This window comes from Eumetopias jubatus, unplaced genomic scaffold, assembly GCF_037043125.1.
Source record: "Eumetopias jubatus isolate StellerSeaLion01/CBP00866 unplaced genomic scaffold, mEumJub1_p1.0 scaffold_3, whole genome shotgun sequence".
Classification (NCBI taxonomy): domain Eukaryota; kingdom Metazoa; phylum Chordata; class Mammalia; order Carnivora; family Otariidae; genus Eumetopias; species Eumetopias jubatus.
Window position 1 is genome coordinate 95,352,562 of NW_028274809.1, and position 1,153,433 is coordinate 96,505,994.

The window sequence follows — 1,153,433 nt, forward strand, 5'->3', positions numbered from 1 at the left end:
CAATAACAAGTGGGAGTGGCTGTTGAGGGTGGAAGTCAAGGTGATGGTAAATCACCCACAGAAAGCATCAGGTCTTACGGGTGAGTGAGGGCAAGGAGTTAAGCCCCCAGGTCAAGTATACAGGGGTTCAGGAACAGGCTAGGAAGTGGAAACAGAAGGAAAGGAAGCGACTGAGGATTCAGTGAGTGTATTATTGGCCTGCTAGTCATGTGGCACTCATTTTGGCAGCTGCTGGACAGTTCTGAGACTCAGGCATTTGGATACCTAGGGAATGTTTGGCTTCAATTGGTCATTAATATTTAAGTATTCGATGGGGTCCTACTAAGGGTTTGAGTTAATTATAACTGAATGAAATTTTACTATTGAAACCCTCAGCCCTTAATGAACTCTGTGCTAAAGATGTTGAGGAGAAAACGCCAGATCTGCCTATTATCTCTAATATCCATTCATACTGAATCACAGACTCTTATAAGGGCCAAGAGTGCTTGTTCTCACTTTTTCTTATTTAATGATCAGCTCCATGCCAAGATACTATTTATGCCAAAACACATAAACTTGATGCCAGAGTAAGAGATGGAAGGAGCTGGAAAAACCTTTTTCCCTAGAAATATTTCAGAAGGGAGAAATGAAGAGCATAGATTTTGTAGTCCAGCAGATGGTTTGAATTCTCACTTTGACACTTTCTACCTGTGAGTACGGGGCAGATACTTAAACCCTCTGAGGGTCAATTTCCTTATTTGTAAAATAAGGTAAATCGTGCTTGTAATAAACAGTTGTCATAAAAACTATTAAATGAATTAACATGCAAGATGATTAGCACATGCCTAATGCATACTATAGTTCAATAATTGCAATTTTTATTATCATTGCTTCTTGAAGTGGTTGGAACAAATTTAAATAGAAGTGATTAATGACCTATGACAAAATGATATTTCGTATGTTTCTTGCAGTAGACAGTAAACAAGAGTAAGAAACCTGGCTTGCATTCCCAGTTCAACCGTGGTCTGTAACCACTTAAGCTGTGAGAAGCAGTGAACGATAGAATATGCAAAGGGTGGGCTTTGATTCAGACAAACATGACCTTGATCTCTATTTATTAGGTAATTTTGGACAAAATCACTAGTGTTTATAGACCCCCCTCCCTTCCCTTATCTATAAGATGGGGATACTATTTCCCAGGTTTGGTATAATAAAACACTGTAACCATTCCTAGTATATCAGTGGTTTTTATTCAGTCATTTTCAATGAATATCTGTGTTTTCACATGGACATATGTATTGTTGGTGTATTGCAAGTTAACTCATAATTCTTTAAAGAATGGTATCTCACTGTTTATAAATTTTTGTGTATACACACACACATATATATGTGCATACATAATGGAATATTACTCAGCCATAAAAAGGTTGCGATCTTGCCATTTGGAACAACATGGATAGACCTAGAGGGTAGTATGCTAAGTGAAATAAGTCAGATAAAGACAAATACCGTTTTTTATTTTTTAAAATATTATTACAGAAAAATTTCTTATATATTAATCATTTTTACCATCTGTGGACAATTTCCTTTTGCTCAATTCTAAAAAGTGCAATTACTAAGTCAAAGGATATGCCAAATCTCTTCCCAAAAAGGTTGTACCAGTTTACAACTCCTGTTAACATTGTATAAAGATGCCTATTTCAGCATGGTCTCGTCAATAGTGGTTATTATCCCAGATTCTGTTCTGCAAGATGATTTGGTCTACGAAAATTGTATATCAGCTGACTGGAGACATCTTGAACAAATAACAGTATATCCCTATCCCAACCTTTTACTTGGTGGAGGCTTAGAAAGGTGTCTTAGGATTTTTGATTTTATAGCAGAGTGACGGGACTGGGAGACTAGAAATATGCCATTTACTATAACAAAGAGTGAACCCAGAACTATTTTTATCTTGTCTTCATTGAAAGACCATTGGCAACCTAGATTTCCACTATCTATAAAATGGGGTCGTTTATGTCTGTCCCTTGGAGGAATTTTGAATAGGACTTAATGGTGAGTTGCTACATCTGGATGTCTGGGGAGTTGTACATCGTGCAGCAAATCACCAGCTAATGACTACTGTGTGTATCGGGGGGTATAATTGTGTGCGAGCAGGGAATTAAACAGCTGGTAGTAGTACCTTGTAGGAGAGAGTCGGAGCAGCATGAATCAAAGCTAGCTGAAGTAGGAGTAGATCATTATCGAGTGATATTCAGAGAGTATGCATGCCTAAATCTCCAGAACAACCCTCACACTCCCTCAGTGAGATCATATCAAGCCCCACCTTCACCTGGAACAGTAGTTCTCAAACTTTTCTTGCATTGGAATCACCTGGGGAGAGCTTGTTGCACCACTGTTGGGTCCCACCCAGAGTTTCCGATGCAGTAGGTGGGGGGTGGGCCTAAGAATTTGCATTTCTCATGGGCTCCCAGGTGACACTGATGCTGTGGTCCAGAGACCCCACGTTAAAAATCACTGGTCTATAGGATCCCCTTGCAGCAGGTGAGCTTTCCTTAAATTAACCACCACCTGCTGTGGATTTGTGTTTTTATTCAAGGGGAGGCCGCTAGTATTTGCATATCAGAAGCATTAAGCTTCCCCAAAAAGCAGTCTTTTAATTATTTCTCCAGGACACGGTGTTGTGTCTTTGGAAAATGTAAAAACATTGAGTCTACCTTTCCTTGATCTGTATCTTCATCTGGTGTCCACCTGCCGTTGAATGTGTACTGCATGGGCATGCTGGATATTGCAAGAAGAGAATATTTTCTCACCGGTGTTAGAATCGGCCCCTGCTTTTCAATGCACAGCTATCAAACTTACACTTATTTACAACAAAAAGTGAGATTTCAGCTCCATTTCAGGCAGTGGAGGAGCTCATAGTTCCAAGGACATGTTTGTGATGACTCTGGGTTTGAGTGGCCGGGGAAAGAGAAGGGGATATTTCATAACTTCAGAGGAGCCTCAGCCCATAGACACGGAGCTGTGGTCACTGAGCAGAGAGCCGTGTTTGGTTCAGCCCCGTTCCAGGGAAATGGCTCCAATCCAGACGCATGAGCAGGCCAGAAAGCCAGATTATTTAATCACCTGGAAACTGAGCCTGCCACTGCGGCTATTGGAGGAACCTGTCACAGTTGGTTTGCCAAGGACCCAGGGCCAGATGTCTGCCCTGGGAGAACCCATTCCCAAACTAACACCTGTGCCTCGGGGCAGCCAATGAGGTCCTACCAAGCAGAACCGAGGGACCTACGTTAGCCAGTGTGTTCCAATTAAATGGGCTCACTCTCCAGAGGAAGAATCCTGCCCAGCAGGAAGTGGACAGGGAGGGGAAGAGGTGCAGATGTCCAATTAGATAACCATCTCCAGCCCTGTCTTACAAGCGTGCAGCATTTTGATACTATTCACCGGGAGCCCAGATGCCTCTGAGACATTTCCTTCCCGCGTTTACTTTTTAAATTTTTCAAACTCGTTTTGAAGAGAGGAAAACAAATGTTCTCATTCAATACAGATTTATTTTAGCAGCATTGGAGGATTAACTTGGGATGAGGTCATCCCATGTGAAACAGAGTTCTGAGAAAGAGTAAGTGTTAGGGGCTAATGTAGATATTATTGAGTTCTTCTTGACTTAAATCATATGAGAAAGATGGGCAAGAGGAAGGGAAAGAGGAAGGAGGCTGGAAGAAAAGGGAAGCTATGGGATGTCAGCTGAGCTTTTTAATAACTGATTACCAATAGTTATTGAGTTTAAAACCATTTATTTTAAAACTATTTCTAAAATTGCGTGTGTGTATGATGTGTGTGTGTGTGAGAGAGAGACATTAAGCTGTACTGATTACACACTCTGGGTGGGTCGTATATTCACATACTTACGCATATGCCTGAGACATGATCTTAAAAAATACTGACTGATAGTTTTGATGTTGTGATTGTATATTCTGGATGCAAGCCTCGGGTGCAAAACCAAAGTCCATCCACAATGTTCCCTTACCTCCGAGGACCTGCACACTGAGTGTTCTAAGGTACTGAGTGTTCTAAGGTACCGAGAGGTGATTAAAGCTTACGGGGGAAATGCTTACCCTGTCTGGAAATAAACCATGCTGATTTGTTCTAAGTAAGAGGCTTCCCTGGGCCTTCAAGAGACAGCCTGCTTTAGACCCTATGATTTATGCTGCACCGTAACTCCATTATGCTGGCTAAGGTAGAGGCAGCCATCCCCCCCCCACCAAGTTATTAAAGCTGTTCATTTCTTCTTAGCACCCCACGGTGAGCAGGGTTTCAATGGTAAAAGAGAAAATAGCTGTTTCCCTTCTAGGAATTTAGCCCCCAGGGGTTTTCCACATTCATCTGAATAATACACAGAGCTCAGAGAAACAGAGGTACAAAAATTTAGATCCTGCTTGGCCAAAGACTTGGAGTATGAATAATTTGCCGTGTAGAATTTTTTTTAAATTATTTATCTTCATCTTTTTCTCTTTTCTCCTACAGAGAGGTAGAAGGTAGACTGTGGTTTAAACATTCATTCCAAGAAGCAGCAATGACCAGCGTTATCCCAGCTTATTAGTAACTTGTGGGTGAGCAAACAGGTCACGAGGGGAAGCGGGGAAACTTTGGCCTCCTGAGTCTCAGGGAAGGAATCCGTGGTTTGCACCTGTAACTTTTGATTGATGCGTTGGCAGTGGGCTCACTGGTTTGTCTAGTTTCTCTGCAGCACCAGAGTTGGATAGAAAAGGAAAAGACAACAATCTAATCTCTATCTTTTGTGTTGACATGTACAGAAGCCAAAAATACTTACGGTGTTCCTTATCCTATATTTCTGGAAGATAAAAGAATTGTGTTCTCCTGGTGGAAACCTAATGGGGAGAGAAAGATATATATGTGAAACCCACAAGGACATTGACATGGAGGTTGGAATAGGGCCTGGGTGTATCTCAGTTTAGCATAGAGGATTTCCTTATCTAGGGAAAAAACGAAGGTCATCAAAATATTGATGTAGCCCATTGATGATGGAGGGCAAGGTTTACTGCCACGAGTGCGATGAGGGCATTAATCTTATCACTTGCTTCCCTTCCACTGAGACAGTCTTATTTCCTATTTCTGTTCAGAGCTATCTGTATCTCTGCATTCAAATCCTTCGCTCTAGCCAGGTATACCCACTTATCTGCTTTCACACATGGAACTGGGCTGGTCAAACCTGAGCTTGTCTCCTGCCCTATAAAGAGAATAAAGGCGAGGCCAGAATCTGGCCAGAGGATCGAGGTCTCTTCTGTCATGTGCTGTTGTCATGTCCCATCTGAGCTGTCCCTCTGAGTCCTGTGTGTATTCAAGTTCCTCATTGCCTGATTTCTCACTGACTGCTTCCCCTTGCTTTAGTCTGTTTAGAGAGTACGTGTACTGCATTCACATCACACATAGTGACCGTTGGGTGGAGGCTTTGGAGCCAGCTCCTTGAGTTAAAATCCTAGCTCACTACTGTGCAAGTTTGAGTAAGTTACTCAAACTGTGTGTGCCTCAGTTTCCTCACTGTAAAAAGGAGAATAACGAAGGATGTTACACACATGATTGTGGCAAAGCTTAACTGAGTGAAGACATCTGAAGTGCTGTGACAGGCATTTGGCACATCCTAGGTGCTCTGTCAGTGTTTATGGGCGTCACACTTACCCCTGTTATTATTTGACCTATGTATTTTCTTTACTTGTTCAAGCTGCTGCCCTGCTTTAAGTGTGTTTCCTTTAGATGATCTGTTGGGTTGTTTCTGTACTGGAGCATATCTTGTAGTTTCTCACCCTGATCCAGTGCCCTAGTTACCTAAGAAAACTGATGGTATTGAGGACTCTGCAGAAACCACACACACTTTCCTGTTTTGTACTTAAAATTCTCAAGGTTTGAGGCTGTGACACAGGTTGGGCTCCCCAGAAGCAGAAACTGAGATAGAGCCTGTATATTGATTGGGTTAGAATATGCGTTGTGGGGTGGGGGGAGGTGATTGAGGTTGAAACCTGCAGAATGGAAGGGAAGAATGTGGACTAGACACAAGGAGAAGGTGAGCCGTGATACAGACGCCATAGAGCCTCCGCCAACCCTACAGACAGCTGTCAAATGCATATGGCCCATAGGGTGACACGAATGAACTCAGTATTCCTTGGCCTTTTTATTCTTGCATGGACCAGTAACTGGATGTGGGCCCCTTTGGGAAGGATGGGCCTTTGGGTGAGGCAAATCTTAAAGGAGTTGGCAGCTGGAGGCCCCCTGTCGCTTGAGGAGGGGTCTGGGCAGCACGAGCCCACATCCTCCACAGGTTGAGTTGCAGACTGAAAGACGAGACCTTTCCAGGAAGACACACCCCAGTGTCTCTTTGAAAAGACCTCACAATTTGGCCAAATGTCTTTTCCTGGGATGGGTGGGGGAAGAAAAGGAGGTTGCCCATGGGTAAGGGCTGATGATGAAGGAAGAAGGCTGGAAACACAAGACCAGAGCAGAGGTTTATGTTGCTGTAGGAAGTGGGACTCAAGAGGAAGAAGAGGAAGAAGCCATGCCGAATCTTTACCCGGGAGGGGCTGATGGGAGCAATTTGGGAGTGTTGGGGGACTTGTATAGAAACACACTGTTCCTGCTTAGACTTTTTTTTTTTTTCTTAAGATTTTATTTATTTGACAGAGACAGACACAGCGAGAGCGGGAACACAAGCAGGGGGAGTGGGAGAGGGAGAAGCAGGCTTCCCGCGGAGCAGGGAGCCCAATGTGGGGCTTGATCCCAGGACTTTGGGATCATGACCTGAGCTGAAGGCAGACGCTTAACAACTGAGCCACCCAGGCGCCCCCCGCTTAGATTTTTTTTATAGACTTTGGGAAGTTGCTAATAGAAATTAGGTAGGCTTAGGGTGATCAACCTTGTTGGTTTGCCCAGAACAAGGGGTTTCCCAGGATGCTTGACTTTCATTGCTAAACTTGGGTTCTACGTGGATTGAACAAAGCCTTTCCCAAGGCACCTCATGGACTTACAACCGAAGCCGTGGACAATGGTTGGGTAGAGGGTTGGGAAACCATGAGCAGCTATTTTTCCATCCAGTTAGGAGTGACATTATTGATGATTCCTGCAAGTGCTTCACACTCACTTGGCAGCTAATAAATATAGATCAAAAGGAAATGGAACATGAAGACAGTGAATTAAAAGAGAATTTTTTTTGGGGGGAACAAACTGCTGAGGATAGGGAAAGAATGGAAAGAGGAGTAAAACAGGCAATAAATCGTGGATACAACCCAGAGCTAAATGCCATAATGCACCTGAATATTTACAGTGCCATACTGGTCAGGCCAGGCCCCAAGCCAGTGTCTTCAGTACAGACTGGGACTCTCTTGTACCCCCAGGCACTGCGGACCAATCCTGGCAGCCTTCTCTCCACACGTGCCCTCACCTCAGTGATTCTGAAATATCCCTTCCTTCCTTCCTCCCTCCCTGCCTCCCGCCTGCCTGCCTTCCTTCTCTCTCACCAGAAGCGTAATATGTGTTTCAAAGTTAGTAAGAAGCCCACTTCTACCCCAAACTGAAGTTCCACATATCCAGGACTCCCCTCTCCCAGAGTGAATGAGTCTCTCCTGGGGGCTGGACATAATTTAGTGCTGGTGTGGAAGTCTGCTGTGGGGGCCAGGGAGGTTACCTACTTCTGAGAATGTGCCTTAATCTATATTCAAGGCCAAAAACTCTTGGTGGAAATGAATCTAGTCTCTACATTGAAATGAGAGCAAGATCTGCTTATTTTATGTCCAAAATAAGGAATGTGTTACAGGAAAGGCCCTGAAGAGCTGATATGTGGCACTAATGGTGACCTTTGGACTTTCTAACCTCGTGTTAAGCACAGTTCACACTCAGTCAACAATACCATTAAGGAACTAGGCTCCCCTACTAAATGACTAAGTTCTTTGTATCTAAGAGCTTGGTGCATCATGCTCAATTAGCTGCACATTATTGTCAGGTTACCTTCACTTTTCCGTTTCTGACATAAAATCTGTTACCACCTCTCATCCTTAGACTAATGGTCCCTACACTTTCAGTTTATTTTCTTCAAAACAGGGGTAAAAATATTTTTCTATGTATTTTCTATTATACCTCCCAATCAGTAGATGCCCAAAGAATATTCTCTGAGTACCTGTAGCTGTTTGGATTCCAAAATATGCATAGAGCCTGGAATACAGGAGGCATCCAATGAGGATTTGTTTTATAAACCGTAAAGTGCTCCATATAATGTTTGGAGAGTGACTCAGTGAATGCATTAGCAAATTCAATAATAAATTTAAAAAATAATGATTTTTTTAAAGATTTTATTGTTTTGAGAGGGAGAGAGAGCACGCACACGCACCAGAGCATGTGAGCATGAGCGAGGGGGGGAAGCAGAGGGAGAGGAAGAAGCACGCTGCCCGCTGAGCAGGGAGCCCGATGCAGGGCTTGATCTCCGGACCTCAGGATCACAACCTGAGCCAAAGGCAGACGCTTAACTGACTGAGCCACCCAGGCATCCCTAAAAGATAATGATTGGTATAGTCTTCAAGTTCACATGACATTTGTTAGACAAAAATATGTTATTTTCTCTGGAACTCCCAATATATTTTTCACCATTATTAATGATACTGATTGCATATTGGAGGAATAGGCAGGTATGATAATCTGCATCTGCCATGTGGGTTGGAAGAGGGGTAGCTGAAGCAGGAAAAGAAGAGAGACAGTCAAGTTTCCTCTTCGGAGGCACTGATGCCTTGCCTCTCTGCTTCGCTGGCACCCGTTCAAGTCTGTGACTGGCATCCCATGTTGGATCAAATCTACCTGCTTGCCCTTACTTTGTAGGCCTCATGCTTAGCATCATATTAACTACGAAGTCTAGAATATGGTCTCTGAATCAGGATGACAGCAACCTGACTGGGAGGTAAGAGTGGCCTACCAAAAGCAAATGGGAACCCATGAGTCCTTGCTGTATATAATTAAGTGCGAAGCGGGGTGCTACAGACGGTCTGGGTCAAAAGAGCTCAGAGAGCAGGGTTCAATAAGGGGTGAGTAGACAGGGAAAGAATAATGTAGTTTAGTTCAGTTTATCCAGCCCTGCCTATGAATGTACATCCCTTCTCTGCTCTTTTTGGCAGGTGAGAGTAGGAGATGGCTGGCGGGTGGGCTCTCAGAGGTCAGGGATACCATCCTGAAACCGTTTTAGGTAACCAAATTCTACCCAAGATTTTATTTCAAAAGTATCCTATTGCTAAAATAACATTCTAAAGGCTCCTTATTATAGTAACTATGCTCTTCCTATACAAACAAGGAATGTATCATTTTTATATTTATTAAGAAGGTATTAGCCACATCCTAAGTGTTTCTAACCCAGCAGTAGCCTCTCATGACCTTGACTGATAGGACTTACGTTACTATGATCAGTCAAAATAATAAATGATAACTAATAAAATTAATGGGTAATCTTTGTTATTAGAAAAGCTTTATTTTATTTCATTTTAATTTTTTAAAGATTTTATTTATTTATTTGACAGAGAGAGACACAGTGAGAGAGGGAACACAAGCAGGGGGAGTGGGAGAGGGAGAAGCAGGCTTCCCGCGGAGCAGGGAGCCCTATGAGGAGCTCGATCCCAGCACCCTGGGATCATGACCTGAGCCTAAAGCAGACGCCTAATAACTGAGCCACCCAGGCGCCCCAATAAATCTGTTTTAAAATGATTTCCCCACCAGTAGATTTTTAGGTTTAACAATAGATTATTATACCCAGGAAAGGCTTAATCTGTCTTCAAATAGTTCCCCTGGATTTATTTAAGGTATAAAGTTTAAACAGCAGTGACAATAGAGCTGAGGGGCTCTATTATCTGCCGAGTTAGGTCTCACAGCCTCGCTCATTCCTCAGGGAATTATGGAGGCTCTGAGTATTGTGTGGTTTTCTGGACAAAGGACCATTTCTCAACACCAGAGTGAGCTTTGCCTGGGAAGGTGAGGAAAGAACAGGGACTTCCTCTCTGGGGAGATACCCTAAATGTGCATCATTTGCTTGCATGGTGACCTCTTTCTCTCTTTTGGTCTAGGGCAAGAGGGCAGAGCTGGCCCTGGACCTGAAAAAACCCATCTGGGGTAAAGCCCAGTCTGACGCATCCCCTTGAGGCTTGGCTCATGTTTCCACAGGTGTTCTTTGTACCTGAGTGAGTGGCTCTCCCTCTGAACCCCCCCCCCCGCCATTTCTGCCACTGCTATTGACTTCCCAGGGCTATTTGGTTGGGGACAGACTATGGAGAGGGTTGCCTGTCTTTCTCTGATCTGTAAGGACACCTTTTCTAAAGGGCCTGTGAGGAATACTTGCTATCAAATAAGGTGTTTCTGGAGCCTAAAATATCAGGCCATCAGAGAAAAGAACTCATAGTGTGTGTGTGTGTGCACACGCGGTTCCAAAGGTGAGGGAAAGAAGAAAGAAGAAAAGGCACACCCCTCTTCCAGCCCGTCCCTACAACAGAACCCTGCCCTGCCTTCCCTCCAGCATCCCTGCTTTTGTCCTTTTAGCTTAAGAAGATTTGTCAGCATGAAAGGAGGAATGCTGGGGCCCCTGGGGGGTCCGGAGTCAGCCCAGGGCTCCGCTGGCCATTTGGGCAAAATCAGGCAGGGGTTTGGAAGCCTGCAACTCTGCTCCCTGGGCATCCAATCCTGCTTCCTCCCCCGGGGTACCCTAACCTGTTAGTTCCCTTTCTTCTTTGCATCCAGAGGCAGTTGTCAGGGCTTGGTCTTGGGGGGGGGGGGCAGGGACCATTAGGTGCAGGAGCCCCAGTACATTTCAAGGAGCACGAGGAGCTGACTGTGAAGCCATCCAGGACAGGCTTTATTCAGGGCACCAATCACACAATAATCCGGGTCTCACACATGGAAGAGTCAATGGCTGTCTCCACCCTCTTCCTTCCCTCAGTGCGATCACTGATTTTAATGGCTTCTTTGTATCTGCTGAAAATTGAACTCAGGGTCTTTTTATTTAGACAATCTCCACAGGCCACAAAATGAGTTGCTTTCTCAGTCTGTGGACAGCCATGTCTCTGGAGGCCTCCTTCAGGCTCTGGTTTCAGGAGGACTCTGTTCTCAGGTTAAAAGGAATGCAACTTGCATCTTGTAGTTTAATGAATTTGCATAAATCTCTGAGGTAGCATTGTTGGACCCGGCTGGCAAACGGGACTTCAATGCCGTGCATCAGATTGGTGTAAAATCCAAGTGAGGGGGAGAGTATGGCTCCCCTCACCCTCCCCTTTTGCCACCTCCTCCGGCCCGGCCCTTTTTATTTGGGGCAAGCAAAGTAGTTAAAAATGTCAAACTCACAGTATGCACTGTCAACAACACAATGAGGAGGCTGAAATAAAATCCTCCAACTTCATGGTGATACTTTATACTTACATAGGGCCTTTCATCAAGAGTCTTCTCATGCCTGAGGAACATTAACCCCCGCTCTTCCTCTGGGGCTGAACCCAGAGCCTGAGCTGGGTGGGAAAGCAAATGCATGGGGGGACAGCACCCCATATCCAGGACACATTTTTATGGTAGGTCTCATTTTACATCTTTCCCCTTCACCTTCTTTTTCAACAAATGTTTGCTGTATCAGCCCCTCTCCAGAGGTCCCTGGTGCCCCAATCATGTCAACAACCCAATAGACTACATGTACATTGAGGGTACCAGCAAGCGACCCCCCCTTTCCCCCAATGAGGAAAAAAGTATTTGTAAGTTTGGAACTTGATATATCATGAAATGCATCAAAGCAGTTGTTAGGAGAATAATCTGAACTTCGTTGGACTTCACACTTTATGGTGTACTCTTGTTTTTGTGTGATTTTTGTACGGGACTACTGTAATATCTGTAGCGATTAAAGCCTGAAAACGTTTTTATCTGACTGGGTGTTTGGGACCATCATTGTGACACCTGTTTTGTCTTTTCCAAGTTGCATTTTGTGCACCAGCTTTGTGTCAGATGTGATCCATGAACCTAACAGTTACCAGGAATTTGCCCGTTGGTCACAGTGCTCCTTCCTAAGGAAACTGGATGAAGCTACTTGGTCTTTATCAATGTCTGGTTGTAGACAAGAAGGTCTGATATTCGTTTCTCTTGTTGTAATTGGTGCTTCTTAAAATATGGTCTGAAGACCACCTGCATGAGAACGATGTGGGCCACTTCTCAAACATGCAGATTCTCGGGGCCCCTAGACACTCACTCTAAAAAGCCAGGCTGGTTTGAATGCTGAGGTGTGCTCATGTTATTCCTTCTAAATTCTCTCCTGCTTCCTATTTCTGGTCATATTAACTTTTACGGGGTAGACTGGCTGGCAGCAGGCAATCTCTTAAGCATCGGCAGAACCATTAGCTCCACAAGGAAAAACAGATATCGGCACAAAGTTATGAGTTACTGAATGCTCTGTGTAAAGGGAAACACTTAAATGCCTGTTCTTCAATATTTTCTCCTCACAATTGGAGCTTGCCCATCTCCAAGGGCCTGGAGAATTTACTCCACCGGTGATGCTCTGGGCATAAGTCCCGTGAGTATGATTCCCATGGTCTTTGCACTGGTCTTTGAGGTCTACACCATATCTCCTCTAAGAGCTAAGCAGAACAGCTGGGTTATGGGAAGGAACAGACATCACACTAGGTTGATATTGAATTCTGAAGGTCTATTGAATGTCTAGTGTCATGTGTCACATATTGGAATCAGAGCTGAGTGCTTTCACAATGACTACATGTTTCTAATTCCAATTTGTCATTTTTCATATTGGTTTATCAAATCTCTTTTTAGTATTCACAATCCTGAAATGGTGGACCTACCTCTTACTATTGTGTGACCATAGTCAGATTATTTAAGTAACTGTGGGCCTCAGTTTCCTTAGTTGTAAAAGGGAAATGATAATAATAGTACATAACTCACTGGGTTATTTTAAAGGTAAATTAGATAATGTGTTTAATGCAAGTAGCACACACAAATGTTTAATAAATGGCAGTAGTTATACTTGCTTCTGGGGATAAGAGGTAGAGAGAGAGGGGAAATCAGACACTGGAGGTAAAAACCGCACCTGTGATGATAGTCTTGGTAGGTCCCCAATGATACACAACCATCACCAGCAAGCATCTCTAAGGGACCTCTTTGCTGTGTTTCACACCTCACAGATCTGATTACCATCTCTGACTTTAGGGATTTTCCAGAAAACACTCAACCATGAAGAATACAGTATAAGAGGTTTTGAAAACTGAGCAGACAAATAGACATTCGTATGCCTTTTGTAACACCAGCTGGCAGTCCTCCATGGGTGAGGGCAGGTGTCATGGGGGGAGAGGGAATTGCCTGAGGGAGGCCGGGAAGGCCCCGACAGGGGAGGTGAGCTAAGCATCTTAGCAGGTGAGGAGGTAATTTGGGCAGCAGCATTAATGATTACCTGGTAGAGGTGGGGAAGACAGTGCCCCCCCATCATCTTTCCCTTATTTAATTTTATACCAAGTTGTAAGTCAAGTTTAATACTTGTCTTTAACTTCCACTTAAGAAAGTGTGACCCTATTACACCCAAGGGGCTCCAAATGTGCATTTAAACAGAATCTGGCTTCAGGTTCCTATAATGTGTGGAGTATAGCAAAATAAAAAAAATGCAAGAAATATGGGCTGTGCTTTCCTTTTCTTGAAATTTTTACAGACATGAGCTATCTTCTTACTAGGAAGGAAGACAAGACTCCAGATTGTTTCCTCTAGAGGAATAGAAATAGTGCTTTGAAAAAAATCTAGTTTACCTTGGTGGAAATTTCTAGTCATTCTTTCTGGTGGACTTCTTTCCCCCTAAAGAAAACCATCGTGTCTAATGCATGGCTTATGCCTGCGGGTTTCCGTCATAGAGGTCTCATTGGCTGTGTGTAGAGGAGACAGACCTGTGCATTGTGCCATCACCCCAGGCCACTGAATTTAAAAGCCCGGAGTCCTTAACAAAGCTCTGACGACTCTTTATGGATTAGACTTTTCTAACCTTCCTCTGGAGAGTTCCCTAATGTTAGACCAGCCATGACAAGGAGCTGGGCCAACCTGTGCCCTTACAAGCTTTCTGACTTGTCCTCCTGTGCTTCCTAGCCACCAGCAAACAGAACCAGAGCAGTTCATACTTGTCTTACCTGAAAGCTCCATTTGTCAAACAGCAATTGCACAACAGAAAGGTCAGCACTTTATGTTCTCAACACTTAACTTTAATCATTGTTTAAGGTGAAGAGAGTCTAAGAGGTTTTCAAACCAGTCCTCCGATGTAATGGAAAGGGGGATTGGTCACTGGATCAGGAACACAAATCCAGTGTCTGGTTCTCACATCTTCTTTACCCCGTTATCTCCCCACGTGTTGCTGTCTCCTCACAGACACTCTGAGAAGATGTTCAATCGATAGATCTTTAGTGAGCACCTACTATATGTCAGACATTTGTTGAAAAAATAGCCGGTCTTTTCTCATGATTTATTTTGAAAATTATACAATCATGGACTTCTCTTATTTTTAATAACAAAAGTGGAACATGCTCATCGAGAAAAAGATCAAACCACCCATAATCATACAGAAATGCAAGTTCCTCTATCTCACTCCCTAAGGATAACCACTGTTAATAATTGGTATAATTCCTCCATCATTCTCTACTGCTACATTTTATGCTGCAATTTGCTTTGTTCACGCAACAAGCAACTCCTTTCTATATCAGTATATGTACAGTTACCTCCATTTTTTCAAAACCTTCTCACTTTTCTGTACTATGCTTATAACTTACCTTTTCTCATATTGATGGATATTAAAGTCATCTCTACTTTATTGGTTTATAAATAATGCTGGAAAGAACATTTTTGGGCTTATATTCTTGAGCTCTTTTGTGAATTTATTGGTGGGTTTACTCTGGAAAGTGGAAGTGCTCGCTCTAGAAAATCTTTAGGTATTTCTAATTTGTTTTCCATAAATATTGTGTTGATTTGCACCCATCGGAGTTCTGTGCTGTCTTTATGTGATTCCTATATGAAAGTGGAATATTTGGGGGCCTTGATACCTTCTCAAATCAATAATCTACCACTGCTCCTTGAGAAAATAAGTTTTGGACATGCAGTGAGCATCCACTGTGGGGAAGCAGTGAGATGTGAAGTCATTGTTTTCCAAGGGCCAGGAGAGTGTTTAATCTAAATATACACCCCATTCCCTGGAATCCGCCTTATTCCTGCCTCCATTCTTAGCACCCTCCCCCCATTTGGGCCAAAGATTGACTATGGCAGGCGATTTGAGTGTAAACAAATAACACAACACAATGGTTGCCCTCAAAGACCTTTCAAACTGGGTTGGGGAGACAGAACACAGATGGCTACAAAACAAGCTAAAAATACAAGTCGGTATATAAAAAGCTGCAAATAAATATAAATAGTCAGCAGCATTAGAGCAGTTCAGAGGAAGGAAGGAGAACAGAGTGGTCTAGAGTGTTGAGCTTCATGACAGAGACTCAGTGGAGGATTTGTGGATTTCCCCAGGTGGGGGTGGGAGGGGGTGGGGAGAGAACTATTAAAAAAAAAAAAAGTTAAGAACCAGCTGACAGAAGGAGAGATTCCAGGACGGAATGGAAAACAGGCAGGAAAGTGCTCTTTTTTGTCTTGCTGGTTCGAGGTGGCCGGGGTGAATTACAATACTCCTTGAGATTATTATAGATACTTAGCAAAGATTTTTTTTTGCGGGGTCGGGGGGGCATGATTGGGGTGGTGCAGGTAGGTCATTAAAATTTTGAGAAGCTGGTAAAATAAGGTGAAGGGGATCAACACTACACGTATCTTGCCGAACACTGAGTAATATATGGAGGTGTTGACTCCCATATGTTGTACACCTGAAACTAATATAACACTATGTTTACTGCATTGGAATTAGAATAAAATTAAAAAAAATTTTTGAGAATCTAAAGAAAGCTTCCAGCACTCTTCTCAGAAAAAAAAATCCACCTATTTGCACATATATACAACATTTTGCTTACATTTTAGGGAACACATTCTTCTACCCCAAGATGAAAACCTTTAGAGTATGTCTTTAAAAAGAGTTGCACCCCAAGACAACCCATTTAGGAAATACATTAAGCAAGTATCTGTATCACAGCAAAAGCTGTTAGGCCACACAAGACATAACTAATAATCATATTTGTGAATCATCAAACTCTGAAGCCGACTGCAAACAGGTGGGTAAACAACTCAATGGGGCTGTCCTGGCATTGCAAACTTTCCCTCCACGTTTTCAGTTTATCCGGCGTCAATTGGTGGAGGCGATTCTGTGTCTCTTTCCGGAGAAAAAGGCTCTGACCTGAGAAAAACCAAGCTCTTGAAAATTTGCATCAATGGGATTATTTACGCATGTATAACTGGAATCCGCTCCGAGATGCCGATTTTGCTGCAGAAAAGATACTCTTGCTCCCCACCCCCTCCTTTCTTTTTGACAGTCAGTTAATAAAGACTCAACAATAAGCAGCTGCCAGTGATGTCATTTGGGACTTTGTCCACGGAGCTTGTATTTACAAGCTCGGAGCAACCACGGAGCCGCGGCCCGGGGAGCGAGTCTCCGCAAACTTGCTCCGAATTCGCTGCAGGACTTCGCTGCTGCTTTGGATGTTCAGGAAAACTGAGCGTGGTCTCTTAGCACGGCCTTTTAATGCTGCAAAAATAAACAGTGGATAACCTCGGGAAGAAATTTTTAGCTGGAAAGAGCCGTGGCTGTGTCTGTCTCCAGGATTGTGATATGTATTGACTGAAGAGCTAACAAGTAAGGCTGGGGGCTGGTTTATTTTATTTTATTTTATTTTATTTTATTTTAACTCTTGTAACAGTTTTTCTTATTTATACAGCTTGCTTTCCTTTTAAAGTGCGATGATGATGTTTAGGTGTTTCTCCAGGCTCTCCGGGCTGCCACACAAGTAGGCGTCTGTTCCCTAGTAATTATAGTGTGCTGAAGTTGCCGGGGGTAGGTGCAGAGGACTCCTCGTCTGAGAACAGGCACCGGGGTGTAGATAACAGAGAGTGAACTCCTAGTCCTCTTTTGACTCTGCTGGGAGGTTAGATTTCTTTTCTTTTCTTTTTTTCAAATAAAAAGCAACCAACCATACAAAAAACTACTAGGTTGACCTAGGAATTTTAATAGAAAACGACAGACTAATTTTTAATTAACTAGTGTGCTGGAAGGCGGAAACCCACTTTTTGTTTTCGGTCTCTGATCCTTTCTGTGGTTTGTAGTTTTCTCATATGTGCATGTTGTTTACAGTGTCTTGTTCCCTCCTGCCTACACCCTCTCCCCAAACACACACACACACACACACACACAGGGCTCATTCATTCTTGAGGAATTTGAAAGTATAGAAAAATGTTTTGAAATTGAAACCGTTCCTATCTGGATATTTTCCCATTGAGTATCTGGAGAAATGTTCACTGTCCTGACTTGTCTTCTGAGTTGGGAACCTGAATTCATGGACTACTGAAAAAGTCAAATTCTGACACTCAGCTAGGTCTGGATTCAAGATCCACATCCTTTCTTTGCCTTCCTTTCTGGCTCTTTAGAACTGTCCAGATACCCTTGGGGGGGATAGGAAGAGGGGGCTCCTTGTGCCTCCAGCCTGGACGCAGGCTCCCTCTTTATCACAGTCACATGGGGCCACCTGGAAGTTCTCCTTTAGAGACGCGCACCTTGCGCTGTCTGCTGTGTGCCTTGGGCTGCTGGGTTTGCTCTTAGGCGCCTTGCTGTCCGTAGCAACTGGCAGCTAATTCCTGCCATCTAGAATGGACAGCCCGGCTGCGCGGATTGGCAAGAAGTGGCTCTTAGCCTGTTAGCTCCTGCACGCGAACTCTGTGACTCACTCCTGGAGCCCCAGCCTGCTCCTCACTTCAGCTGCTCTGTCCCTTGCCCAGGAGAGCAGGGGCAGCCTTCACTGCTTTCCCCCTTTTCTCTGCTTTCAGAGACTTGTAAGAAGCCAGGGCCAGAAAGGTCCTAAAATATTCTACTAGTCTTCCATGGATTTCTACAGTGGGTAACCTCCTGCCTGTTTGTCAGCCCCCAGTTTTTCCATCAGGGCACACACCCCCTGCTCGGATGTGTTTCATGTATTGAAATTGCTTTGTGTGACTTTTCATTTAAAATATGGGATCTGCTACTAAGACCGCTTTCAAGTTAGTAGTCAGAGCACATCCTTTTTACAGAAGGAAACCTGAGGCACAAGGAAGAGGGATGGTTGGTCCAGAGTCCTCTGGCAAGATGGTGGCAGACCTACAGCTAAAGACTCAGTTTCTCGTGCTCATTCCAGCCTGCCTTCCACATTTCCATTCCTGAAGATGATGAAAGAAATAGGACCCACGTGTGGTTGCTAGGTCTTCCTGTAGGAACAGGGCTGGGTGAAGGTGTATAGATAAAGTGGTCTGGCCCTGCCCGTGTTTTGGCTTTGGCTCTGGGTATGCTTCTAAATGTCTCCGTTCCTCATTCTTTTTGCTAGAGAGCCAAAGAGAACTCTGTGATTATTTTTCAGTTAATGGCCACAAGGCCAAGTGAGGTGATTCTGGCAGTTGAAATAGTATAAAAGGTATCTAGCATTACTTACAGGTCACAAGATATCAGGTGGTTCCCATCTCTGACAATCTGTGCTTCAGCTTTACTTTCAAGTCTCAAAATTTTATTATTATTATTTCTTATTGACCACACCTTGCTTTTCTCCCACCTCTCTGGAGCCCTTCTTGCCAATAGAACCTTCTCTTCCCTTTCTCACTGATTCCTCACCCCCTTCCTTCTCTCACAGCAGCCTGGATCTCAGATTCTAACCTTCAGCTCAATTCCACTCACACCCTACATACCTTTTCTCTCTGGAACCTTCCATGCCCCCAATACCCCTGCCTATCAGATCCTTCCATGAACTCTTGGAGTTGTAGTGATGATTTCCTTCTTTAGACCTTCATGATGTCTTGTGTTAACTTTTGCTGCGGGATCTGGAGCTCCTTGCCACATTAAGTCCCTCTCTCCACTGAAAACAAGGGCTGTGTTTTAATACTTCCTATATCCACAGCCTCTAGTACAGACTCATTGTTCAATGTATAACACTAAATAAGTGAATGGCTAATCTTAAATATCCCTTTTCCTTCATCAAACATCCAGCCCTCTGTACTTGGTTGACAAACTTATCACATAAATGTGCTGAGTGGCTTTACATTCTTCTTTCTTGGGGTTGAAGGCCTTCAAGGCCACACTCCTAAGCATGCAAACAGGACTATTCCTGATGTGGTATCAGCCAGTCTACTCCGGCTCATTCTTCTCCACTCCTCCACACCTACTTGCATATCTGTCCCAGAGCTTCCTGGCCTGACAGTTCATCTGAACCTTCCACTAAAGGTCCAAGGGCAGCAGGGCATAGCGATGGAGGATTTGGTATCTGGAACTGGACCGCCCAAGCTCAAACGCTGCTTCTACAACATTCTGCCTTTATGATCTTGGTTAATTCCCTTAACTTTTCTGTTTGAATTTCACATCTTTAAGATGTGGCTTATAAGAGTGACTACCTCATGAAGACATGGGGGTGGATTACATAAATTAATATAGCTAAAACACTTAGCACAATGCCAAGCATATATTAAGTACTGATGAGTATTAGCTATTGTCATTATTATTTACCTTGCAGATGCCCATGTCCCACTCCAGACTTAATGAATCAGCATCTCCAAGGTGGGACTCAGATCCAGACATTGTTAAAAAGTTCCTTGGCTGATTTGCATGGAAATGACTGGCTTGGCTACCCATGCTGCTTTCTGTTACCTGAACAAGCTGGGCTTCTGTGTTCTTTCGCACCCCTCCACCTTTACGTTCTTGCCCGTGGCACCTCTCCCTCCACCCAGTTTATTCTCCCGGGCCTTGCCAAATTCATAATCTCATGCATAGCTCAGCACTTGGCACGGAGTGAGTTCCCAATAAATGATGAAAAAAAGTGTATGAGTGCATGCTTCATGGGAACTGTAGGAGAAGATTTATACTGTTTTCTTCCCCCTAATCACTATTGAGTGATTGTAGGATACCAGGCACATTTCTAAGCTCTTTGCACGTGCTGTCTCATTATGATCACAATGCACATTTTCCAGGCAAGGGTACTGAGGTTCAGAAATATGAGGTCAAATGGGCAGTAAGAGACAAGAGCAGGATTTGAACCCCAAGCCCTTGGTCTTAACCTTTCACTGTACTGCCCTCTGGTTATGGAAAGCATTTTTTCCTCGTGAGCTTTGCCAATGGCGGAACTTTGATTTTTTCTTGTCTTCTCCTGGGCTGATTGTTCTGGTGGAGCTGCAAATCAGATGAATACTTCTAGGTGTCAACTGGTTGAACTGGCAAATCACATTTTCTAGTTTTTTAGAAATGTCTAACCAGTCCTTTGGTGTTTGTTTTTTCTTTTAGTCTCAGATAATCCTCTTGCAGGCTAGCCCAAGTTTATGGCTAAACATCAAGATTATTTGCATTCTTGGTATGGGTGTTGGTAGCCGAGTTCAGCCTGGTCAAGAGTATAATCCAGGCAATTCAAGTTAAAAAAAAAAAAAAAAAGTGGAAACGATGGTGGGCCATTTGGTTGGTACCTAAAAAGTTTGCCAACGGAAGCGGTAGTATTTTGTGATAGTGGATTTAAACAGCCCGGATGGTGGAGGCTGAACAGTGCTAAAGTCCTAGAACCAGTTAAACATATACCAGGTAACCTAAAGGCTTGCTTTTTTTCTCTGGCTCTCTAATTCTACAAAGTTTAATGCCTTTGGAACTTTGGATTCCCAGTTGTGTTTTCTTATAGATGAAATAATAAATCTCTCAGATGCATAGAACATTACCCACAACGTTTACTATGCCCCAACACATACTTGTCTAATGAAGTGTGTCGTGTCGGTTTGGAAGCCTCAATTACACAAGGTACTTCCCAGTGGTTACATAAATTAATCTTGGTGTTTTCAGGGCAAGAAATCAGCTGTCTCCTTCTTAGGAAGAAACTTTCTGGGTTAGTGATTCCTTTGAGTAGAATTTGGATAGACTAGAGGAACCCAATGGACTGAGTTCAAGAGGACAGTCCCAAACCCAACACTGTGGAATGTCAGCTCAGTCAATAATATGGCAGATAAATATCATGGTGTTGAAAGAAGAGCTGTTAGTTCTGAAATGTGAGGACAAATGTTACTGTCAAGATGCATGTCTGACAAACGGTTCTACGAAGGGTATTTGCTTCATTGGGCAAACAATCTGATCCGGGTCAGCCCAAAAGATATGTTCCAAATGGTTCCATTGTCAGTGGTGATGTGTTACTATGAAATTTTTAAAAATCAAAGTAATACATGCTTAAAGCTTAGAAAACCAAATAGTGTGAAAATGTTTATGTAAATATATAACTACTATATCATCTATAAATGTGTAGTTTATGGATACATATAAACATCGCGTATGTATACGAAGATGTGTATATCTCCCAGTCCCCTCTCCACCCTCTCCATTCCCACTCCTCAGAGAATTTTTCTACTCTTTTTGCTGTTTTTTGTGTAATATTTCTAAATAATGTTTTTTGTCTATATAATAGAAAATTGACTTATTTTCTCTTACAACAGGCCATGTTTCTTATATTTCCCATACCTTCTCTGTTTTCCAATCAAAATCATTGATTACATGTATGTTTAATGCTCATTTTTAATCGTCATTGTTGATCAATTTATTATCACATTTACTTTCTGTTAAAAATATTTTTCCTAAAGTTATTAATGGCCTCATTAAAAAGTTTATTAATTTTCTAGGAATCTTAAGTTAAATTTTCCCAGTTCCATCAGCTTTTTGACAAACGTATCAAAGGAAGCCTACTTTTAAAACGTACTTCATATATCCATAATTAAGTTCTCAAGTCACGATAAACTGTCTTTTTGTCATTGTCAAGCAAGGGAACTTAATTATTAGTTGTGCCATATCAGAAGCATTTTAAAGGGCCTGGCTTCAACATTTTTTAAAATTCTAATTATAGTCAGTTACTCATATGTGGGTAAATAGAAATGATCTGGTTTATTGTAGTGGGTAAATAACATTCATAATTTGGTTTTATGGTTTCACGAATACTCAGTACATTTTAATGTGGTAAATATCCTTTGTTTCTGTGTACCTTTGACATCTGGAATAGCTTCATCAGAAGAAAGCAAATGCTACTTCATGTAAGTTATTTTAATGAATAGCGAATGAATGGCCCACTCAAAATGACATTTATATCTTTCCTTTCTCATTTTCTTTTCACTCATTCTTTCAGCTGAGATTTGAATAATCAGTAATGTGAGATACTTTATTATTGGGAGTAGTTAAAATACTTCAAATTGTTTGCAAGAGACTGTGTTTTTGGAGTTTGCCAGTAGAGGGCCTTATTAAACTGAATAACATTTCACATACAGATCAGTTGCAACAGTTACCTTGTTGAAGAAGCCAGTTTTTTTTAGGACACCTGATCAAAACCAGTAAAACTACCAAAGTAGTGTTTTCAAGTGCGTTGTAATTCTTTCTATCTGGAAAAATGAGAAGTCTTAACTTTTCATTTTCATTGTTTTCTTAGGGGGAAATTGGAGAATTCAGATAGATTATTAATAGCCCATCAATCCAACCAGGACTCTGGATGCCAGGAATACAGTCTACACGTAACATTTCTTTTGGAGTTGGAGCACTGGTCTCTGAGTCTTCTGGGATCTAGTATTGGATGTTGAATATGAAAAAGAAACAAATGATGGTTCTTTTATCCGAGGAACGATTTATACTTGCTTCCCACATTTGAGTGTGCCCCACTCTCCTCAAAAACAGGTTTTCTGTTTCCTGCACCTGGACCAGAATCTTCTCACTCTATGATATGCCCTTGGTTCAGACCCAGGGAGGGAGAATCAAGAGAATCTGTGGGAGCAGAAGAGTACTCTGTGCATTCCCTATCACGCTTATTTTCCATTGAGGGAAGCAGAAGAGCCCTAGGGAAACGAGCTGAGTTTTCTGAAGTCATTCAGTAGATTAGGGCAGAGCTCTTCTCTGTATACTCACTGGCTGTTTCCAGCTTCTCCCACCAACCGAAATCTCTCCTTTTTGGGAAGGCTCCCTGCTCCCCACCATCCACATTGGGATAGCTCCCGCCCCACCTTCCGGCCCCCCTCAGGAAGTCTTTCCCTACTCGTTATCCGCTCTGATAGCCTCAGGTACTTGTTTCCCATAGCACTTGTCACTAGTGCGATTAAAAGTGTGGTCAACGATTTGATTAAGAACATCTTCCCATCTAAGCTACAGGTTCCAAGAAGGCAAAGCCTTGTCTCTCCTCTTTAATTTTGTAACCTTAGCACCCAGAACAGTGGCTGGCAAATGGTAGGTGCGTAGCAAATATTTGGTGAATGGATGGATATAAACGAGTTTTCTGATTTTTTTTTAAAGATTTTATTTATTTGTTTGACAGAGAGAAACACAGCGAGAGCAGGAACACAAGCAGGGGGAGTGGGAGAGGGAGAAGCAGGCTTCCCGCAGAGCAGGGAGCCCGATGCAGGGCTCGATCCCAGGACGCTGGGATCACGACCTGAGCCGAAGGCAGACGCTTAACGGCTGAGCCACCCTGGCGCCCCAACAAGTTTTCTGATTTTGACTGAGTGCTTTGGCCTCTCCATTTTAATACTTATGAACACATTCCTTTTTATAACTCAACTGATGACAGTCAAATCTCATGGCATTCAAATGCCTGTGGACTCAAGGCATAAAGGCATAGCATTATTACTAATAATGTTATTATTATTTTTACCTAACTTTGAGTGAGTTAGTGCCTGTTTATTTCTTGTCATGTAAATGTAGGTATTCATGACATTTATCAGATGGGAGCTCCAAAGGTATGAGAATAAAGAAGAGAAGGGACAAGGATTTCTCTTCTCTCATTGATGAGGACAGCGATTAGAAAGAGGAGAATGTCCTGGACTGTGTATTGTGCCCTTTTGTGTTTCCCAGGTTGGTCTGGAGATTTTCTGGATACCTTTTTCCTGAAAAACTGCATCACATACTAGGAAGATCAGGACCTTTGAGTCCTTTAAGAGAGTAACAGAAACGAATAGACCCAGCTCATGCCTATGTGGCATTTACCCTTGGATCTACCTGGGTTCTAGTTTCTGTTTTGATCTCTGTTGATGTGGGTGAGTTATTTAATTTCAATGAGCACAGTTTCCTTGTCCATAAAATGTAGTAATAGCAATAATGTATTCACCTCATATTAATGAAGTACTTAACAATGTGTCTGGTCCTGTTGTACTTTCTATTAATGCTGTCTCATTTACTCATCAAGATAACCCTCTGAGATAGATATTAGCATAAATCCCATTTTTCTAGATGAGAAAAACAAAGTACTGAGAGGTCAATTTGTTCTAGATTGCCCAGTAAGGCTTTGGACTGGATATTTTGATTCTATGACCTCCTTCTAGGATCATTGTAAGGATTAAATGAGAAGTACCTAGGGTGCCAGCACAAAAATAGACTCATAGTATGTGGTGGCTGGGATCACCATTATTGGCTCCTCATCATTGAAGACAAGACATCACGGGCCCTTGTCAGTAGGTGATTGCTAGAGGGAGATGGGAGGGTTGATAACACTGTGCATCCGGGTCATAGGGACTTGTTGTTTAATCCCAACACCAAATGTCAAAAGCCCCACATACTCAGCATTTTGGCACACACCAGTATTCACAGTCCCAGACAACCACCAGCCCCAGGCTGCCCACTCCCAAACCCCTCCTGGCCGTGAATGCATTTATTATGTTCTCATCATATGGACATATTTTTCATCACTCAACACATTGCATCTGTTTATGTGATGCCCCAGGTTTATCATCTCTGCATTTTGTTTAGCAAAACTGCCAAATCCTATGGTCTTTTGTATGTGTAGAACTGCTTATGTGAAGCATAGTGGAACCAGGTTATGGAGTGGGATGGGTATAAGGAGTGTCCAGCTCCTTTTGGTGAGGTCTTTCTTTGATGCCCATCCTTAGGGACCAACTTCCCTAGCTCTTCCTGCCGCCACCTCTTTCCCATCTCTCTCACCCACATTACTTCTCCATCATTTCTCTCAATCTTCCTTCTTTCTCCCTCTCTCCTTCTATTTTTTCCTTTCTTTCACTGTTCTCCTTCTTTAACTTCATTTTTCTCTCCTCCCCCTCATGTTCCCCAGAAAGGAGAGTAGAAGGGAAGTGAAGATGATTGGTGTTTCTCAGTGGCTGGGGAGATACAGAAGGGAGTCATTTCAGTTTTCCCACTTCTCCATAACTTCAGAACCCCTAGGGCTCTTTATAATGCGGATCCTGTTTTTTCTTTTCTTTTTTTGTACTTAATAATATGACCATTGAATTTTATTTATTTATTTATTTTTGGATCATACTTTTTAAAAAAAATTTGTTTTATTATGTTAATCACCATACATTACAGCATTAGTTTTTGGACACAGAATGCTGATCCTGTTAAACAAAGGACACATCAGAAGTACAAGCCCAGATAAAGAGAGAAACCAAAGAGGCAGCAGCCTGGTGGGGTGGAGCGTAATTTGGAAGGAGAATTGAACAACCCTGCGTGTAAACCACCACAAGCCAGCTGTAGGATCAAGTGGCCCCATCTGCAAAGTGAAGGCGGAGATCAGATCGTCTCAAGGCCATTTCTGGCCCTGTGATCCCGTTATTCCTTAACACACAATGACTGTGGTCTGACTCACCATACAGACAATTATCCAAAGCACTGAGGAGCAGAGCCCCTCCCCCAGGACAGTGGGTGCAGGTCGGGGCTGCGTGCTTGGGGGCTCTTGCAGTGTTTGTGATCCCCAGAAGTTCCTTTCTCCCAAAGTGCCGAAGTGATTCGTCACTGCACAATGCTGTGTGTCCTCACAACAGATGTTAAAGGATCACCCTTGAAAGGGTGTTTCCCCAAAGCATTTAATTATAACCTCCACAGAAGATTAACAGATGTTATAATTGTCTTTACTCTTTGATTAAATAGTTTCTGCATGAGTGGCTTTCTTAGATTTTCCTTCTCTGTTTTGTGTGATCCTTCTTATAAAGAGCAGACATGTGTCTTCAATTTTCTAGAGAGAGTTCTTCAGCAGGCTTGGTAAGAGTCTTCCCAGATTCATAATTTCATTCTTTCCTGTATCTGTCTATCGCTAGGAAACCTGGGGCAGGGTGGGCTATACTTGTATAGACTGAACCATGGGTTACAAAGGGTGGCTGGGTGATGGGAATATGAATATTGTTAAGAAGCTGGCCTCTCTCCTTATCATTTGTCCATGGAAGTGACTGATACCCGGGAATATTCTCTGGGAAAAACAACAAAGTGGGAAAGGAAAATTCAGCAAACTTTGAGCACACCAGGTTCCAAGTGTGCAAATGAGTGTTTGAGCAGAGAGAAAAACAGTATTCATGATGTGTCTGTAGATCTCTCTAGCAATATTTGCTCTGGAAAGTTACGTTATCAACCGGGAGCCTTATCAACATCAAAAGGGTTATTTTCATGCCATCGTGTAGAACCCGGAATTCTTTCTTTCCATTAGAGACGTGGTTTGTGGATTATTACTAATTTATCTTACCTTCTGTTTAGCCCATCAGGAAGGATGATGCCACTAACCTCATGTGAATAAGGATGCTTCTTTCTCATTGTCTCATTGTCCAAATTAGTATTTCTTCTTTGAGAAAAGAAAATTCTATGGAAGGAGTGCAGACATTAGGTCAATTTATGGGTGATGAAAACAAAAGGAACGGACGTAAGGAATACTGAATCCGTGCTGTGGAGGGGCCAGCTCACTAATAGTCTCCACCTCTCCATATGGAAACATCTGAAAAGGGCTCATAAATCAGGGTAAAGGTCAGTCCTCAGATCAACTTGAAGGAAAAGAGCAAAATAGAATTTAGCTTCACTGGATGAATTAGTATTAAGACTTTAACAAATAAAGGAGGGGGAGAAAATACATGGGTTGTTTAATCAAATAGGTCCCATGTAAATTTGATCTCTTTTATCTGAAATTGCTAAGGAAGAGGAGGGAAGAAGAGTATTTTCTAAGTATACAATGGACACTGAATACACGTGCTGCTAGAGAATCGAAAGGGAAAGTACCTATCTATGGGGTTCACAACATTTTGGAGGAAAGGAGGTAATTGCACATGGGTCGTTTTTAAAGAACACTACAAACCAATCAATATGATTACCTTCCAAAGGAATGATCAGAACTTTGCCAAATTCAGAGGTTTTATAAGTAGATGACTAGGATCTTGAACATTCTAAAACCTGTATCTATAAGAAATGGCTACAGAAATTTTATTTATTCAGGTCATTTGGAGGAGGAAGAGGATTTTTAAACCTTTTTTTTAAAGTATAATATACATATAGGTAAATGCATCTAAGTATACAGCTTGACAAATTGCTTCAAACTCAATAGGCCTATATTACCAGCTCTCAGAACAAGAAACAGTAGCATCTCAGAAGCCTTCCTCAAATTCCTTTTCAGTTACACCTCTAAGAAAATTTGCATGCTGACTTCTGGTAGCATAGATGAATTTTGGCTGTTTTTGAACTTTATATGAATGGAATCACATCTTATATATGGTATTCTTTCATTCAAATTGTATGTGTGTGATTCATCCATATTACATGTCACATTTCAGGCTCATTGCTGTATGGTATTATATTGTGTGACTCTATCCTAATATTTCTTTTCTGCTGTTTGTGGGCATTTGGGTAGTTTCCAGTTTAGGACCATTACAAATGGTGCTGCTATGAATATTCTAGGACATATCCCTTGGTGAACAAACACACACACACTACTTTCACTACTACTTAAGGATGGCAGTTAAAGAGAAGCAATTGTAACCTAATGTTAGGTAGCATTGTTGATCATTTGAAAATTCACAGAAAGGGTCTGGGACCTTATGAAATAGTTCCTTGTCCCTAGAAGTGCTCAGACCGTAGTGGGATGGTCTTCATTGAGGAAGAGCGTGAGGGGGAGGATTCCAAGTCTCTTCCATTTATAGGGTTTGTAAATCTAAACTAATAAGCTCTACGGAAACTGAAAGACAAAAGGGGTCAGTTGTTGCTGTGCACCAGATGGTCAGACTGTGGGAGACAACACAAAAGTAAACAGGAGTGATTACACAGACAAAGCTGACGCCGTGAGTGAGGGTGGAGGCCCTCCAGAAAGGGAGACGGCTCTGTGGGTCGGAGCAGGAAAGGGTGGGATTGAGTAGGGTCATAAAAAGAGATAATATATTAGCGGATGGAAGAAAGTAGAGAAGGTTGCATGCCACTGCAGGTGTATTTTAAAGTTTCTTTTTTTTTTTAGTAATCTGTACACCCACCGTGGGGCTCGAAGTCTGAGATCAAGAGTCATGTGCTCTTCTGACTGAGCCAGACAAGTGTCCCCACTGCAGGTATATTTTAGAGTGTGAGTGCCATGTCAGTGGACACAGTGCATTCTACTGAATGCTTAGAACAAATTATGAGCACCAGAAAGCAAAGAAGAGGCTTTGACCGGCCCTGTCAAAGATCACATGATGCCCGTAAGATGCCCTGGGGAAAAGCTGTTCCACAGGGAGGGAGCCAGATAAAACTTACTGGGGTGAAAAGAACGAGGCAACATTTCTGTGGGACCCATTAGATGCTACATGGTGCTTGAACTTCTGTTCCTGCCTTTTTCACATGTTTGATCTATCAGATTTCTAATTTGAGTTTGTTTGCACTTCAGTATCCTTACTTCTGGAACAGCTCATGGTGCCTCTTCATGGTTAATCTCTGTTACAGGTACCCCAGTCACTAGCCTATGGTACCTGCTATTGACCAAGCACCCCACTGAACTTTGTTCCCATCATTGCTGATTCCCCTATGGTAAGGTGGTGGGCAAGGTGGTGACAAAATTATTTGAGATCAGATTTCAGTTATGTCTTATTTTTTTCTACCTTATTTTAATGCTGTCTCATTTCATGATTCCTACGTAAAGGCATATTTTTATCATGTCTTATACAAGACTGACTTGTATACAAGTCAGTACTAGAAACTGATCAGAGAGTACTAGGAAATTTGATCATGTCTCCTTTTTACTTCAACTGCCAGGAAGCTCAGAGACAAATTTACATGTTTAATTACATGTGCTCTGTTGACTCGTATCTTGCATGTTTGTAGTTTTCTCTCTCTCATCTTTGTACTTTGTCATAGACAGAATTCTATGATGGATCCCAAGATGCTGGCCCCCTGTTACGCATGAACCTGGCATATAATTCCCTCCTTCTCGACTGTGGGCAGAGCCTGAGAATATGTTGGATGTCGTTCCAGTGATTAGGTTACATTATATGGCAAAGTGGAGGGATTTTTGCAAATATAATTAAGGTCCTAAACTGTTGCCTTTGAGATAATAAAAAAGGCGATTTTCCTGTGTGGATCTGACCTAATCTGGCAAGTCCTTTAAAGAGAACCTCAAGGTCAGAGAACTGAAGTCTCAGAGATTCTCTTGCTGATCTTGAAAAGCAAATTGCCATGAGTTCTGCAGATGTAAGACTTAAGATGTTCTGCCAACAGCCACATGAGCTCAGAAGAAGACTCCAAGTCTCAGATGAGCCCTCAGGCCTGCTGACACCTTGATTTCAGCCTTATGAGACCACAGCAGAGGTCCCAGCTAAGCTGTCCTTAGATTCCTTACCCATGGAAGCTGTGCCATAATAAATGTGTATTATTTTAAGCCACTCAATTTGTGGTAATTTGTTACACAGCAATAGAGGACTAATACATTTCACTCCTCTCTATTTCAGTTTTATCCTTTATTTTGTATGTGACCTCCTTAATTCCTCTGTGATTTGATTATAATTGGATGGGTTAAGGAGTGAATTAAATATGTCCTAGGGCCCCCCACATCCACTTCAGAGTGACTAGGGATGGTGCTGTCTTGTTCATGGCATTAGGTTCCCTCTTACTTCTATGATTTGGCTCGTGTCTCTACCTCCCCTGTGAATGCCCTCTATCCTCATGTCCTCTGTCTAAACTCCATCCAAAATTAGAGGCTCAGCTTGAGCATCACATTCTTTATTCTTGCAGTCTGATTTTTGGAGGATCCCCCTCCCCCATTTTAAAATCCTTACAGCTGTGGTTTCAAGTCTCAGAGCTCATAGCATCCTAATCACTTTAGGGAAGTTTTAAGAATGAAGATTCCCAGCATTCCTTCCCTCTCTGCCTGCTCTAGGAATTTGGGTTGATTATCGAATTTTTGAAAACCATCCCAGGTGATATCAATGGGCAGCTAGGTTTGGCAAGGGTTGCCCTGTTCTTTTTATACAACCGAGTCTTAGGACTCTGTGCGGAGCATGGTGTGCAATTTATTGCCCGTGTTTAAGGCTCTCAGAACTTTAAGCCAAATTTATATATCACCTCAAGCCTGGACAGTGTGTTGTATATTTCTTTATTTAATCTTAACCCTGGTTTTATTATTTTCCTGTTTGTAGTTACCCTTTGGCTTTACTTCCCTAATTATTTATTTTATCATTTTGTTTTTGTGTATATTTTTGTAGGTAATTGCAAATCTTTAGGGGGAAGGATGTTGGAAATAAATGAATGAATAAGCAGAAGACCAATGTACTCTTCCCTAATACTCTAATGTACAGGAATCTTGTTTCCCTGGCAACAGCACAACTTCCTAGACTATGGCCTCTGACTTATACTTCCCTCATGCCTTCATCATAGCTTGTACAATGTGAGTATATACAAACAGTGTTCAGAAAACTCAAGGCTGATGGTTGTACTTATAAGAAAAGGTTCTTGCCCTTCTACAAATGGTTTTCCTTCCTCTATTTTCTCACCCCTCTTTGTCTCCTTCCTTACCCGCTTCTTATATCTTTTGAAGCATTAAAGAATTGCCTTCTCCCCTAGACTCCTGTATTGGAAGCTAGCACAATTCCTGGATAAGAATTTAGAATAAATGAGAGGACTCTGTGCCTGTCAGAGTGTTTAATCTGCCTGAAATGGCTTTCCATTGAGGTGTTTTTATGTTGTCACCCGGTTCTGTGGGCAGGTACATTCTAGACACAGGGCTGGGGGTGGATCCCTCAATCATCTGGCACTACTCTTTCCCCTTTCAAAGCCCTATTGGATGTGCTGCATTCAGGACGGCAACAATGCTGTTATGTCAAAGCACATTATCTATGATATCACTTGAAATCTTATAGATTAAAAAAATGCTACTCAGGATGCCTGGTGGCTCAGTTGGTTAAGCATCTGCACTTGGCTCAGGTCATGGTCCCAGGGTCTTGGGATCAAGTCCCACATTGGGCTCCCTGCTCCATGGGGAGCCTGCTTCTCCCTCTGCCTGCATCTCCCTCTGCTTGTTCACTCTCTTTCTCTCTCTCTCTGACAAATAAATAAATAAAATCTCTAAAAAGCGCTACAGTTCAAGCTGTATTTGGTAAATGAAGCATAACTGAGTGGGATAGCAGGTTTATCATACAGAGTTGAAAATGCTCTAGGGAAGTTCTACAGAAGTAGGCATTGTGGAAAATCTGATAAATTGTACTCATCTTAAGATTCCTTTTAGGACTTTACAACTGTTTTAGAAATATATAATCTCTTGGGCAATGATGAGTCCCCTGATGGTTTCTCCCTACTTATCCTTTCCGCAAATCTCTTTTTACATAGAGTCTGATCAGTGGGTTACCATTTTGCCATTGATTTTCAATGTATTTGACTATATCAGAAGGTCTGAACTGAGCCAAATGGGTGTGAGAGGCTGTGCTCCGTGAGTGTATAGGTGTGTGAGAGCAAGAGCACACGTGCCTGTGTAGGGATGTGCATACGTGCATATGAGCATGTGCGTTTGAGCTTCCTGGCTTCTCTTTCTGCCATTTCAGTTAGGAAAAAAAAAAAAGCAATGTTATTTTATATATCCTCAGATTTCCAAGTTTAAGTAAACTTAGAAGATACTTTTTCAAACTCTTATCAAATAGTTCCAGGGTATTTTACCTAGTGGCATTCATCTTTTCTACTATAATCAAAAGTACTTTTGCTTAATGAAGAGGTTTTTATGCTATTTTCCTCAATATCATTGGGTTATTCTTAAGCCATTATATTTTCTTTTCAAAGATAAGTATGTGGACCACTGAATTCTGACCTCCTCCCCTTCCTATGTCTTGTAAGGATACAAGATTTTCCCCCATGACTTCAAAATGTTTCCATTTTGTTTCTTAGGTGCAGTAGATGTACACTAGTGCTAATGGAAGCGTTGTAGGATGTAGATCCCCAGAACTAGCATCTAGCATGTAATGCTTAGTGTGGTGACCACTGGAGCTAACTGGAGGGGGAGACTGTTCTGGAGGTAGCCGTGATGCCCAGCAGTTAAAATGAAAATGTATTATTTTTGGAGACCATACCAGCCTTGCAGGTTCCATCACCACCTTCACTTTCTGCCTTGGCCTCCAGTTTATTGAATCTGTGCTGACCACAGGCAGAGGGAGGTAGAGACCTAAGTATCAGTTTCCTTGATAAAGAAGTCCCATCCTGGGAACCACCTTGCAAATTAAGCAACCCAACTCAACTCTTTCTGCATCTCCTGCCATATTGACTTCAAACAGGAACGGGCAGAGAGTTTTGCCAAGAGTAGCGTAAGCCATAAGTTTTATATTGTATAACAGGTAATGAAGGAAATTGGATGAAGAAAAAATTGATTTTAGCCTCCAGTTCTCTACACCAGCTGTATTCAATACTTGGTTGCATGTCTCCCTATTTCCTTTTGGGTGTGACCTTCCTGAGACCCAATCAAGACTGCATGAGCCCTCATTACCCAGATATCCAAGGCAGCTCTGCCTTCCTATGAACCCATAATCAGACTTTCAGAACTATTGAGAAGTTTACCTTCACCTTACGGTGAAGTCGTCATTCACAGAGCGCTGAAAAATGGGGGCATGGGACTTCTGGGTTAATGACACAGGATGACTTGAAAGTGAATTATTCTGTAGGCAGAGGACACTTAAAGCTAGATGTAAATTTGATTCTGAAGGCTGATAGTTACATTTCTTGGAACTTGAGGGCATCATTCTCCGCCTTTCTGAATCAAAACAATAAGCAATCATTGGAGCACAATAGGAAAGAGTCAGGGATTTAGATTTACAGAACTTTGGATGGATTCTAAAAAAAAGGCATTTATCCTAGAACCCCTTATCTGTGAGTGTGAAGAAGTGTGCTTAAGAATGCACAATGGGGCATCATTTGCAATAGTGATGAGTTGTTTGCAGTCTAAATGTCATCAGTAGGGCAAGAGTCAAACAAATAACACTCTATTCACACTATGGACCCATCCAGCCATTAAAAAACTAAATAAGAGCTATTTGTACCCTCACATGGAAAGACCTCATTGATATATTATTAAGTAAAAAAACCCCAAAATAAAAAAAACACAAGTTGTCAAAAATATGTGGAATAGGGTATCTTTATGTTTCAAAACCATATATAATTTAATAGGTACATGTATGTATGTAAATGCTTAAAAAGTTCTAGAAAGATAAATGGTTAATAGTTGTTTTTTTTTCTGTTGGGAGGATGTAATTGGGAATGTGTGAAAAGGAAACTTACTGTTTTCCACTTAGGTTTCTACATAATGTTAACTTTTTACCTTGAGAATATTTTCACACATTATCTTTTAAAAAGACCAGCATATGTATATGTACATGTATATCTATTTTCATATATTTTAAATAAGAAGGGGATATTCTGAGGAAATATTTCATGAGATCATGAGAAAAGGATTTATTTTTTTCCAGATAAGTAATCTGGGGTAACCACAGGTAGGATAAAAGAGGAACAGAATCCCAGCTTTTCTCTGGGTTAAGTTACAGTTTCCCGACATGGTAGTGTTTAATTTAAGATACAATTCAAAGCTGTTAAGATACACGTCGCATTATTTCCAAGTAGGTGTGAAGTGACAGAAGTTATTTGCAAAGACACTCATTGCTCCAGAGTTTGATTTCATTTTAAACAAATTGAGCTTATCTCAGACATTCAGCCCTGGGATGGGGTGACTAGATGAGCCAGGTATGATCTGTCTTTGAGGACAAACAGTCATGGGAAAGTCATGTCATGCTGACATGACAGACATGTCAGCACCTACGAATTATTCAGGAGTCTTTCCTTCAGTGGAAAACTGGATGAAATACTTGCAGAACAAGCAGTGCATGTGAAAAGGAAAAAACAAACAACATTATCCTCAGGGAGATAAAAAATAGGTTTTCATGAAGGATTATATGGGGTAGATTCTGGGGTCTGGGATGGATGCAGGGGAAATGAAGAGAGGAGAGGGCCGATGACCTGGGAGCACAATGATCATTGAAAGACTAGAGGTTTTGATGTTGATGAAAATTTCATTTCTGGAAGTTAGCAGTGATAATACTGGATTGGAACATAATATGGGATGTGAAGCTTCCAGGGGCTTACACAAAAGGCAATTTTTAAAAATATTTTATCTATCTATATCTATCTATCTATCTATCTATCTATCTATCTATCTATCTATCTATCTATATCTATCTGACAGAGCACAAGCGGGGGAGTGGCGGGGGGGGGAGGGAAAAGCAGGCTCCCCACGGAGCAGGGAGCCCAGTGTGGTGCTCGATCCCAATGTGGGACCCTGGGATCATGACCTGAGCTGAAGGCAGATGCTTGACCAACTGAGCCACCCAGGCGCCCCAAAAGGCAATTTTATAGGGCTAATTTTAATAGCTGATGTGCTAGGTGCTTTGCTAAGTACTTCCTTTGAGTTACTAAATCCTCACAGCAGCCCTATGATGTAAATAGTGTTGTGATCTTACCCATGGTATAGCGGTGGTGTGATTTCCATTTTATAAATAAGAAAAGTTCAGCCTCAAAGAAGACAATATTATTACATCAGACCCAAATAGCTGCAGAACCCCATTATGCCAATTCTATACCCAGAAGTAGATGGCCTTGAGGTCATGTCTTACAAGGAATATCTGCTAGTTATAGTTTTCAGAGGTTAAGCATTTTGAGGAGATGATAAGAATGTAACATATAGCTATCCAAATAGACTGTAGAAATGGTGATAGGATGAAAATCACGGTGTACAGGATGTCCAGGACATCCTGTGGAGGTTGGCTTCACCCGCAGTTGCAGCAGTGAAGCCAAGGAAGGGGAGCCCAGAACTAGAGCTGAGCTCCAAACATGGTGGCATGTTCCAAAGCTTGTTACTCAGAGACAATATGGTGGGTGGTAAGACTGGGTTCTGCGGGTGAAAGGGAAGTGGTGGAGGACAGTTAAGGGTATCTATGTGGTCATAACGTTACCTGGTCATGGGTCTTCATAAAGTTCAGCGACCTTAATGAAGATTTGGAAACCACCTACATGCCTGATAATGAGGGATGGCTACATTTGACACATTATGGTATATCTGGTGAATGAGATGCTGTGCAGTCCTCAAAAGCAACACTGTGGAAGAATAGTTAATGGCGTGAAATGACACTCCATAGCTGTAGGTAAAGGATTATATAGCATATTCCCATTTTTGTAAGTATATTGCCATAGACATTTGTCATGTCTATGGCTGCTTGTCATCTGATGAACAGCTTTTCTGTTTGGGGACATTCCTGCATTGTGACTACCTCCTCCCCAACACTGAAGCCAGAACTCAAATTTCTAGCCTCTCGCAGCTGGGATGCAGGCATAGGACTTCAGCTCCACAACCAGATGTACTAGGTGACAGAATTCATCCCTGAAGTGAGTAGAGCATGCAAATGATCCCTGGGCAGAGCTTTCCATTTTATTGAATGGATGATGGCAGGAGCACTGAGCTTTATAGGGGTGCAGGGGGAGCTGGGCTTTGGTGGCAGCATAGCGGCTTCCTCATCAAGTCAGCTCTGCAGTGTGGTTTTGGGGATTGTTTCTGGCAGCTGAGCCCTGAGTCGAGTTCCCAGCCCTTCCCAACATTTTGCAAGATACCCAATAGATTTTTAAAATAATCTCCTTTATTTCTTAAATCATCAGCATCAGTTATAGCACAGTGTTGACACAAGTCTTTAGTTATTGTTCTTTTTCTTGTTTTCTGCAAATATTCCAACAGAAAATCATCAACTACCTGCTACTTGCTGCATAGGAAGCCAGATACTAAAGGGAAGGATTCTTGTGATGCCATCTTTACCTCCAGTGTACATATTAAGCACACAGCCAGGAATGTTTCTTTGAGTAATTTTGGCAAGGATTTTTCTCAAGGATGCATGAGGATATCAAGAATTTGAAGGACCATGATATAATTAGCATACATTGCATTAAGTTTAGCTTTTTTTTTTTTTTACAGATTTTTATTTATTTATTGAGAGAGAGAGAGAATGGTAGAGAGAGAGCAAGAGAGGGAAGAAGGTCAGAGGGAGAAGCAGACTCCCTGCTGAGCAGGGAGCCCGATGCGGGACTCGATCCTGGGACTCCAGGATCATGACCTGAGCCGAAGGCAGTCGCTTAACCAACTGAGCCACCCAGGCGCCCTAAGTTTAACTTTTTTATTATAACCATCTTTGAATGACTACGTATTACTAAATTAGACTCTGTTTTCCCTGTGGATGTTGCTCTCATCATTTGTTCTCATTTACATAATTCCCTATTTCAGTTAAATCCTCTTCTCCTTTTGAAACAGCAACTTGATTAAGTTTAGTAGATTATTACCGCTTTTTAATTAAAAGTTATAGCAAAGTAAAGAAAACTACGAGAAAAAATTATGAACTTTATGTTCAGTATATTTTTCAGCAGTTTTTTAGTGAGTGTCTGGGAAAGGTAAACATTTTTGTTTTAGTAAATCTAAAGAGTTTCTAGATTGTTCTCATTATTGGGTTATATTTTAGCTCACTTTGGCATTCTAGGTCCACAGTTGCTTGCGGTGAACACTTTGAAGACATTATTCTCTTGTGGTCTGGTGTTTTTGATGATTGGAAATCTGCTGGCAGTCTAGCTAACTAATAGGCTTTTTTTTTTTTTAACTGAAGTATAGTTGACACAGTGTTGCACCGGTTTTAGGTGTACAACACAGTGATTTGACAAGTTTATACATTATGCTGTTCTCGCGGGTGTAGCCACCATCTGTCACTGTACAACACTCTTATGGTGCCATTGACTCTACTCCCTATGTTGTGCCTTTTTATCCCTGATACTCATTCTGCTACTGGGAGCCTGTACCTTTCACTGGACTTCACCCATTTTACCCATTCCTCCGTCCATAAGTTTGTCCTCTGTATTTATGGATCTATTTCTGCTTTTTTGTTTGTTCATTTGTTTTGTAGATTTCACATATAAGTGAAATCATATGGTTATTTGTCTTTCTCTGTCTGGCTTATTTCACTTACCCAATACCCTCTAGGTCCATTAATGTTACCACAAGTGGCAAGATCTCATTTTTTTTATGGCTAATAATCCATCGTGTATCTAGACCGCATCTTCTGTACCCATTCACTGTCAGTGGACATTTGGGTTGCTTCCATGCCTTGGTTACTGTAAATAATACTGCTGTAAACATAGGGGTGCATATCTTTATTCTTTGGGTAAATACCCAGCAGTGGAGTCACTGGATTGTGTTGTATTTCTATTTTTATTATTTTATTTTATTATTTAAATAAAAGACTTTTTAATTGAAATGTAATTAGTATTATATTCATTTCGGGTGTGCAATGTGATTCAACAATTTTATACATCACTCAGTGCTCACCGTGATATATGTGGTCACCATCTGTCACCAAACAACGTTATTACAGTTTTATTGATTATATTCCCTAAGCTGTACTTTTCGTCTCTGTGGCTTCTTTCTTTCTTTCTTTCTTTTCTTTCTTTTCTTTCTTTTCTTTCTTTTCTTTTCTTTCTTTCTTTCTTTCTTTCTTTCTTTCTTTCTTTCTTTCTTTCTTTCTTTCTTTCTTTTCTTTCTTTTCTTTCTTTTCTTTCTTTTCTTTCTTTTCTTTCTTTCTTCTTTCTTCTTTCTTTCTTTCTTTTCTTTATGATAGACAGGGCAGGGTGGGGAGGGAGAGGGAGAGAGAGGATCTTAGGCAGACTCCCCACTGAGCATGGAGCCTGATGCAGGGCTCAATCTCGCGACCCCGAGATCATGACCCTGAGATCATGACCTGAGCCAAAATCGAGTTGGATGCTTAAGTGACTGAGCCACCCAGGGACCCCAAGTAGCTTATTTATTGTGTAATTGCAAGTTTGTAGCTCTTAATCCCCTTTATCTATTTCACCTGTCTCCCTACTCACCTCCCCTGGCTTTCATGTGTATGTCGTTTTAAAAACATCTCTAGTAACTCTTAGGATTTTCTCTTTGCTGGATGCTCTATAGCTTTAATATTATACATGTTGATAGACATTTATTTTTATTTCTAGTATACTTTCAATCATAGCACATGTTCTTCAGTGTTGAAAATGTTTTAGCCATTATTTCTTAGGATATTTCTTCTATGTTATTCTATGTTCCTCTTTTTGGAATTTCTTAGATGCATTTTAGCACCTTTCCATTGTTATTTCTTACCTTCAATTATTCCTCCGTGCTTCATTCCAGGTGAATTCGTCAGTACAATTTTTTAATTAATTTTCTCTTCATTTTCTTGTCTAAACTTTATCTTGGTTATGGCATTTTATTTCAGACCATGATTTTTCTTGTCTAGATTTATAATAGGTTTTCTTTGTGTTTCTTATATGTGTATTCTTGTATTATAAATTCTCATTCTTTTTATGAATGCTTTTCCAATTTTATGTTTGGTCTTTACGCATTCTTATTTTCAGCCTTATTGAGATATACTTGACAAAAATATGGTATATATTTAAGGTGTACAGTGTGATATGTACATATATATGATGAAATTAATATCACAGTCAAGCTAATTAACATCTACACCACCTCAAATAGTTACGATTTTGTGTGTGTGTGTCTGTGCAGAAAACAATTAAGAACGACTCTCTTAACAAACTTCACAATACAGTATTATTAACTTACAGTCACCGTGCTATGCATTAGATCTTCAGAATTTATCCATGCGACATGTTTGTACCCTTTGACCAATGTGTCCCCACTTCCCCACTCTGCAAACCCTCGATATCACCATTGTACTCTCCGTTTTTATGAATTTGACTTTTTTTAGATTCCACAGACAAGTGAGATAATGCAGTATTTATCTTTCTGAGTTGGCTTGTTTCATGTTCATCTTGTTGCAGATGGCAGGGGTTTCTTAATTTTTAAGGCTGGATAATTTTATGATGTGTGTGTGTGTGTGTGTGTGTGTGTGTGTGTGTTTTGAACAACTTAGGTTGTTTCCATATCTTGGCTATTGTGAATACTACTTAAATAAACATGGGAATGCAGAGATCTCTTTAATATAGTGATTTTGTTTTCTTTAGATATATACTCAGAAGTGGGATTGATGAATTGTATGGTTTTTCTGTCTTTAAGTTTTTAAGAAACCTCTGTACTATTTTCCATAATGGCTGTACCAATTTACATTCCCACCAATGGTGCACAGGGTTCCTTTTCCTTCACACCCTTGCCAGCACTTGTTATCTTTTGTCTTTTTGATAATATCCATTCTAACAGGTGTGAGGTGATATCTCATTGTAGTTTTGATTTGTATTTCCTTGATGATAGTGATGTCCAGCACCTTTTCATGTACCTGTTTGCCATATTTGTATGTCTTGTTCTGATGTCAGTCTTAGTTTTTTTTCATTGTTTTTCTTTGTCAATGAATTCCCTTTATTTTATTTATTTTTTTAATTTTGGCTTTCTTCTTAGTATTCGTGTTCATGGGCTTTAAGTTTTCCATTTTATCTCGAATGAAGATTTTCCCACCTTTCTGCACACTCCTCTCCATCTAGAGGATTTGTGGATACTTCCTACAGGCTTATCAGACACCCAGTCCATAACCAGGTCTTATATGAGTGACTTGGTCTATCTATCCTGTCGTATAAAATTGGGTATATCTCAGATGAAGCTGAGTTAGCAAATGACTTGATTTAAGTCCCATCTTTGGGACTTTCCTTCTCTTATGCAGATCAGCGTCCTGTATAAACTGTAGCCTCAGGCAGCAATTAGATTTTACCAACATTTCAAGATTGAGGTACCCTTTTTCCTGACTATATTTTCATAAAGAGAGCTTGCTGTCTTTGTCTTCAAACATTTATAGATTTTAATACCTAATACATACTAAGTGTCAAAATCTTTCCCATTTTTATGTGCCTCTAAGGGTTGGAACTCAGTAAACTCAGGACTTTAGTACCCTTTTCCTTCTCTGAGCTCAGTTTCTGGTTCATAGAGTTGTTTATCTTGTTTGTATAGTCCAGAGAACTGATCTGTGCCAGTTATATATCTTTTTCAACTATTACCTAATGGGGAGTTGTTACTTTGAGGTCCATCTATCCATGGCTGGGCTGCAGAAGAACCATGAATCCTTAAAATTGTGCACAAAAATGCACATATTGTAAATGTTTGTATTTTTCCAGGGTGTTGGGTATTAATGTCCTCTGATCCTCAAAGTTTTCAAGAGCTACTGAGCTAATGTGACTATTTGAATACATGTTGTATTTGTCAGGAAAAGCCCTAGTAGTCAGAATATATTTTATTCCTCTTATGTTCCATATAATTACATTTTATACCTTCAACAACATTAGCATAAATTTAAAAGGCAACGTACAGTGGCAGCTTTGGAAAGGTTTGAATAGTAAAACAAATTCAGCTTCATAGTACCTTTTTTTTTTTATCCTTTTGGCAGTCAAAGGAAATGCTTCCTTTAATGGAAAAAATGCAAATATTTAATCAAAACAATAAGCTTGAAATGATGAGGGTATTTATGTTTTGGTCTCTTAACTGTTTTTCTGAAGTCATGGGAGTTAAATGCAGTTTGCTTGTTAGAAGGCAATGAATGCATTTTCAGCAAATGTGGGCTACTGAGACAGTGTTGTGCATTCAGTAAGTGTTCAGTCGGTGCTAGTGAGGATGATGGAAGTCTATTGCAATTTATTCTAAGTGATTTAATTGACTAGGCTCAATGTCCAGCTTACCTTTAATTCAAACATACTGTATACAGCTCTTATGAGTCTTGTCATGACTTAATAAAAATGAAATATAAAAATAAAACTGGAAAATAGAAATATATCACTTAGAAGTAAAATAAAAAGGAGTGCATTATTTAAAGCAAAACACAAACAAGTTGGAATGAATGAAATATGACCTAGTTGTTTCTCTTGAAACTTGAAACAGTTACAATGCAATAAACAATCTAAAACTGTAATTAAGAAAGTAATCCCACTTATAATAGTAACCAAAAAGAATATAAAACCTGGGAATAAATATAACAAATGAAGTATAAGGGTTGTGTACCAAAAAATTATAAAACATTGTTAAAAGGAATTTTAAAAAGATCTAAATAAATAGAAAGAGTTCTCACTTTCATGGATCAGAAGACAAAGCATTGTTAGTACAGTAATATTCCCCAAATTGATTTACAGACTCAGTGCAATCCCTATCAGAATCTCAGCTGACTTTTTGCAGAAATTTATGAACTGTTGCTAAATTCATATGGAAATACAAGGTATATTTATATGAAAAACAACCAAAACCATTTTGGAAATGAAAACTGAAATTAGAAGACTCACACACCCAATTTCAAAGCCTATGACAAAGCTATAGTGATCCAGACTCTGTGGTACACAGAGGGCTATGCATAGGCATCGAATGACTAAAATGGAGAGTGTAGAAATAAACCTCCATACTGACGGTCAGTTGGGTTTTGACAAGGGTGCCAAGACAAATTCCATGGGGAGAAAAATAGACTTTTCAATAAATAATACTAGGAAAACTGGATATTCATGTGTAAAAGAATGAATTTGGATCCCTACCCCACACCATAAAAAATATTAAAATCCTAGACACAACTGTATCAGCTAAAATTACAAACTCCTGTAGTACAAGTAAATTCTCAGTACTTTGGAGTAGGCAGTGGTTTCTTTAGCTATGACACCAAAAGCTTTAGCAACAACAACAAAAAATTGATGGCTTGGACTTTAGTAAAATTAAAAATATCTGTGTGTCAAAGTACATTATCATGAAAGTGAAAAGGTAACACACAGAATGGGAGGAAATAATTGTAAATGGTATATTTGGCAAGGAATTTGTAATCATAATAAAGAAAAAGTTCTTACAACTTAACAATGAAGAGATAAATCAGCCAATTAAAAAATGGGCAAGGTTTGAGTAGATATTTCTCCAAAGAAGATCTACAAGTAGCCAATGAGCACATGAAAAGATGCTCAACATTATCAGTCAATAGGGAAATCAAAATCAAAATCACAATGAGATAGCACTTCATAACCCACTAGAGTGGCTATAATAATAATAAAAAATGATGGCCAGAAACAAATGCTGACAAAGGTGTGGAGAAATTGGAACTCTAATACATTGCTGGTGAGAATGTCAAATGTTGCAGCTACTTTGGAAAACAGTTTGGCAGTTTTTCAAAATGCTAAACCAAGAGTTTCAATTTGACCCAGCAATTCCACTTCGATGTATATACCCAAGAGAAATGAAAACATATGTCCACATGAAAAATTGTACATGGATGTTTGCAGCAAAATTCAGAAACAATCCAAATGTCCAATAACTAAAAAATGGATAAATAAAATATAGTAATCCATATAATGGAATATTTTTCAACCATAAGAAGAAATAAAGTATTGGGCGCCTGGGTGGCTCAGTTGGTTAAGCGACTGCCTTCGGCTCAGGTCATGGTCCTGGAATCCCGGGATCGAGTCGCACATCGGGCTCCCTGCTCAGCAGGGAGTCTGCTTCTACCTCTGACCCTCTTCCCTCTCGTGCTATCTCTCATTCTCTCTCTCTCAAATAAATAAATAAAAATCTTTAAAAAAAAAGAAGAAATAAAGTATTGATATGTGCTAAGGCAGGGATAATTAACAACATTATCTTAAGTGAAAGAAGTCATAAATACCACTGGTTATGGTTCCATTTATAAGAAATGTCCAGAATAAGCAAATCCATGGAGACGGAATATAGATTTAGTGGTTGCCTGTAGCTAGGTGGTGGGCGGTGGGTGTGGGGAGCTGGGCGTGGGAACTGGGGGAAAGGACGACTACTGTGCAAGGGTTTTGTTTTTACTGTTTTTTAGTGTGTTGAAGGTATTCTGAAATTAGATGGTGGTGATGGGTGTACAACTCTGAATTCACTAAAAGCCACTGAACAGTACACCTTAAATGTGTCAGTATTATGATGTGGGAATTATATCTCAATAAAGCTTTAAATAAAGAGATGTAAGAAATTTAAAACCAAAGGTTTCAATCCTTTTAAATTGTTTTCTAGAACAAAATATTTTAGGGCCAGAAAGGGCCTTAGAAATCACTGAGTTAATTTCCCTTTATATGTGAAAGGAGGAAACTGAAGAAGAGAGAAATAATTTGTCTGAAGATATAGTTATTAACAGAATCTGATATACAAATCTTATATTTGAATTTCTAAAATGTAACAAGACTTGCTAAACCCCACAGAAACCATCTACACAGCAAAACATGAGGTGTAAATTTGGCCATAATTCAGGTAATTCGATCAATGTGACCTATCAAAATATCCACATATGATCTTAACAACTTTTTTTTCTGCATGAGACGGGCATACTAAAACTGTCAAGGAGGCAAAAACATAAAGACAACCAAGAAATTACAGAAGTATATACTCACATACCTCAGAGAATTTACTAAATTAAAGAAATATATAAAATTGTCTTTGAAGGAAAGGCTTTTTAATCTCTGTGCTGTAATGATATACAGGAATATCTAAAAGTTATTTAGTAACCCAAGTATTATTTTAATTTTGAAGTAAGGAAAAAAAAAACCTTTGTGTTTTCCAAACTTACTCTGTAACTTATGGTAATTGCTTTCACATTTTAATTCACATAAAAGGAATATAAATTATCTTTGAAAAGAAAGTTTGGATTTCCTCCTGCATAGGCAGGTGATAGAAAATTAAATCCCCCCCATTGCTGTTCTTAGTTTTTTGTGTTAATGTTTAAGACTGAGTCTTCTTGGAGTTTTATATTGATTCGAAATTTTAAAAATTGTCAAATTTTAGAGGAGATGGGAGGCTTATGAGGACTCACGTAGTGAACTTTTGCAAATTTGTAGTTAATAAGCTGCATACTTCTGAAAGATGAATTTTTGGGGCTGTGAAATATATTTTTACAATCTGAGCAATCTTTAAAAATTGAGAGATTTTACACAAATATCTGAATTTCTGGCTTCTCTTAAAAATCGAGGGGCTTGGGGGCGCCCAGATGGCCCATTGGTTAAGCGTCTGACTCTTGGTTTCAGCTCAGGTCGTGATATCAAGCCCTGTGTCGGGCTCTGCACTCAATGCTGAGTCTGCTTCAGATTCCTTCTCTCTCCCTGCCCCTCCTTGCTGTCTCTCTCCCTGTCTAAAATAAATAAATAAAATCTTAAAAAAAATGAGGGGTTGAATAAAATAAACTTTCATTCCTGCACAGTGGTTTTGGCTTCAGTTGAGCTCCAGCTGCCTGTATTGGGTAGAATGTGAGCTTCCAGGTGGACACAGTTACCCCAGGGCCAGCTTCCCTCATTTGCATCACCTTCTTGACTTACTAGCCCTTTGCGTTTGCATCACTGTCTTTGGGTTTGCATCATTTTTTCCTCTCCCCTCCCCATAAGGCACCTCATTGAATGAGTGTGCACTTAGTGAAATAATTTCAGAACTCACTGGCCCTAGGGCCAGCTTCCATTGCTCTAAGAGGGTTGCAAGCCTTGTTGATTATGTAAGAAAGTCAAGTTGAATTCCCCAAAAGAAGAAATTGAGAAATCTGAAAGTGTTTCGAAGAATCTTTAGATAGAAACATTCTCAACAGAGATGAAAATTCGCTCTTGAGACCGAAAAACTTAGAAATCAATGGTTTGTGGCCCTCTCAAGGGCAACGGTACTAAAATAGATACACAGGGTATCTGTGGTATTAAAATTTCATGGGGAGAAGTAATTAGGAAAAAAATTAAAGGGTGCTGAAGGGAGGTGGTACAAATAAAAGAAAAAGGTGAGGAAACAGTGAAATAGAGGGAGGAGTCAGTCTTCAGAAAGACTAGTGCCCAAGCTGATGTTTTCATATGAGCTGTGGCTCCTTCATATGCAAAGGACTTCAAATAAATGTATAAAGAAAATAGTAATTCAGTCAAAATAGAGATACTGCCTTCAATCCAGCCACACAGGAGGCCACCCAGTCCAACTGCAAAAAGTTACCCAGCATTTCTTTTAATCCCCAGCTTTGTTGAGATATAATTAACCGATAACATTGTGTAAGTTTAAGAGGTACAGTGTGATGATTTTTACCTGTATACATTATGAAATAATTACCATAACGGGGTTAGTTAATGTCTTCATCACATCCTACAATTACCATTTTGTGTGTGTGTCTGTGGTAAGAACGTTTGCTATTCACTCTCTAGCAACTTTCAGGTATATGTTTTTATACTATAATCACTGTGCTATACGTTAGATCCCCAGAATTTATTGATCTTATAACTGGAGGTTTGTACCCTTTGATCAACATCTCCCCATTTCCCCCCACCCCCTTGCCCTTGGCAACCACCTTTATACTCTGTGTTTCTAGGAGTTCAGCTTTTTATTTCTTGTCTCATTGCTGCAGCTAGGACTTCAGTACTATGTTGAATAAAAGTGATGAGAGTGGACATCCTTGTCTTGTTCCTGATCTTAGAGGAAAAGTCCTCAGTTTTTCACCATTGAGTACAATGCTAGCTATGGGTATTTCATATATGGCATTTACTATGTTGAAGTGTGTTCCCTTTAAACCCACTTTGTTGAGAGTTTTTATCATGAATGGTTGTATTTTATCAAATGCTTTTTTTTTACATCTGTTGAGATGATCATATGGTTTTTATACTTTATCTTGTTAATGTGATTGTATCACACTGATTAATTTGTGAATATTGAACCACTTTTATATCCCTGGAATAAATCCTAGTTGATTGTGGTAAATGATTTTTTGAATGTATTGTTGAATTCCGTTTGCTTATATTATGTTGAGGATTTTTGCATTTTTGTTCATCAGAGACATTGACTTGTAGGTTTGGTTATTTGCACTGTCTTTGGTTTTGATATCAAGGTAATGCTGGCCTTGTGGAATGAATTTGGAAGCTCTCCTTTCTCTTCTATTTTTTGAATAGTTTGAGAAGACTAAGTATTAGGTCTTTAAGTGTTTGTAGTACAGTTCACTCGTGAAGCCATGTGGTACTGGACTTTTGTTTATTGGAGGTTTTTTTTTATTATTATTATTATTACTGATTAAAGTTTTGTTACTATTAATTGGTCTATTCAAGTTTTCTTCCGGATTCAGTTTTGGAAGATTATATGTGTCTAGGAATTTATCCATTTCTTCTAGGGTGTTCAATTTGTTGGTATATAATTTTTCATAATATTCTCTTATAATCCTTTGTATTTCTCTGGTAATTGGTTGTTGTTTCTCCTCCTTTGTTTTTAGTTCTTCATTTTATTTATTCGAGTCCTATCTTTTTCTTGATGACTCTGGCTAAAATTTTATCCATTTTGTTTACCTTTTCAGGTAAACTAGATCTTGGTTTCACTGATCTTTTCGCCTTCTCCTCCTCCTCCTTGTCTTCGTCATCTTCTTTGTTTATTTCATTTCTTTCTGCTCTGATCTTTATTATTTCCTTCCATCTACTAGTTTTGGGTTTTATTTGTTCTTTTTTCCCCCGTAGCTCCTTTAGGTAGAAGGTTATGTTGTTTATTTGAAATAGTTCTTGCTTCTTGAGGTAGGCCTGTATTGCTATATATTTCCCTCCTAAGTCTGCTTTTGCCGCATCCTAAAAGTTTTGAATCATTGTGTTTTCATTTTCATTTGTCTCCATGAATTTTTTTATTTCCTTTTTGATCCCTTTTTGATTTCCTTTGATCCCTTGGCTGACCCATTCATTGCTTAGTAGCATATTGTTTAGCCTCCATGTATTTGTGTCCTTTCTAGATTTTTTCTTGTAATTGATATCTACATTCAAACCATTGTCGTTGGAAAAAGTTTGATATGATTTCAGTCTTTCTTAAATTTACTGAGACTTGTTTTGTGGCCTAACATGTGGTCTGTCCTGGAGAATGTTGCAAATACACTTTCAAAGAATGTGTGTTCTGCTGTTTTAGGGTGGAATGGCCTGTATATATCTGTTAGGTCCATCTGGTCTAATGTGTCATTCAAAGCCACTATTTCCTTGCATTCAGCTCTGTGTTTCTGAGTTCAGCTTTTTTAGAATCCATATATCAGTAGGCTCATGCAGTGTTTATGTTTCTCTGACCTGTTTTACTTAGCATAATGCCATCAACGCCTATCTGTGTCACAAATGACAGAATTTCCTTCTCTTTTATGGTTGAATAATATTCCATTGTATGTATGTTTGTATATATGTATGTGTGTGTGTGTCACATTTTCTTTATCCATTCATTTGTCAATGGACATTTTGGTTGTTTCTGTGTCTTGGCTATTGTGAATAATGCTGCAAAGAAAACAAGGGAGTGCAGGTATCCCTTTGAGATACTGGTTTCATTTCATTCAGGTATATACTCAGAAGTGGGATTGCTGCATTATATGGTAGAAAATCCAAGGAAAAACAGATTTTATCATTGCTGACCTGAATATAAACTGCTATAGTATAACCGTTTTTGGAGAGTGTTTTGATACTGCCTGGTAAATTGAACATGTGCATAAGCTCTGACCCAGTGAGTTCTCTGTATGAGAGAGAAATTTCCCTGCCTTTGTTCAGAAGAATGTATAAGCAAGGATGTTCACAGCAGTATTATTTGTAATGTGAATGGCAAAATATTGAAAACAACCTAAATATCTATTTTTGGGGAATTGGGTAACTGTTGTAAATCAATTTAATGGGATTATTAAGCTATTTAAAATGAATGAGGACTTTTTTAACTTCATAGATAAATCTTGATGCCATAATATTAAGTGACAAAAAAGTAGTGACTAAGTAGAGAAAGCATAATACCATATACGTAAACATAAAAAAGGAACATTAAACAATACTGTTTATCATTCTTAGTACATATATATGTAGTAAAAGTATAATTCATTCATAGCAGGGATGCTTTCTCACTACAAGTTAGTGGCTAATGGAGCTATGATGTATCTATAATACTTTATTTCTTAAGAAAAAAAAGATTGAAGAAAATATGGCAAAAGGTTAACTTTGTTAAATATGGGTGGTGGGTATATGAATGTTTTGTTACTTTATGTACTTTTGGTATGTTTAAAAATTTAAATTAAAAATAAAGCATTTCAAAGCACCATAGGGATCTAAGAATATATAGAAATTTCCTCAATCTGGTAATTCTTAGTTACAAAGAAACAAGACAGTCTCATAATCACTGGTGAAAAAATTACACCTAATTCTACTGAAGTAAAGAATGAAGAGTTTCCACTATCAACTTGCTATCTTAGCCAATGCAATATGACCAGAGAAAGAGATAAGAATAGTAAATATTGAAAATGAAGAACCAAAAATGTTGCTATTTTCTATCTAGAAAATCCAATGAAATAAAATAAGCACATTTAGAACTAGCAAAAGTGTTCAGGATAATACCTAAACAGGTTAAACAGTGTCAAAGTTTATTAATCAGTAGTTTTTTTTTTCTATGCTCCCTATATCCAATTAGAAAACATAATCAGAAAAAAAGTATTTAGCTTCAAGAGCAACAAAAATAAATATCTTGGATTTAAAAGAGATATGCCTAAAGGCTATTTAAAGAAGTTTATAACACTTTACCAAAGGACATGAATAATGACCCAAATTAATGGAGAAATTCTGCTTAAATTACCTACTGCTACATAAAAAACTACTCCAATATTTGGTTACTTAACACAAAAATGACTTATTTTTTCTAATGATTTCATGAGTTTGCAATCCCTGTGGTTTTCCTTTTGTTCTCACCTGAGATCATTCATATGGCTGGGGTCATCTGAAAACTTGACTAGAGCTGGAGGGTCCAAGGTGGCCTCACCCAGATTATCTTGCAGTTGATGGGCTAGGCACCTCAGTTCTCCTTCTCCAGTGGGCTAGACTGGGCTTCTTCATAGCACAGTATTTTCAGGGTTCTAAGACAGAAGGTAGAAGCCTCAAGTTCTCTTCAGGTTTAGTGTTAGAACTCATCATTTTTTGCTTTTGTATTGGTCAAAATAGTCATAAGCCCTTTCATATTCATGAACTGGAATGGACAGCATTCCTAGACTAGAAGAACATCAAAGACACATTTCAAAGGGAGAAAGGACATTCTGGGATAGGAGAAATTTTTGGCCATTAAGCAATCTACCACACATTTGCATCACTGAATAGTAAGACTCATAAATGTAAAAATCTAAATTCTCTCTTTAATAATCTATATAGTTAAGTACAATCCAATAAAAATCTGTATATTAATTTTTGTAGAAAATAATGAGATAATCCTAAAGCTCAACTGGAAGGCAAAAATGAATACAAATAGCCACAAAAATTACCAAACAACAACAAGGGAAACGACCAACAAGATTTCAAAATTTACTAAAACTTAATAATTAAAGCAGTGTGATAATGGTGCAAAGATTAGGCAAATTAGTATTTTTTTTAACAGAGAATCAAGGAGAAGAATCATGCATATATTAAACTTTGTTATGAGGGAGAATTTCAAATCAGTGTGGGAAACTTAAACACAATATTAATGAATATCCTTTTTTAAAAAGATTTATTTGAGAGAGAGAGAGAGAGAGAGAGAGCATGAGCAGGGGGGAGGAGGAGAGGGAGAGACTCCCCAGCAGACTCCCCCCTGAGCATGGAACCTGATGTGGGGCTCCATCTTAAGACCCTGAGATCATGACCTGAACCAAAATCAAGAGTTGGATGCCTAACTGACTGAGCCACCCAGGCACCACTGAGTATCCTTATCAAAGACCAAAGATTTATAAATAAATATATCTATAACAGTATATTCAGAGAGTACCATAAAAATATTAAGGGGACATAATGGAATTTTTTTTTCAATTTAGAATGTATAAAGGAAAAGGTTGATGCAATTGACTACAAATAAGTTATAACATTCTGTACAATGATGAACAAAGTGAAGAACCAAGAGATAGACCGGGAGAACGTATTTGCAATGACTAGTCATAAGGAATTAACATTCAAAATGTATTAATAGTTCCTATAAGGCAATAAAAAAACAGCAGGAGGGGGAGAATGGGAAAATAACTTAAGCTGGCTATACAGAGGAGAATAATTCGAATGACCAACAAACATAAAGATGCCTAACTTCAGTAATAATCCTGCAATGCAATTTAAAGCAACGAGATCTTTTTTTTTCTTTTACTAATGAATTTGAAAAGTTTTAAGATTGATTCTATTCAGTAGTGACAACTATGTGGAAAATAGGTAGACTCATCACTGCTAGTGATGGCAGGCATTCTTAAAATATTGTCAAAGGTTATTAGGCAATTTCTATCAAAATTAAACAGTTTTTACACTGTAGTTTCACCTTTAGAAATCTGTACCTTATAGAGAAACTTAGGCACAGAAGATGCACATACTGTTGTAATGGCAATACTGTCTAGAATTAGAAAACAACAGTGCCTGTCTAAATTTATATTCATAAGTTAATAAACGATTGTTCATTCATTCTACAGAACAACATAACACTGTAAAAAATGAATTAGACCCTTCTGTATTGAATATATTAGGTGAAAAGTCACAGAGGAATAGATGTTGATCCCATTTATATAGAAAAAAAATCAGTATATATTTCTGCAGGTAAACAAGTGGAAAAACTATTACGAGTCATTATCTCTGGGCAGAGGAGTGAAAGGCTAAGGTTTTCACATTTTGGTGTAGGTGCATTTTTTTTTTTTTACTGCTTGTATCTCTCACAAAGAGGATTAATGCATATATTATGATATAACTTTTAAAGGAATCTGAATGAAAGACATTATGAACTTAGAGATTTCAGCAAGTTCTAGGAGGTTCCAGACAGTGACAAGGAAGTCAAGGGCTGTGGAAAGTTTCTCACAGGAGAAGGTGTTGAAGAAACTGGGCATATTGTGTTTGAATAAAAGAAAACTTATATTTGCTCCAGGGAACAGAGCTATGGCCAAGTGGATGAAAATTCAGGAGACAGAGTAAAATTTTCTAACTATTCATGACCCCAAATGTGAGATGGGTTTCTGAAAAAGGCAGTGGGAGCTTCTGTCAGTGGAAGGAGGTAAGCTGAGACAGGGCCATGATTTGTTAGGTTTATTTTAGAGGCAATGACTATATTGGGGGGGTGAGAAGGGGGTTCAGAAGAAACTGTTTAAACTTTAGGTTCTGGGATTCCAAATGTCCTGAATAGAGGTTAACGTAAAAATTACCATGCATGACCTAAGCTACATGACCTATGTAGTCCATGAAGTATCTTAGATTATGTCTGGAACAAAGCCATGACATCTAGCTAGAAGATCATAGTTTTCTGAGAAAATTGATAGAATTTCACTCTTAAGTGCACATAGATAAGTTCTCCCTTTTAAATGTCAGATCGTTTAGTATCAAAGTGGAATTCACAGACCAGAAGCATCAGCTTATTAGACATGCAGAATCTCAGACCTTACTGTAGACCCACTTAATCAGAATCTGCATTTTAATGAATCCAGCAGATATTCCTGTTCTTGAATCTGAGAAGCGCTGATTTATCCAACTATCTATAGAACTTCTCTTATTCCTGAGCCTTCAAAGCCCAAATAAAAAGAAACAACTCATTACAAGAAAAAAACCCTCAAAAAAGAATTAGAAGCCTTTTTTTTTTTAAAACTTTATTTATTTATTTGACAGAGAGAGACACAGCGAGAGAGAGAACACAAGCAGGGGGAGTGAGAGAGGGAGAAGCAGACTCCCCACGGGGCAGGGAGCCTGATGCAGGGCCCGATTCCAGGACTCTGGAATCATGACCTGAGCCGAAGGCAGAGGCTTAACGACTGAGCCACCCAGGCGCCCAATAATTAGAAGTTTCAATTATCACTGCTCATAATCTGGGAGATATGAGGACAAGAAGGGAAGTATGGCCATATAGGCATACATATATGTGCTTGAGTGCACGTGTCATACATATAGATCTTGTACACACACACACACACACACACACACACACACACACACACACACACACACACACACACCCTTAACCTCACTCTCTCTAGCCATCAGTGTAAGTGGGTGCTCATCAACCGTTTTACTTTTGAAAGAGATTTCAGCTCACTTCCCCACAAGTGAACAGCACTTTCAATTCAATTAAACACTGAAAAGAAAAAGATAAACATCTTTGAGACTTTTTTCATACATTTCATTTTGGCAGCTGTTACTTAAGACATCTTTAATGTCATATTCTACATTTTATGGCTTATTATGAATTCTTTCAGTTGGTTTCAGCATATTAATGGTTATTTCAATCTTGATTTACTAGGCTTTGAGCATTTTCCGCCCCCTGCATCAGGATTGTTTGGGACATAGGGGTTGTGGAAGGAGGTTACCATAAAAGAAGAGAAAAAAAACTCTTAAAGAGAAAAAAGCTTCCAGGTAGCTGGAAACATTCTAATTACCATGAAATGCCTTAACAAAAATGTATTGTCATCTGACTTTTTTGACTATATACATTTCCTGGATTGTTTTGGCTTTTCACTTGTGTATGAAAGCATTTAATGGAAAATAATGAATTCAGTAATGTAGGGGGACATCACAATTAAACCTTGTGCTGGATCTTTTCAAAACATTGTTTTCCATAAACAGTTTTCTTAACAAGTCATGTTGTCTTTCAGTGGGCTTTGCAGAGTTTAGAGCACATTCTACCCAACTGGCCCCAGATGGAAAATACTCTTGAAATTGGATGGTTTTTTAAGTGTAGCTCTCCACGGTCTTCTCAAAGGGAAAAAAAAAAAAAAAAAAAAAAGCTTGAACAGAATGCATTTAGTAGCATGGTCTATAATTCCCCCAGCATCCCACATATTTGGATGTTTTTGCTTCTGGCTGTGGAATTTTTCTAATTTAATTAACTCATTAGCGTTAGCAGATGACACAGTGTGAAAATTCTTTTCCCTAGTCACTTAACTAAATATTCTTCCAGTCCTCTGGGGTTATGTGCACACTTTATTTATTTTTAAAAGTTATTTATCTGTTTCATTTTTACACTGACTTTCTCCTTAGGAGTTCATGGGCAGCATACGGGCATTTCATGTAATGAAATAGAAACGTTTCTTAAAGCGATAAATGGAGAGGAGGTAGAAGAGGGAACCAAACAGGGGGAACAGCTTTACTAAGAAGAACTGGGAGGGAAGGAACAGATGGTTGGAGAAGAGCAGCCAGAGCTGAAATGCTTATCCTGGTCCAAAGCCCTGCCATTCTGTCTCTTAGCTTTTGGTTAATACACTGTAAAAAATGTAGCAATAGTTTCTGTCTGGAAATCAGCTGGAAATATTTGAATGGCAAAGAAGGCAAGTTTTACAGATTATTCCAACCGGAAGTGAGTCTTTGCACCAAAAATATTCATTCATTCACATTTTTTTACCTTTTTATGATATAAATCTTCCCTTCCTCCTTAAAATTTGAGGATGTGTGCTTTACATCTTTCTTTCTTCTTCTTCTCTCTCTTCGGGCCTAAAATGAGGTCTGGGACCAAAACAGATATTGAATAAATATCATTATTGAATTCTGAATGAAAAGGATTCCGTTGAGTTATAACTAACAGTTGTTGAGTATCTACTCAGTATTTTATTTTATCTTTTATTTTATTTTTTTGAAGATTTTACTTAATTATTTGAGAGAGAGAGAGCACGAGCAGGGAGGAGCGGGAGAAGCAGGCTCCCCACAGAGCAGGGAGCCGGATGCGGGGCTCGATCCTAGGACCCTGAGATCATGACCCAAGGTGAAGGCGGATGCTTAACCAACTAAGCCACCCAGGCGCCCCTCTATTCAGTATTTTAAAATGAGCATCTTCAACCTCAGAGCCATTCCCTTAAGATGATTGTTGCTCTTGGTATTTTAATTTTATCCATGGGAAAACTGAGACCAAGCGACATTACATAAATCGCTCAAGTTCACAGAAATCGCTTATGATCACAGAACTTTTCAGTTGGAGAATTTGAACTCAGGACTATTCAGTATGCTGCTACCCAAAATGATATGGACATGGCACAGTCAGGATGGATGGAACCTTTGTGTCCCAGCTGAGAATCGTAACCTGGGTTTCTGTAGTGAATAGTTTCAGGTAATAGAAGGGGTTGACACTGAATTATATATTTTGAAAGGCTGAACTTTATGGTATGTGAATTATCTCTCAATTAAAAAAATATTTAAAGAGTAAGGGTTGAAAATGATTGAATTTTGGATGTTTTAAGAGGTTTGAAGAGTTTTCCCTTTCCTCTGCTCCCAAGGAACTTGATTCAGATTAGCTTGAGTTCTTTAACTGTTGTAGTTTGCTGAGCTGCATGCTGAGCAACAGCAAAGATTTCCAGACCCTGCCTGCATCAGAGTTCCCTAGTTGCTTGCTGGAGGTAGCCGTTTATGTAAGACCACAAGGCAGTAATTCTTAGGGTTCCTTTCTGGCATTTAAACTATCAGCTCTAAGCTATTGAGTAGCTTCTAGGGTGAGAAGCTTAATAAACATGAGCCCTTGAAATCATTCTTTAAAATCAATTTTCATCATCATGCAAGATTTTCCTCCACTTCAAAGAAAAAAGCTGTTGTCACATCCTGCAGAGAGTGTTTCCAGCCACTAATTTATCTGCAAGGATGGGCCACATTTGGGAAATCTGTTCGCATGCAGTCTTCTAAATCAGTTTCAGGGTGCTGTTAGGATTTAAATAGACATTTTGTGGTTGTAAGTCACATTGTTTGGTATTTTTTTTTTTTTTGTTCTCCTGTCCAGGATGAAGAGAGTGGTTTCCTCTTCAGAGTGTGTGTGCACACACATGGGCATTCACATACACACTCATACACATTGCCACATGTGTGCAACCCACACACACTTACATACATGTGTGAGTACTTCATGAATAGATGTATCAATAGCAGAAAATTATCGAGCCAGCATCTCTTCTAAAAGGAAGCTGCTGTGTGTATGTATTTAAAGTATAAGAAAAGCCAACTGCTTTCCTTTATGTGGACTTTGATACATCTGGATGAAAAGACTTCAATAGAAAAGCTGACGGGAGTTTCAAACGTTCTATTTGGTAGCTATAAGCAAATCTTACAGATTCACAGTTTGCTCTCTTCCCTCCTACTCTTTGCACTTAGAAATGAGAGCAAAATAGTCTTAGAGAACAGTGGGGAGAAAGGCAGGAGTGGTTCTGGGAGCATTTGAATCAGGATTTTCTTCCACTCTTGTCCTTGGTGTTGGAGGTTCTCTCCTTCATTCTCTGAATGATGGCCTCACTCTGAGTTTTTAAGATTCTATTTGTGCATTCATTTGGGATCTAGATATGCTATTTCTATCTTTAGTCAACATTAGTTTTTGCACGAAGCAAAAGGCCAGTTTAAGCAGGGTGATTAGTGAGCTGGACAGAATGAGCGTATAGAGGAAGATGCTGATCCAAATTTTTTGTATCTAATATTCTTCTTTGGGGTCAGTGTTTTCCCATTAAGAATTGTTAGTTGCAGTGATTAAAGAAAGATAGTTGAGTCTGTCAGCAACCACGTGTCCCTTGGTCCTTGAGGAAGGGAAAGAGACCAAGAAAGGGGGCACACCTTCACCCTTTCGAACTGGTGCTGAATGTTGGTGTCATTCGGGAGCTTAAAGTATTGATGACCGCATCCACCCCTGGTAGTCCTGATTGATTTGAGCTCTGGTACTCCCCCAGGTGACTCCAATAGATGGCCAAGTTTGAGAACCACTGCTTCAACCAGTGGTTACCAACCCAGGCTGCTGTCACCCTACCCTGGTGCCTGGGGGCCCTGCCCCTAGAGATTCAAGGGGTCTGGGATGGCGTGCGGGCATTGGTATGTTTTACAAGGTCCCCAGATGATTCTAAGGAGCAACCAGGGTTGGAGATCTATGAAATACCTTGTCGGGGACAAGAGATTTGCTGCCCTTTTCATTTGTCTGTGGCACGTTCAGTTTTTTTTCTTTAAATTTTTTTATTGTGATGTTAACCACCATACATTACATCATTAGTTTTTGATGTAGTGTTCCATGATTCATTGTTTGTGCGTAACACCCAGTGCTCCATGCAGAACGTGTGGCACGTACAATTTTGAAATCATTCTTTGTAGGATTTATACCATGTAGGATGCTGGGTACTGCAGAGGATGGTGTCAATGAGTTTTACACAATTTCTGTTCTCTGGTTGTGTATGAGGCTGCAAACAATCCTATTTTGCATAGTTTGTTGCTTCACGAAGCTGACTGAAAAAATATCTTTGTACACTGTCTCATTGTAACCTCACAACCTCTGTGAGAACAGATTGGCAAGTGTAAACTCACAGAAGTTAGGGAACATCCTCAAGTTTACATGACAAAGAGGACTGAGAGCTAAATCTTGGAATGCCTTTGGTTCTACCTTTTTTCCTCCATTATTTAGGCACTACCATTAAAATTTCAAAGCAGAGGTGGGGAGTGGGGGAGTCAGAGAGACAGGAATGGCCATGGAGAGAAGTTCTCAGAATACGTGTGAGTGTATGAGAGAGTGTGAATAAGTGTGTCTTCATATGTGTGGCTATGTGCATGTAAGGAAATATGCCTTTGAGGTTTATTTAATGGTGTTGTTTGGTTATAATCCCTTGAAAATTACGCAGCCTGTTAATAAAGTCTGGTGGAAAAAAGAAATCACTGACGTCTTTAGGAATACTAAAGGGTCTGTCTAGCATTGAAAGGCCATTACTATCTGTGAGGAAAATTAAAGAGAGTTTATTAAGGCTAACACAGATCCTACAGATACCAAGAAATGGTATTTTCATCAGTTAGAGAGAGATGCACGTGAGAGGAGAGGGGAGACTGGTATCAGTGTCCATCAGTCAAAATAGATGCTTAATATCCTGTCTTCCTTCAACTCTTTAACCATTTTCCTCCCCTTGCAAGAGGGGAGAGGCTTCCAACCCATCGCTTGGAGGCAGTTGTGTGTTCTTCATAACCAGAGTTGTTAGAAGCTATAGAAAAGGCATGAACAGGACTCAGTTATGGTATTTTGTAAGTTCAGGAAGGTCCTAAGCAGTAATTTTTAGGTTGATAATAGTTTTAAACTCATGATAAAATGTTTTCTTTGAGGTTTGAGTATGTCTGTGTGTTTGGCTATAAAAGTGATTTCAGGGTTATAAATGTGTATAGCAGTTCTTTAGCAATGTTATATTGCCACCCTGCTTTTTCTGTATTCACAAAGACAGCTGTAAACATTCATTTATTCATTTATTCATGCAAACAACAAATCCTCATTGAGTGTCTACCATGTTGCTCTGCATCAAGCATTATACCACCTAGGAGAACATAGAACTTAAAATATTGTCCCTGCTCTCCAGGAGCTTAGTGTCTGGTAGGATTTTTAATTCCACACTATTGCTTAGAAGGCTCACAAAAAGGAGACCCAGAGTTGCCCAAGGAAGGCTGGCTGCCTGTCCAACAGTATCTCCACGGAGTGTGAATCAATTATTGTCAAGCCGGAAAAGAGAAACTACTCTAGATATTTCAAGCAGGGATGGAGTTAATGCAAGGAATTTTTTAATGAAACTGTTGGAAAAGCTGGAGGAGCAAAAGGCATAGGCTGGTGGTACTCAAAGAGTAGGAAGCTGCTACTGCCTGTTTTTATACTGAACTTGTTGGAGGAATCACAGAAGTTACTGGATCATACCTGCTGTTGATGTTGCTTCTCTGCAGCTAGAAGCAGAAGGGCTTTTCTCTTCCTGCTGCCTTCTGATCTCTCACTGCCTCTTATTGGCAGAATCCAGGTTGGCCAACTGACTAAGAAATCTTGGTAATGGTTGCACATCTAGACCTGCAATAAAGAAAAGAGTATAGCAGGTGAAGGCAGGGACGGGTGGGTGGTAGTGATGGCATGAAATCCAACAGTGAATTAACCAGCTGAGAGGGATAGGGTCTGGGAGTAGCCACTGATACCCAGAGTTTTCTGTCAGGCTCTAGACTCAGAAATTTATTAGTACCCTGAGATGTGATCAGACTTGGAAATCTGACATTAACTCATATGGATGGAAATGTATCCCCTGAAAATTCATGTTGAAACCCTAACGCCCAAAGGGACTATTTGGAGATAGGGCCTTTTAAGAGGTATTTAAGCTTAAATGAAGTCTTAAGAGTGGGGTCCTCATTCAATAGGACTGATGTCCTTATAAGAAAAAGAAAACAAAGAGGTACCACAAGTATGTGTACAAAGGAAAAGGTCACATGAGGATACAGAAGGCGACCAAATGCAAGCTAAGGAGAGATGTCTCGCCAGAAACCAACACTGCCAACACCTTGATCTTGAACTTCCAGTTTCCAGAACTGTGAGAAAATCCGTTTCTATCGTTTAAGCCACCAAATCTGTGATATTCTGTACTAGCAGCATAAGCTGACTAATATACCAAGCAAATAAATGATGAATGTAAAGAGTCAGATGCTGAATTGCAAATTTGTATTAAAAATGTAACTTTCCAAAAGATTGCCTCCTTATATTTGCTGGTCAGCACATTCTTCTTCTATAAGTAAAAGGACATGGGAATCAAATAAAATTGGAAGGTTGCTTTATGGCAGTGGTCTCTGAGCCGGGGAGTTTGTTGGATAATACAAATGGCCAGCATAATACCAAAGTGTCTGGGATCTGACATATGCATGTCCCCTCTAGACTTGCAGTCCTTTCTGGGTATGTGTAAATGTGGGCACATCTCTTTCCTTGATGATGCTGGAGGTGGAGCCTGTCAGCCTTCCTGTCTTTTCCTTTGTGAACTCCTCCCCTTTTCATGTTGACACATCCAGGTTGCCATTTTGTTTCTTGCGTGGTCTTGCGTTGATCCTTTTGGATAACTTTACTTTGATCCTTTCCATGATTGCTTTACGGTATAATTCATGAATTTTCTAGTTCTTGGGATGGGGGTAGTACGTACATTTAGGGTGGTAACTGGCCAGACTCATGACTACAGCTGTGCTCCTTCCTGCCATTGACCATGTCCTTCTGATTGGCCAATCCCTGTGCCTTCTCAGTTGCTGAATGTCCTGAGGGTCAATCTCTGCCTATATTATTGGCACTATTAAGTATGAAAAGAAACTGACCAGGTTAAATCATTCAGTCAGCCTTCCACCTAGCAGACTAGGCTGTTTGAGAACTGTCAAAAGGATCCTTGTTTCCCAAAATGACAGTCTCATCAGCCTATTACAGAACATAAAATCCAGTCACTGGAAGGGATGATTAAGATATCTGATATATAAAGCTTACCTACTACCTCTCAGGTAGTGGGAAAACCCTTTAAATGGATCATCTCATTAATCATCACAACAACCCCACTATGAAGAAGGTCCTATTACATATTTTTTAAAGATTTTATTTATTTGACAGAGAGAGACACAGCGAGAGAGGGAACACAAGCAGGGGGGAGTGGGAGAGGGAGAAGCAGGCTTCCCGCGGAGCAAGGAGCCCGATGCGGGGCTCCATCCCAGCACCCTGGGATCATGACCAGAGCCGAAGGCAGACGCTTAACAATTGAGCCACCGAGGCACCCCAGAAGGTCCTATTATTAATGCCATCTTATAGATGAATCAGTTGAGGTCTATAGAGATTAAATTGTTTAATTTTATCAGCTGGTAAGGAGTAATCAAACCCTAAGACTAAGTGTTATGCTCAGAACAAACAAGTTACCTTGTCCTACAAGACCCTGGTGTGATGTAATTGTTACTTATGGCTTGGAATTTTCCTTACACATTGTCTTCCCAGCTTCTTCATTCTTTAAAAACTGGTTTCCTATTCTGGGGGCACACAAACCTCCTTCCAGCTTTTTTCCAGCAGAAGGGCTGGCCCCTCTATCTGGAATGCTCTTTACCTGCAATGCTCTTTACCTCTTTACCTGGATTCTACTTTTATCATTCCGTCTAAAATGTTCTCCCCTTCCACATGCTTGACACTCCGTAATACTGCCTCCTGAGGGTTATTTCCTTCATAAGCAGGTACCTCTCACAGTTTAAAGTTGTTTGTTTGCTTCTTTATTTCCTGTATCTTCCATGAAGTTCCAAGGCAGGAGCCTAGCACACGGCTGTGTTACTAACACCTAAGTATTGGGTCCTTCATACTTTAGGTACTTAATAAATACATGCTACCCGCTGAAGGATTATCTATTGTGACCTAGCAAATGCCAGGGCTCTTTGGAGTACGATGTAGTAGGGTGAGAAATATATAAATGAGAAAAGACAACAAGAAAATGACTTGGGGGGTATATTTTTGATGGAGGGAGAAATCTCAGGCCCTGAGTAGTCCCTCTAACTGGAGCCATCATTACAGAGAGTATTCTGAGCTACCAGTGAGTGCACACAGCACATATATCTCATACTGAGATGAGGAGGGGGCAGCAAAGTGGATGGAAACAGCTAAAGATAGGAAAGGCAAGCCCTTAAAACAAATCTTACTGGACTAATAGTTTTGCCGATAGTAATAGCATGCAACTAACTTTGTTCTGGAAAAAACTGCCAAAGAGTTTGTTTTTAACTACTAGGTTCTACCAACCAGCAAATAATAACTTCCTATATTTAGACTGTGCTAGGTGGTTAATAAGTAAGGCCCTAAGGACTCCCATGAAGTGTGGGAGAGAAAGAAGTCTTTGCCCAGTGGGGTGACCAGGAAGCTCCTGTGAAGGAGATGGGACCTGCGCCAGGCACTGCAGAGGCGAGAATTAGACCCGATGGAGGTGAGGGGTGTGATCCAAAGGGTGGTCTCAGGAATGTGCCTTGCATATTCAGGGACTGTAAAAGGCTACTTGGCAGGAAGTAGACCTTGAACGTGATGCTGAAAAACTTGGTTTTAGATTCGAAATTCAGAATGGACTCCCAAGAGATTCCGAGTGGACGAGTCATGAATTGAACTTGGTGTTCCTCCAAGTGAGAGGTGCCAGATGGAGGGGAGAGCCTACGGCCGGGGAGTGTATGGGTTTCCTACCACTGACCATCATTTGGGCATACCCTGTCTGGGACATCGCTGTCCCAGCCCTCCTCCTGGTGGGTGAAACAAAGAGCAAAAGGCCATATGCTGGGGGCCATGAGGTCAGGTTCTGTTACATCCTCATTAGATTTGGAGCAATTGAGGGGCTGCGGATAATATTTATTTTCAATTTTATCAAAAGCTGATTGGCATAGTATGTTATTAAGTTCAGCTTTTCTTCAATAGCAGGACAATGGTTATATGTTTTGTGTGGATTATGAGCAATTTCTGTACCTCCAAGTGCCTCCTGAATCATCCAAGATGTATTAGGATTATGTTAACTTAGTATTTAAGGTTAACTGGTTTTTGATGTAATCTGCGCATAATTATAACTTACATGTAAGTTGTAGTTTATTGCCTTTAAATCATTGTACGTCTACATGTTTTTTGCAGGTTAGAAAGGTGAGTTTCAGAGAGGCTGAATGACTTGTCCAAGGTTACTTGGGGAATGGGTAGGAAAGCCTGGACTAAAACCTGTTTCTTTTACTTCAGGCCATTTATATCTTGGTGCAGACTGGAAGCTAGTGCCTAATACACACAATATATTCCCTACTAGCCGGGACACTTAGTCATTCTAGAGCTAGCAACCACAGTGGAGTACAGGAATTAACCATATCTGATGGAGTAAAATGCAGTGGGCATTCAGATACTCCTTGACAGTGACATGCCCTCCACCGTTCATGTGGAATCCACCTGTCCTAGAGGGAACGTATCTTATAATGGTCCCCACAACTGTTTAAATTAAATATTTTACAATGAAATATTGGCAGTAATGTTTAGGTTTCAGTTTCCTCTCCTCGGGCCCTGGGCTCAGCCACTCTTGGTCAGGGAGCCTGGTTTTGTCAGTTTGATCTCATGGAATTTGCAGACAGCATCTATGTGCACAGTAACAGAATGATTCTGGCTGATAGAGGGAGGATGGGTGTGGAGCAAGCGTGGCATGAAACAGACTGTTTGCTTTTATCCACAGTCTGCTGATTCAACCTGCAAACCCATTCCCCAACTCCATTAGCAAGATCTATAAAAACACAGGGGCCTCTGTAAAGACGACTGACATTTGCAACATGGAGAGAGGTCTTTTGAGTTGAGAGAGCCCAGTTCTGCACTTGTGATTCGGGTCTGGGTATTTTGGCCGCAACACTTGTTTCTGGTTAGAAAGCTAAAAACAAGGGTCTAAGCACTATTCAGTTGGATGGTAAAACACATGCTCACTTTTTGCAGTGACCCTGGAAACAGAAGGGGAATTCTTATAAATCACAAAGGAAAATAAATAACTTCACCCATGGAGGGAAAGAGGCAGCTTGAGAAAAGGGACTTTGGAAAAAGGCTGTCTCTAGACAGCAGTCTTGTGGTAAGTACTAAATATTCATTTACCACTCTATATGTTTTGGCTTAAAATGCATTATTCTTTGACTGTTATTTCCTGAACCCTGTGCTTTTGAAACCTCTATTCCAGTTACCCCATTAGCCATATCCCCTGGGATTTGCTTTCATTTATTTTTTTACAGAGTCAAAAGCCAGCAAATTATTGGAATGTTTGTAGAGTGTCTTAATAGGCAAATGTCATAATCTGTCAACATTATATATAATTACATTAATTCCAGCTGAAGTAGACTTTAACCTATACAAAAACACTACTGTAAAGCTGATGCCAAATGCCAAGCCTATATATAGTTGTTCCATCACCCATTTATCTTCATTTGGGGATAAGTTGAGTAAGAATTTAATAGAGCTTCAAATATTGAAGAGTGAAGAGTCTCTGAGATCTTCTTAGGTACGTACCATGGTTCAATTGTTTATGAACTTTCTTTCAAAGAGTGTGAATGCTGATGAGCATCATTCTTAACAGCCTGGTTGTGTTTGCTTTCATGTACGAGAATCTGGTTAGTCCAAGGAAAGGGACTAAATCCCTGATTCTGGAAGGTTGGCTGTTCTCTGAGCTCAGATGTGTGCATCACCTCTTCTCTTCCCGAATGCATGTGACCAGAGCAAGAAATCAAGCGAGTCACTCCTTTCTCTTTTGCTCATTTACTGAAATAGAGATTTAGCTCAGCTCCTTCTTTTGCATGATGTGGAAGGATGTGCTTTATTCATTTGTGTGCTCCCAGCATTTGGCTGGGAGTCTGGGTTGGAGTAGGTATCCAATCAGATATTTGTTGACTGGATTTGTGAGTTGCACTTTTCCCACTCTGCGGCTATAGGTCTGGCTCTGCCAGTGTATAGACTGGCTAGTTACCCCATCATTGCTGAGGCTTAATGTCACAAACTGTTCCTGGATGTGAGTTTCCGGGAATGGAGAAAAGGATTACGTTAAACTTTTGTGTCTAGTTCCTCTCTTGTTTTTAGATTCAATTTCTGTGTCTGTGTGGGCTGTGCAGTGACCAGCCTACCTTCAGAGGCTAAGAACTTTCACAGCATTTTAGATTCTCCTCCCCATGGATGTGCCCTTTTCTCATCTCTTAGGTCTTTCTGTCTCTGGGTCGAATGTGATGCAAATAGCCTGTGTGTGTGTGTGTGTGTGTGTGTGTGTGTGTGTGTGTGTGTGTGTGTGTGCGCGCGCATTTAAATATCTATTCCCTGAGGATAGTTTCTGGGGAAACTTAGGATAAAAAGATAATTTCTCAGCCTCTCCTTTCCCAAAGAAAACTCTTTTTACCTATTAACCTGCCAATAGGGTCTGTCATATACCTAAGCAGAGGACAGAGATGCCCATATAGTATGAACAGCACAGGAAAGGTTCTCTTTTTAAATCTTTTTTTATTATGAGAGAGAGAAAGAGCTCAAGTGTGGGGGGGAGGAGCAGAGGGAGAGGGATAAGCAGACTCTGGGCTAAGCATAGAGCCTGATGCTGGGCTCAATCCCACAACCCCGAGATCACAACCCAAGCCGAAATCAAGAGTCAGACACCTAACTGACTGAGCCACCCAGGTGCCCTGCAGGAAACATTCTCTTAACCCCAAAATATCCTTGCTGATTAGTCCCTAAAGTCCCAAATTCTACCTTCCATGCTGGAGAGTATGCAAAGATGCTATCAGTGCAAGCATGCTAAGCTGTTGTCTTTCAATAATTCATAGTAGCACTCATTAATAAAATATCTTGGATCTTTCCCAAATGTCAGGCAGCTGAGCGAAATTTTGTTGAGGGAATTGGTAAACAATAGGATGCAGAGCACAGATTGCTGGGATGCAGGACTGCATTGGGGTGGGGAGGGGAGAGGCAGTGAATTACCATGAGAGCATCAGGTACCTGAAAATCAGAGAAAGAGGAAAGAGCCTCAATGAAACCATTGTCCATATTTAAATTTTGCTCAGGGACAGGCTTGACTGTGAGCATAAATCAAAGCCTGTCATAGTAGCAGTGCAAGCTGAAAACCCAAAACCAAGCTTGGGTTTCCATGGCACATGGCTCTACCCTGAGTCTTGTGGGGCCTGCAGATCCATTCTGACTTAACAGCCTAAAAGAACACTGTGAAAATAAGTACCCATTGCTTGGCACCACCTGAGAAACAGTCCTATTAAATCTCCCCAAATGATGCGTAAGGAGAGTTTTTACACTAGCGAAATATCTTCCTTGTTTCTTGGAGGTAGATTAAGTGTTATGTCTGCATGTGCATAATTGGGAAAATCCTGAAACTGTGCTCTCTTATGAGTAGGTGGCCTGGGGGATGGGAGGCCTTAAATGCCACTCCAAGTTATACAGTTTAGGCCATGTGACTGTAAATTTGCCTTCTGTTTTAGTGTTATGTTCTTTCTTCATATAAGATGCTGAGGCAGTGACAGCAAGAGTACTTGTTCTGAGTTGGTGTTTTGAGAGTGAGACCCACTGAGAGTCCCTTGAGTGAATTCTCTTGTGACCATCAGGAAGAGAGGTAGACAGGGATGAGCTCAAAGCTGACTGGCCTGTAAAGGACTTGAACCCAAGACATTGCCCTCCTCTTTGGCTCCCTGCTGAAATCACACAAATGACTGGGAGAGAAACACAAGGTGATAATTCTGGAAAAGGGTTCCTGGAAAATACAAGGTGAACGAAACACCTGACATCTTTCTCAAGGCATGTTTACTTTATTCCATTTTATGTTATTTTTTTAAATCCTAGAATGCTATATTGGAACTGGGTTATCCAGTCTCCTCACTCTGTAGAAGTTATTACTCAGTGAGGTTCAATGTTTTTCTCGAGGTCCCACAAGTAGCGTACGATGCAGGTCTCCTACCCCTCACTTCACTTCCTTACATTTTACTACATAAAATCCCAGTAAAAAGAGACGTCCCTTTGGAAAACTGAATAGAGGAAAGAGAAATATACTAAATCTTAAGTCTTGAAATTCCACCACAGTAATCATTATGACCCACATTTTTGAGAATTAGAAGGCCCAGAGGTAATTTCCACTTTCACATTTTGCAGGAAAAAATTCCTCATAATGTACAGTAAGAATAAGGTACTATTAACTTCATTATACTTTTTATTTTACATAATCAAATCATGAAGTGTTGAGTAGAAATTATAGCTCCCTTGCAACAGCTTTTAAATTTGTAGGCTGGTGGAACCACAGAATAAAGAAACTCACAGTCCAGACACTGAAAAAAGCTCCCCATTGGGGGATGGTCGCTTGTGGTTTTTAGTCACAATTTTGCCTTAAGGACAGGACACGGGAGGGTTTGAGTGTGTGTGTGTGCGCGCGCGCGCACCCCAGTAGCATTGAAGTGTTCTTTGATGTTGATTTTTTTACTTGATAAATCACCCTTTTTAAGAAGAAAGTGACAGGTAAGTGAAACTGAAATGAAAAATATGTTTCATTGTGGGGGGTAAGTACCCTGAGAGAAAGACAAGTGACTACAAGTTTGCCTTCACCAGTAGGAGTGTGCCGAGGAGCTGCACATTTGCAGCAAGAACAGTCTCCTCTCTGAGAACAGTAAAAATCACCCCAGAAATCGAGGCCTCTTCTTGACCCAAAGCTGTTCCACCCACCCCAGGATGCTTTTTGATCAGAAAAAGTCAGCATTTCACACTGTGCTTTTTTATTTGCAAAAAAATCATTCCCAGGCTGCCCGTATAGCTATTTGATACGTGTGGCTGTGATAGCATTGAGCTGATGAGAAGGCTGGGGAGTGAATTATTTTATTTCTCTCTTTCTTTATTTTTACCAGCTCACATTCCAATAGCAGAAATTCCCTTTTAATTTGAGGGAAAATTACTTTTTGCTTTTAGGCAAGGGTGGAAGTAAGTTTCTATCATGAACGACAAATTCTTTCGTGGTACCCCGTTCCTTTTTCCCCTTCCAGAAGGAAGAGAAACGTTGGCCACACTAGATCCTCAGCTCTGACAGGAGGGCAGTTTTGATAAACTCATGAGAGCAGGAAAGGCCCCACACCAAGTCCCTCCATTCATCCTTCAGCCTCTCGGTTTGTATCCAAACTATTAGTGATTAGGCCTTCCACGGGCACACATTAAGCCAAACAATAAGCATCACTAGAAAACCTGCTTTACATTTAAGACGTTGTAGTTGCTATGGGATGTTCTGGATAGTCACCACTTTTCCCTCCAGATCCACCCCATCCTTCTCTGCCTGGCTGTGCACCCCTGGAGGATATACCACACAGACCTTTTCAACAGGATCCTATGTCTTCTGGCATCTAGTTGGGTTTGGCCAATGAGGGAGACCTAGCATGAGATCAGAGGTCAGGAAGAGAGAGGTGTCAAGCTGATGGCTTTCCTGTTCTCTCCTTGCCTGATCCTGGGCCACAGTGACTGGACAGCTCTGCCTAAGGTCACAGCTTTTGTTGGGCTCACAAAACCACAGTTCTGTCTGTGTTCTGGTGTCTTCCCTCTCCCTGTGTTCCTTCAGGTTTCTTGGTAGTAATGACTCTTGGATGTTGCCAGTTTGTCTCATGTTGGTCTGCTTTAGGTCTGCCCACACTTTGTTGTGTGGTTCCTTTACCAAAATCTTCTCAATTTAGATGATTTGCCTGTGCCATCATTTTCCTACGGAGCCCCCTGACTGATACAAGACAATAGTTTGTTTATGGAAGCTGACCTAATCAGCAGGAAAAGTGATATAACACAGAGGAGGGAAATGGTGTGGCATTGACTCTGAGAGGCACCGAGGCATGGGGGGAGGGTGTAAGGAGCGCCATGGAGGAGGACCTGGAGTTAGAACGTGCTCTGAAGCAATTCAAGAGCTTGCTTCGGTAGCACATGTGCTACAGCTGAAGCAATGGGGAGAATTTGGTGGGTGAGCAGAGAAGGGGCAACCCAAAGATATTGTCCTATACCCTCTGCTAACAACTCATTTCATTGCTGAATTATTTTTTTCCCAGAGAAACTTCTTCCTTATATCAAATTGTGATGGTTAATTTTGTGTGCCAACTTAACTGGGCTCAAAGATGCCCAGGTACCTGGCAAAACATTACTTCTGGGTGTGTCTGTGAGGGTGTTTTCAGAGGAGAGTAGTAGCATTTGCATCAGGAGATCCAGTAAAGAAGTTTGCCCTCACCATTGTGGCCGGGCATCACCAGATTGACGGAAGACCTGAATAGGACAGAAAGGCAAAGAAAGGGCAAACCTGCTCTTTGCCTGAGCTGAGACAGCTCTTGTCCTTGGACCCCGGCACCCCGTTTTCAGGACTTTGGACTGGGACTTGGACTTACACTATTGGCTCCCCTGGTTCTCAGGACTTCAGGTTTGGTTTGGAGCTACATCACTGGGTTTCCTGGGCTGCCAGCTTGCAGACAGCATATTATGGGGCTTCTCAGCCTCTATAATCGTGACTCCATTCCTTATAATAAATCTCTCCGTATTTATCCTTACATTTATAGTTATGTTTACAGAGGGACAGAACCCTGACAAATTCACAAATGTAAATCTCTACTGCTTTATCTTCAGTGATTTCACCCCTGGTTAGTGATGGGAGGAATTCTAAAGCAGGGTTTCAGCAAATTCTGTGAAAAGCCAAATAGTGAATCTTTTGGGCTTCCCAGGCCAGCTGAGCAGTCACAACTACTCAGCTCTGCTGCAGGAACAGGAAAGTAGCCTCAGACAATGCATGAATAAATGGGCGTGGCTTATGTTCCAATTAAAGTTGGTTTATAGAGACAGCAGGCTGGATTCTAAAAGGTATCTACACACGGTAGAGAAATGGGAAACTTGAAGGTCTAGTTCACTTTTCCTGGGTGCTAACTTTCTGAATGGTGACTTGTGTTTACCCCCAAGGATGCGCAATATGCTGAGGCAGGCAAAGGAGCAAGTTTAGGATGTCAAACAGAGATGTATGTACCCACGTGCATGCATTTGAGCACAGGTAAATATTTTAGAAAGCTCAGAGCTCACTGAGAATTTTTCTAAATGGAAAATAGGGGCATTGTTGGTGTTGCTCGGAGCAGCCCATGGATTGTGGCTACTGCCCCCAAAATCTGCATTTTTGTAATGCTTAGGCATACCTGTAGCTTTCTCGACTCTTCCTGGTGCTGTAATTGGGCTACTCTCACCATAGCGATGCTGTACAGAGCGCAGGCCCCTAGGTTGCTGGAAGTTTCCAGCGACTCAAATCCTAGCTAGCCTTGATCCCTTCTACTAATGGAAACATGTATGAAATATGGTTCACTCAGTAACTCTGACCAGGAGGCCTGACCTTTGTGCTCTGATACCAAGATTGTTTGAGATTTCTCAAGTGAGCATCAAGTAGAGAAAGGTCAGTGAGTAAGAGGGAGGTTTTTATCCCCAAGCCAAAGGTGTGGTGTCTCCTGAGGATCCAGCCAAAGCCCGTTTTTGGGAAAAAGCAACAGGTAGGGAACAGACCAGCTTTGGCCTGAGTTAGCTACCTTTCCAAAGTGTTGTGCCGAATCTGACTACTCCTCCTTGACAGCAGGTGACCGTGGAACGAGAAAAGTGTCAGATACTTTAGAGAAAATTTACCCAGTGAATCTGCCCAACAGCCTAGCTGAGTCCATCATGGCAGGTCAAGAACATGCTAGAAGAATGTCTTGCCCAGCACACACCCCTGGGGGCTCTGGATAGATTTGGTGTGGATGGGCTGGGAGAACACAAGGGAGGCTTGGCCAGGTAGGTACAGCCCCCAATACCTAGTTGCTCAGGGCCTTAAAGGGACCCCAGATGAGCAAGAAAAGATCAGAACCCATCAGTGCTGGGAGGGAGGCCGGAGATTTGAGCAGGATTGCTGCTGAAGTGGTCTGAATGGAAGGCAGGATGAAAGAACAGAAATAGAATATACCCAAGCAGTGGACATAGACTATGTTGGCAGTGGGGACTGGTAAAGTCCAGTGGGGTGCCTGGCTGGCTCAGTCGGTAGAGCATGTGACTCTCAGGGGTGTGAGTTTGAGCCCCACGTTGGGGTTAGAGATTACTTAAAAAAAATAAAGAAAAAACAATAAAAATCTTGGTGCTTGCTTCGGCAGCACATACTAAAAGTTGGAATGATACAGAGAAAGAAGATTCGCATGGCCCCTGCACGAGGACGATGGTAAGGTCTAACGTGTGAGCCACTTTAGCAGACAGCTCAGCATGTGCAGGTAGTGGAGCCAAGCATGAACCAGGATGGCTCCAGAATGGACCAGGGGGGCTCCCTTCCCTTGGTGAGAATAGCTGAAATTTACGGAGGCTTGCTACGTGCCAGACACTCTGGTCAGCGCTTCAATTTTAGTATATGTGCTGCCGAAGCGAGCACCTGGTCAGCGCTTCAGATAGAAATTGTCATTCAGTACTCAGGGTGACCCTTTAAGATAGGAACTTTAATTATTCCTATTTTACAAATAAAAAAACCTGAAGCTTAACAAGTTAAGGAACTTCCTCAGGGCTATGGGGCTGGTGTGCGGTAGACGTGGGATTTCAGCTCCTTTCGGGCCTCCCATTCCCCATCCCCCCAGATCATGCTGTCACTCCACAGCTAGGGGCTCAGAAGCAGAAAACCTTGTTTGCCAGTGACCGGGAGCTCCTTGCCTGGTACTTTCCAACGTTAAACAGCCCCAGCTTCAACGGGGCTACAGGTTTACAGGTGTCTCAGCGCACCTGCCATCTCTGTGCCTGCTGATGCTGGAGGCCAGGCCTGATTTCAGGAAAACAACTGTCGAAGGGGCGGAGGTTGGGAGAGAGGAGGATGCAAGGAGTAAAGAATGCATGTGCTGGAACTTGGTCTAGGTCTGATTTCTGGCCTTGTGCTTTTTCTGATTAATCAGGTCTTAGAACCAACTTCGTAGAGATTAAAGTTTATGATAGCATATCTATAGAATACATGATATATACCCTCTATCTATAATTTTGTGTTTTTACCCACACGAGGACTCATTGTGGTGTATACATGTACACGATGGGGATATTGACTGGGTGAATGACAGGGCACATCCAAAGTCTAGCTGTTGCCCAGGATGCAACAGGATTTATAACTGGAGTGATGAGCCTATCTAATGATTGCATGTTCTTTTGGCTGAGCCACTGACTGATAGGGCTGGTAGAGACCAACATCATTTCCTCTGAGGACATCCCCCCACCAAATGCTATTTGTTTGCTCACCGCTTGAAATTGATACCCCCTCCTCTGGTGGCGCACAAAGGAATGTCTGCCTTCATTACAGTGATGGCTCACCCTGAATGACCCCTCTTCCCTTCACCTTCCTTCTGTCTGTCTTTGAAAGTAAGGCAGTCTGCCACCATAACCATATATTCCAGAATTCTTATTAAAATGCCCTTTCCTGAGCTGCCATAATATTTACCTCTGGTCTTCATCACCGCATTTAACGCTTTGTCTCATGACTGTCCACCTTAAATCAGGGTTTCTCAATCTATCTGACATATTGGACCCTGTGTTTCTTTGTTGTGGGGTTGGGAGTGTTCTGGGCATTGTAGGATTTTCAGCAGCATCCCTGGCTTCTATCTACCGGATGCCAATAGCACCCCTCACCCAGCTGTAACAACGAAAACTGTCTGCAGACATTGCCCAGTATCCCCTGGATAACAAAATCAGCCCTGACTGAGCTGAACTGTAGACTCCTAGAGGGCATGAGGCATGTCATACTCACATTTGGGTCCCTAAAGTCTGACACACGGAAAACACTCAGTGCAATGAATGAGTGCGTGAGTGAACTTACTAGTGAGTAGCCATTCATGAGCCAAGTACACAGTAGCGGGAGATGCTGGGTATGGAGGAAGGGGGCACTACCTGGAGGAGGCACTGAGCACTGGTTCAGAAGTTTGAGATGGCAACCTTTTCCATTTTATCAAAGATGATTCTAGCTTGTGTATAAAGACTTGTGTTTGCATCAGAGATTCTTAACATGATACCTGGACCCTCTTGAGTTCCAGAGTGCTCGATGGGGCAAATTTCTGGAAAGGCTCCAGGGGTTTTGAATTCTCTGAAGTATAATGTATTAAATTTTATATGTATGTGCAGATGTGCACATTTTTCTGGGGAGGGAGTCCATAGCTATAATCATATTCTCAGAGGTATCTGTGACCCGAGAATGGTTGGGTAGCCTCCTCTGCCATTAGTCTAGCAGGCCTGGCCCACAGGACCTGCACGCAGATGGCTTACCTTACCCAGGTCACAGAGCAGGATCTCAGAAGCACCTGGCTCCATCACCTGTATCCACCTGCTACAGTGAGTTCTTTTTTTTTTTTTTTAATTTTTTTTTAAAGATTTTTTATTTCTTTATTTGAGAGAGAGAGAATGAGAGATAGAGAGCATGAGAAGGAAGAGGGTCAGAGGGAGAAGCAGACTTCCTGCTGAGCAGGGAGCCCGATGTGGGACTCGATCCCGGGACTCCAGGATCATGACCTGAGCCGAAGGCAGTCGCTTAACCAACTGAGCCACCCAGGCGCCCCCTACAGTGAGTTCTGTTTGCCTGCATCAGACGTAGCTCTGTGCATACTTGGCATCTCAGAGATTACTTAATCAAAATAGGAACTGGAAATGTTTGGAAGGCCCTTTGTAAATGCTGTTATTGATAGATGATGATACTGCATCTTAAGAAAAAAGTACAGATGAGCAGAGACGTTCGCTTGGCATGTTCTGTGTTTTCTTAGGGCTCGGGGAATCTGCTTGTCATTCTCCTGGTGTCTCACCATCTTTCAACAATGGGAATCATCAGATCATACAAGTTTCCATGGCAACCAAGGTTTCTGTATCCTCCTCTGGCAGCCTAAGATTGTTCCTGCAGCAGATTCTCCAGTGCTTTGTCCATAACAAGAGGTAGAGCTTTCATCGATCTCCTTCGAAGCTGGTCCTCAAACCCAGGAGGCAGCTTGGATGAGCTCTCTTATAGGTGTGTGTTTTCCTCTCTAGTGTTTCTAATCGATCAGCACAGGAATTGAGCACCTACTAAGCTCGAAGCACTGTGAAATACTAAAGGTGAAGATCTCTGTGAGTGTTAAGAAATGCAAAGCATGATTTCCATTTTGCGAAGCTTTACAAAGTCTAGTCACAAATACACAAACCATAGTGATACCAGGAGGTCTACAGTGGTGCAAAGAACAAGAGTGATGGGATTTCAAAAGGAGGTTGCTCTTCCAGCTGTGTTGATCAGGGTGGGCTTTCCCAAGGAGGAGAGCTTTCATATTTCCCTCAATGAAATTGGTCCACATTTAATCTGTGGTGTCTATGAGGTCCCGGAAACAGAAATTTATTGAGAAAACCTCCGTGCCTTAAAAGAAAAGAGTATGATTCCAAGGTGCCTGGCTTATACTTGAGGAATTGCTGAGGCCCTAAGGAAGCTGTGTTGTGATCCTGAATTATCGTCTTAACTTTCCTCTTGTCCTTGCTTGCCACCCCTCCCCCATCCTCTTACCCACACTTCCTGGTGCAGGCACGATGCATCGCACAGCTGAATCATTTCGATTTCCTTTCCTCTCATTTATCAGTGTGTGTTGTACTAACTGTATATATATTAGTTGCATTTCATCAGCCTGTCTCACGCCAATTTACCACCCTGTACTGTAGTTCATTATTATCAATTCATATTTATTAAGCCGCCACAGGGTTCATAGCTGGGAATTAGGCAGCATTTTCATTATTTCTGTTGCATTGCCACGTTCCATTGCCTTGGCTCAGCTTAGCCAGTATTTATGATCTTTCTGCCAGTTTTCTATTCATGTGACAGCCCTCATACTCATCCCCATTTCAATTAATATTTCAAGAGCAAATCCAGGAGCCATTGTATTAAAACGCTTCGCTTAACACCAGATGCACAGCCTCGATCCTGTCCCTTTCATGTACTAATTTTGCAGTTCTCTCCTAACATGGAATCCCATTTGTCTGGGCTGCTCTCTACAAGCCCAAACCGTGGTTCCTCCCGGTTCCTTTACATTCCAGGCAGTTCCAGATGTTTCCTCCTCATAAATTTCACTTCCTTAACTAGGCTTAATGGATCATAATTGTCCATTTCCAAAGATGTCTCTGAGGTTTGCTTGCCTTCTGTCTTTTCAGCACCTTTTTGGTCCTTAGTCATAAGCAATTGGTCTTCAGCTGGGTAGGTTTCCTAATATAATTAATTCATTGACTGCTCTCATGCACATAGATGTGTTGAGGGAAATAAAATCATTTGGTCTGATAAATTCTGGAGTCCATCTGTCAGAGCCAGCAGATAAGTAGGTTCAGGGGCCATTGGTCTTTCTGGGAGGAGGAGCTATTCTCAGAGGACGGCCATCCCTGGGGATGGTTTGGCCGTGAAGGCTTCCAGTAATCTGATGTGAATGGGTTAAAGGCTGAGCTGGAAGTCTTTGAAGTTACCACCCAGATGTGATTGGGATGTGGCTAGTGCTGTCATTCCCACCTCCCTATGTGGAGTTCTAGCTAGATGGCGGTGGTCGGTAGCTACCCAGAGATCTCGTGGGCCAAGTTTAGAGCTCTGCTGGTGGGCCCCTGAGGCAGGTTATCTGACCTACTTCCTGGTTTGGTGAGGTCTAGCAAAGAGGAAGTGAGGGTAGGAGAGAGCCAGGTCTAATGTGGTTAGCATTTCCCTTCCTCTTAGGAGGACCTGGGGAACTTTCCACAGTTTTGCCTACAAAGACTGCATCAACAATACTATTTCATTAATCACTGCATCAGTTGAAGTCCTAGGAGGAAACAGATGGCTTGCTCAAGCCCGATGATGGAGGACAGTTTAATAAAAGGTCTCTTAAAAGGCAGAGTGTGATGTAGGGAACTCAGCGAGATAACAGGGCAAGGGGATGATGTGGCCATGCAACCACGTGGCCAGAAGGAGAGAGCCCCTTGGTAGCAAGTGTCACCTTAGGCGGAGGGTGGCAGCCAACCAGTGTTGGCCCAGCAGGGAGGGGACTGGGGCATGAAAACTCCCACCTCCCCTCCCCCTCTCCAGGGCCCTCTGGAACCTCCCATTTGCTGAACCCATTTGGAAACCAGAGGAAAATGGGCCTACGGAGCACCCTGCAGTCCAGAGGAGTGTAGAGAAGGATGGAGAGTGGGTGTGTAGGGGCCAACAGAAAGTGTCCAGCATGTTTATCCTATTATAATCTATCTACAGCACACCTAGTCTGGAATAAGAAGAAAATGCTACCCTAAACCAGCTTAGGTTACTATTTCTCTGTTATTAGAAATAGCTTCCTATGAGTTGCTTTCTAGCCCATTCCCTTGGACTCACCAACTTGGTTTTAACTAGAACAGTATGATGTGACACCTTCACAATACAAGTTCCAAATGGCCAGTGAGTGACACGGTCTTCTCTCCGAGGTCCTGATAAAAATGCCTAGTGCAGGGCTACCTACATGTTGTGGGGTAGCTGGGGTACAAGGAGTATAATATAGCGGATTGATCATTGCATTAGAACTCTAAGTCTGCCGATTTGAAGTTGAGGGGAGCCCTTCAGTAGATGTGTGGGTTCAGCAAGTTTCTTAAACTCTCTGAGTCTCTGTGTCATCCATAGTGGGGTTGCCATGAGTGTAAAGGGAAATAAAGATCAAGAAAATTGTCTCAGATACTGTAGGACTCTATGCAAATGGAAAGTATTGTATTATAGCTCTGATGGCATTCCTCGCTGTTAAACTTCAGCCTCTCAAAAATATAAGCAGCAGCGGCAGCTTCAGAAGGAAACACATACGAAGAGCCTACTGTGTGCAGAGCACATTTTATTTTATTTTATTTTTCTATTCTATTCTATTCTATTCTATTCTATTCTATTCTATTCTATTCTAATTTTTGTAGAGAGCGTGAGTGGGGAGGGACAGAGGGAGAAAGAATCTTAAGCAGGCTCCAAGCCCAGCATGAAGCATGATGTGGGGCTCGATGCCACAACCCTGAGATCATGACCTGAGCTGAAATCAAGAGTCAGACACAGTGGACTGAGCCACCCAGCTGTCCCCAGAGCCCTCATTTTAAAAAAGTGCGGAGGAAAGAGATTGCATGTAATGTAGTAGAAAGAACATGGGCTGTTAGGAGAATCAAGGGAAGAGATTCCATCAGAGCACACAGCCTAGTCTTTTGTGGGCCACCTCCTCCAGGCTGCAAATGTGTAGAGCCAGCTGACTCAGCGACTCCAGATGGCCCAGTTTTCTTTGTCTGCAGATGGAAGGAGACATTCAGAAAAGATTTTTGTCTCAGTGTTGGTTTGCGTATATTCGTATACGGTGTTTTAAAAACCGATGGCATATCCATGATGTTATCAGCCAGACATGTTCACCAGGTATTAACTACAGGTTGTATCTGACCAAACCGTGAATTCCTTTCTTCTGAGGCCAGCTGCCTCAGTCGTCCCCTGTTAATGAGCTGTACTCCAGACCTTCTTATATGGAGCGTTATATTTTTCTGGAACTTTTGGCCTCCTGCTCTCACCCTTGAAGCTTAGCCAATGTCTATTTATAACAGGCAGTTTTATTCCAGAGGCTTCCAGGAGCGCCCATAGTCTTCTGAACAAGCGTACAATGACTCCCCGTACGCGGGGCCCTGCTGGGGCCCCGGCCCCAGGCCCTGTGCCCCTGATAGAATCAGGCTGGAGACTGGGCTGCAGAGCCCTCTTTTGTTTGTCTTCTGCCTTCAGTCGCTTTGAGCTGTGCCAACTTCGAGCAGTAGGAGACTCGATTTGGGGAAGGGGCTGGAGATCATTTCCCATGCGACTCTCTCTCTTTGCTTGGATGGAGGAAGACAGGCTCGGAGGGTTCGAAGCGGGAAAGATTTTCCACTACATAAAGAGAATGAAAGAGGAAACAGGGTCCCAGTGGCCTCTTGCCAGGCCCCAGGAATGCGCCAACCCTGGGAATTGGCCCCTGGCCAGCCTCCTCAGAGGCTGCTGACTTGGGAAAACTGGCTCTCTGGCCACTGCCAAGAATGCAGACAATGGTCTTTTAGTTATTTCACTTTTGAAAGTTAGGTTTTTGTTTTATTATCACCAAAGGTAACATTTATTGGGCACCTATGTATGCATGCCAAAAGATAAAATGCATGATTGGAAGTCAGTGTAACTTAAACCGAGCAGAAACACCAGGGTCCTCATATAATATTTACAGCCTGCTTCTAATTAAGGCCTAATCCTCTGCTTGGGTATGTTGGTACCTTAGATGTGAGCTCTGAATGGTACTGAAATTCTAGAATTAAAATTAGTTTTTAAGTGCTAAAGTGAACTGTATTTATGTCACTTGAAAGGGCTGACATAAAGCTTATCCAATTGTCATTCACTTGAGAAAGGACTTTGAGAAAATGAAGCCCAGAACCGGTGTGTTCTGAGGAGGCAAAGAGACCGAGATCCAGCCATCGGCTCAGGATACTGAGGATTCTGAATCCCGGGATGGAAAGAGGAGGGGCCCACCACACCTTCCCCTCAGTGTGTGATCACATTGTGTGAAATGATGATGATGATGTTCATGAACAGTCAGATGACCTTAAATTATTCCGTGTGGTTTTTCATTCCCATCTGAATCGGTGCTATTGATTAATAATAATAACAGCAACTAACATTATATGTTTTTATATCCTGGGTGCTCAACTTAACATTTTATTTGTATTAGCTCACTGAATTTTCACAACAACTCGACAGGGAGATGCTATCCATCCCCTTATGCAGATGAAGAAACTGAGGCTTAGAAATTCAGTAACTTGTACAAGATCACATGACTAGTAAACACCAAGGCCTGTCACACCACAAAGCTCATGCTGCTGATACCTGTACCATCTCTGTGTACCGTGAACACCTTTCAGAGTCGAGAGGAGCATGCGTCTCTGTGTTGGGATCAGTGACCTTTGTAGCTTTCGCTTCCTGTGCTGTTGGGGTTGCTGCTTTCCAGATGTCATGTCAGCACCATAGCTCCAACAGCCATTTTTACAGTGGTTCTTCTCCGAGTAGTTTCTCTGGAGCTTTTTACTCAAATAACAGTCTGGCCTCCCTCATGTGTGGAAACTTTCCCCTGGGCTGTGATGAGAGGTCCTACCAGGATTCTGAACAGTGTAAGAGTTGGGAAAGCTTCTCTGAAGAAGAACCTGGAAGAAGTGCAGGCCCAGAGGCCCTCAAAGCTCGTTTTAAGGAAGTTCTATTTATGTGACTCCAGATTTATACATAAGATGCATCAGGGGTTGCTGTTCCTCTTTCCAGAGAGATTCCTCATACAACAAAGGACTCACCAGAAGATTTTTTTTAAATAGACTTGAATGCCTTTTAAATTGAATTGCATTTTCAAAATTCAATTTGTGGTGGTAGTTTCCCATGAAGCTCAATGTCCAACATCAGACCTTTTTTTCCCTGTGATGGAAAACAGATCACAGATGATATTTTGGGTCGAAGTGCTTTCCCCAGGGGTCCTGAAGGGCCTGCAGAGCCTGCCATCACGCATGGAGGGAGTTTCCACTCAGGGGACAAAGACGAAAGTTGCAACCAGGACTCCCAGGCTTAGACTCCTCCCTGGTGGTGTCCTTCGTCCCCCTGCACTCTTTAACAGTTCTGGTGGGGATGATGGATAGTGTGCTTTACAGTAAAGAATGGCTGGTGTCCTGCAGTTAATCCAGAGCAAATCAGATACCTTTGGACCCTCCCACACTTCTCTGAAGGACTTCTGCCAGTCTACAAAATTTCTTCCCTCACTGCAAATTATATCCATTAAATGTTTACTTTTATGCATACTGTGAGGCCCAATCTTCTGAAGAGATGAAAGGAAAAGAAGAAAGAGGGAAAACTAACTCAAATGTAGATTATTGGCCATGGGTGACATGCTGGGCATGTCACAGATTGATCATATCTATTTCGATGAATTCTTTTATTCAGATATTGTGCTGGGTTCTTCATGGAATTCTGTGGTGAACAAGACAACTGTCATCCTTTTCTCATGGAGCTAATATTCAAATAATTCTCCCGGCAACCTGTGATGCATTTATTACAAGTCCCATTTTAGAGATATGGAACCTGAGGCTCCAAAGGTTAAATACCCCTGGGGCGCCCAGGTGGCTCGGTCGTTAAGCATCTGCCTTCCGCTCAGGTCATGATCCCAGGGAAGCCTGCTTCTCCCTCTCCCACTCCCCCCTGCTTGTGTTCCCTCTCTCGCCATGTCGCTCTCTGTCAAATAAATAAATAAAATCTTAAAAAAAAAAAAGTTAAATACTCCATCCCAAATCACATAAGTTCACAGGAGTTGGCGCCGAGTTTCTGAACCAGAACCATGTCTGACCAGAGGCCAGTTTCTTGATTATTCTATTCTCTGTACTGTTTGTAACACTCAATTAAGGATCAAATCTGTATTGCTTAGTTAATAGAATACTGTCTGGAAATAACAGCAACGAAACCTTGTTTTTAAATGAGTTAACTAAGAGGAGTCTTAGCCTAACAGGAACAGGAATAGAGTTTATCTTTTTTCCTATGTGGTTACCGGATCGCAGGGGAAAATTGGAAAAGCAAATACAGTGGTTATTAGTAAAGGCACAACCATTCAAGCTGCATATTTGGTTTTCAAAGTCCTCTGCTCAGAGAGGATCCAGTTCAAGATGACTGCCCCTGTTGATAAGCATGTTTCTGTAGGGCTCCTTTAGAAAGGAAAATGAAACCAGCTAACAGGGCACACACCTCTTAGCATTATAAATTAAGACCCAGCTCTGCCACTGGCGAGCAGTGCACCCTCCTCAAACTCCTTCACATTTTCCTGAGCTTCTGTTTCCTTCTGCACTTATAAAGGATCAAGTGCCACAGGAGCAGCAACAACAAAAAGTTTGAGAATGTGAAAACTTAAACCCCAGGAGCAAGGAGAAATGTGATAAAGCAAGAACGAGGAAATGGAGCAGGGTTTTTGACTTGTCCACAGTTCTACCCCAGTGCTCAGCAGAGGGGAGCATTGTGAGAGAGTCTGTGAATCACTGGGTGAAAGAAAAAATGAATGATAACGGTCACGCTAATAAAGAGAAAACTGTATCATTCCTGGCACGACCGGCTTTGTTCCTTTTATGTGTCCCTACAGCCACCAAGGAAAGCTTTATCCTGGTGAGTACTGTGAATAATCCACACACACTCTTCATTAAATAACCGAAGATGGCACGCCCCTGAGAGCTTAGAGGTGCTCAACCCGCTCTCAGCCACCCAGGATGGAGGCTCGCTCATCTGGACGTGATGGAAGACCATTCCCGAAGCCTGCCACGATGCAGAGCAAGGGAAAGGGACCACTTCTGTCCAGAGCCCCACCTCCCACCTCTGCAGGGAGCTTCATCATTTCCCAGATATAGCTGGAACCTCACCATCCATTCTTCCACCTATCAAATTTTCATTGAGCACCTTATATCCAAGGCACTGTGCTCCTATTAACATCTTTAAGAAATATAGCTATCTTAAAAATTCAGTGTTTCTGTCTCTGAATTTCTGCAGTGCTTCTTTCAGAGCTCTGGTGGTGAGAGCCCTCATGGGGAGCCGCACAGATGGAAGTCACGGAAGCTTAAAATGTGTGCTGGAGGAGTTGGGTTCAGGAGGCTTTCCCTGTTTTGGCCCTGTGTGAATATCAAGAGTATAACCTCCTTAAATGACATAAAGAGGAATGAGGATAGAGAACTGAGTCAGTCTTGAGACTGGAGTAAATAACTCTCTACAATCAGGCAAGGACTCGTTGGCCAAGGGAAAAAGAAAGACTAGAAAAATCATCAAACACACACACACACGTACACACCTCCTTTCCAATAAGTGGATCCAAATTCTTCTTTGCTCTCTCAGCCCTCAGAAAGCAGCTAGCATTTACGGGATGTTCCAGAATGCAGTGGACCAGTGGCCCATAATATCTGTGTGGTTGAGGCGTAGCAAAAGACACTGAAAGGTAGATCATAACCTAAGCATTACATTTCGTGCTCATTTTCCAAACTGGTAAATCTTGCACATTTGGGAAAAGGTACCCACAAACCAGATGAAGCTTTGTGCCAGTGGACCGGCAGAGCCATCATGGAGTGGTGAGATGTGGGGGAAACCCAAGGCCAGACACCAAAGGAGTGGCCATCAGTTGTGACAAGTACATGAGGTGAACAAAAATTTAGGGAAACTTGACACTCCCATGAAGCAAAGACTGCTTGCCAAATAGTGAATGGTAATGCCACTTCCTTAGTGCACTCTGTGGTTTGTGTTCTTGTCACGTGGCTCAGATATTCCCAGGGGGACTGGAAAATTATAAGGTGTACCATGGTAGTATTTCTTGAAACTAATTATCTGAGAGAATTCATGGAAAATTGAATGGACTAAGGTTTCACACTTGAATAAGACTCACCATCATCCATGACAATGTATAAATTGATCCATTAGAAAGGTTAATAACTTAGCTGTTGTTAATAGTAACTAGTTAGATCTGAATATCAGGAGTAATCAAATCAATATTTCTGTGTTCATATTCTTTGTATATACACCTAATAAACTAAATGAATGAATAAACACAACTTTAATTCTGAGTGTAAAACTAAAATGCTTGAGCTCTATGTTCATGTTTGATAAATGAAAAAATATTAGTAAAGTTAAATTATATTTGCTGGAATCTCAGTTAAAAACCCGTTTGTGGAATATAAATTTTAGTACTTCTTTTCAGGTGAAAACTTCTAAGGAAATAATTTTTATATCTTGGTCATTAAGTTCCTTAGATTGAATCAATAAGAGTTAATCAAGGACTCCCATAATTACACTTACGTAGGTAGATTCATTGTATTGGTTTTTGAGTCTGGCCAACTCACCTTGATCTCAAGCTTCTATAGGAAAAGATATTTGTAGTCCTCATTGCCATGTTCCCAGCATATAATGCAATGTCCAGCACATAGTAGGGCTCAGTAAATGCCTGGGGAGTGAATTGCCGAGTGGTTGTGGGCTTCGCACTCTGGTCCCAGATTTGTCACTAACTGGTGGAGATGCTCTGGACAATTCTCCTTTCCCTTCTGAGCTTCAGCTTCACCTGTTTGTCTTTGTAATCACAGGTTGGGGTCCCAGTGACCTTTCAAGTTCCTTGGAGCTCCATGACTCTATGACGTCAAGTGTCTAGTTCAGGGTGGGAGATACCAAAGAAAGAAAAAAGAAGATTCCAGCTATCAGTCTGTTCCCAGCAAAAGATGGGTTTCAGTGACTGAGCAAGCGTAGTGGGCCTCTCCTCTGTGTTGCATTTAAATAATTTATAAAGGTGAAAATTTCTCATGATGGAATTGTAGGCATCAGTGAGCAGGGAAGAGAGAGATCTTATAGGGAAAGAAATTTATGTCACAAATATGTCACTCTCATAAGAAGCTTACTTGTAAAGATTCAATTCTGAGGGAAATTTAATATTGGATAATTTATACTATCTAAGAATGAGTTATTTGCTTAAATTCCTTTCAAACGTTTCAAGATAGACCTTTTATAAGTCAGTTTGTAATCCTACCTTAATGTTTGGTCTTCCCACTTTACCCAAAGCCACCCTGTCAGCTTTTCTTCTTCTAATTTTTTTTTTTAATTTGAGTACAGTTAACACACAATGTTACATTAGTTTCAGATGAACAACATGGTGATTTCACAAGTCTGTCTGTAGGCTGTGCTCACCACAAGTGTGGCTCCCATCTGTCACCATACAACACTATTACAAACCATTGACTACATTTCCTATGCTGTACCTTTCATCCCCATGACTTATTCATTCCATACCTGGAAGCTTGTACCTCTCATTGCCCTTCACCCATTTGCCCATCTCCCTACCTCCATTCCCTCTGGCAACCATCAGTTCGTTCTCTGTATTTATGGATCCATTTTTGCTTTTTATTTATTCATTTTAGATTCCACATACAGGTGAAATCATATGGTATTTGTCTTGGTGTGTCTGACTTATTTTATTTAACATAATACCCTCTAGGTCCATCCATGTTGTCACAAATGGCAAGATTTCATTGTTTGTGACTGAATAATATTCCATTTTATATTTATACCACGTGCTCTTTGTCCATTCATCTATTGATGGACACCCTGTCAGACTTAAAATCAGTTTAAGGATTCTGTTTTGCCAAGGACATTATTGCCTCATTCAGGGGTGCCCATTCCAATTGACATTTTGATATTCGAGATAAATTATTGCTGTATCTGGTTTGTAGATATCTCCTCAAGTTGTACCTCAGAACTCTTCTGCCTTCCAAAATTCTGCAGAAAGGCATGTCACTCCACTGTCAATGGAGCAGTGTCTCCAATCTGATAAGCATGCTCGAGTTGTAAATGATAAGGAAAAGCCTTGCCCAAAGTCACACTTTCGTGAACTTCAGAGGGGTTGAATAAATGGTAAGACCTCACTGATTTGGAAGATTTGGAGTACAGTGTGTACCCGACTGAATATTTTTTAAAGGACTGAAGCTTAAGTCTTTCCAAATTTACATTCTAGTTGAATTAATAGCAAATAGAATTTTTCCTTCATCTGCTTTGAAAAATGAATTACCTGTCTTTAAGATTCTGGGATTTTTTTTGTTGTTGTTGTTCTCCCTTTCTCTTTGTTCCTTTGTCTGTCTCAAATTCCACATGTGAGTGAAAGCATATGGCATTTGTCTTTCTCTGACTTATTTCACTTAGGTGTTTGCCAGAAGGGAGGTGGGCGGGGAGAATGGGTGAAACAGGTGATGGGGATTAAGAGCACACTTATCTTGATGAGCACTGAGAAATGTATAGAATCCTGGAATCACTATGTCATACACCTGAAACTAATATAATTTTGAATGTTCATTATACTTGAGTAAAAACAAGTAGGAAAAAAAGAAAAAGAAATTATCTGTGGTTGGCATTGCTTTACAGATCTAAAATCAGGCATCCAAGTTCTTAAAAGCAGTGTGTTTCCTTTCCCTAAGATTCGGTGTTGTTGCTGCAAGATGACTTAGACTCTGCAGATTTCAGATTGAATAATTATACACTTCCAGGTAATCAAGTCCAAACTTATAAATGCTTATAGTGTTTGCTCTTCTACGTCATTGTGAATGATCAGAAAACTCCTTAAAAAATAGCTTTTGGGTCAGAAACAAGTTGGGATCCATTCTTTACCTGTGAAAATCAAGGAATCTGCAAAATAACACTTGGGCTTTTATGTCACTTTTTCTTGGCCTTGAGTCATAGGCTGGTTTTTATGGTATGGCCTCTGATGAGGTGGCAAGTTGTGTCCACCTGGCATGGATTTTATCACATCTGAACATGTCTTTAAGGAAGTCTATCTAGCTTGTGCATTTTTAGAACCCAGAGATGATAGAGACAAAAGACTTGAGTATTTCCTTCTCTTGGGATCATAGTTAAAGTTGCAAGTTAGCTTTGTGAGTTAAATATCTCTATCACATCCGGATAATAGAAAACTTTTCTTCCCAACTAAAGGCTGGTTCATTTTGCCAGTTTGGTACTGAGTGTCAAACCAAAAATCGATCCTATTTCTTGGGTATAAGTCCTTATGTGACTTTGGCCAATCTGCCAAAATTGCAATCAAAAAGATAAAGCCAGGGACATCTGGAAGCCTCAGTCCAGTAATTGGAACATTACCCATACCCGCTAAGTTAGTCTTGTAGAGCTTCCTTCTCCCCACAGGAAGAAAACAACCTGTATTAGAGCTCAAATCATATTGTCAGCCAGCAGGTTCCTTGAATCAAGAGGTCACTGGCCTGGGCATGACCGCTAGATTTCAGAGAGGACTGAGTTATTCTTGGAGCCATAGAACAATTTCATCTGTGGAAGCCGAGATAATGAACTATCAAAGCTTATGAGATAATCATGTGAAGCTTTAGGATATGAGTGGATCACCTTTTGGAGAAAGAATACACACTCCTTAACCTTCTCCAGACCTTCAGGTCAGCACAGCTGAATACAAGACAGAGGGTAAAACCATTTCCTTCTCTTACGGATGTCTTTGCTGCTTTTATAATTTTCCTTTTATTCTTTTATTTATAAATAAATACCTTTTACCACTTGTCCAATCTTTCCCTCACACATATTATGCTTCATTATGTGTTAAGTATATATACAATAGGCCCCCTTATCTGTGGTTTTGCATGTCTGTGGTCAGCTGCATTCTGGAAGCAGATGATCCTCCTCCTGACATATCTCCAGAAGTCCACAGTAACCTGATGCTATGTCACAATGCCTGTGTCATTCATTTTACTTTATTATAGGTATGTATGCATAGAAAAAAACATGGTCTATAGAAGGTTCAGTATTGTCTGCTGTTTCAGGCATCCATAGCGGGTCTTGGTCCATATCTGCCATGGATAAGGGGTGGCAGGGGGGACTACTGTATCCTGAAAGTAATCCATGAACTTGTCTGGAGCCCCCACCCAATTTGCTGACCGGAAGTTGGTTGCTCTTCCCTTCCAAAATATGAAATTCTGAAAACCACTAGTGCTTCACAATGTAAGGCACGGCTCTCAAATGCTGAGTGTTTACAAAAACAACCTTAAATTTATAGCATATATTGCTTATGGACTTCTTTTTTTCCTTGACAAAAAACCTGGCATGAAATTTCAAATTTCTCCATCCCTATGGGAAACTACAAGATCAGAGAAGTGGAGCATTTTCAAGCTGGAAGGGGTTTTAGATATCTGAATAGATATTAAGCATAAACATAGCTCTGTGGGCTGCATTTGCCCATTTTGAACATTCTGGTATTTGTGTTACCTAAGGTTCTTTGTATCTCTCTGAGAACACAAAGATAAAGTCCCCTGTGGTTACTTCTCCATTATTTACCAGAGACAAAAACCTGTATCTGAGCCTAGTTAGCTCTGCTTTGAACTCCTTGTTTGCCTTCTTCCCTGTTGGTCACAGACATATATAAAATTTGGAAACGCTAAAGTTGCCCAAGGAACAAACAAATCTTTCAGAAGTCTAAAGAGAATTCCACATGGTTCTTTGTGCTCAGAAACTGCTGCCGCAGGTTCGCAGCTGCTTTGAAGTGGCCCCTTTCTATACAGGAAGAACGTTCTATGTGACCAGGTGATTAGTAAGAAGCATATAGAAGGAGTGTCGCGGAGGGTGGAGAGAGAATGTGCCACTGTTGGTACCCTGTTACCTCCCAGTAACCTTCCTGATGGCTGCTCCGTGGTGGGGACTTAGGGTGAGAAACTCTGTCTGTGGGCACCTTATTCAGACCTTTCAGAGCTTGCCCATGACTGCAACTTGCACGCCACATTCTTAGGCGGGAAGCCATAGCAACCTGCTTAATAGCAACGTTCAAAACAGTGTCCTTGTGATTAAGACAGTCTTAAGAAAATAGAGCTTCTGCCTCATTTAGGCCCGAGCTCAAAGACGATAGGCTGTGTGGTAGTAGGGCTTTTTCTTTTCTCTTAAATCAAATTTCGGCAGTCCTTTATCCTCGAATATAGATGAAGCACATCTGATATTTGGAAAATAAATGTGTGGCATCGGATTTTCTATGCTCATCTTCTGAAATTGGCAATTGCCTCAGCTCAGTTACATGTTCTATAACCCTAGCAATCTGTAGAGTGCTCAGTTTCCATGGGAATAAGCTTGGCACGTTCATTCAGCTCCAAATCAAATTAATTCAGGAGGTTGTGGCTGTCCCGACACTGAGGGCTAAAGGAGTCTCCTGATAATTAGAAATATCAGCCGTGTTGCTTTATTAGACAAACACTTTCCTGGGTGTCTATTTGTTTGTTTTTCAGATGTCTAATCTTACTGTGCCTGCCTTCTGCAAGAAGTAGTTCTTTGCAAAGATAATTGGAAATTCTTTTGTTTTTTCACTTATTTGAATGCATCATAAGAACTTTGATATTTGCTCCTTCTCTTAAACTGGTCAAGTTTTCCCAGATAGGTGCAGACTTGTAATCCTAAAGCAATAATTCTCTAATTTGAGACTACAGCGAAATTATGTAGAAGGCTCATAAAAAAAAACAGATGACTGGTCCCATCCCCAGAGTTTCCAATTCAGCTGGTCTGGGTGGGACTATTAATTTGCATTTCTAACAAGTTCCCAGGTGATGCTGATGCTGATGGTGGGGGGGCACACCTTGAAAACCATAAGCCTTGTGAAAAGAACCATGAAGCTCAGGAAGCATTTTTCGGATCCTTGCTACCTGCTTAGTTAGCACTGTCCTAAATTTCATCAGATGTATCTACTATTTTGATTACTTGTGAATTACATGCAAAAGCAAGAGGAATAGACAGTGAATCACATACGCAGTCAAGGAAAGAGAGGTGAACATGGGCTGGAGGACTCAGGGTGGGCTTAGGAGAAGACACTGGGCCGTGACTGACCACAAAGCATGTGAAAATGTAATTTTCATAAAGCAGGTAATCTTTGGTCAGAAATTAGCAAGTAGCCAAGACTTGGGTTCAAGAGGTGCCCCATGTATCACCCACAAGTTCACCCCTTTCCCGGATGAGCAAGATTTCCACTTTTACAAAGCTTCCTTCTGCTGTAATTAATCAGGGATTCAACAAGGCTGTTTTGTTAGGTGAGTAATGTCAGCTGGTCTATAAATAATATCACAAAGTTAGCCTTGTTTGCTGATACCCTCTCTGAAAGCGTTTTGTGTTAGATACATTCGGATGGAAATACTGGTTAAAAAAAAATTTTGGAACTTTGAATATCGTCGGATTTTATACACACTTCTGGTTTTAATGAACTTCTGAATAAATGATCTGTCAAAGCAAGTGGGTTATTTAATTTAGATCTTGAGACATCAAGACATTATACGAGGCAGGCATAAAATTTTGCCTGAGAGTAACCAGCAAGGAAATGCTTTACTGTTTGCTTATGTGAAATGTAAATGTTCAGCTGGTGATTCTACCCTGGTCTACTATTTATACTACCCAGATGAGTTGGTGGATTTATTCCTAGGTGTAACTAATTAGGCCCCTACCATGCCCATGCCTCTGGATTGAATCCTTCTGCATCGTCCTGTTGTTCAAGACTTGGGAAGTCTCTCTATGCACAGGTAACTCCAGACCTTCAGAAGCAGGCTGTCATGAAATAGCAGCTGGAATCACTGACAGAGCCGCTTTGGAGCCAGACTTGACAAATTTCAGATGAGTCTAAGTCCTAATTGTTCTTGGCAGGTGACAGCTGGTAATCAGCTCATTCTGAGTGTGTTAATCTCTGCGCACGTTGCTTGGTCAAGTCCCCTGTCAACTGCACTCCAAGAGTTGGTGTGTTTCTGGTCTGCACACATATCTAGTCCTTGACGGCTGGGAGACAAGGCATCTGATCGAAGAACTCTGCCAAAGATTGTATTTTCCGTTTCTGCTTTCAAATACAGTAATTGGGTATTTGTTCTTTCCTTCTCACAGACCAGTAGCCTTGTCTGGGTATGGTAGGATGTGTTTTCTATCCCTTCAATCTCCTAAGTGGTGTTGCAGTACACTTGGTTTTCTTTTTTAAGTGCTCAAGCGGCTGTTTTCTGGCATCTGGGAAATCAGCAACTGAATTATTCACTGGAAGGGCAGGTCTGAGAGACAGTGATGAATTTATTTATTCATTTAGTCAGCAACAATTTAGTGAGCATTGGTTGTGTGTTAAGAACTCTGCTCAGTGTGTCTTTCTATAAATGAAATGCTGTCTTTGACTTTGGGGAGAGGTAAGTAAGCAAGTAATTTTTAATCTAGTGTTGTGGTTGCTAACACAGAGAGAGAATGTGCTGGGGCAATGCGGAGTCGGTTGGTTGGAGGTCTGCCTGATGGATTTGGGGAAACTGATTGGAGGTTTAGACTGGATTCAAACTTTGGGTAGGTTTGTTTCTTTTCTTTGTTTTTGTTTTTGTTTTTTTTAAAGTAGTCCCCACGTGGAGCCCAACCTGGGGCTTGAACTCACAACCCTGAGATCAAGACTTGAGCTGAGATCAAGAGTCACCCCCTTAACTGACTGAGCCACTCAGGTGCCCACCCCACACACACTTTGGGTAGGTTTAAAAGCAGAGAGGAAATTGGCAAGCAGATGACCGAGGGAAGGACACTCTGGACAAAGAACTATAAAAGAAAAGGCACAATAGTGAGGGAGAACTAGGGCAAGTGGGTGAGCAGAGCTGGGAGGCAGAGTTAACAGAGGAGAGGCTGCATGTGAGGCTGGAGAGGGTGACAGGGGCCAGACCACGAAGGGCCCTAGATTCTGTGCTAGGGAACTGGGGTTTCCAATCCAGTGGCATATAATTGGGATTGCCTTTTAGAATCACACCTGGGACGGAAGTATGGAAAATGGATTGAAGGGGTGCATGACTTGAGGCATAAGTTTTGGTTAGGAAATATTTCTGTTAGTTTAGGGAAAACCCAAGAAAAAGTCATGCTAAGGTCATCGCAGTGGAAACTCAGAGACGAAGGTTATAATGAGAGACAGAACTAAGAAATTTTAGCGAACAAGAAGTGGGGTAAGGGAAAAGCCCTAGGGGCCAGGTTTGGGGCAAGAAAAGAATTAGGCTCTATAAGCACATTTGTTGGTAAGTATGGCTTTTTGTCTGTTGAAGGTGGACAGTTAAGGTGCAATGAAGGATCAGTGTCAAGTTGCAGAGGCAAAAGTATGTCTCTCTAACGGTAAAAAGAAATGGAAAGGGGCCCCATAGGGGCCTCTTACTCCCCACACCAGAGGAAGGGTATTATGCGTTATGGTCTGTGGCGTTATCTATGAACAGAAAGGCCAGCCAAAGAATGCATGTCCACGTTGAACAAGCCACGGAACTGCCAACCTATTCTCATAAAGCCATCCTTCCCCAGTAGAATGAATTCTGGGGTAAGGAAGAACAACCTGACCTCTCTCTCTTTGCTTTATTGCTTCCCAGAAAGTGAGCAGACAGGTCTTTAGGTGGAGCATAGGCAGCTGGCTGGGCTTAGACCATCCAGATCCTCCCTTTAGTCACTGTCTTTCTGCCTTGGTCACATCATTTCTTCAGTCCACTCACTTTTCTTTCTTTAGATGGCACTGCCCATTTTGATTTATTACTCAGCTCTGTGCTGTAAGCAGATAAGAAAGTCAGCTACAGAAAATAATTAGTGGGAAGTTTTAATTGTGTCAAAGGATGATGACTAACACAAGCTGCAGTGTAACTACAGTATCAGATGCACTAAAAACCCAGCAGGAAACTCCAAAACCAGATTCTCATCCACTCATTCATTTTTGCTTAATACTTATTGAGCACCTACTATGTGCCAGGCACTATCAGTAAACAAAAATGGATGAAATTCTTTGCTCTCATGGCACCCATAGATTGGGTTTACAAAATATTTCGGTAATGTTCATACTGTCACAGGATTTTCTAAACTTACCGAAGTCATGGTGAGGATAATGTGACAGTCTTGAACAAGAAGAGTATGGAGAAATTTGGTCCTTGGCTAATGGTAATTGTTGCTTTTAGGTATTTTTTCTTTTCCCATGCTCAGGCTAGTTTTTTCTGCCCTATGGACCAGTATCAGCATTCATGCCTTCCTTCTTCTTTGACTGCTCTACATTTGTCCACAACACATTGAAGCGTATCAGTAAAATGTAAATCTTTTCAAGGTCAGCATACCATTTAGAATTGCAAAAAGTTGCTAGACATGTCTACTAGGGCACGGTGACCTTCCCTAACTACACTGCCACTTGGTGAGATATTTATGACATTACATGACTGCCTCAGGTAGAAGATGAAATAAATACAAAGCAGTTTGTCAGATTTGCCAGTACAGAGACTGTTAATGACCTTAACTTTGGAAAGAAACGCATGGGATTCTGATAACCATGAGCAGAGTCACATGTACCTTAAACACTGGCTCTCTGCTGTGACTTTTGTTCTGGGCAACAGCAAGGTGGCTCTGACCACACCCTGGTCTTCTAGTCCAGGAAGGACTTGTCAGAGAGAGGTACTCAGCCTATGATATTCCTTTTTAAAGAAATTGTGGATTCACATACTGGATTTTATTTTAAATCAATAAGAGTTAAGAGCCCTGAACCAGAAGTTTAGATCAGGAAATGCTTTCTTCTTTCCATATGTTATCTCAGGAGTTATGTCTAACACCCTTGTGAGATTGGTATGATCATTCCTAGCCATTGTTCTTGGTCATACAACTAGTTAGTGATGGAACCTGTAATGGAATCTATCCGTAATGATTCCAAATATAATGCTCTGGGGAGCATGATATGCTACCGTCAAGGACCATTGATAGGGAGCATACTGTGTTAAAGGTCCTTGGAACATAACTGAAAATCAAAGGCATAGCCACTTTCCATACAAATCTACACATCTGCTGACAGCAATTCCCATTACTGAGCACTTTTTGTGGACTATACCCTCTTTACAACCATATAGTAAGGTAGGTATTGGCACCATCATCTCACTTATGGTGGAGGTTGAGAAATTAGTTTACAAAGAATGTGTGGTGGTCTGGAATAGTTCACATCTTTCCTGACCCCTAGGCCTCTCCAGAAAGGACAAAGGCCAACATACAAATAACTAGGTCTAGCATCCAGCACTGGTGGAGCAGGTCTTATGCTGAGCAGCAGAGTCAGAATAGGAGTTGGGTCACAGAAGGGAATGAGCATCCTGGCTTGGAGTAACTGGGAAGGCCTTACAAAAAGCCTTCAGGAGAATGGGAGTTGCAGGGGGAAAGTGACATAGAGAAAAACTGGAAAAATAGTTTTACAATAAATATGCACGGGAAAGATTTAAGCACATTTACAAAAAAACGTGAAACTTTCACAGGGCTTTATAAATAGACATAAAGAAATTACAAATCCATATGTGGCAAATGATGTGCTGAACTCCTTACCTAACTGGCCCTAGCTACAGATGGAAGTAATTCCATTGCCTCTTGTTTCTATCTTCACCCGACCTTAGCTGTGTTTGGTCATCTGGAGGCCCCTTAAACTATGGCTTTAGCTGTATTGGTCATCTGGAAGCCCCTTAAACTATGCTCACATCTGAGCTAAGGCTTGTTATTCTTCCACGTCATGTCAAAACTCCTTGCCTCGCTTTACAGGGACCTTTGCTCAGTATTACACTTATTACCTGTATTACTCACGAATGCAGTGTTTATTGTCCATCTCTCAGGCAGGTGGCAAATTATACAGGAGCAGCCCCTTATTATAATTTCTCTGGTGCCTTCACAGGGCCTGATGTCCTAAAAGTCCAATATTTGTTGAATAAATTAATGCATGAGTTCATAAATGTATGAATGAATATTGAACTAGGTGGATATAAAATCTTAGGTGAATGTGAGATAAGTTTGAGAATCTCTCATGCTCTCTGTCTCTCAAAATCAAATTCCACTCTTTTCCCATTTCCCCAGGTTAGTGTTTCCCCTGAAGTTTCTTCTGATTCTTTTGGAAAAGTAAGCAGGCCTACTTTAGACCTTTTCTTCAGGAAAACCCATAGCTCTTTTTTTTTTTTTTTTAAGATTTTATTTATTTATTTGAGAGGCTGAGACAGAACATGAGCAAGGGGGAGGGGCCAAGGGAGAGGGAGAAGCAGACTCCTCATTGAGCAGGAAGCCCAGCACGGGGTTTGATCCCAGGACCCGGAGATCATGACCTGAGCCAAGGGCAGATGCTTAACCAGCTGAGCCACCCAGGTGCCCCAAAAGTCATAGCTCTTAAGAGAAATCATAAAACAGATGATAAACTCAGCGAATACAAAGCAAACAGCTAGAGCTTGTGTCCACAAAGAAGATTTGGCTAAAAAGGAACATATTCCTGGAATGAGGCACCAAAAAAACTTGTAGTCAGCTGTGTCAGTTCTGTTTGCCTGGGTCTGACTGGTTATGTCCAGCAGTATTAAAAATGCTTGCTTTTAATGCTGAATGATGATACATAAGGTGCTTCTTTCTCCCTGTGTCCTCAGTTGACTTCCCGTCTGAGCAAACCCTAGCCTCTTGGCTCTAGACCTTGTCTTCATTATGCTGACAGTGCAGAACACTGAGCCGTAGAGATGGTGTTTTGAATTTTTGGTGGGATTTTTTTTTTTTTTTTTTTTTTTGGCTTTTGGCTTTTGGCCATTGCCATTCTTCCTCTTTCTTACTTGGCTCCATTTGCTTAGTGATGCTCTCAGATTCAATCATAACCTTGGTGATTCTCTTGAACTGTTACACACACACCATTATTGCCATGGGCAGATCTTAATGGCTCACTGAGTAGACCTGAGAAATCTAAAATCAGTGTTGACAGGATTCACTTGTGTTGCTTTCTGGACTAGCATCGAATCTCCTGAGAATATGTGCTCCCTTAGGGCTCTAGAGAAACTGGCATCACTTTAAGTATTCTCCATGGCCCATTCTTGGGCTGGCTGGGGACCTACATCCTAAAGAAACTCCACTCAGGAAATGGTGTAAGGGCCACTGCAATGCCTGGCTTGTACCCAGATCCAGGGTTTTAGTCAGGGATGCTGGGCAGAGGGAGTTTGTCACGAGTGCTCCTGACTTGGATGTCAGGGAAATTGTTAGGTCACAAAGGACCTAATTGCCAAGGGAGGTCCATGACCTTTTGCGGGACGGGTACCCTGTCTCCGAGACCCCCTGGCTCCTATTTTGCCAGCATCCTGAGCCTATTTTCTCCCAACGTCCTTCACAGCTGCCTTTACCTAGCACCCCAGAAATCTTCCTTTGGAGCCTGGCCAGTTCTCCATGTGAAATTGAAACCGTAGGTTTAAAGAGTTGATTATGACAATTTCCATCAGATTGAATCTCTGGGTTTCTGGGTGTTTTTTTTTTCTGTGGCAGGTCCTTAGGCATATCATTGCTACCATGTCCATTTCAAATTGAAGACTCCAGTGTCCAGGAAGCTAGACATTTAGACAGATTTACTTACTGCCCAGCAAAAACAAACAAACAAAAAAACAAGAAAAAAAACACTTGTTGGATGTGATTTTATTGGGCTGAGATATTTAGGTCATTTGGGATCTACTTTAAAATACAGACAATTAATTACATGGGCAAATAAAGAGTTTTAAGTAAACATTGTATAGAGTTTCTTCCTGCTTTAAAATTCTATGATTCTATTTTTCTATAAGAAGGCCATATCAATATGTAAGAAGTAAAAATTACTAGGAAATATAGTTCTATCAAAGCCTTACTTTCATACGGGAACTCTCATGAATCCTTCTGGATGGGTGATTGTCTATACTCCCAACTCTGCCAAGAAAGATCCCCTGTGTAACACCATTTTTCAGTTTTAACTCCATGAATATTAACTAGTGTTTCAGAGTGTTCTCTCAGTTAAGACGATCTATCCTGTGGGGGCCTTTTCAGATGTTCTAACCCTATGTCTACAGAAAAGGCTAATATTAAAGCTAAGGTCTTAGTTTCAGATAAGCACATAGGACTATAGTCTGCATTTATCATTGGCTGATTTCTCAACATAGTTCAACCACAGCAGAACCAGAGGAAATGCCCCATCTTGTGAGATTGTGAAAACAGAGACATGCTGTGTCTTTTCTCTTGATGACGTGGAAATGGGGGTGAGTGTAAGGGAAACACTCTGTGTATCTATGCTGGATGTAAAACTTTACCCTGTGGAACTCCAACTATACAATTGGAGTCCCATTTTTTTTTAAGATTTTATTTATTTATTTGAGAGAGAGAGAGAGAATGAGCACGGGGAGGGGCAGAGGGAGAGGGAGAAGCAGGCTCCCAGCTGAGCAGGCAGCCCCACGTGGGGCTCAATCCCAGGACTCTGGGATCACAACCTGAGTGGAAGGCAGACACTTAACCAACTGAGCCACCCAGCGCCCCATGGACTCCCATTTTTCAGTGTTTAGATTTACTTACAAAGCAGTTCACATTAGGAACTTTTGGGCTGATTTTTGCCTGCTTTGTAAAGCTTTAGTCAGTGTATGATCCACTGCTGCTTGACCATCCCATGCTAGAAGGTTCTTTGTTTTATTTTGTTTTCATCAAAGATAATAGGGTGATTCAGAAGGTCAAAGGACATTTTTCCAAACTAAGTAAGCAAAACACTCCGTGAAAATAATGTTAACAAATAAAGCCTGTGATGTATATTGAGTGCCTACTTTGCATCGTGGACTTTGTTAACTACATTTAAAACTCATAACTGCATTTCTGTCTCCAGTTTTAGATTTTAAGAAAAAAAAATGACAATTGAAAATCAGGAAGATATTGATTTAGCAAAGGTCATGGATCTGCACACAGCAGAATTGAGAATGCAAGTCTGTCTGACTCCAGTACCTGGGCTCTTTACCTGTTATGCTCCTGCTCTCTGCCTGCTCAGTACCTATTATATGGCTTCTGGTCAGAGGCCGTGCATTCTGCTATCCTGACTTCATGAGCCTTGGGAAGGAAACTTCAAGGCCCCATGGAAGACCAGAGGGAATTTTGTGCTTGTGGATCTCTGAGAATCAGACCGTGTGGCTCCCTGGGTGCTTCTGCTGTAGCCTGGAGGGGGTGAGGACCACTTACTCACTATCCATTAAGCAGCCTCTTAGGAGGGGGGAAAGAAGTGGCCATGAACCTGGGTATGCTTCAGCTTGCCTCATTTTCAGACTCCTTAATGCCCTTCTGCAGGGGACTGGAAGTTAAATCTTTGGAGGGAAAACCCACTGTTTCTCCCAACGCCTCTGCTGTCCAGTAGCCCACATGCATACCATATACCGTTTTCAGAATTAGAGGGGATTTTTAGAGGATGACTAGCTCTATTTCCTCCACCCTCTGCCCATTTTAGGAAAGAAGCCTGGAGATATTTAGAGGCATGCCCAAGAAAGCATGGCTAATTAGCTGCGGAGCTAACAAACATTTTGATTTTTAGAATTCCCACCATAGTGCCCTTTTCACACCACCGTACCACCTCTCAGAGGCAACCTTTCAAATCCTGTTCTTTCTTTCTTGCCTTTCTGCTTATTTTTCAAGTTCTCATTGTTTAAAAGTATCTCTTCCTTGCGCTCTTTGCTCCTAAGTTTTCCCCATTTTCCCTTCCTTGTGTCTAGGACTCTTCCTGTGCTATTGTTGAATGCACATTAATGTTGAATAATGGCCATTCCTATAGCCAGTGCTACTTTGTATTTTCTTTGTGGTGGGGAGGGAAGTATGAAAGAAATTCGGGCTATGAACAGCTGTTACTGAATCCTCCAAACAGGAAAGCACTCTGGGCTATTTTTAAGCCTGGCCTTCAAAGATGCAGGACTGGGTGCAGCCTTTAACCCCTGCAGGATGGCTGGACTGTGTTTTCCAGGGTGCAGTTCAGAAAAGCTGTAGTTATTGTTTCTTCTAGGGCTCATGTCCCCCAAAGAGGCACCAGCCAATGACTGCCCTCAGGCAGAAGTGTGGGAAGACTGAATCTCAGGAAGTGCAACGACCTGTTGAAGGAACTGGTGTCCATCAGTGATTCTCGGGAATAGATTCCTAATTGTTTTTATCAGAACAAAAACAATAAGAAGCTCTTAAGAATGCCCGACCCTGTTTAGCTACATGACACCATTGGCTTTTTGCATAATTGCTGCAAGGAAAAGATATTTTAAAAAAGTTCAGTGCCGGGGCACCTGAGTGGCTCAGTCGGTTAAGCATCTGCCTTGGGCTCAGGTTATGATCCCAGGGTCTTGGGATCGATCAAGTCCTGTGTTGGGCTCCCTGATCAGCAAGGAGTCTGCTTGTCCCTCTTCCTCTGCTCCTCCCCCCTTCTTGTGCTCTCTCTCTCAAATAAATAAATAAGATCTTAAAAAAAATGTTTACTACTCAGTCTGTCATAGAATAAAAAATTCTGATAATTTAATGAGGTCCATTCAGCTGCCTGAACCAGAGCTCTGTCATTCCCATGTTTTGAATGCCGACCCACCTGTAATCTCCAGTTCTGTTTCAGACTATGTTGAGGAGCTTTCATACTTTAAAGATTTTATTTATTTGTTTGAGAGAGAGAGAGAAAGAGAGAGAGAGCATGAGCAGGGGGACAAGCAGACTCCCAGATGAGCAAGGAGCCCAACACAGGGCTGGATCCTAGGACCCTGGGATCATGACCTGAGCCAAAGGCAGACACTTAACCGACTGAGCCACCCAGGGGCCATGGAGCTTTTGTACTTTACGTAGCAAATCAACATATAAGGGATTGCTAAGAATGGTACCTCACGTGACAGAATAATCGTCACCATGGTCACATGGCCAGCTTCACATTGTTGGAGTTCGAGTTTCCATCTCAAAAGAATAATGGGGGCACTTGGGTGGCTCTGTCGGTTAAGTGTCCGGCTCTCAATCTCAGCTCAAGTCTTGATCTTGGGGTCAAGAGTTAGAGCCCTGTGTTGTCTTCCACATTGGGCATGGGGCCTAGTAGGCATGGAGCCTAGTAATTTATTAAAAATAAATTAATAAAATAAAGAATAATAAAAATGAGGGTGATGTTTCTGCTGATAGTGAAAGATTTCAGAGGTGTCTTACCTAAAAACTTTTTTCTTTAAAAACAAACACACAAAGCATGTGATATTTACCTGCTTTGGCATTTCCAGTATATTCACTGGAAACACGGCTTCTGAGAAAGCATACAGGAGACTTTTAGAGGACAAAAAGAAACAAGTTATACTCTGTTCTCTTCAATGTAATCTAGCTATGTATTTTCTTCCATGTACTCTGTTCTTTTTGTGACTTTGTGACCTACCAGTGCCCACATAACTGTCCTTTTGTATAGACACAGTTTTGTGGTCTGTGTGAGTGCACACCCATGTAGGCATATGCACACACATATACATGTGTGCATGTGTTCCAACTACCTACATGATTTCGAAGTGATTCATTCTACCCATAGTTTTCTTCTTTCAGATGGGCAGGTGATATTGTGCATCATCCCATCTGCCTTAGAGACTTGTTAGGCATATCATTTGTGCCAACTGACCTGAAAGCAACCTGGAAAGTTACATTACAAGCTGCCCCAGTAAAAAGTAGTAGTAGCCTATTAATGGAGTTTATTGATAGTAAGCTAAGCCCCCACCCAATATTCAGCAAAGAGGATACCACAAAAAATGTTTTCCGTTACTGGTGATAAACTTGACCAAGCTATCTAAATGTTGTTGGGTTCCTTTACATTCAGCTCATGATTGGGAGGAGAGCCAATGTTAATAGTTTATTTTGTGGCCATGGGACGCTCTTTCTAAGCAAAGCTAATGGGCCAAAATTTATGACTTTGACTTTGTCACTAGTGCCTAGCCAAGTGATAATGCTGATGCTGGGGCAACATCACTTTAGCCTCTAAAGTTTGGAGATACTACTGGTTTTCTTGGAAGTTGTTTATGTAGTCCTGCAAGCAAGCATGGTCAAAGATGACCTCATAAATATGGTCATCTAGAAGCTGCCAAAATCTCATAAGATTGATTAGTTCCATGCTAATGGGTGAACCCCAGTCCATTTGGAGAGTTCTTGGAACACACCAGCCATCTGCCTTTCCACACTTGAGTGATTTAGATGGCCAGGTGTTCTGTCTAAAGGAGAGAAGATTGCAGCCTAAGTGGTTCCTTCAGGCTGCTTCAGCATCTTTCTTTTCTTCCACAGAAATGATATCAGTATAATTACATATTTATTGTGTGTTCCTTTTTTGTCTGTTTTCCTTATGACCATAAGTTATTTGTGGTCAGGGAACATGTTTGTGTTATTCCGTACTTTAACCCAACACACAGCCCACTGAAACTTATTGAAGGCAACTGAACACATTCATGAGGAAATAAATGAATGAGAATGATAGACACACACAACAGCAAGCCAGGAACAGTCCAATTTCTTCATTTTGCAGATGAAGAAACTAAAACATGAGATTATTAATGTTGGCCTAATTTGCACATTCTGTTAGTGGCCACAGTGGGACTCCTGTCTAAATTTCCTGACTCAGTCTATGGTCTCTTTATTGTACCATGCTCCTGTTGAGATTATAATCCATCCTTTCGTGTTATTTTAAGTGCAGCTCTTTGGATCTAGGGATTAAATCAGGGAGGGATAGAAAATCCTCTGCCCTGGGGATCAAGACATGCTGGCTTGGTAGCAGCATGAGGTGGTCCAAAGGAAGGATTTACTCACTATCAAGATATTGAAATACCAGCAGTGAACTCTCCCTGCCTTGAAATTCCTAGAAGCAAATCACAACCACATCAAGACAGAGACTAAGCCAGATGGTCTCTCCTGGTCCTTTCCAGCTTTCTGACTCATTCCTGATGATTCAGCCAGGATGGAAATAACTTCCCATCTTCCCTGCAGGCTGGTCCTCATGCTTTTTGAGGTGTAGTTCTGACAGGAGAACAATCAGAACTACAGCAATAAAGAATCAGGATACTGGCAGGCAAATCTACCATTTGAAGGTCTCATTACACTTTTCAAAGGGCCTTTCCAAGTGGAGAGTTTGAACGAAATAATGGCCAAATGATTTCCCATCCAGGTTTTTCTTCCAAAATATAAATCCAAAGGAAATTAATATAATAAAATTATAATCACAGGCACTAAAATTTTAACTGCTAAGGCAATATTTAATGTTCAGACTCTAGACTCTAGCCATGGTTTGCAAACCTGGCTGAATGTCAGAATCACCAGGGAAACTTGGTCCTACCTGCCAGAGATTCTGCTTCAGTAGTTTTAGGGTGGGACCCTGGAATCATCCTTTTTATTAAAGCCCCATGGGTGAATCTAATGATGGGCTACATTTAGAAACCACCATTCTAGAAAAATCTCAAGAAACTTTCCAAATGGGAAGTTCTGTTTTTGAACTCATTGTTCAAAATCAAATTCATTGTCCTGGGTTCTATTTTAGGAGATAGAAAGCCAATTTCTTTGTAAGATATTAGCAAAATTCTCAAAAATTATAATCTTCAGCACAACACTGGGATTTTTCCTAGCCTTTTTTTTTCTTTTATAAATCCAACAGAGTGTAAAACACACATACCCCATGAAGTGGGGGGGGGGGATCTTGGACTCATTTGCAAGTTTCTTAGTCAGTGGATTTTTATGATCTCTTTGGCATTTGGTTAGCTAGATGTAGACGGCTCCTGTATAGCGAGAGTGCTGGGGGCCAAGGAGTTTCAACTTTGTTTCAACAATTCTTTAGTGTAGTTTATGTAAAATATTAACTTATGAGATAGACTCTCACATCTGGAGAAATCATGACAGTGAAAGATACAGCAGATTAAGAATTAACAAGGACCAGATGCCCTATAATAATGTGGGTTTTCTCTTTACAATTTCAGATGCAGATTTTTGAAAAATGGCTGTTCTTCAGGGCTATACTTGTGTATTTGAAGCCACTTAGTAATTAGAACAATAGATAATACAGGAAGAAGGAACAAACTAAGGAAGGAAGAAAGACTGTCAAATAAATAAAATCTTTTAAGGAAGGAAGAAAGATTATAGGTAGGTAGGTGGGTAATAAGTAGGTAGATAGATAGATGGATCGATGAATGGATGATAGATATACTGACCTTTGTAGGAATCTAACCCATTTATTTGAAGTAGCAATGGAGAGCTATGAGATTTGGTGGATAAATAGTATTCTGGAAAACCAAAAGATGTGAGTTTGAATCTTGCATCTGCTCTCTAAGTCCTCACCTGGAGAAGTAGAAAACAATTTGTATTTTCCTTCAAGGATTACTCTATCACAGGAATGGTGCTTAGGTGAGAAACAACAAAAGGTAATGAGTTCAGAGAGGTGATAGGTGAACTAATAGAAAAGGTATAAAATCTTACAGTGTCTCAGTTTTAAATGACCCAGCAGTTATCAAGGAAATGCTGGATTTTAACACTTCATGATGCCAGGTGTGGGCATTGGCAGAAACACCGTGATTCATTGACAAATGACTATACAGCCCACCTGTAATTTTAGCTTTTTAAGAACCATTTAATAATATTGTCTGATGTTTCAGAGTTGCCATCTGAAGCAACAACCGCACAGATCATCAGCAAGATTTCTCTATTTGTATATGTGCATAACCTTCCTTCTATTATCCAATGGTATAATATGGATCCACTTGAAATAAAGCTGTAAATCAGTTAGGGTTCTTTGGTGGTAAGAAAGAGAAATAAATGCTGGCTGATATATGTGAATCAAGGAAGCTATCAGAAGAGTAGAGGATAGGGGCACTGGGTGGCTCAGTCGGTTGAACATCTGGGGGGACTCTTGATTTTTGGCTCAGGTCATGAGATCAGGGTCGCAAGATCGAGCCCTGTGGTGGGCTCTGCCCTGGGCATGGAGCCTGCTTAAAATTGTCTCTCTCCCTCTCCCTGTGCCCCTTCCTGCCTCCCTTTCTTAAGGAAAAAAAAAAAAAAAGAGTAGAGGGATAAGTTCCTGTCAAAATAAAAGCTAAATAATCTTGCCTTCAGAAAGAGAGCAATTTGGAGATCTCAGCGTGAAGAACTGTCTTGGCTTGGGTTTCCCGAAAGGCAGAACAATAAGTCAAGGGCTTGGAATATTTGGGAAGTGATCCTAGGAAACAAGAAGAGAGGACAAGCAAGAGTGAATCTGAGAAGGAGAGGAAGACCATGCAAATACTGAATTGGCCACTGCTGTGGGCAACTGGTGTCAGTTGATCTGGTACCCTCTAAAGAACAGAAGTGTCTACCGAACGAATTGAAGGGACACTGCTAGTTTTGTATTGTCTTTGTGGGCCTTCCAGATTTGGCATGTCTGAGTTGGTTCTTGTGCAGGTGGCTCTAGTGAGAATATTAGTGAAGCTCCAGGACAAAATAGCAGCAGGACAGTTATTTTGGAAAGACAGTAAAATGTACTCTTACTAAAAGATGGGGGAACATTGAGGCAAGCAAAATTAATTGATATTCCTTAACTGAAACTGGTGGGTGTTTTTGTTTGTTTTTGTTTTGTCTTGTTTTTTTGAGAGAGAAATTTATTAGGAACTCATACACAAGCTTTCATTCTTGCCGTTTCTGCCGCTTCTCCATTTATTCAAAGCCTGACTAACCCAAAGCCCACATTTTCCATCAAGTCTTTCAGAGTGACATATTCTTCACCAGTGTATTATTTTCTCTAAAGTTGTATCGTAATGTCCCCACTACCCAGCTCAAACTTCCATTATTCTTTAGGTCTTCAATGTTTGACTCCATTCCTTTCCATGGCAGGGAAGCATGAGTTTTAACAACAGCCAGGGCTGAGTTAAAGTTGTTATTCCATCACTTGCTGCTTATGCCATATTCTCTTAGGAAAGTCGTTCCTTGTACCTTGGTTACATCATCAGTAAAATGGGTCTGATAGTAATCACCTTATACATTCATAAGGATGACATTAAAGTGAACTGATGGCCTATGCAAAGTAACTGAATAAATATCAGGCACTTAACAATTATTAGCTCCTCTGCTTTCATAACAAGTAGCCATACCTTATACTTCTTTCAGATATTTCAAAGAAAACTTGGTTGAAAATTAGTTCTCATGAGGGCTCAGGAATACTTATTGATTATTCATACAAACTCAGTTGGTGAAAACCTCACACCAGAGGTTTGCAAACTCTTGTGAGCTATGGGGTGTGTCTATTAATGGATATGTATTTGTATTTTACCATTTAAACAACAATTTGAAAATCTAGATATTTCACTTATAAAAATATGGATTGCGACTTCTCTTGAAATACTTGGCTCACTTTTCTGCGTGGTACAATTAATTGAACCCGTTGCCAGCTCCCCACTAAGACAAGACATGGACTCTTCAGTCTGCTGCAGCCCCCAACATGCCTTAACAAAATATTGTGCCAAGTCTTCTTCATGTGTTTCTAATGTCTCCTCATCCTTATATCTTTGTGTTTAGGACTCCAGCTTCTTCATAAGGATAGAAAAAAAGATAAAACTCATTTTAGGTGGCTATACTGAAACCACATTTAGATTTATATTTATGTTCATGTTCATATATTTATATTTATAGTGGCAAAACCGCTATTCTGTTTGTCTTATCTTAAATATTTCCTGGTTTATGTGTCAGCAGTATTTATTCAGCATAATTGTTATAGCATCTGCACGGCCTTGGCCATTTACAGTGTTCTGCCACACTCTAATTTATAGGATCTTCACCCACAGTCCTGCCTGCTGAGGTGACAAGGCAAGTGTCATGGTTATCTCCATTTAATGATAAGGAACCCAGCCTCTGAGAAATTTATAGAAAGGCTCAAGGTGCCAGTACTTGCAAATGGTGGAGTTATTGACCCCAAATCTAAGGTCATGCTTATGTCTGTTGAAGGAAATTTTAAAGAAATCAAAGGTCATTGCCCTTAAGGAGTTCGTTATTAAGTAAGGTTTCAGGAAAAAAATACAAGGAAACAGGTCAGAAATATGTATTGGGAATTTATGTTGTGCAGGGTGCTTCCTGGCACGATTGGAGCTGGGGAGATGCTTTGGGCTAGACCGGAAAGGGAAAGTGAATCAAGCCAGATTGTGAAGATTTGTTTCTTTTTGCCGGGGTCCATGTCTTCTCTCCATCTTAAAGGTATACTCTGAATCCCTGTGAACCTGAATAACGGGAGAGTGTTAATGGAAAACACTGCCATGTAAATGTCATGTAAAACTCAGTTATTAAGTGGAAGATGTGTAAAAGTCACAGGGCACCAAAAGCAGCCTGATCTTTCTGGAGCAGAATGTCCAAGCTAAAATAAATCAGCCAGGATTTTATCAAAAGGAGAAGGTACAACTCTCCAATTGCATGCTAAAGGCAATGGTCAGACTCCACCGACCTTGAACCTACAGCGGGAGTAGCCAGCTTCTCAGGCCATTAGGCCAGGATACCTGGAATCAAGGTCAATGCTCTCCTCTTCATTTTTCTCTTCTAAGAAAGTAAAATTAGGGTCATACTAAGACTTTGGAAAAGTCCTTAATGACTGTGCAGGCTCGTTCAAACCAACTTTAAATTTTCTTCATGTGAGAGAAATCATGATTAAAAGTATGCTTTGGGCAAGAGTTTTGAAGGTCACCCACAAAAGTGGAAGTGAAGGAAGGAAAAGCTGCACAGACCAAGACTAGGCAGATTCTGTTGTGGTTAGTCTGGGCAACTTTAAATAGGGAACCGTGGCATGAATTCCAATCTCACATCTAGCTCATGATAGGAAAGTGTTCAGAAGGAGAAGAGGTAATTAAAACAGCATCATCAGCAACTACCTTATTGATTTAGGCACTTATATTGGAGGATACGGGAAATCAGATGTATTTTCCTAAAGAAAATATTAATTCATAATATAAAAATCAATGTGCTCTATAAGAGCATGAAACATATTCAGTATGAATGGAAAAAGGCAACTAAAGATGGATCACTTCATTTAAACATTTTAAAATATAATTTTACCTGTTAATTTTTTTTCTTTTACACTGATTAATATTGTTGGCTTTAGGGGAAAAATGTATGAGGAATAAATTAAAAGTGTGCAGATTAGCTACTCTACTAAAACATGAAGGCACAGGAGCCAGTATATAGGGCTATCACATACTGCTTGATTACTTATCCACCATTGATAAGGGCTCTGGAAACTAAAGAATGCTGTCAGCAGAATCGGCAGGTTTAATTACACCAGCCTGAGCCTCTCCGATGTGAGGGCAGCATGATTAGAATTGATGAACCTTGGTTGATAAGAAGCCTTACCAATTATGAAGTTATATTTGATAATTAAAGAAAATCACAATTATCTTTAATGCTTAGTAAAAGATGAAAGGGATACCTGACTTTGCATTCCAGCCTGTGAGGAGATTTATTTACACTGAAATTTGAATCAAAGAGCACCATTGACAATATCATTGTCTTATTAGGAAAGACTATTAGGGCTGAAGAAACCCTCTGGTTAAACTCAATTTTAGCTCTATATTTGACACCTTTCAAATCACACACAGGCCTGTGAGTCTGGACAACTCCAGGAGTAAAAAGAAAAACATGGATGGAGGGTAAAGAATTTCTGGCTGCGCTTCCTCTCTGTCAGACACAGCACAGAATTGTTTTGTTGTTGTTGTTGTTTATTTTTTTTTGTTTTGGGTTAAAGAGGTAGGAGACAGCTGGCTCTTGGGTTGATTCATCAATCTTCCCATTTCTAAATGCTGAGATTAATTGCTTGCATGTGAAAGATTACCTGGTATTATGATAAGGGAATACTGATGCCTTTAGTCATTGTCATGAATCACACCCATCATGTCCCTCTTGAAAGACGGGCCAAGATAATGCTTCTTGATCCAAATACTTCCAGTGTTTATACTAGATTACTTGGACCAACATTTTCTGTGCATCTGTTGAAAGCATGGCTGAAATATGGGCATTTCATTGTGGGAAATATAGCATGTCATTGAGGAAGTCCAAACAAAGGGCAGTTATGATATGTGGGAAAAAATATTCTATGCCACGTCATAAAAGGAGAGTTTACCTTTGTTTGTTCAATCAGTCAGTCTTCCTTCTGTCCTTCAACAAATATTTGTCAGGGGCACTACATTTGGAAATAAGAATAAAAGAAGTATGAGACCTAGTTTTAGCCAGTGAACTTTTTACTTGGGTGGGGGGGGGCGGTAATTGAAATAAATGCTTTCAGTATGTGCAGTCTAACAAAACAAAACACAGAAACAGATTCATAAATACAGAGAACAAATTGGAGAGATAGGCGAAAGGGGTGAAGGGGACTAAGAAGTACAAGCTTGTAGAATGGGTAAGTCACAGGATGAAAGGTGCTGCAGGGGGAACATAGTCGATAATATTGTAATGGCGTTGTATGGTGACTGCACTTGGTGTGAACGTAGCTTAATGCATGGAGTTGTCAAATCACTGTGTTGTACACCTAAAAACTAATATAGCATTGTATGTCAACTATACCTCAATTTAAAAAAGAAAAGAAAGAAATACTTTCATATAAATTTTAGCCAAGTGTCATAGGAGCAGAAAGGACAGTACAACTAAGCCTTTACATAAGACTTACATCATCAACATCCCCTGGAAAGTGGTTGGAAATGTGAGTTCTTTGGCCCTACCCAGACCTTACTATGATGGAAAAACATTAGAGGAAAACACATTATTTGTACAACTGAAACATTAGTGGTCCAGATAAAGCAATATCAAAATCATCAAAGGTGGCATCTTTCTGACTATTTACCCGATGATGACCGCAGCTTGAGTCTCCCCCCTGCCCGGTTGCTTCTGCCTCCGTCCTAGCTTTTCATTCTCCCTGATTTAGAACCTGCTAATAGCCAATACTAGGTTCCTTGCAAAGGCAGACCAAATTGGAAATAATAGGTAACTAGAGAAAAATGCCATTTCTTCTTTTTAGGGATGAGGGTTAGGTAGCAAGGTGTAAGGCTGGTCAAGTAGAGAGGGGTGGTTCCCAAAGGGCTTCTTGCTATCTTATCCTTTTCAGGAAGAGTACCATTGGCTGGGGAGAATGCAAAGCTTTGGGGAACCTTAATAACTATGACTACCATAGTACTTAGAGTCCTTTGGCCAAAGGGGGAAAGATGCTCTGAAATTGAGAGATGGTGACTACAATGAAAATATCTTTCTATTGCAAACAAGGCATAAAAGAAAAAACATGAATACAATGATTGATTAGAATGGAGTTATATGATTTTTACAACTGGATTGCTAGATAAAACTATGGTAAAATCAATGATCCCACCAAAGAGAATCCTCAAAGACACTTTGTGTTATGTTGACCTTGGTCACTTTTAGCAGAGGAGATGGCAGAGATGGTATTGTAGGTGGCTGTTTTTATAGCATTCCAAAACCAAGGCAGTAAGACGAGGGTGAGCCTTGATGCACTGACGTGTGACTAGAAGATGCTATGGAGGAAGGTATTGAATGTGCGTTGAAGTCCACAGTTTGGAGCCAGCTTTGCCTGGTGTCGCTGGCTGTCCAAGCAGTATGCTGAAGAAGGAACAGTCTTGGCCAGGATTGAGTAGACCTGAATCTGTGTCCAAGGTAAATCCCCCCACATCTCTGTGACTCTCTTTCTTCACCAATAAATTCTCCGTCGTCATAACCCCTACCTTTGTGGTAAAAATGAAATGTAATAGTGAGGAAAAATGTCCTTTGAACTGCAAAGTATCATGCAAAACTTTATTCATATTTTTCAGAGTTGCCTTGGATTTAACATTAGTACATTTTATGCAGATGCTCTCAGAATATTATTTTTCTGCCTCTCTGCTTAGAATAACCTGTGCATCGAACCTGTGTGTTGATACTCCTAGCAATCCCAGAGGTCTCATACAGATTGCCAGGCGAGCAGACCAAAGTCTGGTATGACCCAGAGCCCATTGATGTAGCATTGGGAAATGCAGGCTCAACAGTGCTGTTTGCAGTCCCTTCACGTGACAGCACTGGGTTGAAATCCCCACGTTTGGTCCAACGGGATGCTCCCCGAAGTGTATGGTTAACAGGAAGAAGAGATTGGATTATAAATCTTTAGAAGTAAGCCTTCTGAGAAAATACCTGATGCGGGAACCTCAAGGGAAACTAAATTCTTTAATCGATTGAGAACGTGCCTTACAAAAGCTTTTAAACATTTAAACACCATCATATAAATCAAGTTAGAAATATCCCACCAAGGAATTAAAAAGTCTTGCCATGTAAAATATTAATTTATCTTTTCAAGGCAGAACAAACAATTCCTTTAGAAAAACACTAGAAAATGTGGAATAAACTCATTTTGTTGAATTTGGACACCCACGTAAATGTCTCAGGTCTTTGGACTGTTTCTCATGCTGAAAAGTGAAGACCTTTAATGCTGAAACTTGGTTCCAGTATATTTTACTTGAAGTAGTTCTCATGTCTTTGACTCCATATTTCAAGGCAGGTGTTTCTAACTATTTATTAGGAGATGATCTGCAATTGAACAATTGACTTCAGGCTGGAATTTAACAGATATGCTCCTGGAATTGCAAAGGAATATGTGAAGTACTATTGGATTTTATTTTATTTTATTTATTTATTTATTTATTTATTTATTTATTTATTTATTTATCCTTTTTTATTATGTTAATCACCATACATTACATCATCAGTTTTTGATGTAGTGTTCCATGATTCATTGTTTGCAAATAACACTCAGTGCTCCATGCAGAACGTGCCCTACAGTTGCTCTGCAGAAACAACTATTAATGAATCACAAAAGGGCAAACATCTACCACATGGCCATTTCTTCATTTGCTACAATATACATGCATCAGGAGTAACACTGAAGCTGCCTGGAAGACTCCCAGAAAGGAAACTATATGATTAGCAAAGTTAAAACCTGATTTGCATCTAAAAAAATGTAGTGTATGTTCATTTATGTGCAAATGTAATGGAAAAAGGCTGTAGGTAAAGTGGCTAAATCCTAAACAAAATAAACACTTAATTTTCTTTTATTGTGCCCTGTGACTATTAATAATATTATGGTACCAAGTCAGAAACATTAAGCCAAGCAGGGGAGCAATAAATGTTCCTAGACTGTGCACCACTGTTGATATTAACAACTAATCGCTCCAGAGTTCACATAAAATGCAGATGCAAGTACAAAGAAGATATTCGATGAAGTCAGCAGTGGCAGTGAACTGTTCACAGGTGAAACCAATAACTAGAGGGCCAGCTCAGCAGGGGCAGAGACTGTGGAAGATATCAAGAAAAAGACTTGGTAAATCGTTGCTTTATAAAACCCTTCTGTACCTATTGACATGTGGATGTTTTTAAGTTTGTAAGGTTCTTGGTCCTAATTCCAACTGGAAATATTATTTGAGAATGTGCAAAACTCTTTATCGTCTGATTGTCATATCTCATAGAGATGGATAAGATGGCTATTGCTCTTCATCTTGTGTAAAAAAATCACATAACAGATAAGATTAAGGAGGGAAACTCTATCTAGGCTTGTGATTCCAGCTCTCATGTTCTTTTGATGATCTCCCTTAAATCATCTATAAGTCATGTATGTATATAAATATAAATTGATACAAAATATAAATTGAATATATTAAAACATAAATAGATATGTGTGTGTAGAGATATACATAAGTATGTCATGTAAAATGATATTTGGTACTTCTATCTCTGACGGTAACTTAGACTGGAAACACCAAATAATCGTCCCCAAAAGAAAACTAAGATGCTGACTGAAATGTAAAACACACATACACACACACAAAAAGGAAAGAAGGAAGGAAGGAAGAAAGAAGAGAAGAGAAGAAAAAAGAAAAGAGAAAAGAAAAGAAGAAAGGGAGCCTGGGTGGCTCAGTCGTTAAGTGTCTGCCTTTGGCTTAGGTCATGATCCCAGGGTCCTGGGATCAAGCACCACGTCAGGCTCCCTGCTCAGTGGGGAACCTGCTTCTCCCTCTCCATTTGCCTGTTCCTCCCCCGGCTTGTGCTCTTGATCTCTCTTTCAAGTAAATAAAAAAAATCTTTAAAAAAAATAAAATGTAAAACAAGAAAAGACCCATAATTTTAAAAGTATTGCAAAGCTGGCACAAAAGCAAGGAATTGGTAGAGGACAAAATTTAAGTGATAATTAGAATTTGGGAAGTAAGTGGGCACCACGACGTTCACGGGTGTCAGACAATCCATTGGCTTTATGATCTGATATGACCAGCAGAGAAACATAGGGCCCACTCAAGGTGTGACCCAAAAAAACTGCAATCTTAAAGGGGTGAGGGCTAGTATTAGGTCCACTGCCCAAAAGAGATTGACAGGAAACTTGCCCATGAGGACTAAACAGGACTTAAATAAATAATTTAGTTAAAGATTGCTAGGCAAAAGCAAATCTATTCCTTCCCTGAAAGAATGTAACTTCAACATGGGTCTCAAAATATTTCCACAGATAAGGTTCCTTAGAACATGAACTCACAGTCAAAAATCACAAAACACAAAGGGAACTATGACATGGTAAGTGAAAAACAGAAGAAATAGTAGACAGCAGAATCAAACCTGTAGAGACTTTGACACTGGACACATGAGGCACATAATATAAAGTCTTTATGTTTCATGTTGTGGCTGAGATGGCCAGTTATCCATAAAATCGATTGTGACCTATTTCATAGTAACAGAAGTAGAGGGAGGGTATATGGCTGCCTTGCTTGACTACATTCTCAGTTGACTGTGCTATCAGGCGTGGCCATGTAAATACGTTCCTACAAAAAGAGTGTGAATGGAAGTGATGTGTGTCACTGTGCCCTCTTGACTGGAGCCTTGCCTTGACTGGAGCCCTGATGGGCAGCAACCCAGCTTTAACCAGCAACTTGTTGACAGTGTCCTAGGGGTTGGAGAAGTAATGGCTTGGATGGGACCTGAATCTCTTAATGGGCACAGACAGACCTGGACAATTCACACCGAGATTCACACCAGATGAGCCAGCTATAAACCTCCTAGTTCTTGAAGTCTTTATATTGTATTATTGAAGCTCTAGCTTTACCCTTCCTAATATAATCAGTTTGAAATAGAGAACCTTGGGAATATAAGCAAAACCCAAAGAACTATGGAAAGGACCAAGGAGATTTGACAAAGAATGGAACAGAACACCTAGGAAAAAAAGATGATTTCCATTCAATGTAGATACCTTATAAAGTACAAGGAAATGGAGGAAAATGGGAAAGTTTTCCATATTTCCACCTCCCAAAGATAACTAATGTTCACATTTGGAGGTTCTTCCCCCAAATGTGCACAGCATGAAGATTGCCAAAGACCAGACTCCTTTTCTTGCCACTCTTCATTCACTGGCCCCCATCCCATTTCCATTTGGCTGCAGTAAAATTTAGTGTTTTGTGCTGCTTGTCCAGAAAGAACATCCTTTAAATTTTCTCTGGACCATAAAGGAGTCACTTAAGTTCTTTTAATTTTTTAATTTTATTTTTAATTTTTAAAGTTTCTTTAGTGTGGTTGGCCTGCAATGTTACATTAGTTTCAGGAGTACAACATAATGATTCAACAGCTCTGTACCTTATGCTATGCTCACCACAGTTGTAGCTACCATCTGTCACCATGCAACGCTGTTACAATACCATTGACTGTATTTCCTATGAAGTGCCTTTTATTCTTTTGCTATAAGTACCTTTTTTTTTAAATCCAACTTGAAAAAATAGTTTTCATAGGTATTATTTTCTATATCAAAAGAGGTAGCTTTTTTCCCTAAAAACTATAAATATGTGCTAATTTAGCTTAAATATTGTAGATTCTATATTCTGGCTTAATTCTGAAGTTTTATTGAGATTTTAAATATTAGCTATTTTGTAAAGGAGATGTTTTAAGTAGAAAAACATCTACAAGACAGGTTTTTTTTGATGTAAATCTTGCTTTTCTCAAGATTAAATTTCTTAGCTATTATTAATTTATTTGTGTGCTATTTCTGTTGGTTAAAGGAAAAATAAGAGTATGTTATAGTTTACAGTTTGTGTATGACAATTCTAGTTAAATGGCTTTTCTTTCAAGCTTTTATAATCGTATGCATCTGCTCATATTGTTATTTAATGAATGTGAGCTACCATTATTCTATTCTAAAAAGTATAAGTTAAATTACAATTTCATTTGAAGTTGTAATATGAAGTATTTTGGTGGATATTTATGAACTCTCTTTGATACTTAGTAATAAGATACTTAGAACAAAAACAGTGTGAGAATATGTTGCTGAAATAGGTAATATGCATAAAATTAAAATATATTGGCCTTCCTCTTAAGATTTATTCTGCCATTAATTCTAAAATCAGGTAGCTCTGAATAGGCCTCCAGAAATATAATAATTCATTAATGGATCTATTTCAACCCTACATGTGAATCAGTTCAGTAAATGAGCAATTAAGAACTTTTGCTGAATATCAAAGTGAATAGCCAGGAGTGAAACCATATTAAATGATAAATGTGTGTGAGCTAATTTCCCTGTTAGTTTGGGAAGGGTAAAAAAGAGGAAAGTGTAGTTAGCAAGGTCTTATTTATTTATCCAATGGGGACAGAATACAATCTAAAATCATATAACTAAACATTAGCTAAAAATAACACTTTCTCTCTCTCCTGATTGACAAAGGAATAATGAAGTCCTGTGAGTTTTATCTTTTTTTCCTTTTCCATGTAAGTCTATTTTATGTTGTATATTTTATGTATATAAAAGTATGTATACTTTATGTACTTCATAAGCATTTTAAATGGCCAAACAGATATAATACTGAACTCAATATGAAGCAAAATGCTTTTACTCTGTATGGATTTATGCACATTTGAGTTATATTTCACCTAACAGTGCTTCCTAATGTAAGTGTAAGCCTCACATTCCTGACCATACATGTTAGCTATTCATTGTTATATATTTGTATACCTCTACAGGCCTTTAGGAAATCAGCAGAATCTGGGCCATTTCAGTTTTTTGCAGATATTGTTATATTAAAGAATTTGGAAATACCAAACAAGAAAATTGTGCTGTATTTAAAAATTTTCCATTGAACAACTGTCATCAAATTAAACCATCTGTGTGCTATTCCTTCAATCCTTAGTGTGTCTCTCCATCCATAGGTATGATTTCACTTGAAGATAACATCAGAGGTCTGTTTGAAGCTATTGATGAGCAGGAGGCCTGGTCTAACTGGCCCCTAGCTCCTCCTATGATAGACCCCAAGGGAACCCTGTAGAAATGTTGTACTCACATAAGCCAAAGAGAAGAATTGTTAGTACATCAATCCTTGGGCTTTGCTTCAGCTCACATCTCAGTATGGGAAAAAATGTACAAATGTACATGAAGTCTGGCTTTGTGAAGAAAAATGCTAAGAGAATCCTTCCTTAGCCAAATGTCAAGTGCTATTGACCAGGACTTGATAATTTCCCCGTCTCATTGTAACAGCATTGATGAACTGACCATTTAAATAGTTTGTACCTGTTCTGAAATCTGGAGATTCTTTATCAACCTCCTTGTCACCCCCTCAATCTCTCCTCTTATGGTCCTGTTCTACCCAGGAGTTATTTCTTCACAGATTTTACAAAGGAGTAAATACAACAACAACACAGATTGTTGTGGGTTTATTTTCCTTCATGGTAGATTCATCAGTGGTGACACTCAGAATCTAGAGGACTTGGTGTCACACTGTGGGTTTAGAAGGCATGTGTGCTGTGTGGATGGGGAGTGACCCACTTCCCATTCCATACCTCATCTGCTTTGATCCCATGGCAGCCAGGATGTTGCAGTAGCCCTTTAGAATTTCCCTGACTCTGCACGTCTGAAACATCTAGATGCTTAATATATAGAGAGTTGCTCATGTTTTTGAGCATTTTTAATGCTCAAAACATGTTTAAAGCATGTTTAAAAGGCATTGATGCCTTTTAAAATTGAGCAGAGGAAGAGATGGGAAACTTCATGTGAGAAAGGAACATTGCTTTTATTGTGATTAATACTACATGATTAGTACTAGCCACCTTCTGCCCTGGAAACCAGTAAATTTTCACTAATCCAGTAAATGTGACTCTAGCTAGTACCCATCAAAAGCTCATCCAGTGATGATGGACCGGCCCATTCTAAACTCAACCGAGTTTCTCTTTAACTCTGTTCAGCTTCGACTGAACTAATTTTTGTTGGTACTCATGGAACTCAACATTTGTAACATAGCTACCAGACACGGCTGCATATATCAGCCAAGCTCTTAACAGATTTATTGGCAGCCATGTGAGGGGACAGAGACCTGACATCAAAACTGAACATAGGAAATGGCAAAAAAAAAAAAAAAAACATGCACACTCACTCATTTAAGCAAAGGGAAAAAGAGAAAATCATGTTTCATTTTTGTCTTAGAAGTGTCAGAAATTTCAAGGAATGCCATTTTCTTTCTATAACTATGTACAATGTGAAAAAATTGGAGAAATAATTTTAATAAAAATTAGTAAAAAGATAAAAATAAAATAAATAGTAAAAAGACTTTAAAAAGATAAAAAATGAAAAGATAAACAGGCAGGGGAGAAAATGGCCCTTTGTGAATGGACTTTTGCATTTTTTTCGTTACACAGATGAATGCTATTTAGTGGACTTAATGCATTGCCTTATAACTCTTTCCACTTAGCAACTTAATTATTTTTTAAAATATTTATATCTCAAACATTTATTTGAGAAAGAGAGAGATAGCAAGAGAGAGCAGAATAGGAGGGAGGGGCAGACAGAGAAGCAGACTTCCCACTGAGCAGGGAGCCCGACGCAAGGCTTGATCCCAGGACCCCAGGATCATGACCTGAGCTGAAGGCAGATGCTTAACTAACTGAGCCACCCAGGCGCTCCTCATAAATGTTATTTTTTTATATGTATCATTGTTTGTCCTGAATGAAATAGTTTCCATAAGATTTTGTTCCTCCAAGGTATCTAAAAAATTTTTATTTTAAAATTTATCATTTTCCATCTTAAACATTTTACACTTGTCCTTGAGCCAGCTCTGGAATATGTAGGAAGCATCCTATTTTGCAATATGAAGATTAAGGCTGCATTTCCATTCTGTCTTGGCCAAGGCAAAAATGTTTCTGTGAACAGCTTTCCCTTCACATCGAGTGGAAAATAATTTTCAGTGGCAGCATTTGATACCCAAGCAAGGAGAGGAATGAGTCTTTGAGGTCATATTTTAGCTTTGGCTCTAAGGCCCTAGAAACCATTATCTTAAAATGATATAAATTCAGTTACAAAATGGAAAGATGATTACATGATTAATGGAAGTTAATGAAGATCATTGAAATCTTATCCTGGATAAGGCCATCAGAAACTATTTAATTCAGTTTCCCCTGGCTCCAGGCAGGCCACATGGGAACCACCTTGTCAGATGGGATGTCTCTTCTCATCACATACCTCTCTAGGGAAGTCAAGTCCCTTTCTTGCCTGGAATATGATGCATTCTTGTCCTGACTAAGCATGCGCTCTTACCTGGGGTCTCTTGGCTACTTGTGTTGCTTCTTGGAAATTGAGCTCATGGCTTTGGAGTAGTTAATGAAAGGAACTGGGGGGACAGTGCGACTATTGTAAAACAAAGATCTCATTACACTGATGACATATCCAATTGCCCCGATTACTTTAGCAAGCACATTTATATGGCTGCTGAGAGAAATGTGGTTAAGTGCGTGGGGTTGACACCAACATTGGCTGGTAAATTTTTCTCCACTGTAGTTCAAAATATCTAGGAAATATGTGCTTGCCTTTTAAAAAAAAGCCAGTTTAAAAACAAAGTTGTGTTTGCTTTATCCAACCTATTCTCACTAATGGAAAAACAACTTAAGACTAATGTATTACTGATTTGGGGTCAGCAACCTTCTTCAAATTCAGTTATAATAAGGCTATTACATCCATTAGTAATTGATGTGTACACTTACAAAGAAGAGATCTAAACTATCATAGCTTAACCAAGACAGGATTTACTCTGCTTCCATGTAAGAGGAGTCCTGGAGGAGGCAGTGCCGCTGATGTTGGTGACTCCTGGATATTATCAGAGACTTATACTGCTTTTATCTTCAGTCCCACCATTCTTTTCATAGAACTTCTATTCTCAAGGTCACTTCAGTGTCACCTCAGGTGACAGTATGGCTGAGAGTCTAGGCAGGAAGATGAGGAAGAGAGGAGGGCAAAAGGGTACCTGCCAACTCAGAGACCTTTGAAGGGTTTTCCTGGAAGTCGTGTACAATGGCAATGCTTTTAGCTTATAAGTCAATTGCTACCCTATCCCTATCCTCAGGTGATTCTAGGGAATGTTCTTTTACATTTGGGTACATTGCTACCCTTACAATATTGGGGTGTTGCTGCTGAAAAAGGAATAATGAACATTTCACAAGAAAGTCCCCATCTCGGCTACAGGTTACATCCTTTATTTTTGCTTGTTGTGGGTCCTCACTTGGGATCACAAAGTGATGATTTCATTGCTCATAAAACAATGAGTGTTCAGGGAATCAAACAAGGTATGGTACACCATTGCTCAATAGATGCAGAGCACGAATGTTTTTTTCTTTTGGATATTGTTTGATTTAGTGAACTGTAGCTCCTTCTCAGCTCTTGTGATTGGGGAAGTAAGTTATGATGTGCTTTTGCCTTGAGTGATTCTTACCATGAATTTATTTACATCTACCCATGGCTGATATGAAATTTAACGTTTGCGAATCTTAACTTAGCAGCTTTTCGATTGTCAGGATTTCAAACATTAAAAAGAGGTTTACGTTCTGCTTTTCCATAAGGAAAAAAATTAACTTGATTTCTCTAAGTGCAAGGACTTTTTCTTTGAGGATTCTTTATGCTCTCATTTCATATTTTCTTTTTTCAGAGGTGGTAGAAAGAGCATTTGGACATGAAGGCATCTTAGCTTCTGATCATAATTTGTCCAGGCAGAAAAGTCCATGAAAGAAAAAACAGAAACAGGTTGTAATTTGGACCAAATTGAAAAAGATCATGCTGTAGGACATTCTAGACATAATTATTCCATTAGGTAGAACTTCCTGAGCAGTGGAGGTGATATATAGGTCTCAGTGGTGAAAGTATGGGATGGCGGACATCGAATAATAATAAAGACATTGGAAGAGTTGTCCCAGGAAAATGACTAAAGCCAGTTGGCTGTAATAAAGCCTAGAAGAGAAAGAAGCCATCATTTTAATATTCATAAAGGCATTTTGAACAACTGACCTTGAATTTAGAGAAGGACGAAATGAACATGAACTGTATTGACGTGTGTCATTTTCTTTTCTTTTGTTGCTGTTGTGGACACGTGTCATTTTAGGCTTTATAAAAAAATCTTAATTCTCAAGACTTTAAGATATTATAAGCATACCAAGAAAAATTGTGGATCCTTTTTCTTTGGACTATCTCTTTAAAGAATACCCTTTTATTTTGGTATTGCTTGAAACAAATCCAGGCTCAATGAAAATTTTGTGGCTAGCAGAAAGCTGTGCTGCATCCAGTATTTTAACAAATTAGCATGAAATAGTTTTTGAAAACAGAGATGTGGAGTTGGATTAATTTCATCTGCAAAATATCTTGGCTGTCAAGTAACTATTATTACCTCTTTGAGAGTGCAGTCCTTCTATGGGGCTGGGCTTTTTCTCATGGTCTTCGGGCCTCCTTGGATTGCTCTGCTTGTAGTCAGTCTCCTGACCAGTGCAGTTCCACGGATGCAAATATCTTATTAGTCATATTTCTCCTAGAAAATATATTTATACCTTTCCCTTTGAACTCCCAAGAAAGGCTCCTTTGAAATTACTATTTGGCCTTTCTGTCAGATCCAAGTGGAAACTTAATTGCATTTACAATCTGAAGGAATCTGCTCTGTTCAAAAAATGTTTCTATCCAAGCTGAAAATAATACACTAAAACTAAGTGTCACGGTGCATATTTTGCTTGATTCAGGCTTTTTGGATAAAAATATGCGACCATTCTTCCAGATGTTTTGTCTATATGGTAGGTAACATCTCACTGTTTTCATTTTTGATTGGTTACCAGCATAGAAAGAATATGCTGGGCTGTGCAAACAAGTCTTCATAATTCTAGGTAAAATATTTGGACCTATTAAACAAAAGTTAGGGAAAAGAAAAACATCTCTGAAAGTAGGTAGGTCTACATAACCTGTTTATCCAGACAGTCTTTTTTTTTTTAAACTTTTTAAAATTTTGCTATGTTAATTACCATACATTACATCATTAGTTTTTGATGTAGTGTTCCATGATTCATTGTTTGCGTATAACACCCCGTGCTCCATTTAGTACGTGCCCTCTTTAATACCCATCACCAGGCTAACCCATCCCCCCACTCCCCCCTACCCTCTAGAACCATCAGTTTCTTTCTCAGAGTCCATAGTCTCTCATGGTTCGTCTCCCCCTCCAATTTCCCTCCCTTCATTTTTCCCTTCCTGCTATCTTCTTCTTCTTCTTCTTCTTTTAAACATATAATGTATTATTTGTTTCAGAGATACAGGTCTGTGATTCAGCAGTCTAAGTCAATCAGACAGTCTTTAAAGTTTGAATCAACTATAGAATGTACAAATGTTTACACTTACCTTCGCTTCACTGGTATGAGAGGTGTGATTATTTTGAAAAATCTCAGCCATGTCAAAAGCACTTCATTTCCTACAGAAGCTGAGATCTGAAATGCTGAACAGACTCTTTTGTTTGGCAAAGAAAGGCTCGAGATTACAGTACGTTTTTCGATCTACAATGTTGGTAGTCAAATGTTGATGCAAATGAATGTTGAGAAATATCACATGGTTTGATAAGAGTATTAAGGTGTTCAGAGCACTGTAATAGGTTTCCAGTGTTTCTCCATTTTCTGACGTCCTATCCCTGATGACCTAATTTAGGCAAAAAACATAATATTTATCTTCGGTAGTATGTTGAAGTCTAATTCAATACCAAATACTGATTTTGGAGGAAGTCAGCAATGCTATGTAGTAATTACAACATGCAGGGTAGCTAATTTCATTTAAATTATATTACTCAGTGTACATACCCTGTGCCCCCCAAAGGCAAATTCTTTCTTTTACTGCACCTTAAAAGAGAAATTTGAATATGACTAGCTTGGTTTCATAGTTTCTACTCATAGATGCCTAATTTCTTAGTTTTATTACTAAAAATGAACATACACTGTCCCTTTCACTGATTTGCAACTGTAGACTAACAAAAAAGCAATTTAATTAGCAGAAATGATTGCTGTTTTTAGATAATTATTAAGGTAAATTAGAAATATATGACAAATTCTAACATGTAAATAACAGGTTTGAAAATGATTGGAGGTGGTTCTCAAAACCAACTCTCCTATGTCACTTTTTTATTTTCAACTTTGTTTTTCACAATTTATCATTACTATGTTTCTGATTATGAAAGTAATGCTTGCTTCTTATAAATATATCTATAAATGTTCAAAGAAAGAAAACCCACCTGACATTTTGGCCTTCCTTCCTTGTGAGCATCCATCAGTCTATCTGTCCATCCATTCATTTATTAGAGATCACACCAGGTGTTTAATCTTCTGTTTCCTGTTTTCATGAGGACTGTTTCATCCATGTTTTCCAGTGGATTTGTAACATTTGAATTAATATTATTTTTACTGGCTAAATTATATTCCATTTAATGAATGTCAGTTTCCAATGGAATTTTCATCTGTCCTTCCTTTCCTTCCTATCATAAAAATCAGTGAACATCTTTGTTCATAAGGAATTGTCCACATCTATTCCTAATGTCTTAGGAAATTTTATTAGAAGTAGAGTTATTTGATCAATGTTGTACAGAATATGTTTCTTCAAATCCTTTGAATCAGGTGAAATTTTCATCTACTGAGATTATCACAGTTTAAAATTACTGATTTGTTTAAAGAGACAGAGGATTACAGTGTTCTTTATCCTGTAGTTCTATAAATCTTGAAATAGGTAGATGATATATTCACTTTGGTAATATTTGTTTTTAGGATGTTCTAGTTTTCACGTCTGCTGATTGCTGATGACTAGGGAAAATCATCATGTATTGTTTAACTGACGGCCGTTCTTCCTTTAGAGTCAAGTGCTAAAGATGATAAAACACTTCAAGTTCTTTGTTTTTCTGTGAAATTGAAGCTATTTTTTGATTCATTACTGGATGATTTATTTGGAGATTTTAGATCCCTCCTGCTTTGGGTTTAAATTTACTGATTCAACAATGTATTTATTTATGTAGCAATGGTAGGGACAGGAGGAAAAACGGGAAGGAGAGAGGATCCCACAAGGAGCTCCGTATCTAGTGATATGAAGAAATATGTTATATCGAATTGTGGTCAGTAGCAATCATACGCATGCTGTTGAAATGTAGCAACACAGGGAATGGCAACACAGGTGCCCCCCCTCCCTTATAAAGGTAGGGCTTGGTGCTGGGATGACACGCTAAGAGCAGGTAAAACTGACTCGCTTCGATTACTTTTTCTGCATGTGTCACAGCCTAACTCCTGATGCTTCGATGTTGTTCTGAATGAATTGACAAATTAATTTCACATTGCTTCCTCTAATAGCCTTCTGTCATGGCACCTCTTATGTTTCAGAAATTGTTTAACAAGGGCCAGTTGGGGGACTTGTATCCAGGCAGCGAAAGCATCAGCCAGGTCCCCAGCCCCTCCTCCTCACCTCTTCCACTTAGATGCCTGGTTGTGAATGACTTTTCCTAATGTGAGTTTCCTCATTCCATTAGTGGCAGCTGTAGGTCTAAATTTATAACACATGAATTATTCTCCATCAGTGGATTTCCTTATTGGACACATATTCCTTTTAATCGGGGCTTCCCCTGATCCCATATTCCCCTTCACACAGACCGCCTGCCGAACTGCCGGTTGTTTTCCCAGCTACTGAGGCTCTCCCAATAGACTGTATTTCATGCTTATGTTCTTCAAATGGTTCCTTGTCTTGGAGCATGCCCTGAATTTGCATGAATGAGAAACAGTTTTCTCCAGGAGAGGTAGTTGCATGTGGCACAGTGTTGTTTTTGAGCTAAGCATTGTTGTTTTTGGCCAGTTGGTTGTTTTCTTCTCCATCTTGGAGCACTGAAATATTAATGTGGTGGACTGAGCTGGGTAGCTGTTTCAGAGGACTCATTTGCTAGATCACCTGTCCTAAAGAAAGCTATATGGAATACTTTCCTTTCTATGAAGTTTCTTCTCCAGTTTCCTTTGCAATGCACATGTACACCCCCCATTACTCGGCATGCATATGATTGTGTGGGAGGGAAGACCACTTACAGTTCTATTTTAGAAGGGAAATATTTGAAGTTTGCATCACTCCTTTGGGTTAGGAACACTTGTCCTCAGTAGTACCTATTAGTCAAGTACCAAGTGGCGGAGACACAGGTGCCTTAGCCCAGAAGAAGTCAAAAGTCATAATTCTTTTTCAGGCTGGGATCTCTTAAGATTGTAAGGTTACCTGGCATCAGATAGCATCAGGGATGCAGGTCCTCTGGTTCATAGATACTGATACGGTCACCCTCTCTGCCTTGCTATGGAAAGAGAATGTTTAGCTAAAAAAAAAGAAAAAAAAAATCATTGTGTTCTTAGTGAGGTGGATGTGTTACCTCGGCAGGAAAAGAAAAAAAAAAGGCTTTGAGTGATTGTTACATGGCTGTGTGTGGCATTCCAGGGAAAAGATCCATTAGAAGACAGACAAGATAGCACAGCCATCACTGTGCTCACTTTTCAGCAGAAAATGGCTTGGCTTTCACTGATGAAATTGATTACGAGGAAGGATTCTCATTGAAACTGGGATATAAGCTTTCTGATATCTGCACATGAATAGGGTCCTGGCCCAGCTCACTGAAATGTGGGCCTTCAATTTCTTTGCAATGTGAAATGTGGAGAAGGGTGAGATGAAAGCTGGTTCTCAGTGCACTTGCTTTGCATTTCATGATTGCTGCCGATGAAAAGGAAGTAGTGAGATCCATGAACTTAACACTGGTGTAGAGGATGGCTTCTGGGTCTCACTTAAGTATCCCTGTGTAGGCCCTATAGATCACAAGATTTCCTGCTTGCCTAGCAAGTAGCCCCCTTGATATTGAGCGATCTATGGAAAGCGTATTCATATTACAATCACTTTAAGGATAGAGTATTCATATATCCTAGGCTAAAGAAATAACTGACTAAGACCACACAAAAGACCAAGAAAGAGGAAAGAAGAGAAAACACATACTATAAAGAATATTCTCTCCAATAAATGGAGATTAATTTTAAAATTTACCTTAGTGAAAATTCCTTAAAATATATAACATCTTCTGCCTATTAACATAACGTATTCTTAAAAGTGCTATAGCATCTTGCTAATGCTGTTTATCAGAATAAACTCTCCCAACTTTGTCTTAACTGAATTATTTGTTTTCCAGGCCTGTTTTCTCATGGTCAGCTGTGTGTGTGCGTGTGGTATTGTGTTTACCAACACTGGGCAGAATGGGGTTTTTATGCTGTAAGCTATACAAAAAGACAAAGTATTAGTCTTACCCTCAATAAGATTATAATCTAATTGGAAGAATAAGAGTAGTACTCAAGAAATAATTGTAGAACATTACAGTGAGTGTATTACTTGCTGCCACGTTGTGTAGTCCTCATTTTTATGACTGAACAGTGAAAAGAGAGATGTATATGGACTTGAAGTAGACTGAGGCAGGGGTTATACTTGACGTGCCTTTAGGATTTGGGCAGGTAGGAGGGAGAAGGCGAGCATGATACACAATGTATTAGTTTCCTAGGGCTGCTGTAACAAATTACAAACTATGTGGCTTGGAAAAACAGAAGTTTATTCTGTCAGAGTTCTGGAGGGTAGAGTATAATTCCAAGGTCAGCCTGGCTGCATTTCCTCTGAAGCCTCTAGGGAGGCTTCCTTCTTTGCCTCTTCTGTCTTCTGGTGGTTGCCAGCAATTTTTGGCTTGTGGCAGCGTGATTCCATTCTCCGCATTCATGTTCACGTGACTGCCTTCCCTCTGTGTCTTATCTGTGTCCAAATCTCTGTCTGCTTATAAGAGTGCTAGTCATTGTATAGAGCCCAGTATGACCTCATCTTAACTTAATTACATGTGCAAAGACCCTAGCTCCAAATAAGGTCACATTCCAGGTTCCGGGTGGGCATGAATATTTAACTCAGTACACACACGGTGAGTAATACAATCATAAATTTTTCTGTTTTGTTTTTTGGCAAAACATTCTTTTAGTTTCAGCATGTGGAAACCTTTCACGAAGTTTCTCATTTTCCCTTGTGGAAAAAGTGGAGAAATGTGGTCTGGATACTAATACTATGTGGTGGGTTAGATCTTGGTTGAATTATTGCCCCCAAAGGGAGACTGATGTCAACCAGAAGAAGGTTTTTGTGGCATGCTACACATTTTTTTCATGACCCTGGGACTGTTCAAGTTTTTGGTCAGTGATGTGAATAAAGATAACAGAAGTTATATATATCCCATTTGAGGATAGCACACCGTTGAATTTTTTCAAGTTTCAGCCAGAGAAGGGTGTTAAAAGGTAAGAAAAAAAGATGAAAAGAGTATTTAATAGAAATAAATGTAAAGTCTGGCATGGTTCTAAAATCAAGTGTACATTAGAGTATCAGAGGGCTATTGACTTAGTAATAATATGTATTTAAATAGTCAATGGTAATCTCCGTATGAATGGCTCCTAAAAAAAGTAATAGGCAAACCAAAGGCTCCATTAATGGAATAAAGAAGGTCATCATCTTCCTCTACTTTGGGCTTTTCAAATTATACTGAAAATGATTATATTCAGTGGAGGTTACCAAATACTAATGAGATTTGTTGGATGTTTTGGAATGTATTCAGGAAGATATGGCCATGAGAGTAAATGACTCAAGATGACATTACTTGAGGGATGGATGGAACTTGGAATGTTGAAGAACAAATGGGAAGAATTGGACTGAAAAACCGAGCTTTCTTTTAAATCCTCAAGAGTTATTTGTATAAATGTTTATTTGAAAGGACTCAACTTTCTTGTATTGCCCCAAGAGGCTAAATTTTGACAAATCAATGGATATTTCTAGATATATCTTTGATACCTTGTCACAGGACCTCTTTGCAGAGATCCTTGGATTGCTTGCAAGATGGGGAGTTTGAGGTGCTCAAAGCACAGACGCACAGCTGTTGACAGAAAGTTGTCAGAACAGCTCAGACAATTGATGGAAATTTTGCTATATGGCTTCTGAGAGTCCTTATGACTCTGACTTTTATAACTTCTTTTGAAAGAAAATACTATAAAACTCTGTGAGATTTGGATGAGGCATAATGATGTTCATTATACATTTTAACCTCCCTTTATAGTTCAAATCAATATGGCATATAACAGAGAAAAGGTGGTAGAGTCAAGATGATACAATCTCTGATCTCAACCTTGGCATGAGATCCACTTCAGTTTGGACGATAGATTTTGGAGAGGGAATATTTTGAAAGTTGGAGAGACATTATTAAAAGGAAGTACTGTGCCTTAGGAAAAACTACTATTTCCTTACTCAGAGAATTCTCAGGGTTGGAAGGGACTTAAAGGCCACCTATTTCAAATTTCAGAGATATCTGGGTTTAGTATTTCTATCTTCGGGAGAACATATATTCCCTGTGATCTATAAAATGCCATTCACCCTTTTTGATAATTTCCCATTTTTCTGATATGTTATAAAATTCCTTTAAATATTCTGAGTATAAAATAGATTACTTTCAATCACTTTTGCCTCAGGCACAAGAGCACTGAATCTTCAAGCTAAAGTTGAAGAAAAAGAGAAACAAAAGCCCAAAGTAGAAATTCAGTTTCTAATATGAATGAGAGCTAAGAGCAGTTTAGAGAACATTCTTTCATTTATTCATTCACTGATCAGCCAAAGACTTGCAGAGAAGCTATTCGGTGATAGGCAAGGGGAATGCAGAATGGGTCAGAAACCATCCTTGGCCTTGCACTTGCAGCCTAGCAGGGAGAAATGTTACCCAGTATGATAGGTGCTCTGTCTATACATAGTGCATGGAAGTGTTAAAGCGCATCACATCACAGTGGGGGGAGAAAGGCCATTAAGAACAGCCTCTGTCTTTGCTCATGTGTACATCTTACATAAGTCTATGTAAACAGAGCACCTTGTCTACCTATGTTATTTTGTAGAAAGGAGAAATATCGTTAGAAAGATTAAGAAGCACATAGACTAAAAGACTAAAATACCTACAGAAATGTGGGTCTTTCTCTTATCATTAGGCTTTCTTAAAGGATGGGAAATGCTTTAAGGAAAAGCTGCCCAAACATGCACTTCTAGGTATAGTTCAATGTGCAGCCTTTTGGACAAATCTTGAAGAAAACCAAATCAAGCACTTACATGAGATACTTTTGCTTTAGATTTAACAAGTCTTTCCTCTTGACTGCTCAGGATAAACAGCTGGATTACTTGACATGATTCCATACAGAATGGATTAGCTAAATTTGTGCTTGTTCTTCCTCCCAAGTCAATTAAATGCCCGAGCTTCCCCATGTTGGGATGGTTTAAAGGTTTGATTTGTGGCAAAGAGTTTCTGGAAGCTTAAAATGGTGGCTTTTTCCCCACCTATTTAAAATAAATATAAAATTTCTTATGACAAGGAGGAGAATAAATTCAACAGGAGAATGATACTTGCTTTCATTTCAGAAGTTAATATAAAATACTATGGGAAGAATAAATTAGAAGTATATATTTTAGGTATATGGGCTTAGGACGTTGATCTGCCAGCCCATGTCTTCCTTATTCTGTTACTACGTCTCTTGCTTCATGTACACCTATTTATAATATGTTTAATAGATGTGTTTGCTTTAGTCTGATGAGTTTTCTCAGCAGTGTTTTTAGAGCTGAATAAGACAAGTGGCCCATATGTGTGGATAAGGTCGTTGGAAGTACTGTATGGGGAACCCTGTCTCAGCAGGCTGGACACAGCCTGGCTATTCTTAAGGGTACCAAGATGAGGGCCACAGAGAGAGGTGCAAGATGACACTGCTTTGAGACTGAATTTTCCTCTATTTAAAGCAAAGAAACAGACTTTGAGAATAAGTTGTTAATCAGATTAACTTTGGGTTAATTATTTACATAAGAAGACTACTTTACTAATAGTATGAGTTCTGGGACCTTGCCATTTATCTCTGAATTCTCATGTAGCTCAGTAAAAGTTGCAGATGGAATTTTCTCTTAAACATTGACCCTCTCTTGGATCTCTGTGATTTGATTTCGTGCCATTGATGGCTTGGTTGGGGGGAGGGCAGTGAGTGGATGACGGGTGGAGTTTGATGTGCGTCATCCATGTTGGCTGCTCATCATGAAGCCATGAACTTCACCCACTCCCCTCCATGTAGAATCACCCACTCAGCTTTACCAATAGCCCTTGCTTGGTCGGCTCCTTGCCCAACTAGTCTTCCACATTTTATGTGATTGGGATTATGCTTAAAACTCACCTGAAGGTCTTCCTTCGTTGACTGCACTCTTTTGTTCTCTTTCCTTGGTTCCTCTTCTTTCTTATCCACTCAGTACATTTCCAGCATGTGTTCTCTGTCTTCTCTCCCATCTCTACTCCTCCTCACCCTTCACTTCTTGCTGCCCCTCCCTGTCACCCCTCCCCTGGTTGTCCTTATCCCCTCCACAGATCCAGCTGCCACCTCCACACACATGCCTTCCAGCTGTGCACCTTTAATTTCCAAGTACATTCTATTCTGAGCTTGAGTTTGACCTTCTTATTAGGCTTCTTCATCTCCAGGGCACTGGAAAGCCAGCATGTTCAGGACCAAGCTCATCGTAGAAGGGTAGCAGAACATAGTGGTCAAGAGCATAGATTCTGGAGCCAGGCTGCCTGGGTCCACCTCCTTCCTACCTCCCTCACTTACCAGCTGGGTGATCTTGGTGTGAGTTCTTTTAACTCTCTTTGCCTCAGTGTCTTCATCGTGAAAATAGGTGTAATAATCCTACATACCTTAAAGAGTTGTGAGAATTGAGTGAGTTATTACACGTGAAGAGCTTAGAGATGCCTGGGTATATATTAAGTGTGCAAGGGCATGTTAGCTGTTTTTATTGTTTTACTGTTTTTATTTTCTTTTATCCTTAGAAAACTTCAGCTTCTGAAAGTCTCTCTTCTTTAAGATCATATGTATTTGTGACATCAATCAATTTTCCAGTGGCCCAACTTGAACCATAAGACTTGCATTCTTCTCTCACTGTCAACCTTCTATAAATTATTATTTTTTTATTTAAAGATTTTTATTTATTTGAGAGAGAGAGAATGAGAGATAGAGAGCATGAGAGGGGGGAGGGTCAGAGGGAGAAGCAGACTCCCTGCTGAGCAGGGAGCCCGATGCGGGACTTGATCCCGGGACTCCAGGATCATGACCTGAGCCGAAGGCAGTCGCTTAACCAACTGAGCCACCCAGGCACCCCAACCTTCTATAAATTATTAAGCCTTTTAGATTTTCTAATTATTATGTGTCTTGTTTCTCTGCCTTTTTCTTCCCCTCTCCTATGATCACTACATTAATTCTTCCTTGAAACCATAGGAGAGCTCCCTACTTTGTTTCCTGCAGCTGTTCAGTCCTCACTTCCTCTCTTTGCAGGTCTGTCTTGCATTATCACAAGGCTAAATTTCCCTGAAACACAATCTGAATCATGCCATCTTCATCTGAAACCACCACCACCCTGCCACAAATACACACACCCTGGACACTGAATGATATCTAAATCCTTCAACCCAGTTGAAAGGTCCTGTGCAACCTCTCTTTTTCACTTACTGCTCCTTTGTTGTTTCCTCCAGGGGCTTCGTGTATGGCAATCTGCTCTAACTGCTATTCCCTAAAATTACTTAGCTTCCTTTTACCTCTTGTGCTTCTGTTCACCTCCTCCCTTCTCCCTGAACTATCCCCTACTCACTCTCCCAGGGCTGTCAAGATCTTATCTTTCCTCTGGGACCAACTGGAATGACAATCCACCCTATTAAGCCTTCTTGGACCACTCCAGTGAGAAGTGATTGCTTGCTGGAAGAGCCAAATAGTACTTTGCATTTACTCCTCTGAGGGACACTTATTTACTGCAAACCAAAAGGCTGAGTGTTGTGTAGTGAGAAGGATTTGGAGTTTGAAGTTATAGGAACTGGGATTTTAGTTCAGGGTCTACCAAAATGAGCCTCCATTTTCTCATTTATAAAATAGCAATAGCAATAAGTTTATCACAGATTTTTATGAGAATTGAGTCAGATATATAGGAAAAGTATTTTAAAACTAGCATTAAAAAAAGTTTCATTTAAAACTAGTTGCTTCTCATTTTCTTCTTTATGTCCCCCACAACACTTTACATAATCTAGGCTTTTCAGAATTGGTGTTGAATAAATTACTTGTGAATGAATCCTTAAGATTCAACTTGTAAAACATACTTACTATGACTTTCTTCTTTTCAAAAACCCATCTCTCACCGTAATGGTGACCAAGCTAGATTTGGGAGCCATTTCAAGGCAGTGAAACACGAGAAAGTTAAATTACCTGATACTTTTACAACTTTCTTGAATAAGGAGAATGGCCTTTTAATAAATTATTTCCTTTCCCACATAAATCAGTCTATCACAAGAAATGTTTAGTGGCCTCCTATGAAAGTAATAAAATGACCTAAGAGATTATTTCTTATCAACATATGGCATCTATTCTGACCCCTTGAGATCCTAAAAGGCAAAGAATTAGTTAAGACCATTGTTCATGCAGACAGCACGATCCATCGGGAATTGTGATGAGTCAAGGTCATAGAAGTCGGCTGAGGAGGGATCATTCAGAGAACAGATGGATTGGAAGGAGCAGCGGGGCCGCCTCCTGCCCCGCTGTCAGGCCTCTGATTCAGAGGTGCTGGCAAGCCAGTGACGGGAGAACCCTGACTCTTGTTCTGCCTGAGTCAGTGGAAAGGCAAGGATCCTAGTGCAGGGAAGGGAACTACAGGACCCTGACTAATCCCTAGAGATGGCACCCGCAGGGAGACTTCTAATAATCCCCCGATTTTAGCTTGATGTCTCACATCTGTCATCTCACTTTATCCTTTTAAAACCCCACTGGGATAAGGAGGGCAAAGTCCATCATCCTCCTGTTTGACAGGGAAGAGTGAGAAGGAGAAGGGATCTCCACTTCCTTCTAGTAGATAAAGAAGGTATTTTCAAGCAATACCCAGAGATGTATAACTCAAAAAAAAAAAAATCCTTCTAGTTTTTGTCTTTAGAAGTGCTTTACGGTTTGGCAAAGTGTCTGGGTCCCTTACATCCTCATGTTAGCACTTTCATTGTGCTTACAGGGCCCTGAAGTGCTGTAGGTACTTCTCTAGATCCTGTTACCAAGGCTTAAGGGCATTAGTCCTTGGTTCTGTCTGATCTCCTCTTTCCCCATGTGAAGAATGGCTCAAACTGTCTGAATCCTGGATGGCTGCTAGCTTTATTTAAAGACCTCAAGCAGGTCAATCATGAGAATGGGGACATTTGGGACAATGAAGTAGACTTAAAAAAAAGAAAGAAAGAAAACACTGGCCATTTAAAAATTAAAACTATATCTAAACACTTGAAATGAATTGGAATGTCACAAAATCCTCTATTTGCTAAGTTTTTCTTGTGCATTGATTAATAACCTCACATGCAATTAGGAGTAGCCAGTTACCCTAGGCAGGGGTATGAAATTGTCTGAAACATATTAATGAATAAGTTTGCCAGAATCTTGACTTCTAGGTTCAAAAGTCAGCTACCAAGATCAAAGAGAAGGTCATCAAGAGAATGTAAATAGACTCAACAGGTCCCTATACTCATTGTTTTCTGCAGCCCCCTATTCCAGCAGAGAAAACAGCTCTGTGGAGGAAGAAGAAAGAGCAGGTTTGAAGTGGAGGCAGGTGACACAGGGGTAAGCTGGGGCAGCATCTGATGGAAGCCTGCTTGAAGCTTAGGGATCAGAGCCAAATGTGTGACTGTTCAGGGGTCGGTCCAGGAGGGACAGCAGCTGCCTTGGGGCACATGCCCTGGGCTGTGCTGCACAGCAGAAATGGCAGCCCCAGAGGCTACAGTCAGCTCAAAGGTCTCAGGGAGTTTCCATGTGCAGAATCCAGAATAGAGCTGGAGGAGAGAGAAGGCCCATGGGTAAGAAGGGCTGATCCCATCATGGAGGAGCATCCAAATGAAGCAATAGGGTTCCTGCCAGGGATGGGCTGAGCCTCAGTGCTTTGCATGCCACCTGAGTGGAGTTGTGGGATTCTGCAGATCAGCCAGTGGCCATCACTGGAGGAGCAGTGTTCTGCTCAAATCCAGATGAGAAGAGACACATCTAGAGCAAAGGCCAGCATTGAACAGAGGGAGAACAAGACCAAGCAGCGGACTCACTGTCCCCCCATCTCCTGTAGGGGCTTGTGAGGTTCACAGTGACCCCAGCCAGGCAAGGCAGGGAGAGACAAGGGAGAGCACTTTAATGCTAAATGTGACAGTCCTTTAAACCTGAATCCCTGAGAAAATTGGCTTGAGAAAACGCTGGAGTGACTAGTTCAAGATTTTGTTTTTGTTTTTGCCATCAGACAGGATAGGTAGAAAAAGAAAAGCTACATCTTGGCAAATGTATGTTTGGAAGTATGCAATTCATATCACTTGAAAAAACTAACATCTAGGGGCAGCCTCAAATGCCTTTTACCTTTATCAGAAATGAATGCTCAGAAATTTACATGTAGTTAATGGCAGGGACATTCTAGAATGGGAACTTTGTGGCTGCTTCTTTTTCCCGAATGGGAATGCCTTCAAGCTTACAGACTTTGTCATTTGAGCAGTGTCTGAGATGTCCTGACCCCAAGCTGCCCAGCTTCTCTGCTGCACTGGCTGGGAATTGGCCCTTTAACCAAGACATGGGCTAAGGGCGCCTGGGTGGCTCAGTTGGTTAACCAAGACATGGGCTCATATTAGAGGTGCAAGTCTTCCCTTTCAACAGTTCAACAATTGCTGCTTATCGGTCATATAGGATATACCCAACACTCCACTAGGTGCTAGTGGGTTTCAGCACCAGGGAGCTGGCCCACAGCCCAGCGGGGCAATAGCTCTGGAACCATCAATTATAAAGTGGTACAGGATGAGACCCACACTTGAGGACAGTGGCTGTGGGATGGGACTTTGGAAGCTTTATGGTGGAGGTGATTGTACTTTTTTTGGACTGATGAGAATGGAGGGAAGGGTATAGAAGGGGGGAGGGAAAAGAAGAGGGGAAGAAGGGGAGGGAGACAGCAAGAAGGGGAGGGAGAGAGAGAAGAATAGGGTAGGGGGAGTGAAAGGGAGAGAGGGGGGAGGAAGGGGAGAGAGAGAGGTTGAGAGAGGCTTTCCATGTTATTTCTGCTCAGCAAAAGCCTCAGAAAGCCCAGGTGCATCTGCCTCAGTTCTGTGCAGAGGACTAGCAGAGACCCAGCATACAGATCAGTTTTTACCTGGTTTCTACAACATTTGGACTTTTCTCTAAATTATGTCTAAAAACAAATTGAAAAGTTGAAATGCCCATTTTTCAGTGTTTTCTTTCGTTGACTATTGGATGTGTTGCTGCAGCCTAGCCCCCAAACCTCTTCATTCTTAGCTGAGTTATTTCCCAGACCATCTCCATCACCCAAGCAGCTCACCCCTGGCCCATTGTTGCAATGGGGAAGATGCTTTTGCCATGCCATTCTGTGCCCAGCAAGGTTTGACAATGACGCTGCCAAGAGGCAACTTCTTTCAATTCTGACTCGGAAAAATGAACACAGCTTGTACTTTTCCTTACTGTGTCTAGGCTCTGTGCCAAAATGCTGGGTGATGGCATGAAGTACTAAAGGTGCTCCATGCCCTGGAGATACTTATAAGCTGGACTGAGAGTCAAGACATACACCCAGAGCATGGAGCTAACGTTCAAGGCCGAGAGGATTTGGGACCAGATGACAATGATACAGACCAGAGACTTAACCACAACACCAGCGATGGTCTTTGCTGTGGTGCTGACCTGGGCATTGGAAGACATTGGAAGCATTCCTGTCTTCTGCCTACTACATGCCAGTCCACCCCCCTGTTGTAACAACCAAAAGTGTCTCTAGACCTTTCCAATGTCCCCTTGCAGGCTAAATCATCCCCAGTTGAGAAACACTGATACAAACCTGAAGGACATTAGGTGTCAAAGAGGAGGGATTGGTGGTTTGCCATTGTTACAGGGACTCTGGGTCACAGCAATGCCTGAAAGATAGGGTAGGTTTTGATGGGTACGAAGGAGTGCCAGAAGCCTTTCCAGGGGAGGGTTCTCCTTGTCATAGCCCCCCCTTTTCCTATTTGTATTGCCCTGTCTAGAGTCACCAATTCAGTCTGATTACTGCCACTTGTTCTATTTTACTTCCCCTCTCCCTCCTTTGCTTCCTTTCTGCCTTGATTCACGCACCTTACTCCTTCACTGGACACAGCTTAGGCGTGAGGTAATACCTGCCTTCACAGAACACCAAATAGCCACCTTTGTGTGGATGCCTCTAACAAGGACTCAGGTTTCATTTGGCCTCTGCCTGCTGTTCTTGCAGAGAACTCTCTGGTAACCTGCCTTCCTCCGTGCTCGGCTTAGATTTTCCTATGAAACCACATTTCATCTCTTTTTTCAGTAGATGTTTCTTGTTGTTACATTCTGTTCCATTCTGAAAGCAGTGTGGGCACGGTTCTCTGTGTTTCCCTGATTTGAAGTGCTTTTGAATCATATATAGGAGTAAGAAAAACAGTGATGCCTGGTAGAGGTTTTATGACAGATAGACTCAAAGAACAAGACTGGTACAGAGAAGACTGTTAAATATATAAATAAAAATTTTGAGCGTGGTATTAATTTCCCCTGAGTTGTCATGGACAATGCCCAAAGCAACTGGCATAGCCTGTGAAATTACAGTTTAAAAGCCTGGTGATGGAGATGGGGAGGCAGCGAAGCCAGTAGCATGAAAACTGTGTGGAATGGTCATTAGTAGATGAAATCTACTAAGAATTTCAATACAGAATGGGTTACGAAGTTAGTTTATTATCTTAGTTCATTGTTCATTTTGATGGGGAGATTACTCTGTACCTTCCTTGGAATCCCAAAATTACTTTGCAAACTGCAAATTCACCAATGTACAACTGTAAGGGCAAATTGTGCCTGGCCTTTTTCTATTTAAATTAGTTTTTTTAAAGATTTTATTTATTTGAAAGAGAGAGAGCGAGAGAGGGAACACAAGCAGGGGGAATGGGAGAGGGAGAAGCAGGCTCTCCACCGAGCAAGGAGCCCGATGCAGGGCTCAATCCCAGGACTCTGGGATCATGACCTGAGCTGAAGGCAGACGTTTAACGACTGAGCCACCCAGGTGCCCCTAAATTAATTAATTTTTATATGCATTTTTTAAAATGTCTGTTCATGTCTTCTGCCCATTATTAATTGGATTACTGGTTTTCAGGTATTGAGTTGTATCAGTTCTTTGTATATGTTGGATACTAACCCCTTATTGGATATGTCATTTGCAAATATCTTCTCTTTTTCAGTAGGTTGTTTTTCAGTTTTATTGACTGTTTCCGTCTTTTTGTAGAAGCTTTTTATTTTGATTAGTCCCAATAGGTTATTTTTGCTTTTGTTCCCTTGCCTCAAGAGACATATCAAGAAAGATGTTGTTATGGCCAGTGTCAGAGAAATTACTGCTGTGCTCTCTTCTAGGCCTTTTATGGTTTTAGGTCTTATAAGGTCCTTAATCAATTTGAGGTTTTTTTTTTTCTTCCAAATTTTTATTTAAATTCTAGTTAACATACAGTATTTTGAGTTTATTTTTGTGTTTGGTAAAACAGAGTTAGTCCAGTTTCATTCTTTTGCATGTTGCTATCCAGTTTTCCCAACACCCTTTGTTGAAGAGACTGTCTTTCCCATTGCATACTCTTTTGTCAAAGATGAGTCATATAATTTGTGGGCTTATTTCTGGGTTTTCTATTCTGTTCTGTTCATCTATGTGTCTATTTTTGTTCCAGTACCATACTGTTTTGATTACAAAAGCTTTGTAACTTTAAGTCTGGAATTGTAATGCCTCTAGTTTTGTTTTTCTTTTTCAAGATTGCTTTGGCTATTCTGGATCTTTTGTGTTCCATACACATTTTAAAATTGTTTTGATTCTGTGAAAAAAGGTATTGGTATTTTGATAGGGATTGCATTAAATGTGTATATTGCTTTTGGAATGTCTTTCCATTTCTGTGTGTCATCTTCAATATCTTTCATCAGCGTTTTATAGTTTTCAGAGTACAGGTCTTTCACCTCTTCTTGGTTAAGTTTATTCCTAGGCATTTTATTATTTTTGATGTAATTATAAATGGCATTATTTTCTTAATTTCTCTTTCTGCTGCTTTAGTATTAATGTATATGATGCAATGTATTTCTGTACATTGGTTTTGTATCCTATTAACTTTATGGGATTCATTTATTAGTTCTAATAGTTTTTTGGTGGTGTCTTTAGGGTTTCCTTTATATAGTATCATGCCATCTGCAAATAGTGAAAATTTTATTTCTTCCTTACCAATTTGGATGCCTTCTCTTCCTTCCTCCCTCCCTCCCTCCCCCTTTCCTTCCCTTCCCTTTCCCTTCCTTTTTCTTTCTTCCTTCCTTCCTTCCTTTCTTTTTCTTTCTTTCTTTCTTTCTTTCTTTCTTTCTTTCTTTCTTTCTTTCTTTCTTTCTTTCTTTCTTTCTTTCTTTCTTTCTTTCTTTCCCTCTCTCTCTCTCTCTCTCTCTCTCTCTCTCTCTCTCTCTCCCCTTCTTCCTTCCTTCCTTTACCTTTCCTTTCCCCTTTCATTTCCTTTCCTTTCTTTTTCTTTTCTTTTCTTTCTCTCTCTCTCTCTGTCTCTTTCCTTCCTTCCTTCCTTCCCCTCTCTCTTTCTCTCTCTTCTCTTTTCTTTTTGCTGTGGCCAGATTTTGCTCTGACTTCCACTATTATGTTGAATAAAAGTGGTGAGAATGGACATCCTTGTCTTTTTCCTGACCTTAGGGGGAAAGCTCTCAGTTTTTCACCACTGAATATGATGTTCAATGTTATTTTTCCATATGTGGCCTTTATTATGTTGAGGTATATTCCCTCTAAACCTACTTCGTTGAGGGTTTTTAATCATGAATGGATGTTGTACTTCATCAAATGCTTTTTCTACATTTATTGAAATTATCATATGTTTTTTAATCCTTTCTCTTGTTGATGTGTTACATCATGTTAATTGATTTGTAAATATTGAACAACCCTTGCATCCCAGGAATAAATCCCACTTGATTGTGGTGAATGATATATATATTTTTAAAAGATTTTATTTATTTATTTGACAGAGAGAGACAGCAAGAGAGGGAACACAAGCATGGGGTGTGGGAGAGGGAGAAGCAGGCTTCCCACTGAGCAGGGAGCCCAACTTGGGGCTCAATCCCAAGACCCTGGGATTATGACCTGAGCTGAAGGCAGACACTTAACAACTGAGCCACCCAGGCACCCCAGTGAATGATATTTTTATTAGATATTTTATTTATTTATCTATTTATCTATCTACTTACTTACTTATTTATTTATTTATTTATTTATTTAAAAGAGAGCCCGAGCAGGGGGAGGGGAAGAGGGAGAGAGAGAATCTGAAGCAGACTCCGCACTAAGTATGGAGCCCAACATGGGGCTTGATCTCATAACCCTGAGATCATGACCTGAGCTTAAATTAAGAGTCGGACACTTAACATACTGAGCTACCCAGGGACCCCATGAATGATTTTTTTAATGGATTTTTGGATTTGGTTTGCTAATATTTTGTTGAGAAGTTTTGCATGCATGTCCATCAGAGATATTGGCCTGTAGTTCTCTTTTCATCCATCTTTGGTATCTTTTATCTCTTTTTGGTGTCTTTATCTGTTTTTTTTTTTTTTTTTTTTTAATCAGGGTGATACTAGCCTCATAGAATGAATTTGGAAGCTTCTCTTCCTCTTCTATTTTATGGAATAATTTGGGAAGAATAGGTATTAACTCTTCTTTATTTTTTATTTTATTTTATTTTATTTTTATTATGTTATGTTAGTCACCATACATTACATTGTCAGTTTTTGATGTAGTGATCCATGATTCATTGTTTGCATATAACACCCAGTGCTCCATGTAATATGTGCCCTCCTTAATACCTATCACCAGGCTAACCCATCTCCCCATCCCCCTCCCCCGTAAAACCCTCAGTATCTTTCTTGGAGTCCATAGTCTCTCATGGTTCGTCTCCCCCTCTGATTTCCACCCCCTTCATTCTTCCCTTCCTTCTCCTAATGTCCTCCATGCTATGCCTTATGTTCCACAAGTAAGTGAAACCATATGGTAATTGACTTTCTCTGCTTGACTTATTTCACTTAGCATAATCTCCAGTCCCATCCATGTTGATGCAAAAGTTGGGTACTCATCCTTTCTGATGGCTGAGTAATACTCCATCGTATATATGGACCACATCTTCTTTATCCATTCATCTGTTGAGGGGCATCTCGGATCTTTCCACAATTTGGCTATTGTGGACGTTGCTGCTATGAACATTGGGGTGCATATGGCCCTTTTTTAAATGTTTGGCAGAGTCCACCTGTGAAACCATCTGGTCCTAGACTTTTGTTTGTTGGGAGTTTTTGATTATTGATTCAATTTCACTGCTGATAATGAGTCTGTTCAAATTTCCTATTTCTTCCTGATTCAGTTTTGGGAGGTTATATGTTTCTAGAAATTTATCCATTTCTTCTAAGTTGTCCAGTTTGTTGGCATATAATTCTTCATAATATTCTCTTACAGTTTTTGTATTTCTGTGATGTTGGTTGTTATTTTTCCTCTTTCATTTCCAATTTTGCTCTTTTGAGTCATTCTTTGTTAAGTGAGTCTGGCTAAAGGGTTATTAATTTTGTTGATATTTTCAAAGAACCATCTCCAGTTTCATTGGTCTAGTCTACTTTATTCATTCATTCATTCATTCATTCTAGTTTCTATTTCATTTGTTTCTACTCTAGTCTTTATTATTTCCTTCCTTCTACTTTGGGTTTTATTTGTTCTTCTTTTTCTGGCTCCTTTAGGTGTAAGGTTAGGTTGTTTATTTGATATATTTTTTGCTCCTTGAGGTGGGCCTGTATTGCTCTGAACTTCCCTCTTAGAACAGCTTTGTTGCATCCTTAAGATTTTGAATTGTTGTATTTTCATTTTCATTTGTCTCCATATATTTTTTGTCCTCTTTCATATCTTGGTTGACCCATTCATTATTTATTAGCATGTTATTAAATATCAGTGTATTTGTATTCTTCCCAGATTTTTTTCTTGTTGATTTCTAGTTTCATCACATTGTGGTCAGAAAACACGCATGGTATGACCGCAGTCTTTTTTAATTTGTTGAGATTTATTTTGTGGCCTAATATGTGATCTCTTCCAGAGAATATTCCATGTACACTTGAAATAAATGTGTATTCTGCTGTTTTAGGGTGGAATGTTCTGAATATATCTGTTAGATCCATCTGGTCCAATATGTCATTCAAAGCCACTCTTTCCTTGTTGATTTTCAGTTTAGATGATCTGTCCATTGATCTAAGTGGGATATCAAAATCCCCTGCTTCTACTGTATTACTACTGATTATTTTATGCTTTATATATTCAGGTACTCTCATATTTGATGCATAAATATTTACAATTGTTAAATCTTTTTGTTGGATTGTTCCCTTTATAATTATAGAGTGTCCTTCTTTGTCTCTTATTTTAGTCTTTTCTTTAAAGTCTATTTTGTATGATGTAAATATGGCTATCTGGCTGTCTTTTCATTTCTATTTGCATGATAAATGCTTTTCCATTCCTTCACTTTCAATCTGCATGTGTCTGTAGGTCTAAAACGAGTGAGTGTCTTGTAGTGTTTAGTCTTTCTTGGCAAGTGTTTTGTGTCCTGGCCCTGTGAAGACTGCTGGCTAGCTAAGTAATGAACCTTGTGCTGACGTAGCCCTTCTGCTGCAAGGACCTTAAATTTTAGACATTGATGAACTTGATTGAAAGATTCTTTGAAAGTTCAGTTCAGTGCCAGGCTTGGAGTCCAGACCTTTCCTCCTTGCGCATCCATCTTAGACAAGTCATTTACAGCTCTCCCTTCAGACCATCTCTAGAGAAGACTGATATTCTTTACTTTTTAAAGATTTTATTTATTTATTTGAGAGAGAGAGAGCACTAGCATGAGTGGGGGCTAGGGCAGAGGATGAGGGCGAAGCAGACTCCCTGCTGAGCAGAGAGTCCAGTGCTGAGCTCAATCCCAGGACTCAGAGATCATGACCTGAGCCAAAGGCAGACACTTAACTGACTGAGCCACCCAGGTGCCCTGAGAAGACTGATATTCTAATAAATAGCCTTTCAAACTGAATATTAGGTTTGACTTCAGCTTTCCTTTTCACATTAGCTTCCTAGCTGGTTATGGCAGATCATAAATTGATTAGGCTCACTTACTGCAGGTAGCAGATGTGTAAATTGTAAGAGAAGAAGGAAGAAAAGTTAAACTCATAACTGTGTGTGTGTGTGTGTGTGTGTGTGTGTGTGTGTGTGTGTGTAGGCAGTGGAGGCTGTGTCAGTATGAATGTTATCTTCTCTTATATGTGAGGCTTCAAAGGCAAGTGTGTGTGTGTGTGTGTGTGTGTGTGTGTGTGTGTTTTCTTCATAGAACTATACATCCAGTGTTTTAAAAGACCTTTAAAATTGACCAAGTTCAAAAAAAAAATTGGCCAAGTTCATTTGTATGTCTTGAGTGGGCTCATCCTTAGTGATACTAAAGTCACCTGTTTGTGTCAGGCACTCATAAGGGATATAAAGCACTAACTCATTTAAGCCTCACATCTACGGGGGTAGATATCACTAGTGTCCGTATTTCACAGGTTAAGAAACTGAGGCACAGAGATCTTAAGCGTTTAATCCCAAATCCCATGGCTGGAGGTTTTGAATTGGGCTTGAATTTAGGCAGTCTCATTCTAGAGTCCACGCTCATGAGTATGATAGTCCATTCCCTCTCACATTTTAAAACCTTTCCTAGGTCATTGTTTCTGGTCACGAAGGGAATGTGTATGGATTAAGCCCTTACTACATGCCAGGCAATGCACAAATGTCACATAATATTATCACGGTGTTGTGTATTATTATGCCCATTCTATAAATGTGGACTCCCTCTGGCTCACACAGATGTCAAGGGTCAGAGATAGAATGATATTCTAGAGTCTGTCTTCAAACTTGTACCACCTCCTTCCCCCCACCCTCCACCCCCAAACCAGCTTTATTTGGAGAAGTACTAATTAAGCGCCTATAATGTGTTTTGTACTATAAAGACCTTGAAGAATAGAAGAGCTGGTCAGTTTGTCCTGGAAGCACTTACACCATCACTGTGTAGGCAATACACAAAGAGAGATATGAGACAATAAGCAAAAAATGGCAAGTTCTGCTGTGGTAAAATGCCAGTCTTTAAGACGTAGAAGAAAAATATCCCCAGAAAAGCTTATGTGGAAGGGAGTTTTAGAGAGATTATAATTACAGGAACTGTGTTCCTGGATAGTCCCAGTTTTAAAATATTTGGCCTAATTCTGCTAATTTACCTGTAAGTCTTAAACCTGAGCTGTGGTGCCTGGGAACTGGGGACGTAGGCTGCAGTGAGTTCCTGACAGGTGTGTACTGAGTTGACAATGATAAGATCATAGTGTTTCGGGTCGATAGGCAGGAGAAGAGGGAAGTCAGAATGGTATGTCTTGATTATTGTTTGTAGCGTTTGTAAGTTTATTTTTCCTCATAAGTGATGCTCAGTATCACACAGTGTTCCACTCAGTCCTTGAATTGGTCAAGAATAGTGGCCTGTTCCGGAATCATATGGCATCAAAATAGGTCTTTGCTTCTGCATATGCCTAGCCCTTTAAGTGTTGAATTGGCATCACTGCCCCCTACATTTTTTTCTAACTTTGTTAATCTTATTTTCAGCTCCTGAAAAGAACAATATATCCCAAGTACAATCATTAATTGAATATGATTCAATCTGGACCCATCTTTAATAAGAAACCAAAGAAGGAAATTCAATTAGACTCACCTTTTCCATTTCGAAAGATCAAGTCCTCCCCTTTCACAGTTAAAATTATGAAAGATTATCTTCTTAGTGGAAGGCTTCATGAAAATTTGGATTCCTGTCAAATATTTAGTGTGATATCCCAGGGATCGGGATTAATATAGCCTTTCAGCAGCTTGCTCTGAATTTCTGTCGATGCAATCTCTCTTTTGGAAGCTTTTGAATAAAAGGCATTCTGTACTCTGGCATGACTCAAAGTATTCAGCAGGAATGGTAACAAGATCAAACAATTTTAGGACAAGTTATCATGACTTCTGGTCATGAAAATCCAGACACCTCAATCTCATTTCAATAGCTCAGTGTTGATCTGCTCACTTCTAAGAGAAAATTGAAATTATGGAAACCAGGTTTTAAGTCTGTTTGAGTATTTTTGGGGTTTATCTAAAATTACAAATTAATAGCAGCATTAAAAAACAAAATTTGATAGAAAAAATGCAACCTAATTACCTGATTGGTAAAATTATGTCAAATGCCCCTAGAGAATAATATTATTAATGATGAGTTTCTATTATTATCAGAGTTAAAATTTATAGCATCTATTTTAGGTTCTAGATGCTCTGAGTGCCTTACTTTTCTCAAACCTGTGTTTGTTTGACTCCAGAGGCATTGACTATAGCCCCTAGACTGTAACCCCAAATTATACTACTTTTTCAACACTAGTTGATGGACCCATTTTGCCAGAAATAAAAATTTCCTATTATACTTTATGCAAAGATATCTACAAATCTGTATTGGGAACTATAGTTATATGTGAATAACTGGGATTATTTTGTCCCCCCAAGCTTTATTTTGCAGGCTGATGGTATGATTGATATGTTACGAGTATAATCATAAAAGTTTATTTATGCAAAGCTTGCCATGTAGTTTCAATGAGTTCTGCCTCAAAGCACTGTTCAAACAGAAACCCTAGTGTCCCCTGGTATTCCAGCTAAAAAGGTAAATATTTGTAATAGGCATACTGCAGTCATATTCTCAACACTGGCAAGAGCATTCATTTCTTTTTATGCCATCCAGAAGCTGGCACCTACCAACACCTGTGGCTCACATCGAAATGTGAGTCCTAGGTTGGTGTTTTCTTTTCCACTGATGGGTTCTAGTGAACAGGCAAGGTGTGGACTTCAGTCTCTGAATTGCAGAATAAAAAAATAACACTGGATCCATTAGCAACTCAAATTACTGAGATCCCAAGGGAGAACTAGGTTGGACTCTCTACAGTCACAACATTCTAGAACAGCGCTTTCACAAAGTATTTTATTTTATTTTTTTTTTCACAAAGTATTTTAAAAGCAGGCAAATCCCTTCTTCAAATGAATATTATTGTTAACTCCAACAAGGAAAACACAAAGTAATGCGGGGCTACTATTCATTCAGGGCTTTCTCTGTGACAGGCACCATGTAAACTTCTTGCTTAGTTTTCCTTATGTAATTCTCAAAAGGACTGCATGAGGTAGGCACACCAATGTCCTCCATTATAAGGCTGACTTAGAGAGTTTACGTAACTCACCAAAGTCAGTCATCCTCCCAGTGGAAGAGCACAATTCAAATGCAGATAGATTGACCCCAGAGCCCAAGTCTTTGGCCACAAAAAGCAGATGTGCTCTTGTGAGAACGGACATGGGCTGGGGTCATCCCCAGGAATCATCTATTCTTTTGTCCTCACTCACCTGTTGACATGTGGAACTTCTGCAGCATCCCCAGAGAAACACACAAAAAGTACAATAAGTGATATGAAGCTGAGAGAGAAGACCTAAGTTTAATCTCAAAATCATATTTTTTAAGGAGTGGATATGTGATGATTTGGTTTTGTTTAGTTTTTTTATCAGATCTTTTATTTTTTCCAGATTTATTGAGGCATAATTGACAAAAATTTTATGTATTTGTGGTAGGCAACATGATGTTTTGACACACAAATATGTTGTGAAAGATTACCACAATCAAGCTAATTTAAATATCACGTCATATAGTTATTTGTGTGCATGTGTACTGTAAGAACATTTAAGATTTACTCTTTTAGCAAAGTTCAAGTATACAATGCATTATTTTTACCTATAGTCACCATGTGTACATTAGAGCTCCAGAAACTATTCATCCTTCATAATTGAAACTTTGTATCAACATGTCCCAATTTCTGTCCCTACTTCTAACCCCCCCGCACCCCCCACCAGTACTTGGATGCCACCATCTTACTCTTTGCTTCTATGAGTTTGAGAATGTCAGGACATAAGTCAGAAGGCTAGGGATAGTTAAGGAATTTGGGTTTCATTTTCTAGATGAACATTCTAGAAAGAGCAGCCTGGTGCTTCTCCAGGGTATGGCTGTAGGGGGGACAAAGCTAGAGCCAGAGAGATGAGCAGGAAGAATTATTTTCAAGTCTGTCTGCACAAAGTGATGTGAGGAGCTTTAAAAAATACCATTGCCTGGGCCGCAGCTCATCCTGAGTAAAACCACATCTCTTGGGGTAGATCCAGGCACTGTTCATGTTTTCAATTCCCCTTGTGGTTCTAATGTGCAGCCAACACTAAGAGTTCCTGAGCTAGAAGAATGTCAGTTGAAATACAGGAAAGAGTGGATGACCATTTGGAGTGTACAGGTAGTTGGGGTGCAGAGGGTGGATTTGAAAAATAATTGGAAGGTAAACATAAATATAGCAAGAACTGAGAATCACATCGATGGAGGTGGTATGAGAGAGAGGAGCTGCCAAGAAGAGTTCCCTTTTTGGGGGCCTGGGTGGGTGCTAGTGCCTGTAATTGAAGTAACAAATTCATGAAGAGTAGCAATTTTACCTGGGAAGATGAATAGTTAGATTTTGGTGATACAGGATATCAGGTGTCTCAAGGACAGCCAAGGAGAGGGTGCATAGTCACCAAAGCAGGGGGCCAAAGAGGAACCCCAATATCTAAGTAGCAGGCGAGAGAAGAGAACACCATGAAATAGACAGAAAAAGAAAAGAAATGTCCAAGGGACTCATCTAGACTTCACTGTCCGGTATGATAACCAGTAGCCATGTATTAATGTTTAAAATAGAATCCATTCTTTGGCAGATTTGATGAGTGGGGAAGGCCCTGCCTCTTTCTACTAAACTCTTTGGAGGCCAATACCTTCTCTAACTTTATTGAATTTGTTCATTTAATCATTCACTCATTACCTCACTCATATACTTACCCAGCCTCTTATTCCATTTCTGTCCAAGGAGGAAGCTGGTGATGCCACACCCAGAATATGGTGAGTGCTGTGGAGGCTGGCCCTCTTCCAACTTGGTAAAGCTGGTCTGTCTCCGTTTTCAATGATGGGAGCTGTGTGTCTAGTCATCTCATTATCTTGTGGTGTCTATTAAAAACATTTCTCTCCCTTACTCTAGAAACAAGAACTGCATTTCAGTAATGAGTGATGTGACTGCTAAATACATGGATTAAAAAAAAAAAAATGTAAAATGCTCTGGGATTTTCCAGGATAAGAAGTCATTACAGATGTTGTGTTGTTTCAGATGTCTTGGAGATCAAATAGGCCTAAATCAGCTCCTGAGCATTTTATTAGTGAATCTTTGTCATTTGAAAATCTTTCCCTGAAACTTTCCCACCCACTCTCTAACCCCGACTTGAATAAAGGAGTAATCAGGGATGAGAATCTCCACTTGGTCTTGACCTATCCCAGATGGTGTAATAGTCACAGCTTTATCTGTAAAGAGTAGAAGGGCAGCCCGGGGCTATGCCAAGAAAATAGTACTTGCATTAATAGAAAGTCATTCGGATTTGCATTAAAACTCTTGTCTCTTATTTAATATTGTTCGTTGCTCTCTCCTTATTAATTCTGTTGATGCATAGAGGTGCGCATATTCTGCACTCTGGAATTGTTTCTGAAAACAGTCTGTCAGTCCTGTATTGAATTGCCATGCTTTGATGGTACAAGGAAATGCTGTCCTTTAAAGAAATCCTATTAGAAAATCCTTTATAGTCAGCTGTTCATTCAGCAATTGTTTATTGATCACCTACTATGTGCTACAGTAATGTCGAGTATTAGAGAACACAGTTATATAAACTCTACTCTTGAGATCATCGTAATCTCATATTGGAAAATATATGGTTCTATATACTGGGCACTGCTTTGAAGGGTTTTTACATTTTAACCCACTTCCTCTTCACAACAACACTGTGAGGTAGTGCCATTATCAACCTTATTTGCAGATGAGGAAACTGAGGGATATAGAATTAAATGGCACTGTCCCAATTATACTGTTAAGAAAGGCAGAACTGGGATTATACTGGGGCTGCCTGTCTCCAATCTATGCTCTTCAACATTACACTCTACTTCCTTTCCCCTGCTCAACTGTGATCTCCAATGGGAGACAAAAAGGACCCCCCTTGAAATTAACTTATTTGTACAATGTGGTTGACATTTAGCTCTCTTCATTTAAATGATTCTTGAAAAGGAGCACTTTTAAGATAAATGCTTTCTCTTCTTATCAAGCATTGTCCAGCCAAATGGAAACAAAGGAAGAGGTAAACATTTAGCTTTACCAAGCATACCGTGGATTCGCTTTGAGAATTTTTGACCTCTGAAATCTAAAATAGTTTTATAGGTATTCTTGGAATCTTTCATTCCAAGTGTTTAAGCAATGGGTATCTAGAAAAATGACAGATTGCTGTGTTTTAGAAGTCATATGTAAATATTTATACAAGAATAGCGACCTTTGTGAGGCTATACAAACCAGATTCCACTTTGGGCCCCATTACCAGTTGTCCTGATTGCCTACACATCAGTAAATGTGCCTACTACCAAAACCAAATGTCCTCGAGCTCTAGGAACATGAAGAAGTTAAACAGACCAGTAGCCCCAAAGCACTTTTAGAGCAATTTTATTAAGACTTGGGTTTCTGGGAAGGTTTTATTTTATCACTCAGCTATTATCTTGAATCTGCCATGTACTCAAAGGTTTTTTTTGGCCTTAATTCAGCTCTCTACCTTCTGGGCTATCACTGTTTTGTTGAGCACTTTTCTACCCAGATAGATAACAGGATTTGGTGACAGCTTTCAATTGTATTACCACTGAAACTTTTATAGGTATAGGATTTCTTTGTGTAGGCTGGTCCCTGACTATGACTTACTTAGGCAAGTACTTATTGGCCCATAAAACTTGCCTGATTCTGTAAAATAACTGACTAATTCTTCCAGAGTGAAAACCTCTAATGGTGTTTGTCAACACACATGTAAATAATCTAGATGACCATCACGAGGGACCCAAAAGATGACCCAGAGGGACTCCTGGTCTATCGTATAAGCCCATATAGTAATGAGATCCCTGGCCAATAGAAGTATCACCTAAACTCCAGCTTTCAAGAGTCCTGTTGTATTCTTGAGAAAGAATATTTAAAGCAAAAGGAATGAAATTGGCAGAGAAGTTATGGTGCCGAAGTTTCTTTAAGTAAGAAAGGCTCCCACACACAGAGGAACAGCCATGACCCAATCATTCTCTGGCAAATGCACCAAAGAGAAAATACAATTACTTAAATAAACAGAGAAAAATACTCAATTTGCCAAATTAATGACATTCAAATTATAGCAAAATATGAGCAAGCATTCCAATTTCCCCTTAAGTTATCTAGTACTTTAAAAAAAAATTTAATGGCTGATCTTTGTGAGCCAGTGGTAAAATTTGTTTTTCCATGTTTTACTTGTGATATGATTCATCCATAAATAATTTGGCACTGCATATCAAAAACCATAAAAATGTTCTGATTTTTTGACCCACCAATTCTCCTTTTGGGAACCCAAAATATGAAGAAATCACATGAATAAAGATATTCATCACACCAATGTTTAAAATATTACAATGCCGGGGTGCCTGGGTGGCTCAGTCGTTAAGCGTCTGCCTTCGGCTCAGGTCATGATTCCAGGGTCCTGGGCTCGAGCCCCACATCTGGCTCTCTGCTCAGCAGGAAGCCTGCTTCTCCCTCTCCCACTCCCCCTGCTTGTGTTTCCTGTCCCGCTGTCTCTCTTTCCGTCGAATAAATAAATTTAAAAAAAAATCTTAAAGTATTACAATGTAAGAAGACACTTAAACGCCCAGCAATGAAGAAATGGTTACAGGAATTATGCCCATCTCATAGGTGCATAAAGTGGAGAGACTCTTATTCTATGATCTAGTCAACATAAATATTTATTGTCTTTTGTGTGCCAGGCGCTGTTCCAGATTCTGAGACTACAGTGATGAGCAGAATGATACCATCTGCTCCTGAGCCTATGAAGCTTAGAGTCAGGTAGGGGAGTTAGATGTTAATGAAAATAATATGCCACCTTCATGGCCAGATATTTAGGAAGGCCAGTTTGACTGGTTAAAGATCTGCCTTTAGCATGCTCCTTAACATACGGGTTGGGGCTGAGTCAGTCAGCCTACAGGATGGATAACCTTGATGTTGTGTTTCCCTGGGGCTTAAGAGTGACAATAGGTAATGGGAACATTTGACAGCATGTAGGGAAGGAGGTGTGACACTCTCAAGGCACTCAAGCCATCAGTGCTATCAGGAGCTCTGCAATCTGATGTTTTCCAGCTCAGCTGAGTCTTCTGTTGACCTATCTAAATGTTTAGGATAATAGCATTTCTCCTTCTCTTGTGTATTTTTTTTTATTCTATGTACTGGAAACAGACTATGAATAATTAATGAGCAATTTTTATTGTAGCTCATGAAACTATAATGATGCTAAGTTTGTTGCATGATACAGATAATGTGGTAGGATTAGTCCTGCAGCTCCACTGCAAATGGCCATGTTCCCTTTTCAAAGTTTAATGAGCTCTTGCTGCGACAAAGAACAACAGTAGGCGCTTAAAGAAAATTCACTTTTCAGCCTAATTTGCAGATACTGAAGCAAAAGCTAAGGAATGACATAGCGATAGATTTCGTGATTTTGATATTTATCTGTATGGTGAATGTGTATGTTTCAGAGGGCAACACATTTATACATTTATTTCTTTTAAACAGGACGATTTTATAGACTTACGAATCACTAACACGCTTTCGGGTCTTGGGTTGTGATTTTTTTCATTTTTTTTTTCACGTAAAAGGATTTGATTTTTCTCTTCATTCACATGGAACACTGATTCCTTGGTTCTTATTCTGATGGTAAAGGAATAGTGCTCCTCTCCCTTTCCATCTTTATTAGCATCACCTCCACCCCCGGCCTCCGCCCCATCCAATATCAGTATCATGAAGAAGCATTTGCTACTGAGGTTTAGGTATGATTGCTAAAAAAATAAAATAAAATCTCATATATATATAAACCCAGATTATGAACCTGCTATCAAAAAGACCACTCACTATCCAGGTCGCCCTGTTTCTCGGTGCCTCTGTGTTTATGCAGACGTCGTAAAGCTGCATGTTACTGCTTACGCTGCAGAGATCTCAACTGATCTTTCAACAACTTCAGCATGTTTTCTCCAGGAATGAGTCAGTGAAACCAAAAGGCCACATCAAAGAGGCAGCCTTAAGGGTTTTTGAGCTGCCTGCGTACCTTGGACATGGATCTCTCTGCCTCTAAAAGGCCAGAGTGGGAGCGGGCGGTGGTTCAAATGTTGCATCAACATACAGTAATTAATTCTATGCTGGAAGGAGATGAAACATTTGGCGACAACTTGAAATGACCCACTGAAACATAGGAAACATGGAGAGTGGGACTGACCAACTTGATGGAAAAGCCAGGTTCTGTCGATGTTTGACTTGTGGGGAATTCTTACTGCAAATTCGGAGGCTCTCTCAAATGTAGTACTAGTTTGTATCATACGTGCCTCATTGGCCCTTGGGCACCTCAGCGAAACAGATTCTCTCTCTCAAAAAACAAGAAGAGTTTTGAGATTTTTATCCTACTTTGCTTTCCTGTTAATGTACAGTATAAATAAGCACTATTGTATTTATGTTTACCTTATATTCAGCTGCCTTAATACAGTCTGATTTTAAAAAGATTTTGTTGTATTTCTTGATTGTTCTAGGTATACATAATTACGTGAGTAATCATTTTTATATACCATATTGTTTTCAATATTTGTATCATTTTTTTCATTTTCGCATCTTATTTCATCTGCTAGTTGTATTACAACATCTCGAACAATGTTGAAAAGTAAACAGAGATAGAGGACATTCTCACTTTATGACTTTCAATGTGTTTTATATTGGTTTCTGATAAATGCTTTCTCATGCATAGGAAGCTTCCTCTGATGCTTATTTTACTTAAAGTCAAGAAGAGTTCTTACAAAATAGTAGTAAATGATTTTTAACATCTAATGACATAATCACATTTTTTCTTTTAATTTGTTAATATAAATTTAATAGATTTTTTAAATGTTGATTCATCCTTCTATAACTAAAACAAACTATACTTGGTCATAGTTTGTGTTACTACAAGGCTGAATATAATTTGCTAACATTCCATTTAAAACACATTTAATTTTATAAATGAAATTCGGGTTTCTTCTTTTATGCTAGTTTTATCCGACTTTCGTGTTAAGACAAGCTGACTTAATGGGGCGCCTGGGTGATTCAGTCATTAAGTGTCTGCCTCAGCTCAGGTCATGGTCCCAGGGTCCTGGAATCGAGCCCCACATCGGATCCCTGTTCGGCGGGAAGCCTGCTTCTCCCTCTCCCACTCCCCCTGCTCGTGTTCTCTCTCTCTCTCTCTCTCTGTGTCTCTCTCTGTCAAATAAATAAAATCCTAAAAAAAAAAAAAAAAAAAGACATGCTGACTTAGTAAACTTTATTGCTTAGTCTTTGTGTTGTGTGCTTTTATCTTCTTTTCTTAATCAGGATGCCAAAAGGTTGCTTGTTTTATTTGTCTTTTCAAATAATCGGCTTTCAGTTTAATTTATCCTTTGTTTGCTTGTTTGCTTGATTTTTTGTTTTGATGTTGTCTTATCTGGAACAAGTTCCCTGAGATTTTCAGATAGTTCTCCCTACCTCATTTTGAAAGTCTCAGCTCAGATGCCTTCAGTGAAACTTTGCTGATGACATTTCATTGCCACCCTCCCATCCTAGGCCATCCTATTGCATTACCCTATTTTATGTACTGTATTTATAATTTATATCACTATCTGAAATTATCCACTTATTTTTAGATTTTCAAGTAGATTTTATTTGTTGCAACCATTTTCAATTTACAGAAAAAATGAGAAGATAGTCCAGGGTTACCATGTACCTCACACCTAGTTTCCTCTGTGATTACATCTTACATTAGTAGGGTACATTGGTCACAATTAATGATACATTGTTATTAATTAAGATTGTACTTTATTCAGATTTCCTTTTACCTAGTGTTCTTCTCCTGTTCCGGGATTCCATCTAGAATGCATTCACATTGAGTTGTCATGTCGCCTTAGGCTCTTCTGGACTACCACAATTTCTTAGTCTTCTTTTGTTTTTGAGGATTCTGACAGTTTTTAAGAATATTGGTCAGGTAATTTGTAAGATGCCTCTTGACTGAAACTTGTCTGGTTTTGTTTTGTTTTGTTTTTTTCATGATTATATGGAGGGTTATGGGTTTGGGGACAAAGACCACAGAGGTAAAGAGCCATTTTCATCACTTTCTATCAAGGGTATATACTATTAACAGGGTCTATCACAGATGATGTTGACTTTGATCTCCTGGCTGAGGTAGTGTTTGTCAGGTTTCTTGGACAATGAAATTATTCTTTTCCATCCTGCCCATATTGTATTAAAAGTGTAGGGAGGGGTGCTGGGTGGCTCAGTCAGTTAAGTGGCCAACTCTTGATTTCTGTTCAGGTCATGATCTCAGGGTCCTGGGATCAAGCTCCACATGGCGTTGCGCACTCAACACAGAGTCTGCTTGAGGATTCTCTTTCTCTCTCCCTCTGCCCCTCCCCCTGCTCCTGCTCTCTCTGTCTCTCTTTCTCTCAAAAATAAATAAATAAATCTTTTTTTTTTTAAAGTGTAGGGAGTTTCTTTTCACTGAGTGTGAAATAGCTACATAAATTATTTATTCATTTTTTGTTCATCTATTAATTATCAGCAATCATTTACTGCCATATCCCTGAATCTGGAAGAGTAGCAAAACACAAGAACAACAAGAACAACAAAACAACTCCTAGTCACTGTTCAATGAATGTTTGTCAAATTAATGTATAAATTAATTACTGGCCAATTTATTTTAGGGTTTTTTTTCACTGCTCTTTTATTCAAGATTATTTTGTTAGCTTAACTCCTTAAGTTGAACGTTTAATTCATTTATTTCCAGTCTTTCTTTTTTAAATAAAAACATTTTAAACTACAGCTTTTCTTCTGAGTTCAGCTGCATCCCAGTCTTGATTGTTGTATTCACATCATATAACTGGTATTTTGTATTATTATCGCATTTTTAATTCTTGGATTATTTAGAAGACTCTTTTTAAATTTACATGCACTTAGATTTTTGTGCTTTTTGTGTGTTTTTTTTCCTCATTTGCTTCAAGGAATTTTAGTGTTTTCTTTGTGGCCACATATGTAATCACTTTCTGTAAATTTATATCCCATAGGCATAAAAAAAAGACTACATTTTCTGTTTGTATTGTACAAATTACCCACTTATATACACAAAATAAAAATTTTGTATGTGATCTTTTTCTGGCTCCCCATTTGAAATATTTAGAATTTGGGTTTCAGAATCTTATGTATTGGCCATTATAATATATGTCTTCTCTTTCAAAAAAGAAAGCTTTTTACCCTTTATATTACTGCAGTTCACTATGGTTATTGTTATCTCTTTAGATTTCACTTTAACTTTTAGTTATTCTTTGCATATCACTTTCATTTTGTTTTGCCCTCTTTTTCCTTCTAGCCACAGGACATGAGTTTCCACTGACCTCTAGGCCTGAAATGCGCTCTTCTGTAAAATCCCTTATCCCCTTATCTGATACAGTCCCTCTGCTGACAACTCCCCACAGTATTTTACAAAGATGGGTCATACACTTACTGTTTTGTAACTTGCTTTGCCCCAGACCAGTATGTCCAAATACCAACCTCATCTCTACCCAGGTGAGTTTTAGACCCCTCAGACCTTCTGTTCCAAAATAGACCTCTCAACCTGTATGTCAGAAACTTGCTCTTTATGCATTCTTTCACCCACTGGTGTTTCAGTTGTCAACCTACAACCTAGGAGTCATCTCAGGTTTGATGCCCTACTCAAGGGAAGATGCTAGGGGCAGAGGATGGTGAGGACAGACCTGTGCACCCAGGGGCTCCCCATACACCCTGGCTGTACACTTCGAATTGGATCCTGGCATCCTAAAGCCTTCCTTGTAGGAAAACCATTGAATCATTGGCTTCATTGAGAGTTTAGCTACATTCTATGGCCTCCTGGACTATGAAGTTAAAATTCACAAGACCCAGAAAGCATACATTACAATAACACCTTTCATTTTCTTGGTCAAAATGCTTTGAGTTACAGGAATGTTTTCATTTTTATAACTCTATTAAATGTTTTTATGGAGGTTTGCTTCTTTTTACCCCAGGTTTAACCAAATTCTAAAAGAGGGCTTCACAAACTGTCTTGTGCCTCGGAGCCACCCAGGGATTTTATAGAAATGCAGATCCTGACTTAGGAGGTCTAGGAGGGGGGCAGGTTTATACATTTCTAACAAGCTTTAGTGCTGCCAATATTGCTAATCCTGCAGACCCCAATTTGTGGAGCAAGGGTATGAAGTCCTTCTGGATGTTTCTTTGAGTTTGATTTTGGATTTAGTTCCTGAGCCCCTCAAAAAAATAAAAAAAATTGTGATAGACACATTTCATTTTTTACCTAAAAATTTTAAGCAACTTGAAAATCCATGTCATTTATTAGGCCTGGCTATAAATACTTATTTCAAAAGTCAACTGAATCCAAAAGAATCAGAATCTGTTGGCTCAAACAAGATGCAAAACAATATATAACATGAAGTCAGTTCCCAGATGAAGTTCTAACATGATCTGAATATTAGCAAGTTGGGTGGCCAACTCATGGCCTGCCCAAGACTTTCCTGGTTTTAGCACTCCTACTGACGCTTCTTGGGAAATACCCCAGTCTTGGGAAAACTGTGACTGTTAATAGCAGCATGAAGAAGACTCTTCTATGATCTAGAACATGTCCTATGCTCCCAAAGTGGCTGTTTAAAAGGCACAATACTCCCTGACACACATGAGTGTTGATGTATACCTTAAACAACAAATCATTAACATAATAAAAAATATTAAATTTATTCTTAAACATGAAAAAAATCACTTTTCCTTAATTACTCCTCCTAGGAGGTAAGCAGGCTTAGAGCCTTATCCTGGGGTTGGAGTGCCTTGCCCGGGGTCCCATAACATTGACTGAGGTTTCAAGTTCTTTATCTATGCTCATGGTGAGTACACAATGCCACTCGCTCTCTAAACTAGTTGCATATTTATTAAATTGGGTTTTGGGCAATTAGTTTTATTTTGGAACTTCTCATTAAGATGACTTATTAAAAACCAATGAACACCCAAAACTCTCTTTCTTCTATTTTGTATAGCGGCATATGTAAGAGATAAACAGGATATATTTTAAATATTCTGTCTTTTGAAAACTGAATTTCTTCATGGTTTACATCTGGAAATGTTAGTCACATTTGCTAGTTGTTTTCTGTGGAATGTTGGTTATCTTACCAGCCATGATATTAATGATATTGTTTGAAAAATTTACCTCACATTTGTTAAAATTAACTAAAATTTCCTGTAAAAGTAAATAAGGGTCATACAGTATCTCATCTTTCTAGTGGGATTGCGAGATAAATGACACAAATCCATTCTAATTGGATCCAGAAATCCCTGGGCATTTGACAATTAGTAGTAACAATTGTTCCATTAATAATGTATAATATTCCTAATGCCAAGTGTGTTATGTGTTATTAAGTGAAAAAAGCTCTGAAAAAGTCTTGGTTTAAAAAAGAGCAAGCTTGAGTGTGGCAAAACTTCAGTTTTGTGATGATTCAGCATGCGAGGTGGATTTATTAAAGCCTGAAATCAAACCGTGCTTCCAGAATGTGAAAGAGCTGTCTGGAGCAGTGTTCTGCTTAAAATCACTAACTGACTAAAAAATGTCTTCAGCCGCTACCAAGTAGTAGGCATTAGATACGGGTCATCAGTTTTCATTGGAATGGTGGCAATATCAGTTAGTATTTGTCAAAACCATAAATACCTTGTAGTAAAGTATTGTAACAGACTGTAAATGTTCGCCTTAGAAACTCTTGGAGAAGTGGACATGTGGAACTGGAAAATTGCCTGAGAAACTGACTAATAGAACTGCTTCCACGCAGAGATGCTCTTGAGCTTGGAACTTATCCCAAATTAGATGTATTGAGATCGCTGAGCTGTGTTTTGCAATTCAAATATTCCAGCACTTCCCACAGCAACCTCCTAGGCTCCCTGATGGTGGGGTCCTTTGAATGTTCACACATATGTGGGGGGCTTTGTTCCCTGGAGTATGAAGCCTTAGTAAGATTAGGTAGAAAAGAGACTGCGTGAGGCATATTTGAGAGCTGTGCTTTGATGGTAAATTCAAACTTCGAAAAAAATCCTGAAGTGAGTAACTTTTGAGGCTTCTGATCCCAGATGGTGTCAAAGACCGTAGTTTAGTATTACTGCTCAGTGGCTCTTCAAGTCTGTCTATATTATGTAAAAGACACCAACCATTCATTAAATGTCAGGAAATTTTGTGTTGGCAAAAGTCGTGGAGACATTAGAAGGGTATGTATTTCACCTGTGGCCAAGCCAGTTGGTCCCAGATTAATTCCTTTGACCAGGGAAGAATGTTACTCTGTTACCTGAATTCTTCTTTCCCTGGTCTTAAAATTGGCTCCCAGGCAATCTCCTGTACTCACTAGATTTATCTGCTATTCCAAAGATCTGAGAAAATCGCCCCTATTTGTAGCACTGAGGGATCTGCGGGCTGGAGTCATCGCTTCCTGTTAAGACATCTTTGTTCAAGTGTTTAGTCTTAGAAATGGCTGATGATCAGACTCATCAAAACAATATGGGAAATGACTGTCCTGTTTGGTCTGCATATCCTGCACCTTCCTGTGGCACTTATGCACCTAACTACCAGGCTGTAGAGTGACAGATCTCCTTGTGTTGAGTTTAAGCTCCTTGAGGACCGAGGCCAGGTATCCATCATCCTTGTGTCTCCCCAGATCTAACGTGGTCCATCCGAGATGTCACCGTGAGTGCTGCCATGTCTGGGAACTCTGTGGTCCCAGTCATTGCATCTCTCAGCAGCCAGCCTGTAATGGAAGACCCTCCTGAGCTCTGAGCTTCAGCATCATGGCACATATCACACTGTCTTGTCTGTTTCTCCAACTAGATTCCGGGGATCAGATCTTTCATTTTTGTATCTCCAGTGCCAAATGCAGTAGGTGCTCAATACCTGTTGAGAGAAATGAATGAATGGAAGGCTCAAGATAAAGAATCATTGAGTTGAATTGAATAGAGCAGGCACACCCTCTAGCTATCGCTGGGGTAGGATTTAGTGCAGGTGATGTAATGTAACTTGACAGGGTAGTTAAATATTGACAGGCAGGAGGAAGCATACTGGGAATGTTCAGAAAGAGGAAAGGAAGGTTTGACTGGGGCTGTCAGATCAGAGAGCTGAGGCCATACGGAGCCATGCTGACTGGCTGCCGTGTCCTGATGACCGAGGAAGGTCACTCGCTGGTGCGCTTGGCTTCTGCTTCAGCAGAGGTAAGGTTTGGAGCCTGGCTGGGAAGATAATGGGTTGTGATGTGAGTAAATGCAGACTCCCCGTGCCTGTGGCTTAGAGATGGCTGGCATCCCAGACACTCTCTGCTGGCTGCCCATTCTGGTACAGCTCAGGCTGTTCCTCATTTAAGGCAAGGAACAGGAGTTCTATTTGAGTCTGTCTCCTCTCACCCCACCTTACCACACTCCCAAATGGTTTGTGCTTTAATATAACCTCTTAAAGTGATTGGGGTTGGATGCTGGTGCATGTGTTTAGAATGCTTAGTTGAGGATTTGTCCATAGGAATTCATTTGTAAGTTCTCTTTGATGCTAACGATTAGAGGCATACATAGCAATAGGATTAGGAGGTCATGAACATGTTCAGTGCTACCTGGGTGCCACTTGGTCTATGCAGGAGTAGAGGAGGGAGGGAGACGTACACTTGAGGCAATGTTTTTAGCTCTCGTATCAACTGAGGGAGCAAGCAGAGGTGAGTTCAAGGAGAATATCGGGTAAGTGGGAAAATGCCAACAGACAGCAGGCGGAGCAATGGTTTAAGTAGGTCTAGCAGTGCGTTTAGAAAGGGATACAGGTCACCTTGAGGAAAAAAAACACCCCATTTGATTTGAGACTGTTTAATTAATTGGCATGTAACAGGTTAGTTTTTAAGGAGACAAAAGTGGGTGTCCTGCTCATAATTAAATAGTCAGATGCCCCAGTAAAAAACAGCCAAGGCAAGTAGTCTCTATTTGGTTCCTTGTCTTTTAGAGAAAGAGAATATGCTGGGTATCCAACATGGGTTCAGATCTCAGCTTTGCAGATTAGGGCAGCTTAATGTCTGTGAGTCTCTATTTCTTCACCTGTGAAATGGGCAGAATGAAGCCTCCTGGCAGGTTGTTGGGAGGCTTGAATAAAATAAGACATATAAAACCACACTACAGTCGGCATGGTCTGGAGCTGTTCCCTCCAAAATATTTGCTCCCCTCTCCCAAGTTCCAAAGACTTATTTTCTTTTGTCTCTGACTAACAGCTTTACTGAGATATAATTCACATACCATAATACCCACTCGTTAAAAGTGTACTATTCAGTAGTTTCTAGGATATTCTGAGTTGTGCAACATCACCACTACCAATTTTGAAACATTCTCTCATGACAAAAAGAAACCTCATACCTGCTAGTGGTCACTCCTCATTTCCTCCCAGTGTCCCCAGTCATAGGCAACAGCAATCTCCTTTCTGTATCTATAGATTTTGCCTATGCTGGACTTTACATATAAGTGGAATTATACAATATGTTATCTTTTGTCACTACCTTCTTTGACTCACCATAGTATTTTCAAGGTTCATCCATACAGTAGCATGTATTGGTACTTCATTTTCTTTAGTTGCCAAGTAATATTCCATGGTATGGCTATACAACATTTTATTTATCCATTTCTCACTTGATATAAATCTAGACTATTTCTATTGTGGGGCTTTTATGAATAGGTGAAACTCATGTAGAAGATTTTGTGTGGACAAATGTGGTTTTTTTTTTAAGATTTTATTTATTTTAGAGAGCATGAGCATGCGTCAGGACAGGGGGTGGGGTGAGGAACAGAGAGGGAGGAGCAGAAGGGAAGGGAGAGAGAATCCCAAGCAGTCTCTGTGCTTAGCATGGAGCCCGACGCAGGACTCAATCCCACAACCTCAAGATCATGACCTGGGCCAACATCAAGAGTTGGGTGCTTAACCAACTGAGCCACCCAGTTGCCCCTAAATGTGTCTTTTTTTTTTTTTTTTGAAAGATTTTATTTATTTATTTGAGAGAGAGAGAGAGAGTGAGCCCAAGAGGGGGTAGGGTTAGAGGGAGAAGCAGACTCCCCACCGAGCAGGGAGCCCCATGCGGGACTCGATCCCAGGACTCCAGGATCATGACCCGAGCCGAAGGCAGTCGCCCAACCAACTGAGCCACCCAGGTGCCCCCAAATGTGTCTTTTTAATATAGTTGTAAAACAAGGCTCTTCCCACATCATCTTCCTCAGAAATTGTGAGAGCAATAGAAAATACTGGGATATGGGGCACCTGGGTGGCTCAGTAGGTTTGTGTCCAACTGTATTGATTTTAGCTCAGGTCATGATCTCAGAGTTGTGAGTTCGAGCCCCGCATCAGGCTCTGTGCTGGGCATTCTCTTTCTCCCTCTCCCTCGGTCCCTCCCCACACTCCCTCCCTCTCTCTCTCTCTTAAAAGAAAAAAAAAATACTGGGGTAGGCTACCTTTTCCCTGTAGAAGTTGAGGAAAATAGCAAAATGCTCATCTCTCTCCTTCACAATATTGTTCTACAACAAATGGGTCTTTGGCATTGTTTAAAGTCTCATGCAAAAGTGGATCAAATAAACCACCTTCCTATACTAGCTTATGTGACCTTATCTTGTCTTGAGTTCTATATACATAATCACTATAGGATCAAGTGTGTGCCATGCATGCATGTAAACATGTTTTTTGTTTGTAGAAAGAAATCATGAATGGTTTTGCAGCTTAGGACAATAGAAGCAGCATATGGAAGTGAAGAGGTTGCAAAATCAAATGTCCGAATGGACCAGGGAAATGAGATAAATGAATGAAATGCATGGCTGAGGTAAGCAACTATGGGGGCATGATGATTCATTCTAAGTCACCCATGGCCTCACCATTGTGGAGAGTGGGGGTGACTATGGAAAAGCAGAGTGCATGTATCCTGTCTAGAACGGGCAGAAATCATTGGAACTCCAGCTGATTGCGCTCATGTAGGTACATGACCTTACTTGATAATGTCTTCTAACTTTTTCAAAGCAATTAATTTTGATTTTTTTTAATCCACTTTGTGGTCCAAAAGAAACATGCCTGTGAATCACATTTACCCCACTGAGGACCCATTGGTGGGCTTTTAAGTGGGGTAAGTCATATTGCTTGGTGACCATAATATTTGAGGATTAATTCCAGTATTGCCCCCCACTAATTGCATTAGTCTTGGTTTATCCCCATTTCTCTGACCCTCTGTTACCTATTTGGAAGATAAGGGGGATTTGATGAAATGTGCTCAGTTGGTCTTTTCACTTCTAACCTTCTAGGCTGGCATAAGGACAGCCCCAGTTCAGAGTTCTGTCTCTGACAGGTTATGTGCAACACATTATGGACAGAAACACAGCCTTCCAACTGATGACGGCCTGAAAAGGCAAGGGGGCGCTCTAAACAGCCTCCTTTACCCCTCATATAGTGTGGGTTCACTTGTAACAAGAACTCCCAACTTTTGGCTGAAAAGGCCCTTTATTTTGCCTTCATTTTGGAAGGATATTTCCTCCATAAATAGAATTCTAGGTGGACAAGTGGTATTTCTTTCATTGTGACCAAATCTGTCCTCAGCCTGAACTCACAAGGGTAAAAAAAACAAAAACAAAAACAAAAAAAACCATCACCTTGTTACTGTGTCAAACACTTTATTTTTTATTTATATAAAACCTAACTATTACCAGTACCAAGGGCAATGGAGTTCTCTAGTTTTGATATTTGCGGATTTCATGGCGAAATGTTTCCAGTCACAATGTCCAAATGTTGCAGAGCCCGCAGCCCCAGTGATGAAAGCCCTGTGTGTTTGCCTTACCCTGGTCTGTGCCACCCAGTTGTGCCTTGATGTTGGGCCGCAGACCCGGGAAAAGCAAGGATGAAATCACAGCCTGGATACCAGTTTGAGCTGTGCTCTTGAGTTCTCTGTTAGCTCATAGGATTCTTTGTTTTTCTCACACAGAGGCTGGTGTGGGAGTGACTTAAAACAATACTAGGAGAGCCACCTATTTTTGTCTTTGAGAGTAGCCCTGAGGTCTGAACAGTCAAATTACCACATACTTATGTTCAGCAGACTTTTCATTCCTTGCATAATTCACTCCTCCAAGCAATCCTTTGAGGTAGGACAGAGCTGTTGTCCCCACTTGACTGTTTAGGAAACTGAGGTGAAGTGCTTGTTCGAAGTCTGAGTTGATGAGTTGCAGAACTGAAATCAGGCTGTGCATAACCAGATATATTTGTCAGTCACTTGGCCCCACAGATGATTTCTTCCTCCACTAAATAAGTCATTAAAGCAAGGGCTAAGAAGTCCCTCATAGTAGCTTCTCACACTGTCCTCTGAGAAAGCGTCAGTTGTAAGGAGCGGTTTGTGAAGGCCCAAATCATATGTTGCCTGTATTTAAGTGAAGTGGGCCTCAAAATTTCTTCCTGTCTGCCCCTTGCATGGAAACAAGTTTGCGTTTGAAACTCTTGACTGAAAAGTCTTAGTTTTAAAGTAAAAAAGTTATTTCCCGTCACCAAGTTTAGCGTTTATAATAACAGCCCTCGCTGTTTGATTTTTTTTTTTTTACAAGTTTCAAACAGATTTCTCACGTGGCAGTTTACATTTATTTTCTTCTACTCCTTTTCTTCTCACTGAAAATGCCGAACAGCTGGCCACATTGACGACATACTAGCCCTCTGCCATGCTGGTCTGTTTGACCCATTCCATCCCCATCCTTCTCTTCTCTAGGCAAAATAATACCGAGACTATTTAGCCTTTGCTCCCAGGTCCTATTCTGCTGTCCTTTGATCTACATTGTGGTCCTCTGAATCCTCGCATTGAAGGCACGGAGGACAATAGCTCCATCTTGTAAAAAGTGAACTGAGGCCTCTCAAATGAGAGGTCACAAAGCCTGGGGCTCCCATCCCAACCCCTCGGATTAGCATGTTTCCCACATCGTGTGCAGTGGCGTTCGCTCTCTGCTGGAAGGACACCTGCCACTGGTCAGGCTCTTTGGCGGCTGGTGGGCAGACTGACCTCCCGAGCTCACAAAATCAACCTGAGAAAGTGAGTCAGCAGCTGATTCCATGCTGTGACATCTTTAGGAGTGCCTCAGGTTTACCTCAGGGGAGAGAAGTGTGTGCCTTTGGCGGGGGCCGGGGGTGGGGGGCGGCAATCGGGGGTTAATGGGAAATCGCCATTTGGGGTTGTCACAAATCATGAGACGCTGGGTGAGCTGACCCTTTTGGCTCCTCTGGGGCCAATGTGAGCCAAATGCCAACCGTCGGGGGCCAATAATTGGAAAAATCAGATGAGTCAAGTGGAAGAGAATGTGGTCCTTGAGAGAAACAAAACACATAAAAGAATACATTTTTTTTTATTATTTTAAAATATACTCTCTGGGGCAAAAAGAAAGATATTTTCTTTATTCACATTAAAGCGTAAGAAGAAAAGTGTTTTTCATTTTAAGCAACATTTTTAAAGCAGAGTTTCTGGCAACGCTTTCATTGAAACTTGTATTTCTTACTGTAATTCTAAGCATTGCCACACCCTTAGATGCGTGCAAACCCAAATATTTGGCAGGGAAAGGGTTTTGTAAAATAAAAAGATGCTGCACTTGGAGGCCTGTTGTCTTAAACTTGAGAAGTTGCATGTTGCTTTGGAAATAGAGTTTTCTTCTCCAGGACAAACCCCTTTGATCTGGGGACCTGAGATGTTGCTCACACAAAGCATAGAATGGCTAGTCTGGACTGAGCTGAAATCCTATTGAGGGATAAAAACAGAAAAAAAAAAAAAAAACAACCTATAAACATCGTGCAGAGTGTGGCTGTTTCAATATGATACAAACTGACTTGTTTGGATAATGCCAAAACCGGTTCTTTTCAACGCCGAGTTGGGCAGTAGGCCTTTCCCCTGCAAATCCACTTAAACAGTAGAGGGGGAGTTCACATCTTTCAGACAGAGTCAAGTCACTCTCAGGATGCCTGTGGTGACCATTTGCTATGATCCTTCTCATCCAGACAGCACAGAGTATAGCCTCTCTTCCCTTCTAAAGGGGCCACATTCTCAGATATGAAAAAGTTGTTCCAGAGTACACATTTTTTCTCGATAGTCTGATAGATGACTTCTGATAAACACATCTGAAAGGTGTCTCTACTGAGCCTGTTTGGAATTTAGAGAACAGAACACTTGTGTTTGCTAGGAGCGGAAGACCAGAGTGAAATGTTCACTGGTTTCATTCTATGAAACGAGGCACCTCATCTGTCCTGTTCCCCACTGGACCCAGAGTCCCATGTGGCCCCTGGCACAGAGGGTGGTGGTCCCCGGTTATTTGTTTAATGCATAACAACCTGTCACATCATGAAGAGGTAGGGGAGACCTGACGTTTATCCCAGCCACGCAGAAACCTGAGACCGCTTAGTAGCAGAGAGGACTGGCAGCAAATGAAAAATAGAAATACTGTGTTCGCTATGACAATTGGTATAACTCATTCTCAAAATCGAACCACGTTGCTTACCATGTACTGCTATGGCTCCCAGTGATGTCTTACTTTTGCTTAGATAAACTCGTCTCTGGGAATCAAAACCATATTTGATTGCTATCTATACTTCTCTTACCACATATCCATTCAGAGTAAGTGCATAACTTCAAAAATAGAAAAAAGAAAAATAGGGTTTTGGTTTTTTTTTCTTCAAAAGCCTCAAAAAGAGAGTCTGTGTATACAGAGAAGGATGTGTGGCCTGCAACAACACGTTCAAATAAGAAATACAAATACCGTTTTGAGGTGGAGCTCTATTTGGGGAATTCGAGTTTCCCTTAATTAACGAAGCTGCAAATTATTCGCATGTTCTGCTGCCCCATGGTCAGTGGAACCCCTGGTGACCAAACACACTTGTTCAAAGTAAGAGCCAAAGCCCCTTTGACCTTCCCATGTATTGTCTGAGGGAGTGATGGTCAGCTGGCTCCCAAGTAAGGCGGGCCCACAGCTGCTCAGCCAGCTGGCTGTCACACGCATGCAGCAGAACTTGGAGGGGACCCATGGCCTCACCAGATGCCTTATGGCAGGGTTCAGTCGATGCCCCACATGGTGAAAACTGATTCCATATTTCACATAAAATCCCTGGGTTTGCATGTCATTGCCAATACTTTCCATCTCGCAGAGCGAGCACCTCACGTTTGTCATTTAATTTTCCAAATGCGCGAGCTGTGGTCAGATCTGCAGGGCGCTGGCCAGCGCCAATGCACGGACTTCTGGCATCTTGCAGCGAATTCCAGATATACAGTCTCTTTGGCTGTGACATGGTGCGAATGGCAACATTAATAACCCTGCTTCTGCCAGGAGGAGCCGAGGCAGCATCAGTGGGGTCTACCAGCTTGAATTAACCTGTGTAACCAGACAGAATAAATCTGAGGGCCTAGTGGACAGAAGCAGCTTGGTCTACGTATTTACTGATTTGGGAAACAGCTAAGCATAAAGGGAGCATATTGTGGGTCAAAGTTCAACACCAGAAAGGAATGAGAGAAACCTATCAGTGAATCCTTGACACAACAGGCCACTTGAGGGACCATTAGCCAGGACCTACATCTGCCCCTGAATTTTAAATGCAATTTAACTCTCTTGATAAGTTAACTCGTGTGTTAAAGAATATGTAAAAATATCAAGCTGTGTCCCCATTACTAGTTGGTGTGCCATAATATTCCGGCCCTGACAGACTCCTTCCAGAGGAAATCTGATTTTTAAAGCTAAAATTGTGACAGCATCATTAGTAGAATGGCCTAGCCAGGAAAAACTATGACTTTTGAACATGACATGCCCAGTAAAGGGATGGGAATAGAGGGATGGGCCTTATATTGAGCAGACTAAGGATTTGTACAAAGTATCTTTAATAAACACATAGGTGGACCTAAATATGAATCAATTTCATGCTTTTTTTTAAAGATTTTATTTTATTTTATTTCAGAGAGAGAGTGAGAGAGAGAGAGAGAGCACAAGAGGGGGGAAGTGGGAGAGGGAGAAGCAGACTCCCCGCGGAGCAGGGAGCCCGATGCGGGGCTCGATCCCAGGAGCCCCTGAGATCAGGACCTGAGCCAAAGGCAGACGCTTAACGACTGAGCCACCAAAGTGTCCCTTTTTTTTTTTTTTTTTTTTGATGCATCAAGGAATGACCTCAGTTTATCCTTCCCATCTTTACCCATTGGCTCTTTTGCCCTTTGCTGCTTAGTGATAATGGGAGCATTGCTTTGCCTTTGGGGTAAATGATTCCAGTTGAGCAATTTACCATGTGAAAACCAAAGGGGACAGGTTTTTAATGTGGAAAATGCTTTAACCTCAGAAAACCAAGAGGCAGACTCAATGTGGAATGACACCCTGTCTTTGAATCATGGTGTGCACCTCTAATGAGATCCAATTAAACCGTGTGTCCCGATATTCTCAATTTTGGTAAATTAGGCCTTAATTCTTATTTCATAAATAATTTCAGAGCGTCTGTGGCTTTAAGAACTCACTATATTTTATATGGCTCCTGACTTATGACAGAAATTGCAATAGCATGACATTTAGTAAGGCATTGATTTTTTGGGGGAACCCATCATAAGTAGTTCTGCAACTAGAGAAGCATGCTGTAATGATACCTATTATGTGCACAGCGCCAAGGGAAGCAGGATAGTGAGGTGTCCTTGTAGTCTCATTCATGATGCAGTGCTAAACTCCAGACAAATTGTACAAAGTCTGATGACCTTTTGAACGACCGACCTTTCAACTCCATCACTCTTTATAGAAGAGTGGGGAAAATCTAGTGTCCACTGGGACCAGAGAAGTAACATAAGTAAGTGAAGCGGTCTGGGTGCTGAATGGGGCACAGCATAGATTTTGGGGAGTCTGATGCTACTCTGCTTTCCTCTGATTGTTATGATAGGCTAACGTGTTACTGCTGGAACGTGGTGTGGGCCCACAGTGTTGCCAGATCTTCCCACTCTTCAAGAGCAGCTAGGAAATAAGATTTTTATATATTCTGATTTATAAAGGTTGGTTCATTTTAAAAACCTTTTTGTTTTGAGATGGTTATAGATTTGCATGCAGGTATGAGAAATTATACAGAAGCATCCCTTACATCTTTCCTCTTATTTCCCCTGATTGTAACATCTTGGGTGCTCTGGAAGCATATAGCACAACCCAGAAACTGACATTGACCCAGTACAATAACCTTATTGGCTCATTCTTTTTAAACTCTGTGCAGACCAATCACAGCACGTTGGAGGGACAGAGTTGGCAGTCTTCCTACTTCTGCTTGCAGCTTCTGTGAATTACAGTCTTGCGGCGTTTAGGAGACCCGCCGACGCCTTTGGGTCCTCACTGCTGAAGCTAGAAAAGCTGTTTAGAATTGCTAGAGGGTGAACCTCTCCTAGATCTTCCTGCCAGAATACTTTCCCAGTCTTCCAGTCTGCATTCCATTCCCTCCTTGCCTATTCATGTTTGCAACTTGGGCTGTCTCTGACACTTGCACCTTCTGTCCCTGCGGTGCATTCCCACATGCTGGCCTCAAGCTTCCACTTAGATGATGTCAGCTCTGTATGGATCCCTTCAAGCAGGCTCTCTGGGCTCACAGGCATCTCATATTTGCTTTCTTCGAATTCCCTTCCACCTCCTTCTTCTCCCTCCCCACCCCCAACACAAACCAAAGGCAAGTACTTCAAGGTGGTGGAAACCCAAAGTGTTTGTGCTGGAATTTTGAAATGTCAGATATTTATTTAAATAAAGTGAGTCATGATTTGGGGATTACAACTATGGAGTCGTTTTGTTTTTATAACATCTGTCATAAAAAGCCAGTTTTTACTGTAATTGGCTTTAAGACCTCTATGATGTTTTTTAAAAAATGCCAATAAAGTTTCAGAGTGTTGGGGGTTGATATATGCTTCTATATTTCTTTCTATTTTGTAATAAGGGCAGGAAAGAGCTGGAGTCTGCCCTGAGTGTTTCTTGATTGTTCTCACTGACATTGGCACCTTTTCCAGCCCAAGTGTAGAAATAGTTCCTGTGACATTCCTGGTCGTTGCTGGTCACCATGACAGATGGTGGGAAGAGGCATTACCAGAGAGGAAAGCAGAGTAAGGGAGACCAGAGCCTTCTGAGTACCGGCGCCATAATCAGAATGTGGGGCTCAGCATCAGGAAGAACGTGTCAGGGAAGAAAGAGGGGCAGAGCCTAGTGCCCTCTCAGCACACGGTGACCATTATAGCCTATGGTGGGTCACAGTCCAGAACCAGCTGCCTTCTTCCCATTGTTTGATCCCCCAATAGTGCGTGTGAACAGGAGTTGGAGGTGGGAGTCATGAAGCTTAGATTGAAGCTCCTTCTCAGATGACAATAACCATTCTCATCTAGCAGAGCTGGTGATTCTGAAGTGTATGCATATCATGGAGTGGAAGCAGGGGAGGAAGAAAGGGGTACAAATAACAGAGTCAATAAGCCCAAAGTAAAATTCCCCTGAGGTAACTACAGTTGATCCTTGAACAAGTGGGGATTAGGGGTGCCCACACAATTAAAAATCTGTACATGACTTTTGACTCCCCAGAACTTAACTGCAGATAGCCTACTGTTGACCAGAAGCCTTACTGAGAACATAAACAGTCGATTAACATGTATTTTGTATGTTATATATATTATATGCTATATTTTTACAATAAAATAAGCTAGAGAAAAGAAAACATTAAAATTATAAGGAAGAGAAAATACATTTACAGTACTGTACTCTATCCAAAAAAAAATCTACATAGAAGTGGACCCCCGCAGTTGAAACCCATGTTGTTCAAGGGTCAACTGTACTTCATTTTGGGGCTCCCACACTATTGAACGAATGGATGATTGGGATTATGCTTCCTTCCCTTCCAAGCAAAAGAAATCAATTTTAGGAGAAATGAGCTAAATTGTCCTTGGGTCCCACTTCCCTTTCTCACAATGAGACCAGAGGACACAGAGGCATTTGCCCCATTCTGTTTTGTACTATCCCTTCAAGTCCTGTCCTCAACTTGACTTTGAAGTCAGAGTCTCCATGGGTCCCAGTCAGTGCTGCCTGCCTCTCTCCTGGCCCTAGTGGAAATGAGTGGCGAATCCATCCTTTGGCATGCACAACAGCAATTCTTCTTCCTTCTGCTGATCCTTCTCCTTGCCCCTCATGCCTCCCCCTGAGTCCTGCAAGTGCTGTCATCACCTTTCCGGATGGTACATTCTCCAGCCGTTACCCGGCAGCCCTGCCTTTCAGTACTTAAGCCAAAAGTGCTATAAAGTTTACCGAAGCCCTCTTCATGACCCCAGGTATGTCTCCTCCTCTCACTTCTATACCTGGCTCCGCAGCAGAGAGGCCGTGGCAAAGGCTGGGTCCTGTTCTTCCCGCTCCTGTTAAGTGTCACAGGGCAAGTGACAGAGACTTCGGACTTCGGTTCTCACATCTGCAGACAGCAATATGCAGTAGGGATTATTACTATCTCCATTTTGTAGGTGAAAAAACTGAGACTAACAGAAATGGAGGAAACTTGTCCAAGGCCTTCTAGGTGTGGCAGCTCTGCATCCACAAGGGGAGGACTTTATAATGACGGGATTTCCAGTACCCATCACAGACTGCGGGAGGGGAGAGAAAGGGACCTCCCCTAGCGCTTTAAAGTACATCACTTCAACCCCTGGGAGATCTTTTACTAACAGTCAGTGCCCAGGAGTCTGATTTAGTCTGGGGTAGATGTGAGGATCAATAGTTTGAAAAAGCATACAGGGTGATTTTAATATACAGCCGTGATTGAGATTACTTCTCCACATCAGCGGTTCTTCAGTTAAGCATCAGAATTGTGTGGAGAGCTTGGTCATATACTCTCACTGGGTTCCAGCCCTGAAGTTTCAGATTCTGGAAGTCTGGGGTGGGCCTGAGAATTTGCATCTCTAACCACTTCCCATGGAGGCTGCTGCTGCACATCAGAGCTGGGGACCAAGCTTTGCACATATCTGGATGGAAGTTTGGGTGCAGGTAGATCTTTATACTTATTGAGCACTGGCTAAGTATTGGGCAGATGGAGTACGTTCTGTGATTTAGCCAATAGGTGACACTTAATCTTCCCAAGAAACTTTTGATTTAGGTATTATTATTATTCCCATTTAATATATGGGGGAAACTGAACTTCACAGAAGTTAAATCTGTGCTTCTCAAACTGGGCTATCTGAGGATGTAGCAGGGATTATGGAAACCACACAATGAATATCACATAACTTCCTGGGCCATGAATTTCATAGGCATCAGCCGTACTCTTTGCTGAACCCCTGTTACCTGTGCACTAATTATCTTAACTTTGATGTATATTCTAGGCCAATGGAGCCAACATGGTGCAGTAGATTGTCAAATCATGGCTATAAATTCTGCCCATTCCACTTCATACTTGACATGAAGAGGCAAATGGAGAGTAAAATGAGGCTTGAGAGTCATTATATTGCCCTGGGTATAGCCACATTTCAAAGCAACCTTGAGCCCTCACTTCACTGGGTCTGTGATTGACTTTTATAATGGAGAAGATAGAGGTGCCTTTATTATAGCATCTCTAGTACCACTTTTATTAGTCATTAGTTCTGTTATGAGGACATTTCCTAAATAAGCTCTTACCTTATTTCAGTTATTATGTCTAAGGGGTTTTTTGGGCATTTTGATACCAAGTCTAGTTTTATGTGGTCAGCCATATAGGTTGATCTTCCATAGCAAAGTTGGAGTGAATGCATGTATTATAAAGTTATCTCTTTCAAGCTTCCCCATGGACACACATTTCTTCATCCTTCTTGAACCATGGGCTCCTTTATCAATCTGATGAACAACATAGACTTTCCTAGACTAGTACACACACAGACACACAGAGGGCCTTGCTTTTCAGAGCATTCATAGACCACTGAAGCCCATCCATGGATCCTAGCCACGGGCCCCAGATTAAGAGCCCCTGCCCAGTTCTGTACATTTCTCCATGACAAGGCCTGTGACTGTCTGAACTTGGATCTGTGGTGTTGTGTCGACTGTCTGGCTAGGAAGGTATTCAGTCAATGTCAGAGAATGAATGATTTCTATTAAGACTGATGAGGTAGGAAATGTGTTTGTGCACTTGTAGTTATTGTGACATAGATGTTGTGTTTGTAACAGCCTGTTGGAACATCACAGGATGACAAGGTACCCCAGGACCTCTTTTGGCTGCCCAGCAGGAGGAGTAGAGAGAATATTCTATCTGAGTCAGACTGTAGCACAATGTTAATGCATTCTGGACTACCTGACTACTTCCCTGAGGTTTCCTCTGCTTGATTTGGGGCCATGAACACTTACTCTTCAGTCTTAGGTCATCAAATCTGCCTCACACTATTTCTTCTTTTTATTTCATGTTGTTTGCTGTAATCTTGGCTTGAGGTATGAATTCCTGAGCTGGTTTCCATAGTCAGCTTGGCACAGGCAGGGAACATCCTAACCCTGGGCACAGAAGTCTGGATATCTTTGGGGGACAAAGCAGGGAGAGTAATCTCCATGTTACGATGTCCACAATTTAAACTATTTTAGACCAGTGTGATTTTATATATGCGCTAACTAGTTTAAATTTCAACTTGAGGGACAAGCAGATTTCCTGAGAATTTTCATTCCAGAGATGTCAGTCCTACTCCAGGGGCAGCTTCTACACGCATTTCAGCCAGCTACCTATCTGTTAATACCTGAGGTTTTGTGAATGTCAGCATTTGCTTTTATTTGTGAAATTAGTGAATTGCTAATAAGCTTGACGAAGTTAGACATGATCTCGTTGGTGAAGTTCAAGGTATCAATATTTGATTTCTGTGGATTAGTTGTATGTATATTTGTGTATATATATATATATATATATATTATATGTATATGTGTGTATCTCGTAAGTTATAGATATATGTCTGTATATATAGATAGGTAGATATCTATATGTTTATAGACATATATATATAGATATATAGAGAGAGAGAAAGACAAAGGAGGAAGAAGAGGAGGAGGGGAGGAGGGAGGGAGGAGGGAGGGAGGGGGAGGGAGAGATTGGTTGATTGATTGTTTGATTCAGCACTGAGGCATAAACAGGGTTGAAGACTAGTAAGGCCTGTGGCTTGCTCTTTGGGGATGGTCCTTGAATGTTGTTTCATGTAAGTCTTTTGTCCAGGCCTTGTTACAAAGAGTTACAATTGCCCAACTTCCACTCAAAGGATAAAAGCATGCTGCCTCTGGGATGTTTGGTGTCTGCGTCTAGAAAATCTTTCATGACAGGTAACGAGAGGAACATACACAGGACCAAGATCTGGGGTTTCCTTGAACTTGCCCAACAGGTTCTAAGGACCATTTTCACGTCTGCTGGCTAATCCATGTTTATTGAATAAATGTTTACATATGTGTAGGGACAGCTGATCTAGGTTTGTTTTCATTATAACTCAGTAGCAAGGTCATACTTTTTGGGTAGATGTCATTATCTGCCAAAAAGGACCTCCATGTTTTGTGTGACCAAATTGCCTGAGGACAGTTCATAGCATTCTGGCTGTATGGCAGACATCTTTCAAGAGAGATTCCATATAATAGTTTTTGCTGTGGTAACAACCCAGAAAAATGTAGTGGGTACAACAAGCAACACTTATTTGTCGTTCATGGCTCCCTGGGTCTGCTCTGGCTCTGCTGGGTCCTTGCCCGGCTTGGCTAGGCTTGACTCCACCCTGTAGGACGGGCCGGCTCCTCCTATCTTATGATCCCAGAGCCCAGACTCCAGTCACAGCCCTATCTGCTCTTTGGGGGCATGCTCACATGTGGGAGGCAGAAACACAAGAGGGGCAGGCAGAAAGGCTTTGCTTAGAACAGGCACACAGTGACTTCTGCCCACACTTTACTGCTCCACGCCAGTTCCATGGCACATTCCAAAGTCACTGGCGGTGGGAGGTGCTTTACACTTCTCCCAAGAGTGTACATTCTATCACCCTCCAAGGTAAGTCATAGGCCTTTCTTTGTCTCCTTAGTCACCAATGGGATGTCAATGCCAGTACGTTCCGTAGGTATTAACAAGTAGGTGTTAATTGCCATCCATTTGCAGGATGGGAGTGAATCAGAAACGTGGAAAGCAAAGGCCTTGGCCTTGAGGGGCTCTCAGTCTCAGAGAGGAGAAACGATTTCTGCCTCAGAGAGCATATAAGTTTACCGTGGAGCAGCATTCAGACTGAGTTGAAAAAATACACATACTACACACAAAGAGAACACAGACTTTGGGCCATCCCCAAATCCATTGTACAAATAGTAATAGTAGGCCCACTGTTGTTCTGGGGTAGCACCGTCTGGGCTCCACACCTCCAGGAGGGGAGAGACCAACGGTTCCATGACTCCCCTCTTTGTAGTCACACCTCCAATCAGAGTTTTGCCCCCACTCAGCAGTGAGAAGAAGACAGGAAAGTACACTGAGGGGCCAGACCCAGGTCCTAGCTCCCCCATGGGCAGGGCACCCTTAGGCAAACTACTTAAGTTTTCCAGGCCCTCAGATTTTTCACTTATAGAACGGGCTAGCTCATGAAGTCTGTGACCCCAGGTAGATAGCTGGGGTATGATCTGCCTTTGGGTTCCCTTTGGCCTAGATTCCCTCCTATTAGGGCAGCTAAGAATTTTGAGACTATAGCCACCCATCCTAATGCTGGCCAGTCCTGAAACCCTCTAGTCTTCCCCCTCCCAAATACCACTATCAAATCAGGCTCCCTTGTGTCTGCATACAGTGTTTGTGCGTGTGGATTTTAATTTACTGTCTAACAGCAAACTTTGGTTTTATCGTTCCACGATTTGAAGTTTAAGAAATGGCTGCATTTTCAGGGATGACACTAATGGGGTATTTTTTCTCAGGATAGTCACAGTTTGATGCATGTGTCACAGCAGTCAGCTCAGGAGCTGGAGGGACGCTCAGTCATGGCATTAGACTCTTCCAAAGAAGCCCCAGGCTCCGCTTGTTAAGCAGACTGCCTGAGTCACCTGTGTTCTGGGGTCAGGAAATGTGATTGGTTGCCTCCCCTCCCTCTCAACCACCCACCCACCAGGCCCCAGTCCTGGTCTCAGCCCCCAGCACCATCCCTTGCCAGTCTTCTTCCTAGGCTTGCTAAATTGTTTTGAATGCTGTGGTAAATGGATTTTTCTTCAATGGAAACTGGACAAATCTGGTTTGGACTACAAACCACTCAAGTTTTTAAAAGAAGCCAACAAGGGGGACCAGGATTAGTCTGGTTTCTCTGTTTTCATGGTGTACAGACAAGTCCTAAAGGAAAACAACGTAGTTATCCTGAGAGCAAACACCGGTGCTTCTAAGAAAACTTGGAAGTCTACACTGATCAGCACCTGAACAATAGCATCTCCTTCCTTGCAAGTTAAGGTGAAATTCCTGGAGCCCTATTTCATCTTAAATACCTGGCAGATAAGCATTCCTTATCGTAGGACTCAGGCTCCTGCACTTGCCAGATGCTCTCCTATGAGTTGACTTCCTTGGCAGAACAGAGTGACTAGAGTATGAACTTGGGGCCCAGAAATGGTCCATTTTCTTTTGTGGGAAGAATACTCAGTAAGTGTTCTTTATGTTGGAGCTGAGACAGGGGAGCTCAAGGGAGTTGTCAGAAAGGTTGGATTCATATTAAAAATGGTGCTAAAGACTGAAGACACCCCTACCCTCAGTGGGAGAGAAAAGAGCCAGGTTGATAAGAACAGTGCAAATCCTCCTGGAAGTGAGGGCCAGGTGGATTTTGAAATGGACTTTGCTTCTTTGCTTAGAGGTTAAGGAGCTACACTGTGGCTTGGGTCAGTGTCTCTGGGAATGCTCCAGTGTCCTCCATGTATCTGCCCAAGACTCTGAGTGCCTGAGTTTACTCAGCAGAAAGCGCATTCCTGCCACAAACACAGTCCTGACTTTGATCTTTTATTAACCTAATTAATCATTAAACTTTTCTCACTGAACTTTTTTTCCTATTTTTGGTCTCTCTCTCTCTCTCCCCCCTCCCTCCCTCTGTCCCTTTGTTCCTTCCATCTTTATTAAGAGTTTTGTTGTCGTTGTTGTTGTTAACAAATTGGTGTCCACCAAGAGGGCACAAGACAGACCCAGCCTTGAGTAAAAGGGTAAAATGGGGAGGTTCCTTGCAAAGCCCTCCCAGCTCCCTCTCTTTCCCGCTGTGTCACAGCTTGTCCCCTCTGACCCAGGAGTCCAGTGCTTTCCTGCTGGATTCCTGCTCCCCACACACCCAGTTCCCCTGCTCCGAGCTTCTTCTTATTTTCCCTCACAAGGCCTTTCTCCAGAACCACTCCCCAGGACACATCAAAAATGATTCATTCTTTTAGTGCAAATCAATTGGGCTAAGTGAAGGGAAATTGTCTTCATTCATCTGGGAGAGAAGAGAATCACTGTATCAATACTAAGGTAAAACTGCCTAAAATCTCCCTCAACAGTTCAGCACGGCTTCTAATTTGAGATGCTGCTGTTGATTTATTGATGACACGTGTGATTAAATAAAATCCCAACATGAGGAGAAAAGATAATAGGCCGGAGCTTTGTAGAGGGTGCTTTGTAAAGACAGTGGATCTTCAAATCAGGGATTTGATAGACTTGCAAATTAGTCCCCCAAAGTTTGGGTCCTGTCAAAGGGTGGCCTTTTTTCTGTTTTACCAAAAAGGACATATTATGAAAGCAATTGTCATTAATTAATTAACTCAATAAAGATTAATTGAGCACCTACTATGTTATGTTCTGTTGTAGATACTAGGATGCCGTATTAAAGAAGAGAGACAAGCCCCTGCTCCCATGGAACTATACCTCTAAAAGGGGAGACAGCAGCAATATAGGAACACCGGATAGAGGCAGATGGTAAAAAGAAAATTAAGCAGGGGACCAGGGGGAAATTGGTGGTTTGTTTGGGGTTAGGGGACAGTTGAGACCTATATGACAATTAAGATATTAATATATTAGGGAGACAGGCCTTCAAAGATCTGGGGGAGGTGTGATCCTGGAAGAGGAAACAGAAAGTGCAAAGGTCCTGAGGTAGGAATTAAGTTGACATGGCTAAGAAACGTAGAGGTAAGTGTAGCTGGGGTATGACAAACAAGAATACTGGTAGCTGGGGTGCCTGGGTGGCTTAGTTGGTTAAGCATCCGACCCTTGGTTTTGGCTCGGGTCATGATCTGATGGTGGGATCGAGCCCTGAGTCAGGTTCTGCCTATACCGTGGAGTTGGCTTCAGATAGTCTCTCCCTCTCCCTCCTGCTCTCTCTCTCTCTGTGTCTCTCCCTCCCTCTCTCTCTCTGAAATAAAGAAAACATTTTATTAAAAAAGAATATTGGGGGCGCCTGGGTGGCTCAGTCATTAAGCGTTTGCCTTCGGCTCAGGTCATGATCCCAGGGTCGTGGGATCGAGCCCCACGTCAGGCTCCCCGCTCTGTGGGAAGCCTGCTTCTCCCTCTCGCACTCCCCCCTGCTTGTGTTCCCTCTCTCACTGTCTCTCTCTCTGTCAAATAAATAAATAAAATCTTAAAAAAAAAAATATTGGTAGGAGATGAAGCAAGAAATATAGGCAGGGATCAGTTTGTATTTGGCCTTGTAGTTCATGCTAGAGAGTTCGAATCTAGTTCTGACTACAGTGGGAAGCCTGAGCATTGGTGGTGATCCCCCAAATGACCTCACTTGCATGATCTAACTGAGCACTTAAATGCTGCTGGAGAATTGATGGAAAGGGGTCAAGTTGAAAGTCAGTTCTGTAATCTGGAAGGAAAAATGATGGCTGGAGGGAGAAAGGCAAGGGGTCATCTGCTATTAATATCCTTTATTTGTTTAAGGATTTTATTTATTTTGAGAGAGTGAGAGAGAGAGAGAGAGCAGGAGCAGGGAGGGGCAGGGGGAGGAGAGAGAATCTCAGGCAAACACCCCGCTGAGCACAGGGCCTGATGCAATGCCATAGGGCTCAATCTCACATGACCAGCGCCTAAATCAGGAATCAGTGGCTTAACCAACTGAGCCACCCAGGCGCCCCCATTAACATCATTTATTAAAAGAAAGTATATATGAATATCCCCAAAATTAAGAGAAAAGGACAGTCATTTGCAAGGAAGAACAATCAACAACCTCCCTTGACATAATTCAAGCATACAGAGAGGTAGTTTCTCCGCTTATAAAATGAAAACGGCAACAAAGTTTTAGTTCCTAGTATTGCTTTTCATTTTACTGTGCTTTTGCTAAAAATTGCTCAACTGGGGGCTCTATTTCAATAGTTCAATAAGACAGGGAGCCCAAATGTCCATTTTCCTCCCAGTCATGGTCAAAATGTTGACAAAACCGAAGCCGGTCTCTCAACTCGTTCATTTCAGAACACTCGGGGTAAGGTGGGTCAAGCGGGCTTCAGGCCACCCGGGTGTGCAGAACAGGAAGGCCCTAGGTGGAAGCCAAGTGTGGGACCGTCCACAGCCCAGGTCTGCCAGGGGGAGCTCCCCTCCCCGCACACACTGCCGGCCCAGCTGCGGGGCCCCTGTGGGACCCCAGGGACTGAATGCGTTGGTTAAACGCTCTCATTTTTTACCCTCTGAAAGGCGACGCAGGATGAACTGAAATGACACGAGGCCTCTTTGATCCATTTTATTCAGAGGGGAATCCGAGGCTGGTGGAGGTGAGGTGGAAGAGATCTTGGAGGATCCCAGGGAATGTGCCCAGAGTGGGGATGCCTGAGAGGCCAGCATGTGGCCAAGGGGGCGGCAGGACAAAAACTGTTTGCAGCACCCACTGTTTAAGCTAACGTCAGCCCGGAGTTCTTAGAATTACATCAATATATGGACTCTCCTGAAAATCTAATACATTTCACATGGATGTGAAATATAGTCGTTTTGAACCGAGAGTCTCATGTTAAATGCTAGACAGTCAGATTTTTACAAACTCAATAAAACATTGGTGGCTAGACGAAATACTTTTAGTGACGCATGCAAGAAATAACTCACAACGCCATGTGGTCATATTTGTCTGCCACAGGCCATTTACTTTATTCTTATGAGGTATTGGCTAAAGTAAATTTAATTAAATCAATTTCTGTATTTTTTGAATACTGTGAAAATACCAGTTGTCACTAATAATCAGTGATGCATGGCTCTGTAATTATCTATTACTCATTTTCTTTATAAAACAAATGGCTCAATCCTAATGAACTCAGTGTTAACATTATTTGTTTTAGAAAGGAATTTTTGCAGCACCACTTTTATTAGTCAAAACCTAGGACTTTTTTAGCTCTCTGAAGCATAATTGACAAATCACATCACTGCGTGGTTTTTGTCATATGATTTTATGTTCAAAGCTATTCAAAGATAAGTGGTATGTCACTTTGGGCTTGGAAATCTTCCTCCATTGGCACATACAACGTGACTCTGGTCAGTTACTTCCACAACTAAAATAATCTTTCTCTTCCTCACAACTCACTCGAAATTCTTAGAGAAGTGTGGCCAGGTGAGTAAATAAGGATGCATTGCTGCCGAAGAACTGTGTCTTTTTTAAGATTGTATTTATTTCTTTGAGAGAGAGAAAGGGAGAGAGAGAGCATGAGCTGGGGGGAGGGGCAGAAGGAGAGGGAGAAGCAGACTCCCTGCTCAGCAGGGAGCTTATTGCAGAGCTCCAGCCCAGGACCCTGAGATCATGATCCAAGCTGAAGGCAGACACTTAATCGACTGAGCCACCCAGGTGTCCCAAGAGCTGTGTCATTATATTCTACATTGCTGTTAATTTACTGTCCTGGGTGACCTACAGCTCTTCTTTCTTCTTGCAACAGCCCTATCTCTACAACCTAAAGGGATATCAGTCTTCTCATCAGTTACCAAATCCAACATCCTAATTCAAGTCCTCACTTTCCGTCCAACCTCCGTTTTCATCTCCTCCCTGCCTCTGGGATGACCAGTTCCTCAGGGCCTGCTTCTCAGGAGGCCTTTCTGGATGGATCTGCTTCAGTATCACCAGAAGGCTTGAGTGCACATGGTGCCAGTCTTGGACAAAACTGCAAGTTGAGTCCCTCTTTTTTAGCACCAGGGGCCTCCTGAACACCCAGGGTTTCTGCCTTTTCCTCTATCCATCTACCAAAAGTCACCCTCTGGATTGAATCTTGACTAAAATGCTCCAGATTATTAATTTGAAAGACACAAAGCTTTGAAGCATCCCTGAAGAAATGGTGTAGGCCATAGTGGAGGCTGATATCATGGCCCCCCAGGAAGGCATACTGGATTTCACAGTCTCTTTCCTTGAGCTGACTTGAGAGATCATGGAAGAAAGGTTTGGAAGCCATGAGTGGAGTAGTGCAGATGGTCCGGGAGAAGGCTGTAGGAAGAGAGGAGCTTGGGGGAGGTAAGTGAAAGTGAGGCCTTCCTTGCAATGCTGAAGAGTTGAATACATTTCCCCTATGGGCAGTGGAAGCCAATGAAGGTGAGAGGCAAGAAAGAAGTTTTCATAAGAGCCCAGGTGGAACACTGACTTGAAAACCAGGGTGGCGGGAACACACCAGTTACTATGTTTTTCTGTTCCCAAAGAAATGCTAACCCAAACCTTCAGAGCTTCCCTATCTCTTCTTCGAGAAATACCGGCTCTTAGCTCTCGCTTGGCCTGACTGATGCTTTTACCACTTAGTAGCCTTCCCCAATTTCAACTGAGACTTACTAATAAAAATTTTTCTGTTCTCCTATCTGCTTGTCTTAATCCCCACTTCTAAATTCTCCTCACTCTGGCCTATCTCCTCCAGTAAAAAGTCTGGAACTTATTCCTGCCGTACACCTGCACTTAACTCCCATCCCAAATTCCTTTGGTTTTCCCCTTTGTTTATCTTACCACGTGCATCATGCATACACCCACACTAAGTGCCTACCCTCCTATCAGGCAGCTGTGTCAGCAGACATTAATATTAATTCATAATACACCAAAGTTATAGATGTGCCTGGACCAATCAAGCTGGAAATCTACTTTGTGAGATGCAGCAAGCCAAGGCTGTCACCTTCCAGATCAGAGAGCTCACTGCTGACATTTGCATTTTACTTAGAGACAATGGATTGCAACTCTAATAGTGACAGATCATGCATTCATGAACATGACAGTATGCATGGTTCTGGTGTTTTAGCCTTATTTGTGGTATAGATTAGGGGAATTTATCTATAAATTTTTTTTAGGTTCCCTTGAGAACATGGCCCTATTAGTTAAAATTAGGATAGAACTCACTATTTAAAAAAAAAAATGCTAAAATCATTATTGTAGAAATGATGAATAGATATTCAACAACAATTGATTATATAATAATATGTAACAACCTATCCAGCATTATTCTAGGTACTGCCAGGACCACACATAATATAAATTCCCAGAGATCATCACTATGCATATTTTTACATGGTTGAGATCATAATGTAGCTAGGTGTCCTGATTCTATCACTTAACCTTATTTCATAATTATTTTTCTGCGATTAAAATATATTCATAGACATTATTTTCAACAACTGCAGAATATGCTATAATATGTAAAGCTGGATGTTCTCCATGGACATATAAATCTCCTAAATTTTAAGAGAGTTGCTTTTTATCTACAACTGCTAATTGTATTGCCAAAGGATGCATCCATAGCCCTAAAATAGGTGATAGGATTGTTATTGGTCAAGCAACCCACAGCTAATTTTAAATATATATTTTAAATATATATGCAGCATTCTACCAAGGTTACCCAATTTTAAGACATCAGATTTTTAAATCTATAAATATGTTTCACAGATTTTATCAATACATTTTAAGTTTAACCTAGTTATTTTGAGTTTAATTTTTAGTCTCAAAATACAACATGACTCAGAATCACTAGATAATGCAGTAAAGTTAAGCTATCTCCTAAAACTCCCAGGCATTGTATTCTGAATTTAATTAATTTAGAAACTAGCCAGTTTATTTATATACCTATCCCCACAGTAGAGTAAATGCACTTTGAGAGAGGGATGGGACCTTTTTGTGCCCAGCACAGTACCTGACACATACTAGGAATTCAATAGATTGTCTGGAATTGTCTGAATTCTGGTAGCATTTTGTAATGGTATCTCATTATATGTTCTGCTTTCTACTGGCTTCATTCTACTCTTACCTTGCAGAATATATCAGAATATAGCAGTGTATTATAACTAGAGTTGTGATCTTTTCTCATGGGTTACAGATTTCATTCAATTGTTGTGGTAGCTGACAACATAAAACCAGAAAGTACATAAATATTCAAATACCATTGCCACTTAAAACTGTTTTATGATTTTTTTTAATAAACAGCACTCAAAAATAAACTTTATCTTGGCTTCTAATTTTATTAATGTTTTGTTCCAATATACTTATTTTTTAATAATGTTAGAGATTATATTGGCAAAAAAAGTCAACTTTTTACGTGATTCACTACTTTACTGAAAAGCAAATAAACAATAAAGAGATCCCATTTAATCATTGTGTTAGTTTCCTTAAGGCTGCTGTAACAAGTGACCCTAACCTTGGCTTAAAACAACAGAAATTTTTGTCTCATAACTCTGGAGGCCAGGTACCCGAAATTAGACAGGGTTGCTCTCTGTCTGAAGGCTGCGGGGAGACTTCTTCCTTGCCTCTTGAGCTTCTGGTGGCTCTGCTCAGTCTTTGGCTGGTGGTTTCGTCCCTCCCATCTCTGCCTCCTTCTTCAAATGGTCTTCTTCGGAACCTTCTCTTCTCTCCATATCTGTCCTCTTAGCATGTCTTATAAAGACATTCACCATCAGAGTTAGGGCCCACCAGATAATACAGGATGATCACAGATGGAGATCCTTAACTTACAGACATCCACAAAGACTGTTTTTCCAAAGCTCACATTCACAGATTCTAGGGGTTTGGATACGGGTGTATCTTTTGGGGGACCACAATTCAACCCACTATAATCCTCGCTCGATAGTATTTAACTTCAGATGTCACTCCACTGACAACTGGAAGCTGGATTTTCGGAGACTGGAAATCGCAATCTGTGTTAATCCCAAACTATTTTATACGTGACACTGTAAAAGGAAAGAATGAATAAATTCAAGATGGCAAAAGGGTGGTGGGATGGGGGTGTGGAGGGCAGATAAGATACTTAAAACCAAAAGTAATTTTAAAATATTTAAGAATACAGACCGAGTAAGGAAGATTGAGATTAAAAATGGAAAGACTCTTGTTTGCCAAAATTATGTTTTTGTAGACATATAGTATTACAGACCTGCTTTATATATTTATGTAGCAATTTAATAGGAGCCAAAAATGTGGTCAATATCAATGGAACTTTTCTGTTTTAAATTGGCATGACTGTGTGTGTAAACTGACCGGTTTTCACAGTTACTTAAGCGTATTTAAATTGGGAAAACTAAGATCTATAAATTCCGGCTTTTTTCGTTGCTTTTGATACACAAAAGTCTGTCTGTACTATGCGATGTGGTCAGAAATGGAGCTCACACCAGTTACTTGAAAACGTGATGAAGGAATCAAGTTAGTTCTCCTACATGTATTTCTAAATATTAGTGAAGGTTTCACACTGTCCCTTTTAATAATCTGCAAAAATTGTTCTTATTCAAGGGGATTTCTGTTCAGTGGAAACATTGGTGGGGGGGGGTGGTGATTAAAACCTCATATAAAGTGCTAAACAAAAATCCTGAAGTAGGCTTCCCCAATTTGAATTCTTGCCTATCAATATGTACAGAATCTTAAGAGAGCTCTTCTTTCCCTGCTCCCATTGTCCCCCCACCTGCAGCCCTGTAATGATAGCTGGTCTTTTAATCTTAGGGCCAATGAGTCGTTCTTTGTCTGTGCAGTAAAAATCCCGGGCCTTTTCTGGCTGCAGAAACTATAACCGGATTCTCTCCTTGTCCCCCATGGACATCTCCCCTTGAACTGCCTCAAGCCCTTCACTGCCCCTTAGACTTTCTTCTCCTGTGCCCGGCACTCCTGAAGTTCTTGTTACAAAGCTGTGATTGTAAGGAGCATAAACTCATGCAGGCTAGCTCAAATAAAGAGTGAGGGCATCTTGTTGCCAGGCTCTGGGGCTCCCTCTGGAAGGAAGTGCCCTTGGCAGGAAGTGAACCTGGGATTCAGGAAGCCCTCAGTGAGCTGGAAGGTGCTCTCTGCGTCGATACTTCTCTGATTGTCTGCATCTGTTTCTTTATCTCTACTTGGCTCCACCTTTCTCAAATTTTTTTTCTTCATTACGTGTTGAAAAGTGGCCTCTGTACCTGCATCACAATTGATGTGACTTTTCACACCATTATCTGTGATGCCGGTTCCCAGTCCAACTCCATGTTATAAATGTTCACCTATATTCTCATATTGTGTCTCAGGATGCTTCTGATTGGCTGACTGTAAGTCAGGTGTTCAAAACTGGTTTAGTTCCCCCACCCCCCAAAAAAGCATTCAGTCCCATCTGCTGCATGGTACCCTTTCCCTCGCCTGCTTCAGAGGTTGTTAAACTCAAGTTGCTTCCCTCTCTCCATTCTGCTTTTCACAAACCTCCGTCCACTGGGCTTTGCTCTCCATTACTGCACGCATTTTTCTCTAAGTGCATCAGTGTTGATGTATCAGATGATTTTGCCTTCCACCCCTGCAGATTTATTGTTGTGATTTTTCTTATAATCCCCGCCCAGAATATGCACCCAAAATATGTTTTTTTTTTAAAGATTTTATTTATTTATTTAATTGACAGAGAGAGACAGCGAGAGAGGGAACACAAGCAGGGGGAGTGGGAGAGGGAGAAGCAGGCTGTCTGCTGAGCAGGGAGCCTGATGCGGGGCTCGATCCCAGGACCCTGGGATCATGACCTGAGCCGAAGGCAGTCTCCCAACCAACTGAGCCACCCAGGTGCCCTGCACCCAAAATATGTTTAAAACAAATGCATTTCCTTCTACTTCTTGTGCTCGTTAGGTTTTTAAAAATATCGTGCAGAGTGAGTCCATTGATTGGCCCTATTGGTCAGATTGCTATATTGTACTGAGACAATAAAAACTCTCCTTTTGATGTATTAAAAGGCACCAAGTCAAAGTCTTTATCACATATCGGTATGCCAGATTTCTACCAGATGTTACCTTATATCAGTTGTTTCCCAGAAAATTCAACTGTGATGCAGATAAAGAAGACATGGTCGTCTGTTCCCCAGGGATCAGGTCTCTGTTCCTATGTGGGAACCAGAAGGTGGAGTATTTGCCAAAAAGAAATTCATACTTCAGCTCCTCCATCTCTCTCTGGTAAGCCACATCAAGGGCTGGCAGAATCACCACTCAGCCAGAAACCCCTCCTGACTAAAATTTTCCTCCATGAGCTGACACTGATACAGGGCTTTTCAGAAGATTCTCTCCAATTCAGCTCCTCACATGATGGGTGCTAGGGATTGCACAGAGCTCTTTTCCTTTGGCTTCGATCTCCTTGCCTGAGAATCTCTTAAAAGAGTTATATAAGCATTACCAGCAGCAAGGTCAGTGTTAGCCCATGCATTGTCTCATGCAAATTTTAAAAAGCATCCTTTCTTGTACAGATTAGAAAATTTTTATAATGTCCACATTTATAGTAGAACAAGATTTTGCAACTATCTGCTAGAGAGTTGTCATAATAAATATAAAAAATTTCAGTGGTTATGTTGGGGCATTCTTGTGCAGTCTACAACCTGCCTGATATTACCCAGCAGCCCCAGAGGACTTTATTATTTAATCCCCAAAAATGTTGTTTTTCTGTAAGCAAATTTTGATAATAAAGGTAGAAGTGTTACTGGTGGGAGAGTCCACATTGTATGAATGGAGATCTTGGTCCCTGGGTTCCCCACAAGAAGATTTACGTGGGGATCTGTGCTCAGAATAAAGACAGTCAGAAGGATGTAGCAAGCACAGAGCAGTTTATTAAAGCTAAAGTACACTCCCAAGGTGGGATTGCCAGCAGGTTCCAAGAGGGGGAAATGACCCCACGATTGTTTTGGAATTGGATATTATTGGGTCTCTCTGGGCTGGGAGGAGCTGTGATGTACAGTGGGGTAGTCTCTCATGGGGCTGCTTCACGTCTTTTGGGGGGCTCCTCCCACAGGTTGGGAGGGGGAGTTTTTGACCCTACAATCTTTGTACCTTAAACTTCATGTCTTGGCAGCCTTTCTCCATGGGAAGGGGTGCTGTACCCTCAGTGTAGATGCATTATAATGAGTCCAGGGGTTGCCCTGGGGCAGAGGTGGAAGAGGAGAGAGCATGTTCTGCACCTATGGCTCTTGATCTGTCAACCCCAATGTCTTGGAGGCCACAAGGTGAGGATGTTGTGCCTCCAAGTTTTTGATGTGTAGCTTATTCATCACCGTCCTTGCCTCCATCTCTTGTCTCTATCATCCCCTTCAAGGACTTGGGACTCTTCCTTGGGATATTCCTTCCACTGCTCATGTCTAGCTTATACTGAACAGTGGTAGCAATAATACACTGTTCTTCCATTCCAAGACTTTGCAATGAAATGATCAGAAAAACTCAAATATAGGGGCGCCTGGGTGGCTCAGCTGGTTAGGCGACTGCCTTCAGCTCAGGTCATGATCCTGGAGTCCCTTGATCGAGTCCCACATCGGGCTTCCTGCTCGGCAGGGAGTCTGCTTCTCCCTGTGACCCTCCCCCCTCTCGTGTGCTCTCTCTCATTCTCTCTCTCTCAAATAAGGAAATAAAATCTTTAAAAAAAGAGAGAGAAAAAGAAAAACTCAAATATAAAAAGGCAAACAGAAAGGATCTTTTTAGATTGCTTTCTATAGAGTTGGGTAAACAACAGCCATGAATAAAAAACCTTTATTTACTATGGGAAAAAGAAAAGGTTATTTGGAGCCTTGGAGGTAAACAGAGATATTTGAGAGATTTTTTAAAATTATTTTTAAGAGGTTTCATATTGGGAACAAGGAATGAAAGAAATAGGTTTCATTTTGTTGTATTATGTTTATTTTATTAGAAGAGTGGGCTGGCCTGACAGGTTATTCTAGCTGGGTATAAACGGTTGTCAGTGATCTGTATTGTGCAAGGTTTGTCCTTACTTCTTTATAGAAGTTGCTTTCCCTGTTTTGTCTTCACACCATTCTTTCATAAGGATTTTCTCTCTGTTTCATGGGAAGCTTGGAGAATATGACAGAGCAGAGTCTCAGTGTAAGTCCATTTAACTACAGCCTGTGTCTTTTCCATTGTAATTGCTCCTCCATAGACTCACCTGAATAATAATAATGGTAAAGATATTACTGTGTGTTGTGGATTGAATTGTATCCTCTAAAAATTCATATTATTTAAAAGAATTTCTATTTACTTCTATTATTAAATTGAAGTTCTCACTCCCAGTACTTCAAAATATGACCATGTGTGGAAACAGGGTCTCTACACAAGTAGTCAATTTATTTTTTTTTAAAGATTTTATTTATTTTTGTGTGAGAGAGAGCACACAAGCAGGGGGAGTGGGAGAGGGAGAAGCAGGCTGCCCACTGAGCAGGGAACCTGATGTGGGACTTGATCCCAGGACCCTGGGATCATGACCTGAGCTGAAGGCAGACACGCTCCAGACTCATCACAGAGTCTTTTTAAGACTCTCTCCCTCTCCCTCTCTCTGCTCCTCCTCCTCCTCTCTCTCTCTCAGATTAATAAATCTTTAAAAAAAATGAGATCATTAGGATGGGCCCTCTTCCAGTATGAGCGGTGTCCTTACAAAAAGGAGGAATTTGGACAGACACACACAGGGAGAACACCATGTGAAGATAAAAGGAGAGACGGGCGGGGTATGCGTGTACAGGCCAAGAGATGCCAAAGATGTCAGCTAACCACTAGAAGCCGGGGGAAAGACCTGGAACCCAGTCTCCCTCACAGCCCTCAGAGGGAACCAACCCTGCCTACACCTGGGTGTTAGACTTCTGACCTCCAGAACTGTGAGGAAGTAAATTTCTGTTCTTTAAGCCATTAGTTTGTGGTATTTTGTTACTGCCACCCTAGCAAAATGATACACTCTGTGTCTTAACTCAGATGGTTGGAAGCCGAGGATAAATATGCTGAAACCCATGTTGGATGTCTGAGTATGGTGTCAGAAGCATATGGGGACCGCTGTGGGTTTGGGAAAACGGAAGCATCAGTGTGGGATAAGAAATTCCTATTCGGTGAACACCAGCTGGGCTCCGCTCCGCTGAGAGAACTGAGGCTGGATAAACGGAAGGCCCAGCAAAATGGAGAAAAGCCCTTACAACCCTGTTGTTCATTTAGCTGGAGTTTTGCTTGATGCGTACTAATTTTATGTCTACCTTTTATTGGAATAGACCGAGTTCATTGAACTTGATGTAGTTTGATTAAACTACACCTTGGATGTTTATGACCTTCCTCAGCTTGCCAACTTTGCTGGCCATATCCGTTGGAGTTTGTGCGTCTTGGTGATTCAGTTATTCCTTCCTGATACACTCAAGGCAATGAATGGGAAAGGTGAGAGAGAAAGAAAATGTGAGCAGGGCGGATGGACTTAGGAAAATGGTGTGTCGAGTCGGGGGATAATTGATCTTTATCATATATGTGGCAGTTTGGGCCTTAAGGAGAAGAGAGGATATTTGGATGCAAACAGGATTCTTTCCCTGGAAACTCACAGGAATGACTGCACAATGATCTGATAATACTACAAATCTCTTTGAAACATTTATACACACAACTTAAATAATTCCTAGACAGTCAGTCTCTCTCCTGCATGTTAACCACAAAGCCAAATGGTAACCAGTGCAATTCAATGCAAAAAGTTTACTTGGTCTTATCTGCTGTGATCCAAACAAGGCTTGGATATTTTGTTTTCAAGGAATTCTGCAGCCCCAGGTACTATAATTCTCCTCATAGTATTGGAGGGTGTTTCTGTGAACACAAGTTTACAGACGACACTGAGTTAGTTATATAATTCTTTCAATTTATCTGTCTCTCTCAGAAGGACAGAGCTGCAAGCCCTGGCGGACAAGCTCCTCGTACCCCAGTGTGGGTGCCCTTATCACCTCTTTAAAAAGCTTTAATAGGTTAGTCTGAACTGTTTGTTCCTGAAGTAAGAAATGCCCTTCCTAGCTGAACTAATGTGTTATATAAATTATTAACTGGTCTCTCATAGCCAATAGTAACAATACCAACAGCATATTGCTAAATATTCATTTCTCTCATTTAGTATTTCCAGAAGAATACTAGGGATGATGCCTTATATTATTTCAAGACCAGGTAAATAAATCTGCCTTTTAAATATTTCTGTCCCAGACCCTGGTTTAGGCATTTTCACATAGGAATTAAAGCTTTGATCCTATCTCCCTGGGCCCACCTCTGAGACTGAGGAGTCATAATTTTTTGGTCTGCTTTCTCCTCATGCCTTCCTGGTGATTTCTTTGATGAATTGAGTTGCCTTTCACCTTATATGATCTAATTTTGTTATATGTTTTCTGAAGTTCCTCCCCCCAAATGGTAACCTGGAGTTTCTGTGAAGAAGCTTAAGTGATACTTCTTATTAATTGGATTTGCTTGTAAGTTTTGGATCATCATTTACAAAGCTTACACAGAAGGATTCTACTATTTCTTGTTCCTTTTGGCATGCAAAACCTCTTTGGGGTAAATACTGTATCCCAAGTTTGTCTTTGTGTGTGTTTTTTTTTTTAAGATTTTATTTATTTACTTGTCAGAGAAAGAGAGAGCGAGAGCACAAGCATGGGGAGCAACAGGCAGAGGGAGAAGCAGGCTCTCTGCTGAGTGAGGAGCCCAATGCAGGACTCGATCCCAGGACCCCGGGATCATGACCTGAGCTGCAGGCAGATGCTTAACTGACTGAGCCACCCAGGCATTCCCCAGCATTAGTCTTTGAATCATTATAGTACATGCTCTTGCTAGCATCCAGGTCCCTTGACCTGCAGTTTCCTCAGCCTGCTGTCTCCACACCCACCTCCTCCACCAGACTAATGCATATTCATTCTTAGCTCTTGTTTTGGATGCTGCATTTTCTCAGAGAGTTTCTTTGACCCCTATGTCTGAATTGGGGGACCTTGGCAGATATTATTGTGCTCCTGGCCTACCCTAGCCCAATCTCACTATTTTGTAATTGTGTATTTACTGTTCTGAACACCTTCTATAAACAGTTTAAAGGCAAGAACTGGATTTAGTTTACTAGTGCCTGATACACTATCTGACTTTTTTTAAAAAGATTTATTTATTTTAGAGAGAGAGAGTGCATGCAAGTAGAGGGGGAGGGGCAGAAGGAGAGGAAGAGAGAATCTCAAGCAGATGTTCCACCGAGCATGGAGCCTGACCTGAGCCTTGATCTCAGGACCCTGAAATCACAACCTGAGTTGAAACCAAGAGTCAGATGCTCAACGACTAAGCCACCTAGGTGTCCCCAGGGTCTGACTTCCAAAAATCAAGCCCCAAATATTTTTATTGAAAGAGTGAATGAAGGATAATGTCTCCATCCTCACATTTACCCAACTGTGTGATTGCTTATGTGAATCACCAGTTATACAGAAAGTATCTCTGCAAAGGATGCAGAGCACTTTCTAACTTGTCTTTGTGTGCTGAGTGTCCAGTACAAGGCCTGGTCACAAATAGGTGGTGAGTGAAGGAATAAGCAAATGGAGACCAAGAGCCCTATAGTCTCCTGCACCATCTTTTGCCATGTTTCTTGGTCATCAGGGCTCAAAGGGAAGAATAAGCTCTGGTATTTGGTTTTCTTCTTGATTTCTTCCTACCCCTAATGATCTTTGGACGAAGCACAGCAATTTTCCTTCTCAGTATTTATAGCACCAAAGTTGTTCTTAGTAGTCTTTTGTTTAGCTTCATAGGTAGGAAGATGACTTAAAAAAAAAAAAAAAAAAGATCCCTGTGATGGGAAGGATGAGTAAAGTTGTCTATTAATTTCTATTTGTTTTGGAGTCTAGATTACAGAGAATTCCTGAAACAGGTGGTAGAACTAATGTTTTTATGAATATTGAAATCTGCTGACTTTATGTATCAGTCTGTAATACTGCATTAACTCGATGTGAAAGATGAATGTAATTTATGTGGAGTTATAAACAACAGCAGTTCCCTGGGCATTCCAAATCCATTTTATGGAGTTGAAACATGCTTGGTTTTTGTTTGTAATTAAAACTGCAGTAATTTTTTATTAACTGTTGCTCACAGTTCAGTGGTTCCCTGAATATTCCTAGGGCCTCTGGTGATAAGTACTAGGCAGGTGCAGATAAATGTGAAATAATGTGCATATATAAGCACATTTTTGATAACTGAAAGCTTTCATGTGCTCAACTAAACTGCGAATGACTTGGAATGAAGTAGTAGAAACAACAAGTCCTCAAAATGCTGCTAGATGTAGGATTTTGACAGGGTCAGACTGAGTTTACTACTCAAAGGCTCAAATCTCTAATAAAGTAAGCATAATGTATAATTCCTCCTTTGTAAAGCTCTGTTCTACTCATTCACATCTTTGGTATAACATCCAAAAGTTATACCAAGTTTCCAAGAAGAGCTGGTTGATTTGAACGTAGGACCAGGTCAGTCAATAGCTCTCTATTCGGCAGACCAGCCTCAATATTTGTCTGATTGTGTGACTTGGTTTCTGTACCAAGATGACTCTGGACTCTGTTCTCTGCTGAAAACTTTTTCTGAAAAACATTCAGATGATGAGAAGCAACAAGGTCAGTTTTAGGCTCTGTCGTTTCCTAAGAGTGTCATTTTATGTCAGTCTTACGATTTAGTAGTATGCACGATCCCTCTATATTCTTGGAAATTTACAGTGAACTCGTTTTAAATTGTCTTGTTTGTATTTGAGTGTAATGGGCCTTTGGGGTGCATTTTCAGTTGGGGAGCAAAGAAATTATGTCTGACTTTGGTAAATGAACATAAAAGCTAAAATAATGTATATTTTTTAAATGTTAAGCTTCCTAAGGGTAGGAAGTTTTCATTCATTCACAAGTAGCTAGTGAATACTTGAGATGTACCAGCCATTGTGCTATATGCTGAAAATATAAAGAAAAAACAACAAAAACAATGACAATACTGTTGTGGTCACTGTCTTTAGGAATTTTCACCATCTAATGGGGAAGACAAAAACAAAGATAGGTTATTATACTTTTTTTAATGGTATATTGCTTGAGATATGCAGTTAGTATCAGGGCAATATAATTAACCATAGTGTGTGTATGGGGATGGTGCTGAGTTTTCCATATGTGACTGAACAAAATCATGGGGGTGGGAGTGAGAAAGAGCCTAGCTGGTGAAGCAAAGCCATAAGCCATAAGTGGTTAGTAATTGATTGTGGGTTAATAATCCATGCTGGTTGAGGCTGGAGAGTTATATAGGGTCAGATCTTGGAGAGCACTGTATGCCAGGTTAAGGACCTTATGTTTTACTTCTGAGCACTGAAAAACTAGTGGCATGAGCCAGTAGTCCCTTTGGACAGTTTACTTAGGTGATTCTGCTGAAGATGGGACTATGGCTAGCAAAATATAGTCAGGGGGAGCCATCAGTAGCCTGAATTAAGGCATTAGGCAATGACAGTGTGGATGGACACAATGTTTTAGAGACAATAACACCAAATTTAGATGAGGGGTGGGAGTGCAGGAGAGGGGGAGGAATGTGAGACTCCCAGGTTTGAAACTGGGGTGACCAGTTGGATGATGGGGCCACCAACTAAGAGGATGCAGGAGGAGGAGTAAATTTAGTGGGAAATCAATACATTTTCTTGACCTGTTGAATTTGACTTGTCCATGGGTCACTCAAATCAATGTGTCCAAACGGTAGTTAGATACTCTAGTCTGAATATCAGGGTGAATGTCTGGACTAAATATTTAGACTTGGGGGCTCTCAGGAAGTAGAAGGTAGTTGGCAGCATGATAGAGGCAGAGAGCTCTCTGGGGGGCGGGATGAGTAGGGAGTACAGGTAAGAGGAACATGGAGGCTAAGGATAGAAATATCCAGAATATCAACATGAAAGAGGGATATATCTATGTATCTAGTCATTCTCAGGGTCCAACAAAATGGTGCATATGAAATGTTCAATAAATAAAAAATAAATTATCGATAAATAAATTCCGAATGTGTAAATGAAACTTAAAAGGTACAATTAGGTAAACAAATTTTAAGATAGTGGTTTTCACACCTGAGTATACGATGGAATCACTGAAGGGCCTAAAAAATCATCATTGACCAAGTTCTGTATTCCCCAGAGCTCTGACCTAACTGTTCTGGTGTGGTGCCTAGACATAGGCACATGCATGTGTGTGTATATTTTACATCTACAAGTGACTTCAACATGTAGCCAGGATGTAGAACTAGTACTCTGGAGGAAACAAGTCATTTGGGAGGGCAAGGAGGAGGTGGAAGTCCTGGGGAGAATAGGAAAGGAGCCAAGAGAAAAACCAAGGAATGTTATAGTTTCAAAAAAAGGAAAAATCAGAACAAACATATTCCATAAGAAAGAAGGCAAAGATCTTTGAGGAAAACTAATAGAGCTGGGGAGGTGGATTAAGAGGAGGTCCGTGTTCCTTGATGCATCAGGCCATGTAGATGTAGCTTTCTGTCCTCTTCAGTATACACATAAGATACATTAATCCAGAAAGTCAAGGATCTAGTCATGACTGACTAGAACCCAGAATATTCTCAGGGACTAAAATAGTCTCCAGTTGTAAAGTAGAAGCCACTGGAAGCAGTCTTCCCCTCTTAGGGCCTGAAGAGTACCAACATGACTTTTTCTATAAGATATAGGTATGTGTGCAGAGGTACTGACAGCAGTGGACGGGGGTGCCAGGAACTGCACACATGACACCTACTTTCTTCTCGTATTTTTCCTAATAGACAAGTGTCACCATGTAAATGGTTGCTCCCATTCCTAGTGAGGGTGTATGTTGGAGGTGAGGTTGAAGGCTGCTTTACTGAGGATTTGATTGAGATGCTTCAAGTATTTTGCAAATAAGGGAACTGTTCTAATCAAGACATAACTTCGGTGACCTGGAAGCCATATTATGGGTTCAGTGCATTCTGAAGGCTAAGTTCAGTGTCAAGATTCTGTTGTTGCAGGAACAAGTCATTAGGTGTTCACTCAGTAAAAGCAAAGTAATTTTGTATGATATGAATTTAGTTCATTGCTCAACATTAGAGTTCTCTGGCAAATGAGAACAGAGAGAGGGAGAGAGAGAGAGAAAGAGAGAGAGCGTGAGGGTGAAGGATTGGGAGAGAGAGCGCCTACATGAACCCACATGAATGTATGAGCAGGCACAGAACCATACGTTCTGTTTCAACTCTTTTAAAAACACTTTGTTTGGTCCACTTGGCTGTGGCATAGCTCAGAAATATGTGGATTGTTCAGTAGAGTTAATTATTAGCTTTGTATGTTAGAAACTGCTTCAAGACAATGGTACAGAGGAGGAGAACCTCGTGTTCTCTATTGACCTTCCATGGTCTCTCATAAATACCAGAGCATTGGAATCTGCCCTCTGGTATGTTCTTTTGCTGACAGTTCTCAGATTCACCATTATCCCATACCTGAGACTAATTTAGGTGCCTATATACTTGACACCTCTGCCTCAAATTATGAGACTGATACCTGGCAAGGGGAATTAGTCTGAGATGACAGGATATATGAAGTCATGGCAGTGATGTCTGAACTGAGACAAATGGCTTGGCTTGGATCTTATGATATACACCTTTCCCCAAAATAGGACATTTTGCAGAAGAAATATGATTATGAATTTTATGAATGACTCATATATAGCGAAGGAGTGATTTTCCCTCAGAAATCCCAGAATGCCTGACTCTCATACATGCTTGGAAGCTACAAGCGATTGTCCACATAGTCAGTGGCATAAGCTTAAACCCCAGGCCCTCACCCATTCATTCATTCAGTCCATCAGTCTCTATTTGTTGGGTGTCTACTCTGTTAGTTGCTGATTAACACTGAGGATAAAACAGTGAGTGGAAGAGTACACGAACCTGTCCTCCTGGAGTTTGCAGGCAACTGAGAACAGATCGGTGGGTGAGGAGACAGATACTTAACACATAATACACTCATGAATGTAAAATTGTAAACTCATACAAGTCTTCCCAAGGAAACACATACTTACCCATGAGAGTATATTGTAGAGCAGTGACCTGCACTGGGGAATCTAAAAGGCTTCTTTGAGGAAGTGAGTCTGGAATTGATGTGTGAAGGATGGAAACTAAAGGGGAGGTAGCACGTGTAAAGGCCCTGTGGTAAAAGGAGTAATGAAGAGCCAAGGAACCGAGAGACCAGTGTGTTAGAGTGCAGAGAGTTGGGGAAAATTGAGGGGCAAGGCAGGAGAGATGGATGGGGTCAGATCCTGTAAGGACTTGAGGGTTGTGTTAAAACCTATGAGAAGGTATTGCATGGTTTTAAGTGGAGGAGAGTGACACAGATTTCTGATTTGAAAAAAATCATGCTGGTGGCTGTGTGGTGAACAGTCTAGGGAAAAGAGCATAATAAGCGTGAGACCAGCTCATGAGTTGTGGTGGAAGTCTAGGCAAGAGATGACAGTGTTTAAGATCATCATAGTAATGGGGGAGATAGAAGTGGCTAATTCCTAAGATATCTAGGGATAACATTTATGGTGGTGTTGACTGGATTTAGTCTGGGGAGAAGGAGGATCAAGGATGACTCCTAGTCTTCCGTCCAGCGTAACTGTATAAATAGTGGTTTCATGGAGAGAGAGCCACCAGAAGAGGGACACTAGGATGGTTGTGGCTGCTCTGGTGCAGGTACAGCGTGCCAACCATGAGTTTTGTTTTAGATGTCTTAAGTTTGAGTATCTTTGGGAGACCAAAGAACAGATGTTCTGCAAGAACAGCCTCAAAGCTGACCTGTAATAATTCCTTCCTGATGCCCTCGCATACAAAGCTTCCAGAAGTTGCTGTGCAGTGCCCCCTGGTGGAACTCCCCGTTTTGCAGCTCATCTCCACTCCAACTGACGGCTGAGGCTAGGCTTGTCCTAAGAAGCCCCATGTGCCATTACATGAGTTTGGTTCATCCCTAGATAGGTCTTCTATCTCCAAATATGTATGCATATCATACCCAGTGTATCCTACCAATGGCTGTTGTGCCTTGAGAAGCCATTTGATACCGTGGGAGAAATCCTGGTTAGATAAAATGGATTCCCAGTTGAGCTCCACCATCACTAGCCGTGTGACTTGGCCAGTGTGATTTCTCTAGATCAGTATTTCCTCCTGTGTGAGGGAAGCTCCTGAGCTAGACAGTCCGTAAGAGTCCTTCTGGGTCTAGAATTTCATTGATTCTAATTTCCAATCTCTATCTCTGTCTCTAATTTCCAATCTCTATCTCTATCTCCACTAATCGAATAGTTTGGAGAATGGAGATGAGCATGTTTCTAGATAGAGAGGGTAATCTTCAGCCATTTTGGAATGTCTCATGTCTGGTTTGCTTCCCCAGGGGGGCTGTAAATTACAGACCCTTCATTTACCGTTCCTTAATCAGGTTAGTATCATTTCTAGCAAGCAGTTTTTAAATAGGGATAGAGAAACATTTCTTCTTAAATGCTAACTAACATTGATTCATGATTAGCTGTGGTGCTCTGTTGAGGATTCTTGCGCAGCATCTTGGCTGGGAGGAGAAAGTGCCATATGATTGGTAATGTTTGTCAATGGTATGGGCTGGGGGATGGTAGCCTGTCAGTGCCACGCCTTGTCATCCCAGTTCTGAGCTCTGCTGTTTGTCCTGACAATGCACAAGTGTTGGTTAGTGGTTAAAACAAGCAATTACAGGATTATACTTTCCCAAACTTGTTCTAGAGCTGAAATTTTCCACTATCTTTTATTGTGTTAAGTTCTAATTTCCAGCAACTTGATGGAATAACAGGAAGGCTATGTCTATGTGTCTAGTTCATTTTGTTTACTGGTTAACACTGGTTTGCGCTTCCTGCAGAAAATACGAGATGCCTACTTTTCTGTGTTTAAAAGGACAATCTAATGGAAATAAATCCTTCTTTGAGGGTTGAGAATCATGCAGGAATTCAGGGTTTGTCCTCTGTACTAGTGCTTGTCAGTGTTCATGGGCATACCTATGGGCTGGGGATCTTGTTAAAATTCAGATTCCTGGAGTCTACCCCCAGAGATTCTGATTCAGTAGGTCTGGACGGAACCAGAGATTCTGACAAGCTGCTTGTCTGGGAACACACATAGAATAGCAAATGTCTAAACAGCACTAATAATTGCACAGAAACAAAGATGTAGGCAGATAATTTAGAAGCACTGTATGTTTGATAGTTAGCCATACCCTAAAACTTCTTCTTTTAAACAAGTAATACTACTCCCTAAATTCTCAATATGAATTCTATGATTTGCTTCTTTTTCCTAAGAGTGTAATGTAGGAAAAAACTACTAGTTGATTGAGGTCTTTGGTTAATTGCATTCCAGACAATTAACATTTTATTGAGCTCATAGAACACTCAATATATACTACAAGGTGTAGTTACTTAATTGTAGCTTTCTTTTAAATTTTTTAGTTGTTTTGTTTAACTACAAAAATGATATTTGCTCACTGTTAGAAATTCTAACAATGCAGAAATACGTAAAATAGAAAGTGCAAAAATATCCTGTCCCAAACCCTAGCCCTCAATTTAGTAACATCATAAGTCAGTGTGAACAGTTGGGACTTTTCCTGTGCTTGTGTAAATCTTGTCCGTCTGTCTATATATTAACATGAACACATACAAATAAAGATTTTTAGGGGGGAAAAATAAATGTCTTTTTCATTTCTCAAAGTGGGAATTAGATTTTTAAGTCCCCCAGGATGAGATTCAGAGGAGGCAAAAGTGAAGATTTCCTCTCTCCTTTTTCTTCCATATTTTTGTACTTTGCTTCTTGACACTTACAATATTTTAAACACCTTTCCAAAGAAGTGCACAAACGGTGGCTTTGCTTGCCAGTGTTTTAGTTGTGTTGAGCTGGTTCCCTTCATCTGACTATAAATCCCAATTTTGATTCTTTTACCTCTTACAGAATACCTGACACAGGGACCCGTACAAGATCCCTGGTAAATACAGGCCTGATGCATTCACAGACCTTTGAGGTGTCCTGATATCACAGTGGATTTTTCTCAGGTCTGGGATATAATATTAATAATGCTTGGTCATCTCTTCTATACATATTTATTGAGCACCTACTATCTGCCAGGTATTGCTGCACATCTCTCTCTACCTGTTCCAGACACTAGGGTTATAAAAACGAATAAATGAAAAGGCCATGGTCCCTGCCATGACAGTGCAAGTAAATAAACGGCTTGGACTGCTTTCCTGCAGTTTTACTTTGGAAAGATGAGACTTGGTCTTTTGTGGGTTTTTAAAGAGAATGAGAAAAGCCCGATAACTTTCCTCCTTCATTTGACGTGAAAGGATGAGACCATCACTGGCCCTGAGATTTCTTCCCCAGCTTTGGCCAGAATCCAGTTTGGTGAAATACATCTGGAGGTCAGATGCAGGGTGGGGCAGTCCAGAGAATAATTCTCTCTCTGTGAGTGCTTCAAAGGACATGCAAGGGCAAGACTAAGACGTTGTTATTATTTTGAGTCGAGAGGGATACGCATATCGGGATTTACAGGAATAACGGTAAGCTTTATTAATTTATTTGTTAGGGCAATGGAGTATGAAATAACATTTCTTGACCAGTGCAGAGGGGTAATATGAATTCATGCTGCAGATTCAACTCAGGTTATATGTAAACCCTGGTTTGCATTAGACACCAATGGCGTATTATGTAAATAGATTTCTATCCTTATACAAAACTACAATTATTGACAAGACAGCTCTTAATAGCATAGCTGCTTATCTGGACATTGAGAGCACTGGGATTTATTCTTCTGTGGCATAAGTTACTTTGTTATTTGGATTTCTCATATAGCTCGTTTATTGAAATAATTAGAAACAAATTACTCACATCCGCATTGGTAGGATAAGCTCCTTAACAAATCACCATGCCACAATCATTCCAGACTAGGCTTCTGAAAAAAATACGCTCACAAACTTTTATCAGGAAGTGTGAAGACCATATAGGTTTTAAATTTAATACTTGATAATCTTCTGACAACGGTTGAGCAGCACTTAATGAGCTTAGGCTCTCTGCAATTAAGATGTTCTGAATCGGGGTGAGATAGAATAGAGGGAGGTTTTGTTCTTTTCAATTAATTTCCTAGGTGGCACACACCGCTTGCCTCTGATACCCTTTCCCGGCTGTGGGCCACTCCCTATGCTGGCATGAGGAGGCCTGGGGAGGAAGGTCGGCCAGGTTAATTACACCTGCCACTCTTCGGTCCCCACCCCCCCAAGCTGTGATCTGTATGCTTTGGAGGGAAGTCACCCCTTCCGGTCTGACTTTATGCAATAGGATGCAAAAATTGGCAGGTGGGAGCTAAGAAGTAGGTTTCAGATTCCCCAAACTGGTTATTCTGTGAAAATTTGAGAGTTTGCGTAAGAATTCAGATTGTTTTGTGTTGGTAATTTATCTAAACAGCAGAAAAAAAATCTCTCCAAGAATATCATTTTAATGCTAGTGTTAGATTTTTTTCAATTCTACCAACATGCCTTCTCTCTTTGGTTAAGTTCACATTTTTCCCAAACTTCCATCGTTTGGGTATAATCTTTATGATTTCTATTCTATAAGACCCATTCATTTATTTTACTTATAATTTTTCTTAGTATCAACTTTTTGAAAAAATTTAGCGTAACCGTAAGCAAGAATATTAATAAAATGATGAGGTTAGTATCATCATAAAACTATTATAAAAGGTTAGTATCATCATAAAACTATTATAAAAAAACTATAATAAAACTTATAAAAGCTTATGTATTTTTCTGATATACACTGAAATAAATACATAGCTCTTAAGATACAAATATATTTTTCTGTAAAGTGCTTGCAGTCATCCCATAAAACCCCAATGGTACATAGAACACATCTTGAGAAACCCTGGTTTTGCCCAGGCTTGGTTTCTCTGCGATTGCTGACATTCAGGGTGGGTGGTAAAAGCCACCCCTGGTGCTAGCCTGCTCCCTGCCCAGGTCAGAGCTTTCACGTGACCCATGATACCGAGGCTGGTTTGGTGCCTGTACCTTTGTTGGCTCCCTCACTGGTCCTAGCCGGTTCTCACCACCCTTTCCATCTTCCTATAGATCAGCTGGCTTCTGATGTCACGTGTGCTCTTAGAACACTCAGAATGCTGCCTTCACTCTAAACCTCACGTGCTGTGCACACAGTAGGTGGTCTGTGAATTATTTCTGGATAAATAAGAAGGGGGGCTCTGGATACGTAGCCAGGTGGATGTTGAAGGTGCTCCTTAAACCTATTTTCTAACTTCCTTTGCTCTACCTCAAGGCTCTTTATGTGAAATGCTTTAGTTGAGTGTTGTCCTCTTGCTTTTCCTCCCGGTTTTTGATCCCAGTTAAAGGATGGCAATGGGCATAATTTATTTCTTACTTGCCTAGTGAATTTCAAATAGTGTAGTTGGTGGCAAATGCTTTCCTGCAGCATTCTCTAGGAATTTAATAAGTTATTCTAACAATTTTACTGTATTTACTTAAGCTTGTGTGCTTTTCAAAATTCACTGAGACGTTGAATAATTTGAAATTTTGGTTAATTCCAAATAATTTATATTAGGCTTTGGAATTCATAACAATTCCTATTATCAATAGTAATAATAGCAATTTGGAGTTTATAGGAATGTTGTATTTTGTGGCAGATTTTCCATTTTGATTGTTATTTTGGTAGTGTTAAGCTAAAAGAAGATATAGTAGAGATATCTCAGTTTCCAGTGAATGGTTGTAGGTGAATGAGAGAATCCAGTGTATAGGAGCAGATTTTAAGGACTCAGAAATGGGAGGATGAGGAACTCACCTGTAGGATTTGTTTTTAAAAAAAATTTGTTATATTTCCCTGATACTTTTAATTCAGGAACTGTTAAACACAACGCGTGGGATCTAAGGCATTTTTGCCCATGCTGCCAGATAAACAGTCCTCAGAATTGATTTGAGCTGTGAGGTTGTGTGTGCTTGTCCAAAAAGAAATCCGGGTTCTCTACAGGATTGTGACTTGGCCTTTATTTCAGACAGGCGTCCCCAGCAATAACTAGTGCAGCTGCTTCCAGTGAAGCCACTGGAAGTTTTGAAGCAGGGGACTGTGGAAATCAGACCTATGTTTTAGAAAGACCACCGCAGCTGCAGTGTGAAGGGTGGGTCAGAAGGGGTATGAAGCAGGCGGACTGGCCAGGAAGGGTTTGCAAGGGTCTCGGTGAGGCTCGATGAAGATGGAGCTGGAGCACTGGCCGGGAGGCCATGAGGATGGAGAGAAGGGGATGTAGTTCAAGAATATTTAGAAGGTAGACCCAAGAGAACTCGGTGGCATAGCACCCTAGCAAATGGAGGCGGAGGAGGAGTTGAAGATGATGCCCAGAGTCCTGGTTTGTGTGAGTAGTAAGTAGTGTTACACCCCCCCCCACCCCTCCAGCTCACATGGTTTTAGTTGGGTGTGAGCATGCTGAGTTTCAGTTGTCAATCACCATTTATTGGAATTTGTTCCCACCTGCTAATACCATTACCTTATAGGTCATTCATTTTTGTTAGGTGTGAGTATACTGAATTTGAGGTATCATTTGTAATGTACTGGGGTAATTCACCATTTCTGATATTTCTTTATAAATTCATTCATTCATTCGTCAGATTTTGTGGGTATTTGTTGTTAATGTGTGCCAGACTTACACTGAAAACAAAACTCTGATGCCTTCGCCTCATCCTTACTGTATCTGTGTATGATTTCATTTTTTTTTTCCCAGCCCTTTGTGGGGATGACCACACTTGCCTGAATGCCGAGCCAGGCCTTTGGTCCTGGAGAGCCATCATCTCTGACTTGTTCTTAATGGCCACTCTCTAAAGCACTCTTTTTCCTGCTTGTGCTGGTGTTTTAGGCATTAGACTAATTTCCCTTTTTAAATTCCTGTTTTAATTTACATGCCTACTCTGAAAAATATTGGCTTTCAGGTTATTATCCATTTTTTTAAGATATTTAAATATATGCTAGATTCATCATCTGGCTCCTTTCAGAGTTCTGGCCACCTGTGGCCTACCTTTGTCTTTTTACAACATTACTAGTGCCCTAGAAAAATAACATTTTAATGACATTTTGGAACGTGAGAAATTAAGGTAGGTAAGCTCTAAAATGACGAGGAGAGCATAAGATCATGAGAGCAGTTTGTCTTTGAATGAGTATCTACCACTTCAAATGACAGCAGGACTTGGAATGGGAGAATTTTCTATGTGAAAACTGGAAAATCCCTCTTATGTGTTTGTCCCACTGCCAGAGAAACACTACTCTTCACCTCCTGCAGGGCTGTGGCAATAATGTAAGAAGGACGTAAGGGTGGGAGTGACTGAATTTACGAATTTAGCGTTGTCCCACTCAGGAGAGTTTGAAACCCAGTTGTTGGAATGCCCTTTGGCTTTGGGGTCCATCCTTGATGGAATTCCAGGAGCCCTCTGAGTATTTCTGAGAAGAGGAAAAACAGTAAATCTGGCCTTAGGCACAAAGTCTAATGAGTGTTTCCCTGAGGCTGATTACTTCTCCAGTTGTATGGACCTTAATTGTAATGTACTTCGGAGATGCTTCTCCTTTCCCTAAAAGACCAACAGCCGAGAGAAAAGTAGGTTCCATGCTTATTTTGTGATTGGTTTGACAACTGTGAGATCTGACGTTGGCTGGGGATTAGGATGAACTTGGGTGGTGGTGGTAGGAGATGGGGATGGAAAAGAAAAGAAGACTAGACATTTTCAACCGTTGGAAGGCAACTAGAATATGCTCAATGCAGAAAGGCTTGAAAGTGTACAGAAGCTAATCAAGAGGGTTTACGTGGTTAGAAGGGACGTAAGGGAGATGGACTGATGAGAGAGTTGTAGGTCAACTAGAGATGAAGGTGCAAATCTGGAAGAGAAGTGTATTGTTGGGAAGGAAATTTCTTCCTGAAACAGGTGGAGCCATGTCTGGATCCAAGCAAAGCAGACTTGTCCTCCCTCAATCTAAGCAGAAGAGTGAGCTCTGAGAATCAAAGGCAAAACCTCGCTGGTGTTTCCTAGCAACAGAGTGCCCGAATGGATAGAATATGACAGGTAATTCATCAGTCTGGGTACAGGTCATACACTAAGGCAACTCTCAGCACCGTTTGGGGGAAGGATTTGCTAAGAAGAGGAGGATAACACAAGAGAAGGGAGTGTCAATATTAAGGTCAAAGTCTAGGAAGACAATTCCCCTTTTCTTGGGAAAGAGAATGAACAGGGAATCTCTCTGACGCCTCACAGGATGCACACAGAGAAGAAGCAAATCCTGCCTCACAGACGAATTTCCTTTATTCCATATCTGTGATCAGGATCCACGTAAGCTGCTCAGACTTTTTGGTAATGGAGAGGTGTGGGAATGGAAAAACTGAAGTCCCAAAAGAAAGGAGGGAGTTCAGCCAACGTTGTTGAGTTGCTGAAACTGCACTTGTTGCTGACAAGCCCCTACCTCCCCTTCCTGGGCTTAGTGACTGATGAGGACAGGTGGAAGATGGTTGTGGGGGAGCTTTGTAAGCCTCAGGTATAGGCCAGAACTTGTGAGGTGGGAGAGGCCAGCCATTCAGGTCCACATGGATTATTCATCCAGGAATCACTGGGCCCCAGCCTTGCCTCAGGGATCCCGCCTGACTTCTCACTTTCACTTGGGAAACTAAGGCCCACAGAGGTAGAGTAATTTTGTTGAATAATTTGGCAGGTCCAGGATCAGAGCACTTTCCTCTGTAAACAAATCTCTTTCATTTTGCTTCTAATAAAGGCATCACATTTGCTAATTACTGAGATCTCTATGTGAAGTGTGGAGGGTGATAATCTGTGTGTGAGTCAGTGGTATTATGGGGTAGAAGAAAAGAGAGAGACATATGGTGGAAATACAAGAAAATTTATGTTGGTGAATTTGAGTTTCATTGTCTGGAAACACAAAGTGTGCTTAATTACTTTTTTACTGCTACATTTTGCTATTCTTTTATTTTCTAGAGGCTGAATGCTATGTTTGGAAAGGGGGAGGCTATATGATAATGTGCAACTTATTCATTTATTTTTCTACCAAGCAAATACGGTGGGTTTCTACAGAGCCTTTGAACCTAAACATTATGTGCCTCTCCCCTCCTGCTGGTGTTTTTAAGGCTATTTCTATGTGATACTCATATGCCTGTAGTCATCTATCTTTACTCCTCCAATAGGACTTAATCCCTTAGCAATAAGAGAATTGTTTGCATTGGTATTGTTATATATACTACTACATTTTGTGACTTCTAAACTAATTTTTTTGAAAATTAAAAACAATATATTCATCTTCTAAGGAAATGAAGAGTTTTTCTATGAATTCCAGGAAGAGACCTTCGAGAATCTCAAGGGGTCCTCACTTTGTCTTATGTGTCCTCTCAGCCTGTCTGCACTCATCTTTCTCAGATAAAATCTTGTTTTTCTTAGAAAGTGAATCTGGCTCACATAAGTCATTTCCCAAGGCAGGGCTACCCCTGCCCCAAATTCTGACATAAGCCCGGTCTGGTGTCCATTCTCCCTCTCCTCCCGCCATCTTTTCTGTACATCATTTGACCCTTGACAGTGTCCCTTTATCCCACCCCTGCTGCCTACACCTATAGTTTCTTTCTGCCATTTTCTTTCAACAGTCTGAGTAAGGGTTGGATAAATGCCTTTTACAATAATATACAGGCATAAAAACAAAACGGGGTACTGATAATATTAACATAAGAAAGCATTTACCATGTGCTGGGCCTTTTGGCAAATATGTACATTAAACAATCTCAACAGCCCTATATTCTAAGGGTAACATTTTTATCATTCCCATTTTATACATGAGGAAACTGAGACTTGGAATGTTTGCATAACATAACCGAAGTCACACAAAGTAAGCAGAGAATTAGGACTAGAACTCAGGAGAATCTGATTCCAGAAACGTTTCTTTCTTTCTTTTTTTTTTTTTAAGATTTTATTTATTTATTTATTTGACAGAGAGAGAGACGCAGCGAGAGAGGGAACCCAAGCAGGGGGAGTGGGAGAGGGAGAAGCAGGCTTCCCGCAGAGCAGGGAGCCCGATGCGGGGCTCGATCCCAGGACCCTGGGATCACGACCCGAGCTGAAGGCAGATGCTTAACGACTGAGCCGCCCAGGCGCCCTGAAACTTTTCTTCTAACTTCTGGTTGACGCTTGAACAACATAGGTTTGACCTACACGGGTCCACTCAATGTGGATTATTTTTTTTGCAAATATAGTACAATACTATAAATTTATCCTCTTTTCCTTATGATTTTCTTAACATTCTGTTCTCTAGCTTACTTGTAAAATACAGTATATAATAAATATAACATGCAAAATATTTGTTAAACAGTGTTTATGTTAACGGTAAGGCTTCTGGTCAAGAGTAGGCTGTTGGTAGTTATGTTTTTAGAGAGTCAAAAGTTTGACTCTGCAGGGAATTGGTGCCCTTAGGCCCCATTGTGTTCAAGAGTCAACCATATATTATATTTTAAATAACAGGTCTTAAAAGAGTTTTGGAAAATGTAACATATTTAAAGAGAGCACATCTTAAGTCAATTGAATGAATACTTCATTCGGGAGTGTTGAGCTGAAACCAGTCATGGTTTAGAGATACTTTAGATGCTCATGGGGGTGTGGTTGGTTGGGATGAGCGAGGAGAAGACTTTTGAAATCATAACATGTCTGCTACTCATTATGTAACTTGCATCGTTCTCAAAACTATGTTGTGAAAGCCACCACAGGAGGGCTATCCTCAGGAGCTATCTTCATTGAGGAGTTGCTTGGAGAGGGGCTTGCCTAAAAGGGTGAAGGATTACTACCAAGGGCTGGTAGAATGGTCTGTCTTCAGATAGAGTGAGTGAGTCATCGGATCCTGATTTGAGCTCCCCAGAAGGTTTTTTCAATTCCCACCCTAATGGGGAAGTGTTTGCATCATCAGTCATCACCACTGAGACATCTGGGCATCACTGGTCTGAACTGCAATTATGTTGGCTTCCCAGAGCGCAAGTGAGTTCTACAAAGAGGATGCTGATATTGCAGGGCAAGATGCAACCCAGAAGGTGCCTGTGAGGGTAACTGGCCACAGATGAAGAAGTTCTGAGTTACGGCAATGGCAGGGGGCATAAAGGGAAATGGGGTCGTTGAAAGGAAGGGGAGTAGCCAGATTAAATATTTTATTCATCATATAACAGGTAGTGATCTGGGTCCCCAAATCTGTCCCAATTCAATTGGTCTAGAATAGGCTCTAGGAATATGTACTTACTTAAAGCATCCCCAAGGTGATTTTGGTCATTGACTCTTTACTTGGCGTTGATGTTGGAGACAAACATCAAAGATACTTCCAAGGACATCAGCCTTTGAATCCAAGAAGGATGTTGTTGTTATTAACAGAGATGGCAGTGCCCCTGGACATGGGGAAAGAAATAAGAGTTTTAGAACAAGCATGCAGTGATCAGATACTGAGAAAGTGTTCTTTAGTCAAAGGAAACAGGGGCAGGAGACCATTTCTGTTAAGTCTCTTCTGTGCTAAATATCCCACATACTTCCTTTTTTCCTATGAGATTACATCTCATTCCTTAATCTGGCATTTGAAGGACCCCACGGTTGGTTCACCTGCCCACCATCTCCCTCATTGTTACTGTAATGAAACCCTCGTGACAGACACAGCAGTCTCCTCGCTGACCCCAAACCAGCCGCATACTTTCCCATCCTCATCATCCTTGCTCACAGTACTTGAGCTTCCTGATAGTCCCTCCTCCCTGAGGTGTCCGTACACGAATCTTACTCACCCTTCGGGGCAAACTCAAATCTCAGCTCCTTTGCCAGCAGCAACACAATACTGTGTCCTCTCTGATTATGGTTCTTCTGGGCCTGCTCACTCATTGGGCCTTAAATCATTAACCTTGAAGTTATGCATTCATTTCCTACTCAACTCCAGTGCATAGACACTGAGGAAAGAGGCTTTAGATTAATTCCCCTGTTCATCCCTTATAAAATCTAGTGGAATGGTGTGTTTGTATTATTTCAGGACAAGGCTGCATAGAGACATTTGTGGAAGCCCTGAAACTCAATACTCTGTGAGTAACCGTAAAAGGAAAGGAACAAGATTGGGACAGCAACAAGTCACAGGAGAGAAGGAAGCCCACCAGAGAAATGCTCAGAGGTTTGGACGCAGAACCTGGGGCATCCAGCACATTAGCAGCCCAGTGGGGGAAAATGTCGGAGGAGGAGAGATTGGCTCTCAGTCTTTATTGACTCAGAGCTTGAGGCAGACGTGCATGAGAACATATATTATTTTTATAGTAAAATCAAGGATGTACAAACTTGATACAGCAGCTTGTATATAAAAGGAGTCACTCTTCCATTCAGATTTGAAGAAATATTTATTGCGCATTCTCTGTGTGCCAAACAGTATGTATACTGCTTGGTAATATTATAAACAGGTTTGTTCCAAACTTCGGAAGCAGCTATCATTGCCAGCCATCCCCATGCCCCTTGGTGCCATTCGGAAACCATAAGTTATGTTATTTCACAGTGCTTTAAGGAGCACATGGTATTCATTTTCATGGAAATCTAACTAAGCACAGACGTCTGATTTGTGTCTTCTTGCCTAGGGATTTAGCTACAAAACAGGGGCTACCTTCTTTCTCACCTCCCACATGCTTTGATTATATGCTTGAGTATTGAGGGTCTTTCTTAAATGATGGCTTAAAAGAATCCTAACAGCTACAAGTAAGAGCCTGATTTCTAATGCATGACTGATGGTATATTGTACAAATACTCGCTGATGCAAAACCAGCGGATTTTTTTCTTGCATAGGCCCAGGGGTCTTAGCTGATGAGAGACTTCGGTTTTTCTGCTTCTGTTTTGAGCTACATACTACGCATAGATGTTTTTAGATCCTTCTTCTTGTTTCCTACCTGAGACTGTATTGAAAATCAAAAGATTTGTGTTTTCCAGCCTGGTGACTGAGAATCTAACGTGTTCCTGTAGTCTCTGCTGGGTTAGGAGGCGTATTATGAGGCTGGGTAAATTCACGTGAATGAATCTCATTTGTTACTTTCAGGTCAATAAGCATCTTAAGCATCGTAGGGCCTGCGACACTCTTTGTCATATCCCAGAACTGCTAAGCAGGGCTCTCCCTGAAGAAGAGTTAACCAAAAGGAATGTGATCCGTTAAGTCCTAAAACAGGACATACTTGGGTTAAAGAAACTGAAGAATGAATCCATTTTGATGACCTGGCATGTAAAAAAAAAAATGCTGAAAATATATTAGCCAAACTTTTTAAATTGAGTTCATTAACGTCTTGAAATTGCATACACATTAATAGGATTTTTATTATTAATTCTTGTAATTTGTTTATACTAGGCCCTGAAAGGGGTCTTATTATTTTCTTGAGTCTAGCTATGCATTGATGAGACTCATTAAGCATAATGGAATCTGGCAATTTATCACCCAGATTAAAAGCCCTTTCCATGTAACCTCCATTTACCCTTTATATTTAGAGGCACCTCCTTGGCATCAATCAAGGGCTCAGTGTAATTTCCCAGATTCCTCGGTAACAGAATCTCTGTGGTGCTCAGCTTCTCCTTCCTGTCCTGCACTGCCCTTCCTCCCACCCATTAACGTGAATGTGCAGTTCTTTTCATTCAAGCGAAGTTGTAAAAAGTATACAGAGTTAAGCTGTTTGGATAAATGCAACTTTGCCTTTTCTGTCTTTTCTTTCCCAAGCCTTTTCTGGTTATATTTCTTCACTTGAGCCTTGTTCTTCAGGGAACTATCAGAAATCAATGCCCTTTACAAATGCTAAACGTCTCTTTCTTGTTATGAATGGAACATTAGCCACCTAAGGTCTCCTATCTTCCCCCATCGTGACTAATAGGATTGTAATTCCATCAAGGTCTCTGATGACATCAAAAACCATACCAGTGAAATGTTAAGTGGATTTGGATGTGACCTGATCCCTGAGATGAAATTCAAAGCACTGTCTATTTAAAGAGTCAGAGTGCAGAGGCGGTGGGATCCCAGCTAAACTGGCCACTCTGACCAGTGGAGGTGTCCCTGCTGGGGCAGACTGGATGAGGATAATAAATCATTTCCTAAAAAACACTTCAAACAAAATATAAAATACCCAAGCAGACATAGGGAAGACCCAACTGCTTACATTTTCATCCATTCTCTACATTTCTAATCTCTCCTTTCTCTTTTACAAATAAATAATAATAAAAACCCCTCAAATCATATTTGAGCCACATAAGATCCTGTTCCACTGTGCAACGGAAGTGCTATTGATTTGTTCTTATTTGGAAGATTTTTGCTTGTTTTTCTTTTTGTAACTGTTGTTTTCCTTTAATTGGTATTGACTTGTGTTCCTTAATTTGGGCTAGCCCTGCCTTTCTGAGAGCTGGAATGAGAGGAGCATGGTGCAATTTTCAGGACAGAATCAAACTATGTTGCACATTGGAAGTTTGAATGGCCAGTTGGCCTCAGTACTGAAATCCACAAAGCTAAATGGTCAGAGTATAATATTAATGAACAGGAACACTTAATGTTTTTTAATTCTTTGTTCTCCCTTCGGAGATAGTGAACCCAACTAACATCATCTATCTCTGTCAAGGGATCACTGTTCTCAGAGGCATTCATTCAAAACCTTAGCATCTTTGTGGCTCAGCCTTTGACTTCCAGCCCCGATTCTGATCCTTTGTCAATTTGTGTGGCCCATTATCATTTCCACAGCCCTGTACCTGATCTCTTGCACTGCAGTCTTCCCCCCTGTCAATCCAGCCTACACACTGCCAGATGACTCACACCAGTTACTTGGCTTTTGTCACACAGTTTTCTTGGTGAAGTTGTCCATGGCACCCATTTCTTTTTTTTTCCCTTTAAATTGTTTTTATTGTTATGTTAATCACCATACATTACATCATTAGTTTTTGATGAGGTGTTCCATGATTCATTGTTTGTGCATAACACCCAGTGCTCCAAGCAGAATGTGCCCTCTTTAATACCCATCACCAGGCCAACCCATCCCCCCACCCCCTCCCCTCTAGAACCCTCAGTTTGTTCTTCAGAGTCCATCATCTCTCATGGTTCGTCTACCCCTCCAATTCCGCCCCCCTTCATTCTTCCCCTCCTGCTATCGTCTTCTTTATTTTTTTAACATACATTGCATTATTTGTTTCAGAGGTACAGATCTGTGATTCAACAGTCTTGCACAATTCACAGCGCTCACCATAGCACATACCTTCCCCAGTGTCTATCACCCAGCCACTCCATCCCTCCCACCCCCCACCACTCCAGCAACCCTCAGTTTGTTTCCTGAGATTAAGAATTCCTCATATCAGTGAGGTCATGTGATACATGTCTTTCTCTGATTGACTTATTTCACTCAGCATAACACCCTCCAGTTCCATCCACATCGTTGCAAATGGCAAGAACTCATTCCTTTTGATGGCTGCATAATATTCCATTGTGTATATATACCACTTCTTTATCCATTCATCTGTCGATGGACATCTTGGCTCTTTCCACAGTTTGGCTATTGTGGACATTGCTGCTATAAACTTCGGGGTGCACGTACCCCTTCGGATCCCTACATTTGTATGTTTGGGGTAAATACCCAGTAGTCCAATTGCTGGATTGTATGGTGGCTCTATTTTCAACTTTTTGAGGAACCTCCATACTGTTTTCCAGAGTGGCTGCACCAGCTTGCATTCCCACCAACAGTGTAGGAGGGTTCCCCTTTCTCCGCGTCCCCACCAACATCTGTCGTTTCCTGACTTGTTAATTTTAACCATTCTGACTGCTGTGAGGTGGTATCTCATTGAGGTTTTGATTTGCAATTCCCTGATGCCGAGCAATGTTGAGCACTTTTTCGTGTGTCTGTTGGCCATTTGGATGTCTTCTTTGGAAAAATGTCTGTTCATGTCTTCTGCCCAATTCTTGATTGGATTATTTGTTCTTTGGGTGTTGAGTTTGAGAAGTTCTTTATAGATTTTGGATACTAGCCCTTTATCTGATATGTCATTTGCAAATATCTTCCCCCATTCTGTCCAGTTGTCTTTTGGTTTTGTGGACTGTTTCTTTTGCTGTGCAAAAGCTTTTTATCTTGATGAAAACCCAATAGTTCATTTTTGCCCTTGCTTCCCTTGCCTTTGGCGATGTTTCTAGGAAAAAGTTGTTGTGGCTGATGTCGAAGAGGTTGCTGCCTGTGTTCTCCTTTAGGATTTTGATGGACTCCTGTCTCACATTTAGGTCTTTCAACCACTTTGAGTCTATTTTTGTGTGTGATGTAAGGAAATGGTCCAGTTTCATTCTTCTGCATGTGGCTGTCCAATTTTCCTAACACCATTTGTTGAAGAGACTGTCTTTTTTCCATTGGACATGCTTTCCTGCTTTGTCAAAGATCAGTTGACCATTGAGTTGAGGGTCCATTTCTGGGCTCTCCATTCTGTTCCATTGATCTATGTGTCTGTTTTTGTGACAGTACCACACTGTCTTGATGATGACAGCTTTGTAATAGAGCTGGAAGTCCGGAATTGTGATGCCGCTAGTTTTGCTTTTCTTTTTCAACATTCCTCTGGCTATTCAGGGTCTTTTCTGGTTCCATACAAATTTGAGGATTATTTGTTCCATTTCTTTGAAAAAAGTGGATGGTATTTTGATGGGGATTGCTTTGAATGTGTAGATTGCTCTAGGTAGCATTGACATCTTCACAATATTTGTTCTTCCATTCCATGAACATGGAACGTTTTTCCATTTCGTTGTGTCTTCCTCAATTTCTTTCATGAGTATTTTATAGTTTTCTGAGTACAGATCCTTTGCCTCTTTGTTTAGATTTATTCCTAGGTATCTTATGGTTTTGGGTGCAATTGTAAATGGGATCAACTCCTTAATTTCTCTCTCTTCTGTCTTGCTGTTGGTGTGTAGGAATGCCACTGATTTCTGTGCATTGATTTTATATCCTGCCACTTTACTGAATTCCTGTATGAGTTCTAGCAGTTTTGGGGTGGAGTCTTTTGGGTTTTCCACATAAAGTATCATATCATCTGCAGAGAGTGAGAGTTTGACTTCCTCTTTGCCAATTTGGATGCCTTTGATTTCTTTTTGTTGTCTGATTGCTGTGGCTAGGACTTCTAATACTATGTTGAATAGCAGTGGTGATAGTGGACATCCCTGCCACGTTCCTGACCTCAGGGGGAAAGCTCTCAGTTTTTCCCCATTGAGAAGGATATTCGCTGTGGGTTTTTCATAGATGGCTTTTATGATATTGAGGTATGTACCCTCTATCCTTATACTCTGAAGAGGTTTGATCAAGAAAAGATGCTGTACTTTGTCAAATGCTTTTTTGAGAGGATCATATGATTCTTGTTCTTTCTTTTGTTAATGTATTGTATCATGTTGATTGATTTGCGGATGTTGAACCAACCTTGCAGCCCAGGGATAAATCCCATTGGTCGTGCTGAATAATCCTTTTAATGTACTGTTGGATCCTATTGGCTAGTATTTTGGTGAGAATTTTTGCATCCATGTTCATCAAGGATATTGGTCTGTACTTCTCCTTTTTGATGGGGTCTTTGTCTGGTTTGGAGGATCAAGGTAATGGTGGCCTTATAAAACGAGTTTGGAAGTTTTCCTTCCATTTCTATTTTTTGGAACAGTTTCAGGAGAATAGGTATTCTTCTTTAAATGTTTGGTAGAATTCCCCTGGGAAGCCATCTGGCCCTGGGCTTTTGTTTCTTGGCAGATTTTTGATGACTGCTTCAATTTTCTTAGTGGTTATAGGTCTGTTCAGGTTTTCTGTTTCTTCCTGGTTCAGTTTTGGTAGTTGATACATCTCTAGGAATGCATCCATTTCTTCCAGGTTATCTAATTTGCTGGCATAGAGTTTCTCATAATCTGTTCTTATAATTGTTTGTATTTCTTTGGTGTTGGTTGTGATCTCTCCTCTTTCATTCATGATTTTGTTGATTTGGGTCATTTCTCTTTTCTTTTTGATAAGTTTGGCCAGGGGTTTATCAGCCTTGTTAATTCTTTCAAAGAATCAGCTCCTAGTTCCGTTGATCTGTTCTACTGTTCTTTTGGTTTCTATTTCGTTGATTTCTGCTCTGATCTTTATGATTTCTCTTCTCCTGCTGGGTTTAGGCTTTATTTGCTGTTTTTTTCTCTAGCTCCTTTAGGTGTAGGGTTAGGTTGTGTATTTGAGGCCTTTCTTATTTCTTGAGAAAGGCTTGTATTGCTATATACTTTCCTCTTAGGACTGCTTTTGCTGCATCCCAAAGATTTTGAACAGTTGTGTTTTCATTTTCATTGGTTTCCATGAATTTTTTAAATTCTTCTTTAATTTCCTGGTTGACCCCTTCATTCTTTAGTAGGATGCTCTTTAGCCTCCATGTATTTGAGTTCTTTCTGACTCTCCTCTTGTGATTGAGTTCTAGTTTCAAAGCATTGTGGTCTGAAAATATGCAGGGAATGATCCCAATCTTTTGGTACTGGTTGAGACCTGATTTGTGACCTAGGATGTGATCTATTCTGGAGAATGTTCCATGGGCACTAGAGAAGAATGTGTATTCTGTTGCTTTGGGATGGAATGTTCTAAATATGTCTGTGAAGTCCATTTGGTCCAGTGTGTCATTTAAAGTCTTTATTTCCTTGTTGATCTTTTGCTTAGATGATCTGTCCATTTAAGTCATGGGGGTGTTAAAGTCCCCCACTATTATTGTATTGTTGTCAATGTGTTTCTTTGCTTTTGTTACTAATTGGCTTATATAATTGGCTGCTCCCATGTTAAGGCATAGATATTTACAATTGTTAGATCTTCTTGTTGGATAGACCCTTTAAGTAGGACATAGCGTCCTTCTTCATCTCTTATTACAGTCTTTGTTTTAAAATCTAATTTGTCTGATATAAGGATTGCCACCCCAGCTTTCTTTTGGTGTCCATTAGCATGGTAAATGGTTATCCACCCCCTCACTTTCAATGTGGGGGTGCCTTTGGGTCTAAAATGAGTCTCTTGCAGACAGTGTATTGATGGGTCCTGTTTTTTAATCCATTCTGATAGCCTGTCTCTTTTGATTGGGGCATTTAGTCTCAATTGGTAACTATTGAAAGATATGAATTTAGTGCCATTGTATTGCCTGTGAGGTGACTGTTAACTGTATATTGTCTGTGTTCCTTTCTGGTCTATGCTGCTTTTAGGCTCTCTCTTTGCTTAGAGGACCCCTTTCAATATTTCTTGTAGGGCTGGTTTCATGCTTGCAAATTCCTTTAGTTTTTGTTTGTCCTGGAAGCTTTTTATCTCTCCTTCTATTTTCAATGACAGCCTAGCTGGATATAGTATTCTTGGCTGCATATTTTTCTTGTTTAGTGCTCTGAATGTATCATGCCAGTCTTTTCTGGCCTGCCAGGTCTCTGTGGATAGGTCTGTTGCCAGTCTAATGTTTCTACCATTTTAGGTTATGTACCTCTTCTCCCGAGCTGCTTTCAAGATTTTCTCTTTGTCTCTGAGACTCGTTTTACTATTAGATGTTGAGGTGTTGACCTATTTTTATTGATTTTGAGAGGGGTTCTCTGTACCTTCTGGATTTTGATGCCTGTTTCCTTCCTCACATTAGGGAAGTTCTCTTTTATAATTTGCTCCAATATACCTTCTGCCCCTCTCTCTCTTTCTTCTGGGATCCTAATTATTCTAATGTTGTTTCGTCTTATGGTATCACTTATCTCTCGAATTCTGCCCTCGTGATCCAGTAGTTGTTTATCTCTCTTTTTCTCAGCTTCTTTATTTTCCATCATTTGGTCTTCTATGTCGCTGATTCTCTCTTCTGCCTCATTTATCCTAGCAGTTAGTGCCCCCATTTTTCATTGCACCTCATTAATAGCCTTTTTGATTTCGACTTGGTTAGATTTTAGTTCTTTTATTTCTCCACAAAGGGTTTAATAACTTCCGTGCTTTTGTCAAGCCCAGCTAGTATCTTTAAAATCATGATTCTGAACTCTAGGTCTGACGTCGTACTAATGTCCGTATTGAGTAGGTCCCTGGCAGACGGTACTACCTCTTGTTCTTTTTGGTTGAGGTGATTTTTTCCATCTTGTCATTTTGTCCAGAGGAGAATAGATGAATGAGAGAACAAAATGCTAACAGAGTTCCATGGCTCCCACTTCTTTCTGCATCATATCTAACTATTTACATGGCTTCCGAAGCCTTTTGTGATCTGGCCCCACTCCACCTATATGGTTTGCTCCCCCTCAGCCCCAGGACAGATGAATCTTAACCCTGCTTTCAATCATCAGCCATGCAGTTTGGGTATGTCTTTGTGGAAATAACCTCCCGGATCTTAACCTTTTCAAAGCATGTCCATCTTTTATCCATGAAACATTCTCTAGTACTTGTAAATCTTCTCCTCCTCTGAATTCAGCGAGACTTGTGATAGGTGTGGTATAATGTTATCCTTCATTCTCTTTTATTTGAGATTTTATCTGCCCACCCCCCACCCCCCACCCCCCCCGGCCACTGCCACACACTGATTCCAAAAGGATTTGCAGGAGTTCCTTAAGTAGATAGCATCTTGTAATATTTGGTCATTGCTTTCTATCTATATTTGTCATCTCCTCTACTCAGTCATTAGCTTTTCTAAGACAGGGACAATACCTCATGCCTCATTTTGAAAGGTAGCCTGAGAAAATGGAGAGGACACAGGGCTAGAAGTTAAAGGACTTGAGTCCAAATACAATTTTGCTACAAATTAACACTGTGACTTTAGGTGAATTACTTGAGCCCTGAGGATCTAAATTATATATAAACTGCAAATAATTACATTTTTCACCGAATGTAAGAGAGCTTTTTCTTTCCATAAAAACAACTTTTCATTCTAAAAAAATAAATTAACAATACAGAAACCCTTAAAGCAAAAATTAAAAATCAGCTGAATTTGCACTACCCTGAGGTAAAGACTATTCACATTTTGGCATTTATCATTTTACATAGATTTCTTTTAGTCCATGGGCACTCAGGGGTAAAGAGATCTGTCTATCTACCTATCAATCATCTGTTTATCTAATAATGGGGAAAATACTGATTTCTTGTCAGCTTTGCCTGCTTAACAATACAAAGTGCATGTATTTGGGGTTGCCTGGCTGGCTTGTTCATTAAGCATCTGACTCTTGGTTTTGGCACAGGTCGCAGGATCGAGCCCTGCATTGGGCTCAGTGCTCAGTGTGGAGTCTGCTTGGGACTCTCTCTCTGCCCCTCCCCCCATGCTTTCTCTCTTTTTCTCTCTAAATTAAATAAATAAATCTTCCTTTTAAAAAAGTGCACATAGGGGCGCCTGGGTGGCTCAGTTGTTAAGCGTCTGCCTTCAGCCTGGGTCATGATCCCATGATCCTGGGATCAAGTCCCGCATCGGGCCCGCATCGGGCTCCCTGCTCAGCAGGAAGCCTGCTTCTCCCTCTCCCACTCCACCTGCTTGTGTTCCCTCTTTCACTGTGTCTCTCTCTGTCAAATAAATAAATAAAATCTTAAAAAAAAAATTAAAAAGTTCACATATTTTCACCTCTGTTTCACAATTATAACAGTATTGTATGTATATTAAACCATATACCGTCCCTTTTTAAAAACATATTTTAGAGAATGACATCGGAGTAGCTAGACCTTCTGACTGCTGAAATTAGTGCATAATCTCCGGTTTGTCATCTCTGATGAGGTCTTTCTGCCTTTGGTACAGAACTTTCCATGTGACTCTTCGCCTTTCTAATTGAACACTGGTTTGCTGGTTTCAGGTCAGTCAGCTTCTGACTGAGCTGAAACCTCCTTTTCCAGCTCATCACAAATTCCAGCTTTGTCTCCACACAGTCCCTTTGCCAGAACTCCAACATCCAGCAGCCTCTAGCATTCAAAAGTTTTCTTTACTTTTTCTTGTTTTTTTAAAGGTTTGGCCCAACGCTCAGTTGGCAGAAGAACCTGATATAAACTGCTGTGAGGCGACTTACAGTTTTTATGTGATTCATTTGGTGCAGACATTTTTATGTTTCACTTCCATAATGTGAAGGTATTTGACTATGAGTGACCACCCCAAGTCCTTCCTGGCAGTGATACATAATATAGAATATATTTCTCTATTAAGTACCTGATAAATATGAAATATTCTGACTTTCAAAATTCATCTGGTACAGAGGGTTTTGAATAAGAGATTACAGCCCTGTTCTAAATTTATGAGATCTTCAATCCTGGTGACTAAAATTAGCACTTTGTTTTTCTTGTTAGCCTTCATTAAAAAAACAAAAACTAACAATAGACTCTTAACTCTAGAGAACAAACATGGTTACCAGAGAGGATGAGGTGTTGGGGATTAAGGAGGGCGCTTGTCATGGTGAGCACCAGTGATATATGGAATTGTTGAATCACTATTAATGTAACACTGTATGTTAGCTAACTGGAATTAAAATAAAAACTTTAAAAAAATAATTAGTAATAATAATAGTGTTAGGCATTATAGCAGTGGTTTTCAAACTTGTATTTTCTTTTTGGGCTTCGGAAAACATCTTCAGATAAAATCTTACCTTGAAAACCAACCCCTTGGCCGAGAAAAAAGTCAAGCCCCTCTTCCTAGAGGGGAACCCAGAGATCCGTCCACCGGGTCCCTCCTCCACTCACTCCAAGGTCACCTCTGCTCTGGTCTTGATAAGGAAAATCTGTGTCCTAAGATAGCCGACCGAGGGGCACCTGGGTGGCTCAGTTGGTTAAGCGACTGCCTTTGGCTCAGGCCATGATCCTGGAGTCCCAGGATTGAGTCCCACATCGAGATTCCTGCTCAGCAGGGAGTCTGCTTCTCCCTCTGACCTTCTTCCCTCTCATGCTCTCTATCTCTCATTCTCTCTCTCTCAAATAAATAAATAAAATCTTAAAAAAAAAAAAAAAAGATGGCCGACTGAGCCAGCAAGGGAGTCTCAGGCCTTGCCCCCAGGACTCTTCCGGGTTCTTCTCCCTGCTCTGCTTCCCGTGGGCGCCAATCTGGGTTCCTCTCCCTGCCCCGCTTTGTGCAGGCACCAAGAGTGCCCAGTATGCGGAAGTAGAAGTGTATAAATTGCACCCTTTGTTTGTGCTCGGGGCTCAGACCTTTGGAGATCACTCTCCTCCGTGTTGAATAAATCTCCTATCCTCTATGATCTCTGGGTGCCGCCTGGTTCTTCCCTCGGGCGATCCTGTGCAGGCTCTGTAACAGTCTGCTGCAGACGGCTGCAGTAAAGGTTGACAGTTGCTCAGGCTCTGAGATACCAAAGAGGGCAGGGCGGCAGCCCTGTGTCCTGGAGAGCACCACTGGCCAGGCAGAAAAGTACCACCATTCCATGGCTGGGAGGGGTTTGTTGTGGTATTTCTGCCATTGTTTTGTTCTGGCTTTCTTTTCTGGTCCGATGAACAAGAGATCACATTTACCAGAGAAGGAGAATTAGATTCCTTGGAAGCTCACGTTATTTCAAGATTGAAGGGCACCTGAGTGGCTCAGTCGTTAAGAGTCTGCATTCGGCTCAGGTCATGATCCCAGAGTCCTGGGATCGAGCCCCACATCAGGCTTCTTGCTCAGCAGGAAGCCTGCTTCTCCCTCTCCCTCTCCCACTCCCGCTGCTTGTGCTCCTGCTCTCGCTGTGTCTCTCTCTGTCAAATAAATAAATAAAATCTTTAAAAAAAAAAAAAGATTGAAGGTATAACAATTCAGGACCACTTGTCTTAAAATTTATTAAACAATCCCTATTTGGGTCACCTATATCATTTTCAATGTTTAGACAAAACCGTAGTGAACATATATCTACATACATTATTGTATATTTGTGTTAGCATATCTTTATGATGAATCCTGAGGGTAGAAGTATTGTGTATGTACTTGAAAACTTTTCTGCATAGTGTTGGATTGTCCTCCAGAAAGATCATACCAATTTATACCCCATGTTACCCTTCAAGTCCCTTCATGTCTTGATTTTCAGTGACTTATTAAATCAGTAAGTTGCTTCACATGCTTCCTTACTGCTTTTAATTTCTGGAATATTTTAATTTTTAAAGTGTCACTGGAATTTAATAAGCACTGAAAAAGGAAGTTCCATCAAAATAGTGTTTATTTAGTTGCTGGTATTTAATTAAAATATTTAAGATTTAATTCATCAATATTATTTTAAAAATCTCTGATATATCTCTGACTTTATCTTCCTTATTCTTTTACTCTTGATAAGCAATTTCTAATGAAGGGGTCTCAGAACGGTAATTGTACTTAAAATGGTTATCAAAAATTGCAAAACATGAACTTTCAAAAAAATTGTTGCTAAACTAGTTTTCCTAACTTCTGCAGGTTTTTAAAGTGTTTTTAAGGTGTTTTTAAGATGAACCAGTCTTTTTTTTTCCCCTCTTTTTTTTATTATGTGTTTTAAATGCATGCTATCAGGAAAGTGTCTATAAGTGAAATAATAAGGACATATTGTTGAATAAGACATTTTCTTTTTTGAACAAGGCATTTTCTGTAGAGATATTGATGGCTAACATCTTACCAGAGTAATTTAGAGCCAGGAAGGTGCACCTTTGCTACTTTAATTATTAAAGGCTTTTTTTTCTCACAGTGACTGAATTGTAGAATGTACACATTTCAAATTGAATGAAGCTGTAGTTAGTTTGCAGACAGTATAAATCTAACAGGAAGGTGAGAGAAAAAAATGTTGAAATGCAGGAAACTTACAGAAATCAGATCAATAAATAAAAAGGGAGTCTTCTTACAGCCTCCATAATTATGCCTGTGTGAGTGGAGTGATAGATTTTCAGCATTTTCACAGTGAGCTCTTTTTGTGTTCAGTTGCAATTTCAAAACTGACTATGTGCTGCTAAAGAAGATGTGAGAAAATAAACTCCCCTTGTCTTCATAGGACTTAACATCTTTCCATCGAAATACAGGATCAAGGTATATATTAGTATTATTTGGCCAAGTATAATGGTGGGATTCTGGAAGATTCTTCTTCCTAGGACCCATTGTCCAATAAGCCTGACTCACAGGTGGGACAGCAGATCGGGGCACTGAGTGAGTATTTGGAGCATGACCCAAGCTGGTCTTATCTTTGAGGCAGAGTCCAGTCAGCATGCTTCTGTCCATCAACATGCTTCCCCAGCCAGCAGGGATACCGTGAGGAAGAAGAAGTCAACTTGGGGTGCTCCTTGCCTCTGGCACCCCAGCCCTATTCCAATAATCTGGCCACTGGAGAGAAAGGTAGGACTGATAGTAATTTTTTGGCTCATGGTTTTCAAAAGTTTCTTACTACAGTTGGAACTATCATGAGATTTGCATGCACGTGTGTGTGTTAACAACTAGGCTGCATGTCTGTCAGCTTACTGAGATTGTATTCTGTTAAAACAAGTAATAAGACATATTGACATCATGAGCCCCCTGATATGATGCACTGAGGACACAGCATCTGGGGTGTTGCCAAAAACAGGTACCCTTATCTGGTCATGAGGGAAAAAAAGAGTCAGATGAACCCAAATTGAGAGACATCTGAAGAAATGGCTAGTTGATATTCTTCCGAAGTGTCAAAAACATGAAAGACAGGGACTGAAGAACTGTTACTGACTAGAAGAGTCTAAGGAGAGGTAACAACTAGGTATCAAAGTGGGATCCCAGATAGGGTCCAGGCACAGAAGAAAGGCATTCATGGAAGAACTGGTGAAATTGGAGTAAGATCTTTAGGTAAGAATACTGTAGCCATATTGGTTTTCTGGTTCTTACCATCCTGCTGTATTTATACAGTATGTTAACATCAGGGGAAGCTGGAATATAATGGGAATTCTGTACTCTTTTTGCTATTCTTCTCTAAGTCCAAAGTTAGTTCCAAAATAAAAAGGTTTTCAAAAACATATTTTTCATAGGAACTGCTTCTAGTTTCCTTCAGACACTTCAAAGGGTTCATTTTTAAATCATCCTAATAAGACTTGACATTTATCCTCAATGAACTTAGCCTTGTTAATGTAAATCAGTTGGCCCAGCATATCATGGTTAGAGCATTGGAGTCAGGAACACAAGGTTTTGAAATTCAGGTCTGCCACCTGCCAGATGTTTGATCTTGAGAAATTACTTAGCTTTGCTGGGTCTCCGTCTTCTCATCTCTAAGTACGGAATGATGATGATGATGTTAATGCTAATACCTGCTTCATGGGAGAGCTGAGAACATTGAGTTAAGTCACATTTAACAAGTACTGAGCACAGTGGCTGGGACATACTAAGTGCTTTATCCTTACTGGCTGTTTCTCCTGGTGTTGTTACTGTTCAAATCTCTGTTCCTTTACTCAGCACTAAAATGTAAATAATGCACCAAGTCTGTTACAAGGATAAAACCAGCTATTGTGTATAAAACAGCTGCTTGGCACACAGTCACTGCCAAATAAGATGTAGTTACTAGTATCATTCATCCATCCAGCCAGCCATTCTTCTATCCATCCATCCATTCATTCACCTAAAAGCCCATCCAGTACTTGGGGGGAGTCTCCTATGTACTGGAGATTGGCGAGCCTTTAATGTGCAAAGCACGGCTATTAATCTTTGAACAGGCAGAGCGATCATAATAGCATGTGCCTTCTGCATGTATAGCTCATTACAATCCGTGAAAAGCTTTTCCATACATTATTTCCTTACCTACCTCCAGAAGCATTGGCTGCTATTCCTCTCTACTGATGTGGAGGATGAAAATGAGTGTCCAGAGGATATGCTCCATCCTAGCTTACGTGACTCGGCCGGGGGTTGACAAACTTTCTCTGTAAAGGGCTCCCTCCGTGTGGGCCCGGCGGTCTCTGTAGCTGCTATTCTCCCCTGCCCCTGGAGCCCGAAAGCAGCCACAGACGACAGGTAAACAGATGCATGCCACCCTGTTCTGGTAAAGCTTGCCTTAACAGAAACCGGCAGTGCCCAGATTTGTGGACCCTTGCACTCATCCGAGGCAAAACAGTTCCTTAGTTTTAGATTTCTTGACTACAAACCCAGGCGTTGCATGACGTTCTGCCGCAGTATTTCTGCACAGGTGTTAGGCAGAGGACCTGCAATGTGCAGCTGCAGCTTCGCTTCCCAGAAGTGACCCTCTCGTCCCTCTTTCTGTATCCTGCTTGGTGGTCATCAAGCAATATTTTATTAAACACTCAGCAGAAATCCAGGTTCACTTTGCCTCTCGGTCTTGGTGGCCTTTTTTCCAAAGATGTGAAGGGGAGCTGTTCTTAGGGAGTCCCTGTAACTCTGAGTGACCATTCATTCCTTTTCTAATTGTCACACACCTACTTTTTATTTTTTTTTGAAGATTTATTTATTTATTTGAGAGACAGAGTGGGTGCATGCCAGTGGGGGGAGGGGCAGAGGAAGAGAATCTCCAAGCAGACCCCGCTGAGAGGGGTGCCAGACTCTGGGCCCTGATCCCGCCACTCCCAGATCATGACCTGAGCCAAAACCAGGAGTCGGATGCTCGATGGACTGAGCCACCCAGGTGCGCCATATGCCCTCTTTTAGAACATTGCATTCTAGAAATGATTTTTTTGAAGGGAGATCAGCCTAGAAACTGGTTTGTAGTTTCTAAATGTAGCTTTTTGAATTTGAAAATTAAAAAAAAAATCTGAAATGTTCTCAAAAAATATATTTTCCGGCTTTTAATATGGGCCCCTCTCTGACTTGTCATCACTCCTCAAAGATTGCCAACAGTGCTTCCACCATCCCATCTGAAGTCCACTTATTACCCCAGAATGCAATTTATTGTTAAGACTTGGATTTAGGCAGAGAAGCTCGCTGATCTCCCTTGGGATCTCTTCACTTATCTTGGGCTTCATGTTTTCCTCTTCTTTTCAATTTGGAGATCATTTGCCTTGATAGCAAAGGGACAAGAGATAGAGGAATTGAATGATCCAGCTTTCTCCCTAGCTTCTATATTAGCATGATGTCATCTGCGTCAAGCAGTAAGTCAGTTCCATCCTTTTCCTCATCTGACTCTAAACAGGGTCATAACCTAATACCCTGTAGATTTCACCAGTTTTTGTAAGTCATGGCTTACCCTGGACCTTTGACACTGTTTTTACAGATTTGTTTCTTTCTTCCTTGATCATTTGTCTTTCCTTCCACACATCCTGTTACTCATTGGTCTCATTTAATTACAGAACCAAATAAAATTCATGAATTGAATGACAGATGGTGCTGTTTTGCTGAAACATTTGTTAGACCTCTACCTTGACTGTGGTCTTCTGTGGTCTTTTCTATTAGGAGTAGGTTCTTTTGCATTTGGTTGCCTTGTGCAGTCTTGTGGTGGAAGATGACTGAGCTGTCTTTCCAATTTCTACCCTTCAAGGTACATAATGGTTGTTAGTTTCATGTGTGAATACATCATCTTTGCCTTTACTTGTGGCAGGAATATCCCGTTAAGTCTACCTCTGTTCTTTTTATATTAGCTTTTAATAAGGCCATCATGAATGAAAGTACAAAGACGACTCTGGACCACATGGCAATAGTCGATAAGTTCTTTATTATTACATTCAGAATACCCTTAATGTTCATTTTTATGCCACTAAACTGAAATAAAAAGTTAAAACGTATTTATTAAAATTTTGTGGGTCCATAAAAAGAGGACTTGGGATACTGAGGAAATCCTGAATCTCTGTTTGCTGCTATGCTGAAGGACTCTTGGCTGAGACAATCAATCCTCTTGACTTTTTCTAAACTTTCAGCTGTTTGCTCCCCAAATGATCCTCTTTCCTCTTCTAGACATACCAGATCCTCATAGACTGGACATGACTGCTTACATCCTCAGATTCTTTCATTTTTTTTGCTGAGTTTTTATTTTATTTTATTTTTTTAATTATGTTATGTTAATCACCATACATTACATCATTAGTTTTTGACGTAGTGTTCCATGATTCATTGCTTGCGTATAACACCCAGTGCTCCATGCAGAATGTGCCCTCTTTAATACCCATCACCAGGCTAACCCATCCCCCCACCCCCCTCCCCTCTAGAACCCTCAGTTTGTTTCCCAGAGTCCATAGTCTCTCATGGTTCATCTCCCCCTCTGATTTCCCCCTCTTCATTTTTCCCCTCCTGCTATCTTCTTTTTTTTTTTTTAACATATAATGTATTATTTTTTTCAGAGGTATGCTGAGTTTTAAAGCCACCAGAGATCTCACTGACAGTGTCTCTGCTTTTCTCATTGCTTTATTTGAATTAAGAGTGGGGTATGTGTGTTGGTTGTGTGGTGGGTGAGGCTCTCCCTCTCACCTCAGATCCTTGCTCCCAGAAAAGGCCCACAGCCCCAGTTAGCCATGTGACAGGAGCCTGTCTGCCTCTGAAGCCTTTCGAGAAATCTCAGGTCACCACAGTGGGACCTTGTCTGCTGCTTGGGGTTGACCGTTGCCATGTCGCACCTACTATTAGCAAGATGGTGCTATATCCTACCTCTGCACTGGTAATTTTTTCCTTCCATGAGAAGACCCTGAAAACATTTATTAGTCCCAGTTTCTGAGGCTGAGTATCTTCCTGGCTCGAATTTGATTCAGCATGATCTTCTACCCAGCAGCCTTTTGAGATTGGTTTTATTTTCTGTTCACATTCTTAACAAAAGCTATCTCCTGTTTTCCTCCATGAACGATCTTCTCCTGTTTCTGGAAACACTTCTCCCTTCTAATCAATTGGGGCACAGAGAACAGTCTCCCACGGTCTGTCACCTGTCACTTTAAAGACACTGACTGGAATATCCCTCGTGGACAACCCTCAGACTCTAGGAAGAAGGTACTTGACTCATTGTATTACCATCAGGGCAATGAAAGGAGCCCCTTGCAGTCCAGACTCAGCTGGTGCTTGACTGATCTGGAGTCGTTTATCAGGGCACCTAAATTCCTACAGGAGCCCTGACATGCAGACTTCCTCTCTGCCACGCTGCTTACATGGTTTCCTTTTTATTCTTCCTTTATCACAGCCTGAGAGTAGGCAGTTTTGTGATTTTTTTTTTAAGATTTATTTATTTATTTGAGAGAGAGACATGGGGGTGGAGGGGCAGAAAGAGAGAGAGAATCTCAAGCAGACTCCCCGCTGAGTGTGGAGCTGGACACGGGGCTTGAGCTCAAGACCCTGAGACCATGACTTGAGCCTAAATCAATGGTCAGGCGCGTAACCGACTGAGCCCCCCAGGTGCCCCTTGTGATGGCTATCCTTTCCTCTACCTTCCTCTCATTCTTTTCTGTACTTTCTCCTCTTTGCCTCAGTCATTTACAGGTTACTCACCAGCCCTGGTTTATACAAAATAATATCAATGCTACCTTTAAAATGACCACATAAGCATTGGCTCTGATCTAACCTGTCCCAGAGCATCTCACTCAGTCCCTCCAGCTGTTCACTGTCCCTCTCGTCTCTTTGTCATCTCTGCTCCTACCTGGGTTTCTGTCTGGGTACCCGTGGTGTCAAATTATCCTGAGTGAAGATCACACATCCTTTCCAGAACTGGTTGTTTGGGAAATTAGTAATTGGTTATGTTTTCAGACAAAGTGTTGCCTAGGAATTGTTTCTATAATTAGTCTGCCTTTGATTTGAAAATTGACTTCTCTGATTTTCGTATTTATCCTCTGGATGCTACTCTCCTGATGGCAAACTGCTGGATTCATCAAAATTCTCTTCCACCTATAGCTGACTTAAGAATGTCAAAGATATCTCCAAAGATCCTGATCCTGAAATCAGCTTTGCCAATCGAGAGGCCAGAAGAGAGATTTATGCGAGTTGTCTAATGATAATTGATATGATATTTTAGGACTTCTTCTGTCTAGGGCTGGTGGTGGGGAGGTCAGGCAAGAAAGATGAAATCATGACCTTTGTGGGTGGTGTGAAATTTGCTCTATGCTGTTCAGATCCCAGCCATTAGTCTGAATTGCCCTTTGATTAATGTCAAATAATTAGTTTCACCATTGGCTCCCACCTCGAAAATGTCTTCAACCATATAAGAAATAAATGATTTTTAATAAGGGTGCTATATTTGTCCTTTGCACAAACAATTTAATACGTGCTCTAAGATTACATTTTCTGGGCACCTGGGTGGTTCAGTCGGTTAAGCGTCTGCCTTCCACTCAGGTCATGATCCCAGAGTCCTGGGATCGAGCCCTGAGCTGGGCTCCCTGCTCAGTGAGGAGCCTGATTCTCCCTCTCCCTCTCCCCCTCCCCCTGCTCATGCTCTCTCTCTCTGTCACGTGCACGCATGCACTCTCTCAAATAAAATCTTTTAAAACAATAAAACAAAATTATATTTTCTAAGTGACGATAGAGCCAAAATACATATCATATAATTAATGATAGAATTCTAAGAGATGTAACTGTAAAAGAACTTCTGCAGGATCTCTTCCTAAAGGAGGCAGGCAGGAATCTAGCTGGTATTCAAAAAAGTACTGTAATGGAAGTTTTTCCTAAATCATGAGAAATTGGCTCAGCTGTACTAAAGTGCTTCATCTTAGTGAATTCAATAACTTTTCTGGTTGTGTTATTTGTAAAATGACTTTTGCTTATAGATATTCAAATATATACAGTTGGTTATAATCCCAGAGAAAATAAGGGAGGGAGATGGATACCTGAGTCATTAGTGTGGAGAATTATCTCAAACACAATAGATTTTCTTCATGACAAATCACACAAAATCTCCATAGCAACTTCAAATAATTATGCATAAGATTTCAGCATAGTAAAAAAACTACACTCAGAAGAACTTGCAAAGACTAGTGATACACAGTGACATGGATGTGTGGGTAGATGGCACAGGGGAAGATTGAAGGGGGCAGTTTTAAGATGTGAAAAATGCACAAAAGACAAAAAAGATTGCCTGCTCTGTGCTTTGGAGAATACTGATTCAGTCACTGCATTGTCTGGAAATTGGAGACTGGGGGTCACAATATTTATTGATAATAGGAGGTCCCAGCTAGAACCACCATTGTTAAAGGAATGTTAGCATTTCTATCATAGTTTTCTCTGGGTTTATCACCACTGTAAGAAAATCTTTCTAGGCAGTATGTTGGCAAACTAGATTGACATAGAAATTGACATAGGTGATTTTATAATTATTTTTTGAATTTATAAAACTTGCTTGAGCTCTTAAATTTTATTTATTTACTTATTTATCTTAAGATTTTATTTATTTATTTGACAGAGAGAGACAGCAAGAGAGGGAACACAAGCAGGGGGAGCTGGAGAAGGACACGCAGGCTCCCTGCCAAGCAGGGAGTCTGCTGCCGGGCTCGATCCCCGGACCCTGGGATCATGACCTAAGCTGAAGGCAGACGCTTAAAATGACTGAGCCACCCAGGTGCCCTGAGGTCTTAAATTTTTAAAAAAGCTGTAGAAGCCCTCCAGATATGCAAATAATATCGTTTAGTTACTACAAAACATAACTGAGATGCTTTAATGCAAACATTCCTTGCAATCTAAATAATGATTTTTTGCAAGTGTTAACACACATAGTTTACTCATGCTTGGGTATATTTCCCACCTGAGCCCTCAATATAGCGTTATCTACTAATTGTTCAGTGTCAGTGATACAGCTTTTGTTAACATCCATTCGTAAAACGTCGCTGCCTTATGTGAAATATATTAGTAGCTTAATTAATCAATTTATATAAGAAAAGAGGTAATTTCTGGAATTATGATATTATGATAATTTCTGGAAACTCCCAGGCCACAACAGAACATTGAAAGATTAGGCAGTGTTGATGGGGAAGAGCAAGAGGGTGTTACATCCTCAGTTTGGTGTGGTACATACTAATGTCACTGACTCTGACTTCATAGGGGCTGCTAGAAGCCAAAAGATAACTTTGGCATAGTTTGTGTGATGGGAATCCTGAGAATGTAGAGCCAGAAACAGACACGTGGTTAGTTAATTTCAACGTAACGGAACAGATACTGAGATATGCTCAGGCTTATATTGGACTATAACCGAAGGCTTGTAACCAAGAATCCTTTAGAGGAGACCTGATGCAGCTTAAAGGGAAAAAGTGTCACCAGGGTCGAGAAAGGAAAGGACAGCATGCCACACCACGGAAATGGTATGAGCAAAAGTCCAGAGGTGTGAACTAATGCAGTGTGTCCAGTGAGGTAACAACTACCACTTTGGTGTTATTGGAGCTTAAGGCCAGGGTGGAGGGAAGTGGGCTTGGATCTGGAGGAGGGATACTATTCGAGTCAGGGCTTTTATGACATGCAAATGACTAAGTACAGTGTCTTAAAAAGATAGGAACTCTTGAAGTACTGATGTGTTTTGAGCAAGCTAGTGACAGGACCCAATTTGCATTTTAGACAGATGCCCAACTCCTTTCTGGAGAGTGGAATGAAGCGGGGGGGCAAGACTAAAATTAAGAAGATGGATCAAGAGGTCATTTTCAAAGCACAGACTTTTCCAGTGATTGAACCACTTTGTCTCAAATATCAGGGAGCAAGGACAAGCTGAGGGCCCATTTATGCCCTCTCTAACTATGAAGATCTTTACTTAAACTCATTATTTTGAAGGTGACTTTAGCTATGTCCTGTTAACATTAAAATGTTAGTAATTGGTTTAATATTGTGTTATAAAAACTATTTTCATTTTTAGAATAGATTTAGTCCATTTCTCTGCTTTGAAGCACAATATCTAAGTGATTATGGACACTTAAGAGTTTCTTTCATTTTAAAGGCTATAAGAAAAATGTATTTTCAGTGTGTGTGTATGTGTGAATATGGCCCAACTATTAGGAATTAAGTGTTGGGTGACTATAGTTTTGGAAGAATAGACAAGACATAGTACAATATCCAGGGGTGGAAAAGCATGTACTCAGCTTTTTTCATCTCTCTGTCGAACATTTTTTTAAATATGGAATGCTTCACGGATTTATGTGTTATCCGAATGCAGGGGCCACGTGAATCTTCTCTGCATCATTCTAATTTTAGTGTATGTGCTGCTGAAGTGAGCACTCTGTCAAACATTTCTGAGGGCTTACTAGGTGACAGGAACTGTTCTGAGCAAGAATAAAGCAGTCACGGGCAAAGCAGACAGGAACCTTGCCCTTACAGAAATTTCAATCTAGCAAATATGTCCCATAATACCATTTATGCGGGTCTTGCTTTTCAGATTGATCAAGACTCTCAGTTCCTTGGCATTTCCCAGCTGCCCACCAGTTGTCCTTGAATAGAGTGAGAAGAAATGTTAACAAGGAACATAGATTTCCGGACTCCCTAGAAAATAGCATAAAGCTCTCCCCACCTCTTTCAATTTAATGCAAATACTAACTTTATGCTATCTCCTGTTATCCCTAAGCCCTAATTAAAAAAGTATAATAGATTCTAACTTCAGTCATAAAATTTTAGATAATTCTCGAGAAGTATAAATATTGAGCTTTGACTCCTGGATGAATGACTTTCTAGTTTGTGGGAAAAAGGGCTTTCTCCAAATTTCAACAGAAGTAATTAAATTCCCAAATGTGCAATAATGTCTTGATCTGGTGATACGGCCCTGCGATGTCCTCACCTGCATCCTTTCCTTTAGTTCCCCATCAGCTATATGATCCTTTGACATTGGGAGTTCAGTGCATTGGCCAGAAAATCAGAGCTCTGTCTTCGCATTCATGCCACCTGGCTTTCCCATATTCCTTTGACAGCTCCAGGCAAGGACAGCAGAGCTGCAGGGAAAGCGGTAAAAATGGTGTTGAAATACTTTGTTCCTTCCTTATGTAGTCAGTATTTACCTTATATTGTTAACTCTGCACACATAGGGATAGAATACCGCATCATCCAGTTTTTTAAAATAGTTGGTCCCTGGGGCGCCTTAGTGGCTCAGTCAGTTAAGCATCTGCTTTCAGCTCCGGTCTTGATCGCTGGGTCCTGGACCGAGTCCTACATCAGGCTCCCCGCTCAGCAGGGAATCTGCTTCTCCCTCTCCCTGCCGCTCCCCCTGCTTGTGCTCTCTCTCCCTCTCTCTGTCAATTAAATAAATAAAATCTTAAAAAAAAAAAAAGTTGTTCCCTAGCACCATGAGAGGTGGCTAATAAAAATATAATGTACCCGTCCGAGATGGGATTTGAGATACAAAAACATTGCTCCTTCAAATGTGAAAAACAGACTCGTGGCTTTTACCATGGTATTTTGCTCAAAGATCGAATTCAAAGAATATAGATCTTTTTTAAAGAGAAAATGCAAGTATGTGGCCACAAAATGAATATACTCTCTGCAATGTTTGTGGAAATTCTCTGCTTTGCTGGGTTGGATTTAAGAAACCTTGGAAACTCTGGACTCCAAGGTGTCCTGATTTGTTTTCAGGTGTGTGGGTATTGTAAGAAATGGATTGAAGAGAAGTCAAGGTCAGAAGAAAAAAAAAAAAAAAACAAGTTTTGGTAATAAGTAATCACAGGACGGTAAAATCTTTTGACTCAAAATACAACTCAGAATGCAAACCCCAATCTGCTATGTCTGTGAGAAAAGCAAATATTTCCAGCTGTATCTAAACATCTTGAAAGCAAAAATTCAAGGAAAGAATTGCCTCTTGTATGTGATATTAGCATCTCCCATCTTGAGAAGTTCTGTTAATATGAATCATAAGATGATTTGTGAGTAGATAGATGCAGAACTTTTTATTCACATTTCCATACATTTTATTTGCATATAAAGTGGCATATTTGTACTCAACAATAACTAGCCCTGGAGGAGTGATATTTAATAGGAGAATATAATTATCCCATCAGGCCATAAACATTTTCTTTAGGGCAATGACTACAGTTAAGATAGCTTCATAATGACTCTTGTAAAGTACCACACTCTTACCAAGTGAGCTCAAGAAAAAATTTAAGCTACAAAAATATTATGATTTCATTTGAATAAAATATCTGTTTTCACTTATCCACAGTTTTAGGAGTGATACACATAAAGGTCAATGAGCTATTAAATGTTTAATTTTGATTCTGTGTGAAGACCTCAAGCAATTATTTTAAGTACAAATATTAAGAACTGCAAATATTTTATTGTATACCATGTTAACCACCCAAAATTGTTTTATTCTTCATCTCAGATAATGACATTATTATAGAAGCTAGATAGAATATATGTAAGTTAATACTTCTGGTCATTAAAAGTAGCCTCTTCAGGATGTCTGATTGTATGCCTTGCATTCATTGGTGCTCTTTAGACCAAGCATTGTTTTCTAAGCTTTTAGGATGTGTCGCCTGGATAGCTATAATGTCTCAATATTTTAAAAGTTATATATATAGTCCTGCACACAAACTAAAAAACTAGAAGCTAACTGATTTGTCCGCCCTTCTAATGTTGGTAGAGGTATCCTGTTAGGAATCAGCAGGCTTGCACCATCACATTGCTTTTACCATTAATAAAGCCAGGTGACGATTCAGTTATCTTCCATAGAACTTTCTTGTCTATTAGTTGATGCATCAGACCAACTGCTGAGAATTCCCTAGGCCCGAACTGCTGGAGAGTTTGTTCCTTACCCCAACCTGATGTGTAATGATGACATCAAGGGGGCCCCAGTGCTTGGGTAGGGAAGGGAGTCGGAACGGGTAATGAAGGAGCCTGAGATTAAGTGTTACATACTGAGCATAAGGAAGAATTGAGAAGTCAGTGAGATGTGAGAACAGTCAGAGCAAATGCCTGGATATTACCGTGTCTGGCCAACTTTCAGAGCGACTGTGTTCACAAGTCCAGGGATTGATGTGGGATACCTGGACTAGAGTGTCTGTAAGTTGCCTTCCAGCCTTAAAGACTGTGGGAATGTCTCCTCCCTTAGGATATTAGGCAATATTCCAGTTTGTTCCTGCTGCAACTGCCTCATACTGAATTTGTTGACTGGAGTACCTAAGTCGCGCTTCGTATTTGTAGGCTGATTTTACAAGGTCTCAGTACTACAGCTCTTGGATATTTGTCATATCAAAATTCAGTTCCCTTGAGTTTGTGAATAACTGCCTTCAAAGTCCACCCGGAACCTTGGCTCAGTCTTGAGCTTCCAACAAGACAAGCTTGTTTGCTTGGCCAAAAGCTGCGGAGTCACAAGACTTTAAATATTAAATATTTCTTTTTTTGGCTTCTATTTTGCCAACATCTGGACAATGGATATGGAGACCGTTTCTCAGCCTATGTTCTTCTGGAAATCCCATATGTATTGACAAAGGGAAATTAATTTGGCTAGTATAAAAATGGCCTCATTTTGGCCCCCAAGCCTGTGGGATTTCTGACCGGAGTCTTCCACGTCAGACATCTTCCTGAGTTGGGGCAATCCATGTAAATCACTGATGGGCCCACCAGATCAGATCACGGTCTGAATGTGAACACTTTCTTCCCTTTGTGTGAGTAGAGAGCAGCCAGTCTCATCATTCTATGCTCAGCCACTCAGCTGCCCCAACATGGTGAGGCAGGCCCTGCCACTACCAAGCTATCAGCAGCGTCCCTGTGAAGGCTGGGACAAGAGCTACTGCCCTTGCGCCAGCCATCAGCACACGCTTAGATGTGCCCTCACCTTCCTCCTCTTCCTAGACCCCTGCCCAACACACTCTTGACACAGGTTTGGTGTTTTAGTCTGTTCCTCGTAACTTATGCCATACTGGGTCTGGGACAGCTCTTGGGAGCAGTGGTGCCTCATTCATTCATTGACTCGCCCATGTATTCATTCAAGATATATTCACTGAGCACCTAATACAGGTCAGGCCCAGTGTTAGATGCTAGGGAGAAGGCAGGGACAGAGCAGACAAAACTCCCTGCCATCATGGACTTGCCATCCTCGTGGGGAAGATAGATCATAAAGAAAACAAATAAGCAAAAAGTATAGAAAATGATGAGCTCTCTGAGGAAATTAAAGCAGGGAGCAGATTGAGTGTTGAGCTTGTGACTTTAAGTAAGGTGTTTGGGGAAGACTCTCCTTTGAGAAAAGATCTGAAAGAGGGAATGCAAGAGAAGACAGAGGCTTCACGAAGCATGTCATACTTTACTCCACTTTATTCCATGGGGTCCCAGGAAGCCTTGAAGGGTTTGAGCAAGAGACTGAGCTGATGTGACTTGCATTTTGATGGTGTCACTCTGGCTGTTCTGCAGGGCAAGGGCAGAGGCAGGGAGACCTGTTTGGAGGCTGATGCAGTCATCCAGGTAGATGGGGATGGAGGTGGGGGGTGGAAGCAGGCAGGGAAGGGAGCAGCAGAGTTCTGCCTGTATTTCAAAGAGGAAGTGACCAGTGTTCTTCATGGATTTGGTGTGTGGTGGAGAGAAGGGAAGAGTCAAAGAAGATGCCAGGTTTGGCCCCAGAGTTGGATAGCCAAGGATAGCCATGCATGTCTGAAGGGGAGGAGACCAAAGGGGAGCAGGTGATGGGGAGGCAGCTCCAGGTGAGGAGCACTAAGTCCCCTCTGCACTTCTTCTATGAAACAAGGAAATCATCTTAGACACAGGGGGTAGGGGGGATGATATCCTTAAAACAACTTTATAATGGGTTCACATTCACTTAATAATGCCCGACTCTTAAGCACTGTACATTTTTTCATTCAACCTTCACAAAAGTGTGATGACTATTATTATTTATAATAATAATTGCTATATACTTAATGACTGTTATAATTATATAATTGTCACATTATTATAATAATTACACTTGTCATTATAGAGTAGATGACTTTCGTGTCATTATAACTACTACCGCTATTTACAGATGAAAAAAAAGTAAGGCTCAAAGAAGGTAAATTGATTGCATAAAGTTCCTCAGCTTATGAACACCAAGTTTTAAACTTGGGTCTGTCTCATTCCAAAGTTGGGTTTTTTAAATGACTAAATGAGCCACATGGGCAGCAACCTACAAAGGTGATGCAAGAGATTTTTGTTTTTGCTTTTTCCTGAAGCTATTAACCACTTTGTTTCTGTTGCCCATGAAGCTGTGAATTCAGCTTTTATTCATTCAGTCCTCAGCTACAAAGTAATCATCTCCCATACAGCAAGCTCCTGCTGGTCCTGGGGATACATATTGTGCAAATATGCCCCCTGCCTTCTTACAGCTTTTATATCTGTAAAAACAGATATAAAATTATGACTGTGATAAACAGTTCAAAGGAAAGGTCCAGGGCATGGTGAGGGCATTTAATAAAGAATGTGACCTAGTCTGGGGATGGAATGATGATTTAGCTGAGCTGATACAAGTAGGAGCTATCCAGGCAAATGGGGGTGGGGAGGGAAAGTGTTTCAGACAGAGAGAACAGGTACAAAGGCCCTGTGGCAGGAAGAAACATTGCACATCCTGCATCTTATCCTAGGAACTTCAAGAAGGTCTGTGTCACAGGGGCTCAGGAGCCAGAGGGGGGGGGGGGCACAAAACAAAAGCTGGAGGTCTCCACAGGCCAATCAGACACAGAACTCTGAGTGGCTTGACGACATAATTTATCATCCAAACTGCCATACTTTTGAGTGCACTAAAATGCTAAATGGGATAGTTTGTTGGCACTACATGTGTGAACCGGGTCTGTCCTGACCAACCTGGAATGATAATCCTACTGCTTATGGGCCAGTTTAAGAATTTTAGTCCTTATTCTAAGAGTTGATGGGAAGCCAGTAATAGGTTTGGCAAAGAGGGGAGAGTTGGCACAATCAGGTTTGCATTTTTAAAGGATCACCCCGAATTTAGTGAACAGTACTGACCGACATCTATTTTCTGGATGTTGTGTATATGGTTACATAAAAAGTTATCATTGCGAAAGCTAAATGAAGGGTGCAAGGAACTCTCTGTTCTAATTTTGCACTTCTTGTGAGTTTTAATTTATTTCAAAATGTAAAAAAAAATTAGGCTTACTCTGGTTGCTGAGAAGATAAGAGGTAGGCCAGTTGGAAACACAGAATTCAGAGGGGAGGCTAGTTCTGTAGACCATGCAAGAGTTGAGGGCAAAATAGGATGATGGCACTGGAAAGAAGTGAACTGATTCAAGAGATACTTAAAATGCAGACAGCAGGTTACTCTGTGAACTTCTCATCTCTCTATGGTCACTGAGATTTCTACCAGGAGAAATACCTGAAGAAGAGCAGGCAGGGGGCATTGGGGCTGTTCTTATTCTTCTTCCCTCTTTTTTTTTTTTTTTAAAGATTATTTGAGAGAGAGAGAGGGAGGGAGAGAAAGAATGAGAGAGCACAAGCGGGGGGAGGGAGAAGCAGACTCCCCCTGAACAAGGAGCCTGATGCGGGACTCGATCCCGGGACTCCAGGATCATGACCTGAGCTGAAGGCAGCCGCTTAACTAACTGAGCCACCCAGGCACCCCCGGGCTGCCCTTCTAACAACCATTTCCCTCTTGGTCTTCCAAGGGCAGTCAAAATACTGCCAGGAAAAGCAAATTCATTCATCACACTATGATCTCTTCACTTATTTCTAGGGAAACAAACAAACTAGGGAAACAAACATCTCCTCAAACCAAAGCCACAGAACGGTGATAACAGGGTTTGAATTTACCACATACAAGTAATTAAAAGATACCCTTTCCCTTTTTTGTGGATAGAGAGAAAGCAGGGGAAAGGAAAGAGTTGATAGGAAATTTTTAGACTAAGGAATGAGAGGTAGAGAAGGAAATGTGCTCAAACTGCTTTTGAAAAAATAATGTGCTTGAGAGTTATTTTGGGAAGAGCATATTTTATACTACTCAGAATAGGAGAAAGCCACCAGTCCCGAAAAATATCTAACAAGAAATATTTTGGTATTTACTTATTTTTTATTTGCTTACACATTTTTGGTGATTTTCTAAACTTTAGCTCTTCTTTGTTACGTGTCTTCTATTTCTCCTCAGTCCTTTCCAGCTGGGCAGGAGGTTACAGTCTTGATAACATGAATCACCTTTGCCAGATATTGAACTTCATTCATTAACCATCATCAGGAGATTGTTGTCTGCGTTGTTTTTTTACAGTATGAAGGTGGCAGGCGTCAGGAAGAGGAAGAAGTGTCTTTGCGTTTAGCAATCTCTGGGCCTGTATTTCTCATGATCAAGAGAATACAAATTGCATACAGCATATGCATTGTCCTCGTGGTAGTGCTGGGCATTTGGGAATGTGGGGAAGTGATTGATATTGGCACAGTATGGCGGTAACATTGTTCTTCAAAGTTTCCAAGAACTACTCCCGCCCCAAACCAGGAAATGCAGATTTTGTGTTTTGTCACACTAGGTAGATTAATAAAATAAATGGATGGGGATTTAGATATTGGGATGATTTCTAAACAGTATTCTCCAAATAAAACTTTATGTAAGAATGGACCCCTGCTTATCCAATAGTTATAGCCTAGAAGGCTCTTGTTTGAAACTTGGAATGGATTTCTTTCAGCTTTATTGAGGCATAATTGGCAAATACAAATTATGTGTGTGTCTGTGTGTATGTACACTAGAGATCTACCTTCCCAACAAATTTCAAGGAAATCTTGCCATTTGGAACAGCGTGGATGGACTGGAAGATATAATGCTAAGTAAAATAAGCCAGACACAAGGGCTTGGTCAGTTAAGCGTCTGACTCTTGATTTTGGCTCTGGTCATGATCTCAGGGTTGTGCGATCAAGCCCTATGTCTGGCTCTGCGCTGGGCGTCAAGCCTGTTTAAGATTCTCTCTCTCCATCTCCCTTTGCCACTCACCTCTCTCTGTCCTTCTCTTTAAAAACAAAACAACAAAACAAACAAAAAACAAGACACAGGAAAACATTGCATGATTCCACTTATATGTAGAACCTAAAAAAGTGAAGCCTCACACCAACTTCCCAAGGATTTTTCCAACACCCTTCCTGCCTTCAGTTACTTCACTTCCTTTATCCCCAGTGATCTTTTTGGTCTCCTTCATCCCAACTCCCATGCCACATCCCAACCACCTTCAAAGTCACAGTGTGATCATCCCATCTCACCCTTTTGTCCTCCCAGATGACTTTGAAAAGCATCCCCAACTTTGTGGAGGACTTCAGTTCTCTGGTTCTATCACTGCCTTTCCTATCCCTTGTCCAATTTAACTCCTTTAAAAATAAAGCCATACCACCTACCCCCATGCCACAATTGAATTAGTATCGCTTGGGGTGGGACCCAGGTGTTCATATTTTTCAAGGCTCCGTGGTGAGTATGATGGGTAGCCAGAGTTGAGAACTGGTGCTCCATCTTCTGAACATCAAAACACCCAGTTCTCTAGTTGATAAGTAAGAAATCTCTTTTGGTTTATTAATAAGTGTTAATATGGATTTTAACAGGGTCAGTCTGTAAATGGATTATTCCTTAATAACTGTAGCTTCAGGAACATGAATTGCTTTAACAGGGGAGAGATTTTTGGTCTATGCTTCACACATCTCCCTGTAACAGGTTGCCTCCTCCCCAGGGCCTCCTTAATGCCCAAGTCCCTGTCATTCTAAGCGAGTGGTTCTCAAACGATGCCTCAGTGGCACAGTCACTAAGATCATCTATAGCAGGTGACCTCCAAATCTGTATCTCCCTTCCTGACCTGTCCCCTGACTTTTGTATATCCTGCTGCCTACTTGATGTCTCCACTCGGATGTCAATAACTCTCACCTAAAATGCCCCAAACTAAACTTGTGATTTTCCCTCTACCCCTGCTCTTGTCTCAGTTTTCTTCATTTCAGCTAATGGCCCCACATGGTAGCCAAGCCTGTTATTCACATAGTAGCTAAGTTTCGGAAATTCTTCAGGTCGTCTTTGACTTAATCACTTCCTCTCTTATCCAAGCCATAAGTGACTTCCGGCAGATTTACCTATCAGTTATATTCCAAACCTGAGCGTTTCTTCCAACATCTACCTCTACCACTCCACTCTGAGCCCTTTAATTCTTACCCAGATACCCTCCTCTGTGGTCATCATGTTTTCACCTTTGCAGGGGGCACATTTACTGCAGTGCACTCTTTCCTATTCTTTCCCCAGCAGCCAGACTGATTCTTTAAGAAGGTAGATCAGATCACATCACTGCCTGCTCAGAACTCTTCATTGAATCCCAACTCTTGCATAAAGAGTTCACATTCCTCCCAGTGCCAACAAAGCCATCGATGATCTAGCCCCTGCCTGCTGGTCCTCACACAGTGGCCTTTCTGTTCCTCAGGCATATGAGATATATTTCCTGCCTCAGGGCCTTTGTGCTTACTGTTTCTGCCCCACTCCCCCAATTCTTTACTTCGTGACTTCATGGCTTCTTTCCTCTTCATTTAGGTCACTGTTCAAATGTCATTAGCTCAAGAATGATTCCAACCCCCTGCCTAAAAAATCCACCCTTCCCTCTAATATCTGGCTACTTAACATGATTTGTTTCTTTATATCATGTCCAGGAGTGAGTTGGAGGGGGCTTATCCTGCTGCTCTATAGTCCTGACTGTACACATCACATCGTCACATTGATTGTGACATCGCACCGGTAGTTTGAGATTGTCCCAGGTGGGAATATTTACACTATGGCAAAAGCTACAAATCAAGTGATCCCTCACCAATGCTTGTTGAACATTTATACCACTGTTAATGACTACACGAATGCAGATTATGAATTTATGTGTTTTGGACGGTCTCCCGCAATAGAATTTAAGCTCTGTGAGCACAGAGACTTAGTATGACTTTTGCATATGATCACATTTTAATGTCTATGATAGTACCTGGACATAGTTGGCATGCAGTCAATGTTTATTGAGTAGATGGATGGATAGATGTGTGGTTGTGTGAATGAATGAGTGAATGAAAAGTCAGATTTTGGTGGTCTCATCGCAATACTCAGAAAAAATTTTTCAAAGGGTCGAATTTCTTTCTTCCTTATATCTTCCTTAATGATTGGTCTCTGCAATATTTCTCTGCTCTAAACACAAATACACAGGTTTTCTTTCTTTCTTTCTCTTTCTTTCTTTCTTTCTTTCTTTCTTTCTTTCTTTCTTTCTTTCTTTTTCTTTCTTCTTTCTTCTTTCTTTCTTTCTTTCTTTCTTTCTTTCTTTCTTTCTTTCTTTCTTTCTTTCTTTCTTTCTTTCTTTCTTTTCTTCCTTTCTTCCTTCCTTCCTTCCTTCCTTTCCTTTTTTTACATGTGATTTCTTTTTGAAGGCATATTGTATTTGTCATTTTCTGCTAATAACATTTTTCTTTCTTTCATGTGTGTCTAAATTAAACATATCAATATTTTTTGGTATTGTTCAGCCATACAGCCTGGAAACCCAGGCAAAGATACACAATGGCTAGTATGTTGATACTACATCACACCACATGCTGTGTCTGGTGACACAACATGATGAGTTTAATGTGTTGTTCCTCATGAGTAGTGCCTGGCTCAGAGCACTGCCGAAGTTCTGAGGCCTGCAGTCATCAGCACAGCATGCACATCAATCACCACACCCATATCTGCGATGCATGGCCGTGGAGGATCTCTGTCTCTCAGTTCTACTGATAAAACTTCACCTTCGGTACTCCTCAGAAGATGGCATCGAGGGAGTTTACATCTGGTGAGCCTGCAGCCCACTTTACAGCATCACCTCCTGCCATCTAGCTTTGGAGATCATCTTCTCACCCGCCTCCCACTGTTCTGTCATGAAGAGATGGTGTGTGTCCTGTGGGAACCACTGTGGTGACCTTCTCTTAGCCTGTCAAGTGTGGGCAGTAATTAATCACAACAGGATGAAATCTGTCGAAACATCCCCAGTGTTCTCAGCCTTTCGGGCCTCCTGAACAAAGAACATGGTGACCTCTGGGTGCTTTGGTCTCTGAGCACATTACAGAAATCTTTTCCTAAAAGAGGCACAACTCAGGGATGCAGGACTAAATGATCCCACCCAGTGCATGGGCAATGCAGACTGGGAGGGGGATGCATGGAGAGGCATTATTGTGCAACAATCACAAAGCTGTCAGTGATTTTCTAAAGGACAAAATATCCAGCCTTCTGCTGGATGAGGACAGCCATCCAACTGTCCTGGGCTCTCCGAGTCTGGCTTGCACAGCTGGCTCTGGGTGGGCAGAGGGTGATTAGCATGGAAAGGGGTGGGTGGCAGGCTTGTCTCTTGTCTCCTCCTAATTGATCAGAAGCACATTCTACTTACTCCCTTTATGTCCCCAAGAGCTGTCCACGTTTATCACAACATGGTCCACGCATCCTCTGCATAAGGTCATCTGTAATACTAGCTATAATATAGGCTCCTGGGTTCCACCCCAGACCTACTGCATCAGAATCTCAGTAGATGTTGGTTTTCTTCTCCTCTCCATTTCTTTTCCCTGAGGCCCTCAAGAATGTGTTGGCTCACGTTTTATTCTGCCATGCATCGGTCAATGCTTACAATAATTAAATTGAAGCTTATGAAATTGTTGATATGTGGCCATTGTTTGAGTGGTAAAACTGGCAGCTTAATGTGGTCATTCTAAGTAATGCTAAATTCCAGGCCCTGTCTCAGGTGCTGGAAATGCAAAGACCAAAAAAACAAAAACAAAAACAAAATTGGTCCTTGACCACAAGGTGTTCAGAATGTGGGTGGAGAGACACACAGGTGGAGATCATCTAGGGTGGTTGTGTGTGGTGGGTGCTGTGCTAATGAACAGCTGGTAATTTTGTCTGTTTTTGTTTTCAGCTAGTAAGTTTTTACAGGACATTTGAACACCAGTGTTATGAAATATAGATTATTTAAAAATTATTTAAATAAATTTTCAGATGACAGATCCATAACAGGCTCTCGAGGGAAGTTAGCATGGTACTCCTCGAGCTTGGTGTTAAGGAAAAAACATATATCCAGTAAAGTGATGATTTTCTTTTTTTTAAAAAGATTTTATTTATTTATTTGAGAGAGCGAGAAGGAGAGAGAGAGCACATGAGAGGGGGGAGGGTCAGAGGGAGAAGCAAACTCCCTGCTTAGCAGGGAGCCTGATGTGGGACTCAATCCCGGAACTCCAGGATCATGACCTGAGCCGAAGGCAGTCGCTTAACCAACTGAGCCACCCAGGCGCCCTAAAGTGATGATTTTCAATGGCGGGTCCCAGGATGGGGAGAATAAGAATATCAAGGTCACTTGAAGGTCTCTTTTGAATTACATATTTCTCTTCCCATGGGAGCATCTGCTGTATTGTTGTGAGCAAGGAAGCCCATCCCCTCACCCCTTAGAGGCATTGCCTGAAGAAGTAACTGTCTGTGAGCAGAGTGAGCCATAGCCTTCAGCTGTGGGGACTCAAAAACAATTTTTTTTGAGAGTTGCTGCTCACTTTCAGAGTGGCAAGTCAGAGATAGGTGCTAGGTCTGGCCCAGGTGGTCACTTCTTATGCTGTTATATTTTGACATTTTTACAGCCATGTATAAAGTGTAAGAAATATTGATCTTATGGGATAAATGAGTGTAGTTGTAGGAGACAACAAGGATTGATTTGATCGGATGGTCTTTGTCATTCATTCAGAAGTGGCTGGCAATTCAGGGAATTGACAATGGTAAAGAAAAAAAAGAGATAGGAAAGAAAGACCTATGAAAACCTGTGACCGCACCTAGCATGGCTCGGATGAAGCCAATGACATGGAATGGTATCTAAATAAAACCATTTGGTCATGTTCTTTGGGAAGTCTGGAAACAATGATGCCCCTTGATATGAGCTGGCCGCTGGGATAGAGAAGAAAACAGGAGCTCAGTCAGGCATAAGAAGTGAAATGCTTAGATGCTAGAATGCCTTCTCTTTTTCAAAATATGCTTGTAGAATCCCACTCAATCCCATCCGCAAAGAAATCTTGTCTACTCTACCAGTGGGGACTATCACCATCACTGAACTCTTATTGCCTTCACTATTTTATGTCACTCAACTTATGTATATTAAGGTCTCTTGTTGTGAGTCATTCATTACCTCTTTCTTGGCTTTGTCAACCAGATTGTAAAGCTCTTTGAGGGCAGGTGTTATATCTTCCTTGTCTCTGCTTTTCCTACATTTCTTTAAGGAGTATCCAGGGACATTTTTGTAAGTCAAAACAATTGCATTATATCGGATCCAACTTAAGGAGAATAAAGTCTTAATAAATATTTGTAGAATGTAGAGAGAGGAAGAAGAAAAGAAGAAGATTGAGACTCCCAATGTTTAAAATACCATGAGTTGTTTTTTGGTTTTTTAATTTTTTTGAGGATTTTGTTTTGTTTTTGTTTTTGTTTTGGTAAAACCTAGTTTAGCCAGAGAAAAGGGCTTTTGAGGGGAAATGGGTTCTTTGAACATTCCTTAAGATGGAGAGAACAAGAGCTGTTTCTCATTCCTAAAGTGGTAACTAAAATTTATTATCCTCAATTTAAGCAAGAAGTCATTTACCTCTAAGCTATAAAAATATTGCAGTCAACTCCAAATAATTATGAATAACTTGCTATTACTATGATCTGATGTAATTCTCAAATGCTTGACCTTTGCTTCATGAAAAGCCAGCCTTTGTGTGCATGCCAGCTGGTATAATTAAAAAACGTAATAATTGGCTTGCCAAGGAATATGTATTTTGGGAAGTTCAGTGAAGACCAAGTGTGCAGGGCATGGGGTTGGGATTGGCTTTCTAACCTCAGGAAGCTAAAATAACCAGAAGATTGCCAGCAGTGGTCACTGCATTTGCTTCTGAAACCAAACTTTTAAATATAATTTTATATATATATATATATATATATATATATATTTTTTTTTTTAAATAAGCTCTACATCCAATGTGTGGGGCTTGAACTCACAGCCCTGAGATTAAGAGCTACACGTCTACTGAGTGAGCCAGGCAGCTGCCCCCTGAAAACCAAACTTGTGAAACCAAAGACCATGTGAATGTTTCTAGAACTGTAGCTGGTATGATGCTTTTTAAATTGACTTGTTTTCCGTAAAGCATATGGCCTACTTATAGGATGGCACAAAATAGGGCAAATATCAATGAAAGTTTAGAAAGTAAATGAGATTAGTATTTTAAATAACTAGCTGTTCTTCCCCAAAGTTAACATGCATAGCACTCTGTCAGTTGCTAATTACAAACTGAAGAACCACCTTGTCAAAAGACACCCTATATTTTTCACTCTGGCTCTAGATTTTCTTAATTATTTCCCCTTATTGGTATCAAACAGAAGCCTATCTGTCTTAGTAGAAATAAATTAATGGCTGCCACTGAGCATATTAATGATGTTTGGTTAAAATATGGCTCCTTCATCTCTGATCCTAGCAGCCCAGCCCACTTGTTCAATTAGCTCCCCTTCACACAACACATAAAGATTCTTAAATGTCAAAAGTCATGAAATTCTTCGTTCTTCCCAAAGTCCAAGCCTTCAAAGACCAAAGCAACTCACTGTTTATATGCTTTATTAAAAATAGCTCAGAGGCATGGATTCACAGCCCAAGGGACCTGTTTCATAAAACTTTTTTTTTTCTCCCGCAACTTAACCTTGTGTTCTTTTTAAAGATCAAAAGAGAAAATGTTTCATAACTTCTCATTATTTCTAGAAGATTCTTTCCTCTGGCAGATTCACTTTAAAAAATGTATACAATGCAACATTTCTCTCTGTGGCAGAAGTGACTTGAGAGAGGAGAGAGAAACAAGATGGATAATTAAATTCTCAAAAATTTATGTTATATTAGCAACTTCAATTTTTTTTCTTAGCATGTCACAATAGCTGGGTCATACAGCAAGGGGAAAGTGGCCTTGTATGTTGAAGCATATGTGTCACAGAATCTTCTCTTGGAAAGGAGGAATACTTGTCTACAGTAAAACAGGGATTTCTTGGGTTCTAGTCTTGCTGGCACCACCAAACACTTAATAGTTCTTTTGCTTCAGCAAATCTCTTATCAGTACCTCAGTTTTCTTACATATCAAATAGAGCCTGATACTCATTATCTCTGCTGGAATGCTGTAGGAATGAACATAATTGATCAGTGATGGTACAGTAGGATTTAATCTTTCAGAATGAGAGCTGCACTGTAGGACAGGGGTGTGTTATCCGGTTGCTGGTATATGGGTCAAGGCCTCCTTAGGCTGTGGATGCTTATGTAATTTACTCTATTGCTAATGAGCCAGAATGCAGTGGTAAACCATGCGTGTACATTTTTTCCTAGCAGAATTTCATTCTCATTAGTAGTAACTGGCATGTTTTTATAGGACTCTAGCATCTTTGAACATTTATTGGTATCCCTGGACAGTAGCACGTTGCTATCACTGTGCAGGACTTCAGTCCTTCACATCATTAGAAACCAAGTGCCTGGGATGATAAGCTGATATTTTTTTTGTCCTAACCAAATTATTAAATTTAGAAATTTGACTTAAACAAAAAAAACTCAAGAAACCAATCAGTTTTCCTTTAATCGTGCCCTTTAAATTTTCTGAGAATCTTTACTATTACTTGCTAACATTTAAACCCACACTGCTTAAAAATTTGATTCGAACATGTATACTTGATGGAATAAAACATGTTTAAACGTCTGAGGATAGCACATATAGCATTTGTTTATCGTCTAAAGAATCAGTTGCTAACTTTGAAGGCAAGTTTGCTTAGGCTTATGTGTTTTCTGCTATAGCATGACATTATCATGAGGATGCTCCATCTTTTCCAAGGAGATTGATTATTGTATATGAAGATATTAGTTTACTAGGGCTGCCATAATAACATACCTCACACTGAGTGGCTCAAACAGCAGAAATTTATTTTCTCACTGTCCTGGAGGCTGGAAGTCTGAGATTCAGATGGCGGCAGATCTGGTTCCTTCTGCAGCCTCTCTTCTTGGCTCGCAGATGGCCACCTTCTCACTGTGTGTTCATGTGTTCATTCTCTCTCTGTGTGTGCCTGTGGCTGATGTCTCTGTCTGTGTCCCAGTCTTCTCTTCTTAGAGGGATACCAGTCATATTGGATTAGGCACCACTCTAACAATCCCATTTTAATTCAATCACCTCTTTTAAGGCCCTGCCTGCAAACACAGTTCTGTTTTGAGGTACTGGGGGTTGGTGTGGATTTTGGTGGGATGCAGTTCAGCCCCAAACAATGAGGCAAATTCTACATCAGTCTGGTTTGAACCCATTCCTGTAACAAAGACGTTTAGCAAAGCATTAATGCAGAGCTCCAGTTTATCAACCTGCATCTTAAGTTTGCCCTGAATTTGGAGCACCCAGGACATGAGCAATTTCAAGCCAGTGAGGACTCGAAGGCCAGGAAAGTTCAGATGAAGGTCAAGGAGTGCAGCTAAACAGTGGCAGAGCTAAATTTAAAACCCAGGTATGCTACGTGTGGACTGAGTATGTCCTGTAGGAAATAAAAATTGTCCATCGTCGTGACGTATTATTCTTCACAACAATACAATGAAGAAGACGGGGTGGGGCTGGGAGGGGAGCAGAAAGCCCAGTGACTGAGTGGCCTGACTTCTAATATAGTCACAAGGGGTTCGCTGATTTATGACAGGAGCCTCCAAAGGATCTGACACGTTTCCTTGTCTAGTATTTACTGTAACAACCTCGTTTATGTGTCTCTGCTAAACACCTAGGATCCTGGGGCCAAATCATGGTGACATTATGTAATGAATGCCTGCTGTGTTCTTGAAGCAGTGAGATGTAGCTGGGGACACAGGCTGACCACATGTCACTTTCAGAGGTGGACTCATTCTTTGTTATTTTGGCAGCAAAAGAGAAGTCATTACCTAAAAACCATAACCCTTCATTCTACAAATGAGATATTTCAAGGCCACAGTGATGGGAGAACTTAATCCAATATCCCAGCTTATTCTTTAGGGCTACTGTCTTATTATCCTGAGTGCTTCTCCCTCTCACTTCAACTCACTGACTCCATTGATCTTCAAAATGATTATTCATGCCTTTGCTTTTAAACACGTTTTCAACCTGGGGTTTCATGTGTTTCCCTCGACAGTTCACCATAGTGAAAAGCCAGGTGTGGGCATTCTCTTCAATTGGAGACATAACTGAGACAGTCATATCAAAAGGCAAGATAGTCATGAAGTTTAGTCCTTGTGTTAAAGCATGTTTCCTGATGCTGTCTGCACGTGGCAGGGTTAAAGAAAAGAAGAAAGCTTAGCCTTTGACCCAGCAGACCTGGGTTTGAGTCCCGGGTCAGCCCCTTGCTTGCTGTTGGATAGAACACAAATGACATTCTTTGTCTGCACTTGTTTGCTTACCTGTATGGATGCTAACAATAATTGCCTGCCCACATATGGTAAGGAATTGCAAAAATACATGTTTTATTGAACTTAATGTCAGGTACACCCAAGACATGCAGTAAATGGTATCTGTCTCTTCCCTGCTTTTCTCTCAGAGCTCTAAGTAATTATGTCTATTTTAGTAGACAGGTGTGATTTTTCAACCCTCTCCATTGGTAGAAGTCCTCTACCCCTTTATTCTTGGAATATCAGATACTTAAGACCATAAAATAGAGAAATTTCTACCTACTTCAGTGCTAATCAGCAATGTCTTAAGAGCAAAATGCCTTGAAAACCTCCAGATACAATATAAAGTGTCAAATGTGAAGCCTGACTCGCCATTAATTTTGCTTTAAGAAATTTATATCCCACTTTTCATACAAAGATTAGCATAAAAAATCAATTTGGGGAACTGAAATAGAAAATAAAATATCAGCTCTAATTACTTCACTTAACAAAGTAACTCTTAAAGATGGCAATAATTTTCATAATAGGCAATTGATTATAATAGTAATGTAAGAAGTGAATAATTATTTAAACTCAGCTTTTAATGGTTTTTTATGACAACACAGAATATGTAAAAATAAAGATATGTATGCACAATCAATATATCATTAGGCTAAAATTTTTATTTGACTTTTTTATGGTTTCTTATTCTATGCATTTTTATAGAGCGAGTGACAGATTTAAAATGAAGGAGATTTACAGTAAAGGTAAAATATATACAGGATTAAGGAGCTTTTTCTTTTGGTGATACCCAGCCCTCAAACAACAGACTGATTTTTAGCTCTCTCCCTACATGAATGATAATATCCAGTCTTTGCTTGTATGTGTTTGTTCAGCTAAAGGAAGGGGAAAAGGTGAATTCATTCCAGCTCAAGCACCAATTAGTGGTCAGATAGGAAGAATTACCAGAATTCTAGGAACTAAGATCTGGGTTATTTTTCTGTTGTGAAGGATGGCGTTTTGCTTGTTTGAAGTAAAAAAAAAAAAAAAAAAAAAAAAAAAAATTGCTTTGATTAGTACGAGTGAGAAGGGAAGGAACCAGCTCCATTGAGATGTCCTACAGATATGCAACAGCTAGACAAGTTACCTTCCCCCTCTGCGCCTACATTCGGGCATCTGTCAAATGTGGATGACAATAAGGCTCCCACCACTGGGCGGCACAGAACTTAAGGAAGATGGCTTATGTAAAACACTTAGCACGATGCATGCCATGCAATTAGCACTCAGCAAATGTTTGCCTTTATTAAGGAAGGTAGTGAATAACCACAAGAAAATGAGCATGTGCTTGGATTTCTATACATCTTCGATTCACAGGAAAGACCCAACTCAGCCAGGGTTTAGAGGAGCTGATCCCCCTTCTCAAGATGAAAAATCTAACATCAGTAAGCTGTTTTCTGCCCTGCCCCAGTGTGAGGGGCACCCTAATTCAGGAATTTTACTAATTACTTTCTGGCAAAGCATCTGGTGCTCCACACTTTAATTAGCATGCACTGCTATTTCTCCTGTGAGAGGTGCAGCAGTCCTCTTGAAGGGGACAGTTATGAATGGGGAACAGCTTGACAACAAAGCCAAATCTACATGCACTCCATTGAAGGAAATTCCTTTTATGTGCAAATGTGGAGAAATAGTAATGGGCAGTGTAGAGTGAGAGAAGGAGTGTGGACTTGGGAGCTGAACAGTTACAGGGTTGATCTCTACGCTGCCACTCACTGCCTCTGTGATCTCAGACACGTTGTCCAACTCTTGTGAGCGATCACTTATGAAATAGGGGAAATGATAGCTACTTGCTGGGAAGATTCAATGAAATAAGATTGTGAACGTAACGTGCCTGAGCTGACATCTGTCCCATGGCATGCCCTCCACGACAGATCATTTTAACCACCGCTATCATGAGCATCGCTGTGCCAACTCACTGCTGGGGAGGCGCGGCTAAGCTTTACATAGCACCAGCTTTACAAGTATTCATTAATTCATGCGATCCTCTTAAAATCCATATGAAGTAGCAATCATATTCGCATAATTCCCATTTTATAGATAAGGAAACTGAGGCACAAAGCAGCTGAAGGACTTGCCAGAGGTTAAAAAGCCAGTGAATTACAGAACTAGGCCTGACCCCAAGCCAGGTGACTCCAGCATCCACACTCATACTACTGAAATAAGCCATCTCCTGAAGGATGATAACTGGCTTTCCTTCCTCCTCTACTGCTCCTTCTTGTAGGAAATTGAGTCCCTCCCATAGCACTTATCACACTGCCTTGTACCAGATTCACATATGCACATGGCTCCCTTGGGAGACTGCAAGATCCTTCCCCATCTTTGTCACTTTCAGTTCCACGAGGTACCCGATGCTGTCCCTCGCCAGATAGGTGAGCGACAAATAGTATAACAATTGAGGCAAAGAAGATCGGAGACGTTTTCTCTGATAAGACAGTCTTGTCACATGGTGTTTAGCAATGCAGTCTGATGGACTCTCAGAGCGTTTTCAGATGTGACGATGATAAAGTCTTTGAAGGAAGAAGGAAGGGAAGGTGGTAGATCACCAGCACTCCCAACGCTACCAATTCAGTGATGTTGAAAAGGTGACAGCACGTGACTTACATGGATAGTAGTTGTAGGAATGAATGGCCATTAAGCATTTCTGTGTGACTTCACTGCCACACTATATTTGTTGAGTTCACCAAGGCCATGGCTTTTCCTAGTTGTGGGAGGAAGCGGAGAGCATTGGTTACATATTAAGGGCTGAGCAGGCTTCAGACTCAGACCAAGGGACCCTGTAGCCTGTGCTTTTCCAACATACCATGTGCTCATCCATGACTTCTTCAAATCCCAGGACCCAGGTTTTATGTAAAAATAAATAAATATATAACTGTACCTACAGATTATCACCCCCCCCCTTTTTTTTTTGTCTAAAATGACTCAAAAATGAATTAGCCACCTATGGCCTATAAAACCCTTGGGGCTGTAAGAGCAGTAGAAATTGTACTTTCTGCACCAACTCTGGGAAGATTTCATTTGTAGAGGCTTTGTATTCATTCTCCAGGTTAATATTAAGGGACAATGCAGAGAACCAGTGGCAGATTTTAGACGCATAATGAATTACTCTAAAAACGAACTAGCAAGGAGTCCCATTGTTAGGTAATAGAAACTCTTTTTATTTTCTTTAGCAGAATTTTCTCTCAAAAGGGAACCTTTTAGAGAAGTGGTGTCAAGTGGTCCACCTCTGTAGTGATGGATTTACTCATGAAATGCTCAGCCCACAGCTCATGCATCTAACCTGCATTGGGTATCGACATGCCATCTGACTCTGAGCATGTCATTTAACCTCCCACCTTGGGTGACCCATCTGTGAAGTGAGAGAAAGGTTACAAATGACAGAGTGAAACAAATGGCAGAGTAGAAGAAGTACTTAAATTTTTTACTGTGGAATACTAGAGGCCAAGGGGTACATGCATGAATATACATTTCTATTTACTTTATCATTAACCCCCAAATCCTTTAAAATATTTTTTGTTCAATTGCATGGAAAATATTTCTAAAATGTTCAAGTCTTAAGCACAGGCATGCCAATAATTCCACCCTTCTGTGCTGACTAGATGATTATTGCCTCTGGGTCAATATTCTAAAAATCCTTTCTCTGTATAAGACACTGGGAACTTGACCACTCAGTCAGCTGGCTCCAGGAAAAGTAATGCCATTTGTTTCTTTGGCTGAAATGAGCATATCCTCTTGACCTTTGATTCTTTCTTCTAAAAAATGGGATATTAGTGCGCCTAGGTGGCTCAGTTGGTTAAGCGACTGCCTTTGGCTCAGGTCATGATCCTGGAGTCCCAGGATCGAGTCCCGCATCGGGCTTCCTGCTTGGTGGGGAGTCTGCTTCTCCCTCTGACCCTCTTCCCTCTCATGCTCTCTATCTCTCATTCTCTGTCTCTCAAATAAATAAAATCTAAAAAAAATAATAAAAATAAAAAATGGGATATTAGACCTGAATCTGGTTAATGAGGTGCCTCAGTTCATTGGATTCTGGTTAATAGGGGCTTACAGTATTTGTTTAGGATGGAATGTCTCATTTGATGCTTGATAGTGTTTAGAAGGCAATTTCTTTAGCCCACAGAGGCAAAGCTGTGTTAAAAAAATAATTCAAGAGGAAATGTTACATTGAACATGTTTTGTCAGGGCACTTGGTTCTTGAGCTTAGAAATAATTAAGATGTCCCCATTAGATGCAAAGCTCTGAGGTGATGCTCTGAAGTTTCCCTGAAGGCACGCTTCTTTATCACATGGAACCGCCTTTCTTGACTGTTCAGAAGTGGCAGAGTTAGACAGGATTTGACACATATGTAACACATATGTGAGCTAACTATAGCTGCCTGGGGGAAGAAGGAGACGTAATTCCTGACAGTTGTGTAAATAGCCTCCACTCCTACCAGCTGGAGAACCATCTGAGAAACAGCCCAACCTCCACTCCGAGTCACCGTCCTTAAACCAAGGGAGCAGGAAAGGAAAGTCAATATGTTATCTTCCCAGCCATTGCTTGTCACTTTGCATATGGGAAGATGGCGTGCTCCCTTCCTAGCTACTGGACGGGCACTCTTGTCTGGCAGCTTCCCACACCCTCAGGTGACATCAACCTGCAGCCCAGCTGCCTTCACTAAGGCTCAGCCACTTAAAACAGGTTCTGAGTTGGCTGGTTATGCACTGAAGTGGAAAAGCAGTACCCAAGTCATCCCCAAGATTTAGCGAGGACACAATAATTGCTTTCCTTTCAAGCACAGGTGATGCATTTGCCACCATGGAGTATAACACGTGCTGTTCTCAGTCATAACAGGAGCGGCGGGAGAGAAACACAGGAGGAAATAGAAAATGTCAAAGAGCTCGGGGTTGGAAATTGCATTTTGCAGATGCCATTAAGCTCTGTCAGGAGAGAAGATGAAAATGCTAATTGACAGATTTAGTTATGTTTTATTGTCTGCGAGCTGCTGAGTAAGTCATCAGATGATGCTGTTTAATCATTAATGTAAAACTTTCGAGAAATTCGTCAGGTGTTTGGTATTCATCTTATACCCTCTCCCCAGAGGTGTCTTAAGCCACCCTACCCTGCCAGCAAGGAGAGGAGAAAGAGTATAAATATGTATATTCAGCCCCAGAACTGATAAAAGTTTATCTGTGCAGCACAAGAATATTAATTATAGTGTAAAAAATTCAGTATCACTCAAGGACAACTAGAATATCTTATATTTCACCTAAAATTAGACACACATTCACTTACACACACATATTCACCCAGAATTTCTTCACTCGTATAGTCATAGCAAGTGCATGGTACGTTGGTGTGAGTGTGTACGTGTGTGTCTGTGTATACGTGCATCTGTGTATGAATTAAATAACATGTTCATTGTACAGAGCATATGCTCAGTATTTTTGGCTGTCATGAACACTATATGATGCAGTAAGTTAAAATAAAGTTATAATTAATGGACTTAGACATTATTTTTCTTTTTGTTGATAGATGTTTTATGCCATAAACCTGTCCTTTTAAAAGGCAATATACAACACATCCTTTTTTTTAAAAAAAATTATTGATATATTTAATAAGAAACAAAACACTTATTTTCTTGCCCACATTCCCTTCTAATTCTGGAGAGTAATGCCCAATATTACATTCTCTGTCATTTTCATAACATCTGCGCCCCTCAGGTTGGAGGCTACTGCTCAAGGGGAGTTGGAGAACACTTAAACCACACAGATTCCTCAGACCTGTCCCAAACCCACATATCAGAAGACCAGAATTCATGTTGTGAGACTTCATATTGTCAGATTTTGTGAAGCTGGGCAGAGCAGTGGTGAGCACTCCTTTCCCGCCCGTTTGGAGGACAGTGTGTGAAGGTCTGTCTGTCTTCATATCCTAGCGCCACCATTAACAAGGAACCAGTACCACAGACTGGGGGCTTAAACAACAGACATCTATTCTCTCACAGTTCTGGAGGCAGAAAGTCCAAGATAAAGGTGTTGGTAAGGTCAGTTTCATTGTGAGACTTCTCTCCTGGGCTTGTAGATGGCTGTCTTTTCCTGAGATGTCCACGTGGTCTTTCTTCTTTGCCTCTCTGTGTCCTAACTGCCTCTTCTTATAGGGACACCAGCCAGGTTGGATCAGAGCCCACCCTAATGATCTTATTTCATGTTAGTCACCCCTTCAAAGGCCATATCTTCAAACACAGTCACATTCTGAGATTCTGGGGATTAAGACTTAAACATGTGAAGTTGGGGGTACACAATTCAGCCCACAGTAGAGTCCTTTGTCTTCTTTAGTGTATCTAAAATTCTGGAGCATTCAAGAGTTATAAAATGCATGTGATCTGTCCCAGCATTAGCTCTGATGAATAAATTAATAGAGTAATCATTGGAGGTATAGTAGTGCAAATACTCCCCCTCATATGTAACCTGAATTTCACAATTCAAGTGAGTTTACATTACAGCCACTGCTGAGTCCATCCTCCCCTCCCATTTCTCTCCAAGTCCTTGCCCACCCACCTCTGCTTTTATCAGTTTCTCTCTCTCTCTCTCTCTCTCTTTTTTTTTTTTTTTTTTAAGGCTTGGCTCTTCTTTACTAAAACTGATGGTGTCTTTGGTAGGTAAATTCCACCTTGAGCTCTTCTGCTTCCATCTCTATTATTTTTTTTTTTTCACTTTTGCTAGGTTAACTGGAAAACTGTGGAGTATTTGAGGCATACCTGGAAGTCCCTCTTCTTTTTAGGTGCTGTCCCTATCACCTGCTCCCTTGTCCACTGGCCACTTTGCTATTCCCTGCTTGCTCCTTGTCCATCACGGGCCTGGGCACTGCAAAGTAGGAGTAGCCAATGAAGCAAGACAGGAAGGCTGAGCCACTCCTGATGGCTCTATCAGTGTAGCCTCTATCTTAAAACAGCCCAGTGGTCTCCTTCTCAGACTTCTTCAGTAATTATTCTTCAGTAACTTGTTGGAAAACCTAATTCCATCTTCTGAAGGCTTAATAGAGAAGGTTTAATAGCTGATGTATATGGGTAAAGGAAATAGTTAAATGAAACTCTAAATGTTTCCTCAAATGAATTACTTTTTATTGTCTTACTTTTTCTTTATAATAAGAGCTTTATAATAACTACAGGGCATTTCCACATAAAGGGTATATTTAATCATTTGTCCTATGATTATGGACACCCAAGGGTAATAAAAATCTAATATTATGATTGCTCTAAGTTTTTCTTTCCCTGAAAGTTTCCAGCATTTAATGATATTTCAGCACTGCTCATCCAAGGTTGAAATGCAAGTTCATTTTATTTTTTTTTTAAGATTTTATTTATTTATTTGAGAGAGCGAGAATGAGAGATAGAGAGCACGAGAGGGAAGAGGGTCAGAGGGAGAAGCAGACTCCCTGCTGAGCAGGGAGCCCGATGTGGGACTTGATCCCAGGACTCCAGGATCATGACCTGAGCCGAAGGCAGTCGCTTAACCAACTGAGCCACCCAGGCACCCTGTGCAAGTTCATTTTAAATTAAACATGAGGCATGCATCTAGTCTACCTTTCAAATGAAATTTATATATATATATATTTCCATTTGTAGATGGGTTGGTTGCTTTCACTCCTCGTTACCAACACATCATAATTGAGTTCACAGTGTTTGATTTTTTCCCCATGTTTCTATTATGTGTTCATTATTTAATGATCTTAAATTTTTAACACTTTGGCTGTCAAAGTATGTCAAGAACTGTCCAGGCAGTGGAGACTCTAAGAGCTGTATCTGGTGGCAAGAGAAGTCAGAAAGTGTTAATCACTTTTGGCTTCTACTTCTGCCTCTGTCTTGTGTCTTGACATTTTCCTCTTAAAATATATTATGTTTTAAATATCTTGATTCTCATAAGAGCTCAGCTGCTCTGTTTAAGACAAAATAGGTAAAAAGAAAATACCAGTCTACCCCAAGCTTCTGCATCTTGTGCTTTGTCCCTTTCCCCAAATCTCCATTTGCTATTTTCCACGTGAAACGGGCATAATGAAAGCAACGTGCAATGAATTTGGGGACTGAGAAAGGATTTCCAATTTGCAGGACCTCCTAAAATCAACGTGGGAAGATTACCATAGTCTGTTCTATAGTGAGAGACAGCATATTGGAATGGAGAGAATACAGCTTTGGTGGTATAGGGACATGATTTCAAATCTGGGTTCTACCAGTTAGGTAAGTGTGGGCTGAACAGAGGTAGGTGGGGAGGAGATGGATGGTCATTGATTGAGCTCTGATGATGTTGACAGTGCCTGGTCTGCATCAGAGTTTTTCAGCCTTTATACCACTGATATCTTGGACAGGAAAATTCTTCATTGTGGGGACTGTCCTGAACATTTGTAGGATGCTTAGCAGCATCTCTGGCTTCTACCCACTCCCTGCCATTATCACCTCCCTTCTTTCCCAGATATGACAACGAAACCAAAAATGTCTCCTGGGTTCAAAGTCATCCCCCCTCCCCCCGCAGTGAGAAGCACTGGTCTACATGTTCCCTTTTAGACTCATCACGGGAGGAACCCTTTAGGTATGAATATCCTATTGTCTTATGAAGAATCTGAAGCTAAAGAAGGAAAAATATTTAAGGATTTTTCCAACTCCTTAAGAATTTTAGCAACTATATTAAATGTATTTAGCGGTTTTTAAACACTATAGAAAACCTTAACAAACACTGCTTTCCTAGATCCTAGAGGGAGAGAGTTATTATTTCTATCCATTTCTTTCATTGCTAACAGTGAGGCTGCATTTTCTGAATCCCCCCAAAAATTGTTATTTATTTAGCTGAAGCAATTTATTTGGTCTACAACCTGCAGAACAATCAGGGCCAAGAATCTGCATCGTGTCTTAGGAACACTAAGGCCATTCAATAGCCATGCCACTCGGCCATGACTACGAACATATTATCCTATCTTTGCATAGAATTGGGATTTTTAACGTTTCTGAGGTCCTTTCTAATATAACAATGTAAAGAAAAGGTAAAAAAAAATCAAAACAAAAAACACTTGCAGATGCTAAAGATGGAGCTTTTGGTAACAAGCTTTCTGGAGGAAAAAAAAGGGGGGGGGTTGAAATAATCCAAGTTGGAACAGTTGTGGGTTTCCATCTGCTAAGCACCAGATTCAGACAGGATAAGAGTTGGTGGCTAAGGGCATGGCCCGGCACTCGAAATCTGATCCCCAGTGTCTCTCATTTTTGCCTGCCCCAAAGAATCACCTTGGTTGCCTGGTAAATGCCCAAGTCTCTTTCCTGGAGATTCTAGAAGAATCCTGGAGATTCAGAAGGCTTGAGGTTGTGCCCAGAAATAAGTATTTTTAAGACGCTCCCCAGGTGAACGTTATGATCAAGCAGGATTAAGAACACTGAAGTCTAAACCCTTGCTACTCAGAACGTGGCCCATGGGCCAGTAGCCGCAGCTGGGGGTTTGTTAGAATCAGACTCTGAGCCCTAGGGCTGAGGCAGGACCTGGAACTCTGCATTTCTAACAAGTACCCAGGGGATGCTGATGCTTCAGGTTTGTGCACGCCATCTGAGCAGGAAGGATCCCGACAGCTTTAGAGGAGCAAAGAAGGATGAGCCATCATTAAATCCTGCTCTATGATGGGTGATCTTAGAGCTGTCACGGGCAGGTCATTAAAATGGGACAGAGGGCCATCGATATGGCAGCATAGAAGGATACGAATCTTCATATTAATAAGGGTAATGTCCAGAATTTCAGGCTTCTAGAAAGTATTTCACATGAGAAGCTGGAAAAGTATCTCGGAGGGCAGGTAGAACAGCTGTCTGTTGTTTCAGGACTCTCGTTCTCATGGTTACCATCTTACCAACCTGGGGGTGGGTTTTGTTGTTCCTCAGTCAGGGGCATCCCAAGTCGCTGCCGTTCATCTGCCAGAAATGCAGAGCCATTCATCCCAGAAGCCGCCCACCCTCCTGAATGAGTATAAAAGAGAGCAACGTGATTGTATTTATTTAGTAACCATAACTGCTGAGAGGCAGCATCATGACCTTGTCCATAGTGACATTTGTTGGATGGTTTCACCTTCTCTGCATCTCTCACCGCCAGCAGCTTTTTGTCGATGAAGTCTGGTAAAAGTCTACATTTCAGGCATGTTGAAAAGGGGATTGGTAGCCAAAAGGCAACACGTGATGGGCGCAGGTAGTGATGATCACTGTAACCAGTGCTGAAGCTGGTCACCCTGAGGCCAGCAAAGGGAAGATGCCCTTCACACCTTCCTTCCAGTAAAACCTCATTGGTTCTGATTGGATCCAGTGCCCATCCTTGAACAAAGCACTGTCTCCAGGGGAATGGGATTCCTGACTGCCTCTCATTCAGGTCACAGGTTCTGCCCTGGGAGCAGGAATACAGGGCCACAGGGTAGAGGAGAAGTGGTTCTCCCAAAGAAGGGGGCTTCACGCTCTCCAAAATCACAAATATCTGCTGCAGGCACCCACCGCTGACTTCGAGCACTGCGGGGCCCCGTAAACCAGGGCAGAGCGGGGCTACAGAAACCAGAGATGCCAGTGCTTAGGGAAGGCTAGGGTTGAAATAATAAAAATGAATTATAGCACATGAAAATTCCTCAGGAACCATCATTTCAAAGGCCCTGTGCTAAGAAGGAAAGCCAGTTTCTGTTAGAAGAGTACCTTATCATTAGGGTTACGTAGGCGTTCCAGAGATCGTATAAATGCAATCTTTGCAGACTGCAGTCACCTAGTGTTCCTACAGGATTTGGACCCATCCTTCCCCAGAGGCTAGAGCGCACACTGTGGAGACAGAAAGTCCTGATTGTAATTCTGGCTCTCCTTCCCAGGCTGTGTATAGTTGGGAAAGTGGCTTACCACGTTAAAGCTTTAGCTCCTCATTTATAAAGTAAGCTAATGGTGCCTCCTCCATCCCAGGTGGTTGGAAAGATTATCTATGGCAGTGATGAAGGGGAGCCTGTCTATTTTTATCACCATTATATGCGGTAGCTCTTAGCACTGCAAAAAGCAAATGCTCAGCAGAGTTTGTTGAGTGAATAAATAAATACATGAATTCTGAAAATCCACGGCATACAGTGTGTACTCTAAAATATGTGTTTTCTTTTTTTCTTACTTGATTGTAATGGATGCTCATGTGTGACCTGGTAACACGTTCCTTCTGTCTGGCTAAAACCAGGGCTTCTTTGTGAAGCCCGCGTGAAGTCTCTGAAGAAATCCCGGGGATTTCTCTCTGCCTTACTTAGCATCAGAAGCACATCTCCCGGCCACACCACTAGGAAGCCCCAGCGCAGCTGAAAGTTTCCAGAAGTCTTCCCGTAGTTCCCTCTGACTCAGCCCGCTGTGAAACAGACTTTCCTACTTCCTAAAAATCCTTGAAAATATTTTTTTGTGCAAGTCCAAGTAAATATTTTTAAAGGATTTTTTTCAGTGAGTCAGGTTTCCTGTCCCCAATAAGTTCAGAGAAACTGAAATGCCACTCAGGCCTTCTGCACTCCCATAGGAGGGTACGTCTTACTCCCTAGAGCCATCCTGGGAGGTGGAGTTTATCTGCTTGCAAAGTAGGCCTGGTTTACTCCTCTCCCACTCTGGTTTGTAGCGGGATAGGGAAGTTAAATTTAATGCAGTCCAGCCTTCTTAAAGTTGTAATTTCAAACGTTGGTTGTAGCTTAGAAACCCAGTAGAAGTTAAAGGATGTGTATGAGGGCGGTGTTTTTATTTTTATTTTTTTACTTTTTAAAGATTTTATTTCTTAGAGCTGGGGGAGCAGCAGAGGGAGAAGGACAAGCAGACTCCCAGCTGAGCGCAGAACCCCATGCTGGGCTTGATCACCTGGCCCCCAGATCATGACCTGAGCCAAAACCAAGAGTCTGAGCTCAACCAACTGAGCCACCCAGGCGCCCCAGGGCTGGTGTTTATACAAGACCTACTTAGAAATGAAGATTTCTCTCTGGAGCTCAGGATCTATCTCACACAGTGTGGGAGACTTTGGACCACTCCCAGAGGGGTTTCTGGAAGTTTCCTTGGGCACAATTTCAAATTGTTGGTGCCAGGCTCCTGGTGGGACAAATACTTCTTGCAGTAAGAAGCTGAGAGCACCTGAGTGCTCAGGACTTACAAAAAAAGCATCAGGAATGTTATGATATTGTTATTGTTTAAACATGTGTCCACAGAGCCTCCGCCCATTAAAAATGTGATTGGACCTGGGGCCGTGATTTGGTTTTACATACCTCTCTGTCAGATTCCACAGTTATGCTGGGTTCGCCCATTCATTCTGCTGCTGCCAGTGCTGCCCGCCTCTTCCTGGTCCCGCCCCCAACTACGTGCCCAGACGTGAGGTGGCAGACAGCAAATGTGTGCCTCAAGGCACAGTCGGCCCTCGTGAATGCTAGGACACCAACGTGTAAGGCAGGGATTTTGTTTTTAATTGGGTAACTTGTGTTCAGAATCAGTTCTATTGTTTGTATGTGATTATCCTCCCCTTCTCTTAACCCAGCATCTCCCTTTCTCGGCATGGTCTTGATCTTTGGTTTCTTAACCTTGGTCTTTGCTTACTTAAGCTTTAGCAGTGAAAAAGCATAGGGAGGAAATCCCCGCACATGCTGAAGTAGGAGGGATGCGAGCAGCTCTAGCAAAAATGTGAGAAAAGAAAGTGAAATATGATACATCGATTGTCTGTGTGTCAGTGATCCGTGCAGCTCATGTTTGCTGAGTTCATCTTTTGTGGCGGATACTATTTTAATCATTTTTACATGCTTTTCCTGATTTAATTCATTTTTTCTGGTTTTACATGATCACCAGAATGAAGTTAAAGAGCATTGTCAAATACCCATAAATGATACAAATTATTTTCTTTGCTAAATCATTTTCTCCACTTTTAACCCAAACTGGGATCTATTTGAAAACCCACTTATTATAAATGTTCAGAACAATTCGTTGAATAAATAGATGGAAGGAGGGATGGGTGGGTGGGTGGATAAATGAACACCTATTTGCAACTGGTCTAGATGTAAGAATATGAACTGAATCTTTCTTTCCACACTCAAAATCTTACAGGTCTTCCAGGTGATCTAGTCCAGTGGTTCTTAAAGTGAGCCCCTAGACTAGCTGCATCACCATCACCTGGGAACTGGTTAGATATGCAGATTCTCAGGTCTACTGAATCAGAAACTGCGGGGTTGCAGGGGGAGAGGTGGGCAGCAATCCGTGTTATAATGAGCCCTCCAGGTGATTCTGATGTTCCCTGAAGTTTGCTCACCGCTGATCTGGCTGTACCTCCTCATTTTTTTAAGGATGTACTTATTTATTTGAAAGAGAGAGAGCACGTGTGCACACCAGCATGATGGGGGGAAGGGGCAGAGGGAGAGGAGAGAGAGAATCTCAAGCAGACTCCCTGCTGAGCCAGGAGCCTGATCAAGGCTTGATTCCAGGACCCTGAGACCATGACTTGAGCCGAAATCCAGAGTCGGACACTTAACTGACTGAGCCACCCCGGCCCCCTGCACCTCCTCATTTTATAAGTAAGGAAAATGAGGCCCAGAGGACTCTCAGGTCTATGTAGCTTCTATGTGTCCTAGGTTCTCATCCCGGGACAGATTTTGAAATGCCATTTTTTTGAAGAATATTCTGTATGGGCTGGGAAAACTTCTGGAAAGATAGTTATTTTTTTTTTTTTACTTTCATTTTTGATGATTAAACTAGCATTTTGTTTTCAACTACTCAATCAAATATTATTATTGGAACCTTATGGGTCCACGTTTCTCATCAGTAAAATGGAGCTAGAAGTACTTGTCTCATTGGTATGTTGTGAGAGATAATTTAACTTGATGGTGTTGTGTTGAAAGTCAAGCTTTATGTAAAATGTGGTTTTTATGAGTTATTTTCCCACAAGTTCAGTTTTAAATAAGCCTTGATCTTACCTCTGGATCTCAGCCGTGGTTAGAATGATAGCCTTTTGTTATAAAATATGTCTGTACAATTTACTGTATGTAACTTTCCTGCGTCTTTCTTTGTCCCATTCTCAGAGGCCAATGGTGATGCACTTAGCAGAGCATCATTTGCGCAGTGGGTACTAAAATATTTGTTTTAACTACTGGCGTCTTTACGGATTAGAAGGATTCTGTCTAATCAAATCTATTGACTTTTTGCTAAGCAAACTTAGTATAATGTAAAATAGGCTTTACAAAAATAATGAATTAAGGGATGATACTTTACAAATGATTTATTGTGAGGTAAAGTACTGTAAAATGTTTAAAAATTAGATACATAATTTTTACAAAAACAACTTTCATGTCAAGTAAATGCATAAACATTCAATATTTTAAGATTTAGCTAATTAAGTTGAATATCGGGCAAAGACAAGGCATGGTTAAAATATCGTTTCATTTATTTGTGGTACATAAGGCATAGCATGGAGGACATTAGGAGAAGGAAAGGAAAAATGAAGGGGGGGAATCAGAGCGGGGGATGAACCATGAGAGACTATGGACTCTGGGAATCAGACTGAGGGTTTTAGAGGGGAGGGGGGTGGGGGGATGGGTTAGCCCGGTGATGGGTATTAAGGAGGGCACATATTGCATGGAGCACTGGGTGTTATACACAAACAATGAATCCTGGAACACTAAAAAAAAAAAAAAAAAAAAAACTGGAGTAAATGTTATTACATTTGATAATTAAAACCAATGACTTAATACATTTATTTAAAAAAATAAAATTAAAGTTGAGAAGGCAGTACTGTCAAACTGGACTGAATGAAATAGCTATTGCTTTGGAATCGGGACTCAATCTGGTTATTGTCCTGTTTTTGGTTTTTTAGTTTAAGAGGGATAGAGGGGGGAGGGGTCGACCACACTGCAGGTGGCCAGAGAGTAGTTCATTTTTAAGCTTGGAATGTGGCAGGAAGTAGGTAATTGAGCTCTTGAAACCAAAGAAGTCAGGTGCTCTTAACAGCCAACTTTAGCAGGAAACTAGAAGTCTCTATGTGTGGACAGCCAGACAGACATAGTGCTGTTATCATTCACTTCCCCCTTTTCATAAAATATCTCTACCATTGTTGTCTGATCTGTCTGTCTAAGGGATAAATGTAGCTTTCAAACACTGGCGTATCCTTCTCACTTCAGGATAGCTTTAGGTTCCTCTTTTTGCCAAAAAGCATGGTAGGAAAACCTGTTATTGTCATTATATAATCTCCACTAATGTGGTAAATGTGGCAAAGCCCTTGACCACTCTTGATTCTAAAGCAACAGTATTATGCCCAGTGCTGTGTGATCCCCTAAGACAGCATGAATGTTCAAAAAGTATACAAATCACTTCTACAAGAGATAGCAAAATATATTTAAAGTAATAAAATGGGAGCATCAGTAATCAACCGGTATGGACTAGATGTAAGCCAAGAGTGTGAGTGAGTCTACTCTAGTTGAGGGACTGGTCCCAGTGAAGGACATGAACAGAAATTGATTTCAAAGCACAGTATCCAAGGTGGGGGCATGACTGTGATACAGACAGACCAGTCTTTGGGGCTCTGATCTGGGGGAGGTAGAGCGGGAGCCCTCTGAGAGTGAACCTCAGGAAGATGGTGACACCTTGGTTTCAGAGCAGTGCACGAGGGATGAAGCAAGCCCTGGGCTCACTCGCAGCTTGCTGCAAGAAGCATCCGCTTCTTCAGTGGATGGTGGATGGGCAAAAGCATGTTCTGGAGTTAGCGCTGGTCTGTAGCACTGAACTTCAGGGCTGAGCCCATTCTCATGTCATTTTTAGAAAAACTGAAGCCCAGCAATGAGGAATGGGCAAAGAGGCTGTGAGTAATAGAGGAAAATGTGATCATGGGAGAGTGTCCAGCTTGTCCCCATTTGCTCAAGACCTCCCCAATATTAGCACTGAAAGTTTGACATCCTGAGAAACTTCCCAGCCCCGGGCAAGGAGGGATGCGCTACAGCCTATGTGGCCTGGATGCATTTAGAGCCCAGTTCCCATATTTTTTTAGCAAGGATAGAAGACACGGGGCTTTGGCAGCAAGGGGAGGTCCAGAGCCCACCTACCAGAGGGGATGCTGACCTAGTGAGTCAGGGAGAGCTAATGTGCATGAAGTCCAACTTCTCCCCAGCCTGTCAGCCTGGAGCAGGCAGGAACTGGGCAGTCGTGAGATCTTAGAAATAGTCCAAAATAGAAATTTGACTTTGTCTTTCTGGTGAACAAAACCATAGCACTGAGTTTTTCTAATATAATTATAGGCTACAAGGCTAAAAGATCCTCTATCTGGCTAATAATTGCTGAGATAGCCTAGTCCCAAAGCAGAGGCTCCATTGCTTTTACTTCCTGTGATTGCCCATGTGCATCCAAGTGCTGCCCAGAGTCCTCCAAATCCTCCACCTCTTGTTGCAGTAGATTTGTTTGACTACAAAGAACAACAATACCGGAGGCTGGAATTAGACTCACCTGCAGTGTGCCCTCAATTTGCAGCTTTTCAGTCATAAGAATGAGGGGCCTTTTCATGTTAACTAGCCTTATTCTTAAGTGTGATTTGTTATTATAGCAAATTTAATTTTGCATGAAAAGCGTGATAACTAATTATGTAGCATTTGCATACTCAGAACAAATTCCCCAAAATATTTGCATAAATTTCCTGATGTTCTTTTTGACTCAGTAACAACCTCATCACAGTAAATTGCCTTCCTAAATTGATTTAGCACATCTGCCTTGTCTGAGTGTGGCTGATTTTCATCAAAACTAAGGATTAGGGGATAGTTAAATTATTATCCACTGGTAAGTGAACTGTCTGCATTGCTACCCTATACATGCATTTTTTAAAATGGAGTTCCTGTCTTGGATGATGGTCCCAGTATAAAGCACTTCCCTCAAGCTTCAGATCCCAAATGCTGTGAAGTCCATTCATTTAATGGTTTTGGCAATTTAAGACTTTTAGAGGAAATACTTGAAGAAAAAATTGTAAATATCAGCACAGGTGCACCTGCTACCATTTTATTTATCAGGGTGCTGATCTCCTGCTGTTTTTAAAAATGGCACCTACATCATTGGTAGAAACATGGGCTTCACAGCAGTGCAGCTATTGCTGGTTTTACATTATTTTAATTAAACTTAGATTTTTCACCTGATGCAATGAAGTAAGTCACTTAATGATTCCCCAGCCCCCTACCCTCAAAAATAAGATATTTTAGAAAGAAACCTCAAATTGTTACTCAGTGCTGAGGGCAACTCAAGAAATGAATAATAGGCTTATGTGATTAGTTACTCTTAAATTTGGAGGGGGGGAGAACATGAGGGTTATGGATGTAATGGTGATGGGTGATTAATTTATTAGCCGTTGATTGAGCAGTGGTTCGCAAAGTTGAGTGGGATCGGCGTCATCTGAGGATTTGCTAAAATCATATTGCTGGACCTTACCTGGAGAATTTCTGATTCATGGGTCTGGGGAAAGGCCAGACCCAGAATTTATATTCTTAACAAGTTTACAGGTGATGGGAATGCTGCTGGACAGGAGAACACAATGGGTTACTAGCCTGCTTCTTTCTGCCTTGGCAGAGATGGACTGGCACAGAGTTAGAAGCTCTGGGCATGATGTCTTGCTCTAAATTAAAAGTTTCTATGTGTTACAATACTTCTCTCCAGATTTTCCAGGGGGCGCATTATAGACTTGTGTCACCAGGTAACACATACTTAATTTGTGTTGCCCTTCAAGAGAGAAGAAACTTCTTTTCTCCTGAATCAGAGCGTTTCCGCTGTCAGGGCAAAATGGTTTTTTAATTACCTTTCAAACAAGAGAACAGTGCAATTTCCTTCAGGCTGTATCAGCCCTTTGGGTTACCACTAATAAAAACACTTCTTAATCAGAAGAGTGGTAATCATTTTATGCCACATTTGTGGCACTGTGGCAGATCATCTCAATTTTTTTTACATAAAATAAGCTACAGAGTTGAGAGTAGAAGGTACCAGGAAACAGATGGTACTTAATCCAGTCTCTGAGTTTTTTATTGTGGTACCTTGTACTTCATAAGTCCCTTTTCTTCATCTTTCAAAACCATGCTAAAATCTTCTTGTATGATTGGCAGTTGATCCCATTGGCATGATTCTCCTGGAAGCTCTTTTAGATACTTGACAAAGCTGTAGGCTCAGGGTCTCCCAAGGTGAAGTCGAAAGAGAAAATTGTTATGTAGTCTCAGAAGGGTACATGTTTTCCCACTGCTCAACTTCACTTTCTGCCCTGGCAGAGCTAAGACTGCAAAGTAGAAAGAAGGGCTGCCGTGTAAAATGGTAGTCAGCCAACTGATGCAGTCTCTTTATTTATAGGAGACAGGGGCCCATTGCCAAAAGAGGGGCCTCGCCCTTCCCCTTCCTACCTGTTAGTTGCCACTTGGCATTTTCCTGGTCATATTTAAAGATATGAAAAAGGAAGAGTGGCAGCCAGATGTGTTCTGCTTTGCCCCCATGCCCATTGTACCATTACTGATGTTAGCGTAGGAAACCATACTGAAATACCACTTAACTGGTCCTCAAGGAGTTAAGTTTGTTTCTGTAGAGTTGCCCTCTTCTTGAAGGATGTTGGGCAAGTCCAAGTGTTTTTTCAGCACTAGGGCTGCCCCAGCTGAAGAAATGGCCTAGAACCCTCTTTATTACATTAGAGGTCCTCCATGCTGACACCCCTCACTGTGATGGTTCTACTGAACAGGCCCACAGTGTCTGCTGCAGAGGCTCCAGCGAATTCAAGCTTGGCTTCTTTCTTAGACCCTCACACTCAAACAGAACCCAAGTCCTATCCCAGCCTCTGGGCCCTCAAGAGAGGACAGTTCTTTTTTATCCTCTGTTAAAATTTCTCTGTACTTGCTTTTTCTCTGGTACTTGCTCTTTGGTATGTGTGTGTGAGGGGCGGGGGGATGGCCACAGAATATTATGTTCAAATCAATCACATAGACTATTGCCCAAGAGACCCTGCTTACTCTTTCAAAGTTTGGTCTGACCTTAAAGGTTTTCTGGTTCAGCTCCTCATACCAGTTTTCTCTTGGGAATTTTTTGACTGTGGTGTTGTAGCTGCTGTCAAACACATTAAAATCTGATTTTGCATAATTCGTAGTTTTAGTACTCTTGCGTGTATTGCATTGACAATACAGCTTTATTCTATGTGTGTGCACGTACACACATATTTGCAAAATATTACATCTGAGAAGTTTGCTGAGAGAGGACAGCATATCTCTTCAGAGCTTCCAGCCTTTCTTTCCTGTGATGTGTGGCAAGGGGACACCTGTGGTCTCCCACAATACATCATTTGATGTTAATATGGAGAACAGATTCAGGTATAAGAGGAAACCATGGTGGTCACTGGGGGCATTTCATATGTTCTGCTGCCTTTTCGTTTTAGAAAATGCAATAAGACAGAGCTAGTGTTTCTCTTCACCAAAACAAGTCTGGATGCTTTAAATAATTAAAACAGTAGCCTGCAGCTACATGAAAGTGAGGAAAATTTAAGATCCATTCCATTTTATTTTCGTATTTTTTTTACAATGAAAAATAGACGTGAATGGCATCTACTTCTGAGTACCACCCATTCCCACCCAGAGGCAGTGGTGGGGAAGTCTTTGAAATACCTTGCTCCAGGAAGAATGTTCTTTCCTCCAGTGTGATTTATGTGCCCACAAGTGAGAAATGCAGTTTAACAGGCAACATATTCAAATCCTGACGCTTTCAGGCTCAGAAAATAAAATGGAAACAAGGTTTATTTGCTAATGTATAAATGCATAATCCCCTCACCCAGCAGGAAATACCCCATTTCCTGAGGGGAGCCTCTTACTAAAGATGAATATGAAAACAAACAGTTTAAAATATTTTTATAGCCTTCCTGTGTGGCAAAGGGCATCTTCCTGGGATAAGCAGCCCAAGTTTTCCTAGAGGAGTTCCTAGTTCCAATGTGAGTGGTACCATCTGCTTTTTTTTCTGAAACATCTTTATGTTCAGTCTTGTTCCCTAATAATATAGGAATGTCAACAAACTTAAGGTCCTGACTTACCTCAGTAGAATAGGTGTTGTGAGTAGCTCAGGGAAGGTTTGGATTGTTGTTTGATGGCCGGTGATGGGTTGGTTTTGTTTTGTGAGCCCCTCAGAAATGACCAAGATCACCATTTCTGAGACCATTTTCCAAAGGTGCCTCAGAGAGAACTGGCAACATCTTTCTCCCTGGTTCTTTGTAGAATTAGATTTTTGGGCCCCACCTGACTCCCAGACTCAGAGTACCTGTATCTCTGGGCTGGACCTGGGATCTGCCGTTTTCCCAGTGTAGCTTCTCAGGAACACTGAACTGTAACAACCACCTGATACTTTCTAGAAAGCTTTGTTCATAGGTTCTGCTGACTCCTGTCACAAATTTTCTCCTTAGCTTCCCCAGTGAGGACATTGGAAAACCTACTCCACTAAAAGTGCTTTGGTCAAGACATGAAGGGCTTCCATATTGGCAACTGCCATTGTTAATTTGGAGGCCTCCCTTACTTGATCATTGATCGTACTTGACACTCCCTTCTTCCTGAAACACTGTTCTGGAATACTAGTCTCTTGTTCCTCTCTCACTGGCTTCTTCTTAATTTATTGGCTTATTCTCCTCCTCCCAACCTTCAGTTACTGGATCCTTTTCTCTTCAGTGTTATTCCTTCATCAGAGAATCTCACCTGTCTCTTGGCTCCAAATACTGTTCATACCCACTATGGAATCCCAAATTTCTGGCTCCCAGACCTCTTGTCTGAAGACGAACGTCATCATAACATCATTCCTCTCCCATATGCAGTAGACTTCTCAAACTTAATTGCCCAGAGGAGAACAATTTATTCAACACCCTTACACAAATATGCTCCTTCCATAGTCTTCTGTCAGTAAATGGAACATTATCCAGTTGCTTAGGCAAGAAGCCAAATACTACCTTTGATTACTTACTTTTTCCTTATTCTTACATTTAACCCAGCAGTAAATTCTGTCACCTTGATCTTCAAAAATACATTTGAATTCAACAATTGATGACTCGCCCTGTGATATCCCCAGTCCAAGTGACCATCCTCTCCTGCCAGAAGCCTCCAGCTGGTCTCCTGCCTTCTGCTCCTGCTGTTGTACGCACACACTCCCATTTTACCTTTAACAGTAGCAGAGGGATCGTTTTCAAACTTCACTGAGATGGTTTCATGCCACAGATCAAATTCCCCTGAGATTGCTCCTTATTTCACTGAGAGCAAAAGATAAAGTTCTTACCAGGACGGTGAGACCCTTACAATCTGTCTCTTTTCCATATTCCAGGTCTGAGCTGTTCCTGGAACTTGCTAGCACACGTCTGCCTCAAAGTCTTTGTATTTGTTCTTCTTTCAGCCTATGAAGAGACTCCCAAGATAGCTGTCTGAGTTAGTTTCCTCATTTCCCTGAGGTCTTTGCTCAAATGTCGTCTCCTCCTCCATCAGTTCACATTCACCTGAGCCCTCTACTTCAGCTCCTCTTTTCCCTCTTCTCCATCTCATTTTGCCACATAAAACTTAATTTCATTTAATTATTTTTGTCCGTCTTCTAGACAAAAATGTAACTTTCATGAAGGTGGAGACTTTTGTCTATATGGTTCATGGCTGAATTCCCTGACATAAAAGAGCGCCTGAACATAAATTGACACTCAAAAATATTTACTGAATAATTGAATTTGGCATTATTTACATTGATTTCATTAATTGTTTTAAGAGGACAGTGAATGGTAATAGGGCTATGCAATAAATGAATCCCTTCAACAGTTAGACAGTAATTCTCAAAGAGTGGTCTCCGGACCAATAGTATCAAAATCATCTGCGAGCCTTTTAGAGATGCAGATTCTCCAGCCCCATTCCACACACACCAAATCAGAAACTTTGGGGTTGGGCCCAACAATTTGGTTTAGCCAGCCCAGGTGATTCAGATGATTCAAATGAACAAATGAGAACTACCGACGCTGAGTGAATAAATGTGTTTTGCTCCCCCAGGTGATGCTTCAATCCAGTTCAAGTGCACTAGTCTCTTAAAATGCCTTGAGGCTCTAACTGGGGGTGACATTGGTGCCAACTTACCTCTTGGCAGGTATTTTCAAGTCCTGTACTAGGTGTTGAGATTACAAAGAGTTTATATCTTGGCCTTTCTAGGAAAAGCAAAAAGCAAGGAGTTTGTCTTTTCCAGTGTCCCAGGGCAACTTTGGAGGAGTAGTAGGAGATAAAATTAGAACATAACTGTCCAGATTTTGAAGGGCACCAATAGTAGACTCAGGGAGCTAAGTTACACTATAGGGAGTGGAATGGCATTCTGTGGTCCAATACTTGAGTGAAAGGAAATGTGTGAGAAGTACAAGACATTGATGCAATGGATCCATCAGTCAATTCTGTGTTTTGATGTGATACCAGGTTTTGGAGTAGTCCTATAAGTTTTTGTGGCTGAACTCTTCTACCTAAAATAGCTAGTGACCTAACGGAGGCTTTCCACTTACACAAGGCTCTCTCAGTGTCTCTTCATCAAAGGAATAATCAAGGTTGAAATGAGGACTCTACATCACTTATATATATTTGTGTGTGTGTATGTACACAATTTGCTGCCATGTGGACAAATGATATGTTACTGACTTATAGAACTTTAGGAGAAATAGAATTATACTTTGCCCTCAGTGGGTTGGGGGGGACTAAAAATAAAGTGAGTTACTTTTACTACCGAAGTGAATTCCTTCATCTAACCAATATATAATGATTTCTCAAACTGCCATTAAAAGCCATATATGAAAAAAATAGCATAGACACCTTAGAAATACAATTATCACATCTTTTTTTCCACTTAAAACCAAATACAGTCCTTATGTCTTTTTCTCAAAGAATACATAGGTAATAGCATCTTCATCAAATTTGATAAAATTATAAAGTATGTGTTTGGATTCATTCCATTTATGAGAATACAGTGCTGAATAAGAGATGGCAATTTAATTTCTGCCCTTGGCCCTGTTGAACCTGGGCAGGTCCACTGCTCTGAAGAATTGTGGCATGTCCAAAGGGACCTGTTTGTTAAATAGCAAGATACAAAGGATTAGACCTCAAGAGGATGACCTAGCATGGAGGGAAATATTTGGGAGTCTCTGGATTTGTGGTGATTGTGGAAGCCCTGGTAGTCTACTGAATTTTCTAGTAGAAAGTGAAGGAAGCTTTAGGATAAAACCTTATTCTTGATACATAAAGAACTGGAGGAAGGAAGGAAAAAGACAAAGATTTCAGAGCAGTAGAAGAAGACAGGAAACCTTTTCAGAGAACACCAGGGAGGGATAGAATATGATTTAAAATGTCAAGTGCTACAGGAACTGATCATAAGGAACAATACCCTGCGATTCCACCAGTGGTGGTCACTCGTGGCTCTAACACAACAGGTCCACTGAAGAGTTTGCACTGGAAGTGGAAGCAAGGTTGAGTTGTTTGACGAGTGAATGAGGAGGAATTAGAGATTGGCTAGTGGAGAGAAAATGGCAGTGAGATCAATCCGTTAAAGTTGGTATTCCGGAACTGATTTGTGTTTAACATTTAAAAATATCTAATTGGAAGAATTTATGTTGGCAGAGATGCCAGTCAAATATGGGGGAACTTTCCATCTATTGCTGTGTAATTCCCAAAGTTGGTATGTTGGAGCTTTTTACACTCACTCTGCAGGTGTATCTTTTTATTGGGGTGACAAATCATTTTTGAGGGCAGTGTCATTTATTATAGTTGTTAGTCATTTTCTTCTTTTTTTTTTTTTTTTTAGTTGTTAGTCATTTTCTAATTGTGGAAATCCCTGTAGCTAATGTTAGTTGTGTTGATTTGAACATCTGGCCTCCTGGTGTGTGCTATATCACCCAAAGGTGACTGGGAATCCTACATTAGTGGTGACAAGAGTGCTGACACAATTTTACAAACTCTGCCCTAAATTACACTGATTATAGCATCAAGATTATTTGGAGGGATTTGGGATCTCGGCAAGCTTTGATTTTAGTATTATATTTTAAACTCCACTTAAAACTAATGATACATCAGATCCTCTCATCATTAGAATTCATTTATAATGGGTCTTGCTCAGAATTGACCTAGATCAGACAGTAGGAGGTTCACATTAAGTGGGCTTATGCCACACAGATATGCAATGTTAGGTGTATCTATAAACCTCTAATCACTTCAAATGTTTTGTACTAATTGCCCTGAAACATGTGCATTAAAGAAATGAAAGGCAAATTTCCTGAAATACATCTCCAGAATGATTCTAATTTGCATAAGTTTTAGCCAAGAAACAGATGTCTTTTTAGTGCTATACCTTTGTAAAACTTTTAAGCATATTATACAAATATGTCTTGCTGTAACTTGGTGTTCCTCCCCAATCCTAACTTGGGTGAATTGCTTTTAGCAGAACACTGACAAGGGCGAGTAATAATAATAATAATAAAGGCATTATTGTTTCAAACACCAGCTTAGCTTTAGAATAACATAAACAATTTCATTGTGATATTTTATATCTTGCTTTCTAGTTAAGCGACTGCCTTCGGCTCGGGTCATGATCCTGGAGTCCCGGGATCGAGTCCCGCATCGGGCTCCCTGCTCGGCGGGGAGTCTGCTTCTCCCTCTGACCCTCCACCCTCTCATGTGCTCTCTCTCTCTGTCTCTCATTGTCGCTCTCTCAAATAAATAAATAAATAAATAAGATCTTTAAAAAAATAATAAAATAAAATTTAATTATAATAAAATCTTTGTGGATATTATTTTCTGGGGTTGTGTGTCATCACTTTTAAAATTTGTATAGAGCGTATAGTAAACCAGAAAGAGAAGTATACAAAAGAAATGTAACCCATAATACTATCATACACTGTGCTCTCTTCTCTTTCAATCTTTTGTGTATGTTTTCAAAATTGTGATTAAAAAGGATTATGCAGTTTTAAGTCCTATGTCTTTCACCTAATATTATACTGTTTTCCATTTTATCATATATTCTTTACAAATTGAAGGAATTATATAATTCTTCAGATGGACAAAGTGTGCTTTATCTTAATCATTTCCACATTTTTGGAAGCTAAGATAGATCCAGTTTTTTCATGATGTCATAAATAATATTTGAACATCATTTGTTTTAATTGGATTATTTACTCACGATGATTCCTAGACATGAAGTGTCTGGATCAAAGGTGCATTGATATGTTCATTTTCATGATCTATTATCAAATTGCTTTCCCCAACTGTTAAGCATGTAGACAAAATGTACCCTCGTACTTAAGCTTTTCTGATTATCGAGGGTAGAACAATTTTGTTCCTATGTACGAAGAGACTTTTACGTGAACTTGCTGTTCTCCATTTGTCCACGACTAAGATATATAACGTATTCTCTACATCTTACTTCTGGGACTTTAGTTAATTTTATATTTATATTCTTAGACACAAAGTCCATTTAAATTCCTTTGAATGTTTTATATTATAAATTCCTTATGCATCACTCAGGTATAGAATGTATATATATATATGCACATATGTATACATAGACATACTTGGTATATATTCATCTCTTTGGTATTTGGTATATATATATATATGTATATATACACACACCCTTAAGGAAGTTCAAGATATATATACACATGTTATCCATTAAATTAGGTGCTTTATTTTCTGAATTCATGAATACCTGAGAACATCTTTCTGCTGCTTTGTTCTAGAACAGCTACTTGATTGGTGATTTTTATGGATTAAAACTCAAAGGTCTATGTACCTTATTTCAGGGGATATTGTGGGTGGCTGGAAGCTATGAAACAGCCTTTCTTAAATCTTTGGTCAGAAACCTGTTTGTTGACTTGGATGCTTTCAGTGCCCCCTACATCCACTATTTTTCTTTAGCTCTTATGCAAGTGGATGTGTGGATAGTTTATGGAAAAACTCTACCTGGAATGTGATATGATGAGCCTTTTTGGTATGCATATTCAAGGGTTGTTTTTTTTTTCCTCTCTGTTCTGGAATATTTCTTTAATTATCTCTTCAATCACTATTTCCACTCCAAATCTTGTGGAATACTCAAGAGCCGTAACTGTTAGACAAACCTACATTTTCTGACCTAATATCCATTGTGTCTCTCTTCTCATCTTTATCTTTTACTTAATTTACTTAGATTATGTTTGTCCTCCATAGGACTGTGTATGTGCTTTCATTGTAAGTTCTACTTTTGTATCTAAGGTGGGTTTTTTCATAAGGAAAATGAGTAGAATAGAATGTCGACCAAGTTAATTACTTTGAATAAAGTCTTTGTGGTGAGTGGCGTGGGAAGTACATACTGGGCAAAGCAATGCTTGGGAAACTGACAGTCTTCACAGGTAAGTTGTGTTGTACCCGGCGAATGTTGACACCATGGATAATGGGGGGATGTGTGTATGTTTTTCTCTAGTTACAGCAGTTTCAGTCCTCACTAAGTGACTCCTACTAAAGAAAGAGCAGAAGGGTTAGTGAGTATTTAAGTGGCTGGCCTGAATTGTTTCTAGATGAGATACTTGAGAAGTAGACTTCATTCGTGTGACCAGTTCCTTGCCAATATACCAAAATCCATTGTCTGCTCTTTGTAAGGTACCAGTCTATGGTGGGGAGAGTCATCCCATAATAAAAATCACAGTGGGGATCAACAAGTTTCAATTTTGCTTTTGCAGTGTGTATTTCCTTGAAATTCTTAGCTCACCCAGGTCCCTTTTTATTTAATTTTATTACTTCAGATTATCCTGTTTTATAAAAGATTAATTGGGCTATCAGGGCACCTGGGTGTCTCACTTGGTTGAGCGGCTAATTCTTGGTTTCGGCTCAGGTCATGATCTCACAGTCATGAGACTGAGCCCTATGGGGGGCTCCATGCTCAGTGCGGAATCTTCTTAAGATTCTCCCTTTGCCCCTCCCCCCACTCTTGTGCACATGCTCTCTCTCTCTAAAATAAAATCTAAAAAAAAAAATTAAATTGGCTATCTTTTCATCTCCCTCTCCTTTTTTTTCCTTAAAGCTTTCTGCACATGTTCCCGAGGGTCTGTGCTTATCTCGATACTACTGAACATGTCAAGGTTTTTCTATAATGCTTTCGTGTTTTTTCTTAGTCATTTTCAGAGTGACACCCTGTCTCTGGACTGGGGGTGATGTTCTGTATCTCTTGTCCTTTCATACTTCGTCTTGGGTTTTATGTTGTATGTTTTCAGTGTACCTATTCTGGAGTGATCCATCAAGATCTGGGTTAGCCATGTCTATGGACACTGTACATTCTACTTCCTGTCCAGCTGCATTTATTTATTTATTTATTTATTTATAAATAGTTTATTTGAGAGAGAGAGAGAGAGAGCTCAAGCTGGGGTGAGAAGGGGCAGAGGAAGAAGGAGAAGCAGGCTCCCCACGGAGCAGGGAGCCCAACGTGGGGCTCCATCCCAGGACCCCGAGATCATTACCTGAGCTGAAGGCAGACGCTTAACCACCTGAGCCACCCAGACACCCCTCCATCTGCATTCATAGAAAAATTTTGTCTAAGCGCTCCCAAATATCCAGTGTCTTTCAGGCAATTAGAGGAGCTATGTTTTAGTGAGGTGGGATCTTGCCATGCCCTTTCTTTCTGCCTGTGCCTTTGCTACTGGAGACCCAGTTCAATAGCATCCAGTATGTGCTTTATACCCAAGCTCTTGCTGTAGGTGTAGTGGCTACAACGTTGCACTTGATACCACTGCAACCTCACTGCCCTCACCATCCATTGTTTCCTTGGAGTTAATCTCCAAATGGATGGGTAAAAGTGGTTCCCAGTGGAATGATCCTATTTTCTTCTTATAAAATGAGGGATTTCTTACTAGTTAACTACATTTTCCAATTCAGGGAACAGAAATGATAAATGTGTAATGATGTTACCTAAGTTCTTTTAGCCAGGGTAAAAATGAATTCATTAAACAGAAGTACATGGAAGCATCATATATATATATATGTATATATATATATATATTTTTTTTTAATTCATTTCAGTTAGCCGTGTATGTGTGGTTGGGAGAGATAAGCGGGGTATAAGCAATACCAAAAAATACTCAAGTAAAATATATTGGATGTTAGAAGGGAGAATGCTATGGAGAAAAATAAAGCTCAAAAGGAGGGAAAATTCATAGTTCTAGTTTCCCATTATTACATGGAGTAAGACCTCATAGTTATCGCTAGAGTTAGTTTTATGGAAAAATGGGCAGAACTACTTTATTGTTTAATTTTAGTAGTGTATTTTATTACTGTTACCACTATTGTTATTTTGGTTAAGTGTTCTAGGCAAAAGCAATAACATATACAAAGACAGTGGGGATGAGAAGGCCAGCAGGGTGTGTTTAGGAAGAACATACACAGAGTGCTTCTGGACTGGATTCATAGCAGTATTCAAATTCTGGCTCTGCCACTTCCTTGCTATATGACACTGGAAAGTCTGTTACCTCACTTTCAACGTGGAGATAATAATAGTATCTACCTTATGGGGATATTGAAATTAAATGAGAAAATATTGTGAAAGTGCTTATTAGCACAGTGCCTGACACAATAAAGTTTTGTGTAAGTTTTAGTTAAGATAAAAGTAATAGGGCAGGAAGCCTTAACGTGAGTTGAATTTTTCTGGTGATAACTGCTGTCTTCTGAACAAGATTTGACTTCTTCATTTCACCTTAGCAACAACATGCTCCAGTATTCATGCAGGTAATGGTTTCCTGGTTTGACCCAGGGATATCGTACCCAGACACTATGGAGTGCTCCCACCTAACTTGTCTCAGTATCATGGAGCAGTTAGTGGGAATCTTGATATTATTCTTTTCTTTTCTCATTTTAAAATTTCATTTTTAAAAATTTAATTTAAAAAATTCGTTAGCTTTTTTCATTTAAAAATTTTTAAATTTTAATTTCAGTATAGTTAACATACAGTGTCATATTAGTTTCCAGTATACAATATAGTGATTCAACAATAACAATTCTCTACATTGCTCAGTGCTCATCATGGTAAGTGTACTCTTCATCCCCTTCACCTATTTCACCCACCCCCCACCCACCTTCCCTCTGATAACCAGCTGTTTGTTCTCTATGCTAAAGAGTTTTCTGGTTTGTCTCTCTTTTTCTTTTTTCATTTGTTTTCTTTCTTAAATTTCACATATGAATGAAATCATATGGCATTTGTATTTCTATCACTGATTTATTTTGCTTAGCATTGTACTCTTTAAATCCATCCATGTTGTTGCAAATGGCAAGATTTCATTCTTTTTAATGGCTGAGTAAAATTCCATTCCATTACTCATGGCTGAGTAATATAGCATTGTACCCTTTAAATCCATCCATGTTGTTGCAAATGGCAAGATTTCATTCTTTTTAATGGCTGAGTAATATTCCATTACACACACGCGCGCACGCGCGCGCACACACACACACACCACCTCTTCTTTATCCTTCTTTTATCCATTGACGTTTGGGCTGCTTCCATAACTAGGCTATTATAAATAATGCAATAAACATAGTGGGGCATATGTCTTTTCAAAATAGTGTTTTCATAGTCTTTGGGTAAATACCCAGTAGTGTGATTACTGGATCATAGGGTAATCCTATTTTTAATTTTTTGAAGAACCTCCATACAGTTTTCCACAGTGGCTGCACGGTTTGTATTCCCACCAGCAGTGCAAGTGGGTTCTTTTTTCCACATCCTCACCAACACTAGTTTCTTGCGTTGTTGATTTCAGCCATTCTGACTGGTGTGAGGTGATATCCCAATTGTGGTTTTGATTTGCATTTCCCTGAGGATGAGTGAGGTTGGCACCCTTTCATGTGTCTATTGGCCATCTGGATGTGGGCGAAGTTACTTTAAATAGAAGCAGCCAGTATTGTTACTTGAAAAAGCTTATAAATCCTAATTCAGTGACACCTACATTTAATGGTTGAAAATCTGTTCTGTTACTATTCATCTCCAACTTCCTATTCTAATGTTCAGCAACCATACTCTTAGAAGCATATGCTTAAAACTCTTGATATTGGATAAGATTAGAGAAAATGGATATTACCTTCACGTTGTAAAGTAATTTGGCTGTGAGAAGAAGTGAGTGTCACTATGACAAAGGCCCTGCTTACTGCTTGGCAGACACTATAATACATGCTTACTTAAACTATTACATTCTTATAACACCTCTGTAAATTGACTGTTAATTCTCTTTCTGAAGATGAAGGAAATAAGGCTTAGAGAGATTAAACAATTTTACCTAGGGAACAGAGCTAGTAAGTACCCAAACCAGGATTTGAACCTAAATCTTGGTCCAAAGATCCTATCTATAGTCATCACACCTTTCAGCTTCATCCGCTGGCTTGAGCTAAGAAGAGTGAACAAAATAACAAATCCATTGGTTTTAGTCCAAACTGTGTTCCAGAGCTTGTTCATGATTTGGCCCTGCTTAGCTCACCAGCTGTATTTTAGACTCCACACTCCAGTCGCTCTGCACCTAGCCCCACTGGATTCCTTTCTGTTCCTCAAAAACCGCATATTGGGGTCTTTGCAGATGTTTCCTTTCCCTCATCCCTCTTTTCCCTGTATGCTTACCTCCTTTTTCTCTTCCAGGTCTTAGCTTAATATCATTTGCCTGGAGTCACCATCCAACCACTTTATGTAAGGGAGGTGCCCCTTCCTCATTTAGATTCTCTCATCCCCGGTGTGTTTCCTTCATAGCATATCAGTGCTCAGGAGCCAGTGTGTTCATTTGTTATGTCTTCCTCTGCAGACTATAAGCTCTTTGAGAGCAGGAACTTTTGCCCTCTTGGTTATTACTCTATGAAGCAAATTTAGAATAGCATTTGGAGTATAATACATTGTGAAAAACAGTTGAATCAAGAATGGATGAATGACTTTGAGATTTATGTATTTGTTTCTAATTGGAAACAGTGTTTAAAACATGTTGATGGATGTATTTGAAAAGTAATGTCTTTGATAACTTGGAGTGTCCTAAATCTTCTTTAAATCTTGATCAGGATACTTAATACCATAGATACAAACTATTATAACTTCCTGCATTAACAGATTTCTGCCTTGGTTTTGATATGCCTAATGGTCTCATTTAAATAATTAACCTGAAGAAGAATATTATTTAATAAGAATAAAACTCTTTAGCTAACTATCTGCAACGAAGGTATGCTGTTAGAGAATAGCAGTTTTACCTAGGTAAAGATGTGGTGCGCTGTCTAGCCTAACTGAAATATTGTAGAAAGTATAAAGGCTAAATGGGTAGATCAAGGTCCAGAAACTCAGGAAAGGGATTTTTCCATAATATCAGGTCAATTCTTACTCTGTAGTTTGCACTCTCCCCATTATAAGACATATACTTATAAGAGCAGTAGATTATAAACAGCACTTAATCTGAACAAATCTATTTCAGAAAGAATCAGTATTAATCAAAGTTCTCAGTTTATCTCAAATCCACAAGAAACGGGCGCCTTGGTGGCTCAGCATCACATTGGGCTCCTTGCTCAGCGAGAAGCCTGCTTCTCCCTCTCCCTCTCCCCCTGCTTGTGTTCCCTCTCTTGCTGTGTCTCTCTCTGTCAAATAAATAAATAAAATCTTAAAAAAAAATCCATAAGAAACAAAACAGTAACTTCCATGGGCACCTTAACATAGAAATCATTATACACTAGTCCATCTATGGCAGATGCACTATAGACACAGAGGACCACAGGCTAGATGTTCGAATAGAAAGTAAAAGAAGTATCAGGTTCAGGAGGAAATCAATCACCAAAAGTTTTATACATTTATTTTGCTCCATAGTTAGCAACTGAAACTATTGCATATGAGCCTCATACTCAGAAATCACTAATTTAAAAAAAATCATATTTAATAACCTATGGACTTCTATAAATCTATGTTACAAAGGTATTCCTTATGTTTCAGAAATGTCTCTAAGAAATACGGTTTGGGGTGCCTGGGTGGCTCAGTCGTTAAGCGTCTGCCTTTGGCTCAGGTCATGATCCCAGGGTCCTGGGATTGAGCCCCACATCGAGCTCCCTGCTCCATGGGGAGCCTGCTTCTCCCTCTCCCACTCCCCCTGCTTATGTTCCCTCTCTCGCCGTGTGTCTGTCAAATAAATAAATAAAATCTTAAAAAAAAAGAAATACGGTTTGATTGACAAAAATTTACACATTAAAAAAAAATACACCTTGCTTTCATATCTTCCTAGAAGCCAGGTTCTTTTTCTAAGAGACAAAAACCAAAAACCAAAAACTGACAAACAACAACAACAACAAAAAACCCAAAACCCCAAAACGAATTAGACTATGTTTTTATATAAGGAGATAAAGGGAAATGGACATGTTTCAGACATGTAAACAATTAGCCCAATGAATATATCAGGCATTCTATGTAGTTCAAAAGTAGCATTTTTACTCGTAAGTAATTATCATAAGACCAGTGTAATCAAGACCTGTCTTGTCTACTTTATTCTTATTTTTCTAAGGTCAACAGCAACATTGGCTTACTTATTTTTTTAAAGATTTATTTATTTATTTTGAGAGAGAGAGAGAGAGAGCTCACGGTGGCAGGGGGCAGGCAGAGGGAGAGAGAGAATCCTCAAGCAGAGTCCCCACTGAGCACAGAGCCCTATGTGGGGCTTGATCCCAGGACCCTGAGATCATGACCTGAGCCAAAAATCAAGAATCAGCCACTTAACTGACTGAGCCACCCAGGTGCCCTTGGCTTGCTTATTTTTAGGTGGTAGAATATATGGGCCACAGTGTAGATGACTATGAAATTTAGCTTTCTTGTGAATAAGAGGATTTTTATGCTGACTCTATAGAATTCCAATTCTCTGTTTATAGAATGATCCAAGGATATGGAGAAAATATTTATCTCCAAGGACCTCTGCATATAAGTGACAGATGCATTGACTCCTAGAACTGAGAGGGACCAGGGATTATCTTGTCAAAAATCTTTCCTAAAAAGATAGATAGTCCGAATTCTGGTGACTATTGTAATGAGGCTTTATTTGTCTTTGTGTGTCTGCATGTACAGGAATACATGGACTCCAATAAATACATTGAGCATCTTCTAACTCAGCTTGAGGAGCAACACAGAAGTCTATGGAGGTGAGTGTAATCCATGCCTATAACCCAGAACAGCCTTGATAGCTTTCATGTTGATCACAGAGGCAGCGAGTTGGCAAAGTGTCTCTTCTTACACTTGGTGTCAAAAGCACCTTTGGAAGCAAAAGTCACCAGAGGCTCCTTAGAGAATTGTATTCCCTCGATCAAAGTGAAGCAGCAGTGTCAGAAGTTGTCCTTGAGTCAAGGACCTGCTCAGAGTTGGGAGGATGGTGGAAATCATGACATTTTGTCAAGGTCAAGAAATTAATTTGTCCAAGGCCATGTAACAAACTTATGTTGTGGGAACTAGAATTCAAATTTCTTTGACCCTTGCCTGCTTAAAGATTAAGTTTTTCCTGTGATTGAAAAGTTGAATACAGCTGCTTAAAATGTCTGCTTCTCTTCATATTAAAGGAGACTATTTTAAGAATGCTGTTCTGTAGGCCTCTCATGTTTAGTTTTTCGTTCTATATGCTGGGTTCCGATGCTCAGTGAAGAAAGGTATGGGAGAACATTGGTGCAGGTAAACTGGAAAAGGCATATTCTCAAATTTCTTGTTCCCTGGGCCTCTTGGGAATTGAGGCTGATCCAAAATGATTGCGTTGTTATTTTCTAGATCTTTAGGGTCCATGTGATCATGTTCTGCATAGGTGCTCCTGTGGGATCTGCTATTCCTTTTCCTAAATTACTATAGCTCATGTTATCTGGAATAAATATGCTAAATATGCTAGGCCTTAATTACATTATGGCTCATATTGTACCAGAATTATTTAATGTAATTAGCTTTGTCTCCCAAGGGTCACTAAGCCCCTGAAGTCCTTTATTTCTTACCTCTTGGCAGCATGGAAGAGAGTGCTCTCTCTGTACACAGAGATGGTGTGTAAAGATTTGCTAACCCTGTGGCTTTCTTGCCCAACCTCATTCAAATGTATCACCATTGGTCTCTGTACCGGGCTATGCTGCCCCTTCTTCAGGCATCTCATAACAAATCCTAATAACCTTGAAATTTGTCTTCTCTGAAGAACTGTAGTTCTTAGTCAAAATGCATAATAATTCCATTTGTTCTGTCCTTTATATTAGTTTCCCTGCTAAAGAACAAATCTGTGCTTATAGTAATAGACCCTCTATTTCTCTGCATGAAAAAAGTAGGATAAACAAATGTATATAATTTTTAAATCTGCTTGCTGCTAACAGACATATATGTTAATTTTATATACCTCTATGTGATACCGTTAGATGTGTTTTTGAGACCTATAAATGGTGTCGGTAAAGTTTTCTTTTGTTAACCAGTGTATTGTATTAATAAAGCCAGCAACAATGTATTTATAGTTATGTATCTTTCAGATTAGATTTCCCATAGATCTCCTCCAAGGTGCAAAAGGTTATTTAAATGAAATGTAACATTTACTTCCAACTATTTATATAGGATATTTGGTTTTCCCTACCTTTTAAAAGAAAAAAATATACACAAAAAATGATGAATACCATCTGATGAAAGAAATTAGAGTTTAATTTGGTCAGTAAGTGTGTCTTATATACATCATTGGGGAGGAGTAGAGTTTCGCGGGTCTTTGAACCAAAAAACCTGCATGGAAAACAATGTTTTCCTCCTTTGATAAGATAGCTAATAAAAACCTTTTGGTCTTCTTATATTGGATTAAATGAAAATCCAATTTCAGGCATAGACTTAACCTAACATAAAGTAAGAGCTCAGAATTTTGTGTGCTATCACTTCTATTTTCCTTCAGAAATAGAATTATTGCTGCTGAAGAAGCAAAGCTTTATATATAGTGGCAGAGGATCTAATAAAAAAGCTTCATTTGAATAACAATAAAGGGCAATAATGACATTTGAATAGTCAGAATGCCTTCCAGGGAGAAGATGGAAATGGGTAGTATTGAAAAGAAAATGAAAACCAATAATAGCAGATTTATATACTATTTATTGAATCATGAAATTATCCTTGATTATATTTTATAAACAGATCTTTACTGACTTGAAGTGATAGGCTTTCTGATGGTTAGTACAATACCATAACTGCAATTCTAGCCAAATTGTTTTTGGGTGAAGGCTGTGCCAGTAAGCATACAATGAGCAGTGTGGGGAAATTCTTTCCAGTTATGATTAAATTTTTAAAATACTTTCTTGAGTTAGGGTACAATCTATGATGTGCAGAGGATCATAGGAATAGCATGTCACGTATTCAAGCACAATTGGATTGTCTGAAGTTAAACAAATGTCCCCATAAGTCAGTATAAATGTTTTTTCTGATTTGTATTATGCCTTTGATTTGTAGTTGCTACAGTTTTCATGGAGTGGGCTATTATCATCGCTGCTGATCTTAACTAATGGCCTTCCATTTATATTTCAACCTACATGTAACTTAGACAAATCCTGAATACTTAGATGTTCTAACAATAATTGTATTCAGCATTAATTTATGGCCACGTTGTTTGAGGATTGATCACAAGCATGATAGACACATGGCATACTGTAGCTATTTGCTTAATGATGAGAGAATAGGACCAATTGAAGGTTTGTTACAAGATTGGATACAAAAACATAAGTCTTTCCTTATTTTCATGGAGGCGGCTACTAGTCTTTAATAGGTTGTAGTTGTTTCTTATAGCATAAACATCTGCTGTGACACAAATATATTGTCCTAATTATACTCTCAGAATAACTGGTTATTTTGGTGCCCTGTTTAGTATTCTACCGAAATAGACCTATAATCTTTCTCTGGTTTTCAGATTGCAAAGGAATTTGAAGTTCAAATATAGCTGTCTAGCAATGAGCAGTCATTTAGCTCAAAAAAGACTTTTTGACACCAACAGAAAACTCTCATGTAAATTCATGTGAGTAGGTAGAGTCAGAATCTAAAACCTAGAGTAGGACTTGAGCACAAGTCTGGGTGGGCCTACTTTGCTCAGCATCTCCCTGCTTGATGACAAAAAATAAGTATCCCCAGGGACAGCTAGTTTACTAGTAGATGTTGAAATGGGAGGCTAAATTCCTCTATGTTCATTTGTTTTATCTTGTTTGTTTGTTTTTTATTTTTTAAAGGTTTTATTTATTTATTTGACAGAGAGAGACACAGCGAGAGAAGGAACACAAGCAGGGGGAGAGGGAGAGGGAGAAGCAGGCTTCCCACTGAGCAGGGAGCCCGATGCGGGGCTCGATCCCAGGACCCTGGGATCATGATCTGAGCCGAAGGCAGATGCTTAACGACTGAGCCACCCAGGCGCCCCTGTTCATTTGTTTTAATGTGGAACATTAAGAATAGGAGAAAAAGGTTCTTTTACACCTAATGCTTTTTATATCATCTGCTATCATTTCTGATTTGGCTAAACATATCTGACTGACAAGAGAGATCATAAGAAAACAACTGCTGAAAAAAATCTTTCTTCTAACATTTGACAGAAATCTTTATCCATTTGCAGCTTCAGATTAAGAGTTTAGAACAAACACAAACAGTTGGAAGATACACGTTGAATTCATGAATATTTATGGTGTTAATGACTTTCATGTCACATGTGAAATTAAGTGTGAAAAATGGAAGCGGCATAATACTACAGAAATGGAAAGAAGTCTGCGAGTTTTGGAGCCTTGGACTCTTGGCCTGGCCTCCCCAAACTGGCCACGGAGATGTCATCTCTGGAATGAGTTTCCTTTTCTGTAAAAAGAAGCTATCAGTAAAGCTAGTATTTAAGATTACTGAACACTGAGATTATTTGAAACCCATGATGGTTAAAATACTATATTTCTATAATGTGTGCAAATACATGTTTAATCTTATTTTGCTCTAATTATGCAGCTGGATCATTTTGTAGTATTTAATACATATATCATAGAAAGCTTCCAAGAACATAAGTAGAAACCAGTAAAATAGCAGAAATACTTAATGGCTTGCTAATAACTCAGCCAGACATTATCAGAGTGTTCATTTCAGATTTTCATAGCTCAAATTGGAGACTGTGTTATCGATAGGCTGTACCTAAAGAATAAGGTTTACATGGCCAAAATTAAATGACAAGATCTGGTGAATACAAAGTGCCAACTACTAGCCTACAGATCCCAGATCAGAGTCCCATTTGAAGAAGCTGTATGTAGGCTAGGGATTCTCAGTCAATGCACCATTGATATTTGGGGCCAGACCATTCTTTACCTTGGGCGGGGGGTGGGAGTAATGTTTTCCTGTGCATTTATAAGTTGTCTAACATCATTCCTTGTCTCTACCCACCATATACCAGTACCAAACCCCCTGTTGGGACAACGAAAAATGTCTCCAGACATTTTCCACACGTTCTCTAGAGGTCAGAATCCTCTTTCCTCCTTGTTGAGGACCAGTGATCTAAATGATCTATGAGCATTTTCTTAAGCACATTTCAAGGAAAATGAATACCCTGGGTAGCTGTTACAGATTTTTAAAATGAGTCACTCTGTGGTCAAATTTGAGATATACTAGGTAAACCCAAGTTTTAAAATGTTTGAATTCTAGAACTTCACAAAGCCATTTAAATGGCTAACATGTGCTATGAATATCAAATGGATATAAAATAGAACTTCTTCTTAAAAAAAATCCTATCTTTCTTGCAGCATCTATTCTGACTAAAGTTCCAAGAAACATATTTCGGGAAATAGTGATCTATCTAGTTCAATAACAAAATATACAAAACCATGGTTGTAACTATTTCTTCCCTCTTCCTTTAATTCACTGGTACTGGGATGGGTACTATAATTAAAGATCTTTAATAGTGTGAGGAATCCAGGTTGTTAGTAAAAGGGGAATGTAAATATAGGAGAAGACAATTTCTAGTTCATCACCATTTTCCTGAGGGGCAGCCCAAGCCTCAATGCCAAATTCCAAGAATCTAAACAACTATTGATTAAAGCTATGTTGGCCCTAGTAAAGCTTTTAACTTCTGCTTCCTCAAGGGGAAAAGTCATGGTTTCCTACATCATCAAGGGGAGTAAGGGCCCTGTATAGGTCCCTGGCTGATATAAAAGTCCCTAAGGCCTACCCTTTCCAACAATAAAATTATAATTTTAGTGTATCCAAACTTCAAAAACATTGTGTTAAAGTATAGTTGACATACAATGTTACCAGTCTCAGGTATACAACATAGCGATTCAACAAATCTATACATTTGCAAAATGCTCACCACAGGTAAGTATAGTTACCACTGGTCACCATACAACATTATTACAATGTTAATGACTATAATCCCTATGCTGTGTTTACATACCGTGACTAATTTATTTTATAAATGAAGTTTGTCCCTCTTGATCCCTTTAACCTTTTCACCCATCTCCAATCCCCTCTGACAACCACCATTTTGTTCTCTGTAGGAGTCTGTTTCTGTTTTGTTTGTTTCACTTTTTAGATTCTACACACAAGTAAAATCATATGGTATTCATTTTTCTCTGACTTCTCAGTTAACATACTACCCTCTAGGTCCACCCATGTTGGAGCACATGGAAAGATTTCATTATTTTTTGTGGCTGAGTAATATTTCAGAGTGGATCTGTGTGTGTAGATGTGTGTGTTATGTGTCTGTGTAAAATCATATATTATTTATCAGTGGACACTTAGGGTGCTTCCTTATCTTGGCTGTTGTAAATAATGCTGCAATAAACATAGGGGCGCATGCATCTTTTTAAATTAGTGTTTTTGTTTTCTTTGGGTAAATGAAATTCTACTATCCAGTAGTAGAATTACTGGATCATATGGTATTTCTATTTTTAATTTTTTGAAGAACCTCTATACTGCTTTCCAGTGTTTGCACCAATTTACATTCCTACCAGCAGTTCACAAGGGGTCCCTTTTCCCCACATTTTCACCAAAACTTGTTATTTCCTTTTGATTTTAGCCATTCTGACAGGTATGAGGTGATATCTCATTATGGTTTTGATTTGCATTTCCCTGATGATGAGTGATGTTGAGCATCTTCTCGTGTGTCTGTTGGCTATCTGGATGTCTTCTTTAGGAAAATGTCCATTTAGGTTCTCTGCCCATTTTTAATCAAATTATTTGGGAGTTTTTGGGTGTTGAGTTGTATAAGTTTTTTTTTTAATATATTTTGGATATTAACCCAGTATCAGATATAAAATTTGCAAGTATCTTCTGTTCAATGGGTCATTCTGTTTTGTGGATGGTTTCCTTTGCGGTACAAGAGCTTTTTACTTCAGTGGACCCCCAGTAGTTTATTTTTTTTTTTGTTCCCCTCGCACAAAGAGGCATAACCATAAAAATGTTGCTAAGGATGGTGTCCACAAGATTATTGCCTGTTTTCTTAGGAGAGTTTTATGGCATCAGGACTCAGATGTAGGTCCTTAAAACATTTTGAGTTTATTTTTGTGTACGGTGTAAGAAAGTGGTTCAGTTTCGTTCTTTTGCATGTAGCTATCCAGTTTTTCAACGTCATTTATTGAAGAGATTGTATATCTTGCCTTCTTTGTCATAGATTAATTGACCATAAATACATGGGTTTACTTCTGAGATCTCTATCTTCTTCCATTGATCCGTGTGTCTGTTTTTGTGCCAGTACCATATTTTTTTGATTACTACAACTCTGTAGTGTATCTTGAAATCTGAGACTGTGCTACCTCCAGCTTTGTTCTTTCTGAAGATTGCTTTGGCAATTTGGGGTCTTTTGTGCTTCCAAAATTCTTTAAAAGAGACTTTTACTTTTGCTTTCTGGCTTATCTGTGATTCTTATTCTAAGGAAAGAGGTAAGAGAAAAATGGACAAAAAGTATTTTATTCCCATGATTCAAAATGCTACTTAATCTAAGAATGAACACTGAAATGAAATGATCCACCTCCCAAATGCTCATACATGTTTGCCCTAATTTCAATATATTTACACCACATTTTGGGGGGGAGATAATTGGCACAACTGCCTAAAATTCATCTCAGCTCTAATCTCAGTTTCCATAAAATGTGAGTCATATTAAAACTGCTTCCTGAGAGACTGCATGCTCTTCCTCTATCTATCCCTGGAAAAAGAGAAGTCTTCGTGCGTTATCTAGAAATTGTCTTGGAGTTGTAAAATAGAATTAAGTAGCAGAAGCACATATGCCCTGAGAAATGTCAAGCCCAGAGCTCTTGGAGATTTACCCTCTATGTATCTTGGATTTTAGAATCAAATTATCCAGGCATCTTAAGAATTAGCACATCTCTACCCTCATGGGGTTAATTTATGTAGACTAAGGAGATGCGGAGCATTAAACAGGTTGACTTTGCGGTAATCATAGACTTCCACTGGGAGATCTTAATTGGCAACAAGTAAAACTGCTCTGCATGAATTCTTAATGGTGGACACCAAATAAAATAAGAACTGTGATTTGTTTTCTAAATCCCTTCAGGAGAAAAAGAGGCTATCTCTGGGGAATAGAATGTGTAGCAAACAGAGAGAGCTCAGTGCTCTGTAATAGCAATAAAAGCTCTGAAAGCAAACCTCATGCTATGCCAACTCAATAAGAGCACATGGTCTCCCAGCTCTGCACCTCTGTCTCACTCTGCCGGGGTCAAAGGAGACCAGGGCTAGCACGCTTTACATTATCTTCCCCCTCCTCTCAACCCTTGGGCTGGATTTCTAAATCATAGCTGGATTCTAGGGCAAGTGTAAGCACAAGGGCCACCCTGGAAACCCATCAATGTCACTTCTCAATTACCCACCAGGGGTTGTTTGAGAGATGCAGACAGTCTCAAACCCCTGCCGAGATAAGAGTATTGCCTCTAAGTCATGCCCTTTGCCCAGCATAAGGAAGAATAAATCAGAGCTCTGGAAACTGGGTATTGCCACATGCTTCAACAGTTAGGTCATCCTTGGACAGGGTGCAGGGGGGTCTGGTGGGCTGAGCCATATCCCAAAGGATGCTTACTCTAGCCTGATGCTAGTGCTTTAGAGGAGCCAGGAAGCCCTTCGGCCTCTTGTAGCTCTGAAGCCCCAGGGGAAGTGGCATTCTTGTCTTTAAGGTGACTTTTGTTCAGTAGCAGAAGGGACTAATAGTACTAGGCCCAGAAATGTATCTGGATTGACTGAACTGGAAGATCACTCAGGTTCGTAATTGACCTTGTACCTGAGGATTCATCCACATTCTAGTTTATTTAGGTGACCTGTATGTGTTCTGCATGTTTAACTACTTACGGAGTTGCCTGGTATTTGAATTCAGGTCTTCTGGGGCGAGGAGGCATCGAAAATGCCAGAGTAAAACTCTACATTCACTTTATATACAGATTCCCCCCCTTTTTTAAATCAAATTTGTCCATCCTTTAAATTAAAGGACAATGCTAATCCAGCAAAGAAGGTATATTTAGGTCCCAACCTCATAAATACTTTATTTTTTTTAAAGATTTTATTTATTTTTTGACAGAGAGAGAGACACAGCGAGAGAGGGAACACAAGCAGGGGGAGTGGGAGAGGGAGAAGCAGGCTTCCCGCCGAGCAGGGAGCCCGACACGGGGCTCGATCCCAGGACCCTGGGATCATGACCTGAGCCGAAGGCAGACGCTTAACGACTGAGCCACCCAGGTGCCCCAACCTCATGAATATTTTAAATAGACTCCTTAAAACTTTATGGGTCTCATCCCCTTCTCTTCACTCCAAATTGTGTTTGAAAGAAAATTCACATATATTTGTCGAGATCATTCTGTGGGGCTAGTTGGAGGAATCTGCAAAATAGGTTTTAGGAGACTGTCCTTCAGAAATCTGGAGGCTTCCCTGAGGAGGGTGTGTTTGATCTGACTCCTGAGGAGGAGCAGATCTGAAGGCATGAGGGCAAAGGAAGAATCAGTTCCTGAATCCATGTGATTTGAACTGCCTTTAAGACTTTAGAGTATAACTGTATATAAGATGATGAGAAATTCAGGTCAGGAACTTTTTATAGTTAATAAAGCACAGTGTAGATGAAGGCATTAGATGAATCTACGAAGATATAAAATTTCCTTCTAAGATAACTGGGGAAGCATCCCCACTTTAAAGATGGATTTATTGCTGCCGTGGGAAGCTCAAGTTGAACCATGTTGTATAAGCGGGTCCATGGATGCTTTGAAAATATTCTACTTCTCGTTTAAATGGGTTCATGTCCTTCAAGAAACACTCTCAAAATCCCCCCAAATATTTTAATGTCAGTCAGGTTTGGGGGTCATCCAGGGACATTTACCCCTATTTAATCTGAAGATATTTGGCTTCAAACAATTTACTATTTTTAGGTTCATGCTTATCTTACTAGAATGGCCAGGAACCTAATGTGATTTATTTATCTGAAATTAAAATAAAGAGCCTCAAGCGAGAGAGGTTTTGGAGTTTTATTTAGAGTACTAAAGATCCCAAATATTCCCTACTAAGTTTAAAGAAGAAAAACTCCAGCAGGCAACAATATAAATGACCCATTCGATACAAATGCATGTGTTGAGGCTGAAGTACACCCACAGTAAGAAGTGATAAAGTGTCTTTTTCTGCGGAAGGAAGGATGAAATGCCTAATTTACCCTGTCCTTCTATTTAATTTTAGTTTTAATGAAAAAAAATCACTAACTTGTTAGTGTTTGAGCATACTTGTGGGGTTTTTTTTAAGAAATTGATTATTAGACTATAACTCTGTGTATTTCTATATGGGCAACTCTGGAGTTGAAAGGAGTAATTTTTTTTTTCTTTTTTTATTTGCTTACCCCCCCATTCTTTTTGATCTTCTATATTTATTTATTTTTTAAGATTTATTTATTTGAAAGACACACAGAGAGAGAGAGAGAGGGCAGAAGGTAAAGGCAGAGGAAGAGAGAGAATCTCCAGCAGCCTCTATGCTGAGCGCGGAGCCCTACGTGGGGCTCGATCTCAGGACTCTGAGATCATGACCTGAGCTGAAATCAAGAGTCGACCCCTTAACCAACTGAGCCACACAGACACCCCTTGACCCTCTGTATTTAGAGGCCTGGCAGCAAGCAGGAAGTTATCCTCCAATTCTGGGGAGAGCTGTCTGGGCCTCTATGAAAAGAGGAAATACAAACTAATTTTTTTTTCCTCTCAGAGGCTTTAACTGTAGCACATTGAATACTTTTGAATTACAAACTAGACCTCATAAATAATCCAACAAAGAGCTGAGGATGGAAATGCACCCTGAGATCAAAGAATCAGGAATAGGTTGAAATTGTAAAGTAGTTGGTAGAGGCCTATCTAGGTATCTCAGGGCAGAGAGAACTTCTAAGGTGCCAACGTCTCTTGCAGGGTTGGTGGAGGTTGGGCACCTCTGGCTGGTTTCATGGCCCAGAAGCCCTCAGGAGATTGCTTTATGGAAACCTGACTGACCTGATGCTCTGGCATTCACTTTTTACTGAACGCTCACTGATTAAGTATCGTACATGTACTCTCTGTGGAGATAATCTTAGATTTTGACCGGCTGTCACCATGTGCCTGAGAGAGAAAGACCACTGCAGCTCTCAGCTCCGCATTTACTCCCATCAACCCAATTTTACTAGTAGGGGAGATCTCTCACTTAGACCCTAGGGATGCTCAGGTTTTTATTCCCGCCTAGTCCAATTAAGGAGGACAACGCTTCAGCAGAATATTCTAGACATGGAACAGTGGCTCTGTCCTCACCTTCAATGACCACTGTACTGGTTCCACTCAGGTAGTTCTCATTCACACATGCTTATTGTCTAATTTTCTCATGGGGGCCAGTCATATTCCTCGGGTCTGTGGCCTGTGGAACCAGGTCTCCTTCTCCTGTCTCTCATAGCATTTAGCTTAAGACCTAAAACTTCAAACATGAAGCTTCATTTACCTCAAAACCAAAGGGACAATTGGAAGCATTTTAGTCACTTCTGCAACTTAGTGACTTAGCACATTATCGACACTCAAATTACTTTTCTAGACTTGGAAGGGATTAATGATGATTTAAGAAGAGGAATTACTAAAGGCTTATATGTTCTTAGGGAGGAGCTCAGCTCTGTTTGTAAGTCCAGGAAAGAAAAAAAGTCAAGAAGCTTAGTAAAAAGTCATCAGTCTCTATGGTGTACACATGCTAAAGGGGACACACAATTTAAAGACAGTTACTCTTAGAAAGTTAAAGATGGGGACACTTAATAAAGATGGGCATGTGTTGTTAGTGATAGATATTGGGAAGGGTGCTTGTTTCACTAGGCATTTATTTTATGCTTCTTTCAAGATGCAATCATACGGTAAGAAGTTTTAAGTTACGTCATGTCTGCAGGTTGGGTGCACAGCCTGGGAAGGGCTCTAAATTGGTATTTCTGCCCCCAGTTTTACTCCCTTTAGCTACCAATTGCATCTTGAGCTGCAAATAACCTTATCAATAGAAGCAGTGAAACAATATCTTGTCATTTGGAAAGAAAAGAATTAAGAGACTATGATGGGTTAAAAAAATCCATGATAAAAATCAATACCTGAAATAACAAGCATTTATTTCTTTTCCAGCTTGTGTAAAATGAGTTATAGAAAAATGTTAGAGGCATTGAGTCACTTTTTTAAAACAGAATCAGGTCTTGATCTGAAGGGCTAGAAATGGGGTGTTTGCAGAGAAGGTTGTAAGCATTTCATTAAGATAGACAGACACTTTGAAGTCAGAGTGGAGTTCAACATAAGTAAGAGTGACATAGGCTGCCTAACCGAGGGTGAATTTCCAAAGGATTCATGGCAGGGAAAACAGTGGAGGGAAATAAGGGAAGGTGGCAAAAGAGAATAACCAACAACTAAGGAAATGGCCATGTTCTTAGCTAAGTGCTTTAGATAATGTAAATACAAATAAGGGACACACTCTGTTCTAAAATATGTCTCCTCTCGCTGGGGCTGGCATTTGGGGACTCAGCAGTACAATCAGGGTCTCTGTTCAGATGGTTTGCTGACTGTGCTGTACTGTCAGGAAGTTTGTAAAAGAGAATCCCTGGTTTATTGCTTACAGTGTATAGTTCAGGTCCTGATGCTGCCACTCGCTGTGTGGTCCTGGGACGGTCATTTAGGCATTTGGGGGGCCGGGTTTCCCGTTGATATCAGAAAGGGGTAAAATAAGTGAGTTTGGCAGTCCCTTCTTGAAAGTTCACAATCTATAATTCTTACCAATTACAGGCCAACTGAAGGGCTAGATGAGGCTGGGAGAGAAGTGATAGACGCGTAGGATTGCTGAGGGCAAAATGACCATTTCCCTTCCCGAAAGAAGGCAGCAAATGATTTTTATGGATCTCATTTTCTTTCAGCTCTAATTCTTAGGCTGTGTTTTGGCATGGAACCTTCCAAAGGTAATAAAACAGCATGTTGGCAGACCCAGGGCACCAGAGCAGGGTCAGAGTCTGTGACCACTTTCAAAAGGTTTTTCAGGAAATTGTCCTGTTGAATAATGTTTAAGTTTCCACAGAGGCTATGAGCACAGCATGGTATATAAAAAAAAAGCCAATTGCACAATATTAAAATTTAAAAAAAAAAAGCAACTCTGGGGTATGGTCCCTATCAAGGGAAATTGAATTGTCTTATGATGTCTCTTCAGTAGTCCCTGGAGATTCACAGACTCACTGGATCATTGAAAGCCAGAATGTGTATTTACCTGGATTTATTCATTTTTATTGTCTGATTTTTCCTGTATCTTTGCTTTGGAAATGGAGATATAAATGGGGCTGGTTACAGAAGGCCACTCTAGAGGAGAAATTCTTTGGATCAGATACACAATTTAGGACGTCGGCCTTTGGGACCATTTGTTACCAAGATGACATAATTTAAAACATACCAAAAGTCACATCTATCCAAAAATACTTTTCCCACTGGACTGCTGAGAATTCTCATGCTTGAAATAAAGGAAATTGGCTATCCAGAAAATCACCCCTGAAATCTGTACTTGCCACCTGATGAGCACCCTAACATTACTCTCTTAGCTCTTCATAGTATCTCATCAAGGAATAGATTGCTAGATTAGATACCTGTGGAAATCAGAGTCTGGGACATTTTTTAGCGAAGTCAAGCATATTTATTTACTTACTATTTTCTATTGAGTTGTAATTGACATACAACCCTATATTAGTTTCAGGTGTATAACAGAGTGATTTGATACTTTTATACGTTATGATGTGATCGCCAAGGTAGGGTCTACTTATCGTCTGCCGCCATTTAAAGTTATTAGAATATTATTGACTCTATTCCTTAGGCTGAACATTACTTTCCATGACTTATTTCATAACTGGAAGTTTGTACCACTTGTCCCCTTCCACCAACTTCACCTGTTCCCTGCGCCCCTCACCCCTCTGGCAACCACCAGTTTGTTTTCTGTATTTGTGAGTGTGAGTGTGTTTCTGTTTTGTTCTTTTTTTCTTTTTTAGATTCTACGGTAAGTGGGATCATATGGCATATGGCTTTCTCCGTCTGACTTACTTCACTTAGCATAATGCCCTTTAGGTCCAACCGTGTTGTCACAAGTGGCAAGGCCTCATTCTTTTTTATGACTAAGTAATATTCCATAGCTGATACATATGAATATATATCTTATGTATCCATTCATCCATCAGTATTCCCTTAGGTTGCTTCCATATCTTGGCTATTGCAACTCATGCTTCAGTGAACATGGGGGTAAATATATCTTTTCAAATTAATGTTTTCATTTTCTTCAGATGAATACCCAAAAGTTGAACGGAAGAAAGAAAGTACTATTGGAAATCGTACGGTATAAATCTAAATATTTCTAAATCTAGCCATGCCTGTCCCTACCAACCCCGGCCTCCTTTTTACTGATTATTCCTATTACACACACTCTCTTTCATCGTTCATGTCTCCATTTCAGACAAGTTGTACCCATCCTTCAAAGTACACCTTAAGTCTTCCTCATCTGTAACTCCTCATGTGGATTCCTCAGGCTCCTTTTTTTTTTTTTTTTTCTAATCCTCCGTTAACTTGGGACTATACCACACATGTACACGTAATGGTTTACATCTTATAAAAACTTCAGAATTATTCCGTGTACCTTAATCTTAACTGTACGAATATTGCCAGCACTTGGCTTTCCACTTCTGTTATTTATTAAATGGTGGTTAGCTTAGGTCGAACCTAAGTATTCAGCTAACACGTACTAACTGATTCTCTTGAACAGAGCAATTAGAAGTCCTATGTGGTACTCTTGCTGCACTATATCAAGGATATTTATTTCAGATGTCATTTGAGGACATTATAAACCAGCGAATGTCCAGAAGGCTAGTGACTAGAATGACATGATGTGCAAAATAAATTAATCATGGTGAAAGAAATTAGGGATGTTGACAAAGAGAAAACTAAAAGATAGACCTCTAGTTGTTTGAAAACTCCATTGAGTTGTCTTGTGGAGAAGGGGTTAGCCACATCCTGAGATATTCATGAGAACAGAACTGGTTACCTAGTTGTCAAAGTGAGAACCTGAGAGTTGGCAACTCAGCACTAGAAGGGAATGTTCTGATGCGTCTAGCCTCTAATGTGGAGGAGGGGGTTCTTGAGATAGTGAGCTTTGTACCACTACAAGCGCCAAAGCACAAGCTGAGAGACCATCCATCTGATGTTGTATAGAGTGGATTCTGCTACACTGGACAGGAAGAGGCCAGCCACCCCTTCATGCAGGGTGGCTCATCATCTGCCTCTCACGCTCCAGCTCCAATGTCGCTCAACTTATAAGGACTATTTCCTCTTCTGTGTACCATCCCTCTCATATATCTGAAGACCCTTTTACGTGTTTGGTCTCAGTGTTCACCTTTCCAAAAGAAAGTGATGTAGGTTCTTCCTTGGCTCCTTGTACAACTCACTTTTCAGACCCCAATTAAACATGGCCACCTACTGGACTTATTCTAGTTCGTCAATTTTCCCCTTCACATATGGGGCTCTAATCTAAACATAATATATTTTATTATGACCAGATTACAAGTCTAGTTTCAGTCATCCTTTGAGAGAGGGTTGTTATTTTAACTTTATGATTCCCCCCCACCCAGTGGTACTAATTGTTAATAACCTTTAGGCAAAATACTTAAAATTCCAGCATTGCATCATGCATATCCAATTACTCTCTTGCAGACTCAAAGAATATAAATCATTATTTTAAGAAAGGGCAAAGAGTGTTTTAAATTTAGAAAATCTGTTCTCTTTTCCTCCACTGCTCCTTTATCCCCTGATTTTTTAAATTACCATGTCCTATTTCACATCTTCATTTTTCCAATGCCAAGGCTTTATTTATGGTTAAGAGGTCAGAGCACAATTAATAATTATAAGTAAATTAGGTCATTCCTGACCTTGGTGGAACTTTTATTGGCCAATTACTCTGGCCATCAGAAGGGAGAAGGGAGTGAGTTTCAGATCATCACTGAAATGAACAATTATTAATTTAACAGTTAAAATCCCAAGGTTAAGGATTATCAGGGAGGATAATGCTAGAAAGAAGAAACGAAGCTCATGAGAAAGTATTTATTGAGAGTGCATCAAAGTAAATGGAACTACTGGATTTTTTTTGCTGGAGACAGAGATTAGAGTGGAGTGTTGTAGATGTTTCTCATGGTCTCTATTTAGATTTTTCCAGTTTCAACCATATTATGACAGTGGTATGTACATTTCACAAAAGAAGAGAGCGCTTTTTGAAGATACACTATGTTAAAAGTTTCAGATCATTTATTTTGCAAATTCAATTCCACTGCCCCTTCTTTGTGTGGTCCCCCTTCCCACTCACTGCCCCCCACCCAAATCTCTGATAGATTTATTTCTGGCCCATTTACTACGTTAGTAAGCAAGTTTATTTTTCTGGCTCAATGTTAAGTATCGTTAGAGAAGTTCCATTTCCAGGCAGTTTTAAAGTAGAACCATTATCTTCCTCCTCATAATTTTGAAGTTAACATTTAAAAACCTTTTTCAAGTTTGGATAACAGTTGAAAAACGATTGTGTGAAGTTTGCATTCATCTTTGTCACAATAGTGAAGATTTTGCAATAAATACTGTGTAGATTATTTTTCCTGTCAAATGGCTGCTAGATATTGGAGTAAATTAATTAGCTGAGACTGTTGTCAGATGTGGATATCCCAATATTATCGAAGTGAAGGCATAAGCTGAGATTGGGTGAAAGGCAAAAGCTGGTTCACTTGTCAACTGGAAAATTCTGGGAAGGGTCAGTTAGGGTGGCTTGGGAAAAATCATTTTGAAAACCAGATAGGTACACATGACACTGGGTTTCTACATTTGTGAGCCAATGAGATCTTCTTTTTTCCTAAGGAGCATGCAGTTAAACTCATTTGATAATGGGCTGGAAATGGAAGTGTCCTAGATATAGGGATACTATACAACCATGCTGTAATACGGCAAGAAGGGGTATTTGAATAGCTGCATGGATGTTTGCAGGTCTTGATGGGAAAACCACAGAAAGGTCAGAGGTTCAAAATGTCTGGAAGGTTTCCTGCTTTTCATTTGAGCAAACCAGAGACTAAAGTGTGGATAAATCCTTAGGAAAACTTTCTCATGGGATTTCCAAGACCTGATTCTTCCTGTAAAGTTGGAATGTAAAAATACCCTATATACTTCTGTTTGGGAACGAGATACTTCAGATACAGTTGGCTTTGCTTAATGTATTGTCAAAGATTGGTTTCTTGAATGTCCATCTTCTATTCACAAACCTGGCAGTTTCTCATGGCATCCGAAATACAGTATTGGAGGCTTTCACAAATGGAAGCAAAAATTGTCAGGGAGCATCATGGCCCTGTGCCATCGCTGTCTTTAGGTGGAGCAGGCAAGCAGGGCGTCTTTGATATTAACTTCAAACATCCCTAACATGACCCAAACATGGCATTTTTTCTTATTAACTATGATGGGCCTGTCATTAATTTATACAAGCCACTTAACATTTATTTGTATTTCTAACCTCTCCCACCTCTTGTTGGGTAATAAGTTCCATAAATTAAATCCCTACTTTGTGGAATAGGACTTCCTTTTATTTGGCTTAAACACACACAAGCTCCAAGAGGTGACCCCTCTATTAGACGTTTGAGGGCTTAATGAATAATTCCATTTCATGCTATGCATATTACTTATAACCTCATAGATATAAGTCACTTTGCTTCTGACACAGAATGCCCACAGAAAAACCGCAAGAGTAGCTTCAGAGTCATGTTTGTTTTCTTGATTCTTTTATCTTTTAAAGCATCAAACAGTATTCAGTATTATGATAGGAATTCTACTCTTGAGTCTGCCACTCTCTAACCACAGGTAAGTCATTTGGTCACTGGACTTTGATCTGTAAAGCAGTAATCTGAGCTGAAATTTCTTCTCAGCCCTAAGATCTTTTGAATTTGTGACTATATAGGAAAACACAGAGCTTACACTGAAAGATTTCTGAAACAAAATTCAAATCAAATAGCCACTTAAAAATTTTAATATTGGGGCACCTGGGTGGCTCAGTTGGTTAAGCAACTGCCTTCGGCTCAGGTCATGATCCTGGAGTCCCAGGATCGAGTCCCACATCGGGCTCCCTGCTCAGCAGGGAGTCTGCTTCTCCCTCTGACCCTCTTCCCTCTCGCGCTCTCTGTCTCTCATTCTGTCTCTCTCAAATAAATAAATAAAATCTTTAAAAAAATAAAAAAAAAAAAATAAAAATAAAAATTTTAATATTTTGGGGAAGGAATAACAGAAAAGTTTATAAATATAAACAAATTGAGAAATGAAACCTTATAAAGTGTGCCACTGAACTTGGGGGTAGAAAAACAGACAAAACTCCTTTTTCTCTTTTAAACGTATTGCTCCTCTACCCACTCCAAATGGTCTACATGGTCCATATTTTCATGGATGCTCATGATATTCCATTATTTTGGTATTCATTACATCGTCCAACTTTTTATCCCTCTTCTTCTTAAAAATCTCAGTTACAGTGCCATCTCCTCCCAAAAGCAGTTCCTGATTATGTACTGAAAATGGGCTTCTCCGTCTTCTGTAGTCCCACAAAATTTGACATGTGAATGCAGTGCAGAACTTCCTTCATTCTGACTTATGTTACAGGTGGGTTAATAACTTCTCTGGCTCCCTCATTGACCAGTAAGCTACTGGAAGAGGAAATCATGTCTGTTCATCTCTTCACCTAGTGCCTAATGGGCCAGGATCGTTTGAATGCATATGGATACATGGTCATCATGGGTTGTCAGGGGTAGATAGTCATGCATCATGGACTCAGAGCAATCACACTTTCCAGGGCTGAGGCAATGGGAGTTCTGATAGGAATGAACATTGCCATCGGTCTACCACTTGCTGCATTTCTATGTAGAAGAGGAGCTCTCTGACTACATTTCCTGGACATGGATTCTTGGTTCATTTCCTCTTCATTCCCATTTCTCCCCTTGCATTATTGCCTTTGCTCTGGCTAGTCAGTCTTCTACTTTTACTCTCATTTTCAGCCTGATGGAAGTCTTGTAAACCACACATTAGAAGGGTTTCCATTCATACAGTGCATTCTCCAAATATGTATACTGTAGAATAGCCCTATCCATCATCCTCTACTTACCATGTCCATACATGTTCACACCCTATATTCATTTTCTGGCCTTCATATTTCTTAAGACCTACTGTCAGTTTTTGGTGTCTTTGTCCCCCTGCTACACTAGCTTCTGTGAATCATTACCCCACTAATGGCTTGTCTCCTGCCACCTGGATCAATATATGTCGAAGGAAGACCTAGCATTTTGATTTCTTTCATTTGATCATGTTTTTTTTTCCTCCAGAATACTTCTCATAGGCGTCCCTGCTGGGCCCAAGTCAGCATTTCTAAGACAGCTCTCCTCTGTTTTGACTCTGAAGAGCAGTGTGGCAAGTACAAAGCTTGGAATAAAGCACCAATAACACTTTATGCCAGTACTCTTCGAAGCTCTTTACAAGTATTTAACTCATTGAATCCTCACAATTCCGAGGTTTAGTATTCTCATTTAACCGATGAGGAATGTGAAGCACAGACGATTAGTTAGTTTGGCTCAAGGGTTGGGTCCTTAATCATTAAACATTCAATGAGTTGTTAATAAATATTTCCAGCTCTATCCCTTATAGGCGCATTGTAGAATTGCAACGCCTGTTCCCTCGTGGGTTGGAGGGGTCATGTGACTCATTCTGACCAATGAGTTGCTAGCAAAACTAACATTCCAAGTTGAAGCATTTAATCATGGATGTGCAACCCTCCAATGTGTTCTTTTGCTCTGCTGTGCCAGCCACCAGTGCTCAGCCTGAGGATTTATTATAAAGCTAGGATCATAGAATGACTGCACAAAGGCCACTGCCAGCATGTAGTGTGAAGAAGAAATAAGCTTTCATTTCAAGCCAGGGACATCTGGGGATTGTTTGTTACCACAGTATAACCTAGCCTATCCTGACTTCATATACAGGCCAAAATAGTCTAAAGGCAGAAGACATTCTCTCTAGTGCCCAGAATATATTTCCTAAAAATTAATAATTTATTATGGTTCTACTTTATTTCAATCCCTATGTGTCAGTCTCAGCTTTAGTTTTTCCCTTTATCTTATGCCCAACATATTTCCAGAATATGTCTCAAAATTCTATTTCTTTCATAAGAAAGTCTGGGACCAGTTCTTAATATTTCTTTGAATTTACTATTACTGCCCTAATAGTAGTTATGCAATTTTAAGATTTTACAGGGCATTTAAAACTTTGATAAGTGTTATATTCTTAATTCAGAAAAAATAAGTACATTGAAAAAAATCCATGTTTACATTTTGGGAAAATAAAATAATCTTGAATGCACAAAGGACAGGATGAAACTGCACAGGCAACTATAATTATCTTTGTAAAGAAAGTTGTAGTGGGTGTCCATTCATTAGGAACACTATTTTAATTATCTGGGAGTCATCTCAGCTGTAGTTATTACTGGCTATAAAAAAGTTAATTTCGGTTTAATTTTTAAAAGTTAATTAGTTAAAATGACTCCTATTCTTATTATTAAAAAAGGAATGTCAGTAACATTCCACAGGAATGTATACGCTGTAGAGCAACTTGTAACAGAAACTTGAGGGCTCATTAGAATTTATAACATGTACTTAATTACCATAGTTGTTTCAAAGTACAACTCAAAATTACGATCATTAGTAATTTTTTTAAGTCTATTTATTCATGTGGATAGTAGCTTGTAAGGGGGCAATATTATCTAGGGTGGGGGTCAGTAAAGGTTTTTTTATTAAGGGCCAGAAAGGAAGTATTTTTGGCTTTCCTGGCTGTATCCTTACGGTCCCTGTCTCAGCTACCCAACTCGATAGCTGGGGCTCAAAACAGCCACAGGCAGTACATAAGTGAGTGGGTGTGACTGTGTTCCAATAAAACTTTATTTAGGAAAATAGGCAAGATTTCACCTGTGATTGCCAGTTCCTGATCTCAAGCGAATTTTTAAACCTTCTTGTGTTGTTTTACAACCCCCTCCATACCAACTCCTGAATAAGTAAAGAAAGACTGCAGGTCATTACAAATTTGATTTTGTGTTTCCATGTCCTTCTAAGTCATGCTTAGAGATGCTCCGCTAAGCTCCGCGGGCACCACGAACTCCTCCCAGTCTGGTGGCTGGCAGGGTGGGAAGTGGGTAAGGATACCTCACAGCCAGCTTTGAGTTCTCTCTCTGAGTCCCTTGTGTGGTCCTAAATATATGTAAGCCCAATTTCCCCATCTATAAAGCAAGCAGAAATGGCATTAGGTTCCTTTCAGTAATCACATTCTTTTGTGATTCTATGATGAGAAACATTAAAAAAATCTAAGCCCATAACTCATCGAGTAAAAATTAAGAGGATTAATAAGATCCTTGTAAAATTATTTGAGCATCTAGTGAGAAAGATACCACATTATTAACTTTCTGTTAGAGTTCCTCTCAAAAATATGTTTATATTATTTTTGTAGGATTGCATTCTATAGATTGTTGGAAAACCACAGAGGCTATCTATCCCCATGCTAGGGTAGAGGAGTGGAAAATGGATTACCTACATGCAAGTTTCATTGAAATGTATTCCACCTTCCCACTTATACAGCCATTTCAGATGTAGACGCTGCTCTGAGCACTGATTTGGTGGGTATAAACAAAATGAAATAAGCACATGTGTGCACCAGGGCAGTTCCTTCCCTTCCTTGCATGTACATTACTGCTTTGCTAATAGGTTGCTTAATATAAAGGGATGGATAATGAAAGTAACATATGGGATTATAGAGACATATACACACATTATAGACATATATAAACACATACCAATATATATGTGTGTATATATACATATGTACATACTAACATATGAAATACAGTGATTTCAGGAGACAGCTTAAAGATGGGATCTGAATACAAACAAAAAACACAGAAAATAGGCTGTGAAAAATTGTAGTCATGTACTTTTTTTCTTTTTCTGGCAGACCATAACCTTGATTTTAAGAACCTGACATAGTATCTGATATAATAGCTGCTTAATAAATGATGGTTGAATGAATGCATTGATTAATGAAAAGCCATTCATTTTAAGTGGTATTTATTTGTATTGTTAACAAGCCCCAGGAGAATAACCAGGCACTAAGTCAGTGCATTCCATTTATATATTTTATTAATGATGACAGTGCTATCCTAGAACAAGGGTCTGCTTGGTTGTGAGTGGAAGAGTATGGGAAGTCCTGTGGAATCTTGCTTTGAGTGGCTGGGCTTAATTATTAAAGAAACCAAGTTTCTCTGATTAAGACTGGCTGTGATAAAATAGAAACTCAGTAAGAAGTAAGTAAAAATGAGTATACTAGTAATTAGTCTGGGATAAATCCCAAATTAACAAACCATATAGTGTTAGTTATATGAGAGCTTTATTTCAAAAAGAAATTTCTTATAAAAAAATGGCTGCTCAACCCTAATGATTTAAAAATCAGCAGACATTTATTCAGTGCTACTATATAGTGCAGAAACTTCCCATGAAAGATTACAAAATAGTTTATGAGGCAACCTGAAAGACATGACAAGCCATAATATAAGGATAAAAAGGAACAGATGGGAGGTGCCTGTGTGGCTCAGTCAGTTAAGCGTGTGCCTTCGGCTCAGGTCATGATCCCAGGGTCCTGGGATTGAGTCCAGCGTCGGGCTCCTTGATCAGTGGGGAGTCTGCTTCTCCCTCTCCCTCTGCCTCTCCCTGACCTGCTCATGCTCTCTCTCTTATGTGTGTGCTCTATTTCTCTCAAATAAACAAAATCTTAAAAAAAAAAAAGGAATAAATGGAAGCAAGGATAAGTAAGAGACCTTTTCAGCAACAACTTAAAATTATGAACAATAAAGTGGTGAATAACCAATGTGGCTATGCATTTTTGTGTTGAGAGATGATGGACTCTGAAAAACAAACTGAGGGTTCTAGAGGGAAGAGGGGGTGAGGGGATGGGTTAGCCTGGTGATGGGTATTAAAGAGGGCACGTTCTACGTGGAGCACTGGGTGTTACATGCAGACAATGAATCATGGAACACTACATCAAAAACTGATGATGTAATGGATGGTGATTAACATAACATAATAATAAAAATTAAAAAAAAAAAAGTGTACTTTCAGGGTAAACTCCAAAATGAGAGAATGCTCACTCAAATGGTAAATGCAAATGAAGTTTTTTTAGATGTTGACAGATTTTCCTTCAGGAAGTTTGTGCCAAATTTTCACCAGCAATATATGAGAATGTGTGTTCATGCACAGTCTCACCAATAGAGTGAGTTTTTGAATGTCTGCATTTTCTATACTCTGTTAGATGAGAAACTATATCTCAATGTAACTGTAATTTGCATTTCTCTAGTATGAGTGAACTTGAACACCTTCCCATATGCTCAGAGGTCACTTTCTCATCATTTTGTGAATTGTCTGTCCATGACTTTTGCTAATTTTTTATTAAGATTTTCCCCTTACTTTAAGAGTTCTTTGTATATTAGGGTTATTAGCCTTTGTTTATGATTTATAACAGACATTTTCTCTTGGTATGTCGGTAGTCTTTTGATTATTTGTGTGTGTGTGTGTGTGTGTGTTTTGCTATGCATGATAGGCAGAATAATGACCCCCAAAAATGTCCATGTCCTTTTTTTTTTTTTTAAGATTTTTTATTTTTTATTAGAGAGAGAGAGAGTACAAGCAGGGGGAGCGGCAGGTAGAGGGAAAGGGAGAAGCAGGCTCCCTGCTCAGCACAGAGCCCGACGTGGGGCTTGATCCCAGGACCCTGGAATCATGACCTGGGCCCGAAGGCAGCTGCTTAACCGACTGAGCCTCCCAGGTGCCCCAAAGATGTCCATGTTCTAATTCCCAGGATCTGTAAATATATTATTTCTTTAAATAGCAAAAGGTACTTTGCAGTTATGATTAAATTAAGTGCCCTCAGAGGGAGAGTATATTCCTGGATTACTCAGGTGGGTCCTTCAAAACTAAGAATCATTCTTGGCTATAGTGAGAGGACAATATGGTTGGAAAAAAAGATCATACAGCCACAACATTGGTGGCTTTGCAGCCTGAGGAAAGGGCTGTGAGCCAAGGAATGCGGACAGCATCTAAGAAGCTAGAACAGACAAGGGAACAGATTCTCCTCTAGAGCCTCTGGAAAGCAATGCAGGGCTCCCTACACCTTGATCTGAAACCAGTGAGACCACTTGGAATTCTACCAAAAACCATAAGGTAGTAACAGCGTTGTTTTAAGCCACTGCACTTGTGACAATTTCTTATAGCAGCCATTAAAACAAATATAACATGCTATCAAAAATTTTCATATAGTCTTTATTGATCTTTTACTGTATCTGTTGTTTGGGTCACTGTTATGTAAGCATTTCTTTCACTCGGGTTGTAGAGAAGTTACCTGTTTTTTGCATTTCTTGTATGGCCTTAGATTCACTTAGGTTACAACTTAGATTACACTTAGATACAATTTAGATTACACTTAGATTCTGAATCTCTTTGGAGTTCATGCTCTGTGTGGTTTGAAGTGTGAATTTAGTGTTCTTTTTTGGTCAAATGGCCCATCAGTTGTGCAGCATTCTTCATTTATTTTTTTAAAGATTTTATTTATTTGATAGAGAGAGACACAGCAAGAGAGGGAACACAAGCAGCGGGAGTGGGAGAGGGAGAAGCAGGCTTCCCGCTGAGCAAGGAGCCCGATGCGGGGCTGGATCCCAGGACCCTGAGATCATGACCTGAGCCGAAGGCAGACGCTTAACGACTGAGCCACCCAGGCGCCCCAAGCATTCTTCATTTAAAAAGCCCATTGCTGACCAGTGATTTGAAATGCTGTCTTTATTATATCGTATATTTCCACATGTTCTCGGGGCTCTCCCTGGACATTGCCATACGTTCCTGCCCTGTTTGTGCACTAGCACCACACTGTTTTTATTACAGGAGATATATAGTATGTTTACTCCACGGTAAATTATTTTTCTCATTATAGCTTTTCTTAGTGGCGATTCTTACAAGACTTTTTCATAAGAACTTCAGTAGGAACTTGTCTAGCTCCAAAAAAATCTTGTTGGTATTTTTATTGGAATTGTGTTAACTTTATAAAGTCACTTAGAGAGAAATGACATTTTTATAATACTGAGTCATTTTATCATAGCAGACAGAGTGAAGGTGGCCTTCTATATTTTCAAGTCCACTTTTGTGATTTTGAGGAGTTTTAAAGCTTTCCTTGTGCAGATTTTATACATTTCTTATGATCTTCCTTAAATATTTTATCTTCTTTGTTGGTAATATTAATAAGATTTTCCATATAACAGCTTATCCCTCTAACAGGTCATTATTAGTATAAAAGATGGTGATTGATTTATGTGTATTAATGATAGTGAACCTGAATTTTTATTGTTTGAATTAATTTTATTGTTGATTCACATTATTTTTTCAGGCATACTACTGTCATCTAAAAATATAGTTTTTATTTGTTCTCTAATTCTTAGGCTTTATTTGATTTATCTTGTATGACTGAATTGATTACACTATAATGTTGAATAGTAGTGGGGAGAGTGGGCATCCTTGCCTTGCCCATGATTTTACTAGAAATGCCTCAAATATTTCTCTATTAAGTGAGATACTGGTGTTCAAAGGGTGTGTGTGTGTGTGTGTGTGTGTGTGTGTGTGTGTGTTATGTTAAAAAAATACATCAATTCCTATCTTTCTGAATTTTTATCAGGGAGGGTGTTAAATTTTGTCAAGGTTTTTAAAATATCTGTGTAGAGACTCATGCAGTTATTCTTATTAGATTTAGCAATGTGGTATATTATATTAACTAATTAGTATTGAGCCAAATGCAAGTGGCTTTTGGTCATGGTATATTTTTTAATGTAGCATTGCATTGTTTTGCTTATATTTATTTAGCATTTTTGCATCAATATATAGTGACATTGGTCTATAATACTTTTTAACTGTCTTTAATCAGGTGAAATTGTTTTCTTGGTTTTGGCTGTTATAACAAAATAGCATAAACTTGGTGGTTTATCAACAACAGAAATCAATTTCTCACAGTACTGGAGGCTGAAAGTCTGTAATCAGGGTGTCAGTGTGGTTGAGTTCTGGCGAGGGCCCACTTTCTGGGTTGCAAATCGCTGATTTCTTGTGTCCTCAGCCTCCTGGTACCTCACATGGTGGAGAGCTGAGGGAGGAAGCAAGCTCTCTCACGACTCTTACGAGAGCAGTAATCCCATTAATGAGGGCTCACCCTCATGACCTATCTAATCCTGACCACCTCCCAAAGGTTCCACCACTTAATACCATCATATCTGGAGGGAGGCTTTCCACATATGAATTTGTTGTGAATGAAAACATTCAGTCCATAGTAACTGTTAATGATACACTTGCTTTATAACAATAATTAGAAGGTTTTTTCTTCTTTTTCATATTCTGGAAAAAATATAAGGAACATTGGAATGGTCTTATCTTGAGGATTTGTTAGAATTCTCAAGTGAAAGGATAGGGGCCTACAGTTTTTTTGGTTGGGATACTATATTAATTACTTTCTTTATTCTTTTAGAGAAGTTTATCTGATTAAGTTTTTTATCCTAAATAGAACCAATTTTGGTAAATGTCTTTTCCAAAGAAATTACTCCATTTTATCTATATTTTCAAATTTAGTTCCATAAAGATGACATCTATAAAGTAGCCTCTTAATTTTTTTTTTCTTTTCTATTTCAGTGGTGATTTCCTATTGTCGTTTCTTATCTTGTATATTTGTGCTTTCTTTCCCCCTGTTTTTGGGTCGAATTATGTAGGGGTCCATTTAAGAGAAAACCTGGATTTTGATTTCTTAACTAGGTTTATTGCTTTGCTGTTCTCTACTTCAGTACATTTTGCTCTTACCCTTGTCTCCTTCCTGTACTTTCCTTGATTAATTTTCCTTTTTTGGCTTTCCTTTTTTATTTATATCCTTTATATATATTACTGTTCAATGTGCTAATAATTTTTCTGTGACCACAGCTTTAAACGCATCCAGTTGTTTTATCATTATATTTTAGGAAAGTTTAAAGTTCATTTTGAGTACTCTATTTCATTTGAGAGTTGCTTAAAAGTTAGTTTCCCAAGTCACAGGAGGGAGGAGGGCTTTTCCATTTTTTAATTTTGGTCGTTAATTTATGGTTTTATTGTATTGTTATCAGCGTGTTCGTTTGTTGCTTTTTTTTATAGTTCTACTTTAGGACCCTACTGATGTTTGAGACTTAACATATAATGAGTTTTCATATGTTTGAGACTTTCCCCGGAGCAAGTATATAGATATAGAGCTGTTTGTTGTGTCTTAGAGCATGAGTAACTTGAACTTCACCAAGTCCCGACTGTTCTGATCTGCAGTGTGGAAGAGTTGTTTTTCCACACATCCTCACCACCACATGATGTAACCAGTGATTATTTTTTTGTGATTACGATAGTCATGACATAATATTTTATTGCCATTTTAGGTTGTATTTCCCAAGTAATGATATTAGCACTTTAATACATGTTTTTGCCATTTACTAAATTCTTCTGTGAACTGCCTGTTCATACACTTTCCATTTTTAAAACGAGTTTCTTACTCCTTGGTAGTTCTTTATAAATTTGGGATAATGATTCTTATTAGGATACTGTGCCTTGACTTTTCTTTTTCTTCATGGTAATTTTTTTCCCCCACAGAGACTGAATAATTCAATGTAGTGAAATACTTCATTTTACTTTGCATCCTGAAATAATATAAACAGCTTCTCCAAAGCGTTCTTCAAAAAGTTTTATAGGTTTGCTTTTTACATTCAGAAGGTTTTTTTTTTTTAGACTTTAGTTTTTTAAATAGCAGATTTAAGTTTACAATGAAACTGAGAAGAATGGAGATTTCCCATACTCCCTCTGCACCCACACATGCGTAACCTCCTCCAATCACTAGAATGGTATATTTTTACCAACAGTGAATCTACATTGACATGTCATAATCACCCCAAGTCCATAGTTTGCCTTAGGTTCACTCTTGGTGTTGTGCATTCTGTGGGTTCAGACAAATGTATAATGGCATATCCATCATTATAATGTCATGCAGGGTATTTTCACTGCCATCAAAATTCTCCTGTTCATCTCTCTGCTTATTCATTTCTTCTGCTCACCTTGCTCCTAAGAACAACTGATTTTTTGTTTGTTTGTTGGTTTTGTTTTATTGTTTCCATAGTTTTGGCTTTTTCGGAATGTCATATTATTGGAATCAAACAGTATATAGCCTTCTCAGATTGGCCTCTCCCTCTTGGTAATATACACTTAAGGTAACTCTGTGTTCACAATTTGATGGTTCATTTTTAGTGCTGTGTAATATCCCATTGTCTGGATGTACCATGGCTTATTTACCCATTCACCTACTAAAGGACATGTTGGTTGCTTCCAAGTTTTGTCAATTATGAACAAAAATGCTATAAACATCCATGTGTAGGTTTTTATGTGGACATTAAGTTTTCAACACTTTTGGGTAAATATCAAGGAACACAATTGCTAGATCATATGGTAAGAGTATGTTTGGCTTTGTAAGAAACTGTCCAACTATTTTCCAAATTGGCTCAACTATTTTATATTCCCACTACTAACTTGTGAGAGTTCCTGTGGCTCCACATCCTCACCACTGGGCGGTATTGTCACTGGATTTTGGCCATTTTAACAGATATATAGTGGTATCTCATTATTGTTTTAATTTGCATTCCCTTGATGGCACGATGTGGAGCATCTTTTCATGTGCTTATTTGCATCTGTATATCTTCTTTGGTGAAGTATCTGTTAAGATCTTTGGGCTGTTTTTAATGGGATCGTTTTCTTATTGTTGAGTTGTAAGTGTTGTTTGTATGTGTTAGGTTAGTCTTTTATCAGATGTATCTTTCACAAATATTTTCTCCCAATCTGTGGCTTGTCTTCTCACTTTTTTGATATTATATTTCACAGAGAGAAGTTTTTAATTTTAATGAAGTCCAGCTTATCAATTATTTCTTTGATGAAGTATGTCTTTGGTGTTGTAGCTAAAAAGTATCACTATACCTAAGGTCATTTAGGTTTTCCCCTACATTATTATCTAAGAGTTGAAGAGTTTTTGTGTTTTAAATTTAGGTCTGTGATCCATTTTGTGTTAATTTTTGTGAAGGGTATAAAGTCGATTTCTAGATTGATTGATTGTGTATGAATGTCCTGTTGTCTTGGCACCATTTTTTGAAGAGATTATCTTTGCCCTGTTGTATTGCCTTTGCTCTTGTCAAAAATAACTTGACTGTATTTATGGGGATCTGTTTCTGGTCTCTCCATTCTGTCCCATTGATCTCTCTGTCCTTTCACAAATACCCCAGTGTCTTGATTACTGTAGCTTTATAATAAGTTGTAAAATTGGGTAGTGTCTGTCCTCCAACTTTATTCTCTTTCACACATTGAGTTTTTAATCTGAGTTTATTATTTTGTGAATGGTCTGAGGTAGGGTTCTAATTTTGTCTTTTTTATTCAGATACAAAGTGGACCTGGTGCCATTGTTTCAATAGTCAATCCTTTCCTCTCTAACTCATGGTGCCATTTGTCCTACACCTCAATCCCATATATGTGGGTCTGTTTCTCAGCTCTCTTTGTATTCATTGATGCAATTATCTCACTTATTTGTTTAACTATAAAGTACATTGCCTGACCCTTTTTTGGATGTTAGTGCAGTCACTCTTCTTAAAGATTAGTTGGTTATTTTTGGCCTTCTTTTTTATAAGAATTTCACCATCAGCCAGTAAAGTTCAATGTATAAACGTGCTGGGGTTTTGATTGATAATGTTTCACACTTAAAGATTAAGTCAGGAGACTGAGTGTTCCGATCTACTACTATATGTTTTCCTAGTTGCTTAGGTTTTCTTTTATGCCCTTCAATAAAGTAGTCACTATAAAGATTTTTCACATCTTTGTGTTTATTCCTATATACCTTCTAAATTTTACTCTTTTAAATGAGATCTTCTAAAAATGTTACATTTTTAATAATTTGGCACCTTTCTTAGGACACTATCTTGGTTCTTTTATTGAGTAAACATGCTACTATCTTCATATACCTGATGATTTGCCTCTGGTTTCTCTTTAGTTTTCTATGGAGATAATATTGACTATAAATAATGATAGTTTTGTTCGTTACTTTCTCATTCTTATATCTTTTGTTTCTTTATGTCATTGCTCTAAGACCTAGAAAATATTGAACAGAAGTGGTAATGGGGCTTCACTGTCTAGAACAAAAACTTAAAGGAAATGTCTTAAATTTCACTATTTAGTATCATGCATGCTATAGATTTTTTGGTAGACACCAATTATCAACTTAACAGAGTTCCCTTCTATTCCTAGTTTGTGAAAGATTTTTGTTTTTAAATCATGAGTAAATGTTGAATATTACTATAATTTTCAGCAACTTTTGAAATATCTTTTTTTTAATCTTCTAAAAATATATATTTTTGAAAATTAATAGATTTTTCTAGGGGCAAATCACCTTTGTATTACAGGATAAACCTTACTTGGTCATACCATATTATTACCATTATCATGGCTATTATTTTTTTATATTGGTAGATTCTGTTTTATTTAGGATTTTTGAGACATTTGTTAATTTTTTTCCCTATATGACCTATGTTTACTTTTAGTATCAAGGTCATTCTGGGTAACTCATAAAAGTCTTTCCTCCTCTTCTCTTCCTTTTCTCCCCCATTACTCCCCTTTCTTTCTCCTCTTCCCTGCTATTTCTACTTCCTCGAACTCTTTCTATAAGATAGGGATATTAGAGTTTTTGTATTGTTTTCAGGTTTTGTAAAAAATGCCATTAAAAAAGTTGGGCCTACAATTTAACAATAAAAAGACAAATAACCCAATTTAAAAATGGGCATAGGAATTGAAAAAAAAATTCTCCAGACATGATGTACAAATGACCAATAAGCAGATGAAAAGATACAGAACAATATTAGCCATTAAGAAAATGCAAATCAAAATCACAACAAAATACCACTTGATACTACTAGGATGGCTATAATCAATAATAAATAATAATGAACGTTGGAGAAAATGTGGAGAAATTGGAAGCTTCCTATATAGTTGATGGGAATTAAATGGTATAGCTGCTTTGGAACACAGTTCACCGGTTCTTCAAAATGATAAATATAGTTATCATAGGACCCAGAAATTCTATTCCTCCATATATACACAGGAGAAAAGAAAACTTATGTCCACATAAGAGTTGGCACATGAAGGTTTTTAGCAGCATTGTTTACAATAGCCACAGAGTGGAAACAACCAGAAAGTCCATTAACTGATAAATGGATAAATACAGTTTGGTAAATGCCTATAATGGAATATTATTTGGCAATAAGAAGGAATGGAATACAGATAAATACTACAACATGGACAAATCTTGAAAACATTATGCTAAGTGAAAGAAGCCAAACACAAAAGGTCTTATATTGTATAAGGTATTTATAGAAAATGTTCAGAATAGGCAAATTTGATGGAGATAGAAAATGGGTTATTGGTTACCTCTGGCTGGAGAATGAGGAGTGACTGCTAATAGGTACTGTGGGTTTCTTTTTGGGGTGATGAATCTTCTAAACTTAAGTGATAGTGATGGTTGCACAAACTGCATGTGCTGTAAATAAAGAAATTGTGCACTTAAATGGGTGAATTTTATGATACGTGAATTATATCTCAATAAAGAGGTTTAAAAAATCTGGGCCTATTGGTTATACAGGAGTAATTTTTTTTTCAACTATGGATTTGATCTATGAAGTTGTTCAAGATTCTTTTGATTCTTGAGTGAGCTTTATTAAATGTTCTATTTTAAATTTTAGGACATTGATCATTTTACCAATGTTTTCAAATTTATTGCCATAAAGTTGCTCATACTGAAGTACTTCTGTTAAGTATCTGTTGTATTCTCAGTTGTGTAGCCCTTTTTATTCCTAAGCTTAGTGACTTATGTTGCCTCTGTTTTTCATTGGTCTAAGCAAATATTGTTCTATTGATCCTGTACTAATGCTTTGTGTTTTGTTTTATCAGATTTTGATTTTACCTTTATTATTTCCTCTATTCCACTTATTGTTATTCTTTTTCTTTCCTTTTGGGTTAGATGTCTTGCACATTCATTTTCCATTTTTTTTTCATTTCTAGAATGTGCACTAAAATTTTAATTCCCCACTATGTATTGCTTTAGTTTCCTTCCATTGTAGAAGATTTGATACACAGTAATTTTAAGACACCAAATTCTATTTTTACAAATGTCTTTATACTTAATTATTGACCCATTTATATTAATTATTGATCCTTTTATAATTATTAGAAGTTTATAGTTTTTCACTTTTTATTAAGAAAAAATTCAAATATATAGAAAAATTAAAAGATTAAAAGTCCAGGAGAGTATAACACTCATCTATCCCTAAGTTAGCATCAAAACATTTTAACATTTTTGTTTCATGTGTATTTTTTCCAAAGTAAGTAGTAAACTCCATGATACTTCAACCCTAAATACTTTAGCATGTGTCTTTTTTTTTAAAGATTTTATTTATTCATTTGAGACACAGAGATAGAGAGAGAGAGAGAGAGAGAGAGAGCATGAGGAGGGAGAAGCAGGCTCCCCGCTGAGCCAGGAGCCCAACGTGGGGCTTGATCCCAGGACCCTGGGATCATGACCTGAGCCGAAGGCAGACACTTAACCGTCTGAGCCACCCAGGCGCCCCCAGCATGTGTCTTCTTAAAATAAGGACCACTTCTTTTATAACCACAATATCATGTTTAACCCTTAGCAACAATTTTTTAAAGACTTTATTTCTTTATTTTTGCTCGCACACGCACGCACGCAAGAGAGAAAGAGAGAGAGAGCGAGAAAGAGCACAAGCAGGAGCAGGGGGGAAGGGCAGAGGGAGAGCAGACTCCCTGCTGAGCAGGGAGCCCAATGTGGGACTTGATCCCAGGACACTGTGATCATGACCTGAGCCAAAGGCAGATGCTTAATTGACTGAGCCACCCAGGCGCCCTACCCTTAGCAAAATTAATAAAAGTTCTCTAATACCAGCCTTACTTACATTTGTCTAGTTGTTCCCAAAATGTCCTTGATAGAAGGTGTTCCATTTGGAGAAAGGCCCAACCCATGACTTTAACTTATGTCCTACCTCATTTCATTGATTTTAGTCTTTGTACTTTCTTCCTTTTATGGACATTGACTTTTTGAAGAGTTCCAAAGCACCCTTCATCCTGCATTTGCCTTATTGTTTTCTTGTGGTACCATTTATCTAATTCTCTAGATTGCATATTTCTTGTAAGCTGGAAATGATGTCAAAAGGCTTGGTAGATTCAGGTTAAACATGTTTTTTTGCAATAAAAACTTCCTAAGTGACTCTATATACTTCTCATATAGCATCATATAAGGAGGAACATGTCAGCTGATCTCTCCCTTGTAAAATATAACTTTTTCCCTTAGTAGTTAGCAAACATTATGAAGTGATATTTGTTAACAAATGAATATTCAGTTTCCCATCCCTCTTTTACCATCTTTCAGATCTATTGACGATCCTTATTTGGATCAGTTATTTCACTGGGGATTATGAAGTGGTAATATTTCTGAGGTAAGCTTCCTCTTCTCAAATGGGAAAGCACTATAATTCCCCTACCAAAACAGAAACAGAACAAAACAAAACGAAAGAAAACACACACACACACACACACTAAATTCTTTATTTTTTAAAAAAAATCTTTTTTTAAGGTATAATTTACATACAATAAAATTCACCACTTTTTTAAATGTGCAATTTGATTAGTTTGACAAACAGTTTTGTAACCACCACCACAATCATGATACAGAGTATTCCCCACACACCAGATAATTGCCTTGAGCCTCTTTGTAGTGGCTCCCATCTACATCCCTAGCCCCAGGCAACAACTGATCGGCTTTTTGTCTCTAGAGTGTTTTAGAATCAAATGGAATCAAACAAAAAGCCAGTCACAAAGTAGGATATTCTTTCAGTTGGTATAAAGCCATGAATAGATTCATGCAGGTTGTTACCTTTATAGATACAGTTGACTCCTGAACAATGTGGACACTGGGGCTGCTTCCATATCTTGGCTTTGTAAATAACGCTGCAGTAAACATAGGGGTGCATTATCTCTTTTCCTTTGTGATTTTAATTTGCTTTTCGCCAGTGACTAATGATGATGAGCAGCTTTTCATAAAATTATTTGACATTTTTATATGTTTTGTTGATAAAGGATAGATTCAGAATCTTTTGCTCATTTTAAGTGGGCTGTTACAGTAAATTGTAAGATTACTTACAGAAGTGTATTTTTAAACTTACGTATGTATGCGAGTTATTTCTTCGTTAATAATTTAATATTACCAAACATGGTTGGAGAAAGTATTTGATATGAGACTTGTAGTCTAGAAGTCTTTTATCTATTGACATTGCCTAATAAACAGGAAACATAATTATTTCCCAGGTCTATTCCCTCTTAAAAACCCTGTCCTACATCAATATTTCTTGATTTAAAGAACAGAAGGCCCATCCTACATCATCCATGGACCATAATTTGAGAAATACTTTGCAGCATAAGGCATTTAATCCTTTCACTGAGTCGAAACTTAATTCAGCACACACTGAGTATCTTTCATGTAGGTGATCCTTAGGTAGGTGCTAGGACACCCTGGGTGTTATAAAAAATGGTAGACAATTAAGTTATCTAAAATCCCTGATAAACTCTCTCATAGCTTTCCTCTGTTTTCCTTTGGGTTTTCTTCGGAGCCACTCGTATCAGGAGACTGTAACTAGCAGATGACTCCCTTCTTACTGAAATATCTTCTTTACTGGGTTTCTGGATGAGCCTTCTCTCTCCTGGTTTGTCTTCTCCCCCATTAGCTGCCCCTCAGGGTGGTCTCATTTGCTGGTTGCTCTTCATATTTTTGACTTTTTAAAGTTGGAATGACTCAGGATTCAGTCCTCAAAGGTCTTCTTTTTTTTAACTGTACTCACAGCCATAATGACCTACCTGATGTGCCGGATTTAATTTAACATCATCTATACTTTATCCAGCTCCCAAATTCACATTTCCACCCGCTACTGTTGCCCTGAACACAGTCCGTGAATGTTTATCCAGCTGCCTATTCAATAACCCCAATAATAACAGTGACAACCACCAACACAAACTTCACTAACACAAAATCCACCACCACAAACATTTATATAGCCCTCACCAAAAGCCAGGAACTATTCTAAGAGCTTTGCATAATTTAACTCTATTTAAAGTTTAATTTCATGGGTTTCCCAATCCTAACACATCCAAAACTGAACCCCTGATTCTTCCACCAAATTTGCTCTACCCACAGCCTTCCCGTTTCAATTAATAGCGACTCCATTGTTTTGGTTGCTAAGGCCAAACACTTGGAGCTATTTTTTTTTTTACTTCTTTTGTTTTTCCTAACCCCGGTCCCAAGCAGATACAGCTGGCTGTCAATGCAAAACAATCCCAAATTGCTGCCAGTACTCATTATACCTCTTGCTGTGGTCCTGTTCAAGCTGTCCTCTCTCACCTTGATTCTTACACTAATAGCCTAATAACAGGTTTTCCCATGGCCTCCCTCCTTTTCCACCTATAATTCATAATAGGATAGACAGAACGGTCCATTAAACAAAAGTCAGATCATGAAACTTCTCTCCTCAAAACCCTCTGTGTCCTTGGCCTTCCATATCCCCTAGGGTAAAAACCAGTCCTTAAATTGGCCCATTAAGCCCCACCCAGCGATCTGTCCCATTAACCCTCTGCCCTTACTCTGTTCCATCCCTACTGCCCCTTGCTGTTCCTAAATCTCACTGGGCACACTCCCTCTAAGGACCACTGCCCCAGCATCTTGTCTCAGACACCTGCACGGCTTACCTGCTTCCTCACCTCCTTTAATCACAAATTCTCACTGAGACCTTCACTGAGCCCTGTTTAAACTTGAATACCACTCAGCCTTCCTTGTTTTATTTTTCTCCATAGCACTGATTGCCTTATAACAGAGAATATGATTTCCTTCTGTATTCTTTGCTAATGTCTTTCTTGCCCTCCAGAGTGTAGGTTCCATAAGGTCAAAAAAATTTTTTTTTAAGATTTTATTTATTTATTTGACAGAGAGAGACCCAGCAAGAGAGGGAACACAAGCAGGGGGAGTGGGAGAGGGAGAAGCAGGCTTCCCACTGAGCAGGGAGCCCGATGTGGGGCTTGATCCCAGGACCCTGGGATCATGACCTGAGCTGAAGGCAGACGCCTAACGACTGAGCCACCCAGCGCCCCCCAAATTTTGTGTGTGTGTGTTTTCTTTCCACTCATATATTCTAGTACTAACACAATGTAAACAGTAAGTAATTGAAAGAACTAGACAGGATATGTTTTGAAGAACCAAAGACTTGATGAATTGGAGGTGGGGCCATCAATTAAGCCTCTCCCTTGGTCCTGATGCAATTGAAACTTCCCACTTGAGAAATGAACACAGCAAAACTCAGGATGGTGCCTGCAGCCCAGAGTCTGACTCTCAGCGTAGCTCTTCTCTCCCTGGGAAACACCAGTTTCCTGAACACTGTTCCTTAAATTAGTCACCAGCATGAAAGTCCATTCTGGTGGAGAGGACCCCTTCTGAAATCCTTATTTCGTGGCACCATGTTGATGAATCTTTTAATAAAAAGTTTTACTATTAATAAGCACATGAAACAGCTTGACAATGAAAAACCTCAGTTTTAAATATTGATTAAAAATGCCTTAAAATCTGATCGATAGTTGCCCTAGACTTAGATTATTTACTTACTGGGAAAACACTTGAACCTCATTTTCCCTCGCCTATCAAGTCACAGTGATGTATATGATTTTGAGCCTGACCTGTAAAAATTTCAAACCATCAACATTCACCAAATGCCCATAGTTGCATGTTGCTATTGTAAGCACCACTGGGCTATAAAATAAGTAGAAGACACAGTCTCTGCCTAGATAAGTGGGTGCTTAATGGGGCTTGCCCACATTTCTCAACTACAACATAAAGCAAAAGAGTGATTTGAGCACTAATTTCAAACTCTGTTCAATTTTCACAGTATACATATTTTTGCCTGGTTTTTACACCTATCTGAATCAATGGCTTAAAACTTCCCCCATCAACTTTTCAACTGGTAATTTGTTTATCCAACGAATTATTTCCCCAACAAATACTGTCATTTAGGGTAACTGAACATTTTCTAGCACTTGAGAAGAATGTACAAGACCAGACATAATCCCCTGGGTTGTATTCTTGATGCCTGAAGACTTGTTTATGTATATCTAGGACTACTGTTATTTTTATTTATTTATTTTTTTAAACTTTTGCCCTAATCCTTGTAAGGCTATAACCAGTAGAATGATGTGTGGTTTATACTGAAGTGGCGTATTAAAACAGTTCAAAGTATATTATTATTGAACAGGGCACCTTATTTGATCTGCAGAAGAAACTATTTGAGTTCGGAAAAATAATGTCAGCTTTAGAAGCCATCATTTTCTGTTAAAATAGGTTGTCTTTAAAAAGCATGTTCACGAGAAAATAGGAAAATTATGAAAACTCTTTAAGCTCTAACTGGGGCTAAACTGAGTTTAGCATTTTCTTGTCCAAAAACAAATGTTCCTTTTATCTCCCAAAATGCCAACAGGACACAAGGGGCTCTGCTTCTTCACCAATTACAGGAAGGTTCTCCTTCCATAATCTGTATTCCCAAATGTACTGGGGAATCAACTTCTGACTCCAGACGAATGGCTGTTAGTTCAGCTCTTACCTGCCAATTACAATAGTTTGGGTATCTGTGCCAGTCTCTGGGTCAGCCTGATGATAAGATTACAGGACCTGTTTGTTTAGTTCATTAGCTGAAATTCGTTCCACCTAGACCCAGCATGCAGGGGTTTGGGATGGGGGTGGGGTATGCCAGGGCCTGCCAGGGTGGATTGATTTTTCTTACTGGGAACTGGGAAAGGAAAACACTATTTCGCTTTTGGGATCCCCATTTCCCGTTTCAGTTCCTCTGTTTGGGGCAGACAATGGAAGCCTCTAGGCCCCTCTCTCCCGGAACCCTGTCCCTGTCGCCCCCGTCGCCCCCTCCTCACCATCCCGCCCCTCACCCAACGGCTTCCCCAACTCCCGCTCCAGGCGGAGATTTGTCAGAACCGTTCGGTTGAGACTGATTATGATTGCAGCAGATGGGCTGGATTTGACAGCCCGATCCTAAGCAGCTTCTGATGGGGGTGCCGGGGAGGGGCGGGGAGGGGGAGAAGGTGGGGGGCGGGAATCTGTGGGCCGGAGCCGCCCGGTAGGAGCGCACTGCGCAGCCCCGCCAGGCGCTCCAGGGCAGCTCTTTAACGCGCCTCGGGGAGGAAAGTGGCACGCACACCCGAGCGGCCTCGCTGAACGCGGGGGAAACGTCCCACTGCCGGGCGGGCGCCGAGACACCCGGAGGCAGGCGCGGGGAGACCAGTGGAACACAACAAAGCGGAAGGGCGCCGCGGAGCGCTTGGTGTCCCGGCTGCCGTGGGCTGTGCAGCGCGCGTGGCCCGCGCCACCTCCGCGCGCTCCGGACCTGGCAAGTTTGTCAACTCCGGGCTCTGCAGCCGGCGCCTGGCTGCCCCCGAAGTGACAGCACTGCAGGGTCTGCCCCCAGGGAGGGTGGCACCCACCTCGCCCGCGCCCCGCTGCAAAATGCTCCAGCACAGGCCAGGTAAGGAGACGCCAGCCCCCGCCCCTCCCAGGCGCGCCCCCCGCGCCCGAAGCCCGGGCTTCTCCGCCCGCCTTTCAGCCGGGGTGCTCCCACCGGACCCCGAGGGCCCCGTGCCTCCGCGCCTCCTTCTGCGGTCGCCCTGCATCCGTGCCTCCTCCTGTGGCCTCCTCGGTCCACCTCTGCCCTCCACGGCCCTCCCTGTCTGTCGTCCTTCTTTCCCACCTTACCGGATCCCAACAGCAGGGGGAGAAGTTCGGGGAGGTGGCGCGAGGTTTACGGCTCTCCTCCCCAAGTGCCGGCGCTCGGACACCCCTGACACCTGAGGCAGGAAGGTGGGTGGGAGCCGGGTGCCTGTGCCTCATCTATCTCGCGGCTCGCACGCAGTCCGGGCACCACACAGCACACACACAGACGCACAACCTCCTTTCCACCTGTGGGGCCTCGCTTTTGTGCTAGAAGTGCAAACGAAAACACTCACACGTGCAGACACAATTCCACGTTGGCGTTCTCCAGAGACTCCCGGAGGGCGGAGGGGTGGCGGGGGAGGGGGCGGGATCTTTAGAACCCTGACCCACCCACGCGCAGTACCCGCGCCTCTTCCGCCACTTCGCCTTGGCTCTCCTGTTCAGGTGCCCGCAGAGCGAGGCACCTCCAGGCGGGGACGGGAGGCTGCTGAGCTTGGCAAGGGCATTGCTGTGCCACCAGAAACCCCCTAACTTCCCATCCTTAGAGGCCAGTGGCCAGGTCCGCTACCTGGTCTGGCCCCAGCAGGGCACGCCGCCCTCCACCTGGCACACCCTAATCCCCCCGCCCCCCCACCCTCCATCACCAGTGAGTCCTTGACAGGGTCTACCCAACTCAGGGCCTCTAACCCTGACTGCCCCTCCCTTGCTGCTGCTGCTGGGGCCCCAGCTCGCCAGGAGCCAGGAGTGTGTGCCCTGTTGCTACTGGCAACTGCCTGTGCCGAAAGCTCAGCCCCCAAAGCAGCTTAATACTGATTGATGGGCAGAAATACGATATTTTCTGGAGCTTAGCAGCCGCTGGTGCACAAGCCCTCCCTGCCGCTGGAGCCCTGCAGACCTCCCGGGTAGCAGGCCTTCTTCCTTCCCTCTTCTAGGCCCCACCCCACCCACCGCTTAGGAAAAAGGGGTGTTAGGGTATCCTCATCTTCTAGGGTTAAATTCGGTGCAAGTATTTGCTTTCCTGAGTAACCAGTGGCAGCCCTAGAGTTTCCCTTATTCTCAAGGCTTCCGTTGAGTTGGATAAGTGAGGCCCCTGTTCCTAGACACTACCACCTTCCTTTCTCTTTTCATCCTCCACCTCTTCCCACACCATTTCCTACACATAGGTACTTAAAATAGATCAACCCTTTAATGACCGGAACTATTAGTACAGAAAAAAAGTTAGTACAAAAATTAGTACATAGACGCTTTTTCAAAAAATAATCCATTTCATACCAATATCTCTTCTTCCGCTACTTCTCTCCTCCCACTCCACACCTCTTCCCTTCTCCCACACAGAGTTTGGTCATTTCCACCCCTAGAAAGACACAGCCTGACAGTAAGCCCATTGCCTGGATAAACTTTGCTGCCTTTGTGTTTTGTTTTGTTTTTCATTTTAACCCCCTCATACCCATTACCCTAGCCTTTTTCTAGGATGGCAGCCTTCTCCTCTAAGCCATGGTGAACTAATACAAATTTATACGACTAATGGAAATACCTGCCCCAATCTATACTGCTGCCCCTCCTCCTGAGTACTGACTGCAAAGGACCAGATTTCGTTATCAGAGGATTTATCTTTAGAAGAACTTTTTTTGCAGTATTTCTTTTCAGCAACACAGTGTTTTTGGCAAAGTATTTTCATTATCCAAATTGTCATGCTTAGCTTCCTTTTGCCTGTGGACGGGAATTTGTATAAACATGTGAGGTTTTAAAGTCATTCACTTATTCATCCAAACAAAGCTTTCTTGAGAGGCTTCCCCTTGTTGGGCACCAGTGTAGGCCCTGGGGTTGGGAATGTAGCAAAGACAAGACCCAAAGGCCTATTAGCATTTTAGAGTCCACATTACAACTGGATTGTGGTTATTGCTATCATGGTTAATATTATAACAGCACGCTACATAGGAACAGGACTTTACAGTTTACAAAAGGCTTTCACAGGCTTTATCTCCTTTAATCCTGGCAGCAGGAATTTTAAATAGCAGTGATTCCACCTAAAGGCCCAGTAATGCTCACCAATCCTGCTTAACCAAAAAGAAAAAAATCTTGCAGATCATCACAACAGCTGATGGAGCTTTAAAACACAGAATAAACAATTCAAAAGAAGCTTAGGAAGCTTAGTTGCTGGAATGTAGCTTAGAGAAGCTGAGTGCAATGCATGGAACATGCACATTCCCAGGAAGGCATCCTGGGAAGAAACTCCATCCTGCGACCAGGGTGGCTCAGTGAACTGAGGGCTGCTGGAGGTGGCCACTTTCCAGGCTTCTGGACTGTTGCCTTATCCGAGCATCTAAAAAGGGGATGAAAGTGTAAGCACAAAGTTGCTGGGAGACTAGCAAATTAAGCGAAATGAGTAGGCAGTGATGTTACTTTCTTTAGCTACAAGGCATTCTTGAGATATCCGCAAGTTGCTAGTATATATTTACTTTAGAAATGAAGCAATTTTCTGTACTTAGAGCATCAAAAGCGAGTTTGTGTGCCTTGGGTGAGCCATATGAAGACAATTAAGGTTTTGGTCATTTTTACCCATTACTTTGAAAACCGGGGATGTCTCAGGTGGATAAATGGCTGTTTTGCTGTTTTAACAGTTATAGAGAGAATGTGCCTAAGGCTTTCATGTAGATGGGTTCGTTTTCTTATCTCCTTCAACATGGAAGAAAGGCTTTTCTCACTTCCCAGCTGTGAATATCATTCATGACTTTTCTCCAAAAGTGATTTCTAGAATCCCGGCTTCTAGTTAGAAAATTTGGTAGGCATTTCAGACATCATGCTAATACTCTTGCTTATCATTTTTGAAACATTTCATTCAAAGTTTCATTAGCAAGGTAGTGTATCACTGAGAGCTTATTATGGCCAGAGGCTGGCTGTGGGTACGACTAGATTAACAGATAACCCAAGAGGGTAATCACAGGGCAAGGTCTGTTACTAGGAAAGAATGAAGATGCCCAAAGAAGCTTTTTACTGTTTAGTGCCATGTGGCTTTGTGGGAACTTTCAGATGTGTAAGGTTTTGTGGTTTTGTGGTTTTTTGTTTTGTTTTGTTTTGTTTTTTAGTTTGTTTGCTGGAGAATTTGCTCCCAAAAGCCCATTATTCTGTATTTGGCATTGCCATATATTATTTTCATTCTCGGAAATTATAGCATCTTAGGTTAGAGCTTAGTTTAGAACTTGTAGGTCAGTGAAAAACACCTAATAAATACACATATGTTTGGCAAGTTAGATGGACCTAGTTGGCCCTCCTCTGACAAACTTCAGCAGCTTCAGGATCCCTGAGGTTTTCAAATGAATGAAGTTGAGTGGGAGGTGCAGTGGATTCCAACCTCAGACACGGTCCTCTGATTTTCCTATTTAACGTGAGCCATGTGAACAGAACAGCGGTGGGCACCATGGTGATGATGGTTACTGTCAGCCTGGTTCAGGGTTGTCAGTCTTCCCCATGATTCTCTAATCCAGGGCCCCATCATTCATTCATTCATTCATTCATTCATTCATTCAATAAATATCTGCTGAGGAGCACATTTAGAGAACGGGCTCTGTGCTCCAAGCCTCCTAGCTTTTGCTGCAGAACTGTGAATTTCCTGCTTAGCCAATTGGCATATTCCTTTCAAATACCTGAGAGTTTTGTCCTCTGGAGTTCCTGTGGGTGTAGTTGAAAGGCAGCAGAATGCGGGTGACGGCGAGGCTTTCTTGCTGCAGTAAAATGCTGCTGAGGGCTGCTGCCTCTGCCTGAGATTGCTTTCTGGATATTAGACTCTTCCACCTAAGTAAGCTCTGTTTTCACGTGCCCGCTTCTGCTCAGACTTCTCAGACCGCAGGTTGTAATGGATTAAGTAAACAGCCCCTGCCAATGTGTTGCTCTTCTCAGAGCATAGCTGTTTCACATTATTTGACATGAACGTAACCTCCAGAGTGCATTAATGAAGATGCCAGTAACTAGATTCTCAGGTACTGTGGCAGGTGAGAGGGTGGCAGAAAAGGGAGGGAAACTAATCATTTTATGATGTGCAGGAAGATGTTGAAAACAGGTCATAGCACTTACTGCCGTAAGGTAAATCTGTGGCTTCTAAAAGGGATTGTGAACTCAGAGTGTTACTAAAATTGTATGTTTCAATGCAGGTGGTTGAAGGGTTCAAACTTGGGAGTCTTATAGACCTGGGGTCACATTCTCATATCAATCTATGGATGTGATTTGGGCCAAGATTATAATCTTTCTAATTGACCTCAGTTTCCTTACCTATAAAATAGGGGAAAAATATGCATTTGTAAGTTAAGAGTGAAATGTAACATGGATCAAGGACTTAGACTGTACCTAATGCACAAAAGTTTAGCATATGCTATCTGCTAGGGTCTTTTAATCTTATTTTCATTATTAGTTGGGACCTTGTTGGACTGTCTTTTTCACATTCAGCTCATCTCTGAATGGTCTCCAAGAACCCCACAGAGAAAAACCATTATAGGGAAGTTATAGTTAAAAGCAATTGCAGCTACTTTCAGAAGGAGCATGTGCCTTCTACAAGTATGATGACCGACAATACCTATTTTCTCTTTAAGGTGCAAATAATTTAGTCCATACAGTAAACCTAGAAAGTTTCACTTAACATTAAATCATCGAATGCCTGGGAACGGTGCTGGGCTGGGTTACACAGGATGCCAAGATGAAAACCACAGTCTGGCTCTCAGCTTTCAAATTCAAAGAGGGGAGGGGTTGATATGATAATTAATAATAATAATACCAGTATAATAATAAGGAGCATTATCATAATAAAGACACCTGTTACTTATTAAGCCCTGGGTGAGCATCAGACACATTCTTTATTATAGGAAGCAGTCTTGCTATCTGTGACACAGATGTTATTTTCTCCATTATAGAGATATTATATTATAAGAACCTTAAGTGCTAAAGTGGTGTAATTAACAAATTATTATGGGTTGCAAAGGGGAGAGTTATCCTTACCAGATAAGCCTACTCCAGGTGGTTTTTGCTGGTGCTCTGAATGAATTGTTTGGAAATGTTGAATGTGATTAATTTAATAACTACTTTATCCAGGGTCCTATTTGGGTTCAACAGTCTCTTGGTTATCTACACTCTGTTCACAGCATTATAGAAATGAGAGAAAAAGAAGATTGGGCTGTGGTAACTAGCCAGTGAGGAATTTAATCCCCTTCCTTTCCGCAGTTCTTTGTTCATTTTCATTGCAAATGCCTCCAGGGAAATATCTTACTTCTTTTGGAAGGTTCTTCCTTAGTCTGAAGAACACATTATCATCAGTAGTTTTGTTATTTTTTTTTAATGGCATGAAATGTAGGCTACCAAAATGTTCTCTAATTTAATTCATACCAACTTTTATACTCACGTGTGTGTGCTGAACAGTAAGCGTGGCATTGTAAAATGACAGTTAGTTCAGCCTCCTTGTACCATTGGCGAGCACAGTATGCAGCACATACTTCACCTGACGCAGATCATTTTGACTTCTCCCAGATCGTTCCTCTTTTGTTTTTACTTGTAATCACTTCTTGTTTTGTGTTTTGGTTTTTTAAATAACCTAAATGTGTTAATATTCTAATCCTGTAGTACTGTTCCCCCGACTGTCTCCCAAGTGACAAGTGTCCAAACTCAGCTGTTACTCTCCATTTTTTTTCCCTAATGAGATTGTATAAAATAGACTATAGGCTATCTTTTCAGATTTCTGGAGTGGTACTTTCATCTCAGGAACTGTAAATTTGCCTGAATTACTGTAACGTGAAAGAGGAATCACATAGCCTATCTAAATATTTTGTTGTGCATATAAATTTTAAGCTTTCAGAATGATATTTTTAAGGGAAACATGTTTAACTCAAGAAGGCATAGATTGAGCTTTACAACTCACTTTAAGTTCCAGCTTAAAGGAATTACAGCACCCGAAAGTTCTAGTCAAATGCAGCATTTCTATGTATGGGCAGAAGGCTCATTTCCTCCCTGACTTCATTCTCTTGTCCATTAAGTGACTCAGCAGATGGTTATTAAGTGCCTACTGTGTGTCAGGCGATGGGTTGGATATGGAGTGACCATTACTGGGGCCCATTATTCTAATACTGGACATGTAGCAACAGAAAGTTATTAGTTCTCAAACAAATAAATAAGCAAAAGAAACATGCAACTTTGAAATGGCATGGTTCTGCACACTTCCTGCTTCTGACAGCTTTTAAATAGTATCTCAAGCTGTCTCATCCTTGTTGTCTCACACACTATTTTTTATTTTTTTTAAAGATTTTATTTATATATTTGCCAGGGAGAGAGAGAAGAAGAAAAAAGAGAGACAGAGTGAGTGTGCACAAACAGGGGGAGCGGCAGGCAGAGGGAGAAGCGGCTTCCCGTGGAGCAAGGAGCCCGATGCTGGGCTGGATTCCAGGACCCTGAGATCATGACCTGAGCCGAAGGCAGATGCTTAACTGACTGAGCCAGCCAGGCGCCCCAATTTCACTAAGAATTTAGAAAGTAGAAACCTTTGTCCCTTTGTACCTCATAGTTCTGATTTTCCCTGAGACATTTCCAGGTGTCTCTTTTGCTCAATGCTCAATGCCTAGTAGCTGTTCAATAAATATGTGTAGAGTAGAGGGCAGGAAGAAAAGAAAGAAGGAAGGAAACTTAGGAATTTACTGTATTGGGAATTAGAAAAGTATCCGATTTGGGATGTTTTCTTCTGCTGAAAATCATCATGTCTATCTAAGACCAGGTTAGGGATTGTATCTTCTTTTCCACCAGACAATCCCCTTTTAGGTTTTGGTGTACATGGCCTTGGGTCGGTGGTTTCTCCTTAGACATTTCAGCACTGGTAATGATTTTATAGAAGTTTTAGAATCCTGATGCTGCTTTGTGGACATCCCTCACCCACTCTGCCAAATTTCAGTTACTCTTGAGAGTTTTATTCGGTCTTGACAGGGTCTCCTTCTTCCGCTTCCTATACTGACATATATGCAGAAATCCCCCTTATTTTCGTGGAAGGTTATTTTTTGAACATTTGCACTGCCCAAGATCTTGTCCCAGGTTTTATGGATTCATAATAAGTCATCACAAAATGCAGTTAGTTATAAGTCAGTTATAAAATAAGTTAATAAGATACAGATGTCCATGAGGGGCTTTCTATCTAGGTGGAGTGTGACATACCTTCTAAGGTACCAAAAACACCCAGTGTGGAGCTGGTGAAATAGAAAAAGGAAATCAAAGTAACAGGAGGTTGGAAGAGGAAGTGATGAGTGAGGGTCAGTGCGGTTGGGATAGGCCTCCTGGGGGGAAGGAGAATGTGAGCTGTCCCCAGTGGGAGTTGGACATGAGGAAAGAGGGAGAAAGAGCGAGCTGATCAGTAGACGGCTTACACTCAGACTCCCAGGCAGGCACTTGGGGCAGCCCTGGAAGACAAGTGGGAGCTGAAGGTGAAGAGGTATAGCAGGAACCCCTTCATATGGATCAATGCATGCACGCTAAGCAATTTCAACTTTATCCTCTGGGCTGACATTTCCCAAAGCATATTCACCTGGGATGGTAGTCCTGCTGGATGTAGGTGTGTAAGTCAAAACACAGCCCTATGGTTCAAAGTAGGAAAAGCTGAGAGAAAGCTTAAATTTTTTTTTTCTCTCCTGCAGCAGGGCTCAGATGCTTAAATAGGCTAATGTGCATTAGTCATCTCTAAGTGTTTCCCCAAATATTTTTAATGTCTGAAATCATTTGTAATCGAGCATCTTGGGAGGGCAGATGTCTGTGGAACCTACTTTGGGAAATGCTATTGGAGGCCACTGGTAATTTTGAGTCACAGGCCAAATGGGTGAAATATTAGGAAAATGAGCCTGAAAATGGTGCATAGGGGGATCTGAGGGGAGAACACAGGGCTATTTGGAGACTGACTCTGTCCAGCAGGACAGAGGCCTGGGGTAGGGGGTGGCGTGAGAATGGGAAGGAAGGGGTGGGTAGGTTTCACGAATTACTGGAGTGTGAGAACCCTCACTCTTTTTTGAATGGATCAGAAGAAAAAAGTGGCCAAGATGGGAAAATCAAGAGTGGCTCCAAACGTTAAGATTCTTTTGCATTAGGAGCCACATGTAGCCAATTCCCTACAGATTTCTGAACTTCTGTATCTTTTACCTGACACTCAAAAGCAGTGAAGTACTCTGCACATACTCTAAACTTGATGAGATAGTGGTGTTTTTTTGTAGGCACACACGTTTTTTTAGAGGGATGCTCTGTAGTTCAAATAGTTCCTCAAGAAAATCTGATTAAAGCATCGCTCTGCTCTTGTAAGCCTTATATCAGGTGTAATACACTGCCATAAGTGACCGCATGTAGTCTTTATATCTCCCTGCTTTGGAAGTGGCCTCTATACACAAAGGGGCTGTCCACAACGCAGAGAAGAGACTCTGCACCCCGCTGTTGGGAATTTAGTTCTTTGTCTGGCTCAGAGCTACTTTTGTGGGTTTTCCTCAGCATGGGGAGCTTTATCAGAAATGACAGTGGACACCATACAGAACTCACACAGATTTTGTTGTCAGCTCTCTTGCGTTTATTCATCCCTAGAGATGAAAAGATTTCACTGCATAATGTTGAGTCCCATTTGTCTGCCTGGTCTCCAAGGACCAGCCTCTTGGTCTGTTCATAGTCTTCACATTCTGTTTAATCTGTGCACAGGAGTTACGCTTCTGGCTTTCGGCTGTTCGCATAAAAGTGCACAAAATAATGATTTTTCTTTTTCCATGATTATTTTTTGTCTTTGAGAAACGTTCTTAACACTTCCTTTCCAGAACAGGCAGTAGTATAATGCAGTGGTGTAAAATGAGAAGCTTCACTGCTTTTTTTCTAGAATTGTTCATTGGAATAATTAGTTATGATAAGCTTCCCAGTTTCCTTACATATTTATGAATATAAATGCACTTAACAGCTTAATAACTCATTTATTCCCTTCTCTCCGTTCCTACACCTATTATAACCCTGTTCATCTATTCGGAAGCTTGCAAATGATCCAAAATAGTTGTCTTAATTAGTGTGACTATTTCTGAATATTTTTCTCTTTTATTGTTGGAATTCCATAAAGGGTCTGAATCCTCTCGATTCTCCAGCTATATTGTTTATTTGCACTCATGGCCTTGATAACCCCAAGTTGTGTTTCTGTATGCTTTTGACTTGACGAATCTCTGCCCATTGGTGTCTTATTGTTAAGTTAATGTACATTGTATAGACACAGCAGTGTCATTGAGCACGCTGACTGCTTCAGGCCCAAGAAGGTCATATTGATGCCACAATTCTTTATTTGGCTGTCCACACTGGCTAAATTCATTACATAATTGCAAAGCCCCTTCTTTCCTTTCATGGGTGGTGATTGCATATGCGCAACAAGTGTGTTACAGAATAATAGCTGTAGAGGGACTATGTGTCCAGCCTTGTCCAGCTGATGTTATTGTTGTGTTAGTCGGGATTGAATTACTGCTACTGTTGTGTGAACCTAAGAGAGAAAGCATGGAGAATGAGGGAAACAGAGAGGAGGGGCACAGCTTAGAAGGAGGTACCTGTCTGGGCACATTGTCCATGGCCCTTAGTGTGCTAGATTTAAATAGAAATTCTTGCTTTTTTTTTCAGCTAGAGAATGTGTTTTTCTTTCATTAGTGGTAGAATGATAATGAATGCATAACAATGATATATCTCTACTGGTTCATAAATGGCCATATTTATTTTGTAATTCGATGGTTACGATACACTCAAGATTTTCATAGATTTTGTTTCTTTTTTAAAACTGCAATTGAATATGCTTGTAAGAGTGTTGACCTTGCCTTTTTACATGTAAATTTAAGAGTATTTTTCAGAGCCTCATACATGTTATTTGACAAAAATAAAAGCAAACATGAAAAGTATAGTACTGATATGTTTATAACAATAAAGCAATTGTAACAGCATTTTAAGAAGGTTGGAACAAAGACATGCCAAATCGACTGTAATCACTTTACAATAGTTCTGTGGGCACAACTTTCCCTAATGGGGTTCTTAATTTTAATGATGGATTTAATTCGCTACCGTCTCACTGTTTCTATTTTTATGTAATCAAATTTAAGAAGAGTGTGTAGGTTTCCCTTTTGTTCAGTGAGTCAGGGAGAATGTCATATAAGTATAAACATATACATGCATCATACTTACTATATTAGTATACAGATGAGTACCACTTCCCAGAAACTAAGTCATACGTCCAAAATCAAATAGATCAGATTATATTTCTAACTTCATCCTTAAGTTTATTTAAAAGTTTTTGTTAGGACATTAAACTGTGAATGCTTCATTTAGTCTTAATTTACCCATTTACTTTCAAATAGGAACCACAATATTTAGTTTATTCCTGTAGTAGAAAATGTATACACTTCGGGGTCAAGACTATCATTTCAACTCTTTAAGAAAGATCATGTTCCTTCCCACTGTCATTTTATACTTAGGAGTTGGTACATAATTTGTTCATTAATACAACTCTTTATTATCTTACTCTGGTACTAGATTTTTCTTCCAATAAAAAAATGTCTCCTAAATGGGTGAGACTACTAGTGACACCATTTGGTTTCCAAAACAAAAACTGCTAGAAGGGTCCTTGGGAGGACTCTTAGGGCTCTTAGCTGCCACTGCCCACCCAAGGGACAGAGAGTTTCTCTTGATGAGGATCCTTTTATCTCACTTCATTTGATGGAACAGATAACTTCATATATTCACTTCTTGCCAGACAGTCAACATAGCCATAATCTGTTTTGTACCTAATTTCTGGTATTCGTTACCACTGGGAGACCTCTTTTTGCCCATGTCAGGACTGTGAATATTCTGGACCTACATTCCCGAAAGTCGTTGCTTATATCTTAGTTTTCCCTGAGGAACAAAACTCACATAAATCAGTGGATCAAAGGGCTGGGGAATATAGCATTCACTACAAGCCCAAAGATTTCTGTTTCTCATAGTCTTGCCTCTAAAAATGTTAATAGGGAAGTATTGTATTAAATAGTCTTTGAGTTTATTTCATGTTTTTTAAAAAAAGTGACATGTCTCAAAGCTCTGGAAACAAAACAGTATTTATGTGAGTATTTATCCTGGAAGGAGGCAAGAAAATACAGATAGTTGAAACTGACAACTTCTGGGATAACTGTGAAGGGGTGAAACCTCAAGTTAATTCAGCAACAATTCTTTACATTTTGTAGAAAACTTTTTTTTTTTGGAAAAGTCCCTCATATTCAGTATTTCATTTTGATCCCACAACAGCCACAAAAATCTAAGAAGACACTTTATTATTTTCATCTTTTATAAAAGGAAACTTTTTTTTTTTTTTTTTTTTGGGTAATCAAATTGCTTGTTCAGTTTCACACAGCTAGTGATTAAGTCAGAAGTCAATTTCAAGTTTCCAGACTCCTGGTTGCTATTTTCACTGTAACACTTGGCTTCTGCTTATATTATTTAATATAGGTGTCTAATAATCAACAGCACTTTTTTTTTTGTTGTTCAACCCAATCCTCTAACTCTGTAATAGAGACCAGTAATTATGTGATATGTTTTGTGAGAAATTTAGCACAGTTATTAAGAAAACGGGTTCAGCATTGACAACTGGATTTCAAATCCATCTCTACCTGGCCTTGGGTAACTTAGTTAACCTCACCCAACCTCCTGCATGAATTGGTGTCCTAATGCCCTTCAACAGACTATAGTAGTGAATGTTAATTTAGGTGATGTATGCAGAGGGTGAGGACTATAGTGAAGATTCAAACGGTGATAGCTCTCCCCATCCTCCTCATTGTTACTATTATCTATTACTCTATAATAAATAATACCCCAAACTAGGGTTTAAAACAATTACCACTGTACTCTCTCTCAGAGGTCTGTGAGTTGATTTGGCTTAGCTGGGTATTTTTTCTTTCCTCATGTTGTTGGCTGCGGCTGCAGTCACCTGGGGACTGGACCAAGATGGCTCACCACATGTCTGGGGCTTTGGTGGGGATGACTGGAAGCTGGGCTCAGCTGGGTTACAGATGTGGCTGGGTTGGTCTCATTCCATGTGATTTTTCCGTCTGGTCTCTCTAGGGGGACTTCTTATATGATGACTCAGGGCAAAAATAGAACCTTCTGGACCTCTTTAAGGCTAAGTCCTACAAGTGGTAAGATGTCACTTCTGCCATGTTCTATAGGTTCTAGTGACTCACAAGACCAGACTATTTTCAGTGAGGGGGAGGGGATTAAACCAGGGCATGAATACCAGTAGAATGGGTCATTGGTGGGCCATCTTTAGAGACCAACTCTCAGAGTCCTCATCATCATCTAAAAGTTTTAGGGATATCTTTCCCAGGCTTTTGCAGTGAGACCATGAATATGATAACACTAACCTGACTGTCAGCAGATTTCTGTCTCTCTCTCTGTCACTCTGGGAGTTAATGGAAGGCTGATAACCTGGTTACTCTTCTAAAGAACATGCTCTAGTCAAGCATTGTCTGTCGCTATGAGGTTCACATGGTAGAGGAGCTGGTAGAACATGTCTGGGAGGGATTTTGTGATAATACCAAATCACATCTGAATTTATAAATTTAAGCCAATTTTGCATGTATTTCCCCCTTTTTTCCCTCACTATAATATACATGGGTTTGTCCTATATCCCCATTTTATAGATAAAGAAATTGAGACTAGGAACTTCACTGACCTTCCCAATGGCACAAAGCTTGAAAAGGCAGAAATAGAGTTCCAACCCAAGGCTTCTGCAACAGGGACATTGCCTCCCCATCTGGCTTCCATCTGAGGGATCAGCGTGATGAAATAGGGCAGGGGATGGCTGTGGTGGGAGGTGGGAGTGGCAAGGGATTCTAATGAGCAGAGGGTATTGAAAAGAAGATTGGGGTGCTACATAGGATATGAGCTTGCAATATGTTTTCTAATTTCACAGCTTTCTATTTTGTGAACTCCAGCCCTTCACGCCTCTCTTCTATAGTTTTTATTTGTTTTATTAGTGGGATATACTATCTATTCCACAGAAAGGGAAAGGATAATACTTGACTTTACCACTTTGTAGGCTTGTCACCAGTGTAATTTATCAATTTGTAAATTATGTAAAGCTCCAGCAGAGTGCCTGGCATATAGTAGATGTTCAAGACATCTCTGTCTTTTTACTTCCTCCTCTATATCTCTTAAGGACTCTGCTTTCTCAGGCGACAGAGCTGAACACAGGTATTTTGTAATGCATGAAACATTACCAGTGTACTTTGTGTCATCATAAATGAGTGGGTAAAGTTGGGGGTTGCTTGCTTGATTTTGCATCAGGAATGATGTGATGGTTGCCCACTCCAGAGACAGAGGCAGCTTTAGAAAGCTTGGCATCTTTATCCTGAAACACAGAATCAGTGATTCTGTCAGAGGGCTGGGGATGTGAATGGATCCCTGTGTCCCGAATGAAGGTAGCAAAGTCTTCACCTCACTTGTCAACAAAGTTGTAGTCTGCAGACCCACCCCAGGGCTGCTACCTGCTTAAGAAGGGTGATGAAGGATTGTGACTTGCTTTTGTAAATGGCTCCTTCAGAAGATTATTCTGGACATTGGGGTGAATTCTACCAGCCGCAAATCATCCCAAATTTAAATTTGTAGGCATCATGTACTAGAACTTTAGAAGCCTTCTGGACTCTCCTTTCTGTTGGCATGTTGAAGAGACACGCCTTTTGGTGGTGTTCCTGGGCAACCTGACTCTGGCCTCAGAAACCTCTGGTCCATAAAAGGGATGGCCGAGCTCACTCCCCGAAGGATGCTGGAGAATGTCAGTGTACCTTCCTTTGCCTGAATCAAGGTCAGGGTACAATAAATACATCCTTGGAGTTTAAAAGTGACCCTTATATGACAGCAGTGCCCTGCTCAGAGACCTCTCATGGTCTGATGTGTCTCATGTGTCTCTGCTTGGCTGAGACTAGAAAGAGAGCCGTGTGCTGAGAATGGAAGCTCAGAGGGTCTCCCCTCTCCTCAGTTGCTTCTAGGCATGGTTCCGTCGAAACTGACATGAGCCTAGGCATTTATTTCTTCTTTTTAGAGACCTCTGGAAAAGTGATTTTATAACTTTTTTCAGGAACCTTTACTGCCAGGAGCTGTCTCCTCATAACTAATAAACATCTCTCCAGCCTGAAAACCAAGCTTCTGTTCTCTTGTTTGTTTAATCAGCAGATGCGGGGGTTAGACTGTCATCATCTTGTGAATAATGATGCTTCAGGTATTGGAGGGACATTATTAACACACTACAGCTAACTTCCTGTACATTATGTGGTTCCAATTCTTGAAATCAAGGTTTGTGAAATAATTTTTTCCTGAAGAAATTAAAAAACTATTTTTGTGGGTATGGCCAAGGCCAAACATGAGGACACTTCCTCATAGTTTGAGGATCTAAGACCTCCATTGCAGAGAACCAGTCAAATAAACAAAATGCAGTGGATTATTCACAGAGCAGAAATCGTGCTTTTGTATCCTGTCTGATCTTCATTGCTATTAAAAGGAATAAACTTCTAAAAATAAATGTTAAGAGTTTGTGTTTCTTTATATGTACTGATTTTATCTGCATTTTCTAAACCTCATGTCTAAATTCTTACTGGGTAGCAAGCTTCTGCTGTAGAAGTTGGGTATGATGCCTTATATGCTTTAACATGCTTTTATGAGGAGGAGGGCATCTGCCATGTACTGGATGCAGTGTTTATTAGTATTGTTGTCCTCCTTAAGATCCCTGTGACTGCTGAGGGCAGAGCTGTATCACCCAGCAAGGACAGGCCTGACCTGTCTTTGGGAACTCAATGGCAGTTTTAGGGTCTGGGTCAAAATACATACATTTGTCTGTTTTCTGTTCTATTGCTCTGATGAGGACTCACAGCAGACATTTGTTTTCAAGTTTAATAGAAATAAATCTGAGAGAATTTGTTCCCAGCGTGGGTTCTGTTCCACTGAGAAACTAGCAGGCAGCGAGATACCCAGGAGGGCAGAGCCTGCCTCAGGAGCAGACGGCCTCGTCCTCTGCTTCCCTGCGAGGTTTTAGGAGGCATGCTTGGCACAGTTTCTTAGCACAGTTTCTTAGCACCCCTTCCATTCTCATGCTTGGCACAGTTTCTTAGCACCTGGTGCCCGGGTTCATCTCAGCTGCAAGACTGTGAACTCAGGCAAGGAAAGCATCATGCCCACTCCTGTGGTGCGTGCCAGGTGAGGCAGAAGTCCCAGCCATGCAGGGGTCTGGCCAGGGGTGAAATGTCAAAGTGGCTGAGGTGGGTGGCCCTGCTCTGCCTGTCCCCACTCATTTGGGGCCTGGGCTGCTCGCCAGCTGGCCCATCCCAGGTGAAGGTCCTGCCAGGGCGTGGCCTCCCAGGGCCCGTCCTGGATGCATGTTTCCTTCCTCCATTCTCCATGGCATGTTTCTCTCTCAGTCCTGCTTCCTTGAGGCACTGCTCACTGGTCAGCGCAGCAGGAGATGAGTTGTTTCTGTTAAGGGTTAATCACATAGCTGTGGGTTATTAGATACTCCCTTGTAGGAGGTATTTGTACATTTCATCAAAACCCCAAAGGCTTAAAGCCAATGATTTCCCTTATGTTCTGGAGTCTATTTCCTGATGTCCTTCCAGGAACCTGATGTTTGCAGATATCTTTTTATTCCTCTGGTTTTAAACCTCGCTCCTTAGGTTAAAGTAAAGCAAAAGACTCCTGCCTCCAAAGACTCAGCCAGGGCCCTCCCTGACCGTCTCCCTTCCATGTGCATTGTCCTAGTCAGCTTGGGCCACTATAGCAAATATCACAGCCTGGGTGGCTTAAAGAACAGACATTCATTTCTCATGGTTCTAGAAGCTGGAAGTCCAAAATCAAGGTGCCGACAACCAATTTGGTGCCTGGTGAGGGATGTCTTCCTGGTTTGCAGCCTGTTGCCTTCTCATTGTGTCTTTTTAGAAGGGTGTTAATCCCATCCATAAGGGCTCCACCCTCATGATTCATTATTTCTCAAAGGCCCCACCTCCAAATACCTTTGCGGTGGGGTAGGGGGGGAGGATTAGGGCTTCAACATATGAAAATTTAGAGACACAAATATTAGGTCCATAGCAGACATCACATGCCTCCTCTGTAGCTCTCATAATATTCCCTGTAGTTAATCCGGGGTCAGATAGTCAGCTTCATAAATATAGAGACAGTTGTTCTTTAATTGAAGGAGCAAGAGAACAAAGGAAGAAGGGTGCTGGGATCAGGTCAGGCTGGGGTCGGTGGTACCCAGAGCCCTCTTGGAGAGTGTATTAGTGTTCGGTGGCTGCTGTAACAAATTACCACACCTTTAGTGGCTTACAACAACACAGATGTGTCAACTTATAGTTCTGGAAGTCAGTAGTCTAAAATGGATTTTACAGTTTTAAAATCAAGGTGTTGGCAGGACTGTGTTCCTTCTGGAGACTCTTGAGGAAAGTCGATTTCCTTGTCTTTTCCAGCTTCCGGAGGCCCCCTGCAACCCTTCCAGCATTTAGAGCACTTTGACCTCCCCTTCCATCATCACTTCTCCTCCTCTGACGCTGACCCTCTTGCCTTCCTCTTATTATAAGGTCTCTTGTGATAAAATTTGGGCCACCCGCATAACCCAGGATCATCTCCCCATCTCAAAACCCATGATTTAATTGTATCTTCAAAGTTCCTTTTGCCATGTAAGTTTTTCACAGGCTTCAGGGGCCAGGATGGGGACATCTTGATGGGGTGGGGGACGTTATCTGACCTAGCAAAGAGTTTTTGTGAGATAGAGATGGTGTCAGCTGGAGTACATGAAAGTTAGAGCTGTTCTTTTAGAGAACAGAAATGTTCTCTAAAGTGGGGCATAATGGTGACCAGAAAAGGCATGAAGAATGGAAGGAAGAACATGTTTATGATGGATTAGGCTGTTCTGGGGCTAAAGTAAGAGGTATGGGCCAGCAGTCCCTTTTAATAGAGGCTCCATCTAGCAGCTTGTTATGCCAGGCTAAAGACACCCTGGTGACATGGCTTCCACAGAGCAAGGAACGAAGTATAGGATACAGAGCCAATGCTCAGCAAGAGTGTGCTTAGGGGCAGATGAAGTTAATTTCCTAAGCAAAGCTGAGGTTTGAGTAATCCCCAAAGTATGTACCAGGACCTTGGCTTGCTTGCCACTCAACTCTGGTCATCCATGTAGCCTCACTGGTTGAAGGGGATACTTTTAGGTCAGAGTCCAACCTACGCCAGGTGCCATGGGGCATGGCTCCCTCTAGAAATCCATGGAGGATCCTCACTCAGCCAGGCTGGGGTTGCCCAGAAGATACTTGCCCACTTCAGAGAAATTGACTAACTGCCTCTGTTCCCTCAGAGGTGTGCAATGGGGAAAGGACCACCAGCGCTAGACTAGGGTTGGTCTGGGCACAGCATTTAAGGAGATATCCCTCTGGAACAAACTCACTAAGCCCTTCATCTGTCTGTTTGGGGCCTTTGTCTGACAGCTATATTTGCTGATTGGTGATAAAGTTCCTTCCTCACTTCTGTGTATTCCAAGTGAATATCTGTAGTGATGTTTTCTACGCTAGAGTTGTGAATATAAAGGTGTTAGATGTATTAATTTTTGTAGCAGAGTCATGGCCAGAATTGGTAGAGGTACAGGTTGTGATGGGGGATGTGGCTTCTTTCCTTTTGGGGTATTCAAAGATAATTTAGTAATTACTACTGTATTTTCCCATTGCTGCTATAGCAACTTACTACAAACTTAATGGCTTAAAACCACTCAAATGTATTATCCTACAGTTCTGGAGGTAGAAATCCTAAAATCAAGTTGCTGGAAGGGCTGTGTTCCTTTTAGAGGCTCTGCGGGGAAAGATCCAGTCCTTACCTTCCCATCTTCTAAAGACTACTCACATTCCTTGGATTGTGACCCACTTCCAGCAGTGGGATCACTCTGATGTCTGGTTCCATTGTCCCATTTCCTTCTGTGACTCTGACTCTTCCGCATCCCTTTTAAGAGGACCCTTGCAACTACATGGAGCCCACCCACATAATCCACAGTAATCTCCCCATCCCAAGATGCTTAACTCAATCATACCTGCAAAGTCCCTTTTTCCATTTAAGTGAGCAAATCCATACATTTGATGATTAGAATGTAGACATCTTTCTTTTTTGGCGGGGGGGGGGGTAGTGGATTATTTTGCTAACCACAACTACCAAAATGGAGATATGAAGGCATCAGGGATGTGATACACGTTGTGGGCTGGGGGACAGAGGGTGGCTAGTCCGGGACAAATGAACTTGAAAGAATCTAAAGAAAAACCTAAGAAAGTAAGATACTGAGAAACATCCCAGGGTGGTGCCAAATATAAAACTCAGTAGTGAGGAGAGGGAGGAGAGGATTATTTCTCTTGTTACTGAGAAGGTATAAATTGGAAATTCGGGAAGTAAGAAATAGGTTTTCCCAAGGACCCTAGGGTTGGGTCTGTTGACCTGGCAGGTGAATAAACAGGAGCAGTGGAGGTTTGACATGTGCTCTGTGCTGAGTCAATCTTAGTAAAGGATGCCATTGCAAACGTGTCAACTCTTCAGCTAAAAATAAAACAGGATTTTAAAGCCAGAGTGCAGTGCTACCATTATCTAATCATGCCCCTGTGTTTTATAAAATAGAGAACAAAAGTGTAAAAAGTTCAGATGTGTTGACCAATGACACATGGCAAGTTGGTGTCAGAATTTGGACTAGAAACTGGGGCTCTTGGCTCCCCTCCTGCCTTTTTTCCAGCATGTCAGAGTTCTTCCTCTGAAACTCTCTCACGTGTCACTGACCCATGTGCCATACTGCAGAGGAAGGCCATGGGAGGGGGGGTGTGGGGCAAGGACACATGCCCACTGTCTCCACCTAGAAACAGCAGGTTGCTTTTGGTTTTGTGGAGCCCTCTGTGGTTTTGTTTAAGGAAGAGGACAAAAATCCTTTCTGAGGGCAGTGGGACGTGCATAGTCCCTGTGCAGTTGCATGTAGATTTAGGAACGGACAGTCTCGAAGAAAAGCAATGCAGGTCAACTCACCCTCTTGGTCAGTGCGGCGTTATAATTCCATCCTCTTCTGAAAAATGGCTTAATGACATTAGAAGAGGTCGTGTGACTGCCTCATATGAAAGCAACTGCACACCTACAACTTCATGACTGCTTCCCTTTTAGCAGAGAGCGTGTTTTCTAATGAGGCAGGAAGAGAATAGTTTATCTAGAATATCCATGCAGCTTTGGGGCATACATCCCTAAGCCGCTTGGAACACTTCATCAGTAAGGTGATGGGCCAATAAGAAGCGATGAACACATAGCCGGCAGAGAAGCTGCAGAGAAGCTGCAGAGACCCTGAGAGGACCTGAAGAGTTGCAGTTCCTTTTTCCTAATATAGCAACATCTTTGAAAGTATTTCAGTGTAGTTCTGGAACAAGTCACAGGAGACAAACCTGACTTTAAGCCACCTCAGCCGAAAATGGGATGTGAGGGGAAAATGATTACGACACCACAGGATATGGGGAAAGATAGATCTAGACAGAAGAGGAAGTGAATATGCACTTGAGAATAGTCCATGCCTGCCTACTTCTGGGTCTCTGGGTTTCAGAATGAATTGAAGGCCTTCTCTACTCCCAGTATAAGCTTCTATAAAGGAAACATATAATCATATATTTAAGTGGGTCTTTAAATATTCATGCATGTTGTCCCACAATAAATGCTTTGTGTAGCTGATTGGAATGCTTTTACTGCATAAGACCTTGAGCTCCTAGTGAATTTCCCTTTTAATTTAAAGTGATGATGGTGGCTGCATGGGTGGAGGCTGCTTAGGGGGTGTTAATGTCATGCTGTAAAATTTGAAGGGATTGGGAAATTTTTATGTGATTTTAATTGGATGCTGCAACATTTTGAGGGGGTGGGAAATTAATATAGAATAAAACTGTTCTATGTAAAAAATTATTTTTAACATTTTTCAGAGTCTTTAATATCAATATTACTAATGGCTCTCTCATCAAACAGCCATCAGCCACCCTGAAGCTAGATTTGTAGAGTGAAAATGTAGAAACATGCCAACTCTCAAGATAGTTTAAGGGAAGACAAGTCATAATCCTGCCCCGAATTGCCAAGTATTTGACCCTTCTTAGGCAGGGCCATGTATATTAGGTGTTTCCAAATGGAATGCAGCTTAAAAATACAAACTGACATTACATTTAATAATACATGGGATGTCAGTGATTGTATTCACAAGGTTTCAGCATTTGTGATCTAGAGCAGGTGGGAAGCAATGAATGTAGGACATGGTTAAATTCCAGCCTTGTTTGATATTGTTGAAAGGAGTGCTGGGTTGAGGAACCCTCAAGAAGCAGGACACTCAGAGAGGAGTAAATAATCCTAAAGTTAAAACACAAACTGGAGAGAGTCTGAATGTCATCTTAGTCTAGGCTCTTAAGTTAGACTCTTAGGCTAGATGCAATACTGTGGCTGCTCATTTACTACGCATCTATTCATCATTTAAGTGTTCTTTGTCACACATTCAAGCATTTCCTTGTTCAAATGCATTTTTACAGGACAATTATAGAGGAGTGTTTTTCCAACTTTTTTGACTTCAAACCACAATAAGAAATACGTTTTATATTTGATCTCAGTACCCATTTACATGTAAATACACACACACACCAAAGTTTAATGAAACAATGCTATGCCACAAAATGAAATGAAGGAAAGTTTGATGAGTTAGTCATTAACATATATTGATTGCTCACTTTACCTCCAGCGTGTCTCATCGATGCACTGATCCTGGCAATTGGCTGAAGGATCAGTTGCAGTATGTACATTCTTGTTAAGGATTTGTGTAGTGCTGTGGTGTTTTCAAGTCTATCCCATTCTTAAGGAATATTGGTTACAACAAAATGGTGGCAGTAGAATGATGTTATTTATTTGGGAGAGAGGGAAAGCAAGCATGAGCAGGGGATGGGAAGAGAGAGACGGAGAGGGACAAGCAATGAGGGAATGCATCCGAGGACTCTGAGATCATGACCTGAGCAGAAGTCAGATGCTTAACTGAGCCACCCAGGCGCCCCAAATAAATAAATAAATAAATAAAGATTTTAAAGATTTTATTTATTTATTTGACAGAGAGAAAGAGAGTACAAGCAGGGGGAGTGGCAGGCAGAGGAGAGGGAGAAGCAGGCTTCACACAGAGCATGGGGAGCCCGATGTGGGGCTGGATCCCAGGACCCCGGATCATGACCCAAGCCGAAGGCAGTCACTTAACCAACTGAGCCACCCAGGTGCCCCCAAATAAATATATTTTTAACAAGCGTTTTTCATGTCATTATTCTGTCCGAGGGTGGACAATGAGTTTTCTTTTTTTCCCCATTAGAGTACAGTTTGGTGTCGAGTGTTTTCTTCCCTACTGGCTCCTCTTCACCTACCCCAGCATTCTCCTTCCCTAGAATCATTCTCATTGCTCTCTCAGACCATTGATTGAGCTCCGCCCTTGTCTCCTTGCTCACATCCACCTCTTCCATAGACCTTTCTTGATAATTTCAATCCCCAGCCATCTTTCTCAGTCCATACAGCACGGCTATTTGAGTCTGATAGCTGCGGGCCCCAGCATTATAATCATGTAGTGTCTGCTATCATTCTCTCTTTTGTTTCTTTGATAAGATTAAATTAGTGCTTCTTTTCCTTGGGTTATAAACTCCTGGAAAGCAGGACATTTTTTCCTGTGTTTATAATTTTTTTCATCATTCCTAAAATACCGGCCGCAAGTACTTGCTGAATACGTGCTGATTGATACTAATTGTGCTGCTGTTGCCTGTTGACATTCTCATGTTTTTCTCTCCATGCTCTGACTTTAAAATTATATGGTTGTTGAAAACAGGACTGGTGCCTTTGATTTTTTTTGAGAACTTTTTGACACGTATCATACATACAGAAAACATACACATCAAAAGTATTACCACATTGATTTTTTACAATGTGGAAACACCCATGTGACTAATCAAGGAAAATAACCCAAGAATCTACCGCATCATTTTAGTCATGGTAAATACCGTCCTGATGTCTGTAAGCATATTTTGGTTTTCCCGCATTCGAACTTTGTACAAATGGAGTCATTCCATATCTACTTTTTGTTTTCTCTGACTTTGTTCACTTAGTGTTGTATTTATGATATTTGCCTTTATTGTTGCAAGTAGTTGTAAATTGATCATTCCAGTTAGTGTGCGGTATTCCATTAACTGAATGCACTACAATTTAGTTCTACAGTTGACTGTTGATGGGCATTTTGTTATTTACTGGTTTGGGGTTTTCCTGAAGAGTATAAACTGCTATAGAACACTCTTGTACATATATTTGGTGAACATGGTTTCATATTTCTAATGATTATATTCTTGAGGATAGAATTGTTGGCTCTCGAGTATATGTGTGTTGAGCTGTAATAGATGCTGTCAGTTGACCAAAATGATTGTGCCAGTTTAGACTCCCACCAACAACATATGGGAGTTCTGTATTCTTCACATCTTTGCCGATAGACACTTAGTATTTTTCTTTCTTTCTTTCTTTTTCTTTCTTTCTTTCTTTCTTTCTTTCTTTCTTTCTTTCTTTCTTTCTTTCTTTCTTTCTTTCTTTCTTTTTCTTTCTTTTTCTTTCTTTTCTTTTTCTTTTTCTTTCTTTCTCTTTTTCTTTCTTTCTTTCTTTCTTTGTTTCTTTCTTTCTTTTTCTTTCTCTCTTTCTCTATCTCTATCTGTCTATCTTAGTGGGTAGTAAACAGTGTTGTATTGTGGTTTTATTTGCATTTCCCTGATGGCCAATGAAGTTGAGTCCCTTTTCAGGTGATCCGCTTTTTTGATATGGTCTGTTCAAGTCATTTTCCTGGTTTTCTATTGGGTCATATCTCTTTTTTCTCATTGATTTGTAATTGTTCTTTAAATATTATGGATTCAAGTCCTTAAGTGGATATAGGTATTACAAATATATATTTAATATATAATACATTTAATGTAATATAATATAGTATGTATACATGTAACATGTATACATACATAAACTCACTCCTTTGCTTACCTTTTTGTTTTTCTTGAATGTGTCTTTTGAGGACGATCTCTTCATACCATTAATAAAGGTGATGTGTCAGTTTTCCATATTTAAGCTTAGTATCTGCTGTGACTTCTTTAAGAAACCTTTGCCTGTTTCAAAATCATGAAGATATATGTTTTTGTGTTCTTATTTTATTTTGTTTTTATAGAAGCTCTGCTGTTTTACCTTTTAGTTTTATATTTGTTGTCCCTGGGGAATTGATTTTGATTTATGATATGAATAAAGGATCAAGAATCATTTTCTTTTTCCTGTGGATATCCAACTTACCCAAAATCATGTATTGAAAAGACTGTTCTTTGCCAGATACTTTGCTTTTTCATCTTTGTCATATATCAAGTGACTGTCTATGCGTGAGCGTGTTTCTGACTCTGTTCTATGGGTCTAATTGTTTATTTTTTGCTTCAAACAGTTTCACTTTTCTAGCTTCATCATAGTTCTTAATGCCGTATATCTCCTCTAGCTTTGTTATTCTTGAGGATCATCTTCAGTATCATATCCAGCCTTTAATTTTTTTTTTTTTTTTTTTTTTTTGAGGAGGCTGACATCTTTATTGCTTTAGAGGCAGGGGCAGGTGCTCAGGAGCTCTTGGTGGGGCGGGCCCGCTTCCTCTTCACCATCACAGGCTTCTGGCTGCGCAGGATGGCGCTGGCTCTGCGAATGGCAGCCGTGCGCAGATCTGGGCGGTACTTGTTCTTGCGGATCATGTGCCGGATGCTGCTGAGGGTGGCCCGGGCATTCTTGTTAATGGTGGTTCAAACGTAGGAGGTGGCGGGTTTCCGCTGGCCGGATCTCCGCTTCATGACTACCACCACACCTTTACCATCGGCCGCCGGCTCCACGCCCACGGTCTTGCGGTGAATCAGCCCGTTGTAGCGGAACGAGTTGCGAGCCTTCAGGTTGTTGGGCTCAGTGCTGTAGGTCTGCTTGTTCCTCTTGATCAGGAAGCTGGAGCAATTCCGCACGACCATCCACCGCAGGTGGGCGGACATGGCTGCGGCTCCTCTCGCTACGGCAGCCGGAGACGGAAAGAGCAGCCTTTAATTTTTTAGGTGTCATGCGAACTGTGAGCAAAATAAGATTCTATAGATAGGCTGTGATACAATTTATGAGATTGTTTGGGAGGTTAAAGAGAAGGATGGCACTGACATATTCTATCAGAGAAAGTCGTGCATGTCGCAAGGTAATAGTTACTCAATTGCAATTTTGGAATTGAGTTCTTTTGGGGGTTTGGTGAGAGAACGTTTTATACAGAAAAAATAGGTTCTGAGGGGATTTGCCTGAAGAAAGACACAATGAAGATGAATAAGATGGTATTTATTTATTTTGACAGAGAGAGAGAGAGAGCGAGAGCAGGAACACAAGCAGGGGGCGTGGGAGAGGGAGAAGCAGGCTTCCCGCTGAGCGGGGAGCCCGATGTGGGGCTCAATCCCATGGACCCTAGGACCATGACCTGAGCCGAAGGCAGACGCTTAACGACTGAGCCACCCAAGTGCCCTGATAAGATGGTATTTAGGGTAGGAAAATGAGCACGAAGAATATCCATCTTTGACCAAATTGTGTTTCACAAGAAAAAAATCAATATTAAGGATATAAAGTGGCAAACATCAAAAAATTAGAGCAGATAAATCTAGAAATAGATTTCTGAAGAGTTCCATTTTGAATAGATTATGATTACAGTTCACATTGGCAAAAAAATCAAACCAGAGACTTGCTTTATTTTTTAACTTGTCTACCATTTTTATTGAGGGGGGCACAAAAGACAAGTCTTAAACGGGAGGAAACTCTTGACCCTGAATTGCCTCTCATCACCTCTGGTAAAACACTTGGGCCAATGACATGGTAAGTGATGGGAATTTACATGTATTCTTAAGAGGAGAGAGAGAGAGAGAAACAGAAAGAAGCAAACATTGTAGTTCTTGGAGCACATCCAGCAGATTTAATAAATGTTTACTTCTTGTTGTTTGGGCATTATGACTCCTTGTAGCTTTATATAGAAATGCCTTCATGGGTTTTCTAATTTAAATCCACAGTATCAATCAAATATGATAGCTTCAGCTTGCACATACCTGAGCCAAAGCTAAAGCAAGCTTACATAAGTTGAATGTGTTGAAAAACGAAGCCTCCAACTATGGAATCCATAAGGGTAAGACATGGTTTTATTTCATATGGTTTTCAGGGAAGAACGCCAGTTGGTCTTTAAAAGATAGTTTCCATAGCTACTGGGCTGAATCAAAAGAATGCTGTCACAGCATTTTTCTCTTGCTACCTTTACTGCTTTGTGGTAGCTACCAAGGCAAGTATTCTTCAGGAGCCTAGTTATTCCATTTCATTCCATGAAATGCTATGTAATGCTTCAATCTAGTGTCTGTTAGAAGCAGACTTGCTTTGTTGTGAGAATCTTGTCACATATCCCAGATTTGACTAGAGCTGCCTTTTTGTTCAAAACAGACTTGCAGGAAAGGTTCTCTCCAGGTAAAATTTGTTGAGCAGCTCTCTGCCAATTGGAAACTCCTTTTCATGATTTAAAAAATGGGGCTGCACTTAAATTATAGATGAATCCAGGCTTTATTGCTCCTGACCTTTTTTTTTTAGATGGAAACGAAGAGTGATTTTTCAAAGGGCCCTAAAAGTGATTGCTTTTGACTTTTTTTTATAAAAAGTTCAGCCCGAAACAACAAATGCTTAAAATCTAAAAGAAACATTATTATGACATACTTTTGTATTTTACTTTGGGACACAAACTATACACTGAAGAATATCATGGTACTCTAGTTTTATAGTCATTTAATATTTGTGCCAACGATGATCTGATCTTTTGTACAAAGTACTCTATCATACAGGCCTTCTTAAAAAAAAAAAAAAAAGTTTTCCTGGTAATGACCTGCCAAGTACTAGAGGTGGAGGAATAGACATGTACTTTTGCTTTAATGTTTGTGTCTTGCGGCTTAGAGTTGTGCAGTTTTTGAGTACCATGATTGTGTTTCACAATTTTTTCCCAATTACTTATATTTCTTCTAAAGCTGATAGATAAAAGCTGACTTAGAAGGGTCTGGTTGATAGTGCATATAGTAATTACGTTCTTTCAACGGTTATGCCAGAGTTTACACTGAAAGAATTAACAGTAGCCTCTGCATTGGCCACCCACTCCAGCCACGCTTAGTAAACCCATACTCCAATTCTAACAGTGAGTTGGCTCTGCAAATACAGCTCTAACACAAATACCCTGCCTCCTCCTTACAACCTGGTTATTCCTTTGAAGCCCTTCTAGAAATTCTGGAATGATCACTGTTTGTCTCTGGATGTCACCTCCATGCTAGAGTCTGTTCCTTGTTTTTATTTTTTTAAATTTTTTTAAAGATTTTATTTATTTGCCAGAGAGAGAGAGAATGAGCACACAAGCAGGGGGAACAGCAGGCAGAGGGAGAGGGAGAAGCAGGCTCCCTGGGGTGCAGAGCCTGATGCGGGGCTCCATCCCAGGGTCCTGGGATCATGACCTGAGCTGAAGGCAGACACTTAACCGACTGAGCCACCTAGGTGCCCCCAGTTCCTTGTTTTTAAATCACTTTTTCTTTTTTTTTTTTTTCTTTTTTGATACAAGGCCATCTCCCTTTCTTTTAGTGGGCTGTGATGCCAGGAACAAGTCAGAGTTGATTTTTCTGAATGCACTATCAGCTGTTTTTATTGTTTTTTTTTTTTAAAGGCGGGGAGAAAACAGGGCATTTTCCAAGTCGATTCTGACAGCACTGGTTATTTTCAGAAATTGGATGAGAACCTCAGAATAGAGATCGAGCTCTTTTGTCTTGATCATGTTTACTTTTATTGTTCTAAATATCCCCATCGTCTGTATCACTCAGCTCATCCTGAAATTCAGTTCTATAGCAGACAAGCCTGGGGAAGGCCAATGGACAGAAACACATTCCTGAGATATCTGAGAGAAGGAGCGTCATTAGACTTCTGCGGATTTTGGGGGAGGAACAGAGAGCTATGTGGTGGGGTAGATAAAAGTAGGAGATGAGAAAAAGCCATTTATACCTCAGAAGGAGAGAGAAAGGATCACCAGATCACTGTAGGCAGGCATAGCTCATGTCTCTGGGAACTTCTGCCAGTCCCAGGATATGACTTGTTGCATCCATTGCTGAGTACTAGATAAATGCCTGTATTTATAAATACACATTGTATTTTGCAAATATGATGTAAATAAATCTTGGGAAGATCCGAAAGTCAGATCTCAGGGCTGGAAATCACCAGTGATTTTGGCAGTGTTTGTAAAACACTTCGGGCTCCTCGGCCACAGTGTGAACTGTTAATGTATATCTACATGTGAATTTTTATTTATTACTGCTGAGTAGCACTGCTGGTTCTAAAATAAAACCCCAAAGAGGGACTGGAAGAGAGTTCTTTGACATTTGAGAGCAAACCATTTCTGGAATGAAATTCCAAAAAAGTATCAATAGTTTTTTATAAGCACAGCATGGAAATGTTGCAGGAAAGCAAAGCACGTAAGTTTCCTAAAACCTCTGACTTGCTCTCTGAAAACTAGCTTTCTTTGCCTTCTAGTCCCAGACTTGAAACCGAAAGTGAAGCCTGTGTTGAGAATTACATTCTAGAATAAGAAGAGGATAAAGTAATAAAGCTTAGAAACTCATGATTATTTCTAGATATACCAGGATTTTAGGAGCCCATAATGTTGGGAGGATGGAAGCAAGGGCACAAAATGTCATCAAATGCTTTTATTTGAAATAAGATTAATCTTCTATCCTGAATGAAAATAGAGGCAAACGGCAGCCGTCCAGTGTGGGCTTTGTAAATCACATTATCAGGGCTTGCTTAAAGCATTCACCTAGTATTCTATATGGAGGTGGTTGGTGGGACCGCCATATGCCGGCTTGGGTCTGAGCCAGGGAAGCACACAGGAAAGATTTTGCATTCCACCCATCCACTCCTGCCTGGCGAAAAGCACTTTTTGTATGTGATGTAAGTGGCCAAGTTATTTGTACACAATGGGAAGCTGAAATTTCATTTCCACATGAAATTAGTGAATAATGGCTTTCAAGACTCACTGAATAAGCATGCTCAAGACACAGTCAGCATTTTAAGTCTGTCTACAGGACGCCAACCATCTGGATGGAAAATAAATCAGTTATGCAGCTACTTCGGGGGTGTCAGAGGTGAGGCATGGGGAGGGCAAAGAGTAATGGATGCTGTACTGGAGCTTTTGTTTTTTACCAGGATTTGGTGTGGTCAAGGTTTGTCACCTCTGTTTTTTCCACATCACTTTTGTACTGGCCTGAGCCACGGATGCATATGACTTAAAGCCCAATTGTACCGTATTATCTACTGTATACCTGTTTAATGTTTTTGTCTTATTATTTTATTGGTTTCTATCGTTTCAAAATATACCTACACCTTCAATTTGGATTTTAGGCTCCAAAGAATAGATATTCTATCTGCGTGGCTAATTGCATGACTATAGAATACACAGCTCTGGAATTAATACTTTTGGATGATGATGAAATTTATATTTTCCCCAACTTGTGATAAGATCTCTTTTTCTGTTAATGTAAAGATTAGTTGTTAAAATCTGAATGAGAAAAGATCTCATTTTTGGTAGAGCATGATTTTTTTTTTTTTTTTTTATCTGAGCGAAGGCAGGTGCTCAACAGACAGCCGCCCAGGCACCCTGGTAGAGCATGATTTGAAAAAAATAAGGCCAGAGTTATTTACTTTTAGATAGTAAGATATTGGTGATTCATCTATATATAATAATTTAAGGGTAATGCATGGAAACCAAAATGAGAGAAGCAGTTGGAAACATCCCCTAGGTGAGTGTGAACATTTGTTCTAAAAAATGGAACAAGTACCAGCAAGGCATATAATCATTTTCTTTCAATTACACCTGATTTTAATCTAAAAAAAAATGTTGGCAAAGCATTATTTCAGTTTTGTTTCCCTCATTTTGATTTCCTTCAAAAACAGTTTGGAATTTAGTACATGAACACAGTATAAATGAAAAGTGTTGGGGTTTAAAGGAAATCAGCTAACGGACTATACAATAAATTCCACGGCTTGAGAATTTTTGCGGGTTGGAGATATTGGAATCTAGCTGGTACAATTAGACACTCCCAATTTCCTATCATCTAGTTTGTAATGGAAAAGGTTAAGAGTATATAGGAAGAAATGAGTATATAAGAACAAATGAAGTTTCAATAGATTTCTTTACTTTCAAGAAGAGAAATATTTATTTCATGTTTCTGTAAGTTTGTTGATTCATGTACTGCTCTGAATAAATGGGCCATCAGCTGGAGTTTCACCAACCTTTGCAATCTGAGCTACACTGAAAATGCATTAGTTATAATGGGATTTGGCTTGTAACTTTATAGTGTGAGCTATATCATTAATTAATTTTGAGGCAGCTGCTCATTAAAAAAATCTTTCTGGTAAACATAGTAAGGGAACATATTTTGGAAGATGCCAGCACATGATGTGTTAAATGGATTTTGATAAGTGCATTTGGCTGATTTGATTGTCAGGTATGAAAAATCATATTTATGGGAATCCAGCATGATTGACTATAAAATGACATTTTAAAACTAGTTTTTATATTATGGATTTTACATCTAACACAAGGACCTGACAAGGAAATTGGGGATGGTTATTAGCCTGGAATAGAAGATAAGTTACAAGTTAATACATGGACTGATAGAGCTGAAAGGAGACTTACAGACCCTCTTTCATCCATTCCTCTTGCTTTGTCAGGAGAAAAGTGAGACCAGAGAGGCTCTGATTGATCTGGAACCATGTGGTTGGGTGGGGAAAGAACTGGAAGCTGCCGCTCAATCTCTGACACCTGAAATGCTCTCTCAGCTCTACAGGTCATCAAACATGTCCTCACGAAACCCAGCCTAGGGAAGAAAGAGATAGATGAGAAGTGACCACAGAGCTCATTTATTTGGAAATAAGAGTGCTTTGCTTTTGAGGATACTTAGCTGGGCTGCTGAGAGATTTTGGAGTCTTTTCTGGAAGGTGTTTAAAGAAAGGTTAGATAAGTGTAAGTACTGGATGATAGAGATACTAACCCCATGGAAGGACAAGATTTCTTTAGCCGCCTTCCCAGAGCTATGATTTCCAGATTGCTCCCTGTGTTCTAGTTTTTCCAACCAATCTGATGCTTTCTGTGAAATTAGGCATGGAATTCAGCCTCCCTGAGACCTATACTAAAATCACGTTTCCATGTTCCCATGGGATGCTAGGACCTGCAGACGTGCTTCTACATCTCTGTCCTCAGCCTTGAGAAAAGGTACACTCACAATCACAATCTTGTGATAGAATGCTGGAAATCATTTAGGTTTTAGTTTTTTTGACGTCTGTTTTCTCTTTGTTACACTCAGTATTTTATTTTTGTTTCTTGGGGTGCTGTGTTGTTTGGCTTTGGATTTGGAGTCATGGCGCTGCCCTCTGCCTACATTTGGATGAGTTAAGATGGTCAGTTTCTCTCACAGATGTCATGTACATGCTTGGGTATCCACCTCTTAGATTGATACTGACAGAAGTCTGCTCAAATAAATGTTGTCCTCTCTGATGACTCATTTGACCACATCCACATGGAAAGACTTTAGCACAGGAATAGAAGAGACACAGGAAAGATGTATTGGAAACATGTTAGAATTGATGATATGGTGAGAACTTGTATCTTATTGTTTACCAAAAAGTGAGGCACACAATTCTATGTAATAGAGAGGGTAGGGTTGGCTGTAATAACAAATACATTCTCTATGTACAGTGGCTTAGCTAATAAATCTATTTTCTGTTTGTATAGTAGAGCTAGGTATATATTCACATTTAGTGGGAGAAACTTTCCTTCATGCAGCTGCTCAAGAAACCAGGCTAATGGAAGCCGTACTATGTTCACACTGTGGTTTCCAAGATTTCTCTAGGTTCCCCTCCATCCCAGGAGGCCAAAAATGGAGACTGCTTGGAACTGTCTGAAAAAGGTTACTATGGGTCAAATCTATGGGTAGCACAAATCACTGCACTCAGCGTTCACTGACTGGAATCACAACTGCAAAGGAGGCAAGGAAATGTAGTTTATCTCTGTGCCTAGAAGAAGAAGGAATGGATTTGGGTAAATAGTAGTCATACATATACACACACATATGTGTGTATAATATATAGTTTAGTATTAGTGGTACATATACACAGATAGAGTGTTTCATGCACATAAACAGTGTTATATGTACATAAAGACTAATATAAATATTGGTGTTATATATACCTAAGTATGTAAAGTGCTATATATGTAACTATTCACAAATATATAATAAATACATAAAATATGTAAATATACGTATATATATGAATATATACAAAAATACATCAAGCTATATATACATAAAACATAAAAATACATAAATAGCTTTGCTTTAAAGTTATTTGGGAGTGAATTAGTGTTATTTAAAAGTTATATCAATGCAATTTATGCAATTTACCTTTAAATTGTTGAACTTCTTTGCCTTCTTTTTCCACTCATTATTTGATGTCCTGATCAAATTCTTTGCCATGTGCCTTATATCCAAAATTCTTATAGATGGCCGAGCCTTTGCCTTCTTTCTGGTTCCCATTGGCATCTCTCTAGTGCCTAGAGTGGGGACCCTTACTAGTGCGCACAAAGGAAAGAAGCCTGATGAGGAAACTGACTGTTTAGGTCACTTTAAAAACAGCCCAGTTAGTCAGGGTGGGCAGAGAGGTGCCTCAGGCTTAGCAGCACGACCTCCTCCGCTCTTGGCTCTTGACAGTTAGTGTGCAGGGACCTAGTTGGGGGACTGAGTTCTTTCAACAAATCCTGTTTCTTTCTAGCAGCCTCAAGCACATAAACTGTTCAGATCCTAAGCCTGGGAAAGGATATAAAATCACAGACATATTATATTAAAAACAGAGGGAGAGGAGAAAGGGATAAAATAGGTGCTAATAAAATTTAAGTGTCATTTTTCTATTTTTTTTAAAGGTTTTATTTATTTTTTTGAGGGAGAGAGAGAGAGAGAGAAATCAGGGGGAGCTGCAGAGGGAGAGGGAGAAGCAGACACCCTGCTGAGCAGGGAGCCCAACTTGGGGCTCGATCCCAGGACCCCAGGATCATGACCTGAGCTGAAGACAGATGCTTAACCAACTGAGCCACCCAGGTGCCCCTAGAGTGTCGTTTTTCACAGGGAAACTAAAGTGAGTAAACTTCCTATCTTTTGACTAAGTCAACTAACTTCAAGGTAACAAATTGAATTCTTTCCTGCAGGAGAGTACATGACAAGTTTTTCTTGGCAAGGGTATTGGTGCTTTCTTCCATGGTATCTGCCCACCAGCAGCACCATGGGCAGGATCCAAAGCCTTCATCCTCTGGTTTAGTAACTTCGTTACTTAGCTGTGGTTTGGATGGCAAAAGTAACCTAAGAGTGACAGGGGAGAGGTCCAAACTGGTCTACTTTAGTGAGGTCTCCCTCCTGCCACTATGGAATTGTTGTCTTATTTTTCTGATATTTCCATTCAGTAGGCCTGAGCTGATAAAGTGGCCCCTGGAGAAGACTTACTTTGATGTGGACATGTGGCACCTTTTTAAAGGTTCTTGTCAAAGTACCAGCCTCAGCCCAGTAACAATTTCCTTTCTTTGCCCTTATATCTTCGGTTGTATTTATCACCTTGCAATGCATTTGTTGACAAGTCTGTCTCACCTACTTGCTTGTGAGCTTCAGCAAAGCTGTTCTGCATGTGCCATGTTCTCCAGGGAGTATCTAATGGCTGGCCCAGAGCAGGACTCAATAAATTTGTGGGGAATTAATGCATATTGTTTGAATGAATAAGTTATATGTAAATAGATGCTTTCATAATCTTGACTTTTTTTCCCAATTCTTAATACTGTGTTTTAAAAGTTTAGCCTCCTTTAATGTAATTTTATTATTCATTTATCCATCTAATTTGGTTAAAATACTTGCCTGACTCTTGATTCTGAATTAGTGAAATCTGAATTAAAGTGGTCTTACCTCTACTGAGAAAGAGTTTCTTGGTTACACTTTTATACACACACACACACACACACACACACACACACACACACCCACCTACCAGTGTTTTGGAATATCATAATTTGTCATAATTAAACAAGGTACAACTTTTTTTTTTTTTTAACTAAGTGATACACTAATGTTTTCTGAGTAAATTCTCTAGTTTCTTCAAATAGGACTATTTCTCAGTCGCAAGTTTCTGCTCTTACACGTGCTGTATGTTCAAACCCTGTGTTTGTTACTATCAGAAGTAATTGAAACCTGTATAGGCAATAGACTTGTCACTGATATGCTCATGTTTGAATTGCCATTTTAATTGGGTTTGTTTGAAGGGTTTATACATAAGAGACCATGATTTTCTAATTAGCAGAGTTGATAGCATATTTTCTGACATTATCCCAACCTAGACCTAGATATATAAATATCTTCATATTTCCCTCTTCTGATGTGTTGCCTTCAGTGATTCATTAAAATACAATTTCATTTTTTATATTCTCTTCAATGAAATATAGTGAATCTGAATTTGCTAGTTTCAATTGTGTTGTTTGCAGACACCTAAGACGATGATTGTTTTGTTTTTCAGTAGATAAAATTCCTTGAGTGCCTACCTGTGCTGGTCACTTCACTAGATTATTACCTATATTAGGTCTGGGAAAAGACCTAAAGACAATTGGTGGAGCAAGTACAGTTTATTCTCCTCATTCATAGTAGTTATGTTCTATAAAGTTGCCGCAGACACTGAATTATCGAATGTTGAAGTGCTGCTCCTAGAAGAAATACACAGTTAGGTGCCTGTGAGCCTCTGATCATAACATTTTGATCAATGGAGTAATACATAACTTCATATGTGTTCTTTGTGTGTTTCTGTGTAAAGACCCTTATGTAGTATATATTGTTGATTAACTAACATTGAACTCATGGTTGACTGCACTGTAACTCATACTGGAATGAAGCTAATCTAACACACGTATTTTATCTGTAAGACACATCAAAGTCTGTTTGTACTTAGGAACAATAAATAGCATTTCCTCACTACATTTGGGGGCCATTTCAAAAAGCAGAATCACCAACAAAAAACCCAAAAGCACAAAAAATACGGCACTAAATAAAATGACACTGGTTTACTATTACGAAAGCTGCGAAGTGTCACCTTGTTCAGCATCCCCTGGGAACGTGCAGGTTGGTGATTCAGTTTTTTTGTTGGTCTGTTCATTTCTGCAAATGATTGTGAAATGCTGCAAGTATTGATTTGAGGGTTGCAAACAAATTTTATTGAGTAGGCAAATTTGCAAATGTGAAATGTGTAAATAATGAGGAATGAATATATTGTTACCCAAGTTTGAAGATAAGGAACCTGGGACTCAGATGTTAAGTAATTTCAGTGCAGTAAACATCTACCGAGGGCTAATGTGCACTGAGCACCACACTGAGTAAGGCATAGTCCATCTCTCTAGATATATGTCTTTATTCATATAATTGTTCACTGAATAATGAATTGCATGCTTTATCTAAATATGTTTATCCCTCAGTTTTCCCGTTAATATATTCAATTCTTCTAAAAAGCAAAGCTGATATTTAAAACATTAGATATCTTAAAAGTAAAATTTAGGAGCCCCTGGGTGACTCAGTCAGTTAAGCTTCTGCATTAGGCCCAGGTCATGATCTCAGAGTCCTGGGATAGAGCCCCGCAGCAGGCTCCCTGCTCAACAGGGAGTCTGCTTCTCCCTCTGCCCCTCGCCCTGTGCTCTTGCTCTCTCTCTCAAATAAATAAAATCTTTAACAAAAAGTTATATTAAAAGTAAAATTTGATCTCAAGTCTTCTGTTGCGTCTCTCTCTGAAATTAGAATGAATCCATAGAGTTGAGCTCATTCATTCATTCTGAGCTCAAGAGCTGAGAGTCAAAAGTAAAAGATAAGTCAACAGAACTACAAGCTATCTTAGATTTTGTTCCTCACAGACTTCTCCAGATATGAGCAGTGTGTAAAAGAATACACAATGGTCAGTACCAGAATTAATGCTAGCCCATTCCTCATGGAGTTATCAGTGTTGTAGAGATCTAAACCTGCCATTTTTCAAAACAGACCTATCAGAGTCCAGAAAACTAATAGTGTCACAGTTTGAACAGAATAATAGTGAACTCATACTTTTAATTTAAAGACTATGATTTTTTTGAGAAGTAAACTTAAAAGCACCTAGGTGTGTGTTCAAATCAACCTTGTTGCAGATTTGTCTCATTCTGTGTGAATGCCTTGGAATTCTGCCACATTCTTCAATTTATCTAGCTGTTTGCCATCATATGTGGCAGAAATTGTTCTCTTCTTGAGCCTTACACCTTCAGCTGACCGCCAGCCTTGAAATCCCCTCATAGGACCCTGCCTTTCATGACATTCTGGACTTCTATATGTGGACTTTTGCCCATAACCTGTCAGAATGTGCTTCTCTGAGCTGCATGCCTGAATTTCGTACTCTGAGCCCTCATGGTGAGTGCTACATACCTTGGGGTGTGGGTCTGCTCAGAGGTCCTGGTCTTGTGTGGCCCTCCCTGCCATAGACCTTGCTGGGGAATCATTGCTGGAATCATCCTTGGTTTGATCATGGTTTCAAAAGCAGAGTACAAGCCATTCATAGCCAGCAACTACTCAAGTACCACAGAAATCTGCTCTGCAGGTGTGTGGTTAGAAGGAATGTGGTACAGTGGTTTAAAGTATAGGGTGTTCATTTAGAAGGTGTGATTACTAATCTGTAAAAAGGAAAAATTTGGAGAGATTTGTGTGGATTCAGTGAGATAATACATGTAGGATCATATAGAACAATAGGTGCCACATATGAATGGCTCAGTAAGTACAAGCTAATTGTGTTGTGTGTTTTTTTTTTATTCTTTCTCACCTCTAGCAGATGATCAACATAGGTTTTGAAATAACTGATCAGATTGCACTTGGTGGATAAAATTGTTGATATTTAAATATAGTTATGTGTACATATTGTGTATGTAAAGTTATGAAATAGGAAACACCCACAGTCAACAGATTGTTTATTAAATTGGACTTGTAAAACTATTCACTCTATTTTGATTTTTTTTATTTCAATATAATGTGCTGTATCAGTAAAATAATATTAATATGAGGATGCTGGCCAGAATATGAAAATAACTTCACATACACAGTTGAACATTCTGTTTATACTTGCAAGAAACAGGCATTGGTAAGATCATGGACCCAAAGCAGTTATTTTGCAAGTTGTAGCTTTTGGAGGGCATGAGCCTTATGTATATGTGTACTGTTCAAAATCTTGTGTCTTCCATATTGACTTACATGGAATATATTGGTCAATGAATATAATGTCGAATGAAGAATTATAAGGAGTTGTATTCTCAGCCTTTCCTCTGTTTCTTTCTAAACTTTCTTTTTTTCCTCCCCTGACCGTATACTGACATTGCTGATTTTTACAGCACTGCAGGTTTTCCCAGTGAGCAACAGTGATCCATTCTTGGATTCACATAACAGAAAAGCTGGTTGGCTCAATAGATTCAGTGTGGCTCCTTCTGCAAGTGCTTATCTTGTTCCCTGGTTGCTTTGTAATTGTTATTACTTTGAAAAAAACATTTCTTTCTCATCAGTACACTCAGATTATATAGGAAGCTTTTTCCTATTGAGGTATATTCTTATCAGGATGTTTTTCTTCTATTTTATAAATAATAGCATTATTAGACATAGGATGAAGCCCTCTTGTAGTCAGTGCCAAAGGAAACAATACAATAGGCATGTGCAGTGGGGGGTTAGCTAGATGGAGCAGCTATCTTGTTTTCTTTGCTTGCCTTTAATCAATGCATGCATTCTCTTAAAACTTTCTTATCCATCTTTTGTGGGCACTGTTTGTGAATTTCCTTCCTTTCTTCCTTTTCTTTTTGTGACAGTGTTTCTGTTTCTTTAATTTATCAAGGTGTCACATACAGCAGTCTTATTGTATTGTACTAAAGACATTCCCCTTTTGCAAGAGGGTCTGTTTGTTGCTTGGTTTGCTCTTCTTTTGAGCTAACTAGGACATTGCCAGTTATTTTGCCTTTGATCCTACAACTGTGTTTCAGCTCTGGACTTTGTCTATCAGTAAATTTTTTTTTTTTTTTTAAATGGATCGAGCCCTTCTCCAAAGCAGATATATTGTCCTTCTTTAATGGAATTCCCATCTATGACAATCTGTTTTTATTGTGACTTTCGACTGTTGTAACTTTCTTGTATATGGGTGCCTACAGCATCCTTTTTTGTCTTTTAGACATGAGAACTTAGCCAGAGAGTGGAGGGGAGAAAGAAGAAGAAGAAAAAAAAAGCTATTGTGATCAAGAATGTTTTTAGCTATAAATCTCAGCTTTATCATTACCTACTAAAAAAGAACATCCTTTCTTCATCTGCTTAGTTATATGAGAGATGATTTTGCCAAAAACCACACAAAGCCTTAGGGAATGTTTTTCTTCTTGGTTTGGGGAAAATGGCTAGAATGAAAATAAAGGGAGCAAACCCCTTAGCAATTTACGCATTCTATTTGTTTTCATGTAAAATTTATTAATCTCTAGTATATTTCTTTTAGAGAAGCAAATTTAGAAATCATTAAAGTGATGAGTCCTAGAAATAACTTTGGGTTTTATTTGCCTCCAATAACAGTCAAAAGCAGCTACAGCTACCTTCAGTATTTATTTTCTGAAGATTGATGTTGTTATTGCCTATTTCAGATTTTTTGGTTGGGTAGGATAGCCATTCTAATCATTACTGTTTCAGAGAAAATAGCTGGTGAGTTATTTATATAGTAAGTAATTGCCAAATAAAACAATCTGATGTAATGGATAACCTGGTCTCTGTTCTCTATCTCAGTTTAGTTTAGCCATGATATTGACTCAGTCCTACCAGCCTGATTTACATATGAGCTTAGTAAAATGGGACTCTGTTATTGTATCTTTCTCAGTAACCTCTTTGGCTTTTGTGAATAGGTCAGATTAAAACTCAGTTAAAATGCTCAGTCTCACTGTATCCATATATAGTCATGTTTCCCATTGTTTTTTCTTTTGAACACAGTCAGCCCTGGAAATAGCAGTAGCTTGGCTCCTATAGATAATCACTCTTCTCTATCTAGGTTTTGCTCTTCAACTGACTTATTTTTCTCAAAGACATGTTCATCTTCTTTGAGTCTCCATTTACCCATCTTTAAAATGAGGGTAATGTTATCAAAGATCTCTCCTTTGGGCCCCTGTTTTCGTAGTCTCATTTCTAGGATGGATTAGAGGGAGACCCATAATATCTTCCTCTTGGGCCTAAGAGGTCTCAATATCTGCTTGTTAAAACATCCAGAGTGGTTAGCAGCAGTGTCCCCTGAAAGCAGGTTGTGTGGAACATTAATTGGCAAGAGTTTTGCCCTAAAAATTTACACCTTAGCAAATGAAAGCCAATCCAAACTCATGAAACAAAGAAACTTGTTAAAGTTACCTAGTCCTCCACCCTTAGGAACAGAGGTAACAGCTATTACCTCACTGAAATTGAGTTCCACAGCTGAGAAAACTGGTGTTCAACTCCGTTTCCAGAAAGATAGCTGAGGAAAATGGAGGAGGAATATCTTCATCGCCAAAGAAACTGAATTTTGTAGAAGGAAAAGTGTCTGGAGACTGCGTCAGCAATACTAAAGCCCTGAATTGTCAACAAATAAATGAGATTACTCGGTTGATGAGGGAGCACTGAAGAGAAGTTTTCAGAAAGCCCAAAGGGCAACCAGTATGATGTGAGAACTCTGAAAGGATTTGAGAACCAGAAAAGCATTTGATTGGATTAGTATTGGGGAGGTTTCCTTTGGAATTCTTTTCTCTGTTTGTATTCTTTTCAGGTGAGTATCTGGCTCACTAATACTTCTCTCCTGCCACTTACAGGTACAAATAACTGTAAGGATTAACACTTCTATGGTGCTTATCACGTGCCAGCCACTGTTCCACATACTACATAAAACTAAGTCATTTAATTCCTGCAACAACCCGAGAAACAACTAGGACATTGAGGCACAGAGAGTGTATGAGTCAAGGGAAGTAGTTATGTCTTAGTCACAAACAACCCCTGAATCCTAGTGAGTTACAACAAAGGCATATTTCTTACTCTGCAAGGTAGGTCTGTGGCTCTGCCCCAAGGCAACCTCACCTCAGGACCCAGGCCATTGCTGATCATAACGAGAGGAGAGAACGTGGCACATCTTGTCCTGGCTCTTGCCCAGTTCCTGCCCAGAAGTTAAACATGTTTTTTCCATTCACATTTCATTGGCCAAAGCAAGTCCTATGCCAAGCCATATCAGTGTGGTAGGGGAGTCAGGTTCTCCTACAGAAAAGGGGCAGTGCATGCTTGTAGATAGTCATGCATGCATGGTAACGGAAAGGGTGAATAACTTCCCCTAGTTCAGTGAGTGGGTAAGTGGAAGATCAAGGATTCAGAACCCATGCAGCCTGGCTCCGGAGTCTGTTCTGTTAAACACAGCTCCATTCTGCCTCTTTAGTTCCCTGTCTCCCAAGGGGAATTAAAATAAATTTTGAGAGCTTCTTATGAAATTCATAAAGATATTTTTAGTGACCATACTTCTGAACAACCACGTACAATGTAAAAACTCTAAGTCCAGCTAGAATCACATGGACAGCATAGGATTAAGGTTAAGAATGGGGACTTTGAAGCCAAGAGTGCAGGTTGTCCAGATCCTGACATCATCCCTTACTAGCTCTGAGATCTTGCGGAAGATACCTAATTTCTCTGTGCTTTATTTTCTTCATATGTAAAACAGGGATGATGATAGTGCATACCTTGTGGTGAGGGTGAAGATTAAGTGAGTTAATAACGAACTATAAAGTGCTTGGAGTATAATCACTATGCAAGTATTACTGTCCTCATCACTCTTATTCTCTATCTTAAAAGTCACCAAAATATGTTCAAAGAATAGTGCTTACCGTTTCAACCAACCTCTGCCTTCAGGGACAGCGGGTGTCTTTCCTCCTTCAGAAAGTGGCTCTTTTTGTCTCCTTGAACTACTTACCACTTACCTTTCCCCTCTCTTGTTTTAAATTTTTTCTCTTACTGTGTCATTAAAACAGATGACAATTATAAATGCTTACTTACGTTTCTTTACATATAAACAAAAAGTTTAGAATAACCTATTTTGACAGAATCTCTCTGCCCAGTAGTTGTGCTATTATTATTCTTCAAAACATTGCTGCCATTGGCATACCAGTTGCTTTCCTGTTTTCTAAAAACACTTTTATCTTTGTTTAGAGTATCCTAGATGGTCTTAAATCTAAGAATATCCTTCTTCCCCATTAGGTTCTTGCCTGGTGTAACATATATGAAATTATTTCACAGATTGGTTCCCACTCATTTCTTATCTCTTAGACATTAGACTTTGTTTTCTTATCTCTGTCTTCCTTTTCCCTCTAAAGTTTTCCATTGTTGAATTTTTTGTTGATTTGTAGCTACTGGTCAGCTCAGATACTAACTGAATACTATACATACTTAGCCATGATTAGATTGTCTATTTACAAAGAATATGAGTTTCTCTTTTATTCTCTAGATTTTCTAAATTGACATCCCTTAAAATTGTCTGTGTCTTTTAAAATCTTATTGTTGGTGGGCACCTTGGTGGCTCAGTCATTAAGCGTCTGCCTTTGGCCCGGGTCATGATCCCGGGGTACTGGGATTGAGCCCTACATCAATCCTGCACAGGGAGCCTGCTTCTCCCTCTCCCACTCCCCCTGCTTGTGTTCCCTCTTTTGCTGTGTCTCTCTCTGTCAAATGATTAAATAAAATCTTTAAAAAAATAAAGTAAAATAAAATCTTATTGTTGGTAATTTGAACAGTTTTACTGGTGATGGTGTGAAGCATAGGAAATAGAACAGGGGGTGTTTCCTGATTAGTTTGTGTCTCCTGAGAGTGTACTCTGGTTCCAACATTTTACATGTTGTGGGAATGTATACATGATTGATAGCTGATAACATTTCTAGGACTGTGCTCCATATAATTTGAGTCACACGACAATGGAGACAGGGGGACAAAATCCAGAAAGCAACATATAGACTAAAGGCTAGTTATATATTCTAGAAGAAAGAAATGACGAGAAAGCTCAATGTAAAATTTTAAGTCACAATGATAGTGGACGGGTCAAGACAATATGAAGAAAGCAAGATATAGGCTTAATTCCAGCTAGGTATTTTAACAGAAAATCTCAAATGGAGTTAGTCCAGTTGGAATGGATGTAAAAACTATTAAATTAAAAATATAAGATACCTGGTTGTTTATTTTTGCTACAGATCCAAGAAAGGGTTAATTAGGAGTATATAGAAAGCATTTTCCAAAAGAAAAGACAACACATACACAGTACAAATGCCCAACCCATATGGCAGACATTAATAATTGTTTACTTCTCTGAGATTAGTTGCCAGTCTATAATGGGGAGAAGGAGCATGTCTAAGCTAGTGTTATATAACCCTGACCCCAGGCCAAAAGCTCATCAATCTAGAGTGTGTGCCTCACTCAAACTACATCAATCAGGATCTTAGTCCAGGGAGTTTAAAATGTGAAAGTGATGGGAAATAGAAACCAGGAGTCCTGAGAGCTAGGCCAGGGCATCATGGGAGCATCTAGTGAGAAGGTTTATGACTTCTTAACTGAAGAGACCCCTGGAGGTACCCTGATTCTTGCCCTTCATAGGGTTTGGTGGTTCAGTTTCTCCTGAAGTATCATAATCTGCTCAATCAAATGCCTCATCTTTCTTATTCTGGCTGGAGTTTGTTTCTGTTACTTGCAGGCAGGAGAAATCAAATACATACAATCTATATGAAAAGATTAGAAAAGAAGATCTAATCAGGCTATGAAGCTCAAAAGTGAAAAGAATTCTTCAAGGAGAGTAGGTGAGCTTGGTTCTGATAGTTTATTAACTCAGAAATGATTTGGCAAATGATTAAAGTAGCAAAAAATATTGAATCCTTTGGAGGGGGGAAAGTTGAATGGTTTATAAAAATCAGATTATTTATAGTTCTCCCAAGGCTTGATAATGGTTCAATTGGGTGAAGACCTGAGCTAATGAGGGCCTGGTTATGGTTCTGTCTCTAGACAGACCAGTTCCAGGACTAAAGGTCACCTAACTCCCACCTGCAAGTGACTAGTGCACATCCTTGTAATGGGGGTGGCAGCCAGAGAGTGAGTTAGTGTATTTGCAAACTATTCCCAGTCTAGAAACCAACCAAGTCAATATTCTTGTAATAGAGCACCAAAGTAGCACCTTTATCTTATACTGGACAACACAGTAGAGTGAGTAAAAAGAGTATGGAGATGAAAAGACTAAAAATGTTTTTCTGGTTAAGAGAATGCATACCTGTGAAGGTTTAGGTATGAGGTATACCATTTGAATCTTTCATATAGTTGTCTTGAACTCCCTTGAGAAATGGCATGTAAAAGAAGTGAGTATCTTAGATTAAAAAAAAAACAAACAGCTCTGCAGTCAATAGTTTATAGTTCTATAGTCATAAATTCCTATGTTTGGCTTCTAACTTTTTATGGCTCTTAACTTGTGTGAAATGTGACTACCACTTCCTCTATAAAGACTTCCATTTTTTTTTTCCTCATCAGAAGTAAACACTCCTTCTGCTGAAAATATATTACACTTCGCTTGGAGCACCCATTGTATTTTACCAGATTATTTATATATCTGTGTATCTGTAGAAGTGTATTCTGTTCAAACATATATAGTTGGTAGATTTTATTTTATTTTTTGCTAGGACTGCGTTAGCAAAGTACCACACAGTCGGGGGCTTAAACAACAGAAATTTACCATCTCTCAGTTCTGGAGGCTGGAAGTTAAAATCAGGGTGTTGATGGGTTGCTTCCTTCTCAGGGCTGTGACGGAGAATCTGTCCCAGGCCTCTCCCCTAGCTTCTGGTGACTTGCTGGCAATCTTTGGCATCCCTTGGCTTGTAGACACATCATCCCAGTCTCTGCATCCATCCCACATAGTGTTCTTCCCATTTGTATATCTTCAAATCTGTCCCTTTAAGGATTCCAGCCATACTGGATTAGGGCCCACTCTAATGACCTTATGTTAACTTGACCACCTCCAAATAAGGTTACATTCTAAGTTACTAGGAATAGGACTTCTACATAAAAGTTTTGGGAGACACAATTCAATCTGTAACACTGGATATAGACACAATATTCTTTGACTACAGCAATTAAGCTCCCTCATCATTGTGTCTTCCATAGAGCCTAACAAAGTGTTTCCAACATAGCAGACGGCATAGTATTTGTGGAATGAATTGATGGCATTGCCATTCTATTGTAAAAGCCACCCTTTTGTTCAGCAGAACTCGTCTTGCATGTATAACTCATTCCATAAATGAAGGAAGGAGGTTTTAGGTATGCACTCGGTTGTATGATAGTCTACCAGGTTTTCCTGCATTACCTTTTTCAACCTCTTCTCTTAGGAACCTACAAGCCTCATTCTTCTGAGTCTAGACAGATGGCTTAAGTCTAATCACAGATCCTATCTTGGGACCTTCATGACAATAGAGACAATGTAATTTCAGGGCCATTAATAATTGAAAGCCATGGAAATGAAATTAATTGTCACATAAGGGCTATTGTCGTACACATCGACAGGTATGGAAGGCTCCCTAGGAGGTGGTTAGCATGTCTTTTCTTTTCCCTAAGAATTTCCTTTCCGTATTAAAATACGTATAGCCCATTGCCTTTCCGTATTAAACTACATATAGCCCATCACTTTGGAATGTTACCAAAATTGATGGAAAAAAATCAAACATTATTAATACAGTTCTGTTGTTTTACAAAGTTTTTCTTATGTGCCAGATATAATACTGACCTAGAATAGAGGAATTGTAATACTAAGGGAGGAAATACGGGGTAGTACATGAAAACATGGGGAATTCCAAGTTCCTTAAAAAGACTTGGAAATATAAGGAATCCTCATTCTGAAATCTAGGTTTCTTCAGAAGTGAAAATTAAGTTTAAGAAAACGAGTGGCTTGGGGCGCCTGGGTGCCTCAGTTATTAAGCTCTGCCTTCGGCTCAGGTCATGCTCCCAGGGTCCTGGGATCAAGCCCTGCATCAGACTCCCTGCTCAGCTCAAAAAATAAGTTATTGCAGAAGTAAAGACTAGAAATTTATATTAAACTTGGGGGGGGTGGTTTGCTCTAATATGTGTTTCAGAAACATCAGGTAGGGGAGCTTTGGGATAGAGAGAAGAAGATAATAATGTTGCTCTAACTCAGTACTGCATGAAATTAGTCAATAGAGCCTGCATGTATCAACAATGTTGTGATGAAAGCATGTACTATTCTGGTGAGAGCTGACAGTTTTAAGTAAAAATAAAAAGGAGAAAACCCAGAAATATAAGTGTATTCCTTCATTGCTCTATTTATTTACCAAAAGTATTAGTTGGTACATCTAAAACATGCAGAATGCTTCATTTGTGATGGTAGTGGTAAGGATTGCAGGTAGCTTGTGTGGTTTTCTTGGCACATTCTTTTAGGCTCTGGGCATGGGACTAACTTCTGATACTTAATATGCAGAGAGGCCACCTGTGATGTTGCCTCAAGTCAGTGAGGCCATCTTTGCTCTGAAGCATGATCATTCATTGAGGGTGTGTGTGTGCCTTAGACACAGGAAGACCATGAAGTCCCAGTCCTCTGAGTCTTAGAGCCCATTAACGGAGAGAAACAGTGAATCAGGCAATTGCTTTAGGCAGCAAGAGGGACTCACTCTATAGATGAATCTCTGAATCAGGAAATGAAAATGCAAGTGCAATTTGAGACATCATTTTTGGAAGGGGAAGAGCATTCAGGGTAGAACAATTTCGAGAACGCTTCCATGACATGACATTTAGGGTACTAGAATTTAGAAAAAAATTGTAGAAGCTCCAGAAAGCTCGATTAGGAGAACCACATGGATGAAAGACCTTCAGAAAGGCAGGTAGCTAAAATTAGAGTTTGCTTTTACTAATGATCTCTGTATCAACTTCTTTAAAAAGTCTCTGTGTTTATTATTTGGGGGGGGGGAGAGTGAGGGAAGTCCTTAATCAGCACAGAATTTTATTAAACTCCTGCTTTTTCCCAGAATCAAGGGGGTGTGCGTTTTGGCCATGTTGAGTCCTGCTCCCTCTTAGTTATTGCTGCACAAAATCACATGAAGATCACCAATTTAGAATGTACTCTCAACTTATTGACTTGTATGCACTGTGGATGTGAATAAAATCCCTTAAAGTATGTAATAAGAGGGTAAATTTTTGTGTTTTAAAGTTTTGGGGCCAACATGAACATTACGTATTGGAAAAAGTGCATGAAGAAGTTTGTTTCATCTGGGTTCTATGTCTCGAAGTATCTCGAATTTTTTTCTCATGCTGAATATCTGAGTGGATGAGTAATTAAATGATCTGCTTTGGAAAGGCTAATTAATTTAGCTGTTAGGCAGGGACTGCTGCCACCGGTCTCCCCATCTGCCCGCTTGACAAGCGCACCTGGCACTTGATATTGTCACGCTTCTGTGGCGGGTGACTCCCCAGGACACCTCTGTGTGCAGAGAATGGTCCTAGGCCTCCTGTGGGAGCTGACCTGCTCACCTTACAGACATACTAGATCACCACCATGCTCTTATTCTTAGGGCCCACTCAGAAATGGGGAAGGCTGATGATTCATTGAAATCTTTGCCCAAAATTTTAAGTGTGACTCTCTGCCCCAAGGTATAAATCACAGTAATCATCCATCTAATTTCTTTTAGGCATTTGGTGGTATCTTTGTAGGGACAAATGCCAGGGGTTTGGGAGGCTGCTAATAGAAACAAAATTTATGCCTGAGCATAGGTTTTATGTTGGGAGTTTGATTAGTGTTTTTATTCTACTCTGCCAGAAATGGAGGTTCGTAATGCTTGGAATTCAGCGTATTCCAGAAAAGTTCTATCAGTGGTTTTTGCATTGATTGGCATTAAAATGGTTAGAAATGTGTTTCATCCTCGGAGACCTCAACAATTTCATGCATTATTTGTGACTACTTCCCTAGCAGTAGAGGTAGTGGTAACAGGTGATAGTGGATACAGAGGTACAAGTTCTAACAAGTGCGATTTTAACTGAATATGTATTCACTGTTATTTTGCATATTTAGAAAACATGCATGGAGGTATTTAAGAGCACTGGCATGATGGACGTGTTTCTCGGCCTGCTTGAGCCTTCGTTTCCCTGTGGAAGGTACATCAACAGTGCTCCAACTATGCACCACAGTGCTCCAAGGGGCCTGTGGCCTTTTCAGGGATCCATAAATCAAAACTAATTTTATAAGAAGACTAAAATGTTACTTACTTTTTTCACTCTCCTTGGTCATGGGCCTATGCTGGTTTGCCAGAAGCTGCTCAACCTGTGACATTACAACATTCTGAATATAGAAGGAGAACGGAGAATCCAGACGTAATTTTTGTTAGCTAGATATGAAAGACATTTGCAAAAGTATAAAACAATGCCACTCTTCTTACTAATTTTTGTTTTGGAATCTATAGTTATATTCATAAATAAATGTTGTTTACATTAACCTGTGATGGAATTACTATTATTTCAAATATATTCATGTATATTTTCAAAGTCTCAGTTTAATTGGGAATATGGTAAATATTGATCAAGAGAACCCACAGAAGCAAAAGTTCTTTGGAGTCCTCGGTGATCATTTTCAAAAGTATAAAGAGGTTTCGAATCCAAGAATTTTGAGTATCATTGCTATATACCACAGAGATAATAATGATACCTATGTCATGGCATTGTTTAGGTTGAAATGTTTCATGTAAAGTGCTGAGGGTAGTGCTTAACATAGTAATTATGCACTAAGTGTTAGCTATTAACTCTTCTCTTTTTAAGTTGAGGATGTGGTGATACAATATATTGAAACGGAAGAGGCAAGATAAGTCAGTCACAAGACTACAAAAAAAGGGACCTGGATAAAACCATGACCCAAAGGGGCAGTGAAGTCTAATACCATTGCATTAAAAAGACTTGAGGAATTTAGGGAATCACAATCAAAACCTGTTACAGAGATTCTTCCATAGTTAAGATGTTTATGAGGAAAACCTGTTTTCCCTATATGACTTATTGCTGAGAAGTATGAACTTTAGAAAATGACTTTATCCTAGAAATAGGAGACTGTACCTTCCCATTTAAAGGAGGTTCAATTTCAATCTTCTGATAAAATTATCACCTAACTTTAATGTTAAAATCCAGCTTTGAATGGAGTACTCTTCTGTTGTGCTTATAACATCTTAGGACACAGGTTTGCTTAGATGTGCTGTCTATTAGACCCTGAGCTCTCTGAAAATGGGACAGTCTATTTATCTGTATTTCCCGGGGCCCAGAACAGTGCCAGACACAGAGTGAATTCACTCACTCTGTTTGCTGGATGAATCAGAATTTTCATCATCATTGAATTATATGGTCACTTAGCAGAATATTCCAAATAAATTAAAAGAGATTGATGTATATGTTATATCATACATAACTATTGAGGTATTCAAATAACTTGAAAGACTTTGGAATATAAGAGCTTAACCTAAGAACCAAAACTAAGATGAAGTTAGGGTATTTGGGTGGTACTACAGGATTCTTTACTACCACAGTGTCTTTGGGTTTATAAAATGCCCACAATTTTTTTTTCTTTTTAAATACATATATGAGCATGTCTGTCCTTGATTTTTTTGTATTTATTTTTGTTATAGTTTATTATAATTTATTTTATTTCCTGTCATTCTTTATTTTTCTAGGAAAGTCAAGTAGAGATGACACAAATTATCTGGCAGTTTCATCAAAACACAGAGTATCTTCTATATTGACATCTTCCTTGGTGTGCCTAATGCACTGTTTGTATAGAGGAGTTTGGGGCAGTGAGACTCACAATGAGTAGACATAATTCTTCACACTTACGCGGTGAGCCAGTGCTGCTCTTCCTCCAGGGTATCCTCAGGGGGGTCCCATCTGCCTGGTGGAGAATGGGGCTGCTCAAGGGTTTCATTCTCACCCATTCAGTGTGTGTGCTGGGCTGCCTTAGAGTTGCAATAGAACATTGATTTGTCTCCAGACAGGCCTGCCTCCGACACTCATGCAACAGATGGCTCTGCGGTGCCCTTAAGTTTGTGGTCTCCACAGATCACAGGCTGAATATATTCCTCCTCTTCAAGCTGCTGATTGTTTTTCTGACCATGCAGACCTCGCAGGTCTTTTCTGGACTTTACAAATGCCAGCATCCTGTTGTCTTCGTTGAGGACAGTCTTCCCATTGGCTGACACTGCGTTTGTCTCAGTGGTATTGTGTAGATCCAGGGTTCACATAAATACTTTTGGTGTTGCTGTTTATTATCTTTAGTTGAAATTATCTGGGACCATGCTGACAGACTTCAGAAACTTGGGACTAATTCACCTTTTGGGTAAAAAATTGAATAAGAAAAGTAGTTCTGTTTCATCCCTGTTGGAGGGAAGAATTCTCTTTGCATTTAACTGAAAGAGGAGAGTTTGTGGGTCTCTTTTGTTTCATTGTGTGTATATTCTTTATATCTTTCTTTTATCCCTGTCCTGTAAATAAGGATCCACAACTCTCAATAAAATATCCCTGGGCATTTGTTTTGCAATCATAGTCAATACCCTCTTCATAATGAGCTAGCTACTGGCTTTGCTACAAACACAAAACAAAACCGTAATGCATTGCAAAAGCACAGTTGTCTGTTTCCAGCAGATGAGCTAAGGTCCTCAAATAGGAGCAAGAGTGTATGTGTATGTGACTGTGTTTAATTTGCCTTGGGTAGCATGCAAGTCAAGGATTCTTTCTTTATTTTTTGAACAAAGCTGTTTTTAAGAACCCTGAATTTGCATGAAAAAGATGCTGGTCCCATTCAGTTTCACACATATATTGGGACCTTGGGGGTTTGAAGATATGGTTTGTCAAGGGACTGCTGAACCCAAGGGCAAATGAGATGACTATAAAAAAAGGCAGACCCATTTATTTTTAATACTTTGATTAAGTTGATAATTTGAGCCCAGAAATGGGAACATCTAGAAATGCTGAGATTTTTACCGTAGATGGTTTCACCCATCAGATGACTCCGTCACTTCCTTAATTTTTATCAAGAATGACAACTCTTTCATGCAAAAATAAAATACATTTCCTACTAAAAACAAAAACCCTGCAAACACATGGAATACCAATGATATGAAAGATTTGGGAGATAGAAAGTGCCAAACCTCAAGAAAGTATCCTTTCCTGTGTTTTGTTTTTGTTTTTTTTTAGCCTTGAAATTCTCTTTTCAAAGGAAATAGGATTCAGAAACTTATGACATAAAGTAAGTCAAAATTAGGATGCTTTGCTTAGTGGGACTTAGATGGTACTGGTATTGTCCTGCCTACACCACAGAAAACCCCCCCAACTGTTACTTGCAAGCCTTCGACATGCCTGCTCCATGACATTACGCATATTGCATTTCCTGAATAAATGATTTAAACCAATAACAGAGCATGGTTTTAAAGAGACAGTTGTATTTGCTATTCTCGCGAATTCTGCTCATTCACTACCTAACTACTTTGAATCATGGTAGCTGCCAAGTAACTAGACTTAAGCCAGTTTATAGCTGATAAATAAGGAGCACTAGGTTGCAGGGCTTGGGTCGCAGATTGTCTTTTCTGTGACCCAGACTACGCCGAGATTCCTCATGTGTGCGTCACACATTTCAAACGTGGCTATTTGAAATTGGGCACATCTCTGGTCACATGATGGTAGGTCAAACCCAAGCTGATGTTTCCAGTTTCTACATATTTATTTTGCTCTGTTTCCCCAAATCAGTTGGCTTACATGCTGCCACTTTGAGGATGAGCCTTTCACATTGGTTCACTCACTATTTATTATATGCCTAAAATATAATGTGTGGGCAGAATATAAAATCCATGACATGAATATTTTCCTTCTTAAAAACTGTGTAATGGCTAAAACCATTAAATTTTTCTTTCAAATTGAATTTTATAAGATTTCACATGAACTTATACCATGTGAAAATTCCTAATAGTGTTATAAAGGCAAACTCTTTTAAGGATAAAATAGTGATGTTCCTAACCTTTAAGCTGTGTGAGGACTCTTTCATCATTTAGTAGGATGATTGTGCCAAGATAAACTTTGCTGTGTTTGTAGGAATGTCATCTTTACGCTAAACTGCTCTTGTAAAAAATTAACATGCTATTAGCATATATATTCAATCTTGTGCTGAAGATTCAGCAATCAGGAATAATGATTCCAGGAAATTTTCTAGATCATTCTTCCATTTCTTCTTCTGGATCTTCTAGGTTAAGTTCCTGAAGTGTGGTCCTAGGAAGCTGATTGTTCCTGAGACCCTTTCAAGAGATCTGAATCTGCAGAGAGAGAGAGAGAGAGAAAGAGAGAGAGTGTGTGTATGTGTAGTCTCCTTTAATTGTTCTGAGCAGTTGTTTTATAGTTTTCACTGTAGTTGTCTGACAAATCTTTTGTAAATTTATTTCCTAAGTATTTTATGTTTTGACACTATTGTAAATGAATTTTTTAAAATAGATTTTCTAGTTGTTTGATGCTAGTATGTAAAAACACAATTGGTTTTTGTGTATTGGCTTATATCTGTGACTTGCTAAATTCGCTTATTAGTTGTATGGTTGTTTTGTAGGTTCCTTAGTATATTCTATTTAGAAAATTGTCATCTGTGAATAGAGACAGTTTTACCTTCTCTTTTTTAATGTTCATGTCTTTTATTTTTCTTGCCTTATTGAACTACATAGGAGTTTTGCCCATCTCTGGACTTTATATAAATGGAATCGTAAACTATATACTCTTCTATGTTTGCTTCTTTCATTCTTCCACATGCTTGTGGTATTCCATATGTTGTTGTGGTTAGGTACACATGACTCCTCCTCAGTACTTCCTGGTATCCCAGTGTATGGTTATGTAGAAGTTTACCCATTCTGTTGTTAATGGGGTGCACATTTTTAGTTTAAGGTGATAACAAATAGTGCATCTGTGAACATTCTAGTGCATGTCCTTTACTGAACATATATGTATATATGCATTTCTGTTGCATATATACTGAGTTGAATTGCTCAGTCATAGAGTATAGGGTGTGTTCTTCTCTGCTTTCTTTGTCCATATATCTACCATGTGTTTATTTTTCATATTAAACCAGAAGTCAAGTCATATCCTTCTCTTTCCAGTCTTTGCTCCTTTCATCTGCTCATAAGGACTTGGGTCAGAGAACACAGAGATTTCTGCCTTGCTCACCTCATAATGAGGCACATGATTTCATCTCTTCCTGGCTTCTTTCTCTTGACTTTGTTGCCCTCTCCCACAAGGTCTATGCATGGGTCCTGCCCCAGGCTCCTAAAACTTGTTCTCCTCAGGGATCTCCTGGTCCTAGTTTTATTCCGTCTAATCTGTCTCTTTAGTCTCTAATTCAAAGAGAACTATTCCTACTAAAAAACTGACTTAACTGTAACCAAACTAAAGCACATGCCTTCTTGGCAGTCACTGACATTTCAAAGACCCAAGCAGTTAGGGCTGGAGAAATCCTCTCACTCAGCTGGGAATCCAGTTGTTCCCTTGCCGCTTGCGGACAGCTGAATAGCCAGTCCCGTGTAGAGGGAAGGCTGAGGGATGAAATATCACACAAACGGTTTTACAACTTGATAACCGTAGAAGGATTTCAGGGAAAATCCTTCCTAATGCTAAGATTGGAAGATTACTGGAAGGGTTCCCTTACCCCTACTTTATCTGTAAACTTTTTTTCCTAAGAATCATTGAAAAGCTATCCAAAATGTAGTATCTATCACTTTACAAAGCATTCTTAAAATTTTGGTGAGTATTAAATTTTTTTCTAAATGAAATCAGAATTATAATTATAAGGAATACAAAATAGGCCCCAATTGTAAAATAAAGAATGCTAAAATAAATGTTTTTAGATTTTACATATTTTCTAAGCCCTGAAAAAATGATAAGCAAAATTTTTATTTAGGATTTGTGAAATAAAGAAAACCTAAAGTTTGATCCTAATACAATTGATATGTACCAGCTGGGAGCTTGGTATGTTACTTAGCCTATCTGAGCCTCAGTTTCCAAATCTATAAATGGGAATAATAAAGCCTATTATAGGGTTGTTGTCAGGCTCATATAAGATTAGGTAAAATACTCAGCACAGTACTTTGATGTAGCAAGTCTGTAAATGATTTTTTTAAAAGATTTTATTTATTTATTTGTCAGAGAGAGAGAGAGCACAAGCAGGGGGAGTGGCAGGCAAAGAGAGAAGCAGTCTCCCCACTGATCAAGGAGCCTGATGCGGGACTCGATCCCAGGATCGTGGGATCATGACCCGAGTCGAAGGCAGATGTTTAACCGACTGAGCCACCCAGGTGTCCCTGTAAATGATTTTCTGTTATCATTTCAAAAATTGTGCAGATTCAAGTCTGTTTGCCTTTTAAAATTCACGATCGGTAAAGAGCAACAAAAGAAATAAAAATAATTGTATGTAAGCAAAGTTGATACAGAAAGGACCACTGAAATATTTTAGCCACGGGAACATTTGTTTCCAAATTATATATGTTCATGAACTTAAAGGGAAGCTTTTACTTAGCATTCCGGGTTTATTTGGATTTTATAAAATCCAAGGCAAAAAAAAAAATCTCTTTCATGACACTCAATGAAAACAATGCACGAATGACTTTAAATATTTATAGAAAGTTTAGTGGAGGAAGTGAGCTAAACCAAGGAAGGAGTTCCTCTGGAGACCTCAAAAGAATGTTTCAAAGCCATGCCAGTGTACCTCTACCCTGAGAAGAATAGGCAACCAACCATGTGCTTTTGTTTCCCCAGGGAGAAGTTGGCCGTGGCCCGGCTGCAGCGAGAAGTTGCCCAAAGAAGAAGTGAGGGGGCCATGGTAAGTGCTGGCTGGTCTTTCCTGATCCTGCACCTCCCTTCCAAAGATCTCTGGCTGGAAGGGCATTTTTGTCTCATTAAGGATATCTAAGGAAAATATTTGCTTGCAGCAAACTTAATGATGTATTGGTAAATAATGTGCTTCTAATGCGGTTTGGACAGTTCTGCCATTTGCAGACGGAGAGAGGGAGGGAGAGGGGGAGGGAGGGGCAGTATTAATTGAGAAAAAGAAATAACTATCTGGGCTTTGAAGAGGATGTTCAAACATTCAGATGGTTATATAGCTTTATTTCCTGAAGACCCCGGCTTCCAGCTGTGAGCACAGTGTCAGTAAATGAGCAATTATAGGTTTTCAGCTAAGAACAGTTCAACATAGCTCAAGCCTGTCGGTTCTTTGAACTTAGAAACAAACAACCTAAAGGAACACAGAGATTTTTACTAATGTAATTGTCTTCTGCCCTTTTCTTTCTCTGCACTTTTGCAGTGTATTTCTCCCTGTCCTTCCCAGTGTGTGCCGTTCAGAAAACTGATGTTTCCTTGTGTTTTGAATTGTACTAAAAATCAATATGGTTGTTTTGGTCCATAGCAACTTCATTTTATAGACTGTCTTTGCGGAAGTATCTGCCCGCGTGCCGCTCTAACATCAGAGATGACTGCCTGGGGTCCCAGGGTGCATACATGTGTGAATTAACTGCTGCTCCTTCCTCTGAGCAAAAAATAGAACACAAGATTTTTTTCTCACTTAAGACAGAACAATGATACAAGTGCAATTTTTCAGCACAAGAATTATCTTCTTTTAAAAAAGAGAAGTGACACGTTTTTAGACCCTTCAGGCTGCTTCTGTTTGATTTCATGAGAGTTAATTGACAATCCATACCCCGAAAAGAATAAGAAATTGGTAAAAATATGCTGGCCTCACACTTCTCTCAGGGAAGGTAAAGGTCTGGAGCAAGAGACTGAATGTTTAGTGGGTTCTGGATTGGTGCAGTGGCCTTTGAGCATGCTAAAATACTTGGGTGATCACATCGTTTGCAATTCTGGTGATCTCAATGCAAAGAGAATCTTAAATGTTCAAACAATAGGAAACAACTGCTCACAAGCATCTTTGAGCAGTGAAATGGAAATAGGCTGGAGAAAATGAATGTTTAGTCAAATAGTGAACTAAAAATGCCCAATCTGGACTTTGACGGTGTTGGGGTATGTGTAGGGGCTAGGCCATTCTGCGATGTTTTAGTGTTTTGTTTCGGGCCAGCTCCTGTTGTACACGTTGTCAGCTATGTCCTAAATGAATGTGAAGAAGTGACAACTTTTCTAGGTCTCAATTTTTTTATATATATATATTTTTTAGGTCTCAATTTTTTCATCTTCAAAATGAGAAGTTTGCAATTTTATGATGACCTTAACTTAGTGGATCATGCCACTGAACATTTGTTATGTAAAGTTTTTATGACGGGGAGCTTTTCCTAGTAATAGCTAAATGCTATTTAAGCTCATGAGCACAAGCCTCTAGAATGTCTCTTTCTGACGCCAGTGAATGGATCTCAGCTGATAATCTAAGGCATATAACTCACTAGTCTTCAACAAGATAAAAACCCCTTTCCAAAACATTGTAGAATAATTGTTCAGCGTCGAAAATACCCAGAAAACACCACAAGGACACAAAAAGGTTACTCTCCTTGCTCAAAAAACAACTTGGCAAATGTTTCTGGTATGTTATTATTCTTATTTTAATTATGGTAATGAAAAATCACACTTACGTGTTGATTGATTTAACAAGTATTCATTGAGCACTCACTCTGTGCCTGGCACTGTCCTAGGCCCCGGGGAAACATCAGTGGGAAAAAAAAAAAAAACAGGCAAAAATCTGAGAGCTTACATTCTCGTGGTTGTGAAGACAGACACTGAATGTATTTAGTGTGTTAGATGGTGAACAAGATCGGGGTAGGAGAGATTGGGAGTTCTAGGGCATCATTATTTTAAGTAGAGTTTCATAGAAGTAAATCACTGAAAATTTAGTATTTGAGCAAAACTTGAAGGAGGCAAAAGAGTGAACCCTGGTGATATCTGGCGGAGGATCATTCTAGGCTGGGAGACCAGCAGGTACAAAGGCCTGGGGTGCCTGAGGAAAAGCCTGGAGACAGGCTGGCTGGAGGGTAGTCGGTGGGGAGAGGGTCAATAGTAGAAGATAAAATCAGTGAAATGATGGGGGACAGAGGGGTAAGCCAAGGATCTCTGGCTCATGCTGTGAGTGATAGGAGCCATTGAAAGGCTTTGTGTAAGGCAGTGACATGATGTGATTTACTATTATTCATGAAACTGTTTACTCCCATTCCATAATTTATCACATCTCAATTCCTTAGAGACACCACAAGCCCTAATTTTCATTAATCCCCTTTATTTTGTTTCTTGTCCCTCTTTCTCAATGTTTTTCTCCTCTTTCCTTACCTCTGAGTTTTCTACTTAATTACATGCTTCAGCTTTTCTCCTAGGATTCATTTATTTCTGAAGTCCTGATTCTTTCAGTATCTGACAGCCCCCAAAGTCAGGCAGCTCTCTTCATCCTCTAAATTTGATTCTTGTGTTACAAGCGCAGAACTTTTGTCATGTCTGTAGCAGAACAGAAAAGCAGTTCATCACAACCGTATCACATTATTTAAAGACTACTATTTACAGGATTCTTTATTTTTTTATCCACATGAAAGGAAAAATGGTATGGCAAGTTAAGTAAGTATTGTGAAAAAAAAATTTAATTGAGGCAGGTGTTGATTTTTAAAATCATCAATGAACGTTTTATAATCAAAGTCTTAAATGTAAAATGCGAATTTTAAAAATTTGACTTCATGCAATAAATCTCCTTACTTACAAGTTTTAAAATAGTATTCAAGGCTCCATTTTTGAGAGGTTTATTTTCTTTTTTTAATACACTTTTTATTTTGGAATAATCATAGCCTTAAAGGAGGTTTCACATCTGCATCCTCCTGATCCAGTTTTCTGATGTTAATGTCTTTCGTAACTGTGGCATGATTCTCACAAGTAAGAGATTACCACTGGCATGTTGCTATTAATCATACTTCAGATTTTATTAGAATTTCACCAGTTTTCCCAATAATTTCCATTTTCTGATTTACGATTCAATCCAGAGTACCACATTTCATGTAGAGAGATTGCTTTTTAATGGCTAGTTGATACAAATGTGGGGATAAAAAGACCTTGAGCTTGGGAGTGAGGCAGGTCTGGATTCAAAATCCACCTCTGCCAGTAGTTAGCTGTGTGGGTGTGGGCACATTACTAGTTTTTATCAATTCTGTCCATTCTTTTGCTCTGTTGACCTAAATATTTATTTGGGGAAGCTTTCTTTCAGCAATTAGATATTTCATATTTGTTTCCTTTGCTCTTGACTCTTTCATGACATAACTCACTATTGTTTTTACACTTACTTTTCATTATTTTTCACAAACAGCTGTACGATCATGTTTCTCTTCATTCTGGGAGATTCTATTACCGCTTGTACTGCCTAGCACTGGTTCGGTTTACATATAAAATCTATTCCGTCCTTAAGACTTTAATGTCATCTTAAATTTGGCTATATGTAAAAAGGCTCATTCTACCCCAAGAATATAGATATTCATTATCATTATCTTTTAGAAATTATATAGTTTTTCTTTTTTCTTTCCTGTCAATCTTGGCATCATCTAGATGGAATTAAGTTAGTGTGAGGCAGGGATCAAAAGGAATGTTTTCCCAAAACCATTTATTAAACAGTCTAAACTTTACTGTCCCTCTTATTGTATTCCAAATACCCATATTAATCTACATGAGTGCCTGGACAGCTTATACTTTTCCATTAACCATTATTGATTCTTACATGATTCTAAATTGTTTTAATTACTAGAAATTGATAGTTTACTTAATATTTTGTAGATTATTTCTGATTATACTTTTTCCTCCAAACTTGCAAAGACAATTTTATTTATGAATAGCAATAAGAATTTACGAGTTAAAATACGTGTTTAGATTTTTAAAAATAGTAAAGAGCACTTTTATATGCACTTAAAACACAACAAAATATTGTAGTAAGACCATTTCAAAATGACATGAAAAACAGCTTAAGTATATTTGCTGTTTTCTTCAATTTATATTAAAGTTTTAGAAGAATATCACTTCTGCCACTGTTTAACTTTGTTTTTTATCAAAGAGATATTAATGTCCACAGAACACTAATATTCTATCAAACATAATTTTTAAAATGCTTGAGCTAATTATGCAAAATCTTAGATACCCTGTGGTTCCTTCTCATCTCATTGGGTAATTTCTACTTGGGAAAAAGAAAAATATTAATTCTTGATTGCTGATCTCAAGGCACTAAGGAGACAGAGGAAGCTCATTTGCCCTGTTGTAAGATTCCCTTTTTTTCTGCACCTAGGTATTCAGATGTTGCCTGGATGTTACCACACTGACCATTACCTAAATTCATAATCATAACCTCCCTTTTTTTCTCACAGTGAACTTCCAAGGAGTAATGGTCAAAGATTGGGATATTGACAGAATAGGAATTTGTAGAAAAAAACAGAAGAGTTTGAGGAAATAGGGAGATCAGAATCCCTGGACTCTCTGACATCCTTGCTGGAGGACAGGGCAAACTTAGGGCAACAGAAGCCCTCACTACATCTTGCTCATTCAGTGCCACAGTGTGAACAGCCAGCTACGGTGCCGACCCTGGAATTGGCTGGGTTGGCGATACAAACTTGGGGAAAGAAACACGTATAGAGGGGCATCTGGGTGGCTCAGTCGTTAATCGTCTGCCTTCGGCTCAGGTCATGATCCCAGGGTCCTGGGATCGAGTCCTCCATCAGGCTCCCTGCTCAGCGGGAAGCCTGCTTCTCCCTCTCCCACTCCCCCTGCTTGTATTCCCTCTCTCGCTGTGTCTCTGTCAAATAAATAAATAAAAAAAAATCTTAAAAAACAACAACAACAACACGTATAGAACCTTCACCTCTGTGGCACAGTGTTCAATACCTATTATTTAAACTAGAAGAGATCATTCCTCTAAAGAGACACATATGAAAACAGGAACATTGCACGCAGTTCAGGTGACATGGCCTTGGTGAACTATCATGGTTTTGCTTTGTATGCCCTTCTTGACATTGCTGAACAGCTCTATAGACAACTGTATAGTCTGAACTCTGACAGACAGACTTCTAAGAAGGGGAATTCAGAGTTTGGAAACCCAAGAGTAAGGGGGCATAGAGCCATTGTCTCTAAGAATACCAGTTCTTACTACTAGTTTTCTTGGGGCCAGGATTTGGTTTTGATAGAAGTTTGTTGTTCACAATAGCCCAGTAGGTCATACATCTGATTTTCTAACTGATAGTAGTCAAAGGAAGGAGGTTAGGTTGGGACCAAGGTCAATTAAGTGTTTCTTTTTCCTTTTTTAAAAGATACAGTTAGCATACAATATTATATTAGTTTATGATGCACAACACATGATACGGGTGTATATAGTGAAATGGTTACCACGGTAAGCCTAGTTAACATCCATTACTATACATAGTTCTAGATTTTTTTCTTTTGATGAGAATTTTTAAGATTCTCTTAACAACTTGCAAATATAAAAATAAAGCATTCTTAACTATAGTAATCATGCTATATATTCTAAGGATTTTTTTAAATTTTATAACTGGAAATTTATACATTTGACCACCTTCATCCATTTCACCCACCCCCACCTCTGGCATCCACTAATCTGTTGTATTTATGATTTCATTTCTTTGTTTTTTTATTTTTTTAAGATTTCACAAATAAGTAAGGTCATATGGTATTTGTCTTTGTCTGACTTATTTCACTTAGTGTATTGCTCTCAGGGTCCATCCACATTTTTGCAAATGGCAGGATGTCCTTTTTACGTCTAATAATATTCCACTGTATAAATATATATACTATATTTTCTTTATCCCTTCATCTCTTGATGGACACTTAGGTTGTTTGCATATCTTGGCTGTTGGATATAATGCTGCAGTGAACATGGGGGTACAAATATCTCTTCAAGATAGTGATTTTATTTCCTTTGAATAAATACCCAGAAGTGAAATTGCTGGATCATATGGTACTTCTATTTTTTGCAGAACCTCTATACTATTTTCCACAGTGGCTATACCAATTTATATTCCCACAAGCAGTGCACAAGGGTTTCCTTTTCTCCACATCAGTGACGACTTTATGTCTTGTGTGTAATAGTCATTTTAATACTGTTGTGTTATTGTGAGGTGATATCTCATTGTGGTTTTGGTTTTTACTTCCTGGATGAAAGTGATGTTGAGCACCTTTTCATGTGCCTATTGACTATCTCTAGGTCTTCTCTGAAAAAATCTCTATTCAGCTCCTCTGCCCATTTTTTAATTAGGTTGTTTTTTGTTATTGAACTGTTTCAGTTCTTTGTGTGTTTGGATATTAGCCCTTTATCAGATAAATAATTTGCAAATATTTACTCCTGTTCTATAGGTTGCCTCTTCATTTTGTAGGTGGTTTCCTTTGCTGTGCAGAAGCTTTTTAGTTTGATATAGTCCTGTTTGTTTATTTTTGCTTTTGTTGCTGTTGCTATTTGGTGTCCTATTCAAAAAAATCATTGCCAAAATTAATGTTATGGAGCATACCCCCTATTTTTTCTTGTGGCATTTTAATGGTTTCTGGTATTTCATTCAAGTCTTTAAGCCATTTGAAGTTGATTTTTATGTGTGGTCTAAAATACTGGTCCAGTTTCATTCTTTTGCATATGAATGTCCAGTTTCTCCAGCACGAGTTACTAAAGAGACTGTCTTTATCCCTGTTGTTTACTCTTGATTCCTTTGTTGTAAATTAATTGACCAAATATGCATGCATTTATTTCTGGACTCTATTCCATTCCGTTGATCTATGTGTCTTGTGCCAATGTCATACTGTTTTAATTGCTATAGCTTTGTAATATAATTCTTTTTTCTCAAGATTGCTTTAGCTATTCAGGGTCATTTGTAATTCCATACAAATCTGAGGATTGCCTTTCCTATTTCTGTGAAAAACGCCATGGGGATTTTAATAGGGATTGCATTGAATCAATGGATTACTTGGGTAGTATGGACATTAGAACAATATTCTTTCAGTCACCGAGCACAGAATATCTTTTCATTTATTTGTGTCACCTTCAGTTTCTTTCATGAATGTCTTACAGTTTTCAGCATACAAGTCTTTTACCTACTTGGTTAAATTTATTCCTAAGAATATTATTTTTTGGTGCAACTGTAAATTTTTTTTAAATTCCTCTTTCTGGTCACCATTAGTATATTGAAGTTCAACTGTTTTTTGAAAATCTGTGTTGTTAGTGGCATGAAAAGTTTAGATTTGTCTTGTTGTGTTAATATGCTGATGTTAGAAGCAGTCATTGCAGTTGAGTTTTAAGTATCATCCAAAGAAGAGAAACATCTGGGATGGCATGTCATTCACAGTGCTGAAATATATCCACCTTATATATCTGGAAAAAAGAGAACTTTGTTTTCCTTACAAAAGCCAACTTAGAAAGTCATATCTACTTGGCTTTTAATTTATTAAGAGTTTAGAATAGTAAGTGTTAAACTTTAGGACATATTTCTGTATATATGCTAAGTTTTGGAAATAGGCCCTGCATATTATTTTGCTCATTTATTTTTTCAGCATATCCAGCAGAGAATATAATGAGGTCCTTGCTTTCATAAAATGTAAAACAAAATTAAATGCTTATTATACAAATACATCAATGTCATACTTTTCATGATCCCCTTTCAGTCAGTAGTATCAGAAATCAATAACAGACAAAAACTTTTAAACAATTCTGAAAATTAAAATATAATATTTTAAGTAATTCATTTTTAAACAAATTTAAAAGGGAACTTAAAAATATTTAAACTCTGACAAAGCACTACTTTTGAGATGTAATCAAATTAATACTTAGAGTGAAATGTATAGCTTTAAATTAAATGCACGAAATAGGCAAAGAATAGATTTAAAATGGATTAATCATCTAATCAAATAGTAATAAAGAATAATAAAATACACCTAGATAAAGAAGAAGAAATAATGAAATAGAAATGAAAATGAAGAAATAGCATAAAATTGGCAGCAATACTAATTTATCTACAAATAAAAATGATAGACCATTGGACCATATGGACACTGGGTATTTGATATTGCATTATTAATATTTAGGTATACTCTTGTTATTATGGTTATTTTAAAAAGAGTCCTTATTGTTTAGAGATGTATGCAGGAATATTTGTGTAAAATGCCTAGGTTTGTCCAGGTTTCTGTGATGTCTGGCTTTATTTCAAAGTAATACTGGAAGAGGGAAGTTGGCCATTTAGAGGAAACAAAATTGGCCATATATGGTAACTATAGAAGTTGAGGATTTATTATAATTTCTTCTTTTATAAATGTTAAAAAAATTGTTAAAAGTTTTAAAAAATGTTCTTCCTAAAAGGTTACCAGGCTTCGATGGTTTTACAGAGTTCAACCAAACCTTTAGTGAAGGAGATACTGTTTTATACAGATTGGTGCTGAAAAAGAAAATGAGAGAAATATCCGAGCTCATTGTTTAAAAATAAGTTTTTCATTTTAGAACAGTTAAATATTTCCCCCCCAAAAAAATTACAGAGATAATACAGAGAGTTCTCATACGTCCCATACAGTTTCTCCAACTATTAACATCTTACATTACTGTCGTACATTTGTCACAATTAATGAACCAGTATTGGTACATTATTATTAATTAAACACCACAGTTATTCAGATTTCTCTAGTTACACCTTTTTCTCCTTCAAAATGCCAGCCAGCATACACAATACATTCAGTTGCATGTCTCCTAAAGTTCTTCTTGGTTGTGATAGATTCTCAGACTTTCCTTGCTTTTGATGAACTTCACAGTTTTGAATACTGGTTAGGGATTTTTAGGGATTTGTCTCATTGAGATTTGTCTGATGTTTTTTAATGATTATGCTGGGATATATTTTTGAAAGATGGACTACAAATTAAAGTGTCATTTTCACCCCATCATTATCCAGGTTGCATACTATCAATATAATTTATGACTGTTGAGGTATATTGATGACCTGGCTGAGGTAGTGTTTGCTAGGTTTCCACTGTGAAGTTTCTCCCCACCCACCCCCTTCCATACTGTACTCTCTGGATGGAAGTTACAATGCATAGCCCATACTTCCGAATTGGAGAGTTATGTCTCACCCCCTTGAGGGTGGAGTATCTACATAAATTATTTTGGATTCTTCTGCATGATATTTTTGTCTCTTTTTCCTCATTATTTTCAGTCATTTACCTATATTATGAATGCATTGATGTTTACTTTATATGTAGGCTTATCCACCAATATAAACTACTTTTTTGCTAAAATTGTTCCAGCTTGGGGCATTAGGAGCTACTTTCATTGGCTCCTGTGCCCATTGACACACTACCATCATTGTTTTTGTTGGTTGTTATTTCCTTCTCTTGTTTTTCCTCTAGTTTCAGTGAGATGTAATTGACATATACCACTGTGTAAGTTTGGGATTTACAGCATGACGACTTGACTTACATGTACTGTGAAATGACCACAGTAAGTTCAGTTAACATCCATCACCACATACAGATACTATTATAAATATTTTTTCTTTTAAAGATTTTATTTATTTGGCAGAGAGCTAGAGAGCACAAGCAGGGGAAACAGCAGGCAAAGGGAGAGGGAGAAGCAGACTCTTGCTGAGCAGGGAGCCCGTTATGGGGCTCGGTCCCAGGACTCTGGGATCATGACCTGAGCTGAAGGCAGACGCTTAATGGACTGAGCCACCGAGATGCCCCTATTTTTTTGTGATGAGAACTCTTACGATCTACTCTTAACTACTTGTATATATTATATAGCAGTGGTAACTACACTTATCATGTTACACATTTTTCGCCAGTACTTATTTATCTTATAACTGGAAGTTTGTGCCTTTTGACCACTTTCATCCCATTTCACCCTTGCTGCCATAATCACAAATCTCATCTTTTATTCTTTGAGTTTTTTTTAAATTTTGATTCCACATATAAGTGAGATCATGTAATATTTGTCTTTGTTCGACATAACTTTTTTATTTTTAAAGATTTTATTTATTTGACAGAGAGAGACACAGCGAGAGAGGGAACACAAGCAGGGGGAGTGGGAGAGGGAGAAGCAGGCTTCCCGCTGAGCAGAGAGCCGGACACAGGGCTCGATCCCAGGACCCTGGGATCATGACCTGAGCCGAAGGCAGATGCTTAACTGACTGAGCCACCCAGGCGCCCCTGTTTGACATAACTTTAATTAGTGTAATTAAAGGTCCATGCATATTGCCATAAGTGGCAGGGTTTCCTCATTTTTTATGAATTAATAGTATTCCATTACATATGTATGTGTATGTATATGTGTGTGTGTGTGTGTGTGTGTGTGTGTGTGTGTGTATGCGCCACACTTTCTTTATCCATTCATCCATCAGTGGACACTTAGATTGTTTCCGTGTCTTGGCTATTGTAAATAATGCTGCTATGAACATGGAAGTACACATATCTCTTTGACATAGTGATTTCATTTCTTTTGTATATATTCCTAGAAGTGAAACTAATGGATCATATGATAGTTGTATTTTTAATTTTTTGAGGAAACTCCGTGCTGTTTTTCTTAGTGGCCACACCGGTTTACAGTCCCATCAACAGTGTGTGAGAGTTCCCTTTCCTCTACATCCTCACCTGTCTTTTGTCTTTTTGATGCTAGATCATTCTAACCGGTGTGAGGTGGTATCTCTACTGTTTTCATTTACATTTCCCTAATGATTAGTTATGTTGAACATCTTTTCATTTACCTGTTGACTACTTATATATTTACTTTGGCAAAATGTCTGTTCAGGTCCTTTGCCCATTTTTTTAAATTTTAATTTTTTTCCTCTTGAGTTATATGAGTTGCCTGTATATTTTGGATATTAACCCCTTATCAGATATGTGGTTTGCAAATATTCTTAATCATTGCATATATTGTCTTTGTCATTTTTTTTGGTTGTTTCTTTTGCAGTGCAGAAACTTTTTAGTTTATTATAGTCTCACTTGTTTATTTTTCATTTTGTTATTTGTGCTTTAGGTATCATATGAAGACAATTGTCAAGAATTCTATTAAGGAGCTTTTTTTCTTATGTGTTCTTTGGGTAGTATTGTGGTTTTGGGTTCTATATTTCAGTCTTTAATCCATTTCATGTTAATTTTTGTGAGTAGGAGAGATAGGGGTCTAGTTTCATTCTTTTGCATGTGAATATCCGATTTACCAACACTGTTGTTAAAGAAATTTTTTCCACTATTTTTGGCTGCTTTATAAAATTAGTTGACTACATATGCTTAGGTTTATTTCTGTTCAATTCTGTTTCATTGTTCCATGTGTCTGTTTGTGTGCCAGTATCATACTGTTTTAACCACTGTGGCCTTATGATACAGCTTGATGCCTCCCACTTTGTTCTTCATTTTCAGGTTTGCTTTAGCTATTTGGTTTTTTTTGTTTTGTTTTGTTTTGTTTTTTTGGTTCCATATAAATTTTAGGATTGTTTTTTCTACTGTAAAAAAATGCCACTGGAATCTTTATAAGGATTGCATTGAACTACAAATGGCTTTTGGAAATATTGCCATTTTAACAATATTCTTTCAGTTTATGAACATGGGATACCTTTCTTCCCCCCTCTCTCCTTCCTTTCTTTGTTCCTTCCTTTTTCCTTAGCGCTTTCTTAATTTCTGCTGTTGCAAGATGCTTTGGTCTCATCTTGTATATTTCCTGCCACAGTGTTAGAATTAGCCATTTCCCTAAAGAGCACTGTTTCCTTTCATGACAAGGGTATTTAAAAACCAAGATACAAGTGCTAGGTGCCAACTCACTTTTATGATGCTTGATTTTAAAGTGGTATTTATTCTAGGAATGTAGTGATTGCTTAACATTAGGAAAGTGATTAATATAGTTGACAATGGTAATAGATTAAATAGAGAAAATAGGACTTCACTAGATACGGAATAAAACATTTGATAAAATTCAATCCCGGTTTATATTTTTAAAAAAAAAATATAGTCAGCTTAGAATAAAAGGACATTTCTTTAAATTGGTAAAAGATGTCTAGTGAAAATCTTCAGTAACCATTGTACTTACATGCTGAAAAGTTAGAAGTATTCCTTTTAAAATCTATAACCAGATCAGGATGCCTTCTGTTACTGCTTTTCATTATACTTTAAGATAAATAAATGTTGGGGCGCCTGGCTGGATCAGTCAGTTAAACATCTCCCTTCAGCTCAGGTCATGATCCCAGGGTGCTGGGATCATATATTGCACCTGCTCAGCAGGGAGTCTGCTTCTCCTTCTGCCCCTCCCCCTCTGCTCTCGTGCTCTATCTCTTGCTCTTTCTCTCAAATAAATAAATCTTAAAAAAAAAGATAAATAAATGACATAAGAATTGGGGAAAAAAGCAAAATTTGTATTATTTGCAAATAATGGTTGTCTAAATAGAAAATCTAAAGTCTTCCTTTTTTAATTTTATTACGTTATGTTAATCACCATACATTACATCATTAGTTTTTGATGTAGTGTTCCATGATTCATTGTTTGCCTGTAACACCCAGTGCTCCATGCAGAACGTGTCCTCCTTAATACCCATTACCAGGTTAACCCATCCCCCCACCATCTTCCGCTCTAGAACCCTCAGTTTGTTTTTAAGAGTCCATAGTTTCTCATGGTTCGCCTCCCCCTCTGATTTCCACCCCTTCATTCTTCCCTTCCTGCTATCTTCTTTTTTTTTTTCTAAACATATACTGTATTATTTGTTTCAGGGGTACAGGTATGTGATTCATCAGTCTTACACAATTCACAGCACTCACCATAGCACATGCCCTCCCCAATGTCTATCACCCAGCCACCCCATCCCTCCCACCCCCACCACTCCAGCAACCCTCAGTTTGTTTCCTGAGATTAAGAATTCCTCATATCAATGAGGTCATATGATACATGTCTTTCTCTAATTGTCTTATTTCACTCAGCATAACACCCTCCAGTTCCATCCACGTCGTTGCAAATGGCAAGATCTCATTCCTTTTGATGGCTGCATACTATTCCATTGTGTATATATATACCAAATCTTCTTTATCCATTCATCTGTCGATGGACATCTTGGCTCTTTCCACAGTTTGGCTATTGTGGACATTGCTGCTATAAACATCGGGCTGCACATACCCCTTCAGATCACTACATTTGTATCTTTGGGGTAAAGACCCAGCAGTGCAATTGCTGGGTCATATGGTAGCTCTATTTTCAACTTTTTGAGGAACATCCATACTGTTTTCCAGAGTGGTTGCACCAGCTTGCATTCCCACCAACAGTGTAGGAGGGTTCCCCTTTCTCCGCATCCCCGCCAGCATCTGTCGTTTCCTGACTTGTTAATTTTAGCCATTCTAACTGGTGTGAGGTGGTATCTCATTGAGGTTTTGATTTGGATTTCCCTGATGCTGAGCAATGTTGAGCGCTTTTTCATGTGTCTGTTGGCCATTGGATGTCTTCTTTGGAAATATGTGTGTTCATGTCTTCTGCCCATTTCTTGATTGGATTATTTGTTCTTTGGGTGTCAAGTTTGATAAGTTCTTTATAGATTTTGGATACTAGCCCTTTATCTGATATGTCATTTGCAAATATTATCTCCCATTCTGTCAGTTGTCTTTTGGTTTTATGGACTGTTTCTTTTGCTGTGCAAAAGCTTTTTATCTTGATGAAATCCCAATAGTTCATTTTTGCCCTGGCTTCCCTTGCCTTTGGCAATGTTTGTAGGAAGAAGTTGCTGCGGCTGAGGTCGAAGAGGTTGCTGCCTGTGTTCTCCTGTAGCATTTTGATGGACTCGTGTCTCACATTTAGGTCTTTCAACCACTTTGAGTCTATTTTTGTGTGTGGTGTAAGGAAATGGTCCAGTTTCATTCTTCTGCATGTGGCTGTCCAATTTTCCCAACACCATTTGTTGAAGAGACTGTCTTTTTTCCATCGGACATTCTTTCCTGCTTTGTCGAAGATTAGTTGACCATAGAGTTGAGGGTCCATTTCTGAGCTCTCTATTCTGTTGCATTGATCTGTGTGTCTGTTTTTGTGCCAGTACCATACTGTCTTGATGATGACAGCTTTGTAATAGAGTTTAAAGTCCAGAATTGTGATGCCACCAGCTTTGCTTTTTCTTTTTCAACATTCCTCTGGGTATTCGGGGTCTTTTCTGGTTCCAAACAAATTTTAGGATTATTTGTTCCATTTCTTTGAAAAAAGTGGATGGTATTTTGATGGGGATTGCATTGAATGTGTAGATTGCCCTAGGTAGCATTGACATCTTCACAATATTTGTTCTTCCAGTCCATGAGCATGGAATGTTTTTCCATTTCTTTGTGTCTCCCTCAATTTCTTTCATGAGTATTTTATAGTTTTCTGAGTACAGATCCTTTGTCTCTTTGGTTAGATTTATTTCTAGGTATCTTATGGTTTTGGGTGCAGTTGTAAATGGGATCGACTCCTTAATTTCTCTTTCTTCTGTCTTGTTGTTGGTGTATAGGAATGCCTCTGATTTCTGTGCATTGATTTTATATCCTGCCACTTTATTGAATTCCTGTATGAGTTCTAGCAGTTTTGGGGTGGAGTCTTTTGGGTTTTCCACATAAAGTATATCATCTGCAAAGAGTGAGAGTTTGACCTCTTCTTTGTCAATTTGAATGCCTTTGATTTCTTTTTGTTGTCTGATTGCTGTGGCTAGGACTTCTAATATTATGTTGAATAGCAGTGGTGATAGTGGACATCGCTGCTGTGTTCCTGACCTTAGGGGAAAAGCTCTCAGTTTTTTTCCGCATTAAGAATGATATTCACTGTGGTATTTTCATAGACAGCTTTTATGATGTTGAGGTATGTGTCCTCTATCCCTATATTCTGAAGAGTTTTGATCAAGAAAGGATGCTTTACTTTGTCAAATGCTTTTTCTGCATCTATTGAGAGGATTATATGGTTCTTGTTCTTTCTTTTATTAATGTATTGTATCACATTGTTTGATTTGTGGATGTTGAACCAACCTTGCAGCCCAGGGATAAATCCCACTTGGTCGTGGTGAATAATCCTTTTAATGTACTGTTGGATCCTATTGGCTAGTATTTTGGTGAGAATTTTTGCATCCATGTTCATCAGGGTTATTGGTCTGTAATTCTTTTTGATGGGGTGTTTGTCTGGTTTTGGCATAAAGGTAATGGTGGCCTCATAAAACGAGTTTGGAAGTTTTCCTTCCATTTCTTTTTTTTTAGTTTTATGGTTTTATTAACACAAATATGATGTGCACCACAAGCTGTCTATTCATTTTTTTTGCTGCGCAGCCTGACATTGGGATTAGTGACTCTGATTGCCAGCTGGGCTGCTCTTTTACAATAGCTTTGCGGTTCTTGGAGGAGACATTGTGAGCAATCTCTGCACAATAAGATTTGTTGCACATCAGCAGCACTTCAAACTCCTTAACATTGTGGACTAGGAACTTCCGGAAGCCACTGGGCAGCATGTGCTTTGTTTTCTTGTTGCTCCTGTAACCAATGTTGGGCATCAAGATCTGGCCCTTGTATCTTCTGCGCACCCTATTGTCAATGCCTCTGGGTTTCCGCCAGTTGCACCAGTAACAGATGGCTGCCCCCTCCACAGGCAGCACCGAGGAAGAGAGAGTCCTTCCATTTCTATGTTTTGGAACAGTTTCAGAAGAATAGGTATTAATTCTTCTTTAAATGCTTGGTAGAATTCCCCTGGGAAGCCATCTCGCCCTGGCTCTTGTGTGTTGGGGATTTTTGATTACTGCTACAATTTCCTTAGTGGTTATAGGTTGGTTCAGTTTTTCTGTTTCTTCCTGGTTCAGTTTTGGCAGTTGATACATCTCTAGGAATGCGTCCATTTCTTCCAGATTATCTACTGGCATATAGTTGCTCATAAAATGTTCTTATAATTGTTTGTATTTCTTTGGTGTCGGTTGTGATCTCTCCTCTTTCATTCATGATTTTATTTATTTGGGTCATTTCTCTTTTCTTTCTGATAAGTCTGGCCAGGGGTTTATCAATCATATTAATTCTCTCAAAGAACCACCTCCTAGTTTCGTTGATCTGTTCTGCTGTTCTTTTGGTTTCTAGTTCATTGATTTCTGCTCTGATCTTTATGATTTCTCTTCTCCTGCTGGGTTTAGGCTTCATTTGCTCTTCTTTCTCCAGCTCCTTTAGGTGTAGGGTTAGGCTGTGTATTTGAGACCTTTCTTGTTTCTTGAGAAAGGCTTGTATTGCTATATATTTTCCTCTTAGGACTGCCTTTGCTGCATCCCAAAGATTTTGAACAGTTGTGTTTTCATTTTCATTGGTTTCCGTGATTTTTTAAATTCTTCTTTAATTTCCTGGTTGATCTGTTCATTCTTTAGTAGGATGCTCTTTAGCCTCCATGTATTTGAGTTCTTTCCGACTTTCCTCTTGTGATCGAGTTCTGGTTTCAAAGCACTGTGGTCTGAAAATATGCAGGGAATGATCCCAATCTTTCGGAACCAGTTGATGCCTGATTTGTGACCTAGGATGTGATCTATTCTGGAGAATGTTCCATGGGCACTAGAGAAGAATATGTATTTTGTTGCTTTGGAATGGAATGTTCTGAATATATGTATGAAGTCCATTTGGTCCAGTGTGTCATTTAAAGTCTTTATTTCCTTGTTGATCTTTTGCTTAGATGATCTGTCCATTTCAGTGAGGAGGGTGTTAAAGTCCCCCACTATTACTGTATTGTTTTCGTTGTGTTTCTTTGCTTTTGTTATTAATTCGCTTATATAATTGGCTGCTCCCATGTTAGGGGCATAGATATTTACAATTTTTAGATCTTCTTGTTGGATAGACCCTTTAAGTATGATATAGTGTCCTTCCTCATCTTTTATTATAGTCTTTGGTTTAAAATCTAATTTGTCTGATAAAATTGTTTTCCACCCCCTCACTTTCAATCTGGAGGTGTCTTTGGGTCTACAATGAGTCTCTTGCAGACAGCATATCGATAGGTATTGTTTTTTAATCCAATCTGATAGCCTGTGTCTTTTGATTGGGGCATTTAGCCCATTTACATTCAGGATAACTATTGAAAGACATGAATTTAGTGCTATTGTATTGCCTGTAAGGTGACTGTTACTGTATATTGCTTGTGTTCCTTTCTGGTCTGTTACTTTTAGGCTCTCTCTTTGCTTAGAGAACCCCTTTCAATATCTCTTGTAGGGCTGGTTTTGTGTTTGCAAATTCCTTTTTATTTGTCCTGGAAGCTTTTTAACTCTCGTTCTATTTTCAGTCACAGCCTAGCTGGATGTAGTATTCTTGGCTGCATATTTTTCTAATTTAGTCCTCTGAATATATCATGCCAGTCCTTTCTGGCCTGCCAGGTCTCTGTGGATAGGTCTGTTGCCAATCTAATGTTTCTACCATTGTAGGTTACAGATCTCTTCTCCCGAGCTGTCTTCAGGATCTTCTCTTTGTCTCTGAGACTCATAAGTTTTACTATTAGATGTGGTGTGGACCAATTTTTATTGATTTTGAGGGGGGTTCTCTGTTCCTTCTGGATTTTGATGCCTGTTTCCTTCCCCAAATTAGGGAAGTTCTCTGCTATAATTTGCTCCAATATACCTCTGCCCGTCCCTCTCTTTCTTCTTCTTCTGGGATCCCAGTTATTCTAATATTGGTTCATCTTATGGTATCGATTATCTCTCGAATTCTGCCCTCATGATCCAGTAGTTGTTTATCTCCCTTTTTCTCAGCTTCTTTATTTTCCATCATTTTGTCTTCTGTATAACTAATTCTCTCTTCTGCATCATTTATCCTAGCAGTTTGAACCTCCATTTTTTTGCATCTGATTAATAGCCTTTTTGATTTCACCCTGGTTGGGTTTTAGTTCTTTTATTTCTCCAGAAAGGGTTTCTCTAATATCTTCCATGCTTTATTCAAGCCCAGCTAGTATCTTTATAATCATCATTCTGACATCTTACTAATGTCCGCATTGATTAGGTCCCTGGCAGTCGGTACTGCCTCTTGTTCTTTTTTTTTGAGGTGATTTTTTCTGTTTTGTCATTTTGTCCAGAGGAGAACGGATGAAAGAGAGAATAAAATGCTAACAGAGTAACAACAACCCCAGAAAAATATACACTAAACAAATCAGAAGAGACCTGAAACTGGGGGAAAAGAAAGGGAAAGAAAGAAAAAAGAAAAAAAGAAAAAGAATAAAAAATAAGAATATGATCAAATATGATTAGAATGGTGTATAGATTATTGCCACACACTAGATTTTGGGTGTATTTTGGTCTGTTAGAAGAAAGTGTCTCTCAAAATTTTAATTAAAGAAAAACATATATGTATAAAAATAAGGGTAAATACGATGACGGATGGACTATGACTGTAAAGATGAAAATTATAAAAGATTTTATAAAAGGAATTGATAAGTTGGTTGAAAAAGAAAGAAGAGGAATTAAAAAAAAGGGAGAGAATGTGATCAGGCAGGAGACTAGAACAAAGCCATACACGAGAGATTTAGGGTGTATTTTGGTCTGTTAGAAGAAACTGTATCCCAAAATTTTAAAGAGAGAACAACTTATATATATATATACCAAAAATAAGGTTAACTACTATAAAGGGATAAAATATGACTCTAAAAATGAAAAATAAAAATGATTTTTTTTAAAGATTTTGTTTATTTATTTGACAGAGAGAGAGACAGCAAGAGAGGGAACACAAGCAGAGGGAGTGGGAGAGGGAGAAGCCAGCTCCCCACTGAGCAGGGATCCCCATGCGGGGCTGGATCCCAGGACTCTGGGATCATGACCTGAGCCAAAGGCAGACGCTTAACGACTGAGCCGCAAAAGGGATTGATAAGATTTGTTGAAAAAGGGAAAATGAAAATTAAAAAAAAAAAATAAAAATAAAAAAATTAACTTTGAAAGACTAAAGAATCGGGGGAAAAGGCCATGAATTCTATGTGCAGTATTTCCCTAGTGCTGTAGTTCTGTCATTCTCATTGATCGGTAAACTTGGTCTTGGCTGGCTGTTCTTGATGGTCTTCTGGGGGTGGGGCCTGTTGCCGTTGTTCCCAAATGTCTTTGCCGGAGGCAGGATTGCCCCGCCTTTTCTGGTCCCTGCTAAGCAATCTGCTCGGGTTTGCTCTCGGGAGCTTTTGTTCCCTGCAAGCTTTCCGTACAGCTTTGGAGCATGAGAGTAAAAATGGCAGCCTCCCAATCTCCGCCCCGGAGGAGCCAAGAATTTGGGCCCCCGCTCCTCGTTGAGTCCCCAGAGAAAAGCAGTCAGTCACTCCCGTCTCCCCGGCCTCTGGCCGCTCTTCATGCTCACCTGGCCTGTGACTGAGCGTTTCTGTCTCTGGCATCTGACCCGATGTGAAGTCTCCAAACCCAGCCGATCCCTGCGGTGCGCTCCTGCGCCGCTCCTCCCGGGGGAGGAAGGGGAGTCTCCCTGGATCTGCCGCTTGTTGGGTCCCTGCTGGAGGAGCAGTGGCCCGACTGGGCCGCGGATCACAGTTTATGGCAACCGAGCTGAGAGCCCGCGCCTTGGCTCCGTCTCTGCAGCCGGCTTCCCTGCTCCGATCCCTGGGAGCTCTGCCGCACTCAGGCACCCCCGGTCTTTCTGTGACCCCGAGGGTCCTGAGACCACACTGTCCCGCGAGGGTTCCACCCCCTGCTTAGACACTGGAGCAACGTCCCTCAGTGGAGCCGACTTCTAAAAGTTCCAATTTTGTGCTCCGCGGCTCTATCACTTGCCAGAAGTGGCCGATGGAGGCCCCTCCCCCGCCGTCTATCGTCCTGAATATCGCCTCAGATTCACTTCTCCGCACGTCCTACCTTCCAGTAAGTGGTCGCTTCTCTGTTCAGAGAGTTGTTGCTATTCTTTTCTTTGATCTCCTGTTGAGTTCGTAGGTGTTCAGAATGTTTTCATCCCTATCTAGCTGAATTCCTGAGACCAGATGAAATTTAGGTCTCCTAGTCCTCCATCTTGCTCCTCCAGCTTAATCTAAAGTCCTCTTAAAACAAACTTCAAGAAGATTGTTGGATATAAAATGAATATACAGAAGTCAGTAGGAATTGAACACTTCAATTATCAACTCTTAAAGTGTGGTTTTTAAAAGATAGTACTTAAAATAATTTTTTATTAATGCCTATAGGAGTAAATCTAGAGTGGCAACACCTGGCTGGCTCAGTTGGTTAAGCAACCAACTTTTGATTTTGTCTCACGTCACGATCTCAGGGTCTTGAGATGGAGCCCCACGTCCAGCTCCATGCTGGGCATGGAGACTGCTTAAGATTCACTCTCTCTCTGTTCCCCTTCCCTGTCACTCATTCTCTTTCTCTCTCGTAGAAAAAAATATTCTTACTCCCCATTCTTGGTGACCTCAGGCCTGGCTCGTGGTAAGATTTAGGTTAAATGTCCACTTTCCTTTTATTCCAAGTCACATATTGGACATAGAATATCTATCAGGACACTTGGAAACTATTTAGGATTTGTTCCATTTTTCAAACAAGGCAGGAATTTCAGAAGACTACTTAAGTATAAAGAAGAGTCTCATAGTCCCTTGTGAAGCTAAAATGGCCTTCTTTGCTTCTGTATTTTGTGTTTGAAAGTAGGCCAAAGAGGTATAGGACACCATGAAGGCACTTTCTCTTCTTCTTATACTTTTTAAAAATTGATGTAAAATTTACAGTGAAATGCACAGATGTCCAATTTGATGAGTTTAAACACATGTATTCACTTGCAATACCAACACCCTGGTTGAGACATAGAATATTTTTATTACCACAAAAAGTTCCCTCTTAACCCTTTACAGTTCTATACCTCCCCTTTGGTATACTTGATATATTCACACATTATTTTTGCCTATTTTTAAATTTTATATAAGTGTTATACAGTATGTATTCTTTTGTGTTTTATTTCCTTCAACATTTGGGATTCATTCATGTATTGTATGTCTCAGTAGGTTTTACTTGTTTTTTTTTTTTTAAGATTTTATTTATTCATGAGAGACGGAGAGAGAGAGAGAGAGAGAGAGAGAGAGGCAGAGGGAGAAGCAGGCTCCCAAGGAGCAGGGAGCCCGATGTGGGACTTGATCCCAGGACCCTGGGATCATGACCTGAGCCGAAGGCAGACGCTTAACCATCTGAGCCACCCAGATGCCCCTACTTGTTTGTTTTTTAATAGCCAAATAGTATTTCATTATATGAATACACCACAATTGGATTGTGCAAGTTTCCTTTTGGCAGATATTTGGATTTTTTTCCAGTTTGGTCTATTATAAATAAGGCAGCCATGAAATTCATGTACAGTTTTTTTTTGTGGTCATATCAGCCTATTATCACATACATGATTTTGTAAATACTTTGTTCCATTCTGTAGGTTTTCTTTTTGCTTTCTTGATAGTTTCCTGTAAAACGCAAAAGTTTTTAATTTTGAAGAACCCTAATTTATCCTTTTTTTCCTTTGTCACTTTTGGTGTCATATCTAAGAAAACTGCTTAACGAAGATCACAAAGGGTTTCCTCTAAGAGTTTTGTGGTTTTAGCTCTTACTTTTGGGTCTATTGGTGTATTTTTAGTTTCAGGGGTAGAATTTAGTGATTCATCAGTGACGTATAACTCCTAGTGCTCATTACATCAAGTGCCCTCCTTAATGCCTATCACCCAATTACCCCAGCCCCCTCCCACCTTCCTTCCGGCAACCTTCAGTTTGTTTCCTATAGTTAAGAGTCTCTTAAGGTTTGCCTCATTTTTTTTTTCAAGATTATTTTGACTATTCTAGGCCCTTTGCATTTCCATATGAATTTTAGGATCAGCTTGTTAATTTCTATGAGGTAAAAAAAAAAAAAAAGCCAGCTGAGATTTTGGTAGGGATTGCATTGAATTGATTAGATTGGTTTTGTTGACTTTTTGACCTCTTATGAATGAAATGTAGAGTACACGCTTTTTGTGTCTAATTTTTTCCCAGAGTATAATGTTTTTGATATTCATTGATGTCATTGTATGTATTAGTAGTTTATTCCCTTATATTGCTGAGTGGTATTTCTTTGTGTAAATACACACACTTCATCTATTCTCCTGTAGATAAACTTTTGTGTAGTTTCTAGTTGTAGGCCATATGAATTAAGCTACTGTGAACATTCATGTGTAAATCATTATTATGGGTATATATTTTTATTTCTCTTGGACAAACACCTAGGAGTGGAATTGTTGGATCTTATGTTAACTGTATGTTTAGTTTATAAGAAATGGTTATTTTGTTTTCCAAAAGAGCTGTTCCATTTTACATTTCCACCAGCAACATATGAGAATTTTGGTCGACTGACATCCGGCTGGTATTTAAAATTTTTAGTTTTTTTTAACTTTAGACATTGTCATTGATAACATGGTGGTATCTCATTGTGATTTAATTTGCATTTCCTTAATAACGAAAAATGTTGAGCACTTTTCACCCACCTATTGTCCCTTTATATGTCTGGTAAATTGTGGTTATTTGAGGGAAATGAAAAGTTTTCTTACTGAGTTGCATGAGTTTGTTACATATATTGAATGTAAGTCTGTTGTCAAAAGAGGTGTTGCAGGGGCGCCTGGGTGGCTCAGTTGTTGGGTGTCTGCCTTCGGCTTGGGTCGTGATGCCAGGGTCCTGGGATCGAGCCCCTCATTGGGCTCCCTGCTCAGCGGGAGGCCTGCTTCTCCCTCTCCCACTCCCCCTTTCTTGCTGTGTCTCTTTCTGTCAGATAAATAAATAAAATCTTTAAAAATAAATAAATAAATAAATTGTGGAAACTCATCAAAATTAAAAAAAAAGAGGTATTGCAGAGTTTTTTGCATTCTTTGGTTTGCTTATTCATTTGAAATAATGGTGTCTTTTGATGAGCAGAAGTATTTTAATATAGATGACATACTATTTATTGTTTGTTTTTCTTTCATAGTTTTTTCTGTAATCAGATAATCTTTCCATACCCTATGTTGACTGAAATACCATTTTGTTTTTTCTCTAGAAGCTTTATGGGTTTGGGTTTATGTTTAGATCTTTGATTCATTGGGATTTAATTTTTGTCTGTGGTGTGAAGTAAGGCTTGGGGTTCCTTTTTAAAAATACAGATATCCACATGTTTTTGTATCATTTTTTGAAATGACCTTGCTTCCTTTATTGAGTTACTTTGGTACTGGTTTTGGAAACCATTGCCTCTATATGTACAGCGCTATATTTGGATTCTCACCTCTGTTCCATGTGTCTGTTTTTTCTATCATTTGCAAATGCTGTATTGTTCAGTTATTTTGAATTTATGATAAGCTCTAAAATAAAGTAGTGTAAGTCCTTCAACTTTTTTCATCTCCAAGATATTTTCACTATTCTAAGTCCCTTTAATTTCCATGCTGATATTAGAATAAGCTTATCAGTTTCCTCAAAACACCTCCTGTGATTTTGTTTATACTAGTATTGAATCTTTAGATTAATATGGGGGGCAGAAGTGACATCTTAACAATATTGAATCTTTCAATTTTTGAACATAATATAAATCTGTTTAATTACATTTCCTTACTAACTCAGCAGTAATTTACAGTTGTCAACTCTTGAACATCTTATTATTAAATTTAATTCTATTTTCTGGGTTTTAGTCTTAATGAAATGAAACTTGTTTATTTTTCTAAATGTTGGTAATTCTTTCAGAACTTTAAAAATGGTATTCCACTTTCTTCTGGCTTCCATGATTTCTGATGAGAAATCTGTAGTGATTAGATTTGTTGTTCCTCAATTTTGGTCTCTGGTTGTTTTGTTTGTGTATTTGCTTTGTTTTGTCTTTAGTTTCCCACAGTGTGATTATGATGTTTTGAAGCATAGATTTCTTTGAAATTACCATGTTTTGGGTTTATTGACCTTCTTGCATTATAATTTTATGTATTTGACCATTTATTTTCCACCCCATTTTTTCTCTGTCCTCACACTGTGATTTTATGAATGCCAGAACTTTTGGTATTGTCCCACAGGTCTCTGAGTTTCTATTCAGTTTTTTTTCTCTCTTGAACATACTGGACAATTTCTATTGATGTATCTATCTTCACATTCATGGATTGTTTTTTGGTTGTCTCCATTCTGCTGAGTCAAACCAGTGAATATTTTATTTTGGTTTTTCTATTTCTCAGTTTTCTATTTTTTTTCCTATTTTTCAGTTTTTAACACTTTCTTTAGTCTTTGCATCTTCTATTTCTTTGGTAAGATATTCTGCTTCTCTACTCATTTCAGTGGTTTGCTCTTCCTTTTGAAAGAATGATCTATTTTCTTTTTTAAAGTCTTAAAAAAAACTTACAATATCTGTATCATCTAGGGGTTGGGGTTTGTTGATTATCTTTTTTCTCATGAGTTAAGATTTTCCCAGTTCTTCATATGTTGAGTAATCTTGGACTGTATCTCTCCGACATTTTGAATATTCTACCACGAGACTCTTGGTCTTACTTGAATATGAAGGAAAATGTTGACGTTTTTATTTATTTTAGCTGATCGTTTACCATCTTAGGGTCAAGCTTCAAGTTCTGACCTGCCTTCTGTGGGTTGTGGTTCTAATGCCAGTTCATTTTTCATAGTGTTCACAGTAGTGTTTGGTTTTTTTCCATGTATGCACTGCCCAAGGGTCAGTCTCATTTTACATCTATTATTAGATATATTACTAAAATATAAATGCACATCTCAGAGGTAAGCATAGGAGTTTGTACACAACTTTAAGGGATTGCTGATTTGATCATCTTTTTCTCCGTGATTTCTTTGACATTATCTTACCTGCTTGGTTTCTCTTTTCTGATCCCTCATCTGGAAAGCTGAGGCTTTATTTTCCTTTTTCTTTGCACACTTTCCATGATTGCATCTGTGTTTGGAGTTAGGCAGTCAAAAGACAGAAAAAAGCTGTAGGAATTTGCCTTACACTGGTGTCATTGCAGCTCCTCTGGGAAGAAAGAAGGCTCCTGCTCCCTCATAATTTTGATACCTATTCTGCTATCTGACTGCCATCTGTCTACCGCACCATCAGTGTAGAATTGCCTGGGGCTGGGAAGGGGAAAACGGAAACAGAAAACAACTAAATATTAAATATCCCCACTGTATCTAATCCTTATGGACTCCCTTTTCCTGCACCTGAGGCCAAGAAGAGAGCTGCTCTTGGAACTTAGTCCATACTTGGTATGCACTTCTGAGTTTTGGGCCATCTTTGATTCCAGGTCAGGTAATAACAGAGAGGAAAAAGTTGTAAAATCACTACTGGTCCAATAGAACTTCCATTCTCCTTCTCCAGTATACCTGCTGTCATCACTTTTCAGAGTCTTCAGTTAGCAGTTCTCTGCATTCTCCCAGGATTTATATTTCTATTCAGTAAAAGAGATGGGCTTGAGTATGCTTGCTCCCTTTCCTGGAAATGGAAATCCTAAGTGATTTTTTTAGGCAAGAATTAGTAACTTTCCTTCAGTAGGGCTTGGATACTGAGCATTTTAGAGGCCCTGGAGATTTCTTTTGCTTTATCCGAACTGTCAGTATTTGGAAACAGGGTTGACATCAAATGTTTTTCTTTGATAGCATTTCAAGTCACTGGGGAGTACTCTTTGCTTCCTCATCCTGCTCTCAGCTTTTCTGTGCCTCTCTCCACTCTGCTGCCCTGCCCCCAGCATTAAGGGGTTGTATCAGTATATTCAGTGAAGATCTGGAGTGCCTGTGTCCCTCAGTTCTCATATTTATCCACAGCTTTAGGATACTCTATACATACGTCCTTTGGGGTAGTTCTCTCTTGGAGCTCAATTATCTTTCATCAGCATCTAACAGCCCATGCTGAGTACTTACTGAAAGCCAAGAGAGTGTTGGGGGTTTCTGTGCCCTGCCCTTGGCTTTCGTGGTCCTTGATACTCACATGCTTTGGGGAGATTCTCTCTCCACTCTTCTTCTGACCGGTAGTTCCAGGCGAAGGTTCAGGGAAGGGCTGACAAAAGTTGGCAGATGGTGCAGACTCTTTTTGTAGCTGTGACTCCTAGGGATTCTAAATAAATACTTTAAACATTTATAAACATTTTTTTTCTAGTTTCTCTAACTCCCATCAATGACAGATTTCTCTTCCATCCATTATCCTACTCAGGGTGAAAGCCGCCATAGGACTCTTCATTCCTTGGAGGGAGGGTTCATCCATTTCTGGGTTTCAGTTTATTCGTGTTTCTTCAATCTTTAGTTCTCTAATGGGCTTTTAAAATTTACTTCATTTTTTTTTAAGATTTTATTTATTATTTTAGAGAGAGCACACATGCAGGCTGGGGGAGGGGAAGAGGGACAAGGAGAGAGAGAATCCCAAGTAGACTCCATGCTGAGCACAGGGCCTGAAGCAGGACTTGAGTCAACCTGAGCCAAAATCAAGACGCTTAAACCGACTGAGCCACCCAGGCACCCTAAGCTTTTAAAATTTATAATCTTGACTCTTTCAGACTTGTTTTCATTTTTATGGTGGAAACAATGTTATTTTGAAACTTTCTATATTTTATATTTGATTTTTTTCATTAATTTTTAGCTCCATTTGTTAAATAGACATCCTTTCTGTACTGAACTGCTTTGGAAAATTTGTCAAAAATTCTTTTCTAATTATCATTAAAATTCAATTTCAAGGGGCACCTGGCTGGCTCAGTTGGTTAAGGATCTCACTCTTGATTTGGGCTAAGGTCATGATCTTAGGGTTGCGAGATCCAGGCCCTGCACTGGGCTCAGCACTGAGCATGGAGCCTGCTTAAGATTCTGTCTCCCTCTCCCTTTTCCTCTGCCCTGCTCACTCTCTCTCTCTCTCCTTCTCTCTCTAAAAAAATAAAATAATAATAATAATTCAAAAATTTCAAAGTTTCAAAGTTTCCCATTTTCATGATATTCCAAGGAGCTATTGAAAGGTGCTGTGATGAAGTTCCCCTTTCAAAGGTAGTTATCTTGGGTTTTCACATTGGTTAATCCTCACCATCATTCTTCTGTGGACCAAACAAGGAAAATACTTCCTTGACTCTTTATGGAAAATTTTTGATATGTTAAGACTTAAGTCTGCCCTTGTATTTTTTGTTTCTGTTTGTTTTGTTTTTCTTTCTGTACTTTATTTTTCCTGCCTTCCTTTAGGTTACTTAAACATTTTTTAGAATTCTATTTTGATTTATTTGTAATGTTTTTAATTATGTTTTGGTATAGCTTTCTAGTGGTTCCTCTAAGTATTACATTATATGTACTTATCAATCTGGAGGTATTGTCATTTTACCAGTTTAAATAAAGTACAGAAATTTTACCTCTCATTATGTTCCTTTATTCTCCCCCATTTAAATATAAATGTTTTAAATATGTACTCTGTACTTACATAGAACTGCAACAAAGAGTTTTAATTTTTGCTTCAACCTTCAAACATAATTTAGAAAATTCACTAGGGGAAGTCTATTGTATTTATTCATGTTTTTGTTTATCTTGTGCTTTCTTCATGATACTCTGAGATTCCTTTTTTTTTTTTAAATCATTTCTTTTCTGTTTAGAGAACTTTCTTTAGCTATTCTCTTAGGGTAGGCCTATTGCAATATTTTCTTTTCAGTTTTCTTTCATCTGAGAATATCTTAATTTCCCCTTCATTCCAAGAGATTTTACCTGGCTAGAGGCTTCTGGGTTGACAGTTCTTTTCTTTAAGCACTGGAAAAACATGCTCGTTTCTTCTGGTCTCCATGTTTTCTGATGAGAAATCTGCTGAAATTCAGTTTTTCCTTTTAAGTATAGTATCATTTCTTTCTCATGGCTTTCAAGAGTTATCCTTAGACTTTTATTTTCAGAAGTTTGACTATGATGTGACTTGGTGTGGAATTTCTTTGGGTTTATCTTTTTTGGATTTACCCAGTTTCCTAAATCTGCAAGTTTATGCTTTTTGTCAAATTTGAGAAATTTTCACCCATTTTTTTCTTTGAGTGTTTTTTTAACCCTACCCTCTTATTCTTTCCAGAATTCTGGGGACATGAAAAGTAGACCCTTTGTTAGAGTCCCACACATGCTTAAGGCTCTGCTTAATGTATATTTTTTTCAGTCTGTTGATCAGAATGTGTATTTCTTATCACTCTACCTTCATGCTCACAGATGCTTTCCCCTATACCCCAGTCTGCCATTGAACCCATTCACTGATGTTTTTATTTTGTCTGTTGAGCTTTTCAGTACTGAAATTTCCATTTGGTTCTCATTTATGTCTTTAATTTCTTTGCTGAGACTTTCTAGTTGTTTTCATTTGTTTCAGACATGTTCATCACTGCTCATTGAGGCATATTTATCATGGCCAATTTAAAATCTTTGTCAGATCATTTTAACATTTCTCTCTGCTTGGAGTTAGCATCTGTTGATTACCTTCTTTTTGTTCTGTTTGAGATCTTGGTGTTTTGGTATGGTGAGTAAATTTTTTTTAGTGAAATCTGGACCTCTTGCCTGTTGTGAGATGCTAGGCCTTACTTAAACCTTCTGCTTTTCCTGGCTTCCATTGACACTGCCCAGCAGGAGAAGGGGGAGGTTCTGCCTCATTCCCATCAGGGTGGGAAGAAGTCTGGGTTCCCCAGCAGCCTCCATTGATTCCCAAGAGGACCCTTCTCATTACTGCTGGGCAGGGTAGGGAGTTGCAATTCCCTAATAGGCCTTCACTAATATGCCCCTAGATGGAGAGGGGTAGGAGTGCTTTTTATTGTCCTGCATGACCTCCACTGACACAGGGGGTGTTGGGACTCTGTACCAATGAGCAGTGATGTAAACTGCTGTCTCTCCATCAGGCCTCCTCTGACAATGTCCCACCAGAGAGCGGGCAGAGGAGGGGAGGTGCCTCCTTAGTGCTGAGTAGAGGTGGAACTCCAGGCTTCCCAGGTGATCTCCACGTACATCACAAGGAGCAGGGGATCAATTAACCGTAGGCAAGGATGAAAGTCCTGGCTCTCAATATGGCCTTCTCTGACACTACCTCTGTGGGTTGTGTTGGGCGACCTCATCATAGCCTCACAAGTATGGGAATCGAGACTAGAAAATGTCCAGAATAGAAACCGAGACCTCAAATAGAGATCACTCTTTCACAAACTTGCAGAAACTTGTATTAGCCAAAAAATGAGGTAATAGCTGAAGGAAAGTATGGGATCAAAGCAAGGGGTCTGTTTGTTTTGCTTTGTTTTGAAAATTTGGCTGGCACAGTGCATGTTTGCATTCTGAGAATATCTGTGTGGTGGAAGTAGGTAACGTGAGGCTGAGGAAGGGCCTGGGCAGTGCATTCTGGATCCCTACTCCCTGTAGCTCACATATCTCTTTACATTGGGGGGGGGGGGTGGGCAGAACAGAGAATGATTGTACCTCTCCTTTGGTACAGTGTTGCCATTTTTTCTTCCTTTTTTTTTTTTTTTTTTTGTGCGCCATGGCAGTAAACTCTGGGGCCTGCGTCATTATGAGTCTAACCAAATACTGTGATCAAGGATGATGGAAAATACACTGTGTGCAGGCCTTTTGTATCATACGTATAGGAAAAAAAAATCCTGTGTCACTAAAATTCTTAGTGTTCACTCCATGATTCCCAAACTTCAGGTAAATTGCAACCTGGATTATTGAGCTTACATCCACAATAACTTTTGAGATGTTCTATTAATACTGAGGATTTTTGGTCTCATATTCTAAAATATTGACTTCTTAACACCTTTTGGGGGAGGGTGAGTTTGGTATAAGACAGTTTTTAGCTCAAAGATGAATTAATTATAGAATGTTGCTTATATAGACTTAAATATATTTGGGCTTTGGACCCCTGTGGTTGGGGAGAGGGAATGAAGGCTGAACAGGAGGGACGAAGAGATTACAAAGAAATGATCGCAAAGACAACTATTGTAGATAGTTACAATTTCCTATTGTAAATCCGCATGTAAACCAGGTATTTTTATAGACTTGAAAAAAAGTAGTCCTTTTTTAAAGATATACATACACTCATGGTTTTCATATTACCGGTAGATTTGTTTTGTGACAAATGAAATACAAAATCATTTAAAAATGAATCCATAGTTGAAAAAAATCATTTCTCATATACATACACTCATGATTTTCATATCAATGTAGATGTTATTGTGACAAGTGAAATGCAAAATCATTGAAAAGTGAATCGGTCATTACTTTCATTCATCAGGTGTTTTCTAATGAAATTATAGAAAAGAAACAAAACTGCTATAACTTAGAAATGTTTAAAGTTGGGAGTCACTGTTAAGCATTTTTAAGCTTGAATCAAAAATATAAGTTTAGTGATTAACTAACGGAATTAGAGTAATATTCTGTCCAAATAACAGATTGTGAGTATAAACCTTAAAGCAGGTGTGTTTAGTAAAAGGAACTAGCAATTTCAAAGGTTCTTAAAGTGACGTTCACTGCATTAAAAAAAGGAAAAAAAAAAAGTGGTTCCATCTGTTACTTTCTATTCCTAACAAAAGAAGGGGGGGGGGAAGGAGATCATTTTGATCAATGTCCTTTTAATTCTTGGACTTGGTATAAAATAAATCACAGTGTTATGGCAATTCATTTATAGAGGTTAAAGTGATATGATGTGGCTTTTCATGGTAACGTCGCTTTCACTTGCTGAGCGCCTGGGACTTTGATTTGCCATATTACCTGCTGTGGTTTAAGTGATGCAAAATAATTATTGGGACTTCCTTGTCACAGTGGCCTATTCCACACCTGCACCCTTTTGTTGGGAGCCCAACGGGGATGCTGGATTTGAGGTCTCCGTTGAATAGATGTCCTCCCTGTGTAGTCCTCCTACATCGGATTGATTTATGGATGCATCAGGCTCTTTGTTAGCATGTAAACCCCTAATTAATTTAAAGCCCTCTGTAGAGAAATTAAACTCCTAGTTAAGATTTTTAACAGACTCAGATGGTGCTAATAATGGGAAGCAAGTTCTATTTAATGGATTTACCATGGTCGCTGGCATTCCTACTTCACAATGAGGGCTGGTATACAGAGCTTAGAGTGTACCCTCCAATAAAGAATGGGCTGTCAAGAAATCATTCCATTGTTGCCTGTAACCCAATTAGGCTTATCATTTGAGTTCTAGCTTCCCATCTGTGAGGTGAGAGAGGGACAGACAGAGATAGACACAGAGCAGAAGAGACAGGTTAAGGGAAGGAGGAGAATCTGGATTGCATAAAACTTCAGTCTAAAAGTCAGATCCAGCTAGTGGACTCCCAAGTTACTTACTACTGGAGTTAGCTTTGGTCTAGGTCAAAGTAGGAAAATCAAGGCAATTCTCAGAATGTGAGAATAAATGGATATGAAGCTTTAAGTTGCCACTAAAAGAAATTCTATGTACTTAAATTGTGAACAACAATAAATTCTAAATGGCTTAGGGATGCAAATGTGACAGAGGAAACTATAAATACTTGAAGAAAACAGATGAATTTTTCTTTAACTTTGGTTTAGGGAAAGGCTTTCTAACTATGACTCAAACTCCAGATGCAATAAAAGGCCGATACATTTCACATAAAAATTAAACATTTGTGAATGACCAAAAACACTGTAAACAAAGCTGAAAGACAGCTGACACACTAGAGCAAAATATTTGCAATGTATATCACAACAAAGGGCTAACGTTCTTAGCATATTAAAAATCCTTAAAATAGAGGGTCAGTGTATCAAAAATCCAATAGAAAAAAATGGAAAAGAAACATGCACATATAATTCACAATGACCCACAGGCAAATGAAAAATATGTTCAAGCTCAGTCATAATTAGAGAAATACAAAATAAAACACGAGTGAGCTATCACTTCTCACCTATCAGAATGGTAAAGACTAGGTAATATCATAACGCGTTCTGTAGGTAAGGCTGTGGGGAAAAAAATGCCATCATGCATTGCCGGTGGGAATGCAAATTGGTGTAGGCAGTCCTTCTGAAGCGAAATTTGGTACTATCTAAGAAAATTACATATGCTGGATGCCTGCGTGGCTGTCGTTAAGCGTCTGCCTTCAGCTCGGGTCATGATCCCAGGGTCCTGGGATCGAGTCCCACATCGGGCTCCCTGCTCGGTGGGAAGCCTGCTTCTCCCTCTCCCACTCCCCCTGCTTGTGTTCCCTCTCTCGAGATGTATCTCTCTGTGAAATAAATAAATAAAATCTTAAAAAAAAATTACATATGCTTACCTTTAGACCTCGCAATCCTACCTCTCGGAATCTATCCTGTGACACATCTGCAACAATGTAAAAGGACACATGCCCAAGGTTGTTCATTTCAATGTTTTTTTAGTTGCAAAATACTGGAAATAACCTAAATGCCCATAGTAGGAGATTGATTGAATAAACTATAGTGTAACCATGCAATGGAATACTATGTAAATGTGGGGAAAAAAAGCAAACAAGGAAGATCTCTGTGAAATGATCTAGTGTGATTTCCAGAGTATATCTTGAATGAAAAACTAGAGCACAAGAGAGTATCTGCAGTATGGTATGTTTCATGTAAGAATGGAGGTCACACCAGGAAATATACATGTATCTGCTCATTGGTGTAAAAGAAATACAGGAAGAGTAAACCAGAGACAAAAGTGATTGGTTACCTATAGGTATCAGTGGGAAAAGGGGGTGAGAAAAGTGGGGAATGGGAGCAAGGTAGTAGGGATGAGAGAACGACACGCTCTGAATCTTTGTAGAGCTCTGACTTCCAGAGTCACAGGACTATTTCCCCTACTCGTTGCATGCCTCCCAAATAAGCAAGTGATTAAAACTAATCAGAATGTGTGAGGGACCCACAATGGAATACAGACAGTAATACCTTAACTGTTTTCTAAATTATTAACAAATAAAGTGAAATAGGTGAGTGAAGAACCAACCTAAGTAGCAGTGAAAGACAGTATTTTGATTCGATACTCTAAGGCCAAATATAAAGAGAATTGTACATAAATGCTGTCATCTAGTAGTTAAGATATTTCTCAGAGGATATGGGCTGGAAATCCTAAAATGATTTTGTATGCTAGAATTAAACAAGTAATTATATTGTAGATATTTGTAGATAATTAGAATGAGGTTTTTATTCTTGGAGAAAGAAGTTATCAAAAAAGAAAAGGATAATGCTAAAATGAACCCTGTGGTATTTGGGATTAGAGGTATTAGTAAAAACTCATGGTTACGTGTGTGTGTGGTAGGGGGGGGAGTGTGGATGTTTAACATACACACACACACACATTGTATATACTTAACTCAGAGACACACACACATATATATATACACATACACACACAAATTATATATACAGAAATGTAGATATATGTGTATGCATAGGTTATTATTGTAAATACATGTATTTCCTTGCTTTGTTCATTGAAAGGGCTTGAATTGGCATTCTAGTTTCAGGGAGTATAACTCAAGCCCAGATCTTGGTTTTAGAACACTTAATCTCCAGTAAAATGAACTGAGACTCTAAAGAAGTGATTTATTCCAGAGCAGGACCTGGAAAATACAAGATGAACATTTTGTTATGTCAGAAGGTAAGGAGATGCCCCCAAATAGATGGGAGTTTCTCAAAAAGAACACAGGATCCAACCTGAAGGAGGTCTTTATGGCCAAAGCTGAAACAATCTGAGCAAAACAATACTGTGAATAACTTCAGTATTCGATTTTAACCTATAGCATAAAATAAATTTCTATGAATCCCTACTGATGGATGCTAAAAATTAGTGGGCGGAAGTTTGAGGAAAAATAAAATATGCATAGTCTGAAATGATCTCATCCAGCCTATGTATCAAGTACAAAGAGAAGATAGGAACTTTACAGTAGAAAATTCTGGCAGATAACACCTCAATGAAGTGATGAACATAAATAATTTAACATCACCAGTATTAAGACACACTGGCATTATTAACTGCTTGATATGCTTTGCTGGGAAGAACATATTGTGTGCGTGTGTGTTTGTGTAGTATATTGCCCCCAAATACATAACTGTTCCAATAATGAGAAAGCACCAGAGAAACTCAAATTGAGGTATATCTACAAAATAATTGATCAGTACTCCATATGATTATCAAGGTTATCAAGTCATGGAGAGACTGAGCAGTTCCTGCAAACTGGAAGGAACTAAGGAAACATGACAATAAATGCAACCTGGGATCCTGGAAAAGGGAAAGGAAATTAGTAGAAAAATTGATGAAATCCAAATAAGCTTTTTAATTTAGTTAATGCTGTTGTACTGTTAATTACATGTATTTTTTATCACTGAAAAAGTGTGCATTTTTTCCTGTCTTCTCTCAATTCTCTTTATCCCTTTTCCTGGTTTCCAAATTTCTGATAAATTTATTATATGTGGATATGAATAATGTTGATGTTTCCATATCCATTTCCTTTCTTCCAGCTCCCCCCAGAGTTGCAGTACACCTCTTGATAAAAAAAAAAAAAAGAACAGAAAATATGAAATGCACCCAAGCTGTTTTTGGCAATATGCCACCCCCAACCTTCTGTCATCCCCACTTTGGAGAGTTAACCTATTCTTCACTGAGGTTGTGAGGAAGGTGTTCTCAGAAGTCAAACAAAATAGCACATGGTTTTTATCTGGTTGCCCCTGGCATGAGAATGCAGCCCTCTGCCTTCCTGGACTTGAACCTTTTGCATGGGAGCACAATGCATTGCTTCCAGCCCCGAAACTCTTTCATAAAGACATGATAAATCTGGCCTATAGCCTCTAGCAAGTGGCAGGGTTTGTGATCCAGAAACATTGCGATTGGTCAGGAGTGAATATAGTCCAGCAATCAATGAAGTGTTAAGAGACAAAATGGGGGGGGGTGTGTGTCTAAATGGGCTCTTTTATTTGGGGAGTGCTGGGATTATTTTTTTTTTGTTTTATTTTGTTTTGCGTTTAACCACTTCTTAGGCCCCTGTAGTGCTCAGCCTTTTAGGATTTATTTAGGAAGTGGCACATCTGTGCATCATCAATACAAATTTTTGTGTTGCTGTTGAAATTCATGTAAGCGTAAGTATACGATACTGTTCTTACCTATGTATGCTTGTTTACCTTAGTGATACAGAATTATATAGTTGGGGCTCAAGTTTTTATTTCTCAAATACAAAATGCTCTTTCTCAAAGTGTCTATTCACAAGACTTACTTATAGATATGTGATGGAAGATAATTTTAGTGTTGTAGGTTTGACCTGATTAAAAGTCAAGATGTCAAATGGGCATTTGAGACATTAACTTATTTACAGACATCTTTAACATACATATAATACATAAATATATAAATAGTGAATAAATGTAACCTATTTATTGACAGAGAAGAACTCTGTTAATAGTAGTTTTTCAAAGCAGTATTTAGTTTGTCTTTCAATTCCTCCATCCACGTGTAACTTTATAGAAATGGCCTCTTTTTAAGAGACCAAGAGAACAAAAGGCAGTTACTTATTATTTAAAGAAAAACACTTAGTTATTTTAACCTCAGATGTTCTCTTTAAACATAGACCTTTGGGATTTTTTTTTATTAATGTCTCATTTTTCTCTATTCTGAAGCAAGATTTCCCTTTTTCCTTCTCTTGTTACTGCATTTCACTTATGGACCTCTTTGCCACATTAGCGTTAGTATCAGAATACAAGAACCGTGGAGGGTCTGTCATCTTGTTAGGGATATTGTGTTGACAAATATTTCCGGAGCTGCGAGAGAGGGAGATTAATCCCCTGCTCTCCTTTTCAGAGGATTTTATTGATTCTCGCTTTCTACCAGAAGAGGGAGCCACATTCATTTAAAAATCCATGTTGAATTCTTTGTTTTCTCAGCAAGTTCCAGATGGAATGCATGTGGCATGGTACTCTGAGCATGATGAACCCACATGTGGCCTTTGGGGTGGGAGGGAGACTGCCTCAGAGAACAGCACCAAAGGCTGATGACATGAGGATGTTTTCAGCCCTGTAATGAGTAGATGGGTCCTAATGCTTTTCTCTGTTAAAACAACATCAGCAAAAACAAACAAAAAACAACAAAAATAAAATTGAAAAAAAAATATGCTATATTCTCCAAAGCCCCCACGTTTCTACTCAGTTGGGATTGCATCTCTGTTGGATTAAAAAGGCTGGGTCTTTAATTAAGCATGTAATAGCTTACTCTTCCTTACCATTCTACAAGAACAACTGTCTCTTCTCTTGTGGGAGTGATGTCACAGTATGAAAATTAGGTTGTAGCTGTTGTATTATGATTTGAGAGATGCCTTCAAAAGCATCCTGCCTCAAAATTCCCCCTTTACCTCTGTACCTACCTGCTCAAATGTCTCAAATCCCAGTGTGAAAAATTACTTGGATTATCCCATTTTGATTCTGAGAGTCTCAAAATTATCATTATTTCCAGCATGGCAACAATTTAATCTATCAAGACCCATTTGACTATGTATACTAGATTAGTTTGTTAGACTTAGGAAGCTTGTCGTATGAGTGACAAAACCAAACCAGGAGATGGGTGTGAGTGTGTGTGTGTGTGTGTGTGTCTGTGTGTGTGTTGTTGTTTTGCTAAGAACACTTAACATGAGATCTACCTTCTTAATGAAATTTGAAGTGACAATACAGTACTGTTGACAATAGACACAGCACTACACAGTAGATCTCTAGAACTTATTTTGTCTTGCTTTACTGAAACTTTATGACTCTTGATTAGTACCTCCCTGTTAACCCACCCACCACCCCAAGCCCCTGACAATTGCCACTCTTTGATTCTGTGAATCTGACTGTTTTTGATACCTTATCTAAGTGGAATAACGCAGTATTTGTCTTTCTGAGACTGGCTTACTTCACTTAGCATAATGTCCTTAAAGTTCATTCATCTAGTTCTTTGTAAGTCTGAATAATATTACCCCTTATGTATCTACCACATTTTCTTTATCTGTGCATCAGTAGATGGACATTTATCACTGGTTGTGTACACATCTTGGCTATTGTGAATAGTGCTGGAATGAACATGGCAGTCCTAAGGAGATGGTTATGTTTTGAAGAGAACTGGAGAGAGGTTATTCCTAAGTTGAGAAGTGTCTCAGAGCCAAAGCATAAGCAAAAGCAAAGTGGGCCATCAACAGAGACAGTATGGAAAGGAGGTTTGGAAAAGAAGAGAAGAATACAGGTGGCTTCAGATTATTCATCCCTGTACCGTTGCCCTGAATGGAGTCTTGTCAGCAAGCAGCACAACATAGGCTAGCCATGTTCCCATTGTTGCCAGGACATGGATAGAATTTCTCATTAGAATAAGGCATGAGCTATTCCTTCTTCATTTTTCCCAGCCATTATAATAATATGAATGCAGTGTTGAATGAGAGAGTCATAAAGGTAGGGGTGATGCTAGAAGTTACCAGGCGGACTTTCTTGTTACAGCCACCACAAGACCTTTGAGAACCCACAGTGACAACAACCACAATACACTATGGCTAATGATGACAAGGGCTAATACTTGTGGAACACTTAGCCTTCACAGGCTCTACACAGCTCTTTACAACAACCCATGGAAGAGGCTATTGTTATTAATATCCCATTGTACTAGTTCAGAGTACAAGTCCCACAGCTAGGAAATTGCAGAGCTGTTTCTGAACTCTGACCCCAAAGTCCAAGTTCCCAACTCTGTGCCTTCCATTTTTACAAGAAGTCCCCCAAAGCAATGAAATTATATATTTGTTCCATATTTTCCCCTCGGAAAAGCCTGTCTTCCTAGCCATTTTAAAGAGAATTGTTTTTGCATGAATCTCTATGACTTATGTAGAGTCTAATATTATGCCCATACTAAAATTATTTAAAAAGAAGTCATCCAAGGGAAAACGTGTTCTAAAAGTCAGTGTCTGGTTATTGCAGGTTCCTTTTACTGTGGTTTGGGAGTACAGTGTATCTTTTGCATCTGTTTGTTTCTTTATGGCTTTATAAACAACCCTGAGTTGCACAGTGATACTTTATGCTGGCAACTCCTTTAATACCTTACTGTGGCAGCCACATCTGGGTATTTGCCATTACTTCTAAACTCTGCCAGGCCCATTTCATATCAGATTAGTTTTTCAACTGCACGGAAGTGATCTTATTTTCTAACTGGAAACAGACAGATTTCCACTGCTCTAGGTAGCACTGTTAGGAAGAGCTGGCCTGATGTGCGTGCAGGTGTGGGCTTGCCACACACACACGCTAATAACTATGAGTGGGAGCCACTTTAATGTAAAAGCACCAGGCTCAGCAGTCCTGATAAACTCTCATCAGAAGTCCCTGCAGGTGGCGAGCAGAGTCTGGATGCTTACAGCAGCAGTCCTGGGTTAATATTGTCACAAAGGAAACTGTGTATCACCGCTGATAAAAGATGGCAGAAACGCTCTGTAAGAGGAAGAGATAGATGACAAACCATCTAGTTGTTATATCAATAAGGCTCCACAATCCCCTGGGTGAGCCTTCTTGAAAGGCAGACAGATGTGTTGCTTCATCTGTGCAATTGGACCTAATTGGGAAAGAAAAGACTTCCATCTTGATTAGTGGGAGTGAGATTTACTGTAGCACATCTTGTTGGAGCCTTCAGGATTAGGGTGGTGGTGGAATTCTAGAAACACAACAGCAGTCAGAGCGTTTGATACGTTGCTCTCAGGTTTACTACAGTGAACTTAGGCATTTCAAAGTCAGGGTAGTTAGACAAGATTGCGAAAAGCCGCTCAGAAGTCTTTGTCCCAACTTTAGGATGTTTCTTATATGCATCTACTGCTACTGACAAATGCTGGTATATTTTTCCTGTATAATCACTTTTACTATGCTGGGATGCTGGGTCCTAGTGTTGTGTTCTACAGCTCTATAAGGAAATTGATGAAGAATAGAGAGGAGAATGACTTGCATGGCCCTTAATGTGAGGGCTACCAGAAGAAAGGGGCATCCTTTCCATTTGCTTGGCTGTTTAAAAGATGAGGACACTGTCCACGGAGCAAAGAGGAAGTACTGGGGCTGGGTAAACTTGTTTACCACACACTGATGGATCCTATTATTATTTGAAGGGTAGTCTCAGTCCCTTTCTCTGAAAGCTCCACCATTAAGATGAATAACAGATGTGACCTTACAAAAATGCAAGAAAATTGTTCTTAGCTAATAACTAAACATGGATAATAAAAATGTATGTATTTTAGTTTTTTCTTCCTGGAGTTGAAGAATAGAATTCTGGCCTTTTTTTATTTTTTATCTTTGGTTTTAGTTTCTAGTCTCAGTGTTCCTTCTAGGATTGGAAGACTTCATAGCAGATTGAATTAATTGACTCTCTGTTGACTCAAAAGACGAAGTGAGCTCTCAAGAAAGTCCAGCAGGTGAAGTAGAGAAAAGGAGCCAGTCACTGGTAGGACCCATTCTGATGACTTCACACAGCAGTAGATCTCTTTCAGTGAGCCATTGCCCAAATAATGTCTTTGGTTTGGGGAGTCCCTGTAATGGAAGGGACCCTATAAACAGTACAGACATCTCTGTCAAGAAAGTACAAGAATTAATCCATTAGGGAAAAACTGGTTGGAGTCTTTTCACATGGTAATATGGTACTGTCCTAGATAAGGTAGATTCAGGCAAACTCTGTGGCCAAGAATGTTTATTACATTTATCAGTTCAATGTCACTCTTGAAGACTAGTTTGACAAAATTTTAAGTTAAGGGATGTAGCATCATAGAGTTGTAGTGAAGTGTATGAGGTCTCGGATCATGCCGTCTGACTTTGAATCTTAACTCCAGCTTTGTGACCTTGAATACATTACTTTACCTCTTCTGGTCTGAGTCTTCTAATTGTAGAATGGAAAGAGTAACTTTACTCAGCCTCTAGGGTGATCGTGATGATTAAATGAGTTGTCATATAAAGCAATTAAAATAGTGCCTTCCAAATAGTAAGCACACAATTAAAAATAGCTAGTAATTATCCTTTTATCACTATTATCATTATTATTATATTATGGCACTGAGGTTGACTTATTGAATCAGATCATATCTATATACTTGTCATGGGCAGAAGTGTAACTGGATAAGAGGTGGGGAGCAGGAATGTGTAGTGGGGAGATACTTTGTTCTCATGTAAATAAAAAACAGCTTCTTTAATAGTAGATGTAATTTTGATAAGATGGCAACTTAGGAAGATTTCAGACTCACCTCCTCCCTTGGAGATACTGAAACTACAGATACACGTGGAACTAATTTCCTTTTTAAAAAAACTAAAGTTGGCTGCATGACAACTACACATTAGACAAATAAGAAAACCACATCAAACTGGGTAGGAGAGTCTGGGGTACAATCTCCCCATAAACTTCACCCCCAGAATAGTGACCCACAACTAGGAGGTAACTCAAAATCCAGATTATCTCACTGATTGGAGGAGGATTCAATCCTCACATCAAGCCCCCAAACTTCAAGATATGCCTCTGAAAACAAGTTTCTAAACATCTAACTTTGAAAACCAATGGGTCCTCTACCCTGAGACCCACAAGACAGTGTAATCTGAGAAACAATTCTTAAAGGCTCATGCATGCATATTAATCCACCCTAGGGCCCAGCTCAGAAGCAGCCAATTGTGTCCAAATTTTAAGTGAAGGAGGGTCACCCACTTGTAGTAAAGCAGCAACTTAAGGAGCTGGCATCTAATTTAACACACACACCTAGGAGTCTTCTGGAATATTCTCTGGGTATGGATCCTGGCAGGTGCCATCTTCATGCTCTCCCTTTGCCATGCTCCAGAGCACCAGTATCTCCCAGGTGGGGGCTTTTGCACACATTTGGTGCTCTGCTTTTTGTGACTATTGCCCAGAGGATGCCTCTTGATAGCCTGACTCTGGTGACCAAGGGAGCATGTGATCCTGGTCTCATGACCCTGTAATAGTTGTAGTCATGCAGAAAGGAGCTCATATGCCTGTCTGGCACTCTGATTCTTGTGGCTGTTGCCAGGTGACACAGCTACTTCACCTAGTGCCGGTGTCTAGTGGGGCTTATATTCATGGGTCCCACTGGACTGTAAGCAATAGAGAAAGAGTTCTTAACAGCTACCACCCCCAGGGCACAGCAAGAGGCAAAGGACCCAGGAGCTTGGTCTTTCTGTGAAGGGGGCCTATTAGCTGATCATCATGGCTGCAGCCTGAGGGGATGTTCCTAATTAAACATGCATCTAGGGGATGACTGTAATTTTTCCCAGAGACTTTGGAAGGTGAGCACTATCTTTTGCTCCCTGTCTGCTGTGTGTATGCTGGGATGAGCTCTATACATGTATGGTGGCTTTGTTTATATATCTGGTATTCAGATTATTGTAGCTGCTGCCAGGGACACCCCTTGATCATGTGGCTCTGCTGGCTGGGGGGGCTTGTATTACTGGGTCCCATGGGACTGTGGCAGTCAGACAGACAGTATGTGGAAGGCTGCTACCTCAGGGCACTGCACAAATAGACCGAGGCATACCCCCTAGTCTTTCTGAGAAGGAGCCGTCTTTGCTTGTCCTGGAACTTTGGCCTGAGGGGGAAGCTTCATATTGAGCACACATTTAGTGCACAGTGTAGCTGCTTTCAAGGAATGTAGGATGTGGGTGTTATCTTAGCATTCTCTCTCTCTGCCTTGTGCCAGTTTGCTGGTATCTCTGAGAAAAGAGCTTATGTACTTGTCTGAAGCCCCAATTTTTGCAACTGCCACCCAGAGGACACCTCCAGATTGTCTGACTCTGGTGGCCAGCAGGGTTGATGTTTGTGGACCCACAAGACTGTCTATATTTGCATACTTATAAAAGCTGATGTCTGAGAGTCTGGCTTCCAGTCATCCTGAATATAGGTGCTGAGATCCTCCCTTTCAGGATGCTGACTGATCTTGGCACATCTTCAGCTACTGGGAGCTATCAAAAATATAATAGTCTGCTGGGACAAGCACAAGGATTTGAGAAACACTTAAGAGCTGGGGCAGGGTTGAATGACAAAATGTATCTTCTATACAATGCTACTCTTTCAAGACTAGGAGAGGTGGTTGTTATATCTACTGTATAAAAATCAACACAGAGGGTCAAGCCAAATGAAAAACAGAGGAATCCATTCTAAATGAAAGAACAAGATAAAACCTTTGGGGGGAGGAGACTGGAATGAAATGGAGATAGTTTACCTGATAAAGAATTCAAAATAATCATCATAAAGATGCTCACCAAACTGAAAGAAGAATGCATGATCACAGTGAGAAATTACAAGGAGATGGGAAATATTAGGAAGTACTAAACAGAAGTCACAGAACTGAAGAACACAGTGACTGATTGAAAAATAAACTAGAGAGGTTCAACGATGGATGAGACAGAGCAAATGAAAGAATCATTTAACTTAAAAATGGAGCAGTGGAATTATTCCAGTCAGAATGACAAAAAGAAAAAAGAATGAAACAAAGTAGGTAGCTTAAAAGACTCAGAGGACAATATCAAACTGACTAACATTCCAACGATAGGGCTCCCAGAGAAGAAGAGAGGGAGAAAGGAGCAGATACCTTATTTGAAGAAATGACAGCTGAAAACTTTCCTAACTTGAAGAAGGAAAGAGATATCCAGGTTCAAGAAGCCCAGAGAGTTACAAATAAGATGAGCCCAAAGAAATACACACTAGGACACATTATAATTAAAATGTCAAAGGTTAAGGACAAGGAGAGAATCTTAAAAGCAGCAAGAGAACATGTACAAGGGACCTCCTTTCCATCCAATAAGATTGTCAGCAAATTTATCAGCAGAAACATTGCAGGCCAGAAAACAGTGGCACAATGTATTCAAAGTGCTAAAAGAAAAAAAAAAACAAAAAAATTTCCAACCAAGAATGCTCTGCATGGCAAAGTTATCATTCAGAATTGAAAGAGAGATGAAGAGATTTCCAGAGAAGTGAAAGTTAAAGGAATACATCAACACCAGACTGGTTATACAAGGAATGTGAAAGGGATATTTTATGCTGAAAAGAAAGGGTACTTATTACTAATGAGAACACATATGAAAAAATAAATCTCACTGGAACGTTAAATCTACAATAAAGTTAGTGGATTAAGTTATAAAGTTAAACTGGCTTGAAGATTAAAGACAGCATAGTAAATAGAACTGTAACTACAATTATTAGGTAAAAGACAGAAAAAATAGACATAATATGTTTATATGTATAAATATAAATACCTACCTCAAGAAACAAGAAAAGACAAGTGAACAACCTAACTTTATCCTTTAAGGAACTAGAAACAATGAAGCCCAGTTAGTAGAAGGAGGGAAATATAAAAAATTGGAGCAAAAATAAATGAAACAGACTAAATAACTATAGAAAAGGTCAGTAAAACTAAGAGCTGGTTCTTTAAAAAGATAAAATTGGCAAACCTTTAGCTAGAATGACCAAGAAAAAAGAGAGGACTCAAATAAAATCAGAAATGAAAGAGAAGTTACAGCTGATAGCACAGAAATACAAAGGATTATAAATAGAGAACACTATGAACAATTATATACCAACAAATTGGCCAACCTAGAAGAAACAGATACATTCCTAGAAACATACAACCTGCCAAGACTGTTTCATGATGAAATAGAAAATCTGTATAGTAAGAAGATTAAATAAATAATCAAAAACCTCTCACAGAACAAAGCTCAGGGGTACCTGGGTGGCTCAGTCAGTTAAGCATCTGACTCTTGATTTTGGCTCAGGTTGTGATTTCAGGGTTGTGAGATCAAGCCCCATGCTAGGCATGAAGTCTGCTTAAGATTCTCTCTCTCCTCTGCCCTTCTCCACCCCCTTGCCCCTGCTCACTCTCTCTCTCTCTCTCTAAAAAACAAACAAACAAACAAACAAACAAAAAACTCAGAACCAGATGGTTTCCCTGGTGAATTCTGCCAAACACTCACAGAAGAATTAATACCAATTTTTCTTAAACTCTTCCAAAAAAATATAAGAGGAGGGAACACTTCCAAACTCATTTTAGGAGACCGGCATTAACCTAATACCAAAACTAGACAAGGAGGCCACAACAAGAGAAGATTACAGGCCAATATTCCTGATGAACATAGATGCAAAAACCCTCTACAGAATTTTAGCAAACCAAATTGAACAATTCATTAAAAAGCTCATATGCCATGATCAAGTGGGATTTATTCTAGGGATGCTGGGATGATTCAACATCAGCAAATCAGTCAGTATGATACACCACATCAACAAAATGATAGATGGAGATCATATTATCATCTCAGTAGATGCAGAAGAAGCATTTGACAAAATTCACCATCCATTGATGAGATCCATTATTGAGATTAAAAACTCTCAACAAAGCAATTACAAAGGAAACCTACCTCAACATAGTAAAGGCCATATTTGACAAGAAACTAACATTGATAATACAGCCAACATCATACTCGCTGGTAAAAAGGTGAAAGTGTTTCCTCTAAGATCAGGAGCAAGACAAGGATCCCCACTTTAACCACTTTTATTAAACATAGTATTGGACCCAGGTAGAGCAATTAGGCAAGAAAAAGAAATAAAAGGTATCCAAGTTAGAAGTAAAGCCGGCATTATTTACAGATGACATGATATTATATATAGAAAACCCTGAAGAATCCATCAAAAACTGTTAGAACTAACGAGTTCAATAAAGTTGCAGGGTACAAAATCAACACACAAAAATCTGTTGTGTTTTTCTACACTAATAATGAACTATCAGAAATATTCAGAAAACAATCTCATTTACAATTGCTTCAAAAAGAATAAAATACTTAGGATTAAGTTTAACCAAGGAGGTGAAAGACCTGTATTGAAAACTGTAAGACATTAGTGAAATAAATTGAAGACAGAAATGAAAAATATTCCATGCTCATGGATTAGAAACATTAATATTGTTAAAATGTCCATACCACCTAAAGCAATATACAGATTCGTTGCAATCCCTACCAAAATTCCAATGGTATTTTTAAAGTAATGCAACAAATGATTCTAAGATTTGAATAGAACCACAAAAGATACTGAATACCCAAAGCAATCTTGAAAAAGAAGAACAAAGCTGGAGACATCGTGCTCCTTGATTTCAAACTATATTACAAAGCTATAGTAATTTAAAAGGCATGATATTCATATAAAACCAGACACATAGATCAATAGAAAAGAATGGAGAGCCTAGAAATAAACCCATGCATTTTTTGGTCATTTAATTCATGACAGAGGAACAAAGGGTATACATTGTGGAAAGGACAGTCTCTCTGATAACTGGCTTTGGGAAAATTGGACAGCCACATGCAAAAGAATAAAATTGGACTGCTCTCTTACACCACACACATAAATCAACTCAAAATGGATTAAAGACTTGAATGTAAGACTTGACTCCATAAAACTCCTAGAAGAAAAAATAGAGGTTAAGCTTCCTGACATAGGTCTTGGTGATTTTTTTTTGGATTTGACACCAAAAAGCTAAGACAACAAAATAAAAAAATCAACAGATTGGGACTGCATCAAACTAAAAAGCTGCATAGCAAAGGAAACCATCCAAAATATATAAAAAACTTATACAACTCAACACCAAAAAAACTAAACCAATTAAGAAATGGCAAAAGATCTGAATAGACATTTTTCCGAAGAAGACATACAGATGGCTAACAGGTATAAACCACAATAACATATCACCTCATACCTGTTAGAATGACTGTTATCAACAAGACAGGAACTCTTGGCAAGGATGTGGAGGAAAGGGAACACTTATGCGCTATTTGTGGGAACATAAATTGGTGTAGCTACTATAGAGAACAGTATGGATACTCCTCAGAAAGTTAAAAATAGAACTACCATACAGTCCAGTCATTCTGCTACTAGATATTTATTCAAAGAAAACAAAAACACTAACTCAAAAAGATATCTGCACCCACATGTTCATTATAGCATTATTTATAATAGCTAAGATATGGAAATAGCCTAAGTGTCCATGGATAGATGAATGGATAAAGAATCTGTGGCATATATGCACAATGGGATAGTATTCAGACATACAGAAGAGTGAGCTCTAACCATTTGGGACAACAGGCATGGACTTCAAGGGTATTAGACTAAGTGAAATAAGTCAGAGAAAGACAAATACCATATGATTTCACTTATATGTGAAATCAAAAATTAAAAAAAAAAAAAAAAGAAAAAGCAAGCTCAAAGATTCAGAGAACAGAGTGGTGGTTGCCAGAGGTGGGGATTGGGATTGGGAGAGATGGGTGAACGGTTTTGTTGTTGTTATTGTTTACTTTAAATACGTTCAATAACTCATAATAAAAAATAATTTTGAAAATGCAATTTTCAACCTTTAGAGATCAAATGTTTTCATTTTACAAATAAAGAAGCCGAACCCCAAAGGTAATTTGATTTGCATGAGGTGACATGACTAGTTAATTCATGCCAAGGCTGGAACTAGAAGCTGATCCCTTTTTGCTGTGCTTTCATCTTGGGTATCAGAGTACAGAGCAGTTGATTTGGAATCAGGAGACCAGAGTTCATTTCCTCACTTCATTATATACTATTTCAAGCAGATCTCTTAACCTCTAAAAGAATAATTTTCTCATCTATTAAAAAAAAACTTTTCTGTCCTACCTACCCTTCAGGGTGGGAGTGTCAAATATGTGAACATGATTTGTGAGCTGTAAGCAACTCTGCAAAAGCCTGGATTATTGTTGCATCATTCACCATGAAGTAGTTTAGAAATAATTGACACTGGAAAGAGGAGAGGAGATGATGGCAAAGATATTATTTATTCCAATGATTTATGTTTAATCATTCGATGATAGCTAAATCATTGTGCTGCTTTCAACCCCTCTGATATTCAGATCAATGGGCCAAGCAAGTTAGGTGACGGTTTCTTCAGGTTGGCAGTTGTCATCCCAGTACTAAGTTTTGTCCCTTAAAACTTCTGTTAACACAGAGGACTTGAATTTTTTTCACATGACAACTCTTGCTTTTATGGAAGTGGATTTCTGAGAGAGGCCAGAGTTTGGGGTCAGAGAAAGGGTTCTTCATAGGCCACCACAAGACCCAAAAGGTGCTAGACCCACAAGAAAGCCTTTGAGCTGAAATTGTGAATTTTATCATGATTCTAGTGGTGCTTAATTCAGAGACAGTCCCAGGTAATTTTGTCATGTATAGTGTGGCCTGGTGATCGTAAACCATCTCAAAGAGGAAATATGTAAGGTTGACTGCCAGACACTACAAAAAGCAAAAACATTTGCTAAATCACAAGCTGGGGAAATGTCAGCCTCCTAAAACCAGATTTCAGATTTTAAAGTCTTTTGGTAGCTGTAGTTCAGTTCTTCAGTTTATGGATGTGATGAATTTTGAAGAGAGTTGGAGACTATGCCAAAATGAAGGACATTTTATGGCTTAGATAATGGGAGCTATTCTCTAAACTTAAGGATTTTAAATATAAAAGTGATTAAGATGAATCAAGAATGAAACATGCTCCGTTATCCTAGTATGGGCATTGTGTTTAAATGTAAGATAGGGGAAGATTGACCTAGGACAATAAAACAAAAGACACGAGGAAAATTATGCAAAGAAAGACCTTCATTTCAGTGCTATTCAGAGGGCAAAAAATTTTAAGTGATACAAACACCTGAAAACCAAGGCAGTGATTAAGTGAAAAGTCATATAGTCAATCTGTAGAATATCTATGGAACATGATAGTTTTACAACATTATGTGGCAACATGAAAAAAAATGTTCATATTATCATATTAAACAAGATACCAAATTGTATGTTACTACAATTACATCTCCATACATTACGAACCAGGCAAAATGACTATACTACATTGAAATGCATACTACATTAAAATTATGTTGGTTTTTTTTTTCTCTTAAATTGCAGAGTTCCTTCTCCCTGCAATGTTCCTTTCTCAGTTCTTTGCATAGCTGACTCTTTTCCATCTTCTCCTCTCTGTGTAGAGGTTACCTCCTCAGACAGACCCACCCTGATGCACCTCACCCCATCACTTCCACCACAGTACCACATTTGATACTTCCAGAGAACTTTCCACAGTTGGTCTGGCATCCCTGGAGAACAGAGACAACATGTCTTTCATCCCCACTGTTTGTACAGCACCAAACACCGCACCCAGCGTAGAGTAGACACTGGAACATTTGTTGACTGATAATGCTAATGGAATTAATCAAGGGATAATAGAAATGTTTGTCATAAATTGAACTGAAAAGATTTTGACTAAATTGAGCTCCATTTAGTAATTTTTGTTATGGAAAATCTTCCTTTTGTGAGAACAAAAGACTTAGCTGCCAGGGCTCTGCCTCATCAACACTGAGGCACCTAAAGAGCTGATTAATAATCAGAGGGTGACTGGGGAGAGTGGAATTTGGGGTCAGGGATGGCACGTGATCTTGAAGGCACGATCCCTGGATCTTGGTGACACCAGAAGACATCTTTCTTTCACGGCCCAAAGCTTAGATCCCCAGAACCCAGTGTCTCTCTGTGGTCAGCCCTGGACTCCCTGCTTCTCTTTCTCCCTAACTCTCTTTGCTGCAGTTGCTTTCTGCTGAGAGAGTCATTTTGCTTCTCTTTCTCTCAGTGCATGCAGCAACAATCCATTCATTTGCACTCTGTAGTTTTGCATTGTATGGATATACCACAGTTTACCTCTTCTACTACTGATAGAAATTTGGGCTTCTTCTACAAACAATAGTGAATGTGACTCTTGGAACAGTTTCCTGAAGTTCTTCTCTATAGAATCGCTGGGTTGTAGGCTATGAGCATCTTGAACATTGCCATATAACGCCAAATTGTTTTCCAAGGGGGTTGTGCGGTTTGCAGTCCCACGAGCTTTGCATGAGAGTTACCGCAACATCACGTCATTTTATCCCTCTTCATACTATTGACATTTTGGGCCCGATGATTCTTGGTGGGGGTTGTCTGTGGACTGTGGGATGTTCAGCATCATTCCTGACCTCTTCCTACTAGGTGTCCATAGCACCCTCCCCCGAGTATGAAAACCAAAAATGTCTCCAGTCATGGCCAGTGTCCCCTGAAGGAGGAGAGGCAAAATCATTCTCCACTGAGAACCATTCTCCCTGAGAACTGCTCTGTGTCTTTGACAACACTTGGTATTATCCAGTCTCTCGTTGTACCTACTAACACAAGTCTAGGCATGTTGGTACAGGCAGTTTATGCCTCAGAGGAGGATTCTCTTCAGGCATCCAAACAACAGCTTATGGTTTCACGTTAAGGTGTTTTCCCACAAGTGTCTTTTGGTACATGTGCTGCCGAAGCGAACACCCACAACTGTCTTCCTAATCAAGTTATTTCATTTCCAATGTTAAGGGCTTCCCTGATATACCATCCCACATGCTCTAAGTTTTAGTTTGGGCAGATCCTCGGAAAGAAGGAATTCCAAGGAGACTGTAGGGCAGGGGTTTAGGATTCTGGGCAAACCATACCTGAGTGTCATTTAAATAGGGTGGACGTCTGTTAAGCCACACTGGAGAGCTGCCAAGAATGGGCACTTGATTTGCAGCGGGAACGGTAGTAGACAAGATGAGGAGCACAGCCTTTTTCAACAGTCACCAAAACCTCTGGCCTGTGGTTTATACATTTGTGTTACAAGGTATAACTGTAAGAATATACAATCATGAGTTAGATTTGTTTGGTGCCTTATTATTTGATTGAACTCAGCAAAGACGAAGAAAAGGATGCAGATAGGTACCTGGGGGTAAACAACCTCACCAAGTCTCAGCTGGAAAGAGGCAGATTCTGGATTCATACTCAGCTTTTCCTCCAGAGCCCACTTTCTTACCTTCTCCTGTCCTCCCTCCTCTTGTGGTTATGAGCTATATTTAAAACTGGAAACACAGCAGGAGTTTGGAGCTTTTTACACCATTTGGCACCATAGCTGTTCTCGGGGATGAGCCACCATATATTGTTGAAAGGGATTAATTTATCTGTCATGAAAAAAATATTTACCTACCCCATGGAGAACTGTTCCGTGCTTTGCGTTCCCGTCGAATAGATCTGTACATTGAAGCATTTGAAATTGAGTTCTTGCCCGTGGGCTTGCAATTGCTCTTTCATTGTTTGCTGTGCCTAACTTGCTTTATAGTGTCTGTTTTCTTAGGCATCACGATGCTTAAAGTAGGTGTTCAATTGGCACTTGTTTTGTTCTGTTGAGATATGCCCGTATTTAAGAAATATAAATTTTGAGAATCCAGACTTACAAAACAGATAAATTATTCAGTCTAGGTATGCAGGAATAGGTCCTTACCCAGTTTATAAGGCTGCCTCAAATAACAGGATTCTTTGAATTGGAATTCATCTAATGCAATTACTGCTTGACAGAGAGACTCAAACTTAAGGTGCTAAGGTACCTGGGAAATAAAAATGAAATTTCCTTTAAAATGAGAAGTCAATAGGAAAATGAAAACTTTAAACAAATAACAAATAAACAGCAGCAAAATTAAACTCCACTCCTCATTATACCTTTTCAAGAGCACATAGGTATATATCAGTCCAGCATCTCTGGATTATTAAATTCCTTGGGCAGAGCTGTGCATTTTAAAGTTCTGGTGCCAAATGATTTTTATTCTGAGGTTTTCCTCCAGCAAAAATATAAAGTTGGCCTGACTTAGTGTTGACCGACAACTTCCAGTGGTAAGGAATATAATGATAGAGGTTTCTAAGATGTCTGGGAACTTTTGGCAAGCGAAGTGTTTGTCCCCGCTTTCCCATGGGCCTTTTTTTTATGCCTGTTGCAGCTCAGGAACTTAGGAAGGCTTAGATACCTGTGGCATCAGGCAGAGTTTTGAGCTGCTGACAAATGGGGCCTCGGGCTCAGTGCCCTTATGCCTCTAAAACATATAAAAAGGTAGAGCATTTTAGAACACGTTTCATCTCTGTTGAGAGGTAGCATCATACCTGAGTTTCCTTGGGCTGTTCCGTTTTATACTTCGCCTTTAGTGGAAGCGATAGCATTGCCCTCGTTCTCTAGTGCCACCTTTATGTCACCGAACTTTCACAATAATGCATTCTCTTCCATGGAAAACAATAACATATGGCTGTTTGGGGGGATCCTACTCTTGAAGAGCACTTGGTTTATAAACAGAGTTATTTTAACTGCAGAAAGTAATTTAAGAGGAGCCACAAGTGGCTTGGAAAGCTCTCAATTTTCTGGCTTGTCTTCTTAAAAGATTATATATTGTGAAGACGTAAAGACTTGAGTGGAATATTTCCTAAATTAGAAAAAAAAAAAAAAAGGATTGCATCAAGGAAGTCAATTCAATGTTTCCTTAAGAGCAAAAATGTGGCATCCGGTGTGGAGGTTGAGCAGAGTCACCGTCCCAAGGATGTTCGAGAAAGAATTTAGGGCTTCTATAGATCATTTTGATTATTTTTCCTCTCATAGTAACACTATATTTACAGGGATAAATAAATGTCACACTTCTTTTTCCAAAAATAAATAAGATGCTGCAGCTTAAAGTATTGTATTTATACTCCTACTTTCCATAGAGCAATCCTTTTTCAACTTAAGATGCTATAACTCTTATAAATGTGGATGTGGTACTTTTTAAATTCAAAAATGTTTTTCTGTGTAGATCTTTAATCTTCAGCACAGTGCTTTATGTGAATTTTAAACCCAGTAATTAAATGACTTCTCACCAAAAAAAAAAAAATACATCTCTGCAAACACCACTCCTTGGCTGGGATAGAAATTATGTAAAACTTTCAAAATGTTTTTTATTGGCCTTTTGCCTACTTATGTAGAACATCCTTTCTGAGGAGGTTAGTGGTATGGTTGGGAAAAACATAGGCTTTTGAAAGTGGTGAATGTGTAATTACAGGTTCTATGAACTTTGCAGAGGACACAAAATAAGAACGAGAAGGAGCAAGTACAAATCTGATCCCCGTATTGTCCCTTCAGGAGGGAAAGAATCCTGTGAACCCTCCTAAGTCCAAGCCTCTATTTCAAGAGTTTTTCAAGAAATTGAGAAAAAACTCTACTGTTTTACCTTGGCTGTGGATCCCTAGTGTCTATAGATGAAGATGTCTGTGCAGAGTCCAAGGCTCCACCTCTCTCATTACCTGCTGGCATAAAAAATACAAAGTAAAAACTTCCGTGGACAAGCCTGAGCTTTCCAGGGTACAGTAACTTTTCAAAACCTGCATCTCACTGGAGAGCTCCTAAGAATTGATTTTTACCTGAGACATATGCTGGCTGCTAGAATGACCACCACTGTGCTTGGCTCAGTCGTGCGCTGACACATCATGTTGACATTGGAACACTACGTGCTGCTTTTCCAGCTTTGGTTGGAAGGCTCGAGTCTCAGAGCATCAGTAATAGAGTTACATGTGTACTATGCAGTATTTGCCAGTCCCAGTGGCTGACACACTGACAGGGGGCCTGTAGGCTTGAATTAAAAATCAGGCTAGAGGTATATTTCTATGGAATGAAGTTTGAATTCAGTTTTGAATTTGCTGTTTTTAAGTGTGTAGTGTTTGGATATATTTTTAGGTGGGCTAATTTTAGTGAGTGCATAGAATAGGGCTTTAGGTGTAAGACCATTCAGGTGAGTCCTGGGTATTGGCCCCAGTCTCATAGAGGATGTCAATGCAGTGGTTACTAAGCAGTTTATTAAGAAGCCTAAGACAGTTTTTTTGCTAATATTATATGTAAAGCAGAATAGCCTCCCTAGAAATAGATTATCATATGAATTTTTCCTAAAGGAGAAAATTCTGGTACTGAACCTTAGAACTGGGTATGGGAAGTTCTAAGAGCCAAAAGAGGTAGAAGGTGGGAAGATGAATGAGTAAATTATGTGGCTTGGACACATTGGAAGGCAAGTTGAAGGGCTTTCAGTGCTGGTGAGAGTTGCTCCTTGATACATGTAGTTCTCAAACTCCCCCAAATTCATATGCTGAAGTCCCAACCCCTAATAACTCAAAATGTGACCTTATTGAAAATAGGTATTGAAGATGTAATTAGTTAAGATGAGGTCCTAATGCAGTGGGGCCAGCCCTGAGTCCAATGACTGGGGTCCTTATAATAAAAAGAAATTTGGACCCAGGCATGCACACAGGGAGAAGGCCATGTAAGATTGCATGCAGTTATGCAGCCCTAAGCTGGGAAAGAGGCCTGTTACCCTTGCCTAGTGCCTTCAGAGGGAGCATGGCTCTACTGACACCTTGATTTTGGACTTCTGGCCTCCAGAACTTAGGAGGATAAATTTATGTTGTTCTAAGTCACCTATTGTGTGGTCCTTTGTTACAGCAACCCTGGTAAACTGATACTGCTATAGAATCTTTGTTCAAATGCAGTCCTACTTAGAAATTCAATACGTAAAACCCATCAGTGTGAAAATGCTCGGAATGACGAAGGGATGGGGAGAGGGGCTAAGGTGCCCCCATCACGTGCCCTCAGAGTTTCCATTCCCTTTGCTCCTCCTTCCAACTTTGACCTCGGGTGACCCCTAAGAACAATTGCCAAGCTGCTATTCAATTAGTGAGCCTTACTCCCCATGCTAACCAACAAGATTTGCCATTCCAATTGAACTGCCCTTCTATAGTCATCCTAACTTAACTTGTTTCTGCCCCTGCCATATTGTTTCACTTTTTTGGAATGCTTACTTCTCCTTTATCTAGTACTTTCCTCAAAAAAAAAAAAAATTATTTTTATTTGAGAGAGAGGGCAAGAGCATATGCATGCGTGCAAGCGAGGGAAGGGGCAGGGGAGGAAGGATCCTCAAGCCCAATCACCCCTGAGTGGATGTGGGGCTTGATTCCAGGATCCTGGGATCAGTCTCACAGGATTAGATTGGTCCCATCTTTATAATCCAGAATAATCTCCATATTTTAAAATCTGTAACCTTAATTACAGATCCTTTTTGTCAAATTCACTCGTTCCGGGGATTAGGATGTAGACATCTTTTGGGTGCCATTAAGCAGCCCACCAGTCTTTAAGAGTCAAAGCCATGTGTTGTATCTGTTCTTTGTTCCCTCCCTCTTTCACCCCTACCTCCAGGGCCTAGAACAGCAGTAGGTTCTCAATAACTTTCATTGTCCACTGAGTAATTGAAAGATTGATAATCCCTGAGACACTTTTTTTTTTTAATCGAACCAGTGGCTAGTGACCTAAATTATATTTGGGCAGGTAGTTTTGTTGCTTGAATATAAAATGGACTGGCACCACAAAAAACTAAAGTATATAGACTAGTAGGTGGTAGAGCTAATGTAGAAATGAGGTTAGTAGGTTATATAACTCTTGGGTTGTTGTGGCAATGGAGACTCCATTCTTCTGGGACATGACTAGGACTCCTGGGTGCTACTGTCAGAGTAGGTGGTGCCTGATTTTTGTGTCTGGTATAAAAACCCCGTGATATTTTTGAATGAGCAAATGAATGTAGCACAATGAATTTTCTTAACTCATAATTCAAAATGAGTTCAAAAAGTGAAACCTCCATTCTGAAGATTGAAGTATGTGTCACTATTCATGTCTTAAAAATAAATGGAGGAAAATTTGTAATCATCTTGGATTTCCCTTAACAGCCCAGAAAAAAATTATCTGCAGGCAGCAGTCTGTTTTCTTCCTATTTGCCCGCATTACCTGTTTCTACAGCTGCATCCAATATACTGAGATCAAAGAACACAATGATAGCAAATATACTCAGCACTTGCCTCAAATAGGTTTCAATGAAAACCTCCCTAACCAAGAGCAAACAGAAAGGAGAAATGGAATATTTTGAATTTCCTAAAAGGACAGTTGTCTGATTTTTGCTTTGCTTTGTATGTATGGAGCAATACTTCTCTCTCTGGCTACCCTCTTTTATTTAGAAGCACATTCACCCTTTAGTTGAATTGCATAAAATGTTTTATACCATATAATGTCCATACTGCTAAAACCCCTCAGTGCTTTATGAGATAAAGCATTAGCTAGTATACCTTCAGTTATATGGGGTGATTTGTGAGGCAAATGGAGAATCATTTTCTTAGTTGGAAAGCACCTTAATTTATTGGATTACATGAATTTTTTTAAATGAAAATATCAAAATTAATTGAATAAGCATTTCCATTAATAGGACATATTTAATATTGTTATTTACAATCTTCCATCAATAACATGTGGTCTTTGTTTCTTTTCTTCTTTTATACACTATTTCAGTGTTTCTCAAAGTAGGAGCCAAATACAAAACAAACAAAAAACATTAGCATTTAAATACCTAAGGTGCTCATTAATATGGAGATTCCTGGGCCACATTCAAATCTTCTGAGGTATATTATCTGGGAGTACATTTTAAGAACAAACACACACACACAAAAAAGGACAGAAACAAAAAACAAACATAAACAAAAATACATAAAAACAAACAGAAAAAGATCCCTCCCAAACAAAATGTGGAGACCATGAATCAAAGCACATAATGGAGTACTATTTTCACAATAAACATTCAATAAAATTAGCTAAATGTAGAGTCTGCTTCCTCTTTTGAAATCTGTAAACCCCATGCAGATAGGAAGCCATTCCTCTGTGTATTATTAAGGCCCTGAAGTAGGAGCAAAGTACTGGTTCTTTAGAGGCATACTTTTTCAAGGGCTATGGGTGTACCCATTGAAGGATGTGTTGAATATCATTGTTGTGCTATGGTAATGATTGTGCTTGAGGTGGGGGGGGTACAAAAAGTAGAACACCATTTGGTAGACCATTTGGTTACCTACAGTCTACTTTGAGAAATGAGACATACATGCATAGATTACAGATGTGAGGTGTAGGCAATAACTGTTGAAAGTATTTGAGGCAATGAGAAATCATTGTAGGTTGGCATAGCGGCAGAAATAGTATAGAAACATGGTTCTGATACATGTATATGAAAATGAGTAGCAAATGGTTTTAAGCAAAGGGATTAGTATGATAGAGAGTTGGAGATATTCAAAATGTGTTAAGGTATAGGTGAACGGCACCCAGAGTAGAGATACCATACAAAGAAATGATAAAATTAATTTGAGAAGTTTGCCTGGGACCAGCTTGTGAAGACTCTCACATACAAAAACTGAGAAATGTGGATTATCTTAGTTGGGTAGTAGAGTGTCATGAAATACAGAGAAAGTCATGGTCATAGATGTAAGATGCAACTGGATTACAGGCACAGGAGATTGGAAGTGAGGAAACAGGTTAGAAGGCTAATACAATTATCTAGGTCACATATAATAGAATGATGAAGCAGAGTTTTGGAAATGGGAATGGAGAAGAGGTAGACAGAAGTATTACTATGGAAGAAAAGCCAATACCCAACATGTTAATAGTGAATCTTGCTCTTTGGAATGTCTTTGCTTTTTGGGGTTTGAAAACAATGCATATGAAAGCATATGTAATCTACAAGGTTCCATATAAATTTTTTTTTATTTCTTTAGTACATAATTTGAGGCCACCTATAAGATGTCTGGTACACGCTGTGTTAGGCTCTGAAGATATAAGACCACGGGGTGGTGGTGGGGGGAGAAAAAGACCTGGTCTATTCTAAGGGGCTTTCAGAATTGTGGAGAATCTAGAAAGTTGAACCAACAATTACAAGAAGTCACAAACTGATGCTGAGCTTACAAGTCTGGGTGCCTGGGAGGAAGCCATTAATCACAAGAGGGAGCACAGCAGGAACAGCAGGCTTAGAAAGAAAGAAGGCAAGTTGACTTTTCCACTCATTGAATTTAAGATGCATTGTACCAGCTGGGATACCTACAGGAAATAGATGACACATTTGAAATAGGATAATTCTGGAAGAGTTTATTATATAAGGACTGTTTACAAAAGTGTGGAAATAGGGATACCATAAGAGACAGTGCAGACATGAGACTCTAAAGCAGTCAAATGATATCCTCCTATCTGAAGAGAAATGTAGGAAACATGTTCCCTGGAGGGACTAAGTCTTTGTACTAGTCTAGGTTCTCCAGAGAACCAAAGCTAACAGGTTGTGTGTGTGCATGTCTTTGTGTGTGTCTGTGTGCGTATTCTTCCTTTTCTCTCCCTCTCCCCACTCCCATCTATCTAGCTATCTATCTATTGAGAAATTTATTTTGAGGAATTGACTCACATGATTGTGGAAGCTTAGCAAGTCCAAAATCTTCGGCGTAGTACACCAGACTGGAGACCCAGAGGACAGTTGCAGTTCAAGTCCACAGGTATCTGTTGGTGATCCTCCTTCTGGAGAGGTCATTGTTTTTCTATTAAGGTCTTCAGTTGATTGGATGAGACCCACCCACATTTTATAAGGTCATCTGCTTTACTCAAATTTCAGTGATTTATATGTTCATCTCATCTAAACAACACCTTCACAGCAAACATCTACGTACTATGGCCTTGCCAGGTTGACACATGAAATTAACCACCACAATCCTGTAGAATGGGTCTCTTTGAGAGGAAGAGTGACTTTTGGTGGAAGGATATTAGTAGCTCAGAATTGTCTTTCAGGGAGGAAGATGTGCAAATGGTTCTCAAAGTAGTGCTCTGACCAGCGGCAGCAGGAGGAACATCACCAGGGACCTTGCTAGAAATGCACATTCTCAGGCTTCACCCCAGCACTACTGAATCAGATGTGCCAGGAGTGGTCACAACAATGTGCATGTTAATAAGCCCCCCTCTGTGTGATTTCGATGTGCTCTAACACACAGCATTGAGAACTATTGAGTTAGGGAGGTAAATCTATCTCCCTGCATCCCTTTCTGATCTCCTGCTAGGCTGCTTTTGGGCCAGACCTGACAGGAATCCAGAGAGCACAAAACCCATTAATAAGGGCCAGTTAGGGCAGCTCCCAGAGTAGGGATCAGTGTGGAAAAGGGTAGAGAATGAATCAGGGAAGGCAAATGAAAGGTATCATGCCCCTGCACTAAGGGGCATACAGACTAGGGAGTTCCTCATATAGACATAGGGGCTCAGATTTTAGAGTGGATGGAATTGCTTAAGCAGAGACTTTAAGAAGAAAGAAAAGTAGCCCAGATATAGATTCTTAGCCTAACGTGTGTTGAAATGGTGGGAATGACCTGTGATTTTTCTTCTGTAATCACATTAATCTTGAACTCACACTACTGAACACAATTGGCTTTTCACTTGGTCAAGACTGTTAAGTCAGAATCCTTAATTTTCCAAACAGGACACTGTCTCTGACTTGTATACATCTGACATACAAAGCATATGCATCTCTCTCTAATCTACCACACATTGGCTGTCTGCCCTTGTGGTGCTCCATCAAAAAATTCAACCAGGAATTGGATTGTGGTCTAGCACTTATCAAAGTCTTGCTTGAGCCATCTGGTCTTTGAGAGTGTGTTTAATGAACAAGCAATGCCACCATGACCTTTAAGTGTCATTTTGCATTGATAAATTATATCAGAATGGCAGATACCTAATCCATATTATTTCAGACACTCATAGAAATTACTACATTAACATTTATGATACACGTTTATCTCACATGGGTTGCACTGATACTACTAATCATAATTTAAAGGGCTTCTCTGTGTCATTTATTGATGGATTGCTTAGTAAAATCTTACCAAACAATTACTCTCCATCAGAGAGTGAAAAGATAATTCAGACACAGTCCTTGCCCTCAGATTGTTCGTACCCTAGCAAATAAGGCAGAAATGTGAACAGTCACAGTATAATAGAACAGTATATGATTGGAAGACAGAAGAAGGAGGTACTCATTTTACTCAAGAGTAGTAAGGAAAACTTCAAGGGTGTGGAGCTATTTAAGGTGGGCCTCAGCAAATGAGTAGGAGTTGACTAAACAGACAAAGGGATGGAGATTTGCTGAGAGGGGAGGTATTCTAGGACCAGGAAAAAGAACAACAATGGGGAGGTGCGCCAGGAACATGGCTGCACCAGAAGAAGCGGCTTGAAAATGGGACTGGATTGTCAGCATCTCTGCAGTGTATGCCTAGGAGTCTAAACTGTATCCTAAACGTAGAAGGGAGACATTAAGGATCTATGAACCCTGGATTAATCTGATTAGATTTGAGTGAAGCATGTTGGGTAGTTTGAAGCTATCAAACCAGTTTGTTTTTTGACTTTTTAAATAGAGCAATTGTAGGTTTTCAGAGAAGTTGAGCAAAAAATACGGAGTTCCCATATTACCCTCCCCAACTCCCCAGTTGCCCCTGTGATTAACATTTAGCACTAGTGTGGTACATTTGTTATAATTTGATGAACCAGTTATTGACTAAAGTCCATAGTTTGCGTTCAGGTTCAATTCTGTGAGTTTCAACAGATGCATAATATCATATATCCACCATTGCAGAATCGTACAGAACAGTTTTACTGCCCTAAAAGTCCCCTTTGTGACACCTGTTTTTTCATCCCCTCACTCTTGAACCCCCAGCAACCACTGATCTTTTTTTAGGTTTTTCTTTTCCAGAATGTCATATAGTTGGAATCATATAGCTTGCAGTATTTTCAGTGTTTTGTTTTGTTTTTTACTTAGTAATAAGCACTTAGTATTCCTCCATGCCTTTTCATGATTTGATAGTTCATTTCTTTTTACTACCAAATAATATTCCATTGTATGGATATACCACAGTCTGTTTATCCATTCCTCTATGGATGGGTATTTTGGTTGCTTCCATGTTTTTGCAATTATAGATAAAGCTACTATAAACATTTATGTGCGTGTTTGTGTGGCTGTAAGTTTTCAACTCATTTGGATAAATACCCCGAATTGCAATTGCTAGATTATTATTTTTTTTATTTTTTGGAATTGCTGATTTTTTAGGAAGCCTGTGTTAGCCTTGTAACTCACCGTCAAACTGTCTTCCAAAGTGGTTATGTTATTTTGCATTTTCATCAGCAATGAATGATAATTTCTGTTGTTTCACATCCTCACCAGCATTTCGTGTTGTCATTGTTTTGGATTTTAGCCATTCTAAAAAGTGTGTAGTGGTATCTCATTGCTCTTTTAATTTCTAGTTTCCTAATGACATATGATGCTCAGCATCCTTTTATAGCTTTTTTGCCATTTGTGTAACTTCTTTGGTGAGATGTCTGTTCAGATTTTTTTAATTGGATTGTTTGTTTACTTATTGTTGAGTCTTAAGCATTCTTTGAATATTTTGGATACCAGTTCCTTATCAAATACATGTTCTGCTAAGATGTTCTCCCAGTCTGATTTGTCTTTTCATTCTCTTACCAGTGTCTTTTACAGAGAATAGGATTTTAATTTTTTTCTCCTATTAGGATTTTAATTTTAATGAAGTCCAGCTTATCAATTTCTTCCTCCATGGATCCTGCTCTTGGTGTTGTATCTAAATCACCTAGATTTTCTCATATTTTTAAAAATTTTTATGGAAGTGTAATGTGCATACAAAAAATATGCATATTTATAGAGTTCACTGAATTTTCACAAACGAAACCTGTGAATGAGTGACCAAATCAACAAATAGAATGTTACCAAATGCTTATCCCTCAGTTTGGAAGGAATGTTAACATAGGACAGTTAATTTATACTTTAAACAACAGACACACAAAGTAAAATAAGTCTTACTTGAAAGGAATATCACTGATTAGATTTTAAATATCTTTAGGATGGGAATCTTGTCTTATTCTGAATCGAATTGGCAACACCTATTGAGTGCCTGTCATAAAATAAGCAATTAATAGTCAATGAATTAATTAATTAATGCAAGCAGCGTGCTCTTTTAGGGTTAAGAAAACAAATCACCATTTCAATGGGCAAGATAATCAAGGAACTAATGATGGAGAAAAAAGTTGGGAGGTCATTATAGACTAAAAGTTAGGTGACATTAGGGGCACCTGGGTGGCTCAGATGGTTAAGCGTCTGCCTTCGGCTCGGGTCATGATTCCAGGGTCCTGGGATCGAGCCCCACATCCGGCTCCTGGCTCAGCGGGGAGCCTGCTTCTCCCTCTGCCACTCCTCCTGCTCATGCTCGCTCGTTCTCTCTCTGTATCTCTGTGTCTTGAGGGAATAAATAAATAAAAAAGATGACATTAGTCAGTCAAAGATAGGTATTTGTTGAGCACATATTACGTGTACTTCCAACAAGCAAATGGAGGGCTCTTGGCAGAGAAGGGGTGATGGTGTGAGGAAATAGGAGGGATAGTTAGGATGCAGAATAGAGCCCTGGCATTTAGTAAGATCCACCAGTGATTCTTTGCCTGAATTTGACACTAATCTAACTCTTGGTATAGTTTTATATCTGATTTTGATAACCAATTTTAAAAGGGAATGTGAAAAGTAGCAGAAAATGTGGCAAAAAGGATCAAAAACTGGTTAATAAGCCACACAGATATACTACATACCATACATAAATGTGAAGATAAAAGATTGTACTTGTGTGAGAAGTGGGGTGTCTGTTAATAAAAGGCTAAAGCCGACCTAATTATGTTCTCCTGGAATAAAGCATTTTTATGAAGGGTCATGAGACTAATTGTTTCTTAGATTTGTAGAAGTCTAAATAATAAGTGAAGGAATTAAGGCACACAATATTTTGATCCAACATAAGGAAAAACTTCTTGACCACCAGACTGTTAAACTGCTAAAATAGAGAAACTATACAGTTTACACACACACACACACACACACACACACACACACACACACACACACACTTGTTTTTTTTTTTGTTTTTGTTTCTGTTTTTGTTTTGAGACCATGAAGAAAGGCCAGGATAAAACAGCCACTATGGTCCCCAAATACCATTTTTACTTTAAGAAAAGGCAAAAGTAATGGAAAAGTAAAAATTAAACATTAAGAGTATGAAATGCACAAGTTGAACTGCGGACAAGCTGACATTTAATTAAATAACAAACTCCTTAAAGGCCCTAACAGAAGAGCTTTAAGGGGTGTCTGTTACATTTGCATAATCATTGCAATGTGAAGCCCTGCAATATACCGCCTTTCAGATTGGTTATCAGTCAATAAAAGTTGGTATAAAACAGTGAAAATGACTTCCCTGTTACCCACACCCCTATAAGCCTTTGGCTTTTGCAAGCAGCTGAAGCTTCTCTGCAAACTCCAGAACACCACTTTTAGGGGCAAATTCTATCACCCTGATGGCATTTTCTAGTTTTATTTGATCTTGAAAAACATTTCATTATGTTTAATTTAGGGAAATGAGATTTCTTTAATTACTATCAGTAGCAGCTATTAGAAGCTCAATTACATTTGCAAATTCATTTTTAAAAGCTTTATGGTTTCAGATAAAAATTTCTAGTTCTAATTGTGCCCATTAAAAGTTACTGTTCCTCCCTTCGGTGCCCGTGCTTCCAAGAGAGAAGATGCATTTTATAGTGCAAAATAAATAATGCTAGAAGCCGAGGATTAGCCTAATAGGACTTAAGATTACACATTTGAATAAATTCGGTATTTCATTAAATAAATTGGTTTATCAAATATGTTTATAGATTCTCTTCCATTGGGGTTTCATATATGCTAAGCTCTATGGTTTGAAAGGTCAGGGTATCCAAGTGGGATGGGAGGCAGCTTAGTAGCAAGGAATGCAGATGTTTCTCATCCATGTACCTGCCTAGCCCCGGTTACAGTACTACAGTGATTAATATATCACTACTAGCATGTCTAGAACAGCATCTCCATGAAGGACTTTTAAAGGGGGGTCCACATAACCTCCAAGTTATTGGTCTCTTGAATACTATCAGTGGTTTTAGAAATGGCTCCAATTTTATGTGTTCAGGAGCTTCTTGTTCCTATAATTAAACAGTTAGGGCAAGAAAGCCTTCCCCAAGCTGAGTGTTGCCCTTGTTCTCAGTCACAGTGGCATTAATAGAGGTACTGTTTTCCCTTATAGATTATAAACAGATAAAGAAATGTATGTATTGAAGTCTAGAGAACATCGGCACCATAATGGGGTTGTGGCCTTCTCATTCATAATGAGAAGTATTTCATCTGCAGCATCTAGAAGATGCTATACACCCTGTGCATAGTGGGTATTCAGTAAATGCTAGTGGTTTTGGTTTGTTCAGTTCAGCTCAAGTGGGAAGCAGCCATTTGCTTTACAACCAGAACAGTGTTTGTCCGTCCACTTGGTGGCAATTTTGAGCTGAGGCATAGAGGTGCTATGTTGGAACAAGAAATAGAAAACATCTTTTGAAAAACCTTGGGGTAGGTTCATTGAATTGCTTTACTGCGATGCAAAACCATCTCTGTTGGTGGGAAATATCAACTGCTGCTAATAAAAACTGTAAATGCCTTTGTTGCTCTTTGTCACGGATAGACACATGCAAGGTTCAAATGATTTAAAATCATTGTTCCTTGAGTTCTTTTTTTGCTAATAAAGAAATGACGTAACTTATTTAAGGTGTGTGCATTGGAAGGGCTTGCTTTCCTGTTTATTGTATTTGGAAGTGTTTGGTGTTACTCTTCTCAATTTGCTTTAGCTTTTACCCAGACCACTAAGTACTTATTGATGGAACGGAGTGTTACATGCTTTAGGAATGTTGTATTGGAGGGAAAGTTGCACAGAGTACATGTTATATATGCCGTTGGCTGCCATGCTTCTCGTCTACTGTGGATTCCCACTGCAACTTGTATTGGGAGAGTGTGTGATAAACAAGTATTGGAAGTCGGGTGTTCACAAAAGCCAAGAACTCACAGCTTAGAGTACGTAAAATAAAAGTCCCACATGAAATCATGCTTTGCATTTGGGGTCTAAAAGTACAACAGCTACTTTTTAAAAACTGGCCTGAGACTGTGGTCTCACAAAACACAAAGTCATCGTTGTTTACATTTTGTACCCCCATTTTATCTAGCAACCGCTCCTTAACAACTCTGTCACCAGAGAAGATGTCAAAATGAACATGAGCATTATGGTTTGCAGTGATTTGAAACAGTAATAAAGGACAAAGGCATATTGTTATTCTCAGAAAGCTTACCATCCGATAGCTGTCTAATTTAATAAAGTTTTGTTACAGTGTAATGATTCAGCTCTAAGGGGCTTATAAAAATTGCATAAGCACTGGAGTCAGTGTGATCTTTTTTTTTTTTTTTCTTGGAGGTAGTAGTTTTTCCTGCTGCCCACTCTCAAGAAAGTGGCAATATGCTGCGGAGTTGTTTGTCAAGGCCTGGGTTTATTTTTGTGAGAAACTCTTATTCCCAGAGTGAAAAACATTTAGTTGAGCAGCAATCAATGAGTAACAGACTAAAGGATGTTTGAAGTTTGGAAGTCTTTAAAATATGAACTAAGCACCCAATCTGGGGAGTTAAATGATCAGTAAAAGATGCACAACCCAAGGGCTGCACAAATTGTAGATGGCAAACTTAACTCTTTGTCTCCTAAGCCAATTCAGATGTTGGAAGACTTAGTGGCTATGCAGGACAGTGACATATTTAGCACATAGGAAGTATACAACTTTTGGTAGAGAGATGGAGAAATAATTTTTCTGCTACAACCTGTCATCTGCATACTAAAGGGCCTTACTATACACTGAGTTGCTTGATTCTAATGAGTGGCTAGACCTGGGGGCACCTGGGTGGCTCAGTCATTTATGAGTGGCTAGACCTGAAATTTTATTTCAGCATCTGAGAATATATGATAGAAAAGCATTTAAAGATGCCAATTCCTGTCTCCATTAAATCTCATAGACTCTTGAAATAAAGAGAAATAAGATGTTTACCTATATGACTAATTTATCTGTACATTCGTTATGACTAATACTCAGAATTATCGAATGTTGAGATTAGTTTGACATGAAGTAGGTCCTTTGTAAATTGTTGAATTAAAGTAACTTAGATCATTGTTTATACTAAACAGCACTGGCAGCAAATGGCTATAGACTCTATTCTCTCTTGAAGGGAGGGGGGGTGTATCTATTCCTAATTGAGAATAAGAAGAGACAGTGGCTGATGGTTCAGCACCAAATGGTAAAATGTAATTCTGTGTATAACACAAAACTAGTGCCTTTGTACAGAGATATAATCACATAGATAAGAGATTTGTTCATACCATACTGACAAGCACAATTATTACATGATTTCCAGAACTGCTAAAAGTCACCCTTTCTGGGAAATCCAAACTTAATGTTTTTGATTGTCAATAGTGGCTACATTTTCATTAAATTTGGGGGAAGGTATATGAAATTGTGTTTGTTTCTCAACAATAAGACAGTTCCCCAACCCCATGGCTTCTGGGGACTTTATGAATTTTGGATAAAAGAAATATCACCTGGAAAATGGAAGATTAGAATTGATTTGTTTTCATGAGGTATCAATTGGTAATCTTGATTAAGGGTCTACAAATTATGTCTGAGCTGCCCCACACCCTACCTGTTTTTATAAATAGTTTAATTGAAATACATCCATGCCCATCTGTGAATGTATTGTCTATGTCTACAAGGGCAGAACTGAGTAGTTGCAACAGAGACTATATGGTCCATGAAGTCTGAAATATTTACCATCTGGTCCCTTACAGAAAAATTTTGCCAACCCTTGCTCTAAATAGTCGTGCTTTGCCAGCTAATTATTTGGTATGTGATCATCTTGGTCCTACCAAGTTATATTCTTACTGGCAAAGACAGTCTCTCTCTTTTTAAGACCGTCTCTTAAATCTTTCTTCTATCCCACAATCTCTAACAGGACCTGGAATGGGAAAAACTTAATGATAGTTGGTTCACCAATTGAGGTGAAAGTTTACCAGACCAGGAAAGAAATGCCTTGGTACTTTTAAGGAAGAGGCAGTCAGGCTCTATGACCCTGGAATCAGATTGCCTGAGCTCAAACTCTGGCTTTGCTATTTATTTCCTGTGGCCTTAGCTGCACAGTCTTTAAAAAAAAAAAAATTGCTTTGGAAATACTGCTTCCTGTCTAATTTTATGAAAATCCAGTGGATATTCTGTGAAAAGTGCTTAGAACAACCAGTCAGGATTCATCATCAATATCATTCTTATTTGTGATGCTAGGAATATTCCTTTTTTTTTTCTTTTCATTCACTTGTTTTTTTCCTAGAATTTCTTTTGTACTTTCTTCAGAACTAGGCAGGTGCTCTTTAAATGTATATACGTGTTTCCTTGTTTTCACATCAGTGGGGATGCTGGTACTAGCCATAGTTTGAATTTAATGCTGGTGGCTACAGTGTTTTTGAGTAGATGAATCCTTTTTTACATAAAAAAGTAAAATAAAATAAATCCACAGACTCTCTGTGTTATAGCAGTACTTCTATGTATTCAATAATCGCTGTAACATTCAGTATACTGAACCCTTTGTAATTTGTGGACTCTGCATACTTCCTCCTGGTCTAAGAGGCGATAGCTACTCTTGTAGGTATTTGGATGTGATGAATGGCATGCCTGTGTAATGGCACATGTGTTTTTCTTGACCGTGGTAATTAATGGCTATCAAATCTCACTACTTGGAACCATTTGCTTTGTACATGTTGAATCCATTTCTTTGTTCAAAACTTCTGGTATTCCTAGTCTACATAAAAACATATACTTGTAGAGCAATGTACCAATATCCTATACCAGTAAAAATGAACGAATCACAATTCATAGCATTCAAGCCCTCCTAAGAAAATGTAGCTTTTGGTAATGTTACTTCCCGAAGAAGAAGACAAAATTTTCTAGGAGGAATTTTAAATATACTAATATTTAACACTAATGAAGTGTTTTATGATCTTGCTGGTTGCTTTTCCATGTTCATGTAGGGTTTTAATTTTGAACCTACATATAACGGTTTATATTGCCAGGGAAAGTAATTTATAAAGGTAAATTCAAGTTTTGCCTATAATTCCTACTGGTTCAGATGGAAAATCCCAACAAGCTCTTGAAAATCTGCTCTTCCCTCAACTACCTGGGAAGGGAGGCTTCATAGAGAAAGTTCAGTCTTCTGTGAACAGTGACAAAGACAGAGGGTAGACTGGGTTTTTCTGTGGTTAGAACCTTTAGGACCACACTTGGACTTAATAAGCTAAGTGCCTTTCCAAGGCTGAAGACTTCCATGAAGCATTCTTCATCTGAATAGGGTTTTTTCCTCCTAATTTGTAAGACCTACAGGAAGGGAAAGATGTTAATGTGTTCGCATGGAACCCTAGCTGCACCACTTGGTTGTGCTCCTTCAAGTCTGGATAAGCTGTGCAAGTGAGGCTGCTTGCAAGTGAGAGAGGGCTAAACATCCAGCCGGGAGTGGCAGCTGGAGAAAAGCCAGAAGATTACAAAAAGGGCACCTGAGAACACGTTGCTGTTGCTCACTTAAACTACACAAAAAAGACCTATAATCATGATTTCTAGTGTGAGCTTTTTGATACCCAGCCATCTCACAGACATTCTGTTAGTGGTATCTATAATCTACATTGGCCTGTTTTTCATGACTATTATTTGTATCAGATGAGGCCATGTTTTCTGTTTGCTTCTTCTTGTGACCATATCCTACCACTTAGAAACTGAGATTATCTACTATAATCTTCCCCTCCATTTATGCGATTAACCAAGGGGTCAGTGTTCTTTTAAAAGAGGTACTCAGACTGTCTTTTAAGAATATACATTTTCCTTTTCTATAGATTAACTGTATTCACTCAACTTATTTATAAGCCTTTAATGATTTCCCCATAAAAATGATATTCCTTTTACCTTACCTCCCAAAATAACACAGGCTCTAATTATTCAATATGTAATATTTTCAATTTCTTCTAACTTTGGTAACTGTGTGAAATGAAATACTAAAGCAGTGAACCAAAACTTATGATTAGTTCCACATTGATCTTTTAAATATTATAGTTGACCTTTTAATGGAATGATAGAATGTGAAAGTTTGCATTTGCTAACAAGGATAAGGCAGTCAGTCTGCTAAAAATCATGTTGTTATAAAATTTTATGTGTATAATAAAATAATGGAAGCTGGCTGTGTAAAAACAATCCAGACATTCTCAGGGCTTTGTTTCAAAAAAAAAAAAAAAAAGAAATTGAAGAGACATTTCCACAGTGAAATGGGATGTAGGAAGTTATTCAGTGTGTTTTCCAAGTGAATAATAAGTATTTGTGAGAAATTAATATTAATTACTGAGGGGATGTCCCATAAGCCATTCTCTGCAGATTTAAAATAAAAGCTCCAGTAGTACCTTGAACAGTCTGTTGTTGACATTATAATTACTCTCCCATTTTAGAAGAATGAATAATTATCATAGCAAATACTTTAATTTCCCATACACATAATTACACCCATTCACTGAAGAAAGACAGGAATATAAGGGATTCCAATCATAGAGGAAAAAGGATTCTTCATCTGAATCAGTTTTTTCCTCCTATAATTCTGTAAAATCTAGTAGGATGAACAAAAAGAACAGTAAAATGTACTATCCTAAAATAATGGAATTAGAAATGCTTTTAAAGGAAGTCACTGCAAATCCTCTAAGAAAAGAAATTTCTTACTTACTAGCTAAGGAGAAAGTGAGTAAGCAGATAAGGGATTTGAATGTGAAGTTTTGGATTACATTCTATGGGCTGTTGGGAGAGGGTAAAACATAGGCAGTGTAAGGGAAGGAAAATGACAAACAGGGTGAAGTATGTCTGTGGGACTTCTAAACCAAAGAAAACCTCATCATATAATCTTCAGAGTGATCAAAGACTGAGAGTTGTCACTGATAGAAATTTTGAAAACCTAGAGCTGGCTAAGGGAAAGCAGTAGTGTGAGGTCAAGAGAATTCAGTTTAACTCTGTAAGAGTATATTGAACACTTCTGGAATGCTCACTGATATGCTAATATTCTGCGGAGTTTCATTACTAAGTCCAAGGCCCAATGCCTGCCTAAAGTAAAGCATGCTCTTTTATGAGATGGGTGATGATGATTACATATGAAGTGCTTAGTAAAATATATGATATCCTATAATTTGAAAAAAAAACTAAGTTGAATATTAGGAGCACCAATGTATGGGATAAATTAGGTGGGCAATGAAGAGACAACAGGATGGAGAAGGCGGAGCAAGTGTTAACCTTTATAATAAATATAGCTGAAGTTCAAGATTGGAGTTTGGAAGAGAGAATAAAAGATCTTGGAATCCTCCATAATAAGGAGCAAGATGAAACATACAGGGACTTGGATTTTGAAATGGAAATGACATCTGCTGGAGATACCATTCATTTTTCTACTGGACACTGGGAGGGGTGAATTGGAGAATAAAAAGATCTAGGGCCACTCTAAAGACCAAAGATTGCTTCAGGGCAGAGAACTGGAAGCAAAAATCCTCAAAGAACTGAAATCCTCCCCCTTCCTTATGTAAAATATACTGTATCCACGGAACAGAAAAGAATACTTAGGATTTCAGTCAAGTAGGATGGCACTTAATAAAACTGACTTCTGAGAATTCCTTTAGCTAATTAATAGCTTACTGTTAATTGTGATCAATTAACATGACAACAGAGAAAGATTTGTAACCAGGAGAAAAGAAGGAGCCATTGACTTCTTATAAAAGGACCCAGTGGTAGGGTAAATGAAGCTGTTTTCTAAGTAAAGTTGAGAATTGAACATTTTGACCAAACTCAAGGAAATGATTGGGGTAAGGGAAAGAATATGTCTGAATTAAGCAGTTGACCATGGATAACAAGCTTACTACTCATTTGGTTTATTACTCAATGTCTTGCTCTCCTTGGTCAGTCCCCATAATCATCAGATACTCACAGGCTGGGGAGAAGATGGCTTTCTGAGAAGCTTGTTGAAGTCAGAAAGGCAGTGAGCCAGAAAACCCTGTGGAAAGGCTCTTTCCAACTCAAGGAACCATTGCTAATGAATGACAGTAATAAAAAAGGAGCAGTTTCTGCTTGTCCCTGTTACGCCAGTCCTTCATTTCCTGAGTCTACCCTGAGGAAAAATTATCTTGTTCAAACATCATTTAGATTCTGTCATTCTCCTCAAGATCTACTGAGACCCGCAGTTGTCTGGGAATCAAATTAAATCCAATGCCTCTGGGGTCTGTGTTTTACCACCTCTCTTGCCAATCCTGTGATGCCCGATGTTGTCTTTTTAACATTTCTTTGTCTGTTTTACACTAGCCAAAGAAACCATGCCCTTATCCTCTTAAATTGACAGCTTCACCCACCTAATTCTCCATCCAGGGATGCCAGTCTCCTTCATCATTATCGAATGAAATCCATACTATAACCAATCTTCAACATATGTATACCCTCCTCAGCTTAGAGATACGTTTCATCTCCTTCTACTCATCATACCATTAGTAATTATGTTTTTCTTGCTGTAGTAGGGGAGGAAAAATTCTCCTCTACCCTCTTTGGGTCTCTGACTGGGCCTAAGAATTAAACAGATATGAGATAGATTATAAGAGAAAAGCATACTTTTTTTTTGAATTTTTACATGTACATGGAGGCCTTCACAAGAGAATGAAGACCCAGAGAAGTGACCACAGCAGGAAGCTTTTACATCTTTTAGACAAAGAAACAATCAGTTTGTGCAGAATTGACAAGATGTTGGGGTAGGGGTAGTAAGTGGTGAAGTAATTAGGAAGATAAGGATTAGTTTTCTAAGGTTTGTTTTTATAGATTTCTTGGTCCCCAATTCCCCATCTCTGGTGATAAGAATGCCTTCCTTCCTCCTGCATATAGGAAGGGCACTTCTCACATGAGGGTTTAATGACCTCTTGCAGGGAAGAGGGGAGGTCAGAGTGACATTTCTGCTTCTGACATTTTCTCAAACTCCTTCAGCTTAAGATACTCAATATGGCAGGGTGCCATATTTTGGAATAAGGTATCCTAACCCCCATCACTGTTCTTATGGCTGATTTCATGGATATATACAATGTGAGAGTTGAAAGGGACCATAGCATTTTAAAAGGAGGTCCAGAGGGGATAATTGTACTTCCCAAAGTTGCACAGCCAGTTAATGGAAGAACCAAAAAGATAATAACCCAGATTACCAGCCTTGTGCTTATTCCATCACAGGAATCATGATGGCGAAAGTCAAGACACTTAAACTGATGAAAAACATGGAAAATGAATCAATGTATAACTTCCTGTCCAATTTTTTTCAGCTGTATGATAATAAAATCAAAACTGCATTACTTTATAGTGTGGATGCAGTATTACTGTTTTCTTCTTCACTTGTAGCTCTACTTGATAAATATTAAAGATCATTAACTACAAGCAAAGGACAACTTCATTTTCTCTTTATATACTACCATAATTTCTTAAAATTTGTTCCAATGTGCCTTTATAATCCATATCCATCTTAACATGCTAAAACTTCATTTGTTCATGCTCTTCTACACAACCCACCCTGAAAATACTCCTCCCATAAAGTTCACATCTGTATCCTTTTGCTGAGTAATAAATATATGCATATACATATTTTTTGCCTAAGAAAATTTAATCTTGTAGAGTGATTCACCTGTGGCACTTTTCTTTTAGAGCTCCCGTGTAACATTGAGGACATTTTTAAGATCCTCCTAAGTGCCCATCTGTCTTCTTTACCCTTGAAATTTCTTCCTCTTCTCCCCCCAGCCTCTTTTTTATTTCTCTCACTCACCATTTTCTCACTCCTCTCACTTTTTTTTTTTTTTTTTTAAACAAAGCTCTCTATCTTTTTTTGTTAGAATAAAAGCTTTGTCTCTCTCGGGCGATGTTATCAGCACTGCGGATGCATATTGGGCTGCTTCTATCCTAGCATCTCAAAATCTGATTCTGATTCTTCTGTTACAACCAACAGTGTGGGCTCTAAAAAAATCAATTCTTAGGTTCCTTATCTGTTTTTCTGCTTCTGGGATAACTGAATCTTTCATAACTAATGGGGTTATTGAATTCAGGGAGCCCTACGGGGAAAATATAATGCAATTTGTGTAAAAAGCAAAAATGAAGCTACAATTAGATGTAATCACTATAGCTTAATTTAGATCCCGTTTTACATTGGTTTGACATCAATTGGTTAATATAGTTTTTCCATTAAAAACTAGTTTTCATGAAAACAAAACAGTTTAATTTTGTTGCTGATATGTGTTTGGTTTATGAACCTCTGAAGAAAAAAAATCACTTGCCAATTTTAGATTCTCAATAGGTAGCAAGAGAATTAGAATGGTTATTCTGGGTCTCTGTAATCTTAAAATGTTTCAGTATACATTAGATGTTGATTGGTGAACACATGGCAATATCTGTGGCTGTCTGGACACCAATTAATAAGTAAATCTAAGCAGATCCTGAAGTTCTGAATTGATTATTGAGTCTTAATGCCATGCTTTATGTTTATATCACTAAATCAAATGCACTTGTCTTTTCTAATAGTCTAATTTAAAACCTCCATTGTGGCTTGTTTGCCAGATTCCACATTTCTTGAATGCATTCATCTATTTTTTCATCAATACCCAGGAATATCGTGAAGTCCCTATGACCTTCTCTAATGGCCTTTGTTTGTATCTGACTAACTTTTAGATCCTTTTATTATCTAAGAGTATTAGTATGTTTCCCAAGGTTCTTTCATCATGAAATATTTAACAAGAACATTACAACTTGGACGCATTTTGGGAAATCTTTTGAAATGGACACGTATAGTAAATACCTTTCTGTATATTATTGTCTATCTCTTTAACATCAAGTCAATGTAGAAAGCTCTGGATGAGTTGATGCCCCATGTCACTCACTAAGCAAGACTTAACACAGATGCTTAGAGCATATGTGGGAAGCACCTCTCTTGTAAGAGCAGATGTTTCACTTGACACATGACCATGCATGGTGGCACTAGAACTTCCACAGCAAGTAAACAAAATTCTTCTTTCTTTTCCAAATTCTTTGAATTTCTTGTAACTGTCCTTGCCAGTAGTATACTAATGTTGCTAGAATCACCAAACATAATTAGATCTAGGATAGAAGTATTTATTGACTTTCTGTATTTGAAATCCAGTGTTAATATCTTAGTTTTAACCCCTAAAGTTTTGGCACCCTACAGATCAAGCCATCTGTTTAAAATCAGACTAGGTAGTGGGATTTAAAAAATAATGTGTTTTTAGGGATATCTGATACAGTGTTACCTGCATTTTAGATGATATCTGTGATTAATCTTTCAGTTCTTACATTAAAATGTATTAAATGTATTAAAATTTGATCTACTCAAACACATATTTTTGAGATTTTTTAAAAGAAATCTGTAACTACAATGTTTAATATGTAGCGATTATTAAAAACTATTTTTTTTTGTAGAATTTATCAAAAGTAAACTATATTAGATGACATAGGGTATACAATTCCAGTTACCCATGTCTTATTTTTATTTGGGACTTTCAAGTTTTTATAGTGCTTTACCATACATTATCTTGCTCATTCCTCACAGTGATCCTATAAAATTGGCTTGGGCAGTTTTACTCTCCCTGATATACAGAGGAAACTAGCTTGAGACAGTTAAGTTTTAAGTGGCTTGTCCAAAACCACTTGAGTAACAAATGCACTCTAAACTAGAAGCTGGTAGCATTCATCATTCTCTGTTTAAATATTTTCCCATTCTCTTATTTAGACTCTTAATTCACTTCTTTCTCCACACAGTGGTCAGTGATCTTTGCAAAATCTTTACCAGATCCTATCACTCACTTGATTAAACCTCTGCAATGAGTTACTCTTTTACTCAGGATGTAATCGTACATCCTTAATATGACCTTCATGCTCCCCATTGCCTGTGCCTTGTTCTGTCTACCTGTATCATATGCCACGCCCATTTCCTTGTTCACCAGGCTCCAGGGACCCTGGGCTGTTCTTCTTTCTTTCCATGTGTGACTCAGGACCTTCCTATTTGCTAATCCCTCCACCTAGAGTGCTGGTCCCTTCTCTTCACCTGGTGACTCCCAGTCATCACAGAGATCTCATTTTAAATGTTAATTCCTCAGCGAAGCCTTCCCTTAAACGACCAAACAAAATTAGTTCCTCTTGCTGTCATCTTTCAGCAAACCCTTAATTATCCATCCTTTTATACTGATATATTTATCTGTGTGATAATTCATTTAGCACCTGCCGTCTGCACTGTGTGTAAGTCGGCTACTGTCAGGAACCATGTCTATTTGACTCCTTGATGATCTCCTGCTCTGGTCCAGTCTCTGGCACATAGTAGCTGCTCAGTTAAACATTTGTGGTCTGAGTGGAATGAATAAATCCACGTGGGTATGTACATAGCTCTTTTTCCAAGCTCTTTTATATATATATATATATATATATATATATATATATATATATATATATACTTACTGGAATATATAGGTTTTTCTCCACATCCTGGGATCATGCAGATAAAAATGGCTTTTTGATACTTGAAACAATTTAAGTAAATCTTAGAAAATTATCAGGAGAGAATTTTAAGAAAGTGAAATGGATTACCTAGGGAAACTGTGGAGTTTCCTTCCCCAGAGGTTTAATCAGAGGATAGTAATTAAGTTTGAGGAAGTTTAAGGTCTGTGTTAAGGCTCTGACATAGAGACAAGATCATTTGGTAGAACAACAACTTGGACATAATATACCTTTCTTTTTCTCGTTTGTGTGTTTGATTCTTTGTCAAAGGCCCAACTCTGTGCTTGTGGCCAAATAGGAAACAGACTTGGAAACTTGACTCTCAGTTCAGATTTCTTTTTCTCCTCTGTGATGTACAGTCAGCTCTGCTGTAATGCAACCTCTCTGCATTCCTAAAAATCATTGCACAGGGCTTGTGGGAAAAATGGAAGTAGGGGCACGAGACTCAGAAACTTGATCAGTGACACATTAAAAAAAAAAATAACCCAGGAACCTAATAAAAATGACAGCTAAGTTTTACCTGTGTTAAATGGTTAAGTAATACAATAAATATGGCACATCACCTTGAAAAAGACAGGCAGTTGGCTTGTGTAAGGGTCACTGGAAGGGCTATGGCTTGTGAATTGTCAAGTGGCAAAAGGAAGGCTGCCTGAAATCAGAGGGCAAGTTATGCCACCAGGTGTGGGTGGGGTGGCTCTTAACAGGCACATTAACTGAGGGCACTGGCTCATCTATCTTAAATCGGTGTGATTTGTGTATTTCTATGCTAGGTTCAGCGGGGTGTAGTTTTCTGTGTTCACTTTGTGTTTCTCGTGAATGAAGTCAGGCATAAGCAAGTGTGAGATTTGGGTCACGCTCAGATTGGCCCCTAACACAGCCATTGCCTTCAAACAAATTTATGCCCTTAAAATAAGTGTTAGGAGGCAGTCCAGATAGTGAAGCAGGAAGATGCTAAACTCACCTCCTCCGACAGACACAATAAATCTACAACTGCGTATGGGAAACTTCTCTCTGTACATTCACTGCACATCTCCTTGTTCTCAGATGAGAAAAGGACTGCATTCAGGAGGGTCAGAGAAGCTGAGATGAGGTCTCACCACAAACCCACCCCCAGCTCAGTGACCCGCAGTTGGGAGGGAACTCAAAAATCCAGAGCTTCTCCTTGAGGAGTGAAGGGTTTGTAGATTATATCAGTCACTCTAACTCTTAAGACCAATATTTGAGAGATGAGCCACCAACACATCTGCTTTGAAGACTCCCAGGGCTTGTATCCATGAGACCCAAAGGGCTACAGTGAACTGAGAAACAGCTCTTAAAAGGCTCAAATGCAGACTTGCTCACCCCAGGGCCCAGCTCAGAAGTAGCAGTTTGGAAAGCACCCAGACTATGAAGATTCATTTGCTAATCTTGAAGCATCCATTGGAGGGGTGGGTGCCTTTTGGCATTCTCTCAAGGGATGGAGGCACTGACAGATGCCATCCATCCTTGTGCTCTCCCTCTGCCTCACTAAAGCCTGGGCTACCATCTTTGTACTTTTTTTTCCTTTGGAAGATGCCATCTTCATGCCCTCCCTCTGCCAGAGTTCAGAGGCATTATTTCCCAGAGGGGAGCTCTTACATACATCTGGTGCCCTGGTTTGTTTACATCTGATACCCCAGTTTTTGTGGCTGCCACCAGGGGACCCGCTGTGCTCGTGGATCTCGAGGCTGAAGTGGCTTGTGTTCCTGGATACAGTAGGAAACTATTGGAAAGAGAGTTCTTGACAGACTGCCATCCCCAGGACAGTGCACAGATAGCAGGCTGAAAACACCAGTTCACTTTGTGAGTAGGTATATTTCCGTGTTCAGGAGCTTTAGTCTAAGGGATAGGTTCCTGGTCTGCCACACTTCTAGAGGCCTATTGAGGTGCTCTCAGGGCTTAAGTCCCCAGTCAGGGTAATGTGCCCAAGGGAGGAGGATACTTAGGGTTAGAAGAGAATAAAACTGGGGCCAGAATACTGGGAAATGTTAACTGGTAAAGACTGGAAACAGGAAGAGGAACCAGGCAATGAAGCTGGAGAAGAGCCAAAAAGAATTCATGATCTTGCATCAAAAAGAATAAAGTACTTAGGAATAAATTTAACCAAGGAGGTAGAAGACCTGGATATCAAAAACTACTAGACATTAATGAAAGAAATTTAAGAAGACACAAATAAAGGGAAAGAAATTCCATGCTTATGGATTGGAATAATAATACTGTTAAAATGTCCATACCACCCAAAGCAATATATAGATTCAATGGATTTGATAGATCCCTATCAAAATTCCATTGCCATTTTTCACAGAAATAGAAAAAAAATCCTAAAATGTGTATGGAATCACAAAAGATCTCTAAAAGCCAAAGCAATCTTGAGAAAGAACAAAGAAGGAGGCATCATGCTCCCTGATTTCAAACTGTATTACAAAGCTATCATAATCAAAACAGTACTTTATTGGCATAAAAAACAAACAGAAAAATCAATGAAACAAAATAGCCCAGAAATGAACCCACAATTAATATAGTCATTTAATTTATGACAGAGGAGGCAAGAATACACAATATGGAAAGGACAGTCTCTTCAATAAATGGTGTTGGGAACACTGTACAGCCACATGCAAAAGAATCAAACTAGACCACTATCTTACACCATAGACAAAAATCAACTCAAAATGGATTCAAAACTTGAATGTAAGACCTGAAACCATAAACCCCTGGAAGGAAAACTGGGCAGTAAGATACTTGACATTGGTCTTGGTGATGATTTTTTGGATCTGACTCCAAAAACAAAAGTAAACAAGTGAGATCAAACTGAAATCAACTTCTGCATAGCAAAGGAAATCATCAACAAAATGAAAAGGCCATGCATTGAATGTTAGAACAATATGATTTACTAATGATATATCTAATCAGGGATTAATATTCAAAATATATACAGAACTACAATACAACAGCCAAAAACAAAAACAAAGCAATCTGATTTTAAAATTGGCAGAAGATCTGAATAGACATTTTTCCAAAGGAGACATTCAGGTGGCCAATAGATGCATGAAAAAATGTTCAATATGACCAATCATCAGGGAAATGGAAATCAAAACCACAAAGATGTATTACCTCATACCTGTTAGAATGACTTTTATCAAAAAAAAAAAAAGTGTTGGTGAGGATATCAAGAAAAGGGAATCCTTGTGCACAGTTGGTAGGGATATGAATTGGCGCATCCACTGTGGAAAACTCTATGGAAGGTCCTGAAAAAATTAAAAATAGAAGTATCATATGATCCCGCAATCCTACTTCTGGTAATTTATCTGAAGAAAATGAAAACATTACCTCAAAAAATATATATAAGCACCCCCTGTTTATTGCAGCATTATTTACAATAGCCAAGATATGGAAACAACCTAAGTGTCCTGGATGGATGGATGGATGGATGAAGAAGTTGTGGTAGGTATACAAACACACACACACACACACACACACACACACACACACACACACTGGAATACTATTCAGCCACATAAAAGAATGGATTCTTGCCATTTGCAACAACATGGGTAGTTCTTGAGGGCACTAAGCTAAGTAAAATAAGTCAGGCACAGAAAGACAAATGCCATATGCTCTGACTTTCATACGGAATGTGAAAAAACAAACAATAGCAATAACAAAAACCAAACTCAGAGATTCAGGGAACAGATTGGTGGTTGTCAGAGGTTGAAGAGCAGTGGGGGGTGGGCAAAAGGGGTGAAGGGAGTCAAAAAATACAAACTTACAGTCATAAAATAAGTCATGAGGGTATAATGTACAGCACAGTGACTATAGTTAATAATACTGTATTGCATATTTGAAAGTTGCTAAGTCAGTTAATCTTAGATGGTCTCATCACAAGGGAATAAAAAAAGAACTTTGTAATTATGTATTATGATAGATGATAACCAGGCTTCTTGTGATTATATTTGCATTTGTGTATACAAATACTGAATCATGTTGTACATCTGAAACTATTATATGTCAAATATAAAAATAAAGAAAGGACAGAAAGAGTCTAAAATAAATGTTAGAGCAGAACTGACTATCCTAAGAAGAAAAAAAAAGATGGGGGTGGAGGATGGGACTTGGGGTCAGAAGAACTTTGTTCTGGTCCCAGAGCTGTCATTTCTAACAGTGAGACCCTGAGCAAATTCCTTCCCTTTCTTTATACCATCTTCTTTATCTTTAAATGAAGTTGATAACAACCAACTTTGCCAAGTTGTCCCGAGGGCTAGATGAAGCAATGAAGGTGGAAACATTCTGTAAACTGTGACGTGCTCTCCAATTCACGATTTTTCACATAGAACTTATTTCAGAGGTAGAGATATCAACTAAAGAAGAACAAGGGTTGAAAGTTCACCCACTCAGAGACAGTTTTTGTTGAGAAAACTATGCAAACCCTCCTTTTGAATGAGAGTAAAAGCCCGTGACTTGAAAAGGAAGGGGTGCTGTATGGCTGGTGAAGTGTCCTGTTAACATGTGTCTCACATCATGTAGACTCAGCTCAGGGGCCAGTGCTTGTGTTCCTCGTGTAGCAGTTTGGGGGCAATGGAAGGAGAAGCCAATGAGAAGGAGAAAAGGAGAACTTGCTAAATGAAACTGGGAGAAATACAAATGTGGTCCCCCATGAGTTTAGAAAAACACTCTCAGAGTTTTCTTAAGATGGTCTCTTAAAGCAAACCCAGCCCAGGGATTCAATGGAAAGAGACGGTCGCGGAAATGTGGCCTCATCAGGTCTACAACCCAGATTTCTGTGACATTGTTTTTTACTTACTGCTCTTCAGTGCCCAGCAGCACCGTATAAATGACACTCAACTCTTCTGCATCTCTCACTCCCTTTCACTCTCCATGCTGTAAAAGATACAGAGCAAACCTGTGGGAAAACATCAAAATTACTTTGAGGACAAATTGGTTTATCTCTAGGATACAGCTATTATCAAAAAAAAAAAAATCTGACCAATCCATTGGTACATTCTTTTGTTACTTTTATCCATGTTTTATAATTTGAGTAAAAAAAAATTTCCCCTACATTTGGAAAGTGGATATGGCTTATTGTCAAGCTTTGATGGTTTAAATGAAATACTATTGAAAGGGAATATATTTTAGTAAACAACTTTTGCCTCATTAGTCTTTGAATTCCCTGGAACTTTGTCTGTGTTGTACGGGTATCATTTTATTTGTATTTGAAAAGGCATTAACAAATTGAACAGAAAAGTTTATTCATATGGAAAATGTGCTCCCTTATTAGATTTTGGGGAATTATTCAATATGACAGTGAGCAAATCTATGTGACATTCTTCACGTGTGAAGGAAAAATGGATGCTGTCTTCTCTGCAAAACTTCATCTTCTTCATACACTGTGCTTTTTAACTATTTAACATACACCATTTGTTTTGCTTGTTTTGGGAATCAAAGCACAGTCTTCCAAATTCTATAATAAAGGTGACTTACCCGTGTTCCTTCTAGTCCAATGAGTTTATACAGAGATGAGTGTTGATTATGTGTAATAGTGGAGTAGATTTTATTTTTATCTTTTTATTGTGGTAAAATATATGTAATAAAATCTAAATAATGAAATAAATAATAATATATGTGATACAAAATTTGCCATTCTATTTCTACAAAAAATTGACTTTGGTTAGCATGTTTCTCCTTCAAAACCATGTTTTTCTTCTTTTCCAAAGCTGCTGGAACATGACAGAATAAAGATTTGATTTTGATTTTTCTTTTTCTGAATCTGATAGAAGTAACTGATTGTGTGGGGGTGAAAAATGGAAACCAAAGAGTTTGGGACAGAAGCTACAGGCCTGACTTAGCTAAAGGCCAGCTCCAGAATCAATAAGCAAATATATGTCCAGTATGTTAAATACAAAAAAATACATATACACATTAGACATAGTCCTAATCTCAAAAAGATGTTTATGTAGGTGAAGAACCATAATAAATGCACATGAAAAAATTGTAATAGAAGAAAGTAAGTACACATGTATAGGGTGGCAAAGAGCATAGGTCTGTGGAAATCAAGGAAGGGAGAGAATAATGAAATGATGTGGGGTAAGTTCTAGAGAGATGGTTCAAAGCCAAGCCTGGCAGAGTCTCTAGGCTTTAAGTAGACCTCAGAGGGCTTGTTAAGCAGGAGGAAGAGCATGGTCAAGGGTGCATAGGCAGGGGAATATATAAGTATTTTTAGAGGATCTTGATTTATTTCCAAATTATGGTCTACTGTTTCCTTCATAATCCTCAGGAGAACTTTTCCCCCATGAGTTAGAGGTGAAGAAAATCCATCTTTCCTATCACTTCTGGTGAATATGCCCCATGCAGTGGATAGCATTCCATCCTGGGTAATCCATGGTTCAGAGTCATCATGCAGTTTGCAGTCTTTGCTTCCCTTCTTCCCATGTAAGAATGTGGGTCCCTCCTAGTCAGGTAATGAGTTGTTCTTTGGTTTTCATCACAGAATATCTATTCTGCATGCAAAGTGCTCACACTAGTAGCAACAATATCCTAAATAGCATGACATGCTAAAAAAAAAAAAAAGTAGTAGCAGCAACAAAACAAAAACAAAACAGAAAGACATTAGCATGGCTGAGTCAGTAATGTCAGCAGGATTCAAGTTTGCACACTTCTAACTGGTTCCAGGAATGAGTTTTTGCTGAACCATCTATTCTGGGTTGTCCAGTACTTCTTTGAAACACTGATTCCCATTTGTGAATGAGTTAGTTTTCTGTGATAATAAATAAAGTGAGTGGTTTAGCCTATCTTTATCTGTGAAAAACTAACTGGACAAATAAAAACAAAATATTTAACCATATTCTCATCAGCTCCATGGCCTAATTAAGTTGAAATTACAGGTCCTTGTACAAAAATCACTTAGGTTCCTTTAAAAGCATAGACCAGAGATTGAAGAGATGAAATAATTCTGAACAGGCACTAATGATCTTACTCATCATTACTCAAATTATAATACATTTGGTAGTATTACTGGGTCATAGATCTTCATATCTGCACAAGAGGCCACCTGGTTTAGTGAAAATTATTCAAGCATTAGAGACATCAGCCAGGATTGAAAACTGTTACCTTCTGGTTTTTATGACAAATTACTTAGATGCTTCTGATCCTTAGTTTTCTTGTCTGTAATAAGAGGTTAATAATAGAACCTACTTCATGGGGTTGTAATGAGGATGAAATTATATATAAAGTCCAAGTTAGCACTTAGTAACTGACAGCTATTACTAATTATTTTTTTCTCAGAGTAATTAAGAAACACCACCTTAAAAGTCATTCCCTTTGTGCGTTTCATAGCAAGAGAAGCTGATGCATGAATTGGAAGAGGAGAGACACTTACGTCTTCAGAGTGAGAAGCGGTTGCAGGAGGTGACACTGGAGTCTGAGTGCAACAGAATTCAGATGCGTGGCCTCCAACAGCAGTTCTCCAGGTATTGTTCTGAACTGAGTTTCTTGCTTCAGGAGGGGCATCTCTTCCTGCACCAGTAGCCCCTGTGCTTGAATTTCCACTGTGAAAGCTTCTGTTGAATTTGAGGAGCTAATTTACCTATAGCTTAGACCTTCTTCTCTGGCCACGCCATCATATGGCATTTGGGCCAATTTGTTGAAACTTGCTATTTGCACCTTGCATAGTCTTGGCTTTATTGGATCTGGTTGTCTTTTCTTCCCTGATGGCTTTCCAAGGGATTTTTCCAGGAAGATGTGGTGGCTGTGTGGCCTATAGGGATGTCCGGTGAAAGGCCAGCCAGGAGGATGAAATTTTACCGGGCATCATAATTCTATTTTAAGGAAGACAGAGAATGTGAATCTAATCATTCAGTAAGCTCTTACTCAGTACTTAAAGGAAATATTTACCAATAGTTAAAAAAAAATCAAAATCAATGAGTTTCTTTCCTTTAAAAAGACCAAACTTGAATTTGAAAGGAGCATTCTGAAAAGTAGCTCTTAGATTTAATTCCCACACAGAATCTTTCAGCTTCCAGGTACAGTTACTGTGGGGCCAGGTGAAGGTTCAGCCTATTATTTAAAATCTATTTAGTTCCCTGGAAAAAAACCCCACAAACTTGTGCTATTCCAGTCCTGGGACCAGATAATGGGAACTCTGGGAAGGATGATTTACTTTCATTTCTGTATCTCACTTCACCATTTGAAAAATCAGGAAATTAATTTCTGGGCTCTTTGTTTTTTTCTCCCTCCTGAGGCTGTCCCAGGTTAAATCAAGTTTGAGAAGTTGCCCTAAAATTTTTCTGAGCAGTCTATGTGGATCTTGCCTTTAATTTACCAATGGGATTTGGATGTGATCAGTGATGGATAATATGGCTTCCTCATTATAAAACTTTTATAATGATAACTTAAGTTTTGGATGTGTCACAGGGAGAAACCGAAGTTGAGCCTCCAGATGATTTATCTCATTGTGACTAATACCGTGGATGCTTGTGACTTTGGTTTAGAGTCTTCTTGGAGGAACAGGGTAGAAAGGATGGATGACCCCCCTGCATTCAGAGTCATAATTTAACACCCTATTCCACTCTCTGAGCCCATGATAAATACACAGGTGCTGTAGAAATGCACCAATCAATACTTGAACAATGCATGTCCCACCCCTCCCAGGCTATTACTTATACAACCTTGTGCTCGATTTTTCATTTGTTTTGATGGTAACTCTCACTTTATGTCTCCCAACTTGAAATAATAGACCTCCCCCACCACTTTTGAAGCAGCTCTAAAACAAACACTGCTTTGTAATACTTGCCCTTTTAATGATACAGGAAAGGAGGCGGTAGATCGCCCTACCCTTTCGCTATCTAATTGAGACGTCTCTGTATTCAAGCTATTGATTTACCAGGTGTGAGACACATGGCACAATAAATTATTTTCGTATGATGCCAGGTCATCTGCTATAAATCAAATGACACCCATACAGAGTCGAGTTGCATAAGGGCCAAGGCTACATCCTAGACTGAAAGAGAAGATAATTATATGTAGAACAAATAGTGGTTGGTTTTACATACTGCATTTCCCCTGCTATATAATGAGTTTCCTTATGTAAAGCTTCATTGGAACTGAAGAATTCGAGTCCAGTTATAGCCAGACAGCTAATGTAAATCAGCAAAGGTGGAAGAAAAAGTATATATCACAGATAAGGTAATTACACAAAGGGAGAGAGGGAAATAAACCATTAGAGTCTCTTAATGATAGAGAACAAACTGAGAGTTGATGGAGGGAGGTGGGCGGGAGAGGGGTAGATGGGTGATGGGGATTAAGGAGGGCACTTTTTGTGATGAGCACTTGGTGTTATATGTAAGTGATGAATTACTGAATTCTACCCCAAAAACCAATATTGCACTGTATGTTAACTAAGTGAAATTTAAATAAAAAATAAAAAAAAGAAACAAAACACATGAACAAGGGGGGAAAAAAGAGAGAGAGAGAGAGAGAGGCAAACCAAGAAACAGACTCTTAACTCTAGAGAACAAACTGCTGGTTACCAGAGGGGTGGTGGGTGGGGGGGTGGGTGAAATAGGGAATGGGAATAAGGAGCACACTTGTTGTGATGAGCACAGGGTGATGTATGGAAGTGCGGAATCACTGTATTGTACACCTGCAACTAATATCACACTGGCTGCTAACTATACTAGAATTTAAATAAAAACTTTTAAAAAGATAATTATACAATAATTTAAGTAGGCCCGCTACAGCATTTTTGATGGCTTTTGGCATTTTAAACTTTGGTTTGTAAGGTACTTCTAGTTCTGTTTATTTAAACAATCCTGTTACTATAATTTAAGTCTTTGTAAAATTCTCCATATTGTAGAACATGTGTATAGCTCATCAGCCTTAGACACGGTCCATGTCTAAATACTCACATAAATAATTTCCATATTCCAAATAATTATATTGAATTTAAAACTTTTATATTCATAATTTTCTCCTTTTCCCTGGGTCACCAAGTTTGTTTTGTGCATGATGCTCCCTGAGATGTAGGCTTACTTTGAATATTGTTTATAGGACGAGTTTACTTTGAAAAATAATGCTAGTAACCCACCTTTTCAAAGTTTGTGAAGTGGCTTACAATAAAAGGTAGCTTTACAATATGACAAATAAAATGAAAATAGAAAATAAAAGCCACAAAAGGGTAGTGTGGCAAGTAATCGTACTTACATGGCCTGCCGTGTTTTCTGAGATTGAGCATTTGACTTAGTTCTAAGATTTCCTGGCAGACATGATTAAAAGGAAAGTACAAGAGCCTATGTAATTGTTATCTCCTCAACAAAGGTTACTACCACTCAGGGAGAGAAACATTGTCTCTGGTAACAAACTCATACTAGAACACATCCCTTCAGAGATGGCATTGGAGGATATAATAGACAATCGTCCAAAATTGTGCAGATGAGGATTAATTCACAGAAGTATTGCTACTTCTGCAAGGTCATTTACGTCTACCAAGTTAAGGGACTTCTGAATGTCACAGTACATGAAATAGGAATGCTGGTTTCATGTCTAAATGATAATGAGTAAGTAGAACTCTAGTGCTTACAGATCTCAAGTCAGGCACTATACTGCAAGTTCATGGGAGCCTCTAGAAAGACACATGTTGCATCTTTCTGATACCTGTTTGGAACCTGGAGCATAGAGACATGAGATGCTGAGGTGTGGGCGGAGCTGCGAGAAGTATTTTCCTGGTGTAGTTGATGGCATCGTCACCATACAGGCATCTAAACAGTAGGGAAGGAGATGCTGGAGTCTCAGATTCAGGGATGGGGTGAGGCTTTGGAGGGGAAAGTGGATAACGAAGTTAGAAGCCGGGACAATCAGGTATACGTGCGAGGTAGAGTTCAGGTGTCAGAATGAGTGCTGCAGGGTAATTAGTCCAAGGCTTGATTTTATGCAGTTTCAGTGAGGTGATACGCCTCGTGGCTTAAAGCACCAGGCAAACCTGAACATTGTGATTATCTGTGGTGATGAATAATGGGATCACTTAGGTGATAAAAACCTATAAAAACATTTGAATGAGTAGTTCTCTTTTATGTCACCACCAAACCTTCATTTATAATTCCCCCTTCCTCTTGACCTCTGATTAGGGTGTAATGATCAGCAGTGGTCCAAAATATGGACAATAAAAAGAGAGAGAAAGAGAGAGAGATGTGACCAGAGATTACATAATCAGCTCTAAGCTCATAAATCAGAAACGGCCTGCACTGAGGGTGATTCAGGCAGCCATAATAAGCTTGATTCAGACCATTTACAACCTTTCATCTAAGTATAGAGAAGAGAAAAGGTACTTCCAAATTAAGCCTTCCCATACATGAAGGAGCATTTCAATAGGGTGGTACTGAGAGTCAGGCAGCAGTGTCGTTAGGGCTTCTTTGTCTTGATATTTGGTGATATAAATCGAAGATGCTTTCCAGATGTCATAATGATTGTTTTAACCTGTTGTCTGAGTGGTATACATGGCTGGGCATATTTTATGTGGTTATAGCTTTGTGCCCCATCCTTCTATGATTCTGTAACTGTCTCTACCCTCCCTTTAACTGTTCATTTGAACTGTGCATGTCTCGCCAGCCAAGGTTAATGATGTGAGTATGGCTGTATCACTGCCTTCCCTCCTATGTAAAGATTAATGTTGGCACCCCCAACGTCATTACCTTGAGTGAATGAATTTGTTTGTGCATCAGTTAGTTTCACCTAGACAAGCACTTCAGGAACACTCTCTCCAACCAGGTGGGCTCTGTTGAGGTAGAATAACAGTGATTAAAAAGAGGGGCACCTGGGTGGCTCAGTTGGTTAAGCATCTGCCTTCAGCTTAGGTCATGATCTCAGGGGCCTGGGATCAAGTCCCTCATTGGGCTCCCTGCTCAGCAGGGGGCCTGCTTCTCCCTCTGCCTGCCACTCCCTCCTGCTTGTGCTTTCACTCTCTCTCTCTCTCTGTCAAATAAATAAAATAAAAAAAAACAATAATTAAGAAGAACCAGATTTGTGAAGAAATAAGCAATACATGACTGTTGATTTAATGCAAACCATGTACGAGTTGCACCTATATTTGACTTGGTTCCTTTGGAAACAATGCTGTCAATGCATAGATTATTGCCAAAAGCTGCTGTTCTTACCAGACAAGCAAACATTTTTATTGTGGGTACAGTAAGATAGAACACAGTATGTGTCAAAAAATGTAGACCCCAGATAGAGAAGACTTACGTGCATATATGAACCAAAAAAACCCCATTTATAGCTTAGCCATAAATAAAAGAAACTTTTTCCAAATTCAGGACAGTCAGACTTCATATTTGTTAATGGTATGTTATCACGCAAAGGCATGAGTCAAGCCAGATGAAATGAGCACTAATTGTATAGTGCTACTGGCAATAATAATACACATGTTTATCATATGAGAGCTCCATGCTACAGTGTTTGAAGCTTTAAATTAGAGTCAACCTGGTAGACTCGCCACCCAGAAGACATATTTTATAAACTATCTACTGCTAGTGAACCATACCACACCCGAAGCATCATCAGAAATCAATTAGTGTTTCTCTGCAGCCTTGAAATGTTCCCCGTGTGTGTGTGTGTGTGTGTGTGTGTGCATGCGTGTATGCACGTGTGTGTGTGTGTATGTGTGTGTATTTACACCATGCAGTGTAAATTTAAGTAAAAGGAACAATTAAGCTTTTCACCCATAATAGACAAGGATAGTTAAAAATCACCCAAATGGAGTCTAAGCTTTCTCCCCCTACCTCCAGGATCTTTCTGCACCTGTTTTGACCTTCTCTCCCTTCATAGTTATCTGCTGCCTTGAAGCTATTTCTTTGCTTACTGTAACTGGGATTTCTCCTATCACAGTTGATTGCTATGCTTAAGTGCAGTTGGCTGCATGCTGAACTTCAAGGAGACGTAAGTGGAGATGGTTTTACTGCTTAACTCGTTCACTGGTTGCTGTTCACATTATCGGCTCTCAGACACTTTACGGAAGCCTAGGTTCATTTTCTGCTGCCCATTTGGAAGCTGTAGGCACCTGGCATAGAAGTGTGTGTTGAAGAGGATAATATGCCCTTAAATGTTCTATCCACGTATTCCCTTCTACCTCTGCATCTGTTGGGTACATGCGAAGAACATTTTCTCTACATCTTTAGGAGGAGTAAAACATAACAAGAGGAGAAAAGCTGTCAATTGACCTTCGGACAGTCAACAGCACAGAGCTCTTTTGCTCCTCTTCTGCATTTGTTCCTATCTCAGACCTTCGTCAGCTTTAACCTATCACAGGGGCTGGCTCTCCTGAGTGCCTTGTTCCTCCTGATAAATATAGAGAGCAATTTTCTATTGATTTGGAGTTGCTGTTTCCACACTATCAGCAATATTTCTAGCTGAGACTTTTCATAAAAATGGGGGCCTCTCATCTCCTCTGAGAAAATCTAGCAGAAGTTTAAGATGACAAAGCAACATTGGCGAAACAATAAATTTTCTTCAAATCACACAGATGGAAAAAAGATTTTAAATAGCATCTTTTAAAATGCCTGGTTCGCATAATATGGATCATGTTTTACTGTCAGAAGTTTATATCTTAGTTATCTAGTGTGTAAGCTCTTGCTTAAGCAGGGCAGAGGGAGGCTAAAACCAACTATAAGAGAATAGGAAAAAAAAGGACGACACCATTTTCAGCTCCCCGAGCAACTGATAACTTAATGCTGAACATTGCTTATTTCCTTTGTATTTCTGTTTCTGCATAAAACATGATGACATTGTCATAAGTTTCCTAAATTCTTAACAGAGCTATATGTTGTTGAGTAGAAAACATAGAAGTTATATTGCCATTATTTATCCCAGGTAGAGAGAAGAGTATCAACACAGAGTATAGTTCCAATTTTATTTCTTTGTTTTTTTTTTCTTAAAGATTTTATTTATTTATTCATGAAAGACAGAGAGAGAGAGAGAGAGAGAGAGAGAGAGGCAGAGGGAGAAGCAGGCTCCCAAGGAGCAGGGAGCCTGATGTGGGACTCGATCCCAGGACCCTGGGATCATGACCTGAGCCGAAGGCAGATGCTTAACCATCTGAGCCACCCAGGCGCCCTCCAATTTTATTTCAAAGAGCTCCATCCTATTAAATGGGGCTTCCTAGGACCTCATTCTAGCTCCACTTCTAACTAGCTTAATAACTTCAGTAAAGCAATTTGAACTTTTTAGATCTCAGTTTGCTCAATTGTAACATAAAGAAGTTTAATTGTTTATAGTTTTATATAATGCTTCTTACAGTTTTTAAAAAGACAGTGTATTTAAACTGAAGTGCATTACTTGAGTAAAGTTATAATTAACTGTAGTAACCAGGCCTTCTTGAAGTTCTAACAACCAGGCTTTTGAGCTGGGGATGTGGGGTCAACGGTCTTACTCTCCACGCTGTGATCATGGTGAAGCTCTGTGGGGTTGGGCTTTCGCCATGTCTGTTTTGGTTACTTGACTCTGGAGAAGTCGAGAGTAGAAAAGTGCCAAGCCCAGATGAAATATTTCTGTTGAGCACAGCCAAAATTGAATACCAAGGAACTTGACTGGCAAAAGGAAGCTATGATCCTCTGCAGTGGACATAACCATTATTGCTCTTGGCTCTGATGTTGTCTGCTTTAGGATTTATTTGACCTGGTTTGGGAAAAAGCCTGAACAGAGAGAACTTTATGACATCTAGAATTGTTTTCACCTTTAAACAATTTCTCTGAAGAAACAGCCATCAGTAAAAACAAAAAACAAACAATGAAACAAAAACAGTGATTTAATCTCCTTCTAAACATTTTTTAAATTACCCATTATACTCTTACTATGTACCTATCCCCTCCCCAACATACTTTTTTAAGAAAATAAATACAGGATATAGAATCCATTTTATTTTAAAATTGGAAACTAAATTCATTCTTACTCTGAATAATAAATACTTTTTGGTCAGATCTGCAGAAAATCCATTTTTTAGGTGTACAGTTTGTTCAGTTTTGACAAGCATATACCATCGTGTAACCAAATCAAAATATAGAATATTTTCCTGCCCCTGAAAAGTTCCCTGATTTCCCTTTGTTGTCAGTTCTGACTCCATATCCTAAGCCCCTGGCAACGACTGATCTGATTTCTCTCCCTGTGGTTTTGCCTTTCTCAGAAAATCATATAATTTTGAAGCTAGAAATAATTTCACTTTCTGTGTCTGGTTTCTTTCACTCAGTGTGTCTTTTGATATGCATCCTTCTCGTTGCATGCGTCATTGGTTCATTCCCTTTTATTGCTCTGTGATATTCCATTGTATAAAAGTACCTATTTGTTTATTCATTCAGCTACTCACGGGTTTCTTCCAGTTGGGGTGAGTATAACGTTGCTGTAAACTTGTGACTTTCATGCTGTAATTTCAGCGTTTTCATTTCTCTTGGGCAGATAAGTAGGAATGAGATCATTACAGAGTCATGTAGGAAGCGTACGTTTAATTTTATAAGACACTGTCAAACTTTTTCAAAGTAGCTGTGCCATTTTTCATTCTCACTAGCGAGGCCTAGGTGTTCTTCCACGTTAATAAGTGCTTCTTGAAAAACAAAACACAGATACAGAAAACCACACACACACAAAATAACTGGCTTAATGAATTATTCTAAGGCGAACACTCTTGTAACCAACATCAAGAAAGAAACTCTACCAGCTATCCAGAATGCCCCTGGGGGCCTCTTCCCATTCTCAATCTTCATCTTCCCCCAATAAGCAACTAATATCCTGCCTTCAGAACAATAACCTCCTTGTGCTTTTAGTGTTATCTCTTCCCGTATATCCCCAGACACTTTAGTTTAGCCTTGGCTGTTTGTTATAAAATTGGTTATGTATTTTAGGTTTCTTTTAACAAATAGGTTACCTTTATCACTTGCTTTTCTTTCAAAGACCTGCTGAAGAACCTAGAGCATTTGACCTGCAGAATTTCTCAGTTTAAATTTGTTGTTTGCTATTCTTGGGGCAGTTTAACATGCTCCTCTGTTCTCCATATTTCCAGCAAATTGGCATCTGTTTCCATACACTGCTCTTAATAATGATCTATATAAGGAGATCAAGGTTGTTGTTGCCTAAGGGGTGGAGAACTTTTCTTGTATCCCCATACATTTCTTATACCACAACCAATAACCTTTGCCATAATATGCATTCAGTAAATATTTGTTGGTTGAAGAATGAGTAAATAGATGAATGAATATGAGAATGAATGAATATCTTCACTGAAACAGAAAGGGGCAGCCAGGATTGGAACACTTAGGTTAAACATGGAAGAATTTTAAAGATAGTGTGTTTATGATAGAAATTTGCTTCCAAGAGAGGTTGTAGAATGGCCATTCCTGTGAATCTTTTAAAACTTTGATAATAGTCATCATTCTTAGAGTTATAAACCATGATGGCCTGGGAGGATGAAAACCCAATTTCCCATTCCTGGGCTTCTATGATAGAGTACTCACCTATAAAAGATGAGTTGCCTTTTTCTCAGAATATTCTTTGCAGAATTCCTGTCTGCAAGGCACTAAATGGAATTTGGTGCATTAAAAGTTTACTTCCCATAGGGTAAAATTTACTTTCAGAGAGTGTTTTATGACCCTTAGATAACATTTATACTAGTGTTTTTGTGGTGGTGTATGGGGCAAATGCAATGCAGCAGTCGGAGGAGGAAGGATCATTTTCTGATTACCTTTTCGGTCTATAATCAGTGCCTTTAATGAATGGTATCCCCACAGAGTGGGTCTCTGAATGCTGGTTGTAAATACTTGGAACTATTCTTTGGGATCCTTTGTGTAATTTGTGAAGAATTATTCAGTTAGGATGGTTCTTATTTATAAATGTCTACATCTGCTGTTAACAAACAGCCTGGAGCTTTTAGGAATGTTTCCCCCAGAATAGAGCAGGGAATTAGCTGTGCTGAAGCTATGGGCTCCTGACAAAAGAAATGTGTTGTGGTTTTCATTAAATTGTGTTTCAGAATTTTTTGCACATTTCCCCTGACCAAAGGTTTTCACCTGTCATTTAGAGTAGCAGCAAGTGACAGGATATACTTTCACAAAACACAAAGATGAGTTTATTTTGCCATATTTAGTCCCTATAACATTTCAAGCTGTTATATCTTATAATAAGCATTTTTATTATTATTGATAACAACATGGCCACAAAAATGATCATGTTTTACACTTCTTTTATTTTGCAATGTTTCCAAAACTGTTGCTTACATTATGTCATTCAGTTTCCACTCTAACCTTTGGCATGGTAAGCAAAGCATATTGTGGTATCATAATTTTAATAAATATCACTACTGAATCTTACAAAAAATGAAGTCACTTGTTCATAATCACATGGCTAGGTGAATCCCAGTCTAGACCACAGGACTTCTGGTGTTCGGTCAAATCCTGTCTATTCCCTCATTAATTCATTTTGTAGTTTATGATCATTGATAGAAAATGAAGATTCAAATGATATTAGAAGCAATTGTATTTCATTAGATTTCAGCCTTGATCATAAGTTTAGACATTCTGCCACTGACAGTGTTTCTTAAACTTGATCATCTCTTGACTGGGATTGCACCCAAGAGGAACTTGGGCCAAAGTGGTAAATGTAATTATATCATGTCAGAAGGAGAGTTTGGGTATCAAAGAGGGCACGTATTGCATGGAGCACTGGGTGTTATACGCAAACAATGAATCATGGAACACTACATCAAAAACTAATGATGTAATGTATGGTGATTAACATAACATATAAAATTTTTAAAAAGAGGAGAATTCGGTAGCCACTCTTTTCTCATTTCGGAATTCAAAAGGAATTTCAGTAGTTGTCTCTCTTTAGTGCCATGCCTCTTTTATGGCCTCTACTTTCTTAGTATAGTTTTATACTGTATTATCAAACCAGCTGGCCTGGTGATTAAATTGGTACTTCAGACATCTAGACTACCACCAAAATACAATTATATTTATTACTTGAACTGTGTAGTCATTGAATTTAGCTGAGATGACCCAGATTTCCCCTTTGATGTGAGCTTGGACAGTATGCATTTAGCTAACAAAACCCAGTTCCAGATTCACATTCTTGCTGATGTTTTTAAAAACATTCCACTTTCCTCAATTATTATACAGACTGTAAATACATAAGTGTATTTTTTCCTGCTAGTGGTTTTGGATCTCAATATGATATATTCCCTCAGTAGGCTGTAAAGTTTTTATTGCTCTTGTCTGATATATAGTAGGTGCTCAGTCAATATTGAAATAATAAATAATTCCAATTGGCCATGGTTCCTCTATTAAGGTACCATTTATTGAGCCCCTGCTATAGATGACATTTGGCTGTTCTCGTGTATCCTATTTACCTAAGTCATTTTCAGATTTCTAAATTATTTTATTTTTATTCAATTTTAAAATTTTCCACTCAGAAAATTTCCACTCAGTATTGTTGCTCAGTGAGTAAGTTTTTGCAGGAACTACTGAGACCGAGGTATGACGATTAAAAACAAAATGACAAAATTGGTTTGATGGTGCTAAGCAAGGTGGAGGGACACAAAATAAGTAATTTCCCCTGTCCCTAAGGAACTTATGGTAAAGAAAGAGTCACACTTCAAAACAAAACAAAACAAAACAAAACTAATAATGTTAGATGAAATCACATCTTTGCTGCAAGAAAGGAAAAAAAAAATGACCTAAGAAAAAAAATCCCCAGAAAGGGATTTATTTGAGATGACTATTGAAGCAGGTGGAGGTGAAGGAGGATTTAATACAGAACTGAAGGAAGGGCATTTTAGGTTAAGAGAACAGAACATAAAGATACAGGTCTAAAGGGGTGAGTATTCGTGATGGGTTTCAGAAGCTGCTAATAGTTGTGTATGGCTGCCACTCAGTTCTGCTAAGGCCCTTTATCTGCACACTAGCTGTTTGAATTCAGGCCTTCATCATTCCCTTGCATCTTGGGTAGTGAAAGAATGCCTGGCCTACTTTTGCAGGTTCATCTTATGAATATCTCAATCACGCAAGTCAATCTTACTTTGAACCCTTTTCCTGAAGCCCAGCGGTCACCTTCGATGTCAGAAAACACTCGAAGAATTGATTTCTATTCCCTCAGCAATTCACATTATTGTCAAGAGAGTCCCCAGTAAAGTAGTAATATATTTAGTATACTTCCAATATGCATGACACATATAACGCTTACAAGTCTATTGCCTTTTCAGAAACAATCACCAAAGCACACGTTATGTTATCAGGAAATACCCTACAGGTCTTTGTAATAGATTTGAATGGCTTCAAGATTCTGCAGACCCAGACTTTCTAAGCGGTCTCTCTTGAGTAAAGAATTGAGTTGCAGGGGAGTAAGGCTGTAGTTACTGCCTCAATGCATGTAAAGCCCAGTTCAGGAAAGGCCAGGACCTTGGAGGTTGCAATGACAGGGAGAACATCCATCATTTAATAAAACCTGGGGAGAAGGACGAAGTCTAAATGCACAAGGAGAGAACTCTCAGATGTGAGTGAAATGCAACAAAGCTGCACACTTGAAACTTCTACGATGAGCCTTTAAACTTAAGATATATGAGATACATATGTTAAACTCATTTGTTTTTTTATTAACGTTTAAAGAGAACTTACCAGGTATCAGGTACTATTCTAGGTCCCAGGAATAGAGCAGTGAAACAAAAGAGAAAAATGTCCCTTTCTCATGGAGGAAGCATAATATTACATGGAATTTAATTCTTAAAGCAACCCTCCATGGAAGATATTCCTATTTTTTGAAGACTTTTTTTTTTTAATTTAAAGTCAATTAGCCAACATATAGTACATCATTAATTTCAGAGATACTCCTATTATCTCTCTTTTACATATGGTAAAACTGGGGCCCATGTGGGTTAAATAATTTGCCCATTGCCAAACAGCCCGAATGTATCACAGCTGCAATTTGAACTCAGGCAGCCTGGCTGTCAGCCATTAATCTGTGTGGTTTCCTGTTTGTTATCCATGAAAGAGAAAATGAGCTAATGTTTACTGGGTATTGACCTTGTACCCTTTGGGGGTCTTGGGGATACTTTAAACATGAAATATCACTTACAATTCCATGAGGAAGTATTAGCATCCATATTTTATAGATAAGAGAAATAAAGCCCAATGAAGTTAAATGATTTGCGAAAGGTCACATAGCTGCTAAATAGCTGAACCAGGATTCAACTCAGTTTTTTTTGTCCCTTGACATATATTCTCTTCCTATTGTGTACTGCAAAAATGAATAAATGTTAGGATTGTCAAAGAGTCAGTATTTACTTCAATTTTTGTGTTTGGAGAAAGTAAATACAGTCAGTGTTTTGGATATATGCTACTTTCTAGAATTTTTCTTTCAGTGTCTTTGAGAACCTATGTGTGTCTACTTACTGCCTGGGATATGTTCTACATGACTAACAAGTTTCTCTGTCATTTAGTATAAGACACAAAATGTTGTTCTAGGCATATGTTTTCAAGTCAACTCACTCTGAAACTTACAAGATCTTATATCAGTGTGTCCTCCAAAATTACTTGATTAATGAACCTTTAACAATTTGAGAAATTGATCTATAGTTAAATTTGAAATGAATGCTGGATGCAAATATGGTGTTTTATGGAGTTCACCATCCTTTCCACTCTACTAGTTCTCCAAAATACTCATCTAGATTTCCTCCTCATTTTCAATATTTCAATCAGTATTTTTCTCCTATTTCCATATAAATGTAATCATCAAGTTACAAGAAGAAAGAGAAACATGTACCAGGTAGAGAAAAGTGGATGTTTATTATGCTATAATTTATCTAAGAAGGAAGTGAGTGGGATTTGTGTACATGTGTATATATGCACCTGTAAAATACATGGAAAGAGACCTATTCAGAAGGATGAAGTAAAACTGTAAAAAATAGTTAGCTATAGATATTCAGAGAAAATAGAAAATGGAACAAGAATAGAAGCTAGATTCCTCTGAATAAACTTTAAGAATTTGACTTTAGAAATACATGAAATTTTTTTTATCTTTTTATTTTATTATGTTATGTTAATCACCATACATTACATCATTAGTTTTTGATGTAGTTATCTATGATTCATTGTTTGCATATAATACCCAGTGCTCCATGCAGTACGTGCCCTCCTTAATACCCATCACCAGGCTAACTCATCCCCCCACCCCCTCCCCTCTAGAACTCTGTTATATATGAATATTTAATATAATTATAACATCTAATTTAAATTTTTCTAAAAATTGAAAACACAACAAAATACATCTAACTGCAAATTTAGTTGGTGACAAAACTACATACAGACACACACACATACACAAACAAACACACACACACAAGTCATTTAAAGTGACTTCCAGACATAGAAGTTTATTAATGTCATTGTATTAATGACAAACACACACACACACACACACACACAAAATCCAAAGCAAAAAAACACAGTATGTTGCACACCTAAAACTAATACAGTGTTATTTGTCAAATAAAAATAGAAATAGAAAAATAATAAATTCAATTATATGAAAAAAATGTAATTATGTTTTGTAATCATATTTTTGGAGGTAGTGTTGATATTGTTATCCTGAGACACTTGTTAAAAGATCCTGGATCACTCATGATCTAATTTAACCAACTGAGCCACCCAGGCGCCCCTCTCATGATCTAATTTGAAAAGGCTTCCACCAGTCAAAAATGTCTCCATTTGTGTATCAATAAGAATAATGACTGCACTGTATTGAAATGCGTCAACTATGTTGAAATCCTTTCACCCTCATGATACAAAACAACCCTAACACAAATTTTGGAGGATGCTAGGGAACCAACCCATTATTTTAAAAACTGATAAAAAACGGAAAAGAATCAAGCATTTATCCTGTCTGTCTTTTAAGAACTGTAACTAAATTGCTGTTGGGTGGGAGGCAAGTTTTTCAGTATAGGATATTTCAACTAATAAATGAAAAAAGAATGATATAAATCAGAATACGTTTTGCAACTCTTTATGAAATAATGGGTAAGCAGTGCTCACCATTGGCTGCAAACATCACAGAGAGAGATAGTTTCTTTTATGTGTCTGATAGAAATACCCAACAGCATCTATGAAAACATCTTGCCAAAAAATGAATTCGAATCTAATCAAGTCTGTAGATCTAATGACCACTTTTGGGAGACATCATGAGAATAGGTTGGGCAAAATCCAAGCTCTGGAAATTTTACACGAAAAACAACCTGGTTTCTTCAACAAATAAACTGCAAAAAAAGACAAGAAAACCGAGTAAGAGTCTCAAGAGACATTGTGGGGACCTTATTTGGATTGTGATTTGAAGAGACAATAAAAAGAAAAAGGAGACATTGGGAAATCTGAGATTGGTTGGAAGATTTGTATACTTTCTGAACATTTGATATAGTTCATATTTTTAAGTGTGGTGAAATATGGGTACATTTTTAAAAGAGTACTTTACATTCTAAATATACAAACTGACAAGCATGTGATTTGCTTTCAGTAATTGGGAGGGAGGATCAGGAGTAAAGATGAAGCCTCACTGGCCTTGAGTTAGTTATAATTAAGCTGTATATGGGGCACATGAAAGTTTCTTAAACTTTAACTTCTACTTTTGTAGAAGTGTATAATTTTTCATTAAAAAAAGAAGGGCGCCTGGATGGCTCAGTCAGTTAAGTGTCCGGCTCTTGATTTTGGCTCAGGTCATCTCATGGTTGTGGGATTGAGCCCTGCCTTGGGCGCCACGCTCAGCAGGGAGTCTGCTTGTCACTCTGCTCCTCCCCCAACTGTTCACAAACTCTCGCTCGCTCTCTCTCAAATAAATAAATAAAATCTTAAAAAAAAAAAAAAAAACCCTTAGAAACATATTGTTTCTTGTTGTGGATTATTAGCTGTAATCTGAGTTTTGCTAAAGAAATTAACAGAACTTAATCCAATTACTCTCATTTATATGCCTGTAATTTTTAAAAGTTAATTTCAGTAGAACCCTCACATGTATGGGGCCTAGGGCAAGTGTACAAGTGGTGGCCAAATTCCACATGTCTAAATATGCAAAAGTTGTAAATCAAGCTAGCAAACTGCTGAATGAAATATTTTCTACTTCCTAACCTTGATGAATGTGCCTTTATCAGGTCCTGGAAGACCAAATTTTAAAATTCTCTGGTATCTTGGTGTTTTGTCCTGGCTTGTGGTGGTACCAAACAACCAGTTCCTAACTCCCAGCCTGCAGCCCAATCTTTTGGTCATCTCCCTTTCTCTCCCCACCCCGAGCCCCATCTTCTCATACCACCAGGGGCCTTAATGCACCCCGAGTACATTCCAGCTTTTAAGTCTCTACCGTGTCCACACTTCCTGTCTAATGCCACTTCTTGGGATGTAGGTGCACATGAAGGCCTGTGCTGGTCCTGGAAACAGGCTCAGGGCCATTGGGAAGGAAATTTCTGGTTCACAAGTACCTAGAGCATCATGAGACAGAGGGGAGACACAGACTTTGTATGGGCACATCGTCTTGACTCTAAGAAGTCCTCACCTGATGGAAAAGAGGGGTTATAGGAGCATCAGAGTGGAGCCCTCTGGGGCTTATGGCCCAGAGCTTGACATCTCATGCCTGGGATAGGGCTCTGTTATGTTAAATTCTACAACTCCTACAAGAAACCTTTAATTTTGCTCACATGGTTTGATATATTTGATTGCTTTTTACATTTGGGTTTGCAAATATTGACAACAATTTAAGTGAAATACAAACTGAATATTAGTCATCTTACAAAAATTATTTTTTGCTCTCAGAGTATATTTAGCAACTTCAAAGGCTTTAGCTGCCTCAGTTCACTTTGTAGAATTAACACCAGCTCAAAACATATTCAAGAAAAAAAAAAAACAAACCAGTTTTTCAAACCATCCTTAAAGGAGGAGATGATTCTTGTTTGAATAGCATCCAAGGCAGGGGCACTGGCCTGCTGCCTGAACTCTACAACACAAATACTATTATGCTCAGCCAGAGAGACACTATTCTGATAAACTGGCAGAAAACTTGCCCAGGAGAAGGAAGTATGGTCTTGTGGAAGAGCTGGAAACAGAATTCAGCAAAGATAACTGCTGTGATTGCCCTCTGGCCTATCATCTGGGGACACGTTTCATACTAAAAATTGGTGAAAGTGTAAGGCCAGCAGTAGCCTCCCTGGAAACATCTGGCTCTGGGTCAGCTCTAATAGGAACGAGTCAATCCGCTATCAGACAGTCAGTCCCACCGTGGTGACCTTGGGTCCGATGTAGTGGCATCTGGACATTTGTAGGAGGCAAATTACAGGGTAGTTCTGACAATAATTTTATATTAAACTAAATGGCTGCTACTCATCTGTCTACAAAAAGGCTTAGAAGGGATCTAATATTTTTATGCCTTACTGAAAATGGAATTGCCGTTAATGTTGCTGGTGGTTACAGCTGAAAATTTGCCTCAGAAGTATAGCTACTAATTATACTGTTAATCTGTTCCTTCAGCAGATACTTGGGAGTGTTTTTACTGTGTATTATTAGGCACTGTAACAGACATTCTCTGACTATATGTGCTTGTGTTTGGGTGTGTTTACTTAATCCTTGGAGTTAACCAGTGAAATCAGTGGCATCATACCTACTTAAAGAAAAGTAAACTGAGGCTCAGAGAGCTAAGGCCATAAAACAAGTAAGTACTTCTGTATTGTACTTCCAAAGTTTTATACTCCCTCTGTGTGTCGTACTACCCTTGGTCTTCCCCATTTTCTTGAATGGAGAATTGTGCACTTGTGTATCCCAACCAGAATTCTGTTTCAGCATCCTCTCGTACACTCCTTTAATTCACTTGTAATCTTGGTTTCTATTTTGGGGAGATTTTACTAATATTCTGCTATGCCCCTCTATTCCTAGAGTTAAAACGTCATGTGATTTTCCACTAATTTACCTTTTACTCCGTGGTCACTATTTTGTAATTTTTATCTAAGCATCCTGTTGACCAAGTGTTCATAACAGTTCAGTGTGAATGGGGCCCTTGAGTGCAATTGGAACTGGGTACAATGAAGAAGAATCAGCTGCACTTAACATCATTCCTCCCTGCACCAAAGGTACCAGGGCACAATCAGCTTTGGGTCATGCTTTTGTGATGGAGAATATCCTTGCTTCCATAGAGACAATGGCAGAGAGGCATGAGAGAGTGATCATCACAGTAGTATTTGTAGGATGTTCTTCTACCTGTGCAGATTCCACGTGGCTATCATGATGACTCTGGTTCACACTGATTAAATGGAAATGAGCTGATCTTATGCACTGGTTGATTCATATATACACTCATCACCTCCCAAACCATGTGGGTCTTATACTTCTTGTCTATCCCCTTGGTCTGGGAATATAATTGCTATCCAATGAGTATTTTCCAGTCGATAAATTGGATACACAGTGGCAGTGATTAGGTGTGGTTTTAGCCATGGTAGTCCAGGCCTCAGTGAGGTCTAGCTCAGGACGAATACCTGAACAGATAATTCTACAGTGGAAGTCTGCTTTTAAAGACTGTTTGTTCCCACCAATAATTCTGAATTCACTTTCAATTACATTGGTCAGAGTAGAGAATATGTGGGGGCAGACTTCTCTCTCTCTCTTTCTCTCACTTGGAGTGTGTTATAGACTGAATTGTATCTCCCCAAAATTCCTATGTTAAAACCCCAACCTCCAATGTGACTGTAAAGCCATAGGGCCTTTAGAGGGGTAAATAAGGTTAAATGAGGTGATAAGGGGGGCCCAAATCTGACAGGATTGTGATCTTATAGGAAGAGGAAGATACATCAGGGCTCATTCTCTCTCCAAGTGCACACAGAAGAAAGGCAATGTGAGCACACAGTGAGAAGGTAGCTGTCTACAAGCCAGGAGGAGAGTCCTCACCAGAAACCAACCCTGAGGACCCCCTTGATCTTGGGCTTCTAGCCACCAGAACTTTGAGAAAATAAAGTTCTGTTGTTTGGTCACCCAGTCTGTGGCTTTGTGTTATGGCAGCCCTAGCAGACTAACCCAGCGTGTGAGAGCAGAAGGGCAGAGTTGTAACCCTGCCTTCATATTTTATATGTGGCATACTTCTTGGGATCACAGATGAGAAAAGTCATGGATTATATGTAACTTCCAGAATGTCACCCCACTTCCTTTCCTGTTCAAGAAAACACAACAGGAAATATGTGGGTGAGGCTAATATGCTTATCCAAAATGATATTCCCCTTTATTTCACCCTAATAGATGCACTAGATTATTAAAATGCCATGATACTTCTCTCCTGGTTGGTAAAAGCTTAGGTTTCTCAAGCCTCCTTCTCAGTGCCCTCTGCACTAATACATTCATTCTCTAGTACTGTGGACCGCCCCACTATCTAGCACCTGGGACAACGGCAACCCCTTTGCCAGAGTTCTTTCTGATTGGTGGATGCCCCTGACCTACTAGTTGTTAATACTTTATCACCCCTGCTTATTTTAGAGATAAACCTGAATTAGCTTTTTAAAGTATGTCATTTGCAAACTTCAATACTTAATTAGTAACAAATAACTAAAGGCACTTTGCAATTGGTTGCGAGTCACAATGCCACCATTCAGAACTGTTGCAGGAGACCACAAAAAGAAATCAAGTCTATGAATGAGATCATTTAAGCATGTAAGAGTCTGGCTCATGAACATCTCCTGCAATGCTGTGGGGGATGAGGGATGATAGTAAACCCCAGTTACTGCAAGGCTGGCAGACGATGAGTAATGTGCTTTTTTTTTTTTTTTTTTGGCTCTTTGATTGCATTTCTTCTTTTCCTCTGAAGCCTTCTTGTATCAAGTCCAAGGAAATGAGTAATTTGTGTCAGCTAGGAGCAAAATCAGAATAATTTATTTACTTGAATGACTATGTTTCTGCATGTTTCTGTGGCTACTTGGCACAATAATTGAATTTATCTTGCTTTTATTTTTTCTTAGCTTCATTTTAGGACTCTCCTTAACATACTTGCATGAAAATGTTTCAATCTTGGTTTCCTAATTTTTTTAAAGGAAAAAAAAGACTTGATTTCATTGAGAATGCCTAATGGAATAAATTCTTGATAAATACTTTTATATCCTTAATTGAATATAAAGAATGCCTCATTTGAAAAAGACCTTCAAAAATACCAAACTCAGAATTATTATAGCTGTTTTGTTTTGTAGCACACAGGTATCTTTAAATGAAACATAGATTTTTAAAGCCTTTACAAAAAGTTTAAATGAAATTTTAAAAATAGAGCAACATTATGAACTTAACACTTCCTAGTGTTCTACTTTCCATATCCTTGGGCGATAACTATTTAATAGCTCTGTTTATATTTGCAAGCCCACAGGAGATAGAATTCTCTACAGAAAGCATTACCGATGTAATGGTTGAGAGTCGCTGCTTCCTTGATTTAGTACTGAAGATAATTTACAATATCTTGGTTTTCAGTAGCACGTATTATTTCCGAATTGCTTTGTAGAATTTTGTTTCTATAAATTCTGCAGCACACATCACCTCATCCGAGTTTAAAGACCTAGCTGTATGGCTTTTAGATACATTACCGCCAAGAAAATATCTGAATTCTATAAAGCACTTTTATCCTGAGGTACTCAGAGAGCTGACTTTACTTAAACTAACATTTGGGTAATTTGAGGCCTTATTATACATGATCAGGGACTTTTTCTTCATTCTCAACAAGAGTTTGGTAGAATTGCTTCTTTTGCAAATTCCATGCAAGAGTGAATGGTTGGACCTTAACAAAGATGTGGAAGAAGGTAAAAGAGAATTAATATAGGTATACTTGATAAAAAAATATAGGACATGACCATTTCTCTCAGCTACTAAAATTTTATGTAAGATGGGTCATTATAGTGAGAAGGGAACTCCCTGTTTCTTTTTCTTTCATTCATTCATTCATTCATTCATTCAAGTTGAAAACTTGTAGTGTGCTGATGAACTTGTGTGACCCGAGATCAGGAAGAAGAGCTAAAGAAATATGTCTGTCAGTGTATGGTTCTTAGTCTCTCAAGGGGTTCACTGGAAGACTGTTGTTAAAATGAGAGATGCTGTTCTGGAATGTTGACTTGAAAGCACAGATACTGTCTTTTGGCGTTCTTCAGTTTTACTCAGGGCTGGTCAAACCCTGACTAAAATGCTCGTTGTCTTGGCAGATATTTCTGAGTGTCTGCTATGTACAGTTTTCGGACTTCTCTGATTAGGACAGACCCAGAGGAGAATTATGCACACTGCATAGTTAATTTTAAATCAAACCTACGGATCCAAGAAAACAGGAAACTAAGATGGTCTTCAAATTAGCGTAATTTTTAAATGTTCATCTTCCTTGATGAGTCAATAAAAGAAGGTAAGGGAACATGAATTATAGCATGAGGGGTTTAGGCTTGAAGTAATATAACTATATTCTAATGGGAAAGATAGTTACATATTAAAGAGACTATTGGAAAGAGGCTCTTTCCTTTAAATGACGGGAGTGTTGAAGTCTTATTCTTACCTAGGCCAGGGAGGAAACCTATATAATGCTTACTGGTTAATTCCTACCTAAGAGGAATGTGCCTTCTAGATGGACAGAAATAAAAAGATGATGAAATGAATCCCAACAAAACCATTTAAATGAGGCCCTGACTTACATCTTAAAGGTCTGTTTTCCTATCAGGTTTGAGCTTCCTAAGGGCGAGGTTCTATCTATGTCTAGCTGTATCCGCAGAACATAGGACCGGACCCACCTCGTGGTGGGTGCTCAGTAAGTGTCGGACTGGAGGTGCTCAAAATGGACAGGTTCCCAGGATGGTTGGGGGGTGTGGGAGATTTGTTAAGAGCATTTCCTCCCCTCCATGTAGCTAGACCACTATTTATACAAAGCTCTCCATATGAAAATTCAGGAAATGAACATATGAATTGACTAAGGTTAAATTAATGCAGGTTATTGGCATTTTGTGCTGTTTCATTCATTGCAAAGCTCCTTTAAGAGTGAGCTACTCTGCTTCTTTTGAGGTAGAATTCAAACTTCTAAAATGAAGTTAGTTCTATGTCCTACAACTTTGCAGTAATACAGCTTTCATGCAAAGCAAAATGCATGGGTGTGGAGTTTCTGATTTCACTTGCACACATAGCCTTGACCCACTGAACCAGTGGGAGCCCATCATTACCCTTCTAGCCCATAGCCTGTAAAGTTAGGTGATGACACGGAGACTGTGGGGGCTGGCTGTGGGCCCTCCTCCCCTTTGGGACTTTGCAGAGTGGAGAGAGTTTTCTATGGCTTTACCTGGAAGCAGCAAGAGTGTTTAGATGATCCCTTCTGACCCAGTGTTTTGGAAGCTTTGGTAATTAACAAATGACCTTTTCACACTCCATTCTGGATTCAGGCAGCAGAGGAGAAAGCTAAAAATTGCTCCCATATAAGGCTAGGGTTAACAAAAACATTGCCATTTGAAAAGAGTGAGACAGTAGTGTGTACTGGAAAACCCACCAGACTGATTTTTCTTCTAGCTTCAGCCCCATGAATAAGATACTAAATGACCTTGAGCAATTCCCTTAATTTCCTGGGACCTCAGTTTCCTCGTTTCTACCATAAATTCTTGGATTCTTTCTCATTGTAAAATTATGAGTCAATAAAAATTTTCAAACTTCCAAAGCAGCTGTTTTCACATTTCCGGTCTCTCTTTCAATAGTCTGGCCTAACCATATTTTTAAAAAGTGCTATTTTTATAGTCACACAAGTTCTGCCTCACCATTTCCCAATACCATTTAAGAAAATGAAGAAAGTCATTACCGAAAAATGAACACAAATACCACTCTTCATATGTTTTCTGAAACAGGCTGACCTTTATTTGGCATCTGCATGAAGGGGAACGAAGCATTTATCTTCCCTCTGGAGAGTGGGTAAAAATAACAACCTGGGCAGATGCCTAATAGGGTGCCTCAAATAATTGCCACTAAACGGGTCTTGATACCTTGAAAAGATGTGGTGGGGTAGCCCCTCTTTCTCGATAGCTCCTAAAAGTTATCCCCTGCTATAGCCCACACTTTGCTTTCCTCTTCCAATACAATCAGCTTCTTTTTTTAACGGAAGACATCTGCCAAGGGAGAGAAGGAATAAAATACAAGGATAGTGGGTAGGTGAGAAGAGCACATATGGTTGTATTTTGGCTTGAGTGATCAGGATTTATGTTTTATTTCCATGCTTGTGAAAGCTTAATATAAACATGTTGAGTGAGAAAAGGGAAAAAGCACACAAAACACTTTCAAGCTAAGCGCATAAGTGGGAAGTTTAAATATAGAAATAACAAAAACATTTTTAAAACAGGTACAGGGATCCTCCCTTTGAACCCTGTGTCCACTTGCTCCTGGGCCTGTCTAGGCATGTACTGAACAGTAGTTGGGATTCACTGGATTTTAATCATGGAACCCAGTATGCTCTGTTAGAGTTTAGTGGTACCACTGGTTGGCATGGTCAAATGCTGTTGGATTGACTGTCTCAGTTGCTTGAATGAAAAACCTACTAATGCCAAGTAAAATGGGTAAAAGAGACACAGCCCAGTTTTGAATGGCAGAGGAGTTTAGCCGCATAAAGAGTTCCAAAAAGTAGGTAGACAAAAGAAATGCTCCCAAGTGGAGTGATAAAGTGAGTTGGATAGATTGAATGAAAATTTTATTTTATCCTCTTAGAGATGAGAACAATTACAATCTCCCAAACTAAAACCAGGAGAACACACAATAATTATGTCCATGTATGCATTGTCCTTCTGAACCAGCCAGTAAATAAAAAAGTAATGTCCCTTAGCAAATCTAGGATGAAATGATTTTAAACATCTGTGTTCCCCGGTTGAAGGTTAAAAATAAAGGATAAGTTCTATGAGGATATATCTGTTCATATACCATTTTCAATGAGGAAAAAAAAATTCTAGGTGTGATTAGTAGGAAGAGTCTAAAGATGTCTGTAAAAATACTAAGGATTAAAGGTACAGAGCAGAAAACACAAGACAATGTGATTTTTTTTTTTAGAAAATGAAATGAAACAGGGTAGTTACATGTGCCCAAAAGACAGAAGAAGAGTGTCCCAGAGGCAGAGACCTGCCACTTAACTAGAGGGGTGGGGGTAGGGGACAGGCATCGGGCAAGAGAGCTGGAAAATCATTGCCAGCCCTTCTCTTCAGCCTTCGCTACAGAGGTTAATAGTCAGAGGATGTTAATACAGCAGCAGCTAATGAGCAACTGGGTGAGTTCTGATCTGGAGCAAGCAGGTGATGGCACACTTCAGTGAATTGAATGGGTTGAAATCGCTGAGGTTTTTGATGAAAGTCATTTAAGAGCCCTAAAGGAAACAGCTTATTAAGGAGGGCCAGAATGAGTAAAATGATCTTTGGGTATTTAGGAAAGATGCATGTGGATGAAAAAGGGTAGATTTGTTGTTGTGTAAGATATAAATGTATAAAAGGCCACAGGAACACGCAGATTAGAACAGTAATATAAAGGATCATGGGCTCATATCCTGAAGGGTATCAAGGAAGAAAAAAAAAAGCAGAAATTAGATCTAAAAGGAAAGCATGGGTAGTCTCAACATTTTCTGTAAACCCCTGATATTAGTGTCAGTTCCGTGTCATTTTGCACACTTGAGATTCTGAAACCTCTGTCTCTGACTGGCTTAGCAAATGTGGTTGCTCAGGACGAAGCGACTGACTTGAAATTGTGAGGTTATGAGCTATATTATGGAACAATGAACTACCGGGCTCAGTAACACCTCCAGTTTCCTGATCAGTGATGAAAGACATAGCCAAAAATACGCAGTTAGGCATGTGGCAAAAATTATATTTTCAGTGGGTAGAAGAAGCAGGTAGAAGCAGGTGGATTTGTAGCCACATTTAAAAAAATTTTTTAGTTATTTTTTTATTATATTAATCACCATACATTACATCATTAGGTTTTTTTTTTTTAAGATTTTATTTATTTATTTATTTATTTGAGAGAGAGAATGAGAGAGAGAGAGAGCATGAGAGGGGAGAGGGTCAGAGGGAGAAGCAGACTCCCTGCTGAGCAGGGAGCCCGATGCCGGACTCGTTACTGGGACTCCAGGTTCATGACTTGAGCTGAAGGCAGTTGCTGAATGAACTGAGCCACCCAGGCACCCCTACATCATTAGTTTTTGATGTAGTGTTCCATGATTCATTGTTTGTGTATAACACGCAGGGCTCCATGCAGAACATGCCCTCTTAAATACCCATCACCAGGCTAACCCATCGCCCCAACCCCCTCCCCTCTGGAACCCTCAGTTTGTTTCTCAGAGACCATAGTCTCTCATAGTTTGTCTCCCCCTCTGGTTCCCCCCCCTTCATTTTTCCTTTCCTGCTATCTTCTTTTTATTTTTTTTTAACATATAATGTCTTATTTGTTTCAGAGGTACAAGTCTGTGATTCAACAGTCCTGTACAATTCACTGTGCTCACCATAGCACATACCCTCCCCGATGTCTATCACCCAGCCACCCCATCCCTCCCACCCCCCACCACTCCAGCAACCCTCAGTTTGTTTCCTGAGATTAAGAATTCCTCGTATCTGTGAGGTCATATGATACATTTCTTTCTCTGATTGACTTATTTCGCTCAGCATAATACCCTCCAGTTCCATCCACGTCATTGCAAATGGCAAGATTTCATTCCTTTTGATGGATGCATAATATTCCATTGTATATAAATATACCACATCTTCTTTATCCATCTGTAGATGGACATCTTGGCTCTTTCCATAGTTTGGCTATTGTGGACATTGCTGCTATAAACATCGGGGTGCACTGACCCCTTCGGATCCCTACATTTGTAGCTTTGGAGTGAATACCCAGCAGTGCAATTGCTGGGTCGTATGGTAGCTCTATCTTCAACTTTTTGTGGAAACTCCATACTGTTTTGCAGAATGGCTGCACAAGCTTTCATTCCCACCAACAATGTAGGTGGGGTCCCCTTTCTCTGCATCCCTGCCAACATCTGTCGTTCCCTGACTTGTTAATTTTAGCCATTCTGACTGGTGTGAGGTGGTATCTCATTGAGGTTTTGATTTGGATTTCCCGGATGCCAATCGATGTTGAGCAATTTTCATGTGTCTGTTGGCCATTTGGATGTCTTCTTTGGAAATATGTCTGTTCATGTCTTCTGCCCATTTCTTGATTGGATTATTTGTTCTTTGGGTGTTGAATTTGATAAGTTCTTTATAGATTTTGGATACTAGCCCTTTATCTGATATATCATTTGCAAATATCTTCTCCCTATCTGTCGGTTATCTTTTAGTTTTGTTAACTGTTTCCTTTGCTGTGCCAAAGCTTTTTATCTTGATGAGGTCCCAATAGTTCATTTTTGCCCTTGCTTCCCTTGCCTTTGGGGATGTTTCTAGGAAGAAGTTGCTGTGGCTGAGGTCAAAGAGGTTGCTGCCTGTGTTCTCCTGTAGGATTTTGATGGACTCGTGTCTCACATTTAGGTCTTTCAACCACTTTGAGTCTATTTTTGTGTGTGGTGTAAGGAAGTGGTCCAGTTTCATTCTTCTGCATGTGGCTGTCCAATTTTCCCAACACCATTTGTTGAAGAGACTTTTTTCCATTGGACATTCTTCCCTGCTTTGTTGAAGCTGAGTTAACCATAGAGTTGAGGGTCCATTTCTGGGCCCTCTCTTCTGTTCCATTGATCTGTGTGTCTGTTTTTGTGCCAGTATCATACTGTCTTGAAGATGACAGCTTTGTAATAGAGCTGGAAGTCCGGAATTTTGATGCTGCCAGCTTTGCTTTTCTTTTTCAACATTCCTCTGGCTATTTGGGGTCTTTTCTGGTTCCATACAAATTTTAGGATTATTTGCTCCACTTCTTTGTAAAAAGTGGATGGTATTTTGATAGGGATTGCATTGAATGTATAGATTGCTCTAGGTAGCATTGATTGACATCTTCACAATATTTGTCCTTCCAATCCATGAGCATGGAACATTTTTCCATTTCTTTGTGTCTTCCTCAATTTCTTTCATGAGTATTTTATAGTTTTCTGAGTACAGATCCTTTGCCTCTTTGTTTAGATTTATTCCTAGGTATCTTATGGTTTTGGGTGCAATTGTAAATGGGATCAGCTCCTTAATTTCTCTCTCTTCTGTCTTGCTGTTGGTGTGTAGGAATGCCACTGATTTCTGTGCATTGATTTTATATCCTGCCACTTTCCTGAATTCCTGTATGAGTTCTAGCAGTTTTGGGGTGGAGTCTTTTGGGTTTTCCACATAAAGTATCATATCATCTGCGAAGAGTGAGAGTTTGACTTCTTCTTTGATGATTTGGATGCCTTTGATTTCTTTTTGTTGTCTGATTACTGTGGTTAGGACTTCTAATACTATGTTGAATAGCAGTGGTGATAGTGGACATCCCTGCCATGTTCCTGACCTCGGGGGAAGGCTCTCAGTTTTTCCCCATTGAGAATGATATTTGCTGTGGGTTTTTCATAGATGGCTTTTATGACATTGAGGTATATACCCTTTATCCCTATACTCTGAAGAGGTTTGATCAAGAAAGGATGCTATACTTTGTCAAATGCTTTTTCTGCATCTATTGAGAGGATATGGTTCTTGTTCTTTCTTTTATTAATGTATTTTATCACATTGATTGATTTGTGGATGTTGAACCAACCTTGCAGCCCAGGGATAAATCCCACTTGGTCGTGGTGAATAATCCTTTTAATGTACTGTTGGATTCTACTGGCTAGTATTTTGGTGAGAATTTTTGCATCCATGTTTATCAAGGATATTGGTCTGTAATTCTCCTTTTTGATGGGGTCTTTGTCTGGTTTGGCGATCAAGGTAATGGTGGCCTCATAAAACGAGTTTGGAAGTTTTCCTTCCATTTCTATTTTTTGGAACAGTTTCGGGAGAATAGGTATTCATTCTTCTTTAAATGTTTGGTAGAATTCCCCTGGGAAGCCATCTGGCCCTGGGCTTTTGTTTTTTGGGAGATTTTTGATGACTGCTTCAATTTCCTGAGTGGTTATAGGTCTGTTCAGGTTTTCTATTTCTTCCTGGTTCAGTTTTGGTAGTTGATACATCTTTAGGAATACATCCATTTCTTCCAGATTATCTAATTTGCTGGCATATTAATATGTTCTTATAGTTGTTTGTATTTCTTTGGTTTTGGTTGTGATCTCTCCTCTTTAATTCATGATTTTATTCATTTGGGTCATTTCTTTTTTCTTTTTGGTAAGTCTGGCTAGGGGTTTATCAATCTTGGTAATTTTTTCAAAGAACCAGCTCCTAATGTCATTGATCTGTTCTGCTGTTCTTTTGGTTTCTATTTCATTGATTTCTGCTCTGATCTTTATTATTTCTCTTCTGCTGAGTTTAGGCTTTATTTGCTGTATTTTCTACAGCTCCTTTAGGTGTACGGTTAGATTGTATATTTGAGACCTTTCTTGTTTCTTGAGAAACGCTTCTGTTGCTATATATTTTCCTCTTAGGACTGCCTTTGCTGCATCCCAAAGAGTTTGAACGGTTGTATTTTCATTTTCATTGGTTTCCATCAGTATTTTTTAATTCTTCTTTAATTTCCTGGTTGACCCATTCATTCTTTAGTACGATGCTCTTTAGCCTCCATGCATTTGAATTCTTTCCAACTTTCTTCTTGTGATTGAGTTCTGGTTTCAAAGCATTGTGGTCTGAAAATATGCAGGGAATGATCCCAATCTTTTGGTACTGGTGAGACCTGATTTGTGACCTAGGATGTGATCTATTCTGGAGAATGTTCCATGGGCACTAGAGAAGAATGTGTATTCTGTTGCTTTGGGATGGAATGTTCTGAGTATATGTATGAAGTCCATTTGGTCCAGTGTGTCATTTAAAGTCTTTATTTCCTTGTTTTTCTTTTGCTTAGATGATCTGTCCATTTCAGTGAGGGGGCTGTTAAAGTCCCCCACTATTATTGTAGTGTTGTTGTTGTGTTTCTTTGCTTTTGTTACTAATTGGCTTCTATAATTGGCTGCTCCCATGTTAGGGGCATAGATATTTACAATTGTTAGATCTTCTTGTTGGATAGACCCTTTAAGTAGGATATAGTGTCCTTCCTCATCTCTTATTATAGTCTTTAGTTTAAAATCTAATTTGTCTGATATAAGGATTGCCACCCCAGCTTTCTTTGGGTGTCCATTAGCATGGTAAATGGTTTTCCACCCCCTCACCTTCAGTCTGGGGGTGTCTTTGGGTCTAAAATGAGTCTCTTGCAGACAGCATATCGATGGGTCTTATTTTTTAATCCAATCTGATAGCCTGTGTCTTTTGATTGGGGCATTTAGCCCATTTACATTCAGGGTAACCATTGAAAGACATGAATTTAGTGCCATTGTATTGCCTGTAAGGTGACTGTTACTGTATATTGCCTGTGTTCCTTTCTTGTCTATGTTACTTTTAGCTTTCTCTTTGCTTAGAGGACCCCTTTCAATATTTCTTGTAGGGCTGGTTTTGTGTTTGCAAATTCCTTTAGGCTTTGTTTGTCCTGGAAGCTTTTTATCTCTCTTTCTATTTTCAGTGAGAGCCTAGCTGGATATAGTATTCTTGGCTGCATGTTTTTCTCATTTAGTGCTCTGAATATATCATGCCAGTCCTTTCTGGCCTGCCAGGTCTCTGTGGATAGGTCTGCTGCCAATCTAAGGTTTCTAACACTGTACGGTACAGATCTCTTCTGAGCTGCTTTCAGAATTTTCTCTTTGTCTCTGAGACTCGTAAGTTTTACTATTAGATGTTGTGTTGTGGACCTATTTTTATTGATTTTGAGGGGTGGTTCTCTGTGCCTCCTGGATTTTGATGCCTGTTACTTCCCCAAATTAGGGAAGTTCTCTCCTGTAATTTGCTCCTATATACCTTCTGCCCCTCTCTCTCTTTCTTCTTGTTCTGGAATTCCAATTATTCTAATATTGTTTTGCCTTATGGTATCACTTATCTCTCGAATTCTGCCCTTGTGATCCAATAGTTGTTTATCTCTCTTTTTCTCAGCTTTATTTTCCATCATTTGGTCTTCTATATCACTAATTCTCTCTTCTGCCTCATTTATCCTAGCAGTTAGAGCCTCTATTTTTTATTGCACCTCTTTAGTATCCTTTTTTATTTCGACTTGGTTAGATTTTCGTTCTTTTATTTCTCCAGAAAGGGTTTCTCTAATAACTTCCATGCTTTTTTCAAGCCCAGCTGGTATCTTTAAAATCATCGTTCTAAACTCTAGTTCCGACGTCATACTAATGTCCGTATTGATTAGGTCTCTGGCAGTCGGTATTGCCTCTTGTTCTTTTTTTTGAGGTGATTTTTTCCGTCTTGTCATTTTGTCCAGAAGAAAATATATGAATGAGAGAACAAAATGCTAACAGGGTAACAACGACCCCAGAAAAATATATACTATACAAATGAGAAGAGACCTGAAACCAGGGGAAAAGAAAGGGAAAGAAAGTAAAAAGAAAAAGATAAAGATAAAAACAAACAAACAAAAACAAAGAAAAAAAAACAGAATATGATCAAATATGATCAGGCTGGTTAATAGGTCTGTGCCACACACTAGAATTTGGGCGTGTTTTGGTCTGTTAGAAGAAAGTGCCTCCCAAAATCTTAAAGAAAGAAAAACATATATGTACAAAAATAAGGGTTAATACAATGAAAGGATAGAATATAACTGTAAAGATGAAAATCATAAAAGATTTTATAAAAGGAATTGATAAGAAGTTGGTTGAAAAAAGAAGAGGATTTAAAAAAAAAGGGGGAGAGAATGTGATCAGGAAGGAGACTAGAACAAAGCCATACACTAGAGATTTAGGGTATATTTTGATCTGTTAGAAGAAACTGTATCCCAAATTTTAAAGAGAGAACAAATACACACACACACACACACACACACACACACACACACACCAAAAATAAGGTTACTACTATGAAGGGATAGAATATGACTCTAAAAATGAAAAATTAAACAGGTTTTTTAAAAAAGGGATTGATAAGATGTTTGAAAAAGGGAAAAAAAAATTCAAAAAAAAAAGAACGTTAAAAAAATTAACTTTGAAAGAGTAAAGAATAATGGTAATAAAACCATGAATTTTACGTGCAGTATTCTCCTAGCACTGGAGTTCTGCCGTTCTCATTGATGGGTAAACTTGGTCTTGGCTGGCTGTTCTTGCTGATCTTCTGGGGGAGGGGCCTGTTGCCGTGGTTCCCAAATGTCTTTGCTGGAGGCGAAATTGCCCTGCCCTTGCCGGTCGGGGCAAGTTATCTGCCCTGGTTTGCTCTTCAGAGCTTTTGTTCCCTTGCAAGCTTTCCGAACAGCTTTGGAGAACGAGAGTGAAAATGGCAGCCTCCCAGTCTCAGCCCCGGAGGAGCTGAGAACCTGGGGCCCCACTCCTCAGTGAGCCCCCAGAGAAAAGCAATCACTCCTGTCTCCCCGGTCTCTGGCCGCACTCTGTGCTCATCCCGCCTGTGACCGGGTGTTTCTGTCCCTGGCACCCAACTCGGTGTGGAGTCTCCAAACCCAGCATATCCCCGCGGTGCGCTCTCGTGCCGCTCCTCCCGGGGAAGGAAGGGGAGTCTGCCCGGATCTGCCACTTGTTGGGTCCCTGCTGGAGGAGCAGTGGCCCGACTGTGCGGCGGGTCACGGTTTATGGTAATCCGGTGCTGAGAGCCTGTGCCTCGGCTCCGTCTCTGCAGCCAGCTTCCCCGCTCCAATACCTGGGAGCTCTGCTGCACTCAGGCACCCCAGGTCTTTTTGTGACCCCGAGGGTCCTGAGACCACACTGTCCCAGCGAGGGTTTCATCCCCTGCTTAGCCACTGGAGTGACGTCCCTCAGCGGAGCCGACTTCTAAAAGTTCCGATTTTGTGCTCCGCGGCTCTATCACTTGCCAGAAGCGGCTGACAGAGGCCCCCTCCCCCGCCGTCTATCCTCCTGAATATCGCCTCGGATTCACTTCTCTGCACGGTCTACCTTCCAGTAAGTGGTCCTTTTCTGTTCAGAGAGTTGCTGCTATTCTTTTCTTTGATCTCCTGTTGAGTTCGTAGCTGTTCAGAATGTTTTGATCCCTATCCAGCTGAATTCCTGGGACCAGATGAGATTTAGGTCTCCTACTCCTCCCTGTAGTGACATTTCTTTGGCGCTGCATCCAGTGTCCAACCAGAGGTGGCACTGGAGCTGGGTAATTTCTCTTTCAATTAAAAAGGAATCACACTTTTGATTTCTTCTTCTTCTTCTTCTTCTTCTTTTAAAGATTTATAGTTTTCTCTGTTCTTTAAATGATTTTGTTTCAGGTTAAAAAGGCAAGAGCCTTTTGCCCACTTGCAAGGGTCACCTCTTAGCCAGAAACACTGAAAGATTGTTCCTGAGATTATGGGCACCGGTACTTGAAACAAGGGCATAGGGTGTGATCAGAAAAAGAATTCCCATAGGGGCACCTAGGTGGCTCAGTCATTTAAGGGTCTGACTCTTATTTTCACTCAGTTTGTGATCTCAGGGTCATGATCTCAAGGTTGTGAGATCAAGCCCCATGAAAGGCTCTGGGCTCAGTGGGGAGTCTGCTGGAGATTCTCTCCCTCTGCCCCTCCCCCTGCTTGCTCTTTCTCTCTCTTTCTCAGAAAAATAAAAAACAAATCTTTTTAAAAAAATAGAATTCACCTCAGTCATGTAGTTCATTATTCAAAAGTGCCATGACTCCCTAATAGATGGCCTTGTTTCTCTTTAGCCTTGTTTAGTGTTATTTGGGTAAATTCTGTTCAAAGCACCAGTTTTCTGGGGGCATTGTGGAGATGAGGAAGTATCAGAAACAAGAACAGGAGCGCCCCAGATAATCATTTAAATAGTGTCAGTTATGTGCCTGACACTCAGTGCATGCTGAAGGTGTGTTCTGTTTTATGTCTCACAATTAAGAGTTTGGCACTATTAAAATACTCATTATGTAAATAAGAATACTTAAACTTCATCATGTGAAGTGACCTGTCCAGAATTACACCTCCAGAAAGTGGCTTCAGATACAGGCATCCTACATCCAGAGCCTTTGCTCTTAACCACAACCCTACGTGGGTTTTAGGAAAGAGGATTCAAAAAGTTGCCATAAAAGAAAATACTGAAAAATGAAGGTGAACGTCCTGAAGCTGAAGATAACGTATGCTGTTCATTCATGTGGAAAAGTGATGGAAGGAAAACATAATAAGCAGCAAATATGTAAAAATATGTAATGAGAATTGCTAAGGGGAAAGCTAGCAATCATTCTCACTGGGGAAAATGAAGAGAAATGAGCTTTTAGCACTATAGAAATAGGAAGTGGCACCCATGACTCAGAGATGATACAGCATACTCAGAGCGGAAAGGAACGTCCTCAATCCCAATCCAGCACTTGTCCAATGGGGAGATTGAGGAAAGGTGCCATTTCCGGAGTCACCCATTAGTTCTTTGCAACACTGGGTCCTGAATCCAGTTGTCCAGGAGCTCAGTCACAGATTTGTGCCCCGTCAGACTCTTATGATTATTAGTGGAAAGGACTCATGAGACCAGCATGTTTATATATATTCGTGTGTGTGTTGACATGCTTGTCTGACGTATAAATTAAAATGAATCCAAGTAGCAGTGCCAGAGCCACAGGCATGTTTGTGGAGGCTGTAGAGGGTGTGAATAAGTGGTGATAGTAGATGTATTAAAGCAAAACACATTCTGAACTTGCACTTTAAGATCAAGATTCTGAAGAAAAAACTGAATGAGATTTTTTAGACAAATAACAATTAACAAATTATTAGTAGGAAATTAACTAACAAAAGAGCTTTCCTTCCTTTTTTTTTTTTTTTTGCCTTCCTTTGTTCTCTGACCTATGTCCTTTCCCAGAGCTAAGGAATCTATTGATAAAAAAGGAAGGGGGAGAAAAAAAGGAGAGAAAAATTCAGTTTGGCAGGATTCATTCCTAATGCCCTCATGCTTTCTCTTGTGATCATTTCATTCTTTGCTAAGATTTTACAACATTTTACAAAATCACTTTTTTTTCTAAAATATATTTTTTCCAGAAACTCCTTTTTCTCCCCAGTTTTCAGAACCAGGGTATGCTCTGAGGAGCCTAGCTGACACCTCATTGAAGATGTTAGTGACTGATTTGAATGCCACGTGGTAGATTCAGTTTCAGGCCATTGTATCTTTCATTGCATTCTGCTATCCATCATCCAAGGGAACATGTTTACTTCCTAACAGCTTCCCTACCCAGCTCAACATAAGCCTCTCAGAACATTAGAACATTAGAACATTAGAACATTCTTCCACTTATATCCAGAAACAACCTTTAGTATCAGGAGCTTGCCTTTCCACATACGTCAGATTTTGCTTTTAGGTATTTTTTTTTTTTCTCCTTGAGTTGAAAAGAAAATGTTATTTTTGTAAATCACCATTTATTTATGGTGTCCATATGACCAAAAATATTAAGAATACAACCGAAATACATAAAAAAAAAGGTAACTTCAGTCCCACATCTGTACAGGGAAAAATCATTGTAAAGAAATATTTTGAGATACAACTTTATTTCTCCAAGCCACAGAAGAGAGTTCATTTGAACTGCTTAAATAGAAAGTATTACTCCTAATTTGATCAAAATGAAAGGACATTTGAGAATATAATTTACATGGAGTTTAAAATAAACAAGATTTTTGGAAAGTTTTGCAGGTTTGCTCTATGCAGTAAGAATGTCTTCTGTTGATACTGTCTGATACTTACTTTTTCAATTCACGTGCCCACAGTTCCAGAATATTTGGGGAGCAGAAATGTAAGTTATGTCAGTGGCAGTCTGGACTCTGGAGTCCCACTGGCTATGCTCAATTCCAGTGTTGCTTTTTACTAGTTACACATGCTTAGACATGTTCCTCTAACTCTGTGAACTACAGTTTTGTTATTTATAAAATGGACCAACTACATAGGGTTATAGAGAGGACTAAAGAACATACTGCGTATGAAGTGTCTGGTGCAGAGTAACAGAAGAGCTCAGTAAAATGGAATACTTAATCCATAATTATATAATTAATAATCAGTAGCTAACATTAAAATGGCGACCCATACCACTTTGTAGATCTAGTGGTTGACCATGGGTCACTCTTTCCACTGAGTCCCCCTTTGGGAGTTTATGCCTGGAAGCAGGAGTATAGCTCCTTCACATTTCAAGGATTATTGGAGGATGTTAATGACATATGCTTGGGTTTATCAGGAGGAATTCCTCCTCTTTCCATTAGCTCCCATCTTAGATATTCCCAGCTGCACTCAGATGAGGAGCAGAGAGGTGTTCCTCAGTACAAAAACATTCAGCTTCCATATTCTAATGCAGATTTGTCCTGTAAAGAGCCAGAAAGCAAATGCTTAAGGCTTTGAGGGCTATGTGGTTATTGTCAGAGCTCCTTTGCCTTTGTGGCACAAAAGTAGTCATTGATAGTAGATGAAAGAAGAGCTATATTCCAGTACAACTTGATTTACAAAAGCAGGCAGCAGTGTAGACTTGGCTTACAGGCTTTAGTTGGTCAACCCCACTCTAGGGGTTGGGGTAACAAGGAAACGTGATGGTTACAAAGAAGGGATGAGATCATCCATTAGGGGAATGTAGGATGAAGACCAGCAGAATTCTGTAAGCCCAGTCAAGTGAAAAGCGTTTTATGAGAATATACTGTCTACCTAATCCTTTGCTAGACACTGTTGGGAATATAAAAAACAAAGATATTTGAGACACGGTGTTCTTAGACATTACAGTTGGTGTGAGTCAAATTTGGTAGAGACCAGTGGCTAATTGGTGGCAGTGATCCCAATATTATCTGTTCAGATTTCTCTCCATTTTATACATGAGTTGCTGAGAAGATGGGGCAGGATTTCTAACCACAGTGATAAACCTGGAGGTGATAAATTAGCTTTATTCTGAAGAGTTCTACATGTTTTCTCAGTTTTATTTCATGTATCATCCTCATATTATTTTGTACTAGGAAACCAAGTCAGAAAAAAAAAAAAATATTGGACCCATGTGTGCAAGAAACAAATTCCAGAGAGAGCATTGGGTAAATTAGAGACAAATTCAAAATTTCAGCTCGTGGCTGTTTTTGTATCAGTTCAAAGTTGTTATTTCCATATGTTTAGTCTCTTTGATAGCATTTGCATTTTTCAGTCATTTACAAAATTACTCCTGGGGCCAAGAATAGCTAGTTCTAAGAACCACAATATCTTGTACAATATACTACTTATCGTAGGAACTAATATTCAGTAATACTAAAACAGTGGGAGAAAACACAAATCACTCTTTATGAATGTTTGTTTAATGTCCATTTTCAGGTGCATGATTACTAAGATACTGCCAAGTGTAGGTCTAATGAATTGCTACCAAGTTTTCTCCTGAGAAGAGTTTGCAAGTAATTTATAACCTAAACATCTTCCATAAATAATTAAACACCAATTTATGCCTTTACTTTTTATAATTTCTTCTTAAAAAGTTGCAAAAAAGACCTGACGATCGAGTAAGATAAACTCCTCTGAAACTGGTAATGCATTTTTCTTTTTCTTTCTTCTCTTTTCTTTCTTTCCTTTTCTTTTTCTTTTCTTTTTTTCTTCCTTTCCTTTCCTTTCCTTTCTTTTCCTTTCCTTTCCTTTCCTTTTTCCTTTTTCCTTTTTCCTTTTTCCCTTTTCCCTTTTCCCTTTTCCTTTTTCCTTTCCTTTCCTTTCTCCACAAATATGTAGCCTGAATTGCATGAATTATTTTGAAAGAGAATTATTATGAAGATTTTAATTATAGCCGAGTAACCTTAATTACATGTCTGTATTGTTCAAATATAACTAGGGTGTTAAACACATCATCTGCTATTAGCTATTTAAGGTGGATAGTTCAGCTAAGTGGTTTTTTAAAATTTTAATATTTACCCATTAATAAAGTTGACCTTTTAAGGAATATTTGTCTCTGGATTTATCTCAGTAACCATTAGTGGTGAGTTTAATTTCAGGGTTCTTTTGAAACATCTCTAAAATCATGGAAAAATGTCACACTTTAGAATAAGTGGCTAATCATTTTAATTCTCTTGGTATTCATTGCAGTATCATTAATCATGATAGAGTCATTCGATCCTAATATGGATGTAATATCTAATTCTGCAAAGATTAAGCTGTAATTTAGCAACAGTTACTGTCCACTTATTATAAAGTGATGCCAAAACCCTAATGCAATTATTTTATTTCGTTTTGGTCACATTATACAATCGTATTCAAGTTTGCAGATGTTGCAAAAACTTTAGATTGATGTATTTGATTAAAAACACATTAGCATGGAGATATTTTTACTTGAGGTGTTTATTTCAGAAGGTGCTCCCCATTCCATTTGTGGAATAGTTCTAATTGACTTGAGTACTTTTCTTGGATTTTTTTTCTCCTGCATATTTGCTTTGGGGAGAGCAAATTGTTTTCTGAACATATGCAACTTTTGAAAAGGGTGTAATAGATTGCGAAAAGGCCACTGACTTTGCAAGTAACTTGCCAGGATGGGCTAACAGGGTTCACCGCAATTTAGAAAACACACAGGTTACTGATCACGGTAGAATCTCCGACAAGCCTAGCTCTGACAATGCCCCCTGGTAAATTATGCTAGTTGCCGTGTGCTTCACAACGTGCGTTTTTAACGTTTAGAAAACAAAATAATTCATAGCGTACCACCAGTCAGCTCGGGCAGGGTGAGTTCATGATTCTGCCCTGCCTCAGTGGGGTGAGATGATGTTTGGTCACACTGTGAACTAGGAGTCAATTTTGGTTCTATCCTTTGTGTCTTTGGCCTCTTCTGTCTTAAAAGGCAGTTTCTCTACTGTTGTAACCACTCACCGAATGTTCAGGGAACTCCCATTTTGCTTCCTTCTTCTTGAATCCTGTTCCTAGTAAAAGATTTAATCATCAAGTAAGAGAGGTGGGGAGTGTCAGATACCCAGGTAGATTTATGTTATTACAGAAGAAGAGCAGAACTGATCCTGGGGACAGGTACACCTTCCACACATAAATACTGTATAAGAAGAGTCTGTGCCTCTGCTGTAGACATATGTTTGGTAAGCCACATCTTAACAAACATGTTCTAAATATTATTTAACTGTTTACCCTCCCAACCATCATGATACTGGCACATGGATGCATAGCACTGTTATCTCGAGCACAGTGCCCTTATGCATCATCTTCTAGCATCATCGAAACTGTGTGACCACCTAGGCTGGTGCACGCTCCCAGTATATAGCTCTACTCCAGTTTCACTCCCCACACTTGGGTGAGGTCTACCCACAGAACATAAACACGACTCACATTAGTTTAACTATTGTACAAAGAGGAAGCTGTCTCTATTCTCAAATAGTCACCTACAATAGGATATTTAAAACTCAAATCAAAATGCCTTGTGGATTATCAGGGATTTTATATCAGATTGGCCAGCACTCCTTTAGTTTTGTATTTGTCCATGTTAAGTTGCATGGCGTCTTGAGCCCTAGTTTTATTATAATGGAATTCTAGGAATATCTAGATCAAGGGGTATAAGATAACATTATACATTGATAGTAGGCACATAATTTGGTAGTTATTCTAGTGGACAGTTTTGCAACATCTGTTAAAATTTAGAACGTGCGTATCCTATGACTCAACAGTTCTGCTTAGTATTTACCCTATTGTGCTACCCCCTGCCGTGTGTACAGATGTACATGAAGGGATATTCATGGCAGCTGTGTTTGTATGATTGAACCTTAAGAAATTTCTCATATTTGACCAATGACGACTTGTAGAAATGTCAATTTCATGTTCAATTTAATAATTAGTAAACACCAAAATGTTCAACAATAGGAGAATGGATAAGGAAAATATAATGTTCATAATTTATTCATGATACATCTAATATGTTATCTATTGTGACATAACAAACTGTCCTAGAATTCAGGGGCTTAAACAATGGTGATTTAGTATTTGTTCTCACAATTTTTTGGGCTACCTGGGCTTACCTGAGTGGTTCTTCTGCTCCACCTAGAGAATCCTGAGATTGCCCTGAGCTTGCCCTGAGCTTGCCCTGAGCTTGGCTGGAGCTGTCTGGAGCTGTATGTCTCCCTCCCAGCCTTCCCTCTCCTTCCTCCATTCCTCCCCCCATGCCACCCCACCCCAACCCCCCACCAAATGTGGAGTGTGGTCTCTCATCTGTAGTTTACTTTGAGCTTTTGTACATGCTATGTGGATCCCAAAAGGGCAAAAACAGAAGCTTTCAAGGTCCCTCAAGATCTGAACTCAGAAGTCCTAGAACATCATTCTCACCAGATTTTATGAGCAAAAACACATCACAAGGCCAGCACAGATTTAAAGAGGGGGGAAATAACAAGAAAGTGGCAGGTTTGTACAGTGATGGCAAGAATTCTTGGTAATCGTCTTTGAAAAAAATTTTTTTTGTCACATATACTGTGGAAGAACATGGGGCAGGTAAAAAAGAGAAAAGAATGAATGAATTTACTTATATTCATAAGCCAAATTTCTCAATAAAAACAAATTGCAGAATGATATATGGTATCAGTTTTCTATTGCCGTGTATCAAATTACCGCAAGCTTCGTGGCCCAAAACAACACCATTTTATTATCTCACACTTCTATAAGTCAGAAGTCAGTGGACTCAGCTGGGTTCTCTGCTTAGGGTCTCACAAGACTGAAAGCAAGGTGTAAGCCAGACTGCTGGGTTCTTACCTGGATGCTCTTTCTGGAGAAGAATCTGCTTCCAAGCTCATTCAAGTTGTTGACAGAATTCACTTTCTTGGGGTTGTAGGACTGAAGTCCCATTTCCTTGCTGACTGTCTGGGGGACCACTCTCAGCTTTTAGAGGCCTCTGGCATTCCTTGGCATGTGACCCCTTTTATTTTCAAATGTAGCAGTGGTGCATCAACTTCTTTTCATGGTTTGAATCTCTAACTTCCCTTCTGCTACTACCTAGAGAAAACTGTGTGCTTTTAAAGGGCATGTGTGATTAGATTCAGCCCACTTGAATAATCTTTCTTTTGATTAACTCAAAGTCAATTCATTAGCAACCTTAATTATATTTGCAAAATTCCTTTTGTCACATAACATAATCAGGGTGTGATATCTCATCAGATTCACATTTCTGGGAAATAGATAGGTAATTTGAGGGAAACATTTTAGATGTCTGCTTACCACATATGTAAACACATAGTTAATACCCAAGACAATACCAAATGTATGTGAAGGCACATGGAAAGTTACCTGAAATGATGTTAACAAATTAATAACAGTAATTAGCTCTGGGGAATAGACCAAAATTGGAAGGTAGATGGTATTAAGTTTTAATGGGAATGTTTTAATTCTTAAACAAGGCAGTTTTGTTCCTGCATTAATAAAATTAGAAAGTAAAATAATGTGTTAAAATAGAATTTGAGGACTCAGACACATTACGTCCCTGACTCTGTGTAGAACTAAGTGTGCCTACGCCATTGCACACAGGTGCTCTCTTCTGTCTCTTGGTGGCCCTCTTCTATTCTGTGACAGCCCCAGGATTCAGCTGTTACCATTGTGCCAGTCCAATTCATCAGAGACTTGTCTAGGGCCAATATTTACCAAATGATGCCTTGATAGACAAGTAGTTGGTATAATATTAAAAATTTCCATGTTTGTTGTCAAATAGCCACTTCCTCAAACCCCCTGAGTGTCCTGCAACCAACTGGAGTGTCTTTCCAGACTCTAAGACTTGGAACAACATGCCCCTCCCTGAGATGCTCAGACCTCCTGCAATCTAGCGGGTGAATGGCTCCCACCTGTTATGGCAGAGTGCCCAGGACTGCTCCAGTGCTCAGGCCAGTGTCCTTTCTTTCTCATTAGACAATGCTGTCCTACCCTCACTGGTTGTTCCATATTGGGGACATTATTCTTTGTCTGGTCTGTGTTTTAAAAGAATGAGTTCATAACGTGGCACCTTTCACATGCATCTTTCCTGCCCCCACTATCAAATGGTAAATGAGCAGGAACCATCACTATATTCTTTGAAAACCCTAACAGTAGTTGGTATGTATCCTGCCCACCCTGACTAGCTGTACCAGAAACCACTGCAGAGATATTTACATGTTCAGAGGAAAGCAAGTCTTGCATTTCCATTAGAAATAAAGTTTCTGCATTAGTGAGAAGAGGTTGAACACATCATTAGATGTCATCATGTTTAATTATAAAGGCCTTATGGAGAGAAGGGTTTGTTTCCCTATCTCCACAGTAAGTATAGCATTATGTTTTACTGACTTTGAGCTTCATTCAGAAATCATTGTTGGGTGTCAGGCTTCCTAAATTGTAAGCTGTGTAAGTTCAGGCACTAAGAGTGGTATGCAGGTGCTGTTAGTCCAAAATGGAATGATTTTTGCATTTAAAGGCAACTCATGGAGTCAAACTCCTGAGTAATCTGCTAAATAAATAAATAAATAAATAAATAAATAAATAAATAAATAAATAAAATACGGTCTCCCTTACACAGAATAAAACCACCACATGGTTAGGTGTTTTGTTTGTTTGTTTGTTTAATCGGATGAGGTGATGATTCATGTTTAGCCTTCACTAAAGCCAAATGTGGTGGTAGCTAGTATTTATGGAACAGTTATCATGCCCCAGGAATTGTGCAAATGAGCTATATTTTACATGTAGCATGAACTCAGTGAGGCAGAGATTGTTCTTATTTCCATTTTAAAGATGAGAAAATTAAGGTACAGAGCTCTTAAGTAAATTACCCAAGGTCTTGTAACCAAAAAGAGGCAGGAACAACAATAAAACCAAGAAGCCCACCTGGCCCCTGAGCCCCTCTGTGCAGTAGCATCTTGCTGAGATCACGCGAGTTTGCAGTCTTCACCTGGAATTGAGCCCCTAAATCCCCATCGTTGTCTGTTTGCTGTCTCATTACCCAGTGGCTGGAATTGGTTGATAGAAATGGTGTTACTAAAGTGAGGTGACTCATTATAAGAACCATGGGCAAAACTATATAATATACTGGTGGTTTACTGTCTATTAGGTTCCTAACGTGGCTTTAACAACGTACCATAGGCGGCAGGGTGCCTAAAAACAATAGAAATTTATTCTCCTACAGTTTTGGAGGCTAGAAGCCTGAAATCAAGGTGTCAGCAAGGTTGAATTACCTCTAAAGACTCTAGGGAAGGATTCCTCCTAGTGATTTTTTTAGCTCCTGGCAATTGCCAGCAATCCTTGGCATTCCTTGGCTTGTAGCCAAATGGCTCCAGTCTGCCTGTGTCTTCCCATGGCCATCTTCCCTTTGTGTATGTGTGACCTTTGTGTCTCCATGTGTGCACACCTCTCTCAGGGCACCAGTCCTTGGATTTCAGGCCCACCCTAATCCAGTATGACCTCACTTTCATTTGAACTACATCTGCAAAGAGCTTATTTCCAAATACGGTCACATTCCCTGGTTCTGGTTTGGGCATGAACTTGCTGAGGGGGTGGGGGGCAGAGGAGAGACATAATCCAACCTTTTAAAGTGGCCAAGAACTGATCATGTTAAAATACGGAATCAGAGGTTGGAGTGATAAGACCACTGAAATAGGTATTTTAAATACAGCGTGTAGAAGAGTCTACTCACTAAAATATTGCTTTATTCTGGAAAAGCATGTATTGCTGCTACTGTGATGCTGAATGGCAATTTTTTTTAACCAAAACATCTATAAATGGTTATATATAAATATTCACTCACAAAATATTTATATAGAGATTTTTAAAATCCTGGCTACCGTGGCAGGCTGTAAACAGTGGTGAGGTGATAGACCCAGAGGTTTTCTCTCAAGGAGCTTGCTTTCTTTTAGAGAAACCACTATGTGCCAAAGAATCGCAGGAGTGAATGTTTAGCTTTAAAATGAGGTGAGTGCTCTGCAGAATGGAGGAAAATTTTATCCCAGCTTATATAACGGAAACTCATCACAGAAGAGCAAAAGCTGTTGTATTCCAGTTTACATCGTGGAGTAATGGGGAAGCAAAGCTGAAGATCCATAGCCTGGGAGAGGCTGAGTAGGATGTTCAGGAGAGAGAAAACAGACATGTTGGATTCCGTCATTCCCCGCCCAGTGTCCAACCCTGTTTAGGGACTACGAAAGTCTTAAGAGAAAACAAGCACATAATCAAAGCTTGATATTAAACTTTATCTTGCCCTGGCCTTGACTAACTTACCTGATACATTAGTTTCCTTTGTTGCTGTAATAAATTACTGCAGACTTGGGGGCTTAAAACAACAAAGATTTATTCTCTTACAGCTGTGTGAGCCAGAAATCCCAAATGCAGGTGTCCCAAGGTTCTACTCCCTTCTGTTCTGTAGGGGACCATCTGTTCTTTGCCTCTTCCAGCTTCTGGTGGCTGCCAGCAGTCTTTGGCTTGGGGCCACACCACTCCAGTCTCTGCCTCCATGGTCACATTGCCTCTGCCTCTTCTCTGTGTCATTCTTCACCCTCATACACCTGGGCTAGCAGATAAGCAAGGCGTGTTTGAAGACAGGTTGGAAGATTCAAAGCCATAGGGCTGAACTGGAAGGCAGGATAATATCACATGTTGATGATTCCAAAAAGGTTTCTGCAAGGTGATGGTCTGAATTACGAAAGGACTGCCCATGAAGTGATGCTTTGCAATTGTAGGGCCTTTGTTTTAATCTTCCTTGTCATAGAGGAGCCATTGGCTTTTACTGTCTCGGAGCCAGGAGAGCTAGATGTCCTTCAGTATGCAGTAAAGATTCCAAGCAAAGAATTGCCCTGGGTGCTGCCGGACATTCACGGGGGTACAAATAAGTGCCCGGAACCTAACTCCATTTTATGTATACACACAAAATAGGTGTTGCCCAGTTTTAAAATGTGCTGATTTTTTTTTCCCCCAGAATGCATCTATTTTTCACATTGTGAGTACTTTATTTTATAGAACTCAACAAGAGTTTTCCACCATTTTGGTAAGCTGTGTCACCAGTAGGATCATCATTTGTACCATCGCATTACCAAGAACACTCTCCTGTCTTCAGCCACCTGCCTACATTTGTAGTTGCCTCATGTAACAGAGAAGAGGGGAGACTCTGATGAAAACATTTAAATCAAACATTATTGCATTACTGAGACAAGTAAAGATCAATAGACCTCGCTGACTTTTATTAGAGCTTGCTTTAAAAATATTTCACATATCTGCTATAATCTATATGTATACATTTACGTAAATAGTAAGTTATATAAATATATATAAATATATTTGTGTGTGTATATGTGTGTGTGCACTTGTAAATAATTTTGGGAGGCCTATGTTATGAAGCCTATAGTACACAAATTAATTTTTTTTAAAGATTTTATTTATTTATTTGAGAGAGCGAGAGGGAGAATGAGTGGGGTGAGGGGCAGAGGGAGAAGCAGGCTCTCTGCTGAGCAGGGAGCCCAATGTGAGATTTGATCCCACAGCTCTAGGATCATGACCCGAGCCAAAGGCAGACGCTTAACCAACTGAGCCACCCAGGTGCCCCACAAAAATTAATTCTTAAAACTTATTTATTTTGTTTTTCCTGCATTTTTTCCCATCATATTCAGATTCTGTCCCAAGAGATCACCACACAATAATCTTTCAGCTTCTTGAATTCTTCTTCCACTTCCTTACTCATCCGTATTTCCCAGAGCCTATTGGAGAGTGTATCATCCAAAGTGTTTCAAGTGCTAAGAAGGGACGCACACCTTAGCAGGTGGTGGGATTTTAGGATAATAGATGTTTTCTGTGGTAATCATCATGACCGTGTTGCATGTCATACTCAAGGGAAAATGTAGAAAATTCACTTGCAAATAAGGCTCAGGTCATTTATGAGAATAGCATACTTATTTCTCCCATTTGACAATCTGTAATTTGTGTCAGTGTGTTCTAATTATGGCTCTTTATCTCTATTTCTTATCATATACAAATAAGCTTGATCTGTTATTATTTACCCAAACTTCACTTTTTATTTTAGTGTCAACTTCCACCTTTGTTCTTTTATATTCTTGTACTTTTTGTATTGGGCTTTAAAAAATTGTTTTACTTCTTTTGAATTTAAAGTTATTCATTATAATTACATGTAGGTGCACGTCTGCTTAACTCATTGTGTATTCAAGGATAGCCTTTCTCTGTACATATTATTTTATTACGAATGACTTCCTTTTTATTTCTCCTTTGTAATACAGTTAGGGCATCATATTGATTTTTTTTTTCTTGAAATAATGTTGTAGGTAAGTTATATTATCTGTTAATTTCATTTCGGGATAGTAAAGGGAGTATTACATAACATTTGTTATAAAATGGAACATTGCATCTGTTAAGGTTGAAAATCATTACCATAAATATCACGACACAGTTGAAAATGTGAGAACACACATGTGTTAAGCAAAAGGCTGAAGCAGCCTTCTCTCTCTAGGTGGTAAAAGGAGCGGGTATGGTGGTAAGCCTGGTAGGGCTGGAGCGAAGAGAGGGCAGGAGAGCCTTTCCACACAGACTTAGGACGGGACAGAGACCTCGAGCTTTATTTACAAAGAAGAGACGTGAGAGGTCTTGACAGACAGAGGAAATCTATACTACATGCTTGAGGGATAGGTGAGGCAAGGCTGCATAGTAGGAGGATGGAGACTAAATGCTGGCATTCGTAGAAATGCCGTAAGGTTTCTGCAAAGCTGTGAGGTGTGCCTGATAGGCAGATTGTATTGACTGACTCATGTCCCCATGAGTCAAAGAGAGGTGACATTGCTTTTATAAAGTTACAGGAAAAGGTGGTGTAGGAATTAGCAACAGGCTTTGTTCAGGTCCTGTGCTAACTCCAAAGCATGAACTATAATTATCTTCATTTCAGGCTGTTCATGTGGAATTCTTGGAACCAAGGACTTAATATTTTCACATCAGATCAAGGCAAAAAGAATCTATGGTAAACTTTTGAATTAGGAAAGAAAAACAAAGAAGCAGCAGAACTTTGACACAAACTAATGAATAGAACTGGGCTTTTGATAGCAAGATGGGAATAAAGAAGAGGTGTGTTGAAGGGAAGTTATGGTGAGGAAAAATATAGTCCTTGTAACATTTATGCCAATTTGTGTATATGCTTTGACTTGTTCTTTAAACTGAGTAGTCTCTCTCCCACTATCATGGCAGGTCCATGAGGAAAAGAACCTTGTCTATTTTATTAGAAATATGTACAAACAGCACAGTGCCTGGAAAGGAGTAGTTGCTCAATAATTTGCTGACAGAAGGAGTGACTTGGCTAGGAACTCTTGAATATCTACATTAGACATCGGTGTACAACCTTCTGGGTTTTAATGATCTTCTGTTGCTGTAAGAATTATTAATATGGAAAATAATGAGATTAGTTACAGTTGTGTGATACTTTCATTGTAAAACGTTTGCAGAGCTATTAACAGCAGAGATGTGCATCAAGCCCCACTGTTCAAAATAAATGTCTTGTGAACTCCAAGGCATAAATGTTTGGGGGAAATAACCAAGCAAAATGTTTGTGTAGCAGAGCCTCCATCCTGTTAGAATACAGATTAGATCATTAAGAAGCAACACATTTCATCCACTCATCAGTGTTTGCATACAATGAAGTCTATTAATTGAATGAGTGTGGAGAACACTGATACACCATCTCACTCTATCAGAGGATTACTTCTCTGTCTTTATCAATAAATTCTGCCTTTAATCCTGAGGATTGATCGAAAAAGAGAAACAGCAGTTTTTTTAGACTGTTCTTTTTGGTCTTTGGATTACGTTGTCACTGGATTCGCAAATTTCACTAGTAACTTAGTTTAGTTATAGAATGCCCCGGGGCGGGGGGGGTCACACATTAGGTCTAAACTCATTTACAAGAGTAAATGAAAGTAAATAGGTAAGAAAAATTCGAGCAGCCTCTCTTGGTATCAGAAGGAAAACCAGATGGAACTGAGCATCAGATAGAATAGCAGTTTGTTCATTCAGACTTTTAATTAAACTCAGAGATTACTAGATCTCTAGATGAAGTTTTTAACAAATTGTGTAGCCAAGAATTCTCCTTGGTTCTGCCTCTTGCACTCTGGCTCTTGAAAAGTAACTTTCTAGATTTTTTTTTAATGTATCCAAGAGATGTCAACATGATAACATTGTTGTCTGGTAACTGAATTCCTGTATCACAGATGATGATGAAAACACAAAAGGTTCCCCTCTAGAATCATCTCAAAGTTCTTTCCTTCTCTTAGTGTTTCCTGACCCCACCACATATCCAGTCTCTTTTAGGAATTGTTGTCCAAGCTGACACACAGATAAAAAGTTGTTTATCATATCTTTAATCATTATGAAACAAATATGATCTCTCCTGTATTATTTTTTAGAAAATAGAAGGAAAAAATATAAATAATGGATATAAAATTACCTTAATATGGTATTTCACTTAACTTCAAAAGGAAAATGGACTACGGGACACCTGGGTGGGCTCAGTCGGTTAAGCATCTGCCTTCGGCTCAGGTCATGATCCCAGGGTCCTGGGATCGAGTCCCACATCGGGCTCCTTGCTCAGCAGGGAGACTGCTCTCCCTCTGCCTTCCACTCCCCCTGCTTGTGCGCTTGCTCGCTCTCTTTCTCTGTCAAATAAATAAACAAAATCTTTTAAAAAAAGGAAAACGTACTAGATCTTGGCATCAAATAATAGTCAAAATAGAGCAGTTTGTTCAGATTCTTCCTCCACTAGAATGAAAACCTCTCCAAGAACCGAGAATTTCTCTTGTCAACAATGGTATGCCCTGTGAGTGGGGAACACGGGCATGTTGTATGTGGCTCAGTAAATGACAAAGAATAATCAAAGAGGATTTCAATAGACCTTCTAGTTCAGCTCCTACAACTTGCAGATGAAGACTTTGAGCCAGAGCTTTGAGATGTCACTTCACAAATCAAGCAAGGCTGGGAAGTAGAAGAATGACGACTGAATGCTGGGGTCCATAGAAGTGTTGTAAGGTTTCTGCAAAACCTGAGAGGCAGATTATACTGAGTTAATGTCCCCATGAGTTGAGGAGCAGGGGCATTGCTTTTGTAAAGTTAGACAACAAGGTGGTATAGGAATTAGCAACAGGCTTGGTCCTATGCTGACTGTAAAGCATGAACTATATCTTCATTTCACACAGTGCATATGGAGTTCTCTAGTCCTAATTCTTTAACGAGAAACGGAGAGAAGAAGGTTCTGGTAGCAGGTGTTGATTGTTCAATCTCTAGGGAGTTAGTATGCTTGCTGTGTTGGCTCTTATCTGTGGAAAATGCATTTGAGGGCATACTGGGGACATGTATTATCAAGAGAGTACTGTTACTGGCTTCGTTTATCGTCTCTTACTCCATCGGGAAAGGGTTGACATCTGCTTCTGCTTCTCATTCTTGGTATGTTCTAGTCTTCCTTCTGCTGTGCTGTTATTGCCCCTATAGCAGAGGACTGCCAGGCATGGAACAGTGGATCTAAATCAATAGTGAAATAATCAGTGAGCCTCCCTACCCAAAGACCTAAAACACGTGCTTCTAACAACAAAGCTTTTATTTGATTTTGCCTTTACCTGACTTCCTACTTTGTTGACTTCAAGTCTAGACAAGAAGGAGTAAGTAGCTTTACTTTGATACCATCCCAAATTCTCACAGTATGAAAAAAAAAATTAACCTCCCCTAAATCAATCCTGTCACCACTGTTAAAAATCCCATGTATTAAATGTAGGGATCCAAAGGGGTACATGCACACCAATGTTTATAGCAGCAATGTCCACAATAGCCAAACTGTGGAAAAAGCCAAGATGTCCATCGACAGATGAATGGATAAAGAAGATGTGGTATATATATATATACACAATGGAATATTATGCATCCATCAAAAGGAATGAAATCTTGCCATTTGCAATGACGTGGATGGAACTGGAGGGTATTATGCTGAGTGAAATAAGTCAGTCAGAGAAAGACATGTATCATATGACCTCACTGATATGAGGAATTCTTAATCTCAGGAAACAATCTGAGGGTTGCTGGAGTGGTGGGGGGTGGGAGGGATGGGGTGGCTGGGTGATAGACATCAGGGAGGGTATGTGCTATGGTGAGCGCTGTGAATTGTGCAAGACTGATGAATCACAGACCTGTACCTCTGAAGCAAGTAATACATTATATGTTAAAAAAAAAAAAAAAAAGCAGGAAGGGAAGAATGAAGGGGGGGAAATCGGAGGGAGAGACGAACCATGAGAGACTATGGACTCTGAAAAACTGAGGGTTCTAGAGGGGAGGGAGGTGGGGGGATGGCTTAGCCTGGTGATGGGTATTAAAGAGGGTACGTTCTGCATGGAGCCCTGGGTGTTATATGCAAACAATGAATCATGGAACACTACATCAAAAACTAATGATGTATGGTGATTAACATAACATAATAAAAAAAATTAAAAATCCCATGTATTTTCTTTCATTGTCATTGTGTGTGTGTTAGTGTATATTTCTATATCTAATTCAGTATGTTAAAAACTTGTAGTCATACTGATAAAAAGTTTCTCTCCCACCAAAGGCAACATAGAGAGTTACTGCTTTGCAGTTCTCTGTTAAATGCTGCATCATCTTTAAATTTGCTGAAAATACTGGATACCCATTACTTATTAAGTGAGCTTTGTGCACTTTTGGAGCTTACAGTTGTGGTACTTTTCAGCACTCCTATGCAGCAAGTATTGTGAGCGCTATCAGATACTATTATATTATTGTTCTAATCCAGAGTTACCTAAACCATAATCCACAGCCCAAATCTGCCCCATTGCTCCCCTCTCTTGCCTGTTTTTGTGTGGCCAACTAGCTAAGAATGTATTTTTCATATTTTTAAAGAGGTGTTTATAAAAAGAAGAATATGCTACAGAGACCTATGTGACCCACAGAGCCTAAAATATTTAATATCTGGCTTTTCACAGAAAAACTTTGTCAGCTCCTGTCAAGATTTATATTTAAATTTTTTTATGAATATTCAAAGTCATCCCCCACCTACGAGGGAGATGAGGTATGTCTGTGTGAAAAATGCCTTGAAATTTTTGAGGAGAGCATGTAGAGAAGTGCCGAAGGGCATCATCTAAGTGTGTGGGACACTACTTGCCGATGTTTAGTGATGCTGAGGTCACGGATGGTGGTTGTGGGCCTCTTGAAACAGGTGACTTTCAAGGGTGGAAAACTTTATTCATTTATGTATTTATTTTACTTGAAGGGCAGGGTGAGATTGAGCTTTTGGAATCAAAACTCAGAGGCAGACACCATTTAGATGTGTTTCAGGCTGGTAAGGCACGAAAGAAATTCAGAGCTGAGTGAAGGCACTTTGCTAAGAATTTTCTCATGACATCCCATTTATTCTTGAAATCAACCCCACAAAGTGTGTATGATCTGTGTTTTACAGATCTGTAAATCAAGATTCTGGGGGTTTCAACAACCTGCTTTTGTGACACAGTAAATACAGTACGGATTTGAAAGCAGATCTGTCTGACTCTAAATATCTGTAATGTTTTGTCACTGCCCAGTACATGTTTTCTGTGTATACCATGTGTCTTTCTATGATATCATTACACTAAATTGTGATGTCAGGTTCAAAGGTAAAACTGTGCCTTCCATTCATTCCAGATACATTTAGTTCTCTTTATGATGATATTCTTGACTGTTCTTAGTCATGTGCCTGCTTCTCATCATTTTCCTCTCCCTCACTTCTTTTTTGTTACCCAACTTACCCAACCTGACTAGCGTGCTGTTTTCCCCATGCACTCTGTTCTTCAAGGTTCTGTGCATTGTTGAATGCAGCTCCCTCTGCCAGGGAGGGCTTTTCTAGTCTCTGTGCTCAGAAACTCCTATTCATCCTTCAGACATGACCTCAAATGTCATGTCCTCTTAGGAGTCATCTCTGACTCCTACAGGCAGTTGCACAAGATCTTCTGAAGTTCTTAGAATTGTTCTTTCATATATTTCAAGTAGTCAGAAAGAAGTTATTTTCCCTTTCTTTGTTAGTTGACTTGAATCCTTAAGAACTAAGATCAAAGATGAGCACTGTGCTCCTAGCTAGCGCTTAGCATGAGTCTTGACATATAGTGAGATCTTATTTTGGTGACTCAGTGAATGAAGGAAAGAGTGAACAAACAAATAGACTAATAAGAGAAAGGGAACGAAGGAAAGAAGGGAGTTAGGATGGAATAAAAGTGAGAGTCACTTTCTTACTCTGAGGCCCTGTTTGTATGCAGAAATCAGTCTATCTCTTGGTCGTCAGAGCCTCCCTCCTCCCCGCCCCCAGCGATAACCCCATCAGGTAAGGTATTGTGATCCATTCCAATGCATTGCTCTTGACTCAGGTTTACGAACACTTTGGGGTCAGTCTTATTTCCTGTAGGGCCTGTGTACAGGAACCCTCACTGAATACAATTTTACCTGAGCATCAGGTGTTTACCAAATGTTAAATTTTAGTGATAACGTAACTATTTATTGTGGCTTTTGTCATTTCTTCCTCAACCCCCAGCATACCTCTGCTGACTAGGTCCACTGATACCTGTAGGCTGGCTGGTTCTGTGCTTGGTAAGACCCTCAGTGGGTCTAATGTTTAAGACAGCTAGGTAGCCTATAAATAGTTGCTAATACAATGCTTTGTCCCCAGAGACATCTAAGGTACTTTTACCTTGGTATGTGTGTGATAGTTAATTTTATGTGTCAATTTGATTGAGCTAGGGGATACCCAGACAGCTGGTAAAAAAATTATTCCTGGGTGTGTTGTGAGGGAGTTTGGGAAGAGTTTAGCATTTGAATGACTACTTAGTAAAGAATATCCATCCATCCTCAGTGACATGTATGGGCATCACATTGGAGGCTCAGTAGAACAAAATCCACTGAGATCCCAATGGAACAGAAAAACAGAGGAAGGTTGAATTCTCTCTCTCTTCTTGACCTGGGACACCCATGTTTTTCTGCCCTTGGACATGGGAACTCCTGGTTCTGAGACCTTTGGACTCCCAGACTTAAACCAGCAGCTCTTCACTGCACCCCCTCCCCCCACACACCCACCCCCAGGCCTTTGGACTCAGACTGAATTACACCACCGGCTCTCCTATTCTCCGGCTTGCATACAGCAGATGGTGGGTCTTTTTGGCCTCTGTAACCATAGGAGCCAATCCCTATAATCAATACCCTCTCATATAGAACCCTATTGGTTCTGTTTCTCTGGGGAATGCCGACTAATACAGTGTGGACTTTTTTTTTTTTTTTTGTCCTAATATGCAAGTGATTATAAAAAGGAAGTCCCTATAATCCTCTTACAGAAGAATCTGAGTAACTATCAAATAGTTATTAAAATGCTGTTGACTGGGTTTTCTTAACATTATTTACAAATAGGATCACTGGGGCACAGAAACTTAAAGGGTATTGTGAAGCAGAGTGCTCAAGATGTCCTGTCTCTCCAAATGTGCAGTCTCTGTGACATTTCTCCTGCTCCTCATCTGCCTTTTCTTGGCTTCTGGGGAGGAACATTGGCCACAGAACAGGACGAAGTGTTTGCACGGTAACTCAGTGCAGCCAAGCCCATAGAAATATTGCATCGCTTTAAATTTTCATAAACTATAATCCATAATGGCTCCCGAAGCACCAACTATTTTCTCTCCACTACATATCATGCATTTTTAACCATCTATAATTACACAATTAAACAGTAGGCCATTGGGGCTCCCAGGAGTCATTAACTCAAAATGTTTCAACTTCCATAACCTGATGCCAGGGATAGGTCTTGCCTGAGGGGGGTGGTGGGTCTGCTTACCTAGGTGTCCACAAAGAAGGAGAGCCCCCACTCTCTGTCCACTGTTTCTCAAAGGAGTCGGGCTCCTAACTGAACTTGGACATCAAAGTAGGGAGTAAGAAAGTGCCAGCCTGGGAAATAAGGAAGAGGTCTCAGGCCAGGAGGAGATAGGGTGAACTGGGTGTCTCTCCTCCATCCCATCAGCCTTACCAATGAATATTCTTCTGGTGAAAAAGCACCAAAGGGGTCCCTCTTTGGTACACTCAGTATGCTCTGACTTCTTCACTCTTCATAAAAAGCCTTTAGTCTTGAGCATGTTGTTTCTGTGATTCAAACCTGCATGAGTATGTAACACATCCCACAGGTCAGATGTGTGTTAACATAAGGATAATGGACTGAAGCAGTGAACGTGACACCAGTGCTGAATGTTGTGCTCTGAGAATAACACTTACAACATTTTGGCATTTTTGATACATTTATTCACTAACCTTTCCTTCACCTAAAGCTGCTGTGAAATCTTCTCTCTAAAAAGTTTCTCCCACACACCACATTTTCCCTAAAAGGTCAACCCCTTACCCCCTGTACCTTCACATACAAGACCTCGAGAAAGAGAATATATTTCATGTCATTATTCATCTCTGCTTGCCAATAGCATTAAGAGCATGGTTTGCAGTGAGGTTTGTTGAATAATAATGATCACACTATAAATGTATCTTTCTTTGCAAGTTTTAAAAAGCATTTTGAATCTTAAGATTTATAAACAACAAAAAGGCATTAATTTTACAGTGGCATTTGTGTTAGCTTGGATGAAGGGAACTAGAAAATAAGCATATTGTATTTTTGGCAGATTCAGAAAAATGCATTGTTAAATTGGGGTTTGGCAAATATTAAGAGGTGGAGATCAGCTTGTGGGTCCTTTTTTTTGGTGTTTTTGTATATTGTCTTCAGGCCCTATTTTCCCCCAATCTTTCTGATATTTCGCTGCAGTTTTTGCACTGGTATTCATATTTTTGGAGGGAAGAAAAACTACCAATTAGAATTGGAGGGAGAGCTCAAAGTTTGATATTATGAGGTATAAAGGGGGATTGTACAATAAACAATAGCTTGATAAAAGGAGTCTTTGCTTAAGTAAAAAATGAATCCTGGGGTTCCTTTAAATATAAAATGAAGGCTTTTGAAATACGCTGGTACACTGTATTTTTACACCCTATTGCGTGGCATCTTCTTCAGTGCTCTGGTCACCCGCATTATGCATGGAGCCCCTTCCTTTCTGCTTCTGCTCTTGCTCCTGATTCTAGAACAGTCTGCCTCTTCTTCTTTCACAGCCCAAGCTCTTTTAATGCATGGCCTAATTAGAGTTCTGTCTGTCAGTGAAATTGGCTCATTTTCCAATCCCACCTTTTCTCTTCCTCCTTTGAAATTCTCTCTGTATATATCCTCGTCGTTCCGGGACTCTCTTCCAGTGCTGTAATGTCCTTTTGGACTCTAATTCTTACATGTCTGTTTGCTTTGTCTCCACAATTATCAGTTCTTTAAGAGTAGTTACAGTGCTTCAGGGTGTTCAATAAATGCTTGTTAGCTGACTTTTTTATGGGTATACCATTAGTTTCATTTTAAAAATGCAAAAAATATCAAATATCAAATGCTCATTTAGAGCTTTAAAGAAGGGGTTGAGAAACATTTTCTGTAAATGGTAAGATACGAAGTATTTGAGGCTTTGCAGACCAGATGGTTGGTCTGTGTTGCAACTCTTGTTGCTCTGCAAGTGTAGCGGGAAAACAGCTGTAGACAACAGGTAAGCCCATGGGTGTGGCTGTGTTCCAGTAACATTTTATTTACAAAACAGGCAGCAGGTGAGATTTTTGGGAGGTCTAGGGGCGTAGGAAAACCTCTCTTAGGGAGCATGCCATTAACCTTAGAGTGACTAACTTAGGACAGTGTAAATCCTATGGGACACACATCACATTTACCAATCCAAGGAGAAAATATCATGTCAGAGTTTCCCTGACAGATTTCCAAAATATCCCCGGTAATGTTTTAATGGTTACTGAGAATATGATAACCGAGTGATTACTTTGGTGGTGGTGGTTTGTTTAAAAGTGATATTTATTCTGGGCACCCTTATACAGCACTGTCAGGAGTATAAATTGTTCCAAAATATCTGAAAGCACTTTGACATGTCATAAATATCATAGTCTTGTATCTATCAATTCTCTTCTGGAAAGTATACTGAAGAAATCATTACCCACTGAAGATCTGCACTGTGCCAGGTGCTGTGCTAGGTGTTGGGTCACGATGGAAGTGAACAAAGATTGAATTATAGGCTGTCAATTACAGCATTGTTTATCACGATGAATAATAAGTAACAAATTCTGTACTCAACAATGATGAGCAGTTAAACTCTGCTATACCTATATGATAGAAGACTTTGCAACCATTAAAAATGATGTTGTAGAATAATTTTAATTACACGGAAAGATACTCAAATGTAATAAAGAAACCTAAGATAAATTTTTTAATTATTGAAAATCACAATAAGGTATGGCCCCCATAAAAAGAAGTTTAGTTGACTTTCTGCTGGGCAAAAATACGAAATCTTATTCCAGTAAAATTGCTGCTGAGTTGGCTGAGAGATTGTAAATGCTCATGTTTATGCACATTCAAAATATTAAAATCTTTCTCCATCAACTAGCATATTGCATAGAATTGAATCTTTTTCATTTCGTTTTGACTTAGTAAGGGTTAACCATAAAATCCTTTGTTTCAACCCTTCTCAATCTCCCAGTCCCCTTTGCTGCTGTGGCACATCCAGTCTTATGAATATAATTGAATCTCCCTTTGATGATTCAGTGTGTTGTAGGACCTTAGGGCTATAATGCTGACCATCAATTATCATTGTATAGGACAAAAGATATAGATGTGGAAGATACAGAATATTGAGCTGAATGTGAAATGATTCCAGGATAGCCTCTGGAAATTGCTTTGCTGAATAAATCCCTGATGTCAGTGAGTTTTTGTTGTGTGTCTTTTTTCTTCTAAATGCTTGCTTAGTTCAGGGAAAGAAAAAAAGTAGTAATCTAGTGATTTGAACTTTCTAGTTACTAAAAACCTGGTTATTCCAGATTATCATGCCATGTCTTCCATCTCCTTTTTATCTTAAATCAAATATGAAAAGCCTGCTGTTTCTATTCTGTCACCTCTGGGCACTGGGTGTTTATCTAATTTTGACTGGGCCAGAATGGGACTGTCTCTTGGGCCAAGAGACCAAAAGATTCCATAGTGTTTTCATTGGCGCAAGTCCTTACCAGGTGAAACCAGGTTGAAGAGAACAGTAAATATGTTTAGGGGGAAGAGAAGTTATAAAAAGGCAGTCTATGATCAAAATGCAATCTAAATTTGTACATCTGTGTTCAAGAAGGAATTGTTATTATAGTTTTCTGCCTTTGTCTGGTTTAGTTACTGGGGTGATGAGTTTGGAGTAGGAGAGTGAGCAGATGAGGGGCTTATCTCACTTCCTCTGTCTTGGTGAGGTAGGCATGTTCCTGTCTGCCTCTAATACAGTTTTGAGTCTACTCAGCTGTAAGGACTGTCACCTTCATCCCAGCTCACCACCCAGCAGCAGCGATCCTCGAGGAGTTGCCCTACCCCGAGCTGGCTCTTACAAGAACCATAAAACTGAAGGTTCCAGAGTGCTGCAAAATGCAGTTAAAAATCTGAGCTGATGTTCAGGCTCCAGCTTCCCAACTCGTGTGTGGCAGCTAGAAAGTACCGAGACACTGAGTGCCCGTTGGCCCTCAGGGCATCAGGTGGATTCACATCCCTGGCCTTAAGTCTTCTCTTCCATTTATGCCAATGTTGAATGCTTATATCTTCATTTTCTGTATGTGTCATGACTTGAAAAGTCAAGAGGCACTGATCACATTTCCCAGAAGGTGATCCAAGGACATTTCCTGCTGCAAAATAAAATATCTGATGAAGTTCAGGGTCAAATATATGTGGCGGTCAGTGCCATCTAGTCTAGGATAGCCTTCTTGTTTTACAGCTGAGGAGACTGAGCCCAAGACTCCATACTTAGTGACAGAGCTGGGGCCGGCATGCTGGTCTCCTGTTTTATTTTTCAGTCTTCCTTTGTCTGCACAGCAGCAGAAGAGATTGGGCGAAGACCATGAGCACCTCAGACATAAAAGCATCATGCAAATTTGGCAAGAGTGCACAGTCAGAAAGTCAGGAGACCTGGGTTCATGTTCTGTTTGTGACTCGTGGACAAGTCGCTCTATTCTGCTTTTCACTTCACCAATGAAGACATTGAGAATCTTTGGTCAATGTGCAAAAGCTTGTCCAGAGTAACAGAAGCTAAAAAGAAATAACATGCATGAATTTTAATAGCTGGTTAGTGGCAAAGCTGAGCCTCCAACGGAGCTGTCTTCCCTCCAGCATCCCCTCCCCTCATGTTTTCTACACCACTGCATTTCCAAGGGCACAGTTACATTTGGAGAAAACATTTTGTCCCATCGTCAGGGCTTGTTTTTGTGTTGGCAGGAAACAAAATGCTAGCAGCAGTAAGTAGTGAGAAGTTTCTTTTTCTAGCTTTTACCAGAAAGAATTCTTTCTCAAGAGTCACCATCTGGAATGTGTGAAGTTGTGAAACACCCTTTCATCACCACATGCATCCACGCTTCTGGAACAGGGTTAGCAAGCAAATTCCTTGCACAGAGAAGGAAGGATCAGCCTAAAAACACATGTCTCTCTGCTTCTCTTTTTCTGGTCCGACAAGAAGGAGAAGATATGGTTAATATGGTTAATTCCAGTTGGATTTAGCTCACACACATTAATCCTAAAACCTTAAGATAGGATGATTCTATAATTTTGAGGAATGGAGTGGCTGTCCGTATATGTTCAGGCAACTGTGTTGGTAATCGCTGTTATATCATACTGCCTTTCCCAAGCATTACAAGTATGGCTGTAGCTTTACAAATCTATGAATGGGATTCACTGCTCTCTGTTTTCTTTTCTTGTTGAAATCCACTGACTTGAACTGCTTTTCTAAAATAAGATTCCCCAAACCACTAGTACCACATCTGTGACTAGCTGTTTAAATACGTAGACTGCTGTTTGTCTACCTGATTGTTACTCTTCCCTTTCTTCTCCTTATTAACAAGATTTCTGTATCATGGAGGACGGCCGTGAGGGCAACTTTTAAAAACTACATTTCCCAGGCTCCTTTGCAGAAAGAGGTAGTCAGTGGGATGTAGGGTGGCATTTGTTCCTGGAGCTTGCAAGAATCCTCTTTAATGGGGCTTACTCAGCTAACAGCTACCCTTTTGCTTTCTCCACTTCCTTTGCTCTTCCTGCTTCCTTTTTGTGAACCTGATGGCGGTAGCACCTACAGTCATCCTGTGACAATGACTGACCTCAAGGGTGGAAGCAGTTATACTCTAAGGATGACAGAGCAGACCTATAGTTAGTATAAACTTGAGGCACTATCATCCAAGTAGTTCTGGGAGCTTTGGACTGTCCACCTCTAGTCTTCTTTTAAGGGAGTGTGAAATAATCCCGTAATTTGTGTAAACCACTGATAACTTGAGTTTGTTACTGAACACTTCCTAATTGAAACAATAACCATGTAGGTAGAAGATTAAATTTGAATTTACAGTCAACAATTTTTTTTCTTTTCCATTATGTAAGATTAATCATCATGTGGTTATTTAAAAAAAAAGTCATTTAGTGCTTGTTTTGGCAGCACATATACTAAAAAAAATTCCATGCTTTGGATTACACGGTATGGAGAATATATAGAGGTTAAGGAAATAAAACACCAAGTGGATTTTTTAAATTACATGCATGGAATCTATTTTTTATACAGTTTCACAATTGGGAAATTAAATTCTCTCAACCCAAAAGTGCTTCCTCATGCTATTCTTCTGTAGTAATTTCTTGTATTGGTTTTTTCTTTTTCTTTTTTTTTCTTTCTATTCTCTTTCACTGATCTACATGTCTGTCCCATTGCCAAAACCATACTGTCTTGTTTACTGTAGCATTATAGTAAATCTTAGGCAGCCTGAATTGTCCAAAGTTATCATTTTCAAAAAAAAAAAATTACCTAGTCTCATTCCTTTGCCTTTCCATATAAATCTTAGACTCACCCTGTTGATACCTATTTCATTTTTTGGAGCTATTCTAAATGATACTGTTTTTTAAGTGTCAGTTTCCAGTTGCTTTTTGCTAATGTATAGAAACACAACTGATTTTTGTAGATTGATCTTGTATCTACAACTTTGTACTTATTAGTTCTAAAGAATTTTTTTTTGGTAGACTAGGATTTTCTTTCTTTTTTTTTTTTGTTTAAAATTTTATTTATTTATTTGAAAGAGAGAGAGGGGGTTAGGGAGAAAGAATCTGAAGAAGACTCCACACGGAGTACAGAGCCTGATGCGGGGCTCAGTCCTACAACCACAAGATCATGACCTGAGGTGAAAGGAACAGTCAGATGCTTAACTGATTGAGCCACCCAGGCACCACCTCCCTCCCCCCCACCTTTTAGGATTGTCTATCTAGATCATCAGGTTGTCTGAACTGAGACAGTTTTATTTCTTTTTTGGTAATTTGGATACCTTTTGATTCTTCTTTCTTGCCTAATTTTTTGGCGAAGACTTCCAATATGATGTTTAATGATAGTGTTGAGAACAGTTTTTCTTGTTCACAGCCTTAGGAGGAAGCATTCAGTTTTACACTACTAAATATGATATTAGCTGTAGGTTTCTTGTAGAAGTTCCCTTCTATTCATAATTTACTAAGAACTTCTATCATGGATGAATATTGAATTTTTTTCAAATGTCTTTTTTGCATCTTTTGAGTGATCATGTTTTTAGTTTGTTAACACTGTGAATTACTTTGATAAATTTTTGAATGTTAAACCAGTCTTATATTCCTTTGATGAACTCCACTGAATGGGATGTACTATCCTTTTTATATATTGCTGGAATATATTTGCTAATATTTTGTTGAGAAATTTTACATCTATTTCAAGAGCACACTGTTCAATAATTTTTTGTCTTTGTCTGTTTTGGGTACTAGGGGTAAAGCTGTCCTCATCTAATGAGTCAGGAAATGTTTGCTCTTCTTTTATTTTCTGGAAGAGATTGTATAAAAATTAAGGGTTCCTTCCTTAGGTGTTTGGTATTATTCACCAGTGTAACCATCTCAGCCAAGAGTTTTCTTTTTTGGAAGGTTTTTAATGACAAATTCAATTTCTTTAAGAGAGATGACTACTCAGTTTGTCTCTTTCTCCTTGAGTGAGTTTTGGTAGTTTGTATCATTCAAGAAATTGGTTTATCTCATCAAAGTAGTTAAGGTTTTTGGTATAGAGTTGTTTATGGTATTCCTTTATAATTTTTTAATGTCTGAGATCTGTAGGGTTATTCATTCTTTCGACTCTTTTGCTCCTTACATTGTTAAGTTTTATCTTCTTTCCTTTTCTTCTTGGACATCAAAACCAAGAAGATTGATCAATTTTATTAACCTTACTTTGTTTTTCCTTATGATTTTCTGTTTTCAATTTTACTATCTGTTCTGTATTATTTAATTCTTTCACCTTGCTTTAAGTTCAGTTTGCTTTTCCTTTTATTTTCTTATGGTGGAAGCTTAGGTGATTGATTTGGGAACTTCTTTTCTAATATAAGTACATAATGCTATGAATTTCTCTCTAGCAACCTATATATTGTTCAAGTTCAATGTTCAATGATATGAATGTTAGATACTTAGATATTGTTCCATTGGTCTCTGTATATTATTTTTGTCCTTGTTTAGTTAAAATAGTTTCTATTAATCTATCTTCAAGTTCTCAGATTCCTTCTTCTGCCATCTCTATTCTGCTATTAAGCCTGTACAGTGAATTTTAATTTTAATTTATTGCATCTTTCATTTCTAAAATGTCTTTTTGGGTCACTATATAATTTTTTTTTTCTTCACTGAAAATTCTAGCTTTTCATTCATCTCAAGAGTGCTTGTTCTTTAAAATAAATAAAAAAACTTAACATAAGAAAAAAGTGTCCTTATTTTGTGGAGCATGATTACAAGAGATGCTTTAAATTCTTTGGCTGATAATTTTAACAGCATAATTTTAGGAATGCTTTCTGTTCATTTTTCCTCCCTTGAGAGTTAGATTTTTCTCATTTTTGTATGCTGAATAATTTTGGATTATATTGGGCATTTTGATTAGTACATTATAAGACTCTGTGTTCCGTTAAAGTCTTTTGATAAATGTTTGATTCTTTTTGTTTCAGGAAGCAGTCAACCTGACTGGACTAACACGAGCCCCCCTTCCTGCTGCGGCACTAGCCTTTGTAGTACTCTTCAGACCAAGCGCCAGGCTGGCACCCATCTGGGACTTGGGTAGTTAGACTTGGCAGTCATCTATATTCTAGATTATTGAAGCTCTTGCTTGATATGCGGCTTCTGGCCAGTTCCAAATATGTGTATCTTGGGAGTGAGCCAAGGACTTTATACTGGGTATAATAGCTATACATTTTCTTCACCTTCTTCCTCTCTGGGATTTTCCCAACACTTTCTAGCTCTCAGGGTATCCCTTTCCCTGGTTCTGACCACAAAGCTGGGTTTTAACCTATCTGCACTGTTGCATGCTTTCCACAAATGGGTCAACCTTTGTTACAAAATAGGAAGAAAAAAAAATAATGAGGGATCTCTTTATACTTCTTCCAATTGTGAAGACCCACTTTTCAGAGGGGTCACAGAGATTTTCTCTCAGAATTTTAAGTATGTGAATGCTTGCTGCCCTGGCAGAAGTACGTCTTCATCATCAGCAATCTACTTATTGTGTGGCTGGGAAATGAATAGGAAAGGAAAGTGATGGGAAGAGGAGGAAGAGGAAGAGAGGGGAGGGATTTTTTTATATATACTTGCTGACTCGCGTCCTCCTTTGTCTTCTGGACAAAAAGTGATGGTTTCTCTTGGATTATTTTTCTGCTCATGCTTGCTCTATAGGTTGAGAATTTGGTCTGTCTTCAAGTCTAGGCCAGAAAATCTAGAAGGAAAAAAGAAATTCACTGCCTCATGAGTCATCCTTTGAGTTCTGACCCTTCCCAATCCCCCTGCTCTTTCTCAACTTTTCAGAGTTCTCAAGTACATATATGTGTTCTAGTCAGTGTTTTTTTTTTTTTCACTGTGATCAGTGGGATATATATATATCCTGTGCTAACTGCCTCTTAGAATTAGAAACCCTAACTGGGTTTTTAAGTAAGTATTTGGAAGCTTCTGTCAGTTTTATAACGATTCTTAAAATGCTGCAGACCTAATGGTTTTTGAACATGACTTGATAGTTTAATTTTTAAGCATATTTAATTTTTTTCACAAGCAAAAATTTGCATTTGAAATACCATTGATCGCTATACTGGCTTGCCATTAGAATGTTTTTAACCATGAACTGCTTGTGGGCATGGACATTGTTTAGTTGGCATCATATCCCATTTTGTAGAGCAATCCTGGCTTGCAGTTGCTCAATAAATATTCACCAGTGAATTAAAAATGACACTTAATGTGCCATAATTCAGAACCTAATGATCTGGAATGAGTAGAATGTTGAGATTCTTGAAAAACAAAATTCTATTGTAAAAGTGCCTGTTAATAATAATTACATCATCTTTCCAAGAAAAAAATTGCTTAATACCCCTAATATATTTCACCTAATTGAAGACTTCAGTTGAAAGTTTGACAATGTTGTTGGCTTGTGACTAAGTGGAAAACTTACAGACCTGTATCACTGGGATGGACTTGAACAAACATCCCATTTCTACACCACTTGTGCCTATTAGCTAGAGGAGTACCTATCAATGAATGAACACACCTGAAAGAAGGTGATTCCTCAAACTTGAGCATTCAGATCACATGGAGGACTTGTCAAATACAGATTGCCAGGGCCTACCCCAGAATTTCTGATTCAGTGGTTCTGGGGTGGTGTCCAATGATTTGCATTTGTAACAAGTTCCCACATTATGCTGATGCTCCTGGTCCAGGAACCACACTGTTCTAAAGATGATACTTAGCTGGCACATCTCCCTTAGTGAAACCAGGCTGATAATTTATACCAAACATGTTTGCTTCACTTGTCATTCTAGACACAGATTCACTTTTGTAGATGAGAGTCTCATTAAATCCATAATGTCATATTCATACGGAGGGTAGATTCAGGAAAAATCATGAGCTACGGATTCAGACAGATTTTTGTTCAAATCCTGGAACCTGCTTTTACTAGTAATGTGTTCTTTGAATCTTTACTTCAGACCTTTCAGTCTTGTGTTCCTCATATATTTTAACTATAAAATGGAAATAGTAGTGTTTCTATTTTGTAGGGGTATCATAAGGATTCAGTGAAGGAACATCTTAGTTCAGGAAGTGTGGAGTCCTTGCCAGTGCCTGACATTGGGCTGAACTCAGGGGCTAGATGGTGTTTTCAAGTTGTCTACAGTTAGGCACATGGTGGGAGTTCATGGTGAGGTGGGAGTGTGGGGGCTCCTATGCTAGGCTAGAGAGGTCAGGCAGTGCTTCCTAGATATGGTGAAATGAGAGGGAAGAATAAAGGAAGGCCGGAGGGAGAAAGATGAGGGGAATTAGAAGAGTCTTGTAAACATAAAAGCACAGCAAATATCTGAAGCAAGAGAGAACATGGACATGTAAGAAAGGGTCCAGCCCAGAGTAACAAGACAATAGCTAACCTGTAATGAGCACTTACAAACCATGCTCTGCAATTGTACTACTTCACGAGATGCATAGAACACTCTATGAATGAACTTTTGAATGGTGGAGGTGAGATCTGAAACAGTCTGACTCTGAGCCTCTGCTTTTATCCATTGTGCTATTCCTTCCTTATATAGGAGGCTCTCAGGAAATGTTAATTCTCTTCCTTTCTTTTCCTTTCAAAGCATATGGTGTCCTGGAATATATTAATATTTTTTGCTGAATTTCAGAAGTCAACTGGTATATCATTAAGATCATTGGCAAGAGGGTTGGATTTTATTTTCTGCCTAAGAACACTGAGAAAGAATAATAAGCCTCCTATGGTTCTGTACTCAGCATCTCAGCAAATCACAGGACTGCCCAGCCTCATGAATTTTCTCTGACTTTTTCTGTTAAGTAGAATTTGACTGGCAAGGATAATATAAAGAGTGGTAGCTTCTTCTGTAGGCATTCCACCAATCCTAGTACATGGGGCCACTGTAATTTGATTATAGGTCTTCTTGCTCTTTAAAAAAAAAAAGCATTTTAATAGCTTTTTTTTCTAAGTGAAGTTTAGTTGACATACAGTACTATGGCTATGTTTGCTATTTCGTACTTTTCATTTCTGTGAGTTACTTACATTGTAACTGAAAGTTTGTACCTCTTAATATCTTTCACCTATTTTTCCCATCTCCCATCCCCTCCCCTCTGGCAACCACCAGTTTGTTCTCTATATTTATAAGTCTGTTTCTGTTTTTTTGTTTCGTTTTGTTTTGTTTGTTCATTTGTTTTGGTTTTTTTCTTTTTTAGATTCCACATATTAAGTGAAATCACATGATATTTGTCTCTTGGTCTGATTTATTTCACTTAGCATGATATCCTCTAGGTCCATCCATGTTGTCACAAATGGCAAGATTTCATTCGTTTTTTTATGAATGAGTAATATTCCTGTGTGTGTGTCTGTGTGTGTGTATATATATACTATATATAATATATCTTTTTTATCCATTTATCTATCAACAGACACTGAGGTTGCTTTTATACCTTGGCTATTCTATATAATGCTGCAATAAATATAGGGGTTCCTATGTCTCTTTTACTCTGATAGTACCTTCTTTTTCTGCAATTCACACATTTTAACTCTTCTGTTGTTCCCTATTGAAATTATTAGTCTTTAGTTAAAACTTCATGGAAATGGTTATGTTCCTTTGCTTCTTTAGTGTCATCTTTTGTCTTTCTTCTGCTTAAAGTTTTATTTCACTAGTTTGCCCCAACGTAATTAATGGCTGTGAGATCAACTCTCAGAATTATAATTAGCTAGGCTGACTTTTAATGTACGTTCAAACCACTAAATCATTAAGATTAATAAGTATTCTTGGGGTGGATAGTCACATAATTTCTATAAAAGCAAGCTTTTGAAAAGGTGTATCAAGTACATCTTTTATGAAATACACTGCCTCTACATATACAAGTGGTTGTGCATAGACGTGTGCGCACACACCTCTCCAATTTACCCTACTGTCTGTATGTGTGTGAATTTGGCAGTTATGGCATAAATTTTTCTTTGGCTTATTATACCTAGACCTCAGGTAGCAGCGACTTGAAAAAGAACCGTTCATTCCTTAAGGTATCCAGGTTTCCTCTGGAGTCAGGAATGGGGGCACGGTGGTGAACATTTCTGACTCCGTGAATTTGGGCAAGAGGCTGGTCCCCTGTAAGAAATGGGAACTGGCAGTTCTTACGTACTCTGGGAAGATGATGGAGGAACAGTTTCCTTGCCCTTTTCTGATGTGTAGTTCGTTGTCTCTTCTGAGGAGTGGGTACCAAGATTCCCACCCTATAACCAGAACTACCTAAAAATTGATTCAGAGTTGGGGTGAGAAGGATCTTCTGGCTTAGTGGGCAAGGCATATTTCATCGGCAATATCATCCTGTTTTAATTTATTCTCTCCTTACTTTCCATTCATTACCCTTGCACGGTATTTCTCCTTACAACTTTGAGACTTGTAATTGTATTTTTCATTAAGTAAGGAGACAGTGTTCTTATACTATATTATACTTTTATAAAAGGCAATCACAAACTCACATTGAAATGTCCCTTTTTTTCTTCCTCATTGACAAAGTCTCAGGATTGGCCAGGTGGGTTCATCTGTAGTACTTTTTTTTTCCTTTAAATTTTTTATTGTTATGCTAATCACCATACATTACATCATTAGTTCTTGATGTAGTGTTCTATGATTCATTGTTTGTGCATGACACCCAGTGCTCCACGCAGAACGTGCCCTCTTTAATACCCATCACCAGGCTAAGCCATCCCCCCACCCCCCTCCCCTCTAGAACCCTCAGTGTGTTTTTCAGAGTCCATCGTCTCTCATGGTTCATCTCCCCCTCCGATTTCCCCCCCTTTATTCTTCCCCTCCCGTTATCTTCTTTTTTTTTTCTTAACATATATTGCATTATTTGTTTCAGAAGTACAGATCTGTGATTCAACAGTCTTGCACAATTCACAGCACTCACCATAGCACATACCCTCCCCGATGTCTATCACCCAGCCACCCCATCTCTCCCACCCCCCACCACTCCAGCAACCCTCAGTTTGTTTCTTGAGATTAAGAATTCCTCATATCAGTGAGGTCATATGATACATGTCTTTCTCTGATTGACTTATTTCACTCAGCATAACACCCTCCAGTTCCATCCACGTCGTTGCAAATGGCAAGATCTCATTCCTTTTGATGGCTGCATACTATTCCATTGTATATATATATACCACATCTTCTTTATCCATTCATCTGTCGATGGACATCTTGGCTCTTTCCACAGTTTGGCTATGGTGGACATTGCTGCTATAAACATCGGGGTGCACTGACCCCTTCGGATCCCTACATTTGTATCTTTGTGGTAAATACCCAGTAGTGCAATTGCTGGATCATATGGTAGCTCTATTTTCAACTTTTTGAGGAACCTCCATACTGTTTTCCAGAGTGGTTGCACCAGCTTGCATTCCCACCAACAGTGTAGGAGGGTTCCCCTTTCTCCACATCCCCGCCAACATCTGTCATTTCCTGACTTGTTAATTTTAGCCGTTCTGACTGCTGTGAGGTGGTATCTCATTGAGGTTTTGATTTGGATTTCGATTTTTGATGCCGAGCAATGTGGAACAATTTTTCATGTGTCTGTTGGCCATTTGGATGTCTTCTTTGGAAAAATGTCTGTTCATGTCTTCTGCCCATTTCTTGATTGGATTATTTGTTCTTTGGGTGTTGAGTTTGAGAAGTTCTTTATAGATTTTGGATACTAGCCCTTTATCTGATATGTCCTTTGCACATATCTTCCCCCATTCTGTCAGTTGTCTTTTGGTTTTGTGGACTGTTTCTTTTGCTGTGCAAAAGCTTTTTATCTTGATGAGGTCCCAATAGTTCATTTTTGCCCTTGCTTCCCTTGCCTTTGGCGATGTTTCTAGGAAGAAGTTGCTGCGGCTGAGGTCAAAGAGGTTGCGGCCTGTGTTCTCCTTTAGGATTTTGATGGACTGTTGTCTCACATTTAGGTCTTTCAACCATTTGGAGTCTATTTTTGTGTGTGGTGAGAGGAAATGGTCCACTTTCATTCTTCTGCATGTGGCTGTCCAGTTTTCCCAACACCAATTGTTGAAGAGACTGTCTTTTTTCCACTGGACATTCTTCCCTGCTTTGTGGAAGCTGAGTTGACCAGAGAGTTGAGGGTCCATTTCTGGGCCCTCTATTCTGTTCCATTGATCTATGTGTCTGTTTTTGTGCCAGTACCATACTGTCTTGATGATGACAGCTTTGTAATAGAGCTGGAAGTCCGGAATTGTGATGCCGCCAGCTTTGCTTTTCTTTTTCAACATTCCTCTGGCTATTCAGGGTCTTTTCTGGTTCCATACAAATTTGAGGATTATTTGCTCCATTTCTTTGAAAAACGTTGATGGTATTTTGATAGGGATTGCACTGAATGTATAGATTGCTCTAGGTAGCGTTGACATCTTCACAATATTTGTTCTTCCAGTCCATGAACATAGAACGTTTTTCCATTTCTTTGTGTCTTCTTCAATTTCTTTCATGAGTATTTTATAGTTTTCTGAATACAGATCCTTTGCCTCTTTGGTTAGATTTATTCCTAGGTATCTTATCGTTTTGGGTGCAATTGTAAATGGGATCGACTCCTTAATTTCTCTCTCTTCTGTCTTGTTGTTGGTGTATAGAAATGCCACTGATTTCTGTGCATTGATTTTATATCCTGCCACTTTCCTGAATTCCTGTATGAGTTCTAGCAGTTTTGGGGTGGAGTCTTTTGGGTTTTCCACATAAAGTATCATATCATCTGCAAAGAATGAGAGTTTGACTTCTTCTTTGACGATTTGGATGCCTTTGATTTCTTTTTGTTGTCTGATTGCTGTGGCTAGGACTTTTAATACTATGTTGAATAGCAGTGGTGATAGGTGGTGGACCTCCCTGCCGCGTTCCTGACCTCAGGGTGGAAGCTCTCAGTTTTTCCCCATTGAGAATGATATTCGCTGTAGGTTTTTCATAGATGATTTTATGACATTGAGGTATGTACCCTCTGTCCCTATACTCTGAAGAGGTTTGATCAAGAAAGGATGCTATACTTTGTCAAATGCTTTTTCTGCATCTATTGAGAGGATATGGTTCTTGTTCTTTCTTTTATTAATGTATTTTATCACATTGATTGATTTGTGGATGTTGAACCAACCTTGCAGCCCAGGGATAAATCCCACTTGGTCGTGGTGAATAATCCTTTTAATGTACAGTTGGATCCTATTGGCTAGTATTTTGGTGAGAATTTTTGTATCCATGTTCATCACGGATATTGGTCTGTAATTCTCCTTTTTGATGCGGTCTTTGTCTGGTTTAGGGATCAAGGTAATGGTGGCCTCATAAAACGAGTTTGGAAGTTTTCCTTCCATTTCTATTTTTTGGAACAGTTTCGGGAGAATAGGTATTAATTCTTCTTTAAATGTTTGGTAGAATTCCCCTGGGAAACCATCTGGCCCTGGGCTTTTGTTTGGGAGATTTTTTATGACTGCTTCAATTTCCTTAGTGGTTATAGGTCTGTTCAGGTTTTCTATTTCTTCTTGGTTCAGTTTTGGTAGTTGATACATCTCTAGGAATGCATCCATTTCTTCCAGGTTATCTAATTTGCTGGCATAGAGTTGCTCATAATATGTTCTTACAATTGTTTGTATTTCTTTAGTGTTGGTTGTGATCTCTCCTCTTTCCTTCATGATTTTGTTGATTTGGGTCATTTCTCTTTTCTTTTTGATATGTCTGGCCAGGGGTTTATCAATCTTGTTAATTCTTTCAAAGAACCAGATTCTAGTTTTGTTGATCTGTTCTGCTGTTCTTTTGGTTTCTATTTCATTGATTTCTCCTCTGATCTTTATGATTTCTCTTCTCCTGCTGGGTTTGGGCTTTATTTGCTGTTTTACTCCAGCTTCTTTAGGTGTAGGGTTAGGTTGTGTATTTGAGACCTTTCTTGTTTCTTGAGAAAGGCTTGTATTGCTCTATACTTTCCTCTTAGGACTGCCTTTGCTGCATCTCAAAGATTTGAACAGTCGTGTTTTCATTTTCATTTGTTTCCATGAATTTTTTAAATTCTTTAATTTCCTGGTTGACCCCATTCATTCTTTAGTAGGATGATCTTTAGCTTCCAAGTATTTGAGTTCTTTCTGACTTTCCTCTTGTGATTGAGTTCTAGTATCAAAGCATTGTCATCTGAAAATATGCAGGGATTAATCCCTATCTTTTGGTACCGGTTGAGACCTGATATATGACCTAGGATATCATCTATTCTGGAGAATGTTCCATGGGCTCTAGAGAAGAATGTGTATTCTATTGTTTTGGGATGGAATGTTCTGAATATATGTATGAAGTCCATTTGGTCCAGTGTGTCATTTAAAGTCTTTATTTCCTTGTTTTTCTTTTGCTTAGATGATCTGTCCATTTCAGTCAGGGGGGTGTTAAAATTGCCCACTATTATTATATTGTCAATGTGTTTCTTTGCTTTTGTTATTAATTGCCTTATATAATTGGCTGCTTCCATGTTAGGGGCATAGATATTTACAATTGTGAGATCTTCTTGTTGGATAGACCCTTTAAGTAGGATATAGTGTCCTTCCTCATCTCTTATTACAGTCTTTGTTTTAAAATCTAATTTGTCTGATATAAGGATTGCCACCTCAGCTTTCTTTTGGTGTCCATTAGCATGGTAAATGGTTTTGCACCCCCTCACTTTCAATCTGGGGGTGTCTTTGGGTTTAAAATGAGTCTCTTGCAGACAGTATATCAATGGGTCTTGTTTTTTAATCCAGTCTGATAGCCTGTGTCTTTTGATTGGGGCATTTAGCCCATTTTCATTCAGGGTAACCATTGTAAGACATGAATTCAGTGCCATTGTATTGCCTGTAAGGTGACTGTGACTGTATATTGTCTGTGTTCCTTTCTGGTCTATGCTGCTTTTAGGCTCTCTCTTTGCTTAGAGGACCCTTTTCAATATTTCTTGTAGGTCTGGTTTTGTGTTTGCAAATTCTTTAGGTTTTTGTTTGTCCTGGAAGCTTTTTATCTCTCCTTCTATTTTCAGTGAGAGCCTAGCTGGATATAGTATTCTTGGCTGCATATTTTTCTCTTTTAGTGCTCTGAAGATATCATGCCAGTCCTTTCTGGCCTGCCAGGCCTCTGTGGATAGGTCTGTTGCCGATCTAATATTTCTACCATTATAGGTTACATATCTCTTCTCCCGAGCTGCTTTCAGGATTTTCTCTTTGTCTCTGAGACTCGTAAGTTTTACTATTAGATGTCGGGGTGTTGACCTATTTTTATTGATTTTGAGAGGGGTTCTCTGTGCCTCCTGGATTTTGATGCCTGTTTCCTTCCCCACATTAGGAAAGTTCTCTGTTATAATTTGCTCCAGTATTCCTTCTGCCCCCCTCTCTCTTTCTTCTTCTGGGTTCCCAATTATTCTAATGTTGTTTTGTCTTATGATATTGCTTATCTCTTGAATTCTGCATTCATGATCCCATTGTTGTTGATCTCTCTTTTTCTCAGGTTCTTTATCTTCCTTCATTTGGTCTTCTATATCGCTCATTCTCTCTTCTGCCTCATTTATCCTAGCAGTTAGTGTCCCTTTTGATTTTTGCACCTCATTAATAGCCTTTTTGATTTCGACTTGGTTAGATTTTAGTTCTTTTATTTCTCCAGAAAGGGTTTCTCTAATAACTTCCATGCTTTTTTCAAGCCCAGGTAGTATGTTTAAAATCATGATTCTGAACTCTAGGTCCGACATTGTATTAATGTCCATATTGAGTAGGTCCCTGGTAGACAGTACTACCTCTTGTTCTTTTTTTTGAGGTGATTTCTTCCATCTTGTCATTTTGTCCAGAGGAGAATGGATGAATGAGAGAACAAAATGCTAACAGAGTAACAACGTCCCCTGAAAATATACTCTAAACAAATCAGAAAAGACCTGAAACCAGGGGAAAATAAAGGGAAAGAAAGAAAAAAGATAGAGAAAAAAAAAAAAAAAGAAAAAGATAAAAACAAACAAAAACAGAACAAAACAAAAAAAACAGAATATGATCAGATATGATCAGGCTGGTGCATAGATTAGTGCCACACACTAGATTTGGGGTGAATTTTGGTCTGTTAGAAGAAAGTGCCTCCCAAAATTTTAAAGAAAGAAAGACTTATATATGTACAAAATAAGGGTTGATACCATGAAGGGATGGAATATGACTGTAAAGATGAAAATTATAAAAAATTTTATAAAAGGAATTGATAAGTTTGAAAAAAGAGAGGAGTTAGAAAAAAAAAAAAGAACGAAAGAAAAAAGAGGAGAGAATGTGATCAGGCAGGAGACTAGATCAAAGCCATACACTAGAGATTTAGGGTATATTTTGATATGTTAGAAGAAACTGTATGTCAAATTTTTAAAGAGAGAGCAACTTATATCTATCTATCTATCTATATGTATATATATATGCCAAAAATAAGGGTAACTTCTATGAAGGGATAGAATATGACTCAAAAAATGAAAAAGAAAAATGTTTTTCTTAAAAAAGGGATTGATAAGGTGTTGGTTGAGAAAGGGAAAAAGAAAAATTCAGAAAAAAAAGACAATTAAAAAAATTAACTTTTAAAGAGTAAAGAGTCATGGTAAAAAAGACATGAATTCTATGTGCAGTATTCCCCTAGCGGTGGAGTTCTCCCGTTCTCATTGATTGGTAAACTTGGTCTTGGCTGGCTATTCCTGCTGATCTTCTTTGGGAGGGGACCTGTTGCCATGGTTCCCAAAAGACTTTGCCAGGTGCAGAATTGTCCCGCCCTTCCCATTTCGGGCTAAGTAATCTGCTCAGGTCTGCCCCTGAGAGCTTTTTTTCCCTGCAAACTTTCTGTACAGCTTTGGAGGATGAGAGTGAAAATGGCGGCCTACCAATCTCAGCCCCAGAGGAGCCGAGAACCCGGGGCCCCACTCCTCAGTGCACCCCCAGAGAAAAGCAGTCAGTCACTCCCATCTCCCCGATCTCTGGCGGCACTCCGTGCTCAACCAGCCTGTGACCGAGTGTTTCTGTCTCTTGCACACCCGACCCCGTGTGGAGTCTCCAAACCCCGCAGATCCCTGTGGTGCGCTCCTGCGCCGCTCCTCTGGGGGAGGAAGGGGAGTCTCCCCGGATCTGCCGCTTGTTGGGTCCCTGCTGGAGGAGCAGTGGCCCGACTGTGTTGCTGATCACAGTACATGACAACCCTGAGCTGGGAGCCTGCTCCTCAGCTCCGTCTCTGCAGCTGGCTTCTCTGCTCCAATACCTGGGAGCTCTGCCGCACTCAGGCACCCCCGGTCTTTCTGTGACCCCAAGGGTCCTGAGAGCACACTGTCCCGTGAGGGTTCCGCCCCCCGCTTAGCCCCTGTAGCGACGTCCCTCAGTGGAGCCGACTTGTAAAAGTTCCGATTTTATGTACCGCTGCTCTATCACTTGCCAGAAGCAGCCAACGGGGTCCCCTCCCCTGCCATCTATCCTCTGGAAAATCGCCTCGGATTCACTTCTCTGCAGGTCCTATCTTCCAGAAAGTGGTCGCTTTTCTGTTCAGAGAGTTGCTGCTATTCTTTTCTTCAATCTCCTGTTGAGTTCGTAGGTGTTCAGAATAGTTTGATCCCTATCCAGCTGAATTTCTGGGACCAGATGAAATCCAGGTCTCCTACTCCTCCGCCATCTTGCTCCGCCCCTGGTTCATCTGTAGTTCTAATAACCATATATGCAAGGTGATATTAATTACATTGCAAAGGTCTTTCTGTCCAAATATGCTTGCCCATATACCTGCTATAGCTGATCAAATTACAGCCATAAATGATCACTTTGAAATAGATACTTAAAGGTACCTATTGAATAGCCAATGCTAGATTCCAAATGTAGCATATATTTGTTGAATAAATCAATGAAATTTATTAAATATTGAGTGACTTTTGTAATTATAAGGTGGTGGGCTTTGGTTCCTACTGTTACTCTAAATTGTTAATCTATTACTGTCTATAAACTATGTGTACTTTTTGTCTGCCCTCATTCATGCAGTCACTTTCAAATAACTACTTTGTAAACTATTCCCATTTTACCTAGCCTCAGCAACCCCACCATCTTATGGGGCTGGAAGGAAACTGCAGGCTTTATTGTAATACTAAAATTTTTCCATACTTTGCTGTGCATTAATAGTACTTAAAAAGCTGATGAATAAAGTTCGCTATTTGTCTATATCTGGGATGGGTAACCCATTGAGTAAAAACTATCAATTCCTTAATTTTTATGATTTCATCAATTGCTTAATAGGGAGGATATCCTTGGGGAAATGAAATAAAATATTCTGGTTGGAAATGAGAGGAAAAATCTGGAGCATGGGATGGTGTCCACATCGGAAGTTTATCTTCTTTAGGGTCATCTCTGGGCAGCTGGGAAACAGAGAGTAGATTTGGAATCAGCAGTGGGTCCAAGATAGCCCAAAGAACAAAACAGTTTAGGAGGGGGGCTTATAAAGGTACTAAAATAAAATAAACAGAATAACAGAATTTTATTTCCCAGTGCTTCACATCTGTAAGTTATTTTCTACTTAGGTTGGAAGGGATTTATACAGAAAGATCTCAAGGCATCCAATCTTCACCTTCTCCACAAATCATGAATACCTCACTTTGTAATGTTGGCCCCCAAAATCTGTATTGTTTACCGCTTGGGGCACAGTTTTGTGCCCCAGTGTCACCATTTACGTTTGTTATCCGACTGCGTAAGTGGAAGAAACCTATAATCCACAACCATAGAATTCCTGATTTCAAACTTGCAATTTAATTCATATCTGCATTCATCCCTAACTGGCTTAAGGTTCATTCATGGTGTGTCTTTTGCTTAGTTACAAATCTGTTAGCTGAACCTTAAGAAAAGAGTCTTTCCTGGTTATCTGTATTCTGAAATCTGTAGCTGTGCCTGAAGCATGTTTCAAATACCTTGGTTGCTAGATAAGTCACTAGTGAGCAAGTGGATGGTGCACCATGAGGTGCAGACCCCTCTGTGTGGCCCACTGTTTCAGTCCTCGCCAAGACACCAGTGACTTGCATGAGGTAGATAATACCTCAAGGAGTGGTTTTACCTTTTCATTTTGTTGTTGGTCTTTCAGACCTAGAGTTGGAGTTACTGCTCCAACAGTCCCAGTATTGATCAGCCCCTTGCTACATTTGCTTGGGAGCCTGAATTTGAACAGGATGGCATTGCTCATTGCAATTCACTACACTTTCTTTAAACCTCTAACCGTATACTCAGGCCATGGCCATAGTAATACTATTAGTGTGACTAGAGCAACACAGATGTTATATAACAATTTATCATCTGAAGTCTAGGAGGATTTATATTTTAGCAAGATAATTTCTGAGTGGTTCTGAAGGGAAGCAGGGAGGGCCTGTGTAGCTCTGTCTTGCTGCTACCAAAGTGATAGACTTTGTATATCTGAGCGGGCCCTCAGCACTGGTATGCCCACAAAGATTCAGGTGACCCTAAACCCCACCTTTCCCAGCAGGCTTCCACCTCAGTTGCCAGCTGAGAACCTGTACTGGCTGCTGAGATGCATTATCCACACCTTCCCCATCAGGACTTCCTCATCTTTCCTGCAGCTACTGGGAGTGTGGATTGAAGATAGCTTGCTGCTGCATCCCTCTCTGGGAATCTCCATCAGCTGAAGAAAGACATCCTGCCCAAGTTCATGATTCTTCTCAGGGTCAGCCCACATCCAGTGAGGGCCATAAAGACCTGGTCACATCACCCTAATCTGTGGCAATTCTTTGGGATTATTCTAGCTTCAGAGTGACTTTTACTCAGTCCTACTGTTGAGCACTCACCTCCAGTAAATTTCCTGTGTGTTTATCTTTGTCTCAGAGTCTGTTTCCTAGGGCAGTAATCTTCAATAGCTCATCAATGAACAGTGCCCAAAATGATGTCCTGCAATTATTTTGCTAAGGCCCTAGCAACTTAACTGATCCTGCTCAGCCTCTGCTCAGGCTAAAACTTGTTCTTATCCTTCCAACTATTAGGGAGCATTCTTCTTTGAATTGGGTGTGTCACCTCCCATTTGACTTTGAGTATCTCCTGGTGCTTAAACATCTCACTTACCATACTGGGTCCCCCAAGACATCAGCATCTTCTGGAACCAGGCCAGGTTGCCAGCACCTTCAAACATTGCACACTCTATTTCTGGCTCCCCCTGGTAAGGCTGGCTCTGAAACCTAATCAGTTGTGTCCTCTCCCATTTTTACATGATTCTGGATTCCTTTTATTCTTTTTTAGAGGCTAAACTCCAGCAAATCTCATGCCTCAATAATCCTAATTTTAATTGCCTATATTCTTGAAGGCAGACTGAGAAACTTTGTCTCCTGTTTTACATATAATAAGTTTAGGTGACATTAGCATGTCTTAGTTAGAATATCCTATAAGCTATTGAACATACAGAACTGGAGTTTACATGAGAGATCACAAAATCCCAGAATATAAATGGGAAACTTCTACCTCTTGTAACAAAGTGATGATGTCGCACCGTTAAGACCATATTGAATATTAACTGCAAAAATGGCATTTAATTACCTCCATTTGCTTGAATTCGGGTGTTCTTTTCCCTCCGGTCTGAGGAAAACACTTGATTGGAGTAACTGCTGAGTCAAAAATGATTTAAAAGTAAAACTTGACACTGTTTCACTTAAACTGAGGTAATCGCTCTGGAAAAATCTAGATTCCACTAGGGTGCCGAATACCAAGAAGACGTCTTTCCTGATAGAGGCTAGCTCTCATTTTAATATTTCTTTTTCCTTCCCTATCCCCCTCACTCCTACCCCAACCATTGCAAAAATTATTGCAGAGTATTCTAATGTTACTGAGACCAGAATAAATATGAAATAGGATTTTGCATGTGAAGGGGTGAATGACATTTCCTTTTAATTGAATGGGAAATGAGTTTGTTCTCATTCAGCATGATGGAATATACAACATTCCATGACTGCGGTGTTTTCCACTTATGGGTGTGCATGAGTGTGTGTATATGTAAGTCATTGTGTGAGTGGGTAACAGAGAAGGAGGGGAGGGACAGAGAATGTATGTAGGATGACTTGGAAAGAAATGTAATTTCTCTGCTTTGGTGGATTCTCTTTAGTGAGCTCCATTGGCAATATCTAGCTTATGATTCTGATTCATCTGGAGAACTTAGTTTATACTTTTTGTGATTGGGTTTGAATTTAATTGTGGCATTATAAGAAGCATTTAAAGGGTATAAAAGAAGACAGTTTTTTGTATGATAAGAAAGAGGAACACTTATTGAAAACAAAAAGAAATATGATGACAAGCCTGTTTCAATTGTGAGTTCCTTTAACATGAATCATAATTTTTAAATAGTTTCTACAATTTGGCAATTAAGACTTTAATTTGTCTTTCACCGTATTGATGTACTAAAGCTCCAGATTTCTCTTGCTTTATTTGTACTAAATTTTCTAGTTATCAGTGATGCTTCCTTCAGTTCTAATTACCTTAAGCATATGAGACAAATACGTATATACACAAGAATGCATACATACACACCCTCAAGCATTTTTTTTATTCAAACATTTGACATGAAGGGTGACTAGCTCTAGCCATTCACATTAAGATGAATGGAAAAGGAGTCAAACGATAGTATCTACATGAACTGGGTATCAGTATAAACAATTTTCTACCAAACATTTATTATCTCATATGTCATCTCATATTGTCAACTGAATACATGTGAGAAACCAAACAAGACTCTCCTACAACTTTGAGGAGCCTGCCCTCTCAGTGGCTTGGCCAAGGTAACAAGGCCACCTCAGGTACTTAGACAGGTGTCCTGACGCTCAGTCTATAACTTTTCAACTGTACCATCCTCCCTCTGAATTATATTTTTATATCCCTCCATATGATAAACTATCTTATAAGAGAGAACAATTTCAGTTGAAGAAGAAAAAGACAGAAATCGGTTTTTCACAGGTGGTTTTTGTTTTGTGTTTTCTTTACGATTCAAGTTTTTTTTTTTTAAAGATTTTATTTATTTATTTGACAGAGAGACACAGCGAGAGAGGGAACACAAGCAGGGGGAGCAGGAGAGGGAGAAGCGGGCTTCCCGCTGAGCAGGGAGCCCGATGCGGGGCTCCATCCCAGGACCCTGGGACCATGACCTGAGCTGAAGGCAGACGTGTAACGACTGAGCCACCCAGGTGCCCCTACCATTCAAGCTTTTTAAAAATTACAAGTATGGCTGCTAGAATGTAGATTTATGAGATATTTCCTTTTTGCTTACTCTGGCAGCTAGAGATGAGAGAACATTCTTCTAATAATGTTTGGGCAATGAACACTTCCAGCAAAAGGCTGAAGCTAAATGACTATTCATGGTCCTGATCATTTTAATCCAGTTTGGCTGTTGCCGCTCAGTTAAAAACATTGCCTGCAAAACCCCGTGGAGCATCCTGATTTTAGTCACTTGCTAAGGAGACTGTCTGTGCCACCATATCCTCAGATGGACTAGGCCATTTACTCCAGTGAACTTCTAAGTTCCGGCAGAATTTGAAATAAAAGAAAAAGCCATGGATGTGGTTACTAAATGGTTATGCTCAGAGAGACAGATTAGAAGGCAAACTAATTCTTTTGTAAACAATACAGAGTTTGGATGACAATCCTAGATGCCCTTCCTTCTAGCAACTAAGTATCCCTTATGCAAAGCATATCCTACCAGGAGCAGTGATGGACAGTAACATTTATTTTTATGTGAGTAGTAATTTAAAACTTCCTTATTTACCAAGCTTTCTTAGGCTTTTTTTTTTACAACATTTGTAATAGTTCCCTGTGTTTATCTTCTCTTTGAAATGGTTTTGCTGCAGTAAAAGAAAAACTCTAACAGTTTTTCTTAATTTGTTCTTTCAGTTGTATAATCATGGGAAAGTGGCATTATCTACTTAGAAGCAAATTTGGTTTTCAGTTCAGCATTCTTTCTGGCACATATGTGATTTTTATATTGTTTGAAGACCCTTTTAGAGAGCTTTCTTCTCATAGGCGAAGCTGTAATGAAACAAAACACGGCACTTAAATATATCAGTGTACTTAAAGTTTTATCTTCCAGTTGTAATCACTGTTTGGGGAGGGGGGGAGCTTTGAAAGCAACTTGATAAAGCATTGCAAATTTGTTTATATCCAGTTCAGTTCCCGGATGGCGTTTCGTTTATGATTTTATAGCTAGCAATGAAAATCCAGGCTCCGATGCAGGCTGCATAAGGTAGGGAGGCATCAGCTGGTGTCAGCATCTTCTCCTGCCTTTCGTCAGCATCCCTGCTAGGCGGGAAATGCAATGGGAATCTTAACTCATGGGTCACTGAGGCTGAGTTTGCTTTGGTGGTGCCTGGTCCCTAGAAAGTTCTCATTGTTGGCAATGACCATGGACAGTTCCAAAGGAGCAACAGGTTGGTTGGGTATTTCTTATTCTCATACTTCCTATAGTTTGCTATATAACAGATCTTCAAGGCTTTTTCCTGATTCTCAATGGTTGGCAGTCAGTTTCCCCTCACAAAATATATAAATTAGGTAGTTTCAGTTTTCCTTCTTTTAAACAAATTGAAAACATATCTTGGGCAGGAGTCAGAAGTTGGTGGTAACTCACTTTGCTCGGCTTATATTGGATGTGAGGAGAGCAGTAAACAGAGAATTAAGCTGCAGAGGCCTTCCTGCCTCTAAGGGCAAATGTGAATTAAAGTACTGAAAGGAACCTACAGATTATGGTTGTACATTCTAGAACAAAGAGGCCAGCAATTGTGTGTGTGTGTGTGCGTGCGCGTGTGTGTGTGTGGCGGCGGGGGGGGGGGTGGGGGTGGTTATGGGTTTTCTTTTGTGCTAGTCACAGAGTTCCCAGACTTCCTTCACATAAAAGCTTTAGAGGAAACTCATATTCAGTTATCAGAAATTGCTTTCCTTTGATTTATAATCTGGTCAGGCTCTGTGGTAAGCTGTATGAACTCTTCCTACCAGAAAAAGAGAAACTGCAGGTGGATTTCGGCACATATAAATGCATGTTGGCAGCGTATATATATAACTTCAAAAAGCTCACAGATAATAAATTGAGTTTCCTGTCAATGCCAGCTGAATAAACACATTTGTTGTAAATGATCTGACAATAGAATTATCGATTATAAATCCAAAATCTGACATTTGGAATCACATCTCCATTTCATTCCTGAGGAAGTGAGTGCCTCTTGGTCCATTTTATAGGGGCAACTTAGCAACATCTCTGGCAACTCAGCTTCTTCCTGCTGTGATTAATTAATCGGGAGTCACTCTGATGTCTCTCTTGGGGGGATTGCATTAACCTTGCTTTGCTTGTCTGAAATAATATGTACAGCTCGTGCCTTTTACAGAAGCTGGGTTTTGCCTGCCTGTTCTAGTGTTTCCCACTTTGAAGTAGGAAGAGGGGAGCACCCAGGAGAGATTGGACCAATTACAATGTATCCAACATACCCAAACCCTTACTCTGTTATTTAGATATAAATATATAGGGAATATACTCTTGTTATTTTTTTTCTCCTACGTGAGTCAGTTTATGGGTGCTTTTTACTGAATCTTTTTTGGTTTTATAAAGATTTCTGTGTAAACCTTGTAAGCAATTGAACTATAAAGATTAATTCACCAAGAAAATTATTTCATAGAGCATTTTAGTTAACCCAACTTTGTAGAACATCAGTCTCACCAGAAATAAAATTAAATGTGAACTATCTTTTCAATATATTTTAAAATCTATACCCTGCTCTTAAAGTTATCTGAAGCCATCCACCAAATCACATACCTCAGTACTTCTGCAAAAAGAAGCAGAATGATTGATGAATTTCTACCTGAAAGATTTGCTTTGTTTTTCACAATTATCGAGTAGCTCATTTGAAGGACACAGAAGTGTTTATTTCCGCAAGATGAGGCTGAGTCTCCATATCTCAAATTGTGCTTTTATACTTTCCTCTTTGGTACTTTAGTAATAGTCATTGTCCTATTCTTCTGAAAATTCTGTTTAATAACTCTACTGCAAATCTGCTTAATAATACACTTAACTGGCCCAGCTTATGTTGTCAGAGAGCATTGTCTCATCTCTCATTTAACAGAAGATATAGGTCCGGGTCTCATAAAGTGATACATTAACTTTTTCTTTGGTCTCTATTTCCTGTTTGACCAGAGCTCAAAATAACACCAAGTGTAAATAATTGGTCCTTTTGTCTTCACCACAGAGGTGGAAGTTGAACGTTAAATTTATTTTTAAAGGTTTTGCCCTAGTTTTCATAATTCCTTGCAAAAGCATCACACCTAGGGTTTATTTATAACATGTGGCTTATTCTGTATCTAGCATGTTTTACATCTTATCTTTAATGCTCATTAGAAGAATTTTAGAAAACAAGAAGCACTGCAAGATTTGTATGAAACTTTGCGTGATAGGCATGAGTTAAGGTATATGTTTTTATGTGAACTTATCAAGGAATCAATGGGCATGACACCTAATAGTTGGAAGACAGAGAAAGGTGTTTAGGTGGTGAGGGGCTTAAGATGGAACAGCTTCAGGTGGTGTTTGCTTAAAATGGAACAGTTCTAGGGGCCCAGAAGCCACCAGGCATTAATAATAAAGGTTCAGTCCTATAAGAAGAGAAAGACTTTCATCATTTATGACCTTGATTTCTTTCTTGCTCTAAATACTCGTCTCTCTTTTTGTCCACCCTCATTTTCATTTTCTCCAACAAATTCAGAGAAGAGATTTGGAAGTTCCAGCAATGTATTTCTCTAATTGTGTCCTTTCTTCGTACTTAAAACCTGAGTCCATGTCCTTGTTGTGCTCTTCCTCTGGTTCTGTGACTTGGGCAGGATGGCTCATTTCTCCGAGTGTCAGGTTCTTAACTATGAATGCAGATTAAATCTCTCTTAAGAAGGTTTTGAGGATTAAATGAGCTAATATACTCAAAATGCCTCAAGTACTGTGCCTGGCGTAGCACTCAGATATAGTGGTTGAATTTGAATCTACTCCAATGTAAAATCCAATTTCCTAACAGTCTTTTTTTTTTAAAGATTTTATTTATTTGAGAGAGAGAGAGAGAGAGAGCACATGAGAGGGGGGAGGGTCAGAGGGAGAAGCAGACTCCCCGCTGAGCAGGGAGCCCGACGCGGGACTTGATCCCGGGACTCCAGGATCATGACCTGAGCCGAAGGCAGTCGCTTAACCAACTGAGCCACCCAGGCACCCTTGACAGTCTTAATAAAGCAAAAATTTTAAAAAGTAGTTTTTTTGAGAATTTTGGCATTCATGAAGCTAGTTTTGCTTTTTCCATCTCCATGGCTGTTATAGATGCAGTACCTTTATTTAGTTGCAGTTTCACAGGCAAGAGTGCTGGCAATCCCCATAGTTTTCTGAGAATGGGTTAGTCATCAGGATTATAAGAAGTCTCCCAATCTAGCAAAGAGAGTGAAAAGAAGCCTGGATGATGAAGTCACTGAAGGAGAGAATGTCACAAAAGAAATTATAAGATATTTGAAAGACTACCCAGTGTGCTGTCTTCTAATAAATCTTCAGTTCTCTCCAGAAAGAAGAGTGATGTCTCTTTATTTTAGTTTATGTCTTGGTCAAAGCTTATATTCCTTACCACTGTGTTCACGTTTATCTTCATATGTCATAAGAAAGGAAAATTGGCCCGTGTTTGAAATCTCCATTCAATTTTACTACTTTAGACTCTTGATGGCTTTTAAATAAAAATGGGGAAGGATTATAGCTGGCAGCAAAGTAGATTTCAGGGACAGCTAGGAAGCGGGAAGGAAGACAATGTCTTATGTTTTGATCAACCTAGTCCATGAAAATGTATACAGGAACATGTAGCTATAAAATATAGTGAAACAAAACTTTTTCCTTTAGTGGTGTTTATATTTGGTGATATCAGGAATTTTGAAAAAGCTAGGGTTTTTGTTCTACAACACTCTGTCCTGAGAGGTGTATTCTCTAGGACTTTTCAGAATAGCACTTTTCCTTTTGAAATCAACTCTTCCCGAAAAGGGCTTTCCATGAAAGTTTGATACTTTTCTATCCCAGAACATACCCACCACCTGCTACTGTTGTTTGTGTTTGTGGTTACAAAATAAAAGAACTTGTGTTTATATATGCAAAGATACTACAATCTTATCACAATTTTGATTCTTAAAACTTACACTATTAAGTGTAATTCCTTATCTTAAGTAGTTTGAAGTTTAACTCTTGGGTTGATTTTCTTAGTTCCATTGAAGAATGGATGTATTTTCTTTTTTGTGCATTTATTTGGAGTTAAAAATTTTGGCATCTCACCGTGTCCTGGGAGGGTAGGGTTCTCTGGCTGCAAGACATGTCATTTGTCATGGTGGTCACTAGATTACTTCAGCTGATTTGGTCGGTGAGGGGACTTCTCCTCATCGTTTTATAATCCAAAAGCTGCCCATTTGAGCAATGTAGAATAACCATCCCTGATACTCTTCAGCTTTGGAGCCATAGATTCTTAAGTGCAATTGGCAAAAAATTTCAAACAAAATTGCCTGAAAGCAGATCTTTCTTCAAAAAAGTTACGGTTTTGTCAAATGTGTACATTCATCTTTGTAAGAAAATCTAAGGGAAAGATTTTCTGCTTGTCATCAGTAGTATTGCATTTAAGAAGTGCTTGTTCACTTAAAGAATAAAAGATGTCCATGTAGTCTTTACTCTCGTGATATTTAGTTAGGCACAATTCCCACACCTAAAGATATTTAGCATTTGACATGCAATTGTAAGAAACCTTCACTGAAAATGGAAAGCAACATAGATAGACATTTTAAAGTTTAGCATCTAAGAGAAACAAATCAGGTTCTTTACCTAGCCCTTAATTTTTTTAAAAAGGAAATTTTAGAATTTATCTATTAAGTATTTTTGAATGATACTAGATATTGTTCTAGATACAATGGAGAGTTACAGGAGAACGTGGAATTACATAGTAAAACAATTTGAAACTAATATATGATAGATTAAAATTTTTATAGTGAGGATAATGAGTGTAGAAAACCAGAGAAGAAACACTGTCTTTCAGGAAGTTTTCACGAAGAGGCCAGAAATGAGCTGGCTGCTGAGGAATAGAGAGATTCTGGAGTCATAGAAAAGCTAAATAAATAAATAACCCAGATGACAAGATCATAGAGAAAATGGTACAAATAAGAGAATCCACACCAGATAGAAGATCCAGTCATGAAATTCCCCTGCCTGGAATATAGGTTAATGTTGGAAATTCAAGAAGGATCTGATTAATGGGAAAATAGCAAAACAGGGAGAGGGACAGATTGAAGGATGGACAGAGAGAACAGGATCTATCTACCTACCCATCTGCCTGTTTACCTACCTGCCTCTCTGTCTCTCTATCATCAGTCTGTCATCCATCTATCTATCTATCTATCTATCTATCTATCTATCTATCTATCTATCTATGTCTCTTGCTTAATAGCATCTTAATAAGATGTTGCAAGTGATCTTAAGAGGAAAGTATTTAATCACCTGTAATTAAAGCTTATGGTGAAATGAACCATCCGCACGCAAGGGAGGCAGGTGAACCTCAAGACCAGACTGGCCAGATAGAAAATTCCAAAAAGACCATTTTTACTTTTGAATTGCTCACCAAAAAAAAAAAAAAAGGTAGCATTGCTGGAAGTCATGTTTTCCTGCAGCTCTGCATCTGGCTATTGTGAGATTTAGAGAGAGAATAACTGGTAGATAGATTAAATAATGCAATAAATTTTACCCAGCATTATCATTTTATCTTCAGCATGTGCATTTCAGAGCTTAAATGGACTATAGCCACTATGTCTGTTTTGTTTTATTTTGACATTATTTTTTGTTAGAATTTATATAAAGTGGCATCTTTATTCTTTAATGTTTAAATAAACTGGTATTTGGCAGCATAGCCTCCTCTGGCATTTTCAATATGGCTGACCTACCACATTCCATACCTTAAGGTAAAAATGAACTGCTTCAGGCCCTTTGCTGTTATTTAAAACCTTCTGTTCACTCTTTATATCACCTTTGATATTTGTTGTTCACTTTTTTGGTTGGATGACTCATTCACATTTCCCTTTTTGGCTTAGATTTGGATTAGAATTCCCTAGTGACCCTTGGGTCAGTATACTCCCTGATTTTGGTATCAACCCTGGAGTCTTAAATGAGCACTGCCTTCCCCTAATTTGGCCCTTTATGATAACCCCAGTCCTCACTCCTGTCTCTCCACTTAATTCTCTGATTTATAATGGTTGACTCCAATAAAAGCATTATTTTCAAAATAGACTTTCAGGAGGTAGATCAGTAGAAATGATTCAGAGGCCTCCAACAAACAAACAAAAATATGTATCAATTTAAGATTTTAGTTGGGATGTCTTGTAGGCAATTTTCATCAGATTTTTATTTTGGTGTGATGAAGTGAAAATGCTTACCTGCTGACAGACCAAAGCCTTAATAAATGTCAGTGCATGACTCATGATTTCAGTGAATCATGGTGGTCTCCTGGAGGTCTAATTGCTGAGAAAACCCCAACTTAGATTTGATAAGAGTGGCAGTGTGTCATCCTACGTCATGAAGAATACTTTCTACTTTTGAATTTACTCTCTGAACTTTTACATCTCCAGCCTTACTAAAACACCTGAAATTCTACCCATCATCATTGTATTGAGGTTCAAAATTCAAATTTCTTGGCCTGGTTGTGGCTTCAATCTATGCACCTCCTCTAAGACAGTGGGCCAACTTGATATTATGTCAACACCAGGTAGCACACACAGTGCTGGCACTATTGCTTGGAATACCTGTTCTTATAGCCACCATCTTGGCATGGTCCACTGGCAACAGGGCTGAGCACAAATATCTCTCTTTACATTAGGGCTTCTCCCAACACCTCAGCCAGCAATAAACTCTTCTCCTATCTAATACATTGTGCCTTTCTTTAGCTCTTAACCTATTTTGCTTTGTTCTGTGATTATTTCTGTATATGTTTTCTCCCTTCCTGGACAGGGATATAATATATCATTATATTCCTAGTACTTTATTAGAACAAGGTATGATCTTAGTCAATGTTTGGGAAAGAATAATTGAGTTTCTTAGTAAACATTTTGGAACAAAACATTTTAGATTTAGTATATAATTAAATGCCGCCTGTATTTTCTTGCAAGCTCTGATAGTTTTAGCCTTAAATTTTATGCCAGCCTCTAACCATCTTCCTTTATTCTGATAAACACTACAGGATTGTGATACATGTACTAGTTTTATCTGTCATGCACTGCCTCTGTTCATCTAGTTACCCCACATGGACTATTTGGATTTGAATTTCTAATGACAATTAATAAGAAATTTTGAAGTTAAAATATATATGCTTCTTCATGTATCGGGTTGCAAGCTATGTGTTTTATGGAATGCTCTCATAGTATTTGCTTTTGCAGTTTAAATGGATTACTTCAGAATCAGGAGAAGGAGGAATTAAAGGATTTATAGTGTAGCGCAGCCAAGAAGGGTTTCCTTAGTAACTAAAAACCAAAGTTACACGAAGACACCAGGAATTGGAGCTTGCTTTGAAATCTTACCCTCCCTGTAAGTAACGTAGACTTGAAAAAACAAAATGGAAATCTGCCAAAGAGAGTAGAAATCATAAGGGAAACAGATTAGACTAGTGCTGATTTACATGGCTGTGCATGCACAGTAGGATTTAGAGAGTAAAGAAAGTTAACCTTTGATTTTTTAAAGGTCACTTTGCAAATTTATATAATTAAAATTTTATTTCCATAGCCATGCTATATTTCAGAAAGGAAAATTTTATTGTAAAATCAAGAAGCTGAAAGTACAGCTGTGATGAGAATAGTTGGCAAGTAAGTATCAAGGACCTTCTTAAAATATGAGTTAGTATTTGCCACTCAAGCAAAGCATTTGATTTTTCTGAGGATCTTGGATAACTAGACTATGGATGGCAAACTTCTAGCCAGCAGTCAGATTCCTCACGAAGACACCATCTTGCTTTCTGGACAGCGTCATTTTGGTCCTGGAAATTATTGCCTGGGGAGGAGTAACTTGTTAGATTTAGCCACTCTAGAATAAAATCTCTCCTAGGACTGGAGCAGAGACAGAGCTGTGAAGAATGGTTGGCTGGCTAACCAAAGCAAGGTGGGAAAACAGGTGATTGGTTTATCACTGAAAATTATAGCTCAGGTGAATAAGAAATAAAAATGATCTCAAGACTGTGCTTTTTTCTCCTTTTCTCTTCTACATTTTTGTTCCTCCCTGTTTCTCACTGCCCACCCCAGGGAGCATGTCAAAACAGTAGAATTCTTATGATTTTAATTCTGTTTCTCTCTGACATTCTGTTTAATCACTGCCTTCTAATGCAACTTTTCTCTTCTTCCACTCTTTGGAAGAGGCTTAGCTTAATGTAATTGTACTGAATGTTTTACATTAATTGTTCTTCAGTTTAAGGAAGAGAACAGATTTTTTTTTTTTCAAATAAAATATACTTAACAGCAAACCCTCCGCTTTTCACTCTTGTCCACCCCTGTCTCTACCTTAATATCCCTTTCTAGGAAGATGAAATACCAACCCTTGGTCCTCATAATCATTGCCATCAGCTTTAGAGTGAGAATACTCTGGTAGTTGCAGCATGGCTCCTGATGAAGGGGGGTTCTGGTACATCATTAGTCTGTGAAATCCTAATTTGGCTTACTGCACAGGGTTCAGAGAATAAGAAGCTGACCAGGTTTAATGATCTGTTTATTTTGTCATTGATGAAAAATAAAAACAAGGTTTTCAGCCTCTGACTTGCGAACCTGGAAACTTAACTTGCACAGCTGCTGGGAACCAATGATAAATGGGTTGTCTCAAATGTTCTAAGGGGACATGCTCATCTGGAGACTGACAGCTTTCTTCATCTTTATAGCCCCGGTTTTCTTGACACCTAGTAGGTCTTCAGTAAAGGTTTATTAAAAATATGTGTGTGTGTGTGTGTGTGTGTGTGTGTGTGTGTGTGTGTGTGTATATGTATATATTTCGGGGCACCTGGGTGGCTCAGTCGTTGCACAGCTGCCTTTGGCTCAGGGCATGATCCCAGAGTCCTGGGATCGCACGCGTTCCCCCCCCCACCCCTGCTTCGGGCTCCCTGCTCAGCGGGGAGTCTGCTTCTCCCTCTCCCTCTGCTTGTGCTCTCTGTCTCTCAAATGAAAAAATAAAATCTTTAAATATATATATATATTTTTTGGAGCTTGGGTATTTCATTTAATCTTTCTAGACCTCACCTTTCTCATCAACAAAATGAGGATATGGAATCAGGTCCATAAATGATCTTTTAGCTTTTTCATTTATTCATTTATATTCATCCATGCACTATTCTACAAGTACATACTGAAAGCCTACCATTTTCTACACCTCATTTTCAACAAAAAAAAATTTTTGATGGTAACTTAGAGGAGGTACATTTGAATATTTTAAAACACAATTCAGTCACCTCAGTGGGGAGCAGAGGACTTGATTCCTTTAGGTATTCACCGCACATAATAAAATAATGGATTGGCGGTTTCATCATGCTCTTTAATCCTTACATCTGGTCTCTTTTAATGCTTTGAGGTGCTCAGGATATGCGCTGCAGACCTGGTTTGGCGTGCTGTGAATGCTGGCCGAACGTTCCTCCCAGGTCCCCAGCACTTGCCGGGCCGCACCTGTTTGGTTTTGACCAATTCAGTCTTGGAACTGCTCCAGCCCACTTCCCTGACCCTTTCCTCACTACCCTTGAACTGAGGGTTACATCTGGTAAAAGTAAAAGTAGTTGCTTCAGACCTTTTTGGTCATCACTCACCTACCCCGCGTTACATATAAAAGACTTACTCTGGTTATAGTGAGGCCAGCTGCCCATAAAGGAAGGTTGTTAGGGCTGCTTAATTAAAAACAAAAAAGGAGTTTAATTAGCTAAAGAATAAGTTTAACCTCAGATCAGCTATAGTCTCAGAGGACCACACAGAGGGAATAATTAGGAAGCTGGCTTTTATTTCTGTACTCAAAGCCTCAAGTCAGTTTTTTTTTTTTTCAACAGAGAAGTGGAAAACATCTGATCTTGAACAACCTAGGCTCTTGACAATATTAACTAAGAAAAAAAATCCATTAGTCTGATTACTTTACCTTTAGAGTATTAAAGGATTCACATTCCCAAGGTTCACTAAATTTTAATGATTCCAATAGTGTTTCCATCAGAGAATCTCAGAGAATTTCACAAATATGTGCAGTCACACATATATTTCAAAGCAACCACTTTTATTCTGCTTTCTTTTTGGTGATAAAATTGAGGCAAGGAATGGTTAACAAATATTTTCAACTATCAAAGTCTGTTTGGTGATAAACGACGAATATAAATGATCTTCGGTTCAGTTCATCACTCAAATAGTTAGTCAACATCTTACAAAACTTACGCAGAGCAGTTCCCCTGAGAATAAATGCATGAATCTTATGGGACATATTTTATTATAAAAATGTAGAATAATAGTCCTGGACTAATGTTTCAGAAAATAAATAGCATAGATAATGTGCTCTGAATTACAATTTTGTGTATTATATTCCAGGATGAATTGAGTGAATGGAGGAAAATTTTGTTGTTCCTTCTCCAAATAGATTTAGTGCAAAGTGTGTTATCATCTTTGCATGGTTTTCATTTTACAAATAGGAGAGATTACTTTCTATTAGCCAGTAGAATGCAGATTTCAAATGGTACAGAGGTTACACATTTATTTTTTTCTACCTAAATAAACTCTCCCATATAAAACCATCCTTCTTTTTCCCTCCCCAGCATACCATTGCTATTCCTTCCTTCAAAAAAAATAATAAAAGCTGCTTTCTTGTACATAAGTTTTCTTCCCCTTCCTGCTCACCGAATCTACCTACAATTAAGTAATTCAACTCTATTGAGCCCTAATTTTGTAACAAAGCCTATGGAAAAAGCTGGGGCATCTACAAGAAAAATGACACCCAATCCCTCCCCTCAAGTGCCTTATACTCCAACTGAAGAGCTGTAAAGTATATGGAAGAAGCTGAGAAACCCAGCAGGTGCTAAATTGTGAATTATCATGAGAGCAGTGGATGTTCAGAGATAGGAAAGGCCAGCAGTGACCAACTCATCTCAACTCAATGGAAAGTATTATTTGGCTTTTCTTACTGGGTCTTAGCCCATCAGACTAAATTGATAGTAACCTATTTATGAATACACTCATCTCCCCTTATCTACAGGGGATACATTCCAAGATCCCCAGTGAAATCCTGAAATCATGGAGAATACTAAACCCTACACATGGTGGCTTTTTCTATGATAAAATCTAATTTTTTGTGTAAAGATTATTTATTTATTTATTTGGCAGAGAGAGAGAGAGAGAGAGAGACCGCGAGAGAGGGAACACAAGCGGGGGGGTGGGGGGGGTGGAGTGGGAGAGGGAGAAGCAGGCTTCCCGCTGTGCAGGGAGCCTGACCCGGGGCTCAACCCCGGGATCCCGGGATCATGACCTGACCCCAAGGCAGACGCTTAACAAGTGAGCCACCCAGGCACCCAGATAAAGTTTAATTTATAGATGAGACAGAGTAAGGGATTAATAACAATAATAAAGTAGATCTCAATATATTGTAATAAAAGTTATGTGAATGTGGTCTCTCTCTCTCAAAACACCTTATATTGTACTCACCCTTCTTGAGATGATGTGAGATGATAAAATGCCTGTGTGATGAAATGAGGTAAATGATGAAGGCATTGTGATGCAGCGTTAGGCTGCTACTCACCTTCTGACTGGATCAGAAGGACCATATGCTTCTGGTTGCAGTTGATCGCAGGGAACTGAAAACGTGGAAAATGAAACCGCAATAAAGGGGGACTACCATATTACTTTTGTCTCCATTTTGGAACTTTTGGGGGTCAATTTTATATCTATACACCTTTTGTCATCAGCATCAGTCTAGGGCATTGGGTATGATAGCTATTGAGTGCTCCTTGGTGAGGTTTCTTCAAGTCAAACATTGAAAGATGACCTGGGATTTAGATTAACTGACCAAAGCATGCCAGAGTCCCGGAGCGACAAGTGCAAGCCTTGGCCATGGAGCTGGGAGGAATGGGAATTTCCAGTAAGGAAGAGAACATCCTGGCCGGTGTGCAGTGTGACAGTTTATTCCGAAGGGAAGTAAGACCAGTTATTAACCAATCTTTCTACCACTTACAGCCATGACCACTGATTGTTTGGTGCACTTGTGTAAAACCTGCTCATGCTCAAAATCTGCAGATCGTTGTGGGGACGAGTTCAAACAGTGGATCTTAAAATTACTTTAGAAATCTAAAAGCCCTTTGTGAAGGTGAGCACTAAGAACAATTATTGTTATTATTCTTTTTCTAGCCAAGTCTCTGCAGGAAGTGCCAAAATTTTAATAATAGATGAGAATAAGTCTGGGTAAATGTGACAATATGAGTGTTATATCACCATGTGGGATTTTAATTTGCCTAATAAACATGTTCATTCAGGAATCCTCCTGTTGTCTAGAAAATTAGTGTTACAGGACATTTTATTAATCCTGCAAATTATCCGCATGTGGTGTTTGTGTGACACACATAGTCTTCATTCACTAATTATTATAGTTTTCATGATTAAGTAAATCAATGAAGGCTTCTGAAAAGTTGAGGGTTTTTTAGTTAAAATATATTAACACATCAATCACCAGAATGTTAATAGCTGTGAACTAAGTAACTGAAGGTTAACGCTTAGTTTCAACATTTTTAATACAATCAGCTACATGTACTGCATACCTTCTATTTACCAGGCAAATTTAATTCTCCACAAAACTCTGCGAGGTAGCACTCCAAACTTGTGTTTGGATCATCTTAAGGACAGACTCAGAGAGGCTAGAAGATGAATCCCAGCTTCTGTCTGAGCTGGGTTTCCCTACAGGTCATCGAGCACTCTTTCCCCCTCACACCACAGGGCACTTTGATTCTAAACCCAGCTCGTGCAAGGGCTTAGGCTCACAGTCCCCTGACTCTGACTGAGGCAGGTGTACAAATCATATCATCTTAAAGTAAAAAAGACAAACCTGACTCAATAGGGATTCCCAGACATCCGTTTTACAAATAAATATTTTTAAATGCTCATATTTTGTGAGGATCTTTCTATTTGCCCTCCAGTGTGCATGCAGGGCAAAGTTCTTCTGGCTGCTTTTGAATGTGGGGGTTCATTTATGTATACAGCTTTGCAAATCATTTTTTTAAAAGAGGAGTCACAAGCTTTGCCAGCGCTCTTCTGCCCAAGTGAGTATGATTACTGTTTAATCAGGATGGTTAGTGTGAGTGAATGGATGTTGTAATGTGAATAATTGTAACTGATGACTCCTTGGTCCCCCTTGCAAACAAGCTGGTTCAGCCAGCTTAATGAGGTTTTCCTGGAGTGTTTACAAATTTTAAATAATTAAAATTAAATTGAATTGAAGTCCTTTGTAATTATAACTGCAATTACATCATTATCATCCAGGCAATTGAAGGAGGGTGGGGGCAGACAAGTTCTTACATGTTTAAAGTTAAAATAATTATTTTGAAAAATGATAGCAGAGATTTCTTGAAGTTTCTCATTTCAGTACCCATAGAAAAAATACTTTGGTAGTTCGTAATTCAGCATATTGTTTACTGTCTTTTTCAAACTCACACAGGTTGGAATTACTTCATAGGGAGGTTTTTCAGGACCACCACCAAACTTGGCAGCTTTGGTGAATATTGAAAGTTCATGAGAAAGCAGAGGTTTGGGCCTGAGCTGGAAGGAGTTTTCTTGTGAGTGAGGGGCAGAAGGCTGCTGGGACTCTGTCTCTAAAGAGGTTTTTTGAAAAGTGCCTAACACAGCACTGTTTACAATTTGGTCCTTGCTAGAGAACTTTGGAGTGGAGTTCCACTCCAAAAATAGAGCATACATATCAAGTTCACATTGTGGGCATGAAAATTAGACTGGAAGATGAGGGCAGGATTTAATTTACAATCATCATGGCCAGCTGAAGTAGCCAGAAAGAAATGTAATTGAATTTACTGAGGACAAACACAGACTATTGTGCTTTAAATGGGTCTCTGTTGCCAAAGAGGGGACAAAGGGCAAACCACTGAGAAAAAAAATTTGGGGGGGGGGGGCATGAGCTATTTTGATAAGCTTGCCTACCAATTAACTTGGATTGTGGAGATGGAACCAACAATAAGATAGGCAGGTACAGGGAAGCTTGTAACATCAGCTCCAACAAAAAGAGCAATATACTCCCTCGACCCTTCATGTCATTTCCCTTCTGGAGAAAAATCACACTGATGTTTCCATTTTTCAGAAATTCCCTCTTCCTTTTTCTGAAATCAAGTAAATAATTTGAAATAGTATACCAGTTGCCCTATATGGTTTTTCAACAATTTCTAAGGGGCTAGGTAGTTTCTCTCTCTTTAGTGAAATTTAAAGCTTTATTGGAGGGTCTCTACTTTTGAAGCATTCATTTGTTGTAAGAATTTAAAACTTCTTAAAAGAATTTAAATCCTAAGAAAAATTATGAAAAAATATTTAATTTTTTCATTTAGACATTTTTAAAAATCAAATAATATTTTGGTTCAAAATTGTATAAAGAATAATATAATAAACACCTCTCACTACTCAGATTAAAAAATAGAAAATTTCTCTTCACTCAAATAAATAAATAAATCTTAAAAAAGGTGTGTGTGGGGGGGTGCCTGGGTAATGCAGTAAGGCAAGCGTCCGACTTGGTTTTGGCTCAGGTCATGATCTCAGGGTGGTGGGGTCCGGCCCCACATAAGGCTCCGTGTTCAGTGGGGAGTCTCCCGGAGATTCTCCTTCTCCTCTCCCTCTGCTCCTCCCCCTGCTCCCTCTCTCCTTCTCCCTTTCCCCTCTCCCCCCACCCCGTCTCTCTCTCAAATAAATAAATCTTTAAAAAATAGAATATTACAAATGGAGTGATGGTCATGTATTACTTTTTGATCTGATTTTCCTTCTTCCAGTCTTAGATTTAACCTAATATTAAATTCATTGTCTATTAATCCCTTTCATACCTTTTTACTTTTAGTACGTATTTAAGGGTCCCAAGCTCATATGTACTATTGTTTTCCATTTATTTTTTCTGTATGAAGATAATTGTTAAAACAGCTAATAAATACACAAAAATAGAGGTGAACAAATGGAAAGAAATTAATCTGTTATTAAAATAACATTTCAAGTTCTCCATAAATTTTTAAATTTAACACTATCCCAAATAAAAGATGTCAGCAAGCTTTTTAAAGATAGGTGTAGAAATAAGTATAGGTGTATATATATGCATGTGTTATCATTCACACATATATTTCCTAGCTTTTTCTGCTGAAAGGGCCAAGAAACAAGAACATTTTACAAGCAATGAGCAAACCTATGGCCCATAAATACCATTTTCCAGTGGAAGGAATCAGGAGTCCTTTTGGAAATGGTTGATGCCAGATCTGAGGCTGAGAAAATACAAAATGGGTCTGAAATATCCTGCGATGCCGGGAAGTAAGGAAGTGCTTAAAAGCTGATGGACCACACAGGAGCCAACTTGAAGGAGCTCCTAATCGCGAAATCTAGAACAAATTTGAGCACTAAAATAAATGATAATATTCCATTGTAACTCATAGAATGGAATAAATATCCATGAATCCATACTGAGATAAATAATTGAAGAGATAAATAAGTGGCCTAAGTAAATGCCTAAAATAAGTGGCTAATATCAAATGTAGTATCTGTATCTGTATGTATGTATACATGTATATCTGTATTTATAAAACCTTACAAAAGTGGTGACATATTGTATGTATTCTGCCACTTTTTCCTTTTAAATTCAACATTTTCTTTGTGAGGTTTGTCCATTTCCTAGTATGCTTCTTTTATCTGCTCTGTAGTATTCCATTATATGGATGAGCCCCCATTCTTAATATTTTCTTTGGGCTCTTGCAAAAAGTGCTGTGATGAATTTTTTTGGTCAGGTCTCCTTGAGTACATGTGCCAAGAGCTTCTTTAGGGGCATATAAATAGGTAGGAGTGAAATTACTGGGTTGTTTGGCATGCTCATTCTCAACTTGACTAGATCTTGCCAAATTTCTGTCCAGACTGGTTACATCAGTTTACACTCCCAACTAGGAGTGCGTTAAATTCCTAAAGCTCCATATCCTGCCAAATTTTCATTTTGCCAGACTTATTTTTTACTCTTACATTTGTGAAATGATATTCATTGTGGTTTTAATTTGAATTTATCCATTTTTAATGGAACTGAGCATCTTTTTATAATTTATATAAAGGTTCTCTTCTGCGAAGTCCATGGTCATGTGTTTTGTTTAAATTTCCAGTGGGTTGTTAGTCTTCTCATTGGTGTATGGGTTACCAATATTTTTCTGACTATATAGATTGCAAATATTTTCTTTTATTCTGTGGCCTACATTTTACAAGTTTTATTTATGTCTTTTGATGAACAGAATATCTCATTTTAATGCAGTTACATTTGTCAGACTTTTCCTTCATTATCTGTACTTCTGGGGTATTGTTTAAGAAATGTTTCCTACTCCAAATTCATAAAGATACTATCCTATCCTCTAAATATTGATCCTTATTTATGGTATGAGGTAAATATCTAATTATGGATAACTTCCATTAACCATTACCATTAATTCAGCAGCCTATATTTTTATTTTTGGTCTGTAATGACCCTTCTGTCAGATGCCAAGTTTTCATATGTATGTGGGTCTATTTCTGGGCTCTCTTTTCTGTAGCTTTTGAATCACTAAGGAGAGTTAATATCCCATTTGGACAGGAACTATATTTTCATATATTATTTCATGCATACTAGTATAGGTTTCATTGAATCAACCTGTCTTCCAGTCAATCAAAAAAAAATGGTTATAGAATTCCAAGCTGTGTGCTCAGCATTGAGCTGGGACAAATGCAAGGAGGTACAGAAGAGAATAAAATATGAGATACTGTCTTTGCCCTCAAAGGTGGGTAAGAGAAGCAAGGGACAAGCATGTCTTACATATGTCCTCTGAGCTGGGAGTCATGTGAGAAATTCTAGGTAGCTGGTTAAAAGTTTTTCTGGTTAAACAATGTTAATTCTTGTGCAACACTTAGGTCATTCTTTCAGACAAATTTTATTTTTGTTAAACTGTATTTTTTTAGTTTGTAATTGCTAGAACTTTTCAAGGAAGTATTCAACACAATGTATAATTATATATAAATTACTCCTAAAGAATCCAAAGTGTGATTATGGGATGGGTAAACAGGAGTATAAATACTCAGTACTGATGAAACTCAGGTCTTTTAAAAAAAAAAATCTCTTCTTCTCTGTTTCTCTCCCATAAGTCAAGTTAGTGCCATGGCAGACTGCTCTAACTCTTCTTCACAGGCTGATAGGTGATATAAAATGTTAAACCCCAGACAGAAACATCATCAGGGTTCACTGGGATTCTCTGTCCAGTCCCAGTGGACCTCACATGGGGAACTGTGCCCTTGGGAAGCCAAGCTCTCCACACAGTTACTCTAGAAGCCAATCCCATGCTCTCTTGCAACTTGTCCTGATGCCTGCAGTATGAGCCTAGATCCTACCACTGAAATCCCTAAACATCTTTCTTTGATGTACGAAGGAGTATTGTGTCTCTCACTTCTAACAGTTGTGTTCCTCAAATAATATTATATTTAATTACCTAATAAATGGTATTGTAGAATGTGCTTGGGATTTGTTGCAATCAGATATGGTAAGACACCCAGAAACAGAAATAAGTATCATGAAGAAAACACTGTCTGTGCTTGCAGATCTACCTAGAAACAGGAGGCATAAACTGCCATCCAGGGCCACTTCAGGAAGCACCAGTCTTGGTTAGGAGGCAGAAGGAGAGTGAGGGAAAGCATGGGTAGGAGGGAGCCTTTAATGTGATTTCCTTAGGAAAGGGAAGTCAGGGTAAGTAGGTGTAGAATTGACTATTTTGAATAATTTCAGTGAGCTCTGCTGTGAGGGCTCTCTCTAGTTGTCTGTAGACTGGCCATGGTGATTATGGCAGAGGAACATTACCTCCTGGAGTCTGAGAACCAGATAGAAGAGGTGGTTTGAAGTAGGGTTGTCTGGATTGGTTGGTTTGCATATGAAAGGCATGATGTGAAGGGGGATAGTTTGTTACCTATAGGCATTAGGTAGCCCTGGGAAGAGCAGTCTCTCTTTGGTCTGCAAGGATTCAGATGCAGAGCTTCAAGAATACAGAAAATAATACAAAAATAATTAATACAAATGACTATAATCTTATTTTACCTTAATGTAAAGTTATTTTTTCACACACACAAAAATAACCTTAAAATTATGAGATGCATTTCTTTGGAATTTTTGACATATTTGATAATCTTATAAAATTATTTGTATCTATATAAATTCTAGGGTTTTTCCACTACAAAAGAATATTACATGAATTAGGTAGACTAGGGCAAAGAACTGTTGATTTTCACTCATCTGTTTAATCGTGATTAAATTAAATAATGCCAATGGAAAGTTCCAACAAGGATTCATCAAGTCATTAACATTAATCCTTAATTATGACAAGAAAAAGCATACATATGTGTTTTCTCTCACGCACACACATCTAGATTAGCTTACAGAGTAGTTACACTATTCCTATTATAAATAAAAATTTTAGTATGCTAATAGAAAAGCAATTTTAAAAGAAGGTAAAGTTTGTCATATCCAGTGGCCTATCAGATATGTTTTTTTTTTAAGATTTTATTTATTTATTTGACAGAGAGAGAGACAGCGAGAGAGGGAACACAAGCAGGGGGAGTGGGAGAGGGAGAAGCAGGCCTCCCGCGGAGCAGGGAGCCTGATGCGGGGTTCGATCCCAGGAGCCTGGGATCATGACCTGAGCCGAAGGCAGACGCTTAACGACTGAGCCACTCAGGCGCCCCTCAGATATGTTTTAAAAGAATGAATGTATTTATTTTTCACTCAATAATTGTTTGGTTTCATGTAGGAATTATTATATTGTCTGCTCATCTTTCTTTTAGAAGAGCATCTTTAACCAATCAACATGTAGGCTAAGAAAGAAATATACCACCTTCCTGTATCACTTCCTCCCACCCCTCCCACTTACTTTCCATCATACACCAGTAGCCACTTAGTGTTGCACCAAGCAATTATTAAATGCTCACTCTGCCAGACATTGGGCTAGGTGCTCTCTATACCTTAGCATCTCATTGTGTTAGGGCTATTGAATTCATATAGAAACTTGAAAATCAGTGGAAAGACACCTTGCCATAAATTTAGATTGCGTGGTTGTTTTTTTGTAATAAAAACTTAAGTCAGAATCAGAGAGGGAGACAAACCATAAGAGACTCTTAATCATAGAAGACAAACTGAGGGTTACTGGAGGGGAAGGGGGCAGGGGGGGATTGGGTAACTGGGTGATGGGCATTGAGGAGGGCATGTGATGTAATGAGCACTGGGTATGATATACAACTGATGAATCACTAAATTCTACCTCTGAAACTAATAATACACTATATGTTAATTAATTGATTTTAAATAAAATAAAAAATAAAAATGAAAAAGCTAAGTCAAATTCTAAAAACTGACCACAGTTAATTGTCAGATGATTTTTTTGATGAAATTGTCAAGCAAGTCATAAAAACAGAAGCAAATCAGTGGAATATATGATACCCTTTGGTGTGTTTACCATTCATAGAATTTAACAATGAGAATAGTAATGTTAAATGAGAATTTTTGTTAGAAAAATCCTTTCTTCCTTTATAAGTAATACCTATTTGGGTGTTATTTATTTCTCTCTTACTTGTTAGCTTAAGAATGTTCTATTTATTTATTTTTTATTTTTTTTAAAAGATTTTATTTATTTATTTGTCAGAGAGAGAGTGAGCACAAGCAGAGGGGGGTAGCAGGCAGAGGGAGAAGCAGGCTCCCTGCCGAGCAAGGAGGCCGATGTGGGACTCCATCCTAGGACCCTGAGATCATGACCTGAGCCAAAGGCAGACACTTAACTGACAAGCCACCCAGGCATCCCAAGAATGTTCTATTTAGAAGAGTAAGTGTTTGAAATTTTAATCAATACAGAACTAAGGACTTGTATATGTTTAGTGTTTGAGTGCATTGGTCAGATATTTGATCAAGCTCAGGTTATTCCTGAGGTGTATATTTTGTCTCATGACATTTTATAGGAGTTCATTTAGCAGATGAAGCAAGACAATCTTTTTTTCTTTTCTTTTGTTTTATTTATTTTTTTATGTTATGTTAATCACCATACATTACATCATTAGTTTTTGATGTAGTGTTTCATGATTCATTGTTTGCATAAGAGGCAATCTTTTTGCAAATGGAACTGAGTTAAGTTAAGTCAACTCAGATAAGAGAGATAACTTCTGTTCATAGATTTCAGAATGATGACCACTTCAATACAGTGAACACATATCTATTTACATAGTTCTATTGCATAAATATATTATTGAAATAATCTGCCTAATGAATACTTGTAGATGATGGGGGGAAATCCTGATATGAATATTGCCAAAGTTCATGCAATAAATGAAAACTACTTGCAAAATTCTTGCTATTAACAGTATCATCAGAATTGTATCTGAATTAGCCATTGCAGTCCTTGTTTTTATCAAAATGGACAGTCATTCCCGTTACCATGATGGGCTTTGTGATTTCTCATTCTATGATATATTGTGACAGGAAGGCTTGGTTTTCTCCAGTTCTAGGTCAAGTATGTGTAAGAGATGTCTTGCTGAGCCCTTAGCGCTCCTTATACAGTATGCCTTTCCTTGCCCCAGTTTCACTTCCAGATCAATTCAGAGAGAGATAAGGAGCATCTCTTTTTCCACATCTCACAATTGTCACATATGGAATGTGCGTTTGTACCCCCTGAAGAATCTGAAATATGCAAACCTCCTTTTGGGTATTTTACAAAATCATCACTATTCTTAGGATGTTGGTCTTGCATAAGTTAACATTTGTCATTGCACTCAGGCCATTCTGAACCTCTTATCTACTCCAAATTTGAATGAATAGCCCAGAAAATACCTAGGAGAAAATTCAGTATCTTTTAATTAAATTTGCATGGCCTGGAGAAATCGAGAAATGGCATGTAACCAGTAATGTTGCCCATGTAGCGTGAGTCTGAAAAGTAGACCAGCCCATCTTTTCACAGCCTTCCCTCTTCAAATGGATCTAAGTCACTTCTCTTTTGTAAAGGAACTAATTGCTATCTGATCACACCTAGATGCCTGAGATGAGATGCCCTTCACATTAACTTTCATTACTCTTTCAAAAGTTGACAGTATCTTATATACATTTTTATGTTTCCTTCTTTAGAAAACAATTTCTTTCTTGAACCAAATTGGCAGACTTGAATCGATTCTTTAAAAAAAATACACATCTAGGCACACAAAATGGAGTATATAATTATGCTGCTATTAGAAAGAACATATACACTTTCCATTTAACAATTCGATAAACTTTTATTTATACCAGTCTTGTTCAAGGCAGTGTTCTGAAGCCATACACAGGGATGGAGAGTATTATAACCCTAATTCCAAAAGATGTAGTCCAGTGGAGTAGATGACATCCACAAATAAGTGTATCATAGTGCAGGATGTGAGAAATATTGGAGGAGTATAAAGACACAAGAACCAATTGGAAGAGGAACAGGAAAAGTGTATAGGCTGTGCCTTACCAGATAGATATTTTTATTGAACAAAAGTTGAAGGTTGAAGAGTATTATAACACATTTTACTTAATTATCAGTTCTGTTAATTAAGATAGGCTAGGTGTGCTTTTGAATGAATACAAAGACTTAAATATTTTTCCTTTATAAATGTTTAAGATGTTAATACCCCTGAGTGAAGGGGATATAGGATTTAAAAGCAGTGTTTGGGAGGGATAAACCCAAATTAGGGATCCTCCAGATTAAAAACATGTTTATAAAATAAATTAAAAATATGTTGTTTAAAATCCCTCAGCTGATGTGTTTGATAAACAGCTTCAATTTATGGTACATTAATATGAATTATTCTCCTCTTATGTATAGATTTTTCTCAAATAATTCTTGTTAATTTTTTAGCACCCTTTTACCTTACAGAAGTATTTTTCGAAGTGTGGTTCCTGGACCACCTATAGCAGAATTATTTGTTGAATCAGAATGAGAAACTCTGGAGCTGGAGCCCTGGTGTCTGCAATTAACAATGTCCTACCCCAATTTATGTCTGCTGAGGTTTAGTACCATGGTCTCAAATTATGTAAATTGTTCAGAAAAGCAGTACAATTATATTTCTTTCCATATATTCCTTAAGACCAGTTTCACAGATGGAGTGGTTTCTCCTCTGTTATTTCCACTTAGAATTTCACTGACAAAATCTTATTTTTTCTAAATTTTTATTCATTAAATGTTGAGTAACTTGTCTAGAAATCATTAAATAGTTGAAAAAATTGTAAAAATCAAACAATTGTAAAAAATCAAAACAAGTTTCTCTATGGACCAGTTTTTTGTCCTGACCACTCTCTCTAAGGAGTATACACACTGAACTTGCTCCTGGTCCTGCAAATTTTGTAGCTTACAGTTCTAGTGTTTAGAGTTCTCTGGTGGCTGCCTGATACCAGGGGAACATGTCATTAGCAGCCTCTCTGATAACTGGGACTGGCTCTGAGCTTAGCACTGCATGGTCCAGACCTGGCCCTGGAGAGGCTGCTCAAGTTTAGTAGGTTTATATACAGGTGGTGGGATGATGTGTTCCTAATCTCATGGTATCTGAACTCCTAGGTCAGGGCTAACCTTTGCCATACAGTTGGATAAGCAGAATTGTAATAGAATTTAGTGAGGAACAATCTTAAGGCAGTTGGTCTATTTCCTGAGTTCAAGATCAGGGGCTCTGATGTTAAGAAAAAAATAGAGCCATGTGGATAGATTGATGATTACTTGAAAATGACTTAAAATATCCCTTTACTTGTAAAAGTTAAATAGCTAAAGTAAGTTGGAAGAACCTGCGTTAACTTGCTCTGTAGAATTTCGTCCCTCAAAATATTCTCTGCAAAGGGGAAACTCCTGAGGTTTATAATGTATCACTGAATGTGCTTCTCAGCAGTATTGGTTTTATGGACAATTGTCCATTTGTCAACTGGCAGGTCAGCTGATCTGGAATCTGCACTGAGATACCTAAAACCCCATGGTTAGACTGAGTCTTACCCATTGATCTTGGAACCATCTGGCCCATGCACATGGAAATAGGCTGTGGACAGGACTCCTAAGCTGGCAGTTGCCCACACCTTCTCCCTCAGATCCTGTCATGTGGGTTCCCTTTTTCCCAGTGATCCCTTCTTGATCTCATCTACTTGAATTCATTTACTGCAATCCTGTAAAGCCCCTCAGGTTTCCAAGAATTGAGATCCTATGATGTGCTTAGGTTTCTGGAGACCTTTCACAATCTCTGCTACCTGCCCCATTACCCGCTCTAGTGGATTGAGTTGTGGCTCCCTAAAAGACATCTTTATGCCCTATCCCCAGAACCTGCAAGTATCGCCTTATGTAAAGAAAAAAAAAAAAAAACCACCCAGACTTTTCCTTTCTGTGTGGGAAATAACTCAGTTCTTCCCTATTATGTGTTTTTCTCCTGTATGCCTCCTTTACTACTGACATAGAACACTTCACTTCTGACACTGCATCACCAAATGTGTAGAGATTTTCCCCACACCAAGCAAGTCTCTGCAGTACCCGCTGGGTATCCTATAATCTAATTCAATTTCAATACTGTCTACCTGAAGATAGCATCAATTCCCACAGGTTAAGGGTTCAGTCCCTAAGATTGCTGTCACCCTACTTCAGATGCTATTTGTAAGAGATCTCCAGGTTACCCATTTGTACCCATTTGGCTATAAATCGGTAGTTCCCATGACCTCTTTCTCAGGTTTGATTTATTTGCTAGAGTGGCCTACAGGACTCAGCGAAACACTTACGTTTGCCAGTTTATTAAAGGATATGATAAAGGATACAGATGAACAGCCTGGTGAAGAGACATTCACGGTATCTGTGGACCCACAGTGCAGAAGTTGCCACCTGGTATGTGAATGCGTTTACCTACCTGGAAGCTCTCTGAACTCCCCACAACTGGAATTTTATAGAGGCTTCTTCATTTAGGCATGATCGATTATTAACTCCATTTCTAGCCCCTCTCTCCTTTCTGGAAAATAGAGTGTGGGGCTGAAAATTCCAAACTTCTAATCATGATTTAGTTTTTCCGGTGACCAGCCCCAATCCAGGAGCTCATTTATAGTTGCCTCAGTAGAACAAATGATGTTCCTAGTGTTCCTGTCGCTTAGAAATTTACCAGGGTTTTAAGAGCTCCGTGCCAGGAACTGGGGTCAGACACCAATATATATTTTCTATTAACTCACACCTTATATGGCAAAAGAGTGAATATTACTTTATAAGTTAAAGATCTTGAAAGAAAGCGCTTATCCTGAATTATCGGTGTGGGCCCTAAATGTAAGCATGGGTATCCTTGTAAGAGAAATGCACAGAAGAGAAGACAGAAGGCAATGTGAAGATAGCAGAGACAGCTGTGGGCACAACCAGGAAATGCTGATGGTCACTGGAAACTGGAGGAGGTGGACAGATTTTTCCCAGAGCCAAGGAGCAAGCTCTGCTGACACTTTGATTTTGGACTTCCAGTCTCCACGACTGTGAGCAACTTACATTTCTGTTGTTTTAAGCTACTTAGTTTATGGTCAGAAATGACCACAGGTGACGAACATTACCTGATTTTTCCACCTTCCCATTGGCCAAGACATCGACCCACATCTATTCCCCTTCTCTGGAAAGTGCCCTCCACTGAACTGGACTTGGCCCTGGCACTGATGCTGGAGACATGCCGTCTGCTTCCACAAGGTGTCGGATGTGGTAGCTTTATTGAAAGGGATATTAGGTAGCTGCTGATAGGATCCTGTGACATCCAGATGGCCACATAAAAATGTAAAAGCACAGTCTGGGGTCTTTTACAGAGCGTGCACACGTGCAAGTGTGTGTGTTTTAGCACAAAGTAGGTGTGCTGATTTCCTTGACTCCACCTCTATCCCCAAGGCTTACCTTATGCCTTAGTGTCTGCTGCACTTATGGTTTTATAATTAAAAAATAACTAATGTTTTATAATAATGAATAATGCTCAATTTTTATATCCTTTTTTTTTCCAAAGATTTTATTTATTTATTTGACAGAAAGAGACAGCGAGAGAGGGAACACAAGCAGGGGGAGTGGGAGAAGGAGAAGCAGGCTTCCCGCGGAGCAGGGGGTCCGATGTGGGGCTCGATTCCAGGACCCTGGGATCATGACCCGAGCCAAAGGCAGACGCTTAACGATTGAGCCACCCAGGCACCCCTCAATTTTTATATCTTATCAGAATTTCCACATATTAACCAGGCTTTATCCAAATGGCCAGTCAGAATATCCTGTACTTATCTTGAATTATCTGCCTGTCCTCTGGGTCAGAGATGATGTTGACAGCCTGGGGGAGCTCAAGCAGCCCACAGATCCCCTCTCTGATTTTAAAATATGAAGGTACCTGTAAAATATGGATTTCTATCTTCTCTAGAGCATTGGATGATCTCTTGACACAGGATGAGCTCTGCAGAGCAGGCCTGATCAGATAGAGGTGGGGCTGGATTGCTCTCCTGGCCAGCCCCTTGACTTGCTTTGCCTGCCTGGTTCCTGTAGGCACTGAGTGTGAGACCCTGTTTGGGGAATCTGGTGTCCAGGTGCTCATCCATCATCCTAAGAATAGCCCCCACCCCAAGTGCTCAATTATTAACCATCCCTCTGTAACCCCCAAGGTCATTCCCATCTCAGAATCAATTTTATGATTCTTTGATTTGATGAGAAAATTTGTCAGTGACAAAAGTTCTTATTTTCTTCACCGGAACCTAATCTGTACCACAGAACACATTTCTGCATGTAGATACCAAGGAGCACATTTCTTTTTTCTTTTTTTTTAAATTTTTTATTGTTATGTTAATCACCATACATTACATCATTAGTTCTTGATGTAGTGTTCCATGATGCATTGTTTGTGCATAACACCCAGTGCTCCATGCAGAACGTGCCCTCTTTAATACCCATCACCAGGCTAACTCATCCCCCCACCCTCCTCCCCTCTAGAACCCTCAGTTTGTTTTTCAGAGTCCATCGCCTCTCATGGTTCGTCTCCCCCTCTGACTTACTCCCCTAAGGAGCACATTTCTGAAATACTATTTCTGTGCAGGAAGGGGATTTGGCTAACAGAGTCTCCAAGTACCTGTTTGCATTGACAGCTGCGTACATAACTAAGAGGATTTTCTTGATTTGGGCAGCCAATCTCACCAAGCCTTCCGGGATATTTTGTTTTCTAATGTGGTTAGCTATTATATAACCAGAAAAATCCTTGTTAACATTTCTTTTTGTCCAATGGGTTTCCAAAGTCGATTATGGCTTATTTGAAGCTGGAAAACAAACAGGAATGGATAGGCAGTAAACATTTTCCAGCTGTGTGCACACTGCCCCACTTTCTCTTTCTGCTTCCCCTTGAACAGCCCAATATGTCATGGGGGCAGTTGTTAGCTTGCCCCCTTTGATGGGGCAAGTACCATTCATTTCAGGGCCCTGAGAAGCTGTTTATTATTGAAATCCACATAGTAGATACTCAGTAAATATTGACTGATTCAGCCTTTTTCGTGTCAACTCATACTACACTGAGTAGCATTTCTGCTTTTAGATATGGACCATTTTTGAAAGGCCTCGTGTATAGACTGAATGTTTGTGTTATCCCAAAATTCAGTGTTGAAAGCTAATCCCCATTGTGATAATGTTTGGAGGTGGGGCCTTTGGGGTATACTTAGGTCATGAGCAGGAAGCCCTCGTGAATGGGATTGATGCTGTCATAGGAAGGCCCTAGAGAGCTCCTAGCCCCCTTCTGCCATGTATTACAGTGGAAAGATGGCCATCTGTGAACAAGGAAGCCAGTCCTCACTAGACTCCAAATCTGTTGGCACCTGAGTCTTGGACTTTCCAGCCTCCAGAACTCTGAGAAATAAATGTTTGTTGTTTACAGGCCACAGGGTGTAAACATCCTGTGGTGTTTTGTTATAGCTGGATATAACTAAGACAGCCTATAAAAGCTGGATTAGATCATTATGTTTCTATCCAGTGATAACTTTTCCTTCTCTGAGTAAACTTCTCCAGTCTCCACCACATAATTAAGGTAATGATTAGTGTTACTCTGGGTCATGCAGACCTTGGTTTGAATTCTTGCTCCACCACATTCTTACTGCCTGGGGCAAGTTACTTTCCCTCTGCAACCTTTGTATGATAGTATTCAAATATGGACAATAATGCCTACTTCTGAAAGTTGCGACAAATAAAAATATCATAATTACATGTCACATGTGACATACTTAGCACAGTAGCTGAGGTAAAATATTCATCATTGTCATTACTATAGTTAATGCTACAGTTGCTGATATTGTTATTAAATGTGTATGAAATTCACTGATGGGATGAGTTCAACTTCCTAGGACATAGCTGAGAATATAAAAAAAAGAATCAAAAGGTTTTGTGGTAGTCAAAACAAATGCCTCAAAATTTATATACTAAATTGCACTCTATTTTTTGGAGAGAACTCTACTTCTCACTCATAATTAGTTTACTTCTATCTTAGACATGTTGTTAATCAACTTGGTTGTAAAGTTTCTAAGTTCATAGCAATCCAGTAAGGGAAATCTTGTATGGATATAAATAACTGTTAGTTATGGTACTAACAGTGTCAACCAAATAAATTAGAAAAAGGACAGGAAAATTATATATACTCAGCAATTGATAGTTATAATGACTGTTCTAAGTGTTTCTGGAAAAATTATGTTCAGATCATACCAGTGAAACTTTAAAGTATGTGATTCATTTTAGGAAAACAGTTAACCAAAATATTTTTCTTTAGTTTGCTTGATTGAATAGGTAGTTAATAGTTATCTGGAAAAAAATAACTGATTTGGAAGATTTTGGTTTTGTTCTTATAGGAATATAAATATTGGAAATTATAGTAATATATATTATTAAATTTTCTGGGTGCATGAGAAAATATATTCTGAGATATGTTAAATAATTCCCTCTAGGAATTTTATCCTAAGATCAATAAATTTCACATACAAGTACAGACCCAATGTAATACTATGCATATAATATTTTATAAACAAATGTAGAACTGAAATTTCTGAATAAGCAATTAGGCAAAAATAAATAACTGAGTAATTTTTTAAACGAATTATTATCATTGTGTAAATTATATGTTAGCATATGGTATACATTTTTTAAAAGATCATTTGTTTAAGCAAAAATAAAAACAAAACTCTTCTTATAATCACAAAAATTTCAAACTGGAAGGATTCAAAGTGTTTTAGTTCAGCCCTCCTTTTAAGATGAGTCCTTTGTATAAGCTCCCTATATAGCTGGCACGGACATGAAACAGTTTGGACACTGGATATGAGAGTCAAACTGCCTCAGTGCATATTCCACTGTACCACTTATAGTCTGTGTGACCTTGAGATAGCCACTTAACTTGTCTGTCTCATTTGCTTCATCTAAGTTAAGAGGGGTACATGAAAATAGCTACTCATAGAGATTATTATCTTGAAAATCATATGAGTTAACACATACAAAGCACTTACAACAGGGTCTAGAATATAAGTGCCAGTAAATTGTTGTATTTAGTGCTTTATACTATAATCTTTTAAATTAGGAGTTGCACTGAATGAAATAGAAACTCAAGAGTGTTTGTGATGTGGTTTGTGGGTGTTATATGCTAGGTGATGTGTGTGAACTGATCTGAGTAGAACCCTCACATCTCAATGCTTGGGATAGTTTTGATGTCACAAGTCATTTTCATGGTTACTAGCTCAAGGGAGAAGTAGAACTAGGGAGTCACCATTATCACTTGAGAGCAGAGCTGTGCTAACTGTTACTGAATGTCATGCCCTCCCAAGTGCATTTAGTCCCAAGGCACTGTGTCTCTTACCCCCATTCAACAGCATGATTCACAGCTACCTGGTGTGCCACATTGGAGTGAACTCCCATGGTAGCTACCTGGTGAGTTAGGCAGGAGTAGGGGAGGGCAGAAAAGACAGGATTGATGCTTAGAGGTATGGCTAGATCCATGATTAGCTAAACTGTTTGTCAAGTGGGCAGTGTATCTCAAATGAGCACCCTGGACTAGAGTGATGAGGACTTTGCCTATGGAGAGATTGGTTTCAAAATAGCGGGCAAGTTGGGTGTTGGCAGAAAGGATGTGAAGTCAGCACCAAGGATAGTTCCCTGGAGCCTTCTGCAGCCCTGGTCTTCTCAAAGCCCTGACAGCCTCCCAGACAAACCCTCCTTTGATTTAAAATGTCTGGGCCTAAAAATAGAATCTAATAAGGCAAGTTTAAACGCCTTTAAAGAAAGCTGCATCTTTTTTCCTCCGAAGAAGTTGTCATGTTTTTTTTCAGGATAGCAGCAGAATATCATTCAGGTTGAAAGGCAGTTGGTTTTCCGAAATCTTGAACTCTTTGTCATATTTATCTTTTCCTGTAATGCCTTCTCTTTTTCTCAAGGCAGGGGAAGTTTCTGGAAAGTGAGTTGGCAATGACTCCTGATTGTGTTCTTTAACAAAAATAGAACAGTTGTAGTTGACTGTGGTTTTAGATGACCATGAGGAGGAAATGTGCTGTCATTACTGGGCAGACCCCAATGACCATCATTCCTAGAGTTTAGGAATGAACTTGGGTCTATTGTGGCTCCAGTGGAAATATCCCTAGCAGACACTGCTAGGAAATCCTCTGTTACCTTAATCCTGAACTATAGTTATTCCGGAAGTTCTGCATTGACTCCTCTTGGTCTTACCTTTTTTAGGCCTACTCCTTGCTAACATTTAGTGAGGTGTTGATACCATAATTATAACAAAGTGTCAGGTTCGCCTTTAAAACCCCTTCTAGGCACAGCATCCAGCAGAGTTTACTGACAATGTATCATACCTCTCACAGACACTGAAACACTCAGAAATTTGAAGTAATACCTTGTTCACCACCTCTGCACATATTCTTTCTAACATATGGTCATGTTTCATGGATTGACATGATCTTTGTTTTCTGGTTCTGGAAACATACAAACTATAAGTCTTTGCTCTCTCAAAAATCATAATCAGCCTTGAAAGGAAAACAAGGGAAAATAAACACATATCAAATAGATGATATGCTGGCTAATTAAGAGCTTTATGCTATAGATAGCCAACATTCAGTTATTTTTGGAGATAGACACTGAGAAACATTTTACCCAATGTAGAAAAATGCTTTGGATATTTGCCTGTTTTTAAATCTTCTTGCTACATCATAGTTCAACCACAAAAGACAGTGGGAGGAATAAGTTGGAGAAAATTGGATGGTAATAAGGATGGTAAAGTGAAGGGAGAGAACTCATTTTCTTTGTCCCTTTCTCTAGGTGTGGTAATTGGACTAATTCACCTAGTATTATCATTCTTTGCAAAACACCTAAAAGCATAGTCAGAAATAGGCAAGTAGAAGACTTGGTTATCTTTTCAGACCCATCACCATCTTTTCTGTGGCATGTAGTCAAATACATTATCACTCCAGGAAGATGTGCACTGGATCTCTTTGTCCCATGCTATGTGCAGCTAGGCACACATACTAAACAGCTGTACCTGGCAATGGGGAATGAGTTACAAAATCCAAGGAAATGTATCATAAAATGTTTCCTCATAAATGAACAGAACTGCTTTTAGTGTACAGTTGATACATAAGAAGATTGAGAAAACAGGTTGTTTTTTTTTTATGAGCACAAGCAAGAAAGCCACTCATTTTTGATACTGTATTTCTAAATAGCCTATAATGGTAGAATGATTATATAGTAAATCATGTTAATTACTTTCTTCCACAGCTGTTGTTTTCAATATTGGGAAATTATAATTGTTTAAAATAAGTGTGTAACTTTCTTCCACATTTGCTGTACTAAACACAAGTAAATGAGTTTTTCAACATCTTTAAAAAATGTTTTGTTTATCCTTAGTAAAAGATAAGTTAACTCTAAATTTTCAGAATTAAATAAAATGCCGTAGTTTATATTTGCTTTTTAAGGTCTATTATTTTATTGCATAATGAGCACTATATATTTAGATAGCCCTATGAGGTATGAGTATAACTTCCCTTTGAATTACTTTATTTTGATACCGTATGCAGTTCCAGTGGTTATCATCCTTAGCTTATATTCTACTGAAACATATATAAAGGGAAAGTATGTTTTTATATGACTTATTTATTTCAAATTTGTGTTGTCAGTGAAGACATTCACTAATTTCTCTTCTGTGTAAGTTACTTCTGAGAGTCCTTTGAACTTGCTATGAAAGAGCTTGTACTATTTTTGCAAAATTAGTCCCAAATATGCATGGAAGAGCTATGAAGTACTTGCACTATATCTGCAAAATTAATTCCAAATATGCATTGAAGAGCTATGCAGTACAAGCAATTCTGTTTGGGTCATAGATCTTTACACTTTGTGATTAGATATCCTTCATGCTCTCATATAGTTTACAGTTATGTCAGTGAGAAGCAATTAATACATCTATGTATGTCTCAAATATAAAAGATACACATTGAATATATCAAAGAGAGCTAATCCTCAATATAAGATCTGCAATGGAATGAAGTTCTTTGCTGATTATAAAAGGATGGTTTGCAACCAAACCTTATAATTAAAGGAGAAACAAAGAAATGGGTATAAGATGAAGAAATGTAAATAAATTACAATAGAATATATATATATATATATATGAGAGAAAAATATCCATATGTCTAGGAAACTTTCACTGGCCAGAGTCAATATGGGGAAAACTTTAGTGTTTTCCTTGTTTGAATAAAGAGGATATTCTTTAACACTTGGCCCTAATGCTGGTAATCTATTGTCCTGTAAGAAATTACATCAAAACTGTACCTTAAAACCTCACACACATTCACAATTTCTGTGAGTCTGGAATCTGGGCATGGCTTAACTGCATCCTGTGTTGCAGGGTCTCCCACAAGCTGTACTGAAAGCATCTGTTGGAGTTGCCTTCACCTCCAGGGTCGACTGGGGACAGACTGTCTTCCAAGAGCACTTGGTATTGATAGGATTCACTTTCTTGCTGTAGCTTGCCTTTGGCGGCTCTCAGTTCCTTGCCACATGGGCCTTTCCACCATGGCATCAAAGCATGCAAGTAGAGAAGGCAATACAGAGACTTTGGCAGTAGGGTGGAAGTCACGAACTTCTGTAACATAATCCCAGAAGTGAAATCCCGTTGAGTTGGCTGTATGTTGTTGGTTAGAAGCAAGTCACTAAATCCAGCCTATCCTCAAGGAAAATAGACATCATCCTCATATAGATAACAGGAGTCAGGGATCACTGGGGATCATCTCAGAAGTATGTATACCATTGCCCTTTATTTTGCTCAAGAACTAAAATTTGCATAACAGCAAATAAAATCCATGGATAAGTATCATGTGCGTGTGTGTGTGTACATATACATACACACATATGTGTTTAGATGTATACACATATATGTGTGTATATATATATAGACACATTCATAAATAGAAATATATTAGACAAATTTTTCATCAAGGCTTTAGATATAAACATTCTAGCATATATTCAACCCCACGAAAAATCTGAAGTAGGAAAAAGAATACCTTTTTTTCTTTCTTCTTCCCCTTCTAGGGATCTCTTTGTTCATTTCTGAGCTTCCCTTGTCTGTAGGCCCACTATATCCGATTTCTTCCTCCTGTTCCTCAGATTCACTCCCTGCTAGGGAACCCAGATTTCTAGGCATCAGATATGTCCATGCTTCTTTCCAGGAAAGTCTCTGTATCCTTTGACCTATTTCTTCTTTAGGGGCATTGCTTTCTGAAATGTTAAAATGCAAAATGCATCAAAAATATTTGCTCCTGTCATGGCTAGCTGGTCTGTTTTCCCTCACAAGTAGCAGAAGGCTGGTCTGAACTGTTTATTTTATGAGGAACTTGTTAAGGGAGTGTGCTGGATGGAGATCTAGTGTGTGCTCTAAGGTAGATGAGGAGGTTATTTTGGCATATGCACCATTACGAAGAGTAGGCAGTCATTGACATTGCCCATCCAGGTACAGTCGGCATGTTTTTTTGACATCATGACTCTACCATTTCCACACTCGCGTCCTTGTTTATTTGCACTCTGTCCTTGGAATAGCCTTCCTCCCTGGTCTGTTTGCTGAATGCCTCTCCACCTTTTACAACCACACTCAGATTTTACTTTTTGCAGTGATGATGTCCCTGACCCTTTCAGGTAGAATTATTCATACAGCCTGGCTTGTGCATTATTGCACACAGCTCACTACATTGTATTTATTTGAAACACATTCTACCCTCTCAAGATTCTGGTTTTCAAAGGGCAAAATGCTTTTAATAGGATAAAATTAAATTAAAAAAACAAACTCACACTGTCCTAGGCCACAACTAGCTTTCCTTCTTAAAATTCTTCTGTGGGATCCTTCCCAAACCTATGTAGTCCCATCTGGCTTTTCTTCATCTTTATTCATTTGTGTAGTTATTTCTGAGTCCTGGTGACTCCTGAAAGTGTCTCTTGTACACATTTCTTTATTTTTCTCCTCCTGTTTCCTACTGTAATCTCCACCCAGCTCATCCCCTGTCTGGTCCTTATTCTCTAGCTGACCACCACAAGACTCAGCTTCCACAAACACCTCTTTGGTTAAGTAGTTTTCTTCTCTAAAACACTCATTGTTTCTCATCCAGCTGTAGGATCAAGGCCAAACTCTGTAGCTTATCATTAATGTTCTTTATGCCATGTTTCTTAGCAACCTTCCTACCTTTAGTTGAACAAAAATGGACTCACTCAAAGTCGTCTTTGATTGCTCCAGTGCCTTGGCCAGTGCTAAATATGTGCTAAATGACTAATAAATATTTGTTGAATTAACAAATAACCTGTTATAATTAGCCAGGATATGACATTTATTGAGCAACTATTTTATGACAGACAAATTTTAGTATGAGGAAATAGAAATGCAGAAACTCATCACTCACCTAAGGCCACATGACTGGTTAGGGACAGAGCCAGGACAAGAAAGCAGGTGGCCGACATCTAGCCCAGCTCCCTTAGCAGTGCGCAGGGTCTGACCCGGACAGGCATTTTCAACTTCGCTAAAAAAAGGTAAACCTGGAGTCGGAAGTGGAGGATTTGTTTTTGATAGTAATTATCACACATTTCAGAGATGATTACATTTTTATCCTTATTCCATTGTGATTTTATCTGCAATTATCTGTGTTTTCGAATAATAAGCTTCCTTCTTTTGCGTGTTGTGAGTTTGGGCAGGTTTCCCAACTATTTGAGTATGATTATGTACACCCAGTGTACCCTGGAGTTGAGTCTAGTGTTCCTGTCACACTGTGGGGTGCCTCTTGCTCAATCTTGTGTGGCTTCATCACTCTTTTCTAAGGATGCAAGGTCGAGGAATAATCAGAGTTAAGGGCTGCATTTTTGAAGGACTCTTTTCCAGAACTTAATTAAGAAGCTTTAATTAAGATGTTAAACAGTGTGAAAGGAGCGACAAAGTCACACACAGGTCAGGCCCTGGCATTCAGAGCAGGGGAAGTTTGCTTCAACTGCAGTGTCTTCTGCTTGTACTGGGCCTCTTGCTGCTATGATTCTCCCACACTTCTGGCCTGTGCCCTCCCCTTTTCTTCTCTGTCTCCTCTATCAAATTATCCTATTATATGGGAGGAAAAATAACTTTCCCTCTACCTTTCCATAATAAAGTTCTTGTATAAAAGATTGATAAGAGAAAAATGAATGGATGTTTATTAACATGTATACCTCATGTCTACATGGGAGATACTCGGGGAAAATGAGTAACACAAAGAGGTGGCTTCAGAATTCAGGATTGAATATAATCTTACTAGGGAAAGGGCAGGAGGGATGTAGGGATCTTAGGAGAGACTAAATGATTTTTAGGAAAGGTGAAGGGGCACTTAGAAGAATAGATGGGAGGTATGATAGTGTGATAAAGTTGGTCTGGGGATGGTGTGGGCTGCTAGTCTCCTCCCCTGCACTGAGAGTCAGTCTCCTGTGGCTGATGAGGCTCCCATGCAGGGAACTGATGACAATTGAGTTGCTTCTAGAAGATCTGTCTTTAGGCAGATAAGAGGAGTTCAGAGAAAACTTATTCCTGAATTTGACATTTTTCAAGTGCCTACAGCTCAGAATAATCAGTATACCAAAGAGTTATAACTTGAGGTGGTGCATCTTAGAGCACACACTAGATCTCCATCCAACACACTCCCTTAACAAGGTCCTCGTGAAATAAACAGTTCAGACCAGCCTTCTGCTACTTGTGAGGGAAAACAGACCAGCTAGCCATGACAGGAGCAAATATTTTTGATGCATTTTGCATTTTAACATTTCAGAAAGCAATGCCCCTAAAGAAGAAATAGGTCATAGGATGCAGAGACTTTCCTGGAAAGAAGCATGGACATCTGGTAAACTACTGACAGTGAGTTGAAATAATAAAAAAAAAAAAAAAAAAAATGGGAACTGCAACATATTGAGTGCCTTATGTATACCAGGCACTCTACTATGTGGTTTCCTTATAGGATTTCCACTCTGAATTGCAACTCAATAAGGTATCCCTATTTTATACTTGCTAAAAAGGAAGTCAAGCAAATTCCATGGTATCATACAGCATAGTAGAAAAGTAGAAGAAATAAGATCACACCTCAGGTTTATCTTCATTCCTTTGGCTAGGCCCATTTCCTTCATTAATATGTTTTCCTTCCAAGAGTCTTTGCATTTTAGTAGGCAACAATTTAAGCTTATAAGTGAACCTTTCATGGGTGACTTCTGAAAATCAATCAGGCTAGAGAGTTGGAAGCCTTTTAGATACCCTCCACTCCTCACACTTCGTAGGACTCCTCTGTGGTTTGGTATAATGCCAACCATGAGCTGATTTATTTTTAAGATAAAATTTCCCTTCAGTTGCTATAGCTGAAGATTTGTGTTCTTCTTGTCTCTGAATACCTACAAAAAAGCAAACAGGAAAAGAGCCTTAGGAGCCTGTCTTTCAAGGGCTTTTGCTAATTGGTCTAGACCCCAGAGCAAATGATAACATGCTAATGGGAACATGAGCAACAGGAGCACTTGTACAGTTCTAAGTGATTTATATCCTTTAAGCTCTTGTCATCTTCACACCTCCTATAAGATGTGGTATCTATTCTGTCCTAGAGGTGAGGACACTGAGATGCTCAGCTATTAAATCTAGCAGTAGGAGAAGTCTGGCTTTCAGGAACCAGAGGTAGTAGTACTAGCCATTTTGCACTTCTGCCTCTTCATCATGATCCTTATGCAAATAATGTGTTGTCTCTTGAGGAAGATAATGCCTTAATAGCCAACATGCAGATAGTCTGATGGATGAGGCTTGCCTCTAAAACAAAATGAAAACAGGGCAGTGTGCCCAAAAGACCCAGGCCTTTTCTATGTGGCTTCCTAAGTCAACCTGATTGGTAGCCACTGTCTGAGTAGGGGGATCCTGTGCTCCCCCAGGTGACATGGGGGGGAATGAAAGTTAGATGACCACATTCTGTCTGGGCTGGGATATCAGCAGGACACACACCCAGGACAATTGCAGGGAACACTGGAAGATAAGACGTGAGTGATAGAATGGTGTTGCGGACAACAAATGCTTGAGGAGTTGCTAGGCTGAAAAGATCAGCAAGATATGAGAGGTCAAGGAGAGCAACCTGCAGAGCTTGGACTTGAGTCACAGGACTCAGGAAGGTTTGAAAAGACTCTCCATCTTGCCCTTTCTTTAAGAGCTTTGATTTGCTGTTCTTTCGTTTTTTTTAGCCATCTTAGATGACCCCGAGAAATTAAGTGGTAGGTGACAAGTAGTACCCATTGCAAAGTATGATTTTGATTATAAAGTTATGTTCTGGGAGCTTTACTTCAGCCCATGAAGCTTTTTTTCAGTCTTACTGCTCCTATAATGTGGAGACGAGGGGAGGGGGTAAGGGAGAAACTTGCACAAAAAAGTCCTGGAGCATGAAGATTTGTCAGTGGAATGATTCTACAATCTAGTAAAATGAGGAAGATTTAAGCTGTTCGAAGAGATTTTTCTTTAGAATCTGCAGGCAAGAATGCTGTGCCTTTCTCTGTTCATTACTAATCGGGCACCTTCAGCAATGTTTCCCTTCCAAAAAAAGGAGAATTACTGGGATTTCAATAATGGTAATCATGGCATATTTCACATTTTGAAGTTTGAATAATTCACCTGAACTTAATTGCAAAATGAAATACTGTATTTGTGCATAGCCCTCTGGTTCTACATTATGAAAGGAAAGGTATATTACACTTCCAAACACTGACCCTGCTTTGGTTTTAGGAATTTCCATAATGAATCTGAATACCCAGGGGTTTCCCAAAGAATGTGAAATGCCAGAAGAATGCTCAAATGCCTTGAAGGTGGTGAGGATTAATTTAATGGGAAATGATTGCCTTCAGAAAACATGGGGAGGAAAAAATATATAAATAGGTTTTGACATCAGATATTAGCAGATGGTTTTATATAGGCACAACAGTATTGTCTTAGTGCTTTGTTAATAAAAATTCTGCAGACATTGTTCATATTATGTTTGTCAGGAAATGACCATATAAATAAAAATGGAAGATTGGTGTGGAAAGAATATAAATATTGAGCACATTTCACGCTTGCATATCAATCAGTTAACAATGGGGTAGTTTTCTTGCCCTTTGTCATTATTCAATGCAAATTTATGAAATGGAAAAGGCATTATAAATTTGTTATGTCATTCGATTACATATTAAAAGGTGTTTTCATTTGAGTTGCAATCCATAAATATTGCATTACTGTATCTCTTTCCCGTCAAAATACATTTTCCTGGTTAGGCGAGCAGATGCCTTCTCTGTGAAGCTGATCACCCTGGATGTGGCCATTAGTTCTGTTCTATTATCCAGAGTCAGCTATCCTTTTCCCGAACCGTCCAGGTGCATACTTCTAAGAAATATAATAAAATCCTTCCTTATACTGAATGTTGTTAGCAACATGTCCAGACTTGGAAAACGTCCTCTTGTTTTATTATGATTCATTTTGGATAGTAGTCAGACCACGTTTTCTTCTATAGCATTAAGACTATTTAATTAAGAATTCCAAAAGACCAGTTTTTTATATTATATTATATTATATTATATTATATTATATTATATTATATTTAGACAAAGAACATGCCAAACCTCTGGGGAAGGCTGCTAAATTATTTCTTAATACAGAAGGCCTGTGAAGATTTGTTTCCATCAGATTTTGGGTGAAATGTACCATCTGTTCAGCTAAAGAGCTTCTGTTACCAAAGCAGGTGGAAATAGGACCATCTTTGTTTTCATCAGCTTTTTGTATCCATATGGCTATATTTCCAACTTTCCCAAATCCATTCTAAATCATCAGATTTCATGTGATAGTGACTCTCTTACATCCCACCTACTAAGGTCTCTTGTGTATAGGCCTGGGCCTTGAGGTAATTGACATTAGTCTGGCCACTGAACAGGTGTTCTGGGTTTATCTGGTTTTATTGGTTGGCATGGGACCACTGCTTTCACTTTTGTGTGAATTTTTGTAAATTCAAGAGCAAATTTTATTTTCTTCCTTTTCTTTTCTTTCTCCCAACTTTCTTCCCCATTTCCTTTGTTTGTTCCCTATCTCTGAACCAAACCAAACACAGGGACCGAAATATTCCAGGCTCTTTTCACCCTTTGTACACACTGTTCCCTCTTTCTGGGCATGTTTTTTCAAGTTTTTCCATTGGCTAATCCTCCTTTACCTCTGTAGGCTTCCCCCAAACAGTGTCAGTTCTTTAAAATTTCTCTGTAAAGTACCTTACTCGCCCACTGCTGGGTAGCTCACCTCTCTGCACTCTGCTTTCTCATGGTATACAACCTGGGCCGTTGTTTGTGTTGACACACTTGTTCATGCGCCCATGAAATAGTAGTAAGTTCCTTTTGAGTAGAGACTGGGTCTTTTATCTTAGTGTTCTTTGCACTCAGCAGTGTTAACACCCAATAATTATTGGATTGATGGATGGATGGGTGGATTGTGTTTAGATGGAAATAAAAGTAACTGTCCCTTGCTCTGAGAAATGAAGTATATTAGACATGCTCACTGTCCTATTGGAGCTTTACAATTTAATTGGGAAACTTAAATATATATACAGACTTATGAGAGGAGGCAATATATGCTAAGTCCAACATAAAGGGGAAAAAGATAAAGGACTATAGAGAAATACAACAAACAGATCAAAGCCTGAGTGGACAAGGAATGGTTTGAGGAGGAGGTGACATTTGAGTTCTTCCTTAAGTTTTATTTCTCTATACTCTTCTTCCTGCTACTACCAGAAGGAGCCAAGGAAACAAAAAGACTCCAGGAGAAAAAGTTATTTTTTTAATAATGGTCAAAAGTAGCAACTCTAGAGTAAGTCTTCCTTATTTCAAATTCTTTCACTGCTTAGTAGTTATGTGACTTTGACCATGTTCCTCAGGCACTTCAAGCAATAGGTTTTTCTTTCATCAAAAGGTGATTAAAGCTGAGTTACCATAAGAAAACAAAGGGAGAGAGAAAGAGATAATTTATGTAACAATCTTACCATGATGGATGGTATACAGTAAGTGCACAATAAGTATTTTTATTATTGTTGTCATTATCAAAGGCCTTTCCCATGAGGTGTATCTGTTTTTAAGTGCACTCATTTATCATGCCTTATTACATAAAGCAAACCCTGTTGTGAAAAGTAACTATGCAACAAAAATCCTTTCAATATATTTATTAGACTGAACTGTATAAAACTCATTTTATAGATCAAAAATGGTTAAATATCAGCAGTTTCATGTGGTTCAACTTATTATACCTATGTGTATGTGTGTGTGTATATATATATATACACACATACATTTACACATTTCAAATCTTGCCTATAAAATCAGAAAGTCTTGAAATGGAAAAATTATACATGAGAAAAGTTTGTGATCTCATGATCCACTAATTTCAAGCAATAGTCACAATGAAACTGTAGTTTGGTTAAGAGATTTGAGAAGTTCACTGGAGTAACAACATTAAATATTGAATAGGTAAGGTTTCAATTGCAGTAAGACCTTCATATCCAGACCTTAATATCTAGTCTAGGTCGCAGACGTGGTCAATAACTCATTCCCATGTTTTCTTGGTTTTCACAATTTGCCAAACCAGAGATTTAAGCCTAATGTAGAGAATACAGTTCAGATAAAAGTTATGTGGCACTGTAATGTGCCACAGAGACAGCACACCTGTTGAGATGCAAAAATTGGAAGAGTCTGATGAGCTATATAGGTTAGGTTCAGAATGTTGTAGGAATCCATTTGTATATGTGGATTTCCAGTGACATTTGAGCTGATTCTTAAAGGATTTGAAGAGCTGTGTTGGGGATAGTGGGGAGTTACATTATAGAAGGGAATATAATAAGAAGTAGGTCTGGAAGCTAGAAAGCAAGGGATATATTGCAAGAATGAATTCCACATGGCCAGGAATGACTGCACATATGGTATGTGAGGAGGAAAAGGAGGGAAATAAGGCCATTGGAAGAAGGAGGTATTTCAAATGTCTTGCTTCATGGTTCACTCATTATCCTGTAGGCAGGAAAGATGAGCGCATGCAAGATTTTCAACTAAATTATTGAAACAGTAAGAATGATTGTTTGAAGAAGCTTCACCATCCCCACATGGCAGGTGGGGATGGTGAAATGCCTAACTAGATAGGAGAACTAGTTAGAAGACTTTCAGAGAAGTTTAAGAACAGGAAATGAAGCCTAGTCTAGGCAGGGACATTGGTCAAGGAAAGAGGAGGACATCGAAAAGGAGGAATTGGCAGCACTTGGAAGGTGGTGGGAGGGAGGCACAGTTGAAAAGAGGCTGCAGACCTTTCATCCCAAGTGACTAGGGATGATGATACAAGTATCAGTCAGGAAAAGAGACCTGCCAATCTACTTGCAGTGCAGAGGGACTTAATTCACAGAAGTACTTGCCTGCAAGACAAACAGAAGCTTCAAGGAGCAAAAGTCAGGGTGCCTCTACTAGCTGTCAAGGTCAGGCTGGGCTTATGGTCCAGTTAGGAGGTTGCTGAGGCTGCGAAAGGTGGAGAGACAGTGTGAACTGCAGCAGCTGTGCAGCCCAGAGACAGGTGACAGACAGGGAGTGCAGAGTCCAGCCAACTGTGGCAGACCCAGGTGGTCTGTGCCACCGTTGGCACGGGAGGAAAAACGTATGCTGCCTTTCATCTTCCAAAATATTGTGAGTGCACCTCATTCACAAAGCCAGAAAGCTGGCAACAGAGTCTGGGAAGATGCAGTTCCCAGGCTTCCTGCCGTTAAGCCAGCAGGGAAAGCATGAGAGAGGCTGGCAAGGCTGCCCAGGGCCCAAGAGAGAAGACAGGACAGGGCAGGGAGTCTAGGGAAGATGCGGTGGCCGGCAAATGTGCATTATGTTCTGGCGGGGCATTGAGTTGAGAATGTCTGGTAGGCTCTTGGAGATTTAGATTTGAAAGTCTGAAGCAAAGGAGCTATAGATGAGATTGGAGAGAAAGATGGACGCAGAGAGAGAGGTAGGCGAGAGAGGGAGAGCAGAAGACTGAGATCCTGGCCATGAGGTGTGGCCATCTTTGGTGATGGAAGAGGGAAATGCCAGTAGGAAGCAGAGAAGTGTTCACAGAGGAAGGAAGGGCACCTGAACAATGTAGTCAGGAAGGTAACGGAAACGAACCTTTGAGAAGGAAGAGGTGGCCAAGGCAGGCAAATTGCTCAACCAGAAGACTCTGAAAAGAGTATTAAATGTGATGATTTTAGGTCCACTGAGGTTGAGAAACCACCCTGAGCATGGTGGCAGGACAGAAGTCAGATTAAAGGCAGTTGTTGAGGTGGTTTGGGTGAGGAAAAATGTGAAAGCAGAATAGATAAACTACAGGTGGTAAAGGGTAGAGAGAAAAGACGATGGATAAATTGCAAAAGGAGAGCGAGGACAAGTTTCCATTTGGAGAAAGTTTATGTTAATTTGTTGACATTTGATGAAAATAGGAGCTCTTGGGACAAGAGACATGACAGCCGCCAAAAGGGCAGATTGGGAGCAAAGGTCCAGGAGACATGGAGAAGGATGGAATCCAGGGTTCTGGGAGTAGCCAAGGCAGAAAGGGCTCAGAAGCCTCCACGTCTGTAAATTTTCTAATTGGCATTGCCATTGAGATGATCATGAGCATACTGAATTCCCCCAGAGTGGACGGTGTTTCAAAGCAAGGACAACAGCAGTGTTTTTCAGAGAGTGAGAATCATCCAATCTATGTAGAAAATCTGGAAATAAGTACCACTAAAAACACAACCAGTCAGTGTGGGTACAAATTTCCTCCTGTATTGAGGTGCTTCCTGCCCCAAATAGCTACACTTATTAACTGTTGGTGATAATGACAACTTTCTGTTGCAGGCTGTGGTTGTGGGCCACACTCATACATAAAAAGAGCATTGACATTTGATTTATGTAACTTTACTAATCAATTTCTTGGCTGTAGAAAAACTGCAATATCATTTTAGAGCCCCTATTATAGCCTAACAAGAGAGAGATAATTAAGTCCTAGGGGACTCATGTTCTAGCGGGTATAGCAGAGGGGGTTCTTTCCCTCCCCTTCCCAATCTGGGAGAAGTCTCTGCACTTCACAATTAAGCGTGCTCCTCTTCTTTGTCTGGGGGAGGCAAGGATGATTGGAAGAAAGTTGAATGTGCTGCTTATTACTTGGTTTTTGACATTTGCCTAGTGCCAATATGATAGTAAAACCACATGGATGGACAGAAAGCCAAGGTCCTTGCGGTTTCTTGTGTTTGTGTGGAGGGAGCAGGAAAAGGACTTTGACCATAGATCTGAACATTTCAAGGCAGCACAGCTTTAAGATAAAAGACAGTTAACGTTGTATATAATCTATACATGGTGCCGTGGTATTTTCTAGTAGTTAAATCAGCATAGTACACAGATGACCCTTGAACAGCAGGGGTTTGAACTGCACGGGTCCACTTATACATGGATATATATATATTTTGATACAGTACAGTACTGTAGATGTATTTTCTCTTCCTTATGATTTTCTTTTTTTTCCTTATGATTTTCTTAATAACATTCTTTTCTCTAGCTTACTTTATTGTAAGAATATAGTATATAATACATATACAAAATGTGTTAATTGACTGTTTTTGTGATTGCTAAGGCTTTCAATCAACAGTAGACTATTAGTAGTTAAGTTACGCAGAATCAAAAAGTTACACGTGGATTCTCAAGTGTGGCAGGGGGGGCGTCGGTGCTCCTAGACCATGCTTTGTTCAAGAGTGAACTGTATTATCGCTCATCAATTACATTTCAAAAATCTTATCACCTGGCAGATTTTGAGTGTTTATCTTTGCTTAGTTTCTGTTATTTTATTTTTTTTTCTTTTACACTAAATCTGAAAAGTGTGCTCTTTCTGTGTGCTTTTACTTACCAAAGAAAATTTATTTTTTGAAGTTAGTTTCAATATATAGGTTCTCTGCCCTCTCCCCCCAAGTAACCTAGCTTTCATTTTGTAGCATTGACAATTCAAGGATAAATGGACGCTATTTTGGCCTAAAGTCACTGTATTTTTCAACATCTATTTCACTGGGCAGGAATGTGCAATAAAAGTGCTGTATAAAAACTTGTATTCTATGATAAGAAATACTTGAAGACAATCGGCTTTTATTTAATGTCAACCTTGTGGCTGGGGAATTTTGCAGTTATTGGTATTAGTTTTATCAGAGCAGTTTTTTTTTCTTAGCAAGATATTCTGATATGGCCATTCTTTGTTTCCTCATAGATACCTCAGGCCAAGAAGGACATACTCTAAATACTGGGGGAAACCTAAATATCCCAAATTGTTGGGAGAAAAGACACATGTATAGGGAACGTAATGAGACAGGGGAAGTATTACCTAAAGGCTCTGGTTGACATTGTTTGAAATGTAGTTAATAAACTTCTATGAATTAATGAAGGTAACTTTAAATGTATGTCATTCAGTTGGAAGAGCCTTAACTGATTTTGGCTAACAATGATTTAAAATGCTTTGCATTTGATTAAAATGCCAACACCTATACAAGACTAAAATGGAGCACTCTTACTTTCAGTAGACCTATAGACTAGTATGCATACACTTAAAGTATATTTCTCATTAAGAAAACCCACAACAAGAAATGTAAAATGACAAACCAAATCAATAGTTGTGTTTGAAAATCCCTTCTCTATGAAGCCAAATCCTCTTCATTTCCCAAAGTTCAGCCTGGATCAACACCTCCAGAGAGCCTTTCTTAGCGTTTATGTCTCTTTACCTCCATGGCATTTTCTTCTGGCACTGACTACACTGTAGCGTAAGTGGTGGTCTGTCTGTGTACCACACCTGGCAGTTTATTTTTACTTGAATTGCTAGTTAGAGCACAAAGCACATCATAAGCATGATTATCAAATAAGGGAATGGATAAATGAATGAGGCAATAAATGAGTGAATGAATAAATGAACAAATAATTATTCATATCACAGAAGGTGTTATTTTTAAGTTTTCTGCCATTGGAATTAAAATTAGTTTCATCTAAATATGATTTTCCCTCTATTTTTCAACACTGTATATTCCCCAAATGAGTAATTCCACAACTTAGGAAGTTCCACCCACTAAATTAATACTCCACTGCATGATTTGGGTAACAGAAAAAGACAAGAGGGGTGCCTGGGTGGCTCAGTCAGTTGAGCGTCTGACTCTTGTTTTCAGCTCAGGTCATGACCTCAGGGTTGTGTGATCAAGCCTTTTGTTGGGCTCCATGCTTGTCACGGAGTCTGCTTGAGATTCTCTCTCTCTCCCTCTCCCCCCCACTCACATACGTGCTCGCTTACTCTCTCTCTAAAATAAATCTTAAAAAAATAAAAATAAAAAAGATAAAGATATGAGATATACGCTGGAGCCCCTAACAAGCTAACAAAATAGTTGTAAAACTAAGAAACCTGGACATGAAATGGTTTTTGTGATATTTAACAGTGCCAGCTAGTATATAGGTAAGTGTTTTGGGAGGACATGAGAATAAGACATAGATTCTCATAGGTTAATGTGCAAGAATATGCTTGTAAAAGATACAGATTCCTGGCCTCCACTCCCAGAGATTCTGATTTACTGGGTCTCAGGTGGACCTGGGAATTTGAACTTCTAATGAGAACCCTTGGTGATTTCCTGCAGAACATCCCAGGGAAAATACTTTTCAGTGGACTAGGGAGAGACTTCTATGGGCCAGAGTTATCAGGAAAGCAGGAGGTGGGACTTAGGCTGGAGCCTGAAGGATGCTTGGATAGGCAAGGAGGGGAAGTAGTGAATCTCCTTTTTCTTATGGTAATTGGCAGAAACATCTCTATCCAAATACCAGATGATTATGATGATTGACAACGCATTTTTGTGACATCCCAGTGTCATGTTACTCTGGGAAGTAATATGGAAGGCATATTACTCTGATGCTTCCTTTTTTGTTTATTTTTAATCTAGCATAGAAGCAGATTTTAAATTGACTTCTTTCCCCCGGTTTTCAGTTTTACCTACTAAGTCTTGACAAATTTCTACAGTTCAGAGTTTCTATGAATCAAACATGCCTGTTATTGCCATACCTTATGTTGTGATGATATTTTAAACAAGGACTATTGGGTGAAGAGTAGTGAAACATTAGATGTCTCCCTCCACTAACGCCACTAAGAAATCATCTCTTCCATTTTCTTGCCAATAAAACTTAGAAGGTTACAAAAGTTTTGTGGACATGCAGGCTGTTTTTCCATGTTGATAGATATTTACTATAAAATAAGCTGCATCAAAAACATGACTAACCACTGTGATGCTGAAGCTTGATAGTGTGTTCTTCAAAGCAAAGCACACTTTGAAGGCGTTTGTTTGAAGATTCCTTGATCAGAGGGAACACATTTGTGGGTCATTCAGAATGCTCAGAGAGACTAATTGCATAGGCTGACAATCAATTTGGCATGAATGAAAGAAGAGTGACAATCAATATCTAGCTGGGAAGTGAGAGGAATTTTAGTAGTGACAGCTCAGTTGCCCAGCAGAGGGAGATAAGTAGCACCCAATAAGAAGAGACCAACAAGATGCTTCTTGTCTTTCTTGAGTTTGGGCACTGAGTCCCCTAGAGACAGCTTTGTATTGTATCATGATCAACGCAGTAGCTTATTCTCCATACCAGTATTATCTGAAACATTGGAGAGAGGTGCTTTATCTCCCTACACTTTCTGAAAAAAGACAAGGTGGGTGCCTCTGTCAAGTCTTAACTTGCTTGGCCAATACTCCCAAGGAGCCTGTTCCCTGCCCTTCTCATGTCACTGCCAAAAGATCTCTGATTCAAAGGGTCTTGATTTCTGAAAGAACTATCTTTAAAACCACAATAAAAACAAGCACCAATGTATATAACATTTTACATTTTGTCTTAACATCTCTCTATGGTAAGGAGAGCTGGCATGAAATACCCATTTTGCAGACAAGGACACTGAGGCTCAGAAAATGTGATTTTTCCTAAGTTACATGGCTGGTAAGATTATCTGCTCCCAGACCTAACTCTGCCACTTTAGGGAATGCTAGGGACTGAGATATACTGACTGTATTATGCCACAAGACTTGAGGTTGGGAGAGGACTTGATAACACTACTTCTCTGGATGTGCTATGGTTTTGTAATATCTGCTTGCATAAGAGAAACCATTCTGAAATCTTGTGGATCAGACATCACAAGAAGTATGTGATTTAAAGAGCAAGCCCAATGAAGAATGCCCTATTGGCCTTCATGAGGCTACAGAAGCCAGTTTTGTGGATTCATAATGTACTTCTTTGCCACGATTGAACCTTTTTGTCCAGAAAATTTAACCCTACAGTTTGGTCCCAAATATAGCCAACTGTCTTTTCCTGACCTTCTCTGACACACTCACAAAAAAAAGGGGGGGGGGGAGATTGCTGCCAGTTACTTACTGTTCTGCCCTTGTACATTATTCATATCTGATGTGAATGTTGGTTCAACCTCTCTGAGCTTTAATGACTTAACACTTGTCAAGGTCCAAAAAAAGAAAAAGGCTTTAAGGTATGAGAAATGAGATCATGATCAACACAGTAGCTTATTCTCCAAACCAGTATTGTCTGAAACATTGGAGAGAAGTGCTTTATCTCTCAAATTCAAGATGAGTTTATCAATGAGAACCAAGTCTAATCATTTCATTCAATTATTAATTTTCTTTGGGTCAAATCCCAAACAGATCTTGAAGCATGAGAGAATGGAGTATCATCTGTTTGGTGTATTTTGGGGGGTTATAAGTATCTGATGAGGAGATAGTTAAAACTGTAGAGAAAGATGTAACGTGTCTGAAACATGATGAACCTCATTTTGAATATCTAACATCATTATATTGCTGTATTTAAACTTTCAAGAGCCCAGTATCTAATCTTGGGCTCTTGAAAGAGCCCAATCAATCTTGATTGTCTGGTCCACATTTTATTATTCTTTGACTAAGGTAAAATTATAAAATTCTCATTTTAAGAAATGGGAAAATGCTGCTCCAAGTTGTTATATTGGTGTTATAAAACAGAATAGCCTCTGATTAAAATCCAGTGAGTATTCTCACATTATATTCAAATATTTTTTATTATTCATATCAACAGTGACCAAAAAGAATAAATATTGAGGGCCAATGATAAATTGAACTATCTGCTATCTTAAGAGTTTCCCAACATTTGAATACTGAACTATAAAAATCTATCCCCCAAATAATACATATATATTAAAAGTACTTATCCTGGCAATTCAAAGCCTTTTCTGAGCCATATCAGACTCAAAGAACATTCGTGCTTTGGGGACTACTCAAGAAAATTTTAAAAAAGAACTAAATCTGGGTTTATTTGTGAAAATTCATTATTTCAAAGAATTCTATTAGGACACATTACAAGGATAGATTTAGAAGTTAAGTAGGTGAGCTCATGAGGCTGGACATGGGTGGTTATATGAATTGTTAACTATTTTGTAATAATAAGACATGATCATAATAATTAACAATTATTGCATTAATTAAAACCTCTACTCCATTAAGGGAAGTGACCTGTTTTGTAGAGCTCTTAGGGATTCTTGGGATATAGTGCAAACCCTGCCTTCAAAGTGTTAACCAGGACAGTGGAGGGTACTGAGCTACATTTCTTTCTGGCACTCACTCGCACATATAGGATTCTCCCTCTTTCTCTTTTTCTTTCTGGATGAGTGTGAACTCTGTAGTCACATAAATCCATAAATCCAACTCCATGTTCTAACACTGTTGAGCAAAAACACTTGAGATTTGCTTGTTGACGTTCAGGCGATTCCCTTCAACTCCACGTGGAGAATGGGACTTCCCTGAATGCATATCTCTGCTTCCTTGCCTTCTCCATGTCTGCCTCTCCCCATTCAGTGAGCTCCCCGTCCAGGATCAGCACCAGCCTGCCTACGGGAAAATTTATGGCTCTTTCTGCTCACATACACATGGCTCTGAAGTGAATATGATGCAGTAATTCAAATTGGACTAGCGCCTATCTATTTATGAATGGTGTTGCAGCCTCATGAGTGAATTAGAGCACTATAGTTTCTGGGCAACAGTATTATTCTTGGAAAATTTGTGCTGAATTAAAAATATATATCATCTAGGAAAGAAATAAGAGATTCTGGCCCTCCGACATTTATCCAGGAGTGAGCTTTCGTTTCAGGGCGGTTTTCAGTTATCTTTGCTGTAGATTTACTGTTCCTAACCATTGCAGTGGGGATAAGCAGAGATCAGGTTAAGAACATCAAAGTCACAGCCGACCTAGGGATTGTCCCTGCTTACATGCTTAGATGTGCTAGCTTCTATGTGAGGAAACTCTCATTTTCTGAGGAAACGAGTTGGTTCAGTTGGGCGGAACCCTATACTAAACCAGCAAAGTTTCCACATGAACAGTTTCTTGTTAGAATTGAAAATTAGTAGGCTTTTCTCTCCACTCCAAAGCTTGAAGAAAGCTTTGCACAGCGGTTAGAATGGGGAGGTAGGATGGGTTGTTGAGCAAAGCAGTGGGAGTAGAATGGGAGAAAGAAAATAAAAACAAATGATATGGGAAGTCATGCAAAATATGTTTTTCATTAAGATAATTCTATCCTTTCTGCCCCAGCAGCAGAGCAGTGGACTGCCTGTGCAGAGGCTAGTCAGCCAGGAGTCCGATGGTGTTGAACGGTATCCACGCTAGGGCCTGAATCTAGAACCCTGATCTCATTAGGGCACTGTTCCAGCCCTCTAAGCTAATTAGCTGCAGATGAAGCATATTAACTGGGGACTGCATATTCAGGGTGACAAAAAGAGCAAGGAGTTATTACTGGGAGATGGTTGGTTTGTTTTGCTAATGACCAGAAGCCCGGTATTTAGCCCCAAGTGTCACAGCTTAAGACTTATCCTCCAGTCTTGCTGGCACCTCTCCTTTGTCACTACTTCTCTCTGGCCACTTAGACTTACATATAGGTCTGTGGGGAAATGAAAAGGAGCCAGGGAATGGATGAGGGAAGAAACTATTAGATTCATTCATTCACTCAAAAAGAATTTATGGACCACCTACCCAGTAACGGTAGCTCTGCTCCGTTGCTAGAGATAAACAAGGCAGAGCCACGGACCTCAAGAAACTCGGAGATCATTAATAGGACAGAAATGAATGGGTTATGGTCTTGCAACCTCTATAGAAAAGTCAATGAGGGAATATTGAGTAATTTCATTATTAATGTATTATGTGATTAATCAGCAAGCACTCATTAGAATACGTCTTGAAATGGGACTCAGTTAAGCTTTCAGTTGAAAGAGCCCCATCAATTGTCAGTTTGAGTTGGGGAGAGTGGCTTCTTATTTTGCATTTACTTTGTTCTATTTCTGTCAAAAATGAAGTTATGCTAAGCTGAGTGTCTGATCATAGGAGTCACAAAAGAACACTTCAATCTAGCATTCTGATCAGTTTCTTAGCATGTCATTAGGCAAAAACTCTTATATTTATACCTGCGCTGTCTGAAATACACTGTTGACATATGAATTTAGTTTTTCTCTGACTTGTATAGGACTTAGCTTTTTAAAAATAGTTCACTTAATATACTTTAGAACTTACTACATCTCTCCAAGTAAAATTTTGGCCTCTGTATTTTTAGTTGACAGCCACTTGACCAGTATTTAGGGGAAGAAAGAACTTAGTTTCAGGTCAGAACAAAAATAAGTAAATAAATAAAAAAGAACTGGAAGACATTGATTAAGGGTGGTGGTAAACCAATTAGCAGTTTAAAAAAAATGAAAGAGAGAAAAACAAAAAAAGATAATCTCTGCCTAGACCTGGCCTAGAAAAAGGAATCAGCTTATTTCTAGCCATGTTTGGAAAACAGATTGTAGAACTGTTCTATGTGAACACTGGTAATGCAAACCCTCACACATCAGCTATCAAAATAATAAAATGAAGTAAAATGGCATTGGACATCAAACAACAATGGATAATGCTTCACAGTCTTTGATTTTCAGGAAAATAAATAGAGATGTTTGCTAAATGAGAATTTAAAAAAGGAGATGTCATCAGGGAACAAATAATAGTATCTTCTCATCAGGTTCAAAATATTTTCTCTGTGACCAGATTCATAAAAGTTATGAAAAGATGACACAACTTAATTTTTTACCAAAGGTTAGGATGGGTCACTGCAACTCTGTTCCAAGCTGTAGTTTAGAAATGTAATTGGTTTTAATTAATCATGAAGTAATGCCAGAAAAAAGTGTTCACAGTATTACTGTGGGTCTTGGCTGCTTGAAAATCTAACAGGTTCCAGCCCACCTCATTTTTTCCTTTTTTTTTTTTTTTTAATATAAAGCCAAGAAGAATGGGGGAAGGTGAAGAGATGTTTTTCTTTTTGATCTAGCAACTTCTGCATAGAACTTTTAATTATACAGAAGAGAGAATTCAGCAAGATATGCACTGACAGAATTATATTTTAACTTATGAAGAAAAAAAGACAAGATTGTATTTTAACTGAGTCTAACATTTGGGACACATTTAAGCCAAATGTTTATCAGTGAATGAAAAGTGGATTAAAATAAGAAAGACCTGCAGCTTCTGTGCTAAGGTAGGAAAAAGGTAGATGAATATTTAGAAAACCAGAGACCAGTCCCTGATCTGTCCTGCACAAGCTGCCTGATCTTGGGCAAATTTTCACCGTTAGCATTACTTTTTTTGTTGATGATGGATTTGACAAACAGCATGGAAAATCGGCTACCATTGAAGAGATTGTCTTTGTTTTTTCACACAGTGAAACCGAATAGTAGAAATTGGCTCTGATCACTTAATATTTCAGAATCTGTGCCTTCTTCACACCTATTTTTTATATAAATTTAGTTTGTCTTTTCTACCAGACCTTAAGCTCTCCCCAGGTCAGAAATGGTGTTTTTGCCTTTTTGGGCTCAGCATCCCATAGCTGTTCACCAAGGTAACTCTTCATTAGGAGTTAAGACTCTTTTTCATTTAAAATCATTTCCTGGGGCACCTGGGTGGCACAGATGGTTAAGCGTCTGACTCTTGGTTTCACCTGGGGTTGTGATCTCAGGGTCATTAGATCAAGCCCTGCATTAGACTCTTTGCTCAGTGCAGAATCAGCCTCAGATTTTCTCCCTCTCCCTCTGCCCCTCCTACTTGTGCTCTCTCTCTCTCTACAATAAATAAAGAAACCTTTGAAAAATAAATAAATAAAATAATTTCCTGGATGTAAAAAAGGCCTAGTGGAAAGAGGAAGCTCTCTTATAGTCAGGAAAAATGGTTTAGTCCTAACCTACCCAACTAACCATGATCCTGTGAGAAAGCCTTTAACCTTTCTGTGTTTCTGCTTTCTTATCTACTACATAGATGTAATGATCTTTTACAAGTACATTATAATGATTAATAGATGAGAGTTCTTTGACAAGTTGAAAGTACTGTTTAATTTTTTTGTTATCATTAATAACACAACACTTGTGAAAATACAGGGAACAGATTTTGCTCTCCTGGCTAGATGCACAAAAGAGGTAGCTCATATAAATGTAGTCACAAAGCATTCTTTGAGCACTCGTAATGGTGTCCCCTGTCTTCTGAAATCCTGAGTGGGTCTTGGTGACATCCCCTGTGGAGGCAGAATTTCCCCAGTTATAGTCCAGATTTGGACTGGCCCAGATCATCTGCAGTTTCCTCACCCTGCTGCTAAGTAGTTTTATCATATTAGAAAGGTTGGCATTTTGAACTAAACTCCTTTGGTTACTGTAATGGTCTTGCCACTTCATGGAATTCATTGGCCTCCTAGAGCCCTTAATTTGCTGTGCCAGAAGCTCTTAGTAAAAGAAAGAAGCTGATCAGCCTGCTTTCCCTCAAGTCTTTTAAACTAGTAAAATACATGCTTCAGAATGGGACTAGAAGAAACAGCCAACTCGGGTTCTGGGCAAAAGAGCACTCACTGTGTTCAGTGCATTTAATTCGGGTGTCCTGCTCTAAGTGTCTGGTTCATGTATCCTCATGGATTGGCCCTAAGGACAAGGTCATTCAAACACAGAATATATACATGGTCAATTCCTGGCACAGAGTAACTACTTAATACTTTTTAAAATGAATTAACAAAGGTTTCATAGAATGGCATCCTACTGAGTACCTACTTTATCTATAACTGAGGGAGACACCTAAGAAATCTATGACATGGTTCTTTACCAAATATTGCAATTTACTTCAGAAGACAACATACATATATGAGATATTTGAGCATTAAAGTGGGGAATTTTTAAGTGATAGAATGAATGATATAAAGCATACGACTATAAAAATTCAAAGAGGGGCGCCTGGGTCGCTCAGTCGTTGGGCATCTGCCTTCGGCTCGGGTCGTGGTCCCGGGGTCCTGGAATTGGGCCCCGCATCGGGCTCCCTGCTCTGTGGGAAGACTGCTTCTCCCTCTCCTGCTCCCCCTGCGTGTGTTCCTTCTCTAGCTGTGTCTCTCTCTGTCAAATAAATAAAATCTTAAAAAAAAAAAATTCAAAGAAATGGGGTGGGCAATAAAGATGTCTCTTAGGTACTGAAACTTGAAGTAGATTTTGAAAGATGGTTGGAAATGAGAAGATGCAAGGGTTTGGCATTTCAAAGTAGTAACAACATGAGACAATGTCTGGAAATGGAAATGGGTGTGTTTGCTTTACTCTTTATTTTGGGTAATGGGGGATGGGCACAGGAAGTAGGTATGTAAGAAAAGATAGGATTATAATATACAATATACATTACAATATAACCCACAGAAATACGAATTAATATGTACTAGGATGTATGTGTAAAGATGTTTATTATTTAAAAGAGTAAAAATCTTGAAGTAATTTAAGTTCCATCAGTAGAGGAAGGGTTAAATAATTTATGGTACATTCACATCATGAAATACCAGGAAGTAGCTGAAAAGAATAAAGTAGATCTTTGTGTGCTGACATGGAAAGACCACCATGGAAAGACATAATAGTGTGTTATCAGCGAAAATGCATTCATGTAATATTTGTCAACTTTGAAAATTAATTTAAAAAAATCAAAGTGGTATTTCAGGAAGATTAATGTGGTGACATTGTGTCAAATTAAAAGGGAGTGATTGAAAGTGAAGAGGGATATTGGGAGATGTTTGTGTGAGTACAGATGCAGAAGGCCAAGGATAGGGGCCTGAATGGTAACGAGAAAGAGAGAGAACTCAGAGACATTCTGAAGAATGATTTTAAAGGACTTCTTGACAGACTCCTAATATAGGGGATGAAGGAGAAAGAAGAAAAAGTAGATTTCCAGGTATCAGCTTGGGAAATAAACTGAAGAAATATTTTTCCTAACTAGAATAGACCCATTTTAATCAAACCTTCTTTAAAGAAATTCTTTATGTATTTTGCTTGTTTGTTCATTTCTCAGGATGGAAGAAACAGTAAGAAATCTACTGCAGAGTCAAGGGCCTCCAGAGCAGAAAAAAGAAGAAACTGTTAATATAATGGTCTATCAGGTACGCCATGTTTCTTACTCTTGGCTAGGCACCAGTTGGCTTGTTTTTGTTGTGTTTCTTTAGCTCTGTCCTCCCTAACACAGAGATAAATAGACAAGTATGGTCCAGACCCCGGTGCTCAGAGCCATGCAGTCACCTCTGCTTAAGGAATCATGTACATGTTTTTATCTCCTTCATTTCAAATCTTCAAATTGTAGATTTGGTCGTAGGAAGGTACAAAAAGTAAGTTTATAATGAAACAGACCTATAAAAGTATTGTAGTACTCTGTGGTCAGGGCGATAAGACAGGTATCTATAATGTTCTCGGGGAACACAGAGGTGAGGGACTCATTCCATCTAGGGAGTTAAGTGTCATACCTCTAAGAAGTATGACACTGCGTATATTTCAGAGGTACGACACTTGGGGGCCTGAGGGATAGGGAACAGCAGGAAGGATGTTGCAAGAAGAGAGGTGCCTAGAGGAAGATACAGTGGTTGAATTTGCATGGCAGACCCATGGAGATTAAGAAGCCCAAGGTAAGTAAATAATGGCCTGGTGAGATAAAAATCTCAACGGTGAGACTGAGGGTCCATGGAAGAGCTGGGTGAGGTCATGCTTGCATGCTTACAAGAGTATAACCTTGAACCTTGGGCAACGTGGAGTCTAAAGAGGTTCAAGGACAGTAAAGTGGTAGATGAAGTAACCAGTCTTTGTCTTCCGATAGTCCTCATTCCATGGTTCTTTAACACTAGCAAAGCAGCCAGGGTGGCAAGCAGGGCATCCGATCTGAGCATGACTGAAGTTGGCCACACAGATGAGAAGGTTCTGGCAGTGTGGGGAAGGGAAATACAGCAGAAAGAACATAGGCACTCGACATAGATACATTGAAGACTTTTATTGAAATAAAAGACTTCAAATCACAATAGAGACCTGATATCTATCGTACAACTCTGCATAGGGAGCTTAAAAAGCTAAAGAAGACAAGGAAATGGGCAGACATTTGTGGAAATCACTGGGCAGCCCTAGATTTTTGCTGGCTAAAAAGCAAGTGTGTCTGGGGAGGCAAGCATAGAAACCCCACTGGTAAAGACCATGTCACATGATTTTCCCTGAATTTATGGAATCAGTGGTCTACAACCCAACTTGTTATCAAGATTGGGGGGAATCTGATAACAAAAGTCGCAATATTTTTTAAAGATTTATTTATTTATTTGAGTGAGAGAGAGATAGAGAGAGGGCAGAGGGAAAGGGGAGAGAGAATCTCAAGCAGACTCCGCAGTGAGCATGGACCCCCAGTGTGGGGCTCAATCTCACGACCCTGAGGTCCTGACCCGAACCAAAATCAAGAGTCAGATGCTTAACTGACTGAGCCACCCAGGAGCTCCAAAAGCCATAGTATTATATGAGTTAAGAAATCTAGGCAGAGTTAACCTTAATAAGTTTATGCCCAAAGTAGTTAACTCTTGAAGCATACAGTCTGCTTTGTGACAAGGGGGAACTGTTCTCCATCTCCAGGGAAGACTGTACAAGGCATTGACTTCTTACCAGGGAAGGAAATAAATTAGCTCCAAAGGACAGTAGGAAAAAAAATCACTAACATCCATTTCTAAGGGGAGGGTTTAGATTCTTCTTTAGGTGTGGTCTTTACAAAAGGAATGCATGCTCAGCTTTTCCTGACGTGTGGTGGCCTAAAGTCAGGATAAGGATTTAAGTCCTCCTAGCTCTGGATCTTTCCTAGGTATTATGTGTGCTTTGGTAGAAAAAGGGGGTCCAAGTAAAACACGGGACTTGCTTCTGCATTAAGTGGTTCTGTGCAGCCTAAAAGAGTCCTGTGAATCCCAAACTGAAGTAAGTCATCCCTTCCTTCTCACAGGTAACGCCAGGCTCCAGTTAGAACTAAATCATTCAGTGTTGCTCTGGTGCCTTCCCTGATCTCCTCAGGATGGTTCTATTTCACCCAGGTTCTTGTTTCTTTTCTAGTCTCCCCACCACTTATTAGCCAAACCTGCAGTGTCGACACATACCATCAGATTTCATTTTGTGAAGTTGGAAGCTCCTTAGAAAAACAGATACAGTTTTAAAAATGTGTTGTTGTTGTTTTTTTAAGACTTATTTATTTGACAGAGAAAAAGCACAAGCAGGGGGAGCTTCAGAGGGAGAGGGAGAAGCAGCCTCCCTGCAGAGCAGGGAGCCGACACAGAGCTCGATCCCAGGACCCTGGGATCATGACTTGAGCCAAAGACAGACGCCTAACCATAAAAACGTGTTTTAAAACTATTTTCTCTCTATAACCCAGTCTGTTGGGTTTGAGAAATTAGCTCTCCTCTCTGGGGAGGAGACAGTTAATAACTTGAATGAATTAGAGAGTCATCACTCTAATTAATTAGTCTGTGGCTCATTGTCCAGAAAATGGGAGAGAGACATTGGTTGTAAGAGCCATAAAATCATTTATATGTTCAACAGATATTTATTGGGCTTCTAGCATATACTTGGCACAACCTTGTTCTCTGGGGGTTCAAGGAACCAAGAATGAAGAGAAGAGAAAGAGGAGTGTTGCTGGGTGGCACTGAGTCCCAGGAAGGTCCCTGCCATCTCACAAATCCTAGTCTAAATATGGCTCAGGGGAGCAAAAGAGGGTGTGCAAAATGCATGTGGTGATGCTGGGGGAGCACATAGTCAACACTTCCCGGAAGCCACATTCTGTGTTTCAGGTAAGAGCTGGAAAATTTATTGCTTCATCATATATAGGGTGTTATTAGCATACCTGACTCAGATTTTCCAACTGTGAGATTTCTCTGACAGGAGCCGGAGGCCCAGGAAAAGCTTAGGCCCATGGGAAAGCTAGAGTTTGTTTCATTTTCCATCATGGAAGTGTTTATCCTGAGGCTTTTATCACTGAGTTAATATAATAATAGCAGAGTAATAGCTTCCTGTGTCCCAGGCCCATGCTAATTGCTTTGCATGCATTAAAGGCTGGTCATATTTTGTTCTAGGGGTGTGTTCCTGAAGACCTCTCGTAATTTGTTATTTGTGTTGTTTCTAGCTTGCATAACTGAGCATGGATTCTCTCAAAGGACAGTGTTTTTTTCTGTTCAGCAGCTGAAGCAGACCCACCATGAGGCAGGTGGTGGTTTACCAGCTTTACCACTGTGCAATCCTTGACTCTTTTTTAATTTGGAGAATTTTCGTGATTTCAAGGTTTGCGCACAAAATAACATCAGTGACATTTATATGTGACCACAGTTTCCCATTTGCCCCACTCAGAGTCCCACTGAATGTGACTAGATTGTGGCACCCTCAGTGCTACACAGTAGTGTTCCTGTCGCCGTCTTACAGATATGGACATAGGTTCAGAGAGAGTGAGCACTTGCCCCAAGATGCACAGCCTGAAGTAGCCCCCAAGGCCCTTGCACCCTAATGGGTCTGACTCCATGCCCTCAGCTCTTCACGCTGAGGAATTCAGAGAGACTACATGATGGGGCCCAGCTTACCCAGCTGGCTGTTGGAACTTGAACCTGGGTCTTTCCTCTTTTTATCTAGAGCTCTCTTTATTCGTTCATTTCCTCATTCATTCCAATGATAGTTATTCATTTACTTTTTACCAAACTCAGTGGCTTGAAACCACACAAATTTATTCTCTTGTAATTCTGGAGGTCAAAAGTCTATACTTCTGGTGCTAGTGGTGCAACATTCTTTCCTCAGGCTTCAGGACAGAGTTGTTTCCTTAGTTTTCCCAGATTCTAGCAGTCCTTGGATTGTGGTTTTTAACTCCCATCTTCAAACTCTGTCACTCCAGACCCTGGTTGCATTGTCATATTCCCTTTTCTGAGTTTGACCCTCCTCCCCCTCTCCCTCTCACCAGGATCCTATGATTCCGTGGGGCCCATCCAGGATAATCTCCCCATCTCAACATCCTTCATTTAATCACATCTGCAGAGTCCCTCATGCCATGTCAGGTGCCATATTCTCAGGCTTTAGGGGTTGGGATGTGGACATCTCTGGCGGGGAGAAGGGCAGGGCAGGCATTGTCTGTCTGTCACACTCACGTGGCATTAGCCCAGCAGGCTGGCAGTTCCTAGCAGACACCAGGCTAAGTGCTGGAGATGCAAAGATGCCTGCCTCACAGAGGCCTTTTCCTGGAAAGCTCAATTTATAAGATGCTGAGGAGTGGCGAGGGAAGGCAAATAATCAAATACACACTAATGTGATAGGGGCCAAAACAGCAGTTTGCATGGATGGGTTCTGGGAACACAGAGGAAGATGCCACCAAACCTAGCACCCTGCTCTTCCTGGAGGCTCTGCCTCCTGACCAGGATTTACATTTAATAATCCATTTTGCTTTTTTTTTTTCTTTTCTTAGTCTCTGTTGTCTCTTGATATGGACCCAGGAATCATGAGTTTCTTCCTGAGTCCTACAGCCTGTCTTTCTCAGAACATCTTCTATCCCTAGTATTTTAATACAACATCTGACCATTAGGACACATATGCTTAATGTTTTACACAAAGTGGATCCCATTTGTTCCTATCAGCAGTCTCTAATGTAGACATTACCATCCTCATTTCTAAGGGTGAGTCTCAAAGAAGGCTGTTGCAGTTCTGGCAAATGCTCAGTGGTAAAGCTGGAGATAAATCATAGACTTTCCTAAATGAGGTACATGGAGGAAAATTGAGAAGTTACCTGTGGGGCACTTTGATGGTGGGGTGGGGAGTGAGCACAGACTAAACTCCCCCCAGCTCACAGAGTCCCTGTCTCAAAAAACAGAAATGAAAAATGAGTGAAAGTAAATGGAGCTAAATTAATAAGCCATGTAATGTTCACGCCTGTCATTTCTCCTGTGGGAAAGGGGAAAGGGAAATAGCGTCTTTATGTGTACGTAGGGAAGGGGCTACACCTGGGGCCTAGGACAGTGTCATTTCACTGGCGGGGAACGAGAGACCCCAAAGGTTGTGAAGCGACCTGAACAAGTGGGAACATCTGCAGCTTTTCTTCTGCTTTCTTTCTTTCTCCTGCTCATTTCTGTCAGGCATTTGGGGGGTTCTTATGCGCCATCTTATATATCCTTGTCACCCAGGTCACCATGTCATCTAGTTAAGTAAGGAAACACGCTAGGAAAAAAACATCATGATCAGACATGAAAGGCGGTCATTAAGCATAAATGAAATGAAGCAGTTGCTTCAGAGGAGTGTCATCCCCTCCATGTTGGCCGTCAGAATATTTAAGACAAAAAAAGAAAAAGAAAAGGTGAGGGCACCTGGCTGGCTCAGTCTGTAGAGCGTGTGACTCTTGATCTCGGGGGTGTGAGTTCGAGCCCCGTGTTGGGTAGAGAGATGACTTAAAAATAAAATCTTCAAAAGAATATTTTAGACAGGCACCCTAAGAAAGGAGAATCCTGCCACTCCCAGGGGATCGCCCTGTTTACAGGTGCCTTGTGTCTGTAGTGGCCTGGGGCTTCCTGGCTGCAGCCGAGGGGCTGCCTCTCGTCTCTGCTTTGTCATACGGAACATGGATCGAACCCACATTAGCTGACCCATTTAGAAAGAAAACAGGGGTGCAAAAGCAGAAACACCGATGAGGGGGAAAGACCTGTGCGTGGCAACAGCTTCTGCCACTAACAAGGCTTGTGACCTCAGATGGTCACCTAACCTCTCTGGGGTCCTTGTTTTTCACACGTGTAGAAGGGGTGTTGGACTAGACGTGAGATCGCAAATGCAATACCCACAGTGGCCAAACAGTGCAAATGGCCACAGTGGGCCAGGCAGGAGAAAAAATCAAGTGTTCTCTAAGGGTTAACATGCGCTTTTTCGGCCTTTGAAAAGAAATAAGTACAGAGAATGTTTTGGGGGTTGGTTTGTTTTATTAATAAACAAAAGCCTTGCTTTGAAGACTACACAATAGCCACTCACACGTGGTTTCATGCCAAAGGGCATGAGGGCGTTTTGGGGACTCTGGCAAACTGAAGAGCCTTTGGTCTAAGGGAAGCAGTCCCACCCAGAAGTACACACCAGTGTGGACAGACGGCCTTATGTTTCAAAAGAAGATCAAGGTTGAGGTTCTTATGGGTAGTTTTTTAGTCTGTAAATAGCGGTTTATTTTTTTATACAGGAATTAAATAAAACTCTGCTGGACTAAAGACAACCCTCAAAACAGAGAATTTCTGCGGGTTCTTCCCGCTCTTAGAACTCTGGAATGTTGACACTACTTTGCTCTCCTATGTGGCCTGGTCTATACAGAGTATAGCACAGAGTGCCACTACCTATAATAGTCTGACCCACGACTGGCCACCCACTCGCTGAGCACCTACTTTGTACTGGTCATATTCTAATCATTTTATGAGTGTGAACTCACTGAATTTTCACAAGAACCATTTGAAATAGGTCCTGTAATTTTCCTTATTTTACAGAAGATGAAACTGAGGCATAGGAAGGTTAAAAAGCTTGCCCAAAGTGACACATTACCCTCCTTATGTTGCTTGAGTTCCTTCCTACCCTTTAAAGCAGAGTACATAGATCAACATAACAATGGACTGTAGAGATGTCACAGAGAGATGCCTAAGTCATTGTCCCAGCAGAGAGCACATTACACTAGTGTCCTGGTGCCCGAGGCTCCCTTTCCTCACCCCTTTGCTCTGTCCCACCTTTGTAGAGAGCCCTGAGCTGTGTGTTTTTTGAGCCCAGCTCCATTATTTCCAATGATGGCTTATGTTGGGTCACTGATGCTATAGCCTGTGTTTAAAGCAATACAGTATGTTACCCAAATCATTTCCATCTGTGGAAAAAGTGATTTAATTGAAAATCAAAATGACTTTTTCCATAAGTAGTTCCTTCAAAATAGTCTCAGATGTGATGAAGCAGGTGATGCTTGGGGAAAAGGATCCTTTCTAGGTATCCTAAAATCTGTCAGTCATCAAGAATGTATCCACATCCTTTTATGCACGTGGAAAGCACCGGACATAGGCTGGGACCTTCCCCACCGAAGCTCAAGGCCTGCCTGGCAGAGATGTTACTTATTTCACAAATTCTAATTCTTATCAGGGGTGGGAAATTTTTGCCTTTAAACTTCACCTCTTTTCCCTGTAACGACTTAAGCAAATTCAGAAATTTCAGTACATTAGGAAGAAAAGTTAAGGTTGAAAAATTAAAGAATCAGTTACAAAAGTTACCGTTCTAAGAAAGCTCTTTTCAATAGCAATATCCTTAGTATATTTGAAGTGTGAACTTTTCAAACTTTTAACATAAAACATTTTTTTCATGAATATATGTAAATGCAAGGCAAAATTGAAATATCTTTGATTTTTGGAAGCTACAAGATTCTTGGCTCTATTTTCTGGCTGAGTAGCAGAATTACCTGAGGGAATCATCACAGATCGAGCTATCTGGGCTCCTCCATAGGATGATCTCTGTTGTTTTATCATTTCCAAGTTTGAGAAGTCATTTTGACTCCTCTGGTCCATAAGTGCACTGGGAACCTGTGAGGTGCTTTAATATCCATCCATTCCACCATCCCTTGTTCTCTTGCTTTGCAAAGAAGAAAAGGGAGTTGAGGTTCAAAGCTCCCTTCTCAGTCTAGCTCATGCATACACATCTATGCTGATTCTTTCATGCATAGTATTTGTCTCATAAGTGCCCTGGCAGTTAATTAGCCAATAGAACTGAATTCTTCAGAGCTCTTTGGAGAGTTTGTCTGTAATTCATCCAAGTTATTCAGAAAAGTGGGGTTGTTTTATTGTTCTTTTTTAACCTAAATAAAATGTGGTAAACAAATGCAAAAACAGATCAAAAGTGAGTACATTCCGTGGGTGCATACCAGTTGGGAAAAGAATGATTTAAAATTCTATTGAGTGTCTGTTGATAGAGTGGTTAAGACTTTGCATAGGTATTTATAAAATTATAATACACAATGGGACATGAAATATTTTTATTGAGTTCTTTTATGTATATCTGTGGCCTGTAATCTCAGGAAATCTCAAGTGCCTTTGATTCTGCTCTAAGAAATTTGGCCTTTTCTTTGAATTGCTGTGAACTTTGAATAGCTGCTGAAGTGAGTAATGGTAATAAAGGGAGTATTTTCATTGTGTGTTAAGTCCTTAAATGGCTAAAACCGATCCTTGAGGAAACAGTTTTCTTCCTCTTTGTGCTCTTTTTTGTTTTAAACAACATCTTCTATTCGGATAGTAAGTTTAGGTAAAGGAGGTAGGATTTCTCAAAACCAAGGTGTGGGATGAGGTTCCAGACAGCCAAAAACATTGCCTTTCATAAAATATTCCTTTTCTCTTTGAAACTGTTCTCTAAGATGAACTTATGATTTTTACACTCTACAGAAGACTTTCCCGAATTCCAGAAGTTTTCAAAACAATCTCATATGGGGGCATCTGACTGAGAAGAGCATTCACCTCTGAAATGCCAAAGTCATATTAAATACTTTGAAAGGAACAGAGGAGTAGTTTTAAATAATATCACTAAAAGTTTAAATAGCTACTTCTGTTCTTCTTGGGAATTTAAATTCTTGGTTTAAGGGGCTCTGACTCTACTTTCTTGTTCTCAATTTCTGTCTGAATTCTGTGTTGAGACGTGAATATTTTCCCTGAATGGAACTCTTACCAAGTCAAAGCAGAATATGGTCTCTCTGTTAAAACAAATGTAACTTATGGTTAAGATGGTGCCCTGGAGAAGCACCTTCTCTTCATACAGGTGAGCTGGTTATTGCCAATGAACCTGAGAGCCGTTTTCCTCAGCTCATCTCACAGGGGGCCAGACTTTTAAATGTCTTAGGTCAGGAGGTTCTGCAGGTAGAAACCAAAAGATGTTGGCCTTTAGTAAGTGTGTGGCCCGTGCAAATACTTTGGGTACTTCAGCTCTTTAACCAGGCATATCAGTTATTTCTTCCTCTTAGGAAACAAATGAATTTGAACAGAGCAGAATCACGGCGATATCCATTCTTGAGCTTTGATCCCATTTTTTTTAACTCACCTGAAGCAATAAAACTATAATTTTCTTTGTTTTCAGACTTGGTTTATCAATACTTTGGAAAATGGAGATAAAATAGTCTATGGGGGGAAATGGTCAATTTTGGAATTAGGAAATAGTTAAAGAAGAAGTGGAAAGCACCTTCTGGGAAAAAAAAAAGTACACTTTCATTACAGAGAGCTCGTCTACAGTAACCTTTCAGCTCTATTGTCCTTATTGATTTTGTCTGCACACCAAACACTGCATGGCAATGAAGAGGAATCACCATGTGTGGGGTGAGGGGAGAGTGGTCTGCTAGGAGGCTGCCATCTGCATCAAAGTCGTTGCAGAATTCAGGTGTTAAGTGGCCAGACCAACAGATCTGAGGAGGCAGAACCACAGCTGTGGCAGGCTCAGGAGCTTGTCCCTGTGCTCTGTACAGCAGTTTCTGGGCTTAGGAAAACTGGCCACCTGCTAGCATATGACTTTCCCAGGACTCAACTGAAAGACAAAGGGTTGGGTTGTGTTCTAGGTCTCAGCTTGCCTGGGTCTCAACCTAGAATGTCTCTTCCAGCAGAAGAGCCTGGGCCTTGGTATGTTTAAAAATGTCCCCAGGTGATTCTAATGTCACTAGGATTAGGAGTGAGTCAACTCCATGATTCTGGAGGCCTTTGCTAGCCAGCCCAACTCTGTGAGGAGGAGAGGAGGAAGAAGATTCATAAGGAATTTTGACTTAGGGGTGGAGGGAAATGCAGAAGGTCAATGAAAACTCAATGATTGCTTTCTCTCCCACTCATACTCTGCTCTTGCCTGGAAAGGGAGATTATTGAATCTGAGGATGCTGAAGGCCCGCACCAGCTGTGCCGGTGCCCAAAGGTGGAGGATTTGCCCCCCATGCACGAGGCTTTTTAAGTCCTCAGGCTCTGAAAGGATGGAGATAGTGGAGAAGTTCATTAAAGATGCATTGTCCCCTCCATCCCGTGTCAGTCTATCAGACGCTCGTTCTAATAACAGATGCAAACAGCGTTCCATGTTCTTTTTCCTATGTAAGAGCTCACTCAGATTAATAATGGGAAGAAACAGTCTGAGGAAAGGAAAGTTGTATGTCATGAAAAATGATGCTGTGAACTCTCAGCAGCCCCTCACTTTCTAGGGACCATGCAAATAAAGAATTGTGGTTAGGGGCACCTGGGTGGCTCAGTCGGTTGAGCTCCCACCTCTTGGTTTCAGCTCAGGTCATGATCTCAGGATCATGATATCGAGCCCCGTGTCAGGCTCCATGCTCAGCAGAGTCTGCTTGAGATTCTCTTTCCCTCTTCCTCCCTACCGCTTGCATGCACACTCTCTCTCTTTCTCTCTCTAAAATAAATAAATAAAATATTCTCTAAAAAGGATTGTGGTTGGAGAATGTGTGAAGGGGAATTAAAGTAAAGAAGTTATTTCAGGGTCAGATACACCTGGGAGAACTCATTTTGCTCATTCAGTTTTGTCATCTTGAGCAACTTAACTTTGAGTCTCCCTTTTTTCTTCTCCATTGTGGGAATAACAAGGCTAACTTTTAGGCTGTTATTTTAAAGGGCTTCCCTAGACATGATTTCATCTAACAATTGGAGAAAGCGAATGGTAACGTGTACAGCACATGTTAGGTATTCAACAGACTGTAGCTAGTATTATTATGACACATCTAGCCCTATCTGTCTATTCATCTTTCTCTTCATACAGGCAGATTCCCCTCTTACCCTACCCCACTCTAGTCTACCTTATTGACTAGCACCATGGAAGTTGTTGAGAGCCTAAAGGTTCAGAATTAGAGAAAATGATAAAACTCTGAGAAAATGTGGATTTCAAGAGCACTGAACCCAGGCCACGTTCCCAGACAGGACTGGCCTTTGTGGTAGTATCTTCTCCCACTGTGCCATCTGTCATCCCCAGGCCCTATCTACCAACATTTTCTCCCTTAGGTATATGGTTCTCTGAAATTCCATCCATTAAAGCACCATTCCATGTAAAAAATAAAGAATCCAGAAGATAAAAAGCTCAAGGGAAGATCATTCAGATGTTAGTGTGAACGGGTTAAATCTGTGGGCTTTGCTGTATCAGCTTATCTCAGAATACTGGAATTTAGGATGTGGGGTTTAGAGTAGAAGAGATAGGAAAATCCTTTTTCTAAAGTAATTTAGGAATTTATAATCCTCTGGGTTAAGTCTGAGTGAATCTTCTTGACCAGGGGTGCCAGGGAAGAGAGGTATTAGGAAGTAGCATAGGGATACGGAAGTGAAGAGAAAACCAACAAATGCAACTTACAAATTACAGCCATCATTTCTCTGGTTTGCCATGTGACATATGCATACAAAGGAGAGAGAAAGCACTGTTCCTCTTGGTCCTCCTGCCCTCATACTCTCAGGACCCAGACCTCAGGCTGGTACTATCATAATGAACTACTGAAGGACTGGCCTGCATTCCCAGCTCCATTTACTGCACGTTCTCTGTGGAGTGCACCAAGTGGCAAACCGAGAGGTTGAAAGGAACTTTTAGAGCAAGCCCACTGAATTGGGGTCTTACAATGGCTGTATTCTTTCCTTATCTGTTTACATGAATACTGAAAGATAGATCGTCATTCATGATGATTCCACTGTCTTTAAACAGATCAAAATATGTTTTTCCAAGGACGTTCTACTACACTAAATTAATAAATTAGCATAATAAATCCATTTTCTCTCCACTAATGCCAAGCTTATACTTTATTCTAAATTAGCAAGCTTCTGCTGTAATTATAAGTGATGATCTGAAAACAATTCCTTTGCAAATACTCTCTTAAAACCTTTTTATTTCATTTACAAAATAACTTATAAATGTATTCATAAGATCTGTCTCTTGGGTCACTATATTTAACTTGTCTAACCCTATTATTATTGTTTTTTTTCTTCTCCATGAATTCTTATTACCTATTTTTACCTAAATATTTGGACATCACCAATGGAGGAAGAGTAATGAAAATTGCCACAATAACAATTAATATGTGTTTTACAGTTTATACTTTGACAACATCATCTCATTTGATCCTCACATTAACCTTTCAAAATAGGAAGGGCAATAAGTTCATGTTCACTTTAAAGCAACTGAGTTTCACAGAGGCACTTGGACTTTCTAAGGGTCATACAACGTCAGGCTACAGTGGATTCAGCCTCTTGACTCCAATTCTCATAGCCTTGCAGGAGTAGCATTAATTACATTCTACATCAATGGTTCTCCCATTTGGCTGTGCCTTGGAGTCATCTGGAGAGTTTCAAAAATTATCGATGTCCTGGTTCTACCCCAGGGATTCTGATTTAATTGATCTGGTGTGTGGCCTGGGCACGAAAATTTTAAAATCTCCACAGGTCAATTCTAATAGCAGCCTGGGTTGAGAATTACTACATGACAAGGCATTAGATTCAGCTGTGTGTGTGTGTGTGTGTGTGTGTGTGTGTGTGTGTGTGTGTGTGTGTGTATTATATATATAATTTCTTGCTCATATCATGCTGAAGCTTCCTGCAGCCATGGTCTTGTTTTCAGTAACCTACCACCAGCATTTCCCCCAGAATAGCCAGCCCCGTGCCTTTTGTTTAAGAGTCACGTTGACCTTCTGCAGAATGTGGGAGTTGGTTCTTGAAAGATACTAAAATTCAGATAAATGGAAAGGTTCTTTGCTTCTATGGATACTGTGATGAGAGGCAGCAGAGGATTATGGGTACTCCAGTGAGGTTCAGCAGAGAATTATGGGTACTCCAGTGAAAGGCAGCAGGGGATTATGGGAACTCCAGTGAAATGTGGCAGAGGATTATGGATACCCTGATGAGAGGCAGGTGGGGGATTATGGGTAAGCTTAGAGCCTTTAGAGACCAACAGCCTAGGTCCAGATCCCAACTGATCCTAACTTCTCAGGGCCCTAGGCCTAGGGACCTTACTCGTAGTCATTCAGTCACAGTAGTGAACTTGTAGCTAGAGAGGCAGTGGAGAGGTGGAAGGCAGGCCAAGGCTCTTGGGAGAACAGGATGGCATTGACTGGAGCAGAGGCCTGGATGGAGTGAGCACTAATGCAGGTGTCTGAGGAAACAGAAGTGTCCAGGAAAGCCCTGTGGGTCTAAAGGCTCTGCTGGAAATGGAAAACCATAAATAGGAGGGAACCATGGACACAAAGAAAATAAGACAGGATTCTAAATTCATCCTAATTATTTGTTGCCTGTTAACTGAGCTTGAGGCTGAGGCCTCTGTTCCTTTTGTAAAATTCAAACAATTAGCAAGTTTTAGAGAGTGACTTTGTCCTTGACATAATGAAAGGCAGGCCCTGGAAAGACAGTATAAACTTGGCAGGGTGTGGACAGCCAGGCTCCAGGGCTGATCCTCACAAGGAACTCCTGGAACCCCTCTCAGCCCAACAAATTCAAAGCCTTTTCATTTGGAGCTGAGTTTTCAGAGTGGCCTGAACCAATCTTTTACCAGTGTCTGGGATTGTTCTGGGCACACAAAACCAGCTCAGTTTCATAGGCTGTTAGATGATGAAAACTGGGTGGCATCCTTACTGTGTAGCCGAAGTTGTGGCCAGAATGCTTCAGGCCTAGTGTCTGTGGTGATGGGGAGAATCTATAAAGTGGTCATCTGGTATCTTGGAGACAAGGACTGCAGAAGAGGTTGCATAATCTCACTATGTGGGTAGTCAGGAGCAGAAGTCATTTTCGAGTAGCTGTGTACAAGGTGGCCAGTCTTGGCTATCCATGATTTTCTTGCTTTCTTTTTAAGATTTATTTATTTATTTGAGTGAGAGAGAGCAAGGGGAGGGCAGAGGGAGAGAGAGAATCTCAAGTAGACTCCCCGCTGAGCAGGAAGCCTGATGCAAGGCTCCGTCCCAGGACCCTGAGATTATGACCTGAGCCAAAACCAAGAGTGGGCCACTTTACCGACTGAGTGACCCAGGCGCCTCTGCTATCCGTGAGTTTCTAAGGGAAGATTTGCATGACACATGAACGTCAGCCATGGTGTAGAGATGAGCAGTGTAGTTAGCAAGCCGTAGGTGCTCCAAAGGAGGATAGTTATTTCGAGTGTCTAGCCACCTCACTTTGCATATGAGAAAAACAACGTCACAGATAAGCAAGGGGCTTTAACAAGGCCACACTGCCCATGAGTAGCAGACGTGGATGAGGAAACCAGTTCCTTAGCTAGTTTTCTATTTTCTCCCTCCCTGTGGCAACAGAAGGTTGCCTCGCACTAAGATGACCATAGATGAATCTAGAAGACGATTTGTCAGAGTGAGGTGGAAGACCTATAGGAGAGGTGTTTGTCTCAGGAGCCATGACTTGCCCAGTTCATTTATTCTTTAAATGCACATGATTTTGCACAAAGAGTGGCTATACAAGTTTTTGATGCATAAACATAATGACTTTTCTGATGATCTTTTAGGACCATGCTTATTTTTGCTAACGTATCTGAATATCCTTCCCTCACTTACCAGGATGAATCATCTGGCAGGGTTACAGGTGTCTTCCCCAGACAGCCCTTCGCTTCGCCGCTCCCACTGTGGCTCTGAATGGCTTGTCAGAATGTACATCCCACTCGATGACAAAGAAGCACCTCAAGTGAGAGCTTCCTGCCGCTTTCAGGGGTTAGGGATAAAAATAATAGTTTTTAATGTCAAAAAGCACACCGGGACAATATTTCTGGCAACATTTCTACAGTAAAATCTTTAGTCGGGTCCTACTCTATGCACTGAGTTTTGCCTGACTAGAGAGAGCAGATATTATGTAAATTACACTAGAAAAAATGTGATATTCTTGCTTTATCCTTAAGTTCCATTTAGGTGCAAATAGGTGAGGCTTCTCTCTGATCTGACATGAGCCCCCAGGAGAATTAACTACATAATCCGTCTCTGACTTTCAAAAGTCTAACTAATGCACCTCATTAGAGCTTTTCTTTTAGGTATAACCCCAGGAAGGAAGGAGGTGGGAAGAATAGAGTACCTTGATTAGGAGTGGGTCTATGAGTCTCCAGAAATTCCTAGGACATTTTAGGCTAGATAACTCTGTGGCTTAAACACTGATGTGTTCTTGTGTGAGATGCATGTGGTAGGCATGTCAGTTAAAGGATAAGCATGCAAAATCTCTTTCTAGGAGGGGAAATCAATTTAATGGTGCTTTTATCTTCTATGCAAATATTCTATCACTCCATTGCTTTATGTTTCTGATGGCACAATACTTTTTTCAAAATAGTTTTCTGTTGAAAGTACTTAAGAATATTTAAGTAGTTCGGTATTAATTTTACACAGTGTCATTAGGGGTAAAACAAGGTGATACCATCTGCATCGAATAGCATCATATTCGACAACATTGGACATCCATTGAGTGCCTTCTGTGTTGTGCAGGGTGTGGTGATGGGGTGTAAATATGTAAAATGTTGTTCCTGCCCCTGACGGTCTTGAATTATAATTGGGAGCTGGCAAACTGCATACGGTGTCTGTTTACTGAACTTAGAATGACATATTCTCTTCTCCATATAAGCTATTTATTGTTCTTGTTGCTGTTGTTATTATTATTATTATTATTATTATTATTATTATTATTATTACTGGTCTTATTGCATTTGAAAACTTAAAGTATTTTTTCCTAGCAGAGGCAATCAATCCCCTCCCAATTCACTGGTGTTTAACAAACAAAGAAGATACATAAGTTTCTGCCAGCAATTATCAAAAAATATATATAGTCGGGATACCTGGGTGGCTCAGATGGTTAAGCATCTGCCTTCAGCTTAGATCATGATTCCAGGGTCCTGGGATCAAGTCCCGCATCTGGCTCCTTGCTCATCGGGGAGCCTGCTTCTCCCTCTGCCTGCTCTGCCTGCCACTCTCCCTGCTTGTGCTTTCTCTCTCTCTCTTTCTGACAAATAAGTAATTAAATCTTTTAAAAAAATTATATATATATATAAATATATATAATATACAATAAAATATATATATTTTGACCATATTTTCTGAAACAAAAATTTGGACATATTAGTCATATGACAATGTATATTTACAGGGACAGTGAAAGTAAATTTTAAATTACTTTAATTTACTTTAAATTGAAATGTTTTCCAGGAATCTCAGACATGTGGCTGTTATAGACATATATAAAGACATCAGTAATACAGCACCCCACATACCAATCACTAGGTAACGACTGAATTATCAATTCCTTTGGGGATGGCCATTGCTCAGTTCATGAGCTCAGCTTCCCTCTGGAGGCTCTCTGGATCCCCTGTCTTGTGAATTCTTTCAAAAAACGGGCAGGGGTGCCTGGGTGGCTCAGCCAGTTAAGCATCTGACTCTTGATTTCAATTCAGGTCATGATCTCAGGCTCCTGGGATTTGAGCCCTACATCAGGCTCCTCACTCAATGGGGAGTCTGCTTGAGATCCTTTCTCCCTCTCCCTCTGCCCCTCTGCCGGCTCACGTGCACATGCACGCAGGTGCACTCTCTATCTGAAATAAATAAATCTAAAAGGAAAAACAAAAAGCAGGGGCAGGGAAAGTGGGGGCAGAGGAGGAACAGAAAGATTGAGTGCAAATTTTGACATTAACTTATGAGTGATCATTAATGACCTCCAAGTGTTTAAGTGTAACCATCAACCACTGAAATTCCTCATTTCCATGACACTCTGACTGTTACTGGTTTCTTTATGCATATGTTACACTCAGACAACCATCCAGGGACTACGAGCATATAATTTCTGTTGCTAATCTTCTTAGATGTCCAGCCATCTGGAGCATACCCTTAAATGAAAATTATGGCTCAGTTTTTTATACCATCCTGTTCCACTGTGGAGTTTTCCTTTATGTAAAGTGGCTTTAGAATTTAACTTTTTTTTTTTTTAAGGAATTGAATGTTCCTGATAGATGGAACAGACAATAAAAGCATCATCTGAAAATTTATTAATGTAACTTCCCAGAGCTGTTCAATATGGAAGATAGTTGGCAATACTGAGGAGTGTTTTGAGCGAAGAATAATGTGGAGTAGATATGAATTGGTATGCCAATGGCCATGGGATCATATTAGAGACATAAAGAAAACACTTTGTTCTCTTATCCATCATACACATTTAATCTTGGGGATTTTACCATGTGCTTAGATCACTTTGGAAGTCAAATCCAGGGATAAAAAAGAAGAGTTTTATATGTTTTTCCTGACAGTAGTAATGTTAAACTGTGAACATTGGGATGTTCTTTTAAAATCCTGTGATTTATATGACTCTATTTTCTCCCCTTTAAAATTTAGTATGCTAGGACTGAACAAAAGCTCCTAGCAATCCCTGGGAATGTTGTTACGGTGTTTGCTGAAGTGCTGTCTGAAGTGACAATATATTCTGGGCACCCTCCCCACCACCAGAAAACAAATGAGTAAATAAATCACAGAAGCCAAAACCACCAGGGCACACTGGGGCGGTTGTCAGCCAGACGACTAGCCTCTACATTTGCATTTAGCTTGTATTCTGGTGTGTGTTTATGTTTTTAACTAATTGAATCATCATTAACTATGAAAGTGGTAGTGGTTTGTTAAACCTATTCTGCTGGTAGTCATCTGAGGCCAGACCTGATGACGTCCCTGATAAAATCACCCACTCCCTGGAAGAATGGCCTGGGAGCCTTGGAAGATATGCCATCAGCAGCGTGGTTGATGGTTACATAAAGACTGAGATTCTCAGATAAAGTTATCATTAAGGAAAAATCTAAAGGGGCAGGAGAAAGTCTAAAAGAAATACCCCAAGTCTGTGGAAAGAGCATGACAATTGAAATCAGAACAGCATTTAAATTCTGTCTCTCCCACTACTGTGAATAACCTATCAAAGCCTGTTTTCTTGTCTGTAAAGGGGGGTCTAGACTATTTGCCCAATATCCCCATTCCTCTGAGCATGTAAAATGGTATTATGAGGTTGTTTGGTTTAACTCTGAGGTGTTATACTGCTATTAGATGGTATTTATTATGTCTTTTATGTTCTGGAAGGAACTTGATGTTTCAGGCTAACATCACCCAAGTCTCTGCCTTTATGTAATCAGTCCTAAATTATAGCTTTTTGTATTTTCACTATTAATTAGTAAGTGGATTTAATGCATGGTTGGATATTCAAAATGAAATAATTCTAATCCAATTTCTACAACTGTCTAGCTTTTCCAAAGTTGGGTAGTTTGATGTCTCTTCACATTCCCTGTGGTCTCATTGTGCCATCTTCAAGTTAGACAATTATATGTACTTGAGGTGGGTTTCTTTTTTCTTTTCTTTTCTTTCTTTCTTTCTTTCTTTCTTTCTTTCTTTCTTTCTTTCTTTCTTTCTTTCTTTCTTTCTCTTTCTTTCTCTTTCTCTTTCTTTCTTTCTTTCTTTCTTTCTTTCTTTTTCTCTTTCTTTTTCTCTTTCTTTTCCTTCTTGTTTTTCTTTTTCCTTTTTTTTTTAAGATTTTATTTATTTATTTGACAGAGAGAGACACAGCGAGAGAGGGAACACAGCAGGGGGAGTGGGAGAGGGAGAAGCAGGCTTCCCACAGAGCAGGGAGCCCGATGCGGGGCTGGATCCCAGGACCCTGGGACCATGACCTGAGCTGAAGGCAGATGCTTAATGACTGAGCCACCCAGGCACCCCTCTTCTTTCGTTTTTTTGTTTTGTTTTGTGTGTGTGTGTGTGTGTGTGTGTGTGTGTGTGTGTGTGTTGAATAGGGCTAAGACATAAAGGTAGTACCCATCAGAAAATGAAGGAATGTGCTAGAACACAGTGAAACTGTCAATAACATCCTCACAGTGCAGTCTCCATGTTGGCCTTGTGTCAACCATCAGAGTTAAAAATAACAAAAATAGATGAGTAATTTTTTTTTTAATTTTTCTAAAGCCTTGTGACCAGAAGATACTTGGAATTATTCTTTCCATAAACATTGGTTGGGCATGATTTCCTATGCGTGTTAGAAGTATCTTTCCCTAAAGTCTGTTACTGTTGCTCTCCAGGCCTTTTCTGTTTCTTACAGGTAGGGAATGGAATGTGCTAAATGTAAAGTTTTCATTAGGTGACTTCTATCTTAGAGCTTAAGAGAAGTACACAGCAAAAAAAGGAAAGGTTTTTTCCAAGGAAAAAAAGTGAAAGAGAGAGACATGCATGCTGGAAAAGAAGCATAGAGATTTTATGAGGCACGGTATCTTCTGGATCTAATCTTAATGTCATTCTGTATTAAAATCTCTGAACTTCAGCAGTGTTTTAAATACTTATCCTTCCAAGCTCAGTTTTTACAGATGATCAAAATCATAGCAATTTAAAGCTAGAAGACACCTTTGGATTGGGCTATTTCTGTGCATTTTATTCACAGATGAAGAAATTGAGGGACAGAGAAATTATGTGACTTGACTAAAATCACACAGCTGGTTAGCAGCAGAGCTAGGACTAGAATGTAGATTTCTTATTTCTACTTGTTATGAAATTCGGTAAAAAAAGGGGGGGGGGGGCTGTGTTCCCACTCTGGATCAGAATAGATCGCAGTGAGATGGAACTTAATGGCTCTCAAGAAACAGATGAGGTCAACTCTCCTTTTCTCCTATCAGATAAAAAATAAAAAACATGTGTTCAAACATGACACACACTGCCTTTTCCCTCTGCTCTGTTTTGGGGTCCTTCAGTTATCCTTCTGGTCTTGAGCTGACCTAGTGTCACTCTCCCAAGGATGGAGTGGAAGACAGCAGGGCCACCATGTTGAGATCAAGCCTTGCACTGCAACCAGGCAAACACACACCCAGTGGGACTGAAGAGGGGAGAGGGGGCAAAAATGTTTAAACTTCTTAAATCACTTTTCTTTCTTTTTTTTTTTTTAGATTTTATTTATTTATTTGACAGAGAGAGAGAGCACAAGCAGGGAGAGCAACAGAGGCAGAGGGAGAAGCAGGCTCTCCACTGAGCAGGGAGCCCGATGTGGGGCTAAATCCCAGGACCCTGGGATCATGACTTGCGCCGAAGGCAGACACTAAACTAACTGAGCCACCCAGGCGCCCCATCATTTTTCGTAATATAGAAACTGTGGGGGTGCCTGGGTGGCTCAGTTGGTTAAGTATCTGACTCTCGATTTTGGCTCAAGTCATGATCTCAGGGTCCTGGGATGGACCCCCGTTTCAGGCTTCATGCTCAGCAAGGAGTCTGCTTGAGGATTCGTTCTCTCCCTCTGCCCCTCTCCCCGCTTGCTCTCTCTCTCTGAAATAAATAAATCTGAAAAAAAGTAAAAAAAGAAATTTTGAACTCATTGTGACAGCCAGCTGAGCCTTTCCTACCTCATGTAAGACGCTAATGGACAGATTTCTCCTCATTTCTCTTTAATACAAACAAGAAGCAAGCAAGCATTATATTTAAATTAGGAAAGCTTTCCCAGCAGTGGAGTCATTTTTCCCTTTCATACTGCACATGTAGAACCTATCTCCTGGAAAGTTAGTGTCCCTTGCTGTAGAAGCCATTAAAAGTAGCTATAAACTATTAATGCCATCTGTGAGAAGGAACAATCATAACTTGGTGGGCACCGGCATCTCGGAACTCAAATAGACATTTCCCAAGGGCATCTTATTACACTAATATAGAGTGGTTTCTATTAATAGGTCAAAATCTGACATCTATTACTGAAGTAGAATTTAGCAAGTTAAGGATGAATATGTCCCAGTTGGCCTGGTTTACACCTACTGTCACCTATTATGAGTAGCCACTCTCCCCCTTTAGTCTCCAGTGGGTATTGCTTTGGATGACTAATTATATCTCCATTTTACATATTAATTATAAGAATTAAGTATTCAACCTCAAAAGAGTATCTGAAGTAAGTGATTTAGGTTTTATGCTGAAGCCTCTTTGTCCAGAGGCCGGTAACCTTAAGCACGGATTAGGATCACCTGGGGTGTTCTCTAAAATTAAAGATTCCTAGCCCCACCACCAGGCATAGTGATTCACTAGGGCCCAAGTTGGCCAAGGTATCTGCATTTTAAGCAAGCAACACTTCTTCCTTGCCCCTGCTACCTTGACTCTGATGCCAATTGCTGTTGGCCCACTATATGAACAACAATGACCTCAGGAAATATTTGTTATTTGTCATTGTTGGAGGAGCTGCATACCAAAGAATCAGAATTACAAGATGATGTACAAACTATGAGGTCTCATTTTGTGAGATTGTCATTTTAATCATTGTTCAGTCAACTCCTACTTAGATGATTGCAGTAGTATCTTATTTTCCCCACATCTGTGTTAACCTCCCTCCCATCCATCCTCCACAGTGTACCACAGAGCTGTTCTAGAACACAAATTGACCCTGTCACCTCTAACACACACAGATATGCATGTGCGCACAGGAAAACAGTCAGTGGCTTCCCATTGCCCTTAGGGTTAAGGCAAAATTCCTTGGCTTGTGGCCTGGCCCTGTCAGCTTCATTTTCCTCCTCTCAGACTTTTTAAATTGCCCTCTCTTCTTCCCACCTCATGGTCATTTCCTGGTTAACTCCCACGCTTTCCTGGCCTTTCTTTTGCATCCTTCTATTATTGATTCTCGAAGTCTTTTCTGCACCACACATATAGCAGTGCTATTTTACACTGGCTTGTGACATTTTGATTAATTGTCCCCTTCCACAAGACGCTAAGCTCTGTGAGAACAGGAGCCACCTATGTTTTTAGTCCCCTTTGTTCCTCAGACATCTTCTACAGGGCCTGGCATATAGGAGCTGCTCAGTAAATATTTATGGGATGGATGGATTAATTAATTAGTTATAAAGTAAGGTGACCACATGAAACCCTCCTTGATTCCCACTGTGTGCTAGGCTGGGGGAAGCTGGTGACCAAAAGATGAATGAGATACTTTTGGGGGAAGGGCATTATGATCATTTTCTTCCCCCATGTTTTTGAGTGAACAGTCGCCGGCCATCAGTGAAGAGCTATACTATGTGCTCCTTGCTCCCTGGACTATCATGTGTCTGAGATGAACTGATGCAACTTGAGCTTTGTGTTGATTGATCTTATTTTACATAGGCCTGATGATGCCGACTAGCTGAGAACAAAAGATGAGGGCTCCCCTAAAGGTGAATCATTACCCTGGTAACTTAGAGAAACTTAGAGCTCTAAGGATTGCTTTATGTACTGACAAGGTAAAGTTTGATTTAAACCCTTGGATACTAATTGAGCTCCTAAATCTTTAGCTTCCTATGTACTGGCTGGTATTTGTTGAGGCAAACAAGCTTATGGTCTCAACCATATATGAAATACGTGGGGAGTGAGAGTTGTTTGTGTGGTGGCCTCACTTTTACAGAATTCACTGCTGATTAAAGTCCATAAAGAACTAAAACATGAAAACAGGTCACCTCTGGAATCAACTTATTCTGTTCACACCTTGGCATCCTCAGGCCTAGACTTGGCTTATTTTTCTTGTTTCTCTCATGGAGTTTCAAGAGAAGAAATTGTTTTCTTTAAAACCACGTTTCTGTTCTCTCTCTTTTGCCATGTGCATCACAGATGATTATTTGGCAAAGGAACTAAAATCTCTGATTGAGATGAGTTATTTACATGTGGGTAGAATACATATACTTGACTTTTTACAAAAATATTCGCATGCTTTTATGAGTGTGATATACACTCAGTAACTGTCCTTTCTGAAATGGACAGTAGTCATCTGTCAGTGGGGTAGGGGTACAGCTGTATTTCTAGCTCTCTCCGACTTTTGTCTCTTCTACCACGTTCTCTTTGCTTATTTTTCTCTTGCGCACCTACTTACTTAGTATACGTCCTTTCTACCGCCCTCTTTCTCCTCATTACATTATCCTCTAACACTCTCACTGGGAAGTGATTAAGGAGGCAAGAGTGAAGAAAAGAACAGGACAGATTGCTCTACCTTCTGGTTTCAGGGCATTTTACAGTGTAGAACACAGCAAAGTGTGCTTTTAGGACTGGTCTGAGTAGCATACAGATGTGGTTTCTTGGGCAGTGTCACATCAGAGGCCTCACAAGCTTCCTCTCTGCCTGTAATGCCCTGCCCTGCCTGTAATGTCCATACCCCAGAACCATCTAGAATGCTCCTGGAACTTCCAGCTCTCAGTGTCTGTGCCAGGGGGTACTTTTATGTGAGAAGTATGCATAGCCTCACTGCCTGTGGCAGGCTGAAAATGCCAGGAAACAGACACTCCAGAAGGTACTTCAACCATTGATTCCTATGGGGTTGGTGCCTTAACACCCCAACTACCTCACCGCTGGGGTGGGATGATTCTGAGCCTGTGTTTGGCCCCATTTTCCTGAGTGTCCCATGGATTTAACTCTAAAGATTTTATTTATTTATTTGAGAGAGAGAGAATGAGAGATAGAGAGCACTAGAGGGAAGAGGGTCAGAGGGAGAAGCAGACTCCCCGCTGAGCAAGGAGCCTGACACTGGGCTCGATCCCAGGACCCTGGGATCATGACCTGAGCGGAAGGCAGATGCTTAACCGACTGAGCCACCCAGGCGCCCCCCATAGATTTAGCTTTAGCTGCTTAGTATTATGCCTTTAATGGCTCCAATCTCTTTCCTGGTCACTTCCCTCCTGGTGTTCACTGTGTTTCTGAAATGAACTGCTTGTACTCAAATTCTTGTCCTTTAAGAACTTAAGCTAGAACTGGGTGTTACATGTAAGTGATGAATCACTAAATTCGACTCCTAAAACCAGCATGACACTATATGTTAACTATCTAAAATTTAAATCAAAATTTGAAAAAACAATATTTAAAGAGAAAACCTATCTAAAGCAAAAAATAAGGAAATAAACCTAACTCGGTATAAAGTTACTGGTAATAATCACTTTGAGAAAAATTATCATGACTTTAAAGCACTATATTTTGACTATCCACCCAAAGACAAAAAAATACCGGCAAAGAAGTCTTAAATTGAATTCAGTAGATTTATATTTCTACTAATATTATTTTGAAACTATTACAGTATTTGTCATATTTAATATCTATATGTGTGTATTACAATACAATCAAATAAGTAATTACAAAAAAAAAAAACCTTAAGCTAGACACTAACGAGTGATTTAGAAATGCTAACTTGGGAATTAAGCTGTAAAATGATCTTTTTCAGGGGACCGCATTTGAAAAACCTTGCCTTCTCCAGCAGCGCCCTTCATCCTCTGCCCCCTCTGCTTTGGAGGTCTCCTCTTAAGCATCCCCACCTGTGCTGCCCCTCTTCTCTTTAGTTCCTCTAACAACTCAGTCTTCTAGGTCTTGAAAAAGGTTTCCACTTATCTCTGCAATGCCCTTTGGCTATGCTTCTTTCTATTGCCTTCCCTTCCCTGCCAGACTTTCAAATAAGCCTCTAAGAAAATTGCCTCTATTTTCTCTTTTTTTCACTTTCTGCTTAGCCACTGACAATGCGGGGTGTCATCATCATGCTTTAGCTCTCCAGTCCCCACTAATACCCTTATTACAAAATGTAGAGGCTCTTTTTCTGTTCTCCTGCCGTCTCTGTCACCATGGAGCATAGTGATGACATTTCCTCCCTGAGAATGGTGTCTTGAGTAATTGAATTGTTAGAACTTCAGCAATGGAAGGCGCAGTTAGTCCAGCCCCTTTCATTTTTACATCTGGGGGGAACTGAGAACGAAAAAGGTTGGAGGATTGGCCCAGCAAGGTGCAACGGTGTAAAAACTGGGCTTTGAAGCCAGGGCTTCTGACCTTCCATCCAGTATGAGAACTGGTTTTGATAAGCCTTTGTCTGAAAACCTCACAGTATTCCTAATTTTTATTTCTTCTCATATAAAGGCGTCCCCGCGGGTCTCCTAGCTCCTTCTCTGCACAGCCCATTCTCCATGATGGCAGTCAGGATGATGTTTCTAAAATGTAAACCAGAACCTGTCACTTCCCTGATTAGCCTCCAATTCTTCTCTACTGCAGTTAGAATAGAGTCCAAACCTCTTTTCATGCCCTGCAAGACCTTTCATATTCCAGTTCTCTCTCTCTGGTCACATTTCCTGCTAGACTTCCTCCTACAGTGACTCTGCTCCCTTACACGGACTCTCTCCCAGCTCACCAGCAAGGAAAGCTTAGCCCTGCCTCTGGGCACTGGTTTTGCTCTAACTTGTTTGGGAATGCTTTTATCCCAGGCCATTGCTTGACTGCTTCCTCCTCATCATTTGGTCTCCGCTCAAATGGCCACTTCTTCTTACATTGATTCACCTTACGCTGACATCCCCATATCTAACATTTTCTTTAGACATGTCGCTGACCATCGCTTCATGCTGTTTTATTTTCTTCATAGCATTTACCACTAGCTACAATTACATAACTTCCTGATTTGACTTGGAGTTTAGCAGGTTTCCCATCATTAGAATATAAACTTATAGAATACAGGAATTGTGTCTTGTTTGCCCTATCTTCAGCACCCAGAACAGCAAATGGCCAGGAGTTCACACTCAATAAACTTTTGTAGGATGAACAAATCAATGAATGGTGTCTGAATTTTTATTTCTCATTTCCCAGAATCTTTTCTCTTTTACTGTACAATCCTGTACTCAACTACTCTCTCAGTATTCCTTTGTGTGTACTGTCATCAAACTGGTTTTCTCATAAACCAATAAGGACAAAACTTATTCCTCCCTGGGAGCCTTTGTTTCAGTTTTCTCTTCAACCCCAAATCCCACTGTTTGTTTCTTTAACTAGTCAAGTTGTATTACTGTGTCAAAGCATAAGTCATGTTACATTTCCATGAAATCATATCCCACAGCCCCCACTGATCACCCGTTTTTCAAACTATGTAAAATCACCCATGCATGTTATGCAATCTAAACGCTCACATATAATCTATATCATCTTGAATTGTTTCCAGTTGTTTTATATAATAACATTTAGGCACTGTGCCTAGACACTTCAAGTGTATGTGCATATGTGTGTGTGCCTGTATAGTCAATCCTCACTATTTTTGGATTTTGTATTTCTGAATTCACCTACTCCCTAAAATTTGTTTACAATCGAATTGTGTAGTGCTTTGATGATAAATCACGGACATTCGCAGGGTAGTGAAAACCTTGAGTCACCTGACACATACGTTCCCAGCTGAGGTCAAACAAGGCACCACTCTGATTTCTTGTTTTTGACCTCCTACTGTAAACAAGTGTCCTTTTGTGTTCTATTTAGTGCCACGCTTTTCATATTTTGTGCTTTCTGTTAGTGATTTCAGTGTTTAAAATGGCCTTCAAGCATATTGCTGAAATGCTGTCTAGTGTTCTTAAGGGCAAGAAGGCTGTGATGTGCCTTATGGAGAAAACAGGTGTTAGATAACTTTGTTCAGGTATGCATTACAGGACTGTAGGCTATTAGTTCAATGTTAATGAATTAACAGTATATATTAAATAATGTGTCTTTAAATATAGGCACTCATAAAACAAGATTGGGTATTGATGAGTGACGGAAATGTTGCCTACAGGAACCTAACCCTGTGTTTCCCCTAGGAGCAGTATTTGCTAATTCAGTGTTCATGACAACTTTATAGAACAGAATTACCAGAAATAATGAGAATTGATTGTATATATGTGTATACCATATTTGTTGGCATTAACCTTACTTAGGTATTCAGAAGACAAAGAAACCAAAAGTTACTGAAATTTAGTAGTTTGCCCAAGATATTTGCTAAGCCGATAAATGGTAGATCTGGAACCTGGCTGTATTACTCTGAAGTCTTTTGGCTTCTCATTTGCCATACCAGTGGCTCTTGTTTGTTTTAATTAGCTGTAGAGCCCTGATTACTAGAAGAGAGGGAGGGAGGAAGAGAGTGAAAATACAAGTGGAATTGGCTGAAAGAGCAGTGAAAAAGCATAATTCATACAGAAAAATAGATGTGGATGATATTTTTTAAAAAACAACTTGCTTTGTAGTCCCAGTTTAGGTTTTAATTACAGTCTCAAGTCTTCATTTGGCAACTCTACAAATTTCATGTTCCTTATTATGAAATGGAAGTATGACAAGTAACCAGATCTTAAGGAATCAAAACCATAAAAATACTGTCATGACCTGGATTTTTGTCCTGCCCTGAGGATGTCCACCTTAAACTTGCATGACATTTATCTGAGCTGAAATCATCCGTGATATGGAAGTGAACACATCTGCATGTTATATCTGGTTAGACATGCCAAGGCCTGATTTCCTAAAGGGCTGTCACCCTCCTAATCAATTGTGCATTTCTATAGAGAGATGACAGGAGAAATTATAGCTTGAAATTTATATAAATTTATATAAAACAGATTAACATGCGTTAAGTTACTATGTGGTCTCCAGGTGTATGTATGTATCTATCTGTCAGTGCATATTAATACACATGTACATACATATTAAGACCTATTTTTACATACTTTATAATTTACCTTCAAAAAATAAGTTAAACATTTTTAGAAGCACTTTTGTGAACACAGTTGGAAAAACCGACTTTTCCCCCTCTGAGTAGATTTTCTAAGGGCCTAGAGATGAAGATTCCTAGCTTTTTTGCTTCCTTTTGGCAAATGACCTGAGTTAATGCTAAATATAAAGAAGTCTCTCACCACCGATAATCCAGTTTAGCCCACATGGTTGCCAACCAGTTGTATTAAGACAACGATTTCTGCAGTGTCTGGGTTAGAATTCAATAGTGTGATGGAATGATGTCACCCGGTTCTGTCGCATAAGGGTCTTAATATATGTACAGAATGGATGAGATTTTTTTTTTTCATATGATATTCTCTTGACATTTCTTTTTCACTTGAAAACAAGAGGCAATCATAAGGCTCAAATTAACACTTCTCAGCTTCCAAAAGCTGCCAGAGATAAGGTTGAGTGAGGAGCTTCCCACAGGGAAGAAAGACAAGATAAGGACATTTTGTCTGCCTCAAGGCTATACTACAAATCCTGGAGTGTTAGAAAAGGAACTAAAGGGTCCTTAAGAGCGGTGTCATCAAGCCAAAGCAACTAATTGGTTTCAACTTAGAATCCTGAAATCACTCTCATTTCAGTATTTCCTAATATTTTATTTTCCCTTAGAATAATTAAATAGTTGCATGTCCAGTGACTTGAATGATCCTCTTTTGGGAAGCTAAGCTCTTCACAAATCAAGGTATCAAGGTTGATTTGTTTTTCCCCAGTTTAGAGTATAGCTGAATTCCATGGTGCAGATAAAAATGGATTACCCCCATGATTCCACCGAAGGTTTTGTTGCCTGGGTCAACTTCTCCAACAGGGCAGAGGACTTTGGCGTTCAGAGGTATTGACCCAATGGCTTTGTCTTGCCAGCATTCATTAATTTATCTATTGTGTTTTACTAATATAACACCACTGAGAATTTGTTTAGCAAAATCTTCTCTACCTCAGCCCCCAGAAGAACATTAAAAGCAATAGAGAGGTTCCAGACTTTTCAGCCTTATAGTCTTGCTTATTTTTCAGGGGAGATTATTGAAAACAGTAATTCTTTCTCGCTTCAGGAAAAACTATCAGAGGAAGAGAGAAAACACAAGGGAACTTTGGAAGGTCTTCACATGGTGGTGGATGAGGACTCGAGGAGCGAAAGCAGCAGTGCAGATGAGGGGAAAGAAAACACCAAATTCCTGTTGGAAAGATTGAAGGCTCTAGAGGTAAGAAATGAAACAATTTTTACATGTTTAAAGAAAAATGACAGTGCTTTGCTTCTTTTATTGACATCGGTTTTGAGTGAGTATAAGACTTCCTTTCTCAGTTCTCCTAGACGAATAGGATCCTAGTATCTCCCATTGTGATTCATTTGTCACTGATGAGCAAAAAGTTAAAATTTGTAGCCCTGAGAGTCTTGACCTCATGATTCTGATTGCAATGCTTTAGAAAGCGTACATAGGACAATAATTCATTTTAAATTCAGTTCGGCCCTCACACTGGATCAGGACTCCTAAAATTACATGCTCCGTGAGGAAAGGTGTTGTGTGGTATTTCACTTTGCTTTCCCCAATACATAATATAAGGACTAATTGAGCAGATGAATAAATAAAACTATCCAGTACTATATAAAGATGACTGCAAGAAAAAAAATCAAATTTTCAAGTAGTCTAAGCATTTCTTTAAAAAGAAAATCTGTGCAGAAGTTCGACATGTAAAACAAACAGGTAGAAGTGAAGCTGAGCTAAGGGCACTTTAAGGAGGATCTGGAGCTACCACAACCCTCCAGGACAATCTGAAACCACTGGTCTCTTACTGAGTGGCCTTTGGCATCACTGCACATGCTAATTCCTCAATGTTTATAGCAGTCCTCAGAGAACATTCCAGTTATTAGATCTCGATTAATACCTCACATGCTGAAAGACTCAGTGAAGGTGGCTTTATCTACAAGTTGGCTTAGCACCTCGAACAGGGACATAGTTACTTTTAAGCCTGACTATGGTGAGCCCATTTCCTCTTAACTAGGTACAAGGGACCTTCAGCTAACATCTAAATATAGAGTTCAACAATAGGGTTGACAGAAGCCTGAAAATAAATGTGAAGAAACAAGATCCAGTGAGGTCTTGTTTTCTATGCTTGGTTACTGCAGTTCTGCCTCCAATCCACCATGTTGTCTATAGTGAGCACACCCTTTCTAAACTAATTTCCTCAGCAAAGGTAAAGCAAAAGAGTTCAGATTATGGACTTTGGAGCCAGATTCCCAGGGTTTTGTTTGAATCCCAATTCTCCTTTCTAGTTTTGAAACCTTCGGTCAGTTCACTAGGCTCTGTGCTTCTGTTTACTCAACTGTAAACACGGGGAATCCTAATAGTAAGCTATCTTCCAGGGCATTGATGCCGATGACATGAATTAATATTTGTGCAGTGGTACCTGGTACATGGCTCCCTCCATGCACCCACTCCAAGGCTCCTGGCTGTGTTACATCATTTTTTTCCTATTTCTCTTGATTTAGCAATTAATACAAGAACTATGAGTGGAAAAACTGAGCTACTTCACACACGAGTGACAGGATGGACAGACAGGTTGAGCAAGTGATACCAAACATGGGGCAGAAGAGAAGTCAACTTAGGGAATGTCTGGCAGCCCCATGGGGCACACAGCCAGGAATCCTTCCCGTCTCCCCAGAGCTTCTCACACTTGTGTTGTTTTTAAGAAGGTCACCGAGGAAGGTGGGAAAGCCTTCTCAAGGGAGACTGAGGTTGCTGTCTGAGAGCTTTGAGAAAGTCATAGCTTCGTCTAGAGTTTGAATTACCTGGATTTAAGAGTAGAAATTTAGTTGCTACTACAATTTCTTATTTCCCTAGAACTGTGTACTTAAATTGTTAGTTTTATTCCTAATTACAGTGACTATGGCTCTTAGTTCATCTAATTGTCACTGAGACAACTTTGTGAAGGACATTTCATTTATCAAGCAAAGAGGTATTTTAAAAATATCTTTGGCAGGAAATGTTTCTTAACCCCTCACTGAGTAAAAGAGAAGCGGTATTTTTTTTTTCTTTCACAGAGATCTTTATACTTCAAGCAACAACTCTTGTGTCCAGCAATAGTTGGATGCAATAGATGATATCTCTAAGTGCCATTAATCCCCGCAATTTTAATTCACAAAAACATTTTATTTTCTAAATTAATTTCTTCTGGTCAATGTCACTGCTTGTTTCCTAGAAGTCTTTGCTCAGTATTAAGTAAACTCTCTCCTTACCCACAATTCTCACTACTATCCATTTGAACTTGATCTTCAGTTAGCTGTTTCCTCCAAGTCCTTCAGCTGCAGGGCATTTCTCCCTTGCCCGTTTCTGCAACTCAGTTCCCAGCCTGGCAAGAGAATATGGCCAGCTCTTTCCCACATGCTATGTTTCCCCCCACAGGGTTATGCGGGGCTCTGTACTCGGTCCCTGCGCTCCACTCATGGCCTCATTCCATACCGTCCCAGGGCTCATCAAGGTATTTTGCTAAATAAAACATTTACCCTCCAAAAAGAGCTCCAGGGCCAGCAAGCAAAATAATAATTAATATTCTCTCTCTCTCCATCTCTCCCCACCCTCCTCTCTCTTTTGTCTGAGCAATTAGCAACTGCTCTCCCTGGGCCTAAATTGTAAGATTTGTTTAGGGTCCTGGTGTCTGGTGGAGGAACTGTTTACTGTACTTTATATCTGTGCCATAAGAGTGACACGGGTGATAAAGATGCCACTTGCACATTTTCTGTTGCTTTTAAGTGCCAGGTGTAGTGTTTTCTATGTTTTCTAAAAAATTCTCATTTTCAAGACTTGGGTTTAAGAGGCTGCTTATTCAGCTTAGGATCAAACTCAGTATTTTCAACAGCACTGCCCTGTCACAGTCTCTATCAAATGACCACCCCTCTTTCCTACCCCATCCACGACCACTGAGTCAAGGGATTTTCCCATACTTGACCTCCACAGTCCATTGACTTGACCTTGTGTCTTCCTTGTTCCCTTGTGTCTGCCCTGGATTTTGGCCTCAGGCCCTGGATTTGCTTATGGGCATGTTCCTTAAAATACATGATTTGCTTGTCTCAGGCCTCCCTCTGTACATTCCCACCTGCCCTTTCTAATCACTCATTGACCAGCTTCACACCTGACTAGAAATCAAGCTGGACATGCCCTTTGCTCAGTCTCAACTCCCACGGCATCTCTGATTCCCAGACTCTAGCCAGGGGGAGAGCAGGCCTGAGACAACCTGGGAGTTCTGAGCCTTCAGGTAAGTGCTCATGCCTTAGCTATAGCCTCAAGGTCAGAGGAACTTGGCTTCTTATACAAAAGATTTATTTTGTGCAGAAAAACATGGCAATTAAATGTGCTAAAGTGAGTAACAGCATTTTCTACTTAGTTATACCTTTCCATGAAAGTATGACAATTAAAGTGCTAAGCATAAGCATTTTTGTTAATCAGTAATTCCTATTTAAAATGAGGTAGTTTAAAATAGTAATTCTCAAAGCCATCTGCACATCACAATTATATGTTGAGTTCATAGTCAAATAGATATTTATTGAATACTTTCTATGGGCCAAATACTAGGAGCAGATCAATTCTCATGTTCCAAAACCCCAGTTGAACAGAGACAGAAACTACACACTTAAATAATAAATAAGCAAGCAAACAAACAGACAAATGAGTGCCTCTGAATAAGAAAATCCAGGTGATATAGTCACCAAGAGAGTAGGGGGTAGAAATGAGAGACTTATTTACCTACAATGGTAGCTGATTACCAGGCCATTTGGGTGCAGTATAAATAACACAAGGGAGGGGCACCTGTGTGGCTCAGTTGGTTAAGAATCTTCCTTCTGCTCTGGTCATGGTCTTGGGGTCCTGAGGTCGAGCCCAAAGTCAGGTTCCCTGCTCATGGGGGGAGTCTGCTTCTCCCTTTCCCTCTGCCCCTCCGCACCCCAGCTCCTCTTCCTGGGCACTGTCTCTCTCTTTCTCTCTCGAGTAAATGAATAAAATCTTTGAAAATGAATAAATAACACAAGGGAGACAGCTGTATGAAAATCTGGACAAAGGACAAGGAGAAACTGCAAGTGGGGAAGCCTAGATATATGGTGGAAATGTTGGCAAGTTAGAGGAACAGAAGAAAGAAATTTGCCCTGGAACACAAGTATAAGGTTAAAAAATGGGAAGAAGATAAAGTCAGAGGGGTAGACAAGGGTCAGACCCTTTAAAGCCTTATAGCGCACAGTCACAGTAAAGACTTTGAATATAATTGTACATTTAAAGGGAAGCCATTAGAGATTGTTTACTAGGGAAGTAACATGGTCCGACTTGTGCTTTATTTAGAAAGACAGCTCTTGCTGTTTGGTGGGCTAATAGCAGGACAGGAAGTCTAGGCAGGAGATTCTTTTAGATTCCAGATGGAAGTTGTTAGTAGACTGGTCTAGAGCAGGTAACTAGGACTAACAGGAAATAATAATATATAATAATATCATTAGACTAGTGGGCTAGAGGGGAATAATGATGATGACAGTGGTGGCAAGCCCTGACATAGAGCTTAGTATGTTCAAGGACTGTTCCAGTTTATCTTTCTATACATGCACACATACACACACTATTTTAATCTCTGTAATAACCATGTGGGGGGAGGGGAGATATGATTATCTCCATTTTACAGATGAGGAAACGGAGCCCCCAAAAGTTGGGTAAGTTGCCCAAGGTTATGTAGTCAGTAAGTGTGAGACTCAGAATTTGAGCTCCACTGTGGTTCCATTATGCTGTGCTGATAAGAAATGATCAATTGAGTATGTGTTGTAGAAGTAAAACCTATTGGAATTACTGAAGGATTGGATGAGGAATGTATGAGAAAATGAGAAATCAAGAGTGACTTTTAGGTTTTTGGCCTTAGCAACTGAGTTACAGCAGATTTCTGAGAAAGGCCAGCCTCAGAGCAGAGGGGACTTGGGGAAAGGAATGTACAATCGTCAGTTTATTTTGTCCATGTGAAGTTGAGATTCCTACTAAACATTCAAATGAGGATGTTTGGTAGGCATTTGGTTATCCAAGGCCAAGGTCAGGGCAAGAGATATGGATTTCAGAGTCATCAGCATATAGATGGCATTCCACGTTGTGGGACTTAGTAAAGCCAGAAGTAAGTGTAAACGTGGACCATCACAGGGCAGAGGACAGACCCCTGTGCCCCGCCACTAGAGGTCCAGCAGAGGAAGGGGAGCCGGCCAGTGAGCCTGGGAAATAGTCTTGGTGAGGTGGGAGGGAAACCAGCGAGGTGGGGTGTCATAGAAGTCTAAAGAAAGTATTTCAAGGGCAGCCTTGTCAGTACCACCCACAGAATAAGAAAGGTAAAGCACAGAATCCATCACTGGCTCTGGCAAGGGATGGGGATAGCGAAAAGCTTGACGACAGCAGCTTCTGATCGGAGCAGGTACGACAGAAGGGGGTGGAGACAACACATACAGACAGCTCTTTTGAGAAGTCTTCCTGTGAAGTGGCGATGACGTGGAGACAGTCATGCCCAAAGAGGGACACAGTACAAGAGAAGCTCTTAACAACAAAAAGCAGGGGACCGTTGGTGGCCCACTAGTGTACTGATGGAAGTGGTCCAGTGGAAAGGACAAAAGCCATGCTGCAGGACAGAGAAATAGAAATGTTGGAGTGAAATCTGCAGGGGGTGAAACTCATGCAGAAACAGCTTCTAAAACTTCGGATGCCTAGCTGACAACCTGGGAAACTCCAACTCTTGAAGTCTGAAATGGAATCAACATCTGTGTTGTCATAAAGCCCTGCGCGGGATTCAGATGCACAGCCAGGACTGAGAACCACAGATGAGAGTCTTCGAGTGACATTAAAAGCTCTTCAAACACCTTAGGTCCCGTTCAGTAGAACTGGGTAGAACTTTCCCCGAATCTTCAAACTCCATTGCAGAAGCCCCACCCACCCTCACGTGCCCAGTGCCAGGAACATTGGAGCCTGAGGAAAGCTTGTAATCACAACCATCTTCCTCCCCACCTTGATGGCCCCCCTCACATGGCAGTGGGTATGATACACCCAGGCTTAGTTTTGGCTCTTTGCTGATGGGAGGAAGTCTTATTTCTTAGCATTCCCAATTGGCTTTAAGTTCTTACCTTCTCCTTCCTCTCACTTTTATCCTCTCCTATCTTAAGATGCCATAAAAAGATATTTTAAAAGTTATAAAGAAACATGCTGGTGGTAGTCTGAATAGCGATCCTTAATTGTTTCCTTCTCATCTTTAAATTCTGTGACAGTCTGCTGACAGGTACCTCCAGACATCCCTGTCTTGAAGCATCTAGTGTATATCTTTCTCCTGATTAATTTGTATCCAACTCTGGGTCACCTAGCAACAATCACTAAACTAGGATTAGAGACAAAAACTCCTCTTTGGCAAAGGGGCTTGAAGTTAAAAAAGAAATTCCTATGTCAATATATAACTTTAAACTAGCAATTTTCTCATTATAAAAGTAGCTATCACATCATAAGAAGTTAGGAAAATATAAGGCAATAGAGAAATTGTAATTATACCACTCAGAAATATCTGCTGTTGACATTTTGGCATGTCTATTTCCATTTTTTTTCCTGTTGTACTTAATCAAATTAGGAAATTATAAAATATCACTTTATACTGTTTATAGTTTGCTCTTTCATGTAATATATCAGTACTGTTTTTCCATCTTATTCAGTAGTTCTTAAAATATGATGTAACGGCTGTGCAGAAATTTATCAAATGAATGCAGAGTACCATTTATTTAATATCTTTCCTTTGGATACTTAGGTCATTGACATATTTTCATTATTACAATGTTGTGATGAGAATCTTGATACATAAACCTTTTACACATACATTTTAATAGAATATTAAAACATGCCCATTCCTTTAAAAAAAGTTATGCAAGTAGGCCATTAGATTTCTTCATAGTTAGTTAAGAATAAGTGGCTCTCTAAAATGAAGAACTCCAGAAGAGACTCCAGAAGGATCAGCACCTCTAGGGAAAAGCATCCAACCCGCCCTTTAAGGCACCACCCTTGTTGCTCAGTATAGGATAAAATGAGCAGAAGGTCCATGGGCTGCTGAAAGTTTTAGAGACCTGAATCCTTGGAAGACTTTACAGTGCAGGCCATCCTGTTGCTCTTTCAGGGAACTCTGTTCGTGATTGTTCTTTCAATTGCAAGTTACAGAGGCTTTAGTTAGGCTGATGTAAGCAAAAGCGTGTTCGTGGAACTAGAAATGGAGGTGTAACAATGGATGGAGGCCAAGTGCATGCAGAGGTTCAGAACAGGTTAGGGTGCTGTTTGCATCTCTCAGCTTTGCTCTCCTCTAAGTGGGTTTCAGGCTCTCTGATGCAGGCTCTCTTAACATGTTGGCAAAAATGGCAGCCAGAGGCTTCCAGGTTAGCGTACCACCGAATCAGCAACACCAGGGAGAGGACTGTTTCTCTTTCTAGTAAGGTCCACAAGAACTCCTAGGCTCCGGAGAGGGATGTCATATGTGTGTGTTCACATCCTGGCCGTTGGAGGGTAGAGCATCTCAACTGACAATCCTATCAATTCCATGCTTTGGCAAAGTTCTAATATTTTGGTTATTTCAATGTCAGAAATGCTTTCATATCACTCAGGAAGGTAGGTTGCTACTTAGTCTTGCCCTTTACTTCTGCAGCATCTTCTTTCTTCTTCTAACTTCCCCCTCTTCTTCTCCTCCTCCACCTCCTCCTCCTCCATCTCCTCCTCCTTCCCCCTCCTTCTCCCTTTTCTCTTATTCACTCTCTCACTCCTTCCTCTGTCCCTTCTTTGGCATCTCTAGGCCTGGGCTGCCACTGGATGCCGGACTTACAAAAGATCCATGGAACATTTTCTCTGTCCTTGAGACACTCAGGTTGTTGGAAGGCAGACAAAAATATGCTAATTGAAATAATGAACATAATGCATATTACAATTTCAAAAAATGTTAAAAATTGTGTACAAGGGTCCATGAAACACCGAGGTAGAAGTGCCTGACTGGAATCTTTTTAGAGAAGGCATGGAAGTAAGAAGGTGCTATTTGAACCAAGTCTGGGAGGCTTCGTGCAAATTTTCTAGGCAAACAATAAGAGGAGAGGTGGAGGGAGTTGTCTGGGTAAAAAGCGACAAAGCCTGAACCCGTCTCAAGGAGCCACCAGCAAATGGGCCTCCCTGAAGCCTGGGGTACTTATGGCCAGAAATTAGACTCAAAGCCTTAGCCTGTCCTATGTGTGCAAGTGTGTGGAGCTACCCATCTACCCAACACATATATATTAAATAAAGCTAACATTATTTCTTCTTCTTTCTTTTGAATTTACGGCATTGTCAATTCAAACCTCTAGTCTGTCTACAGATGTTTGTAACTAACAGCCCCTCGAGCCCCCACAGTACCCCGATGCTGCAGCCCCCCGTGGTGTTTCAGCCCGTCTTCACAGCATAAAATAACATGGCCAAACAAACACACCAAGGGGCAGTGCAAACAGTTCTGAGCCACGGGGAGAATATTTATGGCCTTGAAAACTTAGGCCCCCACTGACCTGAGTGTAGGAAAATACGTGCTTGCCATAAATTGAAGTTGTACCAATCACCGAAAGCCTTTGATCAGCGCTCCTTGTCTTTCCACCTGTCTCTTTACTATTGATGTACGGGAACTGAACTTGTCTTCAGTTTACTCTCCCCCATCACAGGCAGCGGAGGAGTCCTCTTACCTTGGGTTTTGTTAGCGTCCACAGCGCTGTTTTACAGCAGCCCTTTTGGCCTTCCAGCTCCTGGAAGCTTGTTCAATCAAGACATAACCTTTTATCGGTTATGACCAACTGCGGAGAGAAAGGAAACGTCCTCAGTGGGAGGTAGAGGGCTCACGTGTGAGGACACCTGTCGCTGCAGTGCATTGCGGGGCCAGATTTGGGTGGATGCTTGTTGGAAACACCTCAGATGTTAGAAAAAAAAAAGCCAGTATGTCAGGAATTAATCTGCATAAATGTGTTACTTGGCCCTACTCAGATTTCTGTGAGAGCTTGTAAGGAAACCCCAGATCTTAGAGAAGGCCAATGCATCAAGGACTAATCTCCATAAATATACTAAGAGCCATCAAAGAAGAAAAATGAACCGTAGAGCCAACATTAATTGTGTCCATAGATAATTAGAACAAAGTGTTGTTAATTGTGTGTTGGTTTAATGTTACGTAGCTGTGGCCTTGTTTTTTTTCACGGAGAGTATAAATTTTGATGTCAGAAACTGAAAGCTGGCTGGCTTGATTAATCAAAAGGCCTCAGTTTGCTTAGTTACAGCCAATTAGCATTTTAATCCTTACTCTACAAAGTATGATTAAGCTTAGTATGTCATGAGTATAATTGGAAAACAAAACCCCAAATCTTGGTTCTTTTTGCGCAGTGGGTGTCTGAGCTGTCCTAGATGTGATGCTTCTAAGTAACATATCTGAGTGTCATGAATAAAAATTAGAAGCTGTGATTCAAAAAGCAGTATGATTGATGGGCAGTCCCAGTTTCAGAACCACAGCTTCTATAAACTCTCCTAGTTTGCCAGGAGAAAATGTTCCATAGCCTTGGGGGAGGAAAAAAACAAAACAAAACAAAAACGTGGCTCCAGAATGGGGTCCAGAAAAGTGCCCTTGTTATATGGATAGGTATTACCTTTAGCAGCTGAGTCAGGAATACGGTCACTCTCACACTATGAAGTGTTGTAAGGAATCCACTTTGATTTCTCATGGCAGCCTTCTGAGGGTGATCTAATTCATTAGCATTCAAAGCAGCCCCAACCCTAGAGCCTTGCTACTTTCGGAGTGAGAAATATACAGTTTTACTTTATTACCAAAGCAGTGTGACCAAGTGCTACAATGAATCAGGGATTTTCAGATTTGAACGTGGGAGGAGAGATTATAAATGCAAGCTACCATGGGTGCAAGGATCTCTACAGTATTAGTTTGGATAATCACTCCCTTTCAGAACTATCTAAAATGTCTTTGCTTTTATTTGTGAATGTAACTTTGAAAATGTAAACATCCTCCGCATGCTCAGTAGCATTCCTGGTTTCCTAATTGGAGCTCATTAGTTATAGCACACCAAGAATAAGTGCAACCTCTCTTTCAGAGTTCAGTGTTCATAAGTATTCAACTAATACAATGGAGTGGGGTCTTCTAGAAAGCAAGTTTCCACTGTGCTTTTAAAAAAAGATGTACGTTTGTAGAATTTGTCTATTGTTTGTTTGTTGAGGACAGTATCTCAACATAGCAAAGGAGAAAGAAGAAATACTTTTAAAATTACAAGGGGGACACCTGGATGGCTCAGGTGGTTAAGCATCCGACTCTTAATTTTGGCTCAGGTCATGATCTCAGGGTCCTGAGATTGAACCCCATGTCGGGCTCCTTGCTGGGTTTGGAGCCTGATTAAGATTCTCTTTTCCTCTCCCTTTGCCCCTCCACTTGCTTGCACTCTCTCTCTCTCTCTCTCAAATAAATAAAATCTTTAAAATCACAAGGAACATGATCAGTCTGGAAATTTTGGATCTTCTTTCTCAGGGCAGAGGCTTTTCCTTCACTTGTGTCTCATTTGTAGTCAACAGCCACGGGAACTTTCTTAGAAACACAAAAAACGTCCTTTCTTGTGGCATCATTTTTTTTTTATTTTTATGTGCCTAGGGTCAAAGTCAAATTGGTTTTCATAATCTCATAAAATACTGAGATGATCATGAATTCATTTAGAGGAGACTGTCTCCTATACAGTGTAGTAACTGAGGGGAAGTAAGTCTAGGTAATTCCAGCTTAAAACGAAAACAAACTACAGGCAAATGGCCTATGAAGTACAGATGTTTCTAAGTCCATAATGATAAAATGGATTCCTCAGAAATCCAAATAACCAAAAATCCCCCTGCAGTCTAGTTTTATGAGAGAGACAAATAAGAAAACAAACAGATTTTCTCCCCCAAATGCAATGTCTGGGTATTTTCTGAGATGAATATAAATTCTTTTTTTTTTTTAAGATTTTATTTATTTATTTGAGAGAGAGAGAGAATGAGAGATAGAAAGCACGAGAGGGAAGAGGGTCAGAGGGAGAAGCAGACTCTCTGCCGAGCAGGGAGCCCGATGTGGGACTCAATCCCGGGACTCCAGGATCATGACCTGAGCCGAAGGCAGTCGCTTAACCAACTGAGCCACCCAGGCGCCCAATGAATATAAATTCTTGAGGGCAGACCCCACTTACGGCCTTGCCCCCATTCTCAGTGCCCTAAAACTGATCCCAAGGGCCTTGTCACAAAGGTGTAAAAGCTTCATGGATCATCAGAAAGAATCTAAATTATGCTTGTTATTAAGTAATTATAATACTTTTAGTAAGTACATATTGAATATAATAATGATATAGCAGTTATGTAACATTGCAACCTCTTGTTGCCAGCCAGATGTAAATTTGGTAAATTCACTATTAATACATTTTTGGAGAAAATATTTTAAAAAATATTTATCTGGTAATCTTATGTGAATCTTCAGCTAGATCAGCCTGCAATTCCAAAAAAAAACATTTAAAAAAAATATTTTTAGTAAGGTACATGCTAGGAGTAATAAATGTAGAGTGAACAGATTAAAGTTTGGTCTGTTTAAAAATTAATTTCTTTATCCTAAATTCACCTGTTACAAAATGCCAGTTTTCAAAGAGCTTGAAAAGAATTCTTTGTTCTTCTTCCTTCTCTCCTGTCACTCTGATACCCTCCTTCACTTATTCTCAGACACACGGATAGACAGACAGACATGTACCTCAGATGCATATGCATCACACACAGCTGCAATACCCCCTCAGACTGCAGGGGTATCTGAGAGTGGACATTCTTTCAGTGAGTTGTGTGACTTAAGGACGATGGGCCATTTTACTTTAAAACTTCTAGACTGTTTTTTTTTTCCCCACTAGCGATCCTCATATTATACTTACCAGCTGCTTTGCTTCTTCTCATCGCTAGGGAGATGGAGAACGGCAAAAGGTCTCTTATCCCTCTTCCCCACCATGTTTCTTTTTGCTGATTTATCTGCATCCTCATTGCTTCTGACTTGGGATACCAAACATTCAGTGTGGCATCATCCTTTTCCTTCCATTTGTGCGGGGCAATGTTTGCCTCTCTTTCCACGTAATGCGTTGGTTAGAATGAATCAGCTCATCATCTTATATTAATCTTAGGATGTTTTAGGCTCTAAACGTGATTAATGTGTGCTCAGGATTGCTTTCCATTTGCCAAAATGGAGATGTGAGGGAGGAGGCAAAGTATTGTACCCCGGTCTGTAATCATTTACAGAACCAGGGCTTCAGGGTTCCAGCTGGCCAAGGGTTGCCTCCGTGCTGGTGTCTCATCTTTGACTTTGCACGGAGGGCCTAAAGGGTGGGTCTCTTCTCACTCAGCCTCTCCTTTGAGGTTGTCCACATAGCTTGTCACCATTTGTCACTCCACCTTCTAGATTCCCATTTGGTCCCCAAACCTTCACTCTGAATGGCCAATTTATGTTTTCTCCAACTGCTTTTCAGTGAGGCTGTCAGCTGCTACTGTTTTCTCTGCCCCCCTGCCCATGCCCTTCTGCTGCTGGAGGCTGTGCTTCAGGGAGTCTTTAAAAGCAATCCTTCTGCTCTCTCAGCAGGCAACAGTCCCTTTTAACTTACTTGGGTACCTGCCACCAGCTGCTGTCTGCACATAACCAGCTGAGATGAATCACGTTGCAATGAGCCACAAACCTGCATATAGCCAAACTAGTTCCCCACACCAGCCATTCATAAAGAAGCCCACTTTTCTCTGGAAGGTTCATTTGCATCATGACACCAGGAAAAGTACAGAGAAAAGGTTCAAAGGAAGTAGTAAATGGAGTAGGATTTATTAGGGGGATGAAAGAAATACAGTCATCACTGCGGTCTACCACTCTTTAAGCCTGCAGACACTTGCCATGCCCCTCCCCTTCCCTGTATCCCTCGGGCTTACGAGTCATTCAGGAGGCACCTGTAAGGATGCCGCGGAAGGAGAGGAAGACTTCAGAAGTCTCCGTGTGTCTCAGGTCAGGGTGATTTCAGTTATGGTAGCAAGTTTGTGTATCTCAGCACTGGAGCTAATTTCATAGCAGAAAGTATATATTAATCCTTTCTAAAGAATAAGAAGCAAATCTCACATGGCAACCTAGGGCGGTGACCCAGTACAGTGTATTTATCCTCCAAAATGTGGTTTTGTGAATTCACATTTCCTTCATCTGGGATTTAAGTTCCGTGGGAAAACGAGTATCCTGTCAGCTCTCACTAGCATATGGGCTCCTGGAGGGCAAAGAGAATTATAATTTCACCCTGAATCCCTGTTGGACAGCACCCATGGGCTTGAACTGTGGCCTTTGCCTGAATCTCTGCAACTGTGGACTCCACACGTGAATACAAAGGCTTAAAACCCAAAGAGGGCCCCTGCTGAAGTGACGGTAAGACAAGATAATAGTCATGGAACTAGTCTAAGTTTTCCATTCATGGCCTGCGGAGAATTGTGTGCTATCTGCTAAAGGAATCATTTTATTTTGAAATTACACATAATTACTAATACTGATAAACCAAGAAATGACACAGTCCAGGATAGACTCACCTATTTTGCATCATCTCTTGTTTTCATTTATTCTACTATCAGTACACAGATTAGCATATCTTTTTTTTTTTTAAGATTTTATTTATTTGACAGAGAGAGGTAGTGAGAGCAGGAACACAAGCAGGGGTAGTGGGAGAGGGAGAAGCAGGCTTCCCGCGGAGCAGGGAGCCCGATGTGGGACTCGGTCCCAGGAACCTGGGATCATGACCTGAGCCGAAGGCAGACCCTTAACCACTGAGCCACCCAGGCGCCCTAGCATATCTTATTTTTAAATCAGCACTCCTGTGCAAGGCCATTTAATGACTTTTAGGCAGAGTTAACTAATCCATAGGTCGTCTTTTTATTTTTTTAACACCCAAGATAGCATTTTAAAAAAAATCTCAATGTTAACAACTTGAAAGTGTGTAACTCTTGTAATTCTTATAGTTCTCCCATTTGATTTCTGTGTCTCAGCATAGTTTTCTTTAATTCAAGGATTGGCCCCGGTATTTGAACCCACATCAAGCATGTAACAAACAAGTAACCTTTTAAACCAACTCTGACCCTCTGGCTAGAAGTAATATGCCCCCTGGAAGAATGGAGTCTTTATTGTATGTGTAGGAAACACCTGTTCATTGACTGCATCCATTTTGCTCAAATGCCTTATAACTTTCACTTTTTAAAAATAAATCCTGTGATGATTTGGCCTCATATATGAACTTCTGAAGGTGATAAAACATTCATGATGTGAAGCTGCTAGCTCACTTTTTAAAGTTTTTACTTATCTGTTGGCTTTCAACACAGAAATTGGAGACGGTTTGGGGAGGTGGGAGTCAGTGAGTTTTTAGCACCCACGGAAAGATAGATGGCATTTGAGGACAGCTGTTTCCCGTAGGGTCATTATAAATTCCAAAGACCAGCAAAATATCATCATTACTCATTATCACTGAATTAAATCTGGGTGTTCACCCTGCAGACAGCTCTGGATGTGGTATCAGTTGCCTCTTTTCCTCTGGATGTCCTTAGAAGGTCACCTACTTTGGCTCTGCCAGAGGACAGCCTGTTTCTTAAAGAATATCTGGCTGAGTACCTTACTCCCAGCTGCTTTTGCAGAAGTAGACTTGAAAATTGATTATCAAGCAACCTCAGAGGTGATCGCATGGCCAGCCTCCCTTGCCTTCCCCTCTAATTGACAGCATGAGTTACTTCCCATATCACTCATTTCCTCTAGTTTTAGCTCCCTCCCCCACTCCAAGAGTCCAATATTAAAATGCAAATATCTTGGGATAACGGTCACATGAGTATGAATTTTCTGACAAAGCCAAGTGGGACTTGCCTTTACCTATTAGCCAAAGAAGTAAATAGAGCTTGTCCTGTTTAGTTCTGATTTTTTCTGGACTTTGAAATTTCCCTGATGTTGAGGCAGCATGGTAGAAGGAAGCTCAGAGTTTGAAGTCTTCAGTTCTGGGTTCAAATCCTCCTCCTATCATTAACTTCGGGGAAGTTTATCAACACTTCTGAGCCTCAGCTACTTCATCTATAAGATGAGGTAATATGCATGCAGATGGATTAAATGAAAAAGTAGTATCTTTAAATGTGAGTGTAAGGTGTACCACAATAAAAGACACTTTTTTCCTTTTAAACTGAATAGCAGAATCTTAAGGGTTATTCCTTTAGGTAAACTGGGGCAAATTGTTTCACCCAACTTGTGGGAAAAGTGACCTTTTAAGTATGTTAACTCTGGGTTCTGTGCTCTCCTAATGACTAGTCAGGCATGCGGATGATGGGATGGTACCTTGCTCAGTCCCTGAGTGCTTACGGATCCCCTTTTCTGGTCCTTTGGGCAATTTTCTTGCTGTCCTTGACTGCCACATCCCCTCTGTCACTTGTTCAGACCTCCTGTCTTCTTTGTAAGTGAAGGAGTCCGAGAAACCCCTGACAGTGCTCTGATCACCATCCTCTGTCCCCCCAGGAGGGATAAATCACATACCAGTGTTTCATGCTGTCGGTGGGACTGTGGAAGACGTGTCAGCCCCTTTCCCAGGGCCCTAATTTCCCCAGGGCTCTAGGTGTAGGGAGCACATCATCCATGATCCCCTTCTGTTCTCTGAGGACCAACAGCACAACCTTTCCCCGGCCAGGTGTGTAGGACAGCGGGCCAGCTCAGGGCCCATCATGCTTATAGACCGCCTCGAGGTCTTATCCCTGTTGTGGGACTCAAGCCCAGGTCTTGTCCACTATATTCATATTGCTTCTCCTGTGGCTCTGCCTTTGGAATCCGAGCATACACACTAACCCCTGAACTCGCCTAGACCAAGTCTTCCCTCAGTCGCTGTCCTTCATTCATCTCGGCTTGGCTAGTATCCTCAGATACGTAGGCAAACGTCCTGTTCCTCTTCTCAGAAGCCCCAACTCCACCCTGAACTATGTCCTCTGTGTCCCAAGAGAGCAGTGACTCCTTAGCTGACAGTGGTGCTTAGGAAGAACCCCAGGACGTTTTCACAATGTCCATAGAGTCATTTTCTCTTGTTTATGCAAAAACCGTCTGTGTGTTTCCTTACATTAGTGTAGCTAGACATTCTCAAAAGGTGGCTCTCCTGTTTTGACAAACCACAAAGCCTCAGGTTCTCCTCACTGGACGAGCACATTAAGGTTATGTTTAACAGCCTATCTACCTACACTGGGATCCTTCTGGTGGCAGGAAACTTTAACATTTTTCAAAGCAGCCCAAAGCAGTGTGCTCGAGGGGTTGAGCACCTGGCTTAGCAGAGAGCCTGAATTTGAATCCAGGCAGCCACGTGGGCTAGCCAGATGTGCACTCTTGGACAAGTTATTCAAGCTTTCTATGCTGTAGCTGTCCCATATTTAAATTGAGGATGATAATGTACCTAATACAGCGTCATTAGGAAGACGAAATGAGGTACAAAAAATCCTTAGCACAGAAGTTGGCACGAAATAAGGATTCAGTAAAATGTTAGCTCAAATTTTATTTAGCTATCATCCATCTCTGAATGGCTTTCATTTTTTAGAATTCTCTGAAGTCTGTCTTTCAGGAGTTCTGCCAGAGAATGCTGTTTCTGTCTCCTGAGGCCACGCAGGACAGTTTCATTCCTCTTCCTTGACAAGTTGTCTTATCGAGGGACAGCTTTCATCACATACCCTCCAAGACTTTTTTTCCTATAGGCTAAGTAGCCATAGCTTCTTCTGCTGTTGCTTTCTGTGACACGGTTCCAAGTCCTTCCCCATCCTGATGCTTCTCCCTGATTGATCTCATTTTTCCATAGGCCTAGTGAATGTGAAATCCAGCCAAACAAAGCTCCAGGTACCACCCGAGCCGTAAAGGACAAAGCAAAATCTTGTCCCTCTAGCCCCTCTGCACGTGCTATACAACTGATAAAACACAGGGGCGCCTGGGTGGCTCAGTCAGTTAAGTGTCTGCCTTCGGCTCAGGTCATGGTCCCAGGGTCCTGGGATCGGGCCCCGCATCGGGCTCCCTGCTCCGCGGGGAGCCTGCTTCTCCCTCTCCCTCTGCCTGCTACTCCCCCTGCTTGTGCTCTCGTTCTCTGTCAAATAAATAAAAAAAATCTTAAAAAAAAAAAAAACTGATAAAGCACACCGGGTGTGCACTCACACTCTTGACTTAGGCTGAGGATACCTACTCAAAGTCTGTGAGCTGTGAATCTCCTGTGTCACATGCTGATACCAAGTCTTTTCCTCCCCTTCTTACACGGCTGTTTTTCCCTGGAGTGTGGGACATTGTGTTGACGTAAATTTTACGTGGTTGGATATATTCCAGTGTGATCCATTGTTTCAGGCTCTCGGAGCCTTTCCTGATTCTGAGTCTTTTGCCCAACATCTGTGTTCTCCACCCTACTCTGTGTCATCTGCAGATGTGTTGAAAAGGCAACTCTTTGCACTGCTAAAATAAGAAACTTTATGACCGTCAGTATAGTTTTCACAGCTAACTGAACTCCCGTGACAAGAAATTGCCGTTTTATAAGTTTGTTTCCCTCATTTGTATAAGGGGTTGAGCATATGGTCTAAGATTTCCTCCAGCTCTGTGCATCCCTGTTATCACACACCTCCTTACCGTACAGAAATAAACATCCTTATTGCCAGTTGTGATTTACCGGCTTTAAAGGTAATGTTGGCACATTTTTACCTTTCAAGTATATATTTTTCTTTGGGGGAGGGATGCTAAGAGGGACTACGTTCCTATTGATAGCCAATCAGAGAAGATATTTTACATGTAATTTACAACGAAGTTTCTGTTATAATCTAATCTTAGTTGTTAAGCCAGGAACAATCCTTACTTCATCGGTAGTGAAGCCTTAAATGGGAAGATAGAGGGAAATGTGATGGTTTATCAGTAGACAAACCCCATTTTGTCGAGTCTAGAGAAAGCCAGTGGGATTTTGGGCTTTGGCACTATAAAACTCAACTTAGACCCTTCCCTGTTTGAAAGTCCAAAAACCTCTTACTTGAATTAAATTGATGGATATCATTAAATTATTACAAAATAATAAGGCATTATACCTGGGGATCACCAGACTCTTTGACTTATATTCTCATTTTAATGACTTGATGCAGATGAAACAGGCTTTGCCAAACGGTTTACTTGGTCCTGCTTAGAGTTACTGGCCCTATTGGCAGATAGAAACCACTTAAGTTCTATTAGACAGAGGTAAAAAGTCACCTAGGAATTTGTGGTATGCTTGATTACTTTGACCTGCTGAACTTTGCTAATAAATGCAGCTGGTCAACATTTAAGCCTGAATTTGCTTGATGTAGCAGAATGCCTGACTGATCATGTCATCTATTGGAAATTAAGGTTGATTGGCTTCCATAACGAATTATTTTAATCAAGCTTTTGCCCAGATTACTTTAAAGTGTGCTATCCTCCATCCACCTTTAAAAAGCACATCATTATCTTGATGTCCCGAATTTTCAAATCTAAAACACTTGTATCTCAGAAAATGTGGGCTCATGCATTTAATCAGAAATACTTACAAATAAATATCAGTAACTGCACCAAAATGCAAAACCTTAAAAAACAAATCTAAGCAAGTGATTCTCAAGCTGTGGTTCTTGGACCAGCAGCATCAGCATTATCTGGGAACTTGTTAAAGTGCAAAATCCCAGGCCCTACCTCAGACTCACTGAATCAGAAATGCTGGAGAGTGTGGCTAGGAACTGGTTTTTTCATAAGTCCTCCAGGCAATGCTGCTGCAAGCTAAAGTTTGAGAATCACTGATCTAAATTATTATATTTAATCACTACTAATAAAAAGTGTTTTTGGGTTTAATGTTAATGAATAAGAATGGCTAATTAAGCACCTTCTTTTTCTGCTTTATCAATTAAGACTTGCTGATCAAAACCTGTTTTAAAACACCTTGGGTATTAAAATTGTCCAGCGTGGGTGAGCATCTCTAAAGTAATTTGTTGCCTTGCAAAATTAGTAAGGAACTATAACACACACTGTTATAACACTATTATAACAAATAATTATAACTGTTTAATTCAGTATTTTCCATTTAGTATCTTATAAAGTACTCAAATACATTTGCCCAAAGGAGGAAGTAAAATGGATCACAACAGCGGTGAATGATTAGAGTTTTGACAACCTGATATATAACTATAATGCTTTCTTTAATAATCATCTGTTTAACCAGAAAGGATGTTTGCATACACTTTGATGGATAATTGCAGAACTATGAGTCAGGGATCTTTTGGTTGCAAGTAACAAGAACAACAACAAAGTTCAAATTACCTTAAGAAGGTAACAGAATTTATTGACTCCTGTGAAAGAAAAGTCCAGTGATAGCAGTCAAGTCTCAGGCATTGCTGGATCCAGGGTTCAGACAGTATCATAGAAAACATCTCACTGTATTTTCAGATATTCTCCTCTTTTGGTTATTCCATTCTCAGGATCTTTCAGAAGGTAGCAAAAAGGACCCTCGGTAGCACCAGGTTTCTGTGCTACTGGCCTAACAACCTCATTGGAGACCATATCATTCCAACTAAAATCTCAGGGCTTACCCGTACTACATAAACTTGGAGTCCATTAGACTGTGCCGACTGCTGTCCCATTGGACTTGGCCATTGCATTAACTGTGGACCTGCAAGGTAGAGTTGCCTCTACCTAAACCTGTATGGACCACGAATGAGAAAAGACTGGCCTACCACAGGAAAATCAGGGTGAGATGCCAGAAAATGGTACAGTGGTTGCTGGGCAGGTAAAAACAGCAGAAATGCTATACTCAAAGGCATAACAGAAAGGGATTTTTTTTCCCCTTAAGTACATTCTCTAATGTATGTGCTTCTTTTCTTTTTTTTTTTTTTTTTGTTTTTTAAGATTTTATTTATTTTAGAGCGAGAGAGAGCACAAGCCAGGGGGAGGGGCAGAGGGAGAAGCACACTCCCTGCTGAGCAGGGAGCCAGATGTGGGGCCAGATCCTGGGACTCCGGGGTTATGACCTTAGCCAAAGGCAGACACTTAACCATCTGAGCCACGCAGGCACCCCAAGGCCATATTTGTTGATTGCATCTATGGTGCAATGTTTCCTGAGTCCTAGTTGTTGACCAGAGCATGGGCTCTGTCTTTGGAACTGACTCTAGTCTCAATCCCAGTTTAGTCTCTTCCCATAAGTAAACCTAAAGATTTATGCCTAGCACACTGGGTGCTTTGTAGATAAAATGGGCCCTTAGAAGCACTTATGCAAGTAGAATCCCTTTTATGCTGATGATCAGTATTGAGTACACAATCGGGCATCTGGAATCCACAAAAAGAGTTGGAAAGGTCTACCCTGCCCCCCCCCACCCTCCCTATAGTATTACCTTCCCCCCCATTAATGAAAGAAGCTCATCTGGGAATGAAAGGAGGCTGATCTCAGGCTACAGAGATTGCTGAAGTTGTTGCAATTTTGACTTTCCTTATTCAAGCCTAATTCCTGAGTGGCACTTCTATTACTTATGCACGAATGGGACTCAATAAAATTTTCAACAAACTGCATTATAATAGTTGTAGTGATCTATCTCATAGAATGCCTAGCCCAGACTCCTAATTATAGTGGATTGCCCTCTCATCTTTCCTAATTTATAATGTCAAGATGTGTTTAGTTTTAATAAACTAAGCTGTGGGGAGAAGACTTAGGATAAAAGTTAAATGTTTAAGGGTTTTTAAAAGGTCATTTTTCACATCATCTCTATTAAACGAATGAAGAGGCTTACAAAAATTCTTTATTATATTTTGTCACTCATCAGAGGACATGGATGATTTGATATCTTAAAATGGAAAAAGAGAATATACACACATATGCAATCCTCCTGCCTCCCACCCTAGTTTAATAAAAAAAAAAGTCTTAAAAATGAACTTTTAAAAATGTGAATGCTGCAGCGGTACTTGCAAGAATGGGAGGGAGTGAGGGCAAGGGACCGATCCTACGACCACTTTCCATCACCTCTGTTCACCTCTGCGCCACTGATAACACCTTCACCCCCTTCCTTCCCTTCTGACTTCCTTCTTTCCTTCTTTCTCTCCCTCTTGTCCAAGTCCCTTTCCCCCTTCCCTCTACCTTTCTCCAGTAACATTGTTTTATTTTATTACTATTACCCTAGCTATAGGAGTGACCCATAAGGAGCAGGTACAAAAGGAGTACTTGGACATTTTTCTTAGCAATCTTTGAAAGAGGGCCATTTGCCTCTACCCACCCATACCCACACGTACCCACACGTACCCACACACAAACCCACACACAAACCCACACACATACCCACCACCAGGCTGAAGCTCTGAAACTAACCACGTAGGGCATTGGGGTCCTCAGAAATTTATAAACCTTAAACTGAGGGATGAAAAGTTTCAGTATGGGATCACCTGGCCAGTTAGTAGCCAGTCAAGCATAAAGAATACAAGTCTTCTCTCCTTTTTGAACTCCTTCCCTTGAAAACCTAAAAAAAAGCCCTGGATTCTGTTTCCTAAAAAACACTCAAATATATATACATGCAGTATTTCTCAGATAACTTCATGGGATCCCAGAACTCCTGAAGTCTAGCCACAAAATCTCATCTGCTGTGGGTAAGAATCCCTGACTACCCCTGTGCATTTTTGCTCTCCACTGTTGCTTTTGATTCCTACACTGGCCCATACTGGTTGATTTTCCGTGGCTGAGAGACCAGGGGAAGGAATAAAGAGGACTTTCCCAGAACACCTTACATTATGCCACCATCGCAGCCATCCACTTAGACTTATGATTGGGCTTTCTGGGATTGGAGAAGGAAGCCTTTTGAAATGTTCAACCTATTGAACCTTTATTGGAAAGAGGACTTCGAAGGTCCGAAGATGGAATAGCCTGGTCCAGTCCAGGTTGAAACATAAAAAGAGCCCAGGCACTTACCAACATATAATGTACCAACGAGCCTTCCCTTCTTATTAACAAATAGGAGAAAGCATTGGAGTTTGTGCTGGGGTCAGTTTGGTTGGCTAATGCGCTCAAATCTGGCATTTTCTCTTTCTCCTTAAGGACTATTTACTTCAGGGATTCATAATTGATGGCAGTCCCAGATCTTCAATGGAAACCAAATAGTTTACATTCCACTCTAGCCTATTTTATACCAGTTGAATAATTCAGACCACCATTGATTTTTGCAAAGGTTCTTAACAGTCTGGCATGTTGCTGTCAGGAAGGGAGATTTCCTTTCCCCAAACTTCAGCCCCCTTGACTCGGTAACAAGCAGCAGTCAACACTTGGTATCCCCAGATGTCACCAAGTTTTATGTCCAGTGGTCCTAATTTCTAACATACTCATTTTAGAATGTAAGACTTTTCAAATCTCCCTTTCTAGAAGTTTGGAGCCAATAATACATTATTATTATTTTTTTATCAGAAGTGAACAGTTTTAATATGCATGAACATAGTCATGAAATCAAGGTTTTCATATTTACTAAATAAAACAGTAAAGACTTCATATTCTGAATATGTCTAGCAGATGCATTGTGCCATGCACACTCCCTCAGAACCCTTTACCATTTTCCTGCATGTTCCTAACAGCCAACACCTGTCTCTCTTGGTGGGTGGACTGCCCTCAAGTTTCCCTTCCTGCAAGGAGAATCATTAGTATCTCCACAGGGGTAGCCCTTAACCAATGAGGAACAGGCAGAGGGGTAATAATGTTTCCAGCTCCTCTGACCTTGAGGGGTTGATCTTAAGTCATCCCCAATTGGATTCACCCGATATTACACCTTTGATTGGCCTCCTTCCTTGATTATCCTCACTCCCCTGTCCACCTGCTGGTTTCTCCTGAGAACACGTCCTAACAAATCACTTCCACACAAGTCCTTATCTCATTATCGGCCTGTAGGGAACCAACATAGACAATGTCCCCTTAAAATTATACAGTCGATACGTGTGCATTTTAGGGGAAAAAAATAGAAATTATAAAGAAGTCAAAGAAAAAATACTTTACATCTTACCACCCCAAGTTAATGATTATAAACATAGTGGTGTATATTTTATTTTTCCTATGTGTATATGTATTTCCTAATTTTCAAAACTGGCCTCACATCAGAGCAGAGCTTCTTTTAGTTATTTTTCCCTAAGTCTGAAGCATTTTTCTTGACATTCTCTTTTATAAAGGTTATCAACCATTGGGTGCCCAGGGATCTATCAGTGGTAGAGAAAGAGATGGTGTTGAAATGAACATGTTACCCACCACCTTGCTGCAGCCATACAGAGTGAAGCACCTTTATTATGGGGATGTGTTTGGCACGGAAATATTAGCAATCAAGTGAGTCACCCACAGGAAAATGTTAATAACTCACCACATAGTACTTTACTCATTCAATAAATGTGCCATAATTCATCTAACTTCCTGTTATTTTGGATTTAGATTGTTTCCGTAACTGTCTTTAAAAAAAATCATATAGAACACATTCCTAAAATGATTTAAAGTGGTTTAACTCACGCCTCTGCCTGAATTCTTATTCCTGATTAATGGGAAGGCATTAGCCTTTACCAAATGCCTCAAGATTGAAAAATCACAGTCCATTTTTTACTCTCTATCTCTCTTCCTCTCATGCAGTGTGACACCAAATCCTGTGTATTCTGTCATTGACACACCCTTTGAATTCTCCCTCTCTCCTCCGTCTTCATTGCCAGTGTGCAAGCCTGGGTCTTCATTATTTCTCACCCAGATTACTGTGATAACCACCTGTATTTACTTTTCCCTCTTCTGGTCCAGCTGCCATCTGTCACCAGAGTTAGCATTCCAGAAGGGTCACTAAAAGCCCTGCACTCACCTGCCCTGCAGCTTCACTTACCACCTGTCCCCTCATATGCTGTACTTGAACCTGATCACACTGCATGCTTTTATACCTGTTTGCTCTCGTTCCTGCAATTTTCTGACTCTGGAAAGGGCTCTCCGGACTCCCATTGCTGTGATTCACTTGTCAAAATCATATTCCTCCTACAGAAATCAGCTCTGATAGCACAGTTTTTATTACTGTTGTAATAATTAGGGTGCGCTCAGCTGCAAGTAATAGAAAACTCAGCTCAAGCTGCCATGCATTTTAAAGGAGTCCAGAAATAGGTTGGGCTTCTGCTATAATTTGGTGAAGGTTCAGGCTACATCTTTCTGTGTAATTTTTATTGCCTTTGACCTTTCCATATGTTCACATCATTCTAAGATGGCTTCCCTCAAGGCAGATAAATGGTTTTGGCAGATCCAAGCTTCATAGCCACTTAATACGTTACCCAAGTTATTTCTCACAGGAGTCCCTGAAAAATACAGAACCATCTTCAGAAACCTCCCCTTCTTGGACCTAAAATGGATTACGTACTCTTTCCCGAAGCAGTCCCTTGAAAAGAAGAAAAGCCAGAGAAAACCCAGGTACTGATTGGTTTACCCCTAGCACATATTAACCAATCACTGTGACAAGGAGAATGGCATAACCCTAATATGATAAATTAAGGGAACTAGACCTAAAAATGTAGGATCCATACTGACCAGTCCTATGATTTTCATACACTGTGTTCTCATGGGAGAGATGGAATGCATGTCAGTAGATGAACACCTAGTTCTCCACACTAGATCGCAGAGGGCTGTTGAGATAGCATATTACATTACATATCCCATGTGATCCCTTGTTTGTGAGTCTTAGGAACAGGCACCCTTCTCTGGCACCAAGTAGGTCTTTAATCGATTTAAAAGGTATTTTTTTAACTTTTATTTTCAAAGTTAATTTTTAGTTTGTGGTCATTGTTTAACTTTTTAAAGAATATCTTTTGCATAGAGTGATTGTTGCCATATCAATTATCCATGCCTTTACATAGCTTTTGCATGCCATCACCAGAGGAAATGAATAATTGGCTGTACATGTGTTTATTTTCTGTTATAATGTAGATGTCGGTCTCAAGGGCAAGATTCGCGACTTGGCCAAATATACCAACAAGTTATACTTAAAGTTATAATGACTTTTGTAATTCATAGTTAAGATTAGAGTGGATCTCCATGTACTGTATTTGAAATAGCAATTTTAAAAAATCTCAAAAGCAAGATCCTATAGAGAAGAGGCCAGGCTCCACTGGGCAAAAAGCCCCCTTTCATGCTAATATGCCAGATGAATAGACAGTATGCTGATGCTCTCAACAATGTATCCCGTTCTTTGGGGATTGTGCAATAAATGTCTCCTGTTAAATTAAAGCTATTGTTGTAGCTTTTTTTTCTCCTCTGAAGATACAGTTTTTTTCTGAAAATACATTTAAGATTCAGAACTCCCTGGCTTCTAGGTACAATCATCATAATGAGGTTGGACTCCACATGTATATGTAAATCCTAAATACCATTTATCTGTCTTTAAACTATGGTGACAAAAAAAGCACCTCATACATTTTGATCAGATCACAGTTATTTCTTTTGGGTTGAAGAGTTTTAATTTGGATCATGGCCATATTGAAGGCTTTTGCCATTGCCTTTCGTGATGTTTCAAAAGAATAAATATTACCTTTTTTATGTACAATTAAGGGCAGTTATCATCAATTCCAGAGAAACTGGTACACATGCTTAGAAAAATTTCCACATGGACTCCTACCTTAAATTTGGGTCTCTAGAGTAAACTCACAGAATTCATTTAATTCCATTCCGCATTCACTGGTCAATTGCCATATGCGAGGCTCCATGCTAGGTACTAAGAACATATCAATGAATGAGACATCGTTCCCTCCTTTCAGTCACAGTCTTAACAGGGAAGAGAGAGAGAGATGAGAGATATACATTACATTTGTAGTGCAGGGTAACACCGTGTATAATAGCAGAAGTGTGGCAATATATAGAAGTGAGGGTGATTCAGCTTGTGGGTAAAGGGTAGAATTCGAGGATAATTGGGAAGTATTTGTCTGAAGTGGTAGTGTTGAATGATGCGCATGAACTCTTAATCCCCCTCTTCATCCCTTTGACTACCCCTTCAAGGTTGCCCCTGGAAGGAGACTGAGAGTGAATTATGCTAACTTCCCAGGGATGGGCTGCATGACCTTTTTTGTCATGTGTCCTATAAGCAATGGGATCTAGGATGTGTACCCAGGAGTATCCTAATGCATGCATGCAGTGTACCTCTCCCCCTCTTAGAAAAGTAAACCCCTTGCTGGCAGAAGCTCAGACACAAGGAAAATAACTAGCACAGCTGTTGTTGCTACGTGTGCACCTTTTGTTTAGCTATTGTTACATTTCCAAATGCAGTGTCACCTTAACCTTTCTGGTGAGTGCCAGAAGTACCATTTTACTTTATAGCCATTGGCTCAGTACAGGTTTGACCAAATTCTGAAGGTCATTGATTTGGTCTTTGGCCCATAAAAGTGGTCATCTCCTACTCATCTTGGACTGATTATCCATTTTTTCTGAATTGCTTTTACACCCTGTCTTGTTTCCCTATCTCGAACTTGATGACTGCCTCCTGGCTTTTTAACCCATGGAGAATCTTCTGCTAAAAGGTGGTAAAGACATGACATGACATTCCTGATCAGACGCTTTTATTATACCCCAGATCTCCAGATTTACAAACAACAAAACAAACCACAAAAATAGTGACTCTAAAGGGGATAAAGCTGTGGCATTTAAAACTGTCCTTCTTTTGATTTTTAACATATATTTCATGAGAATAATTACATTAGGAGCATAAGTTGAATAAAATTAAAATACATGAATAACAGTGAGGAGCTCACCAAAACATGCCTAGTGTGTGCTCCACGAACCCAGGGAAAAATGAAAATGTAACTGCAAGACTTCCATGGATTAATAACCCCATGCAGTTTTTCCTTTAGAGTGAACATGTTTTTCAAATGCTTTCAGATGTTTTTATGATTAATAAAATTGACTTCTCTTAAGAGCATTACCAAATGTAGCATGGCCTTTTACCATACATTTCCTCAATTTGTAGTCAAAGTACATTTCTTTTGTGGATATTCACAACTTTTTGTGTGTGCGCATGTGTGAGAGAGAGAGAAGAGACAGAGAGAGATTAACGGGGTCCTCACACACGAAAAGGATAAAAACCATTGTTATAATGACATAGGGAGCTACAGAGGAATTTTTGACATGGGGAGTGGTGGGAAGCAGATGGAAGGAAGTCAGATCCATACGTGCAGGTTTTATGACCTGATTTTATGGTATATAGCAGCTTTCCTTCAAAGACCTTATCACATCATTTTTAGAACATTATAGAATTGTGAACTTCTTTGTAGCTGGAAGAGAACTTTGAACTCATTTTATGAATAAGAAAGTTGGCATGACCTGTCCAAGACTGCGGAGCCTGTTAGGGGCAATATCAGAAATGAGGAACAGCACTGAGGCTTCCTGATAAACTATCATAATAAACTAGCTTCCCATATGAAATATTTCTAAAAGGCTGGGTAACCAGAGAATGAAAACCATTAGATGCAGGTTGATTTGAAGCCACGGAATAGTACATAATAGTACATGGTACATAGATCAAGGAGTCAGAATGTCTGAGCTTAATTTTTGACTTTTCCACTTACTAGCAAGTTACTTAATCTCTCTGAGCCTCTAAGCACAGAGGGAGAGGAAGTAATAGTGTGTATCTCTTAGGGTCATTGGTAGAATAAAATAAGTCTTCAGCATTGGGAACCTACCCATAGTGTGTGCTATATATGTATTGTCTCTCAATCATCATTTTCATTATCCGGCTCTTTGAAATTCCTAAGCCATCTGTATAGTTTCTTGGAATCTCTTTGGTTTTTCTCCATAGATGTGGAGGATCTAGCAACCAGGTGACTGGAGATAACCTTGTCAGTGTCCTCATGGTCAAAACAATGACCATGCCAGTCAGGTTCAACCAGAGAAGCAAAAACAGGGAATTTGTTTCAGGGACCCGGCTTATGCAGTTGTAGGAGCTGGCCAAGTGGTCTCCATAAGGCTGTTGTCTCTGCATTTGATGCTGGTGCTGGAAGCCCTCAGGCCATGCAATCAGAAAGAGAAAATCAGAAGTAGGCTGGTGCCCACAGCTGTGAGCTGGAACTCCGTAACTGTAAACTAAAACTTACATCCTTGCTTCTGACCTTAGGCTCAAGGGTATCCTGCAAGGGCCCTATGACACGGAGCTAAACACACATATCTGACTCAGGAGTCAGAAAAAGTGAGGAATGATCTCGAGAGAGATAGGGCAGTTGCAGACCCAGCTGCTACTTCATGCCAACCAGGTGAATTAGCATACCAGTAACAACATGTATGAGCTACAAAATGGCTGCAGCTTCATTTCCACCCTAGAGATCTCCCAAGAACCTTCCCTGTGATTCTGAAATGGACAAGAAAGGGGATTCTGGGAAGTGAAATTCGGCCTACCCAGGCTGACACATCACAAAGCCATCATAGGGACCAAGAGTAGGAAGAAGAAGTAGAGGACAAAGATGAGGGCAATTGAGAGAAAATGAGATACACATTGAGCCTAATTTACCCTAATAACTGAAGGGCTTGTTTGTTGAGGACCTTGGAGCCAAATTCCACAGATTCCCCCATATTCTTGCTCCCAGGGACTAGAGAACTCTGCTCAGCTAAATAAAGGAGGGACATGTGGGTTCATTTCTTAGTAAATACTTTCCCTCAATAAAATACCTAAAACAATTCTCATAATCCTAAAAGATCCAATGTATTTTATTTTCTTAAAATGTGTTCCCAAAATCCTCTTTAGATTTTGGAATATGAACCATATATTATTTTATATTTTACCTTTTTTATTGGTTCAGGTAACACAAATCAAGCAAAACCAGTTGCCTCTGCATGGAGAGCCAGGAATTCTCCATTTAAAAATTGTTATTTTTTTGAAAATATTTTATATCAAAGAGTCATAGGTAGAAACAACAGAAGCGTTTTGTGTGTTTTTCCTTCTTTGACTCATTTTGAATGTCTATATGTAGTTCCTTAATTTCAACTTCATTTTTAAGAGCTTGGAAACCATCTGTATCAGCTATCTATTACAGTGTAACAAACAAACCCCAAACTTTTAAGGACTTAAAACAATTATGATTTTACTTGCTCATGATTCTGTGGGCCAGCAGTTTGGCCTGGGTGGTTTTCAGACCGTTCTTCGTAAGATCACTTGTGTGGTCACAGTCTTCTGGCAGGTGTCTAAGATGGCCTTAGTCATGTCAGGTAGTTGGTGTTAGTTGTCAGCTCTCTGATCTAGAAGCCTTCTGCGGATATGGAACACGTCTTCTTCAAGTGACTTTTTTTTAACTTCAGTGGGCAAGACCGGGCTTCTTCCTATGGTGATATAAGGGCATGAGAATAGAAGTTACAAGGCCCGTCAAGTCCGAGACTTAGAACTCCCATGACCTTACTTCTACATTTTATTAGTCAAAGCCTAGATTCAAGGGATGGGAAATAGATCCTGTATCTTGATGGGAAGGATGGCAAAGTCACATTACAAAGGATCAACATATAGAGATAAGAAAAAACAAAGTTGTGGCCATTTTTTGTCATTTGCTCTATCTTCCATGACAGGTAATCATTGGTATATATGTTTTTTAATATTTTTATTATTATGTTAATCACCATACATTACATCATTAGGTTTTGATGTAGTGTTCCATGATTCATTGTTTGCATATAACACCCAGTGCTCCATTCAGTGCATGCCCTCTTTTTTTTTTTTTAAAGATTTTATTTATTTATTTGACAGAGAGAGAGAGAGAACAAGTAGGCAGAGAGGCAGGCAGAGGGAGAGGGAGAAGCAGGCTTCCCATGGAGCAGGGAGCCCGATGCGGGGCTCGATCCCAGGACCCTGGGATCATGACCTGAGCCGAAGGCAGCCTCTTAACCAGCTGAGCCACCCAGACACCCCAGTACGTGCCCTCTTTAATAACCATCACCAGGCTAGGTCTGGTCTCAGGAATTCAGCTGAATGGGGTTCAAACCATTCTGAACACCTACGAACTCAACAGGAGATCAAAGAAGAGAGTAGCAACAACTCTCTGAACAGAAAAGTGACCACTTTCTGGAAGGTAGGCCGTGCGGAGAAGTGAATCCGAGGCGATATTCGGGAGGATAGATGGTGGGGGAGGGGCCTCCGTCGGCCGCTTCTGGCAAGTGCTAGAGCCGCGGAGCACAAAATCGGAACTTCTAAAAGTCGGCTCCGCTGAGGGACATCGCTCCAGTGGCTAAGCTGGGGGTGGAACCCTCGCGGGACAGTGTGGTCTCAGGACCCTCGGGGTCACAAAAAAACCAGGGGTGCCTGAGTGTGGCAGAGCTCCCAGGTATCGGAGCAGGGAAGCCGACTGCAGAGACGGAGCCGAGGCGCGGGCTCTCAGCTCGGGGTTGCCATAAACTGTGAGTCGCGGCCCAGTCGGGCCACTGCTCCTCCAGCAGGGACCCAACAAGCGGCAGAGCAGGGGAGACTCCCCTTCCTCCCTGGGGAGGAGCGGCGCAGGAGCGCACCACAGGGATCTGCTGGGTTTGGAGACTCCACACGGGGTCAGGTGCCAGAGATAGAAACGCTCAGTCACTGGCCGGGTGAGCACAGAGTGCGGCCAGAGACCGGGGACACGGGAGTGACTGCTTTTCTCTGGGGGCACACTGAGGAGCGGGGCCCCGAGTTCTCAGCTCCTCCGGGTGGAGATTGGGAGGCCACCATTTTCACCCTGGTCCTCCAAAGCTGTACTGAGAGCTTGCGGGGAGGTGGGGGGGGGGGAGGGGGGGGAGGGCGGGGAGCTCCTGAGAGGAAACCCGAGCTGCTTGCTTAGCCCGGACCGACAAGGGCGGGGCAATTCCGCCTCCGGCAAAGACATTTGGGAACCACGGCAACAGGCCCCTCCCCCAGAAGATCAGCACGGACAGCCAGCAAAGCCAAGACCAAGTTTACCGATCAAGGAGAACGGGAGAACTCCAGCGCTAGGGGAATGCTGCACATAGAATTCATGGATTTTTTTACCATGATTCATTAGTTCATCAAAGTTAATTTTTTAACTGTTTTTTTTAATCTTTCTTTTTCCCTTTTTCAACCAACATCTTATCAATCCCTTTTTAAAAAAAACATTTATTATTTTTCATTTTTAGAGTCATATCTTATCCCTTCATAGTAGTTATCCTTATTTTTGCCATATATATATAAGTTGTTCTCTCTTTAAAATTTGGAGATACAGTTTCTTCTAACAGATCAAAATATACCCTAAATCACTAGTGTATGGCTTTCTTCTAGTCTCCTGCCTGATCACATTCTCTCCCTTTTTTTTTCTTTTTTTTTTTTTGAATCTTCTTCTTTCTTTTTTCAAACAACTTCTTATCAATTCCTTTTATAAAATATTTATAATTTTAATCTTTACAGTCATCTTCCATCCCTTCATTGTATCAACCCTTATTTTGTACATAGGTAAGTCTTTCTTCCTTTAAAATTTTAGGATGCACTTTGTTCCAACAGACCAAAATACGCCCCAAATCTAGTGGGTGGCACTGATCTATGCACTAGCCTGATCATATTTGATCATATTCTGTTTTTTTTCTTTGTATTGTTCTGTTTTTGTTTTTATCTTTTTTTTTCTCTTTCTTTTTTCTTCCTTTCCCTTTCTTTTCCCCTGGTTTCAGGTCTTTTCTGATTTGTATAGAGTATCTTTGCTGAGGACGTTGTTAACCTGTTAGCATTTTGTTCTCTCATTCATCTATTCTCCTCTGGACAAAATGACAAGACGAAAAAAATCACCTCAGCTAAAAGAACAAGAGGTAGTGCTGTCAGCCAGGGAACTACTCAATACGGACATTAGTACGATGTCAGACCTAGAGTTCAGAATCATGACTTTAAAGATACTAGCTGGGCTTGAAAAAAGTGTGGAATTGGGCGCCTGGGTGGCTCAGTTGGTTAAGCGACTGCCTTCGGCTCAGGTCACGATCCTGGAGTCCCAGGATCGAGTCCCGCATCGGGCTCCCTGCTCAGCGGGGAGTCTGCTTCTCCCTCTGACCTTCTTCCCTCTCATGCTCTCTCTCTACCATTCTCTCTCTCTCTCAATAAATAAATAAAAATCTTTAAAAAAAAAAAGAAAAGAAAAAAGTGTGGAAGTTATTAGAGAAACCCTTTCTGGAGAAATAAAAGAACTAAAATCGAACCAAGTCGAAATCAAAAAAGCTATTAATGAGGTGCAATCAAAAATGGGGGCACTAACTGCTAGGATAAATGAGGCAGAAGAGAGAATCAGCGATACAGAAGACCAAACGATGGAAAATAAAGAGGCTGAGAAAAAGAGAGAGAAACAACTACAGGATCACGAGGGCAGAATTTGAGAGATAAGCGATACGATAAGACGAAACAACATTAGAATAATTGGGATCCCAGAAGAAGAAAGGGAGAGAGGGGCAGAAGGTATATTGGAACAAATTATATCAGAGAACTTCCCTAATGTGGGTAAGGAAACAGGCATCAAAATCCAGGAGGCACTGAGAACCCCTCTTAAAATCAATATAAATAGGTCAACACCCCAACATCTAATAGTAATACTTATGAGTCTCAGAGACAAAGAGAAAATCCTGAAAGCAGCTCGGGAGAAGAGATATGTAACCTACAATGGTAGAAATATTAGATTGGCAACAGACCTATCCACAGAGACCTGGCAGGCCAGAAAGGACTGGCGTGATATCTTCAGAGCACTAAATGAGAAAAATATGCAGCCAAGAATACTATATCCATCTAGGCTGTCATTGAAAATAGAAGGAGAGATAAAAAGCTTCCACGACAAACAAAAACTGGAGGAATTTGCAAACACGAAACCAGCCCTCCAAGAAATATTGAAGGGGGTCCTCTAAGCAAAGAGAGAGCCTAAAAGCAGCATAGATCAGAAAGGAACACAGACAATATACAGTCACAGTCACCATACAGGCAATACAATGGCACTAAATTCATACCTTTCAATAGTTGCCCTGAATGTAAATGGGCTAAATGCCCCAATCAAAAGACACAGGCTATCAGACTGGATTAAAAAACAAGACCCATCAATATGCTGTCTGCAAGAGACTCATTTTAGACCCAAAGACACCCCCAGATTGAAAGTGAGGGGGTGCAAAACCATTTACCATGCTAATGGACACCAAAAGAAAGCTAGGTTGGCAATCCTTATATCAGACAAATTAGATTTTAACACAAAGACTGTAATAAGAGATGAAGAAGGACACTATATCTTACTTAAAGGGTCTATGCAACAAGAAGATCTAACAATTGTAACATGGGAGCAGCCAATTATATAAGGCAATTAATAACAAAAGCAAAGAAACATAATTGTAACTATGCCCCTAACATAGGAGCAGCCAATTATATAAGGCAATTAATAACAAAAGCAAAGAAACACATCGACAACAATACAATAATAGTGGGGAACTTTAACACCCCCCTGACTGAAATGGACAGATCATCTAAGCAAAAGATCAACAAGGAAATAAAGACTTTAAATGACACACTGGACCAAATGGACTTCACAGACATATTCAGAACATTCCATCCCAAAGCAATGGAATACACATTCTTCTCTAGTGCCCATGGAACATTCTCCAGAACAGATCACATCCTAGGTCACAAATCAGGTCTTAACTGGTACCAAAAGATTGGGAGCATTCCCTGCATATTTTCAGACCACAATGCTTTGATACTAGAACTCAATCACAAGAGGAAGGTCGGAAAGAACTCAAATACATGGGGGCTAAAGAGCATCCTACTAAAGAATGAATGGGTCAACCAGGAAATTGAAGAAGAATTAAAAAAATTTGTGGAAACCAATGAAAATGAAAACGCAACTGTTCAAAATCTTTGGGATACAGCAAAGGTAGTCCTGAGAGGAAAGTATATAGCAATACAAGCCTTTCTCAAGAAACAAGAAAGGTCTCAAATACACAACCTAACCCTACAACCAAAGAAGCTGGAGAAAGAACAGCAAATAAAGCCTAAACCCAGCAGGAGAAGAGAAATAATAAAGATCAGAGCAGAAATCAGTGAAATAGAAACCAAAAGAACAGCAGAACAGATCAACGAAACTAGGAGCTGGTTCTCTGAAAGAATTAACAAGATTGATAAACCCCTGGCCAGACTTATCAAAAAGAAAAGAGAAATGACCCAAATCAACAAAATCATGAATGAAAGAGGAGAGATCACAACCAACACCAAAGAAATACAAACAATTATAAGAACATATTATGAGAAACTCTATGCCAGTAAATTAGATAACCTGGAAGAAATGGGTGCATTCCTAGAGATGCATCGACTACTAAAACTGAACCAGGAAGAAAGAAAACCTGAACAGACCTATAAACCCTAAGGAAAGTGAAGCAGTCATCAAAAATCTCCCAACAAACAAAAGCCCAGGGCCAGATGGCTTCCCAGGGGAATTCTGTCAGACATTTAAAGAAGAATCAATACCTATTCTCCTGAAACTGTTCCAAAAAATAGAAATGGAAGGAAAACTTCCAAACTCATTTTATGAGGCCACCATTACTTTGATCCCCAAACCAAAGACCCCATCAAAAAGGAGAATTACAGACCAATATCCTTGATGAACATGGATGCAAAAATTCTCACCAAAATACTAGCCAATAGGATCCAACAGTACATTAAAAGGATTATTCACCATGACCAATTGGGATTTATCCCTGGCCTGCAAGGTTGGTTCAACATCCGCAAATCAATCAACGTGATACAATACATTAACAAAAGAAAGAACAAGAATCATATGATCCTCTCAATAGATGCAGAAAAAGCATTTGACAAAGTCCAGCATCCTTTTTTGATCAAAACTCTTCAGAGTATAGGGATAGAAGGTACATACCTCAATATCATAAAAGCCATCTATGGAAAACCGACAGCGAATATCATTCTCAATGGGGGAAGGCTGAGAGCTTTTCCCCTAAGGTCAGGAACGCGGCAGGGATGTCCACTCTCACCACTGCTATTCAACATAGTATCAGAAGTCCTAGCCACAGCAATCAGAGAACAAAAAGAGATCAAAGGCATCCAAATCGGCAAAGAGGAAGTCAAACTCTCACTCTTTGCAGATGATATGATACTGTATGTGGAAAACCCAAAAGACTCCACCCCAAAACTGCTAGAACTCATACAGGAATTCAGTAAAGTAGCAGGATATAATATCAATGCACAGAAATCAGTGGCATTCCTATACACCAACAACAAGACAGAAGAGAGAGAAATTAAGAGTCGATCCCATTTACAGTTGCACCCAAAACCATAAGATACCTAGGAGTAAATCTAACTTAAGAGGCAAAGGATCTGTACTCAGAAAACTATAAAATACTCATGAAAGAAATTGAAGAAGACACAAAGAAATGGAAAAACATTCCATGCTCATGGGTTGGAAGAACAAACACTGTGAAGATGTCAATGCTACCTAGAGCAATCTACACATTCAATGCAATCCCCATCAAAATACCATCCACTTTTTTCAAAGAAACGGAACAAATAATCCTAAAATTTGTATGGAACCAGAAGAGACCCCGAATAGCCAGAGGAATATTGAAAAAGAAAAGCAAAGCTGGTGGCATCACAATTCCGGACTTCCAGCTCTATTACAAAGCTGTCATCATCAAGAGAGTATGGTACTGGCACAAAAACCGACACATAGATCAATGGAACAGAATCGAGAGCCCAGAAATGGACCCTCAACTCTATGGTCAACTCATCTTCAACAAAGCAGGAAAGAATGGCCAATGGAAAAAAGACAGTCTCTTCAACAAATGATTTTGGGAAAATTGGACAGCCACATGCAGAAGAATGAAAGTGGACCATTTCCTTACACCACACACAAAAATAGACTCCAAATGGTTGAAAGACCTAAACGTGAGACAGGAGTCCATCAGAATCCTAAAGGAGAACACAGGTAGCAACCTCTTCGACCTCAGCCGCGGCAACTTCTTCCTAAAAACATCTGAAAAGGCAAGGGAAGCAAGGCAAAAATGTAGGGATCCGAAGGGGTACATGCACCCCAATGTTTATAGCAGCAATGTCCACAATAGCGAAACTGTGGAAAGAGACAAGATGTCCATCGACAGATGAATGGATAAAGAAGTGGTATATATACACAATGGAATATTATGCAGCCATCAAAAGGAATGAGATCTTGCCATTTGCAACGACGTGGATGGAACTGGAGGGTGTTATGCTGAGTGAAATAAGTCAATCAGAGAAAGACATGTATCATAGGACCTCAATGATATGAGGAATTCTTAATCTCAAGAAACAAACTGTGAGTGTTGCTGGAGTCGTGGGGGGTGGGAGGGATGGGGTGGCTGGGTGATAGACATTGGGGAGGGTATGTGCTATGGTGAGTGCTATGAATTGTGCAAGACTGTTGAATCACAGATCTGTACTTGTGAAACAATGCATCATGTGTTAAAAAAAAAAAGAAAAAAGAAGATAGCAGGAGGGGAAGAATGAAGGGGAGTAAGTCGGAGGGGTAGACAAACCATGAGAGACGATGGACTCTGAATAACAAACTGAGGGTTCTAGAGGGGAGGAGGGTGGGGGGATGGGTTAGCCTGGTGATGGGTATTAAAGAGGGCACATTCTGCATGGAGCACTGGGTGTTATGAACAAACAATGAATCATGGAACACTACATGAAAAACTAATGATCTATGGTGATTAACAACAATAAAAAAAATTTAAAAAAAATAAAACTATATACAAAAAAAAAAAAATAACCATCACCAGGCTAACCCATCCCCCCACCCCCCTCCTGTCTAGAACCGTTTCCCCCAATCTGATCTGTTATCTACTCACTTGCCTTTTTAATAAATTAATAATCACTTTTCTTTTTCAATGTTCATGTTGAAAATTAGCATATTACATATGTTTTCAAATAAAATGCCCTAGTAAGTAAGAGTCCAATATCAACTTCATCTCAGACATTGAAATTCATACCCGACACTGATAATTTGGCTCTATGAGTTCTCCTGCCACCCCCACCACCATCACCACTGTGGCATTTGGCCATTTAGGAAATTCCTTTTAATTTACTTCAGCAGTTATGTTCAGATATCTTTATAAGCCTTACAGAGGAGAAGAAATTCCTCTGGTAACTCATTTGTCTTCCTGGACTTTAAAAGAAGATGAAACTTTAATGAGGTTTAGATGTTAACATGACTGCTTTGTTCCTCCCTTTGCCCACTCGAGTTTTTCAGCAAGTAATAATTACGAAACATCGTACAAGATTGGTAAGTGTGTCATAGCTGTGATTTATCTTCTGGCTTATCTCAAAGAGTAAGAGAGTTCTAAGTTTAACAAATTCTCAAACCCTGTCTTGGTTAGGGAAACCTCATCAATTGCTGAATAATGTTAATTGGTATAGGTGCAAGGAAATACTTGGTCATTTGGCAAAGAAATTTTTTTAATGCAACACTTACATAATGCTTACTGTGTAGCAGGTATTGTTCTCAGAGCTTTGTGAATAACTCACATAATCCTCAGAACAACCCTCTGAGTGGATAGTATTATTCTGTTTTACAGTTGAAGATACTGAGGCACAGACAGTAACTTACTCAACTTACTTAAGTAACTTATTCAGATCAGTTGGTCCCTAAATGATGAAACTGCAGTTGGATCCCCAGGCAATCTGACCTCTGAACCAGTTACCCCAGGCTGCTTCCCACTGACTTAAAACCCACATTCAGGGCTGCACACTGGGTGTGGAGCCTACTTTAAACAGAACAAAACAAGTCACATTCTAAGCACTGTGGATACATATGGAGAAGTCTAAGAGAAGGATAGAAATCTGCTTCTACTTGAAGAGACAACTATATTTCATACGTGTGAAACTGGAAGACAATTGTAAATGAACATTCATGACCTCTTCTCCATGAGAAACAGCAAAGGTAATATTGTAGATGAACTTGTCTTGGTGAAACCCCCGTGGCTTACTTCTTAGTGATAGAACCCGGTTGTTGATTTAAAGCATAGTAGTTACTGTCATGCAAAGAGCCCAATACCTGATAGTTGCGAAGTCTCAGTTTTATAACTTTTCTCCTCTACTTGGCCATGTCACTATGGGCAAAGTCAGTTTCTCGACTGTAACAGATGACCTTTGGACTAGAATTAACCAGCCCCAAAAGTAGCAAACAACTAGTATGTCTAAGAAACAGCTAGTATTTGTGGAGGTAGGAGATGCAAAGCATACAGTTCTGAATCTCAAGGTGCCGTCTTGTCCCTGCCTTGTTCTTATTAAATCTTCATTTCCTCCCATAGCTTTTTTTTTTAATCTGTCTTGATCTATCTCACATTCTTCAACCTGTAATGAAAATATTTCGTTTTTTTTTTTCATGTTATTTCTTCAATTCAGTTTAGACCCCTCCAGCTCCCATGTAATTTAACATGATTTGGTGTGGGTTTTCCTGCCTCTTTAGTTACTCTGGTTAACACTCAAGTAATCATTAAGATTAGTCAAATAAAATCCCTAACGTATATGAAAGGCTTGGAGATTAGTTGTCATTTATACCTTTTATAATCTAATCCACACCGAAGGATTAACCTGCACTAGCTGTTAAGGGTTGTCTTCCACCAATTACTCCTGTTTGTATTTTATTGGTCTGTGTTGATAAGAGGAAATTTCTTATAATTTTAAAAGAATTAATACTATTTTAGGATTTGACAGGCTGCATTTAAAGTGTGACTCACTGATTAAACATGATCAACGCACACACACAAAGGGAGAGATCTCTCAGTAATATTTCATATTTTCTTAATTTGGGGATTTAGGGCCCTTTCAAAATTAAATCCTTTTAAGTTATCCTCACTTCTGGCTGGCTGGTTGCAATAAAACTTCCATCCACAGTGTAGTCTTTTTGAAATTCTGAAACTATTTTATGGGCCCAGGGTACAACACGAGAAAAATGAGCCCATTTTTGATGGCCACCACAGTTTTAAAAAATTGTCTTTTTCCCTAAGTGGAACAGTGGCTTTTTTCTGCTCACAGAATGTCTCCTGCCAATTATGACATTTTCAGGGCAGAAAAAGCCCCTGCCCATTAGGGGCAGCCAAGGTGCGTGAGGGTTGCCTGCCCAAAGAGGCTTGTCTGGGTACCAGCGTGCACTTGCCTCTGCAGACGCTGTGGGACAGTGAGCCGCGTCCACCCACCGGTTATGGGACCAGCTGCTCAGTTTCCCTCCTGTGATGCCTTAATCACTTCTCACTCAGCCCAGCTAGGCCAGTGGCCAGGTTTTCATCTCAGACCCCATCCGGCTCTTGTTGGGGAAGGAAGGACCGATACATGTTGATGTTCACAAAAGGTGCTTTTTGATACTAGGAATTTCCCTTTGAATTTTTCCATTTCTCAATGATCTTTTCTTATTACAGTGTTTGTTAGCATAATTCCATTAGCTTTTTCTACCATAACTCAATGAGTTTTTTCTATCAGATAATATTTACAATATAATTATTCGTTTTTCTAACAGTACATTTAAAGATCTGAGCTTAAAACAAAATTGTTTTTCCCCCCACTGGACTCTGGGTGCCCAATTTGTGGTTTGTGTTCTTCCTTTTTTTTTTCTTAATTCTTACATATTTCATTCTCCACAAAGAGCCTATTGAGCAATGATCAGTTTTGTTCGAATTAAAGAAAAGAAAACATTCCTAGTTTGTGATCCTACAGAATTAGTACTATTAAGAAACATTGTTCACTTTAGTGAGAAATCGAGTATAAATAAAGCAATGAAAATTTCGTATGTTGTTAAATCAGCAATTTGCCCTGTTCATGACCCCTTCCAAGCAGGCTGTTTTGCAATCTGGAGCTTCACTGAGTGAGCTGTAACACGATTGATCCAAGCTATATAAGACACAGCACACTATTTCCTTCATTGATTTATTCCCAGTCTATTCTGCACCTTATCCCATTTAGCTGATCAATTAATCTCTGATAGAACTCATGAGCACTGGTTGAAAATAATGCAGCTGATGATATTTCCTCAGCAGCAGAAATGATGGAGTTCCATGTATACGTATATGAAAGCAGAAAGGTGTTATTCATTCTTACATGTAGCCAGGAAGCCTTCACAGTGAGAGTCGGGTTAAAGGAGCAGATTACCAGAAGCACCATGAAGACAAGGGCTTTGGCTAGCTTTGTTCATCCCAGTAGTGCCTTCTCTTTGCTCACTACCGGCACAAAGGAGATGCTCAGAAGTGCTGGTGAGCTAAATGAAGAAAATGCAAGTGTTGATTTTAGTAGCAAAGTAGCTTGAATTGACTAATAAGCATCTCTCCAGCCCTCACTCCAGAAATCCTGAAAACCCTTTTATTTATTCCATTAAAAGACTAGGCTGTGAAATATACAGATCCATGGGGCAGAAGTCAAAAAAACTAGGTCGAGTGATGAGAACGAAGAAAGAACGAGAACTTTGGTGTCAGACAAATCCCAGCTCTCTTTTCTAATGATTGTGGCTTCTGATATTCCTCAGATTCTTTACACTCTTTTTTTCTTTTTTCCCCAACCCGGAAAATGAGGACAATAATGCCCCTTCGTGGGACTCTGGTGAGAAGTCAACAATGTAATGCCTGTAAAATGAAGGCACAAAGGTGTGAAACAGCATGCATGTTTGGAAAACGATAAGTAGTCCCACTTCTCTGGAGCACAGGGTACCCATGGGAGAGATGTGGGAAATGGAACTTAAGAGAAAAGAAGCAAGCAGGTCATCAGGAGCCTTAGGTGCCAAGCTAATGGGTTTGAACTTCATCCTAAAACCTTTAGGATGTCATTAAAGTGTTTTAAGCAAGGGAGAGGAATTCTGAGATCACATTTGCATTTTATGACAGTGGCCCTGGCAGAGTGACACTGGATTAGAAAATGCTGGCTCTGAGACACTTTTCTAGCTGCTTCTCCAGATCACTACCCACACTTACTCACTACTCTCACAGAACTGTGTACACAGAATGGGCCTTGATTCCTTGCCCTCTGGGTTGTTGCATATATGGTTCCCTCTTCCTAGAACATGCCTGTCCTCCTTAAGTGTGTTAATAGTGAGAGCGCTCTCAGTTGCAAATGGCAGAAAATCCAAAACAAGCTGGCTTGAGCCATTAGAACAATGTATTTGATCAGCAGGAACTCCCTGCAGAGTTGTACTCACAAACCGAGACAGTGTCAGAATTATTAGGCTTTCTCTAGCCATTTTTCCACGTTCTTGCAAACATGTGTTCTTGTTTGTTTGTTTTTTAATGGTACCCATTTTAATGGGTATGAAGTGATATCTCCTTGTGTTTTGATTTGCATTCCCCTAATGACTAGTGATGTTAAGCAGCTTTTCATGTGCTCGTTAGTCATTATTTGTATATCATCCTTGGAGAAATATCTATTCGAATTCTTTGTTCACTTTTTAATCTGGCTGTTTGGGTTTCGTTGTTGAGTCATATGGGTTCTTTATCTATTCTGAATATTAATTCCTTACTAGATATATGATTAGCAAGTATTTTCACATTAATTTTTTCATTTTTTTAAAATTTTATTTTATTATGTTTTGTTAGTCATCATACATTCCATCATTAGTTTTTTTAAATTTTTTATTGTTATGTTAATCACCATACATTCCATCATTAGTTTTTGATGTAGTGTTCCATGATTCATTGTTTGCGTATAACACCCAGTGCTCCATGCAGAACACCATGCCCTCTTTAATACCCATCACCAGGCTAACCCATCCCCCCACCCCCCTCCCCTCTAGAGCCCTCAGTTTGTTTCTCAGAGTCCATCGTCTCTCATGGTTCATCTCCTCCTCCAATTTTCCCCCCTTCATTTTTCCCTTCCTACTATCTTCTTTTTTTTTTTTTAACATACGTTGTTTCAGAGGTACAGGCCTGTGATTCACATTGATTATTTTAAGGACTTTCTTAATGTCTGGTTTTGACCTTTCCCCTTGTCCGGTTTTTGAGATGATCTGTAAACAAAAGGCCCCTTTTTCATGTGGCTAACTTTTTGTGCGTTATTAATCATTTTACATATTTGGGTGCTCAAATATTTACAATTGTTATAGCTTCTTGTTAGATTGTTTCCTTTGTTATTATATAGTGCCCTTCTTTGTCTCTTGTTACAGTCTTTGCTTTGAAGTCTAGTTTGTCCAATTATCAATCAATCAGTGCATTGATAGTGCTCAATACATAGTCAGGGAGAATAATTGAAAATATTTGTAGTATGTGAGAGGAAAAAAGGCATAGATACCTCCTCAGAGGTGCATATTGTTATTTCTACCTAGGAAAAACTGAGCTTCAGAGAGGGCAGGTGACCTGCCTCAGGTAACAGAGCTAAGTAAGTGGTGAAACTGGGTTAAGAACTGTCTGACATCAATATACCACATGAGACTTCCTCAAAACTTAGCATTAGCAGTTTAATTACAAAAGAAAAGTCAGTAGGAAGTGTATTCTAATAAGGAAGAGAAGGTTGTCATGGTGGGACCTGGAAGTTCACTCACTTGGGCACAGCTAGATATGTAGGCAATAGTCAAAGAATAACACACTTGCTATTCCGATTCTAAATGGATTCTAGCAATTTGCCCTGCCACCAGCAGTGGCATCCAGACCACAAGGGCACCTTTCCTCCCACTGGTACCTAAGGTAGAGAGACCCAAGCTAGGCTTGGCCTCTCCTCCTAGCTCTGCAGGTGCTTCCTGCCCACGAGGGAGCCTCACACAATGACTTTGAGACAAATTTCTGTATTTCTCATAAACCTTAAATTTCCCTAGAGCTGATGCATGGTACTTCAGGAGGTATACAACCTATCTGCTAGAGATTATATTTTTTTCTCTTCCCTCCCTTTATTCCTTTCCTTTCTCTTCTCTCTTGTTTCTTTCCTCTCTCCTTTCTTCTGCCCTCATTCTCTCCCTGTCCTTCTGTTGTTCTCTCTGATCTGATTTTTTTTATAGTCAAGTATACCTATTTTCAGAAGCTACACCATCACCTTCCTGTTGATTTTGCATCAGATGTTGTATACTTAATCCTATGATTGGTGTTTACATTAATTCTGTGGTTTGATAGCATTTAGCCAATTTCAGTGAAGTATACCCAGTGAACGATTCCCCATGAGCCGCAGTCCAACGCCTACCCTCTCTCCAGATGCCCAGGTTCCAGGGGGCTCGGTGCACCACTGTGCAGAGCCTACAGTCAAAACAGAATAGACGGAAACATTCTTTACCAGAGGCTCTGCACCTCCACATCCTCTGATTGCATGGCATGTTATAATCTTGGGATTCTCAGTGGCATGGTAATTGATGAATTTGTAGCTGAAGTAAACACCATCCTGGTGTGTTCTGCCTCTAAGTGTGGTTTTCGCTCCCTCCTCCACACCCCCAGACCAAGAGGGCTATATCAGCGGTCCAGCCATGCATGTAAATCCGTTTCCTCTCTTGTCACAGCAAATCCACTTTGACATATGAATGGTCACAGTGGCTAAGTTGAAATAAAGGAAACTTGACAATTTCTATTCCCCCCTTTGACTTGAGGTTGTGGGCCCATGAAATAAACCAATAGATCCTTTAGATCATTAAAGAAGAAGCTAATCCACACCATTCATGACTTAACGTGGTGCCAACTCTCTGAATGAATGAGGATATTTTTCTTATGTTTGAAATCAGATGTTTGAAAACACAAATTTTTAAAAACATCGTTGAGTTTACATCCTGATATTTGGCACTGTGTAGACCTTTCACTGTGGGAGAACTTTAGGCACAAGATTTTGATTAACTGTGGAATATTCAGGAAACAATTTCTTTTCATGGCTTTTTCTAAACTTGGAATCTTCAGAAAGCATTGTTATTTACATTATACTGACCTTTGAATCAACTTGTATTTTATCATCCTTTTCTTTATTATTTTAGAAATCTAGATAAATGCAAAGCTTTGGAGAAGGACCAAAAATAAATCAATGTTGTTATCTTATAATAGCATTGCCATTATCATTATTGATGTTATAATATCATCACCATTATCATCATTAGTGCTAGATTTTAATTGGAGGGGAAATGATCCAATAAATGTGTTCTGCTATTAATATTTAACTACTGGCTATGAAAAAAACAATATTATATTATAAAATATACACTGAATGCACCATGACAGACTTAAAACCTATTTAGAAAAAAAAAAAAAAAATTATTCTCTGGCAAGAGAGAAACCAATGAAATCTCTAAGAAACCGGTCATTCTGAAATATCTAAGGGTAGATCTTTTATGGGAGTGCTTAAATATCTGATATCTTCTGTGGCGGGAAATAAAATGAAATTGCTTTGAGTACTACCTTTCAGAAATAAACTAGCCGTTCCTTGCGGCTGAGGAAAATGGTACAAGTTCCTTCTGAGCTCCTTGCAACGTTGATGTGTAATATATTAAAAGAATCTGATTTATAGTGATGAGTTATTAAGGAGAAATTGAAAGTTTCCCATCTCAGGGGTTTTTACATGCAAAATTTAAGGAACCCATTATAGTCCATTAGTTTAAAAGGTAAACTTATTAAATCCTTCATGATAAAATAGCTCTGATTTTATGTTGAAATTAAAAAGGCATGGGCAGCATTTTAAGACTTAGTATAACACACTTCTTGGCTCCCCTTGCAGCCAGTGGTAGCTAGTGTTTCAGGTGATGATTTAAGGATGATTTAAATTGGTCCTTCTCCAGAGGCGTAGAAAGATCCCCAGAGAAAGTAAATTTATGAAATGTTGTAAGTGGGGTTCAGAGTAAAGTGATGGAGTGATTGGAGGGAAGTGTTACAGTTTGTAGCACCAGGGACATGTTAAAAGGAGTCAAGAGTTACAGACTGGTGTTTCAGATGACCTCAGTGAAGAGCCCATGGGGGCTGGAGAGTGACGTCCTACCTCTGCGAGGAGACACGAGTGTGCTGTCAGGTCTGTTTCTCCCTGGTCTGGAGGCAATCAAGTCAAAGAATGTTCCTTCATATTAATTTCTGTTTGTTCCTCAGGCTGGTCAGCAAATAAAAATACTCATAGAATTATGATTTTCACAGCAGAAAAGATGTCTTTACTACAGCATCATCATATTTTTACAACAAAGGAACAACTACCCAACCGATATAGATTAAAGGTCAAGCCAGAAGTCACCCATTTTAGAAGTTAAAGGGCCCCATTGCCTGAATCTATGAACTTTCATTGCAATGTGTACCTATAACATAAATTATTTTTAATGAGCAACCAAGTGTATTTATGTTATAAGTGAGTTAGCAGAAGGCATATCTTAAAATTAAGGGGGGAAAAAACGCAGGTATTTGCTTAAAATCTTAACAAAGCCTTAAAGGCCACTGAAAGTCTTTTTCTGCTGGACTTAAGGGCAGCTGAGTCGTCTCAGAAAGACCACTATAGATGGGGGAGAGATTATGCGCTTTAGTTACCTTGGACAAGTCACTGCCCATCTTTCTATCTCAGCTTTCACATCTGTGAAATAGGCATGATAAGAGTTCCTAATCTCATAGGGTCACTGTAAGGATTAAATAAAGCATGTCGAGGGCTTAGAATACTGCCTGATAGAGAAGTACACGGAAGTCATTCTATAAATTTTAAAAGGCATCACTATTGAGGATTTGAGTCTCACCATTATGTAGATCTTGCATTAGAGAAACAAGACCTAAAATGTAATATTTCAATCTGGTTACCCCATAATGGAGGCTACATACTAACATCTATCCACCCCATAAACTGGTGTTATCCGAACCCCTCTAAAGACGTAAAACATGAAATAAGATACAGATTGTACCCTTGAGAAAATTATAACTTGAGTCCCGTGAAAAATAAATATTGATGATTCCAAATGTTGTCTAAAAATTATATTTCAGAATTAAGCAGCTAGTGCCACATATAAACTGTACTTTTGTTCCTAAGTCAATTTTCTTTCATATTTTTACATAAAATTTAGTTGTACAAGTAATGAGTGTTCATTAACCCATAAATTGAAAACTATGGAATTTAAATATCCTTTTCTACAGTTACCCAGAAATAATCACTCTTATCTGCATGTGGACTTCCAGTTATTCTTTTCTATGCATATTCCTATTTTAATGGGAGCGCATACCTGTACTGTTTTGTAATATGACTTTATATAATGTCACATTGGAGCCTTTCCACATCATGATGTGTGTTTTATGGGTCTTGCTTTAATGGTTATGTAGTGATCCATTTTCCATGTGTAAGAGTGGCAGTAAGTACTGTCAGCCCCAGTTACCCATCCAGTTAGTGCCTTTTTTTCAGTCTCAGTAGTTCCTGTGCTTGATCATAAAGTTTATGGTCACTCTGTGCAGAGCGACACTCCTAACCCCAGGCGAAACTTACCAGGCTCCTCCTGATGGCCCCACTTTTCCTTCAGCAGCAGAATGTCTCATCTTTGGTTGCCCATAAAGAAAAGAGGGCAGGCTCTGCTGACATGAGTATTTCTATCTTCAATTTGGCAATCAAATTCTCTGAGCGTTGCCTCTGCTCCGTGGGGTCTCAGGATGCTCTTGGGGTAACAGGATCCACCTAGTGCATCTCTGAAATACAGAGAAAACATACGCATATATTCTTCGAGTCCTAACCCTGCCTTCCCTTGGATGTATGGGTGTGTGATAATTCACTTAACTCGAACCCACTGATGTTGGATATTTTCTTTATTTCCAAATTTCCTGTATTATAAATCTAACTCCCCAGTCTCCCTAACTCATCTGCCTGTGAGTTCAGATTATGTCACATTAAGAACTCGAATGCTGCTGGCTATTTTCCATCTTGTCCCACCTCCAGCTGATGCAGAAGCTCAGTTCACTCTTGTCCACAAGAAACTGCTCCCCAGTTATTTCAAATATCCCCAGAAAGCTCATATATACATACATAAAAACATATTCTCACATCCCCCACTTAACCCTCCAACACGCATAGCCCCCTGGATAGAAGACAGTTTAGGGAAGGCTCCTCTCTGGGACCTCTGTTCCAGGAACCCCCCTCCACAGGCCCTGATGCCTTCTCCAGTAGGCTACATTCTGTCTCCCAGTCTCCTACAACTACTCATCCTGAGGGTTCCACTGTGCCTTATTTCATCTACTTTGCTCCTATTGCTTTGCACTCACTGTGTCTCCTGGGGGGGGGGGGAATGGCAGGAACAGCCCTTTCCCACGTGGGCCCCAGAGTGGCATTCCCAGTGACCAGTGCCATAGATCCCACATCCTGTTGAAAGACAGCCCCATCCATTTTAGCCTCCTGCCCCTTTCTCTATAGGAATCACAGCTGCTCAGTCTGGGAAACACAGCCCATGCCCTCCTCTCCTTTTCCCTTCTGATACAACACTGTGGGACATTCTACATCTCACCTTTCAGACTTCCTTTCCCAAGAGTGGGAACTCAGGCAAAGGCACACCAGGGCTGCCCTGGCCTTATGTCTAGCAGATGCATCAGATAACCCATCCCGACCTAGGTTCATTGCATGGACATTGGCGCAGCGAGCACCCTCCTACCTGAATCTTCTGTGCATATTTGTAATTGTCATTTAAAATCTGTCCTTAGATAAATTCTTAGAAGCATAATTGCTGAAATAAAAGATAAACCATAGACATGTTTACCCTAGCTTACTTGATGCCTGGTTAAGTTCTGGCAGCATCTTAAATTGCCACTGAGGACACCCAGGGTAGGAACTGATGATTTTTTCTGGAGTGTCCTAACACAGCAGTCTTGCTCCAATGGTGAAGCCACAGGGCCCATGTATACAGGGATGTACACTTTTTCCTAGGATAGATGTTTTTACTCAGTTGCCTCCAACAACATTCACTTCTCAGTGACAATCAGAATCATAAAGCTATCACTTTTTTATTGAAATAAAATTTATGGATGGCAAAATGCGCAGATCTTAAATCCCTGAATAACTTCAGCAATCACGGGATCAAGGGGTCCCTCTACCACACCGTGCAACAAGATCACCTTGTGTTCTCTGTGAAAAATACAGCCTTCTTGCCCATAACCGCCAAGCATTTAGGTTGCAAAATCTCCATAATGAAGTTGGTTTGTCTGTGTTTATTGGTGGGGAAGACTATTTGTTAACTTCTAGTTGATTCTGATTCTATTCCCTTCAGTTTACAGATACTCAGGAGTAAAGAAGTGATACAGGCGGGTTTACATCTGCTACTAAGTGAAATCGGCTCTAGGACTCAGTTCTGACCACCAGTACAGGGCATTTTGTTGCTCACCTAAAAACCAACCGGGCCAGGGAAGCATACTTGAATTTTCAGTATTTCTGACATAAAATGTTAGGCCCCTATATGAAAATGGTCTCTGATATTAAGCACTATTACAGCTTCATTTTAGTTTTGTAAAAAGAAAAAATTAGAGAGCTAGACTTCTGAAATCTACTTTAAGAAAAATGTGATGGATGGTGCCGTAGAGGTTGCATTTGAAAAGACATATTTTTCCGTGGGAATGTTTGTAAGAGCTGGTCAAAGGGAAAATAGAACTACGTCAGGACTTGTAAACCTCTACCTGAAAAAAGAGATTGAGTATAATTCTCCAAATGTCTTCTACCCTCTTTCTTATATTTTACATTCCATTATTTTTTTCTGGAATGTTCTATAATACAATTATAACGAGTAATATTAACATAAAATTGTTACAGTTTTGAAGCATGTGGGAAGGTTTTGGAGTCATATTAACATAAAATTGTTACAGTTTTGAAGCATGTGGGAAGATTTTGTATTAATTAAAAAAAAGAAACGTTTCTAGACCTTTTCTTCCCTGCTCGAGAATTAGGCTTTTTAAATTTTATTAAAAAGTTTCTTTTCACAAATATGATTCAGCCTCCTAGATTTTAAGAAACATAATAGACAGCTAGTATTCACACAGATGTGCCATTTGAAAGGAATGTGGCTTACTGCTGTTATTCAGTGCTGCATTTTTATGTGTAGGAATTGATGTATGCCAAGAAAAAGGCAATTAAGGCTCTTAATGCTTATTTTTCAAGGTGTATTGAACTGGTTTGAGTTTTAACTATATGTTTACTTTAAGAATCTTAAAAAGACCCCTTGGGAAATATTACTAGCTAGGCCCATTGGCCTAAACAAAAAAGTGGATTCATTTTCATAAAGAAATCTGAATTCCATTATTTTTTCAAATTTACGTAGATTGAGGAAGAAGATAAGTATGCTAATGGAGGATAGAGAGGATGGAAAATTATGATGAGAATTTTCTCAACGCAGCCAGTGCTAGTCCTGTTCTTTGTGAATATCTCCAAACATGGATATATTAAAAATGGAAGGCCTGTTTATTCAAATGTTCATTCAACAAATGTTTATTATAAGCTCACGATGTACAAGGTGTTGTCTGAGGGGTCTGGTGGAACGCAAAGCCCCAGGACTCAGTTGAGAGCCTCAGTAAGCTTACACCCCGAAAATAGCTATTCACATCTGTAATGTTTAGAATCAGCCCTATGGGAAAATCACTGGTTTATAAATAATAATGAAAATTAAAATGACAGTTAACATTTATTGAAAGCTAACTATGTAGCCAACATGTTCTGTGCATTTATCACTCATAATAGCTTTTCACAAAGCCTTATTAGTAGCAGCTCTTATTGCCTCCAGTTTACACATAAGGACAATGAGACCCAGAGAGGTCCAATGTCTTACCTAAATCACACAGCTAATAAATAGTGTCAGATTTCAAGCCATCTGGCTCTAGAGCCTATTCTCTGAGCTACTATGTGGACTGAATATAGTCATATCTGTATTTATATGACTTCATTAGTTAAAGCTTCTTTTTTTTTTTAATTAGTAAGCTAGGTCTGCGTGATTACCACATCACAGTTCTGTGTGGATTGTGTTATGTAGGCAACTGGCACGTAACAGGTCATCAGTAAATGAGCACTGTTTCCATTTATGGTTCAGCTGTCATACCCAGGTCATAGCCCAGCTCCAAGTGTTAGGTCTAGGGAAGAAACCCCGGCAGTTTATTTAAGAGCAGCAAATTCAATCAGTAGGTTGTTAAAACTGAGTCATTTCTAATATCCTTTAGGGGTAAAAGTCAAGTTTGAAAGCAAACTAGAAATTTGTGAAGTTGTGTTCAGAAATGAGTAGCATACAGCTGCACAGCACATATCAGGAGGGATGAGAGATAAGCCAGAGTATGTAGTATGTAGGTGGAGGGTGATTAATCTCATCTGATTTGAAAGAAACCATCAATAGAAGTAGTGATGTTGGATTTCAGCTCGCTGAGTGCCTGCTGAAAGTTTCAGGCTGTTGAAAGCAGTGCATCTGATAAATTCTTGACTTGTCCTGGAAGTAGCTTCCCTCTCTGAAAGCAGAGGAAGAAGAGGGCGTCAGCTACTGTGCACTTAATTCTGAGCATCTAGAGGGATCTGATTCCTGGTTGGCAAGTGAAGGAAAACTTAAGGAAGCAAATCTGCATCGAATGGACCAGAGGAAGCAGAGCAATAGTTAGATATGTATACCCTGCCTAGTTTTTGAGAAATAAGATATCAAGTGTTTCACTGAAAATGTAACAACGAAGTCAGGGACACGCTGAAAGAGAACACAGCCCACAAAGGGATCGAAGGTTCTAAAAATGGAATGTGGGCCCCAGATATTCCGAAAAATTCTGAGTGTTCCATCTAAAGCCTGAGAGTTCTGTATTTGAACACATTGTCTTACTCTCCTGCTTGTGCTTGCCTGAAGTGCAGTGTCATGCCAGGCCTGGGATCAGCCCAGAATTCCCTGTATGCTTGGAAGTCACAGATTTGGTATCTCTGAAAGCACATCTGGGGGCTAAATTATGTTTTAAGGTTGTTTTTTGCTAAGAATTGTAGAGTATCTGAATTTTGGGCTCTGTCATGATTGGAAAACACTTGTTCCATCTTGAGCTCAAATTTAGTGACCTTTCCTAAATGGCATCCCATCACAGAGGGAGACCATGGCTGACTGCAGGCAGAGCAGTCCCCATGTGGCCCTGTAAGAGGTCCCCAGGCCTGCCAGTTTCTGTCACTACATAGAGTCCCTTCAGACCAGCATCTGACTTTGGACAGAAGGATTTGAGAGTGAGGACCCTGCTGTATAGGTAACTACATGAACTCTTTCCTCATCTAGCCATTTTCACCAGTTACCTTCTTTGGTACACTTTGGTCATTTATGCAAAGAGCCCCGACTCCCCCAGCCCATCCAGCTCATGCCTCCAGCCAGCAGCCAGCAGCAGTGGCTGTCAGCTCTCAAGTGGCCGAAGGGTCTGGAAGGGCCACTCATCAGCAGCCCCAGAATTTACAGGAGCCATCACAAAGTAAAATGGACACGTGTAATGGGTTCCCAGGAAACAATGATTCTTTCTGTTTTTTTGTGCTGCAGAGACACTTCTCCATTATCACTTTAAGATGGGAACCAGGGGCCTTCTCATCTAACGGAGTCCACTTACCCCAGCAAGGGGCAGCATGACCGTGCATGACCATGAATATGTGCTTTGAAGACAGGGGCAGCCTTTGTTCATGGGCAGACATGCTCATCATAAGCCTCTGGAACTACAGTAGGGCAAGAAGGAAGGTCACAGTGAGATATGTAAACATAATGACATTATCACACAGGGAGTTCAATGATAAAGTCAGATTTTTAAAGGATATGCATATTCACTAGAAGGAAGGACTGCTAAAAAATATGAGAGACAATTTAAAAGAATAGCGTCCTTGAATATAAATGGCAGTGGACCAAAATTTCCCAAAAAGTTAAGAGGATCAACCAAATTTGCATTTTTAAAATGAATTTCAGGATGGCATAGTGGTTAATAATTTTGGCCACTGATACCAGGAACACCTGAGTTTAAATAGTAACTCCGCATCTTACTAGCTGTACCTACAAGTTCCCTTGCTACTCCCAGTGTGAGATTTTCTGTCTGTAAAATGGGGATAATAATAATATTTCTATCATAAGTTTATTGTAAAAATTAAATGTGATACTTTATGGAAAGCATTTAACAAGGCCTAGCATATTGGGTGAGGGCTTTTTAAAAGCCTGCAACTGTTTTCATCCTTCCAAGAAGAAAAACACATGTATGTTTCCTCAACCACTTGGACATTTTGGTAACATCATGAAAACGGCAGTATTTGCAGCAGAAGGAACAGTAAATGGCAAAGATAGTCCCTCCTATTTTCTGTCTGTCGTCTCTATAACGTATTCCTCACTTTGGGAAGGATGGGGTCATTATCCCAAGGGGAGAATCGATTCCCAGGATTGGTGAGGCAGTTAGCTACTTTAGATGACTCCTCATCTTCTAGCCTGGGTAAATTACACTCCGAGTACTGGATACAATTCTAGAACCACTGTTGATAATCTCTAAGGAAATGGCATATTGGAGTGGAGATAAGCGAAAGGACCAGAAATGGCAAAATGCAGGCCTTACTTCTATAAAGGAAAAAAATTCTGAACACCAGAGCACAAGGGCTTGAGATTGGTGCCTGGAAGTTTTCTAGAAAGGAACAAATGACAAAGAAAGATATAATCACTAAGACTTGGGCTCACTAAAAATATTTTCTTTTTTTCATAGATTTTGAAAAATAACTGTTAATCATGAGACTGCCATAACTTGGTTGCATCAGGATTTCAACAAGGCATCTATTTTTTGACTCATGTTCAGAAAAGATGAAAAAAATGTGTTGGCTGATGGTTCAGTTGGATAGATGCATAGTCAGCTGCCCCATTGTACACAGATCTAGCCAAATAATGACTAATTAACTTGGAGAAATCTTTCCTGATTTATGCCACAGAGGTCCATCTTTGGAACTACATTCCTCATCATATTTTATCAATGACATGAACATTAGAAGTGAGGCTTTTAACGTGTAGATAGTACTAGCTGGGAAGGAAGAATAGCTGTGATCTTGTCAAAATCAGAATTCTGAATATCCTATGACATCTTAGTCTCTTAGAACAGTAGGCTGTGATCAACAAAGTAAAATTTAACAGTAATAAATGTTAATTCCTACATTTTTAGGTTAAAAATTAATTTGTTAAATCCTGAGGCTTAAAAACAGCACTAAAAAGAAAACTTACGAGAGTAGCTGAAAATAAATTCAGTATGAATCTGAATCAAGAGTGTGCTAAAAGCCAAGTCAGATGGAGGATGCTCAATAAAAGGGTAAGGCCTTTTCAGATAACTGTGATTAGCCCTGCCACACTCTGCCTCATTCAGACCACACCTTAAAGGTTTTGGTTCTGGATAGTCTCATTTCAAGAGAGAAATTGACAAACCAGAGTGTGTATTAAAAAAGCAAACAAGATGGTTTGCTTATAGAGGAATCTAAAAACCATATTGTAGGAAAAGATGGAGAGAACTCAGGCCACAGCTACTTAATTTGGGAAAAGAAAAATCAAGAAGCTATCATTTAGGTTTTTGAATATTTACAGAACTTTTTTATGGAATATATAGATAGATGTAATGTGTTTCTTAAAGCTCAAAGGAGTTAATAAGTAAAGGTTTTAGGGATGAAAATCTTATCTAGAGAAAGAATTTATAACAATTAGACATGTCCAGGTGTAGGATGAGCTGCTTATCGGGTCTAACAAGCTTTTATATGTAAAAGCATTGACCAAATAAACATCTTTTGAGTGTGAGGCTTTGTAAAGAATGATTACATTCAATGGGATACTTCTCTAGATGGTTCTAAAATGTGTTTTCCAGTGGTGAGAGGCTTATTGTGGGGTAGTCATTCTGCCTCTTACTTAATGCCGAATGATAGCTTCAGGCAGATGAAATGGCATCTTTTTCCCTGCTACAAAGAAGAGAGTGTGAACATGAGTCTCTACAAGTAAATTAGACATCTTTATGTAGGAGTTTATATACCTCTTGGCTAAACTGAAGAGGCTTCTCTAAATTCTTGGCAAGAAGTAGACCTGAAGGCTTTAATACCTTGGTGATCTGAATCTCCGAAATACCCAAGTTAGAACAGGTATGTACTCAAGATGGTTTACCTTTTAAGCAAAGAGTCAGGTTAGGTTGGAAAAACATATATCCAACCTCAGAATGCCTAACTCTGGTTATGTAATAATTGGTTAGAGTTGAGGGTGAACACAAAGGTTTTTCAGTTCCTAGGTATTTGTACTTCTTTACATATTATCCTAAATATTTTGTCACCATTCTTAGGTAAAAAAATAATGTTCATACCTATGACCTTATTAATAAAAAGGGTTAACCTTGATTAAGCACATAATTTATGTGTACTAGAAATATACTGAATCCTTTTAAATCATATCATTCAGTGCTCTCAGGAGCCCTGAAGTAGGTACTGTTAGATCTCAGTTTTTATGGATGAGGAAACTAACTTGCAAAATTTTTTAAACTTGCTCACATTACTATTAAGTGGAAGCTGAGATTCAAATGACCTCGGACAGCCATCCTATGAACCACAACAGTGTAATCGTGTAGGTGGTTAAAATCAAGTGGTGCTTTGGAATCAAAGGGATCAAAGCAGAAATCTTAGTCTCTCATTTACTGATTTTCTGACCTGAAGTAAATTACTTAGTCTCATTGAACATCACTCTCCTCCTTTGTAAAGTGAGTGGCGTGGAGGCATCGTAATAGTACCAACACATAAGATTGCCCTGAAGATTAAATGAGATGATGCATGCAGTGTTAAGGACTTTGTTTGGCACATAGTAAATTCTCAATAAAGTTAGCTGTTGATATGATTAATGAGTTGTGTATTACACAGTTTTGATTTAGTTTCCTATGACTGTGAAATGCTTGTCTATTTGGATTTTGCAGGTAATTCCGTTTACCAAAATGGGAGACATAATGCTAAGAAGAAGCTAAATTTTGTGTTTCCACTCTTGCATCCTTAAAATATTTTGAGGGGTCTCCTGGGTGGCGCAGTTGGTTAAGTGTCTGACTCGTGGTTTCAGCTCAGGTCATGATCTCAGGGTGGTGAGATCGAGCCCTGCATCAGGCTCCCTGCTCAGAGCAGAGTCTGCATGAGATCCTCTCCCTTTCCCTCTCCCTCCCCTTCTGCCTCTTAGCCTTCTAGTGATCTCTCTCTCTCTCTCTTTCTCTCTCTTTCAAATAAGTAAACATCTTTAAAAAAATAAAATACTTTTTGGAACTCAATAACAAATATTTTGATTATGGTACAAAATCACAATTCTAGTATAGAGTATAAATTCAGTAAGTTTTTTTTCAAAATACTAAACCATTCAATTTATATGGGTCAAGATTAAAAAAATTATTTTGTACCCTGAATCCCTTATCCATCATGCAATTTTGAATATGTGGAGGAATATCTATGTTTTACTGCCTCCCAAACTCCTAAGGTCATCTGCTACCAGTTTTCATGCCTTGCCTCTCTGCCATCAAATCAGCATTCCTGTGCTCCTCCCTCAGCCTCTACTGTAATAAAGAGTTGAATTCCACTTTGGATGTTTGCTGACAGCTTTCAAATCCCACCACTCTTCCTTTCCCTTCTGCCCCACATCTTGGCAGGCTGATAAGAAAAGCCAAGTGTTCCCTCCTTTGTCTTAGTCAGAAAGTTCAGACCTTGCAGGTGCTAGCTCCCCACGCCATGTTCAGAGCTACTTGGAAGCCTTCCCTCATCTCCCCAGAAAGCCTCGTTATGTGAGTAATAAATCTTTTCATACCTTTTTGGTGTGTATGTGGTATCATAAGTCTCAACTTCCAAACTGAATTTTGGGGTGGGGGTTCTGGGTCCATATTGCTTCTGCAGGGTGATGACAAGTCCAAGTACACTTCCTGCTTGCAGCATAATCACTCATCTGGAAAATGCCCATCTGCTTCTACAATTTTGTTGGCACTTTTATTAATAGCTAATTTGTCCCTCATCTACTTAAATTGTAAGTCATTCCCTCTAGTCAAATGGTCTATGGACAGATTCTTGTAAAATTTCAAGTATTAGATAATTCTCTCGTTCTGCCAGCTATTCCAGAAATTAAAATAGAATAGGAAGATACCCAAAGCTGACAAAGAAAACCAAACTCCACCTTAGAATTACAGACCAAAAATGTTTCAGTCAATTCCAAACCATTTCCTATTTAAAACTCAGAACATTAGAACTAAAAGTAAAATTCCTTACTAAGATAAAGAATAGTTTTATCTGGTAGCCAATATCACTCTCAGTAGTGAAATATGCTGTATATGTTAAGTCAGGACTATAGTGCTAGTGATTAGCTTACTTAGTAAATGTCATTTTGGAAGTTCTGCCACATTCCTTAATATGTGATTCAGAGAGAAAATCACTGCTATTAGAAAGGAGGGAAAAAAACATTGTTATTTTTAAGTGGCATTATCTATACTATTAACCTGAGAAAATCAAGTGGAAGAAACCTAAGAATTAATAAAGGCATCTGGGGCATCTGGGTGGCTCAGTCGGTTAAGCATCTGACTCTTAGTTTTAGCTCAGGTCATGATGTCAGGGTCCTGAGCACCCCGGTGGGCTCCCAGCTCAGCAGCAAGTCTGCTTGCCCTCTCTCCTCTCTCTCCCCCTGCCCCTTCCTCCACTCGTGCATTCTCTTTCTCTCTAAAAATAAATAAATCTTTGAAAAAAATAAAAGAATGCAATAAAGAGGTCAGATATAAGTATTAGAAAAATCAGTTTTTTGTCAATGAGGAATAATGGTTCAAAAAATAATTGGGGAGGGGCACCTGGGTCGCTAAGTTGGTTGAGTATCTGACTCTTGATTTCAGCTCAGGTCCTGATCTCGGTGTCCTGAGATCAAACCCTGTATCAGGCTCCACGCTCAGTGCAGAGTCGGCTTGGGACTCTCTCTCCCTCTCCTTCTGCCCCCCCGCCCCATGCTCCTCACACACACACACTCTCTCTCTCTCTCTCAAATAAATAAATAAATCTTTAAAAAATAATTGGCGAAAATTCAGTGTTTAATTGTAGAGAAAGTCCTAACGTATTTAAAGAAAAGTATAGAACTCATTTAAAATATATATACAACTTATTGAGAGAAGTCAAGAATTTAATAAAGAGATATATACCATGTTCCTGGATGGGAAGACCAAATACTGCAAAGCTGGTAATTCTTTCCAAAATAATTTAAATATTGGATTAAATTTTAAAAGAAATGAAAACCAAATGAATCATAGGAGGGGAATGAGGAAGACTTAATGACATGATTCTATAGATCATATAGAAACAAACAAAAAAAAACAAGAAATATTTGAGAGCAAGAGGAATAACAAATGATGGCTTGCTATATTAGATATTAAAATGGTATGAGTATATAGTAACTAAAGCAGTATGGTTATGGTTCTAGATCAGGTAAATCAATAAAACAGTATAAGTCGTCTGACAATAACCCTTACCATATTTAAGAGTTTAGTACTTATAAAAAAGTTATCATACCAACAAGGAAACAAAGGCTGAATCTGTAAATGTTCTGGAACAGTTTTATCATTATTTGGAAAGAAAATAAGATGCTTAACTGTGACAGCATAATGTGAATCTCATATGCATTAAAGAGGTAAATGTACCAAAAAAGGGAATGGAAACATTATTAAACTTGAGGAAAACAGAAGTGACTATTTAATTGCTCTTGGGTGGGAATGGACTTTCTAATTATAAAACCAATGAAGAAAACCACAAAGGAAAAAGATTTATTTGACTTTCTAAACATTTAAAAGTTATGAACATGAATATATTACAAACAAAATTAAAAGACAGGAAAAGAGAAAATACCAGAACTAAAATAATTTTTGCTATCCTCAATACATGAAGATTTAATATAAATTCATAATGGAAACATTGTGACAGGAATCTGGGCAAAGGATATGAGGAGATAATTCACAGAAGAGAAAATACCATTTGCTAAGAAACATAGGAAAACATTTAGCCTCCTGTATAGCCAAAGAAATAAAATGTGAAATAATCAAAGAGGATGTTTTGCCTACAGAATTGCCAGCATTTTTAGATGGTACTAATCGGTGTTGGAAAAGGAGCATTGGTACTCACATACACTCCTGGGGAAGTGAAAGTCAATAAAGCCTTTCCAGAAGGCCAAATGGTAATGTGTATCAGGAATCCCTGAAAACATTCTGGGGCTTTCACCCAATCATTCTATTTCCACAGCTCCATTGCAAAGAAATAATTCATGATTTAAAATGAGATTTTTCTTTAAGCACAGTCTTTGTAGCATTATTTTTAATAGCAAACGTGAGACATGGTTAAATAATCTGTAGTCTATCCCATAAAAACTCTTGTGCATTCAGTAACTATGTTACAAAGTAATTTTTCATGATATGGGAAAATATCCACTCTGAAGTGAGAAAAAATTATCATCAGTAAAGGAACTCTATATACAATATATATTTTATACCTCTAGAAAGTGACACCATATTAATGGTGGTTATCTATGGGTTGTGTAATTTTGAGCAATTTTTGTTTTCTTCATACTTTTGTGTACATTTCACTTTTTTTCTGAAAATGTCTTAGTAATTTTGAATCAGGAAAAATGAGAACTTTCATTACTCCAGATCAGCATTTATTACCTTATTTGTTTCTTGTTCCCAAAACTCTCCAAAGGATAGACATTGCTCATAGATGATATGTACACTACCCATATCTGTTTGCCTCTCCATGAGATGAAAATGATAGATGTGTAACATATTTATTTCACAAGGGTATTATGAAGATAAGATAAAGATGGAAACATGATTTGGAAGAAAAATATGATAAAGATATAATGAGTTGAAGTTTATCGACATACATGTCTCAAGTCAACACATCAAATAATTTTTGGTGACTCTCAGGCCTGGACTTGTGCCTCAGATTAAATAATAATACCTATAAAGTGTTAGTTAATAACATTTAAAATATATATATATATATCAACCTCTAGAAAGTGCTATCCAGAACTTTCTCTGGTGTTGAGAATGTTCTCTAGCTACACTCTCTGATATGGGAGCCATTTAGCCAAACAGCATTTGAAATGTAACTGGTGTGTGACGGACAAACTAAATTTTTAAATTCATTTAATTTAATTTAAAAATAAACAACCACAGTGGCAAGTGGCTATAGCTCTACGATGTTGCGTTACTGTGAGTCGGGCATCTTCTTCGGTGCTTTCTGTGCATTATCTCATTAGAACTTCACAACAACCTGCAATCCAGGTATTCTCTAAACCCCCATTATATGGGTGAGGAAGCTAAGTGGTAAGGAGGGTGGGTGACTTGGATAGGGTGAGAGCTAATAAGTTGTAGAGCCATCACTCATACCCACATGGGCGATGCCAGAACCAGTGGCATGCATGACTCCATATTGCCTCCCACACCTAATGCAGGGCCTGCTACCCGACAGGTACATGCAGGTGGAAGTGACAAATTACAGGGAAGTCAGGGAATTTTATGGGGATGAGCAAGATGAAGACTATGCCTTGTCCCTCCTTGGAGAATCCCCTCTGCATTGAATGCATTGCAATCCTCACATGTAGAATCCCCCATCAGAATTTCCCATCCATGAGGGCAGCTTCTCGGCAGGACATCAGGGAGGGGTCTCAAGGCTACCCACTTTTGTTGACTTGCTGCTTTCTCCTGAATCAAACTCTTCACGTTGAAAATATCTCACAGCCAGGGTCCCAGACTGCACACAGGCGAGAAGGCATATTTGCTGAGTACTTTTGAAATACTTGGGCAGCTTTTAATGTACTTTACAGGATGTGACAAATGAGTATCTGTGTAAATCAATAAACCTTTCTGTGAAGGGACTAATGGTTTTATGTGAAGAGCAAGGCAACGCACATGAAAACCAGTACTCTTGTTTCCTGTCAGTATTTTTAAAGTTCACTGTCATAACTCTGTTCCCCTTGACCTTTATCAGTGATACCTAGCCGAGATTTGCGTTGCTAGTTGAGTTCTAACTGGACATCTCACCTATCAACCTTCGTTGACTTTTCCCTTGGTGCCTGATAAATGCCTCCTTCACACCTTCCCTTCTCTTGAATTGCTCATTTCTTAACCATGTCTTGATTGCTCTTTGAATAATAATCAGCTTCCTCAGATTTAAGAATACTTCATTTCAAATGAATACAGGTGTTTTTTTTTACCTTGATGCTTTAAAATCAGTTTTATTATCATTGTGAGGCACAATAATAATCGCTTTTGTATGTGAATGTTGGTAAGTGAAAAATCAATATGCACAGAAATTCAGGAATCCTCAAATGCTGTGAAACTAATAGCTCAAATGCTAATAGAAAATGAGGAACTTTGGTTCTGAAAAGCAAAACACATGTCACCTTAGAAGTATGAATAAGTCTTATTTCTGCTCTTTAACATACGAAGATGATCTCACATCATTATGGCTGAAACCCTGTGCTAGCATTTGCAAATTGCAACCAGTCCTTTTCAAACCCCTGACATATACTTATATGCAATTAATGCACAGAGCAACTCTGCTCTTTGCTCTTTTAAAGTAGTTCTTTATATGGTCCTGTCTTGATAGTATCCCAAAGCTACATTTTTCAAAGACAGTAATTCTGGGACAGCTTAAAGAAATACAAAGAGGCTGGTATTTTATAAGGGACTTTAAGTATTTTTTTCTATTGCAAATATATTATACTGACACAATGCTATTTCATTTTACATGTTGTTTACTTAATGCATTTCCACCCAGAGGGGAAACATTTAAGTGGGATTGCATTGTGGGTATTATTTTGCTAATTAGCATCCAAATGTGGGACTCGGGTTATGTAAATACAACTCAGCCTTAATGTGAACGTGTTTTCTGGAGCTAAAAAGACAGTTTCAAGCCTGTGAAGTGTTAACTGCCATCACACTAGAGCGGTTGTCTGATTAATTACAATGGTGTGAACTTGGTCATGTTTTTGAGATGATGTTCCCTCCAGAGCAATTGACTAGATAATTGTGTTCTGGCTGCCATGGGACCTGAGTGGAACTCAGCAGGTGTGAGACCTGAGCCTGGAGCTGTCTCAACCTGTCGTCACTTACTTGATCAAAGAGAACCCGCTCTGTGAAGGTCTCTCCTCAAGTAAATTGGGCACAAATCCTACTACCTTAAAGGATAAAATTAAGATTTGTTTAATACTCCAGCTATCAGGACAAGTCATCCAAGTGATAAGTGAAATGGGTGGAAAGGCAGAAAAAGAGAAAGGACAGGTCTCATTTTCTTGTCTGTAAAATGGAGACTGGATATGATGAAGCTGGGATCTCTTTCAGCTCTGGTATTCTGGTGTCTCATACCAAGAGATGAATTATGGCGGTTGGGTATACAGTCATTATTTTACATCTCTGGGCTACGATTTCTTTTATCTATAAAATTACACAGTTAGACTTCATATCTCAGCCCCTTCAACTATAAAAGTCGCATTCATGAAGCGGAAAGCTCCTTGCCAATAGAGGCTTGATGTCATCCATTCATATGTGTGAACATATATGCGCATCCCCCCCAGAGGACATTTGGCAAAGTGTGAACTTTGGTGTTAAAACCAGGCAAAGGGCAGCTGGTATATATTGGGCAGAGGCCAGGGGTGCTACTAAACACCCTACAATACAGAGGATAGCCCCTCCAAAACAAAAAATTATCTGGTCCAAAATGTCAGTTGTCCTAAAGTTGAGAAACCCTATTTTGTATATATTTATAGGGGGGTGTGTGTGTTGTTTTTTGCGTTTTGTGGAGTTTGGGTGTTTTTTGTTTGTTTTTTTAGTTTTTTCAGTTTTCATCTTTTTGTTTTATGTGGTTTGCTCCAAGGCTAAAATCAATAGTAATCAGGATCACAAACATTATTTTGATTGGCTCACAAGCCTGATCTGTTAGACCTGGAAAACAGAAAATGTTATACAAGTTGCAAAGAAAGTATTCCTGGAATTCACTGACATGATAGCAAGAGGAAGTAGTGTGAATGTAACAGGTATTAACATTTGGAACAGTGCTTGTAACTGTTCCTTTCTAGACAGTTCTGGGACCCTGTTACAAGGCCCTTCATTATATCACTGCTGATTTCCTTCAACATGGAATAGGACTTTGCAAAACTCTTTCTAGACCTTAGTTTTGGGGCACTTACATGGTTCCTGTTCCTAAAGTGCTGGCATATGCTGTGTACACGTACACACACACACACACACACACACACACACACATACACACTGCACACGTACTCTCTCATTATATAGAAGAGTTTTTCATATATAATTTGCTCTAACCAGATCAACAAGACTTTGTTTTCCTCACCATCTGTTGAGACATGGAAATAAGCTTTGCTGTGCACAGTCCTACATTTCATCTGTGTTTGCCTTAATGAGACTTCATTCTGGTTTGGTTACCCGTCTCTCTGATCAACAGATTGCAGCAAAATCTGGTTTAGAGAAATGAGGCCAGCTAGGCTCTGTGAGTTCTGGCGGAAGTTGGCTGATCTCCTCGGGGACTCAAAGAAGGGGACAGTGAGGGCCATATATTTCAGAATTTTGTCAAAGGGATTGTTTGCACCATGACAGAAGTAGAAGTATGGTCCTCCTCATCATCTTTTAAGAATCTGTGATTTTATGATTATTTACATTTACATTTGGGTAATTACTCTATAATTTCAAAGAAATCTGGGATTTTATAGCTGGGATTTTATAGCTGGAAAAGGCTTTGGGGATGATCTGGTCTAGCATGTTTATGAGGGGAAAAAAATAATGTCAAGAGAGGTTAAACAACTTGATCAATGCCACACTAAGTAAATGCCAGAATTTGAAACCATGTGCTCCTGCCATTGTCTCTGCCACATCATGCTGCTGGAAAATGTTTTTAGGAACCACCAAACTACAACTACAAAAACCAGAACATTTGATATCAAACTATGCTTATATTTAAAATATCTCTAGAGACATCATCTAGGTATAAAATACCTCCTTAGTAGCATCACTGGGTAAGTATACAGTGTACGCAGAGATTCAATATTATCTTGGTAAAGTGATGTGTAATTCAAACAGAAAAAGTCTTTTAATAAAATTGGTGGCTGCCAGCTTTCTAGTCTACATGTCTATTATTGTACCTGGGCTGAGCTGTAAGCTGAGGTGTTTACTCTTCTTTTATCCTAGCCCTCAAAAAGGAATTACATTTTCAGTTCCCCTCATCCTTTATCACCCAGGGTCCCAACTGCTTAAAAATATCTGCCAACTCCCACCCACTCACCCATACAAAGCAACCCAGGAAATTTTAGAAGTTAGAATGAGAGGAATTAGTGTAGTATATAAATGTGTTAGCTCTCTTCTTTCCCCAGCATTTTCAAAGCAAATCCTGCTGCTTGCCAGTTCTCTAAAGAGAGGCAGAAAATCATGCCACCCTCTTTTAGCTCTCGGACTTGGAAACAGGGAATGAAGTTCCTACAAGGGTATTCACTTTAGCATAACATTTGGGAGTTGAGGATGGGAAGACGTGTACTGTAGTGGTTTAGAATACTTGTGATTCGGTCAGGTCTTTGCAACCCGAAGACAGTCACTAACTCTCTTGGAGCCTCAGGTTGCTTATCTGTAAAATTGAGATAACAACAGACTCTCCGTAGGAAGATGAAGTATATTAAGTGCTGGGCACCGAGCCTGACACATGGTAATCATCAGTGCGTGTTAACGGTCATTGCCACTGGCATCATCATTTTGTATAGCTCGCTTGCTCTTCTCCATCCCAGCTACAGCGATGACTCCAGTCCTGGCTTTGTCTTAAATTAGACCCATGTTTCCAACTCCTGGATAGACCTTTTCCAGCCGTTACGTTCACATCTCAAATATGTAAAACTGAACTCATTATGTCTTCAAAACGGATTATTTTGAAAACTGCCACAAATTCAAGGGTAACTCCTCTCTCACGACCAGGTCTTATTTAGCTTTTTTGTAACCCTGGTGGAAATTTCCAAACACTAAATGATAGAAAGAATTGTCAAGGGGTTTCACAGGTTTTTGCAAGTTCCAGCTGAAGGCCACACCCAGACTAAAGTGTACTTGGACACCGTATTACCTGTTGCACTCCATCCTTGCAGAAAGGCAGACAGCTTTGAGTGGTTGAGAGCAGATGTTGCCCACTCATGGTGGAAACAGATGAAAGTGGGGAGCAGGGCTGAAGGTCGCTTTCCGGTGATTCTCTACTGTCCATCTGCTCCACCAATGTGGAAGGGTATTTGTCCTGAGTGGAAAAGCCAGAGGTTATGCTCAATAATTAAACTGAACCACAGTCTTCCTAAAGCTTAATATCTTTTCCTTGTGGAGTCTTAAGCAAAGGGACACTCTTCTTCCCTAAAGACAATAGGAAGAGTTAGCGTGAGACACTGGCATGGCTGAACAAAAGAATTTCATGAAAACATGCAAAGAATGGAAGAAAGGCAAGAGGGATCAAGGTGACTGCTGGCAAATCTTGCTTAAGAACAAGGCTTATACATGTGTTGCGGTTTTGTCTTCTCCGTAGGAAATGGAAAACAATCCTTATGTAGCAAGGCAACAGCCTTTTTCCTAAAAATCTCCCATAGTACCGTATATCTCACTTTGTTCTCCAATTCTGCTGAAGACTTTAGCACTCTCTCAAAGACCCAAGATAAAAACCTTCATGACATCTTCACTTCTTAGCTCTCCTTCTCATCTAGCTTGTAACGGTTAGGAGCTGGTGACTGTGTTTGAGTTGCCTCTCAAATGCGTGTCTTTCTCTCCCTCCTCGATGTCGGACTGGTCATCCTTGGCAGGGATGCTGCAGTCACACGTTTTCTCATTTCTCTAGCTTCCCCTTCAGTTCCTTCTGAAGGAAGAAGGAACTAGAGCCGGGGTCAGTTAGTGAAAATATGCATTTGTTCACGTCCCTTCACCCTGACATCTGGCTCCTTCCACCTCTATGTCCTCATCCCTAATTAGTGTCACCTGCTGTCCCCTGTTATTGGGGAACGGGGCTCCCCAAGTCCACTGAGGCCCTTCTAGAACTCCCTTGCCCTCAAGTCCTGCCTAGTGCTCTATTACTTATTTGTAGGTTTGTTTGTATGTGTGTGTGTGTATGTGCATGTGTGTGAAATGTAGTTACAGAAAGGAGAAGGAATGTGTATTGACAGTTAAGAATGATAAAGCAAAAAAATTGAGTAACTGCCACTAGGTCAACAAATGAAATACTGCCAATAACCCAGGGCCCCTCATGGGCTCCTCTCTTATCACACCTTCCTTTCTCCCTACTGGAGGTAATAATTAATCTGATTTCTGTAATGATCATTTCTTTGCTTTTTGAAAAAAATAGGGTTTTACTTTTTATATATATATTTCTAAACAATATAATTTAACTTTTCCAGTTCTTAAACTCTGTATATGAAATCATGTTGGGGGATTGTTTGTATATACATGTGTGTGTATGTATATATATGGTATATTTATGGTTGACCCTTAAACAACACAGGGGTTGGGGCACCAACCCCCTGCACAGTTGAAATTCTGCATATAACTTTTGGATCCCCAAAAACTTAGCTACTAGTAGCCTGCTGTTCGCCAGAAGACTTACCAATAACCTAAGCTGTCAGTTAATACAGATTGCATATGTTCTGTGTATTATTTACTGTATTCTTACAATAAAGTAACCTAGAGAAAATATTAAGGAAATCATAAGAGAAAATATACTGCATTTATAAAAAAAATCTGTATATAAGTGGACTTGTGCAGTTCAAACCCATGTTATTCAAGGGTCAGCTGTGTACACACACACATAAACACACACACACACACACACACACGTATGTTTAAGTATACATCCTGTTTCTTTTCCTCAGTGCTGTCATTGCAGGATTCATCCATGGTATACGTGTAGCTCTACCCCAGTGTTTATTTCTATGTAGTATTGTCTCATATAAATTCAGCACAAATTTTCCATTGTAAATCTTCATGTGAATTATTTCTCTACGGGAGCTGATAAGAATAAAGCTGCTGTGAATGCATGGGTATGGCCAATTCACAGGCATCTATAGTTAATGTACCTAGAAATGGCATTGCTGGGTTAGAAGGTGTGAGTATCTTCTCCTCCGGTAGGTTAAACCAAACTGTTCTAACATGGGTGTACCAGTGGTATCTGAGAGTTCCTGTTGCTCCAACACTTGCCATATAAAATTTTTCCATCGGTGCCAATCTGGGTGTGTGTGTGTGTGTGTGTGTGTGTGTGTGTGTGTGTGTGTGTAGTTTTACTTTGCAGGGTTTTTTTTTATTTTTTTTTTAATTTATTTGACAGAGAGAGAGAGAGAATGCATGAGCAGGGAGAGGGGCAGAGGCAGAGGGAGAAGCAGGCTCCCCGCGGAGCAGGGAGCCCGATGGAGGGCTCAATCCCAGGACCCTGGGATCATGACCTGAGCCGAAGGCAGATGCTTAACCGACTGAGCCACCCAGGCGCCCCTTTACTTTGCAATTTTAAGTAACTTCCTCTTTTGGGTGAAAAGATTCGTGGAATACAGATATCTGCACTTGTTTCCTTCCCATTTGTCTTTCAGTTCCTGGGTAACTCAGAGGTCAAAGAGTTCTATTCCTGCAGGAATTGCCAGTCAGTTCCTCAGCCTGAATCACCTGCTTCTTGGTAAACCAATACTTATTCCTCAACTATTTTGAAGAACAAAATATAAATAAATGTAGTCTGAGAAATGTCTGAGAGACCCGGTTTTCATCCTCCTCTACTGAGAAGCAGGCGGTTCAGTGTGAAGGAATTGCTTCAAAGTCATGATTTGCTATCTCGGAAGAACATCTGTGGGGGGTGGGGGGGTAAAATATGTGTAAAAGTTGCTTTTGCTAAGAATTGTAGAGTATCTGAATTGTTGGCTCTGTCGTAATTGGAAAACACTCGTTACATCTTGAGCTCAAATACGTAATTTATTGAATTGCTGAGGTTTTCAATTTTAATAGGAATAATTTGACAGTGCTCTTAAATGTTTGGAATAATGAAATGTTTGTATCACTCTTTAAAAGGACACACTTGTCTGACATACAAATTTTCACTTCCCTGAATCCACACAAGTCTAAAGCTCAAACACAAATCTTTTACAGGCTGAATGCGTCAGTTTTCCTCTTCCAGCTGATGGGGCCAGAGAAGTGGGAGGTGAAAGAGTTGCAGGAGAGGGGTGGTGAGGTAAACCTACCTTAGCAAGTGCAGAGATGAAGGAACCCCATTAAATGAGGGAGGAGGCACATGTGCCAATAGCTTTATGACCCTTTATCCTTGAGTTTCTGAAACTAAATTGTACAAACAGACCTTAGGAAGAGAACAGAGCTGAGAATGGCATCGAGCTGAGGCCTGATGGTCACCAGTGAGTCAAGTAGGTTCCTGAATGAAATTACAAGCAGAGCACAATCAGTTAACCTTTTGTATCAGCAGATATAAATGGGCATACTTACTTACACCATTGGAGAGCTATTCGCAAGCTTTATGGTAGATCGGTGTGCAGAAGCAAGCTCATGCCAGCTTTTGATACCCAGTTGTTGTTCTTTCAAGAATTTTGTGAGCCGGTCATTAAACACAGCAATTATTATTTATTGATTTCTATAGGTTACATTTACAGGCAAAAGTAAAACACACTCAAAACTCATCACTTCCTGATTATTTTACAACATTTTTCTATTTGTTTTGCGTTAGTTTCAGATGTACAACATAGTGATTGGACAACTCTCTCTGATGCTCACCACAGGTGTAGCTGCCGTCTGTCACCACAGAACAGTATTACAGTACCATTGACTGTGTTCCCTGTGACTTACTCATTCCGTAGCTGGAAGCCTGGACCTGCCACCCCACCCCCTCTATCAGTCAACAGTGTGTTCTCTATATGTATGGGTTTGTTTTTGCTTTTGTTTCTTTGTTTCTTCATTTTGTTATGTTAGACTCTACATATGAGCGAAATCATAGATTTGTCTTCCTCTGACTTACTTCGCTTAGCATTATACCTTCCAGGTCTATCCCACATTATCTCAAATGACAAGATCTCATTCATCTTTATGGCTGAGTAATATTTCATTGTGTATATAGACCGTATCTTCTTTACCCATCCGTGTATCGATGGACATTTAGGCTGCTTCCATAATTTGACTGTTGTAAATAGTGCTGCAATGAACATAGGGATGCATATATCCTTTTGAATCAGAAATTGTAGACTACAAAGCGGGGCTCTTCTCTTGCAGAGAACAGATCATTAAACATTTGCTAGCACACTCCCAAAGAGGAGCTTGTTGTTTTGCTGAGGTGAGAAGGTTGTCCCGCTGCCAGGAGGTTGTGTGCAGCTCTTCTCTCAGGACCCCCGAGCCACAGCTCCCCTGTGTCTGCCTCCGCCTGGTTCGGTTACTCCATGTCAGTCTAAAGGGTTTAGTTGGACTTTTCTGTTATTGCTTATAGTATCGTGTGTAGGGGTGGGGATGCAGTCAGCAACTGCGGTGATGGGCCAACGTGTCATACCTGTGGCCTTTGCAAGTGGTAAGGGTTTGAAAGTAAGTTTGAGTAGAATCAAGAAATGGGATCTTGGATGCATGAAACAAAAGTGTTTATCCCCCTAACCAATTAATATTTCTTTTTATAATCCTAGCTGTAGTGTACAGCCCTGGGAAGTAAGAATTGTATATGGAAAGGGTCAGAAACACAAGTGGTCTGGGTCCCCTTCCGTGTCCCGGGCAGTGGAGGGTGTGGGAAACAACATTGTCTGCCCTCCCTGAGCAGGGGTGTCGGTGGTGAGGGGCGGGGAATGGCAACCACCCTGCACCACATGTGGTGAGTGCTGTAACCAAGGGGCAGCAGGGTGCTGTGAAGCATGAGAATAAGCATCTGGCTCAGTGGCATCCACAAGTCAGTTTGGGAAGAACTGTGATTGGCACGTTTTTCTTTTCAATGACCCTAAGATATGGCGGAGATGGTCATGATCAAATCCTTCCAGGCCTTACAAGAAAGTCTTGTAGGTGATCACTTGTGATATGATTTCAAGGTGGAATGCGATGCCCTGTGCCAGACCATCCTACGCCCCTGCAAACCTGCCCACTTTCTAATTCCTACAATGCTACAATTAAAGATTCACTCCTTAATCCTCTCTTAAAATGCAAATCCTCTTAGTGCTTTACTTATCAGCTTTGAATCTTACTGTGAATGAAGTTGCGAGTATCTCTCTGAGAGCAGGGTTTTCTGTAGGGGAGGGTAGTAGATAAAAGCGCACCAGCAAGTGGGAGTGAGAAGATGAGAGAGAGGTGAGGGAGAGAAGAAGGGGAGGCTGCAGGTGAAGGGAGCCAGTGCCAGAAGGTGACCTAGATGTGAGGCTGTTTAAAATGCCCAGGTGTGGGGGGCCTGAGTGGCTCAGTCGGTTGAGCATCTGACTCTCAGTTTGGCTCAGGTCATGACCTCAGGATCCTGGGACCGAGCCCCATGTCAGGCTCCGAGCTGGGGGGCAGATCTGCTTGAGATTCTTTCCCTCTGCCCCTCCCCACACTTTCTCTCTCTCAAAAATGAATAAATCTTTAAAAAAATATATATATATACCCAGGTGTGAGGGCCCAGGTTACACTTTTCTTGGCTGGAATCTCGCCTGTCCACAGAATATGCCCTGGCTGACACCCCTCACCCTGCTAAGCCTGTGAGCTGCCCCGGGTTCACATGGAAGTTATTGTACAAAGGACAGAAGTAAACAGACATTGATTGAATCCTATAATGGGCCAGGCTCTGTGTTAGATGTGTTTTACATTCATCATGCCATTCAACATCAAAAGAGTGATGGGTATTTATTATCCTCTCATTTACCAAGGAGAAGACACACTCAGAGCCCAGGTGACTTGCCTGCAGTCATGGTAGGGGAGAGGCAGCACCAAGATCCAAATAAACACTTACCTGACTTCAAAGGCCAGGACTCTTACTATTATAAAAAATAAAAATAAAAAGGAAATTTAAAAAACACACCATTAGAATCTCGTATTTTCCTCTAGGATGATACACCCTTCCACCACCCCTATCACCTACTGACTTCCACCCATGGGTTTCTTTCCCGTATATCCCCTGTAGGCAAGAAAATTATTGAGCTTTTTTTTTTTTCTGTGTCTGTTGTGAAAGCATTACCTTTTATTATTTTTCAGATAGAATACGGTATCAAGTAATATTTTTCCAAATCACACACATTTTCCTATTCTGCACAGACACAGACACAGAGACACATATTGACATATCTGCTTAGGGGCTCGCCCCCCCCCCCCCCCGCCCAGGTGAGAATCACTGAGGTCTGAGGAGAGAGATGGACTATAAACTGAGTAAGAGAAAGTGAAGTACAAAATTGTATGTTTTCATCTGCATGAAGTGAGGATCTTTAGGGTGAGCACTCTACTCGAAGTACGCAGATTGTACGTTGTGGAAGAAGAGAGCAGGCACCTGCCCCACCTCAAGAGATGAGTGAAGGCTTCCTGGTGGAGGTGACAAACATGGTGGCCACCTCCAGTTCCAGAAAGCACTAAGAAACTCCTGAGCAGTTCAAAGTTGACGATAACTCGGGGGTGGTAGAAGGTAACAACTGCCTTTATTCTGAAATCAATCCATCTGGGACACTGGTTCTCAAAATGGGGTTCTCAGGCCGGTAGCATCAGCATCACCTGGGAACTTGTTAGAGACAGAGATTCACAGATCCTTCCCTAGATGTACTGTGTCCGAACTGATGGAGCCTAATCACCTGATCTAAAAAGTACTCCAAGTAATCCTGATGCACACTCAAGTTTGCAAACCCCTGGTCTAAAGCCCCACTTAAGGATTTAAATTCTGAAAGTACGCAGACATTTCACCATAAAATGTTTTCTCTTTAATTCTTCAAAAATGAACCTGTGGACAGGTCTGCATAACATTTTCTTCTTGCAGGGGGATCCCGAACTCCCTGAACTAGGGAGGTTTTTTTATTTCAACTTAAGTGCCCTCTGCCTTGTTCTGGGCCTGGACCCAGTGGGCATCGCTAAGGTTTGTTGAGTGCAAGAGCAAGGACATTTTGATGATGTGTCTGCATGTATGGGCACATAAGTGTCCATGTTTATTTCTGTGGTGGATGGACACAGCTTATAACTATTTCCTGAAATTTTTCAGGATGACAGAATTTGCCTCCAGCTGTACAGAAGCCCTAGACCCTGCCCGGGTATAAAGACTAGTTCTTCCATACAGTCAGTGGGAAATACCCCTTAGCCACCTATCCCTTGCACAGCCACTGCAGTGACTGGACATGTTCAGGTGAATGATGCAGAGTGCATCAGTTTCATCGGATGACAATGTTGGGAAAGAAATTCAATATCCAGGTCTAGTTCTTGGTGTCCTTTGTACTCAGGCTTTCTACCACTCTGCTAAGTTAAAATGTGCATACTTGGGTGGCATGCTTGATGGCATACTTAGCCCCTCCCTTGGTGCTTTATCCTCCTAGTGTTTTTAGACAGCTTTCAAAATAGAACAGATGACAGTATTAGTAGGGATATTTGGGGCATGCCTGAGTTTTGCTTGGAAGGCTGGATGTGAAGTTCCTTGGCCCACAGACCGAAGTTGCTAGGCTGACTGTAAGTAAGTTATTTAACTAGAGTGCCATAGGACTCTGATTATGGTGGCAGCCATAAAAGAGCACACTGTCCCACCTGTGGGGCCAAACCACGGTTTCTTGCCCTTATTCTGACCTATCTACCTTTGCTGAACTGAGGGGTTTTCAGCATGCTGGGAAGATGTCATTTTGAAAAAGACCAGCCTTTGCAGCAGTAGTAGCCACAAGGATGCATCCTTTGTAATTACTGTGGGTTGGACTTTTTTCTTCTTTTTCTTTTTCTCCTCCTTTTTCTACCTTCTTTCCTCCAGACCATTCTACCCCTGCTCAATTTCTGCCACTTCAATTTGCGCGCCATCAGTTTGTTCTTGTTCATCATTCTTTTTTTTTTTTTTTTTTTGTTCATCATTCTTGAACCCAAGATTTTCTCTGCGGGGGATATTTACTAGTGCCTGACATTATTCACTTTCATAATGATTTGACAGTGTCTACATCCAGGGTTCTAGCATGGTGGCATAATTTATTTCTGATTGCTAATACAGGAAATGCATTTCCTTTGTATTTTGTTCAAAATTATATTATTTTTATTCATTCCAGTGACAACTTCTGCTGTTGGTTTGAGTGGGCTTAGTCAAAGGTCCAGTTACCTCTTCAAGAAATATCTTTCCTACCTCATATAAAAGTAGTTGTTTTTTTTTCCTCTAATCTTGTTGCATGGCAGCTTTCAATGTGAGACATTAATTTGTTTTCTTTACTAGGTTTTTTCTTCTTTGAGGTAGTCCTTATATTTTATATATCTTTGTATCCTCCCTAGAATGCTTCTTGGAGAACAGTGAGAGATCAATAACTGGATGTGTGCACGGAAGAAATGATATTCTAGCTCATCCCCTAAATATGTCCATTCCACTGATCTATTGTTGTGTAAGCTTTGAGGCCTAAAATGACTGTTTTATTCTCCTCACAATTTTGTGGGTCATAAATTTGAAAAGGACACAACTGGATTCATCTCCAATCCAGGTGGTGTCAGCTAGAGTTAGAAGATCCATTTTCAAGATGGCTTCTTTATTCCCATGTCTGGTCTATATCTCTCCACACAGCATCTCATCCTCCAGGGCCTCTCCATGTGGCTTGGGCCTGGTACCACCTCAAGATACCAGGCTTCTCACATGGCAACTCAAGACACCAAGAGCTAGAGTTCTGAGAGGCCAAGGTAGAAGCCAAAAAACTCGTAGTCTAGCCTTGGAAGTCCTCAAAATGGCACTTCGGCCACATTCTATTGGTCACGCAAGTCAGTAAGGCCAGTCCAGATTCAAGGAAATAAATCATAAAGCATTTTTTGCAACCATCTTTAATCTACCACTATGATAATACTAGTGATGAGTGAAATTAACATTCTTAAGGAACAAAAACTGAATTTCTCATACTACTCATTATAGAGAAGTAGGAACTTTAAATACTCTGCCAGTTGTCAAAATATGTCAGATGATGGATACCGGGTTTTTTTGTTTGGAATCTATAGACAGCATAATAATAAATTGGCATGTACAAAGAGTAAAAATTGTTTATTTGTTTAATTTCCCACTTGGCTATAAGATATTATCGAAAAGATGCATTAGGATGTATCCATATGTATGTGTATGAGCACCACTGAGAAGACATAGGTAAAAGTGCCTAACACACTACTTGTGCAAACTCATTGATATTAAGTACATAGAAATATGAAAATGAATTTTTGTTTCTACACAAAACTCTAGTAAACATGCACTAATTTAAATTTTTCTCATTTGAAAAGAGGCATATAAGGCTTGATCCCTACCTCAGAGAGCTTATAGTTTAAATAGAGAAGACTAATAATATTCATAAAATTAATAATAATCCCAACTGAAGGCATTATAATTGATTGTTGAAATGTATGACCCCTCCTTTTGGTAGAGTTCAAACCAATGGACATAGGAGGAAAAGTGGAATTTAAAAATTACTATTTGGTAACTATCACTGTAATACTTGTTTTAGGCAAAAAATAATCAATGGATTCTAAAATAAATGAGCAGAGTGTGGGTATTTAGATATTTGCATAATCTCAAAGACTTTGGATAGTTACATATTTTCAAAACAACTCCCCATAAGGTAGTTATGATTATAAAAGGAAATACTTTAATGTAACCTGAGGAAACATCAAACAAACTCAAATTGAAGGACACTCTACAAAATAGCTGGCCTGTATTCTTGAAAAATGTCAAAGTCATGAAAGACAAAAAAACTCTTCCATGTCATAGGAAACTAAAGACAAATAACAATCAGATACAGCTGTGGGAACCTGGAATTAATCCTGGACATGGTAAGGATAATAGAGGGATAATTGGTGAAATTGGAACAAGGTCTGTAGAGTGGATTAGGTATTGTATCAAAGTTAATTCTTGAATTTGATAACTACACAGTGGTTATGTTACAACATTATTTTGGGTATTAAGGGGTAAAAGGCTATCATGTTTGCACCTTACTTTCAAAAAAAAAATTTTTTTTATCATCTCTGATTATAAATAGGCATAAAATGAATGATCAAGTAAGTGTGGTAAAAAGGTGAACTTTGAGGAATTGGGAGGGAAAGTGAGGGGGATTCTTCGTAATAGTTTCCAAATATCTTTGTACATCTGAAATTACTTAAAATTTAATATATGCCCCCATTTTAGTTTTTTAGGTTCAGATTTGAGCCACACCGCAAAAAAAAAAAAAAAAAAAAAAAAATGAGTGGCATTTAGAAGGGTCAATAGGGAAGTGGGGCATATCCCAGGCTCCCACAGCAGAACCAGAGGTGCAGCCTTGGGAACAAGAGCTGGGTCTTCATGAGAGACCTCGTCAAGTCAGGAGCGTGGCCTGACTTGAGAGATGCCGAATTCTCTCAAGCAGCAAACACAGGTGGATGGATGTTGGATACATGAGTGGGAACAGAGTATAGGTGGTGAAAAGCCTGCAGTGGAGTCGTTACTTACTGCAGAGGGAACTCTTTTGTGTAGAGCTGTTCTAACTTTGGTCTGTGGAAAAGGATGTTGTATTAGTCCGTTCAGGTCGCTACAACAGAATACCATGGACTGGGTGGCTTCTGAACAACAGAAATTTATTTCTCACGGTTCTGGAGACCCGGAAGTCCCAGATCAAGCCTCTGGCATGGTCAGGATCTGGTGAGGGCCCTCTTCCTGGTTCGTAGCCAGCGCCTTCTCACTGTGTCTTCACATGGTGGAAGGGAGCTAGCAAGCTCTCCGGAGCCTCTTTTATATAAATCTAATCCCACTTTTGAGGATTCAGCCTTCATGTCCTGATCACTCCCAAAGCACCCCCCACCCCAATACCATCACATCAGGCATTAAGATTTCATCTTATGAATTTCAGGGGACACAGACGTTCAACTATGGGAGATGTGTTAAGCAAATTCATGGTATAGAGAGGTTTTAGATCTAATTAGCATTTAGAGAATCAATGTGCAACAGTGATCTAGAAGCATCAGTCCTTTTAGTCATTTGTCAGCTCTAGCCAGAATTTATTCACAGAGCAAGACCTCTGAAAAACATCGTTCCTTTTAAATAAATGTTCACTTAGACCCATCCGCCACAGTGAACCAAAACAATATGGATTTACTCTATGAAGCTGCTCAGTTTTATAAAGACGTGTGAGAACATTAGAGATGAAATCAGGAACATATTTAAATCCCAGCAACTGGAAGTCATGAGGAAACCACACTGAGCTCTAAATCAGGGACTCAGTCTAGCAAAAGTTTTTGGTTGTTGTAGAAGACAAAGGTGAACACAAAGACCCACTGTTCCATTTAGCATGCATGCTCTAATTACATCCTCTGGGTATACTGATTTAATAACATAATTTCTTGAAGTAGAAAAGACCTGTGTTGTCTATTCCTGTAATTCTCAGCAGTGACACCCGCTTTTTCTCTTTTCCTCTCTCCCATGTCCTTTTTCATTCCTGCCATAAAATGATTTACTGTTTCTTTAAATCACATTTAATTAAGGTTTGTTTTTTTCCCCCTTTTGTTTTTTCCCCTGTTGCCTCCTGTTGGTAGCAGGTAAATCCTGAATTTCTAATAAATGCAAATGGATTAAAGAAGATCACAAGTTCAAGATTATTTTAACTTCACTGGCATAATTGTTAATATCTCTGTTCTCCCCTAGGATATGTAGGATTACATCAATTAAATTAGTTTCTGCAACTGAACACATTAACCATAACTGTGACAACTAGTGTCTTCCCCAGCACTCTTTAGGTGTTTAATTTGCTTGCCTGTAATAGATTGTCAGAGCAGTAAACATGAGGCAAGTAATGTAAGTGGTATAATGATGGTAATTATCTGAATGGATCGATTGTAGCGTTATTGCAACATGATATTGTGGGTAGGAGGGAGATGGAGACATCCCATATAAATCCCCATTTTCAGCTTTATTTCCTTAACACATTTTTTTCTAAGACATTTAAAGTGAAAACAACATAAACTGGCATTGCCATTCTCTCCTTTATCTCTTCCCATTATCCTTTGTGCCGTTGCCTTCCTGAAACCAGCAGACCCCACACGAGCTCAATTTCTCTAAAGAAAGCAGTGACTTTTTAGAAATGGAATTCCAGCAGTTCCCCCGTGATTCATGGTATCCAAATATTTGAACTGGAAGTCACTTTGTAGATTGGCTAGGATGCTCCCTTCATTTATTGCCGAAGGAACTGTGAACCCAGCAAGGTTAAATGACTCTCTAAAGGTTTCATACACCGGTATTGCCAGGTAGCCTGCAGGGATGGGGCTAGAACCTGGAGTCAAGTCCTCCCACCTGGGCTGAGGGAGGACCTGGGAGGTTACACCAGCAGCAGGTATGGAAGAGGTTTGGTGTGACAGGCCACAGCTGCCCCTGAAGGAAACAGCAACAAGCAATAAGGAAACAGCTTTCAGTTGAGTGTCAGGGATGAGGGGTGGGGGTGGAAGGTGGGAAGGAAGAGAAGAAACAGCCTAGGGATAACCAATATTGAATAAGTCCAGACAGATGATCAGCATGAGGATAGAATCGCTGGGTTCTGTGGGAGATGTCTGCCCATGACAAGAAAGGAAAGCACATGGCAGGATCCTGCCTGAGGGACAGGAGTGTTCAGGTGGTTGCTAAAACAGGGACCAGGTCCAGAGGAAAGAAGTTAAAGCCAAGTATTAGAACTGATACCTGAAGAAGAAACGGGGGTTTGAATCCTGGCACATGAACCAGGAATAGGTCAAGATGATCTAACAGTGGGAAGAGCACTTCCAGAAAGGCTTCTGCTAGCAGTTTCCCTCAAATTTGTGCCCCGTTTTCATTTGATCACTTCACCTGAGTTTCATTGTTGGTGAAAATAACAAACTGGCCTCAATAGGGAGCTTTTTAGACACCTGTCAAAGAAAACATTGCAGTCATCAGAGGCACAAATAATTCCACATATAACCCATGCCTTCTGTGTTACCAGAAAATGGAACATTAGAACTTTAAATCACTGTTCAGGAGACAAACACCAAATACCCACAGAACTGAGGCTACAAGCCTGTGTGTCCCAGGGGAGGGAGGTGGCAGAGTGTGGGGGCAAGGCACTCCTAGTACTGACCACAGATGGAGACTGGATGTGCCCAGTGCTGGCTGTAGGGCAGGGGCTTGAAAGTGTAGGGAACCTGAGGTGACAGTCTCAGAGAAGCAAGGTTTCTGGGGAGAAGGATGCAAAGAGAGAAGAGGTGCCATTGGAAGATCTGGTTCTGCAGAGAAAAAGGAAGAGGGAAAATTTTAAGATGCTGAAGAAATAAAAGAGAAATATAAGACCAACCTCCTCCAATCATCATGTGGTAAAGAAGCTGAAACCAGGGTAGAAACAGGGTTGATGAACAGTGAAACATGCTGATAAAGCAAAAAAAGAGAAGCCAGCCTCGTCTTTTGCAGAGTAATATTGGCCATCTGTAAAAACTCCTTCAACGGTATTATACTAAAGACTATCCTCATTGACAACTCTCTGAACAATGAAGTCTTATTAAAATGAAACTTCTTTAAAAAAAAAAGCAAAAAAGAATGCAACAAGAGGACTGGTAGGAAGAAGGACTGAGGGGAAAGGTGGTTGTGGCATATGTAATTGGAGGGAGCCGAGGGACGTGATTTTAACTAGATAGTAATGATAAAGTAAGACCCAAAAGGGAATAATAAGCACTATTAAAGAACCTGCAAGAGGTGGAGCGGACTGGAGGAGGGGTAGGAGAGGAAGTGACACCTCACTGAGTGTACCTTTTAGTATAGTTTTAACTTTGGGGACCATATTAATGTTTTCTATATTCTGAAACTGAGGTGAAATGCACAAGAAGGGGAGAAATTAAATCTGAGTACTATCAGAAACAAATGAACTGAACTGCACAAAGGAATAAATAGCATAACTACAGGAAAGAGTGACAGTTACAAATTAGGAACTTGAACATTGCATCGTTACTATATACCCACATTCTAAAGAAAAATCAAATTGTGAACTCTTCTTACTACTATTTTCCATACAGTAACAATTTTGCATGCACTGTGGGATTGAATAAATGAGTAAATGTATGGCTGCCTGTGTTCTCACTGTAGAAAAGGCAGACACAAATATTAAAAGGGGAAGACAAAGAAGAATTCTGTAGGGGTTGGAGAGAGTTTGTGTGTGTGTGGTAAGAGGAGAAAGAGACTCTTTCACTGAAAGGGACTGGCAGAAATGACCTCTCAGTAGTAATGGCATTCGTTAATAACCAGATCTTAATTTCCAAATATCATTCCCCAACTAAAAGCAAGCAGGATTCCTTGGAGAAATGGCGTATTTCAGGAATGGCACAAAGAAAAAGCAAAGTGGGCTTTGGAACATTTCCTTGTGCCTAAAAAGAAAGTCTCTTCAAAATGATGAAAACATGTCCAAGGACACAGGTTGCAGAGGTTTGCCTTTTCAAAGCTGGGATAACTTGAGCATCAAAATAAATAAAATAGGGACTTAGAACCCTTTCAGTAACATAAGAATCCATGTGTTCATAGTGATAAATAATAAATAGGAAAAGCATTTTCTTACGATAGAATGTAAATTCATAAATCTAGGTGGAATAATAGAGTGAGAAATCACCATGTGCAACCATAGGAATCATTGATTCAGGGAAGATTCATCAATGGTTGCTAAGATAAACTGGTGAAAGTTTGATGAGAAATATTATATTTTCATAGTCTAAAAACATCTCTGCATAATTTATTAACTACAAAAGGAAAGTAGCTTTGGAGTGGAGAGATTTAGCAGACCCCACCTTAACCAGGTGATCAAAGCTAACATGTCCAATAATGGATACATGGACATGACATAATTCTCATAGGATGCACTGAGAAGAACTCAGCATCAGTTATGTGCTACTCCTGCCAAGTGTGCAGGAGGAAGCTTGAAACAAACCCTAATTAAGGGACACTCCACAAAATAACTGGCCTTTACTCTTCCAAGAAAGAAAAAGAAGGAAGGGAAGGGGGAGGGGAGGAAGGAATGAAGGGGGCAAGGAGGGAAGAAGGAAGGAAAGAAACAAAGAAAAGAAAAATTAGTAGCATGAAAGACAAAGGACCATTCCAGAATGTTCCAGCATCCTATATGAATGACAAATAGATGCAATAGGTGCTTGAGCCTGGATAGGTTTCAGGACTGGAAAAAATTGCTATAATGACACTATTGGAACAATGGATGAATTGGAATAGTACTGAAGATCAGACTGTGGTATTGTATCAGTTAATATTTCCTGAACTTGACGATACTGTGGTTGTGTAGAAGAATGTCTTTGTTACTAGGAAATATACACAGAAGTATTTAGGGATAAAGGGCATCATGTCTGCAACTCCCTTTCAAGTTGCAAGGAAACACGATGAAAGAAAAAGAGAATGATCTAATGATCTCTCAAATGTGGCAAAATGTTAACAGTTGGTGAATCTGAGGAAAGGGGATGTGGGAGTTCTTTATACTAGTCTTTCAAATCATCTGTAAGTTTGCAATTATTTCCACACAGAAAGTTAAAAAAAAAAAAAAAACCCTGATAGGAAGACACTACAAAGGAAAAAAGTTTGATCTTTTCACCACCCAAAAATCATACCGTTCTTTTGAATAAAACTGGCTTGGAGCTATATATCCCCATTTCCAAATGTCAAGGAGGATTATAGTGAAAGGGTGGGTAGAGCAGAGTGCCTGACGGGGAGGGGCATGCTCACTGCCGCAGCCTTGGGAAGGGTTAACTGGCACAGCTCAGGACTCCTACGAGGCCAGTAGGAGCTGAAAAGGACTCAGGTCAGCCGCTGCAGAGGGCAGATCCCATGTCACCATTTCATGCTCCTTCTAAAACCTAATATGCTAATACCTGTGTCTTTTTCCCCTTATTGTTCCACTAGTAACCAGGTAACCATATTCGACCTAGTCTCCTCTAGAAACCTGTTTACCATTCAGATAGCCACTGGCTCTGAGGAGCAGGAAAGCAATAGTTTTTTAAAAGGGAAGGGGGGGAGGACTCAAGTATAGCTCAGTTCTTAAATTTCTCATTATATCCTTATGCTTAATAGCCATTGATTAACAAGGAAAACAACATGTTTGGTTTGCATTCAGAACTATGCTCTCATGAATTGACCTGAGATTCTTTTCTATGGCCTAAACAAATAGTGGGTTGTGAAACTGTAACAGGTCTTAATGAAGTGGATTGAGGCATTTCTCACATTCACATTTTCATAGAATGAAATAAACGTCGTAATCTTTTTACAGAACACTCTCACATCAGGCCATGATTTGATTTGCTACCTGTTCAGAATATCAAGTTTTGCATTTCTCTAAATGGTAATGTACTTTTGTGAACAAGTTGATAAGACAGAAGTCATCCATGAGATATTTTTAAAAGTACTTAGAGCAAACTTGTCTAAGATTCTTCTAAAAGATTGTTTTGGATCCTGAGGAGATATATTTAGTAACTGTATTGAATAAGTTGTCACCTAACACAACATTTCATGGATTTATTTGTATTATTTTTCTGTGTCCCTGCAGGCAGAGAATTCAGCATTGGCTTTGGAAAATGAAAATCAAAGGGAACAGTATGAGCGATGTCTTGACGAGGTAAGCGGACTTAGAAAGGTTCTTTGCACAAGGCTGGACTATTGAGGAATCCCTTGCTCAGATCTTAATATATGTCTGTTAGCAGCCTCCGCAGAACATTAGCATTTTGTCCTCCAAAGGAAGGTTGCAAACATGTTTGTGGACATTGAGAAGGAAGGTCAGTCTCCCTCCCCCCTCCCCCTCCTTCTCCCTCTCTCCTTCTCTCCCTATTTTAGTGTACAGGCACCTGTAAATTCCTTTTGGCTATGGTTTAATATTCTTGGAGCACAGTTGGGGAATGCATCACTGTATGATAAATTCCTTCTGTCCAGTAAGTGTGATCCCCAGCCTGTGAATGAGAAAAGCCATGTCAAGGCACACTGCATCTCCAATTGGTTGCTGTTTCTGAAAAAGCAAATCCTTGATAGAGTGGGTGGGGATGATGTTCACAGTTGGCGGCCAGAGGAAAAAAAATCAGTAGACTGAGAACAAGCCAAGAAGAGAAAGGGAAGTGAGGAAGAAAATCTAAGCAGAATGGAAAAAGAGCCACACGTGTGAGTAAACTTGAGAAATATTATTTGATGATAATGAAGAGATGAAGGCGAAGATGGTGGGCATTTCTGAGTTCCTGGGAGGTGAGGGGAAAATTGAAGTGTGTGGAGGGCCCTCGTTCTCCTCAGCCATTCCCCTCACACTCTGTCAGGAGTCCTACCATCAGTATCTGCAGTAACACGCAGGCAGGATGGGCCATTCACCTCACTGACAAGCCTCTCCATCTGGGATTTTGTTGGTGACTGGAGTTATTACTTTAATGGGATGACTTTTTTAGTCATCTGCCTGAAACCCTAAAACTTGCACATATCTATCTAGTCATCTTAGAAGTTGTTTTGAAATAGCTGACACAGGTTTTCAGAAAATAAGCACAACTACATGTAATGCTGTTCCATTACCTTACCAGGGGGAGCTAGTATATAGATCTTCAGTCTGTTCTCCTCACTAACAATTAGGAAAACCTTTTCCAGAAAACTCCTCTTGATCTTTCTTCCCCTCCCCCACACTGTCCCAGAAGGTGATGGTTTACACTATGAAGAACACAGGTTCAAATCCCTCTCGTGACATCGTCACTGCCCCACATACCTCTCCCCTCCCTCCAAACTGGAAGCGGTTTCTCTCCTCAGAGTTGCAGCTGTGGCCAGTATTTTCCTACACCGGGGATTCTGAAAATGTGACCCCTGAGCCAGCAGCATCAGCCTCACCTGGGAAGCTGTTGGAAGTGCACATTCTGAGGTCCGACCCCAGACATCCCGCAGCAGGGAGTCTGGGAGTGGGCCTGGCCGTCTGTGTGTTTGCAGGCTCTCCAGGTGACAGTTTAAGAGCCACAGTCCTCATAGCATGGACCACTTTGCCTTACAGTAACTTGCGTGTCGTTGAAGAACCCTCAGTGTGTTTCCAGAAAGTTCCTTACCTGTTTAATATTTCTAGCCATATATATCAGTCAGTCAAGCAAACCGGTATTTGCAGTGCTCTGCCCTGTCCTTAAAGACTCGGAATAATCTTTGCAATGCCCAAAGGTGAAAGAATAACTGAAGTAAATTGACCTAAGAGGAGAATGATGACTCAGGCTAGTGAGGCCAGTTCAGCACTTCTCAATCCTGTCCCCCCAGGCTCTTCGTCCAATCAAAGTTTAGGGCAAGAAAAACCCAATGGATCCAAGGATATTGAAAGGAACAAATATTGCCCTTGGGTCATATGTATTGATCAGCAAAGTTTCACTTTAACCTCCTGTGCAGAATTTCTGATGAGGTTGAATCTGTATTCAGAAGTTAAATTTATGTGGATCACACCACAGGAACCTCTTATTTGTCACAGTTCTCCCACAGGGCGTCCCTCCCCATCAGGCAGAAAGCTCACAGCATCTCTTTGTGGAAACTCCTAGTCTTGTTTTCCGTAGCCTCCCTACGCCTGCATTCTGAAGGTCTCATCAGAATGTGTCGGGTCAAGCAAAATTTTTCATCCACAGAATTATTTCATGTGGAGTTTCGACTGAAGACAGAATTTTTAGAGGGAGAGTCCCTCTGTTCTTAATTGCAAAAATTAACTGTTGCCAGAGAGGCGATTTGCAACTCAGAACCACCTCTGAGCAGTACACGTGTTTTGCATTCATGATACTGGCCCCTGATTACATGCCAGTTGTTTTTGTAACTAATTGCATGAGGGTAGACAATTCATTTCCATGCATTCTAAGAGAACACTCTCAAAGGGGTAGTTGAGTGTAGTAATAATGCCAACTGGAAATTCTTTTCAAGCCTTTTTAGACTAATTAGACAAACTAACAAGGTAAGGCCTCATGTAAGTTATTTCCTTGCTAGTGGGTTTCATAAAACATACACAAGTGGGTATAATCTAAAATTAAAATGTTCTTCAATCCCTTTTGCACTGATTGTTATTTTCTGGGAAATGAAGAACATGTTGAGAATTTGGGGAAAACACTTGGGAGTAGGAAATCCCCTCTGTGTTTTCTAAAAAAAGGGATATGTTTATTCAGAAGGAAACAGAGCCACATCCACAGACACACGGGCTTGCTGGCACACACATGTCCACAAATGTGTGCACACAAGTGTGTACACACACACACACACATGCACACACACACACACCCACTTCACCACTTCACTTCCCCTCTACCTAGCTCTAGCTCCTCATCTCCTTGCCTTGCAATACAAGGCAACGCCAAGGACCAGTCTTGATTTCTTGAGGGGGTTGGAGTTTTGCGTGTTTGAGCCTAGTTTCCTCCTCTAACTATTTGACACACAGTTTGCTGGTAAGCAGTGAATTGGCGTTTATTCTCACTAATGCCTTGGCAAGCCTTCATTTAGGACCAACTAATTCCCATGGAGAGAAGTATAATGACACATATAAAAACAAGGAAAGTAACATTTCACAATGTTGCCTTTCATTTAGATGGATTCAGTTATATCCTACAAATGTTTGTCGGGTGTCAGGGTCCCCCAGGCTTGGGAAGTCATGGTGCTTCTAGCTTGGCAGAAGTGAGAGGGATGGTCAATCACAGAAGAATGAAACGAGGGAAACTCTCATAGGAAATGAGCTACCCTGGGGTCTTTGAGATCATACAACACAGTCAATAAAGGGCATGAGAGGTAGTGGGTGAGTTGGCAGTTAAGGGGGCAGAACTGAAAGGGCATCTTCAGCCACAGGAGTTGAAGCAGGTAAAGTCCAAGTAGTTCTCACCCTTACCTGAACATCAGACTTACCTGGGAAGGTTTAAGAATACTGCCTGCTGGTGCCTCCCTGCCTAGTGTCCAGACTCCTTTACTGCCATAACGCAGCTGACAGATGATCCTTTCTATTCAAGGAGGTTCATATATGTTGTCCACCTTGGTTTCAGCTGCCTCCCCTTTCATACCTCCCCTCTTTGTTCCCCAAATGACCAATATTGACCCATAGGCAGGGACATCTTTACATTACAGGAAGCAGGAAGACATTACAGAAGATGAGACCTTCCACTTTCAACGACCTTAAAGATTTAAGGGTCAGAATTGTTCAGGGGGAAATATTGAGGAAGCAGAAGCCTAGCTGAAGACAAAGCATAAGCACCCAGCAACCTCCCCCCCCCCCCACCTGGGTGGGATATATGTGACATTCTTTCAGGAAGATCCCAACCATCTTAATGTTAATGCCTTGCTAGAGGGAAAAACAACCTTAACTTGACAATGGCAAGGCCACTGGTAATCTGTAGGTCCTCTTTAGCATATGAAAGTTCTTTTGAAAACCTCCCTTTTCCTTATCTCCCCCAACCCCCTAGTATATAATCAGCCACCCCTCGCAACCCTGGTGCAGCAGCTCTTTCTGCCCACGGGACCTGTCCCCGTGCTTTAATAAACCACCATTTTGCACCAAAAAAAAAAAAAAAAAAAGAATACTGCTGGCTGGGCCGCATCTCAGAGATTCTACTCCAGTTCTGGTCTAGAGTGGAGCCTAGGTGTTAGAAATCTTGAAGACTCCAGGGAATTAAAATATTCAGCCAAGATTAAGAAGCATTGCACTTGATCCTCTGAATGCTGTGCTTCAGATAACATTTTCAGAAAGTGTCAGAGGATAAAAGCTCCACCAAACTTGGATATAATGATAGAAGAGCAACAGACCCATGTGGAAATTTTGGGTTATTTCCAATTCCTCAACAGCGTCTGAGCAAACAAAAAGTAAACGCTGGGACAGCATTTCTCAAAGTGTTTTTCTGGGCCCCTTCTGCATCAGAAAGATGTGCAGTGGTTGCAAAAATGCAGATTCTTGAACCACAAAGGCTCTGAATAGTCAAAGCAATCTTGAAAAACTAAAGCAAAGCTGGAGGCACCACAGTTCTGGACTTCAAGCTATATTGGAGTCATCAAGACAGTATGGTACCGGTACAAAAACAGACACATAGATCAATGGAACAGAATAAACCCAGAAATGGACCCTTAACTCAATGGTCAACTAATCTTTGACAAAGCAGGAAAGAATATACAATGGGAAAATGACAGTGTCTTCAACAAATGGTGCTGGGAAAGCTGGACAGCAACATGTGGAAGAATGAAACTGGACCACTTCCTTACACCATACACAAAAATAAATTCAAAATGGATGAAAGACGTAAATGAGAGAGGAAACTATCAAAATCCTAGAGACCACAAACAATAACCTCTTTGACATTGGCTGTAGCAACTTCTTACTAGATACATCTCCTGAGGCAAGGGGAACAAAACTAAAAATAAACTATCGTGACTTCATCAAGATAAAAAGCTTCTGCACAGTGAAGAAAACAGTCAACAAGACTAAAAGGCAACCTTTGGGATGAGAGAAGATATTTGCAAATGACATATCTGATAAAGGGTTAGTATGCAACATATATAAAGAACTTATACAACTCAACACCCAAAAAACAAATAACCCAGTTAAAAATGGGCAGAAGATATGAATAGACATTTTTTCAAAGAAGATATCCAGATGGCTAACAAAACGTGAAAACATGTTCAACATCATTCATCATCAGGGAGATGCAAATCAAAACTACAATGAGATATCACCTCACACCTGTCAAAATGGCTAAAATTAACAATACAGGAAACAACAGATGTTGGCAAGGATGCAGAGAAAGAGGAACCCTTCTACACTATCAGTGGGAATGTACACTTGGTGCAGCCACTCTGGAAAACAATTTGGAGGTTCCTCAAAAAGTTAAAAATAGGACTACCCTATGACCCAGCAATTGCACTACTAGGTATTTACCCAAAGGATACAAAAATACTGATTCGAAGGGGCACATGCACCCCAATGTTCATAGCAGCATTATCAGTAATAACCAAAGTACAGAAGGAGTCCAAATGTCCATCGACCAATGAATGAATAAAGAAGAAGTGGTATGTATATACAATGGAATATTACTCAGCCATCAAGAAGAGTGAGCTCTTGCCATTTGCAATGACTTGGATAGAGTTAGAATGTATTTTGCTAAGTGAAGTAAGTCGGAGAAAGATACCATGATTTCACTCATATGTGCAATTTCAGAAACAAAACACATGAACATAGTGGACAAAAAGGGAGGCAAACCAGAAAACAAATCCTTAATATAGAGAACAAACTGAGGGTTACTGGAGGGGTGGTGCGGGGGGATGGGTTAAATGGATGATGGGTATTAAGGAGGGCAGCAGTTGTGATGAGCACCAGGTGTTAAATATAAGTGATGAATCACTAAATTCTATACTTGAAGCTAATATTACAGTGTATGATAACTAACTGGAATTTAAATAAAATCTTGAAAAAGAAAAAATAAAATCAACACAGAAAAGAAAAATGCAGATTCTCAGACCTCACTCAGCTATTCTCAAGCAGAATGAAGGGTGAAGAAATTGGCAATTTACCATATTTCCCTGGCAAAGTTTCTGCATGCAGAATTTGGAGAACCTGCCCTCCCCTTCAAACCATCAGAGTAGAGCCAGAGTTCCTTAGGGTCCATGAGGATGCCAGATTTGAGTTCTTCTCTGACTTCTCTGTGTTCTTCAGAGCACAAAGGCAAGAAATGGAGGTAGCTCAGGAAAAGAAAAAAAGCACCAGAATTTCTTTTGCTTTTTTGTTTGTTTGTTTTGTTTTGTTTTTAAAGATTTTATTTAGTTATTTGACAGAGAGACACAGCGAGAGAGGGAACACAAGCAGGGGGAGTGGGAGAGGAAAAAGCAGGCTTACCACAGGCTAAATAAAGGCAAAAACAGGTTGTTAAGAACAGTTCTGACCTTCCTCTCTGATTCCTATGCTATAATCCAAGACTGGATTGTGGAATCATCAGACATTCTCAGTGTATGTCCCTCACCTGAGCCCTGAGTAATCTTGAAAAGCAACGTCTTGATCAATGGAGATAGGAGTTGATGATCTTGCTTGTGGCTCTCATGTGCTTCAAATGCCCATTTCATGAATGGACCATGAAATCAACAGATAATGGACTTCTTGTGTCTGCTCTAGATTCTGACCACCATGAGGCAGCATCTGTGTTCTATTCAGCATATTTCTCCAATATCCAGCACAATCCGTGGCCCATACTATGCATTTAATGTGTATTTGTTGAATGACTAAATGAATGAATGGAGATTGTCAGCCCTAAATTAATTTCCCAATTAATTTTCCCTGTGATCCCACATACATAGTTTGATGAATTTCTCCCACTCCCAGTATTTTGCAGAGCAAATAAATAATATAGGTGCTTAATGATTTATATTTATACATGCATATCACACACACACTTCATCCTTATACAAATAAAATATCTTATTCTCAAACCATTCTTTTTTTTAAGATTTTATTTATTTATTTGACAGAGAGAGAGGGAGAGCACAAGTAGGCAGAGAGGCAAGCAGAGGGTGAGGGAGAAGCAGGCTCCCCACAGAGCAGGGAGCCGGATGCGGGGCTCAATCCTGGGATCCTGGGATCATGACCTGAGCCGAAGGCAAACGCTTAACGACTGAGCCACCCAGGCGCCCCATCTAACCATTCTTTCTTAACTAGTTACTTCAAAGTGCATTTTATTCTTTGAAGTTCAAATACTCAGATTCAGATTTAACTTTAATGGGGTGACTGCTTTATAGCAGGTACTGTCCAAGGTGGTTTCTCTGGTTATATCTATCATCTCCTGCATTTTTCACAAGCTGAGAGGTAGCCAGTTCCCCTACATCACAAATGAGTCAAGTCAAGCTGCTCCCCGACCCCCATACATATCAGTGTATCATCAACACAGGCAGCATTTGAACCCAAGTTCTTCTTGTGATTCTGCCCCAATGCTCTTCTCCCTTGTCCCCAGCTGCCTCAGTATGATAAACCAAACTCAGAAGCATTGAAAACTTCTCCAAAGCACATTTTCCAAAACTTGTCCTTTTCCAATTAGGTTTTTAAATGAGCTTGCTGGTGTGGCAGTTGCTTTGCATGATAAAACAGCACAGGCAAGGATAAAAGCAAGACTATGAGGCAGGAGGACCCGGTCGAAGCTTGGTGCCTTTTGAGTTCCTCACACTGCCACCTTCGACCCAGCCCTGGCTGTCCTCTGGATTGGGTGAGAATTGGCTCCCTCTTAGAATAACTCCCAGGTGTGGCTTCTCATTCAGCCTCAAGGACTCTTCTGAAAACAAAACAAGACAAAACAAAAAACACACAGACAAAGCCGCAGCCCTGACTTCTCTTCCCTCTGCCCACCTGCTTCCAGGGGAGTGCAGGGGGTGTTGGGGGGGCGGGGCCGGAGGTGGGGACACAAAGACTGATGGAGAAGAACAAAGACTTGTGTGGGTCCAAGGTGAGCAAGGTGTCAGAGGAGCTGGCTTGTCTGAGAGAACTCTTACGGAGAGGGAAAGAGACATACCTGGGCCCTCTCCTTGGCATCTCCGGCTCCCCTGCTACCGTGCCCCACCAGAGGCAAAAGAGGGAGGTCTCTGCAGAGAGCCTAAGGCAGATTGTAAAACAAGCCAAAGACTTAAGGACTGTTGGCTTTGCTCTGCTTGTCTCCAGTCCCCCTGGCCCAGCCCAGCTGCTATTTTCCCTTTCTTTGGAGAGGGAAGCTGTCAGGTGACACTGGAAGTTATTTGTTCTCATTAGCTGGACCTGCGGGTGTGTGATTATTTGCAACCCAAGTGCTAAGGGTGTAATTCTCTGATGAGGGCAGGGGCTCATTCCAGGGGTCATGTTGTGAACCTGTTAGAGGTTGCAGGCACAGGCTCCAAACAGCTGTTCTATTGATGCTTCAGGGAAGCTTAGCTGTTAAAAGTAGTGATGAAACCCAGGAAACTGTCTTATAGACAGTACCCAGGAAAGCATTTGTACAAACTGGCCTGCTCTTCTGCAGAGTACCTGCGAGTCCTTCTGGGTAATATAAACTATCCCATGTCAGTAGGTAAAGAAATAATGCATTCGTGTATCTTTGTTCAATTATTAGGTAGAACAGTAGTCCAAAGTATATGCCAGAAGGAGCTGTGTCAGAGATGGAGCCTATAAGCCTATAGGGCAACATACTTGGATTGCAAAGATAGAACGTATTTTCTCCTGCGGGCTGTTACAGTTAGATTATTCATTTATGTCTCCTGTTAAATCATGTAGAGAGCTATTTTATGTGACCACTGTTCCACAGCCGGTTTAAGTGAGGGACCAGTTGGGGGAAGAAAAGAAAATATTGATATTAGGGAGTTCTATGAGAATGTAAATCAAATCCAAAGTTTGAGATCCAAAAGAATTAAATTATTTATGGTATGAATTAATTTTGGTACATTGTTCCTGATTCAAGCTGTATGAATAGTTGACCTCTTCTGTTGTATGTTTTTTTCTTAATTTGCCAAGAGTAAAATAGATGACCTATAGTTAGTGTTTAAATCTTCAGTGCTTATGAATTGGAATGAATGTTTAAAAACTGAAAGATTTTCAAGATGACACTATTGGTCAATTTGTATGGCTGAATAACATTTATCACTGTTAGGATCATGTATAAATCAACTGATAAAGGGAAAAGAAAAGGCATCAGTTAAGGGAAATATGGTTTATTTTGGTCTATGACGTTCCTTGGGTAGGTTTCTTTAACTTGGGCTGGACTTCCAAATAAATAAATAAACTATATCAGGTACTGTCTAAGTTTTTTTTTTTTTTCAAAACTGTAGTTGTTTCAATGAAAGGTCTTTCTCCTTTGCTTAATGTCAATAATGTAAATTTGGAAAGGATTCTGGAAAGGAAAGGAAAAAAAAAACCTCTTGAGCCTACAGTTCAACTAATCAGTTATAGGTAATCTGATTTTAATCATTTATTGCTTGTGCTGTGAATGCCTCCTGGCCACAGTTGATGATAAGCCTGTGTTTTAATTTTCTATGAGACTTACTGGTAGCCAACTGTCGTTAAGGATGTGCTACTTTGTCAATATTGAGTGAAAAAACAATTAAGCTCCATGAAAACATTCTTACCCTAATCTGTTCCACTATACTAGACAGGGAAACAAGCACACACAGTTTAGTATCACCAAAAATAAATTGGTTATCAAGATGAAAAGATGAAAGCATGTCCCTCAGCCTTTGGTTGAATGTGAGAATTACCAAGATGATTATGTGTTATCACACGTGTTATACTTGCCAATTATATTCTCTCTGAAACCAAGGAACATATCTTAGTCATCTAGCTTTACAAATACTCTACAGATTTATATTCAATAAATGAAGGAAGAAATGAATGAACAGAAGTAACCTAATCTAGGACATTTAAATATTCTGAGTTGGTCTTTAATACTGTAAGTTTCAGTGATCATATTAAATGTGATTATATTAAATGTGTACAGTTAATGTACTGGCTGAAAAATTCCACTTAATTCACCTGCCCACCTAGAGTAGCCATACGGGTACATAGTTTCAAGGGTATAGTGAAGTTATATAAGTGACTTCCTGTATAGTGTTTTTGAAACCTGCAGATGAAAAAGAAATCTTAGCTCAAATACATAGAGAAATGATGAGTGGTTATCTGGGAGAAAATGCCAGAAAAGGCCCAGATCTTTGCAAATACCAGGGACATGTTATTGGGTTTATGTGTGGTTCTTAGCTGGACTGGTGCCACATTGCCCTGTCCTAAACTATTTGCTGAAAGGGAATGGAGCTGCCAAGTTTGGTTTAGATTAATCAAGATTCACCTCCTTCACTGAGAGGGGCCTAGCTTCTCCTACTGCCCCAAGCTGCCTGATACCTGAAAAAAATCAGGATTGTGTTAATATAGTAGTAAAAATTCTATTTGATTGTGTATTGGAAGAAATTCAGAATAACAGTGGATTTTTTTTCCTCTTTCACACAGAAGTTCAGAGATAGACAGTGAAACTCCCTGCATCATCAGGACCAAGCTCATCCTATTTTTCCATCCAACAATACTTAATATGTTACTTTCATTATCAAAGTGGCTGCTGAGGTTCCAGCCATCACTTTTATATCCCAGACAGGAAAAGGAGGAAAAAGAATGAGGCTTCTTCTTAAAGACTTTCTATAAGATCAAGAAAAAAAGTCGACCTATAACTCATTGGCTAGGAATTTGTCACAGAGTGACACTTATCTACAAGGAAAGCTGGGAAATGTGTTTAAATGTACCCAGCCAAAAAAAATCAGAGTTCATTACTTAGGGGAAAATAGGTGTTAGAGTAAACAACCAGCAGATTCTGCGACAGGTAGCAGTGACAAGAGGATGGCATAAATGAAAACATGGAGGATATAAACAGAGCATATAGAAAACAATGAGCTGCTCTTATTCTCCACCATTCAAACCTATGTCTATTCCAAGTCATTTTAGGTAGTGAAATAGTCACACAGCAAAAGAATAGGAAGGAGAGACAAAGGACCTTGTAAATCAGCAAAGTGTAGAAACTGTGTACAGATAATTAGGATCCTGTTTTACACTGTATCATTTCTTAGCCATCTTGGAGTACTTTGCATATGAAAGGATTTTTCCAAATATGGAAATGTGGAAGTCAAGGTATGAATGATCTTCCCAACCTAACCATCTTAATTAGCAACGAGGTCACCTTTGGAAAAAGCAAAACATCACCTAGAAGGATAGGCTTATTATGAAAAGAATCAGGTCTTCTACACAGAGAGGAAAGAGGCAAATGAGGAGCTAATTAGGTAGAATAAACTGTGGGAAACGTATTGGTAAATTACAGTCCGTGCGTATAAAGTCTCATTATTATAAACGGCAACTCTTTTCTTTATTTTTTAAAGGTAGCCAACCAAGTTGTTCAAGCTCTGCTCACTCAAAAGGTAGGTCACTTTCTGGCTTATTATTTTCAAGGTACTTATGTGAATAGGTTGGAACTCATATTGTCAAACCAGGAAATTGTGATTGATAGATGCAATACTTTTCTGTTTATTCACTTAGGTTAAAATTGTGTGTGTTTTAGATGGGCATACAAAGTAACATCAGTGACCAATAGAAGCATAAGATTGAAACTCTTGGTAAAATAACAGAAGATGAAAGATTTCCAGGGGCCCATTTATTTAGTAAATGCGGATATTCTATAAGTTGGTGGATTCCTCCACTTTCTATAAAATGAATAGCCTTTTATGGAGAGATTAAGAGAAGCCTAAAATTCAGGAAGAGGTCTTTGAGGTTAGGCAAGTTATCTAATTTCTCTGGGTCTTCGTGCCTCTTCTATAGAGTGGGGATAACAATTCCCACCTCCCAGAATTGCAGTGGTCATTCTATGAAAGGAAGCACATGGAGCAGTTCCTGGAGGAATCAGTTTGTGATAAATATAAAACAAATGGCAGTATTGTATACTTGAAAGTTGCTGACAGTCGATCTTAAGCATTCTCACCACCAAACAAACAAAGAAACAAGATGTGAGAATGTGAGATATGAATGTGTTAATTATCTTGATCTTGGTGATCATTTCACCTTGTAAGGTGTATCAAATCATCACATTTTACACTTAAATATATACAGTTATTCCTCAATAAAGTTGAGGGATAAAAACAAATAATTTTTGAGCATGAGATTTGTATGCCTTGGCCATGTCCCTATTCTGCCTTCAGACAATATAAGATCACGTTATTGTGCCAGAGTGGGCAGAAGCAAGTTATTGCCCAAATTTGGCTATTTTGGTACATCTTATTGAAACTTTCCCATCACTTTCTATAATGTTTCTCAGAGACTAAATTCTAGTTCTTTCAGATTTTGTTTGTTCTGAATTACCTCTCTGGGAGATGGAGACTTTTTCTATAAAAGAAAATCTCAGATCATGTGGCATAATCTGGAGCACATAGCTAATGATAGCAAAATATTTTATGACATGTTGATTTTTTAATTAAGAATAATTTTATTAGGGGTTGACCACTTCTCATTGGAGATCCTTAAAGAAATATTATTTTTAATTTATACTGTAGAGGCGTTGTGATACTATTTTTGCTAGATTTTCTCAACTACTTTTGTTAAATCATGCTTTCTGTTTCAAATGATTTTAACTGGTTCAGGTTTTACATTGATATCACATAAATAGAGAGATTTGACTATACCTATTAGGTTGAATTAGGTTCCATTGTGAGTAGCAGAGATCCAAAATAGTAGTGACTTAAATAAGGTAAAATACTATTTCTTTCTCATATCTAAATCTACAGGTAGGCAGTATAGGGTTGCTGTGGCGACTCTGCTCCATAAAGTCCATGGGGTCCTGGGTGTCTCTGGTTTCTATCTTGTTATGCTATGGGATGCAGCCTCCATTCCCAAGGTCACCTCATGGTCCAAAATGGCTGCTCTCACTCCAGTCATCACATCCACATTCCAGCCATCGGGAAGGAGGAAAAACTGAAGAAAATGAAGAAGCAAAAGGGCACACACTAGTTACCCCTTAAGAGAGACTTCCAAAAGCTTTCTTACCTCCTCATTTACATCTCCTTGAACAGACCTTAAGTCATACAGCCACACCTAACCAAGCTGACAGTGAAGTCTTTATTCTGGGTAGGTGCCTAGCTGAAAATGGATTTTCATAGTATTGTAGGAGAAGGGGAGAAATGGATGTTGAAGGGCATCTCACAATTTCTGTCACAGCATATTTGAAATGTTTTTTTTTCTTTTTCAAAGGCTTTAATTTTTCATTTGCTTTCCTCCTGTTGGAAACTCTATTCTCATTTAATTATAAACTTAAGGAATGGAGGAATCACTGTTGCAGCCCTGTGTGTAACTGTCGAGAACTTCTCATGCCTGTCTTTTTTTAATGGTGCCTCAGGAAAGAGACAAGGAAGCTATCTGGTACAATATAAAGGAAAATGGGACCCTTCAGGTCAGCCGCAAAAAGTAGGTACACAAATCCAAGTAATAACTAGTAAACAGATAAATCTACCTTGGTACAGTTAAGCAGTAAGACACAGAAAGACATGCTACTGTATGAGATAGCATACCTCAGGGACACTCTGGGGCAGGAAGAGATGCCAGGATTTTCAGAGATTCCAAAAGAATCATGTTCTGCAGGAACATGTACCTCCCAGTTTTTATAGGGACCATAAAATTGCTACAGGAAGACTCAAATTTCTTTTTAATTAAGAGCACAATACAGGAAATAAAATGTACTCCAAATGCAGATAAGAAAACGAATTCTAAAGAGGGATATAGCTGGCACAGAGTGAAAGCAGAAATTTTGAGTGATTTATCCAAGTCACAAAAAAAAATTTTTTTGAGGTGAAATTACAGTCATAACCGTTTTAGAATATATCGTTTGTTATGACACAAAGCAAATCTGCCATGAGCAACAAAAAAAGCATTTTTTTGGCATATCATGAACTGGCCCAGATAAGCATCTTGAAATAACAGAGTGTACTTCTTTTGCCCAATACTGATAAAAAAAAATTTATTTCCATGAACTTACCGTTTTCTGTTAAATGTACATATACTGTCCTAGTCAAGTAATTCAATTTATCTCAGAAACCTGTGGATTCCCTTAAGACAGCAGATTGTCCCTCCTTTAGATCAGTACAGCTAAAGTGACAATATTAAACCCAGCTCACTTCCATTTATGACTCCAAATCATAGGTGTGCAAATGAAATCAATAATTCAGGCCAAACTTATATTTTTGTCTGAAATATATTTTATCTTCATTAAGTCAGTTACACTCATTGAAAATGTAACTGTCCTAGGTTCTTTACTGTGGTTTTTTTGGTGTTTTATTTTTGTTTTTGCTTTTGGGTTTTTTTTTTTTTTTTGCCCCTATCATCAAACTTGGAAGAAAACCTTTTATTCTTTAGTCATTTTTCAGCATATCAACTTCAGCTTTGTCTGAATGTTCTTTAGGATAACCCAGTCAATATTTATATGGTGTTTTTTCTTTACCAACATGGAATAAGGCTCCGTATGGTAGAATCCAGCAATGCAGCAACCAGATAGGAGCAGAGTACAGTTTTGTAGCTTGTAGCTGAAAGAACTCCAAACTTCTACACATTTCCCTTGTGGAGGGACATTCGGGCCACCCGTGTCCACTCAGTGGCAATGGTGTGTGTAGGGTCCAGTTCCCGGAAAAGGGTCTGTTTATCTTTGCTGTGTATGTTACGAGTAGTCAGACTCAATGTCCAGCACTTTAAATGCACTAAGTCATTTTGTTCTCACTGCAACTCTGTAAGATGGGACTAAGAAAACAGTGTTCCCATAGCGCTGATGGCAAGAAGTGGCAAAAGCCTCTATGTTCAACCTAGGGTTGCCGCACTCCAAATCTTCCCTTTGCAATGTTCAGCCTCCACAATCCCCTTCGATCATTTACTGTTTTTCCCCTACTGTAGTTCAGCAGGCAGAGATGAGGCTGTGGAAATCAACAGATGGATTGAAATCCAATCATTAGATATGACCGCAGGAAATAGAACAAAAGGGCAAGGGAGCCAATGGATTTCTTAAAACTTCTGGAAACATTGCCAGTCCTGGCTAGCAAGAAAAATATTCAGGATCTGACATGTGTGTAGTCAAAACTGACTCTAAATCTGGAGTCAAGCTTTCTCAGAATCTGTCTGATTTTGGACCCCAGAATTTCAGTTGCTGAGGACCTTAGTGAGCATTTAATCCTGAGATTGTCAACCAGCTTCGATAATGGACTTAATTTACAATGATTACATAAACTTGTTTAGCCACCACCCAGATTAAAAATGTTTTAAGGGTGCCTGGGTGGCTCAGTCGTTAAACGTCTGCCTTCGGCTGAGGTATTGATCCCAGGGTCCTGGGATCGAGCCCCGCATCGGGCTCCCTGTTCCGCAGGAAGCCTGCTTCTCCCTCTCCCACTCCCCCTGCTTGTGTTCCTTCTCTCGCTGTGTCTCTGTCAAATAAGTAAAATCTTAAAAAAAAAAAAAAAGTGTTTTAATCCAAAGGTGTTTGGAATGAAGGCTTGCAGTATTCAGTTCACCACAGGACTAACCACTTCCCGTTCATTAGGGCTGGCCTGATTCAGGCACACATTTGTTACCTGCCTTGCCTTTTAGATATTTCACATTGAGGCCTTTGGTGAGTCTGAGAGATGGCTTTTCATTTTACATGAGTCTTAGCATCCTTGGCAAAGAAAGGACTGTATCAGTGACAGCCACTGAGAAGGAATGTTACAAGGAGAAACTCGTGGGTATGGTGGCCATTAAGCTTCGGGGAAGGAATGAGGTGGCATTGGAAAAGCCATCTCATGAAGCAGCTGAGACATGCATTCTCTTGAAGTTCTGTTTTGTATAGTAGCTCGGTTTACAGATCAAGGAACTAAGGCAAAACCAGGATAAGTTACATCCTCAAGGTCATGTGGGTAAGAAGGACCAGAGTCCAGACCCCCTAACTCCCAATCTGGTGTATTCCCATGATATGCCTTGCGTCTAAAATAGTTTTATCATGGGCGCCTGGGTGGCTCAGTCGTTAAGCATCTGCCTTCGGCTCAGGTCATGATCCCAGGGTCCTGGGATCGAGTCCCACATCGGGCTCCCTGCTCAGTGGGAAGTCTGCTTCTCACTCTCCCACTCCCCCTGCTTGTGTTCCCTCTCTCGCTGTGTCTCTCTCTGTCAAATAAATAAATAAAATCTTTAAAATAGTTTTATCACTATTATATCAGTTTTACATGATAAAATCAGATATAAATAGTTTTCATCAATAGTACAGTGATGTCACTATATGTCCAGCTTCTAAGCAATCAACCGTTTATTAGACTGACGGCAGCAGGGAACAGTTTAGTTCTAAATGCATTGAAGCAACTGTACTCATAGGTACTAGACAGCAGTAGATCCAGAATCTTCTTTAGCCCCAGAGCAGATGAAACTTGCCAGGATTACAATGCATGGATACTCAGGGAAGCTATGGTTTGAGATCATGAAGACGCACAGGGTCTTTCAGACCAGTGTATCATGTTGCTCAGTATATTTTGCCCTCACCTTCAGCTTTAATCCCATATTCTGTTTCCAACTGATAGTGATGGGCAGATTGCAAGGAAAACAGGTCTGCTATTTTCTTGAAGCCACTGTACTTTCTTATATGAGATTAAATGTAGTCAAACTGTTGGCTTTGTTTCCCCCCTGATAAAATCAGGTCTCTTTTTTATTGCAGAAGACACAACCCTGTATTTGCAGGGGGGTGGGGGTCTTCCTCCTGGGGTCTGAGATGTACTAGGAAAAAAAGAAAAAGAAGGATGTGAGAGAGAACAGATGACCCAGTCTCCTCAGTGAGCCAATGATGGCATCTAAGAAGAGAGCTCATTGGTTTCTTAACACCTTCCTTGGGAAGGGTGGTCTAGGTCTCACCTCTATCACTGTCAGGGTCACAATAACGGTGCTTGTAGACAACCTCCATGTGTCATATGCTACTTTATGTCAATGGGTTCTTGTAAGCACCCAGGACGCAGACAGCTGGCTCTCACCCTCTGCCGAGGTCTCACTATAGTTAGTGGTCAGAGAAATTGCTGTTTTTCTCTCTCTCTCTCTCTATCCGCCCAGTCTGGTTGTGCTTATGTGTGTGCACATGGGCACGCCTGCGTGGTTTTGAATACAGTTTCTTGGGCTGATCACTGTCTGACATCCCTTACGATCCACAGCTTGAGTAAAGAGAGCGAGAATATTAGAACAACACAGGCACTGATTCTTTAATGTCTACAGATTCTCAGAGCAGCTCAATTCTGTTGGTCAGTAATTGTAAGACCAGAGTCACATCCCTAAAGCCTTCCATTTCCTCTTCTGCCATGTGCTGATCTAGATGAGCCAAGAGTGATGATCATTTCTCAAGGTCAATAAATTGTGTTCCTGCTAAATGAACTTTTACCATCTTAAGTAACCATCATAGCCATTGAAATTTGGGCAACTGTACAAAAAATCTCTATAGAGTATGTTGATTTTTTTTCTTTTATTCTTTATTCTTTTTTTTTTTTTTTTTTTTTTACCCATCTGAAGAACTCTTTCAAGTTATCTCAGTTTTGCTGCAAAAATCATCAGTGCTGTTCCTTCCAGGTCTCCTTTCTCCTTGCAACCCCACACGTACATACTTCTCCCATTTCTTCATCTGCAAATGAGAATGATTATGTTTTCCCACCCAACAGGTACTATGAATATTTATTTACCTCACAGTCAGGTTTTATTAATTACTTAATTAGCAATACTGAAAACAATTAGTGTTTGGGGGCAGGGAGAATTATATGCATGCTAGGAACAAAAAGTAGAGTAAGTGTGACACAGACAGAGGTTGAATTCTAAATAAAGTAAATAAGTTTGGCCTTTTATTGTGAGCAGTGCCTAGGCCCCCAAAGTGGCCTCTGCCAAATGGCATATGTGCTCACGCTCACACACGCACTTCTGCCCCTGCCTTTGGCAGCTGCTGCCCTCCTAGATCTTGGACTCAGGTGCCTCATTCTGAACATGACATTTCTCCTCTATGCTCTGCATTTGTAGGTAGCAATCAGTTGGAAACATCCTATGCATAAACCCTACCCATTTAACTAAAAAGGTGAGGAGAGTATAAGCTGTGTGGTGAGCCTCACCATAGCCTATTTCCTTGCCCTTTGTAAGTAGAATCAATGATATATAATCTGGATATAATGAGGCTCTGGTAACGCCTCAGAAGCTGAATCTGTCTGGCTTCACACAAGGTTATGGACAGGCCCACTCACCTCTCTTTAGGGCTTGGGGTTAAGAGCTGTAGTCTCGAGCTCTGTCTTGCTTGCAGAGTCTTAAGTAAGTCCTGAAGCTGCCCCACATCAAAATATATAGATCCACAAACTGGAAGTGCTGAGAAACTTAGAGCCTCAATCACACTACCACTAGGGAATGGGACTTGTCATCATCATCACCATCCCTTTTAACAAAATAATCACACAGTTTATTAAGTTCCTACTATATGTGGTGTTTTGCCAGGTGATGGAATAAAAGAGTGTAAGAACAATCTGCTTGTGTTGTTGATTGTTAGGGTATCTTCTTATGCTTGCCTTTGAGGAACGTGCCATGTAATTGACAAGGTAAGTTCAGAGCATGAAAGATAAAATCAGTACAGAGTAGTGTATGCTAAATGCCCTGTAAGAGGCATTGAGGGCTTATTGGAGTTCAGGAAAAGGAATGGTCTTTGCGGGATGCCAGATAAAAGTGTCAGAGAGGAGACAGATACATTTTAAGGTGGACATCAGTCAAAATGCCAAAGTTGGACTAGACGGAAGAGGGGCTTGAGAAGGGACCATAATGGCAGGGTGGGGAGGGGGCGAGGATGGCAGGAATGCACAGAGGTTTTGGGAACAACAAGCAGACCGTTGTTCTTTAAATGGCAAGAGCAGAAACCTTTTTAAAAAACTTGAAAGTAGGGAAAGATCAGGTTTGACATGTAGAAAAGGATCAGCTTTTGAAGAACTTTGAACTGGGGCATCGTTCTACTTGGTCTTTCTTGAACCCCATCCAAGAGAGTACTTGTGGACAAGTACTATAAGTGTCTTTATCACAAGTGAGTTTGGAAGGCACATCCTTGGTGGATTCTGGAGAATCCTAAGGCTCCTGTGTTACAGCCTCCCTCATGAAAGTTGGGGAAAATGTCTCTGTGGTCTTTGAACTCTTCGAAAGAAGTGCTCCAGAAGGATGCCCAGGTATGGCTAGTCTACTTCTTCCCCAGCACCAAGATGAACCACCGCAAATACATGGAAATCCACCAGTTCAGAGCATGAGCAGGTTTCAAGTGGCCTTTTAAAGCTTTCATTTCAGAATTGCTTCTCTCTGTCTAAATGCATCACTGGCTCTATTAGCCCCAGCGTTGAAAATTTCAACTTGTTTCCACAAATGACAGCGAAAGGCTCTATCAAAAGTGATGGTTTCTTTAGTTCATCAAATCTCTATTCACTGCAAAACATTATTGTCCTTGTGGTTTGTGCTTTATGACTGCTTTTATGAAGACAGTGAAAAGGCAAAATATATAGGTGGAAACTCAAATTGACTTTATATCGCTAACATTTACCATCTTCAAAAATAGCATGCTAGATTAATGCACTTCTGATTCCAAGGTACTTTTTTTTTTAAATTGGTCTTCTCTGCACATAATAATTCTATCAGACAATGGGCTATGGGAGAAAACGTGTGTGATTTATTCCCCGGGGGCTTTGAAGAATAAAAATACTATTTTTATACTAATGTGTCTGAAATATCAGATAAAATATGGTTATAATATGCAAAAGTGTCTTTCAGTTACAGATTTTTTTCTTCTTTCACTGTGTTTGTTGTAGGATCTAAGGGAGGAATGTGTAAAGTTGAAAACAAGAGTGTTTGATTTGGAACAACAGAATCGAACGTTAAGCATCCTGTTCCAACAGCGAATCAGACCAACTTCTGATCTGCTCCTCCAGGTATGTGCTTATGTGGAAAACAATCCTTGCCACTGAAATGCTATTGACAAAAAGTTACTCTAGTTCAAAAGTTTCCAGTATCTCCATAGGCAAGGCATCGTGCATCAGAACCTGATTCTTTCCCTTCTCAAGGGATGTCATTAAAATTGAGCGTCTCTTAAATTTCTGACTTTTTAGAGCTACGTTTAGATAAAGAAATACATCAACAAATAATAAATAGGTAAAAGGGACCATCAGAAGGTGTCCTCTAGTAAACTAAGTGAAACTGTGGAATGGAGTCGGGAAATAATTGATTACTTCGGGGACTTGTATTAGTAATCTTGCATTCCGCGATAAGCAAGGAAGAGTTTTATGTGATGCCAAAGTACATTTCTTTATTCTCTGTAATCAAAAATTCTGCTGGGGTTTGTTTTTCTTTCATATCTGTCTCCATGCAGAGTTCCTCCTCACACACAATTCTTCCTATATTCTGCCTCAGTGTTTTTCAGGTTCTCCTTGTCTAAATGCTCTCACTGAACTCCTTCTTTACTTTCCTTCAGAGCATGCAAAGTTGTGGATAGTGAAACCATTTGAATCATTTTGAATGAGGTCCCTGACAAAGCACCAGAGAACATACCTGACTTCAGGGAGACACATGAATTGGCAAAGGGGGCTGGGAGGCTGATCTTTGCTGTTTCCCGGTTTTTTTTTTTAATCCTATTAATGTGTATATTTGCTCAAACAAGCTCCCATGAGCCTTGCTTAAAGAGCCCTTCTCTGGCTAAGTTAGCAAAGGGTAAGGTTTCTCAGGGACAATGTATGAAAAATAAACCCCAGCTGCCTGGCCTAATTGGCTGAGAGAAAGGGAAGAGACCAGAGGTATCCTCTAGACTCTACTGCCCAGCACTGTAACCACTAACTACGTGGTGTCATTGGAATTGAAAGCTAAATGAAAATTAAGTTCCTATGCCAAACTAGCCAGATTTGAAGTGTTGAAAAGCCTCATATGGACAGCGCCTACCATATCGGATGGTGCATATATAGAACGTTTCCATCACCATAGGAGATTCTACAGGACAACACTTTTCCAGACGGCTGGGACAGTGTTGTTAATTTACCCTCTGAACTTTGGCGTGAACATCTTTCCTTGACTCCTCAGGGAAGTAGCGAGAAATTGCCATTCATTTCATTCAAAGAAAGATGTTTGATAAAGCCGAACATCAAAAGTATAATTTTCCCCCCAAATGAAAATAAAACCATTCTCTGAATTGTACAGTGGATCTCATCTCCTAAATTAATTTCTTCTCTGCCTTATCTGTTAAAGCATAATTCATAATTTATGACTCAAAAATTATGCAGAAAAAAATTGTCTATCTCTATTCTCTTTCCTGGTCCCAACCACAACAAATGTTTGTCAGAGAGAATCTTGCATCTGTAAAAAGTTGTATTTCTTTTGCTCTCTCATATCAAGATCCAATATTATAATTACTTTTAACAGCTGTTGCATGTTCATGAATTTTTCCATCTTGCTTGGTTTAACTTCAGGCTTTTCTGGAACAATGTTTAAGAATCCATAGTCTCTGTTTATGAATCATGGTGGCATATTTCCATAATAAACACATGTGCCATAGATATTTAAACTTTTTCATTGGCTGTCACAAATTTCTGAAATCCATATCCAAATGGCAGGGAATGGTGTATATGCTATCAATAGATCTCAGTGTTTATTGATTGGGTATTTTCAGCCAACACACTTTATATTCCTCCCCAAATAGTCTTCCCTTCCAGGAGCCATTCTAATTTAAATAACATTTCTGAAAGATGGGCTGTTAATAGTTCTGTAAAGAAAAATGGTAGAAAGTGGGCTCCCTGCCCTCTACCATCTACAGCTCACAATCACAGAGAGATGGAGTTGCTGGCTTTTCAGGGGGTCTGTTAATTGTGTGACTCGTGATTTTTTTATTTTCTGGTGGCACAAATACATACTATGAAGCACTGGCTAAAGTAAAAGCAATCTCTGCTTGCTTTGTACCTATGGAAGCTCTATAATTATTTGTTGAATGGAATAATGAATAAATGATAAAATTTCTGGGAAATTTACAAAGGGAACCAGCTCCATGCTGAGGAAAACAAAACAAAACAAAACAAAAAACTCTAACCTGAAAATGAAATTCTTAAGAAGGGCAGTAATCTTCTGTGGCGATTCCAGTTTCTAGAATGGTATCTCTGGGACTAGGGGTGGTAACAAATCAGAGTATCAAGGCCCTCTGTATTAAAATCAATAATTTGAACTAAATTCCAAAGAATTGAGAAGTCAGTATAGCAAGTAAAATCCCAAAGTAATGTTCTTAATAGAACCTGAATCTCTAATTAACCTTATTTGAATCCACTGGCCAGATTAACCAACACTCACCATTTCTTCTTATAAATCATGTTAAAAAACACTCTACTCATCAAACATTGACAACTAATAGAGTTCTCCACTAAGTATACTTTCTTCTCTTACCAGTTGAGTTGAATGCTCACCATAAATGAGCCATCTTTGTAACTCATTATGTTTCTGCAAGTAGTATTTATGGTGATTATATCACTTTTAACTACTATATAAACCGATGAAATGTGATACCGAAAGAATTGTTTATATAAAACAAAGTTGAGTGCTTCAAAACCATCTATAAAGGTGAATCACTAAATAATTGTTTATGATCAAATGAAATATAGATGCCTAACTAAAAAAATTGTGGGAGCTGGAGAATTATCTTAAACATAGAGGCATTCTGCGTGCAAATTGCTTCCCAAGTGATTTTAAGTTCTTGTTACACTGTTAAGAAAACCCAAAACAAAGACATATGCATAAACAATGCATACAGCATGTGTTTGATGCCCCTCTCCCCCCGCCCCCCCGCCGCCAAAAAAGCCAAACAAAACAGACTGTAATGGATCCCTAGGCAAAGAAGTAGCTTTGGCCCTACCAACAACGTTATTTAACAAATGCATAGTGTTTACCACGTGTCAGATACATTTCTACAGCCTTTACAGCGCTTACCAATTTCATCTCCATTACAGTCCTATGAGGCAGGCAAGTATCCTTGCACCCATTTTTACAAATGGGGACTCTCAGGCACAAAGTCTCCCGGCTGGTAATCTAAACCCGTGATCCGGCTCAGGTCCCTCCCTTCTGCCTCCCTTCTCTGCTGCCTCTGCATGGAACACAAATGCGCATGAGGAACATTTTTCTGATTCTGTATTCTGACATTTTGATTAACTGGGCCACTTGTGATCAAGTCGGATCAGAGGACTTCTGCAGTGAAATCACAACAAGGAGACTACCATATTTACACATTTCTGAAAGCCTCTTGATAGTGGCATCCATGATTTTTCCCTCTCCTGTGGGTTCTGCTTTTGTCTTGTTTTGGACACCTGTGTTATCATTCTGATAAAACATTATTGTCATTTTTCTTTCCTAACACTTTTTTTTCTTTTCCTTCTCATCTGATATTTCAAAGTGTCCTAGTACCCATATCCTTAGGCCAAGATAGAAGGAAAAGAATGTTATAGTGTAGATTATTCACACAAACAGTTGGGAATCTGACAGCTTAGAACCAAGGTGTAAACATTTGCTGTCACTTCCTAGAGTGCTCTTTGTTTTGGGGGTTTTTTTCTTGCTAGTGTTTTGTTTTATGGTATTATTTCGTATGAGATGAGAGGATTTAAAAATTCTGTACTTCTGATTTATTCTTTTTTCCCCTAAATCTTTATGTTCAGAGCACAAATCTATCTATTCATGAGTCTGACTTGGCAGGACACTACACTATACATTCACCTCTCCCCACCTATCCACAAGCCGTGAATCCCAGTCGCTGAGACTTAACCCAGTGCTGCCATCTTTCAGGGGCCTTCAGGGTCACGGCAGTGCTCTTGGAACTTTCCCCTTGCTGAAGCTCCTAGAGGATTGATGAGCCATCCCACACAAGTCATGGTTCTGTATGGGAGTCTGGTATCCTAGTCTCTTGTGGCAGAGATGGTGGAGATCATGCAGTGCAACCCATAGGAACTAGGGATTTCCTGTCTCATTTCACCTAATTTGTGATTAATCTCTGTGAGGGCAAGAACTCTGCTGAATGTTGTGTTTTACCTCCCACCAATGTTATCACTGTTCATAATATGTATCCATTTTATATTATTGATGGTTCAACACTTAATTACATACCTTTTTTATGGAATATAGGTTTTGGTGGGCCAGAATTTTGTTTGTTTTTTCTATGCAGCAATCTCATTGCCTTTATTATTTTTTCTTCCAGAGTTATTAAGGTATAATTGACATAACATTGTATAGGTTTAAGGTGTATAAGAGAAAGATTTGATATATGTAAATATTATGAAATGACCACCACAATAAGTTAACAGCCAACACCTCACATACTTGCAAATTTTTTTCTTGTGGTGAGAACATTTAAGATCTACTTATTTAGCAGCTCTCAAATATACAATACATATTGTCAACTCTAGTCACCATGCTATACATTATATATCCAGGATTTATTTATACCTGCAAGTTTTGACCACCTTCATCAGTTTCCCCCACCCTCCCATTCTCAACCTGTGGCAACCACCAATCTCTTCTCTGTCTCTATGAGTCCTGTTTTATTAGGTACCACATATAAGTAAGATCATATGGTATTTGTCTTTTTCTGTCTTAGCATAATGCCTTCAGCGTCCATTCACGTTGTTACAAATGCCAGGATTTTCTTTTTTGTGGCTGAGTAATATTTCATATGTCACACTTTGTCCATTCATGTGCCAATGGATTGTGTATGTGTGTGTGTATACGTGTGAGTTTGTATCATGTTTTCTTTATTCATTCATCTATTAATGAACACTTGTATTGTTTCCATCTCTGGGCTATTGTAAATAATACTGAAATGAACCTGAGTGTGCAGATATCTCCTTGAGATAATGATTTTGTTTCCTTTGGTTATATGCCCAGAAGTGGCTGAATCATATGGTTGTTTTATGTTTAGCGTTTTAAGGTACCTCCATGCTATTTCCATAGAAGCTGTTACAGTTTACACTCCTTCCAACAGTGAATTCTCACCAGCACTTGTTATTTCTTGTCTTTTTGATAATACTCATTCTAACAGGTGTCAGATGGTATCTCATGGTTTTGATTTGCAATTCGCTGGTGATTAGTGATATCAAGCACATTTCCATGTACCTGTTGGCTGTTTGAATATCTTCTTTGGAAAAATGTCTGTTCAGGACCTTTGCCCATTTTTAAATGGGGTTATTTGATTTTTTTGCTATTGAGTTGTATGAATTTCCTATATATTTTAGGTATTAACCCCTTATCAGAAGCATAGTTTGCAAATATTTTCTCCCATTCCATAAGTTGTCTTTTTTTGTTGATCATTGTTTTGTTCTGAAGAATCATTTTAGGTTGATGTAGTCTCACCTGTTTCTTTTTGATTTTGTTGCTTGTGCTTTAGGTTTTATATCCAACAAATCATTGCCCTGATCCATTTCAAGGAGGTTTTTTTCCCAGTGTTTGCTCCTAGGAGTTTAACGGTTTCAGGTCTTACATTTAAGCCTTAACCCATTTTAGGTTAATTTTATGTGTGGTATAAAATAGTTTTTTTGTTTCATTCTTTTGCATGTGAATATCCAATTTTCTCAGCACCATTTATTAAAGACTGTATTTTCTCCATTGAGTGTTCTTGGTTCTTTTGACTAATATTAGATAACCATATATGCATGGCATTTCTTGGGGGGGTGGTCTCTCACTTTTGTTCCATTAGTCTATGTGTCTGTTTTTATGCCAGTATCACTTTATATTGACTACTATGGCTTTGTAATATATTTGAAATCCAAAAGTGTGATGCCTTCAGCTTTGTTCTTTTTTTCTCAGAATTATTTTAACTATCTGGAGTTCTAAACTAATTTTAGGATTTTTTTCCTATTTCTATAAAAAAAGTCATTGAAATCTTGACAGAGATTTTATTGAATCTATACATGGTTTGGAGTATTATAGACATTTTAACAAAGTTAGCTTCTCCAACCCAAGGACACAAGATATCTTTCCATTCATTTGTGTTTTCTTCAGTTTCTTTCATCAGTGTTTAGTAGTTTTCAGTGTAGAAATTTTTCACCTCCTTGGTTAGATCCATTCCTAAGTATTTTATTGGTTTCATGCTATTATTAATGGGATTATTTTCTTTATTTCTTTTTCAGGTAATTCATTGTTAGTGTATAGAAATGCTGCTGATTTTTTTTTATGTTGATTTTGTATCCTGCAACTTTACTGAATTCATTGATTAAGTCTAATAGCTTTTTGGTGGAGTTTTTAGGATTTTCTATATGTAAAATCATGTCATCTGCAAATAGAGACACTTTTATTTTGTTCTTTCTGATTCTGGTGATTTTTATTTCTTTTCCTTGCCTGAATGTTCTGTAGACTTCCAGTACTCTGTTGAATAGGAGTTGTGAGGATGGGCACCCTTGTCTTATTCCTAATCTTAGAGGAAAAACCATTTGTCACTGAGTACAATGTTAGCTATAAGCCTGTCATATGTCGCCTTTATTATGTTGATGTATATTCCTTCTACACCGAGTTTGTTGAGAGTTTTTATCAGGAAAGGACATTGAATTTTGTCAAGTGCTTTTTCCATCCCTACTGAGATGATCAAATGATTTTATCTTTTATTAATGTGATGTATCACTTTTATTCTTGTATGTTAAGCCATTCTTGCATTTCAGAGATCAATCCCATCTGGTCATGGTGTATGATCTGTTTTATGTGCAGTTGAATTTAGTTTGCAAGTATTTTGTTGAGAATTTTGCACCAACTTTCATCAGGGATATTGCCTACAGTTTTCTTTTCTGGTAGTGTCCTTATCTATCTTTGATATCTTGGTAATACTAGCTTTGTAAAATGATTTGGGGAGTGTTCTGAATTCTCCAATTTTTTTTGGAAGAGTTTGGGAAGAATTGGCATTAATTCTTATTTAAGTGTTCAGTAAAATTCACCAGCAAAACCTCTGGTCCTAGGCTTCTCTTTGTTGGGAGGTTTTGGATTACTGATTCAATCTTTTTACTCATTACTAGTCTTTTCAGATTTTCCCTTCATGATTCAGTTGTAGTAGGTTTCATATTTCTCAACATTTTTCCCTGTTTTTTTAATAGGTTGTCCAATTTATTCGCATATAATTGTTCATAGTAATTGGCATATAATCATTCATAGTAATCTCTTATGATCCTGGTATTTCTGTGTTATCATTTGTAATGTCTCCTCTTTCATTTATAATTTATTTGATTTGGGTCTTATATCTCTTTTTTTTCTTGGTTAGTCCAGCTAAATGTTTATCAATTTTATTTATCTTTTCAAAGAGCCATCTTAGTTTTGTTAATCCTTTGTATTGTTTTCCTGTTCTCTATTTCATTTATTTCTGCTCTAATCTTAATTATTTCCTTCCTTCGGCTAACTTTGGGCTCAGTCTTTCCTTTCTTTCTAGTTCCTTGGGGTTAAAATTTAGATTATTTATTTGAGGTTGTTCTTTTTCCTTGATGTATGTGTTCATCACTGTAAAATTTCCTCTTGGAACTGCTTTTGCTGTGCCTTATAAGTTTTGATATGTTGTGTTTTCATTTGTTTGTCTCAATATACCTTTATTTTTAATGTTTTGAGTTCTTCTTTGATCCATTGGTTGTTCAAGAGTGTATTGTTTAATTTTCATGTATTTTTGAGTTTCTAGTTTTCTTCCTGTTACTGATTTTTAGTTTCATACTAATGTCAGAAAAAAAAAAAAAAACACGGATGATTTCAATATTCTTAAATTTGCTAAGACTTGTTCTTGCCTCGCATATGATCTATCCGAGGAAATGTTCCCTGTGTGCTTAAGAATAATGTGTACCCCACTATAGTTGGATGGAATATTCTATGTGTGTTTGTTAGGTCGATTTGGTCTCTAGTATTGTATAAATCTGCTATCTCTTTATTGATTCTCTTTATGTATGATCTATCTACTGTTAAGAATGGAGTATCGAAGGGGCGCCTGGGTAGCTCAGTCGTTAGGTGTCTGCCTTTGGCTCAGGTCATGATCCCAGGGTCCTGGGATCGAGCCCCGCATCAGGCTCCCTGCTCCGCGGGAAGCCTGCTTCTCCCTCCCTGACTCCCCCTGCTTGTGTTCCCTCTCTTGCTGTGTCTCTCTCAGTCAAATAAATAAATAAAATCTTTAAAAAAAAGAAAAAGAAAAAAATGGGGTATCGAAGTTCTCTCTTACTGTACTGCTATCTCTCTGCTTTCAGTTCTGTTAATATATTCTTTACATATTTGGGTGTTTCAATGTTGGGTGTATAATATTTATAATTACCATATATTCTTGATGGATTGACCCTTTTATAATTATATAATGACCTTATTTGTCTCTTTTGACCATTTTTAGCTTAAAGTCTGCTTTGTCTTATATAAGTATAGCTACTCCTGCTTTTTTTTTCTGGATTACCATATTTGAAATATCTTTTTCTATCCCTTTACTTTCAGTCTATGTGTGTCTTTAAAGCCAAAGAAAGTCTCTTATAGGCAGCATATCATTGGATATTTTTTTAAAACAATCCATTCAGCCATTCTAAGTCTTTTAATTAAAGAATTTAATCCATTTATATTTAATTATTGATAACTAGGGACTTACTATTACCATTTTATTGTTTTCTGATTTTGTAGGTACTTTGTTCCTTGCTTCTTATCTTACTGTCATCTTTTGTGATTTGTTGATTTCTTGTAGCAGTGTACTTTACTCCTTTATGATAATCTTTTGTGAAACTGCTACAGGTTTTTCCTTTGTGGTTACCATGAGGCTTATATGAACTATTTTTATATTTATAATATCCTATTGTAAGCTGATAACAACTTAACTTGGATAGCAAACAGAAGCTTTACATTTTCTTTTCTCCCCTCACATTTTAGGTTATTGATGTTACAATTTATATAGTTTTATATTGTATATTCAATAACAAATTATTGTTCTTATGGTTATTTTCAATGCATTTTCTTTTACTTAAAACCAGAGTTATAAGTGAACTATACACCGTCACTATGATATTAGAATCTGTCTTTGACTATATATTTATCATTACCAGTGAATTTTATACATGTAGTTATATGTTAATTAGCATAGCTTTATTTCCACATAAAGAACACCTTTTAGCATTTCTTATAAGTCAGGTTTAGTGGCTATGAACTTCCTCAACTTTTTTTTGGTAAGGAAAGTCTTTTATCTCCTTCATTTCTGAAGGATGGCTTTACTGAGTATAGTATTTTGGGTTTAGGTTTTTTTTCTTTCTTTCTTTCTTTCAATATAATTAATATATCGTGCCATTTTCTCCTAACTTGCAAAGTTTCTATTGAGAAATTCACCCATGGTTTTATGCACATTCCTAGGCATGTGATATGTTACTCTTCTCTGCCTATCTTCAAAATTATCTGTTTGTCTTTGACTTGAAAAGTTAATTATTATTTGTCTCAGTGTAGCCCTTTCATGTTCAACCTGTTCAGGAATTTTTAGACTTCATGAATTTGGTTAACCTTTTCTCTCCCCAGGTTTAGGAAGTTTTCAACCATTTTTGCTTTAAATATATATTCTGTCTTTTTCTCTTTATCTTCTCTGCCGGGATTCTCATAATGTGTGTATTGTTTTTTCTTGACTATGCCCTATAAGTGCTATAGGCTTTCTTCACTTTTTTTCTTTCTTTTTTTTTTCTTTTCTTTCTTTTGGATAATTTCAAATAATCTATTTTCCAGCTTACTAATTTTTTTCTTCTATTTGGTTGAGTCTGTTGTTGAAGCTCTCTGTTGAATTTTTCAGTTATTGTATTGTTCAGCTTTATGAATTCTGTTTGTTGTGATCACTTCTCGGCCTTTTGGCTAAGATTAAGTGTAGTATGAATTCTGTTTGTTTTTCTTTTTGGACGGTTTCTTTTTCTTTGTTGATGTATTCTATTCCTAACTTTGTGTAGTTGCCTGTATGTTCGTGTAGTTTGCTAAACTTCTTTAAGAGGATAATTCTGAATTATTTTTCAGACAGCTTATAGATCTCTATTTCTTCAGGAATAGTTATTAAAGCTTTAGTAGTTTCTTTTTGTGGCGTCATATTTACCTGATTATTTATGGTCCTTAATTTCTTTCCTTAGTATCTACACATTTGAGTAAGTGGTCTCATCTTCCAGACTTCACAGGTTTGCTTTGGCAGAGACAGTTCTTCACTAGTCAGCTTATCTTAGGTTTCAGAATAGGTCAGCTGGTAGCATTCTTGAAAAAGTGGGGCTTGCTATCGGCAACTCTATTTGGGTTAGGCACTGTTCTAGATCCTAGGTGGAGAATGCCACTGGCTAGGAACAGTTGATAGGACTGCTGGCTTGGTTCCCTTCCAAAATGAAGCGGTAGGATGGGCTCCACAGTTGCCTATATATGCTGGTCAGGCTTTCTAATTGGGTGGGAGTGGGTGCTATACACAGCAGTTGAGCAAGCCTGTGAATTTGCTTCCCTGGCTGGGAAAGTTGTTACACCTTGTTGGTTGTGGACCAGAATCAGGAAGAACTGTCCACTGAGCTCCCTGGTCAGACAAGGCCATCAGCTCTACTGATGGGCAGGGCCGCTGGCTGGGTTCTCTGAGTGCCACCACAAAGCATGGCTCTGCAGTGGGCCATGCAGCCCCCTGGTGCTCTGGTTATACTTCCTGGTGATGAGACAGAGGACTATTATACTCAGCAGTAGGTGGGGCCATGAGCCCACTTCCTTGTCTGGCTGGTACAGCAGAACAGGTTTCAAAGCTGGCATAACTCACTGACCAAGGACCCAAATCAGGCATAACTGTACACCAAGTTCCCTGGCCAGATGAGGTCACCAGCTGGGCTCTGCAGATGGTAAGAGCTGCTGGCTGACCTCTCTGCTCAAATGCCATTATAAGTGGGGTTGTAGGATGGGCTACACAGCTTCCCAGGTGCTCTGGTTAGGTTTCCTGGTCAGGTGGGGTTGGAAGCTACAGTGGTAATTGGGGCTACAAATTTGCAGAACAGGCCCAAAGGCTGGCACAGCTCATTGTTTGGGGACCAAAATCAGGCAGAACTACATACTGAGTACCCTGGCCTGATGGGATCATTAGCTTGTCTCTGCAGATTGGCAAAACCGCTGGCTAGGATCTCAGGCACCACTGCAAGGAGGAGGTTGGCCTACCCAGATCCAAGCACTGGTGGCTGTACGCCCTGCCCCTCTTTTCTGTCCCAATCTGATCTCCAGGGCTTAGGCTCCACAGATTCCTCTGCAATCCCCATTGGATGAGATCCTAGTGAACCTCCCAGGAAGTGACCCACAATGCTGGGGGACCTAGATGTCCACGTCGGACGCTCTTTCTCCCAGTAGAGAAATCAGGTCCTGGGGGCCTCTTGGGGCAGTGGTCTGGCAGCCTTGCGGACAGGTGGCAGTCAGAGTGTGGCTGTTCCTCTTACCCTTCTGATGTTGTCCTTCTTGGTCTCTGTAGTCCAGAGGGGTGCTTCAACCTCACCCCTGTGTTTAGGGATTTTCAGAGCGGTGTCCTATCTACAGATGGTTGGTCTTCTGGTGAGGGGGACTGGAGTCGAGAACAACCTCTGCCACCATCTTGATGACATCACTGTTGAGGGGGATGTTTCTAACTGCAATAAGACTGTCATCTTAGTTTGAAGACTGCCTTTTTCTGTCCACTTAGATGTGTTTTTCTATCAATTTCCCTGTTGCTGGGTACCCAATTCATATTTTTAATCCTTTTTTTAAAGATTTTATTTATTTATTTGAGAGAGAGCGAGCACGAGGTGCTGGGAGGGCAGAGGCAGAGGGAGAAGCAGGCTCCCGCTGTGCAGGGAGCCCAACACAGGGCTCAGTCCCAGGACCCCGGGATCACGACCTAAGCAGAGGGCAGATGCTTAACCTGCTGAGCCACCCAGGCGCCCCTTTAATCCTTTTATTTATTTCTGAGAAGCAGAGATATTTTTTTTTAGGCATTTACACTCCTTGCTACCGTAGAACCTGTGATTGCATAGTGAGCACAGCCCTGTGGAGCTACCCAGAACTTGAACTGTCAGTTAATAACCAACACGACGGTATCTTCTCCAGAGCATTTGGTCAGTCTGAGAATTAGAAAACATCAACCATGTTAAATGTTTTTAAATGTATGTATTTGCTTTTTAAGAGGTGTGTACACATCTGCCTTTAGGGCGCTTTCTCAATATACACAGTTGAAGTGAGAAGTGAGATGAAAAGAAGAGGAGACTTCGGAGTAACACAGAGGGTAGTAAGGGAGGAGCAGGTGAGTGGGTGAAGGGCTAGGTAAACAACGGGACAATGGTTCTTCAGTTCTGGAGATGGAAACTTTTCATTCAGATGGATCAGTGCCTCTCGTGAGCCACAAGCTAAGAAGGCATCAGGAGAAGAGGCAAACAAAACAAAACAAAATCCATACATATTTAGAACAGCTATCTGACTTCCCGCACTGCTAAGATACACAACATTTGCCTTGTGAGTTTCTAAAATTGATCAGCTCTTCCCTTGCGATGCCTATGTGCCAGGCATAGAGGTGGCCTCTGGCTCTGCCCTGCAGACCTGGGATCTAATTTAGAAAGACCCGCAGGGTGACAGGAGAAGCAGTCCAGTGATGTTGGAGGGATGGTGAGTGACACCAGGGCCCAGATGGCACAGTACCACCAGCGCTGGTCTGTTATCCTGCATGATCAGAGGACTTTGGTGGCTTCATTGTGGGCATCTGTCAGACCTGAAAACAGAAGGAATGTGCAGCAGGGACTCTCACTCATGCCATAAACCCTGGAAAGGGTATTCACTTGTCTGAAGTACAGAAAGTGGCCTTTCTGAGAAGTAAAGGACACTTTGAAAGATCACACAGCCTCTGCAGGGCAGGGCTTTCAATGATTAGATGCCCCACACAAGGCTGGTTTGGGATCAAGTATGAGCAGCAGAGAATATGAGAAAGAACCTTCAGGGTTATGGCAAGATGTGATTTCCCACTCTTCGTCATGCATCCAAGGCCCTCTATAGACTTGCTTCACCCTCAACGGCTTCATTTTTCTTTTTCTTTTTCTTTTTTTCCTGACACAAATTCTTTACTCTAGCCAAGCAGAAATACTTTCACTCCACGGAGCATGACACAGGTCTTCCTTCAACAGTTCCATTTCGTATGTCAGTCCTGGGTCCAGACTGCTACTCCTCCCACCCTGCCCACCCACTCCTGCCATTCCTCTTCTTTCATTTAATAAATCTGAGGCACCCAAAGGACGCCAGTGCTGGGACTTCAGTGGTGAAATGCATCTCCTCAACAGCCGTGGTCCCCAAGTCCCCTGGAGAAGATAGTGACGTGGTGAGGGGCACGCGACACAATGCTGCAGGTACAGCACAGCAGGGACAGGGTACTAACTGCGGTGGGCCAGGAGCTTGGGGATGGCCTAACCCAGGAAGTAATGCCCCCGCTTGAGTCTAGAAAACAGAATTCAAGTTTGTGAGGTGGACAAGGGAGAATATAAACACAAGCCAGAAGGAAGAGCCTGTGCAAGGATATGAAGGCGTGAGGAAGTCTGTCTCCTGCTTCCCATCCTGTTGGATAGTCACGCGCTTTGGAAGTGCTCCAGGAAGAAAATTGCGCCCCCCACCCCTCTCAATGTCCTACACACACTTTGCTCAGCAGGTTCCAGCCTGTATCAATCTGTCACTTTGTAAATATGCTAAATTTTTTTTCATACATGTTTGCTCTTCATTCCCAAGTCAGTTGAGGGTATTTTCAAATTTTGCTTGTTGTTTGTTTGTTTTTATGCAAGACCAGGCTTCCTAGTCCATGCATTATGACTGAACGCCGTGTTATGATGTGCTTCCTGTCAGCGTTATATTGTTATCAGGGGTAGAAGTGGTCTGTTATAAGGAAGCCAGGGCACTACTCCTAGTCTTTACTTGGTTGCTTTAGCTTTTATCTTTAACATGGGGACCAGGGCCTTGCCTTGGTGACCTTTGAATTTTCTCAATACATAATTTAAACAAAAGTGAGCCTCAGTAAATGTGGAGTGAATGAAGCACTGAGTGAACCTCTGGGACGCATGGAAGGCTTGCCAACAAGGGGGTTAGAAGGAAATGGCTTCACAAATGAGGCAACCATAGTGAGGGAAAGAAAAGAAGGGAGTGGGCACAGTCGTTAGGGCACTGTGTACATACAAGAAGAAAGACTTCACAGTCTTATGTTTGGATAAGTTGGAACAACCAGGGAACTTAAACTTTTTCTTTAAGAGGTGGGATGCAGAGGGAGAGGAAGAGAGAATCCCCAGGCAGGCCTCATGGCCAGAATAGAGCTGACACAGGGCTCCATCTCAAGACCCTGAGATCATGACCTGAGCCAAAATCAAGAGTTGGGTGCTTAACTGACGGAGCCACCCAGGCGCCCCAGTCTCTCCTTTTAAATGAACTCGAGTTTTGTTTTTGCATTTGCTTTATCTCTTCCTGTTGCCAGTGAGACCTCAGGGTTCCATCTTGGAATTGTTTGTTCCCCGTGGCTGTAGAGAATCGTGTTACATAGATGTGCCTTTGGCTGAGGAACTAATGTTTCCATATTTTTTCAGAGGGATGAGTTTTTCTCTCTCCTATCCTGACCCCCTACCCAAACTTTAAGTTACTTAACGGAAGGCACCCAGCTTCCTGTTTGCTCTATCCTCCTAAAACTAGATGTGCCCCAAATATTGCTTTCAAGAGCCCATGGCTATTTCTGCCTAAACCATCCTCCGACCAGAGACAGTGAAAAATCTCAAGCCACAAGACCAGTATGGCAAACTGAAATGCCCTAAGGGGCTGAGCCAGGTGAAGGAATAAGCAAAGGAGCTTGTGTACTCTGCCGCCAGTTCCAGCCCATGGGGACCACGTGGAAATGCTGATTGGGTGTTGCCATAGCTTTAGGTATTTTAAGAACCTGGAAATGCAGACTTTTGTGGGCAACCCCTCGATTTTTAAATATTGGCACCCGATTCAGCTATTTTAGAACACCAAGGAAGCCCAATAAAACATCTGTGGTCCATATTTAATCTGCAAATTACCTGCTTTTCTTTCTTGGGTGTAGAGATGGTAGGTTTATCTTAAAATCTGATATCCATGCTCAGAACACCTGGTACCAGACTTCACAGTCATGTTCATAGGACAGCCAGAATATGTTGCTATAGTCATTATCTCAACAGAAATTCATTGAGCACCTACTGAGGACACAGAGGTTATCATTTAACATGGAGACAAGTAATATGAAGAAACAACTATGCAGTAGAGTAGTAAATGAAACAGAAACATTTACCAGCCAAGGAAAGAGTGATTGACACTATCTGGGTTATGAGGGAGGCCTTAGGAGGTGGTGATCACTAACCTGAGCTTTGATGGACGGATAGGAGTTCGTTAGGGTAACAAGGTTCCAAAAAGCAATCTGCGGACTAAACTCGTGACTAAGCTTAATACTGGAACTTACATTTATATTAACCCTGCATCCTGGTTTTAATCAGAGCTCTAAAATCTTAAAATTGCCTTAACCTGTTTTGGTCTTATTTGGTCTTCCCAGTCCCTTCCAACAATATCAGATTAACCCACTGAGCTCTGAAGACAAACCAACACCTGTGAGGAGCGTCATGCTAATTGAATTCTCTGTCACTATGACCTTCAACAAGGATTCTTTCTAGCTTTTTATCAGAGGAAGAATCTACTTAAGCTGAATTAAGAAAACTGATGAAAAATGAAAAGCCGTCTGTGTCTAAGGTTTGTTTTAAGGATTTTAACATTAAACAGGTTCAAAACCTGAACATAAATCAACATTATGTTGAAATTGACTAAGTCATTGAAATGTAAATTTGAGAAATGTACCTTGTAGCATGCAACATCCAGACTGTATATATTTTTTCATATTTCAAACGCATAAGAAGGCCTGATGATCCTGGATTTAGCGAATTTCATGCGGTAAACGTTTATCACAGTAACCTTAAAAGCTCCCCCAGTAAAAATTGTTATTAAGTGTTACATTTTTATGCATTTTGGATAAATGTAAGGATTTGGAAATGCAAGGGACAGAAAGTACTGAGAGAGGAATGGTGATGTTTACCTGGGGATTTGATTATGCAGATTGGAGAATTAATTTCTTGGCACTCAAAGCAGTAGAATGTCCATGGCTATCAGTGGATGTCACACCAGGGAAATCTTATTCCTGGTACAAAAAGATTGAGTAACCCAAACTCTGACATAAAAGACCAGTGTTTCCAGGAGTGAAAAGCAATTTGGCTTTGTTTTATCACTTCTCCTGCTGTGAGGGTGCACTTGTCTGAAACCTACCCTGATATAACCGAGAGCCACTTTCTGGAACCAGGCAGCAATTCCCAGTCTGCTGCAACTATCCAGGAGACTCCAGAACAAGTCTTTAACCTATCAGGCTTCACCAAAAAAGAATATCATTGAAGTCTTGGCTGCATGGGTCAGGGAAGGGAGGGGAGAAGAGGGTATACACCAAAAAGGCAAATAGAAGCATCTGGAAACTCTCAGCAAAGACTACCCACACCAGGCGGCACCGCCATGAGGAGAGAACTTGAGGCAGGTCTCAAGCTCCGTGTAGCTTGGGGTGGTCAGACCCTAGAAACAAATGGGATTGACCTTCAGTTGTGCCTGGACCCTGGTCTGCTGCCATTGCTCCGAAATGTGCTAGGACTTGGCTCACAGTAGCTTCTCAACTGGTCAGAGAAACAGAGATAAATACTCTCAGGGCAAGGTACTCTTCTCTCCTGACAATCAATGCATAGCTTGTGTCCCTGGCTGCCCCAGAACAGTGGAGACCAGCTTCAAGGACGAAAGGACACCTACCACCCACCTACCACCGCTGTCACACACATACACACCCAGGCCCCAGTCGAATTTTCCAAAATTCTGATGGAAATCTTCGCACGAGTGAGATGGTAGGGCGCCTTTGTGAGGTTGAAAAACCAGGGGAATTATCACTGCATCTCCGGTTCATAAAGCCATCTTTATCCAGCCCAGTTGTAGCAGCCTTTCCTGCCTTTCTATCAATCAGTTACTCTCAGCCTCGTGTCTCCAAATCAAGAACTAATATAGTGCCCGCTTTTTCTGCTTTGAGGTCAACTTTATACCTTCTTAGTAGACAAAAGTCATCGCACTGAATCCTTCCTATAAGCCTGAATTATTCTTGCTATTTTACGAACAGGAAAACAAAATTTCTAGAGGCTGCTCTTGCTTCTTAAACCGGGTCCTTCTGCTCCAAAGCTTCCTACTGCAAACGTCCTTGCGCTCATCTCCAACTGAACCTTCATCGCTTTCCCTGGGCCTGCACAGGCAAAGGATATTGCAGTAGCTCTCAGCAAATTAGCCCATTAAAGGGTCTGTTTGGAATTAGCAATGTGTTGCACTTTACACAAATCAAGTTAAGTACGTTTGGGCAGTGGCCTAAGAATCTGAATTATGGACAACACCATTGTCGGCATAATTCATATTTCCCCGAATAAGGACAATGAATCTAATAACCTAGTAACATGATCAAATGACTTTCCCTAGAAACATGTTTATGCCAAGGAATAATAGAGTCGGAATATTACGTCTCAACTTTCGAGAGCGTGTGATCTACCTGCCTCGCTATCTGATAGATTGATTTGTGCCCAGGACAAGGTCACGTCGTCTGTTTAGATCAGACTGGAAGCCAGGCATCCTGATTTCCAGCATTGTGCCTTTCCCACCACACAGGTGGGGTAATACATTTGAAATTTACCTAAATTAAGGAGGAGGGAGAGCTTGTCCTGAGAAATGTGCTTGGGGCATAATGGGCAGCTTTGGGAAATGGTTTAGATGGTGTGGGCTGGCTGAAATCCTCCAAGTCCAAGGAGGCATGTGGGAGAGAACCAAAGAGGTTTGGGAAGGGGGTGGGGGTGGATGCATTGTGTGAACAGCAGGTGCTGAGATCCAAGCTGGCTTGGATTCAAGTCCCCACTCCATCACAGTTCGCTTGGGTGACCTTGGACAGATTACTGAAATTCCTAGAACCTTAACTTTTGCCTTTCTATAAAGCAGAGAGGGGTGCCGAAAATGCCCAGCACATTGCCTGTCACAGAGCTAAAGCTGAACAAAAGCTGACTTCTTTCCCTTTTCCCCTGTGAGGTTGGTAACCTGTGTCAGGGTGGCAGGGTGGAAGGGAAGGTGTAAAAAGTGATCCGTTTGCTCAGCATGAATATTTCTGAGAAACTGGTCTGAGGGAATGAGGTTTTAGACCCCAAATATACTGTTTTAAATTGGTTTCTCTCTACTCTTGACTTTCTGGGTTGTTTTTGGACTTTCCTGGGAATTTGTAGTTCTCGGGATTCTCTGGGGTATTTAGCTCTAAGCAGAACCTTATAGGCTTTTAGCTCAGTGACTCAGAGTGAATGTTTAAGCAAGAATATGGGTATGAGATATGCTAGAAGTGGAAAGTTGGATATACCCAGAATTCAGCTATCTATCTATTCTGGTGGTCAGTTTTGAAGGGGAAGGTAGAGGGCATATGGCTGGATCCTGGAATCACTGGAGAATCTGAGAAGGCAGGTTTTCTCCCTAGATACAGCGAAAAAATTGCTGATAACCTCCAGATGTCCAGAGACCCTCTGAAGCCTGTCTATTAACTTCCTTAATTAAGAAATGAATCCTAAATTAAGACTGAATCCATGATGATGATGTACACTGTAACTGTCCTTCTACCTTTTATTCATCCCCCTTGTATGGGACACTTCCTATTTTATATCCTTCTTTCTTTTGTACCTTTTTTGAAACCTTTGCCAAGTACACTAGAGCCCTGAATATTCATCTTTATAAATTCAGGGTACAAGTCCCCTTAAAAGAGAGAATTGTTTTCATTTATTTTTCCTTTTATGATTTTTTCTCCTCTTAAATAGCTAAACGTTGAATGAGAGGGGATAATGGATAAAGGATCATGTCATAGGAATCATATTGCGTAATGGGTATATTTCAGGGCAGTTTTAATGTGAAGAAAATCAGAATTTCAAAATAGAATGTGTTGTGCATTTTTTGTTATGAGATGCACACGGATGTTTTCCAATAAGCCTTGCTCATATTTCACTGTTATATTTGACATTGTTCAAGGCAAGCATGAAGATCCTTGAATTAACGTAAAAATCTTATAATAATATGAGTGCAAAATGCCATTACCATGAATGCTGCAGCAGAATTTGCTGTAAAAACAAGAAAAACTGAAATGAAGGAGATCATCTGTAAGCTGATGCCTCTGATGCAAAATTATCTTCTCATTACAATCGTATGTCCATTGCAAAAAAAGGAAAAAAAAAACTCAGCACATGAATTCCATATCAAAACAGAACATTTGAGATGTTCATGTGTGCCCTTTGTGCAGCTAGATGGATGGTCACAATTGATGGCTCCCAAGGCTTCCAGACTGTTTATTTTAGTAACTAAATTTTGCTGCTATTCTGACCAGATTGCCAAAACACTGAAGATCCCTAGGACGTATTATTATTTTCTGACGTCTCCAAAGCAACTTCCTGATATATCTTCATCCTTACCCTAATTAAGAGGAATCATTAAAGCCATTATACCAATGACTGTGATCTGTTTCTGCAGAATATTTGCATTATCTCTCATCTACCCCCAAGAGAGTCCCTTGTTCACTTTCCCAGTCAGTTCTCCACGATCCCCAGCCCCAGGCAACCACTGATGTGCTTTCGGTCACTATAGACTCATTTTGCCTTTTCAAGAATTTAACATAAATGGAATCATATAACATATACTCTCTTGTGTCTGACTTATTTTGCTTAACATTTGTTTGATATTCATCCACGTAATTGCTTGTATCAATTCTACAAAGACCTTTGAGTTTTTAATTTGTGATGAGTTGTGTCACGAGGACTACCTCAGAGGCACTCATGGAAAACGTTCAATGAGTTATAAGACCAGCTTTGTGGCGGTGGATGACTTTATGTCTCAGTTAATAGTTTAAATGTCCCCAGGATTTGGTGCACTTACACCATGTTGTAGGATGGAAGGTTATGTGTATCGTTAGCTGAATTCTAAGGAAAATAGATTAATAAATAGAGAAGTTAGAATAAGGGATTTGGGGTTAAATGCAGCCAGGTTCTACTTCAGTCTTTGCGGCTCCCTAATGTCATAACCTTGGACAAGTAACTTTGTCTCTAAAGTTCCAGTATCTCCTCTACAAAAGGGGGGGAAAAACTGTAACAACAATATTTATCTCTTGGTTGTTGTGTGTGTATGTTTTGGAGTTAAGTGAGATAGCATAGTATATTGTACATAGTAAAATGTATTAAACTGCTGAGAATAGCTGTTTAATTATATATTTTGCCCCATTTTTTAATACTTCCTTGCCTCTCAGTGCTCAGTGAACTTTCGGGGTTTAATGACTTTTCATTGGCTTTCATTCCCAAGCATTTTGAGAATTGTCTTCAACCACTTTGGATATACTTACATAGTGTTGCAATGTAAATATGACCCATTTCCTACTTTGGAAAAGTATTAATAAATTAAATTATTTAAATTAAATTAAAAGTGAATTAAATGATTAAAATTAGAAGTATAATTGAAAGCCAGCAGTATTTGTATGGCATGGAAATTTGCTCATTTCATACATATTCATAAAATGCTACACAGATATCATGGAATACTAAAATGGATAAAGCTGTGTACAGAAGCATATGCAATTTGTAAAAGAGACACAGTTAAGTCGCTGTTATTCTTGTTATATTAGAAATGGTAATAATCATTCCAGAAGCTAATCTAGTTTTGCCAGTCCTAGGTTGTATGAACTTAGACTAAGTCAGTTAAATTCATTAGCTCTCGGGCGCCTGGGTGGCTCAGTTGGTTAAGCGACTGCCTTCGGCTCAGGTCATGATCCCGGGGTCCTGGGATAGAGCCCCACATCCGGCTTCTTGCTCGGCGGGAAGCCTGCTTCTCCCTCTGACCCTCTTTCCCTCTCGTGCTATCTCTCATTCTCTCTCTCTCTCTCAAATAAATAAATAAATAAATCTTTAAAAAATAAATAAATAAATTCTTTAGCTCTCAGTAGGCAAAATGAGGGATTTCACAAGGAACCAGGAATCCTACCTGCTATGGCTTGGGGGGGCTGGAGGGGGGGTAGGATGAGGGGTGTGGGACTCACTGAATGCTGAGTCAGCACCAAATGATACAAGGAAGAATTGTACTCTGTACACTTCGGTTTGAATCCCAATTCTAAAACTTAACACTAAATTTATTGTATCAAATTAAATGTTCAGTATGGAAAATAAAGTTTTCATCAGAAGAAACAAATTTTTAAGGATGTTTTTGAAAATTTGGCAGTTACTGAGTCCACCAAAGTAGACTGATGTTAGAACACACAAAATCCAGTACGTTTCTTATATCTCAGTAACAGCCACGTGGAAAATGTAACTGAGGAAAGATTCCATTCATAATATAAATAAAAAAATCTGAACTACCTAATAAGGCTAATAAGATATATGTAAGATCTAAGTGAATGAAACAAAATTTTAATTAGGAAAGGAGGGAAGAAATGAATAAATGGAAATATTATTGTATATCCATGGGATGAGAAAAGTCAATGTTATAAAAACGTTAATTCTCCTAGAGCAAATCTGAAATTAAATCCATTTCCAATAAAAATCCAACAGAATTTTTTATGGGACTTATCAAGCGGGTTATAAAATATACCTGGGAGGTAAAAATGTTCTCAAGTGACCAAGACAGCTTCGAAAATAAAGAACTACACAGAGTGTGTGTGGGAAAATTATCCTATCATACTTCAGAATACACTAAAAAGCTGTAATGATTAGAACAGTGTGAGTTTGAACCAAGAAGAGATAAATTGATATAAGAGAAGTCTGAAAACAGGCCTACCTTTTTAAAAATTGTATTTACTTATTTAGAACAAGCAGGGGAGGGGCGGAGGGTGAAAGAGAATCCCAAGCCAACTCAGAGCCTGAGGAGCCCGACGTGGGGCTGATCCCAGGACCCCGAGATCATGACGCAAGCCCAAACCAAGAGTTGGGCACTCCATGCCTATTTTTACATGGGAATTTACTTTATGATAAAGGTAGCAATGGGGAATAATGAACTATGCGTAAACGGTTGGATGACATTTGGCAATCCATTTGAAAAAATAATAGAGCCCATCTTACTATCAAGAAATATAAATTTTACATGGATTAATATCATAAATGTACAAAAAACATAAATACTGAAGAAAATACAGAAGAACCTTTGTTAACCTTAGCATATTAGATGCTTTCTTAAACAAGGTATAAAACCAAGACATAACAAAGGAAAGAATTATTAAATTTGATTACTTCAAAATTTTAAAGTTTCTGTTGACCAAACATTCGATAGGCATAGGTAAAGATAAGTATTGGACTGGGAGGAATACATTAATATATATAATAATAAAGGACTAAAGTCTATATATAAATAACTTTTATGAATTAGAGTTATGAATTTGTTATGAGTTAGAAAAAAGTGGAGAAGGAAGACAAAGAGCGAAAATAGGCGGTTGACAGGACAGGAAATACACATAGCCGAGAGGAACCTGTGAATAGTTGCTCACCTCACTGCTAAGCAGAAATTGAAATACAACATCCCTTTTCTTGCCTAATACACTAGCATAAAAAAAAATACCATCATATCAAGTGTTGTCAAGGAGTTTGCTACACACAAAACAGTGTTATTTCAGGGAATGGATGCTATAGCCCTTCGATAGTGCACGCACCCTAGTGTTTCAAAACACACGTTAAAAAAGATGTTTGTAAGACTGCTATGATTTGCTACATTGAGAACAGTGTTATTTCACCTGAATGGATGGGATAGCCATTTTTTAATGCATGTAAAAAGGTGTAAGAAAATGCTAGAGAGAATCACACCTGTTGTTGAAAATCTAAACTTCATGCATTGCTGGTTGCGTACAGCAAATCTTGGGTGGCAATGTAATAGTGAAATACTGTTCTTTGACTCAGCAGTTCCACATATCCAATATTTACAGAAGCCCTCGTTCATGTTCAGAGGGTGATATGTATAAGGTTGACATTGTTTTCAATAGCCAGTCAGTAGAAAGAGCCTAAATGCCCATCAGAAAACTATGCTATGGGGGCACCTGGGTGGCTCAGTAAGTGTCTGCCTTGAACTCGGGTCGTGATCCCAGGGTCCTGGGATCAAACCCCATGTCTGACTCCCTGCTCGGCGGGGAGTCTGCTTCTCCCCCCTTCCTCAGCCCCTCCCCACACTTGTGCACTCTCTCTCACTCACGCTCCCTCTCTTTCTCTCTCTCAAATAAATAAGATCTTTTAAAAAAACAACTGTGCTACACCCATCCTGTACAGTATTATGCAACAAATCAAGTTCAGCTCTGTTTACTCACCTAAAAGGATCTCTGGACTCTATTAAGTGAACAAATAAAGTTGCCAAGCTCTACAGATAATGTGATATCATTTATATTAAATATACACAAAAATTGTACCTGTATGTATGTATATGGAAAATAGTTCGGAAAAATACATGCCATGCTGAGAGTAGTGGCTGCTTTTAGGGAGCGGAATAGGATGAGGGATGGCCGTGTGCCTCTTCTTGTAGAGTTTGAATTCTTCACAGTGGAAATGTGTTCATATCTTACATAGTTGAAAAGCATTATTTTTTTAAGATTTTATTTATTTATTTGACGGACAGCGAGATTAAGCGCACAAGCAGGGGGAGCAGCAGAAGGAGAGGGAGAAGCAGGCTCCCCGCCGAGCAGGGAGCCGGACGTGGGGCTCGATCCCAGGCCCCTGGGATCATGACCTGAGCCGAAGGCAGACGGTTAAGCGACTGAGCCACCCAGGGCGCCCCTGAAAAGCATTATTTAAAATAAAAGTAAATTAAGATAATATCAATGGTAGGAAAATATGATAGATGTTGAGAATAACATATAGACATGCTATAGACACCCAGGCAAGCACACACATCCACTTATAGCAATAGACTTCTGAGAATGTCTAAAAAATGTATTTCATATAGACTCTTGAAGCAAATGGCTCATATGGCAAGGGAGATTCTGTTAATCTAGATCTTCAGATGCTAAATTATTCTTAGTAAAATCTTACAGTGGGGAGTAGTGAGGGAAGGGAAGAGCAAAGGTGAGAAGGAAGGGTACAAGGGAAGTGAGAATATTCTTAAGATCTTAAGAGGTTAGGGAAGGGCAAAGATAGAAACCTGTCTCTGTGGGGAAAAATGTTGGTATCATGTTTTTCTTTTCAAAACGTGAGGGAAATTTGTGTATTACTCAGGGTAAAAGAACACTAGAACTTTTAGCAAGGGGGAAAAAATGAAACAAATAGCAACTTAAAATACTGAATTGAAGAGAGATAGAACAACGTAACATAAGAGATCTAAAGCGAGGTAGAACAATAAAGAGAATAAGATAGTGGTCCAAGGCCCTATCTGAGATTGTCAGATTGTGTTAGATAATAACACCCAGTAATAGCTGTTTACTTAAAAAAAAAAAAAGTGATAAAGGGTAAAAAATGAATGAATGAATGAGTAAAGATACCTGAATAATACAAACATAAAGAGAACAGGTATGGAGGAATCACAACAGATAGAGTGAAATTTAAGATTAAAAGCCTGAAACAGACAAAGAGAGACATTAGATAATAAAAAATTATAAGCCATGAATAAAAATTTAGTCATAAAAGTGTATGCACCAAATACCACAGCAGCTACTATACAAAGCAGAACCCTAAATGCCAGAATGTAGTAAAAAATATACTATCTACTGTTAGAGAGAGACTTCAGAACACAAAGACATGGATTCTTTTAGAAATAGGCAGCTTTATAGACAATAGGTAGGTAAGCTATAAGGAACAAATAATATAATCAGTAATTTTATGTAATAGATGTAGTAGCTATATACAAAAGCCTGCATCGTTTCAGTAAGGCATATCCATTATTTTCATAAGCCTACAGAACACTTGGAAAAATCAGTTATACCTTAGACACAGAGAAAACCTCACTGAAAACCTTAATGAAATAAAAAGTGTGGATTTTACAGGCTGATTCTCTGATAATAAGCTAATAAAAATAAATTATAAAATGTTCGCAAACATATTGTTAGTTGGAAATTATAAAATATACTCCTAGACAATCCTTGGATCAAAGAGGATTGCAAATCTGGCATTACAAACTACGAAGCTGCACAAAGAAATAGACCTCAGATCAAAATCTATGGGAGGGACAAAAGCAGAATTTGTATATGGGACATAGAGAAAATGGAAATTGAAGATCTTTAAATGTTTTTAGTATTAGAAAATAATGAAAAATGATAAAGTGAGTTTTTAAAAAAGATTTATTTATTTTGAGAGAGAGAGCAGGGGGAGGGGCAGAGGGAAAGGGAGAGAATCTCAAGCAGACTCCCCGCTGAGCGTGGAGTCCGACACAGGTCTCGATCTCAGGATCCTGAGATCATGACCTGAGCTGAAACCAAGAGTTGGACACTTAACCAACTGAGCCACCCAGGCACCCCAATAATAAAGTGACTAAATCTTCATTTTAAAAAATTAAGGAAAGGTCGGGGTGCCTGGGTGGCTCAGTTGGTTAAGCGCCTGCCTTTGGCTTAGGTCATGATCTCAGGGTCCTGGGATCAGTTCCCACCCGTGCTGTCTTCCTCTCTCAAATAAATAAATAAAATCTTAAAAAGAAAAAGAAATTAAGAAAAGGACAAGGAAAATACCAAGCAGAAATAGCTGAAAATAAAAGTTGAAATTAATAAGTAGAAGATTTATATATGTGTGTGTTAGTATGTATATTTCCAAAGTTATTTTTAAATTACCGGTAAAAGAGTTGAACTTCTCCTTTAACCAAGTAAGAGGGGAGCTGAACTATATTAGAATGGGAAAAAACATAATCACAAATAACAAGAGAGAAAAAATAAAAGTTTATAATAAATAAACATCGAGTCTGTAGCAACAAATTTGGAGTAACTATTGCTTAGCAAAATATAGACCAAAAAATGAAGTGTACAGCAGAAGACACTGGAAAGATGATTAAAGATCTACCATTGAAAAATTCTGCAGGAACAGATGGGCTTATAACTGTGCTTTATCTGACCTTTAAAAAAGCATGTAATACCAATATTACCTGAATCATTTCGGACTATATGACAGATGAAACCATTGTGTCATACAAAAATCAGGTAAAGACGGTACACATGTGAAAATTATAGAAAAATAGCATGCATGAATTTGGATGCACACACTTTTAAAGAAATTATTTGTGAACAGAATCAAGAAATGTCTTTAAAAATACACTGTAACCAAATGAGGTAATTCCAGTAATGCCAGCATGCTTCAATATCAGGAAATATGCCAACAGAAAGCAGTATAAGAACTTCAACAAATTAAAGTAGGAAAACCATATGGCCAAGACAAAAGACATTGGAGATGCACTTGAAAAGCTCAATACCTGTTCTCAATAAAAATTCTGACTAAACTGGAGAAGATGGAAACAAATTACACATAATAGATAATATGTAAAATTTTTTGGAAAGGAAATATTTTGGCAAAGAAAAAAAACACAGACATCATTTTAATTAAAATCTGAAAATAAGCAACAGCACTTGATATCACCATTTTTATACTACATTGTATTGGAGGTTCCAGTAAATTCAGTAAGACGTGAAAATGAAATGGCAGGTATAAATTTTGGAAAAAGAGAACTGCAGGTAGCACTTTTACTCATTTTAAAATGCATACTTAAAAATCATCTCCAATTTTTAAAATGTAAGAAAAAATGGTAACCTTGTTCACCTGAAGGTAAATATAACACAAATTAATAGTTCGTGCCTTCTTGCAATAAGCACCTAGGAGTGGAAATAGAAGATGCATCCCTCTTATTGTCAGGAATAAAACTGTAATGCATTTTGGAATAAATTTAGAAGAAATATTCTGGAAAAAAAAATGTACCAAACCCCATGATAAAGTCACCCACCAAAATATCAGAATTAGACTAAATTTTTTAAACATGGTTTTAAAAGAATAGATGCCTACAAAGAAAAAATTTTTAAAAAGTATGAAAAAGAAGAAAAGTCCGGGGAACCTGTTTCAACAGATATCAGAACATACACGAAAGGTGCTGTACTTAAAAATCAGTATGGTCTTGGTATAGGAATAGACAAACAGACCAGGGGAATAGAATACAAGATTCAGGAATAGATCTTAGTATATATGAAAATATGTAATGAAGTCACCATTTTAATTCTGTAGAAAGCAGGTGAATTGTTTGAAAGATGGTGCTTATACTACTAGCTAGCTATCTGGAAAAAATAGGTATAATTGGTTATCATGTACCATATAAATAAAGTCTTGGTAGCTTAAAGATGTAAATATAAAGGAAATTACAGATATTACAAAATAATATGGGATACCATGTGTGTAATCAAATGAAGAAAACCCAGAGGCTATAAAGGAAAAGTGAACATATTTGATTCTATAAATAATAAAAACTTTGTATAGTTAAAAAAATACCATTAACACAGGCAATAGACAAACAATAGATTCAGAGGGAAAATACTTGAGACACAAAGGATAAATACCTGTAATATACAAAGTGCTTTTACAAATTGTCAAGCAGGGAATTTCTGGGACACTAAATAATTGAGTGAATATATAGGAAAGCAGTTGATAGAAGTGCAAACCCACATGGTCAACCAACATTCCAAAAGATACTTCAATTCACTCGATACTTCATGGTAATTAAAATTTAGGTAGCAATAAGATATAGTCTAATCCAATTATAGCAATAATTAAGGAGGGAAATAATACTTATTTACTGTAATGAATACCGTGGAGAGGGTACTCTCATGTATATGAATTGGTACACTTTTGGAAAGCCAGCCAGCACTATAAAATTGAAAATACATACTTCTTTTTCAGCCAGGAATCCTATTCCCAGGACTCTTTGCCATAGAAATAAGGTGTTAGCCCACAAGAGAAAAACAGTACAGAAGAGGGAACAAAAGCAGATGAAAGACTTCTGTAAGTTTTTTAGAAAAGTAAAGGAAGTCAAGAAACATGAGCTGAATGAATGAACTAGAGGAAGCTACAGCCTACATGTTGGCCCTGGGCCAAGAGCAAAGGAAAGTAACTCTCCCTGCAGAACCCTTTGCTTGGTACCACTTGGAGACCCCAGGTGCTGGACAGAAAAGGGTTGTGTCAGTGGCTAGAGTAGCCAGACCTCCAGATTCACTTCCCTTGTCATCATTCATATGCATGTACAAAGCTTTAATAAAGGGTTGATCCTGTGAAGAAATTGACCAGGAAGCGTTCTGTGCTCAGAGATACCAGTATGGCCAAAGGCTAGAGAGGGTAATAAGGCTGAAAAGAAGGAGTTAAGGGAGAGTCTACATGCTGCACTGTAGAGAACCCCCACCCCCACCTGCACTTCTTCTGTCCAGCTGCCAGAACACCAATATGGCAGAGGTACACCACCCTGCTCCCAGCCTGGGAGGCGGGCTGGAGGATTCATCCCAGAAGTAACTGAACAGCTTCTAATTCCTGACATTTGGGGCTGTCCCCAATGGGAAGGTCAGCTCATCATGTTCATTGAGCCCAGCCAGGGACAAGCCCTACCCAGGCACAGAGGCTTTTAATCAGCTTTTAGAAATACATTCTCATATGTTTATGGACAGTCAAGGATGACCAGCCATTTCAGGATAAATTCAAAAATAAAGGAGACCAAAACAACAATTAATGGGAAAAGTGGACCCAGAAGTAACAGGAATAACTCAGTGAGGGAGAAGAAAACTGAAAATAAAAACATACATGAGAGAAAATACTAAATCTATTGGTAAAGAAATTGTTACTATGAAAAGAGAATAGAGGAATGTAAGAATTCTTGGACGTTAAATTATGGTAACCAAAGTAAGATTCAGTGGAAGGGTGGGAAGGTTAAATATAGGTAATATATAGAAAGTTGAGAAAAAGAGATGAAATATTAGAGTCCTCAAATAAGGAAATTAAAGGAACAATGCAGGAGAAAGAACATAGGAATACCAGAAAGAGACCACAGAGAAAATACAAGAGGGCAATTATGGAATCCCAAGCAAGGAAAGGCATGAGCATCTAGATTGAAAAGGCCAGTGAGTACCTAGCCCCATGAGTAAAGAAACACCCACATCAAATGTATCATGAAATGTATCATGAAATTTTAGAAATCTTGGGGAGAAAAGAAGCTCTTTAGAGACAGGAGTCACCAAGGGATAAGGGCATAATTACAGGTCACAAAACAGGAACTACAATCTGAATGACATCAGATTTCTCAATAGCACCACTGTTGGGCAAATAGTGGAAAGATGTGTTCAACCTGTTATGACCAACCATTAGTCAAGCATGAGGGTGGACTAAAGACACTTTCCAGCTTATAGGGACTCACACTTCTTAGAGCTACCACAGGGTAGTAAGTGGGAAAGTGTGGGATTTGGCTAACAGAGGATTTAACACAAGAGCAGCAGAGAGAAGACTCAGAATGATGATGAAGGGCAGTCACATAAATATACAAAATAAAATGTGAATAAAATAAAATAAAATAAAATGCTGTGCAGCAGGCTTTGCAACCAACTCCCCCAGACAGGGCTCTGGGGAGAGGGCTGTAGGGAAAACAGAAAGGAACTTTAAGAAAAAAGAAACTTTATATTACAGAATATGGAAAGATTATTGATCGGCAATTTGTAGATTTACAGGAAAAATACAGGTTTTCAGAATAAAATTGGATTTTTAGAAAATTACTTTTAAGAAAATAAGTCATTTTTTTATGAAGGAGGTCACCATCTTGAAATAGTATTATGGAATAGTATGTTACAAATAGTGTACTATTTGGTTAACTGTGCAATCAGTGGTCCCGATAATACAGTTGTAATGGATTTAAATAGCAGTTGCAAATTCCTGTGTTAGAAGGATAAGAAGGGGAGGCAGGAGGTGAGGGTATGTAACAGAAGAGCTTAGTCTTTATTTACTATAAATGTGAAGTCAATAGAGGATGTGTAAGGTTGATAAATCAAGAAATAACCATAACACATGTTATCAAAGCATTTTTTAGAGGCCATACTTTGTAATGTACACTGCCTTAATTTGAATCCCAGTTCTGCAACTTACTTGTTGTGTCACTTAAGGAAGTTTCTTAATGACTTTGAACCACAGTTTTCCCGTCAGTAATACTGGATGATAAGAATTAAATGACAACATATGTATATTTTTATTATTTTTAAAACAATTATTTATCTTATAACTGGGAAGTTTGTACCTTTTGATCTCTACCCATTTCTCCCACCCTCCACTCCTCACTTTTGGCAACTATCAATCTGTTCTTTGTTTCTATGAGTTTGTTTGCTTTGTTTTTTTAGATTCCATACATGAGTGAGATCATTCAGTATTTGTCTTTCTCTGTCTGACTTACTTAATTTAGTAGAATATCCTCAAGGTCCATGCAAGTTATTGCAAATGGCAGGATTTCCTTCTTTTTTAAGGCTGAGTAATATTCCAGTGTGAGTGTGAATGTGTGTGTATCTTCCTTATGCATTCATCCATCACTGGACACTTAACATTGTTTCCACATCGTGACTACTGTGAATATCAATGTTATAGTGAACATGGAAGTATAGATGTCTATGAAAGACAGTGATTTCATTTCCTTTGAATATATACCCAAAAGTGGCATTCCTGGATCATATAGTAGTCCTGTTTTTAATTTTTTGAGGAACCTCCATACTGTTTCCCATGGTGGCTGCATCAATTTACACTTCCTCCAACAGTGCACAAGCGTTCCCTTTTCTCTGTATTCTCACCAGCACTTCTGATTTCTTGTCTTTTTGACACTAGCCATGCTAGCAAGTGTGAGGTGATATTTCCTTACGGTTTTCATTTGCATTCCCCTGATGATGAGTGATGTTGAACACTTTTTCATGTGTCTGTTGGCCATCTGTATGTCATCTTTGGAAAAATATCTAGTTCATTTCTGTGCCCATTTTTAAATCAGATTGTTTCTTTACTAGTGATGTATGAGTTCTCTATATATTTTGGATGTTGACCCATTATCAGATATATGGTTTTTGCAAATTTGTTCTCCCATTCAGTAGGCTGGCTTTTCATTTTCTTGATGGTTTCCTTTGCTGTGTGTATATTTCTAGAGTAGTGTCTGATATGCGGTAAACACTTTATAAGGCATAACTATGATGATTATTCTGAAAACTGAAACCAAATACCAGGGAAACCTGGTATAGAATACAGGCCCGAGAGGTAGAGAAGGATGGGATAAGATACTTTTAATTTTTTCTTTAATTATAAACCATTTAGTATTATTTGACTCTTAAACTTTTATGCATTTTATATGGATAAAACACAATTAATTGACATGAAATTAACTGGCAGTTACAGATTAAAAGGAAAACAATGAGAATGGGGCTATGATAAGTGTAATAAGTATTCGAGTGAAAATCGGAACAAAGAAAAATTAATCAATCCAGGAAAGGCAGGAAATTGAAAAAAAAAATCAACACAGACCTCCCCAACAAAGAGAGAAATTTGAACAAGCCTGATGTAGGAAAAAAGAGTAAAAATGCAAATAAATAACATTAGGAATTAGAAAATGGTGTGAACTATAGATAAGGAGAGCTTGATACCAGTAAAATTGAATGCATAATGTTCTAAAGAAGATAAAAAGAAGAAAATCATCTCAAGAGAAGCTGAGAAACTACAGCCACCCAGTGACCCGGAAAGTAGCTGGGAGGGCAATGATCTTTCCCTAAACAAAGTGGCAGATGGTTTCATAAGGGGTGTCCTTACAACCCTATCTCTTTGACACAGATGATTTTTGACATTTTGGTTGGAAAGTTTCCCAACTCATTCTAAAGGGCTGGAGTAACCCAGCTACTGATCCTGGGCAAGAAGAGCCCACATGAACACAAAGTCAAAGTCTCTAACTCATGAAACACATATGGAAGAAAAAAAAAAAAAACCTAAATACTTTTAAACACTGACAAATAACTTCCTTTTAAACACTGACAAATAACAAAAGGCAAAGAAAGCCTTGCCTTTTATTCCAAGTCAGTCCTTGCCTGTGAAGCAGTTCCTGTGAATGGCTGTCACCAAAACAAGGGGGGCCTGATTTCATGGCCAACCACCAGGACCACTCACTCCAAGGACCACCCCCCCTCAGCCCCAGTGCCCTGGGCTCTGTGGTCTGGGAGGTAAAAGGGGTGTGGCCTTCTCATATCCATATTTGGTGGACTGAAGTCCCCGGGGAAGTTTGAACTGTGTGGACCAGCAGGACTTAGAACATTATGTCTTTATCTGGCTTTCAGTGCTGGTTTGCTGCTATTACCAGCTAGGTTTTTTCTCTACTTCTCCCTGTGCCCACGTTCCTGAAGTGGCGCTTACGGCAATGGCCCACAATTACATTCTTGGAAAGGCATATTTATAGCATCATAAAGACATAGGTAAAACATGTGTGTTTCTGTATCCTTGGGGGGAGAGGAATGAAGACTGAACCAGCCCCCTTCCCCTTAATCAAGTAACTTTCTGTCACATGTTCCAAAAGTTACAGAATGAACTAGGAGCAAAACCAAACAAAACGGTTTGATGTTTTGCTTCCTCAAACAACCACCATGAAACCTTTAAAGACTTTTATGTCATTTTCTCTGTTGTTCATATCAAATTCTGTGGGTCCCCTTATTTTCAAATACACATTTGACCTCTTTCCAAATGTGCAAATTTTTTTCTTTCAAATTCAAACACTTGTAAGTAAAAAACCTACCCTCTTCTGTAGATCACAAAACACTTCTGAAAAAGGTAAGAAATGGTACGAGAGTACCATTTTGGTTATACTCAATATTAAAGAAAGCCTTGTAATTTTGATGCACGAAGGAACTCTCCTCATTCCCTCTTACAGTGCAGTCCTTATAAAGGTCAACATATTGTTTGAAAAATCCAGTGATGTGTTAAAAGTTACAACGAATTATTACCAAGCAAAGCTTATTCCAGTAGTACAAAGGTCTAACTTTAATGAGTCCATTAATGTAATCATCTAATTAAAAAAATAAAGAAAAAAGTTCATATGATCATCTCAATGGCTGCCAGAAATTATACTTCATTACCTAAGGAGAGGAAAAAAAGTCTTAGCAAGCTGGAAGATACTTGATAATAGTTGTCTATTAGGATCCTACAGCAAGTAGTATGTTCGATATTGAAAGTTGAAACATTTAAATTAAAATCATAAAACATACAAATACACTTTTAGCTATTGCTATTTAATTCTTACTAGTCAATCCAATAAGAAAAGTGAAGGAATAAGTGGCATCTCTATTAGAAAGGAAGACACATAGTTACTACTATTTCTGAATAACATTATCCATAAAGTCCAGGGTATTACCAGAAAAACTTTACAAACAGAGAGAAAATTCTCTTATGTGTAATACAAAAGTCCAAAAAAATCTACACCATTTTTACATACAAATGACTAATTAGAAAATTATTGCAGGAACTCGATTAATATTAACAACAAACACAAGCATAAAATACCTAGAAATAAGTCCATTTGAGAGCTCTATAAATCATATTTGAGGCAAACTGTAAAATTGTATTGGATAGTATGAGATACATAATATGCAAGAAGGCAGTGTCCATGGATGGGACGACCCGACGGTGTAAAAGTAACAATATTAATTCCCCAAATTGATGGGAATTACATCAAATACAATTAGGCTATTTTACATACTTTGGCAAGAACTAGAAGGAAATTTTAGAAAAAGAAAGTATGAAGGAGGACTGGCCTACTAAATTTCAAAACAAATTTAAAAAGCTACAACTAAAGCAGTATGGTATTAGCTCAAAAGTGGAAAAACAAATGAAAGAAACAAAATATTTCCAGAAATACTGTCTAAGTGGAAGTTCTATTTATGATAGAGCTATTTTAAATCAATAGAGAAAAAGACATTGATCAATGTATTTCCAAAAATATAAATAGTTTATAGCTCCACCTCATAACACAAGTGAAAATAAATTTCAAATGGATTAAAGTATTAAATATAAAAAAAGAGAATGGTCTTATAAATTTTTGATAGTAAGGTGTTTCTAAGCAAGACACAAAACGTAGATGCCAAAAAGGAAATAAATAATATATTTAAATGCAAAATCCAACCAACCAAACAAAAGCCCTATTACAGAAGACAGCATAGAGTTGAGACAAAACACAGGGAAGACAAAAAAAAAAAAAAATCCCTATATTAATACCCATGCTATATAAAGAGCCCCTACAAATCAATAAGGATAAATAATAGAAAAAAAATCAAAACCTTGGAGGAAGGAAAGGTTCAAAGCAAAGTTTCCTGTGAAGAAATTATTTTCATAGGAAAAATATTTCCAAATATCCAATTAACGATCAAGTGCATTAGTAATCACTTAAATGAAAATAAAACAGCAATCGGAAACATTGACAAAAATTTTAAAAACTGACATTCAGTATTTGGTACGTGATAAATGAATATGGTGGGGTATGAATTGGTACTTTTTTGTATTTGTATGGAAGGTTATTTGACTATAATAAAAACATCAGTGTGTATGTTCTCAGTCCCAGAAATGCCTGTTCTTGGTATCTCTCCTGTAGAAATGCTTGCACACATTCATGTATAGATTTGTGGAGGTGTTTATTGCAACATTATTCAGAAGAGCAATGACTTGGAAACAACCAAAGTAGCCTTTACTGAGGAAAAGATTAAATGAAGGATCTTTCTTCATGTGATAGAACCCTAGGCATTGAGAAAAATTAGTAAGATTTCTACTGACTCAAAAAGAGTTCCAAAATACTCTATTTCATAAAAAAAAAAGATAAAAAGTTGGAGAACAATATGCATAGTACTGTCATCAATTTATGTTTTGTTTTTTTTAAATGTGTGTTAGTATTTGTTTTAAAATGCAAGTTTTATTATTCCTCAAGTATACTGAGGCCAACACATGAGGAGACCATCACCATTGAAAAGATACTTTGTTACGGTTCCAAGAGAAGGATATTTGCCATGCTGTACAGGGGTTGCCCAGGAAAGCACCAGGGTTGATGAGGAAGTAGGAGGAGTGAGGGGAAAACATGGGCAAGAGCCTTTATTGTGGTTTCTGCTGGAAGGAATTGGTGAGGCCAGTAAACTGATTTAGGATTAGCTAGTTGGAATAATTTCATCAGGCTCTGGAGGTGGAGGGGCTGCCCTTAGGTGTCTGATATCTAGCCCTGCGGTGATTAGGGCAGGGGTATAGTGTGCCGGTCGGGGTCCTAGAGCAAGAGCCCAATAAAGGAAACAGTAGAGGAGTATGGGTTTTAGATTGCTTAGTTTGCATATGGAAGGCAACCTTCAGGCAAGTGTTTATTACAGCTAGGAAATGGCCGACCCTGGGAGAAATAGTCTCCCCAGGGTCAGCAACCCTCTATGATGTCAAAGCATCAAAACTACATAAAACCAAAAAAAAAGCATAATTAATGCAGTGTGTGTTTGTGAATTGCATGCATTTGGAAATGTTCTGAAAGGTGCATAGCAAATATAAACAATGATTACTTCTGGGAAAAAGAATCGAACTGAGGGGGGTAAGGAGAGGGGGAAGTTGTAAAGAAGACTTTCACTTTTATTCCGTATACTTGTACATTATTTGAAGTTTTATTACAAGAATATATTCAAATACAATTTTTTTTAAATTAAAAGTCCATCAAATGCCACTGATCTGCTTTATATTCTTTGGATAATTAGTGTATTTTGTTCTTCTGAACACTGAACAGCTTCAGGATGTCATTGAGTATATGATGAATACGTGCTTTTGTCAGCCCCAGTGAGAGAAGAGTTGCTTTGTATTATTTTCACTTCTACTGGCAGCAACATTAAGGATATTTAAGTCCTCAGTAGATGGGTAGAATAAGCTCATCTGTGCTATTATCTCTGTGGTGTTATTTGGGGAGTGACTCATGTTCCCAAAATATCTGTTTTGCTGCTGGCCACAGAGCCCACATTGCACCTTGGTCCTTTGTTCCTTGGATGAAAATACTGTTCATTCTCCTGAGTTCCTGGTAGCACTGCTAGAGGGAACACAGCAAGGAATCATCTGTCCTTAGCCCCTCAGCCTAATTATCAGACGCACCAATAAGCCAGTTGTCTTCCAAGCTCCTCCTACTTACCCCTTCAAAAAGCAACCAAACAGAACCCTGAGTGGAAAAACCCAGAGTCCCACTTACAAGAACTTTCTGTTACTTGTTTTACTTCTGTGCGTGTTGCTAAATATAATTTTTAAAACCTGGAAAGGAGTTCAAAAGGGTAACATGGGAATGGATATTTCAGTGAAGCCTTGGAAGAGGGATTAAGGAGGCTGAAGGAAAGTAAAACTCGGACCTTCTGCTTCTGCCTCCATTACGAGAGAGGAACCGACTCTAGTTGGAATAAGAGAAACAGAAAGCTTGGGTCTTACCTGCTGTGTCTTTGGACTGTAGTAGGGAAAAGGGGACAAAAAGCCAACTTCACTGGTTCTGAAATCTGGAAATCTGGCTGGAGCAGAGATGGAGAAAATAGAGGCCTCTTATGTCTGTATCAACAGCCACAGAGCAAACTTATGATATGTAGGTATCCTATTGAAATTGCAGAAAAGAGGGGCACTTGGGTGGTGTAGTCAGTTAAACGTCTGACTCTTGGTTTCAGCTCGGGTCATGATCTCAGGGTCGTGGGATCCAGCCTTGTGTGGAGTCTGCTTGGAATTCTCTCTCCCTCTCCCTCTGTTCCCTCCCTACCTCTCTGTCAAATCTTAAAAAAAAAAAACATTTAAAAAAGAAAGAAAAGAAAAAGAAATTGCAGAAAGGAGAGATTTGTAAAGTTTCTCTAGTCCGTTTGTTCTCCCTGTGAGGTCCCTGGACCAGCAACATCAGAATCATCTGGCAACCAAATTAGAAATGCAAATTCTCAGGTTCACTGCAGACCTAAACCAGAAAGGTGGGGACAGGGCCCAGCAGTGTGGATTTCATCCAGCTCTGAAGGTGATTCTGATGCACACTACAGTTGGGGAAACTCCTCCTCTAGATCCGCCATCAGAGAACATCCCCCCCCCTCACCACCGCCGCCCGCAAAGGCCCAGATAGTAACTTTAGAAGGCTGTAAGGTATCTGCCCAACCTACTCACTCTGCCATTGTAAGCCGCAGCAGTGATAAATAGTATATAAATAAATGAACGTGCCTGTGTTCCTTTAAAATTGTATTTCTAAAAGCAGGGATGTAGCCCATAGGTTTGCAAAGCCCTGTTGTAGATAGTACTAACAGCTACCACTCACCGATCACCTCCTGTGGGGCAAGTATGATGCTTTTTATAAATGATCTCATTGATTGCCCCCCATACTTTATAAGGTGGGCATTCTGACCCTCACTGTGTCGACAGTGAAATGAACTTCAGCCTTTCCTGAAGGCAATTAGTTAGCAAGCCTAGGATCCAAACCTTATTTCCCTGCAAAGGCCATGCTGTGTACTTTGTTAAGTGGAAACTAATTGCAGTGGACCCATTATTACTATGACATGAGTAAAGCATGGCTAACACTTTCTTCACTTGGTGAGCTGACTCTGCTATGGTTTTCGTAAATACGGAGGAATATTCATAGGTGCTTTTCTCTGGTCCCCTCGGCCTCCCATCCCTACTTTCTGTGTAAGACACACCGTCTCTTGGCTGACAACTGAGAAGACACTACACTAATGTGAAGACAGTCCTGTTGTATGGAGCACAGCCCAGACCAGGCCTGCACAGACCTCAGAGTGGAGCTCCCAAAAGGCACCGTGTGTCTTGGGCATTAAGGCAGGACTCCCAGGGGACTTTGGATAGGAGAATGCCAGCAGGAGACACCTACTTCCACTCACCAATGGAAGGCTTCAGAGGGGTGACCGGAGAGGTGGTTGCCTTCCAGGACTGAACCGAGTACATGGCTGAGCACCATGAGGCGAATCATGATAAGAACAACTGTTTGCTGAGCACCCCTGTGCCTCACACACCACATTAAGTGCTCTACCTGCAGTATCTCCACTTAGTACCGTAAAACACTACGAGGAAATATAGTGCTGTTTTACAGATGATAAATAAGATCGCGCAGACGGGGATGCTTCAGCTTGGATTTGAACTTCAGTCTGACTTCGAAGCCAATCTTTTAACTATTATATCATATTCCCGCCCCCCTCCGCCCCGCCACTGTGAACTAAAAACAGGTGCAGGGTCAACCTTGGGCTCTATAAGGGCTTTGTGAAATCCAAGTGGCAAGTCCATCAAATCTCAGAAACTCAACTGAAATACATTTAAACCCGTCTGTTTTTAGAGACCCTCTGTAAAGACAAGATTTAGCGGACAGACTTCAAGGTCATGAGTCAACACAGACTCAGAAAAATCCTATCAACGTTTTAGTGTGATTATAACAGCTTCTCATTCATTCTTCATGGCATAGAAGTTACAGGCATGCACTCTGGAGCCAGGATATATAGGTTTTTACCTTGAGTAAGCAAGTTATTTTACCTTTCCCCCTCTATTTCTTCATCTGTAAAATGGGACTAATAACCCTAGCCACCTCATAGGGAAGTTGTGAGGATTGAAATAACACATAAGGACCTGGAACAGGCCTGACACACAGGAGCTGTGCAGTCATTTTGTAACCAAACCAACGTGAGTTGGCTCCTTGGTGAGTCACAGCAACTACACCAGGCGAGTAGTTAGTTGCGCAAAGAAAATTCTATTTGCAGCACTTGAGGAGACCGGCGCCTTAAGGAAACACGCCTATGCATTCATTGTCTGTTATGTAAATGAGGCTGAGGTTCCTCCTTGGTGGAGGTTTCAGTATATTAATGAGGTAAAGGTAATTGCCAGTCATTCCAGGGCTCACTCTGAGGTCTATCTGCACAGGCCATGAGTCAGGGGTTTAGCTCAAAACAGTCTGGGTGGTCTGGGGCCTAGGGTGGAGGGATGCAAGGGGTGTCTTGTCAAGGCAGTTGCCATCACCTGAGGAGTAGTTTAGGTTTCATTTACCGGAGTTAAGAGGAAAGCCAGAAAGAAGAGCTTAGAGAAAAATGTAAGACAAAGGTTAGCCAGTACAAGCTGGTGGGCAGTAAGGGCCAGGTCTTGGGGTCTAGCTGGTGACAGTTTTAGTTGTTGCAATTGTAACTATTTTTATGACTAATACCTCCACACTCTGTCCCCAACTGAATGACAGACACACTTGATATTTGCCACAATCTCTATGTGACATGAAAAGCAGTCTCTTCTGTATCATCATCACCTCTGGTGATAATTGGAGTGAACCTTCGCCCCTAAATAGAAACACTTTCTCCTCTCGCCTCTGCTTTTGTCTTGTCCTCTCCCACCTTGCACAGCACCCCCTACATGATAGGTGCTTATTAAGGGTTTGTTGAACAAAATTGAACTCTAGTCTGCTCTCAGCTACTTGGGACACTCCCACCTTCTTTATTTTGGTTTCTTGGTCCTGTTGTCAACTCTTACCATCTCCATCTGCCTGATCTCCAGTTTTCACAAGCACTGCTTCCGGGTGGGCCCCACAGTGTCATTAATGTGTTCTCCAGACCAGTAGTTCTGGACGGGGTGGCACCACACCTTGCGAAGAAGGTGTTGGGAGCCTATTGTTGGTTGATGTATGTTTGGGAAGTGCGTGGACGTTTCAGAGACCCGAGGCAACAGATGCCACACCCCGTCCCTTCAAATATGTCCCGGCCGACCTTCCTGCGTGCTCATGATTATCTGAGCAGAGCATCTAACACCGTTTTACATAGAACTCCAAGTATTTTTGGCATGGTTTTAATATCAGCTGAATTTTGTGAGAATGGTTTAAGAGAAGAATTGCACTCTGTTTTGTTTATAATTTTACCGAGAATTGTTCATTGTGTCGGGAAAGCACATCATGCTTACAGTGGCACTCATTATATTTGAGTCACCAGCACAAGAAACCTGTAACAGTCTGTATTTATGGTGTCACATATGCAGGAGTCCACGGTGCAAGCATCTGACCACTTCATTACGCTCTGTAGGGTAGTAATGCCTGAGCCTTTGCATACTGAAAAGCGTATCGTTCTATTATAAGTCACATATATATTTCCTTTCATATAAGCTCTTACATGTATTTTTTGAAATTGATATATCTATGTGTTTCAGGGGTCCCCAAGACCACCCCCAAATTTAACAAGTTCCTAAGAAGACACAGGACTCAGCATGTAGTCGAGGTTTATTACCGAGACAGGATACAAAGCAAACTCAGCAATAGGAAAAGGTGCATAGGGTGAAGTCTGGGGAGACCTACCACAAACTCTCAAGGGAACTCTCCCGTTTGAGTCACCCAGGATACACCTACTTCCCCCAGTAATGGATTGTGACAGGTTGTATGCTGCTGAATGAAATGCTGCTGATCGGAGAAGCTCATTATAGCCTCCCTTCCCAGGTTTTCTATTAGGGCTAGCCAAGGAGGCACCCTCGGCCTACCACGTACCAAAATTCTAGACTCCCAGAAGGAGAGCAGGTATTCAGCATGAAGCACATTATTTATACACACAGTTTAGGCACAGTGAGCCACTACGATCAGTTAGGCTGGTGGGAACCACTATAATTCAGATTCCAGCCCAGGGCCAACCTTATACGCAGGCCTTTCAAGAAATAGCATTCAGGCCTGCAATGTTCTTTTTTTTTTTTTTTTATAGTAAGTTATAATAACTAAGAGTCATTGATAGACAGTAAATGGGGAATTAAAAAATATTTGTTTACAAGGGGCACTAGGTCTCTTAGGTTGAAAGCCGTTGTCTTAAACAAAAGAGCCCTCCACCTCTGGATAACTACATTTAGCATGCCAAAGAACTGCGCAAAGCTGTGACATTTTTATATATATATATATTTGCTATTGGTTTCATGTGCCCCAAATCAAATTTTTAAGCAGACCTTAAGATTTTTGAAAACGTGCATAACTTCCTTCTACTGTCAACAGTCTGTTAATGGAAGGGTAGTGAACAGAACATTTCTCTTCCCGTATTAAGAACGAATCTAGAATGGCCCATTTTTCCCTGCTTGTTTCACCTGTACACTCCTGCTTTACCTGGGCATAATAAATGGCCATTCTTCTGCTACTCTCAAAATTCTGTCACCCACTACTCACTCCTTCTGTAGTAAATCTGAACTTTAACCTTTCTACTAAATCTGAAAATCTCACTAGTTTGTTATTCTGGCTTAAAAACAACATGATTTTTGACTTGAGAAGCAAGAATCATTCCAACACCAGGGCAAAGTGCAAGGCATGTAATACAAATGAAAGTATAATTCAGTGTCATCAGGTCACCTCTGATCGCCCCCTGGTTGACACCATACTATGGATTAAAATAATAGCTCCAGCTGGCCCTTCCTCAGTACAATATGCATAAACAACAGGTGTGCTGGTTGTTTTCTCATCATAGTGCATATTTCACACCCCATAACTTCCAAATGAAATACCAAAAGAATACATAAAATTGAATGATTCAAAGATTTAAAGGGCTTATGTTTTTTATGGAAGAGTGGGAATCCATTGGAATAGTTAGAAGGAACTATAGAGCTATAACCAATATTACTAATGCCCCTAAAGATGTAATATTTATTTTTACTTTAAAAACTGACACTTGAGGGCGCCTGGGTGGCTCAGTTGGTTAAGTGACTGCCTTCGGCTCAGGTCATGATCCTGGAGTCCCAGGATCGAGTCCCGCATCCTGCTCCCTGTTCAGCAGGGAGTCTGCTTCTCCCTCTGCCCCTCCCCCCTCTCATGTGCGCTCTCTCTCTCTCTTATTCTCTCTCTCAAATAAATGAAATCTTTAAAAAAAAATAAAAACTGACACTTGAAGATGAGAGACACACACACACACACACACACACACACACACACACACACACACAAATAAGGCATGTACACATTCGGGGAAGGTAAAGCAATTCATACTTGGATTTTACAAAAGCAAGAGATAAGCTATCCCATAACCTTCTTTTAAATGAGCAATGGAAAGCCCCACAGAAGTGTAGCATGATGCAACAATGATCTTCTGTTCTTCCCTTGCTGTTTTCAAATTAGCCTTTGACCCCTGCAAGTGGGCACTGTCTAGAAGGGACTGGATCAGCAATAACACTTGTATCCGCTCAGTACCCTCCTTGCTGCACACCCCACTCTGCGCGCATTCCCAGCCAGATGAATCTAAAGTTATGTTAAGTGACTTTGAGCACAGGAGTATGTTGTGAAAGATTCTGTGTTGCCATCTGTTGTGGAAGTAACCATTTCCCGGCATAAATCCATATGGCTTGCTTCACCCATCTCATGCTAAGACCAGGGGTAGTAGTTAAAATGAAACATGAGCAACACTGAAACTTGAAACAGCTAGTCAAGCAATCCACCTCCTTTGTACTAAAGTCCGCTAATGTTCCCTTTCTGCTCCCATTTGATTTGCCTCTGTTACAGTGGCTTGATACTGGTATCTTTGGGGTCCTTGTGGAAGAGCCCTGTCACTTTTGAATGAATTTCCATTGACTTTGCTGAGGGTGTGAAATACTATATTTAGAGATAAAGTCAGATCCTCCATGTAACTGAAGAGGTCATTAATGCTTTAATTTTAAGTCATGTCTCCCCACCCTGTTTTTTGTTTGTTTGTTTTTGTTCTTGTCCTCCTCTTACGGGCAGGCTCAGCAACACAGACATGTGAACTCTCTCATTAACTAGACTGGTCATAAACTATTCCATCCCTCATTATCATGCATTAAATTTTTGTGGGTGATCATCCTGGAAGTTCATATTAAATTTGGTGGCTTACCTTGAACATGCTATGTTTCATTAGCCACTCACCTACGTAGAGACACAGGAGAGAGGGATAATTTGTCTGTGTCCTGTGGGCAGTACAAGGATGGCTATAATATTATGAATTAAAGGCCACTTAACTGCACTTGAAGTAGAGAAAGTTGGCTTCAGGATATCATCCCATTGGAATCAATATTGTTTCTGAGATCCCTAATATATTGTCCTGCCTGAGACTACCTGCCTCTCACACATGTTCCTCCCGGCTGATATTTCAAGTGGACTCATTGAATCAGTCAGGATGGGCTAGGTTGTGCTGTGGTAACAAATAACTATAAACTCTGTGTGACTTCAAACACAAAGATCTGCTGCTTACTTATGCTAGATTACTCCTGTAGGTCAGCCAGGGAGGCACTTGCGCATCTTAGACCCTCAGGAGACATGACTCATGGAGCAGCCACCATCTCAAACATTGCCAGTCACCAGGCTGAGAAGAGAGCTCTGGATGGTTTCACATCACTATTCAAAGTGCCTTGAACATTCCACCCACAATTCGTTGGCCAGACTAGGCATATGGCCCCCACTCAACCACAAAGGGGTCCAGAAACATAAGTAGACATGTCCCCAGAAGGAAAGAGAAATGGACACATTTAGTAAGTAGCACTCATGACCACCGCACTCAGTCAACCTCTGTCTTCCTTCTTTCCTGCACCTCGGATACTAAAAGGCCAAATATGCTGTTTCTCAGCTTCCCTCTCAATTAGGAGAGTCCAGGCTGACCTGGGTCTGGCGTATAAGACCTACATGGAAATCTGCTGTGGGAATTTATGGCAAGCTTTTGTTTTCCTGATAAAGGGGGTAAAACACAGCTATGGTGTTCTCCATTTATGCTTACCCTTCTTCCTATTTGGGAGGTGGAGGAAATGCCAGGACATATAGCAGCTACCTTAGCATGAGCCCCCACAGAAAAGATGGCAGCACAGAACAGAAAGATGAGAAGAGTTTGATTTATCGATGACATGAATGAACTACAGCAGCAACTCTGGACTGCCTACCTCTGGACATCTTGCTATGTGAGAAATATAAACCCCTATAAGTTTATGACCCTGTAAGGCAGGCTTTTTGTTTTTCTGTTGTTATTACTGTTGTTGCTTTTGGTAGCTGAGTGCAATCCTGAGATAGTCCTTATATTGAACTTTAAAAGGAGAACAATCCATGGAACATTATGCAGCCATCAAGGAAAAAAAAAATTAGCCATTTGCATCAACGTGGATGGAACTAGAGGGTGTTATGCTGAGCGAAATAAGTCAATCAGAGAAAGACATGTATCATATGACCTCACTGATATGAGGAATTCTTAATCTCAGGAAACAAACTGAGGGTTGCTGGAGTGGTGGGGTGGGAGGGATGGGGTGGCTGGGTGATAGACATTGGGGAGGGTATGTGCTACGGTGAGCGCTGTGAATTGTGTAAGACTGTTGAATCACAGACCTGTACCTCTGAAACAAATAATACATTATATGTTAAAAAAAAAGAAGAAGAAGAAGAAGAAGATAGCAGGAAGGGAAGAATGAATGGGGGGAATCAGAGGGGGAGACGAACCATGAAAGACTATGGACTCTGAGAAACAAACTGAGGGTTCTAGAGGGGAGGGGGGGGTGGGGGAATAGTTTAGCCTGGTGATGGGTATTAAGGAGGGCACGTATTGAATGGAGCACTGGGTGTTACACGCAAACAATGAATCATGGAACACTACATCAAAAAAACAAAAAAATTCCATTCAGAAGGATGAGTTACCAACAGTCACCCCAGTAAGAGTTCTAATACATGGTTGAGAGAGCTCTAATACATGGTTCTAATGTTCTAGTTGAGAGAGTTCTAATACATGACCCTGTTTTAGACTATGTCTGCCACTTGATCCTTTTGACTGGCATTTCACGTGAGCTTCCTTTAATTAGTCAGTATAAGTTAGGTTATGATGCACTAACAAATAACCCCCAAAATCTCAGGGACCACCTACCTCTGAACTTGTTGCTGTGTGAGAAGACAAATCCCTTGTATGTTTAATCCCCTGAGTGGTCCATTTTTTATTTCTGTTTTTTTACGGCTAGGTGTAATCTTGGCTGACACAGTCTCACTTATTCTTGACTTTAAAAGTATGCTTTTCCCACAATTTGTGAATGTTTTCACGTTTTCTGATGAAGGCTATTTGGAGAGATGATTCAATATAACGCTTTAAGAATTTCCAGTGTGTTTCCCATGGTCAGCTCCATCCGTCTGAAAAAAAAAAAAAAAAAAAAAAACTGCTAAAAATGTCTTCTAAAACATTTTTCTTTCTTTTTCCTCTTTTTAAACTGAGAACTCTCTAAAAGAAATCCTTTAATAAAAATATAAAGTTTCCATTCTTTGATAAAAATTAAGTGTTGTTTTCATGTTTTATTGGGGTACCTGGGACAGTTGCAGAATTAAATCTATTGGAAAAAAAAGTGAAAAGGGGGAAGAAAATGTATTGTGGTTGTAAAAACTTTAGAAAAGCCTTGAAATTAACTATGAGAATACCTCCCTATCCTGAGGATTTACAGAATGTGACTAAAGTCTCTCAAAATTCAAAACACTTTAGAACAGAAACTGCAACTTGTTCAACATTAACCTTGACAAATTTGGGTTCTGTCATGTGAATGAATGAATGCCTCCACTCTTGAGAACTCTGGACCTTGAACATCAAAATTAAAGTAGGGTAGCAGAAAATTATCTTTATCTCTTTCTCCCTTCTACCTTCCATGCCATTCCCATTCTCTCGTTATATTTTTAACAGATTAAGTGAATGACTTTGACAAAAAATCTAATGAGAAAGCCTCTTCAAAAGCACTGTCGTATTCCTTACTCATCACCATCCGCACTCCCCAGAAGGACAGCACTTTGCTTTATGGCCATGTATTGATCTCTAATATCTTTATTGAGCCTTGTCTCTTCTTTGCCTCCTACAGGCAAAGGGTGAGAGTTAGATAATAGTATTAATTTTCCAGACATCTGCACATGTTTTAATGGCCTTTTGAAGTTTGAAAATAGTTTCTCTGTGAACCCACCACAGGGCTAAAATGCCATTAAGGCCTAGATTGCAACAATACATAACAATCATAGCTGTAGAGCTCAGCTTGGCAACAAAAAGGAAGCTCATTTATTTTAGTGGAGATTTCAAATTAATTCAGGTTCCTTGCCCAACTAGGGCCTGTGCCTCCACATGCTGGAGGTAACCAGCAGGATTCAGGATGGCTGAAATCCACCCATTCTTGTTCACACATGTATAAAGTCAGAGCTATGACAGATGGTCTCCACATCACATGCAATTTGAGCTGGAGGGTTGGGGAGTAGTGACGTAATTGGGGTTCATAACCATGTTTTAGTCATAGCCCCTTTTTTTAGACTGGAGAAGCCTATGATCCTCTTCTTAGAATAATGCTTTTAAGCACATAAAGGCATGGGATTGTAAAAGGAAACCAATTATGTTGAGGCGCCATTACTAAAATATTGAAAAATATATATGATGTGCTTCATTCCTAAAGCATGAAATAACAAGCTCAAATGACAGTTCTTAGTTTTTACGTAATGATTCCAGTATGCAATATTTAGAGATATTTTCCACAACCGTCATGTGATGTGAAGATGTCTGTGGTTTCTGTTGGTGACAAAGTCACCAGCTTATACCACTGGAGTTTGAAGCCTACATTTTTCATAACTGAAGGAAATGTTAAATTTTAGTTCAAGCTTGGTGAAACTAAAGATGCATTTTCTTCCCAGTTCACAATTGCTTTGAATTGTGCCCATGGACCTCTGGGCTCTCCTATTAAGAAACCCTGAGAATCTGTGTATTTCCTAGGAATTGCAAGTCTGTGTAGACACAAAGACAATTATTTATTCCTTCCATGCAGAGTTGAATATTAGACTTTAGAAAATATTTAGATTACTGTGCCTCATATTTGATTTCACTCCTGGCCATTTCTTAGTGAAGCATGTAACATGAGTTGGTCTCCCTTGAGTAGGGATACAGCCTCTGATGACAACCACTGTCATCAGAGTGTCATCAGCCTCTGATGACAACCACTGTTTTTTTCTTATCCCTCTTACAACTGATGACCAGTTAGGGGGCTAGAAGCACCCTGGAGGGTTTGTTTCTCCCCCTTTGTACAGAACTACCTGACCAGGTTTGGGAACCCTACCAGAGACACTGACATTATCACCTGTTCTCCCCAGCTGGCAAAAGTCACCATGTGGATGGAACCTGTCTTATAACGTGACATTGGAAAATCTCTGAGAGGAATGGAAAGATGATTTTATTTTAGTATTGCGTACATTTCCCTTAAGATTTAACACTGGTTCCTCCATGGAACATGGGTTTAAAGAAGAGCAATTTCAAATAAACCTCTATGTGAATATAATTATCAGGGAATTTCTTAAAATTTGAGGAAAATAAGATTTAAAACCAGGAAAATTTTCTGTTTCTTGTAACGGACTAGAGGAACTGGTTTAGCTTGTCCTATTACATAGTGATAAAGCAGCAGCCTGTGTGATAAAATGATTATGGCAGCAGTGAGAAAGAATCTAATAAGGAAATTGATCTGTAGATTCCAATTCTGCAAGAGCCAACATCGATCAACATAAATGTCAATAATGAGATCATATTGAGAACTGCCTAATTCTTTCAGATGATTCTGGGGTCTAGTGACAGATTCAAGAAGTAAATGTGAAAAGGAATTTAAGGGTCTCACGATCACTGCATTGACCAGCAGCAGGCTACATGACACTGTGGTGGCTCGTGTGACAGTCTGTCTCGGTCCAGGCTAAGATTAATTAGAGATTGGTAAGGGATTTTCACATAAGATATATGGGGTACCAGTACCACATGGTGTAATATAATAACAGCTGTTTTTGTAGTTAGCAATTACAGGTGGACATCACAGTTTAGAGAGGGGAACAGAAGAAACTTAGTGCTCTTATTTATTTGTGTCTTTGGGAGGCCATATCTAGACCGTGCAGTGGCAAAGGAAACTGTCTGTTCTCAGAGATTAATCAGGAAAGGTTATATGGGTAGAATTCTGAAGTCATCACTTGCCATTTTATATAACTTCATTGATTGTCTGCCCAGGGTTTTTACTAAGAACTGGTCCTCAATTCTGTGTCATGTTAGGAACCATGAGTAGCAATAGAACAAGTGTAAGTGAATTTCAGGATCAGGAAAATCAGGAGGTATTAAGGCATAGGGAGCTGCTGAAGAGTGGGACAGGAATGTCAGGTGGTGGGCATAGCAATGAGAATGCAACTAGAAGACACAGCTCTGCTCACGTCCACCTGGTGCCATCTTGATGCCTCAGCGAGGGATTCCTTCCGTTTTTCCTGTCCGGGCAGGAGCATTATTCAGGGTATGGGCAACCTTCCTGTGGGGACAGGAAAAGAAATAAATGGCAACAGGAGGAACTTAGAACAAGCCGCTCCTAACATTCTGGTTATAAAGCAGCTAACTCAGAATTGACAAAGCTGACTTTCTGGGAAGTATTTAGCTCCCTTTCCCTCAACCAGATACCCTGCTGTTGACACTTTCTGGAGTTTGGGGTCTTGTGTTGCAAATTGTCATCACTTACAATGCTACCGAAAGGGTGGTTTTTCACTGGAGGTGATTCTCATAGTAGGAAGCTAAGTGAGTATAGACGGGAGGCGGGGGGGGGGGGGGGGGGGGGGAGGGGGGTGGGGATTGGAAATCATGCTATTCAGGTATTGAAAATTATGTTAAAATTCAAAAGTCTGCTCTTACCTCAGCAAGCTTAACGAAGGGAACATAACCAGATCTTTGTTTGGTTTGGGGTGTTTTTCTGAATCTAATGATAATCAGGTAAGGTAATAGCCAGGGCTGACTTCCTGGGAATGAACCTGTCCAGTCACACAGGGCCTTAGAAGGGCCCTGTGCTTGTTGAAATGCTTTTCTGTCACCACTGTGAAATTCTTAATATCTTTTTTTACAAATGGCCCCCTGCACTGAACAAATTTTGTTACTGGTTATGAAAATAGTTAACATTTACTGAGCATTTAATATGTCCCAAGCCCCTTGGTGAATGGAATTCGTACCACAGCCTTATAGTTCCAGAGCTCCTTCTGTTGAACATCAAATCTTTGATAAGCCCCTATGAGTGAATATTGTTATTATTTTCCATAAAGGAAGCTAAGACTCAAAAAGTGCAATAACCTGCATGCCTTAAATGACACAAAGCCAGGATCTGAACCCAAGCAGTAGAATACCTGGCCACATGCCAGCCTGCCTCTCTGGTTATGGAGGTGAAAAACGGGGAGGGGAGCTAATTTGTAAACCCAAACCCAGAACTTATCCTGAATGTTTAGAAGCTTCTGGTTATTAATCATTGTTTTAAATACATCCGCTAAAAAGAATAATAAGTCAGCTAATCAAGGGTTTGGGTTCATTGGAGTCCAGTTGATTGAGGTGTTTGGGTAACGCGGTGAACATGGCCACAGCTTATGGACCTAGTCTGCACCCTAGCGTAGAGCTTGATGACACACTGCACTAGGTGACATCTTCTGGGAGTCAACCATTGACTTGCTGAATACGTGACTCACATTTTACACTCTGACTATATTTTTATGTGCTCAAGTTGGAGGGCGTCTTATTCCATTACTTTTCAATCAATAGAAAAGTGTTTATGAAAAGAAATTTACCATCCCACATAAAACAGCTGAACAAAAAAAAATAAAGATTTATATGTAATAAATGTTTTGAAGCCCTTAGGATTGTTAACATGGGACAATGGAGGAGAAATATTTATAGTCTGCAACTCAGAGTCTCAGAGAAAAAACATTGTCTTTATAACCAGCTGATAATTAACAAGTGTTCAAAGCAGACCCTTAATTTTACAATAATAATTACTTCTTGGGAACCTAGATTCTCTCATCATTTCTCAAATGAGTGTAAGAGCAGTTTCTTTTCTCCATAATGCTCCTTTCTTTGTAATATTTATAGATCCATAACCAATTCCTTTGAAAAGTAAGAACTCATTTTTGGTATTCTCTGAGGTTGAAAATGCTGTCCACAATCTAAAATAAAAGGAAACCTCAAGAAAGATTACTTTGCATCTTTTAAGAAAGTTTCCATCAAAACAGTTTATGAAAATTAATAAATCTGTAGGGATTTGAGAAGATGGGATAATTTTAGGATTATGGTAACCGGTGACTGTCTCAGAAGAAAATAGAGAGATTATGTTATTTGTATTTATGCATCGAATATCCATTTAGTACTTTACAATTTCCACCCTGGGAGATTAGGAATTTCTCTTCCCACCTTCTTTGGTGCCTGGTTCACAAATTCATAGCGTTTACCAAACATACTTGATTAGAACAAAGTGTTGTCTGAAGCAAAAAATAAACCGTGGAAACACTGTTTTATGTCTTAAGGAGAACATGCCTTTTTCCTGAATTCTCTGATGCAGTTGTAATTCCCTAATCTGTCAATAAAATGTTTGCAATATCATATCCATGTACTTTTCTCTCGGATGTTACAGTTGAGTCTTGAGTCCACTTTAGTGAGAGGATTTGCTGGAGAAAACCATGGAGCAATTTTGACTTGAAATCTGGCATCACTCCTATTTCACATTCTGTTTTGAATAGCCTCTGCTAATATGCCTGAAAAAAAATCCACAAGATTGAAATTTAAATATAGAATATATTTAGCAAACTAATAGAAAAATAAAAATAAATCCACTTGACTTGATAAATCCTACGTAATAGCTGGAAACTGCCATTTGCCAAGAAATGATTTAACTTTGTGAAATGTATTTTACAGCTAATCCTTTAATGTCTGTTTTACATATTACCTTTCCCACTGTTAATATTGAACAATATTGTAAGCTAGTAATTTTATGCCCTATATTTCAAATTGCTATTAGGAAGCCACATAAATAACAATTTCCAAGTGCTTGTTTATAATACCATGAGGCATTTCTTACCATGGGGTAAAGTTACAGTAGATTTTAAAAACGGCTGTGGGGATAAAGCCACAGGGGAACCGTGATGTGGATCTGTGGCAACAAAGCCTATAAAGCAAACTGAAATTTAAGTCTGAAGCCCTGAAAATGTACCACGTTGTATTAACTCTGAGGGGCAATGAGGCTCTGGGCCCTCAAGGAACTTGCGGCCATATTCACGTATGTAACGTAGTATGTCTCCACAAATAGACAATGAATGTGACTCCAGGCACTTGTCCTGTGAGAACCAGGACACTGACCTGCAAAAGGCAGACGAGTACCGAGCACAGAAGTCATTCCCATGGACGTTGGGTCCAGGTCCCCCTGCAGCACCCGAGCCCAGAAGCGCCAGGAGGGTGAATCCTGCAGCCTGTTAAGGCCCCAGCAGTTCTGTCATCTCCCAAACTCTGAATTTCATTTGTGCTCAGCTTTCTTTTAATAATATAAAGAGGCACCCATCTTATAAATAATTCTCCGTGATGTTTTTTCGTTGTTCTCTAAAACACAGATAAGACATTTTCCCTTCCTTGGAGATTATCTTCCAGTGTTGAACGCGAGTTCTATGATTTTTGATGTCTCCTCATTGTAGTTGGGAGAATAGAGCAGGGCCCAGGTAGGATTTCTTGCCAGCAGCCTGGAAAACGTATGAGCCCCTTTCGTTTCCTGAGGGAGTCACTCTGTGTCTTCAGGATTAGCGATTAGAGACCTCTGGAGTGCCAGCAACAATATGCTCAGCGTTGGCGAGCAGCGGGTAAGTGAAGATCCTGGATGGAACCCCCCTGCAAGGAAGAAGCACGCCTCAAAGGCACAGAAGCTGTGTGTGTGTCTCCACTGTGTCTGCGTTTCCTCCCAGAGATGACCCTTCTAGTCCCTTCTTAACAGACCTTGCTTTGCTTGTTTACATAGATAAGCGTCATGGAGGCCCAGAGCTAAGTTCAGCATTCAGAAAAAATGTGGGGAGTGGGCAAAGGGATGAAGGAGAAAGCATGTGCTTTGGAGAGAGTGATGAATTCAAGTCCTGGCCCTGCTCCATGCTGACGACCCACTGCGTGACTTGCCCCAGGTCCCTTACTCGCTGAGACATCGCTCTCACTGTTCCCCTCCTAAGTTCTCCCCTGTGGTCTTGCTCAGCTATTTGCAGAAAGCTGCCACACTCTTTCATCTGTGGACCTTTGCATATATTCTGCCCAGAAGCCACCCCCGCCTTTTTTTTTCTTTCTTGGCTTCTTCACCTGAGTCATCATTTCTTGTTCATAAAATCTCGATTCAGCCAGTTTCTCAGGAAAGCCTCCCTGGAGCCCACTTGCTAAGTTTTACGTGGCACATGACGTTGAGAGTGCCCGGCGGCTGATCTTCCTACAAACGCCTTGGTGACAGGGATGGGTTCGCTCATCACTGTGCCCTGGATAAGATATCACAGGGGCAGAGAATAGGTGCCATCAGAGGACAGGCTTACAGTCTGAGTCCAAGTTCAAATCCCTGACAGAACAGCTCCTCACCTGCTCTTGTGCTTCAGTTTTCTCATTTGAAAAATCAAAGTGATAATAGTTTCTACCTCGTTAGGTGATTATGAAGATTAAATAAGAAAAAAAATAATAGAAGCATTTAGTACAGCACCTGGCATTTGGTCTATAACGGTTTGCTGTTTTTCTCCTTAGTTTTATTTTCAGTTAAATCCAAATTTATATACAAAATGGTGTTTTCCCAGAAAGAATGTAGAGCTCTAAGGAGGAAGTAACATCACCAATACCAGTAATATTACTACTAATAATAATAGTGAAATAATAATAATGAAAGTATATTTTTAATGAATGAATGATATTTGAATATAGTAAGTGGAGATATTGCATTGTATTTCAAGGTACTTCCTTTTTTTAATCTTACATAGTTTATCTGGTCTACTTAATTTATATTGTTATTTTTGTAAATTTTTTAAAAGATTTATTTATTTTTATTTTAGAGAGAGAGAGATAGTGAGCATGAGCATGGGGAGGGACAGAGGGAGAAAGAGAGAGACTCCTCAAACAGACTCCCCACTGAGTGGAGCATCTGACTCGGTGCGCAATCCCAGGACCCTGAGATCACGACCTGAGCCAAAATCGTGAGTCAAACGCTTCACCCACTGAGCCACATAGGTGCCCAATTATTGTAAATTTTTTATAACAAACTATCATAAACCAGTTTAAATTACAGAAATTAAGGGAATGAAAAAAATTTGAGAATGAACTCTGCACTCATACTACCTGGGACACTATTTATGTGACCTTAGACAAGATTTTTTTTTTTTTTTTTTTAGAGATTTTATTTATTTATTTGAGAGAGAGAGAGCACAGAGGGAGAGTGAGAGGGAGAAGCAGGCTTCCGACCGAGCAGGGAGGCCGATGCGGGATCGATCCCAGGACTCTGGGATCATGACCTGAGCCAAAGGCAGATGCTTAACAACTGAGCCACCCAGGCGCCCCCCCTTAGACAAGATTTTTAACTTGTGTACCTGTTTCCTCACCTGCAAAATGGGATTGATAATGTTCTTGCTGTGGGTTATGATCAGCATTTAAAAGAATAACATAGGGGCTCCTGGGTGGCTCAGCCAGTTAAGCATCTGCCTTCAGCTCAGGTCATGATCCCAGGGTCCTGGGATCGAGCCCCAAGTCGGGCTCCCGCTCAGCAGGGAGTCTACTTCTCTCTCTCTTCCCTGTTCACGCTCTCTCTTGCTATCTCTCAAATAAATAAAAATCTTCTTAAAATTTTTTAAAAATAAATAAAAGAGTAATGTATGTGAAACACATACTTGATGCTAAACAGCTCATTAAATGTCCACATCTCCTGATGGGAGTGAGCCAGATGAGGGGCTGAACACTGAGGCAGAAATAAACAACTCATCCTGCAAAGGAGACCAGTCCCCTTCCCTCAGGAGAGCAATAAGCAGAATGTAAATAAGCAGAATTTTCATCCCCCAAAATTAAGATAGTAGCTTCTTCCAGATTTAGTGTGAGGATCCATGAGATAAGATCCAGAGCAGAGACATCACACAGTGCCCTTGTCCCCTACAGGGAAGGAGGTAATTCATTTCTTCTTAAGAAATGGTGTGTAGATGGGGCGCCTGGGTGGCTCAGTTGGTTAAGTGACTGCCTTCATCTCAGGTCATGATTTCAGGGTCCTGGGATTGAGCCCCACATCAGGCTCCCTGCAGGGAGTCTGCTTCTCCCTCTCGCTCTCCCTCTGTGCTCTCTCTCTCAAATAAATAAATAAAATCTTAAAAAAAAAAAAAAAGAAATGGTGTGTGGTACTACAGTGACCATCACCATAATTTCCAACAAGTCTGGTAAAAATAACAGGCCAGGTTTTCTCCCCGCCTCATTTCTTTAGTTCTATGAAATCAGAGGGAAAATTTGTCCCCCCACATGTAAAAAGCAAAAGCTTTAGCAATCCAGGAACCTTTTCAAAAATAAAGCTTGATTAAAAATGTAAAATGCAGTGTAGATAATTTTACAAAACAGCAGGGGCAATTGGAAAGCACTTATTAAAGTACCTGTTAAAGTAATTAGTGATAAAAATGGAAGTTTCACGGCACTTCTGTAACTCTTAGATCCAAGAATAGGCCTAGGCTGTGCTGAATCACTTCCTCTCTCAGATCAGAGTCAAGGGAGAAGACAAAAGGGAAGCTTCAGCCACTTTTAGGATTATTCACAGGCAAGCCAAGTGTGACTTAGTCTTCGGAACTGGCTCCCCACCTGCCCATAGGTGACCTGCTGTTATATATATTAAATGTTTGTGATTCTTTTTTGTTGTTGTTTTGTGTAAAGAGACCAAGAGATTTGGAAGCTTGAGAGTGAGAACTAAGCCCCTGTTGTGTGAACATTTATTACACAGAACATCATCGTATTCATATTTAACCGTGTGACCAAGCTGACCCCCACCCCACCCCCACTTCTGCCTCCATATCACCTTATTCTACCATGATCTCCTTTGCATATTCTGCCCAAAAATTCCTACTTTTTTTTTTTTTTTTTTGTCTCATCTGTGTGTTTGGGCTCCTCATTGATATTTAGTAGGCTCCACTAATGAGCTTCCTTAAGTCTGTTCATAATTCATAGTCAAGACTCTGTACACAGTAGATGCTTCATAAATGCTTCTTGTTCAACTAATTAGAGTGGAGGCTCCCAAGGGCAAGGTCTACTGTTTCCATCCCCATCCATCTTCCTGCTGGTTCTCACCGTATGGGTCCTCAGGGCAATGTTAATGGAATTTCAGAAGACAGGACAGATTTGAGATAGTCCAGTCATCAGTTTAAGCTGCAGAGGTCCCCCAGTGAACTTCCTAGTCACCAAACCAAATACTCCCTTAGGCAGCCACCAGGATAATCAGGTTGTCATGGTAGCAGAGACCCTAGAAGAAGGTTTTGAATATAGCTGTGGAATAATTGTTTCAAAAAGCAGCCTATAACCTTGGATCCCAGAGAAGGAGAAAGGAGGATGCAGAACCATGTCATTTGCAGAGGCACCATCCAGAGTGAAACAGAATGTACTCGGGGCACCTAAAGATTGATACACAAGGCAAGTCTAAATGTTGTCAGGAAAAATAATAATTGCAGCAAGAACTATTATATATGGTTAAAAAATAGCTATAAAAATTTCAGACTCTGAAGTGAGATCAAATCTTGATGAACATAGTTTTTAAAGAGCTTCCAGGAGAACATTCGAAAGTCATACTCTGTCGCATCAGCAGGATGGCTGAAGGCAGATATTATGTTTTATTTTTGTATCCCAAAATGGAAATAATGGCATAATTAATTAAACATCAGCTTTTATCTGAAAAGATTTTGTCTCGGCTCAAATTTTTGTAAATCTAAGAAATGATAATTTAATACTCAGTTATGTAATATGCAGTTATGTAATATCCAGTTTTATAATAAATTCTTAATGGAACAGAATGAAACCTATGAAATGTGAACCAAGGGTCTGCTCTCCTGATGGCATTTGGGAGGGCTGATGAAAAATCACATTTCCTGGGGGCGCCTGAGTGGCTCAGTCAGTTGGGTGGCTGACTCTTGGTTTCAGCTCAGGTCATGATCTCAGGGTGGTGAGACTGGGCCCCCTGTAGGGCTCTGCACTCAGCTCGGAGTCTGCTTGTCCCTCTTCCTCCCCCTGTGCCCCTCTCCCTGCTTGCATGCTCTCTCACTGTCTCTCAAATAAATAAATCTTAAAAAGAAAGAAAGAAGTAAGGAAAGAAAGGGGGAGAGGGAAGGGAAGGGAGAAAGATAGATCACATTCCCTGGGGAACCCGGGTGGTGCAGTCAGTTAAGCTTCTGACTCTTGGTTTTGGCTCAGGTCATGATCTCAGGGTCATGAGGTCGAGCCCCACATTACCTCTGTGCTCAGTGGAGAGTCTGCTTAAGATTTTCTCCCTCTGCTCCTCTCCCTGCTCACTCACTCTCTCTCTCAGATAAGTAAATAAAATCTTTTTCAAAAATCTCATTTCCTGGGCGCCTGGGTGGCTCAGATGTTTAAGCGTCTGCCTTCGGCTCAGGTCATGATCCCAGGGTCCTGGGATCGAGTCCCGAATCGGGCTCCTTGCTCAGCAGGGAGTCTGCTTCTCCCTCTCCCTCTGCCTCTCCCCCTGCTTGTTCTCTCTCTGTCTCTCTCTCAAATGAATAAATAAAATCTTTAAAAAAAAAACTCATTTCCTGAATACGGCAAAAATGTAAGTCTAGTATGTGCATAAGGTAAAACTTTGGGGATTTTTGGATAATCATCTGGTGAGTAAAGCTTCAAAGAAAAATGCTCTTAATCAGGTTCCACACTATTGAGGAGATTTCCTTAAACTTCCTTCCGGAGCTTTCACATGCCTACGAAAATTGCTTTGTTATCCAACAGAAGGAACAAAGCTTATTCACCTGATTATGTCTAATTCAGAGACATATTTAGAATACGTCTCTTCAACTTATACCAAATCCACCACCTGTGTTTTCTGCCCTGTAACAGAGGATATCCAGAAAGGTGGTGAACTCACAGGAAATTGTCTGAAGTTAGCAGTATCAAAAGATTCTCTGAAGATTTCATAATAGCACACTCCAGACTTGCTTTCCTTGTGGTGGGATTAAAGGAGATGAAACAAGCCTGGAGCTGAGTTGAGGGAGCAGGAGTGGGGCTCTAGGAAGTTTCCTGGAAGCTGTGAGTTGAGATCAGCTCTTCAAAGTGGAGAGAAGGGGATCTGCAAACAAAGCTGAAGGTGAAGAAGCAATGAGTTCTTCCTTCAAGATATCAGCCCAGAATCCAGGCCGCTAGATTTGCAAGTGAGGGTGAGCCCTTAAATAAGGCCACGTCCAAATGGGCAAGATACGTGGGAGTAGCAGCACTCAGCAGAGGGGGGCAGGATGCCCTGATATTCCATCTCCTGGGCTGAGGATGCTGAACAGTTAAAGACACCAGTGGTAACTGGGCAGATTTTGAGAAGTTCTCCATCCTTCTTCTAAATATCCTACCATGAACTTTTGAGGGTAGAAAATGCCTTCAAATGAGTAGAGCATATTGTGAACAGAAATGTGGTCACTGAAGGTTTAGCAGTAATTCATGTGGCAATAACAGACCTTCTCACTTTATAAATAAAACAGGAACTCAAGAATTGTGGGCATAGAAGCCATCGCCTTTAACTGGGAGACCTTTTTCACGGAGAAAAAAGTAACTCTAGAGAATATACAACAGGCCCCGGGTAGAATTCAGGATATGCATACTGTAGTATCCACCAAGGTTAAATAAATCAAGGGGATTGAGGCAAATCAGATTAAAAACACTAATTCACGTGTACCTCTGCTGCTGAATCTAAATTACTCATGTTGGTAGATCCCATTAATCAGATATATGTCATATTCACTCCCATAACTTCTCTTTTGTACAGATACTTGGATTTTAATAGTTAGAGGGGAGAATAATTATATGCATGATTACGGTCTTAGATTAATTCTCTCACCAAATCTGACTAAAGAGAAGAGAGCAAAGTCCTTTCCTCTTTCCATCTTATGCTGAGTTAATAACTTCTGAGATCCTGGCATGAAAAAATCCGCACGTTCCTTTTCAAACTTTAGGATGTACATCAGTAAATGCAAACGCTGCTTGTCACCCTATTTTACTGGATTTTTCCAGTCTGGTTTCCCATGCTGCCCAAATTTCTCCGATAAAGATCCACTTTTTACCCTCACCTTGTGCCCCTGAATAAGGATTCAGTGTCTTCCTGGCCTCAGCCATCAGGGCCTTAATGTTAAGACCTCATTTCAATGCTGAGCAAAAACCCAGAAGCAGAATTCTGTTAAATGCAAGGAGACTTCCCTGGGCACCTGCAGAACGGCAGCTCCGTGAGTGAGGAGAGAAGCAGGCGATGGGAAACTGGCCCTCCAGCCCAGCTCAGAAGCCCAAGGGCACCATGGGCTCCAGTCCCCGCTGCCATCATTAACCGGAGAGGGGCCGACTCCATGTCTGCTGCTCCAGTGGCTCTGTCTTTCACATGTGGCTTGCAAGTTTGCTCTGCTTAGTTGGCTGCATCAAGCCAGTGGAAGGGGAAAGAGCATGGCACGCCGCCCCCCCCCCCCATGCTAAAGATAGTCCTGGGCCAGGAGAGACATCGCTTTTGCTCACACTCCACTGGCTAGAGCTAACCATGTCAGATGACCACATCAGCTACAAAGGAGGCTGGGAAATGCGGTCCAGCTGTGTGCCCAGAGAGAAGCGGGAATCCATTCCATGACACTTAGCCAGTCCCTGCCACAGGGACAAAGCAGAAATACAGAGTTTGTCCTGCATTCTCACAGAGCCCATCATCCTGTTAGGAAAATAGACCCAAACATGGGAGCAATTCAGTAATCATGCCCCTCAGCTACTGCCAGAATGGACGAGGGATATCATCTGGCTAGGTGTGGAAGCCAGTACGGCCTAGAGATGACAGTCTTATGGAAAGGGTTTTAATGCAGTCCTGCATGATGAGCAGGTCTCGGGTGGGCAGGAGCAGGGAGAGTGTACCATGTGAAAACGGACAAAAGCATCAGCTCAGAAGTGAGAGGGACTCATTCCAGAGACAATGAAACTAGTCTGGCAGGAAGGGAGGGGTAGACTTGTTTCATCAAAGAGAGCGTTTGAGCGACAAGATCTCACTGACCTCTGGTTAGGAAATGTGTGAGGCCAGGAGTCTCTATTTCTAAGACCAAGTGGAATCTCAGTTACAGAGATAATATAAGAGGCGATGTGAGGTCAATTTCAAACCTATACTGAATAATCTGGCTACCTCTCGAGTCTAAAACGTTAAAAAAAAGTCATATCTCAATCCAAGATTCCTCTAGCTTTTCAGGTTAAGAATTCTAAGTTTGAATTATTTCAGGTGAGAGATGTTAATCCAGATGGACACTAATAGTGAACATGACCTATAAATAGATATGTGCTGAGAATTTTCCCTCTAGGCACGTAGACTTCTTTCAAGAGGTCCCGGTATTCTCCTGTCGGTTTTACTCTTTCTGACAATAGCTTTAATTGAATTCTCCATGTATACCTTCTACCTGCTTTGCACCCAGCCCTTTATTAAGCCCAGATAACATCACAGTACCAGTTTGAAAATCGATGTGCTTATTCTCTTGCACACCCCGTATGTGCGTTCTGTGAGAATATATTTATTATAATATAACATACACTTATATAGGTGTGAAAATACAAGCCTTTCATAAAAATTCTTATTTTAAGAAAGTATAACACCACCAACAAAAAAGAATTGGAACATCTCCGAGCTTTCATGGTTATTTAAAGCAAGTTGTGCGAAAGGATGATATTTACGTACCATTTTCTTGCCTATGGCCTTGACACAGAAATAGATTTTTGTTTTCCAAGTCAATTTGTATTTGTCTTACATATGTGGAAACTATAACAACAGAGGATTCACGTGTGCCTTGGCATCCAAGAAATTACCTAGTACCACCAACTCTCAGTTTTGACAACTAATTGGTGAATTAGTTAGCTCTGTGAATTTCAGTGTAGTCCCTTACCTGGTCTTGTTCCTGACTATGACAACGCCTCTCCCTACCCGTAGAGTAGGTTAAACAGCCACTCCCATCCCTCTGTCACCAGGGAGGAATCTGAGACAGAGAGCTTCAGTTACATTCCCAAGACCTGGTAACACTGTGCCTCAGATGGAGCTGAAGCTCAGGTCATCTGTCCCCTTGTTCCAGGACCTGTCCCCTCTCCCGCACAGTGTTACTGACTTCAGTTGAGAGGAACTGAGTGTTTGGGTATAAACTGCTAAAATATAACATCATTTAGGAGGATGCATTTATACGTATATTCATGCAGGAAGCAAAGGATGACATCATGTATTTGATAAGGAGTGAAGAGCAACCATGAACCAAATTACCTCAGATGTCTAATCTAGAAAGACTTTTCCCTAAAATCACATGACATACCACTTAAAATCATCATTTCTTTTCTTGAATGTCATTTCCTATAACTTCTTGGACTGTTTGCATATTGATAAGTGTTTCCTTAGGTCTCAGAACATTATCATTCTTTTGGTACTCTCTCAAGCTTTAAAACCTATATGTGGGTGGGGAAAAATATAAAGACATCTTTTTCTTTATAGACTACAACAAATACCAGTAGGGTACTTGCTACTCACTGAGTATTACACACTGTGACAGGTCCCGGGGATTAAGTGACTGTTGCCCCCAGGAGACTCAGTTTCTAGAGGGAGCTTGGGGTAAGGATTATAAAAATCGTGCAGAAAAAAAATCCTGATTCTAGTTACCTATTGATGCCTTAGCTCTGTGGGAGAAATTAGAATTTTCAAAATAACAGGCAACCAGGTTAGGATTTAGGCCCTTTTTGGTGAAAGTAACTCCACAAACACAGATTGAGGAAAGCCCAAGTATTGGTCTGAAGCAAAGAGTGATTTAGAGCTTCACTGGGAAGGAGGAGGACGATCCGTAGCAGAAAAAAATGCCTTTGCTCCTGCAGAGGGATGCAACACAGTCCTACCTCAGCACCCTCCCTCCGTCGGCTGCTGTAGGCATGTTTGTCGAGTGGCCAGCTAAAGCAAGTACACAGGGCTCTCACGCAAGTTCAGGCTGCAGGGAGTAGTCCGATGGAGAACATAGCGAATGTGCCTCGTGTTCGTGGAATTTACAGTCTCTGTTGACAACATGATAGGTCCAGGGGGACAGGGGGACCCATGGGGCCACCCCTGTACTCCAAGATGAGCTTAACATTAATTAGTGACACAGAATCTGAGACATTTCCTAGATCAACATCAGTATGCAGCAAGGCCTTTCCAGGGAGGAAAAGGAACAGAAAAACTTTGCAGAGGTGAGGGCAGCATGCTTAGCCACATTATTTACTTACTCAATTCGATATTTTAGTGTCTGAAGTCACAAAAGTTGTAACCAAGACAAACCAGGCTACAAGTACCATTTTAAAATGTCATCAGCCTAGCAGAAACATTAGACATAAATCACGAGTTTTATTGTATTTTCAATTAAACAGATCAAATTTAATGTCCACAGAAAAGCCTTAGTAATTAGTATAAAGATTAATATAGTGAAATGTCCCTGGTTTAGCAGGCCTCCCAAGCAAAGCTGAAATAAAGAATTGAGTATATAATCAAATAGCATGTGAATATTAATGCACAAAGTCCTCCAAGTCCCCAGATCCCAAATGCAATTATTTTCTATTCACATTAATTGTTCCTAACAGATGACATTAATGACTTTGAGTTAAAATGTGTCCAAGGGAAGATTTCACAAGATCAATGCTGTTTAAAAATAAGGTCACTTTTATAATTATTTGCTCAGATTTTAACCGCTGCTCAACATAATAAGGTTAACACGGTGATTGTTTTCTAATGTGAATATCAAAAGTTAATTTTCATACTAGCCTATAAGTGTATTGGATGATTCACATTTTTCCTGCTACTTATTTTCCACCTACTACTTTCTTTTTCCTGCTACTGATTTTCCAACACAGACGACTGACAGACTATGATTATCATGTATAAGTTCAAGTTTGCACATATATAGATATATCTATATATATCTATATATATATGGGTTGCCGATAAACCTAGAATAAACTTTTTTGAGTTAGGCTATGTATTATCTAATCTAGAAACGTCAGCTCCATGGAGATGTAGCTGTCCGAGGCAGGATTTTGAAACAAACAATTAAGTCATCACTATGCAATGTTTCTGCTTGTTTTTACCTAGAAACTTCACTCACGCATCTTAGATCTTTCATCCGGAGATTTGCTTTCAGATGTGGAAAGAAGCCGAAGTCTGACGCAGTCACGGACTGATGTTGAGATGCATGTGAGTATCTCTCTTACCTTCAGATCGCTTGTTTAGGTTATTTTCCTGCCATCAAATACGATGTCACAAGTGGACCATAAAGTGCATCCTTGAAGCATTGTCAGGCAGATAAAAATACCTCCCTTTCTTGTGTTCTCTGAAATTCAATATCATGTCCCCCAGCTGATAGAGTAAGCAGAAAGTGTCACTCCCGGCAAAAATACCATAAATCTTGGCTTTGTCCCCAAGACACCTTTTTGGGTATTGATTACATCTCAAAGTCTCTGAGAAATGGTCAAGGAGCTTTTTATTAAAGCCCATGGCCTATATTATTCATCCTACTTTTATGATATATTATGTATGAACTTTTAAAAATTCATGGGCTATACATTTTTTTTCTTTAGCTAGGGTTAGCTTTTGCTTGTTTGGCAAAACTTTAACCAGCATGGCTTTTAACTCTCATTGACATAAAGCAAGTAACTTGGAAAATACAAGAGCCAAATAAATATGTAATGAAAAACGTTAGGCCTAAAACAATGACGGATGAACATTTGTGGATAATTGGTTTTTGATTTTACTGTATAATTTTATCAGTGTAGGGAGGATATTCTGTATCAAAGGTAAATATTCTCAGTTTAGAATGGAATTAAATTTCAGTGGAATGCTGTCACTTTAAACACTCATGAAGACCTTAATGGCATCCAATCTATCACACAGCCTTAAGGTCAGGAATTTTTTAAGTGTGCAGTTTTTACACAAGAAACTCTTGCCATCATTCTCCCTGTCTCCTTTTTTTAACTGAAATTGCGGATTTTGTATTGCATTTTTCACAGTGAGGATGTTAAAGCCTACGAGTCACCCAAGGTAATAATCTAAAACACACAGTGAGAAAAGTACATTTCTAATAGTGCAAGCAGGGGGTATTTTGCCAGTGAAGTCCACATAAGTAAGATAATGTTACAGCGGAAACCACTATACATTTTCTTGGGCAGAGAATAATTTTAATAATAATCATTATCTGTTACTAATTAGAACTCTTCCCAGTTGGGTGCTCGGTGGTCAGCATTCGTCTAGGAGTTCTGCTTATTGTCAAGGGCCTTACTTGGTGGTATAGCAGAGGGGCTAGGACCTGGGCCCAATGTTAGAGTGTTGTACTGGCTGGGGGACCTTATGCAAGATCTTAATGCCTCCGTGCCTCAATTTCCTCATCTGAAAAATGAGCATAATGGATACTTCTTTTTTGTTTCTGAAAACTCTGGTGAGGATGACATGACATAAAATGCAGATACCACAATGCTTGCTAACGACGTTAGGACAATAATAAGATCTCTGCTGTTTAGCCCTCTTCGTTCTTCTTCGAACTTGGTCCTATGCCTCAGCCACAGAACACCATGGCAGAGATGGGGAATGATACCAGAGAGGTATCTGCTAGCACGTCTCTCCGGAAGCTTATGTCAGGACTTCCCAGAAACAAAGTGCACCCACACTTTTGGCTTTTGCTCAGCCCTGTTCTGGTGTACAAGGCATCAGACAACACTGGTACAGTAAGTATAATATAGCATCTCTTAGGGAGACTATGAACGTAGGATTTAGTTTGAGAGTCAAGACGTGTATATAAAAAAATATTAGTAATAGTAACAACACCTGAATATTACTAAGCGTTACTATATGCCAGGGGTTGTTCAGATTTCACAGTGATCTTAGGTGGTCTGTGCTTTCCTCATCTCCATTTACAAAGAAAGAAATTGAGGCATGGAAGGGTTAAGTAACTTTCCCAAGGTCAAGGAGTTAGCAAGTAGAAGAGCCAGGATTTCAGCCTAGTAAATGGCTTTAGAGTTCAAGCACTCAACCACAGAGCAGTTAGTTATTCACTGCAATAGATAATCCTGCTTGATAATCATATGCTGATGAAGGAAACTGCAGGAAAAAGGAGCTCGCCTTGCAGCCATGATGTCAGAGATTCTGGATCCCTTATTAAATTCAAACATTGATTGTTTAAGGTGGGGAAATAAAATGTCCCAGTAGGAAGGACTGCCCCCCCCTTTTTTTTAAGATTTTATTTATTCAATTGAGAGAGAGTGAGAGTGCCTGCCCACAAGCAGGGGGAATGGCCGAGGGAGAAGGAGTGGCAGACTCCCTGCTGACCTGGGAGCCGGAGGCGGGGCTCAATCCAATACCCTGAGATCATGACCTGATCAGAAGGCAGATGCTTAACCTACTGAGCCACCCAGGCGCCCCAGCCCTCTTCTTTGTAAGGAATTACTCAGTAATTGCCCCACCCCCCCACACACACATGTGCGCGCGCACACACACGCACACGCACACGCCCGCCCGCCCGCCCCAGTCCGCGGACCCATGGGTAGACTTCGACCGTTCCCTTCATCCTTCAACACACGGTCCAGGTCAGCCTGTGAGGTGACACAATTCGCTACCAAGTAACCCACAGAGGAGGTAGACTCTCCCTCTCATAGTTTCCCCTCAGGGCTTTCTACTCAAAGTCCTAGACCAGCAGCATCAAAGCACTGGGAGTGTCCCCAAAATACTACATCTCCGATTCCACCTCAGAATGATTGAATCAGAATCTGCAAGATCACAGAGGATACATGTGTGCACTGAAGTCTGAGAAGCCTGCACTTCCCTGCTTGCCACCCCCAACCTCACCTGCCTCTACACCGCACTGATGAGCCTTCCCCACCTCCCCAAAGTATCCTCCATCCCATCTGGGCATCTCAAGTTCACAGTCAAGGCAGAAGCAGCAGTTCCCTCCTTTGCTAGCTCTGAGGTCAAATTTCCTGTTCTCTGAATCCAACATCATCCTGGAGGTACACACAGGAGCAACAACTGGGAGACGATGCTTGTGTGTAGAAAGAGACCTGCAAATTGAATTGAGTTGTAAAAATAGATACCATGTTGAGAAGGTGTAGTGGGAAGGAACGGGTGGGAGAGAGAGAGGGAAACCACATAAGCTTTAGTACTTCGGGGAAAAGGTGGAGCCCAAGCTGTAAACAGAAGCTGTGCAAAGCGTGAAAACAGCGTATTTTCTAGAAAAGTTTAGATCTGGATGGCCTCGCACAGGACACAGACACAGTCTCTCTCTGGAGACAGACCTACCTGTCCGAGCAGAGGCAGTCCTAAAGAAAACCACCACGCCGCTTAATCAAACGACGAAATAGGCGAGAGGTTTGGGGATGGTGAACGTGGAAAGCACACAAGTAGAAGGAGAGCATGATGTGTTACTTCTAGAAGCTTGTTCTAGATGTGTGCAGTGGCTGACATGTCAGTGTCGGGCCCTCCCAGGCAAAGGCACCGCTGCCCGTAGGCATCTGTCACGATACAGACTCCCCTTAACTAAGCCACGTGCAGCAGTGAACAAGGTCATTAAATCAACAGATACTGCTGAATGCTCCATTTTAAAACAAGTTTCTTCTTTCTGTGAACTTCAGAGCCGGATTTCTAGGGGGTCAAGAGTAGAGTAGTAAAATTTCTTGGCATTTTTAGATCACTTAAAGGGATGGTTTTGCAGCAAAAATGAGGTATTGAGAGCAGGCAGATGCCTGATATTGAAAATCTAAGCTTGTGAAGCATTATGGATATTGATTAAAGCTGAAATTAAACATACCCTCTGTACTTACATGGGGGGTTAGCATGTACCCCGAGTACTCCCAGGACAGCATGCCTTGCCTTCCTCTAGTGGGTGTTTGGTCACCGTCCGCTGGAACCGTCGGCTGGAATTGCATTTGGAGAACAGTGATAAGTACTCAGGTACTAAAGGCGCCTGTAAAGTGTCAATAAATTGCATAACTAAGAGGCTTTGTCATTCTGCAAATGACACAAAGACAGATGGTTCCCCATCAAAGACTTTCTGAGACAAGCTTTATATAGATAGGGGAGTGGAATGAGACTGTAAGGAGAGACTTTGTTCTCGTGATCAGGATGCTAAATTAGTTTAGCTTGTCCAGCTCTTGGAGCTTCATCTTTTACATTAGGGGCTGAGAAGGTGGCTATCAAGATGTGCTGGATGTTTACAATTCTGTCTACAGACCCTCTAGAATTCTAACCTCCTGGATCTTTTGCGTGGGATCCAAATCTAGTCAGTGTGACAGTTTTTATCATTTGGACAACCAGCTGATAGGAAAAGTTCTATAACCTTTACAGCAGAACCTTATGATTCTGCTCTAGTGTTCCACTGGTTTCCATGGCTTCCTTGGCCTTTGATTCCTGACTTGCCATGAGGCCGTCAGAGCCATAGGGAACCCTGGGAGTAATCTGGTAGAACTCCCTCCCCTACAAAGGAAGACCTTGAGGTCCATGGAAGTTAAATGATTTCTTTGCCCAATATCTCATACCACTGGCAATGTGACATCCAGGTCACTAGACTCCCAGTCTAGTGCTCATGCTCTTGAACCCCACAACCAAAGATGCTACCCTGTCTTCATTCTTCTGGACTATTAGTCATGTCTTGACATTGATCTGATTCTTTGACCAGTATGCCTGGATAAAGTAGGAAACTTCCATTGTGGTAATTCTGCCTAAGGGTGATGGCAGCTCATCATAATCAAGCACCTACTTAGGCCCGGTACTTTGCAATATGCTTCTCATCTGGAACCCCATTTGGTCTTTGCAGTAACCCCATAACGTAGGCAGTATTATCATTATTCACTTTTTTAAAAAATGTAGCTCTAAGGGATCAAATAATCCCTCCTAGTGTGTTAGTAAGAGGTAGAGCCAAGATTGGAACCCCTAGTCTGTCTGACCCAAAAGCTGGACTTCTCATCACTGGGCTACCTTCCTTTCTATCTCAGTATGATGTTGACTTGGTATCTGCTGTCCCCAAAGCAAAGCCCTCACTCAGAGCTCTCCTGCTTTTTTAGGAATGCCAGCCGAGTGCAAAATCAGGAGTCCGGGCTTTGAAATGCCCTGGTTTGGGGGTTGTCATCCCTGGTCATCTCTGTCCTCGAAACAGCTGCAGCAGCAGTGAGCTTTCCCTTTCGAGCACCTGTAGCGAGTACTCCAGTGGCTCCTCCTACACGTGGCATGATGGAAAGAACCTCAGGAAAAGGGTAAGGCTCCTTTCAAGGCACTTCATCATCAGAGTGAGCCAGAAAAGAATCCTCTTCCGGTAGGAAGGTGGAAGGTGGGTGGGAGAGCTAGGAAGGGAATGACCCTTTGCTTAGTACCTGTTCATTTACTCCTCACAAAACTAGACATGGGGATCTCACTTTCTCCATGATACGGGAGAGGAAGCTGGTTCAGAAAGGTTAAATCACTTGCCAGAAGTCACACAGCAAGTGAAGAGTGGAGGGATGATTTGACCCAAATGACTTGGATGGCATGGGAGGGAGTTTGGAGGAGGAAGAATTTTCCTTCTGTGCTTTGCTGGAGCCCACCAAGCTCATATATTTATATCAAGTTGGAACCTAGAGCCCTGGCCTAATGGAACTGACCATGCTCCAGACCAACTCAGACATTTCCAATTAGTTTTATGGACACTCTCTATCACTGTGACGCTCAGAGAGACTTGTTAATGTCCACTGCAGGTGAGAGTGAGCAAGGCCACTTGCCAAGCCATCCCAGCCTGAGCATCCCTTGAGAACTCAAAGAGAATGTTACCCCCCTCACCAGACAATAGGGAGGTGGTATATCATCTCAGAATAAATGACCAAAATTTTGAAAGTATCATTAGCTTTGTCGGAATTTACTACTCAGGCATAACGTGTATTATATTGACCTCCTTTACTCAATTTTATAGCCTCATAAAACACTAATTGACTATAAATTGGAGGGCGGTATGGCAGAGAGAGAAAATACCATGGTGGGCGACAGGGACCGTGGCTTCCGTGGAGGTAGGCATGCCCCTGCTCAGATGCCAGGAGTCCTTGTACTGGGTTATTTACCAAATCTTGTTGCTCCATGGCTCCCATCTGCAAAAGGGGCCCACATGACTGAAGATTCTTTCAGGCTCTGAACGAACACCTTTGCACACTGGGGTAAGCCAAGTGTTTGGAATAGCTGTCTTTGCAGCTTCCCGATGTTGAAGAGAAGCAAAGAGTACACAAGCGTGGAGACTCTGAATCAAAAGGCTTGGAGGTCATGTTTCTATCATCTGTGTAAACTCCGTTTATGATTTGGAAGCATAGAAACCAGGAAGAGTCCGTAACTGCCAGAAAATAGTAGTGAGGGAGTAGCTTTGTCATACTCTGAACAAGAACTTGGAAAAAGATTTCGAGCTTGAATTTCGAGCTTATTCACTTGGACTCAGCATCCTAATATGAAGTGTGTATATTATCAGAGTCATTCCTTCTGAGCAGATGTGCAGAGTTCTGAATAATGTCTGCTGGGGCCTGGCTCTTCACACACTGGGAAGCCTGGTCAGGGATGTTCCCTGTCTTTGTGGTTGTCACGGGCTCCATGGCCCCTGCTCTGCTCTCTTCACTCACCTTCTTCCTCCGTCTCCTACTCAGAGCCTTTATCTTGTCTTTCTTTGTCTTGCCTTGACTTTTTTTTCTGCAATTCTTCCAATTTGAATAATCTTTGATCTTGTAAGGAAACCTCTTCCCTGAAAATGGAGAAATTAAGTTCTTCTGCTCTTTGTACACACTCAGGTGGCCGTGATCTGGAGATGTCACAGGGAAGAGTCCCAGTTCTCAAGGACCCAGCAAACTGGACACACCCCCATCGAGACATTTAAATTTATATTATTTCAGGAACTTCTACAGTGCTTACCATGTGCCATGTACTCATTTAGTAGTCACTTAAATAATAAACTCATAGAATATGAATTTGAATGGGACTACAATATTAACTTACAGAATAATAAATATATGACCAATGGCTCTTTTGTAATTCACAAGTATTTTTTTTTTAATATTGTTCTGTATAGAAACAGAAGGGAAGCCTGCATGAGATGTATTAGGCTGCCTTACATGGAGGAATCTGGGTCTAAGTCACAAGTACTTACCGTGTGGGATGCAGCCTTGGTGTAGTATTTCACAAGTATTAGCTCAATCAGTGCTCCTAAGAGCCTAGTTAAATAGGCTCTCCTATTTCCCTATTATACAGATGGGAAAATGGAGGTGCTGAGAAATTAAGTAGCTAGCCAAAGATCTCATAGCTAGTAAGTGGCAGAGCTGGCTAGTTGGTTCCAGAACTTTCACTCTTTACTATTCTGCTCTAGTGGCTTTGTTGAATCAGCCAAGCTTGGGATGGATTTGTTATTAAGACCAAGAATGTCCTCTAAGAAAAAATGTGTAGAACTATTGTCCAGTCAAGAAATAAGAAAGGACTGTGGGCATCAAACCCAGGCCCCTGCTTTATCAGGAGCACCCTTCAGCCAATTCCACTGCTCCCAAGAACAGCTGTTTTCCAAGCAAAGCATGAAAGCTGTCTGTGGGAATGTCAGCTCCTGCCCCCATCTCTCCTACAGGGGATGCATGCTTTTTTAATTTTTTTTTTTTCAATTTTCCAGACTGTTCCAAACTTTTCTCAAGTTATTAAATACCATAACATCCTATGGAAAACTGATTGAGGAATGTGACTAATCTCACAGGATGAGTGCCCCGGGGCCCTGGGAGGTTTGCAGCCACTGGCCCTGGGATAATCAGATTGCAGGCAGGAAGGCTATGAAGAAGCAGCAGGAGGTGGGCTGAGCACATCTTCCGTGGGTTGAACAAATCTGCCTTTTTCAAGCTCTTGCAGGGTACTTTTGCTGGCTTCTCTTCTTATTGTGAATGTGACTCTCAGGATCATGGAAATTCTTTGAAATCCAAGCAGTGGCAGCCTGCCCATGTCGGACTCTAGTACCCAAATTCACTAATGGGATTTCTCCTGATTTCCAAAGAAATTTTTAATGGCGTAGAGGAAAAGGAGAGGAAAGGGGTTAGCATCACCAAATAGCATCCATCCACAGCAACTTCTGACCCTGGAGAATTTTCTGAAGAAAATATATAATTTGACTTAAAAACAATAAACATACAGCAGATAAAAAAAACAAATAACACCATATGTTGTTGTTGATAGCAAGAGTAATTTTAATGGAAATGTCTTAGATGCAAGCACATGTTCACCGCTTACTAAAAAGCCAAGGTTCCAATGTGAGTTTCTGACACTTTTTCAACCTCTGCATACAAGCACACAGTCTGTGTTCAGTTATGGGGTGGGAGCAGCTAGTGTGGAGATGCCAGTGGGAGTTGCGCTCTTCGCCATGATGGGCACAGAGCACACATCTGAAACCACCAGATTCACTCACCGAAGTTCTTCACCATTAATCATATAGCTTAAAAAAAAAAAAAAAAAAAGACTGAGGTCAGTGCCCAAATCCCACTGATTTCCCTGAGTGTTGGTTTGTGATTAAACTTTGCAGGTTCCATTCAGGAAAGGGACGTGAGGAGACCCTACAGTCTCTATTATGACATTGACTAATACAGAGGAGAGAACAGAGGTCAAGCTTGGCTCCGGTAACCTGGCATCGCCAATAGGCGTGCAGGCTCTGGAGCCAGCCTGCCTGGGTGCAAATCGCCACACCACCCCTCTGGAACGGAGTCATAGGAAGAGCCCGGGAAACCAGAGCGGAAACCGTGTGCCAACTCGTCCTTAACTGTGTGATCTCCAACAGACTAACCATGCTGCCTCTCAGTTTCCTCCCTAGTAAAATAGGGTTGGTAATGTCTCCCTCGTGGTGGTGGTCTGAATTTTAAATCAAAGCCCTGTTCAAGTGGCTGCTACACAGCAGATGCTCGGGAAATGCTGGCGCTCTCCTTCTGCCCTTCTACTTCTTGTTAGCAGTACTGTGAAAAATATGAAGGTCTGTGCAGGATATAATGCTTTTTCTGTGTTGTTTCTTCGTCAAAACTAGCCCTAGCATTTGAGATGGTAGGAGGGACAGGAAATGGACCTTTCTTGGTAGGTGAATCATTACTAACGGGTTCTAACAGCCAAGGTCCCACCGCTAGACATGTATGTATGTGTTTCACAGACGTTCCCTTTCTAGCAAATGAAGTCACAGAGCTGTCAAATCTTAGAGTGGAAGGGACCATGGAGATAGGAACCAACTTGCCTTTCCATTTGCCCTCTCTACCTCTTGTAAACACTATACAGTGAGGCCGTCTAGTCTTCTGGTTATTTCCTAAGTGTACCTTGAACCTATCTCCACAATTCAGATCTTTGACAACCCACTTCTTCTACCCAGAAATCATCTCCCCCATTTTCAACTAAGGCAAACTCATCCTTCATTCAAGGGCTAGGTAGGTTAAAAAAAAACAAAAACCTCTTCATATGCCTTTAATGGTTTTTCCTAGCAGAGGTTTGATCTCTCTCCTCTGAATTTTCTGGAGTTCCTACTACATTTGTATTTGTCATTTGCTCCCTTGACTTCTGGTTATTTGCGCCCAGTCTCCTCTCCCCTGCTGGCTTGCATGCTCCTCGAGGGCAGGGTGCTTATCTACTACTTCATTATATCATGGGCTCCTTAGCTCAGAAGCTGGCAAAGCAGAGATCTGCTGCATAGTTAATGATTAATTTGCAGAAATTAATTAAAGTATGCATTTGTAGATGAATACTTAACCACTAGCATCAAGTCTAATGACAGACTTTTCCTTTTTACGGTTGTGATCCCTATGGTTCAGTGATTTCTGATACCTACTTTTCTTTCCTAGAAATCATCACAAAACTGGGATAAAAGGCTAAGTATTGACTCTTCGCTCCCGAGTGGCTTTGCTAGTCCTACAGATGAACTACCTCCAACTCATATCAAGGAAAGTCACATTTTGGAAGGACTGAGGAAGCTACAGAAACAAAAAGTGCTACTTGAACCCCCGTCAGTGATAACCAAATGGGGTTATAAAGATTGCATGAACTCCAATGAAGGGATATATTCGCCAGGAATTAAGAGTAGCAGCCTCAAGGACTATCCCCCCTGCAAACCGGCTGACACGAGGAGCCCCTGCAAGGAGCCCCACGAGACATTTGTTTATGACACAGATTCCCACGATGATGCCGATGAGGACTCTTCCTCCTTAGCCTTGCTCCAGGCAGTTCCAAGCCAGGGCTGCAGGCTGCACAGTCGTAAATTAACCCACAGTGTTTCTGATAGCCTATTTGGCTGGGAGCTGAATAGAAAACACTTTTCAGAAGGCACGTCCTCAGCTTACCCCAGGGAAAGGCCTGAAAAGCTGACCAGTTGTGCCAGCAAATGCCCCTTGGAGAGGAAGCTGTGCCCAAGTGTGCAGGTGCCTCAGGTACGGAGAGAGAGGGAGCCACGCAGCCCCAGTTCTGGCCATGTGGCTCTCGGTCTCCAGCTTTCAGACACCGACGACAATGAAGCCCTCGACGAGTTGCACATAGGTAGCAGTGACGAGAAAAGCCCTTCAGACTTGTCACTGACTGCTGACACTGACAAGTCCATGGAGAATCTGGACATCCTCCTGGGATTTGGAACATCTCAAATTGGGTCTCCTGACGAGGAGGAAAAACAAGTGCCCATCCCCTTAGAGAGTCGGCCAAAGACATTTAGCTTCATTAAGCAGCAAAGGGTTGTAAAAAGGACTTCTTCAGAAGAATGCATTACTGTTATATTTGATGCAGACGATGGCGAGCCCATTGAATTCAGCTCTCACCAGACGGGCATTGTCACTGTTACCAGAAATGAGATCTCCATCAACCAGGCCCCTACTGGGCCCAAGGCAGAACACACTGAACTTTTACCTCAGGGAATTGCTCATTTACAGCCAGGAGCTGCTGTGAGAGACTACACTTTCCTAAAGAGACCTGAAGAGGAAACTGAGAAAAACGTTCCAAAAGGTGACATAGATAACGCTGCCATAGCACCCAGTGGCTCTTTCAGCCCCAGGACAGTAACGCAAAGTACTCAGAGACAAAGACTGGCCAAACCAACACTCAATTTGTCATGCAAGAGTAATTCTAGGTCTTCAGTGTCCATGGGTATCTATCAAAAGCAGAATCTGACAAAAATCCCTGCCAGGGGCAAGGCTTCACCTCAGAAATCAAAAATAATGGAGCCCGAAGCCTCTGCGAGAGTCCCCTCCTCTGGCCCAGTGTCTCTTGAAAAATCACCAGCCTTAGCTCCTGGGAAACTCTCGCGGTTTAAGAAGACTGAGGGCCTGGCACCCCTTTTTGATTTACGGCCAGATTCACACATTCCAAAACACCCCAGCCAATTGCCTCATGGCTCCAAAATGTCCAGCAGAAAGGATTGGGTCCCGTGCTCCAAGAGTCAGATCCCAGTGTCACAGTTGCTGCCAAAGTCCCTCATTGAGCCTAGTGACAATGGAGAATCCCCGACGAGGGACAAACACTGTGACTCTGGGCCAGAGGCAGGGAGGAAGTCCCCGTCCCCCCCACCCCCTCCAGACAGGTCAGGCTCCCTTCTCATCAGGCCCAGTTATGATTATTTGCCACCATCCTCATCTGCCAAGCCAGAAACCAGGATCCCCAATGAAGCAGCAAGGACCGTATACAAACCCCCCCCTCTGAAAGGATCCTCTGTTCCTATTATTTCTTCTAATCAGATCGTGGCAGAAGTGCCGGGGAAGAAAACTTCTGTGGCCTTCAGAAAGCCTGTCTTCACTCACCCTCCGCCCTCCACAGAAACAGGGATTCCAACCAGATGTTCGACACATACCCCCTCCAGCTCCTTTGCCATGATGACCCCAGGGCCCCCAAAGGTCTCTCCAAAGAGATGTGTCCCCAAAACCCCACCTCACCAAACGCTTGGGACCACACAGACAGACACTGCGTTACGGACTCCCAAGAACTGTCCTTCAGCCCATGACCCACTGGAAATCCTGTCCTCCAAAAGTATGTCTCCGGGAAGAAAAGGACAACTGAACGACTGTGTCCCCACATCACCTAAGCCTGCCTTCCTAGGGGTGAATGAGTCACCATCACCTCAGGTTAGCAGCCACTCATCATCACCATCCTCCAAAAGCCATAACACCCCACATGGTTGTCAAAACGCTCATGAGAAAGGCCTGAGAACTCGCCTCCCAGTTGGGCTCAAGGTTCTCATGAAGTCTCCCCAGTTGCTCAGGAAAAGCTCCACGGTGCCAGGGAAACATGAAAAAGACAGTCTGAATGAAGCCTCTAAAAGTTCTGTGGCTGTGAGCAAGTCTAAGCCCGAGGGCGCCGGGAATCCAGTGAGCCTGGAGACCACAGCAGGTGAAAGAAATGTGACTCCACTGGGTTTTCAGGCACAAGACAGTCTGGCTGAAGGGCTTCCCCTGGAAACAGCAATGCCAGAGTCATTGGAAAACAGCATCCCCGGGGCTGATGGAAAAGATGGAGTAGAAAACAAGTCTGTGAAGAGATCCCTTTCCTCCAATAAGCCACACCTAAAACCAGCCCTAGGCATGAATGGAGCCAAAGCCCGCAGCCAGAGTTTCAGCACTCACTCAGGAGACAAGCCCCCTACACCCCCCATGGAAGGGCCCAGCAGAGTTCGAACTCAGATTATCACCAATACTGCTGAGAGAGGCAATTCCCTCACCCGGCAGAGTTCCTCCACCGAAGGCTCGCCCAACAAGACCCCTTCTGCCCCCATGTCTGATGGTCTCCCCAGTGCGTGGAGGCCTCTGGGGCATGCCTCCTCCAGGCAAGGCTCCCTAGGGAGTGCAGGCAGCTCCAGCAGCCAGCATGGGAGCCCAAGCAAGTTGCCTTTGAGGATCCCTCCAAAATCTGAAGAGCCCCCCACCCCATGTGGAACGGAAGATGAGCAAGCCTACGCCCAGGGAGGGTGCCCCAGTGAGGCTGTCCCTGAGGAACCAAGCAGCAACCCCTACAGATGCCCACCCACCCCAACAGACTGCCCACGAGCCCTGCAAAATCCGGGGAGGACGCAGCGGCCAACTAATTTTGAAACAAGCAGGACCTCCAAGCTAGAAACTTCTGGAAGGTGTCCAGATACTTCTACAGCCAGGACTGGCGCTGTGAGCCCCGAAACCCCCCTCTCACCCACAATTGAAGAAAAGGTCATGTTGTGCATTCAGGAAAATGTGGAAAAGGGCCAAGTGCAAACAAAGTCCCCCTCTGTGGAAGCAAAGCCAAAGCCCGGGCCTTCTTTTGCCAGCTGGTTTGGTTTTCGGAGGAGTAGACTTCCAGCTCTCAGTGGCAGGAAAATGGATGTCTCCAAAACCAAAGTGGAAAAAAAAGATGCAAAAGGTTTGGGGTTTGGAAACAAACAACAGAAATCAGAGAAGAAAAAAGAGAAAAAGAAGCCTGAGCTGCAGTGTAAAATAGAAAATGAACTTACCCAGAACACCAAGTTGGTGGAGAGTCCAGACCGTAGTTTACAAAGCAAAAATGATCTGAAAACACCGCAAGACATTTATGACCAAATGAAGTTTGAACCAAGAAATAGAACCAGCCCTGTTACGTGTTCCACAGAAGATACGTTTATGACGGAACTTTTGAACAGGTAACATGTTAGCGAAGATGGGGGGGTGGGGGGGCCAATGTCAAGGGGTCCCCCCCAAAGCAGGGAGAGCTGTTGACTTCCTGCACATTAAACCCCAATCAAGCACGTCTTCATACAAGCATAAATGCAGAGTAGCAGTCTTTTCTACATTAGCCAGAATTTAAACAATGAAATAAAAGTTTAGCAATAAAATGATAATTTAGTCCATGTTACTTTGTTAACCAAACCAATGGTCTTTGAAATGAAAGAATGGTAAATTTTATCAAGGTTGATAGAAATTCAGCCTACACTGGAACCGTGAATGTACCCACATGGCATGAAATGGAAGAAAATTATACATACATTTTAAGGTATGCCAACCTCATTGATTGTACCAAGCAAACGTATACTTAGAAACTTTGCAGAGGTAATTACATTTCCCACTGATAGGAAGCCAGACGTGTATTTACCAATCACTCCTCAGTGGCTTTTAATTTGTTCCCTCCCCCCCCACCTCACAAGCAGTTAAAAATAAAAATAAAATAAAAATAAATTATTGTCAAATCTAAACTGACACACTACTGGAATGTCAGATGAAGATGTGATCAAGGCCACTGACGAACATTTATGGCTCAAAGGTTTAAAGACAAAGAGATACAAAGAGCTTACTTTAAACATGAAAGGATTGGGGAAAAATAGTGATTGAAGAAGAGCAATGTAATTTATCGGAGGAATCACTTTCTACCTGCAGAGTTGATAAGAAAGCAGCTCAACAGACAGAAAGTGGATCAAATGATGTTTCCTGCAGGAGTGTGTTAAACTGCTCCCAGGGCTCCTGTCTCACTGGCAGCTCTGTGAGCACTCAAGGAAACCACAAGAAAAACATCAAAACCAAAGCTGATGTGGAAATACAGAAAGGCTCCCTGGTAAGTGCTCCACCCATCCGGGTTCTGAAATGAACCTGCTTGGATTCTTTCTGCCTTTGCTGATGGAAATATATGAACAAGAGAAGGGGGGGTGGGGGTGGGTAGTTCCAGATAAGGGAGAGAAAGCTGATGACAGCTTCTCTGCAGAGAGGTGGCGGCGAGATTGCAAATGGGCCGCTTCCTCCAGTAACGCTGCTGTTAGCCCCCTTTCAGAAGGACGGTGAAACCAGAGTACCGGCCAATGACGCTGTGGTGTCAGGCGTCATCTTCAAATTATACTCTTGTGCAGGGGATTTGTTTGGATCATACCTTCCTTCATTCCCAGCGACACAAAAAGGAATGGACATGATTATGGAAACTAAAAGTGCTAAACAACTGGAGAGAATATTGGCCATTTCGATTATTTGGTTTAAGCACTGTTCATTTTTTCTGGAAGTTCTATCTGTGTACCAATTCCTCTCACCAAGAAATCTGTTTTGGAACTTGACTCCCTATTATTCAGTCTCTTAATTGTGAGATCCAGAACTCAGGGGGTAATTTCCTTTAAAAAATGGGCAAAGAGGGCATTTTTCTATTTCCCTAGGACATGCTAGTTTCAGATAATAGTTTTGTTTTAAAATTACCTTAATTTGCACTGAGTCTTCTTACATTCTTTCTGTTCTTGCATAATTGATTTGGTGATGTTCATTTTTTCTTTATGTAAGTTCTGAAGCACTTGCATAAACAAAAATATTCTTTTTACAGAATTACTGTATCCATATATTTTTGTACTGCAATCAAAGAGATTGTAAAGTGTGGTACTTGCTACCATTTTCTTAGGGAAAACCTGGTAATTATACATTTTTTTTTCTAGAGTGATTGGCATTATTAGTTATTAATTATTAGTTTAATTACTTACCGATGTTTTAGAGTTCCTTAGAATTTCATAGACATACTTCAATTGGACAACAAATGCACATTTTTCTTTCAAAGAGCTCTGGACTCTGAAGAGCTATAAAGTCTTTTATATCAAACTCTCGGAAATCGTATGGGAACTCTGTTCATTGCAGAAGGTTTTGTTTTGTTTTTTTTCCTTTTCCCCCCTTTTCTCTTCTGGGCTTCCATGGTATCCTCCCTTCTTTGAAAACGTAGATGTCCCCTGCATTATAAAAAATCACAAGTTATAAGCATATCTAATGCTGCCCTTGTAGTGTCACTGAAAGGGAAGAGAGAGAATGAACATGTGGAAATGTGCAATATGCCAGAAAGTCAATCCAACTGATCCAAAACTTTGATAGCCTGGCAGAGCCCCTTATCTGAGGCACTCAATTTAACTATACCCCATTTAATATGGTTCTGACAGCTTAGGGTGTATCTTTGCTGCATAGAAATAGCAAAAAAATAAAAAGACCCTCTGTTTGGCTTTTACAATTTCATTTTTCCTTACTTGTTACTTCCTAATGCTAAAGTAATTTCTGTGCTTTTCGTTCTTTCGTCTTCAGTCTTTCACAGTGTGGTAATAAGTGTCCTTTAGTCCTTCCAGAATATTTACAAGAAACACTCTTACTATTTTCTGTGAAGTACAAAGGTTCCCTAACCACCCCAAAATACATAATCAATTGGGATATGCTAGTTTTTTCTAGTTAGCTACAAGAGGAAATTAGTCATGCTGGGAAGCTTTTCCATACAGAGGAATATTATTAACCTGGATAGTTGACCAGGTAGTCTTTTTTTTTTTTAATGTAAAATGCAATGTTTTTTGTTTCAGCTCCATAATCATCAATGTGGAATGGACTAAAATTACTAATTTCAGAGAGGACATTGCCATAGTCTCCTTGGGGACTAGTACAGTAAGACGACCCGTGAAAACCTATTTATTATATGTTATCAGCCTACACAGGAAGGAAATTAGATGCAAAATAGGATATATTCTAATACCATAGCACATTGATGGGAATACCCATGAACCTCTTAAAATTCAGAGTTTGAGGGAATTTTCCCCTACTAGGGCTCAAGGTAAATTTGCTTTCTGCTTATTTTAAACTGTGTTGCAAAAGATTCTTCTCATCGTAGTCACTTGGGATGAAAACAATAGCTGTACATAATACATTACATATCACGTTTTTTTTCTTAATAGAGTCACTGTTCAAAAATCTCATATCACGATCTCTTCCCTTTACAAACGAAGACTATATTTTGTTATGAGGGTCCTCGGGGATTTTAGTTATTTTAATCTGCGGTGATTATAATACAAAGATTATTTCCATGCATACAACAATGTATGTAGCCGACCTCCACTTAGTCTGCTAGTAACTGCATATCCATATCCATTCTCAGGATTGCTAGATACATTTTAAAATATGCATAAAAGTCCCATTAATTCTTTGCTGAATTAAATCTTTTTCCCCTTTCAGAGCCTTAATTAGAAGCTTATGTCCCCACTTAGGCCATCATTTACAGACCACTTAGCTCTAATTTTCGTGTAATTTAGACAAGAGCCATGTTACTCTATACTTTTACTCAAATTATATAAAATCATTATAGGTGGGGAAAAGGCATCCCCAGGAAAGACTGCATCAGTATTAAGTAAATAAGCAAGAAAGAAATGTGCTCTATTGCGGCATGTGATAAGTCCTTCCTTCCTGTGGATTCAGATAATCTTGTGAAATGAGAAGTCTCAAAGGAAGGCAGCTCCAGGCTCCTATTTAACTATCACTGGACAAAATAAAAATCGTTAACAAATCAACGAGACCATATACCTTCACCATGCGCTGGGAAGAGATGGCCATTTCAGTATGGGTATTTTAATTGAAATTATGAGTATTCTTTTCACCCATTGTCCCATAGTCTGAAAAAAAATTCATATATGCTAACTAAAAAGCATCAAATATTATTCCATTAAAATAGTACTGTGGTGATGAAATAGGGTAAAATAGTACAATAATTAAGCAAATTGTTATCATCTTATTAAGTTCTGCAAAATGTTACAATTTCAGCATCCTTAACTGAGCAGTTCTGTTCTAAATGCTATTTTGATGCTAATAAGAAGTATGCATATTTTGCCCTCCTCCTGCAAATTTTTCTAAATGACTAACTTTCTAAAGGTAATGCCTTCTGGAGTTTTCCTTCCAAAAATCACTTCTTGTCTCACTTAGTTTCATTATGTTCTTTTCATTTGCAGTAAACTTTCACCGAAAAATGTTGTCTTCTTGGGAAGCAATTCATGTTAGGATAAGTCAGGGAAGAAGTGTAAGCAGAATTCCAAATGAAGGGTGTCCCCAAATGTTGGGTTTAATTCTGAAATTACATATATTATATATATATATATATATATATAAAATATGTAAAATGTAATATATGTAATGTACATACATAATACATATGTAATGTTATATATATATGACACTATTGAATTATTTTCTCCATTTTCCTCCTTTGTAAGCTCCTTCCTCCCTGCCCTTTCTAATGATAGGGGTTAGTAGAATATAATGGGCACAGTGACATTTAATGGTTTCCTGTTAGAGATCTGTATTTGTTACAGTTCTTGACTACAACTGCAGAACCCAAAAGATGGACAAGAGTTGGACATGCACCATTAGAAGGCACCCAAAGTACTGACAATAAACTTAAACCAAAAATAGCCCATAGTTATTGCCTGAGTTACCTGCTACTTCTTACCGAATAGGATACTGCTGACGTTAATTTGTATCAGTTCCTGTTTGAACAATGGCTGAGAAAATTCTGTATCTCTAACCACCATTCTTTTCTGAGCCAAACTTCCAGATTTTGTGAAAACTCCCATCTTTGAAGTGCTTTGTCACATGAAGATCGTCCCAATTGTCCCTATCTTTGGCAAATTCTTAATCTTGGGTTGGTAGCCCCTTACTCCCAGGAAAGTTTCCACAACCTCTCACCAATACCCAGCCACTGCATGATCAAGAGTGAAAATTAATTTTTAAGAATTAAGACAGAAAGAGGGAGAGAGAGAGCACAAGCAGGCGGAGCAGCAGGCTCTCCGCTGAGCAGGGAACCTGATGTGGGGCTCGAACCCAGGACCCTGGGATCATGACCTAAGCCGAAGGCAGATGCTTAACTGACTGAGCCACCCAGGTGCCCCAAGAGTGAAAATTAATTTTAAGTTCAGCCTATGAAAAATGTAATTAGCAAGGGGAATCTGCTGCCAAAATAAATTATGCCCCTCGTTTCCATAGGCAAATGGATTTTTTAAATTACCACTTTGCATTGCAATCTATTTGTATAGATAATTAGAGCCAACAAGTATGCCATTCTAAGGCACTCCCCCATTTGCCATCCCTTTGCTGATTTTTCTCCTATCTTCTTTAGACTTTCCTCTCATGGGTCATCTGCTCCTCATGGGTCATCAGCCCAGGAAAGCTGAAAGAACTAGGGGCCTTTCCTCTGATAAGTTCCTCTGATAAGTGCCCAGAGGCCATATTTAGCATTTGCTGTTAAGCACATAAAGCCCTAGGAAAGTTCTGAGAAGGAGCTGCCAGGTAGGACTATAGCATGGCTTTTTTTTCTTTCCTCAACATGATACTTGGTAAAAGGTGGTGGTTAAGTTCCACAGATGGGTTAGGAAACCAGAAGGGAAGGGAAGCAGAGCAGTTATACACACACACACACACACACACAGTCTCTGAAAATTTTTGCTACTCTTAAATAAAAATACAGTTTATGTATACATGGAATACTGCCTGCATATCTAATTGCCAGACACTAACAAAAAAACAGTAGTTCTTGAGAAGGTCTGGGAAGGATGACTGTAACAATATGGCACACTCTGAAAAATTTAATTTTGGCAATGAATACGGGCCAGAAGTGCCCACTCTAAAACCGAAATCGTTTGTGACCTTGAAGAGATCACTAACCCTGTATGAGCCTCTTTTCCTTTATCTACAAGATGAGAATCCTATTTTAATTATTGGCTTCTTTAGTTTAGAATCTCACAGACTGTTAGAGAGGATGATTCCCCCACATGCCAGCAGGTTAGCAGGGCATACCTTCAAGTTTAAAATAGATCAATGTAGAAGAACTTAAAGGAAATACTATTTTACATAACAGGCAAGGGAAAACATGAGACATGTTTTCATGAGAGTTGGTATGGGCTGAGAGTATAAAAAGATTTCCTTGATGTCTCTGTAAATGAGGATGAAAGGTTCATGTTGGGTTGTTAATGGAAATGTAGGTGGTTTGAGATCCCTTTGTCAGTGGGTCTTTTGATAACCTTGTCACAAACAGACCACTGAGCTGGGCAAACCTTGGAAGGCAGATGAGTAGCATGTTAGCCTTGCTGATGCTCACGGTGCTTTTCTTCTCTGCTATCCATAAATGTCCACTACTGAAGTGTCCACAAACTGTTGAAGAAGTCTTCCCTGCCCCACCCCCCACCCCTTTCCCTAACTTTCTTCCTCTGGACGTACTAACAAACAGGGAAATGCCTGCAGAGCAGAGAGCTGATGGGGGAAAAAAGTGATGAACATGCCCTCTGGATATTCAACCCTTGATCTCTCCTTGTGGGGTTCAGGAAGCCATCTCCATACTCTCTTGAGTCTGCCACCTTCTGCCTATCAGCAAGTCCAGAATAAGCACCAATTGCATTCTGATACTGGAACTGCAGTTATAAAATATAAATAATTGGTCTTATTCCATTAAATCTGAAAAAATAGGTAAAAAGTCAAAAGCTAAATCTAGCTCAAGGTCAGTATGCAACCGTATGACTTTCCACATTGCAAGTATGAAATAAGAGTTTCTTGTCATTCAGCTCAAGCCCCTGAGCAAATACACTGACGGCCTCTAATGTATGTGCCTAAGCAGAACCCCACTGCATTCAGTGCACAGTTCACATCATTATCATTGGCTGCCCAGATGACCGATGGGGATGTATTTTAAAAGAGTGTTTTAGGGTCATTCCACCAAGGACCACAGCTGTCTTGAAATTGAGGCCAAGTCTATTGGCATAGTCGAACGGAAATTTGAGAAAAACAAATTTCCCTCAAATGAACAGAAATCCGCTGTCAGTTTTGCTGAATTTGAATCCTGGTTCCACTACTTTGGCCATTACTTGTGTGTTTCTTCAGGAGGAGGAGGCTAACAATAGCACCTAGCCCCGTTCTGAGGATTTTGAGATCACAGGCATGAAGAGTTTAAACAGCACGTCCTCCGTAGTATTTCAGAGTATGCCTTTTAAATTATGGCTCATACTGGTAACGTTGTTTACTGCTCCCACTAGATTGAGAGGGAAGGGCCATGAGTTTTAATCCCAGCATTTCCACATACAATATGTTGAAGGAAACTTGCTGGATCTCAGAATTCTCATTTGTAAAATATTGTGACTTTTTCAGGTCTCTCTAGAGTTCTGCTGAATGCTACCCCATTCAGCATCTGGATATTTCAGCTGAAATATAAGGGGAATGTTTTTGACCTAAAAATCGATATAAATATGTCACTGCTCTAGTTCACTAAGCATACATCATAGTCACCTTATGTTTCATCATAGAAAGAACAAAAGAAATCATTTTCTTAGAGAGTTACATTCCAGGAAAGGGTCAGGAGATCTAAGTATATTTCCTTCTTCTTCTTAAAATAACTTGTGGTAGAAGTCACTGTCTCTGGAGGAATTATATTTCCTTTGACTTTAATTTTCCCTAACAGCTCTGTGTTACTGACTTTATGAAGTATTAAAAGCCAAAGCTGTATCTTTAAAACCTTATGGAGAATTAGGTACCCTGTAAATCCTCATTTTCAGGTCGGGGGTTATATTTCTGAAAATATGCTTTTGTTCTTATAATTAAAACTTGTGATACAGCCAAGTGATAGAGTAGGGAAAAGTGGAATGAAGAGAATATCTACGTAAGTATGTGCGCCTCTGTGTATGTGTGTGCGTATGGATACATATATACACACACACGTGCACACTCCTATGCACGTGTGGGTGCCTCTGTGTATGTGTGTGCATATGGATACATATACACAAGTGCGCACACTCCTATGCACGTGTGTGTGCCTCTGTGTATGTGTGTGCGTATGGATACATATACATACACACGCACACTCCTATGCACGTGTGTGTACCTCTGTGTATGTGTGTGCGTATGGGTACATATATACACACACGCACACTCCTATGCACATATGTGTGCCTCTGTGTATGTGTGTGCGTGCATACATATACACACACACACACTCCTATGTATGTATATATACACACACACATCCCCATATATGTGTATATATACATATTTATGTATGTATATGTATATATGTGTATACACACACTCACACATACCCACATTTGTTACAGAATGAACCATCATTCTGAGGATTGTGAACAACCTATTTACTATAATAAATAAGAACTTACAGTATTTTCTTGTTGCTGCAGATAAAAGAAGCAAGTGAAAACCTGCAAGAGGATGAAGATACCATTGCCGATTCCACATTTCAGAACCACATCATAGGTAAACATTTACATCTTGGTACATCTTTATGGGTGATACTTTCTGAATGTGACCTTCTTTCAGACACAGTGTGTTCCTATGGAGCATGTCTCATGCCTAGCCTCTATTAGGCTGGGTCTTCTTTTTTTAAAAGATTTTTATTTATTTATTTATTTATTCATTTATTTATTTATTTCAAAGAGGGAGAGAGCACAGGGGGAAGGTCAGAGAGAGAGAGAGAGAATCTCAGGCAGACTCCATGCTGAGTGCGGAGCCCTCCGTGGGGCTCCAGCTCAGAACCCTGAGGTCATGATCGGAGCCAAAATCAAGAGTCGGACACTTAACTGACTGCACCACCCACGTGCCCCTAGGACTGGGTCTTAACTTCTCACACATGGTTACTTCTATCTTCTCAGACACTTTAAGCTACCAAAAAATAAGTCGTTCAAACAGGACCTATAAAGAAAACATAGGTGTTTTCAAAGGAACTCACTGCACACTGATGAGACGCGAGTCCTTGTCAATATGAAATGAGAATAATACTGAGTATAAAAATTTCTCTGGGGAAAGCAGTCAACTTTGAATCCATCCAGTTTCTCTAATTGTCTCAAGAAGCATCTTCACAACTACTGTTGGTTAGACCTGAGGGATGGTATCTTTCTTAAATTGAATATTTTTTAATAGAATGTGTTTTACACACAGAACCAAGTAGATTTAGGTGCACCTGGCTTTGCCAAAACCTCACAACTTACTTTCTTTATCATTTCTGGGAGAACCCTGAGCATCAGTAGTCCTGTCTCTGAAATAAGTTTGATTTGTCAGCTCTTTCTTAAACCTGTGCATCAGCCTAGATCGAAGGGACTCAGCTTCCCAACACAGAAAGACTTGCTGACCCTTTGCTGACCTGTTTTCAGCAGCCAGGAGGTAGCTGGTGACAGAGTGGTTGTCTGTGACTGTGATCCTTGTCAGGTGACAGAAGAGGTGATACACTTAACTGTTCTGGGCCACCGTGGACGATTGCAGAATTCTTTTTTCCTCAGGCTCTCGGAAGAGCTGTGCATGGAAGCGTGCTGATTATTTAGTGTTACACAAGATACCAAGGCATGATGGAATAATTGCTACCACTCACATTCAGGTATAGCAGTTAATATTGAATCCCGCATTCGAGGGTATGACAGCCCCCCAGATTTCTGCTTTCGATGAGTGTCCACGGCTCCTATCCCTTCAGCTGCCAGCTCGGAGCCCCTCAGCACCCTTAGAGCCGTGCTGGTACACTCTGGGCCTGCTTTTCTCACATACCCAGAAGTCTTCTGCAAACTCTAATTTACAGTTTATCTCAGAGAGTTATTGTACTCCCACAGCTTAATGAGACTGGCACACCATTATTATTCTTTTCATTTGTAATTGAGGATACTAAAAATCTTAACAAACAGCTGAATGAGTGCAGTCTGAACAAGATTATTGTTCCAAAAAGACATCCTTTATTATAGTTGTCGATGTAAAATGCTTAAATTGGTATCAGTTGTGTGTAGTTAGCTAATATGCAAGTTAAATACTGTTTAACAACCTTCAAACATGACACTATGTAAAGCCCCGCTGAACCATCATTTTCTCCATAAGGAGGTGTTCCTGGGCCTATGAAATAACATATATAAAGTTAAAGGCTGAATGTTTTTCAAAAAGAACTACAGTAATCTAACTATGCTTTAATAGACCTGCAATTTTTTTAGATTTGCATTGTTCGACATGCTAGCTAGTAGCCATAGGTGACTATTTCAGGTTCAACTTAAATTAATTAAAACCATGTACAATTAAAAATTCAGTTCCTCCATTTGCACTAGCCTCATTTCAAGTACTCAGTAGCCACATATTCAGGGTGGTCTGTATGAACATTTCTATCATCATTCAAAGTTCTATTGGAAAGTGCTCTTTTCGATTACTCTCATGGAAGTAAATTTGGACCAGGTTTCTGACAGGGGGCTGACTTGGTCTGCACGTAGTGTAGATTTATCTCCTCAAACTAGGGGAGAATTGTATGATAAGCTGCTATTGGCTACAAGTAAAACAGCAACAAGACGGACTAGCCATTATACGTGAGTAATGAAATCATTTAATCATCTTACACAATTAAAAATCTGGAGGAAAGTAAATACGGAAAGAAGGCTAGCAGCTCAACGATGTCATCAAAAGCCCTGGCTTTATGTCCTCATATCTGTTGCCTCTGGTTGCAGATTGATTCCTGCCACTCTAGGCATTCCATTTACATTCAAGGCATGAAGTATAAGGAAGAGTAAAAGCTCCTTCAGAATCCACCCCACAGACTCCATCTTACGTGTCATTGATGAGAAGCAGATCATGAAACCAATCCTAGCTGCAAAGGGTGCTGGGGCAGTCAGTATGTTACTTCTGTTTACTGCATGAGGTGGCAGAGAGAATGCGGTTGCGAATATTCCCTAGGTTAACCAGTCAGCAAGATCACCACAGCCAACCTTCTCAAAGCTGCATCCATTTCAAGACTGAATGAGACTCAATAGATCAAGTAGTGATTTCTCTTTATTCCAGAAGAATGACTGAGAATATATATTTAGCACCCTGATAAACCAATATTCGTCGTTTTGTCTAAACTAAGTGTTGTCACATAGCCTCACAATATTACATAACCATAGAAAGTTTTTTCACTCACAGCAACTGAGCAAATCTAAATATTTTATGCTTCTAACCAGATACCAGCTAATGTCTTTGACAAAAAAGAATAATCAGAAAATTTGTGAACCCGAATGTTTGTATTTCTGTAGTTAAGGATAGTCACGTTGGTTTAATCAAAATGTTACTGTGAGTTGATTACATGACAGATATTGTTAACTAAGCCTGCTCTGTATTGAAATTCAAGATTCATGAATTAAATAAAATAATACAACTAGATTTTTTCTTTAAAATCACCCTAATAAATGTCAGACTTCCATGTTAATAAGCAACAAGAAAATGACTATTAGCCTAGCCTAATAGAAATGTTAACACAAATGATCACAAACCCCATATTTCTAATTGCTCTTTCCTGCTATTTAACTGTAATAGGTTCATGTATTATATTAATTATCTAATAGGATGAAATGATCAGTGGGAATTCAAATAACACTTCCATATTAAAAACACCAGCCAGTTATAGCATCAAAAATGATCATCTAAGTGGAGGCAGAGGATCCGGAAATTCCTATAAAGTGGAGAAAATGCCTTTTAAGGAGTTTGAGGAAGAAACCAAGCAGAATTGAATGACATACAAGAAAACAAGAATTCATGGTAGACTCTGTGAAGTGAAGGATGCATGTTATTTGCTCCAGATTTTAAAGAGGTACAAAGGACAATCTGGCCAATAGCCCAATGGGCAAGTACCCCAGGGCCCCATTGCAGCATGAAATCTGATTACTCTCACCTATTGGCTGGGTGTCTTCTTAGTCTCTTCTAAAGGAGCCCTTCTGGCTCCTGTCACCAGGGGAGAGCATGACAAAGGGCATGGTCTAGCCCTGAATCTGGCTTTCTTTGGGGAGCTCTATGGAGTTGTGTTGGTACTCCCCTACCCACCTCAGGAATTGCCTCCAAGGGATGTGTCTGTGGTCCTCCTGTTTCCGTTTTTCCCCAAATTGGCCTTAGCTAGCAGCTAATATATTATGCAGGAAGATAGGAGGTGCTCAATAAGGACCCCCCTTTGACTTAATTATTAGACCGTATACCAGTTGATTTCCATTTTCCCGAGGCATTTCATTTCCTTATTCCCTGTTCTCTCCTAGACTCGAGCTAGCTAATCTGGTAAACTAACTCATGTTGGAGCAGTAGATTAAGAGGGTATTTTTTCAGGTCACATATTTGCATTATAACAAAGACTCGAGAAAAGTTTTACTTCTAGTTAAGAGGAGGAACTCTTGAAACTTTCATTCAGGTTTCAGGCACTCGCATCACTGGTTTGAGCAAATTATAGGGTGAGGAAGGAAGGACAGAATCAACCTGACTTCGGACACTGAATAGCACAAGAAGCAGTGCTAGGGAGGAAAAGTTATTTTGTCATATAACCCCACTTTTGAAAGATAGCCTGCCTGAAAGCTAAGAAGTGGGGCAAAGCTGGGTTGAGCCAAGTAGAGGAGATCCACAGAACCAGGTACAATCGCCATTTCATGTCAGTGTAATACAAAGACCTTGTTGTTCTGTGTATTCTCCTAACCTTTTTACACCCAACCATAAAACATCGAAGCCACGTAGTATTGTGCCCAGCCTGGAGTTCGATAGAGGCAGAAGGGATAAAAGAGTCACATGCCACAAAGCTACTATTGTCACAGAATCTATACATCAGATTCCAGTGAAGGTCAGTGAACGCAGCAGCTTCTTCACCCAACAGAGGAGAGAAGTCTTAGCGTGATGACAAAATGTCTCTGGCTGTGGTTCTTAGGACAGAAAGAGAAGGTCTCACAGACTCTTGATTCAAGAACCTCAGTTACATGGAGAGTAAGAACCAACACCTGGCTGTTTATCTCATCTGAATGGAAAGAGCTCTGAAACCTACTTTATCGTATTAATATTAATGACCTAATATAATATGGTCAGCAGTTGTTATCCATATAGACTAAACAGTTTGAATGATCAAGACCACAATTATTTTAAATCCAAGACAGGATTACCATAGTTATTAGTACCAGTAGGGTTAGGTTCCGATGGAAGCGAATGAAACCCCAAAGTACAGTGGTTTGAATACAGGACAGAAATTTCTTATTGTCCAGAGGAAGGTGATCCAAGTTGATAGGACAGAACTGGGTTCTTACTATCTTGTCCCTCTGGCTCATAGGTTTTCCATTCCCATGGTCACTTCATTGTTCAAGATGGCTATTAAAAAACCATCCACGTTCTAACCAGCAGGAAGAAGTGATAAGGAAGGATATGGTTCATCCCTTTATGAACACTTCCTAACAGTTGACCCATCCCTTCTGCCATTGGCCAGTACTTGGTACATAGAATGGGAAACGTGCCAGGCAGGAGGCTATATGTCCGGAAAGAACCAAAAACCAAAAACCAAACCACCGTGAGGTTCTCTGGAAGAAAGAGAGAATGACTTTCAGAGGACATGTACCAATGTTCGCTGGCAGCCCACCCTTTACCATGGCTACCTCCTTGGTATAAACACACACAAATTTTCACCACCATTTAAGAAAACCACAGGAAGTAAATTAGAACTGTTTTTGGAAAAGATAGAATGAATTCTAATGATTGATGCCTAGTTTTTGTCTTGCATGACTTGAATGACCACTTCCTACTAGCATAGTTTACCTTGAGTAACTTTTTGAGAAAATGTACTGAACTGGAAATAGTTTGCCACCACCATATTTATGAGTAATGTATACTTGGTCACCCACAAAGGATATAGAGGTTCAAATAAATCTTCCGTGGACTACAGTGTATCGAGAATTTTCCTTTCTCTAGAATGGAAACCAAGAGAGTATCAGGGCTTCTACTATTGTAGCTGCCAATCAGTTAAAGTTCTTGATAATTATCTGTCTAATTTCAAGAATATTACCAATTTCCCCCACTGAGAAAATATGAAAAAAGTAGAAATTTGATGTATATGGAATGACATTCATACTAAAAATAAAATGAAAGCATATCTCAGAAACTTGATCAGAATTTTACAGCTTTCTGAGTAGAAGGCTATTTAAGTCACATGTCATATTTTGAAAAGTGACATGCTTAGGCTCAGTTGTAGAAAGGGTGAGCTATTGATGAAAACAAAATGAGAGTGGAACTAAATAATGTTCCATTGACTACTAACAGAACTGGCACCCGAATGGGAAACTACTTAGATAATAATGCCTGTGGATAAAGAATAGGATGAAGTAGTTTACATAATTTGGATTTCATATTAATACTTCCCAGGATGATGCTATTTCTACATTTCCAAACATACAAAATGACACCTAAGAGGTACTATAAAGTAATAGCCTGGGAAAGGAAACTTCACGTGACTACATGGAGTTCGCTCGTTTATAACTGCAAGTGACAAACTCCAAAGGGGAAGCTTTGCATCTGGAAGCCTGAAATAGAAATTCCACCTGTCATGAAATAGAGCCATGGAAATAGGACCATGTGGTTTCTTCTGACCAGGGACTGGAAATAGTAATAATTAGTTTTCACCCACTGAATATCCATTATGTGGTAAGCCCTGTGCTTGGAACATCACATGTCATCCTCCTTGCGTGTTTGTTTGTTCATTCCTTTGAGGCTGGTTCTCTGTTTTTGTCATCTATCAACTTTCTCTTTGTACATACTTTCCTCTAATTACCAGAGATAGTCACTAGATAAGTCTTTGCTAGAGACTTCTCTTTGTGAGCATACTAAAGCCTAGTCTATGACCCCCTTCCTCTGTTTTTGTTTTGTTTCGTTTTCCCTAGAGATAGGGAACTGTAGACTTGGAGAGATGAAAGTATGGCTTTTTTTTTTTTTTTTTTACCTCCTATAAAGTATTTGCTCCTATAGTTTGCACCAGGGAGCTGAGCTCTATTTAGGTCAACAAGCCGATATTGAGCATCTTCTGCAAGCCACAACCTGTGTTAAATGCTGGAGATATGGGATGAATAAGACATAGTACCTGTACTCTGTGAACTGCAGTCTAAGAGGGAGATAGAAAAGCAAACAGGTAATTCTGATACAGTGTGATCACAGATAAGTTAGAGGCACACTCTGCATACATCTGAGTGTATGGAATAGGTGTGGAGTCCAGCTTTGGTAAAGCCGGGAATATTGGTTTTCATTTGTAAGGAAAAGACAAGAATGAGAGAATAAGATACTGAAGTTAAAGAGAATTTTCCATTTATACCAATGGTTCCCAAACTTTGCTACACATCAGAATCCCCTGGGAAGACTTTAAATACGCTGATGCTCAGGTCACACCGCATAACAAATCACAAGCTCTTGGGATAGGAGCCATGAGTTAATATCTTTTTAAAGATTCCCCAGGTGATTCTAGAGGGCAGTAAAGTTTGGGAACCACTGTCCTAAGTGTTAAGATTTCATCGGCAAAGGGGACAGGGAGATGTCTTTCAACTCAATGGTAAGAGCATAAGCAAAAGAGATAGGAATGTCGCATACTGCAGGGGAGAGGGGTCAGCCAAAGACCAGCTTGGCTAGAGCTTGGCTGGAGCAGAGAGTAATTTTTGAAGATGAGGTACAGATAGAGTTGGTTTTGTGCAGACCATGAAAGCCAGGCTTAGATGTTTGAACTTTAGCCTACAGAAGTAATACACAGACTGTGGAGATTTTTTAAAGGAAGACCAACACGATAAAAAGTGGCGGCTCTCCAATCACTATGATGCTCACATTCCAACTTTTCAAATCAAAACACATTTTTTATTTTCTCTCATTTAGCCTTGGACCAACCAAATACACTATAGTCAAATGCACCATATTGGTTCCTCCTGTGATGTGCTGTGATGAATAGAATCATGTATTTACATGAAAGTGTGGACATCCAGGAATACGTAAGGGTTGCCAAAGGGCTCTCTGCCCCAAAAGATCTCTCCTGGTAGCCTATTAGAATGCATCTGAATTTCCTACCTATTGGTAATTCCTTTGGGTAAAGGTGCCCAAGTTACTTGTTATACTACACCTGGTCTCTGAAAAGGGCAGACATTGAGTATCACTGACTGAAAGCAGCAGTGCATTTCTTAGCTGGGTACCAGCAAGACCCTAAAGGGATGAGTCATCAAGCTGGTACGTTCTCCTTCCAGGGAACTGAAAAGCAGAAGAAGGAATGATTTGACATTTAGGAAAGGTGAGAGTGATATTCCTCAGATGGGGAAGCTCAGCTGCTAGTGGCAGAGGCAGACATGAAGCCCTAGGGGCTGGCATGAATTAACCCAAGTTCTAGAAGGAGACAGGGCCCACTGAATAAGCAGTGGTGGACACAAATAATTTTTGCCTTTTTTCCCACCTTTTTTGAAGGCCTATTGCTCTATAGCACAAAGGTGGAGAATCTGAAAGAGCTGTACAGTGACTTCTTTTTGTACAGTTCCCTCGAGTTCTCAGAAGGCAGTTAATTCACTTAAAGTAAACATAAGAATGTGTGTGTCACCGGGCGCCTGGGTGGCTCAGTTGGTTGAGTGACTGCCTTCGGCTCAGGTCATGATCCCGGAGTCCCTGGATTGAGTCCCACATGGGGCTCCCTGCCCAGCGGGGAGTCTGCTTCTCCCTCTGACCCTCTTCCCTCTCATGCTTTCTGTCTCTCATTCTCTCTCTCTCAAATAAATAAATAGATGAAATCTTAAAAAAAAAAAAAAAGAATGTGTGTGTCACTTATGGCATAGTAAGGAATAGGTAGGGGTCAAACCAAAGTCTAAGAACAGAGTGCCTCAGCCCCAGAAAGCTGCCCAATGTGACAGAAAATTCTGAAAGAAGTAAGATGATGCTATATATTACCTTCATATCTACTATTTATTAAAAGCTTCCTAAATGCTGGGCATCGGCCAGAGTGTTTTATGTATGTTGCCTTCTTTTATCTTTATGTCAACCCCGCAAGTTATGTACTAAGGTCATCTTTTGCAGGTAGGGAAGCGGATGTCCTGAAAAGTTACATACTTTGCTCAGCAACATGACTGGTATGGAGTGGAGCCAACATCCAAACCCAGCCTAGTCCATAGCTGTGAATTAAATAAACCCCTGAGAATGCTAAATGATGGCCAGGTACTTTTTTGGACACCTTGCAGTCACCACCGTTCAAGAATCCTTTTAGCGGATTGCTTGGTCAGGGGTTGCAAACTCAAATAAACCCCTGGGTCCAAGAGTGAGACAGGCCCAGACTTGACATAACGCAAGCATATATTACATGAGTGATAGGAGTTTTGAGGAATGGAGAGAATATGACCCACCCCGGGGGAGTAGCTACTTGTCAATTCCAGTTGTCGCTGTAGAAGGCTGGCCCTATGTAACCAAGTCTTCCCATTTTTCACCAGAAGCCAGAAAGTATAGATTTTTTATGTGACATAGGATACATTTTAAAATGTGGGCTCAATTGTAAAAAGCAAATCTTCAGAGACTTTCCTTTATCTGGCAATATTTCAAATTAGAATTTCAAAGTCCTTTCCCAGAACTTTACATCTAAAAGTATAGAGTATAATATAAAAACATACATATTTTTCTTAAAAGCTTGGTTGAGCTGCCTACAAGGAATGTGGCAGAGGCATGGACAGCAAGAGAGCTTGATTTCCTGGGGTGGCGGGAGGGGGCACAGAGTGCTATAAGCAGCACCTTCCCATGGCGTATGTACTAGTCTCGATGACCTAGGGCTAGGGTGACCAGCTGTCCTGGTTTGCCTGGACTTTCTTGGGGTTAACACTGAAAGTCCCTGAGACCTGGATGACCTGGAACAGTTGTCACCTTCCCTGGAGCCTGGTGTTAAGGAGCTTAACTGTGGGCATAATGAAAGCCTAGGGCCTCAGGGTGAGATGTTAGATCAAACACATCCCTTCCCCACCAGCATCAAGCTGGATTCCCAAGAGCAGTGGCAACAAACCCAGAGGAAGATTGCCAAACCCAGAGGAAGACTTCAAGCTAAAGCTCCTAACTCAGCCTCAACTCAGTCTGAACTCTAGCTGAAGAAAGGGGGAAAAAAAGAAAAGAAAAAGAAAAAAAAAAGTCTCTTCTGAAGATTCTAAATCCTTAGCTCACATTCCTGTGGATCAAGGCACCAATCCAGTCTCTGTGTCCCTTAAATCCCCCAATCTTGAATTTTTTTTTAAATGTTCTGAGTTGTGCTTTTAAATACTCCAGATAAGAAACTGGAAGAGGGAACAGTTGAAACATGAATAGCAGAATATTAATGTCTTTTGAGCTGGGCAATCGCACTGTTTGAGAATATTTGAAATTTATCATCATGAAAAGTTTTAAATAATGCAGACTCAAGTTGGTAGTGCTTGCAGGAATATGGCAGAACCCAACTCGAATCCTCTCTTGATGTGACCACTCTGAATTTTACAGACAGATAAAGTTCCAAGGAAGATTAACTCACAATAAAAAATCCCTAAAAGAGGATGGGCACCTGGGTGGCTCAGTTGGTTAAGCGACTGCCTTCGGCTCAGGTCATGATCCCGGAGTCCTGGGATCGAGTCCCACATCAGGCTCCCGGCTCAGCGGGGACCCTGCTTCTCCCTCTGGCCCTCTCCCCTCTCATGCTGTTTCTCTCTCTCTCTCTCTCTCTCTCTCTCTCTCAAATAAATAAATAAATAAAATCTTAAAAGAAAATCCCTAAAAGAGGAAACAACAACTTCATTAGCAAGTGGCAGGGGGAAAAAAAGGCAAGCTATAGAATAAGTCCTGCAAAGACTGCAGAACTGGGAATTATCCAGTAGAGAATATAAAATAAAAATATTTAATGTATTTAAAGTAAACAAGTGGAAATGAACACTAACAAAGGAACAAACAAATGAACAGTCTGATACCAAAAAAGAATACAACAGAACTTCAAAAAATTAAAAGCTGTTAGTATTGATTACCACTGATGAGAGCATTATTCAACTAAAAGACAGTTGAACAATTACAGAAAATGTGTCACAGAGAATCAAGGGGGCAGATTAATGAAAGAGAGGGTAAAATAAGTAAGAGGTGATAAAATCCACATGTATCTAATTGTACCTGAGGAAGGGAGTGGAATGAATAGGGTAAACATAATATTAAAAGAATTAATGGCTAAAAATTTGCAAAATTAAAGAAAGTTACCAATCCTCAGTTTCAGGAAGCCAAATTAGTTCCAAGCAAGATAAAGGAAATCTACACATTAGGATAGTGATTTTATTTCCTTTGGATATATACCCAGAGGTGGGATTGCTGGATTGTAGGCTACCTCTATTTGGAAATAAAATCACTATCTCAAAGAGATATCTGCACATCCACATTCATTGCCACATTCTTCCCAATAGCCAAGATACAGAAATAATCTAAGTGCCTGTCAACAGATGAACAGATAAAGAAATTGTGGTGGGGTGTGTGTGTGTGTGTGTGTGTGCGCATGTGCATATATACACATATATATATTATCTTTAAGTATTCATTTTTATTTGTATAGTTTTACCACACTGTAGCTTACACATTATACAAATAGAATCATACTGTAAGTATTCTATTGCATTTGGCATTTTTAATCAACATTATTTCTGTGATGAACCTATGATGGTATATGCAACTGCTATCCGTTAATTTTCACTGCCGTATAGTATTCCCTAGCATAAATATATCAAAATTTAGCCTTTCTACTGTTGATGAACATTTGCCTTGGTTTCCATGTTTTGCTATTATGACAATGTTGCTATGGTCGCTATGGCATATAGTCCCTGATACACTTGCCAGGAGTTTTTGAATGGCCATGTCTTTTAAACTTTTTTGACTAGCATCCACAGTAATAAATGTTTACATCATAAACCAATACAACTCTGGAGATGTGCCTAGACATAAATGTAATGAAAATGTCATAATTTTTTTTTTTACGACAAAAACAAAAATAACATAGAAAGTTGATGAGTAACATGAAATTCAACAGCAGTGTGGTTTCCCTTTGGTGAGGTAGTAACAGGAGAAGGATAGAACCAAAGAGGAGCACAAGAGGGGCTTAAAAACACTGCTTATGTTACTAAGGTGGCTTATGGGTGTTCTTTCATGGTGATTATTTAAATGAATTTATTTGTAGTATACACTCCTATCTTTATAATATGTTTCACAATTTTTTTAAAAAAAGATAAAAATTAAAGTACCATCCAAAGTAAAACACAAATATATTTTGGCAGGTGTATCTGTGGGCTGGATGGGCCATCCTGTTCATCCTTCTGATCTATGCCATACATCCCTCACCCCACTCCATTCCCACCTACCATTTGGCTGGCCCATTGGCATTTCCAGAAGAGAGACTGGCCAGGAGAAAAAGGAGAGGGGAGGAAGGGAAGGCAGCCCTGACCACCCATACAGAGTTACCCATCATCAATTCTGAAGCACATCAGGTGTCAGAGGAGTAAGTTAGAAACAGAGATTGTGGGCAACTCTTAAAGTTGTATCTTTTCCTCCTCCATGTTACCACAGATAATTCTGAGTTGGCCACACATTATGAATCGGCTCAACTGTCTGTGCCTTAAGTGTTGTTAAAGCCAGCGGTTCTAAACTATTCCCATGAAGGGAATGAAAAACTAGTGACTGAGAAGTAACAGTGATTTGAGAGGAAGGAAGAAGGAAGGAAGGGAGGGAGGGAGGGAGGAAAGAAGGAGGGAAGGAAGAAGGAAGGAAGGAAAAGCTTGCCAGGGAGGAGCCTGTAGCTTTTCAGAACCTTGGAAGGCACTGTCCGTCTTGTAAGAGTTCAATCTTACATACCTAATGAAAAACTGCCTCAAATTAAGGTTATCCGCACACTCAGTCCACCAGGAATCCCAGTGATACATTCATTAAGTCTGGCACATGGGAGCAAATACCTTAGCACGAAGGAGGTGTAGAGTGCCAGAATGATAGATCAGGTGAGGGTTTTGGCACACGGTGGAGATGAAAATTGAGCTGTGTGTTGAAATATGCAACTAAGGAAGAAAAGAGGAAACGTGATCTTGGGAACAGGGTGCTCTTGAACAAATCCATACTCAAGAGAAATCCTAGAGAAGAGAACAAGAAGATGTAGAGAAAGGAAAGCATCTCAGTGAATCTGTTACTACAGGGAACATTTTGGAGCACTTTTTAATGAGTGATACATATGCAAGTAGGGCTTAAGTGTTTGAAAGAGAAGCCCCCGTTTGTGAAAACGGTAGTGCCTGAGAAGATAACTTATCAGTGTCAGTGTTAATTTCTCCCATCAGCCCATTGATAGAATTTGAGAAGAGTCATTTAGCAATCATCTTATCAGCAGTCCAGTGCCTCTCCACTCACTTTGCACACGATCAGATAAAAGGATGATGTTTGCTTTATCTTCGGTTTGCCACCCTGGCACGGCTAAAAGCTTTTCCGGAAGGGAGAAGAACAAACTGAGAGGTTACCAGGTTATGAAACATTGTCACAGCCAAACCAGCAGCACTGAATCAATTTCCAATATGTTTCTTCTGTAGCTAAAACCTATACCCTGGAGATGTTATTGTTTGATTATAAAAGCAGGAGGAATTTGAAGAGAGACTTTCATGCCACCTTGATAAATAGTCTCTGTCTGTAACTTGATTGTGTCAACTCCCAAACGGAGGGGAAATATGCTTTAAGGTGACTTTCTGCCCATTTGAAACTCAGCCCTGTGTTCTGCCTTCGGAGCCCATTTGGAAGGAATCCTATGTGTGTAAGAACACATTTGGAGTGGGCATCATCTTTCCTGCTTCTGCATGAGTGGATTGCATTTCCAAGGGTGTTATTTCTCCTCACCACTGACCCAGTCATCAGAATGTTTCCCTGATGGCAAAAGTATTTGTGTATAATTTGGCTTCAAGACAGGTCTCTTTCCTATGTAACTTATAATTTAAAAAAATAAAAGCACTTCTAGGATGCTGGGTTACAATTGACTCCGATTTTAAAAGAAGAAAAGTGGCAAGGAAGAGGCAGTGACCTGAGGAATGAATGGAACCAGGGTCCAAAGCCCAGTTTGGGATTTTATGACTTAGTGCAAAAATGCTGCATCTCTGTTTCCTCAATCATCAGATGAATGACTTATTTTAGATATTCTCTAATGTTTGGGGTTTTGTTGTTGTTGTTGTTCCTGGCCCAACTTCTAATGCTCTGTGAGGGAGTGAAGGTATCCCTGAATTTCAAGATGCCTGTCCACGTAAATGTGAATCTGTGGGAAGACGGGGTTTCAATTGTGGGATCTGAGTAAACTAGAAATTGGCAAAATGTATTAAACGATTTCTGGGCCAGCCTTAGTCATCACCTGTAACAATAGCATCACCACCATGCATTTACCTAAAGTTCTGTGTTTTTTTAGAGTGCTTCCATGGGTCCCCTCCACAATCTCCCAGCCAAGGGTTTGCAGTCACATAAACCTATGCTCCAGATTCCATGATTCCACTCTGCCACCTAACAGATGCTGTGATCTTGATCAAGGTCCTGAATCTCTCTAAGCCTCCATTCTGCCATCTGCCAAAAGGAGATAACAGAAAGACTTACCTTGAGGTGTTGTGATGAGCATGAAATGAGTGTTTTTGCAGATGAGTGCTTGACAGCTATGCCAGGAACTGGCAAGGACTCAGTTGTTGGTCTTCATTGTTAGTGTGGTTATTATTAAGATGGGTATGGGTAAAGTATAGGTAGCTATGGGTATCATCTTTCTTCTTTTTTTTTTTTTTAAAAGTTGTACTCGTGGGTATGATTTATTACAGTGAAGGATACAAAACAAAATCAGCAGAGGGAAAAATCACATGGGGCAGCATCAGGAGGTAATGAGGCACAGGCTTCCAGTGGGGTCACACATGACATGCTAGATTCCCCCTGGCAACAAGTTATGACAACACATCTGAAATGTTATCTACCTGACAAGCTCATTAGAGACTCAGAACCCAGGGTTTTATTGGGGGCTAGGCACACAGGTACCATCTTGCCTGATGCATATTAAAATCCCATATTCCCCAAAGGAAAGCATGTGGTCAGCCTAAATCACATTGTTTATATGAACAATTTAGGCACAGTGAGCCACTCTTCTCAGTTAGGGTGGTGTGAGCCCTCTTGAAATCCAAGTTCCCAGGTGCTAGAGAAGGGCCAGCCTTGCAATCAGGCCTTGCTAAAGGTAAGCCTTTGCAGACCTTCTATGCTAACTCTTTTCTTCACAATCTGTCACCTTGGCTCTTGTCTGAAACATCTTTACAGCAAAATTGCTACCAGTAGGACTCCATACAGCAGTATGAGACTAAACCTGTTGACTTCAGTAACTCAGAGGTTCTCTGAAGCTGACCTGAATGCCTCCATCCAGGGCTGAGATACTGTCACGGTAATCACTGATAGTGTCATTCCCATGGACACATGAAGGACATTCCCATGGACAGTCCATGGTACTTTTGGACACACACAAAGACTTTACAATCATTACGGTACTCCAGATAGGACAAACATTAGTCAGATGTATGGGTTAATGGGCCCCGAATATGGCTGCCCACCATGGAGCTTCTAACCCTATGATTGCCAGTCTAGTCAGAAATAATTCAGGTTAGTCCTTGGTTTCGGAGACACTGCCTTCAGCTCCAGACAGCTCTACTTGTCCATGGCATCAGCGTCATCATCAATGTCATGAGTGTAGATGACATTCATAAGTGTCCTGTGTGGAAAATACAGGAGCAGGGCCACCCTTCACTGACTTGTGATTGATGCTGTCAGCTATGACCATGGGCGCAGCAGTTTGAACTCAAGGTCCTCGCAGCAGCTTGGAAAGGTAGCATGGGGAGTTTTCCTTCAGGAAAGAGGGAAAACTTCTCAAAAAAAAGATAATTCCCTTCCCGCCTCACCCCCACATCTCCCCCAGGCATTGGGGTTTGCTTCCCTCCATTGGTACAAAATCAGTGTGCTGCAGTTAGTAATCAAACTTTACCTTTTTCTCATCTATAAATTCTTACTGAGATTTTTTTTGTCTAGACTGGTTGTATGTAAGAGGGACAAAAGAATTTTCACGAAAAAATATTTTTATACAACTTAATCAGAAAGAGGCATCATGTTCAGGACAAACTCTTGAATTTTAAAACGTTTTTTTTTTTTTAAAGATTTTATATAATTTTTTGAGAGAGAGAATGAGATAGAGAGAGCATAAGAGGGGGGAGGGTCAGAGGGAGAAGCGGGCTCCCTGCTCAGCAGGACTCGATCCCAGGGCTCCAGGATCATGACCTGAGCTGAAGGCAGTCGCTTAACCAACTGAGCCACCCAGGCGCCCCTAAAACATTTTCAGAATGAGTTTATATAACCTCTTACCCACTTTGTCCTGATTATTTATCCAGTAAGCAGCCTAAAAAGCCTAGACTTTCTGGGGACAGCTGAATTTAACCCTCAAACTACACTAAAGTTTGTATACCAAGAGAAAGGTGAGAGTAGTCAGGGTATCTGTCCATTGTTGCAAAACAATTAATCTGGATATCCATTTTCTGAACAGTGAAGAAAGTCACAGTGAGGTTTTCTGTCTATAATTCACCACACGGTGGTGACGGGATTCATACTGAGAACTAACATGACTTAAGGAGGATTGGATTTGGTCATAGAAGTTCCCGGATGTACATCTCACACATGGAGAGAAAGGCCTAAGATGGCTTTCTGTTTCTCCAGCCAGTTCTCAAGTACTGCATCCCCCTCATGCTGCCAACGGACCTAACCCACAACCACCAGTCACGTGCGGTGTCCCACCCGAGCTTCTTCCTCTCCCTGGGTCCTCATGCACTGGTTGTACATTTGATAAATTCCAGCGTGTCAGAAAGGGCTAATGGGCAAACCTAGAGCTTCTCCACTGGGAGGGGTGAGGCAGTTTCATTTTCTGGTACTCAAACCTCAAGGCACAAGCCATAAACCAAGTCCTGTCAGTTACTAATGATTTATGAGGCACTGACTCCATTCCAGACACCCTGCTGGACATAGACACTGCGCAGGCTTTGGATTTGGTGAGCTCAGCCTATCCGATTCGGAACCAGAAGCCTTATTCACATCTCTTTCTTAAAACTTCAGTTAAAGATTGAATCCTCCAATATGTTCCTCATAGGTCAATTTCCACGACCCTTTTTAAAGAAATTATGTTGGACATTACCGAAAGAAACTTGATGGCTGTAGATAATCCTGTCATTGTAAATAATCAAGAACTTATATGCCTTAGTAGTTCCTAAATTGTGTGAACTTATTCTTCTTGACATGCTAGCAAAGACAAATAATTTCTTTAAAACAGAGGGTGTACAAGAGCCACTGTTTAAATGCCAGCTCTGCTGCTAGTTACTGGCCTACTTCTTCAGGGAGATATTTGCATGCTGGATTCACCTGGGCACTTGGTCTGCGATGCAGAGAAGTCGGGAAGCTTAGAGGGGCATTACTTCCTTATAAAACCTCCCCAGGTATTACAATATGGGGTGGTAATGCCTGCTTATATGATCACTACATTACTTTTAGTAAGTTTTACGCCCATGTGCGTTGTTGTTTTATTTTTAAAAACTAGTAAGACGGCTTTTGTTAATTCTTTATAGTGTTTTTCAGGATTCCAGTGATAGTTGCAACAGTTTAGTTTGGGGGTTTCCCAGAAGAAGGCCCTGTGAAAAGGATTTAAGGACAAGTCAATTGTCAGGAAGTCCAGGAACAACTAGTAGGAGAAGTCAGATAGAGGAGGTAGACCAGCCAATGAAAAGTGGGGTCTCATGTCAGCTACCACCAGGACTGGCCACAGAATTCCCATAGCCCAGTGCAAAATCAAATGCAGGGCCCCTTGTCCAAAAGTTATTAAGCATTTCAAAATGGCAACTGCAGGGCATAGGTCACACTACACAGGTCACACACACATGCTTGTTACCTGGTTACCACTGTGGGGGAGAGAAGCTTAACCTCAGAAAAACTCTGGGGTGTAGCACCTAGGTCTCAGAGTTTCCCCACCTGAGAGTGAGGGAGCTGGGTATTCATCACTACCTCCCATCACTGATTAGTCAAGGGCTGATTCTGGGACTGTTACCTTCAGGCAAAGAGATGCAGCTACTGGTAACTTGGAAGTTCAGCGGAGGCACACTCAAGTAGTAAGTCTCTAGAAGGTGAATGGGCCAGCAGCTGCCAGCATGCTGTGCAGATACCAGAGGATCTCCTGGTACCCCCAGGACAGCACCAGGTGTCTCGAAAAGTGAGCTACCTTGTTGAAGGGGCAGCTACTGAAGATCCCCCTCTTTAAAAGTAATATCCCCTAAAGCCTTTGCTTTCTACCTGCTTTCTAGTCATTTCTTCAATCACCAAGATAGCCATGATTTTCTACATATGAAAGTTCCACTATACTTTTAAAAGGGGATGGGGGGATTTGCAATCCTGCATACTTAAAATCCAGGTACATTCATTTTCCAAATACTGTGAAGCTAGACAAGCTATTTCTTCCCCCATGTGCCTCATTTATGTCATCTGGGAAGAGGTCTTAGAATTATTCTCTATTTCCATAAGGTTTGAGAAGTCTACATCAGAAAAATGTTGGGAAAACAGTTTTAAAACAATGATTTCTTTCCTAAGTAACAGTGATGTCTCTCAAAGCTTTGGGGTTTGGGGGGGTGGGGGTATAAGGATAGTTTCCATTAAGCTCATCTTAAATAGGCCATCTTGCATGTGTTTGAAAGGAGTATAAAAATTATCTGTTAATTAGAAAATGTCCCCTCTCCCCCACAAATACACATTTTGGCTTTTTAATCATTACGGTATAAACCACAGACAATAGCTCTTTAATAACTGTAATGCTTAATTTTGTATGTCAACTTCACTGGGCCACAGGATGCTGAGAGACTGGATCAAACACATTCTTGATGTTTCTGTGAGGACTTTTTTGGGTAAGATTTACATTTAAATTGGCAGACGGAGTAAAGCAGATTGCCCTCCTTAATGTAGTGGGCTTTATCCATCAGCCGGAGGCCCAAACAGAAAAAAAAAAAAAAGACTGGCCCCACCCAAAGTAAGAGAGAATTCTCCTCCTAGCCTGACTGCCTCAGAGCTGGGATGTCAGTTTTTCCCTGCCTTCCAACTAGAAATAACTGAAATAATAACTCTTCCTGGGTCTCAAGCATGCTGGCCTTTGCACTGGAACCACACTGACAGCTGTCCTGGTTCTCAGGCCTTAGGACTTTTGAGTGGAACTAAACCATTAGCTCTCCTGGGTCTCCAGCTTACCTACTCTCCCTGCAGACCTTGGGACTGGCCAGCCTCCATAATTGCATGAGCCAATTCCTTATAACACACAAACGCGCACACACACACGCACACACACACTACTAGTTCTGTTTCTCTGTAGAAACCTAATACAATTACATGTAATTAGATTTTAACAGGATGATTAGAATATCAGCTAGTTAGAGGAAGATGAACGGCTGTCATCTGGGCAGATGACTACAGATTTCAGTTTGCTTCACCCAGGCCAAGGAAAAATGAGCAGGTGAACTTATCCTATAAACTGGGTAGGGGCTAGGGAGACTGCAGATGCCAGGGGTCAAATATCAGGCAGCCTAGATCATCACCATTTATGTAAAACAGTACAACAGGTGGCCCTAGTGGCCCCCGGTTACTGAAGGGCTAGCAGTCCACTTTCACAGGAGCAAACAAAGCTAGACATTTTTACTTCGACTGAATCTGGAATCAAAACTCATTCAGATGTCTGTAAGATGTGAACTTCCTCATAGAGGTGTGAGCCCTCTGCAGAGGAGCTCCCCTCACCCCCATGGGGGCAAAGATGCAAGAGGCCTGTGCATGAGGAAAGGGCCCAAGGCTCCTGGAAATCTGCATGCATGTGCATGGCATATTTATTCATTACACAGTAATAGATCCCTATTAGAATTTGTGTTTTAGAGCAAAGCTCCTCTGAGGACAAAAATGAAGATTTCAGGTGTTCATGAGATGCTCCTGCTGAAACCAGTGGGAGTTGCTGTCCATGTAAATAATTGTGCTGACTCACCAGAGTCGTGGATGACAATTAGTCCACCGTGCAATTAGCATGTTGCTCTGCTCTACAAGAAGATGGGGCTGCCAAGGAACAGGGTTAAATGGCCTTCTTCCCTTCAAACCAGCATGTCCAGGATTCCACGATGGGTGAGGTGCTGTGCTGAATTTGCGCTAGGTCTTCATTTATAGATATAATTTGTATAGAGTGTCGTAATGAAACTGCCAGACAGAAGAGCAATCCACTGTGCATGGAGTGAGAAATTCCTATTGTTCCACCGACCTCCTAATGAGACAGCGACACCTCAGACTCACATACACGTACCTGCTTCTGCTTCCTTAATTGCACAGGGATCCTTGAATCCAGTCAGATTTTGCATCAAGCATGTGAACCCTGCCAGGTTAAGTGAATTGTCCCCGGATGATGGAGGTCTTGGAATAGGATCAGACGCAGGCTGTGGGGCACGTGCCTTGCTTCACAGTAAGCCATACCCCACTAGTGAGTCTGTATTTACAAGGATAATAAACTCCACGTGTAGAGTGACGTTCTGCAGGCATATGGAATAGAAGGTGAGAGGGATTCTTCAGAAAGGGGTGAACTGTGTCATTCAGAGCAAAGCCGCTCCTTCCCCTCCACATTTAAGCAGATGTAGCTGTCAAAAACCTTTGATGCTCTGGCACGTTCTACTCTGCCACAGTCCTCAGGATCCTACAGAAAGATCCACTCAACCACTGCCTTATTCTCCTTATTCTGTTCCATCCCTGACCCTTTCCCAATCTGCTGGGGAGAGGGAAGGCCTGGGGATCACTGAATGTCCTATGACTTGCTTGATCTTGCCACAGACATTTCCAGCCTTTATCTCCTGAAGTTCTTTCAGCTGTCTTTGGCTTCCTCTGTAACCCCACCTTCAATAACACTGTCTGTTGTAGCTTTTCTTTCTGCTCCCCCAGCGACTCTGTTTGCAAACAAAATCTCCAAGCTTAGCTCCAGATGTCTCAGCATGACCTCCAACATCATGATTCCATTCAGCCTCCTCATCTCTTCTTCCTCACGATGGTGGCTTCCACATTAGGATCTTTTCCCCATGCTCTAACTTGGCTCCTTATTTTAAAGGCCTTCCCCCATCACTCCCAATTCTTCACATTTAGAAAAACAAGAGTCTTCCTTGATGCCTCTCATCTTTTTCCTCTGGTCTTGCGGAGAGAGAGACACATGGTCTAAAGAATCAATAGCACATTCAATATTATTCAACGTGCAATAATAATGTATGTCTGTTGGAAAGACATGTTATGACAGTTGCCCTAGATGGTACCAGCATATATTCTTGATAACATCTTTTGAATTTTTATATATTGGCCTTGGTTCAAAATGATTGCAGCTTCTCATCAGATTTTCTGTCAAGTCTTGTTTACTTTTCCTGAACACCAAAGAAAGGCCAAAAATATGTAAGATTCAAACTTAAAATCCAGAGTCAGAGGTGCTAAACTAATTCCTGAGCCTTCATATCTTTCATACCACTTCCTTAACTTTTCAGGAATCCAGATAATGTAGCATAAGCAGCACTGAGCCCAAAAGCAGTATACCTAAGTTCCTGTTACAGTTTTGTCCTTATTAATTAGGCAGATTGTTCCCTGGGTTTCTCTATCTGTAAATTGGATATACTGGCTGCTTCCTTCCCCAGCTCAGCACATGATTGTCAGGAAAATCGAAGGATCAAGTTCATGGCAGCACATCTTAGATGTAAAATGGGCCTGCGGTACAAGGGATTCCTTTCGCCAGCGTCTGGGGCTCTGCTAGTTAACTAAAGCCACAATCATCCACCAGCCAGTTCTCTTCCCCTGTTTCGATTGGAACTCTAGTTGAAACAATGCCCTGTGTAGCTAAGCAGATATCTGAGGATTTTTTTTTTCATCTTATTTCTCTCATCTTTTTTAAGGAAAAAAAGACTATGACACTCTTGCATTAAAAGCCCAAAGGCCAGAACCTTCTCTTTGGGTCTGTTATGGAGAATGAATGCAGCTGGTGAGAGCCAGAGGCCTGGTGGCATGGTTTGATAGTGTGTTGATGGTAGATGTGGAAAAAGAATTTGAAAAGGACAGTCTTTGTGAACATGAGGTTATGTAGAAAGTGAGATTGAAGAGGGAAAAGAGAAAAAAGTCTGCATCACACTAAATAGATTTTAAGGTTGATCAGACTATGTATTTATTTTAAACGATACCTGTAAAGCCTCATTGGAAAGGAAGTCCTGGAAAAAAAAAAAAAGCCCCTCCCTACTTGGTTATAAATGGCTTACTGGATTCCATAATGGGGTGGTTATTGAATTAGAAAAAAAAATGATAAATACCAGAAGCTTGAAGCTCATAGATGAATATCTTCCCAGCAACATCTTGGAATTTGATCTGAAGAGGGGAAGTGGGGTATGGTCATGGTAGTTGTCCAAGTAGCAGAAAGAGCTGTTGACTTGGAGTGAGAAGACATGACCTTGAATCCTGGCTGTCCTATGTGTACTTGTTTCCTGAGAGATACAGGCTGCCTGTTTGTGTTCTCATCTGTAAAGTGGAGATTACCACTGAGGCATAGTGTTGCTGTAAGATTCAATTGAAATAACGACTAAGAAAGAATACAGCAGACATTATGATTGGCTTCTCAATATTCATTTCCACATCAAGGGTACGATGTTATTAGGACACTTTTGGTAATTTTCCCTGCAAGCAATTGGCCTAGGAAGCTAGGCTCTGGGCCAGTCAATAAATGGCCGTCCCCAAGTGACATGGATTGGTCCAGGAATAAGCTTGTGATCTCATTTGGCTAGTTTTTAGGGGACAGAGTGGTTGGAGATGCAGAGAGAAATCACACAAAGAGCCAGCTTCTCTTTTCCTCTAGACTTGGGAGTATACAGCTGATGGGTATGGAGCCACTAGACCCAGCTCCTACTGACATGAAGCCAAAGCTGACACACAGGATGCACAGAGCCAAGACAACTGCAGGGGAGGGGAGACAGAGGCCCTAGATTAAGGCAGCCCTGAAGCTTGCTCTACTTCTGGACCATGAGCTAATGCATCCTACTGTTTAATGTGTGACTTTCCACCCAAAGCATCCTTGCTGATTCAGAGTGCTTGGCAAACTGAGGACAGAAGACAATACTAGAATCATGTAGCCGTCAGCCCTGCAAGCTTTGTGGTTTGTATAGGCCTTGCTCCCAATCTTGGCTCTCCTACTTGTAGCTATATGACCATGGGCAACTTTATTTACCTTCTTAAATCTCTGTTTCCTGGTATGTAAAATGTGTCCACTGCATATTTTATCATGATCTGATGCAAGTAAAGCATTTACCCTGTGGTAAACAAACAGCAAATGTTGTTATGCTACGGAAAGATGAGGCATGATGAAGGTCAAATGCATTTCCACAGGGCATGTCCATTTAGTGGCTCTGGAGAGTTGGGCACATAGCCAGAGAATCCAGGGGTCTGTGCACCACTCCCCAAGCTAGAGAAGTACTGGCCTATATAGTCCCCGGCAGGCTCGATGATACTGGGGACCTCCACCCCTAATGGGAGGCAGGTTAATGAATAGAGTGAGCCTGAGCTTTGGAGTCAGACTGGCACTGTCAGGTGACCCTGTCTCCTCAAAGCTTTGCTTTCCTCCTCTGTCAAATGCGGATAATAGTCACTACTAGCCGGGAGAGTTGAAAGGATGAAGAAGTAAATAAAGCCCCTTGTGTGCTACCTGATCTGGGAGTAAGGAATAGCCCCAGTTGTGCTCCCTGGGGACTTCTGAAGACCCTTCCTTCCCAGCATCATGTTCAGATTCCTCGAAGGAGAATTCAAGGTTATACCTGGGGAAAGCCCGGTTCCTCTGTTCAGCCATGTTCAATCAGGATTGCACTTTTGTATTCCAGTAAATCTTTATTGGCCAGCTGGGCATATAATACTTAGAATCAGGTATATCGAGGTATAATTCACATACAACAAAATATACCCTTTCTAAGTATACTGTTCCATGAGTTTTGATTAATGTGTATAGCTGTGTAACCACTACCACAATCAAGACATAGAACATCTTCTGAGTGCCTAGCTGGCTCAGTCAGAAGACAATGTGACTCTTGATCTCAGGGTCATGAGTTCAAGCCCCATGTTGACTATACTGATTACTTACTTACTTATAGAAATAAATACATACATTTTTAAAAAAAGATATAGAACATTTTCATCACCCCAAAATATTCTCTTATGCCTCTTTACATGAAATCCACTTGTACCCACTAGTCCCAGACAACCACCAATTTGTTTTTATCACTATAGGTTTGCCTTTGCTAGAATTTAATGTAAATGGAATCAATCATATAGTATTTGGGGTTTGCCTCTTTTAATTAGTGCAAATGCTTTTGAGAAACATCCACATTGTATGTATTCACAGTTGTGTTTTTGTTTCTGTTTTTTTCATTACCAATTGGTATTTCATTGTCTGAATATACTATAATCTCTTTCTTTGTTCACTAGTCAAGGAACATTTTGGTCATTTCTAGTTTGAGCTATTATCACAAAGCTGCTCTTAACATGTGTGTAGGAGTCTTTGGGTGGACATATATACTCTTTTCTCTTGGGCAAGGGTGTTATTCCTGCGTCACATGATGAGTGTATGTTTAACTTCACAAGAAACTACCAAACTGTCTTCCAAAATAGTTTTACCATTCTGTGATCCTATGACCAATGTATGAGAGTTCTTGCTGCTCCACATTCTGGTCAACATTTATTATTGTTGGTCTTTTAGTTTTTAGCCATTTTCATGGGAGTGTAGTAATATATCATTATGATTTTAATTTGCATCTCTCTAATGACTGATGATGTTGAACATCCTTTCCTATGTGTATTTAACATCCACATATCTCCTTTGGTGACACAGGCATTCAAAATTTTGCGCAATTTTGTACTGAACTGCTTGTTCTGTTATTATTGAGTTATAAGAGTTATTTTTATTATTTTCCTTTGTTCTTCCCTGATTAGCCTGGCATTGCCCGGGTGTCCACATTCCATTTTGGCCTCACACCTAGGGTTGGGATCTGGTTGGGGCCACATCCAGGGCTAGGGTTACAGGTATAGTCCTCAAGACATTAGGGACCAAGTCAATGGCAGGGCAGCATCCTATCCTGAAAGATGAGTTGAGGGCTAGCTGTAGGGTATGACTCGGGCTTCGGGTTTGGCCTCAGGGCTATACCCCTAGTGTTGTTGAGTTTCAGCTTTTGGACTAAAATCTTGGTCTCCTGTACCAGCCGGGGGCTGCACGGGGCATGGTCTCCTCGTGTTCCTGAACGATTAGTCTGGCATCGGTCAGGTGACCAAAACCCATTGTGCTCTTAGAACTAGGGTCCTGGCACAGTTATTTCCACAGCCAGGGCTAGGGTAGGGTTATGGTCTGGGAGGTGGTAAGAGTCGATTGGATGGCAGTGTGTACACCTGCATGGGTCCCGAATTGAGGTTGAGCGATAGATAGGGTGAAGCTCAGGGTTTGGGATTGCTATCTGGGACAAGGCTCTCTCTGTTGTTGAGGGTCATGTTTTTCGCTAGAATCCTGCTATCAGCTCCAGCGTGGTGATTGCCCGTGGCATGGCTTGCTTTTGTGTTCCTGGAGAATTTGTCCTGCATCAGACTTGAGTCCCCAGTCTGGTAGTGCCTCTGACTTAGCAGGCGGGCCCGGGTAGGGCCAGAGCCATGCCTAGAGTTAGGGTGAGAATCTGGGAGATGGTCAGTCCCTAGCCGATGATGATGCGGAGAAGTGCCCTGAGAGCCGAGTGGAGGGCTAGCATTAGGATGAGCCTCTGGCTCCCGATTTGACCTCAGGGAGATGCACCTTGTGTTCCCGAGGTGGAGGTTTTTCATCAGAATCGTGGTGTCCAGCACTATCCCCAGGGGTTTCAATTCACGCGGTTTCCTTTGTTCTTCCCTGCTTAGCCTTTTTTTCTGCCTTTTGTATTATTTTTTGTGATTCCCCTTTACCTCCACTTTCAGAGTATTAGCTGTACCCCTTAGTGATTGATCTAATGTTTAAATGTAGTCTAATTACCTCTTTACTTTAACATTATCTGTCCTAAATAATGTATCACAGTTTACTTCCATATAGCTTCTGCCATCCTTTATGCTATTGTTGTATTTTATGTGTACATATGTTAGAAACCTTGCAATATGCTCTTACATTTGCTTTGGTTACTTATCTTTTAAAAAGATTAAAAAATAGAAATATATTTTATATTACAACCTATATTTACCATTTCTGGTTCTCTTTACATCCAGATTTATACCTGATATCCATTTTCTATCTGCTTGTGAAAATACACTTAATATTTCTTACACTGAAACTCCTTTGAGAGTAAGTTCTCTGAGATCTCTTTATTTTTAAGATTTATTTATTTATTTGAGAGAGAAAGAGAGCATGAGCAGAGGACGGGCAGAGGGAGAGAGAGAGAGACAGAATCCTCAAGCAGACTCCCCCCTGAATGAAGAGCCTGTTGCAGAGCTTAGACCTCTTAGGACCCTGAGATCATGACCTAAGCCGGAATCAAGAGTCGGCCATTTAACCGACTGAGCCACCCAGGCACCCCTCAGCTCTTATTTGTTTTAAAAGTATTTCTTTTTTCTTTGATTTTTAAAATAATTGAAAAGTTGTTTAATTGAAATTAATTTTATAAGGTTAATAGGTTCTGGGTTTTTTTTCCACTCAGCACTTTAAAGATGTTTATCTACTATCTTCTGGATTATGTAGTGCCTGACATAAAGTCTACTGTCAGTTTTATCATTGTTCTTCTGTAAAGTATTTTTATTCTCAGTTGCTTTTAAGATTTGTTGTTTTTTTTTTAAGATTTTATTTATTTATTTGACAGAGAGAGAGAGACAGCGAGAGAGGGAACACAAGCAGGGGGAGTAGGAGAGGGAGAAGCAGGCTTCCTGTGGAGCAGGGAGCCCAATGCAGGGCTCCATCCCAGGAATGGGGATCATGACCTGAGCCGAAGGCAGATGCCCAATAACTGAGCCACCAGGCACCCCTAAAATTTGTTTTTATCATTGATGTTTAGCAACTTAATTATGATGTGCCTTAGTGGGTTTTCTCCATGTTGTTCTGGTTGGAATTCATTGAGTCTCTTAGATTTGGGATTATAATTTTTATCAAATATGGTACATTTTTGGTTATTCTGTCACATAATTTTTCTTCTCTTTTTTTTCCTTCTGGGAGCTCCAAGTACGCATATTTAAACTATTTCATGTTGACTCCAAGTTCACTAATGCTCTGTTTATGCCTTTAAGTCTTTTTTCTCTATGTACTTTATTTTGGATTGTTTATATCCTAATGTCTTCAAATTCACTATTTTTTCCCGACTCTATCTGATATTTCTGCTGACCTGTTATCTGATATCACTGCTAATCTGTTATTAATCCTATATAGTATATTTTTTCTATTTAAATAGGTTTGTTTCCTGTCTATAATTTTCATTTGGGTATTTTTATTAGTCTAATATCTCTTAATGAAGTTCAAGTTTTACTTTATATCTTTGCACATACTTATAATATCTACAGTATTTTTTTAAAGATTTTGTTTATTTTAGAGAGAGAGAGAGAGAGCGAGAGCAAGAGAGAACATGAGCTGGGAGAGAGGCAGATGGAGAGGGAGAGGCAGACTCCCCGCTGAGCAGGGAGCCTGATGTGGGGCTCGATCCCAGGACCCTGAGATCATGACCTGAGTCGAAGGCAGATGCTTTACTGACTGAGCCACCCAGGTGCCCCCTATCTACAGTATTTTAAGGGTTCTTTGTTATAATTTCATTATCTCTCATTTCTTCTGTTTCTATTGACTGATTTTTCTCCTGAATATGGACCATATTTTCCTGTTTTTTGCATGCCTAGTAATTTTTACTGGATGTCAGAGATTATTAATTTTATGTTGTTGAGTGCTGGATTTCAGGATTCCTATAAAAATTTTTGGACTTTGTTCTGGAGTGCTTTTAAAGTATTTGCAGATTAGTTTTATTTTTCAAGGCGTACTCTTTAGTTTTGTTCTGACAAGTCCGGGGAAGACTTTATTCTAGATAAAATTTTTCCTCCTTACTAAGGTTTGACCTTTCTTAGAACTCTACTCTATAGTACACATATTAGAAAGCCTAGCCTCCCTGAATGGTGGAAACAAACTATTTTCAGCCTTTGTGAGCTCAAGGAATTATTTAACTTAGTGCTTCATAGTAATTGTTTCTCTGACATCATGAGTTTTACCTCAGGCATGTTCAGATTAGTATATAGCCAAAAACTATAGGCACACCTCTGCTTTTATCTTTTCTTTCCAATACACAGCCCTGCAAATTCTAGCAACTTTGATACCCGTCCCACCCCACCCCACAAACACACATGCATATATTTATCTCTTCAGTTCAACAGGATCTGCAGGCTCCGTGTTCCTTCTCTCTGTGTTTCAGTCTAGAAACTCATTAGAAAGGTTACTGGGGAGATTGTAGGGCTCACCTCATTTGTTTCCTGTGATTCTGAGGTCAAGTTCTATGCTGCCTACTGTCCAATATCTGAAGATAGTGTTTAACAGCATAGGTGTATTCCTGTTGCAGTTAATCCTTAATGGACAGAAGCAAAAATCTCTCTGTATTTTTGCCTATCTCCATATCCACTGGTCTGTTGGATTTCATTACTTCTTTATTATCTTCCTGTAAAGACAACCATGGAATATTGGTGAGTGGAGAGTAGCAGCTGAAAGGGAAAGATAGGCTCACATCAACTTCAGCCTCCTCTTTACCCATATTTCATCTGCAGTCACATAAAAGAAAAATAAATGATCCTTAAATATTCACTTAAAATAGATTACCTTATAATAATTAAAATCCTGAACCAAGCAAGTAAGGCATGTTAGAGTGAATTAAAAAAAAAAAAAGTTTAGGGGTGTGAAGACTTGGGCTTTTTCCCTTTCTGCATATAATTTAAAAAATCATTGAGACTGATTAAATATAGAGACGAATAGAGAAAAACACCTATGAACTTTAAATTTTTATATTTCTGGAGGCTTTCTTTAAATATCTATAACTGCAGTAATATGAACAAACTAAAATAATTTGTAATTTTAGAGCATGTAAAAATTTAATATAAAAAAGTTAGGGTAATAATACATAGGCTGCATTGTAAACATGCCTAATAAATTCTTATCTGTTGCTAAGTTGATAGATCTGAAGCTCCCCACGCTTCTCTGTTTTTATACACTTCTTGCCAAATCAAACTGTTTTGAATCTCTTCCTGCAGCACCTTACCCCCAATTTATTTTCTTTCCTCCCTTCCCTCAGTTGCTTTATCAAAGCAGATGTTATCCAGGCAGGTGAAATGGAGAGAAGAGGCAGTAGTCCATACAATTCAGAAAACCTGACATGGAGTAAAAAAGATTTGGAGAGATAAAATTACTCGTAATAGCCATCTACGTCTATCAGATTCACCAGATAATTGTTTAACTTATCACTTCCTTTTGGCAAGACAGATAGAGATGGAGTGGATGCATGCGAGAGGGTAGATCAGTGAACAAATACAAGGATGACCCTTTGGGACAGACATGCTGTACGTCCTCCAAGGGGAAATCGTGACTTACTAATTTGGAAATGTAATCTGGGAACATTGTAAGTCTGTGAACAGAGGAGAATCAGTAAAATCATTTGTTTAGATCCTTAACATTGCCTTTCATAAGCACCAGCCCAAAGTATTTGAAAAGAAGCTACAAACAAATAGCTAAATGGTAATTAGATTGGGAGGAAAAAAGTTGAGGTTAGAGTAATTTTGTCATGGATAGAGAATGAGCAAAGATAACAGGAAACAAGATGGAGAGATAAGTTGACATTTCTTCACATAGAAAAATGGTGCTCATAGATCAGGGCTGGAGCCAGTGTGATTCTACATTTTTATGGTACTCTAGCAAGTTTTGCTACTGAGAGAGTACAGTGTTGTGTTTTATCTTGTTGTTTAAGTTAGAAAAATATCAGAGTAAAAAATACAAGACTTGACATACGGATAGGAAAGTAGTCAAAGGGTAGTCATTGCTTTGTGGGGAGTTGGGAGGGATATGTGTGCATGCTCATCATCAAGGACTTTTTGACCTAAAGCAACAACTCCCAAAATAAGATGTAGGAGTCTGGGATCCAAGTCTGTTCCTAGATCTGCTGACCAATCCGAACAAGTGCTGGCTATTAAACCACACTGGTCACATTAGACTACTCTTCTGTATCACAGTAAATATTGCATACAAGTCTGGGCATTGTTTTACACGACAAGCGTAGTAGCATAGCATGACATGAAGGAATTATGTGAAGATCTCAAGATTTTTCAGTCTGGAGGGATAAGAGAATAGAGATCTTATTAACATTTGTAAAATCAAGAAGGGTTCAGAAAGTACATAACGAATCCCAAAATTCTAGACCTAGAGCCACCCTCAGAACCTTAGAAGAGGTTGTTCCAGTATCATTGATAGGAAGAAACACATCTTACAGCAAACTTAAGGAATCCCCCCCTCCCCTTTCAGGGGTTTTAGCAGCTGGATATGTAAATAAATTCAAGAAGTATTTCTATGAATTCATGGTCTACATGGGCATTTGACACACATTTCTCACCTTTTCCAGTTTATATCCTTAAATCACATCCCAGCACAATATTGTATGTGATGCTACTATCAGACACAGAGTATTTTTTTCATCAGATACCAACCCAACCTAAGGTGGCACATCTTTTATATTGGTTTAAATAACTTGTCCTTCATCTTTACAGAGGAATTTCATGGTCCGGTTTTTCCTTTTAATTTTTTGTCATGTTACTTCCCTATGATTTTTTCATATTCATTCTCTGTGTAACAGTGTACCAGACCCCCAATATCCAGGTCTTCCTTTATATCAAAGAGAGCACAGGAGACTGGAAAACAAATTTACATTCTTCTGTACACTATTCAAGTCTCAGAAAGCTTAAATCCACTTGGAATTCAAAGACTGAGTATTCTCATGCATTCCAAAGCCATCAAATTGAATTTACTCTTCCCAGAAGGTCATCTTAATGCCACAGCCAAAAGTACCCAGTGGTTGTGAATAAATAGCCAATATAGTCATTTTTGACGACTTTGAGGAAGCCACAGAGTAAACTTAGAATGTATAACCTAGATGTAATTGATGTGGCTTTGGCAACAGGCTTATTTTTTTTAGCTTGTTCCAGCCGTACAGATGAAGAGAAGGATGTGCAAATAAAGAGATCTGTTCTCCCATCTGTGGCTTAAGTTTCTGGTGCCAATACCACACGTAGCTTAAAGATGTTTAAGAACCTGGAGAGAAGTCATACAAAGACTTATTTATATGACCACTTGCATTAGAAGAAAGCATGCCAATTAGTAATATGGCATGGATATTAAGCACCCATACAAACACCCTTTCTGGCTGGTGAGTCATATTGGGTCCTTGGTGCATTTTTTGGCTGAAGCTTGTGATGAAAATGCTCAAAGTAAAAAAACCATTTGGATTTTAAAATTTTCTCTTTTCCTAGGATTTATTAGTTTTGAAGAGGAAAAAAAAATCTGTGGTTACTAAAGTAGTTTATTTGAACCTCTAAGAGAGGGCAGATCACTGCACAGGAGCAAGTACAACTTTTCAGGACAGATGGGCTGTACCTTTGCTAACTGAAAATCATGGCTTACTAATTTGCAAATGTTTCCCGAGAATGTAGTCAGTCTGTGAGGAAAGGAACATCAGTAAACATCATTCATTTAGTCTTTTTAAAAAGCTTTTCAGGGTGCCAGCTCCGAAATGGATTTCTTGAGAGAATGGACTCCATCTTTCCTATGCACGAGGTGGCTTGCCACCGCCTCCAAGTATGTTGCTCCATATTCACAATTGCTTATTGATGATGACAATCAGCTAGCCCCCAAAGAAATGGTTGCCAAAAGGTAATCGCTTAGGAAATAACCACAAGATAGTTGTTCAGTGAAGTAGACCCCGGTGTTGCAGTAGAATACTAACCACGCAGATGGATGTTTGGTTTACCTTGGGTTCCATGACGGTGTATGTTAGGGCCCCCCACCTTTCCCTGACAACCACTTGGGAAAGCTTCCTGAGCCCCTGCTTTGTCACGAGCACTATGCCAGGCTTATTACAAATGAGCTGTCATTGTACATGCTTAGAATAGTTTTCAAACCCTGTTGACACACAGCCAGCAGCTAGCCACGTGGGTCTTCAAGACTTGTCTTTCCAGCCTATTCTTTTTGTTTGTTTGTTTGTTTGTTTATTTTTTATTGTTATGTTAATCACCATACATTCCATCATTAGTTTTTGATGTAGTGTTCCATGATTCATTGTTTGTGCATAACACCCAGTGCTCCACGCAGAATGTGCCCTCTTTAATACCCATCACCAGGCTAACCCCTCCCCCCACCCCCCTCCCCTCTAGAACCCTCAGTTTGTTTTTCAGAGTCTATCGTCTCTCATGGTTCGTCTCCCCCTCCGACTTACTCCCCTTCATTCTTCCCCTCTTGCTATCTACTTTTCTTTTTTCTTAACATATGTTGCATTATTTGTTTCAGAAGTACAGATCTGTAATTCAACAGTCTTGCACAATTCACAGCACTCACCATAGCACATACCCTCCCCAATGTCTATCACCCAGCCACCCCATCCCTCCCACCCCCCACCACTCCAGCAACACTCAGTTTGTTTCCTGAGATTAAGAATTCCTCATATCAGTGAGGTCATATGATACATGTCTTTCTCTGATTGACTTATTTCACTCAGCCTAACACCCTCCAGTTCACTCCACATCGTTGCAAATGGCATGATTGCATTCGTTTTTATGGCTGCATAATATTCCATTGTGTATATATGCCACATCTTCTTTATCCATTCATCTGTCGATGGACATCTTGGCTCCTTCCACAGTTTGGCTATTGTGGACATTCCAGCCTATTCTTTTTTAACTTCCTTCTTTTGACTATTCAGAGTAACTTAGAACTCAAGTCAGGTTTTCTCAAGCCTTTCCTATCTAATGATCTCTTTGGACAAATACGTTACCACCACCCGGAGCTGGTGTTTACAAATTCAAGCAATCACAGATTTGTGCGATAGGATCTGTGAGAAAAAGTTTGAGACACTTTAATCCATAGAAGAGAAGGCTGAGGGGAAAATCAGCAGCATTTTCCAAACACTCAAAAATCATTGCTAATTCAGATTCCACCAACTTGGAAATTTATATTAACTGAAACAGTGCTGGAAATAAACTTTCCCCTTTGCAGCTATTTTTAAAGATAACAGTACTGTGTGAAGAAATAATATAAAACAAGTTTGGAACAATCCACTTGAGAGAACAAATTGTTTTAAAAGAGAGAAACTCACTGTTTTGCATAAATCCATGTAAGATGTGACCAAATAATCTCATCTACTCACTACAAATGGCCCCCGGGAACTGGACTCTGTAAGAACTTAGTTCTTACTACTATGGGCGCTGATGTGAAGTGGGGTTGCCAGCACTCAGCATGGCATTGAGAATCCCCGAGGACGAGGGCCAGGGTGATGGTGCCATTCTGGCTTCTTCTAGACCTGAGACCTTCTGGCCAGTGATGCTTTGCAGGAAGTGGGTGGTGGGCAGGAAGACTGAGAAAGACACCAAAACACCATTCCAGGAGATGTCCTCGTCTTGGTCACAGACCAGTGCTGTCAGGGCTTGGAAGTATTAAGAAATTGGTCCTTAAAATATTCAGTAATTCTGAATGATCTTATCCCTCCAGCTATCTGAAATAATGAAGTCTGACCATACGTGAAAAATAGCTCTACAGAAGAAGGAAGTCAGCTCTTTTCTTTTGTTGCCAGAGTCAGAACAAAAGGCAGCAGATTGGGATTTCAAAAGGAAAGCTTCATATTCACTTTGATTTCAGGAAGCATTTTCTAAAGACTAGAGCTGGTTTTTTCTCCACCTGTTCTCTTCATTATACTCAGTGAGAACTAACTATGTGTCAGGCGCTGTGCTGAGCATTCGTGATGGAGAGTAAATCAGTTCCTCGATCAGCCTGCAGTTATGATCAGTTCTGTCAGCACATAAGCACCATATTGTTGAAAAAGGACAATATAGAATCAGGAATGGACTTATATGGGAATATCGAGGAGATAAATAAAATCCAGTCTGGCCCCAGGATGCCTACAGTCTAAGAACATTTGTTTAGAGAATTGTGCTATTTTTTGAATGATAGCTGTGTGTCTACTCCAGGCATCATGCTATGTTTATTAGGTGCTATGTTTCTAGTCCTCAAAGCACCCCCAGGATGAAGGCTGCATGCTCTAATTTTCAGATGAGGAAACTAAAACCTTCTGCCGAGCCCCCTGGTACAGGGAGCATAAGTGCTAATGCTCATTGGCAAACTGAGTGGGGATTTTTATACTGTGCACCCTAAGTTAACAGTTGACAAATCCCCATTGGAAATGCTTCTCCAAAACTTCTTTTTTTTAAAGATTTTATTTATTTATTTGACAGAGAGAGACACAGAGAGAGAGGGAACACAAGCAGAGGGAGAAACAGGCTTCCCACCGAGCAGGGAGCCCGGTGCGGGGCTCGATCCCAGGACCCTGGGATCATGACCTGAGCCGAAGGCAGACGCTTAAGGACTGAGCCACCCAGGCGCCCCTCTCCAGAACTTCTTTTCTGCCACCATCCCATGCAAAACCTCACCCTTTTTGGCTACTGACCCACTCCTGGGCTGCTCGTCTCCCTCTTAGGCACAATAACTTCCCTCTGTACTGAAGCTTCAAGGCCAGACAATATTCCTCATCCAAGCACTCTGAGAATTTTCCCAAAGAAGGAGGGCCTAGAAATTTCTGTATCAATTTCTAAGAGACCATGAAAGTATCCATCTCCTTGCCTGCTGGAGATCTGCAAAGTGATGCATTTGAGGTGTGAGTAAAAGATCCTGAGTCCATCCTGTAAGAAAGAGATTCCCTGCCATTCTGCTGCTGATGCCCTGAATGGATCCCAGGGGCGGGTGCTAGGATGTGGAGCCCTCGGCTCTCAAGTAACCAGCGTTTGCCTCAGTGAGCTACATATTTTCTATGTGTGCCATGACTTTAAAGGACTGGGAAGCACTGCTATGAGTCATCCAATGAAATGTCTAGGGCTTGTCGGTGCCCATAAGTGAGAGAACGTAACCTTGAGGGAGTGAGAGAGAGGGAGAGAGAGAGAAGGCAAATGGGACAATGAGAAGTAGGTGGGAGGACTGACCAGGGTCAGAGATGTGTTTGGTGACCTTGGAAGAATGAGACCCGGTGGTCCATCCAGAGACCCAACCCTGGAACTCATTAGCAAGGCCCTGTTGGCAGCTATTCTCATGGCCACAAATGTGAACTTATACTTGTCGAGATCAAGACTGGCAATTCATTCGAGATGCAAGGTCAGCTTGCCACTTTGAACTTTGTTCCTATCACAGCCATTTAATTATTTTGTGAGTTCTTAGAATTCTCTGAGGAAAAAATAAAGCTGGCTTCAGAAGTACAGTATCTAACACTTTTTCAGGTTACAGTATTTTTATGAACTGTGAGAAACTTACAGCACCTTAAAGAAACTACATAAAGGGGCGCCTGGGTGGCTCAGATGGTTAAGGGTCTGCCTCCGGCTCAGGTCATGATCCCAGGGTCCTGGGATCGAGTCCCGCATCGGGCTCCCTGCTCCTTGGGAGCCTGCTTCTCCCTCTGCCTCTCTCAATCTCTCTCTGTCTCATGAAAAAATAAATAAAATCTTTAAAAAAAAAAAAAAAGAAACCACATAAAGAAGGTGTCAGCATTTTCAATATAAACTCCCATTTCCAAAGGTTTATGCAATCTGGAGAAATTTGCTTGAGGGTGAAACTTGGCATATGGCGCCTGAGTCCCTGACTGTCTACATCTCATTTCGTGGGTACTTACAAATGAGTTCTTCAAATTCACTACATTTGGCACCTGTAATTTTTAGAAATAAAAGAATGGCTTTAATAGCAGGTGGTTTGTGAGTTTAGTGTTAAGAGCACAGAGTTCTCAGAACTCAGGAATACCAAAAGTCCTGTTTTATAGAGTCTGGTAGGACAATATTATAAAAGGAAAGAAGGGGAAGGAAAATAATTTAAGGGGACAGAAATCAGAAAATGTCAGTATTTTCAGAAGGGGACTGTCCTTGGCCTGCCTTCATCATTTTTCCTACCCTACACCTCTCCTCGCCTTATTTCCTACCTTGTATTATAGACTAAGCCAGCACATACAGGGCTTTGGGGGCTGGGACTTTTCCCCCAGAAAATCACTGAAGAGGCAGCCAAGAATCTCATTTTGCTTTTTGAGTCTTCATTTGAGGGGACTGGATTCAGAGCTCTCTGAGCCATCAAATACTTGGAGGGGAAAGAGTTCTTAGACAAAGCCAGAAAAACTGCCCTTGGAGGCAATGCCTAGCATCTAGTCCAGAGAGCTGCGATTAATGCCAGAGAACCTTGGCATGGAAGTCTACGGATCAATTGAAGAAGGCAGAGGGAAGCGATACTGAGCAATCATGGTCCTCAGAAGCCATGCAGATCAGGATGTGCAGGCATCCTGCATGGGGGCAGCAACCATGCAAATACAGGGGAACATTAACAGTAGACTCACACCTCAGGATAGGGCGCATGGGAGCCAGCTAGAATTCAGGCGCCTGTTCCAATTCCAAAGGAGAAGCTGAGTGCCTTGCCTAGGAGCAGGATGGGGGGGTGGGCATTCTGTGAGCTTTCTGTTTCACAATGCTGCCTCAATGGCTATTAACTGAGTGGACCCCACTTCTGGGTTTATCTGTACTTTTGGGAAGGATCAGGATAGTTTGATGGTTAAGAGCCTGGTCTTTGTAGTGAAGCCTGACTGGATTCAAATCCAAGCTCTTTATCTATACAGCGCATGGCCTTGGGCAAGTTACTTAATGCTTTTGAGCTAGGGTTCCTCATTTGTAGATGGTGATGATCGTTCTTACTTTATAAGGTCGTGAAGATGAAGCCATAACTCCAAGAAAGGAGTGAAGTCCTAGTGGCTGCAATAAGCAGCCAAACTTGATGATTCGTGTCCACAAAAGGGAAAGAGCTCCCCATGTCTTATCCTGGTGAGCACGCTTTAGTTGGGGGCTACGCTATTCTGAAGGTGCTGGGAGTAAGTTAGCACGGGAGGCAGCCTGGGGCATGTGGGGTCTAACACATCTCAGCTGTTACAGCCTGAGTCAGCTTCCCGTTGCCAAACACTGGGTCAGTTCTGATGAAGACCCACTTGCTCCTGGATGAGACCAAAGTACTTCAGCCTCTTAGACTTGCTCCAAGTACAACACATGGACATGCTAACTCTGAGGGGTTTTATATTTCTAGGCTAAAATGAAGAAAAGACTTTGAAATCTGAATAGCAGGGTCCTTCCTTTGGAACTTTCCCGGCAGTGCCTCCCCATGCAAAGAGCTGCTCCTTTCTCAAAAAGGCCCTTCTGTAACAATCAGGTACCCTTAATTGAGGAGGAAATGAATAGAGAAGATAATGAACCATCTTTGAAGCTGGTTGAGAGTAAAGCTGGCCTGGTGGAGGCCTTGAAATGAATGGAGCTAAGGCTTGGCCCTCATGATCCTGAAAAAGAAAAGCCCACCCCAGGCCATCACCATATGAATCAGCGCCCCCCACCCCCACCCCGCAGTCCCGGACCAGAGTCTGAGATCCCATGGTGTAGGAGGCGGCTAAATAAGAGAGGGTATCTGCATCTTCCCACTCAATACCCCTTTGAAAATGGAAGCTTCTTCTTTGATAGGGACTTCGTCTCCCTAGTGCCTCCAAAACCAGCACCAAACCTACTAGAACCTGTAAGAGCAAAGTCTGTCTGCAGCCCTATCCCCCCCACACACCTTTTTTTTTTTACCTTAGTACTAGGAAATTCCCAGAATTCTACTACTCACTTGCAGCAAAGCAGTTTTGCGGAAGAGGGTAGGGAATGGACAGGTTCGGGAATTCTGATACAAATTGCTCAGCACCAAATGAGATTGTGTAAGGAAGGCAGTTACGGATAAACTATCCACCTACCAGGTACCTGCTAACATCTGATAAATATGCTAAACATAGTGCGTATGTCACTGTTCATTATTTAACTCTTTCAGCTGCCTTTCACAGTGTGTTCAGTAGCGTTCTAAATTCTAGAGATTGGATGGCGAACATATTTCTATCCTCACAGCTGTCCCATAAGGAACCTGAGACCTACAGAGGTTGAGAATCCTGTGTCGGGGTTCGTACAATAGCTATTGGCAGTTCCCACTTTCCAAGCCATTGTTCCATAAAGCACCACTAAAATGTTGGCTGTTGAGCCTCTTGATGCAAAGATTATGCCATATTCTGTTGTATTCGCCACCATGCCCAACAGGGTACTAAGTCTTACTTAGTTTTAGAACCATAAGATGCTGATACAAACTTTACCAAGGATGTTTTATTCTAGGATTATCATATAAACAGGAGACTTTGGGGGTGACAAGCCAATCTTGGAAGTTGTCTCCTTGGCTTGGATAAACCATACCACCATTTCAGAAATCAAATATGCAATAATTTTTGCAGATGTTGTATTTTTGTCTGTATTTAGCGTTTCTTAAAGATGAGACGCGGCAGAATATGTTACACATGTGTGGTGAAATCAACTCGATTTGTTTTAGGGATATCTGGGAGTGACGAGAAATCCAACAGGTACTGATGGGTTGTGTCACTGCGTGAAGTGAGAGGGAAAGAGGCAGTGGCTCTATAGTCTTCTCAATAAATTGACTTCAAATGGCAGTGGGGTCAAATGAAACCCCACATGATAAAGTGATAGTATCATGGGTAAGGGACCTTTTGGGATGACCTTATAGCGTGTGAATTACTTGCCCTTGCAGTTAAATTGAGAGGCCAGAGACTTAGTTGACTGTCAAGTGGATGATAATTCATGTAATAGATGCATAATTACCTTTGTTAGGACATCACTTCAATGTGTTATGTGTGCTCATTACTCATCGTATTTCGGTTAATAAATTTCACCTAACTGGTCAAAGTCATATGATTCCCAATTGAAATAATGGTGACCAAAAATAATTTTTGGTCTCTAATGACTGTTTTTGTTTCTTTTTTCTGTGATAACTCTAGAGAGCCATCCAGGGCATAAGTACATGTGATTCTTAATGCCAGTAATGGCTGCCTTACCTCATATTATGTGAAGGGAATATTTCCACGTTCAACTAAATGTCTGTTTGATGCCACTCCCTGGAAATTTACTACCCCATTAATAGTATTTCTTCCTTCTAGATATCCCCCTTCCTCCAGATCAGATACAAATCCTCACGATCATTTTTATCCTTTTATGTGAGCCTTCTCTAATCCTCACTATGTTATTCTGTCTAGAATCCAACTGCCTGATGAGGACACTGGACAGTGGGATTGGAACCTTCCCACTCCCAGACTCGGGAAATCGCTCCACAGGGCGGTACATATGCCACCCAGACTCCCCAGAGGACACTGAGCCCAGCCTGTCTCTCCAGCCAGCACTTTGTGCAGCTTCTTCCATCAGAGCTCAGACCCTTGAACGAGAAGTGCCTTCCTCTGCAGACAGCCATGCCTCTGCAGATAACACCATCGTTCATTCCACATCGGACCCCATCATGACCGCCAGGGGGATGCGGCCTCTTGAAAGTCGCCTCCCCAAACCAGCCTCCTCAGGTAAAATGCCTATGACCGTCCAAATTAGATTGTTTCCACACCAAAATAATGCACTTGCTGACAAAAAATGGAAAACAGGCAGCAGAAGAGATTTCCACCAAGAGGTCAGTCAGTGAACTCTGCCTGATGGGAATGTAGATGCGTGAAAATCCCTGTACGTCCTCAAACAAAAAGTAAAAAGACATGTGTTAAACATCATCTACTCTTAGTATTACGGCACGGGATATACACACACGTAAAGGAAACAAGCACGTAAGCACAGGTATATGGACATATATATTGATGAAGAAAAAAAACCGCACAACATGCACATAGGATTTTATCTTTTAAAACCTAACTCTGAATATAGACCAGTTTAGGCCCGAGACATAAATTTAGCTGAAATGTTGTTTGCCCTCTAACCAGCAATGTAGGTCTTCTGACATGTTCCTATCCTGCTCAAATATATTTATGTGTTGAACTATAAAAAACTTAGTTTGATATATCAGCCGTAGGTTGTGCATTAAATGCAATAGAGTGGAATGAGCCCCCTCGCTGAGATGCACCACCCTTCATCACAGTCAATTGAAACAAGCTTCCATGATTAAAGATAGGACTAGGCTAAGGGTCAGAGTTTTTTCATTGTTTCCTCCAGATTGAAGATATTTATTGCAGCACAGGATGACACTAAATAATTTTTAACTTGCGTAGCTTATGTTGCATTTATGACATGCATAAGCATCTGAACTAGAACTCTAAAGACTCTCTTTTATGATTTGATGACTAGAAAGGAGCCGCAAGTAGAAATTATACTGTCGGCTTTTGAGAAATTAGAAAAAAAGACTTTTAATTAAATATCTTCAAATAAATGTGATTGAGCTGTTCTCACGGCTGAGTTCTTCATACAATAATACCAACTACCATGAATGTTTCATCACAAACTTCTGCTCATTCCAAGCCAAGGCTACATTTTAGAAGGCTGTAATGCATATTATTTTTTAAATAAATGCATTGTTAATTAATGACACAGCCTCCAGAGATTCAGGGGCGAAATCTTAGTTATAGATTATGTGCTCCATGCTTGAATAGTCACATGTGTGACCTCAATTCAGCGGCGGGCTGCTGAGTAGACTTCATGATTAAACACTGTCATTATAACAAATTGAATAGAAACCACAAGCCTTGAATTGCTTCATAAGAAGGCGATTGGAAGGAGATTGTTCTGATCTTGCTGCTAATATTCACCACACTGGTTTTGGAGGTTTGTGTCTTAATTAAATTGTCATGAAGGGATGTTAAAAAAAAAAAAAAAAAGGAGTATACGGTAGAGAGGTCAACAGAACCACAGGGTATAGTTTTGTCCCCAACCCCGCAGCTTCCAGTCTGCCAAAGGATAGCATCACTGTGGTCCAGACGCAGGTCCGCCTTTCCAAGTCTGCTCTTTTCTCTGTGGCCAACAGCGACTCACTGGAAAAATCAGGGAATGGAGGAATGGCCGGAACAAAAGGAAAGGTCACTCCTGCTTAGAGGAGTCCCTTCCTGTTTCATGCGTGTATTTCAATTTTTTCACTTATCTGCATAATCAAAAATAGAAGTAACTGTACCAGTCTCACAGTGCTGGTGAAAATACAGTGACTTCGCTTCTGCTCACAAGCAAAATGCTGTTGAGAGGCTCTCACTGCACGTCCTGTTGGTAATCACTGAGGATAGAGGATAATAACAGCGATTCTCCTTTCTGGCAGGAGGAAGGAATTCACTCTGCAGGTTAATCTACTATTAAGGGTAAGGGGGGAACTTTCTTTAATCATTCCCTGCTAATTACACCCTTGCTACTCAGGGTGTGATCCGTAGGCTAGCATCATCAGGATGGCCCGGGAGCTTTTCGGAAATGCAAAATCTCAGACCTGCACTCTAGACCTTCTGATTCAGACACTGCAATTTAACAAAAGCTCAGCTGCTGCATAGGCACATAAAAGCTTGAGAGTACTGCCCCGAAAGATCTTTAAGAGCACAGTTGCCCAGGGCACATTCCGAGTGCATTGGAAATGACCATAATGGGTATTCTAGGAAAATAAGTGTTCCCTGTCCAAGTATGTTTGGGAAGGGCTTCTTCTTCTTCTTCTTCTTTTTTTTTTTTTTAATTTTTCACTTTATTATCACAAGTTAAGCTCAAAAGAAGCATGGGGAGGGCGCCTGGGTGGCTCAGTTGGTTAAGCGACTGCCTTCGGCTCAGGTCATGATCCTGGAGTCCCGGGATCGAGTCCCACATCGGGCTCCCTGCTCGGCGAGGAGCCTGCTTCTCCCTCTGACCCTCCCCCCTCTCATGTGCTCTCTCTGTCTCTGTCTCTCACTCTCTCAAAATAAATGAATAAATCTTAAAAAAAAAAAAAAAAAGCATGGGGGAAAGATCTGCTTTTGAAATCAGGCAAGCTAACATTCTCAAAATATACTTATACTCTAAATATGAATCCTCAAAAAAGATCTGGAAAAGACTTTTCTCTCTAAATTTATAGTATTGTCTTCAGAATAGGGCATATTATATAGGGCTTCCAGTTCTAATCCTTTCTTTGGACATTATGACAATTTTCAATAGCACAATGGAGGCTCCGAGAAGTGCTCCCAAAAAGGAAACCTGTTTATTATTTGATGCTTAACACTATTTGAGGAGTAATCGGTGTTTCCCAAAGGGTTTGCTCACTGACCCCTTCCTAACATGAAAAGTCTATCAACATTTTGTGGAAAAGTTTGCCTTCGGTGGGATACCCAGCTTTGACTGTATTTGGACTTTTTTTTATTATTTTTTAATGTCTCCCTCACTCCCCTCCCTAAACTTGTAAAGAGTGAAAGGAAGCAGATTGTGACTTCATGTACATTTCCTCATTTAGGAAAAATCAATTCCCCAAAGCAGAATGAAGCAGAGCCAAGGCCCCAGACCTGCTCGTCATTTGAATATGCTGAAAACACAATCGCAAGCGAGCAGCTTCCAGACTGGGGGGTCGAAGACCCCACGGCTGAGACCCAGGTAAGGGGGGTGGCTGACAGGAGGGTACCCTCCACCTATTGCTCCTGATGGTGAAAAATGACCTCCTTGAACCTTTTCACGAAAGATACAGTTTTTGAAGCAAATTTGTCATTCGCTCAGTGAATAAAAACAAAAGCCCAAGGCTCACCTTCTTCCCTGCATTGTTAAGGAACACCATGGGTCGCTGGGAGGAATTGAAATGCTTCCACAAATCTGTCCCTAGATTCTTGAGGCATGGATGCTCTGCCCAGATTAGATGTTACAGAATGGGCACTCACTTTCCCAAGCCGTAAGAGCAGGATTGAGAATGATTTAATGATACTTCTTCATTATCTTATTCTTACTTTAACCTTTATACCTCGTTCCTATGAGACAGGTAAAGGAGGTATAATTATACCCCAGAGTGGTCACATGACTTCCCAGTGTCAGTGAGACGTGCATCTCTTCAGCCTCTACCGTTTTTGCTATGAGATCTTCATCCACCCTGACATGGCAGACATAGGCTTCCTGACATGTGATTGGACCTAGGAAGTTGTTCATGGCTCAGGGACGTTTCTATCATCCCTCGGGGTTACTTGGTATTCCCTCCTGAGTTTCCTCCTATTTACCCCTCCCAGCTAGTTACCTAGGGCCATATTCAGCCTGTTCACTATTTCCCAACTTGTCCCGGGTGGGCCCCCTTCAGGCTCTTTCTTGGCACCTGGCAGTGAGAAGGGAGGGAAGAAGAACATACGGATCAATTACCAGAGCTTCCCCACCCTTCCTTAACTCTTCTCACTCCTGCTGCCTTTGTCTCTTCCAATCTTGGCCTTAGAAGCCCCAATTGCTATTTCTACTAGAGTTTCTACCAACTATGATGAGAAAATAACCAGATTAGCCCGCATCCGGGGTCACCCACAACCAGTGGGGCCGAACCCTCTTTCAGCCTTTAGCATCTCAGTATGGAGCCATAGACAAGTAGGGAAAGAAATATTCTCGAGGCCCACAGCCTCAATTTACAGCAGACAACACAACTCCAGAGAGATGCTGGACCATATTCAGGGTCCTTACTCAGGAGTCGGGACTAGAACTCAGCCCTCTGAATTCCATGCCTGACACTCAGAATGGCAGCCTCTATAAACAGGAGCCTAAGAGGCAAAAGAGCAAACCAGTATAGTCTATCCGGCCTTAATTTAGGCATAAAAATGTTAAGACTCCTCCAAAGCAGTGGTTCCCAAACATGAGTGGACATCACAACCACCCAGAGGGCTACACATCCATGCATGCCATGTCCGATTTTGTACTGATGAGTTGACGTCCAAACATTTCTAACAAATTCTCAGGTGATGCCAGTGCAGCTGGGCCATGGAAAATACTTTGAGAAACACTGTTCAAAGGACTGTATGCTTGCTTTAGGAACTGGAGAGTTGAGAAAACCCTAAAGACACCCAGAGTCAGAGGGGAAATCGTTCAAAAACAACAGGTCATGACCGTGGCAAAGGGGGTCAGGCAAATCCAAGAAAGTGAAAATAATAATAATAACAACAACAACAGCTGAATGCTGGCCAGGTGAGAGCTGTTCCACTCCATGTAATGGCAAGACACTCCTCACCCAACATACACGCCCAGCAGCAAAGACCCCTCTCTGGGGTTCTCTCCCTCATCATCCTGCCCCACCTCCGCCCACGGGAAAGCTCGCTCTGATTTGAGAGTATCACCGCTGTGGCTTGGAACTTAGAAGCCTGCTTTGCTGACGGCCAGGGGGAGAAAGTTGGAAGCAAAAGTTAGCTTACATTTCTAGCACCCAGCACAGTGCCTGGTTCCGTTAATGTTTGTTGAATGGAGGGGTGAAAAAAATTCATCTCCTACTGCAGAAAATGTCGCTGGGGCCGTACTGGAACTCTAGACGTGGGGCTCCCCAAGCACCCCAGCCTGGAGACTCCTCATCCTTCATGGACATCATCCTTGCTGGACTACCAGTATCCCGTGTATTGAACTCGGTACCCCCAGAGCCTAGCACTCCTCTTAGAAGAGAATAGGCACTCGATAAGCATTTGTTGAATGGGTGAATGGATGAGTCAACGAATAAAGGAATAAAGAACTACATAGCTGCTTGAACGTATAACTCCAGATGAGGGGGTTTACATCCTAAAATGTGTTTTTATAATTTCCAACCGAATGACACCCTCCCGAACAGACTTGAGAGGCTCATCCCCTATACATCTGTACCTGAACTGTCTGGGATGGCTGGGGAATAATAAGCTCTAACAGGGTAGCCCACAAACCTAAAAGACGTTCTTTTATAATTTTATACACAGAATTGCAATCTTAGTTCTAGTATTCTGATTCTGTGCCCAGAGTGGGGGCGGTGGGGACTGTTTATACAGCATCAACCACCTCAGCAATTCCTGACAGGACTTTATTGCCACACCAGTGACAACTCGAGGGTCAGGCTGTGTGTACCTGTGAGCAAGAGGGGAGACGGAATCCCTCAACCCATGAACTTTCAGTTGATTCGAGGAGTATTATTGGGTTAGCAATTGCGTACTTTCCTAAAGGCTCCTGTCCTTTCAAGGGATGGAAGGAAATCGTAAATTAGGCAAGCATTTCTTCTTTTGTCCTTAAGGTTGATTCTTTCCATACTCTCTGATACTTGAAAGCCAGTGATGAGATCAGTTAAACAAATAAGCCATTAGGCTTGGAACAGCAGCTCATAATAGGCACTTGAGAAAAATAAGACCCCATAAAGAAGTGTACAAAATGCAGAGGAGGTAGCTGTGAGGACTTTCCTGTACCTGGGACAATGGCAGAGTGGTCAATGGCTTCATTAGCGCAGCCCTGCTTCTACAGCTCCGGTAATTGAGTAGACTGGGCCAGCTCCGTGAGACCAGGAAAAGCAGGGTTGTTCTCGGGGGTGGCGCAGTGGAATGGAATTCGGCGCGCCCAGTAATGGCCCGCGATGAACCGTGTCCCATCCTCTCAGGATGTTCTGCCCCATTTCGACTTGCGTGAATAATCTTAACGGTCTCGTATTACTTATTTAGGACAAGGTACCCAGAATGTGTGCGTACTCTGCTGGTGGTGGCAGTGATAGTGACAGTGACCTGGACTATGGAAATAATGGTTTTGGAGCTGGAAGGGGCAAGTTAGTGAAAGCAAGGAAGAACGCCACCCAAGGTAACTTAACGGGACACCTGGACATCCGGGGCTCCTCTCTCTCCTGGAAGCCGCTGATTTTGCCTTTCACTGTACTCTGCCTCCACCCCTACCCTTGACTTTACATCTTAGCCCCACATCTCTCCTGAGATCTAATTTTCTGGTGTGTACAGAAGATTGTCTATGCGCATCAATTTGTTTCCTGGTATAATCTTCATGACATCTCAGTGCAGTCTGTAAGGATTTTATTTCCAAATCTGGCATCTCCCAAAAAGTCTCCAATTGAGTTATCTCAGTAATGAAGGAATGATTAGAAAGATAACTTTGTTCTTAATTACATCTTCTGGCAAGTTAAATCATCCGTTGAGCCATGGATGGAGTCTTCCAGGCTTTTTGCTAATATCGTGCTGTGTAGCTCTGCACCTGTGAGCCATGCCGTTATGAACAGGTCTGTTTATGAAGTTCAAACTCGCTCACTGTATTTTCTTTTTGAATCAGAATTGGCAGCAGAAGAACCATCATCCCGAGGCATTTAAAAATGTGTATTTTCAGATGGCTTTTCTTTACAGCTACAGGAGGACAGATGAACCCCTGATACAAAATGGGATCTGGGGTCTACTTTCCTTCTAATCTACTCTGGATTGTCAGAAATATTTCAGTGATGCAATGGAGAATCATTTTGTTCATGCTAATCGACTTTTTTTCAAATACTAATTTAGCACTTAGATGATGAAAATATGACTTTGTTTTTTTTTTAAAACAAGACTGATAAATTGCTTTAGGGAAAACGTACCAACCATGTGTGTTTACAGTTTTCCAAGAGTCCTGGCATTGGGACATATGGGGGGAAGAAGAGCCATTAGCCAGAGCCCCCACTTTGTTCCTTGCTTCCTACAAGTTATCAGAGAAGCGGGACCAATGGTGAAACAATACAAAGGCTTACCAAGAAGAAAGTGATAAATACCCTTGGCATTGTAGTTAGGTTGGTGTCCCCATTGGCTCTCTGTGGTTTGTCGGTGCCCCTCTGGTTGTGGCAAAGAAAGGGGGAGGGGAGGTCATCGTCACAGGACCGCCCAGCGAAGACACCTAGGGCCAGGCCAGTTGTTGGTCCAGTTCTTCCCTTGAATTTATTGTGGGTCCACAGTGGCTAATTTCACCTCATTGACCTTCAGCTGCTCCATCCAAGAGGGATTTCCAGGGCGCCTTCCAGCTCTAAAACTCCATTTATTTATTGAACAAATATTTTTGGCAAGCCTCCTCTGGGCCAGCTTTCCCAGCGGTGAGTAACTAGACGGAATTCCCTGCTGGAGAGTAAACAACAGATATGATTAACTAGTAAATGTCTATCATTTGTTGAAAAGAGAACGAGTGCTGTGGAAAAGACAAGGGGCAGCAGGGTAGGGTATGGGAGGGCAGGACTGCTGCTGGGGGGGGCGGGGTTAACATTTAAAAAAGTGGTCTTACCAAGTCTCACTGAGAAGGTGGTGTTTGAGATCAGAAGGAGGAGAGGGAGTGACCCGGGAGGATGTCTGGGGGAAGAGCATGCTCAGCGGAGGGAACAGCCAGAGCAGAAGCCTGGAGGCAGGAGCAGCAGGACGCCAGTGTGGCTGTGACCAGAGCAGTTTGGAAGGGGGAGGGCAGATGAGGTCGGACAGGTAGAAGGAGCCGGAGCTTGTAAGGGCTCGCTTGCCGTTCCGAGGACTTTGCTGCACAGGCATGGGGGCCTTGGGATGACTTTGAGCAGAGAAGAGGCATAACCTAAGATGTTCCCAAAGGATCTCTCTGGCTCCCATGTTGTAAAAGACTGAAGGAGCCAGATCAGCCCCAAGGCTACTGTAGCCACCCAGGCAAGAGATATTTAGTGGCTGGGGCAGGATGGTCTCTGTGAAAGGAGTGAGCAGCACAGGCCAGTACCAGAGCCATGAGCCACATGTGGCCCATAAGCACTTGAAATGTGGCTAGTACAAGCAAGGAACAGAATTTTTAAATTTCATTTTCTCTGTTTTCTTAAGAGTTCTCACTTGGTCCATTTTCTTTTTTCCCTATTATGTTTTTATCTTAATTGAGTTCAACTTAAATATCAATAGCCACATGCAACATATACAACAGGGAGTGAGAATGGTCTGATTCCAGATCTAATTAAAAAGACAACACAACTTATTGACAGATTAGAGGGTGGGGGTAAAGGAAATAGCAGAGTCTAGGGTGGCTCCAAGGTTCAGGTCCTGGAAGGGACAGTGCTCTGCTGACTGAGATGGGGAAGGCTGAGGATGGAGCCGGGGGAAGCGTCTTGGACGTGCTCAGTGTGAGCTGCCTGTGGGGCAGGTGGAAATGTGGAGTAGGCATGGGCTGTGGGCGTCTGGAGCTCAGCAGATCAGGTCTGGTCTGGAAATGTAACTTTGAGTGTCAGCATGTAGAGGGTCCAGATGTGGTCAGGAGGGGAGGGAGTGTTGATAGAGAGAGAATCCCATCCTCCTGAGTTTACAGGTCAGGGAGAAAAGAAAGCGCCAGCAAAGGAGGAGCCAGCAGGAAGCGGGGAGGAGAGCCAGGGGAGCATGGTGTCTTAGGAGCTAGGCGAAGAAAGGTGTCAGGAGTGAAGGGGGAGTTCCATGATTCTATACGTGGTTGGTTACTAAAAAGAGGGATACAATCTTCATCTTCAGTGGTCTGGTTTCTCCCTCTGGCGGTGAGTTTCCAGTGAGGGGGGGGTGGAAGGAAGGAATTGGCGAGGGGAAGAGGGATAGTCCAATGGCAATTTGAAAACATCTTGAAAAAGGAAACAAGCCAAACTGTGTCAATGAACAAGTGCTGCAGTATGAAAGAACATACTTTAGGGTTCACGTGTTAACATTGCCTTGTTTAAATGAGCCGTGCAAAGCAATCAGAAATAAACATTAGGGGAAGGCTAGGGAAGAACCTGGGGAACAGTGACCTTGTTCCTTTAACTTTTCTTTTTGCTCTTTTTGCAAATGGCAGTGAGTCTTAGTCCGAGTTGTTTTCTTAATCTACCCACTTTGTTTGTCCTATTTCCTCGAACCAGAGCAAATCCCTATTTAAGAGGAGGGGCTCCTTCCATTCCGTTGCCGTAGCCTCTGGGCGAATGGTGCTTCTTTGGAGGAATTCTTAATCTCAGGAAACAAACTGAGGGTTGCTGGAGTGGTGGGGGGCGGGAAGGATGCGCTGGCTGGGTGATACACATTGGGGAAGGTATGTGTTATGGTGAGCACTGTGAATTGTGTAAGACTGCTGAATCACAGACCTGTACCTCTGAAACAAATAATACATTATATGTTAAAAAAAAAAAAGTAGGAAGGGTAAAATGAAGGGGGGGAAATTGGAGGGGGAGACGAACCATGAGAGACTATGGACTCTGAGAAACGAACTGAGGATTCTAGAGGGGTGGGAGGTGGGGGGAGGGGTTAGCCTGGTGATGGGTATTAAAGAGGGTACGTTCTGCGTGGAGCACTGGGTGTTATGCACAAACAATGAATCATGGAACACTACATCAAAAACGAATGATGTAATGTATGGTGATTAACATAACATAATACAATTAAATTAAAAAAAAAAAAAAGCCGAGGGCTAGGTAGACTAACTGGAAGCAGCACCACCAGCGAGGAGATGCTTTTCCTCCAGCCAGGCACCTGCCCTCTGCTTTTAATAGTGAACCGGCTAATAGCTCAGCCCTGGCCGATGAGAGAGCTGCCAGGAAGAAGGAATGTGTGCAGACAGCTGGTGTGGCTCTGGGCGCCTGCTGGCTTCCAACAAACCCTAGGAAGGGGCAGGTAGGGTGGACGCAGCAGCATGAACTTTATCAACGCTGGCAAAATGGATCCGAAAAGAAATAGAAATGATTCAGAGAAAAACACTACAGGGAGTACGTATCCTGGGTGTGTGGGTGACATGTCCTTCCCTGCCAGCCACCATTTTGCCTGGCTTTCATCACATGCACCTGTGAAAGTGATCCCCCCCGCCCCCTGCAGAATGGAATTGCTGATAGATCTGGAAGCCTTACTGGATGTTCTCCAAGATAGTTGTCTTTTCTCAAACACTCCCTCTCTCTCCCTGGCTCCTTGAAATTTCCTGCAGGTAGAGAAGGGCAGTTGATGGTGGCAATCCATCCCTCCATGCGTTGTAGGAAATGCATAGTCAGGGACCTCTGCCTGTCACCCCAAGCCCTCCCTGGCACCTCCTCCCCCAGGCCACTGATCAGTCATTAGTACTTGCCCTGCTAATCACAGCATGCCCGGGGTGGCGGGGGGAGGATTTCCGTTCAAACAGAGTGTCCTGTGACCCCCCCACATTCCCTGGTTTCTCCTGCCCACTTGCTTCTTTGAATCACACTGATTGTGACCAAAGAAACCTACTTTCCAAAACCCTGCCTACGGGCTCATAAAACACTAAAGTAAATACATGTCTTTTCTTCCAAGGTGAGTTTCTTTAGCTTAACTTTGAAATATGTTTGAAAAGTCTAAGTTGTTAGCACCAAGCGGCAGGAGCAGGTTTTAGGAGCTGGGTAGGTGGCCCAGCAGGTGAGGTTTCAGACAGAAGTAATTTTGTGGCTTTGTTTCCACAGAGCTGCCCACTCTAATTCGCCAAGTTAGGCATAACAAACATCCCCACCTCTTTCCCTGCAGGCAGGGCCTTGGAGAAGGCATGAGCAAGGGACAGAGGTAGAAGGGGAAGGGGAGAGACAACAAGCCATTGGCAGAATGTTGGATGAGTTGAGACCCAGGGAGTTGCAACAGTGGGGCTCCAATCTCTGGATGAAGGGAGGCCAGGGGAGTTTCACCCCTGGCTGAACCAGCTGGACCTGATTAGTAGAAAGTCAAATAACAATCCCTGGCCGGTGCGTGTCTCCCAAGCTGCTGACTGATCTGTCAGGCTGCCCACCACCATCACCAACCCCACCAGGTACCCCAAGGGCAAATGTCCAAACGGACACCTCTCTTCTTCTCTCTAGAAATCTCCATCTCCCAGGCTCCCTGTCTCACCTGGCGGTCTCCATTCTTTTAGGAATACAGTCTGTGAAGCTAGATGGCCTTGACTCTTTCTTCTCCCACCTTCCACATTCTGACAGTCCTGACATCCTGCTGCCCCCCCCCCATATACTTCTTGAATATTCCCTCTTTCTAGCCCCTCCACCAGTGCTCCAGCAGCACCTTCACGGGTCTACACAGTCCACTGCCTCCCTTTGCTCCTTGCCCACTGCCAGTCCCATCCCCCTCGGATGCGTCATCCCCACTGCCACCAAAGTGCAGCACCCTATCATGGTGTGCCTTTTGCTGGAAACTCTTCTAGGACTCTCCATTACCCACAGACAGAATGCAGTCTCCTCTACAAGGTTCACAGAGCCCAAGATGGGCTCTGATCTTTTTCCATTTCCTGTTTTAAACTTTATGTGTCATCAGCATGCCCCCTTCTATCCTGAATTCAGGGTGCTGTTAAGGTCTTCCTTACTTTTGCTCTGTGGCCTCACTTCCTGGAACGTCCTTCATACCAACACCTATCTTCGCTAACCTTCGCGTAACTCTGACTTAGTCTTTAAGATTCGGTTCAGACTTTACCTCCTCCATGGTGGAAGTCTCCCTAGATGCTCTTCCATTAGCCATGCCCAAATTACTGTTCCCTGTCTGCTCTCTTGTGATACCCTGACTTTATTTCTGTCACTCACCACTTGAAATGATACTTACTTCTTTGCATGTTCAGCTCTCTCACTAATGCCAAGATTGCTCCTTGTTCATGTTCTGCACTTAGCACGGGGCCTAGCACACCATACTTGTTTAATAAATGTTAAACAACATCACAAATATTGAACAGAATTGCAACTGACTCACACAACTAGTTATGGCCTTGTTTAGCTCCTCACACACAGACCCTTCATCCATTTGGACCTTTGCTTGTCCAGAGGAAGAAAGATCCAGAGCGGCTACCTACAGCTGGGGGCTGTGCTAGAGAAAGCAATGAATCCATTTTCCCATAACTCTTCAGTGATGATTCTTCATGGGTGCTATGGTTGCCTATAAGAATCTTTTGCTTTTTTGTTTCTTCTCAATGGCTCCATGCACCCTGGCTTGATTTTCATAATCTCTGCCCCAGTTTAGGAACTGTTGTCATAGAGCGTCATTCTTATTGATGAAAATGCATCATACCCTTGAGATCTGAAAGAGACAAATCAAAGATTAAGAACCTTATTCTTGCCATATTTTTTACTGGAAAGTTTCCAAGTTGAACTGGTTAGTAGATAAATGAGATTGGCAAAAGAATAAAAGCAAAGAAGAGACTTGACCTCTAAACTAGTTCATCTTGGTTTATTCATCACTTGCTCAGTGTCCACACCAACACTGGACGCCAGAGGTTGAGGCCAGGTTAGTGACATAGACCTGCTCCCTGGATGCTTCTAATGAGACCTACACATGAAGCTCCATCTGAGCGAGAAGATAATCAGGTACTCTACACAGTTGTGATCTACTGCCCAAGGCCATACTGTGGGCTTCTCAGAGTAAGGAATCCGAATTGATACTTCTTTTTAGTTTTCATAAATCTTCTCCAAATTAAAGCCCACTGGGGTCTATAGATCACACTTTGCAGCTCACTTTCAAGAGCACCCTCTCCTTCCTTGAACCCCATACCCTCAAAATGCAATGATTGGATCAAATAAGTAAAGCTTCAGGACCAGGGTCCCACAGCCACCTGATGACACTCATCTAATCAAGCCCCAATTTCCTGGACAAGAAGTACATTTTCTTACTTTGAAGGTGATTACATTCAACAAATTACAAAAAGTGAGGGCCGTTGAGTTAAAAACAATTGGTTTTGCAGTAATTAGAAAAATACAAGGAAATGATGACTGTGGAACAATATTAAAAGAGACCCTGAAGGGTAACAGCTCCAGCTCCTGGTTAATTCCTCAGCTTGAATATTTAGAGATTCACAACTAATTATGCAGAGATGATGAATTTTAAAAATGCTGCCACCCGGCCTTCCCAAGGCCAAGGATTTTGGCTATTAATAGAGCAATCAGATTTTGCTATTTTATAGAAAATTCACACAAAGTTGCATCTGTTTTAAAGCATTCATCTGGCATATGCCTTAAAGAGGACAAATTTCTGTAATGTGCAAAATCAGCATTAGGTTAAACGAAACCCAGACTCATTATAATCACTCCCAAGTTCCCCCAGAGAAATCTCTTGTTTAAAATGGACGCTCCAGGTAAGAGTTATCCTTGGTCCTTCCTGGAACTTCACTCTTATTAGGTCATTTTCAAGATTTGCTTTATTTTTGACAAGCTCGTCCCAACTCAAGGTAAATGGACACGGGCAATAAAACACAAGGGATTCATTTCCCAGCAATAAACTGTCCCCGGGTGACAAATGAAAAGTACTGACCCGGACAGCAGGCTGCTCTGAGACCCTTATCATAACCAGGGTCTCAAGTTTCTCTCTGTCACCTTTTGTCCACCATGAGAAAATCCGCAGCCCTTTCAGCTGTTCGGATGGGACTTGCACTATGCTGAGGTTTGGGGGTTTCAGTGGGGAGAAGTGTCATGCACAACAATAAAACAAAACAAACCAAAAAACTCACTAGCTTCTGAAAATCACATGGTCAAAAGGTAACCATCAGAAAAAAAGCAAACAAACAAACAAAAAAACAACCCACTGTGCCTTCAGACGGGTTTGAAAAGGGAGGCTGCGATGTGAGCTGCATTTAATTATTGGAGCTGCATATTGTGAGGCCCTTGAGAAAGCAAATGTCATGATGGACAGAATGAGTTTACCCTCCTGTCGAAAGAGCAGTGTGCCGTGGCGAGGCCTTCGCTCAATTAAATTGGACTGTGGGAGATAGAGGAGAGGGAGGCCAAGTCTGGGACCCTAATGAGACATTTTGGAGGGAAGAGATGCCCCCCCCGGAGTTTGTCACTCTTTGATGGACGTTCTGCCCCCCATCGTTACGACAGCACCCTCAGTGCTACCCTCTCAAGTTTGAATGTGTGGTAACCTGAAACATTTAAACCCGAGCTTGCAAAGTTGAATCACAAAGTAAAAACCAAATCCCTGGTTGGTGTGGAATTTGCAAGGGGAGAAAATAATACTTGATGCTGCGCACACTAGCCATCTTTGGCTGCCAGGGCCAAAAGAAAGCTGGGCAAAGGATCTGAAACTAAATAGATAAGCAGCGAATTGGATGATGAGTCATTTGGGAAACTCTTGTGTCCTTTTAGCCTCACACAGGGGGAGCAGAAGGGAGTGTTGTACTCCAAGACAGCCCCATGAGGGTGTCTAAGGATGTCTTCTTCATAGAGGTTGCCCGTAATCCAAGTAATACCTTGAGTGTTCACCCAGAATTATGTGGCCCAGTGGCTCTCAACAGGATGGTTGTGGCCCTAGGAGACATTTGGCAATCTCTGGAGACATTTGGGGTTTTCATATTCAGAGGTGGGTGGTCTCCTATCTGATATGAGGAGCCCCTGGAGGCTGCTAAGCATCCCATAATGCACAGGGCAGCCCCCAATAACAAAGCATTATCCTGCACAAAATGTCAACAAAACCAAGAAGAAGCCAAGAGAAGATTGCCCTTTAGGCATCAGAAATGTTCATTGAGAGGGACAAGCTGTCAAATATTGGTGCCAAGATATGACAGCAGCCAAATCCCTCTGCCTGCCCAGCAGGCACCCTAGGCCTGGCCCAGCACCTGATTGGGTGGTTAAGATGCCCTTCCTCCAAGGGGCTTTGAAAAGGAAGTTCATGCTTCCACCTGGACCTTTCACACTTGGCTGCTGATCCCATTCCCAGCGCCTAAGTCAGAGTATGTTAGGGAGACACCAACTGCAAAAATTACAACACAGAGCACAGATCATTTAAAGCTGCTACACATTAAATCTCTTATTAGTGTTTCATTTCTGTCTCCCTTAGAGAACATACCCTGAGGAGGAGGAAATCCTTTACAGACTTGAAAGTAACCAGAGAACAGTTAATCCTCATACTGCTCTAGTGAATTAGGTAAATGGCAATTAGATGAAAAATGAAGAAAAAAACATAGTCAACAGGAGTTTGGGTTTCCTTGGGGATCTTAAGAGTTTCATTTTTGGCTAAAAAGCACACAGTGACATTTGGAAAGGGCCTCTGGCCAGACTTCTTCCTTCTGAATGGTTAAGAGTCAGAAGATTAACATAAACCTCAGGATTAAAAAAGCTGGGGTCAGCAGAAGAAGCCCTGTTGAAGAAATGGGGTAAGTAGGAAAAGGAAGGGTCTTAGTATTCAGAAGTAACTCTTTCTAGAAGTAATTATTATAGTGTGCAAAACAAGAATGCAGTGTGCAAACCTTTGAGGTATGAGGGTAAAGGAGATGGATACATTCTAAGTATTTAGAGTGTTTTGTTCTCAAACCTCAAGGATAAAGAAAGGGATCATTTCTCATATTCTCCCATCCTAACTGCCCCTCCTCAACCAGCCAAAAATCTAGAAACATACACATACTGTACAACCAAGCAGATGAGCTCAGGAAAACAAAAACAGAAACAAACAGCGTTCCCTTCCCAAGGAGCAACTCCCAAGGAGTTCTGCCAAGAAAAAATGTCGAGCATCCTGCGGTGAATCACACAACTGGCTGTTCTATGAACCTCTTGGAACCTAGAAACCAAAAGGCATTGTCATTTGGCTGGAATTGTTGGACATGCCCATAATCAGGAGTTAGGACACCTGGGTTCTAGGTCAGGCTCTGCAAATAGACTTGGTGATCCTGGATGAATAGTGTTGACCTTTCTGAGCCTTGGTTCCATATGCCACATGGTGCCCGCCTTGCCTTTCTCTCCCACAGTAGTTCAGATGTGACATCAGATGTCACAAGGCTTCCAATCTGCAGAGTGCTAAATAAATATAAGCAGTATTATGTTAAATGGGTTGAAAGAAAGAACAATTCCTGGAATTTAAGGTTGAATATCAGGGGAGGGACAGGGAGCACAGAGACCTTACAAACGCAGGCCAAAATAATGGGAAGCTAAAGCCTCAGAAAGGTAAACCTCTCTCATAAATTAGCCAACATTATACAGTTTCATTAAGGGAAATATCATGTTGTCTTTATCTGTTGTTAAAATTCAGTCGAAGTGAGAAAGAGGTGATTTAAACTTCCCTGAAACAAGCCAGGCACCATTCTCCATCCTTATTATTTATTTTCACAATAAGTAGCAATATCCCGAGCTATCACTCAGCATCATTGTTTTCAGATTCAATTACATGGAAATTGGAAATATGGTGAGGCTAGATCAGGTGGGAGAAAGTCCCATTTTTAATTAGACCAGGGATTTTATTATAAATGAGTAAATCAGCCGACTCTTAAAGGAATTTAATTAGAAAAGGAGACAGCATCCTGTCCATAATATTTGCCAAGCTTGCTCTCCATCTTGTGCAGGCAGAGAAGGCTGGTGGTTGGCTCCCAGACTCCCTGTTGATGAGCCCCCAAAAGCATCTTAAAGAGTGGTTTCTTCCACTCTTTTCTTTTTTACTTTTTTAAAAATCTTCCCTTTATCCTGATTTGTTTGGCCCATCTTGTGCTATAATACGTCATCTTGACTCTTTTCATCCTGGGATGTCCCCTCTTCCAGACACAGTCAGGTACCTTCCTGAGCTTAGTTAGGATTTGGTAGAAGGAAATTCTACAGGATCAGTATTTTTAGGGAAGGCCCAAAGCTGTGCTGACATCATTCACCGCACCACGTGCCCATGAAATCTTTGAGAGGTACAGAAGTTCTCAAATACTCAACTGAAAGCAAGCAGGTGTCTTCTTGGACCACAACTTACTTACAGATCTGGAGCAAGGATCTTCCCTTCCCTCTTTCAGCCTGTGTTGAGCTGGGTAGCTTCCGGTCCTCACCACCACCACCACCCCGCCGCCCAGTTCTATTACTGTGCACAAATGCTGCAGTCACTGGTTGTCAAGCTTCACGCTTCGCGTCAAGTCTCTGCTGTTTAGAGAAGTTCTTGCGTTTTCCCTCAGCTATCATTTTTCAAAACTTGATTTTATTGTTTTGATCACAGAAGTCCCTGCCCAACCTGTGTGCCTCTAGCCCCATACAGGGTAACCATTTTTACTGGTTTCTTATTTATCCTCCCAGTCTTTGTACACACCAAATAAATGCAAGTAAATATTTCATATTCAGAAGGAAGTTAACTATCTACACTGTTCAGCATCCTGTTTGGTTTTGTTTGCTTCCACCTAACAATATATCCTGGAGACCATTCCATGTCAGTATATAAAAGTCTTCCCATGTTCTTTTGCGTAGCTCTTTTGTGTGGCTGTGCCATAATTAATTTAACTAGTCCTCCATGGAATAGATTCCCAGATTGGACTGTTGAGTCAAAGAGTGGATGTATCCTCAGAGGAGTTGTGCTGTTTTCATATGATTGATGTGTCTGGTCCCGCAAAGCCTCACCTACAAATTCAAGGTCAAACCTGTGTGTCCTGTCAATCTTACACAGGAGAAATGATTTTTCCAGTGTGGTCTGAATTTGTTGTATCTTATTAAGAGTGAGGTTGGAAACTTTTGTTCAAAACTATTAAAATGCCATTTATATTTCTATCTCTGTAAATCATCTGCTTGTGACCTTTGCCCAGTTTTCTCTTGAGTTGCTAGTCTTTTTTCATCTCAATTTCAAAGAGATTTTAAAGTTTAAGGATATTATTCCTTTGTTTATAATACAAACTAAACGTTCTTGGTTTTTCATTTGCTCCTGAAATCACTTATGATGTTCTTTGCACTGTAGATTTTATTTTCATATGGTCAAACTCATAAATCTTTTGTTTTAGGACAAACCCTTTCCCACTCCATAGTTATAGGGGAATATAATCCTCATTATTTCCTCTCATACCCATATGATTTGGAATTTTGTCCTCACATATGGATCTAACTTCTTAATTTGACTATCCAGTTGTTCTAAGTCAGTTTTATTTTAAAGGAATAATTTAGCAAAGGAAAAATCGATCAGTTTCTTTTATGACCATCTGTGAGGGAAACAATTTGGTAACTAGGTAAAACAGAAAGATCCCAGTTTCTTCCACTACAGTGATTTAACTAGCCAGCCTGAGTCTTTCATCGCCATATTCTGGAGTTTGTTGTGTTAGTCATTTCACCATCAGCTCTAATTAGTGAGAAAGGATCATAGGACCCATGTCCAGAGAAAGGAGTATTTGTTTTCAAGAGCCTTCTGGGTGATTCATAGAGTCCACTGTCTTTCTATTACTGACTGATCTTTGAAGCGCTTACATTGCAGGCTATGAACTCTTTAAGTTTCTAACAAGTACTGAGTCTACGCATAATCATAACTCACCGTGAATCATCACTAAGTTAAGTGCTATGGTGAATAGAGAAGAAGCATGAGACATGGTCCTCCCCACACGGAGCTTAGAGTCTACTTGTAGAGAGAAGTTAGAAACTTGACATATATGAACCCCTATGTTCATAGCAGCATCATTTACAACAGCCACAATATGGAAGCAACCCAATGTCCATCGACAGATGAATGGGTAAAGAAGATGTGGTATAGATATACAGTGGAATATGACTCAGCCACAAAAAAGAATGAGATCTTTCCATTTGTGACAACATAAATGGATCTAGAGGGTATCATGCTAAGTGAAGTAAGTCAGAGAAAGACAAATACCATATGATTTCACTTATATGTGGAATCCAAAACACAGAACAAACAAAACAAAACAGACTCACACAGGAAACAAACTGTCAGTTACCAGAGTGGCTGGAGACTGGAAGGTAGGTGAGAGAGGTGAAAGGAATTAAAAGGTACAAACTTCCAGTTATAAAATAAGTCATGGGGGGTGTAACAACACTTACCATGGGAATCATTTAATAATGCACAAAAATATTGAATCAGTATGTTGTACACCTGAAACTTACAGGATATTGTATGAAAATTATACTTCAATTTTTTTTAAATCCCCCTATAAGACCAGCTGCATTGAAATAAGTTCCCAAAATGATGATACAGAGATTCCCACCCCTATCCATGCCTGCCTGTCCCCTCTTATAACTCATTCTCTGTGACCTTAACATCATGAGCTATAATAGGGTCTTATTTTCCCATGTCAAATTAAGACTTATGCTCCCATTTCAAGTAGAGCAGATCATTTCAAAGTCAGAGCTCTAGATCTAGGCTTATAGGCTTATATCCCTCCTCTGTGACTCCATGGTACTCTAGTCTACCATGACGATCAAATTGCTGTTATCCTCATCTGTCTCCCCTACTTGTTTCTTAACAGTGGGAATTGTGACCTTTTATACTAATGCTAGCACATGGCAAGTGCTTACTGAAATTTTACTGAAGGACTGGGTAACTGAATGGTCTATGTGTTTGAAATTGAGTGCCAACAGGGTTACCAGCAGAAGGAATAAAGTAGTCAATGTATCTTCTGGGGTGAGCCTTGAAGAGTCAAGTCTGAGTGGGCATAAAGGAGAAGAGAATTTCTCCTGTGGAAAAGTGAGTGCATTGGGGAATGAATGGAGGGTCAAAAGAAGGCAGTGACTTGCAGTGACTGCCAGCCCTCCCCCTCAGCAGTTAACAGAACAGAAGGACATACGGTTTTATGAGAGTAATTTATAATATAAAGGTGGTGCCAACTGGCAGTGGTTGTAATCTATGTGTGCCAGTGAGTTTGAAAGGTGAGCAGAGGACCAGCACATAACACGGATGATGAACAGGCTTGGATTTGCAGTTGCTCTTCCCAGAATCTGCCCTTAAATTTGAATCTGTCCTACAGCCTTTGCTGAAAAAGAACAAACAAAAAACTTGACTCTCTTTCTTTCTGCTGCTTCTTCCCATTTCGAATAACCTAGAGATTTCATGTTGGAAGAGAACTTCTAAGTTCTCTTGTTTATCTTCCCTCTCACTGGAACGTAAGTTCCATTAGGGCAGAGAGCTTTGTTTCATGTCATAGGCTCATAATTCCTGGCATTCAGTGGATATTTGTTTGATGAATGAGTGAGTGAATGAGTGAATGAATGAATGAACCTTCCTCCTTTCCTTATTCAGTCTCTGCTTGGATTCCCCTATTGGTAGGTAATCTGGGTATGCACCATTTTAGAAATGAGATTATTCTGTTGGGGGAAAAAAAAAACTCTAATTGTTAAGACTTTTTTTTTAGTTGAGTTTTTCTATACCATACACTGGTGAGGGAAGAGAAAAGGAGACTCTGTCTACCATTTGGGTTATACAGTGTTACATAGGTGGGGAAAATCCATGCATTGATGGATTGTGAATAAAGACTACACTCAGCATTCAGGAGAACAACAGGAAATCCAAAGTTCTCTTTGGTATATAACTTAGCATTTTCTGAGATAGTGAATGAAAGAATGAATGCAGGAGGGAAGGAAAGAGGAAGGAAGGAAGGAAGGAAGGAAAGGAATACATCAACCAAATATACTAGAAAATGTTCATGGATTCTTTAGAGTCGGAAAAATTTGAATTACTGTTTATAATGTGTGGTATCACTGAGTTTCTCTGAGCTTCAGTCTCTCATCCATCAAATAGTAATAATGCCTAATTGCAAGATTTTAATGAGACAGTATAGGCAACACACCTTTCTGAAATTTGCCCTTTCAATGGAAGCTATTGTTATTATTATAAATTAATTTACCAAGGAAGACTCAGTGAGGTGTAGCTCTTGTGTGGAGCCGTGAAGAAACCTGAAAGGGGATCAACCCAGATACTTTCCTGGTACTTCTAAAATATAGTAATGGAAGGTTTTCAGGGAGAGAAGAAAAGCACATAGTGGGACAGAGGATACTTATTCTAGGACCTCCTGGACTCACCCCTTTATTATTCAACTGCACTCATGTGTTTCTGGACATTAAAGCAACACAGGGACTGAATATTTTATTTTGTTCAGTGTTACATCACCAGTGCCTAGAACAGTACCTGGTACACAGGAAACACTTAATAAATAATAGTCAAATGAATGAAAGGCATTGGCCCTGAAATAGGTCATTGTCTTCACTAAAAACCCAAAGCATAAATTAAAAAAATTTCTGATACCTTTCTCAAAAGGAAAAAAAAAAGTTTTAAAAAAATGATCATTTCAGTGCCATAAAAATATCTCTTTTAGTTCTCCTTGGAGTGCAAAGTTCACACACATAATACAGTTAAATTATAAATGTTATTCAGTATAATACCACTTGAATCATAAGATGAACGAAATTATGGGATAAAATAGCTCTTTAAGTTCTGCATTTGTTGAAGAAGAAAAAGCAAAATGAGTTTAATTCCTTGGTCCCAGAGCAAGATGATATTTAGCCTGGGTAATGCTCCTGGATTTACAACTAACTATGTTAAATTATACTTTTCCTTTTTTTTCCCATTCTTTAAATTGACTGCTAAAATGTGCCATTATGCTGAGCATTATCTTTGAAAAGAAACTTGATAATGATTTGGGGGGAGGGAGAAGTGTTCTACCTTTTCAAAACACTATACCTTGAGCCTAAGAACACCTGTTTCTAGAGTTACATTTAAAGGGAAGGTTGATAGGAGATTCTTTGAAAAGAATGTATGCTTCTAGAAGAAAGAATCTCCAGTTAATGTTGAATTGATGTGGTAATGATAGGCATTCTTGTCTTGTTGCTGGTTTTTAAAGCAGTTAATTCCATTGTTTCACCGGTTAAGATGATGATGTTTGTTGTAACTCTTTGTTGTTGTTTTTACTTTTTAGTAGATTATCAGGTTAGAGACATTTTCTTCTAATACTAATTAACTAAGAAAGTTTTTTTATTTACTCATGCACTCATGTTGATTTTTTATCAGAAAGTATATCTGCATCTCTTTGGATGATCATATGGTTTTTACCTTTAATCTCTTAATGAAGTTAAAGATATTTCTATATTTTAAAAATTAAACCAGCCTTACATCCTTAGGATAAACTCAATCTGGCTACAATATAGTATATTTTGTATATATTGATAAATTTAGTTAGCTAATATTTTGCTAAAGATTTCTACAATCTATATGTATTGACCCATTTATATACTTATTTTATTTATTATTAACTCATTTTATTAAATGGATTAAAATGGCTCAGTGGTGTTATTTTCTTATGCTTTCTTGTACTTTACTACTAAAGTAATACTGGTTTCATAAAATGAGTGGGGAGTATTTCCTCTTTTCCTGTTTGTTTGTTTTTAAGAAGTTGTATAAGTTAGAATGATCTAATCTTTTAATAAGTGTGAGAAAACTTACTTATAATTATATCTGGACCTTATATATTCTTTGTGGAAAGATTGTTAATGTTTGCTTCAATTTCATTAATAGTTATAAGACTTTTCAGGCTTTCTATTTCATCTTCTGTCAGTTCTGATAAGTAATATAAATTATTATGGGACTATGGACCTTTAGTCTAAGTTTCCATGTTTATTGGCATATACCAGTTGATTGATTTTGCTTATTATCAATTTAATTCCTACTAAATATGAATAATATACCCCTTCTTATTAATAATATTAGCTATTTAACCACTCTCCTTGTTTAAGTCAAGCTTACCAGTGGTTTGTCATTCTTGTAAGTCTTACCCAAGAGCTAATTTTCACTTCGTTAAACCTAAGATTTTTAATTCCTATTTTATTGATTTCTGTTCTTATTTTTTATCATCTCCTTCTTTCATCTTGGTTATATTATCTCATTCTTCTAATTATTTCACAAGAACACATAACTTATTTATTTTTTATGTTTCTATGTTTTTTTAATCTCTCCTTTTTTGTGATCAAGTGTTTTTGGTTTGGGGAGGATTTTTCTTTCTTCTTTTAACATTTTCTTTCCTCTTTTATACCACTATTTCTCTCTTTTAGTTTAGATGTTATTGATATGTCCATAGAAAACCCTAAAGAATTTATAGAAGAACTACTAGAAATAACAGGAAAGTTTTACAAGGTCAATTTTTTTAAAATGGTTATTGTATTTCTATACAATAGTGACAATAAATTAGAAATGTAACCTTAAAAATTCCTTTTGACGTGAGTGGAGAGAAAGATTTCCTAAACCAGAAACAAAAAGCATTAAAAGTACATGAGAATTAAGAACTTCTGTTCATCAGTGGCTACCTTAGGAAAAAAAATGAAAGCCAGAATACAAACTGAGAAAAGAGATTTGCATTGCCCTGTAGATTACTAAGAAAAAGATAACAATTTAATAGATAAAAGGTCCAACAACATGAAAAAAGGCATTTTAAAGAACAGAAAAAAGATATGGGTAATAAACACATGAAGAGATACTTAACTAGATTAGTAATCAGGAAAAGTTTTATGAAGACTGCATTGAAATACCATTTTATATGTATTTGACAAAAATTTTAAAATCAGATAATACATTGTGTTGAAGAAGGACACAGATGGCAGGATCTCTTTTGCACTCCTTTTGAGGATGTAAATGTCAGAATCACCTTGAAAAGGAATTTGGCATTGTCTCTCAAGGATGATTGTTTTTATGCTCCTTTATTCACTGACTTCACTCCTGGAAACAGATCGTCTAGCACATGGGTACCAGGAAGGTTGTACTAGACTATCCACAGCAGTTTGTAAGTGTAAAAACATCTGGAAACCTCCAGAATGTTCATTGACAGGTTAATGGAAAAATAAATGGTGACATAGTCACACAGTAAAATATTATCCAACAGTAATAAGGAAAGAAACACAGCTAAAAGCAATTCTGTGGAATTATCTTAATAACATAACTAATGAATAAAGCAAGCCTCACAGGAATGAATGCAGTATGATACCCTGTGTATAAAGTTCAGTAACAAGCAAATTAAACAACATATTTTTTAGCATACCTATGTATGTGATAAAATTAAAGTAAAAAAGCAGGAAGTGGTAATAATAGGATTGATCGTGGTGGTTACTTCTGTAGGGAAGGCAGGGGATGGGATGAGGGAAGAACAGTTAGGTAGATTATTTAAAGTATTCTAGTCCTTGGATTGGGCAATGGTTCCACAGTCATTCATTATATTATAATAAATAAATATCATTAATGAAAAAGGACCATGCTTAGTCCAATGATAATGTGTTATGAATATTAGATTGTGATTAATCCAATTCGGAGAATCTGAGAGCCAAGTTTTTTTAAATCTCTATTTTATATTAAAATGACTATAAGAAACACACCCATTAAAGAGTAGCATGATCTGAGACTTCTAGAATCTTAGAAGTTTTAAAATGCTCCGTTTTTATGAGTTGCACACACACAAAAATTATCTGCCTCCAATTTCTCCTCTTTGCTACCTTCTTAGATATGAGAGGGACTCTTAATCAGTATTAAATGCCATACTCTTATTAGTTACAAGTCACATATTAAGATGGGCTTCTTCTGTTCTTCTAGGCTAAAATCAGTATCAGAGAGTGTTATGCTTCAGCGTCATAACGCTATTGTTTTCATCTTTCCCTTCTTATTTTTCCTTTTTTTTTAAGTTTTTTTTATTTATTTATTTGAGACAGAATGAGAGAGAGAGAGCACATGAGAGGGGGGAGGGTCAGAGGGAGAAGCAGACTCTCCGCCGAGCAGGGAGCCCGATGCAGGACTTGATCCAGGGACTCCTGGATCATGACCTGAGCCGAAGGCAGTCACTTAACCAACCGAGCCACCCAGGCGCCCTTATTTTTCCTTTTTGTCCTGTGCTTTTTTGTGCTGCTTCTCTTGCCTCACAAGACCAGCTTTCCCCCATTGCTTATTCATTCTTTCATGTCATGTCAGATGCTGGGAGGTAGCTATCTAACTGTAGCCTGAACCAAGAGTCTTAACTGGATAGGAAGGGTGTTGGCGAAATCCCCAGATAATATAGTCCCATAATCCCACCTAGAGAGGTCAGCTCAGATGACCAAGACAGACAAGCAGATAGCACACATTTAGGCAGGCGAGAAACTCAAAGATGAGGTGGTGGTAGGTCATGGAGACGGAGCAAAGACTAGGAGAAGAGGTTGTAGGTAGTAGGTCATGGAGACGGAGCAAAGACTAGGAGAAGAGGTTGTAGGCACCTCGGGGGTCCTGCAGGGTAGAAGGGAAGAATTAAGACTTTACCTAATACAGCCTCTCATTTGTTCGAATAAGATCCAAGGTCACTCAGTGAGTTAGTCAACACCAAAGCTAAGACTCCCTAATCCCCAGATCCAGCCTCTTTTTATCAGCAGAGTAGAGGAGGTGGTACAGGGCAGTGAGTTTTACATTCAGCCCCTGGTCTGCTAAATCAAAGGCTTCCTATAGTCCTTTGCCTCAGTATCAGCCCTGTCTTCATGGGAGATAGGCTTGATCCCAGGGAAGCCAGGTAGGGACACCTGACTATATCAGAGGAGAGCAGCAGGCAGAGAGGGAGTGCATGACCTCTCCCCAACAATTCTTTCATTCAGGAAAAAATAATCTGGAAAACACATATACATAAATGTTGTATGTATGCATATATGTGTATATATATGTATATATGCTATATTTCTATGCATGTATACATATAGATTGTATTTATATATTGTGTGTGTATATAGTTATATATGTATCTACATATATATGCTTCTAAAGTATTAATACACACACACACACACACACATATATATATCAGAAGTAAAGCAGTGTAAACTGGGTACTGGAATAAGCATTTCAAGGCAGAAGACCTAGGTGCTAGTCCCAACTCTGCCACTCTGTAATAATGGAGAAATCACGACTCTTCTCTGGGCCTCAGTGTCCTCCTTATTGTAAGACAGGAGTGTTGGACTACATGAATTCTAAATTTTTTTTCTAGCTTTCAGACCTCTGTGCTAAAATGTGGCCATCATCAATTTTAAAGACAAGCTTTTGGGTCTTCTTTCTTCTTCATTATTTATTTCATTTCCTTCCAGTATTTTCCATGTAGAGGTGAATACCTCCTAATTCAAAATTTGATGCCACTGGGACTTTGCATAGCAACTTACATTAAACCTGACTAGACTTTTCAATGAAGATTATGATTATGAAAGAGTTCTCAAGGTGGAAAAGAGATTAAATATGTCAAATGATACTGATAGGGTCAAGTTACATAAGAACTGAAAATTAACCTTTGGAGTAATCTGGAGGACACTGAAGATCTTGAGTGGAGAGAGAGCAGTAGAATGATAAGTTGGTGGTCTGATTAGGGAGGACCCAAGGAAGAGTGGGATGAGAGGAATTGGAGACAGTGGTATATATAAATCTTTTAAGGATTTTTGTAATAACAGGGCATAGATAAATGGGACACTGGAGAGGAATTTTTTTAAGCTAGGAGAAATTGCCACACATTGCATGCTGATGGAAATAATCCAGGAAAGTGGGAGAAAAATTGATCCTGTAGAAAATGTGTGTGAGTGGAGGGGTTGTACTGACATAGGAACATGATGCTTATCCATGGTGACTAGGGGGTAGGAGAATTTATGGGCAGATGCTGTAAGATATGGATGGGATCTTGTAAAAATTCTCTTCTGATTGCTTCTGTTTTCTCAGGAAAATAGAAAGCAAGGTCATCAGCCGAGAATATTGTTAAGGAGCTGTTGAAATGTTGAAGATAGAGGAGAAATAGTCTAGAAGGGGGGAGACTAGAGAAATTTAGCAGGATTGTCAACCTGAAGCTAGTAATTGTGAATTAAATGAGACCAGTGAGTAGGATTTTGTGTTTATCTACTTGCTTATCCAGCAGCACTAATGAAATAGGCAGGAGGTTGGACTTAATAAAGTTGGGTTTTTGTCAGATGGTACAACAAGGAAAGGAGCAATAAAGTTGAAGGTATTTGAAGGGAAGTGATTACAACAATGACCCTTGGAGACTAAGCTGAATAAGAATGAAATGTAGACATAAAGGATATGAGAAACCATAAAAAATTAGTAGAATCAATGGACGTTAGATTCCAGTCAGAAGATTGTTGAATTGAAGTATTAGAGGAAGTAAGCTGGTAAACAGTGAAACTGGGAGAGTGGAAAATTTGAAATCGGGGTTCTGGAGGGGTTCAGTCGGTGGTGGTGGAAATGGGTGGAGGACAAGATCTGTAGAAAAGAGAGGACACCAGTGTATTCAAAGGATCATCTGCATGGACATTGAAATCATCAAGATTTGTGAGTAGAGTTGTATTGGAGAGTGTGATAGTAAACCACAAGTAGAGTCTTCAGAAAATTAGAAGAAATGACAAGGAAATCTATAGATGATTATAACAAGGACAGGAAGTAGGTAGCAGTCAGATAATATGAAAATCAATCCTGGAGCACCAAGGGAGGAGAGGAAGATACCTACTCCACCTCCAGGTCCAGTGATGTAGAGGGGGAGCCACCACTCGAGAGGGTTCAGTGGGAAGCCATTTCCCCAGAAGTCAGATTTCTGTTAGAACTAGAAGATTAAGTGAATATTCAAAAAAGAGCTTGAGATTACATAGGACATTTTTCTTTTAATTGGCCTTGAGGTTCAAGAGCACAGGGACATAGGGGAGGTGGAAAATGGATTCTAAAAGGGGATTATATAGACTCAAATGAAGATGACAGTCTAGGGAATTATGAATGACCCCAGAGCCTTAAGTATCCTGTGGTTACAATAAAAACACATATATGGGGTTCAATGAGATTAATCATGAGATCCCAAAGAAAATGAGAGTGGCAAGACTGTGGATATTAGAATGTAGCCAAGAGGATGGGGGAGATTTTTCCAGAAGCAGTTCTACCAGTGATGACGTGGAGTTCCAGGGTGGTGGATTCTTATCTGAAGGACTTTTTGCACTAAGCCTCTCCTGACAGTGGGGGTACAGAGGTAAGTGGAGGAGTAGTTCCGCTAGGAACATTCAGAGCTCCTGAAGGAGATGTAGAAGGCAGAGGAAGGATAGTCTTACCATTCATGGTGGAAAAGTTCTTGAAAAAGTAGGCATAGGCTGTATCTGGACGACCCAGTGCAGAGTAGAGATGAATGAAAGGATTTAATTTGTTTTCTTCTGAGTGTTCAAAAAGGGAAAACACAGTTCACTTGAAATGGGTCTGCCTGACGTATCATTCGAAATAGAGACTAGCCTTAGGTTAGACCCCAGCACACAATGAGTCAGTCAGGATCAAAGTATCCTTCCCACTCAGTCACAGTACAGAGGTAGGAAGATGATTGCTGCTGGTATTGTTCCATAAGGTCATCCAGATACTTCTGTTCCATCTGTTACTTCACCGCCTGCTGGGGTGTTACCCTCATGCTCAGAGCCAAAGCTGACTCACCAGCCTCTCATCGCTATTCCAGTTCCCAGGAAGGGAGAAAGAGGAAATCAAGGACAAAGCTCTCTATTTTATGGTCCCATTAGTTAAAACCTAGTCATATGGGTGCACCTAGATGCAAAGGAACTTATAAAAATGTGGTCTACTGGCGGGAGAAAAGGAACCCAACGAAACTTCAGAAGTGCCAAATATTAAAAGGAAAGATAGCATGTTAGATATTGAGTGACAGCTCATTGTCTTTGTCACAGTTGTGATCTACAGATGAATGAGGAATGACTTCAAATAATAATCATTGTATATTTAACTAACAAATCAGAACTTAGGCATCCAAATGAGTGCCAGGGAATTATACACTTATGTCAGTAATGCTGAATTTGTTCAAAATACTGTTAGAGATTAAAAGACTATGAACTTTTAAAAAATATGTAAATATAGAAATTTATAACTGGAAAGGACCATATAGCTTATTTCTTCACATTTTATTTAGCTTAGTATTCTTAAAACCTATCACAATTGTTACACAAAACAAGTGCTTAAAAAATGTTTATTGAGTGAATGAATAAGTCTATGCATTTCAATTGACTAAGAAGGAAAATCCAGCCCATTGATTAATATGTTGTCCCTATTCCCTTCAGGGGGAGCATATCTTCATCCACTGGAGGTGAATTTGGCTTTTGGAATCAGGACATCATCATTCAGATGCAAATCTGTGAATCCAGGGAATAATACCATTTTTGGTCAAAACCAAAATGTGACTGAAGTAATGAGTCTGATAAACTGATTCTGAAAAGAACCTTGGAGGAAAACAATTCCAAAATGAATTATTAGAATAAATTTTTATATGTCCAAGGTGACTATATTGAAAAGAACAGTGTTTGCTTGGATATATACAACTAAGTATGTTAATTACTTGAAAATTTTTCACAACTTTGTGGGAAATCTAATAATAAATATATATAATTTTTAATCTTCAAATGGTAATAGACTCAGCTTATAAATCCTAGAAATCACTCTGTAACTTAGAGATTCCTGCTCTGAGGTTCCTAGACCTGTAGTGATCCTGGAAGAAAGTAAGGAGGATGCTTGGGAATCACAGCTAAAGGTAACCTCCGTAAGGAAACTTGAAAGCTTGGAGGAGACAGTAGGGTTGCTGGTGATGGTGGTAGGCAGAGATACAATGATGAGAAACAGAAAATACCAAGAACTAGAAATCGCTAAGTGTCCTGCAAGTGATGTGGAGAACAGACTGCCATCCCCCCACATTGTGTGAGGCTTAGGGACTATTTGGAGTCCAAACTCTCAGGGGAAGATAATTGGATCTCTGGAGCTCTCTTGCCCCTCAAGGCTGACCTGTTTACAGTTTGTTAGTCTTGCTTCTTCCACTTCTTTCCCCGAGGCCAGCTAATCACCTAAAATGTCTTCCCATTGCTTGGGAGTGGGGGAGAAGAAGCTGGAGTTTCCTTTACTTTCTGGGTCCTTAGCATCCAAGAGTGGCACCAGGGAGCAGCTGTCATTCTTCATTGCCCATCACAAACTCTGCCAAATTGACACTGGCTGGGAGGTCCTTGGAGGCTGCGTTACCCTCACTCCATCCAATGCCTGTTTGTATTTTATTTTTTCTATGGCACAGGAACACTGTTAATGATTACCCATCCTTGTGTGAATGGGAGTAAATTTATTCCCCCAAATGGAAGGACACATTCTTTTATTCCCTGCAACTGTTAAATTCTGTGTGGTTCACTTAATTGGAGAACATTTGAGGCCATTTGTCAAAAAGTCTGACAGATGTAGCCATTGTGAATCACACCACAGCACAATACAATCGTCCCCATGTCATTTGTCATCATATATTCTTCATTCCTTTAACTTTCAAAATGGAAATTTAGGTTAGATTCCAGGTTCCCTGTAGTCACCCCTGGGAAACCCAGTGTTGTCTTCTAATCTCACCATTTTTATCTTTGGGATCAAAGAAAAATGCTTTGAATAGTCAAATTATGTAGGAGACAAGCCATAAAAATAAGTGGCTTTTTTTTTTCTCTAAAGACAGCAACATTATTTGTGTTTTATTTCTTGTATCAGCTCCTTAAGAGCTGAAACTGCCTCTTCATCCCTTTGCCCAGCACCTTGTACAGTGTTGGGCATAACTTTAGGGACTTACTAAGTGATTGTCTAACACGTTATATATAGGATCATAGCACCTACTATTCCTGAATTATATAGCTCAGAAAAAGGAAAGGGGTCCATGTGGCAGCAGCTGATGGAACAGTTTGGTTTTGCAATTGATTATGAGATTTTAGCTAAGAGCTGTCTTCTCTGGCCCTTGTTTTCTCATCTGAAAAAGGACATTGGTAGATCGAAGGTTTACTCTCTCTCTCTCTCTCTCTCTCTCTCTGTGTGTGTGTGTGTGTATGTATATGTATGTATATAATGTATGTATAATGACTAATCTTTATGGCAGTGGTTCTCAAATTTGAGTGAGCATCAGAATCCCATGGAGGTTTGTTAATACACAGATTAACACACAGTTAATACACTCCCACAGTTTCTGAGTCTGTGGGTCTGGAATAGGGCCCAGAATTGGCATTTCTAACTAGTTCCCATGTGCTGCTGATATTGCTGGTCTGAGAGCACAGCTTGAGAAATGCTGCTTTCAGGCTACAATCTATTATTCCTCATCCTAAATACAAAAACAGTGAACCTTAGAAAAGTTCAGTGCCTTATCAAAAGTCACATAGCCATATTCATACCCAGTCCTAGCAAATATGGCTGCCTTTTGTGCTCTGAAGAGTTATTTTGAAGACTAAAGCAGGGTGTATAATTTTACAGTGGTGCTCTTTTGATTTTTAAAAAGATAAATATAAATTTTAAAAGATAAATAAAAAGACACAGAATCAGTTTGGGCTTTTTAAAGCAGGGAAGGATACATAGGTGTCTGTGTATTATTAGGTCCTAAAATGTGTGAACTCCAAAAACCCATCAAATTGGTTGACAAAACACTTCCATGCTACTGAATTATGGTTGGAAGCTGTTTTGTCCTCTGGAATTGTACTGTCAGTTCATAAAGACATGGTCTGCATAATCCATTAGCATATTCTTACCAGTGAAAGGCTCAGAAGTAAGGAGTGAGCTCCCGCAATGTGAAGCTTGAAATATAGGCTAATAAAAAGCACAAAATGACAATTTACTCATGAAAGTTTGAAGCCACTGTTCATATTTTCCACATTTTAACAAGCAGGCAGAAAACCAATCCTACACAGCTATGATTAATCTATTTTAAAGAAGGAAAAGTGAAAGTTTGATGGGAAGAAAAACATTTTCCCTAACAACTAATTTGAAAACCAAAAAGACTCTCCCTTTCTCCTGTTGGCTTGGAAACGGCCATTTCTCCATATTTCTTGAAGTCTTTTGCCTTCCCAAAGGGTTTCAACTTATATTTAAATGAAAAGTCATTTCCAGGTTTTCTACAGTCTGGAAAAGAGATCAACTATATTAAAATGAAAAATGTCATATATACACTTAGCTTTCTTCAGGATGTGGGGAAAAAATGGTACCTTAAGCTGACCTGTGGAAGCCTCTACAAAGATCACAAAGGCTCAACAGAAAACAACGATGCCATTTTACTTTCTACTTTTGTTAACGTTTCCTGTGTTCTTATTTCTTGAGAAAACTACATGTTTCAGAATAGGAAAATGACCTAATATGACATCCTCTCAGGGGGCTCAGTATCTTTTAAAATAAAGAATGACAAAGATGATTTGGATAGTTTGCGGTTTACAACTGTGCAGTTTAAACGCACAAAATATCCAAAGTACAATATAAACTTAAGTGGCACTTATCATGGTGCTTGGTCTATACTGACCTGCTTCCATCCTTGGAGCACATTCTTACAGGCAACCCAAGGCCAGCTCCTCCAGGGCGACTCCTCTTTTGGGGACCATGGTTAGAGGCATGGGGCAATGAGATCATCCACCATCCTGAGATCCATCTTATCTTGCCCTCTTTTAATTATTCTAGTGTCTCCCACTTATAGATTGTTAATGTGATCATTTAAGGAGTTGCCAGCTGTCAGGCTAGGAGAATTCTTCCTTAGTTTTGATTTTTCTCTCCTTCGATTCTGAGAGTTTCTGAAATCTGTCCACATTAATAAAAGTCCCAATAAAAAGACTACGAGCTCTGGAATCAGACAGTCCTTTTCTATCCTTACATAAACTCCTTTAACTTTGCTGAATCTCAGTTTTCTCACCTTTGTAATGGGCACAAGAGAATCTACTTCCAGTAAGTTGTGGGAATTTAAAGGGGATGATGTATATGCAGCCTCTATCACAGTACCTTGAACACAGGAAGTATTTAATAGGTGTTAGTATAATCACTATCTCTACATGGGCCAGTTAGCTTTTAATAAAAATAATAGCAATCATTGCTCACAAAAATTGGAACATCCAATGCCAGTAAGCCTTTTGTAAGTGTAAGCTCCTGGTCATAAGGAGGACTGGACGCTACAGAATGCATCAACCAACAGAAATCTATACTCACTACTGAAAAATAGAAGCCATGAAATCTTCCCTTCTGTGAGGTCATGATAACCTCATTTTTACATACAAATCCAGTGCATTTTATTTATTCATACTATGTTCATGTAAATAAGTATTGGCAGCTTTAAAATAAATACATGCACCATCACATTTGTTGCAAACTGATTTCCCGGAGTGTTTAATGTAACAAAGAAACAAACAAAACTGTGATCTATTAGCTTTGGGTTGGGTGTGAAGCCAAAATACTCACATGAAAGTTAACTGCTGGTATAGATGGCATGTGAAAACACATTTAATATTCAGTAGAGAAAGAAATTCAACAAAACAAGGAAGAAGGGTATACATCTCTGAAATGAGGTGATTTTAAGGTTTTTAGAGTGAAAAGCAATGAAAAATAATGGATCACTAGGGAAGATATAAAATTGTATGGTATATCAAAGGTTAAGAGTCAAAGGAGGGAAATATAAAGTAACATGAGCTAAAGGTAATAGGAATGGCAAAACGTATCCTATATCCTGTTTCAGATACAGGCACAATTTTATATTACAAGGCCCCAAGTATCTATGGCTTCCTTTTCTTTGGATTCATTCCCACCTTATGCACCAAACGTCATAATATGAAACCAGTAGAATTAAGACTGACACATTTCCTCTTGAAAGAGGCAGTTCCATTGAAAATTTGTCATGACCTATCATTTGTTTAGGGATTATGAGGCACAAGGTGGGAACTATGGCCAGGAATCAAGCAAAGAATAAAAGGAAGCTCCAGGATCAAAAGATCACTCCTCTCTTAAAGACGTGGTAGGCTCTGACATTTGTATCTTTCTAGATTGTTTTCCCCATCACTGAACCAGATATCTCTTGACACATCTTCCAGGGCAGAAATGATGTTCATTCTAAAGCTTTTTGCTCTTTACCAAGAAAACAGCAAATGGCCTTTTCCATTCTAAGAAGAGACTACTTCCTTCATTTTAAGCATAGACATGACTGAAGTGGGTCCAAAACTTTATTGAGGACCATGCTTGAGATGGGGAGATGGCACCTGAGTTCATCTTTGACTCAAATTTTTGGACCAACCTAACTTTCATGACCTAACAGGGCCTCTGTGAAAAGCTGGTTCATATTTTACTTGATTTAAAAAAAAAAAAACAAAAAAAAACTTTCAAGTGAGTTGGTCATACTCTGATCATTATGCCAGATGGTCCTCCAGTTGGCATGAGTTTAACTTAGTCTATAACTCTCATTTGCTTATCGTCCCTATGTGAGTGAAGGAAGTTAAGCCCTTTATATTCACAGCCTACCAGGTATATTCTCCTCGAATACTGTGGGGAGAAATTCCAGGTAGGAGTAGAATTCTGTACCTAATTCCAGCATTTTCAGATTTTAAGAAAGAATTGAATTTAAATTTATTTTGAAAGAAAAAGAACCTTGGAACCTTAGGAGTTTTGAGCCAAGTACACATTTGCAAGGAAATGTCGATTACAATTTTCTAGCACTCATGGAGTGAGCCAACAAGGGAAACAGGGTAATACACATCAGTGCGGCTTAGCATCAAAAGAAGCTTCCCACAAATGTTGCATTCCATTGTCTCCTGATACTCTAAATATAACTTCCTTACTGATTATTTTCCTTTCAAATGAAGTATTTTTTAATATTTTACAAAATTAATGCAATCATAATTTTACATGGCACAGTTAAACAAAAAGGGTTTGTTTTTTTTTTAATCTTCAGCATCACATTTTTAAGTCCAATAAAGACAAAAAATGACCAGGGCGCCTGGGTGGCTCAGTCAGTTAAGCGTCTGCCTTTGGCTTGGGTCATGATCCCAGGGTCCTGGATCGAGCCCTGCATCGGGCTCCCTGCTCAGCAGGGAGTCTGCTTCTCCCTCTCCTCCCCACTTATGCTCTCTCTTGCTATCTCTCTCTCTCTCTCTCTCTCTCTCTCTCTCTCTCAAATAAATAAAATCTTTAAAAAAATGACCAAAAAAAGCTTGCTTTCCTTCTTCTCATCAGTTAAAAAAAAAAAAAAAACTAATAATCGTGTATTTATAAAACCTGGAATGGAATTTTAATGCCTTAAAATGGCTTCTGTTGATGATAAGTATTCTAGAGAGTACCTATCTGTATTAGTCTCCTAGGGCTCTTGCAGTATAATGAAGTACCACAAACTGGGGGGCTTAAAACAACAGAAATGCATTCTTTCACAGTTCTGGAGGCCAGAAGTCTGAAATCAGGGTGTCAGAGAGCCCTGTGTGCTCTCCTAGCTTCTGGTGTTTGCCAACAGACCTTAGGATTCCTTCTCTTGCAGGTGCACAACACTCGCTTGGGCTCAATATCAACGGCTGCATTCCCTCTGTGTGTGTCTATATCTTCACATGGCATCTCCCTCTGTGTGTGTGTCTCCCTGGATCTCTTCACATCTTCTTCCCTCTGAGTATTTCTGCCTCTGTATCTCTCCTCCTCTTCTTATAAGGACACTAGTCCTACTGGATGGAGGACCCATCTTATTCCAGCATGACCCCTCTTAACTTACATCTGAATTACATCTACAAAGACCCTATTTCCAAATAAAGTCACATTCACGGGGATGAGGGGCTAGCCTATCTTTTTAGGGGACACATCAACCCATGAGAATACTCAAGGCCCAAAAGCAAAAGATGATAGCCTAGAGTAATTACTAAGACTTTTAACTTCAGTTGGAAGAAATCAGCTTTGACCTCCTGCGTTCTTAGGATTTGTCAATATCAGATCCCTTACATAAGAGGTCATTTCTAGCTATAATTCCTGGCCAGAAGAAGTTGTTGGTAGGACAATACCCCTAGACATCTCAGATATATATATTTTTTTATTTTTTATAATTTATATAATTATTTTTTATTTTATTTCATATAATTCATATAATCCTCTTATATAATAAAAGGATTTTATCTACAAACTGTCTGGTTCCCTTTCACACATACAAATTTCAAAGGATTCACGCATCCTCTGCAAGTGCACTAAACATAGGTCCCAAGGAAAGGTGCCCAACAAGGACAGATGCAGGCTCGTGAACATGGTAAAGAATAAAATCTGAGGACTTTGTCCCTGGCTACAGTACACTCACTAACTTAGCTTATATCTTAACTACCAAGCAATGCCCTGGTTTGCAGTGAGTTTCCATGCAGATGATTTAATTAGAAAAGTGTTCATATGTTTCTTCATGTTCTAAATAAGACAACTAATTATTCCTTTGTGTTACTTGTTTTCCACAGTCTGATATAGGCTTATCATTTATATTCATTGATTCAGGAATATTTATAAAGTTCATACTATTTAATAAGTAATGTTCTAGGCACAGAAAATAAAGCAAATTAAAAATACAAAAGGCAAAGTCCCTGCCTGTATAGATCTTATGTTTTAGAGAGAAGACAGATAATAAACAAACAAAATGTAATATAATGTCAAGTACTGATTTATGTTATTAAAAAATGCAGCAGGATGACCAGAGGGGAAATAAGGAGGGTACTGCTTCAGAGAGAGTGATTGGATAAGTCTATCTGAAGAGGGGACATTTGAAGAGGGTTGAATGAAGTGAAACATTGAAATGTGACTCTTGGAAGGAGGAGCATATCAGCAGAGATTACAGTAAGTGCAAAGGCTCTGCGGTAGAAACATGCTTAATGGGTCCCCAGACCATTATGGCTGGAGCAGAGAAGAGAGGAAGGGAATTAGGGTGGACAAGAATCCAGGAGCCAATTACATAGGACCCTGTAGATGTGGCAGTAACCTTAGGTTTCAGTCTCGGCAACGGGAAACCACTGGAGGATTTTGAACAGGGGAGTGATGGGATCTGATTAACGGTTGTTAGGGCATGCTGTGGACATTCGGCTACCGAGAGGGGAGAGTGGAAGTGCTCAGAACACTCAGAAGCCCCTGTGGTCATCCAGGCAGGAGATGATGGTGTCCTGCCCTCGCATGGGAAGAGAAAACAAATGGTGGAGAATAATTGGATTTAAGATATGTTTTCTCATTTCCTTTTTTAAAAAAATTTTATTATGTTAATCACCATACATTACATAATTAGTTTTTGATGTAGTGTTCCTTGATTCATTGTTTGTGTCTAACACCCAGTGCTCCATGCAGAGCGTGCCCTCCTTAATACCCATCACCAGGCTAACCCATCCCCCCCACCCCCCTCCCCTCTAGCACCCTCTGTTTTTCAGAGTCCATCATCTCTCATGGTTCGTCTCCCCCTCCGATTTCCCCCCCTTCATTCTTCCCCTCCTGCTATCGTCTTCTTTTTTTTTTTTTAACATATATTGTATTATTTGTTTCAGGAAATGTTTTAAAAGCAGAGCAAACAGAATTAGATGATTGTATTGGCTAGAGTCTAGCATGGAACAGGAACCATTCTAAGTCTTTCTATAGGCAGACTTTAATACGGGGAATTGCTTGCTTAAATAATGGAATAACTGAGCTCTCCAGAGAACAGTCAGGCGATCCAAAGATTAGTAGAAGCAGGAGGTGACAGTCATTCCCCAGGGTTGGGGGGACAATAGCAGAAGGTGTCCTTAAAGCCCAGCAGCTGGGCCGTCAGATGGGAAATAGAACCATGGGTGGGAGGGGCTGTGTGACAGGAGATAGAGCCTTAGAGAAGCAGCTGCTTCCTGGAACCCCACAGGTCACAGGGAAGGGAAGAAATGCCTCGTTTTCTACCCACCCTCCTGCCATCCAGTCCTGTGGAAGGAAAGAGCCGAGAATAAACCAAAGTTCATGGAAAATAGGTATTCTCATTCCCTCTTCTGTCCCTGGAATTTGAAGAGAACATCCCCTGTGTCTATTCTGTCCAGTGGATTATACATTCTACTAGCGAGTCCACATAGTGCCGCATACCCCTCTGTTCCCTTTGACCCTTTCATCGTTCTGTAGATGAGTCCGGGCTGTTCATGTCGTGGGGCCAGATCTTTGAGCCCGACGGTCTATTGTGAGGTTAATCTAGAGCGAATGGTTGTGTTCACTCAGATGTAGCATGGCTTCGCTCTCTAATTACAATTCTGTGCCCTTCCAATTATGGCCCCAGTGTTCTGGAGTCAACCCCTGCTGGTGACCAGCCCCTTGGCAGTCGGGGCTAACGCAGACTTCTGGAAAGTTCTGTACCTCAGGCAAGCCTTCCGTTTTTTATAGGAAATTCGACCAAATAGACTTTGCAAAGTAAAATATAGAGTTGTTTTTGTTTTTGTTTTCGTTTTTAATAAGTCAACTGTTCTTCCACCCAAGCTAAGCCATGGGTTTTCCTGTCTGCAAACCACCTCCCCCACCCTGGGCGATGGTAGCACTGTCTCAGACACACACACCCAGCAGGCTAAGAGCCATGGTCTGCACCTTCCTATTTTTCTTCCCAGGGCTTTTCTGTGTTGTAAGACCTGCTTCATCCACCCAAAATGAGAAGTTGGGGGATTATCTGTAATACTTCATCGATGCCTCTGGTGAATATAAATTCTTGGTTTAACTAATTTCAGATAGCAATTTATGTTATTATTACCACCAAATAAAAATCTTTTAATTTTTTTTGTTTTTTATCTCCAGTGGAATAACAAGTTATTTTATTATTCAAATGGGACTCACTTCCTGCTGTTTTCAATACGATTTTTAATGAATATGTAAATTTTAAAATTAATTTACAGCATACATTGGGAGGCATGATTTTTGAAATGACAAAAATTTGATGGATTGTAAAATTATCTCCCTCAAAATCATCAGTCTTAGTGAACACAATGTACCAACCTCTTATAATTTTATAGCTTTTTCTTCCTCTTCTGTTAGGGATTCACTTAAAATTGATTATAAAACAGTATATTTCTTAGGCCATAATTCATTCACAGATTAATTAGGTTTTCAGTTAATATCCCATCATCGTATGGGATGGAAGCCAGTTGTGTTTGTAGCCCTTCAGGGTTGCAGGAGAGAAACCCTGATTGCTATTCCCAGCTGACTGAGGCTCCCGGTGCTAATCACTAATCACATTCAGACCACATAAAGTGTAACATCCTTCACCACATTTCCATTTGAGCTGGCTCACAGCAAGAGATCTTTATTGGCCCTGACCAAGAGACCAAAATGCATTTAAACATTTTTGTGAGGGGTGATTTTTTTTTTCCCCTTGCTCCAAATGGCATTTCTGTAGCCATCCCCTGAAAGCATCAGAAGGGCATGTATGTGTGCGTGTGCGTGTGTGTGTGCGTGTGCATATGTGTGTGTGTGTGTGTGTGTGTGTGTGTGTGTGTGTAGGTATCCATGCATAGCAAGCCTAGACTTAAATTCTTTTTCCTAGCTGTTTTCCAATAGGGAATAGCCTTTGGACTAGGCTTTAAGTAATCCTTTGCTATCACCCAACAGAAATATTTAAGGGACAGTTTGCTGGGGACTTCTTGAACAGTGATTGAAGGAAAAGTATTTTTTCCAGTCACTTAAGAGAACTGTAGATACACACGACAGAGAAACCGTATGCACTGACTCCAGCAAAGAGAAACACCAGCCCGCCCACTCACATTTAACTCACTGGAACTCTGGGTTTTCAGAGAGTTGAGGAAGAGAGAATTATCCCCCACCTACTCTGCTGTAGCTGACGCTAGTTCTGATGTGTGAAAAATTGCTATCCGTGACATTGGTCTGCTTCTGCCGCATGGCATCTCACTCTGTGTGCCTAGGGACACAGCCCAGGCCAAGCAGCTCCTGAGGTGACCCTAGGGTGTCCTCCGTCCTGCATCTAAGGGATGCGGTCACTCCAGGGCTCTCCAAAGTCTCTTGTATTCTTTAAGGACATCGGTATTCTTTTTTATTTTTTAAGATTTTATTTATTTATTTGACAGAGAGAGACACAGCGAGAGAGGGAACACAAGCAGGGGGAGTGGGAGAGGGAAAAGCAGGCCCCCGCTGAGCAGAGAGCCCCATGTGGGGCTCCCTCCCGGGACCCTGGGATCATGACCCTGAGCCCAAGGCAGACGCTTAACGACTGAGCCACCCAGGCGCCCTAAGGACATCGGTATTCTTGAAATTGATCAGAGTATTCTCAAAACTGCATTCTGAGGCAATTCCCTCATTTTGTGCACATGAGGATTTGTTTCTCTGCTGCATTAAACTATTTGGATATTTAAAAAGCCTCACTGACATATTCAGTCTTCCCATTGCTAGAGGATATAATCCTCACTTATTTCATATAGTTTTCATCTGTAACCTTGAGGTCCTTAGTGCTGCTGGTTATTTCAAGGAGCTTGGTTTGTGGCAATAGAAATGCTCCTTGAAAATTGTATGTTAATTAAATTTTTCCAAAGTCAAAATCTATTTTCCTGTTTACTTACTGGGGAAGTTATTGTCTCCACTTTCTAAATAAAGGAAACGTTAAGTGTCTTCTGGGTGAGTAGACCATCAGCTACCCCTCGGGAAATAAATGAATGTTCCCTACCAGACAATACAGCATCTTATCCTTGGGGCTCAATCATTTTCAAAGGCAATAAAGGGCATTGGGTAAAAGATAAGGAAATGTTATAGAAAAGAAAGATGACCAGTAAATAAGAAATATAATTAGCATCCTGCCTTTATTCCACTAACATTTCTGGACCTCCTATATCCAGGGATGTTCTGGGCACAATGAAAAGATAAAGAGGGTCATAGCTTCCATGGGAGACTGAGCCATGGTCACCACTATACACAACCAAGGCTTAACGATGCCATGATAACGTCTGCACAAGGAATGAAGGGAGAACGAAAGGGACAGTGGTCAAGGCTCTGGCCAGAAAAGAATTCGTAGGATATTTTCCTCCGTCCAAGTCTCCAGAGATGAGTGGAGGTCTCCATTGGCTGGCATGGAAAGGTGGGGAGGACATTCTGGAGAAAGGAAGACATGTGAGCCAGAACACAGAGATACTAACTGCCTGGGCTCAAAATTCAGCCGGTTGCCATGCTCAGCTGGCTAGCTAAATAATGTGCTTGATACTTATCTGTATGCTTACTGGCTTGTTTTCAAGGTGTTGCTGAGCGGTTTCAATTTTATCTTTAAAGCCCTGGATCATTTGTATCCTGATTACTTTTGAGATTGCTTTTTTACTCTTGCCCCTACATTGCCACTGGATACTGCCTGGTTGAACCCCCTGATTCCTGAGCTTACCTGGGAATAGAGAACTTTCTTTCTCTCCTCCCTGTTCTCCTTCCCCTTTCCATAGGGAACCCTATATCTTTGAAATGTCTTTCTATTTCATCCCTGGCTTTTCATTTTGACATGGAAAAAACACAGACTACTGGACCTGGCATATTCCTAGATATTGACCTAAATCCTATACATTAAAAAAATAATAATAATAGAAGGACGTGGTATGCCAAGCAGTGACAGGTGCAGTGCAAGCCTATGGAAATTCACAGGATCTTCATTGTGAAAACTTTTTTTTAAAGATTTATTTATTTATCTGAGGTGGGGGGTGCTCTGCCGTTCACCACAGTCCCCACTACCCACTCACACCACCCATGCATTTGTCCTTACATCAGTTCCTGTCCTTCGACAGTGAATTTTCTTCCCCTGGTCTAGAACCAGGCCATCCCTCAGCCATCTCTGGAGAAAGGGAGGAATTTCAACAAAAGATATGAAGGAGACTGAGAGGCATATATGGGAAGGTCTTGTACCTACTCCTGAAGTTAAGGTCTGGGCCTTCAGCTGTGCACAGAGACTTAACTACAAGAGCCACAGAAGGGTAGACAGATGACCCTTGCCCCCGAGAAGCTGGCCTATATTCCCATTCATCCCCAAAGTGCTCAAATCATAGGAAAGTTGCTATTTCAACTGCAACTCTCTACCTAGTTTGTAAGACCTTGCTTCCATGGGAGAACAAAAGAAAGGTTCCTTTCACCCTTTGAGTACCTGCTGCTTGGAGGGAAGATGAGGATGTGGGAGGAAGGGGGGCATTCATTATGATCAATCTTAGCTCCTGGACCTACTAAATCTGAACCATGTTTTTCTATATCATTGGAAGGAGGCATTAACCAGAGCTTCCTTTCCTTTAGTTAACTTGCTCTCAAGTCAAGAGGCTTAAAATGTGCTCTGCCTGTCACCAGTGGCTCACTTGATTCCCGCGTTACCGGGGGAAGAGCTGAGGTGGCTCCCCCAAGGTCCCCCCAAGGACGCTGCCGGGAGGCCTGCTGAATGGGTGTGCTGGTCACACAGAAATACGTGCGCTTCTCCGTTTCACTTGGAGCATGCTGCTGCCCTTCCTGGGATGAACATATTGAGGCTTTCACAAACATCTTCCCTCCGTGCAATTTTTTCCTTGAGGCAGGAAAAAGAGACCCTCTCATTATTTATCTCGAACGTTTGATAGGCCTCCTTTGAGAAGGTCATTGTCTGCAACAGCAAAATAATCATGGGATTTCTGGACAAGCTGGAAAAAGAAAAATGATTCATTATATCAAGAATTATTCTGCCTTCAGTCCCCAAAATGGATGAAGCCTTCTAACAATATGTAAGAGCGAGCAAAGCTTAACTTATTATATGAAAGGTTACACTTTAAAGGGAAAAGAAGTTCAAACATTACATTTTTAGCTCTGCCGTAATATAACAAGGGTCAAGGCAGTCCATCTGTTATCCTGTGGTCTTCTGGATGTTATTGTGCTATTCCCTTAGCAAAGGAGGCCTGCCCGCCGTCTCTCATCCATTTGGGCTAATGAGATTGGATGATTTTTTTTGTAGGTTCTATTCAAGCCGCACCTCCTCCCACTGGTCCCTGTTAGATTGTTGGAACAGATATCTGTCCATACGGGCTCAACTCACATGTTCTTGCCATGTCACAAAATCGTGCATCTTCACAGCACAAAATATTTTACCAATGCGGGCAGGGGTGAAGGTGGCCACCTAACTGCTATACACTGTAGGTAGTATGGTGAAATAGACCAAAAGGTAGTTCATAGTACAACTAATGCAGCCATGTCTGGTACCGAGACACCTATTATGGTGGGTTATTTTCTGCAATAATTTGTCTGGCATTAGTGCCAGCCAGATACCCCGAATGAGGCAGCTTGGCTGATAAAGACACTGAACTTGAAGGTGAAGACTGGAGAGGCCCACCGGTCAGTACGACCTTGACTGCTCACAAGCCAAGTAAGTTAGGGAAATGATGTGAAGACCAGGTGAACTCTTCTGCCTGACAGAAAGGTTTTAAATAATATCTTAAGAAAATCAAAACAAACATCCCCTGGACCTTCTTTACAGATTGGATCTGAAATGAAAGACCCTGAGTCACACAATTAACTATTGATTTTGTTGGTCCACATGTAATTCTCATAGCGATCGCATTGTGTTTACGCAGCTGTGTGGGGCAAACATGCTTCGTTCAGAGCAAGGCGCCTTTCGCTTTTACATCACTTTAAAAATTAAATTGTTCTGTGCATGTGAGACAAAAATAAAGTTTATTTTTTATTGTAGTGGATAGCTGAATTAAACCTCATAAAGTAGCATTGAGCCAGCCTAGGTGGTTTATGAAGAGAATAACTTTTATAATGCAGTAGTCAGTTTGCCAACTGAATATATTACAGGTGGCAGAGAGAGAACAAGCATTGTGTGCTGCCCAGTACTAGAATTTTGTACTAAGTCACCTCTAATTTAATCTCCCTACAGTTTAATTTCATGATTTGATATACCCAGTAATACTGGTGAGTTTATCGCCTACACAGTCAGCCTTGTTGCTGCCCCTAAGAATGTCATCACTGTCATGTCATCACCTCACCAACCTTCCCCCCCCCACCCCTGTCTTAAGGAGCTAAGAAACTAAATTTGAGCACATTGCCTGCCACCTGGCTCAGATGAGGTGAGGCAGCACTCGCTGGCTGAAGGAAGCATTTAAGAAAAGGACAGAGCCAATGTCCGTGCCATCTGTCATGGGCTTGCTCTTTTTAATGACGTTTCACCCCCTGAGAAGGTTCATTGTCTTGGCTATTGCTCCTGGACTTCCAGGAAGTGATGGCAGCAGAGGCCTCACTCAACTGCTGGCCACGCCCACCTGGGGGTGCAGAAGAAAGGGGATGACTCAGCGCAGAGCTGCCCGACCAGGATGGCCATAGTATGTGAGTGCACCCTGTCTCTGCTCTTGACAAAGATAGGAAATTGATTTTGCCAGAGTAGACCATAGTCAGACATCCATTAATGCCAAGGTCACCCTGGTTCTGGATGCTAACCTGGGATCCGGGAGGACGTGCCACTGCTGGTATGTCAGGGGGCTGTGCTATCACACATCAGGTGATATCTTATTTTATATGTCTCTTCATCATGAAAAAGCAGACATGACAGAAAACTCGGTCAAGTCTCTGAGCTCCAGAGGAAATGATGAAGTAAAAGCAGATCTAATAGAGACTACATTTATTGATATGCAGTGAATATCATCTCCAAGAGATATAAGATATAGTGTCAAGAATCTGAGAAAGAAAGCAGGATAAAATTCATCCATGGCTTTAAGAAGTGTGTGATCTAATTGAGAAGTGGGACATTGATATGAAAATACCTATATTGTAGAATAGATATAAGTTCTGAGTCAAATGGACAGATTGGCTGTTTAGGCCAGGAATTCAGAGAGAAAAAGATCCTGTGGGTGCGTTATTATAGAAACAGAATGAGCAGCTCTGAATAACTAGAAAAAAAAAGGATCAAATTCTAAAACTTGGTTATTATTGGCAGCAACATGGAATTAGAGGAAAGAGAAGAAATTCTCATTTAAGCATGTTGAATTTAAGAGATAATTAGGGCCAGAGAGGTTAAGAAAGGTGAATGGAAATAGTAATTAGTTAACCTATGAGAAACATTTGCCCAAATGCTGTTACAGATGAAGAATGGAAGAACACCAAAAGAAGCTAAGCAAGTCAAGGGCATTAATTCAAAAACCGAATTGGGGCAAAGGGGGCATATCCACAACTTTGAGATTGACAAGATGTGTGTGTTCTAAGTGCCATTATTAGAACCAAAGAGCAGGCTGGATAGATTATTCCAACTCATTTCTCAAGGATTCATCTCCTAAAATATCTGAAGCTTTGTTCTATATTGATATCATATTAAAGCATTTTTTAAATGTATATTCCATGTGAGCTTTTGTCTCATATACCATTCTATCTCCCCGTGTCTAGAGTACTATCTAGAACATAGTAGATGCCCAATAAATATCTGTTGAGTAAATAGGTAAATAAATGACATGGCAAGAGCAGCATAATCTCTATTTAAATATTCATTAAGATCTGGGTACAGAGTTGAAGTAATGAGTGTCACATCATACCGTGGCAGAGCAAGGGATAGAATCCAGAATGAAAGCAGATTTCCACAGGCATTCTCCCAACTAGCACATCCTTCTGCCCCAGAACCCCCCATGCTTACTAGGTAATGAGGAATAAGAGTATCTTTACAACTGTCACAGTAAACTAGAATATGACACAGAATGGAAAGCTCAATGTTCGTAAATCTTTAGACAAATTCTCACCAAGGCATCTTCTCTCTAGAACAAGGATCAACAAATCGGTGCTGATTCTGAGTTGCCCCGGCTCCAGGACTCACTATGTCACATATCCTTGGGGAATAACTACATCTGAAGTGAAGGCTGATCAGCCCTAAAACCGTAACATGGATTGCATTCGGAGATGAATAGTTTAAACATGAAGAGAGTGAACATTCTAACATCTGCAAATATCTGTGTTCCTGGATGAACCTTACCTTGCAGTCCCATTGAACTCTATTGGCTGCTGTAAAGTGCCTAATAGGTTGGGTGCCATAGTATAGTGTGACCCTTAAATGGCCTACCAAATTCCGTTAGAAGTAATCTCAGGTTGCCTCTTTGTAGGTTAATGAATAACATGAAATGTTTTTCCCTGCCTTTGACACTCACAGCATGCATCATAATAAAAACTTAGTGCTTCCAGACACACTTTGATGATGACCAGCATTATGATGGTATTGGAGATCTTTCTTTGGAAGGAGAACTTCCATGGGGGGAAAAAATAATATAACCTCTTCGCAGTGATCTGATCCTCCAAATACGTGTATTTTTTTCTTGTAAGAGGAGCCCCAAATCTATCACTCCAAAGTGAAACAAACCCAGCTATATGGCACTGAAATACACAGATGGTCCCTTCATGCTATATTTTACTCTGACAAAGTTCATGGGCTCTTTATGCTGGACACACACTGACATCTAAGCCAGACGTGGCCCAGTTGCTGGACAGATAGATATCAGATTTAAGACATGAAGTGATGGAAGGGTTAGTCAAAGAAAAAAGTCTGATCAATCTTTTAAGTCAAGTGAGTAGCATATGTATTTATTTTTATTCATAATAGTGCCTACAAATTAAAGGCTTGATGCCTCCATTCTCATCAGCTGGAATCATTAACCCTGACACTAAAATGAGCAGATTTAGAAGTTCCCAGCCCAGCACTTGCTCAGTTCTCATTCTTGAATAAAATTTTAGTTAGTATTATTGTGCTGGAAGAAGAAAAGGGAATCTAAGAATTACAGATAAGCATGTTCCATTTAGTTAAGCTAATTACACAAGCCAGTATCAATGAGCTGGCTTGTTTTCCCGATGCTAGGTGGCTTTAAAACAGTGCAGATTCTACTTTTGGAGAAATTGAACAATATTGATTGCATCTGATGCATTACTTAAGGTGACCAGCCTACATTTTAAATTAGATTTATAGATTCATCCACAACCTGGAAAACAAAAATGAAAAAACATGTTTTCAAATGGGCATTTCAAGTGATGGCACTAATGTTAGAGTTTGCAGAACTCACAGATGTGTCCTTTGCATGTTCCTATAACAGTTTTGCCCAGACTTATCATTACATGCCTTTCGTCTTCCCAAATGCCTTCATCTGCCATGAGCTACATTTGTGATTTTCTTTGTGATCCTATTTTCTCTTCCCAGTGACAGGCCTGGTCCCATATCTTCCCTCATTTTCCATATATGGGAGCATTTCCGATCTCTGTGATAAAATGACTTCTCTTTCCTACTGCCCTATGGATCTAGTTTTTAAATGTCCTTGGAGCCATTGTTTATCTCTGAGCTGAGTTCTTTTCCTTTCTACAAGGTGTATTATTTTTTACCCACCCTGTTTCCTTCCTTACTGAATTTGCTGCTTGCCTTTTTTTTTTTTTCCTCCAAAAAGTAAGCTCACTTTTTTCCCTCTGGGTTCAGGGGTTCCAGCGGAGGTCACTAAAAGTCATTGATCCTGGTAAAAGACAGCAATATAGTTAATAATATAGTCATAAAAACACATCTCAGCTGAAAATTACTCTTTCACCTAATAAAACCAGTTTGCCCTGGAGATACTGAAGAATCTTCAGGACCCCAGTAAGGAAACAGAGAGTGCCCTCAAGTGCTGAATCGCATCCGCCGACCAGTGGTTGGATGGACAGAGTGGTTCTCTATTACCGATCCGTCACATTAATTTTTCAGAAGGGCAACTGAAGAATAATGTGTCCAGTTGAGGTAATAAAAGGAACTGAGCACCGGAAGAAAGTAATTATCCGGGTTGGAATTTGACCCGGTTAACAGGGTTAACACCACAACTCTCGAGAAAAGTCTGGAGGGTCTCTAGTGTTCACCAAAGGTCATTCTATCTATTTTTATGTCTCAGAAAGTAGCTCTGCCGGGAATACAGTAAGAGGTGGCATTACGGAAGAGATTAGTGCCTCTGAGGGAAGACAAATGACTTCAGCTGCATCTTTTCCCTTGAGATTGGCCTTCCCCCAGCAAATAACACTTAACGTAGACTTTGCAAAATGCACAGAACTTCAACTAAGAAACCCAGGTTTAAAATACCTCTTCCCCATTCCCACGATAAGAGCATAACACAAAACTCTGCCCTGAATCCATCCTTCCAGGGCCCAAGATTGGCTCACCAGCAAAGGGATGAGGGAAATCACACTTTGAACTTGAACCCAACATCCAGGACTAGCCAGACTGTCTCCTCTTTTAGATTTATCTGCATCCACCTGGCAGCTCCTCTGTCTTTCACATCTACTAAATCACCTCTCTCCTATTTCTTTGCCCATGAAGAGGTTTCTCTGCCCAACCCACTCACTGCCATCTATGAGGTTTTTTGTACCTTTTAAAAATTATTTTTCATGACAACTAAGTGGCAGAGCATTCATAAACTTGATTACCCCCCCAAGGGTTAATTTCTGCATCTTCTTGGCCTTAGTGCATTTATGACTATTTAGTTAAAATCTGCATCATCATACATAATGAAAAAGGTTGGGTGGTGGTAGGGGGCATGGTGGGGACACTTCTTCCGAATTTCAGGTGCTTCTTTTCAGGTGTGTGTGTGTGGGGGGGGGGACTCCCTAGGGAACACTCCTAGCCTCTCTGTAACCACCCCCCCATTCACTTCTCCTGCGAAGAAGGAGGGATGGCTTATTTAATTGGCAACTCTAGGAGGAGAACAGGGGATGTTAAACGCACCTTCTGCTCTTTCCACCCTTTCTCTGGAGTCAGGCTGTCTGTGAGAAGCATATATTCTGTCTTGTTCCATTATGTTAGAGGCTTTATGGGAAGACACTTGCCCCCAGCCCAGGGCTGCCTGTTACCAGGCCTATTTCTAGGATGAGTACTAGGAAATTCACTTCTTTGCAGTTAGAAACCTCATCTCCCAGTATAAGCTTTCTCATTAATAAAGCCAATATTTTATTCTCCCACCAGCCTTTTTCTTTTATCTTGTTCTTCAGTTTGTTCAGAACTAAGGTGGGGAAGAGAGCTATTTATTGTGCCAATAACAGATGCACAGAAAACACCCAACTAAGAATATTTTAGAGTCACAAAGCTTTATAGAGCAGGAAGATACTAAAAACTTCAATGTAAAGAAACTAAGGTATAGAGGGGTCATACAGCTAATTAACAATTCCAGGGAACTAAACACTGGTTTGTAAATACCTTGGTCTAGTGCATAGTGATTAAGATCCCAAATTCTGCAGTCAGACTACTTCTGCTGAAATCCTGACTCCCTAACTTACTAACCAGGTGTGTGTACACAGTACGTATATCTCTCCATTCTGTATTTTCCCATTCGTACACATAATGGGGAATGATAAGCATTAGATGAGATAATTACTTCAGTGCATTCAACCCAGGACCTGACACATAGTAAGAGCACTTTGTAAATGTAGCTATTTTCCTACCACGTGTCTTCTTGAACTGATTGGCGGTGAATCTCTATAGCAATAGAGAAACAAGACGATGTTGATGAAGATACTGTTTACATTAATTTGTGCTCAAAATGCCATCCTCTTTGTAAGTATTAATGCCCAGCGGAGGAACGATGCTGCACTTGAATTTCACAAGAAGATTTGAATCTCTTTCTGACATCTTACAGTAGACATACTCACCGATATTTTCAAGATATAATCAACAGAAGGAAACTTGTTTGAAAGAATTAAAGAGTAGCCTTCATCATAAAACACTGATCCATTACACAATTTCATGAATTTCCCATTTGTTTCTCCCCTATGGGCAAGAGTGTCTGGCTATCCACGTATAACATGTATCTCTTTGAAGTTGATATCATCAAGCAGATTTTTTTTTTTTCTGGTTTATCACTTGAGTTTTTCTCTATCACCTTATATCATTCTCCCCACCTTTTCCTTCTGGCAAGGGCCCATATCACCTTCAATTTTATCCTTCCTAGTGTTCAGGATATTGGTCTAGGCAGAATCTCTACTCCATGATCATTGTTGACTGTGGAAAAAAATGGTATGCATTTTTGTGTTGAAAATCAGGAAACTGAGCTTCCAGGTCTAATTTCCCCTGAATCTGAATTTGTATGAATGACAGATTCTGTAAATACCCCCATATAGAGGACAGCCCACACCAGCCTCCCTTACCTTCCAGACTGATATAAGACTGAAGTGAAATCTTGGATGGCAGAGCTCTCTGGAAATAAAAGCTATGTATGATCGATAACCCAGGTACTGAGTCCGAATGAGACTGGTTGGGTTCTTAGAACCCCTTATGATAGGCACCTCTTGATGTGTGTTTCTGTCTTTACAGTGATTCTGTCCAATATAGAATCCAAAAGGGCAAGAGCACCTTCACATAGACCATTTGAGCAGCTCCTGGACCTAAGGTGGACACACAATGGTATACAGATGCAGCAGGAACTCCATGGAATGCCCTCCCTCTCACTTACTATATATCTCCATCTTCTTCCCCTGTCAGAATCATTCCAGGAGCTCCCTCCTCTATGGAACTCCCTCTGAGGATCAAGACCACCCGGTTATTCACACAAAGCCAGTTACATAGTGGATTGGTTTGATTGATTGATTGATTAATGTTTGACTACAAGGAATTAAATTAATTGAGGTATAATTCATTCCAGGGGATTTCTGCAAACTATGTCACCATCTACTTGCTTGAATTATCACTCAGAATGCTGTGGTTACACTAAAGGCAGGAAAATATTTTAAGAATATGGCAACGTTATGTATTTGAAACAGGAAAATATATTTTCGCCTGCGCTGTTCAGCCCTCCCTTGTTCCCAAGTGCATTCGAAAGCCCCACCAAAAAGTGAACTGTACAACTGTTGCCACCTATAGGTGACAAATGTAGTCTATTAATTCTGTCGTAATTCTGAGGAGGCATAATATAGGAAGGAAATGAGGGTGTCCTAGGGAACCTCCACATCCTTGTCGAACACTGATCTTTACTGGGCTTTTTCTCATGAATATTGGTGTTGTTCTGTGATCCTTACTTCAGATACTCCTCTGAGAGATTTAACAGTGGCTGGTATTCATAAAGCTCTTTTCAGGGGCTGAGGGGAAGAGCATGGCCTCTGCAGGCAAATTTCCCCAGGGCCAACCCCAGACGCCACCACATACTGCCTCATGCCCTTAAACAAGTGGCTTCCTCCCCAAGCCTCGATTGGCTCCAAATGGAGATACTAATGACACCCATCCCCACAGAACTGATGTGAGGCTGAAAACATAATCCGTGCATCGTGCTTAGCAGAGTGTCTGCATGGAACAGGCTCTCAATTAAATGCTAACTGTTATTACCGTGATTAGTTTGCAAAGCACCTTCACATACAGTGGCTGCAAACTAATGTGCCCTGTTTTGTTACCACTCGACAGATACATCATTAGCGCACTACTCTGTGACCTGGAGCCTTCCTTGTATCTTACATGTAAATGTTATAGGACTTCAAAATTTTTAGAACACCCAAGATCTGACAAGACAATGTTGAGGCCAGCTTGCTATGCTTCTAATTGGAGGCAGGGAAGTAAGCTGCTTTAGTGCTTTTATTCTTAGCTGTCAGGACCCCTGGCAAAGCCAACAGTTGGGACCCTGCTGATGCTAGACAGGGTTGAACCTATCAAGTCTCCGCTGAGAATTTACTGATGACTGAGCAAGGGGCAAAGCCTTTAGGGAGAAACCTGGTCAGGGAAGGAGGATGAGGAGGTCAGGCAGGACATAAATGGATAAAACATGATCTCTACCTCAGAAGTTCAAACATAATCTCTACCTCAAAAGTTCAAAAAACGCAAAGACTGCAATTTGACAGATACAGGGGGGTTTGGGGCTGTTGTTTTTGTTTTTTTTTTTCTTAATATAAGCAAATTAATTAGACATCAGAGGATCTGAAACATAAGCAAACACTGTTCTAGGTTGATGGCCTCCTCTTTAAAATCAGAAGCTCTGGTCCCATGTTTGTGCATGGCGACAATAAGCTGCTCCCGTCTCTGGAACAGACACTTGACCCCAGTCCTCACCACTCCCTACTGCTCCCCAACACTGAGGCTAAATGCCAGGTGGTTGTATCGGTCCCTCTTGCACTGATGTTGTTCTTAGAGTCAAAAAATATCTCTGTGCCCATCTTTCATTAAAAACTGTGAAAATAAAAGCAAGATTGAGAAGGCCATGTGATCTTTCTTATTGGGCCATTCCTTCCTTTTCATCACCTCCATAGGCCTTTGTTATAATCGACTGAAGAAACAAACCAACAAGCATGAAACATTTGGAAAACGTTGGCACACTATTTATGTCCAACACAGTGGGTGTTTAAGATTTTATTTATTTATTTGAGAGAGACAGAGATAGTGACAGAGAGCATGAGCAGGGAGGAGAGGGAGAAGTAGGCTCCCCGCTGAGCAAGGAGCCTGACATGGGGCTCCATCCCAGGACCCCGGGATCATGAACTGAGCCAAAGGCAGACACTTAACCGACTGAGCCACCCAGGCGCCACCACAGTTGGTGTTTTAATGGTAAACAACTCCTTCCTCATCTCTACCTCAATACACTGAATTATGGTTATCATCTGTCTGTCTTCCCTCCCGGACTACCAGTTCTTCCCGACGAGGTGATTGTCAAATTTTCGAATGTATCAGAATCACCCGGGGAGCTTGTTAAAAACATTTGCTGGGCCTCACTCAGCATTTCTGTTGTAGAAAAGTCTGGGTAGGGCTCAAGAATTTGCATTTCTAACAAGCTCCCCTGTAATGCTGATGCTGCTGGCCTGGAGGGCAGTTTCAAAAACACTGTCCAGAATAAGAATCCTGCCTCACTATTATTTATTGTACCATTTATTGAGCACCGATTACGCTGTGTTGGGTCTCAAGGTGTTTTATTTTGACTAATTGCAACAATCCTGAAATCAAGGTGTGTCTTATCACCATTTTACACCTGAGGAAGGGAACTCAAGGGTACTCACACAGCCAATAAAAGGACAAAGCTCAGGTGTGTCTGCCTCCAGAGCCTCAACTTCTCCCCTGGCCACACCTGACCCGATTTTATTCTGCTGTCTATCCTCAACACCAACACCTTCCACCTGCATCATGCTAGCTTCTCTGGTATTTATGGAATGAATTTGAGATCCATTTATGACCAGAAATAGGCAAGGAAAATGCTCATGGTTCTTGAATAAAGAAAAAGGGAGAAGATACTCAGGCGAGGAGAAAATTGCAATAAACATCTTTACTTACCAGCATTTAGTACATCAAAGCATTTCCTGCTGTCCGTGTATTTTTAGTATTGTACTATATATAACTCTTTATTAAAAATGCCTAGGAGCAGCACCTGGCTGGCGCGGTGGGTTAAGCCTCTGACTCTTGATTTCAGCTCAGGGTGTGATCTCAGGATGTGAGATCGCGCCCCGAGTCGGGCTCTGCACTCCCCATGGAGCCTGCTTGAGATACTCTTTCCCTCTCCCTGCCCCTGCCCCTCCAGCTGGTGCTCACTCTCTCAAATAAATCTTTTTTAAGTCTAAAAATTGGCATGGTATGAAAAGGGGCTTTTGCGTGGTGTTATACCTAATTACGGAGCCACTTTTCTGGAAGCACCTAGAAATCTGTTCCTTAGCTTGTTTCAAGCTTCTGGTTTCAAGGCAGCGATTTGAGTTTGAAAATGAACTCTGTGAGTAATGCTCTTCTCTGTTAATTGTATAATGAAATAAGCACCACTTCAAGGATGATTTTTAAGTATTCCTACAGAATTGTGTCATTTCCATAATGGAAAGAGAAACTGTGTCTCAGTCTGCTCTTGGGACACCAGAGCCATCCACTGCCATATCTTTTTCTTTTCTCTTCCTATTAAATATTTAGTGTATGAGAATCAGAGGCTTGGGCTACGTGTGTTGTTCCCGGGATCAAAACAGTTTCCTCATTGTACCTTTGTGCATCCAGCATAACAATGTGGGGGACGGGTTGGAGAACAGAATTGCTTTTGTCAGAGTCTGGGACGGTAGCAAGAGAGATGGTTTGGCAAGTTATTTAAGTGGAATATTTGGGTGGAAAAAAAAAAGACATCTTGTCTTTTATTACATAAAAGCACAGATTAGTAGGAACAAGAGCATGGAAGGCAGCCAGCCTGGAATTCAAATCCTGTTCTCTGTCACTTGCTGTGTGACCTTGGGCAAATAACTCTGTCACTCTGAGCCTTGTTTTCATCTTTTTAAAATGAGGATGTGTAACTTGCAAGTCCCCTGTGAAATGCTTCTAAAGAAAATATATTCAGTGAGTTTTATATGGTGGATGCTTAATAAATGGTAGCTGTTATTACTTCTAAGCTCCTGTCCCTACTTCCTCCTGGTGTTTGGATAGAATTTTTGCCCAAAAGAGGAAAAGAAGCTAGGAAATGCATTGGTTTACAGAGTTTACCTACAATAATTGAATAATTGAATATGACTGCAGTGTTCTAGAAAGTCCTAGAGACATCCAGTAATTGATCTTGCTGGAACCTCCTGGAGGGGAGAGGTTACTAATGGGCAGAAGTATTACTATGTTTTTTTTAAGCCGTTGGGCTTTCTGGAGTCTACACCCACAGACCTGGAGATCACTTGCAAATATTTTAAGACTTGTAAAGGGACAAAAAAGAAAGATGACAATGCTTCTGACAAGTCTAACAGGTACTGAAATTTCATGGCAATTTAAGGGATTGTATGCCTTTTCCCCCCCTACACAACCCCAACTTCTGGCTGAAATTCAATCCCTATCCATATCTAGAAACAAGACAACTAATAATACTTAGTAAGAAAAGAGAGGACTTTGAAACTTTGATGAAGACATATAAGGCACTTTACCTGAACAGATTTTGAGTAGATCCATTTAAAATGAAATTAAGTGGCACTTTACCGGTTTGCAAATCGGGACCTATTTATCTCACTAAAACGATTAAAGTCTTGATTTATCCCTAAAATTGGCTTTATTATTACCTTTAATTATACTAGAAGGTTGTTAAAGACTTGTAGGTTCTCTCTATCCCTTTAAACTGCACGTTATGCAGACAATAATTGAATATTGGATAGGATAACTTGATTTTCCAAAGAAATATGTCTCTAATATTTTCGTCTTTTTATTACAGAAATTGAAACAGGTTGAAGAAACAAAAGAAGATCCTGAGAACAGATTATGTAAAATTTCCCTGGAGTCATTCAATAAATATAACAGCAAAACTATGATTTTGTTAGAAAGAGAGAAGAACTCTCTGAACGAGGTTGAAGGACAAAAGGAAGAAAAAGAAAAAAATGAAGAGGCATCTTTGAGGAGCTCAGAGAGGCCTGGGGTAGACAATTTGGAATCACTGAGTGATTCTTTATACGATAGCTTCTCTTCTTGTGCAAGTCAGGGTTCAAATGATGTATAAAGGACCTTTTTTTTTTTCCTTAGTGAGCTGAAAATGGAGCACTTAAGCAACAGGGGTGTGTGTGGAGGGGAATAGAGATAGCACCAGTAAACCCTGGCAACACCAGAGACTGCATTGTCGGATTCACAGCAAGCAACCCATGGGAGCTTCCTTCTCTGACAGGGCAATAAAGATAGGCTCCATTTGTTGTATGTCACGAGGCTGAAATGTAAACACACCCACAATACAGAAGTCTTAATTTTGCACTTTTTTTTGAATACTTGTACAGAAGTTGTAAATTTTTGGAAAAGAAATTATATTTGTAGCAAAAAAAAAAAAAAGACAGCAATAAATTGAATCCGTGCCATGCTCTTGAATGACGTACTCAGTGTTAGAAGTTGATAATATATTTTTTAAAAATTCCAGCGAAGGTGTTTGTTGACTTCACGGTCCTAGTACTCCAGTTGTTTGTGGGAACACTCTGTAAAGCTAAAACAGCCCCGCCAAAAACCAGAGGGCTCGTGGTCATCTCCAACTCACAATCTCAACATGATATGAACGTTAATTCCAGTGCTATTTCAAAATTGTTGCCAGAGAGATTCAGGTTCCAGTAAGTGTTAATTATGCTTCCGTTGAAAAATGTAACAGGTACTCAAAGTGTGACACTGATGGGAAGGGAAGTGGATCAGAAGTGACCTAATTCTATTTTCAACAGCAGGTTTTCCCTCCAAACATTTCCTTACATCTTCTACTTAGTGCTTCTCTATAATTCTCAACAGCATTTGTTGATTTTATCTTCCTGCTCTTTCGATTAAAATCTGGGCAATCTAGAAATGAAAGCAAATTCCTATCTGTAACGTTCACTTTTTAAAAAATAAAATGAATGGTTGGTGCTACAAAAAAGAAATCTTACTTTTTAAGATCCTTTTTTTCCTACAAAGTCTGTTTATATGTGAGGACAAATTCTATTTTAAAGGTTATTTGTATTTTTTCTAGATGTGAACTATTTATAATTGCTTTTGTACAGGAGCTTGTAAACTAGGCCTAATAGAAATATTTTTAGGATCTATATGGTTACTTCAGTACACACTTGTTTATTAAAAGAGCATTGTATAACCAGTGTTATTTGGTTAATTTGTGCAATTTGTTATATTGAATTTTGTTATCTTAAATGAAAATTATGTAAAGTATCATTGTCAGACTTTTAAAAATCCTTGTTTCATTTCTGAATAAAAGTCGTATCACAGTTGCACCCTCTGAAGTCTTAAAAGGACTTGTTCAAGAACCCTTTGGCCCAGTTAGTTGACTCTCACACGGGCTACAACAATCAGTTCCCGGAAGGAATAAATAAACTGGCCCCTTTGCTCCAGAGATAGTAATTCAGCCAATTGTTAAGATCAGAGTCTGCAGAGAATCAGGTAATGGTCAAAGCATTCAGTCTCCCCGAGGGGTTAACCAACTAGAAATGAAAGGGGGTGGGGGTCAATGGGAGAGAAGGAGCCTGAGGCAGATCTGGAACGACCTCTGCAAAGGAATTACAAGAAAGTCATTTAAGCCCATTTCCAGACCCACTCTGCTGGCAGAATGGGGAAATAAATAATCAGCGTCCCGGCCTGAGAGAGATTCCTCCAGGGGGTGGCCCAAGCGCACGAGGGTGAAGAGGGGCAAAGCTTATGAAGCTCTTTCCACAGGATTCTCCCCAAGGACTGAGGGGACAGGGGTGGCAACGTGCGGGGTTGAGGGCGGGGACGCAGAGACTCCCGCACCACCTGCTGGAAGGCTCGGCTCCAAGGAAGGCGAACTTAGCACCGTGGCGTCCCGGGAGCACTTAAGGTGGGTCGCTTGACTGAGGCGGGGGCTTAAAAGAGGGGCCCAGGGCAGCCTGAGACTGAGTCCTGGGCTGTGAAGGCGCTGTACAGGAGAGGACACGGGAGTATGTACTAATAATCCGTGACTTTAAGGCGATGAAGCTGCTGGGCCTTCTGGAGAAAGGGGATAGAGGAGAGCAATTTCCTTCTTCACCCCGATTTGCTTTCTGGTGGGAACTCGCGACAGTTGTCCCCGGGCACCGCCCTGTCCTAGGCTAGGCTACCGTCGCGGTGTCACTGCACCCTCCAGCTGTGCGCGCAGGCAGGGGAAGGAGGGCTGCTCAAGGCAAACGCGCGGGTCAGAGCAGGGTCCTCACTACACCCCGCCCACCCTGCCGCAGCTGAAGCCAAGCCTGGTCTTGAACCAGGGGCTTCTCGGAGAAAAACAAAAAGACGCAGCTGCACCGGCCACCCCAGAGAGCCTGCAGGTGTGCAACTTTGCCAGGCGCACGCGAGCACGTCCCCCTCCAGCCAGCCGCCCCCGGCTCGGGGCTCCCGCTGCCAGCCTCGCGGCAACCTCAGCCGAGTGGGCAGCCCCGGGGGGCGCAGGGCCCAGCTGAGCACGCAGTCTTTCGACCCCACTTCGCAGGTCCCGCAGTCAGCGCCCGGCCAGTCCCCGCGGCACCTGCTGCGCCCTCCTCGCGCTTTCCCAATCCCCAGCCTCCCAACCTCGGGAAACTACACTCTCCCTCTCCCCCTGGCGTCCCTGTCCTGGGGACGTGCGGAGGCGGGAGACGATGGCGATAGGAAGGGGGTGGGGACGTGAAAAGACGGTCCCAGCCTTCCTCGCCCGCCACCCCCACCCCAACTCGGCAGCCGTCACGTGGTGCCTGGAGTGGGAGGTGGGGAGAAGAGGCGAGACTTTTTTGGGTGCTCCGTGCTCGCCAGTAGTTCCTCCAGTTCTCAGCCGCCAACTCCGGAGACGCCGCGCTCTGCCCGGGAGCGCCAGCGGGAGGAGCGGCGACCCGCAGCCGGGAGCCCGGGCACGGGCGATGCTGGCGCCGCCGGCGGCACCTGCAGCTCCTTTTGGCGGCGGCGGTGGCCTCGGCGGCAGGAGCGCGGGCCCAAGCAGCCTCGGCAGCCACAGCCGCTGCGGCCCGGGCAGCCTCCGCCGCGGTCGCCGCCTCTGATGCGCCTGCCCTCTCCCGGCTCCGCGTTCCGGGAGGATGTGGGTCCTCGGCATCGCAGCAACTTTTTGCGGATTGTTCTTGCTTCAAGGTAAGAAAACGAAAAGGCCAGCAGCCCCGCCAGGCGCGCACACCCCATCTACCCGCCCGCCCCTTCGCCCCCCCCCCCCGGGCACCCACCTCCGGGCCCGCGCTGCGCAGGGGTTGCCCAGCGGGAGTTTGGCGGCGGCCACTGGTACTGGTGCCCAGGGGCGCTAGATGGGAAAGTCTCCAAGTCCCGCGCTGCAGGAGGAGAGGCGGGAGCGGCGGATTTGCGGGACTCGAGCTGCAGATGCTCGGGCTTGCGCGGTTGGGAGAGGAAGCAGAGGTGGGGAGGAGGGAGGGTCTGAGCGGTGCTGGGGCCTCGCGGAGGGAGAGGGGGCGATGAAGCCCCCGACCCCAACAAGTTACCAGGCGTTTCCAGGAACCGGTGGGAGTGGCGCCGCCGACAGGTGAGCGGCGCGCTGGGCAGCCTGTGGCCGGGGCGCTCCGGAGCTGGGTTGCCGCGCTTAGAGCGCAATCAATGTGGAGATGGGAGAAAGCGCGGGGTCCGGGGCTTGTCTGTCCGGGAGCATGGGGAGTTAGGTCTAGACAGGAGCTCCTAGATCCGAGCAGAGCAGCCAGGCTGGGGCGATGAGAAGTGCGAAAATGTCTCACTCCTCCCAGGTAAGCGAACGGCTCTCGAACGAGCGCTGCAGAGCCGGGACTCCGACCGGGGACCCTAGCCAAACGGTTGCCCTGAAAGCCAGGAAGAAATGGTTGTTGTGTCGCGGCTCAGGGTGCGCGCGCGCACACAGACACACACACACACACGCCCCTTGTACACGCTGTGGTCCCCTCTGCTGCTGCGGGGACTGTCCCGAAGGAAGGCCGGGGACTCGCGGCGCTTCAGCACTTGGCGCCCGGCACTGCCTCCTGGGTTCCTGGGTGGTCGCGTTAAGGAGCCTCGGAGCCACAGCACAGGAACGCTGACGACAAATTAAAAAGGCGTCTGCGAATGCAATCGCGAATGGTGCCAAAATAGTAATTAAGTAATTTGTAACCAATTAACAATTAGGCAGATCCTGTGCTGTAGATTGGAGCTGAAGCTTGTCTCTGGAGCTACTTGTGTACCCGTCCTTTCAACTTCCGTGGGGGAAAGGCCAGGCGCGCTGTAGGACGGGCGCTTTATTTCTGGAGCATTTGGTCCAGGGGTCTCAGGCAGAATTCAACTGAATCCTGCGGGACCCTCGGTGTCCGCGCCGCCCCCTGCCGGCTTCAGCCACAGCCGCCTTACGTGGAGACCCCCGGGTCGCCGAGCCCAAGAACGCCAGGGATCGGAATCCCTGGCTGGCTGGGGCCGAGGAGGGTCGCGGTTTCCGGTGTGGTCTCTGTGGGGGCTGGATCTGACCCCGACTGCGTCTGTCGCCCCAGGCTTTGCGCTGCAAATCCAGTGTTATCAGTGTGAAGAATTCCAGCTGAACAACGACTGCTCCTCCCCCGAGTTCATCGTGAATTGCACGGTCAATGTTCAAGACATGTGTCAGAAAGAAGTGATGGAGCAAAGTGCAGGTAAGAACCCGGTAGCCCCCACCCCTCTCCAGCCTCAGCCAGGGGTAGGAGTTGGAGGTGGGGGGGGGGGGCATTACATTACAGGAAAAGGGACTGACTTTGATTTAATGCACACACACTGGTTATCACAGATTTACAGTGCTGGCAAAATGAAGAGTTCCAAGTTACTTTAATCTCATTAGAGTTAATTACCAGGGCTTCTCCCCAAGGGACTCAGGAGGGACATGCATTTAAATTAGTGGCTCTTCTCTTTTTATTTACTCCCCTCACCTCCCTCTGCTAAAAGCTGACCAGGAGGCTGGAAAATATATGGATAACCAGCTCTGCTTGGGCAACTAGACAGTAGCCTGTGAGCAATGTCAGCCTGAAATATGAAGCCACTTGAAGTTCCCAGAGGTCAGAGCTTGAAAAATGTGTTTTGTCATAGAGCCACACCATATTTCTTAGAAGAACACTACAGGATCTTTATTTAATTTCAGAGCTACTGCATCAAATTCCGGGCACCAATTGCCAAGATTGTTCAAAGGAATGTAGTTCCCAGCCCCACAAGCTTAGCTGCTGGCTGGCTGATGAGAGGTGCTGGGCTCTATGCAGAGAAGGGGGTCTTGGGAGAGCAAACCTCACTTACTCCAGCTGACCAGAGTCTTCTCCCTGACCTGCACCTCCCCAGCCCCTCCCAATAGTCTTACCAGACATCAGAGTCCCCTACAAGTGCACCTGAAACTTGGGGGAAATGGGTGGAACTCTAGCTTCAGTTCCAAGGTCAAACCCATCAAGGGAGACCTTGCCCTTTTCAGGATAATAAAAATAGGGGCAATAGCATCATGTGGTGACTGATGTGGATTGAACCCAAGTGCTTCCTCCCCCTTGAGTTTGCTGAACTGTGGGGCCCACAGAGCTTTTGGTTGAAGGGATTAAATCTGTGAAGTGATTCTCTTAATCCACTAGCAAATGAATGGCTCCAGTTTTCAAGGCAGCATCTTGGAAAAGTAGTTTCTTGTCAGGGAGGGGCCTGGACATGCCCTGTTGCCAAGCACAGGGATATTGGAGGAGCAGAGAGTCAGCTCATCACTGTGCCATGATGCGGTGTGCTTGCGCGGTTTTAAAAGCTGTTCCTTATAGGTCATTGGGCGTGGTTTCTTTCCACCAAAATCGCTCTTTGGGGAAGTCTGAGACCGAATTGCTCTCAAGAATAACTTGTCCCAAGAAAAGCAGCACACGTTGTTTTGTCATTTGTCCTGGGATTCGGGCTATTACAAGAGCCAAACAAAATTTAGTGACGATACTGTAGCTAAGATTGACAGCTATGATTTTGATGAGTTGTTTCTTTTTTCCTTGTGTTTCATTCCTGAGCATTTTACCTGAGCAAAAGTTTGCCTTCTTACCAGAGGAACTGCTGTGACTTCAGTTGGAATCATTCTGAACTCTTTAGTGTTTTTTGTTTTTGTTTTCAAATATTTGCAGCTTTCTTCCAGGCGGTAGTTTAGAGCCAGAAAAAAATAAGGATAAACTGTGGACACATTAGGAACTTCCTCGGGATCCTCTAGGCCACTGCTTATCTGGGTATCATGTTTTATCCTCTGGGATATGGTTGAGACAAGGAGAGGAAAAGATATGAACCAAACTACAGCCAAATGAGGTGTCCTTTTTCAGAGAGAGATTTCTTCCTCTCTAGAAGTGTATGTAAGATAAATACCACACACTCCATTTTCCAAGTGCTGTTTTTCTTCTTGCTTTATTCTCTCCTCCAAATAATGTAAAAAAGGCAGAGCACGCATTATAATGCCGATCCTATCTATGGGAACGTTTAGCACCCAGTCTCTAAGCGCCAGGCCTGAAGTTGCTCTTCACTGGATCACGATGGGCACCTTCTCTCCAAACTAGGCTCCTCCAGCCATATGTCAGAGGCCAGAGGGTGGACAGTGAGTGAAATAATAAAGCAACCCCAATTGTGAAGTCTGAAAAACAGAAACAGTTGATGGACTCCAAGGAAAGTCCTATTAGAAGGGGAGGGACACACCTTCTAAGCCTGAATTCAGTAGAAGTCAGCCAAATGCACATTCCTGCGTCAGAAGAACAGTGCCTGGGGTGTGCTACTCCCAAGGCACTTCCATTTTCATCCCCATGCAGTGGTGAGACCAGTCAATGTAAGTGACTCTTAACCCTCTTCGTGCTGGCAGGGATGGGAGAGCCAAACTAAGATTTGACCAGACGTGACCACAGGCAGTGCAGTCATCACAGTCGTAAGGGTGTGCATGCCCTGCGTGGCAGGTCCTTTCTTGGGTGCTCTCTGTGGAGCAGCTCATGAAATCTGGTAGTCTTCTTTTGCACCCCTTATTCCCCCAGGCCTCAATCCCCCAGCAATTAATTCTGTAGGGGTAGTTTTTCCACTCTAGGGAAAAAAAAAAGTCACACCTGTTACATGCTACTATTAAGAACCAAAGTCAGAATTATTTTCATTGGATCAGTAACCTATTGTTCTGAGAATCTTAGTGCATTAGATCTGAAAGGGCCCAGTGACTCAGAGTTAAGGGTGCAGATCAGAATCATCCTGGAAGTTTTGTTGCGATCCACATGCCTCCCCTCACCCTTGAAGAAGAAAGCCAGTTCACTAAGTCTGTGAAGTACTCTGCGTGGGTCCTTTCGAAGCTCCCCAAGTGACTCTGGGGTGCCCTGAAACTGGACTGACTTTTTTGGGTTCTAGAGGAGGGAGACCAGGGCCAGAAAAGTTACACACCTGGTCCACATCCACCAGCTGATATTACCAAGAGGCACCCGCTTTCCTGAGCCAGCACCTTATATAGTAAAACCTGCCACCAGGTTTGCCTGAAAAGAGAATTCAGGCAGAGTGCTAAAGATTTAGATGGTCTTCATGTCCAGCATATTCACTTTAAAGGCTTAGTGAACTGGGTGATTGGACAGGCCACGAAATGGATATTAAATGAGTATGAGAACCAGCCAGTAGGGTTTTTGAAGCCTAGTGCTATATGGACTGGCATTTTTCATAGGTCTAGGAAAAGCATGGTTTTAACAGACTAAGAGATTTTAATGAACCAAGCAAGTTTGACATTAAGCAGTGATGAAAGGCATTCTCTTTCCAAAAAAATACCAGCGATGCAGTACGCTCAGGCCTTTAGTTAGTCCTTTCTGGATTAAGTCTGCACACTCAGCGCTTATGAATTTTGAGGCAGGTACATTTAATTTTCAATTGGGAAGTACATTTAAAATTAACCTTTACCTATTCCCCAGAGTGGCATTCCTATCAGGTGCGGAGATTATTTCCCCCTGCTCTTTTTCCCCTTGGTCATTTCTGGAGTAATAAGGCACTGGGCTCTGGGGAAGGGAAGCCTTCTGTCATTGTACTTACTAATTGATTATTTAAATGTTTGCATAACAGATGACTTGTTCTCACAAGTTTTGCTCTTAATGAGTTAGCTTCTACTTACCAGCACCCTTGATAATGACATTTCTTTTGCTCTTGCTTATCACGGCACTCCTAAAAATATTTCAAATATTCTCATTTCAGAATAGAAGCTCCCCCCATATGAATTTTTAAACCAGGATATAAAGAATGTGAATTTGCATTTGTTTGACAGTGCAATCTTGTAATTAGAGTTTTTCCTCTTGACTAGATACAGTGAAAGGGGCATAATTTAATTTTTATAGACTAGCCAATTTCTGCCCTAAGTAAAATATCGCTCTGTCAGTGAGCAAAATGTTACAGGTTCTCCTAAACCTTATTTAAAAGTTAAATGCAGTATATTGAGAGAAAGTTCATGGTCTGAATCAGTAACCTAATCGATCTCTTCACCCATCCTTTGCAACATGCATTAATCTATTTGTCTGTTTTGCAATACAAGGGTTACTGATTTATATGCCACGTTGTATCTACGTTATGGCTGTATAAGTAATGGCTGTTTTCCTTTTGGATTAGTTAGTTGCCCATTAAGTTGGGCAGGGATGGTTCCATGCCTTGGATAGGTTAATTTTATGCCTTATTTCTTATGAGCTAAATAAGGGATAGCAAGTGATGACCTGATGTCCCCAGAACAGTCAGTCATCCACGGTGAGGCTATGGTTAGCTTCCCATTTGCACTATCTTTTCTTGTGTGTATGCACTGCTGAATTTCACCACAATTTAAAATAATAGGCTCTAGTTTGTCCTTGGGGTAGACTTGGCAGGAAGCAGGGTTAGTTCTGCTAATCAATATTATTATAGCACAGTTCCTTTATACATGGATTCATTTATTTAACGTGCACATATGCATGTGTGTGCACCCAGATACACACACAGTGGCATATCCACGTATGTGTGTAGCTTTTTACATTTTTGCCTATATTCGTTTGCATGTGCACCTATAAGATTCATGTCAGAAAAATAAAAATGTTGAGCCTTCCTCCTTTACAGACATTCAGATCATAACTTACTTAATCTATCTTCTACTGTAGGCACAAAGACATTTTCTAACGTTTTTTCCCAGAACAGTTTCGTTAAGAGCACCAGTAGTAGCTGATGATCTTCCAACGTCCCCCGTCTGCCCCATATCTTTTTTTCTCCTACCTCTTCTCTCCTGTCATCTCCTGGATCCCACCTACAGTCCTTACTTTCTCACCCTTAAATCCATTTTGAATCCATCACACGTGCTACGGACTGTCCTCTTAGAACGAAGCGAAGAAACAAGTCCAAAACAAATCACCCTATTTGAATTTTGCTAAGGAGACCCCCCCCCCCGGTTGCAAAACTTTAAAATCAAAAAGATTCGGATGCCAAGAAAGATATCCTCAGATGTTAACACAGCCCTGCTCTAAAGGTTTCCGTGTCCAACTCGATCAAGCTGTGAATTACACAGGAAAAGATTCCGTGCAGTGCATGTCAGTATCACCACCTCCATTCCAGCAGGCCACTAAAAGAACACCTCTCTCTTCGGGGCGAGACATTTTGCCAGTTTGTTCAGTTAGCCCTCAAGAAGCATCCATCTTTTTCAGGTGGCAGGCAGAGCTGGCTGCTGAGGAAGTATTCGGAGAGTAAATATCAGGTGTCATGAGTCCCTTGGACTCCCCAGTAAGTGAAGCATTTGTTTATGTTAACTTTCCAGCTGAACAAGCAGCCAGTGTGGACCTCCCATCTCCGTAGATAGAATGTTTGAAGATTGATCCAGCAGTCCCATAACACTAATTCCTCCCACTACAATTTCATGAAAGCTTCCATCATTGATGGTTTTCCTAATGAGTTTAAACAGAGAGGCTTCAAAGCTGGGGAGATTTCCCAAGTGAAAAATGGAACAGAGTATGAAAACAAAACACACCGTTTCCTTTGAACTTTGGAAAGGAACTCTTCCCTTATATATTCCGGAAACAAAAAGGGTCTGGATCTGCAGCCTGCTTCCTCCCTTTCTCCCTCTCTCTCCACCCTTGCTTTCTTTCCTTCTTGCCTGCCTTCCGCCCTCTTTCTCTCTCCCCTCCATCCCTTCCTCTCACTCTTTCTCCCCCACTTTCTTTTTTCTTTCAAACTTCTAGAATGATTGAATGACTTAGGTTCTAATGCCCAAATCTGGCAAAGGTTTATTCGCACGCTATGCAGAAAGACCCCAACCTGTTTTTAGTACTTGAGTGAGAAGGGCACTCAGCTCCGTTGGTAGAGAGAGCGCCCATGTTCCTGGCTCCCCGCACTTGGTAACTTTAAAGAAGTTACTTAATGTCCCACAGGCTGAGCTTCCTTCCCTGCAAAATGTAGAAATAGGCTACCTGTTTTCTGGTGAGACACAAGACAGTGAGAAATGCTGTCCGCATAACCACCTTTAGGAATCAATCCTAAAAGGAGAAACCTGCCAGAATGCTCACCAGGAGTTGATGCATCTACTATCTGTACCTGCCTCTGAGGACTGGCCCAGGTATCTTAGCCTAGGTTACTTTGCACACAGTTTCCTCAGACTGAGAGAGTCCTTGAATGTAACCTTGAACTCCTTCCAGTAGGATTCTCATAATTAGCCTAAAAGGTTCACAGTGAGATAACATCCTAACTTGATAGTTGGTAAATCTGAGATGCAGAGAGGTTGAGCAATCTGCTTAAGACCACACAGCCACTGGGACTGAAATTCAAGTCCTCTCCCTTCCCTAGAATTCTTTCCATTATTATAATGCCATCTTTTTTTGCGTTCTTTAATAACAATTTTTGAGATATAATCTAGGTTCCATAAAATTCACCCTCTTAAAGTGTACAGTTCAGTGGTTTTTAATATATTCAGAGTTGTAAGTATAGTCTAATTCCAGATATTTAATTCCAAAACATTTTCATCACCCCAAAAAGAAACCTTGTGCCTGTTAGCAGTCACTAATCTGGGCACCACTAATCTACTTTCTGTCTCTATGGATTTGCCTATTCTGGACATTTCATATAGATGGAACCATGGAATATGTGGCCCTTTGTGACTGGCTTCTTTTGCTTAGGGTAATATTTTTTTAAAATTCATCCATTTCACATCTCATTTTGAGATGTCTTCCTTTCTGCTCGTTCAGGGGCCTGAAGGGAAAGCTCAGGTTTGGAAAAATGCCTATATTACAGAGGGGATGAGAATGGGGTGGGAATGGGGTGTGCTTGTGAACTTGAAACTCCATGGACTGATTGGCCAGTTTGCTGAGCCGAACTAAAAAACCTGTGCCAAGAGCAAGTCATTCCAGCGAGTGGTAGGGCAAAGGAGTGCCCGTTCATCAAGCATCGATGGGCCAAGCCCTGGGCTTTCCATCCACTGCCATCTATTAAAGACTTAATCTGCTTCTCCAGGAGCGGATCTTAAATTGGTTGATGTTAACCACAAGAATCCTCAGGCACCTGGATGAGCTATTCCTACTGCCCGGAGCTCGCTCTTCGATGCTAGCTGCCCGTCCCAACACCTGGCATCACTGATAGGCCAGGGATCTCAGGAATCGTGCACCTTGTGGGCTAGAAGAGATCTTAGTTTATCACTTTACAGAGGAGAAGAAAGTAGTTTTCTTCCCTGAGGCCTTAAACATCTTGAGCAGTCCATTTCTTTTTCTTCCCTTGAGAAAGCTTGAGGGTAGAGCTGGTTGAGACTTATTCTGGGGAGGGATTTTGATGAAGGAGATGGGATTCTGGCATGATTAGGTCATCCACAACCAATACTCGGGGAGCATGGGCAAGTCTGGCCTTTTTCTCCCCAACCAAATCACTTATTACAGCTTCTGTGGAAGCAGAATTATGTACTCCTTTAAAAGTGGGAAATCTCTTTTTTTTCTCTGTTATTCCCTCAAAAACTAAGCTGGATTCTTCCTTACCCACAGTTTTCATTGTGGTGGAAGTCATGGTATTTTGGGGAGAGGAGAATCGGGCTGGTTGATGAACAATATCTTTCCTCTCCTGGGCATTCTACAAAAGGCCTTGTCTATAATTTAGGAGCTTCAACCAAATCTGTGATGAATCAGTCAGCAAATAAACCAAAGAATGATGACAGATGCCATGAATTCTTTCTCTCCAGGTAAACTTTGTGGCCACATTGTGATTCAGGAGCTGTTTTCACAGGCCAGAGCCCCAGGGCATGTTCTCTTACTAATACTTTGCTCCCAGTCTTCCTATTGCCTCCACCGGGGTACAAAGCAAAGCAGGAGATGAACTGAATTAAGTGCTTCAGATAAGGTGAAACCACAGAGAGCTTCTAATAAATTGCTTTTTTAAAGGAATGCATTTAAATAGAACAAAGCAGTGATGGTTCACGACATTGATGTCGAGCTTTATGACTTTGCAAACCATGAGAGAGGGATCCAGATGCAAAAGTGATGAAGTGTTGTATTATTTTAAGGAAGTTGTGATACTTGGTCCAGTGCATTTCATTTCTCACTGGACATGGACAATAGCTTTTTATGTTTTTCTATTTCTTGGACTTGTTGGCGGGAGCAGAGGCATGATTGGAGACAGTGCCAGAGGCGGGTGGCACCAGGCGCGCAGCACGTGGCGCTCCGCCCACTGTGGCCCGTGCGTGCAGTGCTGGGCATGAATACGAACGTGCAGAGCAGTTTACAATGCCCTCCGCTGGGGCTTCTTCAAAGAGCATCTGCGGAAGCAGGTGTATTCAGTGACACCGGGCTGTGGGTTTTATGCACTGTTTTATTGCTTATGCAAAATCTAGCAAACCACTTGGGCCTCCTGTAACTTCAGAGAATCTGTTCAGAAATAACAAGAGGCCGGGCAGGTTGACTAGTTTTCCACCCAGTGAAGACATCCAGACTGGGAGTGCAAAGAGATCCGGGCTTCAAAGCCAACCCGGATTCTTGGGAGAATTTCCACGGCCCTCCGAGGGAAAGGCAGCCGGTGGGTGGAGGCACACCTGGAGAGTGAAGAGTTAGCTAACTTTCTCTGAAAGGTCAAACAGCTTTCTACTCAGCCTGTCACTTGCTGTTGGAAGGGAGGAAAGAATAAAGCAAGGCAGAAGCAGACGTTTTACATAAGTGGATTAAGATCTAGAGAGACTCAACCAAGCCCTGTAGAAACTGGATCTGGGTGGAAAAGCCAGCCAGGGCTCCTGCTTACATGTGGCTGTGGAGAAGCATTTGAGACTTGACCTTCCTCGTGTAGGTGAAGACCGGAGATGACACAAGGATCTTCTGACAATTTTATCTTTGTTCAGCGTTCTGTAGCTAGCAGTTTGCCTGGCACCAGAACCTTTCTGTGTTTTAAAGCATCTTTTCCTAATCCAACTGAACTATAGCTTTATGCTCTAGAGCCATTCATGGTTTTCATTTCTGGATACAAGTCTCCTGAAAGGACGCTGTGCTCATCAACCTTGCTTACTTTCCCCCACCTTCCTCCTCCTCCTCCTCTCTCTCTCTCTCACACACACACAAACACACACACTTAGACTTGCTCACAGGTATGCAGACACGCAATAAATATTTGCTGAATGAATGTACTTGAACAAATCAAGTTTCAAGCAAAACCAGATAAATTGATTGGCATTTAAGAAATATTAGACCAGAAATGAAGGAGCTTAAATCTCTAGCATAAGAAGAAAACTAGAGCAAAGGTAGCTTTAATATACCGTTTGCTTTTCAGTTAGACTAGAAAAAGCCAACTGATGCCTATTTGTCACAGTTGTCATTTAAGGAACAACTCTAAAGTGTAATACACCCCAGTTTTTCTAGTTTGTCAGCTCGCTTTCAAGGCCCATCTAGCTGTGCCCTGCACAGGAGTATACACCTCCACCTATAACATCCAGCTAGCTTGGTAGTCCAGCCAGCAGGGGACAGGACACCACCTAGCCAATCCGGTCAGCTGGAGGTTTATGTTATTTGGAACTCGGTGCACCGCGGAGATCTGTCTTGGTTGTGAAATTCCTAAGGGAGAAAGTACCCCCCCTCCCCCACACAGTCACATGCCTGTACTCCCCCAGCAGACCTCTGCCCCCCACCTGCAGGCCTCTCTCACACAGGGGATGCAGCTTGAAATACAAATGGGTATGCTCCCCCAGAGAGAAGCCATCCAGAAGACTTTGAGCCAGGGGACATACTTCTAAATGAGTTAGTCTGGGAAAACTAAACCACAGAGGGAAGCAGGGATATGGAAAAAAGACCATGTTTTTGCTCTCCTGCTGTCTCACACTTACACTATTACACTGAGCTCTAGAGCCAACTAATTATATTGTTGCCCTGTTTATTGAATGTCATTAATAGCCTTGTCATGAAACCTGAGTGCCATTCTCAAAGAAGCTCTGGCTGGAACAGCTCCCAGGCCTCAAGAAGCACTGAGCTTTCCCCCCATTAAGACTAATGGTACACGCTTCAACAGGGAACAAACAGCCATCACTGCCCGTAGATTCATGTGTACTCTGGCCTGCACTCCAGCCCTCACCTTCTGGGTCCCTTAACAATGCTTTTGGCGGCAAGTAACAAGGACCGAAGCCATAAAGACGTTAGTTGTTTACCCAACAAGGTAGCCCAGCCATCGTTGGTCCTGGGGTGGTTCCTACTGCTTAGTGTGCCATCAAAGCCAGCTTCTCTCCATCTGCCTTCTCACTTTCTAAGCATGTTGGCTTTCTGCTCTAAGACTTGTTGCCTCTTGGTCACAAGGTGGCTGCTGTGTTCAAGTTAAAGGGAAGTATAGCATCAGGAGCTTTGATCTTCGGCTTTTCCTTTTAATAAGAAAAAGAAAGCTCTCCCGAAGGTCCCCAAGAGAATCCTGCTTATTTTCCATTGGTCAGAATGGGGTCTCAGGGCCACTACTTGCTGTAAGGAAGATGGCATGGTAGGTTTAGGTGGTCAGCTGTAGTGTCTGCCAAATCACCTTTTGAGGAAACCATGCACAAAATTGGAAAATCCACGCACAGTGCCTCTAGGAGCCCCTGGAGAAAGAACAGGGATAATTCCCTCTCCTCAACATCACCTTCTCTTTTGCCTAAACTGAACACTGAAATGCACTGTCAAAGGACCTTCATCCTAAATCACTGTCACATCTTGGAAAGGGAAAGAAATGCATACACAAGTGTCCTGAAGTTTAATTCAAGATGTCTGTGACATTCCAGAATTTGGGTTCACTGAATGCTGAGATGTGAGAGTATAATTACGTGTTAGTGCGAGGATATTTTGTACGGAAGAGAATGCCATGTTCTGGCAACAGGTACAAGGGGCAGTTTGGGTTAAAGACTTAGACGTTCTTGGCTCATTCCATCTGGAGCCATTATGCCACCAGCGACACTCTTTTTCCTTCATTTGGGTGAATTTTTGTGCAAGAAACTGATGATTCAAGTTTATGTCCCTCTGTGTTAATCTTACCCTTTCAGAACAATAATCGGAAGGACTTCAAGGTTTAAAATGCAGGAGCACAGTTTCATAAATAACTGAAGGGCACTGTTAATACTGAGATAATAAGTCATAAATATCTAGTCTCTCAATCCCCCATGGCAAACAGAGGAACAAAGACACCAGCTGAGGGAAAGCAAGTGACTGTGCAGAAACCTTCCTGGCTCAGAAAGTTATAAACGATCAGACAAGTCCAAATCTAATGTGAAGCCAAAGTAAAACCAACAATTGGCATCATATATTATGGGTTGGTTCCTTGCTTGCTGTAATTAAGTTGGCATCAGTGGTTAACAGCCTTGAAAATTAAACTCAACAGAACTTTTGAAAAGGGTAATCAAAGGCTTCTGAATAATGAAGTTAACACATCCCTGTTATAAGGAAAAAGAATGTTCTTGCGGCATCTTGTTTCATATCTATTTTGTGGTAGTGATGGTGGTTTTAACAGACACGCTGATTTTCACCCTCGGGGTCACTGCAGCTCCTTCCCATTACTGTCACTTTCCAGTCCTCCCAGCACAGCTGGGAGGGACATGGCGTCAATATGCATGTGCAGTGTAGAACTTGGCACTTGCCTTGTTTTTGTTTTTTGGGGTTTTTTTTGTTTTGTTTGTTTTTTTGGCCTTTTGAAATAGGTTGTTTAGCATTCTTGTTTGGTTTCTGTGGCCATCTGTAGCGCAAATGGAGGGGTTTCTTTGGCTTTTTAAAATATTCACGTTCATGGCACAGGGGAAGCACTTAAGAGCCAGAACACAAAATTGTCCAGAAAAGAACTACCTTCTGGGTTTTCTTCTTTCTTTATGCTTGATAAGCGGTGCCCATCATGGCAGTAATGAGGCACAAATATAGATAAGCCTCCTCTTCCTGAGATGTTCCCATTAGAATGCAGACAGTGTCAAAATTCCTCACATGGTGTTCTTTAAGAGAAAAAAATATATACTTGGGAACAGATCGAAGATCTTTTTTCTCACAGTTTCAGAGCTCAGTGAAAATGCATATAGTTCATTCCAATTACCCGTTTCCAAGCATTTTTCTTTGAGGAGTTGTTCCTTGTTCTGCATAGAATATTTATTGTGATGTAATCATAACTCTGGTGCAGTAAGTGTTGGTTATTTTTCGAGTAGGGGAAGATTAGTCTCACTCCCAGACGGGCATTCATACAAGTAGCAGTTTGCCATATAGGTTGACTTTAAAACTAAATTGTACAACGTGGGGTGAAAGTAATGGACTATTAAAGGCCCTATTTAGAAATGTCCATCTTTGTACCAGCGAACAGAGCAGATGCAAAGGAAACTTTTGGAAAAGATAAATGCACGACTGGTCCGTAAAGAGAAAGGAACACATGCTTTATGCCTCCATTGAATTGCTCTTGGGGCAGAGGCTAAAGTGAGAAAACTAGGAAAATAGCTTATTTTAAAAATATACTTAGAGCCAGTAGGTCATAACAGAAGTGGAGTCCCATACTCTTTGGGTCGGCTCCGATTTGCATGTGTATCTGTCTGCGTGTATTTGGAGGTAGACTGGAGCATAGTGTTCTACATCCTCTTTTTAGTCCTGGTACAGCTCAACTCAACCAGCAAAAACAATGTTAAATAGTTATTGTTTATGATATCCAAAGTCTAGAGGCTACTTGGAATACAGATTAGTTGGAAAATGCCTCCCAACTTCAGAATCATGGCTATAGAATTCAGTTCTAGGACACCGTGCAGACTGGGGCATATGAACCTGGTGGGGTCTAGAGCGTGCCTGATGGTTATCAGCCTTTCTTCTTACCCAGGTTCTGAGAAAATTGAGAAATTAAACAAGGAACAGGGCAAAAATGTACCATAGTAACTGAGAAAGATAAGTTGAAGGGAATATCTGTGGGGTGAGTGTCAAATGGGCTTCCAAATGAGCTGGTCTATCCAGTCTGTAAAGGCCAAAGAGGGGAAGATTCTTGTCCTGATGAGCATGGCAGAACACCTATTTGCTTTAATCCATTCACTCCCAAGAAGGAAAAGAAGACAAATGGACAATGTGTGTCTGCTTTATTCTTCCCACATTTACCCATCAGGCATGTCATTCCTTTGAGGATGAGGGAATAGTAGTCGAGAGAGGCCAGGAGTTACACTGAGTTCTTTTCATCTGGAAGGAAACAGATTGGCAAAAACATTCCCCTAGTAATCTTCCTTCAAGCCTACAGCCCTGCCCCACCCCACCCCCCGAAAAATGGTCCTTTCAGGATTCTCCAAGGTCTTTGAGGTAAGAGTGAAGTAGTGTGGGGCTGCATCTGTCACATACATACTGGTCATCAGCATGGGCAATGGCCAGGTGTGTTTCACTGAAGTGTGTGTTTGGATAGTACATAAAAAAATGATACAGACTTGGCCCTCAATCATACTAATGTCTTCTATTAAAACTTTTTATTTTGAAATAAGTTAGGACTTACAGAAAAGCTGCAAAATGGTGCAGAATTTCCGTATACCCTTCACCCAGCATTCGCTAATGTTAATAACTTGCATAATAACCATAGTACAGTGACCAAACCTAAGAAATGAACATTGATGCGACACCCTTAACTGAACAATGGTTTGTAGGTGGATTTCACCAGTTTTCCCGTTTTCTGTTCCAGGATCCTATCTGGAATCACACATTGCATTTCACTGTCATGCCTCCTTCGTCTCTGCTAATCTCCAACAATTCCTCATCCTTTCTTTGTCTTTTGTGATGCTGACACTTTTGAAGAGGACTGGTCAGCTTTTTGTACACTGTCGCTCAATTTGGGTTGGTCTGATGTGTTCTCAAGGTCAGGTGGTGGTTACAAGAATATTCAGAAGTGACGTGCTATCACTTTTCAGTGAATTCTATCAAGAGGTGTGTGATTCAGCATGTCTTATTACTAATGATGTTAACTTTGATCCCTTAAGATGGTGCCCACTGGGCTTCTCCACAGTACAGTGACTGTTTTTCCCTTTGTAATTAATATATTACTTGAAGGAAATTCTTTGAAACTATACCAATATCCTGTTTCTCCTCAAACTTTGCTCAATAATTTCAGCACCTGTCGGTGTATCTCTCCTGCACCAATCATTACTGTGGTGTTCTAATCATAATTTCTATTTCTCTCATTCCTTCTGCATTAGAATCCTTCTGTAAGGTAGAGCTGTCCCTTCTCCTCCAAATATTTATTTCCTCATTTACTTAGTTGTATATAGGTGTATACAGATGGATATTTACTTCATTCTATGGGTTCTAATCCAGTACTGTTTATTTTGTTGCTCAGATTTTTCTAGCTGTCCCCTGGGAGGTTGACCTCTGTGTCCTTTGAACATGCCCCACCCTTTTTTGAACACTTCCCTCTATTTGGCACCACAAGATAAGACACTCCAACTCATCTTAGATTTTCCCTCCCTCAGCCCTGTTTATTTATCACCCCTCTGTGGTAGTTGTGTTTTTTAAGTTAAAAACAAAACACCTCAAGTCAGGGAAGTTAATGTTTCTTAGGCACACATCATGGGCTGGCACAGTCCTGGGTGTTTTTCAGGCATTGTCCTCTTAATCTTCACATTTTAGTCTGTTGGATAGGTATACCTTGCTCCCTCTTCAAAAGTATAAACAGGCTTAGAGAAGTTGTAGAGAAGTTCAGTGCGTGACCTCAGTGGTAATTCTAGTCTAGGTCATTTGGACTCCAGGGTCACTGTATTTTCCACTGTGTAAAGAATTATTCAGAAGCAAAATGAAAGATGGATATTATCTATGTCAGCTTGCTCCACCTGGTCTGCAAATGAGAAGATCAAGACTTCTTCAAGACCCAGAACCTAATGGAAGAAATCAGTGGTAGCCCCTGATCTTGCACCAACACTAGTATTTCTTTACATCTAACACTGTGAGTAATTCTCGGGTGACTTTCATTGGTAAAATGACTAACAATTTGAGTTCATTATTGAAACTGTCTTCCCTTGCTTTATGATCAAATACAATTTCCCATAGGGGAAAAAAATAAATATTTAAAAAATAAAATAAAATAAAAAAAACAATTTCCCATTGGGTTTGCCAGCAACTGTGAGTTCCCACTCATTTTGGAGCCTAAGGGATCATTTTAGATAGGTCAAGAAATAATGCATCAGAAAATAGAACAACAACAACCAAAACCGTGAACAGGAGTCCCTCATACTACCGAATGCCTTCTTAATAAGTAGTGTTGCCACTTTAACTTCCAAATTATCTCTTTGGCAACATAAATTCACTTGAAAATGGTGTTTTGGAAAGAAACAAAATCATTATTTTTTTTTCCTTTCCAAGTATGATGTTTTTAAGAAGACTTAGAAAATCATTAAATTCCTGAAAGTACATCTAGAAAAGCATAATTAAGCTCAGAGGGGAAACAAGTTACCGCATCAATATTTATACTGTGCCTTAAGAGGCACTGTTGCTTCTCCAAAGCAGAAAATAAGGGGCAACAATGGAGCCCAAGTAATAACTCTGGATCTCCCGTGGTCAAATTAAGGACATCACACGAGACAAGACCCGCTGAAGTGAACTAGGCTTCTTACACAGACGAGGGGGTTTCTGGGTCTATCACAGACACTGAAGAAACAACCCAGGAACCTGGGACAGAGCAAGTCAGAGAGTTGACTCCTAGAGACAGTTGCACAGATACACAACCTCAGGGGCAGAGCCTGCTCTGCTTTTCCTGCAGGGTTTTGGCTGTAAGTATAACAGAACCATAAGACACCTAAATGCTAGTTTGGATCAAGCTGCCTCCTGCCATAATGGAAGCAGCGTTCTTGGCAGTAGCTCTGACTTTGCCCTTTTCCCCTTTCTTGCCTTCAAGCTGTGCCCGTCTTCTATTAGGATATAGCCCCTGCTCGCTGCTCCCACCGCAGGGTTGGTCTGTGCTCTGAAGAATGGACTTTCTACAGAGACTGTTCAGTGAAGCAGCATTTTAAAATATGGACATGAGATTCTGCAAAGAGTCTAAAACTAGCAAAGGCCTTTGGTAGAGTAGCCTTGGCACACCCGGGACCCAGGGAGATCCTTTCTGACATTCTTCAAAAAGCCGATGTTCCAAACTCATGGTAGCATCTCTGGTAGAACTGGAGAGGAAAGACTGACCAGATGGGAAGGATAGGTTTCATTATGTAAAGGTGACTGGATTTTGATAGAATAGAGTAGAGGTGAGCAAACTATGGCTGCTGGGCCAAATCTGGCCCAATACGTATGTTATGAACTGAACTGTGTCTACCCCCCCAAAAAAAATTTACAGCTTGAAGCCCTGACCCTAAATGTGACTCTAGTTGGAGGTGGGGACTTTGAGAATAATTGGGGTTAGACAGGCCTGAGGGTAAGGCTTCCAATGGGATTGGCCTCCTCGTGGGAGAAGGAGAGATACCAGAACCCTCTGTACACACATGGGAAGGGCTCCATTAGGTCACAGCTGCCTATAAGCCAAGAAAGTGTTCTTCCCAGAAACTAAATTTGCCAGCACCTTGATCTTAGCCTTCTAGCCTCCAAAACTGTGAGAAGATCTCTGTTGTGTAGGCCATGCAATCTGGGCTATTTTATTGTGACAGCCTAAATGGACTAATGTGGCCTATTTCTGTAAAGGAAATGTTATAGGAACACAGCCACGCCCATATGCCACATATTGTCTTTGGCATCCTCCATGATGAAATATCAGAACCGAGTAGTTGTGATGGAGACTATCTGGCCTCAAAGACCAAACCGTTTACTACCTAGCCTGTCACAGAAGAAGTTGGCCAACTCCTCTGTAGAAACTTACCATATACACTGTCGGTTGTGAACGGAAAAAGCCACCCCAGTGGAATACGATAAGGCCAAAGGGAGGAAACCACCCTAGTGGGCAGTGCTCAAATCAGCACTGGCCTGATCACCTCCAGAAGTCTTGGTCTTCTAAGAGGGTCATTTCACACATGAGCGAAATGGTTGACTGTGAACTTTCCCACCATCAGTAGTTGAGGTCTTTGGAGGGCAGGCCCACGGGGGGAGCCTGTCCTCTAACGAGGCTGTTAGGACAGATCAGTCGCGACAGGGAGGTAGAAATGGACCAGATGTGGTCAAGGACAAGCGTGGAAAGCAGTGAAGAAGAAACTGGCGCTGCTTCTCCCTTCTCCATGGCTGTGGATTGTCCGGGGTGTCACAGCCTCGGCTGTGCAGGGCAGAGCGGGAGTCGGGCTGTAAAGCTGAACGAAATCTTTGCTGGTAGTGAAAGCCTTCTCCCCCTGGATAAATTGTTTTGTGCATTTAGAGCCTACATGTGCCCGCTCTGTGGCCAAAGTGGCGATTTGGAAGTTGAGACCACCTGTGTCAGAATCCTCTACACATTGACGCGTGAGAACCACTGCCTGTGCAGTTTTCACCTACTGGAGGTCTAGAACGATTCCCCTCTGGACAATGGGTGCATGTTAACAACAGGCCCCTTAGTGAAAAGGGCAGGAAAGAACCTTGATGGAGAGTTTGGGCCGAAGGGGTGGCACCATACCAGGGATTCAGTGCGTGAAAAGTCTTTGTGCCTGTGGGGCCACCCTCAAGGTCAGCCTAGAGACTTCTGGATCAGAATGCCAGCCTGGGAGCCATGTTGTAACGCTCAGCGATGTTGCATTGCAAAGCCCAGACCTCTTCTGGGCTGACGTCCAGCCAAGTTGTTCCAGGTGCCTTTTATTCTGCCGGCTCAGTCTGTGGTGACCCAGCTGTATTCCGGGCAGGCAGAAAGAGCTAGACTCATGCAAAGAGAAAACACCATCTTTCTTCTTCCCCCTGTGTAATCAATAATTCAACCCTGTAAAGCAAGCCCGATGCCTGATGGAGTGCTTGCTGCAAAGAAGAAGACAGGGGCCATCTAGCATCCACATCAACTTCTAACACTTCTTTCTTTCTCCCTCCTGCCCCAGCTGCTGGCCTGCCCTTGGTTTTTCTTCATCTGAATGCAAACTGAGCGTGTTGGCTAAAATGGGACCCATATACAGTCCCAAGAGGAATGGAGACAGAATGGGAAAAGCTGTGGGGGGGAGTACAGTGGGAATAGAGTACGTGGCACCAGGGGGACAGACGAGGGTCCACACCACTGCAGCCACCAGACAGCCCTCCTGGGCCTTGGGGCTTCCCCGAACCTCAGGCAGGTGTGGGGGGGGAGGGGGGAGGAGCCAGTCATTTTAAATGTGGGAGCAGACCACTAATGACTAAAGTCACTGTCCCCTCTGAGTGCTGTACCATGGAGTGCGTAAATTCAGTAAGTGGCTACTTCTGTGAATTAAGGGTATGAATTAGAAAATGCCCCACGGACAGATTAACAGTAAAAATAGTAGCAACAGCAAACACTTGGATAGCAGCTACTTTGTGCCAGGCACTTTTTCCAAGTGCCCTCACTTGGAAAGATCGTTTCCAGAGTCTGTTAAACAGGGGAGACACATGATGATACTGAAATGTTTTCATATCATCTGTTTGGACGCATTTCATTCCCACTCTACATTTAATTCCAGTGTGCAGGGCACAGATGATCAAATTCCTTTTTCCTTGTTCTCACGTTTTATGTCTTCAGCATAACTCTCGAAAGCATAATTCCCTCCAAAATCTAATTTCACTGGTCCCAGGGAGTAGATACAATTCTACAGTGGACTGAATTCCCCTGGAAGTAACCCTCATTATTTACCTGCCTTTCATTCCTCTGCATGCCTATCATTCACATCCTAAATAAGGTGGATTAATACAAATGAGTTCCTCCGGGAGAACAATTTGTGATATTTTTAAAGCCAACATAGCCACCCATCTAAATCCAAGAGTCCCCCAGGAGGCCATCCCCCCCACAAAGACTTAAAGCGGATTAAAGTGTTAAATGCTGGGTGTCGCGATTACTTTGGTGATAGTGGGTGGTGTGTTCCACAAGAACACTTGTGGTCCGCAGCACAGAACTGTGAGAAATGACTCGGCATTGGCAGCACAGGTCTCCGTGGCCCTGCAGGGTGGAATGGCTGGGAGCTGGCCCATGCTGGGATTAGCCCCGCCTCGTGTGATGGACAGCACTTCACCTCCCTGCCAAGCCTGCCAGCCCTGCGTCTGAATCCCCATTACCAAGGCTTTGCCTTTCACAGCCCTGCCTGTTGGAACCAAGGCCTGCAGCTTCGTGTAAACCTCTGTTACCCAGGCCCCAGCAGCCTAGGAATAAACTTTTGGTGGCTACTAGTCAGAAGCGTACCCACTATCACGGGACCTCCGGGCCCACCTTTAAATGATCCTTTCTTCTTCTGTGTTCTCCCTTCCCATTCTTCATTCCCCCTTATTCAGTATTTTTTGAACCTTTCTGAGTCAGGCATTGCTCTAATTGCTGGAGCTGGCGTCTATTAATAAAGCTATAGTGGTAAAAATATGTCGGGTATTGGAGGTGATTAAAAGAGAAGTCAAGTAGGGAAGGGGCATGCGACAGCTGTTTGGGGAAGTCTCCAGAAGGTGTCTCACCGCTGCTTAGACACTGCCTTCTCTGGCAGTGGGTGGCTGCCGAGGGCTGTAGGGCAGCCACAAAGGTGGAGGGAAACCATACCCTGCCCACCATGCTGCTGAAGCCACACACAGCCGTGGCCCCATTGGCCGCACCTGCCTGAGGTTCCGGGGAAGCCCCAAGGCCCAGGAGGGCTTTCTGGTGGCTGCAGTGGTGTGGACCCTCGTCTGTCCCCCTGGTGCCACGTGCTCTATTCCCACTGTACAACATTCAGATATCATAAATCACGAGTGCTTCCTGACTGAGGCCTTTCTTAAAGGGACAACCACTGCTCAGCGGAGGCCATCTGGACCTCTCTTTCCCATACATAAACTCACACACTCCGTTTTGTACACACACACCTACAGACGCACCCCAAGAGCACATACTGTATTGCTTTGTGGATTTTTTCTTACATAAAGGGTCTATGTATAAAATTTGGAAATTCATTTTTCTACTTATTGAGAACCACAGAAGTGTATGGAGTGATTCAATCAGTAAATTGAGCCAGATGAGTAGAGAACTCTGCATGTGTCTTTCTTTCTTTTTTTTTTTTTTTTAAGATTTTATTTATTTGTCAGAGAGGGAGAGCGGCAGGCAGAGGGAGAAGCAGGCTCCCCGTGGAGCAGGGAGCCCATGGGACTCGATCCCAGGACCCTGAGACCATGACCTGAGCTGAAGGCAGATGCTTAACCGCCTGAGCCACCCAGGTGTCCTGTGCACGTGCCTTTCAACTGCTATTTAATATCCCATAGTATAAATGCCCCCTTTTCCAGTTGAGGGTGAGAACGTGTGTTTTGTTTAGAAGAGTGGAAACTGAGAAGTGGAACTGATGGATTTGTACATTTCAAATTAGTATAGGTCCTTCCACGTGGTCGTTCTGCCAATTTCTACTCCACCAGCAACCACGGGAGGGCACGTTCCAGTTTGCTTGCAGTATCTTCTCTCTTGGGCCCAGATCCAAGCTCCTGGAGACTGGGTTCAAGGGAAAATGGAAAGAAGGATAGACATGAGTACCCCTGCCCAGTGACCCTGAGATTTGGGTTTGAAGCCAGGTCTCCATGATGCTTTTCTTGAGGGTGTGTTTATTCTCAGGAGCCCTCTGGTGGACACAGCCGGGAAGGGCTTTGAGCCAGACTCTGAAAGGGAAGGCATCTAATAAAATGAGTCTTTGGGGATGTTGTTTATTTTAGAAGGTTAAAAAAAAAAAAAAGTGCTTCGTTTGCAGTGTTCTGATTTCAAATGATAAAAACCAGCTCTACAGGGAGTTTTTTTCACCCCTATCCTGTGGCCACCCGGTACCCCTCCCCAGAGACAACCAATATCAGTAAATGTGCTGCCAAAGCAAGCACCAGAGACCACCAGTATTGTCTCTTTCCTGTGTCTTCTTCCAGAAATCTGAGTATATATGCAAAATATATATGTGTGTGTTTAATTTTTGCCATTTTTGCCCCCTGGTAAGCAATCTCACACGGTGCTTAAGAGCAGAGATCTAAAGCCAGGTTTCCTGAGTTCTGATCCCAGCTCTACCTTCTAATGCCCTGCATGGCCCCCACGCAAATTATTTAACCTCTCCTGCCTCAGTTTCCCCATCTGCAAAATGACGGTTATTGCTAGGGTTTTAATAAAGATTAAATAACTTAGTATCTGTAGAACTCTTAAAACTCTATCTGGAATATAGTAAGAACCATGGACTCATTTGTTAAATAGTTTAAAAAAAAAAAAAGAACTGCTTATACTATGTTTCCTTTCTTGATAGTTGTATATATTGTGAAATGATCATCACAATGCCTAGTTAACATCCATCATCATACTGTTACACACAATGTTTTCCTTGTGATGAAGAATTTTAAGATCTACTCCCTTAGCAACTTTCAGATATGCAATACAGCATTATTGCAGTCCCCATGCTGTACATTTCAGCCCCAGGACTTAATTAGTTTATAACTGGAAGTTTGTAGCTTTTGACTCCCTTCACTCATTCTGCCCACCCCCACACCCCACTTCTGGCAACTACCAATCTGTTCCCTGTATCTATGAGCTTGGTTTGGTGCTGTTTTAAAATTCCACATATAAGTAAGATCATACGGTATTTGTCTTTTTCTGACTTACTTCATTTAGCATAATTGCCTCAAGTTCTATGTTGATACAAATGGCAAGGTTTCATTCTTTTTATGGCAGAATAGTATTCTAGTGTTTGTGTACCACATCACATCTTCCTTATTCATTCATCAGTAGACACTTAGGTTGTTTTCCTGTCTTGTCTGCTGTAAATAGTACTGCAGTAAACATGGAGATGCATATATCTTTTCAAATTAATGCTTTCATTCTCTTTGGATAAATACCCAGAAGTGGAATTGCTGGGTTATATGGTAGTTCTATTTTTAATTTTTTGAGGACCCTCCATACTGTTTTCCATAGTGGCTGCACCAGCTTGCATTCCCACTGATAGGGCACAAGGGTTCCCTTTTCTCCATATCCTCACCAACAATTGTTATCTCTTGTCTTTCTAGTAATAACCATCCCTACAGGTAAGAGGGGATACCTCATTATGGTTTTGATGTGCATTTCCCTGATGATCAGTGATGCTGAACATCTTTTCATGTACCTGTTGGCCATCTGCAGATCTTCTTTGGAAGACTATTCAGGTCATCGGCCCTTTTTTAATAGAACTGTTTTTGTTCTGGTTTTTTGCCTTTGAGTTATAGGAGTTCTTTATATGTTTTGGATATTAATCTCAGATATATGATTTGCAAATATTTTCTCCCATTCTTTAGGTTGTCTTTTCATTTTGTTGATGGTTTCCCTTGCTGTCCAGAAGTTTCTGGCCTGATGTAGTCCCACTTGTCTGTTTTTGCATTTGCTATGTTTGCTTTGGGAGTCAGATCTAAAAAAAATCGTTACCAAGATTGATGTCAAGGAGCTTACTGCCTAGTTTTCTTCTAGGAATTTCGTCATTTGTTCCATTCAGGTCTTTAATATATTTGAGTTAATATCTCTGGATGATGTAAAATAGTGGTCCAGTTTTATTCTTTTGCATGTGGCTATCCAGTTTTCCCAACACTATTTACTGAAGAGACTGTCCTTTCCCCATGGTAATTTTTGGTTCCTTTGTCAGAAATGAATTGACCATATACACATAGGTTTATTTCTGGGCTGTCTACTCTTTTCTGTTGATCTGTATGTCTGTTTTTATGCCAATACCACACAGTTTTGATTCCTATACCTTTGTAATATAATTTGAATTTGGAAGTCTTTTGCTTCCAGCTTTGTCCTTTCTCAAGATTCTTTTGTTTTTTTTCGGACTCTTGTGATTTCATACAGATTTTTGGTTGGTGGTTCTATTGCTGTAATCAATGCCACAAGAATTTTGATAGGGATTACATTGAATCTGTAGATTGCTTTAGGTAGTATGGACATCAACTATATTTTCCTAATCTATGAGCATGAAATATCTGTCTATTCATTTGTTCCTTCATTTTCTTTCAATGTCTTAAAGTTTTCACTGCACAGGTCTTCTACCTTTTTTGTTAAATTTATTCCTAGCTATTTTATTCTTTCTGATGCATTTGTAAATGGGATTGATTTCCTAATTTCTCTTTCTTCTAGTTTGTTATTAGTGTATAGAAGTGCAACAGATTTTTGTATATTGAGTTTGTATCCTGCAGCTTTTCTGAATTCATTTATTAGTCCTAACAGATTTTTGGTACAGTCTTTAGGGTTTGCTATATATAATACCATGTCATCTGCAAATAGTGACAGGTGTTGTTTTGTTTTCCAATTTAGTGGCCTCTTATTTAGTTTTCTTGCCTAATTACTCTGGCTAGGGTTTTCAATACTGTGTCACACTTGATCTTAGCCAAAAGGCCAAGAAGCAGTTCAATACTGTGTTAAATAAAAATGGCGAGAGTGGGCATCTTTGTCTTTCCCTGATCTTAGAGGAAAAGCTTTCAGGTTTTCACCACTGAGTATGATGTGAAATGCGAGCTTGTCGTATATGGCTTTTGTTATGTTGAGGTATGTTCCCTCTATACCCACTTTGTTGAGAGTTTTTATCATAAATGGATATTGAATTTTGTCAAAAGATTTTTCTGCATCTATTAAGATGATCATATGATTTTTATCCTTCATTTTGTTCCCATGGCGTATCACATTGACTGATGTGTGAATGTTAAACCATTTTGCATCTCTGGAGTAAATCCCACTTGATCATGGTGTATGATCCTTTTAATGTATTGAATTTGGTTTGCTAATATTTTGTTGAGGATTACTTTTTTATTATTGAGGTATAATTGACATTAACATTATATTAGTGTCAGGTATACAACCTGATTTGATATTTGTATATATTGCAAAATGATCACCACAGTAAGTCTAGTTAACATCCATCACCACACACAGTTACAATTTTTTCTTGTGATGAGAACTTTTAATATTTACTCTTATATCATGTTTTATTGTTTCATTTTTTTAACAAAATATCTGGAAGCTTATTCCTCCTCCTTTTACAGCTGCATAGCATTCCATCGTGTGGAAGAGCCACTGGTATTTACCAGTTCCCTGGTGATGGATAGTGTGATTGTCCATTTTTTGCTGCTGCAAACTGCTCTGAGATTAATAACCTTGTATGTATGTCATTTTGCATGTGTTTTTATATGTATGTGCTTTAAAATCATAAAAGTGGAATTGCTGGATCAAATTTTATAGTACTGATAGATACTGCAGTATCGCCTTCATGGCATTTATACCTATTTACTCTCTTAATTCACAATATGGGAAAGGGAAACTGTTTCCCAAGACTAACAAATACAGTGCTGAAAAACTTTTGATCCTTGCCCAAGTGATAAATAACAGTGGTATCTCAATGCAGCTTTAATTTGTATTTCTTTTTATTGAATGAGAGTGAATCTCTCTTCATCACTTCAAAATTCATTTTATTCCCTTTTCTGTAAACTGTTGATTTGCTTTTCACATTGTTCTAATGGGCTGTTATTTATTCTCTACTGATTTCTAGGACCATTTTACATATTAAGAAAATTTGCTCTTTCTGATTTGAGTTATAATTATTTCCCCAATATTTCACTTGTCTTTGTACTTAGTGATTTTATTAGACAGATTTTTTTTCCAAAGCAAGAGTTTTATTTTCCCTGTTCCGTATTGATAGCACTCTTTTGAATACAAGCATTCTATTTATAGACAGAAATAAAAATAATAATGACAAAGAAACAACTTATATAGCTGTATATTTTAAGAGACAAAAGTAGTGTCTTATGGACTTTCCTAGAACGTAAAATATCACTTTGATGCTTTTTGTAAAATGGAATAATGTTAACTGTCCTATAAGAATAAATTTTCTGTAGTTTACCTCTGCTGCCATCAGTTTATCTTCCCATACCTTTGCTATACATTTATCGATGACGGAAACCTGCTATCTTTGCTATCATGGATTTCAGACTATTTTAAATCTTCAGAGGCTTTGCTCACTGATGCTATTTTCTTTTTAAAATTTTTTAAATTTGCTTTTTATTTTTTTGTATTTTTAATTTTTTATTTAAATTCCAGTTAGTTAACATACAGTGTAATATTAGTTTCAGATGTACAATATAGTGATGTAACTCTTTCATACAACACCCGGTGCTCATCACAAGTGTACTCCTTAATCTCCATCACCTATTCAACCCATCCCCCCCCCCGGTAACCCACCAGTTTGTTCTCTATAGTTAAAAGTCTGTTTCTTGGTTTGCCATCCTCTCTTTTTAACCCCTTTGCTTATTTGTTTTTGTTTCTTAAATTCCACATGTGTGAAATCATATGGTATTTGTCTTTATCTGACTGACTTATTTTGCTTAGCATGATATTCTCTAGCTCCATCCACATGGTTGTAAGTGGTAAGATTTCATTCTTTTTTATGGCTGAGTAGTAGTCTATTGTGTGTGTATACACACATACATCTTTTTTTATTCATTCATCACTCGATGGGACACTGGGGCTGTTTCCATAATTTAGCTATTGATAATGCTACTGTAAACATCAGGGTTAATGTACCCCTTTGAATCAGTATTTTTGTATCCTTTGTGTAAATACCTAGCAGTACAGTTGCTGGATCATAGGATAGTTCTCTTTTCAACTTTTTGAGGAACCTCCATACTGTTTTCTAGAGTGGCTGCACCAGTTTGCATTCCCACCAACAGTATAAGAGGGTTCCCCTTTCTCTACATTCTTGCCAGCACCAGTTTCTTCTATTGTTAGTTTTAGCCATTTTGACTGATGGGAAGTTATATCTCATTGTAATTTTGATTTGTATTTCCTTGATCAGTGATGTTGAGCATCTTTTCCTGTATCTATTGGCCATCTGGATGTCTTCTTTGGAAAAGTGCCTATTCATGTCTTCTGCCCACTTTCTCATTAGATTATTTGTTTTTTGGGTGTTGAGTTTTATAAGTTCTTTTAAATACTAACCCTTTATCAGATATGTCATTTCCAAATATCTTCTCCCATTCTGTAGGTTGCCAGTTTGGTTGATTATTTCTTTCACTATGCAAAAGCTTTTTTTTTTTTTTCAGATTTTATTTATTTGAGAGAAAGAGAGAGAACATGAGTTGGGGGAGGGACAAGCAGACTCCCCACTGAGTGGGGAGCCCAACACAGGGCTCAATCCTAGGACCCCGTGTTCATGACCTGAGCTGAAGTCAGATGCTTAACCAACTGAGCCACCCACACAGCACACTGTGCAAAAGCTTTTGACTTTGATGAAGTCCCAATAGTGTTTTGTTTTTTGTTTTTTTAAGATTTTAATTTTCACAGAGAGAACACAAGCAGGGGGAGAGGGAGAGGGAGAAGCAGACTCCCCGCTGAGCAGGGAGCCCGATGCGGGGCTCGATCCCAGGACCCTGGGATCACAACCTGAGCCGAAGGCAGATGCCGAACGACCGAGCCACCCAGGTGCCCCATCAATAGTTTATTTTTGCTTTCGTTTCCCTTGGCTCTAGAGACATACATAGAAAGAAGTTGTTATGGCAAATATCAAAGAGATTACTGCCTGTGTTTTCCCCTAGGATTTTTATGGTTTCAGGTCTCAAATTTAGGTCTTTCATCCATTTTTAATTCATTTTTGTGCATGGTGTAAGAAAGTAGTCCAGTTCCACTCTTTTCCATGTGGCTGTCCAGTTTTCCCAACACCATTTGTTGAAGAGACTGTCTTTTTCCCATTGGATGTTCCTTCCTGCTTTATCAAAGATTAATTCATCATATAGTTGTGGGTTCATTTCTGGGTTTTCTCTTCTGTTCCATTGATCTTTATGTCTGTTTTTGTGCCAGTACCATATTGGTTTTTTTCTTCTTTAAATTTCTTTATTGTTATGTTAATCACCATACATTACATCATTAGTTTGTGATGTAGTGTTCCATAATTCAATGTTTGTGCATAACACCCAGTGCTCCATGCAGAACATGCCCTCTTTAATACCCATCACCAGGCTAACCCATCCCCCCACCCCCTCCCCTCTAGAACCCTCAGTTTGTTTTTCAGAGTCCATTGCCTCTCATGGCTCATCTCCCCTTCCAGTTTCCCCCCCTTAATTCTTCCCCTCCTGCTATCTTCTTCTTTTTTTTTTTTCTTAACATATATTGCATTATTTGTTTCAGAGGTACAGATCTGTGATTCAACAGTCTTGCACAATTCAAAGCGTTCACCATAGCACCTACCCTCCCCAATGTCTATCACCCAGCCACCCCATCCCTCCCACCCCCCACCACTCCAGCAACACTCACAGTTTGTTTCTTGAGATTAAGAATTCCTCATATCAGTGAGGTCCTATGATACATGTTTTTCTCTGATTGACTTATTTCACTCAGCATAACACCCTCCAGTTCCATCCACGTCCTTGCAAATGGCAAGACCTCATTCCTTTTGATGGCTGCATACTATTCCATTGTGTGTGTGTGTGTGTGTGTGTATATTATATATAATATATATATATATATATATACACCACCTCTTCTTTAACCATTCATCTGTCGAGGGACATCTTGGCTCTTTCCACAGTTTGGCTATTGTGGACATTGCTGCTATAAACATCGGGCTGCATGTACCCGTTCGGATCCCTACATTTGTATCTTTGGGGTAAATACCCAGTAGTGCAATTGCTGGATCGTATGGTAGCTCTTTTTTCAACTGTTTGAGGAACGTCCATACTGTTTTCCAGAGTGGTTGCACCAGCATGAATTCCCACCAACAGTGTAGGAGGGTTCCCCTTTCTCCGCATCCCCACCAACATCTGTCATTTCCTAACCTGTTAATTTTAGCCATTCTGACTGGTGGGAGGTGGTATCTCATTGAGGTTTTGATTTGGATTTCCCGGATGCCGAGAGATGTTGAGCACTTTTTCATGTGTCTGTTGGCCATTTGGATGTCTTCTTTGGAAAAATGTCTGTTCATGTTTTCTCCCATTTCTTGATTGGATTATTTGTTCTTTGGGTGTTGAGTTGGTAAGTTCTTTATAGATTTTGGATAGTAGCCCTTTATCTGATATGTCCTTTGCAAATATCTTCTCCCATTCTGTCGGTTGTCTTTTGGTTTTGTGGACTGTTTCTTTTGCTGTGCAAAAGCTTTTTATCTTGATGAAATCCCAATAGTTCATTTTTGCCCTTGCTTCCCTTGCCTTTGGCGATGTTTCTAGGAAGAAGTTGCTGCGGCTGAGTTCGAAGAGGTTGCTGCCTGTGTTCTCCTTTAGGATTTTGATGGACTCCTGTCTCACGTTTAGGTCTTTCAACCATTTGGAATCTATTTTTGTGTGTGGTGTAAGGAAATGGTCCGGTTTCATTCTTCTGCAGGTGGCTGTCCAATTTTCCCAACACCATTTGTAGAAGAGACTGTCTTTTTTCCACTGGACATTCTTTCTTGCTTTGTCAAAGATTAGTTGACCATAGAGTTGAGGGTCCATTTCTGAGCTCTCTACTCTGTTCCATTGATCTATGTGTCTGTTTTTGTGCCGGTAGCATACTGTCTTCATGATGACAGCTTTGTAATAGAGCTGGAAGTCCAGAATTGTGATGCCACCAGCTTTGCTTTTCTTTTTCAACATTCCTCTGGCTATTCGGGGTCTTTTCTGGTTCCATACAAATTTTAGGATTATTTGTTCCATTTCTTTGAAAAAAGTGGATGGTATTTTGGTGGGGATTGCATTGAATGTGTAGATTGCTCTAGGTAGCATTGACATCTTCACAATATTTGTTCTTCCAATCCATGAGCATGGAACGTTTTTCCATTTCTTTGTGTCAATTTGTTTCATGAGTATTTTATAGTTTTCTGAGTATAGATCCTTTGCCTCTTTGGTTAGATTTATTCCTAGGTATATTATGGTTTTGGGTACAATTGTAAATGGGATCGACTCCTTAATTTCTCTCTCTTCTGTCTTGTTGTTGGTGTATAGGATTGCCATTGATTTCTGTGCATTGATTTTATATCCTGCCACTTTCCTGAATTCCTGTATGAGTTCTAGCAGTTTTGGGGTGGAGTCTTTTGGGTTTTCCACATAAAGTTTCGTATCATCTGCAAACAGTGAGAGTTTAACTTCTTTGCCGATTTGGATGCCTTTGATTTCTTTTTGTTGTCTGATTGCTGTGGCTAGGACTTCTAATACTATGTTGAATAGCAGTGGTGAGAGTGGACATCCCTGCCGCGTTCCTGACCTCAGGGGGAAAGCTCTCAGTTTTTCCCCATTGAGAATGATATTCGCTGTAGGTTTTTCATAGATGGCTTTTATGATATTGAGGTATGTACGCTCTATCCCTATACTCTGAAGAGTTTTGATCAAGAAAGGATGCTGTACCTTGACAAATGCTTTTCTGCATCTGTTGAGAGGATCATATGATTCTTGTTCTTTCTTTTCTTAATCTATTGTATCACGTTGATTGATTTGTGGATGTTGAACCACCCTTGCAGCCTGGGGATAAATCCCACTTGGTCGTGGTGAAGAATCCTTTTAATGTATTATTGGATCCTATTGGCTAGTATGTTGGTGAGAATTTTTGCATCCGTGTTCATCAAGGATATTGGTCTGCAATTTTCCTTTTTGATGGCGTCTTTGTCTGGTTTGGAGGATCAAGGTAATGGTGGCCTCATAAAACGAGTTTGGAAGTTTTCCTTTCATTTCTATTTTTTGGAACAGTTTCAGAAGAATAGGTATTAATTCTTCTTGAAACGTTTGGTAGAATTCCCCTGGGAAGCCATCTGGCCCTGGGCTTTTGTTTGTTGGGAGATTTTTGATGACTGCTTCAATTTCCTTAGGGGTTATAGGTCTGTTCGAGTTTTCTATTTCTTCCTGGTTCACTCTTGGTAGTTGATACATTTCTAGGAATGCATCCATTTCACCAGGTTATCTAATTTGCTGGCGTAGAGTTGCTCATAATATGTTCTTATAATTGTTTGTATTTCTTTGGTGTTGGTTGTGATCTCTCCTCTTTCATGATTTTGTTGATTTGGGTCATTTCTGTTTTCTTTTTGATAAGTCTGGCCAGGGATTTATCAGTCTTCTTAATTCTTTCAAACAACCAACTCCTAATTTCATGGATCTGTTCTACTGTTCTTTTGGTTTCTATTTCATTGATTTCTGCTCTGATCTTTATTATTTCTCTTCTCCTGCTGGGTCTAGGCTTTATTTGCTGTTTTTTCTCTAGCTCCTTTAGGTGTAGGGTTAGGTTGTGTATTTGAGACCTTTCTTGTTTCTTGAGAAAGGCTTGTATTGCTATATACTTTCCTTTTAGGACTGCCTTTGCTGCATCCCAACGATTTTGAACAGTTGTGTTTTCATTTTCATTGGTTTCCATGAATTTTTTTTAATTCTTCTTTAATTTCCTGGTTGACCCATTCATTCTTTAGTAGGATGCTCTTTAGCCTCCATGTATTTGAGTTCTTTCCGACCTTCCTCTTATGATTGAGTTCTAGTGTCAAAGCATTGTGGTCTGAAAATATGCAGGGAATGCTCCCAATGTTTTGGTACCAGTTAAGACCTGATTTGTGACCTAGGATGTGATCTATTCTGGAGAATGTTCCATGGGCACTAGAGAAGAATGTGTATTCCGTTGCTTTGGGATGGAATGTTCTGAATATGTCTGTGAAGTCCATTTGGTCCAGTGTGTCATTTAAAGACTTTATTTCCTTGTTGATCTTTTGCTTAGATGATCTGTCTATTTCAGTCAGGGGGGTGTTAAGGTCCGCCACTATTATTGTGTTGTTGTCGATGTGTTTCTTTGCTTTTGTTATTGATTGCCTTATATAACTGGCTGCTCCCATGTTAGGGGCATAGATATTTACAATTGTTAGATCTTCTTGTTGCATAGACCCTTTAAGTAGGATATAGTGTCCTTACTCATCTCTTATTACAGTCTTTGGTTTAAAATCTAATTTGTCTGATATAAGGATTGCCACCCCAGCTTTCTTTTGGCGTCCATTAGCACGGTAAATGGTTTTCCACCCCCTCACTTTCAATCTGGGGGTGTCTTTGGGTCTAAAATGAGTCTCTTGCAGACAGTATATCGATGGGTCTTGTTTTTTAATCCAATCTGATAGCCTGTGTCTTTTGATTGGGGCATTTAGCCCATTTACATTCCGGGTAACTATTGAAAGATATGAATTTAGTGCCATTGTATTATTGCCTGTAAGGTGACTGTGACTGTATATTGTCTGTGTTCCTTTCTGCTCTGTGTTGCTTTTAGGCTCTCTCTTTGCTTAGAGGACCCCTTTCAATATTTCTTGGAGGGCTGGTTTCGTGTTTGCAAATTCCTTTAGTTTTTGTTTGTCCTGGAAGCTTTTTATCTCTCCTTCTACTTTCAGTGACAGTCTAGCTGGATATAGTATTCTTGGCTGCATATTTTTCTCATTTAGTGCTCTGAAGATATCATGCCAGTCCTTTCTAGCCTTCCAGGTCTCTGTGGATAGGTCTGTTGCCAGTCTAATGTTTCTACCATTGTAGGTTACATATCTCTGTCCCGAGCTCTTTCAGGTTTTTCTCTTTGTCTCTGAGACTCGTAACTTTTACTATTAGATGTCGGGGTGTTGACCTATTTTTATTGATTTTGAGAGGGGTTCTCTGTGCCTCCTGGATTTTGATGCCTGTTTCCTTCCGCAAATTAGGGAAGTTCTCTGCTATAATTTGCTCCAATATACCTTCTGCCCCTCTCTCTCTTCTTCTGGGATCCCAATTATTTTAATGTTGTTTCGTCTTATGGTATCGCTTATCTCTCAAATTCTGCCCTCGTGATCCAGTTGTTGTTTATCTCTCTTTTTCTCAGCTTCTTTATTTTCCATCTTTTGGTCTTCTGTATCACTGATTCTCTCTTTGGCCTCATTTATCCTTGCAGTTAGTGCACCCATTTTTGATTGCACCTCATTAATAGCCTTTTTGATTTCAACTTGGTTAGATTTTAGTTCTTTTATTTCTTCAGAAAGGGTTTCTCTAATAACTTCCATGCTTTTTTCAAGCCCAGCTAGTATCTTTAAAATCATTCTGAACTCTAGGTCTGACATCGTACTAATGTCCGTATTGAGTAGGTCCCTGGCAGATGGTACTACCTCTTGTTCTTTTTGTTGAGGTGATTTTTTCCATCTTGTCATTTTGTCCAGAGAAGAATAGATGAATGAGAGAACAAAATGCTAACAGGGTTACGACGTCCCCAGAAAATATACTGTAAACAAATCAGAAAAGACCTGAAACCAGGGGAAAAGAAAGGGAAAGAAAGAGGTAAGAGAAAGAAAAAATAAATAAAAAGATAAAAACAAAAACAGAACAAAACAAAAAAAAAAACCAATATGATCATATATGATCAGGCTGGTGCATAAATCAGTGCCACACACTAGATTCTGGGTGTATTTTGGTCTGTTAGAAGAAAGTGCCTCCCAAAATTTTAAAAAAAGAAAAATATATGTACAAAAATAAGGGTTGATACGATGGAGGCATGGAACATAACTGTAAAGATGAAAATTATAAAAAATTTTATAAAAGGAATTGATAAGTTTGAAAAAAGAAGGAAGAGGATTTAAAAAAAGAAAGAAAAGAAAAGGGGAGAGAATGTGATCAGGCAGGAAACTAGAACAAAGCCATACACCGAAGATTTCGGTTATATCTTGATCTGTTAGAAGAAACTGTATCTCAGAATTTTAAAGAGAGAAGAACTTATATATATATATATGCCAAAATTAAGGGTAACTATTATGAAGGGATAGAATTTGACTCTACAAATGAAGAATAAAAATTTTTTTTATTTTTTAAATATTTATTTATTTGAGAGAGAGAGAGAATGAGAGATAGAGAACACGAAAGAGAAGAGGGTCAGAGAGAGAAGCTGACTCCCTGCTGAGCAAGGAGCCCGACGCGGGACTCGATCCCGGAACTCCAGGATCATGACCTGAGCCGAAGGCAGTCGCTTAACCAACTGAGCCCCCCAGGTGTCCTAAAAATGTTTTTTTAAAAAGGGGATTGGTGAGATGTTGGTTAAAAAGGGAAAAAGAAAAATTCAAAAAATAAAAAATAAAAAAAAATTAACTTTGAAAGACTAAAGCATCATGGTAAAAAAGCCATGGATTCTACATGCAGTATTCTCCTAGCACTGGAGTTCTCCCGTTCTCCATAATCGGTAAACTTGGTCTTGGCTGGCTGTTCTTGCTGATCTTCTGGGGGAGGGGCCTGTTGCCATGGTTCCCAAATGTCTTTGCCGGAGGCGGAATTGCCCCGCCCTTGTGAGTCCGGGCTAAACAATCTGCTCGGGTTTGCTCTGGGCTGCTCAGGTTTGCTCTGGGCTCTGGGAGCTTTTGTTCCCCGCAAGCTTTCCATATGGCTTTGGAGGACGAGAGTGAAAATGGCAACCTCCCAATCTCTGCCCCGGAGGAGCCGAGAACTCGGGGCCCCGCTCCTCAGTGCGCCCCCAGAGAAAAGCAGTCGGTCAACTCCCATCTCCCCGGTCTCCGGCCGCACTCCTTGCTCACCTGGCCTGTGACCAAGTGTTTCTATCTCTGGCACCTGACCCAGTGTGGAGTCTCCAAACCCAGTAGATCCCTGCAGTGCGCTCCCGCGCCGCTCCTTCCGGGGGAGGAAGGGGAGTCTCCCCGTTTTTGCCGCCTGTTGGGTCCCTGCTGGAGGAGCAGTGGCCCAGCTGTCCCGCGGATAACGGTTTATGGCAACCCCGAGCTGCGAGCCCGCGCCTCGGCTCCGTCTCTGCAGCTGGCTTTCCCGCTCCGCTACCTGGGAACTCTGCTGCACTCAGGCACCCCGGTCTTTCTGTGACCCCGAGGGTCCTGAGACCACACTGTCCTGCGAGGGTTCCACCCCCCGCTTAGCCACTGGAGCGACATCCCTCAGTGGAGCCGGCTTCTAAAAGTTCCGATTTTGTGCTCTGCGGCTCTATCACTTGCCAGAAGCGGCCGACGGAGGCCCCCTTCCCCGCCATCTATCCTCCTGAATATCGCCTCGGATTCACTTCTCCTCACGTCCTACCTTCTAGTAAGTGGTCGCTTTTCTGTTCAGAAAGTTTTTGCTATTCTTTTCTTTGATCTCCTGTTGAGTTTGTAGGTGTTCAGAATGGTTTGATCCCTATCCAGCTGAATTCCTGAGACCAGATGAAATCCAGGTCTCCTACTCCTCCGCCATCTTGCTCCGCCCTCCAGTACCATATTGTTTTGATCACTACAGGTTTGTAATATAACTTGAAGTCTGGAACAGTGATGCCTCCAGCTTTTCTTTTCTTTGTCAAGGTTGCTTTGGCTATCCGGGGGTCTTCTGTGATTCCATTCAAATTTTAGGAGTGTTTGTGTTCTAACTCTGTGATTTTTAAAAAATTTTTGTATAGTCTAATTTATTAGTCTCTTTAATGGCTTCTGAGTGTGCATCATAGAATAGCCTTCACTATTCTTAAATGATAAATCTTCCAGGTCCCACAGTGTTTTTTAGTACTTTTACGATTGTTTTCAACATTTAAATATTAGATCCACTTGGAATTTATCCAGATAAGCTGTGAGTGATGGAACTGGTAAATAGTTCTAAGCTCTAATCTGGCCCTCCACACTTAGCAACCTACCTTTTTCCTTTTAGCCTACGTCTTATTGTATGTGTGGCCCACCCCTTTCTTCTTCAGAATTTCTCCTGTGGTTTTCTTAACCAGTTCTCCCATCACATGCCACCCTGACTTCCTCATGTCTAAACTCAGGGGCATTTTCATAAAACCCTATAGCTGTTTGTGTGGTGTTCAGTCACCTACTCGTTGTAGGGAAATTCTCAGCATTCCCTGTGACCACTGCCTGTTTGTCCCTGGCCCTCCTCCCCATTCCCATCCTCCCTGCTGTAGAGCCTAGAATGGAACTGGAAGCCTCTTTTTTCTCTGAGTCTCTGAGGTTTCACTTCTTTGCACATTTTAAACCATCAGGTTTCTGTCCCAGCCTCAACCCTCACTCCTATCACCTGGCTCTCAAAGGCAGTTTTACTGGACATTTCTACCACTTTGATTACAAATATATGAGTAAAATGCCTTTCTGTTTTCTCAAAGTCCTTTTTAATCTTGACTTTGCCCATTCCCACTAGTGTAATACCTTCATTCTTCCTCTACCTCTGCCAGCAGTTGAATATTAGAGCATTTTTTCTTTGTTCTTTTTGAATATCTCCAAAGCCAGGGCCATAACACCCTGACACCAGCTGGTTGCCCATCACTTACTTTTGATGTCTGTTAGGTCCAAATGTCCTTTCATCTTGTTAGAAATCTTTTTAATCACCTCTAATCTCATCCACAGTATCTGTAGCTCTAGTCTCCAGGACTTAGACTCCCCCTTGGGAGGCTCACAGTGGTCTATGAGCAGGACAGCTGCCCTGAGCCTCATGGCTCATGTGGGGATCATTCTGGCACTCTCATTACTCCTGGACATCCTCAAGGTGCCCTGGCCCAGAGTAGCCAGCCAATCAATTGACACATCTCTCTAGCATCAGACTTGTTCTCTACCCCCCCCCAACTTAGTACAGTGAATACCCTTTTTTTTAGGGGTTGAGTTTACAACTTTTCCCTTCATAAAGTCTTTTTTGTGACGTCTATTCATGAGCCACTTTCTTAAGGGGTTGCACCTGACCACAGATCTGCACAAACCCCCTCCTTACACACACATACACTTCCCTTACAAAGATAAATTGTTTCTGACTAAAGGTGTGAGGGTATCAGCAAAAGTGCAGATTGTGGTTCTGATGGCACATCTCTTTGTAACTTCCAGCATTATTTTTTTTCAGGGTTTTTTAAAATTAAAATTATTTTTAAAATTATTTTTACTTTTTATTAAGGCATAATTTACATATATTTTTATTAAGGTATAATTTACATATAAGATATAGTTTCAGGTGGACAACATAAAGATTCGATATTTGTCTATTATGAAATGATCACCACAGTAGTAAGTCTAGTGAACATGTGTCACCATACATAGTTAGGGAATTTTTCTTCTTGAGATGAGAACTTTGAAGATGCAGTCTCTCAGCAACTATCATATAGACAATAGAGTATTATTAACTAGTTGCCATGCCGTACATTATATCCCCTTATTTATTTTGTAACTGGAAGTTTATACCTTTTGACTCCCTTCAGCCATTTTACCCATCTACCACATCCCATCTCTGGCAGCCATTAATCTGTTCCCTGTATCTCTTGACTTTGGTTTTCTTTTGTTTTTGTTTTTAGATTCCATATATAATAAGTAAGATCATACGGTATTTTTCTTTCTCTGACTTCTTTCACTTAGCATAATGCCCTGAAGGTCCATCCATGTTGTCACAAATGGCAAGACTTTGTTCTTTTTTTATGGCTGAATAATACTCTATTGTATACATGTCACATTTTCTTTATCCACTCATTTGATTGATGGACACTTAGGGTGTTTCCATATCTTAATTATTGTAAATAACCCTATAATTAACATAGGGACGCATATATCTATTAAAAATAGTGTTTTTGTTTTCTTCTGAAAAAGACCTAAAAGTAGAATTGCTGAATCATATGGTACTTCTGTCTTTAATTTTTTGAGGAAACTCCATACTACTTTCTGTAATGGCTGCACCTGTTTACACTCCCGCCAACAGTGCACACGGTTCTCTTTCCCCAAATTTTCACAAACACTTGTTATTTCTCATTAGTAATAACCACCCTAACAGGTAGGAGGTGATATTTTATTATGCTTTGATTTGCATTTCCCTAATGATCAGTGATTTTTTGTTTAAAGATTTTATTTTTTATTTGAGAGAGAGATCACAAGCAGGGGGTAGTGGCAGAGGCAGAGGGACAAGCAGACTCCCTGCTGAGCAGGGAGCCTGACATGGGGCTCCATCCCAGGACCCAAGATCATGAGCTGAGCTGAAGTCGATGCTCAACTGACTGAGCCACCCAGGTGCCCCAGTGATCAGTGATTTTGAACATCTTTTCATGGCCATCATATGTCTTTGGAAAAATGTTCATTCTGATCCTTTGTGTACTTTTTAGTTGGAATATTTGTTTTTTGCTATTGAGTTGTTTTGAGTTCTTTATATATTTTGGATAGTAATCAGATAGATCTACAAAAATTTTTCCCCATTCAGTAGGTTGCATTTTCATTTTCCTGATGGTTTCCTTCGTTGTGCAGAAGCTTTTCAATTTGATGTACTTAACTTACTCATTTGTTCTATTGTAGCCTTTGCTTTTAGTGACAAATACAAAAAATCACGAAGACCAGTGTCAAGTTGCTTATCTCTCATGTTTTCTTCTAGGAGTTTTATGATTTCGGATCTTACATTCAAGTCTTTAATGCATTTTGAGTTATTGTTTGTCTTTGGTGTTAGATACTGATCCAGTTTTCCCAACACCCATACTGAAGAGACTGTTCTTTCCCCATTGTATATTTTTGGCTCTTTTTTGGCCTGTAATTACTCATCGTAGTCTCTTACGGTCCTTTGTGTTTCTCTGGTATCAGTTATAATGTCTCGTCTTCCATTTCTTATTTATTTGAATCCTCTCATTTTTCTTGGTCTTTCTAGCTACAAGTTTGCCAATTTTGCATCATTTCTGCTTTAATCTTTATTATTTCCTTCCTTCTGCTAACTTTGAACTCCGTTCTTTTTCTAGTTTCTTGAGGTGTAAAGTTAGGTTGTTGTTTGAGACTTATTTCTTGAGGTAGGCATTTATCACTATGAACTTCCTTCTTAGAATTGCTTTAGCTGCATTCCATAAGTTTTGTTATGATGTGTTTCATTTGTTTTAAGGTCTTTTTTAATTTGTTGACCCCCTAGTGGTTTAGTAGCTTGTTGTTTAATCTCCACATATTTGTGAATGTTCCAGTTTTCTTCTTCTAAATGATCTCTAATTTCGTACCACTGTGGTCTGAAAAGATGCTTGATATATTTTCACTCTTCTCAAATTTTTTAAGACTTGTTTCATGTCTAAACATATGATCTATCCTGAAGAATGTTCCATGTGCCCTTGAGAAGAATGTATTTTCTGTTGCTTTCCCCTCCTCACTTTATTACAATATTTCTGATGATATTCTCTGTGCTGTAGTTTTTCATTTCTGTGACTTATTTTATAACTAGAAGTTTGTAACTCTTAACTCTCTTCGTCTGTTTTGCCTATCTCCCACCCACTGCTCCTCTAGCAGCCACAAGTTCTCTGTATTTAAGCATGTGTTTGGTTTCATTTTGTTTTTGTTTTTTAGAGGGAGAGAGAGCAAGTGTGCAAGTGAGGGGTGGAGAGGCAGAGGGAGAGGGAGAATCTTAAGCAGGCTCCATGCCCAACATAGAGCCCAATTCAGGGCTTAATCTCATGACCCTGAGATCACGACCTGAACCGAAACCGAGAGTCAGACACTTAACTGACTGAGCCACCCAGGTGCCCCTGGGGTTTTTTTGTTTTGTTTTTTTGTTAGACTTCACAATATAAGTGAGATCATTCAGTAGATTTCATTTAGCATAATACTCTCTAGGTCCGTCCACGTTGTCAAAATGACAAGATTTCATTCTTTTTAATTGCTGAGTAATATTCCATTGTACCTAGCACATACGGACACTTGGGGTCCTTCCATACCTTAGCTATTGTAAATAATGCTGCAATATACATAAGGTTGCACATATCTTTTTAACTTAGTGTTTTGTTTTATTTGGGTAAATATCCAGTAGTGGAATTACTGGATCATATGATATTTCTATTTTTAATTTTTTGAGGAAACTCCATACTGTTTTCCATAATAGTTATACCAATTTACATTGAAGGTTCCCTTAATATCCCTGCCAAAATGTATTATTTCTTGTGTTTTTGATACTAGCCACTCTGACTGGTGTGAGGTCATATCTCACTATGGTTTTGATTCACATTTCCCTGATGATGAGTGATGCTGAGTGTCTTTTCATATGTCTGTTGGCTATCTGCATGTCTTCTTTGAAACCATGTCTATTCAGGTCCTCTGCCCATTTTTTAATTGATTATTATTTTTTGGGTGTTCAGTTGTGTAAGTTCTTTATATATTTTGAATACTAACCTCTTAGCAGATATATCATTTGCAAATATCTTTTCCTACTCAGTGGGCTGCCTTTTGTTTTATTGGTGTTTTTCTTTGCTGTGCAAAAGCTTTTTGTATTTTGGTATAGTCCCAATAGTTTACTTTTGCTTTTGTTTTCCTTGCCTGAGGAGATATAACCATATGTATGTTGCTAAGACTAATGTCCAGGAGACTACTGCCTATATTTTCTTTGAGGAGTTTTATGGTTTTGGGTCTCATATTTAGGTCTTTAATCCATTTTGAGTTTATTTTTGTGTGTGGTGTAAGAAAGTGGTCCAGTTTCATTCTTTTCCACTTGTCCCTTTTTCCCAACACCATTTATTGAAAAGACTCATTTCCTCATTGAATGTTCTTTCCCCCCTTGTCATGGATTAATTGACCATATAAGGGTGGGTTTCTTTTTGGGCTCACTATCCTTTTTGTTGTTGTTGTTGTTCTTGTTTTGACAGAGAGAGACACAGCGAGAGAGGGAACACAAGCAGGGGGAGTGGGAGAGGGAGAAGCAGGCTTCCTGCGGAGCAGGGAGTCCGATGCGGGGCTCGATCCCAGGACCCTGGGATCAACACCTGAGCCGAAGGCAGACGCTTAACGACTGAGCCGCCCAGGCGCCCATCACTATCCTATTCTTTTGATCTACGCATCTGTTTTTGTGCCAGCACCATACCATTTTGATTACTGTAGCTTTGTAGTATATCTTAAAATCTGGGATTGTGATACCTCCAGTTTCGTTCTTCTTTCTGAAGATTGCTTTTGCTATTCAAGAGCTTTTGTGGTTCCATACAAATGTTAGGATTATTTGTTCTAATTCTATGAAAAAATGCTCTTGGTATTTTGATGGGGACAGCATTGAATCTGTAGATTGCTTTGGGTAGAATGGACATCTTAACAATATGCTTCCAATCCGTGATCATGGAGTATCTTTCAATTTGTTTGTATCATCAGTTTCTTTCATCAGTGCCTTGGAGTTTTCAGAATATAGGCCTTTCACCTCCTTCATTAAGTTTATTCCTAGGAATTTTATATTTTTGTGCAGTTGTAAATGGGATTTTCTTAGTTTCTCTGTTACTTTGTTTTTAGTGTACAGAAATGCAACATATTTCTGTATATTAAATTTGAACCCTGCAACTTTATGAAATTCATTTATTCCGATAGCTCTGTGGTGGAACTTTAAGGCTTTCTTATATGAGGTGTCATGTATTCTGCAAATAGCTACAGTTTTACTTCTTATCAATTCAGATGCCTTTTCTTTCTTTCTTGATTTCTGCCACAATTAAACATGATTAAACATGTTTAAATATGACTAAACATATTTAATGTTTAATAATATGTGAGAGTGGACATCCTTGTTATGTTCCTGATCTTAGAAGAAAAGCTTTCAGTATTTCACGATGGAGTATGATGTTAGGTGTGGGTTTTTCATATATGACTTTTATTATGTTGAGGTATGTTCTCTCTAAACTCACTGTTGAGAGTTTTTTTAATCATGAACATTGTTGTATTTTGTCAAATGCTTTTTCTGATATCTATTGAGATAGTCATATGGTTTTTATCCTTCCTCTTGTTAATGTGATGTATCATATTGATTTGTGAATACTGAACCAACCTTGCATTTCTGGAATAAATCCCACCTAATTGTGGAGAAGCACTTAACATATTGTTGAGTTTGCCTTATTAATGTTTGTTTGTCTTTGTTCATCAGGGATATTGGCCTTGTAGTTGTCTTGTTTTTGTTGTTGTTATTTTGTTTTTTGGTAGCGTTTTTGTCTGGTTTTGGTCTCATGTGTAATGTTGGCTTCCGAGAATGAATTTGTAAGGGGTTTTTTTTGTTTGTTTGTTTGTTTTTCCCTCTTCTATGTTTTTGAATAGCTTAAGAATAGATATTAATTCTTTTTTAAATGTTTGGTAGAATTCACCTGTGAAGCCATCTGGTCCTGAACTTTTATTTATATGGAGCTTTTTGATTACTGATTCAATTTTGTTACTAGTATCTTGTCTGTTCAAATTTTCTATTTCTTTCTGATTCGGTTTTGGAAGATTGTATGTTTCTAGGAATTTATCTAGGTTGTTTAATTTGTTGGCATATAATTTTTTATAGTATTTTCTTACAATCCTTTGTATTTCTCTGACGGCATTTGTTCTTCATTTCTGATTGTGAGTGCTCTTTTTCTCTTGATGAGTCTGACCAAATGTTTATCAATTTGGTTTATCTATTCAAAGAATCAGCTCTTGGTTTTATTGATCTTTTCTATACTTTTTGTCTCTATTCCATTTATTTCTGCCCTGAGCTTTAGTACTTCCTTTCTTCTAACTGGGCTTTGTTCTTCTCTTTCTAGTTCCTTTAGGTATAAAGTTAGATTAAGATTTTTCTTGTTTCTTCATATCCCTATATGAATGTAAACTTCTCTCTTAGAACTGCTTTTGCTGTGTCTCAAAAATTTTAGACCATTGTGTTATCATTTTCGTTTATCTCCATGTATTTCTTTTATTTCCTCTTTGATTTGTTAATCCATTGGTTATTTAGTAGCATGTTATTTAGCCTCCGTGTGTTGTTTTTTTTCCCCCATTTTTTTTTTCCTGGTAGTTGATTTCCAGTTTCATACTGTTGTGGTTGGAAAAGATACTTGATATTATTTCAGTTTTCTTAAATTTGTTGAGACCTGCTTTGTGGTCTAATATGTGATCTGTCTTGGAGAATGTTCTATGTGCACTTGAAAAGAATGTGTATTCTGCTGTTTGGGGATGGAGTGTTCTGCATATACCAGTTAGGTCCATCTGGCTTAATGTGTCATTGAAAGCCACCATTTCCTTGTTGATTTTCTCTCTAGAAGATCCAGTGATTTGAGTGGGATGTTAAAATCCCCTAGTCTTACAGCATTACTGTCAATTTCTCCCTTTATGTCTATTAATATTTGCTTTATGTATTTAGGTGCTCCTATGATGGATGCATATTTACAGTTGTTATATCTCCTTGTTCAGTTAAGTATTTATCATTATATAATGCCCTTCTTTTTCTCGTACTCTAGTGTTTGTTTTAAAATCTATTTTGTGGGCGCCTGGGTGGCTCAGTTGGTTAAGTGACTGCCTTCGGCTCAGGTCGTGATCCTAGAGTCCCAGGATCGAGTCCCACATCGGGCTCCCTGCTCAGCGGGGAGTCTGCTTCTCCCTCTGACCCTCTTCCCTCTCGTGCTCTCTCTCTCATTCTCTCTCTCTCAAATAAATAAAGTCTTTAAAAAAAAATAAAAATAAAATCTATTTTGTTTGATATAAATATCGCTACTCTGGCTTCCCCCCTCCCCCACTTCCATTTGCATGGAATATCTTTTTCCATCCCTTCACTTTCCATCTGTATGTGTCTTTAGGTCTGAAGTTAGTCTCCTGTAGGCAGTATACAGATGGGTCTTGGTTTTTTTATCCATTCAGTCACCCTTCTTTTGATAGCATTTAATCCATTTACACTTAAAGTAATTATTGATAGGTATGTATTTATTGCCATTTTAATTGTTTTCCAATTGTTTTTTTGTAGTTCTCTGTTTCTTCTCTGCTCTCTTATGGTTCAATAGTTTTCTTTAGTGTTATGCTTGGCTTTATTTTTTGTGTATCTTTTATAGGTTTTTGGTTTGTGGTTACTATTGGGTTCATATGTAACTTCCTACATGCACAGCAGTCTATATTAAGTTGATGTCCGCCTAAGTTGAAACACATTGTAAAAGCCCTACATTTTTACTCCCCTTTGACATTTTACATATATGATGTTATATTTTACATATTTTTATCTTATATATACTTTGACTAATTTTTGTAGATATAATTGATTCTACTACTTTTGTGTTTTAATCTTTATGCTGACTTTGTGAGTGATTAATCGAGTACCTTCACTATATGTTTGCTTTTACTTGTGTATTTTTTTTCCTTTCATAATTTTCTTCTAGTTATGTTTTGTATACACTTAAAGGATTCCCTTTAACATTTCTTGCTAGGCCATTTTAGTGGTGATGAACACTTTTAACGTTTGGGAAATTCTATTTGTCCTACTCTGAAGGATAGCTTTGCTGGATAGAGTAGTCTTGGTTCTAAGTTTGTTTGTTTGTTTTTTCCTTTCAGCACTTTGAATACATCATGAAACTCCCTTGTGTCCCACAATGTTTCTGCTGAAAAATCAGTTGATAGCCTTGTTGGGGTTTCCCTTGCATATAACTTTTTTCTCTTGCTGCTTTTAAGATTCTCTTTTTGTCACCACTTTTTGCCCTTTTAATTTCTACATATCTTGGTGTGCACCTTTGATTCATCATCTTAGGGGCCCTCTGTGTCTCCTAGATCTGGTGGTCTGTTTTAGTCCCCACATTAGGCAAGTTTTCAGTTATTATTCCTTCAAATATGTTTTCTGCCCCTTCTCTCTTCTCCTGAGATCCCTATAATGCAAATTTTATTATGCTTCATGATGTTGCAGAGTTTCCTTAACCTATTCTAATTTTTCATTCCTTTTTTTCTTTTTGCTGTTTAGCTTGGTGCTTTCCATTACCCTTTGTTCCAGGCTGCTGATACATTCTTCTGCATCCTCTAACCTGCCGTTGATTCCCTCTAGTGTATTTTTCATTTCGGTTGTTGTATTCTTTAGCTCTGACTGGTTCTTTTTATATCTTTCATCTCTTGTTGAAGTTCTCACTGAGTTCATCCATCCTCTCCAGCATATCTCTGTTTCACTTTATTGTGATTCTGTCTTGTTCTTTCATTTACGACATTTTCTCTGTCTCATCTTCCCTAGTTCTCCATGTTTGTTTCTATTTATTAGGTAGGTCAGTTACATCTCTTGGTCTTGAAAGCAGTGGCCTTGTATAGAAGAGGTCCTGTGAGACTCTATAGTGCATCAACAGAACCAGGCCCTCTTGTTGTGGCTGAGCCACATTTGCTCTGGGCATGGTGGGTTGGAGTTGGCCTCAGCCCAGCTGGCTGCAGTAAGCCACTTCAGCTGCTATGGGCACACTGGGCAGGGTTTGCTCCACCTGCTGTTGAGAAACCCAGCTACAGCCACTGGGAGCTTGCTGGTGGATGGGGGGCTCAGCACTCAGCCTAGCTGTCTGCAATTAGCCTCTGCCCTACCCTACCTGTACCAAAGAGCAGGGCTTGTTTCCTATGCATCCAGCTAAGACTCCTAGATGCAAGAACTTCAGGCACACTGGTAGGTAGGCTTATCTCCTCCCCCTTTCAGGGCAGGAGTCCTTTTGATACTAGCAAAGTAGATGGAGAGTATCAGAACTGGCTCCTGCAAGTGCTGGCTGTCTAGGCTGGGGGAGAACAAGAAAAATGGTGCTCAGCAATACTTTTGTTCCCAGAGAACTCTCTGAAAGATCCCTGCCCCTCCAGCACAAGTTCTAAGATTAGTCAATAAATCTCCTTTATGTGCACCCCGGGTGCTTTGCACATTGCTGTTTCTGTGCTGTGTCTCAGGCCAATTTATTTAGCATGCTGTCTCTTTAAGGGTGGGGACTTTGCCTGTTGCCTTCTGGCTCTCCTAGAATTTAGCCCTGCTGATTTTCAAAGCCAGACATTGTGGGAATGGTCTTCTTGGTGGAGATCCTCAGGGCTAGGGTTACCCAGTGTGGGGTCTGATCCCTTCACTCCTCTGTACTTGTGATTTCTCTCCCACTTATGGTTATTTTCTCTAGGGGTTCACTTCTCAACTGAATCTCTTGTCCCTCCTCTCCTCATCCATGTGACCTTGTCTCCATGATGAGTTATGGAATGTCTGTTCCGCCAATTTTCAAGTCATTTTCAGTTAGTTGCACAGATATGGTTATTGCCTGGGTATGGCTGTGGAATAAGGTGAGCTCATGGTCCTCCTACTGTGCCATCTTCTCTGTCTGCCCTGTTGCTTTTTGATGGGCTTAACATATACAGAACATTCCGTCTTGTTCAGTGCTCTTTAAGGTCGAGGTTTCCTTGTTGATTTTCTGTCTTGATGATCTATTAATGTAAAAGGGATATTAAGGTCCCCAAGTATTGTACTGCTGTTTCTCCCTTAGGTCTATTAATATTTGTTTTATATATTTAAGTGCTTCTATGTTGGTGCATAAATATTTACAAATGCTTTATCCTCTTGCTGGATTGACCCCTTTATGGAATGCCCTACTTTGTCTCTTATTACAGTCTTTGTTTTACAGGCTATTTTGTCCAAGTATAGCTCTCCCAGCTTTCTTTTGGTTTCCATTTGCATGGAATATCTGCAATTAGTTTTTTTTATAGGCAGTGTATAGATGGGTCTTGTTTAGGTGGTGGTGGTGGTGGTGGTATTTAATCCAGCCACACTACATCTTTTGACTGGAGAATTTAGTATTTATATTTAAAATAATCGTTTAGAGTTATGTACTTACTGCTATTTTGTTAATTGTTTTCTGGCTGTTTGGTAGTTTCTCTGTTCCTTCTTTGGCTTTCTTCCATTGTCAAATTTGATGACCTTGTTTAGTGGTATCTTTAGATTCCTTTCTCTTCTCTTGTATATCTATTTATAGTTTTTGCTATGTTGTTACCTTAAGGCTTACATATAACAACTTATGTCTATAATAGTCTATTGTAAGTTAATATGCTTAAATGCATTCAAAAGCTCTACATATCTATTTTCTCCCCCCCCCCATTTTGTTTTTCATGTCACATTTTGTTTTTTTAATCTGGTGTAACCCTTAACTAATTATAGTAGTTATTTTTACTACCTTTGTCTTTTAGCCTTTATACTAGCTTTATAAGTAATTAATCAACTACCTTTCCTATATATTTAACTTTACCAGTAAGATTTATAGCTTATACCGTTTTTGTCACTGATTAACATCCTTTCTTTTCAGCCTCTCCTTTTGTTTAACATTGACATTTTAATTATGTGTCTTTGTGTGTGTCTCTTTGGTGTCACTTTGTTTGGAACTCTCTGGGCTTCCTGGATATTGTCTTCCTTCCCCAGGTTAGGGAAGTTTTTGGACATTATTTTTTCAAGAAAGTTTTCTGTCCCTGTCTTGTCCTTCTGGGTCTCCTATAAATGAGAATGTTAGCCAATAAATGTGGTCTCATAGGTCCCTTAAACCACTTATATTTTACATTTTTCTTTTTGCTGCTCTGATGGAGTGAGTTTCTCTGCCCTGTCTTTGGGTTCGCTGATCCTTTCTTCTGCTGCTTCTAGTCTGTTGTTGAACTCCTCTGCTGTTATTTTCAGTTCAGTTACTGCATTCTTCAGCTCTGTGACTCTACTTGATATTTATATTTTCTCTTTGTTGATGTTCTCACTGTGTTTATCCACTCTTCTCCCAGTTTGGTGAGCATCGTTTTGACCATTACTTTTAACTCTGTGAGGTTAATTACTATGTCCGGTTCTGTACGATTCTTTCTGAAGCTTTATCTTAGTCTTTCATTTGGAACATATTCCACTGTTTTGTTTGCTTCACTCTTCTCTGTGTTTCTACAAGCAGCCTATTTTCATTTTATAGTTCCCACTAGTTGAGGATGTGCCAAGACAGGTCAGTGTCCCCAGAGAGAGGATCTCAGCACCTAGATTCAGGCTGAGTGGAAGCCAGACCTGGAGGCACCAGCTTTAAAGAATGGACATCTGTAGAGTCCTGTGGGACCACAAGCATAAGATCCACTTGCCACCAGAACAGGTGATCTGGAAGTGTCCCCTGGGCAGCTGTCACAAAAATCAGGGCTCCCTTTGTGCATTAATTATCTAACCTCCCTCATCACCACTCCTTAGCCCTGCAGAATTAACCTTAAAAAAAATCTCAGCCATGTCACTAAGTAAAAATGCAAACTGTAGAACAGCATATAGGATATTATACCATTAACAAATCTGGGTGTGTACACACACACTATTTTTCCATATTACACATATGTAAATGTATAGAAACAGGCCTGGAAGGAGGCCTTCCAAACTGGTAAGAATGCTAACCTTTACGGGGGGGGGAACCTAGTCAGGTGGCATTTTCACCTTATTTCATGGAGTTTTTTTACAGTGAAAAATATATTTTTAAAATTCAGTTGAGGAACGTTGAAGTTGAACTAGCAAATGATGGTAAAAGTTCCTAAAATGGAAATGGGTAGAAAATGTAGGGACTATGAGAAATCTATAAATGGGCAATGCCCAGCAGCAGGTTTCTTACAAATCAAACAGTGACACACACACACGTGTCTGTGGACCTTATTTTACCCAATAAATCTTACCAGAGCAGCTACTGCCTACAGCGTTAAAAAGACTGTTAGAAAATCCATCCTTTCAAACGTATAGTTATGGAACAAAAATGGCTTAAAATTGTATGTTTTAAAGTCTTTACCTCCCACTTGGAAGTTTTAGGTTGCTCAGTTGTTTACTATTTCTCCATAACCCAAAGCATTGCCTGCAAACACACATCTCTGCAGGGAGTCAGAGTAAGGTATGTTGGAGCCCTCAGCTGTGCAGGGTGGCACACAAGCTAAAGCCATTCAGGTCCAGCTTTAGAGGACATATTTCTCTCCACCTCCCACCCCTCCCCCTGCCACACACATTTTTGTGGTTTACTGGCAGGCTGCTTGGTTATATATACTCGTAAGGACTTGACAGAATGGAGCCAGAATTTAAGTTCAAATCCCAGCTCCTCTATTTTCCAGGAGTGTGACCTTGGGTAAGTTCTTAAACTTCTCTTGCCCTTAATGCTCCCCATCTATGAAATGCGGACCTCCCTTGTAGGGTTGAACTAGTACACGACAGCCCTCTGTAGAGTGCCTGGCCTACAGGTAAGCACTTAAATGAAGATAGCTATTATCTGAATTGAATAAGGTTTCAGCTTTAAGAACTTAAATGATTATTCAAGATAATCTCCTTTGATGATGTGCTGTAATTTGGACATGTCCTATGTGCTCCTTTATATGGCTACACAGTATGTTAATAAATGGAGGCTGTGTGATGCTAAGTAGGCAGATGGCCATATATTTTGAGGGCAAAGCTTGTTTACTGGAATAAGCGGGGTACATTGTCAACATCGGGCCATCCCCTCACTAAGATGTAGGGAACCTTGAAACCTCAGAAAAATCAGCGCCCTTTCAGTAGGGATATTATTCTCATGGGCATTAGTTCTCCAGGGAACGCTAGGATTTAATACACCCCTAGGTGAGAGCCATCATAGAGTATCATTCTCCATGGCATGAGAGAGCTACAGCAATAAAAAAGTGAAAAGTTCTGATTTTTTTTAAAGTGAACTTTGATTTTAATAGCTCTTTGCAACAACCTGTGAGAAATAATGGAGCTATATGGGGAAGAAGTCCTCTTCCTATTTTGGCAGAGGAGGGGTGGGTGCTCACTGAAACAACCCAAAGTCCCTTCCTGCCCCCCCACCCCACCCCCGCCCAAGTACCTGGGCTGTGGGAGGAGTAAAGATGAGCTATCCTTTAGGCAACAGCAGCTAACCCAAGTCCGTGGGTTTGTATTGCAGGCATCATGTACCGCAAGTCGTGTGCATCATCGGCAGCCTGCCTCATCGCCTCGGCCGGGTACCAATCCTTCTGCTCCCCTGGGAAACTGAACTCAGTGTGCATCAGCTGCTGTAACACCCCTCTTTGCAACGGGCCCCGGCCCAAGAAACGGAGCAGTTCTGCCTTGGCCCTTCGGCCTGGGCTCCCCACCACCATCCTGCTCCTCCAGTTAGCCCTCCTCTTGGCTCACTGCTGAAGTTGAAGGAGATGCTCACCCTTCCTGCATTGTTCTTCCGGCCCTTCACTCCCTCTGCTCCCCAAGCTTCTCCTGTGTGTCCTTTTATTCTGGGTGGGGAGGGGCGGTGTCCTCCTCAGTTCCTTCGCCAGCAAAAGAGCTCAGTGTAAAACATTTTTTTGTAAGCTCTGAATAAATTCAGTCTAAATTTTCAGTGTGTACTTAAAGGAAGGGGTGAGCAAAAGTTTCTCTACCCAGAGTCAAGGTCCGGCTGGCAGAATCTGCCCTTAGAAGGCGCATAGAGGGCCATCCATTTTTTTTCCAAGGCCCCTAGCTTCCACACCTGTCCCTCATAGGGGCAGTTTGTCACCGCTGTGTCAGGATATGTTGTTGGGGGAGGGGGGGGGAACTGCCATTTAGCCCTCAAGGCTTCCATACTTGACATTCACACTTCATGCTCCTGTAAACCATTCCCTGCGGCAGAGGTGGGTGGTTTCATCTCTGAGTTGGGCTCTAGTGACTCGAGACTCAATTGCTGGGGCTTAGACTCAGGCTTGGCCTTGCTCTGGAAAGTGCTCAAGAAAACCTTGTCAGTTCTTGCAGAGGAACTGGAACGGGAAGCCATGAAGATCAGGGGGCGGCGCGCCGAGCGGGTGCTGGCGGCAGCGGAGGTGACGTGGGCGCGCAGGTGCTTGCTATGGTTGGCGTGGGGCAGCGTCAAGTGGCAGCGGAGCACCTGGCCGAACACCCTGCGGAACTGCTGCGAGGACACATTGTACAGGAGCGGATTGATGACGGAGCTCAGGTAGAAGAAGGTGTCGGAGAAGGGGAGGAGGATCATGTACGCCCGGAAGTAGCTCTTGGTCCAGTCGTGCTTGGGTTTGGCCGCTGCCATAATCCTCCGCACCTGATTAGGCATCCAGCAGACAGCCAAGGTCACGACAATCAGCCCTGAGCAGGAGAGAGGAGAGACAGAAACAAACAAACAGCATGAGAACAGTAATGCAAGAAACAAAATATTGAGCTCTCCCCAGTTGCGTGCTTACTGGCCAGGAAATGGTACCAATTTTTCCATGTTGTGTTTGACAGCTTCTCTTGCTGCTAGCAAAAAGGAATTTCAGTGTTTTAAGGCCAGGGAAGTAGACTATGTTAAAGACCATTTAAATGCTTTAGACAATTGTTTGTACCTGGTGATAGCTCTTAATTTAAAAATTAAAAAAAAAAAAAATGTTTTCATTGTTGGGTATCGAGGAAGCATATTATAGAGTGTGGTAATCTAGTTTTGTCTTTTTGTTTTAAGGAAATAGATGTATACACTCTGTAAAAGCAGGTAAAATATTTGTATTTTAAAGGATGTCCACATAAAGACCCAGTGATATCTTCAAGACAAATGGCAATGGTGTCCCTTGTCACAGGAAGCATATTTAGTCACACTGATGATTGTGCATTCATTTTGAAGGGACAAAAAATCGGGAACAGCTAGTCACTGAGAATGTTTCTTGGACATGTATTTACTAGGTGGGTACACCCATAATTCTAATACTTGTTTCTGCAACAGCACTTCCATTCATTTTCAAATAGTTTTAGTTGTATCACATCTTCCACCTTCATGGTGGGGAAAAGACAATTATCCTCACATAATGGAAAATATAAAACTTCAAGTTTAGCTAATAGCATGCTCATTGCCTTTGTAGCACTGAGCTATACAGCAGCCTCGCAAACGGTCAGGCCCTGGAGGGACACTGCTCTGACGCATGAGCAGATCACAAGTTGACTGAACGGACATGTTTGCATTCCCGTGTATTTGCATTTCAACTTACACACTCATCTCTGTTTCTATGACCTCTGGCAGAGGAAAGGAACGTTTACCTGCAGTGACCAAAAAACAAACACATTCTTAAGAAAGGAAGATCAAAGAATCTACAGAGCATTTGCTCTCTTCACTCTGGAGCCAAGACACCAGAATGTAAGTTCCTCTGTGTGGGAAGCTGGTATCTTAAAGCTGTGTTTTGAATTTTTAGAAATGCTTCCTCTGTCTCCTAAATCTGATTATCATAGTAAGGAAGATTCATTCACATTTTGAAACTTTGTATTTTCTAGGAAACCACAGGGAAGCGATGGTTGGCAATAATCCCTGTCTGCCCCTGATCTATGATAAACATTTCATTCATAAATGCTCCAGGAAAACCAGCCCCATTAGCACCTCCAGGGTTGGCCCTCTCACACACACTCAACTGAGCATGCCTTACCTGGTGACTGAGTGGCCCTAGGTATGTTCTTTACCACTGCAATAGCCCAGTGCCCTCAACAAATCCTCCACAAATCCTGGCTGTCAGCAAAGGCAGCCCTGGAAGCTCCTCTCCCTTGATAATTTCCAAGGCTTTCTCTTGTCAAAGCTCAGCCCAAGCTTAAAACACACATCAATTTGCTTATTTCTTTCCTTTGAGTTTGCTTCCCTGAGAACACTGGGTGAATCTAAAACTAAAAGGAGCAAAAAAGTAACATTGATGTGATGAAAAGGCCAAAAAAAAAAAAATCACCTTAAGTCAAGAGTACCGTCTGAATCACCTAGTTAAAGCTGGTGGATGGAAAGAAAAATCAACATTTCTGTGTTTAAAAAAAAAAAAAAAATACTTGCATAGGAAATCGGGAGCCTTTATCCCACTGCTTCGAGAAGCATGGACACTTCCAGCCACGTGTGCTGTTCCAAGTGGGTCCGTAAGTGATTTCTCCTTGTTTTTATCGGAAGCAGTTCTGACTGGAAGGTTCATCTCATTAACTGAAAGAACTAGGAAGCTTCTACCTAGGGAAGCTACATGTCTGCATCAAGGCTTAAGTTCTTTTCTCTCCTCTGCCACCGCATTTCAGACAAGTGCCACCATCTTCATCTGAAGACTTAGTTTCCAGAACAAGGAAATCGAGCACAGGGTTTCAGATGTGTGCTCTGCTACACTGTGGGAGGTGGTCCTTCAGGCAGCAAGAATCTAGGAAGGCGACAAGAACCTACTTGTACTTACTCGGGTTGAACATAGCACAGCTTTTCAAGCCCCTGGGAGAAAAGGGGCCGGGTTTGGGGGGGGGGCAAGTTACAAAGTTGTTGTTCTTCTGTCCTGGCTTTGGCCCTGTTCCACTGAGCTCCTGGTTGCATGACCCTTCTTGTTACCTTCACCCCCTTTGCTGGTATCAGTTGTCCTTACTTGACCTTCCCATCAAAAGAAGCAGTTCAGTAAAAAGCACGACCAAATATCTTAGGGATGAGGCAAGGGACATGAGCAAAGAGTTGTGGCCTGATTTGCAGTTTAAGTCCAGAGGAAATTTTTGCTCTGAAACCCAGATGAACTCGAGTCAATAAGTGGGAGGTGCCTTATTCTGAACAAGTTGCCAAAAATAGGGAACCAGGCCCAAGATTCTCCAGTGATAAGGGAAAATCTTGGCTTTCTGGGTGTACAGTAGCAAGGTAGGATAGCAAATACGAACTTGGAGAACAAGGGCGACAAGGAGCTGAGTTAGAAATCCACAGGGATTAAGTAAAGATGAAGCATCAGAGGGGCGCCTGGGTGGTCTGTCAGTTAAGCATCTTCCTGCGGCTCAGGTCACGATCCTGGGATTCTGGGATGGAGCCCCAAGTCGGGCTCCCTGCTCAGAGGGGAGTCTGCTTCTTCCTCTCCCTCTGCCCCTCCCCCTGCTCATGCGCTCAGCTCTCAGAATCTTAAAAAAAAAAAAAAAAGTAGGCATCAGAAAAATCTTGACATAAAACCAAGAATAATGTAAACTATTGAGTCTTCCCTATGTCAGTCTCCATGCTAAGCACTCTGCTTCTTTCCTATGCATTTGTCACTTCTGAAAATAACCCGGTGAGATCAAAGCTGTTACTATCTTCATTTTACAGAGGAGGAAGTTGAGTCTCAGGTTAGTTGCCCACATCCTGCAACTAGGACACATGCTTGCCAGACTCCAAAATCCTTTATACATTTGTTATTTTTTTCTGAAAGACACATTTCTCATTTTCTTCTGTTTGAAAAATACAGGAAACACAAGTAAACATGAGCCATAATTCCACCCTGGGAAATGGATATAAAGTAGCACTGACCACTAGAAATATAAGACACCTAGGTGGCTTTAAATCTTGAATAGTCACATTCAAAAAGTAGAAAAACAGGGTATCAATTTTAATGTTTAACTGAATCTACCCCAAATATTATCTCACATGCAATGTCAGCATGCAATCAATCTAAAATTGAGAGCTTTAACATTCGTTTTTTTCATACTTCGAGGCTTTTATTCTTACAATATATTTCAGTTGGTTACCAACCACACCTGGCTAGTGTCTGTGGTACAGGTTCAAGTACCCCTCCCCACAGGACTTCTGATTGTCTCCTCCTCCCATTCTCCCAGCTGCCCCTTCCCAGCCACATACCTGGAGAGTCCTGTCCAACCAAGGAATCCCCACCCTGCCTGTGTTTTTCTTCCTAAGATTCTGATGTGATTATCATATGGTTTCACTCATATGTAGAACATAAGGAATAGAGCAGAGGACCACAGGGGAAGGGAGGGAGAGCTGAGTGGAAAGAAATCCGAGAGGGAGACAAACCATGAGAGACTCTGGACTCCGGGACACTAACTGAGGGTTACAGAGGGGAGGGGGTGGGGGGGGAGTGGGTAACTGGATGATGGGCATTAAGGAGGGCAGGTGATGTGATGAGCACTGGGTGTTATACGCAACTAACGAATCGTTGAACATCAAAAACTAATGATGTACTATATGTTGGCTAACTGAACACAAAAAAATAAAAGTAATTTAATTAAAAAAAAAAGATTTTGATGCAGTCAAGTTGACCCTGATCACATATCTTGAGTACGCAAGATAGATAGGGTAGAGCAGGTCTAGCCTGTCTTTTCAGATGAAAGGCCTTCCATCTGAGGGGACTACCAGTTACTACAGCCTAAATAAGTCTCACAGCACAAAATATTTTGCTTTTCTCATTCTAAACCTTGCCTAGGCATTTTGGAATAACAGATTTTGCCAAACACCTGGCAGGGCTGTTGGAATACACTTCTCCCACCACAACTAGAGGTGGGGGAAAATGGTTTGTGTCTTTCCTCCTGTGCTTTGAAGAGAGAATTTTGTTCTAGAAAAATGCAGCATTAGGCGTACAAGCACCCCTATGGTTGGATGTGAAGTGTGCATCCATGGGGCATATAATAAGAGGTCAGCCTCTGGTGGGAAGCTGGGGGGCGGGGGCGGAACCCAACCGGCCCCCTCACAAAATTTGTCATTTTACAGTGACAGGTAATTGCTTTTACATTTGAAAAAAAAATGCATTATTTTAGAGGACACTGAGAATAACGATTATGTCCAAAGATAACTTTTTATTGGGCTGTTTGGAACTGGTCCAGCTCTTGTCCTAGCTACTCTAGCTGAGACGAAGCTTTAAAATCTTATTCAGGCCTTAATAGAGTTTAATAAAGATTTGACTAAATTTATGTTTGGCTGCAATCAGTTTAGACTTACATTTGGAAAAATCTATAACGCTTTGGTCTGTATGGTATCATGTGTAGCCCGCAGTTAAATAACTTTACTGTGAGCTTGAATGAAGATCAGTGAACTGAACCCAGTCATGTTAAGAAGGTAAACTGTTTTAACTGCATTATTGATAGATTTGTATTATATTCCAAACAGCCTTGTGCTCTGGGTTAAGAAATACCCTCACAGCTTATCTGTTTTTCCACATCAAGTAATTCCATTTTTCCTCCTTGATCACTACCCCAAAACGACAGTCACCATTAGACGAGGACACAGATTTATTCTCGGTGGAGTAACGTTGTTTAAAAAACAGAAGTAATACCGATGTCCAACAACATCTCACAAGAAAGGCTGACATTTCAACAGCATCTGCGTCAGCCTGCCCGGTTCAATCTGTGGAAGACGAGAAACTATACCACCTGGGACATGGCAACGTTCGTGCAACTGACTCTGGGCTCTCTTTTCTCCCCTCTAGTCTGTCAAGTGAAGGTAGCTCTTTGTGCACTCCCCGGAATTCATCTTAGAGTCCCCAAAGAATGGCAGAGCAGATCTCCCTTTGGCGACCAGGTGCAGAACCCCTTTGTCTCACAAATGATGGAACTGAGGCTAAGTGATTCACCCAAGATCTCCAAGGGCATGGTGGCAGCAGTCCCTCTACTTTGCCTTACTGCTCCGAACATGGGCTTCTACCCGAGGCTGACGAGCAAGCCTGTCATCCTAGTTAGGTGTAGTTTTCTATGCTCCAGTTTTAGGCTCAAATGCTGACCATCCACAGCACGGAATGCAATGCGAGGCAAGTCAGTCTCAGATCCCAGCTAAAGTCAGCACCATACTTGTTCTGTATACGGTGTGGGTTCAGTTTTAGAACGAGGCTCCTCAAAAAAATAGGCACACGACAAAGCCCTGGAGCACATGTGCCCCCCCCCCCCCCGCCAAAGGGGGTGAAATGCAGCCACGGGGAGCTGGAGCATGTTTGGAAAACAAGATATGAATCCAGCTCATGACCTAGTGACCCAGCCGATAAGGACGCCATCTGTCCGTCAGTCTGTCCATCTTACATAGGTACCTGCTAGAAAAGAATACTTCGTGTGTACTCAGCCGAAAAGATCTGGAAATCCCATCTTTCTCCAGCAAAGGTAGTTTGTGTGATTTAAGGGAATCCCACAGATTTGCTTTTCCACCTGACCCTGGGAATTCCATTTTACTGCATCGTTGAAGCCTCGGGGGCATAATGATTTCGGTTTTCTGTGGTTCGCATAGCTTTTCTATCCTTTCTGCCCAGAGAATCAAGTTCTCTCTAACCCAACCTCAGTGAGTAGGAGTTAGGTATCTCCCCTACCACTCCCCCCAACCAATTTAGGTTCTCTGCACTTTACTCACCCAGCAACCATCTCCTGATTGGCCGAGGTCTATGACAGACCCTGTCCTAGGCACTAATGATAAAAAGCTGAGGAGGGCGAGGCAGGCACAGCCAGGTGACTGCTAGCAAAGGGCCATGAGAGCCATCTGGCCACAGTTTTATGGCAGCCAAGAGCTGGTTGACCCTCCCAGTGGGGGTGAATGCTCAGAAAATTAAAGGAGAGCAAGAGTTAGCCTGGAGAAGGGCACCCAGGCAAAGACAGCATGAGCAGGGGATGGGGGACTCCAACAGCAGCTCATTCTGAGAGCTGCCAGCCTCAGTACGGCCGGGGCCAGAACCAGAACGAAGGGGTGGGTGGGGAGAGTGGGAAATGAGGCCCATTAGAGAGCACTCCATCAGGTTTTGGGGACAATAATTTAACCAGCATATAGTAGGGTGAAGAACAGCTGCTTGTCAGGTGACATTTAAATAGCAATTGTCAGTGGAAAGTAAGCATATGGTTAGTTGAATGAAAACCCAGAAAAAGACAGATACATCCAATAAAAGGTTTTAGCACTTTCTCAATTTATATCTTTGTGTTTGCCAATCTGCTTCTGCCAGCCAGTTGAGACATTGATCTCCCTGACTTTGCCCCATCCGAGGAGCCCAAATCGCTACTAACCTTGGTTTGGTCTCTAAATCTCTGAGACAGTGGTTCTCAAAGCACGGTTCCTGGAACAGCGGCATCAGCACCTCTCAGTAACTTGTTAGAAATACCCATTTTAGGCCCCAACGCAGACCTACTGAGGCAGAGACACTGGGAGCAGAGCCCAGCAGTCTGGAATTACCAAGCCCATCCGTTGATTCTGATGCTTACTCAAATTTGAGAACTAGTCTAAGACAAGCCCACGTTGAGGGGGAGCCTGCATCATCAGGCATTTGTGGCCCTGTCACTGTCACACCGGTCACCTTTTGAAGCGTCCCATTTGCCTGAGTGACTGCAGATGGAGCTGACAGTAACTGAGAACCCCTCTCTCATTCCTGAGCACCGCCCTTGCCTTGGTCCTACCCCTCCCTTTCTTCTCTTTCTCTGCTCTTTCTTTCTCCCCTCCATCTCTTCCCAAGGTCCCCATAAACGGGCTGTAGACAGCCCTTGCTTAGGCTGCCCACACACGCACCTTTCTCCCTCTCCGTGACGTTCTTGGCTGTCTTTGAGAAGGCAACTGCATCAGGAGCAGGCAAGCTCCTCCCAGCTAACGGGTGCCTTCCTGGAAGGGTGGTCACCACGCATTGCGAGGCTTGCCCAAGGAAAGCAGAGAGGGTTTGGAAGCAACACAGGTAGGATGTGCGGGACCCGGGTGTCGGCCAAGCACTGGACACCCCCCCCCCGAGATCCCACTCCACGTCCCGTGTTCTCGGACCCTGCCAGGGCCTGCCTGGATACCCTGAGGTCACTTTTCCAGTGACCCGTGGGCTTAGTGACTTTGGTATAAACCCATCTGCCTTCTTGTCCTCTTTCCCATTGAGAAATGTTGTTTAGGAGAAGACAGAAGAGCAGGGGGAATTTGTTTTCAGAGAAGGACACAGGCCACAACTTTAAAATGATGTAAAGGCCACACATGGCCGCTTCTGTCCACGAAGATGGATGGTTTGATGTCCCGTCTTTGCCCCAGCTATTTGATGGAGCCTAGGATGGGACTCTGCACCGCCTGTGGCTCCATCGACCACGCTGAGGCCAGAGACCCAGATTCCAGAATGGCCTGCAATTTGCCAAGCATTACATCCATCTCATTCTGCTCTACAGACTTCAGGACAAGACGACCCACCATAAATCGCTGCAACTGCAAGTAGAGATTTCGAAAACAAGGCCTCCTGTCTGGGAGCTGTAGGACAGCCACATGCCCTCAGAGTCAGCGGCATTTAGGGTCAACATCATGGTTTAGTGCCTCTGTTCCTCTACGAATACATGCTACATGATTAACTGCAATCCACTGGATAAATGTTTCTCTATGTGGATCTCCACTGTACGCAGCTGTGTGGCTTCCGGTGCAAATAGTCTGTCCTGAATCCACGGATAGTTAGGTCCCCATGTGTGGTACGGCTACAAGGCCCAAAGCTGTTCCTCAGCAAGAAACGCTTCCTCCCTCGAAACACGCAGCACAGGACAGGTTGTGATAACGAGGGCCATGACGCCCTCTAAGCCGGCCGGGGGGAGCTGCTGACTGTAGGATGGCCAGGGCCCCCTCCAGGGGACCAACTCATCCCACGCTCCCACCGACCAAGCCACATACAAACACAACACTTTTTATGGCCGAAAGCCTGCAGTTTTAATGGAATTTAGTTTCTTGCAAATGGTAGAGAATCAAAGCCTCAGAACGCCAGCACTGGAAAAACAGACAAACAAACAAAGCAAAACAAAACAACAGAAGAGCTGAGTCTACTGGTAAACCAGGAGAATCCCCAGAGAAGTGGGATGAGGAGCCCAAATTCACACAGCCCAGGAGTCCCAACACGGCCTCCCAGTCTGGCGGTGTCTGCACTGGCCATGAGCTCCCCTCAGAACCCAGGGAAACCACGCAAACCTTGGGTAAAGCCACATTCAGCCAGGTGCTCAGCAGAGGCAACGTGGGCATTCTGGGAGTGTGGAGACAAGTGGATGTGCCCACAGATCTCCCCTTGCCTCTCTCTTCCCAAGGTCCCTGCTTGTGCCCCCTCTGTGCAGCGAGACAGAGACCCTGGGAGAACCGATGCTGAGTATTTTGTGGCTGAGGCAGGCCAGGCCCAGGTGGGGTGAGCACCCCTCAGTCTGTCCTCCCAAGACTCTGCACATGTCTGGACCCAGACCACATCTTTCTCCCCTCTGCTCTTCCTTCTCTTGGTCCCTTCCTCGCACCCCTCTCCTCCCGACTGCCCACACTTTGCCCAGTTCTTATTCAACAAGTTTCTGCGGTCACTGCCTCCGGGAAGCCTTCCTGACTCCACAAAGCTACCACTCAAGTTTCCTACTACAAGTCCACTAGCACCTTTGACTCCTGCCCCTGCCATCCTGACACTGCCGCGTCAGCTAGACCGTCAACTCCATGGGAGCAGGATGCTTCATAGTCACGGCTATAGCCTCGACACACGACAGAAAACCCTCACATGCCGATTGCTCTGTCAGCTTTTGGGGGAGGTAGGGAGGGTTCTGGAGGTTCCAGGCGAGGGCTGAGCAAGAGGGCGTTTAAAACTTGAATTCATGTAGGGCGCCTGGGTGGCTCAGTCGGTTAAGCGTCTGTGTTCAGCTCAGGTCATGATCCCAGGGTCCTGGGATCGAGCCCCATGGCGGGCTCCCAGCTCAGGAGGGAGCCTGCTTCTCCCTCTGTCTCTGCTGCTTCCCCTGCTTGTGGGCACTCACATTGTCAAATAAATTTAAAAAACCTTTAAAACTAGAATTCATCTAATGTATACAGAATCAATCTGAAGTTAGCTTCCCTGTCCAGGGTTCCATACTAACCCTCCTGACATGGAGCCTAGCGTCTGCATGATTTACATCCCTCATCCTGAGGGAAAGGGAAGCAGACAGCGGGAATTTCAAGAAAGAATCACCCTTTCATTCAAGCAAGACAAGAACCTCCAAGCCCAAGAAAGAGGTCTAGACAGGGGTTGAAGTCTTGATTCTGACAAATGCCTTCAGGAGAGTACAGTTTTAGTGTCCCACCCCGGTGTGCTGCTACCCAATCCCTGGATTATCTACACTAAAAACATGTTTCTTATCCTGTTTCTCTGCAAGATGGCCTGATGGATATAAGCAGCCCACAGTGAGGGTCAGCAGGTAAAACGGGATAGGTAAGAGCCACATTTACCTAAAGTTGGAGGAAAGTCCTTTGTTCCCAAATAATGTGATAAATCATGGCCCCCATGAAGATGCCACAAGTCTTTGTCAGAGAGGCTGCAGGCCAAGACTCAAAGCATAAGGGTTGAAGTCAGCAGCCAAAGTGGTGACTTAGAGACGAAGAGGAAGCACCTAGAAGAGCATTTGGTGAAGGTCGGGGGAGACTATTTCTAGGTTACCTGCCGGGTGGCCCCAGGAGAATGCAATCCTGCAATTATAACCCTCAATTTCCATCTGGGCACAACTTGGTCATAGAGGCAGAGGATGTGGTAAAAAAAAAAAAAAAAAGAAAGAAAAAGAAAACATGAGGAAGGCTAGATTACCTCCCTTCCTGCTCTATGCCTATCACAGATGTTCCGATAGTATATTTCCTGGCCCCTCTGGCTTTGTCTCCATCTCATCTAGGCAACTCCACCCACCAAGGGACGCTCAGCTTTACTTTACTCTTCCAAGCTTATCTTAGAATAGCTTGCTATTATAAGGATAAGAAAGCTAACAAAAACTGCTGGGATGATGAAACGTGGTAATAAAGTGCTCAAGACAGTGCCTGCTGCCAGCCAAGGGCTCTTCGTAGTTATGGCCATTAGTACCTTCATCATCACCTCTACCTCCATCATCCTCTCTGCCACCACCATCTCCATCACTTCCTCTACCATCATCACCATCACCCCTATCTCATCACCCTCTCTGCTACCACTTCCACCATCATCACCATCTCCATCACCTCCTCTACCCTCTCCTCCTCCATCACAACTATTATCATTTCCAATGTCAGCATCTTCATCACCTCCTCTACCATCATCGCCATCACCCCCATCCCATCACCCTCTCTACCATCAGTTCCACCATCATCACCATCTCCATCACCTCCTCTACTGCCACACATCCTCATTACCACCAACATAGCTCCCAGAGGTCAGAGATCCTGGGGAAGGCTGACTAGAACCACCAGGTATCAGACACCTTCTAATCCTAAACTCACAAAGCCCAGAATGATTCCATGACTTGAGCAGGGTTATCCTGCTCATCATTAGCAGAGAGATGACCAGGACTTAAGTCTCCTCATTTCCAGGTCAGTTTTTTCCACTCCCTGGGTTTAGAGCTTCTGCCACTCTGTTCTAAGTCTCTGAACTCTTTATCCTTCCCCAATACACACATAGGGTACTTAGGGTTTCAAGAAGAGAGGCAAGGAGTAGAGACTGTAATAAAACAACTGATGCAAGGCAGGATTACAAGAAGGAGGACAAATTCCAAATCCCTGGAAGACAGGAGCCCTGAGCCCCTCCCCAGCTCTCTGTCCCCACACAAATCCTCTCCAGGAAGAATGACAAGGGGCAGGGAGGCTCCATGACTGTCTGATCATCTGGTCACTTAGGCTAAGAATCTTTGCTTCTTTCCTCCCTCCTCTATTCCACCCTCAAGCACACATCCCTACCCCCCCAACCACATCCAATGCCCCATGGCCACGTGACCTCCGGCTGAGCTCCAGGACAGTGGAAGGGGTGAGTGCTGGGCTTTGTTGTCAGACTGACCTGGGTTTATTTTTTTTTTTTTATTTTTTTTTTTTTTAAAGATTTTATTTATTTATTTGACAGAGAGAGAATGAGAGATAGAGAGCACAAGAGGGAAGAGGGTCAGAGGGAGAAGCAGACTCCCTGCCGAGCAGGAAGCCCGATGTGGGACTCGATCCCGGGACTCCAGGATCATGACCTGAGCCGAAGGCAGTCGCTTAACCAACTGAGCCACCCAGGCGCCCGACCTGGGTTTAAATTTCAGCCCTGAAATGGCTAAAATAATAGTATCCACCTCATGGAGTGACTGTGAGAAAAGGAAATGCATGCACGTGGAGGACGGAGCCCAGCAGCGGTGCATGAATGACAGCTCATACTACTTGTTAAACGATCCCATCAGCTGCTCCAGGGTGGAGATAATCCCAGCTACAATTAATATAATGCATGTATATTTCAGACACTCTTCTTAACACTTAACCTACACTTGCTCATTTAAACCTTACAATAAGCCCCACAAAATGGCCACGACTTGACTTTATTGCTATTATGTAGATAAAAAAGCTGAGGTGTGGATAGGTTACATTTCCTGCCCGGACTCACACAGTTGGCCAGGACAGGCCAGAAGTTAGACCCAGGCCGCCTGGTCCAGAGCTGGTCCAGATCAAAGATCAAATGTCTTCCGAGTCCCAAACTCAAATGAAGGTATTTCAATTCAAACGGCCACAAGTTCAGAAATAAATTTGTTTCTGTGGGTGTCTCAGAATCTCAGGTGTCAAAAAGTAAACACTTCCCCCCAATATATCTCTCTAGTAAGACAAGGTATCATCTTGAAAGGGCCTTTTTACCTTTCAGGTGAACACAGTGAAGTTTCCTGTTATGAAGAGAAAAGCTTGGTGGAACTCAAACCAACTAGCTTTGACTAGGAGTCTGGCAGGCTAGAATAGAGAAGGTCTGCTTTTCATTGCGTTTATGTTATGGAGAGCAAGCACCTCTACCCCACCCCCACTCCTATGCACACCAAAAGTTCTCAAGAAGGATCCTTTCCTATAAAAATTCATTTAAATTCAGAGTTAAAGACTACTCTCACCCATCATAGGCTGGCTCTTCCCCTCCTCATAAATGCAATCTAAAATTTGGTTTCAAAGTAAATTAGAAAATAAGTTCAGCTCCCCATTATCTGCTCCTATCATGTAAGTTAGCAATGAAATTCTGGGAACAATCTATAGCAAAATGCCAGGACAGGAGGCAAAAAAAAAAAAAAAAAAAATGGAATCAGCTGATGGGAGAGATACCAAAAGAGGTTCGGGAAGGAGCCAGGCTCATACCGTGTTTTATTTAGAGCTGAGGGTTCTCAACTGAAATCAGTGAAGCTCTTGGGGAAGTTGAGGAGATGGTATCAGGCTTCTAAGATAGGGTTTTGTATCAAGAAGGATCAGATAAGGATGCCTTCCTGTTAATGATTTGAAAATGAAATTACTGTTGCATGACAGGATAAGAATCAATCCCTCCTGGTAGATTTTTTTTTTCTTTTCATAGGTCCAAAACAACTTTGAGGAAATAGCCCTGCAGATTTGGAAACATGAAGCGTGAGCTCTCCTATCCGAATGTAGCAGTATCTGCCAAAGATGCACATTATTATACACCCTAAATCCAGTGCAGCCCAACAATAACAATATCCTTTCATGTTTAAAGCTAGTCCTTATCTGTTATCTCACTTGTCTCCTCCCCTGGACCACCAAATAGCAGAGCACCTCCAGGCCCTGTCCCCAGCTCTCTTCTACCTTCTCACTCTCTCTCCTGGGGCACCTCCTCCATGCCTCTACTCTGAAATACCATCTCTAAGGATATGCAATCCCAAGTCAATGTTGCCAGCCTCAGGAGACATCCATAGCCAGATCCCTACAGCCAAATGCCTACTCAACATCATGGCTTGGAGAGCTCATCTGCCTGCACCTATAATGGGACACATCCAAACTGACTTAATGACAAGCCATCCATCCAAACCTGCCCTCCCTCCACTGCTCCCAACCTCAATCAACTCTGGTACCACTCACCAAGTTTTTCCAGCTGGAAACATGCAAGTCACCCTGCTCTACTTCCTCCTCCTCATTCCCATACTCAATAAATTCCTAAGCTTGTCAGCTATACCTCCAACATCGGTCCCCTTCTCCCCATCCCACTTGGAGACCCCTAATAGGGGTACCATTTTCTCATGCCTGGACTAGCTCCCTAAATGGTCTTGTTCAAAATCACTCCTGCCCAAGACACTCTCCACACAAGCCACTCTTGCCACTCAGATTGTGATCCATGGCATCCCCTGAAGACTTACTAAGAATGCAGAATCTCCGGCCCCAGCACAGACCTGCTGATCAGAATCCACATCCTAATGAGACACCCAGGTGACATGTGGCCGGTGCTCTAGTGTGCAAGCTTCGTAGCATCACTTAGCATCCCAATCTTTCCCCACTTTTCTGCTGCCTGACCCCTGAGCCTTTTTACCACTCTCCTGCTGAACCCCATGCCTTTCCAAATTTCCAAGACATACCAGGTCTTTGCCTAAGAGGGACTCCAGAAAACTCCCACCTGCCCAAGTATTCCTTCCTCTGGGAAGGGCTCCCTGTTTATTCAAAAAAAAAAGGAATCACTCCCAACCTTGTCCCTGCTTCCTTGACAGTGTGACCACATGATTTTAATGATAAATTTCCATGCCTGGCCTACTGTGATCACCTGGAGAGCAAAGACCACACATATCCCAGCCATTGACTCATGCCTGACATAGCACAGTAAGCCTTCAATACATGTTTATTGAAAGTAGGGAAGAATTTAATCCCATTAAAATATATGCCAAGGTCCTATCTTGAATTTCTGACTAAACTGGAACCCTACTGCACTGATTTTACACACACACACACACACACACACACACACACACACACCACTTTATTGCTTAGGGTAATGGTACTTAGAAAAATGATTTTGGAGTTATAGGAGAAAAATCAGATGCCACCTTTCCCAACTTCAGAAGATACACTTAAGAACAGACTGGCTTCAGGTTGCTCTAGAACCTGGAGAGACCGGGTAGAAAGGCAGTGAGACAGCTCCATTCTTCCCCAGGAAGACCAGCTCCTGGTGCTGGGTGGTTGAGGAACAAGACTCTTTCTTCTCTCTTGCCAGTGCCCTGCTTGAGGCCATGTTAGAATGTGCTGGTCTCTCAGGCTTTAAGGGGCGACAGGTCTATGGGCATTCTGAGCTGAGTCTGGGAGGGGATGAAGAAAGATGCAGAAGACCAAACAGCCCCTCAAGCACACCAGCCCAACCCAGGAAAGGCCGGCTGAAATGCAGGAGGTGGCAGAGGCTCTGGGCATTGGCTCTGGAACTCCTCTGAGAATAAATAAGCACTTCCTAGGGCAAGGCTCTACTTGAGAGTGTCACTGGCAGGCACAAGGTCCAGATGTGTATTGTGGGGAGATAACACTGTGAAATGCATCTAAGGTAGTGAAAAAAGCACCAGGGGGAGATTTGTGGGTGTGGGGCACTGGCATAGCCTGGTGCATGCCGGGACTGAGCCCAAAGTGTAACTCAAGAGCCTCCTTAGGATGTGTCTGCCTAGGCCAGAGCCAGCTCAGCCAGGCACGCCTCTTCGACCTCCTCACAGACTGTCACACTTGGCTTTGCAGCACCTTATAGATTTGTCCAACCCCACCATACTATAGATGAGAACAGAGAGGTCCAGAGCCAGCAACAGACTCATTCCAGGTCACTGCGCTGGCCAGCTGTTGGGAAAGGCACAGGGCCTAAGCCAGACCCCTTTCTCCTTTCCTACAGCCAAGGGTCTGTCTTTCAGCTCTGACATTTAGGATCTTTCTATCCCTAGGCACTGAAGCCCCAAACGAATTATGCTTCTGACCAACTGGCTATAGATGTGAGGTTCCAGTGACTCCCACCTTGGGTTCAATCAATTTGCTAGGGCAGCTAATCAAACTCAGAGAAACATTTCACTTATTAGATTACCAGCTGAGTGTAAAAAGATGTGACTCAGGAACAGCCAGGTGGAAGAGATGCAGAGGGCAAGATATGAGAAAAGGACATGGAGCCTACATGCTCTCTCTGGGCACCACTCTCCCTACATTTCCACATGTTCACCAACCTGGAGTTTCTCTAAACCCCATCCTTTTGGGGTTTTATGCAGGCTTCATTACATAGGCATGAGTGATTAAATTATTGATCACTGGTGATTGATTCAGTCTGCAGCAGCCCCTTCCTCCTTCCCAGAGGTGAAGGTGGGACTGCAAGATCCAACCCTCTTTCCAAAAGCCACCTCATAAACATGACAAAAGATACCTTGATTGCTCTCCTCACTTGGTAAATTCCAAAGATCACATATATTTCTTATAAATCACAGTATCACAGATGGTAAAGTACATATCAGTTTTTGTGTCTGCCTAGAATTAATCTTCCCTCCTTCCAGTAAGAGAACCCTGATAGCCCTTTGGGGAACAACTATCCCTGACTCCATCCCTGAAGTTCAGGTTGGGAGCTGACTCTACCCTCGAACCCCAAAGGCGTAGAGATAACGAAATAGTGGACAATCGGAGTTAGAGTAGCTGGTTCAGTGACGAGCAGGGGACCCGGATCAGGCCAACCAGAGCCCGCCTTAGGACATTTGCTAGAACCACTAGGAAAGAAATACTCTGCTAGAGTTGCTAAGCCAGAACAATGTAAGCCTGGAAGCATGTGGCATGACTGCCTTAACATGGGAGAGCCTTACCTGAAATGGATGTCAGTGCAAAGCAAAGCAAAGCAAAGTGAAGATATAACAAGAGAGAGAGGCATGGGTTTTCTGACATTATTTGAGCCTGGATTCTGCCAGGCCTGAAATAAGGATCTACCCACTGGGACTTTCCAATTATATAAGCTATTCAAAATTAAACACTCACACACACACACTTTTTGCGTAAGCCACTTTAAATACGGTTTCCTCTTATTTCCAACCATAACAATCCCAATTATATAAATGTCTTTAATTTAGTGAACTACAGAGGAGATTCTTCAACCTCCTAAGGTAACATCACTCAGGCTCTCAGATAATAATTTAAACCCTTCCCTCCCATAAACAAACATCTTCTTTTGCCCATTTGAAGGAAAAGGGAAAGTGAGAGACAGCAGTGGCTGCCCTCCACCACTCATACCACTGGGATTTTATCTACTTGAAGCCTGATTTCTCTTTTCTCTTTATTGACTAAAGCAACCCAATCTTTTCCTTTCAAAGGAAATCTATACTTATTTACTTGTTTCCTGTTGCAAAAACTTTCTCTTGAATATCCCTTTTTCTTCCCTCATGCAAGATATTTTTGGATGTAGAATTTAGTTAGAAGGTTTATCATAGGACATTCCAGTATAGCCCTATTTGGTCAACAAGAAAAGAGAGGGTGAAGGGTGAACCTGACATCATCAATGGCGGAGTCTCTGACATCCAGGTCTGTGCCCTCCCTCCACCCCCTAATATTTCAACAGATGTCAATTCCTTGCAATGACCTTGCACACAAAGGTATTTATGGGCTGATTTAAACACTGAGACTTAATCAAAATGCCCTTGAAGAAAGAGCACTGCAACTTTGTGTTCTAGTCTCAGCTCTGTAACTAACCAGCTGTGTGACCTTGGGAATGTCATTTAATCACTCAAGAGTTGTTTCTTCATTAATAAAATCAGAGGCTGGACTAAAAGGATCATAAAATGTCACAAGTTTAATGACCCTAAAGCAGATTGTGGGCAGAGAGAAAAAGCTGAGTGCTGAATCAGCACCACATGGGAATAAAAATTCATTCTAATTCTGGATTCTCAAGGTAAGCATCTTCAGGAAGATGCAGGAAAAGAGGGGATCGAGGGCCCTGAAAAATCAGGTACTACAAACACGACTTTCTTTTTTTTTCTTACATGAAGCCCTTGGTGCCTTCCTATTTGCCTTTTAAAATCTTTTTAAAACTCAAGCACACTGGGTTGATCATTGGAGTTTGCCCAATTTGCCTAGGATGACCCTGACTTAAAATACATGTTGCCTTAGTTATCATTAACTCCCCGATTTTACTCTCACAATTGTCCCAAAATCAGCAGGGGATTCAGAGAGAATGTATAAAACGTTCCTATAAAACAAGAAAAAAGCAGATCCAGGAAGAAAAGAAAAAGGGCAAAAGACTTGAACAGGCACTTCACAAACAGAACCATCCAAATGGCCAATAAATGAATGCAAAGGTGTTCCACATTATGAATCATTAGAGAAATGCCAATTAAAACAACAGTGTGATATTACCACACAGTCTACAGAATGGCTAAGCTGAAAACACACAGAATAAAAAACAAAACATGTATAGGCAAGGCTATGGCACAACCGTAACACTCATACACTGCTGGTGGGACTAAAACTTGGAACTACTGTGGAAAGCTAGTGGACAGTCTCTCCTAAGGCCGCATGTATGCATTCCCTATGACCTAGGGACTCCACTCCTAGGTATACAGCAAGAGAAATGCATGATATACCAATACCTGAAGACATGTACAAGAATGTTCATAGCAACTTGTCTATGATGGTCCCCAACTGGAAACTACACAACAACTCATCAATGGCAGAATGTATAGATAAACTGTGGAATATTCACACTACAGACAGCACTGAGGATCAGAAGAATACAAACACGCCCTACACTATGGATGAGTCTCACAAACAATGTTGAGTCAAGAAGACAGACACAAAAGATTACATATTATAAGATTTTGTATATACAAAGTACAAAAATAGGAAAAGCTTACCTATGGTATTAGAAGTCAGGATAATGGTTACCCTTGGGGGGTCAGTGCAAGGGGACAAGGGGAGGTTTAGGGTACTGGTAATGCTCTATTTCTAAGTTGGGTTATGTTAATGTGTTCAAGCGGTAAACTTATAATATATGTACCTTTTGGTATGCATGTTATAATTCGATGGAAAACCCAAATATTTTTTTTAAAGTACTCGAGCATGAACAATAAATGTCACAGATACTGGTATAGGCTGAATTGTGTCCCCCTCACAAATTCCTTGTTGAAGTCCTACCCGCCATTACCTCAGAATGGGACTGCATTTGGAGACAGAGTCGTTAAAGAGATAATTAGGTTAAAATGGGACCATTACAGTGGGCCCTCATCCCCTATGACCAGGTATCCTTATAGGACACAGACAACACAAACAGAGGGACAACCATGTGAGGACATAGTGAGATGGTGGCCATCTGCAGGCCAAAGAGAGAGGCCTCAGGAGAAACCAAACCTGGTTTCCTCTTGATCTTGGACTTCCAGCCTCTAGAATAAGAACAAAAATCAATTTAAGTCACCCCAGTCTGTGGTATCTTGTTACAGCCCCATGAGCTGAGTGGGACAGTCACCCTGGTTCATTGTGGCCTCCTCTTATACAGGATACTGAGATATAAACACTTCCGTGGGAGGTAACAGAGGCTTGGGCTGCACAAGTGGAAGGGACGTGGTGGACTGGGGGTGGGAAACTGCTCCTCTTCCCCCGCAACAGCTGCAGGCTGCTCCTGGCTTTTCCATCATTCCAGAGCCTTCTCTGGCTAAAGAAAAAGGGAGCAAGCCACTTCCTAAGGTAATTTTGCTGGCAGTCACAATAGTCAGAGCTCCAGGATTTTTGCTTGAATGGTCACAGAAATTTTTACGGCTAGAAGAGACAACAGGTGCTCTCATCCAGCTTTCTGGATGAGAACGAGTGAGGAAATGAGCAAAGGTCAGAGAAGTTAGGAAGCTTGCCCAAAGTCACACAGCTAGTTAATGGTAGATCCAGGGCTAAATCTGCTCCCACTCTGATTTCCAGGTCGGGGCTTATGCACGGAATCATTTTGCCTACTTGTCTTTGGAGGGTAGGATAAGCAAGCGGTGGGGAAGGAAGGGTTTAGCTTCCTTCCTAAGCTTTAACTTTGTCCCTGCCTTTTAAAGCTGCACATACACAAGCTTATCCTCCTCATGCCCCCCCTACTCTTCCTTCCCCCACCATCCCCTCTCCACTCTTCCCTCAGTCCCCTTTCAGGATTTCCTGGAATTGTCCGAAATCTAGAGTCCAGGATTCTGGATTCTTCCATCTGTATGGCTTCAGGCACACCACTGAAACTCTGTACGGAGGGTTCTTCATCTGCCTAATGGGCACCTGCTGCCCTCTGAGTGGCTGGGCAAGTCTTTCCAAAAACTCTCCCCTACCAGGGACAAGGGGGTCAGTGAGCATGAACGGAGGTGTGTAGAATGGCCCTTTCAATGCATATCCCCCTTTCACTTCCAGCCTGAGCTCTGTAACGGGGCTTCACCAACACTGGCACTCACAGAAGGGGCTGGAAACAGACAAGCAGCCTTCTTACTTACGATGAGGGAACTAAAAGGCCACGATGGACTGACTTGCCCAAGGCCCAGCTTTGGGGTTTTATAAACTCAATCATCACAATAACCTTGGAAGTTGGGCATCATTCAACCCACTCGATAGACAACATAGACTTGTCCAAAAACACCAGTTAGACGGGCCAGGACCAGGGTTTAATCCTGCCTCCACCATAGTCACCAATCTCCTGCACCCCAACTGCCCTGATCCCTGATTTGCCCCTCAAAATGGCAACTTGGCAAGGATTAGTATAGATGAGCCATGTGCCCAGGACTACAGGTGGTAAGAGATCTCTCAGGCACTGCTTATCCCACAAAGATCTGGCAGTAGTGATGACAAAACAGCCTCCTTTGGATGAATCAATTGGAAAACAAAGCAGTACTTATCACAGATCAGAATGTGCTGCTGACCCGCTCCGCTTGTCCTGCTCAGGACTTGGGAACTGGCAGCTCTGGACACCAGCACAGGGAGCTGTAAGCTCTAAGTCACGGACATCTGCGGCAAGCCAATGACACTCTTCTCTCCCTGTTAATGTGCTCTTTGAGAGACACTTCAGTAATGAGCTAAGGGAATTCACACGAGCTCAGGGACCAGCTTTCAGCTGGCCAGCTCTGGACATGTGGCAGGAACTTGGAAATCTTCCAGGGGCGGATCAGAGAGGGGCTCTCAGGGCTGGGGCGGGGGCCAGGTAACAGCTGTGGCCAAAGGAAAACCACTGAAGCAGAAGAGATGCATAGTAGGCTTTTCTAGATTTCTCTGGGGAGTGGACATATCAAAAATGCAAAGGCTGTGGTTTGATGAGTTAAATAGGACCCACCAGTGACAGAGAAATAAAGAGGAAAAGATGGGGTGATGGCAAGTGTCTTGGCACAAGCAAATAATGCAAACTTGTCTCCAAGAGACACTGGAGGGTGGGCGTGGAAGACTTACTACAGAAGCAGGAATCCCCCTTCTAGACCTTCCCTGTCTGATGTAGAGTAACTGATCCTGTCCTGGGGGAAGAGGCGGGGGAGGGGGGAACTTGGGGGGTTCCCCAAGTGGTGAGGCATGGGTGCTAGGGGGCAGTGTTTGCAGCAAGCCTGGAGACAGCATGGTCTCTAAGCTCCAGGAAACTGCAATGGACAAAGGGACATGGGGACAGCAGGGGGAGATGCTTCAGTGGGTTGTTAAAGGCCCCCTCCCCTCCCCGGGGTGTCCCTTGCATGACTGTGTCATAGACTAAATGGTGTTCAGAAGCCCCACACAGAGCATCCTGGGAAAACCACCCATGCAAAGGGCTTACTCATTTGAGGCCCGAAGCTGGTATCTTGGTACCAAATGTATGGGGAGCGGGGGCCTGCTGATGCCCCACAACCCACTTAGTATACTTCTCAGATAGGGAAGGGGCTCTGTGTGCCCCTTGCTCCGGGATGGGTCCGCGCCCCTCCCGGGTGCCCCAGCCCGGGGCCAGCCCCCATCGTCCAGCAGCCTTGATTCCCCTGGGTTCCTTGGCACCCACACAAGCAGTTGCTATGTACTTAGCACTTCTTTCCTCTTTGTCCCCATTTAGTCATAATAGAAGCTGTCTTCTCAATCTATTGTCACATTTATGGTCCAGAAAGCCCTCATTTCCTGCAATAATCTTAAGTGACAATTCAAGCCTAAATGTACTTTAATGTTTTGTAATGCTTCTAAAGCAACATCTCAAAATTATAATACAGCCCCTGAAATTACTAGTCTGAATGAAAGAGGGGATGAACAACCCGAAAACTAAATGAAAATCTAGCAAATTGATCTAAGCTGAAGTGATGAGGTTCACTACGTTCCAGTTATGTCAGTGTGAGAATGCTGGGGTGACCTTTGCCAGGTGGCCAGATGGCCTGGCTGGTGGAGCAGACATTTAACTTAGGGAAGGTAGAAAAAGAAGGCCTTCAGGAGCTATTAATCAGGGAGGAGACAGCCAGAAACTTCTCACCTGGCTTTTCTCAGGGTGGGGGAAAAGGAGGGGCACATCTGTGGGGGAAGAGGAGCAACTCCCTAAACCAAGGAGCAGAGTTTTAGAGAAGAACCACAGCAGGGGGTTAGAGAGAGGGCAGGCAGCACTGAGCCAGAGAGAATAGCCAGCCTACTTCCTTTGTCTAGAGGTGGTTCTCTACTAATTCCATTCATTTTGGTCAAGCTTACTCTACACCTATTTCCAGCGTTACTCCTATGTAACAGAGGAGGACCCTGAGGCTCAGAGAGGTTAAAAGATTTGTGCAAGTCCACAGAGAAAGCTGTGTGGCCTGTGTTTGAACTCTGATCGAAGTTCAAAGCTTATGCTCTTCTTTTACAGTAAAGAAAATCTGACTCTTTAAGAAGTAATTATGTATAAGAAGACTCATTAAAAATAGTAATAACCCAGAGAACAAATTAAAAGATAAACTGGGGAACATATTTCCTATACACATGGCAAACAAATGCCTAATTTATCCAATATAAAAAGAGCTCTTAGAAATCAATAGGGACAGAGGAATAGTCCAAAAGAAAATTAGACCAAGGCTGTGATTAAGCAATACCAACAGCAATAAGCGTATCAAAAAAATAACTAACTTTACCAATCTATGAAGGAAATGTCAATCAAAACAGCAATTAAGTCTCATTTGCAACTTCACAGAGGTTTTAAAGATTGGTAATAAACAGTGTTAGCTTTAGGTAACGAAGTATGGAGGGGGCATTCTCATTCACGGTTTAAAGAGAAAATCTGCTTAGCCCCCTTGGAGGCAACTTTGTAGTATCCTCCAAAATCCAAAGGTACATACTAGTTTCCCCACGAACTCCATCTCTAAGACTCCAAGCCAGAAAAATACTTACTCAAATGTCCAAGTGTTTTAGTACGAGGAAGTTCACTGCCAGAAAATATTACAACCCAAATATCCAGCAACAGGGGATACTTAATAATTACAGTCCCTCTACACGTAGCTGTCAAGCCAATTCTATATGCACAGAAATGGACCAAGACCACATTACACTGTTAAGTAGAAAAAAAGAATCCACAAAACATATGCATAGTTTGTGCTATTGGAAAAAGAGAAATGTGTCTATGGCTAGATATGCATCTGTGCATTTGTGTTTGTATACAGAAACCTCTGGTAGAAGGGGCATCAGCCTCCACAGTGGACACCACTGAGCAGTAGAATCCAAAGAGGAAAAAGGAGTTCCAAATTCCACTTTATATACTTCAGTGTGCTTTGATTCTTTAAAACCATTTTATTGAAACAAATGTTCATTCTCTGGGAAGGTGGTAAAAGCAGTCGGAAGTTCGGAAGTTTATGCGTGCTACCACCGGAACACAGCAGAGAAGCCCTAAAGCAAGCCCTCCCTCTGCCTGCAAGGAGCTCATAATGGATCAGAAGCGGACTTGTATTCAGAGACAAACAACTCTACAACAGGAGAGCCCACAAAGCCGGAAGGAGACCCATGACAAGAGAGAACCACTGCATTTCACAGAAAGTAAGGGGGAAAGTGAAAAGCTGAAAAGAGTTTCTTAGAGAGGTGATGCTCAAAGGGCCTTGAGGCAGAAGCAGGATTTTGCTGGTTGTAAAGGAAGAAAAAGGTATCCAGGAGGGGAGGACACAAGCAAGGCACTGAGAGGATGTCAAGTGACATTTCATTGAGCAAAGCCAAGGGGACATCTCATTCTTTGGTCTAGGCCTGGGCTAAAAATATCCAAGCTTAGCCAGCCCTAAAGAGGGCAGGCCTGCTGCCAGGCAGAGGAGAGGTACAGACAGATGGGCTGAGCAGAGAGAAGGTCGCCCCCTTGCTGAAGGAATCCATGGAGACTCAGCTTAGCCCACCATCACCTGCTATGGCCATGCTTAAAGCCTGCTGTGAACAATTCAAACTGCAGAGTGGGGCTGCTCTGACCTTCCCTTTGTATTACCTCCAGAATCTCCTCTTTACACTCCTTTCTTGAGCCCCTGGCCTCCCCCTACACTCAAATCCCTGCCACTGAAAAACTGAACGGCTTTACCTTGTGTGGTCGCAGATGCCATCTTGGGCATGAACGCTAGGGTGTCCAACAAACCTGGGCCAAATTCTCACACTTCTTCTTCCTACTTAGGCAAAAAACAACCTCCTCTAGCTCATTTTCTCATCCACCAAACTGGGTAACACCACCAAACTCACACGGTTGTTGGGGAAACAATAAATAATCAAGAGAGGACCTTGCCCAGAAGCTAGCATATACCAACCTCTCAACAAATAGCTCTCATGGACTAGGCGGGGGGGGGGGGGGGGGGGGGGGGGGGGGGTTGGCAAAGCAGATAAAGACTCAGGAAACCTTCTAGGGTTCAGTAGAAAGATCACAGGGAAGGTTTTCTGCATTCCTGTCAATCTCAGCATGATTACTTAATCTGCATTGAAAGAATACCTGCTTAAAACCTTTGGGCCCAGACCGGGGCTAGAAAAGGGGTGTGGTAAGAAAGGTGCCTAGGGCAAAAAATTTAAGGAGGCACGCTCACTCTCAGGGCAGTTTAAGTGCAGAATCAGCACCTGGGAGTGAGTGTCTCCTTAAATTTTCCTTCCCAGGTGCCCAGCTTGTCTTACCCTACTCCCAATCCAGGTCAAAACAGTGGCTTCTAAATTAACTTCTAAAAAGCAGGGCTTGAGTTAAATAGGGAGACTGCTTCAGGGAGAAGCAAGCAACTGCTGGCCCTGCCTGGAAAGACATGCTTATTTAGGGGTGAGGGGAGAGGTGGGTGAGTATGGTTATAATGAGTGACTTAGCAAGCCTGGAACAAGAGTTCCTATCTACAAGGCCCAAATCTCCCATTAATTGGCCCTGCCCCCTTCTCTGCAATTCTCTAGTCAGCTAGTATTAACACATCCCAGGCCTTACTCTCTCCAATAAAGCACAGGCTGTGTCAGGAGCTATCCTGCTGCCTGGCTTATCTCAGTGGGGTGGAACTGAGTTTTTAGATGAGAAGGCAATGTGCAATGATGCCTTCTAGAAAGGCATGCAAGTTGAAAGTAACACCAAAGAAGGGGCAGGGCTCCAGGTGAGACTGAAGGAAGGAAAGTCACCTGCCCTGTAGGAGATGAAGTATTCTGGAGAAGCACCCTGCAGAGCTTTATTCTGTTTTTCAAATGTGTGCAATGGAGGTCTCTGGGTTGTGAGCTCATGGTTGAGTTATCACAGTTCCTGATCACAGATCATGAAAAATAGGTTTTTCCCAGGCTCTTTTCAGGTCCCTGTGGATATGATTAAATCCATGGGGTCTGAAAACTTAAGAATTCACCTCTCAGATTTTTACACAGCAAAGCAACAAGACTAGGGTGAAGAGAGGGATAGACAAGGAGAACCAGGAAGGGAAGAGATGCATAGGTCCAGGGAAAGGTCCCAAGATAGAAAGCAAACTTTAACTCTGGAGAATGACAAAGGTTTTTTAAAATTAAGACAAGTAGTATTGATTCTTGGAACATGAAAAATATCTAGCCTGAGTGTTCTGGAGTTCCTGTTGTTTAAGATGCAGATTTAAGGGATGCCTGGATGGCTCAGTCAGTTAAGCGTTTGTCTTTGGCTCAGGTCATGGTCCTAGGGTCCTGGGATTGAGCCCCACATCTCCGCTGTCCCTCTGCCTGCCACTACGCCTGCTTCTGTGCACACGCTCTGTCAAATAATGTCAAATAAATAAATAAATCTTAAAAAAAAAAAAGAGATGAGGATTTAAGAAAGCCACCCAGACACTGCAATTCCGGATGGGTGGAGAGAAATGTGAGGAGAATTGACATCAAGAGGGGCTTCTGGGCAAAGGAAAATTCACACTGAACTAATGAGCCCAGGCTTTAGGCTTATAATTCTGAAGTACAAGTAACATAAATTGCTACCCAAGTCATTCTGTATGGACCTCAGTTTCATATAGTGAGGGCCACTCATCCACCAATTCATTCATTTACTCATTCACTTCCTCACACCTCTGTTAGGTATCTAAAAAGAGGTAGATACTGTGTGAAACACCGGGGATACAAGCATAAAAGATTTTTGTCCTGAGGACATCATGGTCTGGTGGAGAAGAGGGATAACCCAACAACTTCCATAGACCCTGATACTGATGAGAGCCATGCTTTAGTATCCAGGAGGAGGAGGAGCAGAAAGAAGACAAGGATTAAGATAAGGATGATGATACATATATGCAATGCTTATGATATTCCATACAATGTACTAAGTGATGGTGATATAGCAATAAACAGGGTAGAGCCTCTGCCCGTGAAGGGCTTATATATAGTTCAGCAGAGGAGACAAACTTACAAACAAGCAATTTCAGCCTAGTCTCTTAAGGGCTGTGCTCTATTGCCTCAGATGATGGGCAATTCCCGCTCCCTACACCCAGTCTCAGAAGGACCAATGAAGTCTTCCTAGAGAAGGAAGAGTTTGAGCTGAGACCTGAAGGGTACATGAGTTTTATCCAAGCAAAATCAAAATAGGGAGGGTTTTCTGGGTGGATGTAACAGCACCTAGCTAATCTTGGTGTACAATAGAGAACTTAAAGTTTTACAGACATGTTTGTTACTCTTGCACAAATGTCTATTTGGAGCATGACAAAGCTGGAGCAGGTAGCCAATGCAACAAGACGAGAAGTAAAAACGATTGAAGAGGAGGAAATAAAACTCTCATTATTCACAGACTACATAACCATATACAGAAAATCCAAAAGCTTCTATGGAGGAACTGTTCAGATTAGTAAATGAATTTCATAAAGTCCCTGCATACAAAGTCAACTTCAAAATGGTACAGTAGCATTTCAAAACACTGGATATCCAGAAATAATTTTTTTTAAATATTGGTAAGACCTCTACACTGAAAACTTTAAAATACTAATGAAAGAAATTAAAGAAGGCCTAAATAAAAATGTGTGTATACCATGTTCATGGATTGGGAAACTCAATGTTATAAAGATATAAATTCCTTCCAAATCAATTTGAGATCAAAATCCCAGCAGGTATTTTGTAGATATTTACAAGTTGATTCTAAAATATATATAGAAATGCAAGAAGCTAAGAACAGCCAAGGTAATCTTGAAGATGAGGAAGATAAAGGACTTACATTACCAGATATTGTGACCTATTATAAAGTGTTAATACTTAAAACAGCTTGATATTAGTACATGCATAGAGAAGCTGACCAACAAAACAGAAAAGATCCAGAAATATTCTTACACATATATGGTCACCTGATTCATGACCAAGTAACGTTTCAGAACAGTAGATAAAGACTGGACTTTTTAATACATGAGGCTTGATCTATTAGATCTTCAAATAGCAAAGATAAATCTTGTGCCTAACTTGCAACCATACACAAAAATCAATTCCGGAACAATTGCTGATCCAAGTGGAAGATGTTTTTAGAAGGAAGCATAGAAGTACCTCAAGCCCTGGCACAAGCAAAGATTTCTTTGCACAAACTGAATGAAACGGGATCTGATTAAAACCACAGGGTCAGATCATTAAAAATGCACCTCTCGTGTCAGCAAATAACCAACCAAGACTTGTTGGGAGTCAAAGGAGCAGGAACAAGGGAGGAAAGAGGTGCATGGGTCTAGGAGAAGTTCCTGAGATGGAGAGAAAACTCTTTCATTTCTAGTAAGGAAAGAAACCTGACGAATGTGAAAAAGATGTTTGAGTCTGGTGTCTTAAAGCAAAAAAAAAAAAAAAAAAAATTATCTGGCCTGAGCTCCGGTAGTTTATCATCGTGATTTAGGGAGGTCGATGCAGGACACTACAACACTGGATAGATAGAAAGAGGCACTAGAGCAACCATGAGCTGGATGAGCTTCTGGGCAAAGGAAATGCACACTGAACTCATGTATCTGCTGGTCTGTAGGCTGATGATTCTGCAATATAAGTATGCATGTAGACGAAAAGCCCAGTCTGGGTCATAAGGGCATTCAGTTGATTCAGGATGATAAAAGATAATGCCTCAAATTAAACACTTCACTAAGTGCCCCTGAGGAAGGAAAAGAGAAGATGTTGACTACATGTAGATATCCACAGAAGGAAATTACTTTAAAACAAATCAAGTCAAATTCAATAGTTGACACCTTATAATTTGGGTCCCACATGCTGAGGGCACAGGGAGTCAGGGTGTCCTGAGGATAGAGGGACATTGTCAGATCAAGTTTCTTAGAGGAGGGGTGCTCTCAGTCATGTCTTGGAAGAAGTTCCTGTTTTGCAAATCAGTACAGTAGGTCTTCAAGCAGCCTTCAGAGCAATTTCCCCGAGGAAAGTTGGTCTTAACAACCAAAAGAGATGGATGGAGAAACCTCATCGACCCAAGCCGAGACATGCAAATGACTTCATCTCTCCCCAGTGTTCTGAGGCTACTAATTTCTCACCTAGACTTCACTTGCTCTGTTACTTGAAATAAAAGCTAAATCAAGTGATAGACTGCTTCTAGAAGACAGCAAAGGGGAAAGAGTGAGTTACTTTACCTGAGTTACTCTCAACTTGCCAACTTGGCCATTCGTCTTCACCACCTGGCATGGTGGGAAATCTTTGACAGCCAAGTAAAAGATGCTGAATAAATCTAGAAGCCAGTCCTTCTGCGGCTCTTCAGGTTGCCAGAAAAGAAAAATCACAGGATGCAGCCACCAGTGGAGCAAGCTGAAAGTGACAGATTTTCTTGCACCATGTTCTCCCATAAGGAATTAAGAAGAGACACTTTGCCCTGACTTTGAACACAGGAAGTTGGGTGCTTCAAAATCTTGCACACTGTACTGTGGTGAAGTACATAGGATGGTAGACACTGCTAACTGGTCCTCAAGGGGCTACATTTCTCAGCCTCCCTAGAGGTCAGGCAGGGCCATGTGATCTAGCCAATGAAATGAAAGCAGAGGTCATCACATCCCCTCCAGTCCGGGCCCTGGAAGGTTCCCACATTTAGTACCCCACACTCTTTCCCCTTCTGTCGTCCTGATTCAGCTGAGCTCAGTGACTTTGGGAGCCATGTGTTGACTATGGCAGACTCCCAAGCCAGAAGGATCATCACTTGGGAAGCCTGCTAACAGGAACAACCACTTTGGGTTTTACATGAGGGAGAAATAAACTTCGATCTAGCTATGATACATTTTGGAGTTGTTACAGCAGTTAATGTTTTCTTAATTGATACAGAATGTTCCCTCATGATGACTATGTCTAGAACATTTGGGTGATTTGACAGCTTTGGTATGGAAGCCAAGGCCATTCCGGACCGTTAACACGGAACAAAAGAAAAGAATAAACCACAAGGAGCACATAAGCATTTAGTCTCTGGACCCGACAGAGGGTCTGTGACCAAGAGGGTGAAGTTTTCCCATTCATTAAACAGTCCAGTGAATGAGGGAGGGAGGCAGGCAACCAGATCATTACCAGGAATGCATTCAGAGTCACGGTAAATTCAACTCATCGTCTTGCAAAATAAGGAAAAGCTTTCCAGGCAAGAGATGTTTGAAATTAGTCTTGAAGAACGAACAAGCAGGGACCAGGTAGAGATGAGAGAGGAACAGGGGAAGGGATGGAGCTGTAGAACAAGGAAACAGAACCCAGCAGAGTGGTTTTGAGAGTGTCCCTGGCAGAGCGAGAACAGAGGGTACATTAGCAGAGAGTAGCAGCGGGGCCCCAGCTAGGAGGGGGCTGCAGAGAGTCTGACCTAGGATGAGGGGGACAAGTAAAATCGCCTAGGGAGCCCAGAGCCGGCTCACATTCAATGCCCCAGGAGCACTCCCTGCTGGAGGGAGGCTGCAAGGGGCAGGCTGAACCCACCAGACAAGCCATCTAGAATAGTGATTAAGAATACTGATTTTAGAAGTTAAACTTAACCCAGGTTCCAAATCCGGTTGCACCCCTTGGTCCCTAACTACAGGACTTTATACAAGTGACTTCACCTTTCTAGGCTCTTTTCCCATCTGTAACAACCAGGAGACTACCATTGTTCTCAAAGCTTTCCATGAGCTAACATCCATGAAGCCCATAGCATAGTGCTGGGCACATAGTAAGTGCTCAGTGAGGAGTGGCTCTTAGTATCCTGACCAGAGAAAGTGCTTGGCCTGACAAACTGGGGGAGGGATGCAGCTAACAATGAGGAAAAAGGAACCCCTCCCCTTGCACCTCCATTCTGATCATCTGGGCAGAGTACAGCACATCTGACCTCAAATCCATTATCTGCTACCCTGTGCCCTCTCACAGCCGAATTTCAAATAAAGCATCCCAGGCACCTTTGTACCATGCGGCACCCTGGGGGGGGGGGGCGGGGGAATCCTTTCTTGGCTCCCTAAACAACAGCACCCCCTACCCTTGCTTATTTGTCTCTCCACCTATTTATTTATTGTCAAGGTCTGTTTGGCCCCTTGATGCTGACGGGCCTCCTGAAATACTGCTGAGAGATCAATCAGGAAAACTCAGGTCTGCACCGCCGCGCTCAGTAACGAGCTACCCCATGCGGGGAAAATGCCATCTCAAGTGCCCATCGATCCCACCCGCTCCCCTCCGGCACCGCCCCAGCTATGCAGCTGACCCCAGACGCTCCGGCGCCCCAGTAGGGGCCCCAGGGCAGCCGAGTGGCTCGGCAATGAATAAATGCGCTGTTTGTGTGTGGTCCCGCTGCGTGCATGCTGGGCGGGTTTTCCGGTGGGAGGCGTGCGGAGGGGAGGCGGTCATTTGTACCAGCTTAGCGGTGGCCCGCGTGCTTGACTGGCAGCCGGAGACAGGACTGCTCGGCAGGCTGGCGTGTGAACCGTAAACAGCCTTTTGACAGACGACAGAGTCTTCTAGAGCTGCCGCAAAACAGTGGGACAGAGACCTACACGGGAGAGATCCTGACTGCAAGGAGCTGATGAAATTGGGCCTGGAAATGATTGAAGCCTGGAGACCCGGTGTTCAGAAGACGAGCGCGGGGGCTCCCTTTGTGAGAGGCGGGGCATGTGTGGCTCACGCAGTGAATCTGTGCAACAGTTGAACCGGTCTCACTGGGGGCCCCAACACGCCCCAACTCTGCTGCCCACTTGCAGAAACTGATTTCAAGGAGGGGTTTCATTGTTGTCCTTTTTAGTTTTGTTTTCAGCAGGTGGTTATACTTAAACTCAACTGCCTCCTTGTCAGCAAGTGACTTTTACTTCTTTTTAAGTGGTGGGCATTATTTTTCTCTTTAAAGGGCTGATCTTGTGGGGGGAGGGGCAGGGGAAGATTTAATTGCATGGAACTGTATATCCTATTTCTCCTCTCTGGAGATTTCATTATAGGCCTGAAACCAGAGAATTGCTCTGCCACCTCTCGCCTTCTCTTCTAGCTATTTCGGGGTTTTAATAATAATTCATTAATTGCACACTATGATAAGATCCTCACTGTTTTGAAACATTCTCCCTCTGGCCTCCATACGATTAAAGACCCTGATTGCCTGCCAAGAGCGTAAAATTAAAAATCAAGGCACTACCTCTGAAAGGTTTAATACATGGCATATTGAAAGAGTTTTTGCAGCTTACAGCCATTTTATTCCATCAGCAGCTCGAGGGAAAGTGCAACTCCATGTTGAAATTGTTCTCTTTTGAAACGTAAGTCAACAGGACCAGCATTGGGGGAATTTTTCTCACAGCTGTTATCTCCTTCGGATGAACGGCTTGTTTCCCCAGATAAAATTTGCCTCTTGCTGATGTCAGACCTCAAGGATAACTTTAGACTGCAGGAGAGAACCTCCCTCAAGGTTCTCTAAATTATAGACAAGCATCATTTTAAAAGGGCAAATTCCACTCAGACTGGCCCTGGAGGCAATTAGAAATAGAATCGCAGACATTTTCCTGCAAAGCCTAAAGCAACCCTGCCTACTCCTCTCACTCTCTGTGTTTCTTCCTCCTTCCGGGCAGAGCAAGAGATTGACTTTCTGGTCAACCCAATAAATTTTATACAGGGGTTCCTTCAACATAGGAGGAATGAATGAAGAATGAATGAATACAGAAACAGCAAATCACAGGAAAAGGGCAAGCCAGAATTTCTAAACAAAACGAAACAGCTAACATCTTGCAAATTTTTCAATTACTGTCACCTACTAAAATCTACAGCCCAGAGCAAGCTAATACTTGAGAAACAAAATAAGACCCAAATCAGTTTTGCATGCACACTCTTTGCTTCCTTTTCATGCTCCTCATGGAAGCTCTCATCCATATTACCCCCAGCCTTTCAATAGCTTTCTCAGGTAAGGAGTTGGTAGAGGAAATCATACAGGCAGATCAGAGCAAGATCCCACTGAACTGTGTGTCCCTGGTGGTGGCACATCATTGCCTTGGGAAGGGAGTGGTGGCATCGTCTGTCCTTGGGCCCCACCCCCCAAAGGACATTCTGGGATTCCAGAAGGAAAGTTGGGGCTCCAAGATCCCAAGAGTGACTTCATGGCTCAACAGGACTGTTTTGGCTGACCAGAGAGGACAGACAGGAGGAGAGAGAGAATAGTCTGGATTTTAAGAATAGAAATTGGGCATCCACTAAATACTTTTTATTAAATTTCAACTGTTCCGACCTTCCATTGCTTCCTCTACCAACAGAAAATACTAAAAAAAATCTACCACCTGAGACCCCTAAGATCTAACACCACACAAACTCTCTACTGGCCAACACAAATCTGCTACTCCAAAGAGAGTTTATTTTAACTCTGACAAGCATGGTTTTGATCCGGGAATTTGCTCATAGCGCTTCTACTGTAAGTATCTTCCTTTCTTGCCTCAACCACTCCATTTTGCCCTTGCTTCCAAGTGAGGCTCAAGTCTTCTCTCCTCTAAGAGGCTTTCCTGGTCAAAGTCAGGGTACAGCCTAGCTGTCAATGGTCTGTTTCTGCAAGAAAGGGGTAAGTACCCAGGTCTTAGGAGTTCTAGGCACTCCTCACATTGAACAGCATGACAGCTGGGCTTCAAGAGTAGCTGCCAACCAATAGTCCACTGTGAACTTTGTCATCATGTCTTCATTTTGGAAATCCTGAGTGGTAGGCACACCCTGCTGGCTCAGGAAGGATGTCAAACACTTGTGAATGTGGGAGATCAAATGGATTATGCACACTTTGGGACTCAATTTAGGTTCTGTACAGTAAAACTAAAAAGGTTCTATTCTATTCTACCTATTGCTGCATAACCCATCCCAAAACTTGGTGACTTAAAATGAAAACCATTTTAACATATCCCATAATTCTCTGAATGGACTGGGCTTGGCTGGGTGGTTCTTCTGTTTCACATGATGGAGGTTAGGGCTACATTCATCTGGGAGCTGGAATGGACTAGAATATTCCAGATAGCTATCTTTCACAGCCTGGGGGGACGACTGGAAGGCTGAGCTCAGCTAGGACCCTGGAATGGTAGGATGCTTTCTATATCGATGTAGTCCCAGGACCTCCCTCTCTCCACAAGGCCTATCAACACAGCCTCTCCCAGTGGTCTCTTCTGCAGGGTAGCCAGATGTTTTATATGGTTTCTTAGGGCTCCCTAAAAGCAGGCAAGGAAGCTGCCAAACTCCCTTAAGGCAAAGTCCAAGACTGACATGGTGTCATTTCTGCTACATTCACAGTTGGTGAAAGCATGTGACCAGCCCAGCCCTTATTTGTGAGGGAGGAGACCCTACAAGGGCATGGCAACTCTAACTGGAAATACCTATGATTTCTATAGATGACAGAGTGGCAGTTACTGGCACTACAACTGTGGTGTGTTAACCTAGATCGTAAGTGAGGGAACACAAGTGAGTGCTACATCTCCATTAGAAATTGATGAAATTAAAGATATGATATTCTTCTATGCTATCCAAGTTCATGAACCACCAAAATTCTGTCTCATGATCCCTTCTGGCTCTGAGGACCCCAGATGAAGAACTCAAAAATTAAGAGCTGAGGGTGCTTAGAGTCAAGCATAGACTATTGGCATAGCTGAGCACTGAGGAACCTCAGAGATCATCTGGTCAGGCCAGTCTGGGGTCACAAACTCATGTGCCTAGTGAGGCCAGATGCCCGGGCACCAGGGTGAGCTTCCGCCTGAGGCTGAGTGAGGCAGGAAGCGCCTGGTCCCTCGAGAGGCACACACACGTGTTCACTCTGCTGCCCTGGTCACCAGTGTGAGGTCCTTTGTCTGGCTCCTGCGTTTTACAAGAACAAAGGCCCAGGGAGCAGAAGGCACTTGTCCAAGGTCACAAGGTGAGAGTCTAGAGGCCCCAGCCTTGGATTATCTTGGCCATGGCTCTGGATGGCAACTCGGCCCAGCTGCCTTTTTCATTTTGACGTCATTCAAATCAGCCCCTGTGCACCATCGCCATTAACCCATGGAAGAGAAAGAAGCACTTACCGCTAATGACGACAGATAGAAAGACTTGCTGCCACTTTCCCCCACACCCACCCCCCAGACCACACTACACTCATCTCATGAGTCTTCCCTGAGGAGCTTTCTTCAAGGCCTACAACCATATCTTCAGTTCAAACCCTCAACGACCTCTCCTACAGAAAAACTTGCAAACCCACAAGGGAAGACCCCAGCAGCCCTTGTTCTCCCCTTCCTGCCCTGGCAACCACCTCTCTGTGATGCTACTACCCAGGCCTTTGTCTCCACCAAATTATACCATTTGTCTCACTTCCCCATCTGCGAGGACCTCCCCCACCTCACCTAACTCATGTCCCCACCATGGTATACTTGACCTCGTACTTCCAACCTCCTCCTTATTGGAACTGACCCCTCCCAAGCAGATGTGACTTTATAAAGAAGACTCAAAAAGGCAATGCCTCAGGATGAGGAATGTACTGCAACGGATGAAATTTCAGAAATGGTGCCAGGCAGGTCTCATGAAATACAAGTGCCTTCCTACTTACCCGTGCAGAGGACTCGTTTATCATACATGTCTTAAGTTACCTTTATTGAAGACTTACTTCTGGCTGGGCATCGAACTAGGCACTTCCCATGTTTTAGTTCAGTTAGCCATCTCCATGAGTCTAGGATCAATACTATTTTCAAGCTCATTTTATAAGGGAGGAAAATGAGGCATGGAAGAGTTCAGTAATTCATCTACATCCACATAGGTTCTCACCCCTTGTCTGTGCAACCAGAATGCTTATTCTCCTGTGTCATGTTATAATTTTGATTTTGCAGTTTCTTGGCCAGGTTGGGGGGAGAAGAAGCTGGCAGGGGAAGCAGCAGTTGCAGACGAGACCCTCTTTGGGGCTTGTCCCTCCTTATGTAATCCCTGCGCCACCCAGGCTCCCAGCTCTTCAGGGGTGAGGCTTTGCATTACCAGGCAGGGGAAGCCATCTTTAGACAAGCCCGCCAGGGCACAGATGACAAGCTCGCTAAATGAAAGTGACAGCCAAGACCATGAACATGTTTGTAAAAAGACAACTCAGCATCTCAATTTATCTCCAAGAAAATTCAATTCCACCTGGGGAGCAATCTCCCTTTGGCCTCTGCTACCCTGCCCTGATGTGTCTCTTATTTAAATGTGTGCGTCTAGAACCTTCCACTGTTCAGCAGGCTGAATACCCCTCAGAGATTCATAATGGGGAGCAAGGCACTGCTGGATTCATTAAATGCCACTGCCAAAGAGCACCAGTCCTTACCCAGGAACACTTGGTAGGAAACACATTTTTGAAACCACACAGAACGGAGGGGAAGACTGTCCTCTGGGTTTCCTTCAGGCCTCCGTCTTCCTTTGTATGCCTAGATCTTCCTAGGCCAGTTTGAAGCAAAGGACCAGAGCGAGACACAGAGTTTTCTGGACCTTTCTTGAGAGCAGAGATGCTTCAGGGACTTCCAGTGACATGTTCATTTGGTCTCGCCAAGAACAACTGAGCCACTGCCCAGACCAATGGGCCACACCGGTGTCCCTGGAACATACTCAGTCCTGCATCTCTGTCTTTGATCACAATAGTTTTCCTTGCCTGGGAGGTCCCCCTGCCTCCTCTTAGCCTACCCCTACCTGCCTCCTCTTCATTTACCCCGTTCTGATGCCTTCTTCTCCCCGAAGCCATGTTTCCATAACCCTACCCATCAAGAACCCTCAGGACTTCGAGAACATTCACAAGCTAAGAGCAGAGTGGTGAGGGCACAAGGCCTGGCTTCAGGCTGCCTGGAATCAGATCCCAGCTCCACCCCTTACGAATTATGTGATCTTGGGAACATTTCTTTCCTAAGTACTCATTTTACCATGCCTCAATTTCTCCAAAAGTAAAGTGAGTCCAAAGGTTCCCACATCATACGCTTTAAAGATTAAATGAATAACATGTAATGTGCTTAGTGCAATACCCAATACATGCTAAACACCCAATAAATATTATCTAATTTCATCCCTTGGCCTCTATACTCTACCAAGCCATGTATCGTCAGCTTCAGGTACATTAAGCTCCCCACTTTGCAAACAAACACCATTCATTTCTACAGGTCCTGTCTTCTTTTAATTCTCTTTGCCTGAAATTCTCTACTGCTGCTTTTCTGCCGAGCAAACTTCTAGTCATCCTGTGAAGTCCAATTCACAAGGACCTTTTCTGAGAGGCCTTCTTTACACAGCCCAAACAGACTTGGTCCCTTCATGTGTTCACAAAACTTTATACATAACCTTATACATAAGAGGCACTCACCCTTCTGCTTTATGGTTAGTTCTTTAAAAGTCTCTATCTGCCATCAAACTGCAGATCTCAAGCGAGGAGTTACATTCATCTTTATGTCTGCGGCACCAGGCCTGGAGCTGTATGCTGGGTTTAATTGGATCCTTCTGTGTATAAGTTGGGTTCTCTCCCCAGGACTGTTGGCTCAGCTTCTAGGGATGCCGAAGCCAGTGCCTTTTATGTCTTTATAGCTCAGAACTCGAAGGTTTTTGTTGAGGATAATGAATGCCCTCTACAACCAGAGCAGCTGATAGGCAGTTCTTAGAATTACCATAGTTGAAATGACTCTTCCTTTTTTTAATTCCAAATCATTCTGGAAAGGGTTAAAGGTGTATCTATCATGTGCCCAGATATGGGCTGCCTGACATGGAAAGAAAGAAGGAATGAGTGGACCTAACGTTGAGGCCAGTTGCCTGGTCAAGGAATGTATAGAACTCACAGCTAGAGGACAGGGCCTTGACCCAATTGTTCTCACATGTGATATGTTATTTCACACATACAAGGAATAGCCTGAGACCCAGAGTAGAAGCAAGATCACAGAGGCTATGAAGTTCACACAGTAGGCAAAGGAAGGATATGAACTCAGTATGTCTTGGTTAGGAAAGAGGCTCTGGAAAGTGGGGAGTCCTAGACTGGATTTTGAGGTTCATTCAAACTGACACACTCAGCACAAATACACACACTTACACATGTGCCCACGCTCACAAGTGTGCGCCAATCTCTCCATGTCTCTCTCCCTTCCCACATCCGACGTTCTTCCATCACTACAATGCATCTTTAGACAGTAAGCCTAAGTACCAGTGTCTTCTTGGTCCTGAGCATGAATCAGTGGCCTTCACTGCTTGGAAGGCTGCAGACATCAAAGGAGTTGGATGAAAAGAATGTCAACATTTCCAGCTTTTGATGAATAGCTCCCGATTTTAGAGGATTTCAATAACCCATTTCACATACACACACAAATGCACCCCTTTGTAGTTACCTTTTGATAGGACTTCTGCTTAGCCAAGAGAGCAGGAGTCTCCAAAGTATAGACAGGTGTGAACACGGCCCCTTGTCTAGGGAGACTTGACAGTGAAACAGAGAGCCAGATGTGGACAGACAACATTCCTGGACAGACAAGCCCAGTATTAAGAAGGATCCTTTTACCTGTACTTCGTGCAGGGATAGACCTATGGTGTTATTAAGAGTAAGCTTACATCCATTTTGAGTTTATCTTTGTGTATGGTGTTAGAGAATGGTCGAGTTTCATTCTTCTGTATATAGCTGTCCGATTTCCAAGATCTATAAAGAACTTCTCAAACGCAACACCCCAAAAACAAATAATCAAGTCAAAAAAACGGGCAGAAGACATGAACAGATTAGCCATCAGAGAAATTCAAATCAAAACCACACTGAGATACCACCTTACAGAAGTTAGAATGGCAAAAATTGACAAGGCAAGAAACAACAAATGTTGGAGAGGTTGTGGAGAAAGGGGAACCCTCTTACACTATTGGTGGGAATGCAAGTTGGTACAGCCACTTTGGAAAACAGTGTGGAGGTTCCTCAAAAAATTAAAAATAAAGCTACCCTATGACCCAGCAATTGCACTACTGGGTATTTACCCCAAAGACACAGATGTAGTGAAAAGAAGGGTCATATGCACCCCACTGTTCATAGCAGCAATGTCCGCAATAGCCAAACTGTGGAAAGAGCCGAGATGCCCCTCAACAGACGAATGGATAAAGAAGATGTGGTCCATATATACGATGGAATATTACTCAGCCATCAGAAAGGATGAATACCCAACTTTCTCATCAACATGGATGGGACTGGAGGAGATTATGCTAAGTGAAATAAGTCAAGCAGAGAAAGTCAATTGTCATATGGTTTCACTTATTTGTGGCACATAAGGCATAGCATGGAGGACATTAGGAGAAGGAAGGGAAGAATGAAGGGGGTGGAAATCAGAGGAGGAGAGAAACAATGAGAGACCATGGACTCCGAGAAACAGACTGAGGGTTTTGGAGGAGAGGGGGGTGGGGGGGATGGGTTGGCCTGGTGATGGGTATTAAGGAGGGCACGTACTGCATGGAGCACTGGGTGTTATATGGAAACAATGAATCGTGGATCACCACATCAAAAACTAATGATGTATTTTATGTGACTAACATAACATAATAAAATTAAATTAAAAAAAGAGTAAACTTAAATGTCACACCTCCTTGGGGAGTATGCCACCAAAGCATGCCCAGCGTGGCAAGGGCTGTTGGAAATAGATTCCAACCTAACCCCATCGCCTTGACTGGGCCCCCTCGTAGGGCCCAACCTGCACAGTCATACGTGATGGCCCTATAATCCTGAACCCACTAGAAATCCAGAGGATGGGCAACTTGCCAGTGCCCCCACTAGAACAACTTGCTCTCCTATTTAATCCCAACACCTTGTTCTCATGTCTCTAGGTTTCATCCCCTAGAAGTAATTAGCTCATTTATTTCTGAGTACAGATCAGAGCTAGAAGGGACCTCAGGGACCACCTAAAATAGCTCCATTTTCTCCAGATGTGGACACTGAGACCTCCACGGGGTGGAGTGATTTGCCAACAACCCCCTGGTTTGGTCTGTGATGCTGTGGCTGGAATCCAAGCAGTCCAGAAATGGAGCTTTCATCCCGACAGAGAGAAATTTTCTCCCCAACCACAGCACCTCCAGCCTTCATCCACTCGCCTCACAAAAACTGTTGCAGAGGCAGACCAGGGGAGAGACACGAATGGAAAAACTTAGCCATCCATGTTCCTGAAAAAAATAAATGTCAAAACAAATGTTTCACCATGTTCTTCTGATAATGGGTCAGCAGAAACATCTTGACATATGGAGGAAAAACAGACCTTTTCCCTCTACTTTTTAAAAAAGTTTTATTTCTAAGGTCCCATAGGGGAAAAAACCCATAAGCTCCTTTGGAAGCCTATTAAAAACAGTCTTCTGAAGACGGTCCTACCCCTCTCAGCAGGAGCCTCTTCCTCTGCTCCTGTTACAACTTAGATCCTTAAGAGCTCTCAGTGGAAATGGGGAACTCATTGTCTTCCAGTAAACCATCTCATGCAGATGTGTACACGGTGTAGAGTCACCCCTCAGCTTTCCTGCCTCCTTATTAACAGACTACAGTGGTTTTTCATCTTAGACCTGCATTGTTTTCTAGCTGCCCGTCCCTTGCCCTCTCCGTGCCCCCATGTCCTCCATGTACCCCACATGTGTCAACCATGTTTTAGTGCTTTGAGGACCAGGACTTGCTAGATGTCTGGGTCCCCACACAAGCAAGGTGCCGCTTTTTGAAATCACAGGGTCCTAGACTTTCTAGCCCACAGGGACCTCTGAGCCTGCCTGTCCAGTGGCCCAACATCACCCATTGAGTGCCCCAGCCCTTTCCCACCCCTCAACAAAGGCAACTTGACCCTTCCTAGAGCCTCTACATCATTTCCAGGCTCCCCAGTGAATTCTGATGTCCACTGAAGATTTCTATCTAGCCCACCCCTCACTTTACAGAGGAGCAGCCCCATGTTTCCATAGTCCCACATCTATGAGCGGTAAGCCTGAACTCTAGAGCCCCAGAACCCCTTTGTCCTGGGCCCCTGCATGTGCTCTCCACCTTACCAGTGTCCTCATCCCTGGTTCACATTAGAATTGGGGATCTTTAAAAACAACCACCACCAATTGCTTTGAAATAAGACACCCACCCCAGACCAACCAAATCAGAAACTTTGGGGATAGATCCTGGGCATCATCTTTAAAAACAAACAACAAAAAAAAAGCATTGATAATTCTCCAGGTCAGCTAGAGTTGAGAACCATGAGGCTTCACCATGCCATCCTCAAACAGAATTAGCTGAATGAATACATGGAAATAAATGCCTCAAGTAATATAAGCCTTTAAAAGATCTGTATCCATCAACCAGTACCCCCTAGCTATTCACTAAAGGTCAAATTCAGCAAGGAAAGTGAATTCTCAGCCCCACAAGGGACTGCCACCAAGTCCTCCTGCTGCCTTTGAACTGAAGGCCAGTTGGTGGCAAAGCAGGCTACCCAGCCCTTAGAAAGCTTGTCCTGCGAGGTCTGCTACCCCAATGTTCTCCTGCTCAGTCACAGGAACTGTCACTGGTGCATTAGCTGAGCTCAGCGGGGCTGTGCTGGTTTAGCACCCTCACCACAGAACAACAAAGTCGAAGGAGCCAAAACTATCCACTGTGTCCTCTTCTGGACTCCGAGGTGGAGGACATATCTGCCTAGTGGGTCCATAGGACTTGAATCCCTGTATTCCATCCCTGTAGCCTGGTAGAGAAAGTTCCATGATCATTTCCTAGTACCTTTTGACTTTAGTTTCCCTATGATTACCAGATACTTTTCAACTGACTTATATAGTCAGAACACACATCCAGTGGGGGAACACTACACACAAAGTGCCTAGCCCTTTAGAGCATTAAGCAAGATGCACACACTCAGCCTGGTAAAATCCCCCCAGTATCAGCCCACTACACAGTGTTTCCAAGAGATTTTCTGGATCTGTTGCTTCTTTCTCTGCCTGACCAAATGCTAGTGATTTGAGTGCACTAAGCAAATGCTTGGTTTCCTTCTGGGGTGTCATCTAAGTGAAACAAATGCCTTTATTCTCTGTTATTTGAAGAGACTGCCAGTAAGGACAGGCTCTCTGCATCCCCTGCCCCCCAACAGGACAGTTGACATTCCAGAGGGCGTTTATCCCATTCAATGCTGTCTGACCCTACCCCAAGCCAGGCTTCTACTCAAGGGTCTGAAACGAGGTTCCAGGCCATATTTGTGCCTTTATTGTCTCTCTGCATTTAGGCCAACGTTATATAAGGCCAAGAATACAGAGTTCCTTGAGCCCCACCCTGAGCCCCTATGCTACTCCCATACTGACCACAGCCCAGTCTCGTCTCTCCTTCATTTCTGACCTGAGCTCTTTATGACCTTGAAAGAAGGGCAAAGACCACAGGACCCAACACTAGAAACTAGCACCAGAGGAAATGCATTTCACCAAATGCAAGACTGAAGCATACCAAGTAAACCAACCACCTGGAGATATCCTTAATAAGCCACAGCAACGTAAGCCTGGCTTGGCACAACAAACATGTTCCAGCCAGAAACACATGGCATCAACTGGGGAGCCTTTAAAGTATACTGATGCCTGACTTTCACTCCCATAAACCCTGATTTAATTGGTCTAGGGTTCAGCCAGGTCATTATGATTTTTTTTTTTCTTTTTTACACAAAGCTTTTTCAGTGATTATAATGTTCCAAGCCAAGGTTAAGAAGCATGGAGGCCAAGGGACACTGAAAACACAGAGGTAGAGACCACAAGGAAGGCAAAAAGAAGAAAAGTAGAGAGATGTTGTGGGGGGGTGGGGAGATGCAGACTGGGATTAAAGGAGATTCAGGAGGGGAGCAGAGAAGAAGAGACAACCAGGGCAGGAAGGAGAGGACAACACAGATGGCTGGGGACGGCAGGAGGAAGAAAGAAAACCAACAGGTCCGGAAGAGATCCAGATGGCAAGAAGGCACACTACGGGTATCTGAGAGCTTACTGTGTGCCGGGCCCACTTAGCCAGGGGCCTTGCCAGAGAGGGGGAGGGGGTGATAGAGGGCAAAGAGGAAGAATAAGGAGACAAGGGCAACCAAGGGAAGAGAGAAAGGAAGAGAATTTTCACATCAAGAATGAAGAAAGTTGAGCAAACATGTGTAACTTATCCCCCCAGAGCCCAGTCAACAACCCGTACTTTGTGACGGATTTCAATAAAACCTCAGTGGGGGCAACACTCCAGAGTTTTCATTAAGCACAACCTGGTCTTTTTCCTTTCTGCATGCAGTTAGTTTCTAGCATCCTGAAGATGCTCTTCCTCGCGCTGTGTTGGGAGCAGGCCCGCTGGGAGGGAAGCAGGGCTCCCAGGACCTGGGAGGAATTGCTTCTTCACGGGGGTGGGCCATTTGGCTGCTCTGCAAAGCCCCCAAGTTCACTGAGGCCCCTGAAAATGAACTCTCAACAGCAGCTCCATTTTTTTTCCTTTTCTGAAAACAGTCAAAAGGAAGAGGCTGCCAAGGGAGCCCAAAAGCACAGTTATAATTAAAGTTTCCTTAGCATTTTCATTAGAAACCTGTTTTAGTGGTTTATACCTCAGCAGTAAAACCAGAGCTGCTGTCTTGCTTCTCATGGTCCAGAGGCTCAGCAGGAACATAAATTCGCTTTGATCACAACAACAACAACAACAAAAATGCACTTTGTGATAAGTGGACCATAATGAGGGGTAAATGCTTCTGATACTAGACTGGCTCCCCACTCACATCGCACATCAAAAAGTGTTTCCTAAAAATGAAAGGAGCCCATTTGTGCCTAGTGACTTGAACCCCAATTGCTCTTTGAGCAAATTCTGGTGGGCACGCTGTTTGTCCACATCTACACATCTTCACCTGTGGTCACCTGGCGTTCCAGACAGGGACCTGCCAGCCACAGCTCTGAAGACACAGAGATGGAACTCACCTCCCACTTGAAAAAAATATCAAATTTAGGCTCTTAGGAACCTGAGCTTGGGGCCCTAACTATACAAGCTCTGTGCTACAGGTGTTACTGCCCACCCGGCCAGTCCTGACTCTGGACCAAAAAAAGAAAGTCAGCTCACCAAAGACCCACCAAAATGACCACCACTCACACTGCCTTCACTGTGGGCCACACGCTATTCCCAGTGTCCCGAATACTTTACAAGTAGTAACTTGTCGAATTCGCAGATCAACCCTATAAGGTAAGTCCTGTTATTAGATTCATTTTACAGATGGGTAAATCAGAGCACAGAGTGGTGATCGTCATTCCCTAAGAGTTAGCAGTGGGGAATTTGGGATAAAACCCAGCCAGACACTGACTCTTGCCTTTCTATCCTGCATTTAAAAGCTTCCCTCCTTCTCTACCTTCTTCTTTCCCTCCCTTAGTGTGTCTGTGTAAAATATTTTGAACCCAGAGCCCAAAGTGTTTGGTCTGGTTTGGATTGGAGGCATGGGAGAGATTTAAATTAAGTTTCAATTCACTACCACTAAATATTTACCGAGCATTTTGCTATGTGCCAATTTCTATGCCTAGAGAGATAGGAGAGAAATACTAGACGGGACCAAGCAAAGTCAGGTGTATTCTGCTGTAGGATCTCTTAACATCCCTACCATAAAAACATGACCATCTACTTGGGAGGCAAGACACATAGGTGCAGGCACACTTACCCAGATATATATACAACCAGCAGCAACATGAGAGATCATTTTTAGCTAAAAGAGACCTGGGAGATCATCAAATTCAATGTTCCTATTTATAAATTGTGTCAAACAGCCCTGGTGGACTGCAGTGACATGCGAAGGTCACCTGATCCACTGCCTCTCATTAGGGGGCCGTTTGAAGGCAGCATGTGGTGAGTATGAAGTATTTGCCAGTCATATGGCAGTAAAAGGCAGAAAGTCATTCCCTGATGGCTAAACCAGTATGAGTCTCCCATGCTAGTTGCAATCTGCCTTTCCTGTGAGAAAACCCAGAGATTACCCATAAAGATGTGACTGGGGAGTTTTGGAACACTCAGACAAACCTCTAATCAAGGGGACCTGGATGAAATGTCAGAGAGACGAGATGGGAGGGAGGACGTTCTAGGCCAAGGGACTTGGCTGGAGAACAGAAAGGAACTGCCCAAAGAGCCAGATGAAGAGTGTCTATCCTCCAGTGCTACAAGATCATAGGATTCAAAGTCTCAAGAATAGCTCTACTGTAGATCCCATACGCTTCCTGTGATTTGCATTCTCCAACCACCTCAGTTAAAGGCAGCCCCCTAGTCCTCCTTGTTCAGGTCAAAAATCTTAGAAGTTATCTTGTGAGTAATAAAAAAATCCCCAACTCCTGGGACTTAACCTATAAACCTTTGGAATGTCTGAAGCAACAGGATTATCTTTGTGATGAACTCAGAATGGGGCTGGTCACACCAGAAAGACCAAGCATGTGATTGGAAGGTTAGGACTTTGAGTCATGGGAGATCAGCCTGACCTCCAGGAGGAGGGGAGGGAAGCCAGGAGTGGATTGGATCCTGTGGGCAGAACCCTGTCTATGTAATGAAACCCCAATAAACACTGTGGACACTGAGCTCAGGTAACCTTCCCTGGACCGCAGTACTCTGAGTATTGTCATACATGGGGGTTCAGAGGGCAATGCATCCCTGCAGGGAAAGCTCTGCATTTGGAACCCATGCAGTCTTTACCCTATGCAATTATTTTTAATTCTAATCTGTAACCTTTTGCTATTATAAAACTGTAATCCTAAGTATGGAGCTTCTGGTTAGTTCTGAGTCTTTTCAGTGAATTACTGAACCTGAGAGTGGTCATGGGAACCCAGAAATTTCTAGCCAACTGGACAAGAGCAAGGGGATCCCTGGGGACCCCTGAATTTTCAGCTAGTATCTGAAGCAAGAACAGTTTTGCAGAGGACTGTGCCCTTCATCTGTGAAATTTGGCCCAACCCCACGACCCTGATACCTCCTCTATCTTTCTTACATCTCCCCTCCTATCTGCCAAGAAATCCCATTTCTTCCAGTTTCAAAGTATCTCCATAATCTGATCACTTGACACAATCTCCCCTGCTTCCACACTGGCCTAAACCACGGGTCTCCCATTTGGATAACCGCATTAGCTTTCCAAATCATCTTCCTTGCTTCCACTCTTGCCCCTTCCTCTTTAGCTAGTCTCAGCACAGCATCCAGAGCGAGCCTGTTAAAACCTTAGTCAGGTCAGGTCACTCCTCAGCTCATACCCTCCGATGGCTCAACATCCAAGCCCAAGAAAAATACCAAGTTTCTGCCGTGTTCCTCCAGTAGCTGGTCCCCTCACCACTACTTTTCTCTACCTCATTTCCTACAACCCCCCTTCCCGGACCCTGTCAAGCATACTAGTCACTGAACCTACCAGGTATGCTCTCATTCTAGGGCTTTTGTAGACTTGTACCCTCTACCTGGAATGCTCTTTCCCTAGATACCCATGTGGTCACTCCCTTACCTCCTTTGGGTCTCTGCTCAAATGTCACTTTCTCAACACGTCCTTGCTGACCACCCTATTTCAAAGTCAACACCTATGTTTCAGTTTTCTCTTTAGCACTAATCATCTTTTGGCATACTATATACCTAATATTTGTAGTATTTTTAAATTTTATCACCCCACCTCCATTAGACTATAAACTATGACGGGAATTTGTCTACTTTACTCTCAGTCTCTAGAATACCCATGGGTATTTAATGAACCCTCGACAAATATGTATTGCACAGTGAATCCCTGTTCAGCAAGTGAATTTAGGTTCTTGTTCACTGTTGGGACAGAAGGCAAAAACTGGTGCAGCCACTTTGAAAGACAGTTTGGCTGTAAACCAATCACACATTGGCATACACCTACCACACCACGCAGCAGTCCCACGCCTACTTACCCATGAGCTAAAAAGCTATATTCACACAAAAGCTTGTATGTGAATGTTTATAGCAGTCTTATTAATAATTGCCCCCAAACTGGAAACAACCCAGGATGTCCTTCAACAGGTGAATGAGTGAATACAATTTAGCTTTTTTTGCAGCATGCTTATCCATTATGAGTGTGTTGATCTGTGGATATAAACACTGGCATCTCGGGGTGCCTGGGTGGCTCAATCAGTTAAGTGTCTGCCTTCGGCTCAAGTCATGATCTCAGGGTCCTGGGACTGAGACCTGCATTGGGCTCCCTGCTCAGTGGGGAGTCTGCTTGTCCCTCTGCCTCTGCCCTTCCCCCTGCTGGTACTCTCTCTCTCTCTCAAATAAATAAAATCTTTAAAAAATAATAAGAGAATAAAATAAACACTGGCATCCAAACAGATGTGTTTTTAAGTCTACATTTCTATTATAAACAATCAAATTGCCACTTGGGCTTTTTGTTTTGTTTTTTACACCAATCTCCCCAGGTGACTGGTGTGAGTCCATCCCTGAGAGATGAACCTACTCTCACCATGCTGGCGATAAGGGTGAGTGACAATGCGTGGACTTGGGTGATGTCATCAAAGCAAGTTTCACTTTGCTACAATCTCCAGACTTCTGGAGAGTTCCTAACTCAGTGTTTGCCCTTGAGGTTCCAATCCAACACCCAGTCCCATGGCTTTGAATTCAAGTTTGGTAGACACCAATTGGCCAGATGTCCCCAGGTCCTGCTGCACTCCTCATTCTGCCTATGTAGGAACAGGTGCTAAGTGCTTGTCAAAGGTCACATTGCTAACCAGTGATGATCTGGACTAGAACCCCAGGGCTGCTCCTCTGAGGGCCTGACCACCAATCATTGCTGTTATGTGTGTGGGTCTAAGTACGTGTATCTTCAACCTCACTAATTCTGTTTCCTTCTCTGCCTAAACATTTCCCTTTCGTTCCTATTCCTTAGATTTCTCTCCCTGATCTGATAAGCAGTAAACTTGCTAGCCAGGAAATGCTAGCAATGAAAACAAAGATCAGTCAGTGTGTGCTTTGTTACAGTATTACCTTTCTGCGTTTTGCATTTGACCTTCTATTCTTCCCCAGCTTAAAATTTTGGCTTGAACTCAGTACCATGTCAAAGAAAGTGAGAAGCTCAGTTTGTAAGTTAGCTCTATTGTATGAAAAAAATGGGAATAGCTTAATTTTTACAAAGGCATAGTTCTGCTTCATATGAATTTTCATAAGAGTTGGCACATACATAGGGATTACAAAGAAAGGACATCAGCCCTTTGCCCCACATATTAAATTACAAGGCCTTTGCCACCTTCTCTCTTTTCTTAATAAAACAAAAACCCAAACCCATCACTGAGATAGAGCTGCCCCTTTTCTTACAGAAGCAGCGAGGAAAGGAAGAACTCCTTCAAGTTGGATGTAATTTTAAGCTTTATGAGTCTGACACTTAAAGCAACAGGGCACCTATTATTTAGGAAATACTGATGTCTTTATCTGAAAAATAGTAAAACCAATGCAGTTTTTAGTAATGTTCTTCAAGTGGGAAAACAAAACAAAATAAAACAAACAAAAAAAAAAACAAAGAAGAAGAAGGTCAGGCCTAACAAACTAGCTCCATCCAGGAACAGAGGCCACTTTTCCTGGTGACTTCTACGTGCACAGTCCAAATGCTCTTTGATGTGATAGAGTACACAGGAGATCTCTGCTCAAAGGGGAGCATGGTGCCTATTAGTTCAAATAAAATTAGCTTGAAGAATATGAAAATTTTATCAGATAAGCAGAATTAATTGAAATTACATCTCTGCCTAGAAGATATGCACACAGAAAAAAAGATCAGATACTACATGACAATTAAAATCTCATTATGCATCTTGTCCCCAGTGATCCATGGGAGGTTTGAGAGCTTGAAGAGGAAAGCTGAGCCTCTTGGCTCTGCACCTGATGTGGTGGAAACCTGGTTGCCAGGTAACCCATTAGTAACCAAGGAGGCAGAAGGGCTGGGGGAGAACACTTGCCAGAAAGGCATCTCTTGGCTTTTGTTGCACATGAGGCCCATGATTCTCTACTCAGACCTACCTAACACAACACAGTCGCTATAAAGGGGAAAAGCTGTCAGTCCATTTTTCTTTGGCTTACACAACCCATTGTGACCACTCTGATGGATTTTTTAAAGAATTGAACTTAACCTATCAGTTGTTCCGGCATTGAACAACAGATCTTAAAGTTAGAGGGGTTCTAAGGTGAGGCTGGAGCAAGAGCATGGCAGATTTGCCCTTGGGTCTCTTCTGCTTGGTTGCTCCATCCTTCCTGCCTGTGGCTGATTGTATCTTCCACTACAACAGTATCTCCCATCCCACATGCTCTTCTGCAATGTGTCCCCATCAAGAGGTGGACTCCAATCCTACTCTCCGTGGGCACACATCAGGACTACTTCTACCAATGGTGTATGGTGACAGTGACACTGTGTGACCTCTAGGGCCATACATAAAACATGGAGTTTCTGGGGCACCTGGGTAGCGCAGTCGGTTAAGCGTCTGCCTTCAGCTTAGGTCATGATCCCAGGATCCTGGGATCGGGCCCCACATCAGGCTCCCTGCTCAGTGGAAAGCCTGCTTCTCCTTCTCCCTCTGCCTGCTGCTCTGCCTATTTGTTCTCTATCAAATAAATAAAATCTTAAAAAAAAAAAAAAAAAAGACACACCATGGAGTTTCTGCCTTGTTTGCTGGAACACTTGAGCTTGAAGCTCTGAACCTCAATATAAGAAGACTTAAATCTGAGTCCCTAGAGGCCACCATACTGTGAAGAAGGCAAGTGCAAGTCATCATCTCACTGCTTCCAGAAAACCCATCTCATGCAAGTGAGTGTAGTGACCTCCAGGTAATCCCAGCCCCCAACCTCTATGTTTTCCTAGCTGAGCTCCCAGACATTCTGATTGTGCCCTGTCCTAACCCACAGAAACCATTAGCACAATAAATTGGCTGCTGGTTTAAGCCACTAAATTTTGAGGTAGTTTATCTTATAGCAATAATAACTGCAATGATAATGGGATATAGTAAGAAATACCTATTTTGTCTTATGGTTCCTGGCACAGAGCTTCAAAAACCCTTAGAATTTCCTGAGTGACAAGGGTGAGAAGAGTGTTTTGTTATTCACAATAAGCTCCTTTCAGCCATACCTGAGTTTATGCTCTTGGAGAATGGGGCTGGTTGCCAGAGGAACCAACCGGGTGACCAGAGGTTTGCAACTTTGAGCCTCCTCCCAACCTGCAACCTCTGGAAAGGTTAGAAGTCCTGGCAATTCACTTAATCACCAATGGCCAATGATTTAATCAATAATGCCTATGCAATAGAACCTCTGTAAAAACCTTTAGCAATGGGGATCAGAGAGCTTCTGGGTTACTAAACACATCCACATGCCGGGAGGGTGACACACCCCAACTCCACAGGGACAGAAACTCATTTTCTCTGGACTCTTCCACGCCCTTGCCCTAGGACCACTTCATCTGGCTGTCCATTTCTATCTTCTTTTATAATATCCTTTATAATAAACTGATAAATGTAAATAAAGTGTTTCCTTGAGTTCTGTGAACTGTTAGAGCAAATTACCAAACCTGAGGAGGGGGTCATGGGAACCCCTGATTTGTAGCTGAGTCAGACAGTACCGTGGGTAACGTCGGAACCCATTACTTGTGACTGCCATCTGTAGTTGAGGGTAGTCTTTTGGGACTTGACCCTTGAACCTGTGGGGTTGGTACTAATTCTGGTTAGTATCCTTAGTGTCAGAACTGAATTAAATTGTAGGACACCCAGTTGATGTCCACTGAGAACTAGAGAATTGCTTGGTGTGAAAAACCTACACGTTTGGTGTCAGAAGCGTTAGGAGTAGAGAAAAAGTCTTCCTTTAGCCACCCTTCCCTCCCACCGGAGGGCTGAGAGTTTGGAGTGCTTGCTGAGGAGGGAGAAGGCATGGGTGTGAGACTCCCTTATAGCAGGAATGGAGACAGGAGCCAGACCAGTCCCCAAAGACCTGTGATCCCAAGACTGCTAGCCACTCTGTACCTTAATGAACTCCACCATTAGCCTCCTCACAGTCACCACTGCCTCTCCCCTCCTCCTCTACCTCCCATCTTCTCAGCCACCCGATCCACTCTCTTAGGCTAACCCTGGCAGTCTTCAATCAGATGCAGACCCCACACTTCAGGAGCTACACGCAGTTAAAGCCCTGGGTAAGAGACTCAGCACCACTAGCATGAAACTCATGCGCCTTAAGGAAGCCGCTTTTCGTTCATTACTTTTGTCACAACTCTTTTTTTTTTTCCCCATAAAGTGCCCTCTATTTTCCATCACCAGGAAGTGCACAGTCAGGGGAAAATAACTTATTTTAACATCTGTTCAGGACAAACCTAAACAAGAAAGCAAACATGTTCTAATTTTTTCCCCAAATATTTTACCATGGCTCAAGGCCAAAGGACACAAAATAAATATATACTTGGATGAAGGACCTCCCCCTTACGGTGGCCCCAGCGATGAGACAGCTATTGTATAATAGTATCCTGGTTCTTGGGCTCGTACACAGAGAGTTGAAGAAATAGCCAGAGAGCCACTGAACTCCTCATATACTATAGAATCCTGCTTTCTATGCTTTTGTCTGCTTGGAAACACTTCAAAAAAAAAAAAAAAAAAAGCTAGCACAACTTCACCGAAACACTGTGAGCAGGCACACAGCTGATGACATGCCACAGTGACCAACCTGGATTAGAATCACTTTAGACCACTCTCATCCCTCCTGAACCAAAGCTTTTAAATGCAGTCCCCACTGGAGGGCTTGAAAAATCTTTTTCACCGTGGGAACAGATCTTCCATCTTTTAATGCTGCCAACCAGAAAACCAGATTCAATGTACAAATGTGCTTTTAACACAATTGGAGAGATTCCCAAATTGGAAAATTCCACTCTCCACTGCAGTCAGTTCATTATGTCAGAGAGCTCTCCTATCCCCCCCATAGCAGTAACTTAAAAGTCTAAAGAACCAAACTAACCCGTTTCCTGAAGAAACCAGAATTTTTACTGAAAGGCATTTTAAGCCTGGTTGAAGCAGCAAATCGAGAATCGCATACAATGAGCACAGATCTACAATCTCAGCCAGTACCGTATGAACTGAAAGACCCAGGATTCTGTGCTCCATGCAGTAATGCCCCTAGAATATTTCTAATTATAAGCTCTAAGGCTATCATCCTGTGGTATAAATATGGAATGTGGTGCTTGTCAGGCCAATCCCAGCAGCTTCGCTACGGAAACAACCTGGCTGATCTCTATCTAAGGCGGCAGTAGCTGAAGCGGCTTAAGTGTCTGATGGGATTTCCAGGGAACCCCCAAAGGGTGCCTCAACCCGGTGAGTCCTCACGGGTGCCACCAAACACATCCAACAGCAGATGGTACATCACGATCCTTCTAAGGAGAAGACAGGACAGAAGCAACTCTTCTGTAAGCCAGCGTGCTCTTCCTAACTCAGATGCTGACCTCTGCCTTCACACCAGAGGCTTCTGCAGTGGGGCTCACTGAACAATGTAGGCAGCTGGGTCTGCGAGCAGGCAGGGTGCGGTCACAATCCCCAACATGCTGCTCCCGACCATAAACACTGCCTATAATTGTTGCAAGTGGACGGCTTTATTTTCTTGTTGCCTCCTTTTTTAAAAAAAATATTGGCAAAGACAGCACAAATATTTTACTGTCTTTGAGGAATACCGAATGCTACACATCCCTGTGGTTAACACATACGCATTAGCTGAAGCTGAAGCCGACCTGTCCTCTCAGCGGCAGCTCCAGCTTCCTGCGGGCGGCAGCAGCGGGGAATCAGAGAGGGCTAATGGGCATGTTAATGAAGTTTCGCCCTGCAATTTGTCGCTCTGAGACGGGCATTCAAAAACCTGTATAGGAGCCCTATCACTGGAACTTGATTCCTCCTTCTTCCACTCCCTCTCCCACCCCCAAATCAAAGCAACTAAGGGTCAACCCAAGAGACCCCACCTTGTGGGGCACAGGAGTGCAGAGAGGCAGCGGCGGGCTCATGCCAGGCAATGCATGTCCAGATCCAGAACGTCAGGAGGTAGTTAACTGGAAAGCATCCTGTTGGCCCTGCCTCCTGGACCCCCCACGAACAGCACCAGCTCGATCCTGTGTGTCCTGGCATTCTGCTCCAGCGCTGGTCACGCGCCCCCCAGGGCCCCAGACACTGCATCCTGCACTAGGTCCGGGAGAGCAGGGGTTCTCGCAAGAACAAGTGCAACAACCAAGGGTGGGGGATGGTGCTGCATGATGCAGCTGCCGCTGGGTCCTCAAGACACGGACTGTGGATCCACGCAGAGAAAGCCGCTGTGGGGCAAGTTTGGAAATGGGTGCAAGGGCAACTCACCTGAATCACCCCGAAGCCTGGAGAGAAATAAATCCCTGCGCTTTGATTAATGTGGCCAGCAGCTTCTGCCTCAGCCAGATTGGGGCTGCCTGGAGGTGGGCCAGGGCCCCCCTGGGAGCCAGCAGGGACTCTCCACCAAGGGTCCAGAAAGCCGGAGGGGGGAGGGGTCATTAGGGGAAGGTCCTCGGGAACTAGGACCCCAGCAAGCCCCGGGGACTATGTGACTTCTGAGGGCCCCAGGTGAGCGCAGAAATACCTGGGGAAAGTGATGGGGGTGGGGAACATTATCCCAAATCAGTGCAACATCTCTCTCGGGCGGAAAGGTTTATTATTATTTACATCGGAGCTCCTGGTATATTAAAAAGAATGCCGAGTTACCAAAGCAGTGCCAAAATATTGGTGTATTTTTGTGTGGACTGAGGGGGTCTATGAATGGCCTTCCTGGCCCACCGCCCTGCCCTGATTGGAGGGCTGGGGGCAACAGAATAACCTGCCCAGGTCCTGGGCAGCCCCCACCCATGTCCAGGTTGTTGACAAGGCTTTTGAGATCTGTGGAAGTCAGTCACCCAGGAAATCTCTCTCCAATTGTTCTACGTCCATAAACATGATCTCGAAGATTATCCAAATGAATGCCGCTAGATTAAGAGGATTATTCAAGTTTGGGAGAGCAAGCACTGTTTGGTAATCCTGTAATAGGTAGCCCATTTCCTACCAAATTGCCTCTGAAAGCTTCATTTGCATGGAGATCCTCTGCTTTTCAAAACAGGGTATTCTTTCTTAGAAGCCTATACAAGTGGGTAAAATCCCCCAATCCTTTTATCTTTGCTTTTGCAATGAAACCATATTTTCCTTCAGAAAGAGCCAGACACTTAGCCAGGTCTCCCCACCCCCAGAAAGCCAACTGGACCTGGCTTCCTGAGAATGGGGCCTAGAATCCCAGCACCACCCCCCAGGGTACCTCTCTCAGCCTTTCAGGCGATGGAGTAAAACCCTAAATCCAAGTATCATCTGCACCACCTCTTGCTTCAGCACTTTCCTGTTCGTACAGAATATCAAGTTGCTCGAATGTGGGGTGGCCTGCAGCTGTGGGTGTTCTTTGCTGGTTTGTCTATTAATTAGCTGAATGCTTTCTGACAGTCTGTTTGCCTTAGTAATGCTCAGGCCTTTCGGGGATGCCTTCCATCTATCCATTTAACATTTAAAAAATAAATTGATCGCAGCTTTCTGGTCCCAAGGCCTCTGTTATTAGCCACTGCTCCCCCCCTTTCCTTCTACACAGAGGTCATGTGCTCTCTGGCCTTGGCTTGATGGGCATGGTCCCTCCACGTTCAAGTACAGCTTTCCTTTTAAAAGCCACTAAACTCCTTCCCCCTCCCAAAAAGGAAAAGCTCATCTACCCGTGGCAATTTTAAAACTTCTCACAAATTCTTTGTTACTCCCGGCCGAAAAATGAGTGGTATATGTCTTTTCCTGCCATGACCTGCTTGTAACTATTTGAATGCAACAGAACTGGCCTCTGAGGCTGGGTCAGAAAGGGACACATAGTTTCCACCTGCTTCTCCTGGACACCTGCCCAGAGCCCTACACACTGCTCTGTAAGAAGCCTGAGGAAGGCTGGAGTGCAGGCAGAGCCCATAGCAGGGCTATGGCTAACAGCCTCAGCTAAGGTTTCCCTGACAAGGAGCACAGCTGCTCCATGTGTGAGTTGAAGACACCTCCAGGTGATTCCAGCCCCTAGGGGTCAGATCACTTTCTGCCAAGAAGATTTCCTGCCTGAGGCCTGTGACAAAAAGGAGCAAAATCATTCCTTCTGTGCCCTGTCCTGATTCTTAATACATATAATTCATCAGAATAAAATGGGCCCGTACTAATTAGGCTTCAGGCTTTTTTTTTTTTTTTAGATTTGAGAGAGAAAGAGCAGTGGGGAAGGGGAGAGGGATAGAGAGAATCCCAAGCCGACTCTCCACTGAGCTCAGCCCAACATGGGGCTTGATCCCAGGACCCTGAGATCACAACCTCAGCCAAAAAATCAAGAGTCACATGCTTAACTGACTGAGCCATTCAGGCGCCCCTAGGCACTAAGTTTTGGAGTGCTTTGTTTTGCAGCAGTAACAATTGAAATGTCCCCCAAACCCTCTCTCTCCCTTTAAGTTCAGTCCCTATGAATTCACAGGGCACCACAGGACATTAACCTTAATTAACAGATTCTTAGTCTTTTCCTTTTAAGGCAGGTGAAATGTGCCCAATTTTGGGGGACTGGCCACACTTTTTTGAGTGGGATGTTGTGTGCTAGGGGAGAGTAGAATCTCAGGCAGAAAGAAGTCATTGCTAGCAAAAAGTCCAGTAGCTTTGGAACTTTTTGACCCACGCCAATAGATACAATGTAAAATTGGAAAGCGCTGCTTTGAGTAATGAGGTCCCAGAGAGGTGGGAGAACCTAGCACAGCTAGAAGTGGTCCTGGAGGCACTGTCTGCCAGCCATGGGACCCCAGGCCTCACAGATGCTCAGCCAACTTGACCTTACCCCACCCGCCCCATAACTCCTCCAGCTCCATCCATGAGGATCTAAGGGCAAGACTCCACCAGCCACGTGGTCTATAGTGTTCTTCCTCAGCTCTACCCTAAGCTGGAGAAAAGGGCCAACAAACACGCGTCCGGCCCCCAGGAGAGGCTCTCAGACCAGGTTTCATGCAGGAATGAAATAAAGCCTCCCTGAAAGGCAAGTTGCAAATCACTTAAGAATTATATTGTGCCACTTCTTCCACACAGAATCCTGAACTGAAATACCGTAGCTCACGAGGATCTTTAAGAATCACGTCTCCATCACCTCAGGCAGGGATCTGGTTTTATTCAGGATGTAAAGCACAGCCTCCTCCCTGCACATCCCCCCCCACCCCCCCCACCCCAAGCAGTAAGTGGCCCTCTGAGGCACCACGGGGAGGCAGAGCTCTTCACTCATCACCTGTAGCTTTGACTCACACCAAGTCGTGGCCACCTGCCATCGTGTACAACAGGCCCTGAGGACAGCTGGCTGGCCCTGTCCCATGCACACCTGTCATTTAATCACCTGCTCAGATGGCTGCCAGGTGACCCCAGCAGCAGCAGGCCAAGCCCATCAGTAGCTGTCTCCTAGCCCTAGCTGGTCTGAATCTTTTTTTTTTTTTTTTGAAAGACCTGCAGTAAATACCACAGTCAGTTAAGAACTCAGTAAAACTGGAGTTCACAGACACATTCTTACTTGGATAACTAGTTTAAAAAGAAAGAAAGAAAAAGAACCACTCCTACAGGAAGATGGGCCCTGGGAGCATCATACTTCATTAGCCACTTAATAAAAGCTCCTCAATGGTGATAATTTCTTCCCTGAAGAGGGTGACTGTGAAAACCACTTTGGTTTCTTTAAATATTTTTGCTTCTTCCAATTAGTTTTGGAGACCATCTATTTTGCCCATAAACCTCAGGGCTTAACTCCCTTCTGATCTAAACTGCATTTTCCCGTGAATATTTGGAATCAAGCCCTAGGAGCTGTGGGGTCAGTGTCTGCCTGAAACCTTTGATTCTAATTTCTTAATCTTTGATATGGAGAACACTAGAAAGATGTGAAGGAAGGAGCATGAGAAAAGATAATGAGGTCACTAGCCAAAGGACAGGTTTTTGTCCCCAAAGTATTTTTTTAAAAATATCTATAAGGCCTTCCAAAGCCATCACATAGATTCTGGAACCCCTGGACTTATTAGGTGTTTTTCTAGATTTAATCAAAGTCATTCTTCCCTTTAAAAAAAAGAAAGAAAAGAAGAAAAAAAAGTCCCACTTTCCAATAACCCTGTGAAGACCCCCAAGTGAGTATTGTGTCAAATGGAAACAAATACCTACCGGAGGATTTGAAGGTTTCCTGCCAACCAGCTGCTTTTGCTCTGGCCTCCTGGCCTCCTGTTAAATCAAAATGACTTAACAAAATGAAACGCATAGAGAGAAAGTCACTCAGTCTTCATAAAACCTGCTCTGCCTCAAAGGTTTCCCCAACCACTTTTTGTTCCACTAATCCAAACAGAATTTTTTTCGTGTTTAGACTACTTTAAGGAAGTCAGTTTTACTGTTAATGTCTGATCAGAAGGAATAATTACAGAGCAGGATTTGGATAGCACACACTGCATTTGGTTCTAATACCTGGCTTGGGACATGGCCAAACTTCTCTCTGACTAAGGTGTACCCAGTGAAATATGCAGATGGATTCTCTGAGTCATAGCCAATAGTGATTGAGTATACAACGAAACATAGCTTCGCTTTATAAAGATGCTGTTTCTGACCCATGGTCAGAAACATGGATTGTTGAAATTGACAGACTACAGCCATCTACAGCTTCCGGGGCAAGTTTCCCGTGATCACTGGTAAAATGTCTCTCTGTGAAGTCAAAGGAAAGTTGTCCTATCATGGGCAAACTTTTCAGGACTGGAAGTAAAGCCAATTCCAAACTCATTAATGCGGTCCCTTTTTCTAACTGAGGCAACACAAACATTAATGAAGACCTAGGCACTAGGTTACTCACTGGATTTTTTTTTTTTAAGTTTTTATTTATTTGACAGAGAGTGAGCATGAGCAAGGGGGAGGAGCAGAGGGAGAGGGAAAGCAGACTTCCCGCTGAGTGGGGTGTCTTTCACCAGGCTCAATCCCAGGACCCCGAGATCATGACCTTAGCTAAAGGCAGACAGAGGCTTACCCAGCTGAGCCACCCAGACACCCCTCACTGGATTCTTAAAACAATCCTGAAAGTTTTCCATTCCCATTTCACCAAGGAGGAAACTATTAGAAACTCTACCTGTGGAACCAGGACTCAAAGCCCAGGCTTTAACTCCAAAGTCCCTTTTTTTTTTTTAAAGATTTTATTTATTTGACAGAGAGAGAGAGAGAGAGAGCACGCACAAGCAGGGACAACGGCAGGCAGGGGAGAAGCAGGCTCCCCGCTGAGCAAGGAGCCAGATGTGGGGCTCGATCACAGAACCCTGGGATCATGAACTGAGCCAAAGTCAGATGCTTAACCGAGCCACCCAGGCGCCCCTCCAAAGCCCCTATTTTTAATCATTTTGCTAACACATCCTTTTGTAACACAATTTCCAAAAGCTCTGAATTAATAGCGATAGGTTAAAAAAAAATTAACCTAAGAGGAATGAAGAAAACATTTTAGTAGCAGACTGAAACTTTAGGTATTTTACAACCAATTATCCCAATATCACAGAACCCTTAGGTCTTGTCACAGAGGCCCCAGCTGCTTCATTCCCCTCTTAGAACTTTGAATGTTAACATTTAAGAACCATAAAATACAATGTGCTTCATGCTGGAGAAGACTTTATTTTAGGATCAGAGGAGACAAATTACATACTTTCTCAACAGATTCTAAAAAGATGTTTGCTTAGAAATCCAACAATGACAACTCAATTTTTCGTCAACTCAGTCCAGTAGCCTACCTCTTAATTAAAATATCTGCCAAAGACCAGGAGCTAAGAGCAAAATATGTGAAGCAAAAACTGGTAGAACTGAAAGGAGAAACCTACAAATTCTGAATTCCCCCCTCTCAACCACAGAGCTAAAGAGAAAATCATCATGGAAACAGAACTCATCACCCCCATCCCTATCAACAGAATCAAATCAAAATTTATGCACTACTCCACCCAACTACAGCAGAATCCATTCTTTTTTCTTCAAGTTCCTATAAAACATATACGAAAAATAACCCATATCCTGGGTCAAAAAAAAAAAAAAAACCCCAAACCTCAACAAATTTAAAAGAACTGAAATTCTACAGTTTGTCTATAATGAAATCAAACTAGAAATCAATAACAGAAAAATAACACAATTCTCCATACTTAACATCTTCTAAAAATCCATGGACTACAAAGGAAGTCTCAGGAGGAATAAAAAAATTCATTGATTTGAATTGAATGAAAATGAAAATGCCACATATCTGTATTTGTGAGACACACATAAAATAGTGCTGAGAGACAATTTTATAACAACAATGGTATACATTAGAAAAGAGGAAAAGGGGCGCCTGGGTAGCTCAGTTGGTTAAGCGACTGCCTTCGGCTCAGGTCATGATCCTGGAGTCCCTGGATCGAGTCCCGCGTCGGGCTCCCTGCTCAGCGGGGAGTCTGCTTCTCCCTCCGACCCTCTTCCCTCTCGTGCTCTCTATCTCTCATTCTCTCTCTTTCAAATAAATAAATAAAATCTTAAAAAAAAAAAAAAGAAAAGAAAAGAGGAAAAGCCTCAAATTAGTAATCTAAGCTTCTACTGCAAGGATCCAAAAAAAAAAAAAAAAAAAAAAGTGAAATAAACCCAGAGCAAGCAGAAGGAAGGAAATAAAGAGCAGAAATACATGAAACTGAAACTGAAAACAAACACAATAGAGAAAATAAATTAAACAAAGGGCTAGCTCTGTGAAGATATCAATAACATTTAAGAACCTCTACCAAGAGTAAGAAAGAAAAAGACACAAATTACCAACATAAGGAATGAAGCAGGAAATATTAAGAAATATTAAGAGAATACTATAAACTTAGATGAAATAGACCACCAATTCTTCACAAAACCCTACCACAACTCACACAAGATAACATATTATTGGCATAAACCTGTGACTATTAAGGAAATTGAATTTTTAATTAAAAAAAAAATCCCCACAAAAGAAATCTACAAGTCCAGATGGTTTTACTGAGGAATTCTACCAAATGTTTAAAGAATTAACAGCAATTCTACACAATCTCTTTCAGCGAAAAGAGGAAGGAACACTTTCCTGTTCATTGTGTCAGGCTAGTATTATCCTGATACCAAAATTAAAGACAGAACAATAACAAAAAAACTAAAGACCAATATCAGTTATGTATATAGGCATAAAGATCATTAACAAAATACTAGCAAACAGAATTCAGGAATATCTATTTTTTAAAAGTATACACTATAACCAGTAAGATTTATTCCAGAGATGCAAGGCTTATTCATTATTTGAAAAATCAATGTAATCCACTATATCAAAAAGCTAAAGAAGAAAATTCACATATCATTTGATGCAGACAAAGCATTTTACAAAATCCAGTATCCATTCATGATAAAAACTCTTAGGAAAATAGAAAGAGGGGATTTTAACTTGGTAAACAGAATCTAAAAAAAACCTACAGCTAACATTTTAACTTAGTAAACAGAATCTACAAAAAATCTACAGGACAAAAAAAATGGGAAACAAGGCAAGGATGTCTGTTCTCACCACTCTTACTCAACACAGTGCTGGAAGTTCTAGCCAGAGCAATATTGCAAGACAAAGAGATAAGAACGATACAGATTAGAAAGAAAAAAAAAAAAGAAAAACTGTCCCTATTTGCAGATGACATGGTTGCTTATATAGAAAATTCTAAGGTATTAATCTCCTCCCCTGAAAAAATCTACAGCTAACAAGTGAATTCAGCAAGTTCACAGGATACAAGAGTAAAACACAACCATCAATTACATTTCTACACACTAATAACAAAAACCAACATTTAGAAGACAATACTACCTAAAAAAAAAAATCACTGGAAGAAATTACTTCGCTATAAATCTAAGAAACCATGCCTAAGACTTTCATGCTGCAAACTACACAATGTGCAGAGGAAGGAAATCAAAGATCTAAACAGAGAGACATACTGTGTTCATGGATTGGGAGACTCAACATAGTACAGATATCAGTTCTCAAACTGACAGATTTAATGCAGTTCTTTCCAGAATCTCCACAAATATTTTCTGTTGATACAGACAAGATTATTCTAATATTTATATGGAGAGGCAAAGGAACTAGAATACATCTACCCAATTTCAAAATTTATAGAGCCACAATAATCAAGACTGTGTAGTGTGGCAGAGGTACAGTCATATAAATCACTGGAACAAAATTGAGGGAAAAAAAAATAGACCCCATTCAAACATGCCTGACTGATTTTTGGCAAAGGTGCAAAAACAATTCAATGGAGAAAGATAGCCTTTTCAACAAATGGTGCTGGAGCATTTGGACATAATAGGCCAAAAGAAAAAAAAAATTACTGTCATAAACCTCACACTTTATATAAAATTTGATCATAGGGGGCACCTGGCTGGCTCAGTCAGTGGAGCATGCCACTCTTGGTTTTAGGGTTGTGAGATCAAGCCCAATGTTGGATATGGAGCCTATTTTTTTTTAAGATTTTATGTATTTACTTGTCAGAGAGAGAGAGCATGAGAGGGGGAGTGGCAGGCAGAGGGAGAAGCAGGCTCCCCACTGAGCAAGGAGCCTGATGCGGGACTTGATCCTAGGACCCTGGGATCATGACCTGAGCTGAAGGCAGGCACTTAACTGACTGAGCCACCCACATTTCCCTGGATATGGAGCCTACTTTAAAAAATAAAATAAAATTGGATCATAGACTTAAATGTAAAATGTACAACTACATAACTTTTAGAAAATATATTTCAAGATTTAAAGCTAGGCTTAGTCTTTTTTTTTAAGATATTATTTATTTATTTGACAGAGAGAGAGAGATAGTGAAAGCGAGAGCACAAGCAGGGGGAGTGGCAGGCAGAGGGAGAGGGAGAAGCAGCCTCCCCACTGAGCAAGGAACCCAACGTGGGGCTTGATCCCAGGACCCTGGGATCATGACCCGAGCCAAAGGCTGACGCTTCACCAACTGAGCCACCCAGGTGCCCCTAGGGCTAGGCTTAGTCTTGATACCAAAAGTGCAATCCATAAAAGGAAAAAATCATAAAGTGTACTTCATCACAAGTTTTAAAGTTTTGTTGTCAAAGACCCTGTCACCAAAGTGAAAAAGCAAGTTACAGACTGGAAGAAATTATTTTCAAACCACATATCCAACAAAGGACTAGTATGTAGAATATATAAAGAACTAAAACTCAGTAAAAAAAAAAAAAAAAATCCAATTAGAAAAATGTCTGAAAGACATGGAGAGAAGATACAGATGGCAAATCAGCATATGAAAGAGGTCCAATATCATCAGCCAGTGGAGAAATGCAAATTAATGCCATACTGAGATATCAATGCATAACTATCAGTATGTCCAAAATAAAATAGAGCAACAACAGCAAATGCCAGTGAGGATGTGGGAAACTGAATTGTTATGCATTGCTGGTTAGAATGTAAAATAGTAAAACCACTCTGGAAAACAATTTGACAGCTTTCAAAAAGTAGATCTACAACTACAATACAACACAGTAATTGTACTCTTGGGCATTTATCTCAGAGAAATAAAAACCTACGTCCACACAAAAACCTCTATGTAAATGTTATAGCAGCTTTATTCAAAATAGCCAAAAATTGGAAACAACTCTGATGTCTTTCAATGAGTAAATGGTTAACCAAACATGGTACATCCATACCATGAAATACTGTTCAGGAATAAAAAGGAACTTGCTACTGATATACACAACAACCTGGATGAATCTTCAGAGAATCATGCTGAGTGAAAAAGCCAATTCCATAAGATCATATACTGTAGGATTCCATTCATACAAGTCTTAAAAAGACATCACTACAGAAATGGAACAGATTAGTGTTTGCCAGAGATTAAGGACAGCAAGACATAGTGGGCATGGCTATAGAACAGCAACATGGGGGATTCTTGAGGTGACAGAAAGGCTCTGCCTTAACTGTATCAGTATCAATATCCTAGTTGTGACATTTTATTATAGTTTTGCAAGATGTTGCCATTGAAAGAAACAAGGCAAAGAGTATAAGGAATCTCTAACTGCATGTGTATCTATATTTAACTTAAAAAAGTGTCATCTAAAATCACACAGGAAGAAAACAGAGATGAGTGTTTAAGGGACTGCAGGGTTCAACAGAAATTTTAAGCATAAAAATCAATAGCCATATTTATAAATAAAAAGATATAGATAGGACCATAAAACCCTTAAAAATTGTTGTAGGTCAAAAAACTACCCTAAGTCATTCAATGGAATACAATGTTGCCATACAAAGAACAAGGAAGCTCTTTATGTAATGACAGAAAATGAACTCCAAAACTCTAAGGGAAAAACTGTAGCAGAGTACAAATACATTATCATTTATAGAAAAAGGAAAAAGGAATATAGAAATTTGTAAACACATAATATGTAGAAGTCTACATACACATGAAATTGGTAACAAGTGATTTCAGGAGGGGAACTAAGTGACAAGAAGGCAAGACGAGAAAGGAGACACTTCCCTGAATACTCACTGGCACCATGTGAATGTACTATTCTTCAAAAAAATAATTAAGAATCAGAAAAAAGTTATATTATTTACACTAGTTTTAAACATAAACAAAATGTTAGTAACAAATTAATAAAAGACAGTGTAATATCCTTCTTATAAATATGTTCAATAGATATTAATACATAACTCTCTTGTTAACATCACGAAAAATGTGCCAAGAACATAGAGGATTTTCAGATGTCAGAATACAAACGATTAATAAACATGCAAAACAATATCCTGATTAGTAATCAAAGATCTGTGTCAAAAGAGAAGTCATTTTATCTATGAAATTGGCCAAAGATTTATTAATGGACTTTTAAAATACTATTCAGTGATGGCAGAAAACAATCCACACAGCTCTACACTTCTGTAGGAACATAAGCTGGAATAACTTGTCATCAGACATCAGAAATACTCAAAATGACCAGAGAGAAATGTTGAAATGCAGTATAGCACATCCTTATCCTAGAATATTATATAGCCATTTATCATGACTTTGAAAAATGGCATTGGTTTACAATGTTCATGATGTAATAAAAACATCAGCATGTAAAACTGAACATATAAAATTATGCCAATTTAAATTTTGTGGCTCTCTAGCCCTCAATTTCTTGATTGTAGAAAAGCAATAAATACTTAAAATCATTCAAACCTGGTATTCAAGTGACTTTTTCTGGGGCTCCAAAGATGTCATCGAATTAAGGTTCAAGAGGCTCTCCTTACCATTTGTTTTCTCTCAGCCCCTGAAAGCTCCCTTGCTAAAGGTAGTTCCTTTCTTCCCCTTTTCCCTATAAGGTGGTAGCTGACATTCTCATTCAATTAGTTTCAGAGAATCTCCTTAACAGAGCTCAGATTCTTGGATATGGAATCCTCCCTGAGCCCATTGAGCTTGTCAATCAATCCATCCGATGGGACGGACCCAGAGGGATGGATCTTGAAGTTCAAAGGAGGAGCAAAAACCAATTTACCATCCACACATTGCTCCCACTTTGGTTCCCATGTCTGCCTCAATGGAAAGTGGCAAGTGGTTCTGATTACCTTTCTGTCACTCTTCCTGCTGGGGGCGGGGGGGGACCCATCCCATCTACCAACCTTTCTGGAAGGTTGGCACTGTGTCCTTGTACAGATGTTCTGCTTGAAAATGCCTGGGCTGCTCTTTCCACATCACTCTGAAACCTCCCTGATTGCATTCCTTATTTGGGAATCCAACGTTTCGCTCAACAAAATGAGAAACAACTGGTGAACAGGGTGATCACAACAGCTTCCCTGGTCAACTGCTGCCACAAAGGAGGAAAAAAGGAAGGGAGGAGGAGGAAATGAAAGCTTTAAGGATCTTCCAAAATCTTTGAAAATAATCTTTTTCACATTTCCCAACATCCTCTATCTCCAGGCTTTACCAGACTCGACTTCTAATCTGGAAACCTCAGGCCTGCCTCTGAGCATTTCTGAGGGAGGGTAAGAGTTGGTGAGGCAGCCCTACATACAGGCAGTAGGAGAGCCATAACTAGACGTAACAGCTGCTGGCCATTGGGAAAGAGGGCCACCATGTCACTTCTCTACTGAACACCACATTGGGCCTGACCAGCATTCTTTCTTCTGGTAACAAACCCACATCTTCCATTTAAGGAAATACCTCATCCTAAGTGTACCTCCACTGGGCCTGTGATCCAGTCCTGGTCAATGGTGGGATCTCATTTCTTTGGCCAACATGATTCAGGGCTGGTTCGATGATCCAAGGCAGACAAATCACAATCAATTCAATGATTTCTTCCCTAGGACTGTGGGGAAGGGAACTGTTTAGGGCAGGATGTCTAGCTGGCAGAGTGGAAGCCTGTTGCTACTGGTGGTCATTCCTCCTACCATTTGGGAAAAGGGCCCAAGAGACCTATGCCTGAGAGAGCCCAACAACTTCCAAGAGACATCTGGGATCACCTGCATTCAGTCATACATAAATTCCTATAACTTTTGGTTTCAAGATTCAAAAAAACCACTCCTCCTTTTCAAAATCTGACTGACAATGCATTTTTCATCTCTTCCAACTCAAAGAGTCCTGACTAATAAAAGCTCTCAGGAAAACAACTAATCTACAGACACCATACATAATGGTGGATCTGGGTAGTTAGACTTAGGGGTCAGAAGAAAAGGAAGAGCACATCAAACAGCCAGTGAAGACCCTCCATGGCACTTCTAGCTCCTGAGGGGCTTGTTCTACAGTCCTATGGAGAAGGGACTTTTAATCACCAGAGGGTTAAAAGATGCTGAAATGGGTAGGCAGCATGGCTTGGGGAAGCTGGAAGAGGAGCAGAAAGGTCAGTATGAGCTTGCCTGGCTTGGAAAACCCGAGAAGGTCACCAAAGTAGCCCATAGCCGCCACCATGGAAGACAGGTCAGGAGAGGAAGATAGCCCGGGGCAGCTGGACAGGCTGAAGAAGCCCACATCAGCACCCCACAGGGATTTGTGGATGGAGTTCTGGCCAGGGAGAGGCCAGGGACATATAGCCTATTTGATCCCTTCACTGGAAGGGCCCCACCACACACTCACTGTTTATGACTCTAAGATACCTGCCCACCACCCCCCACTTGGCTTGTCCAGCCCTGAGTCAGAGGAACCTAGCCCATTCCTCAAGACTCAGCTGGAATCCTTCATGCCCACTAGGAATTTGTAGGATATTCCAGGACTTGTGGATCCTCTTATCCAGTTTCTGCTGGCTTTTAAGCACCTATGCCATGATTTAGCACTTAATTACACTGTCTCACATCAAATGCTCTGATTAGTTTAATCTTCTCATAAAGACTGAAAGTTTTGTGAAGACCAGGCCTCTGCTCCCACTGCTTAGGTGCTGCCCAGACTGCCTACCCCCAGATGCTGCACTGAGTAGGCCTCAACAACCCCTACCACCCACTGATTAAGACCCTGCTCCCCATTTCTGAGCCGGCGTTTACAGTCACTCCCAAGGACAAGGGTAATGAAATTCCAATTAAAACACCCAACTGTTTAACTGCCCATTTGGTCTACCTGTTTATCTTTACAGAGTAGTTTTCCTTCCCATGCAAAGATCTTCATTCTAGGACCCTGAGATGGATTTTTCCAACTTCTAGTTTTTTTTTTTATTAATTTTATTACATTACTCACCATACATTATATCATTAGTTTTTGATGTAGTGTCCCATGATTCATTGTTTACTTATAACACCCAGTGCTCCACGTAGTACGTGCCCTCTTTAATACCCATCACTGGGCTAACCCATCCCCCCAGCCCCCTTCCAACTTCTAGTTTTCTATGTTCACAAATTTCAGAGGAGGGCTTGGGTTCCAGAATTTAAAACATTTTTTACCTGATTACGATGAGGAATGATCCAATCTTCACTGCTTAGTGATACTAATTTAACCATCCTGATATTAAATACCAAATCAAGATACGACTCTCCTATGAGCAGACACTCCAAGGGCACCTCTCCTGCTCCCTTCATAGCATAGATTCAAGCTGTCCATCCAAGATGTCAGTTCAGAAGACAGTTAAAATTTGGACACAAGAAAGACAGTCTTAATGATTTCTTGATCAGAAAATAAACCAGGGACCCGGTGAATGGAAGGGGGGTGAACATGGAAGTCGGAACATGAAGGATCCAATTAAGACTATTTGGGCAAAATTCATTTGTTCATCCAGTAAAAATTCTTGAACTTCCACTGACAAAAGCATACAGTATCCACAGAGTCAAAGACCTGTCAGGGTGCCTGCAGATGTTCACCACGAATGTTATTAGAGCCTGGGAAGACAACAGCTCCCGCCTTCAAGAAGGTTCAAGTCCACTGAAAGAATTAAGGAATTTAGCAGAGGTCAAACCTGGCCTACGTGGTGGCCCCGAATTCTAAAGAGGCTGATGGTCCAGAGACAAAGACATTCCCCTAGGCGGCACTGCTGCTGGAAAATTCTGAATTTAAACGCAGAGCAATCGCTGTGCCTTTGGGGAGGCAGTTTCAGAAGGCTTGAGAGGAAATGCCTCACTCGTGTGTGTGGAGAGAGGAGGGGAAGGGGAGACAGTGCGTCTGGACAAGTCTTTCTCTGAGGAACGGAGAGGCCCAGCTCCAGTGGAAATGGGAACACTATGCAGGGAGGGTGTGCTCTGTTTTGTTTTGTTTTTTGTTTTTAAAGATAGGAGAAACCTGAACATATTTAAAATTGGATGAAAAAGCCTAAGTAGTGAGAAAGAAATGCAAAGTTTTGGAGAGAAAGGATGGTTGATAAAGTATTAGAGCAAGATCCCCAGAAAGGTGAAAGGAGAAAATATTGGAACTAAATGTGGACCAGAGGCAGAGACATTAGAAAGAATTTAAGCATAAAACAACAATGAAAACACACAAATGAACAAGGTAGTGCTGCTGGAAGAGGGGAGAACATACCCAGGGAGAAACCACATAGGAGCAGAGACCAAAACCAAATGGAGAACCCTGAGTGCACAGCGCAGGATGTAGGGACATTTTAGATTCACAAGAAGCAAGGTGCTCATGGAAGTACCAGCAACAGGCTTCCTAGAAAGGACAGAAGGCCAAGAGGGGCAGCAGTGAGAGCAGGACACAGAATAGGATAGTCAGAGGCTGCAGGAAAGGGGCAAAGAGAGGATATCCCAGAGCCAAACTGAGCTGGGGAGAAGCCCAGAAAAGGAAGGAGAACACACACATCGACCAGAGACATGGAGGAAGAAAGAAAAGCCTGGGTGGGGAGGACGCACGGGCGGTGAGGCTTCTGGGGAGCCTCAGGGAAGCCCTTACAACAAGCTGGAGACGATGGTCTGATACCCACACCCCAGCCCCACTTCAAGGCGTGAGTGGGGGCTGAGAACCAACCCTGAGTGAGAGTGGTTGCCCCAGTGTGGCCAGCACTCTGAGGCTAGGCGACACCCAGCTCTAGGGCTCCACTTTCAAAACTGGAGGATCCAATCCTGACAGGCTACCCAGCTTCCTCTCTCCATCACAGCTCTTGTCCCCAGTGGGGCGCAGCCTCAGGGATGGTGTGACCCCGCGCTCAGCCACTGCCTTTGCATAACCAGCAGCAGGCGGTTATGGGCTCCGTGCATCAGTCAAGCCCACCGGCGACTGTGTTGGGAACAGCTCTCAGTTACACCTGACCCGGCATCTGTGCTGACTTGGCAAATCATGTGTAAATTATGTTGGAAGATTCCAGGCAGAGAGGCCTACAGGAAAAACTTGTTCAGGCTCTCTAAATTGTTAAAGCAATAGGCCTATGAAAATCAACCAGTTCTCTCCTCATTTTTTTCAATGATTTTGCCTCTTGCGCATGGCAGTTTTGACCTATTAGGTCAAAACTAGCCAACACTGCCACTTAACCAACAGTAGAGACTTACAAAGTGCCAGGTACTGTGTTCCATCTATCGAATGAATGAGAGCAACAACCCTTTGAGGTAGAAGTCAACCCCTCGTACAGCTGGTAAAACCGAAGCACACAGAGTTTCACTCACTCAGTTCGCACAATCAGTAACCAGGATTCAAGCCCGAATCGACCAGACTCTATCTATCAAGACTTCCACTGCCTTCATTCATGGCACAAAGCACTTGGCAGCAGACATGTCTTTGCCAGTCCTTTCCCCAGAAAGCCTGCCCAGCAAAGTTGCTGGTTTCTGGAGGCCCCTCTATGGTGGGTGCGAGGCTTCATGGAGTTGGAGAAGCTTTACACTCAGCAGAGGTGCTGTGCATGTCTAGCAGGGCATGCTCGCAAATGCCTCTCTGGAAACCTTGAACCTGGGATTATGACCCACTTCCGGCCCAGGCCTGCTGTGAGGCTTGGAAGGGCAGGCAGCCTTCCAAAGCAAGAAGCCTGGAAGACGGGGGCTTCCCAGTTTCCTAGGCTCTTCTTACCACTGCGCCCTGCAACTCTCGTCATAAATATGTATGCCCTCTGGCGGGGATACTCACAGTCAGAGGATAGCAGTGGTGGATCCAAGCGTCTCCTCCTTCCCCAACGACTCCTAAAACCATGCAGGATAAAGAAAGACTATCCCTCATGTTGAGGAAACCTTTTTCTAAGTCTTCCCGCCCCCTCCCTGTGTCCTTGTGTTTCATTGGCCAAAATGGCATCATTGCCCCATCCCAAAACAACCACTAGTGTGGGGGGAATTGAAATACCATGACTGCCCTAGACCAGTGATCCTCAATCCTGGCTGCCTATTTTAATCACCTGGGAGCTTTGAATCCCTATGCGGACAAATTAAATCAGTTGCTGCAAGAACTCCTCAGGTGTTCTTAATATGCAACCAATATGGGAAACCACTGTTTGGACTAATCAAGCTTCACCACCTGCTGCTGGGCCAGAGACTGGAGGCAATTCTGTGTTCTATGGGCAGGAAAGAGGCAGATGGAGATGGGCGCTGGGAAGGGCATTGACGATGGCTGTCACAGCCAGTCCCATCAGTGGGATTCAGAAGATATGGTACACAGGACAGGAGAGCATTCACAGAAAGGAAAAGGGATTAGAGGGAAAGCTGATGGAAGGAAAAACCATAGCTATGACCAGGGAGTGTCTACCTGGGAGGGCAGCACAGCGTGGGGGGAGCCAGTGTTTATCCCGAGCTCCTTCAGGATCTCACACTTCACACAGCATCCCACTCCTCCCTGACTCATCCTCAGCAGGGTGCTGAGTTTCTTCTCCTGCATCCGTGGTACCCAAGCAACACTGCACAAAGGCTGATGGGCCATGGGGGAGGGAGGAGTCAGCAGGAGCCATGGAAGAGGAGCCCCGGTGAACCCTCACAGAGGATGAAAGGCCACTGAAAAGAAACACTCCAGGTTGAGATTTTTCTGTGGCCGAATCTTGCCTCTGGTCTCCTAGGAAACTCATCCAATCACCTGTGCTCATAAAGAATCTAAATAGGACAAATGCCTCTGTTGGTTCATACAGAGTCCTTAAAAAGAGTGAGACTTGAGACATGCTCCATGGGTGTCCTTCTGCCTCTCTTTTCTCAGTCTCTCTTATTGACAAATATCAGTGGTATCACTGATATATTGACAAATATCTGCTAAACACTGGAATCACCTGGGAAGCCTTAAAAAAATCCCACTGTCCCTGCCAATCCCCACACATTCAATCAGAATCTCTAGGGGGCAACATAAGCATCAATAGTTGTTAAAACTCCCCAAGTAATTCCAATATGTAACCAAAGTTGAAAACCACTACCCTACGTTTAACATCCAAATAAACCAATGAGTATCTTCATAAAAAAGATGTTTTATAGGAGAATTCTCATCAGTGGCTCAATGTAGTTGTTGGAAGAGTATACCCCCAAGAGTGATAAATTTCTAAGACTAGATGGAGAGTGGTACCACCTGAACCTTTTTTGGACAAGACAGAATACCATTTTTCAAGATGGTGGGGATTGCTACCATCTCGACACAAACCACAAAGAAGAGATGAGGTCGAAGGGGGGCAGTCTGTAGCCTGCCTATCTACCCAAGACAGGGCACTGACTCAGGTTTGACATCTGTTAATAGGGAACTATAAGGAGAATTATTTTGAACACAGGATGAAAGGAGAAGGGAGGAAAATGCCATTAGCAATGACCCAGAAATTTATAATAATTGAGTCCATTAGTAGTATCCGTTTATTATTTGTAATGCCACTCTGCATGTTTCCAGGGAGGGATGGCTACCTGTCAAGGCAGTGGAGGTCACTCAGGCAGCCAGGGAACTCGGGAATGTTCAGTCGGTGGGACAGGCAGCTGGGCCCCTGGTGTCAATGAATTTAATCTGTAAACTAACTCTGCTACTCTCCCTCCAGCACAGATAATAACCTGTTTTTCTGGAGGGAACTCCCATCTCAGTCACTTGAGGTCAGCCAGGAGGATTAATATGTTCCTGACAGGTTGGGTTTCTCATCTTCTCATGACAATGAATTCTTTTTATTATGGTAAATGTGCTCTGTTAGAAACTGTGGGAGGATGAGCTGTAGCCATAGTTCTGACACTTTGTTGTGCATTAGACTTGCCAGAGAACTTTTACGAATCCTGATGTGGACGGCTGCATCCCATAGCAATTACAATAGTAAGAGATGCTATTGTATATCCTGCATGCCCAGGCATTGACGCATTTGGGTGAAACCCCTTAGGTGATTCCAATGCTCAGCCAAGTTTGAGAACCAGTAAACTAGAGATAGGATCCTCCAATCCCCAGGCAACCCATTAGGATCCCCCAGGAGCTTTTACAACTACCCATGCCAGTGTCCCACTCCCAGAGATACTTGTCTAATTGGCCTGGGGTAAGACCTGCATGTTGGGATTTTTCAAAGTCCCCCAGGTAGGATATTAATATACAACCAGTGTTAAAAAGCACTGAGCTGGAGGGTGGCAGCTGATCATAGCCAGAGGGTGGTCACCCTCACCATAACCTTGGCAGGGATCAGAATCTGCTAGGGAACTCAGGAAGAAGGTCCAGACCCTGTCCATCCTTGGTAAGCGTGGGCCCCTGCCTGCTTTATTTCTCATGCTTTTTTCTCATATCTGTTCTCACGAGGTGGAAGAGGCACTGTCCAGCAGGTTCCCTTTTGTGAGGCATGTGCACCTGAGCAATTTCACATGCTCCGCACTTTTGTAAGCTGGATGCTAATTTCAAGTGCTCAAGAGAAGCATCAGTTTGAAAGGGTACTGTGACAGATAGATCTTCAGTACAATTAAGAATCCATTTGTAAATATCATCACCCCCCCTCCACATTTGGTCTGTTTTCAAACTCTGTGTTTTGAACTAGTGAAATTTTGTTTCATTTCCATACTTTTTAAGATTTTATTTACTAGAGAGAGAGAGAGTGCACGCCAGTGATGGGGAGGGGTAGAGAGAGAGGGAGAAGCGGACACCCCGCTGAGCAGGGAACCCAACTCAGGATCATGACCTGAGCCAAAGGCAGATGCTTAACTGACAGAGCCACCCAAGTGCCCCTGTTTGCATTCTTATTTAAAAGGAGCTCTGTCTTACCCTCACCTCTAGAATCAGAGCGAACATTGCTCTTAATGTAGCGGGACCTATTCGTTAACAGTGGTGTCCAAGGACAGGCCCACCTTCTCTGTGCCAGCAAACACAGCTCTGCTAGGCCTCTTTGGATAATGTTACTGCTTTAAGGGGGAGTGTTTTCACCTGTGTTAAGTTCACATTTGTGTAATGATGAGAAATGTCCTAACAGCCTATGCTTTGGATTTAAGTCATTGCTATAACAACTCATTGAGCTTTCAACTCTTTCTCTTTTGCTACACGAGCTTGTTATGAGATTAGAGATGTGGGAAGAGATGGATGGATAAATTCACTATACACATACTGAGTGCTTACTGTGTAAACAGAAGATAGTCCCTATCATCAAGTGGCTATGCTAATGTAGAAATAGAAAAAAGGTGCTGTAGCAGAAGAAGCCTAGCTCCTAGAAAGCTCAGAGAAGGAACATTTAAACTAATCTGAGGGGGTCCCAGAAGGCTTTTTTGTAAGTGATGACACCTAAGCAGAATATTAAAGCACGGAGAGAGTTGGCCAGGCATTCCAGACAGAGGACTGAGTCTGTGCACGTGCACAGAGCCTTGAGAAAGCCTGGGGAGATGGATCACAATGGCCGGGGTCGGGTGCCTTTGATGGACCCACACGAGGTAGGGCTGGGGAATTAGGGAGGGCCAATCACAAAAGGTCTCCTATAACAAGCCAAAAGGGGCCTGTATGACACACGAAAGAATTTTTCCAAAGGCAACAGAAAGTCATTGAAGGATTTTTGAACAGGGAACCAAACATAATGCAATTTGAATTTTAAGAAAAACACGTCAGTGGCAGTGTGGAGGATGGATTTGAGGGAGAAGAGATGCATGGGATACTTTTACTCCATTACCCAGATCACTGACTTGGCCTCTAAGTGACCTTTCTGCAAATACCCGTGGCTTCCGACCCCAGCCACGCAGAATCACTTGGAGAACTTTTAACAATCCTCATGCCGGAGTCACACCCCACACCAATTATGTTAGAATTTTCTGAGGTGGTGCCAGGGTGATTCCAGTGTGTAGCCAAGATTAAAAGCCTTGGCTTTCGTCTCCTTGATTGGGCAACTGGAAGGGCACAGTTAACTTCGGACAAGTCACATCAGTGGAGCGGGTAAGGCAGAAGTCAGATGATGGTAGTTTGCAGAGAACAGATGAGAAGCAGAGAATCAGCAAGTGTAGGCTTGCTCTGAAGATATCAGTCTGTGGGAGGAGGGTGAGAGGTCAGACCACAGCTAGAGGGGGATCAGGATCAAGGCCGTTTTCTGTGGGGGCAGGTGCAAGAAAGGAGAGCTCTGCGCACATCTATAGCAGAAGAAACAGCTGGGAAGGGAGAGGTGGGACACACATGAAAAAGGAGAGCGATGGATGAATGGAAGACCACAGGAAGTCAAAGGGAAGAGGGGACACCTTCCAGAGCGCAGCAGAGAGTCCAGCCTTAGGCAGAGGGAAGGAGAGGAATAAAGGGGAGAGAGAAAAATAGGAAAGACACAGGTGGGCTCTGAGTAGGGAGAATGGCATACATTAAGAAAACTCCATCTGATTATTTCTCTTTTCTCTATGAATTAGAAGGCAGACTATTTGATGAGGCCATGATCATAGGTGGTGGGCAGGAGATCTGAGGAAAATGGTAAAAATCTAGTACCACTGCTCTTGGGAGTGAGAGAGGGTGTTGGCTGAGGGCCACACTAGAGCCCATGGGAGGCTGGGTATGGCATAGATACCATAACCAGTATGAAGGCAGAGATAGGTGAATCATGCCGAGTGGGGGCAGTCACCCCAAGGTGACAGGCCCTTGCCCTCACCATTCACCCCTTCCTCCATCCTGCCCCATTTTCACTCCTACACGCCAGGCTCCACCACCACCCTACATTATGTGTGGGCTCAAGCTAGCAGTCTGAGCATCAGCCAGGGACTTGTTAGAATTGTACCATCTCAGGTATCACCCCAGACCTCCTGTAACAAGATCCCCAGGAACGTACATTACACTTGGGAACCACTGCTCTAGACTTCCACATCTATAGCTCTTGTTGCCTTCCAAATACGCCATGAAATGTGTGTGCCATTGTTCACTCTGCCTGGAACACTGGTCTCCCATTCATTCTAGCCAATTCTACTCCTTTAAGACCCCATATATGTCCGTCTTACCTTCTCTCTAACTATTCCCAAGACCCTGCTGGGAAGAACTATTTGCTACCTCAAATGTGTTTCCCAAGTCTTCATCTAAGTGATGCCTTGTTGCTTTCATTTATCCTGAGCACCCAACAGGTGGCCTGGTATGAATCCAGTGCTCTGTAAGGTGCCCATGTGTTCTCTGAATGAAAGCCGGACCCCTGATTCCCACTCCTGTGTCCTAACCCATACACTGTGACCATTTTATGCACATAAAAAAGTCATGCCTATTTAAAAAAAATAAGCAAAGTTATAAATTAAGCCCCAAACTCCTCACCATGCATTTGCCTGATATTACCCAAAAACCTGGGAAAGCATTGGGTTTGTCTTTTTCTACAAAAATTCAAAAAGCCATATCTCACTCTTTCAGATCTCTTTGTATGCCACATAAAGCTCGGGCCTCAGGTCCCAAACTTCCTAAATGGCTATAAACAAATGCAGTATTTCAAAACATCAGAAGTTTACCATTACTTAACTTTCCAAGTGTGAAAACCCCCTCTACTTGTTTCTGCGTAGGAAACCCGTTTCCTAATATAGCTAGAAAGATCGACTAAATAACAAATATGTATAGCGTTTTAATCGACCTTTCAAGGTCCTCGGTATGAAAATCAGGCCCTTTGCCTTTTTCCTATCCCTTCTGGGTCTGGCACATAGTTGGTGCTTGATTAATGTGATTCCGATCAAGTGGAGAGGAACTATTTCCCTACTTTACCATTCACAGCTACGCTGGACCAAGAAGAATATATTAATGGTGGAGCAATCTGCTAAGCACCCTACTAAGTGTTTCTTTTCTTCCTTCCATTTCTGCCCCGTGCTTTCCAGACCTGGGATTTGTGGCTGATCACTCCTGCTTAACACCTGCCATATCATTAAAATAACCTGGAAACCCAGGAGCCTCCGAAAGTAGAAAGCAGAGAAATACACCCCACAGAATCTCAAACCTATCATCTTATTAATCCGGGTAGGCCCTGAAGAAATAGTTTCTTTCCTCCCCACCTAAAAATTTCCAGAGATGCTAATACTCAAGATGCTTCCCTCCCCCCACCCTCCACCCCCAGCTCATTAGACCTGCCAGTCACCGTGTGGAAGAGGAACTCTGTGTCACTAATGTTGCCTTAGAAATTGCAAAAAAACAAAAAACAAACAAAAACAATCTTGCAAATTCACAGCAAAAACAAACATGTACCATCAAAAAATGAGAACCTGTCAGGAGAGTCAGTCATGGTGCCCTGGCTGTATCTGGAACACATATGTGGGATTCCTTCAAATAATGACAGGGTTGGGGGGGGCTTATCCTGAGTCCACTCCCCACAAGACTCATTCCAGCTCTTTTCACAGATTATTTCATTCCATTTTCACAAAAGACCTGCAAAGTGGTTATTATCAGTCTCCTTCTAGAGACCAGGTAACTGAGGCTCAGAGAGGCTAAGAAAATTACCCAGAGTAGGAGACCTCCTAAGGCTATTAAGGATGAGCTCCCACAGGGGTCATGTTCTGCCTTACTTTGAAAGCTATGCTTTTTTATTTTATTGCACTAAATTGTCATGAGTCCTATTTTCTAAGACTATGTGTTTTACATGACAAAAAAAAAGTAGTATGGGATACCGTGTAAGGACTTCCTCCCTGAAAATCTTGTTCCGCTTATTTCTCATGGTAATTGAAATTTCCCAAATTACTCACTCTTTGGTATTAAGGCACCAAAAGCTCTCTGTTAGGATGACAATGTTTTCGTCATGAGAATTCCAAACTAGAATTCATTAAATGTTTATAAGGGTTTATTTTACCCAAGGCCCCATGGTAGATGCTGTGGGGAACACACACATAGGCACACAACCCCTGTACCCTCAAGAAGCTTACAAGTTAAATTAGCCCTTCAAACTTAAAGCATAGTTCAGGGTGTTCCCCTACAAGGTGAATTGCCAAATGAAATTTCTACACAATTTCTATAAGTCTTCAGACATTATACACTTAATGGGCATCCGGGCGGCTCAAAATATGAATTCACTAAAGTAGCTCCTGTCACCCACCCTGAGGAAATGAGCCTTGAGAGAGGGGAGTTTTCAAAGGGAGGGAAAGCCAGAGAGGGCTTTAATGAGGAGTCTCTAAACGGGTGAGCCTGATTAGAACAGAAGGCCTGGAGCAGTCATTAGAATTGACTGTACCAGGTGGGGGTGGCACGTGCTGGGGAGAATTTGAGGAGTCCCATTTGGCATTTGCCTATGTCACGTAGAGTTGTCTGCACAGTTATAGCCTGTCACTTGAGCTGCCTCAGAAAGTCTCACTCTAGGTGGGAAGAAAATCAAGCCTGGCGCTTAACAGCCTCAGTGGGCAGAGGACTTGCTTTTAGAATCACCTGGCCATCAGACCCCACCTGGGCCGCAGCTTTTCAGAATCACACATGACAAGGACAGAACTTGCTCAGAGCTAGTTGTGTGTGGTAGCTGGTGTGTATCAGCTAGGGAGGGTCAGCTGTGAACAATTCGGGAATCTGGTGATCATTGGCCATGGTGGGAGCATTTACACTGGGAAATCAGCAAGTTACAAAAGCTCACTTCTTTCTTTCTTTTCTTTCTTTCTTCCTTCCTTCCTTCCTTCCTTCCTTCCTTCCTTCCTTCTTTCCTTCTTTCCTTCTTTCTTTCTTTCTTCCTTTCTTCCTTTCTTCCTTCCTTCCTTCCTTTCTTTCTCTCTTTCTTTCTCTCTTTCTTTCTCTCTCTCTTTCTCTTTCTCTTTCTCTCTTTCTTCTTTTTCTTTCTCTCTTTCTCTCTTTCTTTCTTTTCTTTCTCTTTCTCTCTCTCTCCCTTCCTTCCTTCCTTCCTTCTTCTTTCTTTCTTTCTTTCTTTCTTTCTTTCTTTTTTTTCTTGGAGAATTTGCTAGCACACCATTGTGCTCTAAGGAGCTGTCCATATACTGTCCTTTCTCTGATTTGTATATTAACTCCATATCATTCAGCAAATCTCAAGTTTAAGATAATATGCATAATGAATTTAATGGTTTTTTAGTTCTGAGAGACAAAGGAGGTGTTTGCTTTGAAGCAGGTATTCTTAAAGAGCCACCAGCATCTCTGTACAAATTAGACCAGTGGTTCCCCAAGTGCAGTCCTGGATCAGGAGAATCCTGGATCAGAATCACCTGTGAACTTGTTAGACTACAAATCCCCCCTCACACCCCAGAGCTTCCGAACTGGGAACTTTAGGGGTGGGACCCAGACATTTGCGCTTTAATAAACCCTCCAGGTGGCTGCAATGCACACTCAGGTTTGAAACACTGAACTATAGAACTCTTTACCATTTATATATTGTATGCACATTGTACACGCTCATTCCACATAGTTCAGAAATTATCACATCCTCTCTAAGCACTATTGTGTGCTATAACATCTGTGTTCTAGTCAGCCTCCGAGAGAACCTCCAGGGTATCTGCTGGTATTCACGTCTCTTCTCCTACTGCATCACCAATGGTCTGTGTGACTGAGAGGGTGGTCAGAAATGCTGACGTGTGACTTCTGACACTAGGTCACAAAAGGCATGTAGCTTCCATCTTGGTCTCCTGGGTCACTCGCTCTGGGGAGACCCAGCTGGCATGCTATGAGGATAGTCAAGTAGACTTCTGGAAAAGCCCATGACAATAGAACGGAGATGCCACTAGCCAGCACCAACCTGCCAGCCATGGGAGTGAGCCCTCTTGGAAGTGGGTCCTCCAGCCCCAACTGAGCCTTCAGATGTCAGAGCCCCAGCTGACATAGGACTGCAATCTTCTGAGAGACCGTGGGCTAGAACCACCCAACCAAGCCCCTACTGAATTCCTAACCCTTAGAAACTACGAGAATGAAGGCACTGAGTTCTGGGTAATTTGCTACACAGCAATAGATAACCAGCAGCAGATAATGCGCACTGTACTGATAGTGCTTGAAGGCAGCTACACCTGAGGGGTTTGAATGGTACCAAGTTTCATGAAACAAGGTCTTTTCCAAAAAGAAGCTTACTGCTTATGTGTGAGAGAAGATACATAGTAAAATTAAAAAAAAAATACATAGTAAAAAAAGTAAAAATTTTTGAAGTGTTATTTATTTATTAAGAGATCACAAGTCTAGGAGACAAAATGATCCTGCAAATTCTTTGCAAAATAAGTTATGCCGCAAAATCAAGTTTTCCAGCCCCCTGGCAACCCCTGAATAGCACTTTAATCCGTCCCCTTTCTAAATATACTATATCCTTCCTGAGCTCTTTAAGCAGAAGGAAGAGGAAGTCACTGCTGTTGATGAGGTAAGGTGTTTGTTGTGAAAACCAGTTATACAGGGCACACAGATGTCATCTCGGCTGTCAGGGCAGATGGCTGGGGACCCAGGGCTGCATGACAGTGGCTGTCCTCAGTCCACCTAGGAGGCTAACGGACAAGACAAAAGGCTGGTTTCTAGAACCTGCATAAACTCCTTCATTCACTCTTCACACAAACTCGTGATCGTCCCATTTTCCCAGTGAGAAGCTGCAGTCTGGAGCAGAGAAGCGAGATCACCCAGCTAGTAAGTGGCAGAGCTGCGAACAGTCCGACTCAGAGCCCAAGCCGTTAGTAATCTAGCACGTGGCCTTCAAGGAGCTCTCACTGTCTTCAGAAAAGCCTTTGGCATCGGCTTGCGTAACATAATACTTCAAGGTCATACATGTTCATGGCACAAAATCCAAAAGTTATGAAAGTCAGTGTTCCCAGCAGCCACCAGTTCTCTTCCCTGGAGACCATCAGTGCTACTGGCTTCTCACGTGTCCACCTAGAGATGTTCTCTCTGGCTTGATCATTAACCTTTCTTTTTTTTTAAGATTTTATTTATTTGAGAGAGAGAGAGAGGGAGAGCATGAGCAGGGGTAGGGGCAGAGGGAGAGGGACAAGCAGACTCAAGCAGACTCTCCGCCAAGCAGGGAGCCAGATGCGGGGTTCGATCCCAGGACCCCAGGATCATGACCTGAGCCAAAGTCAGATGCTTAACTAACTGAGCAGCGCAGGCGCCCCCGCTTTTTTTTTTTTTTTTTTTGATCATTAGCTTTTCTCCCAAGGGCTGAGTTCAGCACCATAGTGTGAACGAGGGAAGCAGAGCAGAAACAGCCTCATCTGCAGACATTTCCTCACATTCCAGAATGTTATGCTTTTTGCCATGGCAGGGAGCAGTTCTACAGTACCGGCATCCTCTGTGCCCATTGGACCTTCAGCCGCAAGGACTCTGGGCTCCTGACGCCACCCACTGCTTACTCTCCCCTACGCCCAGGATTGTTTTCCTCCATGCAGAGTAAAGAACTCACCCTCCCTGAGGGTTTCAGAAAGGGTTTATGCCAACACCTGCCAGGTCTTCTTTACTGGAAAGTGCTGCAGGAAGAAAAGCCAGGTGGCCTGGGTTCAGCTTCTAGGTCAATGAATTTGAGCTAAGTCAGTCCCGCTCTCTGGACCTCACACTGGACCTACTGTAGAGGGATAACGGAGGCAGAGAGGACACTTGTGCCCATACCCCTGTGTACCCTGTGCTCCTCCGAGACACACCCACCATCCAGCACCATAAGGGTCTTCTCACTTGTTCATCACAAGGGTGATGAAGCATCCCCAGGACAGGGGCTGTGTTTCTCCCCACTTCTCTCTCTTTTGCAGAGCACGTGAAATGTAGTAAGTACTCCTTAAAGACTTTTTGAAAATATTTCTATACACATTCAAGCATTCTTCCTAAGGGCATGACTCCCTTATTTTATAGTTTTTTACATTTTTTTAATGTGACTAATTTTTAAATAAAATTTTATTTTATTTAAATTTGAATTTAAATAAAACATACAGTGTAGTATTGGTTTCAGGAGTAGCATTGAGTGATTTGTCACTTACATACAAAACCCAGTGTTCATCACAACAAGTGCCCTCCTAAATGCCCATCCCCCATCCACCTCCCTCCATCGACCCTCAGTTTGTTCTCTGTCATTAAGAGTCTCTTACGGCTTATTTTTCTCTCTCCCTTTTTTTCTTATCCTCCTTCCCATATATTCATCTGTTTTCTTTCTTAAACTGCACACATGAGTGAGATCATCTGGTATGTCTTTCTCTCACTGACTTATTTCACTGAGCATAATACATTCTAGCTCCATCCGTGTCACTGGGCAAGATTTCATTCTTTTTGATGGCTGAGTAATATTCCAGTGTGTGTGTGTGTGTGTGTGTGTGTGTGTGTGTGTGTGTGTGTATACACACACACCCCACATCTTCTTTATCCATTTATCAGTCAATGCCATTTGGGCTCTCTCCATAGTTTGGCTATTGTGGATAATGCTGTTATAAACACTGGGGTGCATGTACCCCTTCAAATCAGTATTTTTGTATCGTTTGGGTAAACACCTAGTAGTGCAATTGCTGGGTTGTAGGGTATTCTATTTTTAACTTTTTGAGGAACCCCCAAACTGTTTTCCAGAGTGGCTGCACCCCAGTGTGCATTCCCACCAACAGTGCAAGAGGGTTACCCTTTCTTGGCATCCTCGCCAACACGTGTTGTTTCTTGTGTTGTTAATTTTAGCCATTCTGACAGGTGTGAGGTGGTATCTCATCGTGGTTTTGATTTGTATTCCCCCGATGCTGAGTGATGTTGAGCATCCTTTCATGTGTCTGTTAGCCATTTGCATGTCTTCTTTGGACAAGCGAATGACTCCCTTACCTTGTTCTGTTCCTTACAACACTTACTGTCTTCTAAGGTATTACAAACCTTACCTATTTATTATGCTTATTGTCTGGTTCCTTCTAAGGGTTAATTTTATGTGTTAACTTGGATAGGCCATAGTACTCAGATGTTTGGTCAAAGACGAGTCTTCACATTGCTGTGAAACCATTTTTAAAATAAGATTGACATTTAAATTGGTAAACTGAGTAAAGCTGGTGTCCCTCTGTAATGTAGGTGGGCCTCATGCAATAAGTTGAAGACTTTAAGAGCAAACAGTCTGAAGTCCTTCAGTCAGAGGGGGAATTCTGTCTCCAGATCGCCTCTGGCCTAACGCTACACTAACTCAGACCTGTCAGGTCACCAGCCTGCCAGCCTACTCTGCAAATATCACACTTGTCAAACCCCACAATCATGTTAGCCAATTCCTTACAATAAAGTGTGTGTGTCGGGGGGGGGGCGTGCATGCACGTGCATGCGTATACACTGCTGGTTCTGTTTCTCTGGAGCACCCTAGCTAATGCATTCCCCAAGACCTGCATCCCACATGTAAACTCCACAAGGGCTGAACTTTTCTTTTTCTTTTAAAACATTATTTCATTGTGGGAGGAACACTTACCATGAGATCTCCCTCTTATTGTTGGCTGGGGTACGATGTTGCACAGCAGGTCTCTAGAGTTTACTTATCTTGCTTCACTGAAACATTATGCCCATTGATTCATACCTCCCTATCTCCTCTAACTTCCAGCCCCCAGCAACCACCATTCTACTCTTAGATTCAAGGAATTTGACCATTTTAGATGACTCATTTAAGTGGAATCAAGCATATTTGTCTCTCTATGATTGCCTTGTTTCATTTAGTATAACATCCTCAAGGTTCATCCATGATACAGTTATTAGACGATGTCTCTCTTTTTAAATGCTGAACAGTATTCCACTGTATACATACCACAATTTGTTTATCCATTCATCTGCTCAGAATTTTTTTTTCTTATTTGTTCATTGATTTATCTCTTACAGGTGCTACAAGAGAGCCCGGCACACAACTGCACTCAAATATCTGTTGAATGAGTTCTGAAAACTGTCAAGTGTCATTGATATGCTACGGTTATTTGACCTAAAGGAACTCTAGCAACATTTAAAAATTAGGTTTTTTATGTTATGAGATTTAAAGACCTGTATAGTGTTTACTTTTAATGAACTTTTCATAAAATTTCTCCTTTAACCTAGGTTTAAAAGTTGAACGATGGTGCAGGCAAAAAGTATTTCCAACACTTACTGTTTGCTTAAGCACTATAAATGTCTGGCAATGGAATTGCTTTGTTATCCTCAGATAAGCCTTTGTTCCTGAAATAAATCTTCCACTAAAGGCATAAGAAGATTACAGAATCAGACACTTAGAAAAAATTCCACTGTCCATCTTTGCATCAAGCTTGTAGTCTGAAAGTATCATATATCATATACATATGAGGGACCTTGACAGTTTTAAGGTGGTATGGGATACCCATAGCTATTTCTTCTTCTTCCTTAGCATTAGAAAGCCTCTGGTATGTGTCCAGGTCCAGGGAATGGATCATGACTGCTTTAAGCCAATTAGGGCCAACCTGTTCCCCATTTTCCCAACTTCTGTGCATCATGACCCAATTCTGGCCATGAGATCCCAGCAGAAGACTTCTTGGGCATTTATGGGAAGGTATTTTCTCTTCTAGTAAGAAGGTAGCTGCACCTGACTCTACCGCTTCCTCTTTCCTAGACATGATGGCTAGACCTGCAGCAGTCATCTTGTGACCATGAGGGAAAAGCCAAGAAAATCAGGCATCAGTCCTGACATCATTAAGCTGCTGAACCAAAGCCAAAGCCTCCTACGTTTAGACTTCTTGTCATGTCAGAAAAAATGAACCCATATTCATTCAGGCAGTTGTGGTCATGTTATCTGTTTCATGAAGCCAAAAGTATTCCTAAATAACACTGATGACAATATATTACAACCACTGAGCTTATTGCAACAGAAAATGCAGTCAGTGCTTTTCCTCCACTTAAGCCAGGGAAACTGCTACAGTAGAAACTGCTACTAAGCCACCTTTGTAAAATTAACCTTGGCGATATCTAGGATGTGTTGGCAAAATTCACCAAAATAATCCAGCTTAATCAGCATTATAAATATGTTCTGGATGGAAGTACAACTTGGTATAATGGAACGATCACTGATACATGCATCAGGAACCATAAATTCAAGCTCTAGCTACTACTAACATTGTTATCCCAGGCAAGTCACTGTTCTTCTATGGGCCTCGTTTCTCATCTCTACAGTGAAGGATTTAAAGTGGGTAACCCTGGGGTGCCCTTCAGGATTGACATTCTATGTAAATTCTATGTAAACTACAAACCGAAATAAAAACTCACAAAATTCTTTTGTGGCCTCCAAATTTGTTTTCCAGCTTCTAGAGTTTACATTCTAATGCCTTGTGTAAGTTTGAAAGGACAGACCCACTTGCATTTGCTCATAAATGTGACCTATCTTTTCAACGTGTATTGGGGCAAGGACAAGGACATGCTGTAGTGGCACCTTCATGCCATGCAAACTACAGATGCAGTGCAGAGTCCAAACACGTCTTCCAGAAGGAAGGTACCTCCCAGAGTAAGTGCTGTTGCTCAGTATCCAACGACTTAGGTCTGCCATCTTCCAGAACTGCCAAACCACGGTGCACTGATTCAACATTTCCCTGTAGTCACCCTGTCCGTGTAAGCTAGTTATCCATTTTCTCCTTTTCAAATTAGCAGAATCATTTTGTGTCTTTGTCCTTGATCTTTCACTAAAGGAAGATTAAACTATCTACAATAGAATGTTCTCAGTACTTCACTATGTTATGCTGCTTGCATATTCATTATTGTCCAGGCTACAATGTCCTGTTATTCTATGATTTAACTTGTTTTGTGCTGTGTGGTGAATTCTGAACTAGACAACTGGGTTGTCTAGAAAACTAGACAAAGGCTGCTAAATGGATGGCCAGGATGCTGAATAATTTGGTGGGCTTTCAGGAGAATACCCTCCTGTCTTCCTTTTCTCTCCCATGCCAGAGCCACACACCTGTATGAAGCCTGTCAAAGCCACTGTACAGAGATGCAGGCATAAGGCCAGGCATATTGAAGTACTGAGCAATCAGAGATCCACAGGCACCTCCTGACCTCAGTTGCCTATGGTCAGGTGAAAGACACAGATACTATAGGGTTATAAGGGTAGCAGAGAAGTATGGATATGGCACCACGAGCCCAGAGAGAGCTCCTTAACTGAACTGGGGAGAGAGGGGGAGAAAGGAGGTCAGGGTAGCCCTCCTCCTCCTACTGGAAGACCATTATTTGGAGAGCTTGAATAGTGCAGGCTGGCATGTTCCAGTGTGCTCACAGAGGGATGGCTGCTAATGTTTCAACCCCACTCTCCAGCCCTGCCCACCACCTCTCTTCTCTGTGTTCTTTCCACTTTCCCGCCTGTACTCACTTCCTCAGCTGGTGTGGGGAAAGCTAGCACTCTGTAGACACCACTACCCAACCAGCTGCCCTACTCCTGCCAGTCCATGTGACCGGTCACTACATCTGGGACCCACCTTGGCTCTCCTCCCAGGTCCTCTTTGAGGGGGCCTAGTGTTTGTGTTTAAAAATTGGATTGTTTCACTACCCTGTGGATTCTGGAAGTGCAGGATCCAAACAACAGAGGCTTTGCACTGCATGGGCACATTCCAAATGAGCAGAGTGGAGGACGAGGGGTTGGGATTTCCTAGGAGGTCTGTAAGGGTCTGTAGTCAGGAAAGGGCAAGTTCAAGACAGTGGCCGGAAGGTGTGGGGCTGGTGGGAGCCCACCCGGGAACTTACACCTTGTTCTCAATACTGGTAGCCCCCACAGCTCTGAAAGGACAAGGAAAACAGGGGGCCACACAGAAGAACCTTCCTGATGATCCCTGATGGTTAAAAGGCTGAAGAATAAACCCCAGAGAGGAGGGAGAGAAAGGAAAAGAGAAGGAAGAAAAGCCTAGAGCCACGTGGGTAATGTCGGTTTTTCAGGATGTGAGGGGTTATTGTAAAGAGGCTCTTCCTCCTCTTCATTGTTGACAGAATAAGACAGAGGTTCCTTGGAGCACCTGGTATCTCAGGAAGACTTCCCTAGCAGTGAGTGCTGTTATTTTGGGGTTACTGGGCAATAATATATTCCCCTTTCTGGAAGACTTTATAAGGAACACCTACTGTCCATCACTGCTGGATAGTTTACAGTGATCCAGCTCAGAGGAAAGGCTGCTAAATGGATGCCCAGGTTCCTTCAAGACTTCAGAGACTCTGTTTCTACTAAGAAAGCAGTTTCTACTAAGAAAGCCATCTCCAGGTTCTATCAGAAAACCAAGGCTATGTTAAATAAACTTGTTATTGTAAAATATCCAACCACTCTCCTAATAATAATGTCTGCTTCCCCTCCCTTTTAAACTCAGAAACCAGAATCCTAATTTATTAAAAACATATTGGATATAAATTAGGCAGAATAACTCACTTTGGTCATTTTCTATTAGACACTCTCTCCTAGGAAGTAAACTGACAAGCTCGCTTCATTTTTTAAGCTACAAAAAGCATTTCTTATTATAAACATTTCAAACATACTAAAAAACAGAGTAGCACAACAAACTTCCATTATATTCATCACCTTGATTTAAAACAAATATGTCCAGGGGCATCTGACTGGCTCAGTCAGAGGAACATGTGACTTTTGATCTTGGGGTCGTGAGTTCAAGCCCTACATTGGGTGCAGAGATCACTTAAATAAATAAATATAAAAAAAAATAAAACAAATATGTTGAACAAAATTAACAATAATTCCAAATGTCCCCAACTGTCTAGTTCACAATTGGCTGGCTCAAACCAGGATCCAGACAAGGACTTGCATTATACTTGGTTACATTCAGTTGTTATGTCTCTGAAGTCTTATGCCTTTGCTACAGTGACATCCATAGAATTACTTACATTCTAAATTTGTAGAATCATAGTTTGCTCCTGTGTGGTGTCATTTTATTTGTTCTTCTGTTCCCTGTCTTTCTACTAAATGGAATTCAGCTTTGCAGCTTGATTAAATCTAGGTTTCAACTTTATTTTGCCAAGAATACTTCCTAGATGGGGCTGACTGGTTTGTTTCAAGAGGCAGTTGACTTGCAGTTCTTCTCTCAGTGATGCTATCCTGAATGAGTGGGCTCAGAAGGAGACAGCTGGACTCCTCCCCATGTGAAGTTCCCCATCAAATTTAACTAATGGTTTCATCCACTGATGATAATTGCCTGAATCAATGATCTTACCAGAAATTATGAAATGGGGATTTTCCTAATTCTATCATTCCTTCCAAACTTATTGCCACCTTGCCTCTTTACTCATATATTTTAACTTCAGAGCAGAAGAAATAATATAAAAATATGCACATACAAGGGTGCCTGCATGGTGCAGTCAGTCAAGCATCCGACTCTCGGTTTCAGCTCAGGTCATGATCTCAGGGTCGTGAGATTGAGCCCTGTGTCAGGCTCTGTGCTTAGAGCAGAATCTGCTTAATATTCTCTCTCCCTCTCTCTCTGCCTCTCCCCCTGCTCATTCTCCCTCCCTCTCTCCAATAAATAAATAAATCTTTAAAGAAATATGCACACATAGAAGTGATTCCTGATTTAGCAATTAAGGAACATCTCTCAGCTGAAACTACACGTCTTGGGAAGACAATGGTAGGTGGAAATGTGGATACAAGAAGAGTCTGAGATTGAGAAACAGGATGAGGGTTCTTAGACTGCACACTCTGGGTGATCTGAATTCTGGCTATAAGTAAGCCCAGAGAAACATCTGGCCTTCTGGGAAGAAAAAATAGAACGAAGAATGGAGAAAAGAGAGAAAGAAAGAGGAACACCCAGGATATGAAAAGTATCTTAATGAAATTTGGAGACAACAGGGCCTCATCAGGGAGGGTGGTAATAGAATTCAAATCTACACGTTCCTGATAGAACCACTGGGGGGCAGGCCCAGGTGAGACTTTAGTGAATGGAAGACTGACTGATGTCACTGACTCTACTCCCTGGAGGCAGTGATTGGCCACTGTTGGCATGGAAGCCCAGCACAAACCCCAACTGCCATCTGAGTCCATGGGGAAGGGCCAGGGGCCACAAGTGCTTGGAAAGCCAACCTCCTACGGCCTCTGCTTAGCCATCCTTCCTTGCCCGACTGTTCCTGAACACTGCCTTCTTTATTTCTCCTTCCAGGGAAACACGACCCTCCCCCTTTGTTCTCCTGTCCCCAATACCAGCCCCCCGGGAGAGAAAATTGATACCATGGATGCTTACACAATCATTACCCTCGTAGCAGCTGCTCTTGGAGGACAGGAAGACTATGTAGGTAAGTTGCTCCAGCTGCCACTATGCTGTCAGAATGTCCTGCTCCCAAAATGTAATTCTGACCACACTACCACTCTTGAGTCAGGAAGAAAGAAAAGGCAGGAGAGGGGCAACCTCTAAAGGAAGCAAGAAAGCTATGCAGGGTCCTCTCTGTTCAGCTTGGGGGTTTCAAAGTCAAGGGCAAAAGATGGAGAGAGACATGCAAGTCAGGATGAATTTTGAAAATATGTCAAGGTCTTGTAAGTATCATATCCAGATAAAAGCCCAAAAGTTATTAAGGCTTATGAGAAGTCAAGACAATGAGAGACGATTTTTAAATATTTGGAGCAAATAGAACAAAGGGACAGACTGACTGATTGCTGAAAGCAAAATTAATAGGTAACACAAAACAAAGAGTTAGAATTCCAACCAGGCTATTATGTTCTCTGACACTGAGAAGAGTCTGCAAATTGGACAGGGTAGAGCCAGGGCCCTAGGAAACAACCCAAGTCCTCATCAAGCCAGGAAATGGTAAGAAATTGTCAAGCTATAGCGATGTGATAAGTGTCAGGGCAGCAAAATTACATTTGGGTTATGGAGGAACATTCAAGAAAAACTTCAGAGAAGCTGTTAGTAATTCCCACGGACTCCTGGAGAAGCCAGGACACAGTAGTTGAGCAAATGCTCCAGTTCCAGAAAGAAGGAAAAGCTGATTCCAGAATGTGTAGGCAGTTCATCCCGACCTAAGTCCTCCTTTAAAATGCAACATGGATTATTAAACAGGTTGTTTGTGAAAATCGCAAGAAGACGCGCTGATCTCTTGGCATCCACCTAAGTTAACTAAAAAGAAGTCATGTTCTGGGCCATTTGTTACATGAGATTCTTAGGGCAAGTACATTAGAATGTCATTCTGAAGCCCTTAATTAAGGAAATCATCCACAAAGTGAGATGATGTGGGTCTTTGGTCTTGCTGCCTTTCAGTCATGTTAAATAATAAAATAGACACTTAAGAGGAAACCTACTTCCATGTACAGAGGAGCACAGCTTGGTAAACATACAGCCTTGATCAACAGAGCAACACCCACCACCTATAGGCTCCAGGTATGACATGCTCTGGGCACCGAATATGAGTAAGACCTTTCCCAGAAGCAAAGATTTCACTGATAATCCCACAGGTACACACTGAAGCCCTCTGAGTGTCCAGTTCTGTGTGAGGTCATCAAGGCGCCACTGAAAGGGAACGCCCTCCCTCATCCCTGCCTGTAAGAGTTCCTAGCCTCCCTTGGACTACGAAGGTACATTTAACATGACTATTTAGGAGAAAAGAAGAGGAGGTATATTTTTCTATGACAGTGACTCACAGGGAGACCTGACCTAGTCTAGGGGGTTAGAGATGGCTTCCTTAAGAAATGTGTATTGGGGGCGCCTGGGAGCTCAGTCGGTTAAGTGGCTGACTCTTGATTTCGGCTCACGTCATGATCTCAGGGTCCTGGGATTGAGCCCCTCCCCCCATCGGGCTCCCCGCTCAGCAGGAAGTCTGCTTGAGGATTTCTCTTCCTCTCTGGCTGCCCCTCCCGCTGTGCACTCTCTCTCTCTCTCTCTCTCAAATAAATAAATCTTAAAAAAAAAAAATTTGTGTTGTTGAGAGATGAGAATGTATAGGCAGGTGGGGACTTGGATAAAAATCTCATCCAAACACGGGATTTAGACCACACACGATGATAGGAGCAGTAGTGACAACAATAATGAAAAGAGCAAGATGCCACTGCTATGTCTTGCAGACTTACTGTATGTTTTGCTAAACACTGCATACCTCTATTTGCTCCTCACAACAAACCTATAAAGGAGATCTTGCTTTCCTTACTTTGCAGTTGAGGAAACTGAGACTCAGCAAGGTTGAGTAATATATGCAAGGTCATAGAGCTGGTAAATTGAGCTGACATATGGAAAGATCGTGTAAGAAATGAGAAAAATTACATTTGCTGGCTTAGCAGAGTTAAATTCCTTTCACTTGACTGTTTTCTAAATGATGCACTTACAAATACATATTTATTCACTAAGTCCATCCATTAAATGTCTAATACAGGGCACCACTCTGAGCTCAGAGAAGATGGTCTAACTCTGAAGGCAGATGGACCTTTAGCTAAATTTATAGCCAATTAGTGCTGGGAGCTAACAGCATTTCCTCCTATGGAAAGTTGGGTTAGTTTTCCATCAAAATATTATTTAATGGCAAGACCCCAAACGGAATGTTCTAGAAGACCTTTGCAATTGTGCACTGCATGTTATTTAAACTAAAAACAATGCTGTAAAAAATTGCACTTCAGCACAAGCTGTGGAGAACACACCAAATGGAATTGGCCGGCTGAAAAGGAGACCTGATGATTGAAATATTTTCCAGACTATTACATCCTTGAAGGGTTTAAACAGTGAGGAGGAAGACAGGGAAGGGGAGGAAGATGATTTAGGGTGTTTCATTTAAGAACAACAGGATTAAATTAACCTTGGGGAGGGGGGGATAATGGCAGACGATGGTGGGGAGAAATATTATGCAAGATGTGAGAGGCTTCCCAAAGGAAAACTGTGCTGGGCTGCAGAATTTTCTAGCCCAGCAAAGCAGGCAAAGCCATCTATCATTAAAGTCATTTACAAGCAAACTTGACAAATTGCTTAGAAAATATATCATGGGCCACATATCCTAGTCTTAGGAATGGACAAGCTAATAGGTCTTTTCTATCCCTAAATCGGGGAAAACCAACTGTTCTTTGAGATTTGTCCGCCTGCATTTTGTTAAGTCTCATTTCCTCAACTTTAAAATGGATATCAACAAATAAGTTACCCAGCTTGGTGTGTGGGTGTCATATCAATTATAGCGCTAATAAAATTTCAACCCAGGGAAGGAGATGGATGGCATGACAATTTTGAAATGTCTATTAACTAAACGATCATGTTAATAAAGCCGACTTCTTACTCCTGGTTTACTTATAATTTTCAGTCAGGCCGCAGAAACTCTAAATTACACAAAGCAACCAAAAGATTAAAAGAAAATTTCCAGAATTAAACCCCAGCAAACCTAAACATTCACTGACTTCCCAGCATAGTGGGAAAAATCAAAGGTTTGTTTGGGGGGTGGGGGGTGAGGGGGAGGAAGGGTGGGTGTGACAGGTCCAGCTTTACCAGTCCTGGAGATGTTCTGTAAGAGGCCTCAGCCAGTGCTGAGGTTTTGCTATTTCAGAGACAAGGAGCTTGGAGCTCAGATTCATACGACCGGAATCAACGTTTGTGCATCGCTGCCCCCTGCTGGAGGTATGGAACTCATCCTGTCCAGGGCGCAAAGAAAGGCCCTTTGCAAATTCCAATTGCTTTTCAATTAATTCCCTTTGCTTCCATCCTCCACCTGAAATAGCACCACCCTCCCCAAAGGACTATCAGGAGACAATTCCATCCGAGCTAATGGGCAAACATCCCTTATAATGTAATTAGTGGGATTCCTCAGACTGTAACCCTGGTGACCCTCCATCAGCATGGCTTGCCAGAGGCAGAAAAATGAAACACATCGTCTTGCTGCTCCAAGGACCACTTTATGAAAATATTCCCTTGAGTTAACATTAATTCAAGGCATGAACAGGCTTTTCTTCTCAGAAGATCCAGCAACAGCCAAAATGTCAGCCAGTCCCTCCCTCCCACCCCTTCCTTTGATATTTGTATATGATGCCTCTTCCTTCCCAATGAGGCCGCTGCATTTCAAAAGCCTCTAAAGATGGAGGCTCTGCCCAGCTCTAGAAGCCCCTGACCCGTCTAAGAATCCATACTGTGCCAATGTCCACTGAGGCTTGGTGAGACTGGACCGGATCTTCATTTTTATAGCCAGGCCTCTGGGAGGTAGGTGCTTCAGAAAGAGTGGAGAGGAGCAAGAGTAATTTTGGTTGGGATGATCATGCCTCTCCATGCTGAGTGGTAGGAGTACAAGGCTGGATAAGCAATCGATGCTCTAACCTGGTTTACAACTCAGCAGCCTGTCCTCAGCATCTTGTCCACACCAACTGTACTGGGCCAAGTCTTAGCAAAACCCCTGCCAGTGATCCCTCCTGACATACCTGTCTCTGAGTTTCTCTGCCCACCACCTGATATGCCCAGTAATCAACCCCACCACAGCATGCTACCCCCGCTCCTGGCCTGTGGGGACCCGGCTGAGGGGGGCTCTTACTACAAACCTGTAGTTCTCAAAATTTCACTGGGACTTGTCACAAATGCAATTTCCTGGGCCATAGCCCAGGCCCACTGAATTAGAAACTCGAGGGTACGGGCCCAGCAATCTGGGTTGCACGAGCCATCTGGAGATTCCGATGCATACTCCGGTTTCAGAACCGTTGCTATAAACAGCTAACATTTCTCTCCACGTGCCAACTCCCAACCAGAAATGACTCTTGGCTATGTCTCATTAATGCAGATTGCGGAAAAAAAAAAAAAGTAAGAAGTCTGAAAAGCTATTCTTCATGCTGATCCAGTTACTGATGCTGATGGCCTATTCACATCCAGGGGAGGCCTGGATGCATGTGAAACTTCCTGGGACACCTGCCCCAATCCTCCAGCTGCTGGCCAGGAAACCTCCCTCCCTCTCTCCTGGCTGAGCACTCTGCACTGGGTGATCATAGTTCTCACAGGGTCTCACTGTTCCTTGTTACACTGAGTGTGGTCCTGGACCGCCTCATCTTCATCCCCTGGGAGTTTGTTCGAAACCGGGATTCTGGCCCCGCCACAGACCCACTGATCTGAACCAGCATTTAGCAAGATCTCCACCTGATTCAGAGACACACTGAAGGTGGAGAACTGTCACAGCTGGGTATTATCTGCACACTCACAGACACACGCACCGTGGATGTGAGGGCAGTTTTAGGGCAGTCTGGGCTTTATTCAATGCTGGTCCTTGGTATCTAGAGTAGGACCAGATAAATATCCAGTTTCAGCATGAAGACATGTCTGAATGAATAACAGTGAATGAAGGACTTCTTCTTGAATGACAGCCTGGGATGGCTCAATCCAAGAATAAATTTCAATTGTGTGTTTTCAAGCCCCACGGTGCACAGTGGAATCCGAGGGAGTTTATGGCTGGGACTCTTCAATTACATCACATGACGGGTCACAAATGACCTGCTCTGCGGAGACTATAAAGCAGCTGTCTCGATTGCACTGCCTGGGTGATTCCCCAAGCTCTCTGGGAGAGGATGTGAAGGACTGTCAGCTCAGAGTGACTGACATGGAATCATCTAGAAGGATCCAAATTTAGAAGGTCAGGGAATGTTAGTAGGTCAGGCCCTACCATGTCACAGATGAGAGGTGAAATGACCACCACCCCCAGCCCCCAACCCAGACTTCTTGAACTGGTGGATCAGGGGCTAGAGCCCGGACTTCCGACTGGGCTATGTTTTAAAGACTGTCACTGTCTCAAGACCCAACACAAATTCCTCTTCCCCACTGCCTACCCACCCCTACCCCGCAGCATCCCTGAATTAATGATATTTATTTGGCTGCTAAGACCACATAACAGGGACCTAAAACAGAAGGTTTCTATTAGTCTGATGAAAAAGCCCAAGAAGTCAGGTGACCCAGGGGTTAAAGTGGCTCTGTTCCACCCTGCTGGGGGTCCAGCCATGGGAAGGTAGAACGGTGTGGAAGAAGGCAAGCAATTTCCTTTTGAGGATGGGGCCCTTTGCTGCACACATCACTTCTGCCCACATCCCCCTGGCTAAGACTCAGTCACTGGCCTCATCAAGTGAGGCAGGCTGGGAAATGCAGACCCTACCTGCATGGCCTATGACAAACTCAAACAAAGGGGATCTTATTAATGAGAGAAGGAGGAAGAATAAATGTTGAGGGACACTGTCCACCCACAGCCCATACTTCTCTATTAGATGAGGCCACTTGGGAGCTTGGTTGATGCTTTAATGGAGAGAGAAGGCTGGACAGGGGACAGGGAGAGTGAGACAGAGTTGAAGGGGGGACATCAGAACACCCTACATATATAATTCATTATTGCTTGTATTAACAAATACCAAACTTTGTTGTTTCTGTGCCCAAAAGCCTTACACACACATAACCCTCAGAACATGCAGATTTATGCATCTTCCCCACACTTGGAGTTCAGTTTTCCCATCTGGGTGACAAGACAGCTGAGCTGGGAAAATGTAGGCTCCTCCAGCTATGAAGTTCCCTCTGCTTCTCCCCCATAGCCCTGTCCAAGCTAAGCTAAGCATCAGTGACCTCTCTGACTGGACATTTCCAATTCCAGCTTCCTCCTCCTCCTTGGACTCTGGAGACCCGGCATTTCCATCACCTTTTGCCTGAGGGACCATCTCTCAGTCTAGCCCCAGGGTCTCAGAAGTATAACTTGCATGAGGAATAAATGCATCAGCTTATTCCTTCAGGATGTCAGAGGAAGGACTGGACCCCACAGAAGCATTCAGTGCTCAACAAGGGGGAGACAACCTGATCCAATGAATCAAGGTCATTTCAAAAGCATCTCAGAACAATTGCAGAATCTAGTGACAGCTGTTAGTCAAGGACATTTCCCAGGCAGCCATCCTGTCCCCCTCAACACACACACCCTGCTAAAAATGCAGCCAGCTCTGCCCACTCCTGCACAGGGCTACATCCCCTCGGACCATTCATGCAGAACTCCAGAAGCGGCACAGATGTTTCTGGAATCCCATGCCCATCTCTGGCTTTTACATGCCCCCTTCCATCCCACCCTCATTTCTTCTTCCCCCTTCCAGGTCTATTAGGAGAAGCCTACTTGATCTTGAATTCTTCATAGAAGCTTCATAATATTCTAACTGGAGGGGCTAGAAACCAGCTACTCCAATCTTCTTCTCTTGCAGGAAGGGAAACTGAGGCTCAAAGAGGTTAAAGAATTTGCCAAAGTCACATGATTTTGGATTAGGACCTGTAGGGGTTCAGAACAAGTTGCCCCAAGATGCGCCACTTTGGCATGCAGATTATCTCAAGCTGAAAACAATCAAGGCCCAAAAGACTCAGGAAGAACCTTTGACCTTCTAACTGCCTAGAAAAATTTAGATAGAGGGCCAGTTCCAGTTAGAAAGCTATCACCATAAATAACTACATTATAATATAAACTAGGGAGAGTAGAGAGGGAGGAATTTAGCAAAGTCTGTTTATTAAACTTCTTCTCTGTGTCCCACTGTTTCTATATGGTCCAGAAAGTATTTGTTTACCAAACATTTACTCTTTTTCATTTTCTTGTGAATCGTCTTCCTTCCCTTTGAAGTCCCAGACCCCTACCTCCTTCTCTTTAATTCAGGATGACATATATACTGCATTTTGCCTAACTATCTTTGGTATCTCATGTTCATGTGGATTCCCCATAGATACACAATTAAATTTAATTTTCTCCTGTTAATCTGTCTCCTGTCAATTTAATTCTTAGAGCAGCTACAAGAATTTTGAATTATAGAGGAAAATTTTTCCTCCCCAACAGACCCAAGGTTGCCCATGTGCATCTGACACATCAGACTTTCTTTTCTACCATGCCCCTTCTGTCATTTCTTTGTGCCTCCGTTTATTTTTCTATCAAATAGTAACAGTAGCAGTGACAGTAAAACTTTATTATTTCCTTTGTTCCAGGCACTATTCTTAGCACTTTGCACATATTATCTCACTGAATCTTCCAATCTACCCTATAAGAAAGATATTCCTATTATCTCCATTTTGCTGTTGAGAACACCAAAGCCCAGACTGGAAAAATAAACTTGTCCAACTACCTCTGCCTCCTTCACAAATGATGTGACAATTGATGAGCTAAAAAATGTAAGCCCTCTGCCTACAGTCCACACCAAATCGCCTGGCCTGCCCCTGCCTCGTTTCCTTCTGGGATTTTCCACACTCTTGCTCTTTTCCCACCCCCTGAGTTTTTTACCCACAGAACTGGCCGGCCACATCATTTTCCTTAGCTTTTCAGTGATGAGAATGCTGTCAATGATGAAGGAGGGAGTTAGTGGTGTAGATAACAGAAAACTGGAATATTGAAAATACGATTCTCTTTGGGATATGATTTTAATGTTCCAGAGGGTCCATTATCCTAAGCTGGGCAGCCAGAGCAGGACTGTCACCCTAGAGATGCCACCAAGCAGATAATCCACAGGGAGGTCTGGGAGTTACCTGCCAGTGAGGGCGCATCATCAGTCAGACTGAGCCCCTGGTTTTAAAGCAATTCTTTTCCTTTCAAAGGAGGCTCATCTGGAGGAAAGAATCTGGTCCCAACTCAATTTCTATTTCACACCACACTATGGAGTGAGAGGATATGGGAGCCCCAGTCACCGATCAGCCAGGAAGCTGGCCGCTCTGGGCTGGCATTTCACAGCGGTGGCAGTGAGATTGCCTTTGATAGCACGCTTGCAGTGATGGGCAGAGCAGAGATGAAATTAGAACCCCCACGCCCTGCAAGCCCAGGTGGCCAGATGAGGATTGTTTTAACACGCTAAAATGAAAGTGCTCCTCGGTGGGTTTCTCTCCTGCCTGTCAGTCTAGCCAAATTTCTGAAACAGGATGCTCTAGCCTCCAGCTCACAAACACCTGCAATCCTGAGGCCCACATGCCACATGGTGGGGGGGGGGAGGGACTCCCCCGAAGAAGTCAGGTGATGATACTGTGCCGAGAAGAGGGGAAGCTGAGGACCAGGCCCAGCAGCAGTACCTCCTTAGTGCCCCCGCGAGATGGGGCCAGCTGGGTCTTCTCCTTCCTGACCACTTCCCTCTGCCAGGAGTGTCTCCTCCCTTCCTTAATCCTCCAGGGCTTTGGGGCTCATGCTGCCTGCCAGTTCTCACAACTAACTCTCTGGGGAACCCTTGCTATCAGCTTTAGCAGGCCTTAATACTAAATCCTAACATTTATGTTTTGTAGTGTTAATATTTATATTCTGATTTTTATATTCTGCATGTGGCAGAGGTGTTTTCAGCACCTTGCGGAGGGGGGAATGAGACGTGACGGAGGAGAAGGGCGGTGAAGGAGGTAAATGAGAAGGAGGCACGTGGAATTTCTTGACCCTCCTAACACCAACTACCTTCTTTTCTGACCATACATATGTAAAGAAGAACAATATTGTTTTGGTTTCTTTGCATCACAAGTTGCCTCCATCATAATTCTCTGGACTCGAATTACAGATTGCTGCTCCACATGGGCATCTGATCTGCCTGGAAGCCCCCTTTGCTGACTGTATTTTCCAAAACAGTAGTGTATAACCCATCCCATGTACTCTTGTCATGAAATACTGCTGTGCCCAGCAGAAGGTCAGGTCTATTTTCCTCCCCCCTTGAACTTGGCCAGGACCTGTGAGCACTTTGACAAACAGAACATGATGGAAGTACATACTCCAGCCACCCCAGCTAAGTTCATGTGGCTCAGAGAGAAACCAAGTGCCAAGTGTCCCCCAGATTCTTTGAATTTATTCTGTGGGTACCTTGTGAAGGGACCATTTTGATTGGAAGCCGACCCAGTCAAATTTGTCCACTGCGACAGAGATTCTGAGAGCATCCTACAGCACCAGATTTGAGCAGAGAGTGTAGACAGGGACACCAGCCACAACACCTACCTACAAGCTTCATCCAGCGGAAATGAAAAACCACCAAGGTGCAGGGTGTAGCTTGCCTTAACTCCTGGCATATGGAAGCCAAAGACAGCTGGATGGGAGGAGAGGCCCCCACTCTGCAGAGCACTGCCCCACTACCAGACTAGAAGGTGGCCACTGGTATTCTGAGCTTACCCATGAGGAATCTAACAGAGACAGCCAGGCAGGTAATCCATGATTAACATGTCCAGGTAAAGCTTCATTCCAGGTGGGATGGATGGGTGAAGAAAGTGCAGCTTGAGGTGGATAATTATCAGGAATACCAGCACATTCTCAATGTCCCTCTTCACAGGTGCTCTGGGAGATCTGTCAGAGCCCAGATACCACCACAGCAGCTGCCACCATTACAAAGATGACAGTGTTCTCTATAGTGGTGGCTCTCACGCGTGAGCACGTGTCACAATCACCGGGAGGACTGTTTAAAACACAGATCACTGGGCTCTAGCTCCACAGGTCTGGGGCAGGGCCCAACAATCTGCATTTTGAGAAAGTTCCCAGGTGATACTGATACTTCCTGCTGGGGACCACTGTTTGAGAATCACTGCTCTAAAAACTCTGAGCATGCTCTGAACTCCTCCCACGTAATGGATCCTCAACACGCACCTCAACACGCATTTGAGCTTCACAGAGCCCCTGGAAAGCAGGCCCCAATTCATAGAAGAGAAAATTGCATATCAGACGTGCTACATAAATTGCCCGAGGTCACACAAGTAGTGGGCAGCGGGGATCCTCTTTTTTCCTACATTACTTGTTCCCAGAAGCCTGCCCTCAGTGACGGCCGCTGGAATTTTCACAGGTCCAAGTTGAATTGGATGAAATAAAAACAGTACAAGTTTTTCATTACATTAACCATTTGAACGCAGTTTAATGAATTGTTCCCTTTTCTCTAAGATAAGCCCACTCATATATTAGGGGAGTTAAAATGTTTTTATCAAATGATGGTGGAAAGAAATCTTTTTTTTTCCCCTTTTCTAATGTTACTTGGCAAAATAAATAGGTAAAGACCTAATTTCAGCCCCTTCTCTTTTTAAAAAAATTTCTGGTCTGTGAAATTCCTAGCAATAGCCCTCTGCCACACTGCCTCCCAGCACCTAAAGAGCACCTGTGTTTTATAGAGTGGCTTGGCATGACTTGTCACATGCACAGATGGTGGCAGAGCCACATACACTCTAAGCCAGTCCTCTACCCACTAGCCCTATTATAGGTTCTTCAGAGGGCCCTGTCCCATATGGAGGTGACCCTCCTTTTTCCCAGGGCTGCTGGTAGCCACAGACATAGGCCTAGGGGAAGTATGAGGAGCCTCATCTAGAAGGCAGTCGTTCGGGCATTAAGGAAGGTCCATATCAATTCAGCTTTCCGGATCAGCACTAATTTCTATTCTCAGATAGATGTTGAGTTAAGGTATCCCCTTGGGTATCAGTATCCCCACTTAGAGGCCCCTGAATCAGAGGAAAGCACTGCTCCCCAGCCCTAATGCCATATACATTAAGTGGTGGCTTCCACTAACACCAGAAGACAGTTGCCGTGTAGGGTGGAAGTATGTGGGCTCTGGTGTCACATGGCTGGGGCCAAATCCTGCTCTTCTCTTTAGCAGCCATGTAATCTTAGGCAGACTATTCAGTGGCTCTCTCTGGTTCAGCTCCCTCATCCATTAAATCAAGGCAACAGTACCTGTTTGATACAGGGTAATTGTAAAGATTAAATGCATTAATATATTTAAAGCAACTAAGAACAGTACTTGTCATACAGAATACATTTGGATGTTGGTTTTTATTATTATTCAGTTCTTCATGCTCAGTTATTGATGCCTACCAACCCTGCAGGGGGCTCCAGGGAAACAGAGACGGATAGGATATAGCCCCTCCCCGCCAAAACCTCCACTGGACAAATAAATGCGTGATCTTATTATAAAGGAAGCTACGTTTGCAGAAGCACAGGATAACATGGGAGCCAGGAGCCTGGGCACAGTGAGGGACTTCTGAGAGGTAGAGACATATGTGTTGACCATTTACATCACAGTACAGAGCTGACCAAAAGGCTAAGGATGACCTCTAATAGAATAAGGACTCTCTAACCTCCAGCATGCAGGGCCCCAAGAAAGGTTCTAGAAGTATCAAAATGCCACTCTACATTCTGAGCCACATTTATACAAGTGACTATTACCTCAGCACAAAGGGAAGGAGAGAAAAGGCCATAAATATTCTCAGCTCAAATTATAAAATGACTGAATAATTTGAGCAACTCGTCAATGTTCATAACTATTTGAGGGGAAGAACGCCTTGTTCCATTAAGGACATAGAAGAGTAAACCTCTCATATGAATGAAGACACAGGACGTTAAAAATGTAAATTAAGAATTAAAGAGCAAAATGATGGAATTGTGCCAATTTTTTTTTAAAAATTGCTGTACAAATTGCTAATCAGTATCCAGTGTGTCATGTTGGCTAATTCGTTCAGTAAGAACAAAAAAAAAAAGATCCCGGAGATGGAGATGAGGCAACCAGCCTGGTGAAATCAATCGTGTGAAAAATGTCAGAAAGACCCCGACACTTTGGGAGAGGTCTTCTTCCAAATATCCCACTGGGAAACTGAGTTAAGGATTTATATTCTGGATCTGGGAAAATGGAAGTTCAGGAGACTCCCGCCTCTATGGTGTGAGAGGCAAAATGGGCAGGACCCAACAAGAGTGACAAGGCCCTTTTCCTCACAGAGCATATACTTCAGGGGTGGGCACAGCTAACAGATAAATAAATAAGCAAGGTAATTCTAGAGAGTGTTAAATGCTATAAGGAAGATAAAATGACCTCACAGGAAGATGTTGGAGAATTAGTATGTTAAGGCTAGTTGTGCACCCAACATTAATTCATTTCTTCTTGGTTAATAGAGCCCCAGTTTTGGGGGAGGGGGGCAACATTTCCCACAATATTTCCTGAGCTCCTTTAAAGCTAGCAATGCCCATGGAATAGTGTCCATGAGACAGAAGCCAGACAATGAGGTGTCACCGGAGGTCACTGGGAGGCCATCCAGAATAGAGACTTGGTAGCTTTTCTTTTTGCCCTTTGAGCTTAATCTTCCCCTCTCCGTTCCTGCTTGAAAGGTGAAGCCATCCTATAAGCTTGAGAACAAGGCCCACTGTGCTCAGAGGAGCTGAGGAGGACAGACACTGATAACACTAGGGTCCCTGCACCAGCCCTGAATGGCCCATTTCCAGGCTTCATGTCACATGAGAGAAATGTAACTCCCAGTCTCATTGAAGCCACTGGTCTTTCAGTTTGCATATACTTATAACATAACGCAGTTATTAACTGACTCAAGTCCCTACTCTGGCCTGGTCCCCCCCACCCCCCATTAGAGACTGACAGAGACACACATGTACAGTGGAAGGTGAACTCTAAGAAGCTGACCCTCCCCTTGGTCCTTACAGTAAGCCGGACCCTCCCACTCCCTGCTAAAAATGCTCCCATTGCCATCAAGACGGAAGTGATACTCCGACCTCTCAGGCATCACTTCTCCATGCCACATGCCCTCCTCTTCAGGCCCCAACACTACCTTCTTGGTGGGGTTCTGAGACCTCATCACAATGATGCAAAGCAAATTATTTTCACTGCCATGCATTGTATGTGGACAGGCCTCCATGTAAAGCAGGCTTTGGATGGCTCAGCCTTGAAGAAGAATGACTGACCCTGCCCTGGAGCCGACTAAGACATCATGCCTCATTTGCCAGTAGAGAGGAAAGGTCCAGAAACCTGTGCCTCACAGAACTGGCCCAACCCATCAGCAGACACCCACAGAGCACCTGCCTCAGGCTCTGAACCTGGCACAAGGGACTCCAAACACGAGTAAGGCAAGGCCATATTCAGATGGCGGATAGTGCACAAAGAGGCATTAGGATCTATGTGTGTATAATTTGCTAAGACTTACAGTCTTGAATATAGCACAGGCATGTAACCTCCTTGGAGTGGAGTGGGGAAGGCTCCGACATGGCTTTCTGGAGGAGGTGGAGGCTTATAAAGCAGGTGGACTAAAGTTCTCGGTAAGGAAGAAGGCTGAGGAGGGCAATGGGAGACACATCTGGTTATAGTGACGTGGAGTTGCAGAGATGTAGGGTATAACTTAAATGTTAGAAGGAAGCAAGCAGGGAGGGAGAGGAAGGGAAGTTAGCAGGAGCCAGATCATAGGGCAGCCTATGCGCCGCTGTCAAGAAATACATAGTCTCTGACCCAAGGGCAATGGGGAGCCACTAAAGTATGCTTAGCAGTAAGGGATGGACTCCCATTTGCACTTTAAATATTTATCTATTGATTTGAGAGAGAGAGAGAGAGAGAGAGAGAGAGAGCACATGTGAGCATGGCAGGAAGGATCAGAGGCAGAGGGAGAGAGAAACTCAAGCAGACTCTGCACTGAGCATGGAGCCCGATACGGGGCTCAATCTCACGACTCTGAGATCATGACCTGAGCCGAAACCAAGAGCTGGACGCTTAACCATTGGAGCCACCCAGGCGCCCAGCGTTTGCACTTGAAACAGATCTCTCTAGAGGCCCATGTGGAGGATGAATGGGAGGAGGACCTGGCTGGAAACAGGGAAACCAGTCAGGAATGCAGCACCTACTCAGCCAAAAGGAAGGAGGGTGGGAATAGCCATGGCGAGCCTGTGCCAGGTGGAAGCCTGTCAGGGAGGCATCAGAGGGTCTCCTGCGCTGGCGAGCAGCAGCCTCACCGGAGGCGGGGAGCAACCACTGGAGCGGCTGTCCAGGTGCCTTCTCTCCCTCCCCCACCTCCCCCGGCAGCCTGTTTCATTAGAGCATGCGGGTCTCCAGGAGACGGAAATGCCAGAGGTCCAGGCTCACATCGCACATCTCCTGGTTTGCAGTAATCAAGTTCAGTGACAAATGGTGTCTTTGCATTGCGCCGCAGAATGCCTATTAAACTTTTATAATATTAAACAATTAAAATACTCTCCTAGATTTAAGTCTGTGCTTTCTTCAGGAACACGGCCAGGGAAATAAAATACTCAGCAGCTCCTTGGTCCCCAAACATATATCTGCCAATATGCTTCATGCTCTGTTTGATATCAAAGCAAAAGCACTAGAGTCAGCCTTCAAAAAAAAAGAAAGGTGCATTTTTCATGGCAACAAATAATAATAATATTTTTTAAGTCTCCTTTTTTATGAGACCACAATTGGTGAAGCCAAGCTCTGATAATGAGGAAACAGGATGTTTATGAGGATCTATTCTGCCTTTATTAGTGTAGAAGGTAGATGGTGACAGGAGCTGTAAGCCAATTCATAGAGATTGTAAATTTGCCAATGACTTGCGAGACTAACAGTAAAAATGAAAATGTAGTATCTTCTCCAGCTTGTATGTTTTGTGTGTGCTTTATTGCCATTGGGTACCCAAAGCATGCCCGTCTACCCCCACCCAACAAACACCAATGACCTTGTTACAACTGAAGAAATTCAGTCACACCTGCCCTGTCCAGTGTGGCAGCCACACGTGGCTATCTCTCACTTGAACCGAGGCCAGGCTGAACTGAGAAATACTGCAAATGTGAAGTATGCATCAAATACTGAAGACCTGGTACAAAAAAATAATGGAAAGTAGCTCATGAATATTTTTATACATTAAAATAATATTTTGGATCTGCTGAATTACATAAAATATATCAAAATTAATTTCACCTGTTCTGCTAAACTTTTTAAAATGTGCTACCAGAAAACTTTTAAGTTACAGGTGTGGCCTGAATTCTTACATTGGGCAACAGTCTAGACCACAGAATTCACTCAAAAGGCAACCATGAAGGAGGAGTTGGCAAAAGCAGCCCATCCCTGTGGAGCTCTAACAACCCATTAGATGCTGGTCCATGAGCGCACAGAGCTGTCATGAAGCCCAGGGACAGAGCAGGTGACACAGCCCCAAGGTCCCTCACCCCCAGACCTCAAGCCAACATTATCTCCCAGTGCACTGAGGTATGCCAAGTTGAAGGAAATAAAATTCAATAACAATTTTTAGAGTGAGCTGATTTTGCTGTTGCTCATTAGTGGCTGAGAGCTAAATTAATTTGAGCTTGATTGTCCCCTAACTGGAGAGGGACATAAATTCAGCTGAATGTGCCATTATGGATGACACCTTGATCCCGCACAATCGCATGCTTCTGCATTCACAATCTTCTGCACAAGAGGGGAAACCAGCTTTCAATAATTATAATAAAAATTATGATTATTGACCAAGAACACTGTAATAGATGGAAATGTGCTAGGTCATAACATACTCTTTCAATAAAGACATTGATCAAGTCTTCACTGAGTTAATATGTTAAAGCCTGATTATAATGACTCAGGAAATTACCAATTGTTACTGAAGAATAAAAGCCACTTATTATGCCAATATGTTTATGACACAGTAATTTACCACTTCTCCCAAAAACATAGCAAAAAAAAAGACAAATCTCCTAGGGACATATCAATGGTTTCCGCACACCCACACATTATCTGACTTTCTTTATCTAAAGGTACACCCATAGAAGATGTCGAACAGATAATTGTTCAAAAAAGATCGAGACGCGAAGGAAAGAGAGACAGAAAAGGTATTGAAATGGAGACTGGTTTCCGATTTGGCATCTTTGGCATGCAGAAAATGTGGCCAGTGGTACCCACACCTGAATTTTACCAATTTTTTCCATAGTGGAAAACATTTACTTGTAAAACCGAATATCTCTGACAGTTAAAAACTGCCCACAAGTTTGAAGATCAATAATCTAGTTCACCCCAACTGAGAAATGAAAAGATGGATCAGTAACGAAGCATTTCCTTCAAGCCAGGCCATATGCTCTCTCCTCTCTAAGTGAAGGGAAACAATTCAGGTGAGGTAGATTTGGCTAGAATAAGAAGGATCAAATTCTATTAGGAAATCAATCTTGTCATGATCAAGGGACCCCTCCCGTCACCCGCTACGCTGGACACCAGATAACAATTCAACTAGAATGGGCTCCCAACTTGAGGAACTTAAAGACATTTTTTGAAGGAGTCATACACTTTCCAAGTGCAAACATTATAAAAGGCAGAAAATGCATGTGTGATGAAAAGTTTCCTTTCCTGTTTCCTCTCCTCCTGCCACCAGGCTCCCTACACCCCATAAAGGAACTATTTTTATTAGGCCTTACGTAGTCTTTTGGAGTTTCTTTTGCTTATATGTCACATGTAAATATATAGGTCTTATTTTTCTGTCCCACCTACCATTTCTTTTTTTCATAAAAGAAGTTTAGTACATGCACGTGCACGTGTGCGCGCGCACGCGCACACACACACACACACACACACACACACACACACTGGAGTGACTTTGCTTTTTACCCTAAGTATCTGAAAATTTCTCTGTATCAGTAGAAAGTGTCTACCTTTTTTAAAAAACTGCTGCATCATGTTGCATTATGCAGTTAATTAACCAGGCCTCCAAGATGGGCACTTGGGTTCCTTTAAATCTTATTTTTTTTTTTTTAATCTTTTGCTATTATAAAAATTTAGGGCCTTCTAAACTAGCACGGATACCATCCATATGAAATAATTTGCTTTTCCTCCCTCCCTCCCTTCACTTTTGGTCATTCACTCATTCACTCTGTAAACACTCACTGTGTGTCCACCTGTGGCAGGTGCTGCACTAAGATGCCCCAGTGGAGGGTGAAGGTTATGTCACATTGGCCCATCACCACTCAATGAAGATACCAGGATAGACTTACGTGTGGAGACAGAGCAAATCACCCACAACCCACACTGGATTTTTTTCTAGGAAGCACTTGTAGATACTGACAGGAGAACACCCAGCTTGGAGGTTATTAAGAGTAGTAATCAGCTAAAAAATTTGGAGAACTTCTGACCTACTTGTCTGTGGACAAGCCTTCAGCATTGACCTTCTAGATCCTGTGCTTGTGGTGGGAGAAATATCAGTCATCTGCACCTCCCCACCATTCCCCCAAACACTCTCTTATCATTTTTAGGTAGTTTACTGCCCCATTAAGGACACCCAAGGCCTCCTCATGAGGCTGACCAGCAGCCTGAGGTACTACCTTATATTCTCGACAATTCCAGGTATCCTCCTGCTACCAGAGTCTGGGCGGAGCCCACTACTCAGTCCTCAGAAATGAGCCATCTGCTGAGAAGCTGAGTTAGCCAGAAAATGTGCCACCCTCCTTGGAGGCGCCATCTCAACTCACATCTCTCTGAGGAAGCCTGCAAAGAATAGCCAACGGCAATGACACTAAGAATTTCACTCCCCTCGAAAGCCTGGTGAGCAAGAGAGGGTACAGGAGTGAGCCTCTGGGGCCTGCCCTGGCCCCAGGAAGTAGAAGCAAAGGTACATGTGAGGCAGATGCCCAGGGAGGACCAGCAGCAGGGACTCAACACTCACTCAATATTCGACAAACATTTACCGAGTATACACTAGGGACCAGGCACTATTTTAGCAGTGAGACCTAGCCCTTGGGAGGTTACATTCTAGTTGGAAAGACGGTCACTCGATAAATAAATAAGAGTTCTGCTAAGTGTCAGCTGGTCAAGCAGCTCCCATCCGCTGATGCATTGCCCACTGGCCGTGGCTGTCTCTGTGGCCAGGTGGCCGAGAATGAGGGACAGCAGGCTGGAAGGGGCCTTGGGGATGTGGTAGAGACCTCCACAGAATCCCACCCCCCACTGGTAGCTTGCAAAAGTCACACGGCAGTTCATTACCAGAGTCCCCAGAGCTGGTACATGCCACCAAGAAGTGAGTGAATGATCTTGGAGGGAGATAATTACCACCACAATTGTAGCTATTACCGTTGACCTTAAACAACACGAGTTTGAACTGGACGGGTCCACTTATATGTGGATTTTTTCCGATAAATACAGCACAGTCTTGTAAATGTATTTTTTTCTTCCTTAAAATTTTCTAACATTGTCTTTTCTCTAGTTTACTCTATTGTAAGAATACAGTACATAATACATGTACCTACAAAATACATGTCAATCGACTGTTTATGTTATCAATAAAACTTTTGGTCAGCCATAGGCTATCAGTAGTCAAGTTTTTGTAATAAAGATATTAATTGGTAAATCTAAGTTTCCTAGATACTCAGAGGGATAATAAAGAAGAAACGCATGCATCATACATACATATATGAATGTGTTATAGTATACAGATGTGTTACAGTATGTGTAGATATTAGAGACAGCAAACAACTAAGTGCAATACACAAGTATACAACTGTGCTCTTTGTAATTACTCTGGGCCAGGTCCTTTATAATCATTATCTTCACAATAACCCTGGTAGGTAACAACTCTCATTAACCCCAGAACACGGATGAGATCCCAAAGGCTCAGAGAGGTAGGTTACTTGCCTCAGGTCACACAGTTGATAAAGAGAACAGACATTCCAACCTGATTCCTAAGCTGGAGTCCCCAACCTCTGCTCTGCCTGAGGTAGTTCCACAAAGACAAATCTAAACCACCAAGGACAACCAGAATACATCCACATGAAGAGTACTAGAACTATTAAGAGGTCATGATAGAATGCCCAGAAGGAGGGGGGCCAGGCCCTACTCTCATCCTTTGGGTGCCCTTGTCTCTGCATGAGTATCTCTTTCAGAATCCCTTCCATCGTTGGGCTCGGGGAGCGGGGGGTGCACTACACCAGTCCCACTTAACCTAGGCCCATTCTCCCAGCAAACAGTATAGCACTTACACTAGTATCTATATGCTTTGGATTTACTTACAGCTCAGCAGTTCCTGCCAAGTCAATATGTGCAGAACTGCACAGGCAAAAATGAAGAAATATAATTACTCCTGACTCACACACTTAGCCCTAGACTGACAAAGAGCCAAGGTACAGCTTAATTCCCTCAGGAGAAGACAGAGCCCAGGATAACACAGGACAAGCTACTTATACCTGGCAAGGACATGGCATTGGATTTGGGGCTGAGGGTTGAAGGTGATGAAAAATGACAAGCCATACACTGTGAGTCTGTGTGCCTTATGACAAGCACGCAGCACAATGGTTCAGTGTATGGAGACTGGAGCCACATAGCCTGGGTTTGAGTCACCACTTTGCTTGGACTGCTATATCTGTTTCCTTAGTTGTAAAATGGGGATGACATGAGGCCTGGTATCTGCCTCAGAGAGTGGTTGAGAGAATTAAACAGCTAATACTAAAGAAATGCTTGGTTAATGATACCTAGCACAGAGTAAGCGCTGAAGAAGTATTTGCTGTTATTTGCCAAGATAGCAAACGGCCCCCAACCCTAACATGGCTACTTGAGGAAAAATTAATCACCACCACACCCTACCTGTAACACTGCTCTGGATGCTCAGTCCACAAGCTTGTCAGAGGAGTTCCAGAGCCCTCCTTCAGCATTTCATGCTTTGACTCGTGAACCCTGCCTGTAGTAATATATAATCTTAACCAACGGCCTTCAGAATCTTAAAAGCCATTTTGTTATTTTTGTTTAGAATATCATACAGAACGGATTTTAAGTCTAAAAATATCTCATTCAGATCAGTATAGTATTAAAGAATGAATTATAAATTTTACTTTTAATCATATTTAATAATATTCATAATATGTAGTCAAATTTGTCCGTTATTTGCATTTACCAAGTGATGCACAAAGTTTAATTTACTCTGGATTAATTATGTAGGAAAAACGTGATTTGTTGACAATAAATTCCAAAGTGTTGTAATATATCAGGGTTAATCTGGGGACTGAATATATATTAAAATTCATTGCCACATTTGAACCAAACCCTGCTTCACGATGTGACGGGGAAAATTCTTGCAATGTGCACTTCACAAGTAAACTTATTAATTTTTATAATTCTTGTGTTTTCCTTTTAGATAATGAGATAAAGGAGACTTATTTTTAGGGTTTCTTTTTAAGCATATCTGCAAATAACATATTTTGGGTAAAGATACTCTTTATTCTGAATAAATGAAAAGCCAAATTGCATATAATCATCACTCTACTTTCTCTTTTTAACAGTGGCTTTTGGGGTTAGAGAGCTACCCGGATGCACCAGGTATGCATGATGTTCCAATGAATGCAACGTGCAGTCAGATAAGAACCACCTTGAGGGACATTTAAAGAATTATCATTATTTTTATGCTCCTCATTCATTTCACATATCTCATCATCAATGTGCTTATCCACTTTACCAGATCTATTGTGGTAGTAAACAGAATAAACCCAAGAACAAAAAGAATTGAATTCTGCAGAGCAGTCTAAGTTACCATCGTGGCTAATTTGCAAGGAGTGAAAATTCCAGTCAGCTGTCAAGGTTACTTGATCGTGTGTACAAACATCATGACCAACTGACTTGACCATGAGCCCATTCATTTGATCCACACCACTGATGCCATGAAGTCTCTTAGTCACAGTTGGGGGATACACAGATTCTTAAAAAATTGAGGTTACTGGTTGGGAAATACTTCTCTCCTACCCATCCTGGGTGACCCTCCTTGCACCCATGGCCAACAACCTCCTGAGAGCCTCTCTCCTCTGGGCTATGTGTGACATTTTCCATCCAGATGCTTCGGAACATGGGCAGGTGTCTTCAGACAGTTGAGCCAAACTGAGGCTGGGATAAACTGTCAGAGCCTATGCAAACAGAATCAGAGAGGGAATTAATGGTGACAAACTAATGGTGGCGTGTCACCTGCTGCACCATCTACACCTCACCAGGACCTCCTCACCTTCCATCTCATTAAGACCTCCTATCATCTGGTCTGTGACGTGGGGGATCCTTATGCCTACTTACAAATGAAAAACCTGAGAGTCGGAGCAGTGAAGAGATTCACTCAAGGCCACAACTATCCAAAACTTTGTTTTCCAAGAATTATGAGGAATGCAAACATAGTTACAATATAATATAAGTAAAATTCCTCAGATATGATTAGAAGCATGTGTCTATTTCTGCATGTAATTGGTTCCCAAGTTCAGACAATGAGTAATCAGATAGGAGGAGACATGTGTGAGTGTGTGTGTATGTGAGCACACAAGGAAGGACACATATGCAAGGGTGTGTGCAGGTATAAATGCATGTGTGTGAGAGTGTGTGCACACATATGTGTGTGTGTGAGCGTGTCTGTGTATGTGTGAGTGTGTGAGCATGCATGGGTGTGCATGTTCACACATGTGTGGATGTGTGAGCCTGTGTATACATGTGTGTGAGTGTGTGGTGTTTGGGGTTAGGTCGGCATTGGTTTTAATTGGAAAAATACCAAATTTATCAAGTGGTTCTCTTTGAGTTATAGAATAGGCAGCATTTAGGGATTTTTTTTCCTGATCTGCACAACTTTCTACTTTCTCTGGACATATATGAACATATATGAACATATATTGTTGAACATACATGAACATATATCAACATTAGTTCATATATTATTTTAACAATCAGAAAGGTTTTGGACTTTTTTTTTTTTTTTTTGCATATCCAGACAACACGTATTAAGCTGCTCACTCCCTACTCCCCATCACAGCATGGGTGAGAGTCTGCCTGCCTCTGGGCTGTCAGGCAGAAGCCTGGAGGTGAGAGGGGATAAATCACACTGGAGAGAAGATAGAGTAATCAGGGAAGATTCTGGAAACTGTTCCCTCTGGTTTCCCATCTTCTGACACTCCCCAGCAGTTTCTGATTCCTGCCTCTTTCCTGCACTGCCCAGTCACTCTGGATTTCTAAGAAGCCCTCCCTCCCTATCTGCCTTTCCTCTCCTGGGAAGTTGAGAGGCCTGTGGACTTAATGGCTAATCCAAGCACCCAGAGCCCAGCACCCTAGGAGCTGGGTCCCATGGTCCAAGGCATCTGGACTGGTGGATGGTGGAACACAAAGTGTGAACAGGTATTTCTCTGCCTCAGGCTGTCTGTGAGCCCATTCTCCTTTGCCAACATTTCTGTCTGCAAAATGGTGGACCAGGGGCATCTCCTGGGCTCCCAGCTGCTGATAGCAGATAAAAGCCCATACTGCCCTCTGTGGCATATAAATGTGGTTTTCTTGCACCTAACAAGGTGGTGCATCTGGTCTCTGGGAAAAACTTTTGCAGCTTGTTCCATTTAAATGCATAGGAATGTTTGTTGTCCAAATGGATGGTTTTCTGTCTTTGTAGGGGAAATCTACATCTTCTCATTAGAAAACTTGATAGGATTCAGGGGCACCTGGGTGGCTCACTCAGTTGGGTGTCTGCCTTCAGCTCGGGTCATGATCCCGGGGTCCTGGGATCAAGTCCTGAGTCCGGCTCCCTGCTCTGCAGGGAGTATTCTTCTCCCTCTCTCTCTGCTGTTCCTCCTGCTTGTGCTCTCTCTCTCTGTCAAATAAATAAGTAAAATCAGAAAGAAAGAAGGAAAGAAGGAAAGAAAGAAAGAAAGAAAGAAAGAAAGAAAGAAAGAAAGGAAGGAAGGAAGGAAGGAAGGAAGGAAGGAAGGAAGGAAGGAAGGAAGGAAGGAAGGAAAGAAGGAAGGAAGGAAGGAAAAGAAAAAGAAAGAAAAAGAAAACTTGATAGGACCCTGAACATTCAGCCTCTGGTTCTCAGAAAGTAGCCTTTCTGCTTACCCACCTGGCCAGGGCTCAGGCAAGACCTCAGAAACAGAAGTCTATGTTTAGCCAGGAGGCACATTGCTGAGGCTTGATGCAGGGCCCTGGGAGAGAAAGTTGCTGAGACTCTTCTATAGTGTGCGATGTGCCTCTGCAGTCAGACTGTGTTGTATAACAAAGAATTTGGCTGGCCTTTTTCTCTGCCAGCTGGGAGAAAGTCTCTAAACCCTCGGAATTTCCCTAAGTAACGGGAGTGTCTTTGTTATTCATGGTGGGTCCCTCAGACCACACTGGAGTTTATGCTAATGAGGTGGCTCTGGGAGGGCCCTTTGATAGTTTCAGGAGGGGGGCTGGCTGTGCCAAAGACCAACCATGTGGTTAGAGGGTTGGGTCTTAGAGCCAAGTGATATGACCTAACCCCTGTACTGGGAAGAAGTAAGGGAGTGGGGAAGACATTGAATTCAATCATGTGTCCTATGATTCAACCAAATGTGCATAAGGAAACCCCAATAAAAACTCTGAACCCCAAGCTCAGTGGAGACTCCCGGTTATTGTGCCAAGAGGGTGACACATTCTGAGTATAGGAACGTTTGTGTTTGCCACCCTCCCAGACCTCACCCTATATGCATCTCTTTTGTCTGGTTCTGATTTGTATCCTTTATCATAAAACTGTAATCATAGTATAGAGCTTTCCTGAGTTCTAGGAGTTATTCTCATGAATTATTGAACCTGAGGGAGTCTGTGGAACACCAGAATTTGCAGCTAATTAGTCAGAGATGTGAGTGATCCAGGAGCCTGCAAGATGTGTCTGCAGTAAGAACAGACTTGTTGGGACTACATCTTTAACCTGTGAAATTTGACCTCACTCCAGATAGTGTCAGGATTGTACCTCGGTTCCAACCTTGACCCTGGCACTTTCTAGCTATGCTATTTACTGGGGCAAGTTCTTATCCTTTCCAGTGCTCAGTGGCTACATCTAAATCACTTAAGGGAGAAAACACATGTAAAATGCTCAGAGCAGCCCTGATATCCGTAAAGCACTCATAAATGTGACCTATCCTTACTGAGACCTACACTCTGCCAAGCTGCATGATACAGACTTCTGCCCTTATCTTTCCTTATCTTTAGACTCCCAGTTGCTAAAGACATCAAAGTCTCTCTCTCTCTCTCTCGCCATTCTAATTAAACATTTTATGAACTTTTTATTCTGAGATAATTGTAGATTCACATATAAATTGTAAGAAAAAATACAGAGGTGTTGTGTATCTTTTACCTAGTTCACCCTAATGGTAACATCTTGCAAAACTCTAATACAATATTGATATTGAGATATAGTCAAGACACAGAAAAGTTCCATCAGGGCAAGGATCAGTCTTGTTGCCCTTTTATAGTGCACCCACTGGCCTCCCATCACTGCCTCCTGAACCACTAATCTCTCCATTTTTATAATTCTGTCATTTCAAGAATGTTATATAAATAGAATCATACAGGATGCAACTCCTTGGGATTGGATTTTCTCACTGCAGATTCATTCAGATTATTGTGTGATAGTATCAATAGTGTCTTCTTTTTTGTTTTTTAAGCGTACAAGTCAATGGTTTTTAGTATATTCACACAGTTGTGCCATCACCACCGCAGTAAATTTTAGAAGTTTCATCACCCCAAGAACAAACATTGTACCCTCTTTAGCCATCACTCCCTGTGATATAATAGGAAATATATTTGGTCTTTGTCCCTGGATCCTAGCAAAAAGCTCCTAACATCCTTGGAATTTTCTGAGTGATAGGAGTGTTTTTCACCTTTTTTTAAATAAAGATTTATTTATTTATTTGAGAGAGCAAGAATGAGAGAGAGAGAGAGAGTACATGAGAGGGGGGAGGGTTAGAGGGAGAAGCAGGCTCCCCGCCGAACAGGGAGCCCGATGCGGGGCTCAATCCCAGGACTCCAGGATCATGACCTGAGCCGAAGGCAGTCGCCCAACCAACTGAGCCACCCAGGCGCCCCAGGACTGTTTTTCACCTTAAGAAGGCCTTTCCATTGCACCTGAGTTTATATTAATGAGGTGTTTTCTGGAAAGCCCCTAAGTACCCTAAGGGTGGGAGCTAGTCGCCAGGGAGCCAACCATGATTAATGGGTTGGAACTCTCAAGGTCCCACCCAATAGAGAATATTCTGGGCTGCCCCACCCCTTTTTATATTTGGCTGAGCACTGCAGACAATTATTCTAGTCATTAATTTATATCTCATATCTACATATAAATAAAATTATTTCCTTTTTACATACCTACTGATTAGCATATAAAAGAGAAACAGCTGGACAATATCTCAGCAAATTTGGGGAGGTATGTTGCGGCGATGTCACCACAAATCCAGGCTAAGCAGTATACCAAAAGTTCCCTTTGGGGAACCTGTGAGGCACTTCAGTTGTTTTTTCTTTTACACCAAGAAAACCTTCTTTTAAACAGTTCAACAAATGAGTTCAACAACTAGGTATGTATTTTTTAGTTGTGCTAGAATTTTATGGGTGTGACAGGGAGTCACCAAATGTTCGTTCATTCTTTTAAGTGATGGCCTCATTCTAGTTTCTAGTGGAAACACGGGGAAAATACGCCATTATCACATCTAAAATTGAAAAGGATGAGAGTCCTAAAGTCATCCGAGGGGAAAGGAAACTCTTGTGTGAGGGCCTGTCAGGAGAGGTAGGCTCTCTAAGAGTGAATAGGGGACATGTGCAGGAGGAGCATTTTGAAGCTGGTAGAGATAGATGGTCTCTCTCGAGGGCTTCAAACCCAAGGAGGATTCAAGTACCCCAAAAATAGGCCATCACCACTCAGAGTTTCTGGAACCAGGGCCCAAACTAGAATCAACAGACACCAGGTGGAAATGGCTTCCACAGTTAATGGAAACCAAAGTTCCACTGAGGGACATTTTGTTGCCAATCAAGAGACACATGAGATGCATATTTAGATGTTGTGCAAAATGACACGAATGATGGTTTTAGACTCTTCGTAGCTAAAGACTCATGCACCAAGTTAATGTTAAAAATTGGACACAATTGTCACCTGTAATTGAAGACTGAGCCTAAGTGATGTGGCTCTAACGTTAATGTCAGGGTGGAGTCTATTTAGGGACCCGGGATACACATCCTTTATCAGCTAACAGCTATGCATTTCAACAGGGCATGGGTTAGAGAAACCTTTATTAACATATTCCCCCGGATTCTGCTGAGCACTTCAAACCACTCACTTCTGTTTCAGACATTTGCAGAGATTATCCGTCTCTCAAGAACCATTAGTAAGTCATTAGGGCATACACTCCAAATGCGGGGGGCTAAGGTGTGTTTGAGCTGTTTCTTACTTGGACAGCTGCAGGGTGAGGTGCCACAGGAATTTATTCATATGCACTCCAGACGTGGCATACTAAGTAGAGTGTTAGAGCTTTGTTCCAAAGTGGGAAATAATTATGACTCTTAATTAGTTATGACAATTACCTGAAAGTCCTCGAGGAGTCCAACCTTCATCTTTACTGGTTACACAGTAATGTTCGGGCAAGAAAGGTAGGATCACAGATTCCACAAAGGATCCTCTGCTCCCTAGCGGGGCGGGTTTATGAAGAGCTATGTTTGAAGGTGGCGGGAGTCACATGAGTACACAGAATTCTCCACTAGTTACCTGCACCTTTTCCTCTGGCCTCCCCCGCCTAACCAGAACCCACTCTTCTTCTCATACTCAGCCTACAAAGAACGGACAACCTAGGTGAGTGAAGAGGGAGGGAAAGACGAAAGACCTCAGAGAACAGAGAGGAGCATGACGCATGAGGACCCCCGAGAAAACGGAGACAAATTTCCAGTTGCTTGCGGATGTCCGTTTTAGGAGCCACAGGCTGGTTATCTGGAATTCATGTGCAAATGAGATGTCGACCCTGTGTGGATGGCACATTAAGCGATGTGCATCTATACAGGGTCTCTGCATCCAGCCTCATGTACATCAGGATGCCTGCCTCTGGCCACCGTCAGCAGCCATCACTGGCTCAGAAGACCAGCTCTGAAAGAGATACATGAGTAAGGATGCCATCAAATAATTGTTCCTGTCGGGATAGCAAATTTCCACCATGGTTGCACAAACATGAAAGTAAGCCTCAGAAACCAAACAGATATTTTAAAAATCAGTGAAAGTCAGCTCTTTCCCTTCTGCCTTTGACATTACCTTGTGCTATTCCACACCCTAAGAGCCCCGGTATTACTCACAGATCTGGTGGAGCCTCAGAGCTCCTTAATCCTCTTCATCAAGGCTGCTAATGGCTCCTGGCACGGGGCGTGCAGGCCCTATTGCTGTGATTCCAGGAGGCCGGCTGCCCAACGCGGCAAAAGCGGTCCAGCCATGCTGGGCAAAGTGGAGTTGACAAGAACTAACATCGAATTTGCATATATTTGCACAGCATGTCAGAAATACTTCTAATTGCAAACAGAGGCGAAGCCAGGGACAAGTGAAGAGAAAGCGAAAAAGGATTTGGTGGAGGGGCTGACTGAGCTTCGTGAAGGCCTTGCAATCTCCGCCCTAGACGACATCTACATTTCTGTTTCAGTGGTCTTGTTGGTGATCATGGATACAATTATCACCTGATTGTTCTTCACGCCTTGGTTTCAGGTAATGGGTGTTTTTGGACTGCGTGCTTCCTGTAGCAGCAAAGGGAGTTCTGGTGAACACATTTTCCTGCTGGAGGCTGACATGGATCTTCATCTGCCGGGGTAAATAAGTAATTATAGGGTCTGTATAGGAAATTTACGACACTGTACTCTGATATAAACCTGTCCAGCAGGAGAGATTGGTAAACACGCTGAGCCAGGCCTTACCCTGTTTTCTGAAATGAAAGGGCATAAACCAAAATGTTTCGGTGAGGGAAAAAGGCAAGGCAAACAGCACCAGGGCTCTGCACACCATCTGCACTTTCAAAGAGCACTAATGGGGAATAATTATATCGCTCCTGTGGCCCAATAGCTGCAAGTGTCTGGAAGCAAGACTGGTTTCCCAGGCCTTCCCAGCGGCTGCTGTCTGGCAGGGGCGAAAATTGGAAGTCCGATGCCGAAATGGCTCATTAAAAGATCCTTGAAAGAGAGGGTTGCTTTCTAAATCTTAAAGATGGTAAAGAGTAACTCAGCCAGCTGTGCAGAGAAAGCCTTCCCTTGTCCCCTAAATTAATTTTCGGTGACTAGGGACCCAAGAGGAGCAGAGTCTTTAAAGGTAAAACGGACAAAGGGAGGATAGGGGAGAAGTGGAGAGGGGAGGGATGGTGGAAGGGGGAGGAGAGAGAGAAAATACGTTCTCCAGCTAGATGCTGATAAAACTTCTCCAAGACCGCCTCTCTGGAGGAACACTCACCAGCTGCTCTTGGCAGGAAATTTAAAACTGTCAAGAAGTTCCATTTATTGCTGACTGATGAGTCGGCAAGGAAGGTGTGCTCTCTGAGCCTGAAGTAGAATTTCAATCCAGCCTGCCCTCTCTACTGATACCGACGTCAGCAAAGAAGGCAGATCAGAATGGGCAGGAACGGACATACTTATCTAAAAACCTTGGCCAGGGGCGCCTGGGTGGCTCAGATGGTTAAGCGTCTGCCTTCGGCTCAGGTCATGATCCCAGGGTCCTGGGATCGAGCCCCACATCGGGCTCCTGGCTCAGCGAGGAGACTGCTTCTCCCTCTGCCTCTCTCCCTGCTCATGCTTTCTCTCTCTCTTTATCTCTGTGTCTCAAATGAATAAAAATCTCTATAAAAAATAAATTAAATAAATAAATAAAAACCCTGGCCAGGAAAAGCAGATCAAGCAGCCAAGCAAGGGAGAACAGGTCCTGTCCTGCTCTGACCTTGGCAGAGACCCCCACACAAGGGCTTCCAAATGCAGGTCCACAAATTGACGCCTACAGGTCACAGGCCTATTTCCAGCTGGTGCCTCCTTCCCAACATGGGTTGATCCAGATGTCCAGCCACCTGGCACAGTGACTAATGCCATTCTCAACTCTTTCTCAGTGAACATAAGGTTTATGTGCATTAGTTAGATCCCATTTCTTCTTTAAGGCTTCTAGAACATGCCAATCCCATAAGATGACCTCTCCTTTCTGATACCCCTAATATCTCCTCACCGGAACCATTTATGGTGGTGTACTTTTGTATGCCCTTGTTATATTATTATTCTCTTCCTAGAGTCTCTGCTTTGTCTCCAACAAGGTGGAAATCCCTTGGAAACCCAACAAAGCTGTGGATCACATCCCCTCCCATTACCTATGATCTCAGCCTCTTCCCCATTACACTTCTTTTATGTCTCAAAAATGAATTCCTCACAGCTTCTTCTGGTTACCACCATTGGTACGTTTCCCGTCATTGATGTATAAGCTTACCTTGTTTCGAAAAGTATTTGAAGAAACTTGGAAAAACACATTCTGGGTAAGAAAATAAGTATTAGGAAATGAGGGAACCAGGGAAATGAAAAATAAAGTGAGGAGAAATAAAGCCGAAGCTAGGGACGTGTTGAATGAATTCACACCACAACATGTGCCTGAATGTTCTATCATCTGCTAAAAGCGGACGCAAATTTGACTCGGTTCCTCAAAGAGAGGAGCATAATCAGGGAAACATGAAACAAGGCACAGCATCCACAGGATGAAAACAATCCCACTGCTCAGGGAAAATCATGCCTGGAATAAACGCCTGAGGGACATTTCTGTCCTGGATCCCACAGTGAGAGCCCTGGGTGAAAGAGTGAATAGTAGGAATTAATGCCAACATAAGGTCAGGCATTACTTAGGGGGAAACAGACAGGAACAGACAGGAAAGATGTCTGCCTTTGTGGACCTTGGATTTCACTAGGAAAAAAGAGACAATAAACACATTCCTGCCATATTGGTTCAACAGAGATGGGAAGAGGGATGGGTCTACCTCAGAGAGATGCGGAGGCATCAGCCAGGGAAAGATTTGTACCACTTCTGTAATGTCCCCTGGTTTGGCCAGAAAATCCAAACCCTGATTCAAGGAAAGTGACTCTGTGAGGGCCTGTATCTTGCCCCACCTCTTTATGACCAAGATTCTTGAAAGAGTTGCCTAACCGTGCTCTCTCTACCCCTCCCCTCCCAGCTGCTCCTCAGCCCCTTGGAACCTGCCTACTCCTTCCAGAGAAAGCAGACTAGTGGGGGCCGATGAAGCCATGTCACCCCGGCACTATGTGTGTTACTGGTGATCACGCCCTACTTGGAATTCCCTCCTTGGGCTTCTGTGACTCCTGTTTGCTCCTGATTCTCCTCCTACGTCTTCAGCTGCTCTCTTAACCTCTGTTTTATAGCCTCATCTTTTTTAATTTGCTTCTGAAATATCAACCTGCCCCTTAATGTTGTCCTCTCTGGTGAGTTCAACGTATCCAGGGGCTCAGCAAATGACTTCCATGTCTTTAACTAGTTAGAGCCTCTACTGCCCTGCTAAAATTCAGACCTATCAGGTCAAGGCACCACCCACTCAACACGTTCAAATGTTGCCTTTCCAAACGGTTCCTTTCCCAAACTCCCTACACTCATGTGGCTACCATCTACTTAACGGCCTAAATCAGAAACCTGACGCATCCTGAACTCCCTCTCACTCTTCCCCATATACAATCCTACTGATTCTACTACCTCCATATATCTCCTACTTACTACTTTTTCTCCATGCCACTAATGAAAATAACCTAAGTGCCTACCATTGCCAGGCACTATTTTTAAGCGCCCCACACTATACACATAATGTATCACCTAAGCCACACGCACATGACGGAGGGAGCATGATTAGCCTCCACCTTCCATGGGGGAGGGGACTGAGGCTCAGAGAAATTGTATGACTTTACTCCGGGTCACAAGGCAAAGAAATGTGAAGACCAGGATTCCAATCCAGCTTCTGACTTCAGGGCACCACACCCTGCTTTTTATCGCTTCTCACCCAGATGACTATAATCGCTTCCTAACCGGCCTCCCTGCCTCCACTCCTACCCCTTCTCAACACTGCTGCCCCACAGTGTGATCTTTCTGAAACTCAAATCTGAGCTTACCACCCCCTGCTTAAAACCCTCCCCTGGTTTCCTCTGGCTTGCAAAATAATTTCAAGCTCTTGGTGGCTTCATGCCACTAGCCCACCCCTCCTCCCCCACCACCCACATACACACCCACATACCCATCCTGTGCCAGAATTGTGCTAAAATCTCTGGGCAATACAAAATGGAGCTCCTATTGTCAAGAATGTGTTGAAAAAGCAGGCAAAGAAAATGTACAAATGAAGAGTTAAATGTAAGAATTAAGCCCAAGATTACAATTGAAAAGAGGTCACAAGGCAGTGGTGAGGACAGACTCTCCAGCCAGACATTTAATACATGCAGAATTGTCTCTCCAAAAAAAAGAGATTTTTTCCATCTCAAGCCAGGCACTTGTAAATGATCTGCTGCATTCTGGGTTAGTTTGAAAGATACTTTAATATTCCCATATTGTTCCAGTTCAATACTTTTAGAAAATGAATAGGCTTGGTTCTGGTTCAGACTGGCTTACTAGGTGTTGCTGTTTTGAAAAATCCTTGGTTGAATGCTCAGCACAGTGGGAAAAAAAAGATTAATTTGGGGCTCAGCTTGGTTCAAGGTTCGCAAATTATAGCAGTTCCTTTTGCCGTGGTTCACACTTGAGCTGGCATCCAGTTATAGGTTCGGCTCAAGGGCCTGCTTTTCCTGGTTGTGCCCCACACCCACCCCTACCCCAGGCCCCCAGCCTTTCCAGCTAAGCCAACCTTCACAAGTGCGTCTCTACTCTCTCCACCCCAGGGCGATGTTTGGGAACTCTCCAGCTCAGCAGTGCCAACCTGGAGCTGGGGGCCCACCATCACGGCAGAGTCTACATGCTGAGGAGGGGCCAGGGCCGGGTGGGAAAGAGACCTGCCCACCACCTTGGGACCAGTGCTCCCTCACCTCTTGCAGGGCTCTGCTCCTATCACCTTGCCTCTGGGGCCTTCCCTGAACATCCTGAAAAGAGCCACCCTTCACTCCCCAGACACCGTCCCCCTTACTCCTCTCTGCAGCCTTTACCAGCCCCTAGCCACTATTGGTTTGTGCTCTCGCTCCGTCACTAGGCTGTCAGCTCAGCCAGGTCAGGATTTTTGTCTATTTTTTTCTCTATGATCCCCCTGCCACTGTCTAGAATAGTGCCTGGAATATGAGAAGTCCATTAAATATATGATAAATATTGAATAAATCCCCTTAGTCTAAATCCAGAGCTTAGGATGAGAGATTTCTGAGGAAGAAGCAGGATTTGGCCTGAACACTGTAGGTCTTTACATGATGAACAATATCTCATTCTTAGTAGGTTTTTTTTTTTTTTAAAGATTTTATTTATTTATTTGAGAGAGAGAGAATGAGAGATAGAGAGCACGAGAGGGAAGAGGGTCAGAGGGAGAAGCAGACTCCCTGCTGAGCAGGGAGCCTGATGTGGGACTCAATCCCGGGACTCCAGGATCATGACCTGAGCCGAAGGCAGTCGCTTAACCAACTGAGCCACCCAGGCGCCCAGGTTTTTTTTTTTTTTTTAATATCCTCTGGCCCTCCTTTCTCTTCATCCCCTGGCTGTCGACAATGCTAGGGTGAAGCACAGTCTGTGTGTGTTAGGAGGCTTCAGGCTGCACCTCCAACCTTCTATCTCTCTCTCTCTCTCCCTCCTTTCTTGAGAGCAGGAGTTTTTTGAGCTCTTCTCAGCGGAAGCGAAGGCCTTTGCCCCCTACCCCCCACCCCGCCACAATGAGCTGGGCTTTAGCAGAACGTCATGGTTTGCTGACTAGGTGGGAGGGAAAGCAAGAGAGAGTCCGGGCAAACAGGCAGCTACAAGACAGGTGCCCAGAGGGCTCCCTGCTGAGACACACAGCTCCCTCCAGACCTAACCAGCTCCCAGCTCTGGGGTCTGTGTCCAAAGAAACTGGGGTCTGAGCCTCTTCTACCCTCTAAAGTAGCTTTTCAGCTTCCAGTTACAAATTAGGATTACAGTGTATTAAAAATGGACAAAATATATAGCACTCCTAGCACAGCAAAATTTCTTGTGTTGTAGTGCACATATACCAGAAAAGGATAGGAAAAGAATTAGAACAAAGATTTGGTCCACCCAGTAATAACACTCTTATTTAATGACTATTGATCAGATAAATGCGTCCCGCTCCCTCCTTCCTGTCCAACCTCCCCCCCACCCCAAGCCACCCTCACACACACGGGACTGTTTCCTCACCCAGGACATGCAAGTGACCGTGATTAGGCCAAAGTGAAGTCCACGGAGCTCTCTAAAATGTTCACTGGAAATTCCTCTGGTATAATTAAGATCATAACCACACAATCAAGAAAGTCCAGAAGAGAGGAGTAATTTGCCTACTTACCATTCAGTTTCCCTGCTGGCCAATATGGACAGCAAATAGGACCTAGAAATGGGCTGATTTTTAGAAAGTTATGTACATTTTTTTCCCTAGCTACTTTAATTACACTTGTCTCTGATATTACATTGGCACTGTGGTACATCTAGGCATGGGTGTTTTAATTTGATCTTCTCATGATTTAATGGGTTTCCCAAATCTGTCTAATTTCTTCAGTTTTGGAAAAATCTTAGCCATTATCCCTTTCAATATTGTCTCTTTCCAGTATTCTCTTTTTTCCTTCTGCAATTCCCACTCTATCCTTCATGACTGCTAATTCTCATGTTCCCATCTCCTTGCCTCTCTGGACTGCATTAATGAATAATTCCTTTAAATTTATTCCAGATGACTAATCTTCTTTTCAGCTACATCTAATCTATTATTAAATCTGTTAAGTAGAATTATTAAATTTTAACTATTAGAATTTTCACCTTGAAAATTTTTATTTTGTTCTTTGTCAAATCTGCATGATTATTTAAAATCTCATGTTCCTTTCTCATTTTCTAAGTCACTTGGCTTATCACCTTAAGCTTATTATCTTATAATTTGTGTCTCTAGTGCCAATGTCTGAAACCACTATGGATATGCTTCTGCTGTCTTGGATTTTCAGGCTCTCACTCTTAGTCCTTTGATTCCATATGTGGTTTTGTAATTTTCTTCTCAAAGTATAAGCTCATTTTATCCCCCAGAACGTCATCTGTGAGAATTCCTTGAGGCCTGGGTTATAGGCAAGTTCCTCCAGAGAAGATTTGTTTCTAGGGCACCTGGATGGCTCAGTTGATTAAGTATCTGCCTTCCACTCAGGTCATGATCTCGAGGTCCTGGGATTGAGCCCCTACTCAACAGTCCAGCTCCCTGCTCAGCAGGGAGTCTGCTTCTCCTTCTTCCCTCCCCCTGCCCCAGCCCCACACTCATGCTCTCTATCTCACTCTCTCTCTGTCTGAATTAATAAATAAAACCTTAAAAAAAAAAAAAGATTTGTTTCCTTCTGCCAGGTGCCTGAGGTACAACCAACGGAGACTTCAACTTAAAACTCAATTTTCCACCTGAGGTTTTTCAAACCATGCATACAGTGTGAATTCAGGCTACAAGCCTATGTGCGGACATTCAGGTGTGCCAACACTTGTGGGGGAATATATCCCTTCTGTTCAGAATCAGGAGTTGAGACAAGGTTACTTACTGTTCCCTGAGGCTTACTCACCCTTACTCTGAGGTTATAGCTGTTTGGGGTCCTGACTTAACGTACGTTAGAATAGTCAGTCTCCGATTAGACTTCCCACTTTGGACAGACCAAGTGGACTTCCCATTTGGGGCTTTTTGGGGGTCTCCTATGCCTACAAAAACCAAAGGTCAAATTCATCCAATCTAGCAAATGCCCGCAAGGGGCCACAGTACCTCTCTAATACCTGCTTCCCTTTAGTCTGTGGCCTCTACATGTCTTTGCTTCTTGCCAGGTCACCAATGCCTTTTAAAATGTTTTTCAATGGTTTAGCCAGCAGTTTTTACTTCTTTTAAGCAGGGAATTTGTCGTCAAGGTTTCTAGTCAGCTAAGCAGCTGGATAAGGAAGACACAGAATTCTCCTTAGCATGCAGCCCCAGGGATATGTTAACATCCTGCAATTGGCCATAGGCATGTTCACTGAATATTGGCCTCTGGAGCTGGCCACAAGCCTGTAGCTAGTGCAACACACGAGTGATCATGAGTGAAGGTGAAACTGCACTAAAAGTACACTTTTAGTTTCATAGAGTTGCCTAAGGGACGGAAGATGGGTCATTAACCCGAACAGGATCCACGGCCTGCATTATATATTCAACTCCTTGGGGTTAAGTGTATGAGGCTGAGTGGAGATGTTCTTATCAAGGTCAAGAGAAACTCCTACATCTTCTCTCCCAACTAACAAGACGGCAGCTGATATACCATTGGGATTCCCAGGACAGCATATTCCCAGCCATCTCCAATGTGAGAATTTTATAGTAGCCTCTATCCAAAGTACCCAGGAAGGTTCTTATTCCTGCTCCAAGATGCAGCTCTCCAAACACCGAAGGGCCTTCCTGGGCTTGTGCCATAAGCCTTGGAAGACAATGCAGAGTTAGAATTCTCAGCAATGAATTTGGATGCAGTTTAGAGCCTTTGTGATCTCCACTGGGGGGAAGAGTGAAGAGCAATCAGGTCCTGGAGTCAAACAATGTCAGCACTGGCTGAGGGTCAGGTATCTTTCTGAGAGACATGTATTACCCGGTACTGTACTCTGGTGTAACACTGAAAAACTGGCATTAGCCATATAACCATGAGACCAGAACTGTGAATCGCAGCCTGAATGACAAAGATAGACTTCTAACACAATGTGGAAGGGCTACAGCAGCTCTCCATCATTATGTGGATGTGAAACCAATATAAAGGGCTGCCCAGACTCCTGACATTTGTGCCATGCACCCACCAGTGAGATGGATGAAGCAAAAGGGATGGGACACAGGTGTGGGCTAGAACCCACGGGAGTCTACTGATGGATAAGAGCTGAACTTGTACCTTGGCTGTTCCAATTGTCCCACACACATCCTGCCCTAAAGGCCCAGTCCTGGTCAATAACAATAGTTGACACACCCTGTATACTACTCATGTGTCTACTACTGCTCTGACCACATTTAATCTTTATAAACAACACCATATGCTTGTATTATTATTTCCTTTATTTTATAAAGAAATGCAGTCACAAAAAGCTTAAGAAACTTATTCAAGGTTATACAGCTCATATATGACAAAGTTCCTACGCAAACTCAGGCAATCTGGTTCCTGCATCTTTGTTTTCAATTGCGACACTACAATGCCATATGCCAGGTAGGGATGTTCTTGCAGAACTAAATGCTGTACATAAGATAACTCTGTAGATTAGTTGTAATAGTCACTAAGCACTTACACTGTAAGTATTTCTTTTTAGAGGACATGTGGATGAGTTTCAATTCTGTTAAAGTAAGATAAAGCATGGAGGGAGAAATCGGCATTGCTATAATTTGACTTCATCTGATTTGCAAATTACTATTAATAGGGAACCTAGGGTAATGATATCTGAAGCCTTGAAAATATTGGTTCACTGGCACCCAAAAGGTGTTAACACCTGGGTATCAAAATGTTCGTGCTTCCAAAGAAATCAATACATAGTGTAGTTGTCTCCAAAGATGGCCATGATCCCTCATCCTCAGGGCCTCTCCCATCCGGACATGGAGCCTATATTCCCTCTCCTTGAATCTGACCTGGCCTTTTACTTGCTTTGACTAACATAATGTGGTAGAAGTGATGCTGTACCAGTTCCAGGCATAAGCCTGAAGAAGGACTGGCAATTTCTACCTCTGTGCTCTTGGAAGCTGGCCATCCACTAAGAAGCCCAGCGATACTGAGACCACCATTCTATGCAGAAGGCCAAGCCAGCCACATGAAGGAGACATATGGAGGAGCCCTGAGGCACCAGACACATGAGTGAAACCTTCTTGGGCCTCCGCCTTAGCCCAGCTGCTAGCTAACTGCAGCTAAGTGGCACCACGATGGGGCAGAGACATTGCCAGCCAAGCCCTGCCCAAGTTGTAGAATCATGAGAAATAACAAATCATGGTTGTTTTAAGGCCTTAAGTTTTAAGGGGGTTTATTACACAGCAATAGATAACCAAGACACGTAGATTAATGTGATAATATATAATATAGTTTGTCAGATCTGCTGTAAGGATGTTGTACATGAATATTAGGAGAAAGTTGAGAGCTCAAATAAAAGGAGGAGAATAAAAATTGAGATGTTCTTCATTTAGATCTAGACAGGTAACTTAGCAAACTGATCATTACAGAAAAAGCATAGAAATGCATGAACGCCATACATAAAAGATCCTGCCCCATTCTGGAACTAAGCCCTGCCATCACTGGAGCCAGCTGCCTGCCCCCAATAGCCACTGTGTACCTGTGCATCCCCAGGCCTGGGCCCTGGTCTATCTCTCACCCAAGAAAACCCCAGTGACTTCTTAAGAAAGGACTGAGCCATAATTCTGGATCTTGGAGAGGGAAAGGCATGCCAGAGACATCTTGTTAAGTTTAGGGACACCAATTAGAGATACTTTGGGGATAAAGGCCTGTGAATATTGGGACAAGATCGCTAAACAAAATATCCATGAATCCATAAGGCTAGGAGGGAGAAGAGGACATAGGTCAAAAACTAAAGTTTGGACTTAATCAATTCATTGTGAGGATGCAAATAGAGGCATATGAGCAGGAAAAGGGGCTGAGTACTGACCCCCACTTGGGACAATGGCCAAGATCAATGTAGATCCATCAAATAAGGAAAATCAACAAAACTGAGAGAAGGGTCCACAAGTCATTGTCCAGTCTAGAGAGATGTTCAGCTTCCCTTTGCTGTGTCAGTTTGGTGGTTTTAAATGAGACAGTCTCCCTTGGCCCAGATTTTGTAATTACAGCTTTAATGTGGAGAAGTACTTCCTGAGGTACAGGACCTCCTTGTACATGACTACAAGGTCATGAGGAGGGCCAGGGAGAGCAGCCGTGGCTGGGACATTGCTGTGAGTGTCATATTCTTATCCAGGCTTGAGCAGCAGCATGAAGGCCATTGGCTAGGAATTGCATCCAAAGATAACCTGACTTTCATTTTAGAGTTTCCCTTCAACTCTGTCCCATTTCAGGGTCCCATTTCAACCATTTTCTATACATCATAACTCAGTGGCTCCTTTTTAACACAATATTTAACTCGATAATGACTATAAATGGAGGATAATTTTCCATGGGAGATATTCCATCAAAATGCAATGAAATAAGTCAAAGTTATATTACTCTGCACATAAATCCATTTCTATTGACTAATTGATGTCCTGCTTCAAAATCTTCAAACTGTTGTTATGAGTCTAACAAATGCTTGTGATTGTCAAAGGCATATCTGATTTTTTTAAAGATTTTGTTTTTTATCTATTTGACAGAGAGAGAGAGAGCACAAGCAGGGGGAGTGGGGAGGGAAAAGCATGCTCCCCATTGAGCAGGGGGCCCAATGCCCAGGACTCTGGGATCGTGACCTGAGTTGAAGGCAGACGCTTAACCAACTGAGCCACCCAGGCGCCCCTGATTTTTTTTTTATTTAAATGACATCTGTTTTGTCTGCTCTACAATTATTTTCTAATATTCTGATTCTCAAAGGAATAGAGAATCTCAATTTGTCCTCTAACACATGAAAACCTCAACTATTTAATGAAGACAGTCAAAGAATGACCTCTCACTTTCTCCCCCCATTATCTTGTCTCTTTGTGACACTACTGAAGAATTAACAAGAGAGCTGTTCAGGTAGCCCTTAAAGTGAAGTGGGTTTCCTGAGTTTGCCTAGAGAGAACTGCGGGCAGCAACATTTTCCACAGGGGATTTGGAGAGTGCCTCCCTTTATCAACCTCTCTCCTTTTCCATCTTTAATGTCTGATGGCAAAAAAATGAGGAAATCCAGAAGATAAGGCAGATCAGAGAACCAAGAGAGGAAGCATGGCCAAACAGAAAGAAACTGGGTGTTGGAAATGGACACAGTGGGTTCAAATTCCAGTTCTGCAGCTTACCAGTTGTATGTGCTTATTCATCATCTCTATACCTCCATTCTCTCTTCAGTAACATAACATTTCTTTGTATAGTGGCTTTAAAAAGTAAATATTTTATTGCAGGTGTTCAGCCCTCCTTAAACAGAGCTGCCATTATTATGATAATGATGACTGACATCATCATTACCACCAAGTAGCTGTAGCATTATAACTGTGCCACTCTCCAATTACCTCCAACATATTCTAAACTATCTTACTCCACCCTCCACTTCCTAACACCTCCTACTCTACTATATCTATGCTTATTTTCCTACTAGCTAAAGATCAAAATGACTTTGAACTAAGTCTACAGAAGTACATATTTAGAATACATATATATTTAGCAGGCTGATTAGTACTGGCCAAAGTTATAGGCTCCTTATAACATTTCTAAAGATATGAATCAAATTCCTTTAAAAGCATATGCCATTTACCATAGACATTCTATTTTTAAGAGGTTTATGCTAAGGACATATTAACAGACATGCACAAAAATTAAATGATATCAGTTTCCAACATTTCTCTTAATGATTAGGGTAGCCATATTCTTTGCTGCCCAAACTGGGACACTTCTGAGATAAAAAGGAAATGTTATTAATCAATAAGCCATGGGATAGGGACGCCTGGGTGGCTCAGTCAGTTAAGCGGCTGCCTTCGGCCCCGGTCATGATCCCAGAGTCCTGGGATCGAGTCCCACATTGGGCTCCTTGCTCAGCAGGGAGCCTGCTTCTCCCTCTCTCTCCCTCTGCTTGTGCTCTCTCTGTCAAATAAATAAAATCTTTAAAAAAAAAAAAGCCATGGGATAACAGGTATAAACCAATAGTGCAACATGGAGGCAGTCTAAATGTCCAACAAGGAGAATTTGTAAAATAAAACTATGTAACCTTGGAAATCGATCAGAAGTCTTGGAGAATGAAGTTACATATCTACAAACCAAAAAAACGACCTGCAGAAGCTTCTCATAACAAGTAGACCAAAGCACCCTAGGATATAGTTTCCTACATATATTTTATTTTACCTCATATTATTTTTAATTTTTTTCTTTTTTCATTTTTTCACTTTTGTTTTCTATTTTTTATTATTATTTCTTTTTTTCTATTTTTTTCTTTCTTTTCTTTTCACCCTCTAAAATGACAAAACAGAGGAATTCATCCCAAAAGAAAGAAGAGGAAGAAATGACGGCCAGAGATTTAATCAATACAGTTATAAGTAAAATGTCTGAACTAGAATTTAAAACAACAATGATAAGGACACTACCTGGGCTTGAAAAAAGCATAGAGGACACTTAAGAATCCCTTACTAAAGAGATAAAAGAAATAAAATCTTATAAGGCTGAAATTAAAAATGCTATAACCAAGATGCAGTCTGATGTGGAGGACATAAAAATGAGGATGAATGAAGCAAAGAGTGAATCAGTGATATAGAAGATAAAATTATGGAAAATAATGAAGTTGAAAAGAAGGGGGAAAGAACACTATTAGATCAATGAAGGTAGACTTAGGGAACTCAGCAATTCCATAAACAAAATAATATCTATATTATAGGAATCCCAGAAGAAGAAGAAGAGTGGGAAAAGGGGGCAGAAGGTTTATTTGAACAAATTATAGCCCAGAACTTCCCTAATCTGGGGAAGGAAACAAGCATTCATGTCCAAGAGGTACAGAGAACTCCCCTCAAAATCAATAAAAATAGGTCAACACCCTGACATATTACAGTCAAACTTGCAAATCAGAAAGATAAATAGAAAATTCTGAAAGCAGCTCAGGACAAGAGGTCCTTAACCTTCAAGGGTAGACACATAAGGCTGGCAGCAGACCTGTCCACAGAGACCTGAAAGGACTGGCATGCCAGAAAGGACTGGCATGATATATTCACCAGGCTAAATGGGAAAAATATGCAGCCAAGAATACTTTATCCAGCAAGGCTGTCACTCAGAATAGAAAGAGAGATAAAGAGTTTCCAAGACAAAGAGAAACTAAAGGAATTCATGAACACTAAACTAGTCCTGCAAGAAATATTAAAGGGGACATTTTGAGTGGAAAGAGAGCCCAAAAGTAACAAAGACCAGAAAGGAACAGAGACAGTCTTCAGGAATAGTGACTTTACAGGTAATACAATGACACTAAATTCATCTTTCAATAATACTCTGAACATAAATGGACTAAATGCTCCAATCAAAAGACACAGGGTATCAGAATGGATAAAAAATCAAGACCCACAGATGTGGTGCATACAAGAGATTCATTTCACATCCAAAGACACCTCCAGATTAAAAGTAAGGAGCTGGAGAATGATTTATCATGCTAATGGACATCAAAAGAAAGTTGGAGTAGCAACCCTTATATCAGACAAACTAGATTTTAAACCAAAGATCGTAATAAGAGAGATGAAGAAGGACACTATATCATAATAAAGGAGTCTATCCAACAGAAGATCTAACAATTGTAAATACTTATGCCCCTAACATGGAAGCAGGCAAATATAAAAATCAATTAGTAATTAACTTAAAGAAACTCATTGTTAATAATAGTAATAGTAGGAGACTTTAACACTGCACTCACAGCAACAGACAGATCATCTAAGCAGAAGATCAACAAGGAAACAAAGGCTTTGAATGACACACTGGACCAGATGGACTTCACAGATATATTCAGAGCATTTAATCCTAAAGCAGCAGAATACACGTTCTTTTCGAGTACACATACTGGGTCACAAATCAGGACTCAACTAGTACACAAAGATTGAGATCATACCATTTTCAGACCACAGTGTTATGAAACTTGAAGTCAACCACAAGAAAAAATGTGGAAAGACCACAAATACATGAGGTTAAAGAACATCCTACTAAAGAATGAATGAGTCAACCAGGAAATTAAAGAAGAATTAAAAATTACATGAAAGCAAGTGAAAATGGAAACACAACAGTTTAAAACCTTTGGCATACAGCAAAGGCAGTCCTAGGAGGGAATATATAGCAATACAGGCCTTCCTCAAGAAGTAAGAAAACTGCAAACACACAACCTAACCTCACACCTAAAGGAGCTAGAAAAAGAACAGCAAATAAAGCCTAAATCCAATAGACAAAGAGAAATAATAAAGATTAGAGCAGAAATCAATGATATAGAAATAAAATAAAGAGTAGAACAGATTAATAAAACTAGGAGCTATTTCTTTGAAAGAATTAATAAGATTGATAGACTCCTAGCCAGACTTATCAAGAAAGAGAAAGGACCAAAGTGAATAAAATCATGAATGAAAGAGGAGAGATCACAACCAACACTGAAGAAATACAAAAAATTTTAAGAGAATATTATGAGCAATTATATGCCAACAAATTAGGCAATCGAGAAGAAATGGATGCATTCCTAGAAACCTATAAACTACTAAAACTGAAACAGGAAGAACTAGAAACCTGAACAGACCCATAACCAGCAAAGAAATTGAATTAGTAATCAGGAATCTCCCAACAAACCAGAGTCCAGGGCCCGATGGCCTCCCAGCAGAATTCTACCAAACATTTAAGAAGAATTAATACCTATTCTTCTGAAATTGTTCCAAAAAATAAAGATGGAAAACTTCCAAACCCATTCTATGAGGCCAGCATTACCTTGATCCCAAAACCAGACAAAGACCCCACCAAAAAAAGGAAAATTACGTACCAATATCCCTGATGAACATGGATGCAAAATTCATAACAAGATACTTGCTAATAGGATCCTACAGTACATTAAAAGGATTATTCACCTCGACCAAGTGGGATTTATTCCTGGGCTACAGGGGTGGTTCAACATCTGCAAATCAATCAACATGATACACTACATTAATAAAAGAGAGGATAAGAACCATATCCTCCTCTCAATAGATGCAGAAAAGGCATTTGACAAAATACAGTATCCTTTCTTGATAAAAACCCTCTACAACATAGGGATAGAGGGAACATACCTCAACATCATAAAAGTCATTTAAGAAAGACCCACAGCAAATACCATCCTCAAAAAACTGAGAGCTTCTCCCCTAAGGTCAAGAACACAATGATGTCAACTCTCACCACTGTTGTTGCAACATAGTACTGGAAGTTCTAGCCTCAGCAATCAGACAACAAAAAGAAATAAAAGGCATCCAAATCAGCAAAGAAGTCAAGTTTTCACTCTTCACAGACAACATGATACTCCATGTAGAAACCCAAAAGACACCACCAAAAAATTGCTAGAACTGATACAGGAATTCAGCAAAGTTGCAGGATATAAAACCAACACACAGAAGTTTATTGCATTTCTATACACTAACAATGAAGCAGCAAAAAGAGAAATCAAGGAATCGATCTCATTCACAATTGCACCAAAAACCATTAGAAACCTATGAATCACCCTAAGCAAAGAGGTAAAAGATATGGACTCTGAAAACTATAGAAAAGTTATGAAAGAAACTGAGGAAGACACAAAGAAATGGAAAACATTCCATGCTCATGATTGGAAGAACAAATGTTAAAATGTCTATACTCCCCAAAGCTATCTACACATTTAACGCAATCCCTATCAAAATACCACAAGCATTATGCACAGAGCTGAAACAAACAATTCTAAAATTTGCAAGGAACCAGTAAAGACCCTGAATGCCAAAGTAATGTTGAAAAAGAAAACCAAAACTGGAGGCATATATATATGTATATATATACACACACGTGTGTGTGTGTGTGTGTGTGTGTGTGTGTGTGTAATGGAATACTACTCAGCCATCAAAAAGAATGAAATCTTGCCATTTGCAATGATGTGGATGCAACTAGAGGGTGTTACACTAAGCAAAATAAGTCAGTCAGATAAAGACAAATTCCATATGATTTCACTCATGTGGAATTTAAGAAACAAAACTGATGAACAAGGGGAAAGAAAAATAGAATAAGATAACAAAGAGGGAAGCAAACCATAAGAGACTCTTAACTACAGGAAACAAACTGAGGGTGGCTGGAGGGGAGGTGGGTGGTGAGGATGGGGTAACTGGGTGATGGACATTAAGGAGGGTACTTGATGTAATGAGCACTGGGTGTTATAAGCAACTGATGAATCACTAAATTCTCCCCCTGAAACTAATAATACAATATATGTTAACTAAATTGAATGTAAATAAGAATTTTTTTTAAAACTATGTAAACTTTACAAAAGATATTAAAAAAGAAAACTCAGTCATATGGAAAGATGTGCCTGATATATTAACAGAAAAAATCAGATTGCAAATTAATATGCATAATATGGTCACACTCAAAATACACATATACTCACATGCACAGACACACCTCCATAATACTGTGACAAATGATACAAGACTAACAGGAGTCGTTGCTGTGTGGTGGCAATTTGGGCCATTTGTATTCATATACATTTTCTAAAAATTCTATAACAGACATTTGGAATTTCCAAAATAAAAGTTATTTACAATTTCTTACAGTCAGATATGGTTATTAAAACTCTTGTCTCAGCATATAACCTTTCCCCAAGCCTAAGGTGAATTTTCCAAGAATTCTAACCTTCCAGGGCTGAAATATTTATGTTAAGGCATTAAACAAAGCTCAGCCTCACTTCAGCATTTGTAATCATGTGTCCACAAATATCAGGAATAAAAATTCTTATTGACATGGGTGATACAATGAAGCCCATAAAAGTGCATTCCATTGTAATCCCAGTTTCTGGCCTCTGAAAATATCCCAAATGTTTCCTTCACCTCCCGGTCTTGCTAGCATTAAGAAGATAATTTGTAGGACTCGAAAGGTGATTATCTCTGCAGAACAATCCACATAGGGCTGAATCAGGCTATCTCAGGGCTGTCCTTTTCCATCCTCAACATAGTTTTTGTGGCTGTGAACACACAGATTTGGAATTACACATCTGCTCCCATCACCACTCCGCGAATCTGGAGGTGGTGTCCTTCTAACCCACAACACGAAACCTTTGTAAACTTCTGGTCACTGGGAAATGCCTTAAATAAAATAATAATAATAATAATAATAATAATAATAATAATAATAAGTTCACACCTCTGAGGCAGCTTCCAGCCTAGATGAATGAGACACCACGGAAAAAAAGGTAAGGAAGGGTATTGTGTCCATTTGACCAGCCTGGAAATAAAGTTTCTAATGAAAAAGATAGGGGAAAAAATTTTTAAGGAGAAAAAAAGAGCCTTTTTTCAATAAAGGAAGCCTCACAGTTCTCTAATTTTTACAACTCCTACAGAACATTCGACCTCGAATTGAGGGATTTGGTGAAAGAATTCATCCGAGATCCAGATTCTGCAACATCAAACCACCCTTAACCTGAAGAGTGAGGAATGAACCATCGAGCAAAGCCAACTCTGAAGCTGAAGATCAAACACATGGAAAAATGAGAGAAAATGTAAACAAACAAAAAAAGAGCTTCTACCAGCTTTTAAAACCCAGTATAACCAGACCAGCTCCTGTGCAGCCAACGATAGGCTGCAGTCAGAATTCATCCCAAACCAAATTCCTTATCTCCCCGCTTAAGTCATTATTTCTGAGAGACTCCATCACGTTCTCATTAGCCCAGGTTAGGAACCTCCAAGTCACCTCTGACTCCTGTGCCTTATTTCCAGCATCCAGCATCCAGCAGGAGCCAACTCTTGCTTATTCTACCTTGATAACTCCTCTCTCCTCTCCTGTTCCTGCCCTAGTTACTTCTCACTAATGTAACTGGTAAAAGGCAATGACTGACTTCCCATTTCCTCTGCCTTCCAATCCCAGTCTGACTCACTCCACCCTTCTATATCTGTATTCTCTTTTTATTGGTGTAAAAACTACATAATATAAAATTTACCACCCTCGCCATTCGTAAGTGTACAGTTCAGTAGTGTTAAGTATGGCCACATTATTGTTAAAACACATCACCACAATTTTTTCATCTTATAAGTCTGAAATTCTGTACCCATTAAACAATAACTCCCCTTTCTCTCCTCCCCTCCAACTCCTGGGAACCCCCATTCTGTTTCTAAGAATGCGATTACTTTAGATATGTCATATAAGTGGAATCATACAGTGCTGGTCTTTTTGTGATTGGCTTATTTTGCTTAGTATAATGTCCTCAAGGTTTGTCCATACTGTAGCATGTGATAGGATTTCCTTCCCTCTTAAGGCTGAATAATATTCCATTGTATGTGTATATCACAGTTTGTTTATCCATTCATCCATCAGTGGACAATTTGGGTTGCTTCTAGTTAGTGGCTATTGTGAATAGTGATGCTATGAACATGGGTATGCATATATCTGTTCCAGGACCCCTTTCAATTCTTTTGGCTATCTATCCAGAAGTGGGATTGCTGGACCATATGGTAATTCTGTTTTTAATTTCCTGAGTAAGCTCCATAATGTTTTCCTTAGTGCTTGCACTATTTTACATTCCCACCAACACTGTACAGGGGTTCCAAATTTCTCCTCACCAACACTTGTTATTTTCTGGTTTTTCTGACAATAGCCATCCTAATGGGTATAAGGTGGCATCTACTGTGGTTTTAAGTTGCATTTCTCTGACGATGAATGATATCAAGCATTACATCTATATTTTTGTTCCTTCTCTCTGGTCAAACCCCTTCCCTTCATAGAGGCTGCCTAATGAATAAGGTACAAACCCATTCAAGGCCTTGCATAACTGTACCACATCTACCTTATGTCATATCTCATTCCACAAATCTTCTGCATCAGCCCCATGAAATGCCTCATCATATTCCAAACAGGTCCCATGCTTTCTTTCCCTCTTGCAAATATTTATAGCTCAGATCACATCTCGCCTAAGAGGAGTCCTGTGTTTGCTCCATGAGAACACTACATTCTTTCAGTGCTTAGTGCTTGGTCTTAGCCTACGTGTCACGTTTACCTCTTCCACACCGATTTATTCCTGGGTCTCCTCTCACTTACTGAACAGAAAGTTCATTAAAGCTCTAGACTGGGACCTGTTCAATCATCTGTCTCCCAAATGCCTGGAACACTGTAGCCCCTCAATAAATAGTTACTGAATAAAGGACTCAACATTTTAATGTGCAATCAGCTGGCTAAACCCATCAAAACATCTATAATTTCAGATCAACAGTAGTGTTCTCTTTTTGTGTGTTGGGAGAGGTGGAGAATGGCATCCTAATTCTCCTGACCACATTATTTAGCTTCCAACTTAAAAAAAAAAACCTTTTTGAATACCAAGTAGAGCCCACATCTAGTAATTGGACAGCCGGCTATTTCATTTACCCTCCTAGGGGCTAACATTTCAATACTCCTTCTTCCTTTCCAAATATTAACCACGTGCATCTGGTCATTTGGATTCTGAAACATTTGATGGAGCACATTTCAAATACCATTCTGGAAAAATATTCAATTACCTCATTTTCATTTTACTCACTAAATAGTAGCTTCTCTCTCAAGTTCAATTAAACTCACTTGAAATTAGAATTCACAAGAATGTATTTCATTTAGATTTACTGGAAGATGTCAGGCACTAGTTAATTGGCCTTAAAGCAGCATAGCCATGAGGTCCCACCCAACTGAGCTCTCCATCTTTGCCAAATAGCTGTTCGTGTTAGATAACATTGATTGGATAGCTCATCTAGTATTTGGGGCCAACCAATGGTGATACAAAACTCTGACAAATAAATTAGATGTAGATGTTAAATTACTCGTGTGCACCCTACAGAGAGCTTCAGCCTGGGTCTAGCAACAGTCTATGTTCTGTGGCCTGAAAATTCTCATTTGAATGAATGGAGAATTTTGCCAGATAATTCAACAAACATTTACCAAGAACTATGCCAGGCACTGTTCCAGACACTTCATTTATTCATCAAGCCTCTACTAAATTCCTTCTCTTTGCCAGGTATTTTGCCACGCACTGGAGATTCCAAGTCACGTAAGAGATGATTCCTCCCTTCAAAGAATCAAGGAAATGTTTCAGACTTGTGCTTGGTGGCTGCGGAAACATAGCCTTTGTATTCCATAGTTTATAGTTTTTAAGTGTCTTTGTGAAGCTGAGCCCAAATTAATCCAGATTTTCTAGAACAGTCTGATTTCAAATAGTTGGTCCTATACCCAATTAACAAATAAGATCACAGTGTCTCGTTATTAACGTGGTTAGTGCAAAGGGGATAGAATAAACTGCCTCCCATTCTTTGCAGGCTATGGTCATAATGTTAAATTTGTAAACATGTGGGGATTAAGTCTTAATTTGGTAAAAATCATGGTACCAAATACCTTCCTAAGGAGCAAAAACTTCTAATTGGTATTTATTAAAGAAGAAAGGTAAAAGAGAAAGGCAATTCACATTTATTAATTACCTATACTGTATTATACTTGGTATTTTCTTTTACATCAGGGGTTTATAAAGGGCCAGAGGGTAAATATTTTAGGCTTTATGGGCCATATGATTTCTGTCCCAACTACTCAATTCTGTCATCGTACTATAAAAACAGCCAAAGATGAATAACAAACTGGTGTGGCTGTTTTCCAATAGAAATTTATTACAAAAATGTATGGAGAGCCAGATTTGGCCCTTGGGCCCTGTTTGCCAACCCTCTCTTATACCATCTCCATCTCTGTCCCTTGCTTCTGCTAAATGCTCTGCCTGAGAAGCCCTCATCTAGGTACCTTCTACCCATGCTCCCAAGCCCTGTTAAGTCTTCCCTCTTCCTCTTCTGATTCAAGTCTAAGAAATCTCTGGATGGTGACTAGCTTTTCACAGCGCTTATACTTCTCCAGATTTTTTTCTTTTCTACAAGAATCTTTCAAAAGAAGCAATGCAAGTATTCTTATTCTTACTAAATGAGAAACCAAAGCAGTATGTCTTGAGAATCAGAGGCAGAAGAACAGGAGGAGAAGGGACCACAGAGGCTGTGGTTCTTCCCACCAAGCCCAGAATCAGATGCAGGGCATTGAATCTCACTTGCCCTGTCACTGCCCAAGGGGCAGACAACAACAACCAGGAAGAATAAGATAGTGAGTACCCCCATAGAAAGAAATCGGCAGTTTCAACCTCCCTTCCTGCCCACAAATGACTGCTCCAATGCAGCCTGCCCTGCACAATGGGAAAAATGACTACTTCACATTTGTTTGTTTTTGTTTGTGATATCATGGCCAATGTGGTAAAGCAGCATCTGCTTTCCCTCCATCCCTACCTCACTTCCTTTCCCTCTACATTCTCAGTGCCCTAAGGATTATATTCCTCAATAAAACATGAAGGTATAAACCTGGACTCAGGTTTTTTCCTCCAGGGACATTGAGCTAGAAAACCTGGGAACGGGAGATCCTCCGTCTAGGACTTTGGAGCTGGAATGCCCACTGCTGGAAGACAACTCTCCATGAGTCTCTGTTATAGACAATTTGGCCCTACTGGGCCAAACATCAAGGATTTTGTCTTCTGCCAGCATCCGTGAAACTGTCAGACTAAGTTGCTGGCTTGCCACTGAGTCCAATTGTACTCTTCACAGTCCCTCACACCTACCTGTCTGAAAAGAGAAGGACCCCATTGCTAGTGACAATGGGATGGTGGTAATTCCTGGCATACAGTGACATCACAATTAGTAAAGCTTTCACCTGCAGCTTATTGAGATGAGGTTCAGGTAAAGTGCCACCCTGAAAGGTCAAATGGCTGCATCACTTGATGGATGGGGATAGTGATAACTAAAAAGGTGGTAGTGTGAAATAGTTATTTCAAAGGCATTTGTGGCTTTGCAAAAAGAAAATTAAATAATTAAATTCGGTATCCAATCGCCAACTTAAAGCATGTTTTAAAAGTGTTAAGACTCTACATCATTTTAAAAGAGACTGCAAGTACAGGGCAGACTGTGCTGAAACTCAGGCCCAGGATATGAATTCTACATGTGGCAGATTTGCAAAGGAGTTTAAAAGAGCAGTCTCAACATGTCTCTTATGTCAACATCAGGGCCCCCCTAGGTGAGAGTGGGACTGTGAAACCTGGGATGGGGACATCTTTGTGTTTAAGCCTGAGAATCTTGGGCCCTCTGGGCCAGTAGAAGAAGCCTCTAGCCACGGCCAGAGGAGAAAACTCCCTCCCTCTTCCTCCTCTCAACCTGCCTAGAGACCATGTACCATTGCATTGCCATGCAATGACGCCTGGCAAAGTGGCATTTATTCTTCTCTAGATCTGTCCCCCTACTACCACTCATGACCTTTAGGTCAATAACCAGTGCGAGAACTTACCACAGTGTAAGAAGGGATTCCCTACCCTAGCAAGTAACAGACTATACACCAAAGGAATTGCAGGATTTTGCATATGTACAAAAGTGAATCCTGAGTGTGACAGACCACAGACAGGACAGAGTATAAGGACGGATAAGGCATGGTGATTAACACAAGGGCATGCATCTCAGACTGGGGATTCAATGAGCTGATGAGGACATGGGGAGCCATTCCTTTTTTTTTTTTAACAAAATGTCCTCCATTGATTTTGACTCAAAAGCACAGTCAAACCCATCTGCAAATCACACCGGGAGATGGGCCTGCCTCTTGCTCTCCTGGTACCTCAGCTCCTCCTCCTTGACCTGATGTCACACCTGGCTCTATCGCTATTATGTATCAGGTCAAGGTAGAAATGTTAGATAACTCCAGGTCTTACCTTTTGTTCTTTTTCATTTCTTTAATAAATGTATTCGCATAAGTCAAACAAAACAACTTTCATCCCTGATTATTCATTTTGTGTCTTTGTCCATATGCAAATGTATACTTGAAATATAATGTATGCATTTCTGAATGTCCATTAATGCAGTTCCCAGTTTTATAAACATGTGTCTGTGTTTCCATTTTAGTGAGAAAATGTTAATTGTTGTGCACAGGTCCAGTGATTATATATATAAACTTAAAGTAACCAGAGCCCTGTTTTTGAATATTTAGGTTGCTTACAAATTTTTTCACTGTTATAAATAATGCTGGAATATATATCTTCAAACATATAGACTTTCTATATTTAGGAATTTTACTTTGAATACATTCCCAGAATTACCACTAAGTTATATGCACAAACTTTTTTTTTCACTTTAAATTTTTTGTTATGTTAATCACCATACATTACACAATTAGTTTTTGATGTAGTGTTCCATGATTCATTGTTTGTGCCTAATACAGACATGGGGAGCCATTCCTAACACCATGCTGGGATGACTCCTAGAAACACTGGCATCCTGGTGGCCTACAGAAGGTGGGGTGAAGACACTGGACCTTCCTTGTCATAGTTCTGAAGAAGGGGTCAGAAGGCTCAGAGAATGTTAGAATGGACTTGCTACATAAAACCTGAGACTCCACCATGTGATTAAATTCCTGCAAGAGCTCAAAAAAACATTTCCTTCTATCAGGCAGTAGGAAATGTACCAGTGAAAGGGCCCAAGAGCTGCTGAGATGTTTTATGGTGGTACCCCTCTAGGCAGGAGTTGCCATGAATATGCTGCCATGGAACCAAGATTCCTGATATAAGGAGGATGTTGGGATCCCAGAATGGCAAAGGTCAGAAAGTAGAACTTAAAAAGGAGAGGCAACTTTGATGTAATTACCATAATGTGCAGCAAGGCTGGAGTAGCATTTGGCTGCCTTGACCAACAGCGGTCTATGGTGATAGGTAATAGATCATGGTGTTCCCAGGGGCAAGCTGGACAGCTTGACTAAGCTGTTGTTTGATATAATCAAAAATAAACACACACACATACACACACACACACACACTCACACATACAACAGCTGGTGAAGAGCAGAAGGCTGACATCAACCACAATGGAGAATTAGAAACAGTCCTCTTGTCTATTTTCCAGATTTAAGCCAGTCCACAGACCCAAAGTTCCATACCCAAAGTGTCTATTAGCCAAGCCCTAGGATCCCTTTGTTATATAGTCTACTACTTCCTAGAACAGGGCCTGTTTAGCCCTGCTCACACTGTAGTAAGTCCTGGCCATGGTTATTGGTCTGGCAGATGGAAAAGGAGGCTAGCTCTCTTTGAGGGAGAACTCTAGAATACCAGCATAAATGTATGTAGAAAATATACCTCTCCTTCCTCCTTGAAAGAGACTTGTGAACATGCGCCTAGGTAACTTAGCCTTTGAGAAAGGGGAACACCCAGAAATTTCAAGAACTGTTAACTATAGGTCTGAGCCGACACTAATACTAAAAGACCTAAACATTCCACCATGCTTTTTCAGTTAGAGTGAGGACTTACTGAAGCCATGTTTTATGCTTATAAGCACAGTTTTAGCCTGAGTCACAGTGGGCCTGATGAGTCCAGTGACTCACACTGTGGTTATTTCCCCCGTCACTAAATGTGTAATTGGGTTAGATATACTTAGTAGCTAGCAGGAACCTCGCATTCGCTCGCTGACTTGTGGAATAGGAGCCATTGTGGAAATAAGGGCCAAATGTATCCCCTGGAACTGCCTCCTTTTCTACCAAGATAATAAATTGGATGCCGTATTACATTCCTGTAAGAACCAAAGGGATTGGGGGCAGAGCAAGATGGTGGAGGAGTAGGAGACCTGGATTTCGTCTGGTCTCAGGAATTCAGCTGAATAGGGATCAAACCATTCTGAACACCTACGAACTCAACAGGAGATCGAAGAAGAGAGTAGCAACAACTCTCTGAACAGAGAAGCGACCACTTACTAGAAGGTAGGACGTGCGGAAAAGTGAATCCGAGGCGATATTCGGGAGGATAGACGGCGGGGGAGGGGGCCTCCGTCGGCCGCTTCTGGCAAGTGATAGAGCCGTGGACCACAAAATCGGAACTTTTAGAAGTCGGCTCTGCGGAGGGACGTCGCTCCAGTGGCTAAGCGGGGGGTGGAACCCTCGCGGGACAGTGTGGTCTCAGGACCCTCGGGGTCACAGAAAGACGGGGGGTGCCTGAGAGCAGCAGAGCTCCCAGGTATTGGAGCAGGGAAGCCGGCTGCAGAGACAGAGCCGAGGCGCCGGCTCGTAGCTCGGGGTGGCCATAAACTGTGATCCGCGGCCCAGTTGGGCCACTGTGCCTCCAGCAGGGACCCAACAAGTGGCAAATCCAGGGAAACTCCCCTTCCTTCCCCAGGAGGAGTGGCACGGGAGTGCACCGCAGGGATCTGCTGGGTTTGGAGACTCCACACGGGGTCAGGTGCCAGAGATAGAAACACTCGGTCACAGGCCAGGTGGGCACGGAGTGCGGCCGGAGACCGGGGAGACAGGAGTGATTGACTGCTTTTCTCTGGGGGCGCACTGAGGAGCGGGGTCCCAAGTTCTCAGCTCCTCCGGGCAGAGAGTGGGAGGCCACCGTTTTCACCCTGGTCCTCCAAAGCTGTACCGAGAGCTTGCAGGGAACTAAAGCTCCTGAGAGCAAACCCAAGCAGGTTGCTTAGCCCAGACCGACAAGGGCGGGGCAGTTCTGCCTCTGGCAAAGACATTTGGGAACCACGGCAACAGGCCCCTCCCCCAGAAGATCAGCGCGAACAGCCAGCAAGCCAAGACCAAGTTTACCGATCAAGGAGAACGGGAAAATTCCAGCGCTACGGGAATACTGCACATAGAATTCATGGCTTTTTTACCGTGATTCATTAGTTTTTCAAAGTTAATTTTTTTAACTGTTTTTTGTTTTGTTTTTTTTGAATTTTTCTTTTTCCCTTTTTCAACCAACATCTTATCAATCCCTTTTTTAAAAAAACATTTTTTATTTTTCATTTTTAGAGTCATATTTTATCCCTTCATAGTAGTTACCCTTATTTTTGGCATATATATATGTTCTTCTCTCTTTAAAATTTTGATATACAGTTTCTTCTAACAGATCAAAATATACCCTAAATCACTAGTGTATGGCTTTGTTCTAGTCTCCTGCCTGATCACAGTCTCTCCCATTTTTTTTTCTTTTCTCTTTTTTTAAATCTTCTTCTTTCTTCTTTCAAACAACTTCTTATCAATTCCGTTTATAAAACCTTTTATAAGTTTCATCTTTATAGTCATCTTCCATCCCTTCATTGTATCAACCCTTATTTTGTACATATATAAGTCTTTCTTCCTTTAAAATTTTAGGAGGCACTTTCTTCTAACAGACCAAAATACACCCAAAATCTAGTGTGTGGCACTGATCTATGCACTAGTCTGATCATATTTGATCATATTCTGTTTTTTTTGTTGTTGTTGTTTTGTTCTGTTTTTGTTTGTTTTTATCTTTATCTTTTTCTTTTTTTTTCTCTTTCTTTTTTCTTCCTTTCCCTTTCTTTTCCCCTGGTTTCAGGTCTTTTCTGATTTGTATAGAGTATATTTGCTGGGGACGTTGTTAACCTGTTAGCATTTTGTTCTCTCATTTATCTGTTCTCCTCTGGACAAAATGACAAGACGAAAAAAATCACCTCAGCAAAAAGAACAAGAGGTAGTACCGTCTGCCAGGGACCTACTCAATACTGACATTAGTACGATGTCAGACCTAGAGTTCAGAATCATGACTTTAAAGATACTAGCTGGGCTTGAAAAAAGTGTGGAAGTTATTAGAGAAACCCTTTCTGGAGAAATAAAAGAACTAAAATCCAACCAAGTCAAAATCAAAAAGGCTATTGATGAGGTGCAATAAAAAATGGGGGCACTAACTGCTAGGATAAATGAGGCAGAAGAGAGAATCAGCGATATAGAAGACCAAATGATGGAAAATAAAGAGGCTGAGAAAAAGAGAGAGAAACAACTACAGGATCACGAGGGCAGAATTCGAGAGATAAGCGATACGATAAGACGAAACAACATTATAATAATTGGGATCCCAGAAGAAGAAGAAAGAGAGAGAGGGGCAGAAGGTATATTGGAGCAAATTATAGCAGAGAACTTCCCTAATGTGGGGAAGGAAACAGGCATTAAAATCCAGGAGGCACAGAGAACCCCTCTCAAAATCAATAAAAATAGGTCAACACCCCGACATCTAAATAGTAAAACTTACGAGTCTCAGAGACAAAGAGAAAATCCTGAAAGCAGCTCGGGAGAAGAGCTATGTAACCTACAATGGTAGAAACATTAGATGGGCAACAGACCTATCCACAGAGACCTGGCAGGCCAGAAAGGACTGGCACGATATCTTCAGAGCACTAAACGAGAAAAATATGCAGCCAGGAATACTATATCCAGCAAGGCTGTCATTGAAAATAGAAGGAGAGGTAAAAAGCTTCCAGGACAAACAAAAACTAAGGGAATTTCCAAACACAAAACCAGCCCTGAAAAAAATATTGAAAGGGGTCCTCTAAGCAACGAGAGAACCTAAAAGCAACATAGATCAGAAAGGAACACAGACAATGTACAGTCAAAGTCACCTTACAGGCAATACAATGGCACTAAATTCCTATCTTTCAATAGTTACCCTGAGTGTAAATGGGCTAAATGCCCCAATCAAAAGACACAGGCTATCAGATTGGATTAAAAAACAAGACCCATCAATATGCTGTCTGCAAGAGACTCATTTTAGACCCAAAGACACCCCCAGATTGAAAGTGAGGGGGTGGAAAACCATTTACCATACTAATGGACACCAAAAGAAAGCTGGGGTGGCAATTCTTATATCAGACAAATTAGATTTTAAAACAAAGACTGTAATAAGAGATGAAGGACACTATATCTTACTTAAAGGGTCCATCCAACAAGAAGATCTAACAATTGTAAATATCTATGCCCCTAACATGGGAGCAGCCACTTTTATAAGGCAATTAATAACAAAAGCAAAGAAACACATTGACAACAATACCATAATAGTGGGGGATTTTAACACCCCCCTGACTGAAATGGACAGATCATCTAAGCAAAAGATCAACAAGGAAATAAAGACTTTAAATGAAACACTGGACCAAATGGACTTCACAGACATATTCAGAACATTCCATCCCAAAGCAACGGAATACACATTCTTCTCCAGTGCCCATGGAACATTCTCCAGAATTGATCACATCCTGGGTCACAAATCAGGTCTCACCAGTACCAAAAGATCGGGATTATTCCCTGCATATTTTCAGAGCACAGTGCTTTGAAACTAGAACTCAATCACAAGAGGAAAGTCAGAAAGAACTCAAACATATGGAGGCTAAAGAGCATCCTACTAAAGAATGAATGGGTCAACCAGGAAATTAAAGAAGAATTAAAAAAATTCATGGAAACCAATGAAAATGAAAACACAACTGTTCAAAATCTTTGGGATACAGCAAAGGCAGTCCTGAGAGGAAAGTATATAGCAATACAAGCCTTTCTCAAGAAACAAGAAAGGTCTCAAATACACAACCTAACCCTACACCTAAAGGAGCTGGAGAAAGAACAGCAAATAAAGCCTAGACCCAGCAGGAGAAGAGAAATCATAAAGATCAGAGCAGAAATCAATGAAATAGAAACCAAAAGAACAGTAGAACAGATCAACAAAACTAGAAGCTGGTTCTTTGAAAGAATTAACAAGATTGATAAACCCCTGGCCAGACTTATCAAAAAGAAAAGAGAAATGACCCAAATCAACAAAATCATGAATGAAAGAGGAGAGATCACAACCAACACCAAAGAAATACAAACAATTATAAGAACATATTATGAGCAACTCTTTGCCAGCAAATTAGATAACCTGGAAGAAATGGATGCATTCCTAGAGATGTATCAACTACCAAAATTGAACCAGGAAGAAATAGAAAACCTGAACAGACCTATAACCACTAAGGAAATTGAAGCAGTCATCAAAAATCTCCCCACAAACAAAAGCCCAGGGCCAGATGGCTTCCCAGGGGAATTCTATCAGACATTTAAAGAAGAATTAATACATATTCTCCTGAAACTGTTCCAAAAAATAGAAATGGAAGGAAAACTTCCAAACTCATTTTATGAGGCCACCATTACCTTGATCCCAAAACCAGACAAAGACCCCATCAGAAAGGAGAATTACAGACCAATATCCTTGATGAATATGGATGCAAAACTTCTCACCAAAATACTAGCCAATAGGATCCAACAGTACATTAAAAGGATTGTTCACCATGATCAAGTGGGATTTATCCCTGGGCTGCAAGGTTGGTTCAACATCTGCAAATCAATCAACGTGATACAATACATTAACAAAAGAAAGAACAAGAGTCATATGATCCTCTCAATAGATGCAGAAAAAGCATTTGACAAAGTCCAGCATCCTTTCTTGATCAAAACTCTTCAGAGTATAGGGATAGAGGGTACATACCTCAATATCATAAAAGCCATCTATGAAAAACCCACAGCGAATATTATTCTCAATGGGGAAAAGCTGAAACCAATGAAAATGAAAGGTTTTCATTTCATGGTCAGGAATGAAACGCTCCTAAGGTCAGGAACACGGCAGGGATGTCCACTCTCACCACTGCTATTCAGCATAGTATTAGAAGTCCTAGCCACAGCAATCAGACAACAAAAAGAAATCAAAGGCATCCAAATCGGCAAAGAGGAAGTCAAACTCTCACTCTTTGCAGATGATATGATACTGTATGTGGAAAACCCAAAAGACTCCACCCCAAAACTGCTAGAACTCATACAGGAATTTAGTAAAGTAGCAGGATATAAAATCAATGCACAGAAATCAGTGGCATTCCTATACACCAGCAACAAGACAGAAGAGAGACAAATCAAGGAGTCGATCCCATTTACAATTGCACCCAAAACCATAAGATACCTAGGAATAAATTTAACCAAAGAGGCAAAGGATCCATACTCAGAAATAACATTTATAATGTTATAATCTTATATCTATATCTATCTATAATATCTATCTATAAATCTATATTAGATATTATATAGATCTATAGATAGATATAGATCCAATAAGATCTATAATATCTATAAATAATCCAATAAGATCCAATAAGATCTATAATATCTATATATAGATATAGATCCAATAAGATCTATAATATCTATAAAATAATAATTTTATAGAAAACTATAAAATACTCATGAAAAAAATTGAAGAAGACACAAAGAAATGGAAAAACATTCCATGCTCATGGATTGGAAGAACAAACATTATGAAGATGTCAATGCTACCTAGAGCAATCTACACATTCAATGCAATCCCCGTCAAAATACCATCCACTTTTTTCAAAGAAATGGAACAAATAATCCTAAAATTTGTATGGAACCAGAAGAGACCCCGAATAGCCAGAGGAATATTGAAAAAGAAAAGCAAAGCTGGCAGCATCACAATTCCAGACTTCCAGCTCTATTACAAAGCTGTCATCATCAAGACAGTATGGTACTGGCACAAAAACAGACACATAGATCAATGGAACAGAATAGAGAGCCCAGAAATGGACCCTCAACTCTATGGTCAACTAATCTTTGACAAAGCAGGAAAGAATGTCCAATGGAATAAAGACAGTCTCTTCAACAAATGGTGTTGGGAAAGTTGGACAGCCACATGCAGAAGAATGAAACTGGACCATTTCCTTACACCACACACAAAAATAGACTCCAAATGGTTGAAAGAACCTAAACGTGAGACAGGAGTCCATCAAAATCCTAAAGGAGAACACAGGTAGCAACCTTTTCGCCCTCAGCCGCAACAACTTCTTCCTAGAAACATCTCCAAAGGCAAGGGAAGCAAGGGCAAAAATGAACTATTGGGATTTCATCAAGATAAAAAGCTTTTGCACAGCAAAAGAAACAGTCCACAAAACCAAAAGACAACCGACAGAATGGGAGAAAATATTTGCAAATGACCTATCAGATAAAGGGCTAGTATCCAAAATCTATAAAGAACTTATCAAACTCGACACCCAAAGAACAAATAATCCAATCAAGAAATGGGCAGAAGACATGAACAGACATTTTTCCAAAGAAGACATTCGAATGGCCAACAGACACATGAAAAAGTGCTCAACATCGCTCGGCATCAGGGAAATCCAAATCAAAACCTCCATGAGATACCACCTCACACCAGTCAGAATGGCTAAAATTAACAAGTCAGGAAACGAGAGATGTTGGCGGGGATGTGGAGCAAGGGGAACCTTCCTGCACTGTTGGTGGGAATGCAAGCTGGTGCAACTACTCTGGAAAACAGTATGGGGGTTCCTCAAACAGTTGAAAATAGAGCTACCATATGATCCAGCAATTGCACTACTGGGTATTCACCCCAGAGATACAAACGTAGGGATCCAAAGGGGTACGTGCACCCCAATGTTCATAGCAGCAATGTCCACAATAGCCAAACTGTGGAAAGAGCCAAGATGTCCATCGACAGATGAGTGGATAAAGAAGAAGTGGTATATATACACAATGGAATATTATGCAGCCATAAAAAGGAATGAGATCTTGCCATTTGTAACAACATGGATGGAACAGGAGGGTGTTATGCTGAGTGAAATAAGTCAATCAGAGAAAGACATGTATCATATGACCTCGCTGATATGAGGAATTCTTAATCTCAGGAAACAAACTGAGGGTTGCTGGAGTGGTGGGGGGTGGGAGGGATGGGGTGGCTGGGTGACAGACATTGGGGAGGGTATGTGCTGTGGTGAGCGCTGTGAATTGTGCAAGACTGTTGAATCACAGATCGGTACTTCTGAAACAAATAATGCAATATATGTTAAGAAAAAAAAAGAAGAAGATAGCAGGAGGGGAAGAATGAAGGGGCGTAAGTCGGAGGGGGAGACGAACCATGAGAGACGATGGACTCCGAAAAACAAACTGAGGTTTCTAGAGGGGAGGGGGTTGGGGGGATGGGTTAGCCTGGTGACGGGTATTAAAGAGGGCGCGTTCAGCGTGGAGTACTGGGTGTTATGCACAAACAATGAATCATGGAACACTACATCAAAAACTAATGATGTATGGTGATTAACATAACAAAAAAAAAAGAACCAAAGAGATTAATGCAACAACCAAAGACTTGAAAGAGGCAAGGGCAGTGTTCCACATCATATCTTCCAATTTACCTGACTGGCTTCTGCAGGATCCAGATGTATCAGGTTAGATGACCACAGGCTACAATAAAATCAACCAAACAGTAGCCCCAATACCAACTGGTGGGTTAGATGTAATAGCATCACTAAAACAGGTCAATATGGACTCCAGTAGTGCGTACGTTGCTACTGAGTTGATAAATGCCTTTTTTCTTTCAATACCCAGTAGAAACAAAATCAAAAGTAATTTTGACTTACAGTACACCTTCACCATAATACCTTTAGGGCTTATTAATTCTTTTGTCATAATCTAGTCTTCAGGGAACTTGACATTCCATAGAACAACACATCGGTCCATTATTTTGATGATTATCATAGTAATTGCACTGGGGAGCAGGAAATGGCAATATCTTAGATACTTTAAGAGGACACAGAATGTTGGAGAATGAGATATAAACCCCACAAATACTTGGGGACTGCCAAATCAGTGACATTTCTAGAGCTTCCAGTGGCTTGGGGCATTCCTAGACATGGTTCTAAAGCAAAGGAGAAATTGGTACACCTTGTACAACTACTAGTACAAAAGCAACATAGTACACGTTGGAATTCTTTGAATTTTAATGCAGCACTTAGCACACTAGGAAAAACTCAGGTTTATTTATCTGGTGACTCAGAAGGCTGCCAGAGGAAGAGAAGCCCCCATAGCAGGTTCAGACTGTCGTACAAGTTGCTTGCCACCTGAACCATACGTTATAGCAAACTGGATGGTACAGAAGGGATCCACGGTAGATCAGGATGCTGGGCCATCCAACCCAAGATCAGCAGTGCGACTTACAGAGTTCTTATGCAAGACCATGTCCTCTGCAGCAAAGAACAACTTTTGTGTGTTTTCTGTTGTTGTTTGTTTGTTTGTTTTAAAGATTTTATTTATTTACTTGAGAGAGAGAGACAAAGCATGAGCAGGGGGGAGTGGCAGAGGGAGAGAGAGAGAGGCAGACTCCCCACTGAGGGAACCTGACTCAAGGCTCGATCCAAGACGCTGGGATCATGACCTGAGTGGAAGGCAGATGCCTAAGGACTGAGCCATCCAGGCTTCCCAAAGAACTACTTTGTATTTAAAATAGCTCCTTGTGTGTTACTGGGTCCTAGCTGAAACTAACACTGACCCTGGAACACCCAGTAACTATTTGACCTGAGCTGTCCATCATGAGCTAAGAATTATTATATACACAGTGTTATAAGGCCAAGATGAAACCGTAATAGTAATACTTAGCTCATGACATTGTCAAGAAATAAATCTATTTCCCTTCCTCTACCACCCTGATGGACTATTCCAGGGGTTCTGTATGGACTGTTCTGAGATGTCTCATGTGACCAAGGAAGCAGCTATATCTTCTTGTGATGGTGTGGCCAGCTTGGTAACAGATGCTCTTGTTTCTACTTTGCCTCCTTCCCTTCCTCACTTCCTTTCTCCCCCACACTGACTGTCCTGGGATCGCAACCCTCAAGAAAGCATTAGCATGTATGGAAACCAGCTTAGGTGAGAGAGCTACATGGGTCCTGACCTGCCAGGAGGCAGTGGGTAGGAACTGGATTCCAAGCCAGGGCTAGTGCCCTAAGCATCAGGCAGGAATTGAGTCCTACACAAGTTTGTGAGCTTGGATACAGACTCAAGACAAATCATAGGCAAGTAGGTCCATCTTGGCAGCCCAAGAATCCAGAGGAGAGAAACCCTGCTGCCTCAGTAAGAGGTACACAAAGGAAGTCAGGTGTTGGGGAGCAAGGAGGTCATGGGTCAGCTATCATTTAAGACCCAAGCCAAATGCTGACACATCCTCTACAAAGCCATTCCTTGCCCTCTCTGGCTCCTCCTCTTGGGCCAGAAGAGATGTCAGTTCTCTATTACTCCTTCACATAGCTAGATCCCTACATTTGCCTCTTACTGGATTGTCTATTTTCATATCTGCCTCATATCCCTCCACTGCTCAACCACCACAATGGTTCCCAGTTGTACTCAGAGTAGAAGCCAAAGTCCTTGCAGAGGCCAATAGAGCACGTTGTAATCTGTCCCTAAGCCCACCTCTGATCTCTCCTCCTTGCCCACTCTACTCTAGTCACATTTTCTGTTCTTCCAGCCCCCAGGTACATTCTTGCTTTAGAATTCTGTGCCTGTACCCCAAGTGGTGCCCTCTGCCAGGAGCAGTCCTCCACTGGACATCTAACTCCCTCACCTCCTCAAGACTTTGTTTCCATGTCACCTTCTCAGGGAAGCTACCCTAACTACACAGCTTAATGTGAACACATACCTACCTTCATCTCCTCCCTCCATGGCATTCTCAATCCCCACTACAAAGGTATTAACACCCAGTCTCTTGGCCTAAGGAACAAATGCATCCTAAGACTAGAGGCAGCCATATCTTAGTGTTCTAAGAAGCCACAGCGTTTCATGTGGTCACAGCATGCCTTCAGCACATACCCCACCCCACCACAATCACTTTTCAGTACCTAAAGACCTTGGATTCTCTGAATTTGACAGACTTTTGTCATCTGCTCTGACAGGGCCAACTTTGCCGTAACAGTGTTCACCTGTTGGTCTTTCCCTCATGCACAAGAACTTTGGGAGCTGCAGCTACCTCTGGAGAGGAAGATTGGAAAGAGAAAGTTGGGTCGACTGACTCTCCTGCAGTCAGCATGTAAGTGAGGCTCATATCTAGTGGTACTCATAAGAGGCTCCCATTAACCGTAATGGGTCCTCTGGATGTTTCAAAGGCAGAACCCACTACCAGATTCGGGCTCTCCACCCCCCCACCCCTGCCACCCCCACGGTGGAAGGGAGAGCAGCTGAGCTCACTGTCTGGGGTGCAGAGATCATTCCCCTTAGTTCTGCAATTCTTCCTTCTCCACCTCTCCTGCATAACCAGAGAGTCATTTACATACACATGCTCGCTGTCTTATTAAAGCCAAAGGAAGCTGAGGCCTCAGTCTCTCCGCCTGTTTCCAAAATGTGTTATTTGTGATTCAATTTCACATGGCCTGCAGAGGCAATAAAGGGCAAAGGGAATTACCCTGTAATGTATTCCAAAAGCACTCCCTGCACACCCACATTCCCAAGGATAACAATTTGCCAATATAACCTTTAATTAAATGAACAGAAATCATGTAGACCCCATGGTGTAGGAAGTCACTAAATAGAAGGAAATTATGTATGAGTTGCCCCCAGCCACTCATTTTAGCTTGAACAGGATCTGTCAGTAGAGGCTGTAAAGTGCAGTAAGATAAAAATGGGAGACTAGCCTTTCCCTGGCATCTGCAGGGGCTGTCTGCCCGACAAATGGAGTGGGCCTCTGGCCACACGCACTGGGGAGAGGCAGGGGCACCTTCTAGAGGAGGTGCACTGGGAGAATTGAGCAGCTCCCAGGAAGCTGACAGCCACAGTCCCAGAGATGCTCCTCCAAGTCCTCTGAATTAATTAAACAACTTCCCAGCAAGAGACACTCTTGTCCTCATTGTCAAATCTCAAGGGCAGCATTCTCTTTGTGGGCAAAAGCATCAGATTTCTGCAATCCTGAAATGACTGCCTGAGTGACAGTGTCACTTTCACTGGGGCAGGTGGGGTGTGCAAGCACAAGGTCCCCCTGTCTTCTCACTCTCACCTGTCCCCTCCCTTCTAGGCCCATCACCGCTGCCTTACTTTCAGCCTTCATGACTACCTGTGCAGGTGACTGCCAGATAGAACCCTAAACCGTGCTCCCCGCTGTGGGTTTCTTCCCACCCTCAATCCACAAGCCTTCCAGTCCACACACATGCCAGAAGAACTAGCCTAAAGTCTGTGTCCCTTTTCTGCTCCAATTTCTGCCAACATCTTCCTTGCCTTGAGGATAGGGCCTAACCTCACAGTCTCATGTTCCAAACACCACTTATCACTCTAACTGCCTTGAACCCCTTTCGTATCCCTGGCCCCAGCCAAACCTGACCAAACCCTACTCCCATGAGCTCTGTGTCCCCCTGTTTACAACATGCCCTCTGGATGGAACGTCCAACTACTCCTGCCCTCACCCTGCCTTTCCCGACTTGTAAATTTCACAAGCTCCATATGGACTAGCCCCAAACCCTCCACCTCCATGAAGCCTCCCCCTTCTGGGGTTAATTTCATCCTTCTTTGTTATAACGTCCCTCACATTCTATCCTGCAATATAGTGATTTTCTTCTCCTAGTCTGGAAGGTACACTCTTGAGGTCAAACTCTAGTCACTGTCTCATTTGAGTTATATACACATATAGAAACCACAAGTACTTGATGAATGTGTGTTGGGTAGAATTTAATTTTGAAGAGTGTTTATTTTGTGGGGCTTGCACAAGGGTTGGCTTTATTTGGCCGAGAAAAGAATCCCGCCTCAAGCATTAGGCAGTGTTAGGGGCAGGACTTCTAAGAAGTGTATACCAGGAGTTTTGAGAAGTGGAAAGCAGACAAGATAGTTGAGAGAGGGTGAGAAAGGGGTGGAACTTAACAACTAGATTTTATCAGCGCAGGGCTATTTGGTCAATCATCTAAATTCTCCTGGGAAATTCTCTGAGGCTTAAGAGAAATGGAAGCAGATTCACTCTAAAGGGGTAGGAAGAGGTAATCAGTGTAGACACCTCCTGATTCTTGGGTCCCAGTTTCATTCTAGCCTCCTGTAACAGTCTGGGCCACTATGTTCCCTGCCTTCACAGACCTTTAGGACCAAACAGCTTAGTGCTAAGTTATACATTGCCTTTGTTATCCATCAAAGTGTCCTAGGCAGCACCCCTATCTCACCAACCTGACTCCATAGAGATTACATCGGAAGCCTCTGAATGCTCCCCAATGGCCCATGGGCTGCTAGGTGTGAGTTGTGCTCAAAACCTACCTATGGACTCCTTCACTCCTCATGGGCTTCCCGTGGAGACTGAGATGCTATAGTGGCTCCACTTGGCTCCAGAAGAAGTTGGAAGAAATTTCTCCTGATGTCTGCTATTGCCTAACATTTTTCCAACTCCTACAACTCCCACTACGGCTTCACTGCCCATTAGTAAACATATATGAGCACTGTTTTCTGACAGGTACTTTTCAAGACATCAAAAATTACAAAACATGCAGATATTGGGCAGCCATGCCATGCGGGACAAGTGAGCTTATAGCCCAGCATGGGAGGAACGACTCCTACATACCCAATAGAGCAAGTCAGGGGGTGCTTAGCTCAAGCAGGTTGTTGAGAAAGCAAGTGCTGTCTGAGTGCAAATACCATTCTCTACTCTCTGGGAATTTCCCATGAAAAAACAGCCCTGAAATCCTCCACCAGTCTTTCTCCATGTACAGTTTGACAGACTTGAAGAGAATACCAGAGGAGAGTCAGCAACTAATTTACACACAGTAGGAGTTCTCACTCAGCTCACTCTGCCTCTGTGTTGAGTTTCTTGGAAAGGGCCAGACCTATCAGGTTGGGGGTTATGCTGCCCTCTTTGTACTTACCCTACAAGAGAGGAGCAGCCCAGAAGCCTGGCACTCCAGAGGTTTTCTTAGCAGACTCCACAGAACTAAGTTGACCCTGACCCCGTGAACAGTCCTCAGAGCTGCAAGGCTTCCTGGAGCCCTCCTTGACCTTTCCTGCAAAGTGCATTTCATTACTAGCCGGGAGAGAAACAAAAACTAAATCGCAAGAAAAATAAAAGTTGGAAAAAAGGGCAATCCTATAAAAGGAATAGACTTTTTCCCCCCTCTTTTTAAATATCCTGGTAGTGACCCTGCTAAGAGAAAATGATTCTGGAAGAAAAAATCAAATTATAATTACCGAAAAATTAAGAAAATATTTGAAGTATTCTCCCTGTGTCACTTCTTCACTCACTCAGTTAAGTAATGGACCTTTCCGAGCCCCTATTGATGTTAATGTACTCTGACTACCCAGAGAAACCCAAGGTGAAGAATATGTTAAACATGTGTGACCCAGGAAAGGCTCAGCCCAGGAGACAACATGTGAGCCAGGGCAAGGAGATAGGTTTTAAACTTCAAATTTCAAATCCTCTTCTTCTCATTATAAAGTAAATACTTATTCATTACAGAAAATTTGGCCAACATTATACATATAAACACAAAGAAAACATATTACTTAGATTTCCATCACCTGGAAGGGACTCAAATTTAAGAAGTATTTATCTTATGCTAGGCACCAGTTTAGGTGCATTATACACACCACCTCATTCTTCTTGCACTACTGCTCTGAGTTTATGACATTAAGGATCAGAAAGCTCAATTAATCTACTAGAGGTCACCCAGCTATTAAGTGGCTGGGTAAAAGAATGAACCCATCTCGGTTTAAATCTATGTCCTTCAGTCCTCCTTTTATACAACCTTCTCATTCTTAAGCATTAAGTGGCACTCCTTCAGAAGCTGTGACTACTCTAGCACATTGGACAGACCCCTCCTTGCACCTGCTGAGGGATGCCTCTTCCTTGGCTACCAGGTTCCTTGCCACCAGACTCCCCGGGAAGCAGCAATGGCCGCAACAAGGGACTGATGATAGCCCACAGTGCAACCGCTCTCACAGCCCACTTCACTAGCAGAACTGCTGGTGTGACAGACTAGACACAGGGTGTGGGGATGCAGGGCAAAGAGCTCCATGGCTGACCTTCCCTCCATCGTAGTTTCACATCCCAGCAGCCACCTGGTTTAAAAGCCAGGGACAAAGAGACAGGCGGATTACTGGAGACAGGCCCAGTAATCTGTTCTTACAGATTCGTTCCAGGTGACTGTCCAGTTCTGGGCAGAGCAGATGGGCTTCTTTTACATTTGTTCTTATCTCAATCAATTTCTTCTCACTTAGTGGAAGATGCCACACAGAAGGAACCAATCACTTCCGCAGATTCCAAATTGCCACCTACTTGTTGCCAGTTAAATAAATTACACCCACAAATCCAAACATACCCAGCAAAGAAGCCAACCAAATCATCATTTTAAAACACCGGGTATAGGCAGGCCTGCTGGGGCCTCTTGGCTCCCAGGAAATGTGACATCACTTCTTGTCTAGGCATAAAAGCCCTCAAGGTGACTTTCTGGTATTGCCCCATGAAACGAGAATTCTATCTTCTTAGGAGAGAAAAATGTATAAGAGAATAACTAATGTGCCAGGATCCCCAGGACTATCCCTGTGTTGCGAGATTTGCTAAAAGGACTCATTAGACACAACATATAGTTGTACTCATGGCAATGATTCATTACAGCGATGTAGGAAGGCCACCGCCCAATCCTAAGGGAAAAAGATACAGAAGTCTAGGGGAATCCATGAGCAGGCTTCTTTCTGCTCCCTCCCTCCCGAGAGGGGTCACACAATTCCACTCTTCCTCTAGCAACAAAATACAACAGCATGTGTGCCATGTGTCTGCCCAGGGAAGCTAACTCCAAACTTAGTACCCAAGATTTTTACTGGGGCTAGTCAGAGCGGTATCCTCTGCCTAATATATCAAAATTCCTAACTCCCACAAGGAAAACACGTGTCTAGCATAAACCATCTAGTTTGTATAAATAGTCTAGACACAGTAAACCATCCTCATCAGTTAGAGAACGTTTGGAATCCTTCTGAAATCCAAGTTCCCCGATGCCAGGCAAGGATCGATTTGTAAGCAGGCTTTCCCAGGGATATCAGCAGCGAACCTGCTCTGCTAAACTTTTCCTGCACAACTAAACACCAAAAGCCTTGTCTATACATATGTTGTCTCAACCAAGAAGAGGAAAATTAATCCAATAGATGTCTGGCACTGGGCATGCCACTCCTCATAGATATACCCACATAGAACTTGTCTTTCAGCTTTCTTATGTCAGCTTTGATAATAAGAACTGTTTTTTTTTTTAAGATTTTATTTACTTATTTATTTGAGAGAGTGAGAATGAGAGAGAGAGAGAGCGAGAGAGCACATGAGAGGGGGGAGGGTCAGAGGGAGAAGCAGACTCCCTGCTGAGCAGGGAGCCTGATGCGGGACTTGATCCCGGAACTCCAGGATCATGACCTGAGCTGAAGGCAGTCGCTTAAGAACTGTGTGATTTTTTTTTTTTTTTATTGAACATCTATCTCACCAGCTAGAAACTTGGCTGGCCTTGTGAGTTCCTTTGACCAATTAAGTGACACTGTATGGACTCCAGAACCTAAGACTCAACAGGCCTTGCAATTTCTGCCTTCACCATCTTAGAATTCTGCCCTGACACCACCATACAGAAAGTTGGCTGGGCCTCCTGAGGGAGGGGTCTTGAGGGAGGGGAACAAAGTTGCCCCAGGCAGCAGCCGGCACCCACTCCTAGACGCCTGATCCTATTTGGGATTTTCTAGCCCTACTGATCCTGCCGTTGAATGAAGGAACCCCAGCAAAACCAGCAGAGGAATTAACTTACAACCCATAGGTTCATGAGAAATAAGAAATCATTGTCATCTCAAACTAAGTAAATTTTGGAGTGGTTTCTTATGTAGTGATAAATAAGTGTTAGATAATGTGCGGGGGGGGGGACTTGTTTTTCTTCAGCCTTTCTCTACACTCTTGTAAAGCTTCTTTTTTATAAATAGAGTTGAATTTGCCCAAATATGTCCTTCCTCTTCTCTTCTTACCTCTCTGGCCCTCTCTTCCTCTGTCCGTTGTCCTGATTCTAGACCAAAATTGATGTATAAAGTGGGTTAACAAGACAAAACTCTCCTGGACAGGGTGAGAGGAAGTTGGGGGTGGGGGAGGATGTCAGGGCAGACAAAGCAAACATAGATACTCTCTGGAAGATGATATTAATAAGTCTTGTCACTGTCACCAAACAAAAGATGAAGCAGAGGATCTATGGCCCCTCTGGGGACCTTGGACCACTCCCATAATAAAAAAGAATGCCTGCAACAAAAGAGAAGTCCTCTTTCTCCCAGCTGCCTTGCACAAGGGAATGGAGTTGTCCCTGAGATGGTTTCCTTTTATTTCTCTTTCTTCTTTTAGAGCACGTATCACCAGCCATAATTGTGTTTATTTACTTGCCTATTTTCTGCTCCCAGCCACCCCCACAATGGGTTATAAGCCTCTGCTCTTGGGTGGCTTGTCTGTCTTGTTCTTCCATGAATCCCATCACCTAGAACACCAGGAACACAGCAGAGGCTCTTCAATATGTGTTAACTGAATGGATGAACAAGTGGATGAATTTACAAATGACTAAACAGACAGAGAACGTTTTTGGAAATGAGTCTATGCTAACTTCAGCTTTGGAGAAAGAAAGTAGGAAGAAAAGCTGAAAAAAGCAGAATAATATTTTTATTATAAACAACACAACAAAACTTATAAACTGAACCCTAGTAAAGATAATAGTATTTACATAGCACACATGGGCTCTGGTCTCAAAGTTTTACATATATTAACTTTTACTCCTCACAACAACCCTGTGAGGTAAGTAGTGTCATTACATACATCTCCTTTCACAAAGGAGGAAACTGAGGCACAGAGAGGGGAAGGGATTTGCTAAAGCCACCCAGCTTGCACATGGCCAAGCGTGGATGTGAGCCCAAGTTGTCTGTCTTGGAGTCTATGCTATTCACCACCACATTGTACAGCCTCTTAAAGATAAGTCAGCAAAACCTAGAACATATATTAAAAAAAAAAAAAGTATACATGAAGGAAGAGTTGGAGAAAACGGCAGGGCCAGCAGAGAAGAAAAGCAGTTTTTGTCCCTGGGGTGTAAGATCTAAAATTAAGGCTCCATATTAGGTGCTTTCTCTAACCAAACCATCCTCTTTATTAATCAGACCACCTACGGTTCCTGCTTATCGCTGACTAGTAGGTTTCAGTTTTGTGCCAGCCCACAAAATTATTCGAACAAGCAAATCGCACCTTCCCCAAAGAACCAGGGCCACCACACCTTTGGAGACTATGAAGTCTGCCTTCCCCAGCCCTGGTGGTTCCCTCTGTTCCTGAGTGCCATCCCTGTGTGGCCCTGAGTGGCAGGCAGTGTCCTCCTTACCAAGCTGTGAGGACACGTGACTGTGAACTGCTGACCCCATCCATCAGGTAGTGTGTGTTTGGCCATCCCCATAATCTTAGATGGGGAATCCCTCCCTCACTGCGGGGCTCAACAGGAGGAGATTCCAACAGTCATGAGGATGAGTTCCACAGATCTACAATCGTCTTAGTGCGCCTTAGTCCCAGCCAGCCTGAATGTGGTTTGTGCCATCAGGCAGCCCATTAATGTAGGAAGGGTCAGAAAAAAAAGTCTAGAGCTCCCACTAACTCATATAAGGCTCCCAGTAATGTGGTTCCAAACGTCCCAATCCCTTGGCACACCAAGGTGACAACCCCCAGGTTGATGGCTGCCAGTAGAGCCTGGGTACCAGGTGCTTAATGACATTTATTGAATTAATACAACAAAATGCTTTAATACTACGGTTATAATTGCTTTGTGATTAAGCTGTCTGCAAATATCCTATGGCCATTAAAGTGGTTATGGGGGAAATTACTTATAACAAAGAGCTATGTGAAAACAGCAAGAAATGAAATTGTACATACAATATAGTTTTCACTAGATTTTTTAAAAAGCTAAATGCGTGACAAAAATGACCAGAAGGCCATAGACCAAAATAATTACAGCAGTTGTGTTAGCAGGCTGAAATTATTTTAAATGTTTCTTGTTCTTGCTATTTCCCAAAATTTCCCAAATGTGATATATCACTTTCAAAATAGAAAATGTAGTCAATAATATTTTAAACTAAGTTCCTCTTAGGCTGGAATTGTAACAGCATTTTACATCGCATTAACTTCTAGTGGGATGTTAGGCTTTAGCAAGTACTTAGGAAATACCTACTCATGGTAACACACACACACAAAGAGAGAGAGAGAGAACACTGTGATATACTGGAAACGACTGGGAGGTAGGAGCCCAGAGTTAAGGGCTGTAAACTGTGCTGTCAGCAGCTACTTCTGTAACTACAGGCAAGCCACCTCATTAATCAGCACCTTGTTTTCTTCATCTACAGAACGAGAATAATATCCACGAAGGTCCTCCATTATTATTCGAGGGCAAGAGTCATCAAAGGAGCCAGATGGTTTTGGAATTTTCTTGGCAGGGTCAGCACTCACTCTGTTCCTCATACATCCCAGCTCCCTATCCCAAAACTCAGTACAGGCCAAATGTCTTAGATGCTTCATCTCTCTCCCAAGTCTGTTCCTCTGCTAGATATGCACAGGCTGTGCCAAATGAGTTCCAGGATGCCCCCGGCAGCATGTTATTGGCTTTGCTGACCCACACACCCAAAGCCTTAACCCAGAACAAGCCCCTGTCCAGAGCTGGCTGTGCTCTGTAGGTATGCATCTCTTTCCCATCTGGGGTTACAGTCGTACTTGACTTATTGACTTTAAATGCAATTTAAAAGACTAGTATTTCAGCAGCAGTAAAGTTAAAGATAAGGGGGAAAAAGACAAAAAAAGCAACTGTTGGCAGAGTTTTCAAATCTGTTGTGTTTTAGGTATACCTTCCCAGAAATTGGAAATGAACCTTTTCCTCCTCTTTTTTTTCTTTTTGGAGAAGCAATGGTTTATTCCATTGAGTCTCCAACTGGCTGAGGTCAAAGAGGCTGCTCTGGTTTGAATTACCATTTTAGCTTCTCTAGTCCTTTATCACATTTTAAATCTCAGTTTGAGCACAGGTTCATTGATCAGTGTCAAATGCACATTTTTCATTCTGCTCTACTGGATCCTTTTTTCCTAAAATAGTGTCTTCTCCCTCCACTCAACCCAGCCTAGACACCACGACTGACTTTGGCTTCCACTGACCTTCAGGTGCCTCAGATTCGTCCATCAGAAAACCCGTCCATCTGTGGTTTGTGGGCAAGAGCAGCAAAGCAGGTTGGGAGGAATGCACAGGTAAAATGTTACCTTGAATAAGCCACATTCTTCTCTGTGCCTGCTTCCCATAGCTAAAGCATAGGCATTAGACTGAATCAGCTGTCTTTAGGAGTCTGCGAGTGGGAGTGGAGGTGGGGACACATATCCCTAGGAGGTTTTATCAGGATCACATGGGGAATTTTTGTTTGTTTTTCAAACCATCTACCCTACAAACCCAGGTTTTGAAATGCCTCAACTAAAGGAGGGTTGAGAGCCCCTGTAAGAACCATTGGCCTAGTGAGCCCCTTTTAATTTTAGGTGTGACACATGGAATGTGACTAACATTTATAGGATGCAGTCTATAAGGAACATCATCACATGATGAAAAAGGCTCTACCTAGGGAGTGTGGTTGTAAAAAGAGTGCAGACCTACATAATCCTTAAGACAACTAAAAGCTAAAGTTATTTCTAATGACATTGACCAAAGTCATTTAAATTCAAGAAGGGTGTTTACCCACAGTTTGTTATCAGAGGCAGTAATGTGTTATAAAATCTTCATGATGGTGTTTTATATCATATATAATACATGCCAAGTACACAGATATCTAATTCAGTAAGAAGAAAGGAAGAAAATACATGGACTCAGAATTAAGGAGGCACAATAAAAGTATCTCAAATATCAGTGCAAACCTTAAGAGTAAGGGAATAATCCATAAGCATGAATGTAGCACCTACCACACAGAATGCCTTGTGCTAGTACTAGAAAGGACGTAGAATACTCATGCCACAGGCCATGCCCCCAAATGCCCTATTATGTAGTTAAAGAAGCATACCTACAAGTAAAACGATGGTGCAATATAAGGCAGTATTTGCTACACCCAGTATGGACTACAAGCACAATGGGGAACCAGAAGGAGATGGTCAGGATAAAGCCTTCTAGGGACAAAGACTCTGACCTCACTTGGAAACCTGATGAGGGCCAGAAATGGAGAAGAAAACAGAAAGCCCGAAGTGTGGAAAATCAGACTTTATGATAGAAAAAAAAGAGATTGCTCAGAAGGGGCTGAGGCCCTCCACTTTGAATGTGGTAGTGCACAGCATTCATTATTCCCTTTCAACAATAACCCCGAACTGAGACACAAACACAGATTCCACCCTTGATGAACCCAGAAGACAAGGAACTGTGAACACACACTAAGCAGGGAGACCAGAAGCAGAGAGAGGAGGCACTTGCAGAAGAAGAACAGTGCGCTCTAAGGTGAGGAGCATACCAAGAAGGAAAGAATCAGAATCCCTTGTTTTGAACACTACAATGGAAATAGGTTGCAAAATGCTGTCAGCTTGAGCCTCTCCGGACCCAGTTTCGTTCTAAGAGGCAGATGACAACGGGTTGAATAAGGAGCCACACAGACGTGTCATGTGTGCAGAAAGCAGTCTTTCCACCTGACAGGAGGAGACAGAAATTCGGCAGTGTGAATGGCTCTACAACTGCTGGCTTCATTGGCTGGACAGAGGTGACAGCAAAAGGACTCACAGGAAACACTGGAGTGAAGGAAAATCCCTCCTTGAATACTGATCTCTTCCTTATAAAAACCGCCTATGAATTATAAATAGCTGGTCTGGAACAACAAAAATAAATCACCTAAGTCAAAACTAAGTCATCAAAAAGAAACTATCATAGGCTCTATTTAAAATATTGCATGAGGGGCACCTGGGTGGCTCAGTCGTTAAGCAGCTGCCTTCGGCTCAGGTCATGATCCCAGGGTCCTGGGATCGAGGCCCGCATCGGGCTCCCTGCTTGGCGGGAAGTCTGCTTCTTCCTCTCCCACTCCCCCTGCTTGTGTTCCCTCTCTCGCTGTCTCTCTCTCTCTCTCTCTATCCCTCTGTCAAATAAATAAATAAAATCTTTAAAAATAAATAAATAAAATATTGCATGAAAAATAAGGAAAAGAACAGGAAAAATAATGGCAAGGAGTATTTGCCAGAAAAATATTGCCATGGTGCAGAAACAAAAAACACGACTAAATATTTTGCCATGAATTTTTAAAAGGCTAATGAAGCAATAAAAAACACGTACACAAAAGAGAGCCCATGGAAAATGTGGTAAGACACAGAATTTGAAGCATAAACTAGCTGAAATTGGGACAGTGGAATTTTTCTTAAAAATGAGAGAAATAAAGGCAAAATTGAAAATAGCACAAGGAAAACAAGACACACCTAAGAACAGAAAGGAATAGAAAGGAAAGGATAATAATAGAAAAAATGAGTGAAAATTTGAAGTAAGAATACATGAAGAACTTAAAGGGGTTAAAGAGAAAATGATAGAAAAGGAAGACTGGCAGAACACAGAAAAGAATATTTAAAGTAAGATTCAATAAATCTTCCCAGAAATAGAAGATTTGGATATACTGAAGGTCACAGAATATCCAGGAAGAAAATGACAAAATGATCTAGTATATTTATAAGACTTCAAAGAAAGAATCTTTGGGCAGCCAGGCACCCCTCACTGATGATGTGGGTAAAAATAGTTTGGCCTCAGACTCTAACACTGCATCATTTACTCTCAGAAGACAGCAGGCTGATAGCTTTGTAGTTTATCCTCAAGAAAACAAAATGTGACAAGAGTTTTATACCCAGAAAAACTATCATTTGTTACAATGATAACAAACCAACATTTTGGAACATGCAAGAACATAAGGCATTTTGTTCCCATGAGCCTGTCCTGAAGAAACTAAGAGAACTTTCCAGCCATCCAAGAGATGAATGGAAAATAATAGCAAAGGTCAGGAAGAAACACTGAATCTATTTAAATGTAGGAATAGGACTAAAACAAGTTGGGATTTTTGATTAAATAATGGGTTATAAATGTCATAAACCCTGACAGCATAGATCTGATCTAATTAAGAAAAGAGGAGGAAGAACCTACAGTATTCATTATCTTCTAGAGCTGGGAAGTAAAGATATAAAAAGCCAATAAACATAATTTAACAGCAGAAAGGTAAAACCTAAGAGAAACAGGATAACCATAAAATACAGTGAAGGATGAGAAGAAAAGGAAGGAGAGGAAGAATGTACTAGAAGAAGGTCAATCTGACAGCTTTCCTCCCCATTTGCTCTCGAACCTATGTCATATACTAACCTCTCATCTTGCTGCTTGCTGCCCCAGACACTCAAACATCTACCTACCCACTCACTCATTCAATAGCCATTAAGTACCTAGTATGTGCCAGTGCTGACAATCAGGCAATGAGCAAAATGGACAAGATTCCTGCCCTCGTGGACCTTACAGACATTTAATAGGGAGACACATATTATAAACAAATAGCTATGCAATATAACACCAAGTCGTGGTGAACACTATGAAGAAAAATAAAGCAGAGTGGGGACAGAGAATAAGAGGCTAGTGGTAAGAAGCTATCAGAGGTCAGAAAGAAAGGACAGGTGAGCTTTCCATGAAGATGAACCATCAAGGGCAAACGTCTAGGGGCAGGTGAGGACCTACCAAATGCCTGAGCTAATCAGGCCCAGAAATTAGGTAGCTCTGTTTTCCTGCCACCATTAGGCAGGGTTTTACTCACCTCCGTATATGTGAGTCCTCCACCCGCCCCCCCCCCCGCCACACCCGCATGCACACACATACATGTATGGGCACACACACACTCACGCCCTCCACGGTGGAAGTCTGCTCTCAGTTTGCCTCCCCTGCTTCCCACAGCTTCCTGGTCCCCTCATCTCTGTCTTCATCATCTCTGCTCAAGCTCTCTGGAGTAGCTAACAGACTCACCAGGCCCCTTCCTTGGGCCTCTACCTACACGTACAGGAAAAGCTAGAATCTGGGCTGAAAAATCAGAGAATATCAAGCATGTATGGCAAACAGAGTCGGATTGCTAAGGAAAACTTAGGTACCTTTCCCCAAATTGGTTCCAGAGTATTTTATAAGCAAACTAAAAACTAAACCCTGCAGTCTGCTGGAGCTGTTTGAGCCTCAGAGTTGGAGATAGCAATTAAAAGGAAATGGTGGCTGTTATTGATCGTATGTTAGCTCAGCCGGCTGGCAGAGTAGAAGGAAGAAATTCAAACGCAATACAGAAAGCTTTCTTGTCCCCTCCCCAGTGACACTCACTTTGGTGCCTATTCCCCAGGCACCTACTAGCACCTAGCAGCCTGGCTGGAACTTCAGACGGTATAAGTGAAAGCTGGGAGGAAGGAATCAACAATTACGGAGAGGCTGCCAAGTGCCTGGCTCTGTGCCAGGTATTTAATATATGCCTTCCAGCTGAACTTTTACAAATCCCAGGCCCGGATAATAACAATAATGCAGGTAAGAAAATGGAAGTTGAGAAGATTAATGTCAAAAAATGTACAAACCTTGCAGCCACGCTCCTATAATAAAGTGTCTATTACAAAATGGGTGCCAGCACCAAAAAGAATAAAATATTTAGGAATAAACTTAACCATGGAGATGAACGACCTGCACTCAGGAAACCATAAATCACTGATGAAAGAAATTGAAGATAACACAAACAAATGAAAAGATATTCCATGCTCACAGAAGAACCAATATTGTTAAAGTGTCCATACCACCCAAAGCAACCTACAACTGTAATGCAATTCCTATCAAAATACCAATGTATTTTTCCACAAAGCTAGAATAAATAATACTAAAATTTTTATGGAACCACAAAAGACCCTGAATAGCCAAAGTAATCTTGGGAAGAACAAAGCTGGAGGTATCACAATCCCAGATTTCAAGACTTATTACAAAGTTGTAGTAGCCAAAATGGAATAGTACCAGCACAAAAACAGGCACATACATCAATGGGACAGAACAGAGAGCCCAGAAATAAAACCATGCTTATATGGTCAATTAATCTATGACAAAGTAGGCAAGAACATACAATGGGAAAAGACAGTCTCTTCGAAAAATGGTGCTGAAAAAAACTGGACAGCTACATGCAAAAGAATGAAACTGGACCACTTTCTTATACCATACGTAAAAAGAAACTCAAAATGGATTAAAGACCTAAATGTGAGACATGAAGCCATAAAACTCCTAGAAGAAAACACATGTGATAATTTCCTTGACATTAGCCATAGAAACATTTTTCTAGATATGTATTTTTGGGCAAGGGAAATAAAAGCAAAAACAAACTACTGGGGCTACATCAAAATTGAAAGCTTTTGCACAGTAAAGGAAACACTCAACAAATCAAGGCAACTAGTATACTAAATGGAAGGAGATATTTGCAAATGGTATATCCAATAAGGGGTTAATACCCAAAATATATAAAGAACTTATACAACTCAACACCAAAAAAAAACCAAACAAACAAAAAACAAAACAAAAAAAAGAAATAACCCAATTAAAAAAATGGGCATAGGATGTGAATTGATATTTTTCCAAAGAAAACATACAGATGGCCAACAGACCCATGAAAAGATGCTCAATATCACTAATCATCTGGAAAAGGCATATTAAAACCACAATGAGATACCACCTTACATATGTCAGAATGTCTAGAATCAAAAACACAAGAAATAACAAGTGTTGGTGAGGATGTGGAAAAAAAAGGAATCCCTGTGCACTGTTGGTGGGAATGCAAACTGGTACAGCCGCTGTGGAAAACAGTATGGAAGTTCCTCAAAAAATTAAAAAGAGAAATACCATACGATCCTGTAATAACATTACTGGGTATTTGCCCAAAGAATATGAAAACACTCTTTCAAAAGGATATATGCACCCTATTTTTAATGCAGCATTAGTTACAATAACCAAGATATGGAAGCAATCTAAGTGCCCATCAATAGATGAAATAAAGAAAATGCGGTATACATATAAAATGGAATACTACTCAACCATAAAAAAGAATGAGGTCTTCCCATCTGCAACAACCTAGAGGTTATAATGCTGAGTGAAATAAGTCAGTCAGAAAAAGACAAATACCATGATTCCACTCATAAGCGAAATTTAAGAAGTAAAACAAATGAACAAAGAAAAGAAGGGACAAACAACAATGACAAAAAACCCAGCCTCTTAAATACATAAAACTGGTGGTGGCCACAGGAGGTGGGGGCTGGGGGTGGGTGAAATAGGTGGTGGGGATTAAAGAGTACACTTATCATGATGAGCACTGAGCAATGTATAGAACTGGTGAATCATTACTTTGTACACCTGAAACTAATATAACACTACAGGCTAATTATGCTCGCAATTTAAAAAAAATCATTTTCTCAGTGAAAAAAAAAAAAAACAAATTGGGTGCCAGCAGAAAGATGGAGGTCAACTCCACTCACTTTGGAATTCTTTGAGGCACAACCAGAGGAAGATGACAGCAGAAAACACACCGGTGGGGGCTGTCGGCTTCACGTGAATTCTGTGCCGATCAGCGGTGGAAGTCTTTGAAGGCATAGGGATGAAAGAGCTCCATCCAGACTCCCATCAGCTTTGATTCCAGCACACCCTTACAAACCTCAGCCCCAGCGGCTGTCACATCAGGCCTTCCTTAATCATGCTGGGGCCTGGGTCATGACCAAAGGATGTTGACATTGACAAAGGGCAATAGGATGGCTTCATGCCACAAACCACAAGCAGCAAGGAGACAGACCAAATTCTGCCATGGACCCTCCCTGTCTGGACCTTCTTTCTTTGTCAGCTGAGTCAGCCCACCTACTTCTGCCCTAAAGATTATGAAGGGCTTCTAAAAAATTAGAGCAGGGGGTGCTGAGCGGTTTAGGGAAAAAAGACAAGTAGGGGAAATTGGGGCAGGGGAGGTGGGATCACACTAGGCCTCTAGGAAAGGAGAGAAAATAATTCCAAAGTTCCTCTATATTTTAGGCAGAAGGCAGACGGAAAAGAATAATAAATGCCAATCATCAAGGCCTGCTGAAAAACACTTAAAAAAAAAATCAGCGCTTCATTAAAAATACACTTGCTCTCTATGCAACTGAGGAACAAAGATGATGAGGACTGAAATAGAATGTTTTTGAAAAGTAAAAATAACAAGAAAGGGCTGGTGAGAAGCCCTCCAACCCCCGATAACCGCACGAAAGTTCAAACAGCTCCATTAAGGAAGGAAGCAGAGGGGCCCCAGGTTTTGTTGGGGAGGAAGGACGTTTGCAGAAACCTTGCGTGTAGCAATGACCACTCTGGCCAACCTGCTATTACTCAGAAATTCAATTGCTTATTTTGACTATTTACTGCTCAACTTGGACTGCACGTAGAGGGTTTAATACCATCTGCAGTAGTATTTGAAAAGCTGCCATTTGCAAACATCCTGTGGGGGTTTGCAGGGAGCTGTCTGGGAGAGGTAAAGTTGTTTCTGTTTTTGGTTTTGTTTTGTTTTGTTTTGTTTTTCCAGAAATTTGCATCAGCCCATAGAACAAGGGACTGACCTCCCATTACACCATGAGGTGACCAAAGAGGTGTCTGGGGCAGAAAGGATGAAAAATCAAGTTCAGATTCCTTGGGTGAGATTTTGCCACATGATTAAAGAAAGGAATGATTCCCTCACAGTATAGAGGTGAGCTGGTGATGGTAGACCTGAAAGGGGGGAGGCATTGCAGTTTTCTGACTCCATGAAGTAAGAAATAAAGTATCCTGAGGTTATTAGACATTTTCATCTGGTGGGTCTCTGCATTAGCAGACATCCCCTAGAAGGATAAATGTCACGAGAAAGATGTGACGTGGGAACAAGGGAAGACAGAGACTCATACATCGCTGAATTGCAGCAGGCTGCCCTTAGCTATGAGTTAGGACAGAAAGTCCGGATGCCACATGCATGTGACAAGCCCCCCCCAAACCCAGATCCCAAACAAAACTTGCAAGAAAGGCTTTCCTGCCTTTTTGTCTCCCTGCCACAAATTACCTCCTGCTTGACGGAGATCCAAAGCTGTCCACCCTGCACACTGCTCACCATCTACATTGGCAGGGCTGTGCCATTCCATTGTCGTCATTATGACTTTGCTATTTCAGGGGACTTTTGCTCAGGTACACAATGATTGGTCATTATAGGAACTTCCGGGAGGACCCATCAACTTTTCCACAGAAAGCAAGCCTCAACTGACAGTGTACATCCTAAAATTCTTTGGATCCCTTGCTTCCAATATCCCTGCCTCACTGTTTCCACCAATCCTGAACTGTTACATCGGGATCCCTACCCATCCCAAATTAAGTCTTCCCATTGAAAGATCTAGATGTGCTTCCAGCCAAACTTCCAACTCTCAGCAAATTCCATCCAGGCCTTCCCGCTGTAAGATGCCCCCAGAGCCGTGGTGGTGTTCTCCCTTACTGCACAAATAAGAAACTCAGCTTTGTCTTATCAACCGATTGCATTGTGTTGGTGATATTTGGAGAGCTGACACTCAACAAAAGAAATCAAAGGATTAATAGCTTTATCAAAAAGCCAAGCCACACTCTTTTTACTCTTACCTTCTAGAGATTTTTCTCGTGAATTCTTCCTAAGGACTCCAATGTTCAAAAATATTGTGAAACACCTGCCCTGTGCTCGGCTAAGGCTCTGAAAGAAGTCTCCTAGCCTCAAGCAGCTTGCAGTCCAGCTGGGACATATATCCAGTCAATTATTAGAATACTAACCTTCTGAGAAATTTGCATGTCCAGACTGAGGTCAGACCAGCAGCTGATGATCTCCATCAGCGAGAGGGTGGGAGGCAGGCTTCCGCAAATGACAGGCAAGAATGAAGCATTGAGAAATTAAAACCACATGTTGTCAGCAACCAGGCTCTACTGAAAATGTGAGCCAGCCCCTCTATGTTCCACCAGTAGATTTGTTTTCTACTCTTGAAAACGCTCTTAACTCCTTGGTATTGTACAAACTTACCTTTGTCTTCTAACAGCTACAAGGCCCTAGAAGGACAGATTCTGTCTTTAAGTTATCACTGTCTTTGTATGGGCAGGTTCTATTATGCCCAGGACTCAGGAGGTGCTAGCAAACATTTCACAAATGACAGGAGCGATAGGCAGGGTGAGGACTGAGGGATGGAGACCAGGCGAGGCAGTGCTGCAACAGGCTGGCTACTCGGATCCTGCCGCTGAACAATTTACAAGGCTGCAAAATTCAGCACCTCCTCGACCAGGCCATGCAGTCCTTCCTCTGTTTCATGTGTTCCCCTTCTCTGCCCAACATTGTTCATATACCCTGTGGGACCAGGATCGGGTCATCTCTCCCCTTACAAGTTCAGGCCTACATCATATTGCTTTGACTCTTGGAGCCATTATACACACTGTGCTAGAAAAACATCTGCTCCCTACAACACTCCAGCCCTCTCCCCACCCCCACCCCATACCCATCAGCGGCCTCTATCCTACCACCATCCCTACCCTCCACTCCACTCTACCCCTCCTCTGCCCCCATCCCACCTCTCTTACTGCCTCCTACTCTACCTCCAGCCTCCCTTTTTCCATTTCTGAGCCCTCCCACTCCATTCCTACCCACACCCCACCTTCATTCCTGTTACCCCCACTCCTGCTTCCCTTTAAACCTAGCCTAAGCAGCACTTCCTCCAGGAAGTCTTCCAGGACCCAGGCAGAAGCAACAAAATCCTCTTTCTGGGGGGAATTCTGGCATCACTGAGCTGTAAGTTCCATGAAGTGGAGATTTTTACCTACTTTGTTCTCTCCTGTATCCCTAGCCCCTAGCCCAGTACCTGGTGCTCAAGAAAACTCAACAGACACACTGAATTCATGAGTACTTCCGTGGTACCTTGCCAAGACTCTGGTTTAGCACTTTTCATTCAAGATTCTGTTCATTCTGAATTGTAGTATCTGGTTTGTATGTCTGTCTGTCCCATTAAACTCAAAGAAAATAGAAGGTAGAGGCCATTTCTTAATGAACATGTGCCTCTAAGGCCCAGGACATTTCTGGCACAAAGAGGATGCTCAGCAGTGGATGAGTGAATGAAAGGTTGAACACAGCATGTCACCCCTGCACTGAGCACCTGTTACAGATTCCCAATAAATGTATGTACTGCTCTGGTCTAGAGGTCTCCCACACCAATTAAGACAATCTTGAAAACGTGATTTAAAAATCTGTTATAATCCACTCACTGACCATTCCCTATTATCTTAAGACTTGCCCACATGTTTCTCTAATGAGTCATATTTCTGCACACCATTCCTTTCCTTAAAACAGCCCCTCTTAAAAAAAAAAAAAAGTCCCTCTTGGCTTGCTTTCCCTCCCCTACACTTTCCTACAACTGCATGAATGTTCGTGGGAGAGGCTATACCACACAATTTTGAGGCTCCTCTTTAACACTGACTGTCACTTCTCATCAGTACAGGGGCCTGTCCTTGACTTGTACCTGGTACAAATATCAGCAGTGGCTACTTTTTAACCCAGAAGTTTCTAGAAGGCAGATCGTCACAGCACAGACCTCATTTCCCCATAAGGTGAGTGTTGCATTGGAGAGTTACATTTCAAGGTTGTTCTCTGAGAATGAATTAGTAAAAAATAAATCACAGGTATGACCAACAATTTGTCACAGAAGCAAAGACGCAATAATAAATCTCTGTATTCAGTTTAAAAGTCTCATAAAACAATGAAAGAAAAGACTTAGAAAACAGGCTTAAATGTCCTATACGTGTCACTTATATGGGGGCTTCATACACCAAGGTTAGTTAAGTCTATTATATCATAAAATTTGACCTAAAATAAATATGCTAACTCTGATATGTACATTCATTAGTTAACCTTCTGATTACCAAATCATTTTCCTCACCATGTTGAAATCAGGAGGGGTTTTAAGGAGTGATTGGGATGCCACAGGGTTAATAAAAACTCAAAGCTCTTTAAGGGATACGAACTAGTCCCTTCTTTTGCTCTCAAATTTCCATCTACCAAAAAGACATTTAAAATCATCCTGCCATATTATGCAGATTCTAAAAATGGAAATTGTGGGGACCATGGGAAACAGGAAAAATATGAGAACATATAAAACAAAAAAGTAAAATACAAATCATATATACAGGCTGATTAGAATAATGCAAAAACGTGTGTGTGTGTGTGTGAATATGTCCCAATGAAAACAATGTGTCAAGACAATGAATCATGAATGATTTTGAAATGACAGTTTTATCATTTTAAAAAATTGTAATGGTGCCATCCAATTTTTAAAAAGGGACCAAGAGGTGGGACTCCGGGAGTCATTAAGTGGACCTGAGATCATAACCCAACAGCTGAGCACAAGTCATCTGGTTCTCAGTAAGTGCGATATGTCACCCAAAGATTTTGTTCTTCTTCTGAAGGCCTGACTCAACGTTCGTTCGCTGGCCCCTTCCCAATGTTCTCAGTTGGTTCCAACCTGGAAGGTCCCATGCTACACCGGACTAAATTACAACGAAGGCAAAAGAAACTGGGGACGGTGAAGCCATCCTCTCCTCCTTTGCGGCACTCCCAGCTGAGAGCTCTGGGCGTTTCATCAATGCACAGCTTCGAAACAGCTCCCAGGCCTCACAAATTTTCAAAAGCAGTTGCAAAATGCCCTTTCTCTCCATTCCACAAATAGGCACACTCCAGACTCTAGCAGATGGATGACGCTAGCAGCCTCACTGGATCACAGTGTTAGAGGAACATCTCATAACCCTATCCGCTAGGAACTAACAGAATTCAACTATTTGCCATGAGACGAGAGAATAATTGAATAGCTTGAGTGATTCTGACTTGGCGTCAGTACAAGACTACAAATGGAAGCCCACATAAATATTTAAGTTACAAGTCAAACTGCCAAATTATTCAATAAAACGTGTTCTCTCTTCCTTCCTTGACCAATACACCTTCATAAAGACAATATTTTAAATGTGTTTAAGGTTGTTTTTATAGGACTAAAAGTTGCAAAATGTCAATGAACAAATTTGCTGATCATTACACGTCTGTGCACTGTTAATACTCCAGCAATGCTGAATAAGTGATACAATAAAAGCGTAATTCATAAATTATTATACATTTTTTATACAACTTATTTATCTTCACTCATTTCAGCAAAAATGCTAATTACGTTAAAAATCAAGTGTTTTACTCAAGAAACAATAGGTGTTGGCAAGGATGCAGAGAAAGGGGAACTCTCTTGTACCATTGGTGGGAATGCAAGCTGGTGCAGCCACTCTGGGAAAACAGTATGGAGGCTCCACGAAAAGTTAAAGATAGAATTATCCTATGAGCCAGTGATTGCATTACTAGGTATTTACACAAAGAATACAAAAACACTAATCAAGAGGATACATGCACCCTGATGTTTACAGCAGCCTTATCAACAATACCCAAGATATGAAAGCAGCCCAAGTGTCCATCAATAGATGAATGGATAAAGAAGAGGTGGTGTATATAAATACAATGGAATATTACTCAGCCATAAAAAAGAATGAAATCTTGCCATTTGCAACAAGGTGGATGGAGCTAGAGAGTATAACACTAAGCAAAATAAGCCAGTCAGAGAAAGACACATACCGTATGATTTCACTTGTGCGGAATTTAAGAAACACAACAAATGAGCAAAAAGGGAAAAGGCGGGGGGCAAACCAAGAAACAGACTCTGTAGAGAACACACTGCTGGTTACTAGAAGGGAAGGGATGGGGTGATGGGTGAAACAGGTGATGGGGATTAAGGAGGGCATGAGCTGTGATGAGCACCAGGTGATGTATGGAAATGTTAATCACTATATTGTACACCTGAAACTAATGTAACATAACTACAGTGGAATTAAAATAAAAACTTTTTTAAAAAAATCAAGTGTTTGGATACTATGTGTATTGTATCAACAACAGTGATCTAAATGATTTTTAAAGTGTGTTCAATGTACTAAATTTGAATATTTTTTCATCAAAAATTAAAATTATAGTAAATATAAAAATTCTAATTTTCTACTAAAATTAAAAAGCAAAATGTTAATATATTGAATGTATACTAGCATTTTAAATCAAGATTATTTAAATAAAGCTGGTTTTAACTTATTTTTTTAATCTAACTTAAATCAAATGAAATAGTTTAAAAATAAGACTGTAATAAGAAGTAAAAAGACATCCTTATTACCAGAGACAGGGACTTTAAAGCCAAGAACTCTGTAAAAACAACCCTAGCTACTTTTTTAAATAACCTACTACCTCAGCCCAAATTCTGTTTAGAATTCCTCGCTAATTAAAGCTCCCAAACACCTGTTTTCCTTCTCCTGTAAATTCACCACAAATTTATTGTCTCTTTGTCTAAAATATATACAAATTGACTACCTTGGTCATTTCTTTAGGTCCAATTTCACTATTAGGCCTCTGTGTGCACGTAATAAAAGTTTGGCGTTTTTTTCTCCTGTTTACCTGTCACATGTGAATTTAATTCTTAATCCAGTTGGGAAACCTTAAGGGTAGAAGAGGATGTCTCCCTCCCCTACAGTTCTTTAGTTACCATATGCAACTGTCGGGGATCCAGGAGTACCTCTGGCACCACAAATTGGAACAAAAAGAGAAGCAAAAAAATTTAAAAAATAAAAAAAAGAAATGGGTGGTCAGCACTACCAGAAAAAGAGAAGCAAGAAAATGGGTGCTCAGCACTAGTAGAAAACCAGTATTCATTATGCAAGAATCCATTGCATCTCTTCTATCTGAGAGGAGAAATTTGACAAGATAGTTTGTTTTTTCCTCTTACTTCAACACTTCTGCCACTCAAATCTCTCCTGCACTCCAATGCAGCATCTGACTCTTGCAGGGGTCTAACCCAAAACTTTCCCGGCAATCAGACCTGCTCACCTGGTTTCAAGGACACAGAGCAAGAGCTGTGGGGAAGCATTTCTCTGGATCCTGAACCTTGGTAATCACGGTCAAGAGAGCACATGTTTATTTGTCAGAGTGAGAGAGAACACGAGCACAAGCAGGGGGAGCGGCAGGCAGAGGGAGAAGCGGGCTTTCCGCTGAGCAGGGAACCCGATGCAGGACTCGATCTCAGAACCCTGGGATCATGACCTGAACCGAAGGCAGATGCTTAACGACTGAGCCACCCAGGCGCCCCAAGAGAGCACTTGTTTAAAGATCGAGCCCCATGTCGGGCTTCCTGCTCAGGAGCAAGTCTGCTTCTCCCTCTCCCTTCCTTCCCACACGTGCTTGCTCTCTCTCTCTCTCTCTCAAATAAAATCTTAAAAAGCTAAATACAGTGATGAGTCATCAACCAGATTCTGAGTGGCAGAGCATCTGTGTTTACTGAGTGTGTGTGTGTCTGTGTGTGTGTGTGTGTGTGTGAGAGAGAGAGAGAGAGAGAGAGAGAGAGAGAGAGAGCGCTATGTAGGGCCTTCTAAAGCACAGGCCCAGGGCTGGAGCCTCTCATACCCACACAAAAGAACCAAACTGCAGAATCTCCATGCCCCTGAGGCATGGAGTGAGTTTGAGACGACTCCTGGGAATCAGCACTGGTCTCGATGGGCTCCTGTTACCAACGGCCTCCAAGAGTGCGAGCCATCACCACACCGAGTGCAATTTTAATGTTTCACAATTGCTATTTTTCTGTTTCTTGTACCCAACTATTTTGCCTGCTTTCCAAATCAACAATCATAGGATCTGTTCCTACACAAAAGGAAAAGTGGTTGGACTTATCAAAAGAGGGTAATTTAGTTTCCAATGTGGGGCCTTTCTGACTTTCGAGAGCAATTGTGACCACGCAGGCCTTTTGCCTTTCCACTGACTTTAGAACCTGGTCTCCAATTAAGAAAGAACACCACAGCGGAGAAACACCCTGGCAGTAGGTGTGATGGGGCCTGAAGCAAAATAATCCCAAGAAGCAGGTACAAATTCATTCATGAGCTTGAGTCAGAGCACAGGGCACATGATCCTCTCTGCCTGAAGCGTCTCTTTCCAGGGCCAGAACTTGAAGTATCTGAGTCTTACATCAAGACACAGAAAATTCCCTTTCAGGGGGTTATTGACAGCCCCTATAAGTCCTAGTCACATGCAAATTCAAATTAAACAAGTTGATTTCCTTCCACCACCTACCACTGAAGAAATGGAAGCTTGGAACTGATGAAGAAGAGGAAGAAAATGAAGTAACTGAGGTGTATTAGTGACTCCATGTATCAGAGCCCACCTGGTACCCCTACACAGACCCCTCAGTGTACAGCACCAACCCCAGCATTTCATCTCGCTTTCTCAAGTACCAATAATCTCCCCAGCTTGAAGGACATCGCAAGTCTTATTCTTTCTGTATTCTCAGTTCCTTTCAAGGATCTGCCATCTGAAAAAAAAAAACGCACTCATGCATGAAAACAAGGTGTCTACTGGAAAACGAGTCCAGTTTCTAAACCAAGAGTTTATAAACTAACTTGTGGAATGCAATGTATTTGGAAGCAGGGAACTGTCTGCCCTGACCACCATACCACATGGGGTCTTGCTTCCTAGTCACTTAAGTACACTTCTCATTTCCTGTACTAGAAGCTTCCAGGGAGCACAGGGTGGTGTGGGGGCGGGGAGGCGGGACTCCCCTCACTTTGAGGCCTAGAGCAGAGGTAGCAGGAAACAGGAACATCATACTCATTTTTGGAAAGAATCAAGAAATGAAGAATAGTAATAATCATTCAAGGCAGGCTTCTTAACAAGCTGAAGGTGAGCCTGCCTGGGCATTTCATTGAAATAGTAATGCCTGTTTGCTAAGGCCTTGACTCACAGGGACAAAAGACAGAGGACAGAGTGTCCTTCAGGAGGACAAAGGAGGGCAGGCCAGACGGAACATTAGTCCTGAGAGCTGCCACGCTCTCAAGGCACATGTGTCTCTCAGCTCCATCCTGGTCCCAGCTACAACGGAGACACTTTCATCTCTCTCTCTTTAATGACAAACCTACGATTATTTTTTTTTAATCCCAATGACTGAGTTTCAAACCTGAATATGCTCTAAAGTACTTCAGCTGTGTTCACCATTAATCCCTTCCTCCCCATTGACCCTGACATCAGTAGTCATTAAGCTTTGTTAACTGGTTTATCTCTTTGTGGCGCCCGTCAAGTCATGAATCCGAGCACCGGGTTGGCATTTACTCACCCACTTCTTTTTTTTTTTTTTAATTTTTTATTGTTATGTTAATCACCATACATTCCATCATTAGTTTTTGATGTAGTGTTCCATGATTCATTGTTTGTGTATAACACCCAGTGCTCCATGCAGAATGTGCCCTCTTTAATACCCATCACCCATAACCCATTCCCCCACCCCCCTCCCCTCTAGAACCCTCAGTTGGTTACTCGCCCACTTCTGGAGCTCACATTAATGTCAAGGGCATCTCCAGTTACTATTCCCCTTCCCTCTATTAGTCTATCACCCAGCTTACCACACCCCTCCCCTGAGAGGCTGTGCAGGGCTCTCTGTTCACACCCCCAAGGAGGGGCAGGAGGGGGACAGGAGCCCAGCAACCCACGCTCCCCACTCAGCAACTCCTTGGCCCAGTCTAGCCAAGAAGCACAGCTCAGCCTATTGTGGGGCAGGTGGTAGGGACTTTACAGAACTTTCTTTAAAAAAAAAAAAAAAGATTTATTTCTTTGAGAGAGAGAGAGCAGGGGGGAGGGGCAGAGGGAGAGAAGCAGAGCACAGAGCCAGACGAGCACTGGACGCGGGGCCGGACTTGGGGACTCCATGAGGGATGGAGATCACGGTCCTGAGATCATGACCTGAGTCAAAATCAAGAGTCGGATGTTCAAACGACTTAGCTACCCAGGCATCCTGCTTTACAGAACTTTCTGTCACAACAGTACCCACTGTAATTAGCCATTGCTAGAAAATGGTTGCTGGCCCTTCACCCAACATTTCTTCCACGGATGACAGCAGCAAGAGAAAAGGATTCTGTCCTTTGGAGAGGGCTGGGGTTTGTGAGTTGCCATCAGCACAGTGGGACGCAGAGCTGCTTCCCTATAAGAAGGGCTGAGTCTCGGGGGACTCGCCTGCTGGGCTTCTGTAGTCCCAAGCTGCTGGGGTAGGAAGGGCGTAAGCAGGTGAGGCCCACAAAACCTGACCGTGTGTGCTGAACTCCCAGTTCCCTCATAGACAAATGTGTGAAACAGCCTGGTGCGGCTGAACAGGGATGCCTGCCCCAAGCTGGAGGCAGCTCGTGCTAGCTGGGGGTACTCAAATTCTTTAACAAACCAACAGAAAAGCACTGGGTCAAACAAAACGTATCCTGGCCACCCCTATCTAGTTTCTAGGCTGTGCTTTGTGAGACATGCTTGAGGACTCAGAAAAATGGATGAATACTCTGTGTTCCCTAGGATTAAAAAAAAAAAAAAAAAAAATCACTTCTCTCTTCTGAGCCATCTAAGCCTGCATCGGAATGAAACCACTTAGGAATGAGTTCCCAAACAATCGTCAGAAGCGAATTAAATTGTTTCTCCCCAAACTATCCCTTTTCTGGAAGGCGTTCAATTGGGAGGTTTCTTCAACTTTCTGTTCTAAGTGGTTTAGTTTTTCTACATGGAGAAGACAAGGACCATCTCAAACCCATCCAAAGGCATCTAATCTTCCTGTAACAAAAGTCCCACCATTGTCAAGTACAGCCGTGGCTGAGCCACCTGCCCTGGACACTATATTTTCAACAGAGCTGTTAATCTGTCCTCCTTCACAGCCATTTGCTAAGAGCCTCTTGGCATACTGTCTCAGCATGTCTGAAAGGCTATTTCTACCCACAATACCTTTATTTCTGAGCCACACATTAGCTTGTCATCAAGGTACCATTGCTAAAACACACACACATGCACACACACACCAAGTAGCCATTCACCTTTGGTTTTCTTTAGATTTTTAAAATAAACGAGGGGCCCGACGACATTCGGATTTTCCAGGTTGAACTGCTTGTTTAAGATCAACTTTCACATCGCCTGCTTATTACAAATGGCCAGGTGGAGCATGGAGAGAAATCATGTTTGCAGTTTGGCCTCTCAGGTTATTTATGTTGGACAGCTGCAAAGCTGCATCACAGGGGAATATTCTTATGAATGTTATTATAAATAGCATCACGGCTATAGCCCAGCATTTTGGCATTTGGCACTAATCACTGGTGTGCCACACGTCAAATGAACTAAATATATACATGCTCAGCACTACATACTCATGTGCCTTGAGAGGCAAGCAAGGGAATTCCTGACAGCCGTGTAGCCAGAAAATGAGCAATTATGTGCACATTTTCCCCTTCTCTCCAGGGCCCTTAGGATGTGGCAGAAGGACAGGAAGAAGGAGTAAAGGGTGATTTGGAATTAAGTAAGACCTTCAACCAAAAACAATGATCCTGCACTTTGGGGCCTAAGGTACACGTTGGCCAACTTTTTCTTTAAAGGGTCAGGTAGTAAGTATTTTAGGCCTTAATAGGGCCACATAGTCAGTCACATATTTTTTTTTCTACAATTCTTTAAAAATGTTAAAAAAAAAAAATCGGGCTTACATTACAGGTACCACGAACTGTGAGATACAGGACTTGCCCATGTGTTTGCTGGCCCCTGGCCTAAGCAAATGAAATGCTTGTGCGCCAATGACCTCAGGCCAACAGAGTGGGTAAAACTCAGGAAAGTGGCTCAGGATCCTCTTATTTGAGTCAGAGTTACGACCTGATTATACGTAAGCATGAATCAGACACGAGTAGTCGGAACTTGTGTATCTCTGTCCACCTCCTGGAGCTCAACCATGATCCTTCCGGCCAAGAACTGAAAATGCCCCTTCAGATTCAGCTCAAATGCTGCTTCTTCCAGGAAGTCTTCACTGACTGTTTACAGCACACTCATCCCTTCCCCTCACCCCTGCTGCTCCCTGGTACCTCAGGTTTCCGTGTGTGGCAATATTGTTCATGACAAGGGCTGATCACCTCCTCCTAACACTTTATGCTGCATCAAACACTTCCACCATCATTCTCTCACTCGAGCTTCAATTGTAGCCAGAGAGAGAGGCTCTGAGAGGGCGAGCATGTTGTCCAAGGTCTCACTACTAGGAGGAGGCAAGTAGGACTAGAATCCGAGGCTATCTGACTCCATTCAGCTCTCAGCTGCCTCCGGCTCTCCCTTCACCTGTCTGGCTGCTTTCCTGAGGGCTTGCAATTTCCTTCAAGTCAGGAACCAGACCTTAGCTGCTTCTCTGGAGTCTTCCCAGACAGAACCTGGTAACTACGGGCTTAATGGCTGCTCCGTAAAGACCTCGGTTTCCCTCAGAGTGAAGCCCAGGCACACGGGCTGAGGAGACACGCTCTTTCAGACACAAACCGGTCACCCCAGGAGGCGACACTGTGGAGGCAGACCCAGGGCCACACCTCACACTGTGTGGCCTCCTCCGAGCCCCCGTGCCCCCCACCACACACACCCGCCTCTCTCTTCCCAAGCTCATTCCCGTGAGCATCCACGAGGTGTATGGTATAGTACAAAGCTTTTCGAACTGTAGGTCAAGTCCTACCCGTGATTCTAAAATCAATTGAGTGGCTCAGGAGGGTGTTTTTATTAATGAAATGACTAGAAATTACCAAACTGCCTTTCGCCTTCTCAGGTAACAGTGGGTGAATACTGCTTGGTGAAACTTCTGTTTGCTGTGTGTGCAAGTGTACGTGTGTGCGTTTCTGTACTGTTTGCACTAGAAAAGGCCAAGCAACTCTTACCAGAGTAGTAACAGCACAGTAACAGCTCTGTAGCCCGCCAGCCCATGGTCAGACCCACCTCTGCTACTTAATGGCTGTGTGACCTTCAGCAGGTTCCTTAAACTCCCTGCATTTCAATTTGCTTATCTGTAAAGAACTATACCCACCTCATAGGGGTCTTTGTGAGAATTCAGTGAATGGCTATGCAAAAGGTTCTTAGAATGGGGGCACAAAGCAAGTACTCAAAAGACCACAAAGTTAGCTAACAGGATTAGCACGCACAATCCTTCCACTCCACACCCTTGCTGAGATGAGAGGTATTGTTACCCCATTTGACAGAGAGAAACAGAGGTGGGGAGAGAGGGGCAAAGCAGAGAGCCAAACCAGGACTCATGAGTTTCCACCTCTTCTCTACCCACAAGGCAGCATTATCCCATATTCCTGGAATTTCTTCCAGCTCAGGGGGGTCTTTATTAAGTTGAATATAATTGCAAATATTACCTGCTACCAACATTCCACCGCTTTGTGATGAGGATTGATGAGACACTGTCTGGAAAGTGCTCAGAGCACCATACAGACAAGTGCAATATAAATTCAGAATCTCATTTTAACATTCTCATTATTATTATTAAAATGGAGAGAACACGATTTCAGCGCCATGAGTTTTAATGGGTGTTGGGAATGTGGATTCTGGGAACAACTGGTTACCCCAGCGCCTATATCTCAGATCAAGTATCACGATGGAGGTAAGTAATGTCTCAGCCATCAACTTTGTTTATTTCACACTGAAAGTCATCTTTCCCTCCCTGGGGCAGAGTTCTTTTTGTGTTTTTGGAAATAAAGCTCAGCTTGATGACACTCTTCCAAAAATTCATTTTGATACATCGATTGCCATGGCCAATAATGCCCCGGCCTTACAGGTGCGTGAAGAAAACATCAACACGTTCATTTATCAACAGCTTCCGCCCAAAATGGGCTGCCAGGGCCCAGAGCTGATCTGGCTCTTCCAGTAACTTCCCACCAAGGAAAGGTCAAAGGCAAACAATTCTAGAAGTGTAGGGACCCCAGGGAGCTTCTGAGCTGGAACCTCTCCAGCTAGGATGAGCACACAGCTAGTGCTACCTAAGAATGTTCCAGAGGCTCCTCAAAGCCATCAAGAATCACCTTTCCTGGGTTGCCACTTTTACTCTGAAAAGGAACTGCAAACATGTTTATGTTGCACCAGGCAATGCTGTACGATGGAATGAAATGCAAACATCCATGCATCTTTACAGTAGAGAGGAGACTTCACAGATTTTCTATTCCAGATCCCCCTTTTGTGTTATTCTTATGGAGACTTTTCAGACAAATTCCTCAAGTTCACCCCCTCCATGCTTCCTTGAAGAGATAAGCTGAGATGCACTGAGGATGATATACCCGTGGGCTTGCAGGAACTAAAACAAAGTTCTCTCCAGTCTCCAACCAGAATTCTTTCTGCAACATGACAACGTCACTACAGTTAACTAGCTATTATGGGGCACCTACCTATTCATGCCAGGCTGTGCCCTGAAGCCTCCACTGACTTCCCACTGAAGCTCAAATCAGCCTTTGGGGTCGGCGTCTGTCCAACTTAGAGATGATGAAATTGAAGTTCCTAGTCACTTTGCCCAAGGTCACACATACTTGGAAGTGATGGAAAGGGTATCGGAATGTATGCCTTTTGTCATGTTCCATGGAATTTCTTCGGAGCTCAGGAGTTAAGCTCATGTACCACAGTTAATTTATACTTTGTGCATCCATGCGCCACCTATAGTGGACTGAAGTTCCTCCCAGAATCCTGGGTCCTCATCCCTAGAATCTGTAAATGTTACCTGATAAAGAAAAAGGGTCTTGGCACATGTGATTAAGCGAAGCATCTTGAGCCAGAGAGATAATCCTGAATGAACAGCATGGGCCATAATTCCTCAGAAGGACCCCCTAGGAGAGGGAGACACAGAGGGATTCAACACCCACAGAGGAGAAGACAATGTGAAGATGGCACAGGGAATGATTTGAAGACGCTGGCCCTGGAGACTGGAGTAATGTGGCCATAGCCAAGGAGGCCAGCTGCCACCAAATTTGAGGGAGTCAGAAGGGGGGAGTTCTCCCTCTGAGCCTCCAGAGGGTGGGTGTCCTGCTGGCACCTTGATTTCGGCCCGGTAAAACAGACTTCAGCTTTCTGGCCTCCAGAATTAGGAAAGCACACACTTCTGCTTTCTTAAGCACCCCCATCACAAGGTGTGTGGTACCTTGTGACAGGAGTCACCGGGAGCGAACACACCACTCTTCCCATCATCACACCACTCAAGACAGAGTACATGCGCACCCACGGCCCTGCCCGCCACTCCCACCACCTGTTCTCTGTACACAGCTCAGGTCAGGATCCCCAGGGAAGGCTCAGGCTCCTGGCGACTCCCGTCCTGGAATCACCCCCAGGAGGAGAGACCAGAAGACCGTGCTTTGGAGAGCAGCCTCCTTGCTTCTCACCGTGCTGGGAGAGCGAACCGTGACTGCCCCGGTGATAGCACCCCGCTGATCTAAAAATCAAAGATTGATCAGGGTTACAGCATGAAACTAAAACATCTGCTCCACAAAACTCTTCACAAGTGACTTTTCTCCTTCTTAAATAATGTTTTCAATTTCCAGAAGGCAATGAATGCAGCTCATTTACTCCTTATTTTGCATGGTAAACATACTTGACCTCAAAGGTGGGCTTCTACACCTGAAACGAGGAATCCTGGCTGAAGGCTAGCATCACAGGAGGATCTAAGTGGAAAATGCCCGAGGAAGCAAAGGGCACGTGTGACCTGGAGGCATGGCCAGAGACCTTTGTGTTCCAGACTGAGGTCCAGATAGAAACTGATTTTGTGGTGATGACAAACTACAATCTAATACCTGGTCAGCGACCCGGGTGAATGAGTCAGGTTCCCCGGGCAGGAAGCCTACTTCGTGGATTTGGCATTAACCGGCCTCCCAACAGCTGTGTTTTGGAAGGGAGAGGTTCTGCTGCTGGTCCCTTGTCCCCATCCCTCCAACTGGCTCACACACTAAAATGACCTGACTCCGGAAACATCAGCAAGGACTCAGCAAGGGGCACGAGGAGATACAGAGAGATAACCCACAAGAACAGAGTATGGAAAAACTCAACAATGAGGGCGCCAATCACCAGGTTTCATGAGGGGGTCTGTTATTTCTGTTCCGGGGCTCAGTCACTGGGTCTCCTGTGGGGACCACGCCTCTCAACACATGGAGCCTTGCTGGCACTGTCCTATTTGGAGCATAGCACAACCCAGGCCGGCCCAGGAAGAGTCACCCCTGAAAATCTGACCTTGGCTACAGCGACAACAAAGATGGGAGGATGCCTGAAGCTACTTTGACCTTGATGGTGGAGCCCGAGCAGGCTGTCCACAAACTTCTTCCCCTAGATCCCTGAACAGCCTGCTTCTTTAGCCTTTCCTCTGGCTCTGTGATCTACTCCTTACACTTCCAGAAGTCATCATTTACGTCTGAATAAGTCAGGATCAGGTTTTGTGGCTGGCAGTCGAAGAACCTTGGTACAGCCACCAAAAAGGTCCCCAGGCCTAGCATGCTTTTCCAGGCCCTTCCTCCCCAGCTCTCAGCCCTGGCCCCACACTGGCATCACCTACAGAGCTGATATAATACAGATGCTCAGAGCCCTATCCCCAGAGATTTTGATGTGAATGGAGAGGGCCGTGGTTTAATCCTCCACACATGATTCCATGGAGCACGGTTGACAACTGCCACCTTTCATGACGCTTCACTGTCAAGCCTGTCCATTCACTGTCATTAGGACCCATGGCACCAACACCCCTTCCACTCCCATGCTCCTCACCTTGCCTCCCCTGCCTGGAACATACACCAGGGCCGCATTAGTCTTCCTGCACGCCTTCCTACCACTCCTCTTCTCTAAAGCCTTCCGTGGCTCCCCACTGCCTCTGATATGTAGTGTGAGTCCTTTACACCAGCTATTGACTTCCTTATTATTTGACTCCAGCTAGTTTCCAATCTAGATTCACTATTCACCGCTCCACTTTAGGCCCCCAACTCCAATCCAATTGTTTTATTACCTACTGTTCGGACATACAGAGTCCTTAGTGCAAACAACAAAGCCCATTCCAGTTTAAACTGGAAATGAAGCTATTGGGGTTTTGTTGTTGTTGTTGTTTTTACATAAGCCCTGGGAGGGCCAGAGAATTGGGTATGCAACCAAGAATCAAATCAGACCATCCCACCAGAAGGCCAATGGAGACCCTACTGAAGAGGAAAATTACCCAGAGCAGGCCCAGGCCAGCAGGCCCCAAAAGATGGGAAGTTACTAACAAATGGCTAGAGATAACCAGAAGCCCCACTGGGCACAAGAGATAACCAGCCATTTCTGCTTCTGTAGAAAGGCTTCCCACACAAGCTCCCCGAGCTGACGAGTGTTTCTGCCTAAAGCAACCCCCCCCAGTTTAAACCCACCTACCAGCAGTCAGCTCAGCCCTTGAAACCTGACCCCCTGCACTCCCCTATAAAACCTCTGTAACCCCGCTACCCAAGGCCCAGAATTTCGAGCGTGAGCTCATCTGGGTCCACCAGCGCAAAATAAACAGGAGTTCCCCTGCTTCTCTGAGTGTTGCTGGGTTTCTTGCTGGTCTGATTATTTTCTGCAACACTACCATAGAGGCACTGCCAACATCTGGCCTACGATGCTACCCTTATATCTTCTGTCTTTGTTCTAAAAGTGACCCTACTCTCTCTCAATGCCACTTTGTCACACACTGGCCCTGTTCCCAAGGAGACTCCATGTTGATGAGGGAGCCGAAGACTAGCTGAGGACAAAGCACAAGCTTACACTCTGCAACCCCCCCCCCGACACACACACACTCCTGGGTGGGATATGTGTGATATTCTTCCAGGAAGCTCCCAACTGTCTTAATGTTAATGCCTTGCTAGAGGGAAAAACAACCTTAACTTGACAACTGTAAGGCCTCTGGCATCTTGTAGGTCCTCTCTAGCATATGAAAGTTCTTTCAGAAACTTCCCTTTTTCCTTACCTCCTCCCAACCCCATAGTATATAATCAGCTGCCCCTCACAACCCCGGGGCAGCAGCTCTTTCTGCCCACGGGGCCTGTCCCCATGCTTTAATAAACCACCATTTTGTGCCAAAGACGTCTCAAGAATTCTTGGTCGTCGACTCTGGACCTCACCCCAACGACCCTCACCTATATTCCAAACCACATCATTGTGGTTGCTGCTCCCTTCCATCACTCTCTTCCGAATGAGCAACAGCTGACTGATACAGCCCAGGCCACATGCTGCACCCTAGCTGCAAGGGATGCTGGAAAAGCAACTACCTTTGGGAAGCCAGACTCAAAGAGAGGGAAATCCTCCAAACACAAGAAGGATATTCAAATGCTGCCAGGTAGCCTAAAAGTAAGACAAACGTACAATAGACTTGGCATTGTGGTTTTCTTGCCCATTCTTCACTGTCCACAAAAAGTCCAGCTAAAACACATTCCTCTCTTAAGAGACTGTCTTCCTGTTTAAGGAAAGAACATGGACTTTGGAGTCAGATCCCAGCTCAGATCTCAATGGGTGATGACCTTGAGCAGTCTTGAAAAGTGGATATAATTCTATCCTCATAATGGTGCTGTGATACACAGGCTGGCCCCTTGGCTGGCTGGTCCCAGTCTCGGGGCAGCCTTGGCAATACAATGCTTGAATCTTCATACCACATGAGGAAGGGGTCATGGTCTCATGGGTCGTGAGATAGAGCCTCTTGTAGGGCTCTGCGCTCATCGGGGAGCCTGCTCGAATTTCTCTCCCTCTCTTTTTCCCACTGCCCCTCCCCGTGCTCATGCTTGTACTCTCTCTCTCCCTCTCTAAAGTAAATATATAAACCTTTTAAAAATTTTTTTAAAAAACGGAGTAATGTGAGAGGCATCTGGGTGGCTCAGTCAGTTAAGCTTCCGACTCTTGATCTCAGGTCAGGTCTTAATCTCAGGGTCTGAGTTCAAGCCCCACGTTAGGCTCCCCACTGGGCATGGAGTCTATTTAAAAACAAACAAACAAACAAACAAACAAATAAATAAACAGTAATGTGACGTTTCTTGAAGATCAAGTGTCCTGGAACAAATTTCTACCTGTTAAAACTATACAACAAGCTATTCATGGTTCTTTTTTTTTTCTTAAGATTTTATTTATTTATTTGACAGAGAGAGAGCACAAGTAGGCAGAGCTATGGGCAGAGGGAGAGGGAGAAGCAGGCTCCTCGCTGAGCAGGGAGCCTGATGCGCAGCTGGATCCCAGGACCCCGGGATCATGACCTGAGCTGAAGGCAGACGCTTAAACGACTGAGCCACCCAGGTGCCCCGCTATTCATAGTTCTTACTACAAATGGTGAGTTTAGCCATTCCCAGCTCATCTTTTTCTGTTCCTTTTGAGTTAAAGAATTCCCTCTGAGTAGATGAGGGCTTCTCATACTTTTAACATGTGTAACAATCACAGGGTCCTGCTTACAATACAGATCATAATTAAGTCAGTATGGGGTGCAGCCCAAAATCGGTATTTTACAATTTCCCAGTTGATGTTGATGCTGAAAATCCATACACCACACTGTGAATATCAGGATTGTAGACAACATCTCTGGGGTGAGTGAAGTCCACTTAATTACTCGATGAAAAATTCTGGAGCCCAGAACCAGCTTACTTCAAAAACAGCCACTACCTCCACCCTTCATCAAGAGTATTTTTAGGTTTCCTTCTATAAAGCTCCACGTCTATACCTTGATGCCCCAACTCGAGAAACACCAAGCTCTTTGAAGGGGGAAATCAGTGTCTTGATCTCTGCAGTCCAAATGATACCTTGCACATTTTAGGCTTTCATAAATACTTTAGGAATAAACCACCAAAATGAAACTCAAAGACCTGCTGGAGGAACAGGGGAAAGTCAGTCTAGGAAGGCTCCCCAGAGGAAATGGGCCTTCCAAGAGATTCAGTAGTGAGGAAACCCCAAAGCCAAGAAGGAAAACAGCCCGCTTCCAGGGAATTTCCTTTATCCTCTGGAAAACAACCTTCAATCACCAAGGCCTCCCATTTGCCTCCCCTGTAGAGACGAACTTGAACTCGAAAAACAGTGACAACCCATCAGCTACCCTTTAAATAAACAAAATATGCAGCTGTCATCTCAACACGATATTTAATCCTTCAGAATTGCAGCATATAAAAAGCAAACCCATAAATTTCCCAGAAAGCTTTGTTTCTGCTGAGTTTATCATGTCCTCCAAAGAATACTAATACATAAAGTCAAAGACCAAATGACTTCAGCTCTGCCCAAACATCCCATGTGTAGTGTTTTATTTCTAAGGTAATTTGGATTTTTTTTCCCCCTTCACTAGAGAAAGAAGATGGCTTTTCTCTACAAGTTCAATGAACCTCATTGCTCCCAACTGGGCCTGACTCCCATTTCTGCATGCCTTTGGTTTCATAGCCAGTTAGACATTTAACAAGTACAATAGCAATCTGATACTGCAGCCTTGCCTCCTGATCCCCATCTGTCAGATTCTGGTAACGCCACTGCTCTCCAAGTACCCAGCCACCCTTGAGATGTGTAAAGCAGCGTGATGAGACAGCCACAAAGCCTCCAGCTGCTAGAATGGCTCTTACACATAGGAAGTGCAAAGAGGAAATTTTGTCAAGTTTTTCAATTGGCAGAAACCTTCATGTCAGAAAATGGTAAAGTGTGTTAGCTCAAGACATCGCTCTTATTCAGACTTCCTTTCAGCATCAGGTTTGGCTCCCTGCCCACCTTTTTCCACTTGGAGCTGGTGAGGGAGGCTCCAGGAAGCAGCAAAGCAGCCCAGACATTCATCGCTTCACCAAACATTTATTCAGCACCTACTACATGCCAGGCTATGGGGAAATGAAAGCTACCAGAAGGAGGATAATTAGAAGATGAATCCACTACAGTCTTCCTCTTTGACAACCGAGGTATCCTGGATTCCAAAAATCCAGCTGATGAGATTCATTCTGAATTCCCCAAATAAGAATCTAAAAGTCTAATGAAAATCCTTTTTTAAAAATCATATTTATTTATTGAAGAGAGAGAGAGAGTGAAGAGCAAGAGAGAAAGCAAGCACGAGCAGGGGGGTAGGGAACGGGCAGAGGGAGAAGCTTAGGCTCCCTGCTGAGCAGGGACACCGATGCCACACTCGATCCCAGGACCCTGGGATCATGATCTGAGCCAAAGGCAGAGGCCCAACCGACTGAGCCACCCAGGCACCCGTCTAATGAACATTTTATGGTGCCCTGGAGCTTGGTAAACTTCCTATTCATGGAGCACTTCACAGAGGGTCAGCAAATGGGATCAGGGTGTCAGTGAATCAATGAATGGCTGGGCCGTGGGTGTAGTTCTTAGAAGGTGAGACTTACCAGAGATAAGGTTCTAGAGATTGGGCCTGTCTTGAAAGAAATCACTAAGGCAGGACATATGTTTACCTTGGAGCCCCCTTATCAGAGTTCAGGGAATATATTGGTTTTCAACTGTTACATAATAAATTAATGCAAACTTAGTGGCTTAAAACAAATCTATTTATTAGCTCACAGTTCTGTAGATCAGCACTCCAGACACAGCATGGCTGGGATCTCTGCTCAGGCTCTCAAGTTATTGGCCAGGCTGAGTTCTCTTCTGGAGGTTCTTGCGGGGAAATCCACCTGAGCTCATTTGGGTCCCCATTACCTTACTGGCTCTGGGCTACCTACATTCCCTACCAGGGGTCCCCTCAAACTCCAAAGCCAGTGTGGAGAATTTCTTGCTCATCAAACCCCTCTGAATCTCTGACCTTCCCTGTCTCTGACCTCTAGACCCAGATGTAAAGGGTCATGTGACTTGATTAAGTCTACACAGAAAATCTCCCTGTTTTAAGGTCAACGGATTTAGGACCTTAGTTACTTCTGCAAAATCCCTTCATGGAAACACCTCAGTTGAGTAAGTGGAGCAGGTGCATGTACACCAGAGCCCGGGAACTTCCAGAACCATCTGAGATTTCTGCCTACCCCAGGGAAGGAGAGGCAAGAGGCAGATAAGCCACAGTGACTTCCCAAGGACCATAGTGTATGGGGTTTCCCTCCTTTCCAGGAGTAGCAGCCAGCGTGGGGGATTTCAGTCCCTGAACCTACAAAGGGCACAGCCACTGTGTCCCCGGTCCCTAAGGAGGGAAGAAGGTTGAAAATAACGAGTGTGCAATGTCCTTGGTCTCACGGAGTGCCAAGACTAGTCAGGAGACCACATCTATGCCCCCACCTAAGAGATGTCGGAGCTAGCTCGTCACTTGTAGGAAGATCAGTGCAAGGGGCTTCACGGAAGAAGCGGGGGCTCGAAATCATCTGCGAAGAACCAGCAGGCCATTGCACCACAGACATGGTTAGAGCTACGGCGGCCTAGCTCAGCAGCCTGGAGCTGCCTGCTGACTTGGGCCGAAGCAAAGCCAGGCAGCTAGGGCCTCTGTGCTGGGAAAACCCGAGGAGCTGAGTAGAGGGAGAGGCAGTCTCTGGCCGTGGAGGTCTGAGACAGCAGCGAAACTGGAAGGAACCAAGTGCCAGAGGTCTGGCTAAACGGCAGGAAGAATGAACAGGCAAACAGCTTATCCTACCGGGATTGTGGCCCAGTGAAGGGTTTTCTCTTTTTTAATCTGGGAGCACGTCCAGGGGCAGCACCACTGACTTAACTGTGCTGCTTTACTCCTTAATACCCTCCACCGGCTTCCAAGGAGAAATTGCAAGCCCCTTAGCTATGGTCTTCCCTGAAACTGGCTGTGCGGTGGCGGATCTAGGCCACCAGGCTGAGCTGGAGATCCATTAAAGGAAGACATACACAGTTTAGCAGCCCCTTTTCACCCCGTACTAAAGCCTGGCTTTCACAATCGCCTAGCTGGAGAGGTCAAGCAATCCACCTTCTGGACTGAAAACGGATCAACCACACCTTCGTACCAGGCAGTTCCTGCGTCTTGTTCCTGTCTTGGCCCCCTGGGGTGAGAGCCTCATGGTTCGGATAGGAGGGAGATGGTTACAAGTGCATGCAATTTAAGGGGCAAGAGAAAACATGGGTTGAATATTTTTTAAATATTACCTCCACTGCATCCTCTTCCCATGACCCTGAGAGTACCCCACCCCCCACCATTAACAAGTGGCAAAGGGGCCCGCTAAGAAATCCCTGTGAGAGCTGTCTCGCTGCATTAATGTTAAACAGCTTAACAGGGACTGTTAAACATTATCCTAGTCACTTTCATTTCACGGTTACCTCTGGCAGGTACATACGGTGACAGCTGGTACTCGGGGGCTGATTAACACAGACTGTGTCTTTGCTCAGGGGAGAGAAAATCCTAAGTGTCCTCCATGGTGGTCTGACTTTCTGGGAGGCTGAGAGGAATCAGATTCCTTTTAGGAGAGCATCTTTAGGTTCAGACTGACCAAAAGGATTGTGAGGTATGATACACTTCCATAGGAGTGCATGCCCAAGGCAAAACAGAACATCACTTCCCAATTCCAAGCTGAGGCTCATTCATTTATTTGTTCCATCCACAAATAGTCATTGAACATCTGCTGCATGTGGGGACTACTACCCTGGGACGGAGGTACAGTGTTGACCAAAATTAGGGAGAGCTCCTGCCCTCAAGGAATTAGAAGAAAAACATCAAATAATCTCAGAGTTCAGCTTGTAAAAGAAAAATTAGGAAAAAAGAAAGTAAAGAAGAAAATAAATAAAAGTAAAATTCTGACTGTGAGTCTTGTTTCAACGGAAGTTTAATCAATCATCCTCTGGGAGGATGGGCCAGGCTTCCCAGGGACAGATCTGAAGATGTGAACTTGATGAAGGGGCCAGATGAGGGGGCAGTAAGTGAGTAAGACAGAAAAGTATTTCAGCCAGGGTGGTATTTCAGCCAATATGCACCAAAGCCAGGTGGTAGGAGGGAGCCCAACCATGAGCCGCTGGAAGACCTGAAGGGGGCCCGGTGGGGTGGAGCAATTAAGGGGTGTTGTGAACTGAATCATGTCCCCCCAAAAATACATATGTTGAAGCCCTAACCCCCGTTGTGATTGTATATGGAAATGGGACCCTCAGGGAGGTAATTAAGTTAAATGAGGTCATAAGGGTAGGGCCCTAATCCAACAGGACTGGTGTCTTTATGAAACACCAGAGGTATCTCTGTCTCTGTCTCTCCATCTCTCCGTGCATGTACACAGAGGAAAAGCCAAGTGAGGACTCAGTGAGGAGGAGGCTACTTGCAAACCAAAGAAGTCTCACCAGAAACCAAGTCTACCAGCACCTTGATCTCAGATTTCTAAGCCTCCAGAACTGTGAAAACAGTAATTATCTGCTGTTCAAGCCGCTCAGCTGTGGTGTTTTGTCATGACAGTCATGCTGACTAAAATAAGGGGAGAACTGCCATCAATCAAGTTGGAGAAGCAGCTGACCACGAGGGACCTTATGTTAAGAATGTTGATCCTTGACGTAACAGCCATGGGAAGCCATTTGGAGGTTTGGATTTGATGGGGCTGGGGCTGAGGACATCAGTTAGATCCCAGGGGCTGTGGCATGAGGAAAGACAGCTTAGACAAGGGCAGGAGCCGATGCAGCTATTCCTCCAGTGAGGATGCGTCAATTCAAGGTCTCTCACCTAGAGAGCACACTTGTTGGAAACAAAGTAGGAAAGGCATTCCAGAAGCTCATGCTCTTCCAAGGTGCTTGCAAAGGAAGGTGCTCACCAGAGAGAGGGCCCAGGTGAGGCTGAACATTTATCTGTTTATAAGCAGTGATGACCAGTCTTCCCTCCAGTGCTAAGAAGGCAAGGAGTAGAGGTGGAGAGTTCCAGAACAGCAGGGGAGGTGGACAGAAGGAAAAGGCAGTGAGAGATGATAGCATCATCCAAGTGGCAGATCAGGGGACCTTGTCTAGTGGGGCAAGATGGGGGTGCTTGACTTCTGATTCAATATTCTTCCTCTGTGCTATCTCCACTCACAAATGGCTTTTATTCTGAGTGGCTGTAGCATTAATAAGCTGAACACTTTGCTCGACTGAGGTTTCTGCTGCCTTATTACACTTTGGCAGCCCCCATGAGGCATGCAACTAAGACAGATGAACAGGCAAGCTAATGAATGGGGACTGGGATTCTCATATCCCCTTCCACGGGAACTATGCATCTCTCCAACAGAGAAATGAAATCTTTGAGACAGCCTGATTATAAAAATAAAGGAGCATTATTATATTTGTCTGCCAGGCTGATCACAGGACACTTGCAATTTATGGCAGATATCACAAATAGAAAAATACACGTGAAATACTATTTATTACAGCTACATCTACACCGATAAATTCTCTTCCAGAATAGAGGTGGTAACCCGAATACTTGAGGCAAAACTTTTTCCTGCAATATCCAAACATCTGAGTCAAAATAATATCTTACATTTAAAAATCACTAATTTAATTTTGGTGATATTTCCCTGCGAGACTGCACTGGCATAGGCCTTTACGACATAGAAATAGCCTTTGATAAGAAATTTAATGACATAAACATGATTGTAAGACCAGTTTTTTAAACTAGTCAAGAAAAAGCAACTACGGTTGACCACTGAACAGCGTAGAGGTTAGGGAAGCCAACCCCTACACACTCAGAAATCTGCATTCAACTTTTGACTCCCCCAAGACTGAACTACTAATAGCCTACTTTTGACCAGAAGGATTACCAAGAACAACCAGATAATTAACCCACATTTTATATGTTCTATGTATTATATACTATATTCTTACAATAAAGTAAGCTAGAGAAAAGGAAACACTATTCAGAAAATCATAAGGAAGAGAAAATACACTTACGGTATTGTACCGTATTTACTGAAAAAAATCCACAGGACAGTGGACCCACGCAGTTCAAACCCCTGTTGTTCGAGGGTCAACTGTATTTAAAATTCGTTTGGCACCTTAGAAGCGTTTTAAGGCCTCCATTTTCATGTAATCAGTTGATACACACTAGGGTATAGGGATTGATTTTTCAATTACTTATATTTTGGGGGTATGGTCTGCACACAAGGGGCAGAATTTCATGAAGTCAGAGACAGAGGAGCTAGAGAAACATGAATCACATGGCGAGCCACTGACAAAGGAAGGTCTGGCCAAATCAGACCAGTTAATCCTGAGAGAATGGAAAATTGACAAGAATTATGCCAGGAGAGGCACTTCAGTGAGGGTGATTTAAATAGCAAAGAATTCGGAGAAGCCCTTGGGAGAAAACCCTCTTTACCATCTTGCTGAGAAAATCAAACACGAAGGCGATCACGTAATTTTGTCAGAAAAATTATGCCCTCAAAAAAGGCTGCACTTGTGTCATTCTGGAAGAATTATTATGAGAATTAACATATCATCATATGCTATGTTTCATAAAATAGAAGACAAATTTCTTTCCATGATTTGCCCTTTTGTTTTTCATGATGAAGTCCCAATCAAACCTCTTTCCACATGAAATTTGGGACTTAATTCTAAGGAGCTAACTTTAACAGTTCTTTTTAGGTACTAACTGTCCTCAGATAAAGAGGACCCACTGTCACCATCTCAGCTGCCCCTCCCCAAACCCCCTGCCCTTTCTGACTTGCACACACAGAAGACATGACTTGACCTCTAAACCTGGGGTCTGAAACCCAGAGGATGCAATTCTTAGCTCATTCTCTCTGCTTCTCCCTGGCCACCCCACACATATCTAAATACACATCAACCTTCTTTTTGGAGCAGTCCATTATAGCAGCAACTCTTAATCTTTTTTCTACCCAGATACACATGATGGATGATGTTCATATTCAAGATATTCTCCTATGAGCAGCCCAAGTTGACATTGCAATTCCGGCCCTTACATTCAACTCCCCTTTCCCTGACTCAGGAGAGCAAATCAGAATGCAAAGGGGTGTAATTATTACAGAGTTCTGAATCTTGTATGTTTCTTTAATTTTGTAATTTTACGGTTATCTGTAAAACTTTTTCTTTTTCATGACTACAGTGGAAAGCCAATCACTGCCTACAGATCTCTAGGAGTAACTGTAACCTCATCCCAACCACATTATGCTCTTGAAAGCTACTAATTAAAACTACACTTCTATCAAGATAGAGAGCTTTTGCACAGCAAAGGAAACGGTCAACAAAACCAAAAGACAACCGACAGAATGGGAGAAGATATTTGCAAATGACATATCAGATAAAGGGCTAGTATCCAAAATCTATAAAGAACTTATCAAACTCAATACCCAAAGAACAAATAATCCAATCAAGAAATGGGCAGAAGACATGAACAGATATTTTTTCCAAAGAAGACAACCAAATGGCCAACAGACACATGAGAAAGTGCTCAACATCAGTCGGCATCAGGGAAATCCAAATCAAAACCTCAATGAGATACCACCTCACACCAGTCAGAATGGCTAAAATTAACAAGTCAGGACATGACAGATGCTGGCAAGGATACGGAGAAAGGGGAACCCTCCTACACTGTTGGTGGGAACGCAAGCTGGTGCAGCCACTCTGGAAAACAGTATGGAGGTTCCTTAAAAAGTTGAAAATAGAGCTACCCTATGACCCAGCAATTGCACTACTGGGTATTTACCCCAAAGATACAAATGTAGTGATCCAAAGGGGTATGTGAACCCCGATGTTTATAGCAGCAGTGCCCCCAATAGCCAAACTATGGAAAGAGCCAAGATGTCCATCAACAGATGAATGGATAAAGAAGATGTGTATATATATACAATGGAATATTATGTAGCCATCAAAAAAAAAATGAAATCTTGCCCTTTGCAACGACCTGGATGGAACTAGAGGGTATTATGCTAAGCAAAATAAGTCAATCAGAGAAAGACATGTATCATATGATCTCACTGATATGAGGAATTCTTAATCTCAGGAAACAAACTGAGGGTTGCTGGAGTGGTGGGGGGTGGGAGGGATGGGGTGGCTGGGTGATAGACACTGGGGAGGGTATGTGCTAGGGTGAACAGTGTGAATTGTGTAAGACTGATGAATCACAGACCTGTACCTCTGAAACAAATAATACATTATATGTTAAGAAAAAAAAAGAAGAAGAAGGTAGTAGGAAGGGAAAAATGAAGGGGGGGAAATCGGAGGGGGAGATGAACCATGAGAGACTATGGACTCTGAGAAACAAACTGAGGTTTCTAGAGGGGAGGCGGTGGGGGGGATGGGTTAGCCTGGTGATGGGTATTAAGGAGGGACGTATTGAATGGAGCACTGGGTGTTATACGCAAACAATGAATCATGGAACAGTACATCAAAAACTAATGATGGAATGTATGGTGATTAACAAAACATAATAAAATAAAATTAAAAAAATAAGTAATTTAGTGATACCTCGGTGGCTCAGTCGGTTAAGCGTCTGCCTTTGGCTCGGGTCGTGATCCCAGTGTCCTGGGATCGAGTCCCACATACGGCTCCTTGCTCAGCAGGGAGCCTACTTCTCCCTCTGCCTGCCGCTCCCCCTGCTTCTGCTCTCTCTCTCTGACAAATAAATAAATAAAATCTTAAAAAATAAAGTAAAATAAATAAAACTACTCTTCTTTTAAACTTCTCTGTTGTTCCACTTTGAGTAGGGTGACGTCTGACAGCAGGCCAGGTATGCAACAGACACAAACTTGGGAGTCCAAGGACCCAGATGCCACACGAAATGTGAATAACTCCAAGTGAGGGTCAGAAAGATAAAATGAAGGTCTGGGAAAACCTCCGGAAAGAAAGGCTCATGTTGCATATCCTTAACATCCAAGGAATAAAGAGCCAAATGCAGCGGTTCCTCTATTTGGCATCAGGCAAGTTATTACCAGGGCCGTATTAACCGTAACCCTGCAAAACGAAATAAGGCTGGTACTGGTTTCTCAATGAGCTGACGAGAGGCAAGAGACACTCACGTTTCCCAGAATGTGCACTTTTACATTATTGTTGTTTTTCCTGCAAACTGCATGAGAGCCAGGAGGCGTCCCTGCCTCTTTCTCTCCCTGACTTCCCAAGTTTTCATGATCCACCAAGCCCAGCACCTTGACCAGACTGAGGCACAAGAGCAAAAGATGCAGAAAGGAAAATTAATATTTTCTACATAGACTCCCTCATCTTGGGTAGATTTATGAATCTTGCTTCTGTTGTGCAGAAGTTAGCATTTTTAACAATGGGGGGGAATCCTTGTTTTTTTATTGCCTCAAGAGCTCCAAAGACATCTTGTGCTATGTCGTCATTTACATTTCACATTAAATGCAAAATATGTTTGAAAGAAGCAAATATTTGTTTTAATTTGATACATCTGTTAACTGAAATGCTAAAAAGACAGCTAAACCACTATACTAAATTCAGCGATTTGTAAACAACTTATATATTCAGTTGTTCTGGGTTAAAAATGCCCCAAAGCCCAAGTTTTATGAAACCCACCAAGTAAATTGCATTGTATTAATCTGATGGAGGCAGGCCATGATTTCTTCCTCTTCACTCCATTAATTTATTTCCTAACTTGAGTTAATTAGTGCGGTTCCTATTTTTAAAAGCTCTTTGAAATTCATTGGGAGAGGGGGACATTTGCAAGAACTGCTTTGAAAACCCACTGCAAAGGAAATGAGCTAAAATACAAACGGTAAATTCCCCCAAGACATTATCGCACATTGAGCACCTGATTGCCAGTCAACAATCTTTATGCCTGGGCAATTAATACATAGTTGTTATAAGAAAGAAGGAGAGAACTAGAAGGAAAGAATGAGAGCAGCAGGGAGAACAAACTCATTCCAGGCAATTGCTAACTGGATGAGATGATCCCCAAGGTCCTATTCATCTCTAATTAAAGTCTGTGGCATTCCAATTTGATGCTACAAAATGAAGACTGACTGCAACTTGGAACAATACCCACCGGGGGAAATACAAAAAAAAAAAAAAATACCCATTATCCAGAGAAATAATGATAATAACAATTAAAAACCTACAGAGATTGGTCCAACAGAGAACAAAGGTAAATCAATTATTTTTCCTTGGTCAAATGAAACCTTAATTCCTAAATTAGAGTGGGAGAGAGTACCCTGTACTCAAAAAAAAAAAAAAAAAAAAGGGCAGGGGGAGGGAGAAGGGAGAAGGGATTCATTCACACTAACGTATCAATCCCTGCTAAAAGTTTAAGATATGCCTAAGCGTATATACGGGGGGAAGAGGGAACTAGCTTTTCAATGAATGTTCAAGCCAATCTACTCTCCACTCCTTCCTGGACTACTCTGGGCAGCAGGGCGTGGGTGAGAGAGAGTGAGTTGGGTTGGGTGCCCTTCCCAAGTCCCCCAGATGTCGACACCTGCTACAGACTCCTTACTCCAACTTCCACAAAAACTGGCCCTAGGAGGCAGCACCACCACCAGCCTAATCGAGGTAGCACCTTCCTTGTCAAAGTCCTGTTTTGTTTCATTTTCCCTTCAACATGAGCCTGTGCGAGCCACCGGGAGCCTCTCATCTCCTGGCCGTGAGAATTGAGGTCACAATGCGGGAGCTGTACTTATTTGAACTAGATCTTCTCTCCTCTAAGCCTCAAATTCCTCCTCTATGAAATGGAAATATAAACCACCTAGCACAGCCCCCGATGCCGAGCAGGCATCCAGAAATCGCAAACTCTCTCTTCTCATTTCACACTGTACGGACAAGGTCAAGTCAGCTATACAAATGGCTGGGACAGGACCAGGTTCTTTCCGTTCCTCTTCAAGCGCCTTCAGATTTTACTCTCATATCAACCCCCTGGTCCTGAAACCTGTTACTCAGGTTTCCCACACCAAAACAAACAGCACCATGATTTATTCCTTTTCCTGATGCCACACTGGAAAGGGCCCTGTGGACCGTGGGCTCCTTCCTCCCTGACACACAGAAGGACCCGACTTTAAATATTTGCACCACAACGAAAGTTTGGAAAACAAACAGCTTTGTCTGCATAGAGTTGAGTATTCTGGATGATCAATCAAGTCCCAGGAAGCTGGGACACCAGATTTTCTGGATCAGACAAACAGGCCAGCAGTCCCTGCCATGTTTCTCGGTTCTGATACAGAAGAGAACCACCAGAGCAGAAACTCAAGCTCTGCCCTGAGGAGTGTGTGTCTGAGAGCTCCAGTTTCTTAGGACTTGGGTAGGTCACCCCCAGGGGAGTGTAGCAGCAGCCTGGAGAGTGTATGTTCCTGACAGCCTCGCTTCTCCCAAGGAGGCGAAAAATGGGAACAAGATTGAAATGCCTGAGGAAGGTTCTCCAGGGCAACGACGGGCTGGAGAAGAATGCTCCCTTTCATCTCCACAGAACTTGGTCCTTCTCAGAGGACTTTCACCTCTCCCCATTACCTAATTTGACCCTCACATTTCTCAGAATATTTAACTCCGTTTTACTCAAGATATTTTGTGACTTGCCAGGGTCATAGAGCGGCTGTTCTGGAACGCACCCAGACACTGACTCCTGGTCTAGTGCTCTTTTCACTGTAACCTAAGTTCCCAAAACAGACACAAGAAACATTCAGAGGTTCAGATCCGTGTCTCTTCAGTCTCAGCAAGGGGAAGTGTACACCTTCAGGGCAAGACTTGTGTTTTGGAGGGGCACAGGCAGTGGCAGGGTGGGGGAGGGGGAAGCCAGCTCCCAGGTTGCCCTCCACCCAGGACTCACTCAGGAAGATAATGGTCTGCCTCCTTGCTGTCCTGCTCTCCTCGCTCTCCGACTTCTGCAGGTGCGCCGGCTGTCCCTTCCTGGCCAGCGTGCCCTGGCCGCTCCTCATGAGCACCTGCATCATGCTCCAGCACATGAAGGCCACGGAGACCAGGACCAACAGGTAGATGATGAAGGCGCTGAAGATGCTGGACTGGAAGACCGTCCACCGGCTGGAAAGGTTGGTACAGATGGACATGTTGGAAGTCTCCGGTTGCTCGTGGTGGCGAGTGCGGGAATGGTTGCAGGAGAGGCCCCGGTGATTGGGCACCTTCACCAAGGGGTACTCAACTCCCATGGCAAAAAGCAAAGGCAACGCCACCAGGGTGGAGGTAACCCAGACAAAACCAATCAGTAGCTTCACCTGGCAGGGCCCCGACACAGCCTTATACCTGAAGGGGTGGCAGATGGCAACATAGCGCTCAAAGCTGAGCGTCAGCACGTGCAGGACCGTAGCATAGCTGCAGGCCTCAAAGAGGAAAGTGTGAATCTTACAGGACAGGGCATGGCTGGGCGTGGTCAGGGGGTTCCAGATGATGCTGTAGAACTGCATGGGCATGCCAATGAGGAAGACCAAGATGTCCGAGCAAGCCAGGCTCACCATGTGATCCGTCACCTCCTTCTGCAAGTAGCCTTTCTTCCGCAGCACCTGGGTGACCCGAATGGTGACACTGTTCCCCAGAATGCCCACCACGAAGATGGCCAGGTACACCAAGGTGAGGGTGATTTTGACCCAGGTGGCCACCTCGAACTCGGGGACATGGGTGTGATCGATGACATGGGAGCACTCACCGCTGGGGCCCTGGTGTGAAGCCATGAGGACGAAAGCCACGCCACCAGGTCCAAAGACCTTTTCAACTTCCCGTCCTCCTCCTCCCAGCAGAGCCCAGAGTTCTGCGCTGCCACTCACCAAGGTGGGCCCAGCGCGGTCTCACAGGCAAACACCTGGAAAAAGTAACTTAGTATTTCTGGTGCTTTCGGAAACTTCCTGGAGTAGCCCAACCTAGCAAGGGCCAGGGAGGCGCCTGGGGGTGGAGTTTGGGGTGTGTGTGTATGAGTGAGGCGGGGAGAGAGTGGAGGAAGGAGGTTCTAATCGCGCGCGCGCGCGGAGTGTCTCCCGCAGCCTAACGCCGGCCCTTCTCCTCCCCGCCCCCAGCGCGCCCTCCCCAGACAGCCCTCCGCCCCCTTCCCGGCTGCCGGCCACTCGCCGGCCCCTACCCACCCTCCTGCAGCGCCCTCCCCAGAGGTGCTAGGGGCCGAGTGGTCAGAGATTAATCATTAACCTCGGCTCACTGTGCATGGCGGCCCCCGCGGCAGACCCAGGCCAGCCGCCGGGTTTGACTCAGCACGCAGGCACGGTCCCCAAATCAGATCTTGGCTCCGGCGCACCGGGCAACTGGTGGCCCCACCTCCCCCGCCGCCTACGCGGCCACAGCCGATCCAGCGGTGACCGCCTGGCCCCACGCGCATTCTGGGGCGGCTTGGCCCGCAGGAAGCTGGAGTGCGCTCCCCGACTTGCATGCACTCCAGGGCCGAGACCGGGAAAGGCGAACTTGCCCTCCCCTGCCCAGCTGTCCCCTCAAAGGCCATGCCACTGTCAGCTTGGGGCGGCTGAACCCGGGTGCCAGTCTCCGCGGCCAGCCAGTTGGCCCCGCCGCCCTGGGGGAGCCAGCAAGCGCTCGCCTACTTGGTGTCCTGCCTTGCGACAATCGGGGTGTTCCCAGTGCGCCGCTGGGCTGTGCGCGGCCTCACGAAGTCAGCCCCAAGCAAGCTAATAGCAGCCCCATAAAAGCCCTGCCTTTCTCCAAAGCCTTCCTAGTTCTAAGGACGGCTCTGCCCCGCCTTGCTGGGGAGGGACAGGAGTGGAGCGGCTCTCTCCTCTCCCTTGCGCTCTTCGGCATAGGCCCTTCTCCCCACAGCGGACAAGGGGAGTGTTTTACTGGGGACAAGTGAATGGATAAGGATGTCACACTCCTCCAGGTTGCCCCTCACGGGAGATGTGTCCTTTCCCAGCAAGCTGCGACCAGGACATCAAGGCCATCCCAACAGGGACACAGCGTAAAAATGGCATTAAGGATCAGGACATTTTCCCTCTCTTCAGAGAGAGAGGAAAACCTCTAATGGGCCCATTTCAGCATCTAATTCCAAAATCATAGGTAATGGAGATGGAGCAGAAGGCTGTTCTATGCACTGTGGGGTGGTCAGCAACTATAAGCCCCCCTCCCCCAAAAGTGATGGCCAAAAATTCCTCCAGGCATCCCAAATGTCTTTTGGGGAACAAAATCTTCCCAGGTGGAAAACCACCACCTTGAAGGAAGAAATAGATCCCCTTTATGTGTCCACCCTAAGGGTCTAGCTGAGGTCCTGTGCTAAAAGCCATCCTTAAAATATCACAGCAACCACGCTGTGATGTGATAGTTTAAAAGATGAAGAAAATGGGGTATCCAGAGGATAGGTGCTTCCCCAAGACCATAAAAGAGTCAGCGAGGAACCAGAAAATTAGCCCAGATCTATCAAACCCTAAATCCACTCTCCTAACAGGGAGGGAATTCTGGGATCACCACAGGCGCTATAGAAATGAGTCCCGAATGATACACATAGAGATACAGGATTGTATTTTCTGAACCCAAACCTGGACACATGGTCTGAGGACCTCAGGGAATATCTGATTTTGACACTCTTTAGGAAAAAAAGGTGGGGGGACTGTATGGCCACTGGATCTTTACAATGAACAGCATACTCAGCTATGGTTATTTTCTCTATTTGTGCTCTCTGCATTAAATTACAAACTCCAAACCAAGAACTCTCTCTTCTCCTTTTCTGACACCTCTCCACAGCTCCCTCAATAGTATGTTTTGCCAAACCACCCCTCCATGTGTGCTATTTGACCTAGTTGCTGGCTGGGAAACTCATAACTCATTTCCTTATTATTGCACGGTGCTTAGCTAAATGACCTCCATGGCCTTAAAGCTGTCCCACAGAATGCACGGGGTAAGTGTGGACTCTTGGGGTTTTCATAACTGCACACCAGAGTCCTGAATGGATTGCTTTGCACAAGGTGCTTGTTGTTTGCTATCTCAGAGAGCCTGAGAAGAAGTTCTAGGAAGAACCTTCCCACCAGCAGCAGCAGCAGCATATATACTCATCCCCAGCCCTGCCCACTTCATTCTTCTCAATAGAAAACAAGCTGGGAAGCTCACAAGTATTCAGTGTGCCAGGCATTTTCACGTAATTCATTTCTTTCAATCCTCATGAGGTTAGAAGGAGGATATCACTATCTTGTTTGCAGACGAAATGATTGAGGATCAGGGGATTAAGTGACCAGCCAGAAAGGGTCAGAGGCGGGATTTGAACTCAGGTCTGCCTGGCACTAAAACTCTTTCCACTCTGAAATACTCTCTGTGTGTGCAGCACGAGGCTGTGCCAGGCTGGACAAGGGCATGTTAGGGAAAGGATTTTTTTTTCTTCTCTCCCCAGCTGCAGCACGCCAGTCATCCTGCAACATATTCGATAAATGCAATTTGTTCGGCTCAGACAAGATTTCCGTTATTTGTCTAATTTCTTTCATCAAAATTTTTGTTACCAAAGTGTGAACAAAGATTACAAATGCATGGCCAAACAATGACAATCAAGTTAATTAAAATTTGTTCCTTACAATGCAGACGGAAACATGCATTTTGAACCAAGGTCCAGGAGAATTAAATTTTCATTTCACCTTTGCTCTTCCTAAGATCAGTTAAAAACTGTTTGATGTGCTCTCACTTGTTGATAACAGACTGGTCTAACACCTGGCCTGGGTCTGTGTAATCTAGACTTTTTTTATTAGCATATTGTAGAGAGAAAAAAAGAAAAGGAATGGAAAGTGAGACAAAAGAATCCTTTAGGGGGGCGCCTGGGTGGCTCAGTTGGTTAAGCGACTGCCTTCGGCTCAGGTCATGATCCTGGAGTCCCGGGATCGAGTCCCACATCGGGCTTCCTGCTCAGCAGGGAGTCTGCTTCTCCCTCTGACCCACTTCCCTCTCGTGCTTTCTATCTCTCATTCTCTCTCTCTCTCTCTCAAATAAGTAAATAAAATCTTTAAAAAAAAAAAAGAATCCTTTAGGTACCCTTTGATATCATCTCTCCTTGGGTCACTCTAGGGTCTTCAGAAATTTATACTCACATTTCACACATTCTAGGTGGCCTTTGAGGTCATGTAGGCTAGTGACTTTCATATGTTTTTTTGGTATTAAATCTCATTTTTATTTTTATTTTATTTTTTTTAAAGATTTATTTATTTATTTGAGAGAGCGAGAATGAGAGAGAGAGTACATGAGAGGGGTGAGGGCCAGAGGGAGAAGCAGGCTCCTCGCCGAGCAGGGAGCCCGATGTGGGACTCGATCCCGGGACTCCAGGATCATGACCTGAGCCGAAGGCAGTTGCTAAACCAACTGAGCCACCCAGGCGCCCTTAAATCTCATTTTTAAAATGAAATATTACACTGGCACCCAAAGTAAACACACACACACACACACACACACACACACACTTATGCATACATATATATTGCATTTTTATAAATTTAAATTATTTCAGATGCTCAAACTGTTAACATTTACTCAATCAACAATTTATACTCTAAAAATTAACACCTTGTTTACAAAGGTTAATGGTATAATCACAGGGACTATTCTAAGCTACAAGAAAACTTCAATAATTTTCAAAAGTATAGCACAGACAACTTTATTTATAATGCAATGTAACTAAGAAGTAATAATAGAACCAGAAAACTAAAAGATAAAACTCCAAAACTCCATCTCAGAATTTTAAAGAATCTTTGAAACAATTGTTGGTCAGAGAGAAAACCCAAACCAAAATTGCAAAATATGTAAAGAATATTAAACACAAAAATACTGCTTATCAGTAAGCCAAACAAATCCCAAAGTCACACAGAGCTAGAAGATGCTGAGGTTGAAACCAATGAGTGAAGACACCTCACTGAAACAAGCCTCGTAGGGCCATCCCTTACAAGTAGAACTAAATTAGCCACAGATCTTAACAAAAATATTGACTTCAGCTGTCTAATATGGTAGCCACTAACCCCACATTGCTAGTTATACTTGAAATATGGCTAGTCCCAACTGAGATGTGTTGTAAGCATAAAATACACACCACATATTGAAGACTTTCTATGAGAAAAAAATGTAAATTTGTTTTTATATACTGATTTCATGTTGAAGAGATACAATGACTATAGTGGATTAAATAAAATATATTATTAAAAATAATTTCATGTCTTTTTTTTACTTTTTTAATGTGGATACTAGGATATATTAAATTATATTTGGCTTGCATCTGTGGCTGACATATTTCTATGGAACAGTGATACTATAAACAGATAATGAAACAAAAGAGACAGTCCAAAAAAAAAAATACAGGAATTTTGTTTATGATAACGGTGACATTTTAAATCAATAGGGAAAGATGGATTGTTCAATAACTGTTACTGGGATAATAGGTTAGCCATCTTGAAAAAGAAAGAAAGGAAGTTGGATACCTACCTGCATACTTTATTATAATAGAAATTCCAGGTGGCTCAAAGATTAAAGTCTTTGGATTTTAATCATTAAGGAAATCATTAAATAATAGAATAAAGCACTAGAGAATTTTAAAAACTAAATTAGATTTTAATCTTATGACATAAATCCCAGAATCTATAAAGAAAAAGGTTGATAAACTTTATTTCATTAAAAATAAAGTTCTGCAAAGCAAGAAACACTGAGTCCAAAGGTAAATGTCAGATTTCAACAGATTTTTCTTTAAAAACTTGGTAAGCTGATTCTAAAATTTTAAATGTTAAGAGCCAAGAATGAGGGGTGCCTGGGTGGCTCAGACGGTTGAGCATCTGCCTTCGGCTCATGTCATGGTCTCCAGGTCCAGGGGTCGAGCCCCATTTCGGGCAACCGGCTTGGCAGGGAGTCTGCTTCTCTCTTTCCCTCTGCCTCTTCCCCTGCTTGTGCTCTCTCTTTCTCTATCTCTCTCTCTCTCATGAATCTTTAAAAAAAAAAAAGCCAAGAATGAGCAAGATACTCTTAGGTGAGAGGACTTGCTCTACCAGATATCAAGACTTACTATAAAGCTATAGTTTATAAGGCAGTATGGTGGGTACCTGTGTGGCTCAATCGGTTAAACATCTGCCTTGGGCTCAGATCATGCTCCCAGAGTCCCAGGATAGAATCCCCTGTCTGGCTTTCTGCTCAGCGGGGAGTCTGCTTCTCCCTCTGCCCTTCACCTCACTTGTTCTCACTCACTCTCTCTCTCTCAAATAAATAATCTTTAAAAAAATATAAGGCAGTATGGTTTTGACATGGGGATAGACAAAGAAAAGAATGATACAGAAGACATAACATAGAAATAAGTCTAAAGGTGAATGGACAGGATTTATGACAGAGATGAAACTAGGGCAGTGCGGAAGAGATGGTCTTTTTCATTGGTGTGGTAGTTGATGACTCTCTGAGGACTGAAGGTGAGAGAATGCCCTAATTTGTAGCATTTGTCAATATCCATGGTGCAAATAGTCCCAGCATGGCTTATTTCAGGCTACACAAACATTAAAAATCTTCTCACAAAACTCCTGAAATTTTAACAATCAACTCTTATGAGTTCCAGGACACCACTCAATAAATGCTATTTGAGACAATTGAGGATCCATTTGGATAAAATTCATTAAGAAAGAAGACAGACAACCCAATTTTAAAAATGAGCCAAAGAGATAAACAGGCACTTCACAAAGAGGAATCCAGATGGACAATAAACAATGAATAGCTATCCAACCTCTTTAGTAGCCAGGGAAATGCAAACTAAAACCACAATTAAATACAACTGCACACCTACAAGATTGACTAACGTTCAAAGATGACCAGTACCATCTGTCCATGGAGCTCTGAAATAATGGTGACTTGTACATTGCACACGGGAGAGTCAGTTGGTGCAACCACTTAGGAAAGAAGTTTGGCAGGGCCTACTAAAGTTACATATATACGTATCCTGTGACCCAGGAATTCCACTCCTAGGTATATACCCTACAGTTTGTGTAACCAAAATGCATATACAAGTGTATGTATAGCAACATTGTCAGTCACTAACCCAACCTAAAAAATACCTAAATGTCTATCTACGGAAAAATAGATAGCAATATGCAGCATATTTATATAAAGAGCTACTATATAGCCATGAAAATAAATAAACAATTGCTTCAAAAATAATGTGGTTGAATCTAACAACAATAATGATGCATAAAAGAAGCAAGTCAATGGGTGCCTGGGTGGCTCAGTTGTTTAAGCGACTGCCTTCGGCTCAGGTCATGATCCTGGAGTCCCAGGATCGAGTTCTGCATCGGGCTCCCTGCTTGGCAGGGAGTCTGCTTCTCCCTCTGACTCTCCCCCTCTCATGCTCTCTCTCTATCACTCTCTCTCTCAATAAATAAATAAAAATAAAAAAAAAAGAAGCAAGTCAAAAAGAATAAATATGTCCACTCACATAACATTTAGACATAGATGGAAGAATAATATTGAGGGCTATTATATGTTATATGGGGATACATATAATAAAACAATTAAGCAAAAATGTCATTTCCATGAAGAGATAGAGGTCACCTCTTGTAGGATGGGGAGGTGCATGACCTAGAAAGGACTTGTGGAATGGAGGTAAGAACTTCCAAGTGCTGACAATACATATTTTATTTTTTTAAAGATTTATTTATTTATTTTAGAGGGAGAGAGCACACAAGTGGGAGGGGCAGAGGGAGAAGAAGAGGAGCCCAACTCGAGGCCTGATCCCATGACCCGGAGATCATGACCTGAATGAAACCAAGGGCCAGACACTAAACCAAGTGTGCCAGCCAGGTGCCCAGATATCTATTTCTTAACCTGGGTAGGAATTACATGATAGTAATTGCACAATTCCTTGCTTTATGATTTTTTATTATGCAATTATTTATGTCTTATGTTTTATGAGTGCTATATTTCATAATATTGTAAAATAAAAATTTTTAAAAAGGAAGAATATCCACACAGCCAATTGGATAACTTCAGTCAAGTTTGCTTTTCATCCAGTAGGGTGACAGTGTCACAGCCAGAACACTCTCAAGCGAAAACAGTAGTAATAAGTTATATGATTAAACACATACTGTGACCAGACACTATGCCTATTCAATGCTCAAAATAGTCCTGCAAGTTGCGTGTCATTATTCCTATGTACATGTCAGTAAATCACCCATCAAGTGCCTCCTTTCCAGCCTACCCAGACTTGGTCTATGTCTGCAGCCTGAATTTCTTGCATTCCTTGCAGTGCTCAATATCTAGATGCATGTAGGAGCAATGACAAGTTGGACCCTGAGAAGTCATTATCACATAACCTGAAGATTTCCTCCTTCCTTCACCTCTGGAATGCCATCTGGCAAACAGGATCCAGCTTTCTGGACCACAAGAACGAGGCAGAGGGAGGCTCTGTGAAACATGTATATCTTTATGGAGGCTTCTACTTTCACAAAATCAGAGGGTTGAGGTCCTGCCCATGGACATGATGGAATGCTTTGTCACCTCAATACATAGGTGAGGCCTCACCAAGAGGCTCCAGATTTCTGGGAAATTACGTTCTCTCCTTTAAAAACATTTTGTGTGTTAGGTTCTGTGAGAGTACTGGCAATTCTGATGTATCTTTGGCCCTCCACCTCGTTCATGTCCTCCCTGGGGGCTATGTGTTCCCAGCCCCTTGGAGATTACTATACATACATTAGAAATGCCTACCAAGGCCAGAATGCAGAGAGCTTTGCTTTGACCCTCTGTAAATCTGTTAAAGATGACATAATCTCTCCCCTTCCCAATGCACAGATGGCACCACAAGATCTAACTAAAGGGAAGCTGTCAGTTTGGAGTGTGCAAGACCTTTGATCTCACTACAGTGCCCTTCTGTGTGTCCCTTCACTCCATAAAACTGTGGACTAAGGTCCAGACTTCGTGGAGAATAGTGTCCTAGCTGCCTGGATTGTTGCCCACCTACAATCCCCCCTGTCAGTAAGTTACCCTGAATAAAATAAAACTTTGTGTAAACAGTAGAGAGCTGCTTCATTTTCTGGTCTTGAAGGGCCTTCTCAGTGTGGGGGATACTTTTTACTGCCCCTCCGTCACCTTCTAACAGGTTCCCTCTCTTTTCCCATCTGGAAAAAGTGATTAAGAAAAGAAAATTTATCCCACTGGTTTGGGTAAGCTGATGAGTTATGGTTTTGGTTTAGCACATACCTTTTTTCTTCCTTTAACTTGGATATTTTGAGCTCATTAGAATGGGCTCCTTATCTGTAAGGGAGTCTCCCTGTTACCTGTCAGGCTCTTCATCCCTGGGAGGTGGGATAGAGTGGCCATTCAATCCAGGACCATCCAGGGGGAAACAAGTACCTGTGTAGTCATCCCCATTTCTCCCTGCCGTAGATTTTTGCATAGTTTCTACAGGCCAATGCAGACTAGAAAATGCCTACCCACCTGGGAGGCTCCTAGTTGCATTCCCTGCAAATTGCACGCTCAGAGCACAGGGAAACAGCCCTGCCCCAGCTTTCCGTGCTTCTCCCATATCCAAACCCTATGAAGAAACAAATACCTCCAGACCTTGATGTTTTTATTTTAAAATACTCCAAGAACAAACTATCTTTTCTTGGGTAGAACTATTTTTCCAGCTCGTTTAGGCAGAAACCTTGCAGGTCCCCAGCCCCAGTGATTGTTCAGGGATATCGCGATTTTCAACCTTGATGAAAATTACAGTGATGTCTTTTGATAAAGTAGTCTATGAGCCAACAGCTCTTGCTATGTAAACTGACATAGATCAATTCAGGACTGACATCCTATTCATCCATGGTCTCTTCTGAGAACACTATAGCCATGGTGATTAAAACAACAGACTTGGAAGCCCAAACCCTTGGGTTTGCCTCTGGGCCCTTCCATGCATCTTCTTTATGCCTTAGTTTCCTCACCTATAAAATGCAAATAACAATAGCATTTATCTCCTGGGTTTGCTGTGAGCTTTGAAGGCATTTACATAAAGAGTATCTGGCATATGAACCTGTATTGGTACCAGCTCTTGTCAAAGGAACAACATGGTGCCGTGGCTAAAAGCCTCCCTGCCTGGGTTGGCATCTGCTACTCCCTAGTTGTGTAACTTTGGGCACTTTTCTTACCTCTGTGCCTCAGGTTCCTCATCTGCCAACTTGAGGAAAAATAACCATACACACCTGAAAGGGCTGTTTGCAGGACCAACTGGCATAATATAGGTAAAGCTCTTAGAACAATGCCAAGCACAGGGAAAGTGCCAGGCAGGAGTTAATTATCATTAATGTCATGTCCACAGTCCATTAGTGGTTGCTGTTCACACTGTGGCACCTGGGGCCCAGCAAGGTCCTGAGGCACATTCTAAACACTCCAAGTTTCACTGTGGTGTGAGCTAGGATTATCTGAGTGCCAAGTACATCTTACTGAACTCCATTTGAATGAAATCAACAGATAACCAGTTCAGCAGATCCTTTTTAGAAAGCACTGTGGAGAATATAAGGCAGGAAGACAGTCACTTCTCTAAAGGGGTTTATCTGCAAGTCAAGCCAGGAGCACATAAATTGTTAGCTATCCTAAGACAGCAGTTGCCAGCTTCTGGGTGGTGGCAGCAAGTGCTACAGATACTTAAATGTGGCATCTGTCCCCACAACAGAGACAAGTGTTGTCTCTGAAACTCGGGATGCCCATATGACACATGGGGAATCCTTGTAATAGCCAGGTATTTCACGCAGCAGAAAGTCCCTGTTTTGAAACAGACCACACAACACACAGAATTTACTGAACAATAGGGACCCTGAATTGTCCGGCTTTCATCTTCACTAAATATGAGCTTCGTGTGGTCTGAGACGTGGTAGCAATTCAGTGGCAACAGATCAGCATACGCATGGCCTTACGAGGCCTTTTCTTTTCTTTTTTTTTTTTTAAAGATTTTATTTATTTATTTGAGAGAGACTGAGAGATAGAGAGCACGAGAGGGAAGAGGGTCAGAGGGAGAAGCAGACTCCCTGCTGAGCAGGGAGCCCGATGTGGGACTCGATCCCGGGACTCCAGGATCATGACCTGAGCCGAAGGCAGTCGCTTAACCAACTGAGCCACCCAGGCGCCCACGAGGCCTTTTCTAAGTGCAAAGTGAAACGGCCCCTGTGAGAGGGATTCCAAGTGTGACCCTAGTCACGTTGCCCTCTGTGTGTGCTGGTGGAGTTAATCGGCCTACTTGACGGGCTTCAGAATAGGCAACACCTGGTGGTCAAGTCCCCCTAAGTGCAGGTTTCACTGTAAAGCCTTCCGGTGCATTAAAAAAACAACCAAACCAATAAACAAATGAAAAACACACTGATTTCCTGAACTGACGTCAGCTACTCAAAGCCACACTTCCTCATTTTCCAAAAATGCAGACAGTCCTTGTCCTCCAAGTGACTCTACTTGGCGCTGGCGACCCCCGTGCTCCCAGCTGTCAGACACTCATCGTCTCTGCCTTTAGTGCTTGCAGCTCATGAGGAAAGTGATGGTTGGATTCAAATGTACAGAAAGGAAACAGCTGTGGGAGGCAGGGCCAGCTTAGGCAGTTGCCCCAAGCATTTTAGCTAAATTAACCTGTCTGCTGGTTGATGTCTACCTTCCTCCCTCAGCTTACATTATGGATGAAATGTGCATTTGTGGGGCTGGCCAGCACTGTTATTCTTGGGATGTTGTTTGTTCTGAGTTCCCAACTTGTGAACACAAGCCATTTCAAGTTGGGACCAAAAGGAAAGACTTTATTATTTATAATAACTTCCCCTGTTCTTACAAGCATCTTCTCTCCATTAGGGAACGTCTGCAGTTTGACAAATATGAGGAAGAACAAACTCTCTCATGATCCCTTCCAACAACTGTCTTACAGCAATAAACAAATTTCCCACTGTTGCAAAGGGGAAAGTAAAAATGAACAGAGGACAGAGGACATTAATCCAAAACTCAAGTAGCAGCTCTTCCCCATCTCTGTCTCAGAAAAAACAATCAAAGCAAATTATATCCTTATCTCTCACCCTTCAGGATGGAGACCTTTCAGAAGGAGAGACCAAGGCTCTGGATAGAAACACCTAGTAGCTTAGGATCTATGACTATGAAAATTGTGTTTGGTCTGGATCCAGCATTTCCTGGCAGATGGAATCAACACTAGGCATTACATGTTCTGTAGGAATCGACACTATAAGGTTGGCCTCTTTGATCTGGTGGGCAAAAAGCCCAGAGTCAATCTGGTTGTGCTCTGACAGTTTGGTACTCAGTGTTGTCACCAGTATATTCCATTATGGGCCACCTCATTATCACCAGCTCAAGTGTGCTAGAACGTAGGGTTTTGTACCAGCTGGAGATAGGCAAGAAGCCTGTCCTGTCTGGTCTGATTTGCCATTATTGCTTGCTTAGGCAGACAGGGGCTTGTGTCTCATGTACTGAGGAGCATTCAAATGCAAAGTCCTGACAAGTTAGGAAAAAAAATTTTTTTTAAAGATACATGAGATGCCCTTGCTGCTGCCTATAAATCTTGCAGGCTTGCTGGGGATGATGAACCTACACAGGTGCAACCCTAGAGGATAATCAGCAACCAGCAAATGAATCGCTCCCAAAAGAGGAAAAGAACAAACTCTTTAGTATAACGTTCAAGATCTGTTCTAACCTGCCCTCACCCAACTTTTTTTTTATTATGTTATGTTAGTCACCATACAGTACATCATTATTAGTTTTTGATGTAGTGATCCATGATTCATTGTTTGCATATAACACCCAGTGCTCCATGCAGTACATGCCCTCTTTAATACCCATCACCGGGCTAACCCATCCCCCCACCCCCTCCCCTCTAGAACCCTCAGTTTGTTTCTCAGAGTCCATAGTCTCTCATGGTTCATCTCTCCCTCCGATTTCCCCCCCTTCCTTTTTCCCTTCCTTCTCCTAATGTCCTCCATGCTATACCTTATGTTCCACAAATGAGTGAAACCGTATGGTAATTGACTTTCTCTGCTTGACTTATTTCACTTAGCATAATCTCCTCCAGTCACATCCATGTTGATGAGAAAGTTGGGTATTCATCCTTTCTGATGGCTGAGTAATATTCCATCGTATATATGGACCACATCTTCTTTATCCATTCGTCTGTTGGATAGACGATGTGATATTATGATGTGACTTATTATAATGTGACTACCACTTTGTCCCCTGAGAGGTGGGGTCTAGGTTTCCTTTCCTTGCATCTGAGTAGGGACTTGTGATTGCTTTGACCAACAAAATATGGCATAGTGATGCTATGTGACTTCCAAGCCTTGGTCAGCAAGAGGATATAGCTTCCTCCTAGCTCATTCTCTTTAGAATACACATCTTGGGAGCCCTGAGCTACCATGAAGAAATGCAGTTGCCCCAGAGCTGTCATGCTGGAAAGACCTCACAGAGAGACGGCATAGAATTAGAGAGATGTCCAAGGAGCCCCAGCTACTTCAATCCCCAAATGTTTGAGTCATCCCAGCCCAACCACCAGTTGAGTGAGTGATCCTCCAAACGATTACAGCCCCCAGCCTTCAAACTACTCCAGTTGATGCCAAGTGCAGCAGAGATAAGCTGACCCTGCTGAGCCCTATTTGAATTCATATTCATGATCGAAATAAATATGTTGACGTTTTAAGGCATTACGTTTTGGAGTGGTTTGTTATGTAACCACAGAAAATGGGATACCCCACATCACAACACTGTACTCTAGCAAGAATGGATTGCTGACTGAACCCAAAACCTAGTAAGTACTTAACAGTGAGCTCTGCCCATAGTACACAGCAGCTGTAACAGATAGAGCTGGGGAAGGAAGCAGAGAAGAATCATCTATATCTGTTTCAGGCTTCTTTAGCCTAGGAAGACTTCCAAGAGACACTGAAGTTATGGTTGGCATTAAAGGCTAAAGGAGAAAGAGCTGGAAAGGAATTAACATTACAGATGATGCTAGGTACTCATGTACTAGTATGTATTCCCATTTCCCTTTCCAACAAATTTCTGGGTTCTACAATATCATCCGCCTGCAGAACACATGAAGGGCTAGACTTCAGTTAACTGAATTTTCCTGACTGGTTCAGGTTTCCTTTCTGTGAGGCCATTACAACAAAGTGTTCTAAGTTCTACCTCCAAAAGGACTTAAGTTTTTATCTTACAGATGCTGGGAGGTTTTGTTTGGAGGATCATGATCACTATAATTATCTGTGAAATGGGTTTGGGCAAACAAAGCAAGGAACTCATGGGGGTACCCACCTTGGGCTGTGTAAAGTTAGTTTCTCTTCATCACTCAGGAGCGACACCCCACTGCTTGATGATGAGGCTATTTTGTGGCCACTGGAAGGGCCAGCTGTCAAAGAAGACTGCTTTTCTATAGTAGCCTCAGCTCAACATGTGAACACCTCTCTCCCCAGTGCTTCATCTTCCCTCTTACCTTATTCTACTTTACTTTTCAACTATTTGCTATAGAATACTCCCTAACTGGAAATTTTCTTCAAAAAGCCATTGATAACTAAGACAGGAAAGTCTTGGCATTGTCATGAATGTGTCAACAGAGGTATTCTGGGGTAGGAAAGAAAGAAAAAAAAAAACAACACAGGTCTGGAGCAAGACTGCTCTGGATTTGAAATCCAGCTCTATGATCTTATCCTGGGTTCATAACCACTGTCATCCTCAACTTCATCATATATAAAATAAGAGTAATACCTACTTCAGAGAAATGATGTAAGAATTCAATAAGGTATATAATACATAATAGCAGGCACAAAACCATAACACTTACTAATTAATAGTTCTTTCGTTTCCTAAAAAGTGAGAATGACTTCCTAAGAACTGGGTGGGGACTCAGGTCATGCTTAGAGAACCCTGCAGCATGGCAGACATGGTACCTGCCACACCCAACATCACACTATAATTGAGGTGTTTAGGAATGTAGTTGTAGTGATTCTCAATGCATGGATGAGTGGTCATTGAATAAACTGGGTGGGCACTAAACTCATTCCTTAGCCTGGCCAAAGATCCATGAGGCCCTGCCCATTGGAGGAATAATGAGCCAAATCAATGAGATTAGTTCCTTCAGAATCTGAACCAAATCTCTGAAGGAGGGAATAAGCCAAGACATGGAGAAGTAGGAATGCCAAGTAACGGAGACCATGTGAGCCATAAGGGAAAGATGAATCCACTCTAGGAAACAAGAAACCATGGATGGAACCACCCTTTTTCTTGCTTATGGTAGCACTGTTTCCTAGCACTAAGCCCCTTTACCCTCAGTTGGCTTGAAAAGTCTGTTTCTTGGAACTAAAAAATCTTTCACATTTATTCTATTTTTTTTAGATTTTTATTTATTTATTTATTTGAGAGAAAGAGAATGACCAGGGAGAGCGGCAGAGGACACTGGGATCATGACCTGAGCTAAAGACAGATGCCCAACCGACTGAGCCACCCATGCGCCCCAAAGATTTTCTTTATTTTACTTGAGAGAGAGCACAGAGGTAGAGAGAGCACAGAAGGAGAGGGAGAAGCAGACTCCCCACTGAGCAGGGAGCCCAACTCAGAGCTCCATCCCAGGACTCTGAGATCATATATATTCTATAACATACCTTAATGGAGGGGAATAAAGTTTGCTCTTCTCTTTGGGAGAAATGGGGTGTGCAATTTAGAGTAAGCACTCACTATCTGAGAGGTATGTGAGTAAAAAGACCTGAGGCCGCCTAGGCTACCACCCATAGGAAAATATCTATCAGTAGAGCAAGAATACGATTCACTTGTTACAGAAGCATTGGGTAGTGGATGTTTATCAGGTTTTGTTCTGACTCAGCACATGAACTTCCTTCCCAGTCCTTGAATTCCCCCACAGTGTGGATTTGGTTGTGGGCAGAGAACAGCCAATCATAACAGAAAGATCACCTTTCTTCCCAAGCCCTGGCACTGAGAGTGTGGGCACATGGCCTCAGATCAGACAGCTGAGGTCTCATAGAAGGATTCTGAATCTCAAATGAATGGCAAATACATAAAAGGTTACCACTGCATTAGATGTGCTGTGGCAGCCATAGATAACAGGATTGGTAATTGGATTGAATGCCACAAGAGAGGTTACAGTGGGAGCTGTGTTCAGAAGCAGTATGTGTACACTGAGCAGGTGGGTTGAGGATTAGCAGGGTGTATAATTACACAATTTCCCATTAGTATTATTTCTTCTGTCTTCCCTCCCTTGACTTTTCTCCCACGAGCTACCAGCCATCCTTCCCATAAATTATTCCTTTAATGCCTAAGTTATCCATGGTTGGTTTCTACTGTTTGCAACCACAATCTTTTGACTGATACTTATTGCAAGGAAAATAAACAGTTGGGATGGGTATTACAGAAGGCATGAGGAGAGGTGAGATTGTAGCTGGGTTTTGTGCTCTTAAATTTTAGACCTAACGAATGAAAATGATGGACTGGC

The 1,153,433-nt window shown here is 40.9% G+C and overlaps 3 protein-coding genes, 2 non-coding genes and 1 pseudogene across 5 annotated transcripts; 3 read left to right on the plus strand and 3 right to left on the minus strand.

Annotated features, from left to right (window-relative positions):
- Window positions 1-69,669: 69,669 nt before the first annotated feature.
- LOC114207377 (U6 spliceosomal RNA) lies at window positions 69,670-69,777 on the plus strand. Its single transcript, XR_003608850.1, has one exon. It is a non-coding gene; the product is annotated as a U6 spliceosomal RNA (small nuclear RNA).
- A 153,688-nt stretch (window positions 69,778-223,465) lies between these two features.
- Window positions 223,466-223,572, minus strand: LOC114207374 (U6 spliceosomal RNA). The gene has a single exon (XR_003608848.1). It is a non-coding gene; the product is annotated as a U6 spliceosomal RNA (small nuclear RNA).
- A 112,209-nt stretch (window positions 223,573-335,781) lies between these two features.
- On the minus strand, window positions 335,782-336,286 carry LOC114207341 (large ribosomal subunit protein eL28 pseudogene; annotated as a pseudogene).
- Window positions 336,287-365,214: 28,928 nt separating this feature from the next.
- Window positions 365,215-885,796, plus strand: NCKAP5 (NCK associated protein 5). Its single transcript, XM_028101367.2, has 16 exons — window positions 365,215-365,276; window positions 446,856-446,989; window positions 578,827-578,914; window positions 607,299-607,448; window positions 687,793-687,861; window positions 699,102-699,140; window positions 707,562-707,681; window positions 769,818-769,919; window positions 774,770-774,958; window positions 779,549-783,324; window positions 784,055-784,229; window positions 791,611-791,686; window positions 830,659-830,973; window positions 833,838-833,974; window positions 836,998-837,130; window positions 885,699-885,796. Exons 1-16 carry the CDS (start codon window positions 365,274-365,276, stop codon window positions 885,713-885,715), a joined length of 5,523 nt encoding a protein of 1,840 aa, XP_027957168.2. The 5' UTR covers window positions 365,215-365,273; the 3' UTR covers window positions 885,716-885,796.
- Window positions 885,797-888,925: 3,129 nt separating this feature from the next.
- LYPD1 (LY6/PLAUR domain containing 1) lies at window positions 888,926-939,210 on the plus strand. Its single transcript, XM_028101232.2, has 3 exons — window positions 888,926-889,045; window positions 890,407-890,544; window positions 938,801-939,210. Exons 1-3 carry the CDS (start codon window positions 888,994-888,996, stop codon window positions 939,034-939,036), a joined length of 426 nt encoding a protein of 141 aa, XP_027957033.1. The 5' UTR covers window positions 888,926-888,993; the 3' UTR covers window positions 939,037-939,210.
- Window positions 910,402-1,137,726, minus strand: GPR39 (G protein-coupled receptor 39). Its single transcript, XM_028101231.2, has 3 exons — window positions 1,136,871-1,137,726; window positions 938,723-939,966; window positions 910,402-910,792 (listed from the first exon to the last, which is right to left on the minus strand). The coding sequence occupies exons 1-2, from the start codon at window positions 1,137,724-1,137,726 to the stop codon at window positions 939,461-939,463; spliced, it is 1,362 nt and encodes a 453-aa protein (XP_027957032.1). The 3' UTR covers window positions 910,402-910,792; window positions 938,723-939,460.
- Between the last annotated feature and the right edge of the window lie 15,707 nt (window positions 1,137,727-1,153,433).

What these genes read in the sequence shown, in the direction of transcription:
- NCKAP5 (XM_028101367.2), top strand. An exon ending in TTAATATAATGGTCTATCAG is followed by an intron (nt 578,915 to 607,298) that starts GTACGCCATGTT and finishes TTCTCGCTTCAG; the next exon opens with GAAAAACTATCAGAGGAAGA. An exon ending in AAGCTCTGCTCACTCAAAAG is followed by an intron (nt 699,141 to 707,561) that starts GTAGGTCACTTT and finishes TGTTTGTTGTAG; the next exon opens with GATCTAAGGGAGGAATGTGT.
- LYPD1 (XM_028101232.2), top strand. Translation starts at nt 888,994, where the DNA reads ATGTGGGTCCTCGGCATCGCAGCAACTTTTTGCGGATTGTTCTTGCTT. An exon ending in CGGATTGTTCTTGCTTCAAG is followed by an intron (nt 889,046 to 890,406) that starts GTAAGAAAACGA and finishes CTGTCGCCCCAG; the next exon opens with GCTTTGCGCTGCAAATCCAG. An exon ending in AGTGATGGAGCAAAGTGCAG is followed by an intron (nt 890,545 to 938,800) that starts GTAAGAACCCGG and finishes TTTGTATTGCAG; the next exon opens with GCATCATGTACCGCAAGTCG.
- GPR39 (XM_028101231.2), bottom strand. Translation starts at nt 1,137,726, where the DNA reads ATGGCTTCACACCAGGGCCCCAGCGGTGAGTGCTCCCATGTCATCGAT. An exon ending in GCAGACCATTATCTTCCTGA is followed by an intron (nt 939,967 to 1,136,870) that starts GTGAGTCCTGGG and finishes TCTCCTGCTCAG; the next exon opens with GGCTGATTGTCGTGACCTTG.